The following is a 1141547-nucleotide window of genomic DNA, read 5'->3' as shown; positions in this document are numbered from 1 at the left end:
CACCATTGCACTCCAGCCTGGGCGACAGAGCAAGACTCTGTCTTAAAAAAAGAAAAAGAAAAAAGAAGACCACCATCTACAAGCCAGGAAGAGAGCCCTCACCAGAAACAGACCATGCTAGCACTTGATCTTGGACTTCTATTCTCCAGAACTGTGAGAAAATAAATTTCTGTTGTTTAAGCCACCCAGTCTGTGGTATTTTGTGATGGCAGCCTGAGCTAAGACACTTGTGGAAAGGTAAGTGGTCTTGTTGGGACACATGGGTCCCTGTGGAGTTAACTGTTAAAATGGTTTGTCTGTGGCCTTATCTTGGGACACACGGGTCTAAGTGAATTGCAGCTGTAACAAATTGAGCTTATATAGTTTACGTTGCAAGTTTTCAGTTTTGAAATTGTGGCTTTTGTTTCATATTTTAGAATTCTAAACTAAGGCTGTGATATGAACCATTGAAATTCAAAACTCTTAATAGGGTTGCCAGATAAAATATAGAACACCCAGTTAAATTTGAATTTCAAGTAAACAGTAAAAACATGTTTAATATAATTATATGCCAAATAGTGCATGGAATATATTTATTCTAAAAAAAACTCATGGTTTATCTGAAATTCAAATTAAACTGGGTTCCTGTATTTTTAAAAATTTTATTGAGGTACAATATACATATATAATTTACCATATTTACCATTTTTAAATGCAGTTCAGTAGCAATAAATACATTGATATTCTTTGTTTTGCCTTTATTCCCCTCCCCTTCGCTGCCTCTGGTAACCACCAATCTACTGTCTATCTTCATGAGATTCACTTTTTTTAGCTCCCACATATGAGTGAGAACATACGATATTGTCTCTCTGTGCTTGGCTTATTTCACACAGCATAATGGCCTCCATTTCTATCCATGTTGCTGCAAAGGGCACGATTTCATTCTTTTTTTATAGCTTAATAATACTCCACTGTGTATATATATCACATTTTCTTTATCCATTCATGCATTGATGGGCACTTAGATTCATTTCATATTTTGGCTATTGTGAATAGTGCTGCAATAAACATGGGCGTGCAGCTATCTCTTTGATATATTGATTTCCTTTCTTTCACATATATACCCAGGAGCGGGACTGCAGGATCATATGGTAGTTCTATCTTTAGTGTGTTGAGCCTCCATACTATTCTTCATAGTGGTGGTACTAATTTATACTCCCAGCAATAGTGGATGAGGGTTCCCCTTTCTCCATGTCCTTGTAGGCATCTGTTACTGCCTGTCTTTTTGATACAAGCTATTTTAACTGAGGTGACAGATACAATCACATTGTGTTTTTTATTTGCATTTCTCTGATGATTTAGTGATGTTTACAAATATTTTCTCTCATTTTGTGGGTTGTCTATTCACTTTGTTAGTTGTTTCCTTTGCTGTGGAAAGAGGATTACATCCTCTTTAGCTGGATGTAATCCCAATTGTCCATTTTTGCTTTGATGGCCTATACTTTTGAGGTCTTACGCAAGAAATCTTTGCCCAGACCAATGCCCTTGAGTATTTGCCCAATGTTTTCTTCTAGTAGTTTCACAGTTTCAGGTCTTAGATTCAAGTCGATAATCCATTTTGATTTGATTTTTGTATATGTTGAGAGATAAGGGTCTAGTTTCACTCTTCTGCATATAGTTATCCAGTTTCCCCAGCACCATTTACTGACAAGACTGTCCTTTCCCTATTGTATGTTCTTGATGCCTTCGTCAAAGATGAGTTGGTTGTAAATGCGTGGATTTATATCTGGGTTCTCTATTCTGTTCCATTGGTCTATGTGTGTCTGTTTTTATGCCAATATGCTGGCATACTGGCATAAAATCATGCTGCTTTGGTTACTATAGCTTTGTGGTAAATTTAGAAGTTAGGTAGTGTGATGCCTCCAGCTTTATTCTTTTTGTTCAGGATTGCTTTGGCTATTTGAAGTATTTCGTGGTTCCATATAAATTTTAGGATTGTTTTCTCTCTTTCTGTGAAGAATGTCATTGGTATTTTGATAGGGATTGCATTGAATCTGTAAATTAATTTGGGTAGTATTGTAATTTTAACGATATTAATTATTTCAATCCATGAGCATGGAGTATCTTGCCATTTTATTGTGTCCTGTTCAATGTCTTTCATCAGAATTTTATCGTTTTCCTTGTATAGATCTTTCAGTTCTTTGGTTAGATTGATTCCTAGGTGTTTTGATTTTTTACAAATTGTTCACTGGTGGCATATATAAATACTATTGATTTTTGTATGTTGATTTTGTGTCCTGCACCTTTATTGAATTTATCAGTTCTAATAGTTTTGTGGTGGAGTCTTTAGGTTTCTCTAGGTATAAGATTTGTCACGTGCAAACAAGGCTCATTTGACTTCTTCCTTTCCAATTTAGATGCCCTTTGTTTTTTTCTTTTGCCAAATTACTCTGGCCAGGACTTTCCAGTATTAAGTTGAATAACAGTGTTGAAAGTGGACATCCTTGTGTGGTTCCAGTCTTTAGAGGAAAGGCCTTCCATTTTTCCCTATTCACTATGATGTTAGCCATGGGTTTGTCATAGATGGGCTTTATTATTTTGAGGTATGTTCCTTCTATACCCATTTTTGAGGAGCCTTTTTGTCATAAAGGGATGCTGAATTTTATAAAAATGTTTTTTGGCATCTATTGAAATAATCATATGGTTTTTGTTCTTAATTCCATTAATGTGATATATCACATGTATTGATTTGCATATGTTGAAACATCCTTGCATCCCTGGGATGAATCCCACTTGATCATGGTGAATGATCTTTTTAATGTATTGTTGAATTCAGTTTGCTTGTATTTTGTTGAGGATTTTTGCATCTATGTCCATCAGAGATATGACCTGTAGTTTTCTTCTTTTGTGGTATTTTCTTGTCTGGTGTTGGTATCAGAGTAATGCTGGCCTCATGGAATGAATTTGGAAGAATGTCCTCTTCAATTTTCTAGAATAATTTGAGTAGGGTTGGCATTAGTTCTTTAAATGTTTGGTAGAGGCCAGGCACTGTGGCTCATGCCTGTAATCCCAGCACTTTGGGAGGCCAGGGTGGGAGGATCACTTAAGCTCAAGAGTTCAAGATCATCCTGGGCAACATAGTGAGACCTTGTCTCTACAAAAAAATCCAAAAATTGGCTGGGTGTTGTGGCGCATGCCTGTAGTTGCAGCTACTCAGGTAGCCAAGGCAGAAAGATCACTTGAGCCCAGGAGGCTGAGGCTGCAGTGAACCATCCACTGTACTGACAAAGTGAGACCTGACAAAGTCACTGGCTGACAGAGTGAGACCCTATCTCAAAAAATAAATGAATCAATGGTTGGTAGAATTCAGCAGTGAAGTCATCAACTCCTAGGCTTTTCTTTGATAAGAGACATTTTATTATGGCTTTGATTATTGGTTTGTTGAGGTTTTCTATTTCTTCGTGGTTCAATCTTGGTAGGCTGTATGTGTTCTGGAGTTTGTCTGTTTCTTCTAGGTTTTCCAATTTGTTGGCATACAGTTGTTCATAATAGTCTCTAATGATTCTTTGTATTTCTGAGATCTCAGTTTCTATGTCCCATTTTTCATTTCTGATTTTATTTATTTGAATCTCTTTCTTCCTCTTGCTCTTTTTTAAATTAGTCTAGCTAAAGTTTTGTTGATTCTATCTTTTCAAAAAGCCAACTTTTCATTTCATTAATTTTTTTGTCTCAATTTCATTTATTTCTGCTCTGATTTTTATTACATCTTTCCTTTTACTAATTTTGGATTTGGCTTGTTCATGCTTGTCTAATTCCTTGAGGTACATCATTAGCTTCTTTATTTAAAGTCTACTTTTCTGATCTAGGGATTTATTGCTATTAACTTCCTTGTTAGTACTGCTTTTGTTGTATCACATAGATTCTGGTATATTGTATTTCCATTTTCCTCTGTTTCAAGTCATTTTTAAGTTTCCTTCTTAATTTCTTCATTGACCCATTGGTTGTTCAGGAGCATGTTGTTTAATTTTCATGTTTGTATATTTTCCAAGGCTGCTTTTGTTATTGATTTCTAGTTTTATTCCATTGTGGTCAGAGAAGATATTTGACATGATTTCTATTTTTTTGAATTTATGCAGACCTAAGATATGGTCTATTCTGAAAAATATTCCATGTGCTGATGAAAAGACTATGTATACTGCAGCAGTGGGGTAAAATCTTCTGTAAATGCCAGTTAGGCCTATTAGATACAGTGTGCAATTTAACCCCACTGTTTCCTTGTTGATTTTTCTGTCTGGATGATCCATCTATTACTGTGAATGAGGTGTTAAAGCCCGTACTATAATGGTACTGCAGTCTCTCTCTCCCTATTAATGTTTACTTTATATTTTTGGGAGCTCTGGTGTTAGGTGCATAGATGTTTATAATTTTTATATCCTCTTCCTGAATTGACCCCTTTATCATTATATAGTGACCATCCTTTTTTATAGTCTTTGATTTGTAGTCTATTTTATCTGATAAAAGTATAGTTAGTCATGCTTGTTTTTGGTTTCCAGTTGCATGGAATAGCTTTCTCAACCCTATCACTTTCGGTCTATGTGTATTTTTATAGGCGAAGTGGGCATCTTGAAGGCAGCATGTAGTTAGATATTATTTATTTATCAATTCAGCTCCTCTATGCCTTCTTTATTATTATTTTTTTGAAATAGAGTCTTACTCTGTTGCCCAGGCTGGAGTGCAGTGGCACAACCATGGCTCACTGCAGCCTTGACCTCCTAGGCTCAGGCGATTCTCCAATCTCAGCCTCCCAAGTAGCTGGGACTATGGGCATGTGCCACCGTGCCCAGCTAATTTTTATATTTTTTTGTGGAGACATGTTTTGCCATGTTGCCCAGGCTGGTCTTGAACTCCTGAGCTCAAGTGATCTGCCCACCTCAGCCTCTCAAAGTACTGGGATTATAGGCATGAGCCACCATCCCCAGCCACTCTATGCCTTTTAATTAGAGAATTGAGACAATTTACATTCAGTGTTAGTATTGATAAGTAAGGACTTACTACTGTCATTTTGTTGCTTGTTTTCTGTGTTTTGAGACTCCTCTCTTGCTTTGTGGTTAAGTGATTATCTCTAGTAGTATTTTTTAAATTGTTGCTTTTTATTTTTAGTGAAGCTACTATAGGTTTTTATGCTGTGGTTACCTTGAGGCTTACACAAACATTTTATAGTTATAAAAGTTATTTTAAAGAGATGACAACTTATCCTAGATCACAAATAAAAGACTAGAAACAAAGGCAAAAAAAAAAAAGAAACACCCACAGAAAATTCCACACTTTTAACTCCACCACCCCCAACACACATTTTGACTTTTAGTTGTCTCAATTTATTTTAATATTGCCTATCTCTTAACAGGTTGCTGTACCTATTGTTGTTTTTGTTAGATTTATCTTTTAGGCTTCATTCTAGAGTTATGAGTGGACTGCACACCACAAGTACAATAATAGACTATTCTGGGTTTGTCTGCGTATTTAATTTGCCAGTGGATGTTATACCTTGAATAGTTTTCCTTTGCACATTAGTGTTTTTTTTCTTTCAGATTGAAGAACTACCGTTAGCCTTTCTTGCACAACAGAACTGGTGTTGGTGAATTCTCTCAGCTTTTGTTTTTCTCTAAAAGATTGTATCTCTCCTTCAAATGTGAATGACAATTTTGAGGATACAATATTATTGAGTGACAGGTTTTTATTTTTCTTTTAGCACTTTGAAAATGTTTTTCTATTCCCTCCTGGCCTCTGTGGTTTCTGTTGCGAGGTCTGTGGCCAGATGAACTGGAGCCTTTTAATATATTATTTGCTTCTTATCTCTCACTGCTTTTAGGATCTTCACTTTGTCTTTAGCCTTTGGGAATTTGACCATTAAATGCCTTGGGGTAGTTTTATTTGGGTTGAATCTGTTCAGTGTTCTAAGACTTTCCTCTACCTGCATATTTATATCTTTATCAAGTTTAGGGAAGCTTTCTATCATTATTTCTTTGAACAAGCTTTCTACCTTTTTCTGTTCCTCAGTTTCCTCTTAAACACTAATAATTCTTAGATTTGGGCTTTTGAAGTTTTTTTCTATATCTTGTAGGTGATCTTTGTTCCTTTTTCTTCTTTTTCTTTTTTCTTCTCTATGTATTTTCAAATGCCAGTCTTCAAGCTCACTGATTCTTTCCTCTGCTTGGTTCGTTTTGCTGTTGAGAGCCTCTAGAGTTTTTCAACTCAGCAAATGTATTTCTCAGTTCCAAGATTTCTGTTTGAGTTTTAAAAAATGATTTCAATGTCTTTGTCAGATTTCCCTGATAAATTTCTGAATTGTTTTTCTGTGTTATCTTGGAGATCGCTGAGTTTCCTTAAAACTGCTGTTTTGAATTCTTGGTTGGGGAGCTCACAAATTGCCATCTTGTTAGGGTCAGTCACTGGATTTTTGCTTTGTCTTTTTGGCGAGGTGATGGTTTCCCGTTTGCTTTTGTTTCTTGTGAGTATATGTCTATGTCTTTGTATTGAAGGATTAGTTATTCAAGTCACTGCCTCCTTTTCAATTCTAGGTGACCTTAAGCTAAGGTTCAGCTTGGCTATAATAAATGGTTGAAGCACTGCCTCTCCCAAATGGGGAAGGTCCCAAAGGGATTATCCCAGCAGTGTGGGAAGGCTGGCTAGGGTTCGTGCCCAGGGGGCCTCGGGAACATACCTCCTAACAGCCACTGTTATCTGGTGTCTCCTTTGGCCAAGTTACAGAGCAGAGGTTCTGGGCTGAAGATGGTAGCCCTGCCTCCCTAATTGTCTCTGCTTATCCTTAGGGATATCTCTCCCATGAAACAGTCCTATTGCTACTTGTGGGTTAAGGCAAGGACAGTTCTCCTGCCAGAAAAACCAAAAAGGTGAGGAAGCTTATTAACCACCTCAATTTCACTTTTCCAGTGCAGAAACCATAAGTTGGAGGGGGATTTTCCATGTGGTTCATGTCTTGCAGAATGGGGTGGAAGGGGCATTGCAGATGCAGAAGTCTGGTTCTCCTACCACTGTCTAAGAGTTCTTCCATTTCTCTGTGGCCCCAGGAACTGTCTCGTCCTCATACTTGAGCTCTGGTTTGTTGCTGGTGAAGATCTCAGTCCTATATATTTGTTTGTTTGTTTTTTTGTGGGGGAAATGGTGGGTGGGTGGGTGGGGGGAGAAGCCAGCTTGCTTCTGTGTGGCCATTTTGGAACTGGAAACTCCAGTCTCCTGTATTTGCTTAACTGGCAACTCTAACCTGTAAAGGATTGATATAGATAGATGAATGTTTGTTAAATGAATGACTAATGTAGTTGATCAGATGTATAGAGTAAGAAGGAGAGATGAGTGAATGATGTCTTCCAGGTTCCTGGTTTGGAAAATGGGCAAATACCGGCACCCTTCAGAAAAATAAGGACAATAGAGGAAAAGCAGGTTGAGGAAGAAAGGCAAAGTGATGAATTGCATTTTGGACAGGTTGAGGTTAAGTTCTCCCTGGAACATATTAATAGATACGACCAGTAGGCTGTTGGCTGCATTGTTCTGGAGCTAAGGAGAAGATCAGGATGGAATCACAGGTTTGAGAGTTATCATCAATTAATGGTAGTAAAGCCATAGGAGTGGATGAAACCACAGAAAATAAAGCAAGTAGAAAGCAGGCCTAGGATGAAGCCTAAAGGAACTCTGACATTTGAATGGCCAGCGGGTTAAAGGAAAACCAGGAGTGAGATATCACAGAAGCTGAGGGAGGAAGATTCAAGAAAGGGAAGAAGTGGTCTGCAGTGACTAACATTCCAGAGAAATAAATGTTAAAGAACACCAAGAGGTCACTGGTGACCTTGAAGAGAAGCATTTCAGTGGAGGAGGTGAGACAAGAAGTGAATTGGAGGAGAAGTGAGAGCAGGAAGCCTGGGAGTGTAGGCAAGTCTTATAAAAACCCAAGCGCGAAGAGGAGGGTGGTCACTGGAGAAACACATGGAGCCTAAGGATGATTGTGTTTGTGATCAGAGTAAACAGAGCAGGTTTAAATGCACAAGGGAAGGATTTAGAAAAGAGGGAGATGTTGAAGATACAAGAGAGGGAGACAGACTGAGGTGTTGAGGGGAGATCAGATGCAGAGCCCAGGTGAAGGGGTCTTTCGACAAAAGGAGCTCTCTTCCATATTGACAGGAAGGAGGCTGGAGCTGTGCATGCAGGTGAACTGGTAATTTAGGAAAAGGAAACTGATTTATGGCAGGAGAGCTCTGTGCATAGATTCTTTCCCCTAAAGAACCGCCTTCCCTTTGTGACCTGTTCATGCCAGTTGTACTTATAATATTTAACAATGTGAGCTGAAGGAATCAATTTAAAATAAAATCGAGTGAAATAAAATCAAACTAAATGAAAGCTATGCTTTGGGAAAATCCTTTAAAAGGTGAGTTGCTACTTTTTTGGGTCAAAGTAGGTGTGGGCAAAATCAACCATAAAAGTTTGGATTAAAAAAAAAAACACCCAAAATTGAATAGAACTTTCACCTGTATTGCTTTACCTAAAAAGTCCAAATTGGACATCATCAATGATAAATCATTGCCATTATTTTTGCAGAACTCCAATTTATGGACCTTCTCCAAAAGGTGTTGGCTCTAACTCAGATGATTAACAAATGGATGCCCACTATGTTTTGTTTTTGTTTTTTGAGACAAGGTTTTCTCTGTCACCCAGGCTGGAGTATGGTAGCACCATCATAGCTCACTGTAGCATCGAACTCCTGGGCTCAAGTGATCCTCCCGCCTCAGCATCCCAAAGTGCTGGGATTACAGGTGTGAGCCACTGCACCCAGCCCCACTTATGTTTTAAGTTAAAATAAAATGTCTACATCATATATATGTTTCTTTTTTGGTGATTTCCTGCTTTAATAAGCCTTTTCAGTTAATGTAACAATGTGTAGTCCCAACCACATCCCATAAGGGGGTTTCTGCTGTACTTTCATGGTGAACATGGCGAAGTGATATGCATAGTCATCTTTTGTAAGGGCGATGTGGTGACATGGAAAGTTTGAAGAAAGTGAGAAAGTCTGAAATTGCTGTTAATAGGGAATGGGCAAGACAACTGGCTTCATAAATATATGTAGCCTTACCGTCATGCCCTATGTGCCTATATCTAGCCCATTACCAGGAGGGGCACGATCTTACCACCTTACTCTTAGCTAGCTCACCAGGAACATACCTGGGGCTCAGTGGATGGAGCTTTCCTTTGCTTGATCCATCTGGGTCAAGTGGATGGAGTGGATGGAGTGTTCCTTTACTTGATCCATCTCATTACTTTTAAATTCATACAGAGTCAACCTTAGCTAGGCACCGGGAAGCTCATTCTTTCCCTGACCTCCCTCAGTCTCTCCTTTCTTTTGTTTTCTTCTTTTCATTTCTTCCTCTTTTCTTTTCTACCCCTCTCCTCTTCTGCTAGACCCATCCTGTGACTGCCCCCACTGTGGTCAGGGCTGGAGGAAGGATTGTTCCTGGCTGCATTCCGGCAGGACAAATGTGGATCTATCTGGTTGGTCACTCCTTAGTTTTCCATATGGTTCCCACCCATCCCCTACACTTTTCATTCTCCAAAGTGCAGTATTAATAAGATAAAACCAAACCAAAACAAAACAGACAAAGCAACCTTTGTGTTGTTAATACTGATGAGCTCCCCACCCAAGGTGAGTGCTGCAGACTGAATGTTTGTGTTTCCTGATTCATATGTTGAAATCCTAACCCCCATTGTGATGGTATTAGGAGGTGGGACATTTGGGAGGTGATTAGGTCATGAGGGTGAAGCCCTTGTGAATGGGATTAGTGCCCTCATAAAAGCAGTCTCAGAGAGCAACCTTTCTCCTTTTCCATCATGTGAGGACACAGCAAGAAGACAGCTGTCTATGAACCAGGAAGTGGAACCCTCATCAGATACTGAATATGAGAGTATCTTGATTTTAGATGTCTCAGCCTCCAGACTGTGTGAAATAAATGTTTGTTGTTTAAGCAATCCAGTCTATGGTATTTTTGTTATAGCAGCCCAAATGGACTAAGACAGTAGGAATGGAAAAGATCAAAGTGGGTGAAGAGAAACAAGAACCCCATGCTGCCTCACTGAGGCTCATTGGTGGGAGACCACGAATTTATACAGAACTGTGACTGTCTCCAGAGATGCCTGGTATCTCTAGAGTAGAAATGGGGTCACCAGAGAGCTGAACTGACCCAGAGCTGGGAATTTTTGGAGTCAGTAGAGCCAAAGATAATGGGGCCAGGAGGTTGAGAACATTGTCAAAGAGTAAGTGAAGTGGTAGCCTTGGACCAGTCTGGGTAGGGAAAGAAGAAGAGTGAGAGAGAGAAAGAGAGAGAGAGAGACAGAGACAGAGGAGAGAGACGGGGGATGGGGGGAGGGAGAGAGAGGTAACAAAGCAAAATAGGAATCAGATGAGTGGTGGCAAAAATGAAGATAAAGAACAAACAGGAGAATGTTTTTTTCCTGCCCCTTTTGACAGAAAGAAAGGAAAACTCTACCTCTTTAGAGTTTAGAGTAGCGGTTCTCCTTTATGGGGGCGGGGATTTTGCACCCCACCCTCCCAGAGGACATTCGGCCCTGTCTGCGGACATTTTTGGTTGTCACAATTGGGGGTTGCTGCTGCCATCTAGTGGATAGAGGCCAGGGATGCAGCTAAACAGCCAACAGTGCACCAGACAGGCTCCCACGGCAAAGAATTATACAGGATGTATAATTAAAGAATTATACAAATTGCAGCAGTGCCAAGGTAGAGAAACCCTGCTCTAGAAAATGTGTCACTGTCATCTGAAAACTGTGAAGCACCCTCCAAAATGGGAACATTACCCAGGAGTATAAAACGTGCCTGGCTAGGGAACCCCAGCTTCTCAGCACAGTTTACCCTGCTATGGAAGAGAAGGTGAAGGTCTCCAAGAGGACAGGGAGATTTCAGGAGCCCCTTGGAAGGTGGTGGTTGTGAGTGGGACCTTCCATGGCCTGGTAGCAGGTGCCACCTCGTGTAGCAGACAGCTTCCTACAGACACTCCCTCAGTCACTGCAGCTGCCCATGGTGTGGGACATCCCTTCCATCTCTAGAGCAAACATGCTCTCTTATTTGACTTAGAGTACCCCATTCCCTTAAAATGTCCTCTTTCTATTTGTATAAGTTTGGACTATTTCCATAGCTGGGGAATGGCTACCTTATTTTCTCCTTAAGCTGCCACAGATACTACTAGTCAACTTTGCAGTATTTTTTTCTTCTTGTTTTTTTAAATAAACTAATTGTCTAAATCGAGTGATAAAAAAGAATGGATCTTTTTCAGTTGGTTTGTTTTCCTGAAACATATCTTCTTTTTGTGTTCTAAAAATACATAGACAACTTCTGTACTCAATTTTGCTACAGAAGGAGGGTCATTGTTTGACTGCTCATTAGATGTTATATTTGGAAAGCTGTCTCTGTATTTTGCTCTTCAAATGTGGGGAAATTCTATTATTACCAAAATCACGAAGAATAAAAAGCCTCAACAAGTCTAGATAAAATGGACCAAGCTAATACCAGACACAAAGCAAGCAATAGTTCTGTAACAGTAGCGTGTCTCAGAATCACGTAGAGGGCCTATTAAACGTTTCTGGGCCCCATATTCAGAGTTTCTGATTCAGTGGGCTCAGGTGGGGCCCAAGAATTTGCATTCCTGACAAGCTCCCAGGTGACACTAATGTTATCAGTCTCAGGACCACGTATTAGGAACCACTGTAGATTCCGACATTTATTTTTGATGGATTCTGTTTTGGCGCTAGGTTATGTTTCAGAAATCAGCCCTTTATTTTTCAGAACCACATAGTATGTTACTCTCTAATGGTTGTTCTTGTGACCACACATCTGAGATTGGAAAACATTTAGCTTTAAGATGTTTTGCACAGGGAGGTGGGAGTTGCAGTGAGCTGAGACGGCACCACCGCACTCCAGCCTGGGTGACAGAGCCAGACCATGTCTCCAAAAGATGTTTTGCAATCTTGCATGTTCAGGGCAACTGTTGGTATGATTTTTAATAACTTTGCTTATTTTTCTATGACCTCTTTAGAAGAAATATTTCAATAATAAATGCTCACCAAAACTGTATCTATGTAAACACATAATCTAGAGTTAAAGGAAGAACGGCCTCTAGGCAGTAGGCCTAAGCAGCCATGATTCCTCATTTGTGTAAAACACCAGCTAGATATCCAATTAATAATGACTTCATTCCTTTTGTGGCTTAGTTTTTCAATATTTTTAATCATTATAGTTTAAAATAATCACTTAAAGTTGGGTAGAGTTTTAGAATTTCCTTTCTCCTGACACTTTTGAAATGTTCATTCCTGGTTGAGAATATGATATGTATGTGTGTGTGTGTGTGTGTATATATATATATATATATATATATATATATATATATATATACATATACATCTGCATCTGCCCATGGTGTGGGACATCCCATCTCTAGAGCAGATGCCCTCTTATTTGACCTAGAGGTAGCCCCCTCCATTAAAATGTCCTCTTTCTATTTATATAAGTTTGGATTGTTTCCATAGCTGAGGAATGGCTACATTATTTTCTCCTTAAGCTGCCACAGATAATATTAGTCAACTTTGTAGCTGTACTCTTATGCTGTTAATTTTTCTTCTTGTTTTGTTAGTGACCAATCCTCTAAATCTAGTGATAAAAGCGAATGGATCTTTTTTAGCTGCTTCGTATTCCTGAAAATGCTAGCATACACATACACACACACACACACATATAATGTGTGTACATGTATGTTTTTTGTCTTGTTTAACCTTTAAAAATTATACATTTTTGTGGAGACCAAATTCCATAAGATAGTTATGATGTAGAATAAAGTTGACTAACATTTTCCAGAGAACTGACACCAATGTTATAAATGGCCATTCTATGGCAAATACTGGAGAACTGTTTCAATAATACTATTTCATACAAATCTAATTTCATAGTATTTTAATAGAAACAATATAACAAAAATGGTTCTGTGGACAAATCAATATAAAAATGAGGATTAATCAGTGAAATAATTTGTCTGGGGGGATTTCTCAGTGAGTTTAATATGCTTGTAATCATTGTTAATCTGCAGCTATGACTGTTTTTCAACGTGGCATGTTTGGAGAATTCTGCTTTAATGAATATGCTTTTGGAAGTGTTTTTGAAGACATAATGACAAATAGATTTCATGTCATGTGTCACCTCAGTTGATCATGAATGGTTGCCTGGAGCTCTGTGTCGAGAAGGGTTCTGAAGCCCATTTGGGTTCAGCAAGAAAAATGTGATATTTCTTTAGCTGCACCTGCTGGAGATGTGGAGAGGATGTGGTACAAATGCTATCCCTCTTTTAGATATGAACAGGGATGGTTCTTTTTTTCTGTCTCCCATTTCTTCTTACATAGTTGTATAAATTAGCCTCTCATATTTACAATGCTGAACTGAGTAATGATTTACAAATACAATTTTCATACTACATATTTCAAGAAATGTCCTAAGGTTTTCAAAATGTATTTCATGGCATTTGTTAAAAGTTTCTAATGTATTTTTTTTCCAAAATGAGTAAGACATGTGCTTCAGCAACTGAGACGGAAATAGACACCAAAAGCACAAGCAACAAAAGCAAAAATAGACAAGTAGGACTGCATCAAACTTAAAAGCTTCTGCACATCAAAGGAAACAATAAGTGGAGTGAAAAAACAACCGATGGAATGTGAGAAAACATTTGCAAATCTTGTATCTGATAGGGCGTTAACATCCAGAATATATTTTTAAAAACTCCTACAACTCAACAAAAAAAACAAATAACTTGATTTAAAAATGAGCAGAGGACAGAAGATATACAAATGGCCAACAAACATCGAAAAGACATCCAACATCACTAATCATTAGAGAAATGCAAATCAAAACCACAATGTGATATCACTGCACACCATTAGGATGGCTACTATCCAATAAACAGAATAATAGGAGTATAACAAGAGTTATAACAAGAGTTGGCAAGGATGTGGAGAAACTGGAACCCTTATGCACTGGTGATTGCAATGTAAAATGGTGTAACCACTATGGAAAACAGTTTGGAGATTTCTTACCTTAAAAAAAAGAAAAAGAAAATGGAATTATCATATGATCCAGCAATCCCACTTCTGGGTATATGTCCAAAGAATTGAAAGTAGGATCTTGAAGAGATATTTGCACACCCATGCTCCTGGCAGCATTATTCATAATAGCTAAGAGGTAGAAGTAACCTAAATGTACTTCAATGGACGGATGGATTTTTTAAAAATGTGATCTACAATGGAATATTATGCATCCTCAAAAAAGAAGGAAATTCTGTCACATGGTACAACATGGATGAACATTGAGGCTATGATGCTAAGAGAAATCCAGTCACAAAAAGACAAATACTTCATGTATTTGTATTTAAAGTATTCAATCTTTAGAAACAAAGCAGAACAGTGGTTGCCAGTGGCTGAGGAGAAGAGGAAATGATATGGAGTTTCAGTTTTGCAAGATGAAAACGTTCTAGAGATCTGTTGCAAAACAGCATGACTACAGTTAACCACTAAGTGTGTGGTTCAGTAGTGTTAAGGTAGTAAATTTAGGCCAGGTAAAGTAGCTCATGCCTGTAATCCCAGCACTTTGGGAGGTCGGATCACTTGAGATCAGGAGTTCAAGACCAGCCTGGCCAACATGGCGAAAACCCATCTCTACTAAAAATTTAAAAAGTTAGCCAGGCATGATGGTGCACACCTGTAATTCCGGCTACTAGGGAGGCTGAGGCAGGAGAATGGCTTGAACCCAGGAGGCGGAGGTTGCAGTAAACTGAGATTGCACCACTGCACTCCAGTCTGGGGCAACAGAGCTGTCTTAAAAAAAAAAAAAAAGATAGTAAATGTCATGTGTTTTTTCACAATTAAATATCTTTTGTAAAAGAAATTGCTGTGCATTGAGTTCAGTGGGTTAGGGTCCCCGAGAGCACACAATAAATCAAAGGTTTATCAAAATCACAGTTGAGAGTATGCATCGAGCTGCTCGGGTCTGGATTCTAACTCCACTGCTTATGAGCGGTGGGGTAACCGTGTTAAGTTACTTAACTCTTAAGCCCCAGTTTGCTTGTGTGTAAAATGGGGGATAATACCAGCATTTATCTTCAGGATTGTTAGGAGGCTTACATTAATACATGTAATAGGCTTAGGAACTGTGCCAGCCATGGTAAGTATTTAATAAAGGTTCGATTTTATTCTTATTCCCTCAAAATTTCAACAACGCAAGAGAATTCAGATTGTAGCATTGGACAGATGGTTCCAAGAATAAACATGTTGGAATTAGATTTCTATATATAACTAAAGTTTAAAGGAATGCTAACACAGCCAAACGGTTCCTGAAAGTTTGGTTCTAACACAGTGGAACCTCCTGGGTTCAAGCAATTCTCCTGCCTCATTGATGGAAGTGATTGATGGGTAGTCTGATAAATTAAAAACTTTAAAAGGAAATGTTAAAGTCAGAAAAAGCCACTATTCCCTCTGTTTTCTTATATTTTATAAACAAAATATATAGAACTATATTTTATATTTTGAACACTTTTCAGAAAATAAGAGAAGAAAAAGTGATATACTATCACGTAATGGAAAGATCAGTATCAAACTCTACTGTGTTTATTAACTTAAACAATTTGGTACTGGTGAAAGAACAATCACATTAATTCAACTCTCCGCCCATCACCACCATTACTTCATTTCAAAACGAGTACCAGAATACACAAGAACTTAATCAATGGTAATGGCAACATTTCAAATCAGTGGGAAAAGAAAGGACTAGTCACTGAAGAGTTGTGGAGAAAGGGCATAATATTTTGGAAAGAAAAATAGACTCCTATATCTCATTATAGGCCAAAATAAACTTCAGCTAGATCAAAGACTTTAGTATAAACTACGAAAGCACAGGACACCTAGAAGGAAACTGAGGTGTGTGTTTATTTGATCTTGGGGTGGAGAAGTTTTCCCTCTTAAGCATAAAAACAAACAAAGAAATTAAGCAAGAAAAATCAATATATTTAACCACATAAAATTAACTCTAGAAAGAATGCTGAATGCAAACTGTTTTTTATGGCAATTGGGCAATTTTGATTTGGCAATTGCCCTCCAAGAAATTCATTCTAAACAACAGGAGGGAGATGTACAGCATGTGTGTGTGTAGAAGGATGTTAGCTGTCATATTACCCATAATAGTAAAACTTTCCGACATCCTAAATGCTTCATAATAAAGAAATATTCAAATGAATTGTTGACCTCCTATTCTATACTCATTCTGGGCCATTCATGAAGTGACAATAAAAGCATACTTAGAAACATAACTATAAATATGATAATCAGCTAAAAAATGGTGTAAGTGGTTGCTCTGGAGAACAAGAATTAGGGCTAAGGTGGGGACTATTTTTTTTTTTTTGGTAATTTTATGACTTTAAATGCTATCTGACTTTTAACCAATATATGCATTACTTTGTACAGTTTTATTATTCTTTTTTGTATTAAACAGTAGGATTCTAACTTTTAAAAAGTCATTAGAATATAAAGGCCTTGAAAAAAGAGAAAGACTACCCAAGTGTTGATTATGGTTTTTCACTAGGTGGTAAAATTTTTTATTAGGTGATTTTTATTTTCTTCTTAGCACCTTTATATAATCCTGAATTTTCCAAAAATGAATGTAAAGTTCTTTTACAAACAGAAAAAAAAATTTAAAAAGCAATCTGCTACTAATACGTTACTACAAAGAAATAGTGTCTTTTTACTCCGTAAGTTTTAATTATTTTACATATAATCTATGTGTCCATTTTCTCCCTCAAGAATAGATATTTCAGACACTATAACTGTGTTTTGTTTGACCTTTGCTAAATCAAACTGAACATTCATGGGCTCCCAAATAATTTAATCATCAGCTAATTACGTGATATTGGTCTACATGTCCCTTCTGGTAGATGGGAAGCCTTTTGGGTGATTGCTCAGTCAACAAAGTATTAAATAAAATTTTCAAGGGCTCTATTAAGTTTTAAGTTTATGTAATCTAGGCATCCCATTTTACTGTAGTTTTGTAAACAAAAAAAAAAAAAAGTAAATTTATTTGATATATTTACCCCCAAGGTAAAATGTAACAGATTTCCTCCTGGACAAGAGTAAATGTGAGAAGAATTGCCTTAAAGTCAGCCAGGAGCTAGGAGTGTCTAAGAAACTGTAATTCCAAGGCCAGAGGCACACAGCTGGACAAGAATTTAAGACAACTCTTTACTGACTCCCTCAACACACAATGCCTTAAGCAATGGACAGAGTCCTCCACAGTGACTAGTGGCTGAGTATTTAAAAAAAAAAAAAAAAAAAGGTGGCCAAGATTAAGATTAAAAAGGTGTGACACAGCTTTCTCTGCCTTGCCTCCCCTCCTCAACAAAAAACAACCAAAACAGCCAAACAAAAAGACTGAGGCTCACATACTGAAAGTGCCTTTGCAAAAATTATGACAGTGAGAAAAATCTGACATAGGAAAATTATGACAGTGATAGAAATCTGACCTAACCAGCTCCATCTTGATTCTAACTTCCAAGGTGTCCTTGTTCATTCCTGGGTGTAGGTTGAATTAACTTTGGGAGGGATTTAGTTTATAGTTTAACTTTGAAACAAAGATGCTAACAGCCCGTCCCTGAAACAAAACCACTCCTTGCCTGGGGACCAGACTGCCTTTGTAAAACTAACAAATTATTTACAAGATTAGAAATTATGGCTCAGGAGTATTCCTAACCTCCCCAGTTGCTTCTGTGGATAACATCACTATTGTTAAACCTAACATTGGTGTTCAGAGATGTTTCTGATGAACCAACTGGTGTCACCCACAAGGGTAATCCGGTTCAACTAGTTCTGCAATCCCACCCAGGAACAGAAGACAGCAAGAAAAACCAGCTTCAACCCCGTATGATTTCATCCCCAACCCGACCAATCAGCATTCCCCATTCCCTAGCCTTCTGCCGGACCAAATATCTTTAACAGACTCTCACCTTCAAATTTTGGAGATGGCTGATTTGAGTAACAATAAAACTCCAGTCTCCCGTTTACTTGGCCCTGCGTTTATGAAACTCTTTATTGCAATTTCCCCATCTTGATAAATCGGTTCTATCTGGGCAGCAGGCAAGAAGAGCCCACTGTGTGGTTGCAGTACCTACACCAATTCTAGGGAGTCAACCATCATGAATTGCAAGAGGTTCTCTTGTCCCTTCTGCAGATAACCCCTTCCCCTCTCTGGCCCCAGGCAGTCTGGCTGTTGGCTATTTCTGATGTCTTTTCCCCTTCAAGGGTGCCTTTAAAGTTCATTTTAATGTATTTAATCAGAATTAAAATGTTATAAAGGGAAGGCAAAATAAGTAGTAGGTTCTGTCCACCCTGAGGCCCTCTGTTCCCTACTCTACTTTCATCAGAAAAGCCCTAGAATAAGAGGTCTGTGGATACGTCCATTTGTTGTTTGTGAATGGCAAGATCAGCGGTTCTCAAAGTGTGGTCCCCAGGCCAGATGCCTCAGCATCACATGACAACTTATTGGAAATGCAAATTCTCAAGCTCCAAGTCAGACCAACTGAATCAGAAATTATGGGCGTGAGGAGACCCATAAGCTGTGTTTTAACAAGTCCTCCATGTAATTCTGATGCAACTAAATTTGAAAACCATTGGGCTGGATAAACAGGAAAAAACTGCCAGAGTATAACATATTTTCATGACTCTTCACAAGCAAAGTTAAAGCCTGACCTTCCCATACTCTATTAGCACTTTGCACATCCCTTTAAAGTAGCAGCTATCACATTCTATAGTTACTGCTTTCCACTGTCTTTCTACCAAACTCTGGTCTCTTAAGAGCAGGGACTGTGGCATTTTCAATGGTCTCTAAGAGCATAGCACAGGATAAATAAGTGCTTACATTGAAACAAATGATGTCATTTATTAGGAACCATTTGAACTTTCTTTTAAAATGCCTTATAGATGTCCCCTTTAGCAAACAAAATTGTTTACCTCTTTGTGCTGTAGATATGTCTTCCCAAACACCCTACCTCAGTTGGGTTCTCTAGGTACTTAACGCTTTCCCATTGGTTATGAATTTCTACTGTTATTTGGGTTAAACTTTTGCAAGGCTTAAATTACTGTTATACTACTTATATATTTGTTTGCTATATAGTCTCAGGAATTTTTTAACTAACTTAATGATGAAGCTTCTCTATAACACTAATTTCCAACATTTATTGGAGCTTTAACATTATAAGCTCCGTCATACTGTAGAGCTTATAAATTAACATATAATGATCATTGTTAAAATTACTGTCAGACAATGTGTAAGCACTTTACGTAAGCTAATTTAATCCTCACTAAAGCTCTGCAAGGGTATTTACAAATGAAGTCTACTTTACGAATGAAGAAACTGAGGCTCAAAAGCTTCAGTGTGCCGCTCATCTCAGATCTCTCTCCCATCCTCCATACTCACATATCCAACTACCTACTAGACATCATCTGGATGAACACAATTTGTCTAGAACTGATGCATCTTCTACCCCAAAGTTGTCTCTCCTCATGTAACTCTTACCTCTTGAACAGCACTGCAATCCACACCCCTGGGGCCAGAAATTTGAGTCATTGTTCACTGCTTTTGCTTCAACATTTCCCATATGCAATTGGTCCTCAAGTTCTTGCCATCCTACTTCTGTAATACTAATCTCTTAAATCTGTATCCTCTTCACCTTCACAGCCTCTTGTGCTGGCAGCGGGAGACCTGGGGAAGAGGAGAGTCCAATGTGCTGGAAGATCCCCATGGGAGATCCCCAGATTCCAACAGGGCTGCCTCGCCAACCTTCAACCCAAGGTTGGGCACGTATCACAGCCTGGCCAATCTGTATATTCCAGCCTGTTGACCTGGAAAGAACCTACTGCTTATTTTGCCTTCCCTTCCTAACATTTTAATTCTGATTAAATAAATTAAAATAAACTTTAAAGGCATCCTTGAAGGGGAAAAGATGTCAGATGCCAACAGCCAGACAGCCTGGGGCCAGAGGGAGGACAGGGTTATCTGCAGAAGGGACAACAGAACCTTGTAATTCATGACGGTTGACTCCCTAGAATTAGTGTAGATACTGCAACCACACAACAGAAAGTCCAGGTAGACCAAGCTGATACAGAGGCCCAGTCAATGCATATTTGCGTGTGAATTACTAGGAAATAGAGAGGCTCTCTTTCCATTGAAATTGTCAGGTATAAGAACAATATATGCTTGGAACTTCTGAGTGTCATTATGAGGAGAGGGTCCACCGGAAGATAAAACCAGCTCATAGGAAAGCAAAGCTGAGGGATGGAATGAGGAAGAGGCAGAAAGGGAGGAGGAGAGAGTCAGAGGGACAGATAAGGCTGATGACGTTGGAGTCTGACGTGAGCACAAGGAAACCTTTACTGGTTAAGCCACCGAGATTTTGGAGTTGTTACAGCAGTTAGTATACCCTAGGAGCACACCCAGAAACATATATAGTAACAGAGTTCAATGTACCCCTCTGCCCAGTGGTTTCAGGGCACTGGGTGGTTTCCTTAATCTATGTTTCCACATTAGAAAGTAGTTAAGGGTGTACTTTTTGGAGGAAGTTTATTAAATTAAAGAAAAAAAACTACAAATGAGTAATTATAAAATATAATTTCACTCTTTTCATTATTTACCACAAAAATTTAAAAATACCAATATACAGACAAGCGCAAGTGAACTGGAGAAGAGCTAAAAATTGTATAAAAGACAAATCTAAACTCAAGAATATATGAGAAGTGACATACACCATACACTCTCAAGTGAGTTCAGAAAGCATATTCCGTGCTGGACAGGTTTTCTTTCCAGGTCAGTTTTTATTGGCACCACACCTGGAAAGCTCCCTAAGCCAAAGTTCTTATGTGTCAGGATCTTCCTAGACCTCCCTTGGAAAGCATTTCTCATAAAACAACTCACACCAGACAGGCTGACTTATTGTAGGCACAAAAATCATAAATGCCTCTCATAGGCCCCATGCAGCTTGGAAAAAAAAGATCTGCTAATGAAAGCATTATAAAAACGGAAAAGTGGCACCTAGTGGCCACTCAGCAGCTTTTCTTTATGGCTTCTGGCTAATTATAGATGTCGGCCTGTCTGCCCATAACATTGTGCTGGGCAAGTATGAGTCTCCAATTCCAGAGCTCAGTGATGACCTACCTGAGGGGGAGATACCTCTTGGCAGCATGATCTGAAACTGGACACTACTAAACATGGTCTGGGAACTAAATATTGGCTATTTCTTGTACCTGTGCCCCAGATTTTACGGAGATCCCTCAAAGACTATGACGACAAAGACATCCTTTTATGTTGTGACACTGTAAATAAACACTTTCCTTTAAATTCCATTTATTTACTAAAAGTCTCTATTCTGTACTCTCCTGTTTGTCTGTTTCACAATAGATTTCTAAATTTAATGATGACCATATAACTCATTTCACTTGATTCCAAGTATCATCCTGTAATAACACATCTGATATTTTAAAGTTTATTATTTTCAAAAGTTTAAATTTGGTAACACGGATAGAGACTTGTTATTTGATCTTACAGATTCAAGGATCAATAAATAATTGTTCTTCAAACATGGTATTTAAGGAAAAATATCCTTATGGTATAAACTTTGGTCTACTTCAATAATAACCACTTAGTATAATGTTCTAGAGCAGCGCTGTCCAATAGAAATATAATCTGAGCCACATGTATAATTTTATTTTCTTCTAGCCACATTAAAAAAGTAAAAAGATACAAGTAGAACTAATTTTAATGTTTTAATTCAGTATATCCAAAATATCATTTGAACATGTAATTAATATAAAATTATTAATGTGATATTTTACATTCTTTTGGTAATACTAGTCTTCAAAATCTGTTATGTATCTTACATTGACAGCACACCTCACTTTGTACTAGCCACATTGCAAGTGCTCAGTAGCCACACGTGGCTAGTGGCTACCGCACTGGACAGCACAGTTCTAGGTTTCACCCTAACACCCAAGTCCTGTGGATTAGAATCCCAGAATCAGAGCTGGAAGTAAACATAGAGATCAAACCTCCTTTTAAAAACGAGGAAGCTGAGGCACAGAGAATTTAAATGGCTTGCATGAGGTCACACAGCTAAGTTCAGCCTCAACAGGGTCTTCTGATTCTAGGCACTCTTCCCACTCCACTACATTATTGTAGTGGTAATTCTTAGGGTTAAAAAAAGTGTAGAGTAGGCCGGGCGCAGTGGCTCATGCCTGTAATCCCGGCACTTTGGGAGGCCGAAGCGGGTGGATCACGAGGTCAGGAGATCGAGACCATCCTGGCTAACATGGTGAAACCCCGTCTGTACTAAAAATACAAAGCAAAATTAGCCGGGTGTGGTGGCGGGCGCCTGTGGTCCCAGCTGCTCAGGAGGCTGAGGCAGAATGGTGTGAACCCAGGAGGCGGAGATGGCAGTGAGCCGAGATCGCGCCACTGCACTCCAGCCTGGGCGATAGAGCGAGACTCCACCTCAAAAAAAAAAAAAAAAAAAAAAAAAAAAGTCTAGAGTACTGTTTTTATGATACTTTCATGCAATTTGTGGATATATTCCTTCTCACAAAAATTCAAAAAACTGATTTGTAGGAGAAAAAATAACATAGTGTATACCATAAAAATATGTCACTTCTAACAGCAAAAATCAAATTTAGTTGAAGAAAACTAAAACATTTTGAAGGAAACACAAACCTTAGCAGAGCTACGGTATCATATGATGCATGGGTTAGATTCTGAGTCCAGGACAAAAGGATCTACAGAAAAATATTACAGCCAACTAATAAAGGATCAAACCATGCACAGAGTATTCAACTGGCTATCTGCCCACTGGTCTATGGAATTGAACAGCCCCTTCTCTTGCAAAGAGAAAAAACTGCCACTGTGCGAGGCAGCACTGGTCTCCCTCTAGAAACTCTGCCTCTCAAATCCTGGCATCACGAGGGCAGGTCTGCCCCCATCTGCTTTTGAGGCCATCCAGCCATGACGGCCTACCCTCCACCCTGTCTTAGGCAGGCTCTTTGGAAGCCAAGTCTAACCTGCAATGGTTCAGTCCCCTAAAAAGCGATATTGGTAGGCAGGCCCCTCTGCCCAATTTAGAGAACACAGGGGATCTTTCATACTTCTTTAGACTTAACTATAATGATTAGGCTGCTGCACACCAATTCTCCCCATCCTGTAGGATTTCTTTGGCTCATTCTAAACCTGATGCCTCTCAGGTCCTCAAGTGTCGTACCAGGAATGGTGCCGACCCTCCAACATGGCTGGGACACTATGAGTTCAAGAGGACAGTGTGCCAATACATCCTTGCCCATGCAGCCCCCGCACATTTCACACTTGAAGGAAACATTTGCTTTTGGTTATTGTCTGTTGGTATGTTTGTCATTAACATGTCTGAGAGAAGTTCTAATCTATCACCTACAGCTAAAGAAATAGCATGCAGGGTCAAAATAATGCTTTGTTTTGGTGAGAGGCTCTGAGGGAAATTTGCTGGAAAGATGTAGCACCATATAGAACAGGAAACTGGATTTGAAGCCCACATTGAAGTCTGAGGGCTGCCCCATGAGTTCCCAGCCTATCTTACTTTCATTTGCGAGGTACAAGAGAGAATATATGGGACCATACTTGGCAAGCTATGAAGAGCTACTGAAGCAGAAAGTGTTATAAAGTATGATCCCCGAGAAGGTAGACATGCAGTATTTTAAATAATCTTAATTCTTATACTCAATTTGAGCCACCTCTGGATTAATTACTGTTAAAAATGCTCTCCAAATTTTAAATTATAACTGGAAAATCGGTTTTAAATTATTTCTCATTGCCTCATAATTTTAAAAATGTACTTGTCATTTGTTTTATTACCTTTGGTGACAGGCAATAACTGTAATTGCCTAATTACCTAGAAAGCTACAACTAGTTCCTGGGTCAGTTAGTTAATCATTTAACCTGTGAGACCAATGTTTTCCCAAATGTGTATAAAGAAACTGGTTTATATACATTAAACATTTAAAATTCTATGAATTTAATGTGTGACTTTACACGAGACATTTAATCCGCCTGGGCCTACTTTTTTCCTTTAGGATGAATCTATCCCTAAGTATGTTTTCAATGTCAAAAACCTAATCTATCTATGATAGAGATCTTCAGTGATTATATTAAGAGTAAATCTTTTTTTTTTTTTTTTTTTTTTTGAGATGAAGTCTCACTCTGTTGCCCAGAGTGGAGTGCAGTGGTGCAATCTCGGCTCACTGCAACCTCTGCCTCCCAGGTTCAAGCAATCCTCTCGCCTCAGCCTGCCAAGTAGTTGGGATTACAGGTGTGTGCCATTAGGTCATGAGGCCTTTGCGCTCATGAATGGACTGTCATTATCTGGGAGTTGGTTAGTTACCTCAAGAGTGAGTGCCCGGGTAATTTTTTTTGTATTTTTAGTAGAGACAGGGTTTCACCATATTGGCCAGGCTGGTCTTGAACTCCTGACCTCAAGTGATCTGCCTGCCTCGGCCTCCCAAAGTACTGGGATTACAGGTGTGAGCCACCACGTCTGGCCTATTAAGAGTAAATCTTATATGCAAAGGTTAATCCCCAAGATCTAGGGCCCAAGATCCTTCCTTTTCTGTAAGGAAAGCTGAAACTCTTGACTTTCTGAGTTTCAAGTAAGAAATCATCTCACTTAAAATTCATCTTAAAGTGCTCAACTGAGCATAAATATCCCAGCTCTGTGCTTGCCTAAGTCTCCAAAGATCAAATACAGTATTCAATGTGATTATGACTATAAATTGCACTGTCCCTTTAAATGTTCAAGTACTCACTGTTTTCTTAAAGTGTGTAAGCCCTATCCTCAATTAAGCAAACTCACAAGGAATGGAAAATGTTCCAAATTATACAAACCTACTATTATAAATGAATCTTAGACACAAAGGAAAATATCAATATATTACATTACCTCAACTAAAAAAACTGCATCAAAAATAAAACAAAGCCAAAACAATATGTAAGTAGTATTCTTGGTTAGAAATATTTTAGCAAAAATGTGGCAACTAGTGGATTATAAGCCATTTCACTGAATAAAGGAGTCTATAATAAACTCGGTTCTCTTGGGAGGAAAACATATTTCCCCACATCCCTGTGACAGGAAGATGCAAATCTATAAAAATTGGTAGAACATTAATAAAAGATACAAACAATATCAATACAGTACTTAAGAATAGTTGAGACAGTTTTTCGTAAATGAAATGCTTTAAAATGTTTCTCATTTTTGGAGTTAAAAATCAAAGGCTAGAGGGTCCACTGGATGTCACTGAAGTCCCCAGGGTCTCCCAGGCCCCCCTCTGCTTCTAAGTAATTCATAAATGCAGCCATGGCTGTGTCATCATTGTCACACAGGGCATCGAAATCCAACTGTGCACCATCACCTATGAATTAAAATACAGGCCTGTGTAAGTAAAGGTGATCAATAAAGTCATACATTTCACACATTTTGAGGTTAAAGAATGATTGTGATAAAAAATGGCAAAGCAAGGCTAGAAAACCATAAAATATATTTTTGAAGGCAAAGTATATATCTTAAGCTGCAGACGGCTGATATATTTTTAAATGGGTTACCTAGTTTTATAACAATCTTCTGTCAGATAAATTGCACCTAATTCATCTGCTACAGAGAAGTAAGCTAGTCTATGAGTTTTCTAATAGGAAATTACACTGCTAAAGAGTACAGACTCTCAGAGAGCTGGAAGGAAGCTAGGGGATTTAGTGTATGTGTGTGTGTGTGTGTGTGTGTAAACCCTGGAAGGAGAAAATTTAATCTGCTTGTGAAAAAACCCTGTTTAATACTGAAATGAGAAGCCTGAGACAAAAGCATCTTCTAAAGATTTGGAATTTTCTTATAAAAGGGAGATAAATCAGATTTTTATTGAAAAAGGAAATAAGTAGGAACCATGGAGATGATAATTAATTTAGAGATAAAAGGTTCTAGAAATTAAGGGTTAAAATGCAGATGAAGACAAACCAAAGGTTTGTATATATGTGTCAAACTACAACGGAACTTCAGATTATAAATATATGACTCTATGTGTGTTTAAAGTGGACATCCAAATTCCTCAAGTCCTTTGCTTCTCTTTAGTGTATGCTTTAGCAGAGCAATGTCAGTCATGGAGGATATGAAACTATATACAATAGTTTGAATTTGTCCACTAAAATTCATGTGTTGGAAACTTAATCCCCAATGCAATGGTGTTGAGAAATGAGGCCTGATACAAGGTGATTAGGTCATGAGGCCTTTGCGCTCATGAATGGACTGTCATTATCATGGGAGTTGGTTAGTTATCTCAAGAGTGAGTTTGTGATAAAAGTGAGTTTTCCCACATCTTGCTTTCTTGCTCTTACCCTCTCTTGCCCTTCTGCCTTCCATCATGGGAAGATGAAGCATGAAGGTCCTCAGAAGATGCCTGCACTATACTCTTGGACTTCCCAGTTCCCAGAACTGTGAGCCAAATAATTTCGGTTTATTACAAATTACTCTATCTGTGGTATTCTGTTATAGCAGCATAAAACAGACTAAAATACCACGTCACTCAATTTACTTGATCTGGACTTTGCATAAACACTGTTAAAATGAATGATTACATCTTAAACTTTTTTGACTTCTATCCTTTATGAATTCTTGGTAATTCTTCAGAATGGACCTTTTTTTCCTAGATAGAAATACCTTGGTTTTAATTAAATTGTGGATTTACCAATACTCATAGCTGATTCCATTGATAACTGAATTCTTAATGACGGAACCATTAAGTAACATCCTTTTTTTTTTTTAGATGGAGTCTTGCTCTGCCACCCAGGCTGCAGTGCAGCAGCATGACGTTGGCTCACTGCAACCTCCACTTCCCAGGTTTAAGCGATTTTCCTGTCTCAGCCTCCCGAGTAGCTGGGATTATAGGTGCCTGCCACTACGCCCAGCTAATTTTTTGTATTTTCAGTAGAGATGGGGTTTCACCACGTTGGCAAGGCCGGTCTCGAACTCCTGACCTCACGATTTGCCTGCCTCGGCCTCCCAAAGTGCTGGGATTACAGGCATGAGCCACCATGCCCAGCCAATGGTAGCATCCATTTTAAGATTAAGTACAATCATTGTTATTTAGAATTTTGAACGAAAAAAAATATTTATTTATTTATTTACTTATTTTTTTGAGACAAGGTATCACTCTGTCACCCAGGCTGGAGTGCACTGGTACAATTACAGCTCACTGCAGCCTTGAACTCCTGGGCTCAAGCAATCCTCCTGCCTCAGCCTCCTAAGTAGCTAGGACTATAGACATGAGCCATCATGCCTAGCTATTAAAACAATTTTATTTTTTGGTAGAGATGGGTTATTGCTATGTGTGCCAGGCTGGTTTGAACTTCTAGCCTCAAGCAATCCTCCTGCCTTGGCCTCCCAAAGTGCTGGGATTACAGGTGTGAGCCAATGTGCTCAACTGAACTGAAAAAAACCTTAGTTTTAAAACTATCTGCTTCTCTACAAATTTCCTGTGCCTGAAAACATAGTGATTAAGAGGGGGGTTTTGATAAATGAAAATGGTCAGCAGTTCCCAAAGAAAACTTACTGAGGAGTGGCTCATGGCTGTGGACAGCAACAGTACTCTGGTTTTGCCTGGTAGCCTCTAGCTCCCCCATTTCAGAAGGACTTGGTGGAAACGACTCCCTATTTGACATCTGAAAAGACAGCCAGAGTAACAAACAGTGAGGTTCCTACTAGAATAAGGACACTCTATTTATTTCTTTATTTTTACTTTTTATTTTTTTGAGATGGAGGCTTGCTGTGTCACTCAGGCTGGAGTGCAGTGGCATGATCTCGGTTCATTGCAACCTCCACCTCCTGGGTTCAAGTGATTCTCCTGCCTCAGCCTCCCAAGTAGCTGGGATTACAGGCATGTGCCACCACACCTGGCTAATTTTTTGTATTTTTAGCAGAGATGGGGTTTCACCGTGTTAGCCAGGATGGTCTCGATCTCCTGACCTCATGATCTGCCCGCCTCAGCCTCCCAAAGTGCTGGGATTACAGGTGTGAGCCACCGCGCCCGGCCAAGATAAATACTTTTTGGCAGTTATCAGACATGGGCCTGCCACCAGTGCTACAAATGCCACCATCAATATGGAAGCTTGCTTTTCCCGAGTACCATGTGCCAAGCTCTCCACCTGCATCATTTCATCTCATTTCTCAGATACCGCGAGGCAGCTATATTACACATCATAAATCTGAGGCCTAAAGGGATATCTTGCCCAAGGTGTTGAAGCCATGATTCTAACTCAAGTCTACCCGACTCCAAAGCCTGCATTCTTAAGAGCCATAACTGAAGGTGCATATGTAAGGAAAAGTTTTGGATGAAGAAGAAAAAGTTCATGACCACAAATGCTTGGGGTCAAAGTTTATTTCTGTTTTTATAAAATGATGGCAAAACTATATCTCATATAAAACTACTATGGGAAATACTGCTTTGGAGTGGGAAACATTAAACCAAATGTTGTTACTGAAAAGTTCTTATACTGTTATATAGCTACAGGCCAAACAATCTAATAATCCATGTAGCTCATAAAATAGGAAATCATTTGCCTATACTGTCTCAAGTTTGACATACTTTATCTATAGAATGCCTACATAACATACACTACTTAGACATTTTTACTACCACATAAATCTGTTTCTCGCATACTGCCTCACACAAAATGGATACCTAATAAACACACGCTAACTGTATGAATAAATGAATAAATAATAAAGCACAAAACATGATATTTGTGTAAAAAGACATGACATTTATATTTTCTTTTTTTGCTTTTAGATAGTTGCAGTCTGCCGCTCAGACTAGTGCAGTGGTGTGACCATAGCTCACTTCAGCCTCAAACTTCTGGGCTCAAGTGATCCTCCTGCCTCAGCCTCCTGCAGTAGCTGGGATTACAGGCATGTGCCACCATGCCTGGCTAGTATTTTTAAAAATCTGTTTTAGAAAGGAGGTCTCACTATATTGCCCAGGCCGGTCTTGAACTCCTGGCCTCAAGTGATCTTCCCACCTCAGCCTCCTGAGTAGCTGGGATTATAGGCACAAGCCACCATGCCTGGCTCTGATATTTGTATTTTCAAGTCTCTGTTTGTCCCTGGTCAGATAAAATTTCTCTTTTCTCCTGTAGTCTTATACTGCTTGATTTACATACCTGCTTTAGAGCTTTTTGTTGTCTGTGCTAAATCAGAATTATATTGTATTTTAGTCTTCCAGATAGCACTAGGTTAAGTAATTTTTGTATATATAATAATGCATTTCAAATAGCTAGTATTTGTTCAATTGAATTAAGTAGTATGTGGTATTTATTTTGTGGCTTACATCATTTAAACTTTTTTTTTCAAACCTCAAAGAGTAGATTTAATCTACTAAATTGGAACCTATTACAATAACGATAATTACAGCTACCATTTATTGAGCACTTACTGTGTGCTAGGCACTGTTCTAAGAGTTTTTGTTTATGTATTTAAGCTCTTAATTCTCACAATCCTCGAGGAGATCAGTGATATTATTATTCCCACTTTACGAATGAGAAAATTGAGGCACAGAGAGTTTAAGTAAAAGCCTGAGGTTACGTCCCAGTAAGTGTCATAACTTGGACTCAGATATTATGCTTCCAGCAACTTCATTCTTAACTACTATTCCACAAAGCCACTTAAAAATCACTGAGTGATCAAAATGGGTTCATTTTTTTTTTTTGACAGAATGGCTTCTTTTCTTAAAAGAAATAATCAACAAGGGGCAAATTGTATTGTTCATTTATTTCATGAATATTATCATTTACAAGTATACTTACACTCCTGCAGTTTACAGTATGAGTATCTTTCATTAAATCTGTTGGACTCGAATCATCAAGGTATGAAGAAGACTGTAACCTTTAAAAAGTGATACATAAAACATTTTTAATTTTTACATATTTTAGAAGGAAATTTTCTCCTCTAAATACATAATAATCTACTGAGAAAAATACAGTGAGGAACTTGAAACTGAGTATCATAGCAGGTTCCACAATTAGACTGACTTACTAGGTGCCAGGCTTATTTTTGACTACGGAATGCTGAAAAACACTCCATGGTAAATAGAAAAATAAAGCTCTGAGGTAAAAGCTCTCGAGTAAATTGTATCATCTGTCAATATATCATGTGTTAATAGAGTAACACAGCACAGTTTAAAACAGGTGCTCATGTCAAAAATCAGCTCCTCCTCAAGATACTAAATGGCAGAACCAAGAGTAAGGAAGATTTACTAACATTCTGGAACCTTTTTAAAGTGAAAAATGTGCCATATTTTTACTATAATAGGTCATCCTCAGGTAAAAATCAATGAAACACATACATAGAGAACAAAATGGCATAAACACAACTTTATGTCTTTATGTGTTCCCAAGAAGGCAGTTGACATTGAGGTGTACAATACGATGGTATACTGTACATATACATAGTAAAATGATTGCTGCAGTTAAATAAATTTACATATTCATCACCTCCCCCAGTTACCTGTGTGTATGTGTATGTTGACAGCACCTAAAACCTACTCTCCTAGCAAATCTTCAGTATATAACATTATTAACTATAGTTAGTTCTCATGCTGCACATTCGATCTGTAGACTTATTCATTCTACCTAACGGCACATTTGTACCTTTTGATTTACTTCTCCCCATTTCCATGCCCTTCCTGCCTCTGGTGAACACCTATCTACTCTATTTTTATTTAGTCAGCTTTTTTTTTCTAAGATTCTGCACATAAGAGAGATGATGCAGTATGTTTCATTCTGTATATGGCTTATTTCACTTAGCATAACGTCCTGCGAGTTCATTCATATTGTCACTATTTATAATTTGAGACTTCTTTTTTTTCTTAGTCTAGCTAATGGTTTATCAATTTTATCTTTTCAAAAACCCAACTCAGTTTCATCAGTCATTTCTATTGTTTTTCTAATCTTGATTCAATCTGTTTCTGCTCTGATAATTTCCTTCCTTCTGTTGACTTCGGACTTAATTTGTACCATTTCTAGTTCCTGGAGGTGTAAAGCTAGGGTTTTTTTCTTAACATAGGTATCTATTGCTATAAACGTCCCTCTTAGAACTGCTTTTTACTGCATTCCATATGTTTTGATATGTTGTGTTTCCATTTCCATTTTTCTCAAGATTTTTAAATTTCCCCTTTGATTTCTTCTTTGACCCACTGGTTGTTCAGGTATGTGTTGTTTAAATTGCACATATTTGTGAGTCTTCCGATTTTCCTCTTGTTACTGACTTCTAGTTTCATACCATTGTGGCCAGAAAAGATACTTGATAGGATTTCCATGTTCTTAAATTTTTTAAGACTTGTTTTGTGGCCTAATACATGACCTATCCTGGAGAATGCTCCATGTGCACTTGAAAAGAACGTGTATTCTGCTGCCAGCAGATGGAGTGTTCATGTCTTTAGTCAAGTCCACTGTATCCATATTGATGTTGTTTGAATGGTCTATCCATTGTTGAAACTGAGGTTTTGAGGTCCCCTACTAATATTGTATTGCTGTATATTTGTCCCTTCAATTTGGTTAATATTTGCTTTATACATTTAGGTGTTCAAGTGTTGAGTGCATATATATTTTCAATTGTTATATCCTCTTGAATTGACCCGTTTACCATTACGTAATGATCTTCTTTGTCTCATGACAGTTTTGCAGGGGAGTTTTTTTTTTTGCGTGTTTTTCAAGACGGGGTCTTGCTGTTGCCCATGCTGGAGTGCAGCGGTCATTCACAGGTATGGTAATAGTGCACTATAGCCTCAAACTCCTGGGCTCAAGTGATCCTCCTGTCATCCTTCCAAATGGCTGGTACTACCAGTGTGTGCCACCATGCCCAGCTTAGTTTTTGACTTAACGTCTATTCTGTCTAACGTAAGTATGGTCACCCCGTTCTCTCTTGGTTATCATTGCGATGGAATATCTTTTTCCATCCCTTCACTTTTGGCCTATGTGTGTCCTTAAAACTAAACTGAGTCACTGGTTGGCAGCACACAGTTGGATCTTGTTTTTAAAATCCATTCAGCCACTCTGTCTTTGATTGAATAATTTAATCCATTTATATGTAATTACTGATAGTAAAGTACCTACTATCAGGTACTTTACTGATAGCACAATGTTCATCGTACTCTGTTTTGTAGTTCCTTTGTTCCATTCTTCCTCTCTTACTGTCTTCCTTTGTGATTTGATGATTTTTTTGTAGTGGTATGTTTTGATTCCTTTTTCTTTTTCTTGGAAAAAGAACTTATTTGTAGTTATTAGGAAGCCTACATAAAATACCTTGTCATTATAACAGGACATTTTAAGCTGATAATTTAACTTCAGCTGCACATAAAAACTCTACACTTTATTTCTCTCCATATTTTATGTTACTGATGTCACAATTGATATCTTTTACATATCATGTATTCATTAACAAAATTATTGTAGCTATAATTATTTTTAATACTTTTGTCTTTTAACTTTTCTTTTAGAATTCAAAGTGATTTATGTACTACCATTACAGTATTAGAGTATTTTGAATTTGACTATATTCTTATCTTTACAGAAAGTTTTATATTTTCATTTGTTAATTGGCACCCTTTCAGTTTAATGTGAAGAATTCCCTTTAGCATTCTTGTAAGGCAGATCTCATGGTGATTAACTCCCACAGCTTTTGTCTGTCTGGAAAAGTCCTTATCTATCTTACATTTCTGAAGGACAGCCTTACCACATGTAGTATTCTTGTTTGGCTTTTTTTTTTTTTTTTTTTTTTTTTTTTTTTTTTTTTTTTTTTTAGTTGCAGCACTTTGAATATATCATCCTATTCTCTCCCCAGCCTGCAAGGTTTCTGCTGAGGAAGCTGCTGAAAGCTTATGTGGGTTCTTTTACATGTGACAAGTTGCTTTTTCTCTTCATGCTTTCAAAATCCTCTCCTTCTTTGACTTTTGAGAATTTGATTATAACGTGTCTTGGTGAAGATCTCTTTATATTTAATCCATTTGGGGTTCTTTGGCTTCATGAATCTGGAACTCCTGGGCTCAATGAACATTCCCTTCTCTGAATTTGGGGATTTTCCATTGTGTGTGTGTGTGTTTTGTGTGTGTGTATTTTGTTTTTAATAAGCTCTTTGCCTCTGACTTTCTCTGTCCTTCTGGGACACCCACATGTGCACACTGGTTTTCTTGAAAGTGTCCCATAAGTCCTGTGGGCTTTCTTCACTCTGGAAATCCTATTGTGCCATCTTGCTGGCATCTGATATCACCCCTGTTCATGTTTTAAAATCACTACCTGCTCACTTAGCCTGATGAAAACTACCTCTCCCCTCATCTCTTTACAATCAGATTAATCTTCTGTATCTTGGCTTCCTTCATATTAGTTCCCTGGGCAGAAATCTGTTATTTAAGTCCCTCTACTACTTGATTTTACGTTAGTTAGGAACCCCCACTGCTCATCAACTCAATTCCTCTCTCAGTTGAGTCTCTGTTTTCTGAAGCCACTATGATTCCTTCTACCTACTTTCATACATTACCTAAGGTGCCTCCTTATATAAATGCCCTCTGTACTTTATGCTGAACATTTAATAGTATTCAGCTGTCAATGTTTAGCTCCATTTCCACTTCTCTTAAAACGTCCTTGCAGCATATATGGTCAAATAATTTTCACTAAGGGTACCAAGAACACTCAGTGGGGAAAAGGATGGTCTTTGCAACAAATGCTATGGGAAAACTGGTTATCCACATGCAAAAGAATGAAGCTGGACTCTTACCTTACACCATATACACAAACTAACTTAAAGTAGATCAAAGACTAAACTTAGGACCTTAAGACCTAAGACTATAAAACTCTTAGGAGGAAATAGTGGAACAGCCTCATGACATTGGATTTGGCAGCCATTTCTTGGTATGTATGACACCAAAAACACAGTCAACAAATGAACATAAATAAATTGGAGTATATAAAAATTAAAAACTTTTGTACATCAAAAAACCTGATCAACAGAGTAAAAAGGCAACCCAAAGACTGAGAGAAAATATTTGCCAATCACATATCTGCTAAGTGGTTAATATCCAGAATATGTGAAGAACTCCCAACTCAACAACAGCCACAAAACAAACAACTTGATTAAATAGTGGGCAAAGGACTTGAATGCACACTTCTCCAAAGAAAATATACAAATGGCCAATAAGCACATGAAAAGGCAGTCGATATCACTAATCAGTAGGAAAATGATAATGATTAGCTCACTGCAGACTTGAACTCCTGGGCTCAAGTGATCCTCCCACCTCAGCCTCCCAAGTAGCTGGGACTACCACTGTGCCCCACTATGCGTGGCTAATCTCTCTTTTTTTTTTTTTGAGATGGGGTCTCGATATGTTGCCCAGGCTGGTCTTGAACTCCTAGCCTCAAGTGATCCTCTACCTTGGCCTCCCAAAGTGCTGGGGATTACAAGCATGAGCTACTGCACCTGGCCGTTTATTGTGTTATTATTTTTTTAAAATGTACTAAGCCAGGTAGGAAGGTGTGGTGGTGTGCACCTGTAGTCCCAGCTGCCTGGGAGGCTGAGGCAGGAGGATCACTTGAGCATGGGTTGTCCAGGCTGCAGTGAGCCATGATCGCACCACTGCACTCCAGCCTGGGGGATAGAGCAAGACCCTGCCTCAAAAGAAAATTTTAAAAAACATAGTAACTATTCTGTATACTACAATGTTTAATATATAGAGATATATAAAATTAAATACAGAAAGTTTAATATCAAGCTTAATAATTTTACTCTTTATATAAGAAAACTCTTTATACATTAAGATAGTTTCTCTATTTTACCGTATGAAATCCACACGTTTTCCACAGTTTATAATTTCTCTTTTAACATTGCTATAATGATATAGTTATGTGTAAGGTTTTAATTTTTATACAATTAAATTTACCAAATATTTTTCTTTATAAATTCTGGATTTTGTGACGTTTAAAAAGGACTTTTCAAGTTGAGAATATAAAAATTCACACATGTGTTCTGGAAAAGCTTTAGTTTTATTTTATTTTTTAAAATTATTATTTTTTTTATTATATATACTTTAAGTTTTAGGGTACATGTGCACAACATGCAGGTTTGTTACATATGTATACATGTGCCATGTTGGTGTGCTGCACCCATTAACTCTTCATTTAACATTAGGTATATCTCCTAATGCTATCCCTCCCCTCTTCCCCCACACCACAACAGGCCCCAGTGTGTGATGTTCCTGTGTCCATGTGTTCTCATTGTTCAATTCCCACCTATGAGTGAGAACATGCGGTGTTTGGTTTTTTGTCCTTGCGATAAGTTTGCTGAGAATGATGGTTTCCAGCTTCATCCATGTCCCTACAAAGGACATGAACTCATCATTTTTTATGGCTGCACAGTATTCCATGGTGTATATCTGCCACATTTTCTTAATCCAGTCTATCATTGTTGGACATTTGGGTTGGTTCCAAGTCTCTGCTATTGTGAATAGTGCCGCAATAAACATACGTGTGCATGTGTCTTTAAAGCAGCATAATTTATAATCCTTCGGGTATATACCCAGTAATGGGATGGCTGGGTCAAATGGTATTTCTAGTTCTAGATCCCTGAGGAATCGCCACACTGACTTCCAGAAGGGTTGAACTAGTTTACACTGTTCAACAATGGTTGAACAGTGTAAAAGTGTTCCTATTTCTCCACATCCTCTCCAGCACCTGTTGTTTCCTGACTTTTTAATGATCACCATTCTAACTGGCATGAGATGGTATCTCATTGTGGTTTTGATTTGCATTTATCTGATGGCCAGTGATGGTGAGCATTTTTTCATGTGTCTTTTGGCTGCATAAATGTCTTCTTTTGAAAAGTGTCTGTTCATATCCTTTGCCCACTTTTTGATGGCGTTGTTTGTTTTTTCTTGTAAATTTGTTGGAGTTCATTGTAGATTCTGGATATTAGCCCTTTGTCAGATGAGTAGATTGCAAAAATTTTCTCCCATTCTGTAGGTTGCCTGTTCACTCTGATGGTAGTTTCTTTTGATGTGCAGAAGCTCTTTAGTTGAATTAGATCCCATTTGTCAATTTTGGCTTTTGTTGCCATTGCTTTTGGTGTTTTAGACATGAAGTCCTTGCCCATGACTATGTGCTGAATGGTATTGCCTAGGTTTTCTTCTAGGGTTTTTATGGTTTTAGGTCTAACTTTAAGTCTTTAACCCATCTTGAATTAATTTTTGTATAAGGTGTAAGGAAGGGATCCAGTTTCAGCTTTCTACATATGGCTAGCCAGTTTTCCCAGCACCATTTATTAAATAGAGAATCCTTTCCCCATTTCTTGTTTTTGTCAGGTTTGTCAAAGATCAGATAGTTGTAGATACGCAGCATTATTTCTGAGGCCTCTGTTCTGTTCCATCGGTCTATATCTCTGTTTTGGTACCAGTACCATGCTGTTTTGGTTACTGTAGCCTTGTAGTATAGTTTGAAGTCAGGTAGTGTGATGCCTCCAGCTTTGTTCTTTTGGCTTAGGATTGACTTGGCAATGCGGGCTCTTTTTTGGTTCCATACGAACTTTAAAGCAGTTTTTTCCAATTCTGTGAAGAAAGTCATTGGCAGCTTGATGGGGATGGCATTGAATCTATAAATTACCTTGGGCAGTATGGCCATTTTCATGATACTGATTCTTCCTACCCATGAGCATGGAATGGTCTTCCATTTGTTTGTATCCTCTTTTATTTCCTTGAGCAGTGGTTTGTAGTTCTCCTTGAAGAGGTCCTTCACATCCCTTGTAAGTTGGATTCCTAGGTGTTTTATTCTCTTTGAAGCAACTGTGAATGGGAGTTCACTCATGATTTGGCTCTCTGTTTGTCTGTTATTGGTGTATAAGAATGCTTGTGATTTTTGCACATTGATTTTTTATCCTGAGACTTTGCTGAAGTTGCTTATCAGCTTAAGGAGATTTTGGGCAGAGACGATGGGGTTTTCTAGATATACAATCATGTCATCTGCAAACAGGGACAATTTGACTTCCTCTTTTCCTAATTTATTTCCTTCCCCTGCCTGATTGCCCTGGCCAGAACTTCCAACACTATGTTGAATAGGAGTGGTGAGAGAGGGCATCCCTGTCTTGTGCCAGTTTTCAAAAGGAGTGCTTCCAGTTTTTGCCCATTCAGTATGATACTGGCTATGGATTTGTCATAGATAGCTCTTATTATTTTGAGATATGTCCCATCAATACCCAATTTATTGAGAGTTTTTAGCATGAAGCGTTGTTGAATTTTGTCAAAGGCCTTTTCTGCATCTATTGAGTTAATCATGTGGTTTTTGTCGTTGGTTCTCTTTATATGCTGGATTACGTTTATTGATTTGTGTATGTTGAACCAGCCTTGCATCCCAGGGATGAAGCCCACTTGATCATGGTAGATAAGCTTTTTGATGTGCTGCTGGATTTGGTTTGCCAGTATTTTATTGAGGATTTTTGCATCCATGTTCATCAGGGATATTGGTCTAAAATTCTCTTTTTTTGTTGTGTTTCTGCCAGGCTTTGGTATCAGGATGATGCTGCCTCATAAAATGAGTTAGGGAGGATTCCCTCTTTTTCTATTGATTGGAATAGTTTCAGAAGGAATGGTGCCAGCTCCTCCTTGTACCTCTGGTAGAATTCGGCTGTGAATCCATCTGGTCCTGGACTTTTTTTGGTTGGTAATCTATTAATTATTGCCTCAATTTCAGAGCCTCTTATTGGTCTATTCAGAGATTCAAGTTCTTCCTGGCTTAGTCTTGGGAGGGTGTATGTGTCGAGGAATTTATCCATTTCTTCTAGATTTTCTAGTTTATTTGCATAGAGGTGTTTGTAGTATTCTTTGATGGTAGTTTGTATTTCTGTGGGATCGGTGGTGATATCCCCTTTATCATTTTTTATTGCATCTATTTGATTCTTCTCTTTTCTTCTTTATTAGTCTTGCTAGCGGTCTACCAATTTTGTTGATCTTTTCAAAAAACCAGCTCCTGGATTCATTGATTTTTTGAAGGGTTTTTTGTGTCTCTATTTCCTTCAGTTCTGCTCTGATTTTAGTTATTTCTTGCCTTCTGCTAGCTTTTGAATGTGTTTGCTCTTGCTTCTCTAGTTCTTTTAATTGTGATGTTAGGGTGTCAATTTTAGATCTTTCCTGCTTTCTCTTGTGGGCATTTAGTGCTATAAATTTCCCTCTACACACTGCTTTGAATGTGTCCCAGAGATTCTGGTATGTTGTGTCTTTGTTCTCGTTGGTTTCAAAAAACATCTTTATTTCTGCCTTCATTTCGTTATGTACCCAGTAGTCATTCAGGAGCAGGTTGTTCAGTTTCCATGTAGTTGAGTGGTTTTGAGTGAGTTTCTTAATCTTGAGTTCTAGTTTGATTGCACTATGGTCTGAGAGATCATTTGTTATAATTTCTGTTCTTTTAAATTTGCTGAGGAGTGCTTTACTTCCAACTATGTGGTCAATTTTGGAATAGGTGTGGTGTAGTGCTGAAAAGAATGTATATTCTGTTGATTTGGGGTGGAGAGTTCTGTAGATGTCTATTAGGTCTGCTTGGTGCAGAGCTGAGTTCAGTTCCTGGATATCCTTGTTAACTTTCTGTCTCATTGATCTGTCTAATGTTGACAGTGGGGTGTTAAAGTCTCCCGTTATTATTGTGTGAGGGTCTAAGTCTCTTTGTAGGTCTCTAAGGACTTGCTTTATGAATCTGGGTCCTCCAGTATTGGGTGCATATATATTTAGGACAGTTAGCTCTTCTTGTTGAATTGATCCCTTTACCATTATGTAACGGCCTTCTTTGTCTCTTTTGATCTTTATTGGTTTAAAGTCTGTTTTATCAGAGATTAGGATTGCAACCCCTCCCTTTTTTTGTTTTCCATTTGCTTGGTAGATCTTCCTCCATCCCTTTATTGTGAGCCTATGTTTGTCTCTGCACATGAGATGGGTCTTCTGAATACAGCACACTGATGGGTCTTGACTCTTTATCCAATTTGCCAGTCTGTGTCTTTCAATTGGAGCATTTAGCCCATTTACATTTAAGGTTAATATTGTTATGTGTGAATTTGATCCTGTCATTATGATGTTAGCTGGTTATTTTGCTCGTTAGCTGATGCAGTTTCTTCCTAGCCTCGATGGTTTACAATTTGGCATGTTTTTGCAGTGGCTGGTACTGGTTGTTCCTTTCCATGTTTAGTGCTTCCTTCAGGAGTTCTTGTAAGGCAGGCCTAGTGGTGACAAAATCTCTCAGCATTTCCTTGTCTGTAAAGTATTTTATTCCTCCTTCACTTATGAAGCTTAGTTGGGCTGGATATGAAATTCTGGGTTGAAAATTCTTTTCTTTAAGAATGTTGAATATTGGCCCCCACTCTCTTCTGGCTTGTAGAGTTTCTGCCGAGAGATCAGCTGTTAGTCTGATGGGCTTCCATTTGTGGGTAACCCGACCTTTCTCTCTGGCTGCCCTTAACATTTTTTCCTTCATTTCAACCTTGGTGAATCTGACAATTATGTGTCTTGGGGTTGCTCTTCTCGAGGAGTATCTTTGTGGTGTTCTCTGTATTTCCTGAATTTGAATGTTGGCCTGCCTTGCTAGATTGGGGAAGTTCTCCTGGATAATATCCTGCAGAGCGGTTTCCAACTTGGTTCCATTCTCCCTGTCACTTTCAGGTACACCAATCAGACGTAGATTTGGTCTTTTCACATAGTCCCATATTTCTCGGAGGCTTTGTTTGTTTCTTTTTATTCTCTTTTCTCTAAAATTCTCTTCTCGCTTCATTTCATTAATTTCATCTTCCATCACTGATACCCTTTCTTTCAGTTGATCGAATTGGCTACTGAGGCTTGTGCATTCATCACGTAGTTCTCGTGCCGTGGTTTTCAGCTCCATCAGGTCCTTTAAGGACTTCTCTGCATTGGTTATTCTTGTTAGCCATTCGTCTAATTTTTTTTCAAGGTTTTTAACTTCTTTGCCATGGGTTCGAACTTCCTCCTTTAGCTCAGAGTAGTTTGATCGTCTGAAGCTTTCTTCTCTCATCAAAGTCATTCTCTGTCCAGCTTTGTTCCATTGCTGGTGAGGAGCTGCGTTCCTTTGGAGGAAGAGAGGCGCTCTGATTTTTAGAGTTTCCAGTTTTTCTGCTCTGTTTTTTCCCCATCTTTGTGGTTTTATCTACCTTTGGTCTTTGATGATGGTGTTGTACAGATGGGGTTTTGGTGTGGATGTCCTTTCTGTTTGTTAGTTTTCCTTCTAACAGTCAGGACCCTCAGCTGCAGGTGTGTTGGAGTTTGCTGAAGGTCCACTCCAGACCTTGTTTGCCTGGGTATCAGCAGCGGAGGCTGCAGAACAGCAGATATTGGTGAACAGCAATTGTTGCTGCCTGATCGTTCCTCTGGAAGTTTTGTCTCAGAGGAGTACCCGGCCGTGTGAGGTGTCAGTCTTCCCCTACTGGGGGGTGCCTCCCAGTTAGGTACTCGGGGGTCAGGGAGCCATTTGAGGAGGCAGTCTGTCCATTCTCAGATCTCTAGCTGTGTGTTGGGAGAACCACTACTGTCTTCCAAGCTGTCAGACAGGGACATTTAAGTCTGCAAAGTTTTCTGCTGCCTTTTGTTTGGCTATGCCCTGCCCCCAGAGGTGGAGTCTACAGAGGCAGGCAGGCGTCCTTGAGCTGCGGTGGGCTCCACCCAGTTCGAGCTTCCCGGCTGCTTTGTTTACCTACTCAAGTCTCAGCAATGGCGGGCACCCCTCCCCCAGCCTCGCTGCTGCCTTTCAGTTTGATCTCAGACTGCTGTGCTAGCAATGAGCAAGGCTCCATGGGCGTAGGACCCTCTGAGCCAGGCGCGGGATATAATCTCCTGGTGTGCTGTTTGCTAAGACCGTTGGAAAAGCACAGTATTAGGGTGGGAGTGACCCGATTTTCCAGGTGCCCACCTGTCACCCCTTTCTTTGACTAGGAAAGGGAATTCCCTGACCCCTTGCGCTTTCCGGGTGAGGCGATGCCTCGCCCTGCTTCGGCTCACGCTTGGTGCACTGCACCCACTGTCGTGCACCCACTGTCCGACATTCCCCAGTGAGATGAACCCGGTACCTCAGTTGGAAATGCAGAAATCACCCGTCTTCTGCGTTGCTCAGGCTGGGAGCTGTAGACTGGAGCTGTTCCTATTCGGCCATCTTGGCTCCACCCAAAAAGCTTTAGTTTTATAGTTCTACTTTGAACTCTGATTTATCTGGAATTTATTTTAGTGTAAAGAATAAAGTTGGAGTCTAGCTTTATTTTTTCCCCAAATGGTTACACAGTTATCATAATGCCCTTTAATGTTTAATTCATTTCTACCTACTGATTTAAGGTGTCATTTTTAATTTTTACCATATAATAAATTTGCATGTTCCTTTGATTGTATTTCTGAAATATAATCTTTTACAATGATCTATTTGTGGGTCACACTAAAATGTTTTAGTGGTTGTAGCTTTATAACATATTTTAATATCTGATAGCATTAGTCTCACTTTATTACTATTATTTTTCATATATTTCTAGATATTTTAATGTGATTAGTATAATCTGTTGGATTCCAAAAAAAAAAAAAATGCATGGTAGTATTTTTTTTTTTTTTTTTTGAGACAGGGTCTTGCTCTTTTGCCTAGTAAAGAGTAAGTGGCAGGATCACAGCTGATTACAGCCTTGACACTGCCCCACCAGCCCCTCTCCCTCCACCCCACTCTAGTGATCCTCCCACCTTAGCCTCCCAAGTAGCTGGGCCTACGGGCGTGCACCACCATATCCAGCTAATTTTTTTTTTTTTTTTTTTTTTTTTGGTAGAGATGGGGTTTTGCCATGTTGCCCAGGCTGGTCTCAAATTCCTGGACTCAAGCAATCCATCTGCCTCGGCCTCCCAAAGTGCCAGCATTACAGGCATGACCCACCATGCCTGGCCACACGGTGGTATTTTGACTAGATCCACATTAAATTCACAGGCTAGTTTAAGGAACAGGGCATTCTTACAATTCTGCCTTCCTGTTGAAAAAGAGCTTATATCTGAAGTTATATGAGTTATCTTTTACGTGCCTTTGTGAATTTTACAGTTTTTTTCATGTTGGTATGAACATTTCTTATAAAATTTATATCTTTTTGTTGCTACTGTAAAGATAATATTTTCCATTATATTAAACTGGTTATCATTTGTATATAGGAAGGCTACTGATTTTTGTATATTGATTTTATAATTATATTTTTACTTTTGAAAATATTTGCAGCAATAAAACATTACCTCTGTAAATCCAGAATTTCATTTGCAATATCTGTCCCAATACTACCAGCACCAAGTACTGTTCCAGTAGACATTCCAGGTACACTCATACAAGACTGTCTAGAGGACTCTAAGTAACAGCAAAAGGAGAAATTCAATTGAGGACTTTATCTTTCTTTCAATTAAAATAATTTCACAGTTCTCTCCTTAAAAGAAACAGACTAGCTGCATCCAAAAAAGTTGGAAAACACTCATCCTTGCATTACATATGTAATTCATGATGCTCTTTGAATCAAATGTGTAGAAAGTCACTGAGGGCACAATTGTGACTTGTAACCCTTGACTCCAGTCTCTTCCCACTTTAATCTCCACAGCAATACTACTTCAATGTTTCCTAAGATTTTTATTTTTACAAATAATACATTAATATATTCCTGTGGTGAAAAACTAACACAGATAAGCAAAAACTCCCCCAATACTTTTCGTTAATCTGTCCAAGAGTGTCACAATTGACAAGGAACAATGTTAGCTGCTAGGGCTGAATAATGGATAAAACATCATTCCTGCTCTTAAAGAACTCAGTCTACTGGAAAGCAAGTTGAATGAACAACTAATTGCAGTACAATGCAAGATTATAACAGAAATGTGAGCAAAGCACTGTGGAAATTTTGAGGGGGACATGGTGATACCTCTGGGAGTTTAAATGGGATATCTGTTTCCCGTTGAATTTAGTCTCTTCTAAACCAAAGTTGGGATTCCTATAACCCAACCTGTAGAACTCCTTTTAATTTCACCTTCAAATTTTCCCCTCTCCAGGACAGAAAAAGATAGTAATAGTCTTAATAATATGTCTTAGTAATAAGTCTTCCATCATCTAAAACTAAGCTTACCTTCTGATGATTGAGAGCTACAAGGAAAAAATGATGCTTCTCCAGGCTCACTATGTCCCCTAGAAGTAAAAACACCATAGGTGATTTACTTTCTAAGGTGAAGGAAACTGTTATAGCAACTACACTAAGATCTGTATATTTAATTTGTCAATTTGTGGCCCATTTATGTTTTATATACACATATTGTTAGTATCACCACCAGAAATCAAGGTCTTAATGTGCTAAGTATCATGGCATTTGCTAAATGCCCCATTCCCCTATAAAGTATGCATTCTCACAATAACAAACTCTCAGTTCCTGTACTAATAATAAGTAGGCAAAGACTATTGGGATGGGTGACAGGAAATACTGGAAGTATTAAACTTTTTTTAAAAATTATTTTTCGCTCACTATTGTAGACAAGGAAACAACTGGTTCAAGGAAACCTTACAGCAATTTCAAAGAGAAACTTACAGAAAAAAAGTAAGACTTACAACGGGGCCATCCTAGCCTACTATAAAATCAGGAAAACTTGGCTCTTCCTTCAGGCTGACACAGCTACAGACCAGAGCTTGCTAAAGCAACACCTGGGCTGAATTTCTGTTCTCCCCCGTGCTGGGCATGCCTACACAGACATGGTGGCACCCCAGGCTTACAAGATGTGCAGGTAAAAATGACAGGGAGGACAAAACAATTTCTTACAATGATGCACAGTAGAAATCCATGTCTGCATTGTTTACTGAATGGCCATGGAGGGTAGGAAGAAAATGCCTGAATAAATGCCTTTACCCTCACATAGTATATCAAGTAAGAAGGAATGTATTACAAAAATGAAAACTTTTAGCTTAATTCTGAGAACTAATGTCAATGAACAGTAAATGAATTATTCAAAAGATAAATCTCAAGTTATAATAAAAGGCCAGAGGATCATACAGTTTTAATGGTTTAGCAAGATGAGAGGAGAAAAGCAAAGAGACTCATCTGAAATCAGTATAAAGGTCTTAACATAAAAAATTACTTACAAAACTAAAGTGTTGACAGATACAATATATTCCAGTTCTTTCGTCCAAGGATTTGTGAAACTAAACCATTGGCTTTTTAAAGTTACAAAAGAGCCATCTTTTGCTCTGAATTTGTAGGAATCTGTAAATATTTTCTCCTTACTCTGTAGAACTTAACAAGAAAAGATAATTATCAGCATAATAGTCAATGACTATAAAAATAAATGTTGTGAAGATTAATTCAAACTTCAAATTTCACAGGAATGGGAAATTAAGAGTTAAAACTGTCATTTTAAATTCCCCAAAATGTATTCTGCTCAATGCATACCTACCTGCTTTGTGCTTGTCAGTCAAATTATTGTGGTCATCTTGATGAAAATATTCATAACAAGAAGTTCCCAAAAGTTCCTGAGGCAGATATCCTAAAATTGCTGTTGCCCTGGTTTTAAAATTGAAAATAAACTTCAGAAGTGGTGAGTGTACTCCCTCCCAGAAGACTGTAGGCCCACATATGGTCAGGATCGTAAAGAAGTGCACAGGGTAGGGGATGAGTGACCATGCACATCACTGGGCTCCCCTCGGCTGCCCTAGACCCAGACTAGAGCTGCAACACAGAACAGGCACCCAGGCATGAGGCCTCTACCCGATTCAGGCTGTGCTCTTATTAGCTTTTGCCAGTAAAATCGTGGCCACAGACCACGCCCAGTTTCTGCACCACTGGCTAAGAGACACTCTTCCAAGTTTACATATTGGCTTAAACAAATTTACTGACATGTCCATATTCTTATTTCATTTAAATTTTATTTTCTGTTCTGAAACAGAAAAAAGAAAAAAAAAAACTAGCAGTGCTACTAAGACACGCCTTTAATAGCTTCAAATATCTCATTGAATTCTAATCATTATAACATGTAAATGTTTACCTTTGATCTACATAGACAAATTTTCCATTCACTGCAAACCGGGTTATAAATTCAGTTGGTTTCACGTTAATCTCTCCACTGTTCTGTGGAACAACATACGGCTGTAATCTTCCAATGGCCACAAGGCAGGTAAAATTACTGTTGTCTTTCTTACTGTTCCTTTCTTCTTCCATTCCAACAATATTTGGAGGCCAGCTTCTCAAGTAACCAGTGCAGTGGATAGTATAGAATTTTCTATGCTCTAATTCAAAGATTTTTAAAAAGGACATTTGGATCATTATAAATAAGTCATTAAATTTCTTATATTGACATCTATAATAGTTATAATTGTGCTATAAAATGCTCTTTAAATATGCTAAAATATGAAAGGGGAATGGTATTCCATTGAAAAGATATCACCAATTTTGTTTATTTCACGACTTTATTATTAATAGTTTATTTTTCTCAGGAACTAAATTGTATGTACTACGTGAAAAAGCGAACAGGTTGCTTTATTTTAGGATTAACTAGGTCTATGACTTAACATATTTCCAAGACAATTTTTAAAATTACAGTAATTTACATCTATTAGAAAAAATTAATCCTCATGCCCCCTTGCAATATTGTTTTCACCTTATTAAGTTTTTTGGTATATTGTAACTTATATTCGAAAGTTTAAAAAGACATTTAAATAATTATGCATACATTCTTAAATTTCTTATGTTAGTGCTTATAATGGTTAACAGATATATAAGGTTATAATAGATTATAGAAACATTTTAAAGAACACTTGGAGAAATTTATAATGAAAAGTATAAAAATAAAATAAATTTCACTTTTTAGGAAAATCCCAAGCAATTAACTCATAGCAAGAAGCTTGTCAAGCATGTCCACCAAAATAATAAAAAATTGGAAATAATTTATATCCTCAAATATCATGCTTAAGCAAACAATAAATCCAATACGGGCATAAACAATGAGTAGGATACAGATTAAGGCATGCCACAAAAGTGATTTAAAGGTTAAAAAGTAGGGGAAAAGCCTGATAAAAATTATTTGAAACAGCTGTTTTCATGGTAAGATTTAGAAAAGATTAGAACAATCAGTGTTTTAAATTGGCACTATTTGTTAAAACTTCCACTACAATAAATCCTTTAAATTTTTGTTTAAATAGAAGATGATATGAACTGTCATATAAGATAGTAGTTAACAATAATAGCAAAGATTTAGAGAACACTTTATGTGTCAGTCTGTTTCAAGTGCTTCAAACGTATAACTCATTTAAACTTAATAGTTCTATGGGATGTTCTAGTATCTCCATTGTCCTAGGAAACTGAGTTAATGGCAAAGTCACAGCAGGTACAGGATGGAGCTGGGGTTAAAACTCAGGCTGGCTCCAGAGCCCACTTTCTAAACCACTAATGCCACACCATTTGCTGATAGTGAGTGCTCTGTCTCCAAAGATGTTCAAATAGGAGTTGCCTGGGTGACAGAAGGGGAGGGGCACAAAGGTGTCCCAGCCAGAGGGAATGACCAGTGAGAACTGAGAGAGAGCGGTCAGATGCGGCTGAAGCATGCGCTGCAGTGGGAAAGGCTGGAAAATAAAGCAGGGAACAGAGGGCAGGTTGTAAGCCATGCATAAAACCTTGTATCCAACATCTCACAAACACCACCCCCTTCCCAGGCCACAGATGCCCTAAATTACAAAACTCCTTATCTCTTCCAACCCAAACCCAGTCTTTATCACTTATTCCCTACCCTGTTTACTGGTGCCACGATCAACCCAGGCAGTTCAAAGAGAAATCTGGGGGTCATCCTAGGCTCTACCTCCCCCTAACAACCCAGATACCTCAAACGAATTAAAATTGAGTAAGTATAAATAAAAGTTTTCATTCATATTAACAAAGCTAGATGGCAGTTAAAAATAAAAGGGCTTATACATCAGGTTCGGCATTTCTGCAAACTTATGAATGATACTGACTAAAAATATTCCACTCTACTGAAAATACAGACTTAAGAAAGTCTGTATTTTTTATTTATATATGTGATCTCATCACACAGAACCTAGCCTGTTGCATTTACTTCTCTCTTACAACAGGTTACTATCTATATTTCCAAATCGAACTGTCCCTCACTTCTCACTGTGAACATTTATTCAGTTGGCAAATTTCTAGTTGGGATTGTGTAATTCTATCAACTGCAATTCACTTGATCAGCTAAGTTTTTTTTTTAAAAATCCCATTTAATCCATTTCCTATTTAGAAAAGAAAAAATTACAGCTCGCTACCAGTGCAGTATTCTCAGGGCAAATGGGAAATGGGTTAAAAATTCTTATCCCAATAATTCTTTAGCTCTTTATCTAAATATTGGAGTCATGAGGTCTGATCCTTGCCAAACTATTTACTTACATCGGCTCCACAGGCTAGATTCAAGTGTCATCTACTCCATGATTTCCCAAAAGTGTGTGGGGGGAGAGGAGAGGGAGAAAAAGCCTGTATTACCCTAAACACTGCCTTAATTTACAGGACATCCTTTCAAAATCCTTTATGAAATTTTTCCTCAATACGTTGCAGGCTAGGTCTCTCAACTTGGTGTCTTGCTGTCTTCACTTGAATTCTTGAGGAAGCAGATCCAAAACAAGGATTCAAATATAAGAAGTTTATTGGAGGGGTGGTCCCAGGAAACACTGGCAGAGAACTGGGAAGTGAGACACGGAAGAGAAGAAAGCTAATAAAGTACCTGAAACCTGCAAGTTCCTGGAGCCACAGGCAGAACTGGCTCCAGAGACCAGAGGAAGAGGTCAGGCAGAGAGTCCCGGCTTTGGACACTGGAGGCCAGTGGCATGCCCTGTCTGCAGTGGTGGGTGCTGGTGGGATATGCCACAGGGCACTGACAGCATCTGCCACACATGCACAAGAAACAAGTGGATTCTGGGTGTGCTGCTGTACTTCTTCCTCATGCACAATTATCTTACGAAGATAAATTTAAGAAACACTTAAGACATTTGGTAGCAGTCATCCATCCTTCATTAGCCTGCTATTTCACAACTTCAGATACCTGAGTAATTGTCTCTCTACCTTAGAAGCTTTTTCAAAGTCTGAATCCATGACCCATGAAGGTTTGATTCAGGATATAAATAATTTTTTAAAACGTCAATGTTATTTTTAAAAAATCTTTTATTATGTAAAATCTCAAACATAATGCAAAATCAGAAATAAACTTGGGTAACTCATCTTGAGAAATCCTGAGAAATGGCCTTTCCATAAATCTTAAATTCAACTTCCAATTAAAATAAAAAGGGCTGCTCTCTAGTCTTCCTCTAAGTGTAAATGTAACTGACATGTCATGGTAAAAGGGAAGAAAAACACCTTTACTAACCACAGGCTTTCATCATCAATAATGAGCAGTCTTAAAACACAGTGAATTGGCTAGGCGCGGTGGCTCACGCCTATAATCCCAGCACTTTGGGAGGCCAAGGTGGGCGGATCACGAGGTCAGGATATCAAGACCATCCTGGCTAAAATGGTGAAACCCCATCTCTACTAAAAATACAAAAAATTAGCCAGGCCTGGTGGCACGTGCCTGTAGTCCCAGCTACTTGGGAGGCTGAGGCAGGAGAATGGCTTGAACCCAGGAGGCGGAGGTTGCAGTGAGCCGAGATCATGCCACTGCACTCCAGCCTGGACCACAGAACAAGACTCCATCTCAATAAATAAATAAATAAATAAAACCACAGTGAATTCCACTGGTTAATTACTATTTGAAAGAGTAATTTCAAAGCGACCATATGAAAAATGTAATTTCACTTGACAGACACTCTCCTTGGTTAAAGCAGAAGACAAAATGACCCTCAAGCAGGTCATCTAGGTGGTAATCAGGGTTTACATTCTGCAGTAACCTTATCCTGGCCCAGCTGTCTACAGGCAGTTCTCAAACCAGGTCCTGCAAGGAAGGACACACTGAATGCTGACACATTCCCTTACCATTACTTAGGCTGGTGCATTTGGTACAGAACTCTGGTGTGTTAAGTGAATACTTGGTTCCAGGGCTTGAGCAGATTCAAAACTCCTTTTTGAAAAGATATTTGCCTCTGAGTGCAGGCATCTGTGTGGCCCAGCCTGGCGTGGGAGTGAACATCCTGGTGTGGACAGGAACACATTCCTACAGCAGGCGCCCACTCCTTCGCTGTGTGTCTGCTGCGAAAATCATCCAGAATCTCTTTCACGAAAACCTTCCGGCATCTAGGAAGCTACTCTAGTAGGTGGCATGGCATACAGATTTTAAAGCCAGATTGCTGATTCTGTCACTCTATATGTGACTTTAGAAAAATTACACAACCTTCTAAAAGTGCAGTTTCTTCATCTGTGCTCTGCACAGAACTGTTAGGGAGATTAAACTGGATAATTATGCAACGTGCTTGGCATATAGTAGAATCTTAATAATTATTCACTCACTTCTTTCTCTCTTTCGTTTTCTCTTCTCTTCTTTCTGAGCTGCAAATAGCTACCATTTATTGAGTGCTTCCTAGGAGCCAAGCACTGCATGAGCCACGGGTGATCCTAACCACACTCTCAGGAGATGCTGTCATTACCCACTGTATTAGTCTGCTCAGGTTGTCATAACAAAATTCCAGACTGGATGGTTTCAAAAACAGAAGTGTTGTATAGGGGTCTACCCTTATAACCTTATTTACCCTTAATTACATCTTTAAAGGCTCTAACTATGAATACAGTCACACTGGGGCCTAGGCTTCAACATACAAACTTTGGGGGAAAACAATTCACCCCGTACCACCCATTTTCCATATATTAAGAGAAACTTGCCTAAGGTCGCACAGTTGTTAAGCAGCAGACCTGACACTAAAACCCTACTGAATTCAGAGCCCAGGCCCTTTCTACTCTGTCCTACAGCATGGCTGTTGGGAGGCAGAGTCTAGTGGGAGAACCTGGAACATTAGAGCGACTCAAAAATGTATTTGTTCCTTTAGTTCCTCAAAGAATTCAACTATGAATTAACTCTAATTGACCATTTGCCAGATATTCTTGAAATATCTATATTTTCCCAATAAGATTATCATGTATTTCAAAGGAAAGAAATCATTCCTACCTCTTCTATAAATGTGTAAAACTTGCAATAAAAAAATCATTTTAGGAACCCCATGGGAGGACTAAAATTTGATTAGTACATTCTCAAGAATGCTGCTTGGTTGGTTTTTTTTCTTAAACTTATGACTGTACACATGCATTTTTGTTTGAAAATTGAATATTTAAAAGACCGCTTCAAAATACTATAGCAGGGCTATGCAGTTCCACGGAGGACATCCCACTTTCCTTCTTGTATCTTTGCAAAGGGTTAAAAGACCACAGATTATTAGACGTCCAAGATTATCATCAGTGACTGACTTGAGCTCCCATATCTAGGAAAAATCCTCCAAGAATGTATATATTCAGTCATGTGTTGTCTAGAATTTCACAAAACAATGAGAGGAAGAATTGAAGGCGACAGAAAGGAGGAGGAGCCCAGACAAGGTGGAGTCCTGCTATTGCTTTGTGACTTCTAGTTCCATATTTGAAGCCAAATTTTAAAATGCCAATTTAATTAACAGACATTTATTTTTAGCAAGGCCCAGATTCCTTTGGTCCTCAGGGCAGAGCCTTTTCAGATTTCTTTCTCATGAGAACTACGGTATAGAAAATGATCCAAGTTGTTTGCAGTCTGAGGTTGGGCTGCCATAGCAAAATAGCAGACTTGGTAGCTTCAACAACAGGAACTTTATTTTCTCACAGTTGTGGAGGCTGGAAGCCTAGAGATGGAGGTGTCAGCAGGGCTGGGTTCTGGTGAGGGCTGTCTTTCTGGCTTGCAGATACCCACCAACTTGTTGTGTGCTCACATGGCCTTCCCTTGCTCACTGCATTTATGCAGAGACAAAAAGCTCTCTGGTTCCTCTCCTTACAAGAACACTAATCCCATGATGAGGGCCCCATCCTCATGACCTCATCCAAACCTAATTATCTCCCAAAGGCCCAATCTCCAAATACCATCATGTCGGGAATTAAGGCTTCAACATACGAATTCTGGGGGGACAATTCAGTCCATAGCATTTGCTAAAAACGTACTGAGATAAAATCTAAAAAAATATGTTGAAATTGCTTCCTTAGGTAAAAGAGAAAGATTATAATGTATATTCATTCATTTAGTTCATAATTGTTCCTGTGAATTTGACAGTGGTTATGTGGTCAGTCACCCAGGAACAAAGGACAAGAGCATCGTCACTTATGCCTTCAGGAAATGTTTATTGAATGTCTACTATGGGCCAGAAACAACAGACAGAAATGCAGCTCTCATTCTAGTGCGGGAAGCAAGTATTAAAAAGTTAAGTAATTTCAATACAGTGTGGAAGGGCAGCAAATCTGAGAGAAGCTCAGGATTACTGATGTGGGTACCTGGGACTCAAGCCACCAGAGTTGGGAGGGTATCAGGGATGGTTTCCCGGAAAGAGGGGATGCCTGAGTTTTAATGTCCAGGGTCTGCAGACAGACTTGTGTGTTGTAGTCAGGCATGGTGGCTCACACCTGAAATCCTAGCCTTTTGGGAGGCTGAACTGGGAGGAATGCTTAAGGCCAGGAGTTTGAGACCAGCCAGAGCAATATAGCAAGACCCCATCTCTACAAAAAATTTTAAACTTAGAGGGATGCAGTGATACATATCTGTAGTCTCAGCTACTTGGGAGGCTGAGGCGGGAAGATCATTTGAGCCCAGGAGTTTGAGGCTGCAGTGAGCTATGACTGCACCACTGCACAAGTGTGTTATGTCTGTAATTGTTACAAAGTGAATAGCACCAAAAAACTGAGCAATCTTTCAGTATTCAAAAACTATTATTAATTCAGCAAAGATGTCACTCACATCACACTTTCCACCACCTACTTATTAGTTTACATGTTTCTTGGCTGCCTCAAGCATATTAGGGCCATCTTACATAAGGTCCACTACAGCAGTACTTGTCTACCTGCTCCCCAGTGTGTCCTTTGCATTTGGTATAGTACCTGGCACATAGTAGACACTCAATAAACTGTTCATTCACCAACATCTATTGTTGTCAGACAACGATCTCAAGTTTATCCCAATCATTTTCCCCTCAGCACAGACAATGTGCAGGGATCTTTTTAGAAATAAGACTGTGAAAGAAGCTAGGAGAAAATACAGCTCAGGGAGGAATCTTTAGTCCTAGGCTTGAGCACTGCTGTCCAGGGCATCCCTACTTTCCATTTCTCACACTCTTAGAGAATCCTGAGAAAAGAGTCTAAAGCAGCGGCTGTCAAAGTAGGCTCTCTGGATTAGCACCATCAGCCACACCTGGGAGCTTGCTAGAAATACACATTCTTGGACCCCACCTCAAACTGATTCAATCTGTGTTTTAAAAATCCTTCCAGGTGATTCCAATGCAGGCTAAAGTTTGAGAACCATGTGTCTAAAGGTATAATTTAAAATGTATTAAATTCTCCTGAATATCAGGGAGGAGTTCAAATGGTGATAGTGGATTTGGCTGGAAGATCAGGCCACAAGAGAATGGGGTTTTTCCAAGAGGTTTCTGAGTAGAAGCTCAGCCTGGGTAAGTATTTATTTTCAAGTTCAAGAATATAAATTAGTTTGAATGTGGATATGGGTTTGAGATGGAGAAAGCTGGGTAAGTTTACTTATGTCAGAAGAGAGAATGAAACTGGGAGAAGTGGCAGGGAGGATTAGATTAGGGTGGAAGGGAGAGAATACAGAGGCTGAAAATGAAGCCTGTAGAGTTGCAAGCTTTACCAGTAAAGAGCAAGATGATGGGGTAGGGGGCAGAGGGTGAAATCAGGTTTCACAAAAATGGAGGGTTATAATGGGCACCAGCCAGACACCAACACTAACATGACTAAAATACTAAGTCAGTCCATGTGGGAAATCTCCAAGGAGGAAAGACAATTCAATCTGGTAATCTTTAAAACACTTACAAAATTTGACCATTCTAGCCTCTACTCAATTTATAACTTGCATCAAACATTACAGATTTCAGCCACCTTAAGGCTGTTTTATTGGCTGTCATGTTTTCCTCTCATACGGATTTCTGTGTAGATTTGGTGATTTACAAATGATTGGATCCTTATGGATGGATCCACCTTATGGTGAACCAACACCGTGTTGGTTCACCTCTGGTTAAAGCCTAACAGTAAAACATACTACATTCTGACTCCTTGGATCATCCACACAGAAGGAATATTCCTGCCCTTGGAGACTATTTTCACATTATATGGCCATGTCCTTCCTAGCTGTCGCTATGGTAAGACTAAGATGACTGATGTGGGAAGGAAGGCAGAGAGAACAGGCACTCTGGGGCAGTGACAATAATGGCACCTGCCATCTGCTCTACACCGTCCTAAGAGTTTAGGTGGACTATTTCCAATAGTGTTTGTAAGAGCTCCTAACATCAGTGTCACTATGCTGGGAACCAGGCTAAGCACATGATGTGTATTAACTCATTTAATCCTGGTAACAACCCTATGAGTGGGGTCTTATTATTCCCATTTTACAACTGAGGGAAGTAAGGGCCAGAAGGATCTAGTAATTTATCTTAAGTCACATAGTGGAGTTAGGTTTCAAATCTAAACACTTTGGCTCTAGAACCTACTCATTTACCTGCTGTGCTAAACCACAGAGTCCTCTGAATATTCCTGTGTTAAAGATATGGAAACTGAAGCTCAGAGGGATTAAGAAACTTGCTTATGATCACACAGCTAGCAAGTCGTAGAGCTAAAATCTGATCCCCACTGGTTGGATCCCACAGCTTCTTCACCTCCATTTCGGCTGTGACTTCAAGCCCAGGAAGCTTCATATGTGACATTAGACAGCTCTCCACCACTCAGAACCATGGGCAAGAGGGAAGCAACAGATGGCTCTCAAACAGATCCCCCTGAGGACTGCTGGTTCATTTCCACTTTTGTTTCTTTACAGTATAACACAGAGTAGGGGGTTTATGATTTGATTGTGAATTTTGCCTATTTGACTTTCTGCAAGTTACTGAATCTCTCCAAGTCACCCCTCCTTGATTCTAAAATAGAGATAAGAAAAGTATTTTCTGCTTATACACTGTTGGTGGGAATGTAAATTAGTTCAGCCACTGTGGAAAGCAGTTTGGGGGTTTCTCAAAGAACTGAAAACAGAGCTACCATTTGACCCAGGAGTCCCATTACTGGGTATACACCCAAAGGAAAATAGATCATTCTACCAAAAAGACATATGCACTTGTATGTTCACTGAAGCACTGTTCGCAATAGCAAATACATGAAATCTGCCTAGGTGCCCCTCCCTGGTGGATTAAAGAAAAGTGGGCTACATATAAATCATGGAATACTACACAGCCATAAAAAAGAATGAAATCATGTCCTTTGCAACAATGTGGATAGAGCTGGAGGCTATAATCCTAAGTGAATTAATGCAAGAACAGAAAACCAAATACCACATGTTCCCACTTATAAGTAGCAGCTAAACATTGAGCACATAAGGACATAAACACGGGAACAACAGACACTGTGGACTATTAGAGGGAGAAGGGAGGGAACGGCGTGTGGGTTGAAAAACTATCTACTGGGTACTATACTCACTACCTTAGTGCAATATACCCATGCAACAAACCTGCACATGTAGTCCCTGTATCTAAAATAAATGTTGAAATTTTTTTAAAAAAGAATAGTGTTTTCATGAGGATTAAAACACTTAGCACAGTATCTGGCACAGGGTTAGTGTTAAATAAATGAGTATTAGCAATTACCGTTTCAGGTGTTTGTCAAAAAAGATTCCAACCAAAACTTAATTGAATTTTTGTGGCTCCATATAAATATCATTTTAAAGGATAGGAAAGCAAATCCCATGTTGAAATTTGCCTATGGAATCCTATATCTAATAGCTTAATATGCTCTTAGGCCAAAAAGTGATGAGACATTTTGTAGTCCCTGAAATTTCCCAATTAAGTTAAATAGATGACTATTTAATCAATTCAAAAAGTAAATATCTGCAAGACAAATCTAGCAAAGGATCATAAGAAAACAAATGAGATATTTACTGAAGAATCACCATCTCATAAAAAAATTAAAATCACACCTGGAACATCTTAAGAAACTTTCACCAAAATTAGTCAAATCAGGCTCTTGTACTATTGAAGTTTTTTTAACATCTAACCTTTATATTTTAAAATGTAATAATGAAGTTTCACAGCAAAAGTTTTATTTCCATCTCTTGTCATTTTTTTCCCATTTGATAGGCCCCAAACTACAATTTCAATAACACCATTAAAATCTTGGGCAACAAAGAGAATATGTAATTACCTGATAAATTCGAAAGATATGATGAACAAATGTAAGTAATTTTGGTTTAAAAAAAATCTCATTTTTAAGATGCTTTTGAATTCAAATATTTCCCTTGACCATATATTTTATTTTTTCTGTACAGAAAATATTTAGGACATTAATTTTATAGCGATGCTTTGCATCACTTAACATTTCAAAATGATACCTTTCTTCTTTGAGTTGGGTAAGCATCCATGCTCTTCTTTGACAGAGATTTTACAACTCTTTATCCGACAGAAAAAAGATCGTCTTGAGCCAGAATACACACGTGTCCTTCCAGTGTGGAGATTACTGTGAACTTGCAAACCAGCTTTCGTGCAGAAGGGTGCAAGAGAATAGGTGGAAAAGAATATTGTCAAATAATTTTGAAATTTATCTCCTAACATTTTCTGACCATCTATTATTGAGAAATAGTTTTTTAAAGCAATGGCATGATTGTACAGTAAACCCTGAAGTGAAACATACCCAAAAAATGTATTTGTCAAGCAATCACATTTTGATAACTTACAGACATTTGCAATTTATCTTTCTTTTTTCCTCGAATGGGGAAGAACAAAGTTAATTTAAGTGAAATGAAATAAAAATTAAATTAAAAAATGAAAAAAACCTTAACTATTACAGGAATCAATTGTTTTATATTTTACATAATTATTTGGTACTAGGCATTTTCAGAGAAGAAAAAATACTTATACTTCTCAAACACAATTATACAAGGTCTTTCATACAGAAAAGACCTAATCCATATAAAAAAGCAAATAATCGTCTTTTAGCATATAGCTAAATAACGGGAACTTCAGCAATTTTTTATCCAAAATGATACTTTCTTGTAAAGATTTTATTTGCATATGAAAAATAGCAAATACGAAACAATCATATTTTCCCCAAACAAAGCATCTTCATATGAATGAATTTGTGTTTGTATATGTCTGTATGAATATAGGAATTTTCTATATAGTTATATATATTTATTAACTATGACGTAAAGTTTACAAAATAATTCTCTCTTGATAAAAGCTTAGTTAGCTGTTTTAAAAACACTGTGTAGCTAAACTTTTAGGTGATCATTACATTTACATAAAATAATAAGCATGCGGAAATGGACACTTACTTTTGGCATCTATTAGCTTTTCTCTTGGTGAAATATCAAAAGAAGAAAGTTGTTCCTTTACTTTGGCAACATCTTTTGGATGTAAGAAGTCAAATAAGCTTTGTCCAGTCAAACTAGCCTATTCATAAGGTAGACATTCATTTAAAATCAGTACCATGCTTTTTCTACATTTCTTGATGCATACAATAAATGTCCTTTTTTGATTTTTGATTGATTTTTGTCAAGCTCAAAGATATGTCCACGACACTGTGTGACATGAACTTAGTGTTCAAAGTAGGGTGATACTTGTAGACAGAAAAAAATACATGCGTATAGAACCATCCCTGGATATACACAAACCATATACAAACACTAATTGCTAGTATTCTGCTAAATCTTGTAACTCTTGTTAACATGTTACTTGTAAATGACTGTGATTTACTTTGAACTTTTTTGTCCTTGTTAAAAAAAAGAGATTACATCATAGTATATTATAGAAATCACAGAATATCTGTGACTTTATCAGACATTTACTATACAGTTTAAAAAATTACCATACTATTGATAAGTAAAATCCGACCCAGAATACCTCTCACTTCCCATTCCACCACTCCCAATATGCACAGCATCCCCAGGTCTATGCCTTTGCTGATACAGTCCCATCCCTCAGAATTCATCACCCCTTCCCTATCCCTTGGCCACTCCAGGCAAATTGCCTTTGACTCCCTAGACTTCCGGGACTCCCTTCTCCCAGGTTGAAATGTTTCCTCCCCTTCTCTATACCTTGCTTCTGACAAGCCTGGCAGACATCCTACTTCATGTGTGACGCCTTCCTGACCCACAGTGGCCACCCCTCTTCTGAATTCCTGTATTACCCAAGCAAACATTCCTATAGACAACAGGACTAACGGACCAGCCAATATAAGTAGGCTGAATTGTTTGGCAGTTATATATTTCATTCTAAAAAAAAAAACTGTGTAGTTAATATAAGTCTATATTCAGAACTCTCTAGGGCAGATCAAGTTTCTGAATCTGAAAAGCTGAGGACTAAATCCTGAATCATGGGAATCCCTACATGCCCCTGAGCAGCCAGTAAGTCTCTTAATAGCCTCTTCTACGCAAAGTCAGTGCCCAGTAGGACTGGATTCCATATCACTAACTTGAAACTTAAGTGATACCCTAAGCTGTCAGTTACCTGTGTGTGTGTGTGCATGTGTGGGTGTGTGTGCATGTGTGTGTGTGTGTGCGTGCATGTGTGGGTGTGTGTGCATGTGTGGGTGTGTTTTCCATCTCCAGTTAGAACTGGAATCATTAGGTTTGTGTCCCCAGCTATAACCAGCTGCATGATTCATCGGTTTTCAATCCTCCTGTACACAGGCTCATAACATTCCCTTATTTCTGTTATTTAACTCATTATCTCTGAACAACCTTATAAACTAATGCGAGTTATTAAAAAACAATGCTGCAGTCTATCGGATTTCTAGTGCTAGTTTATTCACTTACTTGGGTTAGTTTCAATGCTATAATTTTTGAGTAGCTAGTTTCCATGAAATGGTGTTCAGTAATAAGGAGGTGAAGTACTAAACTAGTTAAACGAAAGATGTATTTCAGAGAGTGTTGCCAGAGATTAGATCAAAGGCTGTCATGCAATGATTATAACTTAATAATTAACTATAAAGTGTCTCTTGGAGGGAACAGAGAAGGGTGACTAACACTTTTCAGACACTCTTAAATATGACACCTCATTTAGCCTTTACATCTTGAAAGACAGGTATAATCATTTTGACTTTTTACATAGGAAGAAGCTGAGACTCAGGAAAATTAAGTAACTTGCTGAAGGTCAGGAAGAGAACGCAATCAGTCATAAAAATCCTTACTCTTTCCACACAGCTTTCCATCTCTCTTGGAGTTCTAACTTAGCAGAACCTGATCCCATATCCCAGTGGGGAGAAGGTGTTCAGAAAAAGAGCTTAAATATATGTGTTTGTTCAAAAAATTAAACATTGTATGGAAAATATCCTCATTTTTGGATACCTGATCGTAATTAAGTATTTTGGAGACTGACTTAGAAACGAAGAGAATTTTTCCTCTTTCACATCCAACCACAAATAAGAAGCCTTCTGCAGTCTAGGATTTAAAAAAAAAAAAGTGAATATTTTAAAATATTGTCTGTCTCTTATACACACGTGCACACACACACATTCAGATTCTGAGGAAATTACTGTGGCAATAAAACTAACAGAGTAGTCATGGAGCTAGTAAAATTAGTTTTAAGAAATGTTCTTAAGATGCAAACAGATTTATAAAGAGTGTCAGGTTGAAATCCTATTCTAAATTAGTGTTTTGGACATGAAAAGTTTGGCTGCAGAATATTTAGTTGAGACATTTCTTAAAAACTAAAATTAGGCCAGGTGCTATATATGAGCCTAAATACAGCACTAAATGAGCCTATATCCCAGCACTTTGGGAGGCCGAGGCAGGTGGATCTCTTGAGCTCATGAGTTTGAGACCAGCCTGGGCAACACTGGAGAAACCCTATCATGACAAAAAATACAAAAATTGGCTGGGCATGGTGGTGCACACCTCTAGTCCCAGCTACTGAGGAGGCTGAGACGGGAGGATGGCTTGAGCCCGGGAGGTGGAGGGCGCAGTGAGCCAAGATCGCACCACTGCATTCCAGCCTAAGCAACAGAGCCAGATCTTGTCTCAAAAAATAACAATAAAATAAAATTACCTTTACCAAATTCTACTACACTGCATGCAGAACGACGATTATCTGTGGATGTGTTGAGGTAGAAGGATTGTGCAGAATGGGGATAGGGAAGCAATGGAGACATTATACTGTACACCTCGTTGTAGTTTTTGAATAATAAAAAGGCATCACTCATTCTAAACTAATGTGTCAGCTACTCTCATAAGGTCTACCCAGCAAATCCCATGAAGCAGCCTGCATGGAAGCGGGTACGTATGGCACATAGGAAGAGTCTGGCACTCCTGCTGGGCATGCTCTGCAGGGCAGAAGCAGGGTTCCATGAAGGTACGACTGACGAGCATGTACAGATTGGTGAGAAAGCTTTGAAAGCAAATCGTACATTTTGCCACCTTCAAAAATCCTTTTTATCCACACAATATCCTTTCTATCCCTGCCAGGAATGCTATATTTAAATTCAGCTGTTCCAAATAAAAGAGTGGCTTTTTTTAATTAAAGGAAAAATGGACAAAAATGTGTATGAAGAATCCTTCTATTTAATTTGACTATGGCTTAAAACCTAGTAGTCACACAGCACATGACCAAGACATTTATCACCTCCGAGGGCATGAGAAGCAAATCACATGATCACAGTTTCCCCTCTAGACCGGTGAATCTGAAAAGCCATGCACAGGAATGATGAGGACAGAAATGTCAAAGCACTAACAACTCTAAGTAAGCAGTGACTGGCCTCCAAGAAGAACAGGATCCTGAGGGAACAGGATGCCAGGCAGATGGCTTTGAAGGAGGTGGTGATCATGGGGGAATAGATCCTATGTGTGAGAGATGGGTAGTATAAAATGCTTAGCACTGAAGACAAGCTTTGCTCCATAGTGTGGAAAGTGCCTATCCTCTGTCTCTACTTTCATTAACACAAACTAGTAAGGCATGGCTACTTCCCTATTTTAAATTTCTATATTAAAGGAAATACAGTGTAATATGGAGTCCCATATGTTTAGAACAGGAAGCAAATGGAAGAAAATCTGCCTCCTATTCAAACAGCAATGAAAGCACATATACAACTTAGACAAATATATCTTTAGTTACCTTAAGGATTAAATGTCTGAGCTCATTATCCTGAAGAAATGATGGTCTATAATTATTTCCCACATAAGAATTTGTCAAGCCTAAAAAGAAAGGCATCAAAAGTTATTGGAAATATAGTAGAGAGGGCAACATGCTCAATGAACATTAGCAATGCTGCTGCTGCTGCTGGTATTTGCTCTATGGCACATTCTAAGACATTTTCTGTAATCATTTTATTTTTTTTCATTTTCATTTAATTTAATTAATTTATTTATTTTTGAGACAGAGTCTTACTCTGTTGCCCAGGCTGGAGTGCAGTTGCACAATCTCAGCTCACTGCAACCTCCACCTCCTGAGCTCAAGTGATTCTCGTGCCTCAGCCTCCTGAATATCTGGGATTACAGGTGTGTGCCACCACGCCTGGCTAATTTTTGTATTTTTATTAGAGACAAGTTTTCACTATGTTGGCCAGGCTGGTCTTGAACTCCTGGCCTCAAGCAATCCACTCACCTCAGCCTCCCAAAGTGCTGAGATTACAGGTGTGAGCCACTATGCCCAGCTAATCATTTTCTTTCTTCATTATCACTTGATTAAAATTTCTTTCTTTTAGATTGTGAATTCTTGGAACTACTTATTCTTTTATATTCAAATATGCACATTAAGAGCTATATATAAAAACATTATAATAAAATGTACATGAAATAAAATTCAAGGATTGATATGCAGTAGTCCCCCCTTAGCTGTGGTTTCGGTTACCTGTGGTCCACCATGGCCTGCAAACAGGTGAGCACAATACAATAAGATATTTTGAGAGAGCCAAAGAGAGAACATATAACTTTTTTACAGTATATTGCTATAATTGTCCTAGTTTATTATTGATGTTAATCTCTTAATATGTCTAATTTATAAGTTAAACTTTATCACAGATATATGTGCATAGGAAAAAAGTACTATGCCTAGGGTTCAGTACTACCCACGATTTCAGGCATTCACCAGGGTCTTGGAATGCATGCCCCATGGATAAGGCGGGACCACTACAGTTATTTAGATAATGTCTTAGCTAATTAAAATTGATCATATGAGTTACCTTGAATGGGGGTATTCTGGAATTCTAAACAATTGTTATGGATTCATGAGATTTTCCAGTAAGAAAATCCTTTAATGGCAATATAGAGACCTCTATTCTGATAATACACAGATTATTTTAAAAATGTATAAAATATAAATGAAATAATTCATTTTCAGCCCTTAGCACTGAGTTATATTAAAATGAAAGTCTCTAAAGCAGCTGAAGAGCTTGCAAAATGATGAGGAATTATCAGGCCAAAACCAAGAGAAATGTTTGACCTGAGAGGAGTGAGGGAATCCACCAACCCAGACACACAAAGCCCTTCATGGCCACAAGGGGGCGTATGACACAGACGACAAAGCCAAGCAAGCCATCCCCAGGGGAAGGATGATTCAGAAGTAAGTCAATTTTCCCTTCCTTATATTCCCCAACCTTCTTGACTCCTATCCCTTCTTCCTGGGTACTGTAAGAAAAGTTGCTTTTGCAGGGGAAAGGTGGGGTAACATCCTTAGACATTTTAACCACACATTGGCCCTTGGACGGATCTGTGGCCCAAACTCACCAATGAACTAAGTGGTGGTGGTGGTGGTGGCAAAGTAAGTGGGCAGGGCAGAAAGTCAAAATGCCTCATGCTATGATTCAGTACAGTTTTCTCAGACTCGTAGCACTCTTAAAAGCCTGGTATAGGGAAAAGAAAATCTCTTCCGTTGGAATCTATCTTCATCCTAGGGCTCAGGGAATTCTCCCAATGACTTCTTGTTAATATTACTACACAGCAGCTTGGGAGGGAGCTGAGGAAGGAATGAAGGACGCAGACTCTGAGTGCTAGGTCAGGGAACAGCAGTAAACTGATTTTGAGCAAGATAATGACATTTCAGGTCTGGTCTGCAGCAAGGCTGGCAGAGCATACCAAGCAGAAGTGGGCTGGGAAACCCCGTCAGTGTAAATCAGCCAGCACAGGTGAGCCCTGACTCAGTGAGTGAGTGGGGATATGCTCGAGAGAAAATGAGGGCAGTGAGAGCAGCACTGAGGCATGGTAGAGGCTGGCCCGTAAATGCACGCTGTGGTGTTCCGCACACTTGTCCACACATTGGCTCTCAGAGTTCCCATGGCAAAAACTAACGAGGCAACATGATCACTTACTTTTTTCACAATGTTCACTGGGTTAAAAAAAAAATCAAAATGACAGTAACAATTCCTCCTCCTCTTCCTACCCCATCCCCACCATTAGTGAACACTGTGCTATACTCTACATGCATTACTCTTTACTCTTAACAATAGTCCCAGGAGGCAAATGCATCCCTATTTCACAGATGTGGAAACTGAGGATTAGAATGTCAAATAACTTGAGTAAGTCACATAGCTATGAAGGGAGGAAGCCAGGATTTGAACCACAAGGTCTGCCTTCAGGACACACGCGTGTGAACCACCGCGCTTCACTGCCCCACCTGGTAATCAGATCGCAGACACAGGACCTCATGCTGCAGAGCAGGGCTACTCTAAATGTGGTCTGCAGACCAATGTCATCAGCAAACTGTGGTGAGATCACGTGCAGAATTTAAGAATAAGCATTTAGAGGCTTTTATAAAAACGTAACATTGCTGTGACAGCCAAACCCATGATCATTTTTCCATAATTAATTGTATTTTACAGTGAACTGGTGGTGGATGAGGGGAGAACACCTGTTCTTCATCCAGATAAGTTTAAAAAGCACTGCTGTAGAGTATAGTGAAAAAAATCACATCACCATCCTTCTGCCTTTAACCTAATTATGCTATGGACCAAAATAACATGATCCACAGGCAGCCCTCTGTTGATCTGGCTTCTAAGCTTTTGGTGAGCAAGTGTGATGCTGTGACAATACCCTGGAATGCAGATCCAGTTGCCTTAAATCACCTTGCTTGTGAGCAGCACTGACCGAAGGATCTGGTCAGACTGCGGGGATGAGTACTTAACCATGTCACTTCTGTTTAGCAGAGCTGAGGCAAAATCTATGCCCTGTTCCAAGGAATCTCCTCTGGACTCACTTCCTCCCTGCCGAGCTTTCACAGCCTCCCCTCTCACTCGTACCACTGCTCTAACATTCATCACACCAGATTCTAACGATCTCTTCCTAAGTCAGTCTTCCTAGTCAGACCACAAACCCTTAAAGGGCAGAGATCTTGCCTCATTAATTCCTGTTCTCAGCACAGAACAGGAATGTGGTTGATGCTCAGATCATGTTTTGTTGAACTAGTCGACTGATTCATGGCTTTTCCCTTAGGTCCTCCTCCCTTAGGACACTGCTAATGTGAAAATACTCAGCTAATTTTAGGGTTGCAATCAAATGACCTCAGTTGAGCCTGTAAATTTTCATTGCTGAAGGATTTAAGGAAAATATTGCAAGCCTCAGCTGTGGGTAAAAGAGAAGCTTATTTCACAACAGACTGTTATGAAAATAAGATCTCCCATCACGCTCCCAACAGGAAGCACCAGGAGTCCAGGTGAGTGCTGCTCTCCTCTTAGCCACCTTAACTTGGTAAAGTCCTTGTATGGTGCCCAGATAATTTCCATTACCCTGAAATGTATTTTCCTTTTCCTGGCAGTGTTTGAGATCTAAACTAAGACCCTTGGTCATCCTTTGCTCACTCCCTTTTTATGATTTTTGAGCCAAATTTCACTATAATCTTCTAGATCTTTACAAATCTGAACTTGCAGAGTCTCCTCCGGAGTCTTCGGCTTGCTACTTGGCCAGGTCTTATCTTTTCAATGCACATTTACATCATCAGCATTGGTAAATTGAAAACTCTATTCCACTTCCATCACCCTATCCCCCAAGTTGGACTGGGGCTATTCCCAAAACAGGGGTGATTTCTACCTCACATATTGATATGGTTTGGCTCTGTGTTCCCGTCCAAATCTCATGTTGAATAATAATCCCCAGTGCTGGAGGTGGGGCCTGGTGGGAGGTGACTGGATCATGCTTGTGGATTTTCCGCTTGGTACTGTGTCGCAATAGTGAGTTCTCATGAGATCTGGTTGTTTGAAGTGTGTGGCACCTCCCGCATCCTCTCTTGGTCCTGCTCCTGCCATGTAAGATGCCAGCTCCCACTTTGCCTTCTGCCATGAGTGAAAGCTCCCTGAGGCCTCCCCAGAAGCAGAAGCCACCATGCTTCCTGCACAGCCTGTGGAACCAGGAGCCAATTAAACTTCTTTTCTTTATAAATTACCCAGTCTCAGGTATTCCTTCATAGCAATGCAAGAATGGACTAATACACAGGTACACATACACATTTATTACACTTTGATTTAAAATTCAAGCTCAAGTTGGGGAATTGCTAAAGCCAGAAATGATCACCCACACACCAAGAGGCAGTGGCAAGGATCTCCTTCCCCCAGTGTCTCACATATTTGAGAATACCATGGAATGGCAACGTGTGATGCACTCTAAGGTACTACTCATAAATCTGAATGAAGCTTTAAGAGAAACTGCAGAGTTAAAGGAAGTTTTCTTTTTGAAGGATAGAAATCTCTCAATAACTTAATAATTAATACTATACTCCAGAACTTTTTTTTTTCTGAGACAGGCTGTCACCCAGGCTGGAGTGCAGTGGCACGATTACTGCTCACTGCAACCTCCACCTCCCAGGCTCAAGCGATCCTCCCACCTCAGCCTCCCAGGTAGCTGGGACTACAAGCACGCAAGACCACACTTGGCTAATTTTTGCATTTTTTTTCCCAGGCTTGTCTCGAAGTCTGGACTCAAGCCATCCGCCCACCTCAGCCTCCCAAAGTACGGGGATTACAAGCATGAGTCACCACGCCCAGCTCAACTTCAGAACTTCTAAAGAATTGAGAGGTATGAAAGGCAGGTGATATTCTCTTCATACTGTATGTGAAGCAGAAATGTAAATACCTTTCAAGGTTGCATAGTGAGCTCGAGATAAAGCTTTTATCAGAACCAAGTTTTCTGACATTCATTCAATTAAGTATTCTCTCCACATACAGACTATAGACAAATGCCAGTGAATACCTATAAAGCTGAAAGACACATCTGGATAGAACCTCAACAGCTGACAGCAAAGCGAACCAATCAGAGACCTCAGTGACAGAGCAGATTTCACTTATCTAAGTGTGGAAGCCGTCGTCAAACTCACCTTTTAAAGACCTCAAGTGTTGAACAGCCATTCTTAAAACTGTAAGTTTGTCCAGTTTACGCGCCATGGGGTTGCACTGAGGGATCATTGCAGACAGTTCTTCAATCAGGTTATTCATTTTATCTCTCCTCCGCTTTTCGGTTTGGCTATGAGCTTCTCTAAGAGGGAAAAGGAACTTCCTTTATATTTAACATTTAGCAGACCCCCAGTCACCCCGTGTTGCTCACTGGAGCAGATGCTGAGCCCAGCAAGCACACACTGTTCTTCCGCCCAACTTGGGCCCTGCAGTTGTCATTAAGGGAAGAGGAAAGCGCTGCTGAGACCAGGAACAGCATTCATAAAACTCGCTGCCCTTGGTCAGTCCCTCCCTACCTCATTTTCTGAAATATTTAAGAACAAAGACATCTGTCTGAGAGCCCAGGTGGTTTTTCCACCTGTCTCCAATACTAGAGAAGAGATGGGTGCTCTTCTGTTCAAAGCTAACTATTCTCTGGTATTTGCATAAATAGTTGTCAGCATCTTAACCTCATTATTTTTATAGCTCCTTATCATGGGTCTATAAATGTGCTCAAGTATCTTCCCCCTGAAGAAAAAAAAAACCCTTTCCCTAATTCTAGTTGTTTTTTGTTCTCGCTACCGTCTTCCCCCCTCAGCAAACTCCCTGAAAGAGTGCAGTTTGCACTCAATCTTTCATTTCCTAGGCATCCTGTCCATCTGTAACATTAACCTTCCACAACCCCTGTCCCACTAAAACTGTCCTAGCAAAGATCCTCCTTCTCTCTTGCGGTCTCTTGCTGATCCCTGCCTTGAATCTGACACTGCTGACACTTCTCATTCTCCGCTGGTCTCCATAGCCTCTCTGCCTCCTCGTCCTCCTCCACTCTCCCTGCTCGGCTCAGTCCCCTCGTCTCCTCACCCAGCTCTTACTTGATCCTTAAATACTGGTGTGCACTAAGATTCCCTGCTCAGCACCGCTCTCTCCTCACTCTTTATTCACCCTGAGATCTCATTCCCTCACAAGGCTTTACAGCTACTCATAAGCTATTTGTTATTATAACCCTATCTCATTCATACTTCACTCAGTTCCTGACCTTTGGAACTAGAATTACAAATCTAAATGATTCTCAAGAAATCTAAAATTCAAGAAACCCCAAACTGCATGCATTCTCTGCAATGTACCCCCATTTTCAATTCTTCCTGTACTACTCCTGATTTATTCTTCCTTCTACAGGGTTTATCTTGGTAGGTAACACAACTAGACTCAGTATAGAACAAGCTTGTCCAAACTGCGCTCCAGGATGGCTTTGAATGCGGCCCAACACAAATTCATAAACTTTCCAAAAACATTATGAGATTTTTTTTTTAAGCTCACTAGCTATCATTAGTGTTAGTGTATTTTATGTGTGGCCCAAGACAATTTTTCTTCTTCCAACGTGACCCAGGGAAACCAAACGATTGGATACCCCTGGTTTAGACCCTTCCTCTTCACCCTAAAAAGCCAAAGAATTACAAACTCCTGTCGATTCTAGATCTTAAAATATTTCTTAAATATGTCTTCTCTTCCTCTCCATCCCCTCTGTCACCATCTTAATTTAGGCTCATTGCATTACCCCAAAACCTTTTAAACTGCTGTTCCTTCCTCTCCTAGTCTATTCTATGACTTCCAAAATTATGTAGTAAAACAAATCAAGTCACCTAATCCCATTGCATAAAACTATTCACTGCATTTCCACTGCCCAAGAGGACTAGCCAGATTCCCTAATTACAGGCCAAGGTTCTCCCTGACCTGCCTCATGCCTTCATCTCCAGTTTCTCTCTTCAAGACTTTCCCCGACAGCTCCAAATGTTCCACAGCAGCAATGCCTGAAGACTTGCTCGTCCTCACACACGCCATGCCGTCTCACATCTCCTCCATGCCTTGCTCTTTACCAAGCTTACAAAGTCCTTTCTGACTATCCTGTTGGAGAAATCCTATTCTTTCTTCAAAATCCAGCTCAGTTATTCTTCTGGGAAGCTTCCTCTGACTACTACATGATTAATCACTGCTCTCTCTAAGCTACCTCAGTACCTTTCATACCACTACCCTTATTTCATCAAATCTAAGAGCCACCAATTGTAAGATGCACTATGATTTAAAGCATCACAAGAGAAAGAAATGCTGCCAATTGACAGGAAGATGCCACTGATGATAAGAAATTTCCACAGAAGATAAAACGTAGAGGAGAAAAGTATATCTTAGATTTCAAGAATTACATGAGTTTACCTGTCACACTTTGCTGTAAATCCCTCTCCTACAACACACAGAAACTCCAGAATTTCTCTATTAGAATAGTTTAGGGGCAATCTGATGAGAAAGAGGGTAAGTGGGAGACTTCCCTGATCTGTTTTTACAAAGACTTTAAATTGGATAAAAGAAAATGTAATTTTTCCAGATAAAAGAGTAGGGAGGTGGGTAGGGAGGAACACCGATGAAGGCTGTGGGAGCTAACACACTCCCTGCCCCAACCATTCACCCTTGGCAATGACACTCCTGGAACAAAATACATACTGTTGGGTGAAGTGGATAGGATTCAGATTAAATTGTATTCACCTAAAATTCAGTTATCTACTCATACTTTGTTCTATTTGTGAGCAATTAGATTTTTTTCTTTCTCTTTTTAAAGACAAGGTCTCACTCTGTTGCCCAGGTTGCAGTGCAGTTGTATGATCATAGCTTACGGCAGCCTCAAACTTCTGGGCTCAAATGATTCTTCTGCCTCTGCCTTCCAAGGAGCTGGCATTACAGAGCAATTTGATTAAAATTAAAATGTTATGATTAAAAGAATATTGTAGTTACACTCTCACTAGAAGGATCATCTCTTCTTTCTAACAGTATTCCCCATCAGCATGGACAGCAGCGATGGATAGAGACGCCTGACTCCAGGATGTACAGCAGAGGAAGGGGTGCTCTCTCTGAGCCAGGATCTAGAGAGAGATGAGAGCAGGGTGGGAGAAAGCCCACTGTGGAGAAGGTGAATGATGATGCTGGGAGCCAGGAAACCCAGGGCAAGGTGCAAGAACCAATGTCTGAATAAGGTACTTTACTTGAAGGAGCTACACCTGAAAAGGTTTCTGGAGGCTTTCATTAAGGAAAGGCATATTTATCCAGAGGCTAGCTCTCTGCTTAATACTTCATCAGAGCTCTGGCTCCTAATTCTGTGTACAGTTACTGCCACCTTGAACCATGGTAGTACTTCATAGAATCCTATCAGAAAACAAAATAAATGGATAAAAAGCAAAACTCTGATAGGCCATGTTGCCAGATGTAGAAAAATATTTTATTGTTGTTGTTGAAAAAATATGTTGAAATAATTGACAAAGAACTCATGAGGATGGGTTTCTTTTTTTTTTTTGAGACAGAGTTTTGCTCTGTCGCCCAGGCTGGAGTGCAGTGGCGCGATTTCGGCTCACTGCAAGCTCCGCCTCCTGGGTTCACGCCATTCTCCTGCCTCAGCCCCCTGAGTAGCTGGGACTACAGGCGTCCACCACCACACCTGGCTAATTTTTTGTATTTTTAGTAGAGACGGGGTTTCACCGTGTTAGCCAGGATGGTCTCGATCTCCTGACCTCGTGATCCACCTGCCTCGGCCTCCCAAAGTGCTGGGATTACAGGCGTGAGCCACCGTGCCAGGCCGAGGATGGGTTTCTAACAGTCAGATGCCCCTCATAAGTAACTGATTTGTTTAAGTCATTAATCAATTTTTCCTTAGTGCTTAAAGAAAATAATAGTTTTTTTTAAAGCTATTCTAAGAGAAAGTTAAAGGCATGAAAGCCAAAATGTTATCCAAGTAGACAGAAAAGCAAGACAACAGGTGCCTGATAACATTGCTTCTCGGAGCATAACAAGAGAGAAAAGCCTCATCTTCAAGCCTTTCTACCTTGGTGTCACCTTTGCCTTAGGCTACAGGCTTGCCTTTGTGTACCTTTCCACTCACCATGTACCATCTCAACAAGTCAATGTACCTGAAGGCCTTCATTTTAACTTGGTGTTCACCATCTTCCACTCTACAAAAAAGCAGGATAAAATATCAAACTACATGAAGTACCTTTTCTGTAGTTCTTGAGAGACAAATAGCTGCGAGATTAAGTCCAATCATCCTAATTCCTATAAAATCCTTAGCTGTAAATGCTCCCTTGAGCACTTAATGACTGTCTACATGAACCATTCTCCTCCTAACGCTGACAGGTAACACCATTCCCATAAGGATAACAAAAGTTATGTTAACTGACAGTGAACAATAATTAGTGTGCTACTTACATAATTAGATATGATCTCATGACAAACTTAAGCAAGAATAAGATTTTCATAGAATTAACATTAAAGTTATTAAGATCATTGATGGCTTAACCAAAAACTTTATGATAGCTGTATTAAAACAGCCTGAAAGTGGATTAAGAATCCCAGACCTTTAATCAAAAGGAATTTATTTTGCCTAAAAATCCACCTGGATGGTAACAAATATTGAAAACTGGAAACTCTTACCAATACTATCAATTTTCACATTAGTATAGTTCCTAGCATCAGAAATGTACTCACCAGACCATTACTAAAATGAAATACATTGGTAGTGATAGAAGACTGTCAGCATTTAAAAATTATGCAGGCTGGATAGCTTTTAAAAATATGTAATCTTAAAAGATTTATTTCCAAATGTATCATTTTGTGGGAGATTTGAAAAATTCCAGGAAAAGCACCCATAATGCCACCTGGAAGTAATCACAGTTAATATTCTAATGTGTCTCCTTCCAGCGTTTCCTAAACATGTAGATACATACAATGATTATTTAGCTTAGCCATGGTGCGTGGGTACCATGTAGATATTTCTGTGTTCTACATGTATAATAAATAAAACTCAGATCATAGTATATAATTTTCATGTCTTGTCTTATTCATTTAACACTCTAACATGAATATTTATGCATAGTTTCAAATATTCTTGGATAACATAATTTGAAATGATTAAATAGTAGCCCATTGATTAGTTATATCATAATTTATTCATTTGCTATTGTTGGATATTTCAACATTCTAATATTTTCAATATCATAAATAATATGGCTAATAATATTGTGGTGTGTGCATCTTGCATTATACTCTAGGATAAATTCCTAGAAGTACAATTTATGGATAAATATTTTAAGGCTTCTGATTCAACTTAACAGATTTCCTTCTTTACAGTTAACAATGAACATTTTTCAGGCTTTGAAGAAAGGCTGGCCTACTTTAGAACTGTCTTATTCAGTTGAACTCTTTTGAGGCTTTAATATTTTTCTACTTAAAAAAAGATAACACTTATAGAAAATTTAAATAAATTTATAAATAGATGCTTATAAATATTCCAAATAAAAAAGACCACGAAGACAAATGCTTAATCAAGTGGTGCTTTTCCTTTTCACAGTTTCAATCAAGAGCTTTTATATTTATGGTACTTTATCAAAAATATTTCCACATTTGATTCTCACAGCACAGTGGTGAAGTTATTACTACCCCCATTTTACAGATGAAGGAGTTGAGTAAAGTTAATGACTGTGCAAGGTCCTATAACTAGTAGGAGGCCAAGTGAAGACTACTCAATGCAGGCTGGTGCGCCTTCCACCATACCTGGCCATTTCTCTCACCACTGTCAGCCTGTTGTGTGGTTGGTACAAGTAAAATTAAACAGCCTCTCGGAGGCAAAAGAGAGGGTCAGATTAAGTCAGCTTCTTTTCCCTTTTCTCTTTTTAGCCATCTTAAAGGAATAAACAGAAAACAATTATAGAGATGGATAATTTTCTTCCTAATAGTCTGGAATTATACATAATTGTCCCTCAGCATCGGTGGGGGACTGGCTCCAGAACCTCCTGCAGATACCAAAACCTGTGGATATTCAAGTCTCTTCATAGTATTTGCATATAACCTATGCACATCCTCCCATATACTTTAAATCATCTCTAGATTACTTACAATACCTAATAAATGTAAATGCTATGTAAATTGTTGTTATACAGTATTGTTTAGAGAACAACAACAAGAAAAATAAGTTTGGATATGTCCAGTACAGACTTTCTTTTTTCTAGATATTTTCCATTTTTGGTTGGTTGCCCATGGATATGAAGGACTGACTATATATATGGATGTATATATACATTACTTCAATTTCAAAAGGTAAACTTTGACCTTTTAAAATCATGTTTTTGCTTTGATCATTGGCATTTTAGCAAATGAACTCACTGAATGAATTTGCCTCCTTGGTGAAATTCAAATATACTGTACTTATTAAATGCAAATACCCTTCTATTTAATGGCCCCTGGCAGAACAGAACAAAGGCAGGATCTTGTTAATCAAATAATTCATTTCTTTGTTTGTAGCACAAATCTAAATAGTTAGTAAATTTGGTCTATAATCCTAATATTTTACAAATTTTTACAAATGTGTTTTAATAAGCTTTCTGATATTAAAAATGTTCACATTACTGGGATACATTTTCTTAGTGTAGCACCTTACATTACAGTAATAGAATTTCAAAATACAATGCAAAGTTTTCTTGAAAACTATTTTCACTGCATTTTGAATGAAATGTAGGTATTCTTTCTAAATCAACCAAAGACAAAGTTAGACGCAGATGCAATCTCAAAATATTCCCCAGATCTGCCATTTTTTAGGCGTTCCTCTTTTTGAAACGTGCTTCCTTTGATTACTGTGTGCCGCTCCCACTTCAGAGCCATGCCTTCATATATTCTGGACAGGCTTCCCCTCATCTTGTACTATCTTTAGGTCAGCACCCCCAGACTATATTCTCGGCCCCCAGTCTCCCCACTCCATAAGCTTCTCACAGTGATGGCACCCACATCATCAGTTCAAGTACTTTTTGTGCATTAATGATGTCTAAGTCTCTAACTCCAGGCCAGGCCTCCACCCTGAGCTCCAAATCCTCATGTCCAACTTCCTATTTGAAGGTTCTATAAATATCCCATTCTTAGTGTGTCCAAAACTGAACTCATCATCTTTGCCTCAATCTAAGTGAATGAAAATACCACCCTCCATATAGGAGCCCAAGTCAGAAAACGTGGGCACACATCCTCTCCCCAATGAACAATCATGAAGTCCTACTGATCCTATCTTCTAAGTGTGTCATATGTCCCTTCCTTTCCCTGCCCTTCCTGTCCAGGGCCACTCTCTTTGATTGATGCTCAGAACACCTCGTCCTTGGCAAAAGCTATTCTCTGTTGTTCTCTCTGCCTGCTGGGTCTTCTTCTTTCAGCTCATCCTCCATGCTGTTTCCAAGGTGATTCTTTGAAAATTGTAAGACTGTACCACTCCCTCCTACCAGGATGGCTATAATCAAGCAATTGAAAATAATAAGTATTGGCTAGGCGCAGTGGCTCACGCCTGCAATCCCAGCACTTCGGGAGGCCAAGGCGGGCAGATCATGAGGTCAGGAGATCGAGACCATCCTGGCTAATACAGTCAAACCCCGTCTCTACTAATAATACAAAAAATTAGCCAGGTGTGGTGGTGGGCGCCTGTAGTCCCAGCTACTTGGGAGGCTGAGGTAGGAGAATGGCGTGAACTCAGGAGGCAGAGCTTGCAGTGAGCCAAGATCACGCCACTGCACTCCAGCTTGGGCGACACAGCGAGACTTTGTCTCGTCTCAAAAAATAAAAAATAAAAAATAATAAGTATCAGTGAGGATGAAGAAAATGGAACTCTTGTACACTACTCATGGGAATGTAACATGATACAGCCACTGTGGAAAACAGTACAGCAGTTCCTCAAAAACTAAACAATTCTCATATAACCCAGCAACTCTCTCCTAGGCATATATCCAAAAGAATGGAAAGCAAGGACTAAAACAGGTATTTGTACATCAATGTTCATAGTAGCATTATTCCCAATAGCCAAAAAGTGGAAATAACCCATCAACAGAGGACTGGATAAATAAATATGGTGTATACACACAGTGGAATATTATTCAGCCATAAACAGGAATGAAATTCTGACACATGCTATAATATGGATGAAACTTGAAGACATTATGCTAAGTGAAATAAGTCAGATGCAAAAAAACAAACATCATATAATTCCACCTTTTTTTTTTTTTTTTTTGAGATAGTGTCTCGCTCTGTCACCCAGGCTGGAGTACAGTGGCACGACCTTGGCTCACTGCAACCTCCACCTCCTGGGTTCAAGCAATTCTCCTGCCTCAGCCTCCCAAGTAGCTGGGACTACAGGCGCATGCCGCCACGCCTGGCTAATTTTTTTGTATTTTTAGTAGAGATGGGGTTTCACCATGTTGCCCAGGCTGGTTGCAAACTCCTAAGCTCAGGCAATCCGCCCGCCTTAGACTCCCACTTACGTGAAATAGTGGGAATTTGCTAGAACAAGCAAATTCATAGAGCCAGAAAATATACTAGAGGTTAGCAGGGGATCAGGAGAGAGGAGAATGGGAACGCTATTGTTTATGGGCACAGAATTCTTCTTTGGGGTGATTCAAAAGTTTTAGAAATAGAGGTGATGGTCTACAATACTGAATATAATTGATGCCAATTAATTGTACACTTAATAGTGGTTCAAATGGCAAATTTCATGTTATTTATATATATGTGTGTGTGTGTGTATGTATTTACCATAATAAAAAAGTGAAAAAGTGCAGAGGCAATCAATTCTTTAAAAAATATGAATCTGATCAAGTTCTTCTCATGCTTAGAATTCTTCAGTTTTCCTACTGCATTCAAGATAGTTTTCAGATTCTTCAGTTCAGCAGATCTTTCATGACTTAGTTCATGTTTATCCCTCAAATCTCATAGCTCACCCCCCTCTAAGTGCACCCTCTGCTCTATGGTGACAACCACTCATTTCCTGATCAGGAGTATGCAACTACATACCTGTATGCCTGCACGGTTGTTCTTTCCACCTAAAATATCTTCTCCATTCCTGCTCTGTAGACTCTCTTCTTCTCTTCTGTTTTTAAATGTATTTTTATATTGACAGGGCCTCACTCTTCTCACCCAGGCTGGAATGCAGTGGCATGACCATAGCTCACTGCAGCCTCGAACTTCTGGGCTCAAGAGATCTTCCCGCCTCTGCCTCCCAAAGTGCTGGGATTACAGGCATACGCCATCATACCTGGCTGTAGACTCATTTCTATTCTTCATTTAAAACTTAGCTTAAGTCAACTTTTCCAGGAAGCATTTAAATCTTATTTAAATGCCCAACTTTATTTGCTGACATAGTACCCAGGGTCTCTATTATAGCAGTTATGATGATGTAAAATAATTGTTTGTGTCTTTTCCACTTGCACAAGTTTCTCGTACCTTTGTGTCTCTGTCTATCCTAGTCTACTGACTGTCACATAGTAGCAACCCAATAAATGTTTAATGACTACATTCCACAGATTCAACAAAAACTCTTTTAAAGAACCAGCTCTCCAGCCGGGTGCGGTGGCTCACACCTATAATCCCAGCACTTTGGGAGGCCGAGGCGGGTGGATCACGAGGTCAAGAGATTGAGACCATCCTGGCCAACATGGTGAAACCCCATCTCTACTAAAAATACAAAAATTAGCCTGGTGTGTCAGTGGGTGCCTGTAGTCCCAGCTAATAGGGAGGCTGAGGCAGAAGAATCACTTGAACCCAGGAGGCGGAGGTTGCAGTGAGCCGAGATTGCGCCATTTGCACTCCAGCCTGGCGACAGAGTGAGACTGTCTCAAAAAACGAAAAGCAAAAAAGAACCAGCTCTCCATTCAAAACCAACAGTGCCACAGAAAGGGTGGACATTCTCATATATCTTTCCTTTTTAAAAAGATCCAGCACTCTGAGGCTATGTGAGTGAAATCAGCCTCTCACCTATTGACTGGCTTTCCTGCACTGAGGCCTCGGGAAGGACACTATATAGTCAGCACCACGTACTTTGACATCCAAAATTTCATTAAAGGGAATAGAATCTGGTAGGATAAAGGAAGGATTGGGGAAGGAAGGAGAAGCTCTGGGACAGATGATGAGCAAATCAGTGGGATGTGTATCATGTTTTCACTGCCACTCTATGCCCTCTTCAAGTAGGGGAGGGAGTATGTCAAAGACAGTCCAGGACTTACCTGCTGCCACTGGAGGCTGATATTTCTATCCTTGTTGAAAGAAGATAGGTAAGGGGATTCTGAGAAAGCTTTTCCACCACTTTTTCTGTCATGATTCCTGACCTGGAAGGAAGGAGGCCTTGGGTCACCCCCTATCCAGATGTTCTGGGAATGGACAGCAAGCCTGTCCTCAAGTGGAGAAAGTAGCCTACTCTGTCCAGCTACCCAGTGATAGGAAGCTGGGTGAGTGGAGAAAATACCACATCTGGAATCAGGCATTCTAACAAGCTGTGTGATGGCTGGGCAAACTGCTTGACATTTCTGAGTTCTAGCTTCTTCCTTTTCTAAAATGTGAGTAGTTACCTAAATAATCTTCAGCGTTGCTTGCTGACAAAAAAATGTCGTGCTGTCAGTACTTTGCATGTTTCTTGTATTTTTGCTAGCACTGATCCCACTTTCCATTTCACCCCCAAACCACTGCAAGGTCTTATCTGTGCCCCCCATGTGGCATGAAGCTGGGCTACCTCTATATTCACTGTTCCCACTTCAATTGCTAAAATCATATTTAGACACCAAGAAAGAACAATGGTGCTTATGATTCTGAAGAATAAGGAAGAAAATAAAAAGAACTGACAGTCACTTTCAGCTCAAGATAAGTGGGGGCTATTGACTGATAATTTAGGATGGAAAACAGCTAGATAGTCTAAAAAGACGGTCACTTCATCAACTACAGTTTTCAGAAGCATCCATGTTAATGGAAGAGACTAAGGGAAAAGAGACAACCAAAAACAGTAGAAAACCTTCCAATCATTTATATGTGGCGTGGGAAGTGCTTTAGTATTTACTGCCTTGGGAACTGAAGCTAAATTATAAAGTGTATTGGGAAGAACTGAGTTAAAAAGAGCTAGTAAGTGCCCACTTTGTAAATAAAGAGCTGAATACCACCCCCACCCACCAAAAAAGAAAAAAAAAAAAGAGCTAGGATGTTTTATTATGTCCTTATCTTGACCTCCAACTCCCAACTCAGGATTTTTCCCTCCATTCATGATGGATAACTGTCATCAACTCTCACATTTATGTAAAGTACCAGCCTACGGTGAGTTGCTATAGATGGCTATCTTTATTTTTCCTTAATGTTTTCTAAATTTTATACCTATTTATTTAGAGATGGGGTCTTGCTGGTCTCCAACATCTGGGCTCAAACGAACCTACCTCAGCCTCCCACGTAGCTAGTACTGCAGGCGTGTGCCACTGGACCTGGCTTGCCCTGATGTTTTCACCATATAAACTCTAGCTTTGGGGAAGTCATTAAAGAATATTTAGGACAGAAGCTGCAGGGGTAACAAAAATAAATAGGGAGATAGTGGGCATTCTCAACATTGACTTTATTATCAATTTGACTTAATAAATAGGGAAAGCACGAATTTTATATGATTAAACTGACCACAGATAACCAAGGGCTGGTTATTCTATACATGACGAGTAAGGTGAGAAGTAGTCATCATTATTTTAAGTCAAACATCCAAGGTGTTTTCCTCATGTTTATAAGTATTTCAATAAGGAAGGCAAGTATTTTGCCATGACCATAAACATTAACCAAATAAAACTCATGTTCCTATGTCTCTTTCAGACTCCAGCTGACCCTCCTAGATACCTTTCTTCAGAGCTGGATGGAAAAGTTCCAAGTCAGTCACTGACAAAGGTAGCAGTTGGGTGGACAAGTACTCTCCCGTCTCCAAATGTTACCATGAACTTGGAAATAATTAATGATTTTAAAAGGAATATTTTCCTCTTCTCCCTAGAGTCAAAGATCTCACTGGGTTAGAGGACCCAATTCACTTACTGGGATGGGTCTGAATCACTTCCTTTGCGTTTTCGTGGAAACTCTGTCATGTGTGAGCTGAAAGACCCCATAGCTGTTGGTCTTGTCCCTGGACTCACGCGGCTGGAAACCACAGGAGCAATGCACTGGTTCTCCTCTCTCAACACTTTACCTATGGGCAGCAGAGTACAACAAGACATTTATTTTAAACATTAACTTTTACTTTGTACATATCCATATCACACATTTTAAATGACTTTTCTATCTTGATATTTAAAAAATACCAGCCTTAGCCAGGCGCAGTGGCTCATGCCTGTAATCCCAGCACTTTGTAAGGCTGAGGCGGGTGGATCACCTGAGGTCAGGAGATCAAGACCAGTCTGGCCAACACAGCAAAACCCCGTCTCTATTAAAGCACAAAAATTAGCCAGGCACAATGTGGGCATCTGTAATCCCAGCTACTCGGGTCGCTGAGGCAGGAGAATTCCTTGGACCTGGGAGGCAGAGGTTGCAGTGAGCTGAGATCATGCTACTGTACTCCAGCCTGGGCAACAGAGCGAGACTCCCCTCAAAAAAAATGTATATACACATACACACACACACACACACACACACATTATATCTATATATACACATTATATATATCGAGACACATTTTAAATATATATATATCAGTCAAAACCAACATAACACAGAATGAAAGACTAATTGTGTACACTCAAGTATTAATTAAATATTTGTTAGTCCATGTTTTTAAGGCTTTCCCCCTATATTGTAAAAGAAATTTGAATATGGTAGAAAATACAGAAAACACAGAAAAATAGAAAGGAAGGGGGAAATCCAAATTTTTTCCCAATGTTACACAAACCAATGTTAAAATCCTTTTGAGATATTTCTTCTGAGAATTTTTTTCTATAGTTATCATTAAGGTAATTGAAATCATACAGTATACAGTAGTCCCCTCTTATCTGCAGTTTTGCCTTCTGTGGTTTCAGTTACCCACGGTCAACTTTGGTCTGAAAATATTAAGTGGAAAATTCCAGAAATAAATCATTCGTAAGTTATCAACTGCACACGGTTCTGAGTAGCAGGATGAAATCTCACACCACAGTCATCCCTCTGTCCAGCATATCCATGCTGTATATGTCACCTGCCCGCGAGTTACTTAGTAGCTGGTTTGGTTATTAGATTCACTGTTGCAGTACCACAGTGCTGGTGTTCAAAGAACCCTTATTTTGCTTAATAGTGGCCTCAAAGCACAAGAGTGATGATGCTGGCATATTGTTATAATTGTTCTACTTTATTACTAATTATTGTAATCTCTTACTATGCTGAATTTATAGATTAAACTTTTATCATAGGTATGTATGTATAGGAAAAATTCATATATGTAGAGCTTGGTATTATCTGCAGTTTCAGGCATCCACTGGGGAGTCTCAGAACGTATCCGCCATGGGTAAGAGGGGCCGACTGTCATCAGATTTATGTATCATTGTGACAAAATAACTTTCCAGTTTTATTACAAATTCTTTATAAATGACTCTAATGGATGTATAATACACTATCATGTAGCTGTGTCCAGTTATTTAACCACTCTCCTATTGTTAGAACCTACATTTAATTTTACTTTATTTGCCAGTACAAATACATATTTTGGTACATAAAGCTTTTTATCTACTTCTGGTTATTTTGGACACTATCCCAGAAATGAGTTAACAAGGTCAAGAGACACCAATGTTTTTAACTCTGCTAAGTGTGATTTTAAAAAATCCTTTTCGTCTCAAGTGAGGTTTATTAAATGTTTTACAAAATGTAAAGATCAGAATCACTGAATCAAAATAACCTATAGTCTAAATTTGAGAATCTGTAAGTAACTATATTTCTCATATTAAAATGCATATAAAAAGTTTAAAGTAATTTGTACCTAATAACACAGATTGAAAATATGTAACAATATTTACAAGGAGAATGTAATAAGTCTACAATAATAGTGGAAGATTTTTAACACATCTTTAACAGTAACTGATAGATCAAGTAGTAAAAATAATGATACAGAAGATTTAACTGGCACAATCAGCAAGCTTCATATAATAGACATATATGGAGCACTATGCCTAGTAGCTTGAAACACCAGTGTTAATTGTTTTTGGCCAGCTATGGAGCACTTATAAAGACTGACAATATATTGGACCAAAAACCAGTCTCAAAGATTTTGACAAATTGATATCACACATAAAACATTTTCTGACTTCAGTGTAATTATGTTGGAAGCCAGGAACAAAAAGATAACCAGAAAATCCCTATATCTTTGTAAATTAAGAAACCCACAAATAATTTCATGGGACAAGAGGAAATTCAAATGTAAAATCACAAAATATTTGCAATTAAATATTAATAAAAATGTCACACATAAAAATGTGTGGAGATGCATAAGCATTACTTAAGCGTGAAATTTTAACAATGTTTAAAAAAAGAAAAACTGAAATGTAATAAGTAAATAATTTAAGAAATCAGAAAAAGATGAGTAAAATAAATCCAAAGAACTAGAAGAAAGAAAATCATAAAAATAAGACCAGAAATAATGAAATAGAATACAAACATATAAGAGTGCAGATTAAAAAATCTAAACAAAGTTTCTTCCAAATGATTGTAAACTCTCACAACTTTATGGCAAGATTTTTCAAAGAAAAAAATGTACAAAAAAAAATTTGGGGTCATAATTTAGATGCCCTAGAAATTTCAAAGATAATAAAATATCATTAAAAATCATGCTAAATATTTAAAAATTTAGATGGAATGAAACATTTTCTATAGAATTTTAACTTACCGAAATTGAAAGAAAAAGAAATAAAAACCTGAATATTCCTATATTCTTCCTTACACAAACTATTCCACTATATGAAAAAAGAGGGACTACCTTGACCCCCAACTTTTCTTTGTCAAGGAGGCTTACATAATTTTGATATTAAAACCTGACAACAACAGTACAAAAGGAAAATTACAGGCCAATCTCATTCACAAACAAAAATACAAAAATCTTAATAAAACATTATCAAACAAAATTCAGAAATGAATAAAAATAATCATCCATCATGACTAAGACAGTTTCATCCTAGGGATGCAGGAGTGCCTTCATATTAGTAATTAATGAATATAATTTACCACAATAACAGATAAATGGAAAAACAGATAAATGGAAATACAATCATCTCAGGAAATGTAGAAATATTAATGAAGAAATATTGAAAGTGTTCTTTTTAAGATCAGAAACAAGAACACCCTTATTTAATTCTATATTAGAAGAGTTCACAGTAGGGTAAGGCAAGAAAAAGAAAAATGAAATATAAAATTAAGAAATAAAATTGTTTTGCTCTTATTGGGAAATGATATGATTGACTACATAGAAAATCCAAAATAATCAACATATAAATCATTAAAGTTAGAGGATATAGCAAGTTGGCTGTATATAAATCAATATGTAAAAATCAATTGCCTTTCTATCCAAAGTAACAAATAGTAAGAAAATGATATTTAAAAGATAGAATTTGTAATAATCTCAAAAATACAGAGTATCTATAGAATAAATCTAATAAATGTATAAGGTCTTTATGGAAAAAACTAAAACTTTACTTAAAACATTTTAAAAGATCCAAATAAATGGAAAGATATGCCAGGCTTTTGAATTGGAGGCTTCAATATACTAAAGATGTAAATTATCCTAAAATAGATGTGCAATTCCCCTCAAAATACTTAATTTTTTGGTGGAAACTTTCAAGTGAAATATACAACTATGCGAACTGTATACAGAAGAACAATGGGTCATGAATAGCCAAGGAAAAGGTGGGAAGACTGGTCCTATCAGATATCAAGACTTGTAAAGACACAGTAATTAAGACAGTGTAGTACTGGTATGAGGATAGACAGATGAATGGAAGAGAACAAAGAGCCCAGACATGTATATATGGACATCTGCTAAATATCCAAGGTGGTAAAAGATCAATGTGGGGAAAAAAAATAACTTTTTAATAAATGGTCCGGGATCAATTGGTTTTCTCTATGGAAAAGATGAAACGGGACTCCGTGTGTTACACCAAATACAAAAACAAATCCAGTTAGATTTGAGACCTAAATGTAAAAAACAAAAATAGAATAGAGAAAACTTTTGCTATGGTTTGAATGTTTGTGTTCCTCCAAAATTCATGTGGAAACTTAATTCCCAGTTCAACAATACTAAAAGGTGGGGCCACTAGGAGGTGATTAGGTCATGCACGCTCCACCCTCATAGATGGGATTAGTGACACCGTAAAAGGGCTGAGAGGACAAATTTGTCCCTTCCATTCCTTTGCCTCTTCTGCCAAGTGAGGATGCAGCAAGAAGATACCATTGTAGAAGCAGAAGGAGCAGCCCTCACCAGACACTGAACTTGCCCATGCCTTGATCTTGGACTTCCCAGCCTCTAGAATTGTCAGAAATAACTACCTATTGTTTATAAATCACCCAGCCTAAGGTGTTTTGTTATAGCAGCATCAATGGACTAAGACAACTCTAAAGGAGGGAGAGTATTTTTATTTCATAGAAAGAAATTCCCAAGACATAAAATGTAAAAACAATAAAGGAAAAGATTGTTAAATGTGACAATCTTTAAGTTAATGTTGATCAAAAGACACTACAAAGAAAATGAAACCACAAGCCACAAACTGGGAAAAGATATTTGTTAGACATATAAACAACAAAGGGTTAATATTCAGATTATATAAAGAATGGTTTTGAATCAATAAGAAAAAGACCAATGACTCTCAATAGAAAACTGGATAAAATACTTGAATAGGCACTTCATAAAAGAAATTCCAGTTGTCAACACATGGATGAAAAGGTACTCAATCTCATTGGTAACCAGGAAAATCCTAAGGAAACTGTAGTGATATACTAATAAATGATGGCTACAATTGAAAAATTTGATGATATCAAGTGTTGGTGAGGATGTGGAGCAATGGAAACACTCATGCTCTGCTGGCAGGAATGTAAGTTGCTACAGCCACTTTGGAAACCATTTCTGCATTATCTAATAAAGGTGAACACATATATAATATATGACTTGGCATTCTCCTCCTAGGTATATGGAAAAACTCTTACTGTGTATTAGCTGACAGGTATAAGAAATGCATTAGCAACATTGCTTGTAATTGAACAACAACAACAAAAACCTGAGAAAACTGGAAACTTGAAATTTTCATCAGCAAAATGGGTACATTGCTTAGTTATTGAATGGAATACCAACAGCAGCAAAAATGAATGAAGTCCAGCTATACTCAACATGGATGAATCAAAAAACATAATGCTGGCCAGGTGCAGTGGCTCATGCCTGTAATCCCAGCATGAAGACTTGGAAGGCCAAGGTAAGAGGATCACGTAAGGCCAGAAGTTTGAGACCAGTCTGGGCAACATAGCGAGATGCTGTCTCTACAAAAAAATTTTAAAACTAGCCAAGCATGGTGGTGTGCACATACAGCTTTAGCTACTCAAGAGGCTGAGGTGGGAGGATTGCCTGAGTCCAGGAGTTGAGGGTTACAGTGAGTGTGCTGCACTCCAGCCTGGGTGACAGAGTGAGACTCCGTTTTCTAAAACAAACAACAACAACAACAAAAACCGATAATGCTGAAGGGAAAAAAGTCACAGTCAAAAACACATTGCATGTTTTTAAAAATTTATATAAAGTTCAAAAACAAACTAAAAAAAAAAAGTAAAACTAATCAATTTTTAGGAATATCTGGGTTTTTTAGAAATTTTTTTTGTATAGAGATATCTCCCTATACAGAAAGCAAGGGGGTAGTTAAGACAAAAGTCAGAACAGTGGTTCTCTTCAGGAAAAGAAAGGGGGGTGTGACCATGAGGGACACACAGGGACTTCTAAGGAATTCATGTTCTACCTCTTTCACAGATCAAGGTCTTATCTTTCTTCTTTAAACAATACACATTATTTTTACCATCTTCACAGGTATAATAGATCTCACAATAAAGAAGTAGGGAGAATAATTTTACCAGTGATCGTGGGGCACTTCGGAATTAAGTTTCCAGTCTACAACAACCCAAGACTTCTAGGCCTGGATTCTCTAAATGGGACCAGTTCAGGATCACCACATACCACATGAGATCAAATATGGCTTCAGCTCCTAGACTTCATTCTAATGGATTTTGAATGACAGATTACCATCTGTCTCCACAGAAAAAGTGCAGGGAATTTATTTCATCAAATGACAAATCAAAAGGAAAAATTCACTGCCATTAAACCACAGTATACCCTGGAATATATAATACCAGACCCTCAACCATTCCCCCTACTTCCAACACACACTCTACAAGTACATTCTTTCCCTCACATAAGTTCAGAGACAGAAATAAAACAAAGATTTTTTTTTTTTTTTTTGCCTCTCATCCTGGGAAGCATGATCTTCACATGTTTCTATCCTACTTCCTTATTAACCTTTAAATAAGAAATGTGAATTATCTTTAGGCAGGCAGAATAGTCTTCTCTTCACAAAATAAAAGTCTGAAGCTTTAAGGGTCTTTATTTTTATGTTCTTTAATGGGTGGGGAGTATTGCCTTATAATTAGCTATGTTCCATTGACTCTATGTCAGTAGAAGTATATTCAAAACAGAGGGCTTTCTGTAAGCAAAAGGAAAATATGGGTTAGTGAGACTAGTTAGTTTTAGCTGAAAGGATCTGTTCTTTGGAAATAATCTCCATGTTGCAGATTCTTATTTTTGTTAGTAGGTGACTCATAATTTAAGGAGTAAAAATTTCATTTTTAACTTTCCAGTTTACTTGACTTTCTGCCTCCACATATACATCTGCAGAAGATGAGACCATGTGTTAGGAATTGAAGTTCAGCTCTGCTTTTATATAACTCATTTTGGAAGTATATGATTTAATGTTTTGATATTGTCTTTCCTTGCCAAATTGAGTGACTTCTCAGTGGTGAATGTAATATGTGTTCTTTAACACTCAATAAAATAATACAGAATTTAGGTTAAACAAAGATATCATGATTGCCTTTTTACAAAGAAAGTTTGTGATTTTACTTAAAACGAGATTAGCATTAAATCTCACTCCACTCTACATCTGTCTCCCTGGTGATGAGAATCAATCTTGCAATATTTCAAAGGTCTACTATTTAGTATCAATTCCTCAAGGAGGAAAATAAATTACAGGAAATGAGCAGCTGTTTGGAAGTCATAACCAAGGGAAGACAAGTAGCCACTTGGTTTAGGCTCACAGTTACAAAGGAGTTCAAATTTGGAATTCGGCATTGTGGTTGAAAAAGAATACCCACTGCATATATGCGCGCGCACACACACATTCACAGAAGCCACGGCCAAACGGGAAGATTTTTCATTTTTCATAAAACTTTAAAACTTTTGTTCCATTACCTACTTTCACAGCCAATAGTGTGCTATATCTTAAAATTTGTTTAAATTTTCATTATCTTGTAAATAACGTTTGGTTAAAAATAATTTATTCTGTGTAAACGTTTAAATTACTTCCTTGAGAAATGAAAGTGGCCTTTGCTTCTTAACTTCTAAGAGTCCAAACCCGGAAAAATCTTTGTGGTCCCATCTAACCACTACCTTGTTAGTACTGGTTTTTTTATTTTTTTTTGGACAAATCACTTAACAAAACCAACCCTATTTCTTTAAGATGGAAGAAATTTCCCGCAAACCACATTTGTTTGTTTCAGAATCAAATAAGAAAATGTACATGAATCTGTTTGAAAACCAAAAGCTTACTGATGCTAATTAAGTAACTAGCCCAGCAAAAATGCATCAACATTGTTGGTGAGCCATTGTAGATGCCTAAGGTGTCAGGAAAACAACACTGAGTTAATGTTGTTGCTTTATTTTTAATTATAAAGCTGTTAACCTTTTTATCTTGAAATAATTTCAGGCTGGCAAAGGTAGTGTAAAGAATTCCCATATACCCTTCAATAATATTCCCCAAATGATAATGTCATTCTTAACCCCAGTATAATTATCAAGATCAGGAAATTAACACTGATATACAATTATTATCTAATTTACAGATCTTATACAAATTTTGTCAATTGTCCTAATGTCCTTTGCTGGTCCAGGATCACAATGCATTTAGCACCTGCCACCTGTCCTTTGTTTCCTTTCATCTGTAATGGTTCCTCAGGCTTCTTTTGTCTTTCTTGAGACTTTTGAAGGGTACTGGGAAGTTATTTTCTAGAATGTCCTCCAGCTTAAGTTTGTCTGATATTCCCTCATGACTAAATTTAGATTGTGCACATTTGTCAAGAATACCACAAAAATGATGCTGTGCCCTTCTCAGTGCTAAATTCCTTCTCTTTTACATTTTACTGCTGCTAGTACTTTTTTTTTTTTTTAAAATAGGGTCTCACTCTGTCACCCAGGCTGGAGTGCAGTGGCACAATCTCAGCTCACTGCAACCTCCACTTCCTGGGCTCAAGCCATCCTCCCACCTCAGCCTCCTAAGTAGCTGGGAATACAGGCACACCCACCACACCCAACTAATTTGCTTGAATTTATTGCTTCATTAAGATCCTGCTCCTCCAGATTCCAAATGGTGTTCAGCTCATGGAATAAACAGAAGTGGCAGAGGAAAGGTTTATGAGATCCTCCATAAGGCTGTATGTTCCAATACTGCAAAGCCTTTGAGGACCACAGCAGGCTTCTTTATCTTTATCCCCAAATCCTGGCACAGTGCCTGACACATAGTAAGTTTTTGTTTGTTTTTGAGACAAGGTCTTGCTTTGTTGCCCATACTGGAGTGCAGCGGTGCAATCATGGCTCACTGCAACCTCTGCCTCCTGGGCTCAAGCGATATTCCTATCTCAGTCTCCCAAGTAGCTGGGACTACAGGCACGTACCACTATACCCAGTTAATTTTTTAAAAAAATTTCTGTAAGGATTTTGCTGTGTTGACCAGGCTGGTCTCAAACTCCTGGGCTCAAGCGATCCTCAGCCTCCCGAAGTGCTGGGAATATAGGCATGAGCCACCATGTCCAGCCCCACAGTAAGTACTGAGGGTTTATTCAAAGAATAAATTACATTCACTTTATTACCCCAGACATCCAAAAGAGAATCTGAAAGATGTGAAATCAGAACTTTCAGTTTCACCTTCCTGAGCTGAGGCCACATTTCGTTTCATCCTTCTTGCAACAAGGAACATGGAAGTCCCTGCTATCCCTACTTCACAAACAAGGAGGCTTACTTTCTACCATTATTTCACTTATATCATTTTTCTTTCACAGAAGAAAAAAGACACTTGATTGTCTCCTTTGGAAAAAAGGCATTGTGTGGTACAGGATTTGGCATCTTGGAAAGCCTTCTAGAATGACAAGCAGTCATTGTTTCATAGGTTTGTGCTAATGCGTTGCAATGGAAACCAAATACTGTTTCTTACCACTGACACATTACTTTAAGATCCTTAGTCACACAATGGATAGAAATGAAATATTAATTGGCACTATTCAAGAACAATACCATGTATAGATAGTATTATACATAAATTACATTAAAAAATTTGCTCAACAGAGATAAAAAATATTCTATTATTTCACAGTATTTAAGAGCCTAATCCAGGTGGTAGATATATTAAAAAGTTAAGATTTAGTACCTACCCTCAAGAAGTTTATAATCCTGTATATTTTTTGTGCATGTATAAGTGCATAGATATATTAACCAAATACAGAATGAAATTAGACCTAGATAGAGGTACAAGTTTGTGCTGCAAGAACACAGAGATAAGGGTACTTAATTCTGTTTGGGGGAAGGGAGTAACATCTGAACACATTTTTCTGGATGGGTGTTTTAGGCTTCGAGAACACTATGAATAGGAGGTAGCAAATGCATTCAGTAAAATCCTATGCCATCATTTAAAATGATTATGAATTTTATAAATACAGAAAATGCCCTTTAAGGAATCTCCAGTTTTCTATAGTGGTTGCACTAGTTTACATTCCCACCAGCAGTGTAAAAGTGTTCCCTTTTCACCACATCCCCGCCAACATCTATTATTTTTTGATTTTTTGATTATGACCATTCTTGCAAGAGTAAGGTGGTATCACATTGTGGTTTCGATTTGCATTTCCATGATCATTAGTGATGTTGAGCATTTCTTCATATGTTTGTTGGCCATTTGTATATCTTCTTTTGAGAACTGTCTATTAATGTCCTTAGCCCACTTTTTGATAGGATTATTATTACTAATTTGTTGGAGTTCCTTGTAGATTCTGGATATTAGTCCTTTGTCAGATGTATAGATAGCGAAGATTTTCTCCCACTCTCTGGGTTGTCTATTAACTCTGCTGATTATTTCTTTTACTGTGCAGAAGCTTTTTAGTTTAATTAAGTCCCATCTATTTATAAAATAAATAAAAAATAAATCTATTTATTTATTTATCTTTGCTTTTGTTGCATTTGCTTCTGGGTTCTTGGTCTTGAACTCTTTGCCTAAGCCAATGTCTAGAAGGGTTTTTCTGAATCTTCTAGAATTTTTATGGTTTTAGGTCTTAGATTTAAGTCCTTGATCCATCTTGAGATGATTTTGGATAATGTGAGAGATGAAAATCCAGTTTCATTCTTCTACACGTGGCTCGCCAATTATATCAGCACCATTTGTTTAAAAGGGTGTCCTTTCCCCACTTTATGTTTTGGTTTATCGAAGATCAGTTGGCTGTAAATATTTGGCTTTATTTCTGGGTTCTCTATTCTGTTCCTTTGGTTTGTGTGCCTATTTTTATACCAGTACCATGCTGTTTTGGTGACTATGCCCTAAAAGTATAGTGTGAAGTCAGGTAATGTGATGCCTGCAGATTTATTCTTTTGGCTTAGTCTTGCTTTGGCTATGTGGATTCTTTTTTGGCTCCATATGAATTTCAGGATTGTTTTTTCTAGTTCTGTGAAGAATGATGGTAGTATTTTGATGGGGATTTCATTGATTTGTAGATTGCTTTTGGCAATATGGTCATTTTCACAATATTGATTCTACCCATCCATGAGCATGGTATGTGTTTCCATTTGTCAGTGTCATTTATGATTTCTTTCAGTAGTGCTTTGTAGTTTTCCTTGTAGAGGTCTTTTATCTCCTTGGTTAGGTATATTCCTAAGTATTTTATTTTCCCACTACTAGGTATCTACCAAGAGGAAAAGAAATCATTGTATAAAAAAGATATTTGCACATGCATGTTTATAGCAGCACAATTCAAAATTGCAAAAATATGGAATCAGCACAAATGCCCATCAATCAAGAAGTGGATAAAAAAATTGTGATATATATATATATAAAATATATATACTACATATATATATATATATATACTACTCAGCCATAAAAAGGAATGAAATAATGTCATTTGCAGCAACCTGGATGGAATTGGAGCCAATTATTCTAAGTGAAGTAACTGAGGAATGGAAAACCAAACATCACATGTTCTCACTCATAAGTGAGAACTAAGCTATGAGGACACAAAGGCATAAGAATAATACAACGGACTTTGGGGACTCGAGGGGAAAGGGTGGGGGGCGGGTGAGAGATAAAAGGCTACACATTGGGTACAGTGTATACTGCTCGGGTGATGGGTGCACCAAGATTCCCAAAATCACCACTAAAGAACTTATTCATGTAACCAACCACCACCTGTTCCCCCAAAACCTATGGAAATAAAAAATAAATGCTTACGTAATGTTTAGTTTTTAAAAAGGAGGATGAAAGACTATGGAAAAACAAGAAACAAAAATAATGCCATTTGCAAGGGAGATAAAAAACACACATAATGAAATGTCACTAGGAGTTTTATCTCAGTAGCCAATCAAAGGATTTTTCTCCTTTCTACTTCCCTATATTGTTCCAAACTTTTCTAAGTATCACGTCTTACTTTTGTAAGACATACACGCAACTTAAAGGAAAGAAGGCATATGGACTATTGGGGGATAGCAAGATCAGTATGGCTGGCCACAACGTAAAACTGATGTGAGATCAAGCTTGAAATGTAGATTGCACTAGTTCACGGAGGGCCCTGGATGTAACACCAAGGGGTCTGAGCTTTATCTCCAGGTAGCGGGAAGCTAATGTAGTTACCTAGGACTGCCTCAGCCCTATTCACTACTGAGGCCAATCCTCACCAACGCAGGGGGAACATTGACAATGTTCTCCCTCCTAGCAAATCAGTTCTGGAATTAGTCTTCCTAGCAAAAGCTACAACTTTGATCATAATGCATTCCACCTTTGCCTAAACAGATGAGAGGCCAGTCATTCTGTTTATTTCTCTAATAAAGACTGTACTCCAAGCTGTATAATTTAAACACTCTCCATCTTGGTTGGGGAAATATGGCTCTGCTGCTAAGCCTGGACAGGAAGGCCAAAAATCATTTTAGGCGGGGGTCAGGAGCCCAAAATATCACATCTCCGATACGATATTAAAACATCACAGAAGGATTTGATTCTTCTGGCCTTGGCCTCAAAAGCAGCAAGATGTCCAAAAGGGAAGTCCTGAGGATGGTTAAGATTAAATAATCTTGGGGGAGCGAAGGCTCACATATGGTGAGAAAGGAACCCAGGTGGAAGTCCCTGGGATAAAGCATAACTGTCTCAGACTCCATAAACTAAAATGTATTAGGCTCATTTTCTGTCATTTTTTATTTTAAGACTGTTAGTTTCTGTGAATTCCAAATAATAAAGGGGAAACCACACACTCCTAGATTCCAAGAACACAGAGCTAGGCTGGCATGTGATTTTGCCCATGATCACATAACAGCTGGAGAACTGAAGCAGAGAAAATAGATGTTTTGGGTTGCCCAAGGCCAGCAACTTCCCAGGGAAGTATGTAGAAGTTCAAAAGGATAAACAGGTTAAGTGGTGTCTATCACATCACAGTTAAATGGTGCATCACAGAGCACAGGCTGGGCAGGAAAGCAAGAGACACACAGAAGGAGCTGAAAAAGGAACTCTGGGAAGTGGATGGAATACTTGGAAATAACATTAGGATGACAAAGAAATTTGGTGTCAGTGGGAGAGCCATAAAAATATGAAACCATGATTTGCAGAGAGAAGTTCAGACTTGGGGATTCAGAGGTGAAGAATTTCCAGCTGACTAAAGGGTCTATGGAGCACTGTTTGCAGTGAATTGAGGACAGAGTGTGTTAAAAAAGAGAAGACCCATGTTGCCTAGTGTAACATCAGGCAATGGGGAGGAGAGGAAATGTCTCTAAGAATATGACCCTGAAGGTCAGCAGAAGATTAAAACAGGTATGAGAAGACAGTTCAATAAACAGAAAACCAAAATGAAGGCAATAAATGACAGTGAGGAATAATGTCTGGAAATGGCAATGAGGCTCAAATAAAAACTGAGGTCAACCTCACTTCCTAGTGCTGAAATACACAAGACAGTGATTGGCTTCCACAATGTCTCTTTAGTTAATTCCTTAAAATTTGGGCTGACCATATTACTACTAATCTAGTAATCACTGAATTATAAAAACACCTTTTTTTGGCCTATTTAATGAATTAAGACCGATCATTTGTTGAGCTGGCAAAGGTGCCTTACAGAAGGGGAAGGGGTGAGAAGACATCCTCATAATTTCATATATTTCTAGTAGGAAGGAAAACTGGTACAGGTTGAATATCCCTTAACTGAAATGTTTAGGAGAAGTGAGTCAGAATTTGGATTGTTTTGGATTTTGGAATATCCGCAGATACCTAGTAAGATACCAAGTATAAATATAGAAGTCACTTATGTTTCATATACACTTTATACACAAAACATGAAGGTAATTTTATACAATATTTTAAGTAGTTTTTGCACAAAACAAGGTGTTGACTGTGTTTTGGGTTTTTTTAAAATCTCATTTTAGGTTTAAGGGATATATGTGCAGGTTTGTTGTATGTGTAATCTGCATGTTGCTGGGATTTGGCAGACAAATGATTTCATTACCCAGGTAGGGAGCACAGTGCCCAATAGGTAATTTTTTAACCCTCACCCTTCTTCCCACCCTCTACCTTCAAGTAGGCCCCTATGTCTATTGTTCCCCTTTTTGTGTCCATGTGTACTCAGCGTTTAGCTCCCACTAATAAGTGAGAACATACAGTATTTGGTTTTCTGTTCCTGTGTTAATTTGCCTAGGATAATAACCTCCAGCTCCATCCGTGTTGCTGCGAAGGGTATGACTGCATTCTTTTTATGGCTGTGTAGCACTCCCTGGTGTGTATGTACCACATTTTCTTTGTCCAGTCCACCACTGATGAGCATCTAGGTTGATTCCCTGTATTTGCTATTTTGAATAGTGTTGCAATGAACATATGAATGCATGTGTCTTTTTGGTAGAACAATTTATATTCCTTTGGGTATACACCTAGTAATGGGATTGCTAGGTCAGATGGTAGTTCCGTTTTAGGTTCTTTGAGAAACCTCCAAACTGCTTTCCACAGTGGCTGAACTAATTTACATTCCCATCAGCAGTGTGTCAGTGTTCCCTTTTCTCCACAACCTTGCCAACATGTGTTATTTTCTGACTTTTTAATAATAGCCATTCTGGCTTTCTTGAGATGGGATTTCATTGTGGTTTTGATTTGCATTTCTCTAATGATTAATGCTTTGAGCATTTTTTCATGTCTGTTGGCTGCATGTATGTCTTCTTTTGAGAAGTGTCTGTTTATGCCCTTTGCCCGTTTTTTTAACACAGTTGTTTGTTGCTGGTTGATTTGTTTAAGTTCTTTATAGATTCTGGATATTTGACCTTTTTTAGATGCATCATTTTCAAATATTTTCTCCCATTCTGTAGGCTGTTTATTCTTTTGATACTTCCTTTTGCTGTGTAGAAACTCTTCAGTTTAATTAGGTCCCACTTATCCATTTTTGTTTTTGTTGCTATTGCTTTTGGAGACTACATTATGAAATCTTTGCCAAGGCCTACATCAAGAATGGTATTTTCTAGGTTTTCTTCTAGGGTTTTTATAGTTTTAGGTCTTACATTTAAGTCTTTAATCCACCTTGAGTTGATTTTTGTATATGGCAAAAGGAAGTAGTCCACTTTCAATCTTCTGCTTATGGCTAGCCAGTTATCCTAGCACAGTTTATTGAATATGGACTCCTTTCCCCATTGTTTGTAACTGTCAGCTTTGTCGAAGATCAGATGGTTGTAGGTGTACAGCTTTACTTCTGGGTTCTCTAACCTGTTCCATTGGTCTACACGTCTGTTTTTGTACCAATCTCATGCTGTTTTGGTTACTGCTGCCTTGTATAGTTTGAAGTCGGGTAGTGTGATTTTCTGGCTTTGTTCTTTTTGCTTAGGATTGCTCTGGCTATTCGGGTTCTTTTTTTGGTTCCATATGAATTTTGGAATAGTTTTTTTTCTAATTCTGTGAAAAATAACATTGGTAGCTTGATAGAAATAGCACTGAATCTGTAAACCACTTTGGGCAGTATGGCCATTTCAACAATATTGATTCTTCCTATCCATGAGCATGGAATGTTCTTCCATTTGTTTGTGTCATCTCTGACTTCTTTGAGCAGTGTTTTTTCATTCTCTTTGTACAGATGTTTCACCTCCCTGGTTAGCTGTATTCCTAGGTATTATTTTAATGGTTATTGTGAATGAGACTGCACTCTTGATTTGGTGCTTAGCTTAGCAGTATGAAAATGCTACTGACTTTTGTACATTTATTTTGTATCCTAAAACTTTACTGAAGTTATTTATCAGCTTAGGAGCCTTTTAGCAGAGTCTTCAGGGTTTTCTAGATAGAAAATCACATTGTCAGTGAAGAGAGATAATTTGACTTATTTTCCTATTGGGATGCCTTTTCTTTCTTTCTCTTGCCTGACTGCTCTGGCTAGAACTCCCAGGACTATGTTGAATAGGAGTGGTTTATGTTGAATAGGAGTGGTGAGAGTGGGCATCCTCGCCTTGTTCCAGTTCTCAGAGTGAAAGCTTCCAGCATTTGCCTGTTCAGTATGATGTTGGCTGCGGGTCTGCCATAGATGGCTCTTACTATTTTGAGGTATGTTCCTTCGACGCCTAGTTTGTTGAGGTTGACTGCATTCTAACTGTGATCCGTCACATGAGGACAGGTGTGGAATTTTCCACTTGTGGTGTCATGCCAGTACTCAAAAAGTTTAGGATTTTTTGGCACTTCAGATTTTGGATTTTCAGATTAGGGATGCTCACTGTATATAATGTTTCCAGAAGGCAATCTGAAAAATTATGTCAAGGGGCACAAACACATGCTGTTCTTTGATTTAGCAATTCGATTTCTTTGAACTTATCCTAAAATTATTAAAGATATACATAAAGACTTTTGTACAAAGAATTTAATAAAAATACTTCAGCAGTGTAAACCTGAAAACAACCTAAAAGCTTTGACAAACAAGGGAACAGCTAAAAAATTAGGGTGCAATGATATGATGGAGTCCTCTGCTATCTTTCAATACAATGTTTTCAAATTACTTATGAAATAGTAAGTGGTCTAAAAATATTAAATTTTGCATGGTATATTGTTTGCTTTAGTTTTACAATATAATGTATTAATAGAAATTTGAGATAAAGTAGGGTCAACCAATCAGGAGACATATATTGCCATTGAAAAGATAGATTGTTACTCGCCGTTCCCAAGCGGAGTGGGCATGCCACACCACTGAAGGCGTCACAGGAGAAGCACTGGGTCAGTCAGAGGAAGAGAGAGAACTGAGGGCAAAAGTCTTGATTCTGGTTTCTGAAGGAACAGGTGAGGCAGGCTAAACAAGCTTGGAATTGGCTACTTTGAGTAATTTCAGCAGACTCTGGGGAACAGGGGCTGTCCCTACATAGGGATCTGGTATCTGGCCCTGGGGTGATTAGGTTAGGTGGATAGTAGCTGAGACTGAGCTCAATAAAAGAGATGGTTTGGTAGTGGGCTCTGGACTGGTTTATATTTGAAAAGCGCATTCAAGGGCAAATTGTGTACTATCTCTAGGTATTGGCTAATCCTGGGAGGGACAGTCCATGCAAAGTCAGCAAGCCCCAGATATCAAAGCATCAGAATACAGAAAATAAAAGACATGATTAAGCCATTTATATTTTTCTTAATTTACCTTTTCTTTTTCTACAACTAACACATATTACTTTTTTAATTCAGAAAAATAAGGCCAGGTGCCAGGGGCTCATGCCTGAAATCCGAGCACTTTGGGAGGCCAGGGCAGGAGGACTGCTTGAGCCCAAGAGTTTGAGACCATTCTGGGCAACATAGTGAGAGTCCATCTCTACAAAATACAGAAAGTTAGCGGGGTGTGGTGGCACACACCTGTAGTCCCAGCTACTTGGGAGGCTAAGGCAGGAGGATCCTTGAGCATAGGAGGACGAGGCTGAAGTGAGCCATGTGCACGCCACTGCACTCCAGCCTGGGTGACAGAGCAAGACCCTGTCTCAAAAAAAAAAAAGAGGGGGGCGGGGGCTGGGCGTGGTGGCTCATGCCTGTAATCCTAGCACTTTGGGAGGCTGAGACAGGCGGATCACCTTAGGTCAGGAGTTCGAGACCAACCTGGCCAACACAGTGAAATCCTGTCTCTACCAAAAATACAAAAATTAGCCAGGCATGGTGGTGGGCGCCTGTAATCCCAGCGACACAGGAGGCTGAGGCAAGAGAATCGCTTGAACCTGGGACGAGGAGGTTGCAGTGAGCTGAGACTGAGCCACTGCACTTCAGCCTGGGCAACAGAGCAAGACCCTGCCTCCAAAAAAGAAAGAAAGAAAAAAGAAATACACTAAAAAGTTTTCTTGTGTTATTCACAACCTTGGGCATTTCTTTGAAAGGATAAATTTATATCACTATTCCAAGAGCCATGTACACAGCCCTTCTTGTTTTCTAAACCAAAGAACAACTATGGACAGCTGATGCTATGAACTTTGTGTTGCTAAAGATACGAGACCATGTTGAGCCACTTCTGTGGAACATCTTCACGTTTTCCCAAACAGTCGGGACAGGGAGTTTCTAATCACATGCGAGATCCCAGGCTGACCCTTGTCCTGTACTGTGGAAGAGAGATCTCCTGGCAAAAGTATTTAGGGGACTTAAGAAAAAGCCTTCCACAAGCATCACCTGCTGATTCCCTTTGTGGGTGAGGGATAACTATACTGATTTTCGAAAGTGGCAGCCACATGGCTTTGATCACCTACATTCCATACCTGATAACTGATTGAAAGCATTAGTTAGTGCTGTGTTTAATGCTTTAGAAATAACTGTGGCATCAAAGAGTCTATAAAGGGTTGTTGCCGGAGGCAGGGAACAGCCTCAGTCTGCTAAAGGCACCTGCTTTTTCACAGGGGTGACTAAATAGACTTTGACAACCTATACCAATTTCTGAGGACTTTTCTAAAGGAAGAACTTCCTAACTGTGTGAACTTCATAAAATATCCACTGGTCAGGAGGCCTAGCTCAAGCTCAGGTGCAAGCCCCTGCCACAATGAGAACACTGTCCCACACCCAACATGAGGAGCTCGCCACCTCTGCTGACCATGGACTGAATGGCAAGAAGGAAGCACCAGGCACAGCAAGAGCATTTTTGTCCAGCTGTTCCCCTAACTTACTTTGTGTGACTTTAGGTAAGTCATTTACCCTCTCTGTGGTCATTTCCTCTCTCTGTGGTCATTTCCTCATCTGTAATATAGAAGTTATAATAAAGACCAGAGTTACCTCACAGAGTGTTTATAAGAAAACACTGAGATAAATGTTGAAGGATTTTGGAATCTCTGAACTTATGTTGGGCAGATATTCAGTAGTACATTAATTACTTGCCTGAGTTGAGTATAGTGAGCTTATGGCCAGGTATAAGATCCGAACAGACACTAGTGTGCATTTCCATCCTCATATAAATGGTCAGACTGAAGGGTGTAAATATTAAAGGTGACTGAGGTCTGAGTCAAATTAAGGGGCAGAACTGCTGTGGAGCAAGATTAAATCAGAACTATAATGCAGGTAATTCAGATTTCCACATGAAACTCCTCATATAATTAATGAAATATAAATTTTTCTTTCCTCTTCTGAAGCCAATATGAAACCATCAATGATGAGACAAACACATGATTCAAAATTGTAATCATTGCTGTGAATTAAAAGTAGTATGCTTGAAAATATTCAATATGCAAACTACCAACGATTTAATTATTGTACAACAGGTTTGGTTATTTTGTTCTATTGCTTTAAACCCAACTGTGGGCCCCACTGAGTTTAATATGACATGAAATATGAAATACAAGGCATCCCCGTCAGCCTCATCCCATGCTACTCTCACTCCTAACCCAGGCAATGGCCTCAGAGCACTGCATGATGCTGCCCAATCATCTCAGGTTCCCCCATGACTCTGCTTCTCATCTAGAATTCCCTGTTCTCAAACCAGGTTTACTCAGTTTATACTTACCTGTCAAGACAAAGTCAGATGTTATCTCCTACAAGAAGCCCTCTCTACCCACTGTTCCCCAACGTCAAAATCTGCCACCCTACTGGGGCCCCTCAGACATTACACAGCAGCACTTTGTAATGGATGCCATCATTGAGCTCATCCCGCTTCACTTAATTCTCTTTTTACTAATCGGTCTTCCTCACCAGGCACAGCTCCTTGAGGGCGGGAACCATGTGTTTTTATTCCCAGCTTAACACAATCCCTGACACACTGCCCACACTCAATAATTGAGGAAATGATGGATTATTCAATAATTTGTGTTAAGTCAATTCTATAACCATTCAGAAAAAGTTAAATCTCTATTTCTTCCTATTTACTGTCATAAATTTGTGATGGATAAATGAGCTAAATGTAAAGAAAACCATAAAAGTATAAGAAAAAAATATATATATAGGTGAAAAGTCATATAATCTTAAAGTAAGGGAGTGGTTTTTGGAGTCTAAAAAGTGGCTTTAGGTAAGTTAAGCCACATCTGCACTGCTTTGTTATGTTGTCAATTAAGATTAAAAAAAAATAAACATTACCTTTTTTTTCTGTTAAGTTTAATCTTCTTTGGTATCACCCTATCAATTTTGCTATCACCCTATCAATATCTTTCTGGATTCAGATGATATCTATCTCCTCCCTAAGCCTCCCCAAAGCATGCCATGTGCAAAAGTGACCACAAGAACATCACTATCTTCAAACCAAGCGACTGGCTATCATGTTGAACAAAAAAGCCAAAGAGAGAACAGCAGGGAATTTATTCACTATAGCCATATTCAACATAGGCAAAGTGAGAGCCCAAGGCAGAGTTATAGGGGAAAGTAAAAGGTTCACACGAGGGAAGAGATATGAATGGTTAGAATGGACTCAGGCAATCACTTCGTGGGTGGGAAAAATGAACTAATCTGGATTGGGGTAAATAGTCTGGGAGTAAAACTGTAAACAATGCCAAGGTGTCAGAGAGGCCTAGGGATTATGCTGTGCTAGCCTCACAATTTAAAATGAGCCACAGGGGATCTGGTTACCTGAATATGACATGTCTGTCAGACCAGTAAGGATGGGCCAGGGAATCTCCCAGGACTGCTCAATGCAACAGTACATATATTTTAGAGCATGTTTAAGGTAAGATGTGGATTTGCTTCTATTGCTCATACCGGACTGTGTACTAAAGATGGCCTTAAAATCAGCAGGTGCCCTGGATCTCTTGCACAGTAAATACTAAGGTTGGTTCTTCCTAGCTGATCCTAAGGGCATGGCACTCAGGATAAAATACAAACCAACTGCATGGGTGTGAACATCAGAAAAATAATGTTTATGTTTTAACCTTAGAATATATTCAAACTAGTTTTCCAGTTTGCAGTACAACCTGGTTGAAAGGATATAATTAAAAAAAAAAAAAGCTAGCCTATTTCCCTGCATGGATGGCCACTTGGTGAGTGGTACTTGTCAGCTGTGGTCCTACAATGTCCTGCAGATCAATTAGTAAATATTCCTCAAGCACCTATTGTGAACAAGATGCTGAGCTGAGGGCTGGAGATATGATGGTGACAAAAGAGAGTAACCCTTCAGGGAACTCAAAAATCTGTGTATCCTGGAGTTCACCAGGTATTAATCAAAGGCTTTGAATGCCTCTGGTGGTATGGGCAAATGAAGGAGAAGGCCAAAATTATTGAGAAATAAGATCATTTCTGCATATTAGTGAAGAAAATGCAGCGTGTAATCTTGAAGTTTTGATGTACATAAAATAGCCGTTATCACTTCCCTGTGTGACATTCAATGCCAAAGATGTTGGGTTTATCTCGTACTTGACTACTGTACTAAGCTACTCTTAGTCCACTTAGTGTTGCTATAACAGAATATCTGAGACTAGGTAATTTATCAATAAAAAGGGTTTATTTGGCTCATGATTCTAATAGTGGGAAAGTTCAAGATGGGTCATCTGCTTCTGGTGAGGGCCTCAGGCTGCATCCACTCAAGGTGGAAGGTAAAGGGGAGCCAGAGTGTGCAGAGATCACATGGGGAGAGTGAAAGCAAGAGGGCAGGGGGCACCAGGCTCTTTTTAACAATCGGCTTTAACAAACAATTAAACAGAGTGAGAACTCATTTACCCTCAAGGAAGGATGTTAACCTATTCATGAAGGATCCACCCCATGACCCAAATACCTCCCATTAGGCCCCACCTCCAACACTGGAGATCAAACTTCAACATGAGGTTTGGAGGGGGCAAACATCCAAACCATCTCAACTACACACCTATGGTTTTGAATTTTAAGAGTCTTAAAGTATATCTTCAAAAACCGTGACAACAACTGGGAGCCACCATCTGACGGCAGACTATGGGAAGAGAATGCCTTCTCCAGCATTGGTGGACAACAGCCACATAGGAAAAGTGAGAATCATGGCAAAGGGTGGGAGTAACACTTTAAAAACAAAGGTTTAGGCCAGGTATAGTGGCTCACGCCTGTAATCCTAGCACTTTGGGAGGCCAAGGTGGGTGGATCACCTGAGGTCAGGAGTTCGAGACCAGCCTGGCCAACATGGTGAAACCCCATCTCTACTAAAAATACAAAAATTAGCCGGGCATGGTGGCATGCGCACCTGTAGTCCCAGCTACTCATGAGGCTGACACAGGAGAATCGCTTGAACCTGGGAGGCAGAGGTTGCAGAGAGCTGAGATCGCGCCACTGCACTCCAGCCTGGGCAACAGAGTGAGACTCCGCCACAAAGAAAAAACAAAACAAACAAACAAAAAAAAGCAAAGCTTTAATCATCACATTCAGGAGATAAGATAAAGTGGGAATAAGTAGGAAGGTAAATCAAAGTTTATAAGACGGAAAGATCAGAAACATGGCAGGGAGATTAGTATGAGTTGGATACAGACAAGCAGCAGTTCAGAATAAGGACAAAAACAGTTATCAAGTCCAATAGACTAAAATGGTTCCCAAGTTCATTCACTTGTTCACACCTTGTCTCTCGTCTGATGGAACAGAAAAGTGAAAGGTTTTTTTGGCTGATTTTTTAATCTATTATTTGATTCAACTATAAGTATTCCCTTTTAAATATTTGCTTCAATATGGAAAAATAAACTAGTCTTGCTCTTAAAGATAAAAATTACTAAAAAAAATTTGGAGAAAATCCTAAAAACATACCTGGTTTTCTTACTTTGCAATAAAAGATTAATAGAAGGGAAAAAGAACAAAACAAATTATCAGCCAGGTGTGGTGGCTCATGCTTATAATCCCAGCACTTCTGGAAAGCCCAGATGGGCAGATAGCTTGAGCCCAGGAGTTGGAGACCCGCCTGGGCAACATGACAAAATCCCGTTTCTACCAAAAAAAAAGTACAAAAATTAGCTGGGCATGGTGGCATGCGTCTGTGACACCAGCTACTCCAGAGGCAGAGGATGACGCAGGAGAATCACTTGAGCCCAAGGCATGCAGGCTGCAGTGAACCGTGATCATACCATTGCACTCCAGCCTGGGCAACAGAGTGAACCCTGTCTCAATAAAATAAACAATAAAAAAAAAAAAAGAAATTATCCTGTCCAATTTACTCATCTTAAATCTGAGAAAACTTAGGCTCAGAGTGGTGAAATAATATGCCCAGCTGTGTTTTACATCTCAGTTTAAATAAAAGAAAAGAAAAAAAACAGAACTTAAAACAGTCCTCATGCATGTCCCATCCTCAATTACTGCAGAAACTGAAAAGGAACAAAAGACACCTAGAATGAATTTCAATGCCACTGCAGGATGCAGCCCTCCCCAGCACTACCTTTTAGCAAGTGAGCAGGGGGCATTTTTGGGGGGAAGCAGTTGCAATTTGCACCAATTGAGGAAATCTATAAACATAGTGTACCTGGATTTCAAAAAGACATTTTTCAAAGCTGGAGAGCAGTGGGCTACACTTTAAGCCTTTCATGATAGCCTTGAGAAAAAAATGGGGATGGATTAAATGAGTTTGAGGCAGAAATACTAGTTAGGGAGCCATCCACTGCCATGAACAGGAATGACCAAGAGAGTGATGAAAATGAGGATGATATCACTACTGTAGGTGGGACCACAGCTGCAGCTGCTGACATCCCCACCACTGCTGCAAATAATATCATCTTTTACTGAATCCTGACACGCCAGGCACCATATGCTTTACATATTTTATACAATCCTCACAGGTCTATGGTGTTTACTATCCCCATTTAGCATGTGAGAAAACCAAGGCTCAGAGAAATAAAGCAACTTCGCTATGTCATCTTGGCTACACTACAATCCTCAGTTATTCTGTCAAACAGTTGTCTAGGTGTTGTTGTGAACATATTTTGTAGATGTGATTAAAGCCCATGATCAGTTGACCTCAAGTGAGGGAGATTATCCTAGATAATCTGGGTAGGCCTGATTTAATCAGTTGAACGGTCTTAAAAGCAGAGCGGAGTCTTCCTTGAGGAAAAAGAAACTCCACCTGTGAACAGCAGGGTCTGTCTGTGCTGGAGTTCAGCCTGCCTTTACTGACAACCTGCTCTGTGGGTTTCAGTCTTGCCTAACCAGCCCCACAGTTGCATAAACCAATCTCTTGCAATTAATCTCTTAATATATATCTCCTATTGGTTCTGCTCCTCTGGTTGAACCTTGACTAATACACATGCCAAACATCACACAATCATTAGGTCAAAGACCTCAGATGCTCTCAAAGTCAAAGTAGGCCAGTATTCCACACTCCCTCCCAGAAGATCAGTTTTAGACATCAGCACTCCATAGGAATGGAAGTACATCCAAATGCCTTGCAGACACTAAAGGAATGCAATCTAGGGCAAGGTTAAAAGCTCTGAAGGCCACTCTGCCTGGGTTCAAGCCCTAGTTCTGCCACCTTAATCTTAGGCAATGTACTTAAATTCTCTATGCCTCAGTTTCCTCATCTGAAACATGGATTAACAATAGTACCTACCTCATAAGTTGCTGGGGATCTAATTAATTATACCATGCAAAGCATTTAGAACACCTAGCACATAGTAAATACTCAATAAAGATTAAGAATTTTAACTATTTAACAGAACCAAAAAGAGAATTATAGAAGCTGAGCTTTTGAAACAGGGCAAAGAGGGAGGAGAAACACTCATGATGACTATAAGGAAACTGGAGTCAAGGGAAACCACTCATTTGTGATGCAGAATGTAATCAGAGTGATATAAGCACTGAAGAATGCTTCCCTATCACCATTCCAGAAAAGGCCAGCATTTCATAGGCATTATACCTAATCCAGGGATGGGCAAAAGCAAGAAACCACAGTTCATCAGAATTTCAGTTCTATATCAACACAGAAAAGTCCCCTAACTTGTTCTAGGCCTGACTGATACAAAAGAAGAATGCAGGGTTTAACATTTTCAACATCAGCAGGTTTTTCCAAAGGCACAAAAACATATTTAGATTTGGATGGTCTACACCGAGATCACTGTTATATACTGGAAAATACAGCTCAACAAAATATAATTCCTGCAGGTTATGAGCAAATAGTAGACACAATGTAGGCCACTATCATGATTCACATTAGTCAGGCATGTTGGATATGCCAAATTCTACACAAAGCCTATAAAAGATACATGATTCCCGACAACTCAAGTAGCAACAAGATGAGACACCTTCCGTTTAACTTTGGGGAAAATATGCATCAGTGTTCATAAATATATTTGTATATCTTTTCACTGAATGGCGATTATTCTAGAAAAAAGGAAGCAGGACACTGCAACAAGCAAATGTTAAAGTTTTACAAATACAGTATAGATGTTAAATACAGTGTTTAAACACAATATAGATTTTAAAAGCAATAAAACCCAAAGTGATATTTATGGCTTTAATACGATCTAGGCATAACATGCCCTACAAACAATGATGATCATAATCTAAATTTGCTTCCTAGTGCTTCCTAGAGAAATAGCTAAAGAAAATTATTTCTAAACCTTTTGCTAAATAATTTGCTCTGGATGCCTTCTAAACTTTGATGTGTGAATTGAACATCTCTCTAAGATCGATGGCTGTTTTGCTTATGACCACATACCCCAGAGGTAGCTATGATTATTGTTGAAAGGAAGTGATAAGCCAAAAGTGCTAGCATTTCAAGTTGAAAACTAAAGAAAAGGAGAATTGTACTAAAGAAGCCACTAGCACCATGATGCATGGAGAATTGGATTTAGTCTCTCTTTTCTAGGTCAGAGTGGTTGCCTCGGTGACTTGTTATAGAAGAGATGGCCTACCTACAATGCAATATTGTTTGTTTCCATGGTAGTGCAAGCACAGCCTATCTTTGGGTGCCATGCAAACTCAAAGAGAAAATTTAATTCTCCAACCAGGGAGCTGGTACGTGTTCAAGGAAAGAAGACAGAGCTGGAGACTGTGTTCATTGTTTCATCACAACTTTTCTCTAGATCTTTAACAAAACAATTATTAGTCTTGATAATCTTCTATTCCTTTTAACATCTATTGATAATGCACTCTGTCAAGTATTCAATCAATTTCAATCCCATCTACTGTATGGATGGCATAGATTCAATCTACAGATCAGATGTACACTGATCTATCTCTTAAAATCTGCATTTCTATAAAATACACTTATAGCTTAAGTACTCTATTGGCACAATAACATATTCTCCCTATATTCTCTGCTTCTAAAGAGATGATGTATTTTGATATATATAGTTTCTGTTTACAATTAACTTCTAAGCCAGAGTTCCTCTGCATTGTAACTGAATTAAAATAAGAATAACTAGCTGGGTGCAGTGGCTCATGCCTGTAATCCCAGTACTTTGGGAGGCCAGGTGGGCAGATCACTCGAGGCTAGGAGTTCGAGACCAGCCTGACCATCATGATGAAACTACGTCTCTACTAAAAAAATACAAAATTAGCTGGCTGTGGTGATGCACACCTGTGGTCCCAGATATTCGGGAGGCTGAGGCATGAGAATTGCTTGAACCCAGGAGGTGGAGGTTGCAGTGAGCCGAGATCACACCACTGCACTTTGGCCTGGGCGACAGAGTGAGATTCTGTCTCAAAAATAAAAAAGATAAAATAAAAACAAAACAAACAAAACATCTCCTGATGTCACCACACTTAGCTGTTTCCATGAGTGCTCTTTTCATATTAGGAGTATGTTCAGACACAGGGCACTGGATTTCTTATTGTTTAAAAACCTTCATTAAGTGTTTGTATTGGAAGTCAAGGCTGAGAGTCTTCAGTTTTGTCCCATGGAACTGCACAGGAAAAGGCTGTAAGTGCTCCAGGTTCTTTTCTGCGAGCATAGCTGGAGCACATACCCACATCAAGGGCACAGAGTGATGGGGATGGTAGAAAAACATAGGTCATTATGCTGAATAAACGTGGAAAGTGCAGATACCTGCTTCCCAATAGGCTGTCACAGAAATAAATGAAATAGTACTTATGCTTTTCAGAAGAATGTGAAGTATATTTAAAGAGATAAGCAGCTGCCCTAACCAAATCCAGCAGCAGGTCAAAAAGCTTATCCACCATGATCAAATAGGCTTTATCCGTGGGGAGCAAGTTTGGTTCAACATATGCAAATCAATAAATATGATTCATTATATAAACAGAACTAGAGACAAAAACCACGTGATTATCTCAACAGATGCAGAAAAGTTTTTTGATAAAATTCAACACCTTTTGATGTTAAAAACCCTCAATAAAATACGTATTAAAGGAACATACCTCAAAATAATAAGAGCCATCTACAACAAACCCACAACCAACATCATACCATCATACTGAATGAGCAAAAGCTGGCAGCATTCCCCTTGAAAACCGGCACAAGACAAGGATGTCCTCTCTTACCACTCCTATTCAACACAGTATTAGAAGTCCTCACCAGAGCAATCAGTCAAGAGGAAGAAATAAGGGCATCCAAGTAAAAAGAAAGGAAGTCAAACTATCCCTTTTTGCAGATGACATGATTCTATATCTAGAAAACCCTATAGTCTCAGGCCAAAAGCACCTTAAGCTGATACATAATTTCAGCAAAGTCTCAGGATACAAAATCAATGTGCAAAAATCACTAGCATTCCGATACATAAACAACAGTCAAGCTGAGAGCCAAATCAGGAATGCGGTCCCATTCATAACCACCACAAAAAGAATAAAATACATAGGAATACAGTTAACAGAGAGGGGAAAGATCTCTACAATGAGAATGACAAAACACTGCTCAAAGAAATCAGAGGTGACACAAGCAAATGGAAAAACATTCCATGCTCATGGATAGGAAGAATCAATATTGTTAAAATGGACTATATACTACCCAAAGCAGTTTATAGTTTCAATACTATTCCTACCAAACTACCAATGACATTCTTCACGGAACCAGAAGAAACTATTTTAAAATGCATACGGAACCAAAAAAAGCCTGAATAGCCAAGACAATCCTAAGCAAAAATAACAAAGCTGGAAGTATCACCATTGCCTAACTTTAAACTATACTACAAAGCAACAGTAACCAAAAAGCATGGGAGGGGTACAAAAACAGACATATAGACTATTGGAACAGAATAGAGAGCTCAGAAATAACGCCACACACCTACAACCATGTGATCTTCGACAAAGCTGACAAAAACAAGCAATCAGGAAAGGACTCCCTATTCAATAAATGGTGCTGGGATAACTGGCTAGCCATATGCAAAAGACTGAAACTGAACCCCTTCCTTACGCCATATACAAAAGCCATCTCAAGATGGATTAAAGACTTAAATGTAAAATCCAAAACCATAAAAACCCAAAAGACAGCCTAGGAAATACCATCCTGGACACAGGAACAGGGAAAGATTTCATTATGCAAGACACCAAAAGCAATTGTGCCAAAAGCAAAAACTGACAAATGGGATCTAATTAAACCAAAGAGCTTCTGCACAGCAAAGGAAACTATCAACAGAGTGAACAGACAACCTACAGAATGGGAGAAAACTTTTTGCAAATTATGCATCTGACAAAGATCTAATATCTAGCATCTATCAGAAACTTAAATTTACAAGGAAAAAACAAACAACTCCATTAAAACGTGGGCAAAGGACATGAAGAGACACTTTTCAAAAGACATACATGCGGCCAACAAGCATATTAAAAAAAAGAGCTCCACATCACTGATTATTAGAGAAGTGCAAATCAAAACCACAATCAGATTACCACCTCATACCAGTCAGAATGGCTATTACGGTGGCGTGCACCTGTAGTTCCAGCTGCTGGGGAGGCTGAGGCAGGAGAATGGCGTGAACCCGGGAGGCGGAGCTTGCAGTGAGCTGAGATCGTGCCACTGCACTCCAGCCTGGGTGACAGAGCGAGACTCCGTCTCAAAAAAAAAAAAAAAGGTCAAAAAGTAATAGATACCGGTGAGACTGCAGAGAAAAGGGAATGCTAATACACTGCTGGTGGGAGTGTAAATTAGTTCAACCATTGTGGAAAGCAGTGTGGCAATTCCTCAAAGAGCTAAAAACAGAACTACTATTCAGTTCAGCAATCCGATTACTGTGTATATATCCAAAGGAATATAAATTGTTCTATTATAAAGATGCATGCATATTTCATTGCAGCACTATTCACAACAGCAAAGACATGGAATCAACCTAGGTTCCCATAAATGGTAGACTAGAAAAAGAAAATGTGGTAAATATACACCATGGAATATTATGCAGCCATAAAAAAGAATGAGATCATGTCCTTTGCAGGAACATGGATGGAACTGGAGGCCATTAACCTTAGCAAACTAACACAGGACCAGAAAACCAAATACTACATGTTCTCACTTATAAGTGGGAGCTAAATGATGAGAACACATGGACACACAGAGGGAACCGACACACACTGAGGCCTATTGGAAGGTGGAAGGTTGGAGGAGGGAGAGGATCAGAAAAAATAACTAATGGGTACTAGGCTTAATACTCGGATGATAAAATAACCTGTACAACAAACCCCTGTGACTCAAGTTTACCTATACAACAAACGTGCACATGTACCCTTGAACTTAAAATAAAAGTAGAAAAAAAAAGATAGTAGTAGTTCCCTTTTCAGAAAAGAAAAGAGGATGAAAGAGAGAAGGGGCCCAGATAACTTGGAGTGAAGACTAAGACCTAAGAGACAACCATCTGGCAGGAACCATGAATCAGTGAGCTTTCCGGCTTTCTTACCGATCAGAAATAAGCCATAATTTGCCTTTCAAGGTGATTTAAAAGTTCTGTTGCCTGCCAGGAACCAAAAAGAAGATGCATGTATCTTTCCTTTTGTAGAGTAGGAAAATAACCTATGTGTAAGACAGGCTGCCTGTGTTTACTGTCCACACCTCATCACAGACCTCGGAGGGGAAGCCCAATAGAAAATGATGAAACTTTTCGGTGGGCCAGTTCTTTCTTTTTCAGTTTTCCTATCCAAAGCCAAAGGATACTAACATCAGTTCTTCTATGCATGTCACTGGTGATTTTCCTTTCCCATGCCTACTCTGTTCCCTGGAAAACCCCCTCCCAAACCTTTTCTTTTTTGGCTGCCTCTCCAAGAGTTGTCTTTCCATCGATACTAAAATCAGCCCCTTCTCTGAAAGCCTTCTATGGTTCCCTCTTTCATGAACTAGATATAATTTCTCCCAACTGTGGGGGAGGAGGCTAACTCCTAACAGTTAGCCCATATATTGTACCATGTTCCTACCTTATATTACAAATATTTTGGCTGCATTTCTTACCCAGCCTAATAGATTTTGTAAGCTCTTTAACCCCTTCTCCTGCTTTATCCACTTCTGCTTCTCTGTTTGCCTAGTAAATAGTGCGTATTTAATGGGTCCTTTAAGAATGAGCTAACCCTTTCCACACCTTAAGCAAACTATTCTTCATTCAGAATCTGCAAGCCTCTATTAAGCACTTAATAGGTGCAAGAAATTGGAGATTATAAAGCTGAGTAAGAACCAATTCTGGCCTCCTGGGAATGTGCAACTTAAGGGTGGAGCTAGGAAACCAAATAACCTGTGGCAAACAGGCACAAGTGTTATCATAGGCACACACAAAAAACTACAGTGTGAAAATAGGAGGAGAGAATAATTTCAATTTGGGTGACGAGGAGGTTCTGGGAAAGGCTGCATGAGGAAAAGGGGAAAATCATTTGTTGAAGGTCAGAGTTCATTAAACAGTTTGTAATCATTATCTCATTTAATTCCCAAAACAACCTTCCAAGTTAGGTATTTTTATCCCTATTTTACAGATAAGGAAACTGGGGCTCAGAGAAGTTTTAAAATTTGACCAAGTTTACATAGCTGACAAGTAATGAAACCAGAAATCACAAGCCCAGTGGCCTAGTTCCAAAGCTTATACTGATTTTCCCACACCAGTTCTCCTCCTCCACACATACAAAAAAAGTGACATCTGCGCTCAGCCTTCAAGCTTGATTGGTTAAGATTCTCCAGGCCCATCTAGAGGGAGGGCAGGGGTATTCCAGGAACAGCCAACAGCCTGAGGAAAGGCCTGGAGGTGGGAAAGTGTACATTATGTTGGGGAAAGGCAGGTCCCTTCACATAATTGAGTATAGGACATATCAGAGGGGCAAAGGTGGAGGCACTTTGGTCAAGAAGGGTAGCAGATGATTCTCTACTTTCCCTGTGATATGCTTGAAAAATATGATAAAGTATATTTCTAATCTACTTAAAAACGTATGAAATGTTGTAAGTAAAACATTTTGAATGTCTTGGAAGTTATTGTTTTATCACAATAGTCTTAACCTTCAGTTCTAAGTATCCTTTAATGCAAAGCATAGAGTGGAAGAATGGTTCTCCTTACATTTCCTTTTCCTTTAGACTTCTTTGTTTTTAATCTCGCTGTAATGGTACCATCTAGAGATTTAAACCATAAGATTAAAGACTAGAGAAATGAAATACAAATAATTTAGCTACATAAATGTCAAATTTCCTATCATGCCAACCATTTAAGTATTTTCAGGTGAGAATGTTAACACTGTATAACTGAACTGATTTTAAGAAGTTTAAAAGAAGTTTAAAAGTATTTTTTTTTTTTTGAGACAGTCTCACTCTGTCACCCAGACTGGAGTGCAGTGGCACGATCTCGACTCACTACAACCTCTGCCTCCCAGGTTCAAGTGATTCTCCCACCTCAGCCTCCTGAGTAGCTGGGATTACAGATGCGCACCACCAATGCTGGACTAATTTTTGTATTTTTTAGTAGAGACAGGGTTTCACCACTTTGGCCAGGCTGGTCTCGAATTCCTGACCTCAGGTGATCCACCTGCCATAGCCTCCCAAAGTGCTGGGATTACAGGCGTGAGCCACCGCGCCCAGCCAGGTTTAAAAATATTTTAAGTTAAAAAATTGGGTGGGTAAATGGGGTATTATAGCCTAGTGTGATACAATATAAATAGTATGTGTCAGGGACCAGTAAGTGTGACAGCACCTGAGTAAGAGAAGGAAACAGGGTGGGGCAGGGCATACATAGCTAAGTATTGCATAAATTATCAGTAAATATCTAGAAATACTACACACTACTATAGAGAACATATCTCACCTGCAGTCCCAGCTCCAATAAGGGCTTACACTGAAGGCTCTTAGTTCCCACTGGCTCCTGCCACTGGGAAGGGGTGAGGCACTGGGCAAGGCAGGGGCTACAGAGGGCTGGGATGCTGAGAACCAGGGGAGCCGCTACAGGTAGTAAACTTGGAAAAACCAGGGCAGGAAATCACTGTCTCACAGAACAGGCAGATGTCTCAGGTGCCCTTGCCTCCTGTAGGGCACATGGCACACTCTGAGGCCCCTGATAATGCTTATGACCATGATGATGCTGACTAATGACCCAGATCCCAAGCACCCGAGTAACTCAGTTGTCAATGCAGAGAAGTGGAGGTCCTCAATTAAATGAGACAACTGAAACTAGGGCTACCAGAATGAATTGTTATTTGCTCATTTATGATTTCCTGAACATGACACAAAAGGAGACTTCAAAAGGATGCTACCTCAATGTTCACAGCACAGAACATCATGCTTTTTAGAACTAGGGAGTCATTTCACAAGGACAAAGTAAACTGAAATCACTGTATTATCCTACTGATATTTTGGCTTTCCCTATATATTTTAAACGTTAGTTTTTGTTTTTTCCTGGAGTTAAACTTTGATGGAGTGGCAGTCCCTCCCCTCCTCCCCTTCTCCTTCCTTCACTCTCTCCTTCCTCCTCCTTTCCCCCTCCTCCTCTCTTTCCTTCACACCTCCCCTCTTTCCTTCTCCCTCCTCTCACTCTTTCTCTTTCCTTCACACCTCCCCTCTTTCATTCTCCCTCCTCTCTCACTCTTTCTCTCTTTCCTTCTCTATTTTCCTCCCCCTTAAATATGTGAAAAGTAATTAGCCCATCCTGGTTTATGTTGAGTAATGCATTTCTGGCTGAAATTTTGCCCAAGGATCCATGCCAGTAACAGGAGCTTAGGCAAAATTGATTGGGACATGACGTTTGATTTCTGACTCACAAAATGAATTTAAACCACTGTAATTGCAGAACTACAAGTAAAAGAATTGGATCTTACACTATCACAGGTGAAAACATGAGCTGCTAAGAAAACGGAAGGTGAGAAAGCTGCCCCACAGAGGCCTCGACCCCAGACCATCTCTGGCAGTCAGTCTTGGAAATGTGCTGCTCCCCAAGACTGCCCTCTTCCTAACCCCAAGGATTCTGGAATTATTTATTAGGAGGACACCCAGTCACTTGGCGGCATGCTCAATTTCGGTGTTTACCATCTAAAACTGATGGGGTGGGGAAACCCACAGTTTGGCTTACACTGTTAAAAAAAAAAAAAAAAACCTTAGGGCTAGTTTTGTAGATGGCCACCAATTGGCCCAGAGGCCTGTTTTTGTCTTCCCTCTGGGAATAGGGAGAAATAGTAAAAATATATATACATTTTTTCCTCCTAGAGCTTTCTGTTGACAGTTTTATTTTTTAACCACTCTAGATAAGCAGGTGTCTGGAAGTGAGCACACTTGCTCATTAGCACCACCAAGTCAGATGGGAAAGAAAAGAAAGTAGTATGGGCGACAGCCATGGATTTTAACTCTAGTTCTGTCATGTCCTGGCTGTATAACTGTGAGCCAGCCTCAGTTTTCTCATCTGTGAAATGGAGATACTACCTACCTCACAAAGCTGTTGTAAGACTAACAGAAGCACCCCTGTGAAATGTCTGTGACATCTTAGGTACTCACACCTGCGGGCTCTCCCAGCCCCCACAGAAACATTGCTACCCTTAACTAAGAAAATTTAATTTTTATTATTCCCAGCTTTACATGTGATATGCAAAGAGCAATAAACTATTAATCTAAAAGTTAGATAAATAGCATTAAACTTTATCTAAAAGCTTGTCGTAAGTTCGTAAGACTTATCTGGGGAATTAGTAGGTGCATTTTCACTTTCTTTCTTTCAGTTTGGCCAATTTTAACTCACAAGGGACAACACTTTCTTAATGGACCAGACAGGACTCACCAATTTCACAAAGCAAATTGGAGTTGTAAATTAATAACTACATTAAGCTAATATTTTATGAAGCACTTACTATTTCCTAAGTATTGGGCTAAGCATTTTATTTGCATTCATATCTCATTTACTCCTAACAATCCTATAAGGCAGACTGTATAGTTATCTCCATTTTACAGATGGGGGAACTTAGACTAAGAGATTTCAAATAACGTGGGTGACACAGACAGTAAAGGGCAGAGCTCAGTCACAAGACGGAGCAGAAAGGGTGTCAGAGCTTATAAACACCACACGTACCACCTTCTATTTTCAACAAAGGGTTTACCTAAGACTACGAATATTCAAATGATCGAATTTCTGAAATCGCCCCATGATGTAAATTCCCACAATTATATTAGAATTTCGAAAGCCACCTCCTCTCATTGCCTCATTTCAGAGAAGAATCTAAAACTCTATCACCTTATTCCAAAAGGAAAGGGGAGAATTAACTGCTTCCCTGAACTTCTCTGCCAGTCTTCCTTTAGTTATTTCTGTTTTCCTGCCTCTCATTTGTCTTAAACAACAGCTATTTTGTATTCATTCCGTAATTGTGAGCAGTGGTCCCAAAGGCCCCGTTGTAAGGAACTACAGAATACTGCCAGTGAATACTAGCGAGAAGGAAAAAGCACCGCAAACTTCCAACTCCATTCACAAAAATACCTCAGAAATACATAATCGAACAAGCTAACTCCACTGACGGCTTTCCTGAAGCCGCAGTGGTGAAAGACACGAGCCGCCTGTCGCTTACGGAGGGCTGTCGCGGAGCGGGCTGCGGTCCCGGAGTGTGGCCCCGCGTCCAGGCGCACCTGCCCACCTCCGCGCTCCACCGCGGGGCAGCGGTTCAAGCCGGGAAGCCGCGAGTATTATCAGCTCAGAGGGGAGGGGTTCGCAGGACCCGGGCTCCGTGCACGGCTGCTGACAATTGGTTTACACAAAAGAAAGAAAAAATATAGGAAGTCCCCGCAGCAGTGCATGCCATGCCGACGCCGAGGCGGGCGCCCAGCGGTGGGTGGAGGCGGATGCTCCCAGCGCCGGGTGCAAGGTCCCCCGCTGGCTCCCTTTCGCCAATGCGCCCGGCCCGGAACCAAGACACGGCGTCCTGAGTGCCGGCGGCGACCCCAGCTCCCCTCCCCACGTCCCGCTACCCGGGAGGACGCGCCGGGCGCCGCGCCGCACCTGTGCCCCACGGGGCGGCCTTGTCCCAGCGCCCCTCGGAGGCGCTGCCCGGCCCGAGGGGACAGGCGCGGGCGCTTCCCTCGGGGCAGCGGGGGCAGACCTGGCGTCGCGGGGACGCCCCCAGCGCTTCAGACGCCGCGCGCCCACCTGGGGCCGCCGCCTCGCCACCGGCAACCTCACCTCCCGCCGCAGCCTCCTCTTCCGCCGCCATCGCAGGAGCCACTTGGTCGGCTCCGCAGCCCCGCGGCTGGCAGCATGGAGGAGCCCCGGGCCCGCCCTGCCCCGGCCCAGGCTGCGGCTCTGGAGCGGGGAAGCGGGGACTGGCGGGCCCTGCCGGGTGCCGCGGCGGCCGCCACCGCAGCCCGTAGGCGCGCAGCGGACGCCGCCCCGCAGGCCGGCCGGCCGCAGCTACTGAGCATGCGGACTGGAGCCAGCCGCCCGCCGCTCTGGGCGCCGCGGGGCTCCCCGGCGGGAAAGAGACCCGGGCCAAGGGCGGAGTCGCTGCGGACACCGCCCCGCCGAGCCCTCCCGCGAGCGGCAAAGCACTAAAAGGCCAGTTGAGTCCTTCTAGCAACCACCCTATTGAAAACAGGCTTCCATGCTCATAGTAAGCTTTGTCCCAGCATTCCGAAGATGGCAGTTGTAGACCCTCGGGGCAAAGGTAAAGGATGAATGAAGATAATTGCACGGTGGGTTAGCGGAGGGCACGGGGCTTGGGTTGGGTAGGAGGGTGCTGGACGAGAGACCCTGCTCTTTTCTGCTTAAGGAAGGGCTTAACTGCAGAGACGAGAGTGTAAATGACAGAGAGAGGGTCCCGAGGAAGCCGTTTTGCCTCCTGGAACGGTTGGGTAAATCCAGAAACAAGATCTTCTGGGCATCACTTGACAGCCCTACATCCTATGGCCACGTGTCTAGAATACACTGGTTTGCTGCCCTCCCACTGGTCCCTAGACCCATTCCTTGGTAATCTAGTAGAGGTAAGTAAAGGAAAGGCACAGTAGAGAAGACACCAAATCAAACTTTGCAACCAGCCTAAAGGTAATAATTTCCTACAAGGACTCAATTCCAGCGTCTTAACCAGCACCTTATGTGTCCTCAGGGCAGTACTTAGGGCCATTGTGAGAGTCTGGGCAGGGGGTTTGGAAGTGTGTTCCCAAGCAGAAGTGGGCATGACAGGAGAAAACTGTTGCAGGCTTAGGCAGGGGACTAGGACTTTATGCAGCTAGAGGTAATAGAGACGTGCTGAAAACTGTGCTGTCCTCAACACACACCAAGACACATCCCTAATCAAAACCAGTCTTGAAACGTCTCATTCCTAGCTTTGACTTGGAACTCCACCCCAAATTCTACCAACACCAACCTCTCCTGGCAGCTAGAAACAGTAATTCCATACAGGGCTCCCCGAATGTGATCAAACCTTGGCTTTCCAGACAAGTGTACGCTATTTTGAGGTGGTTTACCAAGGGGAAACAGGTAGAATCAGTTAGACCTGGGCTTTAAGATCTTGGTTAAAATGTAAATACTATTCTGTACATGGCCTTGCTTACAATGCATTTTCCCCCTTATTGGCTCAGTGAGCCTCACAACCTCTTTCTTAATTCCTGTCTTAGTAGAGAAACAGAAGTTCAGGGATGATGAGTATTTTGGCCAGGATCACTCAGCTAGTAGATAGTAGAAGCAAGACCATAAAAGTTAGGTCTCCTTCTTAGGAGTTCCTATTGTGGTGTCCAGTAAGCTTGCCTGTGAATCATTGCAGTCCCCGTTTCTTAGAAACGATGATTCACTTCCACCAAAGCCTGAAAGCAAGAGAAGGGGAATCCAGAATCTAAAATACGAAAGCAGGAAGGGTAATAATGCACAAACAAAGCCGACCTACAGGATTCCATGGGGCACAACCCTTTCATTGCTTAATAGGTATTCCCCTTACTGCTCAGGTTTAAAGCCTGCTTGCTCTCTTTTTTTCTTTATGCTCTGGAGCTTTACTTTCTAAGACATGATTTTTTGTTTTTTAAAGAGTAGCTATATAACCCATAGGATAAGGCAGAGAGACATACAATGGCTTGCCAGATGGATAGGAAGGTAATCTCTCATTTCCAATGAGTGGGTTTCTCATATTTTCAACTTGGAAAAACAATGTGAGAAAGGTGATTGGATGATGATTTGTATAATAGAATGCAAGAGAATTTGCATAATAGAATGCACACAGTTCCTTCTGGTCAGCATGGTTCCCCTGCCAAAAGCCCTGGAGCTGCCTTGCTCTCCAGGAATCATTGCTTACCTTTCACTTAATTTGTTCATTAATTTTCTTTCATTGCTAAGTACTCAGGCAAGAACAAATATTTTAAAGGTGGAACAAATATTCCTTTGTCCATCTGGAATTAGGAACCACGGCCTCACAAGCTGTAAACTCCTGTCCTTTTAACCTTCTGCTGGGATTGTAACAATATAACTTAGATTAGACAGGAGTCCCTAAAGCCACTTAGATATTGTATTTGGTCCAAGAACAACAACAACAAAAAAAAAAAAGAAAAAAAGAAAAAGAAAAAACCCAAACCCAAAACAACAAAAAAACACACCTGCTTCAGAGTGTAATTAAATTGAAGATACTATTTCCAATGATGCATAACAATAAATAACACAGAAGCTAGGAAGGGGAGAGAAGAGGGGGTGGAAAACAATAAGGGGGAAAAGAAGGCTAAACATATATTACCATTGAACGGTACACTTAAAATGGTAAAGATGGTAAATTAAAAAAAAAATTACATAGGCTGGGCATGGTGGCTTACGCCTGTAATCTCAGCACTTTGGGAGGCCACGGCAGGCAGATCACAAGGTCAGGATATGGAGACCATCCTGGCTAACACGGTGAAACCCCATCTCTACTAAATATACAAAAAATTAGCCGGGTGTGGTGGTGGGCGCCTGTAATCCTAGCTACTCGGGAGGCTGAGGCAGGAGAATCGCTTGAACCCAGGAGGGGGAGGTTGCAGTGAGCTGAGATCATGCCACCGCACTCCAGCCTGGGTGACAGAGCAAGACTCCATCTCAATAAATAAATAAATAAATAAATAAATAAATAAATAAATGAATAGCAACTACCCATTATTGATTTCCTAAGTGACTGGGGAAAACAAATTATTAATGTTTAAAACTACCTTTTCTTCCTACCCTGCCCCCAGCATCCTGTGGAGGGTGAATCCTGGGGAAGATGCTTGGATTTGCTGGGCAGATTGACGAGTGCAGTTTGGAGAAACAAGTAGGCCAACACTCTCCCATATGTTTAGAGAGAGAAGGGGATCTATGGTGGGCTTCTGGTATAGGAAAGATCAGCTTGAGCGTGGCCTAAGGGAAGGAAAAGCAGAGAGGTAATTGGAGGACAGAGCATTCCTGAGACAGGGAGGGTGGTAAAGGAGGTGATGGCAGCTGCCATAAGGAGAGGAAATTTGCTATCTTTTTTTAATTTTTTTTTTTTTACACAGAGTCTCGCTCTATCGCCCAGGCTGGAGTGTAGTGTGATTTCGGCTCACTGCAACCTCTGCCTCCCTGGGTTCAAGCGATTCTCATGCCTCAGCCTCCTGAGTAGCTAGGATTACAGGCATGCGCCACCACACACAGCTAATTTTTTGTATTTTTAGTAGAGACGGGGTTTCACCATGTTGGTCAGGCTGGTCTCGAACTCATGACCTCATGTGATCCGCCTGCCTTAGCCTCCCAAAGTGCTGGGATTACAGGCATGAGCCACTGCACCCGGCCAGGAAATTTGAGATATCTTAAAGCGGTATTTAGGGAACTTCATTGTGTAATGCAAACCCTCTTACATTACTTCCCTGGAAAATAACAACTTCAGCAAAAGCTGCATTCCTTTTCTCAATGCTTTTGGAGTCGTATTTATGTTTTTATTAAAAGTGAAAACATTTTGAGATTGGCCTTAGGTGGAAAGCAGGGCCACCCACAAAAATAGTCATTTAATTAATTTGTTCACAAGTATTTATGGAGCGCCTGCTGTGTGCCAGGCACTGTTGTAAGCACTGACTTCTGTATTTTACCTACTGGTGCATCAGTTACTTTATATATATATATATATTCTCACAAAAACCAATGAGCAGGTATTAGTTTCTTTTTCTGTTAGCTCAGTGGTTCCCAAAATTCAATGTACATGAGAATGTGCACAACTTTAGACCCACCCCCAGAGAATGATTTAGTAGGTTTGGGGTGAATCACACTAAGTCCTTATTTCAAATGTGCTCCCTAGCTGATTTTGAAAGTTGCTCTGAGTAGTGTACTCTAGGAACTACTGCTTTAACTTGTCAAAAATCAATTTTCCTAAGCCTGGGTTGTTGCAGTATGGTATGTACACCGGGGAAGCAGCAGGGAGAGAAGCAGTATTTCTTAGAGGACAAGAATAGCAATATACTAAAATTCTGAGCAAACTGCAAGGAAGGACAAAACTTAGGACAAGAATGAGGGAATAGTTGTGCACACATCTACTTTTATGTGGAGTTGCTTACACTTTTTCCTTTAGGGATTATGTGTTTGTGTGTGTGTATAAGCATCAATGACTCAACTGGTTTACTTTTACAGTTTTTAAACACTCTTAAAGCAGTTATGGTATCCCAAGTCTTCCTCAGTCCTCTCGGTATTATATAGAATTGTACAAGAGGGTTCTCCAAGTTCTGTTCCTGATTTTTTTACCCAAGACGACAAAAAGGCTGGATGCGGTGGCTCACGCCTGTAATCCCAGCACTTTGGGAGGCCAAGCGAGCACATCACTGAGGTCAGGAGTTTGAGCCCAGCCTGGCCAATAGGGTGAAGCCCCATGTCTACTAAAGATACAAAAATTAGCCAGGCACGGTGGCAGGCACCTAATCGCAGCTACTCGGGAGGCCAAGGCAGAATTGCTTGAACCTGGGAGGTGGAGGTAGCAGTGAGCCGAGACCACACCATTGCACTCTAGCCTGGGCGACAGAGTGAGACTCCGTCTCAAAAAAAAAAAAAAAAAAAGTAAAAAAGATGTTAGGCTGAGTATTGACAGTTTACCTTTCCTACCATGAGTTTCTCCCTTTGGAAGAGACTTACAAGTCTTCCTGTGTTTAGGAGTTTGATCATGAATGTTAAGAGGTAAAGTAATTCAGATAACTTGATGGTAGTTAGCAATCTCACCTGAGAAATGTTTAATTTTCATTAGTCAGAAATCATCTTCCCAATTTTGACAAAGCAATTGAGCTAATAGTAATTAGACCACCCCACCCTTGGCTGGATCTTGGGAGGAAATAAGTTGATCAGGGTCCCTATTTCTGATATGAGCTCTAGAGGAGATGGACCAATAGATTATCTACTCTGATGAATAGGATCTGGGAGGAATGGAAAAAGCACTAAAAAGACCAAGGCCTGTTTGTATGATGTCCATCCTCCTGTATGATGTCCAGAGACCCAATCCTGTTCTGTGAAAAATGTAAATGGACCAACCTTCAGTTCCAATGTAGGCAGCAGATGCAACACCACTATGTAGGTGTAGTGGCTTCAGGTAAGAATCATTGCAATAAACCTGTGTGGCATCATCTTGATTACCTTGTAGTTTGTCGAAAGCACCCTAATTTGGTTCTGGTATCATGTGGCCATGTTCTTTAGGTTAGTCTCATCCCAGTAGAAGGGACGTGATGCTTGATTAGTTTTAAATCAATTGCCCATCAGGTACTGGTTTAGGACTACATGGATGGCACAGTCACGGACCATAAGATGTGAGGGTTACTTTGCTTAGAATGCTTCTGGAAAAGATTTTCCTTGCTCTTAAAAAGTGGAGATGCAAGGCCGGGCACCGTGGCTCACGCCTATAATCCCAGCATTTTGGGAGGCCAAGGTGGGCAGATCACCTGAAGTCAGCAGTCCAAGACCATCCTGGCCAACATGGTGAAACCCTGTCTCTATTAAAAAAAAATAAATTAAAAATAAAATAAAATAAAATTAGCTGGGAGTGATGGCACACACCTGTAGTCCCAGCTACTTGGGAGGCTGAGGCAGAAGAATCGCTTGAACCCAGGAGGCAAAGGTTGCAGTGAGCCGAGATCGCACCATTGCACTCCGGCCTGGACAGCAGAGTGAGACTGTTTTTTGTTTTTTCTTTTAAAGAAAAAAAAAAAAGTGGAAATGCAGAAGTATTTCTCTTTTTAAGGCCTTACATGTTATGTGAGGATTTGATGCTTAGAGTCTCTGTAGTCATCTAGCTTCTCTGAGAAAACAAGACCAAGGACAAAGCCAACACCCTTGTCATGACAGAGTAGAGAAATGGAAAACGGGGCCTTGCTATGGTTGCCCAGGCTGGCCTCAAGGGATCCTCCTGCCTCAGCCTGCTGAGTAGCTGGGACTACAGGTGCATGCCACTGCTCTTGGATTCCTTGATGTTTCTGAGATGCTAAAATGACTACTCTGGAAGCTATCTTGTGTCTTATTGTTACATAAGCTACTCACTTTCCTTATCATTGAAGCCATTTTTACTTGTGTTTTCTGTCACTTGTGGTCAAAAATATGCAAAATAATAACTCTGGCCCTATCACTCCATGTATACTCTTGAGATCCTAGAAGCATATGAGTTAATTTGTCAATGAAGTTAATTTGTCAATGAAGTTCACTCTATGATTTGGAGGAGTAGGGAACACTGGACTTGGGTTCAAGGGCAATTTATTACTTGTGTTTCAGGTAAGTCACAATCACTCAGCCTCATGTTCATCTATAAAATGATGGTAATTATGTAATTACAGAGTAGTTGTAAAAAACAAGTGAAGGCATTTTGTGTACAAATATAAGTTTTTTGTATCACTAGATGTTTTTGAAAGATGAATTTAGAGTCTCCAAGTTTGCTGTAATGCCCAAATTTTAACATTCAGTGTTTTCAATGTTGTGTCTTACAGTGGCATTATTGAAATGATGTATGTCAGGGAACAGCTGGAGAACAATGAGGCTGAATGGGATTCCCACGGGCTCCCTCGAGGCTCAGTGGAAAAAGTCATGATGATTGTCAGTGTCTTCCACAGAACAGGAGGTAGTGGTACCTGGGGCACATATTCCTATGCTATTTTGAGGCATTTTCAATTTAGTGCTTGCTAATTGGTTTTGACCAAGTTGGGTAGTTGTATATAAGCTATGCATCCAATAAGTACCTAAAAGTATAGCACAGTTTGTGTAGCCTATATGTTTTTAGCTACAGATTTGAATGGAGATTTTAAATACAAACTTCAAATATTTTGTTCTTGATGTGATTTTCAAGTGTAAAAGTTAGTCAGTAATTTACATTAACTAAATAGTCTTTCTTGAGTTTTGGGTAACACCTATCTCAAAACTCAAAAATAAAACCAAAAAACCTCATCAACAGAAATTTTGTAAACATAGTTTTTATTCTTATCTTACCTTCAATGAAATTTTGTCCTCATGCCACCAAAACATTTTTGAAACTCAGTAACTGAACACCAAACTCAGTAGCCTCATGATTACTTTTCTAGACAATTGCTGAATTATATTGCTTTAAAAAAATAGCTAAGATATATTTTTATTACTTTATTCCTTTTTAAAGCAGCAATATCCCCTCACATTTTTTTCATAAAAATCTAAAATATCTCTAGTAGTCCCAAGTGTCTCATATTTATATTTGTTCTAAGCATTTGTTTCATTAAGATTTTTCAGAAATAAGTGCACTTCTAAAGAGAAAGTAAATTTAAATAAACACAACAGGAAAATAATCATGGTTGTAGCAAAACAGTTATTTTGAATGTTCTGAATTTTAACAATTCAAAGGAGAATGTGTTTGGTAGCCAGGGACCTCTACGGACTAAATTCTCAATTCATTTATTTGTAGACCAGCAAAAGACAGATAGCTGCTGCTCCTGTCAGTAAAGACTGACTGATTGACTGTCTAAGGTTTTATACAATAAAACACCAAAAATAAATGTACTTAAAATATTTTAAATTTAAGAGATTTACATAAAAATATGCAGGTGTTTAAAAAACAGAAAAAGTATAGAAATAAATGAAACCCTATCTTAGGCCTTACCAACCAAGCAACATTTTTAATACTCCACACTTATTTTCCATTCACTAACTAGCTTATTAAATCAGCTATATATTGTATTCAGAAGTGGCTGGTTTATAAGCAATTCCTTATTTTCAGACAGCACAATGCTTCAATACATTTAAAGATTTAAAGCTATGTTAGTAATAAATGCATAAAAGAAAAATAACATAACTTGCTTTAATACAAAGGTTTTTAATAAAAAAGTCAAAGTCTACATTAAATCAGGAAATCGATAAATCTGAATTATACAAGCTTTCTATATACTTAGAAAAACCAAAAACACACAGTTTATAATAAAACTCTTTTAATTCAAAATAGAGTCTAATTTAAAGAAAATGTCATTATGCCCAGTTGACTAGATAGGGTTTTGTCATTTAAATTAAATTATTCACCTGAAATATGGGAAATGTATAATAGAGAAAATTCAATCTCAAGGGTACTTTGCAAATTATCTAGTTAATTTGCATCATGAATCAAATTCTTAGCTTCTAAAGGGCAGACACAGTCTTTAATTGCTTTTAGATAGGCACTTAAGAAATGCTTTTGATGAGGAGAAAACCCCAAAGATTGTGAATCACTCTATTAACTCCAGGGAAGAATGAGACTCTCAACAAAGTAGCTTTCCAGAACTACCCTTCCAGCGCCAAGAAAGTAAAACTATTTGCAAGCTCTTTCTGGTAATAAAAATGAGGGAACTCAAAACAAAAAATGCTCTATTATGCAATTAAAAAGTAAACTTGGTAAATCAGTTTCTTTTTATCAATCTCTGTCAATTTGAATTAATGGTATTTTTCAATACCATTTCAACAATAGTTACCATACTAGAACTAGACAATGTTGCAATTATTTCATATCTTACCTATTCATTATCACACTAGCAAAACAGTCCTTTTTAAAAAAAGGGGAGCGATATGGGGTGAGAAAATCTCATAAACCTCAGCAAAAGTTAATATTATGTTAATTAAAGGCAGTTATAATTAGAAAAATTAGAGTTAGTCAAATTGAGAAATCCCCAGAGTTTTTAATAGCTCTCTTTCCTAAATACTCAAAAAATCCAGACTAGAAAAATGGAAGTGAACTGTTAGATAAACACATAACTACTCAACAAATATTTAAAAAGAAACAAACCAAAAATGGGGAGTTGGGGGAAACAGGATGGCCTTATGAAAACACTGTGGAGCTACCTAGCAGCAACATTTATAAAAGCTTTTGTAGATTTGCATAATGCTTCTATGCAATTCTTCCCCATTAGGAAGACATTCCTACAAATAATTCATCACTTTAGATTTTGATCATAGATCATTTATAATGGTTATTATGGTTGTATCTTTAAAAAATTTCATCCATTAACAGTTAAGACAAACATTAGGCCATTCTTTGCTAGTATATAATTCCTCAACTATTACTAATGAAACCAAAACCTCAGAGAGTTGTTTGAATTAGAATTAAAATATTAAGCTAGAAAAGATTATTTAATTCTTAGGGAGATACCCAAAGAATTTGATGCTGATACTATCTCCCCTATCCTCTCATCACAACCCCCTGGCCTGCATTTACTTCCTTAATTACATCTATATTCACCACAGTGATGTAGCTAAACACGAACAATATTGCCCTTTAATAAGCTGACCTCTATCAAAGATCTGTCAGGTCTGAATACAGCATGCCCACAGGAAAGGAAAATTCTACTCAGTTGTGAACATCCACTCTGTTCAAGATCTTTGGTACATTTGGAGCATAAGAAAATAATGGCACAATAATACAAGTACTATCAAAGGAAAAATTTTCATCAAAAGAAATAAAAGTTAACCAGCCATGATATGTAACAACTTTCTAGAAAACCAAAGTAAATAGCTTTTTGTTCTCTGTAAGTCCATTTACATGATAGAAGTTTGACATTTAAAAAAATAGTTTAATAAAAATACACTAATTCTACAAGCAGCCTTCATGGTCATGTCTTAAATTCAACTCACCATAACCAAATTAAAATAATGCCATTTCCTCTTGTTAAAAAAAGTCCTCTTGTCACAAGAAAATCAACTTTACATGTTATATAATACAGTACATCTCCCTATGAGTATACAGACTACGTATATAAAGGTCATCAGTATTTCTGAATGCAACGTAAATATATTAGTGGAGTGCTTGAGTGAAGGTGTTAAACTTTCTCTTCCTTATTATAAACTTGTCACTCTTTACTGTGAAGTTTGTGTAATAACTTGATGATAAATTCTATTTTGTAAAGAACCAGTGAATTTCTTTTTAAATCTCTTAAAACCATTACAGAAATTGTCTTCATATATATTCTACAGATGTCCAAACCAATAGGGCAATGTTCTAACACCAACTATGGAAGATGGCTTTTACTGATTATCTAGACCCATAAGATTTGCAGTAAAACATCAATACTGCGGTGTTACCTACAGGTTAGCCTATGTTGCTTTAAATGATATGTGTTTCTCCTGAATTGATTAGAGGTGTTACAGTTCAAAGTCACAGCACACACAGGCAGAATGGACCTTAATACGCATGTAGGCAGTGCAGTTAGAAAGGGATGTCTGTTCCTTTTATTCCAGTACCTTCGTATAATAAAGTTAACAAAAATAATAAAATATTAAAAAAAAGAGCCAGCTGGCACTGCCAACCAATTCCTATAGTAGTCTTAGAAATCCTAATCCTGTAGAATTTCCTCTTGTAGTCAATAAGCACCACCATCTTCAGGAGTATTTCAGTGTATTGTTATCTACGCCAAGCAAGCCTGGTGATGCAGCTACCTGAGTTCTCTTGTTTATGGGTGAATGTTATCTTCATTCATAATTTCCCAGCTTTCATGTAGGTGGGGATAGAGCCACGTTGAGTCAACCCTTCAAACCTTTTATAGGTATAATTGAGAAAAACCCAGTCTTTGGATTTGTAGTCCGGTTCTGTGGTATTTGGCACTAGAAAGAGAAAAATTAAAGGAATTTCATTAGTGAAATGCCATCATCTTCAAAGACTTTTAATAGGGTTAGTTACATTATAGATTGTCTTACCTGGTTGTAAAATATCAGATTCAGGAAAGTCATCAAAATTTGAAGTATCATCAATGCTTTTGATTTCTATAGGGATTGCTGCTGGCCTTTCCCTATAAAAAGGTATTAAGTAGGCATGGTAACTTTTCTTGAACTGTCAAATTTCCAACAAATAATTCCACTTGTAAATTCTGCATACTATTCTACAGATACTAGAAAATCCAAGGAAATTTATTGTGGATTTGAGAATAGTTAAAGGGAGTTCAAAATAGTTGAGTATAATTTTTTGTTAAAATGTTTTAATTTACTTAGAATTTTAAATATTTTTTTAATTTTTGGGGTTATGTGGTAGGTATATATATTTATAGGGTACATCAGAGGTTTTAATACTGGCATGAAATGGGTAATAAGCACATCGTGCAGAATGGGGTGTCCATTCCCTCAAGCATTTATCCTTTGAGTTACAAACAATCCAATTACATTCTAAGTTATTTTAAAATGTACAATTATTATTGACTATAGTCACCCTCTTGTGCTATCAAGTAATAGGTCTTATTCATTCTATTTTTTTTGTACCCATTAAGTATCTCCACCTACTTGCCATTTTTATATCTCTGTACCAAGGCTTTCTCATCCTATTTTTTTAAGTGGAAAAATGAGCTAATGAAAAGTAAAAGAAGAGGTTTTATTTAAAAGATTGTATAATTGTATAAAGTATTTGAGATATTATGAGGACAGGATCCTTCTTAATTGATTTAGGACTAGAATTCTACTAGTAGACAATCCATAAATTAAAAGTCATTTGGGAAAATAAGGGGCACATAGGTGAAGGGACTATATATTTGTGATGAAATCTGCATGCAAAAACTTCTGTCATACAAATTTTAACAGAATCAAAGATACTCAGTTAAAAAGAAACCAGTCATGAAAATGCCTTCTTATCATGCTAAAAAGTTTAGCTATAGAAATGGTTAAAAGAAGCTATCAGTTTTTATTGCTTCTGTTTTTTCAACAAATATTTATGGGATTTATTAGGTGCTAAGTTTATCAAATTATTTAAAACCATATATATTTTTTACCAGAATTATTCCAACTCATTTATACTTAGTATACTACTTTAATAAACCTAATTTAGAGGAAAGAACCCTGGAGGCCTGAGAGCTAACCTTCCTTGTTATTAACTTGCAGTATGACCTTAGGCAGCCAAATCCCTGCTCCATGACTGTTCCCTCATTATCAAACCAAGAGAACTGGCAGTCTTTAAGCATCCTTCCCACTATAAAAGGGGGGGTATTCTAGTTCTATTCAATTAAGTTATGTGTGTATAGTATTATACAGCATAGTGGTTAAGAGTTAGGCCTCCACCAGGAAAATGGCGTGAACCCGGGAGGTGGAGCTTGCAGTGAGCCAAGATCACGCCACTGCACTCCAGCCTGGGCGACAGAGTGAGACTCCGTCTCAAAAAAAAAAACAACAAAAAAAATTACTAGCTGCAGCACTGTAGACACATTACTTAACTTCTCTGTGCCTTAGTTTCCTCACTTGTAAGACAGGGATAATAACAGTTCCTATTTTATAGAGCTTATATAAGGATAAGATGAGAAATGCAAGTAAAGTACTTAAAACAGTGCTGGACACAATAAATGATTTTTTAAAATTAGCAGGCGCCTGTAATCCCAGCACTTTGGGAGGCCAAGGCAGGTGGATCACTTGAGCTCAGGAGTTCAAGACCAGCCTGGGCAATTGGGCAACATGGTGAAACCCCATCTCTACAAAAAACAAAACAAAACAAGACAAACAAACAAAACAAACAAAAAAACCAACAAAATTAGCTGGGCATGGTGGCACACGCCTATAGTTCCAGCTACTTCGGGGGATGAGGTCGGGGGATCATTTGAGGCCGGGAGGTTGAGGCTGTGGTGAGCCATGATCGTGCCACAGCACTCCAGCCTGGGCGACAGAGTGAGACCCTGTCTCAAAAAAATAAGTAATAATAATAGGCAGAGTGCCTAGCACACAGCAGGTTCTCCAGTGAAGAGCTGTACCAAGGAAATGACACAGAAGCTATCTTGGAAGATGCAAAGGAGCCAGCTAGGCAGGGTAGGGGCAGAGGCAGCGGGGAGAGGGCATTTCAGTCAGGATGGATAGCAAATGGCAAAACTTAGAGGTGGGAAGAGGAGTAGGAGAGGCCATCCAAGATGCAACTTCTGCAGATGAGGCAATCACCATATCCTGCAGTCCTAAGAAAGCAGTGAAGCCTTCTTAACTGTATTCCAAGTGCAAAAGGCCGCAGGAAAGTGGCATGGCCGGATTTATGCTTCTAAACTGTTGCTGTGTGGAGAACAGATCAGAACTACTGACGGTAGTTTGGCCATAAACTGAAAAAAGCCAATGCTCACAATTAACAACTGTAAGCAAATTCTTAAAAGTTACTTGTATTATTTAATGCCCAACCAATGTTTAAAGAGGGACTGTACTTTATTATAAACTAATTAAGGAGACAGTATGTGGTATATTACAGCAAGGACAAAAATGAGGGGTCACTGTGTGAAATGTAAATACATGTTTCATGTGCTAACAGCCTTCACTGTGAATATGAATATAAGAATTTAAACAGGTACCCAATGTTCTTCCCTGAAAGTGGATGTTAGCCTAAAATGAGTCATCTAGCTGTAGCCACAATAGTCCCACTCACTTACATAATCCAGAAAACACTGCACTTAATGACATTATGTGTTACTTTTGTATTTAATCTAGCAGAATCAGAGGTAAATTAATTGCCAACTCTAGAAATTTGTTTTTACTCAGACCTTTCCCATTCAAAGCCTAGGAACATACCTTATGTGCTCCCAGTCGACACCTTCAAAAAAGGGATGACCTTTTATTTCTTCTACTCCACTATTTCCAATTCTGTTTTCAGAATCAATACAAAATCTACAACATGGAAACAGAGAAATTATCATACACAAGTTACATCTAAAGTATTCTAGCTGCATTACTTCAAATATTTCTTTTTTAAAGCAATATAATGTTTTTCTTTTATTGATGTTAACTATGTTTATTGTAGGAAATGTGGAAGAAAATAAAAATCATCTGTAAGCGCATTGTTTAGAGATAACTACTGTAAATATTCTAATCTAATCTTTTACAATATTAAAAATACTGTGTTGCTACCATAGTTACTATGTTAGGTCTGCTTTTTTTCACTTGATATACTGAGAAAATTTGCTAAAGTCATTAAATATTTTTCAATAAATATGTTTTTTTGTTTGTTTGTTTTTGAGACGGAGTCTTGCTCTGTCGCCCAGGCTGGAGTGCAGTGGCGCGATCTCAGCTCACGGCAAGCTCCGCCTCCCGGGTTCATGTCATTCTCCTGCCTCAGCCTCCCGAGTAGCTGGGACTACAGGCGCCTGCCACCTCGCCCAGCTAATTTTTTGTATTTTTAGTAGAGACAGGGTTTCACCGTGTTAGCCAGGATGGTCTCGATTTCCTGACCTTGTGATCTGCGCAACTCGGCCTCCCAGAGTGTTGGGATTCCAGGCGTGAGCTGCTGTGCCCGGCCAATAAATTTGTTTTCTAAAATTTACATATAGAAGTATTATAGACAGTCTACTATTGAGCCAGTCCACTACTGTTGAACATTTAAATAGTTTTCAATTTTCACTATTAAATACCATGAAAAACATATTGTACCTAAATCTTTATACGTATCTGATTATCTGCATAAGCGAAATCCCTAGAAGTAGAACTTCTGGGTCAAAGGTCATATATAGTTTAGGGATTTTAAAAAAATAATATGCTGCCAACTGGCTATTCCCACAAGTTGTCCCAATTTATATTCCTTCCAGCCATTCACAGCAGTTCCAAAACACTTCATATTAGTTGAGGAACACATGGAATTTTTTGCTTAGAAGATTTCACATATATACTTTTCATGACAGGAATCTGCTATTAACATTTTCCTTTTTCTCTTTAATGGAATCAGGTCATTGCATTCTAACAGAAGTGACCTTTTGCTTTTATATATATCAGTAACTGAAGCAATACAAGACCTCCTCCCTCTTTTTAATTCCTACATTTTTTTTCTGCATACTTCCTTTTAAGAGTTTACATTTTTAAAAACACCTTTATTGATCTCTTTGACTGTATATATCAGTGGTATCCCCTCTTCCCCCACAAAAGTGAAATGAGTCTTTTAGGTTCTTAGGAAGTTTTAAGACACTATGAACTCCTCTAGGAATTTAACCACTAACCTGAGAATTAAGTCCTTGGCTTTCTCAGATATAGGTACCTCTGGAGGAAATACCAGAGTTTCTTTCCAGTTCATCACTTTTCTGTATGTTTCTTGAGGTGTTTCAGAGCAGAAAGGTGGATATCCTATGTATGAAATAAATAAAAAATGTTTCATCAGCTTTGTGATCAGTGAAGTTTATACCCACCAAACATGTGCTACAAGAAACCAAACAACCCTGAGTGCTCTATTTAACAGTCAAAAATGCCACCATTCATCAATTTACAATCACATTGCTAATAAAGTCAATAAAATAAAGGATTGAAAGCACTGCCTCCCCTTTTACCTGAAAAGCTATGTAGATAACCACTTTTATATGTGGGAGTTTGGGTTAAATACCCACCTTCCTGAAACAGGACCCATGGAGAGCTCACTGGTACTGATCAGTATGTATTTAACATTGGGGGAATGTCAGAATTAAGTTTAAAAGACTTCAAATATTTTAGTCAATGATATCTATAATATGTTCAAACAATGGCACTCAAGGAAATGTATATATTTTGTACATAAATAAATGATAAAACATACCTATTAGCATTTCATACATAATCACTCCCAAAGACCACCAGTCACACAATTTGTTGTAACCAGTCTGCATGAATACTTCTGGAGCAATGTAATCTGGTGTCCCAACTGTGGAATATGCCTACAAAGGAGCAACTTGTCAAACCAGCATTCTTAACCTTTAAAAAATAGCTATCTGAGCATGGCTTACTACTGGAAAAAGCAATATATAGAGGAGTTAAATTTTCACTTGTATTTATTTTGCATGTTTATCATGTGCAAGGCTTAGTGGTAGGCAGTGAGTCAGATAATATATTATAGACTACTATTTTTCAGTCTGTTTACTTTCCTGAGGGAATGCTGAATTAGTTCTCCTTTCATCACTTAGTTGAACAAATATTTATAGAGTGTCCATATGTGCCAGACATTTTATAAGAATATATCATTTCTGCCCCCACAAGAAGCTCAGTTAAGTTATTTATATATATAGCCTTCAGTCTATTTCAAAAAGAATGAAAAAGTTGAACCTAGAAGACCTGGCTGCCCCACTCACTACTAATGTGTTCTTGGGCAAATTATTCAAATTCTCTGAGGCTCAGCTTCTGCTTACATAAAACTGGAATAATAATACCTGCCCTAATAGAGTTGATATGAAGATGAAACAATAAACGGCATATGTTTTGTAAACTACAAACTACAAAAATAAGCATGAGGTATTTTCATTATAAACGTAATTCCAGGGTACTGCTTATCCATTAGGAAGCTATGCAGTTTTTAATTCTTAATTCATATAAAATCTTACAAAAATGATTTCTACAAGGCAGTAATTCTCAACTAGGGGTAGTACTCTTGGGGCCATGGCAAAATGTAGGACCACAGATTTTGTCATCTCAGTGACACAACTGGCATTTACAGGGCAGGGGATCCAGGTGCTAAAGAAATTTCCTGCCCCAAACACTGAGTCCTCTCTACTTCTCCCTTGGGAAACACTCGATCTAAGGCTTGGCAACTACTGGCCATGAGAATAATAAAACACACACCTGAGTAATCACCTATGAATATTTTGTAAATAGAGGGGTACAGAATTCCCCCACCATAATTTTAAGCAGTATTCAGTTTTTCCCTTCTAAAAATAGGGAATATTGCCAATTATTCTCAATTGCAAAACCTGATCTAAAATTGACACATTTTAAAAGTAGAAGAAAGTTTTTCTCCTTAATGTGTAACTCAATACATTTAAAAATACTGAAATGTTTTTACAAGCATAGGAAGTTTGCAGTTACTTAGGTTAATGAGATAATAAGCTCAATAATGCAAAGGTCATTTTATTTGGTTTTAGAGGGTATTAGCCTATTATTTTTCAGTCTATTTACTTTCCTGAGGGAATGCTGAATTAGTTTTCCTTTCATCATTTGGTTAAACAAGTATTTATAGAGTATCTGTATGTACCAGGCATTTTATAAGAAATGAGAAAAACAAAATCCTAAGGCACATTCTTAACCTGTAGACTGTTCATGGACCATGTTAACAGGACAAAGGGAAAGAGGAGAAAGGGGAAGCAATTCTTCTATTTGCTCAGTTATAGAAAGGAAATAGTATGGGGTTAAAAATAATGTAATTCTATATTAAAGGAGTAATTAAATTTATCTGTGGCAAAGCCAGCTTTTTCAAATTTTATCTGTTTTATTGTAACACTGTTTACATCCCAAACTTCCTGTTTACTTTGTCTATAAAGAAGTTTTTAGAAACTCACAACCACCTTACTTGCTGATTGATATTTGTTGTATCAGGATTTGTAACACAGTTATGAAAAATGGAAAAATAGAAATCACAAGGCATTCATTACAATTGCATTCATCTCAGTGAGTTTTATTTAAAGTGCTAATTACTAGTAAACAGCTTACTTGTAGGTATGCTCAGTAAACTACTCTAAAGTTATAAAGTAAAAACCAACACTTTGCTTTACAGGCAAGGAAACTTAACAGAGAAACTAAGAAAACTGTGTGATCCCAGAGCAAGTGCTATCATTGTTATGAAGTAAATACTAATTATTATAAAGATAAAAATAATCAAGTTAAAACCAGGTAAGATTTTAGGACCAAGGCACAAAATTCTCTTAAAAACTGGTTGACTCACCAGTTGTCTCCTGTTCTTCTTCCAAGTTTCTGCTTTCCTCTTTGAGTTCATATTCTGAAATGCTAATTTCAACAATATGGAATTGTAATCACAAGGGAAAAATGCTCTCCACAAAAACAAAATACATATACATCTAAAACACAGTGGATTAAGGAGTGGGAAAAGGGAAAGAACCTTCCGTTCTCTACAGTATCTTAACCAGGGGAAAAAAGAAAAACAACAACCAAACTTACAGAAGTCACTTGGTGGGTTGTGTGTGAGATTTCTATAAAATTCAGTCCTGTGAGCTTTCTTTAATCCCGTACATAAACCAAAATCAGATAATTTTACATGACCCTAAAAAAAAATCCAGTAAAATTAGATCATATTAACTTTGAAAACAAAAAGCCTTATTATAAACTCCTCCATTAAATGGCAATTATAATAAAAATTCTTAGCTTGGGATTTATACACGTAAAATGTAAAATTTTAAGTATCTGATGATGATTTTTAAAAGTAGAAAATGGAGGGAGATTAAAAAAGAGCCATATTCCGTGTTGTCATTTCATTCCCAAGTCCTCTCCTAGTACCTTATCATATAATGTTGTTTAGCAATATTCTAAATTGCAGTTGCTGATTTCCATTCACAAAATCAGCTCTACTGCTCTAAAAAATAATCAACAGCCTAGTAATTCACCGGTTTATTCACATGCCTTGGCATCCAATAAAAGGTTGTCTGGCTTAATATCCCGATGGATGAAACCCAACTGGTGGATCGCATCTATTGCCAGAACAGTCTCTGAAATGTAGAACTGTGTTTCCTCTTCTGTCAAGGTGTCTTTCTTCATTAGCAATGTCATCATGTCACCTAAATAAAGGAAAGTCAAATATATTATTATTGAAAATGCCTCAAAGGTGGAATACCTTGTAAAAGCTTTCGTGTTTTTTTTTTTTTTTTTTTTTTTGGAGACAGAGCCTCACTCTGTTGCCTGGGTTGGAGGGCAGTGGTGTGATCCTGGCTCACTGCAACCTCTGCCTCCTGGGTTCAAACAGTTTTCATGCCTCAGCCACCCAAGTAGCTGGGATTACAGGTGTGCACCACCACACCCAGCTAATGTTTGTATTTTTAGGAGAGATGGGGTTTTGCCATGTTGGCCAGGCTGGTCTCAAACTCCTGGTTTCAAGCTATCTGCCTGCCTTGGCCTCCCAAAGTACTGGGATTACAGGCATAAGCCACCATGCCCAGCTAGCTTTCCTGAGTTTGCATTTTATGATCTACCCAGTATATTTCTAACCATATCTTGGGCCAAATAAAAGTCCTATTGCATAAGCAGAAGTTTCATGACTTTTAATGGTTTTAAGGCAGAGACCATGTGCAATCAAATCACAAAAGAGCTGATAATGAAGTAATATCTACCACTCAACTTCTAGAATTAACTGCTGAGGAAAATGTCAAACTGTGCAAAAAAATCAGAATAAGTGCACCTGGAAACCAAATATATTCTTTTAGAGTTTAGTGGGACATTATCCCACTAAAAAAGGCACCTGCAGACATTCTTTTATTTTCAAGGAATTTTAAAAGTTTTAACAGTTTTAACTGTTGTAAACACTGGTGCACTTACAACACAGAATTGACAACTGATTACATTTTTTTCATATATTTTTTGAGGCTTTAAAAAAAATAGGGGGCCAGGGACAGTGGCTCACACCTGTATTCCCAACACTCTGGGAGGCTGAGGTGGGTGGATCACTTGAGGTCAGGAGTTTGAGACCAGCCTGGCCAACATGGTGAATCCCCATCTCTACTAAATACAAAAAAAATTAGCTGGGCATGGTGGTGGGCACCTGTAATCCCAGCTACTCAGGATGCTGAGGCAGGAGAATTGCTTGAACCCAGGAGGCAAAGGTTGTAGTGAGCCAAGATCACACCACTGCACTCCAGCCTAGGCAACAGAGGGAGACTTCATCTCAAAAAATAAAAATTAAAAAAACAAAACAAAACAAAACAAAAACCAGAATTCTTTGCCCTCCATTGCCATTCTTTTCCCCTTGCCCTCTTTGCTGAGCAATGATTAAACCTCTTTTCTTTATAAATTACACCATCTCCGGTATTTTTTTTTTTTTTTTGAGACATAGTCTCGCTGTTTCGCCCAGGCCGGACTGCAGTGGTGCTATCTCGGCTCACTGCAAGCTCCGCCTCTGGGGCTCACACCATTCTCCTGCCTTAGCCTCCTGAGTAGCTGGGACTACAGGCACCCGCCACTGCGCCCGGCTAATTTTTTGTATTTTTAGTAGAGACGGGGTTTCACCGTGTTAGCCAGGATGGTCTTGATCTCCTGACCTCGTGATCCACCCGCCTTGGCCTCCCAAAGTGCTGGGATTACAGGCGTAAGCCACCGCACCTGTCCAGTCTCAGGTATTTTTTGTAACAACACAACTTATAACAACTATAACAATCTAATTATATACAGTGAACCCAGAACGGTAATATTTAAAATGTGCTAACTTTATCATTCCTTCAAAACAATCTGTTTTGTGGTAAAAATGAGCATCAATATGGTAGTAAATATTTTTAAACTGTGACTATGTAAAGCCTCAGAGCAAAGAATATAAAAGTAAACCTCACCAATAAAATTATTATTGCATATAAAGATGTGCTTGTATCAGTCTGTCATTGACACAATGTTTGCTTTTACCTCCAGGGAGAAATTCCATGATTAGATAAAGATTCCTCTTATCCTGAAAGCTGTAAAACATCTTCACCACCCAGGCACCATCTGCTTCTACCAAAATATCTCTTTCTGCTCGGATATGGGCCACCTAGATGAATATATTTTTGAAAAAAATAATCGTAAATACATCACACATTTGTCAAACTCATCTCTTACACTTATGCATCCATAACAGTTAATGAAGGAAAGATGGAGTTTAAGAAGATTTGATACATATATGAATGTTCACATTCTCATCAACTATGGAGAACCTCAAGAAATAGTTTATTTTAGCTTATATCTTTAGGTCTGAAAAGGTGAGGTCAACAGGTATATTACGTGAAGCTAAGGCCTCTGAGGTAGAGCAAGAATCAGTCTAACAACTTTTTAACCAGAATCTCTACCCAGCCTAGGATACTGGCTTTGTCATATAAATTTAGGGTACTAGTGTGATTAAAAGTAGTAAGCAGGGCCGGGCACAGTGACTCACGCCTGTAATCCCAGCACTTTGGGAGGCCAGGGCAGGCGGATCATGAGGTCAGGAGATCGAGACCATCCTGGCTAAAACAGTGAAACCCCGTCTCTACTAAAAATACAAAATATTAGCCGGGCATGGTGGCACACACCAGTAGTCTCAGCTACTCAGGAGGCTGAGGCAGGAGAATCGCTTGAACCCGGGAGGCGGAGGTTGCAGTGAGCCGAGATCGCATCACTGCACTCCAGCTTGGTGACAGAACGAGACTCCATCTCAAAAAAAAAAAAAAAGGAGTAAGCAATGCCCTGTAAATTGGTACAGCAAACCTAAGCTTGGCTAAAAATAGCAAACTATTTTTAATTGTTAAACAAAGGTCCCAGCTTGATCATTATTTGGTGTTTTTTAAAGAAACAGTAAGAATTATAGTAACTTTATATTATATTAAGTTATTGTTATAATATAAAACCTCTATCATATCTATAAATGTTAGCTAAAGCAAATTTGTGTAACTTTTGGGGATTTTGCCACTGATTTCTCAGACATATAATTACTAGAGATACTATCATGTGAAAATGTATTTATAGACTGGAAAATTTTATAAACTGGATAATTTATGGAGTTGGTGTAACTGGTCAGTTTGCAGATGCTTTTGCATTAATATATTTACACACTTTTTCCCAAGGTTAATAATAAGATTTGATTTATGCTTTTGCCATTTTCATTGTGCAACGTTATAAACTCTGGTCCAAAGCACATGAGAACATACATTTGTAAACCTTTCTATGATAATAAAATATGATCTGCTTAAAGTGTCATATTTGGAATTACTCCTAGTGCAGTAAATATTCTGAGATCAAAGCATAAGAGTTGAGGAGTAAGAACTTGTTTTCTGGCATGAAAATACTTTATAATTTCTATAGATCTGTTTCATTAAGTGAAAAGTGGTAGCAAGAGTGCCTACCTGTTACCTTTCATGAAGCAATTTAAGGTGGTAAGGAAAAGCCCTAAACTTTGGTGTTGCATCTTGTGTGTAAGGAAAACAACTACAACATAAACATGGCTTGATTATTTTTAAATGGTTTAAAGCCAAATTACAGGATCTCTTTCCAAAACAGGATCCAAAGGTTGGAAAGTATGACCTATGGTAATCAGGTACAACAACAGTGGGGAAATCAGTTGGTATTTAATTTTGTGGGGGTGGTTTGCATTAAAATAAATGTGATAAAAGTTAAAATATTGATGTATTAGAAGTGAGTAGAAAAAAGCTTTCTAAAACAAAATCCAGTGGTAACAAATGCAAATTAATTTACACAGGGGTAAAAAACAACCCCAAAATGCAAAAGCAACTAGATGTTAGGCTACGGTGAGATTTCTGCCCCCCACCTCCCCACAGGAAAGAGCAGTGGTCCAGAGGCTCCTTAACTTCCCGCAAAATATTGTAGACCAAGGGCTGTTCAGTACAGATGTAACGCAAGTCATGTATGTAATTTTTAAATTTTCTAGAAGCCACATACAGAGTGAAATTATTTTTAATACAGTTTATGTAACCTAATATATCCAAATATTATCACCTTAGTATGTAATCAGTATAAAAATCATTGAAATATTTTATGTTTTTTGTTTTTTTGTTTTTTTTTTTGCACCAAGTCTTATTTGCTGGATATCTCAATTTGCGCCCAGTAGACACATGTGGCTGGTGTCTACACTACAGCTGGAACTAACTGCTTCCTTCTGTCCTTCCTATTATACCCTAGTAGGACTAATCCCATTATGGCTAAGTTAGATTCCTGTTGACCTCCCTGTCTCTGAGGCTATGCATCTTTACCCACATCCTTATTGCCATCATTATCTTTTTTTTTTTTCTTCCTTTTTGTGGAGAACGGGGTCTCGCTACATTCCCATCATTATCTATAGTTCTCTAATCCAACTCAGTATCTCAACCTTCCTTGCCTTCCAAACCTCTTCCCTCTGGAGAATCATAGCCTGTCATCAACAAAATCCCCTATAACCCTGTCTCCTGATGGTTCCTATTACCTTCTTACCCTAACTGAAACTAGGGTGAAAAATCATCCAGCTATGCCAATGGATTTCACTTTAAATTCATGACTGCAAATCTCAATGAGCCTTCAACTGCATTTCCTTAGCAGGTCTGCTTTCCTGTACCTGAAAATGACCATTTCACAATTTCCCTCCTTAAATATTCAAAAAGCCATCCCTCCTTTACTCGAAGCCACCCCTTGTAACTGCATTAAGGCACAGGAAGCAGGGAGAGAGCCCAGAATATTTACAAGATTACAGATTTTAGAAATATGTAAAATCAGCAAATTTTCAGGAGACTAGTTTTGATTATCTGATATGTGATAGGGATTCTGGGAGCCGAGAACTGTCCTTTATTTTCATTGTAGTCAGAAAAGGAGGTATTTCAGAAGGTATGGACTGAATGTTCATGCATCTACAAAATTCATAGAGTAAAGCTTTAATCTCCATTGAGGCTGTATTTGGAGACGGACCCTTAGGGAATTAAGGTTAATTAATGAGGTCATAAGGGTGGAATTAATATCCTTATAAGAAGAGACACCAGAGAGTTCTCACAGGAGTGTGTGTCCCCTCACACACCAAGGAAAGGCCATGTGAAAACTTAGTGACAAGGTGGCCATCTGCAAGCCAGGAAGAGAGGCCTCACCAGAAACCAAAACCTGCCCAAACTTTCATTTTTGACTTGTAGCCTCCAGAACTGTGAGAAAATAAGTTTCTGTTGTTTAAGCTAATCAGCCTGTTGTGTTCTGTTATGGAAGTCTAAGCAGACTAATACATAGATTATAAATTTAGAAGAAACCTTAAAAGAATTGAGAAACACTAAAACAGGCTACCAAAAAATTAATAGCTTATGTAGTAAGATGTGTAAATTGCTTCTTAAAAATTCTAATATAAACACTCTTAACACCACGTCAGTGGATGCTCCTTTATATTACGTGTGTTAAAGAACTCATACCTGCTCTTTTTCAAGCATATCAGCCTTTCTCAATATCTTCATTGCATAGATATGGCCTGTATCTTTCTTCTGGACCAACCGCACCTAAAAGATAAAAACAGTCACTACTATTTGTTCAGGAATGAAAAGTAGCTTCCCTTAAAGAAAGCAGAATTTGCCAGTGTTGGTATTTCAGGAATTTTATATAAATATATATATATATATATATACACACATACATACATATTTTTTTGAGATAGCGTTTCACTCATGTCGCCCAGGCTGGAGTGCAATGGTGGGATCTCAGCTCACTGCAACTTCTGCCTCCCGGGTTCAAGCGATTCTCCTGCCTCAGCCTCCCAAGTAGCTGGGATTACAGGCGCCCACCACCACGCTCAGCTAATTTTTGTATTTTTAGTACAGACGGGATTTCACTGGCCACGCTGGTCTCGAACTCATGACCTCAGGCAATCCACCCGCCTCGGCCTCCCAAAGTATTGGGATTACAGGCGTGAGCCACTGCACCCAGTCAGGAATTATATTTTAACACATATTTTAAATTATCTTAAGATACATATTTGCAGCAGTAGTGACTTTTAAAAAGAAGCACACCTCAGCTTAAGGAGATTTTGGGCTGAGACAATGGGGTTTTCTAGATATACAGTCATGTCATCTGCAAACAGGGACAATTTGACTTCCTCTTTTCCTAATTGAATACCCTTTATTTCCTTCTCCTGCCTAACTGCCCTGGCCAGAACTTCCAACACTATGTTGAATAGAAGTGGTGAGAGAGGGCATCCCTGTCTTGTGCCAGTTTTCAAAGGGAATGCTTCCAGTTTTTGCCCATTCAGTATGATATTGGCTGTGGGTTTGTCATACATAGCTCTTATTATTTTGAGATACGTCCCATCAATACCTAATTTATTGAGAGTTTTTAGCATGAAGCGTTGTTGAATTTTGTCAAAGGCCTTTTCTGCATCTATTGAGATAATCATGTGGTTTTTGTCTTTGGTTCTGTTTATATGCTGGATTACATTTATTGATTTGCGTATATTGAACCAGCCTTGCATCCCAGGGATGAAGCCCACTTGATCATGGTGGATAAGCTTTAACTTCAGCAAAGTCTCAGGATACAAAATCAATGTACAAAAATCACAAGCATTCTTATACACCAATAACAGACAAACAGAGAGCCAAATCATGAGTGAACTCCCATTCACAATTGCTTCAAAGAGAATCAAATACCTAGGAATCCAACTTACAAAGGATGTGAAGGACCTCTTCAAGGAGAACTACAAACCACTGCTCAATGAAATAAAAGAGGATACAAACAAATGGAAGAACATTCCATGCTCATGGGTAGGAAGAATCAATATCGTGAAAATGGCCATACTGCCCAAGGTAATTTATAGATTCAATGCCATCCCCATCAAGCTACCAATGACTTTCTTCACAGAACTGGAAAAAACTAAAGTTCATATGGAACCAAAAAAGAGCCCGCATCGCCAAGTCAATCCTAAGCCAAAAGAACAAAGCTGGAGGCATCACACTACCTGACTTCAAACTATACTACAAGGCTACAGTAACCAAAACAGCATGGTACTGGTACCAAAACAGAGATATAGATCAATGGAACAGAACAGAGCCGTCAGAAATAACGCCACATATCTACAACTATCTGATCTTTGACAAACCTGAGAAAAACAAGAAATGGGGAAAGGATTCCCTATTTAATAAATGGTGCTGGGAAAACTGGCTAGCCATATGTAGAAAGCTGAAACTGGATCCCTTCCTTACACCTTATACAAAAATCAATTCAAGATGGATTAAAGCCTTAAACGTTAGACCTAAAACCATAAAAACCCTAGAAGAAAACCTAGGCATTACCATTCAGGACATAGTCATGGGCAAGGACTTCATGTCTAAAACACCAACAGCAATGGCAACAAAAGCCAAAATTGACAAATGGGATCTAATTAAACTAAAGAGCTTCTGCACAGCAAAAGAAACTACCATCAGAGTGAACAGGCAACCTACAAACTGGGAGAAAATTTTCGCAACCTACTCATCTGACAAAGGGCTAATATCCAGAATGTACAATGAACTCCAACAAATTTACAAGAAAAAAACAAACAACCCCATCAAAAAGTGGGCGAAGGACAGGAACAGACACTTCTCAAAAGAAGACATTTATGCAGCCAAAAAACACATGAAAAAATGCTCACCATCACTGGCCATCAGAGAAATGCAAATCAAAACCACAATGAGATACCATCTCACACCAGTTAGAATGGCAATCATTAAAAAGTCAGGAAACAACAGGTGCTGGAGAGGATGTGGAGAAATAGGAACACTTTTACACTGTTGGTGGGACTGTAAACTAGTTCAACCCTTGTGGAAGTCAGTGTGGCGATTCCTCAGGGATCTAGAACTAGAAATACCATTTGACCCAGTGATCCCATTACTGGGTATATACCCAAAGGACTATAAATCATGCTGCTCTAAAGACACATACACACGTATGTTTATTGCGGCATTATTCACAATAGCAAAGACTTGGAACCAACCCAAATGTCCAACAATGATAGACTGGATTAAGAAAATGTGGCACATATACACCATGGAATACTATGCAGCCATAAAAAATGATGAGTTCATGTCCTTTGTAGGGACATGGATGAAATTGGAAATCATCATTCTCAGTAAACTATCGCAAGAACAAAAAACCAAACACCGCATATTCTCACTCATAGGTGGGAATTGAACAATGAGAACACATGGACACTGGAAGGGGAACATCACACTTCGGGGACAGTTGTGGGGTGCGGGGAGGGGGGAGGGATAGCATTGGGAGATATACCTAATGCTAGATGACGAGTTAGTGGGTGCAGCGCACCAGCATGGCACATGTATACATATGTAACTAACCTGCACATTGCACACATGTACCATAAAACCTAAAGTATAATAATAATAAAAAAAAAAAAAAAAGCACACCTCTCCAAAAGCTCCTCTTCCTATAACTTTCAGAGACTCAAAGTCATCCAAGCCAAGTCTGGTCCTTTTGAGCCGTAAGAACTCTGTTTCTTTGCGAGCGTGTTGTGATCGACGTAACTTTTTCTATTAAAAAAAGATAATTTAAACGGATGATTTTATAATCAGGTTGTTTTGACGGAGCTTCTAGTATTAAAAGATGATACACGTAAAAATAAATGATAGCACTAATATGTAATATACTATTAGGCTAAAACAATGTAAAGCAAACTTTTTAAAATTTTTAACAATTGATAAATCGTTACTCTTGAGGTGGACTCCATTAAATATGTAATTTAGTCCATCATATTTGTCTATATATATATGTATAACATTCTTTCATCTATATGGTAACTTAATTCCATAAATAAAAATTAAATATTAGTAAATGTTAATCGTATTCTGATACTGATTTTTATTCTGTCAGGAAATCTGCTTTGCTTCAATTCCTTAATTTCCAAGGTTGCTCTTTCACAACTACTGAGACTTGTGACAATAAAATAACATAATGGTAGTGTTTCCAAAGAGATTTACTTGTGGTAGAATTTACTCTTGGGCAAATTTTAATAAACTGCTTGAGACTTGGCATACAACTTCCTGAAAATATAAAATTGCAAAAACAATTACAAGAAGAAGTCATTAAAATATCCAAGTTGGTAATTGCATAACTGATTCTACAAAGACCACAAAAAATAACTTCCATTAATAAGCAACACTGTGAAATACCTGCAGGTTACATTTGGAACAGGCATTTATTTTATTGTTCTAAACTTCACTTTTCACCCTCACCAATCAAAATTCTGTTTTTTGACATAGCTCCTAGTAGAGGAAACACTAAGTGAAAAAGAAACAATATCAGTGAAAAAATTTAACTCCTGTTCATCTTCAACTGAATCCTGTCAAGCTTTTAGTGGTTCAGTTTGCAGGGACAGACAAATCAAAATGACAGTAACAGCTTAGAAACATTGCTTCTAAATGCAGCTCATGGTATAGCCTCTCCCTACTCCTGTGTATATCTGTTTTTAAAAGGGTTAGGTGAACTATTAATTAGAAATATGTATGTAAACATGTATTATCAATGCAATGGAATTCTGATACTTCTAACAAAGTTAATCTAAGAAGATGAAATCAAGAAATGTCTTCAAACAGCTAAATGAAGTTATACAGTAAGGCACACCAATGGTGTAAATTATGACAGTAATGAAGATAAAAATCAAGTACACAAATTAACAGGCTTTGCCTCATGTCTTTTTTTAATGTCTTTAATGTCTTTTTTAAAATGTCTTTTTCCACATCTGATATTGATTATAAAATACAATGGTACTATGGAAAAAGTAAGCAAGCAACAATGAAAGATAATTTTTTTCAGTAAGAAGTGAGGCGATAAGCCGGGTGTGGTGGCTCACACCTATAATCCCAGCACTTTGGGAGGCCGAGGTGGATGGACCATGAAGTCAGGAGATCGAGACCATCCTGGCCAACATGGTAAAACCCCGTCTCTACTAAAAATACAAAAATTAGCTGGGCGTGGTGGCATGCACCTATACTCAGGAGGCTGAGGCAGGAGAATCGCTTGAACCTGGGAGGCAGAGGTTGCAGTGAGCTGAGATCCCGCCATTGCACTCCAGCCTGGGTGACAAGACCGAAACTCCATCTCAAAAAAATATGTGTGTGTGTGTGTGTGTATAAAATTCCTGAAATACCAACACTGGCAAATTTGTGCTTTCTTTAAGGGAAGCTACTTAAATATCAGTTTAACGGAGCTAAAATTACATTGATATAATTAAGAAAACAAATGTGGCCTAAAACAATAGTGAAGACTATATTTTGCTGCTTTTCACATAAATGCAATGACAAATACCCTTTTTTGCACATAGGTGTTCAAAAATACCTTTTGAATAATAAAAAAATAAATTACTAGTAAAACAAAAGATAGCTCTAAAAAGTATCTGATTTTAAATTTTAAAACTAATTTTTAAAAGGCCACTTGGTGGCACTATAGTATCATGTCCTTTAAGGAAGTAGTGAGGAGGGTTTTTTTTTTAATTACATAAATGAATAAGTGTAAGAATTTTGAAAGTATTTTGAATCTCTCCCTTTATAGATTATAAAACAGTACAGTTGGATATAGTTGCAGAAATCCTGCTTAATCTGAATGGAAAAGATGACCTCACTTTACACAGTTTCATAAATTGTCTAGTAGTTTGTATAATGCAGCACTCACACAATTTATGTGGTTTGGGCACAGCCATTTAATAGCAAAAAGAGAGAGTCACAAGTGTATGGAACACATAATTCTATAAAAATGAGCATCACCTATAACATTGTTACATTACTTAAAAAAAATCGATTCCATGATTTTAGTCTTAGAATCAGTGTTGCAGTCCAGAGGCAGCTGAAGCAAATTCATGTTAAAAAAAAAAAATTGGTGAAAAAGCCTGTTGATATATCTACTCACAACCTGTATAGATTAAGTAGCCTTGAAAGACAAACAGTATCCTTGTGGTAATCGCATCCTTTCCTCTTCAAAGAAGACAATAAAAATCTGTGGACAGCTTAACATTTCACGACTCTTTTATAGCTTGAACTTGCCTATTTAGTTTTTCATTAGAGTAAATAACATTCCATGTTGGATGGGATTTTCTTAAGTGAGATGAAACTAGGAAGTGATTTTCTTCCTTTCTCCATTCCTTTTTATATAGGTGTTCCTCAAACTCTCGATCTGTAGGGTGGCCAGTATTTGTGTAAGACAGACAGTGCATACAAAAGTTTTCAGATGAAAAGGGTTCAGCTAGCAACTTTATCTATTTTATTTTTATGAAACAATTTTATTTTTTATCAAACCCACCCCATATAAAGATGCTGTAACATACTTTATATTAAGGTTGAGAGAGCTTGTCTATTTTACAGAATTTGATATAATCCAGGCTGTAGCATGGAGCCTAATAATAAGCACTTGTGGAATTCAAAACATTTTTACAGAAAAACATTAGAAGTTTTATAAACTGGTATTATGGGCCACTGACTATTTTTATGGAAAAATCATCTATTTTCTACAATTTATTCAGAAAAATTAGAGAAAATAGCTGTAAATGTAGTCAGTACTTGCTGATGCAGACCAGAAGTTGCAAAAAGGAAGCTACAAACTACATTCAACCTACAGATATATTTGATTTGGACTGGAAGTTGTTTTTCAAAAGCAGGTGATTGGTTATTCTGCAAAAAAAGTCCAGATTACTAGCTTCTCTGGAAAAACAGGGCCTTGGCCACAGGGGCCAATGGTAGCAATCCTCTTTAGATGAGCCTTGGTTCCCTAATTTGTCAGTCCCCACACCACTGATGCGAGTCCCCAGGAGGCATGTCCAAGTGGGCTGGGACTCTTACTACAGCAATGTGAAAAGTGGCATGTCTTTGCTAACAGATAAGCTGTAAGGATCAATATTTAAGAAAATAATATTTTTTAAAAAGGAAAAATATTAATCTATTTCTTTGTGGAAGCAAAAAAAAATCATATAAGTTGAATATGTAAACAAAGTATATCTGGATCAAAAGAATATAACCCTAGATGCCACTATGAAACCAACCTGGCCAGCTTGTCTCACTTCTGTTGCCTGCTTAGTGTTTGGGCATCTGTTTTTGCAGTCTCTTCCCTACACTTCAAATTAAGATCTTATGTTTAAGATTTCTATATCAATATAATGATGTATAATATATAAATGCAATTATATGGTTATTAATTATAAGAAATTTATAATTCTAACTTTAAAATGTGGAAAGATATGCTCAGTCTTATTTTTTCTCTATAGATTGGGATACAGATTTAAATCACTACCTTTCTCACTATGATGAGAGATTTAATAGCTCAATAAATGAGCTATTAAAATATTAATGACATGTAAATAATGAGAGATAATTTTAAATGTAAAAACATTTGAGTTTTCTAGATTGAGTCAACTGATTAACAAAGTTACCACCTTTAGTATAAGTCATAAAATATTGTATTTGATTTAAACATTGCAACTATAAGGAACAGGTACAGTCCTAGGAAAGGAACAGGGAAGATTAGACACTGATTTGATTTCAATTAATCATTTGATGACGGTCTACTCTTTAAATATAGAAACTCTTTTTTTTTTTTTTTTTTTTGAGACAGGCTCTCACTCTGTCACCCAGGCTGGAGTGCAATGGCATGATCTCAGCTCACTGCAGCCTTCGCCTTCTGAGCTCAAGTGATTCTCCCACCTTAGCCTCCTGAGTAGCTGGGACTGCACACACAGGACACCATGCTTAATTTTTAAAATTTTTTGTAGCGACCAGGTCTTACTATATTTCCCAGGCTGATCTTGAACTCCTGGGCTCAAGTGATCCTCCCATCCTGGCCTCCCAAAGTGCTGGGATTACAGGTGTGTGCCACTGCACTCAGCATGTTAAACTAATTAATCTAGGTTGTGACTCCCTATTGCCTAGTACTAAGTATACCTTTTTTAGTAAACTATTCTAAACCTAGCTTTCCATGGTGTGCTATCAACTTACCTCACTATTTCCTTTTATTGCACCCTTTATAGCTCAAATGTAAACTCATGATTTTGTATATGTATTATTTTGTATACATCTCTTACCTCTAATATAAATTCTACCCATTCTTTACAATTCAAATCAATTGTTACTTCTTCTATGAAACGTTTTCTGATCCTCTGAATTAGAGGAAAAATCTCTTTATTTTCGACATTCACCACATTCTATCATGTGTACATAGTTTTACACACACACACTCACTCACTCTCCCTCTCCTAATCTAAAACTCCTTGAGGGCGAAAGCCATTATTCGTTTATTCACCAAATATTTATTCTAGCTCTCTGCCAGAAAGCTGTGGAGATGTAATGCTCAACAAGATGTTACAGTGTCTAGCCTTTGGGAAGACTGTATTTTAAGGCTCCCATGAGGACAGGAACAGTAGAATACAGAAGGTACCTTGAGAGGTTAAGGAAGATTTCCCAGTGGAAGTGATGTCTGAAGTGAGGCCTAAAGCTGCTGCTTTGCCCAGGCTGGAGTGAAGTGACGTGATCATAGCTCATGGCAACCTCAAACTCTCAGGCTCAGGTGATCCTCCCACCTCAACCCTACCAAGTAGCTAGGACTACAGGCACGCACCACCATGCCCAGCTACTAAAGATTCTTGAAGAATAATGGGAGTTGGAGTAAGGAAGAGTTCCAAGCAGCAGAAAGAGCATGTGAAAAGGTCCACAGGCAAGACAGGGGACATCAAAGAACTTCATACTTGTCAGCGTGGGCGGCGGGTGACAAGAGGTGAGGCTAGAGAGAGATAAGCAGAGGCCAAGTAGTGAAGGTATACCAACTTTTTTTTTTTTTTAAGACAGAATCTTGCTCTGCCGCCCAGGCTGGACTGCAGTGGTGCGATCTCGGCTCACTGCAAGCTCCGCCTCCCGGGTTCACGCCATTCTCCTGCCTCAGCCTCCCGAGTAGCTGGGACTACAGGCGCCCGCCACAGCGCCGGGCTAATTTTTTTTGTATTTTTAGTAGTGACGGGGTTTCACCGTGGTCTCGATCTCCTGACTTCATGATCTGCCCGCCCCAGCCTCCCAAAGTGCTGGGATTACAGGCGTGAGCCACCGCACCCGGCCCAGGTATACCAATGTTAAAGAGCTTGCCCATATCCCGAGATAAGGGAGCCAGTGAAGGGTTATTAAGCAAAACAGTGACATGATCAAATCTATTTTTAGACCGATTACTCTAGCTGCAGTATGCAGAAAAACTGGGGGTGGGAAATAGGGAGACCAGTTGGGGACAGTTATTTTTCAGGTTAAAATATATGTATATGGTAGTTTAAACCAGGGTAATAGCACTGAACTAGAGAAATAGATAGCTTTAAAAGAATATTTAGAAAAAATTTTAGAAGAGCTAGCAATTGATTAATTCCTCCTGGAGCTTGCCTTTCTCATTCCACACACCTAAAATACACTCGGCAATGTTCTCTAAATACATGTTGTTGGAATTTAAGAAAAAAACAAAACTGCCTCCTTCTAAAGATATCAATAAAAGATATCCATGACAGCAACAAAGTAAGAAGCCCATATTCAAATGATAAAATCCACATTATTTAAGTTATAAAATACCTGATGTCAAATGAATGAAAAGTCACTGGGGGTGCTTTTTAATTATAGGTAATTACATTACCTCTTCATCTGCTAATCCTTCTTCTTCCATGGCCACTTCTAATTTCTTCTGCCTTTTCAAAGGAAAAAAAAAACTAAATTTTAAATACATTCCTAACTATTTCCACTTAAGAAATATACATTTATTTATTCAAGTTAACCACTTCAGCTTGCTAGGCTAAAAAAAAAAATCTTTCAAGTTGGATCAAGATAATCTCTAAGAATAGTTTTCTTTCTCAAAAAACAAACCCAGATTTTGCTTTCTCATACTGGCCAAATGAATAATTTACTTCTAAGGCTTACTTCATTCTCCTGCCTAAATGAAATGTTGGCAATGACTGATGTTCTAATATGGAAAACTCTGCTATTTAATGTTCAATCCACCAATATCATTAATATTTCCCAATGCTTATATTAGAAATATAAAAAGATGACTATACTGACTAAAAGTATAAAATTTTAAGGTAAATATCCCTGGTTCTAACACTTATTAGCTAAATGAGCTTGGCTAAGTCCCTCACTTAAACTCTAAGCTCAGTTTTCCTTAACTTATGAAGGAAAAATGTTCAATGCTATTGCATTTATTTTATTGTATTAAAATTATTTGAAAATTGGAAAGTCATACATGTGTGTTTTTAAAAACCCACCAGCAGCCAGGCGCGGTGGCTCACGCCTGTAATCCTAGAACTCTGGGAGGCCGAGGTGGGCAGATCACGAGGTCAGGAGATCGAGACCATCCTGGCTAACACTGTGAAACCCCATGTCTACTAAAAATACAAAAAAAATTAGCCGAGCATGGTGGCTGGCGCCCATAGTCCCAGCTACTTGGGAGGCTGAGGCAGGAAAATTGCTTGAACCTGGGAGGCGGAGGTTGCAGTGAGCCAAGATCGTGCCACTGCACTCCAGCCTGGGCGACAGAGTGAAACTCTGTCTCTAAATAAATAAATATTTTTTAAAAACCCACTAGCTACCAGAACATTCGCTTTTCTAGGTACAGCCAGGTTCAGTTATTCATTTTTTTTTAAACAGCGCCCTTGAAGTTAGTTAAGCTAAGCATCTTGGGTAAGGGCAGTGTGGATGAAGTAACTAAAACTAGAGAGATGGTTGTGGAACACATTTTCAACTCATTTCCAAGTGAGTATTAGTATTTTATTTCTATTGTATTGGTTTTCCCTAAATATAAACCTAGCGGAACTCCTCCTAATTAGTTCTGGAGTGTGTCAGAATAACAGTAACTTTTCAGGATTTAACTGAATGGGTATAAGGGTTAAGGATTGAAACCCTCCCACAACTTTTTGATACTTCTTATTCGTGGCTACATGTCCAAAGGTAAGCTTTTTTACTAAACCATCATTAAGATCACTTAGTTTTCCTTCTTATAGAAGATTTGTAACATTTAAAGCCTGTTGATACATCAGCACCCCACTGGAGAGGATGAGGCCTAAGAGCATATTCTCCACCACGTTTCCTCAGTGCTTGTCATAGGCACCTACCTTGGGGCTTATTACACTGATTTTTGTCTTTTGTTTATGCATTATTTCCCCTAGGCCCCAACCCTTAGACTAGAATAATCTCCTAACATCAGATTCTGTGCTGCCATCACCTACCCCTAGGCACTTCAGTGCTGCTTGTTAAATGATTTCCAGTTTTCTCCTCTGCAGAAAGAATCCAGAGAGTAAGAGGGCCATTATTCTGGGAGGAGCTATCAACATATAAACAACTTTATTCTTCCGTCAAATTTCCACTGTCCCTTTCCTCAGTTATTGCCAAGACTAACACTTCATGAAATCATTCCTCATTCTGGAAGAGATACAGTAACTTTTATCCATTTCTACCATATCTAAACAGGAAGATCCATGATTTCTGTTGTACCTTTTTTAAAAATAGTTTTCCACCTAAAATGCTCTTATGCTTTGCTCTGATTAAAAATTTATTGGGCTTATGCATTTATCCAATTAGTTAAGCCTTAAAAATACATCACATTTTCTTAAAAGTATAAGCTTTTAGAAAATATGAGCTGATTGTTTGACTTGACTTCCAGTGGCACCAAGCTGAGACTACTTTTTTTTTCAATAACGCAGATAATGTTATTGTTACTTTCCTTTATTTGGAAATAGAAAGCAAACTGAATTACTTTAACACTGCAGCAAGTAAAGACAATGAACCTTCGAAATTCTGATGAATTTTTTTAAGAGCCTGCTTTTTCTTCCTTGGTTCTCTTCTACTTTATTCACTCTCCCAGGATGATCTGATCACTTCCAGAGACTTTAATTACCCTTATAGTTCATTTAATTATTGATATATTTAGATTTTTATTTCTAACTTATTTTGTGCTATTTTGGTATTTCATTTTTTCCATTTTTGGTATTTCAGTTTTTCTTTCTCTCTTGCATTCTTTTGAACTGACTTTTTTTTTCTCATTCCAATTTTTTCCTTCTACTAGTCTGGAAATTACAAACTCTATTTTTATCATTTTATGGTTACTCTAGAACTTGTCAAACTCTGAAGCTAATCTCTATGCCCCTTCTACTAAGATCATTAAGAACACCTTAATTCTAATTACTTCTTTCCTGAATTATATTCTGCTGTTGGAAAATATTATAATTCTATTTTTTAATGTGTAAGATATTATCGCTATTATTTCTATTGATTTATATAATTTTTGTTGAGATTTATCCACCTACTTACCATTTAGATCTTCTATTGTGGTCACTTTCCTTCTACCTAAATGGAACCTTTTGGAATTTCTGCTGATGCTAACTCTTTTTTTGTTTGTTTGCCTCTGCTCCATTTTCGTTCCTCTCCTCCCTTTCAGAACTTTTAGAGATATGTCAACTCTTCTCATGATTCTCCATGTTTCTCAACTCTCTTTTCACATATTCCTATTTTAAGTTGATTTCTGAATAATTATTTTCCAGTTCACTAATTCTCACCATACCTGTATCTAATCTGCAGTTAAATCTGTCCAAAATTAAATAAGACTTTTCCTCTCTATTTCATTTAAACTGTACCACTCTCAGTTTGCCCAGGCATGAAATTTCAGAGGCAACATTGACTTATTTCCCTCACATTTCATATTTTCTAGTAGTCACATTTTGTCAATCTTTCTTACTTGTCAGTTCTCTGTTGTTGTTGTCACAGTTCTCATTCAAGCCTCCTTTCCATTTACCTGGACTACATCACTAGCCTTTCCTGTTTCTAATTCCCCACCCTGACCCCAAACCATTCTCTGTATCACAACTAAAGTTCCCTTCCAGAGAAACACTTGTTTTCATTTGATTCTTCTGCTAAAAAACATCCAAGGCTCTCCACTACCATGAAAAGAGCTACATTAACAAAGAATCCAAGGCTCCCAGCATGTTGAAATCTAGCACATCCTGCGCTTGAGCCAAACTGGACACTGCCTTACCTGGTGATTTCTTCTGTCTCTAATATCCTTCCCTCCTGCTCTTTTGCCTCTGTCTCCTTCCTTTTATGCATGTATAAATAGTTCTTTTCCTTTAGAGCCCTGTTTAAATGCCACCACTATTTACAAAGCTTTCCCAGTTGCCTAGACAAAAGCACATTGTCCCTTCCTTGTACTTATCTTAATATTCTTCACTCTTTCATTTATATATTTATGTGTGTTATCTCCTTTAGTATAAGTCAAAATAACATGTCATTCTTTTTTTATTCTTCTATTCCCCCCGATATGCACTGTAAATGCTTTTGGATTAAAGTCAGTCATTCATAAAGCATCTTTTTTTTTTTTTTTTTTTGAGATGGAGTCTCACTCTGTTGCCCAGGCTGGAGTGCAGTGGTGCGATCTTGGCTCACTGCAGCCTTCAAGCGATTCTCCTGCCTCAGCCTCCTGAGTAGCTGGGATTACAGGCACCCGCCACCACACCCAGCTAATTTTTGTATTTTCAGTAGAGATGGGGTTTCACCATGTTGGCCAGGCTGGTCTTGAACTCCTGACCTCAGGTGATCTGCCCACCTCGGCCTCCCAAAGTGCTGGGATTATAGGCATGAGCCACACCACATCCAGCCAGGCATCCCTTTAAAAGAAAATGTAAAGACATATCATAATTTCATGTTTGGAAAAGGTTTGTTTAAAACATAATTGACATGTCATATGGGTATATAGATGCACAAGACTTGGGGCACCTCAGGAAACTACTCTGTGAAAATAAAACACATGTCTATGTGCACTGTCAGTACAGGAAACTTAAAAACAGCATGCAGGGATCCATAATATTCATATTATTCATGGTAAACAAGTTTCTATTCCACTCACAGCACAACAGCTTATTTAACTAAAAAAAGTTTTGATTAGCCCTTACTATACCTGGTTTCTCTCTCTTCATGCTGTAAAATTAGGTTGCTATAAAAATTCTCCAATGTGAGCTTGGCTACAGTCACTCTTTCCCGGGTATGGTTGCTCATAGGAAAGGTTGTTGTAGTCCCTGCCGTCATTGCCATAGTAACGGAAACTGAAACAACATAGAAAAACAAATTATTCAGTGGGAAAAAAAACCTATCTTTTATAATAAACTCTGAAAATGTTTAATTTCAACTAAGAAAAATTCTACCCTAACAGTTAACACATCCAAGTATTTCACATTATAAATAATACAAAGCTGGGGAAGAAAGAAAAGCACTATTTCCAAAGCAAGAGAAATTCATATTGTGGTGGCAAAACCAGGAGTTAATAACAGCAAAGAAGAACCGGTGGCATCCATATATAATATAGACACATTTATATACAAAGGTCACATTCAACAAGCATTCAAAACAAGAAAAGTTCCAGCTATTTTGTTGTTTCATTACTAAATAAAATCTATAAGATAGTGCTAATAGCTATGTCCCTGATAAATGTCAGTCTCCTAAGAGTTAATGCAGTTTAGTTTAATAGTAAGAAGTAGCTTCTGCCTTATGAATTCTATGAAACATGAAGTGTTGTATCAAATATGCATATAAACACCAGCCTAAAGCAATGTTCACATATATTGTAGGGGGAAACTACTTTTAGAAACAGGCCCCTTTGGATGGGGCTCATAGCTGCCCCATTTGATTCTGAATTCTGGGTCATTCCAAAAAGTGCTATAACAAGGTATAGTACACTTCTCCAGACTGTGCAGCCCATTTCATTTTCAAATGAAATTCAAATGCCTATAGGAACCAAGAAGGAAACAGAAATGTATGAATGAAGCCAGGTAACAATAGGGAAGCTTTATGGCCTTAACTGGATGATGTATGTCTGCTTAAAGGCATTCCAGTGCCAACTTTCAGAGATCACTGGGCCACGCAAACAAAGTACTGTTTCAAAGAAGATAATCTGGACTATTAGATAAGGAGTGTGGCAAAATGGCCACTTGACGGGGGGAAGACTGAACTCCGATGGCTGCGGCAGGTGGCCACTGACCCTAAGAGACTTGCCTACTATGGCCACATCTGGATAAAAAGACTAGAAGGGTTCATACATTAAAGAGGCTTTGCTTATCTAGATGAAGATCATAACAGACCAGTCCAAAGAAGATCCAGCTTGCCAAGAGTGACCATCCAAAGCATTCTTAGTTGAAAAGTATTCCCCAAACCTGCCACCTATGCCCCAACATCCATCTTGCTTTAATTACAGGAAGATACAGAACCCTGGATGTGGACCTGAAGTGGACTAGATTCCAGGGTTGATGGAATGAAGCAAAAGATGTCAAGCAAGTCAAGTTTAGGTTGAAAGCAAACAATTACCTATGGCAAACTCCAAGTTCTACTGTTGTCCTGTTAGGGGTTTATACCTCAATGTACTGCTTGAGCCTCAGAATCATTATGTCTAAAACTGCATCTATTATTTTGGCATTATAAATTTGTTCCTCTGCTGACTACTTTAAACGAGAAGCTTATCGTGTCACTTGTTTAGAATCAGTCATGGCTCCTCATTGCCTACTGCAAGTCAAATTAGCTAAACATGATAAATAAGAACAACTCACATACACAGAGTATGGTTATATATCAGGAACTTTATGATATTTTATTCACTGATTTCCCCCTTTTTTTCTCCTGAGGATTTAAGATAGAGGCACTTGCCATGCATGATTGTATTTCATCCTCACAACAGCCCTGCAAAGTAGGGAACTGAAGTTTGGGGCAAGTCACATAGCTAGTGTGATGTGGAGTCAGGACCCCAACTTGCTATCCTTATCTGTTGCTTTTTATCTTTTCTATCCTTATCTGATGCTCTTCCTCACCACTCATTCTTTTCCCAACATATGTAGCTCTTTCATGCCACCAAGCTCTTCCATGACCTATCCCTGAAGTAGTTATATCCACCGCTGTCTCTGCAGGAATCTGCTGATCCTTTATGGCCCAGTTTAGCTGAAGTCTTACTGCTGTGGTAACTTCTCTAACATGCTCTACCAGAAGAGGCATCGCATTTCTCATTTTTTTGGTGCGTGTTCTCTAACATTTGTAGTCAGGTACTGGTGCTTATCACTCCTAAGAAAAATTCAACCCTAACAGTTATTCCACCAAACCAGGAACACCTCCAGGTAAGAACTCTTTCTGATTCATTTTTCAAAACTCACAACAGCACTGCATCTGACTCAGAGTAGCCATGAATGAATGAATGAGACAACCTATTGATTGGGGGGAGGGAGGGGACGCAGTAGGAGTAGTTGAAAGAATTAGCCAATAGTAAAGTACTCTATAAAGATTGGCTAATAAGCAACTGTGGAAAAAGAAATTACAGAAGGTAGAAGTCAAATTAAAAGATCTAATCCCAGCCTTGTTGCTAACTTATCATATCGTCTTATTCAAATCACCAGAACACCCCTAACTCAAGTCACTTTTCCCAAAACAGGGCTTAAAGTATTTGCTCTGCCTGGTTCACAGGCCTAGTCTAAGGCCATCTGAGATAATACACAGGAAAGCCACAATGGCTTATACAAATGTAAGATACTATTCTAGGTACCTAGTTTAATCTTTGTGTTGTGCTAAATGCTTTAATAATAATGAGCATTATTTTTAAAACAATAAATAATGAAAAATAAACTCAAGAATTATCATGGCCAAGTGATTTTTATGGATTAAGCCGCTCTTACTGGATTGCTAAAACAATGCTGCCAAATCATTTTTGGAAATTTCAGAATCACTGGGCTCATGTTCTATGTTTCAGGATCAGATGCAGAAAGGTCAAAGAATGCCAGGCACAGTGGCTCATGACTCTAATCCCAGCACTTTGTGAGGCCAAGAGTTTGAGACCAGCCTGGGATCTCCCCATCTCTACAATTTTTTTTTTTTTTTTTTAGCTGGGTGTGGTAGTGCACACCTGTAGTCACAGCTACTCTGGAGGATGAGGCAGGTAGACTGCTTGAACCCTTGTTCAAGGTTACAATGAGCCGCGATTGCACCACTGCACTGCAGCCTGGGTGATGGAGCAAGACCCTGTCTCTAATTGAAAAAAAAAAAAAGGTCAAAGAAGGAAAAGTGAAACAGGGATGGTGCATAGAAAACATCTCTGAAATCAAATCACATTTGTTAACTGGGGCTTGGGGTGGGAGAGGAAGGATGGACTGGAAATTGAAGAATTTAAGTAAATTTAAGAAACCCAGACAACACAAAGTTAAATACGTTTCTTATTATAAGACTTCCCAGCATCTTTTTTTTTTTTTTTTTTTTTTTTTGACAGAATTTCGCTCTGTTGCCCAGGCTGGAATGCAGTGGCGTGATCTCGGCTCACTGCAACCTCCACCTCCTGGGTTCAAGCAATTCTCCCACCTCAGCCTCCAGAGTAGCTGAGATTACAGGTGCACGCTAATATTTGTATATTTAGTAGAGATGGGGTTTTACCACGTTGGCCAGGCTGGTCTCGAACTCCTGACCTCAAGTGATCTGCCTGCCTTGGCCTCCCAAAGTGCTGGGATTACAGGCACAAGCCACCTTGCCCGGCCTTCCCTGCATCTTTAACATGCTAACATGCATCCTGAATCTTCAAAAGGAGGACAGGTGTACAATTTGCAGTAGTATTCCAGTGAACCTTCCCTAGGCATATAAAATTGAAGTTCATAGATAGTTCTCTTCAAATGCTTTTTGGTAAACAACTGCCTGTTACTTTTTCAACAAATATTTGGGGCGGGAAAACCTTAAAAGTTCCATTAAAGAGCAACACCCTATGATTGTAGAAAGATTTCTGACTTGCCTTGTTATTTGTTCTAGCAAGCAGATACTAACGAACAGAGAAAATGTCCGGAAGATCTGTAGCCAATAAAAATTTATAAAGTGGTTTGCCACTTTACAAGTTTGCCTTTACAAAAGGTCAAGACCCAACTCTAGTTGTCCAAGGCCTTATATATTCCTTTCAAAAAGTGAATGGTGAAAAAACATAAAAAACCTTTTATAAAGCCTCTTGAAAAAAGCACAAAGAAATAACACATGACTCACAGAATTATGCTGTTCACAGTCATGCTTGCAGAAATGAGAGAGAAAGATGTATGCTGAACTTGGGGTTTGGCCTTGGAGGGAGCTGACTGTCTGCCAAGGGGCCTTGTCGAGCAGGCTGCCCTGCTCGGTCTGCCAAGTGGCAAGGTCTGGCCCTCAGCTGCCAGTGTCTCAGGGCAATCAAATTCTGGAAGCCACTTTATCCTAACGAAGTTCACAAAAGACACATATACAAGACAGAATGGCAGCTTATTGATTTACACGGTAAGAAACTGAGTAACAATAATTAGGTTCAGAAGATTGCTTGGCAAGCATGGCATCAAAACAAAGAGAACTGTTATTCAATTTAAATGTTTAATGGGATTGGGATAAGGTGGAATCTAAAATACACAAGGCTGACGGCTATCTTGCCTAGAGCACCTATGCCCACTGGAAAGTGGCTGTAGGAGATGGTCTGCTACTGACTAGGCCTTCCCAGAATGAAGCCGAATTGGGGGGCCAGAGGTGGACAAAACTTTTGAGGAACATTATTGAACAAAACTTTTGAGGAAATTTTTGTGAAACATAAAGAAGTGTTAGGGAATTCAAAACAATTCCAAACAACAGAAATTGTCTGCATTAACAGTATAAAAATAGAGCCAGGCATGGTGGCACATGTCTGTAGCCCCAGCTACTCGGGAGGCTGAGACAGGAGGGTCATCTGAGCCCAAGAGTTCAAGGCTGTGGTGCACTATGGTGGCGCCTACACATAGCCACTGGACTCCAGCCTGGGTAACAGAGCGAGATCCAGGCTAAAAAAACAAACAAAAAACCCAACAGTATAGAAATACATATGAGGTCATTTTAGATAAATATTTATGAACCTGAGGTCTTCAAAAAAGAAGGTAAACAGAAGATAAGGTTTCTTCCATCATAAGAAGTTGTAATGAGTTTTACTCCAAAATCGGAAGTGGATGTCAAGTAATGAAATATTACTTTTAGACACTATATAATTTAGTAATGATTACGATGTTCTTTCCATTGTAGTTACATATACATGAATGCCTTGTTTAAAACCAAATAAAGGCAAAATCTCCATCTATTTATCTTTGTAATGAAAGCATCACAGTACCTGGCAAAGTGCTGAGCACATAGTAGGCAGTCTGTAAGTGATAGTAACTCAACCATAATGTAATATATTTTAAATTATATATATGTTTCATATATAATAATTTCATTTGGGTTAAGAAATACAGAATCATTTGGTATTCTATTAGCCTTCAGAAATAAATCTTACTTGAGAAACACATTTGCAGAAAAAACAAAAATCCCACCCTTACTCATGATTATACAGTATCTTTGTAAAGATTAGCTTTAAAAACAAGAAAATTTATTTCCTTCTTACCAGACACAGACAGACATTTAAAAATTTAAATTATACAAAACTAAGAAGTGATCAAATTATTACAAAGAATGGTCTAGATGACTGGCACTTATTGTATTGCAAATGCATTCCTTTAATGGATTTAACACTGTTCTTTTTGTTTTATTAAAGCCCTTTCTTTGGCCAGAAAAAGAACAGGATACAATTTGCAAGTGTAGAATTCCTGGACTGATAAAAACAACACAAGGTGCCCTTGAATTTCCTGTTCACGTGTGTTTTCTCCAGACTGCTCTATTCATTAATGGAGACACTACCAATAGTTAAGTCCAACATTCTTTTTTATCAAGCCTGGGGAAAGGAGATAACAAATCTGGCACTCAAGCCATTTATAAATAGATGTGTTATCTCCAACCATTTACCATCGAACTTCTGAAGGAAGAAAATAGAACTGCTTTACCTGGCTGTAAAACAAATTATTTAACTGGTGATTTCACCTTAGTTTTCACATGCTGCATTCCAGAGGAAGGAGTGTCCTTAATGCTACTATATTGCCTTATAGTATAAAAATTCGACTAAATTCAATTCACTAGTTGCAATCATAATGCCCTAGGTTACAATAAGTCCTCAGATTGTACACTGTATAAACTGGGTCCTTAAATGAAAAGGCAGCTACAGCTTCTTTCCTCTCTTGAGGCAAAGTCTAAAAAGCAAGAAATTCATAGTCAGGTGAAGTTTCAAATCCCAGCATTAACTTTTACTAATTGTTTTATTTTCAACCAACATTTATTGCAGATATATACCATGTTGACTGTACAAAGTGCTGAGAATAAGACTGATAAAACACAGTTCCGGCCCTTAGGGAGTTCATGATCTTATGGAGACACAAAGTAGGGAGAAATCAGCACTTCAAGAGGAAGGATAATCAAAGGTTTAATAGAGGAGGTGATACCTGAACTGAATCTTGGAGGGGATGGGGCTATAGTAAGAGGTCACCAGTCAGATGGACTCAGAGGGGAAGAGCTGTAAGGCATGAAAAACACTGACACACTTAAGCATACAGATAGACTGAGTATATTTGGTTAAATGGCAGAAGATGAAGGTAGAAATAAAGACCTTTTTTGTCACGTTAAAAAATTATCCTGAGCATAAATGGGAATCACTCAAGGCTTTTAATTTAGTGAAAACCTAACAGCCATTACAGAATTTATTGAGTGTTTACCCAAGTACCCAGAATTCTTCTAAGAATATTACATTCTTAGAAGCATTTAATTCTCCTAACCAGCCCTCAAATCCTATCTGATTTGCACTTCGGATAGATTATGCTGGTACAGGGAGGATGGCCAAAAGGCTGGAAGTACAGATCAGACTAGAGGAAGTAAATCTGCTCAGGAGGCTTAATAATGAATAGTCAGGGATTACAACCCGGCAGCCTGCAGAATCATTTTGTTAGGCTTGTGCTACAATTGAGAAAGTAGAAGGTTTCAGATGAAAATCCAGGTTTCTGGTTTCTCCTGAAAAGTCTGATCTGTCCACGGTGAGCTCTGTCAGCTCCACAATGACAGCTGGAGCAGAGCTGCAGCCGGCCCCTTACAATACAGCATCCCACCTGTCCACCAACTCTCCATTCCCACGTGCCCAGACTCATTCACTTTTTATTATCCACATTTTATTACCCACCTGCTTCCTTTACAGCACATTTGAGATTACAGAATAGTGAGGGCCTAATTAAGATAGTAGCAGAAGTGATGAAGAGAAGCCTCAGTTAGTCAGCTGCAAAGACTAAAATCTCTAATTATCTCTAAGTTTCAGATGTGGATGACTGGGTAAATGATCAGTAAGGACAGAAAGTATAAGAAAAGCTAGTTTAAGGCTAGTTTAAGAAAGTTAGTTTAAGGCTGATCCTGTCTGAGTTATTTAACCTGAGTGAGGATCCACATTTCTAAAATGGAGATCATAAATGCCAACCTTATAGGGTTGATATGACGCTTTGATGGTGGCAGAGCACAGGATGAAAGGCCAGATTGCCTGGGTCTGAATTTTGGTGCAGCCATTCACTAGCTGTGTGACTTTAGGCAAATTAAACTTTAAACTTTCTGTGTGTCAGTTTCCTGTTAAATAAATATAATAATAGCCACCTTGTGTGCATGCTTATTATGATAATATAAGACAAGATAATTCTAAAAGTTAGTACTTGTAAAAGGACTGAGATACGTCATGTGTTTGATAAATCAATAAATCAGTGAAAAATATTTTTAAAGTATCTCCTAGTACATATTAATGCTCAAAAATTATTAATTTTCTTCCCTTCCCTGCTCAATCTTCCTGCTCATCCCTCCTGCCTTGGACTGCTGCCATTGTCAGTGAGTTTGTAAATTTAATCTCTAATAGATATTCCCTCTCTCTTGTGATCTTAGCCTACTTCTTTGACAAATTAGATTACTTCTAATGGAAAGGGGAGAGAAATGTAGCAAAAAGAAATATTTAAAGTAAAAAAATAACTCTTGGTAGAAGCCTTACTAGAAGTTAGTAGTGATTTGGGGTAGAACTAGAGGTAGAAGTGTTCCAGGGAAGAGCTAACCCTTTCTCTCACAAAAGAGTGATTCTCATGAGGCAACACACACCAATTTATTTATAATCTCTTTACTGCATCTGCTGTTAATAGCTTTTGTTTTTATTTAACGTGGCCCTCTCCATGTGGCGTATGCCCTGATCACTAGACCAGAGGAACGCATTTCATAAACAGACACACTTGTCTTTGCTCCTTCTGTGAATCATAAGGTTGGTGATGATGGCACAGTGGTGCTGAACTCAACATTAGCATTTTCATTTTCAAATCTGTTTTGGAAATAGACAGTTTTCCTATGCACAAAAATATAGTTCAATGGTTGAGTACCTGAAAGCTTATTTGGCTGTAGTAACGCTGTTCATGGCAGAATACCTGAGTTTATTGGTCCAAATAATTACTAAAAATCCCTCTGAACTTTATTTTTTTTTTAAACTTGCAATGAGAAGGGGAAAGTGTTTATAAACCAAATGCAAACAATTAAACTAAGAGGTAAATTTACCAAAGCAGCAATTTTATTTAAAATTCTATTTACCGATCTTAATGTTTAGATAAAGTATCACCCTGTCTTTCTCAAAAACATTCAGAAAGAAGCAGTCTATTCTTATAATATTTATAAAATTTAATTGTTCTATTGCTATATGCCTATCTGGTAGTGCACTAGATTTTGTCTGCAAAAAAATGTTCAGCTGAATCAAGTCATAGTTAACTTTAAAAAATTACCTCAGCAGAAATGCCACATAACTTCAAATATTTATAATCTAGCACCTCAATGGGGAAAAAAAAAATCAATACTAACTTTTAGATAGTACGGGCATCCCTAAAAGAATTTTAAATCAGTTTCTATTACTGGCACACACATGAACACACACAGAAAAATATTTGTCTTGATTGACATAAAAGAGAAAAAAAGCCACAATTTGCAAGAAGGGGGAGTAAATGGCAGGGGGGAGGGAGATGATGGGTAATGAAGGTGAGGGGAGACCAGAGCGAGTATGTCAACATTATTTGTAAAGGAGGAAATATTCAGAGGTAAAACAAAATGAAAACAACTGGGAAAAAACAAATTTATAAATATATATATATATAAAATGATATATCTTTATGTTATTCATATTTAATTATAAAATATATACAGAAATTTATAGGATTTATAAAGATGAATTAAGTGGCCTAGGGAAACTTTTGGAGAGCATGAGAGCATGGTTGGGGGAAGGACAGATATTACAGTGATCTAGAGAATTCAGGGCCAGCAGGTTTAAACTATGGCTCTGAATTGTAGGTTTGGATGAGTGAGATGATAGCTAGTGCACCCAGAAGGATCTATCCTTCCCTTTGCCTTGTCAACTGAGCCATGCTTCCATCTATTAATACATCCAGTAACCCAATATCATGAGTTTTCTTCTATATTTTTCACTTTTGTTATAAAGAATATGGGTCAGTCAAAAGTAAGACGAATGATTTTTTAAAATTTAAAGTTTAAAATAAATGTATGCTTTAAAATGTTAATTTTAAAGACACAAATTTAGAAATGGAAAAATAATCCTGTTCACAAAAGTAGCAAGGAGGAGGAGATGGAGTACAACATTCATAAAATATGTAAGAATAACCTTGGCTGGGCGCAGTGGCTCATGTCTGTAATCCTACCACTTTGGGAGGCTGAGGCAGGTGGATGACTTGAGGTCAGGAGTTCGAGACCAGCCTGGCCAACATGACAAAACCTCATCTCTACTAAAAATACAGAATTAGCTGGGCATGGTGGTGCACACCTGTAGTCCCAGCTATTCGGGAGGCTGAGGCACAAGAATCACTTTAACCCGGGAGGCAGAGGTTGCAGTGAGCCAAGATCACGCCACTGTGCTCCTGCCTGGGTGACAGAGCGAGACTCTGTCTCAAACAAAACCAAACCAAACCTTGATTTTAAAAAGTCTTGGCTTCGAATGAGGCAACGTAATCATAGATCATGGGAAGAGGAGAAGAGGAGAAGACATTCAATTAATAGTATTGGAACAACTGGGTATCCATTTAGGGGAAAAAATCAAGTCAAGTATTCATTTCACTCCAAAATGCAAAATAAATTGCAAATGGTTCAAAAGGACAAACATAAAAACTAAAGGAAGGAAAGAATGAAGGAAGGAGGGGAAGAAATAGAAGTTAAAAAAATTAAACTTCAAAAAAATTAGAGGAAAATATAGATGAATAACTACTGGATCTTCGGAAGGAATGAGCTTTCTTAAAAGGAAATCAGTACAATGAAAACTTGTGCTACATTTCATTCTACAAAAATATGGAATATACATATGTATATACTGTATATCAAACAAGTTTAAAAGAATAATTTGGAGAAAAACACTGTAAAATAACAATGTCCGTTATAAGTTTATCTAAAAGCGCCCGATGTGGTGGCTCATGCCTGTAATCCCAGCACTTTGAGAGGCTGAGACGGGTGGATCTCTTGAGGTCAGGAGTTTGAGACCAGCCTGGGCAACACGGCAAAACCCTGTCTCTACTAAAAATACAAAAAAAATTAGCCAGGCGTGATGGCATGCGCCTGTAGTCCTAGCTATTCGGGAGACTGAGGCAGGAGAATCGCTTGAGCCTGGGAGGCGGAGGTTGCAGTGAGCCAAGATGTCACACGCACCATTGCACTCCAGCCTGGGCGACAGAGTGAAACTCCATCTCAAAAAAAAATAAATAAATAAAAGTGTATCTAAAAGCATATATTTAAAATACATGTCTATTTATCAAGTAAGCTCATACATAGCTTTTTTAATGTTAAAGTTGTAAGGAGACAATAAAGATCCTAATAAATGGATACATAACACTGTTTGATAAGAAATAGGAATAGTTTAAAACACATGAAAAATGTTCAATTTTACTAGTAAATCAAAGACACAGAAACTTTAAAATTATGCAATATGTTCCCTATATGAAAGTAGTCACAATATAAGGGGAAAACACCCCCTTAGTGAGGTCCAGTCTGTTATGAGGTGCCTTTCTGTCCACCCTATGCATTTTTGTTAGCTGGCACAGATGTGACCCTTTCTAACAGGGAATACGGTTAATTTATACCAAGAACCATAGAGATATTTTTTATTTTTTGACATAATTCCAACTTTAGGAGTCTATCCTATGGAAATAACCAAAATTGCCACAAAGATTTTTTTTAATCAAAGCATTATTTAAAATAGCAAACAACTTAAACCAAATGTTTAAAATTAAATGAAATGATTGATGGAATGATGATAGTATAAAATACCACAGCACTGAAGAAAATTTTCCCTGCAAATTTTAACATGAAAAATAATGTTAAGTAAATAAGCAGGATACAAAGTTCTATTTTCAAGTACAATATGAACTCAACTATACAAAAACGGGAGAGGAAGTTAAATTGTGATGAACAGACAGTGTGAAATCACGGATGATTTAAATTTTGTCTTTTATCGCTTTTTGAATTTTCCAAATTTTCAATAATAGGAAAACAACCATTTTATAATCAGAAAGAAAACATTTAAGAGTGATCCTGGGAGAGTGCTGGATGTTTGGGGGCGGGGGTAAAGGGGAATCAAGCTGCACTTTTCAGCACTCAGAGGTGGTTTTTCAGGTACCACAGTACTTGAATTTTTTTTCCTATAAACCAAATTCTTAGTTCTGGTTTAGTGGAGAACAGCAAAGAACAGCAAAAAGAAGTTGGATGTCATGGAACAAAACTAAAGACAAATCAGAGAATAATAAAGGAAATTCTGAAGAAGTTTTCCAGTCATATCTTATACTTGAGCTTTTAGTGCAACCGTTTTTTGGTGGCTTATACCTACCTGGGCATATTTACGAGGGCTCAAACTATCACTCTCTTCTCAAATAGCTTTTCCACTAATGACTAGAAAGGCCCATATCAAAACCAAAAAGCAGGACAGCACAATATTCTTAGCTAAATTATCTTCAAGTCTTATTTAAGATAAAGGAAATACTCCTTCAAAATCATACAAAGAAGAGAGAGACAAAATGAATGTTCTAGCTTTAAGGAAGATGCCCACTCCCCTTTACTCTTTCCTTGCCTGTTTTAAGGGAGATAATGCCTGATTCAAAACATCAGTATGTCCAAAATACATATTTGGAGCTAAAAAGTGAAGGTTTGGTGTGACCAGAGAACAACTGATGAATGGACAAGGCAGGAAAAGGATGACTGGTGAGAGGCGGGGACACCCTGGCAAAGGGAAGGGGAGGAGCAAGCTTGGGAAGCAGCCTGAACACATAAACCTATACAAAGCTTGGGCTGCTTTGAACACTTGCTTTTCATTTTCTTAAAAGTAAACTTTGAATAGGAATGAGAGATAGAGAGTGAGGCAAACAGACCAAGCAGACACTTGCACACACAACAAAACTTGAAAAATAGACTGAGTTTAAGTGAGTATATAAAATATAAATTTCAAATATAAACTCAAATTTCAATTTTCCCATTCATTCAAAGCATTCAAAGCTTCTGCATCACTGAACAGCTTCAGGAGTTGTAAGCGTTTCTCAGTTGTACCAATTCCTTTTTTATTTCTTAATTTTAATTTTTAAATTGCTGTGTTATTTTGTTTGCTGTTCCTTTTCAAATGAAAACCACCCCCGAAAGAAATCAGACTAACGTTTTAACAACTTAAGAGCCAGAAGCAGCAGTCCTTTGGGGGTACAAAAATTAGACGAGACTAAAATTAAAATGTGGTATCACGAAGCTTACAATTTTAAGACCTAAGTAGCTATGAGCTATGTTTGGTTATTTTGAGTCATTTAAACTCTCCCAAGAGACTTTTTTGACCATCACAACTGACCAAAAAAAACTGTTCCCAACTAAAAGCAGACATAGCATGTGACTCATCAGACTCAGATATTGTGTTAAACACACAGACCACTTGACTTCCACAACCATGAGAAAACAGAGAAGGCATCCATCTCATTAAGATACCAGAATACAAAAAACTTTGAGGCAGGAAGGAAATTTTTATGTGGTAATGACCTTTATCATTAATACCTGAACAGCTTACTACCTAAGCAATGAACAGGACCACACCATTTTATTGACCTGTGATCTTTAGAACACAATTCCGGATTATTGGGAAAACAAATCTAGGAGAGGGGAAAAAATACCTAAAATGGAATAAAAAGTAAATTGTATAGTTGGTTGTCATCAAGGATATCCTGTAATTCAAGTAAGCACACTGGCAAACACTCCCATAAATCAGTTTATAAGTTCAATTCTATTTAGCAATTTTCTAGACTCTACTACAGGTCTAAGATTGCAAATTTAGTTCATCAAGAGGCAAGGCTGATAAAATCACAAAACTTCAATTCAATTTCAATTACAGAAGGTGGTCACCATTAAGTGATATACAGACCATCTTATCTGTCATTAAGTGAGAGAGACTATATTATCTAGTCCATCTCCCTCATTTTATGGAAGTGAGGCCCAAAGACATTTAGCTATTTGGTGGAAAAGCTTGGATTAGACCGTGTCACCTAACCTTCAGGTGAAGCTCCCATTCTAGCTGAGAGTCCACAGTGCAGTGACCACTCCAGGACACCATACTACCCCTGCAGCAAAGTTGGATATCAGAACATTGATAACCAGGGCTGAGTCCTGGATTATGTAGCATCTAATAGCCCTAACACTGATGTCCATATCTAACACTAAGTCACTGCTTCCTATCTTACAATTACCGATCTGTGGATCAAACAACTGGCTTCTGCCTGCTTTCTTCGGATGACCAAAGAATGACAATTTTATCCCAAACTTGCTGGAAACCAAAATATTATGACTAAAGGTTTCTTGAAAGCTATTAATATTTCAATTACAGAAGTTGATTACCATTCAGTAATGTAGATTTAGTCTGGGACTCTACTTCTAAATGTATATTTAGCTGTGCGCCCCTAAGTTAGGGTCTCAAAATCTTATACAGTGTATGAGGTCATGGGAACTCCTTGTTCAGGACCCTTAGCATGAGGGCAACGTAAGTGTACATGTATTCAGATCTCTGGAATATGCCACAGGTAGTGAATAACAGAGGGGAAAAAAGATTTCTAAAATATAAAAATGCACTATTTTCTTTCCAAACTGGATATCTTCTGCCCCATATATAAAAATAAAATGTTTCATGTAAAAATGTGAAAATATCCATAAGTATACAAATTGCAAAGTGAAAGTGACCTCACAATCCTACCTCCCATAATATCCAGTTTTAACTGTTGAGTGAGAGACTGGAGTTACACTCCCTGGATTTAAATTCTGGCTCTGCCACTTACGAACTGTGAGAACTCTCAGGGTGTCAGTGTTCTTATCTATAAAACAGAGATAATGACAGCATATGAAAATTAATAACTAATGTTTATTGAGTGTTTTATAAAGCATAGGCATTGTTCCAAGCACTTAAAACATATTAACTAATTTTAATCAAGTGACTGATTGATATGTGTTAAAGTCCTTAGAATAGTGCCTAAGACTCAGTCAAGTACTCATTAAATGTTAACTGTTGCTATGTCCTTCCAAAACTTTAATGCATAAACACACACACACAGTCTTAATACAAATGGGCTATTAATACAAATAAGTTTTAATACAAATAAGCTATTGTGTAAACTGCTTTTTTGAAAGATGTCTACGATCTTGTAGACACCTTTCAATATTAATACAAATGGATCTACTTCATCCCTTTTAAGAAGCACATGGTAATAATAGTTGCTAAGATATAATGAGTTATTTTGTGCTAGACACTGTGCTTTATGTGTATCATTTCACTTAATCCTCATGACATCCTCAGAAACCATGTGTCACTCTTCTGATTTATAGAAGAGAAAAGTGAGACTTAGCTGGATTAAGTTACTTACCCAAGATCATACAGCTAGACATGGTGAAGCCAGCTTTGAACTGTGGTTTCTCTTAAACTAAGCGATCAGGCATACTGTACCTTCTGTTAAGCGCCATAGTTTTAAACTAATGCCCACTAACAGATGTTTAAATGGTTTCCGTTTTTAGGGGGTATTTTTAGCTATGCTGTAATAAACATCAAGGATCACAGACTATGCACTCTTTCTCTTATTTCCTTATTATATACTTCCAGATGTGCAATTGTTGAGTCAAAGAACACTTGCATATAAAATTCTGATATACACGGCCAGACTGCATTCCAGAGAGACAGTACCAATTGACCATCAATAGTTATATGACAGCACCAACACTAGGCAATGTCCATCTTTTTAATTTTTGTCAGTTTGATAGGTTAAAAAAAAAACCTTAGTTTTGCTTATACATTCCTTTGATTACAATTACTTAAGCATATTTTTATATATTTTAAGTAACTCTTTTGTAAGCTGCATGATTTAAGACTGTTGCCCACTTTTCTATTGAAAAATTCATTCTTTGATTCCAACTATAATTGAACAATGTAACTATCACAGGCCATTTTAAATAGCTGGTATCATACCATAATGCCAATATTTAAATAATTTCTACTTATACAACAGAAGAAAAAGAGTGTGCTTTAGCTCATGCAGGAACTATATTTATTACATGAGAAGTAGACACTTTCCTATAAATCAATAGGATTAAATCAAAACTACCGTCACCTGACTCAAAAGTTGAGAATGTAAGTAGAAACAGTTTTCCAAACTAAGATTTTCTGTTATTCAGATGTGACATTAAGACTTCATTGTTTATTTATTTGGACCAGCATATATCATTTCTTTTTAAAAATTAATGTCAGTTTACTCTGGTGTTTTGTTTTTGAGATAGAGTCTCCCTCTGTCACCCAGGCTGGAATGCAATGGCGTGATCTTGGCTCACTGCAGCCTCGGCCTCCCGGGTTAAAGCAATTCTCCGGTATCAGCCTCCCAAGCAGCTGGGATTACAGGTGCCTGCCACCATGCCCGACTACTTTTTTGTATTTTTAGTAGAGAGGGGGTTCCACCATGTTGGCCAGGCTGGTCTCGAACTCCTGACCTCAGGTGATCCACCCGTCTCGGCCTCCCAAAGTGCTGGGATTACAGGCCTGAGGCATCATGCCTCGCCTCAATTTACTCTTTGACAGAAAACGTCCCAGCTTAGATCATGATTATCTGGAAATCAACTAAGCATTATCCTTATCTTCATCTTTATCACCACTGTTGTTGTCATGGATACCATTTATAAAACAGCCAGGCAGTACTGTGTGCATTATCTTACGTAATCTTCACAACAACTCTATGAGGTAGGTACTATTTCTCCATTTTAGAAACGGGAAACCGGGGCACAGAGAGGTTATTTACCAGAGGCCTCTCAACTGGAAAATGTCAGAGCAGGGATGTGAACCCTGTTCACTCTAGAGCTGTTGTTCTAATGACCATGCCTACTTTTTACAACCAGAGTCAGTTAAACAAAGCTAAAGCCAAAAATAAATCTGTAGCTTCCTAAAGGCAACTCAAGATAATTACTGGTCTTCTCTTACATGATCACCTTATTTATGCTTAGTAAATCTTAAATGGTTTTATAATTCCTTGTTTTAAAGAAACTTAAAAGGATCAACTCGTCTAACCTTCTAACAAAGACAAGGCTGTGTTGCTGTGCCCGATTCAAACTGCCCTTCTTGCCCAAACAGCTCTGTACGCTTTTTAAAGAGTTGTATAATCTGTTGGAAATCTAGGCAATTATTTCAGACAATTTAAAATATGTGTGTCTATCTTATGCTGTCTTCATTTACTTATCTAAATAGTAAAAAAGTATCAGAATACTTTCTACATGAACAGGAAGACTAACCAACGTTGAATGGCAGCCAGTCTTATCTCCGTCCTTATCACCACCTTACCATGTCATCCTGGTGAAGATGCCATCACAGGAGTCAGGGTTGAAGTCCAGGTTTAAGGTGTATCTAGATGGGTTCCCAGGATGCCTGAAGTAGCCTCAAGAGGCCCAAAAGAAAAAGCTCCTCTGGCACAGTCTCCTAATGGTGACAAAGGAGTCCCTCTCATCTGCTTGGCAGCCTTACAATCAGAGCATTCTTACATCTAACCTAATTATTTCCCACTGAAATTCAAACCTAATTCATTTATTTTTTATTCTCTATAAAAATGAAAAACATCACTGTGGCAAGTAACTTGCTCAATTTCTCACAGAAAATAAAGAAAAGGTAGCTGGAATCAGTACTGACTTTGATTCTCTTTCATTGCATAATCAAAAGTTCTTATTTTGCTAAGGGAAGAACTGCTTATCTCCCTCAAGAAAACTGTGAAACTGATTTGAAAATAACATTGCCTTTCTGAAATGTTCATGACTACTATATATTTTAGAATTTAGAAACAGAAACACTTCATAGTACTTTTAAAGGTCTTTTTAGTAAAAATAATAACCATGGGTAACTTTAATCAAACACTTCTGTGTTAGGTACAGTACTAAAGGTTTGGCGTGCATGATGTTCTTTGATCTTTACAGTTCTATAAAGTAGGCGCTTCCCACATTTACAGATAAGGGAGTAGGTTTAGTTAAGTCATCATCCCAAAGACCTACAGCCAGTAATTGGAACCTGTCTCCCTAAGCTCAGAACCCTCAGCTATATGGTCTCTCATCAGACTTTTATTTTTTAAATGTGTAAGCTTCCCTTTTTAGAGTATGTTGTTCTAGAAAACATCAAGCTCTTTAAAATAAATTGTATTTTTCTCATCTCTTTCATTACAAACCGTGTGGAAAAACAACCACCTCAAGGTTTCACAAAGCTAAAGAGAGTCACACTTTAGAGTGTAGCAAAAAAAAAAAAAAAAAAAAAAAAATTTTTTTTTTTTAGCTCGCTGAAACTTCTGCCTCCCAGGTTCAAGCAATTCTCCCTGCCTCAGCCTCCCGAGCAGTTGGGATTACAGGTGTCCACCACCACGCCCGGCTAATTTTTGTATTTTTTCGTACAGACAGGGTTTCACCATGTTGGCCAGGGTGGTCTTGAACGCCTGACCTCAGGTGATCCACCCGCCTCGGCCTCTCAAAGTGCTGGGATTACAGGCGTGAGCCACCGAGCCTAGCCAGCAAACATTTTTTTTTTAAACTAAGGGAAAAAATGTGTACTAAGACTTAGAAGCATGAATATAAGCATAGAGCTTTCGCACCAGAAACAGTCCATTTTGAGACTCTGTTCCTTTAATCTATTTATACATTTATTATCACAGCTAAACCAACTATTTTATTTTCACAGCTCTATAATAAAAAGATGCTCCTTGACTTTCAATGGGGCTACATCCCAATAAACCAATCCTAATTTGAAAACATCACTAAGTCGAAAGTGCATTTAATAGTGGCAGCAGAGCAGACATTCCCCAACTTACAATTTTTCCACTTTATGATGGTCCGAAAATGAGGCACATTCAGTAGAAATCATAAGGACCTCCTTGATGGTCTTATATCCCAATAAACCCAACCTAAAGTTGAAAATTCGTAAGTCAGGGACTGTCTATATTTTGACATCTATTTGGGCAGGCCCCTCCTCTTTTTCCTTTTTTATCCTCCAAATTATTACACTTTTTCATATGAATTCTAGAAATCTGCTTGGAAAGTTCAATTTAAATTACTGTTGAGATTTTGATTTGGTCCCTATCATCTTTTGACAAAGGAAAAGCATGATTTAAACTATCCAGCCTCAGCTGATTTCAGCTTCAGGGCTGACTTTAGCTACTTTGCCAAGGTATTTCTGCCAGCTAGGGGACAAGTATCCAAACTGAGAGTTAAGGTTTTTAAAGTCCTTTTAAAAAATTGCATCCAAGCTTACATTGTCTGTTATTGATTATAGAAAACAAAATGAGGTATTCAACTAACCTAGTAGATAGTGTTTGCAAGACACTTAGGCTTTCAGGGTGACCAAATAAAGACAAACCTGGAAGAAGCCAACTAAGCTAATAGTTTCATCGGCTTTAGGTAAGGCTTTATGTACTAGCACCTATCAATGTACCAAGCAATATGATAGTAGGAAGAGACCCAAATAGTAGGAGACATGATATGAGCATGCTAAGATCCTATAAAATTGTCGAAAAAAGAGTTAAGACTAACCCATATTAACAATTAGCCTGGGTGGACCTTTCCAATATAAGCAGGGCTTTAGAACAGGGGAGGATCAATGTGGGCTGCAGTGCCCAGTAAAAACTAATAGATCAAATAGTTCAGCTCTAGCTTAACTAAATGCCTGGTGGTAATCAAAATTTAGTGACGGCTATTCAGAAGTCTATGTGAAAAGAAATAGTGATTATGTCAAGTTGGTTTATAAATCAAGGCTGGGCTACACTTACAGCCTTCCAATAAAAGGGCAAAGATCCTATAAGCAAGCATCTCTTAATTGCAGCAGCTACTCTAGATCATATGCCTAAACTGTGGCCAGCACTAGATTAACCCAATGGGAAATCCCCATGCTTTGTGGCTTATAGGTTATTCAAAACCTGAATCTGATCCTACTCTCCTTATACACGACCTGAAAAGTCCCTCCTCCACTGGACTTGCATCCATAAAAACTCCACCCAGTTTCCTGACATCACGGAAATTTACTAGTCCACTTGGAAGACCTAGTATGTAAGCTCATCTATTTGTGGAAAGAGGCAATTCTTTCCAAAATTACTGAGTCAGAAATTTTTACCAGCTCTAGACTTTTTTTTTTAAGGGGGGAAAGTTTTATCTTTTTTTTTAATTTTACTTGAATAAACAGGATGAGCACTGTATCCCCTTCCAAGGAGCAAAAAATACTGCTCAAATAACTGGAAAAATTGGTCAGGAGGAACTGGAGTGGAAATTTGCTTTAAATTTTTTAAATTATATGCAAACTCCATGGTTATTTAATTTTTAAAGAATTATGAGATAAAATATCTCCATGATTTCTTTACTCATCTGTCATTCCAGAAAACATTACTCAGAGAGGGTAGACAGCTCTTCCTTCCTCAATTATGTCCTTTGAAATGAACAGAAAACTTACCTCTGAGTTGGTTTTAAGGCGGTTTCACTAAAATCAGGGAGTTAAAGACTATTTAACCCTCTGAGGTTCCTTCCAGTCCTCCTGCTGCTGTGTGTGTGTGTGTGTGTGTGTGTGTGTCTGTGTGTGTGTGTGTGTGTGTGTCTGTGTGTGTGTGTTTTTTGAGATGGAAGTCTTGCTCTATTGCCCAGGCTGGTCTCAAAGCCCTAGGCTCAAGAGATGCTACCACCTCAGCTTCCCAAAGTGCTTTATACTTTTTAAAGGTAATTACTGGTACTTTAAATTAAATAGAGGAACAAAGCGGGGTGTGAAGTTTTCACACACATGCCTCAGGACTCTATTTCTAATGAGATGATACATTGTAAATCATGAAACACTGATTCACTTCATGCCTTATAGCTTTGTATTAAGTGAAATTGGGATAATTTGGTGGGTTGTACATATTTAGAAGTGAAGTAAATACTTCAAGAGTTGTGAAGATCAAACGAAAGAGGTAAAATGCTTTATAAAAGGCAAGACACTATTCAATGTAAGGTTATACATGCTTTAAAACAATAAATCTAAATTCAGGATAATGGTCATTTCTGGGAGAGAGGAAAGGGAAGGATTACCAAGGCATCTTCACTCTACCTGCAATGTTCTGTTACTTACAGAAAATCTGAGGTTAACAGGGAGAGACTTGGTAAAGATATGCAGTAGACACATGAGTGTTCCTTGTATTTTTCTCCATAACTTTGTGTATGTTTGCAATAATTCATAATATAAACTTCAGTTACTAGTTTATACTGTAATTTCGATAAAATAGAAATGACAAAGATTCCAAGGAATTTTAAAGGTTTCTTATGGATAATTTTTTAAAACTATTTAACCTTATACATAAATACAGTATCTTGCTTTTTACTAACTAGTATCTACTCTAATTCATATAATCACCATTGCTTTTCTTCCTCGCACTTCCACCTTGCACAATTTAAATAACAAAGCACAACTCTCTCCAGGGCATGTGAACAAAGGAATTTCTAGGAGATGGGCTCAGTGGAAGTCATGGTCCTGGGAACAGCTTCATAGAGAAGGAGAAAGCACAGGGACAGGCTGCCAGATTTCTGCACTTGTGTCTTCAATGGGCTTCGTTATTTTGTTTCAATTATCATGACTTCCCAGAATACCAGAGAAACTCATATTTAGAAGTTTAAAAACCTATCCTATACATACTAAAATATTTCCAGATTAAATCATACAACATCAAGGATTTACAGCAAAATAATGCGAAGGGGAGTAGGTGTCAGTATAGATGAATCAAGATTGGTCATGGTTTGAGAACTGTTTAAGCTGGTGATGTGCACACGGGGGTACAGTTTACTCTTTCATTTACTTTTGTGTATACTTAAATTTTTCCATAATGAAGTTTTTTTTAAAAAATCTCAAAGCTAAAATAAATGATTTAAATATCATTCTATTAAGTCTTGTACATATTTCAATTTGTTAGGCCTATCCATGGCAAGGGGATCAGGGAGCCTGGCCAGGTTAGTCCTGAGGCACTGCTAGTCAGCTGGGTGCTCTTGTCTAAGTTACTCAGTCTTTTTGATTTTGAGTTTATGGATAAGATATCTATGTTCCCTTTTAGCCATATCATGATTATTGGATTTATAAAACTGGCTTACAGATATTGTATAACATAGTAAGAATTGCAAATGTTATAATGGTACACTGTGACCACATGGGAGTATCTTTCATCCTTCATTTATTTATTTATTTGAGAAACATTTAGGGAATGCATACTATGTGCCAGGCAGTGTGACATGTGGGTAGAATTCAAAGTTAAGTGACACAGAATCTCTGCCTTCAAGATGCACTCTAATTAGGCCGGGCGTGGTGGCTCATGCCTGTAATCTCAACAGTTTGGGAGGCCGAGGTGAGCGGATCACCTGAGGTCAGGGGTTCAGGACCAGCCTGGCCGACATGGTGAAACCCCATCTCTACTTAAAATACTAAAAAATTAGCCAGGCGTGGTGGCAGGTGCCTGTAATCCCAGCTACTTGGGAGGCTGAGGCAAGAGAATCACTTGAACCGGGGAAGCAGAGGTTGCAGTGAGCGGAGACCACACCATTGCACTCCAGCCTGGGCAACAAGAATGAAACTCCATCTCAAAAAAAAAAAAAAAATGCAGTCTAATCATGGAAGACAGACATATAAACAAATGAACAATAACATAAAGTAAGTATGATAATGGGGTGATGGAGCTGAAAATACCAAAAGGCCTTAGTAGTGTGAGACAGCAAGGAATTGTAAATAATTTTGTATGAAGGGGCGAGAGAAAAAGTGGCAGGAGATGAGGGAGGACAGGAAAGTAGGAACCAGACTGAGAAGGACCATGAATGTGATGCCATGGAATTTGGATGGTACCTTGAAAAGTGGTAAGGAAGCCATTTAAAAGATTTTAAGTCTGAGAATGATGTGGTCCAATTTACATTTTAGATTGTTGGGGCAGGAAGGTGGACTTGGTGGTTGCTGGCAATGTTTGAGGAATGAAGGAAGAGGGGAGGAATGGAAGGGAGGTTTACTGTAATTATGAGATAACTAAAATGGTCTAGCAGGATATGACTGAACTGGGTCAGGGTTAGCAGAGATTACTGAGATACTGTTAGAATGCCTTCTTGGGTTTGGAAGCAGAGAAAAGAAAACATAGTGAGTTACATATGTAATCATTAATGTACAATAAAGGTAACAAGTTCCTCTTCAAAGTATAAAAGAGATGAGTTTGGAAATGTAAGTTGTAGGTACTCTAATATTTCTCCCTCTGTCTTTCAAGATAACATAAAAACTGCAGCACTGAACAATAGTACGTATTCGTCATGAATGGCTTATGTGCTTCAAGCACAGCACCTATAGGTACTGAAAAAATGTGGGTTATATGTGAACGTGATAGATTATTAAACACATGAAATGGACTGGACCTGTTTTCTCTGGTCACTGCCACATAGTACAGATGGTAACTCCCTGCTGGCCAGATTAGTAGTGACTTGATAAAATGCACAAACAAAAAGAACTCTTTTTCAGGTGATTTTTACACCATTCTGTAATCTTTCCCCCCAGATTTGAAAACCATATCAGCAACGATCCTCAACATCATTTCTCAAAATAATGGAGAGGATAGTTAAGCTCTGGTTACTTAAGATTTAGACTACTGACAGGTAGACTCCAACAGGACACCTTTTTTTCTTACAAATTACATAGTGTCTTTTATCTGAGCTCCAAAAAGGGCTTTTTTTTTTTTTTTTTTGACAGAGTCTTGCTCTGTTGTCAGGCTGGAGTGCAGTGGCGCACTCTTGGCCTCCTGGGTTAAACTGATTCTCCTGCCTCAGCTTCCCGAGTAACTGGGATTACAGTTGTGCACCACTACGCCCAGCTAATTTTTGTATTTTTAGTAGAGAAGGGGTTTCACCATGTTGGCCAGTGAATCTCTTGACCTCAATCTCTTGACCTCGTGATCCACCCACCTCAGCCTCCCAAAGTGCTGGGATTACAGGCGTGAGCCACCGCGCCCGGCCCAAAAAGGGCATTTCTAAAAGAAGTATCAGAGAGAAGCTATCAGTCAGTCCTCAGTGCCACAAACCACACGTACTTGTGTTTCAGTTTTTACAAAACAACAGCAATATTGTTTCCTCAAAACACATTATCTTTATTTGAATAAAGATAAAAAGTAAGGCATAGAAAGGTAGATTATCTAGACAATGTCCTGCTGTTAATGACTATTATTCTGAAATTAGAAAATTCTGCCTATCTTTTAACCACTACCTCCTTATACTTCCCAGATTTTCTCAGCAGTGAGGCTATAGTACCAAACATCAAAACCTAGAAATCTGATCATTCGATTCCATACCCAGAACTTTATTAAATGCTAACACTCTATGTTATTGACAATAATAAAAATAAATAGTTCATAATTAACTATACATTATGTGGTAAGTAATATGCTTAATACTTTATATACATTATCTCATTTGATTTTGATCCTCACATTAGCCCTAACGGTGGTACATAATGTTACTGCCATTTTGCAACAGAAAAAATGGGCTCAGAGATGTGTATGTTATAAATGTTATAAAACAAAAACAAGCCTGTCACACTCACTAGCCCAGGACTCTTCACACTATGCAGCACTGCTCTCCCAAGCCATTGTAGGTGGGCAGGTGTTTGGCAAGCCTTGTCTAGGGTCACATATATAGAACTGGAGCCACCATTCGGCTCCCAGTCCAGGACCCCTCCCATTCTGCCTCCAATACTCCCATTCTTCTCCATAAAATAAATCATAGCCACTTACAGGGATCAACAAAGTAGAAAATCTCCGCCCTTGTTTAAAAGAAAAAAGATAAACATACAAAATAAGGAAGAAAAAATATCAAACACAAACTGGCTTTGTCAACATAGCATAAAGGTCATGAGGATCTTAAAAAAAAAAAAAGAAAGAAAGAAAAATCAATAAGTATTTCTGACACAGTCAAGGCCCCAAAGGAACTAGTTTAGAAAATAATGCATTTCAGCTTTTTTATCTGAGTCCATTTTTGTTTTTCCAGTATTTCTTCGTGTGTTTCTTTTACAGTCCACATTTAACTGCCAAAGTTTTCAGTACTTATCAGAGACCTGGCAAAAGGTTAAAGAGCATTTTTCTGTTCCCAACCCACACAGAAAGCAATGCCTACAATCAAAAATCACAGAATCTATTGTCAAGTAGCAGGCAGGTGCACCTTTTCTCTGCTGCACTGTGTGTGTTGGGGGAAAGAGGTTTTGAAAGAAACATTAAAAATAAACCACATTTGGGGGGATAATTTCTTCTAAGTGACTTACATCTTGTAAGACATTTGGCTGTTGACAAGATGATCCCACCCTTGAATACACGGAAGTTGCACCCAGTCTCACAAAGCAGATTCAGTCACCCCAGGCAGAAGTCTGGACTTCCCTCCAAGACAAATATGGAATTCAATCTGTGTGATGCCTTGAATGCAGCTAATTAATTTGCAATCCTTTATTATGACCATATAAAGGAGGGAAAAGAGCTACTTTCCCAGTCCTTCCTTGAGGGGAAATCAAAAGGAAAAAAAAGCATAATATTTAAATCCCATGGCAAAGTTCTTAAACTTTTCCACTAATATACACACCCTAGCTAATTCATCAGCATAATACCCTACAGTGGATCACCTCAGTACTATCTTTTCTATACATGGTCATTCCAACGCTGTGCTAATTCTACTCAAAATGGAATGGATAAGAAGCTATAATGTCTCATTCTTTTTGCTTAGTCATTTAACCCTATAATTTTTAGAGTAAATGAATTGACCTTAATTCATTTTATTATTTATATTTACTTACAGCTAAGTAAACGAACCACAGCTGAGTGAAAACTCTATCTAAAAATAGCCAAGAGCCAAAGCAGTAACAGCAACCTAATGAAAGTTGCTTTTTGAACCAATGAGAGTGTTTAAAATCCAAAATAAAGATTCAGAGGAGGAAAATACTTTTAACCTAAAGGTAATGAGTACGGTGGCTCACGCCTATAATCCCAGCACTTTGGGAGGCCAAGGCAGGTGGATCACTTGATGTTAGGAGGTCAAGACCAATTTGGCCAACATGGTGAAACCCTGTCTCTACTAAAAATACAAAAATTAGCCAGGCATGGTGGTGTGGGCCTGTAGTCCCAGCTACTCGGGAGGCTGAGGCAGGAGGATCTCTTGAACTCAGGAGGCGGAAGATGCAGTGAACCGAGATCATGCCACTGCACTCCAGCCTGGGTGACAGAGCAAAACTCCATCTCAAAATAAAAAATACAAAAATAAAGCTAATAAGTAGACACACTTCAAATATGGTTAGCTATCTCCCAAATAGCTGTAGTCTTTTAGAATAGCTCTATCTCAACTGCACAGTAACTATTCAAGCTCAAAAACCAATTGGAGTCCTCTGTGGAATATTTAAAACCATTCTCTACTAACTACCCCCCAAACATCTTCATATGGCATATGGGAAATTGAATTACAAGCTATGAATTTTCTGAAATCCTTCAGAGGCCAGCATCCACTCATGAAAGCCTGATCCACTATACACTTCCATTGGGCAACTCCAGCTCCAAGTTTTGCTCCTTCCTTAAAAGTACTGGATTCCACCAACCACACTGAAAATGTATTTTCCCATTCTCTCATCATCACATTTAAAAACAAAGTCTTAGGTGAATTCTTCTTTTAAAACTAAAAATGAATTAGTATTTCTTCAGATACCAAGTTGATAATACCTATGAATCTACTTCTAAAACTATGCAACTAGACTGGCTGACTTTGAATCCGTAATTCCATTCCTGCTGGCTGTGTGATCTTAGACAAGTTACTAAATCTGCCTGTGCCTTGGTTTTCTCATAGATCAAAAGGATTGTTGTGAGTTAATATACATAATGCACTTAGGGCAGTACCTGATTCATGATAAGGGTCAATTTGAAGAAATTATCATTATCATTATCACTGCTATCATCACTGTACCTTTACAATTACACTGTTAACATGTCCCTTTTGTCATCCTCCAGTATGTGGAAAAATCCACCCAAAGATAATTAGGATCTCTCTACTAAGCTAAAAGAAGTAATTCATAGATAGTTTGGTCAACAAGTTACATACTACAAATAACATCATAAAGATTCAACTAAAATCATAGTTTAAGATTCAAGCCAGGCATGGTGGTTCACACCTGTAATCCCAGTAATTTGGGAGGTGGAGGTGGGAGGATCCCTTAAGCTCAGGAGTTCAAGACCAGCCTGGGCAACAAAGTGAGGCCTTGTCTTTATAAAAGAAATTTAAAAGCGCTGGGTGCGGTGGCTCACGTCTGTAATCCCAGCACTTTGGGAGCCCAAGGCCGGTGGATTACTTGAGGTCAGGAGTTCGAGACCAGCCTGGCTAACATGGTGAAACCCCATCTCTACTAAAAATACAAAAATTAGCTGGGCGTGGTGGCGTACACCTGTAATCCCTGCTACTTGGGAGGCTGAGGCAAGATAATTGCTTAAATCCAGGAGGCGGAGGTTGCAGTGAGCTGAGATCACGCCACTGTACTCCAGCCTGGACGACACAGAGAGATTCAAAATAAATAAATAACTAAATAAGAATCAATCAGCTGGGTGTGGGGGCACACTGGTAGACCCAGCTACTTGGCAGCCTAAGGTGGGAGGATCGCCTGGGCCTGGGAGGTAGAGGTTACAGTGAGCCATGATCACACGACTGCCCTCCAGCCTGGGTGATGGAGACAATGTCTCCAAACTAAAAAATAAAAAAAGATTCATTTGGGTCTCTTATAGGCAATTGTTGCAGATTTCAGGTAGCTCCTAAAGTCTTAAGATTAAACTTTTGAAATCACAATGCCAAAAATGTTTTGCCTTCGAAATAATCACAGTACATTTGGAGAGACAAATGCATCTACAACCAGGCGCAACACTGAAAATAAAATTGTAGCAGCTTGAATAGGGGATTAAACGAGTTAATTTTTTCCTGGGGTTCAAAAAAAGAAACAGCAGCAAAAAATGGTACTTAAGATTGAAAGTTAGCCGGGTGCAGCTGCTCATGCCTGTAATCTCAACACTTTGGGAGGCCAAGGTGGGCGGATAACCTGAGGTCAGGATTTCGAGACCAGCCTGGCCAACATGGCGAAATAACGTCTCTACTAAAAATACAAAAATTAGCCGGGCATGGTGGCGGGTGCCTGTAATCCCAGCTACTCGGGAGGCTGAGGCAGGAGAATCACTTGAACCCAGGAGGCAAAGGTTGCAGTGAGCCAAGATCACGCCATTACACTGCAGCCTGGGTGACAAAAGCAAAACTCCATCTCAAAAAAAAAAAAAAAGAAAGTTCTGGGTTATGACACAGAACATATGCAACATGACTATGTCACGGTTATGAACATGTAGACTACTCAAGATTGTGTATTTTTGAAATAATAAAATGGAAAAAACTACTTTAAAGTTCATATGGAACCAAAAAAGAGCCTGCATTGCCAAGTCAATCCTAAGCCAAAAGAACAAAGCTGGAGGCATCACACTACCTGACTTCAAACTATACTACAAGGCTACAGTAACCAAAATAGCATGGTACTGGTACCAAAACAGAGATATAGACCAATGGAACAGAACAGAGCCCTCAGAAATAATGCCGCATATCTACAATCATCTGATCTTTGACAAAACTGACATAAACAAGAAATGCGGAAAGGATTCCCTATTTAATAAATGGTGCTGGGAAAACTGGCTAGCCATATGGAGAAAGCTGAAACTGGATCCCTTCCTTACACCTTATACAAAAATTAATTCAAGATGGATTAAAGACTTAAATGTTAGACCTAAGACCATAAAAACCCTAGAAGAAAACCTAGGCAATACCATTAAGGACATAGGCATGGGCAAGGACTTCATGTCTAAAACATCAAAAGCAATGGCAACAAAAGCCAAAATTGACAAATGGGATCTAATTCAACTAAAGAGCTTCTGCACAGCAAAAGAAACTACCATCAGAGTGAACAGGCAACCTACAGAATGGGAGAAAATTTTTGCAACCTACTCATCTGACAAAGGGCTAATATCCAGAATCTACAATGAACTCAAACAAATTTACAAGAAAAAAACAAACAACCCCATCAAAAAGTGGGTGAAGGATATGAACAGACACTTCTCAAAAGAAGACATTTATGCAGCCAAGACACATGAAAAAATGCTCATCATCACTGGCCATCAGAGAAATGCAAATCAAAACCACAATGAGATACCATCTCACAGCAGTTACAACGGCGATCATTAAAAAGTCAGGAAACAACAGGTGCTGGAGAGGATGTGGAGAAATAAGAACACTTATACACTGTTGGTGGGACTGTAAACTAGTTCAACCATTGTGGAAGACAGTGTGGCGATTCCTCAGGGATCTAGAACTAGAAATACCATTTGACCCAGCAATCCCATTACTGGGTATATACCCAAAGGATTATAAATCATGCTGCTTTAAAGACACACGCACACGTATGTTTATTGCGGCACTATTCACAATAGCAAAGACTTGGAACCAAGCCAAATGTCCAACAACGATAGACTGGATTAAGAAAATGTGGCAAATATACACCATGGAATACTAGGCAGCCATAAAAAATGATGAGTTCATGTCCTTTGTAGGGACATGGATGAAGCTGGAAACCATCATTCTCAGCAAACTATCGCAAGGACAAAAAAACAAACACCGCATGTTCTCACTCATAGGTGGGAATTGAACAATGAGAACACATGGACACAGGAAGGGGAACATCACACTCTGGGGACTGTTGTGGGGTTGGTGGGGGGGACAGCATTAGGAGATATAACTAATGCTAAATGACGAGTTAATGGGTGCAGCACACCAACATGGCACATGTATACATATGTAACTAACCTGCACATTGGGCACATGTATACATATGTAACTAACCTGCACATTGTGCACATGTACCCTAAAACTTAAAGTATAATTTTTAAAAAAAATTAGCATCACAGAATGAAAAATAAGCCACAAACTAGCAGAAGATAATTGAAACACATAAAAACAAAGGATTAAATACAATGGTAATACAATGATAGCTATTCTTACAAAGTTGTTTCTATGTCTCAGGTACTATTCTGAATAATATACATGCATCTTGAATGCATGAAGAATTCCTATATAAGAAAAACACAAACAACAAAATTTAAAATGAGCAAAAAACCCGAATAGGAATTTCACAGAACAGAAAACATAAATGGCCCATAAACATAATAAAAGATGCTCAACTACAATTCTAATCAGGGAAATAAACATTAAAACTCCAAAGAGATATCACTTCATACTCTAGCAAAAACATAAAAGGCTGTGAATATCTAGTTTCACTGAGGAAGAACAATGGGAAGACTATTCACCGCTGGTGAGGGTATAGATTAGTACAGCTGCTTTGGAGAACAGTTTGATGCCACTCAATAGAGCTGAACACACACATGCCCAATGACCAAGCAATTCCACTCCAGGTACATACTGTAAAAATACTCCTGCACATGTAGAATAGGAGACACTGCATAACAATGTTCACTAGAACATGAGGCTGAGGTGGGAAGATGGCTTGAGACCTGGAGTTCGAGGCTGCACCAGTAGCTGGGACTATAAGCATTTGCCACCGTGCCTGGCTAAGTTTTTGTTGTTGTGGTTGTTGTTAGAAATGAGGTCTTCCTTTATTGAACAAGCTGGTCTCCAACTGGCTTCAAGTGATCTTCCCACTTCTGCCTCCCAAAGTGCTGGGATTACAGGCGTGAGCTACCAAGCCCAGCCAAGTTCTGCTTCTTAACCTGAGGTAGATACTTTGGTGTTTCATTTTCCTTTATTGTACAGATATACTTTATATTCTCATATGTGACACAAGTCAAAATTTAAAAAAACAATTTAACGTTTATTCCCTTTAGATGAATGATGGGCAAATTTACATAATGAATTAATTACTGAAACAATGTATAGATTTCAGACTAGGAAAGTAACTATTTATAAAAGAAAAACTTAAAACCTGCAACAGAAACAAAATCCCGAAACTGTAAAATTGAGTCAAAGTATCATTTGTGCAAATGTGTTCTACAAAACGCTTTTTTCTTAAATATGTCTGAGGAAAAACAGGTTCTAGGAGTAAAATATGTTTGAAAAATGCTGGCTTAAACAACTGAATCTATGAAGGAACAGAACTTCTCAAGCTCTTGACTCTGGAATCTTTTTTACACGGCAATTAACACCATGCTGCTTCTTGGATTTGTATTTCAGATAAACACAATCTGGGAAACATTTTATAACACAGAGGGCCACACCAGATTGAATATTGCCCCCAGGAATGAAATGAAAATAGGAATGGATTCTCCAGTAAGAGGTACCCAGATATCCTAATCTTCAGTAGCTGACCTAAATCCTGGACAAGTGGGATCAAACCCCATAACCAAATACAACTTTTTAGGAACTAAGTGGATAATCACTCTGTGTTGTATGAACATGTGGGCAATGTGTTTCCTACACAGCTTAAAAATGCAACAAAAAAAGATCTAGGTGTCATATAAAGAATTTCTACCATTGTTAGGGTAATGGTGGACTGACAGGCAGAGGGTCTTAGATGTGACTTAAGTAAAGTTCAATAGAAGCTTCCAGCACAGATATTCATGTTTCAAATTGGATCGCTCAGTTAAAGTTTTTCCATTAGACTGCCCCTAATCAAATTACAAATTATCTAATTTTCTACTAAAGTTTTCCCCAGGCACAGGGAATCTGTGAACTGGACCTAAAAAATTCTTCATAATGTGCTTTTATTACCATAGGAAAAGATGCACATTTATTTTAAAAACTTCTCTACACCACTATCAAAAACCTTTGCACACACTTATTTCTTTTGGAAGCTAACTTCTGAGTGGCAATGGAATATATTCTTAAGAAAAAAGTCTGACACAATGCCTTTGCGTCTTAAAATATGTTAAAATGTTATTTGGAAAGAGTCAAACATCTGTCTTTTCAGGGTATCACAGGGAGTCAAACTGGAAAACGTGGCACTGCCAGGAGTTTCTACCTGGTGAAGGGTGGCAGACTTTTCTCTTCAGAGGGCTCTTGACAGGGTAGCATCCATTATCTTGCCAATTTACCACAACCTAGGCCCAATCCTCAGTCTTATAGGTTCAGAAATTTATTTTTATCAGCACCAATAGGGTAGCTACATTGCTTAGAAGCAAACAAAATTAACCACGCTTCAACAGAAATCAGGATACAGATGTATTAATACAGAATGACAAATATAACTGTGGCAGAAATAGGAATGCCTGTTTATGGTCATACACGGCCAATACTTTCATTACAGCCAAGCTCATACATGCAGCCAAATAAGAGGCCCCTGGATACACAGGGAATCAGAATAAAAACAGAAGAACTGAACATTTAATAGTCTTCTTTCATTCAGTCAATAATTTTTTTTAAATTAAGCAACTACTATGTCCAGGTAACCTTCTAGGTCCTGGGGATACAGAAGTCTCTGCTTACAGAAGTCATAGGTAAGTAGCAGGTGAAGAGTATGTGTTTCACAGAAGTTTATTACAATATATTAATATGAGCAAAAAATTTTGGAAGCAATCAATGTTCAATAGAGCTCCAATTAAATAACAATAAATCCAAATAATGAAAAATAATGCAGCCCTTTAAGAATAGCACTTGCAAGCCGTAATTCATGACATGGGAAAATTATCATGATGGAAAAAGAAGCAAGCTATATATACTGCATGATCCTATACACACACATACATACATACATATTTCCTATCCCTTTATATGCATAAGAAAAGCAGAAGGAAAGTCATATCTTTAGTCAAATCTTGTTTACTAAAGTACTATTAATGATTATCTTTTCTTTTTCTTCATACCTTTTTGCATTTTTCAATTTCCTAAAATAGCGTTACATGCCTTTTATCACCAGGAGAAAAATTACTTCTAAAGTAATTTCAGTCTACATGCATACTAAGAACTCTTCAGATTTATCTATTAGAAGCTGTGCATGAATGCCAGTCCTTGCATCTGTCTTGGAACTCACAGAGAGCTCTTTTCCCATGGCTTTAAGCAATACTCAAAAAGACTAGCATACCTGAATTTCCTAGTCCTATTTTTTTGTCATCCAACGGCCAATCTTATATTTCTAGCTGTTTTCTAAACATTTCAACCAAAACATTTTTTTACAGATAACTCATACAGTCATCCTTTGATATGCATGGGGAATTGGTTCCAGGATCCCTCTTGTATACCAAAATCCATGGATGCTCAAGTTACTGGTATAATATAGTGTAGTATTTGCATATAACCTACACACATCCTTCTATATACTTTAAATCATCTCTAGATTACTTCTAATACTTAATATGATGTAAATGCTATGTAAATAGTTGGTATACCATGTTGTTTTTTATTTGTATCATTTTTTATTGTTGTATTGTTTTTTCTGACAATTTTGTTCCACAGTTGTTTGATTCAGTGGATGCAGAACCCATGAATATGGAGAGTCAATTGCACTTAATTATGCCCAAAGGTAAATGCATAACTTTTTCCCCACAGCTAATCTTCTAGCAACCCCATTGCTGTCCATGGCAAGCAGACTTAGTTAATCTCTCTTGTTCCCATTTCAGGTTTATTAAAAAACTCTTGTCAAAAGCTCTTTCATCCCACCTTATTCTTCATTCTCACTTCCATCAGCATATCAGTCCAGGCCCTAGTAACATTAATGTTACTAATGGCACTGTTAGTAACATTACTTACCAGCATTCAAGTGGGTCTTCCTGATGCCATTCTCTCCCATCCTGAAATCATTGCTCTTTACGTAGAACTTGTATGATGTCATTCATTGGCTCAAAAACTTTTAAAGCCTTCCTTTTCCTACCACCCCAATCTAAATTTCTATGCCTGGCTTTTATTAAAATCCATAATTTGGCCCCACCCTAGCTATTTAACTTTATTTTCCACTATTCACCAGTCTCCTCCCTCATCAACAAGACTAATCCTTGGAATATCTAAACTTAAAAATGGTCCTTCCTTTCCCCTTTACTTGTATTTAAAGAACCTGACGAATTATTCCTCCTCTGCTAAACTTTTCACAATTTCTTCAACCTCATTTATGTTTCACGTTTTCAGAACATGTCTTGCCGTGTATTAGGAATCTCACAATTAGGCACTCTCATGTAGACAGATTTACAGTCATGTATGTTGTCATCTTCTATTAAATTCCATACTCCTTGAAGGCAGGAGCCACGCCTTATTCTGTCCCCCAAAGTACTCAGAATGATGCAGAGCACACAGAAAGTACTCAAATCTTATTGACTGATCCAGTGAGAAATGACCAACTTCAGTTCCAGCCTCTCTTTAACTTGTACACAGCAATTTGGGCAAGTCAAGCTCCATCCTAAAGGACATAATAGGGGACTCTTTAAGCACATTATTATGAAGGCCCTTTAGGGATAACACCAGAGTGATGAGGTGCCCTATACTGGGGATAATGGAGACAGAGTTCTTGGGATTCATCACTGGGGTCCTCAAAGCATCTTCCAAGGGGATAATAAGGAAGGACTCAAACAGGTTTGAATCTCCGTGAGACCAGGCATGAGGTCTTTTGAAAGAGTTCTTTAACTGGAGTGAATGTCAAAGAGAAGTATAATAAAATAAAAGACCTTCTTGTTCATAAAATGATACTACCTAAATCGCCAAATCTCACTGAGCCTTGGTTTAACTCAAGAGGTTCCATGCCACTATAAGAGGTGGTAACTGCCAACTGATAGGAAATATTTTCATATGCATAGTTGTAGTGCCCATATTTATGAACTTCTTAAGAGTCTTCAAAAAGCTTTCTATATACATTATCCTTTATTTTCTAACTTTTCTAAATACAAGGTGAGAGAGACACAAAGTGTTCTGTCAAAACGGAGTTTTGGCCGGGCAGAGTGACTCACGCCTGTAATCCCAGCACTTTGGGAGGCCAAGGCGGGTGGGTCACCTGAGGTCAAGAGTTCGAGATCAGCCTGGCCAACGTGGCAAAACCCCATCTCTACTAAAAATACAAAATTAGCCAGGCATGGTGGTGCATGCCTGTAATCCCAGCTACTCGGGAGGCTGAAATGGGAGAATCGCTTGAACCCGGGAGGCTGAGATTGCAGTGAGCTGGGATCCCAGCACTGCGTTCCAGCCTGGGCAACAAAGTAAGACTCTGCCTCAAAAAAAAAAAAATCTCAGAGTCTACATATAACAAACATTTTGTTTTATTCTTAGTGTACTTTAAATACATTTATCCATATTATTCTTTTTTAATTAGAGATAGAGTCCCACTCCATCACCCAGGCTGGAGTGCAGTGGTGCCATCATAGCTCACTGCAGCCTTAAACTCCTGGCCTCGCGTGATCCTTCCACCTCAGCCTCCTGAGTCACTGGGATTACAGGCGTGAGCCACCGCACCTGGCTGTTTACCCATATTATTCTAAAATTAAGAAACATTTCAGAAATTGACTACTCAATGATTTTATCAGTTTTCTGCCATGGAAAATGTAATGTTTTAGGATTTTTAACCTTAATACCTAGCAAAGTTTCTATAGTGCTTTCTCAATAGGTATTTTGATTTAAACATTTTGTACTGAATCAGTGAAAAATATATGGATTTTACTAAATGTAAATATAAAAACTAATTTTCAATAAAATTTCTATTTTTAAAAGTTGAAATTTTACTTTAAAGACATAATTTGTATTTAGTTTCAGTGTGTAATGGCTGGCTTCTCAATAATGGCATTATTATTGTCTGGGCTCTAATCCTAAAATATAATCTTTTAAGAGAAGGGACTATTGTGAGATTTCTGTGGTTTCTTATAGCAAATGAATAGTGTCAAAAATGGTACAAATGGTACACAAATGTCTGATTCATACCATAGCATACAATCATCTATAACAGACTTTTCACTGGTGAGGAAGTATACCTTGCAAAAACTAAGAAAAGAATGTTTACCCAGAGATCTGCTGCCGCTGCTGCTAATAAAAACTAACATTTACTGACTGTTTCCACGTGCCATGCATATGCTAATAAACAGAACTGTATACCATATATACTGTATTAGTTAATAATATGTAAGGCTTTTAAAACAACATCTGGCAAATAGTAAACCCTACATAAAAGTTTATCATCATCATCTTCATATCACTCAATTCTGAAAGCAAGGATTAATGACTCAAGAAGCAGGCATTACTGCTCCCCACTCCCCATTTTACAGATACTAAAACAAATTTAGAGAAGAACTTAAGAAATTTGTTTCAGGTCACACAGTTATAATGGTGATGGATCTTGAGCTTTTTCTAATTACTATGTAATTTTGATTAACTGATCAAGTAGACCTTAAGCTGAAAATGGAAGAAGAGATAGAAAAAGTTCAGATATTACTGTAACAATGAAAGAAGCTGGCCGGGCATGCTCTGAAAAAGAAAACTGAAAATAATGGGAAAGCTTGGGTCAATTATTTGTTGCAGAAAAACAAATGGGAAAAGTGTTAGCAACAAAGTGGTCTCAGGTCTGTGGAAACCCATGCCCAGAATATGTGTATTAAACAAAGAAAGAAAACTGACAATTTACAAATAAGTTAATATGATACTATTAAGCATCACTGAGATTTGATGAAATGGGACTCTGCACTAGAATAGGGCAAAAGCAAGGAAACTAGAAGCATAAAGAATTGCTGGTATTCTAGAGACTGAGGCTGACACAAATAAGCTGTGATGGGGACTTCAACTTTTGGGATAGCCGCTAGAATTCTCCCACAGCTAAAATCAATGTCTCTGATAAATGCCTTGCTAACCCTTCCACCTCTCAAATAGGAAAAGAAATATTCTGGATGTGAATGTGACCACTGGGAAGAAATTCAATGATAAATGGAAGTACTGGGAAACTGGAGAGCAATTTACCATGGAATTTTCAAGTTTGTTACAATAGCTGGGAATGGAAACATGGGACACAATTAGGCAACAAAAATTACAAAATGTTCAGAGAAAAGAAAAGAAAAGTAAATCCTGCCTGAAACTCAAAAAAGAAAGATGAGTCATCTGTTTTAGGAAGCTCTCAAGAACAGAAGTCTAGTTAAACTAGCCTTGATTAATTAATTCAATAAATATTTACTGAGCATCCACTATGTGCCAGATACTGTTCCTGGCACCTTATAAAAATACAAATAACACAAAATACCAGCCCTTATGGATCTTATATTCTAGTGGGGCGAGGGGATGGAAAGAAAGTATAGGGGCTGGGAGAGGCATTACAATTTTAAATAAGGTCATCAGAAGAGGTTTCATTGAGAAGGAGGCTTGAATGAGATGAAAAAGAATGATTTAGAAATCTGAAGGGAGAAGGGTACCACACAGCACGTATGGTAAGTGCAAAGGCCCTGAAGCAGAGGTATGCAATAAGAAACAGCAAGGGGTTCAGTATGGCACAGAGAGAGTGAGGGTGAGTGGTAAGAAGAGTTCAGAGAGGTGACAGAGGCAAGAACATGTAAAACCCCGCAAAGACAGTAAGGACTTTGGATTACTCCTGAATTATGCCCATAAGAATTCACACTTATTAGGCTCCCTTTCACTAAACGCTCTCTTGTATTAAATACCTACCTTTTACTAGGTGTTATGAGAAAAATACAAAGGAAGGCAAACATGATTATTGCCCTGAAGACAGTGTCATTCTGTTCTGTTGGAAGTAAATTATAAATTGAAAATGAATTTAAAAGAATAACAAGGGAAATGTTCCATATCTATACATGATCTGATAAAGTACCAGACTGAAACTGGTGAGCTTTAGAATAATTCCTAGTTATATCACAAGAAGAATCCAGAAAAGAAAGATGAAAAAAAGAGTCAAAGAAGGAGAATGAGTCAGAAAAACATGGTGGTGGTGGTGGTGGGGCACTTGTATAACCAAACAAGTGATGGACAGACTGACATAAAACCAGTATTGCTCCTATCCTCTTTCTTCTAGTCACAACAAAAAGATTAAAACTTGGTATAAGAAACAGAGTTCTGGCTATAAACTGCAAAGGATATTAATGACAGAAAATGGGAAGATTCTGAAAAGACTGGCTGCACAAAGAGCTCTTCAATGAACTCAGATTTTCAAAGACACAGAAAAAGAAAGGAGGGACACATAACATGGATGCCTATAAAAGAAACACAGGATGGTATCAGGAAGTAAAATGAGCTGAACTTAAGAAAATCATTAAGGGCTACAAAAGGGACTTTTGAATTTATGTCTGGAAGAGAAAGTTTACAAAAGGCCTGGTATACACAAAAGGCTGAGTATGTTGGTTAAGGTAAATGGTGTAGTTAACACATGTCAGGAAAAAAAAAAAAAAGGGAAAGAAACCCTTCACTTCTATTTTGCTTTTTAAAAATTCTACACTTGAATACCCCCTCAGAGTTTACAAAGACCTTTTACATATTTTTACCTGGAGAGGTAGTTATGACGCCTATTTTATAAAAGAGAACTTCCAGTCCAGTATCCATCACTCAATCCCTGCCCCTCTTCTCAGTCTAGGAGAACGACAGCAAAAAGCGGCGCGTTAGGATGAAAGAACTGATGCCCATGACACGTGAAGCGGCCATAAAAGACCTGCCCCCGACACACTGCAAATCTGACTTGACCAGTTGTCTACTGTGGGCCTGCATGGGAATTTTGCTGAATGCTACAATAACTCTTTAACAAGTCAGGAAGACCAAAGAGGTTAAGACAGGAGACAAAGTACTCCACCTTTCAGAGTGAGGAAAAAACACAAACATAACAAAAGAAAATGAACATAGCAAAAGATGAACTCTGTGTTTATCATTCAGCCCGAAGAAAATCCTAGATATTATAAAACAGTTTCTGAATAGACAAAGATGGGCAATCACCGAGAATCAGTGTAGGTTCAGGAAGAACAAGTCTTGCCAAGTAACTTTATTTCTTTTGTTGGCAAAGCTATAAGACAAATCTATGTGATGCTCTGAAAGGTATTTAACAAGCTCCACTCTCCAATTCTTTCTGAAAGGAAAAGAGAGACGGGCTGAGTAACACGTATACATAACCAATTAAATAACAAAACTCAGAATGCTCATAAATAAGTTCTGCAATATTCACTGGGCTTAGGCAATAGTGTTACCAATGATCTGGATAAAAGTTTTTCCAACATCCTTATCAAAATGTAGGGATGACCAGAGCCTGGAGAGAATAATGAAAAAACGGACAGCAGAGTCAGATCTAAAACAATTTTAACAGAATATTAACATTAACAAATAAAATTTAATAGAGAAAACGTAAAGAATTATATTTGGGTTAAAAAAAATCAAATGCTAAATATAAATTGTGAAAACTGTTGTATACATCAAAAAGCAACCAGGCCAGGCGCAGGGGCTCACGCCTGTAATCCCAGCATTTTGGGAGGCCGAGGCAGGCACATCACCTGAGGTCAGGAGTTCGAGACCAGCCTGGCCAACATGGTGAAACCCCATCTCTACTAAAAATACAAAAATTAGCTGGGCATGGAGGCAGGGACCTGTAATCCCAGCTACTTGGGAGGCTGAGACAGGAGAATCACTTGAACCCAGGAGGTAGAAGTTAGTTGCAGTGAGCTGAGATCATGCCACTGCACTCTAGCCTGGGTGACAAAGTGAGACTCCATCTCAAAACACACACACAAAAAGGCAACTATCCCAGCACCTTGGGAAGCCAAAGCAGGAGAATTGCTTAAGCCCAGGAGTTCGAGAACAGCCTAGGCAATATAGCGAAATCCTGTCTCTATTAAAATATTTTTTAAATTACATTTAAAAAAAAAGAACCGAAGAGTTTTTTCAAATAAAAGCTTGACATAGGCCGGGCATGGTGGCTCATGCCTGTAATCCCAACACTTTGGGAGGCAGAGGTGGGTGGATCACTTGAGGTCAGGAATTCGAGACCAGTCTAGCCAAAGTGGTGAAACCCCATCTAAAAATACAAAAATTAGCTGGGCATGGTGGCACTTGCCTATCATCCCAGCAACTGGGGAGGCTGAGGCAGGAGAATCACTTGAACCCAGGAGGCAGAGGTTGCAGTGAGCTAAGACTGTGCCACTGCACTCCAGCCTGGACAACACAGCAAGACTCCACTTAAAAAAAAAAAAAAAAAAAAAAGCTTGACATAAATTAAACTGTGAAATGGCTGCCCCTAAAATTTATACAATCTTAATCTTGGGTTGAGTTGACACATATAAATAAAGTCATGCACAAGGAAGGTGAATGCCATACTCTACATTGTATTAGTTGGTTCATATCTGGAGAAGTTATTCAATATTTAGTGATGCCCTATAGTCATACAAAGGGCAAAATAAATGTCCTCATAATTTGAAAAGTAAGTCATCCTCTGGGAGTAACACCAGCCTGAATCAAATAGAGTGATGGAATTTAGCCATCACTGTAAGTAATTCCAAGAAAATGTGTGACCGAAAAGGGCTGGGGATACCCAAGCCTGGTCAAAAGTGAGTAGGGTATAGTTTCTGAGAGACAGGATTGGAATGTGAATTAAGAAAGCTGAAACCTTGTCAACTATGTTGACAGAAGGAGGTTATATTAATCTGGGGTAGTGGGGGGGAGCGGGAGTATAATAAGGAAGACTTTGCCTATGTGCCCCCAACACTGCCTGAGGTAAAAGCACACTGACTATATCCCCAGAGCAGCGCTGGACAGCTGCATCCTTATAAAGACTCTCCATCGGGTTATCCTGACTTAGTGACACTCCCCATTAAGATTACCCATTTGATTAGATGGGCTGGCTTCCCCTGTAGATTCTCCTATAGTGATGAGAGTGTGCTCACCAAACTATAAGCTTCTGTTCCACTCACAGTTATATTAATAAATTCACTAACTGGCATTCTTGGTTTTATGTCAGTCTCTCCATCACTTGCTAACTATAAGTAAACTCCCATAATTCTGGTGACTTCTGGAAAATGTTCAGAAAAATGTTCACAGCTAAGGACCTAGGTAAGTGAGGTCTGTACCTTAAATATGACAATCCATATCCAGCTTCTACCCATCTGAGAAGCCCTAATGTTCCTTTATGACAACTCTATTTGATGTAAAATGGAACCACATATTTTAAGAGAGAAAACAAAATAAAACACATGGAGGGGAGTGACCAGGAAGGCAAGAGGTCTGAAATCCATATTTGAACAAATTCAGTGAAGATACATAGCCTGAAAGAGAGCAGATGTTAGATAGCCACCTTCAAATATTACTCTTGCAGTGACATAAAATTATCTCTAATTCTGAGATAAGAACCAGTTGAAAATTATACAAGGAAACACTTTACAGTTAGCACTGTCCTATGCTTGGCACATAGCAAATGCTCATTAAGTTTTGACATATAGTCAATGCCCAACATTATTACCTCTTGCTGTAGTTAGGATATTTTAAAAACATAAAAGAAATACATACTAGACACTGTCAGAAAGCCTAGGAGAGGTACCTAACCCTGCCGGAGGTAAGAGGTCAAGGCAGGCCTCCCTGAAAGAGATGCCTAAGCTGAATACCAAAGAAAGCACAGGAATTACCCAAAAAGTATAGGAAAGGGCATTCCAGGAAGTAGTGTGTGAGACAGAAGGTATGAGAAACCTAGTGGTTCAATGTGGTTGGAGAGGTGAGTAGGGGAGTGATGGAAGATAAGGCTGGAAAACTAAAAAGGAACTCATGTGTCACACTAAGGAGCCTGGAAGAGGCCATGGGGAGTCACTAGAAATTTTAAGGATGAAAGTTACATAATCAGATTCAAGTTTAGGACAGTCATTGTGGCAGCCACATGGAAGACAGACTGAAAGAAGGCAAGACTGGTAGCAGGGAAAGACGGCTAGTTCAATCATTGGGCACCTGAATGAATATTCTGGCACTGGAGGAAGAGCAAAGGCAGAGTTCAAGACATAGTTAAGGAAGACCTAAAAAATGACTAGATGTCAGTCATACACAAGGAGGACGAGTCAAGGGCGATTTCCAGGTTTACAGCTTAAGAACCAAATAGAGAACAACACCATGCACTGGGAAAGCTAAGGAGCACAAGAATGGCTCTGGGAAGGGAGAAGATAAAGTCAGCTCTGGGCGAGCAGAATCCAAGTTATCCGTGGAACACACCAAAGGTGGTGATATCTAGAAGACAGATGGACAGTGGGGTCTCAAGATCAGGATGGGGACCTGAGCAAGATATACCGGTTTGGAAGTCATCATTGCAGAGAAGTTATTGAAGATATCAGAGCATATGAGATCACCCACACTCACAGTGCAGGGAGTGAGAAGAGGACTGGGGACAAAAGAGCACATTAACCATTTAAGGGAATGAAAGTTAGCTATCTCATGATCTGTTAAGTTCCTTGTCTTTAGGCAAGGAACTTAAATATTTAGGCAAAGACTAAACATCCACTTGTTGGAGATGATGTACAGGGAATTCACAACAGAGTTGGACTAGATGACCTCTAATGCATCTTTCAACTCTGAAAATCAATCAAAAACTTCAATTCAACACAGTATTTCTTACAATCTGAGAATTAACTTTTCACCACTATTAAAAGCTAAAATCTTAAGTATTTTTGTTTTTGGCTTTGTCAGTCCAATATTTTGTGTAAGTTCTAAAAAAATAAATTTTTTGTTGTTTGATAATGTTTTCTGAAAGGGAGAGAGTACTTGGTTTACTTGTACAGGAAAGCACAGGCTCTAATTTCTTAGCCCTATTTTTCCTTCTGTGGGTCCAGTTACACTCTTGGTTAGTATGAAAATGCAGTTTTACTACAGTAAAAATTCAAACACATGGTCCCAGCCATTCATCCCTTTACTTTCTGCCACCTTGTGCCTGAATTGGGCTATACAATGGGGCTAATCTATGGATTTAGATCTTAAAGCTTTAACTACATTTCAGAAATGTGCTTATAATTTTCATTGCTATTTAAAGTATGTTGATTTCTGTCTCCTTTTCTGCTCAATTCTAAAAATAGACACTGGTCCATACACAATTTTAAAAATTAAATCCAGAAATGTTTGATTAAAACAAACTGCCATTTTTGGCATAAAAATACAAACAGAGTATTTTCAGACAGGACTGCTGGGAGTTCAACTTAATCCTTAAATATGGCAGTGGTCCCACCAACTGGTACCTGGAACAGGTGTGAGAGGTACTTGACCTCTTTCAACCATATGTACTTTTTCTCCTGTCCCCTCTCTATGCCTTCCCCACCACCCCGCAAGCCTACGTTTTCTCCTCCTGTTCCTTTCACTTTCCTCCTGAGAGTGCCCATAATCTTTTAGTATTACCAGTAACGGCACTAAAGCCAACACAGCTGCCAACCCCTAGCCTAGAAATACAATGGATATAATTTGAATTAGAGACTACCATTAACTTTTTGGTTGTCCTTAGAAAACAACTTTATATTCTGTTTCAGTGGTCCAATCCAAAGGACAGAAAAAAAATAATCACTGTAGAAAGTAAATCTATGTAAAAAAGAAATCTGTAGTGCTTTTTAGCTCTAGCAATCTAATGTAGATTATACATACAAAGTTTATAATAACGATTTGCACATACAGGTCTCTGAATGACCAAACAAGGATAGAGGAGGACCGGAGATGATGTTTGACACCATCTGAAGTTTAGGGTCATGTTAGTTATTAAACTGTGTTACTTTTTAAAAATAATAAGGCTTAGAGTAGAGAAGAGGAAAAGAATCAAGGCTAGAACTAGAATAAAAGGACTTCAGTATTAGGTATTATAGTCTTGGGTAATGTTTAAGAGTTCCATAAAACCCTATGGGAAAGGTAAATAATCACGTTCCTACCACAATCCCCTCCCTCAAGTCAGGTGCTCTTGAAGCTGTGCTTTGATGCAGCATTCTCTTTATACAACAACCTCGGTGGTTCTAGGCTTCATCAAAGAAAAGGATTTTAGTGGATTTACTTTTCTCTTTATCTCTCTGGCTGATGGTATCTTTGCTTTTTCTGTTTAATTTCACAAAATGGAAGCAAGAGACAATTTATCACCGGCACTGCACTCCATGTTGGGAGTGGGAAGCACAGAAGAGGTGCTTCCAATAGGCTACTAGAGGCAACAGAAACACTTTCTTACAAAAGCTCAGAGTGCTAAAGCTGGATAAACATAAATACACAGCAAATAAAAGTTCATTGCTCCTGTCCAGCATCACAGCAACAATTCCGGTTCCTGTGGCCCCCTAATATGCTTCGTGTCTTACATCACTATGTGATAATACCCACCTGAGGCTTCTCGGCCTGAAACACTCCTCCTCACCCTTCAAGTCTAAGCTCAAACACTCACACATCCTTGGAAAGCTTCTCTCACTATCCCAAGTAGGTGCCCCTCTCCCTTAGGTGTGCCTCTCACTGCTCTTTCCTGACAGCTGCTATGCCTGATTGCAGCTATTTCTATCCCTGTGAATGTAGCCCTCCAGTCACCTGCCTGGCTTCTGAGGGAACACCGTGTCTTTCCCTTTCCATATCTCCTGGCACACGGTGTGTACTTTATGTACAATTCACAGTGAAAGAACTGCCTAGGTTCTTTCACTAGAAAGGAGAGACCCATCTATGCAAGTATCTCCTTCCCAATCTCACCTAGTTTAGAACTTCATTATTATCACCTAGATTATTTGTCTCTTCACTGGTCTTCCCATTTCTGGACTCTCTTTCCTTGAATTCACTCCATATACACTACTGCCACTTACAACTCTAAGTAATCAACGTACCGAGTTGAGCAGGTGGTGAAGTAGAGAATGAAAAGCTGGAAAACATCAATTCTCTAAGTTCAAAGGGTTCAAATCCAATAGAGCAGAAAGAGAAGTAGATAATTAACAGAATTTACCATGTGCTGTACAGATACACTCAATTTATGCTAATCCCTCTGCGTGGCATGTCCTTCACTCTGAAATGGTCAATTCATATTTCACTTCATATAGGAAGCTTTCCTAATCTCTACAGCCAGAAGCAATCTCTCTTTCCTCTGCTCCCACAGTACCCTGTTACTCCGTTATCACTTTCTGTTTGAATTACAGTCACTTGTACCCATACATTATACCTCTTACTGGATTGGACTTTTCTAAATGGAGGGCCAAACATCTATTTGTCTCTATTTTGCCATGGTACCTAACACAGTGCCCTGCAAACAGCTGATAAATAATGAATTATGATGATTAACCTCACTAAAATACTATGAGTCTGTGATTCCTTTAGGATTTGCCAGTATTAAGAATATCAATGGGTCATATACATGCAATTCAGTACTAAAATTTTCCACTCTAGCCACAAAAATAGAAAAAGTCTATTCTGTTTGTCTAGATAAGGGTCGACATATGGAGAACATCCTCAACCAGATCTGAAAATGTCCAAATGAAATGGATCACTATTGTAAAAAACACAACAAAGGGCAACTCCCTAGTACTACAATAAACTGAGCAACCAGCTTCTGCTGCCAAATACAGAAAAGTCATAAGGGGCAAACACGGTGTGGTGTTTCCACAATGGGAGCAGGTCAGTGGGTAGACACTTAACTAAGTAAAAATGAACACTGCTAGTAAAAATTAAATTTAATAAAACAGACACTAGTACAAGATAGTATGTCAAAAATGGATCATTAAATAAGCTGTCTGAGCTCTCAAACATTATCACTTTCCAGAAGTGAATACTACTTGCAGCTTATCCATTCTTTTAAGGATCATATTCAATTTTCTACAAAAGTGCTTTTGTAGGCCGGGCATGGTGGCTCACGCCTGTAATCCCAGCACTTTGGGAGGCCGAGGCGGGCAGATCACGAGGTCAGGAGATCGAAACCATCCTGGCTAACACGGTGAAACCCCATCTCTACTAAAAATACAAAAAATTAGCCGGGCGTGGTGGTGGACGCCTGTGGTCTCAGCTACTCGGGAGGCTGAGGCAGGAGAATGGCATGAACCCGGGAGGCAGAGCTTGCAGTGCACTGAGATCGCGCCACTGCACTCCAGCCTGGGCGACAGAGCGAGACTCCATCTCAAAAAAAAAGTGCTACTGTAAGATACCTCAAGCAAGCCCTTGTTAGGATTCCCAGTTCCTTAATTTCACTGTTTATGTCTGTCCTCCCTTCACCCTATTCCTTTATCATAATTGTTTTAGTTAGAATGTAAGCAATTGAGTGCACAATGAGATAGACAATAACTTAAGAATTAAGGACTTTTAACATTTCATGATTTAAATTGCAGAACTATAAAATTCCAGCTTCTCAATTCTCACAAAACAAAACAAAGCTCAAGGCTTAAAACTTTAGAAAATACCATGCTATAATGATATTTACCCTCTCCTAATTGGCTTAAATGAAGTTAGAACATTGATTATATCATTTATTTCAGCACTGTAATCACTAAGGGCAAAAACCTTGTCTCATCAACTAATTTTGTAGAGCCCTTAGTGAACAATTTGCTTGTAGCAGCTTTTACTCTACAAGGAAGACCAGTGTGTTAAATAAAGTGTTTATGTTAGAGTCGAAAGACCTAAGCTTAAATTCAGGCTCTGTCTCTTATTTTGAGATCTCAGACAAGTCACTTAATCTGAGTTCCTCTCTTTACCTGAAAATAGGTGTAATAGCCATAACCCCCACTGCCTATACCACATGACTGCTATGAGGATTAAGTAAGGAAATGTGTAAAAATGCTTCATAAAACTATAAAGTGTAATACAAATATAAGGGCTCCTGGTATTATTCTTAAAACAAGTGCTAAGAGTAAATCCCTGTCTATAAGAAATCAGAATACAAGTGAATTATTTCTGCATACTTTTCCCAAGAGAATTTATGTCTGACATGCAAAACTGTAAATAACTCCTAAAGGGGAAATTACCAAAAAAGGAGAGGAAAAAAGAGAAGAAAGAAAACTTGGGGTGGGACTAGAAGAGGGAGGTAAATTAAAGAGAAAAGGAGAAGTTTTTGTAGTAAAATAATGCAATGTAAGAGACAGCAAACCTGATCCGAAGAAGCAATTTCTTTTTTTTTTTTTTTTTTTGAGACAGAGTCTCGCTGTCACCCAGGCTGGGGTACAGTGACGCGGTCTCAGCTCACTGCAAGCTCCACCTCCCGGGTTGACATCATTCTCCTGCCTCAGCCTCCTGAGTAGCTGGGACTACAGGAGCCCACCACCACGCCCGGCTTTTTTTTTTATTTTTAGTAGAGATGAGGTTTTGCCATGTTAGCCAGGATGGTCTCAATCTCCTGACCTCGTGATCTGCCCGCCTCGGCCTCCCAAAGTGCTGGGATTACAGGCATGAGTCACCGCACCCGGCCTGAAGAAGCAATTTCTAACTCTACCACTTACTATCTACCTGTGTGTCCCTGGACAAGTCACTTCACCTCTCTAAGCTCCAATTTCCTCATTTGTAGGTAGATATAATAACTCATAAGATTGCTATAAGGATTAAATGAGATAATATATATAAAGTACTTAGCACTATGTCTGGTGCATAGTAAGGGATAAGTGGTTACTGGCATTGTTAAAATTATTAGACCTGTGCCCTAATGGGTGACATTCAGAAAGAAAAAGGAATCAAGAACATTTAAGAGGGGAAGATGATATTCAGGGAGCTAAATCTATATATTACCACTGGGAGACAAAGTTTGAGAAATATAAATTACACAAAGTATTCTTCATATTAAATGTTCAGATTACTTACTGTGTCTCTTGAATTGGTGAGGAATCAAGAAATGCAGTCAAAATCTCCAGATCATAAAAGCAGAATAGCAATAACTGTATTCATAAAAGCAGAATAGCAACGGGAGAACTTGGCCCCTGAAAAGTGCGCATTAATGTGTGCAGAAGCTTCTCTGTCCCAAACTCAATTTTCTAAACTTTCACAGACAGAATGAAAGCTAGACTCCATAGCAAAGGTACAGCAACCCCGAATGCCAAAAATAGCTGGTATTAGCTATCATGCCCTCATGTTAGTTTCTGCCATCTTGTTCTTTATTCTGGGTGTATTTGTAGCTGATTTGAGGTGTTAAACATTATTAACTCCACCCTACTCAGGAACTGCAAAAGCAATAAAAGTGTACCAGGAATCAGGAAAACGAGGAATAAAATCTCCTGAATCAGCTGGAGAGAGTAAATAACTCAAAGAGGTAAGAAAACAATGGATGCTATCTGTGCATACGGGATCAGAGATTTATCTATTATAACATGTAGAAATTCTATACCTGTGGAATCAGCGAAAATCAGCAAAAGGCAAGGAAAACAGGAAGCCTTCTGAATAAATGGCCAGAGAACCAACAATTTGGGTTACCAACTGATCTGGTGTTAATTAAGGGGAAGGCAAAGAGCTTGTTAAGAATGTAAAAGCTAAGCATAGGCCAGGCGCAGTGGCTCACGCCTGTAATCCCAGCACTTTGGGAGGCCGAGGCGGGTGGATCATCTGAGGTCGGGAGTTCGAGACCAGCCTGACCAACATGGTGAAACCCCATCTCTACTAAAAATACAAAACTTAGCCAGGCGTGGTGGTACGTGTCTGTAATCCCAGATATTTGGGAGGCTGAGGCAGGAGAATCGCTTGAACCCAGGAGGCGGGGGTTGCAGTGAACCAAAATCATGCATTGTGCTCCAGCCTTGGCAACAAGAGTGAAACTCTGTCTCAAAAATAAATAAATAAACAAATAAAAGCTAAGCATAGTAGAAGTGTTATCACATATCACAGACAATTGCCAAGGCTCCAGGCCTGTTTGGAATTTATACAATACGACTGTGAATGATCAGGTCACCACATGACCTGTAACTGTTAAGGTCTTCCCTAAGATCTGTGCAGAGCTCATCTAAGAGGCAGGCTACCTGCCTCAGCAGACTTTCAATGCAGATAAGCTATTCCTGGTGGGAAAAGATGCCCCCAAAACTTGAATCAGCAAGGAGGTAACAGTGTGACTGGTTTCCTTTTGATAGACCTACTCACACACCTTTTTACTAAGACAATCTTCCCAAACCACCTGTACTTAGAAGAACTTGGAAACTTTTTATAACAAAGCAAAGTCCACATCTAAGTATCTCCATGAAACGATGGGCTAAAGATCTGCCAATCAGGGCATGGTAAATGGAAATGATATACCATCACTACTAATTTAAGGTATGTTTTAAAAAAAAACTTTTTAAAATTTGTTTTGCCATCTCTGTCTTATTTCAATAATATAAATACACGTGCTTTAAATCCTGGCTTTAGTTCTGCTACTTTTCCCACTAGGTTTTAAGCTCATCAACCATCAACTGTCCTAGTATAGGTGTCTTCTAGAACCTACCCCATTGAGTCAAGTGGAGAATACTTATAGTCATTCACAGAGACTATGACTCTGGAGCTGTACTTAAACTATGAGTACGGTCAACTGCGGGCACTGACAAAGAAGCTGAAGAGTCTGGATCCTGCTGGACAGTTAGGAAAAGGCAGGCAATACCTCTCGCACCGCTCACCTGCTGTATTCCCTGCCTAGGTATACGTTTTTTCTAACCTTTAAATCCAATTGAATTTGTGATTCCAATTCTTAAACAATAACAAATGTGGACTATTCCTGAAACTTCATAAATAAAATCAGGTGGACATTTACAGTACTGAGCAGGCCTATACAAGACACTGTGCACTTCTATAGCACCTTTTATTTCACAAACCCAAAGAACTGTCAAAGTTGACCCAACATAAAGTATCAGTGATGGAACTTCTCTCATTTTTACATGTACAACACTCCATTCACCCTGTTTCTGCCATTATAAGCATAGCTATTCATGAAAATAAACTAAAAGGGCTGAGACCACCATTCAATCATTAACTAAATTTCAACTTCATAATTCAAACCAAAAACTATCCAGTGCCAAGTGATCTAAAAAATTATAGAACAGGGCTGGGCACATGGGCTCACACCTGTAATCCCAACATTTGGGAGGCCAAGGCAGGAGGATCACTTGAGCCAAGGAGTTCGAGACCAGCCTGGGCAACATAGTGAAACCCTGTCTCTACAAAAAATTTAAAAATCAGTCGGGCGTGCTTGTGTACACCTGTAGTCCGAGCTATTCAGGAGGCTGAGGTGGGAGGATTGCTTGAGCTTGAGAGGGAGAGGTTGCAATGAGCCATGATCGCACTACTGCACTCCAGCCTAAAAGACAGACTTAAACTCTGTCAAAAAAAAAAAAAAATTACAGAACAAAGCCAAACACAGTGGCTCAGGCCTATAGTTCCTCCAACTTAGGAGGCAAGAAGATCATCTGAGCCCAGAAATTCGAGTCCAGGCTGGGCAAGATAGTGAGGTTCTGTCTTTAAAAAAAATAAATTACAAGACAAAATATACAAAGACTCAAACATTCCATTAAGCAAAAGAGTTAATATGGAATAACTTCTCACTTCTAAGTTCTTATGAGTACTTATAGGTAATAAGTCAAAATTATTAAAAAGTCCCACTCAATAGTTATATTTAATCTGCACCAAGAATAACTTCCAAAAATGGATTAAAATAACTAACATGTCAAAAATAACTCATTTACTTGGGTGTTATTTTGGAACTCTTTCTAGAAAACTGACCCCAAAATTTAGATGTCAGAAGAATGTATTTCCTAAGTCAAGTTTTTGAAACTACAGACCTGAGGAAGACCATCACAAATGGGAGAGAAAATATGGATTGCAGTTAAGCATGCCATATGGGTACAAGCCAGAATGCCTGGGTCAGAATCCTGGTCCTACCACTCAGTAGCTATCTAACCTTAGTACCACAGTTACTTCATCTGCAAAACGGGAATAATAAAAATACCTACTCCATACAGTTGTTGTGAGGATTAAAGCCAGGCAAGTAAGTAGTACATGTAAAGGATTTAGCAGGAAGCACCATTATATAAAGTATTTACTTATCATCATTATCATATGACTAGATCACTTAAATCACCCACAGAAACGCCTTTTCCTATTTCAGTCTTCCTTAATTGGTCTAGCAGCACTTAATCCCTCCCTCCTTGGCTTCCTCATAAAACACATTTTCCATGGTATTTATTTGGGTAGGTATATTTCTCTCCCACTGGATCACATCTCCTTGAAGACGGCAACCACAGTTCGTCCGAGTGTACAGAGCAGCAAACACTGTTCACTGTTGCCTTTCATTTCTCTCCCTCTAAAGATTCTGAACAACAATACCCTGTCAATTAGCAAACTTTTACCTGGAGACAGAAGGCTTATGCAACCAGTGCACTTAAGTACTGGTCATACCTTGCTAAAGACTTTCTTAAGACTTAAACAAAAATTCTGGGGGGAAGAAGAGGAGGATATGCTTCATGTTTTTAAACTACTAACCAAAGACAGATTTTTAATTTTTAAAAAAAGTTATGTCTTAAAAGCTTGCTTTCATTATTTCATTCAAAAAGACCATGGTGCTTTTAATATAAAAATACAGAAGCATAATTTCTGCATATGTCAAGTCTAACCTAATCATAACTTGCCCATCTGCTGATTTTAATGTAATCCTAAGGATGCTAGACAACAATATGCTTGCTTGATTCGCCCTACACTATTTACATAAAATAAAAGCATTTTAACAATACATCGAGATGCAAATCTTTCTGGCTCTGATTTGTGCCCTCTTTCCCTCTTAACAAAAAGTGCCACACACACACAAAAGAGCCTCCAACTTATCCTGGATCACTGGGGAGGCACTTTCTAAGGTGCGTTATCCAATTTCATTAACACAATGATGCTCTCCTTACTTAAAGAGAACAGAACTTTTCTGAAAGCAAACAGCTGAACTGAGTCCATTGCTTTGTTATCATTTTTTAAAAAGTCCAATTTCTCCTTTGTTCTTATAGTGTCCTACCTTTAGAAATCAAGTTTTCAGCATAAAAACTGACAAGGACATCTATTTGTTGGCACAAATCATCTTCATCACTATTCTTTGACTTATTTTAAAACAAACGCAAGAGCAAATGGCTAGAGAAGAACTGCTTCTATTTAATGTGGGTTTTCTAAGTCTAATTTTCTCATTCCTAGTGGCAAGGCCTTTCAAAAGAGTGCAAAAACTACACCCAACTTTGCTTCTCATTCTAAACACATCACAACCAAATGGGAAACATTATCAGCCATCTTAACAAGGAGAAAACAAAGCTAAGTGAGGTCAAACTAAAACATTTTTTAATTCATTGTACCTACCTCTTTTGAGATCAGGATTTTTCAGATGGAAGTAGTTTGATGAACTTATGCAATAAAATTATGTAATATCATAATTTAACATAATATTTTAGACTAACTTCTCTCTCCTCAAATAGTCACAAGGGTGGCTAATTCACATACAATACCTCTCAGCCACTGGGGAGAGAGTATAATAAACTTAATTGTTTTACATATCCTGAGGCACAGAGAGAAAGGCCAATCAAATTCAAAGAGGTTTACAGTACCTCATATACATATGTGATTGAGACAAAGAACTTTCAAGAATCTGTACTGAGGAAGCAAAAATGGGCTTAAGTACAATAGGCCCTGCCTTAAAGTAGAGAGACCGGTCAAACGTAAGCCCCAGCGCCAAAAAAGACAAGGTCTCACTCATCAATCCCCATCTTACAATCAAGAGGCAGAACTTAAATCACTTAAAGCTGTTTTTTCAGATTTGAGCAGTAAAATAAGCTAATAGGCCATTTCCGATTAAGTGCCTTCTCTCAAAACTTATCACAAGTTATGTGAAATAGGCAAGAGCGTTGGTTCTGCATTTTATCAAGTGAGAAACAATAGCATCCTACTTTTGGACAAGCCACTACTTCCAGAGCCACTAGCCCTCCCCCCACCTCCCATTTCTTTTTATATCATTCCTCCAAACTTAGAACCCGAAAAGCTATTCCACAAAACAAAAGCAGCACCAGTAAAAGGGGAGGCCACTGGTTTTGAAAATAAAGTTTGTTCTTTTGCTGTCAACCTGGCAACTTTTTAAAGGTGAAACGTGCCCTACTCAATCGGTTATAATCTTTTCTATTCCCACACCAAATAACCACCCGTTTGACCTCGATACTAAAGGTGAAAAAAGGAGTGGGAGAAAATGATTTTGAAAGGAAGGGGCTACGGGTGCAATGGTAAAGATAGATTCTAAGACTGGTTTTGAGCACTCCGTGGCTTCTAGGAGCTGGGAGGCTTTCCTGAGTCTGTCTTGAGAAATGTTTGGCAATCTGACGCATCAGTTTTTAGGAACGGTACACAAACAGCCCCCACAATTGAAGAGCCATGCCTCGGATCCTGGCTCTGGGTGACATCGGCTGGAGGGCACGGGACGGGAGCGCTGGGGCTACCCGGAGAGGATCCGCGACATTTGTTATTGTTTATGAAGCCCAGGCGGGGACCCGGAGCGGGGTGCTCGGGGGCCGGGGAGTGGAAGGAGAAAGGAGCAGAGGACAAAGATTCCTCCCCTGGCGCGAGGCTCCCTCTCTGGACACACGGGACCAGGATCACCCCGGGGAATAAGAGGGCCAAGGCCGTCGCCGCAGGTTCCCCGGAGACATTTCCAGCCCCAGAATTAGCCCGGCTTTCCCGGGACACCCAAAGACACCTAAAATCTCCTCCTGCTCCTGCTCGCAGAGTTGGGGTTGGCGCGGCGAGCTCGGGCCCCCAGCCGAGCGCCGCATCCGCGAACTCACCTGCCTCCGGTCGCGCCCGCGGCCGGCTCAGCCTCCGCACGGACCGCAGCCGGCTGGGCGCCCGTCAGCTCCCTTCTCCCCGCTCCGCCCTCGCCCCGCCCCCGGGAGGTGGGACCCGCGGCCTCAGGGCGGCCTCCCTGAACTCTCGCGAGCCTTGCCTCCTCGGCTTCTCGGTGGCTGGGTCGGTCCGACTGGCCCTGACGTCATACGCACCACAGCCGGAAGTAGCCTTCTGTCGTCAACGCCGCTCTTCCCGGCCCCACCCATCTCTGCCTGGTGAAGTCCAGACTGGTTTTGAGGGAGTTGACTGAACTGTCGCCACTTCCCCTCTCACCAGCCTCACCTCACTGCCGTTTTTACTCCAAACCTGTTCAGGCATCTCTTGAGAGTGGCCTAGTGTGTTGCGACATTAGTCACATTCAAAATGTCATCCGAATTTTTCAAACAGTGCAATGCAAAGAATGTTAGAAATAGAAAGAGAGAATTCACACATTTTTCAGATTGGGAAACAGTTGTCAAGAAAGATGGATCAGCTAAGTTGCTCAGTTGGTAGCTGTGGGGACTCGAAGCCACCCAGGTTCCTTGACGCTTCCATTTCACCATCAGGGGACTCCAGAGACTGGAGAGGAACTAGGATTTGGAAATGCCACAAAAAATACATTAAAAACCTGTTTGGGTTTTCTTGGAAAATCTAAAATAACTACAGTACTGGCCTGCTTTATCAGTAGGATCTGAGAATTGTGCAGAAGAGCACTCCCCTATAGGATGACCCAAAAGGGACAGCTTTGGGAAGGTTGATGCAATTTGTGTCTGGGGACAAAACTGGCCTTTGGGAAAGCCAAATAAGAGAATGACTCCCAATTATTGTTGGCAAGTTTATCTTCAATATGAGTATTGGAGGTCTTATAAAATATCCTTAGCTTTTAGCTTACTGAGACAACGTATGAAGCTGGTACTGTGCTTGCAAAAATTATCACTTAGAAATGCCACCTGTCATCTTTAGGTTTCCCAAGAGCAGGTGACACGAGCAAAACACCTAGGAAAGAAGCATTACCTCATTTCTCTTTCTTACACTGTGCTTTTTCATACATAGCTTAGTAGTGGGAAAAGCTCTAGTTTGGTAATTAGTGTATTTTTGGGGAGATTAGCTCTACTTATATGGTCATTTTGAAACTCAAATGACAGTTGTCATATACAAGCATAGGAGGTTTAATTGTGATCAGACAAGCTTGACAGAGGCCTATACACCCTTCTCCCTGTACTGCATGCATACACATACCATTCAAATGCTACGGTAGGATTCAGAACAGTGTATGGTTTGTTCCATAGCAAATTTATGTCTTCAAATGTGCCATACTAGAGTAATATGAACTAGTATAGAGTAGCAGTCTAGGTTAATATGGGATAGGCTACGACTCTGACCTCTAGTTCCTAAATTCTCCTAAATTGAGACCATTGTAAACAAATTTCCCTGGGAAGTTGTTGAAAGTACCTCAACTGAAACAAATTAGAGCTATGAACCAGAATTTTGGTGGTCTAGGGACCCCTTTTCAAAACAGTGTTCTTAAATGCATGAACTACCTAGGGTTACAAAGGAAATTGATAATGTTAACATACAGTTACCAAAATACTAAAAAGTGAGTTTGTAATATAATTACGTGGTAAGTAGTAGCATCTAAGATGGCTGCCAATGATCCTCGCCTTCTGGTATTCCTGCCTTCTGTAATTCCCTTCTCTAGTAACTTAGTTCTTAAAAAGGAAATATAGCAAAAGTGATTAGGATATCATTTCCGTGATTAGGTTACAAAAATATTCTGGGCTCCATCTTGCTTGTCCTTGCTCTCTCACTTGCTTGCTTTCATGGAAGCCAGCTGCTGTCTTGTGACCTGCCTTACAGAGTAGCCCACATGTCAAGGAACTGAGAGATATCCAGTCAACAGTCACCAAGGAATTCGGGCCCCCAGTCCAACAACCTGTGATGAACTGAATACTGCCAATAATCATGTAAGTAAGCTTGGAAGTAGATTCTTTCCTAGTTGAGCCTTGAGATGACTGCAGCCCCACCTGACACCTAGACTGCAGCCTTGTAAAACCAGATACTGAGCCAGCAGGCCCAACTAGCCAAGCCCAGATTTCTGGCCCACAGAAACTGTGAGACAATAAATATTTGTGGTTTTAAGCCACTAACTTTTGGGATACTATGTTACACTGCCATAGAAAACTAAAATAGTTATATATTTGCCTCTTTATTAATGCATTAAATAATAAGATCAAGACCTACAGTAATTTTGTATTAATGATACACGGAAACAATATTTTGAGATATCTACAACAACTTTAATGGGGTAGAAAATATGTGTGATTCCTATTGAGGAAAAGTCACAGGTATTGTTAATATTCCTGTGGTTTGCTGCCTACATTCATGATGGAACAAATGCTAATTTTCAGTTTGAGTTTAGTGAAAAAATTACATAATATATAATATATATAACTATATAACTATACATAGTTATATATGTAATATATATATGGTTTTTTCATTGAGGTTCACAGACCCAGGTTAAGAACCATTGACCTAAGTAATAGATCATTTGAAGGAACTTCCAAAACTCTTATCACCAGCTATCTGATACAGAATCAACATTCAGGTAATAAACATACACTATGGCCACTGCTAACCTTATTAGACTACAGCTGAATATGACTTTGTATCCCCTTCCTCCACGTATTCCCTCCTCTTCAAGTTTATGCTAAATGTAGGCAGACAGGCTAAAATTGTAGGCCAGAAAGGATGAGAAAAATCATGATGAAAACCTTTTCAGCACTCAATTTACCTGATTTTTGTTTTTGCCATGTGAAAGTGTTAGCTCCTTGATCGGAAGAACTCTTTGGTATTACTTTTACTCTCTTAGGCCTACCACATAGTAAATACAGAATGAATACCAAATGGCAGTAGTAAATAATAATAGAAGGAAAGCTATTGATAAAACCCTTCCACCAAATGAATAAAGCAACTTTTCCATCTATGCAATTTTGCAACTGTGGGATATACCCAAAGCAGTATTTAGAGGGCTAATTTATTGTTTTAAATGCACTTCACAGAAAACACAAAAATGAAAACAAATGAACAAAGCTTTCAACTCAGGAAACCTGAAAGAGAAAACAAAATAAATTCAAAGGAAGAAGAAGGATGTAAAACTTAGAGCAGAAGCCCCTCCATGACCCTTATGTCCACCAAGGAATGTAAATCAAATATATAATTATTCCCATATATACCTCTGTTTTTCAAATGTATGTAAATTCTGTTATGATTAATAATTTCAAATATAATTTTAAAGATAAAGGCAGAAATTAACTTAATTTAGAAATTAATTTTTTTTGAAAACAAAAAATGACTGAAATTGACAATAACCAAAAACTGATTCTTTGGAAAAGTAAAGAAAATAGGAAAAAGCTTGACAAGATTAATCCAGGGAAAACAAAAAGACACAAACAGTAACAGTGATAATGGAGATGCAACTACAGATACGGAGATTTTAAAGAGCATAAAAGTTTATGATATGCAGTGTTATGCCAATAGATTTAAAAAGGAGAGAAAATAGGTGCTTTTTAGTTCTCCTGGAAGTCTGTCCTGATGAAAACCTAGTAAGGTTTTTACCTTGGAAAAAAATTGAAAGTTTACAAGATTTTTTAAAAAACTGAATGGGCCTTTCCAGTTTGAGACTAAGAGTGCTTGACTCCTGGCTCCTCTTCTCATAGCCATCACTTTCAAAAGGACTCTAACGGAGACCGGACAACTAAGGTACAGTTGAGTTTGTTTGAAAATGAAGACTCTATTTTACAAGCTGCACGGGACTTTCACTGGGCCATTTAATCATCCACATGACAGTCCATTCAGAGCTATCACCAGACTGTCTTCTGCAGATTACTCTATAAACCTGGAAACAGTGACTTCTAATTGATCCCTGCTTTATTTTTTAACTGACTTGACTAGACTGAAAAAAGGCTGAATCACATTAGAGATTTTTTAGCATAATTTTTCTTGATATTATGGATTGACATCCCTCAGTTCACAATTGACATTACACCACAATCATATAGAGGGTCACTCTTGAAAAAGTATGTTTCCGAAGATCATTTGATATTCGTGGTTTTCTAAATTCTAAACCATTACTTGCAACAGTTTCCACTATGTTAAAACAGTTGAACTTCCTTTTCAGTTATCTCCTCCCACTAGAGAATGTGAACTTCAGGGCAAACTACTAGAAGTGACTCAAAGGCAATGCACACTTTACATTTCCAAGCCTGTTACCAAACTACCATCCAGAGGTTACACCAGTTTCCACGCTACCAGCAGGCAGTACAAGAAAATTCTCATTTCCCCACATGCTTGCTCATGCTGGGTTTTGTTTATATTTTTAATCTAGCCAGTGAAAGAAAGTCTAAGACCTTGACAGGAAAGCCACCTTACAGGCATGCAATCTATGTTCCTCTTCTTCGTTTCGGCTCTGAGGTTAAGGTTGGGGATAAGGCTATGTAGGGAAGTAAGTTACAAAACCTGTGGCTTGTTTAAATGTAGCGATTTCTAGTAGAGTCTGGGGCAGGCAAGATCATTCTTGGTGTCAGCTGGTGCTGTGTTGATAATTTTGGCTGACTTATTTTATGAAGCTACAGAGAGGGATTGTTGGGGAGAAGTTACTGGATGTGCTTCTCATTCATTCTGCTATACTCTACAACCTCCCCAGGAATCAGGTGGTTGCTTTCAGCGGGTTAGCTTCATGCATTTAATGCTGATTTGATTTCCTAGAGAAAATAACCCAAATAGGGCTTTCAAGGAATTTTTTTTTATCTGATTAGACAACACAGGGCCTTGTGGAGAAGGTTAAGAAATTGTTGTTGTTGTTGTTGTTGTTGTTATAGAGACAATATCTGACCATGTTATCCAGGCTGGAGTGCTGTGGCTGTTCTCAGGTGTGATTATGGCATACTGCAGGCTCGAACTCCTGGGCTTAAGTGATCCTCCTGCCTCAGCATCCTGAGTAGCTGAGACTCCAGGTGTGTGCCACCATGCCCAGCTAAGATTTATCTTCATATAATAGCAATAGGAAGCTGTTGCAGAGTTTTGGGCAGAGGCGTTTTATTTACAAGTATTAAGTTGTATATTGCAGGCTGTCTGGTGCAAGAGTAACTTGGCAAGCAGAAATGAATATCTGGTCTACTTGTGGTATGCCCTACCAGGGCTGAATGCTACAAAGGTTATCAGATAAATTGGATAAATTAAAATCAAATAAATCAATCATTGTATTCATCAAGTAAATTTCTGATTTGACTTCCCATGTAGATTTTCTTATGAAGTAAGGGTATGTCAATTAGCCAATAGAAATTTTTGGTTTGCTTGGCAATTACATTTCTCATTATAAATTCCCACTCTCAAATTGCCACATTCTCCTCTCAGTTACACTACCCTTACTCTGTATTGGCTCCTCTGAGTTTGGTCACCTCTGACAAAGTTAAATTTCTGGACATGAAAAGCTAAGTATCAAGCTCTGACTATCCTAAGCAATCCAGACACAATCTCTTGTTAACATCTTTGTGTTGTTACTCTCAGACTACAACAGTTCCTAGGGTAAAATTATGATGGAGTAAAATTCCTATAACAAGATTAATATGTATACTTCCTGGGAAATTTCAGTATATTAAAAATGTTTATAAATAGACCTGTTTTACAACTTGAAATGCTTATCAAAAGCCGCACTCACATATGTAAAATGGTCCAGTCTTAGGTCAGCTTTTCTGGGAAATCTGAAATACTCAGATTAATGTGCTGGAGATGTATTGGAAAGTGCTCTCTGGATCAACTCAGGTGAGAGAGAGAAGACAGCAAGATCAGGCAAAGGAGAAGTTGAAATGTAATGCAGTTGCAACAGAGGCTTCAGCCTCTCCTACAAGGGGCTCTGGAGTCGGGATGGCTCTTCAGAGTTGTCCCTGTTGAGGCACAGGACCAGGCCTTTGTACCCCAACCTCAATCAGCCATTGGATGTGGGAGAGAAAGCCCACCTGGCAGAGGGCAGTAACTGGAGAAGGATTCGGCTGGGGACTCTTAGAAGCCAGCAGTTTCGGCTGCTGTAGTAATGAGAGCTGCAATCCTAGAAGGTGGATTTGGGTGGTGCACTACAGCATCTGCTACCAGCCCACTGAAAGCTTCTTCCTCTATCTTCAGCTTGTTATATTGCAGATGCCAATAAAACAGTCATAAAAGCTGCTCCAGGCTGGGTGTGGTGACTCATGCTTGTAATCTCTACACTTTGAGAGGCTGAAGTGGGAGGATCACTTGAGCCCAGGAGTTCAAGACCAGCCTGGGCAACAAAGGGGGACCACAGCTCTACAAAAAAAAAAAGTAAAAATTATAGTGGTGGCATGCACCTGTAGTCCCAACTACTTGGGAGGCTGAGGTAGAAGGACTGCTTGAGCCCAGGAGGTCCAGGCTGCAGTGAGCTGTGATGGTACCACTGCACTTCAGCCTAGGTGACAGGGGACCCTGCCTCAAAAAACAAAAAATAAAAATGAAACTACTCCTTAAGAATGTCCCATTCTGCCTCCTGATGTGCTGTAGTAAGGTCACATCACTTCTATATTACCCTGTTTACCCTCAATCTAATCATGAAGAAACAAAGTGGATATTTGACAAATTAATTGGCCTATACTGTTTAAAATGCAAATGTCATGAAAAACAAAGATCAACCAAAAAACTGTTCCCAATTTGAAAAGATTAAAGCCATAGTACAACTACATGCAACGTGTAATTCCCAATTAGACCCTTGACCAGATTTTTTTTTTACTATTATTTGATAGAAAAGACATTATTGAGACAACTGGTAAAATATGATTAAGATCTGTAAGTTAGATAATGTTAACATAAATTTTCTGGTTTTGATAATTGTTCTGTGGTATGAGAGAATCTCCTTGCTCTTAAGAAATACAGCAGCATTTAAGTATAAAAAGGTAAGATGTTCTGCTTAAGCAGTATTATTTAATTTTATCTCAAATATTACCAGTTTTGCCCCATGAAAAAACTTCAGTATCTGTCAATGGAGAGAACATGACATTTTCAGTAACTAGGACTAATTGTGCCTCACAGAAAAATGTGTTTACCTGGAATGTCTACAAGGAGAATAGATGTTGTTTTCTAAAAGGGCCCTTTCTTATAGCTTTTTACAAGATCCAGGTGGCTCCACTTTTTTCAGACTTGTACAACTACCTCCTTCCTGCCTATGCATTTTGTTCTTTAGGTCCAAAGGCTCAGTTTCACTTACATTCTCTCTTTGATTTTTTTTTAAAAGAACAATTTGTTGTGAACTCGTTCCTTGTGATGGAAATATTGTTAGTGAACTTCCATGGGGATTACAGTATCTAAATAATCTATGTTCAATCAGTAAGGTGCTTTGAATCCTGCTGTGTCCTTCGGTGTGAAATAATATTGTTATAAACCTTTCCAATCACTTAATGTTTTCATCAAAGGATCCCAAAGCTATTTATAAGCATTAGTTAAGCAATTCAACACACCTGTGAACACATTGAATATTCTCATTTTAAAGACTGATTCAATTAAAGAACAATTAAAAGGATAGTTGATAGATGTATGCAAATAATGTATATGTCTTATATGGGATATAAAATAAATTAGAAAACAATTTGAGCATTAGGATTAGGCCTAACCCCTTTATTTACTTATTTATATATTTCTAGTATATATAGAGTGAACAAATCCTCCCAATTTGCCTGTGACTTTGACCTTGTTAATTTTAGCACAGAAAATCCTGTGTCCTGGAAATTCCCTCAATTCCAGGCAAACCAGAATAGTTGGTTACCCTAAATATACCTTCTGCTTTTATTTTAAGTTAAATTAATAAATACTAACTATATACCTTAAGAGCCAGGCATGGTGGCTCACATCTGTAATCCCAGCACTTTTGGAGGCTGAGGCAGGAGGATTGTTTGAGGTCAGGAGTTAAGACCAGCCCAGGCAACATAGTGAGACCCTGTCTCTCTCTACATAAATTTTCTTAAAAATTAGCCGGGCATGGTACCGTGCACCTATAGTCCCAGCTACTCAGGAGGCTAATGCAGAGGATCACTGAAGCCCAGGAGTTCAAGGTTATAGAGAGCTATGTTCGTGCCACTGTGCTCCAGCGTGGATGACAGAGTGAGACCCTGTCTCTAAAACAACTAAAGTTATAGACTGGTCAGCTGGACTTGTAAACTTAAACTCATACTCTGTTCTACAAGAGCAAGACTTGTGAAATTTACATGGGCTTTTTCATTTTCCACCTATTTTTTAACTTGTTTTTTTTTTGAAGAAATGAATATGTAAATAGCGGTACACAATAAAATTATATGTTGTTCCTAGCTTCTTGTGAGCCCAGTCTTAAAATTCATAACACTAAGAAATAAAAGTTATTAAATTTCAGGGCTTGGAACTTCAAAATGGAAAGGTTCATTAGGAAAAACACAAAATGTCAAAAAACACATCAACAGAATTCTCAGAGACGTTGTGAGGAATAATAGACTCTGGGGACAAATACCAAATACATATATATATATATATATTTATTATATCACATATGCAGAGGGATTGTGGCCTGAGAGGGAGTGTGGCCTGAGAGGGAGTAGACCAGATGGCCAGAGTTCTATTTTCATGGGGTAGGAAGTGAAATGAAAATCCATGACTATTTGAAGGTCTGTAAGTGGAACCATCACTCTTTTCCTACTCGCGTTTTCCACGTTTGGTAGAATGTCAGGTAGCCAGGCCCTTACCCGCGATCCATGTCCCCCTTGTGGTGGTAAGGTGATCAGATGAAACACAAGATGTTCAATTCAGTTTGAATTTCATAGGCACAATGAATTGTTTTTTAGTGTCAAGGGTGTCCCTAAGTATTGCATGGAACATACAGTACTATTAATATAAAATGGTTTCTTTTTATATTAATAGAATATAATATATTAATTATATATAAATTTTCCCCCCAAATCTGGCAACCTTACTTCTTGGTCACAAAGTGGAGGATTTTTTTTTAATAGAAAGAGAACAAGAGCAGCAAGCATACGTGTTAGACTTTTCCCCCCTAAATTTTCCCCCCTAAATCTGGCAACCTTACTTCTTGGTCACAAAGCGGAGGATTTTTTTTTTAATAGAAAGAGAACAAGAGCAGCAAGCATATGTGTTAGACTTCTACAGTGTTTCCACTTTCATTTAGGAATTTGGGGGCCAACCAGTATATTGGCTGGCTCCAGAAGTCAAGTCTGCCAGTAAAGTCTGGAAATCCCATCCATATTCACAGTTAAACTTTCTCTTGTCCCATTCTTAAATATGAATAGATAATGGGGCTTCTGATGAAAGTCTACAACATTAAAGAGAGAATTCAAGATAAATAAATAAATAAGGTGATCCTGGAGAAAACAACTAATGCATGGAATAGGTTAGAACTTTTTAAAGATACATATAAAACACTCAGAGACATTGAGATGACACTGTTATGGGTGGAATCATGTCCCCCCCAATTCATAAGCTGAAGTCCCAACTCTCAGTACTTCAGAATGTGACAGTATTTGGAGAAAGGGTCTTTAAAGAGGTAATTATAGATATATGCCCAAAAGAAAGGAAATCAGTATATTAAAGAGATATCTGCACTCCCATGATTGTTGCAGCACTGTTCACAATAGCCAAGATTTGGAAGAAGCCTAAGTGTCCATCAACAGATGAATGGACAAAGAAAATGTGATACATATACACAATGGAGTACTATTCAGCCATAAAAAAGAATGAGATCCTGTCATTTGCAACAACATGGATAGAACTGGAGATCATTACATTAAGTAAAATAATCCAGGCACAGAAAGACAAACAGCACATATTCTCACCTATGTGGGGAAGCTAAAATATTAAAACAATTGAACTCACGTAGATAGAGAGTAGAGAGTTACCAGAAGCTAAGAAAGGTAGTTGGGGCAGGGGGATGGTGAGGGGAAAATGGTGATTGTTAATGGGTAGAAAAAATAGAAAGAATGAATAAGAACCAGTATTTGATAGCAAAACAGGGTGATTATAGTCAATAATAATTTAATTGTACATTTAAAAATAACAAGAGAATATAATTGAATTGTTTGAAACACAAAGGATAAATGCTTGAGGTGATGGATATCCATTTATCTGATGTGATTATTACATATTGCACGCCTGTATCAAAACATCCACGTAACCCATCAATATATACACCTACTATGTACCCACAATTTGTTTTAATTTGGCAGGGAAAAAAAGAGATAATTAAGTAAAAATGGGCCCTTATCCAATTTTACTGCTGTCTTTATAAGAAGAGATTAGAACATAGCCATGTACAGAGAAAAGATGATAAAAAGACACAGGGTGAAGACGGCTAGCTACGACCTAAGGAGAGAGGCCTTGGAAGACACCAACCCTTCTGACACCTTCATCTCAGATATCTAGCCTCTGGAATTGTGAGAAAATAAGTTTCTGTTGTGTCCACCCAGTCTGTGGTACTTTGTTTTGGAAGCCCTAGCAGATTAATGTACATTGTATTCCTAAAATAGGAATATATGCTTTGGAAAAGGAAAAATCAGAAAACAAATCTTATTCTTGGAATTTAAAAATACAACTGACAAAAAAATATGTAAAATCTTGGAAAGTAATATAAGGAAATCTTGCAAAAGTGAAAAATAGGTGAGAAAGTTAAGAAATAAGGGATCATTCACCTTAAGAGGAGAGGAATTTACTCAACTCATAGGTATTTGAGGGTACAAACCCATGGCAGGGCTCAGCTCTAAAAATGTCTTATCTAAGATTCCTTCTATGAAACAGAGTTCCATCAGAGCCAATTTAAAAAGAGCTTATGTGAAAAATAATTATTCTTGCTGCACTTTGTACAAATAATCAGGCCAAGTATAATAAAGCAAATCAGTCTTACCATGATTTGTCTTTAGTAAAAATGGGAAACTGGAGAGAGAAATATTATATTTCAAGAACTGTGGTACACTTGTTATTAAATTCTAGTCTCATCAGTTATTTTTAAGTTTGTTTCTGCAATTTAGGCTAACTCTGCTTATTCCTGTGAACCAACCAGTGATCTCTGACTGCTGCTCGGAAGAAACAAGAAGGATGGGTAATGTAAAAATCTGAATCAATATTCTAATTCTGGGCACATTGGAATCAGCTAGCAACCCCACATCAGCTTGGTTCCAACAGTTGCCCAGTTAATGGAAAGCCTTCTAATTTAGTTTACTTGGGATAATTTTACTTATTTTGGTTTACTCTTGTGGAATCTACTGCTGTTGTACTCTTTGTGTGGGAATGCAGGATAAGCTTACTTAACATTTTCTTAAACTGAATACTTATTAATCTTCCAGATATTACCTTTTGTCAGAACTCAAGAGTCATGAATGACCCTCACCATACTGACATTTTCTGACCGAGTTCCTCTCTACCTTGAATACAAGAGACCCTAATAGTTATGCAGGAATATCATCGCCCCTATTCAGCCTGAAGAAGTTACAGAAGATGAATCTTCATTCCTCTGCAACCCTTAGGATTAAGGGTTCTCTTAGAAAAGGGAGGAAGTAGCTGGGCAGGGTGGCTGACGCCTGTAATGCCAGCACTTTGGGAGGCTGAGATGGGTGGATCACCTGAGGTCAGGAGTTTGAGACCAGCCTGGCCAACATGGCAAAACCCCGTCTCTACTAAAAATACAAAAATTAGCCGGGTATGGTCGCAGGTGCCTGTAATGCCAGCTACTCGGGAGGCCGAGGCAGGAGAATTGCTTGAACCCGGGAGCAGAGGTTGCAGTGAGCTGAGATCGCACCACTGGCCTCTAGCCTGGGCCACAGAGTGAAACCCCGTCTCAAAAAAAAAAAAAAAAAAAAAAAAAAAAAAAAAAAGGTGGGGAGAGGGGTTTAAACCAGAGCAACTTCATCTTGAATAGGGGCTGGGTAAAATGAGGCTGAGACCTACTGGGCTGCATTCCCAGATGGATAAGGCATTCTAAATCACTGGATGAGATAGGAGATTGGCACAAGATACAGGTCATAAAGACCTTGCTGATAAAACAAGTTGCAGTAAAGAAGCTGGCTAAAACCCACCAAAACCAATATAGCCACCTCTTGTCATCCTCACTGTTACACTCCCACCAGTGCCATGACAGTTTACAAGTGCCATGGAAACATTAGGAAGTTACCCTATATGGTCTAAAAAGCAGAGGAATGAATAATCCACCCCTGTTTAGCATATCATCAAGAAATAACCACAAAAATGGGCAACCAGCAGCCCTTGGGGCTACTCTATGGAGTAGCCATTCTTTTATTCCTTTACTTTCCTAGTAAACTTGTATGAGAGAAAGAAGGAAGGGAGGGAAGGAGGGAGGGATGAACTTGCATTCAGTTTAAGAGAAAGAAGAAGGGAAGGGGAGGGGAGGAGAGGGAAAAGGGAAGGAGTTTCAGAAAGTCCAAAGTGGCTAAAGAGCATTTCAGAAAGAAAGAATAGCAAAATAATAGAAAAGCTAAATGAAAAAACAAACTGTCTTCAAGTTGAAAAAGCCCTTTGATTGCAGAGCAGGAGTGAAGGAAGAAAGGGAGAGAGAGAAGGAAAGAAAGGAATGGAGGAAAGAAAGAAAAATCCTAGGTATATTACTGAGAATGCATAATGATAAAACCCTAAAAGCTTCTGGAAAGCAAGTTAAAACACACACACACATCACCATCAAAGGAATGAACGTCAGAGTAGCTGCCACAATTCAAAGAGAAATGAGTCTCAACCCAGAAGCCTATGGCTAGTCAAACTATCAATTAGGTTGAGGCAGAATACAGATGTTGTCAAATATGTAAGGATTTGGAAATTTTACTCCCAATGCATACTTCCTTAGAAAGTCATTTGAATATATTCTCTAGCAAAATGGAGAAATGGAAGTCCATGGATCCTATCGAGGAAAGCAATGAAGGGAAGTGCCAGGATAGCATCTATTTAGCAAGTTTAAGAGAGAAACTCCTTCATTTATTCAGCAAGTATTTATTGTGCACTTGCTACATGCTAGGCAGTCTTCTGGGTGCTGGAGCTACAACAGTGAGTAAGAAAGAAGAGAGACACCATCATGCTTGCATTCCAATGAGGGACATAGAAAAGATGTAAACAAATATGTGTGTGAGCTAATTGTAGGTATTGATAAATGCCATGATGGAAAATAAAGCAGGGAAAGAAGTATACTGGTGCAGGTGGAATGGACAAGGACAGTCCCACTGAGGGATGACACTTGGGCTGAGGCCTGAGTGAAATAAGGAACTAACTGGGCCATAGGAAACTGGGAGAAATGTATTCCAGGAAGAGGAAACAGCAAGTGCAAGGCCCAGCTATAGAAATGAGCTTTGTGTGTTTGAAGAGTGAGAAGAAAGTAACCGTTGCAGGAATGTTGGGAGTGAAATAAGTGTGGTAGGAGATGATCTCTGAGGAATAAGCAGGGCCCTTCTCTACTGTGTTGGCTGGGACAAGACATCATTTGAGGGTCTTGAGCAAGAGAATAAAGTGATCAGGATAATGGAAGAGTATGGGAAAAGGGGGCCTTAATGAGCTAGAAGTATGATTGAAATGATGGAAAGTGTTAAGGATCAGGGCAAACAATGAAAAGGAAAAAAATGGAAAGCCATTTGAAACTCGAGGGAAAAAAGGTTGTACAAGAAAATCAATATAATCTTAGCACATTACATGGCTCTCCATTGAAAACAATAATATAAGTAATTTTCACTGACTTTTAACTTTTAGGATCAATCTATAATAAAAGCAAAATAGATTTCATTATGTTTGCATAAAAGGTAAGAAGAAGGATGAGGCACTAACGAAATAGGGAGTTGGGAGATCTTATCCATAAGGTTAATGGACAAGAAATAGAGGTTTAATTATTTAAAATTTCAAAAGTAAGCAACCGAAGAACTAAAAATGTTTAGTTAAATATATTGGCAGGAGAGGAGAAAGGTGAGTATAGTTTTGGAAGGGAACTAAATTCTCAATGATCATAGCAGGAAGTCAGTAGATAATGTCTGAAGTTGATCGATCAATCAGAAATGTAAGTATAAGCATATTCTTTATAGAAGTGGAGGTAACCATTGGAATTACAAGTTCTGGCCTCTGGAGAGAGGGCCACAGAAGAAAAGTGAGGGGCAGAGGATTATTACTTGTTGTTATAAGCCCTTGAGTCTTTAATGTTTTTTAATAGCACATATATTAGTTTGACTTTAAAAACATTTTAGGCCAAGAACAATGGCTCACGCCTGTAATCTCAACATTTAGGGAGGCCAAGGTGGGTGAATAACTTGAGGCTGGGAGTTCTAGACCAGCCTGGCCAACATGGTGAAACTCTGCCTCTACTAAAAATACAAAAACATTAGCCAGGCATGGTGGCACACACCTGTAATCCCAGCTACTTGGGAGGCTGAGGCACGAGAATCACTTGAACCTTGGAGGTGGAGCTTGCAGTAAACTGAGATTGCACCACTGCAGTCCAGCCTGGGCAACAGAGCTAGACTCTGTCTCAAAATAATTTAATTTTATGTATATCAGTCAATCAATCAATAAATCTAGACCCACCAAATCTACTATCTGTCTACATGAAGTCAAGATTTTCTTTTATGATCCAGCAATAGGTCCAAGTGAAATAAAATGATCTACTTCTTTTTTTTGGAGACAGAGTTTCACTCTTGTTGCCCAAGCTGCAGTGCAATGGCATGATTGCAGCTCACCACAACCTCTGCCTCCCGGGTTCAAGTGATTCTCCTGCCTCAGCCTCCCAAGTAGCTGGGATTACAGGCATGTGCCACCACACTCGGCTAATTTTGTATTTTCGGTAGAGACGGGGTTTCTCCATGTTGGTCAGGCTGGTCTCAAACTCCTGACCTCAGGTGATCCACCCGCCTTGGCCTCCCAAAGTGCTGGGATTACAGGTGTGAGCCACTGCGCCCGGCCAAAATGATCTACTTCTAAAAGATCCACCCTGAAGTGTCTATACATGAATGTAGGAGGATGGGAGTGAAGAAGCATTAAACAGAGCTAGCGGAATAGCACAGTAGTTAGGAGCATGGCCTCTGGAAGCAGGCTCTGTGAATTTGAATCCCAGCTTTGCCTTTCACTAACTGTGTGACCTTGGGACAGATACTTAACTTCTCTGTTCTTCAGTTTCCTGTAAAATGGGGATGATAAAAGTACCTACCTCATATGGCTTTAAGGAGTAAATAAGTTAATCTTTGTAATGTACAGATAAAACAGTGTCAGCAGGGTGCAGTGGCTCATACTTGTAATCCCAGCAATTTGGGAAGCCTAGACAGGAGGATTGCTTGAACCTAGGAGTTCAAGACCAGCCTGGGCAACATGGTAAAACCCTATCTATACAAAAACTTTAAAAATTAGCTGGGCATGGTGGCACGCAGCTATAGTCCCAGATACTCAAGAGGCTGAGGTAAGAGAATCGCTTGGGCCCGGGAGGTGGAGGTTGTAGTCCAGCCTGGGTGACAGAGTGAGACCTCGTCTCAAAAAACAAAACAAAAAAAATGGTGTCTGCATGTTGTTGGCATTAAATTCATATTTCTTTAAATTACAAAGCATGGTATGATTTGAGGGCAATAGAAGAGTGTTCCAGCCAAATTTCTCTCTCCTACAGGTATGAAATTCCATTATTATAGATTTTAGAATACAATATTCTAAAATATTTTACAATATTTTAGAATTCTCCATGAATTCTAAAATTTACAATATTTTAGAATTCTCCATGAATAGAGTTCTCTTGAGAGGAATTACATCTTAAATTCTCATTTGCTCCCAACTTGTTTGAATTAATCAAACCCTTTCCAACCTTGATCCTTATCTGAACATAGGGCATCCTTGTTAGGTAGCTGCGATAGAGGAAGGGGCTGGTTTGCCAAGAGAGTAGAAAGCATCAAAAAGGGAGGTGAGAAGACAGTTCCACAGGGAACTAACTATGAGGACCCTAGGCAAACAATCTCATGGTTTGGCCAAGAACCAGACTTTAACAAATAGTCTTGGCTCCTGTTTCCCCATGGCCTGTCCTATTCCTGTCTGTCTCACACTGACACGTTTGAACCAGGATAGACCAGGGAATGTGTTCCGGGTTTGGCACATGCTCAAGTTATTTATTACCAGACTGAAAAGAAAAAAAAAAGCCATGTTGGTTCTGGATCTGTCATGGGGTCAAACCCCAAGGACTATGTTTTTCACATTTATTTTTGTTCAAGACTCACTGGCTATTGCAATAGACTAGAATCCCAAAGGGTGGTCCCTGAACCAGTTCAGCCTTGAGGGCTTGGGAGGGGCTGTTTGTTCAGGCAGGAAACAGCTCACAGAAACTCAACCCGCCTTTGGGAGTGGTTGCCTTGGGAGACCTTTCAATCCCCTCGGAATGGGGCCTCTGGCTGGCTGACCTCCTCTACTCTTTCCACAAGAACAGTGTCTGCATTTGAGTGGAAAGAACATGTGTACAAGTGAGGACTTGCCCCACTTCAAGATGAGAATTTCTGATCCATAGACAGTCTGCTTTGGGAGTTGATGAAATCTGAAGTGTGGCCTTTTATAGGAAGCTTTTTCAAGATTTTAGGTTTCACTTTGAGAGAAACATGATATAGGAGGAAACTGGGCTGGATCAAACAGTCACCATCTATATTTGCATTTCACATACAGAAATCATAAATTTTAAGGCTGGAGAAGACTTGACCAGATGACAATCTGGTCCTTCTCCCTTCTTCCTATACACGAGGAAGATCTGAAGGAATTAAGTCATGAATAACCTCAGTCACCATCTATTGAGTAACTGAGATTAAACTCAAGTGTACTGACATCCAGGAAGTAATTCAGTTCCTCTTACTCCATTTGTAACCTGAAAGGCATTTGGGAGAAACTATATAAAACTTGGAGAAAATATAGAGCTCAGGCCTGTAATCCCAGCACTTTGGGAGGCCGAGGCGGGTGGATCACCAGAGGTCAGGAGTTCGAGACCAGCCCGGCCAATATGGTGAAACCCCATCTCTACTAAAAATACAAAAAATTAGCTGGGAGTAGTGGCAGGCACCTGTAATCCTAGCTACTTGGGAGGCTGAGGCAGGAGAATCACTTGAACCTGGGAGGCAGAGGTTGCAGTGAGCCCAGATCATGCCATTGCACTCCAGCCTGGGCAACCAGAGCAAAACTCTGTCTCAATAAAAAAAAAAAAAAAAAAAAAAAAAGTTATTTTCTTTGTATGATTATTACCTATAAAAATACAAAAATAATTTCAAACGCTATAAAAACTTTTAAGTTTCTAAATGGTTTAACATCTGTTAAAGCCATCTTTGTCTCATAAACACCTGTAACCAATAACATGTTCAATGAGAAACCTTCCAGAAGCAACTCACGCTGGGAGTTGGTCTAGCCCTCTGAAGTGGAGTGTAACTGATAAGGAAAAAAGAAGCTCTAGATGTCTCTCTTGAACCCCCATTCCCACCAAAAAGGCCAGGCTTATATGTCTGGGAGTTGCCAAGGGCAAAAGAAACTTGGAGGCTTAAGACTGGCAATGGCCAGGCCAGGGCAGTCTAGCCCAGCATGTCCATTCTACTGTGGGTCCAAGGCAAGGATTCCAGATCCAGAGTACCTGGGAGCTGGGGACAGAAGAAAAGGAGAGGGGACAGGAAAGTCTGGGAGCAAACAGGTAGGAACCAGACACATAGAACTGTTCTCACCTGGGAATAAGCCCATCACTCTCTTGACTATCTCAGCATGGATGGTCTATGGTCTAGGCTGTAAAGTGTATCCATCCTAAAATATGGAAATACTAACATAAGATCAGACTTTGACAAAATAAATGCATGGGGACTACAAAGTGACTGAATGCTTAAAAGGGTGGAAGTAGGAATGGAGTGGGGAATGGAAGATGTCAGAGAAGAAAGCAAACTCTTCTTAATGGGGCAGTATTGATGAAAATGAGCCTTTGCTACTCAATGCTTTTATCTGCCTTTCACTGACTCATCACTTATACCCTTTTTTTTTTTTTTTTTAGCTAATACATTTTTAATAGGCTTCATTTTTTAGAGCAGTTTTAGGTTCACAGCAAAATTGAATGGAAATTACAGAGTTCCCACATTACCCCCTACCTCTCCACACACAGCCTCCCCAGCTATCAACATCTAGCACCAGAATGACATATTTGTTATAATCGATGAGCCTACATTGACACATCATTATCACTAAAAGTCCATAGTTTACACTCAGGTTCACTCTTGGTGCTGTTCATTCAATGGGTTTTGAAAAATGTATGATGACATGTGTCCACTATTATAATATTATACAAAACAGTTTCACTGCCCTGAAAATATTATGTGTTCTGCCTAGTCATCCCTACCTCCCTGCTAACCCCTGGCAAACACTGATTGTTTTACTGTCTCCATAATTTTTGTATTTTTCCAGAATGTCATATAGTTGGAACCATACAGTATGTAGCCTTTCAAACTGGCTTTTTTTTCACTCAGTGACATGGATTTAAGGTTCTTCCATGTATTTTAATGCCTTAATAGCTCATTTCTTTTAGCACTGAAAAATATTCTATTGTTTGGATGTCCCACAGTTTATGTATCCATTCATCTACTGAAGGACATCTTTGTTGTTTCCAAGTCTTGGCATTTATGAATAAAGGTGCTGTAAACAGCCATGGACAGGCTTTTGTGTGGACATAACTTTTCAACTTATTTAGGTAAATACCAAGGAAGGTAACTGCTGGATCATATGGTAAGAGTATGTTTGATTTTGTAAAAAAAGTGCCACACTATCTTGCAAAGTGGTGCAGCCACTTTGCATTTAGTAGTTTGCATTTTTCTAATGGCATATGATATTATATTGAACATCTTTTCATATACTTGTCATCTCTGTATGTTCTTTGGTGAGGTCTCTGTTAAGGTTTTTTACCCATTTTTTAATCAGGTTGTTCATTTTTAATTGTTGAGTTTTAAGAGTTCTTTGAATATTTTAGATAACAGTCCTTTATCAGATACGTAATTTGTAAATATTTTCTTCCATCTATGGCTTATCTTCTCATTCTCTTGCAGAGCAGAAGTTGTAAATTTTAATGAAGTCTAGCTTACAAACTTCTTAGTTCATGGATCATGACTTTAGTATTGTATTTTAAAAGTCATTGCCATACCCAAGGTCACCTAGATTTTTTTCCAGGGTTATTATCTAGGAGATTTTAATAGTGTCACATTTTACATATAGGTCTATGATCCATTCTGAATTAATTTTTGTGAAGGGTGTAAAGTCTGTGTCTAGATTCAATTTTTGTTTTCCATTTGGATGTTCCATTCTTCCAGCACCATTTGTTGAAAAGTTTATCTTTTTCTCTATTTTATTGCCTTGTTACTTTGTCAAAGATCAGTTTTATTATATTTATGTAAATTATTTCTGGCTTCTCTATTCTGTTCCATTGATCTATCTGTCTATTCTTTCAGCACTATCATACTGTCTTTGTTATGGTATAGTGTTGGTCCTCTAACTTTGTTCTTCTTCTTCTTCAATATTGTGTTGGCTATTCTGGGTCTTTTTCCCTTCCTATAAACTTTAAAATCAGTTTGTTCATCTTCACAAAATATATTGCTGGGCTTTTTATTGAGAAGGCATTAAATCTATAGATCAAGTTGGGAAGAACTGACATCTTGACTGGATAAGTCTTCCTGTCCATGAACATGGAATATCTTTCCATTCATTGAGATCTTTTTAAATTTCTCTTATCAGAGTTTTATACTCTTCATTATATAGAACTTCTGCATATATTATTAGATTTCTACCAATTTCATTTTGGGGAATGCTGATGTAAATGGTATTGTGGTTTTTATGTCAAATTTCATTTGTTCATTGCTGGTATATAAGAAAGCAATTGACTTTTTTTTTTTTTTTTTTTTTGGAGACAGGGTCTTCCTCTGTCACCCAGGCTGGAGCACAGTGGCATGGTCATGGCTCACTGCAGCCTTGACCTCCCAGGCTCAAGTGATCCTCCCACCTCAACCTCCCAAGTAGCTGAGACTACAGGCACATGCCACAATGCCCGGCTAATTTTTCTATTTTTTGTAGAGACATGGTTTCACCATGTTGCCCAGGCTGGTCTCGAACTCCTGGGCTAAAGCAGTTTACCACCTCAGCTTCCTAAAACTGCTGGGATTATAGGCGTGAGCCACTGCACTTGGCTGCAATTGACTTTTGGATGTTAACCATATCCTGCACTAGTTCCAGGAGTTTTTCTTGTTGATTCTTTCAGATTTTCTAAATATACAAATTTTAAAGTTTTGTTACACTAATTTTTTCTTTCAGTTATTGTCACTGAAGCAGCAGGTAGGGGAAAGGGGTTTGTGGACAGAGACAATTTTTCCTCTGATTCCCCAGGCTGAATTGAACAGAGCTGGAATTCAGATCACAGGATACCTGGAAGGGTGGCCAGTGGAAAGGAGAGATAGTGGGGAATAAGATAATTGCCCATTTTCCCGATTTTTTAGCCTGATTCTCAGCTATTGTGTCCTGCCTCCCTTTCCCCGATGCTTTCTTTGCCCAAACAGCCGTGGATGGTTGGAGATCTTCTCTCATTCTCAGGGCTCTGGACAATGCCTCCAAAATTTCTAATGCAGAACGGGCTGGTCCTCAAGTTTGTTCTTCTGCAATCCTGGCTACCCAGCTGGTCTCCAAAGTCTCTTCGGTTAAGCAATCTGGGGCTGGGGGGTGGGGAGATCTTTGTGGCTTTATCTTACCCTTCACGTCCAACCATCCAGCAAGCCTGGGCCAAGTCAAGCAGCCCCTACAAGCAATATCCTACCAATGTGTATTTAACATTGATTTGGTCAGGATATGGAGAAATGTATTATTTTTGTAATCAATAAAAAGTCTAAGTAGAAACAGATTTTTTAAATAATCCACTTCTACTAGCTGAAGAACAGGAAATGTTCTAAAAAAAGTTTAATGATCAGTTCCCATTTTTCTGAAGCTCATCTTCTCACTTCAGTTTTGTTTATTCGTAATTTTAAGAACAAGAAATCATTTTGAGAGGTATATGAAAGGGTGAGTTAAACCACTCATTCTCGGGAAACAGCACTCGGCCACCTACTGTTGACTCAGAAGTTTCAACTGACCAAGAGTGCACAGGTGCATCTCAAAAATATCCATTTTAGATGTGCTGCTGCTAATAAAGTGTTGTTTTCATTTCCTTTTGAGAACTGTCAAAAGACAAAATTACAACAAATGTAGTTAAGTGATCTAATTGGCTTTTATTTGTGATGAATGGATCAGGGTACTATCTCCCATAAAAATTTAGAAAAGGTGGCTGGGGACCATGGCTCATGCCTATAATCCCAACACTTTGGGAGGCCAAGGCAGGAGGATCACTTGATCCCAGGAGTTTGAGAACAGCCTGGGTAACATAGAGAGACCCCCATCTCTACCAAACATCAATAAATAAATAAAATAAAAAATTTAGAAAAGGTGATCTGATGAGCTAAGCAGAAGAGGTGGGCTTGATAGGCAGAAAAGTGGTAAAAAAAAAAAAAAAAGCAGAAATAAGGAACAAAAAGTGAATCGGTCATTTCAACGTTACTTTCCTTATCGGGTTAAAGCAGGGGTACTCCTTTATCATGCCAGCTAAAACTGGCCTGTTAGGGGATTTGGCTATGCTGTCTTTCCCTCTTTCTCTCTCTCCCCCTTAGTTTCTTGGAAGGTAGACGACTTAGTTTCTGTTTGGTGACATGAAACTTTAGCATGAGTGACTCCATTTTGGTTTGATCTGTAGAGGCCCAGTCCAAATCAATAGCCTTGTACAAATTTTATTTAAAAGAATAGTGCATGCCAACAATTTGGGAGGCTGAGGCCAGTGGATCACTTGAGGTCAGGAGTTTGAGACCAGCCTGGCCAACATGCTGAAACTCCATCTCTACTAAAAATATAAAAATTAGCCAGGCATGGTGGTGTGTGTCTGTAGTCCCAGCTACTCAGAAGGCTAAGGCACGAGAATTGCTTCAGCCTGGGAGGCAGAGGTTGCAGAGATTGCACCACTGCATTCCAGCCTGGGTGACACAGCGAGACTCTGTCTCCATTAAAAAAAAAAAAAAAAAAAAGGATAGTGTCTACCTCAGTGAGACTGGAACCAATTTTTATCTCCACAGCTACATAAGGAGTTGATAGAAAAACTGGAGTAATGAACACTGTTTTCCAATTCATCTCACTGGTGTGTGGAGTTGATTTGGTTTTGCCAGTGTTATTTAGCATCCTTTTAAAATCACCCCTCCCCAACCCATATCCTCGTACAGCTGCCCACAGGCCTGGCTCAGAAATCTGTCTCAGAAACTGAGTACCACCTAGTCTAGTCACAGTTTCTTTATGAACTGCTCTGCCTTGGCTCACTGACTTGAAGTTGACAACTTACTCTTGAATAATTTAACTCCTTTCTTGGAACTGACTCCTTCTTCAGACTTCTCTTAACTTTCACTTCTGCATGTGGGAAGAAAGTAAAGGTATTAGAGACCCACTGTGTAACTGGCTACAGGGTACATGGACCTTATTTGCCTCTCCCTGACAGCAAGGGCTTGTACTCAGCCTGATGTCTGGGCATAATATAACCTAGCTTGATCTCTATTCATCAGAATCTCCACCTTTACTTACTTGAGTGTGATGATTTGTTTGAGATGTTTTGCTTTACTCAGGAGGGTATGGAAATACGAAAAAAAGAGACAGATTGACTCATACTGTAATTCTACACTGACACATTGCAGCAATACTAACATTAATTCAATTTAAAATTCCACATTCCACATGTGTATTTGGCAATGTAGTTCTGGGAGGTAATTTGGAAATACATATCAAAACCTTAACAATAGTTACATTAGTCAAGAGCCTTGATTGCCAAAAACAGAAAGCCAGTTCAGATTAGTTTAAATAAACAGGGAAATTTATTAGGTCAAATAATTGGACAAGTCTAGGGAAGTACCTTGCTTCGGTCATGGCTGAGACCAGGAACTGAAATGACGGCATCAGGCTGGGTGCAGTGGCTGACACCTGTAATCCCAGCACTTTAGAAGCCTGAGGCAGGAGGATCGCTTGAGGCCAGGAGTTCCAGACGAGCTGGGGCAACATAGTGAAACCCTATCTCTACAAAAATAAAAATAAATTAACCAGGCATGGTCGTGCACACCTGTAATCACAGCCACTGGGGAGGCTGAAGCAGGAGAATGGCTTGAACCCAAGAGTTTGAGGCTGCAGTGAACCATGAACGCGTCACTGCACTCCAGCCTGGGTGACAGTGAGACCTTGTCTCCAAAAAAAAAAAAAGAAAGACAAAGAAAAAAGATGTCAGTAGGAATCCCCCTTTGTCACTTCATTATTTAGCTCTGCTTTCTTCCATGTTGGCATCAAGAGGGCCCTCATCAGTCCCAACCTTAAATGATTTTTGGTGCCATTGAAGAATTTCAGAAGGAAAGAGATGTTTTCATCCAAGAGTTATTATCAGACCTAGAAAAATTCCCTATTATTGGCCCTACTTAGATCATATGCTCACTCCTGGACCAGTCACTGTGCCTGGAGTGGTAGGAGACAGGGCACTCTGATCAGTCCCAACCATGTGATGAAACATTTTACCAGTTGTGGGAGAGGCACATACTAAAAGGCAATGAGAGAGTGAGGTAGGAGGTCAGTTCTATCATGTGAAAATGAGAAGAAATTCTGGGCAGGCAGAAACAAGTGATATCAAAATACAATGTTCATCCTCGTCTATGAATATTTACCCTTAAGAAATAATCAGAAGTGTGAGAGAGTTATGCAGTTATTCCTCACAGAATTATGCATAATAATACAAATTGGCCAAACATGGTGACTCACGCCTGTAATCCCAGCATTTTAGGAGGCTGACATGGGTGGACCACTGGGGCCCAGGAGTTCAAGACCAGCCAGGCAACATAGGGGTACCCCTGCACTACAAAAAAAAAAAAAAATTAAAAAATTAGTCAAGCTTGGTGGCACATGCCTGTAGTCCTAGCTACTCAAGAGGCTGAGGTGGGAGGATCACCTGAGCCAAGGAGGTTGAGGCTGCAGTGAGCCATGATCACGCCACTGCACTCCAGCCTGGGTGACAGTGAGACCTTGTCTCAAATAATACAATCTAGAAAGAATTGAAATGTTTAATAATAAGGGATTTCTTGAATAAATTGGTACCTGGACTCAACAGAACACTATGTAGCCTTTGAAAAGTATTATAGAGGAAAACTCAGCGACATGAAAAAATGTTCAAGGTATCTTGTTAGGCACAACAACAGTATGCAGATCATGATCCCAATTGTGTGTGTGTGTCCACACACACACACACACACACATATACATATATCTTTTTATATACATTTTATGCATATTATATACACTTAACTATTTAAAACATAACGTGTAAATGTTATGAAAGAGTGAAATAATATACTTTACAATGTTGATTACTTCTAGTTGTTGAAATTAGGGATAATTTCCATCATTCTGGTACTTTTCTCTATTTTCTACAGTAAATGTGTCTTTTTAAAAATTAAAAACATTATTGAAAAGCCTTTAATTCCTCCTTGCCAATTTAAAACTGATCATGCTATTTCTGTCTGTGAGAAAAGGAGCTGAAATGGAGAGTCTAATTACTGATAAATAGCAATCATCGGTTAGACTTTAAGCAGAGTATTTAGAAGAATAAATTATTCACCAGTATTTTAAGATTAGCTGAAACCCAAATGTATTCTCTATTATGTCTTATTTCCATATTTTGAGGCTTTATTTGTATGCACACTGCTGACTTTTTCAGAATTAATCAACCAGCCAGCTCCATGAAGAAAGTACAGGCCCAGATATCAGCACAGGGAGCGATTCAGGGTATCTTTTCTAAACTTCATAAATACTCTTGACTGTATCTGTAGAAAGCTGAATGCATTTCGGTGCTGCTAGAGACAGAATTTTTCTCAATAGTATTAGTAACATTCAGATTAGAGGAAACTACTTCAGCAAAATAGAGAACAATAAACATCCTAAATGACCAAACCTATAGCTCCTAAATTGCTTACTCCGCTCATTTCAGTTTTTCTTGGAGAATTTTGATTTTGAATGAGACTTTACACCATCCAAAGAACCTCTGCATTATTCGACATCAGAAGAGAGGATTGAATAACTGGTCTCTCCCCAGTTTACCAACCAAGTATCAATGAGCCACCGTTCTGGCCAGTGAGATGTAAGTGGAAGTTGTTGGATGGGATGCTAGCAAAGTTCTTTTATCAAAAGCTTTCTCAGCTGACATGTGCTGTTTTGCTCTTTGCGTTTTCCCTTCTTTTTTACCTGGAATATAAATGCATTTGGAGGGGTAGAGCAGCCATCTTGTGACAATGAGGTAACAAGTGCAAGGTCTAAGACCATCTGTTATGATAGCAGAGCAGGAACATGGAAGGAGCCTGAGTCCTAGGAGGCACTGTGAAGGGATCATACCAGCCTTCACTGCCTACCTCTGGATTTCTTATTTGTGCAACACATAACTCCCTTACTTGTTTAAGCTTTATATCAAGTTCACAGGGCATTTTCTTATGTCCTATAAATTAGCTAGGAATGCTAACCTAACTAATTCACAGGACATAAGAAAATATTTGTGATATGTTGTTAAGCAAATATAGCAGGTTATAGAGCAATGTACAGAGCAGGTTACCAACTATTTATTAACATTTATGTGTGTGTGTGTGTATACATATATATATATATAAATGCACACAATACATACATAAGCCTTTTATATATGTATATTTTTAACACATATTATACACATTTTATTTATATAAAGATAAAAGATGTGCTTAAGAAGAAAAGGAGGATGGTAATACCCACCTATGCAGTTGAATGGGATAAATCAACCTCCTGCAGTGAAGGGATTGGGAGTGACATCCAGTTTACCCGTTTATTCCTTCTCCCATAAGGGTTTGACTCATGAGAAATGAAATAATCAGTATGTGAAAAAAAATTCCTACAAAACAAAAAGCAAATATTTATGAATTGTACAATACACATATTGATTTGTCTGGAAAACTGCAAAGCCCAGTACTGTATATAATTCAAGCTAAGAGGTTATTTTTCTATTAGAGTAGAAGAATTCCAAATTTTTACTTTGTTGTCATCTGAGAGTTCCCAGTGAGAAGGTGAGACACTCAACCTTTAAATTACTGAACAAGGGAAGCCAGGCAGCTACCCATGCATGGAGTAGGAGAAAGGGATTTGAACTAGAAATAAGAAAATTTAAATTGTAGACAGTGCACTGAAAAACTTTACTTGTAAACTTTATTCCTAATGAATTCAAAACCAGGCAGCTCCCCATGCGTGGGGCAGTAGAAAGGTTTTGAACTAGAAATAAGAAAATTTGAATTGTAGACACTGTACTGAAAAACCTTATTTGTAAAGAGGGTAATATGACTTGTCTTACTTTCTTCACAGGATGTTGTAAAATCAAATAAGATAATTACTGCAAAATGCTACACAAACATAATTTGTTTTTTTTTAGACGCAGTCTTGCTCTGTTGCCCAGGCTGGAGTGCAGTGGCGTGATCTCGGCTCACTGCAACCTCTACCATCCAGGTTCAAACCATTCTCCAGCCTCAGCCTCAGCCTCCCAAGTAGCTGGGACTACAGGTGCGCACCACTGCATCCAGCTATTTTTGTATTTTTAGTAGATATGGGGTTTCACCGTGTTGGTCAGGCCGGTCTCGAACTCCTGACCTCAGGTGATCTGCCCACCTAGGCCTCCCAAAGTTCTGGGATTACAGGCATGAGCCACCATGCCCAGCCCACAAATGTAAATTAATAACAACACAAAAACCAGGCTTCTGCATGCCAGGCACTGTGCTACATACTTTATAGATTTTTAACTCATTCAATCCTCTCAAATAGCCAATGAGATTATGTGATGTGATTATGGGGCCCAGAACACTGGGCCCCAAAATACCCTGAGGTCAGTTCTCCTTGATGTATGCATTTTAGAGGTGGTCATATTTATGTTTAACAAATATAGGCCGGGTGTGGTGGCTCACGCCTGTAATCCCAGCACTTTGGGAGGCAGAGGCAGGCGGATCACGAGATCAGGAGATCGAGACCATCCTGGCTAACATGGTGAAACCCCGTCTCTACTAAAAATACAAAAAATTAGCCGGGCGTGGTGGTGGGCGCCTGTAGTCCCAGCTACTCCGGAGGCTGAGGCAGGAGAATGGAGTGAACCCGGGAGGTGGAGCTTGCAGTGAGCCGAGACTGTGCCACTGCACTCCAGTCTGGGCGTCAGAGCGAGACTCTGTCTCAAAAAACAAAACAAAACAAAACAAAAAAACACAAATATAGTTCATTAGTATTTTCATACATTAATAAATAATAGGAAGTATGTTTAATTCTGATCTAGTTAAACACTGAGCCACTTCTATTTTTTGTGATTCTAATTATTATCTTTATTATTATTGAGACAGGGTCTCACTCTGTCACACAAGCTGGAGTGCAGTGGCCTGATCATAGCTCACTGTAACCTCAAACTCTTGGTCTCAAGTGACCCTCCCACCTCGGCCTCCTGAGTAGCTAGGATTACAGGTATGCACCACCACACCTGGCTAATTTTTTATTTTTTGTAGAGAGAGAGCATCTCACTATTTTGCTCAGTTGGTTTCAAACTCCTGATATGAGGCAATCCTCCTGCCTCAGCCTTCCAAAACACTGGGATTAGAGGTAGTATAAACCATTGTGCCTGGCCCTGCTTCTAATTATTTTTAAGAAAAGAATAAAGAAATAAAAGAAAAGGAGACTGTTGGTTGAAGAGAGAAGTCCAGACATGGTGGTTCATGCCTGTAATTCCAACACTTTGGGAGGATGAGGTGGAAGGATACCTTGAGGACAGGAGTTCAGCCTGGGCAACACGGTGAGACCCCCTTCTTTACAAGAAAAAAAAAAGAGAAACCTTCTTTCACCTTTTCCTCATGTATTTGTTTTAGCCCAAAGAAGAGGAAGCCTCTACTGCACTTCTGTCCTCTCTTAATTTATCCCTTCTTTTTTTCCTTCTCATAGGAGTGACTGAGATGATATTTACAGTTGGGGACATTCATTGCACCAGTTTCACTGGTAGGCTAGACCAATATTGAAGGCTAAAGATCAGTGCTTGTGACTGTTTTGTCCTCTCATTCACTTCTGAGCCCAGGTCCACAGATTATATTTCACTTCCTGGAAAAGTGGCAAGCACATGTGGATGGGGCCTGAAAACCACATTTTAGAAGGAGGCTTGTGGCCTTTGCCTTTTGTCTGCTGTTTGGGTAAGTAGAACTGGGGTCTACTCTGAAGGCTCTACCTGTGTCTTCATAGCAGCATGCCTGAAGATGCAGGTACCAAGATCTTCTCTGCCAGAAGGTTTTACTGGCCTTTGCAGCTCTCAGCAGACAGGGTAGCTCCTCTCTGCAGGTAGTCCTCCTGCCCTACCTCCTCTGCCCTGCTCTGGCTGAGCCCAGGGCTTTTATGGACCTCAGAGGGGAGGAAGTGCATGCTGATTGGTCCATGGGTGGCCAAGGGCAGGCCCAGAAGAGGCACCACAAGTCCCCACTCCAGTCCTTGGGACTGGCAGCCCAGCACCCAGCCTCAGGCCTTCCCTGGTTTGAAGGAGGGGCCTTACTGGGGATCTGCCCCCTTCCACCCAGGAATCTGTCTGCCTCCTGCTGCCATTCATGGCCCTCAGGCTCTCAGGACTTTGCTCCGAGATCCAAGCAGGCATCCACAGCAGGGAGAAGCCAGGCAGCCGGGGCAGGCACTTCTGAGCCTGCAAGAGCAGAGGGTCCTTCCCAGGCGCCCAAGAGTGCAGGGATGCCTGAGTCTGCAGCCTCAGTTTGGGCAGCTGCAGTGGAGGCCTAGGGAGCTCCCGCCCCATCTTGGAAGGGGCATGGCTCTCTTGGGCTTTATGGACCGTGCAGCCCCAGCGGTGCCTCCCTGCTGCAGCTGGGGTGATGGCAACAGCAAGCTGTATGGAGCAGTGGCTGTCATCAGTGGCACCCTAATCCCCTAACAGAAATCCAAACTGTAATTTGTGAAACTTTATCTCGTTTGCTAGAATGGAACTGCATATTTTTCTCTGTCTCCGGGTGTGACGTAGGATTTGACCCATAGTAGTAGTGACTTAAAAAATGCTTATTGGATGAATTAATAAAGTATTTTTTAAAGTAAAGTTTGAAAGAAAATTTGTAAAGGAGCATAGATTTCCAGAAAGATGAGAAGGTAAACTTAGCTTAGACTGGGCAAGGAGGGATATAGACTCTCATAAAACCAAGCCAAAGTACTCTGGACTAAAAAAAACACCGAACTTCAGAACTAACAGAAGGATACAAACTGAAAGGCCAGAGTCAGAACAGAAGGGCGAAAGTCCACAGGCAGTAACAGACATGAAAATTAGCTGTTGGCAGGTGAGCTGCTCTTCTATACACCTCTCTATGGGTAGGAACTTGACATATCCACTATCTGTCTCCTGGCAGTTAAAGCATCTTCAGAAGTACAGTCAAGATATCTGTCAATATCATGTGTTTTACATGTCAAACGGAAGCAAACTAGCATGTTACAGCTTAAACTTCTTAAAACATATGTGAAAAGTGTAGGCAGATTCTACTTTTTAAAAATATTGTTTTGTGAGTTAACGGACTTTTTATCAAAATAATAAATGTACTTAAAAACAAATATGAAAAAATAGTAGTTTCTGCTGCACCATTCACCAGTCCCTAAAAGCATATTGAAATAGTCAACTCTTCATTTTTTATCTATTTCTTTTAGCATATTTCTCAATAATATGCTTATATTGCTATTTTTGATTTACTAGTTTTAAAAATGTATTGACTTCCTTTGATGGAGAATAAAGCTCATCCCCAGTTTCATTTTTCAATAGAGCTCACAACTTGGGGGTAAATCGATAGTATTATTATAAATATGCAATTATTGTTTACTATTGAGATAAATGACTTATGATTATGATTTTGGGTTTCTTCTGTTCGCTTTACATCTCTTTATTTTTCCTAGAGTTAACCACTGCCTTATTTTTTCCTTTGTTTGATTTTCTTTCTTTTTTTTTTTTTTTTTTTTGAGACAGGGTCTCAGCCTGTCACCCAGACTGGAGTGCAGTGGTGCAATCATGGCTCACTGCAGCCCTGATCTTCTGGGCTCAAATGAGCCTCCTGCCTCAGCCTCCCAAGAAGCTGGGACTACAGGTGCGCACCACCACACCTGGCTAATTTTTGCATTTTTGGTAGAGACGGGGTCTCACTTTGTTGCCCAGGCTGGTCTAGAACTCCTGGGCTCAAGCGATCTTCTCTCCCTGGCCTCCCAAAGTGCTGGGATTGCAGGTGTGAGCCACCGTGCCTGGCCCAGCTTTTCACTTTAAAAAAAGAAAAAAAGCCCATTAGCTATATCTCCTCTTCAAAATCTCTATTTTTTGCCTTAAAACCACTTTCTCCATCCAGCATTAAGCCTTCCTAACAACTATCCTCACCTTCCGGGATTTCTTTCCTCTTCCCTTCCGAACTCTCTCTTATGCCAAACACTTTAGCTCTGCACCAGTCTCGTGTTCTTAACTTGATGCAACACCATTTGTTTCTACTTATGCCAGTAAGGCAAAGGTCCCTAGATTGATTCTCTAGTTAATTAGGATCCATTTTTCTTAGAAGTCAGTGAAGAATTATTAATAATATATTTTCCTCTTTCACGTCAAATTCAAAATAATGGATTATTATCTACACTAAAATAAGAGTTGAACTAATTTCAGTTTTTCCCTTTATAATATGAAGAGATGCACATAAAAATCTAGGTTTACCTAGCACCGAATTTCCAGTTTTTTCAGATATGTTTTGTGCCACTTATAGATTCATGCATGGGTAGCTGTCCAAGCAATCCAACAAAGAGTGGGTTAGTTGAAAGTGGAACAAATGAAATCAAGACCATCATGGAGTCTTCCAGAGAAAGGCAAGTGAAATGGAGCATAGCTGGGGTGGGATTGGGGTAGAAGGCAATATAGCATCCAGTGTTTGATTTTCTGGGCTGCAAAGAACTGTTGGACTTTCAGGTAGACAATTAGGTAGAGACTAGATTACAAATGGTCTTGGGGCCAAACTGAGGCACTTTTTTTTTTAATCAATAAGAAATGGCAACAAATTCCTGTGGAATGTCAAAGACTTATCTTGGTAAGTACAAAATGGAAAGAAATATGAAAAAAGAAGGAAGAAAAAAGGAAGAGGAGAGAACCAAAGAAAAAAGAAATAAAAGAATCCTAAGAGTTGGAAGAAATCTTGGCATATACTTTTTTTCTTTTTCAAGTTAAAAAATGGGGGTCTCTCTGTGTTGCCCAGGCTGGTCTCAAACTCCTGTGCTCAAGTCATCCTCCTGCCTTAGCCTCCCAAAGTGCTGGGATTACAGGAGTGAGCCGCCATGCCTGGCAGGCATTTATTTATTTAGCCCCACCTCCTGCCCAGTGCTGGAATCCTTTCTTCAAATCCAGTACTCAGAGTTCTATATCCCAGAGCTTGCCTATAATTTTAATTTTAACTTTTTATTTTGAGATAATTGTAAATTCACCTGCATTGTGAGAGATTCTGTATACCCTTCATCCAATTTCCCCCAATGATGACAGCTTACATAACTATAGTACAAAATCAAGCCAGAAAATTAATCCTGATATAATCCATCAACTTTATTCAGATTTCATCAGTTTTATAGGTACTCGTGTGTGTGTGTGTATGTATTTTGTTCTTTGCAGTTTTATCACAGGTATAGATTTGTACGACCTCCACCACAGTCAAGACACAGAACGGTTCCATCACAGGGATCCCTCATGCTTCCCTATTATAATCACAGATACCTCCCTCCCTATGCCACCTGCCCTAACCCCTAGCAACTACTGATCTGTTCTCCATCTCTATAATTTTCTAATTTTAGTAATGTTATTCCATTAGGTCATTCTTGCATTGCTATAAAGGAATACCTGAGACTAAGTAATTTGTAAAGAAAAGAGGTTTAATTGGCTCACAGTTCTGTAGGCTGTACAAGTGTGGTGCTGGCATCTGCTCAGCTTCTGAGGAGGCCTCAGGGAGCTTTCACTCATGGTGGAGGATGAAGCAGGAGCAGGTACATCACACAGCCAGACAGGAGCAAGAGAGAGAGTGGGAGGGTAAGTGCCACACACTTTTTAAAAAACCAGATCTCATGGGAACTCACTCACTCTCATGAGGACAACACCAAGCCATGAGGGAATCTGTCCCCATGATCCAAACACCTCCCACTGGGCCCCACCACCAACACTGGAGATTACATTTCAACATGAGATTTGGGGGAACAAGTATCCAAACTATATCAGTTATATAAATGGAATCATGCAGTATGTAACCCTTTGAGATTTGGCTTGTTTCACTCAATATAATTCCCCGATAACCCATCCAAGTTGTTTCAAGTATTAATGTTTTACTCCTCTTCATGGCTTAGTAGTATTCCATGGTACATGTGTACTACAGTTTATTGTGAATAAAGCTGCTATGCACGGAAGGGAAGGATAGGAAGAGATTTGTTAAAGGATACAAAATTACAGCTAGACGGCAGGAACAACTTCTAATAGAGCTGTAAGATGACTACAGATAACAATAATATGTTATATAGTTTCAAATAGCTAGAAGGAGGATGTTACATGTTCCCAACACAAAGAAATGATAAATGTTTGAGACGATGGCTACACTAATTACCATGATCTGAGATCATTATATGTTATCAGCATTGAAACATCACTATGTACCTCATGAATATATATAATTATTATTTGTCAAATAATATAAAATAAAATAAAAATTTTATGAGCATGCTTGTAGAGGGTTTTGTGTGAACATACACTTTCATTTCTCTAGGGTAAATGCTCAGAAATGCAATGGGCCATATGGTAGTGGCATGTTTTGTTTTTTTGTGAACTTCCAAACAGTTTTCCAAAGTGGTTGTACCATTTTGCAATCTCACCAGCAACATATGAGTGACCCAGTTTCAATATATAGACATTTTATTTTGTTTTATTCAGCTATGGAAGGGATTTTATTTTTATTTTATTTCTATAGCTTTTGGGGTGCAAGTGATTTGTGGTTACATGGATGAATTGTATAGCGGTGAAGCCTGAGATTTTAGTGCACCTGTCACCCAAGTAGTGTACATTGTACCCAATACATAGTTTTTTATCCCACACTCTCTCCTACCCTCCCCCTTCTGAGCCTCCATAGTCCATTACACCACCCTGTATGTCTTTGTGTACCCATAGCTTAGCTCTCACTGCTAAGTGAGAATATACAGTATTTGGTTTTCTATTACTGAGTTACTTCACTTGGAATAATGGCCTCCAGCACCATCCAAGTTGCTGAACAGCAATATTTTGTTCTTTGTTACAGCTGAGTAGTATTCCATGGTGTACATATACCACATTTTCTTTATCCACTCATTGGTCAGTGGGCCCTTAGGATGGTTCCATATCTTTGCAATTGGAAATTGTGCTGCAATAAACATACAAGGGCAGGTATCTTTGATATAATGACTTCTTTTTGAGGGGGTAGATGCCCAGTGTTGGGAATGCTGGATATACTGGTAGATCTCCTTTTAGTTCTTTAAGAAATCTCCATACTGTTTCCCATAGAGGTTGTCCTGATTTATATTCCCATAAGCAGTGTATAAGCATTCCCTTTTCATCACATCCTGGACAACAGCTATTATTTTTTGACTTTTTAATAATGGCCATCCTGGCTGGAGTAAGGTTATGCTATCTCATTGTGGTTTTAATTTGAATTTCCCTGACGATTAGTAATGTTGGGCATTTTTTCATGTGTTTGTTGGCCATTTGTCTACCTTCTTCTGAGAATTGTCTATTCATGTTATTTGACTACTTTTTGATGGGATTATTTGTTTTTTTCTTACTAATTTGAGTTCCTTGAAGATTCTGGGCATTAGTTTTTGTCAGATGCATGGTTTGCAAATATTTTCTCCTATTCTGTGGGTTGTCTGTTTACTCTGATGGTTATTAATACATAGACTTTTAAAACAAACAAAAAGGTTTTTAAAAAAATAAAAGAGTCTGGGTGCAGTGGCTCATGTCTATAAGCCCAGCACATTGGGAGGCCAAGGCAGGACAATTACTTGAGGCCAGGAGTTTGAGACCAGCCTGGTCGAGGTAGCCAAACCTCATCTCTACAAAAATAAAAATAAAAAAGTCAGGCATGGTGGTGCATGTCCATAGTCCTAGCCTCTGAGAGCTAGCTAGGACTACAGACATGTACCATCATGGAGGATTGCTTGAGCCCAGGAGGTCAAGGTTACAGTGAGCTATGATTTCACCACTGTACTCCAGCCTGGGTGACAGCACAAGACGCTGTCTCAATAATAATAATAATAATAATCAGTAAGTGATTAAACAAAAAAGCTTAATGCAGATTTAGGCTTGCTTGTTGTCAACATCGCTGCCTTCCTCCTATGTAATGGAAAAGAGGAACAAAGAATTCCATTTCTTAGAATCCCCTTCCCCATATAGTTCCAGAGTAGCATCTGCAAATGAGAGGCACCCAAATAAGCTGCAGAAAGTAGGCAATAAGATGAAGTCATCACTCTCTGGAGGCCACTCTAGGCGGATATGTGGGCTGACTGTAGACCTGAAGTTCCCAGCAGTTTCTGGATGAACTAACCTGTGGGAATCCCCTATTTTAATCAGCTGCATGCAAGCTGTGATGACTTGTGGGAGCTTCCCACAGGTTTCTTGATTTTTATTATTATTCATTTTTAATTACCTTGCTGTGTTATACATTATGTATTATCTCAAAATGATTGATTCTGACAATGGTTGTGACCTTTTGCTAATGGCACGTGAACATGGAGTGTCTGGGTTAGGATTGAGTTCAAATACATAAGATAAAAACCCAACTCACTAGCTTACACAAGTCAGAAATTTGTTTTTTCTCATTTATCTTCTCATGTAAGATAAATCAGGGCTGTTGGGTTGTTCTGCGACATCGTCAGTGTTGACCAGTCTCCTTCCTCTGTCTATAATCCTGTCCATAGTGCTGGATTCTACCCTCGAGCTTGTCTCATGATCACTGGACAGCTGCTGCTCATTAGCATTCCAGGCAGAAGGAGGTAGGAAGAGAAGAGGATACGTGTGTGAGTACTTTCCTAGATGCTCCACCCAGTGACCTCTTCTGACATATCTTTGACCACCACTATCTGCAAGGGAGGTTGGTAAATATACTTCTCAGGGATGCTGGATAAAATATTGCATGGAGCATGCTTATGCTAAAAGTATTTATTGTTTATCTGAAATAAAAATGTAACTGAGAGTCCTGCATTTTTATTGCTAAGTATAGTATGTAAAACCCTAATACTTTTATCTGACCAAATTCATTGCCATATTTGACAACATGGGGGTTCTAATTGGAAGTTGAGTAGGCAACTGGTGGTCTCTGCCACGTTGAGCCTTCAGTCTATTGCTTGGTCTCCCACTTTTTAACCCATGCCTCCTCTCTCTATCCCTAGAGTAATTAGCCAGTTTTAGTTTTTACTACAGTTCCCCATCTACTGCCATATCACCTGATTTCTAATATTCAAATGCTTTTTTTTTTTTTGGCAGCACAGTAAACTCCATTGTGTGTGTGAAGTTTCCCTTGAGAGGTGAATTGAGAGGGGGGCATTTAGTTCAAACTGAATGTTAAAGACAACTGCATTGTAATATAATTTCTCACATTAACTTTATAGCCTAAATCTTCAGTTTCTCTTCCTTATGTAAAATGTCTCCTATCTTACTGCTTTTGTAGCACTTAGCTCTTTGTTTTAATAATTAATTTTAAGGTCATCAGTATAAGAACAAAAATGGTGATGTAATTATACTAAAAGGAGAGCAGAGGGGAAATTGGGAAAGGTGTGGAGAAGCAAACTGTGTTATCATCCATTGCAGTAGGAAGTCAATATACCATGTTTCACATTGATAAATCATATAATAGTTGAATATGCATATTATTTTAAAAGGTTCCTTTGGACTTTGGTGGAGTGGAGCGGGAAACCATTGTTTCTCAATATAAATCATTTTGTATTATTCAATTTTTTTCAAACCCTGTGATTGAATTATTTCACTGAAAATTCAAATGTCAAGGAGAGGCCGGGCACGGTGGCTCACGCCTGTAATGCCAGCACTTTGGGAGGCTGAGGCGGGCGGATCACGAGATCAGGAATTCAAAACCAGCCTGGCCAACATGGTGAAACCCTGTCTCTACTAAAAATACAAAAATTAGCCGGGCATGGTGGCAGGCGCCTGTAATCCCAGCTACTCGGGAGGCTGAGGCAGAGAATTGTTTGAACCTGGGAGGCGGAGGTTGCAGTGAGCCGAGATCACGCCACTGCACTCCAGCCTGGGCAACAGAGCGAGACTCCATCTCAAAAATAAAATAAAATAAAATAAAAAGTAAAGGAGAAACTACTGACACTACATGGGAACTTTTCCTCTTGGAATGAATAGGACAGCACAGCAGAAAGCAGTTATAATTAATCAGTAATAAGCACCAACAGAGTGGGCCCTAGTAGACAATGAACTACACAAAGGTTGTATTTGGTCTTCAGAACTTTCTCACCTGCAGGAATCAGAAAGCTATCTGCCCTGCTGTAGATTATCAATGAAACTTAAAGTGCTACATTTTTTTCATGGATTTTTTAAAATTTGAAAGGTAGCAAGTATTAAGGTCCAAAAACAAAACTGTGGGTAGAACTCTGGGTCTCAGTGGTTAGAGAAGCTCTGGGGCAGCAGGCTTTCTAGTGCTCCTGAAATCCTGCTAAGGACATGGTTAGGTAAATTTTACTTGTTGGTAAGGCTGTCACACTAGGAATCATTTACTTGCTGTAGAATGTTGAGTGATATCATTATTATAAGAAATTAAGATCATTTCTCCAATTTTACTTGACTTTAAAATTTAAAATAGCCTAAAACAGTTTTGAAAAAAATAGATAAACCTCTAATTCATAGCCTATTTTAAATCAAGCCATTATAATACGATTGTAGCTTTAATGGGGACTGCTTTGAAATAGATCACTTTGTGATTATCATAAGGTATATTATCTCCTCTACTTTCAAAATAATTGCTCCAACTTACAGCACTGCACTATAGTATAGGCAGGATGTAACGTGATTTTTATTTATTTTATTTTATTTTTTTGAGACGGAGTCTCATTCTGTCACCCAGGCTAGAGTACAATGGCGCAATCTTGGCTCACTGCAAGCTCCGCCTTCCGGGTTCACGCCATTCTTCTGCCTCAGCCTCCCAAGTAGCTGGGACTACAGGGGACTGCCGCCACGCCCGGCTAATTTTTTCTATTTTTAGAAGAGACGGGGTTTCACCGTGTTAGCCAGGATGGTCTTGATCTCCTGACCTTGTGATCCGCCCGCCTCGGCCTCCCAAAGTGTTGGGATTACAGGCGTGAGCCACTGCGCCCAGCCCTGTAATGTGATTTTTAAAGCTCCTCATATGGGATGACTGGAAGAAATGTTTCATTCCTTTTTAATTTTATATATTTTAAAATTGGAATAATCTTTCATTGTTTTTGTTCATTCTAAAATAAGACACATTCATTGTAAAAATTAAAACATACAAAATTACATAAAATATACTGGAGCAGAATGTATTTTATTTTCCAAAGAAGGTTGCACCCATCCCACATACTATTTATTTATTTATTTATTTTTGAGACGGAGTCTCCCTCTGTCACCAGGCTGGAGCGCAGTGGCACGATCTTGGCTCACTGCAATGTCCGACTCCCTGGTTCAAGCGATTCTCCTGCCTTAGCCTTCCAAGTAGCTGGGATTACAGGCACGCGCCACCATGCCCAGCTAACTTTGGTATTTTTAGTAGAGACAGGGTTTCACCATGTTGGTCACGATGGTCTCAATCTTCTGACCTCGTGATCTGACTGCCTCGGCCTCCCCAAATGCTGGGATTACAGGTGTGAGCCATTGCGCCTGGCCCATACTCTTCTTATAATGATATGTTGACATTCCTCCATTGACAGGTAGTGTCTGGGTTCCCAACTTTTGGACCTGGGCAGACCTTTGAAACTGCCTTTGACCAATAGATTGTGGCAAAAGCAACTTCTAAGGCTAGATCATAAAAGGCAATATGGCTTCTGCCTGGTTCTCTCTCTCTCTCTGCACTTGTGTCTTTGGAGCCCTGAGTTGCCATGTAGGAAGTCTACTAACTTGAAACCTCCATGCTGAAGAGATCACATATTAAGAAACACCACAGAGGATGCCAGGTGTGGTGGCTTACGCCTGTAATCTCAGCACTTTGTGAGGATAAGGCAGGTGGATCACTCGAGGCCAGGAGTTCAAGACCAGCCTGGCCAACATGGTAAAACCCCATCTCTACTAAAAATACAAAAATTAGCCGGGTGTGTGCCTATAGCTCCAGCTACTCAGGAGGCTGGGACTTGCCTGTAAATGCCTCCCAGTAGTACAGTCCGAGCTACTCGGGAGGCAGGAGAATCGCTTGAACCCGGGAAGTGGAGGTTGCAGTGAGCTGAGATGATGGCACTGTACTCCAGCCTGGGCAACACAGTGAGACTCCGTCTCGAAAGAAGAGAAGAGAAGAGGACATCAAGAAACACCACAGAAGGATAAAGTGAGGGTCCCAGGAATAGTCCCAACTTTTCAAGCCTTCCCAGCTCAGGCAACAGAAGTGTGAATGAACCTGCCTTGGAGATGACCCCACCCCCAGCCACAGTCTTGCTATAATCTCATGGGAACCCCTGATGCAGAACTCCCCAGTTAAGCAGCTCCCAAATTCCTGATTCACATAAACAGGGGGAGTTAATACATGAATAGTGCTACCACATTTTAAGGGGAGTTGTTATGCAGCATTCCATTAACAGGACAGCCCCTTCTTTCCTCACCCAAGATATAACTACATTTACTAGTTGGAAGTCTACCTGTAAAGACTTCTTAATGCATATATAAACTTTTTTAAAAATGAGACTATACTATATATATTACTATATAACCTTCTTCTCTCATTTAATAATGTATCATGGACATCTTTGCATATCAGCACATAGATCAGCCTCATTCTTTAACAGCCACATAATACTCCACCATATGGATGTACCACAATTTATTTTCCAATCACTTACTGGAATGTATATATATAGAGAGAGAGTCTTTTTAAAATAAATGTTTATATAAAAATACATACCGCAGTGGATCACTTGAGGTCAGGAGCTCGAGACCAGCCTGGCCAATATGGTGAAACCCAGTCTCTACTAAAAATACAAAAATTAGCTGGGCATGGGTAGTCCCAGCTACTTGGGAGGCTGAGGCAGGAGAATCGCTTGAACCAGGGAAGGGGAGGTTGCAGTGAGCTGAGATCCTGCCACTGCACTTCAGCCTGGGTGACAGAGCAAGACTCTGTCTTAAAAAAAAAAACAACACATATATATATATATAAAATGTATATATAATGTATATATAATGTATATATATTCTGTATTTTGTATAAATTTATAATCATACTATCATACTATTTTGTAAACTACTTTAATATTCAATATATTTTACTTCCATACTATTATATGTTCTCTAAAATATTACTTTTATTGCTGGAATGATAGCTATCATCTGAATGTATCATTATTAATTTAAATGAGTCTATTGTTGGACATTTATATTGTTCTCTGTAAAAAATGCTGCAGTTATCATTATGTTGGATACACTTGTCCAATCATTCTTTAGAATACATTTCCAAAAATAAAAATGCTGAACCAAAAGGTATTTTGTACAAACTACTAATTGCATCTGTGTTCCAATTAATGCTCCCATCAAAAGAAAACAAGCATGTGTATTCCCTATCCATTTCTTAACTCTGATCATTTAAAAAATGTTTAATCTTTGCTGATCTCACTGATTAAAATTATTTTGTTTTATTCTCATTTACATTGATTTGACTATTTTATAAGATAGAGCCCACATGAGTTTTAGTACAGACTGCCCTTGAGGAGACCATTGGAATAGGAACTCTCAACACCACAGGGAGCCCTGCCTAGAGAATCCTAAGCCCTCCTGCCTCCTGGACCATCATGTGAACTATAGCCTTGCCCAGAGATGACTAGGTTTCTCACACTGCACCCATTAGCTTTACCAAGTGTAAAGATACTTATTTGGGGCAAAGGTACTTGTGAGATATAAGTGACATTGGGAGAACCTCAATGCAGGGCCTTTTTACTCTGGTTATTCTAGGCTACAAAAGGCATTTTGGTCCATTTGGAATAAAAGTGCAAAGTGAGGGAGTCCAGTCTCATTATCTGAATTGGTCTTGCTAGACTGTATTTCAATATGATCTCAACTGACAAGAGCCAGGGACCTTCTGCAGGCTGGCAGGAGGGGAATGTTCTTACGGTACAGGTTAAGGAGCTCTAGGACTCAGGGAGAGGGAAAGGTATGGGCCCATAGCTAAGTAACGAACTTTCTTTCTAACTGTCCCTGTGCCCTGCTAGTGCTGTGCCCAATGTCATGTTCATTTCCATACACAATTCCTCCTTTCTAAAATGCCTCTTCCTTTCTCCAGGTGAGCAGACCCTATGCCTTCTGCCTTTTTTTTTTTTCCTCTGAGACAGTCTCCTCTGTCGCCCAGGCTGGATTGCAGTGATGCGATCTTGGCTCACTGCAACCTCTGCCTCCTGTGTTCAAGTGATTCTCGTGCCTCAGCCACCCAAATAGCTGGGACTACAGGTGCATGCCACCATGCCAAACTAATTTTTGTATTTTTAGTAGAGACGGGGTTTCTCCATGTTTTGCTGGTCTTGAACTCCTGGCTTCATGTGATCCACCCACCTCAGACTTCCAAAGGCTATGATTACTGGCATGAGCTACTGCGCCTGGCCCCTTCTGGCTTTTCTAAGTCAGAAGTATCTGTTCCTCACTTAAGGCACTCACCCCTTTTTGCCTCATATTCTGATTATTTTCTTACTGATTTCCTGTACTACACTGGACTTTAGACTGCGTCTTTTTCACCTTTATCTCTCTCCGCAATGCACAATATGATACTAGCAGGATCTTTTTTATCAAATGTTCCTAGTCTCTCTCCTTTATTTTAAGTCAGAGGTCAGCAAACTATGGTCCTCAAACCAAATGCAGCTCTCTACCTGTTTTTATAAAAAAAGTTTTATTGGAACACAGCTATGCATATCATTTATGTATTGCCTGTGGCTGCTTTTAATCTAAAACAGCATTGTGGAGTAGTTGGGACAGATCTTATAGCCTGCAAAGCTGAAAATATTCACTATCTGGCCCTTTGCAGAAAAGGCTTGCCAACCCTTGTTCATTTTTAGAAAGAAATTTGTCCTTTGGACTGTATCCATTAAACCACTCACTGCCTTTTCTCTTGCCTTATGAAATCTGTAAGCATGATAATTATGAAGTATTTTGAGAAATATTCATCATAAAATATAATCTCATTTGGGGAAGTGTCAGGTATCAGTTTAAAGGTACTGTAGTAAGCTCATATACAACCAAAGAAGTGTCTAGACCCTTGTCAGAAACAGTTGTCCTTGAAAAACAGTAACGTTGAATTGCAGATTTGTAGATAATTTCTCAGAGCTTGGTTAATGTGAATCTGCCACATGGAGAGCCAGTTATGTTCCACCCCAGCTGGGATTAGTCTCTCCTTCCTTAATGCTTCCAGAATCCTTCATTGTGTCTGTCACAGCATTCATTTCAATTGGCCTTATATTAATTTTTTTACAAGTGTGTCTCAAGATAGGGTTATAAACACCCCATGGTAAGGAACTCTTTTGTTCAATTCTGTTGCTTCCATAGAGTTTTTGCAAAGTAGATATCGATGAATGGTCACTTAATAAATGTCATTAATGCAAGCATGAAAAATAGGTTTATAATGACATTGTGAAAACATGGGCAAAACCTCAGCAGAGATTCTTCAAACTGAGCTTCATGAATGTACATTTTCAATACTGTTTATTCTGCTTATGTCCCTATTTAATTTGCTCATATATGTGTATAGAAAGGAAGTCATCTCAAGAATGTCTACTATACAATAGCACTTTGTTGTTTAAAAACAAAACAAAATAAAACAATTCTCAAGAAAAAGAAAACGCCTTGTTTCTAGAAAAAGAAAATGCCTTGTCTGAGGTCAAGTGGTTTTCTCAGGAAACTAACATTATTGTGAACCGAAAAATCCTGCTGGACCCATTTCCTTAACTATTCCCCTTATTGTAAAACTTCAGCAGGTAGTAAACCCTATTTAGCAATCCAAGTGACAGATGACCCAATAGACCCCTGGGTTTTACCTGTGTGAAATAATCTTTACAGTCAGGCCCAGTGGAGTCTAACTAGGAAAGCAAAGCATCCCTAGGGTACTTTATTTGCATTTGTAGAAAGCAGAGCTCTTGGTTGCAAAGTGACAGAAACACAGCTTGAATTAATTAGCCTAATGAAATGGGGTAGGGTGTGGGGGTTGCTGGTTTAGAAAATCCAAGAAGGAGGTGAGTAACCAAATGATGGGGAAAATTGTAATGCAGCTAGGCCTCAAGGAACTATGGGAACCAAGAACTGGACAGCTGCCAGGACTCCCTTCTTCTCTGTTTGGAATCTCTGCCTCTTTCTACGTGCTACTCCCATTCTTGTTCATTGCAGATCAACTTTCTCTACCAGAAAGCAAACCTAACCATACACAACTTCCTTTTTCCCCCTTTTTTCATCTTATAGCTTCACTCTTTGAGAGGGACAGTCCCTCTTTATTTTAATTAGAAAAATCCCAGAGAAAAACTCTGAGCCCCAGTTGAGTCAAACCCAACAGGAGATGTGGTCATATAAGAAAATGACAGCCTCTAACATAGATGTGGGTGTAAAGGGGAGGGAGAAATGGAGGAGGAGTGACAGTTCCTAAGAGAAGGTGGCTGGAAGGGTATTGAGTTGACAATTCCATAGATGTTCTCTGCCTTCTTTTTCAGGGTGTGGGCTATCCTATTTACAAACAAATTCTTAAGCTTCTGGAAAGACAAGAAAGAGGGCTAATGAAGAGCCTCTTTCTGACAGGTGCCTCTCAGCCAAAGGGAAGAAGAAGTAAATGTTCACATTTGTTTGAAGTACAGTCAGTGAGTGGCCAATGGCTTCCCATCAGAAAGGACTGAGAGAAACTCACGAGTACCTAAAATGTTTAACACCTAAAATGGATCTTCCCAGTAAATACTGTGAGAGGGCTGGTCTATTTTCCTAATGCAAAAGGCTAAAACTCTGGGCTGCCTTATGGTTTCTCCAAGCCTTGCCCCAGGACTGCTTGCTGCCAGCCCACACAGGATCTTTGTGCAAATTAAAAAGTCATGCCCTCCTTGAGGCAGACCCAGTATCCACTCACTACCCTAGCAAGATGGCAGGACTCCTGTGTTGAGCACTGAATTTCGGCCTCCATCTGCCCCTCAGACAGGCACTTTTGTGCAGGGCTCAAACTGCACAAACATCTGTGGCAGCCCTAGGCCTACCAAGAAGAGGGTAGGGTAGGCTGCCCCTTCTCCAAACGCAAGGACTTACAACATCAATAAACATGAGACTTGGGTGGTAGGTTGGGCTTGGTGATTGAAGACAGTAGCAGGAATAGCAATAATGGCTGAATTCAAAGGACTTTAGGGATGGGTAACCCACCTCTGGGTACTGGAGCAATAGAGGCTCTGGGAATGGAGAGACCAGCAGTAAACTCCACTGGCTGAGCACCAGCAGAAGCAGCACTAATGTCACTGAGGTTCTTGGAATGATACGAGGAGCAATAGTGATGGTTAAGTCTCCCCAATTATAAATATATTTTTTGCTCAAGAATTTATGTAGCAGAACGCCTTAATACAGATTGAACTTTATTGTTTTATTTATTTTAACCTTTGAAACACTAAATATAACTCTCTTTTGAAGGGTATGATTGTATAAGGATTTAAGGAAGCTGTCCCTAGAAAAAGTAATGTGAGGATTTAGAAGGTTGTATTCAAACTTGTAGACTAGCCACTCTTAGACGAGAAGCCACAGCACCATTGAGTGAAAAGAGGGAAGAATCGGTGTATATAGGTTGAGAGCCCAAAAGAAAGGCAATGGCTCCTGAAAGCAGTAACAAAGGGAGGGAAATAATCTACAGCAGGGTCTGGGGGGGCACCAGAATCTGCATGTCCCCTCTGATTCCAGCTGGAGATCAATGTTCACCCAGGCAGATCCTGGAGCTGTGATCAGGGGATAGGTCTGCTGCAAGTGGCGATCATAGCAGCACCTAAAGCGATGGCCAGAATGGAGGAGCCCTCATCCCAGCACTGCAGTCCAGGGAGTAAATGCCTAGGCAGTCTGCCACTTTGCTGTTAAATACCCATTTATTTTTGTGCTTCGAAGGAGCCGCCCATGAATGTTCCAGTCACTGTGTGAGTCAGTCTTGTTCCCCAAGTGCTGCTGCAATGCTACAGCCATCCCACCCTCTCGCCCTGCTTCCCGGACTCCATCTGAGACACTGCTCAATTCCCCTGGCTGCTGTTGAGCTAGGGGCTGGGCTGGGGCTCACACTCTGACACTAGGTAGAGGCCCAGGATTGCAGAGGGTGGGAGGATGGGGGAGACCTAGGCACTTGAGTATGTGACAAAAAGTGGCATTCAAATCCCTGAAGAAAAGGCGGGATCTTTCAGAAATATTGGGAAGATTGGCTAGTAATTAGCAAGAAAATATTAAATCCTTACCTCATTGCACCAAATAAATTAGACAGGCCAAAAATTTACAGGTGAACACTTTAAAACACAAAAGTAAAATAATACAGGGGAAAAATAATGATAAATAATGTTGAGTACAATTGACAACTTCTGTGTGGCAAAAAAATCATATACAAAGTTGAAAGACAAATGACAAACTCAGGAAAATATTAACAATACTGTCCAAAGGCAAAGGGTTAATATCCACACAATAATAAAAGAGCTTACATAAATCAAGAAAAATTAAAAATCTAATAGAAAATAATGGGTATAAGTCACAGATAAATTAAAAATGCAAATGGTCAACAAACATATGGAAAAATTGTTCAATTCACAAATATTCAGAAGGCAAATTAAACAATAATGAAATGATTTTCGTCTATCAGACTGGCAAAGATCTCTAAAAATTGATCAAACTCACGCATTGACATGGTTAGGAGAAACATACACTTTGTGCTTTTTCTGCGGGTATATAAAATAGCACAAGTTCTCGAAAGGGCTATCTGACAAGAAGTACCAAACGTAAGATGTGCAGACTCTTCACTGCAACAATTCTACTTGTCAGACTTTACTCCAAAGAGATAATACAAATTTGAAAAGATGTACTCACACTTTGTTTATACTTTTGAAAAACAGGAAACAACTTTAATGTTCCTCAGTAGGGGTTGGCTAAGTAAATTGTGGTCTAAGCATCCATGGAACACTATGCAGCCCTTAAAAAGAGTGACGCAAATCTATTAGGTTGGTGCAAAAGTAATTGCGGGTTTCAAAAGCTGAATATATCAACACAGAGAGATGGCTTCAATTATTGATTCCTTGAGGCCCATTTATTAAATGATGTCAACCGTTATCCTTCCTCATCAGCAGAGTTTCTGATCATTCTACTATTATTATTATTGTTATTGTTATTTGAGACAGGGTCTCACTCTGTCACTGACTGGTGTGATCTCAGCTCCCTGCAGCCTCGACCTCCTGGGCTCAAGTGATCCCCCCACCTCAGCCCCCTAAGTAGCTAGGACCACAGGCGCACGCTGCCATACCTAGCTTAATATTATTTGTTTATTTTTTTGTAGAGACAAGGTCTCACTATGCTGTCCAGGCTGGTCTCAAACTCCTGGCCTCAAGCGGTCCTCCTGCCTTGAATCCAAAGTGCTGGGATTACAGGCATGAGCTGAGCCTGGCCTCTACCCTTAATTAAAGACTTTGGCACCTGACTTATAGTCTTTCAAACCACTATCATCCAAGGTTACTTAAATATCTGTGTGGACATATCATCCCATTTCTAGTCTCAGGAAATTTTGAATGCCTCATTTTCAGTAAAATGCAGTAGATTGATACTCTACATTCACATGCTCTCAAGGCCACAGTACACACAAACTGCCTCATCTCTAACATTACTAAATCAGGTATCCCTCTCTCTAATCACAATCTCTTGTCCTCTCAACCAGCATGCCTAACTGTCATAATACATTTGTTCCCTTTTTACTTCAGGTCCTCTAATCCACGCCCCCATTCATCTTAGACCTAATGATCCATCATTTCACACTTTCTCCTGCCAATATTTTAAGTACCTTTGCCTCATTATTCTCACTGCATCTGCAACAAAAGCTCCTATCCTTTGTTTTTGTTTTTCATACCTAGGCTGCCAAGCACTGCTAGATGATCACATCTTGGTAGATAAGTATGATGATACTATGATGATACTTATCTGGGCCCTTTCCGACTAGGCCCTTTTCTTTGGTGCAGTTCCCTCAAAGGCAGAGCCTGAGACAAGGATCTGAATGTAAGCGGTTTATTTGGAGATAAACCCAAGTAAAAGAATGAATAGGAGAGAGAGAAGTGAGACAGAGAGGGAGAGGGAAATGGGACAGAGTGGGGGAAACCAACACAGGGTGTGTTGATGAGCAGATTACTACAGTAGGCTCAGTTCCACTGGAGACCTCCAAGAGCCCACCTGTGAGTTGGCCCCCATATTTCTCTCTGTCATTGGTTGAGAATGGCTCTCGGTGGCATTAACTCCCTTTCATTCCAGGCTGCCTTATGCACAAGTCACACAAGCTCCCAGCTAGAGAACACCCCCCAGGCAAAGTTGTAGGTGCCTGCAATAAAAAGCTGTCAGCATGTTTGTACCTGAACCATGAGTGCCAAAGGGACTCAGCGGGGCACCAACAGCACATGTTGCAGCCGTCATGTTCCAGTCTCCTTGACCTGTTACCCTAATTACCCTCATCCCCCCTCCCTACAACCAGCTCAAAATTCCTCTCATCATTGCAAATCTCTGATGCTCTTGTCCCCTCACTCTCAGCAGACAACCTTGCCTCCTAGTTCACAAAGGAACATTGAAGATCTCAGAATGGAACTTGGCAAGTTCCTGCCAACAATTCTAACATGCCGCCCACATCCAGACCCATCACTTCTCCCTCCGCACCTCTTCATTAGAGGATGCATTTCTCCCTTATCTAAGGACAAATTTCTCTGCCTATTCTCGGTCCTGTCCCTTCCATCTGCTTGGCCACTCTCCTCAGTTGATTGCCTCGTCTCCCTCGTGAGTCTTCAACGACTGTCTCTCTCTCCTCCTCTCTCCCATCTTAAAACAAACAACTCTCGGTCGAATCCACATCCCATTCCATCTATTGTGCTGTCTCTCTCCTCCTCTTTATACCAGAGTTTATTGAAAGAGTATCTTATACATGTGGCCTCCAGTCTCCTCTCATTCATTTCCAATCAGTCACAGGTGATCTCCCTGTGGCAGAAGTCAGAGGACACCAGTCCTTATCCCTCTTGCTCTTTCAGCAGCATTTGACTCTGGACATTCATTTCTCCCCTGGACTCCCATTGGAGCGATTCTTTTGATTTTTCTCCTTTCTCTTTGGCTCCTCCCATCTCAGTCTCTTTATTCACCTCTTTGATGATGCTGTTTTCAACTCTCCAACCTTCTTCACCAGTGGCCTTACCCACTTCTACACCATTAATTATCATGTCAAGGCTGATGATTCCCAGATCTACAGAAACAATCCAGGTTTCCCCCCGACTTGACCTAAATATGCACTTGCTTAACGCTCACACTCTGTTCTGTCACTTTAACCAAGTCATTAAATTTCCCTTAACCTATGTTCTTGGGCAAAACATGGAAATGAGAACAACTATTTCTTTATTTTGAAATAATTCTAGAGTCACAGAAAGTTGCAGAGATAGTACAGAGAGGTCCCCTGTACCCTCACGCAGTTTCTCCCAATGGTTATATTTTATATAACTATAGTACAATATCAAAACCAGGAAACTGACATTAAAACAATATATATAGTTCTCTGACATGTTATCAAGTGTAGATTCATGAAACCACCACTGTAATCAGGACACAGAAGTATTCGGTCACCACAAAGATCTTCCTCATTTGCTTCTTTTTTAAATGTTTATTTTTTTTAAATCCTCATCAGATCCTTGAGAGAAGGGACATACATATTATCTTGCCATGTGTTCTCAGTATCTAACATGCGCTCTTAGAAGGCATTGCTAAATGTTTGGGAAAACAAGAATGGAATAAAAGAAGGCAGATTCCATCTGTGGAGGTCACAGACATCAGCCTGGGAGCCAGGACAGACCATGAAACCTCTTAGCTCCATACCAGGAGCCAGGAGCCAGGAGCCTGAGGACAGAGGCTTCCTCCCCAGATTTACATCCTGTTGAATGAGATGTTGGCAGACACAGGCTAGAAGTCGGAGTGGTGAGGCTTACCTCACACTCATTCCAACAATCACAGCCCCTGTCTGTAGCAGAGAGGAAGGACTTTTTCAGTCCAGGACCTTTTTTGGAAATCTCTCGCATCACACCACATGGCCAGTTCTCCACTCCACCTATCTGATGCCTGCTCTGCTCTGCCTGACATCACTGGCACATTCCTGTGCTTGCTGGCAGCACCCAGGAGATCATCCCAACCTCTGCTTTTTTGCTACTCAGCCAGCGTGTGGGACAACATTTGTCTCAAGGCTCAAGAAAAGTGTTTGGTCCTAGGGCATGATTTAAAAATTATGCTTAACAGTAATTGCTCTTAATAGGTCATATTTGTTTGCTCAGTAATTATCATAGTCAATAAGTGAACTCTGAAACTAAGAAGAGAGGCAAAACATAGAACAAAACAGCTAAAAAACTGCAAAGACAACTACACATATGTTCAGGTTATAAGCCCTATATAGAACGTGTGTGTGTCTGTGCCACCAAATTAGATACTGTTGGAGTGAAACATAAAGGAATATTTATCCAGCAGTGAGCTATGTTATTATATTATAATAGGCTTTAATTAGAGAGAAAGTCAAGTTTGTGTTCCCTTAATAGCCTGGTTAAAGTCTCTGAAATTAGAAAACTTAGCTTAGAATCTTTGTGTCAGCAATGAGCAATTTGTGTTGTCTATTCTGCAAGTCTCAAAGGGCAATTATTTGATTTACAAGCCTGAAACTCATTTATCAGTTGTAGTTTATAAACTTGGTGCAGCAATTTGTGAGTTGACGTCATGCTTATAGCAGGGTGGTTTGGAAACAGTCCACATGGGGATTCATTTCATTTCCTTTTCTTTTTTTTCCCTTTTTTTAGACAGGGTCTCACTCTGTCACCCAGGCTAAAGTGCGGTGGTGCAATGACAACTCACTGCAGCCTGGACCTCCCAGGCTGAAGTGATCCTCCAGCCTCAGCCTCTTGGGTAACTAGGACCATAGGCACGCACCGCCACACCTAGCTAATTTTTTATTTTTATTTTTTTATGTTTGTAGAGACAGGCTAGTCTCAAACAGTCCTCCCACCTCAACCTCCCAAAGTGCTAGGATTACAGATGTGAGCCACTGTGCTTGGCTGGATTCATTTTCAGTGGTGGAAGTGAGAGGCATGGAAATAAGGCAACGCCTGGGCCCCTTGGTGTTGAGAAACTTGGAGATTTGGAAGCACAGTGTGTCTTGTACATTGAGTAGAGGGCCTGACTGATCTCATGTCAGAGTCCCTCTGATTTTCAAGCTCTACATTCACAGAGAGCACACACAGAATGCATGGGCATGTGTGGAAGTTCAGGGATCTTTGTTTTGTTCACTGGCATTTCCTCAGTGCTCAGAATAGTGCATGGTAGGCTCTCAGGACATTTTTGTTGACTAATTATTCAATACTTAACAATGTGTGCAAGGGAGAAAGAACAAATCAATAGGTATTCAGTTGCCAACAAGCCCAGAGTGTCACACTCAGACTTAGCCACAAACTTTGCTGTTGGGTCACAGCAAAATGAAACAGGAGAGGGAAAAACCAGGAACCAGAAGACTAAGGACTGAGGGTGAACCGAAGGAGCTCTGGAAACTCTGTGGTCCAGGCCCAGCTTGGTTTGGTTTAGATGACAGGTTGGTTCAATCTAAAGTGTGGGACATGTCAGTGGGAGTTCCAGTGACAGGCTAGAATCAAAGTCAGGTGGACAGAGAGTGGGTCAATCCCAGCAGAGCCCAGCCAGTGGCTGAAGGTATCAGAGAAAGGACTTGGTTTTGTAGGGGAGGGACCTGGCAAGAACTAAGAACATTTGAAAGGGCAAAAGAACTAGAGTGCAGGGCCATGGAAATGATCAAAGTGCAAACATAGTGCGTTAACATGGTAGGTGCCTGGGGAAGGCTGTTATCTGTCCAGTCGACATGGATGCCCAGGGCTTCCTAGGTCTTTGCTGGCAAGTCAGATTCTAAGGGTCAGCAGCTGGACAAGGGCTGATGTGTAGGCAGGGCCAAGCCTACACATAAAGGAGACCAGATCAGCTCTCTCACTGCGTGCTTCCATTGTATCCTTAATATGCTTTTGGGCAACACTACTCACACTTGCAATTACCTCAACTGCTTTTGTTCCTTGCTGGTGTATGAGGGCGGGCATTGTTTTTATATTGACTACCACTATATCCCCAGCACAATACTTGGCACATGATGCGCATGTACTGTGACTAAAGGAAAGAACTAGGGCCTGTCTATGGAAGAGGCTTGCAAAAGCAGAGATGGACTCCGAGACTCAACAGACTTACATCCCAGCAATATTTCTCAACTCATCTACCTCTTACTTCCTTGCAAGGGTCAGGACTGGAATTAAGGAGAAGGAAAGTACACCACAGTCATGACCTGCCCCGTAGAGCAAAACTCAACAGGACATCTCTGCTATGCTGTCCCTGTTGTCCTGAACAGCACCAGATTTTCTGTTGCAATTACACAGTTTAGTCTTTGAATAGTGCATTTTCATGCCAGCATTTTCTTCTATATTAAAGAAGAGAGCTAATAAGACAGTATGAGGGTCCAAGGAGAGGAAAGGTGAGGAGTAGAGAGAGGAATGAGAGAAAGAAAAAGAAGAAAAGTAAAGATCTCATTATCATTTGCACCAGGACTGGATTTGGGTTGTTAATGGCTCTGCTTCTCAGTTACTACCCCAACCTGCCCATTGCTGACTTCTTCTCGCCTACAATGCTGCAGTGGCAACAATCACCTCAGGAGAACCTCCCAGAGACAGAGAGCCCTGCCCACCATATGGCAGAGCAGCAGCCAGCTTTGTTCTGACCTCCTGACTTCCACACCTCACATGTTAAAGTTCAGCTCCACTGCACTTGCTCCTCTCCTAGGACTTTTCTCCTTGCAGCATGAGCATCCCAGTCAGTGAGACAGAGCTGGATGGTATTAAACTCTAGAATGCCTCTGTAGCCAAAGCTAATAAACAATGGAAAGAAGGGTGGATGGTGGAAAAGAAAGATTCTCTGTGTGTATATGTGTACTTTTAAACTAACAGGAAAAACACTGCAAATGGAATTTCAGTAGAACAAAATCTTATCCAACAGGAAATTTTAAATGATTCTAAGAAATACCAAAGAACGCAGACTGTTTGCAGAAAAACCAATGGATGACAACATTGCCTCTAAAAGGACTTGCTGTTTGAGGAAAAAAAAAAAAAAAAAGCAAAAACTGGCCTACACCCACAAAGCAAATAGCTGTAAGGGATGATGGGAACAAACTGGAATGTGGAATTCTTTGACCCATATTTTTATAGCAAATAAAAATAAAGGATTTCAAGGGTAATCCTAGGAGGGTAGGGGGAAAGAAATCAAAGAAACCAAATGGCTTAGAACTAGCAGAAATAATTTCCAGAAAAAAGAGGCTCTGGGCATATATGGGAAGGGGAAAAATATCAGTATCTCATTCAGATGTATTGATCTCTTAGACAGGAAGGGATTCGGACTTTTCCTCCAAACAACTTCTTCCAGTGAAGTTAGTGCTCACTGGAGCCCAGATGGGAAGCAAGAAGTTAGAGCTTCCAGAAAGTCCACTCACAGACACAGGTGGTTTTTGAGTCAAGCCAAGGGATGTGTTAACCAGCTTACTCTTCTAGGTAGAATGCCAGTTACAGGCTAGGCACAGAGCAGGAGAGACAGGGTATCCTTGGATTGCAATCCATTTTAAGAATTTCTATAAATACAATATTTACCCTCAAGGCACGCTTTATTGGTTTAGGGTCATGCTTTCTTTTTGAATGACAAAAGTAATCCAACACAGAAATATCTAACCACTGTGCAAAGGAGATATGAACATATACTCCATTCATGACACATGATACAAATGCAAAATACAGTTTACCAGAGGGAACCTTACAAACACAGAAGTAGCAGAGCTCATGCAATCCCACAAGTTATCTTTCCCAGGAAAAGCATGCTTAGACTGGGACTAGAGAGATATAGTCACAAAAGGACCTATTCTACAATGCTCTACATACATATAGAGAAAGGTGATCATGTACCAATGGGAGCTTGCAGATCAACCTGTTCAGAAGGGAAGCTATTCCTCATCTCTAAAAGAAAGATAATAATTGTACTTACCAGCTGGGTGCGGTGGCTCATGCCTGTAATCCCAGCACCTTGGGAGGCTGAGGTGGGTGGATCATACGAGGTCAGGAGTTTGAGACCAGCCTGGCCAACATGATGATAACCCATCTCTACTAAAAATACAAAAATTAGCCAGGCATGGTGGTGGGCGCCTGTAGTTCCAGCTACTCAGGAGGCTGAGGCAGGAGAATGCCTTGAACCCAGGAGGCGGAGGTTGCAGTGAGCCAAGATCGTGCCACTGCACTCAAGCCTGGGTGACAGAGTGAGCCTCTGTCTCAAAATAATAATAATAATTGTACTTATCTCATAAAGCTATTAGAGAGATTAAGATAATTAATACTTATAAAAGATGTAGAACACTGCCTACACATAGAAAGCAATTTTTCAATTAAAAAATATGTATCAAATACCAACTATGAATCAGGTGCCATTTTAAGGGCTGAAAATGCAATGGTGAAAATGGAGCTTCCATCTAGTGGGAGTGAAGATAATAAACAGCACAGCGTATAATACAATGTCACATAATAATAAGCACCCTAAAGAAAATAAAGTGATAGGAATGCTTTTCGTACATAGGGTGGTAAGGAAATGCCTCTATGAGGAGATGACACTTGACAAAGACCTGAATGGAGTAAGGACACAAACCATGTGGCTATCTAGGGGGAAGAGTATTCTAGGCAAAGGAAACAGCATGGGCCAAGGTCCTGAAGCAGGAGCATGCTCAGGGTATTCCTGGGATAAGAAGAAGGCCGGGTTGGGCACGGTGGCTCACGCGTATAATCCCAGCACTTCAGGAGGCTGAGACGGGTGGATTGCTTGAGGTCAGGAGTTCAAGACCAGTCTGGCCAACATGGCGAAACCCCGTCTCTACAAGAAAAAATACAAAAATTAGCTGGGCACGGTGATGCATGCCTGTAGTCTCAACTACTTGGGAGGCTGAGGCAGGAGACTGCTTGAACCCTGGAGGTGGATGTTGCAGTCAGCCAAGATCATGCCACTGCACTCCAGCCTGGGTGACAGAGCCAGACTGTGTCTCAAAAAAAAAAAAAAAAGAAGGCCAGTATGGCTCAACAGCTGTGAGAAAGCAAAAAATATTGGGAAATGAGATCAGGGAAGTAGGCAGGGGCCACGTCTTGCAGGGACTTGTAGGCCATGATAAGGACTTTGGATTTTGATTAAGAATAATGGTAAGCCACGGGAGAGGGTTAAATGGTGAAGTGACATTATCTAATTCATGTTGTGGAGGGATTGTAAGAGAAAGAAAGTAGAAAGAGTTGTTAGGTAGCAATACTCCAGATGTGAGATGATGGCGCCTTAGGCTGGGTGGTGTCAGTATTTGTCCTGAGTGACAGCTGGCAAGTATGGTGACACCATTCTTTGAGATGAGAATCATCCAGGAAGGAGCTGTTGGGTTGGAGGTATTCAAAAGTTTGGTCTTGGACATGTTAATTCTGAAACATAAATTAGACATCCAAACCCAGTAGGCAGCAGCAATGAGACTTACATCAGTGGACCATTCATCAAAATAATGCCTGCAGCAAGCATTTGCCAAGATGGGTTTGAGGGCCTGTGTGGGGAGCATTGCAGGACACTGGCAAGGACCTATGGGTCAATGGCAAGTACTATGGATGTCAAGGCATTGGCTCCCTTCAGGAAGACTGAAGGAGAAAGGAAGGCGCATGGCTCAGAGGCCCTTCTGTAGTGGTGTGAACTGCAGTAGGGTGAGGTGACATCAGCTGTATTTGGGGAGGTGGGGTAAAGGGGTTTCTCAGCTGGGTCCAAATAGCTCCAGTGTCTCACTTGGGATTTTGCTCTATTTATAGCTTCTGAGGCTGAGGGTGGGGGGATGAGGCAAAGATCAATCACTTAATATTTCTGAACCTCCTGCTTTTATCTATTAAGGAAAACAGACTATTCATAGTAATAAGAGCTAATCATTATTGAATATTTTTCTATATATTGCATACTGTACTAATCGCTTTATAAGCACTGCCTCATTTTATCTTTACAATATGCTGGGAGACAGATGTCAGCTTATAGATGAGGAACAGATTTAGTGAGAACAAGTAACTTTCCCTGGGTCACATAGCTTGCATTTATTTATTTATTTGTTTATTTATTTATTTTTATTTTTATTTTTGAGACGGAGTCTTGCTCTATCACCCAGGCTGGAGTATAGTGGCACGATCTCAGTGCACTGCAACCTCTGCCTCCCAGGTGCAAGCGATTCTCCTGACTCAGCCTCCCGAGTAGCAGGGACTATGGGCATGCCACAACTCCCAGCTCATTTTTGTATTTTTAGTAGAGACAGGGTTTCGCTATTTTGTCAGGCTGGTCTCGAACTCCTGATCTCAGGTGATCCACCGCCTCGGCCTCCCAATGTGCTGGGATTATAGGCTTGAGCCACCATGTCCAGCCACATAGCTTTTAAGTGGTTAAGAGACAGGGACTAGAATTGAAATCCAGATAGTCTGACTCTAGAGACTGCTACAATGTTCTGCTTCCAGCTCTCATGTACTATTCCTCTAGGATAAAAATCACACCTCACATATGTGTTAACATACTTCAGAGCCCTCTGCAGGAACACTGGCATGATTAATTTAGGTGTCTTAAGGCAACAGCAGCTGGCCAGCACCAAATGACCTGTTAAACTAAATAGTGGCTCCCAGCCTCACCATGGACATTCAGATGTCCATGTCCTAAACTATGTAACCTATCGCTGTTACATTTATGGCGAAAGGGATTTTTGCAAATGTGGTTAAGTTGGGGATCTTGAAATGGGGAGATTGTCCTGGATTAGCCAAGTGGGCCTGATGTAATCACAAGGGTTCTTCTAAGAGGGAAGGTGACGTGAAGATGGAAGTAGAGAGAGATTGAGATTTGAAGGTGATGCTACATTGCTGCTTTTGAAGACAGAGGAAAGGATCATGAGCCAAAAAGTGCAAGGAAAACAGCTCTAGAAGCTGGAAAAGGCAAGGAAACATATTCCCCTAGAGTCTCCATAAGGAAGCACCCTGCCAACACCTTGACTTCACCCACTGAAACCAATTTTAGACTTCTGGCTTTTGGAATTACAAAAGAATAAATTTTTGTGTCTTTAAGTTGCCAAATTTGTGACAATTTATTATAGCCGCAATAAGAAACTATTAATAATATGAATGGAGTGGGGTGGCAGGCTTGGCAGCTACTGGATGAGGACGTCAGGGAGAGCTAGAACTGGTGCGGTGGTGAAAGCCCCTGGACATATTCAAGGACAGAATGGTCTGAGAAAAGGCTAAGAAGTAGCCACAAGCTGTTGAGCTGAGGATGGCTGCAATTTCTAACACAGCCCACAGAAGGCTGGGCTTCTGGAAAGGTCAGGACAACTATTTAAAGGATTGTTGAGTCAAAGGAACCTCTGCTGGTCTGACCAGGCTTTCTTCACGGTGCAGGACTGAGGAGACCATGCATCTACTTGGTGAGATGGGGACCCAGGTGCTTTGCTGGTCAAGCAGTGCACCTTGGCTCAGCACGCAGCACAGTGTTTTATACTTAATGGGGCCCCCTTAAGGTTTGTCCCTTGTTTTCTCCTGGACAGCATGACTCAGAAGTAGGAAACACATACACATATCCACCCGCATACATACACATCTCAGAGTTGAGACGAACATTTTCTCATTCTAGATTTCTAAATAAGCCCTAAAAATAAAAGCCCTGAAAAAAATTCTACCCAAATGTACAGGATTAAAGAGAATAATCAGATGTAGGGTGTGGCTTTTCTCTAAGGAAATTCGTGCCATTTATCACAGATACTCAGGTCCATGAGCACTCCACCCACAGCAGTAGGAAATGTCAACGTTAGCAAGGAGAAGTTACCACTGTACCTGATTTATCATGGCCTCTGGGGTAAAACTGCAAACATATGCTATATTTATTAGTTTTAATCAACCATTGTGTAAGGAATTGAAATACCAATATTCTACCATTTTTAAACAGGACAGTCTGAATTTCCTAATGTTGGCCTCTGGAAAGACTACTTGCCAACACACTGGGAGTATTTCTTGATTTGCTCCCAAGGAAAGCATTATTCACAGAAAGACATTTTAGCATTTCACAGCTCTGGAGCCCTTAGTTTCAAACACTCTCGGTTTGAGTGACATTGAGTCAGAACTTAATGGTTTTTGGCCTATAGTCAGCAAGATTTATGAATCAGACTCCAGATACAATGCCATTTCTATTATTAACTTCTTTTTACTGATTATAAATACTGTGCAAGAGCCTGTGGCCTGCAGTGCCACAAGGTCCATCTCAAATGCTAAGGTTCTCACAGTGGTGGTCACACAGGCATTTCCTTTACAGTATCCAGTTCATACTCCTGCTCCAGCTGTGGTTGGTGGTGACAGAGGCAGTGATGTGAGGCTGCTGCTACAATAGCAGGGAGTTTCCGGCCCCAACCAAGATTAGAGGTGCAGGCAGGCAACCCCAGCATCAATTGGTATAACTGATTTCATAAAGCTATGAAAAGGAAGTCAATCTGGGAGAGAGGTAGACTCTAGCAAAATGTAAGTGTTACATTTACCCCTCACCTGATGAACTCCTACTCACACTTCAAGGCTCAATTCGGATGTCTGATGGAGACACCATGAAATTGCAAGACAAAGCTTAGCAGAATTATGGGAAGGGCTTCTTCCACACCTTGGCTTAGAACAGAGATGGTTCTGGGGTGACACAGACTGACAGGAAGACAGTAGCACCTGAAGGGATAAAAAAAAATTACAGTGTATGTCATTGTAGAAAACATAGGAATGCAGAAAAGTATACAATAAAAAAATCCAAATCACCCATAATAGAACCACATGGATATAGAACTATTAGTAACTTACTGCATTTTAAAAGGTATTTTATTTCCAGACAATTTTTTAATCATTAATAAATTATGGCAAATCCATATGATACAGCCAGTAAAATCGATTTTTCAAGAATATTTAATGACTTGGGAGAATGTTTGTGATATAATAAAAATTCATGTTGTACTTTTTTCAGTATGATCTGAATTTTGTAAAAAGAAAACATATACACATCTGTATATATATACATTTAAAACTGCTAAGGATTAATAAAGAAATGAATTATAAATGAAAAATAACTGCAAATTCCTTGTCACTCTCTAAGTCATCCCAGCCCACCCCTGAGTTGTGGTCTATTTCTTTTCCTTCTTGAATCTATTTAGGCCTGAGACTGATTTGACCAATAGAATACAGGATAAATGATTCTGTGATAATTCTGGGCCCAGCTTTTTAAGAGGACTGGAAACTTCTAATTCTTCCCTCTTGGAACTCAGCTGCCAAGCTATGAAGAGACCCAAGCAGCTATGGAGGAGCCATGTCGAGAATGATCATCCCCTTTGGCCAACAGCTGTAGCCGGCACTGGCCAGCATTCCTGCCAGCTTTCCAGGCATGTGAATGAACCATCTTGAAAGTGGGTCTTCCCTCCTCCAGCGAGGAATACACAAATGGTGTATTTCTGTTGGCTAAAATCAGAGATCTTTGTGACTTTTCCTCCTTTGTTCATTGTATTGCTTTCTTCCACTTAGCTTTTTCGTATGTCAATATTCCCTTCTTCAATTTTTGATAATATGCCTGGATGATTAGTTAAGATGATTTCTCATTAGAAAATGCTGTGGGAAAATACACGTATATACACATATTTTATGTAAGTGGTTTCCCAGTTTTCAGCAGTACAATAACCATTTTTAACTAGGAAGACATACTTTTTTCAAAGACTTGTCCAAAAACATACCAGGTTGCCGTTTGGTGTAATAATCAGGTACTTATTAGAGAGAAGTATAAAGGCATGTGAGAGGCCATGTGCTTCTGACTACTCTATCTGATTCAGGTCAGGTGGAGGTTGGCTGTGTTTTCTAACTCAATAAATGGACTGTTTAATAAAAGGGAATCTAGCCAAGTGCAGTGGCTGACACCTGTAATCCCAGAACTTTGGTAGAACAAGCCAGGAGTTTGAGACCAGCCTGGGTTACATAGCAAGACCTCATCTCTACAAAAAATTTTAAAAATTAGCTGGGCATGGGAGTGTGTGCCTGTAGTCCCAGATACTTGGGAGGCTAAGACAGGAAGATTGCTTGAGCCCAGGAGTTCAAGGCTGTAGTGAGCTATGATTGAGCCACTGCATTTTACCCTATACAACAGAGCGAGACCCTGACTCTTAAACAAAAAAAGGTTATCTGCCTAATGTATTCAGCCATACCAAAGCCAGGGGTGCTAACCATATTATTTCTGTCTTTTGGAATCATTCCAAGATACAGAGCTCTAAGAGAGGATATTCCATGCTGTAAGACCTTAGTAGCATAAAACATTCCCCTGTCCAGAATTGCTTTGAAAATTCTCACACCTCTCCCCACCAAAAAAATACTGGACAATAATACATTCAACATCGCATTAGGTCTGAATATGAATAACTCATTTTAATTACTTGCATATATTTAGTACAGCATTACACAATGTTCACATGCCTGCTATTTTAGGAACAATAAGACTTTGAACTTAATCCTTAATGCTTTTGCCTTAAATCCAAGATAGGACAAATTTGGACATACGACTGCAGGACTACTCCTCGCTCCTAGGAGGAAGGAGATTCTTCAGAATCAGCTCTATTCACGTGTTTGTAGTAAACCATCTCTGATTGTTTTTATTCACAATACTTCTGACACCAAACATGGGGTTTTCACTCACATCAATCCATTCTCTAACTCTTCGAACACCAACTAGGTGTTCTACAATTCAATCCAATTCTGACACCATCTACCCAGAGTGAGTGCAGACCCCACAGGTTAAGGGCTTTGTCCCACAAGACTGTTCCCACTTCAGACACTAATTGCCAGTTTGGGCCATTCATACTCCTGAGCAACTGGTTATAAAGTAGGGGGATTCCTACAACCCTCTCCTCAGGTTCACAGACCTCAAGACAGTGCTTTACTTACTATTCCCAGTTTCTTACAAAGGATACAATTCAGGAACAGCCAAATGGCAGAGATGCATAGGGCAATGTATAGTGGGGTGGCTGGGGATGGGGGAGGAGTTTCTAAGCCCTCCTTGGGTCCCCATCCTCCTCCCAGCACTTGGATGTGTTCACCAACCCAGAAGCTCTCCAAACCCCATTGTTTAGGGATTTTTGTTTTGTTTTTGTTTTGAGATGGAGTCTTGCTCTGTTGCCCAGGCTGGAGTGCAGTGGCTCGCTCTCGGCTCACTGCAACCTCCGCCTCCCACGTTCAAGCGATTCTCTTGCCTCAACCTTCCGAGTAGCTGGGGGTAAAGGTGTGCGCCACTGCACCCAGCTAATTTTTGTATTTTTAGTAGAGACAGGATTTCACCATGTTGGTTGGCCAGAATGGTCTTGATCTCTTGATCTCGTGATCCACCCGCCTCGGCCTCTCAAAGTGCTGGGATTACAGGCATGAGCCACCACGCCCGGCCTGTGTAGGTTTTTTTATGGAGACTTCATTACACAGGCACCATTGATTAAATCATTGGTGATTAGTGAATGAACTCAAACTCCAGCCCCTTTCCCCTCACTGGAGGTTGAGGGGAGTGGGAAGGCTGAAAACTCCAGCCTTCTTATCACATGATTGGTTCCCCTGGCAACCAGCCACTATCTTGAAGCTATCTAGGGGCCCACCAGGAACCACCTTATTAGCATAAATTTAGGTATGATTGAAAGGAACTTGTAATGAGTAACGAAAGATGCTTTTATCACCCCTATTGCTCAGGAAATTCCGGGAATTTTGGAAGCTATGTCAATAACTGAGAACTGGCGGGGCATGGTGGCTCATGCCTGTAATCCTAGCACTTTGGGAGGCCAAGGTGGGTGGACCAGAATTTCAAGACCGGCCTGGGCAACATGGCAAAACCCATCCCTATAAAAAAAAAATGTAAAAATTATCCAGACATGGTGGTCCATGCCTGTGGTCCCTGCTACTCAGGAGGCTGAGTTGGGAGGATCACCTGAGCCCGGGGAAGTTTAAGCTGCAGTGAGCTGTAATGGCACCACTGCATTCCAGCCTGGAGAGTACCTGTCTCCAAACAAAAAAATAAACAAACAAAAAAAAGAACTGGAACAAAGACCAAATACATATTTCTTTTTACCACACCATCTTTCTGAGTTTTCCTTTAATAGCCCATGAACATAAACACACTCCCCACCCTCATAACTGTTTCTTTCTTCAGGAAGAGATATAAAACTTATTTCTTGGGTGAAGATCTCCACTTTAAGCTGGGGATTCACATTACTGTGCCCTTGGCAATATTAACTCATTCATTCATTCAGACAGTACATTTTTTTTGAGGCATTGTTTTAGGTACCGTCCTGAGTGCTTCAGGTTTAGCCATGAATCAAAAAGATAAAATGTGTTCGCATGGAGTGTAAATTTAGTGGGGGTAATCCAGTCAGTGAAAAAATGAGTAAACAAAATAATTTCAGGTACTGCTATGAAGAAAATATAACTCAGTGATGTGCTAGAGATTGTCTGGGAGACTACTTTAGATTCCATGCCAAGGGAAGGCTCTCTGGCAGGGGGTCTACAAAGGTAAGCCACTCTTCCCATCCCATCCTGGTCTGACAAGGAGGGGTTGAGAAAAACAAGCAGAACTTCTCTGTGTAATATGCAAAAAGCATTTTTCAATGCTTGTGGGGATGGGAAATAATCTTAGGGAGATTCTTTTGCTGTGAACTGATTTCTTTTTCTTAGAATGAATCACTATAGTTCAAAATTCCCGAAAAATTATAATCTTATGAGATCTTATAAGAACCCATCTCCAGCTCTTAAATTTTGAATTTTCCTTCAGACATTGTTTCTGTTGTGTAATGCTCCTATCTTCTTTCCTTTTTTGCCTTCTCCTCTAATATCCCATTAGAAATACAGAGTCATTTACTATTAAGTCTGGTCAACCACATGCATTTTGAAATATTTACTTCCCAATAAAAGTTAGATGAGTAATTTACATCTAAAAAGAGCTTCTACCACTGAATGTCTCGGTCATCACTTGTAAACATAACTGATATGACTTGGTTCACTTTTTTTTTTTTTTTTTTGAGACAGGGTCTGGCTCTGTCTTTTAGGCTGGAATGCAGTGGTGAGATCTCAGCTCACTGCAACCTCTGCCTCCCAGGTTCAAGTGATTCTCCTGCCTCAGCCTCCCGAATAGCTGGGATTACAAGCATGTGCCACCACGCCCAGCTAATTTTTTTTTTTTTGTATTTTTAGTAGAGACAGGGTTTCACCATATTGGCCAGGCTGGTTTCGAACTCCTGATCTCGAGTGCTCTGCCCACGTCGGCCTCCCAAAATGTTGGGTTATGGGTGTGGGCCACTGCACCCAGCCAGTTCACTTTTCTTTTGCATTAATGGGCACCATGATATTTTGAAGAGGGCACAGAGTGGTGAAAGACCATGGGCTTTGGGGTCAGGTCTAGCTTTGAGTCTCTACTCTTCCATTTGCTGACTGAGTGAATGTAATCAAGTTACTTAATCTTTTCTGGATGGAAATCGTAGCTACATTTTAGGGCTATAGAATCAAAGATACTCAATGAAAACTGTCTGGCAAACACTAGGCACTTAATTCACAGAAGTTATTACTATTATTCTAGTCATGTTCAGTAATCGATATAAGCTCTTGGATTCTATATATGGTTTTTCTGACATTTCCACTTTTGCCTTTTAAAATCTGCTATGAATGTACTTGTAAATATAAACCTTGTGTCTTCCAAATGCAAAGGGGAAAAAAACCCAATTAAGATTACATTGAATAGAAGTAAGTGTGCTGGAATTAGAGCTATGTGATATTAAACAGATTAATTTCCATGGGCTGTTGATGCAGTCATAAGCCTAAAATAATTTGGCAGAGCTAAACCAGACTAGCAAAAACAGACTTCTGAACTGGCACATAGCACAAAAGGTAGTTCTCCTGATGCCCAAATATAGATGTTGACTCATGCAGGCTGGGTTAAACATCTGAGGAACAAAGTGATATCACCCAAGGAGGCAGGATGACATCATTCTGCAAATGTTTCTCGTCTGTCTGGTTTTGGGGATTAGACCTTTTTAGCTCCTATTTCTCATAATTTCCATTGGTTGCTCTTAAATACTACCCTCCTTGAGAGATGCAACATCAGCTCCTGCCTATCTTTAAATTTCCTGTGCATTGCAAGTATTATTTTTCCTTGTCTGACATGGTATTTGGTTTCTACCTTACTAATTCTATTGAAAGTGGTCTCAAAGGAGCCACTAAAAATGCTCAACCAAATAGCTTTCTTTTTCGTTTTCCTCTGGATCTGTGTATGGTGGTTGACACTGCTGATCGATTCCTTTTCCTTACCACTCTTTTTCTTTGCTTTCTTATGCTTGTCTCAGGATTCCTTTAATTTCAAAAGTCAGTTCTTAGGAGCCTCCTTCATATATTTCTCTTCCACAACCCATCACAAGATGTTCTCCAGAGTTACAATTCAAGACCTTTTCCTTATTCACACACTCCCTGCCAGCACATTGCCGTGTGTCCCCACTCTTATGCACCTTCCCCCAAACTCAACGTGTTCAGGTCCCTGAACCTGTCCCAACTAAGAACCTTCAATTTTCTCCATTATTTTCACAATAAAGCCCAGGCAATCTTAGAAGACCATTAAATGCTTTATAACTTGGTCTTAGCAAATCTTTAGCGCTTCATCCTGACCACTGATGTTCTCTGCTCCTGCTCATGCTGTTTATTTATCTCTCTCCTTTCTGCTTTCCACAAAAATCTTGGAAATCCTCCAAGATCCAATTCAAATGTCACTTCTGCAAAATTTCCCTTAGCACCTTCCTCCCTGCTCCCCTGATGGAATTGGTGCCTTCATCACAGTTCCTATATGATTTTTTTGTTGTTGTTTACTAGTGTAGCATTTCCCACATTTTATTACTATCTGGTCTGGGCTTATTTGTTTGTTCCCTTAAATGGTGATTTCTTGAGAGAAGTGACATTACCTTCTTTGTCTTATTATTATTCATAGTACTCATCACAGTACCTTGTAGATAACTGTTTCCTCAAGAAACGTTTCTTGATTTGAATTGAACTTATTTTTCAAAGATCAGTCTTCTAATCAGGTGCAGTTGCATTGCTACTTAAAAGGAGAGTGAAAGAGAAAGAGAGAATCTTTGTCATCAGCTCATTGTGTCTTAACTGTATTTAGGCTTTCAAATCAAAGCTCTTTTCTACTCTCTGCACATAATTAAACTGTGGGCAAAAGAAAGGTGTTCCATGCTATGTATAACCAACTCCCTGGTCAGCTAAATTCCAATGCAGAATCATCAGAAAGAATCGGAATGTCTAACCTACTATATGGGAATAAACGGTCTACTTAATTAAGTTGGATAAGCTCTTCCATGACCAACCAGTGTATCATTTAGTACATTTCTTCTCCTAGGAGATTAAATAGGGCCTGGATATATGTTATAATAAATGCACACAAGCTCTAATTTTGTTCAGCCAAATAAATGGTTACTTAAAACCAAGCCTGGATAGACTCAATTGTATCATATAACTAAGCCAGACAGAAAAAAAGCCTTATTCTAGTGGTTGTGAAGTGCACTGTTTTTCTACTTTCACCCACTCTATTTAGCCAAGATCTACTTCACTAATGATCTTTACTTCACCAATGAACAAAAAGAAGGTTGGAGGTTTTATAAAAGAAGAAATGTTACTTATTGGTTTTTCTGTTTGTTTGTTTTCTGAGACAGGGTCTGAGATAGGAATATTTAGTGGGTTTTTTTAAAACTCAGGAGATCATAAAGGCAACAGAAAAAAAATCTATTGTGAATGATGAAATCTCTACTGCTTAATAAGGGTGCATACAATTTATAATATATATTTCTATTAAAATAATTGATAGCATACATTGAGCAATAGCATGTATATGTTAAGCACTGGCTCAATACCTTATATGGATTATCTCATTTCCCCACAATAATCCCATGAGGTTGGAACTATTATTATCCCCATTTTATAGATGAGGCAACTGAAGGTCAAGTAACTCCCTAGTGTCACAGAGCTACTAATCTGTGAACTGTGAGTCAAAGTCTGACAATCCATAAGCAATGTGGCTAAGGAAATGTGGCCAGGCAGGTCTTACTCTTTGCTTATGCATTTTTTTCCAGCCCAGTCTTAAGATTCTTAAATCCTTAAGGACTGATGCTTTGTCAGTTATATCTACAGAAGACTTTTATCTCTTTTTGAAGTGTAAAAAGAAAAGGGAAAGGGAGAAATGCAAAGCAAGTCAAATTATATGAATGCACAGTTTTCTGCTCAAACCTTGGTTGATAGCTACATGTGGATAATTGGAAGCTGTGCTCAAAGTTTTGTAGGTCTTTCACAGAGGGTCTGGCTGCATCTTAGCAGAAATAAGTCTCCTTTTTCTGGTTCTTCCCTCTGCCTTCCCAGAGGAGCTCTATAACATGGAGCCCAGGGGGCTTGAGTACAGAATTATCAAGCACTGCCATGCAATTACTGTATTTACACAGACATTTCTTTTGTAAGTTGACATTTCTCCTTCTCTTTTTTCCAGTGTCTACCAGAAAAATTCCTCCATATTGCTTTTGAAGAGAATGAGCCAAAACATTAATGACTTACTAACCTATCCTCTTCTTAGCAGAAGTCTTGAAAACAGTACTGTGCCTTTCTATTTCCAAGATAGGCTACTTGCAAATATTTCTTTACAGCTGCCAGTTATTATTATTGTGGCATGATCAGTCTGCTCCTGAGAAAGGCGGCTTCCTACATTGTGTCTCCAAGAATAAATGTTACTAACATTAACAATAATCCATCTGAGGGTGTGGGAAAACAGATATCATATATTGCTTGTAGGAGTATCAATCAATTGGTAAAACTTTTCATAGACAGCAATTTAGCAATAGCTATTGACATTACAAACACACTTATGATCATACAGATGATTCATAAGTGATTCACTGTAGTATTATTTTGTAACAGGAAAAGATTGCAGTCTAAATATCCATTCATAAGGTACCTAAATGCAAACCTAAAAAAGATTGAGAAAGCTCTATGGGTAATACAGAATGATATCTAAACTCTGTGTGTGGGTGTGTGTGTAGGTGGATGTGTGTGGCTGTTTATATACAGTACTGTGCTGGTAAATATGCAACAACCAGCCCCACAAGTGTAGATTCATAAATGCTGGTAGACAAAAAAGATGAAAATGAAACAGACATATTTTGTAGCTTCACTGATACATCAATGACATGCATGATCTCTTTGCTGAATCAGATATTAATTTCAAATACTGGAAGAATATCTCCTCAATTTTTTGTTCTGTTATTCACAATGATAAACTTTGAAGTTTAATTTGTATTAACATTTTTATCATTTTCTTAAGTGTAGATAATCAATAAAAAATCAATGGATAATCAACAAAACAAAAAATAGATGATCAGCAAAACAAAAAATTAAGTCCTGATTTGTATCATTTGCTGATTTCTGTGGTGGAAATACTCCCAAAATGGCCAGTTTCAAGATATCAACATGTCATCATGGAATACAGAGTTGGGGAGAGACACGCATACCTCTATGTGCATCATTATATAGTATTTCTACCATATGGATACAGCAGATGCAAATAATCTCAAGAGCACATATAATACTGAAATGTAGTAAAATGATTTGGAAGTGATTAATTTTTAGTAGTTATTACCTTTTTATAACTTATTTAACTTATTAAAGTAATAAAGTAAGTTAATTTATTTTTAAATAATGGCTGTGTTTAATAACCAGCTCACAAAATTCCTATAAACTAAACAATTGGCTCTCCTGAGTTGGTATGAGCCAGAGCCAACATACCACTGTGTGTATAATTAATTTAAATTCAAATTAACAGATTCAATGCATTTATGTATTCAAGAAACAAATATTCATTTAGTATCTACAATGCAGAATGGTTGCTGCCCTCTTGGAACAGGGTCCCAGCAGAAAACAGAAAGCACTCTGTATGCTTTCTGTTTCCTTAAGAAACAGAAGGAAAATTCAATGAAGGGACTATTTACAAAGGTGTAAACAAGTTTAAGGAAACACAAAGAGATGCTGACACGTCTGTGAATATATAAGATACTCAGATATTAAACTGTATACTTTAAGTGGGTAAGTTGTATGACATGTGAATTATATCTCCATCAAGCTGTTTTAATAAGAGAGAAAGAGAGGGTGACTCCCCCAGGGACGAACTAGCAATGGTAGGGAGTCATTAACATTCATATGGCTTATGGGGCAAGAAGAGGAACAGTGTTATCAGAGATCTGTGAGAGATGAAGATCCAGAGGAAGGGCTACCCAGCAAGAGCTGTGTTTAAAGAGAGACTTAGTCACTGCCCCAACTGTAGCTCTAAAGCAGAGGGAGTTGCAGGGGTAGCCCAAACAGTCTCCTCTCCTGCTCTTCAATCTCCTATTGATGTCTCCCATTGGCCAAACTCAACTGTAAGTGAGAGGGCAAGGGAACTTGAGAGATGCATTTATAAATGTCAACTCCCTAGGGCACAGAACAGATCCATAAGGGGTGGATAATGGATCTGAGGGCAAACAGAGAAGAGTCAGCACATACACACACACACACACACACACACACACACACTCACACACAGAGAGAGAGTTTTTGCCAATATACTATATGTATAGAATCTCTCTAGAAGAAACACAAGAAAATTATTAACATTGGTTGGCTTCAGGGAAGTAAGAAGATAGAAGAACATAGGCTTTTCACTATATAACATTTTGTGACTTTTCAATTTTGAACCATGTGAATATATTACCTATTTCAAAAAAAATAGCATTTAAATTTAAAAAATTAAAATAAGCCAAAACCCAAGTGATTTTGTGGCAGTCGTTAAGGCTGTTCACAAATACACTGATTCTTCTCTCCTGAACACAGAGTAGGATTATAGTTCTCTAACCCTGTTGAAGTTAGGTGTTGGCCAATGTCTCATTTGACAAATGAAATATGAGCAGAACAAACTAACATAGGTCTCATTCAGGCAGAAGCCTTAAAAGCCAGTGCATTTATTGCCATTTTCCCATTTTCCTGCCTCAGGAAGTATGGAAGCATCTATCTAGATGGAGTTCCTGTTAACCAGGGTCTATGATTTATAAGGAGCACACACCCACCCTTCTACAACCACTTCACTACAATGAACATGTAGCATGAGTGAGAAATAACCATTGTTGCTTTAAATAACGGAGCTTATGGGATTGTTTGTTACTATCATATACACTAGCCTATCCTCACCGATACAGGATTGAACAGGTGACTCCTGACATTATTTCCAAATCCAAAATACAAGGTTTTTAAGAATATTTCTATTTAGCCTCTTGTATTAAAAACAATCCACATATTTCCATCTACAGAAACATTATTGATTGTAATGATGGTATGAATATTAATTTATGAATATTAATACCAAGCCTAAATTTAGCAACTTATATCAGAGCTTCAAAAATACACAACTTTGGCCAGGTGTGGTGGCTCATGCCTGTAATCCCAACACTTTGGGAGGCTGAGGCAGGCAGATCACCTAAGGTCACAAGACCAGCCTGGCCGACATGGTGGAACCGCATCTGTACTAAAAATACAAAAATTAGTCGGGAATGGTGGTGCACACCTATAATTCTAGCTACTTGGGAGGCTGAGGCAGAATTGCTTGAACCTGGGAGGTGGAAGTTGCAGTGAGCCGAGATTCCACCACTGCACTCCAGCCTGGGCAATAGAGCAAGACTCTGTCTCAAAACAAAACAAAACAAAAAAACAAAACACACCTTTTGACCAAGCAATTCTACTCCTAAAAATTAATTCTAATGAAATAGACAACCATAATGATGAAATTTTATTGAAAGGATGTTATATCCAGGTGCTATTCTAAGTGCTTTGTATAAATTAACTTAGAATGTTTATAGCAATCCTATGATACATAACCTATTATTATTACCTATTTGTATTACACATTTTAAATTATTATTATACTTTAAGTTTTAGGGTACATGTGCACAATGTGCAGGTTAGTTACATATGTACATATGTGTCATGCTGGTGTGCTGCACCCATTAACTCGTCATTTAGCATTAGTTATATCTCCTAAAGCTATCCCTCCCACCTCCCCCTACCCCACAACAGTCCCCAGAGTGTGATGTTCCCCTTCCTGTGCCTATGTGTTCTCATTGTTCAATTCCCACCTATGAGTGAGAATATGCGGTGTTTGGTTTTTTGTTCTTGTGATAGTTTACTGAGAATGATGATTTCCAATTTCATCCATGTCCCTACAAAGGATATGAACTCATCATTTTTTATGGCTGCATAGTATTCCATGGTGTATATGTGCCACATTTTCTTAATCCAGTCTATCATTGTTGGACATTTGGGTTGGTTCCAAGTCTTTGCTATTGTGAATAGTGCCGCAATAAACATACGTGTGCATGTGTCTTTAGAGCAGCATGATTTATAGTCCTTTGGGTATATACCCAGTAATGGGATGGCTGGGTCAAATGGTATTTCTAGCTCTAGATCCCTGAGGAATCGCCACACTGACTTCCACAGGGGTTGAACTAGTTTACAGTCCCACCAACAGTGTAAAAGTGTTCCTATTTCTCCACATCCTCTCCAGCACCTGTTGTTTCCTGACTTTTTAATGATTGCCATTCTAACTGGTGTGAGATGGTATCTCATTGTGGTTTTGATTTGCATTTCTCTGATGGCCAGTGATGGTGAGCATTTTTTCATGTGTTTTTTGGCTGCATAAATGTCTTCTTTTGAGAAGTGTCTGTTCATGTCCTTCGCCCACTTTTTGATGGGGTTCTTTGTTTTTTTCTTGTAAATTTGTTGGAGTTCATTGTAGATTCTGGATATTAGCCCTTTGTCAGATGACTAGGTTGCGAAAATTTTCTCCCATTTTGTAGGTTGCCTGTTCACTCTGATAGTAGTTTCTTTTGCTGTGCAAAAGCTCTTTAGTTTAATTAGATCCCATTTGTCAATTTTGGCTTTTGTTGCCATTGCTTTTGGTGTTTTCGACATGAAGTCCTTGCCCATGCCTATGTCCTGAATGGTAATGCCTAGGTTTTCTTCTAGGGTTTTTAGGGTTTTAGGTCTAACGTTTAAGTCTTTAATCCATCTTGAATTGATTTTTGTATAAGGTGTAAGGAACGGATCCAGTTTCAGCTTTCTACATATGGCTAGCCAGTTTTCCCAGCACCATTTATTAAATAGGGAATCCTTTCCCCATTGCTTGTTTTTCTCAGGTCTGTCAAAGATCAGATAGTTGTAGATATGCGGCGTTATTTCTGAGGGTTTTGTTCTGTTCCATTGATCTATATCTCTGTTTTGGTACCAGTACCATGCTGTTTTGGTTACTGTAGCCTTGTAGTATAGTTTGAAATCAGGTAGCGTGATGCTTCCAGCTTTGTTCTTTTGGCTTAGGATTTACTTGGTGATGCGGGCTCTTTTTTGGTTCCATATGAATTTTAAAGTAGTTTTTTCCAATTCTGTGAAGAAAGTCATTGGTAGCTTGATGGGGATGGCATTGAATCTATAAATTTCCTTGGGCAGTATGGCCATTTTCACGATATTGATTCTTCCTACCCATGAGCATGGAATGTTCTTCCATTTGTTTGTATCCTCTTTTATTTCATTGAGCAGTGGTTTGTAGTTCTCCTTGAAGAGGTCCTTCACATCCCTTGTAAGTTGGATTCCTAGGTATTTGATTCTCTTTGAAGCAATTGTGAATGGGAGTTCACTCATGATTTGGCTCTCTCTTTGTCTGTTATTGGTGTATAAGAATGCTTGTGATTTTTGCACATTGATTTTGTATCCTGAGACTTTGCTGAAGTTGCTTATCAGCTTAAGGAGATTTTGGGCTGAGACAATGGGGTTTTCTAGATATACAATCATGTCATCTGCAAACAGGGACAATTTGACTTCCTCTTTTCCTAATTGAATACCCTTGATTTCCTTCTCCTGCCTAATTGCCCTGGCCAGAACTTCCAACACTATGTTGAATAGGAGTGGTGAGAGAGGGCATCCCTGTCTTGTGCCAGTTTTCAAAGGGAATGCTTCCAGTTTTTGCCCATTCAGTATGATATTGGCTGTGGGTTTGTCATAGATAGCTCTTATTATTTTGAGATACGTCCCACCAATATCTAATTTACTGAGAGTTTTTAGCATGAAGCGTTGTTGAATTTTGTCAAAGGCCTTTTCTGCATCTATGGAGATAATTATGTGGTTTTTGTCTTTGGTTCTGTTTATATGTTGGATTACATTTATTGATTTGCGTATATTGAACCAGCCTTGCATCCCAGGGATGAAGCCCACTTGATCATGGTGGATAAGCTTTTTGATGTGCTGCTGGATTCGGTTTGCCAGTATTTTATTGAGGATTTTTGCATCAATGTTCATCAAGGATATTGGTCTAAAATTCTCTCTTTTGGTTGTGTCTCTGCCAGGCTTTGGTATCAGGATGATGCTGGCCTCATAAAATTAGTTAAGGAGGATTCCCTCTTTTTCTATTGATTGGAATAGTTTCAGAAGGAATGGTACCAGTTCCTCCTTGTACCTCTGGTAGAATTAGGCTGTGAATCCATCTCGTCCTGGACTCTTTTTGGTTGGTAAGCTATTGATTATTGCCACAATTTCAGAGCCTGTTATTGGTCTATTCAGAGATTCAACTTCTTCCTGGTTTAGTCTTGGGAGGGTGTATGTGTCGAGGAATTTATCCATTTCTTCTAGATTTTCTAGTTTATTTGCGTAGAGGTGTTTGTAGTATTCTCTGATGGTAGTTTGTATTTCTGTGGGATCGGTGGTGATATCCCCTTTATCATTTTTTATTGCGTCAATTTGATTCTTCTCTCTTTTCTTCTTTATTAGTCTTGCTAGTGGTCTATCAATTTTGTTGATCCTTTCAAAAAACCAGCTCCTGGATTCATTAATTTTTTGAAGGGTTTTTTTTGTCCCTATTTCCTTCAGTTCTGCTCTGATTTTAGTTATTTCTTGCCTTCTGCTAGCTTTTGAATGTGCTTGCTCTTGCTTTTCTAGTTCTTTTAATTGTGATGTTAGGGTGTCAATTTTGGATCTTTCCTGCTTTCTCTTGTGGGCATTTAGTGCTATAAATTTCCCTCTACACACTGCTTTTAATGTGTCCCAGAGATTCTGGTATGTTGTGTCTTTGCTCTCGTTGGTTTCAAAGAACATCTTTATTTCTGCCTTCATTTCGTTATGTACCCAGTAGTCATTCAGGAGCAGGTTGTTCAGTTTCCACGTAGTTGAGCGGTTTTGAGTAAGTTTCTTAATCCTGAGTTCTAGTTTGATTGCACTGTGGTCTGAGAGACAGTTTGTTACAATGTCTGATCTTTTACATTTGCTGAGGAGAGCTTTACTTCCAACTATGTGGTCAATTTTGGAATAGGTGTGGTGTGGTGCTGAAAAAAATGTATATTCTGTTGATTTTGTATTACACTTTTATACAATAAGACTGAGGCTTAGAGATGTTAAGAAACTTATAAAAATTCTGTAACTATCGGGTAGAGTATTTGGAATTTTCATCTATCAGCTTGACTCCAGAGCCCATGCTTTCAACCACTATGATATAATTTACTGCTACTCCTTTTTTTTTTTTTTTTTTTTTGAGATGGAGTTTTGCCCTTGTTGCCCAGGATGGAGTGCAGTGGCGTGATCTTGGCTCACTGCAATCTCCGCAGCCTGGGTTCAAGCAATTCTCCTGTCTCAGCCTCCGAGTAGCTGGGATTACAGGCGCCTGCCACCACGTCCAGCTAATTTTTGTATTTTTAGTAAAGACGGGGTTTAACCATCTTGGCCAGGCTGGTCTTGAACTCCTGACCTCGTGATCCACCAGCCTCGGCCTCCCAAAGTGCTGGGATTACAGGAGTAAGCCACTGCGCCTGGCCTACTTCTACTTCTTAAATAGATGTGTGTTAATCACAGCATTGCTTTAGAATAACAAAAGAGGGAAATAACTTTAATGTCTAAGTGTGAGAGAGTGGTTGAATCAATTGTGGTAGCACTATGTGATAGAATACTATACATGCACAGTCATTTTTAAAAATCACAAGGAGGCACATGAAAAGATATTGTGTCGGCAAAGATATGGAGAAAAGGGCACCTTTGTAAACTGTTGGTGGGATTGTAAATTAATACAAACATTCTGGAAAACAAGATGGAGGTTCCTTGAAAACTGGAAACCATATGATCCAGCAATCTCCCCTCTAGGTCTGTATTCAAAGGAACTGAAATCAGTATGTGGAAAAGATGTCCATACTTCCATGTTCATTGAAGTGTTGAAATCAAATAAAATATAGAGATAAATTGCTAATTCAAAACATTTTCTTTGGGAAGCAAGAATCGTAGTTCAGGACATACACATAGACTGAGTGGTCCTCCTTGTGTATGCCTGAAGAATAAAAAGAAGGCTGGAGGTTTTATAAAAGAAGAAATGTTACTTATTGTTTTTCTGTTTGTTTGTTTTCTGAGACAGGGTCTGACTCTGTCACCCAGGCTGGAGTGCAGTGGTGTCATCACGGCTCACTGCAGCCTTGACCTCCCTAGGCTCAGGTGATCTTCCCACTACAGCTTCCCAAGTAGCTGGGATTACAGGTGCATGCCACCACACCTGGCTAATTTTCATTTTTTTTTTGTAGAGATGTGGTTTTGCCATGTTGCCCGGGCTGGTCTCCAATTCCTGAGCTCGAGTGATCCACCAGCCTTGGCCTCCCAAAGTGCTGGGATTACAGGCTGAACCACCACACCCAGCCCCTATTTAACTGTGTTGAAAGAACATTCACTGGCACTAGTAAGGTTCTGGGGAGCTGGGGAGCTCTGTCTGACTGGTGAGTGAAGGTGGTGGGTAAAACTAATCTTAGAGTTGCAGCAGGTTGAGTAGCCATTAGGTAAAACTGGTTTCAGGTTACAGCAGGCAGTTTCAGCAGCCAGGTTTGCAGAGAATTACATTCTTGGAGCAATGTTATGTGCCCTGAGTACCTTGACTCTGTTTTAGTTGGGTATGACAAGAGTGACCTATTAAATAATTTGCATAATGAACTTTCACAGCAACATTATTAACAATAGCCACAGTGGAGGTGGCTGGCAAGATGGCCAAATAGGAGCTGCTCTGGTCTGCAGCTCCCAGCAAGATCAATGCAGAAGGCAGGTGATTTCTGCATTTCTAACTGAGGTACACGGCTCATTTCATTAGGACTGGTTAGACAGTGGGTGCAGCCCATGGAGGGTGAGCCAAAGCAGGGTGGGGTGTCGCCTCACCTGCAAAGCATAAGTGGTCGAGGAACTCCCTCCCCTAGCCAAGGGAAGCCGTGAGGGACTGTGCCATGAGGAATGGTGCATTCTGGCTCAGATACTACGCTTTTCACACGGTCTTCACAACCAGCAGACGAGGAGATTCCCACAGGTGCCTACACCACCAGGGCCCTGGATTTCAAGCACAAAACTGGGTGGCTATTTGAGCAGACACCAAGCTAGCTGCAGGAATTTTTTTTCCATACCCCAGGGATGCCTGGAACACCAGTAAGATAGAACCATTCACTACTCTGGAAAGGGGGCTGAAGCCAGGGAGCCAAGTGGTCTAGCTCAGTGGATCGCATCCCCACGGAGCCCACCAAGCTAAGATACACTGGCTTGAAATTCTTGCTGCCAGCATAGCAGTCTGAAGTCAACCTGGGATGCTTGAGCTTGCTGGGAGGAGGGGTGTCCACCATTACTGAGGCATGAGCAGGCAGTTTTCCCCTCACAGTGTAAATAAAGCCACTGGGAAGTTCGAACTGGGTGTAGCATACCACAGCTCAGCAAAGCCACTGTAGCCAGACTGCCTCTCTAGATTCCTCCTCTCCGGGCAGGGCATCTCTGAAAGAAAGGCAGCAGACCCAGTCAGGGGCTTAGAGATAAAACACCTATCTCCCTGGGACAGAGCACCTAGCGAAAGGGGCCACTATGGCCACAGCTTCAGCAGACTTAAACATTCCTGCCTGCTGGCTCTGAAGAGAGCAGCGGATCTCCCAGCACAGCACTCAAGCTCTGCTAAGGGACAGACTGCCTCCTCAGGTGGGTCCCTGACCCTGTGCCTCCCAACTGGGAGACATCTCCCAGCAGAGGTCAACAGACACCTTATACAGGAAAGCTCTAGCTGGAATCTGGCAGGTCCCCCTCTGGGACAAAGCTTCCAGAGGAAGGAACAAGCAGCAATCTTTGCTGTTCTGCAGACTCTGCTGGTGATACACAGGCAAGCATAGTCTGGAGTGGACCTCCAACAAACTCTAGTAGACTTGCAGCATAGGAGCCTGACTGTTAGAAGGAAAATTAGCAAACAGAAAGGAATAGCATCAACATCAACAAAACAGATGTCCACACAAAAACCCCATCCAAAGATCACCAACATCAAAGACCAAAGGTAGATAAATCCACGAAGATGAGGAAAAACCAGCACAAAAATGCTGAAAATTCCAAAAGCCATAAGCCCTCTTCTCCTCCAAAGGATCACAACACCTCGCCAGCAAGGGAACAAAGCTGGATGGAGAATGAGTTTGACAAACTGACAGAAGTAGGCTTCAGAGGGTGTGTAATAACAAACTCCTCCAAGCTAATGGAGCATGTTCTAACCTAATGCAAGGAAGTTAAGAACCTTGTAAAAAGGTTAGAGGAATTGTTAACTAGAATAACCAGTTTAGAGAAGAACATAAATCACCTGATGGAGCTGAAAAACACAGCACGAGAACTTTGTGAAGCACACGCAAGTATCAATAGCCGAATCAATCAAGCAGAAGAAAGGATATCAGAGATTGAAGATCAACTTAATAAAATAAAGTGTGAAGACAAGATTAGAGAAAAAAGAATCCAAAGGAATGAACAAAGCCTTCAAAAACATGAGGCTATGTGAAAAGACCAAACCTACGTTTGATTGGTGTATCTGAAAGTGATAGGGAGAATGGAACCAAGCTGGAAAACACTCTTCAGGATATTATCCAGGAGAACTTCCCCAACCTAGCAAGGCAGGCCAACATTCATATTCACGAAATACAGAGAACATCACAAAGATACTCCTTGAGAAGAGCAACCGCAAGACACATAATCGTCAGATTCACCAAGGTTGAAATGAAGGAAAAAATGTTAAGGGCAGCCAGAGAGAAACGTGGGGTTACCCACAAAAAGAAGCCCATCAAACTAATAGCAGATATCTCTGCAGAAACCCTACAAGCCAGAAGAGAGTGGGAGCTAATAGTCAACATTTTTAAAGAAAATAATTTTCAACCCAGAATTTTATATCCAGCCAAACTAAGCTTCGTAAGCAAAGGAGAAATAAAATCCTTTACAGACAAGCAAATGCTGAGAGATTTTGTCACCACCAGGCCTGTCTTCCAAGAGCTCTTGAAGGAAGCACTAAACATGGAAACGAACAACCGGTATCAGCCACTGCAAAAACATGTCAAATTGTAAAGACCATTGACACCATGAAGAAACTGCATCAACTAACAGGCAAATAACCAGTTAGCATCATAATGACAGGATCAAATTCACACATAACAATATTAACCTTAAATGTAAATTGGCTAAATGCCCCAATTAAAAAACACAGACTAGCAAATTGGATAAAGAGTCAAGACCTATTGGTGTGCTGTATCCAGGAGACTCATGTCATATGCAAAGACACACATAGGCTCAAAATACAGGGATGGAGGAGGATTTACCAAGCAAATGGAAAGCCAAAAAAAAAAAAAAACATAAAAAACAAAAACAAACAAACAAACAACCAGGGGTTGCAATCCTAGTCTCTGATAAAACAGACTTTAAACCAACAAAGATCAAAAGAGACAAAGAAGGCCATTACATAATGGTAAAGGGATCAACTCAACAAGAAGAGCTAATTGTCCTAAATGCACCCAATACAGGAGCACCCAAATTCATAAAGCAAGTTCTTAGAGACCTACAAAGAGACTTAGACTCCCACACAATAATAGTGGGAGACTTTAACACCCCACTGTCAATACTAGACAGATCAATGAGACAGAAAATTAACAAGGATATCCATGACTTGAACTCAGTTCTGGACCAATATCTACAGACATCTACAGAATAATAGACATCTACAGAACTCTCCACCCAAATCAATAGAATATACATTCTTCTTAGCACCACATCACACTTATTCTAAAATTGACCACATAATTGGAAGTAAAACACTCCTCAGCAAATGCAAAAGAATGGAAATCATAACAGTCTCTCAGACCACAGTGCAATCAAATTAGAACTCAGGATTAAGAAACTCCCCCAAAACTGCAAAATTACATGGAAACTGAACAACCTGCTCCTGAGTGACTACTGGGTAAATAACAAAATTAAGACAAAAATAAATAAGTTCTTTGAAACCAATGAGAACAAGGACACAATGTACCAGAATCTCTGTGACACAGCTACAGCAGTATTTAGAAGGATATTTATAACACTAAATGCCCAAAGGAGAAAGCAGGAAAGATCTAAAATCAACACCCTAACATCACAATTAAAAGAACTAGAGAAGCAAGAGCAAACAAATTCAAAAGCTAGCAGAAGACAAGAAATAACTAAGATCAGAGCAGAACTGAAGGAGACAGAGACACGAAAAACCCTTCAAAAAATCAATGAATCCAGGAGCTGCTTTTTTGAAAAGATTAAGAAAATAGACTACTAGCCAGACTAATAAAGAAGAAAAGAGAGACGAATCAAATAGACACAATAAAAAATATAAAGGGTATATCACCACTGATCCCAAAGAAATACAAACTACCATCAGAGAATACTATAAACACCTCTATGAAAATAAACCAGAAAATCTAGAAGAAATGGATAAATTCCTGGACACTTACACCCTCCCAAGACTAAACCAAGAAGAATTTGAATCCCTGAATAGACCAATAACAAGTTCTGAAATTTAGGCAGTAACTAATAGCCTACCAACCATAAAAAGCTCAGGACCACACGGATTCACAGCCGAATTCTAGCAGAGGTACAGAGAAGAGATGGTACCATTCCTTCTGAAACTATTCCAAACAACAGAAAAAGAGGAAATCCTCCCTAACTCATTTTATGAGGCCGGCATCATACTGATTCCAAAACCTGGCAGAGACACAACAAAAAAAGAAAATTTCAGGCCAATATCCCTGATGAACATCAATGCAAAAGCCCTCAATAAAATACTGGCAAATCAAATCCAGCAGCACATCAAAAAGCTTATTCACCATGGTCAAGTCGGCTTCATCCCTGGGATGCAAAGCTAGTTTAACATTTGCATATTGATAAATGCAATCCATCACATAAACAGAACCGATGAGAAAAACCACGATTATCTTAACAGATGCAGAAAAGGCCTTCGATAAAATTCAACATCCCTTCATGCTAAAAACTCTCAACAAAGTAGTATTGATGGAACATATCTCAAAATAATAAGAGCTACTTAGGACAAACCCACAGCCAATATCTTACTGAATAGGCAAAAGCTGGAAGCATTCCCTTTGAAAACTGGCACAAGACAAGGATGCCCTCTCACACCACTCCTACTGAACACAGTGTTGGAAGTTCTGGCCAGGGCAATCAGGCAAGAGAAAGAAATAAAGGGTATTCAAATAGGAAGAGAGGAAGTCAAATTGTCTCTGTTTGCGGATGACATGATTGCATATTTAGAAAACCCCATTGTCTCAGCCCAAAATCTCCTAAAGCTGATAAGCAACTTCAGCAAAGTCTCAGGGTACAAAATCAATGTGCAAAAATCACAAGCATTCCTGTACACCAATAATAGACAAACAGACAGCCAAATCATGAGCACACTCCCATTTACAATTGCTACAAAGAGAATTAAATACCTATGAATACAACTTACAAGGATTGTGAAGGACCTCTTCAAGGAGAACTACAAACCACTGCTCAAGAAAGTAAGAGAGGACACAAACAAATGGAAAAACATTCCATGCTCATGGATAGGAAGAATCAATATCATGAAAATGGCCATACTGCCCAAAGTAATTTATAGATTCAGTGCTATCCCCATCAAACTACCATTGACTTTCTTCACAGAATTAGAAAAAAAGCTATCTTAAATTTCATATGGAACCAAAAAACAGCCCGTATAGCCAAGACAATCCTAAGCAAAAAGAACAAAGCTGGAGGCATCACACTACCTGACTTCAAACTATACTACAAGGCTACAGTAACCAAAACAGCATGGTACTGGTACCAAAACAAATATATATACCAATGGAACAGAACAGAGACCTCAGAAATAACACTGCACATCTACAACAATCTGATCTTTGACAAACCTGACAAAAACATGCAATGGGGAAAGGATTCCCTATTTAATAAATGGCGTTGGGAAAACTGGCTAGCCATATGCAGAAAACTGAAAATGGACCCCTTCTTTACACCTTATACAAAAATTAATTCAAGATGGATTAAAGACTTAAACATAAGACCTAAAACCATAAAAACCCTAGAAGTTTTATGCCTGAATGGCAATACCATTCAGGACATAGGCATGGGCAAAGACTTTATGACTAAAACACCAAAAGCAAAGGCAACAAAAGCTAAAATGTCAAATGGGATCCAATTAAAATAAAGAGCTTCTGCACAGCAAAATAAACTATCATCAGAGTGTACAGGCAACCTACAGAATGAAAGAAAATTTTTGCAATCTATCCATCTGACAAAGGGCTAATATCCAGAATCTACAAAGAACTTACACAAATTTACAAGAAAAAAACAAACAATTCCATCAAAAAGTAGGTGAAGGATATGAACAGATACTTCTCAAAAGAAGACATTTATGCAGCCAAGAAACATATGAAACAAAGCTCATCGTCACTGGCCATTAGAGAAATGCAAATCAAAACCACAATGAGATACCATCTTACACCAGTTAGAATGGCAATCATTAAAAAGTCAGGAAACAACAGATGCTGGAGAGGATGTGAAGAAAGAGGAACACTTTTACACTGTTGGTGGGACTGTAAATTAGTTCAACCATTGTGGAAGACAGTGTGGTGATTCCTCAAGGATCTAGAATCAGGAATACCATTTGACCCAGCAATCCCACTACTGGGTATATACCTAAAGGATTATAAATCATTCTACTATAGAGACACATGCACATGTATGTTTATTGCAGCACTATTCACAATAGCAAAGACTTGGAACCAACCCAAATGCCCATCAATGATAGACTGGATAGAGAAAATATGGCACTTATACACCATGGAATACTATGCAGCCATAAAAAATGATGAGTTCATGTCCTTTGCAGGGGCATGGATGAAGCTGGAGACCATCATTCTCAGCAAACTAACACAGGAACAGAAAACCAAACACCACATGTTCTCACTCATAAGTAGGTATTGAACAATAAGAACACATAGACACAGGGTGGGGAACATCACACACTGGGGCCTGTCACGGGGTGGGGGACTAGGGGAGGAGTAGCATTAAGAGAAATACCTAATGTAGATGACAGGTTGATGGGTGCAGCAAACCACCATGGCACATGTATACCTATGTAACAAACTTACACATTCGCACATGTATCCCAGAACTTAATGTATAATAAAAACCAAAACAAACAAACAAAAAATAGCCACAATATGGAAACATCCAGCGTATCCATCAACAGATGAGTGAGTTTTAAAATGTGGTATATATACACAATAGAATACTGTTCATCCTAAAAAAAAAAATAGGAAATTCTGTCATTTGTAATAACATGGATAAACTAGAGGACATTATGCTAAGTGAAATAAGCCAGGCACAGAAAGACAAATACCATATGATCTCACCTATTTGTGGAGTCTAAAAAAAATCAAACTCATAGAAGTAGAGGGTAAGGCCAGGTGCGGTGACTCACGCCCGTAATCCCAGCACTTTGGGAGGCTGAGGCAGGTGGATCACTTGAGGCTGGGAGTTCAAGGCCAGCCTCGCCAACATGGTGAAACCCTGTCTCTACTAAAAATACAAAAATTCGCTGGGTGTGGTGTCATACGCCTGTAATCCCAGGTACTCAGGAGGCTGAGGCACAAGAATCGCTTGAACCCAGGAGACGGAGGTTGCAGTGAGCCGAGATCTCACTAGAGGCCAGTGAGGGTGGAGGTGGTGGGGAAAGGGGAGGGATTGGTCAAGTGGTACAAAGTTTCAGTTAGGAGTAATAAGTTCTAGTGATCCATTATTGCACAGCCTGGTGACCATAGTTAGTAATACTTTATTACATATTTCAAAACAGCTAAAAAAAAAAAAGAGGATTTTTAATGTTCTCACCATGAACAAAAAATGTTTACAATACACAAAATGTTTACAATACAAAAAATACTTTTTCTTAAAGCAAAAATACTTTACTTACTGTACTTCCCATTTTTTTAAAAATAGATGCATAAACAATAGTCTAGAAAGCTATGTCTAGATAGTAGGATCTTGCATGATTCTTTGAAGTGCCTACATGTGTTTTCTGATTTCGTACAACAACATGTATAAATTCTATATATAAAAGTGCCACACCAAGCTCACAGTGTAGATCCTGAAACTAGATCTCACAACAGCTGCTTTATTTGGTAAGTGATCTCAAGGAATAGGAGGGGGGAAGTGGAAGAGTGACACTGGGCTGGAAGGAAAGCCAAATCAAGGATGGGTTATAAAGCTGACCACTACCATGGGAAACTGATGTGTTCTTTCTAGAAATCCTTCCAAAGAGCCATGTAGAATGAACCTCATCATTGTCTGCCTGAGGGAGATAAGATAGAAGGATTTATCCACGGCTTTCTCTCCCCACTTGTCAAGGGTGTTCAGTTCCTTCTATTTCCAGGTTTGCACATTTGACAGAAGGGCTAAGAAGGCTGCTGCAGGTGTCCCACTGACTACAGCAGAGAAGCCTCAGGGCAGAAAACAACAGCTTGACAGAGCAGCTGGAGTGAGCTGCTGAAATGTAACTGAAGTGAAAAGGAGGAGGTGAGAGGGTGCGCATACATGCACCCTATATAATATAATGTTGTATAACATTAGAGATGGAAATATCTAGTTTTTCAAGCTGTGACTTTCTTGTTAATTAGAATGTTATAAGTTCCATGAGTAAGAGCAATTGTAACAGAAAAGGCCAAATGGAAGCCCCTGAAACTGCCAAATCCCCATCCAGCCCAGATGGTAAATAAAAACCATATCACATCTCCAAGGGACATAGAAGAGATTAGAGCCACCCTCAAAGATTTAAAGGATGCAAGGGTAGTTGTTCCCATTGAGTTACCATTCTGGCATCTATAAAAACCAGATGGTAAATGACTGTGTACTTTTTTAGTTTAACAAAGGAGTAGTCCCAATTGCAGCTACTGCACTGGGTGTGATATCTTTACTAGAGAAGATTAACACAGCCTCTAGTATGTAGTATGCTATCATTGATCTGATGAAATAGTCTTTTCATATCAATCAAAAAAGAGGATCAATGCAGTTTGCATTAGCAGGAAATGACAATGGTATAAATTCACAGGATTGCCCCAGGACTGTATTAGTTCTTCTCTTATTTTCTGTCATAGGGATCTATACTATCTAGTCATTTCACAAAAATTACATTGGTCTACTATTTTGAGGATACATGATAATGAGCAAGATGTGGCATGTACTGTAGATGCCTTAATAGATATGTATAATCCAGAGGGCACAACGTTAACCCTATGAAGATCCAGAGGCCTGCCAGATTAGGACAGGACATGTACTAATGGCCCCTTCAAAGTAAAAAGTAGTTTGCTGCATCTTTCACTGCCTACTTGTAAGAAAGAAGCACACCACTTGTTAGGCTCCTTTGGTTTTGCTTGCGGAACATTCCACACTGGTGGAATGCAGCTCCTGGCAGGCTACTGGGCCCCTATAGGCTGAGGACCTCACCACGAGACACCAAGTGGCCATGTGGCCAGAACAGCTCACCATGAGCCAGATGATCTCAAAGCCCCAAGTTACAAGGATAGGTGGGCTCAGCCGGAATCTAATGTAAGAGAGAAGCAGTACACTGGAGAATGTGCTTGAGCAGGTGCACAAGGCACAGATAAGCTGCAGGAAAGGTGGCCAGGCTCCCTGAGCCCCCTGCTGTGGCACTGACTGACATCTCTTCCTTGGCTCTCACCCATGACTTCATGGTGGTTTTTCTATGACTAGCTAACAGAGGAGAGGAACTCAAGCTTGACTCACAGACAGGTCAGCTTGGTGAAGTTGGTAGGCATTGATAATGGACTGATGCCCACAACACTCCCATTCACAAGTGACCTTGAAAGACCATGGTGTGGGCAAAGATAGCAGTGAGGCAAATCTTCTCAATGGAAAAGCCATTTTTAAAAAAATATTAAATTGCCTTTGTATATATTTATGTATTAACATTCTTATGTGTATTACCTCTACTTGCAGATTTATATAGGGCTTACAAATATTTTTATTGCGTATTGTTAAGTGATCTGGATTTAAATCACACCATCAGTTCAAAAAAAATAGGCATTTTGATGTTATTATTAACAATGTTGGCTGGGTGTCGTGGCTCACTCCTGTAATCCCAGCACTTTGGGAGGCCGGGAAGTTGGGAGGATCTCTTGAGCCCAGGAGTTTGAGACCAGCCTAGGCAACATAGCGAGACCTAGTCTGTACAAAAAAAAATTTTTAATTAGCCAGGTGTGATGGCGCATGCCTGTAGTCCCAGCTACTTGGGAGGCTGAGGTGAGAGGATTGCTTCAGCTAGGGAGGTTAAGGCTGCAGTGAGCCGTGATCACACCACTGCACTCCAGCCTGGGCAACAGTGTGAGACCCTGTCTCAAACAACAAACAAACAAAAACAATGTTGGTAGGAGAGAACAGAAGGAGAAGACTTCTAAGACCATATGGAAATCATGCATTAAGAAATAATAGGCTCTTAGGGAACTCTATTATTATTGCCTCAGCAAGGGGAGATTTGGTAAGCCTTGGCAAAACAACAAGAAGCCAAATTGAAATAGGAGAAAGACAACAGCATTTCAGAAACAAACAAATGCAGCTTTGAGTCAAGGCTCTGTCACTTCCAGAGAGTATGACTTTGGAAAAGTTATTTAACCTCTCTGGACCTCAGTTTCCTCCTTTGTAAAATAAGACTGATGATATCTTAACTAGGTTCTTGATGGGCATGCCAAGTACAGTTGTACAGCCTGTGAACAAAGGAACCTAGTGGAAGAGGTGAGAAGGGACTAGCATCCCACCTGAGCTCAGATCACTGGGCAGCATCTATCTTGCAGAAGTTCTGTTTATAGTTTGCACAAGGCCCCTATAGGTTACCTCAGGCCTAGTTGTTCTAAGGATTTAAGAGACATCACATTTGTAAAGCACTTAGTAAGCAGCAATCAATGGTAGCTGCTATTGTATTCTGTCAGTTACTGAAAACCTACACTGCAAACAGAAGTCAGGACCCAGCTCTGTGTGATAGAGACGGCCACAACAGGAAGGGCAGGTATCTGACAGAGTCAGCTTCCCCAGGGACTCTAAAGGACATAAGGGCAGGGACCTGTCTTACTCACCTCTGATGTTCCGGGCAGTTAGCTGACCATAAATATTTGTTGAGTAAATAGAAGGATCCTCTTCCCGTTAGTTTTTGTTTTTGAAAAAGTAACAGTAATAAAAACATCTTCAAAAATATTTGCTTGGATGCATTCTTGAGCGCCTTCTTCTCCTATGTTGGTTTTCAGTTCACCAGTTCTCAGACTGAGTTTTCTTGTTTTGAGGCCACTTATAGGGTAAATTTAGGTCTGTGTTCAGAGTATGTCACTTCACTGTCTTACATTTAGAAAGAGAATCCTCAAATAACGAAACCAAGCAATAACAACTCCACAGATTCTCCAAGCTTGTTCTTTGTCGTGTTTGCCATGTAATCAAACTTTCAGCCCCACAGAAGTGGAACTAAACCATCCATAATGTTACATTGATCAAACTTAAGTCTGATTTCTTCAGAGTCTTTCGGCTGATGCTTGTTGTCTCTTCCTTTCTTTTAGATTACTGAATGAGTCTGGCTCTTTAAATTATGCTTACTGAACTCCATGATTGCTGAGGACAGCAACTAGGACTGGAAGAAATTGTCTGCTGAGATAAGTGGTAGAAAAGCCCTCTCATGGTCCCACCCAGACTCCTCCTCATCTTCCAATGTGCACTGGAGACTCAAACCACACCATGACCCCGTTAGCAGCATAGGGACATTCCAGAATGGTCCTCTTCAGTGATAAAGAGGGAATGCATCTGAGGCAGGTTTCATCTTCCCCTAAACAAAACTGGCAATGGAATCTAGCAAAATAATCTTTTCAGTTTAACAAATTTAATTTTTCTATAGTTGCCTCTGAGTTAGGCAACTAGATCTAAAATATGATGTGATGCGATAAAATGCAATATGCCTTGCTAATATGGGTCACTTATTCTGTTTGTGTCCTACCCCTGTTCCACTGCTGGGTTGAATCCCTCACTTTCTCTTAGTTCACCAGTGACTAGGCTCATTAACTTGTCAGAATTAAACTTTACGTGTTGTGCTGCTAGTTTTTTTTCTTTAACACAACCTATTTTTATTTATTTTTAAAAATTCAACTTTGATTTTAGATTCATGGGGTACATGTGCAGGCTTGTTACACTGGTATACTGCATGATGCTGAGGTGTGAGGTACGATTGACCCCTTCACCCAGGTAGTGAGGATAGTACCCAATAGGTAGTTTTCCAGTCCTTGCCCCTCTCCCTTCTTCCCCATTCTTGGAGTTCCCAGTATCTATTGTTCTTATGTTTGTATCCATATGTACCCAATATTTAGCTCCCACTTGTAAAAGAACATGTGGTATCTGGTTTTCTGTTCCTGTGTTAATTCTCTTAGAATAATGGCCTCCAGCTGCATCCTTGTTGCTACAAAGGACATGATTTTGTTCTTTTTGTGGCTGCATAGTATTCCATGGTGTATAAGTACCACATTTTCTTTAACCAATCCACCATGGATGGGCACCTAGGTTGATTTCATGTCTTTGCTATTGTGAACAGTGCTGTGATGGACATACAAGTGCATGTGTCTTTTTGGTAGAACGATTTCTTTTCCTTTGGGTATATACTCAGTAATGGGATTTCTGGGTTGAATGGTAGCTCTGTTTTATGTTATTTGAGAAATCTCCAAAATGCTTCCCATAGTGGCTGAACTAATTTATTAATACATTCCTATCAGCAATGTGTAAGTGTTCCTTTTTCTCTGAAGCCTTGTCAGCATCTATTTTTTTTTTACTTTTTATAATAGCCATTCCAACTGGTGTGAGATGGTATTTATTGTGGTTTTGATTTGCATTTCTCTGATGATTAGTCATGATGGGCATTTTTTAATGTTTGTTGGCTACCTATATGTCTTCTTTTGAGAAGTGTCTGTTCATGTCCTTTGCTCATTTTTTAATGGAGTTGTTTTTTTGCTTGTTGACATGTTTAAGTTCCTTATAGATTCTGGATATTAGACCTTTGTTTGATGCATAGTTTGTGAAAACTTTCTCCCATTTCTGTAGGTTGTCTGTTTACTCTGTTGATAGTTTCTTTTGTTGGGCAGAAGCTCTTTAGTTTAATTAAGTCCCACTTGTCAATTTTTGGTTTTGTGATTGCTTTTGAGGTCTTAGCCATAAATTCCTTGCCCAGGCTGATGTCCAGAATGGTATTTCCTAGATTATTTTTCTGGGGTTTTTATAGTTTGAGTTCTTACATTTAAATATTTTATCTGTCTTAATTTTTATACATGGTGACAGGCAGGGATCTAGTTTTATTCTTCTGCATATGACTAGCCATTTATCCTAGCATCATTATTAAAGGGAGTCCTTTCCCCATTGCTTATTTTTTTCAGCTTTGTCAAAGATCAATTGGTTATAGGTGTATGATTTTATTTCTGGGTTCTCTATTCTGTTCCACTGGTCTGTGTGTCTGTTTTTGTACCAGTGCCATGCTGTTTTGGTTACTGTAGCCTTATAGAATAACTTGAAGTCAGGTAATGTGATGCCTCTGGCTTTGTTCTTTTTGCTTAGGATTGCTTTGGCGATTCAGGATCTTTTTTGGTTCCATGTGAATTTTAGGATAGTTTTTTTCTAATTTGAAAAATGACGTTGGTAGTTTGATAGGAATAGTGTTGACTCTGTAGATTGATTTGGGCAATATGGCCATTTTAACAATATCGATTCTTCCAATTCATGAGCAAGAAATGTTTTTCCATTTGTTTGTGTCATCTCTGATTTCTTTCAGCAGTGTTTTGTAGTTCTGCTAGAGATTTTTCACCTCCTTGGTTAAAGCTGTATCCCTAGGTATTTTATTTTTTGTGGCTATCGTAAATGGGATTGCATTTTTGATTTGGCTTGAACATTACTGGTGTATAAAAATGCTACTGATTTTGTACATTGGTTTTGTATCCAAACAACTTTACTGAGGTTGTTTATCAGTTCCAGGAGCCTTTTGGCAGAGTCTTCAGGGTTTTCTAGGTATAGAATCATATCGTCAGGGAAGAGAAATAGTTTGACTTCTTTTCCTATTTGGATGCCTTTTATTTCTTTCTCTTGTTTGATTGCTCTGGCTAGGACTTCCAGTACTATGTTGAATAGGAGTGGTGAGAGTGGGCATTTTTGTCTTGTTCCAGTTCTTAAGAGGAATGCTTACGGCTTTTGCCCACTCAGAATGATATTGGCGGTAGGTCTGTCATGGACGGCTCTTACTATTTTGAGGTATGTTCCTTCGATAGTGCTGCTTGTTTTAAACAGTGTTGAGAACTCCAGTCCCTGTAACTGTAACAGCAAAATTTCCCACAGAAGAGCAGTCTCAGTGAGCATAAGAAGGGGCCTTTGTTCTTCCTCAAAACAACTAATCCCTCTTGTAAATAGGCCTGCCATCCAATCCCGGAGACTTCTAAAGAGTTTTGTCCTTGGAGCTTTCTTTAGTTCCTCCGAGCATGTTTCATTGTAACAGTAGGCCAGGTCTTCCGCTGGTTTGAACTGCCTATTTTGAGGTTGCTTTTAGGACAGCTGCTTTTAAGTTAATCTTTATATTCACTGACTTTGATGGAAAACAAACAGTATCATGTTGTTGCTTCTATATGAGCACAGGATTTCTTAGGATTAACTCTATTCAAGCCTAAATAGCAAACTTTTGGGCAAACATTTAACAGAGTACATCACTGTAAATGCAGTTTCTAATTTTTTTCTCATTAAATGAATTATATTCAGTAGATTTTCTTTACAGGAAAATGTTAGAAGAAAGCTTAAAAATGACATTCTGCAAAATCATTATATTTTGGAATGCTGCATTAGAAAATCACAAAAGATTTGAAAAGAGAAGGATACCAATCCTCAGATATGATTCTCTGTTTTTGATTCTAATAAAATAAGCCAAGTGTTATGTTCCTGATCTACGGAGAAGTTCTAGGTTCCTTTAATATCAAAATCCTTCCTAATGCCTATCAAGTTATCTTTCTGAGGTACCCCCCAGGCTTTCCAATTAACTTCACAAACCGCACTTCACAGATTACCCAAAATAACAGAAAGAGGCCTTGTAAGGGAATGGTTAAGAGTATGAGCCTGATGCAAGACTAGCTCTACCCCTTACTACCTATAACAATGACAATGAGCAAGTTGCCTAAACTCTCTGTGCCTCATTTTCCCATCGTAAAATAGGAATAGGAACAATACATATCTCTGAGAGTTATTAGGATTAAATGAGTTAATATTTCTAAAGGGGTTAGAATAGTGCTTGGCAGGAATTACTACATAAATGTTGCTAAATTAAATTTTACCTAAGTCTAATCCTGACTTGCTTTTTCTCTCCAAAATCAGAAGGATTTATATCCCATAAATTTAGTGAAAAAAATTGTTAGTAATTTGTACTGCTGTTTATATAAATAACATATGTAATAAGTATCTTCAGGCTGGGTGTGGTGGCTCATACCTGTAATCCTAGCACTTTGAGAGGCTGAGATGGGCACATCACTTGAGGCCAGGAGTTTGAGACCAGTCTGGCCAACATGGTGAAACCCTGTCTCTACTAAAAATACAAAAATTAGCCAGACTTGGTGGTGTGCACCTGTAGTCCCAGCAACTAGGAAGGCTGAGGCAGGAGAATTGCTTGAACCTGAGATACGGAGGTTGCAATGAGCCAAAATCATGCCACTGCACTCCAGTCTGGGCAACAGAGCAAAACTCCGTTTCCAAAAAAAAAAATAATAATAATAATAATAAGTATCTTCATTATAGATTATAAACAATCTAGATGTCCAACAATAAACAAATTGTTAAATATTAAGATATTTAATTTTAAAAAGTAAAATACAAATTTATTTTCAATATGTATTTAAGTGGAAAAAGCAGGTTACATAAAATAATGTACATTATGATTCAATTTTTATTGAAACAATATGTATTACAGAAGAAGGCAAAAGAAAAGTCTAAACAGATAGATACCAGAATGCTCCCAGTGTTATTTTGGGTGATGAAATGATGAGTCGTTTTTATTTTCTTCTTCTTCTTTTTTTTTTTTAATCTAGATCTTCTAAATTGTCTCCAAGAACATTTGTGATTTATAAATAAAAAGAAATTAAGAATTTTAATAAAAACATAAATTTATGATTGTGGAAATTTATTTTCTTTCCATGGAAATCTCTAAGGAAAATGAAGAAATATACTGAATTCTTCTAATTAAATATAATCACAATTTTCATTAACCTCAAAGTTATCAAGGAAGAGCTATTTTAACCCATTGCCTTAGATATCATAAGATATAAAAGGTATTTTAAACAATTTTGCATTTATCAGCTTATGTATTTTAATCATTTGTTCTCATTTTTATCGTACATTAGTTGTGGAGAAGTAGTGTAGTGTTGGTTTGTCTTATGTAATCTGACTTTTAAAACAACTCATTACACTAAATTTGAGAACTGAGGTAGATATTTTACAGATAAAATAATTTTTAATTATGTTTTTCCAATCTAGCAAATAACAGAAATAAAAAGTTTTAAGGGATTATTTGTGAGGCAAGATAGATAACTACTTAGATTGGATAAATGTTCCAGGAGCCAGAGAGAAGTTATATATAATATCACCTTACCATTACTGTTATTAGGGAGATTTTATTAGGTCACTTCTGATTTTTGCCCTTCTTCAAGTGTGACTTTATTTATCCTCGAATGGACTTGTTGGTTTCTTCCAATCTCATCTCAGGCTTAAGTAAAATATTTGCGTGTTCCTCCTTTTTTTTTTTTTTTTTTTTTTACTATGTTGAAGATTATCCTTCCTCTCTCATACTAAGAATCATAAACCTAAAAGCCAAAATACAGTACACCAGGAAACTAATAATTTGATATATTCAAAATGTACAGATTTGAGGGATGTCATCTGATTTTTGTTCCCCAACAGAACTGAAAAAAACCCATTTCTGCCTCGTCGAATCAACTGTTAACCTTCTAACTCACACATTTTTTACATATTAGAAATACCCATTTTAACCTTGCTAAGTCTGTGCAATCATCTTCTCTAGCTATCTTGCTTCTAAGAGGAATTCCCACTGGGTTATTGAAAACTTTCTGCTTTGCTTTCCTTAAATCTGTTCTCAGATTTAGAAAAAAAGGTTCTGAAAAGAAGATGACCCAGTTTTCTAGAGTGAATAAAACTTTTCTCACCACAGTGGAAATCTTACAGTATTTTTTTCAAAGTTGTAAGATGGTGAGGAAAGGGTATCTTTTTCTTCTTATTAGAAGTATTGAATAAAAGATATATAATATGTCAAAAATCTTACTTAGAAAATCTATAAACCAAAAATCTGTAAAGACGGCCCAGAAAACTACAAGGAGGTTAAAAAAAAGAAAAAAGTGAGGCAAAGCCTCTTTCTCTTGTAATCTAGCTTCTCTATGTATTGAAAGACTCAACATGGCTTTCTATTTCAAATCTTACACTATGAAGACATTTGATTAGCCAGCGATATTAGGTTAATAAAATATTTTACTCAAGAAAACAGCCCTCTTATACCATATAAAAAGAGAAAAATATTCAAATAGAACTCAGAATAGAAAGTACTAAACTCTTTTACTCTATGTAAGGAAATTACCAGATTTTTTTTTTTCTGGAAGATTGGTAGTTTTTCATATTCTTTCTCATATGCAGTTCCCCCTAAATTTATTGCCCTTTTATCTTCTGCTAAATCCACAAGAAACATTTTAAAGATGTTCTCTTACAGTACCTAAAAAGTTAACTAAGTTTTTTCTACTGTCTCCATAATCCATTCCAATTATTTACTTTTAAATTTTTAATGCATCCATTTATTTATTGATTCACAAATACTTATGGAGTGCCTATGATGTTTCAGTGACTGGGTTAGGCTCTAGGGATACCATGCATGGTGAGCATGAACAGGCACAGCTCACACACTTATGGAGCTGATAGGCAAATGAGGTATGCAGGTATGAATCAAATGATCACACTAGTGGAGGCAGAATTATGAACTGAGGTTCATGTTCTGAAAAAAAGAACAGTCTCAGAGAGTAGACCCTCACTGAGAGTAGGGGACAGAGAGAGCTTCCCTGGGGAAACAAAACAAGGCATCAAGAACCAAAATGAGGCTGAGCCTAAGATTTAATTTCCTTTCATAAAAACATTGCAGGAAGCCAACCACACTATTAATTCTAAAGGTGAGCAGAACAAAATTTCATCTGAACCCATTTTCTGACCAAAAATGTTTCTTCTTTTCTCATAGAAAACGGTTAGCATATCTCATCAAAGCATTATACAGAGTACTTTTTTGTTCCCTGGCTGTTTCCATGTATCTAAGTAAGAAAAAGAGTGAAAAAAATTCTCAGCATTTTTTCGCCATTTTGTTTCTCTGTCAAATAAATTATCTTTTTCAAATATTTTCTATATTAAAAAAAGATGTTTCATTGATTCTTATTTGCAAATCTATTCCACAATATTGCTATTACAGATTCCAATTTATTCTTTTTCACCCTCTTTTGAAATCTGTAACTATATATCAAATTACTACTCACTTATGTTTCATTAAATGGAACAACTTAGATAAATATATTTCTACTTGTTGCTTTAGTACTATTTTAAAATCATTGTGAAGAAGATACTTTAAATTTATTTTTTGAGACAGGGTCTCACTCTGTCACCCATGTTGGAGTGCAGTGGTGTGATCTCAGCTCACTGCAGCCTCCACCTCCCAGGCTCAAGCGATCCTCCCACCTTAGCCTCCCGAGTAGCTGGGTCCATGGTCACACACCACCATGACCGGCTAATTTTTTGTATTTTTTGTAGAGATGAGATTTCACCATGCTGCCCAGGCTGGTCTTGAACTCCTAAGCTCAAGTGATCTGCCCGCCTTGGCCTCCCAAGGTGCTGGGATTATGGGTGTGAGTCACATGCCCAGCCAGAAGATACTTTTATATCAGACTTTCCCTAAAACTCCAAATATATTTGATCCCTTTTTACTTGGTTGCTTTTATCTGTTGCTTTTATTTATTTTTAATTTATTTTGAAACAGGGTCTCACTGTCGCTCAGATTGGAGTGCAGTGGTGCAAATCATAGCTCACTGCAGCCTTGAACTTCTGGGCTCAAGCAATCCTCCTGACTCAGCCTTCTGAATACCTGGAATTACAGGTGTATGCCTCATGCCCAGATAATTTTTAAAATTTTTGTATAGATGGGGTCTCATTTTTTCCCTAAGGCTGGTCTTGAACTCTTAGTCTCAAGCAGTCCTCCAACCTTGGCCTCCCAAAGTGCTGAGATTATAGGCGTGAGCCACTGTGCCCAGCCTCTTTTTATTTTTTTAAAGTTTATTCTTATTACAAAGCAAATACATGTCCTATAGAGAAAATAAGATTTTCAGTAGTAAAATACAATAAAAACTTACCAATCCTGAACCAGAGATAACCACCATTAATATTTTGTTGTATACCTACATATAACTATATTTTTATATAATTTACTGTGTTTTCTCAGTATTTTCATGAAGTAGTTGAGTAAGCAAAAATGACAGCACTTTTTTCTTGGTTATAATTAATGATCTATTTACGGACTTTTTTTTTTTTTTTTTTTTTTTGAGATGAAGTCTTGCTCTATCATCCCAGGCTGGAGTGCAATGACATGATCTTGGCTCACCGCAACCTCCGCCTCCTGGGTTCAAGCAATTCTCCTGCCTCAGCCTCCCGAGTAGCTGGAATTACAGGCATGCCACCATGCCCAGCTAATTTTTGTATTTTTAGTCGAGATGAGATTTCGCCATGTTCACCAGGCTAAGTCTTGAACTCCTGACCTCAAGTGATCCGCTGACCTCAAGTGATCCGCTGGCCTCGGCCTCCCAAAGTGCTGGGATTACAGGCATGAGCCACCACCCCTGGCCTATTTCTGGATTATTATTTGATCCAAATTTTTGTCAAATATCAAATTCTGTAAACCTTGAGTAGCTATTGTGTGGCTATTACAACAATGGCATGATTCTTTTCTAAAACTATCACATAAATCATATTGGTACTAGGTTAAAAAAATAGAGGTTTGTCTTATTTCAGTTATTTTACTCTAATTTTTATCTTTATTTTAAATTCTACTGGTTTTTTTCCCTTATCTCATAAATTTCATATTTTTGCTATCAACACAGCATTTCAGTCTGTAGAGATCATTAGGAATCTCATTTTAGCTAACCCTCCTATTTTTGTGTCATCAACAAATTTAAAAATAATTTCTTCAAAGCCTTCATATAGATCATTAGTGAAAATGTTGAACATTTTGTAGAATATGTTAAGGCTGCCTAAGGGACAAGGACCAAGAGCAAAGTTGCTTCCTAACACAACTCTAGTGAAGACAACAGAAGGAAAAATAAGAAAGAGGCCAATGGAAGCAGTAAAGACTTATTATGGTTGCATAGTTGGAAGTCCAGCATATGAGAAAGGAGAGAACTAAACCTACACTGCATATAAAAAACAGCACCCACGGTGCCAGTAGAAAGAGAATCGGTGGAAGAATGTAGAAACCAATTCAAATAAATCCATACAAATATCTGATGGTACATAAGAGAGGGCTATATATGAAATTGCAAAAGGTTGCATGTAAGTTTGTCAGGAATATTACAATAAAAATACATGCTTTTCAGCCAGGCTTGGTAGCTCACGCCTACAATTCCAGAACTTCAGGATGTCGAGGCAGGTGGATGGCTTGAGCCCAGGAGCTTGAGACCAGCCTGGGCAACATACTGAGACATCATCTCTACAAAAAATACAAAAATTAGGTGGGCATGGTGGTGCATGCCTGAGGTCCCAGCTCCCGAATACAGGAGGCCGAGGTGGGAGGATGGCTTGAGTCCAGGAGGCCAAGGCTACAGTGAGCTATGATTGCACCACTGCACTCCAGCCTAGGTGACAAAGTGAGACCCTGGATCAAAAAAAAAAAAAAAAAAAAAAGATACATGCTCTTCAGAGCCATTTAGAAGATGGAAGGAAGACTATTAATGATCCTTGCATCAGTGCGTATGCTAGCCTACATGACACCTCTGTGTGAATTTGAAAAAGATGCTTCTTCCTCCTGGCTGACATAGCCCCACACAAGGACTTAGCGCTTGACAAGGAGAGCACAGGTTGAACCACAGCCCTCACTCACGCCTTAGCCAGGTGACCCCATGCACTGATCAGTGAGGTTTGCTGGGTCTCTCCACACCCCATTTCAGCTTTGCTAGCTGGCTCTCTGTTAAGCTCTGATGATAGGGGCGCTAGAGGGAGACTGAAATGTGGGAATAGGAAGGAGGGACACACTTCATCCTGTGAGCTTCCTGTTTGCTTGTGGTTCTTGCTACTGGCACCCTATTAACTCTGCTTCACCACAGCAGCAGTTGGATCCAGTTTTCAGTTTCCCTACCACCTGCAGAAATAACTGGACTGCACCCTACCTCCCCACCAAGAGACACCAGCACCAAACCCCTCTTTAGAGACAGATCCCAGCTCCAAGAGACACTGCCTCCAAACTCAGAGACAACACCACCAACCGAGCAGCACCTTTCTCCTCAGATGTCTGAGTTTCAGCTTCACGCCGCTGCTCCTCTAAGTTTCTACATTTTAAGAATTCCAGCCTCTTACTTTTGTTCCCTCAGACCTAGAGGTGATTAAGAGTTCCCTGCAGTTGCTACCTCTGTAATATCTTAGATTTTTCTTTTCACCTTTTTGGTTACCAGGTTGACAATTTTATATTTCATTGACAATTTTTTTTTTTTTTTTTAAGACAGTCTCACTCTGTCACCCAGGCTGGAGTGCATGGAGTGCAGTGGCTCAATCTCAGCTCACTGCAACCTCCACCCTCCCCACCCTGGGTTCAAGTGTCTGGCCCGTTGACAATTCTTTATATTAAATTATATTTATTGGTTGGGCACAGTGGCTCACGCCTGTAATCTCAACACTTTGGGAGGCTGAGGTGGGCCAATCACATGAGGTCAGGAGTTCCAGACCAGCCTGGCCAACCTGGCAAAACCCAATCTCTACTAAAAATACAAAAATTAGCTGGGCATGGTGGTGGGCACCTGTAGTACCAACTACTCTGGAGGCTGAGGCAGGAGAATTGCTTGAACCCAAGAGGAAGAGATTGTAGTGAGCCAAGATCGCACCACTGTACTCCAGCCTGGGCCACAGAATAAGTGAGACTGTCTCAATAAATAAATATAAAAAATAAAAATTATATGTATTCAGGTAACTCTGCATAGTTCCTGTCTCTTGACTGAACCCTGAGTATACAAAGGAGAAGATAAATTAGAGCAATAAACCATCATAATCTATATACATTATTTTTCTTCAGGCATTACTTGGACTGTTCTAACATCAAAACTGCTCGATAAGAGGAAACAACTTTCCATCAGACTCAAGTTGGGGATTCTTGCCAGAATTAAGGCTGTCACATACTGAACGGCTAGCTGGCTTAGTTGGACTCCTGGTAGGAGAATGATAAACCCAGCCTATATCTTTCCAAAAGGGATGTACTAATCAGAAATAGGTTATTCTGCAGTAAACACCAGTCCTCTGACTAGTGATGGCTTACAGCAATAAATGCTTCTCTCTCTTGGAGGTTTCATAACAACTGAGGATCCACTGCACCTTTGTTCCATGGCTCTTCTCCAAATATCTTTTTCATTTCATTGGAGACCTAAGCTGAAGGTATTGCCCCTACCCTTGTCTCACAGCAGAGGGAAGGGAATAAGAGTGGAATCATGCAATGACTCACAAGCCTTCTGCTTGGAGGTGGTGTAAGTCACCTCCTCTTGCATTCCTTTGGTTAAAGCAAACCATATAGCCAAACCTGCTATCAGTGGGGCATTTTGGGTTAAGAGTTAACAAAATCTTTTCTCTGCTGTGTATGAATTTTACCTTTAGCTAACATTCTAGTTCTGTTCCCCTAGAACCAGATTAGAGTACTATGTTAACAGTATTACTCAGCAACGTTGCTTATAATAAAAATGATCTCTGATTGGAAATTGCATCTGGAGTGGGAGGAACTATAAATGCACCATAAATACCTGATGGAGATTGTAGCTTCTAGCATCCTTGAATGTGCTGACTGTTTTCATTGAGTATGTGTAGTGATGCCAGAAATGACACATCTGAAGTTTGTTACAGGTGATATTGGCTCCTGAAGGGAATGAGACCTTAAGTCAGGGTGGTTCCTGCACTTGCCTCATATGCATCACACCTTCATGCATTTGAGCTGTCTCTGGGCAGCTGCATAATTTGGAGGGACACCTGACACCACCTGTAGTTAATTGTGGTTCCTGTCTCATGTTTCCGTTTTTCTTTTCTTTCTTTCTTCCTCTTTTTTTTTTTTTTTTTTGTCTTGAGACAGTCTCACTCTGTCACCAAGGCTGCAGTGCAGTGGCACGATCTCGGCTCACTGCAATCTCCACCTCCCAGATTCAAACGATCCTCCCACCTCAGCCCCCTGATAGCTGGAATTACAGGCACCTGCCACTATGCATGGCTAATTTTTGTATTTTTACAAAAATTCACAGTGTTGGCTAGGCTGGTCTCGAACTCCTAACCTCAAGTGAGCTGCCCTCCATGACCTCCCAAAGTGCTAGGATTACAGGTATGAGCCACCACGCCCAGCCCTGTCCCATGTTTCTCTGAGTGAATCTGATGCCAAAGAGGTCTATGGTAGTTTTGTGAGTTTGAATGTTGACCTGAACATAATAATAGGTTTGATGCCACTGTGGGCACTGTAGGCAGAAATTCACATTCTGCCACAAGACATCAATATAAGAATGGATGTTCTTCTAACTGAAAGATGAACAGATAATTAGAAACAATAACAGTAGGAGGATTCTCCTAGAGGACCTAGGTACTTTTCATTGACAACAGATTCATAGAAAACTACAGATCAATAGAGGAAAAATGGAAAGAGAAACACGTTTGTGGCTCAGAGAAACCTCAGTTAGAAACATGGCTCTGCTGCTTCCTGCCTGTAACCTGGGTGAGTTGCTTTACCCCTCTGAGCATCGGAATTCTCATCTATAAACTTACTATTTTTTTCAGGCATTTTTACTAAAAGACAATCCTTGCTAGAGAAGTTGGGAAGAAAGAGTAAACTGATCATCATAAAGTTCTGCTGTCTAGTTCTGCTGCCTTCATCAACACTACGGCATCTTTTCCAGAATGCTAGCCTATCCTTCACATATTCTTGCTCAGAACATGGCTGGTATCTCATAGTGCCACAGTCATCATTCATAATTACAAAGAAAGGTTAAATTTAACTTAGTGTTGCCAGATGTTATGCACATTATATTTCCAAATATAATTTTAAAAAATTTCATTCAGGCTATTTTCTATCATGTAAAACCTACTTTATTAGAAATGATGGTCCATATAATACTCAGAACAAACTTCTTCAGTTATGAAAAAAATTGGATAAATTCATGCATTTTTTCAAAAACAGAATTAGCCTATTTTTGCTTTCTAAAAGGTGTAGGGCTCAATCCCTGGTATAAATTTTTTACTAATTTTTCCAAAGAGACAGAACCATTTTTCTCTTCTCTCAAAAGGGCAGAACAGTTTCTAAGTCCCTTACTTTATCTAATTTCAGTTCTGAGGGCAACGATCCTGGGACACAGGGATGGTTCTTTTTAACTCCTTTGGCATAAATTCCCTTGCATTGCAATTGAGACAAGTCCATTCTTGTGATGAGAATTTACAGTCTAGTAATCTTAAACACCAAATAAAGTACAGAATTCCCCTTTTCCAGCTGCTGAAGAGGAAGTTAATGGATTTCCAGTCACAGAAAAGAGTCTTGGAGAATCCCCTGTGGTTCTGGGCCTGGCTGGATTCTGCTGCTCTTTCTTTGATACTAAAACTACACATTGACTATCATTGGTTTCTTTTACAGATTTTGGAGGACTTTAACAAAATGAGATGATAAATGTGAAATATATCTTCTCACCTCTATCAACAATTTCAATCCCTTCTCCTTTCATCTTGCAAACCAATTTTTCTTGTAGCCTTTTTACTTCAGATTCCTTTTCTTCTAGTTGTTCTTTTAAAGATGCCAGTTCATCCTACAAGTTACAAATTCATTTAAAAATAGCAGATCATGACTAAAAAAGAACATTCAGAGAGCATATTAGCTCTTTAAATCAACAATCAGATTTTGTGAATGAAACAAATCTACAAGAATTTAGACGCGGCTGGGCGTGGTGGCTCACACCTGTAATCCTAGCATTGTGGGAGGCCGAGGCGGATGGATCACTTGAGGTCAGGAGTTTGAGACCAGCCTGGCCAACATGATGAAACCCCATCTCTGCTAAAAATATAAAAAACTAGCCGGGCGTGATAGGGCACATCTGTAATCCCAGCTACTCCTGAGGCTGAGGCAGGAGAATCGCTTGAATCGGAAGGCAGAGGTTGAAGTAAGCCAAGATCACGCCACTGCACTCCAGCCTGGGTAACAGAGAGAGACTCCGTCTCAAAAAATAAAAACAAAAACAAAACAAAACCCCCAAAATTTACATGCAAGCATCAGAAATCAGACAAGGGCAATAAAAAGCAGGAAGCAAGACTATCAGAAGGCCGGGCATGGTGGCTCATGCCTGCAATCCCAGCACTTTGGGAGGCCAAGGCGGGCAGATCACTTGAGATCAAGAGTTCAAGACCAGCCTGGCCAACATGGTGAAACTCCAACTTTACTAAAAATACAAAAAATTATCTGGAGTGGCAACGTGCACCTGTAATCCCACCTACTCCGGAGGCAGAGGCAGGGGAATTGCTTGAACCCAGGAGGTGGAGATTGCAGTAAGCCGAGGTTGCATCACTGCACTCCAGCTTGGGTGACAGAATGAGATTCCATCTCAAAAAAAAAAAAAAAAGATTATGAGCAGAAGTCCCATTTATAATAGTTATTGTATCATTATTTCAAGTTTCTTTGTAATCAAATTAAAAAGAGATCTTTTAAAGAGTAATTAGGGATAGGATAGCCCTAAGGTTTAAATATTACATCAAATTTAAAAATATGACCAAGTTAATCAAGGAAGATAATCAAATTAGATACTTAGTGTCATAAAAGCAAAATAAAATGCAAATTGGAAAACACTAGCTTGACATTTATTCAGCATTTCAAGTTGGCACTCATGCTTCCTTGACGAGCACAGAGTTTCATTCATGGGTAAGGTAGCAAGTCATGAACAACTTTAGCCAAATCAGGGAACTAAATAATTCACCCACATCACTAAGATAAAAGGACAGAATCTCCTACAACAATGGGAAAAAATAAATTTAGAAAACAGATAGTTAAGCCCTCTTTTAATTTTTAACTATACAACTGTATATAAGATTTCAAGTCCATCCTTCTATGTACTCATGTTTAAATTTTCAGTTTCCTTTCAGTAAAGAATTAGCTTTAGCAAACAAATTTTGCTGGCTGTACTTAACACAGAAAATACAGCTATGCAATGCTAAGAAGTACAGCTTTATATTCAACATCACATTTTACTTTCAGAATTTCTAAAGATATATTTATTACATTTAGTACTATGAGAAGATGTAGATCTCCAATGAAGTGAGGCACTTGGCCCTGTAGTTTTGACTTCTGGTAGGAGCAGAGTGGACAAGTACAAAAAATCTTCAGTAGCACTGGCAGGAAGTGTGAACCTGTTCTCACCGTGCTGTTTCTCAGCAGTCATTTCTATTCACAGCCATGATAATGTCAACTGCTGTACATTTACCATCAAGAAAGTCCCTAAAGAGGAAAATGACCTCTACTGTGGATATGAAACAGAATTCTTTCACAAGCGAATGTTTACAATTATTTTACTAGGCTTGGGTCTCAGATAGTCTAAGAGAGTGTAATTTATAAATTCTTTCATTTTACGTTTATTATTTTTCACTAATTATTTCATGTATTTTTGAAAACAAAATCAGGGATCCCATTGTCCCTTCAATCTGCTTGAGGTGATTTTTAATCAACAGGTGACACACACACAGAATAAATGCACATGCCATTAAAACATCATCACAGCAAAACAACACAAGCCAGAAAGCAACAGGCCATGGACCCCATCACCCAACGTCTACTACACATTCAGTGACTCGCATTTTTGTTCCATCCGCTGCTCTTCATACTGCATCTGACCCACCTTGATTTTCATGCTAGGAAGTTTGGCCATTAAAGACTGGTAGAGAGACAGAGGAGTGAAAGAAAACTACAGATAGAAAAAGACAAGCTAAATAACCGAGAAAACAGTATCAGTTTATAAAGGAGGTTAGATACAACTCAGAGAAAGGGCAGGTTATGTTCTGTCGGATGAGTTAAGCCTTGTTTTTAAATTCAGATCAGTGGTGTTTAAATTCAAGAAGGCTTCCAGCGTGGGGGGAATTTCATTTACTTTTAAAATACCTTCTTTATCATATACTAAGTAGAAAACATGTTATTTATATTATTAGAAATAGCTGAATAGTGGAGCCATTTGTTTGAAAATGTTAACCTGTGAGAAAAACTTCGGTTGATTCATGCTATTTTTCATACTGAAGTCTCTCACTGCCCATTTCACTAACTTTTAACCTCAAATCATTGATCTCCTGAATCAGCCCCTGTCCAAGAAGAAACAAGAAAGTACATTAGGAAAGTGGTAACACAGTTACCTATACCTATAAAATAGCAGCTTGGAAATCTTAAGTCACCAGCTCCTAGAGTTAAAGTTGAATGAATCAGATGAGATAAATGGAAATAAATCCACCTTCCTAACAACCAAAGCACTGGCCGGGCGCGGTGGCTCATGCCTGTAATCTCAGCACTTTGGGAGGCTGAGGTGGGCGAATCACTAGGTCAGGAGATCAAGACCATCCTGGCCAACATGGTGAAACCCTGTCTCTACTAAAATACAAAAAATTAGCCGGGCGTGGTGGCACACGCCCGTAGTCCCAGCTATTCAGGAGGCTGAAGCAGGAGAATCACTTGAACCTGCAGGCAGAGGTTGCAGTGAGCCGAGATTGCGCCACTGCACTTCAGCCTGACAAAGGAGCAAGACTCTGTCAAAAAAAAAACAAAACAAACAAGCAAACAAACAAAAACATTCATTTAAATCCCCAATGCCTCTGCCCTAAAGTGATGGGCTTATGAAAATAAAAGGTGACTGTAATTTTAAGACAGGTAGCTTGATATCTATTATTTGTCAGCTATTTCTATCCTAAAAATGACTCTATGAATGCTATTTCATAGAGTGCTATTTCTATTCTATTTTATAGAATGCTATTTCGTATTTTAAATATATCACATTCTTTAGTAAAGCCATTTACCTTTTGAACCTTCTCAGTGATACATGGGTATTTTTTTAAAATTTGTAATTTCTTCCTTTGTCCACAAAAATATGGATTGCTCATCAACCCAATATGGGAGAATGAAATGAAAATCCTTTAAGCCCATGAATCCTTAAGATTCATGAAATAGCCAAGGAAATATTTTATTTTTATTAAGTGAATGATAACAGGAACATGAGAATAGTCAAATCAGTTTTAATTTTGAGGACTATTTTAATTGTTGTCACATATAACGTCACAAGGTTTCTCAACTATGCTCTAATTTTGGGGTATGTGCATACATTTTAGCAATACTGTTGAATTTTTATTAGGAAATTATCAGGGATTGAGTTTACTGTAAGTTTAATGACAATTCTCAACTGGAAAGTGGATGACAGCCCTGCAGTTCACCTAATTTTATAATTAGAAAATGAAAGAGAAACCAATCCTAATGTTTATATGACACAACACGATTTTACATCTTTTCTACTACCATTTTTTATTTTATTTAGTGTCACTTTTTAAAAAACCAATTTGCTCATAAAACTTGTCCAAGTATTCTGAGAAATAATGGTGTATTTTTGTCCAGAGCCCAGAGAGTAGGAAAGGAAATTAGAGTGTTAAGCAACATTAACTCCTCCAAAAGAGACACTCAAATACCCTGTGTGGGAGATGACTTATTTTTACTACAAGCCACAGAGATCTCTACAATGGTTACTATATTTTTGCTTCTCTCTCCCTCTCTTTTTTTTAAAGATGGAGTCTTGCTCTGTCACCCAGGCTGGAGTGCAGTGCCGCCATCTCAGCTTATTGCAACCTCCGCCTCCCAGGTTCAAGATATTCTCCTGTCTCAACCTTCACAGTAACTGGGATTACAGGCACCTACCACCACACCCAGCTAGTTTTTGTATTTTTAGTAGAGACAAGGGTTTCACCATGTTGACCAGGCTTGTCTTGAACTCCTGACCTCAAGTGACCCGCCCTCCTCGGACTCCCTGTGTTGGGATTACAGGTGTGAGCCACTGTGCCCAGCCACCTTCTCTCTTTTTACAAAGACATGCATGTATTCCTGGGTCACAAATTCATAGACTACAGGACAAAATTATCCAAGAATGCCAAAAATTACAAGTAGAATAATGTTATAAGAAATAAAACTTTGTGAATAGGGATTATTTTAAACTTCTAAATATAATGATTCAAGTTCACAAAGGCTAAGAGAAGGGATGCTATAATGAAATACACTTCCCAGTAAACCCACAGGTTTTTAAATTGTTGTCTCTTATAAAATGGGCAAAATATTACCTATCATAATTATACAATTACTCCTTAAGAGTCACTTAATAATTATACAATATTTCAATTAGATAATATATATTTTCTTCTTATGAATTAGGTCAAGAACTGTTTGACATTATTCAATAACATTTGTGATTCCTCATCTAACAGGTCAGAATTCAAGTTCAAAGAAAAAAATCACCTTTTCCCAGTTAACTAATCATCCTTGCATAATATGAGTCCTTAGTGATATTCATCAATATGATCTTTTTAAATATATATTTTCCCACTTTCTCATTGTTAAGAAATAGCAGTGAATTCCTCCTGTCTGCTACTGCTGTTATTACTACTTCCTTTAGAAATAGTGGCAATGTGCAAAGAAGAAACAATTGAAAAAAATGGAATTATAAACTGGGATGAGTTATCTGTTTTAACAAAAAGTACTCCACTATATTTCATGACAATACTTTAAATATGGTCTACATTTCCAACCCGAAATCATATCTTCCCCTGACAACACAAGCTGGAAAATCTGGAAAGAGCTTTCTAATGTAAAACTTTAAAAAACAGAATACAAGTTATTTCAATAAGTTCTTATCATAAGTTCAGTCCGTTTAAGAAAGAAAATCCCTGTTCTTTCCCTTTTCCCTTTCAGAGAACTCCTCAGGGCTCCCGCAGGAACTCAGTCTCTGACATGTGTGCTGTTACCAGAAGGGGGCACTGTTGAGTGATGCTGACCATCTCCCATTAGCAAGTACGGGGACAAGCCAAGTCCTGAATCTTCCAGTGCTCAGTCTTGTGGAAATGCCCATACTTCTTCCCCATGCCAATATTTTATTGGATATTAATATCCAAATAATCTAAAATTCTAAGAGAAAGTTAAATATTATGGACTTATGAAACACCCAGGAAAATATTTTTATTAAGGGAACGATAACAGGAACATGAGAATATTCAAGTTAGTTTAATAGTGAAGATTACTTTAATTATTTTCATATGTAGCGTCACAAAGTTTACCCCATATGCTCTAATCTCTGGGTACATGTGTATATTTTAGCAATAGCACTGAATTTTTATTAGAAGATTATCAGGGTTTGGGTGTACTGGAAGTTTGATAACAAAATCACTTTGTATGTGATTAAGAGTGTAAGAGTGAAACGAAAAAGTGGGGAAAAAAAGTTTGATAAAAAAGGCAGTTGAACTCAAGGGATGTAAATATTGCCCTGGGGTCTTACAAAAATAAATAAATAACACATCTACTGCAATTCAGTCCCAACATCTGGTTAGCATCTCATATCCAAATTAAGCTAACAACAGGTGAATATTTCCCCTTGACTCTGCAGACACAATGTAGAAGACTACCTCTATCCATATCTACCACCAATTCTTCCCTGCAGCAGAGCTAGCTCCACCGCCATGTTGTCCATCTGTTGACTGAGTTTTACTGTTACCTTACCTAGCAACTATGGGGTTAGGACCTTACAAAAAGAGGGGAAAGAGGAAAATATCAAAAGAGATTTTTAGAGAAAATACAAAAGCAAGAATTTTAAATTGAGTAACTTTCTAAGTCTTGTTTAAGAGCCCCAGCTTCAATAAAATGAGAAACATGCTCACATAGGCAACTGACAAAGAGTTTTAAGATTAAAACATGGCTGGGCATGGTGACTCATGCCTATAATCCCAGTGCTTTGGGAGGCCAAAATGGGAGAATTGCTTGAGGCCAGGAGTTCCATACTAGCCTGGGCAACACAGTAAGATCCTATCTCTAAAAAAAAAAATTAAAACATGAACCAAATGAAAGATCTCCTTTTGCTACTGAGGAAGCAAGACATATACCAAGACTTTCCACTGTAATTGAATCTTTGACAGAAAATTTAATTTTGAAAATAGCAATGGAGTAAACCTTGTTATTTCCAGATCTATAAAGGATTTTCCTATAGTGGATAATGTACGTAATGCCTGGTACCATGCTGGCATATAGTCAGCATAAAATACATGTTTGAAATAAAAACAGAAGGGAAAAATAAATAAACCATTTTCTCTCCTCTCTCCTTGGTACCCATTTTCTAATCCAGCATGACACCTTTCCATACTCCAACCAAAGAAACAAAATAGAAAGAAAAAAGGAGGGGAGATGGCCCTCAGAGAAAGGAATTTCTGCAACTCTTTACACTTCATTTCAAATGAATATATTTCAAATGGATATGCTCTCTTCATCCACCAAAAAAAAAAACAGAGAGGTTAAGAACTTGCCAAATGTCACACAGCAAACAAACTAGAAGGCCTGGATTAATAAAATAGAGAGAACAAACAATAAAGCTTGTTTAGCCACTAAAATGGATACTTCAAGTTATACAATGTACCCTGAGTTTCGTAGAAGTACAGTGAGTCTTGTTTAATTGGAATGATTTACATGTGGAATAGACCAAAAGTAGAAGGCCAAATCAGATGACCTCAAAAAGGCTCTGTGGTTTTGTGATTATATAATGTAAGCAAGTTTTCTATACAGATTTCAAAAATCCAATTACATAGTAAATAATCAGTGTGCCTAAATAATAACTACTAGCAAAACCATGCATTTAAGCCCATTATTTACAAAATTAAGAAAACTAGTATGAATGGATGGATGCTCCAAATATCCTAAAGTCAAAAGTATTTCTAAAGGTTGATAAAATGATTAATATTTCATATCAAAAGTCTAAAAATAAAAATTGTCATTAGCATTTTGTAATAAAAAGTCAATATAACCAAAGATTATTCTTAAAATAAAGTAGGATGAGGGCACATAGTAATTAACTGCCGTCCTTGCACACCTCCAGAGAATTTCTACTTTGCCCTAGGAATGTACGTGTATGAGAGACAGAGTGACAGAGAGAGAGAGAGAGAGAGGGGAGACTGTATCACTCACCTCTGTGTCTCTGAACTTATCTTCATAATCCAGTCTGTCCTTCTCTACAGCTGTCAGTTTCAACTTCAAGTTATATATTTCAGCCATCAGATCCAACTTCTGAGTTTCTAAGGATGTCCTACTTAGAAGCTCCTATTGGAATTTAAAAGATACATTCAATAATTCTTTTATTATAAACAGCCACATGTGAATTTACCTCATTTATGATCGCACAAAGCAGCACCTATCAAGTAGAGGATGCATTAAAGTATAACAACTGAATATACACATTTAAAAAAAATTATTCACTTTAGGCCGGGCATGGTGGCTCATGCCTGTAATCCCAGCACTTTGGGAGGCTGAGGCAGGCAGATCACTTGAGGTCAGGAGTTTGAGACAAGCCCGGACAGTATGGTGATACTTCATTTCTACTAAAAATACAAAAATTGGCTAGTGTAGTGGCAGGTGCCTGTAGTCCCAGCCACTCGAGGGGCTGAGGCAGGAGAATTGCTTGAACCCAGGAGGCGGAGCTTACACTGAGCTGAAATCATGCCACTGCACTCCAGCCTGGGCAACAGAGCAAGACTCCATCTCAAAAATGAGATAAAATAAAATGAATAGACCAATAACAGGCTCTGAAATTGAGGCAATAATTAATAGCTTACTAACCAAAAAAAAACTCCAGGACCAGATGGATTCACAGCCGAATTCTACCAGAGGTAAAAGGAGGAGCTGGTACCATTCCTTCTGAAACTATTCCAATCAACAGAAGAAGAGAGAATCCTCCCTAACTCAATTTATGAGGCCAGCATCATCCTGATACCAAAGCCTGGCAGAGACACAACAAAAAAAGAGAATTTTAGACCAATATCCCTGATGAACATCGATGCAAAAATCTTCAATAAAATACTGGCAAACTGAATCCAGCAGCACATCAAAAAGCTTATCCACCATGATCAAGTGGGTTGCATCCCTGGGATGCAAGGCTGGTTCAACATATGCAAATCAATAAACGTAATCCAGCATATAAACAGAACCAAAGACAAAAACCACATGATTATCTCAATAGATGCAGAAAAGGCCTTTGACAAAATTCAACAACACTTCATGCTAAAAACTCTCAATAAATTAGGTATTGATGGACATATCTCAAAATAATAACAGCTATCTATGACAAATCCACAGCCAATATCATACTGAATGGCAAAAACTGGAAGGATTCCCTTTGAAAACTGGCACAAGACAGGGATGCCCTCTCTCACCACTCCTATTCAACATAGTGTTGGAAGTTCTGGCCAGGGCAATCAGGCAGGAGAAGGAAATAAAGGGTATTCAATTAGGAAAAGAGGAAGTCAAATTGTCCCTGTTTGCACATGACATGATTGTATATCTAGAAAAGCCCATCATCTCAGCCCAAAATCTCCTTAAGCTGATAGGCAACTTCAGCAACGTCTCAGGATACAATATCAATGTGCAAAAATCACAAGCATTCTTAAACACCAATAACAGACAAACAGAGAGCCAAATCATGAGTGAACTCCCATTCACAGTTGCTTCAAAGAGAATAAAATACCTAGGAATCCAACTTACAAGGGATGCGAAGGACCTCTTCAAGGAGAACTACAAACCACTGCTCAATGAAATAAAAGAGGATACAAACAAATGGAAGAACATTCCATGCTCATGGGTAGGAAGAATCAATATCGTGAAAATGGCCATACTGCCCAAGGTAATTTATAGATTCAATGCCATCCCCATCAAGCTACCAACGACTTTCTTCACAGAATTGGAAAAAACTACTTTAAAGTTCATATGGAACCAAAAAAGAGCCCGCATCGCCAAGTCAATCCTAAGCCAAAAGAACAAAGCTGGAGGCATCGCGCTACCTGACTTCAAGCTATACTACAAGGCTACAGTAACCAAAACAGCATGGTACTGATACCAAAACGGAGATATAGATCAATGGAACAGAACAGAGCCCTCAGAAATAATGCCGCATATCTACAACTATCTGATCTTTGACAGACCTGAGAAAAACAAGCAATGGGGAAAGGATTCCCTATTTAATAAATGGTGCTGGGAAAACTGGCTAGCCATATGTAGAAAGCTGAAACTGGATCCCTTCCTTATACCTTATACAAAAATTCATTCAAGATGGATTAAAGACTTAAACATTAGACCTAAAACCATAAAAACCCTAGAAGAAAACCTAGGCATTACCATTCAGGACATAGGCATGGGCAAGGACTTCATGTCTAAAACACCAAAAGCAATGGCAACAAAAGCCAAAATTGACAAATGGAATCTAATTCAACTAAAGAGCTTCTGCACAGCAAAAGAAACTACCATCAGAGTGAAGAGGCAACCTACAGAATGGGAAAAAATTTTTGCAATCTACTCATCTGACAAAGGGCTAATGTCCAGAATCTACAATGAACTCAAACAAATTTACAAGAAAAAAACAAACAACCCCATCAAAAAGTGGGCAAAGGATATGAACAGACACTTCTCAAAAGAAGACACTTATGCAGCCAAAAGACACATGAAAAAATGCTCATCATCACTGGCCATCAGAGAAATGCAAATCAAAACCACAGTGAGGTACCATCTCACACCAGTTAGAATGGCGATCATTAAAAAGTCAGGAAACAACAGGTGCTGGAGAGGATGTGGAGAAATAGGAACACTTTTACACTGTTGGTGGGACTGTAAACTAGTTCAACTATTGTGGAAGTCAGTGTGGCGATTCCTCAGGGATCTAGAACTACCCAAAGGATTATAAAACATGCTGCTATAAAGACACATGCACACGTATGTTTATTGCGGCACTATTGACAATAGCAGAGACTTGGAACCAACCCATATGTCCAACGATAGGCTGGATTAAGAAAATGTGGCACATATACACCATGGAATAGTATGCAGCCATAAAAAATGATGAGTTCATGTCCTTTGTAGGGACATGGATGAAGCTGGAAACCATCATTCTCAGCAAACTATCGCAAGGACAAAAAACTAAACACCGCATGTTCTCACTCATAGGTGGGAATTGAACAATGAGAACACATGGACACAGGAAGGGGAACATCACATGCTGGGCCTGTTGTGGGGTGAGGGGAGGGGGGAGGGATAGCATTAGGAGATATACCTAATGTTAAATGATGAGTTAATGGGTGCAGCACACCAACATGGCACATGTATACATATGTAACAAACCTGTACATTGTGCACATGTACCCTAGAACTTAAAGTATAATAAAAAATAAATAAATAAATAAAAAATCATTCACTTTAGTTACCCTCCTTTGAGCAGAAATAAACACATGTCAGTTTACTCAGGGAGACATATTATGTAGATACACATGCATAAACCATATATATACTTCAGTCTGGTGATAACATTGATTATGAGGATGATAGTATGTTTGCTATATGCCAGGCAAACGTTGTGACATATACGGTTTCAATCCTCACAAAAATCTTATCAGTTAGAAATTCTTACTATCCTTAATCAAAAGATGAGGAAACTTAGTAACGGAGAGGTTAGGAACTTGCCTAATGTCATAGAGGGGGAAAAAAAAAGGCATGGCAGGAATGGAAACCTACCAGGTTTTGCTCCAGTGCATACTCCATCCACAACCTTACGGAGCCTGTCCTATGTGTTATAGATGGTGCTTATCTTTTTTCTTTTTTTTCTTTTCTAATTTTTAATTTTGTGGGTACATAGTAGGTATATCTATTTATGGGGTACATGAGATGTTTCGATACAGGTATACAGTATGTGATAATCACATCATGGAAAACGGGGTCTCCATTTTCTCAAGCATTTATCCTTTGTGTTACAAACAATCCAGTTATATTCTTATTTTCAAATGTACAATTAGATTATTATTAACTATAGTCACCCTGATGTGCTACTAAATACTAGGCCTTATTCAAACTATTATTTTGTACCCCTTCACCATCCTCCACCTCTTCCTTCATCCCTCACTACCCTACCCAGCCTCTGGTAACCATCCTTCCACTATTTCCGTGAGCTCAATTGTTTTATTTTTAGATCCCACAAATGAGAACACGAGGTGTTTGTTTTTTTGTGCTTGGCTTATTTCACACATAATGACCTCCAGTTCCATTCATGTTGTTGCAAATGACTGAATCTCATGCTTTTTTATAGCTGAATAGTACTCCATTGTGTATAAGTACCACATTTTCTTTATCCAGTCATTTGTTGATGGACATTTAGGTTGCTTCCAAATCTTGGTGGCTGTGAACAGAGCTGCAGTAAACACAAGAGCACAGATATTTCTTCGATATACTGATTTCCTTTCCTTTGGGTATATATCCAGCAGTGGCATTGCTGGATCATATGGTAGCTCTATTTTCAGTTTTTTGAGGAACCTCCAAACTGTTCTCCAAAGTAGTTGTATGAATTTACATTCCCACCAACAGTGTACAAGGGTTCCCTTTTCTCCACATCCTTGCCAGCATTTGTTACTGCCTGTCTTTTGGATAAAAGCCATTTTAGCTGGGGTGAGATAGTATCTCATTATAGTTTTGATTTGCATTTCTCTGATGATCAATGATGTTGAGCACCTTTTCATATGTCTATTTCCCATTTGTATGTCTTCTTTTGAGAAATGTCTATTCAAATCTTTCGCCCATTTTTAAATCGGATTCTTAGATTTTTTACTATTATCTTTTTTTCTTAATCACAAAACATATGCTTATAGGTGAGAGTTAGGAAACCATCTGAATGCAAAGAAAGAAAATAAAAATAAGCCACAATCCTATTGACATTTTGTTCCAGATTCTAATTACATAAACACTTTATATTGTGTGCATGTGTTTTGAGACTCTGCTACTCTCCATTTTTTTTTTTAAATGTGCTGGTCTAAGTCAATCAAGAAACTTACTGCTGCATCAGAGCAAACACAACATAGAAATGCAGCATCTCAAATAGTTCAGCAGGGAAATCCCATCTTGGATATGGCGTCTGCACATACCTGCTGCAGCATTTCTTCTGTGGCATTCAACTTCTCTCTGTGCTCTTCAAGACAAAACTCCAAATCTCTAATCTTCTCTCCCTCATCCTCCACCTGGTCTGTTAACACATCTCTGTTCCCAGGTAGGTGTCCATTTGTCTGAAAAAGGAAATAATATGGGTAAGGCTGATCTTCTCTAAGAATGATATATTGTAGATAAATAAAAATCACAAGTGTTCTTAGTCCAAGGGGCCTGAATTGAATCTGCACAGCTGTCACTGTCAAACAGAAAATACAAGAATGCAATTTGGTTCATTTACCACAAAAGAAGTAAGACAGGCATGTTAAGCACACAAGCATGTTTTTGCCAAACTAAACATTTCTTAACAAGCAGAAAATAATGACCCACAAGGAACAGTGGATACTGGTATTCTTCACTGAGAGCAGACACACACCCAGGGGTAGGCAAAGCTTTGTGAGTGTGTAGGGGGCACCCCGAGCTGTTGAGGTCTGTCTCTCTTCCTCCAAAAGCTTAAACACTCAGGCCACAGTGACTTCCCCTGGTAGCGCAGACTAGCCTCACTTATCTGCATTTTAACACTTTCTGTCCTGATCTTATTAACTTCTTATGAGTTTGCTTGTTCATATAATGTTACCTTCTATTCCAGGGCAGAGCCTATAAATTGTTTTGTATTCTCCCCAGCATCTGAATCAGTGCTCTGTATATATTGATGCTTACTATTTCTTCTCCTCCCTCATGTCCCACACACTTTTTAAAAAAAAAGTCATATTTGGGCATATTTATGCATGGTATAAATGCCAAAGGAAGTATAGACTGAGAAACGACGTATCGATTGTTTCTTCCTCAGCTGTCTCATATGCAAGTCATGAAAGAGACACATGAAGAGGCTCACAAAGAACAGAAAACCTAAAAACATCATTTTGAAATACATGCAGTAGTGTAGGTGGTATCTCTCATAATTTCAACATAACCATAAAATATGTAATCCCAATAGAATTTCCTGATTCTTCATTCAAATACAATAGAAATAAAAGCCAGCTGAAATCCAAAAGTGTTAGATGAGGCCACCCAGGGTTCGATTGAAAAAGAAAATAATACCTTCAAATTTACAACCAGAAAAAAACAGGCATCTGTTTTTAAAATCCCATACAAGTAATAATATTTTAGAAACAGATACATTTCAGTAAGTAGGAAAAAAAAACTGCTGTTCAGTGACGACAAAAAGCAAAATTGGCCAAGCATGGTGGTGCACGCCTGTAATTCCAGCACTTTGGGAGGCTGAGGATTGCTTGAGCCCAGAAGTTCAGGACCAGCATAGGCAACATGGTGAGACCCTGTCACTAAAATAAATAAATAAATAAATAAAAAACAGCCAAGCATGTGCAGTGACCCGAGATCACGCCACTGCACTCCAGCCTGGGCGACAGAGTGACACTCCATCTAAAACAAAGAAACAAACAAAAAAACAAAAAACCGCCAAGCATCGTGGTGTTCGCCTGTGGTCCTAGTTACTCTGGAGACTGAGGGAGGAGGATCACTTAAGCCCAGGAGGTGGAGGCTACAGTAAGCCATGTTTGCGCCACTGCACTCCAGGCTGGGCAACAAAGCGAGAACTTGTCTTAAGAAAAACAAAACAAAACAAAACAAAACTGATCTTTCTTCTGGTTGGAGGAAATTATAGCAAGAGGAGAGCACTGTTTCCTCCCAAGCTACTTTGTATGATATGGAAGTGAGGTGTTCCAAAACCAGTTCTCCAAAATTAGCCCCAAATAGAAACAGACACTGAAAATTGGCTCAAAATGAGCATATTTATTTTTCTCAATACTGTATTGATATTTACAAGTACTCATAATGCTCAAGGGTAGTTTAGTATATTAAAAGTCACTATAGGAACATAAGGCAGAATTTAAGAGTGATCAATGTTATATCCTTGTGTTAACTTAAGTAGGTAAAGACTGTTCTGTCCACTTGTGTTTATATTTCTGCCAATTTTGCTTCCTTTGCGTTAAGAATGTTGGCAGTAAGATCCATTAGGTAAATACCATATTGTCTCTATTCTTCCTTCAACTCCCACGTTCTACCTACAAGGTCACTCAAAACCTCCCCATATATAGCATGCCCTTTCACACACTACTTTTATTCCTTCTGCACAGACCGTCTTTTCCCACCCTTTCTTCTTCTTTCCCCATTCCTTAAGGTCCACCTCTATCAGGGCTTGGTCTGTGAAGTCTTCCTTGAATTCACTGTTTGCTATATGCCAGCGACAGTATCTAGATGAACCTTCATTACAGCAGGCATTACTCTGAAAGCACTAAGGTTAGACTTGACTGCATACATGTCTCTCTCTTCTAATAGACTCTGCATTCTTTGCAAGTAGATTTGCCTTGGCATGTGACATACAGTGGGTGATAACTAAATGTCTGTTGAATGGAAGAATGACAATAGGCGTTCAATAAACACTGGTTGAATAAAAGACGACTGCGGGTTTGGTTTTGATCCGCCCTTCTTGCTTCTCAGTGGTCTTTATTTATGTGTCCTCTATAATCTGGTATGCACACCATGGTTGACCTCTATCTAGAATGGCTCCTTTTTCCTCCTGTACTCTCTCTTCCCACTATGTTTAGGAGGTGATCTCAGAGCCTTTGTAATGGACAATAGTTAAGGCCATCTTGTGTGAGCTCCCTTACACACTTTTTTCCTCAGTGTGTAATAGTATAATATATATTACCTCTTATTTCTTTCCTTTCTTTCTTCCTGCAGGCTTGGGAGAAGTGATTCTTAACTCCTTCCTGAAAGCTCATCATTCTACTTCTACTTTGGAACCTTGATTTCCTGTTTTGCTGGGACCTGTAATCCCCACTTCTACTTATAATTTTCCATTTCTTCCTTTTAATGAACTTTCTTCCATTTTCCTTTACAACAACTATCCCAAGGTTTTGTACCCAATACTCTACTCACCTCCCACTCCTCCCTCTCAGATCAATCCATCTTTCATAACCCATTTCTACCTCCTCCTCTTTACATGGTGCCATTCTCCTTTCCCCATCTATGGGCTAACCTTCTGGGTCTTGTCTTAAACTGAGCTCTTTAGTGCTTCATCATATTCTGCCTCAGGTAGATGACTAATAATTTTACGTGAGTTGGTCACTCAGCCTAAGTTTCTCAGTGCAAAACTGTCTTACGTTTCTTTTAATTCTTCCATGGTGCTTATAAAATCCTGAGCACGTAATTTAAAATGTATTTAAGTATAAACTCTTGTTGAGTCAATCTGACTTTCAAAGCATGGAAGAGCAGCCAAAATGACTTTACCTATCTACTTTAGCTCATGGTGCAACCTTTTATTGACCACATTCAATTCAGCTAAGTCGAAATTGGAATCAACGTGGGGATTTCAATAGTACAGTATCCAACCAATAGTGTGTATGCAGAGTCAGGGAGGGAGATCTAACTCAACTATAACATTGGTACTTTGATTTAATTAAGGAACTTATGACCTCTGCCAGGTTTTCCTGGCATGATAGGGAGAAGCACATCTAAAAAGCTTTATCTGTCATAGAATTACAGAATCTTAGAGCTAGCCAGGAATCTCACCTGGAAAAAGAATTCTCTGACTCTACATGGCAGGTGCTACACATAACCTCAGAATACCATCTACTTTTCCCTTCACCATCTAAGTGGAAAGCCTTATTTTTATATCAACTTCCTTTTAATTATCAAGTATTACAATCAAGCATAAAGATGTAATAAATGTTAACATCTTTCCTTTGTGTATGTTTAAAAAGTTTTTTATTACAGAAAATTTCAAATAGATTTAAAGTAGAGAAATGAGCACAATGAAACCCCATGTACCCACCACTCCATTTCAATAGTTATTAATTCACGGAAGGTAGGAGTCTCACCTGCTGTTTTTACTTATAACATCATGCTGTGTTTTCCTTTGATTTTCCGGGTTCTATTGGTTTGCATTGGTCTACAGTTGTCTTTCCTGTTTCCCCTTTGTTTCGCTTTGTTCTTTCCTGAGCTCTGCTGTCCTGTCTAAATCCAAAATCAACATACAAGCAGTGATTTGCCACAATCATGCTTATTTATTTTATAAAACAGAAGGTAATTTTGAGTGCAATATTCCCAGATCAGAATGGTAAGTACCTAAATTAAAATGGGGAAAAGAAAACAGCCCTCTTTTTAAGGACAACAAAAGTTAAAACATAGCTGGACTGGTAATACTACATATACGCAAATACATGCACACATCACATTCCAGCCAGTCATTATTATACTCATTTTTAAAACTAGTTATTAAAAGTATCGCACAGTCTTGATTTCATAATCCTGTTTTTAAACATTCAGTATCAAGAAAGGAAAAGTAAGTCTCAGTCCACGAAATCTCCATTAAGTAAATGTTATCTCTAGTTACCAAAAGAAATAATTACTATGACAGCATTTTGTACTCAGAATTATACCTCTGCCATGCATGCAAACATTTACTGCATGCCTGCTCTCCACTAGACTCTGAACTATGAGGAGAGATTGAGATAAGACTTGAATCCTTCAGCCATGAAGAGGATAGTCATATTGCATTTGAGTTCAATACCGTAATAAGGCATCTTACACCACTACTGTCCAAAGAGTAAAAGAACGTGACATCAGTGATGCTGGAAACCAAGCAACCAGGCAGTGGCAGTACTCCGCTCCCCTGTCCTCTCACTGGGTGTGACAGAATGAGGGCATGAGCTTCGCAGTGGGCAAGCTGGGAGTACATGTTTAGACTATAATACTACCCTAGTCATAGGTACACACCTAAGTCCCCTGAATTTGGGAAGGACAGAGAAAAAAGAAGGTCCCTGTGTCCCTAGAAGCGAAGCCCCAGCTCCTATCCCAGTACAGCAGCAACTTCATTCACTCAATATCTTCATTCACTCATTTATTCAACATTTGTTGAAAGCCAGCAATGTGTGACAGGATACAAAGATCTAGAGAAGGAATCTCTCTTCTACTTTGGGAAGGATAACATGAGACCAAAAAAAAGTCCCTATGTTCTTGTCACTTTTTCTTTCTTAACTCACTTTCCTAAAGGAACAGGGAAACCTCTTTCCATTCAATCCTAACAAATACCAGTGGCCTAGGATTTCATGAAAAGCACATCTTTTACCTCTGTAAACTAAGAATTCTGCCGATTTGGTCAATTTGTTTTTCTGTGTCTGTGAACACTCTCCATGGGAGTTTACTTGAAGACTAAGGGGAAAACTGCCTTAATTTTAGCTAGGATGCCTCAGTGAGGCACCGCATAACTCAGATAATTGTGATCACATATGGGATACAATCTTAAGATGTACCTTGTTTGCCAAGGCCTGAGAAAACATTTCCTGGAGGCACAGATGAAAAGCAAAGCTGGTCAGAAAGCAGCAGGGATCGGAGGGTGGTAGGACGGGGACTGCTTCATGGGGCTGGGAGTCAGGGACGCAGGGAGAACAGCCAGCACCCCTGCAGAGAGCATGTCCCATGGCTGAACTCTTTTAAGTTATGAGTATTTTTATTTTTATAGCAACTTTTTAAAATATAAATTTGGGATTAATATTATCTAACTTTTAATGTAAAAATAAGAGAGAAGTGTATTACGATGATTTAACAGGTCAGAAGCCAGTCCAGAACATCTCATTTCCCCTGTTTACACTCTATCTATCTCATAGGTGATGATGCCTGCTTTGGTGTTACTACCATTAGTATTCACCATTAGTATTTCACTCACTTTGTTGAAAATTGTATTCTTGTAATTTCTGCTGCCTTTGAGATGGCCTCATAATTAAAACTGCCAAATAGTCAGACACTTTTGGGATTTCACTACCTGATCCCCTGCTGACACGGACCAAGGTCATGATCCTTAGTTAAAAAAACATTTTAAGAATGTTCTAGGGCAACTCATCAAGTTAGACCTAAAGTAAATAACTACTTGCTTAACTCAAACAATTAGACATATTTTTACATTTGCCTTCTTAAATCTGGAGCTTCATAAAGCAAGTAATTCTCCATTATTAACATCTGTGTTCACACATTATAATATCTCACAATCAAAACAGAAAATTCAGCCTCAGTAATTAAACAAATATGTCATAGTCTACAGTTTTTTTTAACCACAGGAGACACACTTCTGAATTTTAAAAGAAATTTGTTCATTTCCAGAAGCCTACAGCTACACTAATAAATTCATTCTTATAGATTTAATGTCCCTTCACTGTAACAGGCTACTAGTGTTGGTATTTTATCACATTCAGTGTCTGATCATATGAAACAAACAGGCAGGAGCAATTAGTAGTAAAGAAATAACCTGCATCCTACAAGAAACCAGGGGATCTCCCTGGCCCAGGCAAAATGATAATTTGAACTGCAAATGTCCAGTTGCACTAATGAAAAGGTTAGTATCCATCTTAAAGTACAGGGCCTCTCAAGTTGGCCATCATTAAACATGAATGGAGCCATAATTATATATCTGTTATTATTAACAGATACATAATTATTTCCAAAAATTTTTGAATTTAAGCTTTTCTAAAATATTCCAGAAGCTTCTCTTCAGTCTGAGAAATGTTTGCACTCCTTTGTCACAAGAAGTGAACTATGTATGGGTAGTTTGTAACTTCATTCCCCTTGTAACTGGACCTAATTCTCTTTCCCTCATTGCAAAGGGATGCTGTTAAACATTTTCCCTCTATTCTCTACGCTCTACTCTTCAGTATTACCTTTCTGACTAGCCTTTTTCCAGGTGTATTCATAAGCCCTCAGCATACATTAGTTCATAGGATCCTTACAGTCCTAAGTGGCAGTAACCATCATCCCCATTTTACAGATGAGAAAACCAAGACACAGAGCTTCAGACATTTTCACAAGGTCATACAAGCTTTGAAGAGTTAGGGCCAACATTAAAATTCAGGTCTGCTGTCACTACAGCCTGCATTTGAAACTACGTAGATACAATCCTGCCTTATCATTCACTGCTTCCTTTCTTTAAACATCACAATCTCTTTTGTTTGTTATTTGGGCAGTTTTCCCATGTTCAATATGAAGGGGGAATTTGCTAGGATTCTATGTTCCTTAAATTCTAAGCTGCCATCAATTTTAATTTTTTATTGTGGTAAAATATATATGTAAAATTTACCATTTTAACCATTTTAAAGTGTACATTTCAGTGGTAGTAAGCACATTTACATTGTTTTGCAGCCATCACCATCATCCATCTAAATAACTCTTTTCATCTTGCAAAACTGAAATTCTATGTGCAATAAGTATTATCTTCCCACTCCCTGCTCCCCTCAGCTCCTGGCAGTTACCAATTTACTTTCTGTCTCTAAAATTTGACTATTCTAAGTACCTTATTAATAAAAAAAGGAAAGAAGGGAGAGAGGAAGGGAGGATGGATCTGAGCTAAAATGTATACATATCCCCATTTTAAGGTCATAAAACACATCCCAACTTCTGAAATATTAAATTGGAAAAATCTAATATTATCAGCAAATCACTAAATTATAAGAATATAATCTTCTACTTGTTGGATTCCCAATGCTGCCCCAAGTTCCTTTTTGGTTCTAAAGTAAAGTCTATCATGGTAGGTGTGTGGTGACAACTCAATTTCACACCTATGCTTTTAGGGTTCCAAACAGCCAGTCCTGCTCTTTTTGCCTTTTGCTGTCTTTCTTCTTTCATCCTGTCATTCTCTGTGTGCTTGAGAAAACACACTTAATTTGGAAGGTTGGGGTCAAGGTGAGGAATTCATATAGATAAGTTAGATAGATATAAATAAATTTAGCAACAGCAACAAAAGTCCCTTATCTCTCTGGATCTACATCTAGTTTATTTTGTTATTGTTACTTTTAGGATAAAAATGGAATCTTCATTAGTTCTGTAAAATATTTGTCATTTTGTGGATTCTCAAAGTTAAAATGTCAAATAATAAGACACAAAGCAACTGAAAACACAGATCAACAAGCCATTACCCATCCAAGGAATAAATTTAAAACAACTTCCATTCATTCAAACATGCAATCCACTTTATCATTCATGGAGCATCATTCATTACAAATATAACTACTGAGCCAGGCATTCTTCTAAGCACCAGGGATACAGTAAATTTTTAAAAATAATGGCAAAAACTGGATTCATGATGCTTACATTCCAGTTGAAAAGACAGAAAATAAAAGATATAAACATTACAAATACATTGCACATAAGAAAGTGGTGAATGCTAAGAACAAAATAAAGCAGGGAGATGTAAGACAAAGAATAAATGGGTATAATTTTAGTTAGGGTGGTGATACAAGGCCTAACTGAGATCACAACTTTTGAGTAAATACCAGAAGAATGTGAGGGAGCTAGCCATGCAAATATCTAGGGAAAGAGCTTTCCAGGCAGAGTGAAAAGCCAGTGCCTGGAAAAGCCAGTGCAAAGGCTCTGAGGCCAGTGTACCTGGCATGTTTAAGAATCAGTGAAAAAGCCACTGTGCTTGGTGTGGAGTGAATAAGGAGATGTGTGACAAGAGATGAGGTCAGAAAGTCATGGGGAGCAAATCCTACGAGGCCTTGCAGCACACAGTAAGCACTTTGGTTTTTACTCTGAGTAAGATGTGATGCCATTGGTAATTTCTGAAAAAAGGAGTGAGTGTCATGATCTAACTTATATTCAGATGCAATCATCATTACTTTTTATCATTTCTGAAAATACTTTCACAGAACAGATTAAGCACATGTTAATGGAAATGTTTTAGACACATGTCAAAAATTGAACTACAGGTACGCTTAGGCTACTATTGCCATTGGTGGCCTCTGGGTGAGGGATAGAAATATCTTCTTCTAACAATAGTAAATTCCTTTTTCACTGCATGCTAAATGGTCAGAAGAACATGGAGTAAAGAAGGGGTGAGACAGGACATTGAAACAGACTAAGGAATATGTCAGGAAACACCAATTGCAGAGCATGAAGCAATCCCCAAAGAAATCAGCAAACCTGGACCCTTAAATCTCTGGAGGAGAAATCTGCAGAGCAAATATAAAGTATAACAGTAAGGCATTATGTGTTTTAACAAGTAAAATAACTCCAGTTTGTGTAGCTGCACCCCTGCTAAAGGACGGATTGTACTATTCGCTCTCAGAAACGCAGAGGTAAACCAGGTGAGAACACAGAGTATTCAGCACAGGACTGGCTGGGAGCTCTAATATTTGTGTCACATCATATGAAAATGTTTTAGCTGTAGGATGTACTCTTGAAGTTCCCAAAGCAAGCAGTTTTCATGTCTACCACAGATCCAAAAATAGATCATGATTCTTTCATACGATTCTCATTAGTTTTTATATAAACACAGTTAACTTATAAGCATATTAGTGCATCTTACTGAAAATTGAATATCCTTTAAGCACAAAATATCTCCTTTCCTCTGACCTCCATTGAATGTTTTTGTGACACTATTTAGATTTTATGTGTTCATCACAGATTAAAAGCATGGTATTTACCACTGTATCGAGACAAAGGGTAGCTCTGCCACATCATCAATTTTATTATTATTATTATTATTATTATTATTATACTTTAGGCTCTATGGTACATGTGCACAACGTGCAGGTAAGTTACATATGTATACATGTGCCATGCTGGTGCGCTGCACACACCAACTCGTCATCTAGCATTAGGTATATCCCCCAATGCTATCCCTCCCCCCTACCCCCACCCCACAACAGTCCCCAAAGTGTGATGTTCCCCTTCCTGTGTCCATGTGTTCTCATTGTTCAATTCCCACCTATGAGTGAGAATATGCGGTGTTTGGTTTTTTGTTCTTGTGATAGTTTACTGAGAATGATGATTTCCAATTTCATCCATGTCCCTACAAAGGACATGAACTCATCATTTTTTATGGCTGCATAGTATTCCATGGTGTATATGTGCCACATTTTCTTAATCCAGTCTATCATTGTTGGACATTTGGGTTGGTTCCAAGTCTTTGCTATTGTGAATAATGCTGCAATAAACATACATGTGCATGTGTCTTTATAGCAGCATGATTTATAGTCCTTTGGGTATATACCCAGTAATGGGATGGCTGGGTCAAATGGAATTTCTAGTTCTAGATCCCTGAGGAATCGCCACACTGACTTCCACAAGGGTTGAACTAGTTTACAGTCCCACCAACAGTGTAAAAGTGTTCCTATTTTTTGAGGATGCCTAGAAAGAGGCCTCGTTGTTTAGTGAGTAACACCATTAACCCATTTATGCTGGAGGTTGCTAATTTTTTTTGTGAAAAATCAGAACTGGGCGATGACATTGAGCAGTAGGATATAAATAACTACCACAAGCTTAGCGTTCCAATAATGGAACACTATGCACAAATGGGTTAAAGGCCCAACTCCCCAATTTAATTCGAGAACTGGAACTGAAATGATTGAAATAAACCACCACATGGCACTTCAGGTCAAATACTTAACCACTGTGGCTTTTGAATGTCTTTCATTATGCTTTCCATTTAGAATTGCTATTGAGTCCTTTATAGTGAATAACCCAATATGACTGAGAAATCATCAATTATGTGCAAGATTCTTTCCCTCAAAGGACTACTTGATTTAAGCCACAGTAGGTCATTCAGGCACAATCTAAAAGCCAGTCTGTTTTTATGGGCAGAATCAGGTGACCTGTTGTTGGTATTTACAAAATGTACACTAATAGCACTTTTTAAAAAGTTATTCTTAGAGTCAAAAGAAAATTAAGATATCTTAAGGAATAAAATAGAGCACATCTATTGCCCTATACTTTTTTTTTGTTCTAATCAGCTATTCTATGTTCTAAATTTTGGAATAAGCAACAAAAGATTCATAATACAGAATTTGTAACAGGCAGACACCTACCATTTGACTTTGAAACCATTCAATAAGCATTTCTACTGTTGAATCTGGGATCTGGCATCTCAAGTCTTCTTTCTCATCTGTTTCCATCATCTCTAACAATCCATGCAGGTCTTCCACAAGGTGCAGGGCTCACAAACTTCCCATGGATGGAGAGGTGGGAGATTGGCAACCAAAAATCCCACTGGAATATTCCAGGGCCTTAGAACCTAAGTTAAACAAAATCACAGGGAGAGCAATGGGATTTATGTTATAAAAACACCAAAGCCGAAGGTGGTAAACCAGTCTAGTCATAGTAAGGAACAATCAAAAGAAACAGAAAAAAGAGAATTCAATCACATAAATCTCTCCAAGTCAGATTTACGTGGTGTAAAAATTAAAACCATGTAATTAATGGTAAATATCCATGGTCCAGTTCCTAACAAGGAGGCCAATCATGGGGTACAGAAAGAAAAAGAGCCTGGTGGGCTTTGGTGTGAGGTGTGCTGGCCTCGTGGAGATCATGAATAAGAAAGTGGCAGATCAGAAAATACAAATGTTAGAGCTGGTCCATTCCGGACCAATACTGGAAATTCTGGCTTAGAAAAACTGTGGATGAAGGGTTATGAAATGAACTCAGATAAAGACTATTAGAGTAAATTCCAAGGAAAGATAATGAGCTCAATGTGTTAAATGATTATACTGATGTGCCTACAGGACATTTCCGGAGAGATATCTGGTTGGAAATTAGAGATAGGGACTGGAAGCTTAGCAAAGAATTGGGAAGGTAAATAAATGTGAATAAGCTGGGTGCAGTGGCACATGCCTGTAATCGCAGGTACTTGAGGTGGGAAGATTGCCTGAGCACAGCATTTCAAGGCTGCACTATGCATGTTATTCACAGGCAATCATGCCTGTAAATAGCCACTTCACTCCAGCTTGAGAAACAGAGCAAGACCTCCTCTCTTAAAAAAATAAAAAACAGACATGAGAGTCATTGGTGGAAAGTGAATTTTGAATTCAAGAAAACAGATCAGAACATTCATGTTCACTGGGTAGAGAAGTGTCCCTCAAAGTATGGTCCACAGACCACCTACACCAGAATCACCTGAGATGCAGATTCTTTATCCTTGATTAGAAACCTAGGATGGAACTGGAATTTTTGATATTTTAAAATAATGTTTGAGAATAATGCTGGTAGAAAATGGAGGAGAGGAACAAAGATGAAATTACAGAGAAGCAAAAGGCATAGGGCTAAAAAATGAAACTAACGTGAAAAGATAATATGAAAGTTGTAGTGAAAAAGCCAAGTGAGCAGAGTAAATGTTGTGATTCTGTCTTTCACAGGATGCAGATCACCTGCTATGATACCATCCATCTGCTCCAATGCCGCAGCCGACATGTCACTTGAATCACTCATCATTTTCTTATTTGTCAGGGGCAAATTCCAACCCAGATCTGAAAAAAAATGATGTTATCATTACATCCATTAAATGACATAGGCTTGCTAGTGGGTTTCCTAATTCACCTTCAAATGATAACTCTGCTGTGTAGTCAAATATGGAGCAAAAACTTCAGCAGTGGAGTAGCAAGCTGTGGCCAATCACCTACTGTAGCACAAGACCACATGCGATACCTGTATCAGTTAATAAAGAAGGTTCCATTCTTGCACTTGAGGTGTTTAAAATCCACTAGCATGGTTTCCATGCTGTTCTCTAGAACTCTAGACCTCTGTAAAAGGCTACAGGGATGGCCATGGAAGCTTGCTGAGGGCCATGACAAGCACTGGCCAGACAAGACTCCTTTCTCCCTTTACCAGCCTCATCCAATCTCTGTTCTCTTAATTTTGTTTTTTTTTTTTCTTTCTGTATAAGGGCTTAAGACTTGTCTAAGAAAAGGATTCACTAACACATATACTAAATGTACGTATACACACACACAAACACACACATACACCCCTACTGATATTAAACATTTTGTAGTGGAGCCATAGCTATCACATACTGAGTGCCTATAGTGTTTCCTACACATTTACATAAATTATACATAATCCTTAGTCAACAGCTCTATAAAATGTGAAAACTCATCTCCATTTTATAAATGGGGATCAAAGATGTTTGATTTTTGCATGAAAACACAGGAAAGTAAATATAGCCAAATTCAGTTTCTAACCTAGGTCTGTCTGACTTCCACTATAATACATAATTTCTGTTTACCTGATCCTATGTGAAGACGAATTGAGGCTGAAATTATGTCACAATCTACACATTGGTTTACCTGTTAAAAACTATATTGAGATAATGCTTGCAAAAAATTTGGTCATTGACAGGAAAAAGTCAAGATAATGTGATTTTCAACATTCACTAATACATTTCAGGTACCAGACTAAGCACCCGAATAAAGCTCTTACTATGTTATATATACTGTGATAGAGCAAACACCTGGGGAATAAAGGGCATATGCTGTTTCACAGAAACCTTTGCCCTCTGTTTCTAAGCAGCCAAATCTCACCACTTTATTTTCACAAATATATTTATAGTTCTCGTGCCAGCTTCTTGGATGAGTTTCTGATTATGTATTCATTCTAACATAATGCCATATAATTGCTGTAAAATATTATTTTGATTTAAAGTCATTTCACCTAAGGATTTTCCAGAACTTTACTCACTTCCAAAGGTGAAAAATATCACCACCATTTATTGTGGAAATACTACAGCATGAAAATACTCAATGTATGTGTCTACAGTTACCCAGAAAACAAGGAATCAACAAGTAAGGTTATGAACCTAGGTCATTCTAAAAAATTTACTCACACACTCAGCCAGTGCACCATCCAAAGAAGTAGGACACACATTTAATAACCACACTCCAGTATGGGAAACTCAAAACATGAAAACTGAGAGCATAAAGGATTAAGCTGAATTACATAATTAAGTGGCTTGCATTCTCTTTCATTTAAAAAGTATTTTGCAGTTCCGTTCCAAGAAGGCCGAATAGGAACAGCTCTGGTCTGCAGCTCCCAGCATGATCAATGCAGAAGATGCGTGATTTCTGCATTTCCAACTGAGGTACCTGGTTCATCTCATTGGGACTAGTTGCATAGTGGGTGCAGCCCATGGAGGGCGAGCCAAAGCAGGGCTGGGCATCGCCTCACCCGGGAAGTGCAAGGGGTCAGGGGATTTCCCTTTCCTAGCCAAGAGAAGCCATGACAGACTGTACCTGGAAAAACGGGACACTCTCGCACAAATACTGCGCTTTTCCCACGGTCTTAGCAACCGGCAGACAAGGAGATTCCCTCTCGTGCCTGGATCGGTGGGTCCCATGCCCACGGAGCCTTGCTCACTGGCTAGCAGCAGCCTGAGATTAACCTGCAAGGCTGCAGCTTGGCTGGGGGAGGGGCGTCTGCCATTGCTGAGGCTTGAGTAGGTAAACAAAAGTAGCCAAGGGAAGCTTGAACTGGGCAGAGCCCACTGCAGCTCAGCAAGGCCTACTGCCTCTATAGACTACACCCCTGGGGGCAGGGCATAGCTGAACAAAAGGCAGCAGAAACTTCTACAGACTTACACGTCCCTGTCTGAAAGCTCTGAAGACAGCAGGGGCTCTCCCAGCATGGTGCTTGAGCTCTGAGAATGGACAGACTGCCTCCTCAAGTGGGTCGCTGACCCCCATGTAGCCTAACTGGAAGACATCTCCCAGTAGGGGCCGACAGACACCTCATACAGATGGGTGCCCCTCTGGGATGAAGCTTCCAGAGGAAGGATCAGGCACCAATATTTGCTGTTCTGCAATAATTGCAATTCTGCAGCCTCCGCTGGTGATACCCAGGCAAACAGGGTCTGGAGCGGACCTCCAGCAAACTCCAACAGATCTGCAGCTGAGGGACCTGACTCTTAGAAGGAAAACTAACAAACAAAAAGGAATAGCATCAACATCAACAAAAAGGACATCTACACCAAAACACCATCTGTAGGTCACCAACATGAAAGACCAAAGGTAGATAAAACCACAAAGATGGGGAGAAACCAGAGCAGAAAAGCTGAAAATTCTAAAAACCAGAGTGCCCCTTCTCCTCCAAAGGATCGCAGCTCCTCGCCAGCAACAGAACAAAGCTGCACGGAGAATGACTTTGATGAGTTGACAGAAATAGACTTCAGAAGGTTGGTAATAACAAACTTCTTTGAGCTAAAGGAGCATGTTCTAACCCATCACAAAGAAGCTAAAAACCTTGAAAAAAGGTTAGACGAATGGCTAACTAGAATAAGGAGTGTAGGGAAGACCTTAAATGACCTGATGGAGCTGAAAACCATGGCATGAGAACTTTGTGATGCATGCATAAGCTTCAATAGCCAATTCCAACAAGTGGAAGGAAGGGTATCAGTGATTAAAGATCAAATTAATGAAATAAAGCGAGAAGACAAGTTTAGAGAAAAAAAAGTAAAAAGAAACGAACAAAGTCTCCAAGAAATATGGGACTATGTGAAAAGACCAAATCTACGTTTGATTGGTGTACCTGAAAGTGATGGGGAGAATGGAACCAAGTTGGAAAACACTCTGCAGGATATTATCCAGAAGAATTCCCCCAACCTAGCAAGGCAGGCCAACATTCAAATTCAGGAAATACAGAGAACACCACAAAAATACTCCTCAAGAAGAGCAACTCCAAGACACATAATTGTCAGATTCACCAAAGTTGAAATGAAGGAAAAAATGTTAAGGGCAGCCAGAGAGAAAGGTCTGGTTACCCACAAAGGGAAGCCCATCAGACTAACAGCTGATCTCTCGGCAGAAACTCTACAAGCCAGAAGAGGGTGGGGGCCAATATTCAACATTCTTAAAGAAAAGAATTTTCAACCCAGAATTTCATATCCAGCCAAATTAAGCTTCATAAGTGAAGGAAAAATAAAATCCTTTACAGACAAGCAAATGCTGAGAGATTTTGTCACCACCAGGCCTGCCTTACAAGAGCTCCTGAAGGAAGCACTAAACATGGAAAGGAACAACCAGTACCAGCCACTGCAAAAGCATGCCAAATTATAAAGACCATCAATGCTAGGAAGAAACTGCATCAATTAATGGGCAAAATAACCAGGGAACATCATAATGACAGGATCAAATTCACACATAACAATATTAACCTTAAATGTAAATTGGCTAAATGCCCCAATTAGAAGACACAGACTGGCAAACTGGATAAAGAGTCAAGACCCATCAGTGTGCTGTATTCAGGAGACCCATCTCACATGCAGAGACACACATAGGCTCAAAATAAAGGGATGGAGGAAGATCTACCAAGCATATGGAAAGCAAAAAAAAAGCAGGGGTTGCAATCCTAGTCTCTGATAAAACAGACTTTAAGCCTACAAAGATCAAAAGAGACAAAAGAAGGCCATTACATAATGGTAAATGGATCAACTCAACAAGAAGAGCTAACTATTCTAAATATATTTTCACCCAATACAGGAGCACCCAGATTCATAAAGCAAGTTCTTAGAGACTTATAAAGAGACTTGGACTCCCACACAATAATAATGGGAGACTTTAACACCCCACTGTCTTTAATAGACAGATCAAGGAGACAGAAGGTTAACAAGGATATCCAGGACTTCAGCTCTGCACCAAGAAGACCTAATAGACATCTACAGAACTCTCCACCACAAATCAACAGAATCTACATTCTTCTGAGCACCACATTGCCCATATTCTAAAATTAATCACATAATTGGAAGTAAAGCACTCCTCAGCAAATGTAAAAGAACAGAAATCACAACAAACTGTCTCTCAGACCACAGTGCAATCAAATTAGAACTCAGGATTAAGAAACTCACTAAAAACTGCACAACTACAAGGAAGCTGAACAACTGGCTCCTGAATGACTACTGGGTAAATAACCAAATGAAGGCAGAAATGAAGATGTTCTTTGAAACCAATGAGAACAAAGACACAATGTACCAGAATCTCTGGGACACATTTAAAGCAGTGTGTAGAGCAAAATTTATAGCACTAAATGCCCACAAGAGAAAGAAAGAAAGATCTAAAATTGACACCCTAACATCACAATTAAGAGAACTAGAGAATCAAGAGCAAACAAATTCAAAAGCTAGCAGAAGGCAAGAAATAACTAAGAGCAGAGAAGAACCAAAGGAGATAAAGACATAAAAAACCCATCAAAAAGCAATGAATCCAGGAGCTGGTTTTTTGAAAAGATCAACCAAATTGATAGAACGCTAGCAAGACTAATAAAGAAGAAAAAAGAGAAGAATCAAATAGATGCAATAAAAAATGATAAAGGGGATATCACCACCGATCCCACAGAAATACAAACTACCATCAGAGAATACTATAAACACCTCTACGCAAATGAACTAGAAAATCTAGAAGAAATGGATAAATTCCTGCACACATTCACCCTCCCAAGACTAAACCAGGAAGAAGTTGAATCTCTGAATAGGCCAGTAACAGGCTCTGAAATTGAGGCAATAATTAATAGCTTACCAACCAAAAAAAGTCCAGGACCAGACGGATTCACAGCTGAATTCTACCAGAGGTACACAGAAGAGCTGGTACCATTCCTTCTGAAACTAGTCCAATCAATAGAAAAAGAGAGAGTCCTCCCCAACTCATTTTATGAGGCCAGCATCATCCTGATACAAAAGCCTGGCAGAAACACAACAAAAAAAGAGAATTTTAGACCAATATCCCTGATGAACACTGATGCAAAAATCCTCAATAAAATACTGGCAAACTGAATCCAGCAGTGCATCAAAAAGCTTATCCACCACTATCAAGTTGGCATCGTCCCAGGGATGCAAGGCTGGTTCAACATATGCAAATCAATAAATGTAATCCATAACAAAAACAGAATCAACAACAAAAACCACATGATTATCTCAATAGATGCAGAAAAGGCCTTTGATAAAATTCAACAACGCTTCATGCTAAAACTCTCAATAAACTAGATATTGATAAAACATATCACAAAATAATAAGAGCTATTTATGACAAACCCACAGCCAATATCATATTGAATGGGCAAAAACTGGAAGCATTCCCTTTGAAAACCGGCAGAAGACAAGGACGCCCTCTCTCACCACTCCTACTCAACATAGTGTTGGAAGTTCTGGCCAGGGCAATCAGGCAAGACAAAGAAATAAAGGGTATTCAATTAGGAAAAGAGGAAGTCAAATTGTCCATGTTTGCAGATGACATGATTGTATATTTAGAAAACCCCATCGTCTCAGCCCAAAATCTCCTTAAGCTGATAAGCAACTTCAGCAAAGTCTCAGGATACAAAATCAATGTGCAAAAATCACAAGCATTCCTATACACTAATAACAGACAGAGAGCCAAATCATGAGTGAACTCAGAATTTACAATTGCTACAAAGAGAATAAAATACCTAGGAATTCAACTTACAAGGGATGTGAAGGACCTCTTCAAGAAGAACTACAAACCACTGCTCGATGAAATAAAAGAAGACACAAACAAATGGAAGAACATTCCATGCTCATGGATAGGAAGAATCAATATCATGAAAATGGACATACTGTCCAAGGTAATTTATAGATTCAATGCCATCCCCATCAAGCTACCAATGACTTTCTTCACAGAATTGGAAAAAAACCACTTTAAAGTTCATATGGAACCAAAAAAGAGCCCGCATTGCCAAAACAATCCTAGGCAAAAAGAACAAAGCTAGAGACATCACTCTACCCGACTTCAAACTATACTACAAGCCTACAGTAACCAAAACAGCATGGTACTGGTACCAAAACAGAGATATAGACCAATGGAACAGAACAGAGCCCTCAGAAATAACACCACACACATACAACCATCTGATCTTTGACAAACCTGACAAAAAGAAGGAATGGGGAAAGGATTCCCTATTTAATAAATGGTGCTGGGAAAACTGGCTAGCCATATTTAGGAAGCTGAAACTGGATCCCTTCCTTACACCTTACACAAAAATTAGTTCAAGATGGATTAAAGACTTAAACGTTAGACCTAAAATCATAAAAACCCTAGAAGAAAACCTAGGCAATACTATTCAGGACATAGGCATGAGTAAGGACTTCATGACTAAAACACCAAAAGCAATGGCAACAAAAGCCAAAATAGGCAAATGGGATCTAATTAAACTAAAGAGCTGCTGCATGGCAAAAGAAACTGCCATCAGACTGAACAGGCAACCTACAAAAGGGAGAAAATGTTTGCAATCTACCCATCTGACAAAGGGCTAATATCCCGACTCTACAAAGAACTTAAACAAATTTACAAGAAAAAAAACAACCCCATCAAAAAGTGAGCAAAGGATATGAACAGACACTTCTCAAAAGAAGACATTTATGCAGCCAACAGACACATGAAAAAATGCTCATCATTACTGGTCATCAGAGAAATGCAAATCAAAATCACAATGAGATACCATCTTACACCAGTTAGAATGGCGATCACTAAAAAGTCAGGAAACAACAGACGATGGAGAGGATGTAGAGAAATAGGAATGCTTTTACACTATTGGTGGGAGTGTAAATTAGTTCAACCATTGTGGAAGACAGTGTGGCGATTCCTCAGGGATCTAGAACCAGAAATACCATTTGACCCAGTGATCCCATTACTGGGTATATACCCAAAGGATTATAAATCATGCTACTATAAAGACACATGCACACGTATGTTTACTGTGGCACTATTCACAATAGCAAAGATTTGGAACGAACCCAAATGTCCATCAATGATAGACTGGATTAAGCAAATGTGGCACATATACACCATGAAATACTATGCAGCCATAAAAAATGATGAGTTCATGTCCTTTGCAGGGACATGGATGAAGCTGGAAACCATCATTCTCAGCAAACTATCACAAGGACAGAAAACCAAACACTGCATGTTCTCACTCATAGGTGAGAACTGAACAATGAGAACACTTGGACACAGGGCAGGGAACATCACACACTGGGGCCTGTCGGGGATGGGGGCCTGGGGGAGGGAGAGCATTAGGACAAATACCTAATGTAAATGACAAGTTGATGGGTGCAGCAAACCAACATGGCACATGTATACCTATGTAACAAACCTGCATGTTGTACACATGTACCCTAGAACTTAAAGTATAATTTTAAAAAAGTATTTTGTATAGATACATTTATATATGTGTATACATAAAACAAAGAGACACATACCAGGCTCAACTATAAACATGGGAATACCAATAACACAAAGTAATGCCCATATTAGAAAAACATATCATCTCACTAAATTAGAAAAAAATATTCATCTTTGTTAGCAACTATATTTTGTGTAGAGCATGAACACTTTTTCAAGTCTGATAGGTATAATAGTTATCGAGTTCTTCTCTGTTCTGTTCAATGAGCTTTTCAAATGCTATCACATGAAGGTATGAGACAATCTACACCACGCTTTTCAAAGCAGTGAAGAACTAGTTCTTAAAAAAAGTTTCCAATTCATTGGAGACCAATCCCTTCATTTAATAAAAATATTATGACAATGTTTAAATTGCTTTGAAAGTTCAAATGCTAACTCTTAATCTCTATATTTATCATGTAGCAACCTACATGTACCAGTAAGGGAAAGACAGTACATACAAATAATAAACACGTATGTAACATGGTGAAGGTGGTAGGTGCTAAGGGGAAAAATGGAGTAGGATAAGGGGGCCCAATTTGGAAGGCTTTCCAAATTAAACAGGTAGCCAGGTACTGGTGATAGACTCAAAGGCCAAAGATTTCTCTAATAAGTCAAAAGTAGTCAAATATAAGTGGTCCAGTTCAGTGGTATTCCAAATGTAGAATTTCCAGAAATCAATGAAAAAATGGGAGGCATGAGGATATGAACAATCATTTGGCAGAAGAAATGTTTTCAACCAATAAAAATATGAAGAGGTGCTTAATATCATTAATAAATGAGGAATCTAAAGGAATGTGATAATGTTTTATACCCAATTAGTGAAAAAAATTGACATAGCCAAGTGTTGTGGAGAATATGAATTCACGGAATCTTTACTTTTTGTTTGTTTTTTGAGACAAGGTCTCACTATGTTGCCAGTTGGCTGGTCTTGAATACCTGGGCTCATACAACCCTCCAGCCTCAGGCTGGATTTTATTAAATCCAAAGGCAGTAATGAAGGAACAATAGACACAGAGGAGAAAGAAAAATCAATAGCCACGGTGGTAGACTTAAACTGAAGATTATAAATAATCAGATTAAGTATTGTGTAAGTTGGAGCTAAGCCATGGGTATGCAAAGGCATACAGAGTGGTATAATGGACAGTGGAAACTCAGAAGCAGGGAGAGTGAGAGGGAGTTAAGGATGAAAAACTACCTATTAGGTACAATGTTCACTACTCAGGTGACAGGAGCCCTAAAATCTCAGACTTCCACTATACAATTCATCCATGTAACCAAAGCCCTTGTACCCCTAAAGCTACTGAAATAAAACAATTTTTAAATAACTTTTTAAAATTACATTAAGTACAAATGCAATAAACACTGATAAGAGCCAGAGATCATCAGATTAGTTTTTTAAGTCCTAATTATGTGTTGTTAATAGAGACTTTAAATATAAAGAAATATAATAGTAAAAGGATGAAAAATGAGATAACATACATATGTAAGCACAGGAAAGCAGGAGTGGGTATATTACGAAACTACAAATCAGGAAGTATGACTAGAAAGAAAGATATTTTGCAATGATAAGAGTTAATTCATCAGGAAGTCATAACAAGCACAAATGTTTTTGCAACTAATAACAGAACTTCCAAATACATGAAGCAAAAACTGATGGTGTTAAGGGAGAATTAGACAAATTTAATCCACTTATATTTAACATAATATAAATATGGTTGACCTGGTTGGATTTAAATCTACTGATAAGGTTGGATTTAAGTCTATTGCCCTCCTATTTCTTTTCTGTTTGTCCCATCTATCACTTGTTCTTTTTCAACCTTCTGTTGAATTGATAGATATGGTAGGAAAAAAAATGCAGTAACACACAAGATTTGAGCAGTGTTATCAACCATCTTGACCTAATTCAATTTACAGAACAAAACATCCAAAGGTAGAATATACAATCAAGTCTACACATTATATTCACCAGGATAAGGCATATATGCAAGGCCACAGAATCAGTTTCGATAAATTTCAAGTGGGTTTTAAAGAACTACACAGAAGAATAAGAAACACACAACCTGAAGTGGCGAAGTACTAAGAACAGACCGTCCATACTTATTAAAATTCTGCCTTGCCCATGGCTTGAGCTATTTTAGAGGCAGCCTAATTTATCAGGCATCTGTGTTGATAAAGCTATGTTAATTTTCAGGGCTAGGTCAATGTATTTTTAAAAATGAAAAGGCTAAATAAAAAAGCTTTAGAAAATCCCCCGGTCTCTAAAAAGACTTTCTTAAATCCTCATAAATATTTCTGAGAGGAAGATTCCCTGGGCTTCCTCACATAATTAACATAATGAAATATTATTCTAATATGATGGAATATTATTCTACAGTAGAGAGATGGAACAAATCATACATGGAACATTATGTTGAGCAAAAGAAGCCAGACAGAAAGAACCATGTACTGTATGATACTTTTATATGAAATGCAAGAACAGGCAACCTATGATAGAAGGTAGAGCAATAATTACTTACAGAAAATGGTGAGTGACTGAAAGGAGACACCAGTGGAATTTCTGGTCAGTATCCTGATTGAGATATAGGTTACACAAGTTTATACATTTGCCAAAACTCATCAAACTACGCAATGGTCTTTAAAGCTTGTCAGGCATTAAGAATCCTAATGTCAATCCCATTTAAGTTCTTTATTTTAACTAGGAAGGAACCATTCATTGTTGGCTAAATGTTGAAAGCATAAAATTCATTTCGAACTAATTTAATTGGGAATGCCTTTGAAACATATGAATTAATAATACTGTTTAGCTTCTAACTGAGGCAGATGTAATTGGTGCCCTCTGGAATTCCATGCATGCCAGCCCAACTTTTAACTGTCCAAGATTTCAGGGAGGCCTCTGCCATTGGATGTGGTGGTCTGAAAATGCCAGAGAATTAATGTCCCTTTAATATTTAAAGTTATCAGCTTTAAATATTCCAGCACACTTTCCCCCTAGAAACAGCAAATTCTGATTCATGTAATCTACATTGGTTCCCAGAATTATCCAGACAATTAAGATCTACTCAGAGTGGTAACTTGTTTGATAATGCATCACTTATGAGTTACCTTCTTTATTTCTCTAAGTCTTTCCTAGGATTACTTTCCAAATAAAGCTTCTGTATTTGAAAAATTAGGAAAGAGAAGTTGATGGTTAGAAATTAGAAATATAAATCTCACTTTAAAAATGAACTAAATAAATAATAAATGAGGTCGGACATGCATGGACCTCTGCATCTTAGACTATAATGACAGTATGTCACGAATCAAGGATCATGAATAATCCAATTATATGAACCTATGGTTCAAAATAAAAGGCTCAGAATATCCAGCTCCATTTCTTCCCATTCTTTGCTTACCCAGAAACCTGCTAGTTATAATTGAGTCCTTTGGGTGGACAAACCACTTAGAAAATTACAACTTTGCCATCCAAGCCAGGCAAAGTGGCTCACACCTATAATCCCGCCACTGTGGGAGGCCAAGGCAGGAGGGTCGCTAGAGCCCAGGAGTTTGAGACCAGCCTGGGCCACATGGTGAGACCCTGTCTCTCCAAAAAATAATACAAAATAAGCTGCGTGTGGTGGCATGTGCCTGTAGTCCCAGCTGCTCAGGAGGCTGAAGTGGGTGGATCACTTGAGCCCAGGAGCCCAAGGCTGCAGTGAGCTGTGATTGTGCCACTGCACTCCAGCCTGGGTGATAAAGACCCCGTCTCAAAAAAAAGAAAAAAAAAAATTCCAAAGAACAAAAAATTTCACCATCCAGTAATTCTCACAAAGTAGTAAATTTATTTCCGGATTATAAGTGGCTAATATATGCTTCTTTGAATGACTTGCTAAAGAAAAAGGTACCAGGAAATACATTAATCACTACAAAGGAGTGAAGCCGGGGTTCAAAGTCATAGTTCGAACTGGAGAAGCCTCTTATTTGTTGGGTGATGTAAACAGAGAAATGAGCTCTGTTTGCAGGAGTTCTCAGGCTAGTGGTTTCTTATTCCAATGGCTTAATAAAAATAAATTTAGTAAAGTTTTAGATAAGCAAGTTCTTGGAGATAAGATTCAAATATTATAGTAAGAGACCAAAAAAAAAAAAAAAAAAACCCAACAGAAGTATGTTTACGGTATATTTTAGGTTTGGTCAGGAACTATTTAGAGCAGATTTGAATGGGGTGAAATATCAAGGAAAGTTCCAGGCATGGGTGTGATGGGTGTGGTGGCTAAAGCATTGGCAGGACACTGTAATTTTGCAGGGTTGCTGACTAACTGATGTCTTAGGTCAGGCTTGCTACCCAGAATTTCTGTGAAGAAAAGAAAGGCCATAAGAAAATCAGCAAGTTTCTTTTGAACTTTTGTGAGAATTACATCTGTCCTAACTTTCTCAGCTTTCTTTAGGTAAAATGCTTGGGTTTGAAAGAGAACCCTGAACTTCTTACCCAAGATAGATACAATTCACTGAGACGAAGACACTTAAAAGAAGAAATCTTCAGAGGAAGGGAGAATGTTCACATACATTCGACTAGGCTGGTAGAACGCCACAGTATTCTGTGGTCATTATGAAAATAGAATATGTTTTCACATCAATTACTCATACCTTTCTCAACAGTTTAGTTTTTAATTTTTTTTCCAGCAAGAAGCTGCTTCAGAAGGTTAATCAATTACACAATGATTGCCAATGTGTGCAGCAATACAATCTTAGCAAAAATAAACTATCTAAAAATCAGATCATATTTGGTAGCACAACAGGGTGAAAACTGTCAACAATAACTTACTGTACATTTATAAATAACTAAAAGAATATAATTGGAATGTCCATAACACAAAGAAATGATAGATGCTTGAGGTGACAGATACCCCATTTACCCTGATTTGATTATTATGTGATATATGCCTGTATCAAAATATCTCATGTACCCCATAAAGACACATACCTACTATGTACTCATAAAAATTAATTTAAAATAAAAAACAAAACAGATCAAAAGGGAGAAGCAGGCACTAATAGGTCTGTGTTTTGGAACAACAGCATCACCTGTGAGCTAGTAAGAAATGAAAATGGTGGCTCACGCCTGTAGGCCCAGCACTTTGGGAGGCCAAGATGGGTGGATCACTTGAGGTCAGGAGTTTGACACAATCCTGGCCAACAAGGCCAAATCCTGTCTCTACTAAAAATACAAAAATTAGCCAGGTGTGGTGACGCACACCTGTAGTCCCAGCTACTTGGGAAGTTGAGACAGGAGAATTGCTTGAACCCAGGAGGTGGAGGTTGCAGTGAGCCGAGACCGCACCTCTCACCACTGCACTCCAGCCTGAGTGACAGAGCGAGACTCCATCTCAAAAAAAAAAAGAAAAAGAAAAAGAAAAAAAGAGAAAGAAATGCAAATCCCTGGACCCCACCCTAAGTCTGCTGAATCAGAAACTTCAGGGGCAGGCCCAGCAATCTGTGTTTTTCCAAGCCCTCCCACTGGCTCTGAGGCACACTCAATCACTAGACTCACACACACTGAGACCTTTCCTCCTTGGGACAACAAGCCCTGCCCAGATGAGGTGGAAATTGGCTACCAAAGTAAAAAATAAGGGCAGAATTCCTCTCCCCACACCTCAGTTTCTTACTTTTGATCCAAAAATAACAGCTCTGAAGAAACCATTCAGGTTTTAATTCAAAAAATCTCTCCCTTTAAACCTCAATCACTATAGGTTTGTATGTCTGCAACATTTTAGAGATTCTTAAATACAACCCTCCTTGTTTTCTAGTTCTCTGCTATGTATCTGTCATCACATATTTTTTTCCTCCCCACTCTATTAGCCCAAACCCTTCTCACCACCAATCTGCTCTAACATCCCTAGAAAATTAATTCAGAATCACTTGGAAAGGGCAAAACGAGGGCAGGGGAAGTGATGAAACCGGAAAAGGTCAGGGGTGTTGGCAGCAGGGGCAATACATAATGTTACAACACACATTTTTTTTAATGGGGTTTGGCTGTATTACCCAGGCTAGCCTTAAACTCCTGTGCTCAAGTGATCCTCCCAACTCAGCCTCCTCAGGAGGCTTCAAACTGTAAAATAAGGCCAGGCACAGTGGCTTACCCCTGTAATCCCAGCACTTTGGGAGGCCGAGGCAGGTGGATCATTTGAGGTCAGGAGTCCAAGATCAGCCTGGTCAACATAGTGAAACCCCATCTCTACAAAAAACACAAAAATTAGCCAGGCGTGGTGGCATGCACCTGTAGTCCTAGCTACTTAGGACGCCAAAGCAGGAGAATCACTTGAACCTGGAAGGCAGAGATTGCAGTGAGCCAAGATAGTGCCACTGCACTCCAGCCTGGGTAACACAGCAAGAAAAAAACAAAAACTATAAAATAAGTTTAGAATGGATGGTATAACTGGAAACTTGAACAGTGTGTATTTGATATTAAGGAATTACTGTCATTCTAAGGTTATTAATAATGCTATTATAACTTATCTTTTTTGAGTGCTTATTTTTTAGAGCCAAGTAGCAAAATACTCATAGATGAAATGATATATTTGGAATTTGTTTTAAAATAAAATAGAAGAAAATAAGGGTAAAGATATTGATAAAACAAGATTAGCCATAAGTTGATAATTGTTGAAAATGGGTGATGGTATTTGAGGGTACACTATACTATTCTATCTATCTATACATATATTTTTTGAAACAGAGTCTCATTCTATCGCCCAGGCTGTAGTGCAGTGGTGCAAACATGGCTCACTGCAGCCTTAACTTCTCCAGGCTCAAGCAATACCCCCATCTCAGCCTCCCAAGTAGCTGGGACTACCACACCTGGCTAATTTTTGTATTTTTTGTAGAGACAGGGTTTTGTCATGTTGTCCAGGCTGGTCTTGAACTCCTGGGTTCAAGCGATACGCTCACCTCAGCCTCCCAAGTACTGGGAATACAAGTGTGAGCCACTGCACCCAGCTAGGTATTCTAACTATATTTTTATATATTTGAAACTTTCCATAATAAAACATTTCCATTTTTTATCCATATATTTAAACCATAAAATTTTCAAACACCTTCAACCATGATATATTGTCTTGGATATTTTATTTCTCTATCATAACCTCAAGCTTACTAAGGGCTCACCAAATATTTATAAACCAAATAACACAATACTTGTTATTTTAACCACCCTCACAAACACAAACACACACATGCACACGCACATTCAGAAAATGAAACACCTGCTCACAGAGGATTGTAAGGCAGAGTACAAAAGAGGGCGTATTAATGATAATACATTAGTAAAAGTTACTTCTCTTGTTCACTACAATGAAATGCCACAAAATACAAAAAGGCAAAGCTAGTAAGTAATCAAATAAATGAAGCAGCAAGGGAAAATAGGATAAGGTAAAAGGAAATGAGCCTTCTGGCTCTCTGCTATTAATGCTTAGGAATAACCAGAAGAGAGTTGATGAAAAGTTTCATACAATAAGCCAAGATCTTTTACTTCTCGAATAAAGGATGCTGCTGCTATTGAAAAACTGATGTGTATTAAATGTCAGTAGATTTGAAGATCTTGTGATAAGTTGAAAGAAAGCCCCATTTCTCGATATCTACTCTGACTAGCTATTGTTATGACTACATGGAGAAGTTAGGAATTTGTTCAAGGTCACTGAAGAAGTGAGATTTGAGTCCAAAACCCATGTTGTTCCCATGTGTGCCTCTCACTCATTCAGTAGGTATTTATCAAACAACTATTAGGCCTTGACTGGGATCACCAACCTTGACCTCCCTCATATGTTTCTAATCCAAACTATAAACTATGTACAGGACTGCCGGCCTCCCACCATACTGCAAAGACATGCCCTCCTTGGAAGACATTTCTGCTCTCTCACCTCTGTGCCATGACACGCACTGATCCCCCTACTGCTTGGGCCCTCTTCTATGTCCTGGGACACATGTTTTTAAGGTGGGTCAGGCATTCTTTCCTCCAAGGCCAGCCTGACTGCCACCACCATGACAGCCCTGATTTTACAGTGATTGTCTCCTGGACGAAGCTGTGCACTCCTTGAAAACAGACTGTGTTTCTGCTATCTGTTCCCCATCATCTAGTGTGGTGGACACCAAATGCTTGCTGTGTGCAGCTACGACTCAGTGGCTCTGCAAACACATACACGCTCTGATGTCTTAAGTACTCCAGATCCTATATGCATAATTCAGAAAACTACATCCTGACCTTTACTTGTTTTTGTTTGATTTTTTTTTTTTTTTTTTTTTTTTTTGAGACAAGGTCTTGGCTCTGTCACACAGGATGGAGTGCAGTGGCATGATCATGGCTCACTGCAGCCTTGACCTCCTGGGCTCAAGTGATCCTCCCACCTCAGCCTCCCCAGTAGCTAGGACTACAAGGTGGGCACCACCATGCTCAGCTGATTTTTTATCTTTAGTAGTGGGCAGGTCTCACTATGTAGCCCAGGCTGGTCTCAAACTCCTGAGCTCAAGCAATCCTTCCGCCTTGGCTTCCCAAAGTGCTGGGGTTACAGGTGGGAGACACTGCACCGAGCCATGAACTTAACTTTTAAGATACATTTAGATAAATGTGATTATTGCTATCAGCCTTGCTATGCACAACCTTAAAAACTGAAATTTCATGCTCTTCGAGATGTAGGTGAATCAAATTCATTGTACTATTTTAGAATGACATTATTCCTAAGAGTTTGCAAACTTAGTCCCCAGTATTATGGAGGAGTATCAGCGGGTCTGTTTCAACTTGTTATTGCTCTACCCACTCTAACTCTATCCTCATTCTTCCCTTCTTTTTAGCTCTTAAAAACCTGGAGACTCATCTATCTCTTTTCCTTCACAGGCCTACCAACCTAATGTATGCAGGCTACATGGACTGCTTCCTAGATGTAAGCAGTTCTGGGACATGTATACCCATAGGAAGACAGGAGTGAGCAACAGCTACTCAAAGTTCTGAAGAAGAAAAGAATAACAAATTCCTATACACAAGCACCTTCTAAAGGAATGTTTTATAAACCATGGGTCACAACCGCTAAAATTGGAACATACTGAAATAGAATTATTAGACTGAAATCAGCATTTCTTTGTATTAAATAGACATCAAAAGAGTATTTCATCAGAAGTAAAGGTTAAGCATTATCGTGTGAAAATTTTGATTTGATTATTCAGACACACACACACACACACAAACATACCTGCAACAAATATTGATTGAGGGCCTACTATGTTCCAGGTATTAGAGGCAGAACAGTGAAAAAGACCAAGAAAAGCTAAGCTCTGCCTTTAGGTGGCTGACATTCCAGTGGTTTCAGAGTATGTGCGTGTGTGTGCCTGCACAGGCATGTACACACTCATGTGTTTTACAACCTAAGAATGCATACTTTATACTGGGATAAAAACGTTTGAAAACCACTGCTCTGAAGTGGTGTTGCTTAGAATGTGGTCTGTGGACTGGAGCTGGTGCACGAACTGTTGCTGGTCTACTATAAGTACAGAAATTGAGAATAACCATTTTAACAAATGCATAGCAACTTGACCTTGCTGTGATATCCAATTATGTGATAGTTCTGCTGGCAACTCAATTTTCTTTTTAAATTGAATTTTAGAAAACAGATTAATTCATGATGGAAAACAAAATGAGGCACATTGGCCAGGTGTCTTGGGAGTAGGTTATGTCACACTCTGATTGGAAACTGCAGCCATGGACCACAGCTGTAAAAAGGCGCAACACAGGGAGCAAGAAAACCCCAACAAATGGGGAGCATGGTCCAGGTTTGTTCTCTTTCCACACATATAAAATGATGAAGACAATTAAATGGCAAGTGGAAAACTGTTAGCACTAACAATAAGGATGTGCTGCTAAATTCAGAAGAGGTGACACAAAAACCATTTCTGGTTGCATAAAATTTACATCAGTTGCAGTCACATAGTTGGACTGCTTATTTGCCTAATTATGATGCATCATCTGATCTGCTTTAATTACACCAATAAAAGTTACATATTTTGTGTTAAAGTTTCAGTTTGTCACATGGTCAAAACTCACTGTATTAAAAAGCTGGAAGAAACTTGCTAGCGTATAAAATTGATTGGGAAGACTGGTAAAAACTGTGGGCTAGGAAACAGTTTTGTGGAGGAATAAGTTTTTATAAATAATCTTATAAACTAAACAGTTTGTCTTGTAGGTAATTTCTGTTGGTTTCTATTCCAACTGGGTGTCAGTTACACTCTTGGCCATACAGTAAGAGGAATGCCAACACTGCTTGTTCCTTTATAGCATACGTGCTCCTGGCCAGAATCACCAGTTTTTGGCTGTTGGAGAAGAGAAATGAAAACCAGAGCCCTGAAACTGTACAGCTGGAAAGTTCAAAATATATTCTTAACATTGTTATTTCCTAATAAAATATTAAGAGACATATGGAAAATTTGTATACTGAGCCAAATACTAAGGGGTAATGTAATGCTTTTCAAATTATTCATATTTCAGTTCTCAGTGAATAGCACTAATTGCTGGCTGAAGGGAGGAGTAATGAGGGGGAAAGTAAAGCCAAAAATTATTCCCCAACCCAGGAATTGGCAAACTATGACCTATGGTCAAATCTAGCCCACTGCCTGTTTTTATAAAGTTTCTTTGGAACACAGTCACATTCATTCATTTATGTATTATCTATGGTGGCTTTCATGCCACAACAGCAAAGTTGAGTAGTTGTAACTCACGAAGCCTAAAATATTTACTATCTGGCTATTTGCAGAAAATGTTTCCAGCCCCTTCCCTAACCTATCTTATCCTACAACCTCCTGAAAGTGCACAGACTCTTCTCTCATTCACCCATTGATTACACAATATTTATTGAGTACCTATTGTATATCAGGCACTATTCTAAGTGGTGAAGCTGGCAACTCAATTTTCTTTTTAAATTGAATTTAAAAAGTAATGAAGAAAAAGCAAAGAAACAAAATAGAAAAGGAAAAAAAGTAAAAAGTTGTTGCTCTGATGGCACATACATTCTAATGGCAAGAAACCACAAAAAATAGTTTAAATACATAGCAGATGAGAGGGTGATTGATAAGTGCTATGGGAAAAATAATTAAGCAAGCAAGAGGAATAACATTAACATTAGCTTACTACGTACCGGGCACTGTTATTAGTGCTTTTCATATATCAATTCAATTAATCCTTACAATAACCCTAATGACACGATACTTATCCTCACTTTACTAGTGATCAAACTGAGGCACCAAGTCACACAGCTAGAAAAATGATGTGAAGTCAGACAGTCTGGCAGCACAGTGTGTCCGCTTAATTATATACTGTGCCTGCTCTTTGTGCAGAAAGGGAATGGCAGGGACTTAGAAGTTTTGATCTGATAATCAGGGAAGGCCCCATTGGTAAAGTGACATTGATTAAAACCTTGAAGGAGGTGAGGGGAGAAAGTCACAGGAATATCTGGGAAGAGCTTCCAGGGAGAAACAACAGTAAGTGCAAAGGCCCCTAGGAGGGAGAGCTTCATGTAGTTGATGTTTGAGGTCAGTGGGCCGGAAGGTGGTGAGCCAGGGGGTTAGTAGGGAATGTGGTCCCAGAGGCACAGAAGGTGTGGTGGGAGTGGTGGGGTAGTGGGATCTGGAGCCTCCATGGCAGCCAGGCTTTGACTTCAATTGAGCATGGAGATGGAAGGCCACTGAAGGGTTCTGAGCCAAGGAATGACATGATCTGATTTCTGTTTTAAGAAGAATCATTCCTGGCCGGGTGCAGTGGCTCACGCCTGTAATCCCAGCACTTTGGGAGGCTGAGGCAGGCAGATCACGAGGTCGGGAGATGGAAACCATCCTGGCTAACACAGTGAAACCCCGTCTCTACTAAAAATACAAAAAAAATTAGCTGCGCGTGGTGGCGGGCGCCTGTAGTCCCAGCTACTCAGGAGGCTGAGGCAGGAGAATGGTGCAGTGGCCGAGATCGTGCCACTGCACTCCAGCCTGGGCGACAGAGCGAGACTCCATCTCAAAAAAAAAAAAAAAAAAGAAGAAGAATCATTTCTAAGAACACACTGCAGGTGTGGCAAAGATAAAAGCAAGAACAGTCAGAAAACGACTACAACAATTCAGATGAGAGGTTCTGTTGGTGGCTTGGGTCAGGGTGTGAGCAGTAGAGATGGTGATTGGACACTAGCTATGTACATATGTATGAATACACATATAGTAAATATGTATATATACATACATAAAATGCATATTGCTATATATATATTCTGAATATAAAATGTATATTACCATACATATTAGGATGCATTACACATATGAATTAAGTTATAATTTAGAGAGTAAAATGCACAGCTCTTTGCTGCACAGTTTGATGCATTCTGACAAATGAATATACCTATGTAACATACCCCTAACAAGATAGCTATGTTTCTATTGCCCTGTGTATATTTTTGTTATAAACGCTAACAGAACTTGATAGAGCATTTGGGAGAAAAGATGAACTCAAGACTGTGGCCTAAGCCATAGGAGGATGGAGTGGCCATTTACTGATGCAAGTAAGTGCCCACTCTCAACTTCTGAGTATGACAGCATTTCCTTCATCCACCAAAGGAAGGAAACAGGAGGAACTATAAAAGTATCATCTGGGTGAGTCATTACCCTGCCATCCTTTACACTGAAATTTAATGAAATACAGCCAGCCCTCCATATCCATAGGTGCCCCATCAGTGGATTCAAACAACCATGAATAGAAAATATTTGAAAAAAAATTGTGTCTGTGACTAAACATGTACAGACTTTTTCTTGTCATTATTCCCTAAACAATACAACAAAGATTTACATAGCATTTATATTGTATTAGGTGTTATAACTAATCTAGTGAGGATATAAAGTATACAGGAGGAGATTCCAAGGTTATAGGCAAATGCAATGCCATTTTATATCAGGGAACTGAGCATCTCTGGATTTTGGTATCTGTGGGAGGTCCTGGAACCAACTCCCCATGAATACCCAGTGACAACTGTGCCTGGATCTTATATATAAAAACTGAATGTCATGGCAGAATACTCAAGGAAGATTACCACATCATCAAGTACTCCTATAGCACTTGTTGTCTCTCCGCACACCCACTCTCTCTCAGCTTCTGTTACCAGGTATCATATGGAACCATTGGTATCTCTAATAGATGTTATACTTGGCTAAGGAAAAATTATGTCTCTGGCAAGCAGTCTTGCCTAACCAGGTCCTTGGAGTGTTGCCTGTACTAAATCAAGCTTTTTAAGGACTAAGGACTCATTCTTAAAATTTCTATACCAGGTCTATGGCAATGAAAAGGGTGAAACTCAGTAAAATAGCTTGAAAAGATTTATTCTGAGCCAAATATGAGTGACAAATAGCCCAGGACACAGCCCTCAGGAGATCCTGAGAACATGTGCCCAAGGTGGTCAGGTTACAACTTGCTTTTATACATTTTAGGGAGACATAAGGCATCAATCAATACATATAAGATCTATATTGGTTCAGTCCAGAAAGGCAGCACAACTGGGGTGGTTAGTTCCAGATCATAAGTAGATTCAGTGAATTTCTGATTGGCAATTGGTTAAAAAAGTTGTTATTATCTAAAGACTTAGATTCAATAGAAAGGAATGTCTGGGTTAAGATGAGGGGTTGTGGAGAGCAAGGTTTTATCATGCAGATGAAGCCTCCAAGTAGGAAGCTTCAGAGAAAAGATTGTCAATGTTTCTTATCAGACTTTAAAAGACTGTTCTGCCAGTAATTCCAAAAAGGAGGAGGGAATAATGAGTCATGTTGGGCTCCCCCTTCCCATCACAGCCTAAACTAGTTTTTTGGGTTAACTTTGGAGTGCCCTTGGCCGAGAGGAGGGGTCCATTCACATGGTTGGAATTTTATTTTTGGTTTACACTTACCATGGTGATCATGAAATAATAATAACTATTTATATCCATCAAAACAAAACTATTCCTTTGTCATCACCAAAGATGCTTTGCAGTACTGCATAGGAAAGAATAGAATATTAATGGACTTGTTTGACTCTGACTCTTTCATGTCTTAGAATATCAACTTAGGTTTTGTTTTCATTTCAATAAAAGTTCTGACAACCCATAACTTTAAGAAGAGAGGAAATGAGGGAGGCAGAGAAGCAGAAGAGAGTAAATGTGTTGAACTGTCTTGACAGGAACTTGAAAACTTGCTTTTACCACAGCTACATGTTGAGTGACGTGGGCAGGGCTACCAAAAGACCAATATAGTCAGGATTTTCCACATTTTACTGTCCCATGACTAGTGCTCCAAAGTGACATGAATAAATTCATACATTTACTCATATACATACTTATATATATATAGTCAGCCCTCCATATCCATGGATTTCATATCCATGAATTTAACCAACCACAAATTTAAAATATTCAAAGAAAAACAAATACAAATTTTAAAATACAGTATAGCAACTATTTACATAGCATGTGCATTGTGGTAGGTATTCTAAGTAATCTAGAGATGATTTAATGTATATAGGAGGATGTATGTAGGTTATATGCCAATACTAAATCATTTTATATAAGGAACTTGAGCCTCTATTGATTTTGGGATCCTCAGGAGAGCCTAGGACAAATCTTCCATGGATACCAAGGGACAACTGTACTTTATTCACAGAGTATTTCTCATTTACCTACCAAAGAGTATTTCTCATTTACCTACTCTTTATTCAAAGAGTATTTCTCATTTACCTACCTACCTACCTACTTTATTCAAGGAGTATATCTCATTTACCTACCATTTGCCCACTTACCATGTACCAGAAACTGATCTAGGAACTGAGGAGCTTCCGTTTGATTGACCGTCTCCAATTCTGTATTTGCTTCCAATTAAGTCCATCTCATGGACCTGGTGAAGGGATCCCACCTGTCAGAGACATACCCTTTCCCTAGCTAAGTACAGCATCTGCCTAATTTTTAAGTGGCACCTCGAAACTTGAGTATTCTAAGTGATCGGGGTATACATTCTACTTAATGGGGTGTCTATTTGAGCCTAAAAACAAGGCTGGGGAACAATACACTTTTCAAAGTTTTGCCATTTATGCCATCTGTATTGGATGTCTTTGAATTATCTTCATCTCAGGATGCTTCAATTCCTGCCCTCTATTAAAGAGTAATAGAGTGTTAAAATTTATTTTTTCGTATGAAGAATAAGGAAGGCCCAAATGTGTAAGCAAAAAGTTAAGAATTCTTGGGCTAGAAGGTCTTTTATTCTTTCCTTTTTAAAGTCTCATTCTGTCACACAGGCTGGATGGAGTGTGGTGGCCTAATCACGGCTCACTGTAGCCTCAACCTCCCGGGCTTAAGTGATCTTCCTGCCTCCACTTCCCAAGTAGCTGGAATCACAGGCATGTACTACTACACTCGGCTAATATTTTTATTTTGGGTAGAGACAAGGTCTCCCTGTGTTGCCCAGGCTGGTCTTGAACTTGTGGGCTCAAGTGATACTCCCATCTCAGCCTCCCAAAGTGCTGGGATGACAGGCATGAGCCACCATGCTTGGCCAAGGATGTCTTAATACAGTGATGAGAGGGGAAACTAACAGCTGCTAGGGACAAATATCTACTAAAACCATTTTACCAGGAGATAGGAAGAGAGATTAGTCCTAGAGTAGCCACCCTGACTATTCTGGTCCTGCGGTGTGGAGTCCGAGGAGTAGTGCTTTATGGACGTGTGTGGGGAAGGCAAGGTCATTGTCTTCCCAAAGGAAGGAACTGGGAGCTATTTGATTGTGATCAACCCCAAGAAGAGAGGAGGTAAAACTAAACACAAGAATAGTCCCTAGTGCTGGAGAGCTAGCTCACAGGACTGACATCAAAGGCCAAAGAAATATTGCTGGGACTGACACTTCAGGTCTCTGAATGAAATTTTTAAAACATCCTTACATCTAAGCTCTGACAGCATATCTACTCTGGAGAGAGTACTTTTGTCAATTCAGATATTGGAATTTATGTGTAATACCCAGGGTTTCTTATCTTCAGAGAAGTCAAATGCCAGAACCATCAGGGCACCAGATGGAAGATGGAAGGTCTGGGCTCCTCTCTTGGCTACCCAGCTCCTTGGGAGTTTCTGTTTTCCTCTAGGATTTTCTCCAACAGAAAGCCAGGCATGGCAATCAGGGAGAATCTAAATGCAGTTTATGAAGGGGTTTTGGTCTTTGGCACTGAAATTATTCAGACCTAAAAGAGCCTCTCAAGCCACCTAATTTCTTCTAGAGATATGGGGTCCCAGGCGTTCCTCTGCTCAGATACAATCAATAGCTCATGCTATTCCACCCTGCTATAGGCTTAGAGAGGTATGGATGATGATGATGATGATGATGATGATGATGATTGATAATGTGTATTATCTAATCCACCCTAAATTCTGTTTTCTGAAGGGATAAGCCGTTTTATTAACAGGTTACTGATATTTTGGAATATACTTGAGAAGAGACAAAATTTGACTCCTTTAATAAAAAGGGAGACAATCTTCCATTCCACCTGATCTCTTAGGATAGGGGGAACAAAATATGGGTTGTATTTCAGGGCCCAGAAGCTAAGAGGGTACATACCAGTCACATTAGCAAGTGACATGCTGCGGGAACAGGGAGTAGGGTGAGTTTTGAAGTACAGGTGGAGCTGGGCGCCATGGCTTACACCTGTAATCCCAGCAATTTTGGAGGCAGAGGCAGGAGGATCGCTTAAGCCCAGGAGTTCAAGACCAGCCAGGCAACATAGTGAGACCTTATCTCTATTAAAACAAACAAAAATTAGCTGAGTGTGGTGACACACATCTGTAGTTCCAGCTACTCAGGAGGCTGAGTTTGGAGGATCACTTGAGTCTGGGAGGTTGAGGCTGCAGTGAGCTGTGATTGCACCATTGCACTTCAGCCTGGGTGACAGAATGAGACCCCATCTCCAAACAAACAAACAAACAAACAAAAAGCAATAAAGTACAGATGGAGCATACAAGTATGATTGATGTCAGTGGGCTGCAGAGAGAGAGGCTTGGCAGATGTCTTGACCTCCCAGAAACTGGGAAAGGCCCAGAGTAGAAAAGGAAGATAGTATAAAAGGTGCTTCAAGAACCTGCACCTCTGATGGCATCCCTGGACAACATCAGAATGACCTGCTAGAAAAGCCAACTGCAAGTTCTTGGAATAAACATTCAGTCCAAAGCACTGGAGAGCTGTGAATGTCAAAACTGCACAACTAAACAAGCCTAATGTGGAAAATGAGGGATATGCAAGAATGGTGTAACTAAAGCAAGATGTCAAGGGAAAACACACTACAGATCAACTAACTACTTTTAAAATCCTCAGAACTGGAATGTTAGACATGTTACAGGTCATGGACTTGAGGGGGAAAGAAGTGGTCCCCTTGTTCAAGGTGCTGCTGTCATAGTTGCTTTCATTTACCTAATACTTTTTGGCCTAATGACTCATGAAACATATGAGAGAGAGAGAGAGAGAGCAAGACAGAGTCAGAGAGCGAGAGAGAGCGAGCACAATGTTGACTGCAGAACCAATACCATGAGCTCTGTTGGGTCTGGAAAAAAGGAATAAAATTCAACTACTTTATGGAAATAGGTTCAGTTTATAGACAATTCCAAAATAAGCATAGCTAAAAAACACAAAATAAATACAGCTTGATTTCTGAGGCTAATTTGTGTTGAGGTTCAACTATGGATGGTATGATGGGTTTAATGATGTCCTTCCAAAATTTATATGTTGAAATCCTAAGCCCCAGGACCTCAGAATGTGACCTTATTTGGATATAGGGTTTTTATATAAGCACTGTATAGGCAACAATCTGCTGGCCACAATATATTCTTTTCAGTGACAACATTCAACCAACTGCCTTTCATGCCCCAGTAATGAAATTCAATTAGATACAGCATATTTGGCAATTTCAGTATCATAACAAACATTTACAGACTGATTACTTGCTCCCAGATTCAAATTCTGTTCCTGCTGAGAGATATGGCAATGACCTCCAGAGAGTGTCCATTAGAGTTTGAAATTACAAAGCAATTGTGCATGTGTGGTTGTTTTTCATACTTTCCTATATTCCCCACCTCACCATTAGTAAAATTTAGGTACTTCCATAAACATAAAAAACAGAAAAATAACTGAACTCATATTCAACACGGAGTTAAAAACAAGAAACAAAACTGTCTCTAAGTCAATGACAAAAGTATAAGTAATAAGCAAAATCATAGCAATATTTATTCAGTGTTTGTTCAGCGAGAGGTTCATGCTAGGATCCTGGTAGAGACACATAGATACATGATATCTATATCTGTGCATCAAAGCAATCTAATGATAGATGAATAGTTTTATACCAGCAATGAAATGGCTTTTAAAAGTGATCAGTTTTAATTTGCATAGGATGATTCATGCTCAGCAAGAATTAAGTCTCCTCCCATGTTTTCTGCTGCCAGCACTCAAATACTTCAAGCCATTTCCACAAGAGCAAATATGTCAGATGAAAAAACATTGTGCCTCTCCAACGAGGCCTTCCTCCACACAGTAAAACACCATGGTCTGGGCACTTTAAGTGCTCAGTGCCAAACTTAGATGCCAGCAGTTAGAGACATTCTAGGTTGTAAATCACACCTGGTCTTCAACTCCGAAAAACAGCTACAGAACTAGCATCATAGACAGAACCATGCCGGCTTGGAAAGGTAAATATACAATGTCATCCTAGCCAAATTTGCTTCCAAATTTGTTTTAATTTGGAAGCAAACCAACTGAGATCTCCAGAGGAGGTCACCATTCTGGCTGTGCAGGTCATGGTCTTCACAGAGTGTCTCACCTTGGGTTCATAGATGCTGAAATCCAATCTATGCAGCTTGGGGGCTGCATTCACCTGGAGGGGCACCATTTTCTAAATTGCACAGGCTCGCTAAGGACAAGTAGTGGTTCTTTCCCCTAAGACCTTGTTTTCAAAAAGCAATAGACTGGGGCCATTTGTCAGTTTTAATCTTAATTAAAATGTCATCTACAAGTGTCACATTCACCCTCTTCTCTATGGATACCCCTGGGATATTCGTCTAGGATTATCTCAGTGAAGAGCAGTGGCTTTAAACACCTTTAGTTCAGGAAGTGAAACAGTCAGTGGGACCAGATTGTAGAGAACAAAAGGGGAAATGGCTGCAAATGAGGCTGAAAATGTGGGTGAGGCCATGTCATGCAGGGCCCATGAGACCATTTTGAGAATTTAAAGATTATCCTAAAAACAGTCGGATGCCATTGACGGGTCTTAAGTACCTAATATGATTTGTGTTTCTAAAAAAAAAATCTCTCTGCCTCCTATACAACAATAACCAGAAGGGATCCCAGAGAAGATGTGGGAAGAGCCAGTTGGGAGTTGGTAGATTGGACCAGGTGGAGGTAGTGAAGGCAACAGAAGTAGACAGATGTAACATATGTTAGGAGATGGGACTGACGGGACTTTCTGAGTGACTGGATGCAGGAATGAAAATGTGTGAGAGAAGGAATGATGTCCAGGATGAGGCCAGCCTGTGGTACTGAAAAGATGGGCAGATGAGGATGCCGTTTCTAGAGAACACTGGAGGAGGACCATGAGTACAGTTTTAGAGTTGAGACTCCTATAAAGCAGCAGATTAAAAGGCCTTCACAATAAAATATGATATTCCATACCTATGGTTTTCTAAAATAAAATCTGAGACATGCAGTTCTGATCAGAGTTTTAGAAGTACTTGGCTGCATGCTGAATATAAGATCGCAATTCTCGAATGGGAACAGCAGCAGCTGTGACCAGGCAGCCCAGTTTTGGGAAGGCTCTCGGTGCACCACAGCCTGCAGACACCCAGCCCACACCCACCATGCCACCAAGATGTCCAAGAGGAAGGTTAGCTCAGCTGAAGGGTCGGTGAAGGGAGACCCCATGAAGAGATATGCAAGGTGGTCAGCTAAACCTGCTCCTACAAAGCAAAACAAAGCCCAAAAAGGCAGCAGGAAAGGACAAATCTTCAGACAAAAAAAAAAAAAAGCAAATGAAAGAGGAAAAAGGTAAAAACAGGCTGAAGTGGCTGATCAAGAAACTAAAGATTTATCTGCAGAAAATGGAGACACTGAAAACAAGGAGAGTCCAGCCTCGGATGAAGCCACAGATAAAGACATCAAGTCTGACTAATATCACATACTATGTCTTATCAGTGTCCTTGACTCCCTTCTTGTACAATCCAGAGGAATATTTTTACTCACTATTTTGTAAATGCAAGTTTTTTAGTAATTCTAGGAATATTTTTAAGGAGAGAATCTTCTGCTAGCTTTTGAATGTGTTTGCTCTTGCTTCTCTAGTTCTTTTAATTGTGATGTTAGGGTGTCAATTTTAGATCTTTCCTGCTTTCTCTTGTGGGCATTGAGTGCTATAAATTTCCCTCTACACACTGCTTTAAATGTGTCCCAGAGATTCTGGTATGTTGTATCTTTGTTCTTATTGGTTTCAAAGAACCTCTTTATTCCTGCCTTCATTTCGTTATGTACCCAGTAGTCATTCAGGAGCAGGTTGTTCAGTTTCCATGTAGTTGAGTGGTTTTGAATGAGTTTCTTAATCCTGAGTTCTAGTTTGATTGCACTGTGGTCTGAGAGACAGTTTGTTATAATTTCTGTTCTTTTACATTTGCTGAGGAGTGCTTTACTTCCAACTATGTGGTCAATTTTGGAATAAGTGCAATGTGGTGCTGAGAAGAATGTATGTTCTGTTGATTTGGGGTGGAGAGTTCTGTAGATGTCTATTAGGTCCGCTTGGTGCAGAGCTGAGTTCAATTCCTGGATATCCTTGGTAACTTTCTGTCTTGTTGATCTGTCTAATGTTGACAGTGGGGTGTTAAAGTCTCCCATTATTATTGTGTGGGAGTCCAAGTCTCTTTATAAGTCTCTAAGGACTTGTTTTATGAATCTGGGTGCTCCTGTATTGGGTGCATATATATTTAGGATAGTTAGCTCTTCTTGTTGAATTGTTCCCTTTACCATTATGTAATGGCCTTCTTTGTCTCTTTTGATCTTTGTTGGTTTAAAGTCTGTTTTATCAGAGACTAGGATTGCAACCCCCGCCTTTTTTTGTTTTCCATTTGCTTGGTAGATCTTCCTCCATCCCTTTATTTTGAGCCTATGTGTGTCTCTGCACATGAGATGGGTCTCCTGAATACAGCACACTGATGGGTCTTGACTCTTTATCCAATTTGCCAGTCTGTGTCTTTTAATTGGAGCATTTAGCCCATTTACATTTAAGGTTAATAGTGTTATGTGTGAATTTGATCCTGTCATTATGATGTTAGCTGGTTATTTTGCTCGTTAGTTGATGCAGTGTCTTCCTTGCCTCGATGGTCTTCACAATTTGGCATGTTTTTGCAGTGGCTGGTACCAGTTGTCCCTTTTCATGTTTAGGGCTTCTTTCAGGACCTCTTTTAGGGAAGGCCTGGTGGTGACAAAATCTCTCAGCATTTGCTTGTCTATAAAGGATTTTATTTTTCCTTCACTTATGAAGCTTAGTTTGGCTGGATATAAAATTCTGGGTTGAAAATTCTTTTCTTTAAGAATGTTGAATATTGGCCCCCACTCTCGTCTGGCTTGTAGAGTTTCTGCCGAGAGATCAGCTGTTAGTCTGATGGGCTTCCCTTTGTGGGTAACCAGACCTTTCTCTCTGGCTGCCCTTAACAATTTTTCGTTCATTTCAACTTCGGTGAATCTGACAATTATGTGTCTTGGAGTTGCTCTTCTCGAGGAGTATCTTTGTGGCGTTCTCTGTATTTCCTGAATTTGAATGTTGGCCTGCCTTGCTAGATTGGGGAATTTCTCCTGGATAATATCCTGCAGAGTGTTTTCCAACTTGGCTCCATTCTCCCCGTCACTTTCAGGTACACCAATTAGACGTAGATTTGGTCTTTTCACATAGTCCCATATTTCTTGGAGGCTTTGTTCATTTCTTTTTATTCTTTTTTCTCTAAACTTCTCTTCTCGCTTCATTTCATTCATTTGATCTTCCATCACTGATACCCTTTCTTCCAGTTAATCGAATAGGCTACTGAGGCTTGTGCATTCATCACATAGTTCTCATGCCATGGTTTTCAGCTCCATCGGGTCCTTTAAGGACTTCTCTGCATTGGTTATTCTAGTTAGCCATTCGTCTAATCTTTTTTCAAGGTTTTTAACTTCTTTGCCATGGTTTCGAACTTCCTCCTTTAGCTCGGAGAAGTTTGATCGTCTGAAGCCTTTTTCTCTCAACTCATCAAAGTCATTATCCTACCTCATCACATTTTTTAAGGGTAAATGCTTTTATTTAACAGGTGAAATCATTCGCATGTTGTTTATTTTCTGGTACAACCAGAAAATAGTGTGAGATATTGAATTATGGCAGGCTTTGACTGTCTTGGGTGTCAGCTTAACATTCTATAGATGGGAGATTAGTTTTCATATCCTATAACACAAAGTACAGGAAATGGCAATATGGAGTCACAGTCCTGCATTTAATGTCTCAAACATTTTTGATTACTTCTGTTTTCATGTTGGTTTTCAGTAGAACTGTGTGCTAAAAAATACTGCTCTTTGGTCATGGCTCTCCCTGTCTGAACGGCGTGCAGTCTGTAGCATCTATGGTTGTGGTAGTCCTATTTTCCTAATAAATTTCTTATGCTGTGAAAGACTGAAAATTTGAACATGCTGTGTATATGTTATTAAATTCTGAATTGGTATGACATATGTAACAGCTTATCAACATTTGAAGATACTAGTACTTGATATCCTCTTAAGGAAAATTAAGAGAACATTATCATCTCTATTTTATAGATGCAGCAAAGCTAGGTTAAAAATGAACCTGCTGCTGCTAGAAGTGGCAGGATGCAGGGCCTGGAACCTGATAGGCACTCAACTGGCATGCACACAGTTGCTGAATTAATAAAAATTTGAAAAATACAGAAAATATTCCAATAGAGAGCTAGGAGAGGACTGTAGGTTGCCTGTATTTGGTGTTGCATGAAGCACTATTGGGCTTGGCCCAAAGTATGTAGGAGCCTTGACATTATAAAATACAATAAGAAAGGCTGTATGTTTATTTGCTTGGTAACTGTACAAATAATTTGCATTTCTTTAGCAACTGGTTCCATCATGCAATAGCCTGGCCACAGGATACTGGAGAATTCAATAGAGACAAAAATGAGATTAATACCTGCAATTTCTACTGGAAATGGTTGTTGCAAAAACTAAATGAGGCTGTCTATACACAGACAGTCATATTGTCTGCAATTTTTCAAAATACTTCAACATGGGTATTTTTGTCACATAAGGGTGATAATTATTTTTAACCTATACCCTGGAGTAGTTAGCATTTGAATGGCTAATCAAAAGCTCATGTAAACAGAAAACCAAGTCAACCTTGTTTATCTCTGATGACTACCAGAGGGTTGTTACTTAGAATATTGAATGCTGCAAATGATTTTTCATTGATAAAATGGTGTTCACAATGGGCTCTAAGTATTATACAGACTTCCCCACTCTTGCATAACCTGAAAATAAGAATCTATCTAGCCAAGTTGTCTAAACCTTTCAAAAGGGTGCCCTCAGACCATGAAATTCTGGTGATCTGATGTACAGCATGGTGACCATACTTAATATTCTATTATATACTTGAAATCTGCTACAATAGTAGATTTCACACACAGTGAGGTGATGGATGTGTTAATTAACTTGATTGTGGTAATCATTTCACAGTGTATGCATACATGAAATCATCACACTGTACACCTTAAATATATACCATTTTTATGTGTCAATTATACCTCAATAAAGCTGGGTGGGGAGGGGGAAATGGGGTCCTCAGCTGAAGACTCTCCCCAGTCCTGTTTCTAGATGCTTTGGAGGAAATTTAGTCACCTGATGCTGTCAAGAAAGTTAGCCCAATCCTGATGCTAGAATATTGTCCCATCTGCTTCTAATGAAACTTTTTGTTCAATGTTCTCCAGATCCAACCAAAGGACAGAGCACAGGGACTGTCTAGAGCAGCTCTGTCCAACAGGACTTTCTAAGATGACATAAATATTTTGTTCGCCTGACTAATAACATAACCACTAGTATAGGTGGTCATTAACCACTTGAAATGTGGCTAATGTGACTGAAGAATCAATTTTTGTTTAATTCCATTTAAATTTTAGTAGCCACATGTGGCTAGTGGCCATCCTGTTGCACAGCAGTTTGGGAGCTTACAGAACAAGGTTGTGTGATATTTTTGTGCCTGTTGGCCATTACATGTTATATGTGTGGCAGAATTCAGTCTGTAAGTTGTGTTCATGGCCATGCTAGATGGTAAAGTTGTGGGAGAGGGAACCTGTAGTTCCCCTCTATTAGCACTGTGGACTATGTCAACTCATGATGCACAAACAACTCAGCTGAGGTCAGTTCTCAAAAAACACAGCATGGCTGCAGGGAGTCCTGGACTCTGGAGGTGAATCTAGGTCCTCTGAATTGCACAACTTAGTATTAGAATGAAAATACACAACTCAAAGACTGTCATAAAATTAAATTACCAGCCATGGGAAAGCACCAAGCAGAGTGTGTAGGCTTTGGCAGCGGTATGATGCAGTTTAACCTTGTGTACACCAAAACACTCTATTTTCACCACCTGCCCCCCACTTTAATTAAGTGCATGAGCCTTGATAAGGTTGTATCTGTTTGGGAATGAACATGCAAACAGAGCATAAGAAATCATGCCCATCCTCCCTCTGCCCCTGAAAATAAGCATTTTAAATATTTCAGCTAAGAATTTGGTTTGGAAGAAGGAAGTCCTTGTCACAATAATTCTTACAAAACAAAATAAGCAATTGAAATAAGGCAACTTCCTTATTTCTGAAGAGCATCACTTGAAGCCCATTTTTATGTTGGTTCTTTTTTTCCCCCAATTTTATTTACTGGTAAAATACATATAAAATTTACCATTGTGGGGAGTAAAGAGGGAAAGGGAAGGTGTTTGTCAACAGGTACAAAGTTTCAGTTAGACAAGAGGAATAAGTCTGGTGCTCTACTGCATAGCAACGTGATGACAGTTAATAATAATATACTGTATACTTAAAAATAGCTAAAAGACAGGATTTTAAATGTTCTCACCACAGAAAAGATAAATAGTTCAAATGATGGCTATGCTAATTAGCTTGATATGACCATTACACAATATATATGTATCCAAATATCACGTTGTACCCCATAAACATATAAATGTCAATTTAAAATAACTTTAATAAGAGAAAAAGAAAAAAACAATTTTAATCATTTCTAAGTGTACAGTTCAGTAGTATTATGTACTAAGTATATACTTAGTACATAATACTAAGTATTATGTACTAAGTATATACTAAGTACATAATACTAAGTATTATTTCAAATTTACATAAGTTTTTGTCCTCAAAGGTAAAACAATACACTAATATGTAAAACAGCATTTAAACATGCACAAGATTAAATTCAAATTCAGAATAGTGCTCATGAGGGAAGCCAGGAAAGAAGGGGTTCAGGAAAGAAATAAAAGGGGGCTTAAGTTTTACCTATGTTTTCTTTTTAAAGATATAATGAATTAAATATGGCAAAATGCTAAGACTTGACCTAACTGAGATTTAAATACATAGGCATTTGTCAGGTCATTTTCTATATGTTAATGTATTCTTCTTTCAACTTTTTTTTTTTTTTGAGGTGGAGTTTCACTGTTGTTGCCCAGGCTGGAGTGCAGTGGTGTGATCTCAGCTCACTGCAACCTCCACCTCCTGGGTTCAAATGATTCTCCTGCCTCAGCCTCCTAAGTAGCTGGGATTACAGGCATCGCCCACCATGCCTGGCTAATTTTCTGTATTTTTAGTAGAGAAGGGGTTTCACCATGTTGGCCAGGCTGATCTTGAACTCCTGACCTCAGGTGATCCACCCATGTCAGCCTCCCAAAGTGCTGGGATTACAGGCATGAGTCACCATGCCTGGCCCTTCTTTTAACTTTTTATTGTGACCTAATTTTAGACTTGCAGAGAAGTTGCAAACATATTACAGAGTATCCATATACCTCTCAGCTTACACCCCTAATGTTAACATCTTACACAACCATAGTACAATGATCACACCAGGATATTAACTTGGATACAGCATGATTAACTAAAATAAAGATGGTATTGGAATTTCCCGTTTTTCCACTAGTGTCCTTTTTTTATTCTACAATCCTATCTAGAATCACACATTGCATTTAGTGGTTAGTTCTCCTTAGTATCTTGCAGTCTGTGAGAGTACCTCCATCTTTCCTTGCCTTTCTGGACTTGACACTTTTCAGTTACTTTGTCAAATGTCCCACGATTGGAGTTTGTTAGATATTTTCTCATGATTAGGTTGAGATTATACATTGTTGGCAAGAATACCAAGGAAACGATGCTCTGCCGTTAGTGCCTTCCATCACAGGTTCAGGATGTCTCTTTTTTGTATGCTTAAAATATTTCATAATTTCAATAAAAAATAAATAAATAGCTGTATTACTCTGGGTTCTGTAGAGATACAAAACCAATAGGAGATGAATGGATGGATGAAAGGAAGGAAGGAAGGAGAAAGAAGAAAGAAGAAGGAAGGGAGGGAGGGAGGGAGAGAGGGAGGGAAAGAGAAAGAAATAGAAAGGAGGGAGATTTTAAGGAATTGGCTCATGCAATTATGTAGGCTGAGAAGTCCCAAGATCTGCCAACTGCAAGCTGGAGACTGAGAAAAGCTAATGGTATAATTCCAATCTGAGTCTGAAGGCTTGAGAAGCAGGAGGGCTGAGAGTGTAAGTGTCAGTCTGATTCCAGGGGCAGGGAAAGACTGTGCAAAATCTTCTTTACTCAGTGTTTTGTTTTACTCAGGCCTCAGTGGATAGGATGATGTCCACCCACACTGGGGAGAGCAATCTGCTTTCCTGGGTCTACTGATTCAAATACTAGTCCATACAGAAATACCCTCATGGACACCTCCAGAATAATGTTGAACAAATACTTAAGCACCACATGGCCTAGCCAAGATGACACATAAAATTATGCATCACAACAGCTTAACTTCTAAATTAGAAACTTCCTACTCTGCATATTTAGGTTCCAAATCCCATAAAGTCAAATGGATCTTAGGAAGTGTTCCAATTCTTAGTTATTATTGGCTTCAGGCCTAAAACATTATAAATCCACAACATACTACCATTTCTAAAACTTCAAGAATCTTTATTATAGTTGATCTTGCTTCAAGAGAAAAGGCAGTTTATACTACTTAGATAATGTAATAATTGTAATCCAAGAGAAGCTAGACCTGCAAGTCTAATTAAGGCCCTAAGAAAGAAATTAACATGAGCTGTATTGTTAATGAGAACTCCCAAATCCCCTGATCTTCTTTTGGAAGTGAAAGCAAAGTTATCATTTAGAATTGACTACATTCCTCAGCCTACCATCCTAAGAATGATGTGTGTCATTGCTATTCTATGATGCTTTAGAAAGAAAAACCTAAATGATTATATATTTTTCTCTGGCAAAAAAGAGTGTGTTTCAAGCACTTTGACGACCTGAGTTGTACATATTAAAAGTTGTGTACACACACACACACAGATTGTAGAGAATATATCTGATATGGTTTTGTTCTGTCCCCACCCAAATCTCAAACTGTAGCTCCCATAATTCCCAAGTGTTTTGGGAGAGAGCTGGTGGGAAGTAATTGAAACACGGGGGTGGGTCTTTCCTGTGCTGTTCTCATGATAGTGAATAAGTCTCACAAGATCTGATAGTTTTATAAAAGGGAGTTCCCCTGTACATGCTCTCTCTCTCGACTGCTGCCATGTAAGGCATGACTTTGCTCCTCCTTTGCCTTCTGCCATGATTGTGAGGCCTCCCCAGCCACATGGAACTGTGAGTCCATTAAATCTCTTTTTCCTTATAAACAACTCAGTCTTGGGTATGACTTTATTAGCAGTGTGAGAACAGACTAATACAATATCTCTACAAACATATTGTAGAGAAATGGTATAAATAAGTAAAATTTCAAGTTTTCTCTGAGGTTGCTCCCCTTTGAAGCTCTTCTATCCTCAAGATCACTCTAAACTTTGCTGGTTTAGGCTGGGAAATCATTTCTTCTTTAAATGTTTATATTCAGTTCAAAGTGCTCCATTTCCGTGAGTAATGACAAAACATAGCTCCCTACCGACCCACCCCCCCACCTCCACTCTAGCTGCATGGAGAGGAAGCTACTTATGAATTCTTTTCTAGGTCCTCAGAGTTCTGGAAGGCAGTCACTGAGTTTTTATGAAAAGCCAGAGCAAGGACTCCAGATCCCATTATGCCAAAGAGGAAGCTGAATACTTATTTTAAATCTCATTTTAGCCTGCTCCAAATGTGGACACCATTGTTAGGCCAGTCCTGTATACCATATGTACCTCTTGCAAGTCTCTTAGAACAAGCTGTTCCCCTCAAAGGATTTTCTTCCAAGGAACCAGAACATGGGTTTATTTTGGCCTGGAGCAACTCCTCCAGGAATCTTCCCGGGAGGAGATGGGTGGTCAGCCTCCTGAGACAAGAGTGTGTAGAGGTTAGGATATGGGCTCTGAAGCCAGACTACCTATGTTTGAATCCAGGTTCTTGGGTTTATGATTGGGGAAAAGAGAGAGTTATATAACCGTTCATGCCTTGGTTCTTCCTTCTATTGAATGGGGCATATGATGATACTTAACTGATTGAGTTGCTGTGAGGATTGAAAAATAACACATGTAAAGTGCTTAGTACAAGACCTGGCATATAATAAGTGTTAAATAAGTGCTAGGGAAAATTAGCCAGGCATGGTGGTATACACCTGTAGTCTTAGCTACCTGGGAGGCTGAGGAAGTTTGCTTGAGGCCAGGAGTTTGAGGCTGCAGTGAGCCATAATGGCATCATTGTACTCCAGCCTGGGCAACAGAGTGAGACCCCATCTCTAAAAATAAAAAATAATAAAATAAAATAAATGCTAGGGGGCCGGGCATGGTGGGTGGCTCACGCCTGTAATACCAGTACTTTGGGAGGCCGAGGAGGGCGGATCACTTGAGGTCAGGAGTTTGAGACCAGCCTGGCCAACATGGAGAAACCTCGTCTCTACTAAAAATACAAAAAATTAGCCAGGCGTGGTGGCCCATGCCTGTAATCCCAGCTACTCAGGAGGCTGAGGCAGGATAATCGCTTGAACCCGGGAGGCAGAGGTTGCAGTGAGCCAAGACCATGACACTACACTCTGGCCTGGGTGACAAAGTGAGACACCGTCTCAAATAAATAAATAAATAAATAAATGCCAGGGAACATGTGGCTTCTGACTTAAACACCTTCCAGGATTAATCCAGGTCCACAATCACTCAGGGGAGTTGTGAGCAGTCTGTGGGCACCTGCCAGGCTGCCTCTGTTGGGTAGTAGAAGCTGCTTCTTTCCAACTCTAGCTCTGCCTATTTCTTCTATCATGTCATCAGAATTCCTTAAACATCTTATTTAACAGAATATACAAATTTAAGCCAGTTCTACAGTGAAAAACCTGAGAGTGAGTCATGGCAAACTTTAACTGTAATCTTGTATAATGGAAATGGAGATAGGCAAATATTGGGAAAAGATCTTAAGAAAATTGATGAATCCAATAGGTAGGTCAGATAAGTGTTTCTTGGCTTTCTGCTTTCCATTTGTAAGCATGTCTGTGTGTGTGTATGTATGTGTATGTTTATACCCATGCCCCTTATTTAGAACTCTAAATCTCCTAAGGACGGGAACCATCTGCCACCCGACAAGAGAGAAGTAAACTCCATGCATTCGTCCTTCTACCCTCAAGAGGGATCCTCTTCAGCCTAGGATGGTATGGGCATAGAATATTTTGGAAACACAGGGATAGATTCTGTGGCTTTCTGTCCCCTTTTATCCTTTTCTCTTTCCACATTCCTGGCTCTAACTCAGTTCTTTCTGTTGCCATGGTAACCAACAGTCTCAGAACACAGACTTCTGACAGCTGGACTTTTAGCCACGGAGACTCGCGATGTGAAGGATATCTCATGTCTCCTTTTTTTGCCTCAGGAGTTAGCAGCACTTCTTCCATGTGGGCAGCCATCAGGGCAGAGTGTGACAGTCTTTTGTTTTTGGGTGTGTGTGTATGTGAGTGTGTGTGTGCATGCGCGCACGCGCGCATGCATGTGCACATTCTTCCAGCCCTACTTACTCTGGGGCTTCACAGAAAAAGCTGGACTAAACAGTGTCATCAGACGGTGGGAGGATGGGCATCTAAATACCAAAACCTTTCTGGAAAGTAATTTGGTATCAACTACCGCAAGACTTTAGTATATTTATGGAGTTTGGTCCATTAATCCTACATATAGAAAAATAAGAGCCATAGTCAAAGATTTATGGAAAAGCTGGTTTACTACAGATTTATTTAGCATTAATAAGAAGTGGTTAAAAATTGCAGAGTAACAATATATATGTTTGTTGTAGGCTATGGGATAAAATAATTTCAGTTTCAACTATGTCATATCCACATTTACATATATGTATATGTATATGTGGACATATTGTATACATGTACAGATATGTACATGTGTGTTTATATAAATAGAAAAGATAAGGAAGTCCATCAAAATGTTTTGATAGTTATCATTATCTTTAGAAGGTAGGACTACAGCATATTTATTTCATCTCCATACTTTCCTATATTTTTCCAATTTTATACAATGATCATCCTTTTCTTTTATGATACAAGATCTTACAACCATAGTAGGACAAATGATGAGAAGTGGAGATGCTTAGTAGAGAGGATTATAACACAATGAAATAAGTTTTAAAAGGGAGAGAGCTTCCTCTTCTGCCCTTCACTGAGAGATTGTAAAAATTGGATAATACTGGCCAGGCCTGGTGGCTCACACCAGTAATCCCAGCACTTTGGGAGGCCGAAGTGGGTGGATCACGAGGTCAGATCAAGACCTTCCTGGCTAACACGGTGAAACCCCTTCTCTACTAAAAATACAAAAAATTAGCTGGGCATGGTGGCATGTGCCTGTAGTCCTAGCTACCTGGGAGGCTGAGGCAAGACAATCTCTTGAATCCAGGAGACGGAGGTTGCAGTGAGCTGACATCGCACCACTGTACTCCAGCCTGGACAACACAGTGAGGCCCCATCTCAAAAAAAAAAAAAAAAAAAAAAAAGGATAATACTTCTATCTAAATGGGGTAGTTCTGAATAGAAAAGGGAATGGGGCCGGGTGTGGTGGCTCACACCTATAATCCCAGCACTTTGGGAGGCCAAGGTGAGTGGATCACCTGAGGTCAGGAGTTCGAGACCAGCCTGGTCAACATGGTGAAACCTCATCTCTACTAAAAATACAAAAATTAGCCAGGTGTGGTGGCGTGTGCTTGTAGTCCCAGCTACTCGGGAGGCTGAGGTTGCAATGAGCCAAGATCACACCACTGCATTCCAGCCTGGGAGACAGAGTCAGACTCCATCTCAAAAAAAAAAAAGAAAAAAGAAAAGGAAATGGATAATGTTTTTGCCTAAGTACTGTGATTCTCTTCTCCCTAGTCCCACCTATTTTTTCTTTTTTCTTTTTTGAAGCTTCTCGAGTTGAGAGAGATTTGTGCCTTTGAACTCCATGGCATATTCATCCTCTAACAGCGACATAGAGGACGACAGCTCCAAATCCAATTCCAACCTGAGCCTCTCTGTGGGCTATTTCCCCTGTGAGGACACACCCTGTGAGGACACGACCTCCTGGGAAGACGCACCTTCCAAGGGTCCTTCCATCCACTTTCTCCCTCCCATCCAAGGGGCATGGGGGACTGAAAGGATAGGGAGACGCATGAAGAGACAGGACCAAATTCAGGATGAACCAGAGCAGTTTTGCAAACTAAGCATCTTCCTGGCCTGGGATGTGGACGTTGGCTCCGATAACACAGACTCAATAGCTAATAGGCTTCTAAATGGAGACAACCTGTGGATAGACAAGTTACCAAAAGAGAGAACAAATCTGTCTGTTGGCAAACTGAATAATCTTGTGCAAGAGTTTCAGACATTTCTAGAAAATCTGAAAGATGATGATGCTGTACTTCCTGCAACTGCTCAGAAAGATTTCCAGCTGTCCAGAGGCTCCCCTCCAGAAATGGTTCAGGTCAGTCATCAAGAATATGATGCTTGTCAAGACCTGCCCAAGTGCAAGCCACCAGAAAATAAAGATGTTATGTAGTCTCCACAGACTCCTCTAAGGCTTAAGGGACATGAGCTGGCTGAGGAGAGCAGAGATGCCTCACAGGACAGCAAGGGATAGGCCTGGGTTGAACCACAGAATCTTATGACCACTGGGAGGAGGCAGGTCCCAGGGGGTCTGACGTGATACCAGTGGGAGACAACAAGGAAAGGAGTCAGGGTAAAGCTGTAGGGAAAAGACTGGGAATGCTGAGGGAAACAAGAGGGTAGCAAGCAAGGAGAAGGGCTAACAACTATATCTCCCTCCCCACCAAAAACGTATATGTTTGGTATTGATGAGCATTGAAACTTTGCATTGACACTTGGGCTATTTTTGGTAAAAGGATGTGAGTTCCACAAATGAGTAAATGTTGATTTGGCTGTTGTCATGGTTATTCCTACCTAACACATCCTTCATTTTCATGGCAGATGATAAGCCAGGCAACTGCCAGCCAAAGGACAAGCGCTCCAGAGATCTCCTCAATCCTGTCAGAGCAGCCAGAGAAGGATGACACTCCTTCCCACACACAGGCCCAGTGCTGCCTGAACTTTGGGTGGGCCTTCAGCTGGCTGAGGCAGCATATCCTCCCCCCTCTGCTGAGGAGGGATCACCCTGTGAATGCCACCAAGAGTCCCCATCGGTCAGCACCAACGAAAAGACTCTTTCACAGAGGCAAGAGAATTCAACCTCAAGAAACCCTTGAATTAGGACATCCCATATAGACAGATTTTTAAACTTTTTGGAAAGTTTAAAATAATCCATTAATAAGGATTCCATTAATAATCCCCATCAGTTTATTTTTTCCTCAATAAACAAAATAAATGCTCTTGTTACCCCACGTCTTCCTCTCCCAGCACACCATCTTGACTCACATTTCAAGCATATGTGGGCCAGGCGCAGGGGCTCACACCTGTAATCCCAGTGCTTTGGGAGGCCAAGGCAGGCAGGTGGATCACCTGAGGTCAGGAGTTTGAGACCAGCCGGGCCAACATGGCAAAACCCCATCTCTACTAAAAATACAAAAATTAGCTTGGCGTGGTGGGGGGCGCCTATAATCCCAGCTACCCAGGAGGCTGAGGCAGGAGAATCGCTTGAACCTGGGGGCAGAAGTTGCAGTGAGCTGAGATCACACCACTTCACTCCAGCCTAGGCAAAAGAGCGAAACTCTATCTCAAAAAAATAAATAAATAAAATAAAAAATTAAAATTAAAGAAAAATTTAAAAAAAGAAAAGAAAGTATATGTGTTGTCTAGAAGACAAATTTATTCTCAGGAAATTTTAAGTAGTATTATGCTTCCTAAACTAAACTATTCTTTTTCTCTCCTCTCACCCATTCTTACTGTATTTTACCCTAGTTTATCTACTTTATGTGTTTTAACCTATTTTATCATTAACCCAAATCCCCATTTTCAGTAGGCAGCAGCGTGACCCATCAGATTCCTGCGGTGGCAGGATGATTTGGCTTGAATTTGCAGGGCTTGAGTGAGTGGCAGTGGGTATTGAGTCACTGAGGAAATTAATTTCAATTTCAGGAGATCGGACAGCAGTTCTGATATTCTCTGGGTACCTGACAGGTTCTAGAATGTGTTGCCTTGGCTGTAGTAGTGGCCCACTTAGGAGCAATGTGACGACTGTGAACACTTCTTAACCACTCTAAGTCTAGCTGTCTTCATTCAAAAGATGTGGAAGATAATAATACAACCTCACAGGGTTAGTGTGAGAGTTTATGAGGTAACACAAGCACTTGATAAATATTATTACTGTTGTTGCAAGTAGACATTCTCCTGAGGAACTCTCCAGACAACTTGTTCAAGGGATATCCAAGAGTGAGTTAATTAAGAGTCAATTCTCATTGAAACATTTCCCACACAGAGCAGTATTTACCAAAAGTTCAGGGTTTTCAGCAAATCTTAACCAAATCCTCTCCCAACTCATTCCATTCTGCCCTCTGAAACTCCTTTGCAATTGTCATTGAACGTTCCGCTAAATGTCAACTTCTTTGAGGAAGGTTGCCCTCAGCCTTCTTGTCCTGACTCTCACCTCCCCAGCATCTCTACCATCCTCCTCATTCAACCACAGGTTCACTCAACGTCCTCCTTCTTCTGCTGGCACTACCATCCTGCGTGACCTTCAGAGTTTATGTGGCAAAGCATATGACTCTTCAGTTTCAAATTCCTTCCTTTCCTCAATTTCAATTCCGTATCCTTCCTCTCTTCTTCCTTCCTTCTACAAATATTTAGCAAATAGGAGTGCCAGATACTTTTCTAGCTTGCCAAAAAAACAAAAACAAAAACAAAAAAACCCTCAATCTTTAGGCTCAAGCAACTTATTTAAGACATAAGGTCAGGCAAACATATGATTATAAAGGGTATGAGTGATAATACTCTGTAATGAGTAAACGCTGAGTTCTAATGAAAAAAATAACCCATTCAGCATGGGGAGGTTGGTTGTAAAAGGTTTCCTGTATGAGATTCTTTGAGTTACAAATGAGATTATTTAAGGTGGAGGACTTTAACTGACTTTAATTAGTATGGAATGGAGGTATGAGATCTTGACAGGTTAAAAATGCATGTGAAAGACAGTGTGATGAATATGGCCCAGGAAAGACAGTACAGTAGGAGGGAGGAGATAAAAAATAGGGCCCTTTTAGGAATATATGCTCAAGGTCACACCCCAAGACCTCTCATTTCGTCTGCCTCCCTGAGAACACCTGCCCAACCCACAACTCACTTGAACACACTCCCCCACCTTTGCCTGCTCTTTGACTTCACCAAGATTTGGCGTACTATCACCACACCTGTTCCCCGACTTATATGCGCTTCTGTCTAGATCCAACCCATACACCTCCTTCCCAAACTTGGCATGTCTACCACATCTAGTAACATCTTCCATGCCTTGCCCTTCTCCCAAACCTTTCTAAAATCTATACTCACCAAGTTCCCCAAGGGGACCCTCTTGCTCCTCACTGCAGCCAACACACAAAACCATAGGGATTTCCCTCTGCATTCCCTGACTGCCTGGGAAACTCATCCTTAAAGATCCTGCTCTAGGGTTTCTATGGGACTATATTGATCCCTCAGGTAAAGAATCATGACCCTCTTTAGCTGTCCCCTAGTCCCTGCCCTGCCACCTTCTTGCCATGACCTGTACTTTTCGGCTCTCTTTATAGATCTATTTTACCTGTAGACTGTGAGCTCTCAAGGACAAGCACCAGCTCTTAGTTCCTTTTATTTCAAATCCTAACACAGTGGGCCAGTTGCGGTGGCTCATGCCTGTAATCCCAGCACTTTGGGAGGCCGAGGTGGGTAGATCACTTGAGGTCAGGAGTTTGAGACCAGCCTGGGCAACATGGTGAAATGTTGTCTCTACTAAAAATACAAAAATTAGCCATGTGTGGTGGCAGGTGCCTGTAATCCCAGATACTCAGGAGGCTGAGGCAGGCGGATCATTTGAACCCAGGAGGCAGAGGTTGCAGGGAGCTGAGACAGCACCATTGCACTCCAGCCTGGGCGATGGAGCGAGACTCCATCTCAAAAAAAAACAACGAAAAACCAAAATCCTAACACAGTGTTTAGTACTGAGTAATCTAGCTCTCTTTATGTAATTCTTTAAATGTTTTTAATACATCCTGTCTATATAATTTTTAAAAAGTCAAATACAACAGCTTAAAGAGTTGCTATTCTTTAAGTCAAAAGTGACTGGTCAGTAGGATCAAGAATAGGAATGAAAAGGGAGGCAGACAAGAAGAGAACATGGCCATCAAGTAGACGTCAAGTGAGATGGCAACCTATCGATTGAGAAATCTAATAAGACTAAAGGAATTTAGAAACTAAATTGAAAATTTAATCAAACAAATATACTGGAGCCTTACTGTTGCTTTAGACTAGACACTATGATAGGCCTGAAAGATGACATATCTTACTCTCAAGAGACTTGAAACCAGTTTTATTATTTTAATTCTTAGTCTAGTTATTAAGCTCTAAGAAAAACTCAACCAAAATACTTTAGAAGACTGTCTACACTGAATAAGATGCACTGTTATTTAGTAAGATTTCTGACAAACTTGTGTTTATTCATCAGTGTTTTATAAACCTGCTTGGCAGGTATGAACCTGTCCCTAAAATTTAAGCAGTGTTCTTTGCAAGTCTTTACAATAAAGTAAGCTTTCCATACCCTTTGAGGTTGACTGTCATGCTATATATTAGAAAGCAGGACAAAGTATTTTAAAATAGGAAATAATCTCAGTATCTCTTCATTATAGTTTCAAATATGTTATCAGCCAGGCAAGGTGGCTCATGCCTATAATCTCAACACTTTGGGAGGCCAAGGCTCAAGGATCACTTAAGCCCAGGAGATTGAGACTAGCAAATTCACGGCTCAAGAGGATGCATGGGTCCAGGTCTAACTGACCACAAGGATAGTGTCTAAAATCCTCTTATGAAACAAAAGAAAAATGAAGCAAATTATAAATGATTTCCTGGAGAGTGCTAAAGTCCTTACTCCAATAATAAAGAACAATTTTGTTGACTTAAAAGGAACAGTTAATTGCTTCAAAAATATGTCTCCTCATTATAAATTGCAAGTGGGAGAACTTATATAGCATGCAGGACATCACCAATTTCAAGATGGACGGGTGGGTTTTACATTGCAATGCCTAGAGTCGATCTTTTCCTGCTGCCCACTAATACCTCAAAAAAATAGAATAACGCTGTACTTCCAGAAGTGAAAGAAGATCTTCATCAGATAACACTTACTAAGTGAGCCAGTCATGAGCAGAATGAGTAAAAAGCCTCAGGACAAATTCCTCCAAAGCATTATTAGCCTAGATCAAGAAGTACCAAGACAAAACAATTTCTGCTTTATCCCACCTTTCAAAGGAATTCCATGGTTTTAATGCCCCTTTGATTTCAATATAATATGCTTTATAAGGAACTACTTCTAAGACATTTTCAAATGGTATGGTATACATCATAGCTTTTCAGATTGTGGCACTGATCAGAATGGCAATTTATTTAGTTTTTCCTCATCTGCATCAATAAAGATTATTTTAAGTATAAATCTCTAAAATAAAGAGCTCTCATTCTAAGATACAGGTTTCCTGCATACCCACTGAGAAAGGAAAAGAAAACCCTTCAAACATCTTCATAGTTAATGTGTGTTTGGATAGTTGTTTTTAAGTTTCACTTTCATCAATCCTTTTGTCATGCATCTTTGGGGCCAAGATTTTCCCCAAGCAGGACATGGAGATGGAAAGGAGAATTTTTCTTCAGTAAAATGACTTTAGAAATCAAGTTAGTACCATATTGCAACCAGCAACTTAATAATTGATTCATATAAGGATCAAAAATAGATGCTAAAACCATTGGGTGAATCACTGTCAGGGAAAAAAATATGCACATGGTCTCTAAGATTACCCCACAGGTGCCTTCTTAGTTATCAAGAGGATTAGGCACCTTTACAATGGAAAGGTCTGGTCAACACCAACTTAGCCAAGTGATTAAACTTAGCCTAGCTAATATCATGCACCTTCTGAAGAGAAGCAATGTACACTTGCTAGCAATGTTTAATTTGAATCTAATTATGAGGACACCAACAGTTAGATGAATCTAGACTACAGGACATTTTACCAGACAACTGTCTTTGACTTTTAAAACATGTTAACATCATACAACTCAAAATAAAACACAAAAAAGACAGGGAGACAAAAGAGTTCAAAAAAGAGATGAAAGAAACATGACAACCAATTGCTCTTTGTAATTTTTTTTTTTTTGAGACAGAGTCTTGCTCTGTTACCCAGGCTGGAGTGCAGCGGCACAATCTCGGCTCACTGCAAGCTCCGCCTCCCAGGTTCACGCCATTCTCCTGCCTCAGCCTCCCGAGTAGCTGGGACTACAGGCACCTGCCACCACACCCCGCTAATTTTTTGTATTTTCAGTAGAGATGGGGTTTCACCTTGTTAGCCAGGATGGTCTCGATCTCCTGACCTTGTGATCCACCCGCCTCGGCCTCCCAAAGTGCTGGGATTACAGGCATGTGCCATCACACCCGGCTAATTTTGTATTTTTAGTAGAGACAGGGTTTCTCCATGTTGGTCAGGCTGGTCTCGAACTCCTGACCTCAGGTGATCCGCCCACCTCGGCCTCCTAAAGTGCTGGGATTACAGGCGTGAGCCATTTTTGATGGAATCTTTGATCAAAACCAAAAGTAAAACAAAAACTATGGTAAAGGGCATTTTTTTTTCTGAATGTGGAGCGTACATTAGATAATATGATTGAATATTTGCTGGGTATAATGAGAATATATGGCTATGTAGGAGAATGTCCTGGGTTCTTAGGAAATTTAGGCTGAAATATTTAAGGATAGAGGTGTCAATTGATATCTGCAACTTACTTTCAATTAGTCCAGGAAAAAAGAGAGAAAGAGAAAATGAGAAAGCAAGGATGGGGAAAATATAAAAAAAAGTTCTAGTAAGTAGGTAGTACAGATCTCTATTAAAGTATTATATCTGCTATATTTGTACGACAGTAATAGCTTATGAGGTATATATATATATATTTAAAACATTAAACATTTACTCTAAACAAAACTTAGATAATAATTTGATTTCTCAAGTGATATAAACTGGGCAATTCTTTAATCTGGATTCATTCATTCATCCTGGCACCTGCCTTTGGGTTCACAGCTGGCTGCAAAGAATTTTCAGTCTCATAGATTGGTAAATATTCATCCTTCAAGTCCTAACTATAAAAAGCCAAATTGGTTCAGTTGAAAGCAGACTAGCATCGAGGTATTTTTCCAGAACACGTAAGATTTCAGGAGTTTATCTAGCTTTTGCTGAGATTAAAAAGAATAATTTTTGCCAAACGGGGAAGTAGGTCCTCTGTCCTTTGAAATGTTTGCAAGTTTCAAAGCCTGAATATCTCATGTCTACCTTCAAAACATAGTAAGTTTCTGTTTCTCACAAATCAAGAACAGCCTGACACTTATAATGCTAATAATTTATTCAAATTGTTTTGACATTTTCTTTTATTTTGAGCAGTGACAGATTGTTCTGCTTCTTCCAAACTAACAAGAACAGGCATAGTCACTGTATAATGTATTGTGCATTCTGGGGGACTTCTGAGAGTGAGAGTGTGCTCTATATAGTCTTCTGTTGTTCAGACAGTCTCACTCTGTAGCCTAGGCTGGGGTGCAGTGGCATGATCTCTGCTCACTGCAACCTCCACCTCCTGGGTTCAAGCGATTCTCATGCCTCAGTGTCCCAAGTAGCTGGGACTACAGGCATGCGCAACCACACAGGCTAATTTTTACATTTTTAGTAGAGACAGGGTTTCACCATGTTGGCCAGGCTGGTCTCGAAATCGTGGCCTCAAGGAGTTGGTTTTTTGAAAAAATTAACAAAATAGACCGTTAGCCAGACTAATAATGAAGAAAAGAGAGAACAATCAAATAGATACAACAAAAAATGATAAAGGGGATATCGCCACTGATCCCACAAAAATACAAACTACCATCAGAGAATACCATAAACACCTCTACACAAATAAACTAGAAGATCTAGAAGAAATGGATAAATTCCTGGACACTTACACCCTCCCAAGACTAAACCAGGAAAAAGTCGATCCCTGAATAGACCAACAACAAGTTCTGAAATTGAGGCAGTAATTAATAGCCTACCAACCAAAAAAGCCCAGGACCAGATGGATTCACAGTCAAATTCTACCAGAGGTACAAAGAAGAGGAGGTATCATTCCTTCTGAAACTATTCCAAACAGTAGAAAATGAGGGACTCCTCCCTAACTCATTTTATGAGGCCAGCATCATCCTGATACCAAAATCTGGTAGACACACACACACACACATACACACACAAAATTCAGGCCAATATCCCTGATGAACATCAACGCAAAAATCCTCATAAAATACTGGCAAACCAAATCCAACAGCAAATCAAAAGCTTATCCATGATGAAGTCGGCTTCATCCCTGGGATGCAAAGCTGGTTCAACACATGCAAATCAGTAAACATAATCCATCACTTAAACAGAACCAACGACAAAAGCCACATGATTATCTCAATAGTTGCAGAAACGGCCTTCGATAAAATTCAACACCTCTTCATGCTAAAAACTCTCAATGAAGTAGGTATTGTTGGAACATATCTCAAAATAATAGGAGCTATTTATGACAAACCCATAGCCAGTATCATACTGAATGGGCAAAAGCTGGAAGTATTCCCTTTGAAAACTGGCACAAGACAAGGATGCCCTCTCTCACCATTCTTATTCAACATAGTACTGGAAGTTCTGACCAGAGCAATCAGGAAAGAGAAAGAAATAAGGGATATTCAAACAGGAAAAGAGGAAGTCAAAACGTCTCTGTTTGCAGATGACATGATTGCATATTTAGAAAACCCCATTGTCTCAGCCCAAAAACTCCTTAAGCTGATAAACAATTTCAGCAAAGTCTCAGGATACAAAATCAATGTACAAAAACCACAAGCATTCCTATACAACAAAAATAGACAAGCAGAGAACCAAATCGTGAGTGAACTCTCATTCACAATTGCTACAGAGAAAATAAAATATCTAGGAATACAACTTACAAGGGACATGAAGGATCTCTTCAAGGAGAACTACAAACCACTGATCAAGGAAATAAGAGAGGACACAAACAAATGGAAAAAAAATCCATGCTCATGGATAGGAAGAATCAATATCAAGAAAATGGCCATATTGCCCAAAGTAATTTATAGATTCAATGCTATCCCCATCAAGCTACCATTGACTTTCTTCACAGAACTAGATAAAAAAAAAAAAACTACTTTAAATTTCATATGGAACCAAAATAGAGTCTGTATAGCCAAGACAATCCTAAGCAAAAAGAACAAAGCTGGAGGCATCATGCTACCTGACTTCAAACTATACTACAAGGTTACAGTAACCAAAACAGCATGGTACTGGTACCAAAACAGATACAGAGACCAATGGAACAGAACAGAGGCCTCAGAAATAACACCACACGTCTACAATCACCTGATCTTTGACAAATCTGACAAAAACAAGCCATGGGGAAAGGATTCCCTATTTAATACACAGTGCTGGGAAAACTGGCTACCCATATGCAGAAAACAGAAACTGGACCCCTTCCTTACACCTTATACAAAAATTAACTCAAGATGGATTAAAGACTTAAACGTAAGACCTAAAAATATAAAAACCCTAGAAGAAAACCTAGGCAGTACCATTCAGGACATAGGCATGGGCAAAGACTTAATGAATAAAACACCAAAAGCAATTACAACAAAAGCCAAAATTGACAAATGGGATCTAATTAAACTAAAGAGCTTCTGCTCAGCAAAAGAAACTATCATCAGAGTGTACAGGCAACCTACAGAATGGGAGAAAATTTTTGCAATCTATCCATCTGACAAAGGTCTAACATCCAGAATCTACAAGAAACTTAAACACATTTACAAGAAAAAAACCAAACAACCCCATCAAAAAGTGGACAAAGTATATGAAAAGACACTTCTCAAAAGAAGACATTTATGTGGCCAATAAATATATGAAAAAAAGCTCATCATCACTGGTCATTAGAGAAATGCAAATCAAAACCACAATAAGATACCATCGCATGCCAGTTAGAATGGCGATCATTAAAAAGTCTGGAAATGACAGACGCTGGAGAGGATGTGGAGAAATAGAAATGTTTTTACATTGTTGGTGGGAGTGTAAATTAGTTCAACCATTGTGGAAGACAGTGTGGTGATTCCTCAAGGATCTAGAACCAGAAATACCATTTGACCCAGCAATCCCATAACTGGGTATATACTCAAAGGATTATAAATCATTCTACTATAAAGACACACCCATACGTTATATTTATTGCAGCACTGTTTACAATAGCAAAGACTTAGAACCAATCCAAATGCCCATCAATGATAGACTGGATAAAGAAAATGTGGCACATATACACCATGGAATACTATGCAGCCATAAAAAAAGAATGAGTTTATGTTCTTTGCAGGGACATGGATGAAGCTGGAAACCATCATCCTCAGCAAACTAACACAGAAACAGAAAAACAAACACTGCATGTTCTCACTCATAATTTGGAGTTGAACAGTGAGAACACACAGACACAGGGATGGGAACATCACACACTGGGGCGTTTCATGGAGTGGGGGGGAAAAGGGAGGGAGAGCATTAGGACAAATACCTAATACATGCGGGGCTTAAAACCTAGATGATGAGTTGATAGGTGCAGCAAACCAATATGGCACATTCATACCTATGTAACAAACCTGCATGTTCTATACATGTATCCAAGAACTTAAAGTAAAATTAAAAAAAAGAAGAGTTAGATCTAAAAAGAGTACAAAATGCCCAGAATAGTCCAGAAAGACAGCTGATGACCTTTTCCTCTAAAATATCTTAATATCACAGTACCAAATAGCCTAATTATGTCAAGCCAAGCATATAACTACTATTAAACAGGAAAGGAATTAGGTAAAAAACAAACGACAAACAAGAAAAGCTGATGGAACAGTAACAATTTGTGTTCTGAACCACAAATGAGAACACAGAAGACAATTAACTGTTGTATTATAGTTAGCATTCTACCACTGGTAAGGGATTACACCTCAGCTCAAGGTAATAGTCACAAGAAACTCTCAGGGCTATTTCAATCGGAAAGCTGCTATAATTTCTACAGTGATAGCACATGTTATCTTCTGCCTAGAGACTAAATGGATCCTGCTACAACGGCTGTAAATTGCACATCCCTAATTTAAGTCTCCTCTTGGCTGAAGCAGCTCTGAGCTGTGATTTGTCCAGGAGACTAGAACAGCACTACGGTACAGAAGGAATGCAGACCACACCCAGGGAACCCAATCTCATTTCTTTGATTATGATGCACACAGCCTTGAGCTACTGCTAAATACAAAATCAGTGTACAAAAATCACAAGCATTCTTAGACACCAATAACAGACAGAGAGACAAATCATGAGTGAACTCCCATTCACAATTGCTTCAAAGAGAATAAAATACCTAGGAATCCAACTTACAAGGGACATGAAGGACCTCTTCAAGGAGAACTACAAACCACTGCTCAATGAAATATAAGAGGATACAAACAAATGGAAGAACATTCCATGCTCATGGGTAGGAAGAATCAATATCGTGAAAATGGCCATACTGCCCAAGGTAATTTATAGATTCAATGCCATCCCCATCAAGCTACCAATGACTTTCTTCACAGAATTGGAAAAAACTACTTTAAAGTTCATATGGAACCAAAAAAGAGCCCACATCGCCAAGTCAATCCTAAGCCAAAAGAACAAAGCTGGAGGGATCACGCTACCTGACTTCAAACTATACCACAAGGCTACAGTAACCAAAACAGCATGGTACTGGTACCAAAACAGAGATATAGATCAATGGAACAGAACAGAGCCCTCAGAAATAACGCCACATATCTACAACTACCTGATCTTTGACAAACCTGAGAAAAACAAGCAATGGGGAAAGGATTCCCTATTTAATAAATGATGCTGGGAAAACTGGCTAGCCATATGTAGAAAGCTGAAACTGGATCCCTTCCTTACACCTTATACAAAAATTAATTCAAGATGGATTAAAGACTTAAACGTTAGACCTAAAACCATAAAAACCCTAGAAGAACTATTGAAATGCCTTCCCCCATTTCTCTACTCCTGAAGCAATGGGAAACCATGGCTCACTGAAATGATGGAGTCAGAACCCAGGTTTCCCCAAAATACCGTAACATTAAACCACACATCCACTAAATAGGAGTAAAAAATGTCTTGGACACTCTTCCCCCTTCTTAAAAAACTGTTGAGGTTACATATCTAAAAGCCATCATAGACACTTAGGCCTCCTAATTAAATGTATAAATGTATGGAGACTTAAGAGAAAAAAGACTACTTGCTCAGTTATAGAGCCTGCATGTATGCACACACACATATACACACCACTTATGTGATCATTTGCTAAATGTGCAAACTCTTCCTCTGTCTACAGTTACACGCTAGCATATCTGTCTCATAGAGGAAAAAAAAAAATCAAAGTCATTGGCTGCCAATTTCCTAAGAGGTGAGGAGAAAGCGAAGCAACTGAGAATGAAAAGACTGCTATGGCTTTGACAAGATGAGCAAATAGCTGCTAACAGCCCACAAACTACAGACAAACACACACAGACACACATACACACACACACACACACAAAGCATCTGCTTGAAGAGAGAGTTCTAAAAGCCCAACTAAATCTCTATCTGATGGTAAAAGTGAGCCTAGATATTTGGTAGGAAAAGGAGAAAGCACTAAAGAAAAAAAATGGAAAAGAAAACATTTTGCGAGTTACATGATGAAACCAAGATCATTTCTATATTGTCCAAGTTATCATGAACGAATTAAGCACAAAACAAACAACATGTGACACAATTCCAAATAAGACTGCTATCCCCAAGCAGTGCTTTTAGAATTTTAGTACGAATTCCCTAAAATAATGTTTAGTTCACAAAAGACAGTCAGGAGATAGGAAGCCCCAATCCCCACATAATAATGAAAGTGACACAGACTGCAAAAAGGGCACAGAGAAAAAGGCTCAAAGGATAAATCCATAGTAGATGCTTTTCTTTGGGGATGACATTATCTCAGTGGCTACAAATTGCCTACTTACAAACTACCACACTACAGGGTGGAGTGATGATACAGGCAAGCCCGAGTGAATAGCTAACCATACAGTCCCACAGCCTTCCTTGGCCTAATGAAGAGAAGACAGAGATGAAGCTGGACAAGGGGCTCCCACCTCATTCTTGTGCCTGAGTCCATTCAGCCTCAAAAGTGGTATAACCAGACGGCATTCACCACTATCATCCATGAACTCAAGGACCACTGGCACAGAGGAGAGACTAGGGTGTTGCTTGCACTCTTAGGCAAACGAAATTTCATATACTTGCCACTTGCCAGAACACCTAAGACTGAAAGTACAGCTGGGGGCAGTGGCTCACGCTTATAATCTCAGCACTGTGGGAGGCCAAGGTGGGAAGATCACTTGAAGCCAGAAGTTCAAGACCAGCCTCGGCAATAAAACAAGACTCTGTCTCTACAAAAAATTTAAAAACTAGCCGGGCATGGTGGCACACACCTGTAGTCCCAGCTACTCAGGAGACTGAGGTGGGAGGATCACTTGAGCCCAGAAGCTCAAGGCTGCAGTGAGCAAGGATTGCACCATTGTACCCCAGCCTGGGCAACAAACTGAGACTTTCTTTTTTTTTTTTTTTTTTTTAAAAAGGAAAAAAGAGTATAATGTATAAAATTACAAATTTCCTTTGTGCAAAATGACCCTATTTTTCCACAAATCTCAGCTCCATTGGTCTCTTGTGAACTAAGTAAACCAGTTCAGACAACCAAGAGTGTCTTCACTGACTCACCCTGGGGAGGGACATGCCAAGGACACAATGACAAATGTCTCCCTTCATCCTTCCTCAGAGTTTCAGTCTAAGATGAGGCAAGTAGAAAAAATCTTTTCTTGTTAGTATTCACTACACTTAAATTAAAAACTGAAGTCTTGGCCGGGCGCGGCGGCTCATGGCTATAATCCCAGCACCTTGGGAGGCCGAGGCGGGTGGATCATATGAGGTCAGAAGTTCGTAATGGAGAAACCCCGTCTCTACTAAAAATACAAAATTAGCTGAGCATGGTGGCTCATGCCTGTAATCCCAGCCACTTGGGAGGCTGAGGCAGGAGAATCTCTCGAACCAGGAGGCGGAGGTTGCCGTGAGCCAAGATCGCGTCATTGCACTCCAGCCTGGGCAACAAGAGTGAAACTCCGTCTCAAAAAAAAAAAAAAAAAAAAATCAAAGTCTCATATTTTTAAAAAGTGATCTGAAAACTCTCATAAAGTATCAGATACAAATGGGTGATCTTAGTAACAAGAATGAGAAATAAAATGACTATCATTTTTAGTGCTAGGTCTATGTGCCCTGAAGCATAATGCCAACACTATTGTAGTCAATTGTTACAGCAAATTTTGGGGGCATCTTAGAGGTGGAGATTTTACCATCCCCATTTTACAGATGTGGAAGCTGATCCAGAGAGGTCACGAGACAAAGTGGTGGAATTGTGATCTGAATGCAGAAAGGTCTTAAGGCAAAGCCCACATGCTCACATCCCATATTTGTTTGGGAAAATACATTTTTTCCTAGTTCTATACTTTTAAGTTCATTCTGGGCTCAAGATTCATACTTTTAGGGACTGGTTTTTCAAAGCTTCCTTAAAACAAGTTAGGCTTAATGAATTTGTTCATAAAATTCTTTGAGAGCTCCTTCTGGGCTCAGGCCTGCCTCAATTTTTCTTTCTCTATTCGTCTCCCTAGGCACGTCAGGTCTCACAAGCTGAGTCTTCCCTGGGGCTCTTACTTTTCCAGGTTCTTGATCTGATTGGTAAGATATCCTGACAGTTTCTATGGGAATCCACACACATCTCTTTTCTGGATCTATTTCCCCTTCCCCTACATAGTCCCTTCCTATACCATGCAACTGAGACCCTTCTCTGCCAGGACAATAAACCCCACTACACCACTCACATATCAGAGAGGGCTTCCACCTGCCCACACCCTACAACAGTAACCTATGAAAACGTCTTCATCTGATCCTGTTGAGTAAGCACCTTGGAACATCACATTGAAGCAGACAAATCACTTGGCTACCTAAAGTTCAACATCATTCCAAAGTGCCACCGAATCAAAATGACTTTAGTCCCTGAACAAACAAAATACGATCATCATGAAAAGATATGCACAACACATTCATAGGAGCACTATTAGTAATACGCCCAAGCAAGAGACTACGTAAATGTCCAGCAACTGTAAAATAGGTATACAATTGAATAGCATTAGAGCAAAGAGAATGCAAAAAAAGTATTGCATACAATATTGTAGATTTCACAAACATAATAAGTAAAACAAGCTAGACACAAAAGAATATTCAATGTATGATTCTATTCATAAAAACAAACTAAACAAAGGCATCACAAGACGGGATATTGGTTGCTCCTGGAGCATGAGGGGAGAAGGGCTCTGGGGTGCTGGTAATTTTCTATTAATCAAGGTGCTGATTGCAGAAGTGTGTCCATTTTGTAACAACTATTCCATCAAGCTATCCACTTAGCGATGTGTGCACTTTCCTCCATGCATAAGGTCCCTCAGCAAAGAGCTGACTGAGACAGACTCTTGAGAGCATCTGGTCCATGCCCCCTGGTTGGCATAAGATCAACTGTTTCCCATGGACATTAGATAGCTATCTAACACAGAGGAAATTCATTAAAGGACTGGAACTAGACATCAGATCTCTTAGCTCCCCACACAGGTACCAAAGCTGTGTGACAGGATGTTTCTCTAACTTCCTTGCTTTCTGTGACTCCAGCCAAGGTTTAGAAGGATGAGGATCACATTCGTCTTATGAACACAATCCAGGAGGTTCCAATCTCTTATTGACATCCATGCCAGGAAGAGCATCTAAACACGTTTTAGGATATGGCAAATCAGAGAAAGTCAGACAGTTCACATTCACTAGCTAGGTGACCGTCAGCACGCTCCTTACCTCTCTCGTAGCCTCATCCAGATCACTGAAGTGTTAACTGTTACCCTGCAAGGGTGCCTTGAAGATAAGGTAATAAGTAGTGTCAGGGCCATGCCTGGTACACGGCAAGCATTCAGAAACACTATTTGTAGAACGAACATGGAATCGAATTAATCAAATGCCTGTCACTTGGTAGAAGCTCAATAAATAGTAGTTATTATTACTGAGCAAGAGAAATTGGGTAAATATGCCTGTGAGAAACCAACACCTCATATTCTAAGCCTCCTGGGTCATTAATGAGTCAACTAGCAATTCTCGCTGGTGTAGATAAGGTGGTGAAATGGTCTGTGAGGTGAAGAGCGATGAAGGACTCCAGAAGAGGGCTGTGCTTTTTATTTTATGTTCTACCAATTCTGTGTTTTCCTTCTCAGTGCCAAATGAAGATTTGCTCATCGCCTGCCACACCGCATCTAAATCCTACGGCCACCTATGTTATTCATACTACTCTTAGAATTTACAGGTTTTAAAAGGGCGACCAGATACAAACACTCCTAGACTTAATGAGTAGACTCACTAGAGTCAAGTTAACTTTACTCTTGGAAAAAAATTCACACACACTGAGAGGTAATTGCAGGCTTTACAGAGGTCTGAAATGAACCATGGCCAGAAGTTACTTCACTTACATTTTTAAAAAGCAGGTTTAATACTGATTTTTTTTTTCAGTTCTTCAAATCTTGGATGTATTTAGCAAGCTAATCCACACAAGTTGTTTTATACTGAAAAGAAACAAATACAAAAACAAGTTAAAACTGATTTCAAATTATAGCACACCAGAAAAAATAAAAGCAGCAAATGGCTAATTATTATATAAACAAAGAACATCAACATGAGTGTAATTAAAAACATCAAAACATGTGTTAAGGACTTCCTTCCATCCATCCTTTCTCTCTTATCCTCCTTCTTCCATTCTTCCCCATCTAGCACTCCACCCTTCTCTGCCTTCCTTCCTCAGTTACTGGACAACCTCAAATATTCCCTGATGACTGATTTTTTTCTGCTGAAACCAAGTAGCACATGGTAGGTACTCTATGAATGTTTGCTGAGTAAATGAATGAACCGTGGTTTTGCAATATTTTGTTGTTAAGATTAAAAAAATAAGAAATGCCCACAATTTATTATTTTGTTATCCAACAGGAACAAGTTGTAGAAAATATGTAGAAATACATATACTGTTTCTGAATTGAGTTTCTGATTCTCTTATCTCTTTTAAACAACTCATGCTTAGGGGAAAATCCCCATTAGTATATATGGGCACATACATCTTCACCATGATACAGTAATAAAATATATTTTGGTACTAAAAGAATATTTAAGAAGAGTAAAATTTCCTTTTGAGATGCTCTCTCTTCAAATACCTCAGAACTACCTGCACCCAAAGGAGAAAGCAAGGTGTCTCCCAGTTAAATACAAGAGATATTGCCACATGTGTTTTACAAATGCATACAGAGTCAGGGCCCGTCCTAGACAAAATTATGACGTATGGATGTGGCTGTTTCCTTCCATTTGTCCTTTTGAGGATTCATTAACCCCAGATGTTTAATCAAGTAAGGAAGCAAAAGGATCGGCTCCAAGGTTGCAACAACTTAATGGAGATCCTTCATGAGGATATTTTTATTTAAAAAAAAAAAAAGCTTCACAAAAGGCAGTTGCTTAACAGTGAAATAAAATGCATTACTGACTATGGAACTTCAGGAATGAATGGGGGTATGGATTTTCATCATGGAATTTCTCAACACCCCATTAAATCACATCGGGTAAGTATCTGTCCATTCTGCTTTCTCCTACCGCTGGCTTCATATACGGCCTATATATACACACCAATCCCAGCAAGTTTTAAGCAATTTATTATCTACAAACAGGCAAGCTCAATTTTAAGACTAGGATGTGCTCTGAAAGTAAACAGTCATGTTAATGAGCAGTTTTCAAAGTGAGCTCCTAGGAATCCCACCCTAAGGTGCTTCTGAGAGCAGAGGCAGAAGTGAGTGGATGTGCAGCCATGAGCACAGCGATTTCACTTTCATCTGTTTCAGACTTAGATCCAAGATTATTTGGGGAAGTGGTTCCTCGGGCTGCTTATGAAAGAGCTGAAACAATCAGTGTAACCAAGTAACAATTAGATTAAAAGCTAGTGCAGAAAATCTCAGTCAGTCCACAACACAGCTGATCTAACACCAAAATCCAACCACCACTTGTTATAGGGCCTTTATGGTAAAATACAAGTCCCAGCCTGAGTCCCAGGGCAGAGGTCAGCCCAGGTCTGAGCAGACAGGAGCTGGGCCTTCTCTTCTTCCCTACTCAGCCCCCTCATCTCCTGCCCTGGAACGTCATGAGCAGAAGGAAGGGCACCTACACTTCCATGAGGACTGAGTCAACAGTAAGAGGGCAAGATTACGGTGCAGGGGGCCTGCGGATGTTCACAAGATGGAGAAGCAGAGGTCTCCAGCAGAGAACAAGACATGGCGGGTTTCTGTAAGTCAGTCACTTCCCAGGTCCTGTCCTGATCCCCACAGCTTCTTTGCTGGGAATTCCATGTGCAAGGTTTACACGCTTCACCTGGATCAAGGCTCTTGGCTAGGAATAAGAAAGGAGAAAATTAATAGAACAGTTTAAAAAGAAGAAAAAAATACCTATGTTCTATGAAATCCAATTCAAAACAATATGTAAAATGAAAAAAAGGGGGAAGATGGGGGGAGCATTATGAGAAAATAAGCATTGCCTAAATGTGCTCCACAGAAATTCACATTGACTAAGAAGCACTGAGTATATTCAATCCCTCCCTCAGCACAGAGCTCTAATTATTTGGCCCAGCCAGGACTGAATACAAAAAATATTTATAAACATGAACCATTATATTTTTTGAGTTTTCATCATACTAAAAAGTAAGTATAAGTAAAAGTAGCTGTACGTGATGGCCCACTAGGAACAAACAAAAAACTACCGTTGGAGTACAACCTTGGCAGGCTGAGGTGGGAGAATCACTTGAGCCTAGTGTTTGAGTCCAGCCCAGGCAACATAGCAAGAGCACACTTTGAAAGAAAAGATAGAAAGAAAAGAAAAGAAAAGAAAGAGGGAAGGAAGGAAAGAAGGAAGGAAGGAAGGAAAAAGAAAGAAAGAGAGATAAAGAATGAAAGAGAAAGAAGAGGGAAGGGAGGGAGAGAAGAAAAAGAAGAATGAAGAAGTAGAAGGAGGAAGAAGAAGAAGGAAGAAGAAGAGGAAGAAGAGGAAGAAAAAGCAGCAGCAGCAGAAGCAGCAGCAGCAGGAGGAGGAGGAGGAAGAAGGAAGCAGAAGAAGAAGGAAGAAGAAGAAGGAGGAGGAAGAGGAAGAAGAAAGAATAAGAAGAGGAAGAAGAAGGAGGAGGAGGAAGGAAGAAGAGAAAGAAGGAAGAAGAAGAGGAGAAGCAGGAAGAAGAAGAGGAAGGAGGAGGAGGAAGGGGAGGAGGAGGAGAAGGAAGAAGAGGAAGAAGAAGAGAAGGTGAAGAAGAAAGAAGGGGGAAGAAGAAGGAGGAGGAGGAGGAGGAGGAAGAAAGAAGAAGGAGAAAGAAGAAGAGAGGAGAAAGAGAAGAAAGAAGAAGAAAGAAGAAAAAAGGAGAAAGAAGGAAGAAGAAGAAGAAGGAGAAGAGGAAGAGGAGGAGGAGCAGGAGGAGGAAGAAGGAGAAGAAGAAGAAGAAAGAGGAGGAGGAGGAAGGGTAGAAGATTTACAAGTTTACGTTTATTTTGGACTTCAACCTTTGTATCTTTGTCTTAAAAACAGTTTCTGAGATGAGCAGTTTCATGCAAAAGGTTCATTGGAGAGTGATCTGGGAAGAGACACCTGTAAGGCAGAAAACAAGGGAGGATGAGGCAGATGGAGAAGTGGGAAGAGTGGTTGTAACTGAGGCCTAGTTGATCCTACAGGTTGCCCTGGAGCTAGAGTGGTTCTTTAGAGTTACCCCAAATTGGGGAAAGGAGCCAGGAGAGAGAGAGAGAGAGATAGATTAGATAGATAGATAGATAGATAGATAGATAGACAGACAGATAGATAGATAGATATTTTTCTTTTTTGAGATGAGTCTCCCTCTGCTGCCCAGGCTGGAGTGCAGTGGTGCGATCTTGGCTCACTGCAAGCTCCGCCTCCTGGGTTCATGCCATTCTCCTGCCTCAGCCTCCTGAGTAGCTAGGACTACAGGTGCCTGCCACCACACCTGGCTAATTTTTTTGTATTTTTAGTAGAGACGGGGTTTCACCGTGTTAGCCAGGATGGTGTCGATCTCCTGACCTCATGATCTGCCCACCTCGGCCTCCCAAAATCCTGGGATTACAGGCGTGAGCCACCACCCTGGCCGGGGCCAGGATTTTTTTATCCTTGCATGAGCCACACCTGGGAGGCATTGTAATCTTGGATCAAGGTGGTCCCCTGCAGCCAAGGGCAATTTCAAATGAAGGATGCATCTATGAGCCAGCACTTCCAGCAGCTTGGGAATAAGTACATCATCCCTGAAGATGAGATGAAGATGGAGACCATAATACCTACCTTCTCCTTACAGACACATTTATATTGGGACACATTCTCTTTCATTCTTCTACTCATTGTATATCAGGGCAGTTTACAGAGAACCTTATTGCAGCCATCCCAGTCTCTTTACATATCTCCCCTACTTCCTTTTCTTTGGGACTATTCACATTTATACAGTCAGGTATCATTTTATAATTTTTCCCTTTTTTCTATTACATATGCTGTATTCATCTGTTCTCACGCTGCTAATAAAGGCATACCCGAGGCTGGGTAATTTATAAAGGAAAGAGGTTTAATGGACTCACAGTTCCACATGGCTAAGGAGGCCTCATTATCATGGTGGAAGGCAAATGAGAAGCAAAGGCACGTCTTACATGGCAGCAGGCAAGAAAGAATGAGAGAGCCAAGCGAAGGGGGAAGCCCTTATAAAGCCATCAGATCTCGTGAGACTTATTCACTACCACAAGAACAGTGTGGGGGAAACTGCCCCCATGAGTCAATTATCTCCCACCGGGCCCTTCCCACAACATATGGGAATTATGCAAGCTACAATTCAAGATGAGATTTGGGTGGGACACAGCCAAACCATATCATATGGTGTTTTTCTGAATCTTTATAAATCTGCTTTTTTAAACCTATACATTCTGTTAGAATGCTATTATTTCATAGTAACTTTCTCCCATATAACAAATCTTTTCTTTCTTGTTGGTTAGAAAAAAAATTTTTGAATATTGTTTGCCATTTTGGTTTTCTCTACTTTCTAAGAATGTTTTAGTTAGAATTATTGGTTGCAAACAACAGAAAATAAATCCGGCTCAGTTAATGAGAAAAATAATTTTGGGAAGGGTTAAAGGTTGTACAATAAGCAAGAAAACTTACCAAACTTGGGCATGAAGCTAGACAGACAAAGCACAGCCAAGACCCTGCCCAAAGAGCCATTGGTGTAGGATGTTCTGCTGGCAATGATCCTGCGGGAGAGACAGCTGTGCTGCTGGTGTCTGCTGCCTCTGGATGCTAACTCTCACGCCTCTGAACTTACAATGTCTCTGTAGATAAAGTAACTGTACTCATGTTACAGTCCATGCTCTAGCTACCAGAATTAAGGAGAAAGGCTGGGCCGGGCAGGGTGGCTCATGCCTGTAATCCCAGCACTTTGGGAGGCCAAGGCAGGTGGACTGCATGAGATCAGGAGTTCAAGACCTGCCCGACCAACATGGTGAAACCCCATCTCTACTAAAATACAAAAATTTGCCAGGCATGGTGTCAGTTGCCTATAATCCCAGCTACTCGGGAGGCCGAGGCAGGAGAATGGCTTGAAGCCAGGAGGCGGAGGTTGAAGTGAGCCAAGATCATGCCACTGCACTCTGGAAAACAGAGCAAGACTCTGTCTAAAAAAAAAAGGAGAAAGGCTATCATTCCCCTGCAGCTTCCATGTAGTAAACAGAGACTGGCATTCCTTATATTTCCCGTTGTGACTCTCCCAAAGAGGAAGGTGGTCATGTAATGAGCTACCAAAATAATAAATGACCATTAACACAAGACTCTAAAAATGCAAGAATTTTAGCTGGGCACGGTGGCTCACGCCTGTAATCCTAGCACTTTGGGAGCCCAAGGCCGGCAGATCACCTGAGGTTAGGAGTTTGAGACCAGCCTGGCCAACATGGCGAAACCCCGTCTCTACTAAAAATACAAAAATTAGCCGGGTGTGGTGGCAGGCGCCTGTAGTCCCAGCTACTCAAGAGGCTGAGGCAGGAGGGTCTCTGGAACCCAGGAGGTGGAGGCTGCAGTGAGCCGCGATCATGCCACTGCACTCCAGCCTGGGAAAAGAGTAAGACTCTGTCTCCAAAAAAAAAAAAAAAAGAAAGAAAGAAAAAAATGTAAGAATGTGTCAATAGTATCCCTTTAAGATAATTAGTTTTCAGAATGTTGGTATATTTGGATTCTTACATGCCATTTTTACTTGCCCCTATGAAATGTTTATAATTTATGTTAGGAGAGCATCTTTTTAAAAATAATTAATTAATTTGAAAAGTTTTTGTAGACAAGGTCTCGCTGCATTGCCCAGACTGGTCCTGAACAGGGTTCAAGTGATCCTCTCACCTCGGCCTCCCAAAGTGCTCCAATTACAGGTGTGAGCCACTCAGATAAGGAAGCATTTTTTATATAATCTGCTGTTCTATGTCCTTATTATACTCCAACAACAATAGCATTTTTGTTTGTTTCTGTTTTTATTCTAGTCTGAGGTCTTATCAGATGTTACAAATGTGTTCTGTGGGGGAAAATAATACGTCTTTAATCATATAAAACGAGAAGTGCCATCAACTATAACTCTCTTTTGAACACAGTAGCATATGAAAGGTTTTGAGAAATCCGGAAGTAAAGAGGTAGATGTAGGCTGGGCACACTGGCTCATACCCGTAATCCTGGCACATTGGGAGGCCGACACAGGAGGATCTCTTGAGGCCAGGAGTTCAGCAAAAATGGGACTGTGGCTCCCAGAATCCTGAGCCATCACTGGGATTCCTAGCTTCCTGCAAAACAGCAGTGGCAGTGTGGTGTTAGAAGTCTCAGCAGCACAGCACTCATGGGATCTGGGCAATGTTCCTTTCCCTTTTGCTCCTCCAGCCTTAGGAGTTGGCAGCTTCTAGCACTTACTGATATCTGGGAAGCACCCATTCACCTTTTTGTCTCTTCAGCCCCACTAACACTTTTGCAAACTACCCGCTGTGTTAATGGCTCAGTGTTAGAAATACCTAGAGTGGTTTCTGTTGTTCTGACAGATCACTTAAATATACAAACATGGTATTTTCCCCCAAGAAAACATATTAACATCTTGTATGACTACAGTATTTTGTACACCATAGTTTAGGAAATACCTAGAGTTATTTATATTGTTCTGACTAGACACTGAAATATACAAACATGGTACTTTCTCCCCAGAAAACCTATTGACTTTTATGATGATGATATTCTATATGACATAATTTATTTAGGAAATGCAAATAGCCCAAATCTCGTTCACTTTTGTTTTCTAGTTGTTTTTTCTCCAAATAGGCACTTTGACTACTATACTACTATTATTATTCATATTATATTATTTTCTTTTTTTTTTTTGAGACAGAGTCTCACTCTGTTGCCCAGGCTGGAGTACCGCGATCATGGCTCACTGCAGCCTTAACCTCCTGGGCTCAAGCAATCCTCCCACATCAGCCTCCTGAGTAGCTGGGAGGATCACTTGAGACCAGGAGTTCAGGACCAGCCTGGGCACTGCAGCAAGACCTTTTTAATTAATTAATTAATTAATTTTTAAAAGATGCTTCCCTAATATAAAAATACAAATACCATTGTATTTTTAGTAGAGACAGGGTTTTGTCATGTTGCCCAGGCTGGTTTCAAACTTCTGAGCTCAAACAATCTGCCTGCCTTGGCCTCCAAAAGTGCTGGGATTACAGGTGTGAGCCACCACACCTAGCATATTACATATTTTTAACCAAAGTTTCACTTAAATTCTATATTCCATATACATGTTCCACCCAAGAATTCTTATTGATACCTATAAAATCAAATATCAAGCTTATTTTATTCACCATCATTCTGTCTACTGATATATGGATATAACTCTCAACCAACCCATTTATTTATTCTTGAGATAACTTATATGCAGTAAGGTGCATAAATCTTACATGTACAGCTTAATGAATTTTTACATAAACATCAACTAAAGATATAGACATTTCCAGCATTCCACAAAGCTTCCTCCTGCCATTCCATCAATACTTCATTAAAAATGATGACTATCTGAATTTTACCACAGATTAGTTCTGCTTGTTTTTGAACTACATACAAATGAAATCATACAATATATTATTTTTATGTCTATCTTCTTTCAATATTTTGTATGTGAGATTCATCTATGTTGTTGAATGTGGTTTGTTCATTTTTATTTCTGTATCATTATTATATCACTATCATTCATTCACAATTTATGTATTCATTTGACTCACGATGAACATTTGAATTTTTATCAGGTTAGGGCCATTACTGTAATTGCTATGAACACATTCATCCATGTCTTTTGGTGGATATAAGCACTCACTTCTGTAGTGTTCATACTGAAGAGTGGAATTGCTGGTTCAATGAGTGTACGTTATGTTTGGCTTTGTAGATACTGCCAAAAATTTTTCCAAAGTGGTGTACAAATTTGCATTCCCATGAGCAATGTATGAGAGTTCCATTTGCTCTGCATCCTCACCAAAACTTGGTGTTGAAATTCTGGTGGAGGTATAGTGGTATTTCATTATGGCTTATATTTGGCTTCTTGATACCTAAGCATGATGAACACCTTTTACATTTAGTGGCCGTATGGATATTCTCTTTCTTTGAGGTACACATTTCTACTCATTTAAGAATATTGAGTTGTCTGTCTTTTTATCACTAATTTGTAGGAGTTTCTTACAGGAGGAGCCTTTGAAAAGTTCATGGAAAATGTGTATTATGAAAAAAAACTATGCATGGATTTATTTGTTTTTGCACCAAAATAAACTCATACTAAACTTAATATAACATGTCTGAACAGGATCTAGTTTAAAGCCCTAAGAAGGATAAGACATCAATTTGAAAACAGCTCTTATCAGAGCAACATGAACTCAGCTAAAATTGAAGAAATAACAAGACATCAAATTTATGGTGAAGCTTAAGTGGAAGAACAGTGAAATTATTGATGTTTTACAAAAAGTTTATGGGTACAATGCTTCAAAGACATTAGCAGCTTACAAATGGATAACTCATTTTAGGAGGGATGAGGTGATATTGAAGATGAAGCCTGCAACAACACACCATTCACATCAATTTGCAAGGAAAAAATATAATTTTCTTCAAGCCCTAATTGAAGACGACTGACAATTAACAGCAGAAACAATACTATACAGCCAACACTATAGACATCTCAATTGGTTCAGCTAACACAATTCTGACTAAAAAATTAAAGTTGAACAAACTTTCCACTGCATGGGTGCCAAAACCATTGTGCCCAGATCAGCTGCAGACAAGAGCAGAGCTTTCAACGGAAATTTTAAACAAGTAGGATCAAGATCCTAAAACATTTAATAGAAGAATTGTAATAGGAGATGAAACATGGTTTACCAGTACAATCCTGAAGACAAAGCACAATCAAAGCAATAGTTACCAAGAGGTGAAAGTGGTCCAGTCAAAGCAAAAGTGGACTTGTCAAGAGTAAAGGAGGGCTGAGCACAGTGGCTCATATCTGTAATCCTAGCACTTTCGGAGACCAAGGCAGGAGGATCACTTCTCAGGAATTCCAGACAAGCCTGACAACATAGTAAGACCTTGTCTCTATAAAAAAAACTTAAAAATTAGCCAGCCATGGTGGTATGTGGCTATAGTCCCAGCTACTTGGGTGGCTGAGGTGGGAGGATCGCTTGAGCCCAGGAGGTTGAGGCTGCAGTGAGCCGTGATAGCGCCACTGCACTCCAGCCTGGGTGACAGAGCAAAACCCTGTCTCAGAAAAAAAAAAAAAACAAGAGCAAAGGTGATGGCAACATTTTTGGGGGATGCTCAATGCACTTTGCTTATTGACTTTCTGAAGGACCAAAGAATGACAATATTGCCAGGCATGGTGGCTCAATGCCTGTAATCCCAGCTACTTGAGAGGCTGAGGCAGGATAATTGCTTCAATCTGAGAGGCGGACGTTGCAGTGAGATGAGATCACGCCACTGCACATTAGCCTGGGCGACAGAGCGAGACTTTGTCTCAAAAAAAAATGACAATATTATGACAATGCTTATTATCAGAGTTTTGAGAAAGTTAGCCAGTTAGCAGAAAAATGCCTGGAAAGCTTCACCAGAGAGTTCTTCTCCACCATGACAATGCTCCTGCTCATTCCTCTCATCAGTCAAGGGACATTTGTGAACATTTTGATGAGAACTCATTATAAGTCTACCTTACAATCCTGATTTAGCTCCTTCTTACTTTTTTTGCCTCAAAAAAATCTTTAAAGGGCACCAATTTTTCTTCAGTTGATAATGTAAAAAAGACTGCATTGACATGGTTAAATTCCCAGGATCCTCAGTTCTTTAGGGGTGGACAAAATGGCTGGTGTCACTGCTTACAAAAGTGTGTTGAGCCTGATGAAGTATGTTGAGAAATAAAGTTTATGTTTTCCCTTTTAATTCCATTTTTCATGAAGTTTTGGAGTCTCCTTGCATAGTCTATGTATGAGATTTTTATTGGATATATGTATTAAAGATATTTTCTCTCAAGGCCAGGCACAGTGGCTCACACCTGTAATCCCAGCAGCTTGGGAAGCCGAGGCGGGCAGATCACTTGAGGCCAGGAGTTCGAGACCAGCCTGGCCAACATGGCAAAACTGCATCTCAAATGAAAATACAAAAATTAGTGGGTGTGGTGGTGCGACTGCAATCCCAGCTATTCAGGAGGCTGAGGCACAAGAATTGCTTGAACCCAGGAGGCAGAGGTTGCAGTGAGCTAAGACTGCCACTGCAGTCCAGCCTGGGCAATAGAGCAAGACTCTATCTCAAAAACATATATCTATAACTATCTTCTCTCAGTCCATTGCTTTTCCACTCAATTAATTCTGTCTTTTGATAAACAGAAGTTCTTAATTATTTTTTCTTTGAGACAGGGTCTCACTCTGTCACCCAGGCTGAAGCACAGTGGCCCAATCATGGCTCACTGTAGCTTTGACCTCCTGGGCTCAAGCTAATCTCCCACCTCAGCCTCCTGAATAGCTGGGACTACAGGCATGTGCCATCACACCTAGCTAATTTTTTTAAAATGTTTTATACAGATGGAGTCTTGCCATGTTGCCCAGGCTGGGTCTTGACCTCCTGGACTCAAGCTATCCGCCCACCTTGGCCTCCTAAAGTGTTGGGATTTCAGGTTTGAGGCAAAACACCCAGCCTGAAGTTCTTAATTTTACTGAAGTATAATTTATCAGTCTTTTCTATTACAGATAGTACATTTGTGTCCTGCTTATGATATTTTTCTCTACACTAAGGTCATGAAGATATTTTCCTATATTTTCTTCCAGAGCTTTATTTGGACTGGTCTAAACCTACATCTAGGTATTTGACCATCTCAAATTAATTTTTTATGGTATGCAGTAGGAATGAGGGTTAATTTTTTTCCATATTGAAACCCAGTGGACCTGGCACCATTTATTGAAAAGACCATCCTTTCCCCTGCTGAATTGTAGTGGTGTCTTTCTTATAAATCATGTGACTCTTTTCATGCAGATCTGTCCCAGGATCAGCGTTCTGTTCCACTGATCTGTGTGTCTATTCTTGAACCAATATTATACAGTCTTAGTTATTATAGTTTCAAAGTCAATCTTGTTATTTCTTGGCCCTTTGCATTTCAATGTATATATTTTCAAGGAGAATCTTCAGTCTAGTTAAATGTAATTATCAAAAATGCTTGGGTTTAAGTGTACCATCTTTCTACTCGTTTGTCCCATCTGTTTTTTATTCCTTTATTTCACCCTTCATGCCTTGCTTTGTATCAAACTATTGTTATTTCATTTTTCTCCTCTATCAGCTATTAGAACTACAGGTGCGTGCCACAGTGCCTGGCTTCATTTTTTTTTTTTTTTTCTTTTTTTGAGACAGAATCTTGCTCTGATACCTAGGCTGGAATGCAGCAGCACGATCTTGGCTCACTGCAACCTCTGCCTGCCAGGTTCAAGCAATTCTCATGCCTCAGCCTCCCAAGCAGCTGGGATTATAGGCAAGTGCCACCATGCCCTGCTAATTTTTGTATTTTTAGTAGAGATGGGGTTTCACCATGTTGGCCAGGCTGGTCTTGAACTCCTGGCATCTGCCCACCTTGGCCTCCCAAAAGGCTAGGATTACAAGTGTGAGCCATGGCGCCTGGCCTGTGCCTGGCTTTCTATTAGCTTTTTCAACAACTTTATTGAAATATAATTCATATATCATGCAATTCACCCATTTACAGTATACAATTCAATGGCTTTTAGTCTATTCAAAAAGTTGTGCATCCATCACCTCAATTGCTTTCACATTTTCATTGCCACAAAAAGAAATCCTGCAGCCCTTAGCTATCATATACAATTCCCCCATACCCCCAGTCCTAGGTAACCACTAAACTAATTTTCTAACTCTATAGGGTTGCCTATTCTGGACATTTTATATAAACATTTAGAAAAATGTACACAATGGGTATTCGTGTGATATTATCTGAGTGTGTGTGTATATATAAGAGAGTAAGAAAGTAAAAAGAGAAACTTCTGAATAACACATGGAGTGAGGAAAGAATGAGAAGAGAGAAAAAGTGGGCATAAATTTCTATATTTTCATGGGTGTGGACAACTGTGCACTTAAAGATCAGATTTATGTTTATAAGAAAAAAACAACTCCATTAAAAAGTGGGTAAAGGACATGGGCAGACACTTTTCAAAAGAAGACATATATGCAGCCAATAAGCATATGAAAAAAAGCTCAACATCACTAATCAATAGAAAAATGCAAATCAAACCCACAAGGAGATACCATCTCACACCAGTCTGAATGGCTCTTACTAAAAAGTCAAAAAATAACAGGTGCTGGTGAGGTTGCAGAGAAAAAGGAGCACTTACACACTGTTGGTAGGAGTGTAAATTAGTTCAACCATTGTGGAAAGCAGCGTGGCGATTCCTCAAAAAACCTAAAAACAAAACTATCATTTGACCCAGCAATCCCATTGATGGGTATATACCCAGATGACAAATTATCCTATCATAAAGACATATGCATGCATACATTCAAGGCAGCACTATTAATAACAGCAAAGACATGAAATCAACCAAAATGCTCATGGATGGTAGACTGGACAAAGAAAATGTGGTACATATACACCATGGAATACTATGCAGCCATTAAAAAGAACAAGATCATGCCCTTTGTAGGAATGTGAATGGAGCTGGAGGTCATTATCCTTAGCAAACTAACACAGGAACAAAATGCCAAATACCACATGTTCTCACTTATACGTGGGAACTAAATGAAGTGAACACATGGACACAGAGAGGGCGACAACAGATACTAGGGCCTGCAGGAGGGTGAAGGGTGGAGTGCGGGAGGAGGGAGAGGATCAGAAAAAATAACTAATGGGTACGAGGCTTAATACCTGAGTGACAAAATAATCTGTACAACAAACTCCCATGACACAAGTTTACCCATGTAACAAACCTGTACATGTACCCCGTACTTAAAAGTTAAAAAAAAGAAATCAGATTTATAAATTAGGATACTGAATTCCAGGTTCTTGGTAAAGTTTCTTAAAAGAAACTAACGTTGCACAGATGTACCGACAATCCTAAGTATAAAAATTTTGGTTCTCAAATATCCACTGAAGAAAGACTAGTACATATTTTGGCACTGTAATAAGAATCAACAAGCTGAAACCAGTTTTTTCCTTCAAAATACTTCAAAGGAAATGTACACCTCAGCCACTCCTATCCTTTTTTCTAGAAGGTAAATAAAGATGACTGATGCATTTGGTGATTAAAAGCCTGTATTGTTTTTAAATGGACAAAAAAGGCCTTGTAAGGATTTTTAGTTTCATTATTTACAATTATTTTTTCTTCTTATTTCAAGGAAGTGCCAAGCTTGTTCCTACCTTAGAGTCTTTGCACTTGCTGTTCCCACTGAATGAGTCCTGGTTCTTTGCTCAGTGGTTTCCTCTAATGATCAAAGTATTGAGGGCCAGGTGCAGTGGCTCATGCCTGTAATCCCAGCACTTTGGGAGGCTGAGGTGGGCTGATCACTTGCGGTCAGGAGTTCGAGACCAGGCTAGTAAACATGGCGCAACCCTGTCTCTACAAAAAAATACAAAAATTACCTGGGCATGGTGGCACACGCCTGTAATCCCAGCTGAGGCATGAGACTCGCTTGAACCCAGGAGGCAGAGGTTGCAGTGAGCCAAGATTGTGCCACTGCACTGCAGCCTGGGCAACAGAGTGAGACTCTGTCTCAAAAAAAAGAAGTACTGAGCTCATATGCCACTTCCAAAGACAAGCCTTTCCATTTAACTATATCTAAGTCTTCCCCACTTCTCACCATCTCTTCCCATCTCCTGTATCCAATCATCCTGTTTTATTGTCTTCTTAGCTGTTATTTACACTATCTGAAATTGTCTTTTTTATGTATTTATTGATGGAATAAATGTTCTTCTCCTCTCTCTATAATGTCTTTTCTATAAGAGCAAGAACCTTGCCTGATGTATCCATTGCTGTATCCCAGCAGTGCCTGCATACAATAGGGGCTGCAATAAATATCTGCTGGATAGATTAATAGATAAAAGAACTTTTCTAGTATCCTCAATTTTTCAGGCCACTGTGCTGAACTCTCTACAATATTGTCTCTGCCCTATTATCATATTAAGGCAACAAAACAAAATATGGTCAACAGAAAATTAAATAAACTCAACAATTAAATAATGCATGCTTTGTTCAAGAAGAGTCAAATTTCTCATACACTTTTTAATTAATTAATTTTTTTTTTTGAGACAGAGTCTCGTTCTGTTGCCCAGACTGGAGTGCAGTGGTGGGATCTTGGCTCACTGCAACCTCCACTTCCCAGGTTCAAGCAACTCTCCTGCCTCAGCCTCCTGAGTAGCTGGGACTACAGCCACGCACCACCACTACTGGCTAATTTTTGTATTTTTAGTGGAGACAGGGTTTTGCCATGTTGGCCAGGCTGGTCTCAAACTCCTGACCTCAGGTGATCCACCCACCTCAGCCTCCCAAAGTGCTGGGATTACAGGCATGAGCCATTGCGCCCAGCCTCATACACTTATTTATTAATTCTATAAATCTTAATTTGGCAAAGTCTAAGACCATGTAAGAGACTGAGCTTTTATGATGTTTCTGATTTCTACACTTACAAGACATAAATGAAATTTGTAGATTTAGAATGACATATTGGGAAGTGCCTTGTTTGGAATCACAGGAACTGCCACACACAGGCTCTGGGTCAATGGACAATTAACTTCTGAGCCTCAGTTTACTCTCGGGAATAAACTCAATTTACCCTTAGGGATACTGCCTTAGTCTGATTTCTGCTGCTATAACAGAATACTACAGACTGGGTAATTTTAAGTGAATAGAAATTTATGTTCTCATAGTTCTGCAGGTGGGGAAGTTCAAGATCAAGGTACCAGCATCTGATGAAGGTCTTCTTGTTATGACATCCCATAGCAGAAGGTGGAAAAGCAAGAGACCTTGAGAGACAAACAAACGGGGCACCAAACTCATCCTTTTATGAGGAACCCCGTCCTGCAATAATGAACCCACTCCCACAATAATGTCGTTAATACATTTATGAGAGCTCTCATGGCCTAATCACCTCTTAAAGGTTCCACCTCTTAGTACTGTTACAATGGCAATTAAATTTCAACATGACTTTTGGAGTGGACATTCAAACCATAGCAGATACCTACCCCACAATAACTACAGGGATGTTGTGAGGCTTAAGAAATAAAGCAAACTGGTCTGACATGGTGACTCACACCTGTAATCTCTGCACTTTGGGAGGCCAAGGCAGGCAGATCACTTGAGCTCAGGAGTTCAAGAGCAGCCTGGGCAACATGGTGAAACCCTGTGTCTACAAAAAATATTAAAAATTAGCAGGCCAGGCGTGGTGGCTCACGCCTATTATCCCAGCACTTTGGGAGGCCAAGGTGGGCAGATCACGAGATCAAGAGATTGAGAACATCCTGGACAACATGGTGAAACCCCGTCTCTATTAAAAATACAAAAATTAGCTGAACATGGTGGCGCACGCCTGTAGTCCCAGCTACTTGGGAGGCTGAGGCAGGAGAATTGCTTGAACCCAGGAGGTGGAGGTTGCAGTGAGCCGAGATCATGCCACTGCACTCCAGCCTGGTGACAGAGCGAGACTCCGTCTCAAAAAAAAAAAAAAAAAAAATTAGTTGGGCATGGTGGTGTACCTGTGGTCCCTGCTACTTGGGAGGCTGAGGCAGGAGAATCACTTGAGTGCCACTGCACTCCAGCCTAGGCAATGGGAGTGAAACTCTGTCTAAATAAATAAATAATAAAGCAAACCAATTATAAATAACATTTACTGGACATTTAGTACCAGACTAAATCCTTTACATTTATTATTAATATAAGCCACATAGGATCATGTGGCTTATATTAATAATAAATGTAAAGGATTTAGTAAGTATTTAGCAGTATGTTATTGTTATTTTGTATATATGGTAACTGAGACACGGAGTGATGATGGGACTTAACCACGGTCACATGATGTGTAAGTGGTGGTATAGCCAAGGTTCAAACCCAGAGCCTGTGCTCTCACCCATTGTTCTTTACGTTTTCCATATAGTAAAGAGTTTTTCAAGGATGATATGTCAAGAATGCTTTGACCAAGAAGTTCTTGCAGCAATAATCAGGAGTTTGCTTAGTAAGATTCTGCCTTTCCTAAACTCAACTCATGGCTACTAAACCTGAAGCCAATGCTGCTGGTATTCTCGATAGCTGCATCTGATTCCCAGCAAAGTCATGAGACTGAAATGCAATGCTGAGTCATCCTATATGTCCCAGGTTCTGCATAGTGTGCTTTACTTGGCAACAATTCCCTTGCTTTGCTTTAGCCAAACTTAAAAAAAAAAAAAACAAAAAAAAAAGCTGACATTAAATCTCAAGCTGCACTTAAATCTCAAGTCTGAAAAAGCCTTTCTGAATTCCTATGGATCAACTGTTATTAGAATAAGTACAAATCAAGGGAATTAAGTTTAATCCATCTAATAAATAAAGAGAGCCTTAGACAGGGTTAGGGGGAAATCTGTTCCAGCAGTGTTCTAAGGAAGAACAGGTATTTACTGTACTCTTTGATTACTTGCTGACGCATTTAGAATAAGCCAGTGTCTGAGAGAGCATTCTATGTGAGGATGCAACTTAATTGTCTTCTAAAATTACAATGCATATTTAATCTCTTATTGGATTCTTTTTTTCTTTGGAAGGGACTTGTTCTCAATAATTTCTTCATTGTGCTGAGAACAATAATTTTAAGATTATGGATATAACCATGGTATCTAGGAGTTTTCTTACATTTTTGGCTCTGGCAGAAGAAAATTGTAATTTAAGAAAAATTCTCCAACTTTTGCCAATTTGGGATCTGAAAAATATAAATATAATTAATGTAAAAAGTCTGGATAACTCTAACAAAAAATGCACCTCTTTTACCCTCAGAAGAGTTATGTGATTTATGAGGGTCACCTATATTGCAAGAATTCTGTTTTTTTGTTTAAGTAGAAATGGAGGTTTCACCATGTTGGCCAGGGTGGTCTTGAACTCCTGGCCTCAAGTAATCTGCCTGCCTCGGCCTCCCAAAGTGCTGGGATTATAGGCATGAGCCACCGTGCCCTCCCAAGAAATGTTTTTAAATATGCTTTGTTTTTATAAAATTTGGGTTGGTATTGATGGGTTTCATTAAGCAATATTTCAAAAATAACAATTGTTAATCTTATCACTGGTCTCACCATAAATATATCAGAAAAGTCTCTAAATATTGGGAAGCTGTCAAGCTCATAGGGAGGATACAAGTTTTCCAAAATTCCAATTTTCACCTGAAAACTCAAATTTTTTTCACTAGCATACAATACTGTTCAGTTGTGTTCCCAGAAGCGACAGGAATACTTGCTTCATTTTATGAGATAAAATGATATGATGGTCTGGTTATAAGTTTAGTTTACTTCAATATTTGGTGTTAATGGCTCTCAAAGCTAAAAAAGATCTTGCAGAGGAGTATGGATTCAAATGGAAGGGTTAGCTTCACTTACTAAATCAGAGTATTAATTTTTCAGTCCATTCACCAATTAAAAAGATATGTTAATTACCCTGATCTAATCGCTACAGTATATGTATTGAAACATCACTAGGTACCCCATGAATATGTACAATTATTATTTGTCCAGTTATAAAAACAAAACAAAAAAGAAAGAGGAGCAAAAAAGGGAGATTTTTGTTTAAGTAATAAATTTATATTTTCTTCGATGTCAATAAATTACTCTTGGAAGCAACAAAAGGTTTTGCATTTTCATATTTTAAGCAAATAGGTTCAAAACTAACTTTTTGAAAATATTTTAAAATAGAGCAGATAAATTTGTTTTAGCAACATTTTAAATCTTCAGATAGGAGAGTTTTATAGATGGACATACATCATTTTTGACAATAAACTCTTGTAACGATGGAAATATTTCCAAATATCTGTTGTCAAAATGTCTTTTATCTTGGGAGTTTTTTTCAAAATGTGGATATATATTTTCTCACTCATTGTAAAGTGTTCCCTTTTCCTGAAGGTGAAACATTAAACATGTTTTGGTATACATTTGTTTTATTTTGTTTCTCATTTTTATTTCCATACAACCACTATGAAACAGTTTTACAGTGTTATAAAAAAAAGTTAAATACTATATACACCTATTATATGATCCAGCCATTCTACTCCTTAGGTATTTACCTAAGAGAAATTAAAGCTTAAGTCCATACAAATACTTGTATGTAAATGTTCATAGCCACTTTATTTGTGTTGGTCAAAAATTAGAAACAACCCAAATGTCTGTCAACAGGTAAATTGATAATGGTTTAGCCATACAGTGAAATATGTCACAGTAACAAAGATCTAAGTAACAAAAAGGCATGACCTATTGATACATATAAAGTACATACTGTAGATTCCATTTATATAAAACTCTAGAAAATGCAAACTAATCTATAATGACAGAAGGAAGATTAGTGGTTATCTGGGGTAGGGAAGCAGGAGCAAGGAGGGGAGAGAAGATAGAATTTCATAGGAGTATGAGAAAACTTTTGAGGGTGATGAATATATTTATCATCTTGATTGTGTTGGTTTCATTGGTATATACACATGTCAAACTCATCAAATTGTACAGTTTAAATAGGTGCAGTTCATTGTATGTCAATTGTACCTCAATTTAAAAATGAAATGAAAAAACTACAATGAGTTACCATTATACACCCACTAGAATGGCTAAAGTTAAAAGACTTTGTCCACTGCGGGTGAAGGTGTGGGGGAGCTGGAACTCTCATACACTGCTGATGAGAACGCAAAAGAGTACAATGACTGGAAAATAGATTGGCACTTTCTTGAAAACTTAAAACACTTTTACCAAATATCCCAGCCATTCCACTCCTACATATTTATTCAAGAAATAAGGGAACATGTCCACACAAAGACTTGTATACGAATATTCATAGCAGCTTTATTCGTAATAGCCCAAACCTGGAAATAGCCCAAATGTCCATCAACAGATCAACGGATAAACACATTTGATAGATCTATTAAATGGGATACATTATTCAACAATAAAGATTGATACATCAACGAGATATATAAATCTCAAAATCATTATACTTAATGAACGTAGCCAGACCAAAAAAAAAAAAGAATACATGCTGCATTATTCCATTTATATAAAATTCTAGAAAATGCAAACTAACCTATCAGAAAGCAAATCAGGAGTTACCTGGGGATAGAAGGAAGGATAAAACTAAAAGGAGCAGGAGGAAACTTTTGGGGTTGATGAAATGTTTGTTGTCTTGATTTTGATAATGGCTTCATAGATATATGTCAAAACTTACCAGATGTGGAAGGTTGAGGTTGCAGTGAGCTATGACTGTGCCATTGCACTCCAGCCTGTGTGGCAGAGCAAGACCCTGTCTCAAAAACAAAAACAAACAAAAACTTAGCAAATTGTGCACTACACACACACACACAAACACATATGCAGTTTATTGTCATCAATTAAACTTCAATAAATCTGTAAACAAACCAAAAAACTGGAATATGATGGTTGCTAAATGCTATCAATGAATACTTCGGGGGAAAAATGAAAGGCTAAGGTTATTAATCATCGACTGAAGGCAAAGTGTGAAAGCTAGAAGGCCTTTTTGGGAGCAGATGCTCATCTCTTGTAGTCTGGAGGCAGAAAAAACTGAGGATCAGATTCAGCCTTTAATTCCAAGAGTAGTGAACAAGCTCTAGAAATATATGATTCTCAACTCAGGCAAGTTGGCTTCATCAAGGTCAGGGAGGGTACTGATGGGAAGGACTGTGATCTTAAGACTTAGAATGGGTCCTCTTGGTTAATATGCTGAAAATCTTGAATCACAATTCCCGATTCCTCTGGGCTGGCACAAGCAGCCTTCTCCTCTCCCTCTCTTAAAGGTTAGCTCTACCATTTCCCGGAAGATGATGCCAAGTCCTCTGCTTTGCAAGATAAAAGCCACCCCCCACCCACCCACCTCTGCCCAGGATACACACCTGATATACTTTAGATGTGTGTCCCCACCCAAATCTCATATAAAAAATCCCCAATGTTGGAGGTAGGCCATGGTCAGAGGTGATTGGATCACGGTGGCAGATTTCTCATGAATGGCTTAGCACCATCGTCTTGGTACTGTCATCACAATAGTGAGTGAGCTCTTGTAAGATCTGGTCATTTAAAAGCATCTCCCCCTCATTTTCTTGCTCTTGCTCTGGCCATGTGATATGCCTGCTCCCCCTTCACCTTCTGCCATGGTTGTAAGTTTCCTGAGGCCTCCGCAGAAGCCAAGCACTTGTTAGCATTGTGCTTCCTGTATAGCCTGCAGAAAAGTGAGCCAATTAAACTTCTTTTCTTTATCAATTACCTAATCGCAGGTATTTCCTTATAGCAATGTGAGAACAGAGTAAGGCAACTCCCACCTCACATTCTGGCTACCCAATAAAAAATTAGGATCAATCATGATATAACACAGCTTGGGGGTGCTGGGCCTGTTATGGAGGAAAAGGTGCTGCAGGTCCTAGTTAAGATGTACCATCAGGAGCTGAGAAAATACACGAGACTGGCACGTGAAAATGCAGTCAAGAATAATGTTGGATAAGGGAGAGTATATCGACAGAGGGATGGATCATTCTCCTGTCATATTACACTCAACATCTTGGCTAACAACTGGTTCATAAAATTTCAAAAAATGTAACAATCTTGTGAGAGTTGATGAAAATAAATCCATCTTGTGAGAGCTGGTTCTAGACACCAGTGGCTAAGTCTGACGGTTGATGTTGGTACCAAACTACACTACATGATGGCAATGGGAATAACAGGATCCCCAAACAAAAGGTGCCTGGTGGCAAATCTAAACCATCAAAACCAAAATAGGCTTAATTACTGTAATAACAGCAAAGTCTTGAGTAGCAAGTAATGGAGTTTCCAACCCTCGGAGAGCTACGAAGATTAAGAGAACATGAGTCCCTACGGGCAAGAGAGATGGGCAGCATTGCAATCAATGGAATCAATTAAATGGGATGCTATTCAAAAATAAAAAGATCGATGCACTAACAATATGTGTAAATCTCAAAATCATTGTACTTAATGAAAGAAGCCAGACACAAAGAGTACATGCCATATGATACACAACAAAGATAGATGACTAAAATCCTGAGAACTTCCCAACAAAAAGTCATGATCTCTTCCCTGTTTCAGAACTTGAGACCTTTTTCAGATTCAGAACCCAGTGACTGAACAACAATGAGGATCTTGCATGAGAAAAACCCTATAATGCAAGTGTTTACAATGATTCTCTCATACCTATCCCAAAGAGACTTGTGGCCATTTACTCAGGTTACTGTATACAAGGGAAAGAGACAAGCCAAGGCATTTAGAGGAGTTTGTTGGTGGCAGAGTCTCTTTTGACATTAATACCTAAGAATTAATGCAGAATTAATTCAAAGGGGCACTATCACGGCCACCTTGTTGGGGAAAAGGGTTATGGTTGCCAGATGATACATGGGGTCCTTGCAAAGATCCCACTCACAGTAGGTCCACTGGTTTCATGACCCATCAGCGATTATTTCCCTGGTCACTGACTTTGTAGTTAGCACAACCCCCACACTGGTTTCTTAACCAATGGTATAAGAGCTACGGAAGTGGGGAAAGCCAAGTGGAGACTCTGAAACTGTCCCTCTCATCCTGTCTCAGCCAATATAGTAAATTTTAAAAGAATACAGCATTGACAATATTGTACATAAAAGACAAATATTATAAATAATTGTAAAAATGTAAAAAAAATTGTAAATTAAAAACAATATTGCCTGGGACTATGGTAGACGTTAAAGTCATCCTTAAAGACCCAAAAGTTGCAGGCACTGTGATCCCCATCAAGTGCCTACTTAATTCACCGGTCTGACCCTATAAAAACCAGATATATCTTAAAGGATGATACTGGACTCCTGCTCATCTATAAACTGATTTACATTCCATAAAAATACCATGAGGTCTCTTTTTGATTGGTAGGCTATTAATTATTGCCTCAATTTCAGAGCCTGTTATTGGTCTATTTAGGGATTCAACTTCTTCCTGGTTTAGTCTTGGGAGGGTGTATGTGTGCAGGAATCTATCCATTTCTTCTAGATTTTCTAGTTTATTTGCGTAGAGGTATTTATAGTATTCTCTGATGGTAGTTTGTATTTCTGTGGGATCAGTGGTGATATCCCCTTTATCATTTTTTATTGCATCTATTTGATTCTTCTCTTTTCTTCATTGGACTTGCTAGCGGTCTATTAATTTTGCTGATCTTTTCGAAAATCCAGCACCTGGATTCATTGCTTTTTTGAAGGGTTTTTGTGTCTCTATTTCCTTCAGTTCTGCTCTGATCTTAGTTATTTCTTGCCTTCTGCTAGCTTTTGAATGTGTTTGCTCTTGCTTCTCTAGTTCTTTTAATTGTGATGTTAGGGTGTCAATTTTAGATCTTTCCTGCTTTCTCTTGTGGGCATTTAGTGCTATAAATTTCCCTCTACATACTGCTTTAAATGTGTCCCAGAGATTCTGGTATGTTGTGTCTTTGTTCTCATTGGTTTCAAAAAACACCTTTATTTCTGCCTTCATTTCGTTATGTACCCAGTAGTCATTCAGGAGCAGGTTGTTCAGTTTCCATGTAGTTGAGCGGTTTTGAGTGAGTTTCTTAATCCTGAGTTCTAATTTGATTGTGCTGTGGTCTGAGAGACAGTTTGTTGTGATTTCTGTTCTTTTACATTTGCTGAGGAGTGCTTCACTTCCAACTATGTGGTCCATTTTGGAATAAGTGCAATGTGGTGCTGAGAAGAATGTATATTCTGTTGATTTGGGGTGGAGAGTTCTGTAGATGTCTATTAGGTCCGCTTGGTGCAGAGCTGAGTTCAATTCCTGGATATCCTTAGTAACTTTCTGTCTTGTTGATCTGTCTAATGTTGACAGTGGGGTGTTAAAGTCTCCCATTATTATTGTGTGGGAGTCCAAGTCTCTTTATAAGTCTCTAAGGACTTGTTTTATGAATCTGGGTGCTCCTGTATTGGGTGCATATATATTTAGGACAGTTAGCTCTTCTTGTTGAATTGATCCCTTTACCATTATATAACGGCCTTCTTTGTCTCTTTTGATCTTTGTTGGTTTATATTCTGTTTTATCAAAGACTAGGATTGCAACCCCTGTCTTTTTTTGTTTTCCATTTGCTTGGTAGATCTTCCTCCCTCCCTTTATTTTGAGCCTATGTGTGTCTCTGCACATGAGATGGGTCTCCTGAATACAGCACACTGATGGGTCTTGACTCTTTATCCAATTTGCCAGTCTGTGTCTTTTAATTGGAGCATTTAGCCCATTTACATTTAAGGTTAATATTGTTATGTGTGAATTTGATCCTGTCATTATATTAGCTGGTTATTTTGCTCGTTAGTTAATGCAGTTTCTTCCTAGCATTGATGGTCTTTACATTTTGGCATGTTTTTTGCAGTGGCTGGTACTGGTTGTTCCTATGTTTAGCGCTTCCTTCAGGACCTCTTTTAGGGCAGGCCTGGTGGTGACAGAGTCTCTCAGCATTTGCTTGTCTATAAAGGATTTTATTTCTCCTTCACTTATGAAGCTTAGTTTGGCTGGATATAAAATTCTGGGTTGAAAATTCTTTTCTTTAAGAATGTTGAATATTGGCCCCCACTCTCTTCTGGCTTGTAGAGTTTCTGCCAAGAGATCAGCTGTTAGTCTGATGGGCTTCCCTTTGTGGGTAACCAGACCTTTCTCTCTGGCTGCCCTTAACATTTTTTCCTTCATTTCAACTTTGGTGAATCTGACAATTATGTGTCTTGGAGTTGCTCTTCTCGAGGAGTATCTTTGTGGCGTTCTCTGTATTTCCTGAATTTGAATGTTGGCCTGCCTTGCTAGGTTGGGGAAGTTCTCCTGGATAATATCCTGCAGAGTGTTTTCCAACTTGGTTCCATTCCCCCCATCACTTTCAGGTACACCAATCAGACGTAGATTTGGTCTTTTCACATAGTCCCATATTTCTTGGAGGCTTGTTCATTTCTTTTTACTCTTTTTTCTCTAAACTTCTCTTCTCGCTTCATTTCATTCATTTGATCTTCAATCACTGATACCCTTTCTTCCAGTTGATCAAATCGGCTACTGAAGCTTGTGCATTTGTCACATAGTTCTCGTGCCATTATTTTCAGCTCCATCAGATCATTTAAGGACTTCTCTACACTGGTTATTCTAGTTAGCCATTCATCTAATCTTTTCTCAAGGTTTTTAGCTTCTTTCTGATGGGTTCAGACTTCTTCCTTTAGCTCGGAGAAGTTTATCTCACACCAGTTAGAATGGCAATCATTAAAAAGTCAGGAAACAACAGGTGCTGGAGAGGATGTGGAGAAATAGGAACACTTTTACACTGCTGGTGGGACTGTAAACTAGTTCAACAATTGTGGAAGACAGTGCGGCAATTCCTCAAGGATCTAGAACTAGAAATACCATTTGACCCAGCCATTCCATTACTGGGTATATACCCAAAGGATTATAAATTATGCTGCTATAAAGACACATGCACACATATGTTTATTGCAGCACTATTCACAATAGCAAAGACTTGGAACCAACCCAAATGTCCATCAGTGATAGACTGGATTAAGAAAATGTGGCACATATACACCATGGAATATTATGCAGCTATAAAAAAGGATGAGTTCATGTCCTTTGTAGGGACATGGATGAAACTGGAAACCATCATTCTGAGCAAATTATCGCAAGGACAGAAAACCAAACACTGCATGTTCTCACTCATAGGTGCGAATTGAACAAGGAGAACACTTGGACACAGGAAGGGTAACATCACACGCTGGGGCCTGTCGTGGGGTGGGGGAATGGGGGAGGGATAGCATTAGGAGATATACCTAATGTAAATGACGAGTTAATGGGTGCAGAACACCAACATGGCACATGTATACATATGTAACAAACCTGCACATTGTGCACATGTACCCTAGAACTTAAAGTATAATAAAAAAAAAAAAAGAAGGAACAAATACCATGAGGTAATTACTAATATTATCCTCATTTTACAGTTGCACTGGAACATAGGTAATTTGCCCAAGGTCACACAATTCAGTGGCAATGCCGGGGCTGGGAGGGACAAAAGCCTATATTATTAATCACACTTTTATACTGTGTTTCCATATAGGACTGTCCTTCAGCTATGAAGTGGCAGTTTCTGATGTGTGGCCTGTCAACATACACAACACATGCACATGCACATAGAAGATAATTTATCATCCAGACAAAGTGCTCATATAACTTTCTTTGTGGTTGATGCCAGTGCTTCACTTCTTTATGGTGGGCCTAAATGGACACATACCACGAAGTTGTGTCCATAATCTTTTGTTTTCAGATGAAATAAACATTTGGTCATCATATTCATGTTACTGGCTCCAGGAAGATACTAGTTCAAACTAGAATCATGACACCAGCTTTGACTGGATTCCAGGGTAATCTTAACTTGTGGCTACTGCTATCAAGCTAGCTAATCCCCAGTAGTCTTTTGAGTCATGAAACATCCTTTCCAACCATTTCCTCCAACCACTTCCTGTATAAAATCAAAGTTCATGCCTGTAATCCTAGCACTTTGGGAAGCTGAGGTGGGCGGATCACAAGGTCAGGAGATCAAGGCCATCCTGGCTAACATGGTGAAACGCTGTCTCTACTAAAAACACAAAAAATTAGTCGGTCGTGGTGGCACGTGCCTGTAGTTCCAGCTACTCGGGAGGCTGAGGCAGGATAATCACTTGAACCTGGGAGGTGGAGGGTTGCAGTGAGCCAAGATCGCGCCACTGCACTCCAGCCTGGGCAACAGAGCAAGACTCCATCTCAAAACAAACACACACCAAAGTTCAGGGTCAAACTGCCCTCTTGTGGTGAAATATTGCTATCTGTTTGGTCTTCAATACTTGCCCTTCGCATGTTAAGTTTTCAATTGGTCTGGCATTGATTTTTTTTTTTTGAGATGGAATTTCGCTCGTTACCCAGGCTGGAGTGCAATGGCGCGTTCTTGGCTCACCACAACGGCTGCCTCCTGGGTTCAAGTTTTTCTCCTGCCTCAGTCTCGCCAGTGGCTGGGATTACAGGCATGCACCACCACGCCCCGCTAATTTTGTACTTTTAGTAGAGATGGGGTTTCTCCATGTTGGTCAGGCTGGTCTCAAACTCCCGACCTCAGGTGATCCGCCACCTCGGCTTCCCAAAGTGCTGGGATTACAGGTGTGAGCCACTGCACCTGGCCGTCATTGATTTTTTAATTTTTTTCTTTTTTTGAGATGGAGTCTCGCTCTGTTGCCCAGGCTGGATGGAGTGCCAGTGGCATGATCTCGGCTCACAGCAGCCTCCGCCTCCAGGGATCAAGCGATTTTCCTGCCTCAGCCACCTGAGTAGCTTAGATTACAGGCACGTGCCACCACGTCCGGCTAATTTTTGTATTTTTAGTAGAGACGGGGTTTCACCATGTTGGTCGGGCTGGTCTTGAACTCCTGACCTCATGATCCGCCCGCCTCAGCCTCCCAAAGTGCTGGGATTTTTAAAATATTTTTTATAACAGCTTTATTGAGATATTATTCACATACCATGCTTTAAAAATATACAATTCAGTGGTGCTTAGTATATTCACAGAGTTGGGCAAACATCACATCTAATTCCAGAACATTTTGATCACTCCTCCCAAACTCCATAGGCACTGACTTTAATGTAATGGCATATACATATATAGAAACACATATATAAACCAATTATTCTAGCACCATTTCCATTCTTTCCCCAGGGACTGCAACATCATCTGTCATAAATCGACTTTTCATGTCTGTGAATTTGGTTTTGATCTCCCTATTGAGAGACTGGTGTACAGTATTTGTCTATCCCTGCACAAATTATTAAAGCAAGTTTTGCCATTCTGTTATCCTTCCTCATGAATATCTTGATTACTTTTGGCCCTAACTAATCAAGTTCCACAGAAATCCCAATTGGAATTTTAGTTAAAATTGTGTTGTCTATGGACCAGTTGAAGAAAACTGACACATTTACAATACTGACTCTGTTCCACAAAGATGGTATTACTTTCTACTTGTTTAAAAATGTTTTAAATGAAGCTTTATAATTTTTTTGTTATATGCATTCCTAGATAGCTTAGATTTTTGTTATATTCATTGTATTCCTGAATCCTTATTATTTAATGTCACTGAAAATGTACTTTAAGAAAAAAAAACAACCTGTTTTTCTTACCATTTGTTGCTGGTATGTTACATATTGTTTTTTGGGAAGCCTATCCATGGAATCTTCTTGATTTTCTATGTAATTATATCATCTTTAAATAATGAGAGTTTTGTTTCCTTTTTATCTTATAATTTTTATTCCTTTCATGCTTAGATGTGTTGGTGAGAATCACCAGCTCAAAGATGAGTAGATGTGGTGGTCTTAATATGAAGCTCTGTCCTATTCCCAAGCTGAAAGGGAACAAGTTTGACCTTTCAGTAAGGTGGTCACTACAGTTTTGTACACACCCTTTATATTTTAAAAATTCTTTGCTGTTTCTCCTTTGCCAAGAGCTTTTTCATAAATGGATTTTGCATTTTATCAAATGCTTCTTGCAAATCAAGATAGATGATCATACTGATTCTGATTTTGATCTGTTAGAATGGCAAATTACATTACCATATTTGATCAAATCAAAGATTCTATCAATTTTAAAACATGTCATTATTTTATGTTTCAGCAAGGATGAAAATAAAACAGCTGCCCTTTGAATATTCCAATTTGTAATACGTTTTTTCAAAAGGGCATCTCTAAATTGATAAAAATACAAAAAATACATTTTCTAAAGATAGAACTGCCATGCATTCCTGAGATTAAACATACATTTATTGTGATATATGCAATTGTTAATACCCACTGTCTCTAATTTGCTATTTTTCTATGTTTAAGAGTGAGATTTAGTTATTTTTAATTTTTGTACTGTTACTGTAAAATTTTGGCAAGAGCTTTATACTTTCTGTATAAAACTGGAATTCAAAGAAACATGGCATATTTAGCAAAACTCACAACTCATTATTCTCATTAATAAAACTCTCTAGGCTTGGGGGCTGAAGGTTTTATTACTGCCTTTTGTTTTTGTTTTGTTTGAGACAGGGTCTGTCGACAAGTCTGTCACCAGGCTGGTGTGTGGTGTCATGATCACAGCTCACTGCAACCTGTACCTCCCAGGTTCAAGCGATCCTCCCAACTGAGTAGCTGGAACTTCAGGCATGCACTACCACACCAGGCTAATTAAGAGTTTTGACAGCCGGGCGCAGTGGCTCACGCCTGTAATCTCAACACTTTGGGAGGCCGGGGGCAGGCGGATCACCTAATGTCAGGAGTTCAAGACTAGCCTGGTCAACATGGTGAAACCCTGTCTCTACAAAAAATACAAAAATTAGCCAGGCGTGGTGACAGGTGCCTGTAATCCCAGCTACTCAGGAGGCTGAGGCATGAGAATCACTTGAACCCGGGAGATGGAGGTTGCAGTGAGCTGAGATCATGCCACTGCACTCCAGCCCGGGCGACAAGGGTGAAACTCCGTCTCCAAAAAAGAGTTTTGACTATTGAGTCAAATCGGGTGTGGTGGCTCATGCATGTAATCCCAGCACTTTGGGAGGTCGAAATGGGCAGATTGGTTGAGCCCAGGAGTTTGAGATAAGCCTGGGCAACACTGCGAAACCCCATCTCTACTAAAAATACAAAAATTAGCTGGTGGAATAAGCCTGCCATCCCAGCTACTCGGGAGGCTGAGGTGGGAGGATAGCTTGAGCCCAGGAGGTCAAGGCTGCAATGAACTGTGATTGTGCCACTGCACTGCAGCCTGGAAGACAAGAGTGAGACCTTGTTTATCTATTTAAATTTATTAAATTATATATTAAACTTTTTTTTTGAGACGGAGTTTTGCCCTTGTTGCCCAGGCTGGAGTGCAATGGCGCAATCTCGGCTCACTGCAACCTCCACCTCCCAGGCTGAAGCGATTCTCCTGCCTTAGCCTCCCGAGTAGCTGGGATTACAGGCGCCCACCACCACGCCTGGCTAATTTTTTGTATTTTTAGTAGAGACGGGCTTTCTCCATGTTGGCCATGCTGGTCTTGAACACCTGACCTCAGGTGATCCACCCACCTTTGCCTCCCAAAGTGCTGGGACTACAGGTGTGAGTCGCCGCGTTAGCCAAATTTAAACTTTTTTTGAAGTTTAAAGGATTAAGTTTGAAGGATTTAAAGGACCATTTAAATTGTAAATAATTCAATCAATAGCCAAAACTCTTTTTTCAGCCATACTCTTTTTGAATCTCAACTTTGGGCTTTGTTTATTCTATGGTATGGTTGTTTTCTTAATTTCTGCTGTTATCTTTATTATTTCTTCTTTCTTTCTCTTTCAGTTAGATACTTAGCTTGTTAATTTTCAGCTTTTTATCCTAATACAAGCAAGAAAGGTAATACTTGCATTTTCTCCTACATGCTGTCTTGGCCAAATACCACAAGTTTCTATGTACAGTTTGTTTTCATTACATTCCGAAGTATGCTCTGATCTTTCTGATTCCTTCTTTTGACTCCTGAGTTATATCTCTTAGTATTGGATTTTTACTATTCACCTTTATTAAATTTTATCCTGAATTGCACACAAGGTGATCTGAAACAGATTTCTTACCTCATAGTAAATGAGTGCCTCTGCTCTTTCTGCCCCAATCTTACCCCTGGGGCTATCAATGAGTCCATGAGATTTTTTTCCTACCCAAGTGAATGAGGTCAAGTAAAACAAACAAAAATCCAGACTGGGTACAGAATGACTCTATTTGAAATGATTATTAAAATAGTGCTATGCTCTGAATGCTTGTATCCCTCCCAACCCCACAAATTTGTATGTTGAAATCCTAACATACGAATGATGATGGGTCGAGCCTTTGAAAAATGATTAGGTCAAGAAGGTAAAGGCCTCATGAGTGGGATTAGTACCTCTAAAGAGGCCCAAGAGTTTCCCTTGCTTCTTCTACCACGTGAGGACAGTGAGAAGGTGCCCCGCCAGACACCAGACCTACCAGCACTTTGATCTTTGACTTCCCGGGATTCAGAACTGTGGGAAGTAAATTTATATTGTCTATAAGCTATCAGCTTATGGTATTTTGCTATATATAGCAGCCCGAATGGATGAATACAAACAGGGAGAGAGGAACTATTGCAATAGGGTCAGGGAGACTATTGCAATAAGGAGAATGCTTCAAAGGTAAGATCTGCAAGCATCTCAAAGATCAGATAGAAACAGGCTTTTCTCTTTCTCTCTTACAGGGAGGAATAAACAGGCTAGAAAAAAAACTAATGTGGAGGAGAGGAGCAGGTGACGTTAATGGGACAGTTGAGTAGGGAACGTCCTTCCTGGTGGCTAGTCAATTTTCAGGAGGGGTAGTTAAGGAGGGACTATTCCACAGTCCAGTGCTGGCTCAGGCTGAGGGTGGATCAAAGTCCAGTGGCTTATGGGGAAGGGAGAAGCATTAAACTGGGTCAAGTTAAAGGGCATTTGTCCAGATTAGTCTATAGGGACAAACAGTTCAACTAATTATTTTGAGGCAAAGAATGGGATTTGGAGAGTCTGAGTCTGGCTTTATCATAGGTAAATGAAGGTGTTACTCACAGTTCTAGTGGTTCTTTGCAATAAGCCATTTCCTGAAATGTAACAAGGAGGGATTTCTTAACTGTCACTATTTTCCAGAAGCACAGGGCTCAAGTAAAGGTTAATACTGTAGTCAGTGGCCAAGTACCACATAAGCAGGAGACAGGGAGACAAGTTGGGGAGTGTTTTACATGTCATACTACTACCTCTCTACATTTAGCATGTCCTCAATGGGACTATTCTTGCTGGCATTTGTGTATAGGGGAATTACAAGTATAAGGATATCTATTCCAGCAACATATCTGAAGGAGAAGCCATGATCACAATGCATCATCAAGCCAACCTGAAGGGTCTTAGCTATCAAGTTATATTTATCTCCCCACCTCACTGATTGCCTTGCCCAGCCCCCAAGTTGAATTCAGGTGCCCCTTCTCCTTACTGGACCAGTTATGATAGTAACTTAGGCACCTGTATTCAAAGACATCAAGAAGCTTTTCATTCCTCCTTTCCCATAGGCTTCCAGATAATTTCAACAGGGGTGTAGAGTCTATGGTCCTTCAAGAATAGAGAGAATATGGCTTCAACCTAAGGATTTTTCTCCTTTAAACAACTTAGATATGGGTAAAAGAAGAAAGAGGGACCAGGGAACGCAAGACACATCTGTCGTTTTTGGTCCTCTCAAAACTGGGTACCAGGCAGTAAGGTCATTGCTGATAAATCCATTTTGGCTTTGAGAACCCCCTAATCCAACAGTCATATCCACACAGCTTTCCACGTGGGGCTAAGGGGTATGCATGCCTTGGCTGACCTGGACTTAACTGGCACTACAATAACCTCGTTTAGCAATAAGGGCTTTAGGGTGATGTGGTTAGTGATTTTTTTTTAATCCCCTTTCTCCTTTCATTCTTTCACTTCCCTAACTCCTCCCATATTTTGTGTAAATGCTAATTCCTTGATCAAATTCCTTATTCCTGTAATGTTTGTAGTAGTATTTTTTTTTCATGGCTACATTCCATTGACTCTACCTCACACTGACATGTTTTGCTACCAGAAGTGGTAGCAGAGACACAGAATTTTAAGGATGGAAATCTGGAATTTGTTCTCTGATCTGACTGGATTAAAAGGCAATAATGTTTCCATTGCCAAGGTAATTGACAGTCTATGGTAAAAGTTACTTATCACTTGTAGTCACTTGGTTAACTAATGCCTAGACACAGGGTTTACTTACATTAAATCAAAGTGAAATGCCAGAATATCCTTCCTTGGTATACAGGGAATGGTATCAAGGACACAGATATTTTGGGGTAAAATTATTATACATAACTTACTCACATCCCATCTTCTCTGGAAGGATCCAGAGGACACTCTCTTCATTAAGGCTTTAAAAAAAAAATCATTGGCAGGGGGTACTATTCTTGAAAGGCCCTAATGGCTATTATCACAGGTCAGGAATGATAGTAAAGGATACTCCCATTGAAATTGGCTCCTGGCCGGGCGCAGTGGCTCATGCCTGTAATCCCAGCACTTTGGGAGGCTGAGGCGGGTGGATCACCTGAGGTTGGGAGTTCCAGACCAGCCTGACCAACATGGAGAAACCCTGTCTCTACTAAAAATACAAAATTAGCCAGGCATGGTGGTGCATGCCTGTAATCCCAGCTATTTGGGAGGCTGAGGCAGGAGAATCACTTGAACCTGAGAAGCAGAGGTTGCAGTGAGCCAAGATCGTGCCATTGCACTCCAGCCTGGACAAGAGTGAAACTTCATCTCAAAAAAAGAAATTGGCCCTTAAATTCAATGGAGATGACAGGAGTTAGGATGTAGTTAAGGCACAAGTGGAAAGATTTAGCATCCAGAAACAAAAGAGAGTTTGGTTACCATAACTGGCAGCAGAGCAAGATGGTAATCAAAATGGTTTCACCCACAGAAATCTTTAGGGTTAACTGATGGTGGTGCCCCTAGAACTGAAATAGAGAAGCAGGATATTAAACTTTTCTTAACATTTGAAAAAAGCAAACTGTACGTCTAGTGAATAAAGGTCTATTTTTAATTACAAGCCACAGCTTCTTATCCAGTTTTTAGATTTAAATCAGCTTAGATCATTGACATTTAATTATTGCTGTATTAATGAAATAAAATAAAATTTAGGTTTACTATTGTTTTATTCTATTTCTCGTTCCTGGGTTACTTGAATCTTTTTTAGTATTCCACCTTAATTTATTAATGCTTTTGAAAATAATCTGTAGTTTTTTAGGGAAAAATCTGTGTTGCTCTAGGGATGATACAAATACTTAATTTCTTACAGTCTACTGTATAGTATCAATATCTTGAGGTCAGCAGTTTGGCATTAGCCTGGGCAACAGAGTGAGACTCCATCTCTAAAAAAAAAAAAAAAAAAAAAATTAGCTGGACGTGGTAGTACATGCCTGTAGTCCCAGTTACTGAAGAGGCTGAAGTGGGATGATCACCTGAACCCAGGTTGAAGCTGCAGTGAGCCATGATCACAGAACTGCACTTCAGCTTGGGTGACAGAGACTTCACCGTAAAAAAACAGAAACAAGAACAAAAAAAAACCTGTATATCCTCTACAGAGAATCACATAAAACAATGTTAATTTTTTCTTTCAAATAACAAATGTAATTTTTAAAACCTCAAGTCTATTATATTTACCCTATACATTATGCCTTCTTTATTCCTGCCATTCTAAGTTTCCTTCTGCTATAACTTCCCTTCTTTTTAAAAAGCTTCCCTTGACAATTCTTTTAGAGCAGGTTTACTAGTGATAAATCCTGTTAGTTTTCCCTCATTTGAAAAATGTCTTGACCTTTTCTATTTGTACCTTTTTGACTCCTTTATAATACTTAGGTACTTTGAAAAAGTTTTCTGATTGAATCTTCTCTCCCCGCAAAACTATAATGAAGAGTACAGATTTATGCCAAATATCTGTGATAGCAAAGTGTTTTTAATAAACATCAATTAAAATACACAGTTAAAAGTTCAAAAATTTTCTATGACTAGCCAATAAATTGCTGCAACTTTTACAGCTAATGCTGGTGTTCCTGAAATTTGAAACATAGTACTTTTCAAGAACTGTGGAAAAGCTTGATTACAACAAAAATAACAGGCAGAGTGTTCTATTGTTCCTGTTTTCTCCTGAAACTTAAACTCTGAATAGCAACAGATTGCAGCAAATGTAGCTCAGGATATTCTGAAAAATACAGCCCCAGGAGATGGCCAGTTAAAATGTGGACCACATTTCAATTCCACCTTTCCAGTGGAGATAATCAGTAGACTCAAAGAGATCCAAGGGTTGGATGAGTAACCATAGTTGAAAATGCTGACACAAATTATTTGGCAATAATAAACTGACGTGAAATGATGCCCAGTAACTGATGTAGTGGAAGTATGTTCTGGTCTGACTAGAATACAGCAATAAAAGTTGAGAGGTTAATAAGGGCAAAAGAACCTTCAGATAAATGGAGAATGAGAAAGAATTGATGATTCAAAAAAACATACTTCACTGTGATGACAAGCAAATTAAGGATGAAAAAAAGCAAGGTGAAAAGAAATAGGAAAAATAGTTCAGGATGTAGAAAAATTCTTTCACAACAGCAAGGAAATTCTCTTGACAGAGGATTTCTTGGTAAAATAAACGTGGAGATGAACTAGAACAGGTATGAGGTTGTAGCAGAAGAAACATTTGCATAAATGTGACTTTCTTATCCAGCCACACTATTTCTTAAAAGCAACACAATTTCCAAAACTTTTTGCTCAAAGCTCAGATTTACACAATGCCACCTCTAAGAGGCAGGACACTAGCCTAAACTAAAATGTCCCTTATGTCTGTTCTTACTGTCTTCTCCTCTGGCTTGAGAGATGTTTTGATTTGTAAAAGTACTGGCCAATACAACAAAATGGAGACATAAATTATGTCATAACAGAATTTTACATATGTTTCCTTATATTATGTTCATTAATGCATTATATGCCTTAATAATTTCACTCAGTTAAAAAATGATGGTATGATAGTTTAAAGCTGGTTCAATCATGATTTTATAAGCTTATTTATCAAGAGTGAAAATAGAAGACTATTAAAAATAGCTAAAAAGGTAATGTGTCATAGTGTTTAATGTTTCTGTAATTGTTGGTAAGGCTTGTATCTAAGTCTGATGCAGAATTCTTAATGGCACTCAAATAGTTCTTTTCTCAAGCCACATGGTATCCACTGGTGCTATGAGTCTGGAAGAGACTGGCTATGGGTACCACTTCTTGTCTTCAGCTGTGACTGTGCAATATCAGCAAGTGCACTTTGTATCTTTTCCAGAAGCATGTCTCCTCGATAAACAACATCCTCCAGACATGTAGCAGCTTCATGGTTTTCTTCTTCTAGCTTATACAAGCTAGCAGCCTTTATAAGACACAAATTTTAAAATCTTTAGAGTTTAGAAGGAGAGAAGCTGTCGCAGATGTACTTATTTTTAAATCTGGATGACTTTGCAATCATTGTGATATATTTTTCAGTAAAGAAATTCTAAAAATCAGATAACTTTTAAGAATTTTCCCCATGTGAATTATTAAAAAGAATGACTTTTCAATTAGAGATCTCTAGATATCTGTAAGTGACTCCCTTACACACTATGTTTAGACACCATTATTCTACTCCACATGTAGAATGCCACCCTCCTCTCATTCTTCACTAGGAAAAGAGACAAAATTGAGGAAAATAAGAGGTTTCCTTATAATGGAAATTTGAATAAAACAAAAGCTGCTACGATTTGAATGCGTCCCCTCCAAAATTCATACATTAAAATCTAATCCCCAATGTGATGGTATTAAGAGGGAAGGGGCCTTTAAGAGGATATTAAGTCATGAAGGCAGAGCTCTCATAGATGGAATTAGTACCCTTAAAATATGGCTTGAGGTTGAAGAGGGAGCTCTTGCTCTTTTGCCCTTCTGCCTTCAGCCATGTGAGGAAACAGGAAGAAGGCCCTCAACATGGCCCTAAACATGGCACCATGTTTAATAAAAATTCATTACTCATGCACAGTGAGTAATAAATGCCTTGATCTTAGACTTCCCAGACTCCAGAACTGTGAGAAAATAAATTTCTGTTCTTTATAAATTACTGTCTCAGGTATGTTGTTATAGCAGCACAAATGGACACAGACAAAAGGTATTAAATCTACCTCTTTAATTCAAAATTCTCTATTACTGGTAAAATTCTCAAAGGAATAGAGGCTTACCTGTAAAGCAGCTGTAGATTCTTCACTGGGTAAGGAATCTATCAAAACATCAATGTCTTTTGCTGTTCGTGCAATCAGTGCTGCAAAAAGCTGGGCGTACTCTAGAGAAGATACTGCTAGATTAGGATATTAGAAAACCTCAAGTTTTCGGAAACAAATTTTAAGTTAATGAAACCAGAAACTTCATATAGCTTTTTCTGCCCTAAGATTCTAATGATTCAGCCAAGCGTGGTGGCTCACGCCTGTAATCCCAGCACTTTGGGAGGCCAAGGCAGGCGGATCATGAGGTCAGGAGTTTGAGGCCAGCCTGACCAACATGGTGAAACCCCATCTCTACTAAAAATACAAAAATTAGCCAGATGTGGTGGCATGCGCCTGTAATCCCAGCTACTCAGGAGGCTGAGGCAGGAGAATTCCTTGAACCCGGGAGGCAAAAGTTGCAGTGAGACAAGATCGCATCACTGCACTCCAGCCTAGGCGACAGAGCAAGACTCCATCTCACAAAAAAAAAAAAAAAAAAAAGATTCTAATGATTAAAATATACACCAATCCTGTTACACATTTAGCTCAAATTGGGAATTCAGCATAATGTATATTTCATTTATTATGACAATATAGTGGTCACTTGAATAAAGAAATTTATAAATGGGATGCCTTCCTTGTTAAGGTCCCTCACTCAGCTAAATTAATACAAATTCTCCTCTAAAGGAGTAACAATCTATTATCTGACATGAACCAGAATTATGTTAGGTAAATTGTAAATTTTTTACAACAAACAAAACTTGTAATATCCTCAAACAACAATATTTTTAGAAATAAAATAAGCTGAATTTCTCAAGAAATCTAATTTTAAAGGATTACAAAAAATGTGAGAGTCAAACTAAGAGAAGCTAAGAAAACCTGTTTACCTTCTGTAGAGTTAGCTGGCTGGTCTTTGTTAATTGCTGTCTGAATATTACTGAAAGAGGCAGGAGGACCACATTGCTGCAATACTCCAATGGCATTACAAAACTGATCTGCAAGCTTAGGCCAAAGAAAACATATCAAGGTTAGAAAGGACTTATCAGTTTTAAGGACTTTATTGGTAATGGCAACAACAATAAGTTTCTGTAATGATAATCTCTGAGCAAGGGAATAAAACAGAAAGGAGTGATTGTTGATAAAATAAGCCAGTTATTATTAATGTTGATTAAACGTTTTAATTCTGCAAAGAAACCAAGTTTGGTATCAATCTAGGTAAAGTTAAATTTGATATAAATCTAGTTGAAACAGTTGAAATACAAAATAATCTTTCTTTTCTTGTGATAGTAAAATGATAAGAGAACATTGGCCAATACTTATCGTAAGCCACAAGTACAGACTTTTTGGGGATAGTGATGGAAAAGAGCAAATTTGACTTGTAAATATCTATGGCACCATGTTTAATAAAAATTTATTTCTCATGCACAAAGTATATGATTCCTTTTCTGAGACTGGAGTAGTTACAAGTGTAAAGAAATAGTGAGGAAAAGGCTGCTCAGAAAAGCACTTTAAGTAAGCAGAAATGTATTTGTTCAAGACTCAATTTTTAAACTCTTGTACTCTAAAAGCACTCAAGTACTTTTTAAAATTGAGAATAGCAATTCCTTACCATCTCCAAATTAAATACACCTATCCTCCCTACCAATTTCTCTCACCTAGTCTTGACCTCTCAAACCTCCTATTTCTAATAAGCATTTCCATTGGGTTTCTCTGCCATTGTTTCAATGACAGAACTCAAAGGCAACTGTTTCCTCTTTTTAATATTTAATTTGTATTAAAAGTCTCCTAGTCAACCAATCTAATTTCAGATTGTTATTTTCCTTTGATCTTCAAATTCTGCTAATACTACAAATCTTCCTCTTTTCCTTCTATCATTATTGTTGCTTAGTTCAACCAATTATCTCACACCAGAATTATTACAATAGTCTTCTCGTTGTTTTCCAGTTCACCAGGTTACTTATTTTACCCTGATCAAAACATTTGAGCTTACTCCACCACTGTCTTCAAGATAAATCTCCAACTCAGGCTGTTTTGAAGCTTTCAATAATCTAAGTCAACTCTACTGACTCGTTTTCCACTACTCCTTCATATTTACCTAACTAGTCATAAAGTCACTTATGACTAAATGGCTTTGCCCAGGTTTTGCTAATTGTAATGGAGCAATAAGTGCTCAGATGCTATACAAACCTAGATCCTAATCCTAGCTCTATTAACCCAAGTAGCATTTTTCATTTTTAAATTGGATATTCTCCTATTACAGCATTGTTGTAATAGAGGAAACACACACAAAAACATATTCAACACAGTGTCTATCTCTTCCATCCTTCAAAAGCTTTTATGATCCATTTAGTCAACAAAAATTTATGGAAAATAACTAAAGTACTGCATATAAACACTATAGAGACATAGTGAATGTGACATAGCTTCTGCACTCACGGTTTTCAGAGGGTAGAACAAATGTTAAAAGTTATACAAATAATTCTGATTAGGATAAATGCTAAGATTCCCCCTATTTTGGTTCACATCACTCCATATTCCAATTTACGTCAGAACCCGAAGCTGAAAATACTCAGTTCATTATAACTCCCTAACCACATACTGTTTTTCCATCACTTAAATGTCTCCTGAGTATATGACATTTTTTAACCTCCTTTAGGAGTATCTCTTTGTAAACATGATGGTGCTTATACACAGTAGGCACTCATACCAGTTATCCTAAAGGTTTTTCTCCAAAATCCAATTATCATTATGCCTAACCTGGAGTTAAGGCCATATTCACTCTGTCCTTATTATCCTTCTAGTTACAAGACATGTATGAATATGCGAAATTTTCCCTAAAATAAGATTTCTATCCAGCAGCATCATTACAATTTGATTTTGTAAAACCTGAAAGGAGTAGTTCCCTGAGGAAGGCTGGCTGGCAGCCCAGCCAAGTCCCTGCAGGGTAGAATTTATCTTGGTGAATTCAACACTTACAGGCTGGTCCTCTCAGCTTAAAAACTAGTGTTATTCACCCAAGGTAGATCAGTTTTATCACAAGTAGATTCACACTCTTCAAGTGTACAAAGCCTGATGTATTCAGAAAAATGCCAAGTCATTAGCTTACAGTGAGGAAAAAAAAAAAACTGGCAAGGAAACCGGGTACTTAGGTTTTCCTATCAGCATGTTTTCTCTCTAGCCCCTTATCTAGGACATTAAATCACAATCAGACAATGAGAAACATAACTATCAATGGAAAACTATTTAACAGAAAACAATGTAACTCGTAATGGTAATAAGTACACCCATTGCCGCATGGGAATACCCATTGACGTCTTGGTCAACGGGATGCACATATTATGTCAGTCCCCTATGGTTATAACGAAGCTGAAAAATTCTTATTGCCTGGTGACATCGTAGCAGTCCTAACGCTGTAGCGCAATGCGTTCCTTAGTGCTTGTGGTGATGCTGCTGTAAATCAACCTACCGCAATGCCAGTGCAAGAAAGCATAGCACATACAATTATGTACAGTCCACGACACTCGATAATGATACTAAATGACTTTGTTACTGGTTTATGTATTTACTGTTTTATCGTTATTTTACATTGTACTTCTACTTATTAAAACAAAAAAAAAAGTTATCGCCAAAACCATGCATTTCTCAGAACATAACTCCTTCATTAGGGACCAACGACTGTCTGCGCATCCTCTGGCTTTGCTTCTACTTTCCACTCACGCATAGTGTGGAAGAAAAATAACCAAAAGGAACAAAGCTGGGGTGCTACTTAAAAGACTTGGCCTTTAATAGAGAGTAGAATTTGGGGGAGACATTAAAAAGGACTTGTAGGCCCGGCACGGTGGCTCACACCTGTAATCCCAGCACTATGGGAGGCCGAGGCGGGAGGATCGCTTGAGGCCGGGAGTTTGAGACCAGCCTGGGCAACATGGTGAAACCCCGTCTCTACTAAAAATACAAAAATTGGCCGGGCGTGGTGGAGGGCGCCTGTAATCCCAGCTACTTGTTTGGCTGAGACAGGAGAATCGCTTGAACCCGGGAGGCGGAGGGTGCAGTGAGCAGAGATCGCGCCACTGCACTCCAGCCTGGGCGAAAGACACTGTCTCCAAAGTAAAAAAAAAAAAAAAAGAAAAAAAAAGAAAAGAAAAGAAAAAAGACTCAAATAAACGGAAAGACATACGAGAATTAGATTTCCTATCATAAAGATGTCCCCAAACTGATGTATTCTGAGGGATGGCCAAGAGACAAGAGATGGAAGGAGACTCTGGGCCCAAAGGAACGAGCTAAGATGAAAAAAAATCTCTCACCTCACCTCAGCATCGCTCCCGCACCAACCTGAAAGCGCTGGTGAAGGAATACTCTCGGCTGACATTTCATTACAAAAACCCAGTCATCCAGAGCATGAGATCTCCCTTGGTGGATTAAAATTGATGAGGAAAGAAAAAAGCTCCTGCTTCTCCTCCCAACCCCCAAAAGAAAGAGATCCCGTAACTACCACTGACAAGAAAATAAAACTGTCCTCAGGGAACACGACAGGACCGCGCAGCCCACAGGTCCTGGCGGCCTCACCCGGACAAGAACGATCTTCCCGGTCTCCTCAAGCGAAAGAGGCTGCTCCCTCCCGCACCTTCAAGCACAGCCCGGCAGCCGGCCTCAAACCTCCGAGTTCGCGGTGGCGCCCCCCGAGAGAGCGCTTTATGCCGAAGCCCTGTCTCTCAGTCCGCTCCTCACTTCCAAGTTTTGCCTCTTGGGCCCCTTTCCTCCCTTGCTTTACCTCAGGAAAGAGAAAGACAGAGGCTAATCGAATGAAATTCCTCACCGAATTCACAGCGTCTTGAAGCTGCGTGAGCCGATCCGCCATGTTTCTCCCGCAGCAAACGGACGCCAAAACAGCTGCTCTTCCGCGACTGGGCAGCTCTGGCACGCGTCATGGCCAATCACAGGGCTGCGTCCTTGGGAGGGGTGGGGTCGGAGAGAACTCCCCGCCCCGTCAGAAGTGGGTGGTACTCCCGAGGCGGCCTTTCTAGAGCGGGCTACACCTGAGGAGAGGCTAGATATTTTGAGTAACTGGGGAAATGATCTGGGGTCCAATCGCTTTGAAATACAGTCCAAGAGCTGAAATACTCCCCTTGGGGTTGTTAGGTGTTAAAGGCTTCAGAGATTGTTGGATTCTGCAGGGATTTTTTTTTTTTTAGTGATTTCTCCTACCCTCTCGTGTTTATTTATTGACCAAATTGAAGAGTAGATTTATTTATTTATTTATTTATTTATTTATTTATTTATTTATTTATTTAAGACGGAGTCTCGCTCTGTCGCCCAGGCTGGAGTGCAGTGGTGCGATCTCGGCTCACTGCCAGCTCCGCCTCCCGGGTTCACGCCATTCTCCTGCCTCAGCCTCCGGAGTAGCTGGGACTACAGGCGCCCGCACCACGCCCGGCTTTTTTTTTTTTTTTTTTTTTTTTTTTTTTTTTTTTTTGTATTTTTAGTAGAGACGGGGTTTCACCATGTCAGCCAGGATGGTCTCGATCTCCTGACCTCGTGATCCGCCCGCCTCGGCCTCCCAAAGTGCTGGGATTACAACAGGCGTGAGCCACCGTGCTCGGCCAAGAAAAATTAGCTGCACAATTTAGATTTAGAGTTGGGACTTATTGAGAGTTTAAGTGTGAAGAGTGATAATCGAAACTTGGTATTTAAGGAAATTTAGCCTGAGGATAGTCTGGTAAGAAACGAGTTTGGAATCGGCAAATAACAGGTTTGTAGACTTCAAACAAACTCTCATATCCTCTTTCTCAGGCTGATTACCCGTGATTACCTTCCTGTGGCTGCGGGGAAGGTGGAAGACACAGTCCCTGTGGAACTCAGGTTGTTGGATTTATCCCAACACTTACTGGGAAGCACCACTTCTGCTTCACACCCATGCCCCACCCTCATCCCCAAACAGTCTACAGACTTACTGGAGCCTCATTAAGAACGTGGATGAGGCATGCTCCCCATAATGGGACTAATGAGAAATCACTCTATAATTTGTTTTCACTGTAACTTGGGGAGAATCTACAACCTTCTCCTCCCACCCTCACTTGAGAGTGTACCTTACTGAATGCCTGCCACATGCCAGGAAGTATATCCAGTGCTCAGTTTGCAAAGATGAATAAGCCAAGGACTCACTGAGGAAGGTTTTGCAGTTGTCCAAGATTAAGATGAGCTGGGCCTAGAATCGGGTGTTGACCCTGATAAGCGAGGAAAGAAAGACTAAAATATATTTTTGAGAAAAAAAAAATAATATGGATTGGTGACTGATTGGATAAAGTTTAGTCCACTCCATAAGAATATTAAGTTTTGCAGCCTGATTGAAAGGAACTTGGGCACTTGAAGTAGAGAAGCCATTTCAAGACATTCATATTGTGACACAGTTTTTGTCCTGCCATTATCTTCCTAATAGGTCTTCCGTACCTCCACAGAGACCTCAGGTTGATGTCCAACTATCTCTGCCCAGTTTTCAAGATTTACTATAATCTGGCTCCAGCAAACAGACCCAGCCTCACCTCCTGATAATTTTCTGACTGAAATAATCTGTTTCAGCCAAGGTCCCTGACCCCTTGGTTTTCCTGGTTCTTCAGCCTCTTTCGGCCACGGATCTTTTTAAGAATCAGATAAAAGCTGTGGACCCTTTCCCCAGACCAGACTCTCAACTTAGCCTACATTTGAAAAGGGGTTTAGGAAGCTCTTGAAGCTGTAGGCTTCAAGAGTAACCCACTTGCCAAATATAGTCTGTGCATCTAGCTCAGGATTTCTCAATGGCTGCACTCTTGACTTTTCAGGCTAGATTATTCTTTGTTGTGGGATGCTGACCTGTGCATTGTAGGATGTTTAGAGCATCCCTGTCCCCTACCCCTGAGATGCCAGTAGCATCCCCCCAATCCATTTATGCCAACATAAAGTATCCCCAGATAGTCCCAAATGTCGCTGGGGGGCAAAACTGCCCCCAATTGAGAACCACTGGTCTAGCTCTTTCCTCATTCTTTACCTTTCCCAAAGCAATTTCCTTCCTGCTATTTAATCCTTACCCTACCTTTTTAAGTTTTACACTTCTCATATAAATTTTATGAATTGCTAGAGTCCATAGGGACCTCTCCTTTCTTCCTTTCATGATTTGGACACTTTCTTATATGCTTTTTCATTTGCTTCTCTTGCATCGCCAACTGGATTATATGGTTTTAGGAGCAGAAACCCAGTATTACAGATCTCATATTTTAAACACACAATTTTGGTGAGTACTTTCTTTGAAACTTTATATTATTAAAATTTTCAAAGATATAGAAAAGTAGAGAGTATAGTGAACCCTCGCATACCCTTCACAGCTTCAGCAGTGAGCCACTCAGTCAATCTTGTAAATGCTTTGGTTTTTATGACTGTAGCAACTATTTTTTCAGAAAAACACCTTTAGCAATTTTTAAATACCTTTAATACTCACAGTTGCAATTTATTAAATATCTAAACTGTTCCTAGTGCCGGGATGAATAACTATAAATAAGCATTTTTCTATATCACACTCTTTGAAATTCCCTAAACATGTTCTGCGGTTTTACAAAAATTCACGCCATATAAAAACACCTATAATTCTTTCTTCCTTGTATGAAATGCCTACACTTCCATCCACATCTCCACTTTGCTCCCTTGGTGATTGTCCACACAGTACTCAAACCTTATTTTATTATTTATTTATTTATTTATTTGAGACAGAATCTCACTCTGTCACCCAGGCTGGAATGCAGTGGCACGATCTCAGCTCACTGCAACCTCTGCCTCCAGGGTTCTAGTGATTCTCCTACCTCAGCCTCCAGAGTAGCTGGGATTACAGGTGCCCGCCACCACACCTGGGTAAGTTTTTTGTATTTGTGTACAGACGGGGTTTTGCTATGTTGGCCAGGCTGGTCTCGAACTCCTGACCTCAGGTGATCCACCCGCCTTGGCCTCCCAAAGTGCTAGGATTACAGGCGTCAGCCACTGTGCCCGGCCTATTATTTTTTTTTTTACTTACCACTATACAAGTGAACAAAATCTTATTTTAAACGTCTCTTTATAAAAGCCTTTCCTGAATTCTGAAAGTGAAATTCTCCCAATCTTTAACACAATTGTTCCTTACACTTCTGTTATTGCACTTAGCATACTGAGGTGTAATTATTTGTACATCACGCTAATTCGCCCACCAGTCCATGGGCTACTTGCAGGCAGAAAACACATTCTGTTTCCATATTTCCAGTACCTAGCACCTAACATTTAGCCTGGCACATATTTATCAACCAAATGAATGAGTTTCCTAGCATAATAATTTCCATATAATAGCTACTAAACAAGCATTTATTGAATTTAACTTAATGAACAGTCAAAGAATGTAAATTACTACCCACAAAAGAGCATAAGAATTAAAAAATACAGGATGAAGCTGAGATTAGAGTGGGAAAGAATGAATGGGCAAATTTCACAGAGGTTCAATCCTGCCTTTTCCCTGGATCCCCGCTCCCAGCTCCATCTAGGGTATCTTAGGTTTTATTAAAAAAGCTAGGGTAAGTTTTTTCCCTTCCTCCTTCTCTCCCTCCTGCCCTTCCTTCCTTTTCTAAATTTTAACAGACTTTTGTTTTATTAGATACAGGGTCTTGCTCTGTCACCCAGGCTGGAGTACAGTGGCATAATCATGGCTCGCTGCAAACTCAAACTCTTAGGCTTGAACAATTCTCCAGCCTCAGCCACCTGAGTATCTAGGACTACAGATGTGCCCCACCATGCCCAGCTAATTTTTTTTCTGTTTTTTTTTTTGTGTGTGTGTGTGTGTGTGTGTGTGTGTGTGTGTGTAAGAATGGGGATCTCACTATGTTGCCTGGGCTGGTCTTGAACTCCTGGTCTCCAGAGATCCTCCTGCCTTGGTCTGCTAAAGTACTGGGATTACAGGTGTGAGCCACTGCGCCTGGCCTAAACAGACTTTAAGGCTCTAATTATGCATATCTTGGATTTGGGAATCTTTCAGTTTCTGCATTTTCTTTCAATACATAGGAAAAATGAACTAATCTGCAAAGCGGCTAAGCTTGTTTGCTTCTCAGCTCTCCAATGGAACTCTGACATGAGCATGGAACCCCAGCCAATCATCCTCCCAAGCTGTCACAATACTGTACTTAGAAGCCAAGGTAATGAGGCCCTGTTCTGATTGCTGACACATCTGTCATCAACTGTCATGCATGCACAGGCAACTGTAGGCCTGGGGAACTGCGATGCAAAGGTATGGAGGAGAGACAATAGGCTCAGTTCAGGAAATTGAAATTAATTCAATATGGCCAGCATGTAGAGGTCTGATTTTAGTTGCAGCAAGAACCTAGGGAGGTGAGCAGGAGTTGCAAAACAAAAAGCATTTATGTGTCATACTCAGGAAGATGGACTTATATCTAGAATGCTTTTATAAGAAAACCTTTAAAATTATATGTATCTTTTACAAAATCATAATTTCTTATTAAAAAATAATACACTTCAATGTAGAACTTTTACACAGAAATGTGCAAAGAAAATCATTCTTAATTTAACCACCTAAAGATAACTATTTTAAACATTTTGGCATATATTTTTCAACCTTTTTTTCTATGCACATAACCAGGAATGCATACTACAAAGAAAACAAGGCAGGCACAGTGGTGTGAGCCTGTAGTAGTCCCAGTTAGTCTGGGGGCTGAGGTGGCAGGATTGCTTGAGTCTGGTGACAGACCAGGAGCACCGTCATCTCGGACAAACACCTCCAGTTTAAGTTCCAGCTCCCTTTCTAGCCTCATGCATTTCAACGAAATCACTTCTCTTCTAACTATAAGCAGCCAGAAAGAGCAGACAGTAAAACACTGATAAGACAGCTCAGGCACAAAGGGAGGTGGGGGGAAAGTCTCTTGGGTAACTGCCAAACTTCACCCTCATACAATGGGCCCCGGTAAAACAGTGGGCCTTAATAAGTACATTCCTTTCCCTTCAGGTGCACTAAGATAGGGAAGCTAAAAGCAGACTCAGGGGGTATGCCTGCAGCTGCAAAAAGATGTATGGGAACAGACACACAACTCTCCCTCCCAGATAAGCACAACAGACACAGAAGCAGTCCAAGCCTCTGATAAACTCTCCCACCCTAAATCCTTAAAAACTCTTATTAGTCCGTAAGAGAGTGTGCCTTTAACCTAACTGGCCAGAAGCCCCTTTCAGGTTTGTTTTCTCTAAAATAAACTTGTCCTTGACTTCTAAGCCACCTTTCCTGTTTCTTTCCTCTTTCTTTAATTCTTACATCTGGGAGTTTGAGGCCAGCCTGGGTAACATAGTGAGATCTTGTCTCTTAAAAAAAATTACAGGCTGGGTGTGGTGGCTCACACCTGTAATCCCAGCACTTTGGGAGGCTGAGGTAGGCAGATCACAAGGTCAGGATTTTGAAACCAGCCTGGCCAACATGGTGAAACCCCATCTCTACTAAAAAAAAAAAATACAAAAATTAGCTGGGCATGGTGGCGTGTGCCTGTAATCCCAGCTACTTGGGAGGTGGAGGCAGGAGAATTGCTTGAACCCGGGAGGCGGAGGTTGCAGTGAGCCAAGATTGTACCACTGCACTCTAGCCTGGGTGACAGAGCAAGACTCCATTTAAAAAAACAAACAAACAACAAAAGTATCCATTCCTCTGAGTCAATAAAAGATGTATTTTTAAAAAAAGAAAAGAAAACAAAAGCCACGTACTATATATACTTATTGCATCATAACTGGCCTTTTCATAAAGACTTCAATCAGAATATAAATGAAGGGCTGCACAGGATCCTATTATAAAGCTCTGTCATAGGTTATTTAACTCCTAATTGTTGGGCATTTAGGTTGTTTTAGATGTTTCTGCTACTCTAAATAATACTCTATGAATAGTTTTGTACACTAATTTTTTTTAAGAGATGGGGTCTCACTATGTTGCCCAGGCTGGAGGGCAGTGGCTATTCACAGGTGCAATCATACAGCACTGCCCTCTTGAACTCCTCGGCTCAAGTAATCCTCCTGCCTCAGCCTCCTGAGTATCTGGGACTACAGACATATATACCGCTTCCCCCAGCTTATACTAATTTTTATATGTGTATTTAATTATGTACTTAAATCTAAAAGTGGATTATACCAAATCTACAAAAATAAGATTTTTAAACATTTTTGACACAGATTACTTTATTAAAGTGTATATTCCCAGTATCCCTACCTAAGAATGCCTCCTTCTTAGCTCTTTTATCCACACTGGATGTTCTTACACTTTTAAAATATTTACATCTTTGTTTGTTAATTTGATTTTTTTGTTTGTTTACTAGTGAGATTGAACTTTTTTCATATATTTACTGGTAATTTGTATTTCTTTTTTTGGGTGAAATTCCCCATTCATGTCCTTTGCTAATTTTTATTTTTTGGTCATCAACTTGCCTTTTCATATTGTTTGTGTGTTTACTTTAATAAAATTTAAATATTTATGTAAAAAGTATTTATGTAGCCAAGTCTACCAATCTTTTCGTTTATGGTTGTTTCCTTTGCTGTTTTGCTTCTTAGAAAGCTCCTCCCATTTTGAGATCAATTTATTAAAAAAAAAAAAGAGCGCCCTCTTCTGCCAGCTCTTTTATGGTTTTATTACTTTGGGATTTTGTTTTCACAATTAGTGAGAGATAGAGTTCTGATTCTCTCTGCCCATAGTGCAGCTAATCAGTAAGAACACAATTTATTGAATAATCCATCCACTGATTCAGATGCTACCCTTATCATAATTGTTCCTTTCATCTTCCTTGGATTTCATCTACTGAGGGTTATAGGAATAGGGGCATGTGGGAGAGTGAATAAGCACTACAGAAATAGATAGTGCTACCAAAGATGTGAAAATTTGGACCAGGCAGTGGGAGAGCAGAGAAGGAATTGTGCCTATGACAAAGATTATTTGCTTGGCCAAACTTCAGTACGGCTTCTGAATCTTCTGCTAGGTCCATCTGTGCACTTCTTTGTAAAAATCCAGTTTTAGCGAAGAACCCCCTTTCCTCCATATCTAATCAGTTTCATCACCCTGCACCATCCCCCAGGTGATGTTCTGTCTTCAGAAGTCCTGTTAGGTCAGTTTCACCAAATGCCCCTTACCTCTGATGTTTCCTCTTAGTAATTTTCCATTCACTGAACTCCATACTGCTGGTTGGCTATAAATTCCCTCTTGCCCATGCTGTATTCGGAGTTGAGCCCAGTCCCACTTCCCCACTGCAAGACCCAGTTGCAGTGGTCCCTATGCCAATTGAGACAGTCCTCAATAGTCTTCGTTCGGTGCTTTAACAAGTATCATTGAATAATTTTGTCTTTAACTCTTCCTCACATTATGGTCACAGCTATATATTGTTAGCTTAGTAGTGGATTAACTGAACATGTAATTTCCAAGCTATAAGTTACTCATCAAAATATATAAGTGAAAAAAATTAAAACCAGGGAAGGAAAGCAAGACAATCCTCCCCAAATAACGTTAAGTCTATGCGTCTAATTCCACATCATCGATGAGACATCTGTCACATGGACTACTGTCCCTTAAACAGCACTCAGGTATGAGACTTGAGACGAAGTTCAGACCAAGGCCGTGTCTTCGAGGATATTTCGCTTAGAGAAAACGAAACTATTTTTAAATGTAGTGCTTATGACTAGTGCGGGAACCACTACACAAACAGCATTCTCCTGGCGTTTTTATACTAACATAAGCCTCAGCAGGGAAGACAATTGCTACCGGGGGAAATAACCTTCAATTGTGTTTTTCGCAACCGATTCCTCTTTTTTGCTGTTGTAAAGGGCCGTTAAACACGGAAACAGGAGGCTGGCGACGTTAGTCCGCAACAGAAAGTTATCTTGTACTTTCACAGTGGTTTGCCTACTTGGTGAGATAAAAGTCCGGGCCTCAAGCCAGGACTTCTGGAGGCTCCCGGGAGCGCCGCAGGCTGCGTGTTCCCCGCGCGCCGGCAGGAGGCGCGCGCTGCCTGGAAACGCCCCAGCACCGCCCGCTCCCAGAGACCTGCCGCGGTGACGCAGCTAGAGCCCGAGAGGAGGCGCGGGAACGCGCGCTGGGGGTCAGGTGCCGGAAGAGGAAACCTCTCGCTGGGGCTAGGAGTTCGGCGGGGCGAGCGCCGGCGGCTGCGGAGCTGGCAGGTGCGAGGCGTCTGCACCTGGCGGGCTATGGAGCCCATTGCGGGCGCCCCGGGATAGCGTGGGCGAGGCTGCGGGGCCCCGGCGCGCACACCCGCATCCCTCCCCAGCCCTGGCGTGGGCCCAGACCGTCTCAGGCAGCAATGGGGTTCCTGCAGCTGCTGATCGTAGCGGTGCTGGCATCCGAACACCGGGTGGCTGGTGCAGCCGAGGTCTTCGGGAACTCCAGCGAGGGTAAGGTCGGGGCGCCTGGCTTCTGCAACCCAAAGTTGCTTTCGCATTTCTTGCAAGGTCAAAATCCGCCCGGGGTCTGTCAGCCTAGCAGGGAGATGGTGCTGGGGGCGTTGGTACACGCTGGGTGGTGAGTCCAGAACCGGCACGAATGGTGTTTCCTACAGTGGAAACACGCATGGCTAAGGAGGCCTTACTATTAACCTCCTCATTTAGCGGAGGAAATGGGAAGAGATAAATAATTCTTTTTTTTAACACAGTATTATCTCCCTTAGGGAGCAGCCATGTTTGTGGCTTTAATTTAACTTACTAAAGCGCCTCTTTGCTCTCCTGTGGACTGAGCTTCTGGACAGCAAGACTTGGTGTGGAACTAGCGGCTTAATGACTGATGGCTCTCAAGCTGCATGGAGTTTTTACACCCCCAAATCTAGAGGCTTTTCAAATTGGTTATGTTCTACAGAGTTTGAGAGAAAAATGAACCCAGAATGGGGCTTTATTTATATATTTTTAAAGAGCCTTTACCATCTAATTTATTAATACCATCTAGAGACAGGAAAACATTCCATACTCACAATGAGAAATAAAGGACTTTCTGAATTACAGATACATAGACATACAGATAGAGTGTGTATACCCTCAATTCTACAAGTTCAGCCACAAATGAAAAATAAACACAGAAACACAAAAGCTTGCCAGTCCAGGTATCAGAGTTGTTCTCCTTACTTGAGGACAAGAAATTTCTAATGGATTTGACCTTAAAAAAGACAAATGGACAAAAACTGTGTTCTCTGTTGTCTCATATCTAACAGGAAGTAGATCTCTATGAGATATTAATTCGTTTACAGAGATCACAAAATTCCCAATCATTGCAGCTACCAACAGGAAATAACTTGTCATCCATAAATGAACTGTAAAAAATAACAATTTAGTAGAGAGTAAAACTAAAATGAGAAAAACAAGAATCAACGAAGTTCTATTGCCACTTCAAATTCACCTGTGGGAGCCAAGAAGAAACATGCCTGGGCTTGGCTCCCTATGAGTACACCATTTTTGATGATTTCAGGTGACTTTTTTTTTTTTTTTTTGACAGAGTCTCGCTCTGTCGTCTAGGCTGGAGTGCAGTGGCATGATCTTGGCTGACTGCAACCTCCGCCACCCGGGTTCAAGCAATTCTCCTGCCTCAGCCTCCAGAGTAGCTGGGATTACAGGCGCCCGCCACCACACCCAGCTAGTTTTTCTATTTTTAGTACAGGCGGGGTTTTACCATGTTCTTCAGGCTGGTCTCGAACTCCTGACCTCGTGATCGGCCCGCCTTGGCCTCCCAGAGTGCTGGGATTACAGGCGTGAGCCACCGCGCTCGGCCAATTTCAGGTAACTCTTGTTCATCTCAGTGAGAACTCAGAATGGGATGTTAGATTGTAGGTCTTGTGCTTGGTGAATGGGTTTGGGCAACAGCTCATGGTTTGTTAATATAAAATGTAAAAGGCACTAGTTGTGCCAGGCAGATCATCATGTGCTTTTCCATGAAATTAAGCACATTCTGTTTTGAGTTTTGAGTTTTGAGTTTAATAGACTAGTTGCAGTTCTGAAACATAGTATTTTCTGAATAATGTGATTGTGTCGCTATGCACTTATCTTTGAAAAGCCCTTGTGAAAACTGAATTCTAGGATCTTTGTATAGGACTGAGGCCAAAGCTGAAAAGGGCAATTTTTTTTTTTGCAGAAAAACCTTGCTTATAATAGGGCACTAACATTCACTGTGTATAGTGTGTGCCAGGTGCTTTCCATGTGCAGTGTTATTTAATCCCCACCACTCTACAATGTAATGATCTTCCTCCCTTGCCAGAGGAACAAATGAACAGCTGCTAGGGTTACAGATAGGACTTGAACCCAGGTGAGTCTCCCTGCAAATTTCATAGTCCTTCCACTTCAGTAAAGCTGTCTTCCAATAAGAATATCTTACATGGCATGGTGCTTTGTACTTAATCCTTCTGTGAATCCTCATTCTTCAAAATAACCTTATGATGGAGGTAGAAGAGATGCTATCTCCATTTTAACAGGTGAAGAATTTGAGATATTAGAGTTTTTAGTTGATCGAGGCCAGCCCCTGAGTCAGGAGAGCAGGCATCCAGAACTTTTTCTTTCTAGTTGGTGTTAGTATTTAATACCTAGACATTTTTATACAAAAGTTAAAAAATATGAATAGGTTGAGAAATTAATTTTTTCAGACACTGCTTTTTGCCTCTTTGCTATGATTATAGCACTGATATTCCTCAATGTTATTCTTTTTGCCTTGCATTGGTATTGTCATTCTGTGCAGAAGAGGGACAATGTGGGGACTTAACTGCTGAGTGATAATAAAAGCTGATATTCTCCACATCTGTCAGCTAAAAATCAGTATAGAAAGGTAGAAGGACGTAGTTCAGGATTTGCATAATCCTCCTAGAAAATGGCTGGATTGATGTTTGATGATGATGATTCTGATAACCATACAAACTGAAGAAATTGAGCATCTGCTGTAATTTAGGAGGATTTACCCATCTTTGGCAGGATGAGCTAACTTGCATGACTTCTGTAGTGGCCTGAATGCTAAATAAATCTTGGAATGTGGCAGACGGAGTTCCTAGAATGTCTGAGGAGGGTGCTTTCTGTGACCAGTAGGCACATGAGATGGATCATACTTTTAAGCAGTTTTCCCTTCTCTTGGAGTCCCAGTTCACTGCTGCCTTTAACATCTTTCATTTGTTTAGATTCATATCCAGTAACTCCTGTGGAATTTCATAGTAATTGGACTTGAGCACAGCATCATTTGGGCCTTTCAGTCTTTGTGCTATTGATGATGCTTTACCAAGGTAGCAGGCCGTTTGTGGTTAGTTGCAAGTGCTGTCTTTCTCTAAAAAGTGTGTGAAGCTAATATGTTCATTTTTGTGTTTCCTTTCAACCTTTAGGGCTATTGAACATTTGTAAGAAGATAACAATGAGAAGTTGGGAGGGGCAGTTGACTGCTGACCAATTCAAGTAGCTGAACCATTTTTGTTTTTAATGTGAAGAGAATTATGAAGACTAGGCTATGATGGATTTCTCTTAGAATTTGGTTGTTGTGTTGAAACACAAACAGTAGAAGTAAATTTTAGTAAAATAGTAAAAAGGAGTTGGAAATTTTTATGGTTGCCAGATTAGGATCTGATTCAGAAAGAAAAAGGAAAGGATTAGGATTGGGCAGCTCTTTTTAGAGTGGAATTATTGGAAAGAAAAAGTGATTCTGGGTAAGAATGGAAGATGGGTGTGAGAAATTGTTTCAAGTCCCTTCTATAGGTCAGATGGCAAAAAAAGCCATTCTTTTTAGAGGAAAGCTAATGTAAGTGCCCCAACTTGATGTTAGCTGTTTGCTTTGTAATATCTTTTGATGTGCTGTCTTTTTTCCTCCTACTCTCCAAGTCATAAGATCTAATTATGCCTCATAAAATGCTTCTAATAAATCCTTTTCCATATGCCTTAGAGGTGAAGTTAAATTCCTGTTAGCTTCTTCAGGATATTTTTTGGATATGTGTCTTCTTTTGCTAAATCTGTTTTTATGAGCAGGAATTAAATGAGTTTCTACCAGACTGAGCTGTTTAAGTTGTCTTGACTTTCAGTATCTTTTGTTGTCACTCTGTGGAAGTCTCTTTCTCGATGTAATGCTTATGATGTGCCTGGAATTTCTGTGAATGCCCTGTACATGTTAGTCCCTTTCTTCCCACTAGTTTATTCGTAGGGCTGCTCTGAGTGCCTGATTCTCTTTCTTTCTTTCTTTTCTTTCAGTAAGGAGATGAACCTGTGAAACACAGGAAAGCTAATGGAAGTTAATAAATGATGCTTTATTGTGTAGCCTTGGGCAGTTTAAAAGTTGTTTCCTGTTTGTTTGATACTTTCAGCAGCCAACTGATGGCAGCACAGTTACCTCAATTTTACTTTGAGGGAACTGAAGCCCAGAGGAAATACATTACTTGCCTGAGGTCACATAGTTCAGCCATCATTTAACAAACATTTACTGTATGCCAGTTAGGTGACTATACTGTGTTAGACGTTGGACCATTAAAAATGACAAAATCCTGCACAGCCAGGAATCAAACCACAACTGGTTTAGTTAAAGCAATCTTCTGAAAAAAATTGCACAATGGATGTTGGATTGCCAAGGTTACACTGCCAAAGTATTTTCACACAGATGTTAGGTTAAAGATAACTAAGATGGGGGAAAAAGTACATATTTATCCTTTGCTTGTTTGTCAAACACTATGTTAGGAGTTTTCAAACCTGGCTAAACATTAGAATTACATGGAGAACTTTTTATAAAAGGTATATTGGTGAAGAGACAGCTAGAAATAGACATTTAAAAGAAAAAGCAGGGCCAGGTGCTGTGGTTCAGTCTGTAATCCCAGCACTTTGGAAGACTGAGTGGGGGAGGATCTCTTGGGGCCAAGAGTTCAAGACCAGTCTGATCAACATAGCAAGACCTCATCTCTACAAAATGTTAAAAAATAAAATTAAGAAAAAGTACATTTAAAATAGCCTCAAGAAACATTATGTATTCTGGGATGATTATCATGGGATATGTAAAGACCTCTACAGAGAAAATAACATAATACATCTCAACATTTTTAGATAAATTGAGAAACTAAAGAAATAGAGGAATATTGGAAATTCATAGATTATGAAATTCTAAAGATAAAGATATTTTAAAGGTATCATTTCTCCCTAAATTAATGTGTATATTCAGGGCCATCCCAATCAAAATCCCAGCAGGTTTTTTTGTGTGTGTGTGGATATTGACAGGCTGATTTCTAAAACTTATATGGAAATGTAAAGGATCAGAAATAGTCAAGAGAAATTTGAGGAGGAAGAACAAATTTGGAGCAGGAGTTAAGAGAGTTGTAATATTTGTGTTAGGATTGGTGTCTATAGCTAGATAAATAAGCCAGTAGAATACAATTGAGACTCCAGAAACAAACACATATGTTCACTTGACTTATGTGAAAGGTGGGACTGCAAAGCAGTAGGGTAGGGAGATGATGGTATTTTAAAATTATTTTATTTGTATAAACTTACGGAGCACAAGTGTAGTTACAGGATATATTGTGCAGTGGTGAAGTCAGGGCTTTTAGTGTATCCATCACTGGAATTATGTAAATTGTACTCATTAAGTAATTTCTTATCTTTGGCCCCCTCCCACCTTCCTCAGTCTTCAGTGTCTATCAGTCTACAGTGTAGGCCCGTGTGTACACATTATATAGCTCCCATTTATAAGTGAGAGAACATGCGGTACTACAGGGTGGTATTTTTAGTGAAGGTTGCTGTCAAGTAGATAAACATATGAAACAATGAACTGTGACCTCTATCTTACACCATGTATAAAAATCAGCATCAGATTGATTTTTAGCTCTAAATGTGAAAGATAAACTTCTAGAAGTTAACTTGGGAATGTATCTTCATGATCTTGGTATATGTTGACAAAGATTTCTTTAAAATGACACAAAAAGGACTAATCATAAAGGAAAAACCTGAGAAATTGGCTGCTAAAATGAAAACTGTTAATCTAAAGGTAACAGAGTGCAAAGACAAGCAACAAGAGTGGGAGAATATATTTGCAACATATCTGTCACAATACTCATATCTATGATGTATTAAAAACTCCTAAAATTGAAGAAGGACAGACAGTTCCATTTTTAATATGTGTAAAAGACTCGAACAGACTCTTTCACAAAGAGGACATCCAAATAGCCAATAAGCAAAGCAAAGGTTTGTTAACACCCATGAGTAATTAGGGAAGTGCAAATTAAAATCACAATCAGATACCACTATATACCCAGCAGATAAATTAATGATACCAGGTGTTGGTGAGACTTTTGGGCAATTGGAACACTTTCCTACAGTAAGTTGATGCGGTATACATTGGCAAAACATTGTTGGAAGACTGGCAGTATCTACTGAAGATGAGAATACCCTGTTACCTGATAATTCTACTCATAGGTTCCACCCAACAAAAATGTGTATACGCATGTACCAAAAGACATGCACAGAAAATGTTTAGAGTTATTTATAACTCTAAACGAGAAATACAGATGTTTATTACCAGTAGAACAGATACATACATTGTGGCATGTTATTTCATGAAGTATACAATAATGATAATGAGTTATGGCTACTTATAGCAGCTGGAATGTATTGCACAAACATAATGCTGATTTTAAAGAAGCCAAACACACAAAAATTGTGCTGTAAATTCTATTCAATTGAATTCCCCCAACTAAATTCCTAGTGTTTGAACTTAGGACCCTATTTCCCTCTGGGGAGGAAAGAAGATGTGATTGGGAGGGGCCACAGGGGGACCACTAAGATGCTAGAATGCTGTTTAGGTGCTGGTTAATTCATGGGTGTGTAAAATTTGTGTATTTTTCTGCATAGTATTTAATGAATATTTGTTTTTTAATTGATACCTGGACCTTAGCCCCAGGGATTTTGATTTAACTCATCTGGAGAGGGTCCCAGGCAGCAGTGTTCTGTTTTTTTTTTAAATCCCCTCCAGATGATTGTAATTTATAGCCAGGGTGTATAATCACGGTATTGTAATTTCTTATGAAAAGGACACCTTATGGTCACTATAGAAAATTTAAAAAATAAAGAAATGTGTAATGAAAAGAAAAAAAATCACTTAAAATACACCCCCAGAGATACTTCCTCTTAATACCCCTACCTATTTTGTCAAGTGACCAGGTTTTAAATAATGTATACAATGTCCCTCCCTTTTATTATCTGGCTTCTGCCTGGTTCGCATTATAGGCATTTGAGGAAAGGAAGATGATGAGGCATCATTTTCCTGTAGCTTTTGGGAAATCCAGGAAGTAACAGATGAAAGTTATAATTATTCCTGAAATTCAGGTATGTTTCTTGAAGAAGAATTCAGAAGCAAATACTGCAGATTAATTTTTGGTCCTAATCATTATGTATTCTCACATGGTCTGTTTGTTTTTATTTCTGGATATCTTAGACTAGAACAAGACTTTTTAGGTACAGTTTAATCATTTAAGATCAAAGATCATCTGTTACACTGTCACAGCAAAAACTCTCTCAAATAGATTTATTGCCTGACACACATGCTTTCTGGAATAGTCTTCCACAAAATCAGAACTATTTTATTTCTTACTAATTTATTATTCATGCTGTAATGGTAACAGCCTAGATGTTCATTAATAGGAGATTGGGTGAATAATTATGGTACATACCCAGAATGGAATACTCTGTAGCTTTTAAAGTGGTAAAGCTAGAATTATCTGTGTTGCTATGGAAAGATATATAAGACCTGTTAAATGGGCAATATCAAACATATTTATATCTTTTTCCATCTACGTGGAAATATGCATGCTTATATCTGCCTAAGCCCTAAAAGATATATCCCAACTGTTAGCAGTGATGATTTCTGTACAGTATACTTGCTGGAGGAGTTGACTTTCTGTTTATTTAGCACCTTTTATAAGGATTATATATTTTCTAGAAAAATATTACCATTTTAAGGGAAAGCAAAACAGTGGCAGAATGTTGAGAGAATGTCCCATTTTGTCCCTTTTTTTTTCCTAGTGTGTGTTCCTATTTTATAAACATTTAAAATGTAGAGTTGGCCTGGCGTGGTGGCTCATGCTTGTAATCCCAACACTTTGGGAGGCCCAGGTGGGCGGCTCACGAGGTCAAGAGATTGAGACCAGCCTGGCCAACATAGTGAAACCCAGTTCCTACTAAAAATACAAAAAATTAGCCGGGCGTAGTGGCACATACCTGTAATCCCAGGTGGAGATTTCAGTGAGCTAAGATTGCGCCACTGCACTCCAGCCTGGCGACGCAGCAAGACTCTGTCTCAAAAAAAAAAGAAAAAGAAAAAGAAGGACAAGTGTAAAAAAAAGAAAAATCAGCCGGGCAGGGTAGCTCATGCTTGTAATTCCAGCACTTTGCGAGGCTGAGATGGGCGGATCGCTTGAGGTCAGGAGTTCGAGACTAGCCTGGCCAACATAGTGAAACCCCGTCTCTACTAAAAATACAAAAATTAGCCAGGCGTGGTGGCACATGCCTGTAATCCCAGGTACTCAGGAGGTACTCAGGAGAATTGCTTGAACCTGGAGGTGGAGATTTCAGTAAGCTAAAATTGTGCCACTGCATTCCACCTAGGTGTCAAGAGTGAGACTCCGTCTCAAAAAAAAAAAAAAAGAAAATCAGTTAAAATATACTCCAAGAGATACCTGCTTTTAATACCCCCCTACTTATTTTGTCAAGTCATCAGTTGTTTAACAATATATTTTAGTTTCCATGGTTCTGTGTTTCCGTACTGTCTTTCCAAAGTTTTGTTTCTCCAAGTATTTTTGAGTTGTGATTCATCCTCATCCTGCGTGATAGGTTAAGGGAAGGTTAAGAAAAGTTTACCATGAAGGCTTCTCTAGTTGATGGCTTCAGTCTCTTCCAGGGCTTTTAAAGTTTCTGTATACTGTTCTGATGGAAGGCCCTTGTCATGGGAGATAGACATGAGGATTATTAGAACATTTTCTAAAATATATCAAAGGGCAAATTTAAGTGATAATTACAGAAGCCTTGGATAACCTTTATGAATTTGTTTGTATCAGTTTTGATCATGGTGCCCAACAACTAGAGTGCCTAGTCCATGAGTAGCTTATAAATATTGCCAAATAGGGAAAATGAGAACAAAAAGGAAAAACTGAAGTTGTAGACTAGAAAAGGCAGGATGGTAAGTGAGTTGAGTGCTGTGAACAAAGGATAGAAATCTGATTAATTTCTAGGAAAGCAGACTGATACTGCCAAAACGCGTGGGAATTTTTAAGACTTGGAGGATGCATGATGGATGGGACCAAACTTGAAGGGCAATAAATGAAATATTTTTAGTGTAATTTACTGAAATCCATATAGTTTTATGTATAATTTGCTTTTCTAATAAAATAATTGTGATAATGGGAAGGCCTGGAAAATATAAACATGTTTTTCTCATTTCTTTTTAAAAAGAAAAAACACATGCACACAAACTTTTTCCAGACTTCCCTACCCAGATTCTATTGGCCATTCCTTAATATTTTAACCTCTGTTCCAGCTGGAGTTTGGTCCATTTAAAATGTAAAATGTCTTTCTGGTTCCATAAATAGGAAATATACTATCTTCATTTGTCATTGTTAAAACTATTAAAATTTTCTCTAGAGTTTTAGAAATGAAATTGTAACCTTCTATCATTTTTTTTTAAAAAAACATTAAGTTATGAATGTAATATAGCATCACAGAGCTTAGGGAAAATATATAGAGGTTAACATTATTCTAGTCTTAGCACTATTTGTGTCTTCTTTTTGGCTGTTCTTCCACAGGCTACTCATTCTTGATTTTTTTGGTTCTGTTTGGTTTTAAATCATCTAGTGGAGCTTTCGTATTAAAAAAAAAGTGTTGAAAATTGACCTTCTTGGAACATGGCATATAAGAATGTGTTACTAAGTTATTTAGTATCTGAAATGTTTTACTGCCCACTGACTCTAATTTCCTTCTAAAATAAAACATGACAGTTCCACTATGGGACTCAGGTGAATTATAATCTTTTTTCATCAACTCCTTTTCATCTGTATTTAATCTAAATCTTTTGTTTGTTTGTTTAGAATTGAACCCCCAAGACTGCTTATGTGAAACTTGGGATCTCTTCTGCTGTTCATGCAGACAGATACTGACTATAGGATGGGGGGTGAGGTAGGAATCCAGGACTGCACAGGAGTAAAAGCAACCTAATTAAAGGATTATTTGAGAGTTAGATTGAAAAAAGACAGAGCTGATGTGCAGCTGGCAGAAACACACCACAGAGAAGTGGGGACAGAGTCAGTGAGACGCAGACCATGGAGGCAAGTAGACAGATGGGACAGGCCTGGAGGAGGTGTTGAAAAACTGTTCTTGTTATAACCTATCTTTTTTATGGACTCAGTTTGATCCTTAAGCAAACAAAAGCTCTCTTTTCCAGAATGCCTGTGGTTCAGAATTGTATGTGCAGTGCCTGGTGTGGGCACTCAATGGACATTTTTGTCAGCATTGATTTCACCTTCCTTTGCAGTCTCCATTAGACAGATGAGGAAATTGAGGCTTAAGGGGATTTAAGGAACTTGCCTAGAATCACACAGCTGGTAAACATCGGTATTAAATTGCAGCCACCTGTGTCTCTTCAGGCTATGCTGACTTCAGAATTTACTAGACGGTTATGGTTCTTTAACACCAACACATTCATGATTGTTAGTAGCCCCACAGGATTGTCATCTTTAAATTCAGGTACTCTGTTCCAAAGATCATTGTTATTGCTGCTACCAGAGGGGAAGTTTCTCTGGGCTCCAGGAGCCCGTCTTCAGCATACCTTTTGAAATACCTCTTGCATTTTAGTTCTGAGCTCTACCATTCACTGGCTGGATGACCCTGGATGGGCTGTGTCACTTTTTAAGCCGCATTGTCTTTAGCAGTGAAATAGGAGCAATAACCATATTTACCTCAAAGAATTTTCCTGAGGATTAAATTCCACATTCATTTATGAATATGATTTCTGCAAATTGATATGAGAGTACAAGTGTTGTAATGAAAAGTTTATCTCGTTGTAGGTCTTATTGAATTTTCTGTGGGGAAATTTAGATACTTCGAGCTCAATAGGCCCTTTCCAGAGGAAGCTATTTTGCATGATATTTCAAGCAATGTGACTTTTCTTATTTTCCAAATACACTCACAGTATCAGAATACAACTGTTTCCTTTTCTCCGGTAAGTGCAAAGAATTATTTTAGTAAAAATCATTTCTATATTTTGGGGGTCTGGTATTTAGTATGAGCATTAGAATTTGATATCTCTATCTCTTTTATGTTTATGATCTTATGTCTTAAATTTTAAAAAATCAAGATAGGATGTTTTCAAGTCAGTGAATGAGAGTATCTCAGGCCTTTCTTGAGTGTGGCAGTCTCTGACCTAAAAAGGGGTAATGGAGAGCTGAGCTGGGGGGAAGGGCACCCTGTGACAAATGTCACCACTATGCAGGCAAGTTTTCTTCGTGAATTCCCACCTTTTCATTTTCTTACTTTAGTGGGGCCTTAATAATTTTTACCTGAGAATATATGTTTAATGGGTTTTCATTGTTGTTTAGCTACAGTATTGAACTTTACCAAGAATCCTATAATATCAACTTTATTCTTTGGACTCTGTCATGCAAACAACAAAAAAATTATAGTGCTCCGTTCATCCAGCCCTGTGTTATGCCTCCATCAGTATTAAGGACTCTATTATAGATGTCATCACTAAACCCCTTAACCTCAACCTCAGCCTTAGAAAGTTTTTAAAATTCTCTGGGTTAGCTTACGCTATGAAGAGTCTGCCATTTATGTAATCTTTTACAGTCTATCTACATTTAGTCTCTATGATGCCATAGACCAATACATGCATTTCATCTTGTATGAAGTTATTCTTCTTTTTCTTTGTCCTAAGCCTGTATTATAATATTCTGGAATTTGGTAAACAAATCTGTCTTAATCTAATTCATATGTAATTTTAAAAAATTTTTATTTTTAGTTTTTTAGAGATAGGATCTCACTCCATCACCCAGGCTAGAATGTGGTTGTGTGATCATGGCTCAAATTCCTGGTCTTAAGTGATCCTGGAACTACAGGCACATGTCACCACACTTGGCTAATTTTTAATATTTTTTTTTTTTTGTAGAGATGAGGTTTTGCTACATTGCCCAGGCCGGTCTTGAACTCCTGGCCTCAAGTGATCCTCCTGTCTGGGCATCCCAAAGTGCTGGGATTGCAGGCATGAGCCACTGCGCCCCAGCCCGTATAGAATATTAGAGGCGTTGGTCACACTGTCTTTCTTACTATTTTGTGTATTTTTATTCCTGACTTCTTTCCCCTACCATAGAGGTTTGGAAATTGTGCGCATGGGGTTGTGCACGTGTGTGCGTGTGTGTTGTGGGGTGTGTGTGTGTGGGGTTAGCTAATAGACTAGAAATGGAAGAATTCAGCTTAGGAAAAAAGGAAAGGAATAAATAGTATTAATTACAAGAGATACCAATGTCACACATAGGTCGAATTTGCCCAAATTCTTTGCAGCTAAAGCAGAAGGTAAAGCATGTTAAATTTCATAACTTCCTTAGAAAGGAAGGAGCATGCCAGTTCCTCAGGGGAGGCCAAGTTTTTTATGGCACTGAATTCAAAAGACAGCTTCCTATTCAGACTCTTACATAGGAGACTTAGTAAAATGGCACATAGATGAGTTCTTTCTTCTTCTCTTTTTTAACTAGATCTATTAAAACAATTTTTAATTGACAAACAGTATGTTTCTTCCTAATGATATTACAGCAAGACAACATTTGAAGGAAAAGAGAGAGGATGGGGGAAATAAGGATTTATATTTGTTGAACGCCTACTATGTCCTAGGCCAGTGGTTCTTAAGCTCCTGCAGCCATAGACTGCTCAAGTCTATGGACTCAAATATAAATATGAAATTTCATGGGGACCTTCAGAAACTCAGAGTCTCATGCACCCAGTTAGGAACCACTGTGTTTGGTTTCCATATGGTTAATTCTCATTAAAGCTCAACAAAGTAGTAGTGATGCCTATTTCTACATCTGAGGAAGCAGAGCTTGGATAAAGAGATGCCAGCATCACCAGTGATAAAACAGACCTGGCTGGCAGCATCTTGGGCCTTGATTTCTATGCAGAAAGGGTCTTAGTTGTCCTTAATTATCATTTTATTTCTTGGACTGCCTTTAGTTCCCAGTGTTATATTACTTAGAAGATGATGGCCAGAACTGCACATGGCTCAGGAAGTGAGTGGTCTGTGTAAAGAGAAGTGCTTCTGTTTCCTGTGCCCTTCCTAATAAAGTGTGGCACTTTTGGTTTTTTTGAGTCGTGATGGCAGTTGGCTCTTTGAAACTGTTGACTCGATCATTTATCAATTAATATTTGAGTCATTCTTTCTTATGCTTATCAAGTTGAAACTGCTCTGCTACCTTTTCCTTCCCATTTCCTTAGCTTTGATAGAACCTCTTGAGTCTGTTACCTCTTAGCTTAGCATTTTATTATTCAAAAAGCTTTCCAAGCAGATGGGAGTGGGGGATGGTAGAGAGGAAGTGTGTGAGGAAGGATTAGGAAGGGACACAAGGAAACTTGGGGTGATGCATACATTTGCTATTTTGATTATGGTAACGGTTTCACAGGTGTCTGTATATCAACACTTAAAAGTAACTTTATGGGCCGGGCGCGGTGGCTCATGCCTGTAATCCCAGCACTTTGGGAGGCCAATGCTGGCGGATCACGAGGTCAGAAGATCAAGACCATCCTGGCTAACACGGTGAAACCTCGTCTCTACTAAAAGTACAAAAAATTAGCCAGGTGTGGTGGCAGGCGCCTGTACTCCCAGCTACTTGAGAGGCTGAGGCAGGAGAATGGCAGGAACCCAGGAGGCGGAGCTTGCAGTGAGCTGAGATCACGCCACTGCACTCTAGCCTGGGTGACAGAGCAAGACTCCATCTCAAAAAAAAAAAAAAGAAAAAATTATACTTTATGTACAGTTTATAGTTTGTCAGTTATAACACAATTTAAAAGATACTTCGAAAACTGAACTCCTTGGGGCCAGGTCTCATGTTTTTGTCCTAGGGGTCTTAGAAACTAAGACAAAACATTATTTGACATAGTAAATCTTAATTCAAGTTAATTGAAACACTTGGGAATTTCACTGTGCATCTGCTATTCCTGATCAAAGATTATTTTTACAGACAATGTTTGTGTCTTCACAAAATTCACAGTTGAAATCCTCATCCCCAGTGTGTTGTATTAGGAAGTGGAGTCTTCGGGAAGTGATTAGGTCATGGGACCCCATTTAGAGCCCTCATGAATGGGATTAGTGGCCTTATAAAAGGGACCCCAGATATGTTTCTTGCCCTTTCTGTGTCATGTGAGGATACAACAAGAAGTTGGGAGTCTTCAGCCTATAAGAGGGCTCTCATCAGAACCCAACTGTGTTGGCACCCCTATCTTGAACCACCAGACTCTAGAATTGTGAAAATAAATTTCTGTTTATAGCCACCTTACCTGTGGTACTTTGTTATAGCAGCCTTAACTAAGACAATCGTATATTTTTCCAGAATGCTTTTTCCATGTATATATGTGGGCATGTGAACATAGAGATGAAAAGAATTCCCTGGTTATTTAAGGAAGGTTTTTTTTTCTATTTGTTTTGGGAAGATTTGGAATAGGACATGTGCACTAGATCAGCTCGGTAATTTATATGTTTCGCTCGACTTCCTATTCATGACAACGTTTCTTCTGGACTGCAGACTCTCCTTTCCAATGCCTCGGAAACAGGCACTGCCAGTGGACTGGTTTTCATCCTTAGACCGGAGCAGAGTACATGCACTTGGTACTTGGGGACTTCAGGCATACAGCCTGTCCAGAATATGGCTATCCTACTCTCCTACTCAGAAAGAGGTAACCGTTCTGTCTTCTCCTCCCTCTTACTCTTTGGAATAAAGAATGTGTTCATGAAATGTTAAGGAAAATTATCCTATTAAGATTGTTTGTTGCAAGTATAATTTATATAATCAGAATTTTTTTTTTTTTTTTTTTCGAGATGGAGTCTCACACTGTCGCCCAGGCTAGAGTGTAGTGGCTTGATCTCGGCTCACTGCAACCTCCGCCTCCCGGGTTCAAGCAATTCTCCTGCCTCAGCCTCCCGAGTAGCTGGGATTACAGGCACCCGCCACCACGCCCAGCTAATTTTTTGTATTTTTAGTAGAGACGGTGTTTCACCATGTTGGCCAGGCTGGTCTCGAACTCCTGACCTTGTGATTCACCCGCCTCAGCCTCCCAAAGTGCTGGGATTGCAGGCATGAGCCACTGCGCCCGGCCTATAGTCAGAAATATTTTATAGTAAGAGAATTAGCACGATGACTGAAAGCTCAGGTAGTGACTAGGAGAACATGTTTATTCATTCAAAAAACATTTAGGGAGCCCTTGGAGAAGCAGTAATAGTCAAGGCAAGACATAGTCCTTAACAGTTTAGTTATTCTAAGCAGAAGCAGTAAGCTCGACATCATGAAGAAAAATGATTTGGAGAATGGCACGTTGTGAGTGTGGCTGCAGCTGGAGTGTGGAGGGCCTTGCATACAATTTGAGGTTTGTATTTATTTTGAGGTAGGTTCTAAGGAGGCATAGAGTTTTTAAGCAGAGGAATGGTGTGGTCCATTTCATCTCTTAGAAAGCCAACTCTAGAAGCAGTGTGGGGATGGATTGGAGAGGGCACAGCAGAGTCAGGACTCAGCACAAAATGAGAAATGAGGATCTGAACAGAGGCCATGAGAGGCAGGATGGAGAAGAGGAGCAGGATTTGAGATATCCAGAAGGTGGAATTGATACAACACAGTGACTGGTGATTATGGATTATAAGAGGGAAGCATAGGTTTCCTATTTGGGCAGCAGGGAAATAGTGATACAAAATAGCTGTAGGAACAGGGTTATGGTGGTGCTGGATGTTTTGGGAGGTGGGATGGAGTAGATGATGACTTCAGTTTGGGACACAATCTGAGATGCTTGTAGGACATTTGGATGGAAATGCACAGTAGGTAATTTAAATAAGGGCCTGAAGTGGAGGGGTGAGATTAGATTCCCAAGTAAATAGCTGTTAATAAAAGCTATGGCAGTGAGTGAGATTACCCAGGCATGTACTTGTATATTTAGGGCAAAAAATCATAGCAGATACTTTCATAGTGCCTACTATGTGTCAGGCACTGTTTCTGGTGGATAATAACTGCTGAGGAATAAGCGCAAGACTGTGGAGTACTCAAGAAGGTAGGAAGAAAGCCTGGAGGTTCTGCCTTTAGATGGGAGCAGGCCGGGCACAGTGTAATCCCAGCACTTTGGGAGGCCGAAGCAGGTTGCAAGTATAATTTATATAATCAGGAGTTTGAGACTAGTCTGGCCAACATGGTGAAACCCTATCTCTACTAAAAATACAAAAATTAGCCAGGTGTGGTGGCAGGTGTCTATAATCCCAGGTACTCAGGAGGCTGCGGCAGGAGAATTGCTTGAACCCAGCGGGCAGAGGTTGCAGTGAGCTGAGATTGCGCCACTTCACTCCAGCTTGGGTGGTAGAGCAAGACTCTGTCTCAAAAAAAAAAAAAAAAAAAAAAGGAAGTGGTAAGTTACAGTCTATGGAGAGGTCAAGAGAACTGACTGAAGGTGTCCATATGCTAGAGCAAGTAGGAGTCAGCGGTGGCCCTTTATGAGAGTCACTTTAGTGGCACAACAGGGATGGAGGAGTGAAGGTGAGGTGAATAAATTTAGACTACTCTTAAAGCTTGGGGGTAAAGGGAAGGAGAGGGAGCACTAGTTAGGAAAGGAGGTAGAATCCAGAAGATTACTGGAGTAGAAGATAGGAAATGTTAGCTCTAACAAAAGGCTAATTACCTGATAAGAAACCATAGACTTAATTAAGGCTTGCATCAAGGACAGTGTACACAGAAAAATTATGAACAGAGGAGCTTCAGCTGGCATACATACTATTTGTGGTGTGGTAAAGATCCATAAGTGCAGAAAAAGTGTATGAAAGAAGAGCATAGAATTTGGAGGAAGATTCCAACATGATATTGAAACGTATATACACACTGTGTATCTGCATTCCAAACCTGGCCAGAAGTAGTCAACCAATAGCCGATCTTTTTAACTCTAGAGGAGAGGTTTGCAAACTACAGACCATGAGCCAGATCCAGCTTGCTGCCTGTTTTTGTACATGAAGTTTTACTGAAACACAGCTATGCCTCTTCCTGTACATATTGCCTGTGGCTGCTTTTTTGCCGCAAGGACTGGGGTGGGTAGTTACTGCAGAGACCATCAGACTGACAAAGCCTAAAATACTATCAGGTCTTTTACAGAAAATGTTTGCTCTGCCCTGCTCTAGGGCCCTGAACCTCAGTTAACTCTACCCTCTTTAACCTCAGTTTATGAAATAGTATAAGACTAGAAGCTCTACATTTATATTTAACTTCTATTTGGGAAGTTTTTGTAAGAGTAGATACAGTTCTGTTTTTCTGAGTATGATTTGGATATGTAAGAATTGTTTGTTTAGTAACTTCCCTATTTCTTATCCAGATCCTATCCCTGGAGGCTGTAATTTGGAGTTTGATTTAGATATTGATCCCAACATTTACTTGGAGTATAATTTCTTTGAAACGACTATCAAGTTTGCCCCAGCAAACCTAGGCTATGCGAGGTATGTCTGTCTCCCATGTCTGAGAAATGCTTTTAGAATGTACATGACGACAGTTGTGTAGATTTGACCAGCTCTCTCAAGTCCCTAATTCTCTGTAGTAAAATTGAGTTAATTTTTGGGGGGAATTGATGTAATTTAAACTTCATTATTAATATTGGGACTGTCATTTACAGTTAATATTTTCCCACTTCATTCTTGTGAACTCTTTGTTTTTGAAGAGCCAGATGTGAGTCTATTATGAGCTTGAAAATACATCCTGGTTTTTATAAAGCATTTTAAATATAGATAGCACTCAGTAGCCCTGAAACATCCTTTTATTTTTATAAAGATTCATTGTTTTAATTAAAGCTGTGCCTCAGTTTCTGCTTTAATAGTAATGATAGCTAACATTTGAGAACACTTGAATGCTTCCTGTGCATTGTCCATGGTGCTAAGTGTTGTTGTGTTCTTTGCCATTTAATCCTAATGATTTTATAAAGAAGGGCAATTGCTGTTATTTTACAGAAAGTTTCCCTAGGGGTTATGGAGGTTACCTGACTTGGTAACAAATGACAAATCTGCTATATTCTTCTTTTTTTTTTTTTAAATCAAAGATGAGGTCTTTCTGTGTTGCCCTGGCTGGTCTTGAACCTCTTAGCTCAAGCAATCCTCCTGCTTCAGCCTCCCAAAGTGCTGGGATTACAGGCATAAGCCACTGCACCCAGCTTTTTTAAAAAAAAAATTTTTTTGTCTCCCCAGAGCTGTAGTATTACTCTAGGCCTGACTGATAATCAGAATCCAGTTATGTAATCACCCTTGCCTGTTGGTGTTTGTCTTGTTGGTGTTTGTGGTGCTGTAACAAAGTAGCGCAGACTGGGTGGCTTATAAACTTCTTTCTCATGGTTCTAGAGGGTAGAAGTCCACGATCAGGATGCCAGCACAGTCGAGTTCTGGTGAAGGTTCTCGTCCAGGTTACAGACTGCTGGGTTGTCATTGTGTCCACACATGACAGAAAGAAGGCTAGAAGGCTCTCTGGGATCTCCTTTATGAAGGCAGTAATTCTAGTCATTAAGGCTTCACCTTCATGACCTAATTACCTTCCAAAGGTCCTACCTCCTAATATCATCACATTGGGAGTGAGGATCTCAGCATATTAATTTTGGGGAGACGCAAACATTCAGTCCATAACAGTGCAATACTTTTCTTCAGAATACCAATTGTTGCCACTGCAAAAGGTGAACTGTTAAATTGTAATTATTGTTGCAAGTGTTTGAAATTAGGACTCTTGGTTCCTTTTTATAGATGGGACTTGCACCTCAAGAGATTGATGTTTCATTTTGTTGGTTGACTTTAGAGGTGTAGATCCCCCATCATGTGACGCTGGGACAGACCAGGACTCCAGGTGGAGGTTGCAGTATGATGTCTATCAGTATTTTCTGCCTGAGAATGACCTCACTGAGGAGATGTTGCTGAAGCATCTGCAGAGGATGGTCAGCGTGCCCCAGGTGAAGGCCAGTGCTCTCAAGGTAAATCTGAGTCCCATGATTTGTGTGACTGGATTGTGACACCTTTGTCAGAGTTGAGAAGGGGAGAAGCTACCAGGATCTTATTTCTTTACTCTTTTCTCCTTTTTCGGGGACACTGACTTTATTCTCTTTTGTTATCATCTTGGGAGTCTTTGCTGGTGATATCTCAAAATGATGTTGGCCTTTGAGGAGATGCATGTAAATTATGTTAAGTTTTAGTTGCAGCCACATCTGTGACTTGGTAATCTGAAATGTGAATGGAAGGAGGTGGTAATTTTCTGTGTACTCCCACAACTACTGGGTAAACATTTTTGGCAAGTATGAAGATTACATTGTTTTGAGAAAAAAATAATGAGAAACTGCTTAAGGATATACACATTGGCATTCATCTTTGAACCCAAACTCAAAGTCTAACTTGTAGCCGAATTCTTCTCTGAGCTTTTGAATCCATGTAAACCCTTGCTCCCCAGGTGTGGACCATGGACCAGTGGCATTGGCATCACTGGGGAGTTTGTGAGAATTGTAATTCTTAAACTCCACCCTGGAACTACTGAATCAGAATTTGCATTTTATATCCCTCAGGTGATTCTGGCTGGGTGCAGTGGCTCACGCCTTTAATCCCAGCACTTTGGGGGGCCGAGGTGGGTGGATCACCTGAGGTCAGGAGTTTGAGACCAGCCTGTCCAACATGGTGAAACGCTGTCTCTACTAAAAATACAAAAATTAGCCAGGCATGTTGGTAGATGCCTGTAATACCACCTACTCGGGAGGCTGAGGCAGGAGAATCGTTTGAACCCAGGAGGTGGAGGTTGCAATGAGCCCAGATCGTGCCGTTGCACTCCAGCCCTCAGGTGATTTTTATGCATATTAAATTTTGAGACTCACTGCAATAGATCATTTTTGTGGAGGGCAGGATTTTATCTTTATGTCTTGAAAAGTGCCTAACAGCAATATAATATATGAGGTCATCCTTCAGTCCAATGGTTGATGGGTGGAGTTTTTCTAGACGGCGTCATTGTGCTTATTCACAAAATAAGAAGCTCTGTTAGTAAAGTTTATTAGTTGCTTTATTAGATATGACATTTTAATACTATTTTTATTTTTATGAAGAATATAAGAACTTGTATAATAGGCTTTTTGTAGGTTACTTTTTAACTTTTAGTTAAAAGAATATTTTGTGCCAGCATGTGGGGAAACCCTCAAAGACTAATGAGGGTATGTCAAAGAGATTCAGGAGCCTGTTTGAAGGGGCTTGCACTGCCAAATTTGGGGCAATTCAAGAATCAAGAAAAAGATTGTGGTTGTCAGCCTTGAATAGATACAAATGAAACCTTCCTCAGTTGCCACCACTGGAGGAAACTCTTACACCAAATTACTCTAAAAATTGATAAAGAAATTTAGCTTGCCTTTTTAAAGGAGGAACTAATTCTTCCCCAGTTGGTGAGAGAAAGCTCTTTGCAGAAGAGTGCCAGCTAATATTTTAGAACAAATAATAGAATCACATGATCACCATTTTGTGACCCTCAATGAAATAATTCCAGCAAGGATCAGCAGGTGAAAGGTTTTTAGGGAACAGGATATTTCTAGGGTGTCTAAGTAGCATCCTTAGATTAATTCTCATTGTAAAAGGAGAACCACTTTAACATGGAGTGACCTTATAGTCTCCACCTATTCCAGGTGGGCAAAGCTAGTTTCACTGAAAATGGATCAGCCTGTATTATATACTCATGTAGTGCAGTCTGACATTATCACCATCACCTGTGGTATATTCTAGCAAAAAATATCTAACCTGAATTTAGTCCGTTGGATTCCCTATTTACAGGAAATATGGGGGATAAAAGAATAAGTTAGACACAAAATTGTGGCATACTTTGTGAGAATACTGACTTCATCTCTTCTACAGTCATTGGGTAGCTGGGAGAGAAAGGTGGGACAGACTGCTCTGGATTACTGAGATTGGCCGTAAACACCATGCATGGAACTTGGTTTGATCTTGGATAAGAAGGAGAAAAGCTAGAAAAGATGTTAGGAGCCAGGAACAGTGGCACACACCTGTAATCCCAGCACTTTGGGAGGCCAAGGAGGGCAGATCACTTGAGCTCAGGAGTTTGAGACCAGCCTGGGCAACGTGGCAAAACCTCACAGCCACTAAAAAAACCAAAAAGTTCCAGGCATGGTGGTGTGTGCCTGTAGTCCCAGATATTGAGGAGGCTGAGGTGGGAGGATCGCTTGAGCCTGGGAGAAGTTGCAGTGAGCTGAGATCACGCCACTGCACTGTAGCCTGGGCAACAGAGTGAGACCCTGTCTCAAAAAAAAAAAAAAAAAAAAAAAAGACATAAGACATTAGGGAAAATCTGGATCATGTATTAGCTAATAAGAAATTATTCATTTTCGTAGGTGAGCTAAGGTATTGTGGTTATATAGGAGAATATTCTTATACAGATGGTCCCTGACTTATGATGGTTTGACTTATGATCTTTTGATTTTAGTTTTGATAATTTCCTGGGCTAGCAATATACAGTATGATACTCTTGCAATGCTGAGCAGTGGCAGTGAGCCATAGCTCCTGCTTAACCACACGGTAATAGCTAACATTCTACAGTGTACTGTATTCAATAAATTACATGAGCAATTAAACACTTTATTATAAAATAGCCTTTGTGGGCCGGGCATGGTGGCTCACGCCTGTAATCCCAGCACTTTGGGAGGCCAAGGCGGGAGGATCACGAGTTCAGGAGATCGAGCCCATCCTGGCTAACCTGGTGAAACCCTGTCTCTACTAAAAATACAAAAAATTAGCTGGGCGTAGTGGTGGTGGCAGGCGCCTGTAGTCCCAGCTACTCAGGAGGCTGAGGCAGGAGAATGGTGTGAACCTGGGAGGCAGAGCTTGCAGTGAGCCGAGATGATTGTGCCACTGCACTCCAGCCTGGGCAACAGAGCGACATTCCGTCTCAATAATAATAATAATAATAATAATAATAATAATAAAATAAAATAGCCTTTGTGTTAGATGATTTTGTTCAACTGAATCTAATGTAAGTGTTCTGAGCACATTTAAGGTTGGCTAGGGTAAAGCCATAATGTTCGGTGGGTGAGGTACATTAAATGCATTTTGACTTTACGATGGATTTATCCTGATGTAACCCCCTTGTAAGTCTGTACTTAGACTTACATCTGTACTGAGTAACTTGTTACTCAGAGTGTGGTAGGTGGTTGCATAGCATTGGCATCATCTGAGAGCTTTCTAGAAAAGCAGAATTGCTGGTACCACGCTGACCTAAGAATCAGATCTACCTTTTAACAAGACTACCCCCTGCGATTCACAAGCACGTTAAATTTGAGAAACACTGTGGTAGGACATGCACAGTGAAGTGTTTAGAAGTGAAATGTCATGATATCTGTAACTTACTTTCAGCAGGAAAAAAAATAGAGATGGGGAGAAAGTAGTGATAGAGAAGCAAATATGGTAAAATATTAACAATTGTTGATATTAGGCAGTATATAGTCTCTTTATCATGTTATTCATTCAACTTTTCTGTCTGATTTAAACTTTTCATGATAACTTGGGAGTAATATTAACAGTTTGTTGAACTTGACCAGACCTTTGCCCAGGAAGCAAGTTATTGAAGGCTAAGCAGTATTTTTAAACAATGGTAGTCGGATGTAGGAGGGCTCATAATAATTTACTCCTAAAACCCTAATATTTATTTTTCTCAAATTAGTAGGAACATACGTATTATGGTTCTATAAAGCATTTGTTTCTTCTATTTTATAGTTTACAATGGAATTTCTGAAGTTAAGAACTACTACTACATAACAAAACCTTATGTAATATTTTCTTGTTTCAGAGACTGTTAGACAAAAATAAGTGGATACTGTCTGTGAGATGTTAACAGACTGTCTACGTTAGTCTGTGGCTAACATTGGACACATCCTCTGTGTTAGGCATTGGGCTGTACACTGAGGAAAGAGCAGTGCACAAGAGAAATACAGTTCCCATCCTTGTTTATAGTCTAGCAGAGGAGAAAAAACTTTTTTCATTGTCCTAACTAGCATTTATACATTATTTATATCGCATTTTCCTTAAACTATTAAAAAAAAACCTCCGGAAGCATTTTGTGTAAGAGCTTGTTTATATTAGCACATACAAACCATGTAAGATGGCCTTTTGACCATATTAAATGGGTTGGTGTCTATTTTAAGCAAGAATTATAATTTATGAATATACCATTTAATATTACACGTAGGTGGGATTATCACAGAATAGCTTAAAAAAATCCCCTAAACACTAATCATGTGTTATTTTTGGCTTCAGGTGGTTACCCTAACAGCTAATGATAAGACAAGCGTTTCCTTCTCTTCCCTCCCGGGACAAGGTGTCATATACAATGTCATTGTTCGGGACCCGTTTCTAAATACATCTGCTGCCTACGTTCCTGCTCACACATATGCTTGCAGCTTTGAGGCAGGAGAGGGTAGTTGTGTTTCCCTAGGTGAGTATGTGGCTTTAAACTTTTACAAATTCTCCTTTGGCCTTGCAGATAATGCTTTTGTTTAGTTCTCATTCATTCAACACATACCTTTTGAGCCCCTACATTATTCCACTCTCTGTTCTAGGCACTGGGACATAGCAGTAAACAAAACAGCAAAAATACTTGTTCTGGAGCTTATATTATAGTGAGGGAGATGAGACAGACGAGATACATTTATAAAATATGTAATACATGAGAAAATGGTGGGTGCTAAGAAGATAAATAAAGTAGGAAAGGGAGATAACACATGCCAGTAAGAGGAAAATTTGAGATAGATAGCATGGCCAGGGCAGTCCTTGATGCACCACGCACGTACCTGGGTGTGGTGTGTACCAGGCAGAGGGAGCAGCCAGGATGAGGGCCTGCACCTGGGAGCCTGCCTGAGGGTGTGAAGAACTGCAGTGATGACAGGTTGCAGGAGAACGAGGAGGGCAAAGGGAGTAGAGGTGAGGTGAGAGGTGTGGGGGCAGGCAGCCTGTGTGTGGCCTTGTAGACCGTAGTATGGGATTTCGCTTCTATTCTGAATGAAAGGGAAAGGCATTGGAAGGTTTTGAGCAAATGGTGCCATGATCTAAGATATTTTAATGAGATCACTGGCTGCTTTTTGAGAAAAGACGGAGGCAAGAGCAGAAATGCAGATTGGTTAGGAGGACACTGAAGTAATCCAGGGGAGAGATAACTAGGTTGGGTAGAATGGGGGCAGTGAAGGTGTTGTGAGGGGTGTGTGTGTGTGTGTGTGTGTATGTGTGTGTATTTAGCAGTTTATCTTGAAATGGTTTCTCAGAAAATATGCAAAAATAGTATAAAGAATTTCTGTATAATCTTCATCCAGATTCCTCAAAGCTTAATGTATTAGGCTATTTGCTTTTCATTCTCTCTTCTTCTCTCTTTCTTTCTATATACAATTGACCTTTGAACAGTGTAGGGGTTGGGCGGGGGCTGACTCCTGTGCAGTTGAAAATCTGTGTATAACTCTTTTTTTTTCTGAGACATAGTTTCACTCCTGTTGCCCAATCTGGAGTGCAGTGGCGTGATCTCGGCCCACTGCAACCTCTGCCTCCCAGGTTCAAGTGATTCTCCTGCCTCAGCCTCCTGAGTAGCTGGGATTAACAGGCACACACCACCATGCCTGGCTAATTTTTGTATTTTTAGTAGAGTCAAGGTTTCACCATGTTGGCCAGGCTGGTCTCAAACTCCTGGCCTCAAGTGATCCACCCTCCTTGGCCTCCCAAAGTGCTGGGATTACAGGCATAAGCCACCATACCCCGCCCGTGTATAACTTTGACTTCCCCAAAACTTAACTACTGTTAGCCTAGTGTTGACCAGAGAAGCCTTATTGATAACATAAATACTTGATTAACACATATTTTGTATGTTATGTTTATCATAGACTATAGTCTTACAATAAAATGAGCTAGAGAAAAGTAAATGTCATTAAGGAAATCATAAGGAAGAGAAAGTATATTTACTATTCATTAAGTGAGAGTGGATCATCATAAAGGCCTTCATCTTCATCGTCTTCACATTGAATAGGAAGAAGAGGAGGAAGAGGAGGGGTTGTTGTTGCTGTCTCAGGGGTGGCAGAGGTGGAAGGGGAGGTAGGAGAGGCAGGCACACTCAGTGTGACTTTTACTGGAAAAAAGTCTGTATGTAAGTGGACCCATGCAGTTCAAACCCGTGTTGTTCAGGGGCCGACTGTGTATGTATAGATATGTGCACACACACACACACACACTATTTTCTTCGCTGAACCATTTGAGAGTAAGTTGCAGACATAAAGACCTTTTTGCCGTTAAATACTTCTGTATTTATTTCCTTACATAACCATAGTAAAATTATCAAAATTACAAAGTTAACATTGATTCAGTAGTTAATTCACACATGTTAGCACATCTACTAGTTGTTCCAATAGTGTCCTTTATAAATAAAAAAAAATTATTTTTGGCTGGGTGCAGTGGCTCATGCCTGTAATCCCAGCACATTGGGAGGTCAAGGTGGGCGGATTGCTTGAGCTCCAGAGTTCAAGACCAGCCTGGGCAACATGGCGAAACTCCGTCTCTACAAAAAATACAAAAATTAGCTGGCTGTGGTGGCACATGCCTGTCATTCCAGCTACTTGGGAGTCTGAGGTGGGAAGATCACCTGAGCCCAGGAAGGTCGAGGCTGCAGTGAGCCATGATTGTGCTTCTGCACTCCAGCCTGGGCAACAGAGCGAGACCCCGTCTCCCCGTCAACAAATTTTTTTTTTCCCCTGTCCAGGGTTCAGTTTAGGATCCCACATTGCATTTAACCGATGTGTCTCTTTAGAGTTCTATAATCTGGAACAAGTCTTTTTTTTTTTTTTAATTTTAATCTTTTAAGACCTTGACTTTTTTGAGAAGTACAGAATATTTATTTTTTTTAGAATGTCTTCAATTTGTGTTAGTTTGATATTTCCTCATAATTAAATTTTGATTACGCTTTTTTGGCAGGAATACAAAGGAAGTGATGTGTCCTTCTCAGGAGACACTTGTCTCTTTATTTATTTGTCTCTTTACTGGTGGTGACATCCTTGATGACTTGGTTATTGGTGTCTTGCCAAGTTTCTCCACTGAAGTAACTGTTCCTTTTTTTAAGTGTCTTCAGGGGAGATACTTCGAGTGTCAGTAAATATCCCATTCTCAAACTCTCACTTGCTAGTTTTGGCATCCAGTGATCTTTGCCTGAAACATTTATTACTAGGTGGTTGCCAAATGGTGTTTTTCTAATGTATCACTCCTTCTATGTTTATTTGTTGCCATTCTGCTCTAAGGAAGGGTTTTCCCTCCCCTCCCATTTATTTATCCATGTATTTATTTTAAACCTGGACCCATAGATTCCTATTTTATTCTCTGGATGAAATCCTTTACTATCATTTATTTTCAGTTTCAAATTGTTCCAGATTTGGCTCATGAGTGGCTGGATATGTTTGGAGTACAGTGTACTGATGGATTGGATGAGGGGTTTGAGAGAAAGAGGTGTAAAGGACTTTGTAGTTTTTGGCCTGAGCAGCTGGAGAGAGAGAGCGACCATTCGCTGAGGTGGGAAGCACTGTTGGAGGAGAAGGTTGGGAGGATACGTTAAGAGTTCAGTTTTGGATAAGTTCAGTTTGAGAACCCTATTGAGCATTTATGTGCAGATGTTTAACTGATGGTTGATTATATATATAAGCCTGGAATTCACAGGGAAGTCTTAGCTGGAGAGCATCTTGGAAATCTTCAGACTGAATATATGGCATTTAAGGCTGCATGCTAAATGGTGTTATCTATAAAGGGGTGGCAGAGGTGGAAGGGGAGGTGGGAGAGGCAGGCACACTCAGTGTGACTTAGAGAAAAGGGAGGGGTCTGAGGACTGAGTCCTGGGTGCTCCAATGTTTAGAGCTTAGGAAATTGAAGATCCTACCAATGGGCTGAGAAACTGCAGCCAGATTGGTAAAAGGAAAGTGATGTTTGTTGAAGCCAAGGCTAGATAGTATTGCACAGAAGAGAGAGTGATCAGCTTTGGCAGATGCTGCTGATAGGTCAGCTAAGAAAGAGACTGAAAATGACTCTTGGATTTAGCAATGTGGAGGCCGTTGGTACCAGTGAGAGTTGTTGCAGTGGAGAGGTGGGGTAGGAGCCTGACTGGAGCATATTCAAGAACAAATAGGAGCTAGGAGCACAGAAACTGGAGAAAGTTCAAGTAGCTCTTTCAAGGAGCTTTGCTCTAAAGAAGAAAGTCTATTGTGTTCAAGCCAGAGATTATGGTTCTCTCCTTCTGCTAGAGCCATGTCCCACTGTTAAAGAAAAAAAAATAAGTGACACTGGTTAAAGCACAGTGAGGAAGATTTTATTCAAGGTTGGGGGTAGTATTACAATAGGCATAGGGACCACTGTGATGGAATTTTGCAGTGGGGAAGAGAGATTGGGCCCAATTCTTGAGTACAACATGGGCTACTGGGAATTTGTAGCCATGGAGCAGGGTGGGAGTCAGTGGATGGAAAATTTCTAAGAGGAAACATGAGGGGCAAGGGGGCATTCTGTCTGCGCTGACCTAAGGGGATTCTTACTGAAGATAGACCAGGGTGGTCAGACATCACCTGGGGGATGGATGGTGGAGGATGAAGAACCCAATTAGATATCGAGGGTGATTTGATATCAAGCATAAGGGATTCTTGCTAAGCCGACTTATCAGAGTTCTTGCTGAAGCTGGATTTTACAAAGATGTGCACAGATGGGCCTAGGAGGGGGTTCAGGAGACTGACTGAAATTTGGCCAAGCAGGCCGGGCGCGGTGGCTCATGCCTGTAATCCCAGCACTTTGGGAGGCTGAGGCGGGCGGATCACGAGGTCAGGTGATCGAGACCATCCTGGCTAACACAGTGAAACCCCGTCTCTACTAAAAAAAAAAAAAACAATACAAAACATTAGCCAGGCATGGTGGTGGGCGCCTGTAGTCCCAGCTAATAGGGAGGCTGAGGCAGGAGAATGGTGTGAACCCGGGAGGTGGAGCTGGCAGTGAGCCAAGATCGCGCCACTGCACTCCAGCCTGGGCGGCAGAGCGAGACTCTGTCTCAAAAAAAAAAAAAAAAAGAAATTTGGCCAAGCAAAGGCTCTTTGTCACCACTCAGTCTTCCACTCAAGACAATCTTCCACTCAGGATCCTTGAGGGATACAATGCAAGAGACCTTGGCAGATATAAGTTTGTGTGTATGTATGTATATATATATATATATTTTTGACAGTCTCACTCTTGTCACCCAGGCTGGAGTACAGTGGCATGATCTCAGCTCACTGCAACCACTGCCTCCCAGGTTCAAGTAATTCTCGTGCCTCAACCTCCAGAGTATCTGGGATTATAGGCGTGCACCACCATGCCCTGCTAATTTTTGTATTTTTAGTAGAGACCTGACCAACCATGTTGGCCAGGTTGGTCTTGAACTCCTGACCTCAGGTGATCTGCCCGCCTCGGCCTCCCAAAGTCCTACAGGTGTGCACCACCTCGCCTGACTAATTTGTGTATTTTTAGTTGAGATGGGGTTTCACCATGTTGGCCAGGCTGGTCTTGAACTCCTGGCCTCAAGTGATCCACCCGCCTCAGCCTCCCAAAGTGCTGGGATTACAGGCGTGAGCCACTGCGCCTGGCCCTATATTTTTAACCGATGGACTGAAGTATGTCTGGGTTCCTCCATTTCTTTCCCTTGAACCCTTCATGCAAAAGCCCCTTCTAAATAGAAAGGCCCCCAGGCCTGTCTCTCTCTGTTAGGCTTAGGAGACAGAGAGCTCTGATCCAGTTGTTCTTCCCACCCAAAGTTGAACCTTCCTAGTGATGTTAGTTCTATTGTTACTCTCATTTTCAAGATTGATGAGTATTAGGGTGCTTTTCCTGAGCTTGGAGTAGGGAGGCTATATCCATATTGCCTCCTAACTAAAACCTTGCCCTGTGGTTCATAACCCTTAGCAATACTGTCATAGTTAAAGACACTTTAACCTTCGACTTGCTCCTGTCCTAGTCTGTTCACTCCTTTCGTTCCCCCAGAGTGAATGCCTGTTTTATGTCTTGTTTTATCGTAGATTCTGCTTTTGATGAAACCTTCCATACCCTCTCATTTTACTTGTATAATTGTTTCTCTCCCTCCTTCCTGGTATTGTGATAGGGGATTTAGTTCCCCTCTAATGTTATAGAAGAGTATCTAACTGTGTCTTAGTTTTTATTGGGTTGGAAGACCTTGCTGTCTTGGTGATTATACTTGCTGAAAAGTTCCACGGGATTTTCATTTGAGAAAATCATCCCAGCAAATTTAATGATTTTGGTGTAAAAATTAAATTCTAGAACGATAGTTAACCACAGGTCTGAAATAAACAGAATGTGGTGTTTTTATCTTTCGTTTAATCTTTCTGGGTTTTTTTTGTTTTGTTTTTCATTTTTTGTTTTTGAGATGGAGTCTGGCTGCGACATCCAGGCTGGAATGCAATGGCCTGATCCTTGGCTCACTGCAACCTCTGCTTCCCAGGTTCAAGCAATTCTCCTGCCTCAGCCTCTGGAGTAGCTGGGACTACAGGCATGCGCCACCAGGCCTGGCTAATTTTTGTATTTTTAGTAGAGACGGGGGTCTCACCATGTTGGCCAGGCTGATCTCAAACTCCTGACCTCAAGTGATCCGCCCACCTCGGGCCTCCCAAAGTGCTGGGATTATAGGCGTGAGCCACTGCGCCCGGCCGTTGTTTAATCTTTCTTATGGGCTCCTTATTCTCAGAAAAGCTGATATTTAGGTATTATATCCCCTGTGAATTCTGCTCTTCTGTCTGTGTTCCTTATTTTACTGTATGTCTTCATGGTTTCTCCATTCTGAGCACTCTTAGGCATTTTATGTATTTTGATTTGTGGCAGCCTTGTTGTATTTTAGCATGAGATTGTATAGATGTCTTGTTTTGGGTTTTAGTTCAGGGATTATTTTCTTGCGTTTATCTCTGAGGAGTCATGATGGTGGGTGATGAGTTTAGCGAGCATATTTTTCTCTTCAGTAAACTGAATGATACCATGCTTCATCATTGGTTGTAATGCAACATTTTTCTCCAAGGCAATATGTATAATTGATAAGACTGGTAGTAATTTGTGTATGTGTAATAAATATTATAATAAATAACTTATAAGTGTAATACATGTTTTTAAATTGTGAGTTTCGGTTTAAATTTTTTATTGTGAAAAACTTCAGTGAGCCTCCATATACCAATTATCCAGCCTTAACAATTTTGATTTATGGCCATTATCTTGTTTCAGCTGTGCTCTACCTGCTTCTCTGCCTCTCCACCTCATCACCCTCCTTTATCACTGGATTATTTTAGAGCAAATCCCTGGTCATCATGTTACTCACAAATATTTCAGTATGTATACCTTAAAGATAAGCACTTAAAAAATAGAATCACAGTGTCATTAACATAATTTTCATTTTAAAATATTGAAAATATTTCTTTAATAGCATCAAATTAACAGCCAGAGTTTGCGTCTGGAGTCATCTCAATTGTTTTGCAGTTTGTTAGAATCAGGTTGCAGATGAGATCTATACATAGTATTGAGTTGATGTGTCTCTTAAATCTCTTTTAACCTGTATTCTCCCTCCACCCACCCACACCGCCTCCACCCCACTCCCTGCCACCTTTTGTCCATGCAGTTTATTTGTTGAAGAAACAGGATTATTTGTTTTAGGAACACTCTCTCTCTGTTTCTCTCCACACTACCCAGGAATATGTCATAGGAAGTGTTCCATACCTCTGTCAGCAAGCATATATTGTCTGGCTTCTCTTTTTGTTGATATTGATTGTCTACATAGGTTCATTCATTAGGGGTGGCAAGAGTATTTTAAAGATAAATTTGTAATATACATGTATGGGATAGATTATGTCAGTTCACTTAGCTTTTTTGATGAAGTTTCGTTCTATAAATATTAATACAAAGTATCAAATTGGATGTATTATCCACTAAATTTTCATTATTTTGTAGGAAGAGTGTCTTCCAAAGTGTTCTTCACTCTTTTTGCCCTGCTTGGTTTCTTCATTTGTTTCTTTGGACACAGATTCTGGAAAACAGGTATTATGTGCAATGTAGTTGCTATTTCCATTTTGTGGTCTTTTCTCTTCAGTGTTGCTGGGGAATGACCTGTGAGGAGAGTAAGCACTTACTTATCTCTACTATCTTTAGAGATTTGTAGCTGGGGTCTTGTAGTCATGAGTCTACTGAGTTGCAATGCGTTTTTATTTTTTTCTATTCTCCCTACAGCGGAGTATAACCTTCTCTTATTAACAGGGGAATACAATTATGCAGTGAATTTTATCAGCTGCTAGATCTGTTAGTTGACTAAAGATAACCGAGATTAGACATTGGTTGTCAGGGCCGGGCTCAGTAGCTCATACCTGTAATCCCAGCACTTTGGGAAGCTGAGGTGAGAGGACTGCGTGAGGCCAGGAGTTTGAGACCAGTCTAGGCAACATAGTGAGATCCCTTCTCTACCAAAAAGTTAAAGACAAATTGGGACTGTGTGTGGTGGCTCACACCTGTGATCCCAGCACTTTGGGAGGCTGAGGCAGGCAGATTACTTGAGCTCAGGAGTTTGAGACCAACCTGGGTAACTCAGTGAGACCCTGTTTCTCCAAAAAATACAAAAAATTAGGCAGGCTCGATGGTGTGTGCCTGTAGTCCCAGCTACATGGGGAGGCTGAGGTGGGAGGATTGCTTGAGCCCGGGAGACAGAGGTTGCAGTGAGCCAAGATTGTGCCACTGGATGACAGAGTAAGATCCTGTCTCAAAAAAAAAAAAAAAAAAAAAAAAGAAGTTGATTGTCTTTGTAAAAATGTGTGTGGATATTGGTGATGGCGATTGACTTGGTTTCTCATGAATCAGGCTATGGGTCTGCAGTGTACAGTGAGTTTGAAATGTCTGCTCAGTCCTGAGAGATTCAGATGCCAAAGGGAACACCAGCATCTACATCAGTGAAACACACTGAAGAACTGGGGTGTAAATCATGCTCACTGAATTGGTTTGAATTATTTGGGCTGCTTTTTATATAAGTGATGTTTTCGATTACTAAAACAATCCTTATTTAATCAACAAGGTGTATAACTGAGCATCAAGGTAGCTCAAATGTAATCCTGATCTAATAAGGCTCTTTAAACTTCTGTTAAATTGTTTGAAATAGCAACTCCTTTCCTGCTATTATGACACTTTTTTTTATTAATTGGGAAGAGAGTATTGTAAAGAATATGTAATATCTCAACATGTAGAATGATTCTGTAACAAAGAACTTAGTTGCTAAGCTGTGGTCTCAAAGTTATCACTAGCTTTTTTTTTTTTCTTTTTAAAGAGATGGAGTCTCACTGTGTCTCCTAGGCTGGAGTGCAGTGTAGTGGCTGTTCACAGGTGCAATTATAGTGCACTACAGCCTCACATTCGTAGCCTCAAGTGATCCTCCCACCTCAGCCTCCCAAGTAGCTGAGACTACAGGTACAAGCCACCATGCCTCACTCTGGGTTTTTTTGGTATGTTGATATGTATCATTTTATATTTATTGAAATTGAGATACAGTACAAGTATTACCAAGAACAGCTGTGAAGAATTTAGAAAATAGGTAGAGCTATGGCCTCCATGATCAGGATTAGGCTTATTTGTGGGAACAAAGTTATCTGTGTGCTTGCATTACCAGGTGTTTTAATGGATGAAGGTAATGATTGATCATTCTAAACAGGATGGGATGAATTAAAAGAAGATATAAAAGTTATATTTTGCTTTGGAACAGTTTGGGTTTCTTTTACCTTTTACGTTTTATTTCTGCTTACAAAACTATTAAAATTTAGTGTGTAATTTCGTATCAGATACACGTGATGAAATGCTATTCTTGTTTTAAGCAGAAAACATAAATATATTAAAATGTGCTATGAAATGAACAAATCACAATTTAACAATGGAAACTGACCTATATACAAGAAAGTGTATCCTGTAGTTGGTACTTTAATATTGTATCTATTTAATAATAATTACTCCCATGGCTGCTGAATTTCTTCTGCCTTTTAGATGTTTTTTTTTCTCCTCTGAATGCTGTAACATGTAAATTCCAGGAGCTTAAGCATGTATTTGTAGATTAAATATTTAAATTGCACTGTAAAAAGAGTGCTTAACCATAGCTTTTGTTGTTTTGCTTTTTTCCTTTCCTGGTGGTTTGCCACTTAGAATTATTCTTCATAGGCTTTATCATCATGGGATTCTTCTTTTATATACTGATTACAAGACTGACACCTATCAAGTATGATGGTAAGTGAAAATTATATAGTTTAACTGGGTATTCAAGAAGGCAGGTGCTGTGTTTTACTTCACCTTTCCTTCTGCAGTTTGGCCTATATTGTGTGCGACAGCCTATTACTTATGTAAAATAATGGTCCACCTAGTCTCTGAACACCTTTTCTGAACTACTCATTCAGACCTTCTGGGTTTTTAATCTGTATGGTGAATTCCTTGGTACTTAGGGAAAGGAGGGGCCATATTGATTATAGACCTGTGTTCTGGCTATGTGATACGTTGAAGATATGAGATGTACAACAAGCAAAATGTTGAGGTTTTCTTTACCTGAAAACAGACACCCCCCCTACCCCATTACATTTAACAGAATGCTTGTCAATTTTTCCTTCTCAATCCCAATTTATTGACAAGCCAAACCTGTCACTGGTCCTGTGAGGTTTAGCTCCCTAGCTAATTTCCTTGTCTCAGCCCAGACCCCTCCCTAGAGAGGGTTGCTCTATGCTGGCTTCATGGCACCACTGAAGAGCCCTCAGTGCCTGACCTACAGAAAGCTGAAGCTGGCGCTGGTAACGGTATTGTATGTCTAAGGCACGCGGTTGGAAGTACTGCCGGTTATCCAGCAGTTCATCCTCTCTCTTTGTACAGTGAATCTGATTCTGACAGCTGTCGCTGGAAGCGTCGGTGGAATGTTCTTGGTAGCTGTGTGGTGGCGATTTGGAATCCTCTCGATCTGCATGCTCTGTGTTGGACTGGTGCTGGGGTTCCTCATCTCGTCAGTGACTTTCTTTACTCCACTGGGTAGGCGATGTGTAACGGATGTTTTGTGTGTTTGAGTGACTGTTTGAATACTGCCTAATTGGATTTGCATCCTGGAGTGGTGTTGCATGTCAGTGCTTCTCCTGTGGAGTTCTGGAAATCTGCATTGATGGTGTGACACTTTTAGACAGCACCAGGACTAGTAAAAGTCCCTCCTTCCTGAAAGGCACATTAGATGAAATATAGAATGTCTTTAGAGGTAGCTTTGTATCTATTTGTTGTGATAAGGGGTGTGTGTTTATTAGAAATAATGGAGGTAAAGGGGCACTGCTCTGATGGCAGCCGAGTTGGGGAACCTGGTACTTTGTTTCTGGTCTTCTGTTGTACCCTCAACCTCCACTCCCATCCTCTGCCAAACCCCAGGTGTCCCTGAGGTACTTAATCACCCTGGGGCAGTAGCACAGGGATGGTTCTGGGGTTTTTTCGTGTTTTTTAAAAAGTAATTCAATTGCTATCAGTTTTTAAAATCTGGTTAACTTATAAGTTAACTTTCTTTGCCATTGTTTAATAACTTACATTTCCTGATTGTTGTCAAAAACAAACAAACAAAAACAGTATCTACTCAAAAGTATTCTATTTGGCTGTTTCCTTTCTGTGAACATGTTCTTAAAATACTAGAATAAAGTTGATGGATGTTAGATATAAAACTAGCCATTTCATGAGGCTGTCAACTCTGTAGAGAATGCAGGATATAATAGAGTACAAGTCATGTGTCCCTTGTCTCTCTGAAGACTTTTTTTCCAAGACTACTGGATAGTCTGATGAAAAGCAGTGTTGTGTAGGCTTGGCTAAATGACAGATTCACATGGGGATGTTTTTGAAAATATAGATTCAAGGCTCTACCCTAGATGTGCTAAATAAAATACTTCCTAATGGCTAAGCATAGTGGCTCATGCCTATAATCCCAGCACTTTGGGAAACCAAGTGAGAGGATTGCTTGAGCTCAAGTTTGAGACCAGCCTGGGCAACATAGTGATTCCCCATCTCTACTGGAAAAAAAAAAAAAAATTAGCCAGGTGTCGTAGTGCATGCCTGTGGTCTCAGCTACCCTGGGAGGCTGAGGCTAGAGGATTGCTTGAACCCAGGAGGTTGAGGCTGCAGTGAGCTATGATGGTGCCATTGCACTCCAGCCTAGGCGACTGAACAAGACCCTGTCTCAAAAACAAAACAAAAAGACCACGAAAACCAACTACTACTTAATGGGCTTCTCCTCTTTTGTTAATGATTAGAGGATGGAGGGATGATAGGTTATAATTTCTAGTAATTTAATGTACTTTTCATGAGTAGAATGAGCATAAATTATAAAGTCAGGAAAAAACCCTCTGTATGCATTCTGGCTCTGTCACTAATTCCCTTTCTAGCTTATAACCTTGGACAATGTATTGAAACTTTGTTCCATCATCTGTGAAACTATCTCATAGGATAGATGTGAGGAATGAGAAAACAGAAATAAAGAGGTCTCTTAATTTTCATCTTTATAAAGTAGTCTAGAGCAGTTGTCTCTAAACTTTTTGACATACTATTCCTATTGGTAAAAATAATTTTAGCATATACCCTTTGTATATGTTTATTTGTGAACTATCTCATAGCTTAAGGACAGTTAGAGTGATCATCTCCTCAATGCTAGTGGGTGCAAACCCATATTTTTATTTTTTAGAGACAGGATCTCTTTCTGTCACCCATGCTGAACTGCAGTGACACTATCATCGCTCACTGCAACCTCAAACTCCAAGGCTCAAGCCATCCTCTTACATCAGCCTCCCAAGTAGCTGGGACTACAGGTGTGTGCTGCCATGCCTGCTAAGTTTTTATTTTTAGTAGAGACAGAGTCTCACTGTTGCTTAGGGTGGTCTTAAACTGGGCTCAGGCAGTCCTCCCACCTCGGCCTCCCAAAGTGTTGGGATTACAGGCTTGAGCCACTGCACCTAGCCTACCTATATATGTATAAACACACACACACACACACACACATACACACACACACACACACACACCCATTATTTTTTTCCTGAGACGGAGTCTCACTCTGTCTCCCAGGCTAGAGTGCAGTTGGGCAGTCTCGGTTCACTGCAACCTCCGCCTCCCGAGTTCAAGTGATTTTCCTGCCTCAGCCTCCTGAGTAGCTGGGATTATAGGCACACACTACCATGCTCAGCTCATTTTTATATTTTTAGTAGGGATGGGGGTTTCTCCTTATTGGCCAGGCTGGTCTCAAACTCCTGACCTCAAGTGATCTGTTCACCTCGGCCTCCCAAAGTGTTGGGATTACAGGCGTGAGCCACAATGCCCGTCCAAGAGGCCTACCCATATTTTTAAGCATTAGCATTTAAAAAATATTTGGCTGACCACTACAATCTGATTAGATTGCTAGTTTTCACCTTATGTGGGAAGCAATGAGCTTATTCTCTGAAAGGGTCCGTTCTTCACGTGCATGCATCATAACTATTTTCAATACCTAGATTTCTTGAAAGCCTTTTAAAAGAAAGCCACGTATGTATTTTGTGAAGGTTAATATAGTTAAACTAGAGAATATAATCTGTAAGTTCACATCAATGGCATGTTGCTGTTGGCTTCAGAGAATATGGAGTCTCAAGGTCCAGTCCTGTAGCCTAGGGACTCCCAGTCTTCCCCTCTGACCTGGATATGTAGGTCTTGAGGTATGGGGCCATTTACAGATGGACTGAATGGTGGTGCCAGTGTCAGTATTAAACAGCAGTCAGCCTATTCTTGCTTTTTAAACTTAATTTATAAAGAGGAGTTCTCATATATTTGTTCTGGGTCGGCCTAAGTTGTGCAGCATTTTAGAGTCCAGCAGCAGGAGAAGGGTTTGGGAAGAGCAGATGGTTGGTTCCTCTCTCCTGATACACGAGGAAATCACATGTCACAGTGTGCAGTGGCGTGACAGGACATGCTTTGACGGTAAAAATCTGTTAAGTGGATTCACTGTTTACATTGGGTTCATGGCTTAACTTTGAATGCCTTTTACTTGTATTTTTTATTTTGCAGTATGAAATCATGAAGTCAGAAATGTAGAGCTAACAGGTGATTTAGAGCTTGGAGATATAATTCAATGTCATTTTGAGGGTTAGGAAACTGAGGCTCAAGTTCACAGAGCTAGTGAATGGAAGAGCTTGGACTATTCCAGTCTCTTCTAAATGATTTTGTTAATAAGTGCAGAGCGTTGACCTGCTTGATTCCTCCCACCCACCTTCTAGAACACATCCTTCAAAGAAGATTGTATTGACAGTTAAATGAAGAAAATTAGAATTCATTTCTAGTTGCCAACATATTCCCTGGTTGTTACTTTAAGGCTTTGATGTATATCTGTGTTCAGATGTTCCAAGAAACTAAATCTAACTTGGTAAAGCTGTTGTTTTACTCTTAGTTTCTTTTTGCTTTTTCAGGAAACCTAAAGATTTTTCATGATGATGGTGTATTCTGGGTCACTTTCTCTTGCATAGCTATCCTCATTCCAGTAGTTTTCATGGGCTGCCTAAGAATAGTAAGTGTTTCATCAAAAGTTAGATTTATTGATTATGTTATCCTGTGTGTTCAGCTGATCACTTATTTCATCATTTTGCATGTTTTATTCACTGGGGAGGGCTGTGTTACCTGTATCAGATGACTGATTCTAAATAGCCTTGTTACTGTGAAAGCAAAGGAAGTTCTATTTATGACTACCACATGGTGTTTGTTTTTTTTCTTTTTTTTCCATCAAATGGAGCATTACAGTCAGTATGCTTTTAACAGTGGGAGCAGAGAAGGTAGTGCTTACTCTAGTACTCCAACCTGATGGGTCATTAGTTTCAGCTGGCTTCAGAAGAGCGATTCTTCCTCTAATTAGATTTTATTGTTGAAGTTCCTTCATATGGAAGATATTTTCCACAGTATTTGGATAAGCTGAACTGTGTTTTAAGAACCCATATGGATGTTGAAGGTTGTTTTCAGTTTATCTTTCTAGGGAACTTCTGTTCAGCTCTGAGTGGGTCTGGTCCTTTTTCATGCCTGAGGGAGCAGATGTGATTGCCTGTGATTGAAGCCAGTGGAGAGTTATAAACTATTTTTGTTCTACCATGGATGATGCCTAAACTCTTCCACTCTTCCACAGCTGAACATACTGACTTGTGGAGTCATTGGCTCCTATTCGGTGGTTTTAGCCATTGACAGTTACTTGTCCACAAGCCTTTCCTACATCACTTTGAACGTACTCAAGAGAGCGCTCAACAAGGATTTCCACAGAGCTTTCACAAATGTGCCTTTTCAAACGAATGGTAAGATTCTTAAATCCAAAAACCAGTGTGACAGCACAGTAGGAGTCTTGACCCACCTATGCTAACCAGAGCACTTGGAAACTAAATTTAAAGAAAGTCAACTGGGACAAAAGGAGGGAACACAGCATACAATGCTGTGAGAACCCTCTGTTATGACAACTCAGGATCATGGGAGTAAAGCATTTAAAATTTTAAGATGAAGATAAAAATCTACTAAATGAATTTCATTAAGAAATTTCCAAGATTATTTAGGTTTACCTGGTCATTCTCAGAGGGGAGAAAAATACTGACAGTAAAGACGTTTGACACTTATGGGTGGGGATGGAATAAGGGATGAGAATGACAACCTGATTTAATTTTAAGTTATTCCCTTGTTTCCCTCCTTTAATGAAGCATGCAGTTTGCTAGTTGAAAGAGTTTTTAATTAGTAAGCATATAGTTTCCCTCACTTGTAAGATTCTATCCATTACAGATTTTCTATAAATTTTTTGAAGAAAAAAATGACTACCACATGAATTGTTCAGATTGTAAGATATGTTGACTTCAGAAATGTTGAAATGTGGAGAGTGAAAAAGCATGTCCTAGAATTGAAGATATATTGCATAAGCACAATTGTGATTGTTGTGATTTTATTTTAGGGCAAATGTTTCCCTTTACTATCCAGAGCTTTCCCTTTGGATAAGAGGTTGATGGTAGAGACCTTGAAATCCTTGAAAACCTTAAAACTCTTGCACGTTTTAAGTACCAGTGTTTTGCCAAGCCTTTTACTAGAAGCTGAGTATGTTTGGTTGAATCTTTTCATGCGTTCCTATACCTACACTGTGAGTGCAGTAGGGCCCCATGTAGAGTGGAATGGGGAAGAAATGAGCGTGGTGGAATCTGATGTTCCATGATGTATATATGTGAAGTCTAACTAGATCACTGCCTTCCTCCCCGAACCCCCTCTGAAAAAACGCACAAACAACTGTGGGTACTTGTTACATAATGTTGGAAGGCCAAGGATCCAAACAACTGATTTTTTTACAACCTGTCTGGACTTTCAAATGCCTGTAATAGAAAATTCCTAGTTTCAAAAATAAGACTGTGGCTTCCCTACTGATTCCTTGGTTTGTAACTGAGGAACTACATATGTGTTGGACTAACTCACCAGAAAGTCTATTAGAAAGGAATATACAGGTTTAGTCCATGAAGGGTTGTATTATTATGTTAGATTTTAAAATACTAGAGTTCAAACTGTACTTTTTCTACTGTTTTTTAGACTTTATTATCCTGGCAGTATGGGGCATGCTGGCTGTAAGTGGAATTACGTTACAGATTCGAAGAGAGAGAGGACGACCATTCTTCCCTCCCCACCCATACAAGTTATGGAAGCAAGAGAGAGAGCGCCGAGTGACGAACATTCTGGACCCTAGCTACCACATTCCTCCACTAAGAGAGAGGCTCTATGGCCGATTAACCCAGATCAAAGGGCTCTTCCAGAAGGAGCAGCCAGCTGGAGAGAGAACGCCTCTGCTTCTGTAGATGCCCAAGGGCTTGGTCAGTGTGCCTCAGCTTTGGAGTTCATGCCTGGAGTGGTTCAACAGTCTCTGGTGCAAGTCTAATAAGAGATCAGGCATATATATCTGTTCTTTGCATAATGTTATGGTGCCCTTATTGATATATGGTAAGGGTATACTAGGGGATTAGGATGATTCTAAGAGAATGAGAAAGATGACCAAAAGGTTGGTGGTAGGGAGGCTTTTTCTTATTTCCAAATACTTGAGAAGTTACCTTTTGGTTTACAAATCTATGATCAACGTATTCCATTAAATAGATACATTAAAAAAATTAAAAACTGATTCTCCTGCAGAGCCCTGGTGTTTCTTTTTATAACCCCTTGAAACAAGTCTCTTACCTGAGCCTGTCTAAACTTTTGGAGGGAGTTTATTATTGAGTCTTTATTTGTGACAGTATTTGGAGATTTAGGGATTTGATACTTAGGCCTTTGAATTTTAGAATACAAAAAGAGAAGCAAGCCAGGCGTGGTGGCTCACACCTGTAATCCCAATACTGGGAAGCCCAGGTGGGAGGATTGCTTGAGCCCAGGAGTTTGAGACCAACATGGGCAACTTGACAAGACCCCATCTCTACAAAAAAATTAAAAAATTAGCCAGGCTTGGTGGCACGTGCCTACTCCCAGCTCCCAAGGAGACTGAGATGGGAGGATCCCAGGAGCCCTGAAGATTGAGGCTACAGTGAGTCTTGATTGTGTCACTGCATTCCAGCTTGGGTGACAGAGACCCTGCCTCAAAAAGAGAAATTAAGAAAAAAAAAACTTATTTTCTTACTAAAAGCAGTCTGATTACTTAGTTGCATGCCCTTCTTAGTATCATACATTATCCAAAAGTTACCCTTTTTTTTCAGTATTTTTAAAAATTTTTAAGTTGTGATAAAATACACATGAAATTTACCTTCTTATTCATGTTTAAGTGTACAATTCAGTAGGTTCCCTTTGTTTTTGCCTTTTATTGCTTAAAATGGTAATTGAAATAGCTAAATTATTATTTGAAAATAGGCCAATTTATATAGATAATAGAATTTTATAAGGATGATTTATTTATATTCCAAATAATGGCCCCCTTTTTTTTTCAAGGCCTTTTAAAATAGTGTCAACAGGTGATCTTTAACTGCATTAGATGACATATGGATTATGTTTGTTTTTAGGAAATAACCCCCACCTTAATCTATATTGCCGACCAGGTGCGGTGGCTCACACCTGTAATCCCAGCATTTTGGGAGGTCGAGGCGGGTGGGTCACCTGGGGTCAGGAGTTCGAGACCAGCCTGGCCAACATAGTGGTCTCTACTATAGTATAGTAGAATATATACTACTACACCCCGTCTCTACTAAAAAGAAAAAAATTAGCCAGGTATTGTGGCAGGTGCCTGTAATCCCAGCTACTCGGGAGGCTGAGGCAGGAGAATCGCTTGAACCCAGGAGGCAGAGGTTGCAGTGAGCCAAGATCACGCCACTGCACTCCAGCCTGGGCAACAGAGCGAGACTCCGTCTCAAAAAAAAAAAAAAGTCTATATTGACGTTAATAAGAAAACCTTGGAAAAATTTGTACTTCATAGTTCTTTCTGCTCAATTAGCTGTTAGCATTAGTGTAAAATATAGTTTTTAATAATTTCTTTTCTGTACAAAGCCTTTGTACAGAAAGTCTTCATCCTTAAAGTGATGAGAATGGAGTCAGAAAGGATTCAGGTGTTTAGAGGAGCTGCTTTTCATTAGAACCTTGGAGAGTCCCCTCAGTTTTGACACCCTTGTTTCACCACAAGAAAGCACCCGACACCCTGGGTTGCATACTTACTACTCAGGGGCTTTCCCCCCAGCTTTCAGAGCACTGAATTATTGTGAGCTGGTGACTCTGCAGGCCTGAGTGGTATTAGGGTTGTGGAATGTTGTTGCATACACATCTGTGAGTTAATCACTATTTAAATGATGCTGCTTTTTAAAGTTTTTTCAAAGTATAATAGATTTTTGAAGTTTCAGGTAACTGGAAAAATCTTTAACTTTTGCTTTAAGTGTTTGGGGCAGGATAAAACAACATAGAAAATATAAAACAATTTTTGCTTTGAAAAATTCAGTGCAGGTGACCATTTACTGCTTATTCTGTAATCCTTACTGTCTATAATTAACTTCAGTAACACTGAAACTTGATGAAAAGTTTTAAAAAGTTATTTACTGTAGGGACAAAGTTATATGGAACGTTTGTTATTTTCTGTACCATCTGAATGCACTGCCAGTGAAGCCTGTAAAGACAGAACACACTATTTTGGAGGGAGGATACTAATTGTTTAAAATTTTTCATCATTTGTGAATGATAAAAAGTTTGTATAGTTTTTATAATAAATCCCTATTTTGAAAAAAATGCTAAAAAGCCTCATTAAATATTTTCATAAAATTTTTCAGATTATATTTGTACCATAGCAACAAGACATGAGGAGTTTCATAGCTATAAAAGTTATTTAATATGGGCAAACAATATAGTTCTTCATTTTTAAAAAATCACAAAGATAATAACAGGAAATGAAATCTGGGGCAATGTGTTAAAAGACTAATTTGGTGTTATTAGCACTTCAGGTGTGTCAGACTAAAGAAAAGTAGTAGTTAACAGGAAACTCTATTGAACTGTTCTTTAAAATGTTTTCAGAAAGTTCTGATTAATCTGTTATAGGTTAGCTACCAGGTTGCCAAACCATACTAGGTATATTGTACCACAGGCCAGTTAAGTTTTCTGTAGCAGGTGAAATAGAAAACTGATTCCAACAAAGAAATTGCTAGAATATTAAACCTTCAAAGGACTTTAGAGATCATGTTCACTGACCTCTTTAATACCTGAGGAAATTCTTAAGTTAATGATATGAAGTCAGAGAGTTATCAACTAACAGTGCTCAGACCAAAACTGGGATGCCTGACTCCCTATCCAAATGTGCTTTACACTCATCATGATGCAGATGTAAAACCAGGTGTTTTCTATTTTCTTCTGCTGACGAATTGATAGGATGTTTCTAATATAAATATTGCTACGATCGTTCTTTTTGAAAATTATTAATTTTACACAGTGAAAGCATGTTTTTCCAAGTTAATTCTCTGAAGTAATTGACCATTTATTTCAAATGATTGGTACATAATTAACATTTCCAATATCCCTATCTCCACAGCAGCATCTGTAGAAACTTGGTCTGAAGTTCACTCCTAGGTGATGTACTTAATACCTGTTAGTAACATTCATTCAAACCCAGAGTTCTTGGCTCTAATTTTCTGAGAACAGGGCCTTGCCCTAGGGCACAGCCCCTCATTGCATCCCAGCCCTTGTTGGGAGGGCAGCTACCTGTGGTTTGCTGATAGACTAAACTGTGCCCCCCAAACAAATTTATATGTTGAAGCCCTAACACCCAGTACCTCAGAATGTGACCTTATTTGGAGACAGGGCCTTTAAAGAGGTTTCAAATTAAATTGAGACTATTAGGGTGGGTCCTAATTCAGTCTGACTAGTGTCTTTGTAAGAAGGGGAGATTAGGACACAGAAACACCAGGTGCATATGCTCACAGGGGAAAGACTATGTGAAGAGCAGCAAGAGGGGAGCCATCTGCAAGCAGAGGAAACCATCCCTGCTGCACCTTGATCGTGGACTTCCAGCCTCCAGAACTGTGAGAAACTCTTTCTGTTTAAGCCATTCAGTCAGTGGTATTTTGTTATGTCTAAAGAATACACATTACCCTGACTGTTGATTGAAATGCCTCTTAGCAATTTGGCCATTGTATTTGCAAGGACCACTCTTTATGAAATTGACACAAAGAGGGGCTTAAGTTAGTGGGAACTCTGGACTTACCTAGGGACTACCATGTAATCATTACACTGGAGAGGCTGGCAGGTCTGGATCAAGCTTAAGATTTTTTAAAAAATTGTATACAGGAGTGACGCGGTGGCTCACACCTGTAATCCCAGCACTTTGAGAGGCCGAGGTGGGCAGATCACTTGAAGTCAGGAGTTCAAGACCAGCCTGGCCAACATGGTGAAACCCCATCTCTACTAAAAAAAAATAATAATAATAAAAATAATGAGCCGGGCATGATGGCACATACCTGTCAGCTATGTGGGAGGCTGAGGTGGAAGAATCACTTGAACCTGGGGGGCGGAGGCTGCAGTGAACTGAGATCGCACTATTGCACTCCAGCCTAGGCGACAAAGCAAGACACTCTCTCAAAAAAATAATAAAAATTATATATATATGATAGTGAGGCTTTGACTTAGATCTCACATTCACTCATTAAATATTTGTTGAGTTCCTGGCCAGGCATTGCCTTGAGCACTAGGAAGATGGAAAACACAGGCATGGTCTTTGCTGTCTGGGACTGGAGTGTGAGACAGATACTAAAATAGTTACACAAGATGTATAATATGCAATGAAAATGTATAATGGGATAGGGCTAGAAAGTGGGATGCCAAGGAAGGAGTCCTTGAGGAAGTGACATTCCAGCTGAAACTTGGAGGTTGAGTAGGAGTAGCCAAAACCAAGTATGTCCCGTGTGGGAGGAGGAGTATTATTAACAGAAGCCTCAAGGCCTCCCCTTCTCATTGTAGAGAGCTATAAAACCAACACATGCCAATTGTAACCTTGGGTCTGCAACCTAAGTTTAACTCTTAAAACCAAGTTTTGTTAAATCTCACACTGACAATGCTGATAACAAGCTTATCTTCCCAGGTACAGAATAAGAATGAGACAAAATCAACCACTCTTCTGCCTACCCTGAGACAGATGAATAATTAAGTCTTTACTCCCTTTTTTCAGTTTATCTTATATGAAACATAGATTTACTGAGTGTTAATCAGAGCCTCACAAGAATGTAATCATTTGCCTCACTGCCTAACCCCTCTCCCTTTTCCCTCCTCGCTGTCTCCCCTAAATAATGAGTTTCCAAAACCCTCTTTAGAAAGCTCAGGTCACAGATGCTCATGTGACTTGCGTTTTTCCTCTGGCGTGTCTTTAAACTTTGGCTCTACTGATTTAAGACACTTGCCTCAGTCACTTTTTTTGGTTAACAGGTTTTCTGATTCACAAGAAACTTATAATGACCTCTGGAAAGACAGAGGTTGTAGGAAGAGGTTTACTCTGAATTGTAAATTTTTTAGTATGCTAAGATTTTTAACAGTGTACATTTATTTTTTCATTAAAAATATAACAAAACATGACCTAACAAACTACTGGGAGTTTGCACGCTAGAAATTACAATAAATAAAGTTATGTATATGGATGTTTACTGCAGCATTATTTGTATTAAACTTTGCAAACTAAATATCCATCAGTTGGGGGAATTGATGAATAAATTACAACTCCGTAATGGTAGCTACAAAATGCTTGATTTATAGGCATCAGAAACTGACTGGCTAATGCAAACAGTACAATTAGCTGGAAGAATACTGATGCTATTTGCTTCAGGACATTTCCGTGTATGCATCTGATTTTTACGTATTTGTAACTATATGTAATTTATGTTAAGGTTTTTAATGCAAATTTAGGTACTTTTTTCTTCCTGTTGCTAGCATCTTCAAGCCATAGACTGTAATCAACTGTATTGAGTGAATATTGATACTTAACTATTCCCCTACTGTAGGATATTTAGGTTGAATCCAATTTGTATACTTCACTACCATAATGTAGCTTTGACCAGGGGTAGCAGTGGAGGAGAGAAATGGAAGGATTCTCATCTGTTTGGAAGGAAGAGCCAACAACAGGATTTGCTGATGAATAGGATGCACGATATGAGAAAGTGGAGTCAAAGCTGCCACCAAGGTTTTTGGCGTTAGCAACTGCAAGGATGGAATTGTCATCAAGCAGGATGGGAAAGAGTATGGAGAAGTTCTGGGAGATTCGGAGTTTGGCTTTGGACATCTTAAGCTTAAAATTTCTCTTTGACAGTCACAGCTGCATGAATCCGGGGTCAGAGTTCTATGCTGGAGCTGTGAATTTAGGAACCATCAAGCATAGAGGTGGTATTTACTCATGAGACTGGGTGAGATCACCAGTGAGTAGAGATACTGCACAGAATAGGTATAAGGACTAAGCCCAGTGGCGCTCTAATGTCAAGAGGTCAGAAGAAACAAAGGAGACTGAGGAGCAGCCAGTGAGGTAAAAGGAAAGTGTCTCCTCAAATTCCAATTAGAAATTATCTTCATCAGTATTTTACTAAAAAATATTCTATTTCACTCTGACAATGAAAAAAGGTAGTGACCACCAAAATTATGGATCTACAATTGTCCATTTTTCATTGAAGCAATTTGTTTTTTTTTGAGATGGAGTTTCGCTATTATTGCCCAGGCTGGAGTGCAATGGCGAGATCTCGGCCTCTGCTTCCCAGGTTCAAGCAATTCTCCTGCCTCAGCCTCCCAAGTAGCTGAGATTACAGGCACCCACCACCATCCCTGGCTAACTTTTTGTATTTTTAGTAGAGACAGGGTTTACCATGTTGGCTAGGCTGGTCTCGAACTCCTGACCTCAACTGATCCACCCGTTTCGGCCTCCCAAAGTGCTGGGATTACAGGAAAGCAATTTATTTCTATAAAATTTTAGAAGTCACCTTGATATTAAAGAATATAAAATTAGAGCAGAAATTGTGAGGTTATATATTGGTTTTTAAGAACTTTCTTATATAAAATAAAAATATAGTTGACAGCTGATAAATAATAGATGATGTCTTAGTTTCCTAGGGTTACTCTAACAAATTACCACAGGCTGGGTGAATGAAAACAACAGAAATTTATTTCCTCACAGTTCTGGAGGCCAGAAGTCTGAAATCAAGCAGGCTTGGTCCTTTCTGGAGGCCATGAAGAACCCATTCCATGCCTCTCTTGCAGCTTCTGGTGGTGGCTAGCAGTCCTTGTGTAACTCATTGCCTCTGTCCTCATGCGGCTATGTCTGTTTCACATCTCCTCCTCTCTTATTGTAAGGACACTAGTCACTGGGTTTGGAGCCCACCCAAAATCCAGGGTAATTATATCATGAGATCCCCTAATCACATCTGTAAAGACTACTTCCAAATATGGTTACCTTCCCAGGTGTATCAAGTTAGGACTCAGACTTACCTTCTGGGGGACATGATTCAACCTACTACAAATGGTAAGAAATTCTGCAGGATCCACACTAAGAAGTTGCTAATTCCTAAGGAATACAGATAGAGGTCGCTGCTAGGTAGTTTTGCAGTAAGAAGAGACAAAAAACCTTAAAATTAAACCATATATAAGAATAAGGGTAAGCACTTTTCAAATTAAATTGGAGACCATACCAATTTTAATCACTCATCTTTAATAATAAAATAGGTTCCTATGCAGTACGTACCTCAACATAAACTTAAGGTTCTGTTTAACAACAACCAAAAAAAAAAAATAGGATGGAAATGTGTCACTAAATAACAAAGTAAATGTCTTTAAACATGAAGACCTTAAATTCATATCCAAGCAAAAAGACCAAGAATAAGTTAACCCAACTTGTTTACAAAAATATTTATCAAGTAATCTTTTATAGTAGAGCTGCCTCAATGAACTGCCTCAGACTTAATCTCAATGGTGTAGCTTGAAATAGATTTCCTTTATTAGCAGGGATAAGAAGTATCTGAATGTATGTGTCATTAAATTAAGGAACACTTTCCCAAAAACAATAAAAAGTTTAAAAATAAAAACTGTCATTTATTTATAAAATATCAAATAAGGCCTCTGACTAAAAAAAGAAATCTATATAATGTTTGGGCCATTAGCCCTTTTCTATTCAGTCTCATCCACCCCACTCGCCCCAAACTTAAGATAAAAAAATTCTGAAGTGTAGTTTTGAATTTTACCAATATATGAAATTATACATAAAATTACCATATAAAGTAATATTTGACAAATTATATACTCAAAGTATAATTTTCCATTTGTCTTAATTTTAATATGTATTCAATATAAATGAGTACAATGTATTTAATCATGTTTGACACTTCTTTTATCCCTTTTTAATACAATCACCACAACATAAGAAAATTTAGGTTTCAACTGATGTTAAAGCACATTTCTGTATCTGGTGGTTTTTTAAAAATTTACATATTATATATTTGACATTTTAAAAGACAACAGAAACAAATCCACAGATTACTCCACCTCTACCCCCACTTTCAGCTGAAAGGTTTTAAGAAAAATCTTGCAGGTTATGAGGACCAGATGGAGCTTAAAAAGAGATCCAGAATTTTTTTTTTGAAATTTTAATTTATATTTTTTTTTGTATCTCAAGAATACTTAAAGGAAAAAAAAAAAAGGGTTCTATGAGCCAGAGGAATTCCAAATTCACTTTGAAATTACCATACCTATCTTGCTATATCAAACATTTCAATTCTGTTAACTAAATGAACTACATAATATCCTTAAAAATCAGCCAGAGAAGAGAAAAACAAATCTCATCTTCATTATTGACTTTGAACCAAAACTTATTCTTTCAAAGGAGTAGTTTAACCTACTAAATATGTCTATTATAAGATCTTCTTTCTTAGAAAGTAGTATTCCTTCTTTTTCATTCCTGAAATGGTATTTCTTGTACTTAAACAAGTTATGGACAATTGTTAGCTAAGTATCAGTTATGGTAAATTGCTAAAATTAAATTATCTGTTTAATTTACTTTAACATATAACACATTCCTATAGCCTTTGAAACTGTATTTTCTTTCACAAAAATTTAAATAAATGTGAAAGTAGGCAATCACTAGAAGTCTCATGGTACATAAACTTTGTATCAACTTTGACGCCGAATAGGAAAGATGAAATTTAGCGTACAAATCTTCCATTCACAAAACAGTGGCAAAAATTTATATTTTTAAATTGGTATAATTTTATGAATTCTCAAACATTTATTGGGAATATTCAAGTTTACCTAATTAATCACCCAGAAAGCCAGCAGTACTGCCAAAAGCTCTTGGTATATTCAGTAGTCACTGTGAAAACCTTTCATTTCTTTACCATTTGGCAATGGCTCAGTTTCTATTTTCCAATTATGTTTTGGAATAAAGTCTATGACCATTAACTATGCATTTTTTTGTTGCTATCTCACAGCCCGTGCACTGTACATATTTACAAAGAAAAAAATAAAGGATTGAATTTTCTGTCCATTCATTCATTCACTTATTTGACCATTTGGAGCCATGTAAGAAGCTCACAGACTCAGAAACTCTTCAGTTCTTCCTTAGACTCAAATCACTGTTGGTCACTAATGCTGACAAAGAAGTACTTTCCGACGCATCATCTTTCCTTAGGTTCAAAAATGATTCTCGAGTTATTTGAAGGATCTCTCTCAAGCCTTTGTTTTCTTGCTAAAAGGCAAGCAAAAACAAAGATGCAGTCACTATCTACAAGGTAGCTACAACAGCACAAACATATGTTAGGAAAAACTAAACATGAAGGTATAACAAATAAGCAAGTTCTGTAATTGGCATTAATCTACTCAATGATATATCCAGTTGGCAACTTGAATCTAAAGAACACTTATGCAGCTAGGAATCGTGTTCAACATCTTCCACCACTGCAAAGCCTTCTTACTTAAGCAGCTATAATTGTAAATAGAAGCTCAGAAATTGCCTTATTTTACAATCATATTAGAGATGAAGAAAATAACATCTAGATTTATTTTTATATAAACGCATAAAGCCAATGAATAGGCTATAATCTCTTAGTAATTTTTAGTATTTTTGTTACTTTCCATGATAGCATGGAATGCAGGACAAGTTTAGCTCATTGGCATTTGAGAGCAGCAGGGTAGGGGTAGCTGATGATATTTTTCAAGAAGGAAAGTAAGTGACCAAATCTGGCACTGGTAAATAACTTTGCTTTCTGGCCTCCTTTTGGTTAGTTACGGTAAAAAAATTTGTAGACATTTAACAATAACCTTTCATAATTTGTTCTCTATTACTTTGTCTTCAGTCTCACTTTCTAAATTTTAGTAGTCTAAAGCAGGTTCCCCACCATGATTTCAAAATGAAGCTCTTAAAGCATAAAAGTCTATTGTACTGATTTCAGTTACTCAGAGACTGTTACTTTCACTGTCACAAAATAAAGGACAGATGAGACAAAGGTTTTTAGAATCCCCAGAAAAATAAGAGTGCCCCTAAATATTTGTGGATTAAAAAAAATTTCCCTGTATCACTATGATCTCTAATAGAATAAACAAAATTTTAAAAATTACTCAATTGAAGAAGTACATTCACTTCATAAGATAAGCAATATAGAATGAAACATCAATTTTCTACATTACTGGTATATTGTAAGTTACTAATAATCCTAGATTCTTGCATCACCACATAAATGGTCTTGCTATTTATAATATGCCCACATAGCATCCAGGAGAACATTACCAGTACCCAAGAAAAGTAAATATATATTTAAAAATGGGATATATTTTCTGGCATAAATCTTTGTATGGACAGTTTTCATCTATATTTGCAATGTAAAACTTACTTCGAGTTGAAATATTCGTTCTTGTTCCTTGCAACCCTGTTGCTCGTCAATTTCAATGGCTTTCCTCATTACTGCTGCCATTTCAGTTATCTGGTCAACATGTGCTTGCAGTTCCTGAAAAAGAGGGATGGGAGTTGGAAATCAGCAAAATACTTTTTTATTTTTGGATCCTCTCCTTTTTATAAAATCTGCAGTACCACTTAACATGTATATTCTTACATTGTCACTTAATATGAATAAAACAAATATTAACAATGAAGTTGGTTGACCACAGATGTGCTTTTGAAATCAGATTTGTTAGGACTAGAATTAAGAATAAGCAGCACAATATAACTAAACCTAGCAGCAAGAAAAATACTCATACTTTACATTCCTCTCATCACAATGATCAGCAACTTTTTCTTTTTTTTGCACTTACATACACTATTGTTCAAAGTAACTGGAATGATAAAAATTGCCGACGCATTCAATCTCTTTTCCTCTCTGAAGTCTTCAATGATTTAGAAATCTTTTCTGTATTGTTCAGGCCTATAAAGTTATCTCAATCCAATCTGTAACCTTTTCTAGGTCATAATCCTCTCTGAGAGCTGGACTGCATCTTTACATCCACCTACTATCTAGTGTATGGTATATGATAAGCATTGAATAAAATGAGCACAATTCTGCTTTTCAGTATTAAAATATTAAATGGCCTTCTTTGCTAACTATTGAAAATATAGTATCAGTATAATACAGACATCCACATTTGTTAGGCGCAGCAAGTAGCACAAATTCTTCCAATCTCATTTTCTTATTTTGCACACCTATGATGTGCCAGTACTATGCTAAACAGGAATACAAAGACTGTTAAGACATGTTCCCTGATCTGAAGAAGCTTACAGTCTAGTGAGACAGACAAAAAAAGGTTTAAAATCAACAGAAACTTGAGAATAATCATTTTCTCAATGAACAGCTTCTATAGACCATTATTCACGGCAATTGAGAGATATTTTATATTAAGCCTAAGACTTAAATATAAAAGTGAGTAACTCCCCAAATAAACAGTCTCTTCAGTAGTTGTGTATATATGTATTTGTAAAAAGGATTTAACAGTACTCCAAGAAACCCACGGAACTAATAAGCTGGAAGAAATGACAAAGGAGTATCTTTGGCAAACCACATTTAATAACCTCTTAACCAACAAATGTGTAGGTCCTTTTAATGGGGAATCCTATATACACTGCTAGTACTCAGCAAGAAGGTACTCTAAAATGCTAATCTGTGCTGTCCAAAACAATGTTATTTAAACTTAATTAAAATCAATACATTTTTAAAAATTAATTCAGTCCCTCAAGTGCATTAGTGACACTGCAAGTGCTCAACAGCCACATGTGGCTACTGGCTTCCACACTGGACAGCACAGATAAAAAACATTCCAATCATTTCAGAAAGTTCTACTGGATAGTTTTGAATTAGATTATGGTAGGAAGAATGATATTAAGACAAATATCTGTCATATTCTGCAAGTTAACCATTAAAATTCCTCCCATTGTCAAGGAAGCATAATATGTAAAAGCAGGTTAAGTACAGATCATTGCAGCAGCAAACTAAGGGTAATGAGTAAAAACTTTGAATACCAACAGCATCCTCAATTTATAATTTGGTCAGTCCTATGGCACTGACCTAAGTTAAAAAACTACACAGAAAGCAAGTATTTCTTTTGAGACAGAGTCTCGCTCTTGTTGGCCAGGCTGGAGTGCAATGGCATGACCTCGGCTCACTGCAACCTCCCACTCCCAGGTTCAAACAATTCTCTTGCTTCAGCCTCCCGAGCAGCTGGGATTACAGGCACCCGCTATCACGCCTGGCTAACTTTTTGTATTTTTAGTAGAGATGAGGTTTCACCATGTTGGCCAGGCTGGTCTCCAATTCCTGACGTCAGGTGATCCACCCACCTCAGCCTCCCAATTATAGGCATGAGCCACCACGCCTGGCTGAAGCAAGTATTTCTTTGCCTTTAAAATAGAAGGAAAAAAACTACTGATTTTTTCAGTACCAAGTCTAACAAAGCTCATCATGAGAAAAAACCCAATACTTCAAATAGGACAGCACTTTTATAAAAGGCCAGGGTAATGGTTCACTTATTTAACTATAAAATCTTCAGAGAAGTATCACAGATTTTTTAACAAGCACAAGAGGCAAGATCTGTGCTTTCAAAACTGTCTGGAAGACAAGAAGTGTCACCAACATAACCCTTGAACTGTCCTGAAATGTCTTTCATTTCTAACTCCCTGTCTAGGTTTATTCCTCCTTTATTCAATAAAGACCTGCCACAAGTGAGTTAAAAAAAAAGTTAAGACACAATGGAGACAGCACTACTATACTTAATCCTAACATCTAAACAAAGGCATTTTAATTTCATTTGCAAAATCAAAGGACTACAAACTATCCACAATCTGAATTAAAACATTTAATACTTTGACCTTATGAAATCAGGTTAAAATTAATGCCAAGAAAATATCTTTGATGTCCAGAAAGGAAATGACTGTTTTACAGCAACAACTAACAAGAGCAAATAAATAAAGCGTTGGACTGAATAATCTATAAAACTGCAAATATCTAACGGGCTGTACATGATACAATACACAGAAAATGAATGAGAGATTTAAAGTTTCTACACTGAACAGCATGGCTATTAAAGACACAACATTCTTTTAATAAATTTCATTTATTTGCTGATCTAATCTGGGAGGGAAATTCAATGTAAAAGAACTTTTAAAATGGACCCGCCCTTCCATCCACACCCCAAAAGTTGACTGTTTATTTAGTGTACATTCTGATTTGCTTCCAAGTGCCTTCTCTCCAGTCCATGTTGAGGTGCTTCAAGGATGTGTCGAGATGCATCAAGGAAGAATCCTTCGGACTTGTTACGATGTACCATGTCAATCTGTAGTACAGAGTCATTATAATGTTAATACGGATATCATCCGTAATTTAAAAACTGAATGAGTGTTAGTTCATGCGTGTTAGCCAACTGTTTGAAATGTTTGCTTTTTTAAGATTTCCAAAAAGGCATCTGTTCAAAAATAACATGAAAATTAGTATTTGGGTAAAAATGAGCTCTCAAACTTTCTACTGATTTTTTAAGTATGTGCTCAAAAACTTCTAGGTAAGGGCAAAGTTCTGTATTATAACAGTCTCAAAAGGATCCCTTACTCCAATCCAAAATGCTGTTATGTGTAACTCTGTTTCTTAGCTCTAAAAGTGTTGTAAAATTACTTTTGTGTTTAGGCATATCAGAGCACTAGTACCTAAACACACCCTAGAATACCATACTTTTTGTGCTTTTATTATACAAGTTTCTCTGCCCACCCACTTCTGCTTGTTTACCTACCTGCCCATAATTAATTCAAGGCTGGACTGAGACAGACTTTCTTCCCTTCCTTGATACCTTTCCAGATTTTCCTTATGACAGTTAATATTGCTCCCTCTAGCGTTCCAGTAACAATTCATCTCTCTACTTTGGGATTCATCACGCCCTACCTTATAGTAGATTGTTATGTTTGTGTCTGTATCTCCCACTATACTGCAAGCTTGTACATTCATCTATTACCCATAACTAACCAAGTGCCAGTATTAATGTTTGTTTAATTAAGTCGAAGTGTCTCCTTTTTGGGAAAAATCAAAATCACAAACATTAATATGTATTAGTGAGAATTAATAACAAATAACTGAATAGTCATTTCATGGGAGGCAAGGATCATCTGAACTCAGATGAAGAATTCAATCTACATAATAAAAAAGGATGGCTTACAGCTATCTTAGGAAATGTTTAACCTTACTAATTAATAAACCAGCTCTGGTGAATAGTAAAATCTGATATATTTTAGAAAACATTTGCTTCTGTCGTAGTTGCTACCAGATGGGACCTGCAAGCTGTAGTTATCTTATTCTAAGCACTTTTTTTGTAATGGTATTCTTCCCTTTAAATCTTTAACATTTTATTTTTAGGTTATAAAACATACAAACCTTTTAGAAATTCTCAAGATTACATTTATCTTACAAATAATATTAAGTCAACTTCTTTTAGTGCCTTTAAAAAAGTCTTAGTTACTATAGTTATTATTATACCTTTAAATTTAAATGATTTTAGAATGGTCTCATTAACAATAGTTACATTTTGTATTCAAAAGATCACCACTTAAAACATCCATGGATTGCCATTTGATTAGGAGATGAATAGCATAATTAGAAAACATTAAACACAAATTTTTAATTTAATTTATTATTATACTGGTTGACACAAGAGGTACCTATCATTAGGTTTTCTAATATATAAAGGCATATAAAGAGCTATTTGACAGGTATTTAATTCTAATAGAATTAATTACTAGTAAGTTAAAAACACCTACAAGCACCAAAATGGAAGAAGTATTTTAAAGAATCTAAAATGTGTTTCAATAATAGAGAAATATAAAAATATGTCCTTTCCTATTTCTGTTGTAACAAACGGGGAAAAGAAGGCTCATAATCACTATTTCTTAAATAATATTGGTAATAATAATAGTCAGCTCACCATTATCTAATACAGGTAACAGTCTAGTTTCCACAATCTAGTTTAATATTTTTATTTCATATCAGCAACTAAAATTCAGTTTAAAATAAATATAAGTGAGAAAGGATTATTCTACTTGTCGTCATAGCAGTTGCCATAAAATATGCCATAAAATATGGGGACATACCAAAGTGACTAGACACAGAGATGACAAAGGGATGAACAGCAGGTAAAACACTAATTTCTAACTACTTCAGCTTTGTTTCTAAAAAATGATGTCAATTGGTATATAATACTGGGGCAAGGGAGCAAAATTTTACTATGTTGGTTCTTCTCCTCAACCCCATGTTTTTTCCATTATAATAAACAAGATCATCTATAGTCTGGATGAATTAGCCTTATTCAGAAAATAGTCTTAAGAAAAATCTACATTAAACTGCTTTCAGATTTTAAAAAAGGTTTCCATTATTTTTTGTTTTTGCAAGAGAAGCCAATACACAAATTTATTAGAAAAAATATTTCTTAAAAAAATTTCTGTTTTTTAAGAGACAGGGTCTCACTCCGTTGTCTAGATGGGAGTGCAATGGCATGATTGTAGCTTACTGTAACCTCAAACTCCTGAGCTGAAGTGGTCTATTCAACTCAGCCTCCTGAGAAGCTAGGACTGCAGGCATGTGCTACCACACCCGGCTAATTTTTTTACTTTTTGAAGAGATGGAGTCATGCTATGTTGCCCAGGCTGGTCTTGAACTTCTGGCCTCAAGCGATCCTCCTGCCTTGGCCTCCCAAAGTGCTGGGATTATAGGCGTAAGCCACCATGCCCAGCCTTTTAAGAAATATTTCTTAAAAGCATATAGCCCTACAAAAATAATGTTGAATAGAACAGACTTACCTTTATATCCAAAATAAAATTTATTTTTCAACGTACAAATTAAAGTTTCTAAGAAACAGTGAGAGTTATAAATCAAACAGAAAATGATATATATAACAAGCAAGAAATGGAAAAATAAGAAAAAGGAGAAAATGTCAATTAAAAAGATGAAACATTCAACATCATGTTAAAATGCCATTTACAAAAAAAATCTGAACACAGGATAATCAATCGTCTCTCTTTTCCATTTCAGGTCACATTTATAGAATGGATTACCTTGGAGTGCTGCTCTTTTAACTTCATTATTATACCCGGATCATCCTTTTTGCTAGCCATTAGCAATCTAAACATTTGTTCTCGATACTTGCTCATTATAAGTTCCAAGGCCGACTGATGTTCTTCCAGAGATGTACGCAATTCTATCAAGAATAATATTGTATTTTATTCCAACTTGAATTAAAAGTACATAAAATATTCTCTTCCACTAAGCAACTTATGAACAGGACATTTTAAAAAGAAAACACAATGCACAAAAATCTAGCCATATAACAATAAGAGACACCAAACGAAGTCCTGTATTAGTTTTTTGAATATTTTAAGCTTGTTTTCTGAGAATCATTTCAACAAAGATGTACTAAACAGCAATTAATATCAGCCAAGGCTCCCTCTATATTAATACCAAAGGGCCACAGACCTCAAGAGTCTAGTAGAGAAAACAAGCATGTGGTAGGTGCAGAGTGGAGTGTTAGTTAAATAGATTTAAGAGATGTCTGTGGGAAGAAACTGGTGGAAGCTTTGTAGAAGTACAGTGTGAGTTCCCTCAGTTGAAAAGTGAAGGAATGGACCTTCTAAGCAGGCAGGCATGAAAACAGATGTGTTTAGGAAGTGATTGGTGTTGGCAAGAGCAAAGAGTTCACGGTGAAGAAAGCTGTGGGAAGAAGATTAAAAAAAAGGCTGGGAATTGATTTTTAGGGTCCCTGTAAAAGGTAATAAGTATATAATGAAAGTTCTTCAGCAAAAGAATTACATGACCAGACTGATTTTTGAAATATCAATCTGATGGTTATGTTGAAGACAGATTGGAAGGGGGAAGAGACTGGAATCAGGGAGATCAGTTTGGACATTTCAGGCAAGAGACTGAGCATCTAATCTGGGGGCCAATGCAGTGGGGACTGCAGAGAATGAAGCTGGGTTATTTCATAGCTAACAACAGCAGTGCTAACTGGATATTGAGGGTGAGAATCTAAGAGGATGTCAAGCAGGCAAATGTTCATATGTGGGACAGGATAAAGAGCAATAAATATGATTTAGGAATATAGACTAGAAATGGGATTAATGTCAAAAAGTAACGTATCTTGCCTTTGTTTTCTTGTTGCAATTCTCTGATTTGTCTGTTTTCTTGCTGGATTCCCATAACTAATGTGGACCGTGGCCGATGTCTCGCAACTTCATTAAGTTCTTGAATTTCTTCCTGATACTAATGGGGGAAAAAAACATGTGGGATGAAAATACCTGCAAATATATATATATATCTGATATATAAATATAAATATATCTGAAATATACATATAAAAAAATCTGGTAAGAGCTTAGTATCCAGAATATATAAAGAACTCTTACAACTCAACAATAAAATGAAAATAACCCCATTTTTAAAAGTGGCAAAGGGTTTGAATAAACATTTATCTAAAGAAGATATACAAATGGACAATAAGCACATGAAAAGATGCTTAATTAACATAACTAGTCATTAGAAGAATGCAATTCAATATATCCCACGAGGATGATTATAATGAAAAAGACAATAACAACTGTTGGAGAGGATGTGAAGAAACTGCAACCTTCCATACATTGTTGATGGAATGTAAAATGATGTAGCTCAGGGGTGTCCCATCTTTTGGCTTCCCTGGGCACATAGGAAGAAGAATTGTCAGGCCGCACATAAAATACACTAATGCTAACGATAGTTGATGAGCTTTTTTTTTTTTTTAAAAAAATATCATAATGTTTTAAGAAAGTTTGTGAATTTGTGCTGGGCCACATTCAAAGCCATCCTGGGCCATATGCAGCCAGCAAGTCACAGGTCGGACAAGCTTGGCATAGCTGCTTTGGGAAACAATGTGGCAGATCCTCAAAAAATTTTAACAGAGTTATTATATGACCCATCCATTCTACTTCTACATATATACCCAAGAAAACTGAAAACATATGTCCACACAGAAACTTGTACACAAATATTCATAGCAGCATATATTCTTACCAGCCAAAAAAGTAAAATAATCCAAATGCCTATCAGCTGATGAATGGATAAGCACAATGTGCTGTATCCCTACAACGCAATATTATTTGGCAATAAACAGGAATGAAGTACTGATATATGCTATAACATAGATGAACCTTAAAAACATTATGTTAAGAAGCCAATCACAAAAAGCTGCATATTTTATCATTCCATTTATATGAAATGTCCAGAATAGGCAAACTCAAAGAGATAGAAATATTAGTGGTTGCCAGAGACTGAGGAAAGGGGAAACTAGAGAGAGACCACTGATGGATGTAAGGTTTTGTGGTGATGAAAATGTTCTGGAATCAGATAGTGGTTATACTGCACAACCTGCAAATGTGTACTAAAATCCAATGAACTGTATCCTTCAAAAAAGTAAATTTTATGGTATGTGAATATCTTAATAGAACATGTACAAAAGAAATGCAAAAAGACTTTCCATTAAGAAAATGAGAATCTTATTTTAAAATTGCACTCATTTATTTTCAAGGCATTCTCATGAGACACTTAGTAATATATTCATTATAACACTCCTGGTTCTTAACTTCAGATGTCAAACTCCTTTTTTAACAACTCAATACCAGATACATGTTCACTGAAGTGCCTCAGTCTAGCTGGATAGTTGGTTAGGGATGCAGGTAAATCTGTTTAGGGCAACACAGTTGTAAAACCAAATAACTAAACTTACTCCACTATTTCCAATAGCTTTGTTAAAAATACTATCCCAGAATTGCTTCCTTTTACAAAATAGATGAGATTTGGCTATGAATATACATTTTCCCCCTCTGATTTCCATCATAATGTCAGAGATTTTATAATTTTCTTAAACGACTTGAAAATTTTTATCAGAAGAAGGTTAAAATAGTGTCTAAACTCGTGGCCCATGGGAATATTCTGTTATACAATAGTAAAAATAGCAAGAAGAAAGCCCTCATGTATTCTTTAATTGGTACTATTGAATGAAAAATAAGGTAACAAGTATGGGTACAATAACTGCACAGAGTATAAATCACATATTACCTTGCATCATTTTCAAAAGCTATTTTGTTGTTAAACAGCATCACCTAAGTACTTTTATAAAGAAAAATATGAACATTTCTACATTATACAAGACAGAACAAAATGTGTACCAACATTAGTAAAAGGTATTATCTGGTCTTTGTCAAATGTTTCTAAACCTAACAAATTCATTTATTTTCTAAACTCGAATATGCAACTCTGTCAGCAAAATAAGTGATCAAATCTAGGGTTTAGAAATATATGTCTAGGTATATCACCTGAACACGACAAAATTAAAGTAAACCTGAAACACACAAGTCAAGCTACTTAAAAATTTTAGAGAATGTTGAAAAAAATTAGACACTAATTAGCCAGCAATACACAAATGTCAATGACTGCTTCTGATAAATGGAATGAACAAGAAAGAAAAATCAAACCTGTTTCATGGCTTCTACTCGCTTGTTGAGAGCTGTGGTTTGCTCAATCAGAGATTCTGCTGCATCGTCATGATCTCTTAATCTTTCAACAAGAGCTTTAGCATCAGCAAGTGCCTTCTCAATTGTGCAACTCATTTCTAACGATGTATCTATAATTAAAATTAAAATCAAGACTCAAAGTCAACATATCTTTTTAGTTTCATGTCAACAGAGATATGCTTCTTAAGCCACATTTGTTACAGTATTGTTCACTGTCCAGGGAGGAAAAAACACCTAAGAACACTGTGGTTTTGCTTGTTAGGATACTACAAACTTGAAAGTAAATTTATACTGTTACGAAAAAATTAGAACACAGTTAAAAGATTTGCACACAGAACTAGAACGTATTTAAAACACTCTAAATGTACAGTGGGGAAAAAGTACATGTCCAATGAATATAATGTTATATAGAAATTTGCTCTTTATGAGGGCATTCCCCTATCTTGTCACTTTTGAGGAAGATCATTTGGTTTACTGGTCAGTATTCTGGGGTCAATGACTGTCTAAAAACTTTGACTATAAGAATGCTTCCTAACCTCTGCTTGGTCAGGGGACTTGATACACTGTTCACAAACACTGCTGACCAGCCAAAGTGGCCTCAATGTGTCATGCTACATCAAAGTCTCAACCTCCTCTTGGAAGAACTTCTGCTTCTTACATAAAGTTGCATTATAATTCTAACTCTTGCATCTTCCTTAAAGTGCAAAAAAAAGTTTTGACTTAGGACAAAACTGGTAATTACAGGAAACTTCCGATATGCTAAAATCAGTAAGTATATATGTTTAACAGTAGCTGAAAAAAATATGAGACAAAACATGAAACAGTCAATTGTCAGCTTCTTCAACTGGTATGTAGAAACCTCAAACAAAATTTTAATAACTTTAAACAGTCTCTTTCCAAAACTTCAAGTTTCTCCTGAAACTTACCCTCCTTGAAATCTTTTATCTTCCTTTTTTTTTTTTTTTTTTTTGAGACGGAGTCTCGCTCTGTCGCCCAGGCTGGCTGGAGTGCAGTGGCGTGATCTCGGCTCACTGCAAGCTCTGCCTCCCAGGTTCACGCCATTTTCCTGCCTCAGCCTCCTGAGTAGCTGGGACTACAGGCACCTGCCACCACGCCCGGCTAATTTTTTTGTATTTTTAGTAGAGACGGGGGTTTCACTGTGTTAGCCAGGATGGTCTCGACCTCCCGACCTCATGATCGGCCCGCCTTGGCCTCCCAAAGCACTGGGATTACACGTTTGAGCCACCGCGCCTGGCCGAAATCTTTTATCTTTCTACTAGGTTTTACCTAACTTTCAATATAAGCCATCCTTTCTTCAGGGTTTTCTCAAAAAATAAAATCACACTAAGTTACCAGGCCAGAAGCCACGTCTACAGAAGTTAAATTAAAACTTTGGTGTAGATCCAAGTGAAGGGTTATAAACAAAGATTTTCATCAACTTTAGTAAAACAGCAATTTGCCACAGAATTCAGGACTTTGTTATATACCACTGCCCTGGACTACAGATCTGTACCAACTAGTTCAATTAAGGATTATCCCCCTCCAATACAAAAAAAAAAAAAAAAGCAACAAGTAGCAAAGAGAAGATTTAAATAACTAAACAGTATAAAATATTTCATAAAACACATCAGGCAATTTCAGAAGACTTTCTCCTGTTATTTAAATCGCCAATTTAGAAAATGTCCAATATATGACCAGACATTTCCGGAGAGCCTTAAGAAGTAAACAAGCTGGACATTAATATAACTTCTGGCTCTCTAGAGAAAACAACCCCAAGATTTGTCTTGTAAGATTCAGGAGGTTTAGATAAGGATACTTGAAAATATGAGCAGTAAAAGGGCCATTAAAGGAACCAATATTGTCTGATACTGGAAAAGGACAACTACCCAAAATCTATCCAAAGATGCTGTTCTGAGAGAGGCATTAGCGCCCAACAATACCCTGTACTTCCTCTAAATTTCCAAAGGGAATTATCTAAAATTGTAGACAGACAACTTTCTTATTTATTAAGAAAGTTAACATAAATGGGTTAGATGGACATCACTATAACTCCCATTAATCCCATTACTATAGAACATCGGATCCTTCTGAGTAAACTTTTAAAGCTGTCTGTAAAGCAAAATTAAAAAAAAAAAAAGGACGGGCACTGACTCGTACTTAGAAAAATGAAATAACCAAAAAAATTGGTTTTATAGTAAAAATAATAGTTTGTAACAGATGGTGAAAGTAATAAAAGACAAATTTGAAACTCTACAACAAACTGTAGAAGATTTGAGAGAAAATGGTTTAATAGAACTCAAGTAATAGAACTCTCTAACAGTTCTAATCTGTAAATGATATTGCTGGGACTACTATAAGAAGAACCCTTCTTTATACACTAAAACATAACATCTACAAATGCAATAGATAGGATCTGTTTCCAAATAAAATGCAGTAAGGTCCTATATATGATCAGATAGCTAAACAGCCCTCAGTCTAGACAGTCTTCCTACATAATCATAAATCTTTTTGAGTACAAAAATATTACCCTGTGTCCTGGGAGTATTAACAACACATCAAAACCCCACTGCCTATTATATTGTATACCTTGGGCTGGGCGCAGTGGCTCATGCCTGTAATCTCAGCACTTTGGGAGGTCGAGGAGGGCAGATCACTTGAAGTCAGGAGTTCGAGACCAGCCTGCCCAACATGGTGAAACACCGTCTCTACTAAAAATACAAAAATTAGCTGGCCCCACGTGGTGGCACACACCTGTAATCCCAGCTGCTCAGGAGGCTGAGGCAAGAGAATTGCTTGAACTTGGGAGGCAGAGGTTGTAGTGAGCCAAAATTGCACCACTGCACTACAGCCTGGGCAACAGGCTGTCTTAATAACTAACTAAATAAATAAATACAAAAATTAGCCAGGCTTGGTGTGGGGCGGGGGGGGCGCCTGTAATCCCGGCTATTTGGGAGGCTGAGGCAGGAGAATCACTTAAACCTGGTAGGTGGAGGTTGCAGTGAGCCATAGTACCACTGTACTCCAGCCTGGGCCTCAGAGTGAGGTTCCATCTCAAAAAAAAAAAGAAAAAAAAAGAAATCGTATACCTTAATTCAGCAGCTAAGGTTTAGCTTCCCTGCCTCAGAGCAATTATAAACCTCAACTGAATTAATCAAAGCATCTTCAGAGGTTATTCTAGGTCTTTAAACCTCATGTTACCATGCATAGTAAATCCCTATTGCTAAAGGTAACCATCCAAAATTTCTGTCATTTGAGTAATTATGAAATATTGCTACTCTCTCTTTTTCATATTACCATTCACCGGTGTAACAGTATTAATCCAGCAACCTTTGCCTATTGCAAGGAAAATCTCATGATTGTGATTCCATAACTCAAGAAGTATTCAAGTCCAAAACAAAACTTTTGAATTTTCTAGTACCAAATCCTGACTTTACTGTTTGTTAATGGGTTTTATCTTAAAAACAAAAATCACCAGTATGGGGCTTGATATGCAACAGGTACATCAGTCACTGTGATAAAATTCAATTTCTTACCAGAAGCCAGACTGATCAAATGACTTAACTGTGGTCCACTAAGATGGAGCAACTTACTGAAAGTAAATACATACATGAATAGGTGATATGCTTTTAGAATAATCCACTTCTCTGAAATGCTGCAAAGAAAAGAGGTTCCTCAGATATCCTTTAAAAAACAACGAATACAGGCCAGGTGCAGTGGCTCATGCCTGTAATCCCAGCACTTTGGGAGGCTGAGGCAGGCGGATCACGAGGTCAGGAGATCGAGACCATCCTGGCTAACACAGTGAAACCCTGTCTCTAATAAAAATACAAAAAAGAAATTAGCTGGTTGTGATGGCATGTGCCTGTAGTCCCAGCTACGTGGGAGGCTGAGGCAGGAGAACAGCGTGAACCCGGGAGGGGGAGTTTGCAGTGAGCCGAGACTGCGCCACTGCACCTCCAGCTTAGCCTGGGTGACAGAATGAGACTCTGTCTCAAAAAACAAAAAACAAAACAAAAAACAACGAATACATTAAGTACTTGATAGCTTGATGGTAGCTGCCTAATATAACTGCTATCATAAAGGTAGAAACAATATTGTAGATACCACAGAAATACCTTAAAGTTCATTACTATAAGCGGGATGCTTTGACTAATTGTCCTTATGCAAAGGCCTCATATGAAACTGTAAAATAAACCCATGAAGAAGTTAAAAGACTCCATGACAGATACACAAAATTTGGCCTGTCAAATTTCAAAAGAACCATTGTGACCATCAAGTTGTAAGATCCATGAAGATAAAAACTGACACAATCAGAATGGCTACTTGATAGTACCACATAACACCTCAAACAGGGCCGGGCATGGTGGCTCATTTCTGTAATCCCAGTACTTTGGGAGGCTGGGGCAGATGGATCACCTGAGGTCAGGAGTTCGAGACCAGCCTGACCAATATGATGAAACCTCATCTCTACTAAAAATACAAAAATTAGCTGGGTGTGGTGGCATGCGCCTGTAATCCCAGCTACTCGGGAAGCTGAGACAGGAGAATCGCTTGAACCCAGGAGGCGGAGGTTGCAGTGAGCTGAGATCATGTCATCGCACTCCAGCCTGGGCAACAAGAGCAAAACTCCATCTCAAACAAAACAAAACCTCAAACAGATACTACTCCATGAAACATTTCATTTAAGTAGAAAAAAATGGCCACAATATTAAACACGAATGGGAAAACTTACCCTGGATAGCACAGGAGACTGGTTAATTCATGCTTCATTTGTAAACAAATTAATCTGGAAAAACTGTAGGCCAGGTGTGGTACAGTTGTACCTGTACACTGTACACTGTACACTGCGCACTGTAATCCCAGCACTTTGGGAGACTGAGGTGGGTGGATCACCTGAGGTCAGGAGTTCGCGACCAGCCTAACATGATGAAACCCCATCTCTACTAAATTTTAAAAAATTAGCAGGGCGTGGTGGTGCAAGCCTGTAATCCGAGCTACTTGGGAGGCCAAGACAGGAGAATCGCTTGTACCTGGGAGGTGAAGGTTGCAGTGAGCTGAGATCGCGCCATTGCACTCCAGCCTGGGCAACAAAAGCGAAACTCCATCTCAAAATAAAAAAAGAAAAACTGTTATGGTGAATCAAGGACTAAAACCATTCCTAAACAACTTTCTGAACATCTCTAAGAAGATTTTATGGAGTTGCGTCTCTCTGTGGTTTAGAAATATTTATTTTTTTTTTTTAAGTTTAGTTATTTTTAGAGATGAGGTCTTGCCATCACCCAGGCTGGAACTCCTGGACTCCAAAGACCCTCCACTTCAGTCTCCTGAGTAGCTGAGACTATAGGTGCATGCCACCATGCCAGGCAATATTCTTAAATATTCTAGTATGTTTACATTATGAATACCTTAGAAGAGTCCCTTACTGAAAAGACACAATATTCACAATGACTAAAATACTTTATTTTGTGTATTCTCCCAAGGGCATTCTAACTTGTCATCCAATAATATAAAAACATATTTAACTGCAATAGTTCAAACTTACACATTTCAATGATGTAACACTTTGCTTCTTTCTAAGAAACCTTGTCTTCATCATTCCCAGTCCTCAGGAAACCCCAGGCAGGAGTTTCCAACAAGATCTAACTCCAGACACATTGTAATCACATTTCCAAAAACTAAAGACAAAGAAAAAATCTTGAAAGCAGCCAGAGAAAAATGACATATTACTCATAGAGAACAATTTGAATGACTGTAGGCTTCCCAACAGAAATGAAGGCCAGTAAAAAGTAGAACAACACTTTCAAAATGCTGAAAGAACAGACCTATCAACCCAAAATTCTATATCCAGCAAAAATATGTTTCATATATGAAGGTGAAATAAAAGTCATTCTCAGCTGAAGAGAAAGAAGAACTTATTTCCAGTAGACTTATTATAAAGAATACTCTTCAGTTAGAAGCAAAGTATTATCAGAAGGAAACTTAGAACATCAGGAACAAAGGAAGACCAACTGAAATTGTAAATATCTGGGTAAATATTTTCCTCTTAGTTCTTTTAAATGTCTAATGTTTAAAAACAAGAATTATAATATTTATCTAATGAGATTTTTAATTTATGCAGGCAAATATATAACTACAAGAAAAAGGGAGGAGGCTAAAAAGGGCTATACAGTGATCAGATTTCTACATTTCACTTGAAGTTGTAAAAATATCAATTTTAAGTAGACTTAAAAATTTACATATATTGTAATTCCTAAGAAATCCCTAAAATAACTGTACAGAGATAATAGTCAAAACTACAATAGATTAATTGAAATGAATTAAAAAGTGTTCAATAACCCAAAAGACAGAGAAAAGGCAAAACAAAGGAATATCAAAGGAATAAAAAGAAAACAAATGATAAGATGGCAGAACTAAATCCACACATGTTAATAATTTCACTAAATATAAATGTCCTCGACATTTATATTTAGATAAAATTAAGATAGATGATCAGAATTTTAAAAGAGGACCCAACTATGCCTTGTTTATATAAAATTCACTTTAAATATGATATGGGTAGGTTAAAAGTAAAAGGACAGGCCAGGCATAGTGGCTCACGCCTGTAATCCCAGCACTTTGAGAGGCCGAAATCGGAGGACTGCTTGAGCCCAGGAATTCAAGACCAGCCTGGGCAACATGGCAAAACCCTGTCTCTACAAAAAATTTAAAAATTAGCTGGGTGTGGTGGCACATGCCTGTAGTCCCAGCTACTCGGAACGGTGAGGGTGCAGTCAACCCTGGCTGTGCCACTGCACTCCTGCCTGGGTGACAGAGTGTGACCCTGTCTCCAAAAAAAAAAGTTAAAAGGATGGAAAAGAGGACATACTATACAAATATTAATCAAAAGAAAACCAGAGGGCTAATAAGAACATGAAAACATGCTCAACATAACTAGCCATTACTGAAATGCAATTCAAAACCACAATGAGATATACCTACTAGGATGGCTATAATAGAATAGATAGTAAGTGTTGGCTAGGATATAAAGAATGTGAAATGGTATAGCCACTCTGGAAAAGTCCGACAGTTCCTCAAAAGGTTAAACATGTACATACCAGGAAAATGAAAGTATGTCAATGCAAAAAATTGTACATGTATGTTCACAGCAATATTATTCAACTGATAAATGAATAAATATGATGTGTTCATACAGTGGAATATCTGGCAAAAAAAAAAAAGTAGGGGGCAATAATGTCCTGAAACAGGCTACAACATGGATGAAAACTGAAAAAATTATGCTCAGTGAAAGAAGTCAGTCACAAAGACAATGTATCACGCCATTTATATAGTGTCCAAAAGAGGCAAATCCACAGAGGCTGAAAGTAGATTAGTGGATGTCTAGGACTGAGGGATTAGGAAAAGGAAGGAGGAATGGGAAGTGACTGTTAATGAACATATGGTTTCTTTTTGCGGGAGAAAAATTTTCTAAAATCAATTTTGGTGATGGTTACACAACTCTGAATATACTGAAAACCCTAAAAGTCTACACTTTAAATAGGTGAATAGTATGGTATGTGAATTACATATCTCAATAAAGGTGTCATATTTAAGAAAAGAGCTAGAGTGGCTATATAATATCAGACAAGGTCAGGCGCAGTGGCCCACGCCCATATAATCCCAGCACTTTGGGAGGCCGAGGCTGGCGGATCATGAAGCCAGGGTTTCCAGAACAGCCTGGGAAACATGGCAAAACCCCATCTCTACTAAAAATACAAAAAATTAATCAGGCGTGGTGGCACACACCTGCAGTCGCAGCTAGCTGGGAGGTGGAGGTAGGAGGATCACCTAAGCCCAGGAGGTTGAGGCTGCAGTGAGCCACAATCACGCCACTACACTCTAGCCTGGGCAACAAAGTGAGACTTGCCTCAAAAAATAAATAAATATCAGACAAAGTAAACTTCAGAGAAAAGAAAATTACCAGGGACGGAGGAACATTACATGATGATAAAACCCCAATTCACCAAGAAGACATAAGCATCCTAAATGTATATACAACTACAATTAAAGAGCTTCAAAATACAAAAGCACTAACTCAAACTGAAGGGATATATAGGCATATCCACCCTTACTGCTGAAAAATTAAACATTCCTTTCTCAGTAACTGGCAGACCTTGTACACAAAAATCAGCAAGAATATAGACAAAATGAACAGCATCCACTAACTGGCTTGAATTGATATTTATGAAATGCTACAACCAACAACAGCAGAGTACACATTCTTTTCAAGTGCTCAAGACATTCATGAGGATAGATCACATCCTGGATCACAAAACAAACCTTAACAAATTTAAAAGAACTGTAATCATACAAATTATGTTTTGTTTTTTTTTTGAGACGGAGTTTCACTCTTGTTGCTCAGGCTGGAGTGCAATGGCACATTCTCGGCTCACTGCAACCTCTGCCTCCTGGGTTCAAGCGGTTCTCCTGCCTCAGCCTCCCGAGTAGCTGGGATTACAGGCTCATGCCACCATGTCCGGCTAATTTTTGTATTTTTAGTAGAGATGTGGTTTCACCACGTTGGCCAGGCTGGTCCCGAACGCCTGACCTCAGGTGATCTGCCCACCTCGACCTCCCAAAGTGCTGGGATTACAGGCATGAGCCACCGCGCCCAGCCAGTACAAATTATGCTCTCTGATTATAATGAAATTAAACTAAAGTAAGTAATTAAGAGATAACGAGAAAATCTCCAAACATCTGGAAGTTAAACAATGTACTTCTATATAATAAGTCAAAAAGGAAGTTTCTGGAAATTAGAAGATACTTTGATCTAAATAAACATGAAAATACAAAATATCAAAAATTTTGGCATGTATGTAAAACTCTACTTTGAAGCAAATTTATAGCATTAAATGTTTATATTAGAAAATTAGAAAGATCTCATATCAATTATGTAAGCCTCAACCTTTAGGAACTTGGAGAAGAAGAGCAAAATAAACCTAAAGTAAATAGAAGGAAATAATAAAGAGTGGAAATCAATGAAATTGAAAACAAGAAAGCAACAGAGAAAACCCAATGAAATCAAAAGCCAGTTCTTTGAAAAAAATAAAAATTGAAAAACCTCCTGCAAAATTAACCAAGAAAAAAAGTCAGCAGACATAAATTACTAATGGAAAGAAGGGATATCAGCAAAGATGAGATATCACTACAGACCTCTAATTCATTAAAAGGATAAGTGAATACAATAATAAACTCCATACACATGAATTGGATAATTTAAATGAAATGGACTAATTCCTCAAAAAACACAAACTACATAAAGTCACACAAGATGAAACAGACGACTATGAATAGTCCTATTATAACTATTTTAAGAAACTGAATTTGTAATTAGAAATCTTCTGCAAAAAATCTCCAGACCTGGATGGCTTCAAGGACAAATTCTATCACACATTTAAAGAAGAAATAACACCAATTATTATACAATCTCTTAAAAAAAGAAGAAAAGGAAATACTTGTAATTTTAATCTCATAAAATGATGTCAGTATTACTGATACCAAAACCAAAGAGAATACAAGAAAACCACAGACTAATATCCTTCATTAACATAAATAAAAAATCCTTAAGGAAATATTAGTAACTCAAATTCAGCAACTCATAATGAGAATAATATACCCTGACCAATGGGAGTTTATCCCAGATTCAAGGCTGTCTCCAATGTAATCCACCGAAGAAGAAAATCACTCACGCATACCAACTGGCATATTATCAAAAAATTCAGCATACTTTCATAATAAAAATTTTCTGCAAGCTAGGACTAGAAGAGGATTTTTTTAAACTGAGAAAGGGCATTTTCAGAAAACTTATAGCAAACATCATACTTCATAATGAATGACTGACTGCTTTCCCAATAAAATTAGGAACAAGGGAAGGATGTCTGCAGTCACTAGTCCTGTTCAATACATTAAGTGCAATAAGGCTAGGAAGGGGGGAAAAAGCATACAGGTTGGAAAATAAGAAATAAAATGGCCCTTTTTCACAGCCAACATTGTTGTCTATGTAGAAAACCCCAAAGAATCCAAAAAAGAACTCCTAAAACTACTACATGATTTTAGCAATGTCACAGGATACAAGCACAAGAATCAACTGTTTTTCTATATACTGGCAACAAACAAATGGAAACCAAAACTTTTTTTTTTTTTAAACACAGATTTACAATAGCAAAAAAAAAAACCAAAACAAAAAAACCCACAAAAAACAAACCCTGAGATTCCTGGGCATAAATTAAAACATATGCAAAATTTGTTTGCTGATAACTACAAAATGCTAATGAAAGAAACTAAAGAGGATCCAAATGAATGGAGAAACATACTGTGTTCATGGACTGGAAGAATCAACACAGTAGGGAAGTTTTCTTTTTCTTTTTTTTGAGACAGAGTCTTAGTCTGTCGCCCAGGCTGCTGGAGTGCAGTGGTGCGATCTCGGCTCACTGGAACCTCCGCCTCCTGGGTTCAAGCAATTCTCTTGCCTCAGCCTCCAGAGTAGCTGAGATTACAGGCGTGTGCCACCACGCCCAGCTATTTTTGTATTTTTAGTAGAGACGGGGTTTCGTCATGTTGGCCATGATGGACTCGAACTCCTGACCTCAAGTGATCCTCCCACCTTGACTTCCCAAAGTGCTGGGATTACAGGCATGAGCCACCGCGCCCAGCCAAAATGTCAAGTTTTCTGTAACTGTTGTACAAACATGCAATTTCCAATCAAAGTCCCAGCAAGATTTTTTAAAGAAATTGACAAGCTAATTCTAAAATTTCTATGGAAATGCAAAGAAATTAGGTAACAACAAAACAACTATGAAAACAAAAAAAGTTGAAGAAACTATTTGTTTTCAGTTTTTTTCACACTACCAAAGTTTAACAGTTACTATAAAGCTACTTCAATCAAGGTGGCATCGAGCTGATAGAGACAGAAAAGGTTTAGAGACAGAGCCATATAAAAGTGGCCAATGGATTTTTGAAAAAGGTGCAAAGGCAAGTCAAAGGAGAAAGGTTGGCTTTTTTCAACAAATGGTGTCAGAAGAACTGGACATCTATATGCCAAAAGTTTAATCCCAACATAATTCTTACACTTAATATAAAAATTAACTCAAAATGGACCATAAGTCTAAATGTAAAATTAAAAACAATAACACTTTCAGGAAAAAAATAAGAGAAAATCTTTGTGACCTGGGGTTAGGCAAAGGTTTTCGTAAACATGATACTAAAAGCATGATTCATAAAAGAAAAATTTGATAAACTGGACCTCATCAAAATCACAAACTTTTGCTCTGGGAAAGACACTATTTAGAGAGTTTGAAAAGACAAGCTACAGGCTGGGAGAAAATATTTCAAATCACTTATCCAACAAAGGACTTGTATCTAGAATACATAAAAATCTCTCAAAACAATAAGAAAATAACCCAAATAAAAATGAATAAAAGACTTTACTAGTGAACCAAAAAGATACGGACAAATAAGAAACATGAAAAGATGTTCAACATCATTAGCCATTAGAGAAATGCAATTAGTACCATCATGAAACCTGTCCTCTTAAAATGACTATCTATTTCTGCATCAATACCACATTGCCTCAAATGTAACAGCTGTAAAATAAACTCTCCCTATCTAATATGTATAAGTCACTGTTTTCTTCTTTAAAATTGCTTCACCTATTTGCCTTCTCTCTAACCTAATTCTATCCAAATGGATCTCTAGAGTACCCTAGAGGAAAATCAAACTGTTACGTAATAATTTTAATTAATTCAAACTGTTGGTAGCTTTCTGAATCTGAGCAATAACTACCTTATACTGTCATTTGGGCAAGAGGACAAGTGTTATTCCCATTTTACCAATGAGAAAATAGACCCAGGAATTCCAAATCTAAAAAGCTGAGTGGCTCACGCCTGTAATCCCAGCACTTTGGGAGGCCAAGGTGGGTGGATCACGAGGTCAGGAGATCGAGACCAGCCTGACCAACGTGGTGAAACCCCGTCTGTACTACAAATGCAAAAATTAGCCAGGTGTGGTGGCGCATGCCTATAATCCCAGCTACTCTGGAGGCTGAGGCAGGAGAACTGCTTGAGCCTGGAAGGTGAAGGCTGCAGTGAGCCAAGATCGCACCATTGCACTCCAGCCTGGGCAACAGAGCAAGACTCCATCACAAAACAAACAAACAAAGCCGAATGACAGCACCACAAAGCAAGGAAAGAGCCAAACTAGTACCAAAAATAGAACTTCTGATCCCCAGTCAAGTGTCCTATTCCTAAGCCACACTGGATTCCCAGGATCTTGTTTGCTTTTTACCTATATAAAAATCATCTCAATCTCATTAGGTGGAAAACAAAAAAAAGTAAATTCTCTGACCCTACCCCACAAATGGAACATCCAAGATATTTTTTAAAATTTTCAAGCCAGCCATAGAAAAGAAATGGGAATGTATATGAAGACAAATTTTAAAGAATAAAAAAATTTCAAATATTTTCCAGACATAACAGCCTAGCAACCATTTTAATTAGGTGTCACAGTTAATTACAAGATCAATGAATATGTACTGATTGGCTTTTTAAAATTGTAATTAACATCCACTTTATGAAAAACACTCTCTCCTCTCCAGATTGCATAATGAAATACTACTACCAAAATCAACTACATTTAAAATTTGTTAACTATAAAAACCTACCTATTCAGGGAAAGGAATTATAAACAGCAGATAGCTCAAAGCATAATTTTTTTTAGCATTTCAGAAACACAGTGACAACAGTTTCTAAGAATTTGCATGTTCATTTCCTGTACGTGAAACCACACAAAAGTTTAAAATATTTTATAATATGCATTTACTTTATCACCTTTTTTGAAGACCATTGTGCTTCCCCTCTTTTTTGGCCAGGAAGTGGAGTGGGAGGAAGAAGACTGTTTTCCAAACTCTCTAACAAGTTTCAAATTTTAAAAAACAGACTTCAGTAAAAAAGGAATATTCTAAACTTTTCAGCCTATTTTTATAGTGCCTATCTTAACTGGTCATAATACACTTACTTACATTATTTTCTATAGGCAGGTCCAAATTACAGGTGAATCTTTTTTTCTTTTAGCAAGTTAAAAAATTTTTTTCTTTTCTGCATTAGTCACATTCCCACCCACTTTACCACCCAAAGACTTTTGCAGTTAGACTCCTGGCAGAAGGCTTAGAACATTCTGCTGCTGATAAAAGAGAAACCACCACCCACCGAAGGCAGCAATTGCCAGTTGTTTACTTTTAGATTTTGGTTAAGAAAAATCTAAGGAAATTCAAGTCAAATTTTTCAAGCCAACCTCAGAAAATAAATAGGAATATATATGAAATGTAAGAAAAATTAAAGACTAAAAAAAATTTTAAATATTTTCTAGGTAATTAATAAAAGCCTAGCAACCATTTTAATTAGGCATCACATTAATTGTAAGATCAATGAATGTTTACTGATTGGAAACTTCTGTTTCCCTTATCCGCAAATCCACTACTCCTACCACTACATCTACACAGAAATATTGTGGCTACTGATATACACAGATGTGTCTTTAAATGTCAACAATCTAGTTTAAATTTTTCATGTTCAGGTATGTGTCTCTAATATTAATTAGTACACAATATGAACTGACCCATATGGAAATAAAAAAACCAAAAGGTATAGTTATGGCTTTCATATAAACTTATAATCTTAAGAATGCAAGAAAGAATGCATGTAAATTACATATAAAAATAAGCATTTATACAGGCACATCACTGTATCTGAAAGCAAAGAAAATTTTCACTGTCCTTGAAAATAGTGGAATGAATACATGTTTGGAACTGATAAAGACACTTTCTGAAGAAAATTAATTTTTAAAGTTGGAAGAAAGATTTTGGAAGTAATGACACTAGAGGATTTTTTTAAAATTACACGTTCCCTTAGAATTGTGGCTGACTATAAGTTTCATATACATATGTTCAAAGAGTTGTGACAGTTCAAGAAGGAACTAACCTAATCTAAACCAGTTATTTCTAACCTACAGGCTAAGGAGTCAGTGGAAGAGTTGCCTGAATGCACATACTCCAAGCACCGTCTGTAGTCTAAAACATTTCTTCTCCATTTCTCAAATATAAACAGATACTATAAAAATAAAATACAAAATCATTTAAAAGCATAGTAGTTTTCTGTCATTATACATAATTTCAACCCACAATTACTAAAAGCACAATTGCATGTGTATTACAAGTACAGGGTTTCTCATAATCAAAACAGGTCAGGGGCCTTTAAGCTAATGTACAGAGTTCCTTCTGGCTCCAAAATTCTATGATTTTTAAAGGATTAAGAACTCTAATGGTGAATTCTTTAGAACTATTCCATTTCAATAAATATACATATGTATCTATAAATAATGCTTGCTAGGTGCCAACTACTGGACTTTTTCTCAGAGATGAGTAAGACATGATTCCAGACAGACCCAGGTTCAAATTGGCAGGAGAGACAGATACAGAAACAAATAATACAACCTAATAAATACTGCAGAAGAAAAGTTTCAAATGCGTTGGGAGCACAGCGGTATCAATGTCACCTGGGGGAGTCTGAGAAGACAACGATTTATGAATTGGGTTTCGATAGGTGGTAAAATAGAGGAACAGTAAACATCCTAGGCATCCGCACGTACAAAAGTACAGAGCTGTCAAAGCACATGGCAAGATTGGGGAAACAGCCAGTATAGTCTGGTATGGTCGGATATTAAAGCAAGACTAAAAGGTAAAATGGATTGGGGCAGACTGTAAAAGATCCTGAATGATGATGTGCTTAACAATTAGGATTTGATGCTGTCAGCAATACGGTTACTAAAAAGTTTAAGGAAAGGACAGAAATAAATAGGTATTTTACAATAACTCTATGGAAGGATTATAGTAGGGAAACCAGTGGAGGGCGGGGGGCAGAGGGGGCAACCGCACTAATCCTGGCGAAAAAAAAAAAAATACAGTGCAGTGTAAGTGGAAATGAAGAACCAAGGATGATTCCATTCCTGGTTTTCTAATTCGGATAGCAGTACAGATACTGGAACCATTATCAGAGATGAGATAGAGAAGAAAGGCAGAAAGAGAATCAGAAAAGAGTAATACCCCTTGGAGAGCAGTTTCAAGAAACAAGTTATCTTCATTAAACGCTGCAAACAGGTGACTGAAAGGGTCCCCCGTCCGGTGGTAAGCCCGCAGGTGGGTAAGGCAGGATGAAAGCAGATACGGAAGGTGTGTCCATAGGGTTAGAGTCAAGGCTTTTCATTGAACTTTCTGCACCGCATCTCCATTAAGAGGTGCTCGAAGCCGGGGGGCGAGGAGAGGAAGTCCGGCTCCCAGGAGCAGGGAGCCCGCGGCGGGAAGCGGCCAGGGCCGGGCGCCGGTGGTTCAAGAGGCGCAAGGCACCGGCCCCGGCGAAAGACTGCCCCGGCAAAGGACGCCTCCGACTCGCCCACCCCTGCTCCCGTCCCCGAATTTAGCCCACTTACTCTGCTCTTAGTCCCTAGCAGCCGTCAGCTGTGGCGATGCGGTCTCAAACCCTCTACCAACAGGGACCTATGCACTCAAGGGAAGAGACTCCGCGCCCCTAATCTGTCTCCTCAGCAAGCAGACGCAGAATCGGACCGAGGCAGCGGACGGGAGGCCGGGAAGCCAGTGGCGTTCAGCCCCATCACCAGCGGGGTAGACACCTCCGCCGACCGCCGCCGACCGCCTCCGACCGGCGCTCCCGGAGGACTCCAGCCTCGCGAGATTTCCTTCCTCGCGTTACGGTGGGGCAGAACCGACCACTCTCCGCTTTGCGCGAGAAGGCGGGGCAGGGCCCTTCTACGTCCCTCCCTATTCCTCCCCTCCCAGGCTTTCGCTCGGCCTCTCGCAAAGTCTCGCGAGTTTTTCCAGGGGAAACCGGCCTGGGTGGAGAGACCGAGAAGGGGAGACCGGGTGGGTGGGCCCTACGCTTAGGGGGCCGTGTTGGTACTTCGCTGTTGGGGAGGCTTTCAGGTCGCCCAGATCCTGCTTCCCAATGGGTGACTTGGAAAATTAGCGGGTGGAAAATCTCGAGGGGTGGAGGCTTTTTTTTTTCCTCCTTGGCCCCGCCCTCTTCCTGTTCGGCGACTGGGACGCCTGGCCCTCCGAGCGGGTAGGGAGGTTTGGCGGGGCTGTCGGAGAGCTCTGTGCGCACGCGCGAGCCCGAGTGTGTGAGTGTGCACGCGCACGCGCGTTCCTGCTCTTAGGAAGCCTGGGAAGGACCGGTGTGCTAGGAGATGATCGGGGAAAGCATAGTCCCCTGTCTGTGGCACCAGACACTCCCGACTGTGCGCTGACTCTCCCCACCCAGCCAGCAGCCTTTTCCAGAGAGGCTGTGGTCCATAGCCTCTGTTCGTTTTCACTGCAGGACCAGACACGAAAGTAAGCGAACCTCGATCCTGAGGTCTTCCCTATCCACTCACCTTGTATTTTCCACCCCCCACCCTCCAGCAAAGTGGGTCTAGAAGGTTTCTCAAAGAGAGTTTTGCATGAAGGGGAGATGCGTCTTGAAAGCAAGAGGTGAAAATAGCTGGATCGTAAGAAATCAGTTCGTTTTGATTTAACACTTTGGCTTTGCCTGCCATGTGCTTTTCGAATGTGGATTGTCTATTCAGTGTAAGATTTTGTTAGCGAAGCAGGGGAGTACCATATGCTCTGTTTTAATAAGAAAAAGTTTTAAAAGTTTTAAATCTCCTTCTACACACCAGTGTGATGGTAACAACTAAGTTTTTCTGCTCTACCTGGTAAATTACTGTGATGTTTCAAAAGCTAAGGGGAGAGTGTGAAGTTAGGGTCCTTATCCTAAGGCGAAGACCTGATGTGCGGTTATCTTAGGAGATGTTTATCTTTGTTTTGGCCTTTTCTTTTGCTGTCACTCCTCTTTCCTGTTAATTCCGCACCCCTACCCGCCAGTCCCCCTTTTTCAGAAATCTTCAAACGTTTTTCTTGGAGGGAAGTGCAAAAATGCTGGCTTGGGGTTTATATGTGACTAATGTCAATTAGCAAGGATCATAAAGTTGTATTTCAAGAGTATTTGTCACTTATTATGTTTCGTATATGTAAGGGAATCAAATACAATTAAATGTCAAAATGTTTCCCTCTGATAATTTTAAGTTCATTTTAAAAGCAAAACCAAAAATGCATGCACTGGTATTTTTGTCTGTGCCTAGTAGAGTGACAGCCTAATATGGTGTATTGATACCGTTGCTTTCTGGTCATGACCTCATTAAACTGTCCTTTGTTGGACAGATTTCTTTGAACATATTCATGTTCCCTACCAAGTCTTCTTGAGGGAAAGACAATTTTCTTGAGAAAATTAGGAAAAATGTAAGATGTTATGTATAAATATTTGGCTAATATGTTTTCCCCCTTACAGGTTAAAACAAAATGAAGATTTTTTCTGAATCTCATAAAACAGTGTTTGTTGTGGATCACTGCCCTTATATGGCAGAATCGTGCAGGCAGCATGTCGAGTTTGATATGCTGGTGAAGAATAGAACCCAAGGAATCATTCCTTTGGCCCCCATATCTAAATCATTGTGGACTTGCTCAGTAGAATCTTCCATGGAATATTGTAGAATAATGTATGATATATTTCCTTTCAAAAAGCTGGTGAGTGTAAAGTACAAACAAAATCATGATTTTGGGGATGTATTTAACTGCATAAATGAATTTTTTATATGAATTTGCTATAGATAATGACTATGTTTATTACTTAAAAATGTACATAACTCTGCCCTTTGGGATTAATATATAATGGATATTTAATTGGGGCCAGTAATAATAACAGCTAACAATTATTGAGCACTTTACATGTGCCAGACATATTTCAAAGTGCTTCATATTTAATAATTTCCGTAATTCTCATAACAGTCATGTTAGGTAGGAACTGTAATTATTGAAGCAATATTCAAAGTATGTAACAACCAGTATAGAACACAGACTGACCATTGAGAGCTGCTGTCAAACTGTGCTGGCATGTAGCAGCTGACTGTCAGTCAGTCTTGTTTGTTGCTTCCCTGTTGTGGATCCGGAAACTGAGGTAAAGAGAAGAAACTTGTCCTGAGTCACATAGTTACTTAGAGGCAGAGCCAGAATTTGAACCTAAGCTGGCTGGCTGCTTGCAATTTTAGCAAATATACACTAAACTGCTGTATTGTTTGGCCATATTAGAAAGAAATACTTTTAAGAATGCTGAGTGGATATGGTTTATCAGTAAGAAGAGAAATGGATGATTGACAGAAATTACAGGTATTAAAGTTTAATCTTAGATTTCAGTATCTTAAATGTCTTATTTTGGGAAAGTCATTTGGTTAGCCACAAGTGGAAGACTTGCTTTCTGTCTTACTTGAAGCAGCCTAGGCTGGGACCTAGCCAATTCTTAGACTGAGGAAGGTAGGGCAGTAGGATAAAGGTGGACATAGTCTGATATTATACATTCACATATATTCCAAATTAAAATATAAGCCCTTCTTAAAATTTGTGTACATTCTGTGTATGATAAAAATATATAATGAGAGGGAATATAACTGATTCAGAGCACAGGCTTTAGTTCAGACCTTGGCATGGTTAACTACTAGCTGTGTGACTTCGATTATATTTCCTAATCTCTCCAAGCCTCAGTTTCCTCCCATGTAAGTATAACAGTTACTTCCTTGATGTAAGCTTTAAAAGAGATAAATCTATGTAAAGTGGCTTGTAAAATATATATCCCTGTCCGATAAGCCTTGGAAGAGAAGACCAATTATCAAACTTCTTGGGGGAGGAAGGAAAACTGGTATTTCATCGATATATAGGGAAAAAGATCATAGATTAGATTGTGTTGTCCAGAGTAAAGAAAGAAATCTAACCCTCTAGCCAAAAAGGAACATGGGTCAGAATCATCATTTGATAAGTTTTCCAAAATGTTCTTTGTCATTATCTTACCTAATAGCAGATAATTTTAAATTTTCAAATTTGCATTTTACTTTAAAACTTAGCATAAAGACCATATCCATTATTTTGGCTTTCAGTGCCCTATATGATCCAGCTCCTGCCTATTTCTCTGAGTTTGTCTCCTCTCCCACTGCCTGCTCTGACTGTCACCCTTTCCAGGGTATATGCTCAGATGCCTTTGCATTTGTTATTTGCTGTACCCAGATTGTCTATCCCTGACTTTACGGTGGCTGGTTTTGGATTGCCTTCGGTTGCCACTTCTATGGAGAGTCCTTCTGTAACCACCCAATCTAAAGTAGCTAATTAACTTATTTTTCATAGCGTTTATCACTCTCTGAAATGATCTTGTTCATTTATTTGTTTGTATTCTTCCCGCAGTGCCTTCTGTCCTAGTAGACTCCCCTCCCCTGACTTTCCCCACATTGTGAGTGACAGAACTTTTTTATTCATCACTCTATTCCCATATACTCAGTGCCAGCGATAGCACCTGGCATGTACTACACATTCTGTAACTATAAAATGAAGAATGAATGAATCAGTGAAACAGTGTTAGAAATTGCATATTACTTGAAAATATGTTGGTGATTGAGTGAAATTAGAGTTGAATACTAATTGTTTCTTTGGAATCTATTAGGTGAATTTTATTGTGAGTGACTCTGGAGCACATGTTTTAAATTCTTGGACTCAAGAAGACCAAAATTTACAGGAGGTACGGTTAGATTTTGAGCTGTGGCCATTTGTAAATTATCTAAATGTGGTAATACTTTTTAAAAAAATGACTAATTTTTTAAATCACTCTAGGATTTGCATATAGTGTTAAAATGCCAAGTCATATGAAAACAGCTATCTCCATTCTAGGCTTTCCCTACACCCAGCACCCCCAAGCAAACTTCCATTTTTTAGCGGTTGTCATATTTACTTCCAGATTTCTAAATAACATGTTTTTATTCCTGTTTATTGAGTTCTCTGTTTATTTATCTACTTATTTATTTATTTATTTTGAGACGGAGTCTTGCTGTCACCCAGACTGGGGTGCATTGCGCCATCTCGGCTCACTGCAACCTCTCCCAGGTTCAATAGATTCTCCTGCCTAAGCCTCCCGAGTAGCTGAGACTACAGGAGTGTGCCACCATGCCTGGCTAATTTTTGTATTTTTTAGTAGAAATAGGGTTTAGCCATGTTGGCCAGGCTGATCTTGAACTCCTGACCTTCATATGTCTAATGCCTGCCCCGTTCCCTTGTGTTCTCAATATTAATATGTCAGAATTGTTGGTTATTTCAAAGTTTCATGTTGGCATTATAACATCTACATAAAGTATTATTCACTGTTAAGCCAAGTAATATATATGGTTAGTTCCTTATATAGCTTTTTGTTTATTCCTAGAATTATTTATTATCTCCTTTTTCTCCCCTTCATGTGTTTTGTTTTCATAATATCCATTGCTGCTTTTCCTCATGCTTCTACAAAACTGCCCAATATTTTGATCATAAATGTGTTAGATAATTCAGCAATTTGATTTTGTCCCCTGAGGAACTTCTTGGAGCACAGTCTTCAGCTCCAGTTTGAACTGGCTGCTTTCTAAGCCCACTGCACTCCTATCATCCTTCTCTCCCTATTTTTCAGATCCCATTTGTTTTCCTCTCTTTTTGTTTGTGTAATCTTTTGTTTTGGTAGAACATAACCTCCGGGATGCCTGTAGTTTACCTTGCCCTTTGCTGATACTTTGGGTGTAGAAATTCTGTGTTGGAAATAACTTTTTCCTCAAAATTTTGAGGGCATTGTATACTCCACAAAATTATATGTTTTATAGCCTCCAATGCTGAGAAGCCTAACACCATTTTTCTTTATAATTTCGCACTGAAAGCCGTTAGAATCTCAGTGGTGTGCCTGGGTGTTGATCTGTTCTCATCCATTGTGCTAGGCTTCATATTTTCCAGTACAGGGAAATTTCCCTGCATTGTTTCATTGATAATGTTCTTGTCTGTGTGTTCTGTGTCTTTCAGGAATATCCATTCCTGGGATGTTAGACCTCCTGCATTAAATTCCTTACTGTTTTTCTCACTGATCATCTCATTGTCAGTCATTCTGCTTTTTTGACGCTTTTAACCCTTGTATAGAACTCTTTATTTGATTGTACTTTTAATTTCCAAGAACTTTGACTTTAACTATGTCTGTTTTCGTCATATCCTTTTCTTGTTTTATGGGTGTAATTTTACTTGCAGGTATTAACATTAGTTTATTTGATGTTTTCTTTTGTGCCTTCTGTATTCTCACAGTTCTTTTTTTATGTTGAGGCTTTTCTTAAATGCCTGCTGATAGTTAGCTAGACAGTCTTATTTAAAAGCAAGGCACTAAATGGCAGATTAGAAAATCTACACGTTATGGAGTAGGTATTGCTGACTATACTTCATTGTAGTTTTAGCCGATTGTTTGCACTAGGGAACCTCCAAATATTGGAGTTGACAGATGGTCTCTCTGGGACTGTTCTTCTACTCTTTTATCTGTATGACAACTTGGTTGTCAGCTCTCTGGGAGACGGGAGAGGGTAAGTTATACCATTTCCTCTGTAGCATTAGCCATATTTCATATGCACAGTAAGCCTCACATAGATAGTGGCTACTGTATTGGACAGCACAGATAGAGAACATTTCCATCATCACAGTAAGTTCTATTGCACAGTAGTGATTTAGTATCTTACCTTTACTCTCTTATGTGCTTTTGGTATCCATGTTTGATACCTTTCAGTTTCAGTTCTTCCAAGGAATGTGATTCTGTATCTTGTCGGGTAGGGGAGACGTAGTCACTTACACGGGTAGGGTGTAAGTAAGATCTGGGAGTCAAGTTGTTCCTTAAACTGACTTCAAGCTATTGACATTTTTAGTATCTTGCCTTTCCCCACTGTGTTTGGTAATTGGTGCCTCCAGTTCTTGAACTTCTCCTGGATTCTCCAGTTCTGAACTTCTCCTGGATTATTTTGCCTTTTACTTTCCACGGGCACTTAGATTTCTGCATATTCAGTCCTATTAAGTTCATCACCACTCCTTCATCCATTTTTATATATTCTTGTTGATGTCTATCTTGTTCATTGTTGTCTCTTCTTCCACTCACTTCACGCTTGTGGGTTTATGCTTTCTTTTTTGGTTTATGTGTGTTTTTTTTTTTGAGACTGAGTTTTGCTCTTGTTGCCCAGGCTAGAGTGCAGTGGCGCGATCTTGGCTCACTGCAACCTCCGCCTCCCAGGTTCAAGCAATTCTCCTGCCTCAGCTTCCCAAGTAGCTGGAATTACAGGTGCCTGCTACCACACCCGGCTAATTTTTGTATTTTTAGTACAGATGAGGTTTCACCATGTTGGCCAGGCTGGTCTTGAACTCCTGACCTCAGGTGATCCACCCGCCTCAGCCACCCAAAGTGCTGGGATTACAGGTGTGAGCCACCACGCACAGCCTGGGTTTATGTTTTTTAGTAAGTAAAATCTTTTACTTCGATTTTAGTGGAGGAAGCAGAAATCAACTCATGCTCAACCAGTTAGGTTTATGTTTTAACATTATTTGTCTGAAGATACTGAGTTACTAGTAGCTTATGTTCTTTGCCATTATTTAGTTGGATAGAAGATTTCAGTCTACGAGGTCCTTCCCTGATGAATGTGAACAACATGAGAAACAAGGCTTTAGTGAAATAATTGAATACATTATTTGAATTATTTAATGCCAAAATTTTTTTTGTTAACGGATGCTATGCAGTGGTAACAATCCCATCCAAGGTGTTATTATTATTTTTTGTTTGTTTTCTTTTTCTTTTTCTTTTATTTATTTTGAGACGGAGTCTCGCTCTGTTGCCCAGGCTGGAGTGCAGTGGCGCAATCTTGGCTCACTGCAAACTCCGCCTCCTGGGTTCAAGTGATTCTCCTGTCTCAGTCTCCCAAGTAACTGGGACTACAGGTGTGTGCCACCATGTCCGGCTAATTTTTTGTATTTTTCGTAGAGATGGGGTTTCACTGTGTTAGCCAGGATGGTCTCGATCTCCTAACCTCAAGTGATCTGCCTGCCTCGGCCTCCCAAAGGGCTGGGATTACAGGCATGAGCCACCGTGCCCAGCTTCTTTTTCTTTTTTTTTAATTTAATTTAATTTTATTTTTCTCCGAGGTTAGTTTTAAATAGAACGCTTTTAAAGAAAATGTTTTATCATACTGTTTGGTCTTAAAATGTTTGTGATTAGTATTATAATATATGTAAACTAAGCTAACCTTTCATTCTTTTGAGGTAATTCACTCAGTAGGCTTTGATTGGCTTGGCTTTGCACTAATATCATTCCAGAATGTTCTTAATATACTATTACCTGAAAAAACAATTTAAGAATTCCATACGTTTCCACCGTACTGTCTTTTTTAAGTACTGTGAAAGAAGTGTTTACCTTTTTCAAGAGGTACTGTGAAAGAAGTGTGAAGGCTTTCTAGTAGTATATGAATAAAAATAAGTACAAATCTGTGTAGATTTGTACCTACTGACTGCACCTCTGCAGTGCAGAAAAAGTGTGCATTTGATGGATAGGTATGCTAATCATAAAGGAATTATTACTTCTTTTGCTTTCCCAAGGTGAAGGTACGTGATATCCCATTCATTGCTTTTAAATTTTGAATGGAGGGGCAAACTCCAGTTGTGAAAGCAACTATATAGCAAATCACTGGTGTTCAAGAATATGTAAAAGAATGTACATTTTGTATAAATTATGTATAATCTTGTGTATATTTAATGTTTAGCTTTGGTTATCCGTGTCACACCTTTTCCCTATGTTAAACCTTTCTATGTCTCTATGTCTATCCTGTGCCAGTACCACACTATCTTGATTACCATTGTTTTGTAGTAAGTTTTAAAAATAGGAAGTGTGACTCTTCTTACCTTGTTCTTTTTGAAGATTGTTTTGGCCAGTCTGGGTCCCTTGCAATTCCATATGAATTTAGAATCACCTTATCAATTACTACAAAGAAGTTGGGGATTATGTTGATGCTGTAGGTCAGTTTGGATAATATGGCCATCTTAACAATATTAACTCTTCCAGTCCATGAGCATGGTATGTTTTTTCATGCTTTAGATCTTTAATTTCTTTCAACAATGTTTTGTTGTTTTCAGAGTATAAGTTTTATAGTTCTTGTTAAATTTATTTCTAAGTATTTTATTTTTGATGCTGTTTTAAGTGGGATTTTAAAAAATTTAGTCTGCAGATTATTTTAAGTATATAGAAATGCAATTGATTTTTGTGTATTAATCTTGTATGCTACAGGTTTGCTGAACTTGTATATTAGTTATAATAGTTTTTTAGTGGATACCTTGGGATTTCGTAAATTCAGAATCATGTCATCTGCAACATAGAAAGAGTTTTAACTCTTTCTTTCCAATCTGGATTCTGTCCATCCTCTCTCTCTCTCTCTTCCTTTCTTCCCTTTTTCCTTGTTTCTTCCTTTTTCTTTCTTCCTTTCTTTCTTCCCTTTCTCTCTCCTTCCTTCCTTTCTTCTTTCCTTCCTTGCTTTCTTCCTTTCTGTTTTTCTGTATTTCTTGTCTCTCTTTATCACCTAGGCCAGAGTTCAGTGGCTGAACTCCTGGGCTCAAGCGATCCTTCTGCCTCAGCCTTCTAAGTAGCTAGGACTGTGGGTGTACACCACCCCACCTAGCTGATTTTTTAGTTGTTTTTTTTTTCTTTTTATAGAAACGGTGTCTTGCTTTGTTGCCCAGCCTGGTCTTGAACTCTTGGCCTCAAGCAGTTGTCCTGCCTTGGCTTCCCAAGTACTGGGATTACAGGCATGAGCCACTGGGCTTGGCATGAATTTCTTTTATTTCTTTTTGTTTCCTATCGCCTTGGCTAGAACTTCCAGTACAGTGTTGAATGGAAGTGATGAGAGTAAACATCTTTGTTACTGATAAGTAGGGAGAATTCTTCCAATCTTTCACCATTAAGTATGATGTTATCAGTAGGTTTTTCATAGGTGTCCTTTATCTTCTTGAGGAAGTTCCCTTCTGTTGCTAATTTTTTTAATTATGAAAAGGTTTTGGATCTTGTCAAGTGCTGTTTCTGTTTATTGAGATGATCATGTGATTTTTATTTTATTGATATATGATGTATTGTAATAATTGATATTTGCATATTAAATAAACTTTGCATTCCTAGAATAAATCCCACTTGTTCATGGTGTGTAATTCTTTGTGTGTTTACTGGATTTGGTTTGCTACTATTTTTTTAAGAATGTTCATGTCCATATATGTAAGATACATTGGTGAGTAGTTTTCTTTCTTGTGATATTTTTATCTGAATTGCACATACTCTTGTCAACATAATTGTTTTCCCTTTTACTTAGCTAATGGCAGCATTAGCCGCTGTTGGGCCTCCTAATCCTCGGGCAGATCCAGAGTGCTGCAGTATTTTGCATGGTCTTGTTGCAGCAGTGGAAACTCTCTGCAAAATTACCGAATACCAACATGAGGCTCGTACTCTACTCATGGAGAATGCAGAACGTGTTGGAAATAGAGGACGAATAATCTGTATTACTAATGCAAAAAGGTGAGGTGTTGATTATAGTAATTCTTTCACTGTGGGAATTTAAAAATCCTGTTGTAGTTTTTCAGAATACTAGAGACAGCATGTTTACATGTTTACGTTTAAGCATATTACAAGTGGCCTTTCTGATTTTTTTCTTTTTTTCTTTTTTTTTGCCTTTTAATATTGAGGCTGTGTTCCATTCTAAAATAAAGACTTATCTCATTGAAAACTGTTTAGATTGCCATCATGTAGGTAAATTTAACATTTTTTCTCACTGGTTTTTCAGCTAGTTGTTTAGTGGTATGACTGAGCACACTAAAGATAGTCCTTAGTGAAGTAACTTTAAATGTCTATAACACTATAATACAGCGGAAGAGTGTTTTGAACTGTTTCTCTTACTGTTTATTCCTATAAATTTGCTATATCTTTTTAATGCCATAGTGACAGTCATGTGCGAATGCTTGAAGACTGTGTCCAGGAAACGATTCATGAACATAACAAGCTTGCTGCAAATTCAGATCAGTGAGTATAATTCATAAATGAAATAAATATGTTCATGTGGATAGATGTATGTTATAATTGTTTCCAATAACTTAAACGTGACCGGTAGCATTTCCCTGAATTCTCTACTGACTCAACAAATTAGTCGAAAAATGTATGTTTGATCAGAAACTTTTTTTTCCATTTTCCCTTTCACTTTACTTTTCTCCCACAAGAAAGGTGATCAAAAGGATAAAATAATACATAAACTTATAATGTGTATTTGTTTGATGTTTTTTTCTCATAGTTGTGTTTCGAATTTGTAAAATGTGTTGGGTGTAGTGGCTTATGCCTGTTATCCCAGCACTTTGCGGGGCCAAAGTGGAGAGATAACCTGAGCTCAGGAGTTCAAGACCAGCCTGGGCAACATGGCAAAACCCCGTCTCTACAAAAAATATAAAAATTAGCCAGGCCTGGTGGCATGTGCCTGTAGTCCCAGCTACTCAGGCAGCTGAGGCAGGAAAATTGCTTGAGCCTGGGAGGCAGAGGTTGCATTGAACCGAGACTGTGCCACTACACTCCAGCCTGGGCGACAGAGCAAGACCATGTCTCAAAAAAAATTTAATTTAATTTAATTTAAATTTAAATTTTTAAAAAATTGTTAAATATGCAAGTTGTTAGTGGCGTTATTCAGTATGTACCACATCTAAACATAAGTAGTTGCACTGTGTGACTTTTTAAAAAACCTTTTTCTGTTTCTGAAAAGGAAAACAGTTTTTTTTCCTCCTTACTCACACTAGTACTTTTGATCAAATGTGTGGGTTTTTCTTCCACACCAATTCTCCAGCTCTTTGGATACCAACTGTGTGTCCTACAATTCAATTATGACAATCCTTTGAGTTAATACAGACCCCACAGATTAGTTATTGCAGACTCAGTTCCACAAGACTGTACCCCATTTAGACACAAATCTCGACTAGTGGTTTTACTTTCTTCTGACTTGGCTACAAGTTAGGTGTTTCCACAACCCCCTCCTCATGTTCAATACTTTGTTCTGATGGGCTCATAGAACTCAGGGAGACACTTCAGTTTTCTGATTTATTATAAAGGATACAGATGCACAGCCACATGAAGAGGGTGAGGTTGGAAGGATCCCAAGTACATCAGGTTCTGTCCCTGTGGAGTTGGGGTGTACCACCCTCCCAGCACATGGATGTGTTTACCAACATAGAAGGTCTCTGAGTCCCATACTTTAGTGATTTTTATGGAGGCTTCATGTAGGTGTGATTGATTATTAACTCAGTATCTAGCTTCTGTCCCCTCTGGAGGATAGCAGAGTGGGGCTGAATGCTTCTGAGCTTCTAATCATTGCTTGTTCTTTCTGGTGACCAGACCCCATTGGGGAGCTGTCCAGGATCCCACTAAAGTTGCCTCAGTAGAAGAAAAGATGCTCCTGTCATCCAGGAAATTCCAGTGAACTTAAGAGCTGTGTGTCAAGAACTGGGGTCAGAAACCAAATATTAGAGCAAAAGATGCTCCTAGCACCCCTGTCATTTAGGAAGTTACAAGGATTTTAGGAGCTCTGTGCCAGGAAGCATGAGCAGAGACCAATATATATATTTGTGATTGTGTCACAGCTAGTAAAGACATGTTTAGAACTATTGCAATGTGGACTTTTTTAGAGTGATTATTAGTTTTCTTAGGTGCGGTCATAGTATAATTGTTATGAGTAGGATTGTTCTCACTAGGAGAAGCAGGCTGAAGTGTTTAGGACTACACGTCAAGCCCTCTGCAACTTACTCTCAAATGGTTTAATTAAAAAGTGTACATCTACTTAGGTATAGTATATAGAGAAAGCAAATATAGCTAACAGTGACTCTAGGTGAAGGATATACGGTTGTTCATTGAATAGTACTTTTCTTTCAATTTTCCTGTGGGTCTGGAAATTTCAAAATAAAAAGTTGGGGGAAATTTTTAGCATTACCAATCCTATAACTTGGAAATAACCAATTATAGCTAATGGTTAGTATTGCCTGATTTTATCCTTAAGAATTATTAGTATAAGGGAAATTAATACACAATATATTCATTTTCGCTGTTGTAGTTATCTATTGAAAATTATACTTAATTATAAGAGTTTTCTCTTTATCCTTCAGACACTGACAATTATTATTTTTTGCATTTAAATTAAATTTGTATACTCATTAAGTGTTCATACAGGTATAGCAATTACATATACTGCCTTTCTAATATTTAGCTTTTGGGTTAACAGTAATATCTGATTGTAGCAATATGGTGTTTTAATATGTTAGGGTTTTAATAGTTTGCCTGCTTGAATTCTTAAATTTTAAGTCAAAAATTTCTCTTTAAGTCTCATGCAAATTCAAAAATGTGAGTTGGTGTTGATCCATACCTACCCAGTTGGTGAAGACAGCCTTGTATCTGATCGTTCTAAAAAAGAGGTGAGTGTTGAAATAATGAAAGAAAAGACCATTGTGGTTAATAATAATAAATACTGAGAAGGATTATCATTAAAATGATCCATTGCCAATATTTTCTGCCAAGAAAATATTTTGAGTTTTCAAAGTAAACCTCTATGTCAAGACATCTAGGTTGATTCTTTATGGTATAATTGTGGATTTTAAAGTGTTTTCTATTCTGCCTGCCTCTTCATGTTTGTTTATTTTATCAAAATGTGTTACAAACCATACATGGTTTGTATTGTTCCTAAACTTTTATTTACTTTAGTGATTATTTTTGTTCTGTAAAAGTCTTTTTCCTTATTAGAAAAGCAATACACTCTTTAACAAAAAAGATATTCCAATAAAAAATTAATTTTATACATTCAGAGGGAAAAATCTTATTTTCCAACCTTGATTTTACTTTTTAAATAAAGTTGAATAATTTTAAAGGAATAGATGATCCTGTTGATTGTCAGATGGATCCACATCATAATATTCTCTATCAGTAATTTATGTTTAGAAATATAGATATATGTCCTGGTTTTTCATTTTGCATTATTTAATATAAACATCACTAGTATTACCTTAGTCCATGAATTTTTGTAGTTAAGTGGTATTTTTAGTCATTATTGCCATCATTGTGTTTTTAAGTGGTTTCCAGTGTAAGCCTCTTTTTTATTAACTTTTTTCTGCCTCTTTTGATAATGTGGCAATGTTAGTTTTATTTTATGATAATGAAAATTTATTTGTAATTAATATTATTGCCCTGGAATGAGTAAGATTTTGTGTTATCTTGTTGTACACTGCTTCTAGCTGCCTTATTTATTGGTGACAGAACGAAATTTTTGTGGTGATTTCCACATTCTTTCTTTTAGTTTTATCTGCAGGGTTTTGTCCTCTCAACAAAATAAATTATTTTTTCTGCAGTGTACTTCAAATCCATTTTGCGTATAGATAAAAAGACGTAAAAATTGTAAAGAAATATATTTAAATATTTCACTCTAAATTTCAGGAGGACAGGGATTATGTCTGTTCACTGCTATGTTCTGTATACTCACAGTTTCTGGTATCTAGCAAACTGATTAATACGTATGTGGTGAGTGAATGAATGCATGAAAATGTATTGCTAAAATAATTGTCATGGTTAATTTATGGATCCTTTTTTTCCAGCTTCTAAAAAGTTAAAAATAGTTAATTTTAATGGATTTATACTAAAATATTTAGCAGTAGGTTACAGTGAATTAATATTTTGTGGATTATTTTTCTTGCATGGTTTTCTGTAGTTGTCCCCAGTTTTAACCAGTGAAGTTCATAGTGTTCGTGCAGGACGGCATCTTGCTACCAAATTGAATATTTTAGTACAGCAACATTTTGACTTGGCTTCAACTACTATTACAAATATTCCAATGAAGGTAGGCAGTTCTTTTTCCTGCTATTTTGAAAGCACTGCTTTGCTTTTTAAATATTTGTTAGAGGCCGGGCGTGGTAGCTCATGCCTGTAATCCCAGCACTTTGGGAGGCTGAGATGGGAGGATCACTTGAGGCCAGGAGTTTGAGACCAGTCTGGTCAACATAGTACGATCCCATCTCAATATAAAATAAATAAAGAAATAAATAATTGTTGGACATGTATTATTTATTTTAATTGAACCTTTACCTTTTCTCCCCATATCGTATTTTCTGTTTTGCTAGCCCACATTCAATGTCTTTGACCAGGTCAGTAAATACTGAAAAGTAACCAGAAAGGATCACAGAATAAAATGCTATATTTTTGTTTTCTAATAAGAACATGTTATGTGAGCTCTCTTAAAAAAAAAAATGCTGTCATTGTTTTCATCAAAATATAATTTCTATTTTAAATTATTATTCTGTGATTCTTTTCCTGACAGCTGTGTTATTAGATTTTGCTTACTTTGTGTATTCTAGTGGATCTTTTATTCTCTATGTTTTTGTTGTTGCCCACCCAGTATAAAGGTGTTTATAGCTAATAGGTCTAACTAGGGGAAAATAGCTCATAGTTTTAAATTAGTTTATTACTCTCTAACTGAAAGACCATAGATGTGAGCTCTGTGATTTTACTGGTGGATTTTTTAAGGAATCTATTGCTACCTGTTCATTTTCATTATATTAACATTATCAGTAAGTTGTTTTAGGGCTAGCACAGTTCCTGGCCCGTAGTAAGCTTCAAATGGGTTTTTACTGAGTGGAATGGAATTCAATTGTATTGATTATGTTTACAAATATAAAGTAGCCACTATATCAAAATTCAAATTTTTCTTACATTCCAGTTTCTATTTTCTGCCACTATATTATGAAAAATAAATTGCATGAGAAATATAATCTTTTCATTATTAATTTCTTAATGCCATTGGCCGGTTTTTCACTACAAATTTTAGGCTTACCCTGTAGAACCTTTTGGATGCAGAAGTAAATAACATAATAGGTACACTTTAATATATATAATGTCATGTGTTATAAGAAAAATACTCTGATAGCTTGCCTGTTAATTTTGATCATATTTGTGTGCTACTGGTGTGACTCTTCAATCTTTCTGTTTTTTGGTAAATAGATAATGTTGAAATTCCTATTTCCTATTACTGAAAACAAGTTACTAAACTTGTTTATTAGTTTGTATTTTATATAATTGATATTTGCTAATTCACTGTAGGTATTTAAAGATGCTATTTCCTCTTTTTAACAATGATTTCACTTTAAATTTATGTAAATTATTTCAATTACATTATATTTGTATATTAAAAATATTGGCAAGACTGCATTTGGAGTAAAAAAAAATTCAAAATTTCTGAGTTAGTCATCTTTGTTAATTCTGACTTAATGTAAAAAAATCATTAAATACTTTATTACCTGTATATTGCCAGTTGTTTTTTAATGGAGTTTATGTTGCATGGAAAACTTGCATCTTTAAATAGATTATCCCATTATTTTAGCCAATTATTATTGAATGTATTTGACCTCATTTTAAACAAAAAGCAAAATGAATAATTAATAATTTTATTATTTTGAAAGCAAAACCAAGTTTTTTTAAATGTTTGAAATTTTACTTCAAGGAAGAACAGCATGCTAACACATCTGCCAATTATGATGTGGAGCTACTTCATCACAAAGATGCACATGTAGATTTCCTGAAAAGTGGTAAGAGACATTTGAAAGTATTATTTTGTATGATCTAACATATGAAAGCATATTACAGTAGCCCCCACATCCTCAGGGAAGACATTGCAAGACCCCCAGTGGATGCCTGAAATCTCAGGTGGTCTCGAACCCTATCCTGTATACACTGTTTTCTCCTGTACATAGATACCTATGATAAAGTTTAATTTATAAATTAGGCAAAGCAGGAGATCAATAACAATAAGAATGAAATTGAACAATTATAACAATATATTATAATGAAAGTTATATGAATGTAGTCTCTTGGTCTCTCTCCCTCTTTCTCAAAATATCTTATTGTACTGTACTCATCCTTTTTGGGATGATGTGAGATGATAAAATACCTACATGATGAGATAAACTGAGATGAATGATACAGGTATTGTGACATAGCATTAGGCTACTATGGACCTTGAACACAAGCACTATGATACCTCGACAGTGGATCTGATAACCAAGAAGGCTACTAGTGGACTCGTAGTATTTATAGCATATATATGCTGGACAAAGGAATGATTCACGTCCCAGGCAGGACAGAGTGGCATAGTGTGAGACTTCATCATGCTACTCAGAACAGCATGCAGTGTAAAACTTATGAATTGTTTATTTCTGGAATTTTGTATTTAAGATTTTTGGGCTGCAGGCCAGGCGTGGTGGCTCACACCTGTAATCCTAGCACTTTGGGAGGCCAAGGTGGGCAGATCACTTGAGGTCAGGAGTTCGAGACAAGCTTGGCCAACATGGCGAAGGCCCATCTCTACTAAAAATTAAAAAATTAGCCGGGTGTGGTGGCGCGTACCTGTAGTCCCGGTTACTTGTGAGGCTCAAGCAGGAGAATCTCTTGAACCTGGGAGGCAGAGGTTGCAGTGAGCTGAGATCATGCCACTGTACCCCAACCTGGGCAGCAGGGTGAGAGTCCATCTCAAAAAATACATACATATCTTGGGGCTGCAGTTGACCACAGGTACTGAAACCACGGAAAGCGACACAGCAAAGTCGGGGGACTGCTGTAACAGCCTTGAGAAGTTCTTCAGTACAAACCAGATTGACTAGTTTATCCCTGTGCAAACTTATCTGTCAGTATCACCTATTAATGGCCATGGAACTAGTGTCCTGTGGAATTTACTTCGGAAAAGACTGGGCTAATAGAACAAATACTGAGAAAGATAGCCATGGCTTTCTCAAACTCATTACAGTTTCATTTGCAGGCAAACAACCTTGAGGAAGGGAAAAGAATAGGAGCAAACTCAAAAGAGTGATAGACTTTCAACTTGGCCTAGAAATTAAATTTTGAAATTTAAATTAGTTTTTTTTCCTCTAAAAATTATTTCAATCCATAGATCTCATCTCCCAAACTGATTTCTGCAACTGTATTGGCTTGGTTTAGGGGAGAAGACTCTGGAGTTAGGAGATAAGTTTTAGCTAAAGCTTTGCCACCAACTGGCAAGTCCCATATGTTTCTAGATGTATGTTTGCGTGCTTATGAATTAAAGATGCTGGATTAGATGAGCTGTAGTATTCCATTCAATTCTAAAATACAATGAAAATTTTAAGATGTTGAAGGTCATTTTAAAAGCCTTTAAGCTTTGACATTTGGTTAAATTCTTTAGAATGTTTTCTAGTAAATTGATGCTGCCAGAGAAACGGTTGACTTTGATTATGTTGTATGCATCTTCTGAAGCATAATCATGAGCCAATCGTGACATTCGTTACATGTCTGAGGAATCTTAGAATAAACCTAATAAGCTGCTAACATGAAAGAAACTATTATAATGCAGGGATATATAAACGTTTAACAAAGGAATATAGAGAACTTGTTTTTGAAAATATATTACATGGAAATTGCTACGAACATGTGATGTGATATCAATTTTTAAAATGTTATTTTAAAAACTTACAAAAATGGGCCAGTCGCAGTGGCTCACACCTGTAATCCCAGCACTTTGGGAGGCTAAGGCAGGTGGATCACGAGGTCAAGAGATCATCCTGGCCAACATGGTGAAACCCCGTCTCTACTAGAAAATACAAAAAATTAGCCGGGCATAGTGGCGCGCGCCTGTAGTCCCAGCTACTCAGGACGCTGAGGCAGGGGAATCGCTTGAACCCGGGAGGCAGAGGTTGCAGTGAGCTGAGATCACGCCACTGCACTCCAGCCTGGCGACAGAGCGAGACTCTGTCAAAAAAAAAAACAAAAAACTGTCTCAAAAAAAAAAAATGTCAAAAATATCCTTTGTAACACAAAATAGTTCTTTAAAATAGTTGTTGACTTGGCCTGTAGTTATGTGCATTACATGTGGACACTATGTGTCAAAAGTTATTTTAACAATAGGAACAGAGCGCTATGGGAGCTCAGAGGAAGCTGCCTGTGGTTGTGCCAGTAAGAGTTAGGCAGGTTTTACTGAGGTGGTAACAGTGTAGCTAGGTCTTGGTGAGTAGGCTTACACTTTAACCCAGATACCTTCCCTAAGTTCCAAATCTTTTTTTTTTTTTTTTTGAGACAGAGTCTCGCTCTGTCCCCCAGGCTGGAGTGCAGTGATGCAATCTTGGCTCACTACAAGCTCTGCCTCCTGGGTTCACGCCATTTTCCTGCCTCAGCCTCCCGAGTAGTTGGGACTACAGGTGTCCACCACCACACCTGGCTAATATTTTGTATTTTTAGTAGAGACGGGGTTTCACCGTGTTAGCCAGGATGGTCTTGATCTCCTGACCTCGTGATCCGCCCCCTCAGCCTCCCAAAGTGCTGGGATTACAGGTGTGAGTCACCGCGCCCGGCCCCTAAATTCCAGATCTTTATATTCTACTTCCTAATTGTATCTCTTAGATGTCTCAGTCACCTACACCTCAACATGCCCAAAACAACTTGGGAGCTTTGCCACCTGAACTAGTCTGTTTCCTTTTTCAGTGAATGGCCCTGTTGTTTATTCATTTATGTAAGGCAGAAAACCTCAGAATCATTTTTGAGACATCTAATCCATCATCACATTTTCTTGATTTCGTCTACTAATTTTTCTCACGTACATCAAAATCTCCATCTTAGCTACCAATAACATTTCCCTAATCCAGCCTTTTATTTTCTTACCTAGTATCTCACAGTAGCCTCCTAAATGGCCTGTCCCTATCTACTCTTTACCCTCTAGCTACGGTAACTTTCAGAATGCTAATCCTGACCATGTTCTCATGACCTTAAACCGGCCCCATGCCCATGCTTTTCTGTTGCCCTTAGGAAACAACAGACCTGTTTAAATGTCTTACAAGGCCCTTCATTGTCTGGCCCCCTCCCCTTTTTTATTCTCATCTCAAGGCATACTAATCTTCTCTGTTTCAGCCACACAGATCTAATATTTTTCATGCTTCCTCCTGCCACAGTATCTTGGTATCCACTGTTCTTTTGCCTGAATAGTCTTTCCTCTATTTCTTCTTCTTTTTTTTTTTTAAATTTGAGACAGAGTCTCACTTTGTGGCTCAGACTGGAGTACAGTAGTGTGATCATAGCTCACTGCAGCATGGACCTCTTGGGCTACAAGCAGTCCTTCCACCTCAGCCTCCAGAGTAGCTGGGACTGCAGGTGCATACCATGAAGACTGGCTGATTTTTGTATTTTTTCCATAGAGACAGGGTCTCATTATGTTGCCCAGGCTAGTTTCCTGACCCCCTAGCAATCCTCCCACTTACGACTCACAAAGTACTGAGATTTTAGATGTGAGGCACTGCATCTGGTCCATTTCTTTAGTTAATTTCTGCTCATACCCTTATAACTCAGACCAACCTTCACTTCTCAAGGAAACTTCTCCTGGTGTCTTGGAATAGGACACATCTCCCTCTATAGGCACTCATAGCACTGTAGATTTTCCTTCAAAGCCTTGTCAGCTTTATGGTGGCACATTTGTTCATTATTATTAGATTAATATCTCCTTACGTATTTACTTTCCAGATCCCTTGGTTTGTGTTTCTTCTAACTAAACTTACTAGAATTCAGTATGGTTGTGCATTTTAGATTCCTTAAGCTTTTTCTGAGTTCTTAACCATGTCATTTTATCATTTAATAGTGTGGGCAGGGAAGAACAGTTGTAGATGCTTGAAATTTTTTAAATTTTTGCTATTGACTTTCAGTGCAGTGACCTAAATGATTGATTAATGACGAATGTGGAGGAAAATTACTATTTATTTTAATCATAGATAATATCTTTGGTATTTGTCCAGGGGACCTGATAAAAAGATGTTGTCTCAGAGATATTTTCTCTTAGAGAGTTTAAACTCGTTTGGAAATCTTGGTAAACAATTTGAAGCTTGTGATCTACTTGGTAATGTTAGTGTTTCTCTGACATTTTTTTCATTGTTGTTTTTAAGAGAACTTTTAATTTTAGAGTAGTTTCAGATTTACAGAAAAATGTGAAGACAGTACAGAGTTCCCGTTACTCCATACCCAGTTTGCTCTATTATTATTTTTTGCTTTTATTATTATTATTATTTTATTTATTTATTTTTTTTTTTGATACAGAGTCTCACTCTGTTGCCCAGGCTGGAGTGCAGTGTCGCGATCTCGGCTCACCGCAACCTCTGCCGCCCGGGTTCAAGCGGTTCTTCTGCCTCAGCCTCCCGAATAGCTGGGATTACAGGCATCTGCCACTGCGCCTGGCACATTTTTGTAGTTTTAGTAGGGACGGGGTTTCACCATCTTGGTCAGGCTGGTCTGGAACTCCTGACCTCGTGATCCACCTGCCTCAGCCTCTCAAAGTGCTGGGATTACAGGCGTAAGCCACTGCGCCCGGCCACTTTTGTTGTTTTTTAAATTGAAACATAATTGTACATATTTATGGGATACAGTGTGATGTTTTGCTACATGTATACAATGTGTAATGTCTCTGACATATTTTTAAAGGTGATTCGCACCTAGGTGGTGGCAGTCGAGAAGGCCCTTTTAAAGAAACAATAACGTTAAAGTGGTGTACACCAAGGACAAATAACATTGGTAGGTATTTAAGAATAAATGAAAACGACTAAATCAAAAGGTTCTTAAGGTATTATGTGGGGGTCGATTTATTCCGTTTTGCATTTTCGTTTTTCATTGTTTCAGAACTCAATGAACTCAGTGAACAAGTTTTTTTTTTTTTTTCTTTTAATTATGGGAATATTTCTTTGTATTCTTTCAAATCAGTGTTTTCTTCTATTTCAGAATTACACTATTGTACTGGAGCTTATCGGATTTCACCTGTAGATGTAAATAGTAGACCTTCCTCCTGCCTTACTAATTTTCTTCTAAATGGTAACTTTAATTATTTAATGGTTTTGGCTGAAATTATTTATATTATTTGAATTATTTATATTATTATTAAATTATTATCTGAGTGAAATTACTATTAAGAATATGAACTCTGGAAAGCTGTTTTCATCACTGTAACTTTGCCATTTATTTGCCAAAGCTGTTTTAAACTTACGTAATTTGAAATACCCTTTAACAGTTTTTACTAACATTTAAAAGATGACTTTAGGTTTGGCTTTCAGGCTATTACATCTAAGCAAGTTTTATTTAATAAAATTGTGAGTATTTTTATTTAAAAAATTTGACCTTCAGAGTCTAAATTGATTTGTTTAAGAAGCTATAATTAGAAAATAGATTTAAAAAGTAAAATAGAAGCTAGAATAATATAGACCATTTATCTTGGCCCATTGAGTTTTAAATCAAATCAAAGGTAGACTTACTTATATTTGAACATGATACCTTTATCATAAATAAATATTATGTTTTCAATATTATACCGTATGATTCTTACCTATGACCTTGAATCTGTGGTTTCATTGTGTGAAATTTTTTTACAAGTCTAAATTATTTGATTCCAAATTAAAAGCTTCTCTGGTAGTTCTTATGATCATCTCAGGTTTTGGAACTAGTGATCTAAAGAGTCAGTCTGTCTTTATCATAAGGTTATGTCATTGTTAGTTAAGCATAATTTGATTATCAGACTAGGTGAAATTCAGATTAACATTTGGACATGTAGAATAGAAAGTGGTTATGATTACAGTGTGGATGAGGAACTGTTGTATAAGTGAACTGAGACTGTGCCTTCTCCCCAAATGTTCTGTAGCATTAATAACCTGAGGATTATGGAGCAGTTGTCTCACTTTTCTTCTTGAGGTCCAGGAGAAAAATTCAATATGTACATGTAATTGGATGAACCATATAGCCAAACGTATTATGCCAGAGACCACTATAGTTGTTGTGGGAAACTGTATTAACTGTGTAACCTTGGAGTAACTGAGATAAAGTTAAGGCTAGAATTCAGATTTTTAGGCATGGAAGAGTAGATACACTAAATTTGCAATGCTGGTTAAAATACGGGGCTCAATAAATAAAATGAAAAAATCTAGACGTAAATCTCAAGGAAATAAATGAGAGCCCATTTGAGTTTCATTACTGATAGTGTAATCTTGTTTTTGACAGGTCGTTCTGTTTTATTGGAACAACCACGAAAATCAGGTTCTAAAGTCATTAGTCATATGCTTAGTAGCCATGGAGGAGAGATTTTTTTGCACGTCCTTAGCAGTTCTCGATCCATTCTAGAAGATCCACCTTCAATTAGTGAAGGATGTGGAGGAAGAGTTACAGACTACCGGATTACAGTAAGACTCTAATATCTATAACTTTTAAGTTTTGAATCTGTCATCATTCACCAAGTAGTTATCGAGTGCTTGTTAAATGCTAAGGTCTATGGAAAAAAAGAGATTGGAAGAAATTGATTATTATTTTAATTAGGTGAATTTCCTGCAATATTTGCTCAAAAATTCTATTTATCATTGTTTAATCTTATTTTATATTCAGTATATACTGAGATGTATCTGAATTGCAATGACACGCTGGAATTGTAGGAAAAAATAAATTGATTTGAACTAATATTTTAGGTGAAACTTAATTTCTAGTAATTTAAATGGCAAACAGAAACCTGGAATATTTGTATTGCTGCTACTTTGAAATAACATAAACTTTGGTATTATTGGGAGGAACATAAAAGGAAATATATGTACATTTTTGGTAGAAATTCTGTTCTAATCTTGATTTTTCATTCTCCCTCCTCTCTTTCCTGTTTGGTATTTCATAGCTATTTACTTCTTGAGGTGGTTGTAAAAACTAAGTGTGATTTATATATATGAATATGCTTTGTAAACCACAAAGTGTTATATACTGTAAGTAACTTTTTAATTAGGACTTTTTTAAAAAACATAATATTTAAATAAGGAGAAGCCTAATCAATATTTATTGTAGAAAATTTAGAGAATATAGATATCTTAAAAAAACACCCACACCTGTAAATTACCTATAATTTCATCATTCACAGATAACTATTGTTAACATGTTTATGTTATGTCAAGGTAGTTTTTTTGTTTGTTTGTTTGTTTTGAGACGGAGTTTCGCTCTTACTGTCCAGGTTAGAGTGCAGTGGCGCAATCTTGGCTCACTGCAACCTCTGCCTCCTGGGTTCAAGCAATTCTCCTGCCTCAGCTTCCCGAGTAGCTAAGATTATAGGCGCCTGCCACCACGCCCAGCTAATTTTTGTATTTTAGTAAAGATGGGGTTTCATCATGTTGGCCAGGCTGTTCTCGAACTCCTGACCTCAGGTGATCCACCTGTCTTGGCCTCCTAAAGTGTTGGGATTACAGGTGTGAGCCACCGTGCGCAGCATCAAGATAGTTTTTAAATAAGCAAATGGGTCATCTAATGTGATTAACTGACTCTTTTATCTCTGTGTGATAGAAAAGTTAAATTACAGAAGGGAAAAAAAAGTGTTTCTTGGTTTTTACAAAAGGTGAGGAAAACATACCATGAATGCATTTATGTTTGAGGCTTTCTTCATTTTCATCAGATAAAGGCAGATAGGTTTCAAGTTCAGAAAGGATAAAAAAGTAGTGGAGTTGAGGGATACTGTTAGAAAAAATGTTTTGTTGCACATCACAGGACAGAAGACATCAGGGAAACAGACTAGTACATGTAATCCATACTGAAACATTAGACATAGTTTCTAATTTTATCTTATTTGGTTATCATTAGGATTTTGGTGAATTTATGAGGGAAAACAGATTAACTCCTTTTCTAGACCCCAGATATAAAATCGATGGAAGTCTTGAGGTCCCTTTGGAACGAGCAAAAGATCAGTTAGAAAAACACACCCGTTACTGGCCTATGATCATCTCACAAACCACCATTTTTAACATGCAAGCGGTAAGTGTTAAGTAGCTTCAACTTTTCTTATAGATTAGTTATATATTCTTTATAGAAATAAATTAGAAAATTTGTAATTTATACCATTTCTTAAGCAAAGAATGAAATATATGAGCTTGCTAAAGTTAAAGAATTAATAATTAAAAATTGAAGTGATAGTTATAGATTCCTTCACCATGATAATCTTTAAAATCTTTTTGAAAATCAAGTTCTACCTAGATGTTTTGATATTTATTTTTCAAGACAGATTTTCTTTTTTCTTTAAAAAAATATCTAACAGGTAGTTCCATTAGCCAGTGTTATTGTGAAAGAATCTCTGACAGAAGAAGATGTGTTAAACTGTCAAAAAACAATATACAACTTAGTTGATATGGAAAGAAAAAATGATCCTCTACCTATTTCCACAGTTGGTACAAGAGGAAAGGGCCCTAAAAGGTAGATTTTTTTTTTCTTTCTTACTTTATAGATCACATTTACTTGATACATATTGTTTCTCAAGATAACTTATTCCATATGTAAATTCTATTTGAGGACATGTTTATATATGTATTTGAGATGAAATAATAAAAAATCATAGAAATGGATATATTATAGCCTAGAATTTCACTATTAACTACCAAGTAAGAGGAAGGAAGTCCACATTTCATTATTTCTTTTTACTTTACCACTAGAAAGTGACACTTCAATATTATTTAAAGAGTATTTCCAAATCTTTGCTGCAGAGATGAACAATACCGTATCATGTGGAATGAATTGGAAACCCTTGTCAGAGCCCATATCAACAACTCAGAGAAACATCAAAGAGTCTTGGAATGTCTGATGGCATGCAGGAGCAAACCCCCAGAAGAGGAAGAACGAAAGAAACGAGGAAGAAAGAGGGAAGACAAAGAGGACAAGTCAGAGAAAGCAGTGAAAGATTATGAACAGGAAAAGTCTTGGCAAGACTCAGAGAGGTGACTTCTTGGCATTGATATAGCACCACGGTGCCTTTTGTTATATCACATTCTGCATAGAGCACTTTCATACATTCAAACCTGATTTAATAGTAGTTCATTTAATACATGTTTATTCATTTTCATTACTGTAATTTTATCATTCTTAAAATCTAGAGGATCTTTCTTGGGCGCAAAAATATGAATTTTTACTGTTGGGGCAAAGTTAGTGTTAGTTTTTCCTAGTTAACTTCTGAAAATCATAATGCATGATGTTTGGTATCAGTATGTGCTTTATGTGTTGTGAACTTCACAGACATAATTTTATTCCTCTGTTCACTAAATATTTACTGAATGCTTGTGATGTGCCAGGCATTTGGCACAAGATCCCTACCCTTGAAGAACATATAGTGTGATGGTAGAGACAGACAATTAAATTAGTGATTGCAGGCCGGGTGCATTGGCTGACACCTGTAATCCCAACACTTTGGGAGGCCGAGGCAGGTGGATCACTTGAGGTCAGGAGTTTGAGACCAGCCTGGCCAACATGGCAAAATCCTGCCTCTACTTAAAAAAATACAAAAATTGGCTGGGTATGGGGGTGCATGCCTATAATTTCAGCTACTCAGGTGGCTGAGGCACGAGAATCGCTTGAACCCGGGAGGCAGAGGTTCCTGTGAGCCGAGATTCCTCCACTGCACTCCAGCCTGGGCAATAGAGTAAGATTTTGTCTCAAAAAAAAAAAAAAGTGATTGCAGCAAAGTGTGGAAGGTGCTATTATAAAAATAGGCATAGGATGGCCTCGGAAGCACAGAAGAACGGCATACAGTCTTTTCTGAAAATGTTCCTTAATAGTGTACTCTTTTCCTTTAGTTTGTGATTTATATTATGATGTCAAAGTTAAATCTGAAAAAACATAAAAGTAATAAAGGCTTATAAATAGAAATAGCATATCAACTGGCTATATACTCTATCCGCTTGCCAGAAATCAGACCAACACCAGGTAACTTTTTTTAAAATTAATTAATTTTTATTTATTTTTTTGAGACAGAGTCTCGCTCTATCACCCAGGCTGGAATGCAGTGGCATGATCTCGACTCACTGCAGCCTCTGCCTCCTGGGTTCAAGTGATTCTCATGCCTTAGCCTCTCAGGCAGCTGGGATTATAGGCATGTGCTACCATGCCTAGCCAATTTTTTGTATTTGTAGTAGAGATGGAGTTTCACCATGTTGCCCAGGCTGGTTTCGATCTCCTGACCTCAGGCAATCTGCCCACCTTGGTCTCCCAAAGTGCTTGGGATTACAGGCATGAGCCACTGCGACTGACCAAAAACACATCTTTTTATGATGGAAAATTTCAAACATATGTAGCAATAGAACAGATAGTTACTCATCATCTACCTTCAATGATTAACAATTCATGGCAGATCTCATTTCATATATATCTTCATCCACTACCTTTACCACTACACCCATAGGAATATTTTGAAACTAATTCTGGAAATCCTATAATTTTATCCATTAATAATAGAATACTTTTATTCTCTTTGACTTTAGAAGCTCATGTTTTCCTTAGGGCTGCTGAGCTTCTGAAACAATACTGGTTCACCGTAAGAGGGAAAAAGTACTATCATTCAGGTCCCACTGAGCTTCAAGTACACTCTTGTATATTTTGCAAGTGTTTTTGTTCTCTGATGAAACTCTAAAAGTTTAGAGTTAAGTTTCTAATTTGCAGAACATAAATACATCTACACAATACATAGACTAGAGAATAAATGGGAATAAACTTATTAATCTTATTTGTAATTTGAAATTCAGTGTTATTTTGTTCATAAAAATCAAAATTGTGCAATTTCTTCTGAAGATCACATCATTTCCTACCTTTTAAATTTTAATTTATCTTCTTTTTTTTATATTTTACAGCTAATTCCTGAATTATTGCATTATTATTTTGAAGGAAAAGGGAAACTTGTATTTAATTCATTAGTTTCTGTTACCTGGTTTTAGATTGACATTTTTTATTAGTCTCTAGGTTTATTTTATGAGATTAGTCATCTTTTATAAAGGTTGATATGCAAAGTTAGTTTAATTATTAGACCATTAAACTTCTAAAAATTTAAACTTTACATTTCATTATTTGTCCCTCTAAAAGATTAAAAGGAATCTTAGAGCGTGGAAAAGAAGAATTGGCTGAAGCTGAGATTATAAAAGATTCGCCTGATTCCCCAGAACCTCCAAACAAAAAACCCCTTGTTGAAATGGATGAAACTCCACAAGTGGAAAAATCAAAAGGTAAGGTACAGCTGTGGTAACTAGGTTTATAAAAAGTTTTCCAAGCTGGGTGTGGTGGCTTACCCCTGTAATCCCAGCACTTTGGGAGGCTGAGGCAAGCAGATCACCTCAGGTCAGGAATTCAAGACCAGCCCGGCCAGCATGGTGAAACCCCACCTCTAATAAAAATACAAAAATTAGCCGGGCATGGTGGCACACACCTGTAATCCTAGCTACTCGGGAGGCTGAGGCTAGAGAATCGCTTGCACCTGGGAGGCGGAGGTTGCAGTGAGCCAAGATCGCACCATTGCACTTCAGCCTGGGCGACAGAGCAAGGCTCTGTCTCAGAAAAAAAAAAATTTTCCAATGAAGCTCTGTTTTGTACAGTGTTATTTCATATTGTTGTGTATGTGAGGAAGAGTTCTTAAGTATTTGTGGGTGTTGTTTAGGACATTCTCTGTTTACAACCTGTATTAGTCCAGTCTTATGCTGCTAATAAAGACATACCTGAGACTGGGTAATTTTTAAAGGAAAGGGGTTTAATTGACTCACAGTTCCAGCATGGCTGGGAGGCCTCAGGCAACTTACAGGCATGGCAGAAGGAGAAGCAAACATATCCTTCTTCACATGGCAGCAGCCAGGGGAAAGGCAGAGCAAAGGGAGAGGAAGCCCCTTATAAAACCATCAGATCTAGTGAGAACTCACTCACTATCACGAGAACAGCATGGAAATTTGGGTGGGGACACAGCCAAACTGTATCACAGCCTTAGAGAATATAGGCAGTAAATATATTTGTCAGTGTTAAAAACAAAAACAAGTAGTGTTATACTTTCATTAATGAAGCCTTTGGAAAATAAGCATATAAAGTTTGTGTTTTAAGAAATTTTAAATATGTAAACTTGAATCTGTTTATGTTCCTGATACTATAGTAAGAGCTGGGATATTGAATACAAACTCTTTTGACCCTAAAATCTTACGAAACCTAGAAATAATTTAATATCACTCATTTATTGCTATATTAAAATGTGTTTGAGTTTCAGTGTAGTTATTATTATAAACAATATTTTCACTGTAAAGCCTCTTAATCTCTTATAGGCTAAAACGTTTAGTTTCCTCTTGAAGGAATTCTAGGCACCAAGGATATGATTTGGGATTGGCAGCTCCAGAAATCATTCTAGGCCTTAGTTATCTTGAAGGCAAACTAGATTTAGTCTTTTTAGGATACATGTGTAATGGTATGCCGTCATTATACTACCTGATGTCCTGCCACTATGCCTCTCCTAAGGCAGTAGAACCAGCTTATGAATATTGGCAGCTCATCCTAGGGAGAAGGTAGGCTTGTTTGCTTTTTATATGCTTGTTATAGTGTATATATATAGTGATACATGTTATATTCTTCAGTTCACTAGTTTCTTTGAAGCCAGAGATCACCCTTGAGGTGATCTTATTATATTTGCCTTTCAGGCATTTGCTAGAGGGCCCAGAAAATAATAGGATTTAAATAGATGTTTTTTGATAAATTATTTCTCATATGACAAAATATACCACTCTTCATTAGGATGAGAAATTTAGGTCTACTCTAAACAGTATTTCAGCATTGCTTGGCAAATAGAACTCTAAGGAGTATTACTGAGGCAGAGATTGCAGTGAACCAAGATGGCACTGCACTCCAGCCTGGGCGACAGAGTAAGACTCTGTCTCTTAAAAAAAAAAAAAGAGTATTATCTATACTGGCAAAAATTGCAAGCAACTAAAAGCCATATTAGTAGGAAAATGACTGAATAATGGTGTGTCCATAGGGTGGTATGTATTTATTTATTTATTGAGATGGAGTGCGCTCTTGTTGCCCAGGGTGGAGTGCAATGGCACGAACTCAGCCCACTGCAGCCTCTGCCTCCTGGGTTCAGGTGATTCTCCTGCCTCAGCATCCTGAGTAGCTGGGATTATAGGTGCCTGCCACCACGCCCAGCTAATTTTTATATTTTTAGTAGAGACAGGGTTTCACCATGTTGGTCAGGCTGGTCTCGAACTCCTGACCTCAGGTGATTCGCCTGCCTCAGCCTCCCAAAGTGCTGGGATTACAGGCATGTGTCCCTGTGCCCAGCCCCCACAGGGTGGTATTTATATAGCCCAAGAATAATTATTGAATGAATGTGTAAATAAGTTTTTTTAAAGCAGGTTACATAAACATATGTACTGTGATCTCAATTTTAAGTTTTCATACACATATATACTAGCTGTCAGTTAGATGAAATATCACCTATCATTAAATTAAATGGATCCCTGATGCTTTTCACCCTAGACATATTATATGAAATAGCTCACATGAGAAGCAACTTGATTGCACATTACTGCCTTTCCTTTAACTTTCTATTTGAGGCTGATATTTGAAAAGTGTTTGTTTTTTCTTTCATTCTATTTTATAACCTAAATTGCATGTCTCTTCTGATCAGCAACTGATCTGGGCCTTTTATTATACCTCAGTTTTATCTGCTTTGGAAAATGACTTCCCAGGCCTCCCCAAAGTGAATTTTGTGCCGGCTGTATACACTGTACTTAAGGCTGTGCTATTCCAAATGTGCCATCTAGATTTGGCAAACGTCTATTCAGCTCTCTTTTTATGATGCAGTAACAAAAAAAAGAACCAAAATAACCATTTGTTGATATAGATTGGCACTGAAAAAAAGACTAAAATTTTTAGTTGTTAGAGCAGTGGCATTAGGATGATTTTATTTCCTCCTTTATGTGTTTTATTGTTTTCTAAATTTGTTCTCATGAACATGTATTAGTTTTATAATAAGAAAAATAAGAATTTTAAAATATATATGACAATATTAGCTCTTTTTGATGTACAGTTCTGTGAGTTTAGACAATGCATACCACCATCACAGTCAGCGTACACAACAGTCTGTCACCCCAAAAGATTTACTCGTATGGACCCTTTCTAGTCGTACTTCACTCTCCTCCTCAATCCCTGGTAACTACTGATATGTTTTCTCTTCCTATAATTGTGCTCCCTATAATTTTTCAGAATGTCTTATAAATGAAAGAAAATGTCATGCCACCTTTTGAGATTGGCTTTTTTCACATAGTATTATAATGACTAATTTTATAAGAAACTGCCAGCTTATTTTTCCAAAGTGGTGGCACCATTTTACATTCCCACCACCAGTATGTGAGAGTTCTGGGTGTTCTGCATCCTTGTCCACTTGCTGTTGTCAGGGTTACTGTTTGTTTTGTTTTTGTTTTTCATCCTATAAGGTATGTAGTGCTATTTCATTGGTGTTTTAATTTACATTTCTCTCATGATTAATGATGGTAAAACTCTTTTCCTTTGCTTATTTGTTGTCTGTTTGTCTTTTTGGGTGAAAGGTCCATTAAAATATTTTGTACATTATAAAATTGGGTTGTTTGTTTTGTTATTAGTGGATTTTGAGAGTTCTTTATTTATCTGGATACAAGTTCTGTGTTGGACAGGTGATTTGCAAGTATTTTCACCCAGTCTGTGGCTTGTTCTTCTCTTAAACAATGACTTTTGCACAACAGAAGCTTTTTATTTTGATGAAGTCAAATATATCCATTTTTGCTTTTATGATTATGCTTTAGGTGTTACATGTTAGAAATCTAACCCAAGGTCACAAAGGCTGATTTTCTTTTAGGAGTTTTGTAATTTTAGGTTTACATTTAGGCCATGATCAATTTTTGAGTTATTTTCTATAAGGTACAAAGTATGGGTCAATATTAATCCTTTTGCATACAGTGTCCTAGTGTTCCAGCAGCATTTATTGAAAAGACTATCCTTTCTTCATTGAAGGATTGTACATTTATCAGAAATTAGTTGACTATGTATGTGGGAGTCTGCTTCTGGATTCTCTTTTATATTCTATTGGTTTATGTGGCTGTCCTTTCACCAATCCAGTACTGTCACAGTCACTTCAAGTTAAGTCTTGTAATGAGGAAGTAAGAATCTTCTAACTTTTTTCTTCTTTTTCGAAATTGTTTTGGCTATTGTAATTCTTTTGCCTTATCATATTGTGCAGGAAAGAGTTAACATAGTAGGCCTGAGACTATTATAATTAGAAAAGCTTGCTTGCAGGTTTGGCTGTTGGCTGGCATCTGGGAACTTGGCTTTTGAGTGTTGCCTAGATAATGAACTGAACACCTGCTTCCCTTCTGAAAGTCTGGAACTTTGGTCGTTGTGGTTAGGCAGAGAATACCTACCTGATCAGCCCCCAGTAAAAACCCTGGACTGTACTCAAACAGGCTTTCCTGGCAGAAATACTGCGCACATGTGGCTGCATGTTTGCCTGTGGAGGTAGTATGCACTCTGCATAAACCTCATTGGAGAGAGCGAGCATGAGAAGCCTGCAAATGGATTCTGCCAGTCTCCACCTCATGTGTTTCTTCTGCTTACCGATCTGGCTGTGTCTCCTTACTGTATTGCTGTAATCATTCTTAACCAGGAGTATAACTTTACATTTAGTCATTTGAGTCCTTCCATCAATCACTGAACTAGTGGTTGCTCTTGGGGACCCTGAAACACATAAATTTTAGAGTAAGAGGAAAATGATTGCCTTACTTGTGTAAAATGAACTACGGAATTAACTGCCTTAATTGTGTAAAAATGAACAACAGAATTAAAAGTAAGTTTGGAAATTTGGAAATTTGGAAGTAATAAATTATTCTATCTTTTTTTTTTTTCTCTCCTTTTAAATATAACACCAGGGCCAGTGTCCTTATTATCCTTGTGGAGTAATAGAATCAATACTGCCAATTCCAGAAAACATCAGGAATTTGCTGGACGTTTGAACTCTGTTAATAACAGAGCTGAACTATATCAACATCTTAAAGAGGAAAATGGGTTTGTGTTATTTATTGTCAAAATTGGTTTTGTCAATTGCCTGTATAGTACCTTAACAAACATTGCTTATTTGTAATAATCAGCAATTTTTTATTACTAATATTATGAACTAATATGTGTTCCCCATAAGGAGAAAAAATTAACCTCTTTGATTCTTGCTTGTAAAAGGCTTAGTTATATTGAATGTAACCCTGAAAGTATTTACTCCTTAGAGCATTTCTTTTTAATGCTTAATAAACATTATAGAGGGAAAAATCATACCACTTAGGATATAATGCCAGTCTCTGTAAAATAACAGAGGAAAATGTTTTCCTATTAAGGAATACAATATTAAGAATATTGATTATAGTAAAATAAATCTCAGATCTGATAATTTTGATTTTTTTAGAAGAAATCCTCTTAATTTGTTGGTGGAAATACATTTCTTTAGTGGAAAAGGAAATAAATTCTTGACTAAATCATAGAGATTCCTTAGTTTTGCTTGGAAAGGGAGAGTGTGGTATAGTCAAACGAACAAACAAAAAACAGTGGCCTTTGACATGTAACCTTGGGAAAGTCACTTAGTCTCTCAAGGCCTCAATTTTCACTGTAAAATGAAGAAGTTGGCCTAGCTAGAGGAACCCTAATGTTAGTCCTTTCCTAAAATGCTGATGTTCTGTTCTGTGAACATATTATTTTAATTTTCATGTGAAAGGTAGATAATTAAGGAGACAAAATGTTAATGAATATTTATTTTATCAACTCGTTTTTTTCTTCCTATTTCAGGATGGAAACAACAGAAAATGGAAAAGCCAGCCGGCAGTGAAGAGTGACTTGAAGAACTAAATTTAGTATATTGGAAAAATATTTTGTGCGGAATTCGATATAAGTACTTTTACAGCAAGATTGTATAGTTATGTTGCCTGGACTGGTTTTTACATTTTTAAAATATTTCAGCTGTCGTTTTTGTACTAATTATAAAATTGGCACATAATTCAAAAATATACATTTGAGATGATTTGTCCTCCCAAATTATACAAGTTTATTTTATGGTATAAAGTGTTCTCTCTGGAAATGTTTTTTAAAAAATTCTTAGGCTTCTCTTTGCGAAATAAAACTATTAAAATATTTGAAATGCAAAACATTGGAGAATTACTTTAGAAAATACTTTAGTCACTTAATGACTGAAAACAACCATAGGAATTTTTAAAAATTTGATGAGAGTTTAAGATTTGCAATACTTAATATAAAATCTTGCCTATTAAGCTGCATCATATATTGTGCTTTTCTAAAACAGAACATTGTTTTTATTTTGTTTTAAGTTATTTTGCATATGTGTTTTTACCCATTTAAAAGTAGAGTTTTCAGGTAGGTTGTGTAATTTTATATTTACTAGTATTGGGTAGTTTTACTCTTTATATTTTTCTGCGAAATATTTTCCATCCATTTGCTTTTCTTATTGAATGAGAAGCATAAAGGAAATTACTTCACAGATTTAGAAGAAAGAAAAGTTACTAGGTTGATTTTATCTCTGGATAGAATCTTAGTCTCATTTCTCAGAAATATCATGGTTACATGTTATATGTTTCTTGGGCCTTTTTCCTCTGCTGCTTCATCTAGAAGTTTGTAACATGTTACAAAAGGTAGGTTATTTCAATGTTAAATGCTAATTGTAAGTTTGCCATTTTTTTCCTTGAGTGTTTATTAGAGAAAGGAAGCTCTTTATACAGACTCAGTATTTTCTTTTATTTTTTAAGACAGAGTCTCGCTCTGTCGCCCAGGCTGGAGTGCAGTGGCGCGATCTTGGCTCACTGCAACTTCTGCCTCCTGGGTTCACACCATTCTCCTGCCTCAGCCTCCCAAGTAGCTGGGACCAGAGGCGCCCACCACCATGCCTGGCTAATTTTTTGTATTTTTAGTAGAGACGGGGTTTCACTGTGTTAGCCAGGATAGTCTCAATCTCCTGACCTCATGATCTGCCTGCCTCGGCCTCCCAAAGTGCTGGGATTACAGGCGTGAGCCACTGCACCCGGCCCTCAGTATTTTCTATTGAAAAAAAAAAAAACAACTGGTCTTTACACGGGGGTTCAGCAGCCTTCCAGGTCAGCCTGGTGAAATTGACATTGCTCTCCTTTATCAACTCCTGTCTCATTCTCAGCCCTCTTTCCTAAGATAGAGCTACTTTTACTCCATTCCACTGTGTTTAGATATACATTGACACAAACCATACACAGGCAGGGCCAGGCCTAATTAGCGTGTTAGACTTTCGGGGTTTAAGGAACCATAACCCAATAGCTAATTAATAGATCATATTTACTTTTGAGTGGGCTCTGACCTTTTATTTATTTTTTAATTATACTTTAAGTTCTGGGATACACTTACAGAACGTGCAGGTTTGTTACATAGCTATACGTGTGCCATGGTGGTTTGCTGCACCCATCAACTCGTCATCTACATTAGGTATTTCTCCTTATCTTATCCCTCCCCTTGTCACCCTACTCTGCCGACAGGCCCCAGTGTGTGATGTTCCCCTCACTGTGCCCATATGTTCTCATTGTTCAACTCCTACTTATGAGTGAGAATGTGCAGTATTTGGTTTTCTGTTCCTGTGTTAGTTTACTGAGAATGATGGTTTCCAGCTTCATCCATGTCCCTGCAAAGGACATGAACTCATCCTTTTTTGTGGCTGCATAGTATTCCATGGTGTATATATGCCACATTTTCTTTATCCAGTCTAACATTGATGAGCATTTGGGTTGGTTCCAAGTCTTTGCTATTGTGAACAGTGCTGCAACGAACATACGTGTGCATGTGTCTTTATGGTAGAATGATTTGTAATCCTTTGGGTATATACCCAGTAATGGGATTGCTGAGTCAAATGGTATTTCTGGTTCTAGATCCTTGAGGAATTGCCACACTGTCTTCTACAATGGTTGAACTAATTTACACTCCCACCAACAGTGTAAAAGCGTTCCTATTTCTTCACATCCTCTCCAACATCTGTTGTTTCCTGACTTTTTAATGATTGCCATTCTAACTGGCGTGAGATGGTATCTCATTGTGGTTTTGATTTGCATTTCTCTAATGACCAGTGATGATGAGCTTTTTTTCATATGGTTGTTGGCCACATAAATGTCTTCTTTTGTGAAGTGTTTATTCATATTCTTTGCCCACTTTTTGATGGGGTTGTTTTTTTCTTGTAAATTTGTTTTAAGTTCCTTGTAGATTCTGTATATTAGCCCTTTGTTCAATGGATAGATTGCAAAAACTTTCTCCCATTCTGTAGGTTGCCTGTTCACTCTGATGATAGTTTCTTTTGCTGTGCAGAGCTCTTTAGTTTAATTAGATTCCATTTGTCAATTTTGACTTTTGTTTCCATTGCTTTTGATGTTTTAGTCATGAAGTCTTTGCCCATGCCTATGTCCTGAATAGTATTGCCTTGGTTTTCCTCTTGGGTTTTTATGGTTTTAGTTCTTACATTTAAATCTTTAATCCATCTTGAGTTCATTTTTGTATAAGGTGTAAGGAAGGGGTCCAGTTTCAGTTTTCTGCATATGGCTTGCCAGTTTTCCCAACATCATTTATTAAATAGGGAATCCTTTCTTCATTGTTTGTTTGTGTCAGGTTTGTCAATGATCAGATGGTTGTAGATGTGTGGTGTTATTTTGGAGGCCTCTGTTCTATTTCGTTGGTCTGTATATCTGTTTTGGTGCCAGTACCATGCTGTTTTGGTTACTGTAGCCTTGTAATATAGTTTGAAGTCACATAGCATGATGCCTCCAGCTTTGTTCTTTTTACTTAGGATTGTCTTGGCTATACGGGCTCTTTTTTGGTTCCATATGAAATTTAAAGTAGTTTTTTTTCTAATTCTGTGAAGAAAATCAATAGTAGCTTGATGGGAATAGCATTGAATCTATAAATTACTTTGGGCAGTATGGCCATTTTCACAATACTGATTCTTCCTATCCATGAGCATGTAATGTTTTTCCATTTGTTTGTGTCCTCTCTTATTTCCTTGAGCAGTAGTTTGTAGTTCTTCTTGAAGAGGTCCTTCATGTCCCTTGTAAGTTGTATTCCTAGGTAATTTATTCTCTTTGTAGCAATTGTGAATGGGAGTTTGCTCATGATTTGGCTTTCTGTTTGTCTGTTATTGGTGTATAGGAATGTTTGTGATTTTCGCAACATTTATTTTGTATCCTGAGAGTTTGCTGAAGTTGCCTATCAGCTGAAGGAGTTTTGGGGCTGAGACAATGTGGTTTTTTAAATATACAATCATGTCATCTGCAAACAGAGATAATTTGACTTTCTCTCTTCCTATTTGAATACGCTTTATTTCTTTCTCTTTCCTGATTGCCCTGCCAGAACTTCTAATACTTTGTTGAATAGGAGTGGTGAGAGAGGGCATCCTTGTCTTGTGCCGGATTTCAAAGGGAATGCTTCCAGCTTTTGCCCATTCAGTATGACATGGGCTGTGGGTTTGTCATAAATAGCTCTTATTACTTTGAGATAGGTTCCATCAATACCTACTTTATTGAGTGTTTTTAGCATGAAGGGGTGCTGAATTTTATCAAAGGCCTTCTCTGCATCTATTGAAATAATCATGTGGTTTTTGTCATTGGTTCTGTTTATGTGATGGATTACATTTATTGATATGCGTATGTTGAACCAGCCTTGCATCCCAGGGATGAAGCCGACTTGATTATGGTGAATAAGCTTTTTAATGTGCTGCTGGATTCGGTTTGCCAGTGTTTTATTGAGGATTTTCACATCGATGCTTATCAGGGATATTGGCCTGAAATTTTCTTTTTTTGTTGTGTCTCTGCTGGGTTTTGGAATCAGGATGATGCTGGCCTCATAAAATGAGTTAGGGAGGAGTCCCTCTTTTTCTGTTGTTTGGAATAGTTTCAGAAGGAATGGTACCAGCTCCTCTCTGTACCTCTGGTAGGATTCAGCTGTCAATCCATCTGGTCCTGGGGTTTTTTGATTGGTAGGCTATTCATTACTGCCTTAATTTCAGAACTTATTATTGGTCTATTCAGGGATTCGACTTCTTCCTGGTTTAGTCTTGGGAGGGTGTGTGTGTCTAGGAATTTTTCCAGTTTTTCTAGATTTTCTAGTTTATTTGGATAGAGGTGTTTATAGTATTCTCTGATGGTAGTTTGTATTTCTGTAGGACCAGTGGTTCTTCTTTATCATTTTTTATTGTGTCTATTGGATTCTTCTCTCTTTTCTTCTTTATTAGTCTGGCTAGCGGTCTATTTTGTTAATCTTTTCCAGAAACCACCTCCTGGATTCATTGATTTTTTTGAAGGGTTTTTCGTGTCTCTATCTCCTTCAGTTCTGCTCTGATCTTAGTTACTTCTTGTCTTCTGCTAGCTTTTGAATTTGTTTGCTCTTGCTTCTGTAGTTCTTTTAATTGTGATGTTAGGGTGTCAATTTTAGATCTTTCCCGCTTTCTCTTGTGGGCATTTAGTGCTTTAAATTTCCTTCCAAACACTGCTTTAGCTGTGTCCCGGAGATTCTGGTACATTGTGTCTTTGTTCTCATTGGTTTCAAATAACTTATTTATTTCTGCCTTAATTTTGTTATGTACCCAGTAGTCATTCAGGAGCAAGTTGTTCAGTTTCCATGTAGCTGTGTGGTTTTGAGTGAGTTTCTTAATCCTGAGTTCTAATTTGCTTGCACTGTGGTCTGAGAGACTTGTTTGTTATGATTTCTATTCTTTTGCTTTTGCTGAGGAGTGTTTTACTTCCAATTATGTGGTCAGTTTTAGAATAAGTGTGATGTGGTGCTGAGAATAATGTATATTCTGTTGATTTGAGGTGGAGAGTTCTGTAGATGTCCATTAGGTCCACTTGGTCCAGAGCTGAGTTCAAGTCCTGAATATCCTTGTTAATTTTCTGTCTTGTTGATCTGTCTAATATTGACAGTGGGATGTTAAAGTCTCCAACTATTATTGTGTGGGATTCTAAGTCTCTTTATAGGTCTCTAAGAACTTGCTTTATAAATCTGAGTGCTCTTGCATTAGGTGCATATATATTTAGGATAGTTAGCCCTTCTTGTTGCATTGATCCCTTTACCACCATTGTGTAGTGCCCTTCTTTTTCTTTTTTGATCCTTGTTGGTTTGAAGTCTATTTTATTAGAGACTAGGATTGCAACCCCTGCTGTTTTTTGCTTTCCATTTGCTTGGTAAATCTTCCTCCATCCCTTTATTTTGAGCCTATGTGTGTCTCTGCATGTGAGATGGGTCTCCTGAATACAGCACACTGTTGGGTCCTGACTCTTTATCCAATTTGCCAGTCTGTGCCTTTTAATTGGGACAGTTAGCCCGTCTACTTTTAAGGTTAATATTGTTATTTGTGAATTTGATCTTGTCATTATGATGCTAGCTGGTTATTTTGCCCATTAGTTGATGCAGTTTCTTCATAGTGTTGATGGTCTTTACAATTTGGTTTGTTTTTGCAGTGGCTGGTACCGGTTTTTCCTTTCCATATTTAGTGCTTCCTTCAGGAGCTCTTGTAAGGCAGGTGTGGTGGTGACAGAATCCCTCAGCTTTTGCTTGTCTGTAAAGGATTTTATTTCTCCCTCACTTATGAAACTTAGTTTGGCTGGATATGAAATTGTGGCTTGAAAATTCTTTTCTTTAAAAATGTTGAATATTGGCCCCCACTGTTTTCTGGCTTGTAGGGTTTCTGCAGAGAGATCCACTGTTAGTCTGATGGGCTTCCCTTTATGGGTAACCCAACCTTTCTCTCTGGCTGCCCTTAACATTTTTTCCTTCATTTCAACCTTGGTGAATCTGATGATTCATTTCAACCTTGCTGAATCTGATGATTATGTGTCTTGGGGTTGCTCTTCTCAACGAGTATCTTTGTGGTGTTCTTTGTATTTCCTGAATTTGAATGTTGGCCTGTCTTGCTAGGTTGGGGAAGTTCTCCGGAGTAATATCCTGAAGTGTGTTTTCCAACTTGGTTCCATTCTCCCCATCACTTTCAGGTACACCAGTCAAACATAGGTTTGGTCTTTTCACATGGTCTCATATTTCTTGGAGGCTTTGATTGTTCCTTTTCATTCTTTTTTCTCTAATCTTGTCTTCACACTTTATTTCATTAAGTTGATCTTCAGTCTCTTATATCCTTTCTTCTGCTTGATCGTTTTGGCTATTGATACTCGTGTTTGCTTCACAAAGTTCTCTTGCTGTATTTTTCAGCTCCATCAAGTCATTTATGTTCTTCTCTAAACTGGTTATTCTAGTTGGCAATTCCTCTAACCTTTTATCAGGGTTCTTAGCTTTCTTGCATTGGGTTAGAAATGCTCCTTTAGCTTGGAGGAGTTTGTTATTACCCACCTTCTGAAGCCTACTTCTGTCAGTTCATCAAACTCATTCTCCATCCAGTTTTGTTCCTTGCTGGCGAGGAGTTGTGACTTTGGAGGAGAAGAGGCATTCTGTTTTTTGAAATTTTCATCCTTTTTGTGCTGATTTTTCCTCGTCTTCGTGGATTTATCTTGTGGTCTTTGCTGTCGGTGACCTTCGGATGGAGTTTTTGTGTGGTCGTCCTTTTCGTTGATGTTGGTGCTATTGCTTTCTGTTTGTTAGTTTTCCTTCTAACAGTCAGGCCTCTGCTGCAGGTCTGCTGGAGTTTGCTGGGGGTCCACTCCAGACCCTGTTTGCCTGGGTATCACCAGTGGAGGCTGCAGAACAGCAGATTGCTGCCTGCTCCTACCTCTGGAAGCTTCATCCCAGAGGGCCACCAACCAGATGCCAGTTGCAGCTCTCCTGTATGAGGTGTCTGTTGACCCCTGGTAGGAGGTGTCTCCTGGTCAGGAGTCACGGTGGTCAGGGACCAACTTGAGGAGGCAGTCTGTCCCTTAGCAGAGCTCGAGCACTGGGCTGGGAGATCCGCTGCTCTCTTCAGAACCAGCATGCAGGAACGTTTAAGTCTGCTGAAGCTGCACCCACAGCCGCCCCTTCTCCCAGGTGCTCTGTCCCAGGGTGATGGGAGTTTTATCTATAAGCCCCTGACTGGGGCTGCTGCCTTTCTTTCAGAGATGTCCTGCCCAGAGAGGAGGAATCTAGAGAAGCAGTCTGGCTACAATGGCTTTGCGGAGCTGCCGTGGACTCTGCCCAGTTCGAACTTCCAGGCAGCTTTGTTTATATTGTGAGGGGAAAACCACCCAGTCAAGCCTCAGGAATGGCGGATGCCCCTCCCCCCACCTAGCTTGAGCATCCCAGGTCGACTTCAGAATGCTGTGTTGGCAGCGAGAATTTCAAGCCAGTGGATCTTAGCTTGCTGGGCTCCGTAGGGATAGGATTTGCTGAGCTAAACCACTTGGCTCCCTGGCTTTAGCCCCTTTTCCAGGGAAGTGAACGGTTCTGTCTTGCTGGCATTCCAGGCGCCACTGGGGTATGAAAATAACCTCCTGCAACTAGCTCAATGTCTGCCCAAACGGCCACCCAGTTTTGTGCTTGAAACCCAGGGCCCTGGTGGCTTAGGCATCTGAGGGAATCTCCTTGTCTGTGGATTGCGAAGACCATGGGAAAAACATAGTATCTTGGCCACATAGCGCCATCCCTCACGGCAGGGTCCCTCACAGCTTCCCTTGGCTAGGGGAGGGAGTTCCTCGACCCCTGGCACTTCCCAGGTGAGGCAGTGCCCCAACTTGCTTCTGCTCGCCTTCCATGGGCTGCACCCACTGTCTAACCAGTCCCAGTTAGATGAACCAGATACCTCAGTTGGAAATGCAGAAATCACCCGCCTTCTGCGTTGGTCTCACTGGGAGCTGCAGACCGGAGCTGTTCCTATTCTGCCGTCTTGCTCTGACCTTTTATATCTTATTCTTATTATCCAGTTTTCATCTTGTGCTGTCCATTTCTTTCATTTGGGGTCCCTGGTTTATTTCTTGATCCAGAGTTCTTTCCTTCACAACCCATCTTAAAAGACTGGGATCTTGTTTTACTCTGAGTTTATGTTCCTTCCTTTTCCATGGTCTAAGGCCATGCTACTGGTTGACAGTCATATCTACTTTTCAGCCTCCATTTGTAGATACTATTTATGAACTCCTGTTACTTTGCTCTACCAACTGGGAGACGATTTCTATGGCTGGATTTTGAACTGTGCCAGTAGCTTTCTATGTTACTCCATGTTGTTGATTGTTAGGCTCTCCAGCTAACAATTTTTTTTTTTTTTTTTTTGAGATGGAGTCTTGCTTTGTTGCCCAGGCTGGATTGCAGTGGCGCAATCTTAGCTCACTGCAAGCTCCACCTCCCAGGTTCACGCCATTCTCTTGCCTCAGCCTCCCGAGTAGCTGGGACTAGAGGCACTCACCACCATGCCCGGCTAATTTTTTGTATTTTTAGTAGAGACAGGGTTTCACTGTGTTAGCCAGGATGGTCCCGATCTCCTGACCTCGTGATCCACCCACCTCGGCCTCCCAAAGTGCTGGGATTACAGGCGTGAGCCACCACACCTGGCCTCTCCAGCTAACAATTCTACAGGCTTAACTAGATGTTCTTTGGGCACCCACTTCACCATCCAGAGATGGTTCATATTGAGGATTTAACTAATCAAGAGACGTGGACAAAATGTAAATTAAAAAATATTTATCACTCATGGTTTTATTCCATTTTTTGCTGCTATAACAATGTCACAGACTGGGCAAATTATAAACGAAATAACTTTATTTAGCTAACAGTTCTAGAGGCTGGGAAGTCCAATGTCAAGGGGCCACTCCTGGTGAAGGCCCTTGTGCTGTGTCATAACATGGCAGATGGGCAGGTGAGCGTGAGAGACAGAGAGGAAATTGGGCCAAACTCCATTCTTTTATCAGGAACCCACCCCTGCAACAATTAGCCCAGTCCTGTGATAATGGCATTAATGTATCTGTGAATGGGAGCTCTCATTGACTAATCATCTCTTAAAGATCCCACCTCTTCGTACTGTTACAGTGGCCATGAAGTTTCCACATGAGTTTTGATAAGAACATGGAAACCATAGCACTCATCTATACTGGAATCTTAAGTCCAGACTTAATGATTGTGGGAATCAAAGTTACACTAACAGAGAATGTATGTACTTTCAATTATATTAAAACATTATACTGACTAAAAGTTACTTTTATAATGTAAGGCAAAATTTTTACAGCACTCTTATTATCACATGGTATGTGTCACAAACGATTACACACAATCATAAATACAGTGAGATTTTACTCCAGAAAGTTCCAGTGTATTGGAATATTGTTCAAAATCACCATATGGACATGTACAGCCATCATTACAACTTGCACAGAATTATTAATACGTACATTGACATTAATGCTTTGGGTAAGAATTAAGAATCAGCTTGAACAGTACACAGCTTGGTTTTGGATGACTATCAATTATTTGAATTCTTCAGTACTGGCATTCTTTACAGTGGACTAAGGTGCTCTTATCTGAGAGCAAAACAATTTGCTCTCAGATTGTTTTATGAAGCAGTGAGTTATTTGCTTTGTTATTTCTGGCACATTTCAATTAAAATCATTAGTGTAATTTCACGTATGTGGAGAACAAAAGCATCCAAATGGTAATTTTGTTACAGAGGTGCTGCTAAATGTGAGCAAATCTAAAAATTTCCATATAAAGATGGGAAGCATTAGACTTAATTTAGGAAATTCCAGGATCTGAATTTATTCTTAAGAAGTTTGATTTCATTGAGATTTCTATTTCAGTGATTAAAATGAACATCTTAGATTGAATCATGAAATTACCATTTTTATATGCAAAGTATATTGAATATTGGCAATCTGTTATGGTACAATGTGTATGTTTGTCTTTATATCCTGTCTGAATAGTCAATAGAAACTAAATTTAGCAGCTGGTGTGTATTGAAACAAGTTCCCTCTAGAGAAAGGTACAAATTTAATTTAGTGTTTAGTTAGAAATTTTCTTATTTGTAACATTTTAAATGAATTCCACAGCTGTTTTGAATCAGTTGAAAGTGAAAAGACCCAAAGGAGAAAAGGCGATATTCAGTGCCCCTATAATTTCTTAGTAAGAAAGGGGGTAGTAAACAATAAACTCTTTATAAGATTAAAAAGAAAGTATTGTCTTATTTTAAAATAGACAATCACCTTAAGTTTATGTACTTACCAAGTTCAAGAACAGGCCTTGAGGATCAAGTTTAAAGGGACAGAAGAGAAAAAAGGTCAAAGAGGTAGGCATAAAGTGCCATGGGAGCTGCAGAGATGTTCAGAAGCAGAATTGAAACCATGCGTTTGGATATGCCAACCAAGATGCTGGTAATGACTTCCAAAAAGCCGTTTCCGTGGAACGGGGGGAACAGAAACAACCGCAGCAATTAAAATGTTACATGAATGAAGTTAAAAGTAGAGGATGGTGAATGTCGTCAGCTGTTTCAGAAATATGGTAACAAAAAATGCTCTTGCCTGTAGCTTGGTAGAAGAGAATTGAGAGAAGTTTTGTTATTTTTTGGTAGTCTTTTTATATAATCCAATGTGTGGATTTTTAGAACAGTGGCATGAGCTTGTTTGTAAGTGAAAGGTAAAATACAACGAAGAGGTAAAGATTCCATAATTCTTTGCCCATACATAGTACAACATCAACCTATTCGTGTATTTATTATTGTTAAATTAATCATGCCTTTATGTGGAGGGTTGAATGAGTGCCTTGAATTGGTGGTTTATAGCGCTTCTCACGTTTGGAGATGGGATTGTCAGTGGTGGAATTGCTGACCGTAATGGATGAATCATTACATGAATTGTTTATGGTAGTGGTGGCCTGGGTGACAAATTTATAATTGACTATCCAGGCTTTCAAGGGGAAATAACTGATTAGAATTCACTGGGAGAATGTTAATACAATTAACACAGAGGACAAATTATCACTTATCTTTTGACAATCCGATTGTTGATTTTACCTAATTTCCATATTGATTAGTCCTATTTCTTGAACAGTAGTTGATGCATTTAGATTTCTGATGACATTATTTACTCTTCCTCTGACTAATGAGATGCATTTCATAATGAAATAGGGGTTGATATTTTGGAGGTAGGAAAAATATCTGCTCTTGTTTCCATGCCAGGGATCACGTTTTCTCTGTAAGCTTGATGTTGAGAAGACAGTGGTAACCCTCTCCATAACTGAAGGGAAGGTGGAACTTCCCACTCCAGGATGGGTGGCTTTCGGGGCCTTAGCACATCCATTTCTTGGTCAGTGTTACTTGTTAGGGTTCTTCTTGAAACACCAGGGACTGAGGAACAAGAAAAGTCTGACAACTCTTACAGAAATGGTAAGCTACACTTGCTGCTGCTGCTACCACAACTAGTAGACACGTACTTGCCAGCAAGGCCAGAAGAACATTTCTAATCCAGGGACTATTTTCTGTGTTAGATGAGGTTAGAATGCTGTTTCCAATTAACCCATTGTCTAGCTCCAGAGTAAGACAGATTCCACTATATGTGATGTTCTCAACTGTGCCAATTTTGTATTCTGGCAGCATAGCATATACAAAGTTTGGATGGACATTTCCATCAGGCCTCCTTAGTTTAAACATTATTTCCTGGATTTCTTTGTTAGGACACCATTCCAGAGAACTGCTGTTGACTAAACATAAGGCCCTATTATACCAGGATATGATAGTAGACCCTGGTCTCAGGGTAATTAATACAATCTGTTCAAGGTTACTAGAGTTTAGATAGTCAGTGAGTTTAGCAAAAAATAAACCAATCCTCTCTCTCCTTTTAATGAATGAGTAGAAACTGTTTTTTGTGCACAGAGTGTAAGTGTGGCAGGGAGTACTTCTGGGTAGCTTCAGTTCAATGGTCAAAGGCATCTGAGCAACCAGACCCCCAGAATCAGTTGCACAGAGAATAAATTCCTGAGGGGAATATTGGAAATCCAGTTCTAGGGGATACCCATACAATATTTGATGAGTCATGTTAAATTGCAGCCAGCTTTCTGGGCCCGAATGATACTCATTTACTGATTTTATTTCAAGTGTCAAGTGAGTTGAGTTGCCGTCTTCCTGGTCATAAAATGATCAGGAGGGATCGGGAAATGAAATGTGTGCCCAACAGTTGCTGTTATCAATTGGATTGAATTAACAACTGTTGGAAATGTGTTGGGTTGACCTAGAAGAAGCAAACAAGAAATAAATTTCAACAAATACTACTCTTTATTTAAATGCTTAAGGTTGTCTTGATGGTTAACTTGTTTCCTCCCTTAGTTTTGCATAGGGAAGTAGGAACACTTCTATTGATCTCTCTGTCTCCCTCTCTCTGTCTCTCTCTCTATATATATATAAACACACACACACAAATATATATATACAAAGATATATATATACACAAAGATACACACACACACACACACACAAAGATATTAGTATTACCAACTAATCAAATCTGGTTTAGGGGACTTCAGAAAAACAATATTTTGGCAAAGAGCCTAAATTCTTAAACTGATTTGTTTGTTTGTTGGTTTTTTTTTTTCTTTGAGATGGAGTCCTGCTCTGTCGCCCAGGCTGGAGTGCAGTGTCATGATCTCGGTCACTGCAAGTTCTGCCTCCTGAGTTCACGCCATTCTCCTGCCTCAGCCTCCCGAGTAGTTGGGACTACAGGTGCCCGCCACCATGCCCAGCTATTTTTTTTTTTTTTTTTTTTTGTATTTTTAGTAGAGATGGGGTTTCACTGTGTTAGCCAGAATGGTCTCGATCTCCTGACCTCGTGATCCACCCACCTCGGCCTTCCAAAGTGCTGGGATTACAGGCATGAGCCACCGCACTCGGCCCAGGAAAAGTTTTAAGATCAGTACATATAAGTTAGATAATGGTACATGTAAGTTACATAATTGAACAGAATAATAGCAACAAACTAGTGCTCCAATTTCAATTAACATTTAAATCTCAAACTACAAAACATTTCAAGCTCTGCATAGATACATTTTGGTGTTTTCTGAGGAAGATGAGATAACATCACAAAAATGGGGCTATGGTGCAATATAACAAAGGCAGGTGGCTTTAGATATTGTGGGGAGCATTAAGTTGGAAAGAAGAGTATCATGCTACTGAAAAAACTCAGTGAATCAAGAAGATAGAGTAGTGCAGTCACTTGATAAACAGAAAGACTATTTGAAAGTGACATCTAAGTACTGTTGCATATTTAATGGGATTGATTAACAATGTAAGTCCTAACTACCAGGGAGATCTATTTCCACTGAATTTCAAACAGCATCAAGTTCCATCAGCCTTACCATTCCATGATGATAGAATTGCTTACCTGGGTGTGACATGGTCTCAGGTTTCTGAGATTCAGAATGCAGAGCACATGTTGTCAGCATCTATGTTACTTGAAGCCGGTCATATTTGGTGACAGACAAACTGGTTGCACCTTGTCTAACTAATATTTCTGTAAACTTTGTAGTTATTCCAAAGGAACCTCTTTTTTGTTGTTATTGTTTTGTTTTGTTTTTGTTTTTTGAGACAGGGTCTCACTTTGTTGCCCAGGCTGGAGTGCAGTGGCACAATCATGGCTCACTGCAGCCTCAACCTCCCAGGCTCAAGTGATCCTCCCACCTCAGCCTCCTGAGTAGTTGGGACTACAGTCATGCGCCACTACACCTGGCTAATTTTTTTAATTTTTAAATTTTTATTTGTTTGTTTTTGTAGAGACAGTCTCTCACTATGTTGCCCAGGCTGGTCGCAGTTTCATGGGCTCAAGCAGTCTTCCTGCCTCAGCCTCCCAAAGTGCTAGGATTCAGGTGTGTGCCACCACACCTGGCCCTTAATTTTGACATTTAATTTAAACAAGGAAATCTCCCCCAAATTAAAGATCAATGAAAATTTCCATGGAAATTACCATACAAGTATGTTTCGATTTGAAACAAATTCTAAAGCAATCACTCTGATATGAGTTAGCTAATTCAGAGAAGAGAAGATGAGCAGAGATGATAGCTTGCATTTAATGAACCATGTGCCAGGCACTGTGCTAAGTACATATTTCATTTTATCTTCACAACAAATATATTGGAATAATTATCCTCAGTTTATAAATGATAGAAGTAATATACTAATGTGAATACCTAATATTACACATATAGTAAATTATACAGCTAGATTTCAAACCCGTTTCACTATAGATACTGAGTTATTAATCATCATGCTGCCTGTTTGCGGTATATCATGAGATAGATAAACTAAATGAAAGAGGATGGTTTTAACTTTAGTTGTAGAGTTTGAATCTGTTAGCAAACATTTTTCTAACTCTGGTGGTCTGTAAGACTGCAACAGGGCCGGGCACGGTGGCTCACGCCGTAATCCCAGCACTCTGGGAGGCCGAGGCACACGGATCACCTGAGGTCAGGAGTTTGAGACCACCCTGGCCAACATGGTGAAACCCCATCTCTACTAATAACACAAAAAAAAGTTAGCCAGGCGTGGTGGTGGATGCCTGTAATTCCAGCTACTTGGGAAGCTGAGGTAGGAGAATTGCTTGAACTGGGAGGTAGAGGTTGCAGCGAGCCAAGATCACACCATTGCACTCCAGCCTGGGCAACAAGAGCAAAACTCCATCTCAAAAATAAAATAAAGACTGCAACAGATGAATGATTTAGGAATAATAATAACTGGACAGAATAATGGCTTGAAGTTCCTTCCAGGTTTGTGAGTCTTTGATCAATCTATTGTAAACACAATACACATTAAATAATGTGTATAAGGCATAAGATGGGTATTGTATTTTGTTATTGACTTTTCTTTTTTTTTTATTTTTGAGATGGAGTTTCGCACTTGTTGCCCAGGTTAGAGTGCAATGGCACGATCTCAGCTCACTGCAACCTCTGCCTCCCAGGTTCAAGCGAATCTCTTGCCTGATCCTCCGGAGTAGCTGGGATTATAGGCACCTGCCACCACGCCTGGCTAATTTTTTGTACTTTTAGTAGAGACGGGGTTTCACCATGTTGGCCAGGCTAGTCTCAAACTCCTGACCTCAGGTGATCCTCCTGCCTTGGCCTCCCAGAATGCTGGGATTACAGGTATGAAACACCGCACCCGGCCTGTTGTTGACTTTTCTTACATGATATATTCTTAAAGTTTTTTCTTCCTAAAAACAACTCTATTCCTTGAAAAAGTTGGAAAATATAGACAAATATAGAGAAGAAAATCAAGCACATGTAATTTCATCACACGGTTACCACTAGGTAACTCTGTTTTAATTATTTAGTTGGTGGCTGCTTGTTAGTATAAATATTCTCTGAAAAATATGGCAAAGAGAAAACTCAGCAACTCCCACAATCTTACCTTGTACCTTGTTAAAGTCAGAGATAGTCCCGTATCTTGTTGTTAATACGTTTTTGGAGGTATGTGGGTAACTTATAACCATGTCAGTAGAATCCAGGTTAAGTACGGTATTGCCTGGCAAAATCTGGCTGGTTTTTGAGAATCCACTGAAAGCTAAATGTTGTGTGCCTGAGAACCAGTCACTAAGAATATGCATCATAGTTTTTGAGCCCATATTTTCAGGTAACTCAAATGCATTTGAAAATTTAGACACCTCAGAAAGGGACAGTTCAGATAAATCATGTAATTGAGTAAATGATGGGGTCTCCTTAGAATACGATTGAGTTTTCATAATCACATCACTGTCACACAATGAGCCTTCATCTGCGAGGTTGCTGGTGAAACAATCAGTTTCCATGGGCAAAAGACTTGAGTCAGATGTACTATTCCATACAAATTTTGTATTTATGCTCATGCCAGGAGCTGAAATTATTTCTGTAGGAATAATGAATGAATGAATCTGTTGAGAAACTTCAGGAGTGTCAGATGTGTGATTATGCTCATGAAGGTGCTGTTGACTTAGCTGATTTGACAGGAGTACTTGACTGAACTCAAGGGGAAAATGGGAGGCTGCCAGTGTCTCTCTTGCTGATGCTGCAGGTGTCAAGAGACTGTCAGGTGAATGTACAGATTTTTCCCGGTGGACTGGAACAGAGCCACTTCATTTGCTGAGAAATGTTGTCATTGAAGACAGTACTTCTGAAGGCGTGGCTATATCCTGCATTACTGAGGGCTTAAGAAAATGAGAGTACTTGGATAATGAAAGGAGAGCTTGTGAATACCGGGCTTGACTAATTGATTCTGAGACAAGTTCGGGTAAAATAGTGTGCTTTTGTATTTCTGTCCCGTGGATTAGGGTGTGTCCTTTTAGTTCCCACTCTGGAGAGTCTAGTTTTTCTACTGACATTGACACTGTAGAAGTTCTACCCTGAAGGAAGTCAAAATCTGTGAATGCAGTAGCTGTTAGTACCATTGAATGAGTGACTTCAGGAAAAGCAGCTGAATATTCAAGGTTTGTAGTCAAGGACACTTCCTGTAGTGAATTCTGCGACACTGCTGTATGCTGTGGCCTTTCAGTTTTTGTGCACTTTTGGAATAAACTACTTGCAGTATTTGGAATAAAGTCGGGATCAGGGATAGGAGTGATCTGTCTCAAGGCAGCACATAAGCTGGGAACTGGCGATGCCTCATCTTTGGGCATGCAGTGAGTCACTGAGGTGGGTAACAAAACAGAGAAAGGTTTGCTTAGCTTGTAGTGAGTTCAGTTGGCCCCATTGTTGAAGTGGGGATTGAGCTTAACTGCCTGGGTCTTCTTGTTTGAGATTTTTGAAGTAATCTCCAACCTTCAATTGTATATCCTAAAACTTGGGCAAGATACTTAGAGGAAGCTTGCTGTTGAAACACTTGCATTAGCTCTGGCAGTACTGTGGAAACCTTATATCCCATAGGCCAGTGGAATTGTACAAGGTCACCTTGTAAAATGATGACATGCCTAGGATCTTCAGCCATCACTGGAAGATTCCACAGATGCTTGTTTATCTTGCTTCTGAATGGACTCATCGTCACTGAAGAAGGATCTAAGTGGAAATAGTCGGCCAGTGTGTATACCAAAAAGAGATGCTCTTGGACACCAAGAGCAGCTTCAGCAGCTGCTTTAAGAGTAATTTCAGCTATAATGACAGAAAATTCCCTTGAACCTCCTTTGGCCCTAATGCTGAAGATTTAAAACAAAAACACAGCATGGATTACTCCTTGATTAGCAATCCCTTATTTTTATGTATTCCTTCAGAGTTTATATGGTATTCTCACATACATCATCTCATTGCTACATCCAACAACTAGGAGGGAAGAGAGGGCAACTATTGTTCTTAGTTTATAGTTGAAGAAGCTAAGGTTCAAAGTAGCTAAGTACCCAAAGACGTAGAGTAAGCACCTGATCTAAATCCAGGTATTCTAACTTCAGGTGAGAAAGTAGGGGATTTCAATGGAAAAGCTGTGGGTTTTGGAGTTTAAAAGTTTAAACTCCAATTTGTCAGACTGGCTACATTATTTTGAGGTATTTAACTGATCTGAGTCTCGGTTTCTTCAAATAAAAAAGAGGAATAGCACTTAACTTGCAGGGATATTCTGAATCTTAATTGATGTAAGACACTTTGTGAGTGAGCTGGCACACTGATGAGCCTTTCACTACCCTGGGCCTTTACTGTTCCTTTCTTTCCCTTCTCTTCCCCTCCCTCTGGCCTTCCCTATCCTTCCTCACATTCCTCCTCTGTCTTTCCCTTAATTATTCCTTTTGTCCTTTCCTTCCCCATATCCCATATACTTCCCTTCCTTTGAACTTTCTTTATCTCTCCCTCTGCTTTGCTCTTTATATTTCCTTTTTTTTTTTTCGGAGTCTCGCTCTGTCTCCAGGCTGGAGTGCGGTAAGTGGCGCGATCTCAGCTCACTGCAGTCTCCACCTCCCGGGTTCAAGCGATTCTCCTGCCTCAGCCTCCGGAGTAGCTGGGACTACAGGCACGCGCCACAACGCCCAGCTAATTTTTGTAATTTTAGTAGAGATGGGGTTTCACCATATTGGTCAGGCTGGTCTGGACCTCCTGACCTCAGGTGATCCACCCGCCTTGGCCTCCCAAAGTGCTGGGATTCCAGGTGTGAGCCACCACACCCGGCCTAGAACCTTTTCATCTATGTTCCCTTTTTAGTAGTAACAGCCTTCCTTTGGGAAAATTTCCCTCTCCTACCTCATGATGAGCTGATAATTGCCAATCAGTCACCCATCTCTTTGGTCAAAGGAGTAAGCAAATGATTCAGGCCTGCTCAATCATAATACTCAGCATCTCTTGCTAGGGGAAAAGACTCATTTGAGTAGGAGACCTGGGCTCAGCTCACCAGAGTCTTTTACTGTTTTCTGTGATTTTATATGGAGACGCTGAGGCATAAAATCTCTCACTTTCTCTCTGGTTGCTCTGATGTTGCCATGTTAACCTACACCATCTCTACTACTATTACTACAATGATGACTATCACTACTGTCAGTACCTATCTCTATTTCCTCTGTCCACTCTATCCTAGCCCTCTCTCAGTCCACCAAGTCCAGCTTCGCTGGTTTCTGTTACTTGCTCTGAAAAAGCTCAGCGATACACAGGTACCCTTGAAAATGTCGAATAACCACTTGTTTCAATTGTCAATTTATTTCCTCTTAGCTCCTGTATCCTCTATCAATGGACTAAAAGCATTTGTCCCTCGTAGTGAGCACAATTTTCAGACTTGCCAGCAGAGGGCGATAAAGAGACACTGCGGGAGGAAAGAGGCGCTCTTGGTTTCAGCCCACGTTGTGTGTGAACCGGTATATCCAGTGGCACTCCGCTGCAGCCACTCTGCTCCCTTGGTGATTTGTATGCAGCCCAGCCCAGGCCTAGTGAACCACTTCATCATGACGCTCCTGACAAGGACACTGGCATGTTCCAGACCTCATGCTGGCAGTGGCACCCCAACTCTGTCTGTGCACCTGCCCACTGACCTTGGCTCATCCGTGCCCTGGAGGGCTGTTTCCTGCTGCCTGGTGGCTGTGGACCAGCTCTGGCCCAGGCAGCCCAGCTGACTTCTCTGCATAAAGTGGGCTGCATCCATACTTTTTCTAATGAAGTCTAAACCTCACCCGTGTGGGTGGACTTACCTCCAGGTTTTCCTTTCCTTGCGTACTCTCTCTCTTTTTCTTTTTCTTTTTTTTTTTTTTGAGACGGAGTCTTGCTCTGTCGCCCAGGCTAGAGTGCAGTGGCGTGATCTCGGCTCACTGCAAGCTCCGCTTCCCAGGTTTACGCCATTCTCCTGCCTCAGCCTCCCGAGTAGCTGGGACTACAGGCGCCCGCCACCATGCCCGGCTAATTTTTTGTATTTTTGGCAGAGACGGGGTTTCACCATGTTAGCCAGGATAGTCTTGATGTCCTGACCTCGTGATCCGCCCGGCTCGGCCTCCCAAAGTGCTGGGATTACAGGCGTGAGCCACTGCGCACGGCCTCTTTGGGTACTCTCTATTACCCCTAAGACACGCTTTCCAGTTTCTTTCCTTTCTTTCTTTCTCTCTCTCTCTCTTTCTTTCTTTCTTTCTCTCTCTCTTTCTTTCTCCCTTTCCCTTTTTCTCTTTCTCTTTTTCCTTCCTTCCTTCCTTCTTTCTTTCTTTTCTTTCTTTCGTTCTTTCTTTCTTGTCTTTCACTGGGTCTCACTCTGTCACCAGGTTTGAATGCAGTGACCATGATCATGACTCACTGGAGCCTCCACCTCCAAGGCCCAAGAGATCCTCCCACCTCAGCCTCCTGAATAGCTGGCCCAGGAGATCCCAGGCCCAAGAGATCCTCCCACCTCAGCCTCCTGAGTAACTGGGACCACAGCCACCACACTTGGCTAATTTTTTAATTTTTGTAGAGACAGAGTCTTGCCATGTTGCCCAGACTGGTCTCCAACTCCTGGGCTCAAGTGATTCTCCCACCTCGGCCTCCCAAAATGCTGGGATTATAGGTGTGAGCCACTATGCCCAGCCACCAGTTCTCTTTCCATCTTTTTTAGTTACTCCCCTATCTTAGTTTAGCAATTTATATTCAACTTCTTCTGTTCAAGTTACTGAGTGGTTCCTGTCTCCTGATTGGACCCAAACAGATTAACCCTCATTCTTACCATTTCTTGATTCCTAGTTTCTGTGACCAGCTTGATGTTTGTCTTACCTTTATATCATCATCGTCATCACCACCATCATATCTCTGAAGCGTGCAAAATGGGAGAAACAACGCCTGTCTTACCTAATGCTGCATATATGGGAGAGTTTGTAAATTATAGGGTGATATTTTACGTTTGCTGTATGTATTCCCAAACAACACTTCCTTATCTTTGCTGGATTTTCTTCCATCCCATCCTCTCTCGAAACATTCCCAGCAGGTTGGTGCTTGGCTTTGGCCTTCTCTCTGTACCTTGGCTTTCCCAATCTATTGCTTCATCCTAATCTCTTGCTTGAACTCTCCCTCTACTCCGCCCTGCCGCCCGTCTCTCCTACTGTCATCACTTATTCTCCGTGGTCTTCATGCTGGAAGATAATGACCTACATTTTTAACTTTACGGTCAAACTTTATTCATTCAACACACATAAGGGCCTATCATGGGCAAGACACAGTTGTAGGTGCTGAGCACAAAGAATTGAACAAGACAGGCAAAGCCTCTGCTCTTACGGAGTTTACATTCCACAATTTAACCCTACTCTTATCTTCCAGACTTCTCTCCCTAAGTTAACTTGTGCTCCAGGGGAAAGTGAATGTCTCAATGTTATTTTTCTGCCTTTCTACCAATTATCCCACCTGCAGTAATGTCCAGCCCCTCTGTCTACCCAAACCCTGTGCATTTTCCAAGACCCAGTTTAAATCCATCCATGAATCCTCAGTAGAAAACGCCAAAGCACTTCTTACAGCAGTGATTCACAACTATTTCCAGTAGCAACATATCTGAGACATAACACATGTTTTTTTTGTTTTTTGTTTTTTGTTTTTTTTGAGACTGAGTCTCGCTCTGTCGCCCAGGCTGGAGTGCAGTGGCACGATCTCGGCTCACTGCAAGCTTTGCCTCCCGGGTTCACGCTATTCTCCTGCCTCAGCCTCCCGAGTAGCTGGGACTACAGGCGCCTGCCACCACACCCGGCTAATTTTTTGGATTTTTAGTAGAGACCGGGTTTCACTGTGTTAGCCAGGACGGTCTCGATCTCCTGACCTCGTGATCTGCCCACCTCAGCCTCCCAAAGTGCTGGGATTACAGGCGTGAGCCACCACGCCCAGCCAACACATGCTCTTTTGTAACAGTGGCTCCATATGCATTGATTCTCAATGAGTAAAGGGAGATTTTTTTACCAGAATCTCAGCACTTAGGTGTGGAGAGCATGTATAGTTTCAAAGAATCTCTCCAGTGATTCTGGTATGTCTCCTTAGAGGGTGTCCTTCCCTCTATGGAGTTCCTTCCTTCTTCTCCACACCCTATTGAGAATCACTGGTATTCATTATAGGTGTCAGAAACATGAGTCAATTGAACCATTCTTCCTGGTGGCAATTGCAGGAGAATTAACAGAAGGAACTACCCTTGCTTGCTTGGCTTTCAAGAGGGAAACTGTTTTAGTACATTGTGGCTGCTATAACAAATTACCATAGACTAATTGGCTTATTAACAACAGAAGTTTTGTTTGTTTTGTTTTGTTTTGTTTTGTTTTTGAAACAGGTTCTGACTCTGTTGCCCAGGCTGGAGTACAGTGGCATGATCTCAGCTCACTGCAACCTCCGCCCCCTGTGTTCAAGCGATTCTCCTGCCTCAGCCTCCTGAGTAGCTGGGATTACAGGTGTGTGCCACCACGCCCAGCGGAATTATTATATCTTTTATTCTTACACTGATGACATAGCCTTTTGGGACCCCAGTTTAGATTCTTCCCTTTTGTGGGGGCCTTAGGCTTTGTTTCTTGTCCCCCGTGTGCCATGCAGCCATTTAAGTAGGGATGCAGTCTTCAAGGTCACTCAGGAATGCTCAAGGGCAAAGCTCGCTTACCTCTTAAGGTGCCTGCCTTTGCTGTGTTTGGAGAGCTGAGTATTCTTGCTTTCTGCTGTCTCAAGAGTTTAAAAAGATACTTTTATCCAGCATTTTATGTTTCTATTGGGAAAGTCATTTAGGGCATCTAATCTGCATTACTACTGAAAATGGAAAAGTCTGGTAAAATTCCAACTTGAATGCAATTTATTTTTATCAATAGGGTTTCTTTTTTGACACAAAGAACCCCGTGACTAGAAAGCCTCCAAATTTGGATTTGGTTTAGCAGAGAGAGCAAAGAAGAATCTATTACAAGGTAGAGGGACTGTAGTTCTAGCTATTTTCTTTAGGCCTTTGTGGCTGCCAGGGCACCTAGAACATGACATTTGCTGGCTTTCAGAATTGAGTACTCAAGATCTGTATCATTGACACTGAAATGTGAAATGTGAGTTTTGAAAGAGATTTGGATGAAATTACCCCTAGTAACTTACTGTTTATAAACAAGTTATATGGAGGTAAGTGAGAGATCCACTCTGGGGTTGGTGAGTATTTGATACTAGATAGGATAATGTAAACTCCACTGATAGATGTAGCCAGGTGTGCTGTACTAACACCCAGAGAAAACAGTTCTCCTTGCCTTACCTTTTTTCTTTTGACTTGCTCAGTTGTCTCGAGGTCAAAACAGATACTGTTTTCTGAGAACATTTCTGAAAAATAGTTTACTTTTTAAATTCATGTGAGCGAACTACTCTCAACGCCAATAGCAAGATGATAAATGCCATGTTCTTAGAAAAAGGCAAATGACTATCTTCCTCTTTCTTCCACTCTAGGGACAATGAAGCTTGGTGTAGTGAGAGTTCCTGGAACAAACCAACAAAATGAGGCACACTCCATGCTCTGCTTCTGCTGTCTGGAGCCCACATTGACCCAAGATTTCTTCCAGCTTAAAAATGCTATCATTTTAAAGAAAATGTGGCACATATATACCATGGAATACAATGCAGCCATAAAAAAGAATGAGTTTATGTCCTTTGCAAGGACATGGATGAAGCTGGAAACCATCATCCGCAGCAAACTAACACAGGAACAGAAAACCAAGCACTGCATGTTCTCACTCATAAATGGGAGCTGAAAAATGAGAACACATAGACACAGGGAGGGGAACATCACATTCCAGGACCTGTCGGGGGGTGTGGGGGGAAAAGGGAGGGAGAGCATTAGGACAACTACCTAGTGTATGCAGGGCTTAAAACCTAGATGGTGGGTTGATAGGTACAACAAACAAACTGCCATGGCACCTATGTAACAAACCTGCATGTTCGCACATGTATCCTAGAACTTAAAGTAAAAAAAAAAAAAAAAAAAAAAAAACCTATCATTTCTCTGATGTACTGCAGGCTGCTAATAGAAACTTCCATGATGGGTCAGAAAGCAGTTGCTGAATGCGGCTTCTCAATATATAGTGAGCAGCTCATGGCCAGTGACAAGACCATCTGCTTCTCCTACAAGTCTTGTTCAAGTAGGCAATCCACGATACTGGCCAAAAAGACACCGGTAAGCAGTTTAGAATGCCTGAGTAAAAGCTCCCACAAACAGCAGATTATTCAATAATTTTATAAACATTTCTTGGCCTGGTATGGTGGCTCATGCCTGTAATCCCAACACTTTGGGAGACTGAGAGGCAGGCGGATCACCTGAGCTCGGGAGCTCGAGACCAGACTGATGAAGATGGAGAAACCCTGTCTCTACTAAAAATACAAAATTATCCAGGTGTGGTGGTGCATGCTTGTGATCCTAGCTACTCAGGAGGCTGAGGCAGGAAAATCGCTCGAATCCGGGAGGCAGATGTTGCAGTGAGCTGAGATCGTGCCATAGAACTCCAGCCCGCGCCACAGAGCATGACTCCATCTCAAAACCAACCAACCAAACAAACAAACAAAAACATTTCTTGAGTGCTCACTATGGTCTGGTTTTATGTTGAGTGCTAGAGATAAAACAGTGGACGAGATCAATCCCATCCCCACTTGCACAGCTCATAATCCTCTAGTGGAGGACGTAGACAAGAAAAGAGGCGATTCTGTTAGAGTTTGGCAAGTGCCAGGATAGAGGTGGTAGACGCTGCTACCTAAACCATCTCTGAGTCTACTTTACTGAAAGGATTACTGGCTGCCCATTGAGCTTTGTAGTCAAAAGTATAATACACATCATAACAGCACATATAATATGGTATGCTGGAAATGAACTGCCATGCATAAAAGAGGAGATTTGGAGGATGGGGGAGGGTGGCAAGAAATGATGTTGGAAATATTATAATTATTTGACTTTTTTTTTAACCTTTCAGAGGGTTTTCAAACACATTATGTCAAGAGAGGTTGTTTAATAAATGACACATTGGTACATTTTCCTGGCATGCAGAACACATAGAAAAGAGCAGGGAAAGGAAATAAAGAACATTTTTCATTTGGAACTAAGAAATCAAATTTTAGTATTTTTTCATGGCCATGAAAGTCTTATTTTTAAAATTAAAATCCTTATGTAAAGAATATTTGACATCTTCATTGTGAGCTCGGAGCATATCCCTTTTCTAATGCAGCCATGTGAGCGAATCAGACATTAATGGACCAAAAAGTTCATCAACACACAGGCTTGTCAATGAACAGGAATGGCACGAGCACCAGAATGTGTTGGTGTTTTCTCAGGAATAAGAGTTAAATAAAGCTTGACTCTGTCAGTGGCACACGGCGCCAGCGCCCTGGCCCACAGACACTTCATGGTTCGGTAGTTCCTGCTTGTCAGCACCTGTGCTTCTCTGTGCTTCTTTGCTTGAGCTCTGGGCACAAAAGTGGAGTTTGATAGTTAAGTATTTTAGCAACTGTCTCCATGGTGACTGGGCCAGGAAATGAGCTTTGACCTGACTCTATTGTATGTAGTGGGAGCCCCGCTCCAGGCCCTGAGCCTTCTCCTGCACCTTGCCTGGAGAAGCTGCAGCTGGCATCCTTCCCCTTGGGCCCTGGCCATCTGGCCCACTTGCCAGGGATTGTTTTCTCCACACCAGGAGATCTGGGCAACCACTCCCCTCTGAGAGGCAGCTGCGAGGGAGGGTGTGGGAGTGGAAAGCCTATTTTAAGTAGGGAATAATGGGAGACACAAGGCTTCCCAGGACAGCTTGGTGTGAAAAGAAAATTTTATTCAGTTGTTTGATGTCTTCAACAATATTCTTATGCACAGTATGTCTTTGTTAGTACTAGTTCTACCTGGAATGTTTATACTTATTCTCTCTTATTGAGAAAAACATCTTGATTCAGTTAAAAACATTCCATTATTTTAGAGGGCTAAGTTTTCAGTACTGGGCTCTTTGCCTCACATTGTCAGGTCACAAAGAGAAGTTGTCTTAGTGAATGGGACATAAAAGACTGTGTTTTGATGCGTTCCAGCAAAATGAAATGCCATCTCCTGGGACATAGTCTGTGGGTGGGATGCTGTGTGGGAACCCTGCACGCCAGTGACTGTTAGTATTGGTGGGAGTGAGTTAGGCATCCGGAGGGAGGAGGGATAGAACAGAAAAGAAGGTTAACTTGCTCTACCTTATTCATTTTGCTTAGGGCATAATCAGCGCCATAGCGTAGATTCATCCAGAGGTAATTTTCCTAATCACCAGAAGGGGGACCTGGCTGACTATAGTCAGGTGATTGCATTTTTTTTTTTTTTTTTGGAAACGGAGTCTGGCTCTGTCGCTCAAGCTGGAGTGCAGTGGTGCAATCTCGGCTCACTGCAACCTCTGCCTCCAGGGTTCAAGTGATTCTCCTGCCTCAGCCTCCCGAGTAGCTGGAATTGCAGGCACCTGCCACTGTGCCTGGTTAATTTTTGTATTTTTAGTAGAGACAGGGTTTTACCATGTTGGCCAGGCTGATCTCAAACTCCTGACCTCAGGTGACCCGCCCGCCTCGGCCTCCTAAAGTGCTGGGATTACAGGCATGAGCCACCGCGCCCGGCCTGCATTCTGTGCTCTACATCTAGAGAAGGAAAACCAACTAGTTTTCAGGATGAATTGGGGAAGCTCAGCTTTTCATATAGCTGTTAAATCAGATGCAACTTCATGCTTTATGTGGATCCTTATTGGCAGATTAAAAAGCTTGATTAGATTGAGGTGGTGGTGGTTGTTTATTCCACGATGGGTTCCATTTTTATTAAGTTTAAAAAAATATTCACTCGAGTTTCTGCACACCTGTAGTCCCAGCTAATTGGGAGGCTGAGGCAGGAGGATCCCTTGAACCTAGGAGTTTGAGACCAGCCTGAGTAACATAGTGAGACCTTGTTTCTGAGAAAACAAGCAAAAAAAAATTGTAAGAATTCAAGTTTCCTTTTTTTTTTTTTTGTCTGGTTGGTTGGTTTCCAAGTTATCTGACTAGAGTATGTATGTATGTATGTATGTATGTATGTATGTATGCATGTATGTATGTATCTTGAGACAGAGTTTCACTCTGTCACCCAGGCTGGAGTGCAGTGGCGTGATTCGGCTTACTGCAACTTCCGCCTCCTGGGCTCAAGCAATTCTCCTGACTCAGCCTCCCGAGTAGCTGGGATTACAGGGGCCTGCTACCACGCCCGGCTAATTTTTGTTATTTTTAGTAGAAACAGGGTTTCACCATGTTGGCCTCCTGGTCCTGAACTCCTGACCTCAAGTGATCTCTTTGCCTCAGCCTCACAAAGTGCTGGAATTACAGGAGTGAGCCACACACCTGGCCCAATTGGAGTTTTTAAACCCACCCTCAGGCACATTTCGTCCATTCCTGTGAGATTCCAGCTAATTGTGGCTGGCACAGGAATCAGATCTGACCCTTTTATCTCATACACTACCTCCAAATCCTATTGGTTTAACTTTCAGGACATAGTATATTTTTATTCCAAGTACATCTCAACATTACTATCTTAGTCCAAAGCACCATATCTGTTTCCTGGACCACTGCAAAGTCCTGTAATGGTTTCTTTTCTTCCCCTACTCTTCTCCCCTCAATGGTCTATTTTCAAAACATCAGCCAGAATGATATTTTAAAAATAGAAATCTGACCACAACATTCTCCTGCCCTGCAATGGACAGGTGAGGGAGGCAGGCAGGTTGGGGGAAAAGACTCTTCCGTCAGTGTCTCACCACATTTAGAAAATGCCTTATTAGGCCTTACCAAGCCCTCCAGGATTTGGCCCGGGCTTCTCTACCAGACTTCACCTCCCATCCCCTTTCCCTCCAGGCACGCTGGGCTTCTTTAGGTCTGAAACAGATGCTCTTACACTTGCAGTGCCCTCTGTCTGGTGCATTACTTGCCCAGATTTTACATTTTGCTTCTTCACATCACTCAGGCCTGTGTTCTGACTTCCCCATTTAAAGCATCACCATCATCTCTCTTTATCCCTTGGTCTGTTTAATCCATTTGTAGATTATTATTGATGTAAGCAATTTTATCTTCTTTTTACTTCTTTCCTTATGTATCATTTTTCTCCCTTACTAGGAAAAAAAACCTCTGCCTGGCTATCTGTTAAAAACTCTGCCTTGCTAACTGGGGACTCGGGGGGAGGTAGGGGTGATGGGGTAAGGGATAAACGACTACACATAGGGTACAGTGTACACTGCTTGGGTGGTGGGTGCACCAAAGTCTCAGAAATTGCCACTAAATAACATCCATGTAACATAAAAACCACCTGTTCCTCAAAAACTATTGAAATTTAAAAAAATATTTTAAAAAAACCCTCTTAATCCCCAGCATCTAAACAGTGCCTTGCACAGAGCAAACACTGAATACAAATATAAAATAAAGGCATCTATCAAACTTACATCTGGCAGATACATCCCCTCATGGGTTCCTCCTAGCACCTCTCCAGCTCTTCCTTGCTTAATCCGAGAAAAGTTTCCATTTCTCCAGCTTGAACCGTCTCATCACCCTAGTCCTTCACAAATTTTCATCTTCTCTTTCTCTTTCCTTCTCTCCTAGGCATTAGTTTGCAGGATTCCACTGACTGCAAACATCAGACATTGTATTAAGGACTTGACTTGCATTGTGCTGTGTGTCATCCCTGACAGTCCTATGAGTTAGAAGCTATTATGAGCCCAGTTTTACAGATGAAGAAACAGCAGCTCGGAGAGGCTAACCAACTTGACCAGATTCACATGGCTCAGTGAGTGGCAGAGCCAGAATCAGACCTAGTCTAATGCCAGAGCCCATGCTCTCGATCTTTTTGCTGTCAGGAAGGTGTTTTTGTAGAAAAGAAATCTTAAAATAATCACTGGCAAATATAATATTTACAGATGAAGAAGCGTAGGTTAAATACATCAATTCAGTAAACATTTTTTCAATTCCTACCATGTGCCAGGTATAGTTTTAATATGTAAGACTGAGTAATATGATAATTTCAAAGTTAAGTTTATGTATGATTCTAAATCCTTTGTTGTCATTTCAACAGTATTCACAGCAACTACACCAAGAGTAGATTCCATCTCAAGAAACCACTTTCTTTGGTCAACCATAAGAAACAATTCCTCATCTGTTCAAGTTTTATCATGACATTGCAATAATTCAGTCACATCTTTAGGATCCATTTCTAATTTTAGCTCTTGCTGTTTCCACATCTATAATTACTTCCTCCCTGATATCTTGAACTCTCCAAAGTCATCCATGAGGGTTGGAATCAGCCTCTTACAAACTCCTATTAATGTAGATATTTTGACTTCCTTCCAGGAATGTTCTTAGTGGCATCTGGGCTGTGCTTGGTGGCTCACACCTGTAATCCCAGCACTTTGGGAGGCTGAGGCAGGTGGATCACTTCACTTGAAGTAAGGAGTTCCAGACCAGCCTGGCTAACATGGTGAAACCCAGTCTCTGCTAAAAATACAAAAATTAGCTGGGTGTAGTAGTGCATGCCAGTAATCCTAGCTACTTGGGAGACTGAGGCAGGAGAATCGCTTGAACCTGGGAAGCAAAGGTTGCAGTGAGCTGAGATCATACTGCTGCACTCAGCCTGAGCAGCAGAGTGAGACTCTGTCTCAAAAAAACAAAACAAAACAACAACAAAAAAAAGTTCTTAGTGGCATCTGGAATGGTGAATCCTTTCCAGGATTTCAATTTACTTTGCTCAGATCCATCAGAGAAATCACTATCTGTGGCAGCAATCACCATATAAAATGCATTTCTTAAATAATAAGACTTGAAATTCAAAATGGCTTCTTGATCCAAGGGCCGCAGAGTGGATGTTGCATCAGCAGGCAAGAAAATAACATTAATCTGCTTGTACACCTCCAACACAGTTCTTGGGTGACCAGGTGCATTGTCAAGAAGCAGTAATATTTTGAGAGTAATCTAATTTTTTTCTGAGCAGTAGGTCTCAATAGTGGGCTTAAAATATTTCGTAAACCATGCTGCAGAAGATGTGCTGTTATCCAGGCTTTGTTGTTCCATTATTCAGAAATCACAGGCAGAATATATTTAGCATACTTCTTAAGGGCCCTAGCATGTTCAAAATGGTACATGAGCATTTGCTTCAATTTAAAGTCACTAGCTGCATTAGTGTCTAACAAGACAATCTGCCTGTCCTTTGAAGCTTTGAAACTTTGAAGCCAGGCATTGACTTCTCCTCTCTAGCTCTGAAAGTCCCGGGATGGCATCTTCTTCCAATAGAAGGCTGTTTAATCTACACTGAAAATGTGTTATTTAGTGTAGCCATCTTCCAACAATGATCTTAACTAAATTTTTTTTTTTTTTTTGAGACAGAGTCTTGCTCTGTCGCCCAGGCTGGAGTGCAGTGGCATGATCTTGGCTCACTGCAACCTCTGCTAACCAAGTTCAAGCGATTCTCCTGCCTCAGCCTCCTGAGTAGCTGGAATTACAGATGCCAGCCACCATGCCCAGCTAATTTTTGTATTTTTAGTAGAGAAGGGGTTTCGCCATGTTGGCCAGGGTGGTCTGGAACTCCTGACCTCAGATGATCCTCCTGCCTCGGCCTCCCAAAGTGCTGGGATTACAGGCGTGAGCCACCGTGCCTGGCTTAACTGGATCTTCTGGATAACTTGCTACAGTCTCTCCATCAGCACTTGCTGCTTCAGCTCGCACTTTTACGTTATGGAGACAGCTTCTTTCCATAAACCTCATAAATCAACACCTGCCAGCTTCAGACTTTTCTTCTGCAGCTTCTTCACCTCTCTCAGCCTTTATAGAATTGAAAAGAATTAAGACCTTCACCTGAATTAGGCTTTGGCTTAAGGAAATGTGTTGGTTGGTTTGATCTATCCAGACCACTAAAACTTTCTTCGTATCAGCAATGAGGCGGCTGTATTGCTTTCTCATCATCGGTGTGTTCACTGGAGTAGAACATTTAATTTCCATCAAGAACTTATTCTTTGCATTCACACCTTGGCTAACTGTCTAGCACAAGAGGCCTATTATTATTATTTTAAAATCTATCTTAGCTTTCCACATGCCTTCCTCACTAAGCTTAATCATTTTTAGCTTTTGATTTAAAGTGAGAGACTTGAGACTCTTCCTTTCCTTTGAACACTGATAGGCCATTGTAGGGTTATTAATTGGCCTAATTTCAATATTGCTATGCCTTAGGAAACAGGGAAGCTAGAGGAAAGGGAGAGAAATGAGAGAATGGCTGATCAATGGAGCAGTCAGAATACACACAACATTCACTGATTAAGCTCACTGTCGTATATGGGTCTCGTTCATGGCACCACAAAGCAATTCCAACAGTAACCGTCAAAGATCACTGATCACACATCACCACAACAGATACAATAATTTAAAAGTTTGGGCCAGTTCAGTGGCTCATGCCTGTCATCCCAGCACTCTGGGAGGCCGAGGGAAGAGGACTGCTTGAGCCCAGGAGTTCGAAACCAGACTGGGCTATGTAGTGAGACAGCCCTAAAAATATTTTTTTTTTAGTTTGAAATATTATGAGACTTACTAAAATGTCAAACAGAGATAGAAAGTGAGCACATGCTGTCAGAAAAATGGTGCAGATAGATTTGCTTGATTGAGGTTGCCATAAACTTTCAATTTTTTTTTTTAAAACACAGTATCTGTGAAGTGTAATAAAGAGAGGTGACAATAGAACTATGTACACCTGTACAATGTATTTGCTCCTGACTGCCTTAACCTAAGTTAGAAAATCATCTAACGTGGCCAGTGCAGTGGCTCATGCCTGTAATCCCAGCACTTTGGGAGGCCGAGGCGGGCAGATCACCTGAGGTCAGGAGTTCAAGACCAGCCTGGCCAACAAGGCGAAACCCCATCTCTACCAAAAATACAAAACTAGCTGGGTGTGGTGGCAGGTACCAGCAGTCCCAGCTACTTGGGAAGCTGAGGCACAAGAATTGCTTGAACCTAGGAGGCGGAGGTTGCAGTGAGCTGAGACTGCACCACTGCACTCCAGCCTGGGGGACGAAGCAAGACTCCATCTCCAAAAAATAAAAAAAGAAAATCATCTAAGACTCTCCTTTCCCCAAGTCACACACCACTATCTTTCCCTCCTTTGGGCCCAGGGATCATATCAGCTGTCTTCTATTCTTCCACCTGGGCTTATTTTGTTTTGGGCCTTCTGCTGAACTGAATTCAGCTCTTCAACTTCTCTTCACAACTCTTCATTCTCTTTTCAGACACCCCCAAAAAACTCTTGACTTTAGAAAAATATTTGTCATCTTTAGGAACTATATTGAAGTGAACACATGAGGGTAAAAATGAAAAAATAAAACCAAACATCAGAAAGTTACTAAATTTAAGAAAAGAAGAATGAAAGAGGAAAAGTATGTATCTGCAGTTCCCAAATGGGTGTGCAGTGAAATTTGTTTTGCTGGGCAGTAGTAAGCAGGCAGGGAAGTGTTTTGTATTCAAAGCTTGGAAACTCTGGTTTAAACCAAGTTATGTCAGTTTATTTGTTGCAGACCTTCTTAGATCCTTTAACATGCCAAAATAACTTTGAGTTTGCATGAGGAATTTTAGGCCTTGGTGTTCCCAACTTCTCTGAACATGTTATGGCATGGTGATAATATTTTTTGCAGCGATGGCTGTCCTTGGCCAGTTGTAGATGGAGTGGAGCCTGGTCTGTCCTATGTGCAATTGTCTTCCACTTATACTCACTTATAGTATAGGAAATTATTCTTCTAGGAATTGGTGGTATTCACTCTCCCCTCCCAATCCACTCCCCATTTCTGAGACTGGTTTTCCCTGCTTGAGTCAGCAAAACTTGTCCTTGGACCCTTTCTCCTTTTGCCTGACAACATAAGTCAAAGAGGTGGAACAACAGCTGTTGTTAGGCTGCTGAGTATCTAGTGGTTCAAGTGACAACATTTCCTCAAAGAAATTGGCTGTGTGGTCTATTTGTTTTTGTCCATTTGGGGAGGGTCATCTCCGGGTCATTCCTGCACAGGTGATATATGGGGAACTGGAAACCATTAAGTAAGACTGAAGGAGCTGCTGTGGAGTGTGCTGCACAGAGAAGAGACATACATATACTATAGCTTGTGTTGGACAGCAGGACTCTTGCAAAGGATTCAACCAATAAATGACGCTCATTGAAAAAACTTCTGCTTCAAACTAAACAAATCCCAGGGTGAAAGTTTATGATCAGAGACTCTGAAGAGTATAAGCAGGGAAGTCCCATTAACTCACCAGGAATAAGGTGCAGGCATTTTCAATCAAAGATAAACTTGGGGTTCTACAAATAGGATGACCTCAGTGAATATGATGGCTTTAAAAGCAGGGGACAAGCCGAAAGGGACATTTTGTCCGTAATGAGTTTCTGTTCTCCTCTGGATTTCCATTTGTAAGCCTCACATACTGTTCCCTCCTTGGACTATTCTATCTGAAGTAGGACTATCTACTGCAGGTACAACTGTAGTGATATGAATACCAGGCCGCATATGTAACTGTATAAGAAATCTATGTTTATTTTCCTATAACGCAATCTAATTTTTGTTTGAGCCTCCATCCCTTCAATGTAGCAGAAATCCATCTCTGTCAATTTAGGGAGATCCCCCACCCTTCCCAGGGTTGCACCTAACTTCTGGGCAGTAGGTGCCATAAAAAGTGGCACATGGGGGTATAGGGTTTGAGTCTGGTCTCTGGTCATTCTCCGGTCTAGGGCATTCACTGTGACGGCCAACACTAGGGTCACAAAAAAATCCCCCACCACTCCAGCTCCCACGGGGCCCACCCCCTCAATATTAATCTCTGGATGCACCTCAAAATCATTTCTCTTCCAGGATATTCTTGCTTTATCTCTTTGATCTGGGAATCCACAGACCTGTCTGAAGTTTGAGTAATCCCCCCTTGTCATCTGACACTTGAATGGGTGAGGGAGGAAGGGAAGGGCCCTTCTCAGTGGTCACCTTCACATCCCTGTGCTCCTGACTTCTAACCCCTTCCTTCCCCCACAGCTGGGAAATCTCTGTGTAATCTTGCATGAGATTTCTTTCTCTCACTTAACAAATAGGCTTCTAAATCTTATGTGTGCCTGTATCTTTCCCGTTCCCCATAGGGACTTGAGTTTTGGAGACTCAGAAGTTAAAAGAAGCTCATTTGTCTCTACTTTCTGTTAATCTACACTGCCTGGGGGTAGTGGAACTCAGAATAGTCTATCTGAGAGACTTGAAAGATGGTAAGAATGAGATCAGAGAAAATATTACAGGAAAACAGTGACTAATGCTTCAAAAGTATTTCCTACCTCATAATTATTGATTAATTCCCTAAGAGAAGTGGCTGGGATGGCATTTGGAACAAAGACAAAACCTTTTGATATGTGCTAAATGGCATATAGAAGCTGTAATATAACACATAGGAAATCTTAAGAAAAAATATTATTTGTAACAAATAGAAATTATTTAGGATATGTGCAGATTATATGCAGGTCCCTCTCTACTGTGACTTGGCTGTAGAACCTGAGGCTCATTGCTTCTCCTTCTAAGCACTGGCTTTCTCATTTGTTAAGTGGTGATAATAACCCTGACTTCACAAGATTTTTGTGAGAATTAAATTCAATTAAATCATCAAGGAGATGCATGATAGCCATTTAGCAAATGCTTGTTTGTCCTTTTGCTCTTTCATCCATTCACATGTTTATCTTTTCTCATCAGATATGCACACCTTACTTCTCCATAGCAAGACCACAGCCACTGTTAATGAACCTTGTGTAATATGTATACTAGGCGGTTGGGTGGGTGTGGCTCCATCTTACCCACTACTCAAAACTCATTCTGAGCAGAAACATTATCTTTAATGACAGCCTTTAAGCATGCACAGCACCTGCCTCCCCATCTCTCTAAGTGAACATTATCAGTGACATTTTCTAGGCTTCACATACAGCATTGGAGGAGATAAAATCTTAGATCTAGAGTGGAATTCATAACTGCTATTTTTCTTTTTAAAATTCAGGTACAATTTTCACACAATAAAGTGCACAGGTCTTAAGTGTTCAATTTAGTGAATTTTGACAATTCCATACAGCCATGTAACTGCTATCCAAAACAAAAATTTAACATTTTCATCACCCCAGACATTTCCTTATGCTCCTTTCCGGTCAACCCTCCCCCACAGCATGGCAGCATTTTTCAGTATGACAGCTCCCACATGTTCTTAGGGGTGCTTTCTATTTTATTTAACATTGAAACTCACAACTGCCTTCTGTTGGAAGTAGGCTAATAATGAGAGCCAACACTCGCTAAGAGGAGATTTCATGCATCATCGTACTTAATATTCATAACTATCCTATGATGTAGGAACTATTATTTCTTCATTTTACAGATAAGAAAACTGAAGCTTAATGAGATAAAGTTGCTCATGGGTCAACGAGCTCTTCAATAGCAGAGCTGGGATTTGAACCCAGATTGGTCTGATTCCAGAGCTTGATTTTGAAACCACTATGCTAATGTGCTAAGGAGCAGAGGCACCCCAAGGTTTAGATAATGAGTGCAATTTTCCCAGGTCTGGATTTTGTGAGAAAGGAAAAAAAGTAAAAGTCGTTTTATATATATATATATATATATATATATATATATATATATATATATATACTCACAGTATAATCTCATTTCATTTAATATACTTATGAGACTTGTTCCCCTTTCATTAAATTGTGCCAGCAAGATTTTTACTAGTTGACTGTTAAGAACTGGTAATAATAATAATGATCATAATAATGATGACTTTTTTGAGAGCAACCATTTTTTAATACTTACTATGGGTCAGGTGCTGTGCGAAACACTGCACCTAAATTTCCTTATTTAGTTCTCGTAATCACTATAATGGTAGTGTCTGTTACTAACATCTTTTTATTTGTTTTTTTTTTGAGAGAGGGTCTTGCTCTGTCACCCAGGCTGGAGTGCAGTGGCACAATCATGGCTCACTGCAAACTTGACCTCCTGGACTCAAGTGATTCTCCCACCTTAGCCTCCTGAGTAGCTGGAACCTACCATGCCCAGCTAATTTTTTAGTTTTGTAGAGATGGGGTCTCGCAATGTTGCCCAGGCTGATCTTGCACTCCAGGGCTCAAGCATTCCTCCCACCTCAGCCTCCCAAATTGCTGGGATTACAGGTGTGAGTCACTGCGCCCAGCCCATTTTTACAGGCTAAAAATGTGAGGCTTAGAGAGTCTGAGTGACTTGCGAAAGCTGCACAGCTAGAAAGTAGTGGAGCTGATTTTGAATCTTGGCAGTCTACCCAGAGAACCTTTACTTTCAACCACTACATCCTCTTGATCCTCTGTGTATGCCCTCAGCCCTGTTGATCAAGAATGGTCTTGGTTCCTGCCTGAAACAGCTTTCATCAGAATTAAATGTGTGCGTGTGAATTCTGCCAGCTGGCTCTTTTTTAGATAAGATCCTTTTAGTTCCAAACACTTAGGTCCACCTGGGCTTTAGAACGTGGGAAATAGCCAGGCTGGCCCTGGGCCAAGTTGTGAAGTAGAGGAAGTGTGTCTGGGACATTTTATCCTCCTCTGCACGCTGCCATACCCTCTAATGATCCTATCAACCGAAGACTGCTCACCTTTCAATTCCTGGAGCCCAAATCTTGCCAGAGGGACTGAGTCCTTCAACTGTGGACTTGTTGAGAGCCCTGCTTTTGCCCCTCCCTTGCCCCAGCCTGTGGTGGCTTTTCCCATTTATATTGAAGCCAGTTTCACTCTAGCTTTCCTGTCCAAGCCTGTGCTGATACCCTTAGGGAGGGAGGCTGGTAGAGGCTCTCCAGACATCCGAAGCTCTCTAGAAATAGGGCCTTTATCTATTTTTGGCAATCTCAGAGGTGTGTCTTCCAGTACTGATAGGAAAGGCAGGCAGGGCAACCTTACTGATAATATCATCTGCAGATAGCATTGAATCTGTGTGCTGTGCTGTTCTGAGTGCTTTATAATACGTATTAGTTTATTTAATCCTCACTACAGTTCCAGGCAGTGTGTTTGTCAAAGCCCCGGCAAGAGACAGGGGTCACACAGGTGGAATTCCGAATAGAATTGAAGGAAGCGACTATTTACAGATGAGTAGGTAGATTTAAGTGGATCCATGAGGGATGGGGAGGCATCCAGGAAACTAGCAGCAGTGGGCAGCTGTTCCCAGCCCTGGGCAGAAGAGGCAAGCCAAGGACCTCATGTAACCGGAGCCTGATGAGGAGCTGCTGTAGGAAGGGCAGCTCTGTGGAGCTGTCTGCGTCCAGAGGGATGTGGCCAGAGCCCCAGTGGTGTGTCGGCAGGTGAGGAGTGAAGGAAACACTGACTGCTCTCTCTTTCCTGTTTCCTTCCCATTTCCCATTGGCTGGAACAACCAAAATCCTGAGGTCAAGGGGTCAGTCCAGGTGATACAGGCTTGATGTGTCAGTCCCCAGAGGACTCAGTACAGGGCCTAAAGGCACACCGAGAATAATCAGCCCATGAAGGAACTGAGGCACAGAGAGGCTGAGCCATGGACCCACATTCAAGGAGCTGGGAAGTGGCAGAACCAGGATCTGAACTGAGGCTGATAAATCTGCTCTTAACCACTCCACCACACTGGCTCTAGCATTTTCTTTCACACTTACATAGTGTCTTACAGTTTTCAGAGAGATATTGGTGCCAAAAGACCTGAGAAAAGTACTTTGGAAGGTGCCCCAATCATATTATTCCCATCGAATTGATTCTAGTCTGAATCTAGGATCAGACTTTTGGTGTCACTATTAGGTAGAACTACTGGGATGAATGTAGTCCAATCTATGTAAGTTGTAAATTAAAAATAATATCATAAGTCCCTCATCAACTGAGTGGAACTGTTTTGGCCAAGGGGACCCCAGAAAAACCTTAAAAACTGAGTTGCCAGGCCAGGCTCAGTGGCTCACATCTATAATCCCAGCACTTTAGGAGGCTGCGGCAGGCGAATTGCTTGAGCTCAGGAGTTCAAGATCAGCCTAGGCAACAAAGTGAGACCCGGTCTCTACAAAAAATACAAAAATTAGCTGCGCGTGTTAGCACATGCCTGTGGTCCTAGCTACTCCAGAGGCTGAGGTGGGAAGACAGCCTGAGCCTGGGAGGCAGAGGTTGCAGTGAGCTGAAATCATGCCGCTGCGCTCCACTGGGCAACAGAGCCAGACCCCATCTCAACAAACAAACAAACAAACCAATAAAGTTGCCAGCCATGATGTGACAGGCGGTCAGACACGCCTTGTTATGTCCCCTCTTTTTTGGAGGTTAAACAAAACAACTGACCAGCTTTAATGTTAAAATAGAGATCGTAAGACTGACAGAACAGACTGTGGCAAGAAGATATTAAATTACAAACAAGACCTTAGGCCATGCCAGGCAAAGGTGAAGTCAGATACCACTACACTTAAAGAATAGACTATGTTCTAACTGCCACAGAGCTTTTTTCTTTTCCTCTAGCAGCTATACAAGCACTAGCCTCCAGATAAGCATGATTAAAACAATCAGTAGCTCCACCAGATGCTAATTAACTAACCCCCGGTCACTGTTCCACCAGCCATCACTGCAGCTCTGACTGGACAAGAGATTGATTTCAGTCAGTGATCTCCTGATAAGAAGACCACTGACCATGAACTTGGTCCTGGCTGGTTTACAGGGACCGTGCACTTGCGTACCTTCATGTCCTGAAGAAACATTTTGACATGTAGAACCTGATGATAATACGTTTAAATGTTAAGTCTCCACCCGAAGTGAACATGAGTTGAATGTTATATGTGTGTTTGTTCAATAGGCATACCTCAGGACCAACTTCATGAATATTCATAGCTCCTCGTGTGACCTGTTGAATATATATGTTTAGTCAATGGTTCAGCATAAAGCTCCTACTCCAACCCCTCCTTCTTTGAAGCGCCTGTCTCTGGTCTTGGCCTGAGGCATGTTTCCCAGCCTGTGGGATGGCCAGCCACCTTGCAGGCTGTAATTCTTTCTTTTCTTTTCTTTTTTTTTAAATTATACTTTAAGTTATGGGGTACATGTGTGGAACGTGCAGGTTTGTTACATAGGTATACATGTGCCATGGTGGTTTGCTGCACCCATCAACCCGTCATCTACATTAGGTATTTCTCCTAATGCTATCCCTCTCCTAGTCCCCCACCCCCCAACAGGCCCCAGTGTGTGATGTTCCCCTCCCTGTGTCCATGTGTTCTCATTGTTCAGCTCCCACTTACGAGTGAGAACATACAGTGTTTGGTTTTCTGTTCTTGTGTTAGTTTGCTGAGAATGATGGTTTCCGGCTTCATCCATGTCCCTGCAAAGGACATGAACTCATCCTTTTTTATGGCTGCATAGTATTACATGGTGTATATTTGCCACATTTTCTTTATCCAGTCTATCATTGATGGGCATTTGGGTTGGTTCCAAGTCTTTGCTATTGTGAACAGTGCTGCAATGAACATACGTGTGCATGTGTCTTTATAGTAGAATGATTTGTAATCCTGTGGGTATATACCCAGTAATGGAATGGCTGGGTCAAATGGTATTTCTGGTTCTAGATCCTTGAGGAATTGCCACACTGTCTTCCACAAGTTGAACTAATTTACACTCCCACCAACAGTGTAAAAGCATTCCTATTTCTCCACATCCTCTCCAGCATCTGTTGTTTCCTGACTTTTAATGATTGCCATTCTAACTGGCGTGAGATGGTATCTCATTGTGGTTTTGATTTGCATTTCTCTAATGACCAGTGATGATGAGGTTTTTTTCATATGTTTGTTGGCTGCATAAATTATCTTCTTTTGAAAAGTGTCTGTTCACATCCTTCACCCACTTTTTGATGGGGTTGTTTGTTTTTTTCTTGTAAATTTGTTTAAGTTCTTTGTAGATTCCGGATATTAGCAGGCTGTAATTCCGTATAAGAAATAGTCTCCTTTCTAAATTATAAATTACATGATTTTTTTAAGTTAACAAAACACATGTGTGTCTTAAAATTGTTCCCACCGGTGACAGAGATCCTAGTGATAGAGAAAAAGTCTTTATTCATCTGTTTAAAAGGTTCCTGTAAATAGTAGGCCCTAAACAGATATTACTCATGATAGACACAGGTGACATTGGTAGGCCTTGGCCAGTTCAGTCAGTTGATAACTAAGATGGTCAAGTTTATGAAACAGAAAGATCACAAACTAGCAAGTGTCAGAAAACTGCTGGTAAGATGGGGAGAATAATTTTGTTTCAAGTTAAGAAAAACTGACACTTGTGGTTTCCGTGTGAGAGGAGTCAGTACTCAGTTTGGGCAACTTCTGCAAAAAAAAAAAAAAAGTTACCCTCCTGGGTTGAATCCAATTGAGGCAAGCCAACTGATAAAAAATACAAGCATTGTGGGGAAAGGAGATACTAAAAAACACTCTTTTGTGAAAAAGATACAAACTTCAATCAAGATAAATAAAACCATTAGAATAAGCTGTTCTTATATTAAAGAAGTAAAGTCTTAAGATAGTCTTTTATGGTTTATTATTTTATTTCTAATTAAGGTTTATTCTAATAAAGCTTTATTTCTAAGTAAAATCTTAATTAGAAATTAATGCTTAGCAAGCTTACTAAAGTACACTTTTTTTCCTCCTTTTTGAGACAGGGTCTTGCTCAGTTTCCCAAGCTGGAGTGCAATGGTATGAACATAGCTCACTGCAGCCTCAACCTCCCAGGCTCAAGCAATCCTCCCACTCCAGCCTCCTGAGTAGCTGGGACCATAGGCGTGTGCCACCCCACCTGGCTAATTTAAATTTTTTTTTATTTTTATATATAGAGATAGGAGCCTCACTAAGTTGCCCAGGCTGGTTTCAAACTCCTGGGCTCAAGCAGTCCTACCACCTCAGCCTACCAAAGTGTTGGGATTACAGATATCAGCCACCACACCCAGCTAAAGTACACCTTTATTGTTAGGCAGACAACAGTTTCTACGAAGACAAAGGGTGAGAGAGCTGCATGTGGTGGCTCATGCCTGTAACCCCAGCTACTGGGGAGGCTGAAGTGGGAGGGTTGCTGGAGTCCAGGAATTTGAGGTTGCAGTGAGCTATAGTAGTGCCATTGCACTCCAGCCTGGGCAACGGAGTGAGACCTTGTCTTTAAAAACATAAAAAGAAAAAGGGTGAAGTTGAGAAGGAGAGTAGGATAGAGGAGATAGAAAAAAGAAATTAAAAGTGTGCATTGTCTCTACTCTCTTACCTTGGGAGGTAAGGGAAAAAAATACGTCTGTTGGGATCTGACAATACATTATCACCATTTACATTTTAGTTTTCCCTGAGTTTTGGTGGAAAGGCAAAGTTATCCTTAATGGGGGGATTACTTCTAAATTGCAGTCTGTAATTTTACAACAGTTCTCCCCTGTAGACTCATGTGCCTGCCAGAAAAGTAGGGCTTCCCTGAGGTATTCACCCAACTGCCCTTCTCTGGAATCTGGGGCCCACCTTTGGGAACTACATGTCTCCTGGCATCAATTCATCCTCAACAGATAGCTACCCTCCCACCCCTGCAGCCCACACTCTTTCCTGTACTTTTCTTGATCTAATTGCCTGGAACCTCCCTGCCCTAGATAACTGGTGTCTCTTAAGAGACGATAACACTATTGAGGATGAGTGTTTCCAAATGTAAGAAACACACCTAGGCAGACAATTTTAAAGTAAGGGAGGTTTAGATTAGATTTTAAAAAATAAGTATTTTTTTAAATTAATATTTGAATTTTTCGATTTAATATTAATTTCTCCTTCATCTCTGCAAATCATGAAATGCATGAAGGTAACTTCAACCAAGCCAGTGTGATGAGAAACTGACGTCTTTACCAGAAAAGAAAACGTTGAAAGTAGTTTCAGGGCTGTCATATACTGAATCATATCTTCTTAATAAAAATATTGTAATTATATTGTGAGAGTCATTGTATTTTATCTCATTTCATAATCTTATTGCTCTTACTCTCCCTCTCATCTCCAAAATCTCTCAAAAAAAAACAAGTTCTTTTATTGAATCATTACTATATGCCAGAAGCAATGTAACTTCTTCACATGTATTGACTCATTAAATAATCATAAAATCCTATGAGATAATAACCCTTTTCTTTCCAATTTATGGATGATAGAGGCTGGGTGTGGTGGCTCACACCTGTAATCCCAGCACTTTGAGAGTCCGAGGTGGGAGGATCACTTGAGCTCAGGAGTTCGAGACCAGCCTGGGCAAATTAGTGAGACCCTGTCTCTACAAAAAAAATGTTTTAAAAATTAGCCAGAAGTGGTGGTGCACACCTATAGTCCCAGCTACCCAGGAGGCTGAGGTGGGAGGGTCATTGGAACCCAGGAGTTTGAGGCTGCAGTGAGCCATGATTGTACTGCTGCACTCCAGCCTAGGTAACAGAGTAAGACTCTGTCAAAAAAAAAAATACATATATATATATATATGTGTGTGGTATAGTTATATATTATATATAAATATATAGAGAGAGAGATGATGGAAATAAGGCTCAGAGAGGTTAACATTCCCAAGAATAGACAAACTAGTAAGAAGTGAACAGGGATTAGATCCCAGAGGGTTGGGCCGCTGGATCCAAACACTCAACCACTAACTTCAACTGTCTCTGAAGATTTTTGATGAGTTACACTGCAGAAATGGTCAGCCTACTTCTCATCTTTGTTCTGATTCATGCTGCTTATAAACATGGCTGACGACCTAAGGCTTCATACACATGTCCTCTTCACTCCTGCCCTGTGTCCTAATTTCCTGTTGTCTGTGTTCCTTATGTTCCCCTTAAGGTCCTCTCATCTGATGCCATATACTCTGAGCACTATGTCCAGGGAAACTTGCTTCTCAGCTGGTTGGTGGATGCACTGCTAATCATCCTCCCTGTCTAGATATCTGAATCTTTAGGAAATCTCATGTCAACCAGAGATAGAGGAAAATGGGAAGACTGGGTCTGCTGGATCTGATTATTCCCTGTAGATATTGGAAAAGGGACTAGCCTTCTAAGAAGAGCCAACTTTGGATTTCTTATGAAGCTGTGGCCCTCAAAATTCTTGACCACCACCGTAAGAAATAGATTTCTATTGCAGCATATGACACGTATATTTACATACAGAGAATTGAAAATAACATGTCATAAAACAACACTTACTTACTATGTAGAATGTGCTCTGAAAGTTTCTATTCTGTTCTATTCTTTCTTTAAAAAAAATACTGGTCGAAATCCAGTAAATTGACTTCACAATTCACTAATGGGTCATGATTGGCAGCTTAAAAACATCATCATAGGCCAGGTGAGGTGGTTCATGCCTGTAATCCCAGTACTTTGGGAGGCCAAGGCAGGAGGATCACCTGAGGTCAGGAGTTCGAGACCAGCCTGGCCAACATGCTGAAAACCCATCTCTACAAAAAATACAAAAATTAGCCAGGTGTGGTGGCACACGCCTGTAATCCCAGCTACTCGGGAGGCTGAGGCAGGAGAATCACTTGAACCTGGGTGGGGAGGGTTGCAGTGAGCCAAGACTGTGCCACTGCACTCCAGCCTAGGCAACAGAGTGAGACTCTGTCTCAAACAAACAAACCAAAGAAAAAAAAAACACCCCAAAAAACACTACCATAAATAATTATTTCTAACTCAACATATGATGGTTTTTCATGAATAATAGATTTAGCGCAAAATATGAATTCATTTATTTCATTTGAAAAGCTTTTTCAAATGATTAGTGCTTTCCTCTGTTCCATGTACTTACTAGAGATCAGCATGGCCGTCAGGGGGAGCAGCACGTGGGAAAGATGTTAATTAAGATTAGACATAAAGGCTGAGGTTGTGTTCTTATGTGAACACGTGATTATGGCCTTTCCTTACATGCCAGATAAGGTTACCCCTACGGTGCTACTATATTCCTTTAAAACATGAAGATTTGGTTCCTTACATCTTGGGGTCAATAGGAACAATTTGCATATGGTCTGGGTTTTGGAGAACTGGTGTTAATTGGGTTAGGTATTATAATAGTGTTGTGGTTATGGGTGATATTTAATGATGTCTGTAATTTAACTTAAAGATGAGGACAGACAGGTAGAGAAGCAGCACAATAGCTCAGCAAGTGGTGGCTGCTGCAGATGCCACCTCATCCCTCTCCTGCTTCACCAGTCCACTCTTAACTAAAGCTCCAGTTTCTGGGGATTGGTAAGACAGGGGAGGGGAGAAACTTCCACTGACTCACTGAGAGTTAGATGTCCAAAAAGCTGGTGTCACAGTTCTGGTTCCAGGATAGATGGAGTAAGCGCACTGCTCCCTGTCTCTGTTATGGTGTGCAGCTATAAAATCTGAAAAGAACACTGGAACTAGCTCTCTGAGGACTCTGAAAAGTAAATACAATCAGGCAGGTTGGGAACAAAGACTAGAATTCAAAGTAACCTGAGACTGGCAGTGAGTTTACTTTTTTTTTTTTTTTTTTGAGACAGAGTCTTACTCTGTTGCCCAGGCTGGGGTGCAATGGCACCATCTCAGCTGATTGCAACCTCTGCCTCCCAGGTTCAAGTAATTCTCATGTCTCAGCCTCCCAAGCAGCTGAGATTACAGGTGTGCACCACCATGCCCAGCTAATTGTTGTTGTTGTTGTATTTTCAGTAGAGACAAGGTTTTGTTATGTTGGCCAGGCTGGTCTCGAACTCCCGGCCTCAAGTGATCCGCCCACCTCAGCCTCCCAAAGTGCTGGGATTACAGTTGTGAGCTACGGCACTTGGATGAGTTTACCTTTTTTTTTAAAAAAAAAAACTTTAATATTGCCCAGCCTAGATTCAAGGCCACCTGCAATCTGGAATTGAACATCAGTGTGGCCAGAGAAAGAGAGAGCTCCACGAGAAGCCTCTAGTTCAAGCTTGATGAGCAGGAAACAGGTTAGACAAAGGCACAATCTGTAAAAGAAAACATTTGTCAATTAGACTCCATTACACTTAAAACTTTTGCTCTGTAAAGACATTACTAAGAGAATGGAAAGACAAAGTTCGAACAGTGAAAAATTTTATAAATCACACATTCAACAAAGGCTTTATATTCAGAAAATTGTAAAAAAAAAAAAAAAAACCCAATTAAAAAACATGAGCAAGGCCGGGCGCAGTGGCTCACACCTGTAATCCCAGCACTTCAGGAGGCTGAGGTGGGCAGATCACTTGAGGTATGGAGTTCAAGACCAGCCTGGCCAACATGGCGAAACCCCGTGTCTACTAAAAATACAAAAATTAGCCAGATGTGGTGGTATGTGCGTGTAATCCCAGCTATTTAAGAGGCTGAGGCAGGAGAATCGCTTGAACCCAGCACGCAGACACTGCAGTGAGCCTATATCGTGCCACTGCACTCCAGCCTGGGTGACGGAAAGAGACTCTAATAACAACAACAACAACAACAAACCATGAGCAAAAGACTTGAACAGATCTACTTAAGAGGATATGCAGAAGACAAATAAGCACATGAAAAATGTTCATCTTTAGCCCTTAGGGAAATGCAAATTAGAACCACGATGAGGGATGACTATACACACATAAGAATGGCTGAAATTAAAAAAAAATAGTAATAATACCAAGTGCTAGCAAAGATGTGGGGCAATTAAAACTCTCAAACATTGCTAGTGAGAATGTAACATAGTATCCCCACTCTGGGTTTTCAGTTTCTTATGAAGTTAAACAGTTACCATATGACACGGAAATACTGCTAATGGGTATATGGGTATATACCCTAGAAGAATACAACTATGTTCACATAAAAACTTACACATGAATGTTTATATCTGTTCCAGTTATAATTGCCCCAAACTGGAAACAGGCCAACTATCTTTCAGTGGGTGAATGGATAAACTGTGTGGCATTTGTATTTTGGAATACTAGTTCTGCGATACCTTGGAGAGATCTCAAAGGCATTACTCTGTGTAAAAGATGCCAGTCTTGGCTGGGCACAGTGGCTCACACCTGTAATCCCAGCACTTTGGGAGGCTGAGGTGGGCGGATCACCTGAGGTCAGGAGTTCAAGACCAGCCTGACCAACATGGTGAAAGCTTGTCTCTACAAAAATACAAAAATTAGCCGGGCATGATGGTGGGTGCCTGAAATCCCAGCTACTCGGGAGGCTGAGGCGAGAGAATCACCTGAACTCGGGAGGCAGAGGTTGTAGTGAGCCGAGATTGCGCCACTGCACTACAGCCTGGATGACACAGCAAGACTCCATCTCAAAAAAATAAAAATAAAAAAAAAGAATAAAAAAGACGCCAGTCTTAATAGGCTACATATTATATGATTGCATTTATAGCATGTTCTCAAAAAGACAAATGTATAGTGACAGAGACCAATTCAGTGGTTTCCAGGAGTTACAGGTGCGAGGAGAGTGTGGTTACACAGGGATTCTGTGAGAAAATTTTTTGGGGGCAACAGAACTATTGTATCCTGATTGTGATGGTGGTTATATGAATCTATACATGTATTAAAATTCATGGAACTGTATACCAAAAATATGAGTTTTATTGTATGTTGATTGAAAAATCAAAGTTTTAAAAGATGAGTCAAAATTGCTAAATGTTAACAATTTTTAAATATAGAAAATGGGTAAAAGAATATTCATTGTACTCCTGCCTCTTCTGTATGTTTGAAATTTTTCAAAATGAAAAGTTAATTTAAAAAGTTTAGTCAGAATAGTAGTTTACAGCACAGCATGACACATCAGACAGCTTCTGATTTTTTTATTATTTAGGTTTAAGTTCTGCCTCTGCACATAACTAGTTATACTAGCAAGTTAGTAAACCATCTAAGGCCTCAGTTTCTGAGTCTGTCAAATGGGGATAGCAATAGTATCTACCTCTTATGGCTTTTGTAAGGATTGAGTGACTAAATAGTTACTACATACATATAGTAGGTACTGATACGTGTTATCCGTTATTGTTTTATTACCTTCAACTGTTGATATAAATTGGAGGTTTAAACATTAATTATTTGACAGATTTAATAAAAGTCTGTCTCTGATTCTTATTTTAGAACATGTCAAATATGACATAGAACATCACTGTTTTTCCACTATTATAGAAATTCTTTACTTGATTTCCTTCCAGTCTCAGGAAAAGGAAAAGTTGATTAAGAAAGTACTTGGATACTATGTTGAGAATTGTTGTTTTCTAAGATCATTATTAGTATCTTAGTATTCTAGAAAATCTTCAAGAGAAGAGAAGGTAGATTAAAATTAGTTTTATTATAATTTTAATTAATTCATTAAGTAATTTTTGAGATGAAATCTTGCTCTGTCACCCAAGCTAGAATGCAGCGGCACAATCTTGGCTCCCTGCAACCTCTGCCTCCCAGGTTTAGGCAATCATCCAACCTCAGCCTCCTGAGTAACTGGGGCCACAGGCACTTGCCACCACACCTGGCTAATTTTTGCATTCTTTGTAGAGATGGGTTTTGCCGTGTAGCCCAGGCTGGTCTTGAACTCCTGGGCTCAAGTGATCCACCTGCCTCAGCTATCCTAAGTTCTGAGATTACAGGCATGAGCCACCATGCCCTGCCTTAACATAATTTTTAAAAAGGATAAACAATATACACATATTCTGATACCTCCTGAATATTATGCAATCATTCTGTTTTTGAAAAGAAAAAAATTATTTATATTTGTCGAACTGAATCCTATGAATCCATTATTGGTCCTGCACAAGTTTCTAGATCAGATTAGTAAAGTAATGGTTTATGAATGACTAGAAAAGAAAGCTGTGATTATCAGAAACCAGCACAGATTAACAAAGAGCAAGTTCATTGTATTAACTTCATTTCCTTCTTTGACGGGGTTACTACCTGGAAAGTGTGGACTAGTTCAAGGCATTTTGTGAAAGTCTTATGATATTCCTTTGGATATAATTGAAAAATATAGGCTGGCACGGTGGCTCACGCCTGTAATCCCAGCACTTTGGGAGGGCAAGGTGAGAGGATCACCTGAGGTCAGGAGTTCGAGACTAGCCTGGCCAACATGGTGAAACCTCATCTCTACTAAAAACACAAAAATTAGCCAGACGTGGTGGCACGTGCCTGTAGTCCCAGCTACTCAGGAGGCTGAGGTAGGAAAATCGCTTGAGCCTGGGAGGCGGAGGTTTCAGTGAGCCGAGACCACACCACTGCACTCCAGCCTGGGCAACAGAGCCAGACTCTGGCTCAAAAAAAAAAAAAAATTGCAAAATTATAGACTAAATGAAATATAAGGTCATGAATAAATGATGGTTCCCCAAACCGAGAGGGAGATACATTTTTCTCGATTTTTCCCTTTGTCCTCCCCTATTCAACAATTTGATGATTTAATTAATTACACAGGAAGACACACTTATAAAAAATCAGAAGATTCCATGAAGACTAAAGGACTGTGCACAGTTGGATATCAGAAGCAGTTTGAAATTAATTCTTCATAACTGAAGGGTGAGATGAAGCAAGCAAAATAAAATTAATGGGAATAATCATTAAGATTTTGTTCTTATGTCCAGAAAATCAACTATATACATGTAATATGTAGTTTAACTACAATACATGTAAGTAAGACTTTACAACTTTAGCTAAATATGAGTGTATTAGCTTCTTATTTCTGCTGTAACAAATAACCACACCCTTAGTGGCTTAAAGGAACATAAATTTATTCTCTGACAGTCCTGGAGGTCAGAGGCTAAATGGGCCAGCAGGGCTGTGTTCCATCTGGAGGCTCTGGGGAGAATTGGTTTCCTCGCCTTTTCCAAATTCTAGAGACTGCTCACATTCCTTGGCCCATGGTCCTGCATCACTTCAGTGACCACTTGGGTTGTCACATGTCCTTCTCTGACTCTGACCTTCTTGCCTCCTTGTAAGAATCCTTGTGATTATATTGACCCACATAGATAATCCAGGATAATTTCCCCTTCTCAAAATCCTTGATTTAACCACACCTGCGAGGTCTTCTTTTGCCATGTAAGTTAACATATTCACAGGCTCTAGGCATTAAGATGTGGACCTTACTAATGGTCCTTTGGGGAATCATTATTCAGCCTACTATAGTGAGTCAACAGTGTGATGTCATTGCCATGAAAGTTATGGAATCATTGAATGCATTGATATTTTCAATGAAATATTATTTTGATAATATGTAATAAATAATATAGCAAACAATAAATGTATTTATATAACATATATTTATAATAAATATATTTATAATAAATATAATATATTTATATAACATATATTTATAATAAATATAACATATTTATATAACAATATTTTTATAACATATATTATATGTAATAAATATTACATATATAAATACAGTACTCAAATTATATCTATATATAAATATAATACTCAAATAAGAGATTATAGTTTCACTCTACCCTTCCTTATCAGAGAATACTGAGATAATTATCTTCAGCTCTGGGCACTACACTTTAAATTATAATCATACTGAGATACAATCAGAGAAATATTATAAAAGGACATAAGAAGGTGAAAAGAAAAGAAGTTGAGATGTGTACTGGAGAAAAAAGTTGGGTAAGTGTATGATAGCTACTTTCTTTCTTTGAAGGGTGAGCATATGGAATAAACATTAACGTTGTTGTGACCAGTTTTGATGGGGGTAAATCCGGAATTGCTGGAAACAGCAGGTAGATGATTTCAGCGGAATGGAAGAAAGAGCCATCCAACCTGCAATGGATTCCCTTGACAGCTATTGAGTTCTCTGTCACTGGAGACTCTGCACAGACTCCTTGTGATTTATTTTTAAAAAGTAAAAACACTTGGAAAGTACTGAGCCAGATCAATGTCAACACCCCTCCCACATTTCAGGTTTTGTGATTCGAATGACTAAATGTTCCTGCTTCAGGGAAGGCAAGAGAAACAACCAGAGCAGCAGAGCCAGGCAGCAGATAAGGCCTTTGTAATGGGCTGAATGGTATGTTTTGATGACTGACAGTTTTACAATGGAATAACTTCCTCTGTTTGTCCTATAATGAGTGTTTGTACCTTGAGTTTGCAGCAAACTCCTTGCCCTGTGAACATTTCCAGATGGATTTCAAAGAAAGGAAATGGTTTTGCTTAAATGACAATCTAACAGAATTCCTGCTGATTAATTTTTTTCCTTATTGTTTTTATCACAGGCAATAGGTAGCTATTTGTTTCAGGGCACTAAATCTAAAGTCTTATGATTTCAAGATAAAAGTTCACATTAATTTTATTTACACAGTCTGTGATTTCCTTCATGCCTAAACTTTATGTGAATTCTTTTATTTTGAATACAGAAATATGAACGTTATTACTCCAAAAACATCTTAACACCTTCTCATAGCAAGTGTTACTTTCCGAGGAAGTTGTCAATCTATTCACTTTCTATTTTACAAATAAGAATTTTCCTCTCACCCTTTTTGGTTAATTTGCACATGTCCCTCTCTCTCTTAACCCTACCACTTTCTCTTACTGTTCCCTTTGCTTTGTCCTAGTTCATTAAGAACAAAAGGCATTAGACTGAGCACTCACATATTTCCCACAGCAATCTTGTGAACATTCCCACTTCTGCACCTATCATCTTCCTGCTCCTTCTATTTCAATGAAAGAAGTGTCCCTCCTTCTTGAAGGGTCAGTCCCATCATTTGCTCTATGGATCCTCTTCCATTTTCAAGGACTTCACCAAAACTGTTCTTGGCAAGCTCATTAGTGACCTCCAAATTGCCTAATTCAAAGGACACTTTTCAGTTCTTATCTTAATTTATTGCTCAGTAGCATTTGATACTGTTTTATATTTTTAATCTCATCCTGTCTAGTGAGTTTCAGTTTTATATATCTCAGTTAATTTGCAAACATTACCAATTGGATGTGTCAAGCATCTGGAACTTCAGTCATTCAAAACTGGACTTTTGTCTTCTGACTCTTCCAAGAAGAGCCAAACCTATTTCCCTCCTGTTTTCCACACCTCATTTAGTAGCCCTATCATTTTCCCCATTGTCCAACCCATATGCTGGAAGCCATCTTTGATTCTTTCTCTTCCTTCCCACCTCCAAACAATCCATCATTAAATCTTTTGATTCCACCTAATTTTAAGCAAGTCAACTTCTTTATTTTTCTACCACCACCACGGGCATTCATACCAATGTTATTTCTTGCCTAGACTACTACATTAGCCTTCTCACTTGCACACCTACATTACTTCTTGTTCTTTTGGGGTCCCTTCTTCACATAGCAGACAAAGCAATCTTGTGTCGTATGTTGCTGAGCAGTAGGCCTGCAAGGTGTCCATTAGACAAACAAGTACAGATGTCTAGGCAGTTGGATATAGACTTTGGGGTTCAAGTTGGAGTGGAAAATTTGTGAGTGAAGGTAGACTGAGAAGAGAGAGGTCCAATGTCTGAGCCCTGGGGCACTCTATTGTTTAAATGTTGAAAATATAAAAAAAGAACTAGCAAAAGAGACTGAGAAGTAGTGCAGTACAAGGAAAACCAGTAAGTGTGGTGTCCGTGGAAGCCAAGAACATGTATCAAAGAGGAGGGAGCCATCAGCTGTACAAAATGCTGCCAGTAGGTCAAGTAAGATGAAGACACATAAATAACTGATCATTCCTTTAGCATCATGAAAGTCACAGGTGACCTTGACAAGAGCAGCTTCAGTGGATTCGTGGGGCAGAACCACAGTGTTTAAAAGAAAATGGGAGGGGACACTAGAGACAGTAAATATACACAGTTCTTTGTGAGAGATTTTCTGTAAGGGGATTAGCTGGGGTTGGCGTGAGTTCATAACAGCAGGATGAGAGGCATAGAAAATGGCACAGATGCATTGGCAGGTGCTTGTGGAAATTCCATTTTGATTGCTTCTATTTTTTCCTTGAAACAGGAAGCAAGACTATCAGCAGGTTGAGAGTAAGGATTGGGGAGAAGGTGTTGGCATTTGAGGAGGGGAGGGAGAAGATATGAAGTAGTCATCTAACAGAAAGAATGGATTAAGAGAATGTATTATGACTCCCATAGTCACTTGAGGTTCAGTAGTTATGAATTCAGAATGAGACTGGCCAGTGTGGTTTCACATTTTTCTCTAGTCATATGAGCCGGGGGTACAGGAATAGAGTAGGCTGAACATTGGATTTAACCAGGGTTGGAGTTTATCAGGTGAAGAATACAAAGAGGGAAAGGACAAAGAGAGTTGAAGGTAGTACATGGGAATGATTATAATAATCAACTGTAATCCAACTGAGTTAGAAGGGAAAATAGGGCATATGAGAGGCTGGTTACCACGTAATAGTGGTGAATCAATGGGATTATGGGGTTGAAGGCTGCTGGAGTTAGGGTATTTAGGGAGTGCAAGTAGAAAGAGGATGTAGATGCTAGTAAGGGAGTAAGCTGCTTGAAAATGATATTGGGCCAGGTGCGATGGCTCATGCCTGTAATTCTGGCACTTTGGGAAGCTGAGGTGGGTGGATGGCTTGAACCTGGGAACTCGAGACCACCTGGGCAATAAATGTACACCTCGTCTCTACAAAAAATTAGAAAATTTTAGCCAGGCATGGTGGAGTGCACCTGTGGTCCCAGCTACTTGGGAGTCTGAGGTGGGAGGCTCACCTGAACTCAGAAAGAGGAGGCTGCACTGAGCTGTGATAGTGCCACTGTACTCCAGCCTGGATGAGAGAGTGAGCCCCTGTCTCACAAAAAGAAAGGAAGGAAGGAAGGGAGGGAGGGAGGGAAGGAAGGAAGGAAAAGGAAAGAAAGAAAGAAAAGAAAAAAGAAAGAGAAAGAAAAGAAAACAAAGAAAGAGAGAAAGAAAGAAGAGAGGGAGAAATATATACTACGGGTTGTAACTATTGATAATTGGTAATGATGGATCAACCTCATGCTTATAGAGTGATGGGCTAAAGCAGAGAGGAGGAATTGGGATTAAGTGAAAGACCAGGATAGAAGATAGGTCATTTATATAGATATTGAAAGTATTATGAGTTGTGACAAGAAAAGTGTTGGCAAGAGTAACAGTTAGCTAGGAGCTAAATCTGCAAGGAATTGAGGATGATTCAGGGGTCGATAGGTAACTGTGGCAAGGATGAACAATGTATATTTATAGTCTGATGACATCAAATATTCAAACCTGGGAGCCACAGGGCAATAAAACTAAAAAAAAAAATAATGCTAGAATGTAATAGATCTCATAGACTAGCACAAAGTGCTCTCAGAATACTTGTTAAATGGTTTGTTAAAATATGGATTGCTGGGCCTCACCCCTCAGAGTTTCTGCTACAGTAGTTCTGGGATGGGATCTGATAATTTGCATTTCTAACATATTCCCAGGTGACACTATGATGATGGTCCAGGAACCACACTTTGAGAACCTATGTGCTAGGAACATTCAGAAGGGGAAGGGGTTGCTTCTGGTTGGAGATATCAATGAAAGTTCCTGGAGAATACTTTTTATTTATTTATCTGCATGTGGTTAGAAACAGTGGCTTGACATAATCAAATACCATACATTGACTAATCAGAAGAAAAGTTGTACTTTTATGTTGGGTTACATATTTCCTGGCTCTGCAAGTCAGAAGCATAGAGGAAATGTAGTTCCTTCATTTGTCTAAAACCTCATTGTCTGCTGCTGATCTGATCAACGCACGGCTCCACCTGCTGGATGGCCAGGAAACGGCCACTTCAGTCACTTCTTTAAAATTTGATCCAGTGACAAAAAATGTAAACAATCTCTTGAGGTAAATGTCTACTCTCTTTTGAAGAAAACGTATGATCTTTCAGATTTCACCTGGTGGTATGTGGTTTTGTGACCTTGTGGCTGTGGGGGACGGGGGTTCCGAGGTCCATGTGATGTCCTCGTTCTGTGCTCAGGCCTCTCTGGGGCAACGTCTCTTGTCAGGTTGCTGCCCGTTCTGTTGGCACTCCTGGCTGAGGTCCACCAGAGGTTTAACTTATGTCTGGGTCACTTTCTCAGTTTGATAGAGCCCAGTGGTTTTCCTTGACTGACTTGGCAGTACATTGCTCACTGTGGTCCCTTCTGAGTTTCTGCCCTGTTCTCTATCTGGCCCCTGGCCCAGTGGATGATGGGATCATCTTGCCCTTTGCCACAGAACTGCGAGAGATTTGCTGCAGTGGCCCTGCGGCAACCCCACTGGATCTCAGTTCATGTGCCTTCACATTCTCACTCTCGGGACCAGCACTTTGGCTCCTATCTGGACCATACAGGAGTAGAGGTAAACTTGGGGACCTGGCTTTAACCTCCCTTTCTGCCCCATTACACCGAGTCACTGCTTTTTCTCTGACATGGCACCCCACTTGTCCGCATTAGTGTGAGGAGTGTCCAAGAGGCAGCCTCCCCTCCAAACCCTACTGGAAGCAGGGCAAGGCCCCTGTCCCCAGCATGGGCCTCAGCTGAGCTTTAAAGCCCCAGAGTGAGCAGATCAGAGCATCACACCTGGCCTCCTTGCTTCCTCTCTTGTCCTTTCTTTTACTCTGTTTCATGCATTCTAAGATGCACTCTCCAACCCCCTCCATATTTTCACATCTTTGAAATGGGGTCTTAGGATTCCTGTCACGTCCTAGTTTAATTAGCAGAATGTTTTTCTTTCTTGGTGGTATGGTGGTGTACCTTGTAATCAATGCTGTCTTAGACTCTATCAAATGCAGCATGTCTCCATTTCTCCTGTATCACATTTTCCTACCTTTCACTTTAGCCGCAGAGCTGAGTGCATTAATGGCACCAAAGGCACCTTCCCTACCCTGTAGCAGATGGTCTTTGTTAAGTGGGAGACAAAGAATTTAGTAAATTCTTTTGCCACCAGCCTGGATTTCTAGCTTATTGTCTTGATCAAGAAGCCCCCAAAAGTCCATTCTAGCCATAGTACAATAAGCCTGCAGGGCTTGATATCTGAGGTAGAAACCTGATTTAAGGGGTTGGGAGGTATAAAATGGCTCCATTTAATTCTTGCAAAATGAATACGATACCTATTACACATTTAAAAATCAGAGCAAAAAATACTTTCATAAAGGTATTTGCTGATAGTGATGGCAAGTTTCAAATATGTGGTCATCTCAGTGAATTTTAATTGCTAATAATAACTAAATTTCTAAAATTAATTGGAAAGTATTAATATAGATTGAACTATCTTTAAATTCTTTATAATTGAAGTAAGCATTTGAAAAACAAAGCACATAAAATGTATTCATAATGGAAATATCTATTGCTTAGATATTCCAAATTCCATTTGGAAACCAGCTTTTCTCACTAAGGAATAGATATTATCTAGGATTGTCCCATTTTTATAAAAAAAATATTATCTGTATAAATATACATAAATAACAAATGCTAAAAGCGGCCAGGTGCAGTGGCTCATGCCTGTAAATCCAGCACTTTGAAAAGACGAGGCAGGTGGACCACTTGAGGTCAGGAGTTCAAGACCAGCCTGGCCAACATAGTGAAACCCCGTCTCTACTAAAAATACAAAAGTTAGCCAAGTGTGGTGGCACACACCTGTTGTCCCAGCTACTCAGGAGGCTGATGTGGGAGAATCATTTGAACCCGGGAGATGGAGGTTGTAGTGAGCCAAGATCACACCACTGCACTCCGGCCTGGGCAACAGAGCGAGACTCCGTCTCAAATAATAATAATAATAATAATAATAATAAATGCTAAAAGAGTACACCATGATGATTAGAGCACTTATCTCTGGAAGGATAAATGGGAGTTTTTTCCCTCTAATTAATCTTTATTTTCTATTTTTCTACTAAAGCATGATTTATTTGTACATTATTTAAAAATTAGGCATAGTTACTACAATTAGGATTAACAATGAAAAGATAGATTTGAAAAAGAAAGTTATGATTTAATTTCTGATTTATGGATGAGTCACCCAATTTATTTGGTCCTTAGTTTTTTCATTTCCACATTGGGAAAAAGATGATAATCATCTAGGTGTGGAGATGTTACCAAGCCTGGGAGTGTCCTGTTTGCAAAATCAATAGGAAAATTGAGTTCAAACAAAACAATAAAATAGAAAGAAAAGCACATACCTAAGCTTAAACTCAAGAAGTTGGCTATTTCACAGGGCATGAATCATCCAGAGAGCTGCTTCAGTTCTCCACCTTGTTTTGCATTGTTAGTAAGCACTAATAGAAACATCCACAAAACTAAGTGTTTTCACTTACCTACAAAATCTTAAGTAATTTAAAAATATTAACTGAAGGTTATCTATAGAAATAGTCATCTTATTATTACTATTTTAGGGACATTAAAGATCATTAATTTTGTTGATTCAGTCATTTCTCATACTAGGATTGAGTAATACAAAGTTCATGATCATTGATTCCTTTCACTTCTCTCAGGCACACCCTCTACTCCTATAATACATCTTGGAGTATACAGTATGTTGAACAAACTGATGAATAAGGAATTTCCTGTTCGTCTGGAATAGTCAAGTGTTACAGTGAGATAAAAGAATTTTCATTTTAAAGTTAATGGCGACATTATAGAATGTCTTCCAGGAATATAGATTTGATCTTTAAACATAATTTGTTGCAAATTTACATGGTAATTTCCTCCAGATTACATGGAATTTAACAATATAAACTTTGGCATTGTCCCACATAGAGAACAGTTACATTTTTTGCTAATAAAGTCCAATTTGAGAAATTCCTCTGTTAACTCAGAATGAAGATAAAAAATCCAATGGTGGACAAGCTAAGTACATAGCTGGAAGCTCTTAGGGTGTTTTTCATTAAAAATTAGGAGATTGATAATAATTGAGAAAATACTATTTATTTTCTTTGCCCAGAAATGTCACCAAAGAAACAAATTCTAGTAATTTAATTATATACCTCACAGTCTTGCTTGCATTTACTCTTATCCTTCTTATTTTCAGAACTGTAATGACAGCATTTCCCACCTTTCTTCACTGTACCTATTTGAGTACAGTTCAACTGAGTATGAAAGTAATTCTGAAAATTCTAAAAATTATTAAAATATGTGATAAGTGGCAAAGTTGTTCTAAGCAGTCCTTATTAGGTTAGGCTAAGATAATTTTATTAGAATTTATATTTAATATTAATATTTACACAAGTCTGTGTCTTTATACATAGACCATGTTATTGAGAAGGAATTGTGATACGGAGGTTTTTTTCCTTGCTGGGCTTCAATGAGTGCAGGTGAGTTGAACATTGCCAATGAACAATAGGCAGTTGATGATAAGTGATACATGCTGATTTGATAATTACTACAATTTTCTGCTTTGTTTTGGCTTTGCAAACATTTCTTTATTATCCACATTACTACAGACTAACTTTAAAAATGCATAAGACCAACTGTGTACCCTCACGGCAATTTTTGCAAATATGACATGAACCCGAAATATACCATATATTTGATTAAAATTAATATGCAAATTTTAAGTCTGTAAAACTTTTTAGAAATTCATAATTTTGCCTTCTTTAGAAGTCATAAAACACATTTGCAAGTGTCATTATACTTATATTAAAAATACACTTCCAAAATAATATTCGATTATAAGACATTCACACACACAAAGCAAACACTGTGCATCTATTTCAATTTGGGATAATGAAAACAGATAATAAAAAAATTGGCTTTTATAAGTAGAAAATACTGTTCACAGAAATGCTGAACCTTATTGCTTAGCTATTTTGTTGAGCTAATATATATATACATATATATATTTTGGAGACAGGATCTTGCTCTGTCAGCACCCAGTCTGGAGTGCAGTGGTGCCTGGTCCCATCATAGTTCACTGCAGCCTCAAACACCTGGACTCAAGCAATCCTTCTGCCCCTGCCCCCTGAGTAGCTGGGACTACAGGCACATGCCACCATGCCTGTCTAATTTAAAGAAAATTTTTTGTAGAGACAGGGTCTTGCTATGTTGCCCAGGCTGTTAATATATTTTGTGATTGAAAATATTTAACATTATTCTATTGTAATACAAATAACTCACCTACCTTTTTTGTAATTAATAGTCTCTACAATTAATAATTATCTTAAAATATTATGTTTTGAGGGTTTTTTTTGGCATGTATGACTTGGAGGACATGTGTCATTATACTTATTGTTTATAAATGACCATGTATGGTTTGATTCCTTTTTTCCCCCTCAGAGTATTGGTTTTCTAAACTCTTATTTCCCCCACCCCACCACGTGCTTTTTAACAACATATATGACCATATCTCCCTGTTACTGGAATGTGGCAGCTCAAGAAATTCAGGGTCTTAATTTTTATTGTGAAGTTGAAGCACAGTCCAGTTTAATTTGGCTTAACATTTTGTTTAGAAAATAAAGAGGAAAATAACCATTTTAGTAGTGGAGGAGATTTCGCCTGCTTCTCACTAGGGTTAGTTCCTGGAAAGAACATGAGAAGGGAGTTGTTCATTTGCTATTTTGTCTCAGTAGGCACCATGCCTTTGGGAGTGTGAGTATCTGACAGTTCTTGATGAGATTCTAATGCTTAAAAGGTAATTTTTTTCAGCCTGGGCAACATAATGAGACTCCATCTTTACAAAATATATTAAAAAATAGCCAGGCATAGTGGTGCACACCTGTGGTCCCAGCTACTCGGGAGGCTGTGGTGGGAAGATCACTTGAGCCAGGGATGTTGAGGCTGCAGTGGGCCGTGATGGCACCACTGCATGCTAGCCTGTATGAAAAGTGAGACTCTCTCTCTCAAAAAAAAAAAAAAAGTTTTGTTCTTTAGTTAATTCAGTTTTTACTTTAATTCTGATTTTAGATGTCAATCTTCAAACAAGATGTAACAGGACTGTGTAATTCATAAAGAATTAATATTAATTTTTCCTTTTCCCCTTAGACCATTTTACGTGGCTTACAAAAATGGTCTGATGTTTTATAAGGGACAGTTAAGTCCAACTCCTTGCAGGATCGTCTATAACTACCACTTAATATAATGCTTGCCACATAGTAGGTGCTCAATAAATATTTGCTGCATGAGTAAAATGACTGCCAGTATATCCCATTAACTTTCAATAAACAGTTACTATTTATTTAATTTATTTTTGAGACAGGGTTTTGCTGTATCCCTCAGGCTGGAGTGCAGTGGTGCAATCTCCTGAACAGCTGCGACTATAGGTGCACAACACCATGCCAAGCTAATTTTGTTTATTTTTTGTAAAGACAAGGTCTCACTATGTTGCTCAAGGCTTGGGATTACAGATGTAAGCCACCACAGACCAGTTACATTTTAAAGCATTAAAATGTTCATATCTGCTTGCTTTATGAATAGAACATTGTCAGATGACAACATAGCTTTTTCCCCCCCCCAAATCCTGTACCTGATTGGCTACAAGTTGACCCAGTCATGGTGCACACCAGTTTAGAGAAAAATGAAAGCTGATATTTTTATTATTGTGGGGGAAGAAACGGGTAAATATTAACAAGTGAAGGCTGGACGTGGTGGCTTACACCTATAGTACCAGCACTTTGGGAGGCTGAGGTGGGAGGATTGCTCAAGCCCAGGAGCTCGAGATCAGCCTGGGCAACATGGCGAGACCCTGTCTCTACAAAAAATAAAAAAAGTTAGTCGGGGGTGGTGGCGTTATGCTTGTGTTCCCAGCTATTCAGGAAGCTGAGGTAGGAGAATTGCTTGAGCCTAGAAGGTTGAGATTGCAGTGAGTCTTGATCACACCAGCCTGGGCAACAGAGGGAGAACTTGTCTCAAAAAAAAAAAAAAAAAAAAAGTGGAGTAAGGTGAAAGCATCTAACGCAACACTGACTTAGACAAAAGCTATATTATTAGGTTAGTGCAAAAGTTATTGCAGTTTTGCTATTAAAAGTAACTTTTGCACCAACCCAATAGAAACAGCCATGATGGCTGGGAATAGTGGTGTGCACCTGTAGTCCCAGCTTCTCAGGAGGCTGAGGCAGAGGATCGCTTGAGCGAGCAGGAATTCAAAGCTGCTGTGAACTGTGATTGGGCCACTGCATTCCAGCCTGGGCAACAGAGTGAGTCCTTGTCTTTAAAAACAAAAAACAAACCCAAACCACAAATGGTGCCTGATGATGTGTCCGGAATTGGTGGGTTCTTGGTCTCACTGACTTCAAGAATGAAGCCGTGGACCCTCGCAGTGAGTGTTACAGCTCTTAAGGTGGTGCGTCTGGAGTTTGTTCCTTCTGATGTTCGGATGTGTTCGGAGTTTCTTCCTTCTGGTGGGTTCGTAGTCTCGCTGGCTCAGGAGTGAAGCTGCAGACCTTCGCGGTGAGTGTTACAGCTCTTAAGGCAGCGCATCTGGAGTTGTTCGTTCCTCTTGGCGGGCTTGTGGTCTCCCTGGGTTCAGGAGTGAAGCTGCAGATCTTCGCAGTGAGTGTTACAGCGCATAAAAGCAGCGTGGACCCAAAGAGTGAGCAGTAGCAAGATTTATTGCAAAGAGCAACAGAACAAAGCTTCCACAGTGGGGAAGGGGACCCCAGCGGGTTGCCAATGCGGGCTCCGGCAGCCTGCTTTTATTCTCTTATCTGGCCCCACCTACATCCTGCTGATTGGTAGAGCCAAGTGGCCTGTTTTGACAGGGCGCTGATTGGTGCGTTTACAATCCCTGAGCTAGATACAAAGGTTCTCCATGTCCCCATCAGATTAGTTAGATACAGAGTTTGGACACACAGGTTCTCCAAGGCCCCACCAGAGCAGCTAGATACAGAGTATGGATTGGTGCACTCACAAACCTTGAGCTAAACACAGGGTGCTGATTGGTGTGTTTACAAACCTTGAGCTAGATACAGAGTGTCGATTGGTGTATTTACAATCCCTGAGCTAGACATAAAGGTTCTCCAAGGCCCCACCAGAGCAGCTAGCTAGAGTGTCAATTGGTGCACTCATAAACCTTGAGCTAAACACAAGGTGCTGATTGGTGTGTTTACAAACCCTGAGCTAGACATAAGGGTTCTCCAAGGCCCCACCAGAGCAGCTAGATACAGAGTGTCGATTGGTGCACTCACAAACCTTGAGCTAAATACAGAGTGCCGATTGGTGTGTTTACAATCCCTGAGCTAGATATAAAGACTCTCCAGGTCCTCACCAGACTCAGGAGCCCAGCTGGCTTTACCTAGTGAATCCCGCACCAGGGCTGCAGGTGGAGCTGCCTGCCAGTCCCGCGCCATGCGCTCGCACTCCTCAGCCCTTGGGTGGTCGATGGGACTGGGTGCCGTGGAGCAGGGGGTGGTGCTCGTCAGGGAGGCTCGGGCTGCACAGGAACCCATGGAGGTGGGGGAAGGCTCAGGCATGGCGGGCTGCAGTCCCGAGGCCTGCCCCGCGGGAAGGCAGCTAAGGCCCAGCGAGAAATCGAGCGCAGCACCGGTGGGCTGGCACTGCTGGGGGACCCAGTACACCCTCCGCAGCTGCTGGCCCGGGTGCTAAGTCCCTCATTGCCCGGGGCCGGCAGGGCCGGCCGGCTGCTCCGAGTGCGGGGCCCGCCAGGCTCACGCCCACCCGGAACTCCAGCTGGCCCGCAAGCGCCGCACGCAACCCCGGTTCCTGCTCGCGCCTCTCCCTCCACACCTCCCTGCAAGCTGAAGGAGTGGGCTCTGGCCTTGGCCAGCCCAGAAAGGGGCTCCCACAGTGCAGCGGTGGGCTGAAGGGCTCCTCAAGTGCCACCAAAATGGTAGCCCAGGCAGAGGAGGCGCCGAGAGCGAGCGAGGGCTGTGAGGACTGCCAGCACGCTGTCACCTCTCAATGACTGATGCTGTTTGGATTGATGGGATGTGTCTTAGCAGGGTGAGAGTAGAGAGAAAGAGATCTCTCTCCCAAAATACTCATCTTTGGTCAAAGAATAGGCTTACAAGAAGAAAATCTGTAAGGAAAAAAAAAGTTAGATAAACATCAAGTTAGAAGAAAATACTAATGAGTAACAACCAGATGATAATTTTAAACTTTTTAAGAGTGAAAGTAAAGTTACTGTAGATTTTTAATATAGTTGCTGAAAAACCAATATAATAGAACTTTATATGGATGTGTGTACGCCTGTGTGTTGGAGGAATGACATATATTAAGAATTCTTAGTATCAGAGACACAGGCAATTATGGAACAACTCTAGGAGAAAATATCCTGGACAACTGGGAATGGAGAAATTGTGGCCTGTGGGTAAAATAGCATGCTTTTCGGAAGCAAACAGAACAGTTACTGCTGGCTTAATCTACTGCTTAATCTACCTGCCTACCCTTTAGTTCCACACATTATCATTTACACATTCTTTCAGAAATTCCACAATACAGATGCTTAAACAGTCTCAAGGAAGTGAGCACATATTCAAAACCTGGTGTCCTGTTAACTCAGTTTACATACAAATATGGGTAGGAAGTGACGTATGGAGCAGGTGTCTATCATTTCAGGGAAATGAAAGTCCGTGTGAAGCAGCTGTGATGGGTATATTCGTACTATTTGAAAAAAATTTCGAGTTTTCTCTAGTTGTAAACCTATTTCAATGGAAAAATACTGGATTAGATTCACACCTGTCTTAGAACGTTCTTCAGAGTAGATGGAAGCTGATTTGGAAGAGCTTGGGGAGCTAAGTTTAGGTCCATATATTTGACTATCTCTAAAAAGCTCCTATTGAAAAGAGTTTAGCATCTTACCTCTCTGTCAGTGTCTGTGTATCATTTATTGCAAACTTTATTCAATGCAAAGCCTGCTGCAGTTTGATAAGCAGAGATTGTAATGGTGAGCGAGGCCAGATCTGTGCTTAGCCGGGAGCTCATAGCTACGGCAAAAATGGTAACAAGTTTAGTTGCAACACTTTCCTGGAACATGGTACTCAGAAATAAGCAGACACCAGACACTGATAAGGTTGTCATGGAGAACTACATTCCAATCTTCAGAAATCTATTTCTGCCAGGAAGGGTGGATTCAAATTCTACTGGCTTCTTGAATTTCCACATGTACTTTTTTTCCTCTGAGATATTCTGAAAGATGCCAGGAGATACTGGCCCAGGAAAAATGAATTACTAAAACGCCATGAAGATGTATGTGCTGTCCTTATGATTTCACTACAAAGAACATGATAATCATTTTCTTAGAATATGCACCAATAGGAAAAGATCAATTAAAACACTGAGAGGGAATTTCCCATCATGTCTTCTGCACAGCGGAAACTGATGATTCCATCTTTTACTGCTCTGCCCTCACTCTACTGTGCCATTATCAGATTTTGCTGGAAAAAGCCTTCCTTATAATTTTGGGGGGAAATTTTTTTCTTAAAAGCAAATGCCATTTATTGTGGAACAGTTTATATTTTTCTTTAAAAAATAGATCTTCTCTAAAACATTAGGAAAGGAGAAAAAATTACCATAGTTTTATTATAATAGTCTTTTTTGTTGATTATTGTTTTTTCCCTAGTGATTCTATCTTGCTTTTAAAGTCATCGTATAGGCTGGGCGTGATGGCTCACATCTTTAATCCCAGCACTTTGGGAGGCTGAGGTGGGTGGATCACCTGAGTTCAGGAACTCAAGACCAGCCTGGCTAACATGGTGAAACCCTGTCTGTCTCTACTAAAGATACAAAAATTAGCTGGGCGTAGTGGTGGGTGCCTGTAATCCCAGCTACTCAGGAGGCTGAGTGTATGACATATATTAAGAATCCTTAGTATCAGAGACACAGGCAATTATGGAACAACTCTAGGAGAAAATATCCCAGACAACTGGGAATGGAGAAATTGTGGCCTCCAGGAGGCGGAGGTTGCAGTGAGTCAAGACCGCGTCACTGCACTCCAGCCGGGGCGACGAGCAAAACTTCATTTCAAAAAAAATAAAAATAAAAATAAATAAATAAAAATAAAGTCATCATATAAATCATTTTACATATTATTACATATTCTTAGTAAGAATTGCTTACTATACTCCCTGTCAGCTGCTACAGTGTAATCACTAATTTGCTACTGTTCAATATTTATTTTTTCTCCATGCTTATTATTATTACTATGATAAACATAATTGTGATTAAAGCACTTTTCATACATAGGATTATTTCTTTAGGTTATATTCTGTATGTCCACATTGCCATTAAAATGGTTGTACAAAATATGAGATTGGCTGTTTGACTAACAGCATTGGTTACAATAATTAAAAACTTTTGTTTTGCTAATCTAATGCATGAGAAATGATATCTCACTATTATATTACTTTTTTTTGCCTGTAACCAACCTTTTGCCTATAATATTTGTTGCAAACTATTCCCACTTTGTTGTTTTACTTTCAGTTGAGTTTTTTGTTACATTTTAAAAATAGAAGAAAAAAATACATATATAATTTACTATCTTTACCATTTTAAGTATGCAGTTCAGTGGTAGTAAATACATTTATATCGCTTTTTGTTCCCTTCACTCACCCCTTCCCCTTCTCTTACTGGTGTTAGAATATTTACATAAAAATTTAAAGTTGTAAGAATTAAACTTACTTGATAATTTGCTTTATGTTTTTATATTAATGCATATGTATTTCTAAGCATAGGTATTCCCCTGTTCTTAAGATGGTAAATATTCAATTCCCTTTATTTTGGTGAATTTTGAATTCAGGTGAATATATTAAGTCATTAAATATAAAATTAATTAATTTATTTTTGAGACAAGGTCTCACTGTGTCACCCAGGCTGGAGTGCAGTGGCACCATCATGTCTCACTGAAGCCTCAAACTCCTGAGCTAAAGAGATCTTCCTGTCTCAGCCTCTGAGTAACTGGGACTATGGATGTAGTTTTTTAAATTTTTTAAATTAAATTTTATTTTTTTTGAAAGATGAGGTCTGGCTATGTTGCCTAGACTGGTCTCAAACTCCTGACCTCAAGTGATCCTTCCACCTTTGCCTCCCAAAGTGCTGGGATTACAGGCGTGAGTCACTGCACCTGGCCCTGGATTTATTTTTAAGATATGTGATAACTTAAAACTGCTAAACTAGTATTCTCCATATAAGTAAATAACATCATTTCTTGCATAATCTTATGCTTTCCCATTGATTTCTTACACTTTCTTTTTTATATATTGAGTTCTTACAAATAATCAGGACTGTAGACTGTGGTACTGTGCCTATAGGTACAAAAAACAGGTACAAAACAGCTTCCTTCACATTTAGGCGTTCACTCTGAAACAAAAAGTACAACTCAGAGTTCTTGCCTTTAACAAATTGATGCTAATTAGTTGGGTAATCAGGACGTATACATCCGAAATAATGCACTAAAGTAGACCCACATTACTGCATTTCAAACTAGATTCATAAATGAGAGAAAACAAAGGTAAACTTGGGGAAATCACAGGGGTGAGAAAAAGGACTCCAGGAAGTTTTCCCTGGATTTATTCTCTCTGGTTTTGCCCAACCAAAGCATTATGTCTTCCCAAAAATCAGGAACCACAAGCATGACAGCATTCTCTGGTGTTAGATGGCAGTTTTCTCTGTGGGTTTTATCTGCTACCTTCTTTGAGGAGATAAAAAGCTGTCAGCTTGTGGAAAGCAGAGTTCTTATGTGACAATTGTGGGTGGTTTTATAGCACCAGGCTGGAAATTTAGCCATTTTGTTTCTTTTGTCTCAAAATTTGCTTTTCCCTGCTGTCTGAAATGTGTCTGTTAAAAAAATTGATTTCTTTCTCTTACACATATTTTTTAAAAAATTCAAATTCCTTGAAAGAGAAAAATTTAATAATTATCAAGAATTTTGGCCTGGCTCAGTGTGGCTCATGCTTGTAATCCCAGCACTTTGGGAGGCAGAGGCGGGTAGATCACTTGAGGCCAGGAGTGCGAGACCAGCCTGACCAACATGCAAAACCCGGTCTCTACTAAAAATACAAAAAATAGCTGGGTATGGTGGTGGTGGGGGCCTGTAATCCCAGCTATTCCGGAGGCTGAGGCAGGAGAATCACTTTAACCTGGGAGGTGGAGGTTGCAGTGAGCCGAGATGGTACCACTACCCTCCAGCCTGGGCGACAGAGCAAGACTCATCTTAAAAAACAAAAACAAAAAACAACAAAAAAAGAATTTGCTACTGTTGATGGAAGGGATTGATCTGTAAATGACAGAGCTGGTGGCCCAGAGGCTCTGGAGACTGCTCTGGTGTGGCCTCAGTGATTGGTATGTCTTACTGCATAGACAGCAACACCTCTGATGCTTGGTTTTCTTATGACGTTTCAAACTGCTTTTCTCACAGATAATCATAATCACAATAATAGCTAATATTTATTGAAGTTGGGTGTGGTGGTTTATGCCTTATAGTCCTAGCTCCTTGAGAGGCTGAAGCCGAAGGATCGCTTGACTCTGGAATTCTGGGCTGCAGTGAGCTATGATTGCACCACTGCACTTCAGCCTGGATGACAGAGTGAGACCCTCTCTCTAAAAAACAGCGAAACAAAACAAAAAAACACAAAAGTTTATTGAGCACTTTATGCCAGGCACCACATCAAGCCCCTTAAATGTAACTTCTAATTTAAACCTCACAAAGACCACAAGAGATAGATACCATTATTGTCCTCATTTTACAGATAAGTAAAACGAGGCCCCAGAGGTTATGTATTTGCATAAAGCCTGGTAGAGAGTAAATTGTGAATTAGTAACTTCATCCCAGGTCTATGCAATACTTGCGTCCTTAACTATTGTGGCATACAGGTATGGGATTCATTTAAGTGCTTGATAAATGCTTTCTGACATCTACATGGGAACATTAAATTGTATTTGGGGAAGAATCATTGCAAATTGAAGTAGACAAGATTTTAGATAGGCATACTTTTTTTTTTTTTTTGAGACTAGGTCTCACTCTGCCGTCCAGTCTGGAGCACAGAGGCGTGATTTTGGCTCACTGCAATCTCTGTCTCCCGGGTTCACGCTATCCTCCCGCCTCAGCCTCCTGAGTAGCTGGGACTACAGGCGTGCACCACCACGCCCGGCTAATTTTTGTATTTTTGGTGGAGATGGGGTTTCGCCATGCAGCCCAGGTTGGTCTCCTGGGCTCAAGCAATCCACCTACTTTGGCCTCCCGAAGAATTGGAATTACAGGTGTGAACCACAGTGCCTGGCTCATTTTTTTCTTAAAACTCCCCATTCTTTTCTGTTATAGAGACTGGGCCACTTTCTCTTTTCTTCAATATTTTGATGATTCTCAGCTGTAATTGATCATGGTTCTTGGAACCAAATGGTATCAGTTGTATCAGTTCTTCATAAAATACTTCTAATTACAACACCTCTCCTCTTTTTCATTTCCAAGCCCTTATAGAATTATGACCTTAGGGTCAGATCAAGCCATAAGCGATTCAGCAGCAAGTAGTGTAAATACTTCTAAGAGCTGTGACCCTCAAATAGGTCAGAAGAATATTTTAATGGGATGTGAAGTTGGGAGTTTCAATGGAGGCATCGAAATACCATCAGTAAGACCAAGATGCAAATCTTGAAAGGAAATATTTGACCACAAGGGATACAATGCTTAAAAATCTTTCTCCCAGACCAAGGATATAAAACAGTTGGGCTGTTGGAGATGTGAGTGTTTTGGAATGAGCTACTGCTCTGTTGCATCTCACGCCGTACATACCCAGTGCAGGTGAGAAGAACGTGTGCATGCATGTGTGTGTGCGTGTGTGTGTGTGTCAGTCATGGGAGGGAAGTCTTTGACTTCTCACTAATCTAGTGAGAAGAACTTCAAAGGCACCACATGGAAAGCTGATATTTGTCTCCTGCAGGTAGGGAAACACAGTAGATTGATGTCAAACTCCGGCTTTGGAAACAGAGAGGTCAAGGGTCAAAAGATGTGTTAGACAATATTTTTGAGATGAATGTCAGACTTTTTGTTGCCTGGAGATTGGCCTGCATTTCCAGAGTTTTCCCAGGCTAAGATTGTTTCTTCTGGGCCACATCTTCAAAAGAGATCTGGTTTGGGATTATTCTTAAATTCCTGTCCACTAGACAACACTCTGAGAGTGATCAAAACTAACACCGTCAACAAAGAGCAGATACAGATATACATCGTGTGCCTAAGGTTAGGGTGCCCTGGGAAGAACACATAATTACTTTTGTAGTATTCTGGCTAGAAATGCTTAACCAAATCTAATTGTGAAATGCAAGACAAATCCTATTATGGAACAGCCTATAAGTAAATGACTTGTATTCTTTTTTCTTTTTTTTTTTGAGACAGAGTCTTGCACTGTCATCCAGGCTGGAGTGATCTCGGCTCACTGTAACCTCCACCTCCCAGGTTCAAGCAATTCTCCTGCCTCAGTCTCTTCAGTAGCTGGGACTACAGGTGCCCGCCAACACACCCGGCTAATTTTTGTATTTTTAGTAGAGACGGAGATTCACCATGTTGGCCAGGATGATCTCAAACTCCTGACCTCCAGTGATCTGCCCGCCTCGACTTCCCAAAGTGCTGGGATTACAGGCGTGAGTCACTGTGCCTAGCCAAATGGCTTGTATTATTAAAAAATGTCAATGTCACTGAATTCAAAGTGTGGCTAAGGAATTGTTATAGATTAAAAGAGACAAAAAAAAAACATGAAAACTGAATGCTATATGTAATTCTAAATAGGATTCTGTCCTGGAAGAAAAAAATGATGTAAAAGACACTATTGAGACAGTGGTATATCAGAGTTAAATTTCCTGAACTCGATGGTTGTTCTTTGGCTATATCTTTGTTCTTAGGTATATATGAAGTATTAAAAGGCAATAGGGCATGATGTATGCAACCTACACTCAAATGGTTCTGAAAATAAATTGCATGTGTACGTGTGTAAAGGCAGTGATAAAACAAATGTGGCAAATCACAAAAATTACTGAATTTAGGTCACAGGTATTCTTATAACTTTTCTGTAAATTGGAGATTATTTCTGTAAGTTTGAAGTTATTTCAAAATAAAAATTAAAAACAAATCATTTGCTGAGCCACTAGCCAAGGTTTGTTTCAACCTCCTCTCCCCAACCCCTACCGACATACAATCACCCCCTTCAGGAATGTTAGTAAGTCCCCACCAAGACCAGCTAAATCAGAATCTCAGGAGCTAAGGCCCAAGGATTTGTGTTTTAACAAGTTCTCCAGACAGTTCTTATGTGTACTAAAGCTTGAGAAATACTGGTTTAGCCTAGTTAAGAACCATGCTTGGAGTTGGGGGTGGGGTTAACCCCATTGGGCTGTTACACTATGGGGGAAAGGTGGCTGGGTATAGGTGAAATGGCCACAGGATCTGCCTCACAGGAGTGTTAAGATGATAGTGGCTGAGATGATTACATTCTCCCCTATCCCGCGCACCTTTTTCCTTTTAGCTTTGACCCAGAGGCCTTAAGGACACGTTTTTAGTCCAACATTTCACAACAGGAGGTATACGTGACTAATGTATATTTATTAGAGAGCAAATTCACAAAACTCTCCACACTGAATACAAATTGACTACCGTGAATTAGCAGAGTCGTTCATTTTTGGCCTAGTGAGGAGTAGCAGAGATTTTTCCTCCGGCATGGCGGGCTGCCAAATCCCAAGCCCTGCCCCGTGGGGAGGCAGCTGAGGCCTGGTGAGAATTCGAGCACAGCGCTGGCGGGCTGGCACTGCTGGGGGACCCGGCGCACCTTCCACAGCTGCTGGCCCAGCTGGTAAGCCCCTCATTGCCTGGGGCCGGCGCAGGCCGGCCGCCCCGGGTGCGGGGCTGCCCAGCCCACGCCCACCCGGAACTCCCTCTGGTCCGCAAGCGCAGCGCGCAGCCCCGGTTCCCGCCCGCGCCTCTCCCTCCACACCCCACCGCAAGCAGAGTGCCAGCCCAGAGAGGGGCTTCCACAGTGCAGCGGCTGGCTGAAGGGCTCTTCAAGCGCGGCCAGAGTGGGCGCTGAGAGCGAGCTAGGGCTGCCAGCACACTGTCACCTCTCACCTACAAGAGCCTGGCCTTGGATGTTCTAATTGGAAGTGATTTGGTATGTCAGATTTGTTGATCTGTCTGAGTAGGGAAAAAGGAATTGGAGATTGATAGATTGATGGAATGAGGGGGATCAGTGGAGCCGTTTACATGCCCAGTCTTTGGCATGGTAAGGATGCCTGTATTCAGAACTACCTACATAAATTTTCATGGCTCAGTGCAAAATAAAATTGTGGGGCCTCTTGTTAAAAAGTAATCAAGAATTTCAGGATAGCACCAACAAAACATCAAACCAATCACAGGGCCCTGTGCTATTGCACAGGTTGCAACACCATGAAGCAAATCCTGCCTAAATCTCTTATGGTCAAAAGGAGGCCAGACTTGCTAGAACCCACCCAAGAGGTTGGTTGGCCTGTGGATAATAGTGTCAGGGGTGGAGCTGAAGGGGTTGGGAAGAAGTCAGGCTGGGGCAAGCTCTCCCACTTCGAAGAACTGTGCACTGCGAGGTCTTTCAGAGCTTTTAAAATCTTCACCCACATGCCCAGCATAGAACTGCTATTTGACAACCACCTAACAAGAAGGCCTCTGCAACCAGAGTTTACTAGATGAGCAGTGGAGTCATGAGGACTGAAATCGCAAACCCAGATCAGAATGATATGTTTGCTCATTTCATCCTGATCCTGCGTTCCCTTCCCAACACCCAAGAAGCTAAAATGTGATGTATGGGAAGGAGTAAAAGAGCAGACCACATCCCTCCCTGATGCTGGCCTATTGATCTAAGGAAGTCTGGAATGTGTGTGTGTGTGTGTGTGTGTGTGTGTGTGTGTGTGTGTGTGTGTGTGTGTTTTGAGACAGAGTCTCACTCTGTCACTCAGGCTGGAGTGCAGTGTTGTGATCTAGGCTCACTGCGACCTCCACCTCGTGGGTTAAAGCGATTCTCGTGCCTCAGCCTCCAGAGCAGCTGGGATTACAGACATGCACCACCACGCCCCGCTAAGTTTTGTACTTTTAGAAGAGACGGGGTTTCACCATGTTGGCCAGGCTGGTCTCGAACTCCCTACCTCAGGTAATCTGCCCACCTTGGCCTCCTAAAGTGCTGGGATTACAGGCGTGAGTCACCGCACCTGGCCGTGTGTGTATTTTTAATAACCGAAAATGACAATGACTCTAAATCTAAGAGCACTCCTTGAAATATTATTAAAAGACAGAACATGTAGATTTGATAGAACATTTCCCTTTGTTGAAAGGGAATGATTTAAAACCCCATATTTTATTTGCACCTCATGAAGCAGACTGCTCAATAAACCAGTTAATATTAAAAATTATATTTAGGCCAGGTGCAGTGGCTCACGTCTGTAATCCCAGCACTTTGGGAGGCGGAGGTGGGCAAATCACCTGAGGTCGGGAGTTCGAGACCAGCCTGGCCAACATAATGAAACCCCGTCTCTACTAAAAATACAAAAATTAGCCAGGCATGGTGGCAGGTGCCTGTAATCCCAGCTACTCAGGAGGCTGAGGTAGGAGAATTGCTTGAACCCAGGAGGTGGAGGTTGCAGTGAGCCGAGATCGTGCCATTGCACTCCAGCCTCAGCAACAAAGAATGAAACTCCATCTCAAAAAAAAGATTATATTTATTACAAGGCAGGGAGTAAGAAAAGGGATTCACAAAACACTCAGTTGACAGATAATAGATTGCAAACTCTTTCACTTCTAGTATTGATCTGAGGATATCCAAGTGAACACTGAATGTAAATTACCCTGAAAACATCTCTGCTAGAAGAACTTATTTTTAATATACTGAAACCTTATTTTTAATATAGGCAATCCTTTGGCAGTAAACATTTCAAATATTACACCCTGCTCTATATATTATCTCTCCCTATGGGTTTTTTAGGGCATGATAACTTTGGCTTTTGCTGAAGTGACTCATAGTCTCAGCACAGGAGACTTTCTGAATATCATTTGGTGGACTATTCCCATCATCCAAAGTAATAAAAATATTTAAGCATTCAAAAATTCTACATTATTTATTATTTCATTTATCTATCAAATATTTATTGAAGTCATAAATGGGAACTGCTAGTCCCCATGAGGGGTAAAACATGAATTAGACACTGTTCTCATTTTCAGGATGTTTCTAGTTTGGTAAGACTCAACATGTACAGATATAACAAGAAGGCAGGGTGGAAAGTGTTGAGAGGTACCTTAAAAAGGATGTGCCCTTAGACCAGGCAACTGAGTCCCTGACCTGGGCTCTGAGTTTTACAGGATCTTCTGGATTAAGGGGACACGCTCACCAGAAGCCTGAACTTCCTCCTCCTTCTAAACTGTGTCCTGAGTGTCCAAGATCCCAGAATTTCATACATAAATTCATTTTCCCAAGTACAGAGACAGAAGCTGGAAACGTGGGCCAACTCTCTCTACACTACACCACCTTTTACAGTTTATTAGTTAATTAGCAACCTTTAATATTTAGACTATGTGATAAGGGCCTCTGATACTCTTGGCATGGAAACCCATGAATGTTAGGGGGCAAGTTGGCCTGGCTATGGGAATTGAGGAGGAGGTAGAACTTTGCCTTGGCAGTATATAGGAAGTTCCATTGGGGAAGTAGAGCTTGGGCATACAGAGGTGGGAGAAGGGAGAAGAGGAACTTCTGGCAGAGGGAACATCACACTCAAAGACATGGAGACTAAAAGTGCCAGGTTACATGTGGAAAGTCTGGCTTTCCTGGATACCAGGAATGGAAGGGCAGAAACTCAGGTTGTAAAAGGAGAAGGAGATCAGATCATGGATGGTGTGGAATACAGGACATGGTGAATGAGGGTTTGGCAAACTGTCTCATATTCTTAGTACAGGAGAGTCTATTTAGAGTGACTGACGTTCACATCTAACACTCACATCAGCAGGTAGGCCTTACTGTAGACAATAAGCTGTCATTGGAGGTTTGAGCAGTTTTGATGAGATCAACTTTGTAAGTATAAAGCTCTGGCTTGCTATGGGATAGCAAGTGGGAGAGACTGGAAGGGTGGAAACAGGCAACTGTGTAGAAGAGAGCAATGATATAGGGGAAAGTGAAAAGAGACATATTTGAGATAATAGAAAGGAAGAACTAGGTAGAGAAAGAAATAAAAAGTGATCCCAAGACTTTGTATGAATCCCTTGGCCACCCCTTAGGCCACCTCTCTGTGGCCAGCTAACCATCTTTGCCATGCCAACACAGAAGAGTGACCAGCTCCAGTCCCCAGACTATATTGGATACCTCTGTGGGTGTTGAGTGGTAGGTGGTGGGGACAGAGTGAAGAGGAAGGAAGACATTGGATTTGGGTACATGGTTTGAAGTTTGCACCTGTTCATTAGCATAAACAACCACTACTCATTTTGTGTGTGTTGTCCGCAGATAGTTTGTGACTTGAAACAAAGATCATTCACGATTTTGATCAATAATTTGGGTACATGGTTTGAAGTTTGCACCTGTTCATTAGCATAAACAACCACTACTCATTTTGTTTTGTTTTTTGAGATGGAGTTTCGCTCTTGTTGCCCAGGCTGGAATGCAATGGCGCAATCTCGGCTCACTGCAACTTCCACCTCCCAGAATCAAGTGATTCTCCTGCCTCAGCCTCCCAAGGAGCTGGGATTACAGGCACTCACCACCACACCCAGCTAATGTTTTTGTATTTTTAGTAGAGACGGGGTTTCAACATGTTGGCCAGGCTGGTCTCAAACTCCTGACCTCAGGTGATCCCCCCACCTCCACCTCCCAAAGTGCTTGGATTACAGGCGTGAGCCACCGTGCCTGGCCAACCACTACTCATTTTGTATGTGTTGGCCACAGATAGTTTGTGACTTAAAGCAAAGATCATTCATGATTTTGATCAATAATTGAGTATCCACTGGATGTATAGCACAGTAGTGCCGTGCAATATGGGGAACGATACAATGTAATGCACAGATCTCTTGGATAAACAGAAACTTCCATTTCCAGGGTCATTATGTTGTTCTGTCTCAAGCTTTTTAATAACTCCTATGCCCAATGTCTTGGTGGCCCCCAACAGTGGTATAATGTGTGTAGACAGAGAAGGGCTGGATTATGTAACAGGCATTTCTAAGTTGTCAAGTAACTTTTTACAAAGGAGGACACATAAAAGGAGATCTGTCTGCTGCATGCTATTACAATGACTGGGTCCAGTTTATCTCAACACACACAGGCTTTGCACTGGTGTTTCCTGGATTCAGTGTCTATTCCCTTCTATCTAGCAGGCTTTTTAAACACAAACTTTTTTTTTTTTTGAGACGGAGTCTCACTCTGTCGCCCAGGTTGGAGTGCAGTGGCGCCATCTCTGCTCACTGCAACCTTTGCCTTCCAGCTTCAAGCAATTCTCCTGCCTCAGCCTCCGGAGTAGCTGGGATTATAGGCCTGTGCCACCACGTCTGGCTAATTTTTGTATTTTTAGTAGAGACGGAGTTTCGCCATGTTGGCCAGGCTGGTCTTGAACTCCTGACCCCAAGTGATCCTCCCGCCTCAGCCTCTCAAAGTGCTGGGATTACAGGCATGAGTCACCACGCCTGGCCTTTTGAATTCTGGGCTAATTCTTTCATTTTCTACTATGTGATTATAAGTCTCAATCTAAACCATCTTTTAACTGTAAGACATGTAAGACATCTGACTGTAAGTTACATTTTGGTCAGTTGCACAATTTGACACAACATGCTTCTGCACACCCCGAGTTCCTCTGCCTTTCTACAAACTTTGCTCTGTGGGGATTACTTATGTAGCACTTTTAAATTAGGTGGCTGGTATCAAAACCGCCATACAGTTTGCCTCCGCCTTGTCTTCTAGAAGGGAAGGGCAAAAGGCTTTTAAAATCATGTTAAGAGGGCTATAGAAGCAACAGAGAAGGCATGGAAAAGTGTCTAGCTGCGTTTTGCTTATAATGGCTGGAGCTTTAAGAGTCAGCAGCTTTAAACGTAAACAAGCCAGGGCTGTCTTGAGCCGGGACCTTGGGCTGATGGGGGTGGAAGGTTAACCTCGGCTTGGAGTTAAGGAAGCGCAGGAGGCGCGGCCTCGGAGGCTTAAAGCTCAGCTCCACTGAGCCCTCACCGCCGAAGGTTGGCTACAAAAACTGGCTTGGCCAAGTGACGTTTACCTCCTTGGAGGCTCGCGTCCACCTGGACATCAGCAGACGGGTCGAGATTCATTAACGCCGCGTACTTGAGAAAAGAAGAGGAAAAAGACCACCCAAACTACATAACGAAATCGAGATCATCCTCCTTCCCTCACTCTCTTCCTTCCTCTCTTCTACTTTCTTTATCATGCATTTATTTTTTATTTGTATTTTTTTCCTTTACTTCAACGCCTACCTCTTCCTTGGCCAGAAAATTACCCACCCCGCTCGGGCTCCACCTTTTCATCTACAGCAGCTCGGGGGCTCTCTCCTTTGTGCCCGGGTACTACAGTGCGCTCGCCCGGCCGCCAACTCTCACCCTCCCTGCCCCCATCAAGCTTCTTCGCGTTCCCAGGCAGCGACTGTCGCGCCCCAGGTCCGGCCTCTCCAGGGCGGCCGCACTCGCCCGCTCCCCCGCCGGGATACCCCGCCGCCCCTCCAGCGCCGCCCAGCGTCGCGTCCCCGCGCGGGCCGGTGCGGCAGCAGCGGAGGCTTCCCGGGTGGCCCGGCCTCCCGAGGGGCGCCCCGCCCCGGCCCAGCTCCGCCCCCGGCCGCTGCTCCCTGATTGGCCGCCCCCCCACCTCTCCAGGGCTCCTCTCCTCCCCCTCGCCCAATGGGCACCGGCACCTGGTCCAAAAATTCCCCCGAGGGGACCGAGGGGGCTCTGCCACTTCCAGCTCCCGCCGGGAAGCTGTGACGGCCGCGGCGGGTCGCAGAGAGGGGAGTGGACACGGAGTGGGGAGCGGAGAGGGAAGGAGGAGGAGGAGGAGCAAAGGTGTTGAAGAGAAAACTTCAGAAAGGAACAGGAAACCTGCTGGGGAGGCGGCGGCGGCTGCGGCTTCTCTGGGCGCCTGGGCTGCGCTCTTCGCGGGGTGTCCGCAGCTGCGGCTTGGCCCGCGTCTGGCTTCCCCGGCGCGTACGCACGGCTGAGCCGCTACGCTCAGTGGCTCGGGCCGTGCCCTCCGCCGCGGCTCTTGGCCGCTGTAGTCCCGCGGTGCGATCCGCTCCTGCCGCGGCGGCTCCCTGAAGAGAGGGCGGCGAGGGCGCAGGGAAGAGGAGGGACGTCCACTGTGGAACATGAAGCAGCATGACTGATAAAATGTCCAGCTTCCTCTACATAGGGGACATCGTGTCCCTGTACGCGGAGGGCTCGGTCAACGGCTTCATCAGCACCTTGGGGTAAGCGGGAGACGCGGGCTGGGCGGCGCTCGCGCTCCGGGTCCTGGGAACCTGTCCCTGTCCCTCCTCCGCCGCCCGGTCCTCCCGCTGCCGCGCGCGGTGGCCCGGCCGGGCAGGGTCGGCGCCCCCGGACAGCGCCGTGCGCTCAGCCCGCTCGCAGGAAGCTGCCCTGAGAGGCAAGACTTTCTCAGCAACTTCGTAATCTCAAGCTCAGAGACACATCAGAAAGGAGGAAGTGATTCAGAAGCCCGGAGACGGGCCCGGCGAAGAGGTCTTCGCTGGCTTCTCCCTGGGTTGTTTTGATTAAAATGTGTGCTTGTTTTCCCTGGAAGGTAAAACAAAACACCCCCCTTTTCCACCGTTTCTCGCTACCGTTCTCAGCCCCTGGTCTCTCATTGCCGGGTTTGAAAGAGCAGTCGATAAAAGTCCGTGGCCTTGGACATGAAACTCAAGCGATGTGGTGAGCCAAAGTGTGGCGTTGTCCTGCGGGAGGAGCTCACCGTCCCCTCTTCGCTGGAGGAGTTTCCTTTTGGCCTTGCCGAACGAGGACTCTCCCCACTGGCCTGGGCAGCCCTAGGGGCATCCCCAACGGTGTGGCCTTGGACGTCTCTGAGGGCTTTCTGGGTTCTAGAACTCAGACCTGCTATCTCCCCTTCCCAGGCCTTGGCCCACTGAAATGCTGAGCCTTTCTTGGAATTTAGCCACGTGAAGAGTTCTTGAGATTCGAGTTGGGTGGGGGAAAAAAAAAAAAAAAAAAAAATATATATATATATATACACATATATATGTATATATTTATGTTTATGAATGAGGGAAATATATATTTATATATATTTTATTTATATGATACATATATTCTATATATAATATATATATATAAAACAGTGTGCCAAATGGTTAAATAGGACTTCCTTGTTTTCTCTGTTCTGACTGGGAATAGCAGTGTGCAGTTTAATTGCACGCTGCAGTATATTTTGATGCACAGGAAATTTTTTGTTACCTCGTTGTTTCAGCACTTAGGTCCCCCCGCCCTACATTTCAGGCTGTGGAACTGGTGTTTCCACTCCTGTCTGGCTACTGTTTTCAGCTGTTAGGCTTTGGGGCAGATGACTTAACCTGCAACGACCAGGGACAGTGACTTCGAGCTGTGTTATAACGGAGTGCTGCCTACTAAACACTGGGACGTGGAAGTCACCAGTACTTCCACAGTTCCTGTTACTTGTGCATTCCCCCTAATGAGTGAAAGAAGGGAGGCAGATTTAATTCAATCCCTTTTCCATCAGTGTTACTTTCTTATGCAACTAAAGCGTGGAAGGAAAAACACGTTAGTGCCAAGCGCTTCTGCTGGGTTTGTGAATCATGAGCTACCAGTGTTTTTGAGATCATTCATGATACAAGTTCAGTTTCTGGGCCCCCAGCGACATTTTGCAGGTGGACTCTGCTGCTCTTCACCCTCCGTAGACTCTCCAGGTGTGTGTGTGTGTGTGATGTAGTAGTTAAGCAGAGGGGGTTCCATGGACAGAATACTTGGGGTTTGAATTCTGGCGCTTCCACTTGTAAACCTTATGACCTTGGAAAAGTTATATAATCTTTCTGTGCCCCAGTCTCCTCAATTCTACAAATGGGAATAAGCATGGTTTCTACCTCATAGAGTAGTGGTGAGGAAGAGAGGATTAATATATGTAAAGTGCGTAGCATGGTACCTGGCACCTGATAAGCACTGATGTGTTAGCTATTGTAGTAATTATCATTGCCTGGGTGACGGTGAACCATAGTTATATTTGTGGACAAAATAATAACAAGGACTAGGAATAGAGTATAAAACCTAGACAAAGAAAAGAACTTTTTTTTAGTGTCTAATTCAGCAAAGGTATGCTTATGGATAACTCATAAAACAAATACCAGAAGGACTATATAGATGGCATATCAGGAAGCTACAAGTTTGACAGTTGTAGAGTCGACCCTGATCATTTTAGAGATTAGGAATTGTGGTTAAGAGAAATGAAGTGACTAACCCAAGAAACAGAGGGCATTAATGCCAAAAGCTGGAGCTCTAACCCTGTCTCCAGATTCCCAGCTAAGAGTGCTTTTCTTTGGTTATACATAATAATCTTTAAACCTTGAGAAAAATAAGCTAGAATAACCTTTAATGTACAATATACATTTGTGTAAATATTTCTGATTTGTATTCAACTTTTTTGTTGGTGTTTTGAAGGTTGAGCTTCCTTAGTATGTATTTGTGCAATATATTATTTTTCTGTTAATGAACTGAGTCTTGTTGAAGTTAATATGACAAAGCCTTCGTGCTGCTAGATTCTAAGGGGAAGAAGGGTTTTTAGAAATGCTGCCATTGGGCTGGGTGCAGTGGCTCATGCCTGTAATCCCAGCACTTTGGGAGGCCGAGGCGGGCAGATCAGTTGAGGTCAGGAGTTTGAGACCAGCCTGACCAACGTGGGGAAACCCCATCTCTATTAAAAATACAAAAATTAGCCAGGCGTGGTGGCGGACACCTATAGTCCCAGCTACTCGGGAGGCTGAGGTAGGAGAATCACTTGAACCTGGGAGGCGGAGGTTGCAGTGAGCTGAGATTGCGCCACTGCACTCCAGCCTGGGGGACAGAGCGAGACTCTGCCTCAAAAAAACAAAACAAAACAAAAAGAAATGCTGCTATTGGTGAAACCTGGTGCTTTGATTGGATATTCTTTTTCTGAGATAGACTGCTCAGAGTTTCAGATAACTTTGTAGTACTTTAGAAGTCAGAGGTTGGATATGACCATGCCTCCCTCCTGGTACTTGCTTCTGAACATCTTTTCAAAGGACAGTTGTAGTAAAAGTCATTGCTGATGTGCCCTGATGCAGTTTCCTGGCCTTCACTGGAATAGTGTCCAAAGGATGCTCAAGGGAAGCATGGCGAGCCTAGGACTTAAATGGGTCCTGGGTGGAGTGAATCTCTTTATAGAATAATTAAGACAAACTGTAAAATTAAGAATTCCGTGATCCAGCCTGGGCAACATACGGAGACCCTGTCTGTACAAAAAATATAAAAAATTAGCCAGGTGTGGTGGTGCACGCCTGTGGTCTCAGCTGGTCCCAGCCACTTGGGAGGCTGAGGTGGGATGATCACTTGAGCTTGGGAGGTCAAGGCTGCAGGGAGCAACAATCACACCATTGCACTCCAGCCTGGGTGACAGAGAGAGCCCTTGTCTAAAAAAAAAGGTGCTATGAAATCGCATTTGACAAATGTGCATCAAATTTTTATGATGCATAAAAATATAGCAGTTTTCTACTTTGAAAACAGGGCAGTGCAGAAAGTGTTAATTTTTTTATAATAAAAAATTGGGAATATCAAAAAATTAAACCTGAAATCATTGTCTTATTAATGAACATTTCCAAATTCTGTTGTATGTGGGATATGCAAATAATGTTGCAAACACTTGAAAGTTGCTTTCAGAAAGCATCTGGCACGTCATTGAAAAAGGCTCATTTAATTTCTAAAGAAACCATGCTGTTCATTTGCTATTCTTCTAAATATTAAATTTAAAATTCATATAAGAGAAAAGAGGAAACTTAGGAAGAAAGAAGTGAATTTATTTTCCTGACCATAAGTCTTCCATCTCAACCAAACTATGTGGCTCTTGTGTCCAGGGATTTAGGTTTGCCCACGGCTCCTTGCGGTCCTTTACTGTGTACCTCCAGCCATCAGAGTATGTATTTCTGTGGCAGTTGTTAGATAAGATGCTAAAACTGACTTTTGGCTTTGATAAGTAAACCAAGATACTTTATCCTAATTTAAACTGACGTATTTTGCAGTCATCTCATCGATTTTTATTAACATGTGGGTGGTTTTCAAAGTTGGGGATTCCATAAATAAAATAATTTCCTAAAATTCGGGGTGAAAAAGTTTCAGCTATTGAGAAATAATCCCATTTAATTTCATAATGGCTTAATTAAGGCCATGGAATATAACATCTGATGCTTTTATCCTGAGAAGTCAGACTGATTGGTGATTTTGTTCCCTCTGCTTTCTGTCTGTGACATTGCAGTTTTTTAATGGTCGGTCATGCTTGGTTTTAGCACTTTCTTAAGGCTGTGGAATCACATTGGGCTCAGATTTTTAGGAGTTATAAAACTCATGGGAACATATGTCTGTGCCACGTGAAATCTTATCTAGGTACATGTAGGGGTAGCACTCCCTATTTTTTACCTCGAGTACAATTGGTAGATGTTTTATTTTGCAAGTTGGTTTTAGGGCTATGAAACCAAAGCAGAGCGGTAGTTGTGATTTCTCATTGTCTTCTTGTGGGGTCATTATTTGTACACTTTATGCTTCAAAGACAGAGTGCATCTCTCTAGTTGAATTTTCTTTCTCTTCTGTTAGTTGGAGGTCTGTTGTTCCAGGTCTGCTGCTAATTAGCCATGTGGCCTTGTTCCTATCGTTTATTCTTTTTTCATGTCAGTATGTCTTCCTGAAAACTAAGAAGGAGAGAAGATGCTGTTGCCCATCCCCCTGGGGGTATTATAAAAGCAAGTGATAGAGACAGAAAGAAAAGATTTCTTTTTTAGAAAATTGCTAGGAAAATCTACATTATGCTTATATTTTTGCATGTCAAATTGCTCATTTTCTTCAAAGGCGTATGAATTGTTAAAGTGAATCAGATTGGAGACATTGACACTGTATATATTTAGCGACAATTTATTCCACTGTCATATTAAAAACACAACGGGGGAACTAAAAATTAGACTAAAAGTTTTTGATTTCCATTTTAGCTCTTCATCCATGCATGATGGCTAGTAGCATGATGTTTTTTCAAAGTCAGCTTAGCAAGGTGTTTAATGAGAACTGAGTTTACACAGTATTTCAAGATAATGAATAGACATTTATTTGCAAATAAATCTTGTTTGATTTTAATGTTTAGCATGTAAATAAGTTTTGGATGATATACATTGTTATTGTGTAGTTGCTGGGAATTTTTGCCATAAGGTAATGAATTTTTCAGCTGGAAAAGTCATGGAGTTTTCACTATATTTGAGTTTACCAGGTCCCTCTTGTTTTCTTAGGCTTAGTGACCCAGCTTCTCAGGTTGATTTATCAGTCTGTTTGTGCAAAATTTGAATGCCCTAGTTGCAAAGATTGGCATTTCTCCTTTTTTTCCCCATTATCCTTTACCTGTATTTACTAGATGTTTCTGAATCTTGAATTGTTGCAAGCCAAGTTACAGTTATTGTTCTTTTCTCTGTGTAAGTGCAAAGGGGCCTGTTTTGTATTTCCTAATTTAAATTTTCATCTAAAGAATCAATTTAAGAAATACTTGTATTGACTTATGGACAATTGCTTTAAATCCTATTGGACGAAGATGGTGAATATATTTTAAATAAACTATTTTTATTTTCTACTGGCATGTCTTAAGGTTATAGTTTTTGTGTCTCTTTTAAAGGTGAAGGAGGGAGTCTTGGGATGTGCTGTCCACTTTCAAATGTAGTGTTGATTGTCCCTTTCTCCTCCTTCCATTTTTTCTATACTAGGATTTGTCTTTCTTGTTGCTGCCACATCTGATGACAACAGATATTCACATTTCTGTGTACGTCAACTTGACCAATGATCAGGTACCACAGAGTAGGGACTGAACATAGCAGAATTCTTGGGATAGTGGGATAGTAGAATCAGTGTAAGGTGCATCGGTCCTTCCTTGGCTGTTCTCAGCATGGTTGAGGGGTTAGTAAATGAAAAGTGTGTATATGTGTGTGTGTGTACGTCTGTATATGTATGTTTAAGTGATAGCTACCTTTGCCTTGCGGTTTCTTCTCAGGATCGCCTCAGGACCAACACCTAGTAGTTAAGGTCTCAGTAACTATCAGGTGACTACCAATTGATGCGCTGACTTCAAAGCATCATAAGCATCATCATCATAGTCTCTTAGAGTGACAGAGGATTGGAGCCCTTATTTTTACTTGCTGCTTGATTTTGGCCAATGCAATTAACTTTTCCATTCCTTTGTTTCCATGTTCAGGGATGGATGTCGGTAGGGTGATGGGGAGGAGGGTCCCACAGTTTATAATTCTGACTTAATTCCTTAGATGAATGAGACTGTGTAACTGTTTACATTTTACTGTTCCCAATTATAGTCCCTCAAATTTCTCTTCCTCATCTTTTTTCCTGCTAAACATTTTGATGTTTAAATAGTTGTAGATTTGATTTATTATCTTATTTAATTATGCTGTTCTTATTATAGTTTTAAAAATATTTTCCTTAATAGGACTTTTTTTTTTTTTTTTTGAGGCGTGACCACAGCTCACTGTAACCCTGAACTCCTGGGCTCAAGTGATCCCTCCACCTCAGCCTCCCAAAGTTCTAGGATTACAGGTGTGAGCCATGACACCCGGCCTCAGTAGGACTTTTTGATCAGTGGGGAGTTGTACATGAAGCTTGGAATGGTTGTAGTTAACTTTTATTTTTGTATAAGATGTTTAGTATCTTCCAAACAGAACTCTTCCAAATGATGGCTGTTGTTTCCTGCCATAACCAGGCATATAAGCTTAGCTTTGTTTTGGCTAAGGCATATGATAATGTGATAAATATATCTAAAAGTCCATTGGACATTTGCATGTGTGTTCACTGTGGAGGAAGAAGATGACAGAAGCTTGAATACTGAGTTGTTTTGGAAAGTCTTAAGTGTTAGAAGTGTGATGTTGTGGAACTTGAAATTAAGTACAAAGAGAGTTTCTGAAGTGGTGAACATAAAGTATATTTTAAGCTGAAAGGGTGACTATTTCTTAAAACTAAAAGTCATTCTATAAATACCATTGCAGCTTTTCAGCCCCCTCTGGCAATGAGAGCTCAGTCAAGTAAACAACCACCCCTCCTCAAGAGCCCTGATGGCTTGGCTTTGATAGAAGAGAATTCTGAGGTAACTGCTTGGTTTAATTCTAGGTGGAACAGAGCCATCTTCTTTTTGCACAGGTAGCGCTTTTCACAATGACACTTTTTTTTTGTAACTGTTCTCATGCAGATAGTGTATAGATAACTTAGAGAATATAGACAGAATACTATAGACTCAAACTTTAAAACTTAAATTCCAGGCAGAGGGTCTTCATATATAAATACAAAAGAAGTAACAGTGGGACTTTTATGACCGATTTATGCTATAATAATAGTGAATTGTATGGTTTTTTAAATATCAGAACTTGGTAATAGATCACTGCGTTATAATCAGACGTGAAATTTTAATGATCATTCATTTGTTCATTCACTTATTTTTATTTTAATTTTCTTCAGAGACAGGGTCTTGCTCTGTTGTCCAGGATGGAGTGCAGTGGCGTGATCTTGGCTCACTGCAACCTCTGCCTCCTAGGTTCAAGTGATTCCTGTGCCTCATTTTTTGGAGTAGCTGGGACTACAGGTGTGCGCCGCCACGTTCGGCTAATTTATCGTATTTTTAGTAGAGATAGGGTGTTGTCATGTTGGCCAGGCTGGTCTCAAACTCCTAACCTCAGGTGACCTACCTGCCTTGGCTTCCCAAAGTGTTGGGATTACAAGTGTGAGCCACTGCGCCCAGCTCATTCACTTATTTAATGAATAAAACTGTGCCTTTTGAATATATCGATGGCATTTTTTGGTGTCATGTTCTACTCCCATGATGACTTAGATGGGAATGTTTAAAAATATATAGCTTTAGAAAACCACAATTTTAATAAAAAATGTTCAAAACAATATATATGGAAAATAGAACAGCATATTAGCAGTGGTTGACCCTTTCTGGTGAGTATGTAGATGATTTTAATTTCAATTTTTATTTCTTCTGTATTTCCCAGTTTTATGTATGGTTTTAAATTAAACATCTATTCTTTTATAGCCAGGAAAGTTAACTAAAATGGTTTTTAAGGACTCTTCCATTTCTCGTTACTGTTAATCAACAATATTTACACTAAAAAGCATAAATAAATTATTTTCCTAGTTATGGTCAGTGGAGGAAAACCACAAACTGAGAAACTGTTGTTACTGAAATAGACAGTCATATATTTACCGTGAAATTTTTTTTCCTGGTTATTATTGGTATTTTAAAGTGTATTGTGGAAAAAATGTTTGTCTGACCAGTAATGCTGAGCAATTAAGTTGGTTGATTTAACTCATGTAGTAAATGTATACAGATGATAACCAATTTACAATGGTTTGATGGTTTGATTTACAATTTTTCAATTTTATGATGGTGCAAAAGTGATACTCATTCGGTAGAAACCATATTAGAGTGCTCAAATAACCATTCTGTTTTCAACTTTCAGTATAGTATTCAATAAATTACATGAGATATTCAACACTTTTATTACAAAATAGGCTTTGTATTTGCCCAGTGTAGGCTAATGTAAGTGTTCTGAGAACACGTAAAGAAGATTAGGCTAAGCTATGTTGTTTGGTAGGTTAGGTGTATTAAATGAATTTTTGACTAAGAATATTTTCAACTTACAATGTGTTTATTGGGATGTTACCCCATTGTAAGTTGAAGAGTATTAGTAGTCTTTATTTTAGAAGTCTATTGACACATGTTAAGAAGTATGCATTTTAGCATGGCTGACTTGTTCATTTTAGTAATCTTAGTACTCACTATGAAACTTTTATTGCTTGAGTCAACTTCTATGGTATTAGTTTTTGAGGAGATTTGTGTGTGTGTGTGTGTGTAATTGAAGTTTAATTAACTGTTTTTATTGACTATCTTTGAAATAGATGGATTAGCTCTCTCAAAATTCAAATCAATAATGGGTTAACAGTAGCTATTATATAGTTTATACCAACCTATCCAAAGATTTCCAACCTTGAATTAAGACTAAGTTAAAATATCAGGTTATTTAGACAAAACTTTAATCGTACAATTGAAAACGTGTCCATATTAAGACACATGTGACTATCCTGGAGATGTGGTTTATGCTGAAGCATGCTTCAGAATGACTCATTAATTCATTCAGTAGATATTTCTTGAGCCCTTTCTATATGCCGGGGAATATGTGTAAAGAGATGCCAGATATTAAGCTGCTTTTAATTATTATCTCAACGGATTAATTAATTTGTTATTTTAATTGTTATCTGAAAAACTTAATCTTCCTTTGCAAATTTGTAGTATGACTCTTGGCTAGGATCTGTGGGAGACATCAAGGCATTTGACAGTTTTTTTGCTCTCAGTGTTGCAAATGTTGCAAGGTCAAGAATGGATACTGTCTTCTTAATCCTGTATGCTCAGCACCTGACAAAATTGCTGGTATATAGTAGGTGTTTAATAAATATTTGTGCAATTATCGTAGTAATTATTTAGCAATGGAGATAACACTGGTATTGAGTAACTGCAATGTCAGGCAATTTTTTTTTTTTTCCAAATGCCCAAAAGATGATTAAAACAGTACCACAGAAAGTCAGAAAAGTCAGATTCCTTCTCTCCTGATTGGGATGACCTGGCGGGAGCTTCAAGGAGGAGGTGGAATTTTCGCTGAACTTGGAAGGATCATTAGAATGGATGTTTGTCTCAGATATATGCCCATGATTGATTATGTATTCTTGGTACTTTTTTCTTTCATTTAAAAAAATTAGTAAAATTTTACTGTCCATTTTAATAGCTCTGAAAAACTAAAGCAAATAATTCAATATTGTTGAGATATGCAAAGACAGAAGAAATAATCTGAGAACCTATTTTATGTTTATTTTCCAAATGCGAGAGATTTAAGCTTGGTTTAGATCCTCTGAGAATAAGACGTCATTCCATTCTTGTCACATACGGTGAATTTACTGAGACCTGAGATAATGAGGCTAGGACTATAAAGCCCAGTCAGGAAGAAACCTGGCAGTTGCTTGGGAGAAATTTATGCGATGTACCCAGTGCCTTTGGCTATTATATTTTTACCTCCTTTCCCTGTATTTGTTTCTATCCCTCGTATTTCATAGTAGTTTTTCTTCATGAATCATGAACTTAATTAGAATTTTATAAATGCCTGGAAACATTGGCAATATGGACAACTTTTCATCGAATATTAAGAACTATTAAGAACTATTTTAGTGAACTATTAAGAACTAATAGTTCTTAGTATAGCACACACATACACGAGTCTCCCACTTGGTATAGAATACCCTTCTGGTATATATGGAGTCCATCATGCTCTCTTTTCCTTTTGGTGCTTTTAACATGTTAAAAAAGCCATAGATAGATTCCCATGAATGCAGGGAAGACTAAAGGAAGTGAACAAAGCATAATCTGAATTCTTAGAATTCAGCTATGTGTTAATGAGGCTCTATCTATTACTGAGATGTTTGAGTCACTGTACAAATATCATAAAAATTTCTTTGTGCAGATTATAAAGTGCTGGACTTTTATTATATATTGATTATCCCAGAGATTTCCTCGACAGAGTCCTAGAGAAAACTTAGATTTTTAGTGAAGTAATTTCTAGTTCTCTAGCTCTCTGAGATCCTGTAATGACTAATTATGAAATAATCATTAAGGAAAGGAGGATTCTTCACATTATGTAGGGAACTTATATGGATCATCAGAACTAAAGATAAGAGCTCAAATGACCAGATAAGCAAACAAAACCCGACAAAAACCCAAAACAAAACTGGTTTAAAAGCTGTTAATTTTCTAATGGCAAATCAAAGTGTATTATTTGTAAAAATTTCAGAGAATAGAGTACTCACCAACTCAAGTTGCAGCTCACATTTAATTAAATTATTTGCAAACCTTGTAGTGAATTGCCCTGGAACTCTTGAAAGTAATTTATAGGCATCCCTTGCTATCCTCATTCTTACTATTTGATCTCAAAAGCTCTAAAGATTTGGAAAGCAGGGGATACTTGGATATCACTTTGCCCACGTGGATGAAGTTTAAGATTGAAAAACTGTGTTAGAAGTAACGTTCTTTGTTGGTGAGGAACAGAAACCATCTCTGACTAGCTTACGGAAAGAAGGAAATTTGCTGTGAGAATACTGGAGGAGCTCCAAGAAATAAAATGATGAGCTCAACAACTGAGCATCAGGAGAGGCAGGAACCTAGGGTTGCTTTGGGAATCTCAATAGCAGGACCTACTCTCTGGGTCCCATCATTTACATGACTTGAATCGAGCAATTTCTGTATTCAGTGTCCCTCTTGTTAAACTTCAGATTATGAAGTGATAGAATTTGGCCCCCTTGGATCAGGATTAATCATTTATATCCATGATGGCAAGTGGCAATGCCGAGATCTGGCTACCAGGGAAATGACTGTGAGCAGGGCTCCGATTTCTGCTTGCTGCTGGGGCAGTGTGGTATGGGGGAAAGAGAACAAAGATGCTGGGTGTGAGCTGGATTTCACTGCTTAGTAAGCATCTTAATAGTCAGATTTTAGTGCCTTTTAAAGTAAATTGCAATAAAATATACGTAAAATTTATCATTTTAACCGTTTAAAAAGATATAATTCAATGATATTAAGGACATTCACAATGTTGAGCAACCATCACTGCTCTGCATTTCCAGAACTTTTTTTTACTATCCCAAACAGAAACTCTGTATCCTTTAGAAAATAAATTCCCATTCTCTCCTTATCCCCGCCCCTGGTAACCTCTAGTCTACCTTCTGTCTCTATGAATTTGCCTATTCTAGGTACCACGTATAATTGAAAACATGCAATATTCATCTGTCCTTTTGTGTGTCTGGCTTGTTTTACTTAATGTTTTCAAGGTTCGTCCATGTTGCAGCACATGTTAGTACTTCATTCCTGTTTATTGAGAATACTATTCCATTGTAGACATATGACCCATTGTGTTTATCCATTCATCAGTTGATGGGCATTTGGATTGTTTCCACTTTTTGGCTATTATGAATAATGCAGCTGTGAATATTTATGTACAAGATTTTGTATAGATATATATTTTAAAAACTCTTTTAGGTATATACTTAGCAATGGAATTTCTGGGTCATATGGTAATGCTATGTTTAGCATTTCACCTTGGTCTTTCCTATTTGCTTTACCCTATGTTACCTTTCCTTCCTCCATATAATCTTATTACATACAATATAATTGATTATTTATTGTATCCATTGTGTATCATCTGTTTACCCCGATAGACTGTAAGTTCTTTGAAGGCAGGGATCTTTTTGTTTTGCCACTGAATATCTCAAGTGCTTGGCTCCATAAATATTAATAAATATTTGTTGCATTACCATATACATATTTTATTTTAAAATCTCTAAGTAGCTGTTAACATCAGTTCCTCTCTGGAAAAAAGTCAATGTAATGTCTCGTATTTCTTAAATACCTTGAGATCCATGGGCAATTCTTTTAAAATGGATGAGAGTTGTCACTGGGTTTATGGTGTCATTAAATCTTGCCATCATCAGTCTTTTAATAATCTCTTGTGTCATATCTCTCTACACACTCAGATCAATATGTGGTAAAGCTTACGCTCTGAAAAAGTGATGTACATGCCCTTTTCTTTTTTTTGAGGCTGAGTCTCACTCTGCTGTCACCCAGGCTGGAGTGCAGTGGCAGGATCTTGACTCACTGCAACCTCTGCCTCCTGGGTTCAAGCAATTCTCCTGCCTCAGCCTCTGGAGTAGCTGCGACTACAGGCTCGTGCCACCACGCCCAGCTAATTTTTTTCGGTATTTTTAGTAGAGATGGGGTTTTGCCATGTTGTCCAGGCAGGTCTCAAACTACTGGCCTCAAGTGATCCACCTGCCTCGGTCTCTCAAAGTGCTGGGATTACAGGCGTGAGCTACCACACCTGACCTACATGGCCATTTTTTTTTAAATGATTTGCACGCTATAGCCACATTAAAGAAAGGTTAACGTTTCTGTAAATTCAGTTTTGTTTTTATGTGTTCAAAGAGTGAATTTGTAAGCATTTTGTGAAGCCATTTCTTAATTGAGATGGGCCTTTTCTCTTAGTGGGTAGTACATTATACATCCAGGGAGACATTTTATACTTTAACTGCTATTGACAGAAAAGTTTATTTAAAAAGAATTTGCTGATAAAAATGCAGCGAGTAGTTGGGGAATGTATAGTACTTTAGAAAAATAGAATAGGGCATATGACACCTTGTAATTTTCTTTTTAAAATTCAAGAATAAGTGTTTGGAAAATGATGAGCATTTAAACACAGATTAAGGAGAGCAAATGGGCAGAATTTTGTTCCTCGTTAATTTATATCATATCTATTGACTAAGTCTGTTGTAATGAGCTTTGCCTTAAGCCAATTCCAAAAGATACAATATCCAGCCAATTTCTTCAAGAATTTGAAATTCTCCAGTCTTATTATTGACTCATGCTAGGAATCTTCATTGGTAGCAGTGTTACAAATGAGGACTTGTTTGAGAGTTATTTGCATATAGGACAGAGAAATAGAGTGAGAAATATAGATATGTACAAATTACAAAATAACTTGAAAAATAAAACAACATATTTTGATTTCTTCTGGTTCTAACATCCTATAATGCTCTTTGCTAGATATTTAAAAATGTAATAACTTTAGAAAAGCAGTTTTGAGGTGAAGATACCAAATATTATCAGAGTTTTGTTTCATTTCTATAACATCCAAAGTAATCCAGTTTAAGTATATCATACCAATAAAGATAGTGACTTAAAACAAAATTCTATTACCCAAATCACCAAACACAGTTACATTAGGAATCCAAAGTAAGTTAATGATTTAAGGAACAGTTACTGTGTTTGGCTAAAGTGTTCAAGGTCATTGCTAATATCAGGGACATAACTACTTAAACATTTGCATTTCGGGTAGATCTTTGACTTCAACCATATTTTCAAAGACGATGATTTCAGTTCTGGTTCTTTACAGTAGTAGGGAAGGTAAAAAAAAGGAATTGTGTTGTACTCAGAGTCCTATACTTGTGGCTAGGAATGATAAATATTAAGTGACCTTTTAAGTCAAGTCAAGATTCACTGTCAGTGAAAATGTTATTAAAAACTTGACTACACTAATCCATGAGCAGGAATATTAATAAATGAGAAAAGGACTTTTATTTACCTTTCTTCCTTTATTTACCTGACAGATCATGATTTAATAGCTGAGTTCCAATTTAAAACCCATGCGAAGAATGAGCCTCCTTTCCTGTCAGTACAACGAAGTCATTGTTATCTGTTAGGGGAGAAACCAAATGGATCCTTTCAAGAAGTCTCAGTGGCTAAAGAATCTCTCAGAAGGTCTTTTAAAGTATTATCACATTGCAAATGTAAAACTTTGTTAAGAATTGGAGAATCTGAATGAAGAACTGTTTGGGTAAGTTGTCACATAGGAGTTCTGGGAGGCAGTCATTTCTTTGGCAATGGATACCCATAAAGTGATTCTATAAACATTTTCTAAAGATTAGATCAATATTTGTATTACACATTTTTTCAAAATGGAAGTCATAATTAATCCAATAAATTCTAAACAATAACCACATAATTTAGTTTTAAACATATTTAATTTAACAAAATGCATGCTAATTTCAGTTTTTGTATCATAGACTGCTGGTGATTTCTCCAAATTCATTTTTCCCTTCTTCCACATTAATAGAAGTAATTGAGTTTGTGGGTACCCAGAATAAAGACCACATTTTCTAGCCTCCTTTGTAGCCAGGTGTGGCCACAGGCTATACTTTGCAGTCAGGTCTTTTAAGGAAGGATTTACTGCCTCCCCCACCCTCCCTCTGCCCTACCCCATTCAACTGTTTGAAATATGGACATGAATGGCACCTTGGACCGTACAGATGAGGTCAATCACTAGGGATAATAGAGCATCAAGAAATGAACCAGTTCTCCAGATGTCCTCAAATGCTGGCTCTACTATATATGGTCTAAAAAGATGAAAGTAGGTGGGTAGACAAAAGCCAGATTATGTATTCCCTATTAGGTGATGGGAAGCTATTGAAGGATTTTGAAGCAGGAGAATGAAATAGTCAGACTTTGTTCTAGAAAAATCAGTCAGTGGTAAAAAGGAGGAATAGAGAAAGGCTGAAAATGGCAGGCAGAAGAGGAATTGATACACAGCAGCCTGCACCAAACAGCTGTAGTGGGGCTGAAAAGCAGCTTGTCAGCAGAAGCACTGAAGGGACAGTATCTTTGTTTAGTGTTTCAGTTTAGGCCTAGAAAAGATGTATGAATTAAGATAGTCACCACTGCTATTGAGGCTTTATTACTTTTGAAAACTGAGCATACAGATTGGAAGTTTCTCTTTTGTTTGCTCACATTTGAATAACATGTCATTACACCCAGCATTACTGCGGGCTTTTCAGGTTTCTGAGATACAAACGTCATCTTGTGTTGTTTCTCCTTACTCTAGCTCTCTGCTTTGTGTGTACTGCCTTTTTTTTTTGAAAGGGACTCTCGCTCTGTCGCCCAGGCTGGAGTGCAGTGGCGTGATCTTGGTTCACTGCAACCTCCGCCTCCTGGGTTCAAGTGATTCTCCTGCCTCAGCCTCCCCAGTAGCTGGGACTACAGGTGCATGCCACCATGCCGGCTAATTTTTGTATTTTTTAGTAGAGATGGGGTTTCACCGTGTTAGCCAGGATGGTCTTGATCTCCTGACCTCATGATCTGCCCGCCTCGGCCTCCCAAAGTGACCTTTTTTACCTTTATAGTTACGCAGACATTCTGAGTTCCCTTTCACCACCGAGCCTTTTTACGTGCTTTTCCCTCTGTCTGGTCAATTTCCCATCTTACCTGCACACCTCTCACCTGTTTATTATGTGGATTTCCAGCTTTCTGACTCATCTGTAGTGAACTGTTCCTGATCTCCCAGACTATGTGAGGCCCCTTTACTATATACTCAGATAGCACCATGTTCTTTTCCTTCACAAAACTTATCGCAATTATAGTTTTAATTTTGCTTCTATTTTTGTGAATATTGGATTATGTTTATTTCACCCACTAGACTTTAACCTCTGTAAGGGCTGTGACTATGTCTGGCTTTGATAATAATCGTGTCCTTAGGTCTTTCACGGTATCTGTCACATAGTAGATACTCAAGAAGTATGTTGAGGGAATGAAAAACGCTTTAGCATATAGTGGGCTTTTGGCTCTGACAAACCTGGTTTTATATGATGACTCCACTCTCTCATAGTGTGATCTTCAGAAGTTATTTAATACTGAACACCTCAGTTTCCTTATCTGTAAAGCAGGATTATTGTCCAGTTTGTAGTATCACCATGACGTTAATGGCAACTAACATATGTAAAACACTTAGTAAGTGTTGGGCTCATAGCATCAGATACCTAAAGTATTAAATACATGGAAGCTATTATTATTTATATTATTAGTAGTATATCTGAAAAATCAGCATGAGTCTCTTTTTGGAAGCTTGGCTAAGTTAATATTACATTGATGTTAAAAAGTTCTGCTGTATTATCTTTATATCATTTTGCAGTACGCCTGATTTTTTTTTTGAGATGGAGTCTGGCTCTGTCACCCAGGCTGGAGTGCAATGGCACGATCTCAGCTTGCTGTAAGCTCCGCCTCCTGGGTTCACACCATTCTCCTGCCTCAGCCTCCCGAGTAGCTGGGACTACAGGCGTGTGCCACCATGCCTGGCTAATTTTTTGTATTTTTAGTGGAGATGGGGTTTCACTGTGTTAGCCAGGATGGTCTCGATCTCCTGACTTCGTGATCCACCTGCCTCAGCCTCCCAAAGTGCTGGGATTACAGGCGTGAGCCACCGCGCCGGGTGCAGTACACCTGTTTTTAAGCTGATATTTGTTTAGTAGGCTGTTCAAAGGCATATTGCCTTATCTATTATTTATTTTGGTTTTGGCCTTTTTTTTTCTCCCTTACTTTGATAATGCACGCTACTCAATTGCAGGTACTTATATTTATCTTTTGTTACTGGTTTGATGCATACTATCCTTTTGATGTAATGCAAACACCTGAACTATATCAACATAATAATAACCTTAGAATTGCTTAGCATATATATACAATATCTTCCTTGACTAGAATTTTCAACTTTTTAAATGTTTTAAAACCAACGTGTTATTTTAGTTGCTAATATTTCATCCCGATTAGAACATAGGAATAGAAAGAAACAATTTAGTTTTATTTTTTGAGATTAAAAACAAGTGTTTGTTTTGGAACCATTAGAATAGCTTTTGCATGTTTTCATTGGACAGCTGGTGCTACTATCCCTTCTTTGAGATTTACTTTTTTTTTGAGACTGAGTCTTACCGTGTCACCCAGGGTAGAGTGCAGTGGCACAATCTTGGCTTACTGAAACTTCTGCCTCCCAGGTTCAAGTGATTCTCCTGCCTCAGCCTCCTGAGTAGCTGGGGACTAGAGGCGTGCACCACCATGCCTGGCTAATTTTTGGTGGAGACGAGGTTTCACCATGTTGGCCAGGATGGTCTCAAACTCCTGACCTCAAGTGATTCACCCGTCTCCGCCTCCCAGAGTGCTGGGATTACAGGAATGAGCTACTGTGCTTTGAGTCCCATTCTATTGGCTAAGAATTCTGATTAAACTTCTGTGACTGTTAGAGGAATTGGCAAAAACACTTATCTAGTTTGGATAATTAACCATTTTACAGATAAACAAATTTGTTTGGGAAAATCTTGTCAAATTTTAAATAGTAACTAATCAAATTATCATGCTTACTTCTCTTGTAAGTATTAATGATTTTTACACAAGTCATTGGGATTGAAAAGGTATAAAGAGTGTATTTTATTTCTGCTTCTTAGATTTACCTAATGAATAACATTATTCAGGCCCTAGCCTTCTTTTAGTTGTGCCATAAAAGGAGATTTTACTGTTTATTGGAAACTTAGTATATACATGTATACAAATTATTGAATTTTAATGCTTTTAAAAAATTAAAGCATTAAAAAACACTTTGAAGAATAAACCACTTTATAAAGTCTTATTTGAAAATTTCTCTGTGAGAAAATATTTCTTTTTAGCTAACATAAATTCTTGATGGGGAAGTCTGAGCTAGTTTGCTATTTCTAGGGATTCTGGAGTACCTGGTGGTGGAGAAGAGCTTGCAAAGTGCCACGCTCCTGGATGTGGCAAAGAACTGGTGTATCTATTTTGTAATTTTTAATTTATTTTTATTTTTAATTTTGAAATTCATTCCTTCAACAGAACTGGTGTATCTGAAGACACTAGTTTTATTTCTAAGTTTATTACACTTAGTTTTATTAGTTAGGGTGCTTTTTGGTTGCAAAAGTGAGAAAACCCAACCCAAGCAATTTTTACCCCAAAAGAGAACCTTGTGATTAAGGTAACTGAGAAATCTTGGCATGATCTCCTGGGTTCCTTCATTCTGCAGCATCATCAGCATTAGTCCTGCCCTTGCGCAGGTCTTTTGTTTATGGCATGGCTGCTAGCCGCTCCAGCCTTACCTCTGTCCTCTTACACCAGAGCTGACAAGAGTGCCTCATTCTCCTAAACTCCAGAAAAAAACACTATGGTTATTACTGTTGCAATGGCTGGCTCGATGATGGTCCAGCTGCTCTGATGGCAGAGGTGACTTCATCACGAGTGGGAGAAGAGCAGTTCTCCATTCTTCAGGTAGGGCTCTGTTGCCAGAGGAAGGACAGTGGATGATGGGTAGGTGGAGACAACACATGTACACTGTGGCCAAATAAAATCACCCCTTTACCTTCACGAAGCCACATTTCCTAAGTCCTTACAAGCAGGATATAAAAATTGGAAGCCTTTAATGATTTTGGTATTTATACTATTCTTATTTCCAGTTCATTGTTCTGGGGCTTTATTTTAGGACTCTTTCAGGTGGCATACACTTCCTGATGGAAAGGAGAATTATCTGAGTCCTTTTGCATGCCACAAAGCCTCAATGCTCTGGTCTGGTCTAAACTTCACCTTGACATCAACTAATGAAAAAAAGGATTCTAAGGAAATCAAGGATGGGGGTAATGGTGAGGGGTCAAAGAGTAAAGGCAGCAGTTTGGTGTGGCTAAATTATACCTCAGTAATGCTGCTATGAGATTTAAAAAGGGAGGGGAGTTTCTGAAACAAACTTCCCAAATAAGCACATTATTCAGAATCACAGAACTTTGGTAAATGAATCTCATTCATGAAAGCATATGTTTACGAATATTTCTCACAGGAAATTTGTGAATATTCCCACTTTTAGCTTAGATGTAAGTAGCTTATCTTATGTCTATGAATAATTGTGGCTCTTTATGTGTACACAACAAGCATGAATTAATTATTGTGATGGAGATGAACACAAAGCAAGGTGTAATATAAGCAGGGTTTAAAATTTTCAAAATTTAAAATTTAAAAGTAAGGAATTGTTAATTTAGATCTCAGAAATTAGAAAATCTTACTGCTAAAATGCTTTTTATTAAAAATTCCCCAGTAAAACAAATATAATTTATTTGATGCTACAACTAAATATGAATTATGATTAATAATTAAGATAATATTTGAAATGTGATCTTTGTGTAACTTTTTTGAAAAGTCAAAGTAAACTTTTTGCATTCTTAAAAGTCAGTATCTTCAACTCATTTTTGTTTCTTCTGTTTTAAGTATTTAAAACTCAGGTCCATGTTGTACTATTGAAGACATTGGTTGGTTATGACATGACTATCTAGAAAATCAAATTTAATTTCAAAGTTAAAGTCAAATCATTGAATAAATAGATGTTTGATAGTGGCTTTTTAAAGGCAGTGTTGTTTGCAGAGAGAGCTGATCAAGCCCTTGGGTCTGAATTCTGTTCTGTCCTGAAGAAATTCTGAGAAATTGAACACATCATTTAACGTCTGAATTAAATTCTTCGTCTTTATATTGGGAGTACTGATAACACTTCTCTTGTGTTCCTCAGTGGTCCTTTGGAGTTAAGAAATGACATTATACCTGTTTGAGTATCTGGAAAGCTGTAAGCTGTAAGCTGTACTGGTACAGCTAGATATTTAAAAATTAGTATTGGTTTTTTGTTTTTCTTTTTTTGTTTTGAGACGGAGTCTCACTCTGTCGCCCAGGCTGGAGTGCAGTGGTGCAATCTCAGCCCACTGCAAGCTCCGCCTCCCAGGTTCACGCCATTCTCCTGCCTCAGCCTCCCGAGTAGCTGGGACTACAGGCGCCCGTCACCACGCCCGGCTAATTTGTTTGTATTTTTAGTAGAGACGAGGTTTCACTGTGTTAGCCAGGATGGTCTCAATCTCTTGTCCCCATGATCTGCCCGCCTCGGCCTCCCAAAGTGTTTGGGATTACAGGCGTGAGCCACCGCATCCGGGCCGTATTAGGTTTTTTTTAAATGGTAAAATCATAAGGTTACCTAAAGCTATTTATTAGCAGGAATTGAATCATATGACACATTTTAGTGCCAATGGATTATTTTTCTATATTTCTGTCCTTTTTTTTTTTTTTTGAGATGGAGTCTTGCTCTGTTGCCCAGGCTGGAGTACAGTGGGATGAGCTCGGCTCACTGCAACCTCCGCCTCCCGGGATGAAGTGATTCTCCTGCCTCAGCCTCCCGAGTAGCAGGGACTACAGGTGTGTGCCACCATGCCCAGCTAATTTTTTGTATTTTTAGTAGAGACGGGGATTCGCCATGTTGGCCAGGCTTGTCTTGAACTCCTGGCCTCAAGTGATCCGCCCCTTGGCCTCCCAAAGTGCTGGGATTACAGGCATGAGCCACCACGCCCGGCCCTAGATTTTTTTTTTTTTTTGAGACAGAGTCTTGCTCTGTCACCCAGGCTGGAGTGCAGTGGTGCGATCTCGGCTCACTGCAAGCTCCGCCTCCGGGGTTCGCACCGTTCTCCTGCCTCAGCCTCCTGAGCAGCTGGGACTACAGGTGCCCGCCACCACGCCCGGCTAATTTTTTTTTTTTTTTTTTTTTTTGAGACAGAGTCTTGCTGTCGCCCAGGCTGGAGTGCAGTGGCGCCATCTCGGCTCACTGCAGGCTTTGCCCCCCGGGTTCATGCCATTCTCCTGCCTCAGCCTCCCGAGTAACTGGGACTACAGGCGCCCGCCACCTCGCCCGGCTAATTTTTTGTATTTTTAGTAGAGACGGGGTTTCACCGTGTTAGCCAGGGTGGTCTCGATCTCCTGACCTCGTGATCTGCCCGCCTCGGCCTCCCAAAGTGCTGGGATTATAGGCGTGAGCCACCGCGCCTGGCCGCCCGGCCCTAGGTTTCTATACTTTGAAAAGCAGAACAACGTTTCCTCTTCAGCAGTGATGCAAATAGGAAGAAAATGTTGAATTAGTTTCATATTCGGGTATTTTCTTGATTTTATTTTGTGTTTATTGATGAAGAAACATATTTGGAAAATAGAAATAATTTAAGTTCTATACAAAATTAAACATCTTGTTTTAGGCAGTCATTTTAAAACTACACTCTAAATATCTGACTACAATTCAGCAGGTCTGTCATGATATTTGGAGTGTCATTAGAGTATCCTTTTTTTTAACTTAAAACACAAGAGAGGAGATGAGACACGGATTTAAACTTCATTGTTTGTTTAAAAAAACAGAACAGACCAGGTGTGGTGGCTCATGCCTGTAATCCCAGCATTTTGGGAGGCTGAGGCAAGAGGATTGCTTGTGCCCAGGAGTTTGAGACCAGCCTGGGAAGCATAGTGAGATCCTGTCTATAAAAATAAATAAATGAATGAAACCAAACAAAAAATGAAACTGGTCTAGCTGTTTCTTCAAACTCCAGCAGCATTCAGGGAAGTTAAAGGGTGAAATACTAAACACAATTATGTGTCTAAGTCAAGATGTCCATACATGAAAGGAATGTAACATTAAGGGAGAGAAAATGAAACAGTTCCTATCACATCCTTTTTGTTCCTGTTTTTAAATCCCAAGTCCTTTAAAGAAAACTTCTGCTGCTTAGCAAGTCTTTACGCAACGCTTGGAATGCTCATGCAGAGACTGGCCCAGCGACAGCCCTGGACTGCCAAGTTCTTGGAATCGAGACAGTCAGGGAAGAGGCTTTTGATTGGCGTGTGAAAGGAAGGGAAGCTGAATATCCGAGCGGGGCTGTGCTGAGCAGAAGGGAAGCAGGAAAAAGGATGGGAACAGGGACAATAGTGAGTCCCCACTTTATGGCTTTTTTACATTTCAGACATTGAATAAAGCAGGTAACTGATGAGATGTCATTTCACTGATTTAACACTGAAATACAGGACACTATGAAAAAAAGCTATAAGGATTTGGGGCAACCATTCACTGTAGGAACTATCCACAAAATTACTTCATAAGAAAACTAAAGAAGGAATGGGGTAGTCCTACTGGCAATACTAAATCTCCTTCCAGAGTGAACCTTTCAGTCATGTGCCCATCACAGACCTTCTTCAGACTAGACAAAAGCAAGGGCAAAGTGAGATTGCGAAAGTTATTTTATTCTTTTATGATTTAGGATAAGTCTTACTTCCCCTGGCAGGAGATGCCATCATCTTGCATGGATGTGGCCTTTCAGTGACAAAGCCCTTAGTGTACAATCCAGAAACAACACACAGTTGAAGAATTGTTTGTCTTCTAATGGATGTATTTTTCCATGTAATTTATAATTATGAATGGCATTATGACTTAATGTGCAAAGCTAAGAAAACTGAAAAAAGAAAAGCTGAAATCTGTATTGGAGTGTGGGAAAGAGGGAGTCTATTATTAAATCTACGCTTGTTATTTATAGCATGCCCAACAAGATAAGGTAACTATGGAGGTTTGTCTCTCTCATGGTTAGGTTTGGTTGGAAATCATCAGATTGGCAAGGCCATCAAGCTGTAAGAACAGCTGCTAAACTGCTCCCCCAACCCCCGCCAAGACCCTGAAAACCAGTTGAAAATATTTTGGGTAAGTTTTGCTCAAAATATCTTTAAAGCCTGACATTATAAAAGAGAGTGAGAAAGGCAGATATGGATAGAAGGTCATACCCACTTGGGGAGAATTGGTAAAATCTTACCAAGATGTCAAATGAGATTGCCTGTTCCTAGGGAGATATTTCATAGGGAAGAGTGAGGTAGTGGGTACCTGGAGAATATGAATCAGTGAATTATTTGGGCAGGTTAAAAAAATTCATTGTGTACATTTGATTACATAGCCTTCAGTTTCATTCCACAGAATAGCTGAAGGTTGAGAAATAAGTTGTTTTGCATTGAAAAGGAATCTACTTTTGGGAGTCTATAAGTAGGAACAGCCAGACTATAAGCCACTGAGTCACATTCTTAGGGGAAGTTTAGGGACAAAATAATTATAATGAAATTAGCTGCTGTTTAGACATCTCTGGAAGGCATTTTTTGAATAAGGAAAAGCAGCTGCCCTGGTTCCTGTTTTTCCTTTTAACCAGAGAGGAATCTGATCAGTATCAGTTTAGAAGAAAACTATTTTGCAGATGAGAGGAGATGCCTTTCCTTTTGGGTCCAGGAAGTGCAGGTATGAAACATATGCTTCAAAAGGAATCAGAAAGTAGAGACTGAGATGTTCACCACCCACTCAAATGAAGGGCAGAATACAGGTGGTTAAGACTCCAGTTGTTAGCTGTTAGTTTTGTTTTCATAGGAAAAAGGATTATTAAAGGAGTTAACCTCATAATGTGTTGTAAAGGCGTGTAGTATTTCTGTGAAATGCCTGTTGAATAGAGTGTGTCCTCTTTGAACACACCTCTGTGTTAGAGTTAAGAGATCAGAATTTCCATAATCATTTTGAGACATATTGATGCCAAGGTATGTTTATGTTCTAAGAGTTTTTCTTGGTGTTTTCTGGGGTGATAGGTGCCTTTAAGAGTCTGAGAAAATTTTTTGTGCAGCTTTCCATTACTATGCCTAACCACAAGATTTTACATATATTTGAGGGTCTTCAAGATTCCCTGAAGGCTACCTACCCCTTGGACCCAAGCTGGGGAGTACTTGTGCTAACATGCAATAATGGCTCTAACATTACAATTTAAGCTGTAGACATGGTCTGTCATGTACACTGCTTTATCCCCAGTGCCTAGAACAGTTCCTGGTTCATAATCAACAATCAATAAATATTTGTTGAATGAATAAATCGATGACAAAATGAATATTTTATTTTTTAGTATGTGGCAAGTATGGATTTTTTTAGTTACTTAGACCTTATCAGTTCTTCACTAGCTGTGTGACCTTCATGGCAACATTTACTTCTACTGAAAGGAACAGAAACCCAAATAAGCAAAATAGAAGCTGGATGGTTTGCATTGCTGGGAAGTTCAAGAGAGGGATCTGGCTTTAGGTACAACTGGAACCAAGGGCTCCATTGATGACAGCAGGATTTTGCCTCTCTTTCTTGGCTTCTCTCCTTCTTGTAGGCTTTGTTCTCTGGCAGATTTTTTTCCCAGCCATGGTGGTGAAGACTGGTTTCTAGGCCTACGCTTTTCCTCATGATGCTTGATCTTAGAAGGAAGTAGAACCTGTGTGGCATATGTGTTTCTGTAAAAGCACTTTGGCCCTGCTTGGGTTAAGTACTTGTTCCTTTGGATCAAGAACTGTGTCTGGGGGTAATGGGAGAGAAAGAAGCCAGCTTAGGTCTCATACCTTTCCTTGGGTGGTGGAGGACTTCCGTTGGTTCTTCATGCCATGTTTAAGAGTTGTACTTAGGAAAGAGAAATCTCTAAAAGAGAAAGAAAAAGACTAAACTGTAACTGATATCCATGGCACCTTTCGTGAATAGTTTAATTTGGGGTTGATATTATGGTCTTAAGATGTCAGCAGGTCCATTGAATGTCCCTTACCAAGCAGCTGGTTTTCTGGATGGTATCACCAAAGGCACTTACATTCTGAAAGTAAAGACTATCTTTCTTGCAGAATTTTTAATAATTAGGAGAATAAATAACAACATTTGTACAAAAGAAAAAAAAAACTGGGAGAGTATTATAGGAATCTTGTGAAACCTGTTGTAAATCACCGAGAGCTGCTGTCTTCAGACTGCAGAGGCAGTGATTTGGATTCCCCACGTGTGACATTGTGTTCCAGCTTTGACTTCTCACCTACCTTCTGATGCCCACAGCAGGACATTGGCATGGACTGAACACATTGTGCTTGGCTGGGTTCATAAGTAGAATCATTGCAGATTGATTCTGGGTGGGGAAGGAAATACTTTGCAATATATGGGTATTGTTGAAATCCTTTCCTATGTGTTTTGTTTTATTACAGTGGAACATAGTATCAATGACTAAGATTTCAAATGACTACAATTTCAATTATTATTTTTTGACATATATTTCATTTAACATGGATTTTTGAATAATGAATATATATATATATATATATATATATATATCTTCTTTTTTGTTTTTTTGAGACAGAGTCTTGCTCTGTTACCCAGGCCGGAGTGCAGTGGTGCAATCTCGGCTCACTGCAACCTCCACCTCCCAGGTTCAAGTGATTCTCAGGCCTTAGCCTCCTGAGTAGCTGAGATTACAGGTGTGCACCACCATGCCTGGCTAATTTTTGTATTTTTAGTAGAGATGAGGTTTCACCGTGTTGGCCAGGGTGGTTTAATAGTGCATATATATATATTTCTTAAAGAGAAGAGGGATATTTTCTTTGTATAATTTTTGTGAAAGTTTGAGAATAACACCCTTAGGGTGATTCAAATGCATTTAAATCTTTCACATGTATTTTGATAAATTAAGATGGTTGCAATGGGCTGGGCATGGTGGCTCATACTTGTAATCCCAGCACTTTGGGAGCCCAAGGCAAGAGGATTGCTTGAGCAAACGTGCTTGAGACCAGAGTTGGAAATGTGGCGAAACCCTGTCTCTACGAAAAGACAAAAATTACCCAGGCATGGTGGCAAGTGCCTGTAGTCCCAGCTACGACCACTCAGTAGTTCCAGATCCTTATCCTGAAATTCTTTTCATGTTTAGTAACAAAATGTGAACTTACCCAGAATATTCCCACACATTTATTCTTTTCTTTCCCCTTAAGACGTAGTGAAGGGATTCAACTAGAAGGTAATGTGGTACTTGACACACAGTGGGTGGTCAGTTATATTTGTTTAAAAAAGGATGAGTGAATGTAAATTAATGTGGAACAAACAGTGTACTGTAAGAGTAGAGGGTAACCACAGTCTCGTTTTTTTTTTTCCAAGGCTTTTTCTATGTCTTATTTTTTCCTATTAAAAATCATGTTTGGATAACATTTTCCACCAAGAAGTTGAGTACATTCATATTTACTGAACTCAGTAAGTGAATATTCAGTGTTTACTCCGTGCCAGGCAGGGTCTAGTTGTTGGACTCTGAAGTACTTAACTGCACTATATTTATGGTCATTACTATATTGCCATATATAATTCCACTCCAAAATCAATATAACAGCTCTCAAAAAAGAGCAACTGTTTGTATCCCCTCTGAAATTTCCTGCTGTGCTCCCTAGTTGGGAGATTGATAGCTTTTGAGAAACATATTTATGGACCCTCACTTTTCTCACCTGGATTGCCGTGCTAGTTTCCAAAGTGGTCTTCCCACTTCTGTCTCTCTCTTCCCCACCAGTCTATCTATTCTCAACTCAGCAGCCAGAGGGATCTTTTTAGAAATAAACCAAATCACGTTGACCTACCTGCACTCCCAATGCTGCTGTCTCACTCAGAATGAAAACCAGAGTGTTTCCTGTGACTTGGGAGGCCCTGCAGGTCTGGCCTTCCATTCCTTGATGGTTCAGATGTCCTTGCCAATCACTTACCTCCTTCCTGCCTCCTGCCAGTCATATTAGCTTCCTTGCCGGTCTTGGAACGTGCTGAACACGGTCCCACTGTAGAGTCATTGCCCTGGCTATTCCCTCTGCCTGGAATGAAGTTCTCCTACATGTCTCCCTCATTTTCTGTAAGTCTTTTTACCCTGGTTTTTTTTTTTTTTTGAGACGGAGTTTCGTTCTTGTTGCCCTGGCTGGAGTGCAATGGCGTGATCTCAGGTCACCACAACTTCCACCTCCTGAGTTCAAGCGATTCTCTTGCCTCAGCCTCCTGAGTAGCTGGGATTACAGGTGCCTGCCACCATGCCTGGCTTTTTTTTTTTTTTGTATTTTTAGTAGAGACAGTGTTTCACCATGTTGGCCACGCTGGTCTTGAACTCCTGACCTTGTGATCCACCCGCCTTGGCCTTCCAAAGTGCTGGGATTACAGGTGTGAGCCATGGTGCCCGGCCAGTTTTACCATGTTTTATGTTTCCTTTTTTCTATAGTGTTTATCCCTTAGCATGCTATGTAATTTATGGATTTACTATGCTTATTGCTTGTGATTTGTCTTCTCCCCACTCCCTCCTGGAAGAGTATTAGTTTTGTTTGCTCTTAGATCAATGCCTGGCACAAAGTAGCTGGTCAGTAAATATTTGTGGAATGAATACATTTCTTTGTGAAGATATTTAAAGTCATTTTTTTCTGAAGTGACTGTCTTACTGGTGAACTTCTTTCAACAATTAAGCGGTAATAAATAATGATGATGAAAATGGCGATAGCTAATCATTATTGAGTATGTACTTGGTGTCAGGTGTTGAGTAAATAACATTAATAATGATGATAATGATGGCTAACGTTTATTGCATATAACTTTGTACTGAACATTTTGCTTTATTAAATCAGTTAATTTTAAAATAAAACCTATGAGATTAGTACTATTATTATCTCAATTTTGTAATTAGGCCAGAGAAACGACTTTCCCAACATCACAGATTTAGTATGGAACAGATACAATTGTGATATTAGACTCTTAAATAGAAAAATATATTGTTAAATTTATATTTTCCTGTTTTAGTCCTATTAGGTTAGAAACCAGTATGTCTCTTTAGGAATTTTTATTTGTGGTCTTGATCACTGTCTGAAAGATTAGAGATTAGAATTAGGGGTCTCTGGCCTGGTGCAGTGGTTCACGCCTGCATTCCCGGCACTTTGGGAGGCTGAGGTGAGTGGATCTCTTGAGCCCAGGAGTTCAAGACCATCCTAGGCAACATGGCAAAACCCCGTCTCTACTAAAAATACAAAAATTAGCCAGGTGTGGTGGTGCACGCCTGTAGTCTCAACTAATAGGGAGGCTGAAGTGGGATGATTGCTTGAACAGGGAGGTGAAGGTTGTAGTGAGCCGAGATTGCAGCACTGCACTCCAGCCTGGGTGACAGAGAGAGACCTTGTCTCAAAATAAATAAATAAATAAATAAATAAATAAATAAAATAAATTAGGAGTCTGTTTTATTTAGAGATAAATTCATTATCTATTATTAATTATAAATTCTACTTTAAGAGTACTACTATTTCTGCCACCAGGGGTTGGAAAAAATATCCAGCCTATAAGCAAGGGAAATGATTTAATTTAATGCATACAGATGTAGCTCTTTTCAGCCATCAGACTTTTCTGCTTGTTTTTATTTCCTTTTGATTTTACCCTTGGTTGGCTCAGCTTTCAGAGGTCATGTGGGTTGCTTCATTATTTTCGGGTAAGGACTTACTCACTCCCTCCCAGAAAGAGAGGTCTCTGCACTTTAATTAAAATGCTCCAGAAGAAGGTATATCTGTCATTCTAGCCACAGTTAGTCCCTTGCCAGTAACCTAAATAAATCTGAGAATATTTTCTTTGTGCACAGAAATGTCTTAAAAGAGGGATTGTATGCCCATTGATTCCATCCATACCAATTAAAAGTGTGAATTTGGAATGACAACTGTATTTTTTTTCTAAAACCCATGTTTATTCACATTTAGCCAATGTTAAACGTTGGAAGCTCTGTCTGAAGGAATTACCTGGGAATGGGAAGTTGTTCTGTTTTTTAGCTTTTCCCTTTTCTGGTAGTTCTCAGGAAGATTCTATTTGCTAGTTGACTCAGAAACAACAGTCATCTGCTTGTAACTTTCACAAGGTAACTTAAAATTATTTCTTTATTTTTTATTTATATATAATAGTTGCACATATTTTGGGAGTACATGTGATATTTTGTTACCTGTATATAATGTGTAATGATCAGATTTACACCCTCCAAGTTTCTGGTAGTATGAGTCTAGTTTCTCATGCTGTAATGATTGTGGGAATTGGTCTACAGTTGCCCGAGGTTTTTCTGGCCAGGGAAGTTCTCTTGCCAACTATTTCCTCCTAGGAATGTTTCTCTTTTATGTCTGATCAGTCAGGAAGTGGTAGTTGGTTCTCATGTTCATCTCTTTTTGAAGAAGGAGGCATAAAGGAACAGGGAAGAGGCAGGTCCTTAGGCTACAGAACGAATCACTGACTGCATTGTAGTGTGAAGATTTCAAAGGAAAAACATGTTTTGGCTAACTGATGTTCTGTTCTGTCTAGGAGCTCTTACTAACTGGATTATTTTCGGAGGTCTCCTCTAGCCATCCACTTCTAGAATATGTAATTAAATGTTACTTTATGGTTTGCTGAGGGTATGAGCCAAGGACAAACAGCTATATCATTATTACATACTTGCTCCATCATTCCTTCCTATAATCTTTCTTTCTGCTGTATCATCACTTACCTCATTTTGTCTTCTGCAGTTTGTTTTCTTTACCTTTAAAATATCAATGGATTCATTTAACATTTTTTTTTTGCACTTACTATATGCCAGTCACTGTGCTGGGTATTAAGGAGATAAAGATTAAAAATATACTGTACTGTCCCCAAGGAGCTCATTGTTTATTGGAGACTTGTAGTTAGAGGTATCATACAATAAGATAACAGTTTGAAGTATAATACAATACGATAACAGCATGTCAAATATGGTGGGATCATAGGAGACCCTAAGCCTCTGGAGGATGGGTGAGTGTGGGGTTTTTAGTTAAACATAAGTTCAGTGTAAGCCAAGAAAATAATAGTTTTTTAAAAGCCAAACCTGTAAATTTAGGCTATATTTTAGAAATAGAATGGGGATATGAAAACCATATAATCTGAAAACAGTTGAGGAAACTGGTATGTTAATATTCCATATATGCTCAAAAAGAATATATTTTCTATTTTATGTGTGTCCATTGGATCAGGCTTGTTAATTATAGGTTTCAAAGCTTATATCCTTACAAATTTTGTCAGTTTGTCCTATCAGTAATTAAGAAGTGTGTTGAAATCTCCCACTAACATAGTGTATTGTTAATTTCTCCCTGTAGTTTTGTAAATTATGTTTATTTTGAGGCTGTTACATATACATTTAGAATTTGTGTATCTTCTTAAAGCAGTGAAACACTTCTCATGATGTAATGGCTCTCTTTATTCTGAATAAAGCTTTTTTCTCTTTTTTTGTTTTGGTTTTTCTGATATGTATATATAGATAGCTATATCTGTATATCTATATCTATATCTATAAATCTATATCTATATCTATATCTATATCTATATCTAGATATATATATATCTCCTCTGCAGTTTGTTGAGAAACATTCCTAGGAGGAAATAGTCGGATATGTATATTAATTTAAAGAGACAGAGTCTCACTATGTGGCCCAGGCTGGTCTTGAACTCCTGAGCTCAAATGCTCCTCCTGCCTCGGCCTTGCAAAGTGCTAGCATTACAGGCATGAGCCACCATGCCTGGCCTATTTGTCTGATATTATCACTGCTACTATACTTTCCTTTTTTAAAAATTATTTTTATTTTTTTTTAGAGACACGGTCTTGCTTTGTTGCCCAGGCTGGAGTGCAGTGACATGATCATAGCTGATTATAGCCTCCACTTCCCAGGCTCAACTGATCCTCCCTCCTCAGCCTTTGAGTAGCTGGGACCACAGGTGCATGCAATATGCCAGGCTAATTTTTAAATTTTTTGTAGAGACAGGGTCTTGCTATGTTGCCCAGGCTGATCTTGAACTCCTTGCCTCAAGTGATCCTCTCACCTCACCTTCCCAAAGCACTGGGATTACAGGCATAAGCTACCACCCCTGGCCCATACCTTCCTTTGACTAGTATTTTCCTGCTTTGTTTTGTTCTGTCCTTATATTCTAGGTATGACTCTTGTAAATAGCCTATGGCTGGATTTTTTCATCCAACTATAAAATCTAGCTTTTTTTTTTTTAACATGAAGTCTTTTTATTTTGTTAAATCCTTACAACAGTTTCATTTTGCAGATGAGAAAGCTGAGGCCCAGAGTTTAAACAATTTGTCCAAAGTTATACAGTGAGTAACTGGCAAAGAGCTGGGATCTGCAGTCTGACTTTTGGCACATGTACAACCAATAACAGAGTTTATTATCTCTGTTGTCCAGAAGAAAAAACCAGGGGTATCTTAAAATCTCTTGACATCTCTAGTTAGTGTCTGATGACTGAGAGAGACGTCAGGGCCTGAGAACCAATGATACAAAGACCCAGAGAGATCTATTTTAATTCTTCTTCATTTGAGTAGAGAGAGACAGGCATCCTCCAAAGCAAACCCAACCCTAGGGTGACATCAAGGAAGGTAGCAGTAGGTGGTATGGTCAGCATCTTGGTTCCAGGCATAATGCCAATCATATCATATCTATCGTCATCCTTATGGAGGAACCGAAGCCCAGAGAGGTGAAATGATGAGGGCAGTCCTGATGCAAATTTTCCTTCTGGATCCTGTTGTTTCAAGGTATGCATCTCCCATGCTGAAGGTTAAATGGGGGTCATTTGCCAACAAATTTTGGGGGTTGGTTCTCTCTGCCATGTTTCCAGCCAGTCCCAGGTTGGAATGTTCTGGGCATAAAATATCTCTTCAGTGGCCATCCCTGATGCAATGTCCACATCCATGCCTTGGTCAGTGGCTACTTTGCCCAGCTGCATGGCAATGGGGGCCTGGGGCAGGACCTCCTGGGCTGGTGCTTGTGCCCAGTGGTAGTCGACATCACCCTCCTCGTTTTAGGCCACAGCATGATTCACCAGCCCCAGTGCCCACTCAGTCGTCGGCCTGTGGAGATGAGCTCCTTCACCAGGGCCACCCCCAGGCAGCGTGGCAGCCTCTGAGTGCCTCCTGTCCCTGGGAGGAGCCCTCGAGTGGTCTCTCAATCAGTCCCATGACTTTTGAGGAAGCTGCCACTTGGAGGTCACAGGCCAGGGCAAGCTCCAGGCCTCCACCCAAGGCGAACCCATCCATAGCCACAGTGGCTATGGATGCTAACTATATATGCATGGTAACCTTCTCATCCAGCCCTTTATATATCTTAACCTTCTTTGATATCTTCTCTATCCTTGTTGTCCTCTGCTTCATTCCAAGAAATTATTAAAACCTTTCTTCTAAGTTATTAATTAGCTGTGTCTGATTTACTGTCTTCGATCCACCTACTTATTCAATAATTATTTTTCATTCCTAGGAATTCTTTACTAAATCTATCTGGCCATATTTTTTAAAGTGATAGGATCTTGCTATGTTGCCCAGGCTCAACTCAAACTCCTGGGCTCAAGCAACCCCCCTGCCTCAGCCTCCCAAGTAGCTGGGACTACAGGGATGTACCACCATGCCAAGCTATCTGACCATTTTTGATGTGTTCTTCCTCCTTGCCCTGTTTATAAAATTTATCTTCCATTTCTTTAAACATTTCATAATGGTTATTTTATATTTTTTAGTTGATAATTACAATATTTGTTGTTGTTTTTGGTGACTCATGCATAGTAACTTGTTTCCTTGTGTTATTAGTAATTTTTAAAGTATTTGAGTTCATATTTCTTTGAATTTAATCTGTAGTATATCAAGTATAAAACTTTTTTTTGGTCTTTTTTTTTGAATGGAAAGTTTTTTCTTGATCACAACTGTAAATTCTGGACAAAATATAAAAAACGACTATGTGTAGGCACTGGAGAGTGACCAAAAGCAGACAGAAACCTGGGGTGGGGGAGGTGTCTGTACTTGGAACTAGAGAGTGAGACTAGGTGGGTTTCTGATTTGTATGGCCTTTTTTCCTGAGAGCACCTGCAAATTGGTGTCAACCAGGTGGTGAAAACTCGGATAGGAATGACAGTGTAGTGGTGGTAAAGATCTGGACCTGAACTTGTCTACTGAGTCACTTTTACTAGCACCAGTGATTTTCTGGCTCTTTGCAAGTGATTGAGAACTGGTAGTAGGTAAGGTCAGCTCAGCCACCACTAAATAATTGACCTCAACTGGTAGAGATGCCTGTTCATATTCTGAGAAAAGTATTTTGCAGATGCTTTGACTTTCATGAGAACTGTAATGGACAAGCTAGGACAAAATGCTTCACAAACTGACTTGCAATAACACTGGGTTCAAAGAGGTTGAGGAGGCAGGGTCAAGAGGATCAAGAAAAGGAAGTTATTTTAGATGGAGAAAGAGAAGCCCAGAAGAAAAAGTCACGATGATTTTTCTTTGGCTGGATTAGGACTGTAAGCTTTCAAAATATACAGGAAAATCCTCTGTGAAATCATTGTCAGATAGATGTGTTTCTCTTTGAAAGGCTATGTGTAACTCTTTTAGTTGTTTTTCCCCCTAGTTTCACCAGTACTGATACTCCGAAGATAATCGCTTCACAAGATGATGGCTTCTTGCAGTGCTTTATAAAAAGATTAATATGTTAGAAACAGCATTCTCCTTGTAGTCATGTGATACCCGTATTTTAAAAAGGTAGTTAATAGTTAAATTAAATCATTTGGTCAGGGTGATAGGATTCATCAAAACATTTTAAATATATGGATTCATCCAGTATTTTTAGTAGTACTTCAAAGTTTAGTGTTTATACTGTAATTTATGTGTGGGTATAGGTTAATTATGTCTTTCATGGAAAAATAAGTGGGAATATTTTGAATACCTAAGAGCAAGCACAATTCTAACTCTGAGTGAAACCGGTTTTAGAAATACTGGCAGCAACAAATCTATGCTTGATTGAAAACTTATATATGGAATTAAACATACTTTTAATATTTAAACCAAAATATGTGTCTGTCAAGAACATTATTGAAATTAGACATGTCTAAAAAGAGGAGATAATGCTAAATTTATTTGTTTAAATTTAAAAACCAATAAAACTACACATTTCAAATGGCAAACAAACGTGCACTTAACTCCATGACAGGTAAAATATGAATGTAGCCATGAGTGAATGTGGCATGTTGCATCTGTTTTGCATTTATAAGTTAGAAAACATTTTGGAAGAAAGTTTTGCAATGAAATTACTTCCTTCTTTGAATGATTTGAATTATTTATGGCCTTGTACAGGAGTGTCCGTAGGACCTGTCAGATATAAGGTAGAAAACTGGACATTTGTAGAAACTTCTATTGCTGGTTAAGTTATTCTGGATTATGAGAAAAATTAATTACCATACAAACATGAATTAACATCCTTGGGATCGACTTCTTATTTGGGCAACTTGAGTGTTGGCTAAGTTAAAAAATGTACATATTACTAAATGGCAAGATATTACATTTTAAAAATAATGTGTTCTAAGACTACGGTGAATGACTGGAACAAAACCACTTAGTCCTGGTATTTAGATTGTAATGATAAAATAATTTGTAAGCTTCTAAAAAATAGATGCTAAACACTTAAACTTTCAAACAGTGTATAAATTATGATACATGTCAGAGGGCACTAGTGAAGGATGATAAGCCAACTGTAGTCACAAAACAGGAGCAGAGAAACAAGAAACCACAGAAATACGAGGAACGTGTGGGAACACAGCTGCCCCATTTAAAAAATGCGGCACAGTGCGGTTCAGTAACTAGCACAAACACAGCTGGTCAAGGATGAGAAGTCAGGTTTTTTTCTTCTCTTCTACTGCCGCTTCTAAATGCGGGTGAAGGAGGGAGTTGAATGATGTGCCAGGGTTGTGTGGGCCTGTGGTAGATTGGTGGGGTGGAGGGACAGTTTAGGTGAGAAGCCAGAAGATTGCAGCTGTGGGAGAAATTCATGTAGTCAAGCAGAGTGAAAATCCCAGCGTTGGGGGATCAAGTTATTTGTGATAAAGTTCTGAAAGTTCTTTTAAAGACAATTCTGCTGGGCACAGTGGCTCATGCCTGTAATCCCAGCACTTTCGGAGGCCGAGGTGGGCGGATCACCAGAGGTCAGGAGTTCGAGACCAGCCTGACCAACGTGATGAAACCCAATCTCTACTAAAAATACAAAAATTAGCCGGGTGTGGTGGCGTGCGCCTGTAATCCCAGCTACTCGGGAGGCTGAGACAGGAGAGTCACGTGAATCTGGGAGGCAGAGGTTGCAGTGAGCCGAGATTGCACCATTGCACTCCAGCCTGGGCAACAAGAGCAAAACTCCATCCAAAAAAAAAAAGACAATTCCATGATGCTTATGAACCTATCCACCATCTTAACCCCCTCTCTAGTAAAAGCTTTTAGTAATGTCAATTGTGGATGCCCCACCTTCTCTCTTTCCCCAAATTCATTTTATTTAAATGCATTTCAGAGCCATTTTGTTAGAAATGAACTATATCACTTAGTGGTAAATGAATCAGATATATGTGGTAAACAAACATCAGGAAAATAATAATATGATTTTGTAATATATTCCAGATGGAAATAGCATTTATGGCTTCATCACAGAAAAGATACAACTAATATTTTATCAGTTATGTGGCATTTTCTTTGTGGTTGTTGGAATAATGAGGGACTGGAGACAAAGGAATTATTTGCTTTCTTTTAGAAATCTTTTTAAAAATCTGATAGCCACATATTTTATACATTAATTTTTTATACCACATGTGTATTCCTAAAATACATGCTGTTTGTATAGCCTATATATGCATCTATATAATGGAATTATATAACATTTGTTATTTTTGGACTCGCTTTTTTTAAAGCTCAACTTTATGTTTTTGAGATTTTTAGTGTCGTTGCATGCAGTACAATTTATTCATTTTTTTGGTAGTTTTCTATTGTATGAAATTATTCATTTAGTCATACCTTTTGATTTTTTTTTGAGACGGAGTCTTGTTCTGTCGCCCAGGCTGGAGGGCAGTGGCGCGATCTCAGTTCACTGCAACCTCCATCTCCCTGGTTCAAGCAATTCCCGTTCCTCAGCCTCCCGAGTAGCTGGGATTACAGGTGCGTGCCACCATGCCCAGCTAATTTTTTTTGTATTTTTAGTAGAGACGGGGTTTCACCATGTTGGCCAGACTGGTCTCGAACTCCTGATCTCAGGCAATCCACCCGCCTCAGCCTCCCAAAGTGCTGGGATTACAGGTGTGAGCTACCATGCCAGGCCTAGTCATAACTTCTTTATACATGTTACTATTGATGAAAATTTTGTTTTTTTCAGTTGTTGCTATCATAAACAGTTTTGCCTCGAACACTCTTGTTTGTACATGTTTTCAGATGCAAGTCTGTAAGATTTCTGTAGAGCATATATGTGTCTAGAAATAGAAATGGTGCCCGTGTTCAACTTTTAAATGTCACCTTTTTTGCAAATTGCTTGTTCTAATTTCTACTCCCTATAGCAGAGAATGAAAATTTGCGTTCATTCAAAACCTTACTAACATTTCAGTTTTTTTCTTACCTTACTTTTTACCAATTTGTTGGATATGTAGTAAGACTTTAATTTGACTTAAATTTTTTTCTGATTACAAATGAAGTTGAACATTTTATCGGACTTCTAAAACATACTAGTGTTTCCTCAGGCTTATTCCTGGGTTATTTTGCATTTTTCTGTTAGGTTGTCTTTTTCTTATTGATTCTTAGACATTCCTTATAAATTTCTGATACTAAGCCTTTGTAGCAAATATATTCTAGTTTGTAACTTGTGTGTTAAGGGATGCCGTTAGTATTTATGGCTTCTTTGTATGAATGAGAAAAAAGGCCTCTGTTGGCTGCACAGGCTGTTCTCTTGTGCAAACATACCATTACTTCTGGGCAGATGCAGCTTGTGCCACTGTATATGGCTTCAACGGTGGAACATAGACCACATTTCAGAACTGATTTTATGTGCTGCCACCTTTTTTTTTTTTTTTTTTTGGAAACAGAGTCTCGCTCTGTTGCCCAAGCTTGAGTGCAGTGGTGTGATCTGGGCTCACTGCAACCTCTGCCTCCTGGGTTTAAGCGATTCTCCCGCCTCAGTCTCCAGAGTAGCTGGGATTACAGGTGCGTGCCACCACGCCTTGCTAATTTTTGTATTTTTTTGTAGTGATAGGGTTTCGCCATATTGACCATGCTGGTCTTGAACTCCTGACCTCAGGTGATCTGCCCACCTCAGCCTCCCAAAGTGCTGGGATTACAGGTCTGAACCACCATGCCTGGATGCTACCACCCTTTTTATAATATGCTTGTACAAATGCACAAGCATAGCAATGGCCTTGTGACTCTTCTGTCTCTTTATATTGTCCTTGGGTGGATGGAAGTCTTACTTTTAATGTAGGCAAACTTATTGGTCTTTTACGTTTTGTCCTTTATATTGTCTATATTGTCCTTAGGTGGATGGAAGTCTTACTTTTAATGTAGACAAACTTATCGGTCTTTTATGTTTTGTCTTTCTGTTTATTCTGGCTTAAATAATTTTTTTCTACTCTCCTATTCATAAATATCATCATCCATGTATTCTACACGTTTTATAGTTTTACTTATCACATTTGAGGCTTTAATTCATGTGGTATTAACTTTTTATGTGAAGAAGGGATTATGTCATTTTTCCCCAAATAGACAACTGATTATCCTAACATCATTTAATAGTTCATCCTTTCCTTACCTTAATGTGTTTTGGTGTTGAGTTTCTAGATATGGCACAAATCAGGAAGGCATTATGCAAATTAATGATGTTTATAAAGTACTTCAGTATACAATTGTGCTTTCTAATTTTAGATACTATAAAAATGGAATTATAGAATTATGAGATGCTAAAGCTGAAATAGACATCGATGAAAGTCAGTTAGCATTTCAGTAAAAAATATTGGAGTGTCCACTACATCTCCATTATTTTACCATGCATGTATACTTGGAAAGCAGAGTATGTGGATATATAAGAGAATACAAGTTCAGCCTGGTAGAACAGAAGGAGGGAGCCAAGTCTTTGGTCTTGTAGATCTGGGTCCAAATCTTGGCTTTGCTCTTGAGCTGTCATCTCCACCATATCATTTGATCTCTCTAATCTGCAAGAGAAAAATATTTTGCAAAATTGTTTGGAAATTAGTAATTATGTTTATAAACATATAGAGCAGTACTTGGCATGCAATCAGTGATTGATAGATTATAGTTGTTATTTGCTTGGGAAGATAAGACTAATGTGTATGTCATACTTATATCTTGTAAACTAGAAGATACTCTAAAATTGCAATGGGAATTCAGAGAAGAATATCTCATCACGGGGAATATAGCTTCAGTGAAGAAATGAAACTTGAAGATGTGTTCAAAGGATGGATTTCAGTTAATTTCTGTAGACTGAAGCCAGGTTGGATCGATGGATTTCATTTATGTTTCTGGACATGGACAGCAGTAGAGTGTCTTAAACAACAAAAACCTAGAAAATAGATAAGAAAACGATGCATTTTCTCTTGACTGTTGGCATTTGTGAAAATAATTAATAGTATATTTTTGACAAAGTATCAGTGGACTTGAATTTAATGCATAAACATAACTTTTTCATGTAGATATTATACTTCTCACAGAATTTTTAAGACTCTTGTTATGTCCAGTTAAAATTCCATTCACATTTACAAAATTCATACTTATGTATAAAATCAAAGTAGCTATTAAATTTTCCTTATACTTTCGAAGATCTAATTGTTGAGTGATTTTTTTCTTGTAAGTAAATTTGAACAAATAATTTACAGTTATGACCTTATGAAGAGAAGATAGGTAGGAAAAACAACAGGTTTTATGTTAGATGAGTTTTAGTAAAAAATTGAGAATTTTAGGCTATTGCTATAATTGCCTGTGTGGCTTACTCACTAGTTAGTTCTAAGAAAAATAAATGTAGCCCATTAAGATGTGCACTGATGGATTGGATTGAAAGGTGCTACCTGAGATATTGTTTTTTAGAGCAGGCTGTCTTGGCCTTTTTCAGGATATGACATTTTTGATAATTTTCTGGGACATACCTACATAGGGAATATTTCCAAATCTCTCTTCTGTCTCCTATTAGTCAACTGTTTATTGCTTCTAGTTATTTTATTGTTTACGTTAACTACCAAAAATGCATCACTGATTTTAAATGTCACTTTAATCATTCATCAATTAATTGTTTTGCACCATCTATATTTTAAGCATAGTGCTTAAAGATGGCCCTATAATGGTGAGTAAGACAGAAATAGACTGACTCTCTTGGAGCTTATAATGATGTTGCATATATATATATACATGAAATTATAAAATTATACTGGGCTGTGGTACAGTCTATTTGTAGAGGATAGCCTAGAGTATTGTGGGAGTGCAGAGCAGATCCTCCTACTCAATTTAAAGAGGGTTAGAAAGCTTTTTAAAACACACAGTCCTCATCCCCAGAAAGTTTTATTCTAATACGTCTGGACAAAGGAAAGATTTTTTTTTTGTTATCCTTATTATTTTTAACTCTCCAAATGATTCAGCCAAATTTGGGGAACACTGATCATGAGTGGTTAAAATGGGCAAAATCATGACATGGTCTAAATGAGTTAACTAGGGATGGAATAGATCAATGTTTTTCAGATGATTTTCTTCTCATAGACCAAAGGTCAATCTTTATATTTATTCCTATTTGGTTGTAAATTCTGGTCCTTAGGTTATAAAAGTTAACTGCCCTACTGGTGGGTGGGAGAACCTGGCTTATCAGTGGTACACATGAAAAGGACCTGGAATTATTGTTTACTATAAACCCAATGAAAGTCAGAGGGGAACCTTAACTACCACGGGAGCTACTAAAATTGTAGGATGCATTTCTGTAAGTTTAGTGTCAGAAAGAAGGAAGTAATAGTCCTCTGTACTCTGCCCTCGTTGGGGTGCATCTAGACTCGTGTGTATAGTCTCTAGGATCACAGGTGTGGGGATGCTGGCACTTGGGGTGTATGAAGGATGTTGAACTCCTGGTAAGTATCCACATGCAGAAGCACTAGAGAGATATCAGCTTGCTCATCTCAGAAAACGAAAACTTAGTCTATATAGTCCCAGAAGAAAGAACTGGGAACAAAGAGGGAGAGTTAATTGGGAAGCCAACATCATTTATTCACTGACTCATTTATTTATTTAACAAATATTTATTTAGTATCTATTGCACCTCATTCTAGTAGATGCCAAGGATATAATGGTAAACAAGATGGATTCAATCTCTGACTTCATGGAGCTTAAAATTTATTGGAAGACTCAAGACAATTAGGCAAGTAGATAGAAGAAAATGTAATAAGTACTGGGAAAGATAAGGTACTATTTCATCTCCATATAAAACACATTTCTAATATCAGGGCTGTCAGAATGATGGTAAATGGTAAATACATTGGCCTTGGAAGTATTCAAGAAGAGGCTGTTGGGGATATTGTAGAAGTTGTTCCACGATTTTGGCATTAAAAGTCAAACAGGATTCCAATTACCATTAAAATCCTATTTAACTTTTAATGCCAGTGATCATATATGTCTTGTAACAGATTCAGACTCCTTGCTTCTTCTTGTCCTTTCGTTCCTTCCATTCTCTTCAAATTCAGTTCCAATTCTTTAAGTCTTCAGGATGAAATGACTGCCTTTGTGATTTTCACAGATATTTTTGTGTAAGGAATAGGACAATTTTTAGAACTGAAGTCACTTAATTATTATGTTTTTATCTGGGCTATCAGATAATTGAGGATAGATATTAGTGTTCACATAAATACACTGTCATCTGATTTATAGCTTCAGTTCCCATTCCTCTTGATGGCTGGTCCACACAGGCGGGGACTCAGTGACATTCATAGAAGTCTGTATTTTTGTGGGAATGCACAGGTACAAGGAATGAATAGAACGTCAGTGTCATTTGTAATTTTTACATTATGTAATTTTTATGTGCTCTAAATAAGACTATGATTTTTTGACCATTGTATTCGAATTCTTAACATGTCTTAACCGATTAGAAAAGCTGACCTTTCCCTCACAGCACTTTTATTTACATCTTACTTTGTAATATTATCAGAGCTATTGGAGCCTTTCAGATTCAATGTTACAGGCTCAAGTTGGACATTGTGGAAGTTTGGGTTTGCTTTCTCTTGACCAATGTGACTTCCTGTTTCTAATAAATCAGTTTTTAGAGACTCTTAAAAGGAATTTCTTGCATGCCTGGCAGCTCTTGTAAAACCACATTTTAGTAAACCAGTGTGAATGAAGGATATATTAAAAAAATCAAAGAACTGTATTTCTCAACCAAATCAGCATTTTGTTTTGTGGAAATTGGATTCCGCAGAAAAATCTGTTGATTTAGGAAGTGTCTGCTTCCAGTAACTAGATAAACTAGGAACCAAAAGTTTCATTTTGATTAAGTCAGTCATCCTAGTTCAACTTCTGTGCTGGAGTTGATGCATGCTAGTGAGTCTGGTTAATACTTCTTCTTCTTCTTCTTTTTATTTTTAAACCACAAGGTTGCAATTTGGGCATCTCCCTTTAAATGAATTCATATACATGTAATTAATTAACATGCATTCTCACAATATTCTGGAAAAAAACCTGGGTATTCCCACCACATAACCAATGGAGAAATGAATATTAGTGAGTCTGGTATTAAGAGATCTTTCTATTCGAACAAGAGATTCATGTCTCCTGGCTCTCGGTTCAGAGATTCAGCTTCTCTGTTTTGAAATTGTCCTACAAATTATCTTCTCATAAATATTTTAATAGAGATTAAACATGTTGTTGTAGCTACAAAGGCAGTTTAATCATTTGACTTATATTTGTTGAGCACTTGTAGTGTGTCAAGCACTCTTCTAGAAGCAGAGAATATGTGAAGACAAGGTTCTTGATTTTATTTTTCCATTAAATGGAAACTGCCAGAAGTTGTACTAGGTACTTTAAAAATACTAAGTCATTTAATCTTTCTAACAATACAGTGAGGTAGATATTTTTATCCTTATTGTTTAGGTATAAAGAAGGAGGCCTGAAGTCACCTAGCTAGAAAGTGGCCAAGCCAGAGATTGAATGCAGGCCAGGAAGGTATAACCACCTATTCTATGGGCACTCCAGAAGCCTGATCTCATAAGCTGACACATTCCCTGTAAAATATACATACATATAGGAAAAAAAAAGAGACAGGAAAATAAAAACTATGGGTAATCTGACCACTTTTAATATTTTGCTGTGTTCCATTCCTTATATATGTATGTGTAGAAGTGTGTGTGTGTGTGTAAGCGTGTATGTATCTTATTGATTGGTTAGCACTACATTCACAGCGTACTGTAAACATTTTGCAGGCCAGTGCATTTTGTTTAATTTAGTTTTAAACAGCTCTGCAGTGTTCCATGTCATGAGTTATCTAACTAGTTTCCTACCTCTTAACAATGTTTCCAGTGTTTCAATTTCATAAACCAGGCTTTAATTAATATTTCTACAACCAAATCTTTTTACAGACCCATGATTGTTAAAAAGTTACTTAGTGAAGAAAGGTATTAAAACTTTTGGTAAATATTTATGCAATATCCATGTGCAGTCTGTGGTTTATGAATATGACAAGGATGTTAACAATGTAAACATGCTTTTCCTTCTAGGTTAGTGGATGACAGATGTGTGGTGCACCCAGAGGCCGGGGACCTTGCCAACCCTCCCAAGAAGTTTAGAGGTAAGAAATACATATATTTTTTTAATTGTGTGAGCTAAGAGGGAGGATTATTTTTATGTCTCAAAGCAAGTAATGTTAAAACTTTATTCAATGTGAAACTTTCAGATATAAATATGTTCACTGAAAATTCTTTCAACAATTTTTCCATTGTTTTTCTTTTACATATTGAGAGATTTACAATGAAAGAATAGTTTTAATTTTTGTTTTGTCAGACAATGGTCTATCTGTTAAAAGGAAATCTTGGTAATTAACTGTGAAAGGCTACTTGTCAAGCCAGTAAATGCAGCTGAACAGTATTTATTTATATACTTCTCTGACAGTTATAAATGTTATAGTGTTGCATTGTTAGATTTTTAATTTATCTCTGTAAACTCTCCAGGAGTGTGGCAATGATGTGTTAGCTTACTTTTTCAAATAGCAATTTGATGGTGTGTAATAACTGACAATTGTCTTAGAACTCCTAAGTATAATTTTAGAAATAGTTTGATAATTTCCTCAAATGAGAAATTGATCCTAGTAAGAGATTGATTATAACTCAACTCTTGCAAAAGAAGGATTAATGGAATCTGTAGAGAATCACAGAAAGCTAAAACTAGTCATTAAAAGCTTGCCCAAATCAATTTCCTAATTGGTACATAATTATAATAATAAAAATAATTTTAAAATGGCATTTATTTTGAACAATGTATAACCATTCATTCTCATAATGGTGAAAAATGGCCTTAATAAAGGATTAAAAGCTGGAGAGAGACGGAGGGATTCTCAGAGCCACCAGCCAAGTGAAGATTGCTGCTTGCTGCAATGGAAAAGGGAGACAGTTAGCATTGGGTTAATGTTTACCATGTTTTACTCTCTGGGATAGGCATTTTATTTACAATACCTCTTAAGGGAATATTTTATTTATTTCATTTTCTCTAGGCTGAGATCCTTGCAGAGAAACTGACATGCACAAAAAAAGTCCTTTGAGTTAAATTGGTCACTTTATAAGAGATCCAGATTTCTCCCCAAGTAGAGAAATTTGCGTAAGACAGAATGTGGAAGACAAACTACCCATTGGAAGCACCTGCAAAATCACTCAGTAGGGATACCCTCCTAACCCCGGGCAAGTGAGGTCTTCTTTCAGTAAATAGTTTCCACTGAGGATGGACTTAGAATGAAGCTACCTTGAGGGGACACGTAGGCTACTAGCATTCAGGAACAACCTGCTAGAGACAATACAGGAAGTGTGTGTGAAATGACCCAAAAGATAAGAGGGTAGAGAAACCCTAATGGAAGGACAGATAGTGTGAATAAAGGTGGATTCCAAAAAGAGTGAGCTAGCACATTGTGTAAAGATGAGGAGAGAATTAGGGCTCTGGAGGAGAGATCTGAGGAAACCACCCAGAATGTAGCACAGAGAGATACAAAGAAGAAGAATTTGGATGAGTCATGAAAAGCTTGGAGGACAGGCTAAGAAGGTCCCGCAGTGTCTAACTGAATTCTAGAAGGAAAGGCTAGGGAGACTGGGATAGAGGCCATATGTGGAGGAATGTGGGTGAGAACTTGCTAAACTGAGGAAAAACACTCTTCCCCCAGTGGAAGAGGCACAATGAGTTCAGAGTAGTGATGGTAAATACAACCACATCCACCGCTAGACACTCTTTGGTGAACTATAGGGTATTAAAGACAAAGAGAAAAATTCTAAAAGCAAACTGGGACAACAAATCTGTATTTGTAGCAGGAAAAAGCATGAGGTTCAGGTTTTGACTGTACTGCTTGCTGCCTGTGTCATCTTAAGTAGGTCACCTACCTGCTTTGAGCCTCAGAGGACATCTTGTCATTGGCTAATGGGAGTAGAAGTGGCTAGTAACAAGAACAATGACTACCACATGAGGTTTTGTGAGCCCTGAAATATTTCCAGAGAATAAATGTAAAAGCATTTTAAGTCATTAAACAAATGGGCCAGGCACGGTGGCTCACGCCTGTAATCCCAGCACTTTGGGAGGCCGAGGCGGGTGGATCACCTGAGGTCGGGAGTTTGAGACCAGTCTGACCAACATGGAGAAACCCTGTCTCTACTAAAAATGCAAAATTAGCCGGGCATGGTGGCTCATGCCTGTAATCCCAGCCACTCAGGAGGCTGAGGCAGGAGAATCACTTGAACCTGGGAGGTAGAGGTTGCAGTGAGCCAAGATTGTGCCATTGCACTCCAGCCTGGGCAACAAAAGTGAAACTCCATCTCAAAAAAAAAAAAAAAAAAAAGATAGTTACCTTATGATAGAAAGGCATAATGCATTTCTATTAAACATATTTGACTCAACCCTTACATTATTGCCTCTTCAAGAGCAGGATTTTATTTTCTTCTTTTTGTGTTTTCCAGGCATAGTGTTCTGCCCATAGTCTCATAGTCTGTATCCCCCAAAATAGCCATTAGGTGCTTTTGGATGAGACACTCAAACTTTTTCTGGGATCATGTGATAGAACTTGGTTTCCAGGGGTGCCCACATTTCACAGGCATGAGCCTGGGCAGCCTTACTCCTCTGTTGGTCAGGAAGAGTTAATCTTTCAAAGATAAACATTTACGCTTCATGGGTGCCTTTCCTCGTTCCCTCTTTCAATCCACAGTGAAGTAAATTGTTTTAAATTTGCAAAGATTATTTTAGAGTATCTAAGGGAACCTGGGGTAACAGCTCTGTACCCACTAGGTAATTATATGCTGATACTTGGTCTCATATTATTCACTGGGCACTGGTTCAGAGCATGAATCACTTTTTCAGACACTCCATCCTTCTGGTGAAAGGCTGGCTTTTCCTGTAATCCAGTCATTGAGGTCATTATCCTTGCTGGTTTACTCTCATTTTCTCCCTCCAGTTTTAGACTAAATCATTTATCTTACTAAAATCATCACTGGAAAAGGAGGGTTCTTTCCTATTGGGAACTCAGGGTTCTCGCTTATCTTAAAGCTCCAGCCTTTCTCCCATGATGCATTGTTTATGCAGCCAGAGTCCCAGAGAATTCCCTGAGCTGGGCTTGCCTCTGCCCTGGCCTTCTTAACAGCCAGGAGCAGACAGTGCCTGACCAAATGCCTCATCCTTTTGCATAGCTTGTCTTTAGGGCTCTTGCCTTAGGCCATTCTCTGCATGAATATATTTCCCCCATTTTTTTGGCTTTAAAAGCCATTGCTGTTTCATAGATTTGCCTCCCAGAATCACCATCCCAGCATTTCCAGACTCCCCTGCCAAGTTTCCAGAGCACCCTCCCTTATTGTTACTTTTTAGATAAGGTGAAGAAACAATAGCATATCAACAGTTCAGCTGCACCTCAGTTCCTCTTGCCTCAGCCAGACAAATGATATTCTCAAATTAATTTTAAAAGATTTTTGTTTTTCATACTCATGCTATGATTTGTTCAAGTGAATCATAACATTTTAGAGCGGGTAGGCAATTAAAAGTAAATCTAGTACAACTCCTCCAATGTTTTTGACTGTGGCAACCAAGTTCCACAGTGAAATGTTCTTTTGACTGTGTTGCATTACCTCACTTTTGAACAGAGGAAACTAAGTTTTACCAAATAAACAATTTCCAAAGGGTTATTTCAAACCTGGTGGACAGCCGTTTTTTGATAGAAACCATACAATAGATTGGTATTAACAGAAACGTAGTAGCTTTTTCTTATGTGAGTAAAATTTCTTTAATGATCAAATATTCTCCATTTTTAAAAGAGAAACTGTAAACATTGGAATAAATATAGCTGTACTGAAGAGTTGTGAAAACGTACATAGAATTCTCTTCCACTCTGTTTCCCCTGTTGTTTGCATCTCACTGGGGACATTAGTCTAAACTAAGAATTTACCATTTGTACGTTACTACTGACTGCATTCCAGACTTCAGTCATGTTTCACCAGCTTTTCCACTAAAGTCCTTTTCCTGTTCCTGAACCCATCCATGATCCTGTGTTGCATTTAGTCATTGTGTCTCCTTAGTTTGCTCTATTCTGTGACCCGGTCTTAGTCTTCCCTGGCTTTTCATGATCTTGATACTTTCGAAGAGTACTAGCTAGGTATTTTATAGAATGTGCCTTGTGTGTCTATCTGATGCTTTTGTCGTGGTTGGACTGGAGTTAAAATTTTGAGACTACCACATAGGATATGTGCTCTGTGGTAGTTGGTATTATATGAGGGCATATAATACCAACAGAGTTCATCACGGGTCTTATTTTTTGATGTACAGTTTAATCCTCTTCCCTTTAATAAAGGCAGTTATTTTAATTGATTTTAAATTCTTTTGCTTTTTCCTGTTCCTTTCCACCCTTCTCCCCCTTCTCTAGAAAACTCTTCTTAGTATTATGTTTCTACAAGTCTGCTTATTGATATATGTGCCATTTCTATTAGGAGAAGTCAACTTAAATCAACTTAAAGAGAGGTTTATGTCCTTCTCTTACCATCAGGGTGATAAAACATGGAAGTAATGGAGAACCCAGGGACCATTTCCTGGAGGATGGAGGGAAGAGAAGACAGCCCCTTCTTTTGATTGATTAGGTATTTCCGAGTGTTGGGCCATTTGGTCTTGAAGGTTCCAGTTCTGAGATTCTCTGAACATTTGTCACTTGACTATTTCCTAATGTACCACGCCTACCATGAGGCCACTTCTGGCAAGCAACAATCAGTCGTTTTGAAGTAATAAGTCAGAATGCTTCAGGAATTGGAACTAATGTAGAGAATTTCATTGCTGTGCAATGAACACTAAAGCAGGTAGTAAAAATTAGGGACTTGGGGGAAAATGGAGAAAATCTCTTCTTTAACTCAGTTCCTTTTCTTCAAGTAATCAGGAAAGTCCTTTTGAAAGCTGGGCCTAACCTTTTGCCTCTGCTCATGGAGGTTACACACTCATGTGTATAAACGAAAGTGTGTTCTTGCCAGGCAGTTTCTTTGACTTTTTATGGAGTCGAACATGTCAAGCTTGTCTAACAGTGATTCTGCACTCTCAGCCCATGATGAATACTTGCTCCACCCGCTTAACAATTGCTATATTGAATTTCTTCAGGTTTGGTGTTAGAATACTTTCAGTTGTTGTTGTTGAAGACTGAAACTATTTCAGATTTGAAATCAACTAAGATTTATTGAACATGTAATACATGCTACACTGTACTTGAGGCTTCCTGTGCATTATTATTTAGTCATCACATGAAGTAGAAATTATTGCTATCCTAATTTTGCAGTGGAGAAAGTAAGTATAAAGAAGTTATGCAACCATCTTAACGTTGCTGAGCTCCTTAGTGGTAAGACTGGGACTTAAACCAAGTTCTATGACTCTAGAGCTGTTTGTTTTTAACCACTGTGCCATACTATCTATTGAATTAGTCCCACCTATAAATTCTACCTGTTAGTCCTATAAAGCCACATTGATTGAATCTAATCCTTTTTCTACACAATAGCCCTTTAAGTATTTGTTTAGAATGACCATATTCCTGTGGATCTTTTCTTCTAGTCTTACTTTTTTTTTTAGTTCTTTTAACTGTTGCCAGGTACAAATTCTTTAGGGATTTTTCTGTCTTCTTTATACTACTTTGTTTGTTTTATGGTTAGGCTCCTGTTTGTCAATTTAATTCTGAGCTGTGTAGAAAGAACTGAACATAGTGCATTTGAGTTTTGTCTAATGAGAACTCCTCTCATTTTTGGATGCCACACTTGCAACCTCTGTTAGTCAGCGTTCTCTAATAGGGACAGAACTGATAGGATATAGTTCTGTATAATAGGATAATAGGATATAAAGGAGAGTTTATGTTATATACATGAGTTTATTAAGAACTAATAGGATCTCTCTCTCTCTCTCTCTCCATATATATATATATATATATACACACACACACACACACACATACAGGGGAGTTTATTAAGTAGTATTAACTCACATGATCACAAGGTCCCACAGTAGGCCATCTGAGTCCCAAAGCTGAAGAACTTTGAGGGCAGGAAGCATCCAGCACAGAAGAAAGATGTAGGCTGGGAGGCTAAGCCAGTCTAGCCTTTTCACATTTTTCTGCTGCTTTATATTGTGGCCGTGCTGGCAGCTGATTAGATGGTGCCCACCCAGATTAAGGGTAGGTCAGCCTTTCCCAGCCCACTGACTCAGATGTTAATCTCCTTTGGCAGCACCCTCACAGACACACCCAGGATCAATACTTTGTAATCAAGTTTATCACTTTAATCCAATCAAGTTGACACTCAGTATTAACCATCACAAGTCCACCCCTTGTCAACTTGAACCCATAAACATCTCCTGAGATCATACATGATCTTCAAATAAAGACAATAATAAGGTCATAATTATGCCTAACATGATACAACTATCCTTTGTACAACTGGAAATGCGCCAATCCCCAGCCCAAATACTATTACACAAAGTTAACAATACTTAAATGCTGATATGAGGTCAATAAATCTTATGTCACATAATAAAGGAAAAAGAGAATAAAATGAAAATGTTTTCTTAGTACAAGTTTATACATATATGTACAGGCTAAAATATGTTTTTAGCAAAAGAAGGAGGAAATAATCATGACAATTACAGTCCTCGTTTTTGCAACTGATCATGTGGTCATAGCTGGTACTAATGACTACCTTCTACCATTCTGTATTCCTTCTGCCTTCAGCAAACACCTCAGCATGTCATGGTGTTTTCCCTGGTGGAGTGACCCAAACCTTCATTCCTGAAGGGTCTGGGCCATTTGTAGTCCTGCCAGGATTGGGCTGTTTTAGTTTCTCGTTGACCTTAATCACAAGGCATGGTAATACTAAGAGATGCCCCCAAGAATCTCCTGTATTTCATGCATACTCTTCCTTACTTCCATTGTGGAGTTGTAGACTGATTTCATCTTGATAGCCTGGGTCAGTCACCCCAGCCAACACTGTAACTCCCTTCTTAGCCTGTTGACTTAAAGGTAGGAGGAACCCAAAGTGTCCAGGTGGGAATCTTAACTTCCAGTTTAATGGAATTGTTGTGTCTCCTGGTGGCAGCATTTCTTCCTCTGGAACTAAGACCTCTAGGCCAGCAGAACATAATGTTCAAATGAACAGAAAGCAAAAATTTTGTTAGTGGATCACTAGGGGTGATGGTGAGTGGTGCCACTTCCATTTCCACCCCTTGATTCCTGGACCCATGAATCCTGGCTATGGGAGAAACAATGCCATATATTGGATGCTGATTCAGAACATACACAGCTTTCTGGAGAACTTTGCCCCAACCCTGCAAAGTATTGTCATCTAGTTGGCATTGTAATTGTGACTTCAAAAGGCCATTCCACTGTTCTGTCAATCCAGCTGCTTCACGATGATGGGGAACATGGTAAGACCAGTAAATTCCATGAGCATGAGCCCACTGCTGCACTTCTTTAGCTATAAAGTGAGTGCCTTGGTCAGTGGCAATGTTGTGTGGAATACCATGATGGTAGATAAGGCCTTCCGTGAGTCCACAGATGGTAGTTTTGGCAGAAGCATTGTGTGCAGGATAGGCAAACCCATATCTGGAGTGAGTAAGTATTTCAGTGAGGACAAAAACCTCTGCCCTTTCTATGATGAAAGATTTCCAGTATAATCAACCTGCCACCAGGGAGCTGGCCGATCACCCCAAGGAATGGTGCCATATCGAGGGCTCAGTGTTGGTCTCTGCTGCTGGCAAGTTGGGCACTCAGCAGTGGCTGTAGCCAGGTCAGCCTTGGTGAGTGGAAGTCTATATTGCTGAGCCCATGAGTAACCTCCATCCCTGCCACCATAGCCACTTTGTTCATGGGCCCATTGGCGATGACAGGGGTGGCTGGGGAAAGTGGTGTCCACAGAAGGGGTCGTCCTATCCACTTGATTATTAAAATCCTCCTCTGCTGAGGTCACCCGTTGGTGAGCACTCACATGGGATACAAACATCTTCACAGTTTTTGACCACTCAGAGAGGTCCATCTACATACCTCTTCCCCAAATTTCTTTGTCACCAATTTTCCAATCATGCTTCTTCCAAGTCCCTGACCATCCAGCCAAACCATTGGCTACAGCCCATGAATCAGTGTATAATCGCACGTCTGGCCATTTCTCCTTCCAGGCAAAGTGCACAACCAAGTGCACTGCTTGAAGTTCTGCCCACTGGGAAGATTTCCCTTCACTGCTCTCCTTCATGGATGTCCTAGAAAGGGGCTATAGTGCTGCAGCTGTCCACTTTTGGGTGATGCCTGCATATTGTGCATAACCGTCTTCAAACCAGGCCCTAGTCTTCTCTTCCTCTGTCAACTGATCGTAGGGAACTCCTCATGAGGCCATCGGTGCAGGCTGGGAGAGAGAAGGCCTGGTGGCAGGAGTAGAGACTATGGGCATTTGAGCCACTTTCTCATGTAACTGACTTGTGCCTTCAGGACCTGCTAGAGCCCAGTTACATTTATACCACTTCCATTCAATGATGGAATGTTGCTGTGCATGACCCACTTTATGGCTAGATGGGTCAGAAAGCACCCAGTTCATGATAGGGAGTTCAGGTCACATGGTGACTTGATGACCCATAGTTAAATGTTCAGTTTCCACCAAAGCCCAGTACCAGGCCAAGAGCTGTCTCTCCAAAGGAGAGTAGTTATCTGCAGAAGATGGCAAGGCCTTGCTCCAAAATCCTAGAGGCCTCCACTGTGATTCACCTATGGAAGCCTGCCAAAGGCTCCTAACAGCATCCTTATCTGTCACTGACACCCCAGGCACCATTGGATCTGTTGGGTCACATGGCCCAAGTGGCAGAGCAGCTTGCACAGCAGCCTGGACCTGCTGCAGAGCCTTCTCCTGTTCTGGACCCCCTCAAAACAGGCAGCTTTTTGGGTCACTCAATAAATGAGTCGGAGTAACACACCCAAATGACGAATATGTTGCCTCCAAAATCCAAATAGGCCCACTAGATGTTGTGCCTCTTTCTGGGTTGTAGGAGGGGCCAAATGCAGCAATTTATCCTTCATCTTAGAAGGAGTATCTTGACAGGCCCCACACCACTGGACCCCTAGAAATTTTACTGAGGTAGAAGGTCCCTGAACTGTAGTTGTATGTATTTCTCATTCTCTGGCATGCAAATGTCTCACAAATAAGTCCAGCGTGTTTGCTACTTCTTGTTCACTGGATCCAGTCAACATAATGTCATCAATGTAATGGACCAGTGTGATACCTTGTGGAAGCAAAAAGCAATCAAGGTCTTTCTAAATAAGATTATGGCACAAAGTGGAGAGTTGATATACCCCTGTGGTAGGACAGTGAAGGTATATTGCTGGCCTTGCCAGCCGAAGGCAAATTGCTTCTGGTGGGCCTTACAGACAGGAATGGAGAAAAAGGCATTTGCCAAGTCACTGGCTGTATACTAGGTACCAGGAGATGTGTTAATTTGCTCAAGAAGTGAAACCACATCTGGTATAGCAGCTGCAATTGGAGTCACAACTTCGTTAAGCTTACAATAATCCACCATCATTCTCTAAGATCCATCTGTCTTCTGCACAGGCCAGATAGGGGAGTTGAACGGGGATGTGATGTGAATCATCACCCCTGTGTCTTTCAAGTCCTTGATGGTGGCACTAATCTCCATAATCCCTCCAGGGGTGCAATATTGTTTTTGATTTACTATTTTTCTAGGTAGAAGTAGCTCAATGGCTTCCATTTGGCCTTTCCCACATAGTAGTCCTCACTCTACCAGTCAGGGAGCCAATGTGGGGGTTCTGCCAGCTGCTAAGTATGTCTATGGCAATTATGCATTCTGGCAGTGGGAAAAGGACCACAGGATGACTCCTGGGACCCACTGGATCCACTGGACCCACTGTAAGTTGAACCTGAGCTAAAACTCCACTAATTGCCTGACCTCCATAAGCCCTTACTTTGACTGGAGGACTGCCTGACATTTTGGGTCCCCTGTAATCAATGTCAGCTCAGAGCCAGTGTCCAGCAGTCCCTAAAATGTCTGATCATTTCCCTTTCTCCAATGCACAGTTACAGGTAAAAGGCCAAAGGTCTCCTTGGGGAAGGATGGGACAAAGATTAACAGCATAAATTGTCAGTAGTGTAGTGGGGTCCTTCGTCAAGGGGACCTGGCCTCCCCTTCATTCAAGTGGTTCTAGGTCTGTAAACTGGCTCAAGTCTGAAAATTGATTGAAGGGTCATGATTATCTGTTTTATAATTCAAATTAGTCTTTTGTCCATTTGACCTGGAGGTTTTCTGCTTCTATAAATTAAGTAGGAATGCATTTATCAATTTTACTTCTAGGAATACCATGATTAATTAGCCAATGCCAGAGCTCTACACGAGTCAGACTATTCTGACTGCTGCTTTGCCTCTGCTTTCCATTATGGTAGTTACGCCCACCATACCTCTGACAGTTGAGTGCTACCACTTGGCCCCTGCCACCTTGGGATCCAATTATTCCCATTGTATTTAAATTTTGTAGTTGAGTGACTGTTGTTCCTACTATTAGCTCTGACATACTGAGAAGAGCAATTATAGACCTCTTCAAAGATGCAGGTGCTGCCCTCACAAATCTGTTTTGCAAAGCATTGGTCAAGGGTATATCTTCTGGACCCTCCCAGCTGGGATGAGTAAAGTGACTAATCCACTCTAGGATCCCAATCTCCCTAAGCCTTTGAATCCCTTCCTCCACATTAAACCAAGGGAGATCAGGCATTTCCAGCTTGCTCACAGTGGGCCATCTTTTAACTTATATTTCAACTAACCAAGCAAATAAACTATTCGAACCTTTTTTTAACTCTCTGAGCTGCAACATTAAATGCAGAGTCCCTATTTAGTGGGCCCAAATCAATAAATTCAGCCTGATTCAACTTTATGTTCCTTCCACCATTATTCCATACCCTTAATATCTATTCCCATGTCTGTTCTCCAGATTTCTGCTAATATAAATTAGAAAACCCAAGCAATTCTTTTTTAGTGTGGTGCACCTCCTCATGGGTCACACTCTGAACCTCACCTCTGGGGCCTGCTAGGACTTTAGTCTAGTTATAGGTCTAGAAGCAGACAGGAGTGTTGAGGATGGCTCCTGAGGAGAATCAACATTATCTTGCCTGGCAACTGCCTCAGGGGGGCCTTCCCTGTTGCTTCAGGCAGTGCAGGGTTTATCTACTCAGACAAAGGTGGAAAGGTTGATGGCAACATGAGCTGGGGAAGGGATGTTGCCACTACGGGGGATGGGGAAGATGTTTCTTCTGGCAAAAATGGTTCATCAGAATTTAAAAGCTCAGTGTCCCCAGCTTCATCAGGGTCCTCCCATACATCCCCATTCCTAGTTGCAGGGTCCCATTCTTTTCCAATCAATGCCTTTACTTTAACAGTAGACACCTGGCAAGGCTGTGCATGCACTTTTTGTTGCAGGTCAGCCACTCGCATAAGAGCTTGTGTCTATTTTTCTATAATTTCAGCTCTTTCTCTACAGGAGATAAGACTCTCACTCAGGGCAATCTTAGCAGATTTGAGGCTCAGTAGCTGCTTCTGAAGCCAGGAGTTAGAATCCCTGAGTTCCTCATTTTCTTTCATGACTTTGTCCGGTGAACTTAGGAGCAACCAACCAACTTCATTAGGTTCCTTGGTTCTCCACTTATGATCAAAGGTATTATGTATAGAGTCACTAAATTCCTTGCCTCTCACGAGTGGTGAGTCAGGAGTGTCAAATGCATTTATTTTGCATAACTCTTTAAACAGTTCATGCTAAGGACTATCAGTGTTCTCCATACTGTTAGAAGTAGAGTCCTTAGCATTTTTGGGTCTAATCGTATTAAGCAGCCAGCTCCAGAAACCCCAAAACCAAAGAAAGAACTCCATCCTTAATATTCTGTTCCTCTAGAACCACTCCTGGTACCAAAATCTGTATTAGTCAGGGTTCTTTAGAGAGACAGAACTAATAGGATATACATATATATATAATATATATATATATATATATGTAAAGGGGAGTTTATTAAGTGGTATTGACTCACATGATCACAAGATTGTGCAATAGGCCATCAGCACGCTGAGGAGCAAGGAAGCCAGTCCGAGTCCCAAAGCTGAAGAACTTAGAGTCCAATGTTCAATGGCAGGAAGCATCCAGCACAGGAGAAAGATGTAAGCTGGAAGGCTAATCCAGTCTAGCCTTTTCAAGTTTTTCTACCTGCTTTATATTCTAGCTGTGCTGGCAGCTGAGTAGATGGTGCCCGCCCAGATTAAGGGTGGATCTACTTTTCTCAGCCCACTGACTCAAATGTTAATCCCCTTTGGCAGCACCCTCATAGATACACCCAAGATCAATACTTCAATCCAATCAAGTTGACACTTAATATTAACCATCACACAGCCCAAGAATCTTGGGCCAGAGTCCCTGACTCTCCTCGTGCTTTTAGTCAATGGAAACTCCTGATGCTTTTTCATTTGCATCTCTGGATTCTGTTTCGTTCTTCCTGTGCTGTGTAACTGGTTCTTTGGAATCAAGTGGAGAACCTGTTACTTTTTACCTTGTTGCACTGGCTTATTGTTCTAGGTTTGTTTTAGCCTAATAAACTTGTGTTTTATTCTTTTTTTTTTTTAAATCTTAACTCTCATTCAAATTATTTATTGTAATTTGCAACCTCATGACATCTTGAAATTTGTAAAGTTAATAAAAGGTATGTATTGTGATAATCTCATTTCATGTTATTCTGGTGTTATTAAATATATTTGAGGAGAAATAGATTAGGATAGTATAAGTTGGGGTACCTGTGGATCAGACCCTGGAAGACTTGGTAGAGGTAATCTATTTGGGAGGTGATCCCAGGAAGCACAGATGAGGACTTGGGGGAAAATGGGGTGAAAGGAAGAAAAGGCAAGACAGTGTGCATTAGTGAAGCTCAATCCTGGTGGAAGCAACTGAAGCTCAGTCCTGCCGGGGCCTCTGGGAAACCATGCAGAACATGCCTTGGAACCTCCTACCCAAGGACAGGAAGGCTGGGGCCAGCTTTTATCCACCAAGGGTTTTGGTTTGCACCAGAGGGTGTTGTCATTTCGTTCCACAATACACTTCTGCACTGTTCCTGCTGTTTCTCCATGTGGCAGGGAGAACTCTCATGCAGAGAAAAAGAGAGATACAGGAAGTTGAGGTGGGAAGCTGTTCGCCTGTTGGAAATTGTCTAGTACACTTGTTGGTGAACTTGGGCCTGAGGACACATGTTCACATTCTTGTGGATCGTCAGAATTTTATCTGTTTCTTTAATTGAAAGACCTGTGATTAGACTATAAACTGTATGAGGGTCAGGACTGTGTTAGCCTTGTGCTCTGCTCAGTCACCAAGATCAAGCACAGTGTTTAGCATATTGTTGGTGCTGACTTAATTTTTGTTGAATTAATGAATAAAGTTCTAGAAAAGAATTAATTAATTAATTAATTTTTCTATAAAAACAAGGTTTCACTATGTTGACCAGGCTGGTTTCGAACTCCTGGCCTCAAATGATCCTCTCACCTCAGCCTTCCAAAGTGCTGGAATTAGAGGCATGAGCCACCACACCCAGGCTAAGAACTATAATTTTTAAAGGCAATATAGTTTCAATTCTGTCTCCAGATGCTTTTTCAGTGTCTTACCACTACCGAGCATGTAACATAGTTGTTTGATTAGTTGTTTTATGTTAAAGCAACGTGTAGACCTATTAGTTTGTTGTAGTCTTAAATTCTACACCTTTAAATTTAAGTTCACAGGTGTCAGTATGGATTCTAACAAATCTTTAGTGTAAATAACAGAAGACAAAAACTTCTCCATGTATTAAGTGAAGATGTTTTTAGTAGTTTGTAATTTGCTGCTACTCAAAGAAGTTCAGAAAATTGCAGTGGATTTCCAAGTCAGTAGTTACATGCTTTATACTAAAAAAAAAAAAAAAAAAAATTATCCAGTTGAATGTTGTTGCTATGTTTATCCTGTGTGTTTGTGGTGAGTCATCCTGTTTATAACCCTTACTGCTAATGCCATATTATTAAACTCTTAAGTGGCAGTGGAAATTGGATAATAAGTTTACTCTCCTCCATGAGGTTTCAGAGAAGGGCCAAAGGATGAAATGAGAACACATTGCTTTGCCTCTTTGCCTCTCCTGTCAAAGCTAGTCAGGACTGTAAAAGTGCTTATACTTTAAAATACTTTAGCCTCTGTATTGGGAAGAGGGAAGTTGCTGTGGTTCTGAGTGATAAAGTAGGACTGTTTTGGAAGTCTCATGAACCACTGTTTAAAGCAGCACTCACACAATTAATTGTGTCTCTGAGTTATGAACAGTGTGTGAATTTTGAGTGATTTGTGGCTTTAGTTGTGAGATTCAATTCTCTCCCTTCAGAATAGGAACCGATGGGCAGAAAAGGAACAATCGTGGTGCATGTGGTGTAGTGGGGTAAGAACAGCTCTCCAGCTCCCTCACTTACCCATCCTGTGTTCTGGGGTTAATTTTCATGAGCTGCAGGCTCATGTGTAAAAATCTTCTTTCCCATGGTGTATATGAAGTGAGTTTTGTGTCTAAATTCTTAGTAAGTGCTGAATAAATATATATTTTTTCTGTATTTTAACAGCCAAGACTATTTAAGAATAGAAAGTCCTAAATATTAAAATTCTTAACTTAGAGTACTTATAACGGCCTTTCTCCATGTTAGCCTACTTAATCCTGAATAGCCTTGTTTTACAAATGTGGAAACCACACTTTAGAGAAGCAGCAGGCTCAAGTAGGTGGGAAGGCAGGCTTGTTTTTCAACATTGTAAGATCTTGGGCAGCCATAAAAAAGAATGAGTTCATGTCCTTTGCAGGGACATGGCTGAAGCTGGAAGCCATCATTCTAAGCAAACTAACACAGGAACAGAAAACCAAACACCACATGTTCTCACTCATAAGTGGGAGTTGAACAATGAGAACACATGGATACAGGGAGGGGAGAATCACACACCGGGGCCTCTCGGTGGGTGGAGGACAAGGGAAAGAAGACTATTAGGACAAATACCTAATGCATGCGGGGCTTAAAATGTAGATGACGGGTCAATAGGCGCAGCAAACCACCATGGCACATGTACACCTATATAACAAACCTGCATGTTCTGCACGTGTATCCCAGAACTTAAAGTAAAAAAAAAAAAAAAAAGAAAAAAAAGATATTGGATACATTTAGCAGATTTATCGAATATACCCCATGTACACATACACCATGTGCAATGCAGTGTATGAAGTAGTTGCTACAGTTCAGACCAGTCAGAAATGAATGCTGCTCTCAAGGAATTTATAATCTAATGAGCAAGATAAGATACATACATACATACATACATATATATATATATATATATATAAAAAATATAACACAAGGTAGAAAGTGATAAGGGCTAAATCAAAAGATATGGTGACATGTTGTGGGAGGATGAAGATTTTAATTTCCTGTTTTGAGTGATGAGGAAAGCTTCTTAATTGAGATGGCATTTGGCCTGAAAGATTTGTGCCTGTAGGGAAGGACATGTAGACTTGTTGGGCCCAATATGCACCTTTATGATAAATTAGTTCCTAGGGTAATGTTTGGTGTGCCAAGTTCAGTTGCATTTCTTCTTTAAACAGTAATGGAATGTTTAGTATTCTTTCGAGTATAATACTGAGATGAAAGTGCCAAACCTTTGCCCCAGTCCTTTCGGTCTTCTGCAGCTGTTACACAGTAAATCAATGACAACTAAATGTGACAAGGTACCACTGCTGTAAATAACTAATATTTATTTAGTTCTTACTATATGTCAGGTAATGTGCCAACTGCTTTATATTCTATTAATGCATTTAATCTTTTACAGCAATATGAGGTATATATTATTATTGAATATTATTGTCCCCATATATTAGATAAAGTGCTGTGACATAAATCCCCCCAAAGCCCAAAAAACAAACAAACAGGCTGGGCATGGTGGCTTATGCCTGTAATCCCAGCACTTTGGGAGGCCGAGATGGGCGGATCACGAGACCAGGAGATCAAGACCATCCTGGCTAACACAGTGAAACCCTGTCTCTACAAAAAATACAAAAAATTAGCCAGGCGTGGTGGCGGGCACCTGTAGTCCCAGCTGCTCAGGAGGCTGAGGCAGGAGAATGGCGTGAACCCGGGAGGCAGAGCTTGCAGTGAGCCGAGATCGCACTGCTGCACTCCAGCCTGGGTGACAGAGCGAGACTCCGTCTCAAAAAAACAAAACAAAACAATAACAACAACAACAAAAAACAAACAACCCACAATGACTTCTATATATAGTAGACATGTATTTCTCTTTCACCTAATACTCCTAGGTGAGTGGTCCAGGACCATCTTGGCAACTGTGTCATTCTCAGCACATGGCTTCCACGGTTGTTCCAGTAGTCAGCATTTCCTAGTTGGTAGAAAAGGGGTAAAGGGAATACAAGGAAAGTAGATTCTTCCTTCAGGAGGGCTCCTGGAATTTTATAATTACTCTCACTCATATCTCATAGTCATATAGCTTATTGAATCAAATGGTGGCCTTGCAAGCTACATGTCCAAGTCTTTATGTATGTCTTTTTATATAATATCTGGGCACTATAAGTGTGATGTTATTAGGAAAAACGGTCTATGCAAATTAAATTAAGGATCTTGAGATGAGATCGCCTTGGATTACCCAGGTGGGTCCTAAATCTTATTTATCCTTGTACAAGACATACAAATAGAAGGCACACACAGAAGACCACATAAAGACACAGTCAGAAAATGGACTTTTGCTGCCATAAGCCGAGGAGGACTTTGAGCCACCAGAAGCTGGAAGACGCAAAAGAAGATTTTCTCCTAGAGCTTTCAGAGGGAACATGGCTCTGCCCACACCTTGACTTTGGACTTTTGGCCTCCAGAACTATGAGAGTGTAAATTGCTGTTGTTTTAAGCCACCAATTTTGTGTTGATTTGTTGTGGCAGTCACAGGAAACTAATAAACTTGATTCCATGTTGCTGTAAGGAGCCTGAGGAACATGGTGGTTAGTGGGCTGGCCATGTGCCAACCTAAAACTACCTAAAGGAAGAAAAGAATGGATATGGGATGGGGGAGGAGTAACATTATCATATCTCATTTTATAGATGAGGAAGTTGAGGTGCAGAGAAGTTAAGTAACTTGCTCCTTGTCATACATCTAGGAGGAAGCAAGTAAAGCTGTGATTGAAATCTAGACCGTTAGCTACCAACTATACTGCCTTTAAACCCAAGAGACTGTAGAAGCACAGAGAAGAGAATTGTGATTGGCTTTGGAATGCAGAGGAAGAATGGCCAGTTGTTAACCAGGCAGAGAGGAGGGGATGATGGAGAAAGAGGCATTTCTGGCTGGCTGAGGCACAGAGGTATGAAATAGCATGACCAGTTTGTGGGGTAGTTAGAAGCTCAGTTGACCCAGAAATACCCTCTTGACTTCACTGAAAAAAGAATAAGCCTCCCCAGTCTACAGTTCTGTGACTTTTTTCACCTCTAAGGCTGCCTGTGTGGGAAGATGGAGAAAGACCTTATTTATTCAATCCTTTGCCTCTCTCAACCCATATAGAAAGGTCCTTGGTGAAGTCTTCAGATATTTATATGATACAGATCTACTTTTGGAGAAAAGGATGATCTTATAACAGTACAACAGAGTACATTTTAATCATTTTTATAGGATGTTGCTCTCCTAAATGATGTGGAGGTTATAGGGTTAGAGTATTTCTAGCTATGCTATATTCATTATTAAGTTTGTATTCTTTAGGAAGTTATTCCCAATCATGTTACACTAATAGAATTTCCCTTGGAAAATGCATTCTTTTGATAATGTATTTCTAGGAACGTGATGTGGTGAGAAACATGGACTGTTTGTGGAAATGAAACTTTGGCTCAGTCAAAATACTTTTCATGAATTAAATATAGCTGTTTGTAAGTAAACCACTCCCCCATCCGCTCTTCTCTTGTGTCATGTATTAGGCATATTAAAATATCAAATCAGTTCCCTTTTTACCTATTCTCTAGTATAAAGTGTCTCCACTGAGAAGGAGGGTATTATATACATATTTATTATTTTACGTGGAAATATGTGTGTATTAATATTGTGCTTCCATGGTTTATGGTAGGTGGGCCTTACTTGTTTTTCTCTCTTCTGAGTATTAAACAGATTAACAAAAGTTATATTTTGTTTATGGAAGTCTCTGTGTTGCTCCATAAGCTTTATAATCATTAACTTATTCAAGCTACCACCAAGAGTTTTAGATAAAAGATTGATTTTTACACTGTGTATTCAAGCCGAAGTCAACTGCTTTTCCTTCCCAGGTGTTGATTTAGTGAGTGAGCAGTTTGAAGATCTTCTCTGAACAGGTGCCCTTGTTTACAGTTTGTGGTTTTCAAGGTAAATACAGCAATTTCAGAATAAAGCAAACATTGCTGGTGGGTGGCAATGTTTGTTTTACAAATGCTTGGAAGTGGTTTAGAAATTGTCTTTTAAAGAAAAAGGTGGATAATAACGCAATAGAGTAGCCCACATGAATAGAGATCCAGTCTCAGTTGGCAAGGCACCATTGACTCACCCTTGTTCTCCTGGAACCTTGCTTGCCCTTTCGCTGGAACCACTGCAAAGAGAGACTTATGGCCTGCAAATGAAAGTGATGCCTCCCCAGGAACCCACTGAGTCCTGGTGCTTCTGTAATGTTTTACTATATGGCTGAGATTGGGGTGTGTGTATGTGTGTGTGTGTGTGTGTGTGTGTTCTGCTGGATGACTTGGAGGTGGTCAAACTTACAGAGACTCTGAAGGGCCATGAAGAACTGGAGGATAACACGCTTATCTAGAGAGTGTCCTATCTTGGAAGTACCCTAAAAATGGCTTTTACTAGCATTTTTGAAAGGGCAGAAGCTTCAGCTCTGTTTAGAAATAGGGCTGTGGACATTTGTCCTTCTGGTTCTATTTAGACAGGCTGCATGAAACACAAGTGCAGTTACAAATTGTTGTAGGAAGCCTCACAGTTATGCAACTTGAACTCTGATTATATCTGCATAATTAAATACCCAGATGTGGGTCCTTAATAATTTTTAAGAGTGTGAAGGGGTCCTGTGACCAAAAAGTTTGAGAAATGCTTGCTAGAGGAACAGTCAGGAAACAGGTTTAGGTTTTTTTTTTTTTTTTTTTTAAATACTTTAAGTTCTGGGATACATGTACATAATGTGCAGGTTTGTTACATAGGTATACATGTGCCATGGTGGTTTGCTGCACACATCAACCTGTCATCTACATTAGGTATCCATAAGCTTAGTTCAGCTATAGGGAAAAAGCACATGTTAGAAGCAGTAGATAGGCAAGGATTAGGTAAGAACCATGGTCAGGGACGTATCTCAAAATAATAAGAGCTATCTATGACAAACCCACAGCCAATATCATACTGAATGGGCAAAAACTGGAAGCATTCCCTTTGAAAACTGGCACAAGACAGGGATGCCCTCTCTCACCACTCCTATTCAACATAGTGTTGGAAGTTCTGGCCAGGGCATTTAGGCAGGAGAAGGAAATAAAGGGTATTCAATTAGGAAAAGAGGAAGTCAAATTGTCCCTGTTTGGTCAGGGAAAGTAATTAGAAATCAGGAAATCAGCAGGTATACCAAGGAGGCAGCATGAAATAAGGGAGCAAGAGAAAGCCTATTTTCTGTGAGCTTTCTGAGGGCTCACATTGTATCCCTACCACTGAGCTTATAAAAGCAGGATGTTTGTCAATGATTGAATTGATAAGTATAAATAATGTTGAATCAAACATATGTTGAGAAACATATGAGATGAGATGTTTATCGCAGGATTATTTATAATGGAAGAAACAAATATATAAAAAGAAGAAAAAGATTTAATACATCGTAATTTATTCTAGGAGGGAATTAATGTTTTCAGGTAATATTTAATGACATTACAAAATGTGAAATGGAAAAGAGACTTCATGTGAAACTGTGTATATAATACATTTCTGGTTATCTGAAATATATATGCATGTATAAGTGTACACTTTGGCAAATTAGTCTGTCTCTCTAAAGGTACATAACAAAATGATAATCATGTTTAACTCTGGGACATGAAAAGAGGTGTGATATTTTCTTTATAGTCTTTTGATTTTCCAAAATGTTTTCAGTGGTGATACATCAATTTTACAGTTAGAAAAAAGTTCAAGTTTTTCACACATACATACATGCTTTTTCTAAGCCACTAGAGAAAGGTTCAGGTCAAGTTTCATATTGAAAGAGTTTCCTGCCCTAGGCTCAGAACTTTATTTATTTGCCGCCTGTGTGAAGCTGCTCTGAACCTCTGGAGGGAGCAGAGGCAGGTGAGAGTTCCAGGCAGAGATGGGCATTGGCAGCCAGATATTGCCTATGCTAGAGGAAAGACACAAGTACAAGAAGTTGCTTTAATTTGAGCTGCAATACTTGATGCTCCATGTGAAGAACTTTAACAAACTCCAGGCTCGGAGGCTGGCCTGCTGCAGGGCCATCAAGGAAAGCACAGGAAAGCTTGCAGCAGTGAGAACAACAAAGGAAAGAAGGAATGACTGGGGGACTGGCAGCCTTGTTTTCCCTTTGCCATTTGGGAGGAAAAAAACCTAGGCTTATTATAGGAGGAAAAAATAATAATTAAAAGTATGTATGATGTATTATATATATATGCACATATGCACAGGCATATATACATAGTACTAGCTAATGTTTTCAGTGGTTTCCATTTTCTAGTGCTGTAGAACACAAACGGTCCTATATTGCCTCAATTTTACCTTTTTTTCTTCTCTCTTTAGAATATACAGGAAATCTGTGACATTTAAAAGTGAAAGGATCCTACAAAAAAATTAACACAAAGTGGATCATAGACCTCAGTGTAAGAACTAAAACTATATGACAATTAGAAGCAAACACAGAAGTAAATCTGCATGACCTTGGGTTAGGCAGTGATTTCTTAGATACAACACCAAACCGTAGGAGACAAAAGAAAAAAATGGATAAACTGGACTTCATAAAAATTAAAAACTCTTGTGCTTCAAAGGACACCATCAAGAAAGTGAAAATGCAGTCCAAAGAAAGGGAGAAGATATTTGCAAATAATTTATCTGGTAAGGGACTTGAATCTAGAATATATAAAGAACTCTTATAAATTGATAATAAAAAGACAACCCAATTGAAAAATGGGCAGAGGATCTGAATAGATATTTCTCAAAAAAATACGTAAAAATGGTCAGTAAACGCATGGAAAGATGTTGTCATTAAACATCAGGAAAAATGCAAATAAAAACCACAATGAGATATCACTTGAAATCTGGAATTATAGTTATAAAAAATGAGATAATAAAAAGTATTATCCAGGATGTAGAGATATTGAGACCCCCATAAACTGCTGGTGGGAGTGTAAAATGGTGTAGGACTTTGAAAAACAATCTGGAAGTTCCTCAGAAAGCTATAATAAAATTACCATTTGGTCCAGCAATTTTACCCCTAGTTGAAAATGTATGTCCACACAAAAATTTGTACCCAAATGTTCATAGCAGCATTGTTCATAATAGCTTGAAGTGGAAACAACCCAAATGCTTAGCAGCTGGTGAATGGACAAACACAATGCGATATATCCCTACAGTGGAGCATTATTTAGCTATAAGATGTAATGAACTACTGATACATTCTACAACATAGATCAGCCTTGGAAATATTATGCTAAGTGAAATAATCCATTTATAAAATGCTACATATTCCATGATTCCATTTATATGAAATGTCAAGAATAGGCAAATCTGTAGAGACAGAAATTAGATTAATGATTGCTGAGGGCTGGTGGAAGAGGAGGTAAAGAGAGGCAGTAAGTACAAGATTTCCTTTTGAATTGATAAAAATGTTCTAAAATTAGTTGAGATGTTTGCACAACTCAACTGTGAATATTTACACACTTTAAATAAGTGAGCTTAATGGTGTGTAACTTATATATTAATAAAGCTGTTAAAAAACCAAAAGGTATGTAGCCAACATAGATAAAATGTTAAAACTCACAAATAATAAATTACAAGTTTAAACAACTGTTGTATGTCATTACATCTATCCAATCAGCAGAAATATGTAAAAATTACAATCTTTAAGAAAAGGTGAGGGAAATAGGCACTGTCACATTGAAGGAAAAAGTATACATTGGTACACTTTCTAGAGAGCTGTCAGATGAACCAGACATATTTTATAAAGCCTTGGCTCAGAAAGGAAAATATAAACTAACCAGCAAGCAAAGAATTCTGATCTTAAACAGTAAATAACGAAATTGTATCTCCATTTACTCATGAGTACACACATTCAATGATACACTTTCTTGCTTGTAAAATTTGTAATTAACATAGGTTGTTGAGTCAACATGGGATGGGCAAAATTCAAGGCAAATAAAGGTATCATTAGTTGTTTTGATGCATGTCCCATAGAAAATATGGGCTATTTTGTTGACTTTTCATACAAAATTCTGTGGGTATTGTTCAACTTCTACTTATACAAAATGTGTTGTAGGTTATGCCATTTAGAGCTTCCTTGTTGTCTGACAACAGATTTAGGTGGAAGGGCCTGATAATCTTATCAGTCAATGTCTTCATTCCAGTTGAGTTTTAGGGTAGCCCAAATGTGGGTAAAAAATTTGCAGAAATATTGTTTTTCATTAGCTGTGTTCCTTAGCTAAAGAAGAGAAAACAATAACAATATTCAACAATTTAGGAATGGTTAAGTAAAATATGAAATATAAGTGTCATTAAAAAGAAATGTGGGCTTTTCCAGTATACATTCTGAATATCTTTTTATTTGTTTATTTGTTTTATTGGTTTATTTGTCATCTATATAATTTCTCTGGTAAGGTGTCTGTTCAGGTCTTTTGTACAGTTTTTTTTTGTTATTGTTTATGGGCTTTATTTAGAAATCCACATTAGTGATTCTGACAGTTGGGATATTAACCCAATAATTCCTTTTCTTTGTGGTTTATTTATTTATTTATTTATTTATTATACTTTAAGTTCTGGGATACATGTGCAGAACATTCAGGTTTTTTACATAAGTATATATGTTGCACAGTTTTTATTTAGGTTGTTTATTTTCTTATTGTTGAGTGTTAAAGGTTCTTTGTATATTTTGGATAATAATATACAAAGACATAGCCTTTATCAGATATGTCTTTTGCATGTATTTTTTACCAGTTGGTGCCTTATCTTTTCATTCTCTTGACATTGTCTTTTGCAGAACAGAAGTTTTTAAATTTCATGAAGTCCAGCTTAACAATTTATTCTTTCATGGATTGTGCCTTTGGTATTGTATCTAAAAAGTCATTGCCACACTCGAGGTCATCTAGACTTTTTTCCTATGTTATCTTCTAGGAGTTTTATGGTTTTGCACTTCACATTTAGGTCTATGATCCATTTTTAGTTATTTTTTGTGAAGGGTGAAAAGGCTTTGTCTAGATTTAGTTTCTTGCATGTGGATGTCCAGTTGTTCTAGCATAATTTGTTCAAAGACTACCTTTACTTAATTTTATTGCCTTTGTTCCTTAGTCAAAGGTCTGTTGATATTTTTATGTAAGTCTATTTCTGGGCTATCTGTTCTGTTCCTTTGATCTGTTTGTCTGTTCTTTCACAAACATGACACTGTCTTGATTACTGTAGCTTTATAGCAGGTTTTGAAGTTAAGTAGACCTGTTCCTTTCACTAAAGAAAGATTGAGGAGGAGGGTAGGGAAGATGGATATCAAATTTCCACCTTTTATGTAATAGAGGCTAGATGTAAAGATCTGGCTTTAGGCATTTTGGCCAAGTGGGTGTGCCAATTCTGAACCTGTAATTTTACCCAGTCTTAGCATTCAGGTAATCATATAAGTCCCTTCACTTCTTTAGGGCTGTGTAAGTAAAAGAATGGAGAAATGCCACAGTTTCACTCTTCAAATTCCTGTTACCAGAAGGAAACAATGGAAGTGGGGAAGAAATTCCCTACTAATAGAACTTCTAAAAGAAATAAAAATTACACAAGTGCCTCTCAGCTAGCTTAAGAAAGAGCACTTGCAAGTAACTTAGAAGCCTCCGTTTCACCACAAAGGTAACTACTATCCTGAGTTTTGTGTTAACCATCCCCTTTATTTTCTTTAGTTTTATCATTTACCACATGTATATGTATCCCTAAATTAAATATAAATCTCATTGTTTTTTGGATTCATAAACTTCGATGGGAAAAAAGTCATACCTTTATTTTCAGTAGCCTGTTTTCACAATTTTCATTATTTTCACTATTTCATTGCCTTTGATTACATTTATTTATTTATTCATTTTTTGAACTGGTACTTTTAATTTTTTCCTCCAGCTTTATTAAACTATAATTGGCAAAGAAAAATGTATATATTTATGGTGTATAACATGAAGAGTTAATATATATATACATTATGAATTGATTAAATGAAGCATATATGCCCCAGAACACGCATCCATCACCACACAAATGTATTTATTGTGGTGAGAACATGTAAGATATACTCTCTTAGATATTTTAAAGTATAAAATACATTTCATTAATTATAGTCATAATGTACAATAGATCTCTAGAATTTATTCATCCTGACTGAAACTTTGTGCTCTGTAACCTAAAATGTCTTGTAGTTATAACAGTTTATTTTAAGCTGATAGCAACGTAACTTCAACTGCATACAAAAACTCTACACTAACTTCTCCTCCCAGGAGAAGTTAAAGTGTAGAGTTTTATTTACACTGCTTCTAATTTTGTTGAACTTCTAATTTTGTATAATTGTTTTTATGATAATTTTATGTTATTGATGCCACAATTTATATATATTTATATATTGTATATCCATTAACAAGTTATTATAGCTACACTTATTTTTAATGCTTTTGTCTTTTAACTTTTATACTAGAATTAAAAGCCATTTATCCATCACCATTACAGTAGATGATTCTGAATTTGACTATAATCTTACCTTTAAAGTGAATTTTATACTTCTACATGTTTTCATGTTGTTAATTAGTGTCCTTTCAATTCAACTTTAGGAAATGCCTTCAGCATTTCTTGTTAGGCAGGTCTCATGGTGATAAACTCCCCCAGCTTTTATTTTTCTGGGAAAGTCCTTATCGTTCCCTTATTTCTGAAAGAGAGTCTTGCTGAGCATAGTAGTCTTGGTTGGCAGTCCTTTCTTTCACCACTTTGAATATATCATCCCACTGTCTCCTGGCCTGCAAGGTTTCTGCTGAGAAATCTGCTGAGAGTCTTATGTAAGTTTTCTTGTTTGTGATGAGTTGCTTCTCTGTTGCTGCTTTCAAAATTCACTTTGACTTTTGAGAATGATTTAATGTGTTTCAGTGAAGATCTCTTTATAGTTAATCTATTTAGCGTTATTTGGAATTCATGAATCTGGATGTTCATTTCCTGTCCAAATTAGGGAAGTATTCTGTTATTATTTCTTTAAATAACTGTTATGCCCCCTTTTCTTTCTTTATTCCTTCTGGGACCCCGTAATTCCTATATCAGTTCTCTTGATGATATCCTATACTCATGTAGGCTTTTTTCAGTCTTTTTAAATTCTTTTTTTCTCATGTTTCTTTGACTGGGTAGTTTCAAATGACCTGCCTTTGAGCTCACCTTCTATAGTTTGAACAAATCTGCTCTTAAAGCCCTTTATGGAATTTTTCAGTTAAGACATTGTATTCTTTAGCTCCAGAATTTCTATTTAGTTCTTTTTATGGTTTCTGTCTCTTTGTTGAACTTCTAATTTTGTGTAATTGTTTTCCTGGTTTTTGTTTGGTTGTCAATCTGAGATGTCTTGTAGTTTACTGAACTTCTTTTTTAGAGACAGGATCTTGCTCTGTCGCCCAAGCTGAAGTGTGTTGGCATGATCATAGTTCAGTACAGCCTTGAATCCCCAGACTAAAGTGATCCTCCTGTCTCAGTCTCCTGAGTAGCTGGAACCACAGGCATGTGCCACTATGCCTGGCTAATTTTTAAAAAGTTTTTTGTAGAAATGTGTTCTTACTGTGTTGCCCAGGCTGGTCTCAAACTTGTGGCCTCAAGCGATTCTCTCACCTCCACTTCCAAAGTGTTGAGAATTACAGGCACAAGGCACCATGCCCAGCCTCACCGAACTTTTTAAAGATTATTATTTTGACCTCTTTATCGGAAAATGTATAGATCTCCATTTCTTTAGGGTTGGTCACTGTTGCTTTGTTTTGTTCCTTGGTGGTTTTGTGTTTCCCTGATTATTTGTGATTTTTGTGACCTTGTGTTGGTGTCTGCACGTTTTGAGAATTTGGCATCTAGTCTAGTCTTAACTAACTTCAGCAAGGAAAGTCCTTCACCAATCAGCCCGTCCAGAGATTCTTGGTGGGCTGTCTGGTGGATTTCTCAGGCAGGATTGCTGATAGAGTCCTTGAGCAGGCTGGCCTGGTGCCTGGGTCAGTAGGTATATGAGTCTGGTGCTTGAATCTATGGGGTTAGGCCTGGAGCCTTGGTCCACTGGGCTTGCTTGGCACTTAGGTCCATGGGGGTGGACTTGAAACCTGTAACCATGGGGCCTGGCCTGAAGCCTGGCTCTACAGTACTTGGCCAGGTACTGGGATGGGCCTTAAGCCTGAACCTATGGGAGCCAGGTTAGAACCTGGGTCCACAGGGGTGTTCCTGAAGGCTGGATCTGTGGATGCCAGCCTGGTGCCTGAGACCATGGAGGCTAGCTTCATTGCCTTCAGTTATTAATGTAGATAATAAATTGTTGTTCTGGGAAAGGTTCCATGAGCTTTACCAGACTACCATGGCACATTCCTAATAGAGTATTTTCCTTGGAGTAGCTTTGCTGGATCAGCTCAGGGAATGTGTTTTCACACTATTAATAGGAAACCATCACACTCTCCATTCTAGTCTTTCTCGCCAGGATTCCTCATCTACCACAGAACACAGATAATAATGTGCATAACTGTTTTCTTAGTTCTCCAAGGATGGTATATAACCATCCTTTTCATTTTAGATGGGTAGGAGAGAAGTTCATTTGTTATAAACAAGGGATTTGTTAGGGCATTAGGGCTTACTTCTCTCCTGGAACCACACACAGTTTTGGCATTAAGTTCTTTGTTGGTGCTATGAAACTTCTCTTTCCTGCCTTGGGGTATAATAGAGTCAAACTGATTTGTACTTAGACCGTGGCACTGCCACTTACTGGGAGTATGACTTTGAGTGGTTATTTAAACCTATTTCATTTTCAGTGTACACACTGTAAAATGATGGTGATATAGACATCTTGGGGTTATTTAGAAATTAAATAAAATAATTTTCGTAAAGTAACTAGCACATTTATTGGCACAAAATAGAATGGTACTCCCATTCTCTGTGAGAAATCAGAGATGTGTATGTTAATATATACAGTTGGCCCTTTGTATCCATAGGTTCTACATCTATGAAATCAACCAACTGCAGATTGAAAATATTTAAAAAAAATTCTGCCAGGTTCCAAAAAGCAAAACTTGAATTTGCTGCACCCTGAGTACTACATTGAATCTACACAAATAAAGTGATGGATAGGGAGTATTAGGTGTTATAAGTAATCTAGAGATGGTTTAAAGTGTACAGAAGAAAGTGCATAGGCTATATGCAAATACTATAGCATTTTATATCAGGGACTTGAGCTTCTGTAGATTTGGTATCTGCAGAGGGTCCTGGCATCCATTCCCCAGCAGATACCTAGGGATGACTAATTACATTTTCCATCTCTTTCTTTCTTCCTTGAAATGCTGAGAGTTGTTTTTAATTTTATCTTTGTTACTCCAGTGAAATCATATTTGGTTCTGGCTTCCATATTGTTATTAGTTTTTTTAGTTCAGACCTTGCTTGGGCTTAGCGGAAGAGTTGTCACTAATCACTAGAAGCTCTAGAAAAGATGATGTGGAGGTCATAAGGAGCCCTTGTTGTCAGGCTTGTCAAAAGCTGCTATTTCAGTGTCATTATTGCACCCTGCTTTAGTTGTGCTCTGCTACCTCTAATTGCTCTTTAGTCTTTGAAGTAATTCTTGTCACTTTGCCTTAGTAAAATTGTGTGTTCCAGCTCTTAGTATAAATAACTCTGTATTTAATTTGGCTAGATTTGCTTGGTATTTGCCAAATTAGTGCAGTTTCCTTAGGTAAGATATAATTTACAACAGGATGACACCTCATAATTTAAATAGCAGCTGTTGAGGGGAGGCAAACAGTTAAAAATTACTCTTTCTCTTCCTTTGAAAAAGAGCTGTGCTATGGTGCTGTGAGGAAATGAACAAAGCGTTTTAGGACATTCTTGGACATATGTTGTTTGATTTACATGGACAAAGGAAAAAAAACCTACTCATTTGAATTTGCTTTGAAATGTTAACATAATTTAGATTCCTGTAAGATAATTTTGAAAGAACAACTCTCTTGTTACTAAAAGAAAGAAATTCTTCCTGTTTGCTAGTTCATGTAATGGATAATGGCCCAGTTCACCTACATCTGGGGAGGGGATGTTTCTTTTTTGAAAGGGTGAGAATTTATGTGCATGTATTATTCATTTATTTCTAAAGTATTTACTGAACACTTTTTATGTGTTAGGTACTTTGATAGACACTGGAGATATAATTGTAGGCAATATGGGTACTGTTTGTGCTTTCCTGGTGCAAATGGTCCATGATGTCCAGAAGGTTTATGTTTGGTCTCTTGATCTCAGTCATGGAAGAGACTGTATGCAGGAGGATGTGATCCATAGAGGATCAATAACCTGTTGTTTGAAAAACTATAAGTTTTTTATATATGTCCATTTATATTTCCTTTGGCAATTAAGAACATTTAAAAGAAAGTGCTGGTGGATTTCATTTGAGTTAAGTAGAATGTAGGAAATTCTTCTGCCATCCATGTACCTCGTTCTATGTAGGCAGCCACAGACCAATGAGGGAAGAGTATGTAAGTTGCAGCAAGTAAAACAGCCTTGCTGGAAATGGACACTTATTAAGACAATCTGGCTGCTGGGTCAGATGCCCTGTCCTACCTGGAGCTTCTCATTCCAGTGCCTAATCTGTGAAGACTTGAATATCCTGTGTTCTAATAATAGGCCTTATATACCAGACATACAACTTTTAACAGTAACATTATAAAGTTGGAATTTTTGGGGACCATTATGGCTAGAAAGACCGTGCAATGGAGAAAGGCTAGCGTTAAGATGGGGAATCCTGTTTTCTCCCCATTAAGAGCCATTGATCCTGACAAAATTAATCAAGGGCCAATTGTAAGGCAAAAATATACAACAAATAAACTAAATGGGGAAATGAGTAACATTAACACACATCTATTATGTACTAGGTAGTATTTTGTTATTTCTAAATTTTCATATTCAACTAATCTTTTATAACTTAGAAAAGGAGACATCAATGTATATTAAATGAATACTTAAAATATGCTTTTATGTATACTATCTCTAAGGAAGTAAGAAGGTTAGAAATGGGGGGATGGAGAGTGAGAAAGGCGAGAGAAAAGGGGATGGGGATGACACTGACTCAGGTGAGATCAAGAGATAGAGACAGGAGAAGCTACATGGAGGGAAAAGGAAGCGGGTGGAGATGTTCTCACCTCGATTAGTAATTTGGGAGTTACTTCAGAATCAAATTTTAGTGACTACTACTATTCCTTAGAATTCAAATTAATGCTTAAGCAGTTACTTCTTAATGCTCTAGAAATCATCAAACAGGAGAGTCACAGCAGCCCTCTCCACCCTTACTTTCCCATCTTCCACATCCCCAAAAGGATATTTTGCTAAGGACTCTGCCTAAAGCAATATCACAGTATGGGATATTTCCTGAGAGTCCAATAAAATTAAACAGAGATGGACTTGGATCAGATAGAGAAAGAATAACAGTTGAATTAGGTATTTTCATGTATTTGAAAAGTCATGCAAAGTGTGAGAACCAACCACAGTTGTCCCTTGAATTACAATGGGGACATGTCCTGATAAACCCATCACAAATAGAAAATATTGTAAGTCAAGCTGTTACAGGAAAGGGGTCCCAATCCAGACCTCAAGAGAGGGTTCTTGGACTTCAAGCACGAAATAATTCAGGGCGAGCCCATAGAGTAAAATGAAAGCAAATTTATTAAGAAAGTAAAGGAATAAGACCGGGTGTGGTGGCTCACGCCTGTAATCCCAGCACTTTGGGAGGCCAAGGAGGGTGGATCACCTGAGGTTGGGAGTTCGAGACCAGCCTGAGCAACATGGCAAAACCCTGTCTGTCCTAAAAATACAAAAATTAGCCAGGCATGGTGGTGGGCACCTATAATCCCAGCTACTCGGGAGGCTGAGGCAGGAGAATCACTTAAACCCAGGAGGCAGAGGTTGCAGTGAGCTGAGATTGCACCATTGCACTCTAGCCTAGGTGACAGAGTAAGACTCCATCTCAAAAAAAAAGAAAGTAAAGGAATAAAAGAATGGCTAACCCATAGACAGAGCAGCCCTGTGGGCTGTTGTTTGCCTATTTTTATGGTTATTTCTTGATAATATGCTAAACAAGGGGTGGATTATTCATGCCTCCCCTTTTTAGATCATATAGGGTAATTCCTGACATTGCCGTGGCATTTGTAAACTGTCATGGCGCTGGTGGAAGTGTAGCAGTGAGGATAACCAGAGGTCACTCTTGTGGCTATCTTGGTAAAGGCTTCTTAATTACAGCTTGTTTTATCAGCAAGATCTTTATGACCTGTATCTTCTGCTGACCTCCTATCTCATCCTGTGACTTAGAATGCCTTAAGCATCTGGGAATGCAGCCCAATAGGTCTCAGCCTCATTTAACCCAGCTCCTATTCAAGATGGAGTTGCTCTGGTTTAAACACCTCTGACATTTCCCTCCTCCCTTTTATAAGAGAACCTTTAATCCTAAGGGTTGCAGAGGGATAAAGATCCGTCTTCTGTAACTTCTTCAGGCTGAATAGGGGTGATGGTATTTCTGCCTATTAGTGTCTCTTGTGTTCAGGGTAGGGAGGAGCTCAGTCAGAAAGCATCAGTATGGTGAGGGCTATCCATGACTCTTGAGTTCCGACAAGAGGCAATATCTGGAAGGTTAATAAGTGTTCAGTTTAAGAAAACATTCAGAAAGCTTGTCCTGCATTTCTACACAAAGACTACAACAGCAATACATTACACAACAGTAAAGCAACGTAAGTAAAAATATCTCAAGAAAACCAAGTAAGAAGGCTTTCCATGCACTGGGAAACTGTTGGAACCAAGCTGATATGGGTTTGCTAGCCAATTCCAATATATGCACAGAATTAGAATACTGATCCAGATTTTTACATTACCCATCCATTTTGTTTTTTTTCTGAGCAGCAGTCAGAGATCACTGGTTGGTTCACAGGAATAAGCAGCATTAGCCTAAGTTACAGAAACAAACTTAAAAACAACTGAAGAGACTAGAATCTAATAACAAGTGTACCATAGTTCTTGAAATATAATTTTTCTCTCTCCAGTTTCCCATTTTTACTAAAGACAAATCATGGTAAGACTGATTTGCTTTATTATACTTGGCCTGTTTATTTGTATAAGTTCAGCAAGAATAATTATTTTTCACATAAGCTCTTTCAAATTGGCGTTGATGGAACTCTGTTCCATAGAAGGAATCTTAGATAAGACTTTTTTAGAGCTGAGCCCTGCCGTGGGTTTGTACTCTCTAATACCTATAAGTTGGGTAAATTCCTTTCCTTTTGAGGTCCCAAGATAACTTGGGGTTCCTGGACTTGTTAGAAAGTGACATTCTGTACTTACAACAGGTCAGAAACTCTGTATAGGGACTGTTGTAGACAAGGTCTAAGGCCAGTTCCTCAAGCAGCTTTTATTGGCTTTACAAGTCAAGTTTGAGTCCTTAAAGGAAAGCACCCCATTCCAGTCAAAGCCTTGGTAAAATAACCAGTTTCTTCAATTGTGTCTTAGTATTGCAAAAGAAAACAGATTCTTATTGCACTTATGCAAGTAACTATATTGCCATAAATTAAGAATACTTACAACTACTTTCCAAATTCTGGAGAAATCAGGTAGAGAGAAACAAATATGCTCCAAATTTTGTTCACAGGAGTTTGTTCAATTGTTACAAGCCTTAAATAGCTCAAAAGAAAAGTTTTCTTGATTCTGAAAAACAAAGGATCAGCAACATTTTAAGCAAAGTTAAAAAGATTACTTTAGACTTCTATTGGTTCAGTCAATTCAGTTAACTCCTGTTTTGCTTGATATTCATGATCATTTCAGCTCTCCATGAGTCCTGAAAGTTTTTCCCTTTTTTTCTGATGTCACAATCTCCAAAGTTATCAGAAACCTGCATTCAAGAACACCTGCTAGAATTTTATAGTTAATTATAAATCAACTTCTAAAGAGGACCAAAACAAGATAACAATTGTTTGTGGATGACAAAATATCTTGGGACAACCACAGTCAAAAAACACAATTGTTAAAGAAATTTGATTAGCTTTGTGGTATACAATGATTTTATGTAACAATTATTAAAAGCATACACTAAGTCATTTTAGAATTATAGGAGTTTCCCATAATTTTGGAACATATACCAAAAACACATTTATGCAAATACAGCCCAAAGGAAACCAAACACCATTTTATATTTGACAATGCTTCTTGTAGGATTTTGATATCAAGTAAGCCAGATGTCACTGTTGCATTAGTGCACTACTGATGTTAAACCCAATTTTTAATGAAACCTTATAGACAAATGTATTCAATCTTAATCAGTTTGATCATAAGGTAAAATTTTAATAAACCTTTTATAACCCTTTACAATTTTTGTTAAAGAGCAGATCATAAGCAGGTTTTTGCTCTAAGAAAAACCTATTGTGCTTTTATTCCAATGTTTAATTTACAGAAAAACTGAATAATACCCCTTTAACTTCAGCCAATATGTTCACAAACATAATTTGTTTTACAAGATTAATTTTTCACAAACTTTCCACAACTTGCTTAAAACTTCAGCTTTTCCTATCTTACTTAAAACAATCCTTTAGCTCTCTAAACTTAGGCAAAAATAATCCACGTTCCCATGGCTTCTTATAATCTTTTACCAAAAACACATTTCACTTTCTTTATACAGCTCACATGTAAAACTGTTCCTTCAGTAGTCTCAATTACATGTAACAATGTTAACTCTTAGCAACTTTTACTTTTGATGAAAACCTTGGTAAGTTTGGGATTTTAATTATGTACCAGGCGTGGAGCCTAGGACAGCAGACAGAAGTGCAGATAAGAGCTGACTTTTTCCAGCATAGCTAGGGGGTGTGGCTAACTCCACATGTCCCCAGCCGTATCTAGAATCTAATGCTCCAAAATCAACTGAACAGTTTTTAAAAGTCAAAGAAGCAGTTTATTACCCTAAAGCATTTAGCAAACTTAATATCTGACCAGCATAATTTAGACTAAATGTTTACATTTCTGAAGATATTTTATTTTACCAATAATCTTTTACAATTACCTTTATTTCCCAAAGATTACTTAAATCACGTGAACTAAATAAAAGGCATTAAACCTTTTACTTTTCTCACAAAATATTTGATTTAACCTTATTATTAAACCAATTAATCAAAGCTCTTTCATATATAAACATCACGCACACAATACATATAAATACACAGACAGAAGAAGACAAAGGACTTATCCCCTAAGCTTGGAATCGAACCCTGAACCTAGGCTGCCGTTGTGACAAGAGAAAGCGTGGCCACACGGTTACAAGGTCAAGTTCCCAAGGACATACAAGACAAGAAGGAAACCTCATCCATTGTTTTCAGGGACCTGCGGCAAAGTTTGTAACTCACCGGTTTGCTGGGTCATCTTGAACAGCAGGCTTATAGGTGTCCAAAGCCTGTGTTTTATCCTGAGGTACCCCTCTTGATGACAGAACAATACAGAAAGACATACAAAGCACACTGGATTCGTTACAGCTTAAGACTAGCCTCACAAATCCTTTTTCCCATGAACCAAATCTTTACAGAAGATAAACCGTGATTTTTACCATTCATTCAACCAGTTTGCACAGAGAGAGCGAGAGAGAGGGAAGCATTTCCTGAAGCAGGGTGGGGAAGGCGAGTCACTTAGAGAGGCCAGGGAAAGATCCACCCATTGCAGCGACACTGAAAAGTTCAGGTGGCTGCTTGTTGGTAATGAAGGGATCTTTTCCAGTAGTCCCATCAGCTCTCAAGTTTCCCCTTTCAGGGCGAAAAAAGTTTCCCATGTCCCACGATCCTGTACATGCCTAATTCTGTCACCCATAGTGGTCAGCAAAGAGTACAAGGCAGATTATTCCAAACAGAATAGCAGTTAACATCCCATAGTGTCAAATCCGTTCTTAGGCAAAAGGGACTTTACCAAGAGGGACTTTACTGAGAGAGGCCTTTAACCCCCTAAGTCTTAGAAGGGACTCTAACCCTCCTAAGTTGGGCCTTTAACCCAAGGTCAGTCAAGTGTCCTTGCCTTTTATCAAGTGGGGCCTCTAATCCACTCTGTCTTAGGAGAGACTCTAATTCCCTAAGTTGAGCCTCTAACCCAATCCCATTCTTTACCCAGCTATCCCACCACTTACCCAGAGTCATTGAATCAGTGCTGCAGTCTATTTCCTTTGGGTGGGGGGGTCACCTCAGTATCATCCATTCTGTCATTCATCAGAAAGATGTTACTGGACCCCACCACTTACCCAAAGTTAGCCTTTGGGTTGGGGGTTTCCACACTATAGTTGCTTCCATGGTCACCAGAAAGATGTTATAGGACACCATCACTTACCCAGAAGTTAGCCTTTGGTCAGGGTTTCCTCCCTCTAGTCCCTTGGTGGTCGCCAGAATGATATTACAGGAAAGTGGTCCTGATCCAGACCCCAAAAGAGGGTTCTTGGATCTTGTGCATGAAAGAATTCGGGGCGAGTCCATAGAGTAAAGTGAAAACAAGTTTATTAAGAAAGTAAAGAAATAAAACAATGGCTACCCCATAGACAGAGCAGCCCCAAGGGCAGCCGCTTGCCCTTTTTTATGGTTATTTCTTGATAATATGCTGAACAAGGAGTGGATTCTTCATGCCTCCCCTTTTTAGACCATATAGGGTAATTCCTGATGTTGCCATGGCATTTGTAAACTATCATGGCACTGGTGGAAGTATAGCAGTGAGGATGACCAGAGGTCACTCTTGCAGCTATCTTGGTTTTGGTGGGTTTTAGCCAGCTTCTTTACTGCAATTTGTTTTATCAGCAAGGTCTTTACGACCTGTGTCTTCTGCAGATCTCCTATCTCATCCTGTGACTTAGAATGCCTTAAGCATCTGGGAATGCAGCCCAGTAGGTCTCAGCCTCATTTTACCCAGCTCCTTTTCAAGATGGAGTTGCTCTGGTTTAAATGCCTCTGACAAAACCATTGTAAGTCAGGGACTGTGTGTATAGTCATTATCTGAACTGAGAATGCAATAGGAGAAACAAACTCAGGTATTCTGAGGAACTTAGCGTAGACAATAGAACTTAATTACTAACAAAGAGGGCTGTTAAAATTAAGGTGGGTTTTTAGATGTCTAATGTGAAAATTTAACAAATTTTTGGAAAAGGAGACTGTTTACTCATGAAAATTGTTAATTTTGTATATGCATTGACCCACTCAAGACTATAGACATATCTCTATAATTCTGGGATTATGCATGTGGTAAAAATAATTTTATGTCTGGGTTTAAAATGATGTGGTTTTAGAGTGTTGGTTTTAGGGCCTGTAAAACTGTTTTTTTTTTTTTTTAGATAGAGTCTTGCTCTGTCGCCCAGGCTGGAGTGCAGTGGCACATCTTGGCTCACTGCAACCTCTGTCTCCTAGGTTCAAGCGATTCTCCTGCCTCAGCCTCCCAAGTAGCTGGGACTATAGGCGCCTGCCACCATGCCTGGATAATTTTTGTATTTTTAGTTGAGACGGGGTTTCACCATATTGCTAGGCTGGTCTCAAACTTCTGACCTTGTGATCCGCCCGCCTCAGGCTCCCAAAGTGCTGGGATTACAGGCGTGAGCCACTGCACCTGGCCTGTAAAACTTTTTATATAAGATGATGTTTTTGCTATTTCAAGCTCAGATGATTTGAGTTGATGGGAGTTCATTGTCAGAATATATAGAGTAATAAAAAGAACATGAATTGATCTCGTTCCCCCTGACCTGGGCCTCAAGGCTACAACACTGGTTCTAATAGTTTGAGATTAGTCCTGTTTATGCCACAGTAACTGTAAAAGCAGTTCCGAACTCTGGGACAATGACTTTTCAACTTTTTTTTTAACATTTATTTTAGGTTTGGGGGTACATGTGTAGGTTTGTTATACAGGTAAACTCCCTGTGACATGATCTTTCAACTTTTTGGATCATATGTCCCATCAGAAAAAAAGTAAGCATAATCGATACACACTTTACATATATATATTACTATAGTACTGAGTTGCCCACATTATTGAACATAAGCAGAAGAAAGTTTTAAAATAGGGGATAAATAAAAGTAAATCTGATTTCTGGAATTTTCCTCCACATCCTAGTAAATTGTTTGGGTACTCCCCTGAAATGTGCAGACCCTTTTTGAACCCCCTGCCCTGGTCTTTTGCCAGTGTGGTGACTCAGCCGTTTTTGTTGCTTGGGCGGTGTTAACTAGCTGCGTGACCTTGAGCAGATATCTTTATTTAACTGATTTGTAAAATGACGGTAATTGTACGTATCTCATTGGATTGCTTTGGAGATTAAATGCCACCTGATCGCTAAAGTTTTTAGCACAGTGTATGAAACATTAACTGTTTTTTCCCTTTGATGAGTTTCTCTTTATTTTCCTCTATCTCACGACTTCTGTTCATTCATATACCTACTTCCTTTTCTTCTGCGTCAGGACTTTGCTTAGAGCCTTCTGTCTGTGTGTTTCTTCTGGTTTCCTTTCTAAGTCTCATGTACAGAGAGGGGATCTGTTTGGCCTAATTGGTTATAGCCATATGACCCATTTTGCCTGGAGCAATCCTGGTTTCCACCTGTTGTCCCAGTACAACTATGGTGGTTCTTTTACCTTTTCCAGGTGTCCTGAGTTGGAAATAAAGCACAGGATGAACTTCTTAATAAGTCACCATCAAGTATAGATGACCTGTTTGGGGGGCAGATGTCCTGTATGAAGGATGCCTCCTTGTCATTGCACAGCTTAGAGATGACTCTCTGGCTATCTTCAGATGATGTGTTAACCAGAAGAGGAGGGTCCCATCTGTAAGGACATGATGGGGTGGCATGGTGAGTGTGACATGACCTTAGAGAGATGTCTAGTACAAGAGGTCACTATTAATCCACAGAACAATAGATGACTTTAGGAGACGGCTGGACAGTTGGAGTCTATAACCATGGTGGCTGTCTACCCAGATTGCAAAAATGAAAATCCAGAATTTATTGAGTATTGAACTTGGAAATGCGAACCTGCAATCTGAGGCTCAGCATCATGATGAATATTTTCTAAGTTGAGAAAATGTTCTTTTGATTTGGAATAAAATGTGCTACTCTTATGTAAGGTTACACTCACACTCATAGCAAGAGTTAGAAATAGGTCTTCTTGTTCTGCGCCAGGTGCTCTAGAAAGAGCAGAATAGTTTCCTGTTCTCCTAACGTTTACTAAAAACTTGTTGCTACTTGTCTTGTGGGTTTTTCAATTCTGGCTTCATGTTTTAACCCTACTAGACACTCAGCAAATATGAATTAGCAATTGTGAAGTTTATTCTAACAGTGTCAGCAAAAAAAAAAGAAAAAAAACAGCAAAAAACCCACACATGATTACTGAATAATGTACATTTTCTTCACTTTCAAGTAATTTCTATAACTGTGTTCTTGAGGCATAGTATTTAAAATTACTACTTTACTTAGGAAGTCACAGATAGGGGACACATGCCACTATGAAGACAATGGAATATGAAGGTGTTTTGGTTTTTAATCCCATTTTACGACCTTTATTGGAAATGGTAACATAAGAAACTAAGGGATAAGTTAACTTTTATATTTCCTGAGGTCTGTAGGCTTGGATTTTTAAAGCGAACATAATCCTGTGATCATCAACCTGAAATTTTACAACCCTGACACAATACTTGAAAACAATGTTATTTCTTTCCTCTCTTAGAATCAGGAGCTGGTGGTGAATGTATTGGACCACATCAATATTTCATTGTTTCTTCAGGAGAAAAAAAATAGTGATTGAAACCTTATGATTACTAGAGTTAAAAAAATCAGTTATGACTTAAAAGATAGCTGCAGCTCAGACTTTTCCACTAATGCTTGACATTTTACATTATAGAATCAGCAGTAACTTTTCTGCCAGAAATGTGTGAGTCATATGTCCGAGTGGTTGTTGCTTTGGATCAGAGTGCATTTTTAACTACCTGGCTTGGACATTTAAAAGTCAGTCCTAACTAATCATAACCATGAGTTCAATTTCTTCCTCTAGTTTCCATCTTGAACTTTCAAACTGCAGAGTAGAGATAATAACCCATAAATGATTAATAGGGAATCAAGCTAATACCTTTGAAGAAAGACTGCAGGTATTTGAGTATACCTGATATCACATAGTCAAATCTGAGTAATGAATCTCACTTCTTTTAGTCATTTAACACATACATAAAAGGTATGATTTCCCCAGGTTTTGCCCATTTCCTTCACGCTCTTTATACTTTCATTTTTAAATGTTATCTATTTCTGTGGGTTAAATTACTAAAAACTTGTTGCTACTTGTCTTGTGGGTTTTTCAATTCTGGCTTCATGTTTTAACCCTGCTAGACATCTTTGTACTGATGGACTGAAAAATTTACATTTTTAGTTCTTTCTAACTCTCCCAGTCTCTCCAGGGACTCATCACCCATGGGTTTCCTGAAGGAAATGGTATTTTAGAATCCCACCTACTGTTTCACAGTTTAAAAAATAACTTAAGCAAGTATCAAGGATAACCATCATAATTCTCACTAAGACTAAAATGCAAGTCTGTCTCTCACGAAAAATGAGACACCCAGTGGATATGTTCTGCAGACAATTTAGAAGTCATTGTAGTGAAGCTCTTGTGAGAAGGTGGTTTAAAGAAACATATCTGAAATTCAGATAGGAGCAATTGTCAAAACTGTTAGGTTGATGCAAACATAATTGTGGTTTTTACTATTACTTTTAACGGCAAAAATTGCAATTACATTTGCACCAACCTAATATTAGAAAGAATGATTTCTTTGTAATAGCATAGGATTGAGTGTAATAAAATTAATTAGGAAAGCCTTGGCCGGGTGCTGTGGCTCACACCTGTAACCTCAGCACTTTGGGAGGCTGAGGTGGGTGGATCATCTGAGGTCAGGAGTTCGAGACCAGCCTGGCCAACACGATGAAACCCGGTCTCTACTAAACATATAAAAGTTAGCCGAGTGTGGTGGCAGATTCCTGTAATCCCAGTTACTTGGGAGGCTGAGGCAGGAGAATCACTTGAACCCAGGAGGCAGAGGTGGCAGTGAGCCGAGATCATGTCATTGCACTCCAGCCTGGGTGACAGAGTGAGACTCCATCTCAAAAACAAAACAAAACAAAACAAAACAAACAAAAAAACTCTTAGGAAAGCCTTCCTGGAAAAATGATTTCTTCAGGGTTTTGAAGTTAGAAGGGTCTTGCATTGGTGGAAGTTAATAGACTGAATTATTCAGACACTGGAGTAGCACACAGAAGTCCCTTAGGAAGGAAGAACAAGCTATTGAGTTTGGGACAGCGAATTTTGTCTAAAATAGAAATCTGTTGGAGAATAATGAAAAAAGGTTAATGAAATAATGACATGAGACTGGTGACATGCTGTAGGATGCTCAAGAAGAGATACATTTGCATTTGATATGAAAGAATTCTTGAACAGGGAAATAGAAGCATTGTTGGAAGAACCTGAACCATTGGTCTCAAGATTGTATTGGAAGGGGAGAGTCAAGCAAGGACATATTCTCAGTTGTTCTGCTGAGAGGTGATGAGCCATGAGCTTCAGTGATGTTTAGGAAGTGGAGAAGTATAGCAGTAAAAACAGAACAAGAGACATATAGGAAAGACCTTATGGATTTGATTAGATAAAGCTTTATAACATTTGCATGAGTAGCATGAAGAGGCGTCGAAGATGTTGATAAACCTACATTAGGGTTGACCTATATGAAGTTACCAGTATTTGACTTTTTAAACCTACAAAAGTGGTAGTTTTAAATGGTTCCTTGTAATAGACACCTGGCTTGGGTTGGAGATGACTGCTCTTCAAAATGGATAATGGCATCAGTGAAGAACCAAGAATTGCAAAGATAGCAGTACTACCAGTTAAGTGAGGACAAAAGCCTTAAGTGATTACAGGCATTTTCAGAGCTCTTAGCTGGTAGCATAGTGAATTGTGGTATTGAGAACAAAGGGAAAGAAGGAAGGAAAGGAGAAAGCAAGCAAGCAAATTTCATGAATACTTTTTCTTTGAAATTTTAAACATGTATGTTTTTATGTACAACAGAAAGTCTCAGATAAAACAATACAGGCTTTGACTAAGTGGCGTTTAACCAGTGTAGAGAAATTTTGGGAGATTGATTACTTCATCAGAAAGTTTGGCCTTGATCTGGTCAATTGCTCAATTTGGAGTTACTTGAATATTTAGCAAGAGAAAAAGTATTTTTGTGAATTTGAAAAGGAAGCATGTTTTTGCTTACTTTTCTAGTCACTTTTAGGTAGCCACTAAGGATCAGACCCAAGTTAGTCAAGAAAGTAAACAAAATAACACTCCCTAACATGCTTACACACACACATACACACACACACACACACACGCATGCACTCCTGATAAGAGAACACTTGTGCTCTTTGGAAAGAAAGGTAGGTACATGCAACAACACATTGTTTTAAGATACCCAATTTGGCTGCATTACCTTGAAAATTCTCTCCACTGCTTCATGCAGATCTGATTGGTGAGCATAAATTAGTCACAAATGGCACATGTGTGCATCAGTAATAAAGAAGATAACAGCACTGCTACACTAAGTTTGTGATGCTCTCAACAAACCAGGGGTGGTGTGAATCTACGGATGAAATCTCCCACAGATTCCTTTGAGAAAGACATGAGTCATGAGATCAGATCGCTAAGAGGCAGGACACACTCAGGTAGGACCAAGCTGCAGCTAAAGAAAGTTTACATGTTTTAGAGTGGCAAATTGTCAGGTTGTTTCTGCTCATTTTCTATTCAAACTCACGTCCAGGGCTTCCTGAGTACCGCAGCAAACACTAGCTCTGTCTTCTCTAAGCTCAGTGAATGTGGGACATGGGGCAAAACAGAATGGGCTCATTCTCCAGGTTCCCTCCATTTGCATGCATATTTTATTAGGTCTTCAAAGAAGCAGCTCACGAAGAGGCATACAGGAACATTTGTGTGTGTGTGTGTGTGTGTGTTGTAGGAATACACAGCTATTTGTGCTCACTTGGGATGAATGGGGTGATATGTTTCGTATTTATCCTACTCTGTGCCCTCCAACCCCTATTCTTCTGGGTAATTTAGAAGAAATTTAATGTGTAGTCTTTGAATTTGAGGGATTCACAGTCTAGGTGGGGAGATGACGATCTATACAAAAAATAATTAAAGAACAACAAGAACAGTTTATAATCATTGTTGGATAGTAAGTATTATAGGAGTCTGAGAAGTGGGTTTCTTGTGAGCTGATATAATCAGGGAAGACTACTTGGAAAAATGAGGTTTCAGTTTTAAATCTCATTAAATTTCAATTAAATTGGCATTTATTGAATATCTATTATGCCAGTGTGCTCAATCATGGGACTAAAATTTGAGTTACGAGTGAGAAACCATTCTGGTGTAATCCTCTTTGTATTAGGTGGAGCCACGTAAATGCTTTTTGATAACTGTGTTCCACAAAAAAACACATTATAACTACCTTTCTGTCTCTCTGTCTCTCTGAAACCAAGTATTTTCTAATTTTTGCTTGGTTAAATTGTAATTCCCCTATAGACTTATATGCTTTGGTAAGTGAGGAATTTGTTAGGGAATTTCTTCTCCTTTCTTGAGGCTGTGATTCTGAGGAACGAGTTCAAGTGTGCTTCTTCAAACAATGAAAGTCAGCTGTCTTGGTAGCAATTGTCCTCACAAGCAGATAGTTCAACTTTGCAGTTTGGGCTATAGAAAAATAATCCTGTAATCGGATTGTTAGAATATTCAGAACTTATGCCTCAAATAAACTTTTATGTCTGTGGTGCAAAGGGTTGCTTTTGTCTTTTGCCTGGATTCAGTCCCACAGAGTGAGAACATCACCATGTGCAATCATTAGAAGTGCAATCGAAACTGAGCATCAGTTGAACCAACTCATATTTAGTGAGGTCACATCTGCCATATGTCTGTGTTTGTTCAAGGATAAAAGGAAAGAAGCACCAGGGCTTCTTTATGTTCTCATGTTTTCATCTAGCGGGCAAGGAGCACAGGAGGTCTGTTGTTCGTCATTCCTGGATAACATCAAAGCCTGTTCTGGCAAAGCCGTTGCTAATCTGTGGGCAGGATGACCCTGAGAACGCTTATAATGCTGCTACCTGGGAAATATTTATAATTTTTGCAAAACATTTTATCTGAAAAAGGTTGCACCTACCATCATTTGCCTAACTTTTAACAGAAAACTTCTGACAATCTGTACGTGCATAACAGTTTGCCTGCAAAATTGTTGTCCTCCATACTCACATTTTCCTTTTAAAATCTCATAGTAGCCTCTTTCTTTATAAGGCTATGTATTTGATGAGGCAAACAAGAAAAGAGTATATTTCCTTTTGCTTTTTGGGTTTTTGTTGTTCTTTATAGGCAGAACATGAATAGAATCCAGTGAAATTACAGGCTGCTATGACTGTATTCTCTACTTCCTGTTTGCGATCCAAAATAATCCACATTTGTGATAAAAATTCAAATTGGACCAAAGGTTATAGGATTTCATTCCATATTCAGGAATTAATATAACTAATTTTTTTTATTCGTATATTCAGGTCTGTGTTCATTGATTCAGGAAACATTCATTGAGCACCTACTAAGTGCTAGGCATTTATCAGATAGTGGCATGCTATGTAGAGAAATAAAGCAAGGTGACCAAGAGTGCTAGCTTGGGAAGGGTTGCTGTGTTTGCAGTGCCGGGGCAGGCCTCACTGATACTTGAGCGGAGGCCTGAGGAGGGGCAGAGTTACCTGTGCAGAAATCGTGGGGAACAGGCAGAGGTGGAGAGAGCATCCAGGGCTAAGTCCCTGAAGTGGAAGTGTCCTAGATAAGTTCCAGTAATGGCAAGTAGGATGGTGTGGCTGGGGTGGAGCCCGTGAGTGGCCAGGTAGTCGTGGGGAGGTCAGGCTGGTCTTTAGGAGTGGCAGAACCAGAGAGCAGCTCATATAGGGCCCTGTGGGCCACAGGGAGGCCTTTGGCTTTTGCTTTGAGTAAGATGGAGGCATTGAAGGGTTTTGAGCAGAGGCTGATGGGCCCTGACTTCTGTTTAACAGGCTTATAGTGCTTGCTGCATGAAGAATCCACAGTCGGGCATGGGCAGAAGCAGAGACTTGTTAGTAGGCTGTTGCTGCAGCCAGGAGAGAAATTATGGTGATTTAGATTAGGATGATGAGTTGGTAAGAAATCAGTTGCTAGATCTGTTTTAAAGGTAGAACCCATAGAGGTTTCATTGTTTTGGACATGAGGTTTTGTTTCGTTTTGTTTTGTTTTTTTGAGATAGAGTTTTGCTCTTGTTGCCCAGGCTGGAGTGCAATGGCACAATCTTGGCTCACCTCAACCTCCGCCCCCTGGGTTCAAGTGATTCTCCTGCCTCAGCCTCCCGAGTAGCTGGGACTACAGGCATGTGCCACCATGCCCAGCTAATTTTGTATTTTTAGTAGAGACGGGGTTTCTCCATGTTGGTCAGTCTGGTTTTGAACTCCTGACCTCAGGTGATCCCCCCGCCTCGGCCTCCCAAAGTGCTGGGATTACAGGCATCAGTCACTGCACCTGGCCTGGACATGAGGTTTTTAATGTAGGCAACTGGCAGGGTAAAATTGCTTCACTGAGCATATTATATGTTCTAAACGTGGTTCTAGGGATTTACATCTAATAATGCATTGATCCTTATCACAATGCTATGGAAAAAATATTTTTTTCTAAAATATCTGCTGAAATGCTTACATTCAACAAAACACATAAATCTTAGGTGCAAGCTCAAATGTATTAAATGTAAGCTTGATAAATTTTTATATGTGTGTATGTATATGTAAACATATATAAATAAATGTAAATATAAATATTTATGTAAGCATCACCTAGATCATGATATAAAACATTTACAGCCCTGCAGAGGTTCCTCTGCCAAAGGTAACCACTGTTTTTACCCTCACAGCATAGATTGTTTTTGTCTGTTTTCAAACTTCATATAAATGAAACCATACTATACCTATTATTTCGTTAATTGGTTTTTATTCACATAATTTATACATCATAAAATTCATCTTTCAAAGTGTACAATTCAGTAGTTTTTAGTGTATTCACAAGTTTGTGCAACCATTGTCACTTTCTATTCTAGAACCTTTTCATCACCCCCAAAAGATATAGCCATTAGCAGTCACTCCCAATTTCCCCCTTCTCCCAGCCCTGGCGAAGCTCCTTTCCATCTATATACATTTGCCTATTCTGAACATTTCATGTAAATGGAACCATACCTTATGTGGCCTTTTGTGACTGGCTTCTTTCATTTAGATAATGTTTTCAAAGTTTGTCCATGTTTTAGCATGAATCAGTACATCATTCCTTTTTTTTTTTTTCCCAAGACATAGTCTTGCTCTGTCACCCAGGTTGGAGTGCAGTGGTGTGATCTCGGCTCACTGCAACCTCTGCTTCTGGGTTCAAGGGATTCTCCTGACTCAGCCTCCTGAGTAGCTGGGATTACAGGCACCCGCCACCACTCCCGGCTAATTTTTGTATTTTTAGTAAGATGGGGTTTCACCATGTTGGCCAGGCTGGTCTCAAACTCCTGACCTCAGGCGATCCACCCGCCTCAGCCTCCCAAAGTGCTGGGGTTACAGGTATGAGCCACTGCACCTGGCCACATCATTCCTTTTTAAGGCTGGATAATATTCCAAGATGTGGATATATCATATTTTGTTTGTCCATCCATGTATCAGTTAATGGACATTTAGGTTTTTCTCTTTTTTGACTATTATGAATAATGCTGCTCCTAACATTAGGTTTTGTGTGGACATGGACAGGTTTTCCATCATACTCCGTTGTGGCTGTTTCTTTGTTCAACATGACATCTATGTAATTCATTAATGTTATTGCATGTAGCAGTTCATTCTTTCTTGTTACTTTTTACAATTCCGTTCTGTGACCATACCACTATTTATTTATCGCTTACCCAATCAATGGGCTTTGATGAATCCTGTGACACGCTTTGTGTGTCTTTTGGTGGGCAAAAGCACTCATTTCTCTTTGGTGAATACTTGGCCATGGAATTGCTGGCTCATTCATCTTTTTCTTTATCTGTCCTCTCAGAGCGTTCTGTCATGCTTGTTCATGTTGGTGTGGGCACTCCCTTGCAGAGGAAATGTGCTTCCTGTAGACCTAGTCTAGGAATCTCCCTTCCCTGCCTGGGCCCACATTTAGGACTGACTTATCTTCTTTCTACTTCTCTAAAGCATCCTTTAGGAACCCTCTCCTTCCTAATGTATTTCCTCTTCCATTGTTTAAAAAAGCAGAGTTTAGCTCATGCCTGCTTGCAACTGACTGTGTTCGTATAGTTACTGGCTTGAGAGCCTAAGATGATTTATAATGGTACACTCCCTTTCAGGAGTGATTACTATGGGTTTCTGAGGGGCCTAGAGCCCTCTCAGAATCTCATAACAGCTATGTGTCCTCCCATAGAGAAATGGATCTGTGAATGCACACACACACGCACACACACACACATGCAGGTTTTCTTACACGTTCAGGGGATTTGTCGACCTCCATGAATCCCATCCACTGTAGGCTCATGGTTCCCACATTAAGAATCCTTCTTTTCTACTTTGTAATGCCTTGACTTTGTTTTTCAAATAAAACTTCCCCTGTGTCAGCTGACATGGTAAAATGGAAGGACTATATTTCCAGAGATGTGTATAAAACATCTGTTTATAAAACATGTGTATAAAACTGGCTAAAACAGAGGTCCTGACTTGTACCCAGCTGGCAAAGGAGGTAAGAATTATCAGCACTTAGAAAAGTAATTTTAATTGTTATGGAATCCTCATTCTTTTCAGTTCTGCTAGCAGTTGAGAACGTTTCTAATTATATCCTTTGCTACTCCTGTTAAACTTCTTAACTAGAGATTAAAATGAACGCACTGCCATTGAGCTGGGCCCTCCCAGGCCTAGAAGGCGCCACCTCCGCCGCAGGGACAGCTGGCATCAGAGTGGGATGTGCTCACCCCAAGCTCTCCCCCTCAATGGGAGCCTCCCCTCCTCAGCCTGAGTTTCCTGTCTCACATGTTTAATGGATGAATAATTGGGTGCCACTACATTGCAGAGTTCCTTGGAAAAGAGCAGGTGTGGACTAAATAAAGTAGAAAATTAAATAGACCTTTTCTAAATGTTGATTTTTAAAATAATTTGATGACAGTGGTAGCAGAAGTGGAATCATGATGACCCATTCTCATTCTCTGGTCCATTTCTCCAAAGACAGAAAGAGAAACAGCAACATTAGAGTAAGCTTTTCTTATTTACATCTTTTGAAACTTTTATTTTATACTTTTCACTCTAAGAACAAATTTGGGCTTCATCCAGTAGACAGTGCAGCATCATTACAAGGCTTTAACATATAGTCCATAATAAATTAGATTTTTTTCCCCTGGGAAAACAAAAAAGTTTTGTCTAGAGATTTGTTGCTTTAAAATTTTTACCGAAGTAATAAAACATACAAAGTGAAAATCTTTTCTCCTCCTCCACAACATCCATTTCCATATCTCAGGGGTAACCACAGTAAATAGTTTATCTTCCTTGAGTTTTTATTGAAGTCTATAAAAGCATTGTGTAGATTTGTTGAATTTTATAACATTGGGATCACCTTATACGGTGGAGTGAAGCTTACTCTTTCTACTGTGTGACGTATCGCAGATGTCCTTCAGTGTTTATGTTGATCTACCTTCCTCTTTTCTTGCTTTTGTAGTGTATTTCCCTTTATCTTCCGGTTTTTAGAATAATGAGTTGGTACTCTGACCTCCAAAGATGACTAATATGTGTTTTCAAAAATAATTATGAGCTCATGGATTTTAACATATTTGGTGTGTTTCAATCCAATGTGGCCATTCATCTCAATGCTCAGTAGTCTCAATTTTGTTCGTTGGGACCCTCAAGTATTTTTGGCATGACTCAATAGTCTCTTCCTCACTTTCAGATATGACAAGATATTCCAGGCTATTCTTTTCTTCAAATTGAAATTAAATTGTGGATTAAATCTTAATTTTATTGTGTGCTGTGTTACGAAAAATTTATCTCACTAGATTTAATTAGATGTACCTGCTGAACCCCTGGGTGTGTCTTATCAGTCAATCACTAAATGATTTTGAGAGCTGCCATGTGCGGGGAAGTCAAGCTAGATCCTGTGATTTAGCAAACAAGTCAACCCAGTGTTCCTCTTCCCAAATGCCAAGCAAACCAAACCACAATAACTATTAATAAAACAAATCCTTATTATGTCTTTAAAGTTTATCTTTTTTCTTAAAAATATTTATGAGAAACAATTGATCCACAGAAAAGTGAACAATTGAGGACCATATGCAACTGTAGTAATTTTATTTTCAACTTGATTGAATAGTAACTTATATACCATAAAATTTACTCCTTTTAAATATTCAGCTTAATGAGTTTTGTTAAGTATATACAGTTGTGCAGCCAATACTTAAATCACTTACATCATCTCAAAAAGTTATTTTTTGTCCTTTTGCAGTCAATCCTTTCTTCCACCCCACTTCCAGGTAATCCTTGACCTTCTTTTGGATGCTATAGTTTTGCCTTTTCTAGAATTCATATAAATGGCCTCATGTGGTGTGTAGTCTTTTGTGTCTGGCTTCTTTCACTTAGTAAGATGTGTTTGAGATTCATCCATGTTCAGGATCACTGCATGTGTCGGTATTTGTTCTTTTGTTTTTGGTAGTAGTATTCTATTGTATCGATATACCACTACATTTGGAGTTGGACATTTGGTTTGTTTTACCCCATTTTTGGGAAACTGTGAATAATGTAGGTGGACATTTGCATACAGTGCTTTGTGTGGACATATGTTCTAATTCTCTTGGGTAGATACCTTGGAATGGGATTACTGGATCATATAATAAGTATCTTTTAACTTTTCAAGAAACTACCAAAATGTTCTCCAAAGTAGGAAACCATTTTGTGTTCATACCATCAATGTATGAGAATTCCAGTTGCTCCACATCCTCATAACACATGACATTGTCATTCTTTTTAATTGTAGCCATTCTAGTGGTTTTGTAGTGGTATCTAATTATGGTCATAGTTTGCATTTCTCTAATGACCAGTGGTATTGAGTGTATTTTTATGTACTTGTTAGCTTTCCCTTTTTTGTGAAACATCTGTTTAAATCTTATTGGATTGTATGTCTTCTTTTATTGAGTTGTAAAAGCACTTTCTGTATTCTGGATCCAAGTCCTCTGTTAGAAATGTGCTTGCTTTTGCAACTTACTTTCAGGTTGAGTTTTGATAAGAAAATGTTCAACTCATCTAAATTTTTATTTGAAATAGAAAAGACCTAATCTTATCCAAAGGACATGATACATTTTTAAAGAATAATTTTATAATCATGTAAGGAAGAGAAAGAAAAGAAAAAGTTTGGAGAAGTGATAAAGGAAATATTGGAGAGAGAGTGAAATAAGAGAATGTAAAAGGAAGAAAATAATTAGGGAAAGAGAAGGAGATAAAACTACAAAGAGACCCAAGCTCATTCTTGTTGGTAAAAAGAAAAAACAAAAACAACCCCCTTCTCAAAAACTGACAAAAATAGATGTAATGAGAGAGAGAAGCTAAAAAATAGAGGAAGAGAACAACAAACAAATTTACAGTTATGGAGAATAAAAGAATAGGTAGGAAAGGAGGAGACAAAAAAATGCCAAGAGAAGAACACACCACCACCATTGCTTTCATTTCCCATGGCCTGTCCACCATGTTTTCTCTCTACTCTGTTATCTCATCTCTACTCTGTTATCTCATCTCTCTGTTCCCCACTTCTCATGTCCACTTTCTGGAAGTCTTACCTTTCCTCCCACATCCCAATTCTTTAATATTTTACTGTTCTACTTTCCAAACATGCAAAATAGCTGGGTTATGTCCTTTCTATCTTTAGTGTGTAAAAGAACAGACTCTGAAGTTAGTTGTTTGGGTTTGAATCCTACTTCTGTGACCCTGGGCAGAACCTAACCTTTAAAATTTCCAGTTTCATGATCTGTAACATGGGAACAATAGTAATACTGGTCTCAAAGTTTTCTACAGAGATTAAAGAATCTGTGTAAAGCTTTTATCATTGTGCTTGGCATAGAGTGCTCAGTCATTAAGTATTATAGCTGCTATTTGTGTAGTGTGTGTGTGTGTGTGTGTGCGTGTGTGTGTGTTGTGGGGAAAGTGTGTTTGTTATTATTCCTTCCACCTTTGACTCTCTGTTAATCTTCTTTTAATCTGGGAGTATCTTACCAAACTAAAAACTTAAGTGACAAAATACCACAGCGAGCATTATGCTTCCGATACTGCAAAATATAAACACAACTGTATTTGTTCATGTGGAATGTAAAGTTGGAAGTAATAATAATACATATTTACATAGTGCTTTAACTTTGAGCATTTTGATGTAGCACTGACAGATATTTAGTAGTAGAAGACTTATGGGGTCCGGGGGCTGAAATTTCCTGGTTTCTGTAATACCGAGATGCCAAACCAACCACAGTTTGATAAATACAGCTGAAGCAGGTGAGGTGTCTGAGCTTTTTATGTAAATGCAGAACATGAACTCCTTTCCTTTTTGCCAGTCACCTCTACCACAGTTCCCACTGAAAAATAGAAGGTAGGCCAGGCGCGGTGGCTTATGCCTGTAATCCGAGCACTTTAGGAGGCCGAGGTGGGCAGATCACGAGGTCAGGAGTTTGAGACCAGCCTGTCCAACATGGTGAAACCCATCTCTACTAAAAATACAAAAATTAGCTGGGCGTCATAGGGCGTGCCTGTAATCCCAGCTACTCAGGAGGCTGAGACAGGAGAATTGCTTGAACCTGGAAGGTGGAGGTTGCAGTGAGCTGAGATAGCACCGTCCTCCAGCCTAGGCGACAGAGCGAGGCTCCGTATTAAAAAAAAAAAAAAAAAAAAAAAAAAGAAAGAAAAGAAAAGGAAAAAAAAGAAAAATAGAAGGTAGTATTTGGGAAAGACCTCCCCAAGGCAAGATTCCTGCTGCACTGCATCTGCCTCTGCCTCAACATGATGAGTACAAGTTTACTTGCCTCTGAGTAATTTGTATTTTTTGGATTTTTTCCAATTGCTGGCAAGTTTCCCCTTGCATGGAACTGAAATTTTCTTTGATCCTGGATCAATATAGGGAAAAACTTTCCTCCCTCGTTTACATGTAGAAGTTTAGCTACACAAAGTGGGATTATGCCAACTCTTTGTTTTCTCTCTGTTAGGCAACATTTCCCAGTTTGAACTATCGTTGCTCAAATAACAAGACTTGTGTATTTTGCTTGCTTTCCCCCTTGCTGAACTTTGGATACTGGCTAATTTGTTAGGATGCTGCTTAAAATGTGGCACCTATAGAACTGGACCCAATATGGATGTGTTCCTTCTTCCTCTATTTGAGGAATCAGTCTAATATGCGTCAGCCTAAAATGGCGGCATCAGCTTTTCCGCTGGTTCAGCACAATATTCACTTATTTATATTTGGAGTGATAATATACTTATCACCCAAACCAGGACATTCTTGAGAGTGAAAGGGGGATATGGCTAATAATTAAGCTCAGGCAACAGGCATAAACCAGAATTGTCCTGGGCACACAGGGCTATAGGGCGTTCTAATTGCGTTAAGTTGAACTCAAGCCTAAGGTCTAGGCTATTTTCAATTTTTAAAATACTAATTGCCAATAGCCTTGGTGCTCCTCTCTATCATGTACCAAAGTGGTTGACTTTTTTCTGACCTTATATTTATGTTTGTATAAAATTAATTGCATTGATGTTTGGATTTAAAAAAAAATTTAGATTTTAATCTGCCTAATTAGCTACTCCTCTTCACTCTGCATCATCTGCAAATTTGGTCAACAACTTTCCTGTGTATTTTTCCCAGTCATTGGTAAGCTAAAAGGTGCCTTTCCCAGAAGCTCAGTACCAATCACTTCACCCTCATGGAGCTCTCAGGCAGCAGGAGTCAACTGAGAACCAAGATCTTAGGGTATTCCCTTCTCAGGTGTTTGTATTTTAATAGGAGACCTCCCCCCACCCCGCAAAAAAGATGGTAAAACCCTTCAGAGCAGAAATAATAGATATCTAATGATTGTTTCTCAGGTAACTTGGCAGGAACTTTCTTTTGCAAACAGATTTTGAGCATCTTCCTTATAGTAGCTAATAGGTGCTGAATATAGAGTTACATGTAAACATGTTATCTAATAGGAAGCACTATCTGATAGATGGGTGCTATAGTAAAGGTAGAGGCCAACCAGTGTGGGGCTAAAAAGAGGAAGACATTTTTAAAAGGGCGTCTTCCCATTCCATTGTAATGGTCTATATACAAATTTGACGGGGCAGTTAATTTAAAAATATAGTTTTTGTGTATTTCAGAAGTCATTCATAGAGCAAAGGAAAGTTTCCTGGTCTCAGTTTCCTTTCCTCTTGACCACAGGATATGTTTATATAAATTTGAAGTTCATTTAACCCTAACCTGTACACATGTGCAGACCTCTAGAAGTGTGGCTTTTGAATACTTTTAGTTGCACCTCTCAGTAAGAAATACATTATACATTGTAATCCCACATGTACATATGTGTGTGTGCACATGCACAAACCCACACACGACCAGAAACAAAAGTTTCTTGAAAGAATACTTGCTACTTTGCAATGTCCTCTTCTTTCCTCCTCTTCTCCTCCCTTCCCCCCTCCCTCTCCTCTCTTCTCCTTCCCTGTCCTCTTCCCTACCCTTCCCCTTCCCTTACTCTTTTCCTTCCCATTTTGTTTCCCTTGTCCTTCCCTTCCCTTTCCCTTTCCTTTCCCTTTCTCTTCCTGTTCTATTCAATTCAGTTTCATTCCATTCAGAAGGCTGGTTGAGACCAAATAATTTGATTTCAAGCCTGGCTAGGCCGGGCGCAGTGGCTCACATCTGTAATCCCAGCACTTTGGGAGGCCAAGGCAGGCAGATAACCTGAGGTCAGGAGTTCGAGACCAGCCTGGCTAACATGGTGAAACCCCGTTTCTACTAAAAATACAAAAAATTAGCTACGTGTGGTGATGCATGCCTGTAATCCCAGCTTCTCAGGAGGCTGAGACAGGAGAATCGTTTGAACCCAGGAGGCGGAGGTTGTGGTGAGCTGAGATCGTGCCATTGCACTCTGGCTTGGTCAACAAGAGCGAAACTCCATCTCAAAAAAAAAAAAAAAAAAAAAAAAAAAAAAAGCCTGGCTTGCACAATTACACAATTGCAGTTTGTTAAACTTTGCTCTGGAGTTGTCCATTGACTCCTAAATTTTCTGTAGATGCTCTTTGGTAGTAATAATAATCAAAAGAAAGCTAGTCTTATTGGTGCATAAATATGTAATAATAATGATGAATAAGACTCCATGATCTTTTTGTTATTATGAATAAATCTCTGCTCACGGAGGAACTAGCATAACAAACTGATTTTGTTTTAGGTCACCCATATGAGAACAGCAATTAATTCAGTACCAGGACAATGAACAGCAAGCAGTTCTTTACTCTAAATATTGCTATTACATAACTGTGACTTGGCATAAAATACCCTGTGTTAGACTTTTTTTTTCTTAAATTTAGGACAGGAGTTGTTACAGTCATGCTCAAATTGGTTTAAAAAGGCAAGCTTACTGCTGTAAAGTTAATTTACCTGTATTAATAGTTTAATTGTTCACCTATTAGAAAATTATTGCTTTCTGAGTGGAGGGCTTGAAGTCATGAACTTCTCTGGCTTGCTACTGTGCTCTTCTGCCGTATTCATAGTTACAGGTGTTCGGATTGTCTCTTTTAACACATTTTTGGGCCCTTGTAGGAGAATTTCAGCAAGGAATCTGGGAATTTGAAACCAGAGAATGTGGACTGTCACATTATGTGTTTTAATTTCAGTGAATGTACCTCAATGTATTTGTTAAAATTTTAATTTGATGAATATAGGGCATCTTCTATTGAATTATGAAGATGGGCTTTGGAGGCAGGTTGATCTGGACTAAATTTAACAATTTTTGAAATTTTAGGTTAGAGCTCTAAAACATTCTGAGTTTCTCTTTCCTCGTTTGTAGAACTAATACTTCAAAGTGTTTGTGAAAGAATTAAATGAGATAATGTATGTGACAAGACCTGGTGTAAAAGGAGACTTCTGTGGAAGCACATACTCATATGTAAATATACATAAAATATATTATGCATCTATACATATTATATATGTATATATCTTATCTGCATGTATGTGTGTAGAAACATAAATGTATGTAAAAAATCACTTCCTTTTCTTTCAGATCTGACACTTATGTAATGAAATTTAGAGGCTTGCATTTTGATTTCTGAATCAGTCAGCTTATTACATTTTTTTGATGATCAGTGTTAACATGGCACATTGAGAATGGGAAAAATGATTGAAAAATTATACATTATGATTTTTCTGGTAGCAGATTTCACTTACATCTAGTGTAGTGGCTTGCTCAATCAATGCTGAAATTCAGACCTTGACAAGAATATAAATTAGCATGAATGCATTTGAATTTTACTTTTCCTCCCCACTCCAAATGAGGCAAAGGATAAAGCGTCATTTGTTCTTGAGTGTTTACCTATTAGTGTATGAATCAGTCAATTAATCTCTTTGAGACTAAGATTTCATAATATTTTTATTTATGTTTTAGCATTTAATTATATATACACGTAGTATATTTCCCATTGAAAACCATTCATTAGTTTCTTTTTGAGTATTATAACTGTGGCACATATGTATATGTATCTTGATAATATTTTTCTAGAGGTTGTGTTGTGTTGCAAGACTGTGGTAGGGATGAGAACTGAGGCATATGCATATTTCACTTTCTGGCCAGTGGTTTTCTTTTCTTTTCTTTTCTTTTTTTTTTTTTTTTGAGATGGAGTCTTGCTCTGTCACCTAGGCTGGAGTGCAGTGCACGATCTTGGCTCACTGCAACCTCTGTCTCCTGGTTTCAAACGATTCTCCTCCCTCAGCCTCCTGGGTGGCTGGGATTACAGACACATGCCACTGCGCCTGGCTAATTTTTGTATTTTTAGTAGAGATGGGGTTTTGCCATGTTGGCCAGGCTGGTCTTGAACTCCTGACCCCAGCCTCCCAAAGTGCTGGGATTACAGGTATGAGCCACCGTGCCTGGCCTGGCCAGTGGTTTTCTTACCATCTGTATTTGCTAAATACATTAATAGATGCTTTAACAATTCAGTCTTTAGTTGACTAAAATCACATCTATTATGGGAGAGAGGCACTTAGTATTTGGTAATAAAAATGATAACTTTTTGAGGAGATCTTGCCACGATGATCAAATCAAAGTTGGGGTAGAGAAGTCAGAAGGATGCTGTCTGAGGATATTTAGGGCTGTTAGTGGCATCTCTGCATGGCTACAGTACACTACATTGGGTTCAGAGGATCTTGGTTCATATTTCATCTCAATTCCTCATGAAGAAAAGTCTCAGTTTCCTTCTCTGTAACATGGAGAAAATAACCCTGGCTAACTTTTGAGAGTCTTGTGAAGATCCAGTGATCTTTATTATCAATGTGTAGTACTGTTTATAGTTTACAAAGCGCTCCATGGTAGTAAACTGTATTGAACAAACCAAGTGTGGCATTGGTGTCCCTACCACTAAGAGGTCAGGCAGTCACTTGTCAGGGCATTCAAGCATCCTATGTGTGGTTGAACTTCTTCATATTTATAATATTCTAATCTAGAAATACTATCCTGAAGGATCTAGGGAACTCACTTTTTGAGTTTTTGCTTCTTTGCTTCAAGGAAGGGAAAGATTGGATTTTATCTGAGGCTTCTTTGAGTGCTAACATTTTATCACTCTACAAGCCTGTAATGACAAAATGCCATTTCTCTTCCTCTTTCATAGTATAATAATTGACTTTCAGCTAGAGGAAGTTACATTGCGATCTTCATTGTTGCTAACCCATGTGTTGTGATTAATTTTCATGTTTGCTAACACATGCAATACATTTCTCTGAGCCTTCATAGCATTCTAGAGGACACTTTCCCTCTTAGATCCTCTCTTTATAGTTGCCTTAGGCAAGGCAGGTGGGGGGATAGATGTTTGGTTTGAAATTTGTGTTCTTAAAACACATTCCTTTTTAAAACTTCTAAAAATAAAGAATTTTATACAAACACTGTATTTCAGGATGCATTTCTTAGGGAAACTGAAAAACAAAAACAACCTAGAGATGTATTTTCAGCTAATGAATGCATTCCTCTCCCTGCATCAACTCTGAATTCTATTATTTTTAATTTTTTAAAATTTGTATTTTGTAAGAGACAAGGTCTCGCTTTGTCCTCCAGGCTGGAGTGTGGTGGTGTGATCATAGTTCATTGCAGCCTTGAACTCCTAGGCTCAAGTGATCCTCTGTCTCAGCCTCCCGAGTAGCTGGGACTACAGGCACGCACCATTGCCCCCAGCTGATTTTTAGAAAAAAATTTTTTCACAGAGACAGGGTCTTGATTTGTTGCCCAGGCTGGTCTTGAACTCTTGGCTTCAAGCAATCCCCCCGTATCAGCCTCCCAGAGTGCTGGGATTATAGGCGTGAGCCACTGTGCCTGACCTGAATTCTAATTTCTACTGGCTAATGGCCCCTTGTCTGCCTGCCCTTTATCCTAAGGAGAGTTTCTTTTTTAACCACTTTCCATTTTATCATTGGGAAGGTTCTAGCTTGCTCTTCTGTTTCAGAGACCATTGTCTTCATTGAACTCTGCTGGATCCATTTTACGTCATAAAGAGAGAAACAAAAGTCCCCGAGGCTTTCCCTCCCCACCTTTCTCCACGTGGGGAGAATAAAGCCCTTGGTAACCATGTTCCCTATGGTTATGAGGTGTTTTTTACAGGCTACCATGAAAGAGCCATTTGTTGAATGCCTGCCTTGTGACAGGCACTTGCCTCATTTAAATCTTAAGACATCTTTAGGAGGAAGGAGAAATGAAAAACCAAATTTTCTTTCCACCATTGCCAAAGGATACTGCTGGCCAAGACATAGCTTGAACTTTACATATGATAGCCCTGAATAGAGTCCTAAAGTCAGTTTCTGGGGGTTCAGAAGTGGCCTCAGATACAAATATTGTAGAAAGTACCTCCACAGGTTCAAAGCAAAACATTTCAAAACTATTTATACAGGTATTGTACTGGAGGTTTAGACTGATTTCCTGCCAGATTTCCATGGAATCATGTGCGAAGGTTGGCTCTTTGACTTACGGTGTTAACGTGCTATGGGTTATGTGCTCCATACCATTTGAATGGCTTTCGTATTTCTTCCCTCTGCTAGCATTTGTAAGTAAGCAGGCTGAAATGCCACCAATGCTATCAGTTTAAAATGAACACTTCTGAGTGGCTTAATTTCCTTCCATAACTGTTCAAAAAATAAATAAATAAAAGTTATAATTCTAAGCCATTGTTCTTATAATATTGTCTGACTGAACATATGTCTGGTTGGATTACTAACATTTCCTGAACGTCTGTAATTCTGCAAAATTGTTGGCCTCATGTCTTAAGGTTAAGCTTTTAAAAAAATTAAACAAAAATAACTTCCTTTTATTTGTGCTGTTGAGATAAACCTTTCCCTGGGATGCAAGGCTGGTTCAATATACGCAAATCAATAAATGTAATCCAGCATATAAACAGAACCAAAGACAAAAACCACATGATTATCTCAATAGATGCAGAAAAGGCCTTTGACAAAATTCAACAACCCTTCATGCTAAAAACTCTCAATAAATTAGGAATTGATGGGACGTATCTCAAAATAATAAGAGCTATTTATGACAAACCCACAGCCAATATCATACTGAATGGGCAAAAACTGAAAGCATTCCCTTTGAAAACTGGCACAAGACAGGGATGCCCTCTCTCGCCACTTCTATTCAACATAGTGTTGGAAGTTCTGGCCAGGGCAATTAGGCAGGAGAAGGAAATCAAGGGTATTCAATTAGGAAAAGAGGAAGTCAAATTGTCCCTGTTTGCAGATGACATGATAGTATATCTAGAAAACCCCATTGTCTCAGCCCAAAATCTCCTTAAGCTGATAAGCAACTTCAGCAAAGTCTCAGGATACAAAATCAATGTGCAAAAATCACAAGCATTCTTATACATCAATAACAGACAAACAGAGAGCCAAATCATGAGTGAACTCCCATTCACAATTGCTTCAAAGAGAATAAAATACCTAGGAATCCAACTTACAAGGGATGTGAAAGACCTCTTCAAGGAGAACTACAAACCACTGCTCAAGGAAATAAAAGAGGATACAAACAAATGGAAGAACATTCCATGCTCATGGGTAGGAAGAATCAATATCATGAAAATGGCCATCCTTCCCAAGGTAATTTACAGATTCAATGCCATCCCCATCAAGCTACCAATGACTTTCTTCACAGAATTGGAAAAAACTACTTTAAAGTTCATATGGAACCAAAAAAGAGCCCGCATCGCCAAGTCAATCCTAAGCCAAAAGAACAAAGCTGGAGGCATCACGCTACCTGACTTCAAACTATACTACAAGGCTACAGTAACCAAAACAGCATGGTACTGGTACCAAAACAGAGATATAGATCAATGGAACAGAACAGAGCCGTCAGAAATAATGCCACATATCTACAACCATCTGATCTTTGACAAACCTGAGAAAAACAAGAAATGGGGAAAGGATTCCCTATTTAATAAATGGCGCTGGGAAAACTGGCTAGCCATATGTAGAAAGCTGAAACTGGATCCCTTCCTTACACCTTATACAAAAATCAATTCAAGATGGATTAAAGACTTAAATGTTAGACCTAAAACCATAAAAACCCTAGAAGAAAACCTAGGCAATACCATTCAGGACATAGGCATGGGCAAGGACTTCATGTCTAAAACACCAAAAGCAATGGCAACAAAAGCCAAAATTGACAAATGGGATCTAATTAAACTAAAGAGCTTCTGCACAGCAAAGGAAACTACCATCAGAGTGAACAGGCAACCTACAAAATGGGAGAAAATTTTCGCAACCTACTCATCTGACAAAGGGCTAATATCCAGAATCTACAATGAACTCCAACAAATTTACAAGAAAAAAACAAACAACCCCATCAAAAAGTGGGCGAAGGACATGAACAGACACTTCTCAAAAGAAGACATTTATGCAGCCAAAAGACACATGAAAAAATGCTCACCATCACTGGCCATCAGAGAAATGCAAATCAAAACCACAATGAGATACCATGTCACACCAGTTAGAATGGCGATCATTAAAAAGTCAGGAAACAACAGGTGCTGGAGAGGATGTGGAGAAATAGGAACACTTTTACACTGTTGGTGGGACTGTAAACTAGTTCAACCCTTGTGGAAGTCAGTGTGGCGATTCCTCAGGGATCTAGAACTAGAAATTCCATTCGACCCAGCCATCCCATTACTGGGTATATACCCAAAGGACTATAAATCATGCTGCTATAAAGACACATGCACACGTATGTTTATTGCGGCATTATTCACAATAGCAAAGACTTGGAACCAACCCAAATGTCCAACAATGATAGACTGGATTAAGAAAATGTGGCACATCTACACCATGGAATACTATGCAGCCATAAGAAATGATGAGTTCATGTCCTTTGTAGGGACATGGATGAAATTGGAAATCATCATTCTCAGTAAACTATCGCAAGAACAAAAAACCAAACACCGCATATTCTCACTCATAGGTGGGAATTGAACAATGAGAACACATGGACACAGGAAGGGGAACATCACACTTCAGGGACTGTTGTGGGTTGGGGGGAGGGGGGAGGGATAACATTGGGAGATATACCTAATGCTAGATGACGAGTTGGTGGGTGCAGTGCACCAGCATGGCACATGTATACATATGTAACTTACTGCACATTGGGCACATGTACCATAAAACCTAAAGTATAATAATAATAATAATAATAATAATTACAATAAAAGAAAAAAAAAAAAAAAAAAAAAAAAAAAAAAAGAAAAACCTTTCCTTTTTTAATTCCTTGAGTCTTGAAATGCTAAAGAGATTGTTGTTAGAATTAAAAAATGCCACTGAGTCAATTTCTCATTGAACTCCATAAAACATTTTTCTTAACAGTATCACACCTCTACAGATCAAGGAATCCTAGAGAGTTTAGAAGCAGGATGAGGAGGGCAGGTGAGACCGGGTTGCTCTGAAATAGCTGTAATCCTGCACACTGAAAAAAAGTAGGCTTGTCAAAGGCTCTGCCCTTACTGATGTTAGTGATGGCATCTGCATTTCTAAAAAGATATTACATGGTAATGAAGATCTAATCCTTTTCTTACTGTCATTTTGTTCCAAGGAATTTGAGAAGTGTATACAAAGACACACCGTGGCATCTTAAACCAAAGGGGTGGACACCTTGTCATTAACTGGGCACTCTTGGTGTGTGTTCAGGTTTCATCTGAGAACTTTTCTTTTCTTTTTCTTTTTTTTCTTTTTTTGGTTTATTTCAGCTTCCCAGTTGCATGCCTAACTTCTCTCTCTCCTCTTTTTAAAAAACTTTGATTTTAACTTCAGGGTTACAAGTGCAGTTTTGTTCCATTGGTAAACTTGTGTCATGGGGGTTTGTTGTACAGATTATTTTATCACCCAAGTTTAAGCCTTGTACTCATTAGTTCTTTTTCTTGATCTTCTCCCTCCTCTCATCCTCCACCCTCCAGAAGGCTCCAGTGTGTGTTGTTCCCCTCTATGTGTCCATGTGTTCTCATCCTTTAGCTCCCACTTATAAGTGGGAGCTAAATATAACATATTTGATTTTCTTTTCCTGCACTAGCTTTGATTTTCTTTTCCTGCACTAGCTTGCTAGGGATAATGGCCTCCAGCTTCATTCATGTCCTTGCAAAAGACATGATCTCATTCTTTTTTTATGGCTGCATAGTATTCCATAGTATATATGTACCATGTTTTCTTTATCCAGTCTATGATTGATGGGCATTTAGGTTGATTCCATGTCTTTGCTATTGTGAATAGTGCTGCAATGAATGTATGTGTGCATGTGTCTTCATAACAGAATGATTTATATTCCTTTGGGCATATACCCAGTAATGAAATTGCTGGGTCCGATGGTATTTCTGTCTTTTGGCCTTTGATAAATTGTCTTCCACAATGGCTGGGCTATTTTACACTCCCACCAACAGTGTAGAAGTGTTAATTTTTCTTCATAACCTCACTAGCATCTGTTATTTTTGACTCTTTAGTAGTAGCCATTCTGACTGATGTGAGATAGTATCTCATTGTGGTTTTGATTTGCATTTCTCTAATGATCAGTGATACTGAGCTTTTTTTTCATATGATTGTTGGCCACATGTATGTTTTCTTTTGAAAAGTGTCTGTTCATGTCCTTTGCCCACTTTTTAATGGGGTTGTTTGTTTTTTACTTGTAAATTTGTTTAAGTTCCAAAAGCAATTGCAACAAAAGCAAAAATTGACAACTGGGATCTAATTAAACTAAAGAGCTTCTGCACAGCAAAAGAAGCTGTCAACAAAGTAAACAGACAACCTACAGAATGGGAGAAAATTTTTGCAAACTATGCATCCAACAAAGGTCTAATATCCAGCATCTATAAGGAACTTAAACTACTTTTCATTACTCTTTGCTGAGAGCTCTGTAAGGATTTAGTCATGTCTTCGTCTTAGTTAGGCTATTGCTGAAAGAATGAAGCAATATCAATAATAATGCCTTACATTTATAATAGGACTTTAAAGTTCACAAAGAACTTTCACACAGATTTTCTTTTTGCTCATCTCAGCAACCCTGTGAATTAGGTGTGGCTGGTATTAGCACTATTATTATGCAGTAAATTTAGAATCCGACAAAATGTGTGACCAGCCCAAGAACAGTAGATTTTTAAAAAAGTGTTCTAAAGGAGGCAGAGAGAGAATTAAGCACGCACACACCCTACTGCCACCAATGAAAGCTTTTTAACAGAAGTTTGTGTGTGCCCCACCTTCTCTCCTATTATCCAGAACAGTCCTGCAAGATTAGTTCCCATGCAGAAACAGATCATTTATTTACTGTAATATAAAATGAGATGTCCCCTGTGGGAGGCTGCTGAGAGGGACTGTAAAACTAAGGCCCTGAAATGGAAAGGGCTTTTGAAACCCAAGACTTTGTACTTCAGATAGAGTGGGTGGAAGCTTGTTCATTTGGCTATTTTCACTTACCCCTCCTTGACCTTTTCCCACCCCCACATCTAGTCGATTATTAAGCCTCTGGTTCGGCTGCTTTATTTTACATCTACGGCTACCCAAAACTACCGTAGGGCCCCAGTTCCATCCCTACTGTCTTTTCACAACAGCAGCGGGCTTCAGGGATGGCCTTCCTGCCCCTTGCTCATGCCATCTTTCACATGCCCTAAGAGCTTAAAAGTCTGTAAGAGTTCAGCATTTTCCATGGGATATAGTCCATCCTCCTTAGCCTAGAACATAACACTGTAGATCTTGACCTCAGCCTACCATTCCATGTTTATTTTGTTGCCTCAGTGGTGGTTTTCCTGAATGGTTAGGGGTCCCTTAGCTTTCTTCGCTGCCTTCATACCAGCCACTGGCTCTGTTTGGAATGCCCCTCCCCTTAGCATGGGAGCCCTCTTGCCTCTGTGCTGAATGAGTATTGGTTATTTAAAATTTGGCTGTGTTTTCTCCTTTCTTCTCCATTGGGAAGTCTTTTCTGACCTCCGTTGCCTGTGAAATTGGCCACATGCATCGTTGTGGCTCTTAGCATCTTCTCCAGAGCTCCCTTGTGAAGCTTCAAGTAGACCGTGAGCTTTCTGAGGACAGGGTCTGAGGCTTAACCCCTGTTCGTGCAGGGCATGACCACCTGTAGGGGGATTACAGTAAACACAGTTTGGCTGAATGTTTGGCTTCACTTCACAGTGACCTCAGCCACCACTCAGGAGCATTTGGCCTGACAGCCAGTTTGCTGACTCCCCAAAGATATCGCTGATTAGGAGTGCTATTGAGGTGGTCTGGGATTTACAAAAATATTTTTTCTGTTAAAGGATCATTTCCAATTGACCTTAATTAGGAATCTGTAATAATGAAGAGAAACACAATTTTTTCTCTTTCCTTTTTATACATGAAGAAAGTCAGAAGCATAAACTCCAGATTATGGAGTTCAGTTCCCCTTGATCATGAATTTGTGCTTTTGCTGAGTGCAGACAGTGTAGAGTTTTGCCACTTGCCTAATACAGGATAGTCAAAAGAGTCTGCTATATTTAATTGGGAGCACTCTTATGGAAATATTTGTAAACAACCTGTGTATTTGTGCTTCGAGAAATTTGTAAAATTCTCTTTGTAGTTGCTAAGATACAGGAAATAACTTTTAGGGCTTGTATGATACACTGCCAAGGAAAACATTTTCCAGGCTGTCCGTCTTTGGTCACACACATGCTGGGTGTTGATTCCTGTATCATACTGTAATTTTGGTGGCCTCTAAGCCTACTTTTAGCAGTTTGAAGGTATCTGTTTTCTACTACCTATGAGATGGATGAGTAATCATCCATATCAGTACCCTTTAAACTAGAAATTAAGATTAGTTTGCCATTACCTTGTCTGTGTATGGGGGGTGGGGCAATCACATGGGGAATATGTGTTTGTATAGAAAAAAATCATCATTGTCTTGTTTTTCCTACATTCCTTACAAATTTTACAGCCATATTTCTTGATCATTTATGCCATTAGAACCATGAAAAAGTGATATTTGAAAAGTTATCATCTTTTTCAATACAATTAATTTTAAGTAAAATAGTGGAACAAGCATATTATATAATATAGTCAATAATGTGGCTAAAGTGGATATTTGAGTTGACTGAATTTTATTTTTGTGATAGTTATTTGTCAAATGAGAATGACTCTAAATATCAACACATCAGTCAAAATAAAGTAAATTTGTTATGTTGAACTCAGTTTTTTATGAGAAAAATGAAAATAAGCTTTGAATTTTCTGTATTACTACTCTTTTGTGATAGAATACTGAGAATTAACCTTCATTCTAGATTGTAATCTATTCCACAAGCATACAAAATCATTAGCATGTGGTGAAACTGTTGAGTTCTTCCATTCTCCTCATTGAAAATAAAACGTATATTTTGCTTCTTGACTTAGAGATATCACAACTATAATATTCCTCTATGATTTTCTGTCTTGATGTTTAGTAATAGAGTCAGGACTGTAATCTTGGTTTAGGTGTTTCGTTTTGCTTTATGTTTCCATCATATCATATTGTCTTTCAGATTTTCACATCATATTCACCCAGGTATTTGGAAACTTGGGGAGTGGATGACTCTAATGGTCAGCTGGGATCTACTTCCTGGATCACTTTGACTGTCAAATATACACAGCACCAATGCGTATTAATTGTGCAAAGTCAGATAAGGCAGTGAAAGTCACTAATCTCATTCTATTTGCTTTCTAAGACCAGGTGCCCCATTATAATTAATCCATGCCTTATAATATCACAATTACATGGGTTTGATTTCTTTATACACTGGCAATTGTAGTCTTTAAAAAACTTAAATTAATGAAGAAGGGGATATTTTAACTGAGTCTAGATAATTATTCGAAAAGGATGTTATAGAGTGAATGGAGAGCTGGCTGGAGGACGGACTATATGACTTTTAACTGTTCTGTATAATCAGGGATTCCAAGATTCGAAAACTGAGCTATAAGGGAAATCTAAGAAATGCTGGTAGCCTTAGTTACAGTGTTTTCGTTTGTTGGTTTGTCACAGACTGCCTTTTCAAGGTGTGCCCTATGAACAGATATTCTGCCCAGAAGCAATATTGGAAAGCAAAGCAAGCCAAACAAGGGAACCACACTGAGGCAGCCTTGCTGAAGAAACTACAGGTAAGGACCAGGATTCCAATTGTCTGGCTTAGGTTAACCAAGTACAGCAATAACAAAAGACATATTTAGAGCTTTCTAGCTTTGTCCTTTCACCCAATATACAGAGATTTAGAATACATATAGCAACACATTGAAAGTAGAAGGGCTTTTCAAGTAATAGGGTGTGACCATTTATTTCCTGGCATATAGCACATTACTGCTGCTGTTTTTTAGGGTGTGCCAGACGAATTCAAAGCTTCCGATCAAAATGAAAACCAATTCAGAATCTCTGTAAGAATATTAAATCCAGTTATATTTTACTTGACATAATCTTTGATATTTTTCCTGAAAGAAACTATAGAGAAAAATAATTGAAAGACCATTGTTTATGGTTTGTTTGAGTGTAAATTCGATAGAACTTAATTTTGCCTCATTAAAATTCCTGGTACTTTCAGAATTAAGAACTGTAATTTTTGAGACTTTGGAAATTCTACTATTATCCTGGTTGGTTTTTCTAGCAATATACCTTCTTAAACTAATTTTATAAGAACAAAGAGCCTAGTACTTTTCTGAAATGTCCAACATAAAAGTGGCCCAAGACATGTTGGAGGGCATTTCAACATACATTGACAAATCATCTCACTATATTATAATCATTTATTTAATTACTGCTCCCTTTGGGGAGTCATCCACTCCCCAAGTTTCCAAATACCTTGGTAAATATGATGTGAAAATCTGGAAGACAATATGATATGATGGAAACATAAAGCAAAACGAAACACCTAAACCAAGATTACAGTCCTGACTCTACTACTAGCCTATTTTATTCCTGACTATAGTCTTGTTCCTAAAAAAATATTTCTTTGTCAGTTATTACACTCTGTTTACTATATTTCCACACTGAATATTTGATAATCATCTTATAGCATGCTGCAGAACTGGAACAAAAACAAAATGAATCAGAGAATAAGAAACTGTTGGGAGAAATTGTGAAATACAGTAATGTTATACAAGTAAGTATTTTCTCTTAAACGAGGTGAGTATTTTATGTGGAGTTTGTCAATAAGTTGGCAGGAAAGCCAGACTGCGTTAAAATTTTGAGATACAGGAAGTTTGTTCTTTGATGGGAATTATCGATGTTGTGACGTATTGTGATGTATTCCGTTGATATGTGCTGCACTATTCTGTATGTTTAAGAATAAATCTGATATTTACACATAAAGAAGTGATCTTATCTGGATGTATGCACAAGTTATTACATCAAAAAGAAGAGGGTCAGGAAACAATTTCTAAAGGCCTGTTCTGAAATAGTCCTTTAGATTAATGGGACCATGTTTAACATACGGAGCTTAGCTTTTCATTTTGTGAAGAGAGAAAAGTTTTCACTTTCAGTTGGAAGTCATCCTTGAATTGTTATTAGAAGGTCTTCTATTTCTATTAGTATGCACACTCTGTTTTATCTCAGCTGCATTCCTTTCCTGTGTTTCACTTAGATCTTTTTAGCTTCTTACTTGGTTATTTGTTAATATATGCCCCACCTTTTTCAAAAAAGAATGTAAGGCACTTTCCAAAATACAGAGCACATAGTGAGATAAAATAGAAATAAATAAAGCAATTGGTCACAGGGAAAATCATAGTTGGATGAATAAACTGAAATCAGGGGTAAGGCGTATTTATAAAAACCATGTTGTAAAGTCTGGTAAATTTTGACTTGAAGGCTTTTTCTTGCCCTCTTAGCCATAGGGAAGCATAGTCTATTATGTCATTGGCTAGGAGATCCGCAGCACAGAGCCAAATCAGAGGTCTAGAAGCACAGCTGTTCCCAGGAATAGGACCAGGGAAGTGTTTCTCCTATGTGTGCTCATAAAGAGGACATTGTGTAATATACTAAACAATAGCCTTGACAACTTCCTTACAGTAAATGCTACAATGAGGCATTTCATAGAGCTGTTTTTTAAAATAATATCCCTGATATTTTGTTATTGGCCAATGGCAAAATGCCAGAACACAGGGCAGTCAAAGCAGTGCACTGTTGGGATAAGATGAGAGAAGCTGGGTCGGCAGCTCCCTGAATGTATGACTTAATCGAATGATAGATAATGTGAAACCTGCAATCTGAGTGGGCTGGATGTCCCTGGGGCAACCCTTCATAAATAGAGTTTATCTTAACCAAGTTTTGATTAAATGTCAGCAAGTGGAACTTACGTTCCTTGTCAAGTACCTGAAGTGCAGATGTTAGCTTGGTCAGTGAGGGGTTGAGCCATGTTCTTGAACATGGTGGATCCCAAAGGTCAGCCCATGAGGGTTTCCATTGCTTTGTGGTAACATAAGGACCCAAGAGTATGATAATGAGCATTTTAAAATTCTGATTTTTTTTTCAATTAAAGAACTGTACTTTATTTTGAGATAATTTCTTTCTTATATTGTGAGTACTAAAATGACCATTGTTTTTTGAAATGATTGTAATAATAGATGGAAAGGTTATTTTATTTTGGTTTTGCTACTCAGTAGAATCATGTTTTGGTGAGATTTTGTTCACAAAGTCCCAAAAAATCTGAGAAGTGATGCTTTTACACTCATCTGGGAGGGGGTAGGGTCAGCATCCCCTGGCAGAAGGTGTAGAAGCCTATTTAGGATGAGCAGCTGCCTCCTTACAGAGGAAGAATCAGGCCTGACTGTGGGCAGGGCTGGTTAATAATAGTAAGTGGGTTGGTGCATTATTTGAGTTTCTTGGCCTTTCTTTAGTATATTCTGTTTTTGTGGCTGTGCAGGCATTGAGAAAGGATGTGGTTTTGGGGAAACTCAAGGTCTCCTTTGGAAAACCTAGTTTTAGCCATTATTTATCAGTGGATGAAAATCATTCGGAGGGGTCCCCTGTTTTTTTTCTCCCTATTATGCCTACTTCATTATGAAGCAGAATTGGGGTGAAGGGGAGGAAGAACCCAAAGAAAGTCAAGTAGGAAAGATGGTGAGTGTGGAGGCTGAAAATACTCCTTTGTTTAATTTTCATCTCAAGCCATGTTAGATGAATATATGATATATGTATAAAACATATGAATGTAATTAACAGAGAAGAACAAAGAATAAAGGTGGTAATCTATGTCTTTTCCCTATAGCTACTGCATATAAAAAGCAACAAATACCTTACTGTCAACAAGAGATTACCTGCTTTACTGGAGAAGAATGCCATGCGTGTGTCCTTGGATGCTGCAGGAAATGAAGGGTCTTGGTTTTATATTCATCCCTTCTGGAAGCTGAGAAGCGAGGGTGACAATGTATGTAATATACAATGAGGAGGGAAATAGTGGGTTCATAAAGAAAATAATTCCTAATAAGTAAGATAATCCAGAAAGTACAAAAAAGAAAATATAGTTTTTACTCAATACCTGATTTTTATGTTAGTATCTACTAGGTTAAACGTTTATTTATAGTACAAATCATGCTCAGAAATCATAAGACAAAGTTCAGATTAATTTAAAATCTTCCAGCTAGAATTTGTATGAAAGAACTTAAGCAACCTTAATATTGGCTGAGACTTTTAAAAGAGAAGGAGAATTTACTTTTTTGCCTAATCAGGAGGGAGCTTGGTCATGAGGAAAAAGAGCTGTGTTTAGGAAATAGTGTGTGCCCTTTGAATTAATGGAGTGACACCATGAATCATGACAGGATTCCATATACTGGCCCTATGGCCAGCTGCTGACAGTCTATAAGTCTTAATAGAGATGGGTAGAGAAGCTGAAGGTTGGCATCTGCTCACTGATGACAACTATGTTTACAATATGTTGTGGACTAGTTGGGGCACTGAGGCAGGAGAATCACTTGAGCCCACCGGTTCAAGACCAGCCTGGGCAACATAGCAAGGCCTTGTTTCTAAAAAAAAATTTTTTTTAATGTTGTGGAATATGTGTGTATTGCATGTAAATTTTAGTAGTTGCTAAAATATTTCCTGCTACTTTATAAAATAGAGAATAAATTATGAGAAATAGTCAATAGGATCTAGAGTGTGATATTTTTGCGTGTAATAAATAAAATACTGGGTGATAGTCCTTAGCACATGGACGATGCTCAGGAAATGCTGCTAGACACTGAGCGCTGAATAAGTTTCATAAATACCTGCAAATATTGCATCGGAGGATCAATAGTTAAGATTTAAAAAAATTAACATGAATTCGAAGCAATATAAAAGTATAATTATTCTGATGGAGTTTTTTCAGTTGAAACTTTGATTACATTTTAAATGTGTTTTGGATATTTCTTGTCTTAGGAATGTCTTTATAGTGAATCTCATTTTTCCAGTGAATTTTGAAGTACAAATTCAATTCCACAGGATGCAAGCTTCTGGATTTAATTTGGTTAATAAATTATCTGGTGATATCTTCTTTTGGTAAGGTTTGGTAGAAGCATGGCATGCAGGAATGTGGTGCACTTTAAGTCTTGTGTTGGTTGGATTTCTTAAAAAAATAAACCCTACTTTTTTTTCTTTTGACATCAGGTGATGTGTGCTGTGAGCATGATACACATTTTAGTTTCATTAAATAGTTCATTACAATAAACTCTCAATTGTTCAGGGACTGATTATGTAGTTTATGAACAACCTGTGCCTTTGAGGCCCTTTCTTGCAATGCTTGTTCCCATCCCCAGCCCTCCACTGAATAGTGTCCCTGTCTACAGGAGGTCCATGAAAATTAAATATGAAAACAAACAAAACCTGAGCTCAAGCTCGTAAGGAATGTGATGAAATAATTGAATGAATTGGGGTTTTTAAATTTGCCGTGGATTATATTAATTCATCCTATCTGCTTATTTATTCATTTCATCTATTCTTTTCCTTGCTGCTTTTATACAGTCAACAGAGAGTTGAATGTAATGAACTATTTCAAATAATTAGTTGTACTGGAAAACCAAAACGAAACAAAACCTACCACCCAAACACTCAATCTTGGTGAAAATGGACAATGTAATTGTTAAGTACAATACAGGAGTTCTCCTTATCTGGATGTGCTTCAGAAAGCATGGCTGAAACAACCTTCCACACTGCTTTTTGCTGAAACAGCTCACTGTTTTTGTTTGCCACTGTGTAGCTTTTGTGTGTAATTAAGGTTGCTGAAAGCATAAGCACACCCACAACCCTATACTGGTCACATAAATAATTGTACTGTAATACTCATTTTTTTCCCTAAAATAGGTAGCATATTTCTAAAATATAAACCGACTATGTGGAAGGCAATTGGAAATACGGTCACTTTATAATCAGTGGTTCAACTACTACTGATTTTCTTTAAAAACACATTAAATTAGAAAAAGGAAATTGTAATGTTTAGAGGACTTTTAAAATGATATTTTACTATTTAACAATAGATGAGGTTTTAAGATGATATTTTAAGATGAGGTTTTAACATCCAACAAGATGTTCTGTGACCCAAATGAAATGCAATAAATAGGCTAATGATAGTCTGGGAGAAAGGAAACCCTATCTTCAAAAGGTAATAGTTCCTACTACTTAAGGGCAACTTTATGATATAGCTTATGGAATTGTGGGATGGATGGTTTTGGGGAAAAATAGACTCATGGATCCCTCTACTTTCAGCTGTATACAAAGCCCTTGGTTGCAGTTGAACTGCAAAGTCACTAGAGACAGCTATGAGCAGAGAACATAAATATTTCATTTTTCTTTCTTTTTTTTTTATTTTTACGTATCTTCCCATGGTCGAGTAGTTAATTTTTCATTTTCAATTTTGATCTAAGAAAACTTGGGTTCTTTACTTTTATGATAGACTTTAAAAGGGAGTAAAGGTCAGATATTTTTTTAAATGAAGAGAAAATTTTAACTCTTGAAAAAAGAAACTCTTCAAATAGCAAGTAGACTTTGCCATTTTAGAAAAAGTGTGTGCCCACCAGGGACTGTTGTGGGGTGAGGGGAGCGGGGAGGGATAGCTTTAGGAGATATACCTAATGCTAAATGACGAGTTATGGGTGTGGCACACCAACATGGCACATTATACGTATGTAACAAACCTGCACATTATGCACATGTACCCTAAAACTTAAAGTATAATAAAAAAAAAAGTGTTGAATTTCTAGCCACGGTGGAACTAGAACCCTGGCGTTTAGGTTCCTATTGTGATGTTCTTTTCACCATACCAGGTGCCACTTCAAAAGAAGGGTAGCTGCTAGTGATGTTATATCCCTCTTTATTTTCAGCAAAATCTCAGCTTGAATCTTACATAGCTCTTACACAGAATCAACAGAAGTGCTTTTGGAATTGCAATTTATAAAAAACATGTTTGTGTACTAGAGTGAATGTGATGTCTGATCCTAAGATGTGGCAGAAAATGACTTCACCCTCAAGTTCTATATTAAATACATAGCTTCTCAGAAAGCACCTGACCCCATCTGTGAATCATGTCCTGAGCTTCACTATTCTGAAAATATTACCATATTCCATATTTGCTAAGTTATCTAATTAGGTATGAATTCCATGAGAATAGGGACTATTTCTGAGACCTTTTTGTTTTCTCCCTGGAACTTCTTAATATTCTTTTTATTTCACATGATTGGTATTTTGTCCATTTCACTTGCAAGTTTTATTCGGCTTGGTTAGGCAAGGTAATCATTGTCAAGAATAAGAATGAGGACCTGAAAATTACTGAATTAATGTTAGATTCTACTTATGAATACCATTTTTTATGAACCACTGGAAGCTGTTTCACAGATACCAAGGAACATTTTGGCTATATGATTGGTCTTTTAATATATACAATGTTAGGCTGGGCACAGTGGCTCATGCCTATGTAATCCTTTGGGAGGCTGAGGCAGGTGAATCACCTGAGGTCAGGAGTTCGAAACCAGCCTGACCAACATAGTAAAACCCCGTATCTACTAAAAATACATAAATTATCTGGGTGTGATGGTGCATGCCTGTAATCCCAGCTACTCGGGAGGCTGAGGCAAGAGAATCGCTTGAACCTGGGAAGCAGAGGTTGCAGTGAGTTGAGATTATGCCACTGTACTCCAGCCTGTGTGACAGAGCGAGACCCCATCTCAAAAAACAGAAAAAACTATATATATATATACACACACACATATATATACTATATATATGTACACACATTTGTATATATTATATATTTAAATATATATATATTTAAAACCATATATATATACAGTTTTATGGGTGGTGTTTTGAAGTAAATATACGGATCGACCCAAAGCTTACAGACAACTATAGTAAAATAGCAAGACTTAGAGCAGCGAATGTAGGTGCAACCAAAAGTATTCTTGAATTGGAAGGACATAGTTGAAATATGTCATTATATTTAGTAACTTATTGGCTAGGATTTATATGGCACAGATGAGAATCAAATAGTAAACCAAATCCAATTGTTCTTTAAGAAATTAGAAGCTGAGAACACGTGGACACAGAGAGGAGAACAACACACGCCAGGGCCTGTCGGGGGGTGAGGGGAGGGAACTTAGAGGACGGGTCAATAGGTGCAGTAAGCCATCAGGGCACATGTATACCTGTGTAACAAACCTGCACGTTCTGCACATGTATTCTGTTTTGTTTTTTGTTTTTGTTTTTTAGAAGAAATAAAGAAAAAAATGTAATTGGAAGAACAGATGCAGCACTGGCAAAATGTGGTATCAAGCTCCCAGTACTTTAGAGTATGGATGATGACTCAGGCCTTTACATGGCTCTGTGACTTGGAGCTGTCTTGGTGTCATGTGCAACAGCACGTGTTTTCCTAGGGAGAATGGGGATTGGGAATGTGCTTACGTCATGTTGACTTTCATTTGTTTTTGCTCATAATTTAATTTTTAAAAGGAATACAAATTCATGGTTCAAAGATAGAAAACAATGTAAAGATATATTGTGAAAAATCTCTCTTCTACTCTTTTTATTCCATCTGTCCAATTTCTACTCTTCTTCTTCCTCAGGTACGCATTGGAGAGATTTCTTTATGCAGATACTCCTATTCCTTCCCTCACATTTGTACACAAATGATAGCATGCTACATGCCTTGCTCTGCCTATTCATCTTTTCACTTAATACTGCTCCTTAATGATCTTTTCTTAACTGTATATATAGAGCTTCTATGATGAATCTTTGTGAGTTACAGCATCTGACTTCTTATGGACGTGATGAGTAGAGACCAGTCCTGTAAATAGCAGGAGCTATTTCCACAAACCAAAGCACAACCTTTCTTTGTTTGGTTGGTGAGCTTGAAGCTTCTCTATTATATTTCAATTGCCAGATATAGTTTGTGATAACAGTACCATATGTGAGTGTGGACTCCTCTGTATCATCCATATGAGGATATCTGATATTGAAAATATGAAATTATGTTTTTTAAAGTTTGGGCTTAGATTAAGATACACTACATGGAGAAGTTCTGTTTATTCATATCGACTGAATCCTGATTTGTTTTATCATTTATCTCTCAAACTAATTTATTCTAATATGTACTTGGTATAAAATATACAAAGGGAGGGTTTTGGTTTTCATTTTTGAGATAGTGATCAATTCTTTAAGTGAGATTTTATTTACTATAATAATATGTCTTCTAAATAAATTCAGCAACATAAGTAACTTTAGTAATGAAAATTAAACTGTTCATTGTTATCATGAAGAAAGGATAACTTTGATTCCCCACAATTTGAGTTATGAATAAAAATACTTAAAGATAAGGTGGATATTGCTACAACAGCATACATTAAAAAATCAATTACAGTTACTTCTTTAGAGTACTTTTCCCATAATCAATTTTAGTTTTTATTTAAAAATGAACATCAGGTTTAAGGAGCAATATTAGTTTAATATATTTAAGATATGAGTGAATCAGATGCCCAAGGCTCAAACACAAAACATATTTCCACAAGGTCATACCTAATCCTGCATTTCCTGAATCGAGCTGACATTAGAATTTTTAATACACTTCTGAGACTATGGGAAGATCAAATTTACTTATCTCTTATTGCAAAGATAATACAAGTGTATAACATTTTCTGCTTGCTTTTGCAGTGGTTCTAATATTTGGATAGATTGCTTTTTTTTTGGTGGCAGATGCATTTACTCTTTCTGTTGTGCTTGTGGCATAAGACCTCGTGGGGAGGGATAATGGCCTATGTATTGACTTTAAGGAAGCTCTAACTGAAATAGGAGATGAATATGAAAAAGATCCGCACTAGCTTTATGAATCCAGACTGATAGGCACTATGGGACATGGTTATATGCTCATTTATTGGAAGATATTTTACCTCAAAGAGATAAAGAATTGTATGAAAATTTGTGTGAAGGATAAAAGGACCAGATGTCAGATCAATAATGCGGACTCCTGTGCAGTTATTTCTAGCTTCAAATATACACCAAAGATCCATGCAGTGTCTCAATTGTGATTTATTTCTGCTTCCTAGATTGTTGTAGGAGATAAAGTTGTTTTGATGCCTGTGAATGCAGGGCAGCCACTACATGCCAGCAACATAGAGCTTCTTGATAACCCAGGGTGTAAAGAGGTAAGTTCAAGTGGAAAAGGAATGAATGTGTTGATTTTTCTCATGAGACAGAGGGAGAAAAAAGTAATATAGTTTCTTTCATTGTTTTCATGAGCATAATCCCAGTTATTCTAATTAATATCCCTAAGGTACATATAGCTGTGATTAGTTATTGCTATTTTTGGATGGTCTCTCAAAGATACTAGTATTGAACTATATACTTCATTATCCAATTGTCTTTAATTTCCTTTTACTAGTTGAACTAATAATTTCTGGTAGAGAATGGACTGTAGTCTTATAACTTTGAACATTTCTTCATTAATAGGTGAATGCTGTTAATTGCAACACCAGCTGGAAAATCACTTTATTCATGAAATATAGTTCCTATCGAGAGGATGTATTAAAAGGAGTAAGTATGTGCTACATAGGACATTTGCTGGGAGAAATGAAGGTAGTCTTACTGAAATTCTAGATGCAAAACCTATGTATTCACTGGTGTTCATAATTTAGAATGTGACTACACATGTTAATACTTACTCTAAGTGTTTACTGAATTTCCCCCCCATTTTTAAATATTTAAATAAGCACTAAATAAATTTAAATAAGCATTAAAAGTCAAATAGCTAGCAGAAGGGCCCAGAGTATCAAAACCAGAAAGAGACACCTGCTTCTCACATCTGTTTGTTCAGATGTCTCTTGACCTTTTTTCTAGGGGGATGTTGTTAGATTGTTTCATGCAGAACAAGAGAAGTTTTTGACTTGTGATGAATATGAGAAAAAACAGCACATTTTCCTTCGTACGACCTTGCGCCAATCAGCTACTTCTGCTACTAGTTCTAAAGCACTCTGGGAAATAGAGGTATGTAAATGTTTTTTGGCACTTAATAAATATTTAGATCAAAAAGACAAGGTTCACTGGGCTGGTTGTTTTATTGTTATAGGCATCGTTTATGATAGAATCATAAAAAAGAAGAATTTTTGTGAACCAACTTGTGCCTATTCATTGCTGTGACCAATTTGAAAGGAAACTGTTTCCTAAGCCTGTCTTCTCTGTGGTAGCTCTCATTTTCTCTCTCTCCTTCTCTGTCAAGCACACACACACACACACACACACACATTTAAAAAAGGTACATTACGATCTTACTTTTAACAAATCAATTGTGAAATGTCAAGACTAGTTAGACTGAAGACCGTGTGCCTCAAATGGCACTAGAGTCAAGATGGAGTAGGATGCCTCACTTTGAGGAAGGTTGAGGCTAGAACTACTCAGTCCCTGAGGAGAACAGTGTTTATTTCTTCTGTAGATGCCATTTCTATTGGAATCAGGAGACCCATAGTTAAGAATCCATTCATGTTTTTAAAAGTATCATTTAAATGTGGAACATGGTAGAGTAATTAAGGAAATGTAATCTATGGATTTTTCCTTAAAGGATCTTTTTGTATGTGGAGGACATAAGATCTACAGAATTGCTTATGAACAAGAGATTTACTAAACATCTAAGCCACTAGCTGTGGTTCTCAACCATTTCAAATTCTTCACCTGCCCCCAATTTTAAAACATATATTTTGTGACACTCCCTTTAATATTCTAAAATGAAATTTATAGGTAATATTATTTATATACTAATAGGTAGAATTAGTATAATGCTCAAATTCTAACATAAAGAATAAATAAAAGGAAAATACTTTATAATAAAATAATATGTATTTCAAAATGAGAATGACTATCTAAAAGATAGAATATTTATGCCCATCTTGGATGGATATGTTTGGATTTGAGAGAAGTGGTTAAAGAAGAGGATCAGAAGACAGCCCATACAAGTACAGGAAAATGAAAAAGCAAAGGTAAATGTGGGCCCTTGAATGATAACGAGTGTTAGGAGACGTAATAACAGAACAAACTGAAAAACAGAGAGATAACCATAATCAAAGTAGGGATAATACTTGAGGCAAATTACCGACGAGATGCAGAAAATGAGGCAGTAAAATGCTCTGCAAATGAGCTGAGCCTTATTTATAAATATGACACTAAAAAAGAACTAAGTTTATGACATGGTTTAGAATCGAGATGAAATAGTACAAAAGAACTTATCTTCTATCTTGAAACTCCACAACATATTGAGGAATAATTTCAGTCGCTAGCATGCAGATGGACTTTGGAGACCACAACCATCAACAGGTGATGGAACTGAGAAGCTCTGGGGAAAACAGCTATGACTAAAGCTAATAACACACGAGGCTGCATGAAACCCCTGCCAGAAGTCTACCTCATTCATAAGAGTAAAACTGAAAAATAACAGGCAATCCTAAAATAAATACATAATTAAAGCATGCATTTTCACACCGTAAAGTTCTTACTATTTTGCTCTTTTTAAAAATTAAAAAATATAGAGGTAGCAATAAGATGAGATATTATTTAAAACTCTGTTAATGAAATACAGTGAGTTACCTGCATTTGATATGTCTCTGCTTATTTAATATTGGTTCTGAGTCTGTTAACCACAAAGGAGTTTTGAAAATTCTCTCATATTTTTGCTTTTAGTTTTATAGCTTTTGCTATAAACTGTACTACTGTACTACTATTGTACTACTGTACTACTGTACTACTGCAGTGAACCCTTTCCATCAAAATGCATAGTTGGAAATGCTGTACTACTGCAGTGAACCCTTTCCATCAAAATGCATAGTTGGAAATGCTGTACTACTGCAGTGAACCCTTTCCATCAAAATGCATAGTTGGAAATGCTGTGACACATTGAACAGAATAGGGAGCGAATAAATTGTTTAATAATTTTGAGATGACTTTACTTCATTTAAACATCCCTCACCATAATGAATTTCATGTAACTTGATGTAAAATGTTTTTATCTGCTGATGTACTAAAGTATTGCCAGTTTATATCGGTGGTAGGCTTATTTCTGTTTGAGATTTGAAGGATGCAGGCTTCAGGACATTTCTCTATCGTGTGCTGTCACACAGTTGGGCTTTAGTGAGGAAGCCTGAGGACTGTGCTTACCCAGCATGGGCATCAGGTGTTTCAAGCAAGAGGGAAATTACGTTCAACATGATTGGAAGGGCTGGGGAGGAAACGTGGAGTGGGGGACATGGGCTTATCTGAATGCAGGTAAGCAATGCAATGACTGCTTCTCCTCTGAGCCTGCAGGCCTCTGCTTACATGCTGAGGGGTCCTTACCCACGCACCTTGTAGGAGCGGGCACTAGTCGGCTGCTCCCACTGTTACTGCAGTCCAAAGAGGAGTCTCTCTTCTGCGGTCCTCTGCTTTCCATTGTAACGGGGGTCCTCTGCTTTCCATTGTAACGGGAATGTCCTCAGAGCCCCGCTGGGTGAGGCTTTCAACCCCTGTGATGCAGGGGAGCACTTAGCAGGGTGGGGCTGGTCCTGAGGGCCACACACAGTGTTGATCACATTCTGGAATTCCCTGTAAATTGCAGCATAGATAATATCTTGGTCACTGCATATTAAATGCCAGTAGCATCCCTCCAAAATCATTGTGATAAACAAAAACACCCTCCCTTCCAAATCTCTAGAATATCCCCGCTAGGGAGCCGTACTGCCCTTGCCAGACCCACTGATGTATAGGAGAGTAGTTCTTAGTCTGGGATCTTCAGATTATTTGTTAACCTTAGCAATTATATACAAACCACAAAGTGTGTGTGTGTGTGTGTGTGTGTGTGTATTTGAGATAAACATTAGATTTTATCAGATTCTCGCAGATATCTCTGCCTCCCTTAAGGGTTTAAGAGTTCAAACACTGACAAGATCACAGTGGCCAGTGTGATTAGCAAAGGATTTGTGGAAGAAATGTGATGTGAGAATTTGAAGGATAGGTGGGCTTTTGGCCACAGAGGGAGTGTTTTGTAAGACCTCAAGGACTTTAAAGTATTTTCATAATTATTATCTTATCTGAGTTATGAGAGTATGGGAAGACAGTTGCTGGAGTCTAGCAAAAGGCATTAGCAAGTGAAGTATGTTAACACACAGAATTTGTGGTTGCAGCAGGAGCCAAAGGGTGGTCAGTACTAGCAAAAAGAACGTAATGTGCTGAGGGAGAGTCATGAAAGTTATCCTAGCACTCTGATATGCCTTATGATATTTCATCTTCACAACAATCCTGTGAATCAACCCATTTTGTACACAAAGAAATAAAGCTCAAAGATGTTAAATTCCTTTCTGTGGTCATACTCCAGTAATTGGTGGACCTGAGACTCGCATGCCTGAGTTTGAGTGTAAAACCCGAGCTTTTCTGCTGCCCCATCCCGCCTGTCATAACCAGGTGTGTCAGAGCTTCTACTGCGTTCATTCCCAGCGAGCCTAGGGGCTCAGCATCTGGGCAAGGCCAATTCAAAGACAGGTATCAAAAGACATGCTGTCAATAAAAAGCATGCATGGAAAGGGCTAAGAATTAAGTAGTTTAGACCTTAGGCCTTGACATTTGTGATTCTCTCTTCCAGTCTGTGTGGCTGTCTTTCTCATCCTCCAGGTTTCAGCTCACATGACATCTCCAAGTGGCCCATACTCATGATGGTCATATCTAAAGTTGCCTTCCCTAGTTACTCAATCATGTACTTTCCCTGTGTTGTTTCTGGCACTTGTCAAATCTTACTTATTTCTTTGTTCGCTGGCTCTCTCTTTTCCATTAGAATGGAAGCTCTAGCTTTATCCACTGCTGTGTTTCTCTTCTCTTGAAGGTACTTGGCACATAGTGGGCTCTTAATGCAATCTGCCAAGTAAATGTTTGAAAAACAAAGGGAAGAAAATCTCAGTATTTCCACTTTGGTCTTGGAAACATGTCTTTCTGAGTAAAGCTGTGTTTGCAGATGTAAGGCACGAGTGTCATGCATGCACGAGTTAACAACTGTTATAACATGTCTCTTGCTCATTTATGGGGAATTTTGTTTTTCTGCCACATTATACTCTCATGGAAACATATATTAGGTTTGACAGATCAGCATTAACAGGAGGGCAGGCATGTAAACTGTTGGCATTTGCTTGTCAGGAACATAAATATTGTTTTGCCATTAGTATCGTTGCTCTCTTTGTAGGTGGTTCATCATGACCCATGCCGTGGGGGTGCAGGACAGTGGAACAGCTTGTTCAGATTTAAGCATCTTGCAACTGGAAACTATTTAGCTGCAGAGGTAAGACTAATGGATAAAGTGGTATTAAGTTTCTGACTCTGAATTAGTGAAAGAGGCAATCGGGTTCGCCACAAGACATTGTATTTGCAGGAACAGTCATTATACAAATTTGATTGTTGCTTCTAGTATTCTGGATTGGCATATAAATTATTTTTAAAATGTAAATGTTAGTCAAAATATTACAAATTAAGACAATAACGATAATAACAACAAAAACTCTGCAGTTGGTTTACTGGAAGGCCAACTGGAATGGGGCATCTGATTTGCATATGTGTGTGATGTGGCCTAAAATTTTCTATTTAGCTTCACCCTTTCAGAATGTCCGCATCATAGATATGATCAGTTCATTGCTCGTGTCATATAGCCTAGCTAGCTTTGGGTTCATCTGCAGTGGCCTCTTTCACTGTGGGTGGCTTTTATTGTTCAAATCATTGGGAAGGAAAATGTTTTCTTCCTAAAACTGTCAATAAAAATGGTAAAAACATACAAAAGCTCTTTTTTTATCCACTAAAAGTATGTTGACAGACAGATATGAAGGATATCAGAAGATATGAAGGATAGGTAGAAATAACATCATGGAAGTTTTACAAATGTTTTAATTAACGTTTGGTTATCTAATTTAAAAATAATTTTGAAGCTAGTCTTTTCCAGATGTATGAAAATTTCCATTGATGGAACTGTGCTGGGCACTTAGAAAGCATTTGATGACTATTTTGTGAATGGATAGAGGACGGGAAGAAGGAGATTTCAGGATTTGTGTGTGAGAGGCATTTGGAGACATATTGAGCAAATTAATCACACTACACTCCAATTTCTTCTTCTGGAAAATGGGGATAATCAAATATATTTCTAATTCTTTTAATTTATTAGAATTAAATGAGGCAAAGTGCTTGCAGAAGTTGTGGTTTATGGTAAGCACAGGGTAAGTGATGCTGGCATGACTAATTTTTGTTTTTGAGACAGAGTCTTGCCCTGTTGCCCAGGCTGGAGTGCCGTGATGCACTCAACCTGTGCCTCCCAGGTTCAAGCAATCCTCTTGCTTAAGCCTTCTGAGTAGCTGGGACTACAGGTTCACGCCACCATGCCTGGCTATGTTTTATATTTTTAGTAGAGAAGGGGTTTTGCCATGTTGGCCAGGCTGGTCTCAGACTCCTGGACTCAAGCGCCTGCCTCGGCCTCCCAAAATCCTGGGATTATAGGCATGAGCCACTGTGCCCAGCCTAATTTTATGTGATAAGCAGGGATTATTTGTACTTTTTAAAGTATCTAACACATTATTTAGTGCTCAACTAGATGAAATACAGCTTTGCAATTTACAGTCTGTTTATAGCATAAATGTTTTAAAGTAACCCTTTTGAAAAACAACTCATCGAAGCAAAAATCATTAGTAAGGTAGAGAATCTTGTCTAAAATAAAAATTACAAAAGCCTAACTAGATATCCTATAAAAGATAAGAAATTAGGATTAAAATTCTTTTATGTTAGTGGCTCTTTTCTCCAATTCACTTTTCAAGCAAATCTACTGATGTGCTGTAGAAAACTGACATGATGTACATGTGTACTACTAGTTTTCTTTGTTAATTTATATAATTAAAACATGTATCATTTGATGCATTCAAATGATTAGATTTTTAAGAATTAAATTGTTCATTAACCTTAGTGAGGATCCAGGACTTCAATATATACACAAATTAATTAAAAATGGAGAAGTAGAAAGCAAATCATAACTTGAAAAGATTTGAAAGACTCTCTTTCATCCTGTCTCTAGAGAATGCAGCTTTAAATGCCAGGTGCCGTCTCATCCATTAAAGAGTCTGGTGTATTTAGAAGACCTTTTCTTTGACCTTTAATACTTTAGATAACATCTTTTTTATGGGCTAGTGGGAGGAGGAAAATTATTAAGTACATATCTGAAAACTGAAACCTAGGAATTTATTTTCTACTGATTTTAACTAGTGTAACAGAATGGGTGCTCTGTGTAGTGTTCTAATATCAAAATAGCAATCATAGCCTCAAAATCCTGGCATCCATACATTGGTGTTTTGTATCTTCTATGTCAGTTGGGACAAAATCCTGGTGTGCTCATGTCTCAGGATGCTTGTCCTTACTGGTGTGAAAGTGTCTAGAGGTGTGGCCAAATCACAATGATTTCTAGTCCAGGAACAGCTGGTAACTAGCCTCTGACAGCAGTTGAGAAGCAATGATTACACTTTTATCATTTTGCTTTCTAAAAATGCCCAGGTCTTTATTTCTTTCTTAAACTTTTTAATTTTTATGGGCACATAGTATATGTATATACTTATGGGGCACATGTGATATCTTGATACAGACATACAATGTGTAATAATCACATAGGGTATTTGGGATATTGGTCACCTCAAGCATTTATCATTTCTTTGTATTAGGAACATTCCAATTCTACTCTTTTAGTTATTTTAAAATATACAATAAATTGTTGTTAACTGTGTAGTTACCCTATTGGGCTATCAAATTCTAGATCTTACTCCTTCTATCAAACTATATTTTTGTACCCATTAATCACCTCCACCTTTTCTCTCCTTCCCTGTCACCCTTCCTAGCCTCTGGTAACTATCCTTCTACTCCCTAGCTTCATAAGTTCAATTGTTTTAATTTTTAGCTCCCATATATGAGTGAGAACATGTGAAATTTGTCATTCTGTGCCTGGCTTATTTCACTTAACATAATGTCCTCCAGTTTTATCCATATTGTTGCAAATGACAGGATCTCATTCTTTTTTTATGGCTGAATAATATTCCACTGTGAACAGGTACTACATTTTCTTTATCCTTTCATCTGTTGTTGTATACTTAGGTTGATTCCAAATCTTGGCTATTGTGCGTAGTGCTGTAATAAACATGGGAATGCAGGTACCTCTTCCATATACTGATTTCCTTCCTTTTGGGTGTATACCTAGCAGTAGGATTGCCGGATCATATGGTAGCTCTATTTTTAGTTTTTTTGAGGAACCGCCATACTGTTCTCTGTAGTGGCTGCACTAATTTACATTCCTACCAACTATGTGAGGGTTCCCCTTTCTCCACATCTTCATCAGCATTTGTTATTGCCTTTCTTTTGGATAACAGTCATTTTAACTGGGGTGAGATGATATCTTATTGTAGTTTTGGTTGGCATTTCTCTGATGATTAATGATGTTAAGCATTTTTTTATATACTTGTTTGCCATTTGTATGTCTTCTTTTGAGAAATTTCTATTCAGATCTTTTACTCATTTTTAAATCAGATTATTAGTTTTTTTTTTGTCTATTGAGTTGTTTTAGCTCCTTATATATTCTGGTTATTAATTTCTTGTCAAAAAATGCCCAGGTTGGCCAGGCGCGGTGGCTCACATCTGTATTCCCAGCACTTTAGGAGGCTGAGGCGGGTGGATCACCTGAGGTCAGGAGTTCAAGACTAGCCTGGCCAACATGGTGAAACCCTGTCTCTACAAAAATACAAAAATTAGCCAGGCGTGATGGCAGGTGCCTGTAATCCCAGCTACTTGGGAGGCCGAGGTGGGAGAATTGCTTGAACCTGGGAGGTGGAGGTTGCAGTGAGCCAAGGTCGTGCTGTTGCACTTCAGCCTGGGCGAAAGAACAAGACTCTGTCTCAAAAAATAAAATAAAATAAAATAGCCCAGGCTTTTAATTTCAAAGCATTAGTCATGTCGTTCAAGTAGGATGGGGGTTCTCTATATTTTGAGTGACAACCTCCTAGAATTATTTTTTTTATTACACTGTACCCTTATTCTTAGGTGATAAAGGCTCCATGGCACAGATTTATTTTACTTGTTCAGTTTTCTCTTTAATATCTAGATATTATTTTAAAAAGGACACATATTGGGATGTGGGGAATGCAAGAATTGGGAATGATTATTTTTGGAATTCATAAAATTGCAAACATAGTCTTTAAGATTTCATGCAACCTTCAATATATGTTTCTTCAGTGCTTGGTAAATGCGCAGCATGGTGGAATGCTGCAGGTATGGCAAAGGAAGCTGAGGACTCAGTCTTTGCCTTCAAAGAATGGAGCTTCTAGTTCAGAAGATAGCGCGGCACAATCAGGGAGGGCTAATTATATGTGCAGGTAGAATTGGGTCATATTCCAATGAGAGAATCTGGAGTGAGGTTAGTTGGAGATTCTTGCTTGGGGCAAACTGGTTCTCAAAGAAAATAATAGACATGGACTGTTAGAGAAATAAAAGGACAGTCCTGTGTAAGTTGCTAAGGAGGCACATCAGAGATATGGAATGTCCAAATCATACATAGACAATATTAAAACTGAGGCCCAGCCCAGTTTTGTGTTGTGAAAGGAATGACTGACAGGTCTCCTTGCTTTAAGATTTTGAATGAAGGGTTTGACTTTTACCTAGTTTGTAATAGGAATGAAGTTTGAGGAAGTTTATCTTGGTAGCTACCTTGAGGCTGGGACTGATCAGCTACTAGCAGGCCTTTGGTAGAGATCAGTGATGTCATTAAAAAAATCCCAGCACAGTGTGATAAATTTATGATAGCAATATGAATAGTGGCGTGCTTATGAATAGTGGCCCACACTTTTCTCAGGGGGTCTCAGGGATGTGCAAGAAATGGTCAGGAGGTCAGAGGCGTTGCTGCTTGATGAATGAGTAAGGCACATGGGGAAGAGGGAGAAAGGGCGTTCAGACAGCGAGGGCAGCTTGTACACAAGAAAGGAGGTGTGTGGTGCCATACAAACTAGTTTCATATGTAGGACTTGTGAGTTTGGAAGTAATGCTAGAAGGTGAGAGGGAAGCGATGGGGCCAGAAATGTAGTGCAGCTGATCAGTTCAGGCCATATATGTTAAGGAGAATGGGTTTAACTTTAAAGTACAGAGGAGTATAATAAATAAATTTGTGATTAAAGAAGACCACTCCAGAGTTGTACTATCTAATATAATAGTTTCTTGCCACATGTTGGCTATTAAATTAAAATTAATATTATCAAAATTAAATAAAATCTAGAGGCAGTGAGGCCAGATAAGAGTCTGAATGATCTGCTGCTTTCTACATTTTCTTTCTTTGCCATCTGGTGGAAGTTTTGCCTATCTACAAACAAATAAGGTAGTTGTCTTTAAAAGGGCTATATTACAATCTTTAACAAAGAAAATTATTTTGCATTACTTGACCTATATTGCTTTGGAAAGGTCATCAACAGTTTTTGCTTTAGTAATTTTGAGCACTTGAACCAAGGGAGAGGCTTTGGTAAAGGTGAGGAAAGGAAGGGTTGAAGGCATTCTTGGGAGACAGAACTGATGCAGTGGTAAGCTGTCAGGTGTTAGGGGTTAAGGAATAGGATTCTGGCTTTGGAGAACTAGTGATATCATTCACCAAATTAGGGAAAATGAGAAGAGGTGCCAAACTGATGAGGGAAATAATCCATTCAAATTTGATTATGCTTATAAAATGTCTGGGTGAAGTTGTCCACTAGGGAAGATTTCAAAACGTCTGGAAGTTTGGGGATTGACCAGTGTTAGATTTGGGTTTTCAGAGTGCAGGTAAGATCATTAGGGAGTAGAAAGAGAGTGGGAGGGTGTTTGAAGGTAAAATCATAAGGAAATTATCTTTGAAGGATGAGGGAGAGACTGGGAACCCCAGAAGCCAGAAGCACCTGGAAAATCAAATGGGCTGAATTACAAGTGCCAAGCGAGGGAGGGGAAAACTTCACAAAGGAGGGAGTGCTACTAAACAGGCCAGAAACAAATCTGTTTACATCAGCTGGCAAGAATGCAATCATTTGTTACTTTATGGGGAACATTTTTAGTGGAAACCAGAATGCAGGAGTGGAGGAATGACCAGGAAGCCAGGAAGCAGAAGTGGGTGCAGACTGAGTTTTCATAGCACAGCTGTGAAAAGGGGAAGCAGAGTAGTAGGCCAGGGAAAAATAAGAGTCCTATTAGATGATTTTTATAAAATGTATTTTTAAAAATGAGGTGGTTGAGGATGCTGCTGTTTTTGCATTAAAGGGAAGTACCTAGCAGTGCGGTTAGATATTGCAGAGTATTAACCTTTTTTCTCATGACCTTTCCAACTTTAACGGACATATTTATAACTTAAAATATTACTTTCATGTGCTGTAGGCATTCCTGGTAAATTGGATTATGTAATTCTTGAATTGCCTTTGAGTTTATGGTGTTTATATTGGCCAGTGTGACAGAGCCTAGCATAGTGGGAAAAAAATCCCATGCACACTGTTTACAATCTGTCTGACTTTAAGCAAATATTTAACCCCTCTGGACCTGAGTTCCTTTGTGTGTAAAAAAGTTAAGAATGTATATTATATAGTATTATTCTGGAAGTAAGAAGATAGGGGATGTACAGCACCTTGTACATGAGAGGTATGCAATAAATATGAAGTCTGTTTGCTTTCTTGGAGAGGAAGCAGAGAGAAAATGCAGAGTAGCGTATTATTATTATTATCATTATTAATAACTAGCATGTCTTAGATAAGTTAAGGAGGGTAAGTATATAGGGTCAAAGTTTAGTTATTTAATATGTTTATCTGGAAAAGATTACTACAATGCTTTGACATAGGAAACACTCTGCCTCATGGAGCCATTGAAAATCCTTCCAATAACATCTCATGATCTGTTTTACAGTTCCTATGTCAGGTATAACACACAGCCAGCCAGTCACTTCCATGATTTAGAAATAGACACTTTGGGTGACACTACTCTTAATCAACTGGGCAAAGTATGCTGAGTGCTTATCTTGGAGAACAGCTGAAAAGACTATCCATGACTTGGATTATTAGAATATTTTAACATATATTGCTTTTATTTCTCTAAGTTCTTTAGATAAATTTTTCTAAAGCAGAAATGAAGTTTCTTTTGAATAACTTGAAGTAATTTTTTTATGGTCTATACATATGAGTTTAACTCACGCTATTGTGTAACAACTTAAATTGTGGTCTTTTAAATAATATAGCGCAGTTAGAATCCATTGAGCATTTTAGAATTTTAAAAGCCTTTGATTCTGGATAATGCCACAGTTATTCTCCATAAACCTGTTGAGATGTTTCAGAAATCCCCCACTTAGAGAGGAAATGTTTATAGCATTTCTTTGGGCTTATCACAGTTCACAGTTAGCTATGCATTTGTTTGTTACCTGTTGTGTGTATTGTGTATATCTATTCAATGGCTATTTTGTTCCCTGCAATGAAAGGCCTGTGTCTGTTTTGCTCATTGCTGGACACCTTGTGCCTAGAAGAGTGCCTGACACTTAATTTGCCTTCAGTAACTGTTGGATGATTGAATGAATGAATCATAGGGACTATGACTGTTGTTATAAATCCAATAATTTTACCTTACAGAAAAAGAAATCCAGGCTCACAGAGGTGATTTATTTTGTTAAAATCAAAAAACCGATACAATGAAAGTATTAGGAATGAATGCTCTCAACTGAGGGTAATGATGGCAATGTCTGGAGACATTTTTATTTTCACAGTTGGGGAATGGGAGCTGCTATTTATTGTCACAGTTAGGGAATGGGATGTAGCTAAACATCCTACTATACACAGGACAGCCCCTCACAACAAAGGATTATCGGGTTCAAGATACCAGTAATGCTAAAGGTTGAGAAACTCTGATCTGTATTATACTGAAAGTATACATTTATTGAATGCCTACTAGGTAGAAGTACTACTTTGACATTGTGAAGAAAACAGAGATGATTAACACATGGTCCTTGTCCTCTAAGAATTTGCAATTTAGATTAACTCAATCTCTGGGACATTGAGATCTCTTTTGCCATTGTTTCTACTATACATGCACATCTGAGATAAATGGTTCTATGTAATGTCTAATTGTTAACATCTGTAGGTGACCATGCTAAGTCTCACAGTAAGTTTAAAGGACTGCAGCCTTAAATCTAAGCACAAATTAGATAAAAAGATCTAAAATTTACTTATAGATACAGTGCCCAAGTATGATACTCTGTTTTAACCAGCACTTAACTGGATGGTTTAGTTATTCAGAAAAATGTAATAAGCCTAATTATTTATGTGGAAGTGAAGGGGGCACTATCCAAAGGAAATCAGACCATTTGATATGCTGGAAATTCCATAGTTGAATTATATAGAGAAAACACATATGTTGCAAGCTATTTAAGAATAGCATCTTTTTTTTTTGGTGAATTGCGGAAAACACCTAGGAACTAGGATAATGATACAAGACTTAACACGGTTTAAGTTTTATTCTGTAAGATAATAAAGTGAACCAAGGGTTAGAAATGGTCCCTTATTTAATGTAAAGATATCCAACAGGATAGTTTAGGGATTTGGATTAATTTTAAAGAAATACTCAGTGCTAGACTGTAATCCCAGCACTTTGGGAGGCCAAGGTGGGCAGATCACTTGAGGTCAGGAGTTCAAGACCAGCCTGGCCAATATGGTGAAATCCCCTTCTCTACTAAAAGTACAAAAATTAACCGGGCATGGTGGCACACGCCTGTAGCCCCAGCTACTCAGGAGGCTGAGGCAGGAGAATCGCTTGAACCCAGGAGGTGGAGGTTGCAGTGAGCCGAGATCGCACCACTGCACTACAGCCTGGGCGACAGAGTGAGAGTCCATCTCAAAATAAAAGGAAAAAAAAAAAAAAAAGAAAAACACCAAAAAAACCCCCCAAAAACCAAACCAAACCAAAAACCTCAGTGCTAGAAACCTGTGGATAAAATGTGGAACGAAGTATCTAATTATGAACAAGATAAAGATTTTTGATTTCATGAAGTAATACAGAGCATATTATTAGACCCTTTCTCTTGCAATGTCAGCTTCTGTGTAGTTAGGTGGCATGAGGGGAAGGTAAATATACACATATTTTTGACACAGCTGTCCACACACTCATCGACACTTTGTCATAGATATTTTACTTGTATTATTATTGTAGTGGTTCAGGTAAGTTCACAACTATGTCTGTGAGGGAGAAAGTAATTTTACCATATTTTGCATAGGAAAATATGGGGACCTCAGTAAATGGTTCTTCCACAGTTGTGGGAAGAATTATAAATCAACCTTCACAATTTCTGATCTGATGCTTTCTACATTTTCTTTCTTTGGATCTTACTAAAGCAAAAACTTTTGATGATCTTTCCAAAGCAATATAGATCAAGTACTTCATAATAATGTCATTATTCAAGATTGGAATAAAAGCCCTTTTAAAGATCACTAGCTTATTTGTTTGTAGATAGGCAAAAGTTCCACCAGATGGCAGTAAACACTTATTTCCTGACTATTCAATAGCCTGTGGATTTAATTCATTAGCTAAAACTCAGTACTCCAGAAACTCTATAATAGCATAGGATTTTATGACTATTGGGGCTGCAGTTTTAAATGTCTCTATGTTTAGTTCTCTCTCAAATGTATCAGCCATAGTATGTGAAAAGGGCCTGGTTTGTATGCATGTATATGTATACATAAATACAGTAGACGAACATACAGACCAGACCCTATACATACGAATAAAATGTTACGTATCAAAATATAGAAATTGTACCTGACACACATATACACCCAATAAAGGTTATTTTCTCTCCTTTCTTTTCTAGGCTTATGAATCAGAATAATAGATTTGTCCTGAAATGCAAGTCATTGGAAAGAGGAACATATAAATATAATTATTTAAAAATACACACATGATAAGTTTATGATTTAAGTGTTATATATAATAAAAGTTGATCAAAACACATTTCATTCTAAAAAAAAAAAGTAAAGCTTCTCTTTTAAGAAAATAAATAGGTATTATGGACTTAAAAACTTCCGGTCTGCTTCTTGCTATTGTATTAGATGGAGGGGTGCAATTGTTTTTTAATTGATTGTGGTACAATCATGACTGTCACTGCCTAGGTATTTATGATGTTTCTCTCTCTCTATCATTTTGCACCACACCTGACTTCTTTATATTCTTCTTTGGTCATTTAATTGAAGACTGTCTTCAAAGATTAGTAATGGGTCTCTATATTCCCTCTCTGTTACTCACTGCCATGGCTGCAGTGGACCCTGCCTTTGATCTTGGATATGCCATTGCCATACAAATCAATACATTTATCTAAAATTTAATTTTTTCCTTGCAAAATAGTGATTTTTCTTAGTTCATAGTTAAAGACGTAAGAGTCATGATAAACAGTTTTCTCTCTCAGTTTACACTTTCAGATTCTACTGATTCTGTCTCTGCAAAATCTTTCACATCCACTTTGTCCTTTTTATTCTGGCATTATTATCTTCATTTGGGTCCACCCACCTCTTCCTTGGACCACTGCCCTTAGTTACTTCCCCTTTTTCATCCTCTGTCCCCTTGCATCATCTGAATATGGATGCAAACTCTCTAGCCTGTGGTTTAAAGGCCTGGATGGTCTGGGCTGACCCTCCTTGCCAGCTTGCATCACACCACTCTGCTTTATGGAGGCAGGAGGGAAGCAGCGTGCTACAGGAACTGAAAGATGTGGCTTTGGAGCCCTCAGACCTGTGCTTGCCCACCCTGCCACTCCCCAGCGGTGTGACTTTGCATAAAGCACTTCAGTTGATGTGCTCAAGTGCCTTGTCTGTAAACTGTGTTAAGAATCTTGTCTTATAGTATAATTGTAAGGTTAAATGAATTAACCTTTAAAAGCATATAAAAAAGTGCCTCGTAAGTGACACTGATGGGTCTTCTCTAAAGAAGTCTCGTTTTTCTCACCTGTATGGCAGTGGCCCCTCCAGCCTTGCTGCCTTTTTCGCTCCCTGGTTCCCTCTCTGCCAGTTAAAATTTTACCCATCCTTCAAGTCTTGTCTCAAGTGCTACCTTCTCCATGAATAATTTGTGAATAAATTTGCCCACCACAGATCCCTCCTTCCTCTGACCTATATTATTTATAAATTATTCATTCCTGTCTTATGTCCCTTGTCACATTTTATTTTGTATTTCAGCTGACTGTATTTATGTCTTATTTTCCCTCCTAGGTTGTAATGTCTTATGGTCAGGGACCATATTCTCTTTGTCTTTGCTAAAATACCAGATGCCTCAACGCTTTGCCCATTATAGATGCTCTATTAATATTTATTGAATAAATGATTGAACGGCATATTAGGTCTCCAATGCCAGATTTATAATTTTTTTTTTAACGTAAAGACTTTAAGTCCTAAAAGACCTCCATATGACCATGTCTTTTTCCTCCTTCTTTAAAAAATAATTTTTTTCTATTCAGTTTTAGTCTCTTACTTTAAGAATTACTGCTATTATCCTATTTAGAGATGGGAAACAGCAGTATAATTTAAAGCATATATTTATTTGGCCTTTAATAGTTAATGTTGGTAAATTTATATGGCCCTGGATTTATTTGGGTGGCTTTTTCTCCTTCTTTCCCTTCTCTTCTTCCTTTTCTTCCTCATCATTATTGTTATTATTATACTTTATTGAGTTTACTGAGGTAATCTCTCTATGTTAATTATTTAAAAAATCATATTGCAGCCTGAGAGACACAGATGAGGCAAAATCTAACTGATTGGCACCATCTGTAGTTTTGCTGCCAAAGATATGAATATGTAAAATTTATTGACATAGAGTCATGGTTTAGTCATAGTCTTTTTCTCATTTTGCAGATGAGGACACTGAGTTCCATGGGCATTAGGCCACCTTTCCTAAAGACGCTGGTGTTTCCTTATAGAGCAGAGACTGGAATCCACTTCCCCAGACAGCCAGTCAGGGACGGGTAATCCTAAGCGGGGGAAATATGTAAAGACTGATTTTAGAAGGTAACATTGTCTTTAGGGTAGAATATATGATCTAAGTTTCAGAGGGCATAAATTATTTTATTTTGTGTTTGACTTAGGTACATTAATTCGTGTTTTTGTGCATATTTTAGTGAGGGATATGTCATGGTTTCCAGCATTGAATTTAAAGTATCTGTAATAACCATTCTAATGTGTATTGAGTGAAAACTTGGGCCATAAGGTACATCCTTGGTCGAACATGTTGCATATCACTTGGATATAATTTAGCTAAAATTTTAATATGGATTTTTTTTTAATTTAAAAGAAAAGTTGAAATTTTTCAAGCAGAAAACAAATAATTTTTTTAAAAAGCTATGGCGAAACTCGACTAAAATAGGTGAATAAATTTCTTCTGGACACCGTGCTAGAATTTTCTTTACTAACAAGTGAAAATGTGTTTCTTTAATCAGAAGAAAGGAGGCCAGTTAACTCACTCTTTGCCCTCTACCTTTCACTCTTGGATTCTAAAAGCAGGATTAAATCCCGTTTTGGAACTAATTCTGTTACTCATAATTCAAAGGAACTTAAGGAATCTGAGGGAAAGTCTGGGTCTCTGTAGACAAAGGCCAGCCTCAAGTCCCCTCAATGGCTGTCCCAGCATTAACAGGTGACCTGTATCTTCTTACCCTCTTTGTGTGTCAGTTCTGAAAACTGAAAGACTGCTGTCATGAAACTCTTGGGCTGGGTACTGCTTTCCATCCATACTTTCTTCCCTCACACTCCTACTCATTTTCTGATTTGTTTCACCATAGTGTAGTTTTGTTTGTTCGTTTATTTCATTTAAATGGAATCATGCAGTACATTGTTTTTTGTGTGTGCCTTCATCCACTTAATGTTTTTGATATTCATTCTTGGTTGTCGCTTGCATGAGAAGCTCGTCATGTTCATTGCCGAGTAGTACTCCATTGTTTGAATATACCACATTTAGTTTATCATTCTTCTCTTACATGACATGCTTTTAAAATCTTAGCCTAATTTCTGGCTCTGTTTTATATCCCTACCACTGTTTTCTCTGCCTTTTCCCCTTATCATCTTCAAATGAATGTGTCAATCTTTTGTGGTTGATTTCAATGGATAGAGTAACCTCTGCATACACAATTCTTTCTTCAGCTGAGGAAAATTTTATCTTCTATTATCTTTGATTATTGCTTGTGTTCCACTTATTCTGTCTTCCATTTGAGAGCTCTGGTCCCTCATTAGTTGGTTGTCTTTTCTCTGGTTATCTGTGACCATTTTCTTTTTCCTAATTATCATTTCTGGATACCTTCCTTCTGTATGGAGGGGTAGCTGCTAAGCTGCTCATCCTCTGCATTGCTGACTTTCTGTAACTATGCTTTCTATTAGTGCTAATGTGGACTTTAATTTTGTATTTATGTTTTCATGTATATTGAAATCTTCCTTAACTTCTCTTATATTGTATTATTTATATTATTATTTTATTATTTATATGTTATTATAATTATTTCGAGACAGAGTCTCACTTCGTCATCCAGGCTGGAGTGCAGTGCCGCAATCTCAGCTCACTGCAACCTCTGCCTCCTGGGTTCAAGCAATTCTCATGCCTCAGCCTCCCAAGTAGCTGGAATTACAGGTGCACGCCACCATGCCCAGCTAATTTTTGTATTTTTAGTAGAGACGGGGTTTTACCATGTTGGCCAGGATGATCTGGAACTCCTGATCTTAGGTGATCCACCCACCTTGGCCTCCCAAAGTGCTGGGATTAAAGGCATGAGCCACGACACCTGGCCACATATTGTTTCTATACTATCATTTTAGCTCTTTATGTTATTTCGTTGCCTTTATGTAGAGGTCATGTTTACTTGTACTTTCCTGAGAATGCCAAACCATTTCCTGAAAATTCATTTTGCATCATATCATAGGAAATGTTGAGAAAGACTCTGAGAAGGAATCTCCCTTGTTCTAACTTAGCGTTCCGTCAGTCCTATTTTGTTTTTTCCTTCCTTTCTTCTTTCCTTGTTATCCTCAGATGAGTGAGCTCTGCGCAGAACCAGAGGGTAGAGTGGATTGTCCTTTTGTTCCATTTTTAAATTCTCTAGTATGAAAATTCAATCCTCTTTCTAAATGTTCGGCTGCAGGGCTGGCTGATAGGTACATTTGCAGCGCAGTTCCCAGATTGAGCAGACATCGACTCTATGGATTCTACGGACTCTACGCACCTGGGCTCAACGGCAGTTGCTTCTGTGTCCTGCCCCTTTGCTATTTCTGCATCATCATGCAATGTCATTCCAGCATACAGCATTCCTTTTCTCTCTTCACACTATGCTTCTCAGAAAGGCCTTAGCCATCATCTTTTCCCTCCACTTTCTGCCCACTTGTTTTCTGAGCATCTCTTTGGTCATGTAAAGACAGAGGCAGGTAGCAGACTAGGGAAGCAGTTTTCTGCGTAATTTCATGGCAGCTTGCCAGTGATAGAGAAACCCTTCTCTATAGGTTTTTGGTCGGTAAATTCTCTGGGTTTCTACATCAGCGTTCAAACTGAATCAGTATCTTCTTATTTTTGTTTACGTGGCCACTAGCTTAAAGAGACGTTGAAGTTTGCCACATGGTAAAAACTGGGTCATTATCTGCCTGTCCTCAAGAACTGTCTACTTTATAATTAGCATCAGTTCGTTGAAGATTTGGAATTTAGGTTGTTTTTTCAGCCTTAGTTCTTAATGAGATTGGGAGTTTTTTTCCTTTCATTTTGCTTTGCTTTTGTTTTTTTCAGAACCCTCATTGGTATTTAGTGATAAGTTGGAAGGGGCAATTCTCAGAGCTGCTAGATAAATGGTATTATGAGAAAGACTCCTAACCTTACATTTTAAATGATAACTTTACTGGGATTGTGCATTGTGTATACCAGTTGATTCACATTAAAATGATTAAATTCAACCGGACAACTTGATGTTTCAAGAAACACACCTCATACATTTATTGCTTTACGAGTGATCAACTATTTCAGAACAACTAAGAATCACTTTGAGACTGTAAGGACAAGTGGGAGTGAGGAGTCATGGATTTCAACCAGCCGGATGATGCAAGGGTCTGTACTCAGCACATCCAGAACTCATCTTTGTCATCAGATTGGCCCCAAAATGCCACTATCCAAGCCCAAAGACATGTGTTTGTTTGTTTCAGTAGTCCTCATGTATTTGCTCACATATCTGATACGTAGCTCCTTTTTTGCTCTGTTTTGTTTTCCTTTTCCTTGTACATAACATGTAAAACATGATCTCAAATCATCAATGTCCCACTGGTGTTTTTTTTTTAATTTGTATCTGAGTTATTGGTAAATGGCAGTTTTTGTAGAGGGTAAAACGGTGAACTCTATTGAATATTTTTCCAGAGGAGGTGATATTGTCAATTCTTACTTCTTCAAAGATGTCAACAGTTCTGATATAAACCAAGGCAATGAACTTGGCATTTTAGCTTTTGTCTCCTGCAACTAGGGTTTGATGGTAGTATTTTAAATTGTCATATTTACTAATAGTTTCTTTCTTAGCATCTTTTTATATTAAACTTACTTGAGGATAGAGTAATTAATTGAATTGAAGATCAATGGTCTTGTTAATGTGTTTTTCATAGCAATGAAAAACTAAATTTTCCTTTGTTTTTCTAGCTTAATCCTGATTATCGAGATGCCCAAAATGAAGGAAAAACTGTGGTGAGTAGAATTGGCTTTTCTCCAACAAATCTCAACATAGTTATTATTTTATATGGACAGATTGGAATTTTAATAGCAAATTTGAAGACTAGGGGCTCAGAGAGATTTTCTGAGTAGAGCCTATGGGTCACAGGTAAAAGATGATATGGTTTAGATTATAAGAAGATGTTCAATTATGGGTGCCTGGGAAGATTTCTACAACTTGGAGGCCATTGTTGGTGGACTGCTAAAGGCAGCTGGCATCTGAGAGATATGGTGGGTCTAGGTTTAGTTTCTGGAAATGCACAGAAATTAAGAAGGAGAGATGGAATTATGGTGTGATGTTAAAATAAGGCAATAGGACATTCCTTTTGGATTCAGAATAATTTGGGTTTTATTTTTGGAGAACTTGAAGCATCTAGCTGACTGATTTTTCTGATATTCAAACATGTCCTACTCTAAAAACATCTCAATCTTATTTTAACACCAGTTTTCGTGACAATCTTTATTATTATTGACCCTGCTTTTTTAACCATCTGTAAAGAAGAAAGCTTCATGGTGACAACATGGCTTCTTTATTCAATCAAAAATTCAGAAATTCAGGACAATTTGATGTGATGCAGACGAAATCTCTGGATGATGGGCTAGATTTTTAAAAAGTTTTAAAAAGCAATTTAACTAGATATTTTGATGTAATCTAGATACAGTCTGTAATTCAGTTTTCTTAGGAGTTTAGCAATTCCTTTGGAAATTGGTAGGTATTATTACTGCATCATTCAAAATTCTACCCTTTGACAGAAAGAATTGGAATGTTTAATTAACATGGCCAGTATTTTTGCATTGGTACATAGCTTTAGTTTTTATGAGGATATTGACATGGGGGAGGTGAAACCAATCAGAATTTCTGTACCTCATTCAACCCTGTTTGACCCCCTTCTCTGTCTGACTGCCAGGCTTACGATAGAAATAAAGCCGTGAAGTATCAGGTAATTGGCCCAATGAAACCTTTAACATATCAAAATGTCTCTAAACATAGAGGTAGGTTTATTCGATCAATTGGATCTCCTATTTATAATTCAATTTTAGCGCACTGGGTGGGCTCTTCTCTTGTTGGTTTTCACATGGCTGCCCCAGGGTTGTTGGGTTCTTACTTTCATGTGATTTAGGAAAATGCTGTCAGTAATCAGGTTTAAAAAGCAAAGTGTGAATCGTGGCTTCTTTGGTTCTTACTATAAGCTTGTCAATGGCCTCCACCCAAAGACCATCAAGAACACATGGGTAGTTGAACAAGTTGGGTTTATTACTTAGGCAGTGAGAAAGGAACATGCCATAGGGAGCTGTGGGGCATCTCAGAGCATGTTAGAAAGAACTTACTAGAGGATTTGTGTTTGTGTAAGGTGATTTGGGGAGGATTTAAGGAAGTGAGGCTTTGCTGTGGATGAGAATGTTGTCAGGAAGAGGAATTCTATAATTGGTATCTTAATAAATTTTATCTATAGGGAGGACAGGCTTCTAAGGAAGCAACAGTCACTCGTATTAGTTGGGGGAGAGGGATATTTAGTCATTTTTGTGGCTTGGACAGTACTCGTATTTTGTCTGTGTTTAGACATGATTAGGGAATGGTCTTGTTTTGTCTTGATGCATCACAGTCACAGAGTGGCCTTGTCTGATGACATTCTGTGAAACTGTTCAACAGAGAACAGCATGGCCTTGCTAAGAGGACCAGACCACCTATTGGATGTCAGGGGCTGCTGCTTTTCTCTTTCACAAGGTTTATTTTTGTAATATTCTGTGTGACTTCTTCAGCATCGTGTAGGGCCAAGAGAGTCTTGTTCTAGCACCACCATTAACTTGTGTGGCCTTGGACAAGTGAGATAGCTTTCTTGAGACTCAGTTTCCCCACCTGTGTAATGGGATGAAGATGTTCGTCTTATGTACTTCACCTCCATGCCATGAGGATAAAATAAGATCAGACAGATGGAAGCTCTTTGAATTTGTAAGTTGTTTCTATTAAAAGAACATCATATCAAAATTTCAAATTGTACAACTGAATTAAATCTCTGTGCACATCTCCTTTCTACTACGTAATATTCGGTGACACAGCTGATGATTTTGGCCTGAGCAGAGTGGGAGAATACAGTCTTCCTCCCTATCCAGTCATTTTGCATCTGTGTATTCAAACATCCACAGATCAAAAACACCAAAATATAATAATACAAATTTAAAAACAATACAGTATAACAGGTATTTACCTGGCACTTACATTGTATTAGATATTATGACTAATCTACAGGTGATTTAAAGTATATAGGAGGATATGTATAGGTTATGTGCAAATACTATGCAATTTTATGTAAGAAACTTGAGCAGATTTTTGTATTTGCAGGGGCTCCTGGAACCAATCCTCTGCAGATACCGAGGGTTGACTACATAGGGTATGGAGGTTCTATGGAACAGCACAACCTATGTAAATGATCATATATCCATGGTGGAGTTCACTCTTTCTGTTAATCAAGCTTTTAGTTAGACTTGATAGTTTTTCTTCTTTTTATTCCAAAAAACAACTTCTTCATTGACCTCTAAAGGTGAGAAAGAGTGCTCTTCTGTTTAAGCTGTTGTTACTGGCAGTACTTTAATTGCATTCAACACAGATGTGTCTGCTTTTGCTGTAGATGTTTATGACTGAGTCTCATCTGTCATCTCAGGGAGACATCCAACTGCAGACAGTTGATTTAATTTTTTTTCCTCTCCAGAATACCTAGCTTGAGAGCAAAGAAAATTGAGAATGTGGAGCCATAAAGCTAACAATATGGCTTCCTATTTTATAGACCATTTGCCACAGAGCAATAATTATTTTTCTGTCTAAAGAAGAAAACAAAGGAGCTGTTAGAGTTTATCTCCAGCCTGTGAAATATGCAATCAGTTTCCCAAAACAGAATACTGTTTCACCTCAGATCTGGGTTCCAGTAACACTGACTTTATTATGACCATGCTAATTTTTTCTTTCCTCGTTTTCCTGATGTTGTCTATGTAATGCCCAGTTAATATTTTTTTTTTTTGGTAATTTAGAAACATTTATCAAAATGTTGCCTTCCGTATTTGAAGTTTCAAAGGTTCATGCATGGTGCTGCTGAAATGAGGCGGTGTGTGTCAGAGCTCCCATTAAGACACAAATTGCTGTATTTATTCTACAAAGGAGTCTATTATTTCCAGTCTTACAAATGTACAGCATCCACAGGGACCCTGTAAACATTGGAACCGTGTCAAGCCCAGCTGGGAACCTGACAGTCATTAGTTTCTTCTCCTTGAAAGGCTGCATCTTTTCAAATGAATCTTTGAAGGGGAATTTTTTGGAATTAACGCTACCCATCTTAACATTACCATATTTATGTGGAATGTGATCTGATTTTTCCTGGGAATAGCTGTTTCAGATATTGGGGTTTCTGGCCACATTGGGCCAGATAATTCTTTGTTGTGGTGGGATGGTTTTTGCCTGTAGGATGTTTAGCAGCATCCACAGCCTCTACTCACCAGGTGCCAATAGCAGGCCCCTGATTGTGGCAACTAACAGTGTGCCCAGAAATTGCCAAATGCCCCCTGGGGGGCAAATATCATTCCCCGTTGAGAACCACCGGTCTATGTGCATTTATATACATCAATAGAAATGTTCCAGGAACCAGGAACGTTGTGAAAATATAACTGAAAATCCTGTTCCATAGAATTTGGAGGGAGGGGTGTACCAGATTCTGACAGACTCTCAAATTTTCCTGAGTACCAGATTCCGACCCCCGAATTTCCTTGTTTTACTATATATTCATCAGTGACAAGGTGATAAGGAAAACACAGAAACAAAGGTTCTATCAGAAATTAATTGGAGAGTAGCAGTTTGTTAAGGAACCTCGGCAAGAGAAGTATTTGCAGCTGTAAATGGCAGTGTTGTGTGCGGTTACATAAAGTCAGTAGTGAGAGCCCCGGAGGATGTGAACAAAAACACAACGTGCCTGCACATCGTTATGCTGCTGTGGCCGCTCACAGGTCTGAACCAACTCTGCAAATGCAGACGTTTCTTACAGAATGTCTCTGGCTCCCAACAACAGAATTGCAACGTGATGTCTGTGCTAAAAATTCAATGACTCACAAATGAGTCAACAGAGAAAGTGTTCTAGGGACTGACTGCTGTGCGGATGCCTGCAGGCCCCAGGACGGCACGGGAAGCAAGGAGAGCCAGTAGTTGAGTTGACTCAGCTGGCTTTTCATAGGGGCATTTTCTCCATGTACAACCTGAGAGGCTATGTGGCTTTCTTTCTGAGTGAAAAATGCTTGTTTGATTAAGAGCTCAGTAGACCAGGTTAACGTTCCAAGGCCCTGCGTTACCCTAAATTGAGAGTGTTTTGGAGAGCTAGCTGAGGTTAAATTTAATACCTGTTTAAGTTCTGTCATACCTTAATATATTTTCATGATGTAAGAGAGAGGGCATTGCGCTTCGGTAATTCTGTGTGGGGAACTAGTGTTTCTGTGTCTTTTTTCTTAAAAAAATCAATGTGAGTTTATAAACAAAAGCCACAAGGACACAATTTTAAACTGAATTGTCTTCATGTTATAAAGATATATTATTGACTTTTTTCTGTATTGAGGCTTGAGTCATACATTAAGAATTGTATACTTATCACACGTTATTCAGATGTCATTAGAGGCTGGCTTGAGGGGCACATTCCAAGGAGTGGGCTTGAAGTTTACGGTCAGACTGTCTACCAAGAGAGTTTATTAAGCAAATTAACAGAGTACAAGAGAATGAAAGCAGAATGCTTAAGGCTACAGCACTGTTTTAAAAAACTTCCAAACATGTTTGAAGCTCTTATTCACACGTAAACAATTGTTATATGCTATTTATAAATGGAGATTTTCTTTTCATTAAAGCTATTTTCCAAGAACCTAGGTGAACTATTTAAGGGTGAAATAGTGCATTCCACTTATCCTATGTAATTAAAATAAAACCACAGGTCTTAAACAGTATGAGTAATTCAGAGTGACCTCTTTTAATTAACCCTAACTGGTGAGTTTTTTCTGTGTTTGGAAGAGAGTCTAATTGTTGTAGTGTGAGAATGTCAAAATAGAGAGGTCCCTGACTACTCTTGTTGGGCCTTTGCAGGGAGACATTACCAAGGAGAGTAGGGTAGGAGGGCATTCTGTAGGAACCTGGGTCTGATCTTTTTTTATGAGTCTAGAAAATTTATTTCATTAGCATTTTAAAAGAGGAATAAATGCAGGAGGATTAACTCCTTCTAAATAAACTCACAAAAGACTGATGAATAAACCACAATGCCAACTTTCAACTGCCAAATAGATCTAAATATTTGGGTCAGTTGGTGCATTTTCCTTAAAGGAGAATATGTATCAAAGGCTAAATTAGAATATTGGGGTGCAGGAGACTCAGGAAATTAGATGACACATACTCCTTTTAAGGATATGCTATTTTTCCAAGAAGACTGGCAAGCCATTTATTGCTTCTACACTAGGCAATGGTGAGAGAAACTGTTTGATTCTCCATTTATTTGGGTTACATGCTGATCTTCTGTTAATAAGCCTTTATTCAAACATGGTTCAATATGACTGATAACATTTTATCTTCCTTAGTTAATATTATGTTTTATTTGTGCCTTCCCAATATTCCCCTTAAGCCACTTGTGCCCAAATCCCATTGCCATAATAGTCACAAAAATCCTTTAGGTTATTTGTATAACTGACTGATCTTGTTCATAACTTCTGTGTCCTTATATTCCGAGGCAGTCTTCTCTCACATGTATTTATAACACTCAGTGTGCTTGTGGCTCTTTCTTTTGGCTACAATAGGATTCCAAAATCCAGGAAAAAAAGCTCTTTCCAATATTTCTTTGTGACTGTAATTCTCGTGGTCTATTTCTCCCCAAGTTTTCATGTTACTGGGGATATCATTAAAAACAAACATCCTTCATTTTCTTTTAGAATTATCACTTCCTCTTCTAAACCTCCTCCTTCCTTCCTTTTGTATGCCATGTTCTTCATAATCATTGTCCTCTTCAGTATCAGATGTCACTACAGTTTTTAACTTTGAGAAGGAATTCCTGCTTGCACGTGGTCTTCTACTGGGCCCTGTAAAAGAGGATTGCATAGACCTTGTTCAGGCCTTCTTGTGTCAGCTGTTTGCAGTTGGACAGCAGTGTGGCTTTAGTGTCACCATCAGATTTCAGAGCCTTCAGGGAAAACTGCGTCTTTGCCATCCATATCTTATTATAACACCTAGATTTTCATGTTGAGCTACATGATATAGATCAAGGAACCAACAAAGCCCTTCCCTCCATCCTTCCCTCCCTCCCTTCCTTCCCACATGCCTCCCTCCCTCTCTTTTTTTCTTTTTTCTTTTCTCCTTTTTATCTTTTTGAGACAGAGTTTTGCTCTGTCACCCAGGCTGGAGTGCAGTGATGCAATCTTGGCTTACTGCGGCCTCGATCTCCCGGGCTCAGGTGATCCTCCCACTACAGGCTCCTGAGTAGCTGAGACCATAGGCGTGTGCCATCATGCCTAACTAATTTTTGTATTTTTTGTAGAGATGGGGTTTTGCCATGTTGCCCAGGTGGGTCTTGAACTCCTAAGCTCAGGTGATCCACCTGCCTCGGCCTCCCAAAGTGCTAGGATTATAGGCATGAGCCACTGTGCCTGGCCTCTTTTTCATTTTAAAACTGTATATAGTTAAGGTATATAACATGATGTTTTGATACACATATGTATAGTAAAATGTTACTCTAGTCAAGCAAATTAACATATCCATCATGTCACATAGTTGCCTTTTATTTTTGTGATAAAAATACCTAAAATTGACTCTCTTAGCAAATTTCCAGTATAGAATACACGATTATTAACTATACTCCACATGCCGTGCATTAGATCTCTAGCCTTATTCATCCTACAGATATGTGACTTTGTGCACTGTGACCTCTATTTCTCCATTCCCCCTGCTCCTGGTAATCATCATTCTATTCTGTTCTCTTTATTTCTATGTATTGTGTTTTGTTTTATTTTTTCTGTTTTGTTATTGTTTATATTCCACATATAAGTGAGAGCATGTACTTTTTTTCCTTTCTGTGTATGGCTTATTTTACTTAGCATAATGTTGTCTAATTTCATTCATATTGTCATAAATGGCAGGATCTCCTTTTACAAGGATGAATCATATTTTGTATATAAATGTATATTATATATATATCACAAATTTCTTTATTCATCTGTTGATGGATACTTAGGTTGTTTCCATGTCTTGGCTCTTGTGAATAATGCTGCAATGAGTGTGAGGGTGCATGTTTCTTTATGAGGTGATATTTCATTTCCTTTGGGAATATGCCCAGAAGAGGTACTGCTAGGGCTTATAGTAGTGGTATTTTTAATTTCTTTAGAACTTCCATATTGTTTTCCACAACGGCTGTGCCAATCTACGGTCCCACCAACAATGCACAAGGGTTTCCTTTTCTTCACACCTTCCCCAGCACTTGTTATCTCTTGTCTTTTTGAAAATAGCCATTGTAACAGGTGTGAGGTGACATCTCATTGTGCTTTTGATTGCATTTCTTTGATGATTAGCGCTGTTGGGCACCTTTTCATACACTTGTTAGCTAGCTATTTGCACGTCTCCTTTTGAGAAATGTCTGTTCAGGTCCTTTGCTCATTTTTTAATTGAGTTATTTGTTTCTTGGCTGAGTTTTGTGAATTCCTTATATATTTTGTATATTAAACTTTTATCTGGCTTTTGCAAAGGTATTTTTTTTAACTCGTTGCCTGCCTTTTCATTTTGGTGATTGTTTCCTTTGCTGTGTAGAAGCTTTTTAGTCTGGTGTAGTCACACTTTGTTTATTTTTGCTTTTGTTTCCTGTGCTTTTGGTGAGATAGCCAAAAAGTCCTTCTCAACATCAATATGAAGAAGCTTTGCTTCTGTGTTTTCTTCTAGGAGTTTTTTGGTTTCGGATCTTATGTTCAGATCTTTTGAGTTGATTTTTGTGTATGGTGTACGGTAAGGGTCCAGTTTCATTTTTTTCCATGTGGATATCTCATTTTCCCAGCACAATTTATTGAAGAGACTGTTCTTTCCCATTGTGTCTTCTTGATGGCCTTGTCAAAAATTAGTTGACTGTATCTGCTTGGGTTTATTTTTGGGCTTTCTATTCTATTCCATTGGTCTATGTATCTGTTTTTATGCCAGTACATACTGTTTTGATTAATGTTGTTTTGTAATATAATTTGAAATCAGGAAGTATGATGCCTCCAACTTTGCTTTTCTTTTTCAAGTTTATTTTGGTGACTCTGGGTCTTTGGTGGTTCCATACAAATTTTAGGGTTGTTATTTCTATTTCCAATCGAAAATGCCATTGGAATTTTGATAGGGATTGCACTGAATCTGTATATTGCTTTAGGTAGTATGGACATTTTTTCTTTCTTTTTTTTTTATTACTATACTTTAAGTTTTAGGGTACATGTGCACAATGTGCAGGTTAGTTACATATGTATACATGTGCCATGCTGGTGTGCTACACCCATTAACTCGTCATTTAGCATTAGGTATATCTCCTAATGCTATCCCTCCCCGCTCCCCCCACCCCACAACAGTCCCCAGAGTGTGATGTTCCCCTTCCTGTGTCCATGTGTTCTCATTGTTCAGTTCCCATCTATGAGTGAGAACATGCGGTGTTTGGTTTTTTGTCCTTGCGATAGTTTACTGAGAATGATGATTTCCAATTTCATCCATGTCCCTACAAAGGACATGAACTCATCATTTTTTATGGCTGCATAGTATTCCATGGTGTATATGTGCCACATTTTCTTAATCCAGTCTATCATTGTTGGACATTTGGGTTGGTTCCAAGTCTTTGCTATTGTGAATAATGCCGCAATAAACATACATGTGCATGTGTCTTTATAGCAGCATGATTTATAGTCCTTTGGGTATATACCCAGTAATAGGATGGCTGGGTCAAATGGCATTTCTAGTTCTAGATCCCTGAGGAATCGCCACACTGACTTCCACAATGGCTGAACTAGTTTACAGTCCCACCAACAGTGTAAAAGTGTTCCTATTTCTCCACATCCTCTCCAGCACCTGTTGTTTCCTGACTTTTTAATGATTGCCATTCTAACTGGTGTGAGATGGTATCTCATTGTGGTTTTGATTTGCATTTCTCTGATGGCCAGTGATGATGAGCATTTTTTCATGTGTCTTTTGGCTGCATAAATGTCTTCTTTTGAGAAGTGTCTGTTCATATCCTTTGCCCACTTTTTGATGGGGCTGTTTGTTTTTTTCTTGTAAATTTGTTTGAGTTCATTGTAGATTCTGGATATTAGCCCCTTGTCAGATGAGTAGGTTGTGAAAATTTTCTCCCATTTTGTAGGTTGCCTGTTCACTCTGATGGTAGTTTCTTTTGCTGTGCAGAAGCTCTTTAGTTTAATTAGATCCCATTTGTCAATTTTGGCTTTTGTTGCCATTGCTTTTGGTGTTTTAGACCTGAAGTCCTTGCCCATGCCTATGTCCTGAATGGTAATGCCTAGGTTTTCTTCTAGGGTTTTTATGGTTTTAGGTCTAACGTTTAAGTCTTTAATCCATCTTGAATTAATTTTTGTATAAGGTGTAAGGAAGGGATCCAGTTTCAGCTTTCTACATATGGCTAGCCAGTTTTCCCAGCACCATTTATTAAATAGGGAATCCTTTCCCCATTGCTTGTTTTTCTCAGGTCTGTCAAAGATCAGATAGTTGTAGATATGCAGCATTATTTCTGAGGGCTCTGTTCTGTTCCATTGATCTAGATCTCTGTTTTGGTACCAGTACCATGCTGTTTTGGTTACTGTAGCCTTGTAGTATAGCTTGAAGTCAGGTAGCGTGATGCCTCCAGCTTTGTTCTTTTGGCTTAGGATTGACTTGGCGATGTGGGCTCTTTTTTAGTTCCATATGAACTTTAAAGTAGTTTTTTCCAATTCTGTGAAGAAAGTCATTGGTAGCTTGATGGGGATGGCATTGAATCTGTAAATTACCTTGGGCAGTATGGCCATTTTCAGGATATTGATTCTTCCTACCCATGAGCATGGAATGTTCTTCCATTTGTTTGTATCCTCTTTTATTTCACTGAGCAGTGATTTATAGTTCTCCTTGAAGAGGTCCTTCACTTCCCTTGTAAGTTGGATTCCTAAGTATTTTATTCTCTTTGAAGCAATTGTGAATGGGAGTTCACTCATGATTTGGCTCTCTGTTTGTCTGTTGTTGATATATAAGAATGCTTGTGATTTTTGTACATTGATTTTGTATCCTGAGACTTTGTTGAAGTTGCTTATCAGCTTAAGGAGATTTTGGGCTGAGACAATGGGGTTTTCTAGATATACAATCATTTCATCTGCAAACAGGGACAATTTGATTTCCTCTTTTCCTAATTGAATACCCTTTATTTCCTTCTCCTGCCTAATTGCCCTGGCCAGAACTTCCAACACTATGTTGAATAGGAGTGGTGAGAGAGGGCATCCCTGTCTTGTGCCAGTTTTCAAAGGGAATGCTTCCAGTTTTTGCCCATTCAGTATGATATTGGCTGTGGGTTTGTCATAGATAGCTCTTATTATTTTGAGATACGTCCCATCAATACCTAATTTATTGAGAGTTTTTAGCATGAAGTGTTGTTGAATTTTGTCAAAGGCCTTTTCTGCATCTATTGAGATAATCATGTGGTTTTTGTCTTTGGTTCTGTTTATATGCTGGATTACATTTATTGATTTGCCTATATTGAACCAGCCTTGCATCCCAGGGATGAAGCCCACTTGATCATGGTGGATAAGCTTTTTGATGTGCTGCTGGATTCTGTTTGCCAGTATTTTATTGAGGATTTTTGCATCAATGTTCATCAAGGATATTAGTCTAAAATTCTCTTTTTTGGTTGTGTCTCTGCCCGGCTTTGGTATCAGGATGATGCTGGCCTCATAAAATGAGTTAGGGAGGATTCCCTCTTTTTCTATTGATTGGAATAGTTTCAGAAGGAATGGTACCAGTTCCTCCTTGTACCTCTGGTAGAATTAGGCTGTGAATCCATCTGGTCCTGGACTCTTTTTGGTTGGTAAGCTATTGATTATTGCCACAATTTCAGATCCTGTTATTGGTCTATTCAGAGATTCAACTTCTTCCTTGTTTAGTCTTGGGAGAGTGTATGTGTCGAGGAATTTATCCATTTCTTCCAGATTTTCTAGTTTATTTGGGTAGAGGTGTTTGTAGTATTCTGTGATGGTAGTTTGTATTTCTGTGGGATTGGTGGTGATATCCCCTTTATCATTTTTTATTGCATTTATTTGATTCTTCTCTCTTTTTTTCTTTATTAGTCTTGCTAGCAGTCTATTAATTTTGTTGATGCTTTCAAAAAACCAGCTCCTGGATTCATTAATTTTTTGAAGGGTTTTTTGTGTCTCTATTTCCTTCAGTTCTGCTCTGATTTTAGTTATTTCTTGCCTTCTGCTAGCTTTTGAATGTGTTTGCTCTTGCTTTTCTAGTTCTTTTAATTGTGATGTTAGGGTGTCAATTTTGGATCTTTCCTGCTTTCTCTTGTGGGCATTTAGTGCTATAAATTTCCCTCTACACACTGCTTTGAATGCATCCCAGAGATTCTGGTATGTTGTGTCTTTGTTCTCGTTGGTTTCAAAGAACATCTTTATTTCTGCCTGCATTTCGTTATGTAGCCAGTAGTCATTCAGGAGCAGGTTGTTCAGTTTCCATGTAGTTGAGCGGTTTTGAGTGAGTTTCTTAATCCTGAGTTCTAGTTTGATTGCACTGTGATCTGAGAGACAGTTTGTTATAATTTCTGTTCTTTTACATCTGCTGAGGAGAGCTTTGCTTCCAAGTATGTGGTCAATTTTGGAATAGGTATGGTGTGGTGCTGAAAAAAATGTATATTCTGTTGATTTGGGGTGAAGAGTTCTGTAGATGTCTATTAGGTCCGCTTGGTGCAGAGCTGAGTTCAATTCCTGGGTATCCTTGTTGACTTTCTGTCTCGTTGATCTGTCTAATGTTGACAGTGGGGTGTTAAAGTCTCCCATTATTATTGTGTGGGAGTCTAAGTTTCCTTGTAGGTCTCTAGGGACTTGCTTTATGAATCTGGGTGCTCCTGTATTGGGTGCGTATATATTTAGGATAGGTAGCTCTTCTCGTTGAATTGATCCCTTTACCATTATGTAATGGCCTTCTTTGTCTCTTTTGATCTTTGTTGGTTTAAAGTCTGTTTTATCAGAGACTAGGATTGCAACCCCTGCCTTTTTTTGTTTTCCATTTGCTTGGTAGATCTTCCTCCATCCTTTTATTTTGAGCCTATGTGTGTCTCTGCACGTGAGATGGGTTTCCTGAATACAGCACACTATTGGGTCTTGACTCATTATCCAATTTGCCAGTCTGTGTCTTTTAATTGGAGCATTTAGCCCATTTACATTTAAGGTTAATATTGTTATGTGTGAATTTGATCCTGTCATTATGATGTTAGCTGGTTATTTTGCTCGTTAGTTGATGCAGTTTCTTCCTAGTCTCAATGGTCTTTACATTTTGGCATGATTTTGCAGCGGCTGGTACTGGTTGTGCCTTTCCATGTTTAGTGCTTCCTTCAGGAGCTCTTTTAGGGCAGGCCTGGTGGTGACAAAATTTCTCAGCGTTTGCTTGTCTGTAAAGTATTTTATTTCTCCTTCACTTATGAAGCTTAGTTTGGCTGGATATGAAATTCTGGGTTGAAAATTCTTTTCTTTAAGAATGTTGAATATTGGCCCCCACTCTCTTCTGGCTTGTAGAGTTTCTGCCGAGAGATCTGCTGTTAGTCTGATGGGCTTCCCTTTGTGGGTAACTCGACCTTTCTCTCTTGCTGCCCTTAACATTTTTTCCTTCATTTCAACTTTGGTGAATCTAACAATTATGTGTCTTGGAGTTGCTCTTCTCGAGGAGTATCTTTGTGGTGTTCTCTGTATTTCCTGAATCTGAATGTTGGCCTGCCTTGCTAGATTGGGGAAGTTCTCCTGGATAATATCCTGCAGAGTGTTTTCCAACTTGGTTCCATTCTCCCCGTCATTTTCAGGTACACCAATCAGATGCAGATTTGGTCTTTTCACATAGTCCCATATTTCTTGGAGGCTTTGTTTGTTTCTTTTTATTCCTTTTTCTCTAAACTTCCCTTCTCGCTTCATTTCATTCATTTCATCTTCCATCACTGATACCCTTTCTTCCAGTTGGTCGCATCGGCTCCTAAGGCTTCTGCATTCTTCACGTAGTTCTCGAGCCTTGGTTTTCAGCTCCATCAGCTCCTTTAAGCACTTCTCTGTATTGGTAATTCTAGTTATACATTCGTCTAAAGTTTTTTCAAAGTTTTCAACTTCTTTGCCTTTGGTTTGAATTTCCTCCTGTAGCTCGGAGTGGTTTGATCGTCTGCAGCCTTCTTCTCTCAACCCGTCAAAGTCATTCTCCGTCCAGCTTTGTTCCCGTTGGTGGTGAGGAACTGCGTTCCTTTCGAGGAGGGGAGGCGCTCTGCTTTTTAGAGTTTCCAGTTTTTCTGCTCTGTTTTTTCCCCATCTTTGTGGTTTTAACTACTTTTGGTCTTTGATGATGGTGTTGTACAGATGGGTTTTTGGTGTGGATGTCCTTTCTGTTTGTTAGTTTTCCTTCTAACAGACAGAACCTCAGCTGCAGGTCTGTAGGAGTTTGCTAGAGGTCCACTCCAGACCCTGTTTGCCTGGGTAGCAGCAGCGGTGTCTGCAGAACTGCGGGTTTTTGTGATCTGCGAATGCTGTTGTCTGATCGTTCCTCTGGAAGTTTTGTCTTAGAGGAGTACCGGGCCGTGTGAGGTGTCAGTTTGCTCCTACTGGGGGGTGCCTCCCAGTTAGGCTGCTCGGGGATCAGGGGTCAAGGACCCACTTGAGGAGGGAGTCTGCCCGTTCTCAGATCTCCAGCTGCATGCTGGGAGAACCACTGCTCTCCTCAAAGCTGTCAGACAGGGACATTTAAGTCTGCAGAGGTTACTGCTGTCTTTTTGTTTGTCTGTGCCCTGCCCCCAGAGGTGGAGCCTACAGAGGCAGGCAGGCCTCCTTGAGCTGTTTTGGGCTCCACCCAGTTCGAGCTTCCTGGCTGCTTTGTTTACCTACGCGAGCCTGGGCAATGGCGGGCGCCCCTTCCCCAGCCTCGCTGCCGCCTTGCAGTTTGATCTCAGACTTCTGTGCTAGCAATCAGCGAGACTCCGTGGGCGTAGGACCCTCTGAGCCAGGTGCGGCTATAATCTCCTGGTGCACCATTTCCTAAGCCTGTTGGAAAAGCGCAGTATTGGGGTGGGAGTGGCCCGATTTTCCAAGTGCCGTCTGTCACCCCTTTCCTTGACCAGGAAAGGGAATTCCCTGACCCCTCGCGCTTCCCGAGTGAGGCAGTGCCTCTCCCTGCTTCAGCTGGCGCACGGTGTGCTGCACCCACTGTCCTGTGCCCACTGTCTGGCACTCCCTATTGAGATGAACCCAGTACCTCAGATGGAAATGCAGAAATCACCCGTCTTCTGCGTCGCTCAGTATGGACATTTTAATAATATTAATTCTTTCAATCTATGAACATGAGATACCTTTCCATTGATTTGTATCTTCTTCAATTTCTTTCCTCTGTGTTTTATAGTTTTCAGAGTACAGATCTCTCACTTCTTTGGTTAAATTTATTCCTAAATATTTTATTCTCTTTGATGCTATTATAAATGGAATTGTTTTCTTGATATCTTTTCAGATAGATTCTTATTGGTGAAAAGAAACGTGACGGGTTTTTCTATGTGCATTCTGTGTCCTGCAACTTTACTAAATTTATTGATCAGTTCTAATCGTTTTTAGTGGAGTCTTTAGGATTTCTACATATAAGATCATGTCACTTGAAACAGGGATAATTTTACTCCTTCTTTCCCAATTTTTATTTCTTTTTCTTGTCTATGTGCTCTTGCTAGTAATTCCAGTACTGTGTTAAATAGAAATGGTGAGAGTGGGCAGTCTTGCCTTGTACTAAGTCTTGGAAGAAGAGCATTCAGGTTTTCCCCATTGACTATGATATCAGCTATGGGCTTTTAATAAATGGCCTTTATCATGTTGAAATTTCCTTCTACACCTATTTTGTTGAGAGTTTTTTTTTTTATCATGAAAAGATGTTGAACTTTGTCAAGTGCTTTCCTGGCATTGATTGAGATGATTATGTGGTTTTTATGTTTTATTCTGTTAATATGATATATCACATTGATAGTTTTGCATATGTTTAAGCCAACTTTGCATCCTAGGAATAAATTCCACTTTGTCATGGTGTATACACTTTTTGACCTGTTGTTGAATTTGGTTTGCTGGTATTTTGGTGAAAATTTTTGCATCTATATTAATCAGAGATATTGGCCTATAGATTTTTTCTTGTGATATCTTTGTTTGGCTTTGGTATTAGGGTAATGATGGCCTCATAAAGTGAGTTTGGTAGTATCTTCTCTACTTCCATTTTTTTTTTTTTTTTGGAAGAGTTAAAGAAGGATTGATGTTAGTTCTTTAAATGTTTGGTAGAATTCAGCTGTGAAGCCATCTGGTCCTGGGCTTTTGTCGGCATCTTGTTTTCTTTTGTTTTTAAAAAAATAAACCCAGCAAGGCTGGACGCAGTGGTTCACACCTGTAATCCCAGCACTTTGGGAGGCCGAGGCGGGTGGATCACAAGGTCAGGAGATTGAGACCATCTTGGCTAACATGGTGAAACCCTGTCTCTACTAAAAATACAAAAAATTAGCTGAGCGTGGTGGCGGGCACCTGTAGTCCCAGCTACTCGGGAGGCTGAGGCAGGAGAATGGCATGAACCCGGGAGGTGGAGCTTGCAGTGAGCCAAGATCACGCCACTGCACTCCAGCCTGGGCAACAGAGTGAGACTCCATCTGAAAATGAATAAATAAATAAATAAATAAACAAACAAACAAACAAACAAACCCAGCAACAGGCAGTCACAGAAGTACAGCAGAAAAGGCAAACATGTAGAGTCTGTTATGTTTATCTTCTCCAGGTTTTTAGTTGATGGTTTTCTGTTATCAAGGTCTCTCTTGTAGCATAATAGTTAACAGGTTAGGACTGTGGAGTCAGCTAGAGCTGGATTTGCTATTCAGCTCCACCACATGAGAATTATGCAAACTTGGCCCCTAAAGCCTCAGTGTTCTCATCTAAAAAATAGGTTAATAGTATTAACTTATAGCACTCAGTCCTTAGTAAGCTACACATATTTTTAAACATCATTTCTTTCCCTGCCAATAAAAAGAATCTGCAGTAACACTGGACCACAGGCCATTTTTCTTGCACACTCCTGTTTTTCTTCTTTTTATTTATTTATTTATTTTTTATTTTATTATTATTATACTTTAAGTTTTAGGGTACATGTGCACAATGTGCAGGTTAGTTACATATGTATACATGTGCCATGCTGGTGTGCTGTACCCATTAACTCGTCATTTAGCATTAGGTATATCTCCTAATGCTATCCCTCCCCGCTCCCCCCACCCCACAACAGTCCCCAGAGTGTGATGTTCCCCTTCCTGTGTCCATGTGTTCTCATTGTTCATTTCCCACCTATGAGTGAGAACATGCGGTGTTTGGTTTTTTTGTCCTTGCGATAGTTTACTGAGAATGATGATTTCCAATTTCATCCATGTCCCTACAAAGGGGACATTTTTTATGGCTGCATAGTATTCCATGGTGTATATGTGCCACATTTTCTTAATCCAGTCTATCATTGTTGGACATTTGGGTTGGTTCCAAGTCTTTGCTATTGTGAATAATGCCGCAATAAACATACATGTGCATGTGTCTTTATAGCAGCATGATTTATAGTCCTTTGGGTATATACCCAGTAATGGGATGGCTGAGTCAAATGGTTTTTCTAGTTCTACATCCCTGAGGAATCGCCACACTGACTTTCACAATGGCTGAACTAGTTTACAGTCCCACCAACAGTGTAAAAGTGTTCCTATTTCTCCACATCCTCTCCAGCACCTGTTGTTTCCTGACTTTTTAATGATTGCCATTCTAACTGGTGTGAGATGGTATCTCATTGTGGTTTTGATTTGCATTTATCTAATGGCCAGTGACGGTGACCATATTTTCATGTGTTTTTTGGCTGCATAAATGTCTTCTTTTGAGAAGTGTCTGCTCATGTCCTTTGCCCACTTTTTGATGGGGTTGTTTGTTTTTTTCTTGTAAATTTGTTTGAGTTCATTGTAGATTCTGGATATTAGCCCTTTGTCAGATGAGTAGGTTGCAAAAATTTTCTCCCATTCTGTAGGTTGCCTGTTCACTCTGATGGTAGTTTCTTTTGCTGTGCAGAAGCTCTTTAGTTTAATTAGATCCCATTTGTCAATTTTGGCTTTTGTTGCCATTGCTTTTGGTGTTTTCGACATGAAGTCCTTGCCCATGCCTGTGTCCTGAATGGTAATGTCTAGGTTTTCTTCTAGGGTTTTTATGGTTTCAGGTCTAATGTTTAAGTCTTTAATCCATCTTGAATGAATTTTTGTGTAAGGTGTGAGGAAGGGATCCAGTTTCAGCTTTCTACATATGGCTAGCCAGTTTTCCCAGCACCATTTATTAAATAGGGAATCCTTTCCCCATTTCTTGTTTTTGTCAGGTTTGTCAAAGATCAGATAGTTGTAGATATGTGGCATTATTTCTGAGGGCTCTGTTCTGTTCCATTGATCTAGATCTCTGTTTTGGTACCAGTACCAGGCTGTTTTGATTACTGTAGCCTTGTAGTATAGTTTGAAGTCAGGTAGCGTGATGCCTCCAGCTTTGTTCTTTTGGCTTAGGATTGACTTGGCGATGCGGGCTCTTTTTTAGTTCCATATGAACTTTAAAGTAGTTTTTTCCAATTCTGTGAAGAAAGTCATTGGTAGCTTGATGGGTGGCATTGAATCTATAAATTACCTTGGGCAGTATGGCCATTTTCAGGATATTGATTCTTCCTACCCATGAGCATGGAATGTTCTTCCATTTGTTTGTATCCTCTTTTATTTCACTGAGCAGTGGTTTGTAGTTCTCCTTGAAGAGGTCCTTCACGTCCCTTGTAAGTTGGATTCCTAAGTATTTTATTCTCTTTGAAGCAGTTGTGAATGGGAGTTCACTCATGATTTGGCTCTCTGTTTGTCTGTTATTGGTGTATAAGAATGCTTGTGATTTTTGTACATTGATTTTGTATCCTGAGACTTTGCTGAAGTTACTTATCAGCTTAAAGAGATTTTGGGCTGAGACAATGGGGTTTTCTAGATATACAATCATGTCATCTGCAAACAGGGACAATTTGAATTCCTCTTTTCCTAACTGAATACCCTTTATTTCCTTCTCCTGCCTAATTGCCCTGGCCAGAACTTCCAACACTATGTTGAATAGGAGTGGTGAGAGAGGGCATCCCTGTCTTGTGCCAGTTTTCAAAGGGAATGCTTCCAGTTTTTGCCCATTCAGTATGATATTTGTCACAGATAGCTCTTATTATTTTGAGATACGTCCCATCAATACCTAATTTATTGAGAGTTTTTAGCATGAAGGTTGTTGAATTTTGTCAAAGGCCTTTTCTGCATCTATTGAGATAATCATGTGGTTTTTGTCTTTGGTTCTGTTTATATGCTGGATTACATTTATTGATTTGCCTATATTGAACCAGCCTTGCCTCCCAGGGGTGGAGCCCACTTGATCATGGTGGATAAGCTTTTTGATGTGCTGCTGGATTCTGTTTGCCAGTATTTTATTGAGGATTTTTGCATCAATGTTCATCAGGGATATTCGTCTAAAATTCTCTTTTTTAGTTGTGTCTCTGCCTGGCTTTGGTATCAGGATGATGCTGGCCTCATAAAATGAGTTAGGGCGGATTCCCTCTTTTTCTATTGATTGGAATAGTTTCAGAAGGAATGGTACCAGTTCCTCCTTGTACCTCTGGTAGAATTAGGCTGTGAATCCATCTGGTCCTGGACTCTTTTTGGTTGGTAAGCTATTGATTATTGCCACAATTTCAGATCCTGTTATTGGTCTATTCAGAGATTCAACTTCTTCCTTGTTTAGTCTTGGGAGAGTGTATGTGTCGAGGAATTTATCCATTTCTTCTAGATTTTCTAGTTTATTTGGGTAGAGGTGTTTGTAGTATTCTCTGATGGTAGTTTGTATTTCTGTGGGATTGGTGGTGATATCCCCTGTATCATCTTTTATTGCGTCTATTTGATTCTTCTCTCTTTTCTTCTTTATTAGTCTTGCTAGCGGTCTATTAATTTTGTTGATCCTTTCAAAAAACCAGCTCCTGGATTCATTAATTTTTTGAAGGGTTTTTTGTGTCTCTATTTCCTTCAGTTCTGCTCTGATTTTAGTTATTTCTTGCCTTCTGCTAGCTTTTGAATGTGTTTGCTCTTGCTTTTCTAGTTCTTTTAATTGTGATGTTAGGGTGTCAATTTTGGATCTTTCCTGCTTTCTCTTGTGGGCATTTAGTGCTATAAATTTCCCTCTACACACTGCTTTGAATGTGTCCCAGAGATTCTGGTATGTTGTGTCTTTGTTCTCGTTGGTTTCAAAGAACATCTTTATTTCTGCCTTCATTTCGTTATGTAGCCAGTAGTCATTCAGGAGCAGGTTGTTCAGTTTCCATGTAGTTGAGCGGTTTTGAGTGAGTTTCTTAATCCTGAATTCTAGTTTGATTGCACTGTGGTCTGAGAGACAGTTTGTTATAATTTCTGTTCTTTTACATCTGCTGAGGAGAGCTTTACTTCCAACTATGTGGTCAATTTTGGAATAGGTGTGGTGTGGTGCTGAAAAAAATGTATATTCTGTTGATTTGGGGTGGAGAGTTCTGTAGATGTCTATTAGGTCTGCTTGGTGCAGAGCTGAGTTCAATTCCTGGATATCCTTGTTAACTTTCTGTCTCGTTGATCTGTCTAATGTTGACAGTGGTGTGTTAAAGTCTCCCATTATTATTGTGAGGGAGTCTAAGTCTCTTTGTAGGTTACTCAGGACTTGCTTTATGAATCTGGATGCTCCTGTATTGGGTGCATATATATTTAGGACAGTTAGCTCTTCTTGTTGTATTGATCCCTTTACCATTATGTAATGGCCTTCTTTGTCTCTTTTGATCTTTGTTGGTTTAAAGTCTGTTTTATCAGAGACTAGGATTGCAACCCCTGCCTTTTTTTGTTTTCCATTTGATTGGTAGATCTTCCTCCATCCTTTTATTTTGAGCCTATATGTGTCTCTGCACGTGAGATGGGTTTCCTGAATACAGCACACTGATGGGTCTTGAGTCTTTATCCAATTTACCAGTCTGTGTCTTTTAATTGGAGCATTGAGTCCATTTACATTTAAAGTTAATATTGTTATGTGTGAATTTGATCCTGTCATTATGATGTTAGCTGGTTATTTTGCTCGTTAGTTGATGCAGTTTCTTCCTAGCCTCGATGGTCTTTACAATTTGGCATGATTTTGCAGTATCCGGTACCAGTTGTTCCTTTCTATGTTTAGGGCTTCCTTCAGGAGCTCTCTTAGGGCAGGCCTGGTGGTGACAAAATTTCTCAGCGTTTGCTTGTCTGTAAAGTATTTTATTTCTCCTTCACTTATGAAGCTTAGTTTGGCTGGATATGAAATTCTGGGTTGAAAATTCTTTTCTTTAAGAATGTTGAATATTGGCCCCCACTCTCTTCTGGCTTGTAGAGTTTCTGCCGAGAGATCCGCTGTTAGTCCGATGGGCTTCCCTTTGTGGGTAACCCGAACTTTCTCTCTGGCTGACCTTAACATTTTTTCCTTCATTTCAACTTTGGTGAATCTAACAATTATGTGTCTTGGAGTTGCTCTTCTCGAGGAGTATCTCTGTGGTGTTCTCTGTATTTCCTGAATCTGAATGTTGGCCTGCTTTGCTAGATTGGGGAAGTTCTCCCGGATAATATCCTGCAGAATGTTTTCCAGCTTGGTTCCATTCTCCCCGTCACTTTAAGGTACAGCAATCAGATGTAGATTTGGTCTTTTCACATAGTCTCATATTTCTTGGAGGCTTTGTTCGTTTCTTTTTATTCTTTTTTCTCTAAACTTCCTTTCTCACTTCATTTCATTCATTTCATCTTCCATCACTGATACTCTTTCTTCCAGTTGATTGCATCGACTCCTGAGGCTTCTGCATTCTTCACGTAGTTCTCGAGCCTTGGTTTTCAGCTCCATCAGCTCCTTTAAGCACTTCTCTGTATTGGTTATTCTAGTTATACATTCGTCTAAAGTTTTTTCAAAGTTTTTAACTTCTTTGCCTTTGGTTTGAATTTCCTCCTGTAGCTCGTAGTAGTTTGATCGTCTGAAGCCTTCTTCTCTTAACTCGTCAAAGTCATTCTCCATCCAGCTTTGTTCCGCTGCTGGTGAGGAACTGCGTTCCTTTGGAGGAGGAGAGGCGCTCTGCTTTTTAGAGTTTCCAGTTTTTCTGCTCTGTTTTTTCCCCATCTTTTGGTTTTATCTACTTTTGGTCTTTGATGATCGTGATGTACAGATGTGTTTTTGGTGTGGATGTCCTTTCTGTTTGTTAGTTTTCCTTCTAACAGACAGGAACCTCAGCTGCAGGTCTGTTGGAGTTTGCTAGAGGTCCACTCCAGACCCTGTTTGCCTGGCTATCAGCGGCAGTGGCTGCAGAACAGCGGATTTTCGTGAGCCGCGAATGCTGCTGTCTGATCGTTCCTCTGGAAGTTTTGTTTCAGAGGAGTACCCGGCCGTGTGAGGTGTCAGTCTGCCGCTACTGGGGGGTGCCTCCCAGTCAGGCTGCTTGGGGATCAGGGGTCAGGGACCCACTTGAGGAGGCAGTCTGCCTGTTCTCAGATCTCCAACTGCGTGCTGGGAGAACCACCGTTCTCCTCAAAGCTGTCAGACAGGGACATTTAAGTCTGCAGAGGTTACTGCTGTCTTTTTGTTTGTCTGTGTCCTGTCCCCAGAGGTGGAGCCTACAGAGGCAGGCAGGCCTCCTTGAGCTGTGGTGGGCTCCACCCAGTTCGAGCTTCCCACCTGCTTTGTTTACCTAAGCAAGCCTGGGCAATGGCGGGCGCCACCCCCCCCATCCTCGCTGCCGCCCTGCAGTTTGATCTCAGACTTCTGTGCTAGCAATCAGCGAGACTCCGTGGGCATAGGACCCTCTGAGCCAGGTGCGGGATATAATCTCCTGGTGCGCCGTTTTTTAAGCCCATCGGAAAAGCACAGTATTAGGGTGGGAGTGACCCGATTTTCCAGGTGCTGTCTGTCACCCCTTTCTTTGACTAGGAAAGGGAACTCCCTGACCCCTCACGCTTCCCGAGCGAGGCAATGCCTCGCCCTGCTTCGGCTCGCACACGGTGCGCTGCACCTACTGTCCTGTGCCTACTGTCTGGCACTCCCTAGTGAGATGAACCCAGTACCTCAGATCAAAATGCAGAAATCACCCATCTTCCGCGTCGCTCATGATGGGAGCTGTAGACCGGAGCTGTTCCTATTCGGCCATCTTGGCTCTCTCCCTGTTTTTCTTCTAGTGTACCACACTCACTTCCCTTTTCTTCTTTTTCCCCTGTTCCTACCTTTCCTTTCGAACTAGCTCGCTCTCCTTTTTTTTTAAGGCTCATGCTCACAACCCATTGTGGGAATCACAATGCAGGATAAAACTGTAAAAGTGCGTCTAAAGTTTTAAAGAGACTAATTAAAACCGAGGGAGTAAATTTCAATAGAATTTCACTTGAGTAGCTGCCAACTACCACTAGAGGTTAGCTGCTAACTACTAGTAGAGATTATTTGAGAAGAGATTCCATGATCCTAAGCTATTAAGGCCATTGTTCCAGGCATCTCTTCGAACTCATTTGTCTGGACAGACTACTCTCATTATTGGGTTATTTAAAGACGTTTAGACTTTCTTCTTGAGGGATGAGAGGGTGGTTTTCCCCCTCATATGTTTTGTCTCCAATTCTTAGTCTTCCTCATCCTTCATGCAAATCACCGTGAATGTGGGTCCCAAGACCCAAGATAACTTTTTGAGAAGACTTGGGGGAGGGTCTTAGCCATGAGTTTTTATTTACTCTTAGAGGAGTGACTCGTATTTAAAGGCCTCAGACCTGGCCTCTGGCTTGGGTTTGCTTGGATTCACGCCCTCATCAGTTGAATTTGGGGCTGAGCATTCATTACCACCATCCACTGCTCCCCTCTTGTTCTCCATTCTTTCTCCCCACCTCCTCTCCTTCCTTCTTTCCCTCTTTTCCTTCTCCTTCTTCTTCCTCTGCTTCTCCTTCTTCCACCTCTTTCTTTTTCCCCTTCCCTCATCTTTCATCTTTTTTGGGTAACTGCACTCATCTCTTTGCTCAATGGAAATTATAATGCTTACCTTTCTCTCTCTTAAATTTTTTGTTGTGGGATTAATGAGAACAACCAAAGGAATGGCTTTGGTATTGTGAGAAGCTTTGTATAAATTCAGAAATATCAGCTAGGTGCAGTGACCCATGCCTGTAATCTCAGCCTTTGGGAGTCCAAGCAGGGAGGATCGCTTGAGCTCAAGAGTTCAAGACCAGCCTCAGCAACATAGTGAGGTCCAGTTAGTACAACAATTAAAAAAAGTAGCCAGTGTGGTGGCACATGTCTGTAGTACCAGCTACCCAGAAGGCTGAGGTGGGAGGATCTCTTGAGCCCTGGAGAGCGAGACAATAGTGAGCCTTGGTTGTACCACTGCACTCCAGCCTGGGCAACAGAGTGAGACCTTGTCTTAGAAAAAAATTCAGAAGTGTTATTTGCTCACTGTTTCTGCATTTTCTTCCTTCCTACATGCCCATACTCCCTTATGATGTATAGTATGCTAAGTATGCCCTTTTCTAGTCAATAAACAGAGTTTATATTTACAAATAAGAAACTACTGTTATGAGGTCACCCTTTGTGGAGTTTGCTGAACCCCTGCTTTCATTTAACTCTGAATTTTGGTCTCTGTGGAAGACACAGAAGTCAAAGATGACAGGAGCTACCTGGTGCTGCGAGGCTGTGAGGGCTTTAGTAGATAACAATCCTGCTCCTGTTTAGGAACCCTGGCAGTTCCCTCTGCCCATTCCCATTTCAACGGTGCTCCCAATTTGTGCTCCATTTATAGAAGAGGCCAGAAACGAAACTGCAAGGCTTTTTGATCTAAGTAAAATGATATTAACAATCTCTGGGAGGGAGTGGGGACTCCAGGTGAATGTTCTGGGATGATCAGGGGTAATATCTTGTTGTTACAGCAGCCATTAAAGAAACGCTTGTCCATGGATATAGGCTGCTTGCATTTGCCTTTTGAGCATCCCTTCCTTCCCTCAGTTTCATTCACCTTCCTGTGAAAGTACAGTGACAGTGTTTCTGTCTGTCTTTCTCTCTTCCACTCTCATTTTCAAATTTCACCTGTTTTAATAAATATGTGTAAGTCACTATTTTTATCTACTAACTACCAAGCTTATATTGCATCCCTTCTTTTGGTTTCTAGTGCAACCAGTTCTTCCATGGGGTACTGGGACTTGGGGAAGTTCAAGTAAAAACACATACTCATTAATCTTGTGTTGGTTTCTGCTTAAAATGGTAGGGTGTGCTGGAAGCATTGACCAAGTTTCACATCACTATGAAGGCTTCTGTGTGTGGAGATCTCCTTTTATTTTATTTCTTATGCAATTACAGTATGTTCTTGAACCTAGGGGAGTAAGCAGGTAGTGAATGGGAATATTGCTGTTGATTCTGCTCCTCTCCAAGTATTATTATGCCTGGGGGGTTAGGTATGAACTCCTGCACACTGCCATGCTTACTTTAACTTCAGACATCTAGATGAGTCAACACACAGGCTCTTCTCTGTGTTTGTTTTAACTGTGGAATGGTTAAAATTACTACTTTGTAAATAGGTTTAAGAGAACGAGGGAAGGGTCCATAACTATTGGTACCGTTAGTGCCTTAATGATGTGGGCAGATCAAGCCACCCCACCCCAGGAGTGTGGGACTCATCACTGTTGACAGTAATTACCTCAATGGCTGTTGGGCTAGAGCTAGTGTTTCTGGATGATGTGAAATAGACACCTCTCCAATCCAAGGAAGAAATAACATGCACATTTAAACCTTATCACCTGATTAATTGGAGAGTTTAGCAAGAAACGTGATAAAAGTAAATAACCTTGTACTTCCTCAACAGAGAGATGGAGACCCTCCAACTTCACGGAAAAAGCGCCAGGCAGGAGAGAAGATCATGTATACTTTGGTTTCAGTCCCGCATGGCAATGACATTGCATCCCTTTTTGAACTAGATGCCACAACTCTTCAGAGAGCTGACTGCCTGGTTCCAAGGTAAAAAAAAATTATGGTTAAAAGATGTTTCTTTGAATAATTATACCAGTAGGTGAGGAATGAAAATAATACTATTAATATATTTTATGATATCAAGGGAGCAAACATAAATGAAGAAAAAATGTGTAAAACATTGTACCTCTTCTGTGAGGAGGTTAACATAGTTTGTTTTATTCTTATTAATAATTAAAATGTGCAGGACCAAAGAAACTCTGAAAAATTTATAAGAATCATTTATTCTTATTACTTGTACGGCCTTTGGTTACTAAAGTGAAAAATAATATAAAAGCATTTCTATTTATATATTTATCATTTATTTTTATTATGTCAGATTTCCCATTTCATTCATCCATTTGTTCGTTTATGTAGTCATTCAGTCAACAAATATCTATTGAACATCTATTACATTCCAGGCATTGCCCTTGGCATTGGGAAGACAACAGTGAACAAACTGGTTATATTCTCACATTCAAGTGGGGGAGACAGGCAGTAAACAAAACAATAGACATAAAATATTAATATAAGGTCAGGTAATAAAAGTGCTTTGAAGAAAAAACGGAGGGTATGGAGAGTTCTATTAGGTAGGAGTGTTCAACTGTGGCCTCTCTGAGTTAGTACGTTTGAATAACGATCTGAATGAATTAAGGAATCAAGTCCTCTCTTCCTGGGAGGAACATTTCAAGCAGCAGGAACACGAAATGAAAAATGTTGAAATTTACTGGGTGTTTTTAAGGACCAGTGAGAAGGCCAGAGTAATTAGACATAAATGAGGGAGGGGTTGTGGGATTGGAAATGAGATTGCCAGAATTTAAGGTAAGACAATATCTTACATTCTTTTGCTTGAATTTGACCATTTTATTTTACTTTTCATTTATTTGTCTTTTTTGAGACAGGATCTCACTCTGTTGTCCAGGGTGTAGTGCAGAGGCACAATCATGGCTCACTGCATCCTCTACCTCTGGTACTCAGGTGATCCTCCCACCTCAGTCTCCTGAGTAGCTGGGACTATAGGCATGCACCACCATGCTCTGCTAATTTTTGTATATTTTTGTAGAGATGATATTTTGCCATATTGCACAGGCTGGTCTTGAACTCCTGGGCTTGAGGGATCCACCCACCTCAGCTTCTCAAAATGCTGAGATTACAGGCATGAGCCACCATGCCTAGGCTGAATTTGACTAGTTTAGTCAAGCTTTTTTGTCTACAACTGTCCATCTTTCAACCATAAGGCTATGATGCACTCTCTAGATGCATCGAGGAGTCTTGCCCATATTATTAGGGTTAGTGGGACGGCTCTAAATTGGCCTTGATAGAGCAGTATTGTGCTTGGCTTAGGCAGATGGCAGTGGTGAAGCTGAAGGCACCTATGCAAAAAGGCAGACATTGTGTGGGTTTCCTCCAGGGAGGGTAAAAAGTTACTATAATAACACTATTGAGAAACATTGCTGGTAGAGCTTCCCAGGGTGTTTTATGGCTATTCTCATTCATGAGAAATGTTGCTGAATTTCATACCTTATATGAGTCCATCTCTCACTCTTTTTTTTTCCATCAATATAAGCCTGTAAAGAGATCCTCTCTGGTTTTACCTGACCCAGGTCTCTGGCTTTCTCCTCCCAGGACTGGGACCTTAATCAGTCCTTACTATGACTTTACTTATTTTAGATTTAAGTCAGCAAAAAGGGAGTCCTTCTTGAACTCTAACCAAGAGAACTTGCTTAAGGAAATGATAAAAGGTTCTTACTAGAAAGTGTATAGAACCACGATGAGAGCCACCGAGCCTCCCTTTATATGGAATCATTAATCTATTACTTTTCAGAACTGGGGAAGCCCTATTCAGTGTAGTGCAGAATTTTGTATTAACATCGATTCATCTGTCATTAATTGTATTCAAGCCAACATTAATTAATGCTTAGTAACTACTATTATAATATAACTCTTGAGCACTTTTTATGTACTAAGTCCTGTGTCAAGTTCTTAATAAATATTGTCTTATTGAATACTGGCAGTAACCCTTACAGATCAGGAACTAGAGACTGAATTAGAACAGTGGTTCTCAAGTTGACTGTAAATTAGAATCACCTGGGTAGTGTTGACACCTCACCATGCCCTGGCCACACTGAGACCAATGAAATCAGAGTCTTACAGGTGGGGAGCAGGCTTTACTCTTTTTAAAGCATTTATTACCCAAGTGATTCCACTGTATTCCACTGTGGAGTACAGTGTTTCTCAGACTTTATAGTCCAATGCTGCTTAAACTTTATTCTGTACTAAATCACCTGGGAACCTGATGACAACTGAATACAAATTACATCTGCTGTGTAATTCAATGCAGAAGATGCCAAGTGATAAAACAGAGGCATTTCAGAATTTCTAGTTATTTGAACAAAGATTGGAGAACTGCTATTTTAGATATGTGAAGCTCAGTTTGTATTTTATCTACTTTTATAAAGGAGCAGAACCAGGTTGTTGAATGAATCTCTTTGCCTGAGGCCCTTGGCATTTTATTTGGTTTTCTTTTCTTGGCCCTAATGCTTTTTACCTTATGTTTTAAGATGTATTTATGCCTTATCTTTACACTGATCTGTAAGCAACTTGAAGGCAGAGTACTTACTGTGCTTCTCTTTTATTAGACACTATACACGTTTGTTAAAGAAATAACAAAAGATTATAAAAGATTTACTAAAAATGGTAATACTTGAGTAGGATGAAGTTCTAGGTGTCCTTTCTTAGGCACTCCCTCACAGTTCATATCTAGTCAACTTTTAAAATTCGTGGTACATGGAATTAGCAAATACTGAACCATTGTTCCTAGGGGAAATATAGAGTTAGGTTCCTGTAAGCTTCTGGTCACAACATTTTTGTTGACAAATACATAGCCTTATTCTATGTGTGCTTCTGTTTAAATACACCTTATTTAATATACGTTGCTGATTCATTAACATTGAACTTGTGGTCAACAGCATTATAACTCATGCATGAACGAAGCTCATCTAGCACAAGTATTTTCTTTGTAAGGCACATCACAGCCTTCTTGTGCTTTAGGAACACTAGACGGCACTTCTACACCTCACGTGGGGGCCATCTTATTGTGAAATGTGAAAAACATGGCACTAAATAGACCACAAAAAGGACACTTGTTTATAGCATGAGAGCTGAGACAAGAAGGCAGAGCATCACCTTGTTCCATTTCAGCTTGGAAATGTGCCTACTGGGCCACTTAAATTTTTGCCACTCTATATATGTCCTGGAATGACCACAAAAGCTCCTTGAATATTGATTTGGGGGCTACAAATAAATTTTGGTGAACAGGAGAATTCACAAGTACAGAAGCCATAAATAATGAGGATTGATTGTACATTAATACTTTCACATGCAGATAATTAAACTACACAGAGTACACTACTGTCTGCCAGCAGTGTTAGCTGAGTTGGCTATTTGATCAATATTCTTAGTTTAGCATGCATCAGAACTGGCTGGAGAACCTATTAAACCACTCGTTGTTGGGCCACACCCCCAAAGTTTCTGATTCAGTCGATGGAGATGAAGTTTCAGAATTTGTATTTCTAACAAGCTCCCAGGCAATGCTGATGCCACTGGTCTAGGGACCACACTTTGAGAACTACTACCTAGGTAAAAATGCTGCATGCTTTGAAATAGTCTATAATTCAGAATTTCCCCTTAAAGCAGAGGGATCTTGAGTCAATTACTAGTTAATATATATTTATGTTCATATAATATATAAAACTGTTAAAGATGTCAATATGTAAGTGTGCTAATTTTTTATAATTTGTTTTTTTATATTGTTTTGCTTTTAGGAACTCATATGTTCGGTTAAGGCATTTATGCACCAACACATGGGTAACCAGTACTAGTATCCCCATAGACACAGATGAAGAGAGGCCTGTTATGTTAAAGGTAAATGTCACTGAAGATAGTTTAATTTTCAGCCAAATGCCATGAGAATAGGATTAGGATAGGAATGCTGTGTGACATGTTCCTTATACTCCATTAGAGATCATTGCAATTAATTTCATCAAGCATGCATGTCTGCCAGTTGCTTAGGTAGCCGATCTAAATGGGTTGGAGGCAGCAAAGCTGTGATTCAGGAGGATGCTACAGAGACACCAAAAAGAATGATAGCAGCATATGGATGGAGGAGTAGAATCTGGGAGTGCCTTTTCTCTACTCTGTCGAAACTGAAGCAGAGGGCAAGTGTGAAAGGGAGAAGTTTCTGGTGGGGCTTTGGGAACAGGGCAGGAAGTGGGCACAGGAAATCTCTGTGTCCCTGCAGCCTTTCGTAGTGGATGATGCATGTGGGAGTTACTGTGTTCGGATGATCTGTTCTTGTCTTATATTTCTTAAACAGTACTAAATGTGTTAGTCTTCAAAGAATATTGTATAGTTGTTTATAAAACTAACCTTAATGGAAAAACACATTTCAGATTGGAACGTGCCAAACCAAAGAAGATAAAGAAGCGTTCGCAATTGTGTCTGTTCCACTGTCTGAAGTTCGAGACTTAGACTTTGCCAATGATGCCAATAAAGTACTAGCGACCACAGTTAAAAAGCTAGAAAATGGCACAATAACTCAGAATGAAAGGAGGTGAGTAACTCTTTAAATGGGTCTTAAATAATCAAGAGTCAGTTGTCAATTGTTATAGGAAGCCTGATGTGAATGAATGACTCTAAGGGAATATTTGGAACAATCTCGGTAGCACACTTGCTTCTGAATGAGGAGGGAACTTATTCCTCTTGATCATAGTGAGTGAATGAAATTTGTCAAATTTAAATCTGTTGGAATATTTACTTGTCCCATTTTAGCTTTGCTTGAAAATAGTTGTTTTAAGTTACTTTCTGGTCATTCTTTTTTAAATCCTTTGTGAGAGATTTGCAATACCTTTTGCTGTGCATGATTTGATATTTGGATTTAGAGTTCTAAAGGACCTAAAGGAAGGTTTGTGTTTCTCTGATCTTATTTATTCAAGATGCATTTCTCAGCTCTGGTACCACAAAATAAACAGATATGTAAAACCAGAAAAAAAATCTGCAGGGTGTAGTTCTCTGCCCTCATAGCTTGTTCAGAGAAACTGGAACCTTGATTCTTCAGCTCTGGTTTTGGAAATAAGTAAGAAAGAGAATGATATTGACAGCTAACGATTATTGCATGCCTGCTTTGTGTCAGTTACTAGGTTGGGCACTGTAAATGTATTTTATCTAATCCTTCAAATAGCCTTGAAATAGGTATTCCTGTTTTACATAAAGGAAAACTGAGGAAGGTAAGCAAACAAGGTAAAGCTGCATAGTTAATACTAAGGGGGGATTCAATCGTGTGGTTTAAAGTCCATATGCTTTGCAGTATGCCTAAGCACAAGCATCTTCTGTATTTCCTCTCTTCATGATCTACAACATGCCTTTTAATTTAAACAAGAAAAATCTATTTGCCAATTTCCCAGGTATTCAGACATTGGAGCTCTCATACACAGCTGGTGAGATGATAATTGATGTATGCACCTTGGAAAATAGTTTGGCAGTAACTAGCAAAATTAAAGAGGCAAACACCCCGTGACTCACCAATTCCACTCCCAGGCTGAACATTCTTGAACATCTGTCCAAAAGACTCTCCTCCACATGTGTACCAGGACACACGTTCAAGAATGTTCAGCTTTGTTTGAAATAACCCCAAATGGAAAACCATCCAAATGTCCATCACCAGTTGAATAGAGGATGAAAATTGTGTTATTTTCATACAATAGAATACAGTTTTGTGATGAAAATAAATGAACTACATCTATGTGCAATGGCGTGGCTAAATTTAACAAACGGATTGGGTGAAAACTAGACACAACATTGTCTGATAAATCAGGTAACAAAATGTATTTGATTGATGGAATTTTGAAGTAAATGTGATTTTATCCATCAGTTTCTGAGTAACAAAGAGCGCCAAGTTTTAATTTAAACGGGATTTAACACTGGGGATCAGGGAGTTTAGTTATGAAGAGTTAAAAAATTTTAAAAAACAGTGTAAGCTGTTGAAATGGCAAATGAATTATTTTAATGATGTAATAAAATATTTTTAAATTTTGACATAGTGATCATTTAATGAAAAAACTCACCAAAATGTCTCCATTTGAATTGTATTGATAATGTGGGACATATGTGTAATTCAATATATATATATACCCATATGTATATACAGAAAATTATTTTTAGTACTTTCCTACTGATATGAAATTTAAAATTGGAAATTTTGTGAGTGTTTTTCTTGTCCAATAGAGCCTAATTGTTTCCTTTTTTTAGTGATTTAACAATCTCTTGAGGGCTGCACCTTTAAATTCCCAGATTGTCAATAGACATGTACAGTATATGGGATAAGGTGAACACAAGTGCACATATAAATAAAATCTTCTTAAGACTTTTAACTATTCATTTACAGTAGGAGAGTATATAGAAATCATCATCCACAAGTCATAGTTAGGTTGTGTGCCTACTGTAGTTTTTTCCATTTCTGTATTATATAAACGTTTGCATATTAAAATTTGATTTTTCCCAGAGACAAGTATTATATACTGTATCTATATTTAAATCAAACTGTGGTAATATATTTCTCAGAAAATAATGTTGGGGACTATAGCCTGAACATGTGGACTTGAAGCGACATGGAGGAGGAGGTTGATCCCGTTGTGTGTATAAGTTAATATGTGATAACTATTGAATCTTGTACAAAAACAAAAATTAAAAAAAAAAAGAAAAGCAAAAATACAGTTTTTATTTTGAAATACAAAAAAAAAAAATAAGAAAACTAGACACAACAAAGACATTCACTGTAATACTATGTGTGACATTCAAAAACAAGCAAAAACAAACTCTATTTCTTTGGGGGCGTTTAAGCAATTAGAAGAACCATAAAGAAATGCAAGGACGTCATTGTGACAAAAAACAGGATGGTGTTTCTTCTTAGAGGGGAGGGAGGAATTATACTCCCTGAAGGTTTGAAAGGCTCCTGCAGGATTCCATTTCCTGCTCTTGGTGGTGGCTTCATGGGATTCACTTTTCAGTAGTCCTTAGCTATATGTTTCAGAACCTTTTAGATATACATCTTACAATACAAAAGAACAAAAAATCCAAGTTTGCTTCCCTCCATCCCTGTCAATTAGAAAAAAATTCTAAATATACAAACAAATGGAATAGCTGTTTCTCAGCTTCCTCTCTTCTTACCTCTATTTTTTTCCCTGGCAAACTTACATTTCAAAACAACTATTGTATATTCAGTCACACCTCCAACCCTGTTAGGGGAAATGAATAAAGGCCAGAAGCAGAAACAACTGGACCACTTTTATGGGCTATAGACAATTAAATATCAGAGCTAAATTATGGCAGGAAATGGATTCTGATGTGCAGATAGGAATTTTTATTTGCCTGTTATTGATCTAACTTTTCCTTTTGTGAATCTGTTTCTTTGTTTCTAACACTCTTACATATGCACAGCAATTTACTTGGCTTCACTTAAAAAGTCTCCCTTGCTAAGCATTAAGGTATTCCTTGAAGAAAAGGACAGATAAAAATTCAGATTATGGTTTCTCCACCATCGCTGGCTGGAATCCTGTGCGAGTCACTCTTCTTCAGTCATAGCTGGAGATTATCTTAACCTCTCAAGATGATTCTAAGGAAGGTGGTGGACTAGGACTGACTAGAGAGCATGCATTTTTATTTCCTTTGCTTCTTTCCCTGCTGTTTTGGAGTGAAAAACATCGTATTAATAGCAAAGAGAAGGCTTTGCCTAAGAAATATGAAGGTACAATTATTGATCTTAATTTAGTAATTTCAGAAAAGCCACCTCCCATCAAAATTCATTCAAAGCTGCCTGTCAGTAAGGTAGAGCTTATTGGCAGAGTTGAATACATTTATATTATTTTCTCAGTTTTGGAATTGAATATAAAATTATTTCTGAAAATAACTGACAACTCTGACTTTTTTCCCCCTATGGAAAATGAAGTGATTATTATCTGTCTCAAAAAGCCTGTGTTTGAATTTCTCTCTCTCTCTCTCTCTCTCTCTGTCTTCCCTTTTTACTTATCCCAGGAATGAACATGAACCCTGGAAGTACAGCTCCTGTGTTATGCTTCAAGACCCTCAACCTTAGATATTTTTCAATGGAATTTTCTAATTTTATTTTACATAATTGCACCCACAAAATAGAGAGGACTGGGAACATATTGTCAGGGATGGAGGAAGGAAGATGGAGGGGTGTTAACTGCCATCCAGAACTTGAGGAAGTGACACAGGCAGTCCTTGACCAGCATTTCTGCACTATGTTTACCTCTGAGGGTACACAAAATACTGGGGTTTCTCTCAAGCAGTGAGAGTTCAGAGATATGAATGATTCAGTATTACTGAACTCCTGGTACGTGCCAGGCACTTGGCCACGCAGCATGGGTATATGTGCTGCTAATGTGGTGGTGAAGGCCACAGACTATCCCATGTCTCTGTGAAACTTACCCTCTCGAGGGATGGTTCTCATTCCCCATGATAGGAGCTCAGGATCTAGAATAGGGGTCATCCGCCATGTGATCACCAGATCAGATGTCATTCTCATGTTGCTTCTCTGAGCAACATCATTTTCTCTTAAATTTTATTTGCCAGGTATGACTATCCTGACACCAGCAATCTTTTGTTTAATATTTGAAATGTCTGATGTCTCTTTTTCCATATCTTTTTATTTCAGATTTCCTGGTCATTTTGTTTTAGTTGTGTCTCTTATGAGCAGCAGAAGGTTGATTTGAAACAATCTAATCTGATAGTCTATTTTATTTATTTTTAAGATTGATTGTAACAATCCAATCTGATAGTCTATTTTATTTATTTTTTTTTTGAGAGAGGGTCTTGCCCTGTTGCCCAGGCTGGAGTGCAGTGGTACGATCATGGCTAACTGCAGCCTCAACCTCCTGGGCTCAGGTGATCCTCCCACCTCAGACTCCCGAGTAGCTGGGAACACAGGCATGTGCCACCACACCCAGCTAATTTTTTGGATTTTTCTAGAGACAGGGTTTCACCATGTTGCCCAGGCTAATCTCAAACTCCTGAGCTTAAGCAATCTACCTTTCTTGGCCTCCCAAAGTGCTGAGATTACAGGCATGAGCCACCATGCCTGGCTGATAGTCTATTTTCATTTGCAAGTTTAATGACTTTGTATTTGACAAATTTATTTGAATGCATTTTTATTTTTGTTTTTCTTTCTTTAGTGTAGCTTGTTTTCATTTCCTTTTGCTTCTTTCTTGCTTTCTGCTAGATTAATAAAGTTTATATTCCCCTCCCACCCAATTTACTGTTTTCTCTACTGATTTAGAAGCTTTAGGTCATATTTTCATTCATTAGCAATTACCCTTGAATTCTTATCATACATTTTGACCATATATTCTTCCTGATAAACTTGAAGTTACTAATTTTTTCCCCCTCCCATGAAAGAAAAGTGCCGCAACATGCTTTGGTTTTGCCCTGACGTTCTCCCTCCCATCTTTCTTGTAGTAGTTGTTTAGAACCATAGTTCTGTGTTTATTCTCTTCATTTGTAAAATTTTAATTTGATAAATACAAAAGAATAAATGTATCAATATAAATCATGATGCACCACCTTTTGTTTTTACTGATAAATTTTGTTCCTTTTTTTAAGACAACGAAACATCTTTTTTTTTTTTTTTACTTAAAACATTTATTTTATTTTTTAATCTTATTTCAGTAGTTTTTGAGGAGAGAAATTTAGTTTCTAAATTTTTTTAGTGATTAATTATATTTTTTAAACAATTTTACCTCTTTTTGCCCCTTTCTTTACGTCTTCCTCCTGCCTTTATTACTTGTATCTCACTTATTCGTTCTCTTTTCATCTTGCTGAAATTTATTCTTTAGTCCATTCAGTGGAGAGGCCTATGGGTTATAATCTTTTTAGGTTTTACGTATATGAAAATATCTTTATTTTGCCTTTACTCTTTTTTTTTTTTTTTTAAAGACAGAGTCTCACTCTGTCTCCCAGGCTGGAATGCAGTGGTGTGATCTTGGCTCACTGCAACCTCCGCCTCCCAGGCTCAAGTGATTCTTCTGCCTCAGCCTCCCGAGTAGTTGGGATTATAGGCACCTGCCACCACACCTGGCTAATTTTTGTATTTTTAGTAGATACAGGGTTTCACCATGTTAGCCAGGATGGTCTCGAACTCCTGACCTCAGGTAATCTGCCCGCCTTAGCCTCCCAAAGTGCTGGGATTACAGGTATAAGCCACCATGCCCAGCCAGAATTTACTGTCTTAACATATTTCTTTTTTATTTTTTTGAGATAGAGTCTTGCTCTGTCCCCCAGGCTGGAGTGTAGTGGCACAATCTTGGCTCACTGCAATCTCTGCCTCCTGGGTTCAAGCGATTCTCCTGCCTCAGCCTCCTGAGTAGCTGGGATTACAGGTGTGTGCCACCACACCTAGCTAATTTTTGTATTTTTGGTAGAGATGGGGTTTCACCATGTTGGCCAGGCCGGTCTTGAACTCCTGACCTCGGGTGATCTGCCCGCCTTGGCCTCCCAAAGTGCTGGGATTACAGGTGTGAACCGCTGCACTCTTGCCTTTACTCTTAAGTGATACTTTATAGAGATGTTAGATTGATAATTACTTTCTATCTGTATTTTAAAGCTATAATTTAATTATTTTCTAGCCTCTCTTGTTGCTGTTAAGAAGTCTGCTGTCAATAGACTTGTTATTCTTTATTGGTAATTTTTCTTGACTTGGTAATTTTATAGATTATTTTTCTTTGCTTTTGATGTCTTAAGTTTCACCATGATGTGTTTACAAAGGAGTTTTATTTTTGTTTTTTCTCATTTGACACTTAAGGTATACTTTTAATCTGAATACTTATTTCTTTCTTCAATTCTTGGAAATTTTCAGCCATTTTCCTGCAAATATTGCTTCTTTGTCTTTTTCCTCCTTTATGTATTTTGGAACTTTTATGAGATGTATGTTGGATCCTCTTAAGCCTCTTCTTTCTCTCTTAACTTCCTTTTTATTATTTGCCTTTTAATATTTCTCTGTGCTATTATCTGGATCAATTTTTGATACTGCCTTATAGATTAATAATATTTTTAGAATGTATATAGAATAATTTTCCTTCTTCAGTTAAATTTTTATTTAAATAATTATAATAATAATTATTATTTTTTTGAGACAGGATCTTGCCCTGTCACACAAGCTGGAATGCAGTGGTGCAATCACACAGCTCACTGCAGCCTTGACCTCCCAGGTTTAAGCAATCCTCTTGCCTCAGCTGCCTGAGTAGCTGGGACCATAGGCACATGCCACCTCACCAACTAATTTTTTAATTGTTTTGTGCAAACGGGTTTCACTCTGTTGCCCTGGCTGATTTTGAACTCAGGCTCAAGCAATCCCCCTGCCTCAACCTCCTAAAATGTTGGGATTACAGGCATGAGCCACTGTGCTCAGCCTATAATTTTTATCTCTCAGACTTTTTTTTTGTATATCCACCTATTTTTCATTTATATTAGCCTTTTTAAAATACGTTGTCTTTTTAGTATATTGCTTTCTTTATCTCTTTGAAGACTGAATACACACTCATTTAAAACTTATTTTGAAACTGTTTCGTTGCTCGGATTTTGTTGGTGGTGGAGTAGCCTCCTGATACTGTATGGTGGCTATCTTCCTCAATGTCAGCTTTCCTTATGTGCTTTGGACTTTTACTATGCATGATTTTCTTAGGTGGGAGATTTTTGTTTTTCCTTTCTCTACATTCACTTGTCTTCTCTATCAGTTTTATGCTTGCTTCTACCTGGCTTCCCTCAACTAGGCCAGAGCCAGATCTGATATCAAGAGCTGAGAGTCCATGTTCTTTGGTAATTTGAGACTTTAGTCATGGAGATTGCTGGTGGCTGGGTCCAGCCCTATCCATGTGCATCCATTGTTTCCTCCTACCACTGCACAGCCAAAGCCCGAATAAGGGCCACTGAGCTTTAAGTTTTCTTTAAGAGGTTAGAGAAGCCATATGTTCGTCTCTGCTTCATATGTTTAGTTGATTTCCCTATCATGTGTTTTTGGTCCCTCTTACCTTGCAAGAGTTGAACATCATCCCTGTTCCTCACTGTGTTTTTCTTATTTTGTTCATTTTCCATAAAGCTTAAAAAGCAAATGCGTGAGCTAGTAGGAGCTAACCACTGCCCAGTATAGAATCAGAGTTTGATCTAAACTGAAAACAAACCAGCTTTTCGTTTTGCCACAACGGGGATGCTTGAGGTGCAAGGTCAAAAAAAAGGTTTCAGCAGTTTCAGAGGTCAAAAGAGAAGGTTGCTCTTCCTGGCTTCCATGGCCTTGTCATGAAGAGGTGGGCTTTACATGTAGGGTTGTTGTATCGTGATTTGCAATCAGGACTTAATGTTCATCGTCATCGTTCCATTAACCATCACCAATTTTCAGGGCATTTGAATGACTTTGAAACAGAGCGATCTGTAGTTGCTCACAAAATCTTACTTTCTTAGATATCTAAATACTTGATTATAGTTATTGAAACAGCAAGAGAAAAGGAATCTTAATAATTTAAAAAATAAAATACAAATATTTATGCTCAAATTGGACTTGCATTGGGCATATAGAAACTGAAGTTCAACTTTTTTTCATTTTGCTGAAGTAACCTCAGCTCCAAATTTGTTTTGTTTTGTTTTAAGAGCAACAGAATGATTGGGAGGACATTAAATCACAATTTCAAAAGAAGTTCACACCACATTTTGATGCACATGAAATGCGTTTTACGTTTCTGTGGCTGCCTTCAGAGATTAAACTTAACTATGTCAGTGAATTCTGTCAGTTAGACACAATTTTCCAAAAGAAACAGACCGGGCTAAAATTTAAAATAGGCCTACCAAGAAAACAGAGAATCCCAGGAATTTTGGAGTGGAGTTTATGATCCCTGGAAGTATACTGAAATTTCTCTGGGTGACTAAATTACGGATTCTAGGTGTGTCCACTTGGCTGCAGGAAGTGCATTCTCTTTCAAGACATAAATCGGGAGATAGGATCAAGATGTTTTCTTACCAAAGGTATTGAAAGAGAAGAAAAGAGATGTTTTCCAACTGAATACATTCTATACTTTACTGGAATTGTTGAAGCTCTTAAAATGTAGTTTTCTTATGAATGTATTCATGAATAGCATCATTGTATTCACATGCTAATAACAGCGAATAAAGATGCTAACACTATATGGATAAAGCTAATTTAACTATTTATTGGTCAGCTTTTGTCTTATTCCAATAAAAGTATGTGTTTATTGAATAATTAAGTTGTACTTTACCATTATTACAATAAAAAAATGCCTTGACCCTTCCAATACAGATTCCTCATCTGTTTACCCATTTTTGCAAGAGCTTGAACCCCTGCCCCCTCCCTCCATCGACTAACACAAATGGAAAATGACAAAGAGCAGGCAGAGGAAGGAGGAGGAAAAAAGTGAAGAGAGGAAGGGCTTTCAAGACACTTCCTGTACTAAATGCCACTGAAGTTCAAGTAATAGTTGTAATAATAACCAAAATATAGATTTAAAAGTGAACATTGGTGTATGGTTTTAGAATTTCATGATTTTGATAGGTCATTTAATACTTCCAGTATTTTGAGTGTCAGATTGCTTACTCTGTCTCTATTCATAGGTCATTTAAGTTTTTCCTGTTCTGTACATTGGGTAAGTTGAAGTGTGGCAAGGATTAGGAAATGTAGTTTAACAGTAAAAAAAGAAAGAAAAATGATTGGAATTTAGGAATTTATTATAGCTGTTTTCCCTTAAGCAGAAATATGCTGCTTTGCTAGTCAGTTGTGGAAAGGCATCTGGTGGTGTCATCCTACCAACTCGTGTATAGTTGCGACTCACATGGCTTTATTTGATAATAGTCTGCAAACACTTGATGAGAACTGGAGGCGCAAGTAGAGGTTGGAGATGCTGGAGAAGGAATTTTCTTTGTAAAGGTTTAGGTAAACAGTAACTGCCTTAGAGATTATCTTTTGTCAATTACATACTTTTTTGTTATAAAATACCTTGTTTTCAAGTGTTTCAGTTCTTATTATTTAATAAAAAGAAATTTCCATGGATTTGAGTTGCACTCCTGAAGAAAAAGTAAAAAAAAATCTGTCTGTCTGTCCATCTATCTATCTATCTATCTATCTATCTATCTATCTATCTATACCTACCTACCTATCTATCATCTATCTATACATTTTCCAAAATTAAGCACACTGTAAAGTAAAATTTCCTTTTCATTTTGTAATAGATTTGTAACCAAATTATTGGAAGACCTCATCTTCTTTGTTGCTGATGTGCCTAATAATGGACAAGAAGTTCTGGATGTGGTTATCACTAAGCCAAACCGAGAGCGTCAAAAATTGATGAGGGAACAAAACATACTGGCACAGGTGAATTTTTTCATGGACTAAATTTGTATATTTTATTTTCTGAATTACAGTATCAGGAAAGTCCTTGTATTAGTTATCTATGACTATGAAGCAAATGATCCCAAAACTTAGTGGCTGAAAACAAGATACTTCTTGTCTCACAGTTTCTGTGGAGTAGCGATCTATGCATGGCTTACATGGGCAGATCTCACTCAGGGTCTCTCACCAGGCTGCAGTCAAGGTGTTTGCTGGGGCTGCAGGCATCTCAAGGTTCAACTGAGAGAGGACTCTCCTTCCAGCACTCTCACATAGGCATCTCTCAGGAGTGCCTCAAGACAAGGCAGCTTGCTTTCTTTAGGACTAAGGGATCCAAGAGAGAACTAGAGAGGACGCTCAGGTGGAAGCTACCATCTTTGTATAACCTAATCTTAGAAGTAACATCAGTTCTACTGTGTTCTATTAGTTAGAAATGAGTTAGTAAATCTAACCTGTAGTTAAGGAGAGAGGATTCTATGAGGCTATGAATATCAGAGATCATTTTAGAGACAGCCTACCATGGACCTCCAAAAACCCTGCATAGTCAGACTTTCTCCAGAAAATATGTTGGAAAAATTCCTAGGTAGAATTTCCAGGTGAACTTGGAAAGTGCCATCTCCATCTGCTTCCTACTTCTTTCCTTCTCTTCCCTAGGAAAGTAGGGCAGTCTGTTCATCAGCTCACGAGTGCTCTGTACAATATTCTGGTTTTCTTCCCTGAAAGTACAGAACTGCTCCTGTATTACATCTTCTTGAAATTATTCATAACACGTCAGTAAATTGATTCACTTCCTAATGATATGCACATATGGACATGCCTACGTTTATGTATTATTTTTATTCTATTAATTGCTATTTAAATTAATGAGTTTCTTCATTAATGAAGTATAGATTCAAGGAAGGTACTTAAAACATAAAAATCATGTTCTTGATACACATATTCTTATTGATTTGGGAAAGGAAAATAGTAGACATAATGTTAGTTATTATATGTAGCTGATTGTCTGAAAATACAAAATCAACTTTTTTCTCAAATAAAATAAAGGTTGCAAATCTAATAGGACTTTTTTCGAGTAATTATTATATAAAAACATTTGATTTCAAAGACTTTTAGGACCTTGGATGATTTATTAATAATATTTTAACCAACATATGTCAAATATTTTATTTTTGTATGATAAATATAAAATTAAAGGCTTAGTGAATACAAAATTATTAAAGAAACTTTAGTTCATATCATATTTCATGAATTCCAAAGAATAATTCCTTTCTATTTTGCTTTCATGTATTAATGTTCATGCCCTTGACTGCTCTTTCATAGACAATTTCCTCATTCTAGCAGCTCATCTCCAGGTGATCCCTCCTGCTGTCTTGCTGCCGAAAAGAGTTATATTCCTCAATGCTTTTTAAATGCTTCCTAACTGCTAACCTTCTTACAAGAATCTGGCTTACTGGGTGCCACCAGCTGCCCATGTGGCTCCTAATTTGTCACATTTGAATGCTGATACGTTCATCGATTTGGCCACGTCTTTGTGTACAAACAACAGTAAATTAACTCTTTTATAAAGCAGTTTAGAAGCAATGTTTGGAAGTCATTTTCTGATGTCAGTTTTAATGAAAAATAAATGTTTTCTTTATATTATTTTGATTTTGAAAGGTTATAGAAAATAATAGAAGAAACTTATTATAAAGCCCTTAGAAATCAAGCTACATTTTAGTTCATCTGAATATGTTCATGTAACTTGGTGAAATTGAACATCTTCATATTTCTTATTTTATAAAATATGATTTCTAAACAAAATTAAGCATTTTATTTAAAGAATGTTTTTGTCACTCAATGTAGGGGACCCTTTTGGCAGTGCTTTTCTGATCCTTGATATGTTGGTCCTGTAATGTAAATCCTTTTGTTTTTCCGCTTTACTCTAATAATACTCAAATTTATATGTGTTTTTTGAATCAGTGTTCTTATTTGTTAAAAGAAAAAAAAAAAGGTTGCAAAACATTTTATTCACCAGAATAGGTGGCTGTTTTTATTCCTGATAGGTATTTGGAATTCTTAAAGCACCCTTTAAGGAGAAAGCAGGAGAAGGCTCAATGCTAAGACTTGAAGATCTGGGGGATCAAAGATATGCACCCTACAAGTACATGCTGCGGCTCTGTTACCGCGTCCTGAGACACTCGCAGCAGGATTACCGGAAAAATCAGGTCAGAGGGTAGCCCGCATTTTAAACTGTTTCATATTTAAAGTATGGGCAAGGTTCTTTGGTTATAATTCTACAGCATAGAAAGTAGGAATGGGAAATTTCATTTTGAAATGAAATATTTTGTGTTGGGCAATACATAAAAATGATTTGTAAGTATTTTTGAGTTGTATTGAACTTGGCTTTATTCTTCCATGTGAAATTAGAGTCACTAGGGGAGGATGTCCTGAGTACTAATATGTGCCTGTTATTGGCTCGTGGTGGCCAGGACATCCTGGATCTATTATGTAAGGAGGAATGGAACATTTTTGGCTTGAGGAACATGTGAGGTACAGCATCACCGTGTATGGACCAAAGAGGTTATAGTTTAGTGGAAAAGATATGATGGGAGACAAAAAAAAAAAGACACAGAGGGAAAAGATAGAGTTATAGGAATTCACAAGAGGGAGAGCCCAGTGGTGGCTTTGGGAACCAAGGAAGGATACTTGGAGAAGGAAGCCTTTGGGTAGGATGAGAATCATTTTCATAAACTGAACGGGAAGAGGTATTTGTGAAGAGAGATCTATGAAGTGAAAATGATAGATGCTAGAAAGGGCATGTTTCCCCTAAGACACTTGCAACTGCTGAGGTTAGGGAACCCAGATGGATCTAGGGGTACAGCTAACAGTTGCCAGTTCCAAGTGAAATTTCTCTTAAGTCTCATTTTTATCTTAAAAATACAAGCCAGGTGGTGTGGCTCAACCTGTAATCCCAACACTTTAGGAGGCCAAGGTAGGGGGATTACTCAAGGCCAGGAGTTCTAGACCAGCCTAGGCAATATAGCGAGGCCCCCACCTCTACAAAAACGAAAAATACCTGGGTATGGTGATGTGTGCCTGTAGTCCCAGCTACTAAGGAGGCTAAGGCTGGAGGATCGCTTCAGCCTAGGAGTTCGAGGCTGTAGTGAGTTATGATCACACTAGGACACTCCAGCCTGAGCAACAGAATGAGACCCTACCTCATAAAAAACAAAACAAAACAAAACGAAACATGACAAGCTTAATATTTTGCAATGTGTTCAATAATGTAAATGTCTAACATAAAATTGTATAAAATTAATTCTTGTTTGATAAATTAGGGTTTCTCTTAATCCATTTGAGGGCAGAGTGCATCACTGTAAGTTTCATTGACGAGTTTGGTCCATGAAGAAGGATGGTGCAGGAGAGGGCTGGAAGGGCAGGGTGGGCTAAGCCACTAGGGCCTAGGATGTCAATCCTAGAAGGTGGAGGTTATTTGGGAAGAATTAGTAGTATTTATTGTGTGCTTACTTTGTACCAGGCTCAGTTCTAAATACTTGTCATGAATTAATTCAGTTAACACTGAATTAAGATGAAGGATAGAGGCACAGAGAGGTTAAGTAATTTGTCCAAGGTGATAGTTTAAGAATGGAACCAGTATGCAAACCCAGGCTCTGAATCATCACACTATTGCGTCTTGGTAGTTTGAACATTTTTGGAGAAGAAAAAAAGATTTGCTTTAGGAAGACTGTGTTAAAATATTTTGGCTTCATAATTATGTTTGATGAGTAAGAAAGGTCTGAAAAGAGTATATAAAAACATTAGCTAGAAGATAAATAATACGGCAAGGAATAGGAGTTAAGAGCAAGGGGCGATATAAACAAATCCTTAAATATTGTCTGATATAATCCTAGTTATAAACACCCTTCTTGCTGATCCAAATGCTGTCACTAGAATTATTTTTCCGGACTTCACTGGGTTCCTTTAAGATGGCAAGATGAAGTAGATAGTGTTGTTGATCTTTTTTTGGAAGAAGAATTAAGTACCAGGACATTAAATGGCCTTCCTTCAAGCACTCAGAGGCAGTGTTAGGGGATGCTCCCAGTATCAGACCCTGAGTTCTTAGTGGAGGTCTGGAGTGGGGAAGGGAAATGAGAGGCTGCTCAATGTTTTCTCCTTGCTCTCATTTTTCTTCTTGCGTTTGGAGAAATACACTTGCGAGACTGGTCACCACTTCACCCATACGAGCAGTGCTGTATTATAGAGATTGACATTAACAGAAAAAAACCTAACAGGTCTATAGAGGCTACTCAGGGCCCTCAGGCCCATCAGGTCCCATGATGTGCACCCTCCTTGATGGCTGTCAGCCTTTGGAAGGGTGCTTGGGGCCCCTTCCCTTTTCTATAGCCCTGTGCTTCGGGATGGCAGGGAGCCGGATCACTTTGGATTTGGTTATTCTGCTAGTCACTAGTAGGTCCCCTGGGCGACATGTCTTACCTGGTGTCAGTTCTGTCTCTCAAGGTCTGGCACACATGGTTCTTTCTCACTCCCCTCTCAGTCTTGGCCAGGGATCATGGTTCTTTCTCACTCCCCTCTCAGTCTTGGCCAGGGATCAGTGTGTGCGTACACACACACACACACGCGCGTGCACGCGCGCGCGTGCGTATTCCCCCAACCCCCCCACACACCCCTACCTAGTCATATCACTCCTTTCAGGTACATGTTTATGCACTTTAGGGACCTGCTTTCTGGGTTTCTTTGGAGCGTAGAGTTAGAGCATAGATGATAAAGGAATAAAGAATCCCTAGCATTTGTTAAGGGTTATATTTTATTTTTCTTCCCTATTGTGTGTTCTAATTGAATCTCAGTGATAGCTGAGAAATGTTTTTCTCATTTTTATTGAGTTAAGAATGCTTGGTAGTAAGCATAAAGCAGCTTTCTGATTTTTTTAGAACATTTTAAAATGTTCTATATTATTATTATTATGTAGTATATATTATATAGTATTATGGCTATAATTACTTTGTTTTTCTTTATCGTCACCTATATGTTATAGTCCTAATAGGAAGTTCATTTGTGACTTAACACTAACCCATATATTTAATATTGAAGATCTATTTATTACGATTTATAAAATTTGATACCACCTCTAATTTCATTTAGTTATTTATTGACATCTTTGGATGTTTGCCTTATACCAGAGTATGACTACGGTAGTCATGAAAGTGTATAAATCAATATGTATCCTTAAAATGATATAGTAACAGAAGACATTTACTTTACTTAACTGGCTACCCAATACACAAAGCCATCATTCTGAAGGGCCACAAAAATGCTGCTTAGCATATAATTAGATTTGTGCAACCAATATCATTTTCAAGGAATAGGTACATTCCAGTAAATTTTACCTAAGGCAAAACCACTTTCTAATCAATCAGTTCTCTCGTCAGAGAAACAAAGACGCATTTCCAGGGAGAATCCCAAGGAATCAAAGTAAGAACCTTTCATGGTGGAAGGGGGAGAAGCTCACCAGTCCCATGGCAGTGTGAGATGTGCTGCTTGTAGATAGAACGTGGGAGATGAACAATAGTGGTTTGGGATATAGGAAAATTAGTGTGATGAATAAGGAGTAGATCAAACAATAACATGATTGAACCTCCCCAGTGGCTTTCTCTTACTTTTGGCATAACCTCTTTGCCCTTTACCATGGCTCACAAGGATTCTTTTGACCTACCTCTCAAACTTCAACTTTGCTTTCTGCCCCTTACCACTGCCTAGCTACAATGGCCACCTTCTGTTGATAGAACACAAGCTTGGTTCTACTACCACAGGGCCTTTGCACTGGCTATTTCCACTGCCTAGATGGCTTCCCTTTAGGTCTTCCAATGGCTGCCTCGTTCTCTTCATTCCCATCCTAGCTCAAATGTCACTTCTTCAGCATAGGCCTTCAAGAAACATTTATTGGGTGAATGGATCTAATCAATAAAGTAATTAATCCCATTGCCCTGTTTGGTAGCTTTTTAAAGATAAAAAGTATATGACATTTTACCATTATTTTAAAGAAAAGATCTTATAGATCATTCTAGGCTGTTCACAAAAAAGGAATCAATCCAAGTCCATCGAGGATCTTCAGGTAACAACCCAGATCTCATGTCTCATGAATGAAGTATCAGGCAGTCATTTTCTTTTCTATAATTATGCCCAAATCATTGGCTATGACTTTAAGTAAGAGATAGAAGAAAAGCCTCTGTTAGACTGATGAAATCCAAAGTTATTGTGTCATAAAAACTTATTTTAATTAGATTTATTTTTTCCACTTAGCCTCTGTTAGACTGATGAAATCCAAAGTTATTGTGTCATAAAAACTCATTTTAATTAGATTTATTTTTTCCACTTTGGAAATAGGTATTTCCAAAATACCTATATTGATAATTATTTCTAGGTGTATAATTTTTTGGTAGAAGCTCAATAATGTATATGCCAGTATGTTTTCATGTCTTTCCTCAAAAAGCTCTTTTTATTGAAAAATTTACTTGCTTTTCTTTTGAGAAAATTTTTAGTGAACTTTCTGTTATGAATAAATTAATCAATGTTGTTGACCCTAATAGAACCTGTTATTTGTAAGCTGTTTGGCAGTGTATTCTGACAGCCTTTCTTCTTTGCAGGAATATATTGCTAAGAATTTCTGTGTCATGCAGTCCCAGATTGGCTATGATATTTTGGCAGAAGATACTATCACAGCTTTGTTGCACAACAACAGAAAACTACTAGAGAAACATATCACAGCAAAAGAAATAGAAACATTTGTCAGTTTACTCAGGAGAAATCGGGAGCCAAGGTTTGAAATGATTCATGCGGTATTCTTTTCTAGTGGAGATTGCGGCTTTATGTTTTATTTTTAGAACTTTTAAAAGTTAGAGTTCTTTCACATCACTAACTTTTATGGATGAACTATGTTGGGCTTATTGCTATAATAATTGTATATAATAAAGACTTATTACCTCAGAAGAGATCAAAGCCCTTTATAGACATACTTAAGTGTGATTGATTTTCACTCTGAATCTTCATGATTTTATAGAACTTTATGGTTTCTCAAAATACATTCATATACATTATCTCATTTAGATCCTTGCACACTTGTATGAGATACACTGGTTGTATATTATTATCCCCATTTCAGAGATGAGAAAATAGAAGCCTAGTGAGCAACTTGCCCAAGCATACCCTAATAGGAATAAAATATGAGGTAAATCAAGGGTTTCTGACTCCACATCAAGCTCTTTTTCTGTTGTACCATGCTGCCTTATCTTGAAGAAATGAGTGCAGACAAGTCAAGCCAATTGGCAATGTTTCCTTAGCTAATTAGCACAGCAAATAAATGCTAGAAGGTAGAAATGGGCCTCTGACTTGACCAGGTCATAGTAATTTTCATTAGGTGTGTGCTCTATTTCTATTTTATTCAGTACAGCATTAGCTTTGATCTGCCTTTGTTTTGATATTCAGCTCTGGGGAGACTCACTTTAGGGGAGATGAATGATTTTCTAAACATAAGTCACGGTGCTGTGGGAGGAATATCATAAAATAAATAGAAGCAAACACATCCTTTTTGAAACAAGACTTGTATTAAATAAAAAGAATTGTATGTTTAATTTGTTTCTAATGATGCAGTAGATAAAAACACATTAGACAAATGTGTGGAAATAATATTAAAACATATAAGTTTATTTTATTATATTCCAAATTATGTCTTTATTGTGATGCTTTTATAAAATGCTTTGTCTTCATATTCCATTTAATTTTTTTCTTTTGCCAGGTTTTTGGATTATTTGTCAGATCTGTGTGTGTCTAATACCACTGCTATCCCTGTAACTCAAGAACTCATCTGTAAATTTATGTTGAGTCCAGGCAATGCAGACATTCTCATTCAAACTAAGTAAGCCCAGATAATGGATGCATCATTTTCCTGTTGATTATTTGTAAGCACTGTAGTTCTTTGTCATATTTACAAGTGCACTTTTTAGTAGATTTTTGTATGTGCTATTTATTTGAAGGGTGGTCTCAATGCAAGCAGACAACCCCATGGAGAGCTCCATCCTTTCGGATGACATTGATGATGAAGAAGTTTGGCTCTATTGGATTGACAGCAACAAGGAACCACATGGCAAAGCTATCAGGCACCTTGCTCAAGAGGCAAAAGAAGGCACCAAAGCTGACTTAGAAGTTCTTACCTATTACAGGTTAAGTATTGTAGACAATCTTACAATAATTCTCAGTCTCACATATTAATTGAGAACTGGTTCTCTGTAGCCACTAGTTAGGTATCTATGAAGAGGCAATTTTAAAAGTCATGTCAGAACTAGGGTAGCTGAAATATTTAGTATTATTTAAAATATTCAAAATAAAAGTTAACATTTATATTTTCTACATACACCACTTGTAATATCCTGGTTTCTCACTAGTTTGGAATTATTGTGCAGCCAAAGGCTTTGTCCTCATGTTGGGTAGAGTGGAGGCAGGTGAGAGACATGTTAGGACCTAGGTGATGGAGTTGAGAGGGATATAGACATGGAGCTAAGGAAATTGATCTGGCTACAAGGGTAGCTCAGAGCAAGTAAGCCAGTAGTTTAGTATAGAGTGGATTATGAATATGTGGTGACCTAGGGCCTAAGAGAAACTGGTGCCTGTAGTTATGAAAGTTCAGCCCTGGAATATGACAGTGGAAGTACTGAAGGCAGTTCCTGGTGGTCAATATATTGGGAGCAAGAACCTAGCTGGCATCTTTGGGTTGCAGGGATAGAAACCCAAGGCAGAAGCCTTGGGGCCAAGTTGGGCCCAAATGGCAAGAATCAGACAAAGACAGATGACGCTTTGTGTTACCTGGTTTCTACAGCTATAGCAACCAAATCAAAGGCTAATTCTTAATCTCAAAACTGGGCTGATAAGCCAGGTGACTCATGCCATTTGGACTGATCACTTTTGGTTTGGGAACTGAGTGGGGCAAAACCTGGAGTGTAGACACTAGAGCCGGAAGCTGAGTGAGGCTGGTGAAGGTGGAGAGAGATGGTTTCATGTGAGCTGTTACCCACAGCCTTCAGCCTGAGTGCAGTATTTGTAATCCTAGGAAACCCAGAATGGAGTGCCTAGTGACACTCTCCAGCAGACACATTTTGCTGAAACAAGTAAGAGGTATTGTAACTGAAGGGACATAGAGACAGTTTCATATATGTCTTGTCATTTGATCTTAATGGTTAACATACTACAATCAAGAATTTGACTCCAATATCATGAATGCTTGGAAATACAGGTGTCTTAAACATAGATACTGATTGGTACTATGATGTTTAAAGATTTCCTTGAGCTAAGACAATAATGTAATATGTTTACCGTTTTTAAGGTACCAGCTAAACCTCTTTGCAAGGATGTGCTTGGATCGCCAGTATCTGGCCATAAACCAGATTTCTACACAGCTCTCTGTAGACCTGATCCTGCGGTGTGTGTCGGATGAGAGCCTGCCGTTCGACCTCCGAGCGTCCTTCTGTCGCCTCATGCTCCACATGCACGTTGACCGGGATCCCCAGGAGTCCGTGGTGCCTGTTCGCTATGCCAGGCTCTGGACAGAAATCCCCACAAAGATCACAATTCATGAGTATGTTTGGAAAAAGGTCTTGAGGCTTTGGAATTCATCAGATGAATTCCACATCAAATGTCTACAGTTTTGAAATGAAACATGTGGAAAGGCATTTGTGTATCCTATCTTGGGTTGTTAATCTTCTAAATGCAAATAAGATACTCGTTTTAAAGGGTGAAATGATAACTCTCAGTGGTAATAAAGGCACTTTCTAGAAAACAATAAATAATATTGATGTAATGAGCAAGAATTTTAAGTACTTAATATTGTGGTAGACTGATATAACTGCTTTACACGTGCTAACTCATTTCACAACAGCCCCATTTTACAGATGAAGACCCAGCCCCTAGGAAGGCTAACTAATTTATCCAAGATTATGCACCCAGGAAACTACGTGTGTTTTCCTATTTTTACATGATTGCAATCAGTTTAACTTGCATTATCTTCTTTCTGTATTTCCAGATATGATTCTATAACAGACTCTTCCAGAAATGATATGAAGAGGAAATTTGCCTTGACAATGGAATTTGTTGAAGAATATTTGAAAGAAGTTGTAAACCAGCCCTTTCCTTTTGGGGATAAAGAAAAAAATAAACTGACATTTGAGGTACTTTTTCCCTCTAATATTTAGGATGTTTTGGTAACTGGGTAGTTTAGTTCATGAAGGTATTATTTTCTCTGCCTTTTTTTTTTTTTTTTTTTTTTCGAGACAGAGTCTCACTCGGGCGCCCAGGCTGGAGTGCAGTGGTGCGATCTCGGCTCACTGCAAGCTCCGCTGCCCGGGTTCACACCATTCTCCTGCCTCAGCCTCCCGAGTAGCTGGGATTACAGGCGCCCGCCACCATGCCCGGCTAATTTTTTGTATTTTTAGTAGAGACAGGGTTTCACCGTGTTAGCTAGGATGGTCTCGATCTCCTGACCTCGTGATCCACCCGCCTCGGCCTCCCAAAGTGCTGGGATTACAGGCGTGAGCCACTGCCCCTGGCCTTCTCTGCCATTTTTAAAAGATAGATTTGGTGCTTTGATGTCCAGTACAAAACATTTTATTTATAATTGTCTATTAATTACTATTTCCCTTGATTTTTTGTTTCATTTGTGTAAGATTTTTTGCATGTAATAAAGAAAGGCAGTTTTGCATGTTTTGTAAAATGTTTGGATACTTTTTTTTATCTCTATGGAGATGTTTTTATTCTCATCAAACTGAATTGAAATACTTTCAGTTTGGGGATGTAGTGACAAAACTAGAGAAAGGATGCTGTTACTTGGTAACTGGTGTATTAGCTACCTACTGGTATATAACAAATTACTCCAAAACTTTGCAGCCTGAAGCAACAAATGTTATCATAGCTTCTATGGGTCAGGAACCTGGGAATAGCTTAGCTGGGTGGTTCTGGCTCAGGGTCTGTGATGGGGTAGCCAGCAAGCTGTTGACTGGGATTGCAGCCATCTGGGGCTGGACAGTCTGTTTCTAAGGTCACTGGAGGGGTTGTTGGTGGCCACACCTCCTTGCTGGCTGTTGGCACCTCAGCTTCCTGCCATGTGGGCCGTTCTGTAGGCTGCCTGGGTGTCCTCATGACATGGTACCTGGCTTCCTCTGAGCAAGCCATCTGAGAGAGAGAGAGAGAGAGAGAGAGAGTACAAGATGGAAGTTGCAGTCTTCTGTAATCTAATCTTGGAAGTGACATGTCATCACTTCTGTTGGTTACTTGGACCAACTCTGATACAGTGTGGCAGGGGGTGACTGTGCACTGGGGGACACATCTTGGAGGTAGACTCGGAATGTCCTGTGCAATCCACAAGACCACAAAGCAGCATAGGGAACATAGATTTCTGGGCAAATTTCTTGGATAATAGCCATTTATTAAAGTAATTAATTGATGCAACCATTTATTAAGTGGCATCCTGCTGACTTAAATTACTTAATGTTTAATTAGGACGTAAATAATTCTAGTGTAAATTTTGTTAAGTACTTTAAAGCACTCTGAGTCTTGCTTGGATTTAGTTCTAGACTTGAATAAATCAAAGTTCAAGTGGTTGCTTTTGCAAGTATTTTAATTCCTAGGTGTTAAAGAATTAGGAAGTTTAGAAATTGCTGTGCTAATTTAGATAATAAAAAAGCCAATGTTTATTTCAGTACCCAATTTTTTTTCCACTCTTTCACCCTCCCCCTCCCCGCTTTTTTTTTTATTAAGGTGGTCCACTTGGCTCGGAATCTTATATACTTTGGATTTTATAGTTTCAGTGAGTTATTAAGGCTAACAAGAACACTTCTGGCTATTTTAGACATTGTACAGGCCCCCATGTCATCATACTTTGAAAGATTAAGCAAATTTCAAGATGGAGGTAAGAATTTTGGGAAATGTGATAATATCATTGTTATTACTTGGAAGTAAGATAAAAAACAAAACTACAGAGAAGGGGTTGCTGTTGTGTACCTGCTAATATATGTGTGCATATGAACACAATTCCTGTGACAGGGCTGAGTGATAATAAGGTGGATTTACAAACATGCATCTCTGTTTATAACGCTAAAGCTTTGAAAGATGAATTCATAAGGTTCCATCTTTAGCAACCAACATTATAGCCAAGCCACTTGTGAAAATATTATGTGTTAAAAAATGAAAACATCTTGATATTTCTGGTCATCTGGTTCAAGCAATTCTCCTGCCTCAGCCTCTTTTATTTTTACAAATACAGATTAAATTATAAGGTGTCAAAGAGAGAATAGATTTGAAGGCTGTCCTCCACAGCAGAGCTTAGATGGATGCAAGGAAGGCCAGGCACGGTAGCTCACACCTGTAATCCCAGCACTTTGGGAGGCCAAGGTGGGCGGATCACGAGGTCAGGAGATCGAGACCATCCTGGCCAACATGGTGAAAACCCATCTCTGCTAAAAATGCAAAAATTAGCTGGGCGTGGTGGCGTGTGCCTGTAATCCCAGCTACTCGGGAGGCTGAGGTAGGAGAATTGCTTGAACCAGGGAGTCGGACTTTGCAGTGAGCTGACATCGTGCCACTGCGCTCCAGCCTGATGACAGAGTGAGACTCCATCTCAAAAAAAAAAAAAAAAAAAGAAAAAGAAAAAGACAGATTCAAGGAAAGGGCTGCCAAAGTATCATGCCAGAGAAGGAGTGAATGCCACGCCAGTGTGGGAACCTGTGGAGTGAAGTGGATAAGAGAATGGGCTTTCAAGTTAGAGTGCCTGTATTCAAATCCTGCCTTGACCATTTATAAGGTACTTGTCTTCTCTATGACTTTTCTTTTCTCATCTGAGATATGAAGATGATAATAATAATATCCTTCTCACAGTTTCCTTGCAAGAATTAAGGGAATGTATACAATATATTCAATGGACTTTCGATAGTGCCTGTCTCATAAGTCAATACAAAGTTTTTATGATGATTGTCTTGGGTTGGATACCCTAAAAATACCCTGATATAGAGGCTTGTTTGCAGAAGGTATATTGAAGAGTGCACTTGGATATATACCTGTAAGGAAGTGAGGAAGGTAGGACTGGGCAGGCAGAGAAGCTCATCTGCAATGCAGTTATGACTGAGACCTCAGCTCATCCTGTAGGGAGTTCTGGAGCTGGGATGCTCTTTAGAATTGTCACAAATTAAGGCTAAGGGGGCCACCCTTTGTGTCTTTGTATCAGCCAGCTATTAGCTACATGGCTTCATCCTGGAGGGGGCTGTGAAACATTGGGTAAGAGTCCGGCCTAGTGAGAGGTACAGCTGTAAATAGTTAGCAACAAGGATGCCCAGCAGCTGGGGCAATAAGAGCCTCAGCCCTGAAAAGGAGACATGGGTGGAGCACAATAGTATCCACTACAACGTCCACTACAGGATTAAAAGGGCAAAACCAGAAACCTAATTTCAGACATAAAGAAGAAATACCTAGTTAAGAATTATAAATGAGCAACTTACAGTAAGCTGAAGTAATTAATTGCTGCTGCCCAAATCTCAATTCCTTTTATAGCTTTCAAAAAACTGTACAAATCAATAAGAAGCCAATTGAACCACATAAATTCCTCACCTTCAGCATAACTAGAAGCGAGGGGACAGTGCAAATGCTAGTTACTGTAAGTAGAAAAATAAACATTCATTTTTAGTACAGCTGCCTGGTGAGCTCCCATTGCAAGCTTTGAGGATGGTGAGTGGTTTTTGGAGAAACTGGGGAAGAGAAAAGGGATCGTGTGCAAAGGGAATGAAATGAAATTGTATGAAAATCACCCTCAGAAAGAGAAAGTCTATCTAGGTGTGAAAATATGGAAAAAGTATACAGGTAGATAAGAGCACCAACTTAAAAGGAAGGGACTTGAAATAGCACAGGGAGCAGCTGTGGAAAAGCAGTGCTTCTAGGGATGAACAAGGTTGCAGGTAAGGGAAGGGCACCCCTTCGAGTCTTTTGGTGAAAGAAAAAGAGGCAAGATCGGGAGATCTAGAATACCACAAGACAAAAGAAACCTGAAACATCGATGGACATATCACTCTTCCACCGACCTCCACCAAAAGCCAAATTTTAAAGAAACTGCAATTCATGACTGACAGGAGGGGGCGCTCTTGAACCAGAGATCCTATAAACCCGCTGGTTGTCGATCCTTTCTGCTGAATGTGTAAATGTCATCAGTATCACTATGTGAAACCGCTGTAAGACCAAAACAGAATGGAAAAATATAAACACCTCAGTGGATGGAAATTCCTCTCTGAAGAGCAACTGTGAAGCAGAAGAATATTGTAACATGGTACCCTAAGTGGAATTAAGTAGCTTCAAGCACAGTGGGCTATGGAAAACACTTTGATTCATAAATTCAAAACTAAGATCAGAAATGGACCAAAACCCAAGAAGAAATGAAATGAAAATTGATTGAACTTAGGAAAGAAATAGAATAAAATTGTTGGCTTTATTTATTCATTTATTTTTTACCAATACAGATTAAATTATAAGGTGTCAAAGAGAGAATAGATTTGAAGGAAAATCAAACAGGTGACATTGAAGAAAGGCAGAACAGTGAAGAGAATGACAATGATCCAAAGAAACAAGTGATGAGGGTGAGAGGGAAAGAGGCTGAAATGGAAGAAAGGCAAAGAAGAGCCACCATATGAATAACTGGAGTCCCTGAAGAAGAAAAACAAGAAAATGGAACAGAATGAGTATTTAAAATTGCAATCCAAGAGAACATTTGGAAATAAAAGACAACCTGAATCTACATGGTGTAATTATCCAGAATGGTAATTTCTAAGAGCATAATAAAATGATTATATATAGTATACATTCAGAAAGAGAATAATAAGGGTTTGAGGGAGGAACCACAAAAGCAAATGGAGAAAAAAGGAAAGCTTATATGAATATTCTTTACTATTATTGCATCTTTAATGTAAATTGAACATTTTATAAAAATCTATGAACAACATATGAATGAGAAAAAGCAAAGACCAAGAACCGTAGTTGTTAATCAAACAGCAGGGACCTGCAGGGGTCTATATTAATTCTGCTGCCTGAATCTCACTAGTGAGACTCATTTTACCACTCTCAGAGGGTACATAACACTTGAAGTGTCCATATTAAAGCTTCTTGTTATGCTTTTACAATCTTCAGTCTAAACTAAATTATACTTAGAAATCTAGAAGTTGATCCTGACTTTTGATCTCACTGCTTACAATCTGCCTTTAGTGTTTCACCATGAAGAGTATTTTATTAAAGACTTATTTTTTTTAAGAGCGGTTTTAGGTTCACGGCAACATTAAGAGGAAGATACAGAGATTTTTTATTTATCACCTGCCCCTCAACATGCATAGCCTCCCCATATCAACGTCCTCCACTAGAGGGGTACATTTATTACAACTGATGAACCAACATTGACATCATTATTCCCAAAGTTCATCGTTGACACTGGGGTTCACTCTTGGTGTTGCACATTCTATGTATTTGGACAAATGTATAATGACATGTATCTAACATTATAGTATTGTACAGCATCTTTTCACTGCCCTAAAAATTCTCTGTGCTCTGCATATTCAACCCTTCTCCCACCTCCTCACCACCCCCTGGCAACTGCTGATCTTTTTCTCGCTCCATAGTTTTGCCTAAGGAAAGTATTTTTTTTCTTGGAAAAGTTGTTACCTTGTTTGCTCTCTCCACCATCGTGTTTATATCTGCCCTCAAAGACACAAATTTAATTTTCATAATTCTCGTATTTTTTAGTGAATTCCACTGACTTCTAGATACCTTAATTATTCTTTCAGCAATCTGATAATAATTTATTAATTTATTTAACAAGAATGTATTGAAGAATTACTACATGCCAAACACAGTTCTAGTCACTGGTAATAAGTAATGAACAAGATAAACAAAGTTGTTCGCCACAGGGAAGACAATTAATAAATAAATGGGCAAAATTTCTCCTTTCACCTATTGGGAGAAGTAGTCAGATTATCTATCTGTCTATCTATCTATAATAGGAGAAACAGCCAGATTATCTATCTGTCTGTCTATCTATCTATCTATCTATCTATCTATCTAACCTATCTATCTATCCTGTAACATCTGATAATGCTGTGAAGAAAAATAAAGTAAGTCAATGATATGGAGACTGATGGAGTGAGGGAGGGTAGAATTTTGTTTTAAGTTTGATGGGCAATCTCTGGAGGGATTTGAGAAGGGATTGATATAATCTGATCATGTTGGCTGCTGAATGGAGAATAGAGAATACCTATGTGGGCAAAAATGTTGAAGGCTGAGAAGCTTTCAGATTAAAGGAGATTAAAGAGACATGACAACTAAATGCAATATGCAATTCAGTACTGGATCCTGGATTAGGAGAAATATTATCTATAGAAGATATTATAGGCACAAGTGATAAAATTTGAAAATGGATTGTAGAAATATGGATTGCAGGTTATATTTGAATATTGATTATGTCAGTTAGATTTCTTGACTTTTGTAATTGCACTGTGCTTAGCTAAGCTAATATACTTGTTTTTAGCAAATACATGCTGAAGAATTGAAAGTTGAAAGGGCATGATGTCTGGAACTAACTTTCAAATAGAGCAGGAAAGATGTGTGTGTGTGTGAGTGTGTGTGTGTATGTGTGGGTGTGGGTGGAGACAGAGATGCAAATGTGGCAGCATTTGTGAATCTAATCAATCTGGGCAAAGTCTATGTGGGAGTTCTTTGTACTATTCTTGCAACTCTTCCTATAAATTTGAAAGTTTTTTAAAACAAAAAAGTTAAGAACTTAAATAATTAATCTGGTAGGAAAAGGATTTATGTTATGCAAGGTGACAATTCAAACTTAGAATGATCTTACAACTCTACTAGGAGATGTGTTATTAATATTATAGCTGGGTTCTCTATTAGACTATAAATTCCTAACAAAAGTTCTGTTAGACTGTATAAATTCTTAACAGAAGAAGCAAGAAAAAACACTTTTCTGGAATCTCCAAATATGGAGATAGGATTGTCAAGCATGGGAAAAATTCCTGTAGTGCAGGGTGAGACAAAGGTCGATGCCAGAGAGGAAATCCCAGATTGTGGAAAGTACCTAGAGAAAAAAAAAAGAACTATTATTTTAAAGATCAACTGTTAGGAGTCATAGCAATGTTACCACATTACAATACTCTGTATCATCATCTTGGCTCTTTGATATCTAAATGATTTGGATTGTATTTTCTTCTTTTATGTCATATGGACTCCTCTCATACTATAAGTATTTTTCTCTTTTAATGAAACTTTATCTTCAATGGGAAGTCATTTGCAAAGTACAGTTAAAAAAAAAAAAAAAGAAAGTGGTTTTATAAACATTGTTGCTAGATAGACCAGTTCCTTTAAGTAAATGATACAGTTCTGTATGCTCATATCATGTCTGGAAAATTTTATGTACTAGAATTACATCTTTTTTATCCTTCTTACTTCCCACTTACTAATTTTTCTCCAGCACAGTTGGGGTTGGACATGCAGAAAAATGTGTTTGGCAGATCAGACACAGGGGAGCGGAAGAGGAGGCATATCTAGAAGGAAAAGGCTTTACAGTTCCTGGAGTTCCATTTTGTGCCAGCCTCAGTGGCGCCAGGCTTAAATAGGATGTGCACGCACAGCATTCATTTGTTTTTTCTGGGAAATCCTGTAGCTTTAGATGCCAGTGATGAGTGTTTGAGGTTGTAGAGATGGCTGGCGTGGAAAGTGGCAATTACAGAAGTTTTCTTCTTCTGCATCCTTGGTCACACAGCAGCCCACCTCAGTGTCACTGTAAATTGTCCTCATCTTAGATCTGGTTGGGGGTCTGTGTCTAGCTTCCAGGCTGTGGCTGCTCTCTGTCACAATGGCTTATAGTTGGCATGCTCGGCAGAAATTGCTAGGCTCAGAAGCAGCTTTTCATCTTTGTACCCTAAAGGTGGTCCGTTCAGAGAATGATTGAGGCTTGCTCATATGGAGACACAGGGAGCTGGCACTGCTCTGGCCTTCACTGTAGTGAAATAGAAGATTCAGATCTTCAGAACTATCAATCCAATACCTTTCATTGGCTATACATTTACCTAAGAAATATTGTTTTCAAACAAATGTACTTGCTCCCAGGAGGCTGTGTTGTTGAGTCAATTTGCTTTGCCTAATACTTATGATTTGCTCTCAGTGGTTTTAAATGCACAGGCACCATTCAGTGTAATTGATCTTTTGAGTAGAAGGATTATGGCAAGCCGTGTTCTTCTTTGTCACTTATAGAAGTTAAAAGCAAATGCACATACAAGCTGATGAACTGGATATTTTCCATATTCTTTGCAAACATTTCACTTTTAGAAGTATACATCTGTTTTATACTTGCCAAAGGATATACAATCCAAAGCTTTCTATTTCTACTAATAATTAAGAGCCCTTTTTTCTTTTACAACAGCATGGGTTTATTTTGTTCTACTGGAGAGTCACTTAAATAGTTGAGGACAAATGTGAATCCCACTTACACGTCTTCTATGGAACAGCATGATATGTGTATAACTCTGAATCATTTGAGTATCATCTCCATGTGAATATGCATGTGGTTAGAATAGAGAAGTTGACACAGTCTGGAAATGGTTTGGGTCTGGTTTGTTATTTAGTTATCCTGTTAATATCCTTCTACCTATCTGTGCTTGCTGTTTGAACGGGACTGGGGTTCAACTTTGAATCTCCAACATGGAACAATAAAGTCTACATCGTTCAGTGAACTTTGGGCATAATTAGTGTGTCTAGGACACCACTACAATTTCTTTTCACTGTTGTCTTCCTTCCCGTCCTTGAACTCACGATAATTTGGAAAGGCAGTAGATCATAGAAAACTACCAAAAGACCAACCAAGAGCTAAATAGTTTCTTCATAGCTTCTCTCATTTTGCTTTTGCTCAATTTCAAATTCTTGGGAGTTTCCATAGCTAAGCACTGAAATGTGGGCCTGTTCCCAGTCAGTAACCAGATAATCCTTTTTGTTGGTATATATGTTATGATGTAGAAAATGAGGAGTCACTTAAAAAAAATTCAATGGAGAATTCCATTTATTTGTGGGGTTTCTTTTTCTTTGAGGATTCAGGGTTGGAAATGAAGTGCCTTTGGCCTTAGGGAATAAGATACAGGCAACCACAACAGCCTGGAATTATTTTCCTTTCCTAAAATAATTCTGCTATCCCGAGTGGCTTACAGCCCTGTGGACCCAACCCAGGGTAGGGTGGAGATAGGAGGCAGGATAGCGAGATGTGCTTTGAATATATCTATGTCCAGGAGTACCCCTTGCCCTAGGAGATTTGGGGAACAAAGTAAGAGGATGTCAACTCTCCATCTCCTGGCAAAGAGCCACTTGCTTCTGCAATTTAATTTTTTGTTTGTTTGTTTGCCTTTACAGGGACTGCACATTATCTACCTTGAAATGCTTTTTCTGGCAGCATAGTTACTGTTAAAAAGGAGAAGGGAAATTGAGATGAGAGGGGTGGGGCAGAAACATTTTTAAATATTGCTTTATGGGTGAGAAAGGAAGAAAATATTTGCAGACAAAAAAAAAAAAATCTGCCAGGAAATAATTTCTTCTTTTATAAAACTACAAGGTTAGTCTAAATATGATCTTTGCAATCTCTTTTAGTTCAAAACTGAGTATTTGAAGATTAGTATGTAATCTTCCTTCATTCATTGAATGGCATTCTTTTTTTATGTGTGTTGCAAAACAACCTTTTTAGAAAATATCTGTGAAGCTTATCTTCTGATTAATAGCTATGATTGTTCTTTGTAAGACACCAGCTTGAATGTCCTGAAACCAGAAGCCCTAGTCCACTGGATATACTCAGAGTATCTTACCAAAAAAAAAAAAAAAAAAAGGAAAGAAAGAAAGGGAGAAAGGGAGAAAAAGACTTAACTGACTGTGAGGTGAGACCATAAAAAAGTGTGTATGTGGAAATGGGGGATCAGAAAGAATAGAAAAGAGTTTAGTATAAGGATCAAAACCAAAGAACACATACGTACAAGCTAGAGTCCTATTAAAGACTCTTGCCAGTGTTCATCTCTTTTGAATTTTTCACCTGACTGAGCTCTTTTCAGGTCTCTGCAAAGGAGTTAAGTTTGCAGTAGAGTTCACAGTGCTAAGAAGTGTTGGCAAAGTTTACATGCAAAGGGAAGGCACCACCAATTACCGTTCATCACTTGAAAAACTCGATTTCTGGACTTAGCACTTCCCAGCACCATGCTGCCTCTGGGCATTCAAGCTTATTCTTCTTGAGTTGGCTCGATTTTGTCTGTCCTCCCTCTGTCCGTGCTCTGCTTTCAGTGAAGTCCCTTTGTTTCTGAAAGAACTATCTTTTCTCCATTATGTACCATGTTCCCCACACTTACCCATCTTCCATATGCGGTTCCTTTCTCTCTACACCTTCTTGACATCCAAATCACACACTTAAATCAAGGGAAGCTTTAGACTCTAAGAAAAGGCAGGAACATGGGTATAATCCCATCCACAGTGGTAGGTTTCCTTCTTGTCCCTTTGTATCTGTGTGTATTGTATCAGATGAGCACGTACTTCTCATAACATCTTGAAATTCTTGCACTGATTTTTAAATAACAGCAGCAATGACCACAATTCTCTGCAACTCTAGAATTACGTATTGCCAGTTGTGTTCCTCAGGAAGCAGACTCTGGGAGAGGATTAGCATGAAGCAGACTTATTAGGGAGAGCTCTTAGGATCAACACCGGTAGAATGGGAGGGAAAGCAAGATTGAGAAAGGGAGAAGTTGGGTTGTGATGCAGTTTAGTGGAGGCTTCTGGGAGGTTGAAGTTGGGATGTCCTTCAGGGCTGTCTCCATTAGGGTGAGGGGGCTGAGCCTTTATGTCCCCGTAGACTGCTCTGGAATGGGTGAGTGACCATGCTTGAAGTACCTGTCTTCAGACTAGTTGTCTTAGTCGGCCTGGACTACTGTAACAAAAATACCATAGACTGGGTGGCTTGTAAACAACAAGCAATTATTTCTCACAGTTCAGGAGGCTAGGAGGTCCAAGATCATGGTTGATATGGTTTGGCTGTGTCCTCACCCAAATCTCATCTTGAATTGTAGCTCCCATAATTCCCATGTGTCATGGGAGGGGCCTGGTGGGAGGGAATTGAATCATGGGGGCAGGTTCTTCCCGTGCTATTCTTGTGATAGTGAGTCTCATGAGATCTAATGGTTTTATAAAGGGGAGTTCCCTTGACATGCTCTTTGCCTGCTGCCATGTAAGATATGACTTTGCCCCTCCTTTGCCTTCAGCCATGATTGTGAGGCCTCCCCAGCCATGTGGAATTGTGAGTCAATTAAACGTCTTTCCTTTTTAAATTACCGAGTATCGGGTGTGTCTTTATTAGCAGTGTGAGAATAGACTAATATAATGGTGCCAGCAGATTCAGTGTCTGGTGAGAGCCTGCTGCTGGTTGATAGATGGTGCTTTCTATTGCCTGGGCCCCACAGCTCACCAGGGCATCCTTTGAAATCCAGGTGGAGGCAGCAACTCTTCCCCACTCAGCTTTGCTGGACACAGTGCATGCTGTAATGGGGCCCACTGGAGCCATACCTGGGGCAGCCTAGGAGCCCAATCACAGGGTATGGGGAAGTGAAGCTCATCATGTGAGGTGGCACCCTCTCCTTTGAAATCTTTTTGGCCCCTAGCTCCTTATATTCTGGGCCTGTGATGGGAGGGGCATCCCTGATAATCTCCTAAATCTGCTGGGGTCATTCTTCCATTGTTTTGGACAGTAGGTCCTGGCTTCTTTTTAGGTGGCTAATTCATCTCCCCATTGTCATGATAAATAGCATCTGGCTTCCCTTGAGATGCTTGATCCATAGTAAACTCTTTATTGAATGGTCACTTGGCCACACTTCCAAACAGACTTTTTCATGTTTTTCAATATGGATAGGCTGAGGATTTTCCAAAAATTCAAGTTCCGTTTCCTTTTTAATTAGCAATTCCATCTTTAAGCCATTTCTCTTTTCTCATATTTTACTGTAAGCAGTCAAGAGGAACCAGACGTTCTGTCAACACTTTGCTTACATATTTTTCACCCAAATATTCAATTTCATCTCTGGCAAGTTCTACCTTCCATAAATCAGTAGGGCATGAATACAATTCAGCCAAATTTGTTGCTACTTTATACAGTGATGGCCTCTTCTGTAGTTTCCAGTAAGATGTTCCTCATTTCTATCTGAGACCTCCTCTGCATGACCTTTACCATCCATATTTCTACCAGTGTTCTGTTTGTGACCTTCTATGAAGTCTTTAAGAATACGCTTAGAGAATTCGAAAAGTATTAGAGCTACATGCTTTCTCTGTAGCTCTCCTCCTCTCCTCTGAGACTTCACAGAATCATCCTTAAGGATCCGTTTATGGCAATGTTGGCTTTTTCTTGGATGCACCTGAAAACTCTTCCAGCCTCTACCCACTACCCAGTTTCAAAGCACTTCTACATCTTGGATATTTGTTATAGCAGCATCCCACTTCTTGGTAAGACACTTTTCTGTCTTAGACTATTTGGACTGCTATAACAACAACAACAAAAATACCATCAATTAGGTAGCTTCAAAACAACAAACATTTATTTCTCATAGTTCTGGAGACTGGGAAGTCCAGGATTATGGTGCCTGCAGAGTTGGTGTCCAGTGGGGGTCTGCTTTTTGGATCACAGATGGCAGCTTCTTACTGTGTCCTGACTTGGGGAAAGGGGCAAGGGGAATCTCTCTTGGGCATCTTTCCAAAGAGCGCTAGTCCCATTCACGAGGACTCCTCCTCCATGACCTAATCACCTCCCAAAGGTTCTACTTCTAACACCATCACCTTGGGAGAGAGTATCTCAATGCATGAATTTTGGGGGGACACAAACACAGGGGCTGGCAGTTGAGGGCTGTCTTCTGAGTAGCACTCTAGCAGCTTGGGGAGTAGTCCTTCACTTCTGAAAGGGAATCTGGGCAGGACCAGCACAGCATCCACTACAATTATCTTCCTAGAAAATTTCCTGATTGGAAACATTTCGGGTCAAGACTAAGATCTTGTCTTGGTCCATTTTGCACAGCAGGCCTTTTGTGGAATGCTGTTTTTCAGATGCTGAGGAACATTTCTGTGCCATTGTCATGTTCTGAGTCTGGTTCTTTTGTCAGCTTTGTGCTATGCTGGCTGCACCTCTAAGTCCTTTCTGGATTAATGAGTAATATCTTTTGCAGAATGCCTGAGACTGGGTAATGTATAAGGAACAGAAATTTATTGCTGACAGTTCTGGAGGTTGGGAAGCCAAGGGTTGAGAGGCCAGCATCTGGAAAAGATCTTCTTACTGTGTCATCTCTTAGTGGGAGGGCAAAGAGAAGGCAAGAGTGTGAGAGAGCAAGACAGCATTGAACTTAATCTTTCACAAAAAACCCACTCCTGGGTTAATGCCATTAATCCATTCATAAGGGTGGTGCTCTCATGACTTAAATACCCTTTAAAGGTCCCACCTCCCAACTTCACAACATTGGGGATCCAGTTTCCAACACGTGAGCTTTGGGGGACACATTCAAGCCATAGCAGATGTCATAGGAAATAGAGATTATGGAGAAAAATAAAAATAAATTAAAACACTTAAACATGTAACAAAATTCTAGACATGAAAACAATGGCTAGAAGCTTCCTATTTCCAGGTGCCCCAGAATCACTGGCATCAGAAACCTGCTCTAGGCAGCAAGCCTTTTGCAGGATGCTGTTCCTCAGGAGCTGAGAAAGATGTCTGTGCCATTCTGAAGTCCTGAGGCTGGTTCTCTCACCAGCTTTGTGCTATGCTAGCTGTGCCTCTAAGTCCTTTCTGGCTTAATGTGTAATGTCTTTTACTTTTCTGTTTGTTTGGTTTTTTTTTTTCCTTCTAAGCTTTTATAAGTTTTAGAAAAAGTATCTGTATGACTATTGGACTTTCTTTTAGTTAGCAATGGTGCCTAAAAGGACTCTCCTCATTCCACCTCCCAGCTTCTCTCTGTGTCAAGAGGATGTCAAACACATGCTCTACACTAGATCATGTTCCTTTTAAAAATCAAATGCACATAGTAAAATAGGGGGAGAATAACTATGTAACGGATGCCAGGCTACACATCAGGCAAGGGAATACTGTGTAAAGGTATCTATTATTTATATAGAATACCTAGCACACCTCTGGGTCTTTTGTATATTTTTATTGTTAATCCTTATCACAGTCCAGCATGTCAGATATTATGGTCCTGATTATGTCCAGGAAATAAGCTTTTTGACAGCTTATATACTTTGCCTAAGATCATACAGCTTATATGTAGCTTGCTGGAAATTTTGAATTCAGGTATTTTTTCTTTTTCTCTCTTCTTTAAAAAAAAAACTACAGCTTTACAGTTGATGTTCTTTCTATTATTATTTTATTGCTTTCTTTATACACAGATGACTTCCTCATGTGCAAAGACTCTTTTCTACTTTTTCCAAGTTTCCCAAGAAAGTTCAGCACAACATAGTACATATCTACGAAAGAGTTTTGATCTGGCTGGAAGTTATTTTTCTGGTCATATTAAAGAGAGATTTTTTTTTTCTTAAACAAAGAATCACTCCTTTGTGAATGGTTGTTTGGCTTGTCTCAGAAAAGTTTCAATTGCAAGTCTTAAAAGTTTTACCAGCTAAAGATCTCTTGAAGCTAGATATTCCTCTTCCTTTCCTGAAATAAATTTCTGATTGTTCTCTCTGACTCTGTGTTTTGGCTCTTTCTCCACATTCCAACATAAGGATCTTTCTAAATCACATACTCTACTTCTTTATTTAGCTCTCATCATCTCCAGAGAATAATAACTCAGTTCTTTAAATTGGTGCCCAAGGGTCTTCATAATCTGAGTTAGACATCTCCAGCTCTGTCTCCTGCTGTTTCCCCAGTAATACTAAGCAATTGTATCTCCTTAGACACCTTTCTGTGAGCTATTCATATGAGTATCTCAGATATACTTTCATATCTCACTATCGTTAGGATGAACGTGTGTGACATGCCTTATGAAGCATTTATGCATTTGAAGCACAAAAATATTTAGAGACCATAATATTTCAAATATATACTTGTATCTTTCTTTTCTTAATTTTATGATTATTTTTCATAAGGTTGTCTTTTCCAATAGACTTATAGAAGACTCTGCGGTTCTTAGAGTTACTACATAGATGATTCAATAACAGAGATTCAGATTTATTGACTGAGAGTATCATACTGGGGGGAAAATTATAAAAATAGATTCTATTTCTGGTTCTATGGGGGACTTGTACCTACATGTCTAATATATTACTATATACCTAATTGGTTTTCAAAATATTTATTGAGTGAAATGAATTTAATATATGTAAATTATGTGCTTTATACAAATATGTTTGAATCAAAACAATATTACTAGATTGTAACATTCTAAGTATATGATTATTATTTTTTTAATTAAATTTTTTTTAAGTTCTGGGATACATGTTTAGGACATACCAGTTTGTTACATAGGTAAACATGTGCCATGGTGGTTTGCTGATTGTTTTTCTACTCACATTGCCTAACTGAGTTAATAGGGAAGGATCAATCCCTAAGAATGACTTTACAAATCATGAGAATGACTGAAGAGGGTCATGTTGTTCTAAGCTCTCTACTACAGTTATTTTTCTGTATTATAAATATTGCTTGAGCCTCAGCATCTGATGTCTTCAAGTGTTAATACACTTGCATAGACTCCCCAGTTCTCACAATCTCTGGTGACCTACAATAAGGCTTATTGTTAGAACCCAACACAAACTTACAGAATGCTGGCATAGACCCATTTGACCCAGCAATCCCATTACTGGGTATATACCCAAAGAATTATAAATCATGCTGCTTTAAAGACACATGCACACGTATGTTTATTGCAGCACTACTCACAGTAGCAAAGACTTGGAACCAACCCAAATGTCCAACAACGATAGACTGGATTAAGAAAATGTGGCACATATACACCATGGAATACTATGCAGCCATAAAAAATGATGAGTTCATGTCCTTTGTAGGGATATGGATGAAGCTGGAAACCATCATTCTCAGCAAACTATCGCAAGGACAAAAAACCAAACACTGCATGTTGTCACTCATAGGTGGGAATTGAACAATGAGAACACATGGACACAGGAAGGGGAACATCACACACCGGGGACTGTTGTGGGGTGGGGGGAGGGGGAAGGGATAGCATTAGGAGATATACCTAATGTTAAATGACGAGTTACTGGGTGCAGCACACCAACATGGCACATGTATACATATGTAACTAACCGGCACGTTGTGCACATGTACCCTAAAACTTAAAGTATAATTAAAAAAAAAAGAATGCTGGCATAGAAAGGAACCATATAAATTATCTATACAATATATGAGCTTCATATATTCATGCAACACCCATTACAAATGGTTACATAGGATCTCCTTGAACACCTGGAGTGACCAAGATTTTACTTCTACAAAGGGTAGGCCTTTCTTATTTTTCATAGCTCTAATTATTAGGTCTTTTTTGTTTGGTTATCCTATATGCTTGCTTCCAGCAAGCAGCCTTACCTCTGTTGCTTGTTGAACTGCACAGAAATCCAACATCCCTTCCACATGTCAGGTCTTTCTGTGCTTGAAAATGGCTAGCACATCACCTGCGTCCCCCCTCCTCTCTGTATAGTCCTATGCAATTCCTGTAGCGGTTCCTCTTATGACTCAATCTAATTTATCACTGATTTGACTAGCACAGAGGCAAAGATGGCTACATTCGCCTCATTCTGAACCCTTTTATAATGTAGCCTAGGTGAAAATGAGTGTTTTGTTAACAATGACATAGTATTGATTCCTACTAAACTTGAACTCAACTAAAATTCTAATTTGTTTTCTTTTACATCACATTTTCCCACATCATGTACTTGAGTTGGTTTTATTTAGCCCTAAGCATATAGCACCTTTTATATTTTGTATTTACCATGTTGGATTTAACCTGTTATTTTCTTCCTATTTATGTAGTTTTGGAATTTGGTAGGGTCATTTACTGCATTAGCCATCCTCCCTTGTTTCATGTTATCTTTGCATTTGAGAAACATGCTATCTCTGACTTCACCCAAGTCAATGACAAAAATACTGATCTAGTCAAGGCAAGAACAAAGCAGCAAAGAACTAAAGGCCCTTCTGTGCTTTAACATTGATCAGTTATTCAGTATTCTTTGGCATAATCACTTAACCAAACTCTTAGCTATGAAACTCTACATTAGCTAATACATGTGTCTGTGGTGTGAGAAATCAAGAGCATCGTTGCCTTTGGTGGTGGGGCTGGGGAGAAATTTTGGGGGGAATTGACGGTGAAAGGGCACGAGAGAGCTTTCTAGGGTGATGGAAATTTTCAGCAACTGGTTTGCATGTGGTTCATATGGTATATGCCTTTATGAGAACTGCTCAAACCTTTCATTTATGATCTATGCATTTCACTGTAAGTAAATTACATCTCACTTATGAAAACAGCATGTACATTCATTTATTACTTCCATTACCAACTATTAATCATTGAAGATCAGTTTTGCAAATTGAAATCTTGAGGTTTGGAATATTGAAATGACTTTGTCAATATTTGACGGTGATGAAATCCAAAATAAGATGCAGAACACAGCCACTATTTTATATGAATTGCTTTTTCAGTTCATCCTTTGAATAACACTTCTTTAGTGAGTGGGATGTAAAACAGTTTTCTTCTAAGTAGTCTACTGATATTCAATAAAAGATGGATAATAACATTACTACACTTTGGTTACATGCTTTTGGTTGGTTTTTGTTTTGTTCTATTTCTAAGCCCTTGTAAAGTTGGAATCTGTAAGCCGTCTATTAATACACTGTATTCAGTGGTGTTTTATTTAGAATGAAGAAAATTAGGTATCATATTATCTGCTTCTTCCAATAAATATTCTTTATTGAACACTCTTCTGAAGGACATCTCCATGTAGAGTCAATATTGTGTTTCAATCATGCTGTATTATAAGACATTATGAACTATAATTATATGATAAAACCACATATTCATTAGTAAGGTGGTGACCACTATAATGGAACATAATTAAATGGAGAAGAGTTGTTTTTCAGAGGTGTAGTAAAAGCATGCAGATGTCCTCTACTTTTCATTTTTGAAATAATACGTTACAATTATATGGTACTTTTTATTGTTCATGGCTTTTTTTGCACATATTATATAATTTTATTCTTACAAGAAGGCCCAACCTATTTTATAGGATTAAGATTTTGAACATAGGATGATGACATGATTTGACAAACATCACACTTCTGTAATCTAAATCTTTCACTTCATTCAAAACCTCGTTAAAAATTGTATATCCTTTGTGAAACTGTCCTTCACTGCCCTCACTCTAAGATAATTTCCCAGTTAAAAAAAATTCCTAAGCAATTTTGTATGCTGTCCATGCTATATTACCATCTTATCTATCTTGTACTTGTTCTTAATTTTTTTATGGACACATTTTATGTTTTCCTGACCATATTGTGAATTCTTCTTCTTTTCTTGTATCTTCCCACCTGAGATGTCCCTGGTATAGAGCCAGATGAACATTAGGTACTTTATGAATACTTTCTGAACAAGGGCTGCCTCTAAAATTAAATTGTATAATATAAGCAAAATACCACTAGTAGTATGTGGGCACATGATATGTAATAAAAGCTGGTTGGGTAAGATCACTTGAGAATAATGTGAGCAAATTTATTATATGATTAATGGAAATTCTACGTTTTCAGTACACAGTTTTAGTTGGAATCTTTTCTTTCTGTAATTGCATTAGGGCTTTCTGAATTCTAGCATAAAAATTTTGGAACTTTGTAAAGTCTGTTAGTGAACCAACCTGGTGTGGGAAAACATGATTCATGCTGAGATCAGTTGACGTGTACTTGAGACTCTGCCACTTCCTAGCTATGTAAACTGGAGTTCATCTCCCAACCCCCACCGTGCTGTGAGGATCCAATGAGGTGAAGGGTATATGTGGCCTGTGGTCTAGCAAGGTACATACAATATGATAAGCCCCTGATAAAGACAGGTTTCATTATTTTCCCTTATCTCATTGGTATCTATTTTGTTAATTTTTTCCTTTTAATAAATTTTTAAGTAATATGAAATTATGTATGCTTTTTGAAAAAAGGGAGAAGTATAAAGGAAAGTAAGCAAAAACTCAACTTGATGAAAGATGAAGTACCTTTAATGTAATGAGACCCAACTTTTTATATAAACCTTATTACAATAAGTCATTCTCATTTTTAATAGTTCATTTTATTATCCAATCTTTGTTATTCATGCGTTACTTTGACAAACATTTATTAAATGAGAGTTGGGCATCAGACACTATTCCAGATGTTAGAAAAAGGTAGACTCCCTGTCTTCATGGAACTCGTGTTCTTTTATGTTGTTGGAGAGGGGGACTGCAGTAAACACACAGACAAATATATGATATGATGTGAAAGAGTATTAATGCAATGACCGAGATTTAAATTTAAAGGGTGTGCATGGATTGAGAGTGATGGAAGCTCTTCAGAGAGGGTGGCCAGAAGAGGTCTACCTATGGAGGTGACATTGCACCACAAATCAGAAAGGAGTGAGGGAGCAAGTTGTGTGACCGTCTGGACACAAGAACACAAGGCAAAGTTATAGCAAGTTCCCTGTAGGTTCGGCACATGGAATAAAAACCATGCATGTATGTACTACGTAGAACTAGCTATCCAGCTTTCCAAAATACTGTGATCTTACTTGGAATTGGGAGTGCTGGTTAGATAAAATTGCTTTCTCCAGCTGTTTAATCTTGATCTTCCCCTTAACCCAGGTTGCTACCATATTACCTACTGCTCTGTGGTTACTAGCTTAATTAAGGCTTTGATCTTATGCTAATGTTTTTGTTTTCTTTGCATACAGAAAAGTCCTTTTATAACCCAGACCCTCAGCCACTGGGAGGAAGCACTGCTCCAGGGAATGTTTGAAATAGAAAACTACTCTAGTTCTAGAAAGTAAAGACATTTTCCAGCAAGGGCAGGTTTATAAGGAGCTGCTAAGCTGGGATGGGAAATAGGAAGACTTCCAGAATCATGTCTTCATGGTTGAACATCATTCGGTTTCAGATGAGTTATTATAACAGCAGATGCATTTATTCAAATCCAACTATTAAAAATATGTTTCAGGGAAAATAATAGTTTTTGGATTATCCATTTTTGGCCTCTATTATGATAAAACATTGAGCTGATTTTAGTAGTCATAGAACAATTAAATGGCTGTGAACAATTATTCACAAAACTCTTTGAATCAAACGTGTCTGTTATCTCTTATAAATGCTGAGAATGTTTCAGAAATGTCTGATATCTAAACAAGAAAATTCAAATTATCATTTTCTTATGTGTTCATAAGAGAAAAGCATTTCTAATAAAAAGAGAGAATAAATATAACTTTAAGTAAAATAAATACCAACAGACTTAAGTAAATTTCAATCAATATTCTGTTAAATCTCTTACACCTGCTATAAATTCATGTAACTGCTAGTGGTTGTTGAACCCAATAGTGTGATCACCACAGTAAAATTATTTCTGAATAGGGCAAAATTAAATTATGGTCAGCACAGCTGTAGTGTTAGGTTGGTTAATTCCTTATAGCTTTTTACTTTCCTGAAATGGGCGGTAGAAACTTGGCTCACTGGAACAATCAAAGAACAAAGCAATGTATTCCCCAAGCATTACCAGTTACCACTCTCAGTATGCATTTGCTATACCTGTCTTTTAGATTTTTTTTCTTGAGGGAATTAAGGTTAGTAAAAATATCTATGTAATCATATAATGAAAGAACCTGAAAAGTTGACCAGTCATTCTTTCTAAGCAGTCCCTTCCTTTTTTTTTTTTTTTTTGAGATGAAGTCTTGCTCTGTTGCCTGGGCTGGAGTGCGGTGGTGCAATCTCAACTCACTAGTACCTCTGCCTTCCAGCTTCAAGCAATACTCCTGCCTCAGCCTCCCGAGTAGCTGAAATTACCAGTGCCCACCACCACGCCCGGCTAATTTTTGTATTTTTAACAGAGACAGGATTTCACCATGTTGGTCAGCCTGGTCTCCATCTCCTGGCCTCAAGTGATCCACCCACCTTGGCCTTCCAAAGTGCTGGGATTACAAGTATGAGCCACCGTGCCCAGCGTTTCCTTTCTTCTTACTTTGTACTTAGCAAAGATGACTTCCATATTTTCAAATTATCTCAATACACTTTGTACACAAATGCCAGTTCTGGCTGCTGGGCTTATACAGAAGACACAGAAAAGCTGAATTTGTAAGCATTAGGTTGTTCAGAGAATTTATATTATAGTAGGCTTTTTCACTGAAAACTTTCCAGCCAATATTAACTAATTATGGTTGAGAAGTAGTACAATTTCTTTTTTTGCAATGTTGAGGATTAATCACCTCTGATTTATCTCAACAGTTTAGAATTAGAAGTTTTTCTGTGGAGGAATGGATATTAGAATCTTTGCATGGCTGGATTTATGTAGTGTCTGACTTCATGTTTTTCAAGCTGTAATAGTTCACAATTTTAGCACTTCTCATCACCACCAAGCAAATCCAGAAAATATAGCATTTTTAATTTGAGGCCTCTGAGCTGGCCATACATGGAAATGTCAAGTGAGGTTTGTGGCGACCACGTGCCACAGGCATCTGAGAATGTGGTATGACTGAGTGAACCCTCCCATTTCATTGACGACATGTGTTACAAATTACTATGGATCTGGCCTCTGGATTTTAATTCCTTGGTGACAGGATCTATATTTGGGGGAAAGAATTGTCTGGGCTAACTTTCTGTGTAGTAATCATTTGGATTAAATGATTATTTTCCATGCAAATCTAAATAAGATGCAGACACTGTGGGTGCCAAGGATTTGTGTGTGAATCAGGGGTAAGAATAACAAAGGAGCCTGTTCTGTATTAGTGGTGAGGAAGCATCTCTTGGAGGCAAACACGTATACATACTTGAATCAAGTCTCAGATAAAGGTAGTGGTTGTACATCGATGGCTCAAAATCATTGCCAACAACCAGATGTGCCTCCCTGCAGTCCATGTAGCAAGCAGGGGGAGGGATGTTGAAATACTCAATTGCTATGATTGTTTGAGAACCACAGACAATGAAGCATTCTGCCTCAAGGCTATTCTGATAGAAAAGAGGGGCTGGCTCAAATCCTTTTGCCTCAATTTTGTCCGAACTTGGAAATTACCCTTATATATACATTTTGTCGTATTTTTTGGCTTATGCAAGTAGCAGTGTAATAAAAGGTCTCAGACCTTCAAAATGAAAACTTCTGCCTGGACTATGCCACTTCAGGAAAAATTTAACTTCTTTGCCTACTCTAAGATGTATTATTGAAGCACTACCCTCTTACACTTAAATTGATTCCATATATAGATAAGATAATGAATTTTCAAAGGCATTTTACCTTTTCACAATGTACAGATAATAGTCATTACCAGTGGCTTAATGGTAATTGTGGTCTGGACCATTCAGATTCTCTTGTCATCTTTTACATATTTTCTTTTTATTTGTTTGCCTTTCGATCCTGTAGGTATTACCATGGTTTACATTCTTCTCTTAGAGCTGAGAGGTTTTGTTTTTTTTTTTTAATAAAAATCTCATCCCATCTTATTTCCATTTCCCTTTCTCTTGGTTTATGCCCTGAGACACTGAGGGAAAGGAAAATTCTTAGCCAGATTCCTAGGCCTTTGCTTAAGGCAGAGCTCCATGAACACCCACGAAGCAAAGACCACTGTTTGGAAAGGAATGGAGACAGCCATTCTTTTGCATCCTTATTGCTTCTTGTGGGAACTTAGAAGTGAGAAGCAGCATTCTGGCTGGAGAACATAAATTGTCATAGTGTCAAGGAGGATCCTTGGATACAGCTATTTGTGGTCAGTGTAAGGAACATGTGCATGATATGAATGATGACATTTTATCAGCAAATAAAGGAGAAGCCAAATTCAGGAAGAGACAGAAAGAGCGTGATTCCTAATTGAAAATGATGATGTTTGTCACTAGCTTGTTTCCATAATCACTTCAAACATTATTGCTTTCTGTGGATTTTGAGTAATGGTTTTCTATTCATATTGGATGAAGGAATGGGAAGTGTATTGGCTAATGCGTATGTCTTCCCCAGATGAGACTGTTTTTTCTTAAAATAAAGGTAACAGTCGTCCTCACAAGCTCTTTTTATAAGTCTTATGAAAGGAAAGCTAAAAAATCCCTGGTTTGAGGATCGGATTATGATGGTAGAATTCAATATCTAAATGTTTTTAGGCAGTCTTTGTATCCCCACTTGCAACTCACTTTATCTTGGCGATTAGTAATCTTCTTTTGCGTTATTGTAAAAGCAAGGGCCTATTGGTATGACAGTTAGTAGGACATATTGTGTTACAGAAGGACCTGATTTGGATGTTAGAGCAACCAGCTCACCTTTGGTACATGATTTGAAAGCATTTTCTGAAAAAGGAAAATTTCCATTTTTAAAAGTTGTCATTTTGAAACATGTCTGCAATATCTTAATTTTATCTGTAAAGAAAGAGCCCAAACAATGCTGATGCTATTCTGTCTTATCCTGAATCCTTTTCCTGGCTGCTTTTCAGTGTGGTTGTGACCAACTGAGTTTTATAGTTACATGATCTCCAGGGGTTGTGTGTGTTGACTTACAGCATTTTCTCATGCCAGGAAACAATGTGATGAGAACCATTCATGGTGTGGGAGAGATGATGACCCAGATGGTACTCAGTAGAGGCTCCATCTTCCCCATGAGCGTGCCAGATGTGCCACCCAGCATCCACCCGAGCAAGCAAGGGAGCCCCACCGAGCATGAGGATGTGACTGTGATGGACACCAAGCTGAAGATCATTGAGATTTTGCAGGTGTGTTGCCTAACAGAAGCTAGGTGACAAAGATGTAATTTTGCTTATTGGTTTAACTTCTTACCCTTTTTGTTCCAAATCACTGTGTAAATATTCTGAAATGCTATCAATATAATTTTATTTTTTTAAGTTAATGACAAACCTGGTAAAAAATATCACACAGACACTATTTAACATATGAATCACATTTGTCCATTCCCATTAAATATACTAATGATAATATCTAACAATTGTGGGGTGCTTTGAGGTTGATAAACTGCTTTCACGTGTATAAAAAAAATTAGTATTGTCCCTGATGGAACTTTACCTTCATTTGAGAAGGATTTCAGAGCAAGCAAAGTTATTGATTAGTTTCCAGCTCTTTTCCTATTTTTATTTGAATTGAACATATGATCCCATATATCTAGATTTATTGTTTTAGCAAGAAAGACAAATAAAATTTTATTTCTTAATAACAAGGATTAATAATCATTGGTTTTGGTATTTTATATGTGACAATCCCTCTCTGTTTTTGTTTCTAAAGGACAAAGGAATAACTAGAAAAAATAACCTAGTCTAATGCCTAATTTTAAGAATTTAAAGGAGATAAATTATTATTTCATGCCCATTGGTTTAGTGAATAGACTTCCCATTACTATAGCTATAAATTCTTAGCGGTTTTTAAGTTTGAAAATAACTTTTATGATACCTTAATTATAGCATTTATTCCAGATTTAGAGAATGGAGTTTGAAGTTTTCAAGTACCTATTAGGAATCTAGGTACAGTTTACTGTGTCTTTCATCATAATTTAATATAGACTGAGCTACCTTAAGTGGGTTAGTAGTCCTGGAAGGGTCTGTACATTGTTCATTTAAAGTAATTAGATTTATAATCATAAAAGGTTTCACAGTTCCTCTAGGAATTCCAAAGGCTGAATCCTGAGAAATATTGGCAGGCCTCCCAATGCTGTGTTCATGACCCTGAAAAATCATTTAAAGTTTTCCTGTTCTTAAACTGAGAAAGGTAGTGATCACCTGACCCATGGACCTACTGAGCCCCAGCTTACCATCACCCGACTCATGGACAAACTCTAAAATATGTGACCTCATTTTAGCCCACATTTACAGAAAAAAAGCATTAGAAAAACAGTCTCCAACAGCTAAAAAATGATGAGATGGAGCTTCTATGGCTCAGCAGTCCGGGGCTGATTCATTTCTGCAGCGTCTCCTTGAACCGCTGTTCACTCTGATTTTCTATCCCTGTGTCTGGGCCGGCTTCACTGTGCCTATGTATCTGAGTACTGTTTCTGAATATGTCTTTCTTGGAATGGCTCTTCAAGAATTTCTTTGTAGCCCCACTCCTTGGTGCTACAAGGACTTCAAGGTCCTGTGCCTTGTGCCAGCTCCTCTCCTCCCCCTGGGTCTTCTTCTTTTTTTTTTTTTCTTCCCATCACTTTGTGTATCTCTCTCAGTCTCTCTCTTCATTTCTCTCTCATTCTCTCTCTCTCTCTCTTCCTGGCCCTCTCTTAATTCTTTTTCTCTGCCTTTGTTTTTATCCTTCCCTTTCCTCCTTTCTTTCTACTTTCCACTTGTTTTTCCTGATTAGGCATATTAGAGAATGAAAGTTTTAATTTTGATTGTATTTATGGAATACAATGCTGCGTGTAAACATCGTCAACTGAAAGTTAGTGTTTCATTTGTTTATGATTTATCCTTTACTTTAAAAAGTAGGATTTTAAACACCCTTCCATGTGAAGCATCTGCAGTCCAGCTCTGCCCCCTGCCTTCTGCTCATGGCTACCAAATCCCATGCCCTTTCTCAGTCCTCATTTCCCATGGGCTGTCTCCTGCTCTGCAAATCACTTTGCTACCAAGAATCAGTTCAACCAATATGTGTTCCAGCCCTCACCACACGTTCTTAAGAGTCTCTGGTGTTTGTTTTCCCCTCTAGACTGTAAGTTCTTCAAAGGCAGGATTGAGATCCTTGGCACCTTTTTATGCCCTTGGTGCCTTCTGGTGAATTAACCATGTCTGGTGAATTAACCAGCTGAGTACAGCTGACATGGAGGATGTTTCCATAAAAAGCATAAAAGTCTAGCAAAGGCTGGGTGGGTGGGGGGAGGGGAGAGAGAGAGAGAGAGAAAGAGAAAGAGAGAGACTGAGACAGACAGAGGATAGAGAAAGGGAGGGAGGGAGGAAAGGAGGGAGATTGATTCAGATTGTGACTGGGGAACCAGTGAAAGCTGCATTAAAAAAGAATTTAAACTGGACCTTGGAGGATTTTTTTTTTTTTTTTTTTGAGACAGGGTCTTGCTGTGTCACCCAGGCAGGAATGCAGTGGCACAGTCTTGGCTCACTGAAGCCTTGACCTTGTGGGTTCAAATGTTCTCCCACCTCAGCATCCATGGTAGCTGGGATTACAGGTGCACACCACCATGCCTGGCTAATTTGTTGTGTTTTTGTAGAGATGGGGCTTTGCCATGTTGCCCAGGCTGGTCTTGAAAACTCCTGGGGTCAAGTGATCCCCCTGTCTCAGCCTCCCAAAGTGCTGGGATTACAGCCATGAGCCGCTGCCCCTGACAGAGGATATCTGAAAATGTAATTATTATGAAGTGGAGGAGAATATTCAAAGTCAAGTGGACACTGTGAGCACCTGTGCGGAGGCAAGAGCGGAAGTGCAGGCACTCCAGTGCTGTTAGAATGGGAGAGAGGATGAGAGGAGGGGGCGTAGGAGGAGGGAGGGGTGGGACACAGGTGGTATAGACAGAGATAAAGTTAGATGATACCATGAAATGCCAATCTTCCTAAAGCTTGGGTGACCACATTGTTTACTGTCCAAATACGACACTTTTGAGAATGTAGGGGCACCATTAATAATTATGCTGAAACAAAAGGTTAAACAGGGCCTATCTCAGGCAGACAGGGACAGATGGTACCTATGTAAAAACCTCTCCTTTGATCTGCAGCACATCCCAGCTTTTTCTTCTTTGATTTCTGTTGTATTTAGACCACATGATTTAGCTCTCAATAGTTTCCTAATTATGCTAACAGTGCTATGTTTTTTTTCCCAACTCGACTATTGGCTTTTTGAGGGCAGTAGGCTTCATGTGTTTGCATTCCCTGTGGTACCTAGCACAGTCTGGAGCCTTGCTAGGTACTTAGTTTCTGTCCATGCATCCATGAATGAGAACAATGACAGCAACCCAAACTCAAGGAAGCACAAACACCAGTGAGGAAAATCCATGGTGTATAGATGCTGTTACTTAAACTGTCCTTTTAGAACCTGGCTTTAGGACTGATCATGGTATAGTCACAGTCATACTATTGTAGCTGAATTATTGCCCTACTGTGTAAGAATGAGGGTCACACCTCCAACAGTCTCCTCCCAGAGACAATGGCACTCTGCAAAATGTTCAGTAAAATGACGCCATCAATACCTCTTCATCCAGACCCCCACGATGCCTCTAGCTGGAATATTCAGAGAGCAATCATAGGGAGTCAAATTTCTTTCCAAAAATTACTTTGGGATTTTACTGACATTAGCTAGTAGAAATGAATTCCCTTGCTTAGTCATTGCTGACAAACATGAGGCAACTGGTGTTAAAAATTTCTAACTAGTTCCTTTGAAAGGTTGGTATTTCCACTGTTATTGGTGTGTAGTGAATTGCATTTTTAAATACTGTGCTAATGAAAGAAATTTATGTTGTTCTTAATGTTTCTTATAGTTTATCCTGAGTGTCAGACTAGATTATAGGATCTCATATATGCTGTCAATATATAAGAAGGAGTTTGGAGAGGACAATGACAATGCAGAGACATCTGCCAATGGATCTCCAGACACTTTACTACCATCAGGTATCTTTTTGTGACAATATTTATTCTTTGTATTTTGTTTTTCTGAGAACTTGAAAGTGCCTATCATATTTTAAAACATAATTATATTTTTTGTGCTTTTATTTTTTATTTTTTTTATTATACTTTAAGTTCTGGGATACATGTGCAGAACGTGCAGGTTTGTTACATAGGTATAGACGTGCCACGTTAGTTTGCTGCACCCATCAACCCGTCATCTACATTTGGTATTTCTCCTAATGCTGTCACTCTCCCTAGCCCCCCACCCACTGACAGGCCCTGGTGTGTGATGTTCCCCTCCCTGTGTCCATGTGTTCTTATTGTTGAACTCCCACTTATGAATGAGAACATGCAGTGTTTGGTTTTCTGTTCCTGTGTTAGTTTGCTGAGAATGATGGTTTCCAGCTTCCTCATATTTTTACGAGACAAAAATGTAGATATAATCTCCACTAACGACATCAAAGAACTGAGACAGATTGTTAAATAACTCTCCTAGAATGGTGTGGAGGGTGTTTGCTGTCGTTTGTTGCTAACTCCTATGAATGCCTTTTCCTTTGTAATCTTCAGGACTTGGACATACTGTTTATTGTGCCATTTTACAGAGGAGAAAACCAAGGTCAGAAAGGTTAAGTTACTTGCCAAAGGTCCTGAAAGTAGTGGCACAAGGATTCTCTCTGGAGTCTCTCCAGCTCCAGAGTCCAAATCTTTTCAGCGTCATGATGTTTTGGTGAAAATACAAGAGAAGTTTCTCTGCCTGGATCAAAGAGCAGTGTGAAATGTAGTTATCAGAAGGATAGGTGTTTTGAAGAGAAGCCATTGCCCGATCCAAGAATAAAGACATGGCATTCCCCAAAGACCTGAATGTGGTTGTTGGTGTGTGTGTGTGGATTTTTTTTTTTTAAATTTACTTTGTATGGTTATAAACTGGAACTATATTTCAATTTTCATATTTAAAAAGTGTAAAAATGAAGCTAATTTATCTCTGAGCATTGGAGCATAACAAAATAGCACAACTATGATTGTAAAAATTTTGTGACTATTGAAAGAACTTTAGAAAAACTAAGAAATATTAAATTACCATTTTTTTTGGACAGGTCAGGCCAAGTCATTAGAGGCTGAAAAGTGTGTCTTATTGAAGATTTAGCCAGCTAATGGAATTCTTTTCCTGAGAATAGGATTTGTACACAGATGTGAATCTTCCTTCTAACAGCCACCACTGTGACATTAGGAACTCTCCCCTCTTCTTCGTCCATCAGTCAGTTAGGAATGATTCAGTGCTTACAAGCATGTAGTTAAATGGATACTAGACCAACTGTCCTGCTGTCTGAATCATTAGTCCCATCAAAAGGCAGCATGCCTCTGCAGAAGGACTTGCGCTTGCCTAAGCAAGACTTCTCTTCTGGCACGTTTGCAATGGTGTTGTTTTTCTGCTTCTCAGAAGTGTAGAACCCCAAAGGGCTATTTCCAGGAATGATATGGCAGAACCAGAAAGTCTTGCTGGCGGTTGCATTGACAGTAGCATAAAAATTATTGACTCCCAGAGGCCTGGCTTCTGGAAACATGAGCTTTAAGTGTCAGTAAAGTACCAGAGGGAAAGTCTAGGGGCACCCCAGAAAACCCTTTCTCTCTACCTGATCTGTTTCCTTTTTTTGTACCAGTAAGGGATACCTTTCTGGGGAGAATTATTTTTCCATTTTTATATCTTATTGTGTTTCTTTTTATGCTTTGGAGATGAGAAATAAGTGGTGTATTTTATCATTTAAACATGTTACCTTGGCCAGGTATGGTGGCTCACACCTGTAATCCCAACACTTTGGGAGGCCGAGGGGGGCAGATTGGTTGAACCCAGGAGTTTGAGACCAGACTGGGCAACATGGTGAAACCCCGTCTCTACAAAAAAATACAAAAAAACTAGCCAGTAGTGGAGGCGCATGCCTTTGGTTCCAGCTACTCAGGAGGCTGAGGCAGGAGGATTGCTTGAGCCTGGAAGGTCGAGGCTGCAGTGAGTTGAAGTTGCGCCACTGCACCCCAGCCTGGGCAACAGAACGAGACCCTGTTTCAATAACAGACAAACACACAAAAAACCCCATGTTATCTTAGTAAAGTTATCTTCAAAATGTTAGTGGTGTGGGACAGTAAGGAATCATGATTGGTTCACATAGAAAAAAAAAATGCCCTTTCCCACAAGAAAAAGGGATGGAATTTTAGTAATAGTAAGCTTAGGTAAAAAGACCTTGGTGTTTGGAAATAACCATATAATAACAAGGCTAATTGTATGTATATTTTGATTCTTTAAAGAATTATCCTCCCATTTATCACTCATTTAAATTATATGTAAGTATGTGCATATGTATGTATATATGATCTATATATACACACACACTTCTCTAGATAAGAGGCACCTTTGTAACTGGTGCTTTCTGATCTTTTAGACATATTTTTGATTACAGCAATACACTAGTTTAAAACATAGTTTATGGTAAAAAATTACATTGATGTCTTAGTGGAACTATATTGTGATTTTTTTCAAACTATTAATTGACTTAAATTTTTTTAATTTTTAATTTTTGTGGGTACATAGTTGATGTATATATTTGTGGGGTATATGGAGTATTTTGATGCAGGTATACAATGTGTAATAATCATATCAGGATAAATGAGGTATTCATCACCTCAAGCATTTATCTTTTGTGTTACAAATAGTCCAATTGTAGTCGTTTAGTTATTAAAAAATGTACAACAAATTATTATTGACTATAGTCACTCTGTATACTAGATCTTACTCATTCTGTCGTACTATATTTTTGTAACCATTAATCATCCCCACTCCGCCCAGCCCACTACCTTTCCCAGCCTCTGGTAACTATTATTCTACTGTCTATCGCCATGAGTTCAATTGTTTTAATTTTTAGCTTCCACAAATGAGTGAGAACATGAAAAGTTTGTCTTTCTGTGCCTGGCTAATTTCATTTAACATAATGACCTCCAGTTCCATCCATGTTGTTGCAGGTGACAGGATCTCATTCTTTTTTTTAATGGCTGAATAGTACTCCATTGTGTCTGTGTACCACACTTCTTTATCCATTTGTCTGTCGATGGACACTTAGGTTGATTCCAAATCTTAGCTATTGTAAATAGTGCCTCAATAAACATGGGAATGCAGATATCTCTTTGACATACAAACTTCCTTTCTTTTTCATACAAACTTCCTTTCTTTTTCATATACACCCTGAAGTAGAATTACTGGATCATATATGGTAGCTCAATTTTTAGTGTTTTTTTTTTTTTTTGAGAAACCTCGAAACTGTTCTCCATAGCAGTTGTACTAATTTACATTTCCACCAACAGTGTAGGAGGGTTCCCTTGTCTCCAAGTTCTCACCAGCATTTATTATTGCCTGTTTGTTGGATAAAAGCCATTTTAACTGGGGTGAGATGATATCTCATTGTAGTTTTGATTTGCATTTCTCTGATGATCAGTGATGTTGAGCACCTTTTCATAAAGCTGTTTGCCATTTGTGTGTTTTCTTTTAAGAAATGTCTATTCAGATCTTTTGCCCATTTTAAAATCAGTTTATTAGTGTTAATTGACTTTTGGTAGAATAAAGAAATTAAGACAAAAATATTTTCACATCAATTGATATTAATATGACTATTATGGCTCCTAATTAAAATAGGATAAAGAAGAGATTTTACCATTTTTCTTTGCAGCTATTGTTCCTGATATAGATGAAATTGCAGCTCAGGCAGAAACTATGTTTGCGGGAAGGTATAGTAACATTTATATATCTTTATCTTACTTGTGAATAACATTTTACTTAGAATTCTGTTGATACTTTGATATTGTTCACTCTGTATCTATTTATTTTTAGACCCTCTATTGTTGCTAACATAATTTCTGCCAGAAATGAAGCTGCTAATTTACTCTAGAGGAGAAAGCATAGTTTTTCTTTAGGTCAGGTAAGAAAAAGGACAAGAGAGATGAGATCAGTGTATTGAACTTTCCTCTGAATTCTTTGCTTTTCTTTCCTCAAATAATGACAGCCCAAGAATGCCCTTTAACTCCCCTGGTATAAATATCACTGAGTCTTGTAAAACATTGCTTCCCTGAATCTTAGATATTTGAGGCAAGAAAGTAACTTCTTTAATGTTATCATTAACTTTATATGTGAGAAATAAAGCTATTTTCTGCCAATTGGAAATACCCATGATTAAATAAAACAAGACACCTTTGACATGACTAGCCTCCTTTGCCATCAGGAATCCTGCCATTTATTGTTTTAATATTGTTTCTTCTTCAGAAATGAAGTTAATAGTGATCAAAAAGAAAAATTAAAATGTTTAAGCTACAAATTATTAAGCTTCTGGTGTTCATTTTTATTACAGACTTGACATGAGACCCTAAAAACAGTCTGTACAGTAGTCTTTCCTTATCTGCTAGGGATACATTCCAAGACCCCCAGTGGATGCCTGAAACCACAGCTAGTACCAAACCCTGTATACACTGTGTTTTTTCCTATATATACATGCGTATGATAAAATTTAATATATAAATTAGGCATACTAAGAGATTAACAATATAACTAATAATAAAACAATTATAACAATATGCCAGCATCACCACTCTTGCACTTTGGGGCCATTATTAAGTAAAATAAGGGTTACCTGAACAAGCTCTGTGACCCTGCAACAGTCACCTGATGACTGAGACGGCTACTAAGTGACTAATGATGGGGGAACATGTACAGCGTGGAGATGCTGGCAAAGGGATGATTCATGTCCCAAACGGGACAGGCAGGATGGCACAAAATTTAGAACTCGTGAATTATTTATTTCTGAAGTTTTCCATTTCATATTTTAGGACCATGGTTGACCATGGGCAACTGAAACCACAGAAAGTAAAAGCACAGATAGAGTTGGGGAGGGTGGTGGGGACGACTACACTAAGCATCTTATTGCAGTTTTTGTTGTTGTCATTGGAAAGACAAACAAGAATTAAGAATTAGGGGCACGAAAAGAGGATTTTTATCTCTAGTGAACATTTAGTTTAGTTTTTATATTATAGTACTAGTTTGTGGTGTTGTATTTTCCTATTGAAGAATTTCATTATTCCCTAGGAGAAATGAACCAGTGTATGATTTCATCTTGAAATAGATGGACCTTTTGTTCCAGTGGAACCTCACCCAGAGTCCTCATACGCCACACCTGTGGCTACTCTGGTGATGGTTCACGCACATGTGCGCTGGCCTCCCCCACTCCTCCCCATCTGTCATGTTCGGGGGGGGTGGTCTATAGGGCCCCAGGGGAAATCAGTCATTGGTGTACATCCAGCCTAGCACAGCTCCTCCCATAAATGCTTTTGGATTGATGCAGATGCCCATCTTTTGTCTATGCTGAGGTGACCAACTCATCCCAGTTTGCCTAGCAACCCCTGAGTCTTGGATAAACCAGATGTTTGATCATCCCTGCTTTCATGGACAGACACAAGCTTTTCTTTATGATTGTTTCCTCATCAGTTACATGAGGAAAACAAAGAAAATGTTTTCCTGTTCACTTCCTAATTTGTTAAAACAAATGATATAGCTCTGAGAATACGTATACAGTTCTAATACTGAAGTGTAGATGTTATATAAATAGGAGTCACTTTAGAAATATTTTTGGTTTTATAGAAAGGAAAAAAACCCAGTTCAACTTGACGATGAAGGAGGCAGGACGTTTTTACGGGTCCTCATTCATCTCATCATGCACGACTACCCGCCTTTGCTGTCTGGAGCCCTGCAGCTGTTGTTTAAGCACTTCAGCCAGAGGGCGGAGGTTTTACAGGCATTTAAGCAGGTAAGATTGAAGAGCCCTCAATGCATCCACAGCAAAAGCTCTGAAAGTGTTAGTAACATCCAACCTGACTTCATGGCTGCAGAGGTAATGACACTGTGTGGCTTTTCCTGGAGACACTTTCTATTTTTAAACAGAGACATGGCCTTGTCTATGCCAGGATGTGATCTATTTAGAAGGTATTCCCCACAAGTGATTTTTTAGTTAATGTCTTTAAAACAAATGAAAGGCACCAAGATTTAGGAAGGCACTGGGAGATAATAATATGTTAGGAATTTTGTTACCACTGCTATTATTTTATCCTTAAATTTTACTGATGAATTTGGGTAGGAGCACCAATAGCCCTGAAATAATTATTTTATGATTGAAAACTGCATAAATCCAAAAAAAGGAACCGCTATGAATCTAATCTTTTTCTTTGTGGTCTGAATAAGACATCAATCTTGAGATTATTAATTAGTAATACGTAAGTGCTTACATATGTTTCACTATTTATTTAACATAATAGGGTATTGATCATTTAGGCAATTTTACAGGAATATGTTAAAAGAATATGAAATAAAAGGGTAGTTATACATCAAATACATATATGTATATGTCATATAATACATGTAAATTATAAGAAAATAAAAACTTGTATGATGAGGTTTAGATTGTATCTATTGATATTTTCTCCCACTTGTTTTTGTTTCTGCCTCTTTTCAAACAGAGAGTCTCAGAAAAATTAACTTCAGCAGTGAAATTAAAGTTAGGGTATCTTTTAATCTTAGATCACTTTGAAAAGTTTTGCTAGGGCTCACTTAAAAAATTATAATATGTGAAAATACTGGTTAAGTGTTCACACTTCTAGGTAGGTTTTCATGATCAATATACATCTAAATATTCATAAATATTCTAGAAATAGTGAACTTCAACTAAGAGATTGAAATTCTTCTGTTTTAGGTGCAATTACTGGTGTCTAATCAAGACGTAGATAACTACAAGCAAATCAAGGCAGATCTAGACCAGCTTCGACTGACAGTAGAAAAGTCTGAGCTATGGGTTGAGAAGAGCAGCAACTATGAGAATGGAGAAATAGGGGAAAGTCAAGTGAAAGGTGGTGAAGAGCCAATTGAGGTTCGTTTCAAGATCTATTTTGAAATACTCCAAATGATATCTTTTAAGTCAGATATGTAACCACATGCTGTACAATCAAAATTGTTCATAAAGAAAAATTCTGTTCTGAGCAACAGAGCACAAAATTTTCATTTGCTAAGTTGTCAATTAACTCCATAAACTGGCACTTTGTTTAGCTCTTGTCAATTTCTACCACTTCTTACCTCATCTATCTAGTGTTTCACTCTTTGTCATTTCCACGGTGAATTCTATAATCCAGCAATCAGGAAAATAGGAAGGAGTGGAAGGAGAAAAAAGGAGTGGACTCTAAACTGAGACCTGTAGGGAGAGGTGAATTTTTGTGGACCTTTTTGCTGTGGCCATCTTTTTGTCAGCCAGTAATTCATTCCTATCATTATGCATATCCTTATATAATATATAAAAATATCTAAATGGAAGACCAATATGCTTTATTGCCAGTAGGAAAATACCAAAAATCTGAAGAGTGACTGTCATCTTCTGTTGTATTGGCTTTTTTAGTGTGTTAATTAGTTGCTGTTTTCACATTTCACTAAGTATATATGACCACTTAAAAAATGTTAAATACTGCTTTAGTAGTCATGCTTAGATAAAGCAGACTAGTACCAACATCATAATTGTTAATACAAAAAGTTTTGTAAATGCCTGTCTGGTGTTTTATATAGTTGGTTTTTAATCTGCAGGCATATAAACCATTTTGATGGGTTTACCTGCCTTAGCTTTTGTATTTGTTGGAGTACCCAAAATATTGTGAAGTGAAAAGTGAAAACAGAGCAAGAGATAATTAGAGTAATCAAAATGCTTCTGAAATGCTTTGGAAGTTTGGGACAAGTTACTGGAACTTGGGCTTCATTACACACTTATGTCTATTGGGATTTCCTTTGTGGCCCTCACAGACACAAGTAGATGCCCTTTATTTCCCTTTTGGCTTTTAAGTTCCACATGAGTTTATCTCATTGGCAGAAGTTGAATTGAATTTAGAACTTCAGCTACAGGGGAATTTGAAAAACCAGCTCTGTGATACAGAGGGACACTGAGGGGTGGGAATGCTTGCTGAATGCCAGGTAATAATGTGCATCATAGAAAGGACAATGCGTAGGTTATTAGCATGGGTTTTGGAATCAGACACCCCAGAATTTGCCACTTGGTATATGCATGACTTGGAGCAACTTATTTTCATTCTCTAAGTTTTATTTTTATTGATTATCAAATGGACATCATCATGGTACTTAGCTCCTGGAATTGCTGTAAAGATTAAATGGGGAAACCCTATGCACGTGGTAAGTGTGTCAATTAATATGGCTTCAGTGGGAAAATATGAACAACATGAAAATATATACAATAAGATGATATATTACTCACCAACAAGTCAAGAAGTAAGACTCCAGCTTTAATTCCTTGCCTCAGTGTTGTCATTATGGATTGATCGGCTTAGTTTTGAAGCCAGTCTTTCTCCTGATGACATCATGGCAGTAGCATTCTAGATATCACATCCGTGCATGACAACATCGAGAAAGAGTATCTATTTCTGGGTCTCCTGTTTAGGGGCAAGGAAACCTTTCCTAGACATCCCTCACCTTATTTCATGTCTCTTTGGCTAGAACAGGGCCAGATGTTAAAACTCTATACCAGTGGAGTACAGGATTAGTTTAGATTAAGTAAAAGATGTCCCTCAAGCTAGGATATACCACCCTGAGTTACATGGGAGAAGGATAGATGACCAAACAAAATTGGATTCTTCTAGCAGGGAAGAATAAGAAAGAATGTTGGTTAGCAACCAACAGTGTTTTTCAACATTAGCATTCAGTCAGTGTTTGTTGTAATTATTATTTGTTTTTATGTGTAACACACTGTGTTGTTTACCATGGTGGATATGGAATTATGAAATTTCAGAGTTACAAGATACTTGTAGGGATAATCACCTCCAGTTCCCTATATGATATATGTGTTCTCTATCTCTAAATATCTCACCTGAGTGACATTATTTCTTCAAACAAAGCAAACTTCTGTGGCTGGAAATTCAGTACCACCTGAGGTAGCATATTCTGTTGATATTAAGGTACAGCTTAAGAAATAGAGTATTGCCAGTGAGAAGTTGATGTGGTCCCTCCCTGTATAACAGAGGAAACCACTATCATGAATTTATTTTAAAAATTTCCTTGCTTAGTAGTTTTACCATGTGTCTGTATTTCTAAAACATAAGAAATATATGAGGAATATTTATTGAGCCTATTTTGTACATGTTTTCATTGTTCATCCCTGTTGATGTATAACTGCAAGTCATTCATTTTCTCTAATATATATTGCTACATTTATGCACGTTTATCCAGTTAGCTGTGGTTGGACATTTGGACTCTTCCTGGTTTTGGTGTTTTAAAAGAAAATTTGCTACTAAAAGCAGTGCTGCTGTGAAATTTGCTGCTAAAAACAGTGCTGCTGTGAAAGCTGTTGTATGTCACCTGGTGCACATGTTTGGGAGATTTTTCGGGATATCTACGTAGGAGTAACACATGCAGTGTGTTCCCCTCTACCAGACAATGCCAGTTATTTTCCCTCCACTAGTGTACGAGCGTTCTTCTAGCTCCCCATCTTTATGATGGGTGTTTTTCTCACTTTCCCACTTTTGATGATTGAGTACACTTGATGTATTATCTCCATTGTGATTTTCATTTTGCTGAATTACTTACGAGGTTGAGATTTTTGTGTTTATTTGCCATTTTACTTCCTCTTCCGGTTTAGATAAAGCTAAATTCTATACAGGCAAATAGTTAAGTCCTACCAATTCATGTGTACTTACTAATAAGGTTAAAAATATTCGTTCACTTCAAGTCAGGTAATACTGTAAGTTCAAACTTGAACATGATCTTTTATTTCTTTTTTTCTTGCTTTATTGTGTTCGTAGGATTTTCTAGTACAAGGTAAAATAGAAATGGTAATAACGGGCATCTGTGTCTTATTTCTGATTTTAAAGGGAATGGTTCTAATATTTCACTATTGAACATAATGTTTACTGTACATTCTTTTATGGATACCCTTTATGGAGGAGCACATTCTCTTCCTAGTTTACTTTTTAAAAACTACAACTGGTTATTGACTTTAATTAAATGTAATTTACACATCTATTAAGATTATATTTTTTTTATTTAATCTGTTGACCTAAATGACATAAATCTTAAATAGAGCTTCTACCATAGTAACTTTGCATTCTAGATTTAAAATATCTTGGTGATTTGTTTTTACATTGCTAGATTCTGTTTGCTAATACTTTATGTAGAATTTTACATCTGTGTTGCCAGTAAAATTAGCCTGTAATTTTGCCTGCCTGCCTGCCTGCTTGCCTGCTTTCCTTCCTTCCTTCCTTCCTTCCTTCATTCCTTTCTCTGTTCCTATCAAGCGGTAGTATTGAGGTTACACTAGTCCCATAAAATGAGCTATAGAATATTCCTTTTTCTTTGTGTAACATTAGAAGGATCTGTTCATAAATGTTTGATAAAACCTGTCTGCAAAACTGTCTGGACATGATATTTACATTGGGGGAAGATTTTGACTACTGATTCAATTTTTTAATGGTTATAAATTCATTTAAAATTTCCATTTTGAGTTAATTTGTTGTGCATTTTTATAGCCATATATTGAAATCTTCAAATTTATCGGCATAAATTTGTTCATATTCTTTTGCTGTCTTTTAAATTTCTGCTGTATTCATAGCTTTGTATCCCTTTTTCATTCTTTATATGTTTTGCTATGGCTCTCTTCTTTTCTCTAGCTCTATCCAGCTCAGTCTTTCCAGAGTTTTATGTACAGTTTACCCTTGAACAGTGTTTGGGGGATGGTCAGGGGTGCTACCCTCCCGCACAGTTGAAAATTTGTTTATAACTTCTGACTCCCTCAAAACTTAAGTACTAGTAGCCTACTGTTGACCGGAAGCCTTACTGATAACACAGTCAATTAACATACATTTTATGTGTTATGTGAATTACATAGTGTATTTGTACAATAAAATAAGCTAGAGAAAAGAAAATGTTAAGAAAATCATAAGGAAGAGAAAATATATTTACTGTCTATTAACTGGAAATGGATCATCATAAAGGTCTTCATCCTCCTCATCTTCATGTTGAGTAGATTCAGGAGGAGGAGGAAGAGGGAGGGTTGGTCTTGCTGTCTCAAGAGGGGCAGAGGTAAAAGAAAATCTGTGTGTAAGTGGACCTGCACAGTTCAAATTCATGTCGTTCAACATCACCGAATTTTACTCATCTCTTAAATATAGTCTGTTTTGGGGTTTGTTGAGATTCTGGATTTGTTTGCTATTTTATTATACTTATCCTACTATATCATTTTATGTTGACAGACTTTTTGATTTAAAAAAAATTGGTGGTATAATTTCCTTCAAAGGAGCTGCATTCCCTGAGTTTTGACAAATGATATTTTTATTATTTTTCAATATTAGATATTAAAAATTTTTCCATTGTGAGTTCTTTGTCTTAGAATTACCTGGAAGTGAGTTTTTAAATTTCCACATGCGGCCGGGCACAGCGGCTCACACCTGTAATCCCAGCATTTTGGGAGGCTGAGGTGGGTGGATCACAAGGTCAGGAGATTAAGACCATCCTGGCTAACACGGTGAAACCCCGTCTCTACTAAAAATACAAAAAATTAGCTGGGTGTGGTGGTGGGCGCCTGTAGTCCCAGCTACTCGGGAGGCTGAAGCAGGAGAATGGCGTGAACCCGGGAGGTGGAGCTTGCGGTGAGCCGAGATTGCGCCACTGCACTCCTGCCTGGGTGACAGAGCAAGACTCCGTCTCAAAAAAAAAATAAAATAAAATTAAAATAAATAAATAAATAAATAGATAAATAAATTTCCACATGCATAGGCAAAATTTACCTTTTTTGTTAATTGAATTCTTAATTAACTTGTGACAAGATAATTTAGTTATTATGATACCATTTCTCCAAAATTCATTGAGGTTTGCTTTTTGACCTATTGTACATCCAGGTTTTGTAATTGTCCAATGTGGCTTGAGAAGAATGTGAATGGGTGTAGGATTCTTAATAGATGACTGGCAAATCAAGCTTATTAATTGTGTTTAAATAATATATTTAGTAATATTTTTATTTTCTTGACATATTAATAAGTGAGAGAGATTTGTTGACATTTCCCACTACAATGGTAGGTTTATCAATTTCCCCTTGCATTTCTATTAATTTTTACTCCATGTGTTTTGAGACTATGTCATTAGATGCCTGTAAATTTGAAATTATTATATTTTTACTGCAGAACAAAAAAGTTTATTAACTGTGAATTATTTCCCCTCACTTCTGATTATTTTATCCCATGTCTTCTGGCTTCCATTGCAGCTGTTGAGAAGTTTGTTCTGTTAAATAGTGGTGTTTTAACTTTGAAACTCCAATTAAGTTCATGTTAAACTTTATTAGTGAATATATTACTATATAGTACATATCTGTTCATTTCCTTTTTATATTTTCTCTACCTATGACTTTGTATGGCGTATGGATAATTTTTTTAGACTCATCTGAGTCTCTTTTCAAGTCTGTCTTCTTTGCAATTTTCTCTACCAATTTACTTTTAAACTTCAGCCACTATATATTTTCATACCTGAAATTTCATTTTTTTATACCTGAAATTTCATTTTTTTCAAACCTGAAATTTGAGTTTTTTCAAATATATTTGGTCATTTTTGATCATGCCTTGTTGTTTTCTAATTTTTGTGATTCCCTATGGCTGTTTTACGGTCTGTATGTGGTAACTCGGAGATCCGACGTACTTGAGATTTTCTTGTTACTCTCACTCATGTTGTGTTTCATTATATTTTTGATCATCTTTGATTATGCGCTCATCTCTTTTTTCAAATTGACTTCATTTTTAGAGCAGTTTTAGGTTTAGAGAACAATTACACAGAAAGCACAGAGTTCCCATGTAGTCCCTGTTCTCCTCTCTCGTTCTCTCCGGTTGTTAACATCTAGAATAAGTGTGGTACATTCATTAGAATTCATAAGCCAACATTGACACAGTATTTTTAAACGAAAATCCATAATTTATTAAGGTTCATTCTTTGTGTTGTTTAGTTATGGGTTTTGACAAATGCATAATGTCATGTATCCACCACTGCAGTGTCAAACAGAATAGCTTCATTGCCCTAAAAATTCTCTGTGCTTCAGCTATTTGTCTCTCCCTCTGAACCCCTGAGTCCCTGGCAACCACTGATTTTTTTTCTCTGTAGTTTTGCCTTTTCCAGAATTTCATGTAATTGGAATTATGTAGTATGTAGCTTTTCCAGACTGGTTTCTTTTACTTAGCAGTATATGTTTAAGTTCTTCCATGTCCTTTTGCAGTTTAATGCCTCATTTTTTGTTATTGCTGAATAATAGTCCCTTGTATTGCTTATCCATTCACCTATTGAAGGACATCTTGGTTGCTTCCAAATTTTGGCAATTATGAATAAAGCTGCTATAAATATTTGGGTGCAGGTTTTGAGCTCGTATCTTTTGACCTTAGTCCTGGGGTTGACATAGGGTATATTTTCCTGCTTAGAGTATTGGTGATTGCCTTTTCCTGTTGGCCGAGGGTGCTGCTAACCTGAGACCACATTACTCCCATCCTATATACCTATTTTAAGGCAGGAGTTTTGGGTTTAGCTCCCCAAACTAGACACTTGCTCAGTTTCGTTAGTCTTTGGGTTGCAGATCTAGTATTGTCATTTGCCTTCAGGGAAACTTATCTTGTGCCCTTGTTGCTTGGAGCTCTCTGATCAGGTTTCAGGTTACATTTTTCCTTTAGAAGATGGAGGATGGGGTCTCTGGGAGTTGTCCTTTGTTTTCTATGGGCCCAGAAATGTACTTAAAATAGGTTTATATCTAAGATCTAGTTGTTTTGTAATAGGAGGGTTCTTTGCAGTTTTAAGTTGGCCATTCTTGCCAAAGTCTTTGGGATGTATTTACTTCAGGTGTTCAGTGATTTTTTGTTGTCATGAACCCACATTCTTTGGAACTTTGTATGTGGAATTCTTCTGAGGTCTATAGTTAAGGCCTCATTGAGATTTTATTTGCCTCTGTGAAGCACTTTGGGACACTACATTCTGTAACCATGTTGAACATACCTTTTGGCTTGGGTCTTTCGGGACCCCTTTAGATTGGACATTCTGGTCCCCAGTCTTGAGTGAAAGTGAGCTTGTCTTTGTATATGGGAGCCTCAAGAGAATTTTTTCACCTCTTTTGCTTTTGATGAGTGCCAAGGCCAAGATAGGTGCCGTTTTGCTCTTCTGTGGGCCATGTCTTTCCCTGGTTTATCATTGTGGGTGTCACCCTTAGGTATTCCTGACTCTATGCCAGGGTCTCTGATCAGACCTTCCATCTTGCATGGGATCTGGATTTTGTTTCCTTTTTGCCGTGTGTGTGTGTGTCTGTGTATGATACAGCAAAACTCAGAATCCAGGTTATTAGGTATGGACTGATGCCCTCAGAGCCAACAGTGATTCTAGTGCTTGATTATTGCTCTGAAATTTTTATGTATTTTCAGGGTTTCTGGCCTTGCTACTATAAATAGATGTTTTAAATATTTTATCAATCACTTTTAGATGTTATACAGGAGGGATTTCTCTGCACTTTATCATTTTCTGTTTGATAATTCTTAACAAGAGACAACTCTTCTTTGTTTTGAGCCTGTGTATTTGTCTCAATAATATCTATTCAAACCTATGCTAGGTTTGGGGCAACGTGAATGGTCGCACTTAATGAACTGTCATGTTTCTCCAGAGTAAAATCTTTCTTTCAAATTCTGTGTAAAGTGTACATTTCAGTCCCGTTGCTTTCATCCTAACTTGCCTTTGTGCTCACTTGAATTTCTCCTTTCCGTTCTTAAAGTTTGATATCTGGACTCAAATCTCATATTCCACTTGCCCTCAACGAACGAACACACTTCATGGACACCCAAAAAACAGGGTGACAAAGTAGTTGATTAAATACTGAACTATGTAGTACAGAAAAAGGGGAGGCCAGCGTGGGCCTGATGACTGAAAGAAGGCCTCACTCTGGATTCTGCGCATAGGCCTATTCTGAAGGATTGGGAGGAGTTAGCTAATGTATTCAAGAATAATAAGAGAAGTAAAGTTCAAGAATAAGCGATTTGTATTTGCAATGACTGGCAACTGGGAGCCTGTGAAGATTCTTGGGTAGGGAGGTGAGCATACTATTTTGGAAAATTTAGTCTGACAGAATCCGGAATGCTTCAGAAGAACAAGAGGCTGGGTTGGGACACCCATTAAGAGGCCTGTTGTACGAATTCAGGTGTGAGCTTCTGAAAGCATGGACTAGTGAGGTAGCAGTAGAAATGTATGCAAATAGGTGGATTGGGAAGCTGGGAGAATGGTACCTATATAATGGATTAATATAAGGGGAACAAAAATGAGAAACTATGAAGTTACTAATTTATATACAGCCAAATAATCTGTATTATGCAATAACCCAGCAGCCAAAGATAGTGGCAATGTATTGTAAACAGGATGAAATATATTACGGTATCAATGGAAACAGCCAGTAGCAGGCAGCACACACAGTAGCAGGCCAATACGAACAATACTCCTTTGTTGTTTAGTAAATCTTACAAAGGCTGTAAACACAGCACCATCAGCATTGTTCTAAAACAGCTCATAATGGTCTAACTTTGTGCCTGCTTAGATATCAGAAGACCAGATAACTTTAATGTGATTCTTCATTTTGAGAATAAAAAATATCTCCAATAACATAAAAGTGTGAAGGGAAAAAAAGTTTTTTCCCTCAGTGGTAAATTTGGTATACTCTGTTGACAATAAATTTGAATTGATGGTCTGTCTACTAATACTAACAAATCTCAGTTTATAATCCAAAATTATACCATTACCATACTTGATCTCTTATAAATAAGGATAAGGGGATGGATTTGGTTGTCTATTAAGCCCATTGCGTCCCTAGAGCCTAGGAGCTTTATTATCTATTGTATATAATAGTGTTTCCCTTTATTAAACTTATCGTCCCCAGCATTAAAAGACTGTACCATCATTTCTGAAAGCTTAAAGGCTAAAATATAACAAGTTGACAATATCAGTAGCATTAGGAGCAATTACTAATTCATCACTTTCAAATATGCATTGACTTCTAAATATAGGAAGGAGAGATTAACTCAGGAAACCGTATCTGAGTAGGTTAAGTCAGGATTACCCTTTACGTTCATCCACCACTTTATTTAGGGTTGAGAAGCAGGTCACGTGGGCATTGCAGTGCTTCAAAGGAAAGTTTCTTATGTTGTTTATTTTGATTGTTAATTTTTCTTACAGTGATTTTGTTTCTCTATTTGTGTATATACCTATATTTATCTCTATATCTATCTACTCACCTATATATGGTTGCTAGCTTCTTTTTCTTTACTTTTTTTTAGAGATGGGTCTTGCTGTGTCACCTAGCTGGGGTGCAGTGGCCCTTTTTAAAAATTTGACTTAGACTCTCACTGATGTAAATTCTCATGCTTAAACTATCTATCTAGTTTTTACTTCAAGGACTATATAGTTCATTTTCAGGTTATTTAATTGGTTCTTTTTCATGTCCATCTATTCTAGATTCATATCTGCCTGTTTTTACTTCATAATTATTTTTGTTCTTTTAATGGATGTGTGATGTAAGGAACAGAATTAACTAAAAAATGTCCCTAGGGGCTCACTCTGGATTGTCTGGACAACGAGGTGGCTGGGACTGTTTTTGCAGATGAGGAGTCCCTTTCTTCCAAGGGGCTGTGTACTGATTTTGGCTTCTCATAGGACCCGTGGCTTCTGCCCCTCAGCAGGGACAGTCCAATTTCTATGGGCCATGGGCTAGTGTTCAAAAGATTCCTGTAAACAACAGGCACTGCCTGGTGCCGGAACAGTTCGTGTGTCCCTTTATTGAGAAGGTTACGCTCCAGCTTGCCCCATAGGTAGTTACTGTGGTGTTGCGGGGAGTGGTTGCTTGGAGATCTAGACCCATACTATCCAGTAGGGCACCCAGCACTCGTGTGTGGGGAGATGGGAGGAGGGGAGACCTGTGCCTTCTCTTCTCTTGCTGTTGCTTGGCTTGTAGCCTATCCTTTCCCTGAAAAGGCTATCCTTCATTATCCATGCTGAGTGATGCTGTGACATCATCCTGAACACTATTGCATGGCACGTGGCAACCACAGAGGTACCCACTGGGCATAAGGGATGCTATTCCTCACTATCTCTATGATTATTTTAAACATACCTAGTTACAAAGCCTGTCAGAAAAGCTCTTGATTGTTTATATTTCACTGGACATGATATAATATTATTATTGAGTTTTGTGGTTGACATTTTTAGTATTAATGTTCCTCATAGGAGTTTGAATTATAGTTTGCAGATTTATCTTAATTATTATTATTAATTATATTACTTTATTAATTATGAATTAATTCCTTCCTTCCCTCCCTTCCCTCTCTTTCCTTTTCTTCACTGATTTTTCTCTAGTTCTCCCTAGGCACACCTTCCCTATCTGATGGTTTTTCTATTACCTCCACATCTCATTACTTTTTGAAAGCAAAAACTGTATTCCATTCTTTGCCTGCCGCTTCTGATCTTTTTTCCTTTGATGAAGCAAGCAAAGTTGCAAATCCCTCTAGAAGGATGTATATTAAGAGGGTTCTCCTTTTCCAAGTGTTGGTATGAGATTCTGTGCAGTGGGAAAATAGTTCTACATAAACTTGTTTCTTCAGCCAAACTTGTGATTGATTAGCTGACTTTTGACAGAATCTGGTAGAATGTCTAACCCTGATGGCCTGGGACAGAAGCAGTCCATGTGTTCTAGACAGAATCTTGCAGCTTGACCTGACCAATCAGGGACACGGTGGTAATTTCATGAAGCGCTTTTATTCATTAGTTTTGGACAGTGCTTTTCTGAATTTTCCTTTTATGGAATCTGTTTCTTTGTCTCCAGTTTCTATTTTTGCCTCAGACCTCATTGTATATTTATTTGTTTATATCATTATACATATTCCCATTCTTATGTCTGAGCTAATTCCACTGAAGGTGATTGTGACAGGTGAGTTTCAGTTAATAAGCCCCTTCACATGACATACATGTGAAAAATAACTTTTGGTTTATAATAAAATGCTTGTTTTACACATTCTTATCCTATTTGGTTATAATATAAATTCTTAAATGTAACAATTATACTTCCAGAATGTGTTATTTGAATTACTTGGTTATTAGATCTTTTTTTATGAGAATTTTTTCCCTTCTCATTTTCTAACCACATTTAAATTGATACTGTTTGAGTATAAACTTAGTATTTCCCTTCATGCTATAAATAAGTTACTATCTTTTTTTTTAAACTTTTCCATTTGTTCTTTTTTTTGTAGACAGGGTCTTGCTCTGTCATTCAGGCTGGATTGCAGTGGTGCGATCACAGCTCACTGCAGCCACCACTTCCTAGGCTCCAGTGATCCTCCCTTAGCTTCCTGAGTAGCTGGGACCATATGTGTGCACCACCACGCCTGGCTAATTTTTGTATTTTTTGTAGGGATGGGGTTTCACCATATGGCCCAGGCTGGTCTTGAACTCTTGAGCTCAAGCAACCCACCTGCTTTAGCCTCCCAAAGTGCTGGGATTACAGGTGTGAGCCCCTGCGCCTGTCCTCCACTTGTTCTTAATTCAATACAAGTTGTTAGTGAAGATTCTATGTTCCCATATGGTTTCTTTTTTTCAGCAAGTGGCTAACGAGGAAATAATAGTGACTGATTGATTCAAATCAGAGAATACATTTGTTTTTAGATCAGGCAACAACAATTCTGTAATGATTTCTTAGGGAACAAGTGAGTGTAAAAGGCAGTGCCGATTCGTCCCTCTCACACATTTCGTACATACATCCCCCTTCTCACAACCATGTCTGTCTGGGTGAGCTATAATATTGTGACTAGGGAAGCTTCCTTCATACGATGTATCAGTATCAAAGTCAGTCTCTAAGGGTTCTATTATGTTGCTGTTTTCACTTCCTGTACAGTGCTTTGTATGCCATTCTGTTGACCAAAAGGTTCCCCATGCTTCCTACATTTTATATAACACTGTTGAGTTTTTAGCCATCCCTGGAGTTACATCAGAAAATTTCTGGGACATATTGCTGTATGATAATAGGTTCCTGATGTGTTCTTTTTTTTTTAATTTAAAAGTAAACTTTAATGTCAAAAATGCAAACTTGGGGAGCACAGAAAGATCACACACAAGGCTGCCACTTCACGCACTTGGAGGGGTTGCACAGCGGTCGGGCAGAGGGGCCCCTCACTTCACAGACGGTGGGGTCGCCAGGCAGAGGCCCTTCTCTCTTCGCAGACAGTGAGGCGGCCAAGCAGAGGGGCTCCTCAATTCATAGACTGTGGGGCGGCCAGGCAGAGGCGCTCCTCTCTTCCCAGCGAGTGGGGCGGCCAAGCAGAGGGGCTCTTCACTTCACAGACAGTGGGGCTGCCGGGCAGAGGTGCTCCTCACTTCCCAGACGGTGGGGGGCCCGGGGAGAGGCACTCCTCACTAGGTTCCTGATGTGTTCTTATGAAAACAGTTACTAGTTACATTAAACATTTCCAGTTTTTCCTAATACCTGTCTAAGCAAAGATGCTGCACCCCAGTGGCACGAACTTTTTTTGTTAACTTATTTATCAGATGCAGATTATAAAGGAGATTTGGGTTTTGTACTAGAACATCAGGTTAAACGTTATCAAATACTAACTAAAATGACATCAAATGAGTCAGAAAAATGCCATTATTTTATTTTTTATTTATTTTTTTGAGACAGAGTCTGACTCTGTCGCCCAGGCTGGAGGGCAGTGGCACGATCTTGGCTCACTGCAAGCTCTGCCTCCCGGATTCACGCCATTCTCCTGCCTCAGCCTCCCGAGTAGCCGGGACTACAGGCGCCCGCCACCATGCCCGGCTAATTTTTTGTATTTTTAGTAGAGACGGGGTTTTACTGTGTTAGCCAGGATGGTCTCAATGTCCTGACCTCGTGATCCGCCTGCCTCGGCCTCCCAAAGTGCTGGGATTACAGGCATGAGCCACTGCGCCCGACCGCCATTACTTGATTTGTCTTGGGACGGAGCAAAAGGAAAAAAGGTTTGGGGTAAGGTTATGAATATGTATGTATCCTCTAGAAGGGTAGAGCTTTGCCCCTGACTTGAGGAAACATCTGGAAGGAAGTTATCTGCAAGTAATGCTGGTCACAGCCTCTTCTGCCCATTGTGGATTTTGAATCAAGCCTTCAAGCAGCCTTAGGTGCTTCCCAGGGAAGCAGAAACCGACAACCATGATACCAAGATCGTCCAAAGTAGCTTTCCAGCGAAGCAAGGTCATAGAAGTTGATCTAGGGTGATACCTTCCTAAATGACTAGTACATGATGTTATCATTAGGTGGGAGGGAGAAAAAAATACCTCCTTATCCCACAGAGGGTTATTCAGTTATCTGAAAGAGGCAATTTATTCTGAACAGCTTCAACTACATTATAATCTATAATCTGATTGGCGAATCAAATGTAAAAGACCGGTTATTACAATTTTTTTTGCATGTTTTGAAGGGAGGTGAGGATAGAAGAAGAAAAGCATTTGGCACCTGAAGTTGGGGGGAGGGTGGCTGGTTTATGGTGTCACTGACTGGTTTAAAGAATGGTTACACCAGAGAAGGCTACCAGTACAGATGGTGAGCAGAAGGCCTTGTAGTCTTGCTGACTTGGCAACTTTGCTGAGGATGGACCTCCTTAAACTTCAGTGGGGCAGGGATAAATAGAAGGCATGCACCAAGCTATTTTAATCATGCAGCTGCAGATGTAGGCAGCTCTACATTGTAGGATTTGGAAAATTCTATTTTTAAAACCATGATTGCCCTTGGTTAAATTAAGGAGCTGGATTCCCATTAATCAGTGCCAGTATTTATTTATTTATTGAGATGGGTCTCACTCTGTTGCCCAGGCTGGAGTGATTAGCACAATCATAGCTCACTACAGCCTCAAACTCTTGGCTCAAATGATCCTCCTGCCTCAGCTTCCTGAGTAGCTAGGGCTATAGGTGAGCCCACCATGCCCAACTAATAAATTTTTTTTTATTTTTTATAGAGACAGAGTCTTTCTATGTGGCCCAGGCTAACCTCAAACTCTTGGCCTCAAGCAGTCCTCCCACCTTGGCCTCCCAAGTATAGGGGTTATAGGCATGAGTCATCATACCTAGCCGTGCTAAAATTTAGTTTACCATATAGTTCATGTAATATCAGTTTCTTATATCATTTTTGCTATTGATATAAAAGTTTCCCTGCCTGATGCAAAAAAAAAAAAAAAAAAAAGGGAGAAACTATCTTTAGAACCAATATTCACTCTTTGTGTCTCTGCCTAGAACCCTGATGCCACCCAATTTCTAGACTATTCTTGGTCTCTTGTTTTTGAACTTACTGTTTTATGTTATGGTATATACTATGCAATTAAAAATATAGCTACCGCTAAAATCACTGAACTAAGCTGTTTCCCATATTCTATTACAGGGAATAAATTTAGGTTCTCCAGATGATAGGAAGCAGTTACAATAAAATGCGAGGACGTTTGGGGCATCGTATTTATTTTTCATCACTATTGTCAAAAGGATCATTTGGAGATGTGCTACGAGCCTGATACTGTTCTAAGTGTCACACTTTTTTTTTTTTTTTCTAGGCCCATTCAGTTCTGGGATGCTGCATAAGTCATACTTCTTCATTTTGCACTTTTCTAATATTTTGTCATTAGAATAAATTCAGGGTTTTGTAGATTAGGCCAGTGATGTAGGGCTAAAGTTTATAGAATGTAAAGCATTGTATAAGACATGAAGAATACAGCCAATTTCAGCTCTTTCAGAAGGAAAACTTTTGGAGCACCTTTATTTAGACCATTTTGGCATCAGAATTAGAAAACAAAACCTAACTGTAGTTATATAGTTTACATATTTCTTAAATTACCCTGATGACTGCTTTGGAATCATCCAGATATTCCATGGGTTTTTGCTCAATTTAATTAAACTGAATTATTTTCTGAAATTAAAAGGGGTTGTTTGTTGAATTTTCCAATCTTGCTGCCTTTTGTTGACTGCTAGCAATTTTAAATTAAAATCATTATTTTTCATAATTTCCACACATACAGAGTTTAGCATTGTCTATATCTTCACCTGGGCTGAACTAAAGAGCATAACTTTTTGTAATGTAGTACATTTTACCTAAGATTACTTTTCTTAAAACAAGACAGTTGCTTTTTCTTCAGATTATTGCTGAAAAACAGGCTTAAGGGTATCTACCAAAGCTTCACCTGCCTTTTTAACAGCTTTCAAGTTGACATATATCAAAAATATCTCTTTTCTAATTAAGGAGCTTTGTCAATCTTTAGAGCTGGTAATGTCTTAATCCTGGTTTGTGGTACAAGTGTGTGTGTTTGTGTGTATATGTTTTAGTATTTCTTCTCTTACAGAAAAAAAAAGAAACGGCCTTTAAAAAATCCAGCCTTCACCTTTGTCATCAGAAAAAGGAAATCTAATTATATTTATAGCTTTTGCAGTTTCTACTTCTCATCAATTAATTATTTTTGCTATCAAATGGAAAATCTGTTTGCTTCATACTCTGACCTCTAGCCTCTTTCCATCTAAATAGTTTTCATTCATCTTAGCCACTGGGTTGTGTTTTCACTTCTACATTGGCTTTACTTTTATATAGTTTAACACTTTCATATATATATATATATATATATATATATATTTTTTTTTTTTTTTTTTTTTTTTTTTTGAGACTGAGTCATGCTCTGTTGCCCAGGCTGCAGTGCAGTGGTGCGATCTCAGCTCACTGCCACCTCCGCCTCTCCGGTTCAAGCGATTCTCCTGCCTCAGCCTCCCAAGTAGCTGGGATTACAGGCACCCACCACCGCACCCAGCTAATTTTTGTATTTTTAGTAGAGATGGGCCAGACTGGCTAGACTGGTCTCGAACTCCTGACCTTGTGATCCGCACGCCTTGGCCTCCCAAAGTGCTGGGGTTACAGGTGTGAGCCACTGCGCCTGGCCTCTCTGATAATTTTTAAGATTCACTTCATGGTTAATGTCTTGCAGGTAATATGCTGCATTCTTTTCTCTCTTTTATTTACCTGGAGTGGTGGTTGGACTGCTTTCATTTCTGTCCAAATATTCATTATGATAGCTAGGCGATATAGCTCTGGAGTCTAACTTAGTAATGTTTTGAAGGCTTTCAGTGTTTGGATCTTTTACTTTTTGCATTTCCAACTCTAGTGAGTATGAGTGACAAGTGCTAGCAAGGTAGAAGCTAAGAGATGAGAAAGAGTCATTAAAGGGTAGAAACTGCTGTTGTACAAGAAACAGGGATGAAGCAGGGAGACGAGGAAGAGGAGATGGAATTTTTGAATTCATGCATCAAAAATTTTGTTCTCTGAGACACAGTGGGGAAGATAGACAGGTTTGTGGATATCACTGGAAATTTTTGGATGGAAAAGAGAAAGTGTCCATGTCAAGGCATTTCTGTCTACACAGTAAAATGGGAGGAGGCGGTCACTTGTTAAAGTGAAGTTGAGACTGGGAGCCTCAGGACAATATTTGCCAGAAAAGAAGCAAAAGAAAAATATAAAGCTGAGTGAGGAGTGTGCTGGCTCAACGTGGGTTAATGCTCTGCTGCTTGAAGCCTTTCATCAGAACTGTTTGATTAGCAAGGAAAGTATTTTTTTTCTTTCTTGATGTTTATTAATTTTGTGATTTGTCCTGGAGCACAGTAGGAGGAACAACTTGGGGCGAATAAATCATATCAATTGGCCTCATGTATCTTTGTAACTTTTTCCTGAGCTTAAACTAGGGTCCCCTTTAACTGCAAGCGCCTAACGCCATCATTATAGTCAGGAGTTTAGGGTGCTTTGGACCCACATTGAACTTGACATTCCTCCCAAGTGCAATTTTGCATAGACTGTAAATGAGGGAGGCCATCAGACCCCACTCTGATTGCCCAGTCTTTGCAATGGACCCTGTCAGTTCTTGCCATTTTCCACATAACTAGTGTGCTTGTTCTTGCTGCAGTACCTTTGGCTAAGGTGACTTCTTCTTCACCTGGCAAGGCTTTTCCCTGCTCATTTAAACATCCTTTATGCCTAACTAGACAGTTTTCATCCTTCTAGACCTTGCCTTAAACTTGACCTCCTTCGTAAACTTGTCTAAAGCTGCAGCTGTTCTCTTTCTATCTCTCTCTTTCTGAATAGTGAATTCTGCCTAGTTCAAATCTTTGTTGATATATTTCTCCCTGTTTTCTTAGGTAGACTGTAATTTTCTTGTGAGAAGGACCATATCTTTTATGTATCTGTTTTAGATCCGTTCACCATAGTCTAGTGCCAGGTGTGCATGACATCTTCATAAATGTTCGGAATGGAATTGTTTGTCACTGGTGTTTGATTTTCATAAGGTGACGCCAGTAGTTGATGTTTCAAATATGTCCACTCCCCATATTTGTGATACTACAGATAATAGTTATTATAATTTAGTATTTTTGGTGTTTCAGGTTTTCTTAATAAGCTTTATTAATTTGGTAATTTAAACATTTTATTTTAATTTGCTTTTTATTTTTCTCTCTTCATTTTCATGGTTCTGTATGTTGGCCCAGAGTCGTGACTCTTAAGGATGCCATGGTAACCTGTCAGAGAATTGTTGTGTTAAGTTGTTCTTTGCTCCCTTCTCTGAGATGTGCTCAGCTGTGATGATCTGCTCCATCACTCTTTTTTTCTTGCAGTTCATTCCTAGTGATTAAATTATATATTTTATGCCCTGTATTTTCACTATTTCTTCTCATATAGGCAATATAAAGCCACAGCATGTCTGAGATATATATGTCTCATATGGATATGCACTAATAATATGTATGAAAACTTTACAATTTAATTCATATAATTATAGGTCATTCCAGTTAACTTGTCATTGGGTTCTCACTGGGTAGCAGTAATTTGCATGGCTCAGTCAAGCCAAGGAACTTTTTATGCAATAAAAAAGTACGAAAGAAACATTTAAGTTGAATAATAGATTTATTACAAAATAATTACAAAATATATTTATTATTTAATACAAAAGAAATAAATTTACCACAAAGCTACAAATGGCATAAAAGTACATATTTGTGTTCCTTTTAGGAATCGAACATTTTAAGTCCAGTGCAGGATGGAACAAAGAAACCTCAGATTGACAGCAACAAAAGCAATAACTACCGGATTGTAAAGGAGGTCAGCAGATACAAAATATTCTTATATAGGTTTATATTTGCATGCCAAATAAGTTTTGCTTATATATTATACTTAATATTGTTATTTGTTATATTTGATGCTTTCCCTCTTCTTTTTAAAGATTTTGATCAGGCTAAGTAAACTCTGTGTACAGAATAAAAAGTGTCGGAATCAACATCAACGATTACTGAAAAATATGGGGGCGCATTCGGTGGTGTTGGATCTTCTGCAGATACCCTACGAAAAGGTTAGTCCTGGTTATTTTTTGTTCTTTAGCTTTTTATCTTGATACAATTTCAAATGTTTTGCAAAGTTCCAGGAAATTTTTTCTTTCTTAATTATTTTAGAATAAATCACCCACCAGGTGCCCCATCACCCCTGAGCCCTTTTGTGTATGTTTCCTACAAATGAGGGTACACTACCATGTCACCACACTAGAGCCTTCCCCATCGGGAAAGAGCAAGGCACTTTACTGCCACCTAGTCCCTACACACTACTCAGATTTCTCCCATTGTCCCAATTGTTTTCGGCTTGAAAAAAAGATCCCCTTCAGAATCATGTGCTATTTGGTTGTCATGTTTATTTAAATCTCTTCATGCGGGAACTGCCATGACATTGACACTCTTGAAAATAGCCAGTTATTTTGAAGGATGTCTCTTAATGTGGATCATCTGATGCATCTTTGGCAGGAACATAACCGGAGTGATGCTGTGTTTATCTCATTGCTTCCTATTTGTTGGTGCAGGATTTTGATTTGTCCCATGACTGATGATGTTCACTTTGATCAATTGATTGAGGTTGTGTCTGCCAGGTTTCTCTGATTTTCCCTTTGTAATTCCCTTGTAATTCCCTTGTAATTAATAAGTATTTTGTGCAGCAGTTTTGTGAAACTAAGTAAATATCCCATTCTTCATCAAACTTTCAACTTATTCATTTATTGTGTTTATTTTTATCAGTATGGGTTTGTATATGTTCATTTTATTCAATAGGTTATAAAGAGTTCTATCATTATTTATTTTGATTTCCAGATTGTCTCAGATTTGACCAGTGGAGTTCCTTTGGGCTAGACTATCTGTCTTCTAACATCCCCCCCACCATTCTTTGATTACTTCCTTGCTTTCTGGCACAATAAAATGTTCCAGGCTCATCTTGTATTCTTCTTGCTTCAACTCTAGAATCAGCCATTTCTTCAAGAGGCTCCATTTCCATTTGGTGGGAAATGGTATTTAGGAGCAAAGTTCTGAGAACTGAGTATGCTTATTGCTTTGGGGTTTTGCCCCCATAGGCCCTCTAAATGGGCAAAGCTAGGGAATATGCATATGTGTGGGTGCATGTAGAAATTTATTTAATATTAATATAAAATACCACTGAAAACATGAGTCCATCTGAATTCCTAACAATGCCCACATGACAAATGGTACAATCAACTACACGGAGAAATTTTAGGTAGTTTCACTGATATTGTCACAAGACCACTTTTAAGAAGACAAATTTGCTTCTCTGTGAATTTTGAGACTTAAGTTTCTCGTTAAGATTCTTATAATCAAATGATAGTAGCTTAGTATAGGACTTTGGAAAATGGCAATGAATAAGGATATTCATTATTAAGAGTGTTACGAAAGAGGGGGACAAAAAGGAGGAGAAAATAGAAGAGAAAGCAAAGAGGAAAATAAAAAGAAATAGGTGGAGATAAGAGACAAGGTAAATAGCAAAAGGAAGGGATTTGAGAGGGGAAGAACTGAGATGAGTGAGTAATAAATATATATACAGAGAAGATTGATAGAGTGGAGGAAGAGAGGAAGTTTGAATGGAGTGGAAATGGAGTGAGAGCAGAGCAGGAGAAAAGGGGATGGGAGCAGAAGAAATAATAGATGGGACAAGAGGAGAAGACAGGAGATGGAATAGACGTGGGAGAAAGAGTAGGAAGGAAGATGTATGAGAAAGAGTGAAATAGAGTAGGGAAAGAGAGACAAAGAAGAATAGAAGCAGAATGATGGAGATATAGACATACTGCAAAATGAGACATTTAAAGGTAGGGAAGAATTATGGGGACTGGGGAGTACAGCAGAGAAGGGAGGAGAAACAGAAAGATAGGGACAGAGAGGAAAGGAGGACAGAGGAGGTGTGGGGATGAAGCAGAAGAGGAAAAGGTGGCTATGTACAGAGATGGGGAAACGTGGTGGACAATTAGAAAGATTGGGGAGAAAGAGAAGGGCTGTGAAATGAAGGGGGCATTGGAAGAATAGAGCAGAATAGGATTAGGAGAAATAACAAAGAAAAGGTGAGAAAGATCTAGAAAACAGAAGAGGGACAGGAGGGGAAACTGGGAGAGGTGTGAAACATAAAGGACACAGAGAAAGGAGAGCAAAGATGGGCAGAGAGAAATGGTATATGTGTGAAAGGAGAGATTTTTGCATAACATTTGCAGTCTCCTATGTTTGTTTCTATCATGTGCTATTCTTTAACTTACAGAATGATGAAAAGATGAATGAAGTAATGAATCTAGCCCATACATTTCTGCAGAATTTCTGTCGAGGAAATCCACAGAATCAAGTTCTTCTTCATAAACATCTGAATTTGTTTTTAACTCCAGGTGTAAGTATTTTAGTGGCTTCTAATATTTCTAGTAAAATGTGCATCAAATTTGTCTTAGTAACATTCATGAAGAGAATTTTGTTACACTTCCTTGCTTCATTTTTTTTTCCTTGTGGAAATTCTCTCTCCAAAAGTGAATATGTTTTTTTTTTTTTCATTAAGGAAACTTTTAAAGAAACTTGAAAAATTGCACAAGTTTTACATGAAAATGACAACGTCTTTTATATGCATATAGTTAAATGTCAGGGAAAAGATATGGTAGAACAAAGAACTAACTCACAATACCATGAGTAAGGTAAATATGGAAAACTCAGAGATGGAGTTTGCCCTTGTCTGTAAAATGTGTTTGAGCAGATTTTATGGAAGACCTAATTTTGAATTCATAATTAATCTCAAGAATACTGTTGCCAATATGTTGCACTTTATGATAATAAGCTCCTTTCTCCAACTAAATTCCTCTGTGAGCTCAGTTTTCTTTTAATGGTTAATGATCTCATTGCATTTTTTGAAAGTCATGCACAGAAAATTCACTGTGGCTTCGTATAAAATATAAAACTGATCACAAGCAGGGCAATTAGTCTAAGTACTGTAGAATAGAAAATTGATCTTGTCAGAATTACAAGGGCACGTTCCTCTGTGTTTAGCTCCTTGAAGCAGAAACCATGAGGCACATCTTCATGAACAATTACCATCTGTGCAATGAAATTAGCGAGAGAGTTGTACAACACTTTGTGCACTGCATTGAGACACATGGCCGCCACGTGGAGTACCTGAGGTTTTTGCAAACAATTGTAAAAGCAGATGGTAAATATGTGAAGAAATGCCAGGATATGGTAATGACAGAGGTATGTTCTCAGTTTGCCTTTTATCAGCTTCATATAAACAGTATGTTCAAATATGTATTTTCTATTACAGTGAAAAAGCCCCCAACAACATAGGTTTGGAAAATTATTTAATTTAATCATGACTACTCAAGTGCAAATATATTTTGCTTTAATCTAGTGAAGCAACATATCTTAAGTTGGTTTTATGATTTTTCTAAGTTTATTTTTCTTTTTGACCTATAATGAATTTGTGTATTTTAAATAATGGGTAAAATCCTATGAAATGTTATCGATTGTTTGGAATGAAAGTGACAAAATTTATATTTTTAAGTTTCCAATGATATAAGAAAGACAGATTAAACTGTGCTTTTCCAGTGCCTTTATTGCTCTGTTTCTGAAATGTAAAATGGGTGTTCTCTGCTGCTATTTGCAGAAAGCTTTGAAGAGAATCAAACTAAGTAATACAAACTACCCAACAGTGATTTTTTTTACAACATGTGGAAACTTACTATTTAGAGTAAGTTATAAATTTCAGCAAATGAATAGATGAAGGTACTTCATTTCTTTGTTTGCGTTTTTCACGTTTATGTTTGACATTGAGTGATATTTATGTGATGAGTAAGTTACTAGGAAGCAAGTATGATACATTGGAGAAGTAGCAGCTTAAAGAGCCCATTGATTAAATCACCGCTCTGTGACCAAATGGTTCTCTCGTGGCCCATATGGGTTAAGGGAGCTTCCATCCATGGCCACCAAACAGTTACATGGTAGATTTTTATTGGTTTCTGGGTATTTTCATTTTCATTATGATATACCTTAAATTTGGGAGTGGAGGAGATTTCCATAATGATTCAAGGAGTCCCTCCTGCCACTTAGAAATCTTAAAATTAATTTAGCTTAAAGCCTTGAATTTTTAAATGTAAATTATTGTTATTAAACATTTTAAGGAACATTTTAAGCTTGTAAAATTCACCTTTTTCTTATCTGCATTTGCCTTCACATTACCTCTTCATTGTCTGGAAATGTGAGAACTAAAGGATTTTGCGTTATGATCAGCAAAGAAAGAATTAGAATGGGGAAGCAGCAACAGTGAAACCATCCCTATGATACTGTTGGGTGAAGTGTTTCTGTGCACAAAGAAGTATTTGTAATATTATGTTAACATATAATACATATTTTTGATACACATACATTCTCTTTCAACAACACTTTCAAAGTAAGCCAACGAATCGGCTTATAGATTTAAATATGTTGTCACTTTAAATATAATACATAGAGAAAAAAATTGTATGTCCTTAGTTACCCACCAACGTATCTCACACTGGGGTTAGAAAACTGGTACTGATAATAGACAATAAGATATTATGGAGCTTGAGCAATAAAACTGCCACCTGATGGAATTTTGTACTAAAATTATATAAACAAAATGTGAAGGAAAATTTATGTCCTAAAAGCCCCTACTTATTCATATCTTTGTTTCTCTTGGTTTTTTGGTCTTAGTTTTCTACTTAGTTCTCTTATCTCTGCTTTTACCTTCATTCTCTGCTGATGCCTTCTTATGACACATGGAATTTTGTAGTCTTTTGTAGAGCTGTAATTAGCTCGATGTACTTGCTTACTTATGTAGTCACTATTGCAATGGATGAGGATATTTTACTCTGCTTTAGTAAAATTATGAGATTTCTTGTGCTTTGGCCATGGAGTCTCCCAAAAAAAGTAGATGAAAATAACTTTTTTTTTTTACAAGTTTAATTTCAGTGTGATGAACAATTTACTATCATCCATGTTGTTTCATTCTTGCCCCATCTGCTGCTTCCACGTTGCCCCAACTGGTTTTGATAGCGTTCATAGCTGGTTCCTTGGTATGGGACCATAATCTTGTCACCACCCTCCCCAGGCATAGCTCTGCCTTTTCCATATTATACATGTTTTTACAAAGAGATACACATGTTTCTAGATATATCAAGCCTTTGGAAATAACTGCAAGGATGAATGTTTGGACTGCTACATAGACTCTCTTATTATCATTTCAGTTGATAAATGGGGGTGAAGACGTGCTGATATTTTACAATGATAGAGCATCATTTCCAATCCTTCTCCATATGATGTGTTCAGAGAGAGACCGAGGGGATGAGAGTGGCCCCTTAGCCTACCACATCACCCTGGTGGAATTGCTGGCAGCATGCACAGAGGGGAAAAATGTCTACACTGAAATCAAGTGTAATTCCCTTCTCCCACTGGACGACATAGTGAGGGTGGTGACCCATGACGACTGCATCCCTGAGGTAAGCCTGGCAAAAGCTTAGCAGCTCTAATAGAATCATTGTTAATTTTTAAAGTTTATCTAGGTGCCAGAAGTCCCCCATACTAATATTTATAATGAGATCATATATTTAGTCAGGGAATTGTATTTAACTATATAATTTGGAAAATGTAAAAGAGCATAGAAGGTCTACTTTTTAATAAGAAGTTCTATAAGAAGTTCTGCAAGATGATAAACTTTTTTTTCTTTTTTTTGAGACAGAGTTTTTCTCTGTTGCCCAGGCTGGAGTGCGATGACAAGATCTCGACTCACTGCAACCTCCACTTCTTGGGTTCAAGCGATTCTCCTGCCTCAGCCTCCCGAGTGGCTGGGATTACAGGCATGTGCCACCATGCTCAGCTAATTTTTGTATTTTTAGTAGAAATGGGGTTTCACCATGTTGGCCAGGCTGGTATTGAACTCCTGACCTCAGGTGATTCACCTGCCTCGACCTCCCAAAGTGTTGGATTTACAGGCGTGAGCCACCGCAGCCAGCCTATGAGAAACTTTTAAGAACTATAGCCACTGCTAGTTTAGTGGAAGCTACTAGACAGCTCTCTTAAATTCTAAACATGGCCATATGATCAAACTGAAAGGTTTACTTGAACCTTTAGTATGTACTTGAGCATAAAACAGGTGCTTCAAAAATGATTCATAACCATTGATCGGAGAGGCTAGGATAGTGCTGCAGGACCACATAAAAGACTCTTCAGGTTTACCTGGCTTTATGGAATAGATGCATTCTTGAAAATATGCGTGCACAGTTTGCTTCATTCCCACATCATTTACCCTCTGTCCTAGTTTGGCTCTGATGATAGAAAAAGTCTCAGTAGCAGCTGGTTGTCTGCCAATAGGTTTCTATTAATGAGGTGTCCAGGAATGTACATTGCAATAATATCTTTCTTTTCTACTGTTGGGAGGGGATTGGAAGGGAGGGAAGGAGAGGGGAAGAAGAAAGAAAGGGAAAGGGGGAGGAAGGAGAGGTTGCTTTTGACTCCTTGTATCTCAAATATGATAGGCTTGTTTTGCATAAAGTTCTTTCTCACAGCAATGGTTGGGCCCAGGGGGATGGAGTACTAGGCCCCATGTTTTCACCCCTAGGTCAGTGGACTCTTAGCAGAAGAAGAGAAATGGGAATACTTTCTGGATAGACAAAACTATGCTATGATCTACCGTAAACACTAATAGATTTTATGTTAACCTTTCATAATTGATATTTGAAAGTCATCAATAAAGAAAACTAACTTTCTTTGTATTTGAAACTTGCACAGGTTAAAATTGCTTATGTGAACTTTGTTAATCACTGTTATGTTGACACTGAAGTGGAAATGAAAGAAATCTATACAAGTAACCACATTTGGAAATTATTTGAGAACTTCTTGGTGGATATGGCAAGGGTAAGTTAGATTTTGACTCCTGAAGGGTGTCAATAGATATTTTGACTAAATAGTATTAAGCATCTGGATGAAAACTTGCAGTTAAATTCACTACCTTTTGATTTGATACATTCATTCATAAAGTTGTGAATAAATTTCAGAAGATTGTGAATGAAATTTAATGAGTTAATATATACACAAAATACTTAGTACATTGTAGATAACAATAGGTAAAGTGTTCATTTTTACCTTTATGAGTGACTGTATTTGTCTGTTATTAAATGGAATCTTAGTGGCCTTCTTATATTGGATAGAGAAGATATTTGGCAGAGGTCGATTTGCATTTAATCTCTTATTCTAAGTGCAATTACAAAGCACAGATCAAGAGACCTAAAGAGGTCTTGACTACTGCTTTCAGGCAGATAGGTACTTGACCAGCCGACTGAGGACTTAGCCTTGCTCACTGTTGCCTACTCAAAATCTTCTTTGGAAGTGTAGTCCAGTAATTTATTCATCTGGCATTTTCACTCATGTCCACCAAATTATATTCTGTTCATTACTGTTTGTTTTGTTGGGGGCTGTTGGGGAGGACATGTGGAGCTGGTTGGCATTTTCTAGATACTGCCTGGCATATGTTTTTGCTCTGTTGATATTGAGTAAATGAATGAATGAAGAAATATAAGAAAGAAGGAATCTCTTTGATGGACAACACAATTTTCTTTAGCACATCTTAGCCTTTTTTTTTTTTTTTTTTTTTTTTGCATATTGAATTATCATAACAGCCAGGGTCTAAAAAAAAAAAAATCTAATTTTCCCTTTAAAGTTATGGGACTTGATGTTCAAATAAGGTTTCACTAAAGAAGACAGTATATAGATAACTCCTTAGACCTATTATGAATGATGGTGGCCGGACTCAGCCCCTTTGGCCTTCCAACATTCCTGAGCACTGGTAGCTTTGTATAGGCCTTATATAGATGTATTTGGAGGAGAAAGATTAGTGAAGTCCATATTTTCATTATCTCAATTACAAGAACAGATGCTGTTATCTGTTAGCGCACTGCCTCTCTATACCTTTTTCTGAAAGGAGGGATGACAAGGTACATCCTTGTCATCCCTCCTTTCACTGCCTCTAGACTCAGACATGTAAGAGCACCCTTGGATAATAAAATGAATCGTGTTATTCCAGACCATGGACTCTTTTTATTTAGCCAGGGTTTCCAAGTGAAATGTGCTTAGTTTACCTTTGGTGTGGTGTAGTGTGGTGAGTGTGGTAGTTCTTGTTTTACTTCATTTCCATACAGCTAAAAGCCACTTATTGCCTATCTCAGGTAAATATGCACCTGTAGAGAAATCGTCCTGTTTTATGCAGCATTTAACATAGTACTCATATGTGTCCCCATTGACCTTGTGAAAACCTTGATTCTGACCAGCTGTAGTATCTCCAGAGACTTTGAAGTAAGGAGTGGCTTCCATGACAATGACTAAGCTTTAAAACTGCACGTGCGGGAGGATATTAAAGAGATTATAGACTGATTTGCGGAGTTGCACAGTGCTACTGACTAAAGATAAGCTTGAAACAGACCAAGGTCACATTGTAGGCAGCATGAGCTGTAAAGCTGAAAGGATTTTAATTTTTAAACCAAAGAAAGCCAATGATAACTTCCATTGATTATGCCACCTGGGAAGTACTGTTTTCACTGATGTATGTGCCAGGCAAAGGTGTACAGATTTACATTCTTTTTTTGAAAAAAAACAAAAAAACAAAAAACAAAACACATATTAGCAATGATTTTAACTATTGCTTAATTGGATAATTAATGTTATTTATTATATTAAAGCTCTAGGGAAATTTCAGTATCTTCTTGATCTATTTATTCTTTATGTCTAACCACAATAACTTAGCTATACTGCAAAAGGGTTTTTAAAAATATTTCCCTCTTTTTTATATTTTAAGACAGTGGCTCTCTAATCCCTTCACCAGGGTTGACAGGAATCACCTTTCCTTTTTCAGGGAAGGAAATAGAAACCTGACTTTTTCATATCTGGGATTTCTCTTTCTCCCCATGAAGAAAGATCAGCGTCACCACAAACTTTCAAATTCAAGTTACAAAACTAAGTGTGGTTAAATGAGTAGAATGTGGCCTTCTAGGTAAATTTTCAGTTCAGTTGAGCAGTTTTTAAGCTTTAGTGAGCATCAGGCTTAGCTGGAGGGCTTGGTAAAATACGGATTGCTGGGCCTTGTCCCCAGAATTTCTGATTTCCATATATGAGAGACTTTGCATTTTTAACAGATTCCTAGGTAATGCTGCAGATGCTGGTCCAGGGACCACACTTTGAGAATCACTGTAGTAGATAGAGCACGGTAGCTAAGAGTAGGGATTTCAAAAGATTTAGCCAGACCAGAGTTCAAGTCTAGATTGTGCCTCTCAGTAGCTCAGTTTATCTTGGGCAAAGTACTTAACCCCTCTGGGCCCTGAGTTTCCTGATTTGTAAAATGAATACAATAAATTCACATTCCCCATAGGGTTAGTGGGAGAATCCAGTGAGATAATGTGTATAAAATTCTTAGCACGTATTAGCATCAGTAAGAGAGTTGGTAACATCATCCATATCATTGTATCCAGAGGACCATTCAGCATAGGCAGACACTAGAAATTATGTCCATAAAGCTGGACATCCACAACAGTAGTTGACATGAATAGCCACGTATAAGATAAACCAAATCCAGATGTTCCAACAAAGTTATGAAATCCTGGAAAAACTGATTTATATCCATGAGAAATTATGAAGGTAGTCTGGAGGAAAGGAATTTGGTAAGTTGAACCTAAAGAATCATAGCATCTTAGGGTTGGAAGAGACTAGTAGTCAAATTTATATCCAGTTGATAGTCTTCAGCACTTACTCAAATATCTGATTAACAATGATCTTACTACTTTTTTCTTTTTCTTTTTAATTTTTGTGGATAAATAGTAGCTGTATATATTTATGAGGTACAGGAGATATTTTGATACAGCCATATAATGTGTAATGAACACATCAAGGTAAACGGGATATCCATCACCTGAAGCATGTATCCTTTCTTTCTGTTACAAACAATCCAATTATATTTCTTTAGTTATTTTAAAATGTACAAGAAATTATTGTTGACTGTAGTCACTCTGTTGTGCTATCAAATATTAGATTTTATTCATTGTTTTGAACTGTATATTTGTACCCATTAACCATCCCCACTTCCCCTCTGCCCCACTACCCTTCCTAGCCTCTAGTAAGCATCATCTTATTCTCTATCTCCATGAATTTAGTTGTTGCAATTTTTTTAGTGCCCACAAATAAGTGAGAACATGTAAAATTTGTCTTTGTGTACCTGGCTTATTTCACTTAATGACCTCCAGTTCCATCTATGTTGTTGCAGATGACTGGATCTCCTTCTTTTTTACTGGCTGAATAGTACTCTGTTGTGTATATGTACCACATTTTCTTTATCCATTCATCTGTTGATGGGCATTTAGGTTGCTTCCAAATTTTGGCTATTGTGAACTGTGCTGCAGCAAACACGGGAGTGCAGATATCTCTTCAATGTACCATTTCCTTTCTTGTGGGAATATATACAGAAGTGAGATTGTTGGATCATGTGGTAGCTCTATTTTTAGTTGTTGCTTTTTTTTCTTTTGAGATAGAGTCTGGTTCTGTCACCCAGGCTGGAGTACAGTGGTGTGATCTCAGTTCACTGCAACCTCTGCCTCCAGGGTTCAACCATCTCCTGCTTCAGCCTCTTGAGTAGCTGGGACTACAGGCATGCACCACCATGCCTGGTTAATTTTCGTATTTTTTTTTTTTGTAGAGATGGGGTTTCACCATGTTGGCCAGGCTGGTCTTGAACTCCTGACCTCAAGTGATCTGCCCATCTCTGCCTCCCAAAGTACTGGGATTACAGGCGTGAGCCTCTGTGCCTGGCTATTTTTAGTTTTTTGAGGAACCTCCAAAATGTTCTCCCTAGTGATTGTAAAATTTACATTCCCACTAATGTGTACGAGGGTTTCCATTTCTCCACATGCTCTCCAAGCATTTGTTATTGCCTGTCTTTTGGATAAAAGCCACTTTAATTGGGGTGAGATGATATCTCATTGTAATTTCGATTTGCATTTCTCTTGTGATCAATGACGTTGAGCACCTTTTCATATACCTGTTTGCCATTTGTGTGTCTTCCTAAATGTCTATTCAGATCTTTTGCCCATTTTTAAATCGGATTATTCTATTTTTTCCTATAGAGTTGTTTGAGGTCCTTATAGAGTCTGGTTATTAATCCCTTGTCAGATGGACAGTTTGCAAACATTTTCTCCCATTCTGTGGATTATCTCTTCACTTTTTTGATTGTTTCCTTTGCTGCACAAAAGGTTTTTTCTTTTCTTTTTTTTTTTTTTTTTTGAGATGGAGTCTCACTCTGTCACCCAGGCTGGAGTGCAGTGGTGCTATCTCAGGTCACTGCAACACCTGCCTCCTGGGTTCCAGTGATTCTCCTGCCTCAGCCTCCTGAGTAGCTGGGACTATAGGCACCTGCCACCACTCCCAGCTAATTTTTGTATTTTTAGTAGAGATGGGGTTTCACCATGTTGGCCAGGCTGGTCTTGAACTCCTGATGATCACTTGAGAGTGATCTGCCCACTTCAGCCTCACAAAGTTCTGGGATTACAGGCATGAGCCACTGTGCCCAACCTGAAGCCTTTTAACTTAATGTCATCCCATTTGTCTGTTTTTGCTTTGATTGCCTGTGCTTGTTGGGTGTTATTCTAGAAATTTTTGCCCAGACCACTGTCCTGGACAGTTTCCCTGATGTTTTCTTGTAGTAGTTTCAAGGTTTGAGATCTTAGATTTAAGTCTTTAATCCATTTTGATTTGATTTTTGTATATCATGAGAAATAGAGATGTAGTTTCATTTCTTCTGCTTATGGATATTCAGTTTTGCTAGCACTATTTATTGAAGAGACTGTCTTTTCCCCAGTGTATGTTTTTGGCGCCTTTGTGGAAAATGAGTTCATTGTAGGTGTGTGGATTTGTTTCTGAGTCCTCTTTTCTATTCCGTTGGTCCATGTGTCTTTTTATGCCAGAATCTTGCTGTCAGATTTTTCCTTATTACATTTTTTGCCTAGTTATTTTTTCTCCAGCAACACAAAATAATTCAGTTAAAGATGTGTTTACTATAAACACCTCCTCACTATTCTTGCTAGTGACCTATTTTGAAACGACAAAATTATATAACTTGAAGAAAATGAAGATCATTTTAGTTGGTCTCATAATTTTGCTTGTGGCTTCTACAGAAAGAATTTTCTGGGTGACTCTCCTAGCTAGATGTAGAGTGGGAGGGCTGCTGTAGCATCATTCAGTGCTTTTCCCCAACAGCTGGTCAGATATTTTACGATAGCCTTCATGTCTCCCATCATTTTCTCCATGTCTTTCAGTTATTCCTCTTCTGATATAGTTTCTGGGATTCTAGTTTCAACATACTTTTGAGATCCCTCTAGTTTCTGTGTTTTGTTGAAAGGTATGACATTCAGGATGGAACCCAGTACTTCAGGCAGCAGATGACCCAGCACAGTTTATTTTAGTAGACATTTGGAGAAATGTATATGTGTGTGTGTGTGTGTGTGTGTGTGTGTATATATATATATTTTTTTTTTTTTTTGAAACAGAGTTTCACTCTTTCACCCAGGCTGGAGTGCAGTGGGGTGATCTTGGCTTACTGCAACCTCTGTCTTCTAGTTTCAAGTGATTCTCCTGCCTCAGCCTCCCAAGTAGATGGGATTATAGGCGCCCACCACCACGCCCGACTAATTTTTCTATTTTTAGTAGAGACAGGGTTTCACCATGTTGGCCACCCTGGTCTCGAACCCCTGACCTCGTGATCTGCCCGCCTCGGCCTCCCAAAGTGCTGGGATTCCAGGTGTGAGCCACTGTGCCTGACCTGACAACAATATTTTTTAAAATGCAAATGAAATTACTAATGGTAATGAAATTGGCACTCATACCACCTTCCATCATTCTTCTCTTGTTTTTCTGGAGTCAGCACTACCAGGGTCTTTTTGTCTGTCCTTGAGTAAAGCTGTCTAAAGTCACCTTTTTTAGTATTTTTCATTTTCCTATTGGCATTTCCTTGTCTGTTATCTTGTTAAGACCCATACAAGAAAATCTTTCCCAAAAGATTATTTTTAATAAACTGGTGCTAGATTGTTTCACATTCTTATTCCATTCTAATATCCTGACAGAGACAGTATCCATGTCCTGTAAGCACACCAGATCTAGGCAGGCAGCAATGCTATTAGACCCATGGAAAGTTGTTACACTGTCTTTTCAGAGCATTTAATGACAGCCCACTTTGATCTATGTTCCAGTGCAGCTAAAACTGGTGTTTGTAGGGCAGAAAAGCTTTTCTTTGGCTTTATAACTGATTGTTGTTGATAGTCAGGGGATTTGAGTCATTATTAGAAGGCACATAAAGAGGGTAGACTATGATCAATGTTAGCCTCAGACTATATTTTTTCTTTGAAGATGTTTCCAATTTTGCTATCAATGTCAGGATCCTATAAGGACCAATAGTACTCTAAGTGATGTACTGGCGGAATGAAATTAGACCAAGAAATAATTTAGAAGGCTCACCTAACTCTCTGTCATGTCAGTATCCCATCAGTCACTGGTTAACAAGACAAACTTGTGTATTTCACTTTCAGGTAGATAACTTGAGCCATTTTTTTGGTATAATTGGTTTTATTATTCTACAACTTTGTTAACAACTCTTATATTGAGTCAAGTTTTTACTTAAAATTTTTGCTCCCTTAACTTACCAAATAAATATATAAGAGGTTGGAGTAAAGATATAATTTATATGCACATTGAAACACACTTTCCTAGTTCTTTAATTTGGTGACATTAAGTCAATTTAAAAAAATAATTTTCTTGAATTTCTTAAGTTGAATGAGCTATTAAAAAATCTCATTTGAAAGGGCTCATTTTATATGGTCTTTTAACTAACATTTCAGGGAAGTGAAGAAGTATAAAGTATTCTATAACTTACACAAGGCTTATACAAGGCTTCTTCCCTTGGACCCCAGGATGTCAGTTCCACTCTATTTGCCACCCACCACACTGTCCACTCCTCAGTCTCTTGTCTGTTTTCTCTGCATCTTCCCAACTTCTAAATATTGGAGTGTGCCAGGCTCAGACTTTGGAATGGATCCCTTCTCTGTCTATAGTTACTGTTTGCTAATCTCATTTACTCTCATAACCTTCTATGCTTCTGCTGATGTCTAGTTTCACATATTCAACTGTCTGCATGACACCTCCACTTGGCTGTCTAACCTCGAACTCTATTCATTCCCATGCCTCACTCTAAAATAACCCCTTTTCAAGACTGTGGCATCTCTATAAATGGCAATTCTATTACTCACTCTAGGCATTCAGGCAAACCATTTTGGTGCCATCTGTAAATCTTATTTTCTTCTACTCAAAATCCAGTCCTTCCACAAATTCTGCAAGTTCTAACCATAAAATATTCCAAATTTGACTACTCCTGAACACTCCCATCACAAATACCCTACCCCAAGGTACCATTCTCTCTCATTTGGATGATTGCAGTAGCTTCATAACCTGTTTCCAAGCTTCTGCTCTTGTCCCTCTCTCCATCTGTTGTTTATCTAGCAGCCATCATGATTGAAGGAGGAGGAAGAGGAGGTGGAAGAGGTGGAGGAGAAGGGGGTGAAGGGGAAAGAGAGGGAGAAGAAGAAGGAGAAGATGATCGTCACTCCTCTGCTCAGATTCCTCCAGTGACTTCCTGTCTTGCTCAGAGTAAAACCCCTGTGTGACTTAGCCTCCGCCCTATGACCGCCCTTCTTCCCCTTGTCCTCTTATTCTCCCCCTAGCTAGCTCCCTGTTCCATCCCGTGGCCTCCTTGCTGCTCCTCGGGTATGCCACATGCATTCCTATCTCAGCAACTGTACATTTTCCAGGGATGCTGGACTCCCCTGTATCTGCATAACTTCTTCCTTTTCCTTTAGGTTCTTCCTTCAAAGTCACTCCTTCAGAGAGGGCTTTGCCAACCACCCTATATAAAATAACAGCCTCTTTTCTTTATCCTTCTTATGCTTGCTTCATTTTTCTCCGTAGAATTTATTACCGCCTGACATTTACATATATATATATATATTTGTATTTCAGTAGGAACAAATGAAAGACAGGAATTTTATCTCTGTTCACTGCTGCATACCTGACCTAGAACAATGTCTCACACATAATAGATACTCAGTAAATATTTGTGAAATAAATAAATAAATGTCATATGAAGCTAAAAATATTTAAAAAGTGGATTTGAAAACAAAGAAAATGTGGTCTGAGCATAGAATTAAGTAGGCAAATCAATGGAATGAAATGAATAGCCAGAAATAGACTTTTGCATATATATTAATATATAATAAAGAAATTATCACCTATTAGTGGAAAGGGATTGGATATTTCCAGGGATTGGTGAACTTTTTCTGTAAACAGCAAAATAGTAAATATTTCAACTTTGTAGACTCCTGTTGCCACTATTATGACAATTACTGTAGAGAAAGGCGTCCTAGGCAATACAAACATGAATGGATCTGGCTAGATTTGATGCATGTGCTGTACTTTGCCCACGCTTGGATTATTAGTAATAGAAACTCCATTAGAATAGTGGTTTTTATATATTTTGTTTACTCATGGATCTCAAGTATGTAGAATATTCTTGGCATGGAATAGACACTCAATAAAAATTGTTGATTTGAAGTAAAAATGACCGTTGATGACACTGGCTATTTAGGGTGAAATGAACTCACATAATAGCAATAATTGAAATGGATTTCATAGCTAAATAGAAAAAAACCTGAACCAGTAAAAATGGATGGAAATGTAGATAATATTTATCTGTCTTTAGATGAAAGCAATAGATGAAATTAGCTAAGGAAAATCATAGCCATTTCATTGTTTGAAAATTTAATACTTAAGTACATAAAAACATCATAAATAAAAATGAAAAATATCCTCACACTTGTAAACCCAGTGTTTTGGGAGGCCCAGTTCAGGGACTGCTTAAGGCCAGAAGCTCGAGACCCAGCCTGGGCAACATAGAGGGAGCCTGTCTCTACAAAAAAATAAGCTAGGCATGGTGGTATATGCCTGTAGTCCCAGCTACTAGGGACGCTGAGGGAGGAGGATCCCCTAAGCTCAGGAGTTTGAGGCTATAGTGAGCCGAGATCATGCCCCTGCACTCCAGCCTGGGCAACAGAGCAAGACCTGTCTCTGAAAATGAACGAATAAATAAAATAAAACACATCAAAATGTAAATAGCTATGATACAGTTTTAAAAAGGGTAATAACCATCACATGAAGAACTTATATATTATAAGAAAAACTCTTAACAACTTAATAAGAAAATGGGAAAAACCAAGCATTCATGATTTATAGAACAGGAAATACAAGTAGTTAATAAACCTCTGAAAAATGTTCAAATATCAATAATTTAAAAAATAACACAAGAAAGAAATAAGATCCGATTTTCAACCATCTAAGTTGCAAGCTTGGAAAGATAATGTTAAATGTTGGTGATGGTTCAGGGTATGTATTTGCATATCCTGCTGATGAGAGTATGATTTCATGCAGCCTTTGTAAAAAGTGTTTAGAAAAACCCTTCATACTTTTCTAACGTGTCAAGTGATTTACCCTCCAAAAATCTGTCCTTTGGAAATAATTAGAAATGCTATAAAGGGTCGGGTGCAGTGGCTCAGACCTGTAATCCCAGTACTTTGGGAGGCTGAGGCAGCTGGATTGCTTGAGCCCAGGAGTTCGAGACCAGCCTGGGAAACATGGCGAAACCCTGTCTCTACAAAAAATACAAAAATTAGCCAGGTGTTGTGGCGTGCGCCTGTAGTCCCTGCTACTTGGGAGGCTGAGGTAGGAGGATCCCTTAAACCTGGGAGGCGGAGGTTGCAATGAGCTGATTGCACCACTGCACTCCAACCTGGGTGACAGAGCGAGACTCCATCTCAAAAAAACAAAACAAAACAAAACAGAAACAAATGCTATAAAGGATTTATGGTCAAAGAACGTCAACCTACTTTTATGATAATATGATAATGTATAGTAGGAAATAGCTTAAATATTTAATATTTGAGAAATGGTTAAATAAATTATGATATATCTATATGATGGGTGTTAGAGTCACCGAGATTATTTTTTGAGAATTTTTAATAATGTGAAATGCTTAAGCATGAAGTATAAAAGGGAAGATGTGAAACACATAATCTAGAATATTTTCAATTATGTAAAATATATATGGCAGAACAAAAAGATTAGAAGAAAAAATTCCAACATGTTAATCATAGTCTTATCTGAATTGTAGGATTATAGATAATTTTCATTTTTCCATTTTATATTTTCTGTATTTTTCAGAGTTCTTACAATTAATATGTATTGCTATTATGAAAATGTTGTCTGTTTAAAAAAAGAATTTAGAATTCTAAGAAAGCCAGTTGAGTGTATGAGCTGATGATTCACATAAAAAGGAGATACAGAAAGCAAATGCTTGGAAAAGTTTTGGCCTCACAAGTAACGGAATGCAAATTAAAATAAATATGAGCTATCACCTCAGATATTTAGAGGAACATTTTTACTGTTTCTGTAAAATACTAAAGTGATCTTAGGATTTGTATTCCTTATGATCAAAAGTATGTGACTGGCTCTAGAGCTGCCCTGCCCTGCAGGGTAGCCACTTGCCAACTGTGGCTATTTAAATGTAAATTTTAATTCAGATAAATTTAAAAAAAAAAGTAGAAATTCAGTTCGTCAGTTGCATTAGCCACATTTCAAATGTTCAGTATGCACCTGTGTCTAATGGCTACCATATTGGGCATCACAGATATAGACGATTTCCGTCATTATAGGAAGTTCTGTAGGACAGTGCTGCTCAACATATGGTAACTTATTTACCATAGACGATCATCCTTGGAAGGGTAGCAGTCACTTTTAGAGCAGAAGAGAGGAAGGACATCATATATGCAAGGGGAGAAATTCAGACACAATTGTATCTAGAAATTTCACTTAATATCTGCTTATTCAACAAATAATTTTAGAATATCCGTTACGTGCTGAGGTGCTGCATGTCCAGTGGTGAGCAAGACAGACTTGTTCCTGGTGTCCAGGAGCATATATCCTAATGGCAGAGACAACATTTTACTTGCTCTTCCCACAGAAATGTTGATGGCTGTTTCCAACTTCAGTTCTTTGTGAAAAGTTGCCTTATACAGAGATACCACCAAGCTGTTTAAATAAACAGGAATCCTTGTCCATCCCCACCCTGACTGCTGCATTCCCTGTACCACTTGCCCTGCTTTATTTTTCTCTAGTCTGTTATTTTCTTTATTTTTACCACTTAGCATGTTATATATTTATTAATTTGTCAATTGTGTGTCTCTCTTGATTGGGAGAAAGGGTCTAATAGAATAGGGACGTTGTTTTGTTTGGTTCATTGTTCTAACTTCTAGTCCAATATGTAGCTTCAATTTAATAATTTGTGTCCTTATGTGATAGGCCATTAAATCTGACAAATATATAGTAAAATTCATCTGGAAGTAGAAGAAGACAAATATTTCAAAAGATGGATTGTTTTTTTTCTTGGAAAAGACAATGATGGTCGACTTGGTTGTTTCAAGTTGTGAAACATATTACAGATTGGGAATCATTTCATTCTGTGGAGTTAGGTTAAAATATTTTTTAAAAAATCTATGGAGTATATTAGAGATTTGGGAAGAGATTTAGGTACTCAGTAGTGACATGCTATAAGACAAACCTCAGGTAACCTAGGAATGAAGCAGGAATTAATATTTAATAAATGTTTTGAGGACAATTGAATATCCATATGGAGAAAAATTAATCAGAATTCATAAATTAGGTCACCTTCAGCAACAAATTGCAGATATTTTAAAGAGTTAAAAACTAGCATAAAAATGTATAGACTATTCTTTTTAAGAGGGAGTTTTTTTCTTCTTTATATTAAATATTAATAAATAGTAATGATCAAAATAAATAACAGTGACTGAATGTTGAAAAGCAGGTTACACAATGAAATATAATGAAATATTCTAAATAGAATGCAAAAATACATATGAAATGACAATTGAAAAGAGCTCATAAAAATATGTTAAACTCATACTAAATGTGCAGTCATTAGGTTTTTGGAAAATGGTTTACAGGGCTTGAATTGTTTGTGTATGACAGAAGACAGAAATGAAATGATTCCGCAAGATCGCCGAATAGGAACAGCTCTGGTCTACAGCTCCCAGCGTGAGCAGAAGACGGGTGATTTCTGCATTTCCATCTGAGGTACCGGCTTCATCTCACTAGGGAGTGCCAGACAGTGAGTGCAGGACAGTGGGTGCGGCGCACCGTGCGTGAGCTGAAGCAGGGCGAGGCATTGCCTCACCGGGAAGCGCAAGGGGTCAGGGAGTTCCATTTCCTAGTCAAAGAAAGGGGTGACAGACGGCACCTGGAAAATCGGGTCACTCCCACCCTAATACCGCGCTTTTCTGACGGGCTTAAAAAACAGCGCACCAGGAGATTATGTCCCGCACCTGGCTCGGAGGGTCCTATGCCCACGGAGTCTCGCTGATTGCTAGCACAGCAGTCTGAGATAAAACTGCAAGGTGGCAGCGAGGCTGGGGGAGGGGCGCCTGCCATTGCCCAGGCTCGCTTAGGTAAACAAAGCAGGCAGGAAGCTCTAACTGGCTGGAGCCCACCACAGCTCAAGAAGGCCTGCCTGCCTCTGTAGGCTCCACCTCTGGGGGCAGGGCACAGACAAACAAAAAGACAGCAGTAACCTCTGCAGACTTAAATGTCCCTGTCTGACAGCTTTGAAGAGAGCAGTGGTTCTCCCAGCACACAGCTGGAGATCTGAGAACAGGCAGACTGCCTCCTCAAGTGGGTCCCTGACCCCTGACCCCCGAACAGCCTAACTGGGAGGCACCCCCCAGTAGGGGCAGACTGACACCTCACACTGCCAGGTACTCCTCTGAGACAAAACTTCCAGAGAAATGATCAGATAGCAGCATTCGCGGTTCACGAAAATCCGCTGTTCTGCAATCTCTGCTGCTGATAGCCAGGCAAACAGGGTCTGGAGTGGACCTCTAGCAAACTCCAACAGACCTGCAGCTGAGGGTCCTGTCTGTTAGAAGGAAAACTAACAAACAGAAAGGACGTCCACACCAAAAACCCATCTGTACATCACCATCATCAAAGACCAAAAGTAGATAAAACCACAAAGATGGGGAAAAAACAGAGCAGAAAAACTGGAAACTCTAAAAAGCAGAGCGCCTCTCCTCCTTCAAAGGAACGCAGCTCCTCACCAGCAACGGAACAAAGCTGGATGGAGAATGACTTTGACGAGTTGAGAGAAGAAGGCTTCAGACGATCAAACTACTCCGAGCTACAGGAGGAAATTCAAACCAAAGGCAAAGAAGTTGAAAACTTTGAAAAAACTTTAGACGAATGTATAACTAGAATAACCAATACAGAGAAGTGCTTAAGGAGCTGATGGAGCTGAAAGCCAAGGCTCGAGAACTACGTGAAGAACGCAGAAGCCTCAGGAGGCGATGCGATCAAATGGAAGAAAGGGTATCAGTGATGGAAGATGAAATGAATGAAACGAAGTGAGAAGGGAAGTTTAGAGAAAAAAGAATAAAAAGAAACGAACAAAGCCTCCAAGAAATATGGGACTATGTGAAAAGAGCAAATCTACGTCTGATTGGTGTACCTGAAAGTGACGGGGAGAATGGAACCAAGTTGGAAAACACTCTGCAGGATATTATCCGGGAGAACTTCCCCAATCTAGCAAGGCAGGCCAACATTCAGATTCAGGAAATACAGAGAACGCCACAGAGATACTCCTCGAGGAGAGCAACTCCAAGACACATAATTGTCAGATTCACCAAAGTTGAAACGAAGGAAAAAATGTTAAGGGCAGCAAGAGAGAAAGGTTGGGTTACCCACAAAGGGAGCCCATTGAACTAACAGCGGATCTCTCGGCAGAAACTCTACAAGGCAGAAGAGAGTGGAGGCCAATATTCAACATTCTTAAAGAAAAGAATTTTCAACCCAGAATTTCATATCCAGTCAAACTAAGCTTCATAAGTGAAGGAGAAATAAAATCCTTTACAGACAAGCAAATGCTGAGAGATTTTGTCACCACCAGGCCTGCCCTAAAAGAGCTCCTGAAGGAAGCACTAAACATGGAAAGGAACAACCGGTACCAGCTACTGCAAAATCATGCCAAATTGTAAAGACCATCAAGACTAGGAAGAAACTGCATCAACTAACGAGCAAAATAACCAGCTAACATCATAATGACAGGATCAAATTCACACATAACAATATTAACTTTAAATGTAAATGGACTAAATGCTCCAATTAAAAGACACAGACTGGTAAATTGGATAAAGGGTCAAGACCCATCAGTGTGCTGTATTCAGGAAACCCATCTCACGTGCAGAGAAACACATAGGCTCAAAATAAAAGAATGGAGGAAGATCTGCCAAGCAAATGGAAAACAAAAAAAGGCAGGGTTGCAATCCTAGTCTCTGATAAAACAGACTTTAAACCAACAAAGATCAAAAGAGACAAAGAAGGCCATTACATAATGGTAAAGAGATCAATTCAACAAGAAGAGCTAACTATCCTAAATATATATGCACCCAATACAGGAGCATCCAGATTCATAAAGCAAGTCCTTAGAGACCTACAAAGAGACCTAGACTCCCACACAATAATAATGGGAGACTTTAACACCCCACTGTCAACATTAGACAGATCAGCGAGACAGAAAGTTAACAAGGATACCCAGGAATTGAACTCAGCTCTGCGCCAAGCAGACCTAATAGACATCTACAGAACGCTCCACCCCAAATCAACAGAATATACATTTTTTTCAGCACCACACCACACCTATTCCAAAATTGACCACATAGTTGGAAGTAAAGCTCTCCTTAGCAAATGTAAAACATCAGACATTATAACAAACTGTCTCTCAGACCACAGTGCAATCAAACTAGAACTCAGGATTAAGAAACTCACTCAAAACCGCTCAACTACATGGAAACTGAACAACCTGCTCCTGAATGACTACTGGGTACATGACGAATGAAGGCAGAAATAAAGATGTTCTTTGAAACCAACGAGAACAAAGACACAACATACCAGAATCTCTGGGACACATTCAAAGCAGTGTGTAGAGGGAAATTTATAGCACTAAATGCCCACAGGAGAAAGCAGGAAAGATCCAAAATTGACACCCTAACATCACAATTAAAAGAACTAGAAAAGCAAGAGCAAACACATTCAAAAGCTAGCAGAAGGCAAGAAATAACTAAAATCAGAGCAGAACTGAAGGAAATAGAGACACAAAAAACCCTTCAAAAAATTAATGAATCCAGGAGCTGGTTTTTTGAAAGGATCAACAAAATTGATAGACCGCTAGCAAGACTAATAAAGAAGAAAAGAGAGAAGAATCAAATAGACGCAATAAAAAATGATAAAGGGGATATCACCAGTGATCCCACAGGAATACAAACTACCATCAGAGAATACTACAAACACCTCTATGCAAATAAACTAGAAAATCTATAAGAAATGGATAAATTCCTCGACACATACACCCTCCCAAGACTAAACCAGGAAGAAGTTGAATCTCTGAATAGACCAGTAACAGGCTCTGAAATTGTGGCAATAATCAATAGCTTACCAACCAAAAAGAGTCCAGGACCAGATGGATTCACAGCCGAATTCTACCAGAGGTACAAGGAGGAACTGGTACCATTCCTTCTGAAACTATTCCAATCAATAGAAAAAGAGAGAATCCTCCCTAACTTATTTTATGAGGCCAGCATCATCCTGATACCAAAGCCGGGCAGAGACACAACCAAAAAAGAGAATTTTAGACCAATATCCTTGATGAACATTGATGCAAAAATCCTCAATAAAATACTGGCAAACCGAATCCAACAGCACATCAAAAAGCTTATCCACCATGATCAAGTGGGCTTCATCCCTGGGATGCAAGGCTGGTTCAATATGCGCAAATCAATAAATGTAATCCAGCATATAAACAGAATCAAAGACAAAAACCACATGATTATCTCTATAGATGCAGAAAAGGCCGATGATAAAATTCAACAACCCTTCATGCTAAAAACTCTCAATAAATTAGGTATTGATGGGATGTATCTCAAAATAATAAGAGCTATCTATGACAAACCCACAGCCAATATCATACTGAATGGGCAAAAACTGGAAGCATTCCCTTTGAAAACTGGCACAAGACAGGGATGCCCTCTCTCACCACTCCTATTCAACATAGTGTTGGAAGTTCTGGCCAGGGCAATTAGGCAGGAGAAGGAAATAAGGGGTATTCAGTTAGGAAAAGAGGAAGTCAAATTGTCCCTGTTTGCAGATGACATAATTGTATATCTAGAAAACTCCATTGTCTCAGCCCAAAATCTCCTTAAGCTGATAAGCAACTTCAACAAAGTCTCAGGATACAAAATCAGTGTTCAGAAATCACAAGCATTCTTATACACCAGTAACAGACAAACAGAGAGCCAAATCATGAGTGAACCCCCATTCACAATTGCTTCAAAGAGAATAAAATACCTAGGAATCCAACTTACAAGGGACATGAAGGACATCTTCAAGGAGAACTACAAACCACTGCTCAATGAAATAACAGAGGATACAAACAAATGGAAAAACATTCCATGCTCATGGGTAGGAAGAATCAATATCGTGAAAATGGCCATACTGCCCAAGGTAATTTGTAGATTCAATGCCATCCCCATCAAGCTACCAGTGACTTTCTTCACAGAATTGGAAAAAAGTAGTTTAAAGTTCATATGAAACCAAAAAAGAGCCCTCATCGCCAAGTCAATCCTAAGCCAAAAGAACAAAGCTGGAGGCATTACGCTACCTGACTTCAAACTATACTACAAGGCTACAGTAACCAAAACAGCATGGTACTGGTACCAAAACAGAGATATAGATCAATGGAACAGAACAGAGCCCTCAGAAATAACACCGCATATCTGCAACTATCTGATCTTTGACAAACCTGAGAAAAACAAGCAATGGGGAAAGGATTCTCTATTTAATAAATGGTGCTGGGAAAACTGGCTAGCCATCTGTAGAAAGCTGAAACTGGATCCCTTCCTTACACCTTATACAAAAATGAATTCAAGATGGATTAAAGACTTAAACGTTAGACCTAAAACCATGAAAATCCTAGAAGAAAACCTAGGCATTACCATTCAGGACATAGGCATGGGCAAGGACTTCATGTCTAAAACACCAAAAGCAATGGCAACAAAAGCCAAAATTGAGAAATGAGATCTAATTAAACTAAAGAGCTTCTGCACAGCAAAAGGAACTACCATCAGAGTGAACAGGCAACCTACAAAATGGGAGAAAATTTTCACAACCTACTCATCTGACAAAGGGCTAATATCCAGAATCTACAATGAACTCCAACAAATTTACAAGAACAAAACAAACAACCCCATCAAAAAGTGGGCAAAGGACATGAGCAGTCACTTCTCAAAAGAAGACATTTATGCAGCCAAAAAAACACATGAAAAAATGCTCACCATCACTGGTTATCAGATAAATGCAAATCAAAACCACAATGAGATACCATCTCACACCAGTTAGAATGGCAATCATTCAAAAGTCAGGAAACAACATGTTCTGGAGAGGATGTGGAGAAATAGGAACACTTTTACACTGTTGGTGGGACTGTAAACTAGTTCAACCCTTGTGGAAGTCAGTGTGGCGATTCCTCAGGGATCTAGAACTAGAAATGCCATTTGACCCAGCCATCCCATTACTGGGTATATACCCAAAGGACTATAAATCATGCTGCTATAAAGACACATGCACATGTATGTTTATTGCGGCACTATTCACAATAGCAAAGACTTGGAACCAACCCAAATGTCCAACAATGATAGACTGGATTAAGAAAATGTGGCACATAGACACCGTGGAATACTATGCAGCCATAAAAAATGATGAGTTCATGTCCTTTGTAGGGACATGGATGAAATTGGAAATCATCATTCTCAGTAAACTATCGCAAGGACAAAAAACCAAACACCGCATGTTGTCACTCATAGGTGGGAATTGAACAATGAGAACACATGGACACAGGAAGGGGAACATCACACTCTGGGGACTGTTGTGGGGTGAGGGGAGGGGCGAGGGATAGCTTTAGGAGATATACCTAATGCTAGATGACGAGTTAATGGGTGCAGCGCACCAGCATGGCACATTTATACATATGTAACTAACCTGCACATTGTGCACATGTACCCTAAAACTTAAAGTATAATAATAATAAAATTAAAAAAAAAAAAAGAAATGAAATGATTCCATGAAAAATGGGCAACCTTGTTAACAGCAAGGGAAATGAAAAATAACTTTTTGGTATAATTAAATTGATAAAAACAATTATAATTTACTGGTATAGCAGTCAGTTCTAGTAGGAAACAAATGGCACAATTCAAGAAACGAGGGCAGATTTAAGAAGGGATATGAGAGTACTGAGGGATTTTACCACCTGTAGACCCTGAAGGCACATGGAGCGGGCATTGTTACTAGATCCTGAGGAAAGCCTGGAGACATGGAGGAAGGGCTTCAGTAGTAGCCGTATCCAGAGAACACAGAAGCCCCTACAAGGAGAGGGAGATGGGGATGGAGGCAGAGGTAGAGTAGGTGCCTGACTTCTTTCTCTTCCACTCTGTAATCTCCTGCAAGAGCCTCGCATTAGCTGAATACAACCAGAGCCCCAAAGCAAAAACTATTTGGTGGTAATAAGGTAACATCCTGTGTATCTGTGAATAGTTTGTTGATAGTATTTTAAATTTATTATTTTAGAGGATCAGCCCAGCAAGCAGTATAAAACTGTCTACATACTCTCATCTGGTGATTCTTCTTTTGGTGAAATATGCCAAAAAAATCTGAAAGTAAAAACAGTAATTTTGCACAATTCTTTATAATAGCAAAAAAAAATCACATCATAAAAGATGAGCAAGAAGGAAATAACTAAGAAGATAAGAAAATGATTTGTAATATTGGTAATGTGTACCTCAACTCATTCCAAAAATGGATTAAAGCATGATGGTGCATTAGAATGATGGAATAAATGTAGGTTTTTAAAATAAGTGTTTAGATAATGGCAGTACATGAAAGTGTTTTATAGGAAAGAATGTTATGTGAATAATATGTGCAAATGGTTTAAAACTTTTAAACTGTATGTATTGCACATAAAAAGATCATTTGATATGATGTAATTTTATTTGAGCCATGTCCAATCTATTGTAAAGAGAAAATAAATAAAAATAAAAGAAAATAGATATTCATATGTATGAGGATCATTTTCCTGAAAAATTTTAAAAGATTTTGATAAGTGCTTCCTACATTTCTTGGTTGTCCATGATATTATAATATAAGATGCAAAGTGAAATGTTATTATTCGTAGAAGACAGGAAAAACATCTTGAAAAATCATTTGAATTTCTTGTTTAAATGAACTGAGGAATAGGTTCCACATAGCTTTGTAAAACATAGACTTTTCATAACCCAGGATTATGAAGAAAGTCTTGATCCAGAAATAGATTATTTTTATTAATCCACTGACTAAAAAGCAAATTTCTGGGTGGTTTTTTGGCAAGTGTCCAGTTGCAGAAAATGCAGTGTGGTATACTCTAATGACTCCAGAGAGCCCCACGCGATTGCATGAAATGTCACTGAATGAGAGAGGTCATTTGTTTTGGTTGTGATGGAATTGGTCTGCTACTTCTTCAACTTTATTATATTTTTAACCTATGTATCAGAAAGGCTCACTGTAAAGCCAGTGTTAGGAAGATACTAAAAGAAGTAAATCCTAATTCTTATCCATCATAGGAAGATCAATTTTATATTAGATCTGGGACCACGTAAATTAAATTAAATTTTAATCCGAGGTTAGATGTTCCAGGAATATAGCCCAACCTAAAGTTAACATAAAACAAAATAGGAGTCCTTAATCCCTCTTTCATTTAAAAATTTACTAAATTATTCATTCATTTCACAAACGTTTGTTGAACATCTTGTGTGTGCCAGGCACCATGTTACATGCTGGAACAATAACTAGAAGATTACATAATTTGACATAATTTATTTCCATTAATTGCACTGTGCCTGAAATTATCCTATGAAATTAGGTACACTAAAAATCTTTAAAAACGAAGTCAGGTAGGGTCAATTAATAGATGAGGAAAAAGTGAACTGCTCAGATGGGAAGTGACTTAGATGCAAAACAAACCCTGTTCTCTTTCTCCCACCTCCATTTGGCAAATGCTGGCGTTAGTGCTCCCAGATCCCAAAACAAAAGCCCCAGGACACGTGGTTTGAGAAGGAAAATTTTCTCTTTTATGAATTTGTGTGAAAGCTTTTAAAACAATATCAGATTAAGTGACATTGACTTATTCTTTTGGTTAAGCTCCTTATTGAAAATTTTTAAAAATTACATAAAAATTTGGATGGTCTAAGAACATCTGGAACATCTGGCCACCATATTACCCACCACAATTTTGTGAAAATTTAAACTTTCTTTCTCTGCTGCAGTTTTTCAGTCTTTTCTAACATTTGCTGCCCACCACTCCCAGTTCTTTTTCTTTTTATCTCTATGGTTTTCTGTCTTTTCAGCAGCCAACTTTTCTTCATGTGTTTTTAATTAGGTATCTTAGCTTTTGCAATTTGTTCATGCTGACATTGAAATTTACAGCAAAATGCAAAATGACCAATTACTGCCTCATTTCATCAGACGTAAAGATCAGAGCAGGAGCCAGGGATGCTCTTTTCTGGTCTTTCTCCAGCTTCAGCATTGTCTCTTTGGCTGAGTCCACTCTGAGAAGAATGCACGCAAACCTATACTTCCATCCTTCTAAGATAATCCATGGATGAAAACATCAGAATTATTGGGAGGGGTTTGATTTATCTTCTCCTACCTTTCTGTTTTCCTCTCCAGATGCTTTCTGTGTTTGTGTCCTCCAATTTGAGTGAGGGTTAGGAGTGAAAATGTTTGGAGTTACTAACTACCATTAATCACCTTTCTTACACTTAGCATGACTGTTTCGTCTTTGGTCTCTTACATTGAGAGGAAAAGTGTTCTCCAGCAAAGCCAAGCTTGGAGGCTGAGGGAGAGGTTGGTGTGCAAGAGAAGGGAGAAGCAAATTAAGAAGAAGAGGCTGGGGGTCTGTGAAAGAATTCTGGTTTCAAGGCTGAAATGACAGGCTAACTTGATGGAGAAGCTACTGAAGATTGATCCAATTTTCATGATTTCAGTCTGAAATGCTTCTCTTCTCAGCAACTTTAAAAAGCAGAAGACATGTTACTGACAACTATTTCAGGACAATTTTTAGGTGGTTCCAATACTGAGTTGTGGTTTAAAAATGTGATAAAACATATTGAGTTGTTTTGTTTTCCCTCCAGGTTTGCAACACAACTACAGACAGGAAACATGCAGACATCTTTTTGGAAAAGTGTGTGACTGAGTCAATAATGAATATTGTGAGCGGCTTCTTTAATTCTCCCTTTTCAGACAATAGTACCAGCCTCCAGGTAAGTTAAAGAATTGCAAAGCATTCTGCTGCAAAGAGTTTCTCTTATTTGAGTAGGATAAATTTTTTCTGGTCAGGAAGTCATTTCCTACACTTCAGATGTTTATTCTTCTCATATTATTTACTATTATGCCTCTTTCTGAGTTTACCAAACTTTACTTTAAATAAAGAGACCTCATCTTTAAATTGAATTATTTTTCCTTTTTCTCTAAGCAGACTAAGAACTTCATATCTGTATGTTGATTGCCAAGTGTTGAAATAACTGCACAATTAATTCTTTAAATGATAGACATTTTGCCCCTAAAGTTTTACTTTAGTAACTTATCCTAAAAAAATTAACGAAGGTTTATATACTAAAACTTTTAATTCAAGTATTTATAATACTAAAAATTTAATCAATTAAACATCCTTAAAAGGAGGAAGAGCTAAATAAATTGTGATATATCTGTAGGATGGTTTATTATATAGCAATTAAAAATCATGTTTTATAGGGAAAATTGATGACCAAGATAATAAACATGAAGTAATATTAGGCCACTGAATTCCATTGTAGTATCATCCAAATTTGTTTGTGTAAAGAATATATAAACATACATGCATCAAAAAACTCAGGGAGTAAATATCTTCAAATATTGATACTGTATCTCTATGTTGTAGGATTCTTGAAGATTTTCATTTCTGTGGTCCACAAATATTCTACAGTGATTGTGTATAACTCTTCTAAAAATATCAGTTCAATTATACTTTCTTTAGGGAAAAATTTTAAACTATTAGATAGAACCATAGGAAATTGTTTCTGTAGTTCAAAATGGTTGTCTCCTCTACTTGTCCATCATATGAAAACCAAAACAAACCAACCAACCCAGAAACACCTGCTTATTTGCTCATGGGAATAAACCATTGATTATAAAAGATATTCATGTCATTGGCTTCAGGAAATGGCATATTTTTCTGATTAAGAATATAATTAAAATGAAAATAACCAATTCCCTATAGTGTGTAGCATGTTGCCTCTCATGAAGAGAGTACCTAATAAATGTTTCGTGAATGAGATATTTATTAACTAGCACTGAAACTTGAAAGATTGTATTTTATTTTATTTTGGTGAACCTTTCTGAGAATGCATAGATGCTACATCAGGGCTATTAATGGTTTAGCATCTCTTTTTGCCCACCTTCTTTCTGGTTTTAGACACATCAGCCAGTTTTTATTCAGCTACTGCAATCTGCCTTCAGAATTTACAATTGTACCTGGCCAAACCCAGCGCAGAAAGCCTCGGTGGAATCCTGTATCAGAACTTTGGCTGAAGTGGGTAAGTCATGGTTTGAGTTTTACTTATTTTTACATTTCTTGAAGAAATTAGGTTTTTGGCTAATGGGCAACACAAGCAGCTTCCCAATTTACAACTTAAGAAAACTGGTATGTTTTCTGTTAAACTGAAGAGCAGCCCTCAGCAAATGATTCTGAATGTTGCATACTTTTTGGGAGGAGGATATAATCATTATATTAAAAATATTAAATTTAATATTATTGCATATGAAACTTTAATATGGCTCAGTCAGATTTTAGAGGATTTTAGTTAATTGTTACCTCAGATTTCATTATGGAATTGTCTTGTCTATTAAGTGGCCTGACTTGCTAATACCTTCATATGACATAGGACTTTTTGAGGGTCTTGTAGTTTTCCAATTTTGTTTGAAGTGTGTCAATATTTATTGAAGGCCTACTATGTATACAAGGCTTCAGAAATTACAAATGAAATTGAAGGCAAGGGAATTACAGCTAAAGGAAGGTGAGTAAATTCTAGAGGAGTTTCTCATAGATTCTTCTTTGTGTATGGGGGTGGGGTGTCGAGAGAGAGAGAGAGAGAGAGACAGAGAGAGAGAGAGTTAATAAGTTAATTAGGGCCATTCCCCCAGTGGTGGAGGGGAGAGGAGAGAAGAAATGCACACTTGGCTGTACTGAACAAAAAAGGAAGAGCTTGATCATCCTCTCAACTAATGGTGGCTCTGCAGGCATTGGGAAAGGCAGTTTATAGCATATTTCATTATCAGTCATCATCACTGTTAACATTTATTGAGTACTTACCATGTGCAATGCCAGCCATTTACATGCATTGTCTCATTTAATCCTTAGATAGGTTTTAAATTATTTACATTTGATAGTTAAGAAAACAGAGAGTTTTATAGGTTATGTAATTTGGCCAGGGTTATAGCATACTTCAACAAATATGTGAGAAATGAATAAATGACTTAACTAATTAATGACCATTTAAAATGTTTTTAGTCATTTCTCCCTGTTTGCAATTTGACCTAGGTTATTTACAACAAAATATATTAACAAAATTTAGTGACAGTCCCAATTTTGATTTGAATACATTGAAAGGCAGTTATAACCCAAGAGACTCAATTGAAAATTAGTGGAACTAATAGACTAATAATACAGTTGGCTTAAGTAATTAATTATAAGTGAGTATTATAATTAACAGACTTTCTGTATACCACAAAAGAGAATGTAGTATGAAAAAGACGTCATTATCAATAGCAACAAAAACATTAAACATCTAAGGGTAAACTTAATATGAGAGAATTAAATTTTACTATATTGAAGGATATAAAAGATTTTAATAAATAGAGAAACATAATTTCTTGATTGGAAAATTCAATTGATAAAGATGCCAGTTCTCCTCAAATAAACTAACAACTTTAGTGTTTCCACACCTGGAACCATTCTTTGCACATACCCTCCTCACCTCAGAGCCCACATGAGCTGGGATCCCGCTTGGTGGGCCACACCCCACAAGGATGCTGGCCTTTTGCAGCTTGGCCTCTGGTACCCTCCTATGGAGGGGCATTGTCCTCATCTCTGGTCTTAGTCTGTTTTGTGCTTACTCTGTTTTGCACTGCTATAACAGATTACCTGTGACTGAGTAATTTATCAAGAATAGAGATTTATTTCTAACAGTTCTGGAGGCTGGGAAGTCCAGGATGGAGAGGTGTGCATCTGGTGAGGGCCTTCTTGCTGCATCATCCCATGGGGAAAGGCAGAAGGTAGAAGGCAAGCGAGGAAAAGAGAGAGAGAGAGTGAAAGGAAGGGGGCTAAACTCATATTTTTATTAGAAACCCACTCCCAGGATAATTAACCTACTCATAACAGCATCAATTCATTTATGAGGGCTCTGCCCTCTTAAAAGTCCCACCTCTCACCTCTGTTTTATTGAGGATTAAGTTTCTAACACACGAACTTCGAGGGACACAGTAAAGCCATAGCACCTCCCTTGGGCTGGTGCTAGGTCAGGCTGCTGCTCTGCAGGGGATCCCCTTCACCTGGCTTGGTCTCTACCTCTCTATCCTGGGCCACAACTTTGCATGGATACACTCCTTGACTGTAACCCCCAACTCAGGCTGCTCCTCGCATGGACACCCTCCTCACTCCACTTGAGTTCTGATTCTCTGCAGGCAGTCCTCCTACATAGACCTTCCACTCCCTTTTGGGTCCCCACATTCTGGAGTACCATGGCTCTTTTGCACATCTTTCCCAGCGCGGACACTTACTGCACTGCACTCCTCCTAAAGATTTTAGAACTGAATGGTGTGGGAGGGGAAGTGAAGAGGTACAGGAAGAGGAAGTGGTCACAATATGTATCATATCAAGAATAAAGAAGGACACACAAAAATAAAGAAGGAGAAATAAAGAAAGAGAACCTAATTTTTATTTTAAAAGGATGCACAGAAGAAAGTGTTCAGAGAGATAAATAAAATTTTAACATTGATTATCTCTTGAGTGGTGGATGGATGATGTGTGGATCTGGTTTTCTTCACACTTTTATGTAATTTCTGCGAATATATTACTTTCAAGTTATAATGAAACAGCAGTAAATGTATTTTTATTTGGGCCAAATCAGTTAGGAAACACATTAACCAATAAAAGATAAAATCCAAAGGAAAAGCAAAGAAATATCATGGTGTTAATTTTTACATAGGAATACATTGTCTTAGCTGCTAAGTATTTTTCTTATAGTATTTCACATATTAAGGCAGTCTCTTCTCTTTTTCCTTCTTTCTCTCTCCTCTCTCCTCTTGTTCCTCTTCCTCTACCCCTCAATATTTAGCAAACGCAAGGTGGGGAAATACCAGTTGGCCCTACACAGGGCATAGCGGGCATGTTGTTGATCACATGTATACATTGAGAGAGAAAGAACTTGGAGCCACAAGTGAAATCCATGTTGTGACTGCTTTCTGAATTCTGACTTCAGTGATACGCATTGTGTAATCCAATCAGTTCATGCACAGAATTGCAGAGATTTGGGGGCTTAATATAGTTACTGAAACTATATTAGTCTAAATACATCTTTTATTTCTAAGTAATAAGACTTCATTTCCTACCATTTCCATACTGGCCAAAGCATTATAATTTAAGAGGGAATTTTAGTTCCCTTTTGTATGCTATAAAGACATGTGTGATAAGTCTAAAAATAATTATATCAAAGGGTGTAATCAAGATAGGTGAAGAGTGAGGTTTCCATATCAATCTCAGTTTTCTCTTTGTAAGAAGGCATGCCTTCTTCGTTTTCCTTGTTGGTGCCTTCCATCTGAACAGTTAAAGCTCTGGAAATTCTGTCCTCACTCTCCTTCTGCATTTGTTCCTCCCCTCCCCTTCCCCGCATTGTGGCCTCATTAACCCTTCATTACTTTCTTCTCGGACCACTGCGGGAAATTAATGTTATCTCCTTCTGTCTTCCCTTATTTAGATAAGCCTGATACCAGAGTAATCTTTCTGAAGTGAAATTCTTTCTGTTGGTTTAAAAAATCAACACTATGTCCCCAACCTTCAGCAACATCCCTTTGCCTAACAACCTAAGGCTAGATTCCTCAGTGTTACATCTAGGATGCCCCCACATGGCTCACACTAGCTTTCTCCAGTTTCCACCATTGCCATTCCTCAGCATCTTTCCCATTACTCAACTTTTTTTCTGTTCAGATTCCTCCATAGCCACTCTTGGCTCCTACATCCAAATCTGAACTCACCCCATTGGTCCACGTATGACTTTCTTAGAATCTGTGATATGGTTTAGATGTTTGTCCCCTACAAATCTCATGTGGAAATGGGATTCCGACGTTGGAGGTGGGGTCTGGTGGGAGGTGACTGGATCATGGGGACAGATCTGTCATGAATGGTTTAACACCATCCCCGTGGTGATAAGTGAGTTCTTACTTGGTGAGTTCCCATGAGATCTGGTTGTTTAAAAGTTTGGGACTTGCCCCCACTCCTTGCTCCTGCCTTCACCATTGACCCCGTCTGCTCTCCCTGTGCCTTCCACCAAGAGTGGAAGCTTCCTGAGGCCTCACCAGAAGCTGGACAGATGCAAAAGCCATGCTTGTATGGCCCGCAGAACGACGAGCCAGTTAAAACTCTTTTCTTTATCAATTTTCCAGCGCCAGGTATTTCTTTTTAGCAACACAAGAACAGCCTGATACAGTCTCATTTCATTCTAACTTACATCATCGCAAGTACTATTCTTGTCTCCCATATTAGATTTTGATGGGCAACTATAAAGTAGCTGTGAAAAACAAATTAATAGAAAGTTGTTACCTAGGATGAAGGTGAAAAGCAGATTCTGCTTAATGATGATTAGACTGTATGTTTTTTGGTTGTTGTTGGACGCTGGTCATAGAAACAGAGAACCAAAGTGGAACACATTCAGAAGTGAACCCTCAGTCGTCAAGGGATCTAAAATCACCTCACTTTAGTGATTGAAAACATTTGAAATATTTAGACAAAGAAAAGAAATCTGAGGAGGAACACAATAATTATTTTTAAACTTTTGAAGGTTAGAATGGGCTGTTTTTTGGTTTTTTTTTTTAAACGGTTCCCAGAGACAGAATTATAACTCATATGTGGCAGCTGCAAGAGGCAGATTTCTGTGCTACTTGAAAAAGTAACTCTTTTGCAGGTAGTACTCTTTTAAAACCTTAGGGGTCACAATGGATTCTTCCCTTTCGTTTACTCTCATTAAACACAGCAGCAAATTCTGTCAGACCCATTTCCAGAATCTCTGTTTTTCTTTCTCTTGTGTCACCCTTGTCCAAATCCACCATCATCGGACATGGATGACAGAAGAGTGTCCTTACTAAATGTGCCACTGCAATCCATTGCCTGCACAGTTGTTAGAGGATCTTAACATGTAAACCAGAGCATGTCACTCACCTACTGACAACTCCCCATTGCACTTACAAAAGCCCTTCCTCATCTGAGCTGGTCTAATCCGACCTTTTCCCATCACCCTCCATCTCCTCCAACTCTGCTCCATCCACACTGACCTTCTTTCCGAGTCTCATCTGCTTCAGGCATTTCCTCACCTGAGGACATTTGCATATGCCATTCCCTCTGTTTGGACCCTCTTCCTGGAGAATGTCACTTGCTGGTTTCATCAGATCTCAGTTCAAAATACAAGGGCTCAGTGAAGTATTCCAGAACACTCCCCATGCAGTGTCTCAGCTTCTTCCTGCTCCTTATCATCTTAGACCATTTCATTTTCCTCTTAGCTCTTGTCACTATTTGAAAGCAGCTTGTTTGTTTATTTATTGCTTCTTTGTTGTCTGCCCCACCCCCCTTTAGCATGTAAATGATAAAAAGAGGAACTTTCCTTTCTTCACCATTGGAGCCTGAAAGTGTTTGTTCTTGACTAAGCAGATTAATAAGTGTTTGTTGACTGACAATAATCCATAGGCTAGGAGTTTCACAGAGTGAAAGTTAGCCTTAGAAAGGGTAAGTAACTTGTCCAATTAATAAGTATTTGAGTTGGGTTTGAAATCCAAGTTTCAGCCAGGCACGATAGCTCATGCCTACAATCCCAGCACTTTGGGAGGCCAAAAACAAAATTAGCTGGGCATGGTGGTGCACACCTGTAGTCCTAGCTACTTAGGAGCTTAACTGGGAGATCTTTTCTGCCCAGGAGTTTGCAGCTTCAGTGAGCTGTGTTCGCACCACTACACTCCAGCCTGGGTGACAGAGCCAGACCCTGTTTCTAAAATAAATAAATAAATAAATAAATGAAATCCAAGTTTCTTTGAGTATGAATTTTATGCTTTATCATGTTGCCCCAAAAGTCCTGTCTTAGAAAGTCCTAACATATAAACTGGAACTATGGACATTTGGCTTACCGGAGTCAAAAGACAAAATTACAACAAATTTTATTTAAAAATCTAATTGCCTTTTATTTGCCACTATTACCATGTCAACCCTGTTTCTACTACTCTCACCAATACTTTCAACGTGAAACTAGAAATTTAGGTTAAGTCAGACCAAGAACCTTCAAAGCCCCAAGTAAGGAAACTATACTTAATTTCTGTTAACCAAAAATAAGGACTGCAAGATCTTATCTTATACCAATTGAATGCAAATCAATCACTTTAATTGAGCTAACTCCTTCCTAGATGGGTGGGATCCAACCCCACGAAAATTTAGCCAACAGCTAAATACCCTAGTCAACTGACTTCGGTCTACTTAACGATACCATTCTAGAATCAAGCAGCACCTCAGTTGCTTTGTAGACAGAAAAGGGCTGAAGAAAGTAGAAACAAGGAACAAGAAGCAAATTGGCCTTTTCAAAGTTCCCTTCCTTAAAGGGTTAAAACATCATGCCAAACTAGGCCCCTTTTGATTGATTGCCATGAATCTCCTGTTTTCTTGGATAATCAGCCCATTTCAGAGTTCTGTTTGATTATGTGGTACTTAGCATGAATGACTTCATTCTGGGTCTGCTGGGGCCTAGTGCAGGAGGCTAGACCAAAACAATGGCCTCCCATAAACTTTGTTGGATGGGGATCTGTCTGACATTTTACAACTCAGGTGCAAAATTATTTTTGTGCTTCAGCAATTCTTTAAAAACACATAGAGGCACTAAAGTTTAGCAGAATTCAAATATGCAAGAATTTTTAATATTAAACAGAACAAGGGATATGCATATTTAAAATGCAACAAAGTCAAGAGAGTACTTTGTTTATAAGGCAGATTTTCAGTGCATTTACAAGTTGGTAAACACATTGCTGTCAATGTAAAGATCAATTATAGTCATTTATATAACATTTTATGATTTGTAAATTGCTCTCAAGTACAGTAGCTCAACTCATCTAGCATCAAAAATACTTCATTCTTTTTCTTAGTTGTACATGGAATACAAAAGGTAGTAAAAATCAGCAAAAGCACTCTCTAAGTCAGTGTTTGCCTTGCTGAGAGCAGCAAGCATTTACTGAGTGTGTTGGAAAATCTAGTGAAATCTATGATGTGGAAATAATTCTTAGCTCCATTTTATAGATGGGGAAATGACGTTATCAGGGTTTGGCAGCTTTCTGAAGGTCACACAGGTAGGCAGGGCCTGAGCCAGGATCTGAATCCCTTCTGCACTGACGTGCTAGCAGGCATTAACCTCTCCTATCACAAATCTCTGCTCTGCTATCACAAATCAGTTTAAGCAGATGCGTTACCTGTTTTATACCGTATACATTATGGATCAAGGTGGTAATTTAAGCTATACATGAAACAAGTACATAGAGTTTTCAAATAAAGTAAAAAGAAGGTGAGGAGCTAGTGAACTGAGTTATAAGGGTTTTGGGAAAGTCCTTTATAGAAAAAGAATACTTCGTATCATCTGTTGCTTTTCCTCCTTTCCCTTGATTGCTCCAGAAGTTTGCTGTAACTTTATCTATTGCCATTAATGTTTTGACGCTATGATCCTTTGTGAGTTTACTATGTCATGTCAAATTTTTCTGATAAAACTTCAGAAGTTTTTAAAACTGAAGCCATGATGAATTCCGAATATACCATGTATATCATGTTAGATTTTCTGATAAAACGTTTTAAACTTTTAAAGGCTAAAGTGCTTTTGAATGTCTTTTTATATGTAGAAATTACTGATATTTACCTCCATTGCTACCCTGTCTTCTAAGATGTAGGACTTGAAATTGATAAGAAGATACAAGCTTTTAAGTGATCATAAATGCAAATTCCCCAGCAAAGTCATTACGTGCAGGGGGCCTAACTGGAATGTAAGGTATAAACATCTTTATCATCCTCTGCCCTCGATGAGCTAAATTAAGGGTGATGGTGGGAGCAAGTAAGCATGGAGAGCTCTGCAGTAAATGTACACCATGGTGTTCACAGAGATTTGGGAAATGTTCAGGCTATTAAGGCTATGCGAATTTTTTTAATGCACTTGGTCAATTGCTGTTCCTCAGTTTATTCATTTATTTAAAGTAAAATAGCACATGGTAGAAGTATAGAACTTTGAGAAAAAGCATCCAAGAATTACTTCCATATTATTCCACTTAAAAAAGAATTTTGTTCCATGTGTTTCATAATCTTCAAATGATTTGGGGGAATTAATGCTGGGTACTTTGTTGGCAACATAATCTATTTTCCAAGTGGAAATTCCATAAAATATCTTTTACAAATGTTTTAAATAATAAACATCAATTTACAAGCCAACTTGTCCCAAAAAATTGTACATGTAGAAAATATTAACTCTTTGAGAAGAGAAATTCAGTCTCTATTAAATAAACATTATATCTATTTTAATCTATCTAAGGTGTTGTGGTTGATTTTAGAAGGAGCTTGACATCATATATCCCTGTGATCACAGTTTTTAAAAACTCCATTATTACCAAAAAAAATTAAATCTGAGTAAGTTATAAAATAGGACAATATCATACAATTTTTCACATATTAACTCAACTGATTTATAATGATTCCTCATTATCTGAAATGCATTATTCTAATTTTGGGGGAAATGCAATATGTCAAACCATGTTTTCTACCCTCGATTAATTTCCAGTATATTAGGGGTAGATATAACATGTACAGAAATAACAAAGCAGAATAAAACTAAGTACCCTACGTGTTATAAAATTTTAGAGCCTGACCTTGTCTACAGCACAGGAGGTACTCAATGTATATTTATCACATGAATAAAATAAATGAATACAAATAAATGAGTGAGTATCATTCTTCTCTTTGGCTGCATAACATCTCATTGCATGACTATTAAAATAGATTTAACCTCACTATTGGATATTTATGTTGTTTTCAATCATTTTGCACATGTGAATAAGGTAAATACCTAGGAGTGGAATTTGTGGGTTATTTCACTTCTGACGGATGCTGCCCTCTGTAGAGATTGTTCAATTTACACTCCACCAGCAATGTAGGAGAATATCTTTCTTCTTCAGTGTGTTAGATTTTTGCCAACCTTGTAAGTAAAAATATTTTTATAGTTTTAATGTGTGTTTCTCTTTTTTATGAGTGTGGAAAAAAAATTATATGATTGATATTTCCTTTTATGTGAACTGTCACTTCTTGTGCTTTCCTTATTTCTCCTAATGGGTTTTTTTCTTAATAATTTGTATAACCATTTTTCAGAAAATGATCTCTTTGCCTATAAGTAACAATTTTGTTCTCTTTCTTTTCTGATTTTTTTTTTTTTTTTTTTTTTTTTTTTTGAGACAGAGTCTTGCTCTGTCGCCCAGGGTGGAGTGCAGTGGCATGATCATGGCTGGGTACAGCCCCGACCCCCCTGGGTTCAAGTGACCCTCCCATCTCAGTCTCCCGAGTAGCTGGGACTACAGGCATGTGCTGCCACACCCGGCTAATTTTTGTATTTTTTTTGTATAAAGAGTTTTTGCCTTGTTACCCAGGCTGGTCTCAAATTTCTGGGCTCAATCAATCCACCCGCCTTGACCTCCCTAATTGTTGGGATTAAGGTGTGAACCACCATGCCCACCACATTTTTTTTCTTGCCATTTGTCATTTGAACTTTTATTTATTTTTTGGCATGCAGTATTTTTAAATTTTCTTTAAGGCTTTTAAGGTTTTCTTTCATCTTCGGAATAGCCCTTATCAGTCTAAGATGTTTTTTGAATTCTCATGGAGAATTTTCATAGTTTTGGTTTGTCTCTTTGTGTTTTGGGAGTTGCTGTTTAAAATTGTGAGCTATCTGGGATACATTTAGTTGTGAGGTATAAGGTGTGGAATCAACTTTATTTTTTCCAGATGACTAGTCAAGTGTGCCAATACTAGTTCTTCAATAACCCATCAAAATTACATGCATTATTCAATGTAAGGATTAATTGAGGATTCACTCAGTATAATTTGAGTGCCAAACAGGAAAGATGAATTTAATATATTTAATGTTCTTCCTGTTTATGTATACTGGTGCTTCAGTACAGAGTTATTCTGGGTCCTTTGACATGATACAGGAAATGTGCCATTCTCTGCCCCTGCCATTCCACTTTCCTGTGCTCCACCTGGGCTGTACAGTAGAACTTGACAACCAACCAGGTTTTCTAATTAATGCTTACACTTTCTGTTGCCTTTCCCCCCTACCTGTCCGTTTATCTAGCTAAGCATTTTTCTGCATGGCGCCACCACTGTATTGTATGTATTCTCAGAGATTTTGGTCTGGCAGATACCATCAGTAATTCCATCTAATTAAAATTTTTTTACATAATAAGCAATATTTAATAATAATAATTAGAAATAGATTTTGATTACATCTTAAAATCACTGAAAAGACTTGTCATATCCAGAGAACTTCCGAGATTTATAAGCCTAATTAGACAGTTGCCTAAAAATAAAAAAAATTGTGAATAAACATAGCCTATTTTAGAGAACTGTTATCTCTAGGCAGAGCTCTACGAAAGATAAATGCATTGATAACAACTCATCCTCTCTCTTATTAGTTTTTTAAGGGATCCATGTACTTACTTGCTGACAGTGTATCCTTAACAAGGTGTATCTCAATTGCATTCCAACTTAGAAGTGAACTAGGAGCAAGTACTTTAAAAAATATTTTAAACTTTAAAGTGACCCTTTGTATTAAAGTACATAGTTGGAGTTAATGCTATATGCCAGAAGATTGGCTAACTGTAGTAAATTTATTGGCTCTTCCTTATTGAGAGACAGATGGGGCAGAGAATAACTGCTAATCCCAAGAATACATTCTAATTCACATTTTGGCATTTTATATATATATATATTATATATATATATATACCAGAATTTTTCTAGCTAATAAAAGTAAGCTAACTTTGGATTGTGTTTTTGGTTGCATTTGAAAAATATTGTTCTATTTATTAGTGTCCTCTTAAGTGAAATGATAAATTAATTATTTTCACTTTTTAGACATAATTTTCTTTTTTTTTTGTGCTTTAATTTTTGAACAATGGACAGCTAAATTAGCATTGTTAATTTTGGTTTTGGATTAGTATTTATACTATTTGGACAGTGCAGCAAATTTATTTCCGACTATGTCTTTAGAAATATTTGTGTTTTTACAATTGTTTGAAAAAACTTTGTCTACAAAGCAGACTTATTTTGACTCAAAAAATCTTTTTCTCGATTGCATAGTTAATTTTCTATTATTGCCTAAAAATCATCATTTAGCTATGTTCAAAGTTTACCTACAGTTGTGGAAAGTAGTATATTTTACCTTGCTAATTTTCATTGTACAATTCATGTGAAGACAGGAGACTAGATAATATCAATCTAAGTGGGATGGTTTGAGGGAAACAAAAAACCTTTCAACAGAGTTTGGGATCATGGAGTCTCCCCAGTCTGGTTTGTCCATGGTGCTGGCTATAGAAGAATATGTTCCATCAGCAGCTTACAAGAGATTCTGGAGGTGGATGAGATTTCCCTGAAGTCACTAATAAAAAGGCTGCATTGTTAATAACAGAGGTGCTGCCATTGAACTAAATTTTCACTGGTGTCATTAGAAAAATATTCATTGAGCACTTCTTTGTGTAAGTCATATTCATAGCAACAACACTTATTTGATTGTCAGTTCCACCTAATGTACCTGATTCCTAAAGGGCAGATAAATCCCAATCTCCTCCCCGATTTGTTAAATGTCAGTGGAAACTTGTTTGTAACATGTTTTGAGAAACATTGAAGTTTATAATTTTTGTTATTTTCGTTGCTTAGAAAATAACATAGAAGCAGTATTGTCTTCTGTTTGATTTTTGAATGTTTAGAGCAAACCCAGTTTATGCGTGAAGCAGCCAGAAAAGGATGAAAATCTTGCTAGGATTTGATCGTGGTGCAGGATTAAGTATTTATAAAACTATGTGCTGTTTGGCAGAGTTGAGGCTGTCTGTCCTTCAGATGAGACAGAAGTGCAGTTGCACTGCTGTATGTGAAGGACATAAACAGAGATATTGCATGCTTTGGGAAAGGGAAGCGTATCATGAATATTAGGAAAACATTTACTAAGGAAATTTAAGCAGTGGCGAAATTGATTGTTTAAGGTTGCCTTATAGCTGTTATTATTTCTATAAAACTTCAGCGTGAGTTGTTGTCTACATTGGTACATGTTTTTGGTGTGGCTAGTGAAAATTATCTATTTTCTTTCTTCCTTTCTTTTTCCTTTCCTTTCCTTTTCCTCTCCTCTCCTCTTCTCCTTATCCTTCTCCTCTCCTCCTCCTCCTCTTCCTCCTCTCCCTCCTCCTCCTCTCCTCTCCTTCTCCTCCCCTTTCCTCTCCTTCTCCTCTTACCTCTCCTTCTCCTTCTGTTCTCCTCTCCTTCTCTCCCTCTCCCTCTCCCTCTCCTCTCCTCTCCTTCTCTTTCCCCTTCCCCTTCTCCTTCTCCTCTCCCTCTCCTCTCCCTCTCCCTCTGCCTTTCCCTCTCCCTCTCCTCTCCTCTCACCTCTCCTATTTCCTCCTCTTTCTCCTTCTCCTCTCCTCTCCTTCTCCTCTCCCTCTTTGTCTCCCTCTCCCTCTCCTCTCCTCTCTCCTCTTTCCTCTCCTTCTCCCTTCCTCTCATCCTCTCCCTCTCCTCTCCTTCTCCTTTCCTCTCCTTCTCTCCTTCTCTTCACCTTCTCCTCTCTTTCTCCTCTCCCATCCCTTCCCCTCCCATCCCCTCCCCTGTCCTTCTCCCCTCCCCTGCCCCTCCTTCTCCCCTCCCCTCCCCTCTGGTCCCCTCCCCTCTCCTCCCCTCTCCTCCCCTTTCCTCCCCTCTCGTCCCCTCTCCTTTCCTCTCCTCTCTCCTCTCCTCTCCTCTCCTCTCCTCTCCTCTCCTCTCCTCTGCTCTCCTCCCCTCTCCTCCCCTCCCCTCTCCTCCCCTCCCCCCTCCCCTCCCCTCCCCTCCCCTCTCCTCCCCTCCCCTCTCCTCTCCTCTCTTCTTTTCTTTCCTTTTTAGAGACAGGTTTTTACTGTGTTGCCCAGGTTTTTACTGTGTTGCTCAGGCTAGATGCAGTGGCTATTCGCATCACAGTGCACTACAACCTCAAACTCCTGGACTCAAGTGATCCACCTGACTCAGCCTCCTGAATAGCTGAGGCTACCACTGCATCCAGCAAATTGTCTATTTTCAAACAAGTTTTTGAGTATCTTTAAGCTTCAGAGAATTTTCACCAGCTGGTAATATTATCTACTATTTGCTTTCCTTTCATTATATGAAGCAAGCCAGATTATCTATCTATCTATCTATCTATCTATCTATCTATCTATCTATCTATCTATTCATCCAATTTTTTTTATCCCTTCCTTCCTATTTTCATTCATTTAAAGTAAGCCTTCTGGGGACTATCATTATAACTTTAAGTATGATCTTTATAGCTCTGCTATAACCATTTAGGATAAAAATGTAGCACTATGATATTAAAACTTTTCCAAGTAGAAGAGAATTTCCTAAACATGGAAATAGCTCATGGATCTTTTCTTCATTTGTTTCTAACTTTATTTTCTTCTTCAGATTCATACTTAGTTGCCATAGTTTCCCATATCCATGTGGACATTTAAAAATGATTTGCTCTTTTTTTAGAGTAATTTTTTCATAGGGGGTTCATTGAAGAATTTCTGAGCCTTTACATATTTTGAAATGTTTTTGTTCGGGAATTACATTTGATTTTTAGTTTAGATGGACATAAAGTCCTTGTTTCAAAATTTTTCATCTGTAAAGGTATTCGATCTTTTAGCATTCAATGCTGATGATGAGAAGTCTGATGCTGGTCAGGTTCTTTTTAGGAATCATCTTTTCTCTCTGGCAATACTTGAGATTTTCTCCATACGATTGATATCTGTATAGTTTCTACGGCTGACCATAAATTAGCATAACTGAGTAGCTTAAAACAACAGAAATTTTACTGTCTCATAGTTTGGAGACTAGGAGTCTGGAATCAAGGGTTCATCAGCACTGTGCTGTCTCTGAAGTCTCCAGGGAAGAATTCGTTCCATGCCTTTCTCTTAGCTTCTGGGGTTTGCCGACAATCTTTGGCATTTTTTGGCTTGCAGCTGCATAAATCCAGTCTCTGCCTCCATCTTCACATCGTGTGTGTCCCTCAGGTATTTCTCTGTGTCTCTCCTTCCCTTCTTATAAGGACACCAGTTGAATTGGATTGGGGCCCACCATGAGTCAGTATGACCTCAACTTAACTTGATTACATCTGCAAAGACCCTATTTCCAAATAAGGTCACATTCAGAGGGAGTGATGATTAATACTTCAACATATACTTTTTGGGGATACAGTTCAACCCACAACAGCATTCTAAAGTTCTACTAGAATACGGCCAATATGCTTACTTAATCCTGTTTAACGTATTGTGGACCTTTTCAGTTTGGAGATGTACATGTGTCTTAAGCTCAGGGAAGTTGTCTTATATTGTTTTGTTAATAATTTCTTCTCTCACATTGTATCTGCTGTTTCTTTCTGGAACTTATATTTGTTAGATATTTAAATTCCTGGGTTGACCCTCTTTATTTCATAATCTCTCTGTTTTATTCTCCTTTTTGATCTTTTATGCTTAATTTTTAGAAGATTCCTTTCCAGATTACCAATTGTGTTTCTATCAATTATTTTTCAGCCAATTTTTGACATGTTTATGTATGCAAGGACATTTTAATTTCTAAGATGTCATTCTTCTTTCTGATTTTCTAATTTTTTGGATGCAGTATATATTCAAATTCTCTGAGGACAATAATTAGGATTATTTAAATATTTTTTGCTTTTCCTTGAGTCATCCCTGTTTTCACTAGGATTGGTTATGCTTAATGGTATTGGTTTTCCTTGTGATCCTTGGTCGTGTGTTCGTAATTAGGAAAGTCCGTAATGACTGGCATAGGTTTCCACTGCAGTTTTAAAGGCCTGTTTCCTTCCTAGAATTCTTGTATAAATGACAGGGCTGACCTGGAATTCTGTATGAGAGGCCAAAGGCTGATCAAATGATATGCAGGCTTTCCTTTAGGCTGTGTGCATGTTTGTGTGCGTGCATGCGTATGTGCGTGTGTGTGTGTATAGCAGAAGTCAGGCTGGGAACACCAGTAAGTGTTAAGTAAGGAGGGCTTTGCGCAGGAGTTGGAGAATTTAATATATTTCCTCTCTCTGCTGGTGCTGCCTCTTCTCTCTCCCCACATTCTATCTCTTTTTTTTTTTTTTTTTAAGATGGAGTCTAGCTCTGTCACCAGGCTGCAGTGCAGTGGTGTGCAACCTCCACCTACTGGGTTCAAGCGATTCTCCTGCCTCAGCTTCCTGAGTATCTGGGATTACAGGCATGCACCACCACACCCAGCTAATTTTTGTATTTTTAGTAGAGATGGGGTTTCACCATGTTGGCCAGGATGGTCTCGATCTCCTGACCTCATGATCTGCCTACCTCGACCTCCGAAAGTGCTGGGATTACAGGCATGAGCCAACACGCCCAGCCCACATTTCACCTCTTACTTGATGGTCTCTGGCATTACTTCAAGCTCCATTTTGCTTCTCTATCAAGTTCTAACACCTGCATTTGGCATTCTGTCTAGTCAGGTATTCTACTTTCTTGAGAGAACATTTCTTCATTTCTCTGACTTTGTCCTCCAGGTAAAAACTGCTTCTGCCGACTGCTATGTCTGTGTTAATCAGAGGGAGGAGGGCCTTAGCTTCCCAGCTCTTCAGCTGTTATTCTTTTTTTTTTTTAATCCATTGTCATTGATTTAATTTGGATAAAATGTAGAAAAATATATCCTTTGTATCTTACCTTTGTCTTTTTTTTTGCTATACAAGTTTTTCTTCATTTTTTGTGTTATTTCTTTTTTTTATTATTATACTTTAAGTTCTAGGGTACATGTGCACAACGTGCAGGTTTGTTACATATGTATACATGTGCCATGTTGTTGTGCTGCACCCATTAACTTGTCATTTACGTTAGGTATATCTCCTAATGCTATCCCTCCCCCCTGCTCCGACCCCTCAACAGGCCCTGGTGTATGATGTTCCCCTTCCTGTGTCCAAGTGTTCTCATTATTCAGCTCTTTAATGAGTTGCCCCATATCCCTGCCGCACTTTGTTTTGGTTGACTGCACACCTGGGAAGACCTTTTCTAACTCTAATCTCTTGTGGGGCAGTTTCTTCTCTTCTTTCTCTGATGGACTAATCTCATCTTCATTTTGCCTTGCAAAAATGCTTCAATATTACTGCTTTCTTTGTGACAAGCATTCTCAATTTTCAGTATTGCTGTGATGTAAACCTGTTAAAATATAAATTTCAGCAGATCTTGGGAAGAGAGCAGATCTTGGGAAGAGTGCCCTCTTCCAATGCAGATTTTTTACACTCTTCAACTTTTTATTTCTATTCTCAGATGTTTCATCACGTACAATTTTGTGTGCACACAAACACTACTTAAATTAATGAATGGAGTGGAAGAATTATATCATGTGTTTTATGTCTGCTTTCTTATTTATGTTGGCATCTGGGAAGGTACAAATATGCTGGTTGTTATGCAGTGTTTTTCTGTATTGATGCTGTATAAAGTACATTTCAAGCATGAATCATTAAGAAATCAAATAAGTTCTTGAATGTTTCATGAACCGACTTTACTAATTGGTCTTAAGAATTGAAATACATTCAGGTTAGAAGCTTTTACAGTTATATAAAACAAGTTAATGGCAGAGTTTAAAGATTTAATATTTTTGCTTTTATGTTTATAAGATTGTATGGATAATGTATAAGAAACTTTAGTCAAATTAAGAGGGAAATATTTTAAATGTTTCTTTTTCAGCAAAAAATCGTGGAATTGCCATTCCAGTGGATTTGGACAGCCAAGTTAATACTCTTTTCATGAAGAGCCATTCAAATATGGTGCAGAGAGCAGCAATGGGTTGGAGACTGTCAGCTCGCTCTGGGCCACGCTTTAAGGAAGCTCTTGGAGGGCCTGCTTGGGATTACAGAAATATTATTGAAAAGTTACAGGTACATGAGAGCATGAAATAGCATTAATATTTTCTAAATTATGTTTTTTAAAAATATGTAGTCACATAAATAAAATGTGGTTAAAAATATCACGTTCTATTTGGGGACCAGGCCTTGCTTTACAACTCTCTACTACCACTGCTCTTTTTAAACATATAGCTTCCATATGTTGTAAGTTATTTTTTAATGAGTGTTTATTAATAACTGTGTTTTGATAGTATAGTAGTGAATAGTGGGTCTTAATATCAAAATAATGATCATAATACCAATGATAACACTGGTAAATCAACTAAATATTCATGATCTTGCTTCAACTTATGTTTGAGTATTCCCTTCTAATCCTTTGGTCAGAATGATGCAAGCCCCTTGCTCCCAAATTACTTGTATAGTATCTCACTCTTGATTTTGGCCTGGAAATTGTGTTAGTTTGCCAGGGCTGCTGTTGCAGAATGTCACAGACTTGGTGGCTTGAACAACAGAAATTTATTTTCTCATAGTTTTGGAGGCTAGAAGTCCAAGATCAAGGTATCAGCAGGTATGCTTTCTCCTGAGGCTTCTCTCCTGGGCTTACACGTGGCTGACTTCCTGCTGTGTCCTCATAGGCTCTTTCCTCTGTGTTTGCACATGTCTGTGTCCTAATCCCTTCTTCTTGTAAGGATACCGGTTATGTTGGATTAGGGCCTGCTCATATGAACTCATTTTATCTTAATTACACTTTTGAAAGCCCTAGCTCTAAATACAGTCACATTCTGAGGTGCTGTGAGTTAGGCCTTCAACATATGAAATTTGGGGGAGTTATAATTCTGCCCATAACAGACATCTTCCCATTCACCATTCACATAATTAGTAGAATATTGCATGGAGTTGAATTGGGATATAGTTTGAAGAAGTTTTTTTTCTACAAAATGGCCAAGACATTAACTGAAATAAATATTATGAGAGGTCACATGTAGATGAGTATTATATGGGATTAGAAGGACAAGTTAGATTCAGAGGGTATGAGACATTAAAAATTTGGGGGAAAATGCCATTATAAGTGGTTCTTGATTTGTAGGATAGGGTTATCTAAAAGAGACTAGAGGAAGAGGGACTAGTGAGAAGTTACTTAAGGTCTAAGCCAGGTGGTGATATGGATGAAATGAAGAAATAGGTGTTGCAGATGATAATGAAGGCAGGGTCAGCAGATGTGGGGCTCTTAGGTGGAAGTAGAGATGGGGCATGAGAGGAGTTTAAGAAGCCCTGATGATTAGAGACTAGGTAGTATTATTAAGACTGTTTATTGTAAGAGCAGAGGAGAAGAAAACGCAATAGGAGGGCAATGGAAAATACAGTGAACTAGGGTAGCAGGCTACTGAGTATATTGGAAGTTAAGTCTATATTTGAAGATAATAGTTGGAGCAAGGATAGTGGTTGGTATTGCTAAAAGAGAAAATACAGTGATAGGAGAAAAAAAAGGAACACCCTATGAGAGGCTAAGAGTAGCAGAATGGCCACATAAAGAGTGAAAGAAAAACAAGCGGGTCAGAAAGGAGGAGAGTCAGGAGAGCAAAGGGAGTGGAACATTTCAGAGGAGAGGTGTATAGTAGTGTCAACCAGCACAGAGAGGGTGTGCCTTAAACTTCTTTTAGTAAACTTCTTTTAATAGATTGATATCCGTTAGGTATGTATTTATTTAGTGAAAATTCTATACTAGCCACTGTGTGAAGTGCTAAAGAGAGAGCCATGGGGTCTATGCTTTTCTGGGACATGCATTCTAACTCATTAAATAAATGATAAATTGTTGGATAATTAAAACTGCAATGTATAAAATAGAACAGAGTAACAGCATGGTGGAGAATTACTGGGAGAGTGACCCTGTAATTGTGAAGTTCCTCTCTGCCAGAGTAAGAGTTGTGTTGAGATCTGAATGATGAAGATGAATAATCTATTCCAAGATTTAGGTTCAGATAGTTTTATGGGAAGGAAATAGGAAATGCAAAGGTGCTTAGGCAGGAGGTTGATGGATTTGAAGATCCAAGAAAAGCCCACTGGGGCAGGAGTTTAATGAGTAAAGGAAGAAAATATTATGAGATAAGGGGCCAAATCATCTAGAGACTTATATGGTTCTATGGCTGTGCCCTGAGTGTTTGTGTCCTCCCCCACCCCAAATTCATATGCTGAAATTCTAACCCCCAAGGGGGTAGTATTAGGAGGTGATGTCTTCTGGGAGTTGAGATTAGCATCCCTATAAAAGAGGCCCATGCAAGCTCATTCAGCCCTTCTACCATGTGAGGACACAGCAAGAGAAGCACCTCTATGAACCAGGAAGTGCATCCTCACCAGACAACAAATCTGCTGGTGCCTGATCTTGGACTTCGCAGCCTCCAGAACTATGAGAAATAATTTCTGTTGTTTATAAGCTACTCAGTTTAAGGTATTTTGTTATAGCAGCCTGAACAGATTAAGGCACATATTAAGGCATTTTAATTGTATTCTATGTGTGATGACAAGTCATTGAAGATTTTCAGCAGAGGAGAGGCTGACCTGGTTTACTTTTTAAAAGATCACTGTGAATTCTGAGTGTATTATAAGATCCAGACATGGAAGCAGTGAATCTAGTTAGGTAGCTTTGCATTAATTCAGGCAAAAGGTGATGGTAGCTTGGCTTAAGGAGGTAACAATAGTAATGCAGAGAAGTGTATTAATTTTGTATGTATTTAGTTGTAGAACTAATAGAACTTGGTGGATGAATCGATGTGTTGTAGGATAATGGAAAGAAAAATCAAGGATGACTCTGGTTTTGATATGATATGATTGTGTTATTTACTAAGATAGGAAGTAATGGGAGAGAAAGAAGTTGAGGCTGAGTTGAAATTAGGAGTTCTGTTTGGGGAATTTTAAAGTTAAGATGCCTATTTAGATACTTAAGTGAGTGTGTCAACTAGGCTATTGGATAAATGAGTCTGAAGTGGTTTAGAAAGATGTCCATGCTGGAAATATAAATGTGGGAGTTCCAACATATAGATGATATTGAAACCATAGAATTGGATGAGATTTCTCAGAAGAAAATGTAGATAGCAAAGAGAAAAGGAGCAGGAGCTATCAAGAGTTGATGAAGGGGGGAGGAGCCAAGATGGCCAAATAGGAAAAGCTCCAGTCTACAGCTCCCAGCGTGAGCGACGCAGAAGACGGGTGATTTCTGCATTTCCATCTGAGGTACGGGGTTCATCTCACTAGGGAGTGCCAGACAGTGGGCGCAGGTCAGTGGGTGCGCGCACCGTGCGCGAGCCGAAGAAGGGCAAGGCGTTGCCTCACCAGGAAGCGCAAGGGGTCAGGGAGTTCCCTTTTCTAGTCAAAGAAAGGGGTGACAGACGGCACCTAGAAAATCGGGTCACTCCCACCCGAATACTGTGCTTTTCCGACGGGCTTAAAACACTGCGCACCAGGAGATTGTATCCTGCACCTGGCTCAGAGGGTCCTACGCCCACGGAGTCTGGCTGATTGCACAGCAGTCTGAGACCAAACTGCAAGGCGGCAGCGAGGCTGGGGGAGGGGCGCCCGCCATTGCCCAGGCTCGCTTAGGTAAACAAAGCAGCTGGAAAGCTCGAACTGGGTGGAGCCCACCACAGCTCAAGGAGGCCTGCCTGCGTCTGTAGGCTCCACCTCTGGGGGCAGGGCACAGACAAACAAAAAGACAGCAGTAACCTCTGCAGACTTAAATGTCCCTGTCTGACAGCTTTGAAGAGAGCAGTGGTTCTCCCAGCATGCAGCTGGAGATCTGAGAACGGGCAGACTGCCTCCTCAAGTGGGTCCCTGACCCCTGACCCCCGAGCAGCCTAACTGGGAGGCACCCCCCAGCAGGGGCAGACTGACACCTCACACAGCCGGCCCGGTACTCCAACAGACCTGCAGCTGAGGGTCCTGTCTGTTAGAAGGAAAACTAACAAACAGAAAGGACATCCACACCAAAAACCCATCTGTACATCACCATCATCAAAGACCAAAAGTAGATAAAACCACAAAGATGGGGAAAAAACAGAGCAGAAAAACTGGAAACTCTAAAAAGCAGAGCGCCTCTCCTCTTCCAAAGGAACGCAGTTCCTCACCAGCAACGGCTCAGAGCTGGACGGAGAATGACTTTGACCAGCTGAGAGAAGAAGGCTTCAGATGATCGAATTACTCCGAGCTACAGGAGGATATTCAAACCAAAGGCAAAGAAGTTGAAAACTTTGAAAAAAATTTAGAAGAATGTATAACTAGAATAACCAATACAGAGAAGTGCTTAAAGGAGCTGATGGAGCTGAAAACCAAGGCTCGAGAACTACATGAAGAATGCAGAAGCCTCAGGAGCCGATGCGATCAAATGGAAGAAAGGGTATCAGCGATGGAAGATGAAATGAATGAAATGAAGCGAGAAGGGAAGTTTAGAGAAAAAAGAATAAAAAGAAACGAGCAAAGCCTCCAAGAAATATGGGACTATGTGAAAAGAGCAAATCTACGTCTGATTGGTGTACCTGAAAGTGACGGGGAGAATGGAACCAAGTTGGAAAACACTCTGCAGGATATTATCCGGGAGAACTTCCCTGATCTAGCAAGGCAGGCCAACATTCAGATTCAGGAAATACAGAGAACACCACAAAGATACTCCTTGAGAAGAGCAACTCCAAGACACATAATTGTCAGATTCACCAAAGTTGAAACGAAGGAAAAAATGTTAAGGGCAGCCAGAGGAAAACGTCGGGTTACCCTCAAAGGGAAGCCCATCAGACTAACAGCGGATCCCTCGGCAGAAACTCTACAAGCCAGAAGAGAGTGGGGGCCAATATTCAACATTCTTAAAGAAAAGAATTTTCAACCCAGAATTTCACATCCAGCCAAACTAAGCTTCATAAGTGAAGGAGAAATAAAATACTTTACAGACAAGCAAATGCTGAGAGATTTTGTCACCACCAGGCCTGCCCTAAAAGAGCTCCTGAAGGAAGCGCTAAATATGGAAAGGCACAACCGGTACCAGCCGCTGCAAAATCATGCCAAAATGTAAAGACCATCGAGACTAGGAAGAGATTGCATCAACTAATGAGCAAAATAACCAGCTGACATCATAATGACAGGATCAAATTCATACATAACAATATTAACTTTAAATGTAAATGGACTAAATGCTCCAATTAAAAGACACAGACTGGCAAATTGGATAAAGAGTCAAGACCCATCAGTGTGCTGTATTCAGGAAACCCATCTCACGTGCAGAGACACACATAGGCTCAAAATAAAAGGATGGAGGAAGATCTACCAAGCAAATGGAAAGCAAAAAAAGGCAGGGGTTGCAATCCTAGTCTCTGATAAAACAGACTTTAAACCAACAAAGATCAAAAGAGACAAAGAAGGCCATTACATAATGGTAAAGGGATCAATTCAACAAGAAGAGCTAACTATCCTAAATATATATGTACCCAATTCAGGAGCACCCACATTCATAAAGCAAGTCCTGAGTGACCTACAAAGAGACTTAGACTCCCACACATTAATAATGGGAGACTTTAACACCCCACTGTCAATATTAGACAGATCAACGAGACAGAAAGTCAACAAGGATACCCAGGAATTGAACTCAGCTCTGCACCAAGCAGACCTAATAGACATCTACAGAACTCTCCACCCCAAATCAACAGAATATACATTTTTTTCAGCACCACACCACACCTATTCCAAAATTGACCACATACTTGGAAGTAAGCTCTCCTCAGTAAATGTCAAAGAACAGAAATTATAACAAACTATCTCTCAGATCACAGTGCAATCAAGCTAGAACTCAGGATTAAGAATCTCACTCAAAACCGCTCAACTACATGGAAACTGAACAACCTGCTCCTGAATGACTACTGGGTACATAAAGAAATTAAGACAGAAATAAAGATGTTCTTTGAAACCAACGAGAACCAAGACACAACATACCAGAATCTCTGGGATGCATTCAAAGCAGTGTGTAGAGGGAAATCTATAGCACTAAATGCCCACAAGAGAAAGCAAGAAAGATCCAAAATTGACACCCTAACATCACAATTAAAAGAACTATAAAAGCAAGAGCAAACACATTCAAAAGCTAGCAGAAGGCAAGAAATAACTAAAATCAGAGCAGAACTGAAGGAAATAGAGACACAAAAAACCCTTCAAAAAATTAATGAATCCAGGAGCTGGTTTTTTGAAAGGATCAACAAAATTAATAGACCGCTAGCAAGACTAATAAAGAAAAAAAGAGAGAAGAATCAAATAGACGCAATAAAAAATGATAAAGGGGATATCACCACCGATCCCACCGAAATACAAACTACCATCAAAGAATACTACAAACACCTCTACACAAATAAACTAGAAAATCTAGAAGAAATGGATAAATTCCTCGACACATACACCCTCCCAAGACTAAACCAGGAAGAAGTTGAATCTCTGAATAGACCAATAACAGGCTCTGAAATTGTGGCAATAATCAATAGCTTACCAACCAAAAAGAGTCCAGGACCAGATGGATTCACAGCCGAATTCTACCAGAGGTACAAGGAGGAACTGGTACCATTCCTTCTGAAACTATTCCAATCAATAGAAAAAGAGAGAATCCTCCCTAACTTATTTTATGAGGCCAGCATCATCCTGATACCAAAGCCGGGCAGAGACACAACCAAAAAAGAGAATTTTAGACCAATATCCTTGATGAACATTGATGCAAAAATCCTCAATAAAATACTGGCAAACCGAATCCAACAGCATATCAAAAAGCTTATCCACCATGATCAAGTGGGCTTCATCCCTGGGATGCAAGGCTGGTTCAATATACGCAAATCAATAAATGTAATCCAGCATATAAACAGAACCAAAGACAAAAACCACATGATTATCTCAATAGATGCAGAAAAGGCCTTTGACAAAATTCAACAACGCTTCATGCTAAAAACTCTCAATAAATTAGGTATTGATGAGACGTATCTCAAAATAATAAGAGCTATTTATGACAAACCCACAGCCAATATCATACTGAATGGGCAAAAACTGGAAGCATTCCCTTTGAAAACTGGCACAAGACAGGGATGCCCTCTCTCACCACTCCTATTCAACATAGTGTTGGAACTTCTGGCCAGGGCAATTAGGCAGGAGAAGGAAATAAGGGGTATTCAATTAGGAAAAGAGGAAGTCAAATTGTCCCTGTTTGCAGATGACATGACTGTATATCTAGAAAACCCCATCGTCTCAGCCCAAAATCTCCTTAAGCTGATAAGCAACTTCAGCAAAGTCTCAGGATACAAAATCAATGTACAAAAATCACAAGCATTCTTATACACCAGCAACAGACAAACAGAGAGCCAAATCATGAGTGAACTCCCATTCACAATTGCTTCAAAGAGAATAAAATACCTAGGAATCCAACTTACAAGGGATGTGAAGGACCTCTTCAAGGAGAACTACAAACCACTGCTCAGTGAAATAAAAGAAGATACAAACAAATGGAAGAACATTCCATGCTCATGGGTAGGAAGAATCAATATCGTGAAAATGGCCATACTGCCCAAGGTAATTTACAGATTCAATGCCATCCCCATCAAGCTACCAATGACTTTCTTCACAGAACTGGAAAAAACTACTTCAAAGTTCATATGGAGCCAAAAAAGAGCCCGCATCGCCAAGTCAATCCTAAGCCGAAAGAACAAAGCTGGAGGCATCACACTACCTGACTTCAAACTATACTACAAGACTACAGTAACCAAAACAGCATGGTACTGCTACCAAAACAGAGATATGGATCAGTGGAACAGAACAGAGCCCTCAGAAATAACGCCACATATCTACAACTATCTGATCTTTGACAAACCTGAGAAAAACAAGCAATGGGGAAAGGATTCTCTATTTAATAAATGGTGCTGGGAAAACTGGCTAGCCATCTGTAGAAAGCTGAAACTGGATCCCTTCCTTACACCTTATACAAAAATGAATTCAAGATGGATTAAAGACTTAAACGTTAGACCTAAAACCATAAAAATCCTAGAAGAAAACCTAGGCATTACCATTCAGGACATAGGCATGGGCAAGGACTTCATGTCTAAAACACCAAAAGCAATGGCAACAAAAGCCAAAGATGACAAATGGGATCTAATTCAACTAAAGAGCTTCTGCACAGCAAAAGAAACTACCATCAGAGTGAACAGGCAACCTACAGAATGGGAGAAAATTTTCGCAACCTACTCATCTGACAAAGGGCTAATATCCAGAATCTACAATGAACTCCAACAAATTTACAAGAAAAAAACAAACAACCCCATCAAAAAGTGGGTGAAGGACATGAACAGACACTTCTCAAAAGAAGACATTTATGCAGCCAAAAAACACATGAAAAAATGCTCACCATCACTGGCCATCAGAGAAATGCAAATCAAAACCACAATGAGATACCATCTCACACCAGTTAGAATGGCAATCATTCAAAAGTCAGGAAACAACATGTGCTGGAGAGGATGTGGAGAAATAGGAACACTTTGACACTGTTGGTGGGACTGTAAACTAGTTCAACCCTTGTGGAAGTCAGTGTGGCGATTCCTCAGGGATCTAGAACTAGAAATGCCATTTGACCCAGCCATCCCATTACTGGGTATATACCCAAAGGACTATAAATCATGCTGCTATAAAGACACATGCACACGTATGTTTATTGTGGCACTATTCACAATAGCAAAGACTTGGAACCAATCCAAATGTCCAACAATGATAGACTGGATTAAGAAAATGTGGGACATATACACTGTGGAATACTATGCAGCCATAAAAAATGATGAGTTCATGTCCTTTGTAGGGACATGGATGAAATTGGAAATCATCATTCTCAGTAAACTATCGCAAGAACAAAAAACCAAACACCGCATATTGTCACTCATAGATGGGAATTGAACAATGAGAACACATGGACACAGGAAGGGGAGCATCACACTCTGGGGACTGTTGTGGGGTAGGGGGAGGGGGGAGGGATAGCACTGGGAGATATACCTAATGCTGGATGACGAGTTAGTGGGTGCAGCGCACCAGCATGGCACATGTATACATATGTAACTAACCTGCACATTGCGCACATGTACCCTAAAACCTAAAGTATAATAATAATAAATAAATAAATAAATTTAAAAAAAAGAGTTGAAGAAATAGTAAGGATATAGGTGGAAAATAAAGTGTGCTGTCATAGAAGTCAAGAGCAGAAAGTGTTTCAAAGAGCAGAAACCAGTGTGTAAAATGCTTAGGAGTGAGTAAGATGAAGACAGGCAAGTAAACCACTGAGTTTGGGTGATGATCACAGCTAACTGGTGCTCAATAATAAAGATTACTAGCAATTATATGGAATAAGTGGCCAGTATGTGTTAGAGGATGTTCTATGCACTTACCTTTAATCCTTGCAGCAAACTCACGTGATTGTTAGTATCATTATCCTAAGCTTTCAAGTGGGGAAACAATGACTTGGGGAGGTTGCATAGTTGCCTCATGACCAAAATAAGAGTTAGAGACAGAATTCACATCATAGCAGCCTGAGCGCTATTTGTTTAGTAGATGAAACAAAGAAGAGGTAATCTAAACAACAGGGACATTTAATTAAATATTGTCGTATTTGATAAACATGCTGTCCCCACTTTTATATAATATCTAGTTTTCCCCTTTATGCTATTTCCCATTAGTCTCTTTTAATTGTTTTCGGACATTTCTCAGAAAGCTTATTTAGAGTGGTTGAAGTAGAAATGATCACTTTTGCAGAAAGAGAAAGAGTTAAAACATGAATTAACATAATTCATAAGAAATCAAGAGGGTGACATCCCCATCTGTTCTTCTGTAGCTAAGAGTGACAATAAGCAATTGGCAATGTTCTGCTTAATAAAAATATGCCATAGCTATGGGTGAATAAATTGTTCCTTTATGTAAGAAGTTAGTTTTTTTTTCTTCTAATGTAGTTTAGAAATAAAATGGGGGTGCTTTAACCATTAAAGAATGTTTAGGAAATTATGATTACCTGCAGTTCAGTTTAGAAGCATATCAGTTAAGATGCTTTCAGCTTTAATTAACACAACATTCAACTAAAAGTGACTTAAATAATAAAGATCATATCATTTCACATAGCAAGAAACCTGGAGCTGTGGCTCTCCTTGAGTTTGCTAATTGTAGGCCTGGGCCTCTAAAACCAAAGGTCTGTAGGCATTCAGCTTGATGCTGGTCTCCCAGGGTCACATGAAGGCTGTCTCAGATTTTGGATTCACACCCTCAAGCTGCCTTGAGAGCAGTAGGTGGTTTTGAAAGAACCTCCCCACACACCACACGTACCCTGCTCTCTCAGCTGACTTCACCTGATGTCTCATTGACTGGGACTGTGTCACATAATCATACCTAGACAGATTGCTAGAGGTGGAAATGGGATAACCATGCCTGGTTTAGAGTAATCAACCTTGACCCTAAGCTGAGGGGGCTCATCCCCTGAGAATGTTGTTGCCTGACTCAGAAATGACATTGAGATTCTGTTAGCAAGGAAGAGGGTAAAGAAAGGCTGTTGGGTAGGTGACCAATAGGGTCTCTCAAAAAATATAATTTGAAATTCTGTTGAATGTCATTGAACCCATGTATAGTACTAATATTGCTTCAAATAATATTTCAGTGACTTTCCCCGTTGGATGAAATGATTCATTCTGAATGACCAATGACTCATGGGAATTTTTTTTTTTTTTCAATTTGAGACAGGTTTTCGCTCTGTCACCCAGGCTGGAGTGCAATGGTGCTATATTGCATCATTGCAACCTCCGCCTCCCAGGCTCAGGTGATTCTCCCACCCCAGCCTCCTGAGTAGCTGGGACCACAGGTGCATGCCACCATGCCTGGCTGATTTTTGTATTTTTAGTAGAGACACGGGTTCACCATGTTGACCAGGCTGGTCCCCAAATCCTGGCCTCATGCAATCCACCTGCCTTGGCCTCTCAAAGTGCTGGGATTACATGTGTGAGGCACCACACCTGGCTGGAAATCTCTCTTTTTTTTTTTTTTTTTTTTTTTTTTTTAGCTGTTCCATGGGTATTCCCCTAATTTATTGCAATGTAATGAGTACCTGTCATGTCTCCATTATAATCCTAGGGACTGCAGGGCACATACAGTGGCTTAACTGACTTTTCCTCTTATAGGTATATATCCTTAGAAATCTTATAGCTACCTGTCCCTCCCTTATCTTGTAAACGAACACACACACACACACACACACACACACACAGAGACCCAGGCAGTATTTATATATAAAACCAGACTATAATTATGGCACAGACATTTGGTGCTATGGAAATAGAGGGGGCATCTATAAAATTCCCATTAGTATTCTTAGGCTTGTCTTATCTTCGAAAGATTAAATCTGACTTACGCCTTCATGTGGGTTCTCTTCTGTTTCATTCCCTAGGATGTCGTGGCCTCCTTGGAGCACCAGTTCAGCCCAATGATGCAGGCTGAATTCTCAGTGTTGGTTGATGTATTGTACCGTCCAGAACTGCTGTTCCCTGAGGGAAGCGATGCAAGAATAAGATGTGGCGCTTTCATGTCGAAGTAAGTGGATCCGATCTGAGATTCTGCTAGTGTCGTCAAACTGAGATGGCCTCTAACATTTCTGCTTTATACTTCACTGATATAAAACGACAGTCTGCAAAGTATGTGAAAGGTCTAAAATCCATGTTAAAATATACTGCCAGAATAATTAAATTGATTCACTTGAAATTTTATTTTGGTGAAGGTCAAGTTATCATATTTTACTAAATTTACTGAAAATAAAGTGTGTCATTATGGGGCACAAAGTATCATGCAAAATAATATTTTGGTCCTAATTCCTTTCCATAATTATATGGTGTGACCTTTAAAAAAATTCTTGTTTAAAGTCACTTATTTTCATTAACATAGGGAGAAAGGAAAAGGAGCTAGCATTTATTGAGGTCTTACTATTGTCATATGTGTTTAACTATTATTTTATCTAATCTGCATAAACACCTGGGAGGTCAGCCTGATTCAGAGAGGAGATTGCTGAGGACCCGGTGTGCTTCAGGTGCAGGGTTAGTAAGACTCAGACTCAGCACGTGGCCATGCTGCCTGGATGATCCTCATCTGCAGCTCTTTCGTTTACTGATGTTTCTTAGCATTTGTGGTATTGCAGATCTATTATAGCTGATATGTTTACCCTAGAGTATCTTCATCTTAATGGTAAGTGAAAAATTCTCAAGGGAGATGTGCAAGGATAAGCAGTTGTGAGAAAAAGCATAACTAGTTCCAGAAAGAAGAGACTTGTCTTTATGTGGAGGGCACGTTATTGAGGGGGATCCACAGGTCGTCACATGTAGACCCTAGATGGCCAGTCAGAAAGAGGGTACTTGGTCTTCCTGGGAAGAGTATCTGGATGAAGAGTCAGTGAGATGAGCTTGCCAAGCCCCTTGACCATGACCCATCCCAGCTAATTCCTGTGTGATAGAGGGTATTGCCGAAAGAGCTCTAGAAACCTCTTCTATCAACTGTGATGTATCGAGGCAAAGATTGAAGGACTAGGGCACAGAGGAAGTGTGTTCCTTTCTTTCACCATTTAAGCTGGGACCTTGGGAGTGAAAACAAGCTTTGGGATGAGAAAAACTGACTACAGGGATCATGTTGAGGAATAGGTGGGGTTTTTGTACTATGGCCAGAATCAGGTATTTTTGGCTTTAGACTCATTGCGTCTTAGGGAGATTGGGAAGAGTGTATTTGTCCAGACACCTGCCAGTCTTGTGAGTAAGGATTTTAAAGTGAAGAGGCCCTGAGTGTACAACTGATGACTGCTGAGAACATTAGAAAGAAAATTTTAAGTGGAGATATTGCCTAGTAATTCACTATAAAAATAGAGTGTGGAGCACAGTTCACTATTTAGATGATGGGTACGTTGAAAGCCCAGACTTCACCACTACACATACATGCATGTGAGAACTCTGCACCTGTACCCATTACAGATCTAAACGTAAGAACTACATGAAAAAAAAAAAGCAAAGATAATAGGATCTTTGATAAATACCTTTCACCTCCTATAAATACATGTCAGTGTATGGAGTATGGGTTAAAAGTTAGGCGATAAACCTGTTAAATTCAGTAAATTAACATAATACAATAGCTATATCCCCGAGATGTGACAGCCTGGAACAGGGGTTGGCGAGCTCTGGCCCTCAGGCTAAATTGGTCCTGCTACTCATTTCTGTAAATAAAGTTTTACTGAAATACAGTGGTGCTCATTCATTTCTGGATTGTCTGTGGCTGCTTTCATGCCACTGGCAGAATCAGTTAGTTGCCACAGACACTGTGTACCCCACAAAGCCTAAAATATTTACTGTCTGATCCTTTAGAGAAAAGGTTTCCTGACTCCTTGTCGAGAACTAGGGTGCCAATATGGTAGCTACTAGCCACACATGGTTATTTAAATTATAGTTTAAATGAATTAAAATGAAATAAAAATCCACTTCCTCAGTCATATTTGCAACATTTCAAGTGCTCAGTAGCCACATGCGGCTAATGGCTACCAAATTTGGCAGCACAAATATGGAACATGTGTATTATTGCAGAGAGTTCTGTTAGACAGCACTGGTCTAGAACTTGGAGATACTGGTCTATGAGAAAGTGATATGGAGTAACTCATGATATCAAGCAAATATTGACCTGTGCTGCAGATGGAGACAAGCCTGTGGCACCATTAGGTAACCCGAAAGGAGAGAAGCAGAAGTGATATGATAATAGGAATACATTGCAGATCCTACACTCACATGAAGGAAAATGATGTTGTGTTTACATGAGTGGTTCTAGAAGGGATTTTTGTGCTATTGCAATTGTATTACAGCCAGAGCCTCAGGATTGTCTGTTTTCTGCCTTACTGCTCACCCTACCACTTCCCCAACTCTGTGAAGAACTAAGGGTTTCCTTTGTAAGAATATCTTACAAAATTAAAATCCAACTTTATGAATAGCTTTGCCAGGGGTCTTTTTTTTTTGAGACGGAGTCTTGCTCTGTCACCCAGGCTGGAGTGCAGTGGCGCAATCTCGGCTCACTGCAAGCTCTGCCTCCCGGATTCACGCCATTATCCTGCCTCAGCCTCCCGAGTAGCTGGGACTAGAGGCACCCGCCACCATGCCCAGCTAATTTTTTGTGTTTTTTTTAGAGACAGGGTTTCACCATGTTAGCCAGGATGGTCTTGATCTCCTGACCTCATGATCCGCCACGTCAGCCTCCCAAAGTCCTGGGATTACAGGCGTGAGCTACCATGCCCGGCTGCCAGGGGTCTTGTATTGCTGTGCATACCATCCTGGTAAAGCTTAGCTGGAGAATATAAATTTAGGGCCAAGCCCTAAGTAGGGCTTCCTACTTTCTCAAATGAATCTAATTCTTGGAATCTGTTGACTCAGATGAGTCTGCAGGAGAATATGAGGATAGACCCCAGGACAGGGGTCTACTTAACACACAGAGTGAAAGAGAAGAGAATAGGTCAATGATACTGTTAACCTTTAAGGCGGCTGATTAGAGTCCATTCAAATCAACACCTACTCCTCCCTTGTGAAGGAGAATCTCAGTGTTTTTCAAACCGTGGGGTGTGATCCATTTATAGATTTTTAAACTGCTTAGGTAGACACAACCAGCTAATTTAAAAAATGAATTAGAGAAGATACAAATTATCAGAGTGCATCTCGTAGTGAGGGTGACATTTGTGTGAGTTTATACACACACTCCCACACAGGTGCTTCTTTACTGGGTTGTTTTGTGAAATATATTTCTTACTTTGATCACAGAAAAAATATTTGAATGTCACCGACCTAACTCAACCAAACATTGTGTGGCCTATGAATACCTTTTATAAATCTGTAGCAAGTGGTCATTCAACCTTATGGTTAATATTTTCAATATGGTTAATGAATTAAATCCTTTATCTAAGGAAGAGTTAAAGAAAATGGAAATACTTGCCTGAGGGAGCAAAAAACAAAATCAAAAGAAATTTATCATGTCCACCAAAACTATTTTCACATATTTAAAGACTATTATGTGAATGTATATACCTACTATGTATCCACAAACATTAAAAATTAAAAAAAACTATTGTGTGAAAGAAAGAATCAAATAGTAGAAGTTTTAGAAAGGCAGGCTTCACTTTCCTTGCCAGGAGAACTTTTGAAATTCTTCTGCCTGCTAGGCCTGACCGCATGGATATAACACCTTTTCTAGACTCAACATGTCTAAAAGGACATCAGTGTTACTTTCATTGTGTGTTTGCTACTTCTTCACCATGGAACAGTGTCATTTTAAACTGTCACCATTGAGCTGGGTGTGGTGGCTAACACTTCTAATCCCAGCACTTTGTGAGGCTGAAGCAGGGGGATCCCTTGAGTTTGAAACCAGCTTGGGCCACAAAGCAAGACCCTATCTCTGCAAAAAGTAAAAAAAATTAGCCAGGCATGGTGGCATATACCTGTGGTCCCAGCTACTCAGGAGGCCGAGGTGGGAGGATAGCTTGAGCCCAGGTGGTCTAGGCTGCAATGAGCTATGATCACATCACTGCACTCCAGCCTGAGTGACAGAGACCCTGTCTCGTTAAATAAATTTAAAAAATTTAAAAAAACTGATCACCATCCACACATTAGCCCAGCCTATACATTTCAGGGGTCTCTGATCTGCCCTGCTTCCTCTTCCACTTCCCACATGTCATCATTTACAAATCTCTGCTGTGGGTCTTCTGTGTTGCCTCGTATGTCTTCACCCAACCTCTGCCACTGCTCTCTCGCCTTGCTCTGTCTCCTCTGCTTCATCTTTCCTGCTGCCATAATTGGTCTCTTTCTCACAGTGGGAAGAGGCATTCAGGTCCTTTAGAACAGTGGTTCCCTATTTTCTCTAGAAAACATTCCAGACTCTTGAGGTTAATATTCCAGTCCCTTCTTTCCAAACCACATCTCTTACACTTTCCTCTTCCAGGTCTTTAAGTGTCAGCGGGCAATTGGCATGCTTCTCATTTCCTGGACATGCCGGCCAGGTTTCTGCCTCTGTCCTGTGTTCATACCATTCCCTTTGCAGGGATGTCTTCTCTCCCGAGCCTTCCTTGACAGGTGAAATCTTCATTAGTAGCATGCTATCTCTTCACTGAAACCTTCTCTGATCAGCCCTAGGTAATCCCCCCAGCAGAATGAAGTGGTTTCATGTCTGGTTCACAGCATTTGCCAATGCCTCTATTGTGGCACTTGCTCATTCAGGGGACTGTGTGCAGCCTAGCATGTGTGGGGACGCTGCACAAGACCCCTGAGACTCAGGAGATCAGTGATCTGAGTCCTGTCACCACAGAGTCGTTCTTAAGAATTTTGGCTCTGAGGTCAGATGGACCTGAATGCATTTGCAGGTCTCACCACTTAACAGTTTAGGCAACCAGAGGCAAGTTGCTATATCTCCCTGGGCCTCTGTTCTGTCATGAGCAAAATTAGTCTGAACCTGTCTCATAGGCTTGGTGTGAGGATAAATTGGGAGAGTCCCTGGGAAGCCCTTACACTTGACCCTGACACCTGATAAGCACTTGATAGCCATTAACCAGTGAAAGTTCACTTTTTCCTCAGGGTTATATCCCACAGTACTCATGTTATGTCACTGAAATTGGATCATTTAAGGAAGACATCTTACAGGGTCATTTTGAGGATCAGCTTTTTAACAACATGAGCTATATATGCTATATATATAGCTATATAAGCTAAATTCTGATAATGAACATTTTATTTGATTTTAAGTTCTTGGGGATGGTGATCCTGAAACTCTTCTCCTAACAGAGCACCAGTGCACAGTGTACCACTTGATGAAAATTGATTGGAGTTTTTACCCAAACTAGTAAATGGTTAGACTGTCTTGCTGTCACTTTTGTTTTGTTTTGTTTTTTGCTCTTAATACAAAAACTGCTTGTTCCTACCAAACCCTGGCACGTGAAAAATATCGTATTATTATGAATGGAAACTGGAAAGCAGCCTGTTATATTAAGGTTGCAGAGTTGTATACAGCCACTGCTACTGTATGCTTAATGTAATACAGTATGTAAAAATAATATAGTGTAACATAATAAAATGTAATATAATATAAATATTTATATTTCTCTAATAAATTTGTTTTAGTTCATATATTGGGGTGAGAATATTAGTATTTCATTGTTTCTCAGAGTATGTATCCCACTAAAAGAATGCCACCTGAGTAAGTTTGAGAAGCCCTGAGATATTTTGTTGTAAAACAAAAATAATGTGTTGTAACACCAAATTTATAAGCTGAAGTGTAATCTTAAAACTTTTGAAAACATGTACCTGGTTTACTTCATATTCTCAAATAATTGTGTGATTTTTTTTTCCCCTATGGCCTTTGATGTTTGTGTATAGCTTGAAGAGAAATCACTGTCTTCTAAAGGTTTCATGTTTTACTTTAAGGTTGATTAATCATACAAAGAAACTAATGGAGAAAGAAGAAAAACTGTGCATTAAAATTCTTCAGACATTACGAGAAATGTTAGAGAAGAAAGACAGCTTTGTGGAAGAGGTATTTTTTTTTAAAAAAACTTTATTATTTAAAAATAAAGTAGGATTTCCCCAATACTGTAACCTATGAATTACAATAGGCTATTACGTGATTACTTGCATCATGTCTTAATGGTGCATGTACTTAGATGAATTATATAATTTGAGTTTTTATGATATTCATCTCTCATGCCTTGTTTTAAATTGGGAAATAACTAAAATTACAGTGGCCTAGATATTTGTTTTATTATATTCTTATATTCTTGGATCTGTGTTTTTTCCTCTTATGGCTTTAGTGGACCAAATGACCTTTTTAAACAATGAGTAACTGAGATGCATTATTTAGATTTTGTGTAAAGTTCTGCCGCATACTGAGAATGTCTATGCATTTTGGCATATGTTGATTTTTTTATTATAAATATATATTCATGTTATTTTTTATAATATTCTGCCAAGTATTATAAAATAATACTATTTTAGTAAGTGGAATAGTCAGTTTCTATTCTTAACTATATTAACTTGAGATTCACAAGTGATTTTCAGGAAAATATCAACCTATAGATAATAATTGTCAGTCTGTTATTAAAAATGACAGCCCAGGTGCTCATTAAGAGATAGCTAGCAGCATGTTTGATACCCAAGGTGATACACTTAAATATAAAATATAAATCTAGAGAATTTTTTTTAGCTAGCTGTCTGTACTTTTATGTTAGATATTAAACAAAATTTGTACCATGTTCCTCAATAACTTTTTGGTCTGTTTCTGTAAATACTAATCATCTGATATTTTAAAACTGGAAGGATTTTATTTATTACTTTATATATATACTAAATTCCAGAAAGATTGTAGTGGTTGGGTTTTTAAAAGTGCATTCCCATCTTAGAAAAAAATGCAATGGAAACTTAGATATTAATAGAAAGAGCATTGCTTCAAAATATTCCATGTGAATCAATGTTTGTTTCAGTAATCAAAATGCCTTCTACTTTGCATTAGTTCTTTGCATCACTTAAATTATATTTGGAAAACAAATGATCAAAATAAAGGTTGTCAATGCAATTTTAGCAAATGTTTCTCTAAGATAAGACTCAAAAACGTGCTTTTATATTTAAAAAATGATAAAGAGAATTCCTTGGGACTTATTGTTGTCTTTCTCTTAAAATATTGCTGTAGATTGTGTGATATTGACTGAAGTACCAGATTCTGAAGTAGAAAAATGAGGTCAATATACTTTTCTGGCAGAGGACGAGGTTCACAATAAAAGTGACTTGTACTTAACAGGAGGTGCATGGCAAGTCTTCCATTTTTATGTAACAGATTTTTATTGAATTACTCCAAAGGAAAATCAGAAAGAAATCAGGTTAAATTTTTACTTTGGCTAGTCATGAGTATTTTTGTGTGTCTCCCAAACCACTCTAAAATAAATCACTTGTTTTCTCCTTTCCATTCCCACTGCTATCACTAGTTCAGGCTTTTATTACCTCCCGTCGAGAAAATTCCAGGAGTGCAGTTTCCTGAGACAGAACTGCTCCCTTGGGTGGAGGCAGGGCTGCTGTTTTCCTAACTCCAAGGGTCCCCATTTATGCAAGATGTGATGTAAAGGACACCCCCAGCACACAGCCCTCACAGAAGAGTTGAGATGGGAAAGGCTAATTGCAAGTTCTTCATTCAGTCACCCAATACATATGTTGTGAGCAAACTATTAAGTGGTGATTATTGTGCCTGGGAACTGGGGATACTGAGATGAATGACACAGCTTGCCAAGGGCCATAAATGGGTACAATTCCTGTGCTAGTGGACTCCCTTAATAGTGTAGGGAAGAGATCACTAGAGCCCTTCAGAAACCATCAGGGGCTCTGCACAGCGTCAGTGTTCCAGGCCCTCCATTTGTCCTCTCCACTCCACACCCCCATCTGTCTTCATCCATTAGCCTCCAGAAATCTGTGTTACTCAATGTACCTATAATGTACCTCAGGCTTTTCCTGCCCTGACCTTTGCTTCATCTGGAATCATAGATTGCAAAAATCCAACAAGCCTCAATGTCACCAGCTATCTTTGTGGAGAAGCTACTGGGTAGTACTTATCAATTGTTCCAGCAAGTGGTGATTACTTTCTCAACAGAATTACCAAAATACTTCATGCTTCTCTTTTAGGACACTTTAGGCTGTATCTGGATATTTAGTCCAAGCTCCTTATTTTATAGATGATGCCACAGAGTCCCAGAGAGGTGATGTGATTTGACTGAGGTTACACAGCAAGAGCTAGAACCAAAGTTTAAACTGGAACTCCTTCCTCTCTGTTTAATCTTCTTACTCCTTTGATCATGGCCAAGTTTTACAAATTTTTTGCATTGCTATTAAAAAAGGTTAGTATACTTTGTCTAGCAGGTTTATGGCTCCAAATTTTAAGACATAGGCAGACAGAATATAAGACAGAATAACATCCAAAATAGGTAAAGATTCAGATAAACTTGTAAGAAAATAGTAAATATGGGGGAAATGAAGTCATTTAACTAAGAAAGAAAAACCTGATTTCATTTTTTTATGGCTGAATAAAATTCCATTGCACATATATTCGTCACATTTTCTTTACCCATTCATCCGTCGAGGGACATTTGGGTTGATTCCGTGTCTTTGCTGTGGTGAATAATGTTGCAGTAAACATGTGAGTGCAGGTATCCCTTTGATATGTTGATTTCTTTTCCTTAGATAAATACTCAGTAGTGGGATTGCTGAATCCAATGATAATTCTGTTTTTCGTTTTTTGAGAAATCTCTGTACTGTTTTTCATAGTGGCTTTACTAGTTTACATTCCCACCAGGAAGGTTTGAGTTTCCTTTTCTCCACATCCTCATCAATGTCTGTTATTTTTTTGTCTTTTTAATAATAGCCATTCTGGCTGGGGAAAGATAATATCCTGTTGTCATTTTGAGTTGCATTTCTCTGATGATTAGTGATGTTGAGGAGTTTTTCATATGCTTCTTGGCCATTTCTCTGTCTTCCTTTGAGAAATGTCTAGTCATGTCTTTTGCCCACTTTCTAATGAGGTTATTTGCTTTTGTCCTGTTGAGTTGTTTGAGTTTCTTGTATATTTTGGTTACTAGTCTCCTGTCAGATAAATAATTTGCAAATATTTTCTCCCATTCAACAGGTTGTCTCTTCACTCTGTTGAGTGTTTCCTCTGCTGTGCAGAAGCTTTTTAGCTTAAGATAGTCCCATTTGTCTATTTTTGTTTCTGTTGCCTGTGCTTTTCAGATCTTAGTCATAAATTATTTGCCTAGACCAATGTCCAAGAGAGTTTTCCCTAGGTTTTCTTCCAATATTTTTATCATTTCAAGTTTTATATTTAAGTCTTTAATCCATTTTGAGTTGATTTTTGTATATGGTGAGAGATAGGGATCCAGTTTCTTCTGCGTGTGACTGTCCAATTTTCCCAGTGTCATTTATTGGAGAGGGTGTTCTTTCCCCAGTATAAGTTCTTATCTGCTTTGTTGAAGATCAGTTGGCTGTAAATATATGGCTTTGTTCCTCGATTCTTCATTCTGTTCCATTGGTCTGTGTGTCTATTTTTATACCAATACCATGCTGCTTTGGTTAGTGTAGTGTAGCCCTGCAGTATGTTATAAGTTAGATAATTTGATGCCTCCAGCTTTGTTCTTTTCGCTCAGGATTGCTTTGGCTATTTCAACTCTTTTTTGGTTCCATATGAATTTTAAGATTCTTCCAAAAGAATATGATATCATGTCATTTGTAGCAACGTGGATGCTGCATGGAACTGAAGGTCATTATCTTAAGTGAAATAAGCCAGGTACAAAAAGACAAATACTGCATGTTCTCACTTATATGTGGGAGCTAACACATTTCATCATATGAAGGTAAGAGAGTGGAAAGATAGATAACAGAGACTGGGAAGGGTGGGAGTGGGAGAGTGAAGGGAACTGGGTTAAAGGGTACAAACATACAGTATGACAGAAGGAATAAATTCAATGTTTGATGGCAGAGTAGGGTGACTATACTTAACAAAATATATTGTATTTGAGTGATGGACACATCAAATACACTGACTCTACCACTACACATTTATATACATGTAACAAAATGTCTGACTTATCCTGTAAATTTATAAGAACAAAAAAGAAAAAGGAAAAACCTTATACAAAGCATACATATCTTATTTCTTAATTTTCTTGTTTCTTAATTTTCACGTTTACTAAGGACAGAATAAAAAATTATAGCTAAAGCAATTGTAGCTCTTAGACAACTTTTTGATTCTAAGTGTTTTGAAATGAGAAGTATTTCTATCAGTGGAAGCAGAAGACATCTCATCCCCCTCTCAGGAAATCTTAAAGACAAGCATATTGGATCTAGAAGGATTCAACCAGTTTGGGAACGAATGAGGACTCCATGATCTCTATATTTTGTCCATTGGTCCTTCTGAAACAGCTGGTGCTCAGTGTTCCATGCCAGTGGAGGGGAGCTAAATGGCTCACCCATCTGGGTGAAATGGCATTGGATAATAGATTCAAAAAGTAGCCAAAGATACTATTGTACAACCATTGGTGGGCTCTAATAACAAACCCTAATTATCAGTAGTGGGATAAGGGGTGGCTGTGTTTCCATGACTGTATTTTTTCCTACTGACCAAAAACTTTGTGGCGTGTAAAACCACACAAATTTATTATCTTACAGTTTTGAAAGTCAAAAGCTTAAAATCAAGGTGTGAGCAGTAGTGTGTTCCTTCTGCAGACTCTAGGGGAGAGTTCATTTCCTTGCCTTTTCTGGATTCTGGAAGCCACCTGCATTCCTTGGCTCGTGGCCCCATCCCCTGTCTTTAAGCCGGTAGTATAGTACCTTTCCATCTCCACTCCCTGTTTCCCGCCCCACTTCCCACAATTGTCACATCTCCTCCTACTCTGATGCTCCTGCCTCCTTCCTATAAGAATACCTGTGATTACATTGGAACTACCTGGATAATCTGGTATAATTTTCCCATCTCAAGAGCCTTAACTCAAATCACACCTGCCGAATCCCTTTTTGGCATGTGAGGTAACATGTTTACAGGTTCTGATGACTAGGAAAGGGATCATGAGGACATGTGCATCTTTGGAAAGGGCCATTATTCTGCCTATCCAATGACCCTTTTATTGACAGTAAGAAATAACATCTAGAATGTAGATGTAGTATTTACTTGTGGCTGATTAATATTACTGCGTAGGGCAATTTAAATGCAAATGAGTAGAGCAAAAATGCTTGGAATCTATAGCACTTTGCTGTTTTCAAAAATATTTTAGAATATTTTGCTACCTTTCAACAATTCTAACACATACACAGAACAGGCAGTGTTACCTCCACATTGCAAATGTGAAAAGAGAGACTCTGAAAAGTGAATTGCGTTAAGTCACATAGGTTACCCAATACCTGCCCTGTAATGCCTAACCAGCTGGATTTCGACTGTGTATTGAAGCATTCCCAAGAGATTTATCAGAATTAAATCAAAACAGAAAACTCAAACCAGGGTTTTTCACACGAGCTATTCTAATATTACATTTGAGACTCCACTTATTTGAATTTAAAATGTCAACTTAAAAGAAAATTACTATTTTTATTTCCTTGGTTCCTGACACCAGAAGTTGTGTGTGTGTGTGTGTGTGTGTGTGTGTGTCTGTGTGTGTGTGTCTGTGTGTGTGTGTGTCTATGTGTGAAACTGGTAAAAATTTAAAAATAGGGCAATGAATCATAAATTTGCTTCATGGTTGAACCAAATGTCCTTTAAAGCAATTCCCAACCCTGGGATTCTAAATTTCCCGAGTTTGTTAGCCTTCTCTGTATGATGTATTAAGGAATTACGTTAAGGATATTTAATGTAACTAAATGTAATTAGATTTTACCTACTGATCAATTATTTATTATAAGCTTATAATTTAGAATACCCTTGAGTACAATTTCTAAATTAATTATACTTAGGGATATTCTTCCTTGATCCACGTTTCTTAGTTTGTGCCTAAGACACTGAGAAATAAGATATGGGTGGGCAACATCTTAAAGATTCATGAAAGAATAAAATAAATAAATAAATAAAATTTAATTTTCTGTGAGTTGTGCCTATATGTGAAATCATCTAGGGATCATATAGTTAGTTAAGCTGTAGTATTTATTTTTAATGGAAGGATAAAATGTGAAAATTTTTTATAGAAAGTCTTTAAGGGGAAAATTACCTGAGTTTTAGAAAAATTCCCCCTCAAAATACTGTTTGTTTAGGTGACTGTGATAGAAAAGCAAGAGTTTACAAAGGATATAACTAACAACCCTAACAAGTCTGAAGAGCTTAGTATTCCTTTGGGGTTGGCATATTTAGAAGGCCTTTTAAAGGTAACAACAGCAGGCATATTTATTTGTACTTTAAAAAAATATATATGGTGGAACATTGGGGTAGGGAAAGAGAAGAGAAGGAATGCTTCAAAATGACTGGAGGGCAGTGTGATTTCTCTTTTTCTTTGAGACAGAGTCTTGCTCTGTCACCCAGACTGGAGTACAGTGATGCTATCTTGGCTCACTGCCATCTCCACCTCCTGGGTTCAAGTGATTCTCCTGCCTCAGCCTCCCGAGTAGCTGGGATTACAGGCACCTGCCACCCAGCTAATTTTCGTATTTTTAGTAGAAACAGGGTTTCACCATCTTGGTCAGGCTGGTCTTGAACTCCTGACCTCAAGCAATCCACCTGCTTCAGCCTCCCAAACTGCTGTGAGCTACCGTGCCCAGCCTGAGGGCAATGTGATTTCTAAAATTCTCTATCCTTAAAGCCATTTTGTTCTACTCTTATTTCCATGACACACTCTCTCTCTCTCCCTCTCTCTCCTCTCTCTCCCCTCTCTCTCTTCCCCTCTCTCTGTCACATACACACACAAACACACACAATATCTGATGGTATGTGTGTGCTGTTGAAGAGAGTAGCTTTATTACAGTACTGTGCCTTTGTTCTGTGTATTTAAAGATACTTTAGAGGTCCAAATCTGTCTAGTGGTGAGTTGGTAATGGAGACAGAAAGAGCTTATGTGGATTGGATAGAGGTGGGCTGATGAGGTTGGAGCAGGAAATAAGGACTGCACTCAGAGGAATGGTTTGGTTTGGTTTTAAGGATTTTGGGGGTCAATTTTCCCGCATCTTGTACTCTTTAGTATACATTTTCATTAAGATTTATAGAGCATTACAAATTATTTCTCTCATAAAAAGGGAAAACATATATAAATCATGAAAGTAGAGATGTCTGTCAACTCCAATCCTAAGTATATAAAATTCATAGCTTCTGTACTTTAGAATTGGAGAAGAGAATGAGCACTGAAAATATTCTTGGATTGCCTGTGGAATTGGTAATTTACAGTTACTCTCTTTACATTCTAGTCAAAGAAGTTGACCTATTTAGAATGACAGTTACAATTTCCCCGTGACTATATTCCTATCTATTAATGTTACACTGACATACATATAATCTATAGGGTAACAAAGATGTTTTTATAGTAAAGTTCAATATTCTTAAAATGATCAGATTTAAACTACCATCTGTCCTTGGAATATTGTTGCAAAGATATTGAGAGCTGCCTCTGCAATAGCTATGGTACAGTTTTAAGCCATGGTTTTAAAAATTAATAGCTAGCATTTATTAAGAGCTTACTGTGTGACATTGTTATTATCAGACAGTACTATCAGACACTGTTCCTAATCATTTATATATGTTACCTTATTTATTCTTCAACCCTATGTCATGGTTTTATTATCTCCCTTTTACTGGTTAGGAAACTGAGGTATAGAAAGTTTAAGGTCACACATCTTAGGAGAAAGAGACCTGGGATTCCAGCCTAAACAGTTGGGCCTCTGAGCTCACACACTTCATTGGCATGTTCGATCCAAACAGGTTATAGGACTTATAATCACAACCATTTATTTTCTCAGTTACAAAACTAAATAACATGAAAAGTTCTTCAATTTTATTCTTGATAAAATTTGCCTAAGTGTGTACTGGAAAGCATAATCCATTTATTCAGTGAGCTGCCCAGGAAAGGCTTCACACCCATCTTGTGATCACGGTCTGAGTTATTAACTAGAATATTGGTTATAAAAGTTCTAAACAATATTTTACAAGATGACTACTGGAGAGAGCCCCTTGTTGAAATGTGGCATTCAACAAATAGCATAGCATCTAATCGAGAGCTGTGATCTTTACAAATGCCCAGGTGGGGTAGGTGATATTTAGACATTGAACAGTGATAGCAGACAATGGATTCTTGATTCGAAAGTTGATATCTGGAGTGATATGGAATAAAGATCTTTAAGAAATGATGCCTGAATTATTTTTAAGATGTCCTCTTTTTTTTTTTAACTCTAAAATATACTGACTCCTGAGTTAACAAGAAATTTATTCTTATCCTTGGCAGGAAAAAATATTCTAACTAATCTTTTATTTCTAATTTTGAGAAGTCACAAAAAGAATGTCATAATTATACCAAGCAACTTAACTCCTACATCGAATATGTATGTGTCAGTCCCAGCAATAATTGCATTGTTGCAAATTTGTAAATTGTATCAAGCTCCTCTTATTGTATCAATATGTATAGAATCATTCACATCTATGCATATACTCATTTCAGTTTCTAGCAGGCAAATGAATGAATTTAAATAGAAATGCTACATAGACTGCATTGTAGCTTAAAAATTGGATAATAACTGTTTTGCTGAGAGAAATACATTTTAGTTTTAGTAAAGCTGTATTTTATAATATTTCTTATTAAATACATTTTAGTTTTATTAAAGCTGTATTTTATAATATTTCTTATTAAATACATTTTAGAGGTGAGTACATTTGTTTTGTAATATAAGTGCTCTAATGTTGTTTTAAATCAAATATTAGGGATGCTGCAACTGTGTACCATCTTAGTCATTCCCATGTATATTGTGGTTGTGTGCACCTCCATGTGTTGTTTTATTTTATTTTATTTTTTTTGAGATGGAGTTTCACTCTTGTCACCCAGGCTGGAGTGCAATGGCGCGATCTCAGCTCACTGCAACCTCTGCCTCCCGGGTTCAAGTGATTCTCCTGTCTCAGCCTCCCGGGTAGCTGGAATTACAGCTGCCTGCCACCATGTCCAGCTAATTTTTTTTTTTTTTTTTTTTTAAAGTAGAGACGGGGTTTCACCATGTTGACCAGGCTGGTCTCGAAATCCTGACCTAAGGTGATCCACCTGCCTCGGCCTCCCAAAGTGCTGGGATTATAGGTTTGAGCCACCACGCCCAGCCGTGTTATGTTTTAACACATGTGCTATGTCGCTAAGTGGTTGGAAATATGAAAATGAGTTGATATGTTCTTATAATAAGAGATCTGCTTTAGTATACATTATTAGCATGCTCTTCCACTTTGGAATTTTTATTTTATATATTCACTTAGGCAAAAATACTTTCAACCATTAAAGTGGGTATAAAAGCAACAGTTGCTTTTAGAAATTTACTCTTTTCAGCTGCTGGGCTGGTTTGGTCACTTGTTAGACTATAAAAGTGATAAATTTACTGGATGAATTATAGTCATTTTAACCTCATTATTACAAAAAAATTACAAAGTTCTTAACTGTGCCTCACATTTACTTTACTCTTTCAAAATCTCACATAATAGCACTCATTGCTTCAAGGGTTTTTGAGATATGCTACCACTCTTTAGAGATCTATGACTAAAAAGTCATGTTGAAAATATTGCCTGTACTCAGAAGGTAACCACCATTCATTGCCTCTAGTAAGTATAGGACATTTGGTAGCTAATGATTGTAGGTGAAAAATGGCATTGTGATTAAAAAACAAACTTGGATAACATTAAAAGAAAAAAAAGGAGAAGAGAATAAAGGAACTAAAAGGAGAATCACTAAAATCAATGTATTATTAAGTTATCATGTTCATCATTTCCACCTAAATCTAACCTAAAACCTTTTCCAGGAAGTATTTCCCATTTAGTTTAATTCCATATCATTCTAATTTGTAATCATTTCAGCACTTATAAAATTATATTTATCTCATTAGTGTAGACCTTTTCATATCATGCCTTATGAAGGTTTTCTTTGGTGTATGTACTGCCATTTTAAATAAGTTAGAAACTCCTTGGGGATAGGGCTGATGCATAACGTAAGGTGAAAGAATACCTAAAAGGCCTTTCAGTGCTGAGATTCTAGGAGGGTAGAGTACTGGATTTCTCTCCAGTTCCAGCCCACCCTTCACAAAATGCTATACTATTTGAAGGCAGAGACTGTTGATCTTATTCACTGAAGTATTTCTGTGTCTGGAATTGTGCCCTGCACTTAGTCGCTTCTCAATAAATGTTTGCAGACGAACAGACTGACACATAGTAGATGTAAATGTTACCAGCTCTCTCCCTAGTCCTATCCAAGAAGTAGATTCTAGACATATCATGTCATGTTATACTTTGCATATCTCTGTTACCCAGGTAACGGCAGCTTTCTTTGTATTTGACATACCTGCAAACTTGGGTGGGCAGCAGAGAACTACAGCATAGAGGGCTGAGGAAGAAGACGTCTCACAGAAAGCACTGGGATCAGTGGACTGCTGTTGTCTTTTGCTCACTGTGTGGCTTAGAAAGCAAAAGGAGATCCCAGACACTGTGCACAGTTATGGTGTGAGCTCAGCCAAGGGGGATTGGAGCAGATGATGACCAAATCTGAAGGCCAGCCAGTGGGGAGGGGTTTCCAGCCATGGGGCTTCTGTCCCAGGTAGGGCGCTCGTCCCTGGACCCAGTAGGAACAAGCAAGAGACCCAGGCTACAAAAAGAAACCATGTAGGTTTTCAAAAAGAAAAACCATGTAGGCTTTGAACCAGGAAAAAAAAAAAAAACTTACTGTAAAACCAGGAGAACATGGCAGCATTCGGGACTCATGGAGAGAGGCCAAGGTCCAGTCATCTGAACTGGAACACTGAGTTAGATTAATGAGAGCAACTAGCTGCAGAGTCCAAGAACTGTTGATCTCAAGCAGCATCAGGCTCTCCTGCCACAGGATGAAATTGGTGTTCTGAACTGCTCAATGGTGTTACGGTTGAGAGGAGAAGGAATAGAAAGGCTCTGGAGAAGACTGGGCCTGATACATTTCACCTTTTCTATCAAATACACTAATTTCGGGATATTGTTTGAACAGGTCCTCACAGAGAAGATTTGCAACCTGGTATATGAGGCACCAAAACCACACTATTATTGTTGTTATTATTTAACTGCTGTTGACTAGGCATATCTAGAGAAGCTGTTTGCAAGATAACAATGTGTCTGTGTCTGCTTGGATCTTCACACTAAGTCTCTGAGGAAAGAAAGTATTTTAATCTCCATTTTATAGATAAAAAGAAAGGCACAGTAGGTAAAATGACCTGGTAAGAATCACAGGCTGGCCGGGCGCAGTGGCTCACACCTGTAATCCTAGCACTTTGGGAAGTGGAGGCAGGCGGATCACGAGGTCAGGAGTTCAAGACCAGCCTGGCCAGCATGGTGAAACCCCATCTCTACTAAAAATACAAAAATTAGCCTGGCATGGTGGTGCACACCTGTAGTCCCAGCTACTCTGGAGGGTGAGGCAGAAGAATTGCTTGTACCCAGAAGGCGGAGGTTGCAGTGAGCTGAGATCATGCCACTGCACTCCAGCCTGGGTGACAGAGCGAGATTCTGTCTAAAAAAAAAAAAAAGAAAAGAAAAGAAAAAAAATCACAGGCTTTGTAAATGGCAGAGCAGGAATATGAATCAAGGTTTTCTGATTCTGCTTTCTTTCATGCTTCTCCACATAGTAGGGAATTAAATAATGCTGGTGAAAGTAAATGATAATTTGAATTTGATTTCAGTTTTTCAAGCCACTTCTTTCAGACTTATTTCTTTTGCTAGTTCTAGCAACCTGAAGGTTAAGCAAATCTTTTTTTTTCAAAAAGGTGTGTTTGTGGGGGATATATTCTTATCTAACTTTCAGGTACATGCCCCAAATCATAGTAACAGCTTAAACTTTTATGGGGTTTACTCTGTCGTTAGTTTGTTTAACAATCATAACACACTGAAGACCACAGAAAGGTTAAGAAACTTGCCCAAGATCACACAACAAAACATGACACAACCAGGAGGAAAATCCAGCCAATCTGGCCCTAGAGCCCGTGTTTCCAATCACTACATGATACTGTCTCTCATTCTATGATGATATCAATTTGCAAAGCTGTAGGAATTTCACACATGGCTGCCAGAGGCAACTTTTTTTTTACGTTAAATAACAGAAGCCAACTTAAGATATTTTTTATGTATAGTGATTTTGAGTATCTACCATTTACTGATTTCTTCAGAGTAGGCCTGGTTCCTGCATATTCCATCTGGTGCTTGAACATCTTAAACATTTTTGGATAAATCTTAGTTGCTTAAAACAAAACAACACAGAACATTATGAATATTTGCAGATTGCTCGGTGAAGTTGTTAGGTCTATCTTATCTCAGTTATCGCTGGCTTTTGGCTAGGTTTTTAATTAAAACTCAATATAGACTATATTACTTATACAGTCATGGAATACAGAAAACAAATGTGATATGTAAATGAGCACAGCATGGCAGCTTGATAAAATGAGTCTGTGGCACAAAATAATTTAAATGAGGACACATGGACAATTAAAATCTCATCAAATGCTTATAATTAATATCACATAGCTGGAATGATGTTGAAGATACTGACTTAGAGATATGTACTTATATAATTCCATCCCAGGTATTGAGTTGATTTTATTTTCTCTGACAATGCCAGAGTATAGTAATCAGGGAAACGTTCACCAGAAGGTAAGTGATAACTGGGCAATAATCTCATACTTGGGTGCACCTTTGAGGATGCTTCTTTAGGCTTCTTGCCATCTACCACCCTGGTGTTTGCAGCCATTTATTCATCCAACAAATAGACTGCAGCATATATACAATTGGCAAAGAGTCCCCCATCCTCTTGGCTGAGTTAGGCAAGACCTCTGTCTACTAGGCCCACTGCCCACTCTCTTGAAAGAAACTGTTGGTATCAACTCCACCATGCTTGGATCAGTTAATGCACAAAATGTACAGACCAAACCCTTCCTATCACCCCCATGACATCGAACATCTCCTTGCCATTTGTCAACACTTCCTCTCCCGCTCCGGAACTGCCACTCAGCAAGCTCTCCTCTATCCTTGTCCTCTTCTCTAAGCGGTCCCTCCAGCTTCTTGCTTTATTTGAAGACTCCCTGACCCCCAAGGTCAGCCCACTTTCTGAGCAGCTGTGTCAAGTGCTGTCTCTTTTCTCCTTCATCCTCCAGGGGAAGAAGCTTTTTGTCCCTGTGGTTTCCCATTGTTATTTCAAGACAGATTCCTCTGCCTTCTTTTAAAATTCTTAGCTCCTTTGAAGTTAAGACCCTCCAACTATATCACCACCACATCTGCTTACACCCCAGTCAGTTGCTCTCATCCATGTAAGACTTTGGAAACTTGAGCTTGGCCCTCAGCACTGCCATCATCAGGGGTGACTCCAGTCGATCTGGGCTGTGTAGCCAACACTGGCCTGGTGGATCCTGCCAAGCATTGGCAGGTGGCAGTGTGGCCAACACTGGCCTGGTGGATCCAGCCAACACTGGCCTGGTGTATCTGCACTGACCATCTCTCCTCCAGAGTCCACCACCCAGTTCTTGCTGCTACTCCACGATTGCTAATTCAGGCAGTAATTGCTGCTACTCCACGATTGCCAATTCAGGCATCCCAGTGCTCTGACATTTACTCCTTTCCATTCAGTTTCCTTGTTCACTTACATCCGTTTCAACTGTCCTTCAACCTGATGAAAACTACTGACCCCTCCAATTTCCCGGTTCTTCAGCTTGCCCCCTTCCTCTACTTATTCACCTCAGATTTCATAGTCTCAAGTTCTACTGTTGAGCAGCTGTTTAAGACAGGGGACTAACAAACTGTCCTAATAAGACAGCATAGAAGAGGGAAGGGGCTGTTCCTCCTGAGAAAATTGCAGTATTGTTGCCAACAGATGGGAGCAGGGATGGCAGGCAGGCCAGAATAACCAGTGACCACCCTGAGTTCTTCGGCAAAAGCTCGACAGATTGAGTTATTTGGATTATTTAAGTTATTTGGCTGCTTTTCTTTTAATATTCCACCTAAATGTATATGCCACCTCTTTCCAAATGAAGCCAGAAATCTCGGCTCAAAGTTGTTGTACAAAAAAAGCTTCTACTTTGCTATATACACAGGCACTCTGTGTTCTCCAAAATTCAAATGACTGAGGATATTCTTTCTTAAGGCTGAGAAAACATATGGATGAAAGTATGCTGCTTCTCATCGTCTGTAGCCTCTTGACAAGACATCTGCTGCAACAGTTTTTGTTCTTCGATCATGGACGGTTGTTTGCCAATTGTTTTCATAAATATTAATCTTTGAAATCTTGACTGACATACAAGTTGTTCTTTTTGGATTCCTTTCTTCTTTTCTTATTTATGTGCACCATCTTTAAATGATTATGCCACAGTACAACAAAAAAAGATTTTCTTATGAAAAATTCTTATTTTAAAAGTGGAAGCCATATAATGTCTAATTTGAAAGCTTGTGTTTTTTTTCTTTACATTTGAAATCTCCTTTTTCTTTTGCTCAACTAAATTTATTCCATTGGAATAATTCTTTTACTTCAGCTCTTTGAAGTACCCAAGGAAGACATCTAAGCTCAACTTCCCCAAGTACTCGACTGATTTAGTCCCAAGGTAGATAACTGTTTCTTCTTTCTGTGAAGCTATAAACTTTAGAACCGCATAATTATTTTGAACTAGACAGTGATAGCCAAGGTGTTCTCCAATGATATTTGATGCATCTTAATTTCTAATCATGCTTTTTCATGGGAAGATAATTGAAAAATCTTTAATGGAATATAACAACACTGTCTACCAATGGGTGTTATTTAATGACATTGATAAAGTTGTATTGGTCTTCTGTGACCTCTACCATACTCTAAGTAGAAGATATGAAGCATTTTAAATGCCATATATAGATTTTTTGGAATCATTTTTATTATGTATAGTAGTTCCTGATTTATTTTAATGTTACCTCTAGGGATAAGTAATTCAACATATTTTAAATTGTTCCAATTATTGCTCAGTTAGTAGAACAACTTTTATGGACACAATTCTACATATTTATGGGGTACTGTGTGATATTTTGATACATGTTTACATTACATAAAAATCAAATTAAGGTGTTCAGCATATCCATCACCTCATACACATATCATCTATTTATGGTGAGAACTTAAAAAATCCTGTCTTGTAGTTATTTTGAATTATACAATAGAGTTAACCATAGTCACCTTGCTGTGCAGTAGAACACCAGAACTTATTTCTCTTAATAAAACAATTTTTAACCTTAAGAATGAAAAACGCTTCACAGATATTGATCCTAACCCTGTTAGCAAAGAATCCTCAGTTCATGTGAAGCTAATGATGCAAAATACAGCAAGTGACTAATTTTGAAAGACTATTTGATTACATTGCCACAGTATCTTTTCTTTCTTAGTAAACCACCTGTGCAGCATCTAAACTAGGGAAAATTCCTGAAGTGTTCAACATTTAAACTGAAATGTTCGATATTCCTTAAATCTAGCTGTTCAACATCTTTTTAAAAAATTTACATCATAAAATCTTGAGAGGGAAGCTCCATTCTCTGGTTTTCATAAAGCTTTGGGTTTTCTTTTGCTTTTTCTTTATTTTTTTGAAGTGAGAATACTCTGTTGTTAAATGAGAGTTAATAAATTCGAAAATGTACTAACTCATTGATAAGTGATGAAATTTCTATTTCTTCAGTTTTATCTAGATCATGTAAAATTTATATTTAGAATAGAAGAGATTTCTTTACATCTTTTGCTCTCTTCAAGGGCCATATCAGGGATTAGGAATTTATCTTAGTTGAGATCAAACCATTTCCTCTGAGATCTACTGGCAAGTGTCATCTCTCTTCCACTTCTGCCATTTTCTGAAAGCAAAATGCAATTCACATGTTTGCATACCATTTTGCTGATTCTTGCCAGGAATACTTCCTGGAAAAAGCATGCTGAATATTTCTGCAGTGCTTCGATTTTAGGGAGAAAATGGAATATTACAAAAATTTGGAACTATCCCATGACAGAGCCAGGAGCTGAGGAGCAGATGAAGGACCTACTTCTGGAAGGCCACTGACGTGATGGCTGGTGTCTCCACGGGGTTAGGAGAATGGACATGTCAAGCAGTGGCCCTCTGGATCAGGGATTAGAAGCCAGGGAGAGAATTACTTGGAGAAAAGGCTGGGCTGACTTGTATACTTCTAGTCAGATAACTGACACCTAGGGGGAATCTGCCATGTATTGTATCATCTTCTGTGGGAAGACACAGAGGAAGAAAATGATGCCACCTGTATTAGTTTGTAGGGCTGCCATCACAAAGTCCCACAGATCGAGTGGCTTAAACAACAGAAATTTGTTTTCTTATAGCTCTGGAGGCTGGAAGTCAGAGATTCAGGGGTCAACAGGTGGTTTCCTTCCAAGGGCCAGGAGGGCAGGATCTGTCCCAGGTGTTTCTCCTTGGCTTGTAGATGGCCACCCTCTCCTTGTGTCTTCATATTATTTTCCTTCTGTATGTGTGTCTGTGTCCAAATTTCCTCTTCTTGTAGGGGCACTAGTAATATTGAATTAGGGTCCACCCTAATGATCTCATTTTAATGTAATTACCTCTTCAAAGATCTTATTTCTGAATACGGTTATATTCTAAGGTGCTGCGGGTTAAGGCATAATTCGGCCCATAACATATCTAAGTCTTTAATCTTTTCATAGATGAGATGTGCAAAGGTTTTCTGTGTATGCTTCTCTTGTGCGCATTTTGTTGACGGCAGCCAAAATGCACCGAGCAGCTTGCGGACATCTACAAACAGATTTAGGAAGTGATTTCTAAACATTATTGTTTAAGTCGGTTTAAACCCACGGAAGAAACAGAAAAGAGGTTTTTCTCTTGTTTCCTGTCTTGGGTTAAGGTTGAAAAAAACCAGTTGATTGGAATAAAAACTCAAGTGACAATGACAACCAAATACATAGGTTTTTTAGCAGAAAGTCAAAACATCATATAGACTGGTTCCAAGATAAGTGGGAAAATTTGAAAGTTTGATAGCACTGTGTTTGTGGCAGTTTTTAGCTTTGGGCCGACTCAAATATAGAGTCCAGTTTCTTACAAAGCACTTTTCGACTGTGTTTCAGCATGATCGTGAATAATGCACATTTTAGATAGGATCTTTGGGGTTTTCTATTTGCTACAAATTAAATTAAAGAATTATTCTGGGCCAGGCACGGCACCTCACGCCTGTAATCCCAGCTCTTTGGGATACCGAGGTGGGCGGATCACCTGAGATCAGGAGTTCAAGACCAGCCTGGTCAACATGGCGAGACCCTGTTGTCTCTACTAAAAATACAAAAATTAGCTGGGCGTGGTGGTGCATGCCTGTAATCCTAGCTACTCGGGAGGCTGAGGTAGAGAATCACTTGAACCCAGGAGGTGGAGGTTGCAGTGAGCCAAGATCACGCCACTGTACTCCAGCTTGGGCAACATCGAAAACTCTGTCTCCAAAAAAAAAAGAATTATTTTGGAATATCGTTTCACCAATTCATCATTACAGTCCATTGTGTGCAAAATACACGCTTAAAATCTTTCACTGGGGGGCTGGGCACAGTGGCTCATGCCTGTAATCCCAACACTTTACAAAAAGTTACTTTAAAAAAATTAGCTGGGCATAGTGACTCACACCTGTAGCCCCAGCTTCTTAGCAGGCTGAGGTGGGAAGATTACTTGAGCCTGGGAGGTTGAGGATGCAGTGAGCCATGATTGTGCCATTGCACTCCAGCCTGTGCAACAAAGTGAGACCCTGTCTCAAAAAAAGAAAAAATATTTCATTAAAAAATGTCCCTTTTCTGGAGGAGTGTTTTATACTGTTTACAAGTTTGTGTAAACCACACATACACAATTTTGCTATTTGTTTTGGCAAGTGACCAGTTTTTAAAATGTTGGTGGTTGCTTTTAATATCTACCTAAAGATAGAGTGAATTTTACAGAACATAACACAAACAAGAACACTGCTTTTAGCCCATGATATAGCCAAGCCTCAATGACTTATTCCTTGCACCTGTATGTGGGAGATAACAATGAAATAATAAATTCTCATTATTTTAAGAAAGAAAATGACTCATGTCATAGTATTACTTTTGTAAATATCCTTTTACATATATCCTATAATTTTAAGATTTGTTTTTAAATCTTAAAAATATTTATAAAATACGTTTCTGATATTTTAAGACAGCATTACCATATTTTCTTATGTGTAAAGTTTTCCTGCTTCTAGTATATTTTAACCAGTTCTCTTATGCCAATCAAAGGAGAATATGCAATTTCAGAAAAATAAACTTCAAGATAGACTCACAGTAATTCCTTCTGTCCTCAAGCAAGTATCTATTCCATATCTATATCAAGATGATTGATCATTTTTTGTTTTGGTGTTGGTATAATCTTTCCTATGAGGTTCTAAGTGGTGGGGTACTTCACTGACTGTACAGGAAAAGAGAATTTTCTCGAATCATTCAGATATACACTTTGTGTGTGTGTGTGTAAATACAGTAAACATGAAGCTTAGAACATGGTAGAAAATCAAAGGTGTATGTGAGAAAATATCACCTGTTAAAAATCTGAGATACATTATTCTGGAAGTGAAGAGGCAATCTAATCTGCACAAGAATAACAATTGTCAGAGCATTGCTTTAGATGGGTCACAAAGCTAAGACGAATGAAAAAATCAAGGAGCATTTTTAAAAGCCACTATTTATACTTGTCTGCTGCTGTATTTCTCTACAATTAGTTTCTGCTCCAGTTTATTACACATGACCAGTGTATGTGATAAATGAACGGTTAAAAATGAGTTATAGACTTTAATGTGAAAATCTTTTGTCTGATTTTACTGTTCACTGCTGTTACCCTCAGTACATTTATTGAAATGTCTTACACGCTTTAATGCTGTAATGTGTTATGCGTGTTTGTACTTCTCACTGCCTCCGATATTTCAGTGGGCAGAATACAATGAGGTGCATTAGGAAAGCCCAATGAATATTTATGGTAATCCAAGGGAACCAGAACAGAAATGGACTTGCTTGGTTCCCAGACCTCTATCTTTTATCTTACTCTTAAGGGTATTTAAGATAAAAACAATTTACTGTAATTGATTTATTTTATCAAATCTACTTAGCATTCAGTGGCTATATCCAAATCTAAAAATATTGATAGTTCAGCACTAAATGTGGGTTTAAATTTAATCATAGAAGAGTTTAACTCTGAAAAGATTTATGATTTATTTTGGGCTTTTATCTATCATCAACTCTTCTTTGCTGAATGTAATTTTTATGACTTCATATTTATAAATTAGACAGTTGCATTAAGAGAACTGAAAATGAGAAAAGAAAATAGTTCTGGAAAGAATTATTTCTTTTTTTTCTGAATTTATCGGTACAATCCTATATAGATATACTACAGTGTTTGAGAAAGCTACATAAACATGACCTTTCTACCCACAACCACATCGATAGCATTTAAGAACCCAGTAGGGGAGAATTGAAGGCTGAGGCTGACTTCAGAGAATCCTACACTAGACAGAGTTCCTGGGATCAGAAGTCCAAAGCAGGATAGCTTATGTATAGAAATATTAGCTGTCTTGATTCTAGTAGTTCACAGCCCCAACTGGGGAGCCAGAGAACAATGGTCTTCTTCCTACATTTACTTCTGACCATCAAGAAAGTAAAAATCTCCAGGATTCATGGGGAATATGATCCTCAGTGAACAGTATCATCAGAAGATGATGACTGTTGGCAACACAATGAATTTTCCAAAATACAGACACAGACACAAGAGAGTAGTCCAAATAATTTCAAGTATTCTGTGGCTTCTGGGCCTGTCTTTGTGGACTTCAGGTGTAGAAAATTCCAGAATAAGTGTTTGAGATGTTAGCTGGTTTTCTGACCACATTAAGTGTGCTGGTGTGGGACATTGGGGCCCTTGCTACATCACGTATTGGCTGTGGGATCCTAGGACCCTTGGCTCTAACCTGCATCATCTGTTAAATTAAATTAAAATCCCAATTGAGCCAGGTGAGCTTTTGAGGTCTGTATCCTGATTCTCTGATTTCCTTCGTCTTACGGATTTAGATTCTTAATGGGACTACAAAGCATATAAATTCCTTTTCAGAAATATTGGAGGTGGACTTAAACTGCAAAAATAAAAATTTGATTAAATGCCTACCATGTGCCAGGAGCTGAACCAGTTACTGAAGATACAGTTGTGAAAGAAAACAAAACAGAATGAAATGGCAAGGTCCATTCTTATATTGGAGCTTACATTCTGGAGGGGGAGCAGATGATACGTAAATAGATAAACAAATACACGTCAGGAAGGGGTAAATGCTGTGATGAAAAATGGACTAGCCATCATGTATTGAATCTTTATAGGTACCAGGAATCATTTTAAGGATGTCAGAGGTTCTTTATATGGAGATTTAATCCTCACATTTCAATTTCCATTTTACAGATGGAAAAACTGAAGTTTAGAGAGGTTTGGTTATTTTACTTGTTCCAGGTTCCACAGACAGAACCAGCCCATGACCCAGCTAGCATTAGAACCCAGGCAGCGTGATTATAGGATCTTTAATAGGAAATTATTCTGCTACCTGTCTCAGGATAAAAGGAGAACAAGAATGGTGAAGAGAAATGGGGTTTGTGTTTTCTATGGGGTGTTAAGAGAATGCCTCTTTGACAGGGTCCTGTGTGGCAGAGACTGAGGAAGGCCATGCAGCCATCCTGGGCAGAGGAAACAGCACACACCCAAAAATCTGCATTAGCAGCTGGATTCCTGGTTTGAGAACCAGCAAGGAAGCCAGTGTGGCTAGAAAGGGCTCAGTGACAGGTAACACTAGGCCATGAGATCAGAGCAGTGGGAGAAGGGGCTGGATCATGTAGGCCCTTTGTAGGAGATGGTAAGGACTTTGGTGTTGTCTCAGAGTTTCTCAGCATTAGACAGAAAGCCATTGGAAGGTTTGAGTATAGGAGTAAGTGAAATCTGATCTATGATTGACAAAGACTGCTGTGTTAGCTTAAGTATAGAGAGTACACTTAAGAGGGCAAGAGTGAAAGCAGAGATAATTTTTAAGAAGTGATTGCAGTTATCTAGGTGAGACATGATGGAGGCTTAGACTAGGGTGACAGTAGAGGCAAGAAGTTGTAGGATTCTGGATGTGGAGTGAAGTTTGAGTGGACAGCTTTTGAATGTGAGGCTGAATGTGAGATAAAAGACAAAGAGGAGTCCAAAATGTCTCTAAGGATTGCGGCATGAGTAACTGGAAGAATGGAAGTGCCATTTGTTGTAAAGGGGAAGATGAAAGGAGGAACCTCACCCACCCTGTGCCTCCAGTGCACAGCACAGCACAGCAAATGGGTTCAGTACAGAACTGAACTAGTTAGGCATGGAATTACTCCTATTCCTGCCAGGTCTCCTCAAACAAATACCAAAATCCATGACAGTGAAGTTTAGTGGAGAAACCATGTCCCCCTTTGCATGATATTCTGAGCATCTTGATGACAGCAATATCAAAAGGGAACATGCAGTTTTAATTTGGAGGGAGATGGAATCTCATTTACGATAAACCTGGACATAAAGATGTAATCAACATTTCATTCTTGTACAATGTGAAGAGTTATTTTGAGCACATTTTCAGTGACCTGTGAAGAAATGGTATTTCAGTACAACTTCTTCCTTCAGGTTTTCATATAGATGGGCATTGTTATAAGTGGCTAAGAAAGATATGGAAGAGGACATGATAGGATAGAAACGATTTTTCTGGGATAGATGCACTGTTCCTTGAACATACAAGTGCATTGAATCTTATATTTACTTTTGTAGCTCTAAACAAAAATCCAACATTCTTCGTGGTTCTATTTCAAACAATTTGTTAGTGTTAGGGCTTGCAGAGGCCCCGAAGTAACATCCCTCTCTCAGGAGTTGGAACCATTGAAAGTCATAGGAATCTTTCAGGTTGAGATCAAAATGTCAGGTTCATAACTGGAATATGCAGCTGGAAAACATGGCTTGAGATCTGTGGGTGTGTTTGCTAATATTTCCCCCCAGCCTAATGGCAACCCCAGACTCTCCAAAGGGGCAAGCCTCTTAGAATAGGGCAGAGAGCAGTCCAGAAGTCACCTGCTCTTGGGGTCAGGCAGAACTTGGGGAGGACTTAGCTAAGCATCTCTTATTCCTTCTTTCCAAACCACCAGTCACATAAGGCACTTCCCTTTTTCAAAGGAGGCATGAGTGAGTGGGCAGAGAGAGGCCAAAGGTATCACTAGCGGAAGTTCCTCCACCCGGGGCACATGAGGTAAGGAGAAGGGCACTTCCCTATTGACCTTTCTCCATTGGGAGCTTTATCTCATTATGTAGTAAATTGTCATTACCTTTATCCTTGTCAGGTTCATGTTTCTGTGGAAGATATTGTAGGACTCCTTGCTTTATAGTATAGGAGAAGTATGTCTCAACTTGTTTTCCCACAGAAACATATCTGATGAATAACAAACCATTAGTATTGGTATCTCATTAGCTGCTACCACTAAACTATGCATTACTCCCAGTTTCAGTCGTGCCAAATCCATTCTTTTCTCTGTGAGATTGAGAACTATTAATGTAGATACGTTTCAGTCAAGACTAAGGAATATTTCTATAAAATGAATATTTGGAATTGATTATCTCAGTAAGTCTACCAGTATACCTGAACTGAAAGGGATTCCCCAAAATGCCAAGTATTCAGCTATACCAGAGCTACACTGATTGGTGGTGTAATGTTTGTAGAATTTTCAGAATTTGATGACACTTTTAGGCATTCTATCATCATCAACAACAGCAAACATTTCTCAAAGGCCTTCTTCCTACAAAGTGCAATGCCAAGTCTGAGGACACACCAAGAAGTATCAGTTGTCTGGACACAAGAAGTTTGTACTCCAGTATAGAATGTGTGCCACATGAGTACATGTGAAAAGTGAATAATATAAATGTACCCTGTAATACCTGCTAAGTGGATTACATCAGCATTACAGGCAGAATGTTAAGCCATGCACCAAAGACACTTTTGACAGGTTTGGGATGACTGTAAGCCATTTCCTAGGAATTGTTCATAAAGCTTAAGACACTAGAAGTGAGTGTTAACTTTGCAGGAATAGATCATTAGGGGCTGTTTGGTACTAGGACATTTCATAAAGAAGGTAGAAATTGAGCCAGGCTTCAAATATCCCAGGACTGAGTGTTTGGTTCCCTTGTCCACTCCATCTGCATTCCTTTTATTAATAAATAATATCACCATCCACCAAGCTGCTCACCAAAATTGTAGCTGTCATTCTTGATTTCTCCTTATCTCTCGCCCCTTATGGCAAATGCATCAGCTAGTCTTGTTGATTTTACCTATAAGTGTTTCTTGAATACACCCAGCTGCCTGTCTGCCCTGCCACCCCCTTGTCTAAACCCATTATCCTGATCCAAGAAACCGTCATCTCCTGCCTGGACTACCACATGACCTCCTAACTCTTCTCCCTGCTTTCAGTATTTGTAACCTCCGATCTTTTTTCTTTCATAGAGTAACAGTTGTAGATGATAAATCAGATAATGTCATTCTCTTTTTAAAAACCCTTTGCTGTTTTTCTGTTGCTCTTTAAAAGAAAATTTACATTTCTTACCAAAATTAGTAGGACCCTGCACAACACTGCTTGGGCCATCTTTTCAACCTCTTTCCCTTATTTTATTATAGTGTAGCCACAGTGGTGTCCTTTCTGTTCCTCAAACAGAATCACCTCTTTCTGTTTAGAGGTTTTGCATTTGCTGTTCCTTCTGCCTAGAATACCATCCCTTGGCTATTCATGTGCCTGACTCCTTTTATATTTTTCAGGTCTCAGTCCTAATGTCACATTCTCAGCTCAAATGCCTTTCTTGACAACCCTATCTAAAATAACTTCCTCCAGTTCTTCTCTATTACAACACTTATTCATTTTTTTCATAGCAAATTTCAGAAAACATACATTTTTTCTTATTTCCATGAGTCTATTATTACTCTAGCTGCAGTGCATATCACAGTGTCTTGGACTACCCAATAAACACATGAATAAATAGTGCAGCTGATATAAGCAGAGGAGAAAGAAAGGGGACCTTCTCGTCTGGGTGAGAGTGTGAGCAAAGAGCTGGAGTGGAGACAGATTGTGCATAGTATTGTAGGGAGCAACACCTGAGCGCTGCTCAAAGGACTGGAGGAGCCTAGCAGGAATGCTGGCAGTGGTGACTTGGATTGGAGGTTGGGGCCTAGGGTTGAATTATAGTGGCTGAAAGTGAGACAGTCTAATGGGTAGATACAAATTGTGTTCAAAGAATGAAACAGGAGAAGTATCATATTAAGCAGTAGGTCTGATAGGGTGAGCCCAAGGTTGTAGAGAGAAGAGATTAAATACCAAACAACATCAGGAAGGAACAGGGCATAGTAGGGAGAACAAGGGTAAGTGAAAAATATTTTGTTCAGGATGTGGTTTGTGAAAAAATCATCTAGAATACTGTTCTTATTGAGAGCAATTCTATTTATATGGTGTAAAGTTTTGTTTCAGTAGTACTGATATATGAATTTGGAGAATAAAAACAAACATATAGAGAGGGTCTTAAAGTCAAAGCTGTATGGATGGAATTCACCTTACAGTCAGTCAGCTTGAAGTTACTGAGGAAATATTTTTGATCAAGGAGTGACTCTATAAGATTAATCCTGCTGTGTGATATTATTGGTTACAAATGCTGTAGGTAGAGATGCCAGTAGGAAAGGATTGTAGCTGTCCAGGTGAGAGCTTTTGAAATGAGTTTCTAAGTCTGCTTACTTAACAAGGATATACTTTATATGTCTGTCATAAATCCCATACTAAAAAGTATTCAAAGGAAGTTGTTATAGAATGAAAGAGATGAAGACCTGAACTTTGGGAAGCTTTAGCAACAGAAAGTTTGGCAGGGATATTAGAGTAGCTCTACTTTGCCATCCCCTGCCTTCCATGCCCACACTCTCCTCATGGTAGTGATATCCATATTTTACAGTAAAATCTTTGGAAATTTCTTTATCCTGCCTCTTCCCTGAGATGGTGAATGGACAGCCTGTAGAGCTGGGCTGCAATATCACAACTCATCACTAGGTGTCACCCTCTCACCAATGACTTATTCCACTCAGCGTTTCTCAGGTTTAGTTTTAAATTATAGAAATGTTTTATTTTTATTCCATCTATATTTTGAGTTCTCACTCCATAATTATAAATAATTTTTTGAGTCACATGAAATCAAAGCAGACATTTTCTAAATCTAGTTACAGTAACAGTCACATTTTGTTTAGAATTCTCTTTTAGTGATATTTCTATACAACTGATAACCTGCTTAATTTTAACTACTGTAGTATTACACTGTTTATTTTGATAATATTTTAATAGTTGGTGGAGATATAAACAAGTCATGGGATCAGAAAATATCTGGTTTGTGTACTTTGTTTTCAGCCCTTGTATAGATTAAACCAATCTCTTTTTTATTTTTTTGAAAAAATTTGCAGACATTGCCATGTACCTGAGTTCAAGATCTTGTACATAGACCTGTTTTTTAAAAATTTAAAAACAAAATATGGGTAGGAATTTGTTTAGCATGTATTGTATTTCATTATCAATTTTAGAGATATTTTTACATTTGGGCAAAACATTAGCAGTATAATAATAATAAGGCAAGGGTAAATATTTATATACAAATATAATGATTCAATATTTATAAACCCAATGTCATTACTTAAAAACCAGATGTATGTAATATTTCATAGTTGTGCATATTTTTTGATTAATCCCTGCAAATAAAATGATGAGTATATGAGGTTTAGAATGTACAGTACCCCCTGTGGCTCATGTTCAGGAATATCTAGCTCATATTTTTCAGTTGGTTATACTCTATGTAGTATCTGAAATATATTATTCCCACACCTTCCCAATTTGAAAACTCCTTTGAAATTGCAGAGATACTATTAGATAGCCTTATTCATTTGAAAAATAGAGTATTTGAAATTTGCTTTCTCTGATGCTTGCTTAGAAGCATCTGTGTTACATATGCCTTCTATCCCGTTATAATCTTGTGTGCCGTGTGACTGGTTTTAATGAACTGTTTCTACCAGTAGGGAAATGGTCCCTGTTTTATTTGCTGCTATGAAAGTCCCAAAACATGTGACAGTACATGTGAACACTCCGTGCAGATTAAAGCTGCGGGGCATGATTGGAGGAGACACAGACTGCCAAGCCACTGAGGCGGCTCTGCCAACAACAGCATGTGATTATGTAACGCCTGCAGTGTCTGGCACTGTGCTCCACTGGAGACACGTCACGTGTTGTGCAATGCTCTTGGCCCTGAAATTCAATTAGATTGCTTTGAACGATCCGTGAGTCTGCATGAGATAAGCTTTTACTGCTCTACACTAGAAAGCAAATGAGTTGATTAGCTGCACACAAATTGATAAATTGCCATTGTAATTCCAGCAAGGATATTTGCATTATGTGTACATCATCATGCCCCTGAAGAGCTGAGTTTAAGCATTATATAACCTGGATAAATAATGTAGGGGTGGGGGAGTACCAACTTTCACAAGCAGAGAAAAATGTTTTCTTACAGACAGTTAGCAATAGGCTTTTTTTTTAAAAAAAAATAGATTTTGCCATTGTTTTTGAGAATCTGCTTAAAAGGCTGCCAGTATTTTATTTTTCAATGCAATTATTTATGAGTGAGAATAAAGAAATTGATACAGGATAATTTGGTGGGGGGAAGGAAGATTAATGAGAAAAAGTGTTAAATTGTGAGTTCAGTTAAATTAAAACTAAGTTGTGAGCTCAAATGGCCTTTTAATATTGAGCAAATTAATTTTTTGTGAGATTATAGCTGATCAATTTAAGGAACCGTCAGAAATTAACCCTATATTTGGTTGAGGCTTCTAGATATCTTTTTACAAAAAGAGATGTGGGATAAAAGAAGGAAGGTAATAGAAGTTGAGAAATTGGGGCTTGGGAAAGAAGTTGAGGATTATTATCATACTAGAAGCTTAAGAGCCTCTGGGAAACAACCAAAATCAATGATGTGAGCTTGGCTATCCCAGCTCCCTCTACTTCCGTTTTGCTCCAAATAGGATTTACGTTTTTAACCAAAAGCCCTTGCGAGATGATGCTTGTTGGAATTGTTCAGACACTAAGCTGAAACCCAAGGCATTGAAATGTTATGCAGAATGCTTCCATTTTGTTATATCAACAGGGATTAAGTGTACAGTTCTTTTGTGATTTTAGGTAAAACAGTCTTGAACTGTAGCAAAACCGGTGTTGTTGTGGGTTTTTTTTTTCCCCTGTGGAAGCATGACTTTTTTTCTTCTATTCTTTGAAAATCTTCTCAAGAATTTGCTTAAGGTAAATTCTTATATCCTGATTTTGATGTGAGTAGATTATTTTCTAATATGTACTAAAACTCAGAATTTAACAGTTTTTCAATTTAATAGATTATCTAAATGACATGTGAGATTTAACTTGCACATGTACTTTCCCATTCATTCAATTTCCATAACTATCTGCAGTAGGTATTATTCCATTTAACCAAAGGGAAAACGGATGCATCAAGAAGCATAATGAACTGCTTGGGGTCGCACTGCTCAGAGGTGACTGGATAGGGGTTCCAAAGCAGATCTTAGATGTTTTCTTCCACTGTAATAATGGTCCCCAAATACTGACCCACAAACTGGGCCAAGTTGGACCATATTTCAAGGAAATCCTGATTTATTATGTCTAAAGCGTAAGCCTGGGAATATATAGTTTTAAAATAACTTCCCAGGTGATTGTGATTTAAGATCAGGATTGGTGGCTACTTCATGTCTAATAGTCTAAGCTACAGAGACAGCATTAGAACATCTCTATGCTGTACTTCTGATGTGTGTGTGTGTATAAACAGGATGAACACTACATGGTATCTAAAAAATCTTCAGGTAATTAAATTAAATCAGCATTATACAGGTTGGTTAACTGAAGTTTCAAGTATTTATACTATATAGTGTTCATCCTGTTTATTCAAATCAAATCGTAAAAACATAGTTTATTCTTTTTGGTTCTTAGTAAAACTTTAATAGAAAATATATCTTGCTAGAATAGACATAAAATATTCTGTGTCTGACACTGTAGTATTTTATAGTAGTCAAAAGAATATAGTGGGAAATGTAATTCAGTAAATGGCATCTGCTATAAAAAGGCTAGCCTCCAGATCTTAAATTGATGCTAGCTGGAGTAACTTTGTTAATGAGTGAATTCAGAGTTGGTTTAATGAGTTAGTGATGGAGGGATAGCTCATTATCATCAGGGAATGTAACTCGCTGCTGCATCTTTGCAAAATAATAAAAGGGACTAGCTAATCCCTTACCCTGACATAATTGAGTCTGGCTTTGTTGTTGTTGTTTCCTTTCCTATCTGCATCTTTAAAAGATGAGATATGATCCATTACTGTTGGGGATGGGACTCCCTGAGCATCTCTCCTTTCTTCATTCCTCCCTCCCACTCTTTTTACGAAGATTGTCTTGTTTTATACCACAAATATTTGTTTTAAAGGAAAGTGTTTGAAAAGGCCAAATTAAGTCTGTGAACCTACATGCTTCATGACCAAAGCATCCTGGCTGAAGCTTTGGAAAGACTCCAGAGGGGCCCCTGACTGCATATAATGAATCTGAAAAATGTTGACAGTTAATAACAGGGTACATGCAGCTTTGCAGAACATGCACTTTCTAGAAACGCATTCTTAATGGTTCAGCTGTCATAGTGCATTACCAAGTATATGATTGACAGCTATTAAGGTATTTTTATCTTAAATTTTAGTATTTATATTACATAATTGATAGAAATTATTTTTCATGTGCTGCACTTACAAAAATAAATAATAAAGTATCATGGTTTTCTGAACTTCAGTTAAGAGTGTGTGAACTTTTCTTTGCAAATGAACTAAATATTAATGTCAGTTTTGTGTAACTATTGAAAATGCACCACCTCCCAAAAAATATCTTCAGGTAATAAAATAAATCAGCACTTTACAGGTTGGTTAACTGGAGTTTCTATTTGAGTATTTATACCATAGAAAGGAAGCTACTTAGGGGCAAGATCTGAGTCTTTAATGTACTTTCTTTCACAATGACTCATATTGCTACTTCAATGTGATGTTTGGTTCAGGAAATAATTTATCCAGATGCTCTAAAAAGGAACATGTTATATTCCTTACATAAACTAATTCTACTTGATTCCTGACTTGTTCTGCTATAATTTTTCAAAGTTATATCAGCCTATAGACGATCCATACCCCATAAATATCTAATCAATCAAATTCATATATAGATATAGTATGTGCTTAAAAAATAAAGAGAAAGATTTTCTTGGTTGGTCTATCAATCAGGTTTGAATCAGGAGACAAAAATCCACAAATTATTTTAACAAAAAATTTAATATGAAGAATTGATAGCTAGGAATGAAGAAATGAAAGACGAAAAGAAAATACTAAAGTGTCACAAAGATAGCCATTTCATGAAGCAGATCTCACCCCCTACATCAGGAGCAAAGAGAAGTAACTTAAAACTTAGATGAGAGGTCCCATGTGGCTGGAACTCAGACCTTGGGGACCACTGGCAAAGGCCAGGAGCCGCTATTTCTGAGGGAAAGGCATGTTGGAAAAACTATAGACTGGGTTAGTTGTGGCTTTGAGCAGGAACCACCCTTGCCAGAATAAAGTATGTTTGGAATGACACTCAGAAGAACAGGAAGCAAAAACAGGAAGTCAACAGGAAGCCCATAGGAAGCAGAGAAGAGGAACAAGTCTCTTCTTCCTTCCTGGAGTCTCTTCTTCCTCCCAGGTTGCCTGCAATCTCCCTCTCAAACTTCCTGCTGGCAAAGCCTATCCTAGATTTAGCCAGCAAAGCAGAAATGTGATCCATAAAATTTCAGCCCCAAATCACAAGGGGGAGTTTGGAGCTGAGAGGCAACAGCTCAATAACTGGTATGTTTCTCTGAGAACCTTAAGAAAACTATCTTATTTTACATTTAATTTTTGAATAGGTAATATACTGCATAGTACCAAAATGTAACAAGAATAGTTTCTTTCCCACCGTCATGGCCCTTGCACCATGTTCCCATCCTCCCACCTACCTCCCAGCCAGATAATCACTATTATTGGTTTCTTATGTATGTTTTCAGAGTTTCTTTATGTATATACAAGCAAACACAGTATGTATGTTTGTTTCTGTCATATCACTTATCATACCACTATTTCACACCTTGCTCTTTTTATTTAATATATCTCGTTGATTTTGCCATATAAGTTCATAGAGAACCTCTTTATGTTTTAAACCTCATTACCCTAATACATTCTCTTACTGTTTTCAGTAGTTTTTCATTTTATTGTCTTTGGTGTTCACGGGACAAAATGATATCATCTGCAAATATTGATGGTTTCTAAATATTTTGTCTCTACATCATTTATCTCTGCTAATTGTTTTGGCTTGTGCATCCAGCACATGTTAAATATTAATGGTAATGAACATCTTTGTCTCTATCCGGCCTTATTGAGAATGCCTTTAATATTTCCCATTAAGCATGATGCTGACTTTTGGGATAAGATAAATATATTTTATTTTGTTAAAGAAGCATCTATTTATTATACTTATTTTTAAAATCAGAAATGAAATTAAATTTTGTCAAATGGTTCTTCAGCATCTATAAAGCATAATCATGGGAGTTTTGCTGTTTTATGTAAGTACTATATTTCTATAAACTTTCTATTTTGTTAAGCAATTTCCTAATGTTTCTAATATTGAGCCATCTTTGCATTCCTGGAACAAATTCCACTGGGTCATGGAATTCAGCAACACACACACCCACACCCACACACGTGTGTGTTTGTACACAGTGATATTTATAAAAATATTGTAGGTTTTTTTATTGTTGATTACTACTTGTTAGTTTTTTATTTATTTCATAGGAAGAATTTGGAAGTTTTTCTTATTTTCTTCTGCTCTGAAACAGTTAAAAAGTGCTGGATTGATCTTCTCTTTGGGAGAAGTTCCCTGTGAAACTATCTGGGCTTGGTGCTTTTTGAGCTCTTTGCTCTTTGACAATTTCCTTTATTTATTATGTGAAAATGGTCCCTTTAGATTTTCTGTCTCATTTGGGTTCAATTTTGATTAATTTTATTTTTCTAGAAATTTATTCATTTTATGCAGTCTTTCAAAAAAGTTTACGTGTAGTTGAAAAATCTTGTTGATCATAGAAAATCTTATGATCATTTAATTTTTTTCTGTTTCTTTAGTTAGTTCCTTCTTGCAATGTTTTACTTAGTATTTCAGGCTTTTCTTCTTTCTTTACTAGGGTTTCTGCTGGTTAATTTTCTCAGAAAGCAAGTTTTTAAAAAATTGTTAAATTTAAAAAATTTAAAAATTAGTGCTGTTTATATTTCTTTTCAACCTCGTTACACCGTGCTTCTATATTTAATAAGTTGGTTTAAAATTTTGCTATTTTTTATTTTTGGGTATGATATTTATTTTTATTTCTATGGATGTTTTGAGGATACAGATTTTTCTCTTAGCACTACTTTATTTTTTATTTGTATTTATTCCCGCCCCTCCCCCCCCCGACAACATTTATTTTAGGTTCAGGGGTACATGTGTTTGTTATATAGGTAAATTGCATGTCACAGGGGTTTGATGTATAGATTATTTTGTCACCCTGGTAATAAGCATAGTTCCTGATAGCTAGTTTTTAGGTCGTCACCCTTCTTCCACCCTCCACCCTCAAGTAGGACCTGGAGTCTGTTATTCCCTTCTTTGTGTTCATATGTACTCAATGTTTAGCTCCTCCTTATAAGTGAGAACATGGGGTATTTGGTTTTCTGTTCCTGTGTTAATTCTCTTAGGATAATGGCCTCCAGCTCCATCCATGTTGCTGCAAAGGACATGATCTCATTCTTTTTTAGGGCTGTGTAGTATTTCCATGGTATATGTGTGCCACATTTTCTTTATCCGTTCCACTGTAGATGGGTTTAAGTTGATTCCATGTCTGTGCAATTGTGAGTGATGTTGTGATGAACATTGTGTGTATGTGACTTTATATTAAAATAATTTATATTCCTTTGGGCATATACCCAGTAATGGGATTGCTGGGTCAAATGGTAGTTCTGTTTTAAGTTCTCTGAGAAATCTCCAAACTGCTTTCCACAGTGGCTGAACTAGTTTACATTATCCCCAGCAGTGTGTAAGTGTTCTCTTTTCTCTGCAACTTCTTCATCATCTGTTAGTTTTTGTTTTGTTTTGTTTTGTTTGATACAGAGTCTCACTCTGTTGCCCAGGCTGGAGTGCAGTGGTATGACCTCAGCTCACTGCAATCTCTGCCTCCTGGGTTCAAGTGATTCTCCTGCCTCAACCTCCCAAGTAGCTGGGATTACAGGCATGCACCACCATGTCTGGCTAATTTTTGTATTTTTAGTAGAGATGTGGTTTCGCCATGTTGGCCAGGCTGGTCTCGAACTCCTGACCTCAGGTGATCCACCCGCCTTGGCCTCCCAAAGTGCTAGGATTACAGGCATAAGCCATCATGCCTGGTCAGCATCTGTTAGTTTTTTACTTTTTAATAATAGCCTTTCTGACTGGTATAGTTGTTATCTCATTGTGGTTTTGATTTACATTTCTCTAGTGATTGGTAACATTGAGCATTTTTTCATATGCTTGTTGGCCACATGTATGTGTTCTTTTGAGAAGTGTCTGTTCATGTCCTTTGGCCATTTTTTAATGGGGTTGTTTGCTTTTTGCTTGTTAATTTTGTTTAAAATCCTTATAGATTCTGGATATTAGACTTTCATTGGATGCAGAGTTTGCAAATATTTTCTCCCATTCTGTAGGTTGTGTGTTAAGTCAGTTGATAGTTTCTTTTGGCTGTTAGCACTACTTTAGTTGCATCCCATAGCATCTCCCTATATATAGTATTTTAATTATTGTTGTTTTTCAGAAATTCTCTTTAGAATTTCTCTCTTCTAAAAGTTGTTTAAGAAGAGTTTATTTTCTAGATGCAAGGGATCTTTTGAAGTTTAAAAAACTAGTTCCTAGTTTTCTTACTTGTCATCAATGTTATACTCTTCAAATATTCTTACATTTAAGATAATTCTATTACATTATATATTTTAAAACTATTTGTTAACTTCCATTTCTTTTGTTTCCTTCTTCAGATCTCCAATTATGTATATGCTGAGTCTTCCATTCACTGTCTTTTTTTCTTTTACATTGTCTTTTAACTTATGAAGAGATTTTTGAAATATGCATTTTATTTTTTTCTCATATCTATCCTCTCCATCCCTTTGTTTGCTGTAGTGTCGAGCTTATTCGTGTCCCTTCCAATTATTTATTCATTTCCAAAGAAATACTTTTTAAATGTTCATCTCCTATTTTTTCCACAATTTCTTCCTGAATTTCTTATCTTTTTGCTATGCAGCATTCCTTTATAGAGGTGATTTCATCATCATGTTAAAAAGTGCATGTAAAAATTTTTTTATAATGATTTTAATTTGTTTGTATAATCCATGAGTGCTATTTATTGATAAGCTTTGCTCTTGCATCTCTCACCTTTCCCTTCCCCTTTATATTCCTTATATATTCTTTCAGTTGATACAACCAGTAATTTATGGGAAGTCTTTGAAGACCCCAAAGCCCTTTTCTTTTCTGCTGTCACAAAGCTGGAGCACATCCTAAAAATATGGCCACTCTGATGGTATCTTTCATAACAATAGTTCCTCAGCTTAGCTGTCCTTCCGTTCCCTTCCCTTCCCTTCCCTTCCCTCCCCTTTCCTCCCCTCCCCTCCCCTCCCCTCCCCACCCCTCCCCTCCCCTCTCCTCCCCACCCCTCCCCTCCCCTCCCCTCCCCTCCCCTTCCCTTCTCTTTTCTTCTTCTTTTCTCTCTTTTTTCTTTTGAGACAGGGTTTCACTCTGTCACCCAGGCTAGAGTTCAGTGGTGCAATCACGGCTCACTGCAACCTCTGCCTTCAGGGCTCAAGCAGTCCTCCTGCCTCAGCCTCCTAAGTAGCTGGGATTACATGCTCATGACACCACACCATCCCACCCAGCTTTTTTCTTTTTCTTTTTTTTTTTTGTAGAGATGGGATTTTTCCATGTTGCTCAGGCTGGTCTTGAACTCCTGGGCTCAAGCAGTCTGCCTGCCTCAGCCTCCCAAAGTGCTGGGATTACAGGCATAAGCCACCATACCCGGGCCCTCTGCATTTCTGACATTGCCTTTTCTCCCCCTAATTCTGACTTCTATGGATACAAATATGAACTGCGGCTTTGGTGTTTCTTGGTGGGCTCCTTTACTTCAGGAGATAGATTTTTGCCTTAACTTGTTGGGGCTGCGGCTGGGCCATGTGGCCACTCTCAGTGCTTCTCTGTACTTTCTCCTGCTTGGCTTCTGCCTGATGGCTGCTGATATGGGCAGCTCTTATGTGTCTTCTGTAGTTTGTGGATTATATCTGTCTCTTTCTTTTGCTGAAAATGGAGTTTTCAGGCTTTTATTTTCTTCTCCTTCTTTTTGTTGATTTCCACAGAAGTATAATGATACTAAATTCATTAGCCATGCACATGCTGGAAGTCAGTGTGGGCCTTAAGGAATAGCAGTTTAATATCAGGGCTTTGATAGTTTACACAGGCAATACAATAATTACAGCAGGTGCTGTTCAAATATGGAAGTAAAATAATGTTCACACTTGCCCCAGAAAATCACTGCAGAAAATGAGAGACATGCTGCTTTTCTCTTTCTTGCCTTTCATTTATTTTAAAGAAAAGTTTTAGTATTAGAATTTGGTGCTAATATTTGAGCATTCCAAGAAAATTACTTTCTTTGATAAATGATGCAAAGCTCCTATTTTCTCCCTATACCTTTTAACTTATAGATTCTTTTTTCTTGTTATTTTGCTGATACTGGAGTAAACTGGTTCAGTCTGAGTAAGATCTTGTGGACCCTGTTTTTCACTATTCTGTTGGTATTTTGCTACTGAGGTAGAAATTACTCTGTATATTTGTTAAACTACCTGGAATTTAGGGGATAATTTTCCATCATCTTACTTTTAACTGATGAGAAAATACATAGATACTATTCTGATTGAAGGCTGATTTCTTGATCTTTTGTTATAGTTCCAGACAGTAGGAATAATTATGTTTTGCCTGGATAATTAGTCATAGCTACAATACAAGTTTTAATTGATAAATTGAAATAAGAACTATTTTATAGTCAGCTCTTCATTAAATCTTATTTATTTTTTATTATTGTGCATAACCAAATTGAAAATGGTGTGAATTTAGATTAAAGGTGAAGCTTTATACTTAATTTTCCTTTTAACATACAGTTCTTGGCAACAGGCAGAAAATAAATGCAATGAAGTCAGTGTTCCAGTAGTGAAACTGTACAAACAGTAGCAACTTACTGGAGCTGACAGTTTTCAAATGATAGTAGCGGGTTATGTAAGTCACCCAAGATGGCTCAATGTACTATTATTTCCAGACAGAGTTGGAAATAGCACGTGCCAAGGCAACAGGCAGTCAGACAAAAACATAACAATTTACTTTCCAATAACTATCATCACTTCTTGCCAGGCTGGAACTCAATTGATCTGATACAGCAGAATATCTTTTTGTATGGATTTCTTTCAAGCCTAGAAACATCACGACTGCAGTAAATACTCCTGTAAATCATTTTCGGGACTTCATTAAAGGAAACAGCAATACTGTAATCACTTTGTTTTTTGCATATCAAACACAAATTGATACAAATCCCAGCCAGTACTATCCTTCAATTCATTTACCCTTTCTTCTTTTCCCTCCCTTTTTCTAAGCTCTTTCTCTTTTTTTAAAAAAAATTGCAGTTAGTTGGAAGCTTTTAACAAAAGAGCTGATTACATTAAGGAATTTAGCTCACTCTTCTTGCATAGCTGATAAAATATTAAAAAATAAGACCAAAATTATGCATTCTATGGTTTATAAGTATCACATTGTTCTTAAGATACAGATTTAATTGACAGATTTCTAAGGAGGCTTATTAATCCTTCAGCCATCATTGTGAAAGGGAAATATTTTCAGAAGTTCAAACATGGGACAAATGGAAATGGACAAATGACAAGTTTGGTGGAAACACAACAAATGGATGTTAGAGATCATTTTGAAATAGTTGATGACATACTTGTGGCCTGAAGTCAGTTGATTTTCCTCCTGGGTAGCTTTTATGTATGAGACTTTTGTTCAGGGACTACCACGGTGGGGGAAGAAGTAGGGTTGCGTGTGTGTGTGTGTGATAATTGCAATAAAGGAAATTTGGAGACAATGGAAAAATTGGATAGAAGACATAAGGCAAAGGTGCTGGAAACAGGGAGTGCTGAGACAAGAGAAACCTGGAAAACTTGGGTGTAGATGAAATTATATTCCCAGATGACTTTTCATGGCAGCTTCGTGGCTGGCTTACGCTCAAAGTCAGGGTTTCTGCAGACAGAGAGAGAGAGGTCTGAACAAAGTATCTGAGGAAGAGTCACAGCTGGAGCTGCCCAGGACAGGAAGTAATTGCCCATTCAGAGTGACCCAAACTGGCCTATATTATTTAAGGTAAAACTAGCTAATGAGTCTTTGACACTGGATCTTTAGAAAACTTTTTACACTTTCCAGAATAAAAAGAATATTAATATTCCTTTTTCGCTGGGTTAAAATGTTAGTATCATGGCAAAAGCATAATGAATCTTAATTCAAATTTAAGCAAGGGCTTTTAAAATGCAGGATGGAAATGGCTTTCATAAATCTGTGAAATCCCCTGGGCGTACAGGCAGCATTCTGTGTTTCACAATGGTAACTGCAGAGTGTCTTATAGTAAAGTATCTGCTCATATGCTTTAGAATTAAAAATTATTTCCTGGCCGGGCGCGGTGGCTCACGCCGGTAATCCCAGCACTTTGGGAGGCCGAGGCAGGTGGATCACGAGGTCAGGAGTTCAAGATCAGCCTGGCCAAGATGGTGAAACCCCGTCTCTAAAAATGCAAAATGTTAGCCGGGCACCTGTAATCCCAGCTACTCGAGGTGGTGGGCACCTGTCATCCCAGCTACTTGGGAGGCTGAGGCAGAGAATTGCTTGAACCCGGGAGGCGGAGGTTGCAGTGAGCCGAGATTGCGCCACTGCACTCTAGCCTGGGTGATGGAGCAAAACTCTGTCTCAAAAAAAAAAAAAAAAAAAAAAATTGTTTCCCTTCCCTGTCCATTGAGAGGTGTGAACCCAAAAGTATCTGAGACAGGTCTCGGTCAATGTAAAAAGTTTATTTTGCCAAGATTAAGGATGCACCCATGACACAGCCTCAGGAGATCCTGACGACATGTGCCCAAGGTGGTCAGGGCACAGCTTACTCTTCTACATTTTTGGGAGACGTGAGACATCAATCAATATGTGTAAGATGTACTTTGGCTAGGTCCAGAAAGGTGAGACAACTCAAGGCAGGGGCTTCCAGGTTATAGGTAGATAAGAGACAAAAGGTTGCATTCTTTTGAGTCTTTGATCAGCCTTTCACTCGATACACAATTTACATGTGGGGGGGGGGTGGGTAGAGAAATAGTCACTTATGCCTTAGTCTGGCCCAAGGAATCTGCATTTTTGCATAAGCAATAGGGCAGAGGAGGCAATCAGATATGCATTTATCTCAGGTGAACAGAGAGATGACTTTGAGTTCTGTCCTTTGTCCCGCACCTGTGAAGATAAGCTATCAATTTACATTGCCAGTGTGAAATTCAACAGACTTGTTTTAGGGTAAAGATCTGGAGGCCCACAAGGAATTTTCCTGTGGGCAAATTGTGAGGGTGATATGCAGCTTTTTTTTTTTTTTTTAATCTTTGTAGCTATCTTATTTAGGAATAAAATGAGAGGCAGGTTTGCCTCACACAGTTCCCAGCTTGATTTTCCCGTTGGCTTAGTCATTTTGGGGTCCTGGGATTTATTTTCCTCTCACAGAGGTAAAGCAAGAGCAAAAGATGTTTTTGACTGAGGGTGGAAATGAGATGAAGAGTAGATGAGGCAGAGAGGTACTGGGAGGTTGTTTAGGATGACAGATGTTGCAGAGAAGGAGATTTTAGTGTCAGGAATAGTAAGATGGTGTGGAAAGGCATTGAGCCTCGAGGACAGAACTAAAGAAACTGATGGGGCCTGAGGGCGAAAATGGTGGACAGAGATGGCTTAGACTTCAAGACTTGATTTGTAGCTATGTTCTACCAGCCTCCAGCTGTCTATGTGTTGGCCTCACGCATGTTTACACATTGGTCCCACATATGCTGAGAGTAATTACTTCCTATTCATCAGAGGTCAAAATAGAATAAAGAATGTTTATGTCATAGTGTGACTTTTTAGGTGATTTTGAAAGGCAAGAATATGAATTCTATGAAAAAAATCTATTAGGAAATTATGGAAATGACAGAATGCAGAGGTATTTGGAAATAGAAAAAAAATGGGTGAGAGTAAATACTTACAAAAAAAGTTATTGAATGTCTGCTCAAGCCCTGGAAAGACATTGATGAACAATCACTCTACCTTCTTGGCATTTAGTGAGAAAATCATACCAACCTAAATAGTTGGACAGGGATTAATTAATTTCTGTCTTAAATTTACTCTGAAGGAGAAGTCCAGAGTGCTGTATGAGTGTGCAACCAGAGGGCACAAACTGGGCTAGGGGAGGGGTGTCAGAAACAGCTTCTCCAAGACAGTGACATTAAACAGACCAGAAGAGCAAGGAGGATTTGGTGGAAAAGGCCTTGGGAGCAGTGGAACGCACACAGGTGTGAAGGATGCTCCTGTTCTACTGATTGGGTGATAATTGTGGAGCACTCTTTTACTTTTCAACAATTAGACACCCAGAAGAAGCAAGAAGGATTGCAGGGAAGCGATTGGTTACAGCTCAGGAAAAAAGAGACTAAGAAAACAGAATTTGAGGAAGTCAAGATGATAGTGAATTTGAAATAGGAGAGAAGAGTTGATAATAGCGTAGAAAATGTTGTTAGAGCAGAGATATACTTAATATATTTTTTGGTACAGTTCTTTTTGTGATCTTTTACCATCAACTTCTGCCCCCAACACATCTAGTGAACATTTTATAATTTTTCAAAAAGCTGTCTTTATTTTGCTTTAAATTAAAACAAATGCATACTCCTCAAAAATATTTCGGAAGAGCAAATAATGCAGTTGACTCTTGCTGCTAAGCTAGGTGTTAGTTTGCTGTGAGTACCAAATGAGATGACATTTGTGAAACTGTCCTGATACATAATCAAATATTAGTTTAATTCAAATTGAATTTATGGATTCATTTGTCTCCATTATTAAAACAATTTGTGTTCTTCACCTTACTCCTGCGGGTCCTCTTGTAATGACTAGATTAAGTGGTCCAAAGAAAATGACTGCATTTCTGTGCATGCTGATTGTCTTTGGCGTTCTGCGACCTGACTGCTTAACAGTGGAAGTGATTTGGGGACGTGGAAAAAGCTGACATTGTGATCTTCTCACTCCTCCTTCTCTAGCCTGCTAAAGCTGTAAATAAACAGGTGTGTGGTCAGGTCTTGTCAACAAAGTCTGTGGGAAGCATCTTCTTTTCTTATGGAAGCTACATGTCTTCTTCTCATCCTTTATTATGTTTAATTCTGAAATGGTTGGCAAATACCACTATGGCTTTTCTGTCACATCTGGAAGATGTGTAGTCTTATTTTATGAGAAGGAGTAAAAGGATGGTGGGTGGAGTAGCCTGGTTGTAATTATAGTGTACGTTTATTTAGAAAGACTAGCATATTAGTATGTGGTGGCTAGATTAATTAAACTCAGCTGGCATAATTCAGTATGGTTAGTTCCTGTAAAAGCAAACTGTCTTTAAACTCTTGAGGTTTGCTGTAAAGCTTATGATGAGAGCAACATTTTGAATCTCTTCCTCCCATATGAATTACAAAGGAACTTAAAAGCTGTCCTTTTAAAAATTTGTTTCCCTTCTCTCCCCGCCCCCCACCGCCACACACAAAACCCTTATCGACTTGTTAACAAAATAAATTCTGGGATCTTTTTTTAGGAAGATGAGGGCTTTTTTAACTAATATATTTTGTGAACCATAATTTCCATGAAGTTGTTTATAATTTTGAGTTTCTACACATCAAGTAGTGTGAGGTATCCATGGAAACTGTCTAGCCTATATTCAGTGCACTGGACCGCCTTCCCACACAGGTCAAGACTCAGACAGTTCCAGATACTCGCTTGATTTATTGTGCCCTAAACATTAGACGGTTTTAAAAAGAAATTGGCTCCTAATTGACACATACAATTTCATGTTTAATTAGCAATTTGAGCCTGTCTGCATTTTACTAACAGATGTAACATTCAAAACATGTGCCATTATAATATATCTGTTACACAGATGCACTTAAATGCAGAACTTTGTGGCAAATAGCAGCTCAGCTGCTTAGCAAAAATTTGGACAGAACTGACATTATTTTCCTTAAGAGATGTACTTTAATATTATTTAAGGAGTGATTTTCCTTAATCAATCTAATGGATTTATTTTATATTTTGGTAACAGTTTTATTGAGATATTCACATACTACAAAATTCACCCTACAAAAGTGTACAATTTAGTGATTTTTGGTTTATTTACAGATTTACAACCAATACTGCTGTTTAATTTTAGAACATTTTCATCACCCCTAAAAGAAACCCCATGCCTCTTAGCAATCACTCTCCATTCTTCCCAGCCCCAGCCCTTGGCTATGTATTTTCTGTCTAATCTATTTTCTGTCTCTTTTTGTCCTATGAATTTGCCTTTTCTGGACATTTCATATAAATGGAATCATATAATATGTAGTCTTTTGTGACTGCCTCCTTTCACTTGGCATAATGTTTTCAAGGCTCATACATGTTCTAGCAGGTGTCAGCAGTTCAGTCCCATTTTATTGACAAATAATATTCTATTATGTGCATATACCACTTTGTGTTTATCCATTCATCATTTGGTGGACATTTGGATTGTCTCTACTACTATGGATCATGCCACAATGAACATTCTTTACAAGTTTTTGTGTGGACCTCTGTTTTAATTTCTCTAGGGTAAATACTTAGGAGTGGAATTGCCGGAATGTGTGGTAACTCTACGTTTAATTTTTTGGAACTGCCAAAGTGGCTGCACCATTTTCTATTCCCATTAGCAGTGTATGAGGGTCCCAATTTCTCCACATCCTCACCAACATGTGCTATTGTTCAGATCACAATGCCAGCTTTTTCCATGTCCCCAGATCACTTATTTTAGCCATTCTAGTGGGTGTGAGATGGTATCAAGGGGCAACTTTTTTTAAAAGGAGAGAAATTTAATATTGTCCATGGTTCATAAATTAGTTCAATGTGTGTCTCTCACTTATTTGCTTTTCCGTTACTCTTGATTTGTAAGATAAATATGCCTCTCATCTCTATCAGTATTGTCACTTTCCTTACTAATTTTAATGTAGGGACCTATGATATCAAAATTTATGGTAGTGAATTGGGCTACATATAGAAAATGTATCATGAAAAAGGGAAAACACTGAAATAACTGTTCGATTGCAAAGGTTAAATCTCTAAATTTCTGTATGTTTTCATCTTACTTTATTTTAACTAGAAAACAGGTATAATAATGATGCCACATACTGTGAAGCAATGAGTATTTGATACAATGCCAGATTAAAAGGTGTACTTATTTTTTCATTCAATATAGTTCATCAATCATAAAATACCATCAATCATAAATAAGGCATACCATAATTTTATGTATCCCTAAAAATAAATAAATGCTGCCAATTAAACCAAAGCACACCATGGATTTTAAAGTGACCTGTAATTTAGAAATGTTTAAAACACGTGGTAAAGAAATGGGTGTGTTAGAATCAATGAAATAAAGCAGAAAAGAGATGTGCTTGCTCAGTTTTTTTTGAAGGTAACCCAGTCATTTATGCTTACCAACACCCAGGGGAGATAGCAAGAATCTTCATACTTCAAAGACCTAATTCATTTTACAAATATGCATCAATATCCATGAGTACAAAAATAGATATATGTATATATTACCCACATACACACTGACATACACACACACACACACACACACACACACATATACAGAGAGAGAGAGAGAGAGAGAGAGAGAGAGAGAGAGAGAGAAAGAAAAGAGTAGAGAGATATTCAATGACTCATTCTTCCCCACCTTAGGGTATTAGATCAGCATCAGCAACCTGTAGTTCACTGAAATGATTCTTCTTCTCTTCAATTCACTAATTCAGAAAAGCTGGTTTACCTCAAATAAAGTTTATTAAAGACTTTAAGCTTTCTTTTCAGCCTGAGAATGTTTCATCTTGTTTTTTCCAGAAGCTAATTTCAATAGGTGAATCGCAAACCTGTGAAAATCCACATTTATAATTCAGAGGCTAGCACCACAGTACTACCAAGCGGCTACATTTCCTTACCAGCAAATGTGCTTTGCATGTTATTAAAAATAAACGTTTACTTTCTTAGTGCCCCAGATTATAGTTACAGTTCTAAGTGCATTAAAGTAGTGAAATATCTATCATGGTGTATGCCACAGCGAATCAAACTGATTTCCAAAATAGCATTCATAAGACCATAATAAGTCTAATAAAGCCTTTCTTAAAAAGACCCTTTCTAAGGTAAGCATTTGGCACTTGGCCCCTTTAATTAGCTCAGGCATCTCTAGGTTTGTTTGAACTGAGACCTCATTTTCTTTTAGTAATAATTGTGTTAGTACTTTGAAATATTGATAAAAATTTAAAGGATTTCTATTTTTCATTAGTTCTAAATCATTGTCTCATAGTTTTCTCTCTGCAAAATTCTTTGAAAATTATGGTTTACACGTAGAACACAATTAGGAGCTCATGGGAGCAGATAATTACTCATATTAAAGTAGGCCAAATATGTGGCCTCCTGGACAAATAGATGCAAGAAGTGATTAAGATTAGATTTATATAATTTTTAATGTAGCAATGAACACTAAAGACATGAAATGATTTATTTCATGAGTAAAAATGAGGTAAAAGAATTATCTTTATCTTCTGTTATAAATTATGACACATTCAAACATATTTTAAAAGAAAATAGTGAATTTGTATCTCTTCAAATTGACATATTCACATAATATTAGGAATTATGTTGCTGAGTCAGATCCTTGCATGACGTGCAGCCTTAAGGTGGTTTCTTTGTTTTTTAGTAAAATACGAAAATCCTATTGCAGTAGACATATTGTAGCAGGGGGATAACCTGGACTGGACTTTTGGGATATTAGTGTGTTCTGTTGCATTAGGCTACATTTGTGATTATTAATTAGTATTTTACCTTCTAATCTTTCAGGCTAAATATTGAAATTGTCTGTCTTTTAAGTGTTCTAAAATTTTGCTTGCTGGATTTCAACACAATTTCCTTCTTTCAGCCGACCATAGGTAATGAGTTTTATGTGCTAATTTTTTTTTTTTTTTTTGTGAGACAGGATTCCCACTCCCAGGCTGGACAGAGTCTCCCAGGCTGGAGTGCAGTGTGCAATCATGCCTCACTGCAGCCTTGATTTCCCAGGCTCAAGCGATCCTCCCACCTCAGCCTCCTAGTAGTTGGGACCACAGGCGTATGTCACCACACCCAGATTATTTTCCTATTTTTATTAGAGATGAAGTCTTGCTAAGTTTCCCAGGCCAGTCGCAAACTCCTGAGCTCAAGTGCTCCTCCTGCCTGGGCCTCCTGAGTAACTGGGACCATAGGCGTATGTTATCATACCAGGCTAATTTTTTTTTTTTTTAATTTTGTAGAGAAGAGGTCTCCCTATATTGCCTAGGCTGGTTTTGAACTCCTGGGCTCAAGAAATCTTTCTGCCTTGGCCTCCTAAAGTGCTGGGATTACAGGCATGAGCCAGTAATACAATGTAATATTTGCATATTAAGTATTTTTAGTACAAGGCTGGGCATCTCGTATTTTTAGTACTATGCTAAATATTTAAATATTTTTAGTACAAGGCTAGGTGCCTTGTAGTTTTAGTATTAATACAAGGCACCCAGCCTTGTACTAAAAATATGTAATATGCAAGTAACATTGAATAAATCTCAAATGTTTTCCAAAGTTATCAGACATGATGTATAACAAATATCAGCAATCCTTGAATAGGATGGCACTCAGCATCAAATTTTGTTGATAAATTGAGTGATCTCTCATTCAAAATCATTGATTCATACATTCAGTCAAAAATATTTATTGAGTACTTAATTTGCTAGCTTTGGGTCTAGGTGTTGGAATCAATGGTCAGCCAAAAAGGAAAAAAAGAAAGGGATAGTTTCTGTCCTCATGGTACTTATAATCTAATAGAGGGTGATAGAAATCATTGAAAGATTGGTATAAATAAATATACAGCTAAAGTACGTGGTGATGTACATGCTATTATAAGAGGACTTAATGAGAATTGACTTGGTGAGGTTAGAGAGGATGACTCTGAGGAAGATATGGTTGAGCTGAGATCTAAAGGTTAAGTAGGAATTAAGTAAAGCTAGGAGGACTCAGGGTCGGGGGACAGAAAGCATGGCTGGTGAAAGAGAACATCATCTGCTAATGTCTTGAAGCAGAAGGGAGCATGATAAGACACTAAGAAGCTGTGTGGCAGAAGGAAGATGTGGATTGTTCAGAAGACAATGAGACAGTGGCTCAAATCTGTAGGTGTTGCATTGTGTATCATCCTCTAAAGTAATGCTATGGATTTTAGCCAGGATTCAAAGAGAGCTGGAAAGCAACAGAACATCCTATGTAGGAAGCTGTCATCATGATGTCTAATAGTTCTTGAGCATTTTCTTTTACTATAATATTGGATTTTTATGAAGAAATATGTACAACATAAATTTTAACTATAAAGCATTAAATATAATAAAGACTCATGACCTCATCCAAATGAAGAATGAGAACATTACCTGTAACTTGTGTCTACGTATGTGTTCTGGCCTCCCCTTCCAGAGGTAGCTCACGTTTTGAATACCATACTGTATATCTTCTAGGACTTCCCTTTTTTTTCCCTGTCATCATTCTATTTCTAACATTCATCAGAGTAGTTGTGTGTTATGGTGAGGCTCTATTTAATCCATGTTTACTACTCTATAATATTCCAGTTTGGGAATATTCCATAATTTCTTTGTCCATTTTCCTGTCACTTGTTATTTGGATTGATCCCAGGTGATGTTTTGCTTGTTGTTTGTTTTGCTATTGCTATCATGCAGATATAAATGTCTAGGATGGGATACTATTTGTTTCCTTGAGCACGTTTCCTCTGGGACTGAAATTGGTGGCTGAAAGCATACATTGATGTGATTTCCAAAGTAGTTGTACCAATTTGCATCCCACATTCTCGTGATCCATGTCCTCTTCAACACTTGATTTTGTAAGACTTCTTAATTTTTGTCAATTTATTGGGTATAAAATGGTCTCTCCACCATTTTATTAGCATTTCTTTGATTACCGGTGAAGGTGAGCATTTTTTTTTTCATGTTTATTGGCCGTATGTGTTTCTTATATGAAATGCCTGTTCAGTTCTTCTGTCAGCTTTTCTATAAGATTCTTAATGATTTATAAACACTCTTTGTATAGTCATGTATTCTGAATACCAGTCATCTGTTGTTTTGCAAGCCTCCGAGTGTTAAGTGAGCGATGACTTAGAGGGGCACCCTGTGGATATGGAGAGACATATGGATATGTGTTAGGAAGCACAGACTTTCCGCTAATGAACAATTGTTGCTGATAATAACTTTATAAATATACTTAATACATTTCTTGTGTTAAAACTAAATAGGAGGGGAAATAGCTCTTTTCCCACAGAACATGGAATATTGGTTTTCCTTTTAACACTGCTTCAAGGAAAGTCTGTCTAAATTATCTTCTGAAGAATTCTGCTTTGTACATGTAATACGGGTGATTGAAACCTATCCACAAGTAAGTGTTATTTTTAAGAAATTGTAGCATACTGATCAAATTGTCTTCAAAGTAGTCTTTCACAAAATGAATGCTGTTTTTCATTTGCCTTCTCTTGAAAAATTATAGAAGGTTGGAGGTGGATATTGATGTCAGCTGTGAAAACCATGGCTGTCTTGTGGCACTGGGCATTGTAATGTCCTCTTTATGTCATCAATTGTGCAAGTCTTCCCCAGATTGAACCTTATTAATGCTTTCCTTTAAATATAAAATAAAATATTACAGTAGCTGTTTATTTAGTACTTGTTATGGGCTAAGAACATAAAGCTTCTCCTATTTAATTTCCTAATCCTTAAAGAGCTTTGCAGTGTAAATATTATTATCCACAGATGGGGAAACTGAGCCTTGGGGCAGTTAATTAATTAAAATTCTTTAGATCACAAAGCCAATAAGTGGAAGAACCTAGACTCAAACCAATCACATTACTCTCTGAAACATCATTTCCGCTAAGGTCCACTAACGTGCATTATCATTGCCAATGCAGGGAGCATTCATAAACTGAACTTCTTATGTATTAAAGTGTGTGTAGATATTATCTCATTTAATTCTCAAGGCTTCCCTTCGAAGTTGTGCCATGTACAACTCCTCTATTCCATGGATTCCATAGACTGTCCTATCTGAGGAACTTCTAAATGTATTCTGAATTTATTAAAATTTAGCTTCATACATATTTTGTCAAATATTGCATTGATTGATAAGTAATACCAGTGCTAGTTTTCTTCCTCTTTTGTAAGAATAATTTACTTCCAGTATTTTAGGGAAAAATAATGAGGTCTTTGTCTCTCACTTACTCCGTGTGTGTGTGTGTGTATGTGTGTGTATATGTGTATGTTGGTGGGGGGGCGGTGGGCCTTCTATCCCATTGTTTCCTCGCCAGCTCTTCGGAGCCATGCACTCGTCTTACTGCCTTGTGAACCAGCCACACTCTCTTGTTTGTGATCAGGAGGTCACAGCTTGAAGATCAAGGACTGCACTACTGTTGAGAATGCAAGAAACTCCATAGAAACAGGAAGGCCAATATAGAGCAGGATAGTGCTGGTGATACGTCCTTGTATGTATTGTTCCTCATCTCCTGTGACACCACCTTCCAAAGTTGTGCCTGTCTTCACTAAATGATTGTGGAAATATAACAGACATCACAGAATCTGGGGATAGAACTTTAAAACAGCAAACTAGTTACAACTTTCCCCAGTGTCCAGGAGGAAGACCTTTCTCCCACTGAAGTTCATATTGCTATTCAGATCAGTGTCAGTCTTCTCATTTATTTAAATCCCCTTCCATCTCCTGCTCTTTCCTCTTGTGCTCTCTGGGATGCACCGTAAGCTGAGTCCATTACTAAGTTACATATTTTGCCATACCCCTCACTCAGCAACATAGTCTTTGCAGAAGCTTTGAAATTGCCTCTTGAAGTTCCATTTTCCCCAGTCTTTGGCGAGCATGCACACACCTGCACTGGCAGCACTGATTTCATTCTTTTCAGTAACAAAGAGTACTCTAGTAGGTTTTTATGCTGTGTACCAGGGGACTATGGGCTTCACTTTAATGATTGTGTGCCACTGTCTTTGAGTGTGATTTTATGAGGCACTGATTTATGTTATGTGAATACAGTCATTTTCCTTCAATAAGGAGATGGTATCTAAAGCTTGTCTGCTCATTTCTTGCTTACTTACCCTCCTCTCAGCTTAAAGTCAGAAGACTGCTTATTCCGAAAACTAAACAATTACAAGCAGTAAAATCCATTCTCAAGTCCCATTGGTGAGGGATTGCATAAGTTCTCAAACTCTGAATTTCAGCAAACCCTGTATTTAAAATGGTTGAGGTAGAAGGGTCTGTTGGGTTTCGTGTTAGTTAGTATGCTTCTTGGAATTCAAATACTGGGAGGTTTTAATTAATGCCCCAAAGAAAACAAATACAGTTTTCTTTATTCCTTGCTATCTATGGAGTATAGAATCATCTCCTAACAAAACCTTCTCAGCAACCCTGTTTGTCTTGAGGCTAGGATATTTGATAAACTCAGAGTGGTTATTGAAGTCACTCTTTCATTCAGCAGCAGCATCAAATATTTAAACCTCATCATTTACTGTTTAAACATTTAAATTTCACCAATGGAATCAAATGGTCTGGTGAGGATTATTTATATTGGAAAACAGTGCCATATGTTTCAACTCTACATATCTGAAAATTCTTTCAGTATATGCTGCAGAATTACTTTTTGCATCCACTTTTCTACTTCCTGACATATGGTAGAAATGTAATAAATGTCTTTACAATCAATAAAAACAAGGAAAGAAGAAATTTGGAAGTAGGTTGCCATTATGGTGAATGAATATTTGGATCTAACATTTTCCACAGTCTTGTTTTTTCATAAGGCTCTTTACTAGAATCATTGAGACATTATATATTTTTCAAGATTGTAATGAGTATGTCATTGTGTTGATGAGAAGAGCATCTTCTGAATGCACATAACTAGTCCTGTTGAAATTTGTGTTTCCTATCTTAAGAAAGCTAGGCAAAGGCAACAGGGAGAGAAATTGACATACAATTTCTTGGACAGAGACTAAGACATTCAAATGAGTAGACAGCTAGATTATAGAGATTGACCACATTCTCCCGAAGGAGTTATCTGAAAATATAGTTGATTAAAATGATGGACAGAATATCACTCCACAAAGATACAGTACAATAATGTATTGAAATGAGAAATGTACCTTTTTACCCCTGGCAATTCAAATGAAGAAAAATACCTAATCAGATATATTGTTACTAAGCCAAAAGGTTATGGAAACACTAATTATGCTAATACCAAGTTTAATGTTAAAATGGGACTATGGGGAGACTAACGGGTATCTATCATCACCTCCCTGTAGATCTTGTTTCAGATGATTAGTAGCTAATCATGAATCTTTGAGGATAAGTCTGAAATTGGGTATCCTTAGTTTGCAGTTTTTATTACCTTTTGAATTTCTAGTTGAGGACTTAGTTTTCTGGGATGCTGGTTGTCATTTTTTCATGATATCTTGATTATATTTTACATAATGGAAAAATATTACTTTAGTAAATTGTTTTTCTAAGGGGATGGGAATGAATGTCAGTGTCTGTACCTCAAATATCACACATCCTTGAACTCTTCATTCCTAAGGCTATTAACTGACCATTAAGGCAAACAGAGTTGTGCTTTCTCAAAAATGAAACAAAATTTTAGTCCTTTCTAGGATGCATAAATTTGATTATCCTTTCTATCCATGAAAGGCAACAATTTCCGAACTTTTTAATTTTTGACGCATTGGACTCGGTAACAGGGAGTGGGCGGGAAAAACCCAATCCTCCCAGATATTCACAAACTGTCAGCAGGACTTCTCTGGCCACAAAAGATGTCTTTTTATGGAGATATTTTGTTGTAATTTCAGAAGGTGGTTGTTAGTTTTCTTGGCTACATTACATTTAGCACATCTGGGATGTGTTCACATGAAGACATTGGCTAAAAGTAGTGTCTTGTGGCCTGGAATTGACTCTGATATTGAAAAGGCTGTAAAGGACATTCCTTGCTTGTCCTCACTCAGCAAAGAGACCTTCCATGGGAGGTGCATCAGGAATGCATTTTGGATTTGAAGAACCAGCACAGAAGTCAAACTTCTCAACTGTGGTGAAATTCTTTTCATAATGGCCTAATGTGCTTTTAGTTTTTCCCTCATTTCTGCCATAGCAATTATAGCTCTAAGACAATTATTTGCAACCCTGGCACCAGAATTTCTGACAATGGTTCTACAGTTACTTTTGAATTAAAGTAATTTGGGGATATGACTCACATTTAAGCTACCACCACTGCACAGATAGTGCAAACTATCAAGAATGCCCCAAAGCAAATTGGGACACAGTACATGTCTCTCACCACTTAAGTCAGAACTGGATAGTTGACAAGAGAAGTCAGTTTCTGTGGAACTTGTGATGTAGCAATATCTGAATTTTTTTTTTCTTAAATGAAGATTACTAAGACATAACAGAATCTTGTTCTGTTTATACCTATTCATTAGTCATTTTTAGCACCAGAGTTTGTCTTAGCACAAAACTATGAAGTTTGAACCAAGATAGAATTTGTTCTAACTTTAGTTGAAGTTGTAAGGGTGCATTTTATATAGTGAAGTATATTCATGCTTTAGGGTGACTTTGCCATGTTAGCTAATAAGTATATAATTCTAAGGACTGATTAATAGTTAAAAAACTAGGATTTAGGGGCAGTTTATCATTTATTATTTTTTTGCATTTTCTTAATATGCTGGAAATTTATTTCACTTTTGTGGGAAGGTTTGGTATAACATAAGAAAGTGTCTGCAAAAGCACTTTACAGGTTGTAGACTGTTCCCATGATCTGGATAATATTAATACTAGCAGGGATAACATCAACAATGCACAACTTTTATAGCACTTACTATGTGTTTGGAACTGTTCCAAGTACTTTCAGTAAATTTTAACTATTTAATTATCACAGAAATCCTCTGAGAGTAGATATTAACAATTTCATTTGACAGTTGAGGGACTGAGGCCCAGAGTGATGAAGTAACTTGTTTAAGATCCCCAGTTAGTATATGGTATAGAGGGGATTTAAACCCAGGCAGAGTGGCTTCAGAGTTGAGAACAGAAAAATAGGAAGCCCCTGCCTTTTCTGTGGCAGTCTGAATATTACATAGTGAGGAAATAGATGCTTCTAACGGGGCTATAATTGAACAAGAAGAATATTGCTCATTTGATTTTGAATCTGATAGGCACTGTGATTTTATTTTACCTGCCGAAGAGAATTTAAAAATAATCACAAATATGATGCTTATTTTGATTTGGCGTGACATAATTCTACTCTTTGGTTGGTTTTCAATAGTTTTATTATTCTAGCAGTATAAAGGGCATTTTAAAAAGTAAATGGTAAAAAAGGTTTCTATTTCATCTTTAAAAAAACTTATTTGTTTATCTCTTGGTTGGGTTCTTGCAGCAGTGTGATAAAAAGGTGTGATTAAAAGACTCTTCCAGGGCCAGGTGCAGTGGTTCACATCTGTAATCCCAGAACTTTGGGAGGCCAAGGTGAAAGGGTTGCTTGAGGCCAGGAGTGTGAGGTTGCAATGAGCTATGATTGTGCCACTGTACTCCAGCCTGGGCAACACAACAAGACCCTATCTCTAAATAATAATAGAAATAATAATACATAAAAGATTCTTGCAGAGACTAAAAGGGGGAGCTAGTTCTCAAGGGTTCAGTCCTCTTCACAAAAGGTTGCCTTTCAGGCAGTGATGCTGACTTGTGCAATTTCAAGAAAAAGTCCTGGATTTTCACACTGTCAGCTTTAGTTATTACAGGTGGGCCAACTGTCTCCTACAGGGTTAGAGTGAGTGGTCTGTAGAGGCTAGATCCATGAATAGGACAACAAACTGAGCTACTCTTTAAAAAAATTAGTGCTTCAGTTAATATGACCTCACATTTTTCTCCCCAACTTACAACTTCAACCCTGTAGTTTATGGGTCTAAAAGATTTTTCATAGCATCTCCTTCTACTATAATGAGAGTCACAGTAATTACCCAAAGGCGTTGACTGCAAAGAAAAGCTTTATTTTGTTTTTCCTTTCCTTTTGGAAGAAATATTCTTTGGCCAGGTGAATTTAATTCAACTCAAAGGACTTTCTCTTAAAAAAAGAAACTGTAAGGACTATTTTCATGTCTTATGTTTCTTCTAGGTGGTGTACTTAAGTTTTATCAGGGATAGTAGATAGTAGAGTTGTATTCCTTGGTACAATAAGCTGTTATACTTCACTGTTTCTTTTAAGACTAGTTACCACCTTTACTTACTACACCCCATTATGAAGTGGTCTTAAAGAAAGAAAACATGAAATAGGAAGCAATAATAAATGTCTGTATTCTAAGAAATTAAGTACCAATAAATAAAAGTTGTTATAAGGATAAGCAAACTCCAGACACTCTGAGTGTCTATTAGAATTCTTGGCACTGATGGGGCACGGTGGCTCATGCCTGTAATCCCAGCACTTTGAGAGGCTGAGGCGGGCAGATTGCCTGAGGTCAGGAGTTCGAGACCAGTCTGGCCAACATGGTGAAACCCAGTCTGTACTAAAAATACAAAAAAAAAAAAAAATTAGCCAGGCATGGTGGTGTGTGCTTGTAATCCCAGCTACTCAGGAGGCTGAGGCAGGGGAATTGCTTGAACCAGGGAGGTGGAGGTTGCAGTGAGCTGAGATTGCACCACTGCACTCCAGCCTGGGCAACAGAGTGAGACTCCATCTCAAAAAAAAAAAAAAAATTATTGGCACTATGACATTTAGGACATGTTAGTTGAGCATTAACTGTGCACAAGACAGGTCTGTCTGATGATCACATAAGTTGGTAGACAGGCTATGCCATGTAGAGCCTCCTCAGAGTCAACAGCTCGTCTTATGCTTCCAGAAGAGTTGGTAGATGTTTCTATTATTGCATTCATCTCATTGTAAACTCTTTGAGGGGAGGGTTATATCTTATTGACTTAAAATGGTGCCTAAAACAATTGGCACCTAATGAATATTTGTAGAATGAAGAGGGAAGATAGGACCAGTTCATAAGTAAAACGGAGGAAGATCATTTCAGGCAATGAATATAATAGGAGTAAAGGAAAGACATAGAAGGCTTTGTGGGCACGGTGGCTCATGCCTGTAATCCCAGCACTTTGGGAGGCCGAGGCAGGCGGATCACGAGGTCAGGAGATCGAGACCATCCTGGCCAACACGGTGAAACCCCGTCTCTACTAAAAATACAAAAAAATTAGCCGGGCATGGAGGTGGGCGCCTGTTGTCCCAGCTACTCTGGAGGCTGAGGCAGGAGAATGGCATGAACCCGGGAGGCGGAGCTTGCAGTGAGCCAAGATCCTGCCACTGTACTCCAGCCTGAGCCACAGAGCGAGACTCCGTCTCAAAAAAAAAAAAAAAAAAAAAAAAAGGAGAAATGATCACATGGTTCAATTTGGTTAAAATATAATTGAGGAAGACTCTATTGGAAGCTACAGCTGAAAAGGTAGAATGGGCAGGATTTCATGTCATTTGACATTTCAAATCATTATCAAGTTGGGTTGTGGGGGGTAGTAGGTGATCCCTTAAATTTGGAGCTTAAAGGACGAAAATGGGTGTGATCTTCTTTTTTTTTTTTTTTTGAGATGGAGTCTCGCTCTGTCACCCAGGCTGGAGTGCAGTGGTGCGATCTCGGCTCACTGCAACCTCCACCTCCCGGGTTCATGCCATTCTCCTGCCTCAGCCTCCCGAGTATCTGGGACTACAGGCGCCCGCCACCACGCCCAGCTAATTTTTTGTATTTTTAGTAGAGAAGGGGTTTCACCGTGTTAGCCAGGACGGTCTCTATCTCCTGACCTCATGATCTGCCCGCCTCAGCCTCCGAAAGTGCTGGGATTATGAGAATGGGTGTGATCTTCTTAAAAGAAATTAAAATTAAGGGGAAATCATTTGAAAGAGAAGGAATATTCTGTTCTGAAAAATTGAGTTTGAGATGCCAGTGGAACCTCAAGACACAGGTAAGGAAATCTAAGTGGAAACAGAGTGAGAAGCTTAGGAAAGCAAGGTTCAGGCTGGAGGAAACACATTTGGCAGGCAGACCAGCAGAAGTGATTGTGCAACTAAGGATAAGATGAAATTGCCAACCAGGAGAGGAGCACAACAAAAGAACTCAGGATAATACCTAAAGAACTTGAGAAAGAATAGCCAAAATATGAGAAAGTGAACGAGCAATGAGAGCTACATATAACAGCATGAAGGTTGGGTGTAGCGTGACATGAAGAAATGGCTGGATTTTGTAGCCAAGAGTTGAGTCAGGTGTTGCTCAATCACCTGCTAACTGCATGATCTGCAGCCAATTACTTAAGCTCTTGGGCCACAGTTTCCTTACCTGCAACGTGGGAATAACACCTCTGTAGTTGTGTTAATTTAAATAGTTTAAACAAGTATTCCTTAAATAATGCTTTTAAATCACTCTTTTTATTAAAATAATAGTCACCAATATAAGAGAAGATTTGGAGTTATCTGTGTTTCTTATGTACATGCAAGCAATTATATTACAAAATGTATTATTTTAAAAATGTCCTGTAATCAGTACAAAATTGAGTACTTAGGAAGTTTTGGATTATGTAATTTGTAAAGGAATACACTGTCTTTTGTCCACAGTCTTCTGAATAAAGCATTTTGGAGTTTAAATATAATTCAGTCTGTTTTATCAAGGTTAATTTTTTGAGTACCTGCTCTGTTCCCAACTCTTTTCTGGCTATTTTGACTATTCCTCTACCTAAGCCCTTTGCTTTCCAATTCTTAGGGTGTTTATTATTCTGAGTCTTCTTTAGGCGACTGATACTCCCCAACTCTGGGAACTTCAGCTTTTGAAGCAATCTTAAATTTTTAGCATTTGTGATTTTTCTAGTACGTTCTATCGAACACACTCTTTTATTTTTGACAGAATAAAATTATATTTAAAACTCTTTATTGAGTTATGATTAATTTGACATACAAAAAGCTGTACGTATTTAATGTCTTCAACTTGATGAGTTTGGAGATAAGTATACACTGTGAAACCACCACCACAATATCTGTCATAAACCTGTTCATCACCTCCAAAAAGCTTCTCCCACCCTCTTTATTTATTATGAGAAGCAAAATTATTATTTTATTGGGATGCATTTGTGAATTTTTGCCTCAGAAAATATTATCTGATATAAAGTTAATTTTTCCATGCCTCAGCATCCTTCACAAAATGCATTTAAAGCATTTAACATACTGACATTTTTCACTTTTATTAGAAAAGGAAACAGTAACTCTTTGTTATCCTTCTTATTAGGGTAACACATTAAGAAAGATACTTCTGAATCGATACTTTAAAGGTGATTATAGTATTGGTATGAATGGACACCTATCAGGAGCCTACTCCAAAACTGCACAGGTGGGAGGTAAGTCCTGTCATTTGTTTTCTCATTTTAGGATTCTCATGATACATCTTCATGTCAGTGTTACTCTAGTATTTTACTGAAATGGCAGAGATATAAAAGAGTCATTTAAAAATCACTGTTGAAAACTTTCATACAATATGGGGCTCATAAAACAACAGATTTGAACATCAGAATTGATTTTGCTTTTTGACTTTGGAAGAATAGTTAAACTAAGTTATAATCTCTTTATATATAAATTAAGGACAAAATAAAGCTAGTTTTCTTTTTCTATTTTTAAGAAAAACATTTAATCACGTGTCAAACATTTAATAAAGAGTTCTATTTTTACAAACTTTGATATTTTTAAACTCAAGCTTTTTTTTTTCTTTTTTTTTTTTTGTGAGACAGAGTCTCGCTCTGTCCCCCAGCCCAGAGTGCAGTGGCGCAGTCTTGGCTCACTGCAACACCTCCGCCTCCCAGGTTCAAGCAATTCTCCTGCCTCAGCCTCCCAAGTAGCTGTGATTACAGTCATGTGCCACCACGCCCGGCTAATTTTTAGTAGAATTGGGGTTTCACTCTGTTGGCCAGGCTGGTCTCGGACTCCTGACCTCAAGCGATCTGCCCACCTTAGCTTCCCAAAGTGCTGGGATTACAGGCGTGAGCCACCATGCCCAGCCTCAAGCTTCTATTACATTTAACTTTGTAGGGAAAAATCTCAATGATTAATATTTTTATTAAAATAATAAAATTTAAGAATTTGAAAACCTTACATGTTAATAATGTCTACAATTAAGGCTTATTTATTTATTTTTCCCAATCACAGGAAGCTTTTCTGGACAAGACTCAGATAAGACGGGGATATCAATGTCAGACATTCAGTGTCTGCTGGATAAAGAAGGTGCATCAGAACTTGTCATCGATGTTATAGTGAACACCAAAAATGACAGAATTTTTTCAGAAGGCATTTTCCTCGGCATTGCCTTGCTTGAAGGAGGAAATACACAAACACAGGTACTTGTTCATCAATCATGGGGATTACATTTATTATTGGTATTTCTTCTTTACTTGTCACAGAAACCAAGGAAAAATAATATGTTTCTTTTAGCTCTTATTACTATCTAAAAAAAAAAATCCATGTATCACACTTTTCTTAAATTTGTTTGCTGTAGAAACTACAGAACTTCACAATTTATTCAGTCAAGCAGAACATTCCTCTGAAACTTCCTTCTGACATTATTCCAGGAATTCCACAACAGTGAGCAATATGCTCACCTGCACACAGGAGATTAGGCCACTATTTCCAGAAGGCACATGTTTTCTTTTGAAACTTCTGCCAAGTGGCTCGTAGGCTTGACTACACCCAAAGGCAAAACATGCTGCATAAGCCCGAGAGCTGGGGAGTGTTCCCAGATGACAGAGATGACAGACATTGTCCTCCAGTCTTTTTTTTTCATTTATCATTATGGTTAATAATAATTGTACATATTTATAGGGTACAGTGTGATATTTTGATACATGTGTATAATATGTAATGATCAAATCAAGGTAATTAGCACATCTTTCACCTCAGACGTTTATCATTTCTTTGTGTTGGGAACACTCAAAATTCACTTTTCTAGCTATTTGAAAATATATAATAAATTGTTAATTATGGCCACCCTACTGAGGATTAGAACACAGGAATTTATTCCTCCTATGTAGTTGTCTGTTTTGCTGCTCGGTAGCCTGCTCTTTCTGGGTTTGCCTTGGTCAGTAAGGAAAACTATCTACTTACAACTAAGTATATAATTAGAAATTCCAAAAGCCATTTTCTCGACTCATGGCCAGCAGAAGCCATGTCTAATTTGAAACTGGGATATTGTGCTTCATTTAACCATCAAATACATTGAACAATAGGAACATTACCGTCTAACACATCCAATCACAGTGGCTTTAGGAATAAAGGCCTCACGAGCAGCAAGTGGCATGGTGACAAAAACAACACTAAATCAATAGTACTTAGTTGAGAAAAAGTGTTTAAAATTCTCATGATGCTGTAGCTGCAGCATAGATTTCCTCTGAGGGAATTTGAGAAAGGAGGTGATGGAGGAAGTTGAGTGAGTTTTTTTGGAAATTATCTTATCTGAACCAGGTATTCAGTTGGGACTTTTTTAAAATTTAATTTAATTTTTAATTGACAAATAATCATTGTGTATGTTTATGGGGTACAATCTGATGCTTTGAGATATATATATCATCGTGAATATATATATACATGCATCGTGCAATGATCAAATCAGGATAATTAGCATATCCATCACCTCAAATATTTATCATTTACTTGTAGTGAGAGCATTTAAAATTCTTTCAGCTATTTGGAAATATATAGCAAATTATTGTTATTAAGTATCATTGCCTTGCTTTGCAGTAGAACACCAAAACTTACTCCTGTTTAACTGAAACTGGACTCTTTGACCAATGTTCCACCGTCTACTTCTATGACTTCAACATTTTTAGATTCCACTATTTCACTTATCAATGGATGAATGATTTTTTAAAATGTGGTATATAAACATGACAGAATACTATTCAGACTTAAACCAGGAAGTTCTGTCAGTTGGGACTTTCTAGAGAAAGTGTCCAGGCAACCACATAACATTAGATAGAGGCTTGTTCAGTGAATAGAAGTGAAGGAATTTTTTTTTTTTTTTTTTTTTTTTTTTGGTGGGGGGCATCTCTAGAAGATATCCTTAGGATTACAGTCTTTTCTAGATTGCTGTTTCTGGGCCACTAAGGGTGACCAGATGGGATGATCCTTCATCCTTCGCACTTATTTATGCTTACTTATATCCTCATATTGCTGGGGAATAAGCCAGCTCCCATTGGAAACTGCACCTTCTACTTATAAATTCCTGGCAAGTTGTTCCCCTAGATCTCCTCACAACCGAAATATTTTTCAGTCCTTCTTTACATGATTTTCTGTGGCATTTGCCACTAGTGACTTTTTCTTTCTTGAAACCTTTTCTGCCTGGGTCTTGGGACACCGCCCTCTCCAGCTTGTCTTCTACCTCCTACCATTTCTTCTTAGCCTTCTGCAAAGGTTTTTCTTCCTCTGCTTAACTCTTGAATCCTGACATCTCCCAAGTTCCTTTGGACTCTCTCTTCTCGCTCTGTGTGTTCCCCACCCTGACCTCATTCATTTCCACACCTTTAACGTTTGCTGTGTTTGGATGCTTCTGAACTTACTGATGTTCTAGACTCTGTATCCAGCTGTCTTCCAGAATATTTAGTGGGATGTGCACAAATGCCTTAAACTCAACATGTCTCACATGGAATCTGCTGTTGCTCTCCATACACCCACTGCTCCTTTTGCCATTGCCTCTCTCAGTGACTGGCACTCCGTCTACCCAGTTGTCTGACCAGAAAATGATAGTCAGCCTTGACCTTAACTTGTCCACCCTTACTTACTGTCTTCCTGAACATCCCACTGATGACCAACTTCTGTGATTCTGCCCCCTTAATATCCCTCATATCCATACTCTATTATTTTCAATTCCTGCTTTTCCAGCTTTCACTACAGATCCTCCTTATCTTTTCCTGGACAGTGACAAATAGTCTTCTAAGAGGTATCCCTGCTTCCAGTTTTGCCCTTCTCTAAATCATTCTCCATGTTGCCCTCAAAGATGCCTTTTTTTTTTTTTTTTTTTTTTTTGAGGTGGAGTCTCGCTCTGTGGCCCAGGCTGGAGTGCAGTGGTGTAATCTCGGCTCACTGCAAACTCCGCCTCCCAGGTTCACGCCATTCTCCTTCCTCAGCCTCCCGAGTAGCTGGGACTACAGGTGCCCACCACCACGCCTGACTAATTTTTTGTATTTTTAGTAGAGATGGGGTTTCACTATGTTAGCCAGGATGGTCTCGATCTCCTGACCTCGTGATCCACCTGCCTCAGCCTCCCAAAGTGCTGGGATTACAGGCGTGAGCCACCGCACCCGGCCAAAGATGCCTTTCCAAAAACATGCTATTCTTCTGCTTAAAATCTGTCACCTGCCCTATAAAGACAAACTCCCTGCTACAGTCCATAAGATACTTCATGATCTCTTCAAATTTTCCAACTTTCCCTTGTTCTCCCACCCTCTTGCCTCCTCCATCCTTCCTTTTATGCATCAGCTACACTTAGCTCTTTGTCATTCCTCAAATGCGTTGTGTTATTTCTCATGCTGCTTTCTCCTCTTTGAGGATTCAACTCAATGCATTTCTCCTAGAAGCCTTTTCAGGCTCCATATCTCACTGGGTAGAATTGATTACTGCTTACTATGTGCCCCTGTTATAACCTGTGCATGTCTTTAATGACATTTCTACCACTTTTTTTGTTTGTTTGTTTGTTTGTTTTTGAGACGGAGTTTCACTCTTGTCACCCAGGCTGGAGTGCAATGGTGCGATAGTGGCTCACTTCAACTTCTGCCTCCTGGGTTCAAGCGATTCTCCTGCTTCAGCCTCCCGAGTAGCCGGGTTTACAGGCACCCACCACCATGCCTGGCTAATTTTTTGTACTTTTAGTAGAGACAGGGTTTCATCCTGTGGCCAGGCTGGTCTCCAACTCCTGACCTCAGGTGATCCACCTGCCTTGGCCTCCCAAAGTGCTAGGATTACAGGCATGAGCCACTGCGCCCGGCCATTTCTGCCACTTTATTGTGCCTCTTCATGTGTGCATAAGGCTTCGTCTAGTAAATTATAAGTCCTTAAAGGTTGAAACTACATTTTATTCATCTTTGTGCCCCTTGTGTCTGGACCAATCTTGGGGTTCAGTCAATGTGCAGAAGTGAATGGATCTGTGAATGAATGGTCCTAATCAAATCCTTTCTTCTTCACGAAGTCTTTCCTAGCTGTCTGGGACATTTGGTGTCCATTCCCTTATCTCAGCTCCCATGCACTTGTTTCTTTAATACTCACTTGGCATTTTGCATGTGCTAATTTGTTTGGTTGTAATTTGTATTATACCCTGCCTCTCCAATTGAATTTCAACTTCTTCAGTGTAGGGGATCATATACTATTCTCTACAGTGCTTTATAGCCATTCAACAAATATTTGTTGATGAAACAGCGTTAAATTACTTTTATATATGAAAACCTTCTTTTAAGATGGATTATGACAATAAGGACCAGCCTTCCTCTACTCGGATGTCTCACATTGCATAACCCAGATGACAACTATGTTTTCCTGGCTCTAAGAGGTCTAGTTGAGATTAGCTCAGATCTTATTCCTTGCCCTATAGCAGTCTAAAGCGCACTCCTCCCTAAGACACTTGCCAGTTCCCTGGGGGTTTTACATTCTCACTGTCTCCTTAGCCAAAAAAGTCTTGCTTTCTCAGCACATAAATTCTTAACACCCCTGCTTCTGTCATATTGAGAATTGCAGCTCCTTCCTTAATTTCTTCCTTTCTAACTACATTAAGTCAATGTATGTATGTTCTATACTTTATTAAAGATCAACTGAAGGAGAAGATACAGGAGGTACTTATATTACAATTTCAAATAGAACCTAATGGTAGCAATAAGAAAAATTATACCTACTAAATATAAGGCACTGTTCTTTGTGATTTGTATGTATTAACTTGGCTAATATTCAAACAACCTGTGAGGTAAGTGGTATGTTATCCTACCTTACTGAAGAAGAAACTGAGATAGACCCAAACTTACATCGCTAGTTAGAGATAGAGCCAGGTTTCAAACTGATGCAGTCTGGCTCCAGATTGTGTGCTCTTAGATGCAATAAGCATCTCTTTTCTAGAAATAACCATCTCCATCCTCACCCCTAGGATATTTCACTTGAGGATTCTCCCTGCATCATGCTCTTGTCTTTCTCTATTCTTACTTCCCTTCCCTTCTCTGCCTCTTCCAGTCTCCTGTCACACATATCTGTTTATCCATCCCCCTTAGCTCCAAAACACTTGGAGTTTCTTTCCCCTTACACTCTGTGAAGCTAATGGAGGTAGTTTCCTAAGCAAAAATCGTGTCTTTAGTGAAAGGAATACTTATGCTACTTGTTGAGATTATATAAATATATATGAAACCTACTTTTCCTTTTTAAAATCATGTTGTTCAGCATTGTAGATACCTGGTTCTTAAAAGGTGTTATCTATGTAAATAATCTAGTGTTTTGATTGTAAGAGGTTGTTTCATACATTTAGTGATTTAGAGTCAGAAAATCTAGATTTAAATCCTAGCTCTACCCCTTACTAGTTATATAATATTGGGCAAGTCACTCATCTTTACTAAACCTCATTTTATGAATCTATAAAATGGAACTAAGAGCACTCTATTCATCACACTGTTGAATTGAAAGTATCTATGAAGTAATATATATGGAAGAACTACATAAATTATGAAACTGTGTTTTAATAGAGCCTCAAAGTTCTCATAACTCCTCATTAATATGCTGGAAACTCCTTCCACCTTCTAACCCCATTATATTGAAAAGATTCGGGCTTTATCATCTGCTTAATTCATGGGATTGTAGAGGCCTGTGGATGCTGCATTTGTTGTTTGAATTAACAAAACCAGCTTGACTGTTTTACTGTGATTGCTATGGTTACCATGACTTTTTGGCCTTCTTTCTTGAGGGCTGCTCGCCCTGTGTGTAGGAGCTTACCCTTGTAGGTGTGCAGCTGACATCTAAGGCTTCATAAGACACTCTGTGTATATACATTGCCCATAGAGAAAATTGCAGGGTAGGCAACCATTTCAAGACCTGATGTCGTTAGAGTCTCAGTTACGAATCCCAAGACCTGTGGATCATGTTTCCAGGAATTCCTAAAGGAAAGCATATCCTGGAGGCAAACTCTCCCAAACTGGCTGTTTAAATGTTCTTATATTGGAGTAGGGCCAGTTCTGCTTGATCTGGAAATTATTTTTTCTTACGTTTTCTTCATACTATCTCTCCTGAAGCTTATATAACTCTTTTATTCACTACAGTTAGGGAGTTGTTATCTTTATTAATTTGCAAATGATATTTATCTGTTTGTCTTGTGTCTATCTCATAATCTTGGTAGTAATAAGTTATAATTCCCCCACCCACTTCAAATTCTATCTTCTCTGGAATGTGTTATCTTTCCTACCTCCTACTGCTTCTCCTGGACACTTCCATAAGACATTGAGGGGGCAAGAATTAGGGTAAATCTTCCCAAGGTTGAATATTTCCACATCTTACAAGGATACATTTTATCATACTTTTGTTTCTGAACCATTTCTACATCATTATTGACTATATTTATTTTAAGGTGGATTTGTCTGAGACCCCATGCAAAGCAATGTAGCTAATGAGGAACCAAAAGAAGTTGGTACCTGTTTATCAGTGAGATCCCATGAGTGAGGCTACCATGGTAACACTTTCCAAATTAAATGTGCTGTAATTTAGATAAAGAGAAAAATAGTCCTTTGTAACTTTCCATAAACTCATGTTTATACAGGATGATCTTTGGATTGATGGCTATTTTCTACTTTAGATTACAAACTCATGAGAGCAAGGATTGTGGTTGGTTTCCATTTTTGTTCTATCCCTATTAACAGAGGGCTTGACACATAGTAGGCACTCAATACATACATGTTGAATCAATGAATGACTTTATAATAATATAAAAATCAAAGAATTCTTTCCATACAACTTCTTACAATGTCCCTGTAAGTTTTTTAAAATATATAACCAGTAAGGATAAATTAAACAGCATCTGAAAATATGTTGGAGTTTAGTGGAAAATGCTAAGTAAATACCAACTATTATTAGTACACATTAAATAGTACAAGAAACTGGCAAAGGCTGTCAATTTATGAAATAATAATGGGTGGTGCATTAAGTGTGTGCTTTTACCTATAATGCTTATGTTTATTTCAAGCATAAAAACACTATTTGTCTCCCCTTGGGTACTGATGTCTTAAAATATGTTTTCTTGCAGTATTCTTTCTACCAGCAGTTGCATGAACAAAAAAAGTCAGAAAAATTCTTTAAAGTTCTCTATGATCGAATGAAGGCTGCTCAGAAAGAAATAAGATCAACAGTGACAGTTAATACCATAGATTTAGGTAACAAAAAAAGGGACGATGACAATGAATTGATGACATCTGGTCCACGAATGAGAGGTAAAGAAGTATTTGAGTATTTGGGAGAACAGAGTGAGAGAAAAGAGGGGAATAGCGTTTAAATCTCATTAACATTTTTCGTCTCTCTTCTCTTGGTTTAATTATCCCCACTGTGGCTCTGATCATCCATAAAGAATTTTGCTCATGGGTTGACCCTAAAACGGCTCTGCAGGACTAAACTTAAATGAGACATAATCAGTGCAAAGCAACCAACGGCATGAAAAACGTTTGATTTCATTGTGGCATGCATGGCAAAGAGTAACTGCCCCAAATCTTTTAAGTGACCATGAAAATAAAACTTTCAAAACAGAAATTACCACACCAAACTCCAATGAAAGATTCTTGGTATTCAGAATGACAAAATCATCCATGTATTAAATACAAATCATAAAGACATTAACATTTTGAAGTTTGTCACATTTTCTTACCTTCTTGAATATGAAACTCATATATACATGAGTATATATATCTATGTATCAGAAAGACATGAGTCCTTTTAAAATTTGCTAAGCATTGAGATCTTTTTTATGATCCACTGCAAATTTAACTTTTAAGTGCTCTTTCAAATCCTTTTTGGAAATTGTTGCACCTTTTGTCAGATTATTTTTAATTCAGTTGTTAGAGAATTTGGGTACCTGGTTTTTGTTTTTTTTTTAAATTAGCAAAAGCAAATTGGTTCAGAAATACAAAAGTACTGCTTTGTTTTCAGTAAGAGATTCAACACTACATTTAAAAGAGGGAATGAAAGGGCAATTAACAGAGGCTTCTTCAGCAACATCCAAAGCATATTGTGTATACAGAAGAGAAATGGATCCAGAAATAGACATTATGTGCACAGGACCAGAAGCGGGAAACACTGAGGAAAAATCTGCAGAGGAAGTAACAATGAGTCCTGCAATTGCCATCATGCAGCCAATACTGAGATTTCTTCAGTTACTGTGTGAGAATCACAACCGGGAATTGCAGGTATTTGTTCTGTTTTGTGTGAAAGCTGAGAATACAACCTATGTTTATAAGTAATTAAATTCAAATAAAACCAAAAAGTAGTTTTGGAGAGAGTTTTGGAAAGCTAATCAATAAAAGCAATAGTGCTCTTCTGAAATGGGAAGAAACTTTGGTATCAGTGAAGAAAAGAAAGAAGAAAATCCTTTTATGCAAGAAAAAACAATCAGGCTCATACAGTGTCATCCTCCTCAATACTTTTAGCCTCAAATATTTTTAGCCTCAGTGGGCATCCTGTCTTCCTAGTATTCTCTGGTAAGGTTATATTGTTGAGAGAGATCATATTTGTCTCATCTATATCTTGCATGATTTTATAGTCTTAAGGGGTTTTCATTATTTTCAAGCCAATTCATATTTCTTGAGTGAGAGTACTGAGTATATTTGTATGTCTTCATTTGAAACAGAATTAACATAGAAGAGGATGTTTTTAACCAGAGTGAAGGTGGATACATTCAAAAATGAATGTAGTCAGTATCATATCCTCTTTCCTGCATTTTCCTTTGTTAGATAAATGAACTTAGGAGTGCCTATGAATTTTGAATTTTGGCCTCTTTTTTGCATTGTTTGTACACAGGCAGACCAAGGCCAGAAACATTGCTTCCAGAGGGACAATACTGGATCAGTGCCTATCGGCCTATCCTAACCCATTTCGTCTGTCAGTGTAGGAAATAGATGTATAGGGTATATAACACATTAGATAGTATCTGATTGAACAGTTTACTGGTAGGAGTGTAGGATCAGTATAGAAAATACCACTTTTAAAATTGTCTTAAGAAGAATAAATGGTAGACATAAATTCAAATAATAAACACATTAAATAATAAATTAATAGAAATAAATACTAAATTAAAATATAAAACAAGTTTCCTTCCCTGCTTACCTTTTTACTAGGTTTACTTCCCAGAGAAAACCACTGTTAACAGGTGATTAATCTAGAGAACTTGACTGAATATTGTCAGGGCCCAGGTTTTTTCTTCTAGAAATTTTTATGCATACATAAGCATATTGAACTGTGCAGGTAAACATTTTTTAAAAATCATATTCTATGGTATTCCACCTGGGCACGGTGGCTCACGCCTGTAATCCCAGCACTTTGGGAGGCTGAGACGGGCGGATCACAAGGTCAGGAGATCGAGACCATCCTGGCTAACATGGTGAAACCCCGTCCCTACTAAAAAAAAATACAAAAAATTAGCTGGGCATGGTGGCTGGCACCTGTAGTCCCAGCTACTCCGGAGGCTGAGGCAGGAGAATGGTGTGAACCCGGGAGGCAGAGCTTGCAGTGAGAGGAGATCGTGCCACTGCACTCCAGCCTGGGTGACAGAGTGAGACTCCGTCTCAAGAAAAAAAAATCATATTTTATGGTATTCCTCAACTTAACATTTTTCATTTAGTAATATCGGTTATTAGTCAATTACTTATTGCCAGGTTATGTTTATTGGTACATGTTGAAGTACCTAATTTTTATAGTTTTACAGTATTCTAATGTTTGGATGTACTATTATTCATTAAGCCAGTCACATTACCATGGGTATGATATGGTTTCTGGTGTTTGTATAACAAACAGTATGCAGGGAACCTGTTGGTGTACTTATGTACATATATCTAGAAAAACTTTTTAGAAGTGGAGCTGTATGTTAACTTAAAATTTTGATAGATACTTCCAGTTACCCTTCATAATGGTTATATTATTTATAATCAATGAACAATGAAGTTGCACTGTTCATATGAGATTATTTATAATTGAAAATTTGCTTCTCTCCCTAATGAATTTCTTTCTACCTAGTTTTTTTTTCTCTTTTCCCCACTTTCCATTACTCTTGCCCTCTCTGTGTAGTTTGATGATAATGACACTGAGAAATGTTTATTATGAACTATCTTGATTTTATACATATATATGTATATATATATATATATGCTTGGGGAAAAACCTAAGGGCCTTTCTCCCTCCTTAAATGGAGGACAGTTTTAATAAATGCGAATACTTTTCTTATAAAGAAAAGTTAGAAAGGCACACATATGGGGAGAACAGCAAACAATCAACACAGTGAATTTTTGTAACCCTTCAGTTTTATTTTCTTTTGCCTTCAGAACTTCTTGAGGAATCAAAACAACAAAACAAATTACAACCTTGTCTGTGAGACCCTTCAGTTTCTGGACTGCATTTGTGGAAGTACAACCGGTGGCCTGGGCCTGTTGGGTCTCTACATCAATGAGAAGAACGTGGCGCTGGTCAACCAGACCCTGGAGAGCTTGACTGAGTATTGCCAGGGCCCTTGCCATGAAAATCAGGTAACCAGAAGTATTCATGACTAATTAGTAAAGAGATTAAGTTGGGGAAGGAGCCAATCTTTGTGTGCACTTGAAAGATCTTTCTTCTTGCTTTGCCAGACATTTTTACTTTCCTAATAAAACATACAAAGACTGAATTATAGACAAGGAAATACTATGCTGTATTTGTATATAATTTCATTGTAAAAACAATTCCCATGAAAATGTTCAAGATAAAAATCGACTTACTGAAAAAAGTGAAATATGTGTCATGACCACCACCCAGTTTTCATCTTTAGTGAACTTTTCCAGGATTTGTGGAATAAACTTTGTTTGGCTCCTTTGGCACCCCTACAAGGAGTAGTATGTGTTATTTCTTTTACATGCACCATAAGCTTGTGAATAGGTATCATTATTCCTATTTTGCTGATGAATAGGTTCTAACTCAAAGATTAAGTGACTTTCCAGAGTTTCAGAGTGACAGAATCAATAAGTTGTAGAGCCGTTCTTACAACTAAGGACTTTTGATTCTGAGTCTAAATCGAGTGCTCTTTCGACTATATTACATTTCGGAGGGCGCAGTTTCAAGTCTCTTTTCCAGAATGTTTGTCTCTGATTTTGTTTTCTTGGATATCAAGGACATATTGTGGGAGTAGAAGGCAGGACACTTGGGTCAATCAAGGAAAGGGATGCCACCTGAATGTTTGCCAGTTGACCGTTTCACCTCCTCTCAGGCATCATGGAGCTACCATCGTAAGCATGGATCAGTCCAGAAGACAGAGTTTTCAATTCATAAACATTTCTGGATATAAATATTAAAAAAGTCATTGAGAGCAAACATCAACGATTGACATAGAAAATTGTGAAAAAGAAATTTGCTTTTTTAAACATCGCAGTTTACATGAGATACGCACACATACACACGGTGTCTATGCATGCACACATACATTTATGAATCTATACACACATGTGTACATGCATAGGTGTATACAATGAAAACAGGACAATTTTGGCATAAACAATTTGTTATGGAGGTATTTTCCCTTTCTGTACTGTACATACGAAATACCGAAAGAGTTTGTGGATTTTTCCCTGCATTTTTCTGGGTTATATTTCAGTCTCCCAGAGCAATGATACAAGAAAACCTAAATGTTGATTTAAAGTTAAGGAAAAACATACAAATTCAGAGATTTGGTTTTGTTGTTGATAAAAACTTGTACATCTATAATAGAAAATAATTATACCATTTGTCTCTTCTGCTGTTTCCGGGAAAGCTTGTAAGAATGTTCCCCAGTTTTGGTCTTATAAGAGAATGGAATTGAGCTTTGAAAGTAATTTACTAAAACCAAATAAGTTCTAAAAGTAAAAGCTAATTTTCAAATAACATGAACCCCACATATAATTCCCCATTGCTCTGAAAATGTGTGGGAGGAAAGATTGCTGGCAAATTCTGGAGGTGATCTGCAAAAAGATTCTCTTTAAGTTTGGCAAATATTTTAATGAGCAGAAGAACCTCAGAAAAGGTAGGAGATGGGTAGAAAACACCTTTCCTCTGTGTCAGAGGAATAAAAACTCCGTTGTATGAAGGGAGAAATGAGGCCCATGCTGAAAAAGCAGTCATTTTTAAGTCGTCTTGGTTTTGGTCTTTCTCATTTAACTCACCAGGATTTCAGTTTTTCATATCTCTTGACAAGGTGCTACATTGTTAACACATAGTCCTGCAAATCTGGCTCACAAGTTCCTGATTTAAGACCTGTAAAATTAAATTCAGAACCCCAGCACGGTCGATCTTAACCTTCAAAATGTGGATATTTATCTCACAGGCTGTTTCATAAATTTTCCCCAATCAAGATTCCCTCATGTAAGTTTAAGAAATCCAGTAAATTTTTCCTTCAGCCATCATTATTGACAGCATGTCCCCAAACATCAGGAGAGTCTCATATTACTTGTCTTCACTTCCACCTGGCTTGGACAGCAGCATCTCTTGTCATCAGTTTAGCATTAAGTAGCAACTAAATTAAAATGCTTCATTGGTACCATAAAATTTGCCTACAAATCTCAGGTATGAGGGACACACATCTTTCATAAATGGGAAAATTCTTTTATTGAGGATAATTCAGATCTTAAAATTCTGACCTTAAAGATCTCCTCTGTTGATTGGTATATTAAAGTTTATTGAATGAAAGGATATTTAACTTGACCAGTAGTCTCTGATATTCTATAAACACAGTTCATTTTAAAAGATATGTGCTTCACGCAGTGTCTCTCTCAGTGTTCTGCATACAAAACCATTTGATCAATACTAATCAATTAATTGCCAGACCCTATACAAAAGAATAAGTCAAATGCTCAAAGGTAAATCTTACCTATTTTTTAAAGGTCAAAAATTAAGGTGATTATGTTGTTTTATATCCTGTTAGTTCTAGTGCTATTCTGTTGTGAATAAAATCCTGTTTTACAAATATTTTGTTTTCTAGACCTGTATCGCTACACATGAGTCTAATGGGATTGATATCATCATTGCTTTGATTCTGAATGACATAAACCCTCTTGGTAAATACCGAATGGACCTGGTGCTCCAGCTAAAGGTAGAGCGAATCCACTGTTCAGGCCAGAAAAGCTACAGTCTCTATAGTACAATCTTCAAGCAGCTCTTCTCAAAAGCATATTATCATGTTTTCAACTAATCAGTTGACAGAAAGGGATAGTGAAAGTACAATGCTTACTAAACTCCGGATGCAATGTGAAGTTAGCTTTGAGGTAATATTCCATGGCAAGGTCCTTTCCTGGAAGTTTTCCAAGCAGCCACTGTGTTTCATGACTTCCCTTTTGTTTTTATTTTATTTTATTTATTTATTTATTTTTTACTTTACTTTTTGAGATGAAGTCTAGCTCTGCTGCCCAAGCTGGAGTGCAGTGGCGCGATCTTGGCTCACTGCAACCTCCTCCTCCCAGGTTCAAGCGATTCTCCTGCCTCAGCCTCCTGAGTAGCTGAGATTACAGGCGCCCGCCACCACACCTGGCTAATTTTTGTATTTTTAGTAGAGACGGGGTTTCACTGTGTTGGCCAGGCTTGTCTGGAACTCCTGACCTCATGATCTGCCTACCTTGGCCTCCCAAAGTGCTGGGATTACAAGCGTGAGCCATCGTGCCCGGGCTTGTTTTTATTTTATATTTTTCATTATAGGGAGAAGCAAAAGGTGCTGATGTATTTTTAAAACACATTGACTACAGAATTCCACCCAGAAAGTCACAAGGACTTAGACAAAGTCAAAGGAGTGCTGCATTTTATTTTTATGGTTCTCTTCTTTCTAAAAGTTGTTCTCTTTTACATTAAAATTTAATTTTTCCCCAAAATACTTTCAGTGATATCCACACTCTCTTTAAGAGGTTTCTTTAGTTTAAGCCTTGTACACAGCTCCCAGCAGTTTCATTTATAAGAGCTCAGGAGCACAAATTAATATACACAATAAATTATCTAAAGCCAAATACTAAGGCATGATATTCAGTTGAGATGAGCTAGTAAAGACCACATTATTGTGTTTAGGGTTAAACAGGAAAAAATAATCCTTGCTTAAATTACAATTTCTCTGTGAAGCCCTGTCTATCCAAGACTATAGAGAATGTATAATTAAATTTAACTTCGTATGGGTAAATTAATAGCCAAGAAGAATAGGAATGATATTTTCCTAATCCTGTTTCTAAATTTAGGTTTAGGTAGTACAATGGAAAGTACATATGTTTACGTGAAGATTGTGCTAAAGGCTCTTAGTAAGCATATGCTTCTTTATCTTTATTTTATTTTTTTGAGTCAGGGTCTCACTATGTTGCCCAGGCTGATATTGAACTCCTGGGCCCATGTGATCCTCCAGCATCTGCCTCCCGATAAGCTGGGATTACAGGTGCATGCCACCACACCCAGCTTAAATGCTTCTTTAATAGAAGAGATTAGTTTGTATTTTTTCATGTTTTCTGTTGTGATTTGTATAAGCCTCTGCTCTTTCTATTCATAGATTAGAAAAGGTGATTCTTACATAGATGTACTTGTGCCCTATGATCCATTACCATCATGCTTCAGTTAATGAAACCAGCCTAGGCCTGTAAGATAGTCAGCTTAAATTCAAGTTATTGGAACAATTTTTGTTGTTTTATCTTAAATTCATATTTAACCATAATTCATTAAGGAACAACATGGAGAGGTCTTGATCTTTGGCTTTTAAAATCCTTCATTAGTTTTAAGACTATACCTTTAAATTTCATTTGTAATTAATTAAACTTAATGGGCAGAAATACTGAATGACTCATCCATTTAAAATAAAGTGTAAGCATATAGATTATTTACAAATCAAAGCCTATGTAAAAAAATTAAGTGAGAGGGCATCGCTTAACAGCACAAAGATATTATCAACTATTCAAATGAAAATGCTTTTTTAAAAAATATATTATTTAAATTTTTATTGACTTTAGTATGTACAATTGCTACCTTTTAAAAATATGACCATTGGATAAGTCAAAATACCAAATATAGATTTGGCTTGAAATATTTAAAGTATAGTTTTTTTTTTTCTTAGTGAATGAGATGTGTGTACTTTTCTAAACAATCTTTGAGGGTTTGTACATGTTGGCCAATATAAGAACAATGTTTGTAAGACAGAATAATATATATTAGCAAATTTAAGGGACTTCCATGCATAGGGTACTTTAAATAAGAAATTATCTTTGACATTAAAAAGATACCATATTAAAAATTATTAAGGTTTTATTTTATGTCATTCATTCCTGAATTTAATTGCTTAATCATCCCTAATTTTAAGTATACTTAGCTTTATGTACTCATTTAGTATGAGATTCTATTACTTTTTCTTATTTGTGGTCCTTTACTTTTTATTTTCATTTGCAAAACTGAGCTGTAAATATGAAGTGCTTCATTTGTAAATAGGTAAAGATTTCTGTTTTGTTTTGTTTTGTTTTAAAGAATCTGGCTTCTTTAAGAAGAAACTCCTGCACTAACACTGATATTTCATTTGATTTTGTGGTATATATAGACTCTTATACTATCAATTCAATTCATATTTCATTAGGCCGTTTATACGATTTCTATTCTTCTGACATAATATAGAAAAGAAGATTGGCTGGAAAAAATACCATACTGCCAATAGCATTCTGAAATTGGATGTATTTTTAAGCTGTCATGTATTGGGCCTGCTGAGGGTAGGTTCATTAGATAGCACTGTCAGTGTTGCCAAGGTTTTAGCTTTGAATTCCATGGAGGTCTGTTCAGATTACTCCTAGGATTTAAGCTCTCCACTAATCCTTGAACCTTACTCTTTTAGGTATGTTATTTATGTGGGATACTAGATTGTCGAAGTGGATTTTAGGTTTGGTTCAAGTCTGCAAAAAAATGAAAATGGAGCAGAAAAAGATAATACTCCCTTTCCCCCAAAATACTGAAGTCTTTTCATAATGAGTCAGTGACATTAGTGTCAATCATCATCTTCATCATCGTCACTATTATTGGTCACTTAAGATGATCTTTAGGCTGTACTTCTGGGGGAAAATAGTTGGATAGAATTTGATGTTAAAACTATGCAGGAGAATTAATTTGCACAACCTTAACAAAATTTGCATGGTCACTATTTATTTAGACCAAACACAATTCAGTTTAATTTTCATTCTATGATATGTTAACTTTGAGTCACTTAGAAGCATCTTAAAGCCATGTTAACTCCAATTCTTTTGTACTTCTATCAAAGATTGTGTGTGGAGGTTAAGATTTTTATCTAAATATTACGAGTACACTGTAGAAATAAATCCTGGATATTTAATTTCATATTGCAATTTGCCGAAATTCTATGCCAGCACTGTTAAAAACACAGTATGAAGTAACATCTTTCAAAATGTTTAGGATATTGTGCTTTCTTGGCTAAGATTTTCTGTAACTCTGAGTATCTATTTTGGATTATAAATTGTATCAGAAATATTTTTGATATCTGTATGTAGAAATGGTTGAGGTAATATATTTATAAAACAAATTAGAACACTTCAAAGACAACATAAGCTATTTTCATTCTCTGTTAAGCAAAAATAGAAGATATTCTTTCACAACCCAAAGGTAAACAAGTTGCATATCGCCTGCCATATAGTGAGACTAGGAAGCCATTATCAGTAAGTTTATATTATATTTCTAACACATGGAATTTGTAATTTTATAGATTAATTCTAATTATTGCTTAAATTTATTTTAGATTTCGATTTGTTAATATATATTAATATTTCATTTTAACAATTGTGCTAAATTCTTTAAATTGTATACCATTTCTGTAAAATATGTTACTGATACCTGTTCACCTTTTTTTTAATTAAAACATCATTATGAAATGCCTATTTAGGAAACAGTGAGGGAAAATATGATTATATTTTAGTGTGGTATATAGTAAGTCACTTTTGCATTTGAAGTACCTTTTCACCAATATTTAAAATATCTCTTGTAACATAGCTCTCATGATCATTAGTTATATTTTGTGTTGACAATGAAGTAAGATGTTCTATTTTAGAATGTTAACAAGACAAATGAAATTAGCAGTTTTAAATTCCGTTTGATTAAAAAAGAGGTCCTAGTAATCTCAACTAAAACAAATGCAGAGAAATCGTTAATCCATGAAATAGACTTTGCATGCGCATTAACTCAATCTGTGTCTCTAGAACAATGCATCTAAACTTTTGCTGGCCATTATGGAAAGCAGACATGACAGCGAGAATGCAGAAAGAATTCTTTTTAACATGAGACCCAGAGAACTGGTAAGAAAACTTTTAAAAGCTTGGTCAATATTGGGTAGCCTAAAAGGAAAAAATTTAGAGAATGCATGTCAGAAAAAAAAGTTGACTGATTTTCATTGCTCTACCAAGACAAATGGAACATCATGACCTACCATTACCAATACCTCAGAAGGCCCTCTGGTGACAAAGGCCTGTGTGATTTGGGCCTTATGACTTCAGTAGTTTTATCCACTCTAAGCACTTTTCTTAGCCAACTCATCATACTATACTAAACTATATGCAAATGTGTATTGCCAGAAAAAAGTTGGTTTTAGTTTAATGGTGTATTGGAGCATACGGGGAAGAGATGTAAAAAAAATGTTTGTACTCTTCAAAAATTTTATTTATATTTCTTTCTGAAAGATAAAAATAAAATTAATATTTTTTGTATCTGTTCTTCTCAGTGATATGTTGTGCAATGCTTGGCCTCAAGGAAACTGTGCAGACTCTAGTAGAGATTCCACGGAGATCATTAGTGTGTCTTCCTATTGTAGAAGTTATCTTTTCTTTCTCACTCGTGGCATGCACATTATGAAATAATGCAGGTGTATTTTAAAACCATTGGGTTCCAAAAGCATTGAGAATGTAACTCACATAATATAGCTCAGTGCCCTGATGATTAAGCCCCACTCACATCAGGGCCATTGTTGGTGCTGTGGGCAACTCCTACGAAAGTCTGGCACAACACTCTTTTGCTCTCACTTTATTAGTAAAGAATGGAGTCAAGGAGGGCAGACAAAAAGAGAGATAAAGTGAAGTTTGATTTAATATATATTTAATGAGAGCCTAATGTCTATCTGCAAGCAGTGAGTTACAAGGACCAACACATTTCCTATCCTATGGTTAAATGTGGCAATGAATCATATATTTATTCAACAATGGCACTGTGCAATAGCCCTTTGAAAATACTAGTTCGTCTGTGGACAACATCTTTATTCTGTCATCCCCTTCCTCCTTGTGGCCCACCCTCCACCTCTTGCTTGAGTATATGCCCCTGCTCTGCGCTTCCTCAGAAACATACATAGCCCTGGATTAGGACTGATGGCACCACACTGTGTTTGCCTCCTTGCTTGCTGACTCTCCCACTGGACAGTAAGTTCCTTGAGGGTACTCTCTCCCATCCACTGTTGGGGTCCTTAGTTCCCAGGGCAATTTCTAGCACCATGTCTTCCTGTTACTTAGTGGGCACTTAGTAAATAATGGATGTTTATTGGGGTTCTCGATTCTCCTAATTCATGGGAACTTCGGCACTATTGACATTCAAATATCAAACAAAAATTTCCAAGGAAAAGGGGAATATTGTAGGAAGATACTTCCATGTTCATTGAAATAAAGATGGTTTCCAAGGCCATTTTCATTTAGAGTCCTTTTATACTTTTGAGGCTTATGAAGCTGCCCAATTTTTAATTAAATCTCATAAAAATGTAAAGCAGATGTTGTTTCTGGCATTTCAATCTACTTTTTTTTTTTTTTTGGATAGGTGGATGTGATGAAGAATGCCTACAACCAAGGATTGGAATGTGACCATGGGGATGACGAAGGTGGAGATGATGGTGTTTCTCCGAAAGATGTTGGACACAATATCTATATTCTGGCCCATCAGGTGTCACATTTTATATCTTTACATTATTTTGCTCCTATCAATCGTGTTTTGTATCCGTGGCTTGTCATATTTTCGAATTCTGGTCCCTTCATTTATTCAGCACTTACCATCCTAGGTTTGGGCTAAAGAGAGGAACAGCCTCCCAGAATGCCTGACTATGCACCCCAGGGTATGCTAAGGGATGGTCTTCAAGAAAACAGTGCTTGGTACCCAAAACTACTGGGCCAGAAGGGAGGAGACATTCCTATGTCAGCCTGAGCCATGGATAAACCATGGCAAAAATGAGGATCCTGAAGGAGAGGGGAAGAGAGGCTACTGGGGAGACAGAGTGTGAAGTGAGGGGGTGCATTCAGTCCTAATCAGAACAAATTTGGCAGGTAGTTTCTGGCCTCGTTGAATTGTAGATTGACATGCTTTCTGTAGAAGCCATAAACTGGCAGCCCCTGATTGGAAGTGTGAGGCTAAACTTTAAATTCTTTTGAAGGAACTGTTTCCATTTTATAACTTAAACAGGTGCCTGATGAGTACTATTCATAAATTTAATACCATTAACATGAAGATCAACTTTAAATTGGCATCTTTGAATGCAAATTTGTTTAGAAGTTAAACATTTTAAATGTGCATTTGCCAATTTGATTTTGTCTATGGTAGCTCCTTTGTTTTTACAAAATGAAGTTCAAACTTGCTCTATCTTTCTTTCTCATCATTTTCTCCCATTGGCAATCATTCCCTTCTGTTTCCCTGTAGGTTTTATCAGTTGATTGAATAAACATTGATAGATATAAAGTCAGATTCTCAGAAGATTTATTTTTAAGGTTGCTCTTTAGACATTTCTTATGCCCTTTTCTACCCTTTGTATAACTGTCTAATATATGTGAACTTGACTATAATTTTTACAAAACCTTCCAGGAAGGAGTCAGATTCTAAAAGATACTAACAAAAGACACCACTATTGTTTTATAATATATCTGGCTCATTGAAAAGATTTTAAGGTCTCTCATAGTGTATCAAAATGCCTATGTAGAACAGAAAGAGGTAAGGGCAGATGACTTATAGCTAGACAGATGAGCATTTTAGCTGCTGAGCAGCTGAAAGCCAGGATGATGGACAAGTTGAAGGAAGCAGAAAGTGGAGATTTAGGATGTGGAAAAGGTGTCGTTTTAGAGAGAAAGAGAAGTCATGTGACACAAAGTGAGTCAAGCTAGCAAAGGAATGGCTAGAGATTGAATGTGAGTAGAAAGGAAAAAATCCCAGGCTGAGAATTAAAATCATATTATTGGCTACTAGAATGAACACAAGAACATGCTGACCCATATGTGTACAGGGTCAAGGAGTTACTTTAGAGGCTGTAGCACTGTGGAGGGAAGAAGGCAAGGAAGACGAGCAAGGTCAAAAAGGCAAGGTCAAAATGAGCAGTAATAAGTTTCAGAAGAAGAAAGTAGGGAAGTAGAGCCACCTCTGTTTTCTTGACTGCAAGATGGTCTTGCTTTGTGTGGGGGAGGTTGTCTTCTTGCACGAGTGAGCAGCTGCATGAGTAAGACCTGACTGTGTAGCTGTTGAGTGGGGAATGAACAACCAGATGAGCTAAACTTGCCCTGGAGCCAGCAGAGTGACAGATTGGCCAGCAGACAATGAATGAACCACCTCACATCCATTAAGAAATTTGATAAAGCAATCTCAGATGACCAGTGTCTTAGGGGTAACAGTGAAAATGTCAAGGTAAAGAAAAGACTTATGTTAGGTAACTTCAGTTTGAAGCAGACTAAGCATAAGAGTAGAGGATACAGGCCAGGTGCAATGGCTCACACCTGTAATCCCAACACTTTGGGAGGCTGAGGTGGGTGGATCACTTGAAGTCAGGAGTTCAAGACCAGCCTGGCTAACATGGTGAAACCTCATCTCTAGTAAAAATACAAAAATTAGATGGGTGTGGTGGCGCATGACTGTAATCCAAGCTGCTTAGGAGGCTGAGGCACGAGAATCACTTGAACCTGGAAGGTGGAGGTTGTAGTGAGCCGAGATCACTCCACTGCACTCCATCCTGGGTGACAGAGCGAGACTCTGTCTCAAAACAAACAAACAAACAACAAAAAAAAAACCAGAGTACAGAATACAAATTTTTAAAAAGGCGATGATACATGTTGAGAAGAATGGACAAAGAGGGAAAGAATGCAAGCAGTGCTCAGAGATGGAAAGATGATAGAAAACATAAAGCAACCTATATATGAAATAAATTCAAAATGAAGACGGCATAAAGCCCAATTATTTTAATGAATTTGAGTTTATTACAGCGCTTGAAGAGGAGAATAGACATATGCAAAGACGATGGTGGAATTGCCCAAAAAGTGGAAATTTAGAAGTAGTAAAAAAAAATGTTACAAGGGGTTAAAACAACTTGTTGAAAGGAAGAGAAATCAATGATATCAATGATGTGAAAATGATTGGGGTGGATATATCGAAGTTGTTTTTTTTTTTAAACTTCCCAGAAGCAAAATATTGGAAAAGCAATGATTTGTAGAGCAACGAAGGTCCAATATAGAAGTACAGAAACAAAGGCAACCTTGAGAAGAGAGAGAACAAACATCAAAACAAAAGAGAATAAAAAGAAAAGGAGATTCTGAATTGCTGAATACTTTAAGGCTCATGATTACAGTGTAAGAGATTAAATATTAAATAAGAGTCCACATGAGTCCCTCTTAGAACCCAAAGAGGGCATAGGTATGGAAGAAAAGTAGGCCAGTTATATGTAACTGACAGTGTAGAGTTAAGCAATTGTCCGCTTATTCTATTATAGTGACACAAGGAGTCATTTCCTTGCCACCATATAAATGTATTCTTTATGGGGTAACCCCGTCACCAATTTTTCATGAAAAATTATGAGCTTTCACTCACAGAAGAGAGACCATTGTGCTCTGCTGATCTTTCTGCAGGTGACTCCTTGGCTTTCTCTAGGCTAGGATGTCATATTTGGTTTCTTAGGAGGCCAATCCCTAAGATTATTGCCAAGTTCCTCATGAATCTATTGTCCTCCACAAACTCACAAGGAGTGGTTGGTTGTAAGCACTGCTTCAGAAGTGGCCATGTAGCTGTGCTATAGGAATTTGATAGAGTCCGGTTTCCGCTGTTTTCATTGTGGATATGCAGTCACTGGGCTCCTGCAGGCAAATGACTGTGCAAATTGGTTTCTGGCTTTGTACAGTTTAGTAATTCCAAAACCAAGATGCAACTTCCTCTTTGTTTTACTATAATCATCTTTTGTGCAGACAGTTTATTCTGGTGCTCTCAGACTTTCAATTTTTGTTGTTGTTCTTTTCATGGTAGTAAGGTAGTTCTGCTTTTTCTGTCATGACATCCCTTTTGGCCTTTCCTGTGGTTGGTGTTACAAGAAACAAATAATGCTTCTTGTAAGTGTCTTGTCTGATCTGCATAAAACTATAAGTACCTCAAAAAGGGAATTTCTTAACTTCTAATACTATAGTGTTGTGCAGAGAATTTCCTTAAAATCTAACTATGTGCACTTTTTGACTTTCTATCCTCTGCATGTTTTCCTTATGCTTCTCTGCCCCATCTCTCTGCTTTGCTCTTGGTCTTTTATATTCTTTTCTTGCTTTCTGTAGAGACAGTCACTATACACGGTCCAGAGCACTGTTCAGTACTTTGTGTATGTCCAATATATATTAAACCATGTCCAGTGTATATTAAACCATATTGTTTCATTTTCTCCGGAAGCAATTTCTATTCCTCTGTCTGAGACCCTGCGTTTAATGCCTACCTGAAGTAAGAAGCATATGGAGAAATGTTATATGCTTTTCAGGTTGGGGAGAAGTATTAGATAACAAGCTGTAGGAAGCAAAAATAACTCCTGGATCATAAGGCAAGAGAGAATGGGTCACTCTGATTGGTTATATTTAATTCTTTTTAAAATGCAGGCTTGAAAATTTTTCATGAGCATTTTCCCATATCACTAAATGGTCTTTGAAAACATAATTTTAATGTCTACATAATTGTTCTTCATTTGAATGAAGAGAGAAAGAGAGAGAGAGAGAGAGAAAGAGAATGGCAGGAACAGCCATGGCAATTTAAGGACAGGGATTCTTTATGTCATGCTAAAGAAATTTTTTGGATTTCCTGATAGTCTTCATTAATCCACTTTTTTTCTTTAAAAATCCTGTTTCTAATAACTAACTACAATTGCTTGAGCTATATTCCTTTTAAGGGCTATGCATGTAAATTACTCCAAATAGCTAAAGTTTAATTTATACTGAAACCATATGAAATGTATCTATCACTCGGACTACTTACAATGTTTTCCTTAGAGATTTATGCTCTTCACCTCTTTGCAGCTTCCATTTTCTTATGCTAATATGTAGTAATCAGCATTGCTTCATTTACTTTATTTGTAGATGCAGAAGGATGGTTTGTAATTGGATACATAACTTCCATCTCTAATATCTTTGAAGGGTTTTAAGTAACTTACAATTACTTCATCTTTATTATTGCTTGTAGTGCAGAACGTAGAAAACACAGCTGGGTTTTTCAACTCACAGAGGCACTTGTAGTTCAGTAATATGTTGGCTAGAATGTTGTACCAAGAATATTATGCAAACAGCTTAGCTATTATTCCACCCCTGCACCCTGTGTTTTCTCTGTGAGCTATTTACATCGCTTAACTTCTCTGGCTTCAGCCTTCTCATCTATAAAAATATGATGGCTGTCAGTGAGCTGCATTTGCAAAGTAAACTTTCAGAGACTTATGAGCTCCAGAGAGTAGTTGGACTGTGATGGCTCTTTTACTGGATTCAATTATGTTTTAAATAATGTAACAATAACTAATCAGCTACTAGATATTTATGTATTTATTTATATATCATCATTATAAACAGAATTTGAGGTTGAATGAGAAATGCATGTGCATAATTAGCTTGTTAGAATACAAGATCAAAAGCCATGAGAAGGAAAGAGGATCTAAGTATACCCAAGGCCTTGGCTAACATTCTTACAATTTATCAGTGGTAGCTCTGAGCTTCTTGGTAACCAAGAGTATAATTGATACCTATAGTATTCATTAATGACCAACTTTTTACTGGCATTTAATTCAGAAAGGAGTTTATGCAAGGATATAGTACAACACAGTGGACAGAACCATTCTGCAGAATACAACAGATGAAATAATGCACATAGCTGTTTTTTGGTCCTCAGGGACAATGATCAACACTTCTGATTTATTAGCAGGAGTGAATGTAATTAATCTTGAAGTGTGTTTAATTCAACAGCCATTATGAAAATAGATATTATATTCACTTTATAGACGGACTTTGATAATGTAGGACCTTTCTAATATGTGAACTTAGTTGAAAAAAACTTTTGTAAACATGAAGAGATTATCATATTAAATCACAGAAAATAGACTTATCCTACTTGCCCGGGTATGTGAAAAGCCTGCTGCTCTCAGTGCTGGGGATAAAGTAGTGAGCAGACACACCCAAATCCCTTTCCTCTGTGAGCTTACATGCTAGCAGGAATGTCTCCCTCCTTGAGACCACATGATTCCTTTTGGGGCATGTGCTTTATTGATGCAGTTGTGGGGTGGGCAGGGAGTGCACTGGATATGGAAAGGAGGCATCATCTCTACCCCCATGGAGTATACCTTTATTACAGGAGGGAGACACAAAAACAACCACATTGCATCAAGTCCTAGGAAAAATGTGTATCTGAGGTGCTCTGGGATCTTAGGTTAGGAGTGTGCTTAGGAAAGTGAGTGTGGCAGAGCAAGAGAGAGAGAGAGAAAGAGAGAGAGAGCGCCAGAGGGAGCAAGAGGAACAGAGAGATACTGCTTTCCCTCTGTTCTCCCTTGTTTGATCATTTGCTCAGCATTCGTGCATGCAAATCTGCTTCTTTAAAAAAACCTCTAGCCCACTGGCTCATAACTTGCTGTCTTTTATAGCAAAAGTGCTCAAAGATTGTATATAATTGCTATCTCCAATTCCTTTCTTTCTATTCTCTCTCTAGCCCATTTCTGCCAGGCTTTCATTTTCACTGTGCCACCTAAACCACTCTTGGTGAGGCCACCAGTCACTGCCTCTTTGACCAATCTAAAGGTTGCCCCCATTCCGCATCTTTTGTCCTGTCACTAACATTTGACACAATTGGCCACTCTCCTTTCCGTGAAATATTTCTTCACTTAGTTTTTGCCCAGCACAATCTCCTGATCTTTCGCTCTGCTTCACTGGCTCCTATTTCTTTCTCTGGCTTCTGTTAGAGATCTTCTAGTCAGAACCATTCCATGGATCTCTGGTCTTCTTAATCGATGCTCACTCCCTGAATGTCACTTAGTCACATGACTTTAAACACCAGCTGTACCATGGTAAATTCCAAATGCACATCTTCAGCGTGGGCCTGTCTTCTGAACACCAGGCTTGTTCCTCCACCTGCTTGCTCAGGATCTGCATTTGAATGTCTTTTTAGGCATCTCACACTTAACATTATCCATAATAGAACTCTTGGTCCTCCCACCATGTGTACAACTCAGATACCCCAGACACTCAGACTCCATAGCCTCAGCTCCTTAGCATTCCTGTAGCCCAAGCCTGGGTGGATGTCCCTCCTGCGTGTGCCCATGCCACACCACGCCTGCTGTGATCAAAGACACATATCACCAAATTCACATGGCCTGTTGACTTGTCTCCTCCACCAGACTCCAAACTTCATAAAGGCAGGAGTTAGGTTTTACTCGTGAATGTCACCCAGTGCATAGTACTATGTTTGATATAGTAAATAGTTTTGATTCACTGAGTGAGAGAGTAAGTAAATGAGTGACTGTGATAGTCAACAAGTGCTGTAGATCAGGGGTCCCCAACCCCCGGGCTCCAGACAGGTACAAGTCTGTGGCCTGTTAGGAACGGGGCCACACAGCAGGAGGTGAGTGGCAGGCAAGCAAGCATGACCACCTGAGCTCTGCCTCCTGTTAGATCAGTGGCGCTATTAGATTCTCATAAGAATATGAACCTTGTCGTGAACTGTATTTGTGAGGGATCTAGGTTACGTCCTCCTTGTGAGAATCTAATGCATGATGATCTGTTACTGTCTGCTGTTCACCCCCAGATGGGACCGTCTAGTTGCAGGAAAACAAGCTCAGGGCTCCCACTGATCCTGTATTATGGTGAGTATGTAATAATAGTAGAAATAATGTGCGCAATAAATATAATGTGCTTGAATCGTCCCAAAACCATTCCCCCCCACGCCCCAGTCCATGGAAAAATTGCTTTCCACGAAACTGATCCCTGGTGCCAAAAAGGTTGGGGACTGCTGCTACAGATGGCTAGAAAGGAAATAGGTGAAATAGGCTAATATTAGCTGGAGTTACTGTATAAGGCTTTGTGGTGGGGCTTGCATTTTAGATGAATCTTATGGATTGATAAGATTTAGATAAACCGATAAAAGCATTTTCATCATAGGGAAAATACACACAGAGATGGGGGCAATATTTGGCATGCTGTGTGTGTGTGAGAGCAGCTTCTCTGGGACCTTACATCAAGAAGAGAGAAAGCCCTGTGTTGCAACTGTGGGAGGTAGCTAGGGAGGGACACGTCCTGTTGAATTCTGGAGGACTTTAAGTACCAAAGACTAATTACATAGAAATATTTTTTGAAATGTGATATAGTATACATTTCTGCTAAACTGTTCTTTAGAGTACTTAATTTGTTTGTTTGTTTGTTTTTTTGAGATGGAGTTTCGCCCTTGTTGCCCAGGCTGGAGTGCAATGGTGCGATCTCAGCTCACTGCAACCTCTGCCTCCCTGGTTCAAGTGATTCTCCTGCCTCAGCCTCCCGAGTAGCTGGGATTGCAGGTGCATGCCACCACGACCGGCTAATTTTGTGTTTTTAGTAGAGACGGGGTTTCTCCATGTTTGTCAGGCTCGTCTCAAACTCCTGACCTGAGATAATCCGCCCACCTCAGCCTCCCAAAGTGCTGGGATTACAGGCGTGAGCCACCGAACCCGGCCAGAATACTCAGTTCTTGCTTCTGTTGCCATAAAATGAATGAGACTGTAATGATTCTGTAAAATGCTGAACAGAATAATGCAGAGACAAATAGCACAGAAGTCTGCTTTAGAAAATATCCACCAACCCCAAAGCAATGTTATAAGTCTTAAAATGATTATTTAATGATAGTACTTTTATTCATTTATAGCCTGACATTATTATGCAAGTATTTACAGATAAATCGATTATAAGTGAACCCATGAGAAAATGTAATTAGTAAACACATAAGCCAGTATAAAAATACTTACGTCAGAGCACTAAGTAATATTCTGTATATATGGGTTTATGTGTGTACTTGCATGTATCTGCATATGATATTTATTGATTAACTTATTTTTCCTGCTCAGACATAAATGAAGAAAGCTTAACTATAGGTCAGGCACCGTGGCTTGTACCTGTAATCCCAGCGCTTTGAGAGGCTGAGGCAGGTAGATCATTTGAGGTCAGGAGTTTGAGACCAGCCTGGCCAACATGATGAAACCCCATCTCTACTAAATATACAAACATTAGCCAGGCATAGTGGCAGGCACCTGTAATCCCAGCTACTCAGGAGGCTAAGGCAGGAGAATTGCTTGAACCCGGGAGGTGGAGGTTGCCGTGAGCTGGGATGGCGCCATTGCATTCCAGCCTGGGCGACAGAGCAAGACTCTGTCTCAAAAAAAAAAAAAAAGAAAGCTTAACTATATAGCTGACATTTTATCCTGAAGGCACGCTGAGGAAGTATGAGCTAGGACAGAATGTCAGGACAGAGAGAGCCAACTAATTCTCATTTAGTCAGTAGATCCAGTACTATAATATCAAAGTGATGTATGAAAATAGTTTTTCCTGCCAGGCACAGTAGTTCACGCCTATAATCCCAGCACTTTGGGAAGCTGAGGTGGGCAGATCACTTGAGGTCAGGAGTTCCAGACCAGCCTGGCCAACATGATGAAACAACGTCTCTACTATTTTTACCAGTGGCAAAAACCGCAATCACTTTTGCACCAACCTAATAAAAATACAAAAATTAGTCTGGTGTGGTGGCACTTGCCTGTAGTCCCAGGTACTCAGGAAGCTGAGGCATGAGAATCGCTTGAACCTGAGAGGCGGAGGTTGCAGTGAACTGAGATGGCACCACTGCACTCCAGTCTGGGCAGCAGAGGAAGACTTTGTCTCAAAAACAGACAAAACAAAACAAAACAAAACAAAAGTTTTCCTTATGTAGTAGCCCATGGAATCATGTAGGTATGTGAGTCTTACTATTATGTGATGAGATTGCTCAGCTTTTCTGTTTTACGGCTGTTGGTGCATTTTGAGTTTCAGAATTACTTACAGAGGCACAGCAAAGTGGCAGACCATTGTGACAAACTAATGCTGAAAGACAAAATTGTTGAGCTAAAAAAAAAAAAAAAAGTCAGGCTTCGGAAAGGGAAATAGTTACCCTTAGCCAGACCAAAAAAAAAGTCCCCTTCTATGTCACAACCAAGTGATTATTTGAAATTATACGGTAGGGGAAAATTCTGAAAACTCCCTTGTCAGGATTTATATTATTGACTAAATGTGATCAATTTTAGAGATATGAAATCAACTGGTCTCAGAAAACTTATAGAAATGTATCTCTATACACATATATGTAACTTTATATGTGTGTGTGTATATATATATTATATACATATACATAATATTATATACATATATAATATATATAATATATATACATATATATTATATATATAATATATATACTATATATAATATATATATATATATGCTTTTCTTTTTCTTGTTGTCAGCTTTGTGAGACCTGAAAATGATTTGCAGATTTCTGTTACTATACCAGAGATTTGCAAAGTACTACGTAGTAAATATTTTAGGCTTTTCAGGTTATACTATCTCTGTTGCAAATACTCAACTCTGCCATTCTAGAGCAAAAACAGCCATAGACAATATGTAAACAAATAAGCCTGGCTGTGTTCAAATAAATCCTTATTTTAAAAAACAGGTGGCACACTGAATTTGACCTAGGAGCTGTATGTAGTTGGCCAAATCCTTCTGTAGATTATTTTTATAATCTTCACAGTTGAGAAGTTGCCTATGTCCCATATCTGAAATATCCTTGTGAGAACTGAGTCATTTATTTTTAAATATTTTTCATGCTTATATTTATAGTGTTTAATTCACTTTGTATGTGAGTGTAACTAACACACATACACACATACCCATAGACAGAGTGACATACATGTAGAGGTTCTGACTGCATAAAAAAGAACACTCCAGAGGTTCTTTCTCCGATTGCTGTGGTTCTGTGATTTAAGCATTCTATGGACAGTGGAAGCCTGCTCATAAGTGAGAATTGACTAACCAATTGACAGAGCAGGCACAGAACAGGAATGAATCAAGTATGAACCAGGTGTGTGGATGAATCAAGTAGAACAGAGGCAGAAGCGGGGGAAATGGAGGCAGAAGTCATTGAAATGGGACAGATCTAGGCATCCAGGTCAGAGGGCAAACTAAAGAACCCTAGCTGGAGGCAAAGGTAGTCTTCTGCTTCCATCTGATATACAACTTGGGAAACACTGTGTATTAGAGTTGAGCTCTAAAGCAGTGGTTCTCAAGTTGTAGTGCATCAAATTCCGAGACCCCGACCCCAGAGACTCTGATTGAGAAGATCTGGAGTAGGGCCTGCAATTGCTTTTTACCATATATCCTGGATATTTTTATTCAAGTTGTCTGCAGACCACAGTTTCAAAAAAAGCTGCTCCAGACTTTTCACCTTCTCAGCTTCCTTCCCTATTTGTCTGATAGCCTGATCATCTGATCCAGAGACAGCCTCTTCTCATTTCCTTCCCTTCCTTCTCTTTTTGTGCTTTCCACCTTCCTGGTACCAACCTAAGCTGATTGTTACTAATTTCATTTCTGTTAACTCCCCTTCTCAGAAATTAAAGACATTAACCTCTGCCACTTATACACATGAAAATATATGTTGAAAAATAGCTTGCACCAAAACAAATGAATAAAAACCACAACACTTTCCTCCATGGGCATGCACTTCTTGTCCCCATAAGGCCATGTGAGAATCTGGAGTCTCTTACTGCTTTATATGCAAAGTCCCTAATGACCAAACATAAGAAATGGCCAGAATAGCTAGGGTGCCATAGAGAGAGGACCAGAGGTGAGACACAGGACGGAGGCAGGGTCGGATCAGGAGGACATGCAGATCTTGCTAAGGGTTTTGGCCTGTATCCCAGGGGCACGGAGAATCCATCACCACTGCCCTTTCCTAAGTCCAAGAACCACTTCATCTGCAGCTGATTGAATGTCTGGGAATGCCTTAAGGTGAGAGAAAATGAAGTGAGAGTCTTGGATGGTTCTAGGTATAGAGTTGGCTGGTGGGGAGATGATGGTGCATTTCAAAAGACTGAAGATAGAGGAGGCTTGTGGTGAAATGGAAAGAGGAGCAGCTTAGCTCTAGACTTTTGGTAGTTAAGGAACTGATGGGACACTGGGTTGGAGGTGTACAACAGGCAGTTGATACTATGTCCTTGATTCTCAGAAAGGAGAGCTAGGCTTGGAGCATAGATGTACGGAGACATTGGTATATAGATGCTGTTTGAAATTGCAGATGTAGATGAGATTTCCTGGGAAAATCAATTGGAATGAGAGGAGTAAAAGATCAAGAGTTGAATCCTGAGAAATGGCAAACTTTAACAGAAAGAAGGAGGAATTGAAACCCACAGAAAATTGAGGGAATGTGATATAAAAGCAAGGGAGGAGAGAGATTCACAAAAGAGGGTGGGGCCAAAGGCCCTCAAGAACTCAATAAACGAGGTGCAGCTGTAAACCAGACCCATGGCTTTGGCCCCCAGCAGGTCACCAGTAGCCTTCCAAGAACAATCTACTGATGGAGGCGAAGTAAGAGACACAAACTAGACTGCAGTGAACAGAGAACGCTGTGGGATTTACTACCTGCAAGGCAGACACACGCCAGAATGCACAGCAGAGTCAGAATAGCAGTGACCCAAAGCGGCTCAGCCAGAGTGTCCTCTTCAGATCCCTATCTTAAGCCTTAAGAGGGCAAAATATCAGTTCTAAAACCTGGAGAAGAGGGGAGAATGAGAGAAACACTGGTGGCATTACAGCACAGATTGTCTTGCTGTCACTGAGCAAGTGTGTTATTTGTTCCCTAAATATATGCAGTTGCTCTTCAGCAGAAGTGTGTGTACGTTTAAAATGTCCACCCTCCTAGATTTCCTGAGGCTCCTCATATTTGTATGTGTTTCCCATTAGCACAGCAGCATTGCCTAAAAGCAATACCAGGAAAGGACTGATAGGAAATATTCACAGGGTCCAGTTTGCAAAAGCAGCTCTTTATCTACCAGACTAGGAATTTAGCTTGTGTTGTGCCCACTCTGTGCGGTGCTTTGTAGTTCTCACTGGGGAAGGCCCGCTATGGGATCACGGCAACTGTGCTAATTAAATGTCAGTGGGGTTGGGAGCTGTGGTGAGGCCTTCACGCTCAGCTCACCAAGACCCAAGCAAGAAGGAGAGGCACATCAGCCTTCCTGAAGCTCATTAGGCAGGAAGTACTCAGATTCAGACAGCTTCAGTGTTCAGATCCTAAATGGATGCTGCAAGAGGGCTCACAAATGAGCTCCAAAAGGAATAAACAAACTCATGCCTTTGTAGTTTTAACAGAAAACAATTTTTATTTGGGCAAGTTTTCCTTGAAAATGTTCCCCTCCATCACCCCTCATTTTATTAACTGTGTCGTTGATTCTAGAAGTGTCTCGTATTTATCTTGTTTTTATCATTGATGACACCCTCATGTTTAACATTGACACAAAGTAAGGGAGAACAAAGTAATAAGCCCACATATCAAGAAAATATCAATGCTTTGGGTGCAGGTGGTGACAGGCAGCCAGGCCCTTTCTGGCTTCCCCCGGAGGGCCCTGGCATTTTCCTTTCTTGATTGTTAAGATCTGAGTGTGCTGCGTTGCAGGGAAACTGAGTCTAGATGTCATCATCAGCCTCTGCCTAAAATAACTCAGAGCCCCTTTTCTCCATGAGTGGCACAGTTCTCTAAGCGGCTACCAACTAGAAGTGGCATTCACCTGGGCCTCCATACTGCCCTCACCCGGGCAGCCTGGCAGAGCTGCTCACTCCTCTCCACTCATACTGCCAGTTTCTTCCTGCTGCCATCTTCATTTTGTGCCTGGACAACTGCAGTAGCCTCCTGTCTCTGTCTCCAGTTAGGTCCCTTTTCAATCCACTCTCCAGAGGGAAGTCAAAATGGTTAATTACACTAAAAGGTCAGCTGATCCTGTCTGTCTCCTCACCAAACATTTCCATAGCTTCTGATAAAACAGTATGCACGTGTTCACCAACACGCTCAGGCGACCCTTAGTGAACATGCTCCTGGTTACTCTTATTTTTTTCTGTTATTTTAGTTCATATTTATCGAGCACAATACATACTTTGTATCAGGTGCTGTGTCTCATCTAAATATCACAGTAACTCTCTGAGGTAAATCTTCATAAAGTACTCTTAGGAACCTCACTGGCAGAAGAAGAAAGTGAAGCTTAGAGAACCTAACTGATTTGCCTGTGGCTGTTCAGTTAACAAGGAGGATACAATGCAGTCGAACCCAGGTCTGTCCAGAGCCCGTGATGCTAACCACTGTACAATCCCACCCTCTAGCCATGTCTGTGACTGCCCCTCTTCACTGCACCGTATGTTACAGAATCTGCCCACATCCTTCACTACCACCTGGTCCAAACCAGCACCATCTTTCACCTGGATTATTTGCAGTAGGCTTCCGATTCTTCCTGCTTCTGTTCATCCATACGTTCTGTAGAGTCTTCTCTAACACAGTAGCAACAGTGAACCCTTAAAAATGTAACACAGATTATGTCACCTCTCTGCTCAACACCTTCTAATGCTTCCAGTTTCACAGCAAAAGTCAACTCTTGTGTTGGCTTCACAAGTCTCCCAGTATGACCTGGCCCTCTTCCTCATCTCCCCTCTCTCTCTCTCGCCACTTTCCTCTTTACTTATTCTGCTCAAGCCATGCTGGCCTCCTGGCTGTGCCTTGGAGTCAAGAACCTACTTTGTGTCTATAAGTTTCTGTTTCATAGTCCTGCTTTGTATCTAAAAGTTTCTGTTAAAATGGTCTCTAACCATTTGATTTAAAATGGCAATTTCCATCCCCCAGTGCTCATTACTTCCATCCTCTGCTTTATTTTCTCCATAGCACTTGCACATTTTGATAGATGATATGTTTGTTTATGTCTCCTCCACCAACAGAAAGTCAGCTCTAGGAGGGCAGGAGCTTTGGTCTGTTTTGTTCACTATTATAACCCCAAAGCCTAGAGCATTATTTGGTGTACATCAGAGGTTCATTAACAATTATAGAATTGTTACTAGAGGCTGGGACAGTGGCTCACACCTGTAATCCCAGCACTTTGGGAGGCCGAGGCAGGCAGATCATGATGTCAGGAGTTCGAGACCAGCCTAACCAACAAGGTGAAACCCCGTCTCTACTAAAAAATACAAAAATTAGCCGGGCGTGGTGGCACGTGCCTGTAATCCCAGCTACTCGAGAGGCTGACGCAGGAGAATCGCTTGAACCCGGGAGGTAGAGGTTGCAGTGAGCGGAGATCAAGCCATTGCACTCCAGCCTGGGTGACAGAGTGAAACTCTGTCTAAAACAACACAAAACAAAACAAAACAAAAAATTATTACTAGAAAGCAGTCCTGATCCAGACCCCATTAGAGGGTTCTTGGACCTCATGCCAGAAAGAATTTGGGGCAAGTCCATGGAGTAAAGTAGAAGCAAGTTTATTAAGAAAGTAATGGAATAAAGAATGGCTACTCCATAAACAGAGCAGCACTGAGGGCAGCTGGTTGGCTGTTTTTATGGTTATTTCTTGATTATATGCTAAACAAGGGGTGGATTATTCATGAGTTTTCTAGGAAAGGGCTGGGCAATTCCTGGAAGTGAAGGTTCCTTCCCTTTTTAGACCACATAGGATAAGTTCCTGACATTGCCCTGGCACGTGTAAACTGTCATGGTGCTGGTAGGAGTGTCTTTAAGCATGCCAATGCAATACAATTAGTGTATAATGAGCAGTAAGGACAACCAGAGGTCACTTTCATTGCCATCTTGGTTTTGGTGGGTTTTGGCCAGCTTCTTTACTGCAGCCTGTTTTATCAGCAAAGTCTTTGTGACCTGTACCTTGTGCCAACCTCCTATCTCATCCTGTGACTAAGAATGCCTAACCTCCTGGGAATGTAGCCCAGTAGATCTCAGTCTCATTTTATCCAGCCCCTATTTAAGATGGAGTTACTCTGGTTCAAATGCCTCTGAAAGAATGAACATACAAGGCATATATTAATTATTGTATTTAGCTCATTATGGCTTAGGTCATAGGAGAATTCTGTTTTAGTATTGAATGAGAGAAGTGGGTCTTTATGTTATGTTAATATCGCATATAAAGTACTTCATGTATCTGAAACTATTAATAACATTGTTTTACTTATAGATAATTCATGACCTCATTATATAATCCCCAAGACACTTACATTGCAGGCAGTAACTTTGTTCATATACCTATATGTTTATGTTCAATACCTTGATCTTTAAATGGCTTCTGTACCAGTAGGTTATATATTTCTTAAGAAAGGACAATAAGTTTTTCTAAATGAGTTTTTCTTTAAATTTTCTCTTTCTTCCCTTACTTTTCATGCCCTCTCTTTGTCTTTTCATTTGCAACCTGCGTCATTTAACTTCTGAATGACTAGATACCATTTAAAAGGGTGTTGGATGTCACAGAATGAACAAGTAACAAAATATATCCGCTCAAAATTCTTTGTCTCTTTTCAGTTTAATTCAACTGATCTGAATCCCTACTTAGAGTTGAAATTCACCTTGCCACCTCATTTCCTCCTTTATTAGGTTTGCCTTTGAAACACAGTTCATTTGAGCAGTAATTCTCTCACTTTTAAGAACCACTCTATCTCACAAAAGCTGACCTTTTTTTTTTTTTTTCTTTAGCAGCTGTTGATTAGACAGTTAAACAGAGAGACAGCAATGGCATATTTCTCAGTCTGATGTAACTCAGAAATAGAAAGCTGAAGAAACCTGAAGTTGAAATGCTTTCAAGCAATCGAGCTTAAAGTTCCTGAAAATTATCTCGTAGTGCTTCTTCTCAACTCCCCACATTCCACCCCCGATTTTACATCTGGCTAATTTGTGCACTTCAGATTGGATTCCCGAGCACACACTGGCAGTGTGAGAACTGTTGCGGAACTCATCATTATAATTTCAAGCCTCTAATTAACCCACTTTAAAGTGGCTTTGTCAAGACTATGAGCAACAGAAAAGCAATTGACTCATTCTTGGAATAGGTATATCATAGAGAAAAGTAGAATAGTAAGATTGTGCTCTTCACTAAGCCTCATTGGTTCAGGAACTTAAGGAGCATTAGGAACACAGATCCTGCAGTAATTCTCTTTGGTATATTATTGCAGGTGTTGTTATTTCACAGTTAGGTAAACTAGACATAAAAAGGTCAAACGACTTGAACGTGCTACCATAAAAGGTCAGTGATAAAGCCAGAAGTCATTTCTCAGTGTCGATCATAAGCCACCCCCACCCCCTGCAGCAATGACTTTGAGAACAAGAGCTCTCTAAGTTTTCCCAGTCAACCACAGGTACTATTTTAACATGGTCCAACATCTCAAAAAGATGACTTTCTTCACCTTTTGATGTTTGCCTTAAAAAAAAATCACCAGAAACAGTGAAAGAATCAGAATGCTTTTAAAAGATAAGTGTTGCTATCATTCCCATTTTTCTTGTCGTATATAAATGACTAGGAATTAAAACATTTCTGACCGGGCACGGTGGCTTACGCCTGTAATCCCAGCACTTTGGGAGGCCAAGGCGGGCAGATCACAAGGTCAAGAGATCTCGAGACCATCCTGGCCAACATGGTGAAACCCCATCTCTACTAAAAATACAAAAAATTAGCTGGTCATGGTGGTGCATGCCTGTAGTCCCAGTTACTCAGGAGGCTGAGGCAGGAGACTTGCTTGAAACCGGGAGGCAGAGGTTGCCGTGAGCTGAGATTGCACCACTGCATTCCAGCTTGGTGACAGAGCAAGACTCTGTCTCAAAAAACAAACAAACAAACAATCAAAAAACACCACATTTCTTATATTTACATATAATATTGTAATTCATCATTTTCTAAAAACTCAATTTATTTCAGAAAATTAAACACATATGCCATTAAAATTGAACTAATAAATAAGCAAAGAATACTGTATGCCATCCATCCATCCATCCGTCCATCCATCCATCCATCCATTCACCCATCCATCTATCCATCCAAAAAATATTTATTAAGCAACTCTTCTGTGCCAGACACTGTTCTAGATGATGAATACAACAGTAAACAAAACAAAATCCCTGTCCTTCTGGAAACTACGTTCTAGATGGAGGACATACTAAAATCAAATGAAGAATATTCCATACTCACATATTATCTGAATTATCATGGGGAAAGATTCTTCTGTTCTTCTAGTTTTTCCCAAACCGCACTTGAAATATGTGGGAGGGGACGTGGATGGGAAATATCCAGCAAATTCATTTCTGGATGCTGGAAGAAGCAACTCAAGTAATATTACCTGGTCATCTCTGGATCTGAGGAAAACATATTATTTCTTGTGTGGGAATAGTGAGACCCAGAAATTTCAAAGACTTGCCTTTAGTTACATCAAAAAGAAATAAGGTCAAAGAGATGTCTGTTTTCCATCAGTTCTATATAACGAAAGCAAAAACTTCTAGTGTACATCATTTCAGGGTTTCCCAGAAATCAGTATCTATGTTTTTCTTATTAATGTCTATCTGTATTTTAGATAACCCCACTACACATGTAGAATTAGTTTCTTTTCTTGCTTTCTCACCTGAAATGTTTTAACTCTTTTGACTAGGACACTACAATAATGATTACTTTAGAATATTTTTGTTGAAATACTGATTTCAGATAAGATGATCTACATAGATAGTATTTAGTTTCATTTCATTTTAGCCACTCAGAAAATATCGATGTATATTCTTACATGGATAGCAAAACCAATTAAGGATTATACCTCAGTAAATTTCACATGAAAAATACAAAATAGCAAGCATTTTCCGTTAAAGTGACAAATTCTTTATAGAATCTTAAATAAGTAGCTTCTGAAGTATTGAAGTAGAAGTAGGAGAAGGTATAACCTGTTTTAGTTGAAAATGGAACTAAAGAATCAATTTGTCTTAAATAATTGTAGGGAAAAAGCTTGTTTTAGAAGATAATTTTTTATCTCTTTTCATGAAAATAAACATATAAATTAATTCATAAACTAATATATTTGTCATATATAATTATACAAACCTCCTGGGATTAAAGTAGTTTTTACTCTTTTAGTACATGTCTTAGTCCATTTTCTATTGCTATAAGAGAGTACCCAAGACTGGGTAATTAATAAAGACAAGAGATTTATCTAGTGACTGGGAAGTCCAAGATCAGGCATCTGCATCTGGTGGCCTTCTGCTGAGGGCCTCGTGCTGCATCATCACATGGTGGAGAAAGGAAAAGGAAGCAGGTGTGTGCTACCATGGCAAAGCCCGAAGCAGCCTTTCTGCATAACAACCTGCTCTCAAGATACCAAATCCAGTTCCTTGAGAATGAGAATGCACTCACTTCCTCTTAAAATTAACCCAGTCCCCTCAGGAGCAGCATTAATCCCTCTTAATGATCTAATCACTTCCCAAAGGCCCTACCTCCCAACACCACCACACTGGGGACAAAATTTCCAACACATGGATTCTGGGTGACACACTCCATGCAAAGCAGTATAGAAATTCATGAGCCCAGAAATTAGAAGCTATGAGTGACAAATAACCAATTGTTTAAAATAAGTGGAGCATATTTTATATTTCTGATCCTAATCTCAATTTTTTTGAAAATGTGTTCAGTAAATGTACTGTTATTAAGAGTATCTAAATGTTAACATTTCTCTTGTATGCTTTTAAAGGAAAAAAAAACTTCTTTAAAAACACTTGATTCTTTTATGTTTAATTTTGGTTTAAAAAAAACTGGTGAATTTTCAGTCAAGAATCCAAATTGCTTATTGTGATAACATCTACTATTAGAACAGTGGTTTACAAATGTTAGCAGGATTGAAATCACTTGGAGGGCTTGTTAAAACAGATGGTGCGATGCAGGGGGAGAGGGGTGTACTCCTTCATAGTTTCTGATTTGGAAGGCTTGAGGTGGGGCCAGAGAACTTGCATTTCTAATATGCTTCCAGGTGATGCTATATAGCTGTCCCAGAAACCCCATTTTGAGAAGCATTCTATTAGGATGAGTGTTAGCAATCTGTAGGAAAGTTAGCTTCATCAATCGTCACAACACTTTGCAATGATTGATGATAAAATCATAGTACAAAGATAGCATACTTACTAAAAGCTCCCCTAAATTATTTTAAAGTGCATTTTTTTGTGGGTCATTTTCTTCCTTTTTTTCTCTCCTGCTTTGCCCTGCTTCAAGGGTTGAGCTGTCATGAATCCTTTATTTATTATAATCAGTAAGGTCTTTTATCAATTTTACTATAGTTTGAGACAGACCCTAATGAGTAGGAGACTAGATCATTTGAAATTAGGAGATGTTTGTTTCATTTTTTAATTCTGGCAAATTTCTTGTTATTTTGCTCCTATCTTTGTCTTAGTTTGGCTACCATTATAAAGGAAATAATAAACTGATCTCTAAGAACCATAGTGGATTTTTAAAAAGATAATAGATAAATATAACTTACAATATTTTTAAAACTCCTTGGGCGAAGGTTGTATAGTGCAGAGTGATGCTGGTGGCATTCTAGGGTCGCTTCTTCAGTACTGCTGAGGAGGGAAGGGATCAGTTCCTTACTTTCCTACAGTGTGTGTGTGTGTGTGTGTGTGTGTGTGTGTGTGTGATGAGAGAAAGCTGTCTTGAGATCTCATGATTTCCCTTAGGTCTGTGGTCCTTTGGTCTGGTTATCCATGAATCCTCCAGAGCTGTCTTGCAAGGTACTCAAGAGTTTGTGTTGTCTCTTCCCCAGGTTTGTCTGTATTCTTTGGAATGATCACCCCTGTTCTCCTTTCTGTCCACTGCCACATTTTCCTCCTGGCTGTGCTTTCTTTAAGGCTTTCTCTTTAGATTCTCAAAAACCTATTTTGAAAGTTCAGAAACATGAACATTGCTTCTTTCTTTTTCCATTCCAGTTATATACCAAAATCTGCTTAAGACAATATGGACAACTCTGTTTGACTAGGGAACGAGGATGTCTTGGAAAGAAAGAAGGACAAGAATTAACTTTCCAAGAAAGACAGATTTGTTCGCTTTTCTAACTAATCCATTCCACTGTGCTATTTGGTGGGGTATAAGGGCTTTCATCTGCTTCCCATGGCCCATCTCATACTCTTTCCCATTTTCCCTCCTGACTTTCCCCTCCCCCTCCACTCTAAGGTTCTCAAACCCTCTGGAATATACTATCTCCTCTTTGAGAAAAGAGTGCGTACAGCCCTTCACGTGTCTTCTGGATTGTTTAGCTTCAGACTTATGCTGGATATTCCTGGTGGTTTCTGGCTGCCTCAGTTCTGCTGACTAAAGTGGGGAAAATGTGCTCCTCCCTACTAGGAATTCCTGAAGCTGATCTTCTTCTAAAGTGGTCTAAGTACCAAATATTCACCTGCCATAGTGAGTATTTTCTGGCTGAGACCACACAGTTGAGTCTCATGTGGGAAAGCCTTTTCTTCTTTCTCACAGGACTCTGACCCTACTAACAGAGTAGTAATTCTGGCATCAGTATTCGGGAAGACCAGTTATTTCTTCTTTGGTCTGTGTTCTTTATGAATGACCTCACAGTACTGCAAGGAACCCTGGACAGATGGCACCATGCCCAAATGGATCCCGTCTTATCCCCAAATTCCTTTTTTAAGAGAAAGGAAGAAAGAGATGAATAGAATCTCAGTTTATCTTGCCACAGTCAAGAGAAAAGTTCCTTGGTGGGTTTGTATTAACTTCCTAGGGCTGCCATAACAAATGTCCACAACTTGGAAGTTCACAATGACAGACATTTCTTGTCTCACGGTTCTGGAAGCTGAAAGTCCTAAGCCAAGGTGTTAGCAGGGCCATGCTCTCTCTGAAAGCCCTCGAGGAGGATCCTTCCTTGCCTCTTTTCAGTGTCTGGTGTTTGTCAGCAGTTCTTGGCATATGTTGGCTTATATCACCCAGTCTCTCCTGTATCCTTACATGGCATTCTCCTTGTGTGTCTGATTGTGCCCATATTTCCCTGTTCTTGTAAGGACTCTAGTCATAGGATTAAGGCCCACCCTAATCCAGTGTGAGCTCATTTAACTTCATCACATCTGCAAATTCCTGTTTCTGAATAAGATCACATTCATAGGTACCAGGAGATAAGATTTGAACATGTATGTCTTTTTGGCTTGATTTGGACACAATTCAACCCACCACAGTCTTCTGTATTTGAACTCTTCAGTGTGGCTCCCAATTCCCTTCTAGTCCTCTTCTCATTGCGCATCCTCCATGGCTTGGCTTATGGGATCCTTCTCTCTATGCAGAATCACTTCCTCATGCCATCCTTTCTTCCTCCTTTCTACCTGGACATTTCATCCATTCTTTAAAACCTTTATCAGATGCGCTTCTTACGTGGTTCCTTTCATAGTGCCACCAAATCTAATGTGATTCCTTGTAATTCTGCCCTCATTTTTCCTTGTATTAATTACATGTCTATCATTGTTTTAATTCCTCCAACTAGAAAGTAGGTTGCCTGAAAGAAGAAAATAAGTCTTGCTCATCTCTATCATCCCACAGTAGCTAAAACCGTGCTTTGCACTTTACAGGGTCACAGAATCAGAGAAAAAAATAGATGTTTTGAAAATAGGAGGCTTCCATATTTTGCACATTGGAATAGGTAAAGCCTTAGTTTTTGCCCCCTTCTGCTGATTTCTCTCTGCTTCAAATAGGAGTAGTGTTTGACATGAAGGCATTGTATTGTAATACAATTTTATTACACGGCAATTGTATACACGGCAGTTATTCTGACTTCAGGCTCCAGCTCACTTTGTGATCTTGGGAAAGCCAATTGCTATGTCACAGTTTTACCAATTAATAAAATTGGAACTCACATTAAAAAAATACAGATGAAAAGTACTAGGGAATAATTATTATTGAATGTCATTGAAGTATAGTTTCTTGATTTTTTTCTCCATCCTTACTTGGACCCAAACTGAAATGAACATTAAAATCCTAGTGATAAGAAGATAAATGTGAAATGGATAATAAAGGATGCCACTAAAAATGAAAAGCCCACCTCTGTCATCTTTATTCCCTAATCTTGGATTCAAAAAATACGTGGTGTTGCTCAAAGACCCTGCTGCAGGTTATATATGTTTATGTATAAGGTTTGCACTTATGTGTCTGTCTATATTTTATGAATATATACATACACATGTTCTTATTCCTATTTAGTGATGCATCTGTATTTAAATTACAAGTGTGTCATGATTGATAATGATATGCATGATTTCCTTTTGTCTTCAACATATAATGAAAGAATCTCTTGGTAGTCTTTCCTGTGGGGAATGTCTTTATTCTTTCTTAAGGCTGACTATCCACCAATGCTTTGGATCCCCTCCTCACTAATCTGCATGCATGCACTATATCTATCCATGTATTCATTGCATTGTTATGAAACTTCAATATTATGATATGTAATAAATTATCTCAGGCGTGGTTTTTCTATTTGCTATAATGACCTAATAAGTGTTCCTTGTTGCTAAAATTCTTTTGAAACTGCATATTAACTGGGTAGGCATCATTTGCACACCATGTATAAAACAATTGCTACTATTTTGGCTCATAAAGATTGTTGTGGAATACAAGTATTTCTAAGACCCAGAGATTTCCCCCCCATGGCATTTCCCCCTTTTAATATTCAATGCAGTTGCCCAAATTCAGACTCTCATTATCATTAATATTGATTGTTGGTTGGTTTTCTGGAACACGTTTGTATAGTGACATCAGCTAATTTCAAGTCCTGTTGGAAGCATCTTTGTCAATAGTAAAGTTGGATATCGTAAGACGGCTGTCCTTGAATATCTTCATTAGCAGTTTTTCAGTTTTTAATTAGGATCTAAATTAGATTTCTTATTGTTACAACTCTCCACAGATGTGCCATACTTGTGCAGAAACTTACCAGGTATTTTTACCTTTGGTTTCCAAAGCACATAATAGTAAATGGTGTTATTGCTGCTTTGTATGCTGGGTTAAAAAAAAGAAAAAGTCACGTAAAAGCGTATGTGGCATATAAAACTGTGGAGTAGATAAATGTGGCTAGAGTCCATCACTAATACAACCGGATGTCTTTGGTTGGCAGTGCATTCATTCTATAGAATATTTTAAATCAGATTGCATTTATAGGGGACTAAATCCTTTAAAAACTATTAAGCATATGTTAATTGGTCTCTAAGACATTGTATTGTGCTTTTAGTAAACTGTTAATTTGGACGAGGAAAGCTCTGTATTTATATCAGTCATTTTTGTGCATTTCACAATCATTGAGATATTCCTTAATTCTTTTGCATTTTGTCTATATAATAGGAATTCTATCCTTGCTTTATCATCCAGGGTTCCTTTCAACATTGATTGGGTACCCAATAAAAGTGGAACTCACATTAAAAAAACACAGATGAAAAGTACTAAGAAATAATTATTATTGAATGTCATCAAAGTGTAGTTTCTTGATGTTTTTTTTACTCTGTCCTTACTTGGACCCAAACTGAAATGAACATTAAAATCTCAGTGGTAAGAAGATAAATGTGAAATGGATAATAAAGGATGCCACTAAAAATGGTTATTTCCTTCCTCTAAATAGCTTACAATCTATCAGAATACATATGAGTACATAAATATCAAACAAGAAAAAATATTAAAATATTTTCTTTCTACAAATACTGGAATTTGTACCATCATCTGATTTCTAATCAGATTTATTTGCCCTTCTTCTTTACAGAGGGTGAAACAGAGAGATAATTCATTGAGGCTTAAGAGTTGTTGTCCACTTAAACGCATAAATATATGTTATTAACTAGCCATTTCTTCATTGATTTCAAGAAATATTTATTGAGTCTATTTTATGTATCAAGTTCTGTTTTTGGTGCTGAGAACAAAGAGATGAGTAAGATCAGGCCCTTTATTTGAGGATGTCACAGACCACTGGAGAGAAATAATAGTTACTCAGATACAATATGAGAAATTTCATAATATATATATGCGCAGGGTACTATCAGAACACAGAACAGGGAGGAGCAAATAAGCCTCATTAGTCAAGACCCTCTATTACAAAGGATAGGAAAGATTTCCAGGTAGAAAAAAAACAGTGAAGTTATCTCTGTTTTGTTTGTATTGTTCTTTTTCAATTATATATTTCAAATTTTCAAAGATATGTATAGATGGTTTATCTAATCATGAATGAAAATATTGTTCTAATACTTTGAACATGTGAAGAGAGGCCTAGGTGGGTGGGGTTTTTTTTTTTGAGTCCCTTTTAGAATGCCTCTTCTCTGCAATAAAACTAGACAAATGCAGAATCATGTCATTAAGTCAATGGGAGGGAGAAAGGCCCGCAAATGTTTCTGTTAAACTGTGTATACTAACTGAAAATGATTTGTATAGGTTTGTTCACTATTAATTATGTCACATTAAATAACATTATTGGTTTCTTAAAATAACTGTAGCAATTTTTGACCCTATAAAGTGATCATAAAGAAGTAAAAGCTTTTTAATAAATAAACTTAGGAGAAATTATTCAAATTACTATCTCACCTTGGGAGACTATCAGTTATGTAAGATTTAAAGAGTTCCAGTATTTAAGTATCTCTTTTTTGTGTGTTGTTGACCTTACCCAACAAAACTACATATCTCATTATTTACAGCTCTCTTTCTACTCCATGCCTATACCCAGACAGCTGAATACTGCTGGAGAAAAACACACAAATATGGTTCCTGGCCTCCCTTTGACCATAACATAAGGGAGACCCTTAAGGCTTCCTGGCAGTACTACTATATTTCCCAAGTCCATGTACTTTCCCTAGCTATTTTATAGCTGCTTTTCATCAGTTATCCAACACCTCCTCTCTCGTCCTCATTATCAGCTTCCTACTTCACTGAGAAAAAAAGTAACCAGAAAAGAACTTCTCAGTGTTCCCATCATCACAACCACCCAACCTCCTGAATCTGTGCCCATATTCCCTGCTGTCTCTAAGGGTGAATTTTTTCCTATCTAAGGCAAACCCCTCTACAAATGTTCTAGATCATTCCACTCTCACCTAGTCAAGATGTTGCTCTAGTGAATAGTCCCTTTGAAAACCAAACAAACACGATGTTCTATTTTCCGTATTTAAAAAATCCACGTTTATCCCTGCCCTTTTGTCTAGCTGCCGTGCTATTTCTTGGCTCTCCCTTACACCTGCAGTCCTCAAGAGCTGCCTCTACTCACACTCCTTGTTTATACTTCCTCACCTCCCATTCTTTTTTAAACTCACTACAATTAAGCTTTTGTATCCCCCACTTCCTAAAACGGCTGCTGTGAAGCTTTTCGGTAATTTCTGAGTTGCTAAACCAAATGACATTTCCCTGTCCTCATTTGATTGGGCTTACCTGCCACATTTGACTCAGATAATCACTCCCTCCTTCTTGAAATTATTTCTTCACTTGGCTGCAAGATACCTGGCTGCGTGGGGTTTTCTTCCTACCTTGCTTAACCAACTTTCTCAGTCTAATTTGCTGATGTCCTTTCTCTTCCTAACCTATATTGGAGTTCCATGGAGCTCTTTTCTCTGTTTAAGCTCACTTTTAGGTGATCTCACTAAGGCTCATGATTTTAAATATCAGTCATATACTGACGAGCCCTCCATGCACAGCTCCAGCACTGACCTCTGCCCAGAATTCCTGACAAACAAATCCAACAGCCCGCTCCTCGTCTAAAGCTTCAGATGTCCAAAACCAAAGTCCTGATTTTATCCTGCTAAATGTACTCCTCCTACATTTTTTCTTAGTAAATGACATTTCTAAACTATTAGTTGCTCAGGTCAATAACTTTGGAATCATCCTTAATTCTCTTTCTTTCATGCCCCAGATCCAATCAGCAAACAAATCATGCCAGTTTTGCCTTCAAGAACTGGCCACTTCTTAAAACATGCTAAGGTACCTAAATGATTACAATAATTTTATGCTTTCAAACTCATTGAGATTTTTAGAAACCTCTATAAGTCACAACAAGTTTCATGACTGTGGTTTGTAATAAAAATGTGTATAATTCAAATTTAGTTTAAAAAAAGTAAATAGAAAATAGGAGATAGTTTTCTTGAGTGATTGATTAGTGACCCAGAAAACCAATTCTGAAATAACAGTTTTCAAAATGATTTGCTCTAGAGCAACATCAATGTAATGAATATTTAACTTACCAAATTATCACTTAAAAGGATAATGTTCACTTGGTTTTCTAGTTTCTGAATTATTATTTAAAATTCATCTCCATGATTATAATAACAATTCGTATTAAGATCTCATGAATAATAGGAAAACTTATTGCTCCGTAATGTTGATAAAATACTGGCTCTACCATTTTCTAGCTATGTTATCACAAACAAGTTCCTTACACTCTCTGTGCTTCAGTTTCCTCATCTGTCAATGGCAATAATAAAAGTGCCTACCCCTGGATTTCTTAGTAGGTTCAAGTAAGATCATGCACTTGAAGTGCTTAGAATTAGTGCCTGGCATGGAGTTGGAGGCAGGCACTGTGCTGGGAGTGAAAGAGTTCTGTGGTAGAGTCTCTGTTAGTAGAAGCCCTCAGGGAATTTAAGCATTGATAGGATATTTGATAAGTGAAAGACATTGCAGGGTTTCAGGAATTGCTCGAGACAACCATAAAAGAGACATCTCAAGGCAACATTTATTACTAATCTACAAAGTGAGAGAACTAGCCAACACATGCTGTAGACATTCAAATGGGAGGGAAAGATCACTTCCACCACAAGCAGTTCAAAATAATTTATGGTGAAATTTTTGCTTTTTTAAATGCCCGATTTCAATGACAATAAAATCAAGATCTACACCCAGAAAGCACTAATTTTGGCTTACAAACATGAAGCAACATAGGACTTTATACCAACTACTAATGTAGAGCTTAGATTACATGCTAAGAGAAACTCTTCTGAAATACAGATACCTATTTATGTGTGTATAGGAAAAACACACATTTATATTGTTCCCACTACTCACTGATTTATTGCACTGTTGATCACTTTGTTTTTATGTGCATGTAGTTTAAATTTCCTGTAGACAATGTCAATTATATATCACTGGGAACATTTCTTCTTCCTGGTACAATCGTACATTTATTGAAGACCTAAATTTAATCAACAAATATTAATGGCTGATCATTGTGATTTCATTATCTCTGCCTTTCAAATACAGACATGCTTTCCTGAAGTGTAACTAATTGTCCTTAACCCTAGGACTCTGAAGCTATGTGTACAAGTAGACAAAGATATTGCAAAGTTTGACCCTAGGAAAGGGGAAAAAAAGACCTAAAACCTTTATTTTTTCCCTACTCTAGTTGGCCCGCCACAATAAACTATTGCAGCAGATGCTCAAACCAGGATCGGATCCAGATGAAGGAGATGAAGCCTTAAAGTATTATGCCAACCACACTGCACAGATTGAGGTAACCATCTATTATTTATTGAAAGGGACCAACTGTGAAAAGTTATGCTTACTTTCTATTTTAGACCATTTTCATATTTTTTTCTAGAGCAATGATGCAGAATTGAGTGGTTTAAACTGAAAAATGTATAGTAAAAGGATGAGTGAGGAGTGATTTATGGGAAACTGAGGTGTACATCTTTCAAAGTTGTCTTTTTTTTACTAAAACTATATGTAAAATTTCTTTTGTAATTAATAGATATTTTTTAACCATAGAAGCAATGAATCATTGCAGAGCAATAGCATTTGAGAGATGGGATTATTATAATAGAAGTCATCATTCAGGAAAAGATTTCTTTTTTAAAATTGTGGAAGGCTTATTAAAATAGAGATCTCCAACAATTCACAAGTGGAGTAAACATGAAAGAAACTAATACAGTTTTCATATTGATAGCATAGCCTTGGAAAGGTTTAACAGTTTCCATTTTCAGTATGCAGCACTTGACCTCCCCCCACCCTCATAAATGAGACATTATTTAACGGTTGGTGGCAGTTCAGGAGGTGTGGGTCAAAATGGACTTATTATTATGTGTTCTGAGACCCATCTGGCTGTCATTTACTAGCTATGGTATCATTTTGACACTGGCTGGCAGAGCTAATCAGGCAGAAGTGAGCAGAGTAGTTGACGCTTGTCACTCCTATAATTTACATTTATACATTCATTCATTTTGGCAGATATTTTTTACTTTTCAGCAGAGTGCATGATGGGCATCACTGTATTCACTCTCAAGATATATAACCCCTACACTGTATTATTTACTATTGTCAAACCTTTGTGTCACAGAAATGGATACCTTGCTCACATTTGTAAACATTAATAGTACCACAGCTTTGGTGTTGGACTTGACTTAGTGGAACCCATGAGCTGGACTAGCAGCAAAAACATTTCTATACAAATAGAAATAGGTCATCAAACCATGAAGGTCTTGAGGAAGATCCCAGAAGTCAAAGTACAAAGCTAGGAGATCAGAAGAGACCAGGGAATAGCAAATAGAGTGAGCAGGCCATGGGAGAAGTTTGGTTAATGCGGGTGAGAGATGGGAGCTGTTGTTTGATGTTGTTTTATTGATTCCAGCAGTGAGGAGAGATTTAGCTATAAATACACACATTCAGTACATGTTTACTGAGCACTTACTCTCTACCAATTCACACATATAGAAGATAATTCTGTGTTATAAATATATAAACAAAGGGCCAAGGAAATGTAGAGAAAATAATAATTAGTGGTGCCTGAGCCATTTCAGGATAGGTTTCACTGAGAAGGTTGCCTTTAAGAATGTATTCAAGATTGAGTACGAGTTTCTCCTTCAGGATGGGGATTTCAGAAAGGAGAAAGTAAGTGAAGGGAAGGTATTAAAAAACATGGGAAGGAGATGACTATTTTCAAAAGATCAGTCTGGTTGCTGTTTGGAGACAGGACTGGAAAAGAGAGTGGGATAGAAAACACACATAGATCAGATAGGAAGATATTATAATGACAAAAGTGAGAGATGGTGATATCAAAGATGGCTGGACTGGATAATACATAGATACATAGATGCAGATGCATACATACATATACATCTTTATATAGTTATATATATATTATAAACACACATATATACATATACATACTGACAGGGCTTGAAGTTGAAGTTGAATTGCACATGTTAGGAAAATGGTGTGGAAAAGGATGTCCTCTGGGCTACCGGTTTGAATAAATGAGCAGAAGTTGGTGCCATGTGTGAGAATGCTAGGAGAGAGTGAAGTTTGGCAGCTAAAAGGTAGAAGAAGATTATTTGTTCATTATTGGATAGATTGAATTCGAGGTGACTTTGAGTCATCCATGGAGTTGGATATACAAGTCCAGGTTTCAAAGGAGTGGTCCAGGCTGATGAACTCATTGATCAGTTCTCATGTTCATCCAAAGCCAGCTCACATGACCTACTCAGAGAGTCCTCCCTCCCTTCTCCAGGCATTCATTAATTTCATCTTACTGTGTATGCTTCCACAGCAGTTTGGTGTATTCTGTTAGTTTAATATTTATCACATTGGAATATTGTTAGCTTCATATATGTCACTTCTCCTTTACTTGAGGCAAGGACTGGTCTTGGTCATCTTTGTATTTCCAAAACTGAACCCTGTAACTTGAACATAACCACAACAATTCATGTTATTGAGAATAATAGTTTGTCTGCAAGTTATAGACTTAAAGACCCTGGGAAATAGGAAGAGCCTTTTGTCTAATCACCCATCTAAGAAGGAATTGCCCTGTAATGATCTTCTGCTTTAAATTCTTCTTGCGATAGAGTTCTCACTACATCAGGAAGAAACTGATCCGATTTTGAATGACTAATAATTAGAAACTTTTTTTTAAAACAAAGAGTTAACATTAGCCCATTTTAATGTTTACATTCAGAACATTTTTTCTCCCTCAACATGATAGCTTGACTCTAACATCTGAAGAGCCATCATGATTACTAAACTACAAGCTCTTACCAATTGGGGTTCATGTTGTTTTTTTCTCCAACATGCCTCACCTAAAGACTGAATAAGCATTTGTTGAATAAATGTATTGAAAAATTATCCATCTCTGGCTTTTTGCAGTTAACACACCTCCATTTCCTTCAGTAATCCCTCCAGTTTGTCCATGCTGTTTGTAAAATGTGACAACCATAATCAAACAACATTTCATAAAAGGACTGAAGAGCTTGGCTTATAATAATCTAGACATGATTTCTTTGATGCACCCTGAGATTTTTTAAAAAATATTTGACACTATTGAATCAAGGAAACCTTTTTTCCTTATATGGTTGCCTGTCATACCAAATTTGTCCAATTATTTTGTACAATTGATTTTTGTAACCTATATGCAGGAATTTTTATTTACCCTACTAAATTTCATGTAGTTTGCTTTATGACAGTATTCTAGTATGTAATTGAATATATCACATATCATTTAGGATACCTTCAGTTACAAATTTAATAGAATACCACAGTGACAATTGTTTAAATAGTAAAATTTTATCTTACGGGAAGTCTGGAGTACCAGTAGTTCTATAATTGATTCAGTGACTCAGTGATGTCTTAAAATATGCAGACTCTTCACATCTTTATACTAGGTTCCTTATCACGCTGACACTATCTCACCTCATGGTTGCAAAATGGCTGCTAGCATTCTAAGCATCATGCCCTTAGACCCTTTTGTTCTAAGCAAGAAGAAAGAGAGTACAGGCAAACCAAAACAACAACAACAACAAAAAACTTTTGGTTTTGTGTATTTGGTTTTTGTTGTTGTTGTTGTTTTGTGTGTCTCTTATGGCTCTCTGCCTTTACCAAGAAGCAAAATCTCTCCTGGAAGCCCTTTCAGGAGGTTTATCTTTATGCCTCACTTTCCAGAGGTACAGCCCGTGACCACCACCACACCAGTCAGTGGCAAAGGGAAGCAGAATTACTCTTTTGGGTTAAGCCAATCCTTATTCATTCCTGAGAACTGGGCACTGTACATAAATATGAACCTTGAAATTTAGGCTACATAAACCCTTGTTACATAGTAAAGCTGTATGAAAATATTCAGCCTTTTTTTAGTCTAAAGTTAAACAGTCACAAATAACAAATAAGGGAGACTAAAAATGATGAGTTTTTAAATATGGGTATATGTTTACATGGATGTTGTACCTACAAAAATATGTTTTGCCATGCATAAGAGAACATTTTAATGATATAAAGCACTTTTCTCTGTAGAGTTCAGACACATAATGCTGAATATGTCATTTGTTACCCAACAGCCCCTTTTAGGACGAAGAGGCTAAGAACAAGATACAAATAGCATAAGCGCTATATTTAAGGCTACCCAGCCAATCACTTTCTAATTAAGACTGTCTTAGTTTTAGGATGTACTTCACAAAAATAAAAATGGGTGGCAGAAGTGTAATGCTAACCCAGAAAGAATAAAAGCTTTTAGTTTTTGTTATTTTAAGCAAAGTATCGTGTTTATGATATATTAGTCAATTAATTTCTCTTTTTTAAAGAGAAAAATGCAAAGTAGTATAGTAAAAAGGGTTCCTTCAGATACTTCAAGTTGGCACATTTTTTCACAACTGAATTCGTAAAACATTATCAGTAAACTCATGTTAAAAACAAAAGCAAGTCTAAGGCTGAGGTGTCCAAAAGGCTAAAAACAATGCAAATTAATGTTTTCAGATTGTCCGGCATGATAGGACCATGGAACAAATAGTTTTTCCTGTCCCCAATATATGTGAATACCTCACTCGAGAATCCAAGTGCCGTGTGTTCAATACAACTGAAAGGGATGAACAAGGAAGTAAAGTGAATGACTTTTTCCAGCAAACAGAAGATCTCTACAATGAAATGAAGTGGCAGAAGAAAATCAGGAGTAAGTACAGTAAACTGAAATGGTTAGTATTGTGCATAGTGGTAGATAATTTGGTGCTTTGGGACACATGATGCAGCTCATTTAAATTGTTTTTTAATTTCTTGCCAGTCTGATGTTACTGAAATCACTTGCAGTCTTAAGAGTGTCCGCTTAGTCTACCACTGGAGCCGAGACACCTGCAGCTTAAGGAAAACAGAAAGCCCTAACTAGTTACATCAACTCTTCATGATGATGCTATTTTTTTAATAAATGTTATGAAATGCAGGGTTGCAGCTGTACATTTCAAATGTTGAACAGCCACAGGTTTGACGTCCGTGAATGGGCCCTGACTGTCCTATCAGTGAATAGGACTGAGAGACATCAGCTCCTGTGCACTCTTCCTCTATTGTCCTGTGATTGAGGGAATTGTTTCATGTTTTACTGAGAGTAATTCTTTCTTTGAACATATCTTTACCTCCCCAAATCAAACAAGTAATACATGTGATAACACTTGTACTTAAATAGAGCAATGTTATAATATTCCAGTTAAAAATCAGCTTAGTACAGTTCCCATGACTTATCTCTTAGGTCCCAAGTCTATTAGGAAACACTGACTTTTAAAATTTAAAATTTTAGAATTTTTAAATAAACTTTAGTTTATTTTCCAAAATAAGGGATCTCATGAGTTTTTCACAAAAGTCAATGGGGGAAACGCTTGAGTAGGTCTTTTTGAGTCCCTTAGAGTTTTCTAGACAAACAGGATATGTTCTCAATACTTCTATTCAACAGTATTTCATTATGGTAGTTTTCAGGAACTTTAGTGGGTATGATTTATGAATTTGAGTGGTGCTTGAGAAATATCATCTTTAGATATAGGGGTGTGGTATGCATTTTCAGGCTTTTAAAACAGAATGCTTTTAAAAAAATCAAAATTATTCTCCCTTAGCATTTTTTAGAGCCTTGTGGAATTCAGCGAAAATTTTGGGTGTCTAAAATACATATGAAGACACAATTTTATTTGGAGCATTTAAAAAACATATATTTTCTGGCCAGGCGTGGTGGCTCATGCCTGTAATCCCAGCACTTTGGGAGGCCAAGGCAGGCAGATCATGAAGTCAGGAGATCGAGACCATCCTGCTAACGCGGTGAAACCCTGTCTCTACCAAAAATATAAAAAATTAGCTGGGTGTGGTGGCACGTGCCTGTAGTCCCAGCTACTCGGGAGGCTGAGGCAAGAGAATCGCTTGAACCCAGGAGGCAGAGGTTGCAGTGAGCCAAGGTTGCACCACTGCACTCCAGCCTGGGCGACAGAGCGAGACTCCGTCTCAATAAAACAAACAAACAAAAACCAAACCAAAACAAAACAAAAAAAAAATTTTCTTCTTGACAATAAATTGAATACTGAACTAGTGCTTTGGGGAGGTCTGTGCTTTTAAAAAAATAAGTATTTTGTCATTTACCAAAAATTAAATCTTAAAATAATTTTCAATGTACATTTTACTTTAAAATTTGGAAGCAGCTTGTTATGAGGCTATAGGCAGAGTCTAATTCATTTGGTGGATTCAATAGTGAGGATTTGTTATTACAAATACATGCATCAGTATCTTCTAATTTTGTCTTAATAGTCTACCTTTAAAAATGAGGACTCCTAATTCAGGAATGATGGAGATGCAGATGTTTATAGTTTATGATACATTAGTCAATTGAATGGCATAGCTAATCATAGCATATTTTGGCATTGGAATGTTCCTTTCCAAGAGAAAGAAAACAAAATGTACTAAAGAGAAGTACAGTTTGTAAGTAGGCAATAGGCACTAGGTTGAAATTCACAGGATATATCTACAAAGTTTATCATTTCCATTTGAAAATCAATGTGCCTTTCCCCCTTGATTAACTTCAATTTTTTACTCCTGGTGTTACGTTTTTAAAAGTTAGAGAATGGACAAGACCTATAGGAGCCATGTGAGTGCCCAGGGCAGGCTAGTAGATTCGGCTGTCATTCAAACTTACATGCATTACAAATCTGTTCAGTTATTTAACAGAGGTGGAAAGAACTGATTTTTGGTTAATGTAAACTGTATTCGATTGATGCATTTACTAATTCATTTCTGATGACAGACACAGAGTCCTTTGTTGAATATATTCAGCAAAGCCTGTTCCACTTATTAGCAGTTTTTTTGTAGTGCTCATTTTCTTCTGCTGTTTCAAACCCAACAAGTTCTTAGGAAGATTTAAGGTTTAAAATGTAGATAATATTATAAATCACTAGTTCCCCGTCAGGAGTACTATGTCACATGATTAGGTTTCATAGTTTCAGGTAACTGTGACTGTGTCATAGGAATTTTCATTAGAAATATATCTGTGCTATGGGTTTGGAGTTTTTTTACTTGACTTTAAGGCATGGGAGTGGGACCAATTTATCAATATTACCAAATTATACAATGAAGTATATCATTTCATTAAAAGGGACCCCAGGCAACTGCTAAACTGCTCTGCAGATAGATTACAGAGAATTATTACAGAATCACCTTTTCTGACCACCTTTAGCAATTGCAAAATTCCTCACCCTTCTACAGTAGTTTAGGCCTAAACTGGCTGAAGGATGAAAGAAGAAATCAAATTTCACTCCTTTATGGTTCTGATTGTTTTTAATAAACTTACTCAAGTCAAATATTTATTTAAATAGGTTTTTATAATAGTTTACAAAAATGATGCATTCAGTAAGATACTGTTTTGGTAAGCTTCATGTGTTGAAACCAAAATGTATTTTCCTGTTCTGTTCCTTTACACTTCTCGCTTCCTAGATAACCCTGCACTGTTCTGGTTCTCGAGCCACATCTCTCTCTGGGGGAGCATTTCCTTCAACCTGGCTGTGTTCATCAATTTAGCTGTTGCTCTCTTCTACCCATTTGGGGATGATGGCGATGAAGGCAAGTGCTCATTTTTCCTTAAAATATAAATATTTTAAAGTTCCCACTTAACTATTTAAAGCTTCAAAATGAGAATAATTTCATTCCTGTTAAATGGATTTTTCTATACTTGTTGGAAGTAGAGTATGATAGTAAATAGAACAGGCAGAAAAGTGTGGTCAACAGAATTGTTATTTTTTAAAAAGCTCATATACACAATTGTTATTAGAGCTATATTATATCTTGGCAAATAAAGCAATGAAAAGATTTGTCATTTCTACCTAATTATTATGATCTCAAACATTTTTATACTGTATCATCTCAATTATGCAAATGACAGTTCTGTGCCCAAATATTAATTGTTGTTACCTAAATCCTGGCATTTATATTTTACTCTCTTTGTTTTCTGTCTTGTCTGAGGTTTCTATAGTGAGCATATATGTAATCTAGAAATAATTTTTAATTCTATACTAAAGTCAGGGATTCTTAAGATAATTAAATATTTATCATCTGAGGTTTCAAAAGTGAACAGCATAAGACAATATAACAATAGGAAATAAAGGATACTGAACATGAAACTATTATTAAACTAATAATACAAAAGCAAAAATGAGAAATTATACCATTTTAGGTGGAAATGAGAAATATACTGAATCGTGAGATTTTTGGGAAGTAAGTTTTGTATAAGTTTGGTGGAGAGCATGGGAAGTATGTTCCAGGCTTGGGCTACAATCTGGTAAATAACTTTGGAATGGGCATGGAAAGAATGGCTTAGAAGAAAAGATGGAGAAATCAGCTAATAATAACCATGCAGTGCTTTTGCATCTCATCATTTCATGGGATTACTGTGAGAATTTAATGAGATGCTATAGGTAAAGCATTTAGAATAGTACCTGATAAACCTTCAATAAAGTTTGATGGTGGTGGTTGCTGTTTAAAAGGTACATATTTGTACTACATAAGGAAGCCTTGTGGAAAGAGAGTATGATAAGAGCAATAGGTATTTCAGCCTATTTCAGATGAACTGGGGGTGGCAGGAAAGGAAATGGGAGTCCAAGAGTCATTTGCTATTTTACAGGTTCATTACAGGTAACATAGATATCAAAGTTCTAAACTTTAGCTGTAATCTGAATAGTCATGAATAACCACTGTTTTTGGAAGGCTACCCGTAATAAAAGAAGAATATTAAGCAATGGAGTGGATGTATGAGTTAAATAGCAGTGAAAATATAGCAAATATTTGGCCATCCATCATAGAGCAACTGCAAATACACCAGGAAGTATAAACGGCTTTCTCTTCACTGTGTTTAGTCTCCTTTGGTGATAAACTCTTAGCATAGAGGAATGTAACTCTTGGGAGGAAAGAAGTCCAGCATGAATGATAAATCAATATCATCTTCACACAGAATGCTGAGAAGATTATAGAGTCCCAGTTAGTAGAAGCATAAAATCTTAGAAATGGAAGCAATTCTGGAAATCATCTAATATCAAGCACTCATTTGACAGATGAACAGATGGAAGCCCAGAAAGCCTAAAAAATGGCAGATCTTAGAGTAGAAGGCTAACCCTTTTGTGTCCAATCTGGGACCTTTCTCCATGGATTGGAAGCATGTCAATAACAAGAAGCATGCCCCTTCTTCATACAAGACTTAATTTCCCTTGAGTTCCATTCCATGATATCCCTTTCTTGACCACCGGAGCCAATGTATGTAGGCTCTGCTGCCATCTATTGTACATGAAATATAATAGTGATGGGAAATGCCACCCCTCTGGGCAGTTGCTCTTTACTCATTCAGGAGAAGCAGAACACATGGTATTTGTAATACTTGCCTGGCCAATAATAGTTATAATAGTAATACTGATAATAATAACAGCAGCAGATGTTGTTCACCACTTAGATTGGGTCAGGCAAAATGCTAAGCACTTCACATACATTTCACTTAATCTTCCTGACAAATCTGTATTCTTATGGAGGAAGAATATCCTTATGGATGAAGAAACTGAGGCTGAAGATTTGCCTTGTAATTAGAGTCCAAAAATATGTATTTTTTAATAAGCTCACCAGATATTGCTGGTGCATCTGGTCGTTGAAAAAGGACTTGAAATACCAGATTTTCAAAGCCATTCTTTACCCATTGATGGTGGGAAGGGAGGAGCATTTTCTCTCCTTAATACTTTCTATATGTATCCATTTTCTATAATAAACATGATATTATTTTAATGATACAAATGTTTTTTAATTTACCCTATGTATTTTTAAATCTTAGAAAGTATGAAGTTTATCTTTTGTAAAAGAAAATTCAGAAAGCAAAATTGCAAACTTCAATCCAGTTCACATAGTGGAGCTCTGCTATCTACCTCATGCAGACTCTATAGTTTCCTGTACAGAACATGCTGCTGCTTACTTCCCTGTTTCTCTCCATCCCTCTGCCTCCCAAGTAGCCTCATGAGATCTTTCTGTTTCTTCTGCCTCAGTCCAGCTAAACAGACATCCACTCAGAAATCCCTGGGTGGTCTTTACTATTGTGCCTTATTCATTTCTTGGTCCCTTAACTGCACTGTGAACTCTTTGAGGACAAGGACAAGTTTACTAATCTTTGTATTTCTTAAAATACAAAGATTGTAAAATCTTTATATTTAACAGTGCCTGGCACATAGCAGCACTCCATCAACAGTTAAGTTGAAGGAATTGAAATCACCATGAAGAACTCATTTTCTTTAACACAAAGCACTTGATGGAAAAAAAGAATTACACTACAAATGTTAATATAATTTTTAAAAATCACATGCTATCTTGGTATAAGACATTCCCATGGCATCAATTTTCTCCTAGTTGTGGGAGGTATAAGTTTGTTAGTCCCAGAAATAGGACTAGCAAACACAAGGCTGGAAGACGTGGTGTGCTATCATCAGGTGCAGATGCAGACTTTACTTCTGGAAAAGGACTGGATAGCAGTTAACAGCAGTAACCAAGATAGAGGCTCAGCTTAGGATATCTAAGTGGATGGGGTGCTTAGAGGGAAGGGAAGGCATGAGCTGCCATTTTGACAATATCAAACCCCAAGGTTATGTCTGGGTCATCTGGTTATAGTTCTGGATGAGTTATTTAATTATAGCTCCGTGAATAAGGTTAACATTTTGGTCAGGATTAGCTTAGTCTTAATCTGTTGCACACTGCATAGCTAGGAATGCTGAGGAAACAGAGCTAAGACTGTTACACATACTTGGCCATCAGAATTGTCTGGAGAAGGAAAGCTCTGTGCTGGTGGTGAAGTTTCTCTGATGCTGGATTTGGTCAAACAGGCTGAACGACCGTATGCCAGGGCCACTATGAAGTGATTTAGAGACGGGCAAGATAAAAGATGGATGAGAATTCCTTCAAGAAGTGCTTAAAAATGATGGAGACATGTCAGAGAACCCAGGATCCAACTTGAAAAGTCTCCAGGTGGTCAAATATGAGAAAATTTAGAGAAAAAGATTATTGACAGTGACACATCATCTCCCATAGAATAAAATAAGAATCCAGGAGTTCATGTTGATAGTGGTAAGATAAAGCTCTTTTTTAATAATTGTATTCCAATTAATAAAATATAGACAGAATGATGGGAATAGAATGTCACCATTTGGCAAACATCACAGTAGTAAAAATTATCCATGGATGCTAAAATTAATGGGTGACTATATGATGAAAAGTATATAACCTATATATAATGTACAAGTCTCTCCCCACAGGATACTTAATTATGAAAGGAAAAATAATAACTTTAAAGTGGGGGAAATCGCTTTAGCTAAGTGATCAGCATTAATGGCACCAGTAATGAGTCCCAGCAACATCACATGCCTCCTGATACAGTCACCGACAAGGATGTAACATCATTTTCCAAAAATGAATTAACTGAGAAAATTTCAGACAAACCCCAAATGAGGGGTATGCTACAACATAATTGGCCAGTACTCTTCAAGGTGTCAAGCTTATGCAAGACAAAGAAAGACTGAGAAACTATCCAAATTGAAAGATACTAAAGAGACATGACAACTGAATCCCATGTGTGACCCTGGTTCAGAAGAAGGACATAAATTGGGAAATTGACTAACTTTGACTAGATAGATGGTAAAAGTGGTCTATCAATGTTAATTTCCTGATATTGATCATTGTCATGTAGTTATATGAGGTGTTGACATTTGGGGAATCTAGGTAAAGGATAAAGTTAAAAAGGAAAAAAATAATAAATGTAAGGATTCTGTCCAACCCTGAAGTTCCTTGACTTGGTATAGAAGTTGATTATGAAATCACCTGGTAAGTCTTGGACCACAAAAAGAGCTCTGGTTAAAATATGCCACCTTCCAACCCCAGATCCTAATACATGCTGGTACCAATGTGGTGGTGAGAACAGAGGGACTGGCAGAGGGAATGAGCCGTGTATGCTTCCTCCAATTATATTTCCCAGTCTGAACACCTGGACTACTAGGAGTTTCTTGTGCTCAAATATTTGGTTCACACTTGGGTTATGATATTAACTGAGAGAGTAGTTTCCCTCTTCAACCAAGTAGTGGGGTACAATAACTAAAGGGAGACATTTAAGGGAGAGAGAATTCTCAGAGGACCAGCCTGTTGGGCACTCTTCACCCTCTACTGCAGATAGAGAATCTCCTTTAATTGCCAGGCTTTGAAGAGTTTGGTTTCAATTTGTTCAGGAGTACATGGCTTATTTTTTATGGCTAAAGGTTTTGGGTTGGGTTTCTTTGTTTGGCTGATTGGTTTTTGTGGCTGTTTGTTTGTTTAATGTATGCTTCTCTAAAAAAGAAACATCCCAATGTTGAGGAATGAGGCTACGCTAGTTGTGGCTGAAGCAGCAGCTGCTGATGCTGGGAATCGCCTGGAAGTCCACTCGGAAGCTGACAGCTGCCACGCCAGATATCCCTACCCTGGATTTCATTTGGCAAAGGCAGACTAGTTGGTGGAGAAAACTGATGCCATGGGAATGTCTTATACCAAGATAGCATGTGATTTTTAAAAATTATATTAACATTTGTAGTGTAATTCTTTTTTTCCATCAAGTGCTTTGTGTTAAAGAAAATGAGTTCTTCATGGTGATTTCAATTCCTTCAACTTAACTGTTGATGGAGTGCCGCTATGTGCCAGGCACTGTTATATACAAAGATTTTACAATCTTTGTATTTTAAAAAATACAAAGATTAGTAAACTTGTCCTTGTCCTCAAAGAGTTCACAGTGCAGTTAAGGGACCAAGAAATGAATAAGGCACAATAGTAAAGACCACCCAGGGATTTCTGAGTGGATGTCTACTTTAGCTGGACTGAGGCAGAAGAAACAGAAAGACCTCATGACGCTACTTGGGAGGCAGAGGGATGGAGAGAAACAGGGAAGTAAGCAGCAGCATGTTCTGTACAGGAAACTATAGAGTCTGCATGAGGTAGATAGCAGAGCTCCATTATGTGAACTGGATTGAAGTTTGCAATTTTGCTTTCTGAATTTTCTTTTACAAAAGATAAACTTCATACTTTCTAAGATTTAAAAATATATAGGGTAAATTATAAAACTTTTTGTATTATTAAAATAATATCATGCTTATTGTAGAAAATGGATACATGTATATAGAGTATTAAGGAGAGAAAATGCTCCTCCCTTCCCACCGTTAATGGGTAAAGAATGGCTTTGAAAATCTGTACTGTTGGCTTGGCGAGGTGGCTTGTGCCTGTAATCCCAGCACTTTGGGAGGCCAAGGCAGGCGGATCACCCGAGGTCAGGAGTTCGAGACCAGCCTGGCCAGCAGGGTGAAACCCAGACTCTACTGACAATACAAAATTTAGCCAGACGTGGTGGCAGGCACCTGTATTCACAGCTACTCGGGAGGCTGAGGTAGGAGAATCACTTGAACCTGGGAGGCAGAGGTTGCAGCGAGCCGAGTTCATGCCACTGTACTCCAGCCTGGGCGACAGAACAAGACTCAAAGAAAATCTGTACTGTCTTCTCTAGAGTTTGTCAGAGAGACTTCAGTTCTTTTTTAGCATTGAATCTTCAGATAGAAACCAATATGATCATTCTTAGAGAAGATAATTATAAACATCATTTTCAATAGCTGTTTTAAATAACTTTTGAGTTTATTCCACAAATATATATTTAGTATGAACCTATGTGCAAGCTACTGTAGTAGACACTTTTTGAGTTCTTTTCACAAAGGGATCAAACACCCAATTTTAAGTGCATGACTATAATTTCTGTTTGATCAAGGGGATATCTCAGCAAACCAGATATTGTCTTGGAAAGAATAGTGAAGAGGTGGCTGGTGTATCAGAAATTAGTGACAATGCGCAATGTGACTATCTATGCCAAATTATTCTAGAGTAAGAGTGTCACCGAGACATTGCTTATGAATTATGCTGAAAAGTCAAATAACTGGCTGACAGCTGTAAATGTGCCTTGAAGATATTGTCAGTTTTCGTGAACTTAAAAGCTCAGCTGTATGACTTGGGGAGTTGATAACTGGAGACTTAGTTATTTATTCAAAACAAACGCACAGAATATATTTTTGTTTATTTACTCAATCAACAAATTTTTATTTGTTGTTGTGTAACAGGCATGGCGACAGGCCTAGAGATGGCCCTCATCCTTTTAGATTTTACATTCTGATGGAGTCTCAAGTCCCAGTAAGCAAGAGAGAAAATTGAAGGCACTATTTACTCTATGGCTCTTTGAGATCTGTGAGGTCAAGGCAGTTGGTGGTTAGCCTGTATTTTGGTAGATGTAGAGTGCTTACAAGCCAACATCATCATAAACACAAGTAGGGTACCTGTATGTTAGCATTGCCAGAGGACAGGAATTGCAGGTAACTTTCAGAGCAGTTTACCCTTTTTCTTTCCCCATCTCCAAATTAATCTTATCAGATTATAAATTTGGTGAGGGAGAATATCGCATCTGTCTTCTCAAGCTCCTTTCATCATTGTTTGCTTTCAGAGACAGCATGATAAGAACAAACCTTGCAAAAGTAAACATGTCTAAATGAATGCTGTTCATTATCTGATTTTTTGTTTGTCTTTTAACAGTTGACAGGATCTTCCTATTTCTGAGATGTTAGCACACACTATGAACTAAGAGTTTATACAGAATTCGTTAAAGGAGTCAGATAATCCCAGGGTTTTGATGACAGTACAAAAGCTATGCATACCAAGCCCTTGAGGTGTTTTGCATGCAATAGCAAATTTTATAAATAAAGATAAGAGGTGTGGCCAAAAGAATAAGACTGTTATTGAATATTTACCAGTGGAAAATCTCCATTTTGTTGTTTCCTTTCTATGTCAGCCTATAGACACGCATTTGAGGCCCCAGAGCTGATCCAATCAGCCCAAGAATGTTGCCTCTTCATTTACTTCTGCAAACGCAGCACCACGTGACCTTCAGGGAAGGATTCCTTGAATGCACATGTCAGTGCAAATGTCAGTGAATTGTACTACTTATTAAAGAAAAAATATTTTTGAACCTCTCTTTTGGGGAGTTCCTAAGAAATCTTATGTGTAACAGAGTTCATTTTTTAAGACATTTGGAATGTGAATTTTCTGATGAGTAAATAGCTAAAAATTTTATTTAGCAGTTGAGTTGGCCTTCAAATACACACACTCATGCACATACTCATACACATATCTATGCATGTGTATTTAGCAGTTAAAGCATGTGTCTGTTTTATAAAGGTTATTCTACTAGGTTCTTCAGAGGAATCTAGAGTATGGAAACTTGATACTAATAGGACAAGACAAGGTATGAATTCAATTTTTTAATGATTTAGCTATATATCTAATGGTCATTAATCACAAATTTTGGATTAAGTTTCCTGAGAGAGATGTCTATCAAAAGTATTTAGCAAATCATCCTCATATGAGAGAAAGATGAACAATTGTCAGACTTAATAAAAGGAACATTAACTAGTGAGTATTTAAGTAGCTTGAAAGTAATCACAAATTTTCTGGAAATGTAATAATGAGTAATGCGTTCAAAGACATTTCCTTGAAATATAAAGAACATAGATGGGGTCATTTTGAAATTTAGTGGATTATGGCTTTGACTTAATGATAGCATATAAAGTAGAGCAGCAAATATTTTAGCATTTTTTAGTTTTATTCTTAGTAACAATAAATTTCTTCCACATTTTACAGGTACACTTTCTCCATTGTTCTCGGTTCTTCTTTGGATAGCAGTTGCGATCTGCACATCTATGCTGTTTTTCTTCTCCAAGCCTGTGGGTATTTGGCCGTTTCTTGTATCAATAATGCTCAGATCAATATATACAATAGGTCTTGGGCCTACATTAATACTTCTTGGTGCAGCTAATGTAAGTATTTTACTTAGCTTTGTACTGTTACAGAATTAGTTTAAAAATGTATGAAATATAAAAATATAACTATATGCTTTTAATTCATGTATGCATGGTGAATTCTAATTTATTATAAATCTAAATTAACCAGAGCATAATTTGTGCTTTTTTTATTTAATTTTGAGTGAAAGAAAAAATGATAGGTAAAAGATTGCTGTATTTAAGAAGTAACATTTGGGGAATGACCCAGTTCTGCCATCAATTTAATCCAATCCAATTTTAATGCATTCTGCATCCTATACCCACAGCTACTGACAAAAATGACTGAGCCATTGTTAATATTCCAAAGTGACATCTTAAATCATCCAAAAAGATTAAATTATGTTCAATAGAATTTTGAAAGTGAGCACCTTTCATCAAATGACCTAAGAAAAAGGATTTCTATATGAAAAAATATTAAATTGGGTTCTTTTTATGTGAAAAAATTTTATAAACTGATGAAAGTGATAGGATTAATTTTTTGATCGAATTTTGAAATATTAGAATAAGGAAGCACAGAGTAGTAGTATTTCAAAAAGCAAGTGATACATTTATAGAAATAATTTTACCTGAGAAATACAATTTTAAAGGGACTAGTCAACGTTATGCATGGCACAGCCATACAGGGATATTAAAAGGTAAAACCATCAGGCTGATGAAATAACAAATGGCCAGGTAAGAAAATAAGTATTGCTAATCTATGTGTTGAATACCTAGGCACTTTCAATCTTTTCCTGGGTTTCTAACATAATGTCCTATATTCTGGTATCTGTAATTAGGACTAATCTCCCCTACTACATTTTACTATGCTTAAGGATTGATCATTCATTATCAAGAACATTATAGGTACTCAGTAAATATTTCCTAAATAAATAAATTAATAAGTGAGTGAATGAATGAGTGAACAATTATCTTTGTATTCTTATATATTTACAGTGGCTTGCACATAAAATATATAGCAAATATTTATTTAGTAATAAATATTTAATATTTAGCAAATATTTCGTAATAACTAATATTTAGCAAATATATATTTAATAAATAAAATGTATTTATTTTATTTATTTATTAAAATGAATTAATAAAATAGTCAACCAAACTTTCAAGAATTATAAAGCTGAGCTAATATGACCAATTCTATATTTCTGTGTTTCTGACCTCTATTTTATTACAATTCTTCAAAAATTAGACATGATGTATTTGACAGCTCCCAATTAGCTAGAACATTCAGGCAACCAAATTACCAATTATCCTCAATCATTGTCAATAAAGGGAAGTGTACTATACCTACAAAGAAGTCTATCAGTAAAGAATTTTGTAAAATATCAAATATATTATTCTGTAAGTTTCTTGAGGGCAGAAGTTGTCACATTTATAAGTTTAGCCCTACCTGCTTCACTCCTTCCCAGCTCCATGTTTCTCTACTTTAACAGCTGGCATTGAAACATTCAGAAAATGTTTACTTGGACTGAATGTGTACTTTCAATGCCTTGGAAATAAGCTAATTTTACAGTATTACCAACCAAGCAAACTAGAGAATCTTCATGAATTTGTCTAAATTTTTCTAAGCCTATGTGTTTGACTTTTTTTCTTTAAAAACATAAATTGCATATTGAACTATATTATTTGAAGAAGCAAATAATATTTATAAACTGGTAACTGGCCTTCAAGAAGACATGAATCCAAGTGAAAAAAAAATCCAAGTCTGACAAAGTGAAATAATAGCTAGAGATGGGCCAAAAATAATAATCATTTACTGGGCCTCTGTTATATAATAGACACTAAAAATACCAAGACGATGAAGGAAATGGTTCTTGCCATCCAGAAGCTGATGTGTCATACTCACCGATTTGCACTTCCTTTGTTTTTGGACCAAGAATATATAAAGAGATAAGGAATAACATTCTAATGTCTATTGGGGGAAACCAAAGACATTTGGAGCATTTTTTCGCCTCATGGGAGAGGATAAGAAGATAGCTTTTGCCTGGTTTGGTGAAAATAATTCCACTATAGCAAATGACTCTTCATAGAAGAGGCAAGTTATATATTTCACTTTCTTTATGAGAAAGAATATACATGTAGATATGCAACATCTCTCCTTTATTAACTGTAGAAATCTGTGGGGACTGTAATTGCTTTCACAGCATAGAACATCTGTTTGCACAGTCAAATGATACATTATGGTCTACCAGCTCAGAGCGTTTTTTTTTTTTTTCTTTTTTAGACAGGGTCTCACTCTGTTGCCCACTGGAGTGCAGTGGCATGATCTTGGCTCACTGCAACCTCCACCTCCCAGGTTCAAGCGATTTTCCTGCCTCAGCCACCTGAGTAGCTGGGGCTATGGGCGCATGCCACCATGCCTGGCTAATTTTTTGTATTTTTAGTGGAGATGAGGTTTCACCATGTTAGCCAGATGAGGTTTCACCATGTTGGCCAGGATGGTCTTGATCTCCTGACCTCATGATCCACCCACCTTGGCCTCCCAAAGTGCTGGGATTACATGCGTGAGCCACCGTGCCTGGCCGCTCAGAGCATTTTGACCAAAAAAAAAAAATCAACTTTAATTTGGGACAAACACATTCAGTGGAATAATTGTCATTTTGATATTGTAGATATTGACAAAAAATTTTATCTATAATTTTAATATTATGTGGATTAATAAACATGTTTTACGTTGGATGCTATGGCTCATGCCTGTAATCCCAATACTTTGGGAGGCTGAGGCAGGATGATTGCTTGAGGACAGGAGTTTGAGACCAGTCTGGTCAACATAGTGAGACCTCATCTCTACAAAAAATAAAAAAATAAAAATATTTTAGCGAATGTCATCTACCTTCATTTTTAACATAACAAGTTCACTGCTGGGTGCAGTGACTGATGCCTGTAATCCCAGCACTTTGAGAGGCTGAGGTGGGCGGATCACGAGAGATCAGGAGTTTGTGACCAACCTGGTCAACATGGTGAAACCCTATCTCTACTAAAAATATAAAAATTAGTATAGCATGGTGGTGCGCGCCTGTGGTCCCAGCTACTCGAGAGGCTGAGGCCAGAGAATCGCTTGAACCCAGGAGGTAGAGGTTGCACTGAGCCGACATCAGGCTTCTGCACTACCGCCTGGGTGACAAAATGGGATTCTGTTTCAAAAACAAAACAAAACAAAAATTAGCTGGTCATGGTGGCTCGTGCCTGTAATCCCAGCTACTTAGGAGGCTGAGGCAGGAGAATCACTTGAACCCAGGTGGTGGAGGTTGCAGTGAGCCGAGATCATGCCACTGCACTCCAGCCTGGGTGACAGAGCGAGACTCCGTCTCAAAAAAAAAAAAACAAAAAAAAAACCAAAAACCAAAAAACAAGTTCACTACAAAGCTATCTATGGTTTATCATTACCCAGGAGGTAGGAAATAAATACGTGAAAACATCAATTAGTCATATCTTGTACCTTAAGTTTTAGTACATTTATTAACTTAATTTACACTTAAAAGTTTGCATTGTGTAAGAGGTGAAACTATAAGTGCCAAAACTATAGGTATCAGAAATAAGAAAAACAAAAGAAGACATCTACCTGACAATTTTGCCTTAATGACCATCAGAGTTCTAGACTTTAGGCAAATCAATAAGACTTTGAATTTCATTCTTCTCATTAGTGAAGGGAAGATACTATAAAGCCTGATCTATCTTCACTGGGATAGTTGAAAAGATTTAGAAAAGATTAATAATGGTGATAATGATAGAATAGTAACAATGGCAGCTGTTTACTATCTGTTACTATCTGTAATAATACATGAAGCACCCTTTAATTGTAAAACATTCTTTTTATGATTGTAAAAATATTTGTATTTTGGTTCTCGGGGAGTTGTTTCTGGACTCTGTCTTTCACAATGTTAAGCCACTGCGGAAAGTCTTATTTTTGGAAAAGGAATCAAGTGGGAGGAAAAGCCTCAACCTGTGTTATAACCACTTAGTACTGGTTTCTGTTTACTATGGTGCTTCTTTTTATTGTCTTTATTCATTTCTAAAACTAGGAGTTGGTCTAGATTTCAACTAGTTTGCCTTGTCACAGAAGTGATTGCAATATTTGAGATATTTCAAAAAATTCAAGTGTTTTTTTCTCAGTTATAAAGCACATCTTATAACCCAGTCTAGTTTTCTTCCCTCTGCAATGCACTGTTAGTTTGCATTGGTAATGGAAATTAATATATTATTCTGACAAATATAAGCACATATTTTATAAATTTGGGGTCACTTAATATTCTTTCATACCATTAAAATTATTTGTAAACCTCATTGTAATAACTATATTATTTCCAGTCATATGAGTGTTATATAATCTGTTTAACCACTCCAGTAACTTTTGTTGTTCAGATTTTTAAATAAATAACAATGTAGTAAAATATCACAAAAAGATCTTTTAATATCTTTTAAACTTCTTATCTACAATGATTTTTCCTTTCTAATAGTACCTGGAAATGTGTAATTCATTTAATAACTTGGTCTCACCATTTGCAGAGAGAAGGAGCAAATGGAGTTTAGCAGATAGCTAGTCTACTAACAATGAGCCACTGTGTTCAAATTTAATAGGGTAATGTCCCTAGTTACTTACTTGTAGATAGCTTTCTGGGAGGTCTTATGTTACTGCTAATTCGTAAGGTCGAGTTCCACCATATGTTCATTTAACATACACAAATTCAATGATATATTCGGAGTAAACAACTTTCATTTTGTCTCTCTCTCTCTCTCTCTCCACACACACAGACATACCCTTTTTCATATAATATGGTCACTGAATGCTCCTAACTACTACTAGTTGCAGAAACAGAAAACTGCTCCAATGCTGGGGTTAAAGTAGGATGAGCTGAATTTAGTAAGAGACGCTACCATTTATATGACCTGTGCTTACTGTTCGCTTTGTCAGCAATTTAAGAGATTTCCAGGGTGATTTTCACTGCATGCAAATTTTGCCTTACACATTGATCTGAGAACCTTGTCCTGCTGTAGATGTAATGCCCCTGAAATGGAGATTTTTTAATCAAACCATCTCATTTTTAGTAAGAAGTTTAACTTACATGGTTGATGAAAATATGGTAATAGAGTTGAAAATCACAAATTCAATTTTACTTTTCAATAAATAAGTGGACAGTCTTTTTTTTCTTTATACAATTTATTCCTGTAAAATAGGTCATGTTTTCCCATAGGAACAATGTAAGTTGGGGATAGAATTCTTGATCAGGGACAGAGTACCAAATAAGACCAAATGAATAATGTAAAGACAGAGATAAAGCAGCTATAAATGTCTGTGATCAAATAAAATAGTAACATTTAAAGGTATCACACAGAATTCTATAGCTATGAGGGAGCTTAAGGATTGTTCACTTCCAGGCATTTCATTTTAGATATGAGAAAACAAAGTCCTGTAGACACCAGGAGGGTTTACCAAAGCAAGAAATTAGTGGCAGAGCCAAGATTGAAACCAGATGACCCGCCTTCTAATTCAGTGTCTTTCCACTACGCTGTACTGTTAAAAGTCCTGCAAAGACATTATCAATAACTATAAGGTATATATGAGAACACTACTTTCTTGAATAACTTATTTAACTAATAAATTATCTAATTAATTAAATAGTTAAATTATTCAATAAAGTAGTATTTTATTATTATTCAATAATAATAGTTATATTATTGGTTAAATAATTAAGTAGTATTTTCATATATACTTTATAGTTTAACTAGTTAAATTATTTACTAGTTATTTACTAAATTATTAACTAATTAAATTAATTAAATATATTAATAATTTAGTAAATAATTAGTAATAATTTCATAAATAATTAGCAAATAGATAATTTAATTAAATAAATTTAAGTAAATGTAATGAACTTTAGTATACGTTAATTAACAAACAAACATTAATTTTGCTTTTTTTTTTTTAGAAGACCTATTGGTAAATCATTTGGATGGTGTGTTATCATTTTTTAAAGACTGTCCCAAAGCTTGCATTGATGCTGTTTCAATTCCATCCCTTTCCCCACTGTCACACAATTCACCTCATCCCCAACAAAAACTGTAGCAGGGATGGCTTTGAATAATGGACAGAGTAAGAAAAAAGTGTATAGGACAGTTATGGTCCTTGAAATTGAAATTTGTGTGTTGACTTGAGGAACCTCTTAGCACCAGCTCAGAAGAGCCTTGTGACCATCTTGCCCAGTTTCCTGGGCACACCATCCACTTTTCATCACCCACATGGACCCTTGCTATAATGGCACTGACAAATGAAGGACTGGTTAGACGATGTCAACTTTTTCATGACATGAAAAGGGAGACTGTTTTAGCAACTTGCTCATTCTTGGCATAAATATTCCAAGCTTTCATGGAAAATGCTATATGAAAACAATTTGTAAGTTTCATGAAGAAAGGAGAATTCACAGCTCAACTTCTTTCCCACCCAAGTCGTTTATTCTTGCACGTATTTCCCCTTCATATGAACACTTTAAAACAAAAGGACACCAAGTTCCCTGTTTTTTATCTCAACAGAAATAGGTAGACGCCACTGTCAGTTATCAACTCCACTCCACGTCAAGACTTAGGGAAGAGAACAGGAATCTATTCATCAAGCTCTAGATCAAGGTTCAAAAATAAAACAAAAACCAAAACCTGAAAACAAATAAGGCAAATCTTTATTTTTCAAGTGAAAATGGCAGAGTCTCTTTTAGGAAGAAATGTGGCCTTGTTTTTGCATTATTTGAGAAATGAAATGTATTCTTCTTTTTGAGAATTTAAATTCAGTGTATTTTTTTTTCCTCAGTATATGGAGCTTATAGTTTTTCTGCATAATTTTTATGATTTCATTTAGAGAATTAGAAATCATATAAACAATGTGTCTTAAACGTATCATTCGTCTTTCTGAAAACTCATGACTCCAATTATTAATTTTATTTTTATATAACTTATTTCTATTTCATATTGATGAACTCTGGTGGATGAATCAAGGTAAATAGTACAAATTTAAATAATGGCATTCAAGACAATTTAAATAATTAACTACTGAATATGGCTTCTTCTGGACACTCTCTTTTTCACCATTTTCAGGGGTGTTTATTGTTAAATACGTCATATAGATTAGTATTTTTATATATTTCCTGAGTTTTTAAATAATAACTTCTTACAATATTAAACCTGCTCTTGGGCAGAAAATATAAATACATTCATTATGCTACAGCTATACTTAATAATAGCATAAAATATTGATGATGAAACACTAAACAGTGAAATAAGACATGAATGAAGTGATAACATTGATTATTGAGAGGATACTTAATCAGCAGGGGAGAAATTTAGGAAAGGTTTGGCCTTTTTAGTTGCTATGTTGTTAATTTGGTTGGCTCTTCAAAACATGTAATAGTATCTTCAAAACATGTAATACTTCATCTGTATTGATTTGAACTTCAGAAATTGAAAGGAAAAGGTTTTCCAATCCCTCCAATTTTGCGTCTACTTCAAAGTGTTATGGTCCTTATGTTATTTAAAAATCATTCGATAATTTGTTAATATATATTGAACAAATCAACAATGTTGCAAAGAGCAACCTGTTTTTCCAAAGTTAAGATTGGACATTTAAGGACAAATATGGTTCCAGTAGATAACCTAAAGAACTCGGAACAATTAGGAAGAGCAAACTGTAAACCCTTGAAATCTGTAATTCTTTCCTTGATGACTAAGACACAAAATTGGCTCTTTGGTTTATAATTACTGCAGTGATTCTAGAACTAAATAGATGGTGCTAAGTTTGTAAATCAGTGCACACACATCGTTATTATTGCCAAAGGATCTCAGTATAAATTTCTACATTCCAAAATTATGCCACAAAAGGCAATATGAAATGTGGTTTGAATATAAATACTGTACATAGTCAGAAGCATAATAAACACTCCAAAATGTTTATTGAATTATTATCACACATGGGGCTTAGAAAACATATACATACATTATATTTATTTTAACTCAGGTATATAAGTACATTTATATTTTCTATGTATATAAAGTAAATTAAATGCAAAAATAATTTTAATCACTTACTTGTTTAAAATAGTACTCAGTAGACAAAGTCCATGATAAAAACACAAAATCAAGAACAGATCTCTGGATATTTCCTGAAAAGATATTTTTCTGTTATATTTACAGCATAATAAAAATATTTTACATATTTACTATAAAAATATAATAAAACTAATATTTTTAGGGGTCATTGTATTAAGGACTTCATATGTATTATGTCATTTAATCCTCTGAGGGGTTCTATGAGATGGAAATTCTTTTATTCCAGTTTTTCAGAATAAACCATCAAGGCCTTCAGCTGCATGAATTAGGTCACACAACAGTAATGGAAGAGCCAAGATTTAAATCCAGACCTGTCTTGATTGCAGAGTCTCTTATCATTCTCTCTCTTCCTGGAACTGCAAAGGATGCAAGTTTTGCATGTATTATGTTTACATGCCAATTTGTAAGCAATGCTGAAGACCTACAAAATGAGAAATTATGAAAAAAGTCATGAACTTTATGAATAATAGTTTTCATCCTTGTCAAAAAGTCATAGATTTTAATGAATAATAGTTTCATCCATGTCAAAAAGTCATGGACTTTATGAATAGTAGTTTTCATCCATGTGAGTTTCAGGATAAATAAGACAGTAATCTCTAATCCTTTCCTCCGTTTAGCTTTGTAATAAAATTGTATTTCTGGTGAGTTTTGTTGGAAATCGTGGCACGTTCACCCGTGGGTACCGAGCAGTCATCCTGGATATGGCCTTTCTCTATCACGTGGCGTATGTCCTGGTTTGCATGCTGGGCCTTTTTGTCCATGAATTCTTCTATAGCTTCCTGGTGAGTACATCTCTATGTGGACAATCACTGCTGAAAAAGTACACAATGCTGCTGCTTCTTATGCCTCTTCCTTTGATTTTTTTTTTTTAAGCAAAGCCTGACATTTAGGACAAATTATGTTATTTTTAGAATTTCCTAGGAAAAGCGTGAATTATTATCATTTGTAGTCTTTTTTCTTTGGGAAACCACACAGGTGGTGGAGTTCTTTATTTCCTCTCTGAGAAGCAACCAGTCACCCCACCTCTTGACCCAGGCTTCACATGACAAGGGCTGCTTTTGCTTTCAGCCAACTAATATTTCCCTTTACATTTAAAGATTCTCTACAGTGTGGGAGACAAAATAGGGGTATATTTTCTTAGATACTGAAATCATTGTATTTTATTTATAATATCAAAAATTATGTGTACCTTTAGAATAGCATATAAGTAAAATGAGAGGGATTTTAAAAAACCATCGTAGCAAAGAGACAGTTGTTTTAAGAACAGTCTTATAGTTTTCGGTTTAATATGTCATTGCTGTTAAACTTATCTACATATATTTAACGCATTAAGTGGCTCTTTCAGATTTTTTTCTAAAGGTTGCTTTTTTTAAAAATTCTGATTTACCTTCCTACATATGTACTGGTTTATAGCCATAAACCAGGAGAGGAGTCAATACAAATATGTGATAATGTTTTGAAAGTTAAAAAGCACTACCAGGTTACCATCACGATGCCATAGGAACAATTTATTTATCTTTCCAGTTCATAGTTGGCATGCAGTGGAGAGCATTGTCCAATAAGATGATCCCTGAAAACAAGTTAAACATCTAAAAACATTTTGTTGAGGAATTTGCCTGAGTCATGAGGGACAAATCCAGCGCCTCCTGCCTCCCTATTATCTAGCACACCCATTTGAGAAGACTGAAATGAGGCCAATTTTCCATATACCCTCAAACGTTTGAAAGAGCCACAGTGAAGAGTAGATTTGTCTATTATATTTTCATATAAACTTATAGGCAGTTAAGTTAGATTATTCAGCAACAGATATTTTTTCTGTTCTAACAATCTAAATGAATTCTTTTTGCCCTGATTCACCAGAAAAAGTTCATTTTTTAACCAGTCTGTGATATATAAAGTCCTATTATACCCAGCACTTTTACCTGACTGACATGTAATATTCTATAATTTTTAAACCACTTTACTGAAGTATGACTGACATACACAAAGCTATACTCATTTAATGTATGCAATTTGATGAGTTTATAATACTTTTGCACTCAACTTTCTTGTTTATAAAATGGATAGGAATATCAAGATCCATTAAACAGATAATGTATTAGTCCGTTCTCACACTGCTGTGAAGATACTACCTGAGACTGAGTAATTTATAAACAAAACAGGTTTAATTGATTCACAGTTCCACATGGCTGGGGAGGCCTAAGGAAACTTGCAATCATGGTGGAAGGTGAAGGGGAAGCAAGGCATGTCTTACATGGTGGCAGAAGAGAGAGAGGAGAGCGCAGGGGAAACTGACACTTTTAAAACCATCAGATCTCCAGAGAACTCCCTCACCATCTCAAGAACAGCATGAGGGAAACCACCCCCATGATCCAATCACCTCCTACCAGATCCTTCCCCTGACACATGGTGATTACAATTCGAGATGAAATTTGGGTGGAGACACAGAGCCAAACCATATCAGATAATATGAAAAACATGTGAAATGATGTACACATGTTTATGTTTTTATTAACCCCATTTTCTAATTGTATTTTCCTCTGGTCTTTTATCTTTCAAATCTTACAATATTGATGCTAGTTTGTTTTTATTGGGTTGGTTCTGAAAAGGATATAGTCCATTTTGATGTTTAGAGGACTAGAAGAAAATTGTAATATACATAATACCAAAAATCGTATGTAAGCATATTTTTAAAAGATTTTTTATATTTGAAAAAATATTTGAATATTAATTTCCTGTTGTACCCACGATTGTCAGTCCTTTATCCAGAATAATAAAAACCACACTCTAGATTTTGTTTTCAGAAATAAGTGGAAAGAACAATCAGCCTGCCCAATGTCAACAGCTTTTGTAAGATTCTGATTCCATGGGCCTAGAACGGAACCCAAGCATATGCATTTTTAGCAAGCATCCCAGGAGCTCCTGAAAGCTATAAACTTTCTCTAGAACTGACCTACAGCACATTGCCAGATTTTTTTGTCTTTAAACCTCTGCTGAGTTAACTTAAAGAAAAATCTCGACGGTGTCAACTTACTGCTTAAATAAATTTAATAAGCCACAGTGTTGACAATTCGGAAGTTGAATGTGCATTAGTTAATTTGTCTGCACTGAAGAATATTGACTTTATTTCTAAAGCTGGCTGCTCCTTCCAGGAGGTAAATAGATAGCAAAATAGACTTTTAAAAAATTTAACCATCGTAAAATAGCAGTTTCCATAGGTGAGCAAACAAGTTAATATCTAGACAGCAATTATTTGCAAGACTACAATTAAATTGGACAGTAACTGTATAACCCTCAGTACTCAGAAAAAAAATAGACAAGGTCCTGAAAGGGTATATGACACATAATTGATCATTTCAGCCAGTTCAGAAACTCTAATTACTGCCCACAGATAGAAGACAAACCCCAATTATTCCAATTTTAAAAATACTATTCATTTCCAAACAGATATTTATACCTTTCTAAAAGTGAATGTGATTTTATTGCATTTAACCAGATTTTAATAATAAAACATGTACTTTCTAATGTATAATTTCAACTTTATAATGTAGCAATAAATAAAATTGTCCTTAGTGTCTACCACAGATTGCAAACACATAGCTTGACTAGTGCATAGGTTTTCTACTACTGAAGACAAAATAGGTAGTAACCTATTAGAGAAAATCAATTAACAAAATTACATATTATATTTTTGTTTATACTTCCATTTCCAAAAGTATATACTAAAGTAATAGGTTTTTTTCCTATTATACCCCGTTACTAAGGAAGGATGTTTGCATTTCCCAAATATTTTTAAATTTCATACTTTTCCCACTGCATCAGACTCATGAAACTGTTCTTACAATTTCACCTCTAATCCCTTGATTAAGTAATACATTTAATGAATTTGTCAATTATTCATCACTCAGGAGGACCTAATTCAGCATTCTCACTTAAGCCATTTTACATATTCCAGAAGTAACTGCAGAATATCAGTAAGACCAAAAATAAAGAATAAGTGAATAAGTAGCTAAGCTGGTAAAGTACAATGTAACTTTTCTGAATTCAAATGTAAAACTAAGCTATTTCTGTAATGTTTTAGTAAATTGATATTATGTTGGTTATGAAACCAACAGATGCACATTATATGTTGTGCTAGATGTATCTTTATAAAAAAACAGTTTATTAATATATTCCAGCTGGAGAAGAAATAAATACTTTGGTTCATTTTAAGGTGGTTTAGGTTATTTCTTTATATATGAACTAGAATGGCTTGCATTTGTATTTGTAATTATGTTTTTGTTTGTTTACCTTTTCCTCCAATGCCTTCTTTTCTTATTAGTGTTTTCTTTATCTCTGTAGCTTTTTGATTTGGTGTACAGAGAAGAGACTTTGCTGAATGTCATAAAAAGTGTCACACGAAATGGCCGCTCTATTATTCTAACTGCAGTCCTGGCTCTCATCCTCGTCTACCTGTTTTCCATTATTGGGTTCCTTTTTTTGAAGGATGACTTCACTATGGAAGTTGATAGGCTGAAAAACCGAACTCCTGTTACAGGTATTGCTATTACCACTAAATGAGATTTCTCTGATGGCAGATATGACTTGTGTGTAGCTTGTTAACAGGATTACAGATAAACACGAATGGAGGAAATGTTTTCTTTTATTCCTTTGAGAATATGTTTTGTTTACTACTGAGAGTCAGGAATGTGAAGTACTCTTAGGCTGCATATTAGCTATCAATGTGTATAGGGAAATACTCACATGAGAAACATCATCCCAGCTCAGTCTCAGTAAGAAAGTTTCAATAAAGCTGACTATATTCCAAAAGATAGTCAACAACTTCAGTGCAGGATAATAACTTTAAAAATCTTTTCCTCCTCTTTTTCCTTGTCTCCCCAAAAATAACAGCTAGCATCATTCACAATCATTATTCCATACATGTTTGATCATAGTATATCATATTATACTTAAATAATTGAAAATGATAAATGCTTTGATTTGAAACCACCAGATCATAAGAAATTTGCTCAAAATATTGAGCAAAAGAAGGAAGACATGCTCAAAATATTGGGATTGATGGACCAAATCTATCAGTGTGTGACTTTCAACATTTCTATACTCTCTTTATTTTTGTCGTGACTGGTTAGGCACCATCCATTTATAATCAGTGTGATTCCTGTGGTGTTAGGCTTTGTTCTCTCTGTGTTATTTTGATTTTTTTATTTATTAAGCTTTCTAAAGTGTTTTTCCCCCTTCCCTACCTTGTGTTGTTTTGGTTAAGCTTCTGAAGTTTATTATTCTTTTTCCTCCTGCCCTGCTTTGCTGGGTAGAAATCATAGTTCTGCACTTTGCTAATGGTTTCTCTGGGTGATTCTGCTGACTATGGGTTGTAGAGAATGGAAACCAAAATATGACACTCTTTCTCCTCAAACCATTAAATGTAAAACTAGGGTTTAATTACTGATGCCTCGCAAATGGTATTCTCTCTTGCCTTTAACAAACATTTCTTAATTACTAAATTGATGATATATGGTAGTATCTTTCTTAGATTATGACATTTAAGTCTATTAGTAAGTCTCAGTCATCAAAGCACAGAATGGAAACATCATATATGTGGACTGGAAGTTATTAAACTTGAGACTGTCCTGAATTTTATACCTAAGTATATAGTCTTTATTCACCGGAACATAAAGTATTTTCTCTTTCTGTCTTTCTTGTTCTTCTTCCTTAAATGTTACTTTTCCCAGAGTTTTACAGGTATAAATATAGGGATTTGTGTTTGTGTGTGTGTATATATATATATGTAGACTATCTGCTTCCCAAAACCTCCACATTAATTACATTAATCACTTACTAGGTTTGAGGCATGATGACATTGAGTAACTCAGTGCAGATTGAGTCTAAAGCTGAATCATAATTTATGAATTCAAAATGTGTGCAGTAGTTATTGTCTTATGAATCAAGTGGTAAATATTTTGTGCTATTTTAAAAGTAACGTGGCTATCATTGTATTATGAATATAAATATTTTCTTTGGAAAAATGCCTTTTTTCTTTTTTTGTTTTTTACAAAATGGGCAACAGTAGACCAGAAGTTTCAAGCTCTTTACTAAAAATTTTGATACACGTTCATATGGAATGCTGTTAAATAAAGCTTTTATAAATACTATGAAAACCCAGCATATGGGAACAGTTAACAAAGTTAAACTCTTGATTATTCATAGATTAAGAGTGTTTGTTTTATAGACTGAGATTATACATGACATGATGCCCTAGGAAAAACACCCTTGTTTTCATAATATTTCAAATTTCATTTCTAATGCCGTATATTGTCTCTACTGATACATAGTGCTAAGTTTATTCTTTCATGTATTGGGCACTATTTACTTGCAAAGTTGACTGTGTATATTGAGTGACATTATTGAGGGCATCCCTGGGTAGCCAGTGAAATTTGGAGTGCAGAGAAATATGCAACTCTTTAGCGAATGAGAAGAAAAGATCAGAAAACCAATTGGTGGGAGCAACCAGGGGAGGTTGAGAGTTCTAAAGCTGAGTAGTAAAGCCATCACAGGGCCCTGTGAGAGTAGAGGACGGGTAATTGGCAAATGCCATTGGAAACGCAGATCCTGCCTGTAGGACCAGAGGAATCTGGCTTGATAGATGAAGTAGCCGCCACTTGAGCAATGTTCAGGAAATTGGTGTCTTAGAAAAGTCTGTGAACTTAAAGAGAAGGATCTGTTGAGAAGTGGAGGTGACAGTTTCTCTCGCCCACACCTGTCCCTCTTCCCCATTTTCAGGGCCATCCTCCTGTTTCTCACCTTCATTTCCACTCACCCAGAATTCTGCTGGAGCCGCCTATGTGGCTTCCCCACCTACAGCCTCTCTTTTGCCTGCCCAAATTACTCATTCCAACCATAGCTCTCACTGTCTCTCATTGGTTCAAAGCCTTTGGATCTGCACTGGATGTGGGGTTCTTGGTTTAAAGTAGTGGCTGGTAGCTCTGGTCACTGTGGCTGGTCCATGCCTTCATTGACCTCTGCACCTTTTGTCAGACAGATTGCACCTGGAATCATCCCCTTTGCTCCCTGCCTTACCTTGATGAATCTAAGTCCTGTGACTCCTTTAGATGGACCCTTTTCCAAAAAGCTTTCTGGGTTTTTTTTCCCTCTCCTAGAATTCACTTCTTCCTCCTCTAGTGTATTACATTAAAAAAAAATCTGTACTTCACTATCTCCAGTCAATTATAATTGTGTCTATATCTCTCCATGTCCTCTAGTTGACTGTTATTCTCCCAGGCCTTAGCTCTGGGCCTGTGGAGCCTAGCAGGATGCTTCAGTAAGTATTAAGTAAGGGAATGGCCACAGGGCACACTCTTCTCTCACTGTCTGACCCTCCGCACCCACCCACCCTCAACTCAGGGTTAATGGGGATGTACCCACCCTCAGGGGATGGAGGTAAATCTGTGGACCCTTTCTGGGGAGGACACTAGCTCTCTCGGCTCCAGTGTTTGTGTGGCTGGCAACCCCAGCCTCACTCTGCCTCCTCCTCCTCATGTTTCCTCCAAACTCAAGCTTTCCTTTGCCATTTCTACCCCATCTCAGCTGATTAGTCAGAGTCAGGGTAGTCATGGTGTGGCATTGCTGGGAAATGCACTTCAATACTGCTACAGCCTTTGTAGCTACAACTGGACCCACCGTTGTCTTTCCATCATGAAGACTTCCCTTGATGTCTCTATGTGAAAAATAGGTTTGAGAGGAATCTCTTTACTTCATATTTGTTACTAACAAAAACAACATTTAAAAAAATAAAACGTTGTTTCATACAAATAGGAGGGTGACTATTTTCTATTCTATTCTGGGTCAGGGATATAGGTGGTGAGCCAGGAAGCAGATGGATTCCTGGGGACTATGGAAGAATAGAAGATCCTGAACACAGATCTGGCAGAAGATTTTTGCTTCCCAAGGCATATGATGCCCTTAGTTCCCTAGAGCCTGTACCTGACCGTTAGAACCACTACCAGCAGTAGTCCCTGCCTCACTTGTAGGGATCAGTGGCTTAGGGCTCAGGAACTGCCAACTGCATTGAGGGGAATATGTTCCTGGCATCCCAAGTCAGAACCCTGAATGAGTTTGCCCATAGAAACATTATCACACATGGATGTAAAGGTCTACAGTATTGATACTTTATCTCAACCACTTAAAAAAAGGTATAAAAGGCTTTTAGTGGGTTGGCCTATGAAGCTATTCTCCATTTATAAAATTGCTTCAATAGGCAAAACTGTGTTCAGAATTCCATACTAACTTCCTAGGACTTTAGGAACACAGCTAAGTTGGAGTATAAATGCCTTTAATTTACATATCTTTAGAACTGTAGGTTCAGTTTTCATCATGTGCATATTTGACTCTATATTATATACTACTTTGTATTTTCTTAGGCAGTCATCAAGTGCCTGCTATGACTTTAACTACCATGATGGAAGCATGTGCCAAGGAGAACTGTTCACCCACAATTCCAGCTTCAAATACAGGTTTGTAGAAAGGACTCTGGGTCAGTATGAACTTGATATCTTTGAAGTTTTATTTAGTAAATATTATTACCTCTTAGGGAATTGCTCTACAAATTTCATGATGGATTGAAATAGAAGAATAGAGAGTAAAAGAACCAAGATGATTTGAACTGGAGAAAGGATTCCTACATTGATCATTTTGTACCCCTCTCCTGTTCCTTATATTGTTTCTATTCAGGAGGATTTAGCACATTTACCCTGTGGTATGTGCTGCTGAAGATTCTGTTACCATATTGCAAACCATACTAAGTGAGTCCCTTTTAGCTGTGTAGCCTTTAACACAGGATCGGGAAGAGTATGGGCTTATAATTCAAAAGACTTGGTAATAATCCTGGACTTGACAGTCTCTAGCTCTATGTCTTGGACAAGTTATGCAAATTTCCTGGACTTTATTCAGATGACTTGCCTGCCTATCTCTCTCTCTCTAGAGAGAGAATGAGAATGAAACTTTCCCTGCCTCCACAGGATCAAATGGAACCATACATATAAAAATAATAATTTTTTAAACTCTGAATTGATCTCATAGGATGTGGCAGGCTGGAAACTATGGCATGTGTCATATATAATGAACTGTAGAAGAAATTAGTGACCTGTTTCCTGAAGCAGCAAAGATTTAGGGAGTGTATGTCTTCAAATATCTTAAGGGTTGTCATATACAAAAAGGAGCAGATTTAGTAGGAGTTGATGTGTTGTATCTACAGAGGGAACAGTTAGACTTAGGACAGATAAGGGAAGAAAGAGTTAAGCATAGTATAAGTGTGGAGTTCCCCAGTTTCCATCTGGGACCACACTGTTTGTCTGGTCGTAATGATAGTGCTTTCTTTCCTAAACGGCCTTTTCCTTGAGATCTTGGACTATTGCTTGAGGAATAATGAATAGACCCTTCTACTGACTAAATATTTTATGCTTCTTGACCTAAAGAGAGAATTAAGCACATGAATACATTCCATCCAGTGTCCCAGCAGCCATAGGCACTGTGGGCAGCTGTCACCAGCACTTCTCTCCCCTGCCGCCTGCTCTCCCAGTCAAGGCTCACAGTAAGAACCAGCTCATTCTTGACTCGTATAGCATTATTGTGCTCTGCAATTTCTAAAATCCTGTGATTTGCATCCTCCAATCTAAACACCTCCAATTTCTTCAGCTTTCCTCACATACCATAACAGTGACTACTGCCATGACACTCCAGGGCAAGCAGTTAAAAGGTGCTGTCTTATTCTGGATACTGGAGTTTAGAACCACATCACACTCTTGACCCATATTTGGCTGACTCTTGGCTAAAATGCCATTCTTCACTGGTTCAGCTGTCATGTCATAAACAGCCACCCTGTTCTCATATAATTAGGAGTTTGGGATTTCAAATAGAAGCCCATGCATTTTATTTTTCTATATATTTCTGCCAGCCCATAATCCCAGGTTGTTGCAATTTGACCAGTGAATAGACAGGAGGTCTTTGCCCAGATGATCTCTCGGTTTCAGGTCCCTTCCAGTTCTAATGTGCCATGAGCCTCATGGTGTCCGTGTGGATCCTGATTCTGTCAAGTAATATATTTATTCTCCTTCATGTCCTCAAGTTTGATACACCCTTGAAGATGTATGGCAAGGATGGCAAACTATGGCAAACTATGTCCCATGGGAAAATATGACTTGCTCTAGTTTTATATAGCCCTTGAGCTAAGAATGATTGTAAATTTTTTTTTCAAGAAAAACGTGATGGAAACTGTATGTAAGCCTAAGATAGTTGCCATCTGGCTACAGAATTTTTTTTTTTTTTTTGCCAACCTCTGTTCTAGAAGATTTCCATTAAAGGTGCCAGAAATGCATAGGACAGCAATGCAGTGCTAAGCACTAGAACATGCTCTCACATGGACATGGTTACATTTTGTGCAATTCTTCAGTTGCATAGAAATCTCTCTTAAAGAAACTGTTAATATCATTCAGCCCACATTCCTCTATCTTTTTTCAAAGGATATCAGGAGACTCTTTATCAAAGACTTTTTGCCAAAGCCCAGATTCATGATGTCTGCTACTTTTCTAATTTGAGGTTAGTCTGAACGTGTACTGAATACACTGGTAGTGTGGGTTAGTCCTAACTCACACTGTCTCTTTAGTGATCCATTTTAGTATCTTGTCTTGGTGTCAAACAGCATTTTTCAGCAGCTTGCAGAGTCTGTCACAGTCTCAAATTCAGGTCTACAGGTGTCCCTCATTCTCCATCATTATCCATGACTTTTTAAAAAGTCACTTTTTAAAAAGAGATATTTTGAAAACTTGGACATAGTTGAAATAGCTGGGTAAAATTAAATGACTCTTGGGATCTCTTTGGCCACCTCAAAGTTCAGATTGTTGTCATCAGTATTTATTCTTCTTTTAATTCAACATTTTCCCCCTTAACAGAGTACAAAAAATAATATGTTAAAAAGTTTATTATTAACACAAATATTTTATTTTAACAACATGGTTCCAAGTATCAGTGGCCCTATGCTTGCATTGGTCTTCTATCTCTGAATATTTCTTTAATATTGTTTCCTTTATTTTAAAGCAAATATACCTTAACTGTGGTTTGACTTCAAGACAAAATATTGCTTTGCTAGTGAACCAGCAACAAAGCTAGTACTTGTTGTTCCAGAGTGTACAAAGAGGGCTGACTCAGTGGGCCCAGAAGAGGATCTGAGTCTCACCCACAGCGTGGTAGCCAGGGCTCCCAAGGCACAGAGAGAGAGAACTGCCAGGGCCACTCTCCTAGAATGAGGTCTTCCAGGTCATTCATAGTGTGAGACTCTCCCAGGATGGTTGGCTGCCCAGCTCTGTGTAATCATGTAAATGTTAGGCTTTATACAACTCCCCAGGCATGATTGTTGATGCTCAACCAAACGGTCTATTGTAATTATTTCATACGTTATTACTATTGTGACATTTTGATCTTAAAATTTAAAAAGTAAATATTTTTAGAAAATGTGAGAGTAGTTAAGTCTATTCAGTACAAACCTTGATGATGAGGATGCTAATATAATAAAAGCCTTGTGTAGTCATTCCTTCCTTCATTTTTTCACATAGTTATATTTGTTGAACCTCTATTCTGGGCCAGTCACCATGCTAGCTGTTGAGGACACAGTGTTGAATAAACAAACATGATTCTGGCCTTTATAGAACTTATAGTAAGGGAAACATAAAAAGTTATAAGATAAGGTGAGTATTACTAACAGTGCTATGACTGATCATCACAATAGAGATTGGCTGTTGGGAGATTAGACAGAGAGTAATTTCTAAGAGGAATTACTTAAGTTGAGACTTGAAGGATGAGAAGGAGCTAGTCAGGCCAAGAGGAGGGAGAAGTGTGTTCTGGGCACATGGAACATCTGAGAGTGAACACCCTGAGACATGTTCAAGGACCTGGAGAAGGCTTACTCATTTCAGGTACTGTGCTGAGCACATTGTGTGCATTATGTCACTTAATTATCACAGCAACCCCGTGAGATAGATAGATACTACTAGTTATCCTTACATTTTCGGTAAGGACCCTAAGAAAAGAGGCATTAAATAAGTTGCCAAGATCACAGCTAGTCAGTCAATGTATATCAACATAGATTTCAAAGCCTATGTTCCAACCTTCTGTCTTATTGCCTCCTAATTGAAGGATCGCTATAAATTATTCCCTAACCAAAATTTGAGATTATTTCATTTCACTGAGTATGTTTGGATAGATTTTTTAAGCCTTTCTTTATACCTACTAAAGACAATTTCTTGAATATAAACATTCTCTATTACGTATTTATGAACTGGAGTTGATTTTGTCCCCACCCGTACCCCAACCCCCCAGGGACATCTGACAATGTCTAGAGACATGTCTGTTGTCACAACTGGGATGGGGTGCTACTGGCATCTAGTGGGTAGAGGACAGGGATGCTACTAAGCATCCCACATTGCACAGGACAGTCCACAAAAAAGAATCATCTAGCCCAAAATATTAATAATGTTAAGCTTGATAAACTGTTCTGTTTGGATGTTATTCATGACCCTGAATACAAACTCTTATAAAAGGCTTCCCAGGAAAACCTCTATAACCTGCACTTCACCTAATATATTACACAAAGAACATCATTTCTCCTTCCTATGAACAAATGGTGACTTGTTCCTCCCAGGCACATTGGGGGAAAGTCTCCATCTTTTAGGCTGCAGCAGAGCTAGGAGTTGGGGGAAGAGGTGGAGATGATTTTGTAAGGATAGCTGCCAGAGTAGGGAGGAAAGCAAGGATTCCATCTGGAGAGTGGAGGAGTTTCATCTCTGGAGGTGTGTCACAGATACTGCTGGAAGCCAGAGATGGTGGCAATAGCTTTTCACAATTAGGGAGTATTCCTACATCAGTAATAAAAATACAGGAATGCCTGTATTAATCTACTCTTTCTTCCATACACTTTTTGTATTTGACATTGTAAGTGATAAAATTCATGTGTTTGAAAGTGTTATGGATTTGATCTGCTAGCTTTTGCCACTTTTAAATTTTGACTGCACGTAGTGAACTGCAAAAGTAGAGTGAAAGCTAGAACCTGGGGTTTGTTGTGCAGCATGTGTCACTTAAATTTAAAAATAACTTCTATGTCTAAGACCAGGATTAAATTTTAACTTGCAAACCCTAGTGTGCATCTGTGACAGCCTTAGTTTGTTACCTTGTGGACAGCAGGTTCACGTTACAAAAGGTACAGACATACACAGTAGCTTAATCACAAGCCTCACGGTGACTAGGAGGCAGAGTGGCCAGCTCCCTCAGAGGGCTCCTGTGGATGCAGGGAAGGTCATTGTCCCAGCGCCAGAAAATTCACACAGTAACTGGCAACCAACTGTGTTTAAAAAAAAAAAAACTTCATATTTCATTTGCTGCAGACCTCCCTGGTTCCTGAACAAAAATATTCACCTTAAAAAAAAGCAAGGCCTTTTTGCAACAATTTACAAAATACAATTATCTTATAAGTAAAAATCATTCGAATGTACAGAAAAAAGGACAAAGTTCACAGACACTTAACATTTATGAATAATTCAAATTTAATGTGTTTGGATATTTTACTTTAATAGAAGAGATTGATGAATACCAGAAACCAGTCAGCCTTAATGCATTCTACATTTTGGCTTCCCACTAGGTCCCCAGTGTTTTAAATTTTTTTTCTCGTTAAAATTTTTATTTCTTCTTATTTATTTATTTTTCCAGCAGTACTGACATTTTGGATATAGTTGACATTTTTTAAATCAGCATTTCCACCAATGAATTGATTATAATTAAAGCTTAAGACTGACAGGCAAGAGGTTTTTTTTTTTTTTTTTTTTTTGAGATGGAGTCTTGCTCTGTCATCCAGGCTGGAGTGCAATGGCACGATCTCAGCTCATTGCAACCTGCACTTCCCGGGTTCAAGTGATTCTCCTGCCTTAGCCTCCTGAGTAGCTGGGATTACAGGCATGCGCCACCACACCTGGCTAATTTTTGTATTTTTAGTAGAGAAGGTGTTTCACCATGTTGGCCAGGCTGGTCTTGAACTCCTGACCTCAGGTGTTCCACCCACAAGAGGTGTTCATTTGCACTCATACTTTCAAACATGTCTCAGTCACAATCCCTTGTTTTCTAAGAAACCATAGCAAACACTGAATTTAATTATTAAAGCAGAAAAATGGCATTATTAAATACCGTTATTCAAGCATGGCCAATATTTTTTAAAATTTATAGATTAACACCTCAGATTAGAGGGAACTATTTCAGAGCCACTAAAATATGTTTGTATTCCTTCCCTCATATAAAACATTTTACTTGCATTATAAATTAAGAAAACATACTGTATTTTACTTGTCAACTGAAAATGAGGATTCTTTAACCTCATAGAATTCAAGTATAGAATTTGTTTATTGTTTTAAAACCAAAACTTTTCATGAGATTTAACCACTATCTCTCAGTAATGATAATTATGATAGCTAGCATGTATTGAGTCCTAACTATACACCAAGCACTGTTCTAAGTTCTTCATAGATATATATTTAGTTCTTTTAAATGTCTCCACATTAAAAGTCTATTTTCATTAATTCTTTCCTTTTGTTTATAAGCAACATGTTCTCTCTCCCTCCTCCTCCTTCTTCTTCTTCTTTTTTTTTTGGAGACAGAGTTTTGCTCTTGTTGCCCAGGCTAGAGTGCAATGGCACGATCTCGGCTCACTGCAACCTCCGCCTCCCAGGTTCAAGTGATTCTCCTGCCTCAGCCTCCTGAGCAGCTGGGATTACAGGCTTGCACCACTACGCTCAGCTAATTTTTGTATTTTTAGTAGAGACAGTGTTTCACCATGTTGGCCAGGCTGATCTAGAACTCCTGACCTCAGGTAGTCTGCCCGCCTCAGCCTCCCAAAGTGCTGGGATTACAGGCATAAGCCACCGCACCTGGCCTTCTCCCTTCTTTTATAACTACCCCTGTGTTTATCATTACTTCCGGGCCACCATCAGCTGGACCATTGTTCTTACATCTGAAATCTTTTCCTTGTCATCATCTCTTCTCTCTCTCTCTTCCTACACACATCTTAGGTCCTAATCCAACCTTCCTCTGGGTTTTCTTATTCCCTGAAACTCCTAGGAAACTACTAGTCTCCTTCCTTCAGTACCAAATTTCCCTATAAAACAATTGACCGGCCCTCTCTCCTTTAATTTCTGCACTGCTTTTTCTCTACTATTTGCCTTCTTCCTGCTGTTTCCTGATGACCCTGTTGTTTAATCCAGTGACCATTTTTTTTGCTTCTCATTGCCTTTGACTATTCTGCAATTTTGACGTCTTTAAAATTATTGTCTTCCTTGATTTGGATCACAGTATCCTCTGAACTCTCTTGTCCTCTCTGACTTTTAAAAATGTTTTATTGTCTTCTCATTCTATAAACATACAAATCATCTGAGATGCTTTCCTTGCCTTCATCGCAACACCCTACATCCAGTTCTTCCTTCTAAGTGGTCTATTTCTATGGTCTAATGGGACGATCCTTTTCCTAAGTCACCCATGGCTGGGAGGCCTCAGAGTTGTATTTAATGCTGCCTTCTCCCTTCTGCCTACAGTTCTGTCAGCTTCCTTTCATTCATCCTTTGCCTCTTCTCTCCCATTACCCTGGTTGAGGCTCATAGAACATCATGCCTGAATTATTGCAACTGCCTCCTAAGTGGTCTTTCCACCTCCAGTCATTCTTTCCTCTTCAATTCACCCAGTATATCACCACTAGACTATTTGTCAGAAATCACTGCCTTGAATATTTCCTCCCCTACCCCAACTCAGGCTTTCCATGATGCTCCATTACCCTCCCAATAAAATCCAAACTCCCTACAGCTTCACAGAGAGCTCCCAGTTTATCGCTCCAGCTTCGTCTTCCACTCCTCTCACCCATACTTACTGGTTTATTTGCTGTTCATCGTACAAGCATACATTTTTCTACCTCTGGGGCTTTCTGTCCGTGGCACGTGAGATGCCTTTCTACTCAAGTCTTAGTACATTGATGAGTCAAGGCAAACTCGATTCTGCTACTTAATATAGAGTCTACATTAATTAGAGGGACTCCCCTCTAATTATCTGTGTACAGTTTCTCTCCCTATTTCTATCTCTTTGCACCACTGCTACTTCTGCATTTTTGTTTGTTTGCTTGTTTTTTTTAGAGACAGAGTCTCTCTGTCACCCAGGCTGGAGTGCAGTGGTGTGATTATAGCTCACTGCAGTCTCCAACTTTTGGGTTCACGTGACGCTCCCCCTTCAGCCTTCTGAGTAGCGGGGCCTACACACGTGTATCACCATGCCTGGCTTCCACTTCTGTGTCTTCTACCACATGCTAATTTGTCTTGTACATGTTTTATCTTGTACTATTTCACCAACTGGCTGGACAGCCAACTTACCCTGTTGAAAGTCTTCCAGTGCCTCCCCCTAATTTCAAGATTAAGTTTAAATTCTTCAGCTTGATGTATGAGTCTCCTCATGACCTGGTACCCTCTTGCATTTCTTCTGTTACCTCCCACACCCTTCTGCATTTACCAAAGGCTCAACATTCCCATCTTCCTGAGTTTCCCAAAACACCCCGCATGCTTTTGTGCCTGTTTGCCTTTGCTCGTCCTGTGTTACCTGCCTGGAATGTCTTCCCTCATTGATTTTACTGGCCAATCATGACCCTCTTTCAAAATCCAACTCAGGTGATACGCCCTTCAGGATACTGAAGCCCCCATCTGTGAGATGTGCATCTGTTTTGCCTCCGCAGCATCCTGTGATACTGCACTGCCCTTGTTCAGCTGCTGATCCACCTTTCCTAGGGACCATAAATTTTCTACAGATGGGACACTTCCATCCTTCTCCCATATATTCCTAGCACCTCATCCAGCGGCTGTTGGAGTAGTGAAAGGAGGCAGGTGTGGCATGGGCAAGGCCAGCTGATTACACAGGTAACCACAAGGTGGCATTTACTAGATGAATTTACCATGACTCAGAGCCTGACTTTCAGGCTGGATGCCTGGGAACTTGGCTTACCATATTGAGAGTGGCTGCATCTCACGAAGGTAGAACCTTATTAACCGAGGGTATAGAGGCTTCTCTATAAAATCAGCATGCCTGTGTACTGATTATCTTGAGCAGGATGATTGCTGGCATTGACCTGACCAGGGTGTTCTCCTTCCATTTACACGCCACACAGAAAACCAGTTCTCTCATTATAGATTTTTCTGCCAATTCACTTTATTTCACAATGGCTAATCACATGAATTGTGCGTGGATTTTACTGAACTCACCTCTTAGAGAACAAACAATCTTATTTCCAAATTCTTGGAGAGAGGTAGAAGCCCTCTCCTGTAGCGTTTATGTGCTGATTAATCTGGCATTTACTAAGCCTTCAGCAAACACTTGTTGTGACATGACCAGGTAGTTCCTGAATGAATAAATGAATGCAGATCGTGACACTAGATAGACGGTAGTGATGGAAAGTCCAGTTGTGGCAAGGTAGCATGTAGACATGCTCCACATGACCTGATTATTGGAAAATGATTTTTCCCCTTAAAAGCTCCTTTTGCTCTCTTACACATTTCTGACTCTTTTTCCTCATATTCTTCTCAGCCATCATGTTGGCGTCTATGCCGTGTATGGGGGGACCTCACTAGCACCTTCCAGACTGAGCTTCCCCCACCCTTGGTCTGGCTTCCTTGTCTGCACTGCTGCTCTGATTGCTCTCACCACAGGCCCTACCTCTTCCCTATTTCTCCTTCCTCCAAAGGAGTTCTAGTTCTCCTACTTTTTAAATCAGAATGTGCCTTGGACTCAGCGCTAAGGTAAGTGACCAAGCACAGATTCTGCCGATGTCTCTGATGCTGCATTTTGCACTCGCACCTTCATCTCTGACTTCAGCCCTCCTCTCAAGGTGTATCCCAGCATGTTTTAAAAGGAAACAGCTCCAAAGAAAGTAAAAATATCAGGATCCCTTATCCATAGGATGTTAAAATAAAGTCGGCTCGGAAGAGGAAAATTAGCCTTTTCTTAACAAAGTATCAAAGGCACTGTAGGCATGAAGCACACAGATAAAGTTGGACTGAATTGTTCTTGTTGTTTTTATACTCACGCCTTGACGTGAATATTGTGGCTGCATAATCCCAAAATTTATCACCCCCATGGTTCTTTAACCCTGTAGTGAGAGAAATACATTTTCTGGTCGTTTGCCAGTGTTAGGAATTTCTGATTCTAATATCCAACTTAGTATTAATTTTTCACTATTTTAAATGGCTAAGAAATTATGTTTCAAGTTGTATCCCAATACCTTTAAACAAAATAAGAATAGGAATTTTTGTGTCACATTATATCTTTTTCTCTTTCCCCCTTTATCCCTAAATAGAATTTTTCACATAAATACATTGTGCTTCTTATCAAGAGCTCCAGGTTGGTCCTCAAGAAAGCTTAGACATTTAACCGCAATAATGAAATAATATCTGCCCCAATTTTTAAGCAACTATTGTGTGTATGCCAATCTCTGTGCAAAGTATAATATTTTACATACCCTAAATGTATTTTTTTTTTTAAAGACAGAGTCTTGCTCTGTTACCCAGGCTGGAATGCAGTGGTGTGATCTTGGCTCACTGCAACCTCTACCTCCCGAGTTCAAGTGATTCTCCTGCCTCAGCTTCCCTAGTAGCTAGGATTACAGGCACACACCACCATGCCTGGCTAATTTCTGATTTTTAGTAGAGATGGGGTTTCTCCATGTTGGCCAGGCTGGTCTGGAACTCCTGACCTCAAGTGATCCACCCGCCTCGGCTTCCCAAAGTGCTGGGATTACAGGCATTATCCACTGCCCCAGGACCGCTAAATATAATTCTTAAACAACCCTCTGAAGAGTATAACCCCCAAACGGCTCTCCCCATTTTACAGATGAGGATCCTAAGGTTCAGCAACTTGCCTGAGTCCCAGTGTGGGAACAGAGCAGAATTGGAAGCCAGGCAAGCTTCCTTGTTCACGCTCTCTCCCCTGCAGTCCTTTTGCCTCCTGGGTAACGTGGCTGTGTTTCCAGGTTTTGCCACAATCTCTTCCTACCATAACAAGCACAATGAATGTGAGCCTTATGTTTTGTGCTTTTTGCCCTGTTATTTTCTACCTATAGAAGAAACAAAATATTTGAGGACATTACATATGTGGCTTCATCATTATGTGTCAGTCATGTGCTGCCACATATGGAACAGATGCTGTGTGACTTCCAAAAGTTGTGTCACGGCACAATTAGAAATAGCCCTTTGGAAGGAGGTAATAGTATTTTTTTAAAATGTAAGTTTGCTATACTGTTTTTAATATTATATTCATATACATTTGTATGTATCTTTTATTTTATGTATATTTAGGTATATTTATTGTACGTATATTTACATATGTGTATATATAAATTTACATGCTTATGTATATGTATGTATGTTTATTGTATGTATATTTCATTTTGTGTGTATTTTATTTTATATATTTTTACATAATTTTATATCATATATTTGTATGTGTTTTTATAGCTGATGAAGAGTATGAAGATGGAATTGAAAGGACGTGTGACACTCTCCTTATGTGCATTGTCACCGTGCTGAATCAGGGCCTCAGGAATGGCGGTGGTGTGGGGGATGTGCTAAGAAGGCCATCGAAAGATGTAAGCCAGAGTAAAAGTATTTTTTCAAGGAGCACACCTTTTTTTTAAACCTTTCTTCACAGCATTTATAATTTGGTTTTGGTTTTCAGGAAAATATATTGTACCTTAAAAGTATAACCATGGCTGTTAAAGCCAATTAATTGTTTGCTAGGATTACATAGCTGATGTACTACAACTCTTCGTGTGTTCGTAGAGTTGTGAAATGTTTCCAAGTTAATCTGTGTATTGTATTACAGCAATGAAATCATGACTGCGAACTTTATATAGGAGTTGATTGTTACACAAATAACATAATCGAGGTTGCCTGTTGCCTATCAGGTTTCTTGAGCATGAAGATTTACTCTTTGCTTCTGCATAGGAATAGCCTCCATCATTTATCTATGATAAATATAATATTTGAGCAAATTCTAACAGAATTTCATATATTAAAATGGCGAAGTGGAAACACTTCTCACTAGCTGCAAAATCTTGAGTGCCAGGCCAGGAACTTGAAGAATCTTAGCTCTGCTCCAGCCAGTTGTATCATATTGTCAAATCATCTAACCTCTTAACCTCAGGTTCCTCTTCTGTTAAAAAACTGGATTGCCTTGTCTCTAATTTGCATTTTAACACTGTTCATCAGGTAGAAATAAGAAGGAGCTATATATACTTGATCCTGTATGGGCAAGAATAAAGCCTACTCCAGAAATTGACAAGTCGTTAGGTCTTCCTTAGCTCCCCAATCACTGACTTTTGGAATTGACATTTAACTGCCTTTTCTGTAATGTCTGGGATAGGAGACCACTGTGCCAAAGTGCATTTAGCAGAATGGCATAATAAAGTCCTTTCTAAAGAAAGCGAAGTCCCACCACTGTGGGAAAGACATGTATCAGTCCTAGAGAAATGTAAGTGGTTCTGGAAATAGGCTGGGAAGTTTTTCTTACAACACTTAAAGTAAAGATGGGAAGTGAGCCTTATTTTTCCAACTTGGGATACTATTTATATTCATTTCACAAACATTTATTGAATATACTCTCTATGCTAGACAGTGTGCTCAATCAATATGCCTAGAAAGTGTGTGTGTGTGCATATATATATATATATATATATATATATATATGCACACACATTTTTTTAAATTTTTATTTCAGGAGCCCTTGTTTGCTGCCCGAGTGGTTTATGACCTTCTTTTTTATTTCATTGTTATCATTATTGTTCTGAACTTGATTTTTGGTGTTATCATCGATACTTTTGCTGATCTCAGAAGCGAAAAACAGAAAAAAGAAGAAATTCTAAAGACAACTTGTTTCATCTGTGGTAAGTGTTCTGCAGATGCTAAAACAATAGATGAATAAACTGTTTGCAGGAAAGAGGGGCTAGAGGGATTTTTATTTTTCATGCTTTTGGAAAAATTATTTCAAAATGAAGGTTGGATAAAATTCAGATATGTAACTGAGCATTAGACTGGAATTCTCTGCTTCTATAAATAGAGGGAGGAATTATACCCCAAAGCTATCCTGTCATTATTTCTGTGATTTACCTGATTCTGTGACTATAGAAATGTGGTACAAAATGCCAAAAGGTTTCACCAACTGGCAAACAGGTTTTTAATCACAGTAACATATTTATTATGCAACAGAATCACATTTAATTTTGTTAGAATATGAATCCAAATATGATTTTCCAGCAGCTTGAACTTCTACTCACTGACATCACTATGTTTTGGATTCTGAACTGAGCCTTCTCTCTGTTTGTTTGTTTGTTTGTTATTTTGAGATGGAGTCTCGCTCTGTTACCCAGGCTGGAGTGCAGTGACATGATCTCAGCTCACTGCAACTTCTGCCTCCCGGGTTCAAGTGATTCTCCTGCCTCAGCCTCCCGAGTAGCTGGGACTGCAGGCACGTACGACCATGCCTGGCTAATTTTTGTATTTTCAGTAGAGCCGGGGTTTCGCCATGTTGGCCAGGCTGGTCTCGAACACCTGACCTCAGGTGATCCACCCGCCTCGGCCTCCCAAAGTGCTGGGATTGCAGGTGTAAGCCACCGCACCCGGCCCTTCTCTCAGTTTTTAATTACTCTCTCTCTGTCTCTCTTACACACACACACACACACACACACACACACACACACACATATACACACCACTCCTCTCCCGTTCTCCCATCATCATCTCTCCTAGGGCACACAGCCTTCTCCTTCCTTCTCATCACCTTCATCGTCCCCCTCAGCTCTGCCCTCTTCTCTGTACCCATCACCTCTTTCTGGCTTCAGTTGTCTTTGTAGCTGGTCTCTTGGCACTCTAGAATCCATCCTCCTCTTTGGGTGATCACCCACTCTAGGTTTCATTCACCCTCCTTGTTTCCACATTAGGCTGAAAAAAATCTGTTGGTGATAGTCGCAAAACAAGCCTAAGGGTTCACTGCAACGTTACTGTGTGTAACAAATTGGGTCCTCAATACATTTCATTCTCTCCTTGCTTCAACTTTTGTTGAGTGTTTCATTCACCTCAATGGCTCTCCAAACCTTTTCTACCTTCCTCCAACAGTTGTGGGTGTACCAGGTAATAATGTGTAATATTATGGTATATTCAGTGGAAACAAATAGAAAGTGGTCATTCCCTGTTTTGGGGTGTTCATGATCTATTTTGGGATACAAACACAATAAATAGCCTTGCTATCTCATGCATTGAAGGAAATGGTAGAGAAGTTTACAGGAAGCTGCAGGTACCCAGAGGAGGGATACCTCTCCAGCATGGGGTAGGGAGTGAGAAAGAAGGGTCAGGAAAGCCTTTAGAAGAGATAGTGACTGAGCTGGTGGTAAAAGATGAAAGGGAGAGGTTGCCAGATCAAAGTGAGTACAAGCAGACTCTCCATGTATTCTTAGTTGTGAGAGAACAATTTCATTTGGAATGCCCCAATTCCTACACTGTTGAACTCCTGCTCTCTCTCTGAGGCCCAGCTCTAATGCCATTGTTCTAGAAGTCTTCTCCGATCTCACACATCTGCCCCTAAATTCCTCACATCACACTTAGCTATATGGCACTGTACATATTTCTGTTGTCTGATCACCTCTGCTGGATGCCATGCATTTTCACATCAAAGAAAATGCATGAACTTTATAGTCAAGTAGTCATAGGTCTACACTGGTTCTGCATCCTAGCTATGTGATCTTGGCCAAATTTCTAATCATCCTGAGCTATTGTTCCCTCACCTGGAAAATGAGGAATATAATGCCATGGTTTGGTGTTGTGATGAGTATAATTGAGATCATGTATATCAAAATCTCTAGCACGAGGCTTAACTGAGGGTCCGCCCTCAACACATGTTAATTTCTCTTCTTTAAGAGAACCAGATCCGTGTCTTATCCATTTTTTTTTTGCTTTCATAATTTGCATTGGTGAATATCCATAAATATTTGCTTAATGAATGACTATCCAGTAAGTCAGCCTCAGGCTGATATTGTCTCTATACTTCTCTGGCTTATAATCTACAAAAGGCAGATAAAATATTGAGATTGTATATACTGCAGACAGCAGGTGTGCTGATTCAAGGTGGCTCCAGATTTTGTTACATGCAGGGTATTGTTTCTGTGGAGTGCTGCCCACAGGAATGTAGGGTGACATTGCAGGATGCACTAAGAGATGTAAGATCAATATTGTCTGTTTTCTAGAAGCTTCACGTTTATTCAAAAATCTGAGGGAACACTTAAGTAATTTAACCTAAGTGTAAATTTAAATAGTATTTTTATATTAGAACAAATAGAATATTGTAAAATAGAACAAATTCAGCGTGAATATTTAGAATAAAATAGAAACTTTTTTAAAAAATGAATAATTGGCTTCAGGTACTTTTCGCTGCTACTTTCTGTAACCTCAGTAACAGAAAGGTATACATTTTCTGCTCCCTTCCCTTAAAGGACCTTGAGCAGAAACATATAAGAAGCATTATGATAATGTATATCTAGATATGCATTCATTCCCAGAAGCTCCAACCACACAAATGATATAATTCATCTCATATATGTTAGGAGAACTTAGTTACAATAATGATTTAAATGGTTGCGATATTTGGGGGTTGTGCTAGTAGGCTATAAAATAGTGACTGGTCCGGACATGGTTCCTGGTAAAGTTGGATGTGAAGTTGTGATCCAAAGAAGGACATAGTACCAAATAACAAAGGAGAGAATCTCCATAGTAGGAGAGAACTGGCTCCAGGTGTGTGCCAAGGGACACCCAGAGTAGGACAAGAGGATGTAGATTCTGTGACAGGCAATGGACCTAGTTGGAACTTTCCCAGCCTTGAAGACAATGTCCAGATGTTTGAAAGTGAAACATGACTCAGAAAACAATAGCTAGTGATCCAGAAAGTGGCCCTGGAGGGTGAGGATTAGCAGATGACAGAGCTGAGCAGGAAGCAGAGACACAGATTAGCTCTTGCATCCATATTAATTAGGAACATTGAGTTACTAGAGGCTGAAGATCCAGTAAGAAAGAGATGTCGAAAGACCAGGTGTGACAAAACAACAGAATGGAGAAAGGATTTGATGGTAGGTCAGAATTCCTATTCTAAGGATAGGGTATCTTGCTGTGGCGATATTATCATAAACTCAGTCATTCAAGTATCATAAACTCAAGTCATTCAAGTCAGAAAATTCAGAGTCATTATTGATTTCTCCATCTTCCTAAATCTATATCTCTAATTGGACATCAAGCCCTTTCAAGTTTTCATTCAAAAATGCCTCTTCAGTCTCTCTTATTCATTTATTTAATTATTCTGTCAAATTTAGTTGCATGCCTACTGTTCTCCAGACACTGCCAGGTGCTGGTAATGCAAAAATGAGTCAGACAGTAAAATGGTAGAGGCTAAGATGGAAACAGGCATATTTTCATAGTGAAGTGTTATGGGCCCAGAAGGTCAAACAACTGGTTGTGTCTGTGGGAGTCGGTGGTGGAAGTGGGGAAGCTGAGTCTTGAAGAAGGAATACTTGGAAGGCAGAAAAGAGAGTAGATGAAGGTGTCTTGGTGTATTTGGCGAATGGTGAGAAAGTCAGCATGACTACAAGAACTGTGCTGAGTGGAATGTCAGTGCATGAGTCCAAGAATGACTTCAAGTTCCCTGGTCAACAAGGACTTCTTTAACAGAGACGAAGAAGAGGGCTCAAGAAACACATTTTTGACAAGTTAAGTTTGACATCCCCACAAGCTATCCAGGTGGATATATCCAGCAGGCAGCTGGAAAAAGGAATGGAAGTTCAGAAGAAAGGTCAGTACTGGGGATAAAGATTGAGAAAACATCAGCAAGATGATGGTAAAACCGTGAGAATGGATGATGAAGCTTATAGAGCAAGAACTTATGAAGATGAAAGACAACCAGTTTCCCTCTTTTACATTTCCCCCTCCACTGCCCTGGTGCCTGGGTCTTGCATCCTTAATCTCTTATCCCAATCTTCCCCTGAATCCTGCCACAGGAATGACTTGGAGTATAGCTCTGAATACACTAGTTTCTACTCAGAAGCTTTCAGAATAGGCCAGGCATGGTGGCTCATGCCTGTAATCTCAACAACTTTGGGAGGCCGAGGCGAGCATATAACCTGAAGTCAGGAGTTTAAGACCAGCCTGGCCAACATGGTGAAACCCCATCTCTACTAAAAATACAAAAATTAATTGGGCGTGGTGGCACATTCCTGTAACCCCAGCTACTCTGGAGGCTGAGGCAGGAGAATCGCTTAAACCTGGAAGGCAGAGGTTGCAGTGAGCTGAGATTGCACCACTGCACTCCAGCCTGGGTGACAGAGCAAGACTCTGTCAAAAAAAAAAAAAAAAAAAAAAAGAAGAAGCTTTCAGAATAAAATACAGATGCCTTAGCTTTGAGTTTAAAGCTTGCCATTGTTTCTGCCAGATGTATCATTTCATCTGCATCTCCAAATGTTCCCTTTCTGCCACACCAGAGTAATTGACATCCCCTAAACAGGTCATGTACTTTCATCTCTGGCTTTTCCATGCCATTTCTCCTGCCCAGATGGGAAAGGAACATGGGCTTTAGAGTCAGAAATATTTTTATTTAAATACTAATTGACTCTTCCGCTAAATAGAGATATTAACTTGAGCAATTTATTGAATCATTCTGAATCTATTTCCTCACATGCTAAAAGGTCAGATTGGATTATTGTAATTATAATAGCATATTTAGACATCTTTATAGTTGTCAGCATCAATAGATGCTCAATAAAAATTAAGTACCTTTTATTACCATTCAACTCTTCTCCACTTACCATATTATGTACCGAGGCTGGATTTTTCAAGCTTTGCACCTCTTGGAAACCTTTTAAAATGACCCTCATCAGAATTCATTTTGCCCTTCTTTATGGTCCCTTGGCAGTTTATACCTCTTCAGAATATAACACAACGTGCCTGTTTCCTCTACCGTATTACAGATTAATTGATAGTAAGAACCTAATTTTTATAGCCCCATTACCTTGCAACTGGTAGATGTTTGAATTGAATTCTGGGAAAATCTACTTTAACATTTTCTCTCTTTTGTTTGTTTTGTTTAGTTTGTTTTTCTCTCTTTTGTTTTTTAGTGTTTTGTTGTTGTTGTTGTTAATAGCTCTATTGAGATATAATTCACACATCATATAATTCACCCATTTAATATGTACAATTCAGTGGTTTTTAGTATATTCAGAGTTGTGCATCCATCACCATAATTGATTTTACAACATTTTCATTGTCCCAGAAAGAAACCCCATACCCTTTAGCCATCATCCGATCCCTAACCTTCCATCTCTGCCTCAGTTCTACTTTTTGCCTCTGTGGATTTGCCTATATTGGACATTTTATATAAATGGGATCATAATATGTGGGCTTTTGCAACTAGCTACTTTCACTTAGTAGGATGTTTTAAAGGTTCATGTTGTAGCAGGTATCAGTACTTCATTCTTTTTTATTGTAAAAAATTATCCTGTCATATGGATATACCATATTTTATCCTTTCATTAATTAATTGACATTGGGGTTGTTTCCACTTTTAGCTATTATGAATAATGCTGCTATGAACATTGATGTACAAGTTTTTATGTGAACATACATTTTCAGTTCTCTTGAATATATACCCAGGAGTGGATTATGCTTAGTTATGTGGTAACTCTCTGTTTAACCATTTGAGGAATTGCCAAACTGTTTTCCAAAGTAGCTGCTGCACTATTTTACATTTCTGTTAGCAGTGTATGAGGATTCTAATTTCTCCACATCTTCACCAACACTTATTATTATCTGGTTTTGGTTATAGCCATTTTAGTGGAACAATATTTTAGTAGTGACATTACTAATTCAATCAATCAGTATTTAATTGAGTGCCAACTATGTGCCAAACATCATTCCGAGCTATTGGGACCGTTGGTGAAGAAAAGAAATACATCTGCCCAGGTGGCTCTTATACTCTAGTGGGAGGACAAACACAATACATAATAAACATAATAAATTTTTATCCAAGTTGCTGGATGAAATAACATTTCTTTCTCCTTTGCTGATTATCAGACAGGCTTTTTCTTACACAATCATTTTACCTCTTTATCTTAGAGATGTAATCCAATTTAATTTCATAACTTTGATATGGCTATATTCAGTCTATAAGGAGGTGGTAAGCACTATAAGAAAAAGAGAGGAAAAGGGAAAAGGTGATCAAGAAGGTCAGCAGAAGGGTTGTATTTTTAAACAGGGTGATCAGGTTAAACCACATTGAGATGGTGAGATTTCAGCAAAAACTTGAAGGTGAATGAGTTAGAGAGATGTCAGTGAGAAGAGTTTTGTAACCAGAGGAAACAACCATTCCAAAGGTCCTGAAGTCCAAAGGCCCTGTGTTCCAAAAAAAAAGCAGAGGCCAGTGTGGTTGCATGGGAGGTAGCAATGGAGAGAATAGTAAGAGGTAAGGTTAGTGTGGCTGTGAGGCCAAGTCACATAGGATTTAGCAAATACATATTGCATGGGACTCATACTAAAGAATTATTTATTGTTTATCTGAAATTCAAACATAACTGACCATGCTGTAGCTTATCTAGCAACTCTACTTGTAGGTCCTTGTAAGGACTTTGACCTTTATCTTGAGGAGGTGGGGGAGCCATTGTTGGGTTTACAACAGAAGAGAGACACCATTTCTCTTAAGTTTTTAAAGGATTGCTCTGGCTGCTGTGTTGAGAATGGGCTATGGAGAGTAAAGATGGAAACAAGGAGGCCTGGGAGTCTATTGCAGTAATCCACATGAGGGATGACAATGGCCCAGACCAGAGTGTAGCAGCAGAGCAGGTGAGAAGTGGTCAGATTCTGGATATATTTTGAAGATAGAGCCAAAAGCATTTCAACATGGATTGGATGTGCTGTGTGAGAGGCAGAGAGGATTCAAGAATGACATCTAGGCTTTTGGCTTGAACAACTAGAACAGAGCTGCCATCGAATAAAAGGGGAGGACTGTGGGTGAAGCAGGTTTAGGGAAGAGAATTGTAGTTTATTTGGGCATGCTGAGCTGATTATAGGTCAAATAAGATGAGGCCTAGCCATCAGCCAGCAGAATTTTATGGTATTTTCCATACAGATATCCAATAATGTAAGTAAAAAGTCACCCCTTCCTTGGGGACAGATTTTTTTACTTATTGTGCTTTATATCTTATTATTTAAAAAAGGTCTTCAGGCTGGGCAACATTGTGAAGCTCTATCTCTACAGAAAAAAAAAAAAAAAAGAAAGATACAAAAACTAGCCGGGCATGGTGGTGCATGCCTGTAGTCCCAGGTACTTAGGAGGCTGAGGTGGGAGGATCAGTTGAACCTGGGAGGTTGAGTCTGCATTGAGCCACTGCACTCCAGCCTGGGAAAAGAGTGAGACTCTGTCTCAAAAAAATAAATAAATAAAAGGGTCTTCTATATCCCTGAGTGAACTTACAAAAAATGCTTAGAGAAAGAATAGCCAGGGTTGGATTTCAGTTTCCTGGTTTCTTCTTCAGTATCTGAGCTGTAAAAACCTAACTGAATCCCAACATCCCACTTCACTTGGCACTCAAATTCATGTTTCCATAGATGTTTTTCTTCATCTCTATTCATTTCTTTTTATCTATTCTCTAACGTTGAGAGAAAAGAATTTTATTATCTAGATGCTTTTCTTTACTGTACTTCCAAAGGCTTGAAAATGTGCCCTGGAAATGGAACAGATCACCCCCTTCCCAAAATGCCTGGAACACGGTACCCTAGAGGGCTGGCATGGTGTGAGCCCTTGCTGTCCTCAGCGTGTGGACGGCCATCTCCTTTGTGTTCCTTTCACTGATTCCAAGTGGTTTTGAACAGATGACTGTCTCAATTCTTTCCCTCTTTTAATCCAAGTTTCTGGGTAAAATGACGTTTTTGTTTTTTTTTTTTCTGTCCTGATTAGCAAGCATACCTTTTCTTGCATGATCATTGTTACCTCTTTTTCTCAGACTTGTGGTACAATTTCATTTGAAAATTTTGATATGGCTGTATTTAAAATTATCTGCAACTTTTTCATCTATTATAGGACTGTGCATTTCCAAGGATCCATGGGGAAAAATAAATGTTAGTTGGGAAAAAATCTATAAACGATGGCCTCTTTTCTGGAGGTCTTGTGTACTGTGTTGTTTTTAATCATAACATTTTAAATTGGCACACTCTTACTGAAAGCATTTTTTTCACAATAATTATTATGTTTTGTTTTTATGCTAAGAAGCAAGTACTGATTAAATGACGAATTACATATATTGTGTTGCCTGTGTTTTGCAGGACTTGAGAGAGACAAGTTTGATAACAAAACAGTTTCATTTGAGGAGCACATTAAGTCAGAACACAATATGTGGCATTATTTGTACTTCATAGTCCTGGTGAAAGTTAAAGACCCAACAGAATACACTGGACCTGAAAGTTACGTGGCTCAAATGATTGTGGTGAGTGACCAGAAGGTTTTAATTTGTGACTGTATTGTATCTTTTAGGCTTTCATCTTCTCTGCCCTACCATCCTCCCAAAATATGAAGATTGTAGCAATCATTTTTTGTTAACATTTAAATAGGCCTGTCAATCACTGAAGAACATCTACACTGACTAAGTCATTGGTTCCCAGTAGAATCCTTGGTTATTCAAACCAAATTTGAGTCTCCAGTGCACAGATGATATTTCCTGGATTCTCTTTGCAATGACTAGCACCATCTCAGTGATGTTCACCACCTTCTGACATCATACCTTTTATCATTGCTGATGTCCCACTTCCTGAAATCTGGAACTTTCCCATTGTTAAATATGAACAGAAGATTCATACCTTAAGGAATCCCTTGAATTTCAAAAATCAAGAGTTTAAGAAATTGAATTGTGTTTGGGGATAGTATGATGTTCAGTCCTAATGGGAGAGCACTGATTTTCCATCAACATGTACTTCGGATTGATTTACCAGTGTTGCTGATGAATTTGCACTGATCCTGCCACATCTAGTTGCTTATAACTCCTCAGCAAGATTAGAACATGATTTGAAGTTTCTTCTGTCTCATAGAAAATTAAAACAAATTGGCCCGAAAGGGAAATTAAAGTTACAACTTCAGTGTATACGTATACACATTTAGTGAGTATCGTTACATCTGATATAAACGTTTGCATTTTTATAATTAAATATAGCTGTAAATTGGATATTCTCCCCACCCCCCAAAAAAAACATCTAAGAAAATTGTGTTCACCGTTTGAGAAAGAGGCCTTAGATGACTCATGATCCTCCTAGCTGCTTGGTCCTAAGGAAAACACTTAATAAACACCAATGTTTGCACCAATGCTGAAGTGTCAGCAAACTTATCATCTACTTAGGAAGAGACTGTAGTTAGGGAGCAACCAAAGAACATTTTGGAGGATAACATATTAATAATTATAAGTTCATATAGTCATAGTTTACCTTACCTGCCAATATTTATGTGTCACAAGAGAGCTACATGTAAATTGGATTTTTATATTTCAGCATTTTCATGCTTTGTTATTAGTGACTTGCATTCTACTCTAAGTTGTTTTCTCTGCATTCTTCATTTGACAATGGACAGAACCTAACATTGTTTGTCTTCTCCACTTTTGCCTTTCTGCCTCCTCCTCCTTTTAAATCAGAGGAAAAAGGTAATCATTTTAAGGATGTATATTCATGGTTGTCATTTATACTTTCTTGATCTCATTTGTGAAAAACATTTTGTTTCTGCTGCTGAGGGTAAAAACATGTAAAACATTATATTTAAAATGAGACCTCACATCGCTGTCTTTTATCAAAGTTTGAGTAAGTTTCATCAATATACATTTATTAGACTCCTGTTATATGCCTTGGATGAATAGATGTTTGGGTATACTATACACTAAAGAGTATGATATATTTCCCATCTGCCCAAGGAACATAGAGCTTAGTAAGAGGAAGGGGGGAATAACAAACCCAAAGTAGAATATGCCAGGTTCTGCAAGAGAAATCCAAATGAAAACCTGTGAAGGCTTCAAGATGGAGAGTGGCATCCAATGAGAGCAGGTGAAAGGAATTGATGGGGGGTGGGGTGGCAATATCCCCGAGAGAGGAGAATTTCTGTAGATGGGGAATGTCTGTCTATAAGAGGGAGTAGCCTGAATAAAAGCATAAACATGAGACACTTGGACACTCAGGGGATCGTGAGTTGCCCAGTTTCACTGGCACATGGTCCACTTATAGGGAAACTCTGAGAGATCTGACAGGAAATGTAGATTGGAACTTTGAATAAAAAAGGTAGGCATTTGGATGTTATTTCATCAACAAGGGGAAACCTCTAAAGGTTATAACTAAGGGAATAATGTGACTAGGCAAAAAGACAGGCAGCAGTGTGCAGGCTGGTTTGGAGAGGAGAAAGAGGAAGTTAAAGATGGAATTTGGCAGCAGATGAGATTAGGGGTGAGGATATGTGAGGAGCAGGGGAAGTCGAAGAGAGCAAGATGAGCCTGAGATGCCAGCCAGTGTGTGCCTGGTCATTGGGAGAAAGGCAGTGGGTCATTTCAGAAGGTATCTTTGTTAGGGAGAGAAGCTGGTCAGAGAAGAATTCTTGTTGATTTTGAGGTGAGACTGGAGGCCAGGAGTCACGGGTAGGAGGAGCAGTGTTGGGGTAACAGCTTGAGCCTTGGAGCCAGGAGTATCAAACCGTTGCTCTGTCACTTATCTGCTGGGTGGTCTTGGATTTCATGGATGAGTCTTGAAACCTGCCTGAGCCTCTGCCTCCCCATCTAAATGGAGGAACTGCTGCATTGCCCACAGGAGGGTTGTGCACTCAGTGAGATGATGTGTAGAAAGTGCCTCATAGAGTGCAGAGACTCTCTCTGTAAGTGACAGTTCTCACTGTGACAGTTCACATGGAATGACCATGGAAGCCGTCAGATTAGAGAATGGTGGGGAAAGGGAAAGAGTGTAAAGACAGAAGAGAAAACTTGAGACAGAACCCAGACCCAGGGGATCCCCCATTCAGGAAAAAGAAGAAAGACAAGTAAAGAAGCAAGAAAGGAGACAATAAAGAAGGCATAAGGAGAGCCAGGAACAGGAGTATATCTAAAGCCAAGAGTTGAGGATTTCAGTGTCAGAGTCCAACAGCATCAATTGCTGCAAAGAGGCCAGAAAGAAGAAACAGGTCAAAGCCTTTGGATTTGATGACCTAGAAATCACCAGGTGACTTTTTTACCTTAAGAGAAGACTGCTGTGAAAATGTTGACCCATCTCTGGCCTTAACATTAAAAGCAGCATTTTACCAGGCACTTGTACTTGAATTTCTAAGTATCCAAGTGCTTATCCATGTTTCTGCCCAGCCTCTTCTGTCAGAGCTTTCTCCAGAGCCATGACAAGAGGGAGAAGAGCTCACCAGCTTATTCCAACATGAAACGTTTCATTTCCATCCAAGCAGTGCACATCCAAGAGAACAAGCTCCATTCCTGAATTGTAATGGCCAGGAGAAGGAAGAGTGATATTAACTTAGGTCTGATGGAAATGAAAAGTTATTTGCATGGAAGGTTACTTATGGAAATAGCCTTTTTGGAAAACATCTAAAAATCTGTAGCTGAAAAACCCATTTCAGAAAATCTGTTACTCCAAGTTCTGTGGAGATGATGGCCTTCTGACCATCCTCCTAGAGAGAGAGAAGATTTTGTAGCATGTGGAAAGTTGAAGCACATCTACAATTCAGTTCAAAGACTGTTCTTTCTCTTTTCTTTCTCTACTCCTTTTCTTTTCTCTACTTTCTTTTCTCTTTTCTTTTCTCTACTTCCTACTTTGGTAGGAAACCTTCCAGACATTTTCTGCCACTCTTATTTTTGTTCTTTAAAAATAAGTTCACTTAACAAGTTGATTTAGGTGCTTATCAATAGGGCTTTGGAAGAAGTTTCAAATTCTTTATAATTGATGTTGCTTTTACTTTCATGGATTTATGCAAAGGAAAATGTGAAAAGTCCTTCCTCATATTAGTTCACAAAACAACTCATCTGAATCCTGCTACACTGTTTATGTAAATCTGATTTGTACCTTGGGACCCTTAGAAAATGCCTCCTACCTTTTGGAGAAATGGGAAAAACAAGAATAGAGGCTGGGCGTGGTGGCTCACGCCTGTAATCCCAGCACTTTGGGAGACTGAGGTGGGCGGATCACGAGGTCAGGAGGTCGAGACCATCCTGGCTAATGCGGTGAAACCCCATCTCTATTAAAAATACCCAAAAAAAAAAAAAATTAGCCAGGCATGGTGGGGGGCACATGTAATCCCAGGTACTCGGGAGGCTGAGGCAGGAGAATGGTGTGAACCCAGGAGGTGGAGCTTGTAGTGAGCCGAGATCGTGCCACTGCACTCCAGCCTGGGCGACAGAGCGAGACTCCATCTCAAAAAAAAAAAACATAGAATAAGTTCTGGGAATGTTCCTCCCTCTGTATATTTTTTCACCTCCAATGCTTCAACTTTGTTACCATGTCAGTAAGGAATATTTATACTAATATCTATTAAAGCACTGTGTTAATCTGTTTTGCATTGCTGTAAAGGAATACCTAAGGCTGGGCAATTTACAAAGAAAAGAGGTTTATTTGGCTCACAGTTCTGCAGGCTGTACAAACATGGAACTGGCATCTGCTCAGCTTCTGGTGAGGCCTCAGGAAGCTTTCACTCATGGCAGAAGGTGAAGTGGGAGTAGGTGTGTCACATGCAAGAGAGAGAACGAGAGAGAGGGGAGGGAAGTCTTTAACAACTAAGTCTAGAGTGAACTAATAGAGTGAGAAATCACTCCTTACTGTAGGGAGGGTACCAAACCATTCATAAAAGATCTGCCCCCATGACCCAAAAGCCTCCCACTAAGCCCCACCTCCAACACCAGAGATCAAATTTCAACACGAGGTTTGGAGGAGACAAACCATATCCAAGCCATAGCACCTCAGTTTCTTCATTTGTAAAATTCAGATAATAGAGAATATTGTATCTATTGATGACATTTTAATATGAAATTTGGAGGGGACCGATATCCATACTATATCAAACATACATTGTAAATTAAGTAATACATTGATTCTAAGGGTTAGAATAGCAGGAAACACATTTGTGTCTTTGTATCCATCCAATAATAGGATCAGGGGTCTGAAATATTAATCAAAACTTAAAACTTTCTTACCTCTACCTTCAAATTCTTTTTGTGTGTGTGTGTGTGACAAATTCTTGCTCTTTTGCTCAGGCTGGAGTGCAGTGGCACAATCTTGGCGCACTGTAGCCTCTGCCTCCCAGGTTCAAGAGATCCTCCTGCCTTAGCCTCCCAAGTAGCTGGGACTACAGTCATGCACCACCACACCTTGCTAATTTTTGTATTTTTAGTGAAGACGGGGTTTCATCACATTGGCCAGGCTGGTCTCAAACTCCTGACCTCAGGTGATCCACCTGCTTCGACCTCCCAAAGTGCTGGGATTACAGGCATGAGCCACAGCACCCAGCCTTGCCTTCAAATTCTAAACCAAGCTATTTAAATAGCCACTGTTTGATTATTTGAATTAACATGGAACGTCTTCTGGGATATTGATCAGGGAAATGTGAGTAGATCAAGGTATTTTGGGGATGTATTTTCTTGTCAAGTAAACCCTCATGTTTGATAAAATAAATGATATTTTGAGCTAGTGTTTACTGGGAACAGAAAGTAAGAAGGGAAGAGGAGGGACCATCCAGGAAAGTAAAAATAATAAAAGAAAATTTAGAAAACTAGAGGAAAAGGTATGAAAGGATAAATCCTCCATCCCGTACTGATAATGGCCTTTGAGCATCACTAAGCCCCTTTACTTCTCCCATTAAGCAAAGGATGATGACTGAGGAGGAACAAACAAAAATAGACATCATTAGAAAAAATACCCAAGACTTTTAGATGTTTCTCTAACATTTTGAGGTCATTTTCAGATTACCAGTGTTCATTTGCTGAGGTATATTAACGGATATTTACTACTTAATTTGAAAAATAGCAGGATCCAAACCAGAGGTCTGTATAAGAGCAGGTGGCATGCGTGTCTGGAGAGCTGCTGCCTCCACAAGTATTCTGACGGCACTGGGCTGCTAGTGAGACCTGGCTGGCCACCCTCCCCATGTCATGGCCATGGATTTTCGGGAACCATTTCTTCCTTTTACTGCATCACAGTTGCAAACTCTTCTATTTATTTTTCTCTTGATTGACAACTGCACCCTGACATTGCAGCAGTGTCGATGAAGACAATTTAACTCATATTTTTGTTAACATAATAATTGTCTGTCGTAACCAAAATATAAGTTTCTTGAAAGCCATAATCAGGTATAGAGAAAATCTTTGTTATGCACAATACCAGGGCAGGTGATATCTGTAATATGTATTAACAGCAATTCACTAAACATTGAATGTCTCTGTATGCTAGCACCTGTGCTAAAGATTTGCTGTATAAAGATAAATAGGAAATTGCTTCTTCTCCCACGAAACTCAAAACATTTATTGAATGAATAAATAAAATAATAGGTGAATTGATAAATGAATGGTTTCTTTTTAGCCCTCTGGGAGTTGGACATAATTTACAGAAAGATATACCAAGATAGATGTGAGACATTGCAACACAAATTTCTCATTAGTCAAATGCTATCTGTCCCTTCTTTTGAAAACTGAAGGATAAAGATACAGCAAGGAAGGGTTATGTCCCTTGACCCAAATCGGAGGGCTGATTTGAAAGATGAGGCTGTAGGCACTTTAATCCGTCTGTGGCCTCTCTCATCGTGTCTCTCCAACCCAGCCTCTCTCTCCCACAGGAGTAGGCCTTCCCCTGCTCTCCTAGCAGAGGGGTGGGGATGCACGCTGGTGGGGTTTTCAGCATAACTCACCCTTAAGAATGAATTCTTCCTTGCCATGATCTATCTGTTAAGACCTTAAAATAAAAAGGTCATTCTTTTAATGAGATAGGAAATAAATCTACCCATCTAGTCACCCAGTACTTTAGCCACATAAGAAGAGGAAAGAACTAGCAATTTCCCAAATGTTGTTTTCTGAGTCTGGAAATCAAAATCAGTCTTGTTTAGTTAAAACATATTTTTGAGCAGTAACTGTTGGAGGGGAGATGTTTGGGCTCATGAAAGCCATCGAGTCTTCTAAGATTTCTATGCACCCCTCCTGCTTTAGCACCACTGGCCAACTTAATTTCTGCATTATTGTTATGTGTCATAATTATGAAATTATATGTTCTGTTCTATTACTTCTAATTTACCCTAATTTTGTAATTGGATCTCATTAAGCCAATTATGTAACTGCTTAATCTTTAACTAAACACTATTTTAAAGACTTCAGAACTTAATTTTAAATGTTTACATTTCAAGGAAAGCCAAGGGGGTCTTTGCAGCTCAGAATGCACAATTAAAAAGTAAATTTGAGCATTCAAGGAGATACCACCCTCACTTCCCACATTTTAAGTCCAGACATGTGTCTGTAATTTAAGAGGATCTTTTAAAATGCCCCTCTCTGGATTTTTATTGTCACTGTGGGATCTGTCCCCTATGTTATTCTCATTTTCTCTTTAGTATTCATGTGTGAGATCCATGAATTACCTCATTTTTGCACAGATGTTAACATCTTTCTATTCCTCTTATTAGTTTGTGAAACAGAGACGGAAGTAGTAGGTACTTAACAGCATGGCTGAATGCTGTCTTCTTCATCTTAAGGATTCTGGTCCAGTGCTTAGGTTGTTAGACTTTGGTGCTGGAAGTGAGGATAAAAGGATTTGGACCAACTAGTGTTTAAATGATTTTCATGGGTGGAATTGCCATGGAGAATAAGAACGAGGGAAGGCAGGTAAGACACTGAACCTGAGATGTTCTAGGTTACTTCCTGAATTGATCAGAAACTGTAGATCTGCTAGTGTTCGGGTGATTGGCCACAGAGTTACAGAACACAAGTGGCTTTTGTTAGCTTTTCTAATCAGTGTTTAAGGAGAAGTTCCATGCGAAGGAATAAACCTGAGCATATGAATCTGAAGTTTGATTTCTTAGGATTTCCATTTACAAGATTAGTGACTTTACTTATTTCCTCTGTACTTCAATGTACCCATTGATAAAATATGTATAATGGGCCAGTTAGAACTCAAAATAGAAGCCAACTGAAGTGAGCTAGGACTCTGGAGGCCGCTGGCTATACCAGGCATTAACCTTTCAGTTGTTGGATCATGCAGAGGAGGCGTGGTGGGGATCCCAGGGGCAGACTAGGGCAGATAAATCTGCAGGGGTATAGGGGGAGAGTGTATTTGGAGGGCTTATGAGAGGGGCTTACTTGACAATCCAGGAGATATTGCTGTACAGCCATATCTTTGCATACCAGCTAAGTATTGGTACTGGGTATAACTGCACTTTTTTTGCAGAGCTGCTATGAGGATTCAATAAAATCATGCCACTAACAACACTACAACTAATATAACTGATATGGATAAGTATTGACTATGGATAATAGCCACTAATCATGGCACTAACAACACTACTGCCAATATAACTGACATGGGTAAGTGTTGACTACTTATCCAGCTGACATTAGATAAGTAAGTGCCTGTGCTATGCTAAGTGCTTTACATGCATGATCTCTTTTAAAGCCTCGTGACAACTCCAGGAGGCAGATCCTATTGTTCTTATTATGCCCATTGTACACATGAGGAAACTGAGGCTTCGAGAGGATTGGTAGCTTGCCCATAGTGGCACAGCTTGCACAAACGGATGCCATGCCCATAATGTGCCAGGTGCATGCAAGTGGTCAATAAATGTCTATTAGTATTCGATCCCATACAATGTGTAAAGCTAGAAGTTGTGATTCCTTTGGGAACAAGCAAGGCCAGCTGTACCCAACCCTCTCAGCAGCGCACATGGCACTTTACAGAAGGACTATAAAAATTCAGTCCACAGGTCAGGGAGTAGACCTGGCTAGGAGACAGGAAGTCAGATGACAATCTTACAATGGCAGGAAGGCCTGAGAGGAATTCAAATAGGAAAAAAAAAAAGAACTCGTTCAGAGCTGGTTGGCAACTGCATACTTCCTACAAAGATTAGAAGTATTACAATTACAATTATTACAATTGCAGGCGAGAAAGAAAAAGAGGCTGCAGGATGTTTCAATTTAATTTGACGAGTATTTACTGAGGAGAACTCTGCATGAGGCACTGATAAGAATAAGAATAAAATATCACTGCCCTCCCAGGACCACACTATAACTAGAAGGACAGCTTTATTCACCAGAAATGACTGTGCAAATCAGAACAAACTCTGGTACAGACATTCAGCAGCCAGAGAAACCTTAAGTCAGATCACACCACTGCACCCCTGCTTAAAACCTGTCCATGGCACTTAGATTAAAATCCAGAATCCTTCACAGACTGCTTATATAGTCTGGCCCCATTCTATATTACCAGTCTCATTTCATCCCATGTCCCTTAGCCAACAACAGTCCAGCCACATCGGCCCTTCTTTTCTCAAAAATGCCACGGTTTTCCCTGATGGGAGCCTTGGCCCACCTGTGCCTTCTGCTTGCGGTCATAGTCCTCTGGCTCTTTGCATGTCTGTGCCTTCCCTGACATCCCCATTCCCATTACTTCCTAGCCCACCACCCTTTATTTCCTTTAGTATTTATATTGATCTGACCTTAAATTGTTTTTATATTTATTGGAATGTTTATTCTTCATCATTACCATATGCACCCCATTAAGGCATTTACACTTCTGCTTTGTTCTCTTCTGTATTCCCAGCACCTAAATTAATGCCCAGCACATAGTAGGCACTCAGCATAAATTTGCTGAACAAAATAAATAAGATATAGAGCCACTGGAGCACAGAGGACAGGTTCTTTCTGGCCGAAGGCACTAATGACAGTTTCACCGAGAAGATTTTGAGGAGAGTCGAGCTAAAAATGAGGAGGATTTTGATAGAAGGATGGAGGGGAATATGTTCCAGGCAAAGTGTGTATCTTAAAAGAAAAGTATGATAACAAGAAAGGAAATGAATTAAGTATATGATATGTGTTAGCAGCTTTGCGTGTTATCTTATTTATACCCATTTTATGTGAATTGAGGCTCAGAAAAATGTTAGTCATCCCAGGTGCTCTGTAAATAAGTACTTGAACCACGATGCAAATCCAGATTTTCCTGGGACCAGTGTCTATGATTTTACCTTTAGCTATGCCTTCTTCTAGTGAATAATCAGGTAAAATTTGACTAAGGCTAAATATATGTAAATCAAGTATTGGAGAACAGGTAGGGAAAACCTCAAAACCAAAAGCCAAAAGACATCCTTTAGAAGGAAGAAAGCTGTTTCTGTTTCTCCAATATTTTTAGGAGTTAGAATTTTTAATCTCTAAGCTGCATTCGTGGAGGTGTGATCTAAAATGCCTTGAAAATGCAGGACAATGAATCATTTTTTATTTTTTAAAGATGTGTTTATTCAACAAATGCAGATTGAGTGTTATTGTGTTCCAGGTGCTAGGCTTGGTTTAGAGATGCAGAGTTGAGGCAGATTCTCTAACTTCCCTTGGGAAGCTTTGGTAAAATAAAGGAAATAGATAAAGGAGCGATGATAACACACGGCAGCAGTGGAGTCTGCCAGAGCCTAGGGCCTGGGAAGGGAGGCTTCATGGAGGTCATGCCTGGATGCTTGAGGCTGATGGGGTAAATGAAGATGGAACACGTAGAGGGAGCAGATAGGTATGTCTGGAAAAACAGTGAGGACATTTGGGAGGGCAGGAGGCTAAAGTAGTAACCAGGAGCCAGGTTGCAAAGGGCCTTGTGTGCTTACAAATTTTTACTTTATCTTGGGCCGGGCATGGTGGCTCACGCCTGTAATCCCGGCACTTTGGGAGGCCGGGACAGGTGGATCACCTGAGGTCAGGAGTTGGAGACCAACCTGATCAACATGGTGAAACCCTGTCTCTATTAAAAATACAAAAATTATCTGGGCGTGGTGGCACACTCCTGTAGTCCCAGCTACTAAGGAGGCTGAGGCAGGAGGATCGCCTGAGACCAGGAGGTGGAGGTTGCAGCCACTGTACTCAGGCCTGCGTGACCAAGTGAGACTTAGTCAAAAAAAAAAAAAAAAAGAAAGAGAGAGAGAGAAAGAGAAAGAAAGGAAAGAAAGAAAGAAAGAGAAAGAAAGAAAGAAAGAGAAAGAAAGAAAGAATTGATTTACTTTATCCTGAAAGTTAAGGGAAGCCCTGCAGAGATATTAAACCAAAGAGACAGGAGCAGATTTACATTTTAGAAAGAGTGCTCTATAGCAGTATACGAAATAGATTCAAGGGGGCCATCCTGGAAGAAAAAAAAATAAACAGGTAGAAAGATTTTATTACCCAGCAACAATAATGAGATCTGGTACTAAGGAAATGCCACTGGAAATTGGAAAGAAATGATGGCTATGAAAAAATTAAGGTAGAAGTTTTAATGAAGCTAAGGGGAAGGCTGTTTAGGTCCCTGACCTCAGAGAGTCAGGGGAGGGAGGGTTGAGCACTGGGGAGAGGGAAAGGGTTCCACAGGAATAAGTTGAGGAGAGGTGATCATCTCAGTTTGGCTTATAGTGCCTAAGTGCATATGTGGGCTTGGACATTTTCAAGGCATTTTCATTTTCGAGATATTTTAGATGATACCTCCACAATTGTAAGTTAGAAATTAAGAATTCTAATAAGAAACGGAGTATATGGGTCTGTAATTCAGATGAGAAATCTAAAATGGACAATCTACCAAAAAAAAGGTTAACTACCACAAGGATAAGATTTTAGTGTCTTTTTTGAGACAGGGTCTCACCCTGTTGCTCAGGCATGATCCTGGCTCACTGCAGCCTCGGCCTCCCAAGGCTCAGGTGATCCTCCTGCCTCAGTGCCCCCAAGTAGCTGGGACTACAGGCACATGCCACCATGCCTAGCTGATTTTTCTATTTTTAGTTGAGGCGGGGTTTTTCCATGTTGCCCAGGCTGGTCTTGAGCTCCTGAGCTCAAGGGATCTGCCCACCTTGGCCTTCCAAAGTACTGCCAGATTTTATTTTATGCACTAGGGCATCCCAGGAGAATAGAAAAGTGCCTAGTATATATTAGAGACTCAATAAAGATTTCTTAAATGATCACAAAGATTTGTAATTTGCTGGAGTATACTTGATAGCTGAAATCACAGATTTAGATAAGGCTATGCAAAGGAAACTATATAGACTGAGAAATTCAGAAAAAGCATGCCCTCAGACTTGGAATAGCACAGACCTATCCCTGTTATTTAATAATAATGATGATAATAATGTCAAAAGTCTACTACTCAGATTTTACTCATCAAAAAGTAGAACCAGGAGAAAAACAGTTTTCATAATGGGGCTCTGAAAGAGGATGTTGACTTTTCATTAGCCAGTGAACCTAGAGGTGGTGTGGTCAGTTTGTGGATATCATGTGATCTGACATTGATTACATTTTAGTATGAAATTATGCTGCAAACCCAAATGTTTAGAGCAAAGCAGCCTGGACATGTTCAGTATGTAGAAGCTTTTTTGAAATGATAACCCATCCTAAGTCATTTATTTCAGACTTATGAAGGGATGTTCACTTCTCTGATTCTCATAACCTTAATAAAAAGATTTCCTCCTGCTGTGCCGAAGAAAATTCTTGTTTCCCAGTTCTAGTCATTACGGTAAGATCTTGTTCAATTCTCAGTTGGCTTTCTGGAATAATAATGTCCACATTGTTAGGACTGATACATTTTACTTAGAAACTCTGGCTTTCTTCCAGGGAGTAACAGATGCCATCAAAATGTAAGTTGTGGGAATAAGAACTATATACTGTAAAGCCACACGAATTCTGTCTAATGGTTTTTAATAGGCTAGCATAGCCCATGCCATATTGTAAGTAATTAGTTAAGATGGCAATTAAGCTGAAATACTACTCTTGTTTTAGATAAGGTTATCAGGCAACCGCATGTCCATAGGATTTGGGACTAATTTTATCTAAGGGAATTTCTGAAAAATAATTGCTGAATTTTACAAAAGTGATTCAGCACTTGGATTTCAGAGATTAGTCATTTAATATCAGGTTAGTGGAGTCAGCTACTTTGATGGGATTTAGAGATCAAGATGTTTTGGAAATAATAGCATCTGAGGTAAGTTACTGCAGCTCTCTGAGTCTGTTTCCTCCTCTGTAGGTGGGGATAATACTCCCCTTTACTAGGATTCCTGTGTGGATTAAACACAATCACATCTATCCTAGCACCTAACATGGTGTCTGGCTCACAGTTACTGTTCAACAAATGTTTGATCTCCCACATCTACTTAAAATATTTGGCTAAATAAATAATATGGCTAACTTTAAATACTATTTTGTGGATTCAAAACATTCTTAAACCATTCAATGTTCAAAGTCTTCACTGATTCTACATAGTGTTTCTTTTATAGGTTAGGCAAAGGTCAACTTCCATATGTTCAATAAATACATAACACCTATAATGTCCTAGACACTGCGCCCACATCTGGAAAGGGACGCAGAGGAGATAAAGACACCCATGGCCTGTTGCACAGTTACCTGTTTAGAGCTGAAGGCAGATCCTAGACAAGTCACCACAGGTTTTACATAGCTAAATAGTGAGTATTACCATCAAGCGAAGGTCCGGCAGAGGGGCTTCCTATATTGTTGTCTGACACAAACCCATTTGGCATTTGTTCCTTTGTCTAACCAAAAGTTGGGAGCTTCCATAAATATTTGCGTTGCTGGAACCATTGAATCCATTTGAGTTTACAAGTGATTTTAAGACAGATCTTACCACAAAGAGGTGTGGTATGACACCATCTGGAGTGCCCCAGAGAGGACATGGGGACAGACATACTGTGAATGGGAGTGGTAGGAGCTAATTCTGAGTCAGAACCCAAATTACATAAGAAGAAATGTCATCTAGTTTACTTCTATCCTTACCCTGGGAGGCTAGGGGCAAGCTCTACCTGCTTCTAGGTTATATCATGAAAGCAACAAAGGATGTTTATTTCACTTTCCAAAGAATACATTTTGGGCTCCTTCAAGTGAAGAACTTGAGGCATTTTTCACACATGTAATCAGCTTTTTCATTTTTTCCAACATTTGAAAAAGTTCCAATATAAAGCACATATTTTTTTCTTTAGAAATAATATTCTGGTCTGTGTCCATACCACTCTGAATGCACCCGATCTCCTCTGATCTCAGAAGCTAAGCAGAGTTGGGCCTGGTTAGTACTTGGAGAAATAATATTCCGGCCCTCCAAGTTTCCTTCTGAATTGGTGTTCTACTGTGATTGTTAACTCTTAAGAAAGATTTTGAGTGTTTTTGCCATTGTGTGAGATTATTGATAAGCATTCCAAATACAAATGACATAAAAAGCACCAGTTCACCAGAACCTGAAATTCAAAAATGGCCAAATTCAGAAGTGGTTTATTTGCAAAGGTACCTGTAACTTTTCAAAGAGGTAATTACTCAGGGATTTCTTTTGACTCTCTTGGCAACAGGTTGTGATATAAAGGCCCTGGGTCCCGGATGCACTAGGTAGGCCTATGACTTTGAGAAGAGACTTGATTGCCACAGATGTGGATTCTTCATTCATAATGAGAATCCAAGTGACTTCCATTATCTCTTCTGTCCTGGTTCTAAAATTCTGATAACTCTAAAATATTTAAAATATTTCTTTACATGAAGTTGTGGGTATATTAATGTTTATTTTATCTTACAAACCAGAAGCAACTGGGGCAGGAGTTTTAGAGTGGTCCAGATTTGACTATTTCCATTGTATTCCTTGGGGGGATCATATGTGGATTTCCCTGGCTGTTGTCTGGCTGTTAAGTCCTGATGTTATGCAGTCCACATGATTACACCCTTGTGCTGCGGCCTTTTCAGTAGGACAACACTGATTATGGACAGACAATGAATTTTCTTTGAAGACATGGAGCCAGACACTCTGAGAGAAAATTAAATGGTGATTCTGGCTGGGGTGGGGGGGGCGGTGGGAGGGGCGAGGAATTTCCACTGTCTCAGGCTACCCCTGTGCTGAAGGGCCTGTGAGAATTTCTGTTTCCCAGGCTTAGGACCCAGTACCATTTGGAAGCACTAAACCCAGTTTGAAAATGCCATTTTAGAAGACAAAGACATACTGCCAACAGATACATGATAAGATAACTCATTTTATTAGGGTGATAAAAGTTATTCTTACTTGAGAATATCACAGTTGCCTCACTTTATTTTCTGATGTATAACTCACTTGTGTCCAAGAATAAGAATGAAATAGGAGTCTAGATTGTAGAAAGAGCGTTAATGGAAGGGGTGCTGTTGTGTGTTAGACACAGTGCGGTGTGGTGGTTTAGACAGACTCAGGGACTTTGGAAGCCTTGGGCAGGCATTTAACCTCCCTATGCCTCAGTTTCTTCATCTGTAAAATGCGTAAACATCCCTTACATTTAGGGTTTCCTAAGGATTAAACAATTTAATGTTTTTGCATCATCTAACAGACAGTACATTTTAAATTAAACTGTAAAATATGTATGAGTGTTAGAATAGCATTTCAGGGCTCAATAAATTATTATTTATTCAACAACTTTTGCTTAGTGCCTACCATGATCTAGGGCAATGGATAAGATCCTGCAGGAGAGCACAAATAAAGGATGAATAAATTTCCTGCTTCAGGAAACCTGGGCCTAATGAGAAATAATAATATATGGTCATAAACATGAGTTAATAACAGGCAGCAATATTTGATGAGCTAAGATGAGGAGCTGTCCTCTAGCATGGGAAGAGGACCTTGTGTGTAAAGGAAATAGGCAGATCTGAGTAAGTGAAGCTCAGAGAGTAGGTGAACCTACCTGGATTAAAGGGTAACAGGAATTAATTCTCAGGGTAAGGAGTTCCTGTTTGATCCTTCAAACACAGGAGAGGCGTTGACGACTTTTATGTAGAGGAATTATGTGATTTTTAAAAAAATCCTATTTTAAGGAAGTTGATAATCAAAGAGTCTACAGCAGGATTTCATGAAGGGGCAAGAGTCTGGCAGAAGGAAAATCAGTGACCATCACACTGATGAAAAATGTGATAGGAGGAACTGGCAATAGGAAGGGATGGGTGTGGTGGAAAGAAGATTTGACCAAGAGTGACAATCCATAAACCAAGAGGGCTCGGTTCCTGCACACCCAACCCTGTACCTGCCTCTCTCACTTTCAATTCTGCCAACCTTGGCTTCTGCTGTTCCCTTCACCTGGAATGCTTATCTTCAGAAAATAAAATCTTCCTTTTGTGGCCAATCCACCTAAAGACCTCAGGCCCTCTATAAGAGCACTTTGTCATAGTCTATCCAAAGCATTTACCACTATCTCAAATTACTTGCCTGTGGAGTTGTTACCTGTTTTTCACTGTCTTTGTTTCCTTGTGAACTGGACTCTTGATGTCTTGGTAACTGTTTCCCCAGTACCTAGAACTATTTCTGAAACCCAAAGGGTCTGAATAAATATTTATTGAGTAAATGAATGAAATAATTGATCTCTAAGGTCCTTTCTAGCACCGGTTTTCTGACTTCCTGATTTTAGGTGAAAGAGAACTTAAGAAAACTGTTGTGCTCGCTTCGGCAGCACATATACTAAAATTGGAAAGAAAACTGTTTGCTGACAGAGTATTTAGGAGAAAGGGAAAAAGAAGACTAAGGTTTTGAGTTTGGGTGACTTGAAGAATACTTTTAATGACTGAAATACCAGTTTTTATCCTCTCTCCTCAAACATTCAGGGACACTGATTTTGGTTGCCAGCTCATTCCATGTATGGTGTCAATGGGCCATCCAGAGGACAATGATATCCTGGTCCCTGGAGACAACCAAACTGGGATGTTTCAGGAGAGAAAACAGAATGAAATTGAAGATGGGAGTTTTGGAAATCATACATAAGACTCGTGTTTGTCCGGGCGCAGTGGCTCACACCTGTAATCCCAGTGTGATTGGGAGGCCGAGGCGGGCGGATCACGAGGTCAGGAGTTCGAGACCAGCTTAGCTAACATGGTGAAACCCTGTCTCTACTAAAAACGCAAAAATTAGCCAGTGGTGGTGGCAGGCGCCTGTAATCCCAGCTACTGGGGAGGCTGAGGCAGGAGAATCACTTGAACCTGGGAGGCAGAGGTTGCAGTGAGCCAAGATCACACCACTGCACTTCAGCCTGGGCAACAGAGCAAGACTCCATCAAAACAAACAAACAAACAACAAACAACAACAACAACAAAAATAAATTCGTGTTTGCCAACTAGTAGTAACAGAGACTGATTTATTTGAAACTGTTAGTGGAGCTAGTTATATTTTAGTGAAAATTCCACATGGGGAAAATAACCCAAAAGAAAATGGTAAGAGATTTTAGCAGGTAAGTCCATTTTATCATGTAATAGTCACATGGATTTGCTCATTGTTTAGGAGAGAGTGGCAGTGAAACTAAAACACTCCCCTCCCATTAGGACCTGGCTGTGGATAAAAATTTCTCCCCAGGTCCATCCCATCTTATGCAGTGACAATGACCTGTAATGCTATCCTGACACAAACTGGTAACATAACTGCAGTATAATTCCCAGGCTAACCACCCAGAGTCAGCACAGACCACACAAGTTCCAGGGCATAGTCCTCAAAAAGATGCCCTTACTTCATATGCCAAATGCTTTTTGGGTGACCCCAGGCCACTCATACTTTGGACCAAATAGGTACAAATTCAGGGTTTACCATCATGCCTTCAGTTTGATAATTCACTAGAATGACTCTCAGAATTCACAGGAGCACAGTACTTGCCATTAAGTTTTATTATAAAGGACACAGATCAGCAACAACCAAATGAAGAGACACATGGGGCAAGATCTGAGTGGGTTTTGAACGCAGGACTTCTGTGCCCTGTCTCTGTGGAATCTGGGTACATCACCCTTCTGGTACAGTGATGTGTTTACCAACTGGGAAGCTCCACTGAGCTTCGATGTCCAGAGTTTTCACAGGGGTTTCATTACGTAGGCATGACTGACCTAATCATCTGCCATATAATTGAGCTCAGTCTCAGCCCCCTTGTCCTCTCCAGAGCCGGGCTGACTCAAAGCTGTCTAATCATGCAGTTGGTCTTTCTGGTGACCAGCCTCCCTCCTGCTGAGTCATCCCATCTCTTAGCCTAAACTCAGATGTGATGCAAGGGCTCATGAATAACACAGAAACTTCTGTCACTTGGGAAACTCCAGGGGTTTTAGAATCTCCCTCCCAAGAATCAGGGATAAAACTAGTATAATTCTTTATTATACATCAGGTGTACTGCATTTTTCTGCACATTCATTTGTTGCTTTTTAATTTAAGCACTTAATTGGAAAGAAATTTTAAATCTTAACTGAAAGTTAGCCCTTCTCATTCCTCTATCCCTCTTATACACGATGTACATTCATTCCATCAAAACATCTCTTCCACCTTATTTAATAAAACGGATATTAATCCACTACTTTCTAAAACTTCTATCATTCTAATTCAGATAACTTTCAACTGTCACCTAGACCACGACAGGTGCCACTAAACTGGTCTTTTTTCTTCCATACTTGCCCCTCTACTGACTATGCCTCAAAGAAAAAAGTGAAAAAAATTTAAAATGTAAATCAGAATATGTCACCCACCCCCTGCTCCAAACCTTCCACTGGCTTTCTACTCTACATAGAATAAACCCGAACCTTCTTGTCCAGTCCTACAAGCTCTGGCACCTGCTGTGCTCTGCCCTTTCCTCCCATTCATAGGCTCCAGCTACATGGACTTTGCTGTTTCCATAATATGCCAAGCTTGTTTCTACCTGAGGGCCTTTGCAAATGTTCTTCTTTCAGCCTGCAGCACTCTACTTGTTCCTTTACATCCTGCACATCTCTGCTTAAATGTCATCAACTCAGAGAGACTTTCTCTGGTCACCTTTTCTAAAGAGGTCCCCTCTCCCCACTATGTCATTCTTTATCCTCTTACCCTGATTTTTCATTTCCCCAAAACAGTTATCATAATCTGACATCATGTTGCATATTTGTTTTTTATTGTATGTCTCCCTCATTTGAATGTAACCTGCATTAGGGCAACAACTTTGTTTTTTTCATAGTTGTATTATCAGGACTTAGAGCAGTGGCTGGCACATAGTGGGTGCTTAGTAAATATTTGCTGAATGAATAAATGACTGAATAAACAAATGAATGAACAAGAAATAAGTAATGATATATCTTTAGTGACTTAGCCTAGATTCTTAATAATGCAGGTGATAGCTAGAGTAAAAATGTATGGCAGCTGAAAGCACAGGTATTAGACTGTCTCAGTTCACATGCCAGCTTGGCTACTTACTCGCTGTGTGACCTTGGGGAATTTGCTTAACCTCTCTGAGCCTTATTTTGTCTCTTTAAAAAAAGAAAATGTAGTAATATTATCTACCTTTACATTTAAAACTGTGTTCAGAGACCTTTTATAAAAAGGAATATACTCTCTCCCAATACCTATAATTCTTCAATCTACACATATTCAATGGAACCTGTGATTAAGGGATCCAACAGATCTAAGATAGACCTTTTAGATATACAAGACTAGATTAGAAACTAAGAAATATAAAAGAGTTTGGCCAAGTTACTGCTTCTTGCTTCCTTTTTTGAAAAACAAGGATGTTGAATTAAATCTATCCAAAGACTCTTTGAGTGCTGATATTTTGTGGTGTTGTAATTAAAACCACAAGTCTGGACAAACTTGGAAGCCAGAGAATGATAGGGAAATCATATACCAAGCTCGAAGAAAAGCAGTGGGCTCTCTTCTTTATTATAAGGTTCTGCTCATTTAAATAGTCCCCAAAGAGTCTTGTAATGTCAAATAAACTACTTTGCAGAACATAATCAGAAGAGCGTGGTTCAGTTGGCTATGATTAGGTTGCCAGCTCTGGTCTGCAGGGGAAAATCACAAAGAAAATGTAGTCAAGGCTCGAGTTGGATTTAGTCAACAACCCATGTCAGCCATCTCTTTCTCTAATGAAGTACTATTTAAGAAGGACTAGAAATTTGTTGATATCATTAGTGAAATATAGTGCACTGTGTTAGAAGAACTCGAAACAAACAGTGGTAGAAACATGGGCTAACACACATGAATACAATTTCTCTATCTGGCAACCCATGCAAATTATTTGATCTTTTCAAATCGTAATAACACAGAAAGTCTTCCCAGAATAAATAATTTGTTCCTACTCCTCATTCTTATTTGTTCCAAGTTTGTGTATTAGTTTGGCTCTATTGCCAGATTACTTCTCTTCATATAACTTCATTGTTTATTTACTTTCCCTTTCTGCATTAAAGGTTTTTGTCAGATTTTTATATTTGATTGCAAACCTGCTTTACTATCTTCATCTTGCATCTCTGGTTTTTTTTCCTCAGTAGTTTGGTGGATGTGAAAATGATAGAAGCTAAGATTATATCATCTTTAATAAAGGAAAAAATATAGGGTATGTGGAATGCAGGTGAGTCATGGAGAAAGAAATCAATCAGGTTGGCAAATTGCATCAATGGGACAAGGTGCAAAATGCTTGTTTCATGCAGTATTTATTGAACAAGCTTGTTGAAATATAGTTAAAATGTACATGGAAAAGTAAGGAGCCATTTTGTTCAATTTAAATGACATTGATGTATTTTTTTACATCATAAAGTCTTTCAATATTTCCAACAACAATCTTTGGCACAGTACTTTATACAATTTTCTCAAAGGCCCTTCAGAGATAAAAGTATATATCTAAGGTTATAAATTGGGTGTTTCCAATCAACATATAATGGGAGCCACTACATTGAATTGAATACTATTGAATTCACTCTGTAGAATTCAATAGATCAAGAATTATATTCAGGTATTATATAGATCAAGTATTCTTCTTGAGAATTTGGGAGAAGTTGAGGTTTTGAATAATCCTTAAAGCCCTCAGTTAACTGTCATTGTTTTTAATCGATCCCAGTTCTAATGGCATCTGGATGATTTTTTGTAGGACCAAGTAATCAACTCCTGCTCTCTTCTCTTCACCGTGGAAAGGAAGTCTTAACGTTTTTAGAGAACCAGAAAAATGTATTCTTCCAAAACTAGCAGAAAGGGAAAAATGACTTTTCTTTTCTTATGGTTTTGGAACTACCAAATAGGCATCCTTTTGAGAAGTGACTGCTCTACAGGTTGCTTTTATTGCTGTTTCTCAAAAGGGAACATTTGCTTAAAGTACACCCTCCCAGATCAAGGGGGTCCTTCCCTCCTGTGGCAGAGGTATACAGGGGTTTACAACAGGAAGAGGAGTATTCTCTTTAAAACTTGCATTCTCTTTAGTCTTCCCATCCTAAAAGAAATCATAAAACAACAGTGGCGAAGAACTTGGTAGATTGTATTTGAGTTATTTCAACAAAAGGAAAATGTATTTTATTTTGAAGATAGAGGAGAAATAGGACCACAGTTGGGTGATTCTTGGTAAAGACATCCCTAAAAAATATAAACACAATCTGAAGCTACTTTCTGGAAAACAGATAACTATACACATCAACACATCAAACTAAAATTAGCAGAAAGAATTGTTGGCAAAGGTTTTGTAAAAGAACAGTTGCACAGGGCATGAAATTGTAGTGAAAGTTCACATAGCCTTTCATTACTTATTTGTCATTTAGTTGGATTTTCTTATTTGTCCCTCCTGTTGCTATAATTAGCCATTAAGCTAGCAGAAACAACATTTTCCACATCACATGGGCAATGTCTTTAAAGTTTGCAAAGAGAACAAGGAAAGCAGGCTACACTGTTTCATGAAAAAACCAACCGATGTAGGAAAATAAGAATATTTGTTGTATAATCACTGAAAACCTGTCAGCAAGCAGAAGATGTTAAACTGGTAATTACTTTAAAATAGATTTCTCTTCTGGTGGCTTTTTAAAAGATATTCTACATGTTATTTTTATTTTCTAGTTTAAAATAATTTATAGTTTTCATGGTAAATTTGACAATGTGCAGGAATAATACTATAATAAATAATATTCAAAAAGAAATGGTTTCTAAGCAGGCAGCAGCTGTGGGATCAGTGTTTGTGTAAGACTTTTCCTTTGCATGCTCATTGGCTTTTGTGTTTGAACACTCTGGCTGCCCTCTTCATTGACATTGTCTTAGTCAGATAGAATTGTTTTAAACAAGCATTCTATTTAAACTCCTTAAGTGATAGATTTGCCTTTTAATTAAAACATTATTCCTTTAGCTAGTATGCAAATATTATCCACAGTTTATTTTCCAAAGAAAACACCTTCTCTTTCCTACTTCCTAAGTTCTAGAATAAATGCACAGATGAGCAAATTTATTTCAGGATTTAAAATGGTAAACTTACTTATATAATGGTAAACAAGCATGAACAATTTAACATTTCTATGGTGTCATGTGTACTTAGTGAAAATTCTGATCTGTTACTTCTGAACTCCTGTGTCGTGAGTCTGGGGATACAGTACGCCAAGGAGAAAAAAATACAGTTTCAGGAAAAAAAAAAAAAAAAAAAAAAAAAAGTCATGTAATTAAAGTTGCAGGAGCCATTTCTTGAATCCTAGAATGTTTGGGAAATATACAATGCCCTACTCTTACGTTAAAAATATTGTTAGGTACCTAGGTTTCAGGAATCACTAAGCTTCAAATTACATTTTCATTCTTTGTAGTGACACTGTTCCTTTTCCTTTCCTTAGGTCCTCTGTGTTCAGGCATGAAAACTGTCTGACTTGCCTAGAGTTTCCAGTTTAACCTTGCTAGTAAACCCAAAATAAAACTATGACTCCCTTCTGTATTCCACCTGGGCCAGTGTGATACCAATGAGTCTCGCTTCGCAATTCATGTTCATTATCATTATTCCCCGATTATACCAGATAACTGTAGTCAGAATACTGCTTTGCTTAAAATAGAACGCAGTGATATTGGGTTACCACATGGGGAGGCCGACCTGAAGATCACCAGATGGTCTCTCAGGACAGTACTCCAGACAGTCTCTCTCTTAGGGGACAAAGGTCCAGGCCCAGCACTAACCTTTACAGACTCATCCTAGATGCCGTCAGGGTACACAGAACAAATTGGGGGTAGGAACACACTGACCAGAATCAAAAGACAGAAATGTGGATAAATCGGAATACCTATGCATTGATTTAACAAGATAAATTGATTTTCAAGCAGGACAGACACACATGATGGCTGGTCAGTGTATTTTTCCCTGAGACGCCAGATTATAATGAGAAGGTTGGTTGCTGAATGAGCAGAGGTTGGGAGCAAAGGGAGTTAGTTGGTTTTGTGATTTGAATAGTTGACCAGACCGAGATAAACAGATGTAACCTCATTGCTGCGTCCAGCTGGAGACTAGAGTTTAGACAAGGGCTTGCTTGAATCCTGCATGTGAGTCCTGGCTTTCCCACTTACCAGCTCTGTGACCTTGGGAAACACTGACTAGTATCTACCTTAGGGTTATTGTAAATGTTCATTCATTTATTCATTTATACTATGTATAAAGCACTTATTTTGTGCCAGGAATTATTTTAGGCCCATATCCCAGAATGGCAGTGAACAAAACAGATAAAAATCCCTACCTTCATGATGTTTACATTCTAACACACAAGCCATCAATACGATTGATAAATAATATAGTCTGCCTGATGGTGATGGGTGCTACAGAGAAAAATAAAGCAGAGGAGGGAAAATCCCGAGGACAGGAGGATTCACTGTTAAATAAAGTAAAATCTTAAATGTAAAGATGACGGCATCTGACCCACCATTTTTTTTTATTCTAGTATGTTGTTATTATTACGACTTTCATTTTATCTTCTATGAGGAACAGGCAGAGCCTAGCCAAATATCCACAGGAGAGTGCCAGACACATAAGCTAGTTCGGCCTCATTCCACCCCATTTGTTCCAAGCTCAGTGCAGTCTTCCTTATTGCCAGTGTTGCCTTTAGATTTGTAAATTCCATTAATTAATTAACAGTTGGGTCTTTCTTTGTTTTAGAAGACATTTTATACATAAAGGTGTCATTATATACTTTTCATTTCCTTTATCATGAGTTGAGATTTTAGACCTAACTTCAAGCATTTCAGAGGTATCTCCATACTTAGTGCAATTTGTAGGACTTTTTTTTTTTTTTTTTTTAAGTTCTGGGAAACGTGCTGAATGTGCAGATTTGTTACATAGGTACATATGTGCCATGGTGGTTTGCTGCACCTATAAACCCATCATCTAGGTTTTAAGCCCCACCTTTTCTAAGATCGGATCACGAAAATGGTATCAGTGCATTGTGATCTGGAGAGAAAGTCTTAGAGCCTGGAAATCAAAAATCTGTATTCTAGTTTTGCTTTCTCATTATCTAGATCAGCAGTCCCCAGCCTTTTTGGCACCAGTGACCAGTTTCATGGAAGACAATTTTTCCAGGCACTGGGGTCGGGGGTGAGGGGGTGGAGGTGGGAATGGTTTGGGGATGATTCAAGTGCATTACATTTATTGTGCACACTTTATTTGTTATTACATTGTAGCATATAATGAAATAATTATACAACTCACTATAATGAACAATCAGTGGGAGCCATGTGCTTATTTTCCTGCAACCAGACAGTCCCATCTGGGGGTGATGGGAGACAGTGACAGATCAGCAGGCATTAGATTCTTAAAAGGAGCATATAACCTAGATCCCTCAAATGCACAGATCATAATAGGAGGTTCACACTTCTATGAGAATCTAATACCACCGTTGCTGTGACAGGAGGTGGAGCTCAAGCGGTAATGCAAGCGATGGGGTAAATACAGATGAAGCTTCACTCACTCACCCACCACTCACTTCCTGCTATGCAGCCCAGTTCCTAACAGGCCACGGACTGGTACTGGTCCATGGCCCAGGGTTTGGGGACCCTGATCTACATGACTCGTGATGCTGCCATAACTGTGTAGCTTAGTTTTCCTTCCTGTGTCTTGGGGAGCATTGGGGCTGCCTTTCATAGGGTTCATGAGAGAATAAAATAAGACTTGCCCAAGATCACCCATCAGTAGGTTCCCCATCTTTTATACCCCAGTTATGCATTCTTTCAGCTGCACTAGGAAGAGGTGATGAGGGAGTGTGAAGGTGCTAGATAGGAGAGAAAATACCTATGAATAGTTTGGGTAACTCGATAATGGTTGGGCTCTAATGTTATTATTGCAAGAGACCAAGAATGTTAGATTTGATAGGTTAGAAAATGGTGGTGTTTGAGCAGAAGAGCAGTTTATGAGGATGATGTTAAAGGAGTCCCAGCAGTACTGTATTAGAGAAAAGGGATCTGATTTGAGAGTCATAAGAAAAATATGATTATCAGTAATCAGTGACTAACTGAAAGTTGCAGTGAGGAAGAGATAGACAGTAAAAGTCTATCCGTATTCTTGCATGTATGCATCTACCTCCACATATTTGAGCACTTGCTGGGCTTGTGGGCTAGGCACTAAGAGAAAAATCTGAGTGGCCCTCAGATGCATGTGACCCAGGGAATGGTGGAAAGATGTTTTCTAAAATGTTCTGCTGGTGCTTAGGTCTCAGAAGGCCTATGGAAGTTTGAATTTTGGTATGAAACATCCTTGCAAGTTCTGGGTTTGACCTTAAGCTCAGGATGGAAATAAATTGCTAGTGCCCAGCTCTGAGGAAGTGCAGGTTGAACTAGGGCAGGTGACACACCGCCTTGTGGAACGTCAATCTGCAAGTGATTCCATCCTGCTTAACAGAGCTTTAGCACTTTGACCCCAGCTTGAAGCCTGGGAATACAGCACCCTCTAGCCCCTGAACCACAAGCTACTTGCAAGCTGGGCATATCAGAAAATTACTTTGATCCATTCATTATAAGTGTATTTATTGCAGTGGGATTCTATACAATAAGGTGGTGTTATTGTGAATTAGAGAACAACAGAAGACTTATGTATTCAAAGTGGGATTTGGTGGGTAGAAAATTTACACCATACATTGCATCAGCTACTATCATTCTACAAAATTTGTGCAATAAAATGATAGTCAGTATAAATAAGATTTTTCTAAATTGCTGCCAAAACTGATAGTGCACATGGAAATAATTTCAACCTCACGTTATACATTAGGCATGTTATTGAAATGTTGCTTATAAATTTATTTTGTGTTGAAAGTTTAAATCATGTTTTCAGTGTTCCTCTGGAAAATTGTTAGTTAAAGAAATCTGGTGATTATTCCTTTAGGAAAGAATCCTTTGGAAATTAATAGTAGATAATCTGTTTTTGATGGATTTTGTAAACTTCATTTTTATATATCGTGTTACCCTAAAGCCACCTGTATCTTAGGTTAAAATAATTAGGTTACCTTTATTCTTGAAGTGGTTGGTAATTGTGCACAGTCTAAACCAATACAAGCTGGATTGTATAATTGTATTGCCAAATCTTCCCCCATTTTTTTAGCAAATTAAAAAAGAATTATGATGCAATGGGGTGGGGTGGGGGTGAACAAAGATTACTCTGAGCAACAGGAATGAGAGGATATTGTGATAAATCTTATATGATATATAAACCATGACCAGGGATTAAATCATAGCTAGACCACTTAAATAATGCTGTGTAGATCTTGCTATGATTTTAATAGATAACATAATTCAAAACCCAACTTCCAGCACAATTAAATATGAAGCTATTGGTAACTTTTTTTTTTTTTTTTTTTTTAGAGTTTTGCTCTTGTTGCCCAGGCTGGAGTGCAATGGTGCCATCTCAGCTCACTGCAACCTCCGCCTCCTAGGTTCAAGTGATTCTCCTGCCTCAGCCTCCTGAGTAGCTGGGATTACAGGCACTCGCTACCATGCCCAGCTAATTTTTTGTAGTTTTAGTAGAGATGGGGTTTCACTATGTTGGCCAGGCTGGTCTCAAACTCCTGACCTCAGGTGATCCACTGCCCTCGGCATCCCAAAGTTCTGGGATTACAGGCGTGAGCCATGGCGCCTGGCTGCTAACATTGTTGTAAGTTCTCAACAAGTACCCCAATTGCAAAAAAAAAAAAAAAAAAAAAAAAAAAAAAAAAAAAATTGGTAAACTTAGAGGTGATGATTACAATGTATTTTTAAAATACTTACAATGATCATGCAAAGATGTCATCAAACTACATTAACATCTTGGTAGTAGAAAGGAAAAAAGAATTTTTTTGGTGAAATTTACAGGAAGTAACAGAACATCTATTGAAGAGCTAGGGATAAATTTGAGTTCAACAAGACCTTGGAAATCTTGGCTACTAACGTTGGCAAGACCATCCATTTTCCATTTCTGGTGATAAATTTTAAATCCAAATAAATTCTGTTTGTTAGGGCACTAAAAAGCCTTGTCAGCTCTGAAGTTAAGTAGGCATGTATTCACTGGCAGCGTGTGGAAGCCACAAACTGGGCCAAGCTGTAGACACCTCCTGTAATCTAGTTTTCAAGCCCAAAGTATGGCAAAGCCAAAAACGGCTCTCAGGGCAAGGCTTCCTGGGCTCAATTCATGACCATGGGCTTTGGGACCAGGGGAAGCTAAAGATCATCATCACTTCTGCAAAACAGTGGACCTCGAAGACAGGAAGCAACAAGGCCAGAATAGGAGCGAGAAGAGATGAACTTCCCTCTTGAAGTGGTTCTCTGAGCCCCCCGGTAAGAGAAATAATGAAGGAGGAAGCGAGAGAGGATTCGTGGTGTGTTTAGTAAAACAAGGAAGGGCTACAGATACGCTGGAACAAAGCCTCAGAGCTTTCTTTCCAAGTAGCAGTCCAGATACACAAATGGGTCAGCTCTGTGTAGACACCACCCCTTAGGAAGCCTGACCACAGACTGCCCTTGCAAAGAAACGGAGACAAAAATAGAGTCCTTCCATCCTGCAGTGGCCTCCTTCTTCTCTTTGTGTGTCAGTGATTTTCAATCAGTAGATTGCGAAAGCCATGGCAACTTGAGGAATTTAAATTTTAAATTTTAAAAAGTGGGCACGTAGAGGCAAAAGTGGTATTTGGGATACAGAACAGATGAATGAGTTCCTCGTTCCCACAAGGTTACCAAGCAGTAGGGTGGGGCAGAGTGGATGGAAACCCCCAAATTGCAATTGACATGGGAAGGTTTGAAAACTCACATCCGGGTGACGCCATGTGCTTGTCCCTGAAAATGTGTTAACTCTGGGGATGTCATCATCCCATGAGGCCAATCACAGATCATTCCTCCCACTCTCCTTTTGCTTTGCCCCAAACCATATGTTCCCTCATGACACACCTACGCTTCCCCACCCTGACCCCCTGCGATCTCCTCCCACCAAAAGCATGTTCTAAATATTAGCTTTTTTTTTCCCCACAAGAGAAAAGCATTGCACTAGTTTCTCTACATCATTTTATGAAACCCTTACAGAAATCCTAAAAGATAGGCATTCTTATCCCTATTTTCAGCAGAAGAAACTTTAATACTAATCTGATCACATGCATAATGAGAGGTGAGGCTGGGATTCAGACTGAGATTGCCCTGCCTCCAAAACCCCTGACTTTTCAATCATAGCCTGCTTTCTTGGTTCCCTGTATATCTGAGCATCCTCTCATTTGGATGATGCCAAGACTGGTTTCATCCTAGTTAGCGTTAATATGGTACACAGACCTTTCCAGCACGGGACAGGTCACTTTACCTTGTACCTGAATATTTCTCACCTCCAGACCTTGGAAAAAATGAAGTAGCAGTGGCGGGGCACTTTCTTCCATTTTGACCTCTGTATTTCTTCACTTATTCAGCTAGCATTTAATGAAAACCTACTATGTGCCTGACACTGTTCTAGGCTCTAGAAACAAGGGAAGTAAAGCCCTGCCCTCCTAGAACTTGCATTCTACTGTTGGAGACAAATGACTATATGATGTAGGCAATGTCAGCTCATGATGGAAAGCAAAGCAAGTTGAAGGAGCAGAAAGGGATGAAGGTGTGCTGGGTAGGGTTGTCAATGGCAGCCTCTCTGAGGAGGAACATTGGAGCAGAGCCCTCTATGGAGTTAAGTGAGCGAACCATGGAGAGGTCTAGGAATCAGCAGGAGCCAACCCCTGGTGGGAACAGATTGGATATGGCAGAAAACCAGCAGGACAGCTCATGTGGCTGGAGTTAGTGAGGGTGGCAGGTGGCAGCCACAGATGGGGGAGGGGGGGGGACAGAGACTGGATCACTTAAGGCCCCCTGGGCTAGGAAAGGAGTTAAGAATTTATGCCAGGAAAATATTAAAAACATATCAGTGCCTTTTTTTTTTTATTCTGAGACATGCCCAACATCATCAATTATTTGTAATACACAGAATTCACTCCTGACAAGGAAATGGGTAGAACATATGAGAATAAATAGTTTAATCCACAAAACACAGCCGGGATGATGGATTTCAAATTGTTGCCCAACTCTTCAGGCAGAATGGGTAAGAAATAAAGAGAGAATGTATGTATGAAAAGCGTCCAACAGCACGCTTTTCATGCTCAAGGCTCAAGGGAAAACAAGAACGACTTTATTCTTTATCCATAGACCCTGGATAAATCTTTTCTGCCTTGCATGATCATATCCTAAATATGTATATAGCTGCAGGTTTCTGGGTGTATTCTAGCTTCTGTAGCTCTCTTTGTAATAGTTCAACCAAATGTCCACTATTTATAGGTCTCCAAGCAGCAACAGTTAGCAAATGTAAACCCAGCAACCTGAGCTAGCCACCCTGCAGCTTCCTCACCTTTGCCACCAAGGTCACCCTTCCCCTCTGGCCATGGGCAGCAGCTGATGGCCACATGGGCCACAACCAGAGGTGGTACGTAGGCTGGGTGCCTGGTCTGACACCAGCTATTTAGTTTCAGTCTGAACTGGGTGCACTGCAACTCAATTTTGGCACTGCCCACTCAGGCTTAGAGCAGACCTCACAAGTTAGAAAGCATGATCTCCAACAATACTGCCCTATGTCCGATGCCAGCCACACTTTGGGAGTCCCCAGGCTACAGCATTTATGACAGGCTGGATATAAATCTGGGGGTTCCCACAACCCTCTTTGGTCAATAATTTGCTATAACAGCACACAGAAGTCAGAAAAACACTAATGATGACAGTTTTATTATTATATAAAGCATACAAATCAAGAGAATCTGCCAAATGAAGTGACACAAGGGGTGAGGTCTCAGAGGGAACATGGAGTTTCTATGGCCTCTCCACATGGAGCCAGGGCACATCACCCTCCCTACACATTAGTGTGTCCACCAACGAAATTCAACCAAGCCCCGGTGTCCAGAGGTTTTTTTAGGGCTTCATTATGTAGGCCTGATTGATTGAATCATTGGCCATGTGAATGAACTCAATCTCCAGCATCCCTCCTTCCCTTTCCAGCGGTGGGGCTGACTTGAAACCCCAACCCTGCAATCATGTGTGCTTGGTCTCTCTGGTAACCAACCCCCTTCCCCCAACACCATAACCTCCCGACACTATGTAGGGGCCCACCAAGAGTCACCTCATTAGTATAAACCCAGGTGTGCTCTGGCAGCCCACGAAAAAAAAAGACACTCTGTCACTCGGGAAATACCAAGTAATATGATTGGCCAATCATAAAACACTGTGTTATTTCGTCAGACTGGTTTCATCATGTATTAGAAACAAGTTTTACATGTAGGAATTGCTTCAATATCTATTTCAGTATTTTAAAGTCTTTTTCTATCAGACTGATATCCCATAAAAACAAATAATCAGTGAAATGTTTCAAAAATAGAAAAAATGTATAAAATGAGCTGGGCACAGTGGCTCACACCTGTAATCCTAGCACTTTGGGAAGCCAAAGCAAGAGGATCACTTGAGGCCAGGAGTTGGAGACCAGCCTGGGCAACATAGCAAGACCCCACCCTACAATCAATCAATCAATGAGAAAAATGTATAAAATTCATATAACCTAAATAGCCTCAGTTTAAAACATGGGGAATTTATTCATGAAATTGCACAAAAATTAGAAATGCAGCACCTACTGCATGATTAACAGTTGTTTCCACACTCCATTTGTGTAAAAGTGATCTATGGCTCATGGCTGTAATTCCTGTTCACCAACACCTTGTGCCTTTTGTGTCTACACATCTTATAATTATGATCAGACAGAGCCATTATTTGAAAAGAGCCAGCATCCTCTGGAATTAGAGCATACCATATTTTTTCGGTCTCACTTGTCTCCTGGGAATTCCATGGCTGGGCTTCATCATTTTAAGTTTCTTATGCTCACCCTACTTGGCATTACTTCATTTCTTCTCACCATGTAACATCTGCTTGGCAGAGTAGGTGAAGACCTATGGCTACCAGGTAAATGTGGAGGTGAAGGTGTGTGCAGGACCACGTGGTCTGGGACCCATCTAGCCAGCTGTCGATTCATTGGTGATGATGGTGAAATGCCTTTCCAGCTGTGCACCACCCTGTACTGGGTCCAGTTCCCAGAGTCAGCAAAACACTTGTCACTGCTATATTCTGCAAAGCTATAATCTAACTTAGAGTTGAATGCCATTTTGACATCACACCCTGTTTGCTCCACCTCCCAGAATAACATATTGGTCTGTACTTAATTCAGATTTTTAAATTCACCATCCCTCATGCCACATGATGCCCTGTTTGAAAAATATAGTGAAGAATGTTTAGGTCTCTGATGCTAATGAGAAAGTTTGGTCTGAGTGCAAGGTCTCTTTAGTGCAACTTGGCACATCACCTTCATCCAACTTTGAATTTTTTGTTAGGCCTCTGTGTTGTGCTGACCCCCAAAAGCCATTCAAGATCTTTAACCTGAGTGTGCCCCAGCCCATTGGCAGTGGATTTTTGGAAAGCTCAGAGACTAGTAGAGAGACCAGGGATGAAAGACTGAGGGGAAAAAATAGGGATTTTCTAGAAAAAGGTATTTGGAATCAAAGAGGAATTTCAAGGGAGTATTAGTATCTGTCTATTTTATAAAGACTTAAAGGAGAGAATGGGTAATAATGAAATGGGAGTGGCCGGTATGGACCACTCTCACAAAAGAAATATGTTAAAACCCATTGTTATAGGCATTTTTTGAGTGACCAGAATGCTTATGACTTCCCAGTAGATAATATCTCAAAGTCATGCTCTCACAATTTTACACATGTAAATGGGACTTTCTAATCTAGAGAAGCTGCCCAAATACTGTCACAGAATTATTTCATTCTCTTACTTAGTTGGTCCAGATCCCATAAATAACAGTCTAGGTTTTAATGGAACCCAGAGGAACCATAGTTTTGACTGGAGCAGTCTTTCACCTAATGTCCTCGTCTTTACATAATTATTAGTAGCACTCCTTTTATGCTCCAATGTGTACCTATTTAGTCAATAAATTGTTTGATTACCAAATCAGCATGTACGACGAGTATGGTTAAGAATTTTCTTTATAGTTCATCCAATGAGTAGTGATGTTAGGAAATCATTGGTTAGACCTTAAGTTATCTACAGTGGTCGTTCTCAAACTTTAGCATGCATCACAACCACCTGGAGGTCTCATTAAAACACTAATTACTGGGCCTTCAACCCTGGAGTTTCTGATTCTGTAGATCTGGAGTAAGGCCTAAGAATTTGTGTTTCTAACCATTTCCCAGGTGATCTAGGGAAGACAGACTTTGAGAACCGCCAACTTGCCAGGTGCGGTGGCTCGCACCTGTAATCCCAGCACTTTGGGAGGCCAAAGCAGGCAGAGTTCGAGGTCAGGAGTTCGAGACCAACATGGAGAAACCCTGTCTCTTCTAAAAATACAAAAATTAGCTGGGCGTGTTAGATGGCGTGTTCCTGTCATCCCAGCTACTTGGGAGGCTGAGGCAGGAGAATCACTTGAACCCGGGAGGCAGAGGTTGCAGTGAGCCGAGACCCCACCATTGCACTTCAGCCTGGGCAACAAGAGCAAAACTCCATCTCAAAAACAAATGAACAAAAAAGAGAACCACCAACTCTCTTCCTCTTGCTGGGTAGAATTTTGAAGACAATGGAAAAGACTTAAAGAGAGACTTCATAGTTTAAAGAACAACTAAATAAAATGGCAATGTCAGGGACTAGTGAAAGAACATTAGCTGGTGAGCTGGCTGGCTGCAAACACAGTACAATCAGATGACAGCGGGTAATGCTCTGTGACTACGATCATGTTGTGGACCCTTCCTTGAACTACTCTGTAATTTTAAGGTTTCATCATCACTTGTTAAATATTTTTTTTTCAAAAGAAGCAGTAGACTTTTAGCAGATTTACCCATTTATTTGTGTGAGACAAACCTAAAAATATACTATCAAAAAGTAACAGATGCATTTACCAAAACAGATTTTATTATTTATTTTTTTGAGAGGGAGTCTGGCTCTGTTGCCCAGGCTGGAGTGCAGTGGCGCAATCTCGGCTCACTGCAACCTCCACCTCCCGGATTCAAGAGTTTCTCCTGCCTCAGTCTCCTGAGTAGCTGGGATTACAGACACCTGCCACCATGCCTGGCTAATTTTTGTATTTTTAGTAGAGATGGGGTTTCACCATGTTGGCCGGGCTGGTCTTGAACTCCTGACCTCAGGTGATCCACCCGCCTCGGCCTCCCAAAGTGCTAGGATTACATGCATGAGCCACTGCATCTGGCCCAAAACAGTTTTTAATTCTATTTTTGCATTTTTGTTGTTGCATTTGGTTATGGTGCTAAATGATTTCTGGGGATGGTTTTTCTTTAGGTTCTCAGGTATAGTATTTTCTTTATAGTCATTGTATATAGAGGTGTGTGTGTGTGTATAGTTTTCCTTGAGTTCTGCATATGAGTACTTACTCCTAATTCTCCCTCTTATAAGTCATCTACAGTGAAAATAAATATAATGATCATATTTGAGGAATTTCAGTGACATCCTGTCAAAGTATTAGGCAAGACTGACAGAAAAGCTATTTTGATTTACATTTTAGGAAGAAATTTATTGAGTTGTGGATTAACTGAAATAATTATGGAGCCAAATTATTATTGTTTATGACTAAAGCACAAAATGGTTGTATTATTTGAACCTCAGCATAACTGGAAAATCCCGAATCCTGTCTTCAGGTTGCTCTTAAAAGATGAGCAGAGGAGAGATACTCAGACTGTCATGGAAAATTTGGGCAGACCCGTGTGTAAGAGTCTACCGAAAAGACTCAGATCTAGTCTTTCTGTAGGCCACCTTGAGTCTGGTGCCATCACTGGCTATTCAGCATTTTCTGAGTAGTATTTGAAAGATAAACTGCCTTTTTGTTTTGTTTTGTTGTCGACTTTTTTGAATTTTAAAGAGCAAGATGATCTTGATGTAAGAGGCTTTTCATTATCATGATCGAGGACTTTGATCACCAAAATACACTTGTAAATACAAAATAACTGAAAGACTCAGAACGACAATGACTGAACCATGAGCCCAGTAAACTAAAAATTCCAATGGTAACATGTTCAAAGGTAAAGAGGCTTTTAAGGTCAGAAGCGTCTTTGTTGTATTAGGAGACCTTCATTGTCCTGGTTGTGCTATGATCTTCTGATGTGTAACTTTGGGTCAGTCGTTTAATTTAACCTATCCTTTATGTTCTCCTCCATCTCTGCTAGTAAGGGACATTGTTCAGTGTTGTGCTAGTTGGTGTTTAACAACCAGTTTGAGAAAGCCTCGATTATAGCATCTGCCTATGTCCATGGTGCAAATACTCCCACCAGGGTTGATTTCAAGCTGCCAACACAGTGTCACTGGATGCAGAGGTGGAAAGATGTGCACCATTGGTCCTCACAAATGGCGCAACCCAGTTCTCTTCTCTGAGAGAACAGCTGTGGGATTTTGGCCTAATAATCCACTTTAGGGGCTGAATTATCCAGTCTGTCTGTTCACATTAATCATGCTAACCAACTATTTTGAGCTCTGTGAATGCGTTCTTATCCTCCAGGGGAAAACTGTTGTCTGTCAAGTGTGCATTTTCAAGCATTCAGTTTTTGACTTCAAAGCCCCCTTGGCAGACATTACTGTGGTACCACTTCCCTGTGTCCCACTCTTGCCACCCCTTCTGAAGCCACCATCAGTGCCCACATGGACTCCTGCGGTGGTTCTATATTGCAAACAACAGCAACTGACTCTGGTTATCTTAGGGAGAGAAGGAATTTGTGGAAAGGATTACAACATTCAGAGGAAAGCAGAAACCAGACTCGGTATGAGCAGATTCCAAAAGAAAATCCAAGAGCTGGCCAGAGGTCCCACCTGGGGACAGCCTGGTTAGAGGAAGAGTGCCATTGCTGAGTGCTGGAAGCTGGCTACAGCACAGAGGGCGTCACCACAGCCAGAAGCCACCTCTCCAACTACCGTGAATGGAAAGAATTCTGTACTGTTTTGCTTCTTGGCATCCCTTGTTCCATATGAAAATCTCAGGCAAGAGCATCTGATGGGCCACCCTTTGGTCACATGACTGAGCTCTAGCTGCCACAGGGAGGGCAGACAGAGTATCAGCCTTTTCAGCTTCTGTCACAGAAGACTGGACCCAGCCTTCCATCAGGACCCCACAGTAATGATTTCCTCAGATACAGGAAGGAGCTTCAGATTCTGGGCAGCCACACATTGGATGAATGCCCCCTTGAGTATTCAATACCCTACTCCAAATGTTTTCCCCTAATCTCACCATGAAGAAATCTCTAGTTTTTTTTCTATCTCAGCGAGATTTGCAAATGTTTCTACTTCATATTATTTGCAGAATAAATAAACATTTATGTTCTTTTCAAAGGAGGACAGGAGATGATAACTTAGATTAAAATATGGAAATTAATAAATAATAAGATTAAGAAAGGCTTAAAGTCCCAAGGAGATTCAGTGGAATTCAGAATTGACGGGAAAAGAAAAACACAGGAAAAAGCAGGAAGGGACATGACTGGCCCTGAGGAAGTCCATTGGTAGGACCTTGGGTTGCTGGTGTCCCCAACAGTCTCTTCCTTTTTTGAGACAGGGTCTCACTGTGTCACCCAGGCTGGAGTATAGTGGCACAATCACAGCTCAGTGCAGCATTGACCTCCCAGAGCTCAAGCAGTCCTCCTACCTCAGTCTCCTGAGTAGCTGGTACTACATGTGTGTACCGCCATTCCTGGCTAATTTTTCTCTTCTGATGCCAAAGCTTTACCTAATTATGTTTCCTTTATGGACAGAATGTTTCCCGCTTGACACTTCTGTAGGAAAAATAGCAATAGGGATCCGGGAGAATGCTGGGCAGGCCCCTTGCTCAGACCAGCTTCCCCATCATTGCATCATCAAATGCATCTCCAGATTCCCAGAGACCTTTGATAGACTGGGCCCCAGTCCCTGAGTCTGATGCCACTACAGCATCTAGGAATCAGCTGGCCGATGGCTCAAAGCAATTCTGGGAGCTGGACTCCACCTCCCCTCTCTGAGTGTTTCTCCCCCTCATGTTGGCTCAACATTGGGACTAGTGCCCGTCCCCAGAGCCTCCCAACAAGTCACTCATCAGAGGTGGTCACTCATCCTAGATTCTTGCTTCTTCATGTTCCCGGTTACTGCCCTAGCAGTGCTGCTAAAGTTATTGATAAGAGTCCTGTAGCTTGCCAGCCGTCTAAGCTGCCATTGGATCTGAGCCTTCTTAGACCTCCCCAGTCCTGGGCCACTCTCTCTTCTCTCTGTGGCTCTATCCCTTGGTGCCCTGTTGGCTGGGAATGGGCAGGACCCCACCATGAGCAGATGTAGCTGATGCATTCTGTATAGACAGCTAAGGCTTATGGTTGGCTGGATTGAGGATGAGAAGTCTGGGACCAAAAGAGAAGACACAAGTAATTGCACTTCTTTGTGCAGCCTCTGCCCTCCTGCTCATGGGGGTCAGAAAGTTTCTAAGAGGGAGAATTGGGAAGGAGGAAGGAGGAGGAATGGGCCACAGTTCTCGCGGGCTGTGGTCTCTATTCATAGTCCAGGCTGTTGTCTGGGGGGTGAGACGCACCACTTGCCACCACAGGAACAAAGCTAAGCTCAAGGGTCCTCATCACACTTGGTATCCACACCTGTTTTCCCAAGTCACTGCCCAGAGCCCTGCTTTCAGACTTGGTGCTATTTCAGGCCACCTGGGAGAGGTAGGTCTTGAAGATCACAGTTCTTTCAATGCCCCCAAACAATTAAGAGCCACCATCTGGCATGCAGCCCACCCCAGAGGATGATTTGCAGGTGAGGGCTAGTACATACAGTGCCTCTCGCCCCCAGGATGCCCACTGCAGAAGTTTTTACTGCCATCTGTCTTTACCCATACCAACTCCCCCACTGGTCTGGAAACAGTCTAAGGATGGAAATTCTGACCCATAAGTCTTTGAAACTCCAGAGCCCAGTGTTCTTCCTGACACCTCATAGCATTTTTTTAAATGTTGGTTGAACTATTTTGATCCTTTTTTTGGCAGAGGGGGTCCTCACTTACCTGCTTCCCTCTGCCTCCCTAAAGTCAGGAAGCCAGTAGGGATAGGGGCCTTCAGGCTCACACCTACAGAAGCTTAGAGCCTGCAGGACCATCCATAACATGGTAGTGGACAGTCCTGTCCTCCTGCAAGCCCTGTGTTGGGCATGGGTCACACCCTCTCTCACCATGGCTGTGCTGCCTATAAAGCCAGGGGTTATAGAATCAGCCCATCTCTCAGTACCTTCCAGCTGTAGCTTTTTTATTGTATACCTGGGTCCTGCTGAGATTAGGAGTCCCATGAAGTCATTTTCATCCCAGAACTCTCCTCCTTCATGGACACTTTCATGGAGACTCTTTTTCCCTCTGCCATTGGGAGCAATGACTAGATTAAATAGGCTTGTCCCTGGAAGCCTCCTAGGCCAGGAGCCCCTTTCCACCAGCACGCTGAAAGTGGTGCCATGAAAAAGGAGCCAGGCAGGAACACGGCAGTGACACCAGCCTTTGCTGGGTGCCATGCACGTCTCTAAGGCGTGGGCTTCAGCCACTCTGCATATAGCCTCAGCTAACCAAGGATGCTTTCTGTTTGTCATATTGCTTTATAACTTATAATTCACATTTATATGTGAATATGTAATATAAATCTGATATTTGAGCATTTAGATTTGAGCAATATTTCAAGGTATGATGATAATACTCTGAAGGGATTTGTTGCTTTACAAAATCTTTCAATCCTGTTTTGCTTTGTGTAACTAACACATTTCAAATTTCTCAATCCACACAAATGTGGTACTCTACCACATTTACAGGAATCTAACAGTTCACAAGGAAGATCCGGGGAGATCCAGACGGAATAGACAGGGAGACACAGAAAGAAGGATCTGGTTAATACGAGCTTGAAAATGAATCTTCAAGTCCTGTCACATGTTTTTCTAATGGAGCAAAATTCACTCTTACTCTTCTTCCCTAACCCTAACCCTCTTTTTAGAATGAGTTGTCAAGGTTTTCATTTATTTGTCAGTCCAAGAATAGTTTTTGTTGTTGTTGTTTTAGAGACAGGGTCTCTGTGTGTTGCCCAGACTGGAGTGCAATGGCATGATCATAGCTCACTACAGTCTCTACCTTCTAGGCTCGAATGATCCTTCCACCTCAGCCTCCCAAGTAGCTTGGACTATAGGTGTGCACCACCACACACAGTTAATTTTTTAATTTTTAGTAGAGATGAGGTCTTGCTGTGTTGACCAAGATGGACTATAGGTGTACATCACCACACCCACTTAATTTTTAAATTTTTAGTAGTGATGAGGTCTTGCTGTGTTGATCAAGATGGACTATAGGTGCGCACCACCACACTCAGTTAATTTTTTAATTTTTAGTAGAGATGAGGACTTGCTATGTTGACCAAGATGGTCTCAAACTCCCGGGCTCAAGCAATTCTCCCACCTTGGCTCCCAAAGTTCTGGGATTATAGGCATGCACCATCACACCTAGCCTTAGTGTTTTAATTTCAAAGAACACAGCTGTACCCTTTCTCTGTCACCTGCAGTCCCTGACACTTGTCAAACAAGACTATGTTTTCCAGCCCATTCTTCCTCCCTCATGAATGCAAGGCCCATTCTTCCTCCCTCATGAATGCAAGGCCCGCATCTGAGCCTCTGTGAGAACCAGTTGTTTTGTTGCCCACCTTGAGCAGTTGTTGTTGTATACAGGTGGGTGTTCACTAGAAACTGGATAAGGAATCCCAATGCCAATGTCATGGGTATCTCCTAATTTTTTGAGATAATGCCTAATCTGCCCTCAAGGCCACCATGTTGGTGCAAAGGTGAGAAGCTCATCATGCCCTTACTGAAACTGAGCAGAAGTGCTGGGGTACATGAGACATGCCCCCATAACCACGCCCCATAACCAAATGATTAATTCTTGTTCCAGATTATTTTCTAAGTCTAAAGTTCTAGGAAAGAAGAAATGCTGTCTTTCCCTGAGGGATCTTCCAGTAAGTAGGCAGTAGCAGCGTGACTTGTGTGGCTTTTGAGAACCATTTCTGCTGATGTCTTCAGACAAAAAGTGCAAAGAGAGGAATGCAATAGGTCATGCTGAGGCTTTGGGGGGGAATGCTTAATGCTTCTCAGCCTAGAAGGCTTTGTGAATGAATTTTAGAATGGAAAATGCAGTATAAACATAAAGCTCAGGAAAGGATGGTAACCAAGAAAAACCTTAGGAAATGGTCTTGTGATAGCACATTCTAAGCGTAGCCATCAAGTCTGTGTGCACAGGTGAAGATACATATTAAATGGTTTACTGATACTCCATTACAATACATAGTACATTTCATGGATTGTTCTTTATTAGCAGTATTTCAGAGCATTCTACAAAATCACAGTGAATGTCAACTGTTGCTGCATTTCTATCAGTACCTGCACATGCATCCATGATACCATGCCTAGAGGGTTTGTATTTCTGATTTTTAATAAATCAACCTTTAGCATACCCCAGAAGAAGAAATCAAGGGGGCCCAAGGTATAGCAGCTTCTGTTTGGAGATTCACTATAGTCTTTGTTTTCCTTAGCAAGTTCAGAAGCTAAGCATAGATATCTCCATTAGACATGCAGAGTAGTCTGGTGCAGTGACAGAATACAAGCTTTTCAATCAAACAGGGTGGAGGCCAAAGCCTGGTTTAGCCACTAACACCACCTATATGACCTTGGGCAAGTAACTAATCCTCTTGCCTCAGTATTGTCATCTGCAAAATGGGATGGAAATAGTCCCTACCTTATGGAATTGTGGGTGTCAGTCATAGCATGATTAAAAAGTGCCTGCCATTTGGTAGGCAGCCCACAAGTAGGATACATTGCTATGATGTAGAACCACAGTTCTTGCTTTTTATAGCTTACCCACAGTCAACTTTTAATATGTACCTAATAGAGCTAAAAAGACCAAGACAATTTCTCCAATGTTCGGCTAACATAAGCCAATCACATTATTTCTTAATCTCATTCTGTTATGGAGAAAAATTATTACATTCTTTATATTTTCTTGAGCCAGTGGACAATTAAGTAAGAATAGGGATAGATTATATAAGAGCTATTCCACTATGTAATATGGAAGAACTTGCCCAGAAGTGGAAGTCAGGTGCAGGGACATTTGCTGCTATTGTGCCTTGAGACCTCAAGGAAACCTAAACTTTCTAGGTTTCAGGCTGGGCGTTTGCAGTATACTGGGTGTGGGCTGTATGGTTTTGAGGCTGCTTCTAGCCGAAATGCCATGTTTCTGTTTGCTCACTTGGCGAGCTCAATCTTCTCTCAACAATTTGTTTTTTTAAGCTGTCTTTACATCATAGCTCACAGAATGACGAGCTGGAAGAGACACAGACACCACCTAGGGTGACATTCTGATTTTACAGATAAGGAAACTGGGACTCACAGAATAAGGCTTTCTTCCTCCTTATATCTTATAGCTAGTTTTTTGCTAAGCTAAAACAAGAACCGGGGTGTCCTGACTCATAGATTGGTGCTCTTTCCATTATACTCCCATTGTCCTTTTCCCACAGATCAGATATCACATTTAAGAACCAAATATGAAAACATAGCACAGCTGATTTTTTTTTTTTTTGACAGAGTCTTTACTTTTGTAGCCAAGGCTGCAGTGCTGTGTTAATGATCTCAGCTCACTGCAACCTCCACCTCCTGGGTTCAAGCGATTCTCCTGCCTCAGCTTCTCGAGTAGCTGGGATTACAGGTGCCTGCTACCACACCTGGCTAATTTCTGTAATTTTAGCAGAGACAAGGTTTCACCATGATGGCCAGGCTGGTCTCAAACTCCTGACCTCAGGTGATCTGCCCACCTCGGCCTTCCAAAGTGCTGGGATTATAGTCATGAGCCACTGTGCCTGGCCCAGCGCAGCTGACTTTTGACACTTGCAACCTAATCATTTTATTGAATGACTACAAGGTTTCTACACTTCTATCTAATGGTCTTTTAATCACCCAGAGAAATAGATAACTATTAGAATTTAGGGATAAAAGGGTATGGTTGACATGGTGTGTGAACCCTAAAGGGACTTCTCAGGGACATGATGGTTCATCTTTGAGTTTTGCATTTCAGAATCTTTGAGAAGCTCTGGATTTCCACTCACCCACTTACTATGACCATACATTATAGCCTCAGAATCTAACAGTTAATCTACATCTTCCCTGATTTTATACTACCCTGTGGTCAAATATGTTTATTCCTGGTGAAATAAGGAGATTATTTCATTTTGACCAAAGTCATCATGGGAATCTAATAATCATATGCATGATCACAAGATGTACATAGCATGCATGAGTAAACCAAGAAATAAACCAAATCAAACTGCTTTGTTAGATGGCATGCATATTACAAGTCGACATGGAGAGGAAGTGGTGTCCTGTTAACTAGTATCTTCTCTGTGTGTCTGCCCTGTGGTTCTGGCTTAGGTTAAAGTCCGGGGTTTACCTTCCTCTTCCCCTGCTCAGATTGAGCCTTCTGTGGAAGCCATACAAGCAGAGAGAGAAACTTCTGAGTGTTTAATTGGCAGCTACTTTCAATGGAAAAGCATATTCACCATATAAGAATGCTGCTGTATTGGAGTTAATTTTCATGAAAAGAATGTACAGTAATCCCGTTCTCCATGGCTTTGTTTTCTGTGCTTTCAGTTACCCACAGTCAACTACAGTCCAAAAATGGTGAGATATTTTGAGAGAGAGAAACAGAAACCACTTTTATCACAGTATATTGTCTTAATTGTACTATTTTATTATTAGTTATTGTTAATCTCTTACTGTACCTAATTTATAAATTATCCTTCATCATAGATATGTACATATAGGAAAAAATGTAGTATATCTAGGATTCAGTACTCTCCACAGTTTCAGACATCCACTAGGGGTTTTGAAATGTATCCACTTCAAATAAGGGGGACCACTATACTTTCTGCAGTAATTTTGAAGAAAAATCAGTTGTGGAACTGATTTTTACAAGACTGCTTTCTTCAAAAAAGAGAACAGAAAGCAATCAATTTAAGTTTTTTTTTTTTTTCCATTGTAGTGAGAAATGTAAAGCATTCAACTCAGGTCTCTTAAAAATTAAGAAAAGGAACCATAAAATATTCAATATTAAAATGATTTTTAGTTGTACATTATATATTTGTCTCAGATTAAGACCAGCAGATACACAAGGGAAGGGAGGAGTGGAACAAGAAGCAGAAAGGTAGGAGAGAAAAGGCTGAGAAACAAACAAACCAAAACACAGACAGATACAAGGAGTGAAAGAAAGATTAGAAAAACCAGAAGAGGGTTGGAAGACAGAATAATATTTAGGAACGAAGAGAAAGGATGACAGGGCTGTGTAGCTTTTGCACTTAAGCACAGCTTCTCATTACTTTTCTCATCCTTTGTTTGAAGTCTTACTCTCCACCTATGAACTATGTGTTCCATAAGCATGAGAATTGTGCTGGATTTTGCTTACTATTGTTTTCCCAGTGCCTAACAGAGACATAGTAAACATAAGCAAGGATTATTAAGTGAATGGACGAACAAAGAAACAAATGAAAAAAGAGAGTGTAGGGAAAGAGAGTTCTGTGGCTCAAATGGCACCAGCTATGGTCCACTGAGAGCTGCCATTGTTTCCTCAAAAGCAAGAGGCCATGGACTTGGCTGATCCTGGCCCCTGAGATGCTTGCGATAGTGTTTCTTTGGAGGCAACTTTACAAACGCTCACACATTATCTGTGAGAGTTGCAGTCTACTGTTAGAACAAGGTTTTGCATCTGTTACTTTTAGAAACTTTTTGCAGGTTGATGTTTTCACCATCCCCCACATTCCTGGTACCTTCTTACCCCAAGCCCAGTCTGTGATGCTCCAAAATCCCCCTGCCCTGACAACTCCTCTGGAATCCTTGTCCTGTTATATGTTGAAAAAATCTCTCCCAGAATGCTGCTTTCTTGGCTCTCCCAAGAGGAGCCCTGTCTTAGTCCGTTTTGTGTTGCTGTAACAGAATACATGAGACTGGGTGGTTTATAATGAACAGAAATTTATTGGCTCACAGTGCTGGAGGCTGAGAAGTCTCTTTTCAAGGTGCCCACGTCTGGTGAGGGCCTTCTTGCTGCATCATCATAGGATAGAAAGTGACAGGGTGAGAGAGAGCGAGAGAGGACCGAACTTGCCCTTTTGTTACAGCACCAATCCCCACCCCCATGAGGTGGAAGCCTCATAGTCTAATCACTTCTTAAAGGTCCCACATCTTAATACTGTTACAACGCCAATTAAATTTAAAAATTAAATTGAATTTTGGAGGGGACAAGCATTCAAACCATGGTAACCCCCTTCTCCTTTAGCCCCTTGGTGGCAGCTGCCTATTTTCCCAAGCTGTCTGTATTAAGAGCCCTAGAAAAGGGTCAGCACTCTGGGCTCCTCATCACCAAGAAATCAACACACCTCAAACCTCCCATAAAAATGCACTTTTCTAATCCTTCCCATCCTATCCTTTAATACCTCCTGGTCACTTTTGTTCATTCATACAGATTTTGGCCCTTGGCCACCCACAGCCTCCTCATCTACCCCAACTACTGACCTGCAGGATGACTTCAGGAGTTTAGTGCACAATTCATCTAAAAGATTAGTCTCTGCAAATTCTGTGATTTTTTTAAAATGATGGTAAAATATATATAACACAAAATTTACCATTTTACCATTAAAGTGTACAGTTTTGTGGCGTGAAGCACATTCACATTGTTCTGCAACCATCACTAATCTATCTCCAGAAATTTCTTATCTTCTCCAGCTAACAGTCTGTATCCATTAAACACTAACTTCCCAAGTTCAGTGATATTTACTTTTACCAGACTTAAGGCACTCTCACCCCAAAATTTTCAGTTCCTGAAGTTGTTCTACCTTCGGAATTTTAAATTTTGTTATTCTATTTTCTGTCCACAATCTCCTGTCTTGCCAACAGACCTTGATGCAGACAGATCTGAGTTGGGATCCCAGCTAATCCAGTTACTAGCTTCATTTCTTAATCTATTTTGTGTTGCCGTGAAGGAATACCTGGGACTGGGTAATTTATAAAGAAAAGAAAGTTATTTAGGTCATGGTTCTGAAGGCTACACAAGAAGCGTGGCGCCAGCATCTGCTTGGTTTCTGGTGAGGGCTTTTGTGCTGCATCAAAATATGGCAGAGAAAGGCCAAAGGGGAAGTGGGCATGTGCAAAACGACACCAAACCAAGAACATCACACTCTCATGGGAACTAATCCATTCCCCCGAGAACCCATCCAGGCTCCTAAGAGTGAGAACTCACCGGACGCGGTGGCTCACGCCTGTAGTCCCAGAACTTTGGGAAGCTGAGGCAGGCGGACCACGTGAGGTCAGGAGTTCAAGACTAGCGTGACCAACATGAAGAAACCCCATCTCTACTAAAAATACAAAATTAGCCGGGCGTGGTGGTGCACACCTATAATCCCAGCTACTCGGGAGGCTGAGGCAGGAGAATCGCTTGAATCCGGGAGGCGGAGGTTGTGGTGAGCTGAGATCGTGCCATTGCACTCCAGCCTGGACAACAACAAGAGTGAAACTCAGTCTTAAAAACAAACAAACAAACAAAAAAACCAAAAACAAAAACAAAAAGAGTGATAGCTCACTTACTACTGTGAGAATGGCACCAAGCCAATTCCTGAGGGATCTGCCCCCGCCGGCCCTGTGACCCATACACCTCCCATTCAGTCCACTTCCAACACTAGAGATCAAATTTCAACAGGAGGTTTGGAGAACACAGACAAACCATATCTAAACCATGGCACCTCACTTCATTTGTAAAATTCAGATAATACATAATATAAATACTGGATAGAAAACAGAACCTAAGTTCACAGAATTGTTGAAAGGAATAAGTGCTTAAAGAGCATTTAGCACAGGTCTGTTCTCCTCCGTCCTTCCTACCAGTTCACACATTAATGTGCATCACATCAACCACCACTCTACTGATATTCCCAGCTCCCTTAAACCTTGATCTTTCTGATGCTCATCCCAGAGAGACACAGCATGCTGTGTCAGTCCAGCTTTCTGCCTCATCTGCACATCCACCTGGGCTGTGTGTGAGCAGCTGGCCCAGCCACACTACCGTGCAAGCATTTCATGGGCCCCTGTTAGGTTTCCTCTGCTCTTCCCCCACATGCCTATTTCAGACCTTTCCCTTTTGCTTCTTCTCCCTACCCAGCCACGGTCTTCTCTGTTTCTGTAAACCAGAGTCCTTAACACTTTAATGATATTAGAATCACACACATTCCCTGAGGTCCTGATTTGGTAAGAGGTGGTGGGGGTGGGAAGCTGCAGTTTTAACAAGCAACCAGGGGGTTTTGATACACACAGTGTGCAGCCCACTCTTTGTGGAGGGCTGTCCTGAGCCGTAAGCTCCTTGAGAGCAGACACACAGTCTTATCTGACTTTCACCCCTAAATACCTAACAATAGATGCTGAAGGATTGATTGAATGAATGAATCTGTCACTCTGCACTTTAGAGTAAGTTACTGTTCGCCTTTGAAATGCTAATTAGCTACAGCTGTTTAAATGCAGTTTAAAACTCTTCAATATGTTTTATCTTTGGTTCTTTATCATCCCTTTTCACTGCCATTGGGGGTAGGGAACTATAAAGAACTTGCTATTCTCTGACGAGCAACAACAACAAAAAGCCAACCCAAGGGCCAGGTAAGATTGAGCCTGCAGTCTAGAGATACACAAATTGGGCCTTGCCACTGTCACTTAGGGAAGAACACTCCAATGACTCTCATTCTAGGGATCCCACAGGCAGCGGTTGTTGTAGCCATTTCAGTGGACTTCTCTGGAATGGAAAGAGTTTCAAGCGTTATGCTCACTGCTAGGGATGTTGGGAGAAGGTGATTTAGAGAAATAGGTGGGTAGATAGAGACAAAGACTGGCACACCCCATCAATGTTGCAGAGACTTCAAATCCCAGCTTTGCCATTTACTAGCTTGTGACAAGAGTAATGAAACTTAGAGCCTCTTGTTTCCTTATCTGTAAAATGGGGACCACACGATTTACCTTGCAGAGCTTTGGGGAGGATAGAAAAATGTCATATAAGTAATGCATAGTGATTCTATGATGTTAGACAATCGAGCAGAGTCTTGAAGAAAGCATCTGTCAGTCTCTGCCACGATTGGAGGGAAAACACACACACACAAAACACCTACACCCAGGCTGCCTACAAAAACAGAAGTGGAAACAGCTATTGCCCTGTGGGGAAGTCAAACTCTCACCCATTGCAATAAAATCTTTCCAAAGGGAGCAGACAGAGTAACCTCAGGCCATGCCCTCCCACTTCCCTCTTCCTCAAGTGGAGCTCTGAGGGAGGCAGAGCTGGTGGGGAGCCTTTATAGAGGAAGTGGGAGGTAAAGTAGTGTGGGTGGCTGAGGCTGAAACATTTCTTTTACCACTTTCCTATACCGTCCCCCCACTTCTCTTCTGTGCCAGGGGCAAAGAGAAACAGTGCATGCCTGTGCTGTACCCACACACACTTGGATCGGCTCCCCCAGCCTCCAGACCCCACCTCATCATTCATCATCATTCGCTGAATGCCTGCAGCCTTCACGGTGCTTTCTAAATGTCTCAGCCGGAACCTCCCTGGAAGCCCATATAAAGTTTGCTTCACTATTTGGGGTCTTCCCCCAGCCCATGAAGACCAGTGTCTAAGCCTTACTTCAGCCCCTCCCTGTGCCAGGTTTTCTCTCTCCAATTTGAGTGCTAAGAGACTTTGGTTTAAATGTTAGTAATAATAAACAGCTATAGACATTCTCCCCTTCCATACTCATTCCCTTGTTCGCACACATTTATTTGCTTTCAGGAGAAGAATTTGGATTGGTTTCCTCGGATGCGAGCCATGTCCCTCGTCAGCAATGAAGGCGACAGTGAGCAAAATGAAATTCGGAGCCTTCAGGAGAAGTTGGAATCGACCATGAGTCTGGTCAAACAGCTGTCGGGTCAGCTGGCGGAGCTCAAGGAGCAGGTGGGTACATTCAGGGAGATGGTGCTGGGTGGGATAAAGTCATTCACCACTTCTGGTGAGGGGAGACAGAGGGTCCAGGGAACCAGGTCATTATCCACAGAGAATTGCAAACTCCGAGACAGAAACCTCACGTTGTACTGTAGAACCACATCCCAGCAAACGGGGACTTCTACTTATCCCATCTCCCTGAGCCTCATGTGACGCTTCTCCTTCTATGGAAGGGGGAAAGGATAAAATGCCAAAATACAAGCACCTCTTTGCATTTAAAAAAAAAAAAATCATTTTCTGCCATGATAGTAATTACTAAGCCCATGGGAAAGGCAAATCCTCATTAGTATCTGCCATTTCAATGCTACAGTCAACCCCTTTATCATATAAAATTGTTAGTAAAAATATCAACAGTAACCATGGTAGCTATTAAAATGACTGTGGTGATGGTGACAGCTATGTGACAGGCAAGATGTTTTCTAAAATGGCTCCTGCTTCCTAACCACAGAGAGGGGTTTGCTCTTTTTCTCTGTTTATGGAAATTCACTTTTAAAAAAATCCCTTTTTTGATAAATATATTCTATATGATGCTGGACAGTAGGTAGCTGGGAAATATTAACTCAGAACGGTTGTGGCCCACCAGCACTGGGTAAGAGTGAGAAAATCCGCTGAACACACACTCTCTCTTTTCCCCCAGATGACAGAACAAAGGAAGAATAAGCAGAGACTGGGCTTCCTCGGATCAAACACACCCCATGTGAATCATCACATGCCACCACACTGATACCATGGGGGGAAGCCGTGACTAGCCTTTCATCAGTGTCCTGCCTGATCACTGAATAAAGAACTGAGATGGAGGGGAGTGAACAGTGCCTATTGTTGAAAAGTTAAAAACAACCAAGTGCCAAGATGTTGAGTGGGTTAGCTCCGAGAACAATTTATAACTGTGTTTTCATGGTTGCGAAGACCTAACCTCAAATGCATCTGCTAGAAAGCGTACATCACACATTGGCAATGCATCAGGAAGAAAAGGCTTGTCCAAAAGGCTGGAGAGGGCAGGGAGCGGCAGGGTGGAAGAAGACACGGGGCAGGGAGAACTATCTTCTGCTAAATCGATAGGAGTCAGTTTTGTCTTAAATGCTGACTACAGCCACTGACATGGTTGGCTGGAATTTCTTTCTTTTAATTGTGGCATACAGGTTCGTGATGATACAAGAAGTCATACTTTGGTGGCTAAGTTTTACTAAGGAAAATAACTGAAAAGATTAAAAGTGAGAGTTGAAAAGAGAAATGATAATGCTTCCAAACTGTAGCTGTCACAGGGCAATTTCTTTATTTATAACATGAAGCACAATGGATTTACAGCTCTAGGAACTTAGTACTTTGGAGCTTTTGCCTCTCACACTGACAACATAACAGAATGTGATTGCCTTCTCCGAGATTCAGACAGGCTCTGTCAATGTGGAGCACAGAAGGAGATTTTCATATAACTTGTTAAAAACATGTTCTAAGTCATGTATAGGCTAAGATTTTAAGAAGATCTGGGGGAATAAAAAGCCAACAGTAAGCCCCAGGAAAGGGTTTTTTGAGACCATATGTATGCTATTAAAATATATTGAGATTAATACATGAAAATGCTTAAAGGTGATAGGAATTATTGAGAAACTTATGATGGTGGCATTGCCTTTCATAAACGTGGAGTGAAAGCTATTTGACTCATGTTTGCTGTGCTTAAAGAACTGCTTCAGGACCTGAGCGTTTTTATTTATGCTATTCCTGCAGTTAGGAAAAAAAAATCCAAGAAATGTATTGAATACTCAAGAAAATGCCACATTTCAATTACATATTTAAAACTGTATCTGTAAGGGCTTTTCAAAATGTAGAAAGACAAAAACCTCTTATTCAAATTGTTTTTATGTTAAATCATGCGCTCAGAATTTGTCGAGGGAGAGAATAACCTGGCGTGTTCAGGTTATTCTTAGAGACTACACATTTGGAATAGCAGAGCAAAATGTGGATAATGAAAGTGTTAGGAAAAAAGTGATGTGACAGGGAGTGAAGACACTTGATACCAGACTCCGGGAGATGCTCTGCAAGTTGACCTGGCCTCTCCCCCACAGGAACAAAACACTGCCTCCAGAGTCTTTAAATTCTCAGTTATCAACGCCAAGGTTTAAGGTCCAGACAGAGTTTGCTATAGGGTTTGCTATGACAATTTTTAAAGCTTCTGGATTATTCTAACATAGCTTAAGCTATTGGTTCCTAAAAATCCCACATCAAGATCTATGTAGAATATAAAGGAAGCCTGAACCAATCCTTCCACACACTGTTAAAATGTAGACTTGGAACAAAGCTGTTGAGACCCAGAGCAATGAATTTTTGAACTGAAGCTACTGGTACTCCCCAGCACCACCTCATACTAAGAATTCCTCACTCTGACATGACAGTATTTTTTCTGACCAGGAGCTGAAAGACCCTGACATTCATGATCCAAAGATATAAGAAATTTTGATATGTCTGCATGCAGCACAGAACTTTGAACCTAGCAGGCAGTCAATAAATACATGAGAAATTCAGCTGTCATTCAGTCACTCTTAATTCTTTATAAAACTTTAAATGATACCACATATTTGTTTGTTTAAAATGGATTTCCCAGAATCAAAGTAGACTAAAGCAGCCATCTTTAAAATCCAGGATCATCAATGCTATTAACAGTATCAGGTAAAAAGTACACTTTAAAATATTTTAATCAGGCAGAGTTTTATGGATGGAGAATAGAAGAGAAGGGTGGTAAATACTGAACATATTCCAATATAGGAACATATCTCTATTTTAGTACAAAATAAAATATTTCTGACATCTGAACTAGAGGTCAAGAGAATAAATTCATTTGTATACATCTGAGCAACCTGTCTTTCAGATGATAAAGTATCTAGCCTTTTCTGACACCATAATAGTTCATTTTGTAGGGAATAAGCCATTAGGTGTATATAATTGCTTTCTAGAAATGACCTAATGTCTCCAACCACTGTGTAGTGGCAGATCACTGTTTCACAGCATATTTTCTTCTAAGGAAAGTATTCAAAAGAGATTGCAACTAACAAGACTCTTACTTCATCAAAATTCAAATATTTCTGAGTTGTATTTTTAATGCCTCTTTCTTTTCTGCCTAAATGCTTAGAAATTATAAAGCAAAAAAAAAAAAAAAAAACCAGCAACAAAAAATCGAAGCAAACAAAAAAGGCACTTTTCAGAACATCAAATTCCTAATGGAGAAGAGGAGAAGATAATGGGGAAATTTGACATTTGATATAAATTTATATTTGTTACGTGTATGTTTATTAATGCAACTGGAATATTTGACCTAGGTGAGTATCAGTTAACATCCTTGTATTTATACAGTGACATCAAAATAAATGCAATCATCTTGAAGTCTGATGTTAAGGGAGATTTTGAAAAAATATTTAGTTATTTCAAATCCATATTGGTTCAAAAGTATCAGTTTCTGCTGAATAATATTTTTAATTTCAAAAGGGTTTTGTTCCCTCTGTGCTCCATTCTGAGGCTCAAGAGCTTAATGCAAGTATGTTTTCTGAGTTAAAATAACACTTTTAGATGAAAAAATGCTTGTATCATATAGGGCTATAATATAAATAAATAAATTATATGTATGCAAAATTTATCATATTTTCTACCCCTTAAAAAGTTAAATTAGAAATGAGCTTATTTTCTTGCACATCAATATTTTCCTGTTGGTAAAGAGGACACAATTTCTGGTAGATTGTTAATAACATCAGGAAGATATTTCATTCGTCAGAACTAATTGTGTGCTTATTCCCATATTCTCAGCTCTTAATTCCCTGTTTTGGCTGCTGTCTTTATTTTACAATGGTTTTATTGCAAACGGCAAGGCAGTATGGCCCACACTCAGCCACCAGCCCCCAGCCCCCAGGACTGAGAATGAGTGGGGAGGCTGGGTAGTTGGTGAGAGAAGGTGGAGATAGGGATTTCTGCTTCCCAGTACTCTATCATTAGAGAAAAGGGAGGGGTAAATATTAGCTAATAAGAAGAAAAAAACTTATTCTTCAGGGACCCAGTAGATTGGACATAAGCAAGTAAATATTGCATAGGCATCATGATGTAATAGTTGATGGACCCCAGAGATACCCCTCACCCATGCAGAGAACAAAGCTGTGTGGAAGAGCAACTACCATAAGATGGTGTGTTCTCTCCAGCGGCTGTTAAAGCCATCCTGAATAACAAATCAGCTATTCCTACCTACAGACCCATTCCAGTATGCTGTGATACACGACACGGTGCACCGCAGAGGAGACAGACATCTTCAGCACAAACACAGATGCCTGCAGGAGCTTGGCAAGTCACTAAATTGCATGAAATTGTGAGGTGCACACCAAATGCAGGGATGGGGGAGGCCGTGGGAAGCTCTGTATTCTCAAAATTTGACAGCTAATTCTGGTTTTTAGAAAATGCCTGAGGCCAGTAGAGGCCCTCTAGTCACTCGCTGCTGCTGTTTCTGATATAATTATTGAGAAAGCTATCTCATTTAATAGAAGAAAACACGCACTATCAAAACCAGATAGCCTAACGTGCATGTGAAAATCGAGAAATCTGAAAACAAATCCAGGTACCCTTCTCTGAACTGGAGTGTTTCCACAGACTTGAATAATTTATGAAATTATCACACCAGTACTTCTCATATCACCAAGAAGACTTTCTCTCCTGCAGTAGAGGATTGTTATATTTGCCTAAAAAACACGATTCCAATATATGTCAAGGGCAGATAATTTATAAGTGAATGTTAATAAAATTGGATGTGTATAACTTCTTTGTTTGCAATACTTTAAAGTGCTTTATTCATTTCTTGCCATGTTTCTAAGTAATATCTGCATTGGTATGAAAAGGCATTGTGATTGCTATTTTACATAGCAAGACATGAGGTATAAAAAATTTGGTGACTTGAACCACACCGATGAGCTAATCCAGATGGACTAGTGTGCCTAAGGCTTATTGGGATTTGGCCAATTCCCCAGTGTACCAACTCGTACTGGTGCATCGCATGGTGTCTGATGCCCTGCTTGAGCTCAGTGGGCACAGACCATTGGGTGGCTTAGGATTTCCTGATTCTTAACACGCACAGCTTTAAATGATAGTTCCCCTCAGAAAAGAACTGAGTGTGCAACAGCTGAAGTCAACATGGGTGGCACGAATCACATGCAATCTAGAAATAGAATTCTTTGCTCATATGGGTATTTTCCAGTGTGCCACAGTTCCTTTAAGTAGTGTGGAAACATGTTTGTTTTGTTTGTAATCAGAGGAAAGGTTGGGGGAGGGCAATTGGACAGGGAGTTCTTCCGGTGACAGTAACTGGCACAAAGAGCGGGCAGTAGTGTGCATATGGGGGCAGTGTGGTGGAAGTCCACAAGTCACCCTTCCTTTGCCTGGTCAACTGGGGTGCTTTGAGGAAGTCCTAGGAAGGCCTAATGTTCAGAGAACAACTCCAGGCCAGAATGTGTGTACTTCAGCCTCACCTATGTTCCTCACCCACATCAGAGGTGCTGGCACCTCACACAGAGCCACATGGCAAACAAAAACAGTTACCAAATGTGATGCTGGGAGAAAATGTATAGAAACAGAGATAAGTTGTTAAACTCAGTTTGACTCTGTTTCACAGAAAATGATGGCTTTTACTGCTTCAGTGTGGATTTCCCCCCAGATTAGCCTGTTCCCCTTTAACTCTGGTCCTTGGGGCAAGATCAGCTCCAGGTAGGGTGGCCCTACTCACAGCTGTGGAAATGTGGCCACAGGCATGGATTTCCTCTATGATCCCCACCCCAGCACATGCTTGCAAAGCTCCCCTCCCCTCAGGTCTACTTGCATAGGACAGAGCTGCTTTGAAGGCTGCTCCCTGCTCTAATGACTGTGCTTTCTGTTTTTCTTTTGGTAATAATTATCTTCACTTTGGACAATTATATCCTCCTTTCTCTATACCATAACTCACTCTCTCTTCTCTTTCAACGTGGGTCAGGTATACCTTTGTGATCTTGGACTTCTAAGCAGTAAATTCAAATAAAAAGTCTGTAACCACAATACCTTAAAATTAGGCCCTGCAAACTATCTGATCTTTGACAAACCTGACAAAAACAAGAAATGGGGAAAGGATTCCCTATTCAACAAATGGTGCTGGGAAAACGGGCTAGCCCTATGTAGAAAGCTGAAACTGGATCCCTTCCTTACACTTTATACAAAAATTAATTCAAGATGGATTAAAGACTTAAATGTTAGACCAAAAACCATAAAAACCCCAGAAGAAAACCTAGGCGGTACCATTCAGGACATAGGCATGGGCAAGGACTTCATGTCTAAAACACCAAAAGCAATGGCAACAAAAGCCAAAATTGACAAATGGGCTCTAATTAAACTAAAGAGCTTCTGCACAGCAAAAGAAACTACCATCAGAGTGAACAAGCAGCCTACAGAATGGGAGAAAATTTTTGCAATCTACTCATCTGGCAGAGTTAATATACCAGAATCTACAAAGAACTCAAACAAATCTACAAGAAAAAAACAACCCCATCAAAAAGCAGGCAAAGGATGTGAACAGACACTTCTCAAAAGAAGACATTTATGCAGCCAACAGACACATGAAAAAATGCTCATCATCACTGGCCATCAGAGAAATGCAAATCAAAACCACAGTGAGATATCATCTCACACCAGATAGCATGGTGATCATTAAAAAGTCAGAAAACAACAGGTGCTGGAGAGGATGTGGAGAAATAGGAAAACTTTTACACTGTTGGTGGGACTGTAAACTAGTTCAACCCTTGTGGAAGACAGTGTGGTGATTCCTCAGGGATCTAGAACTAGAAACACCATTTGACCCAGCCATCCCATTACTGGGTATATACCCAAAGGAATATAAATCATGCTGCTGTAAAGACACATGCACACATATGTTTATTGCAGCACTACTCACAATAGCAAAGACTTGGAACCAACCCACATGTCCAACAATGATAGACTGGATTAAGAAAATGAGGCACATATATACCATGAAATACTATGCAGCCATAAAAAATGATGAGTTCATGTCCTTTGTAGGGACATGGATGAAGCTGGAAATCATCATTCTTAGCGAACTATTGCAAGGACAAAAAACCAAACACTGAGTGTTCTCACTCATAGGTGGGAATTGAACAATGAGAAAACTTGGACACAGGAAGGGGAACGTCACACACCGGGGCCTGTAGTGGGGTGGGCCGGGGGGATAGCATTAGGAGATATACCTAATGTAAATGACGACTTAATGGGTGCAGCACACCAACATGGCACATGTATACATATGTAACAAACCTGCACGTTGTGTACATGTACCCTAGAACTTAAAGTATAATAAATATATATATATATATATTAAAAATTAGGCCCTGCGGTATTAAAAATATGAATATACAACTATCCATTAGGGTTTATCAGGGAAACAAAATCAGTGTGGGTATCATGGGCTGAAAATTTTATTTTAGGCATTAGATACCATACAGTTATGGTAAAGAACTCTCCGGAAGGCTAATGCTTCTGTGTCTGGTGGTAGGCCTGAAGTCACTGTGAGTCAGTGGGGCTGGCAGTCAGGAAGGAAAGCTGGGTATGAAGCGGGAGAGAGCAAAGACAAGCTGGACTCACTCATGAAGACTCATGAAGACAAACCAAAATTTGCATCTAGCTCTCACCACCTCCAAACTCCATAGTGCGGGTGACCTAAAAACAAAGCTGGCACCCTTCCTCGTGGAATTGCATGTGCATCTGACCCGGGACTCAGACGAGCTGAAGGAAGAGATCTCATGGGAACTGGAGGACTGAGGGCGAGCTACTGCCCACACCAACAGAGTGAGCTGGGAGATGAGGCTGGGAGCTGCAGCGGCACCTGTTGCCTGCTCCTTCTGAGCTTAGTGACTGTGCATCACTTCCACTTTCCAAATCTCATGAAAATATCTCCTGTGGTCATATCTAATGTGTAACTCTATTAGTAAGGGAATTCTAGGAAATTCTGTGGTTTCAGATTAGCTAGTTATATAGTTCAGAACCTCTCCACTGAAGCAGACCTCAGTAGTGATACCCCTTTGCCTAGTTTATGCACTGAAGTCACACTTCTCAGCACCCATTGCAACTGAGTGGCAACACATGGCTACTTCTCACCAATGGATTGTGAGCCCAGCTGATAATCTGAGGCTTCAAAAGCCCCTATACAGCCTTCAGTTGTTTTCCTGCCACATCAGTCATGGAGGCCAAGATGGAACCACCCTAAATCCTTGAGATTTAAATCTCTGAATCTTTGAAGGGAACTACCCTGGAGAACCTTGAGACCCACAGCAGAACTGGTGAGAAATAAACTTTTAAGTATTAAGCCATTAAAATTTAAGGATTTTTATTTCTTTTTGGTTGTTGTTAAATAAATGTATGTGATAACTTGTTACTTCAACATAACCCAGCCACCTGACTAACACAGACATATGTATTAGGCATCAGGATGTTACTGGTGGAAGAGATCTGAGTTATCCCGAGTTACCGGTAGCGAATCTGTACAGATCTGCGGCAACCTCAACTCTTGCCTTCTTGAAAGAAATAATTCAACTGGGGGACATAAAGCATAAAAAGAGACTGAGGCAAGTTTCAGAGCAGGAGTGAAAAAGCTTTAGAACAGTAAGGAAAGGAAGGAAAGGAAGGAAGGAAAGTATAACTTGAAGAGGGCCGAGTGAATGACTCGAGAAACCAAGTGCGTAGCTTGACCTCTTGACTCGCGCCTACTTCCAGGATTTGCCTTACTTCCCCCCACTCCTGAGATCTTACTGGGAAGCTGCTGATCAGTTTCAGGTGTCTTCTGCCTATTGGGAAACCGCCTTTCTCTGGCGCCAGCTGTGACCAATTACTACTTTAGAGAAACAGTTAACAAATGCCTGACCATCACCTGATGGTCACCCAATGCTCTTGGTGTGTGTGTCAGGCTGGGGGTCCTCTCCTGCCCTGCTCATACATGACTAGCTACCTACTGTAATGAGAAAATTGACTCAAATACCTAACTTCTGGGATTTATCCAAGAAAAATATAAACTAAGAAAAAGGTCTATACAGTTGTACCTTGGTATTTGTGGAGTATTGGTTCCAGGACCTCCCCCACTCACAGATATTGATATTGAATTCCACAGATTTTCAAGTCCCTGATATAAAATGACATAGTATTTTTATATAACCAACAAACCTCCTTCTGTGTACTTTAAATCATCTCTAAGTTACTTATAACACCTAATGCAATGTAAATGCTATATAAGTTGCTATTATGCTGTATTGTTTAGGAGATAATGACAAGAAAAAAAGTCTGTACATGTTCAGTACAGATGTAAACATTCATTTCTTTTCCCAAATTTCTTTTATCTGCAGTTGATTGAATCCATAGGTGCAGGATCTACAGATACAGAGGGCCAGCTGTGTATACAAAATACTCATCATATTATTATTTATAATTTAAAAATTGAACACAGTCCAAATGTCCAGCAACTTGGGTGTGTTTAAAATTTTATAATTGAGACATAGGTTGGAATGTTATGAAACCTATGAGAAGTATATACATTGAGGCAATACTGGAAAATAGGCAGAATAAATGTTTTAAATGGCTACAAAATTGTATATACACTATTATCTTCACGATATAAAAAGCCAACTTCTCCAAAAAACTTGAACAGAATGTAGTACAATGATATTCATTGTAAAATAGCTATAGGATATACATTATTTTCCTTTTTCTTTACTTTGTAAACTTTTTATCATTTTAAAAGTTGCTTTTATAGTTTAATAATAACATTTTTAAAAAGAAATAAAGATCCTAATGACTAAAATCCAGCAAGTATTTCCTAAGAACAAGTTCTTCCAAACTCATTTGCATTTTTATAGGATCACTAGAATTGTAGATTAAATGAATACCATAGCCACAGTTTAAATTGATTTCAACAAGACATTTAAGAAAAGTTTCCATGATGTTCCTGTTGACAAGATAGAGAAATTTGTCCTGGATGAGAATGGAGCTTACCAATTTGTATGCACGTGAACAATTTCACTTAATATGAGACTAGAGTAAAATATCCTTGGCCTGCTGTTAGATCTCTGTCCTTGGCTTTTCCCAACCAACATTTATTTAAATGTCTGGAAGAAAGAAATAACAAAATTATAAAATGTGGAAATGACATAAAGTTGGAAAGTAGATTTAACATGATTGATGACAGAGTAACAATAATATCAGAAAACTGGAACAATGAACAAAGCTGTTCTGAATAACTTTAACTGAAAAATGCAAAGGTTAGCTCCAAAAAGCTCAGTTTCATAAATATAGGATAGAACAGATAGCCATTCATGTGAAAAACAAATATTGAGATTTTTGAATAGCCTCTACCTCCATGCCTATATATTTATTTGTCTCAACAAATATTTATTTAGTACTTGATATATTTAAGGAATTTTTCAGTGGTCCAGGCAAGATAGGATAATGGTTTTATCTTAAGGAGTCGGCTCTAGGGACAGAAAAAGGTGTTGGTTACAAAAAGTATTCAAAATGATGAGCTTATCCTTGGATATTTGAGTTTTAGTTATTTTAGAGACATCCAGGAAGAAATATTTCTTTGACCGTTGGATATATAGGTCTAGACTGAAAAAAAGTTAGGGCTAGAAATAAAAGATGACAGAGTCATTGGGACATACATGGTAATGAGATCAAAGGAACGAATGAATGCTTAAAGAGACAGTAGATATTAAGAAGAGAAGTTTGAGGACACAGCCCCAAAGAAAATCTAGCAAAAAATATTAAAATAAGAAAGAAAAACCAGTGAACTAGTGAGAGAACAAAAAGAAATGAAGAAATTATGTTTCAGAAGTTAAGAGAAGAGTTTCAAAAAGATGTAGAACTTCCAGGCAAGTATGCAGGTAGACCATCAGAGCCTGATTAGCTCTTCCGAACTCTCTATTCACAAGCATAGAGAAACCAGAAAGGAAACCATACCTCATAGTAGAACATAAAAACAAAATATCTTAATCATTCGTTGACTAAATAACATAATACCATTACTGAAGCTAAGAAAAGTCTGTTAAGGAACTTTTCTAACTGTGTCTTGTACAACACAGTAGACATTCCATTCTGAGAATTAGTTCATGGATAGCTGAAAGAAAGAAACTAGGAGAAAACTTTGACTGATTCCCACAATTTGTCACTGATTTCAGGACATGGGCCGCACTCATCTGGATAGGTGGCCATCCCATTTATTTATTTATTTATTTATTTATTTATTTTTAATTTTTTTGTTTTTGAGACAGCATCTTGCTATGTCACCCAGGCTGTAGTGCAGTGGCAGGATCTTGGCTCACTGCAGCCACCGCCTCCTGGGCTCGAACAATTCTCCTGTGTCGGCCTCCTGAGTAGCTGGGATTACAGATGTGTACCACCACGCCTGGCTAATTTTCGTATTTTTAGTAGAGATGGGATTCACCGTGTTAGCCAGGCTGGTCTCAAACTCCTGACCTCGTGATCCACCCGCCTTGGCCTCCCAAAGTGCTGAGATTACAGGCGTGAGCCACCACCTCCCGGCCAGCCATCCCTTTTAACGTGAGAGCTATTTCTGAGTTCTTCAGTTCCAGTGTCAACTTCCCCTTTCTCTCTTGCATTTCCATCAGATCTTCTCATTCCACCTCTAAAGATAAATTTCCTGTGCATGACACTACAGGAAGTAGAACAGGCTAGGAGAGAAGCTAGGTGCATCTTGGCATGTTTAATCAATGAAGGAAAGTGTTAGGAGCCTGGGTAAGAAGATTTCTGGGACTAGTACTTGCTGTGGCACTGTGGGTCTGTGTATGTATATATTAATGGAAAATAATGCACTGCCTCTGACTTTAAGAGAAGCTAGAATCAGTGTAGGAGGATGCACTTTGGCTCTCTAAGGATTGCTTATTGGGCACTGCAATTTGGGCTGCCAGCCATGCATATCAACCTGCCTCAAGCAAGAAGAGCAAAGAGGAAGTGAGGAAAATGTTCTACTAAAAGGAACTCTGCATTCTTCTTCCTTCAGCATTGCTGATTGAGAGCACTTGGAAAGGTGGTGCAGAATTGCTTCAGTGTAGCAGGAGATGCCCTAGAGAAGCCAGGCTTGCCAAACTTTCAAGTCAGCCTTCACACAGTACAATGCCACTGAATACCAAACTAAAGGAAGTGGTGGCAGAAGAGCCTTCTCTGCATTTCAATTTTTTAATACCCCTCTAAATTTGATTACAGGAAAAACTATAAATAGTATGATAGAAGATTTTAAGTGAGAAGCACGTTACTATCAGTTCAAACTCACCTGTAATAGGCTCCAATGTTCCGGCTTCAAGATACACAGCAGGTGGCAATTTGCCTGTGCTACTCAACAATTTCAACATAGTTCTACTGCTTCGATACATACATTGTAGCGTGTCCCTTTCTTGGCTTAAAATAATGCAGCAGGGCTGTGTGTAGGCATGCACACAGACAAACACAAGTAATAAATGCACTATATTACAAAGTATTGAGACTGATTTTGTTTGCACCCTTCACAATCTCATTATTCTTTAACCCCTGGGCTGGCTCAGTGAATGAACTATGAAGGCAGCCAACACACACAGCGTGATGGTCCATTCTGGGAGGGCCATGCCCCTCCCTGCTTGGCCAGACTCCACTGTCTCCTATCTGATTTGAACTGTCCATTATTCATTAGTCACTTTTTAAAATTCAATATAATTGTGGAAGAATTGGGTATAAAGTGGGTAAATGGCTTTAGAAGACACTCTATTGAAAAAGCACTGTTGGGAGGAGAATGATGACTGTGATAGTCTGTCACTTTTCCATTAGATCATATTGGCTAATAGTCGATGATGTACCCCTAAATGAGGTAATTTGTTGAGTGCCAACTCTGTGCCTATATGTTCTAGGGGAGAGTGGCAGGCAGGGAGTGAATCAAAATAAAAAGATATGGCATGTCTTAAAATGGCTTAACAGCTACTGAGAAGTACAGGTGCACAGACAATTTTGAAGCCAGGTGGCAGGTGAGATAAGAGAGGTAGACTGTGGAACCCAGAGGAAGGAGCTTGGAGGAGAGGAGAGAGAGGCTCACAGATGGATAATTCACATTCTTGTAAAACTAGTAACAGCTAACATTCCCTGTATGTGTCCTCAGGGTCAGGTCCTCTTCTAAGTTTGAACTCATTTAATGCTCATACAACTCCATGAAATAAGTATATAATTATTTCTAGTTTAAAGATGAGGAAACTGAGGCATGGGGTGGTTGAGCAATTTGCCAAAAGTTTCACAACAGGTAAGTGGGGATGAGAATAGAGGCAGTCTCATTCCGGAATCCATCCTTTTAGCCTACATTCTGTGCCCTGAAGACAAATAGAGATGTGGGATGAATAAGGTTCAAGGAGGAATGGGACTGTAGCTATTATGACTGCATGTTCTTGGCCCTACACACCAAATTCATATGCTGAAATCCTAACCTGCAGTATGATGGTATTAGGAGAAGGGTCCTTTGAGGAGTAATTAGGTAGAGGCCTCATGTGTGGAATGAGTGCCTTTACCAGAGGAACCCACAGAGCTCTCTCTCTTTCCACCCTGTGATGATACAGTGAGAAGTCATCAGCCTGCAACCCAGAAGAGGATCTTCACCAGGAACCATATCAGCTGACACTGTGATCTTGGACTTAGCCTCCAGAACTGTGAGATATAAATTTCTGTTGTTTAAGCCATCCAGTATATGGTATTCTGTTATGGCAGCCCAAGCCACTAAGACCACCGCAGTGCTGTTTAATATTTAAAGTAAGGTAAAAGCAGGAGGAAAGCTGGGCAACTCTTGGAACAGGAATGCAGGATAAACACCTGAAAGAAGGGAAGTAATGAAGCCAAGCTCTGCCTCTTCCTACCTTTATTAACAAACATCCATCAGGCCCAGGATCATCCCAGGCACTGAGCGAGGCATTGGGGATACAAAGATACAAGCATTGTTTTGGGGGAGCTCACATTTCAAGGATGTGACAAACCAAAAATAGATTTTAATACAATGTAGTAAATCTATTGGCAGGGTATAGAAGGTGCTGTGGGCGCTCAAAAGAAGAAGTTGCTATGTCCAAAGTGTTGAGAGAGATTGTGAAGAATTGAATGGGAATTTAGAAGTGGCCAAGGAAAGGGCCCAGGGAGAGGGACACCGAAGTCGCAGGAAGCGTGAAAGCAAACGGAGAGAGGAGAGAAAGAAACAGGCTTCATGGAACAGCCAGTCAAAAGGGCCTTTGTGTCATGGAGAGGTAGCTGTGAAATTGTTCTAGATTATTATCCCAAGGAATAATGGGGGAAGCCCCAAAGTTTTTATACAGGAAGCAGAACACAATCATATTTAGTTTTAGGGATATGACTGGAGGAAGAAGGAAGGAAGGATGGTGTATTAGGGTTCTCTAAAGGGACAGAACAAATAGGATATGTATATATATATATATTCATTAGTATATATATACATATACATATTAGTATATATGTATATATGTGTACATATATATGTGTACATATATGTATATATGTGTACATATATATGTGTACATATATGTATATATGTGCACATATATATGTGTACATATATGTATATATGTATGTATATAAAGGGGAGTATTTATTAAGTATTAAATACTTAAAAGGGGAGATTTATTAAGTATTAAATCACATGATCACACAGTCTCACAATAGGCCGTCTGCAAACTGAGAAGCAAGGAAAGCCAGTTCAAGTCCCAAAACTGAAGAACTTGGAGTCCGATGTTCGAGGGCAGGAGGGATACAGCATGGGAGAAAGATGTAGGCCAATCTAGCCTTTTCACATTTTTCTGTCTGCTTTATATTCTAGCTGGGCTGGCAGCTGATTAGATTGTACCCACCCAGATTAAGGGTGGGTCTGCCTTTCCCAGCCCACTGACTCAAATGTTAGTCTCCTTTGGCAACACCCTCACAGACACACCCAAGATCAATACTTTGCATCCTTCAATCCAGTCAAGTTGATGCTCAGTATTAACCATCACAGATGGGTTAGAGAGGAAGAAGCCATTGACAAGAAGCTCAGCTTGATTGAAGGTTGTTGCAAAGACCCACCCAAGAGAACAGAAGGCCTGTCCCAGAGCAGTGGTTGTCTGATGAATAAAAGAGAACAGACCCAAGAGACATGAATGAGGTAGAGGTCCAGGATTTTAGATCAATAATAAGTCAGGAAGGGAAAGTTTTTCAGGATTAGCTGAAAGTTCTAATTTGGGAGACAGAGTAAATGTCATTAGCAGGGAGAGAAAATTCTGAAGAGTGGTTATGTTAATGACCTGTTGAGCTTGAGGAATCTACAAGGCATCCAGATGAATATTACAGTACACTCTCTAATTGCTGTGGCAAAATAATATCATCACTTTGTTTTCCTAACACCTTATTTGGAATGCCAGACAGCTTCACTGAAAAAATACGACAGATAGTAGATATTAGGTAATTGAATCAGTTCCTTGGATATTCTAGAGAAGCAATGATCACAAAGTACTTTGAGTTCAGTTAAGAAGAACCAAGGTTTGTGTTGAGTTTTATAGTGCTTTGACATACATTGTTTCTTTTAATCCTTCCAGCAGTCCTAAAGGCAGGCAATATTTAATATCTTTCCATTTTTATAGCTGAGGAATCTGAGTCCAAATCAGTTGTCTTAGTTACCACATAATGAGTAGCAGAGCTCCAGAATGACCACCTCTTTCCTCCTTTGCCTCTAGAGAGAGATCATCCTCATGAGACTGCAAACCCACTGAGGGCAGGAGGGTAATCTTGTGACCCTGATACCAGGCACAATGCCTAGTGTTTGGTAGCATGGAATCATCTGATTGTGGAATGAATGAATGGATGCCACACATCTAACATTCTAGAATTATTTACCTTATCAAATAACATGACTACATCCTGAGTAAATATTTCCGTGGAAATGAAAAATTAAGAACACTAGCCAGGCAGGTTCTACTTGATGTGAAATAGCAGGGACAGCGAGTAGATTCTATTGGTAAAAATAACAAATATGGAGAATTAACATTTTAAAAATGAATATAGAAAAAGAGATATTTCTATGTAATATAATTAATTTCCCAAACTACCGGCAGGAAGACCCTTTCCTGAATCCCACCTGAACAAGTGTTTTTGTTGCTTGCTTTCCAAGGGTGTGTCTACACATCGACTCTCATCACCTTCTCTGTCTGCCTCTCTCTATTTTATTGCATGACATTTTCATTGAGCTATTGAAATTGGATGTGTCAGACACATTAAAAGCAATGGCAGCTGTGGCAAGTTAGTTGATATATTTTAAAATAAACCAAGAGGGCCATGCAGATGTCAGGGGAATAAATTGCTCTGTTTAGCAACAAGTGATTTATTTAACCACTGTAGACAGGGTCCAAGGGAATGCCAAGCTGCATACATTTTGGTTGGGAAAAGCTGAGCTATTTTCTCAGAAATCTCTTTTGTGGGATCAAAATAAGAGTGGGAGAAGTTTATGAGAAGATTAATTAAATTCTTGATTTGGGAATGACCCTGAAGAATGAGTTTTATTTCCCATGTGCTTCGAATTTGACCTCTTAGTGTTTCTGCAGGTGAGACACGTTCTGGAAGCATCAGGTATTGGCAATAACCCTGACTTCATGGGCATCACTCAAACTGCAGCAGCAGCATTTCTCTCTAGCTTGCCTTTGAAGGCAAAGTGTGATGTTTCCAAGAGTGTGATTAAAAAAAAAAAAAAAGGCCCGAGGCTGGGATTTCACTCTTTCTTCCTCTTGCATTTCAACCTTGGCTAGTGACTGCTAGATGCAAAGTAATCAATAAATGTGAATTGATTGGAATCTAAAGTTGCAGACGTGCGGCATAGCAGTGAAAGCACAGGCTCTGGAAACAGAAGGTCCAGATTTGCATCCTGGTTCTGTCGCTTAATCACCATGTGCCCATGAACCAGTTTCTGACCTTTCTTTGCTTCATTTTTCTCATCCATAGATGAAGATAGGAACACTACTCACCACATACAATGAATGTGAATTTAAGTAAGTTACTGCAGTCACAGAAGAGGTAACCACCTGCAATGATGACTTCACCTATCCACATCATCAGTTCTCCTGTCTATTGGTTCATTCCCCCTAGCATACATATGTTGTACTCACCCCTTTAAAAAGAATCTGTGATCCTACATCCTCCTTCAGTTGTGACCTTATTCTCTTTTTCTCATTTACATCAAAACTCCTGGAAAACAGAAAGTAGAAGGATGGTTACCAGAGGCTGGGAAGGGTAGTTGGGGATTGGGGGAAAGTGGGGATGGTTAATAGGTATGAAAAAAATAGAAAAAAATGAATAAGACCTACTGTTTGATAGCACAATAGGATGACTATAGTCAATGGTAACTTATTTATATATATATATTTTTTTTTATTATACTTTAAGTTTTAGGGTACATGTGCACAATGTGCAGGTTAGTTACATATGTATACATGTGCCATGCTGGTGTGCTGCACCCATTAACTCGTCATTTAGCATTAGGTATATCTCCTAATGCTATCCCTCCCCCCTCCCCCTACCCCACAACAGTCCCCAGAGTGTGATGTTCCCCTTCCTCTGTCCATCTGTTCTCATTGTTCAATTCCCATCTATGAGTGAGAACATGCAGTGTTTGGTTTTTTGTCCTTGCGATAGTTTACTGAGAATGATGATTTCCAATTTCATCCATGTCCCTACAAAGGACATGAACTCATCATTTTTTATGGCTGCATAGTATTCCATGGTGTATATATACCACATTTTCTTAATCCAGTCTATCATTGTTGGACATTTGGGTTGGTTCCAAGTCTTTGCTATTGTGA

The 1141547-nt window shown here is 38.8% G+C and overlaps 9 protein-coding genes and 1 pseudogene across 38 annotated transcripts; 4 read left to right on the top strand and 6 right to left on the bottom strand.

The window, feature by feature from the left end:
• Positions 1 to 21875: 21875 nt before the first annotated feature.
• BMAL2 (basic helix-loop-helix ARNT like 2) lies at positions 21876 to 113137 on the bottom strand. 14 transcript variants are annotated; one of them, XM_054442900.2, is made up of 17 exons: positions 112837 to 113137; positions 77568 to 77718; positions 75746 to 75847; positions 69635 to 69676; positions 65633 to 65790; positions 60449 to 60528; positions 58687 to 58779; positions 56674 to 56791; positions 55732 to 55875; positions 45211 to 45451; positions 44623 to 44729; positions 44312 to 44462; positions 43311 to 43369; positions 42442 to 42550; positions 29975 to 30053; positions 27727 to 27835; positions 21876 to 25542 (listed from the first exon to the last, which is right to left on the bottom strand). In XM_054442900.2, exons 1-17 carry the CDS (start codon positions 112898 to 112900, stop codon positions 25406 to 25408), a joined length of 1944 nt encoding a protein of 647 aa, XP_054298875.1. In that variant the 5' UTR covers positions 112901 to 113137; the 3' UTR covers positions 21876 to 25405. The 14 variants fall into 14 exon arrangements, with proteins under 14 accessions (XP_054298875.1, XP_054298876.1, XP_054298877.1 ...); XM_054442901.2 differs by having other exon boundaries at positions 112870 to 113137; XM_054442902.2 differs by lacking the exon at positions 69635 to 69676.
• A 7786-nt stretch (positions 113138 to 120923) lies between these two features.
• STK38L (serine/threonine kinase 38 like) lies at positions 120924 to 203628 on the bottom strand. Of its 5 annotated transcripts, none has more exons than XM_063672536.1 (15): positions 203522 to 203617; positions 164575 to 164692; positions 150364 to 150508; positions 146059 to 146110; positions 139827 to 139949; positions 136851 to 136934; positions 133369 to 133492; positions 131386 to 131540; positions 130927 to 131029; positions 130694 to 130755; positions 128582 to 128699; positions 128016 to 128139; positions 126601 to 126696; positions 123784 to 123875; positions 120924 to 123690 (listed from the first exon to the last, which is right to left on the bottom strand). In XM_063672536.1, the coding sequence occupies exons 2-15, from the start codon at positions 164579 to 164581 to the stop codon at positions 123563 to 123565; spliced, it is 1413 nt and encodes a 470-aa protein (XP_063528606.1). In that variant the 5' UTR covers positions 164582 to 164692; positions 203522 to 203617; the 3' UTR covers positions 120924 to 123562. The 5 variants fall into 5 exon arrangements, with proteins under 5 accessions (XP_063528606.1, XP_054298872.1, XP_054298873.1 ...); XM_054442897.2 differs by lacking the exon at positions 203522 to 203617 and adding an exon at positions 167191 to 168117; XM_054442898.2 differs by lacking the exon at positions 164575 to 164692 and having other exon boundaries at positions 203522 to 203628.
• A 56836-nt stretch (positions 203629 to 260464) lies between these two features.
• On the bottom strand, positions 260465 to 415864 carry LOC129009628 (liprin-beta-1-like). Of its 4 annotated transcripts, XM_054442893.1 has the most exons (13): positions 415587 to 415864; positions 402349 to 402423; positions 389102 to 389217; positions 384546 to 384766; positions 382819 to 382911; positions 382157 to 382213; positions 326487 to 326585; positions 325152 to 325357; positions 314277 to 314414; positions 309295 to 309426; positions 301765 to 301879; positions 299852 to 299964; positions 260484 to 260984 (listed from the first exon to the last, which is right to left on the bottom strand). In XM_054442893.1, the coding sequence occupies exons 8-13, from the start codon at positions 325239 to 325241 to the stop codon at positions 260832 to 260834; spliced, it is 741 nt and encodes a 246-aa protein (XP_054298868.1). In that variant the 5' UTR covers positions 325242 to 325357; positions 326487 to 326585; positions 382157 to 382213; positions 382819 to 382911; positions 384546 to 384766; positions 389102 to 389217; positions 402349 to 402423; positions 415587 to 415864; the 3' UTR covers positions 260484 to 260831. The 4 variants fall into 4 exon arrangements, with proteins under 4 accessions (XP_054298869.1, XP_054298868.1, XP_063528604.1 ...); XM_054442894.2 differs by lacking the exons at positions 299852 to 299964; positions 382157 to 382213; positions 389102 to 389217; positions 415587 to 415864 and adding an exon at positions 387566 to 387732 and having other exon boundaries at positions 260465 to 260984; positions 402349 to 402544; XM_063672534.1 differs by lacking the exons at positions 382157 to 382213; positions 389102 to 389217; positions 415587 to 415864 and having other exon boundaries at positions 260817 to 260984; positions 402349 to 402544.
• C10H12orf71 (chromosome 10 C12orf71 homolog) lies at positions 364313 to 367370 on the top strand. Its single transcript, XM_054442892.1, has 3 exons — positions 364313 to 364397; positions 365904 to 366456; positions 366960 to 367370. The coding sequence occupies exons 2-3, from the start codon at positions 365941 to 365943 to the stop codon at positions 367251 to 367253; spliced, it is 810 nt and encodes a 269-aa protein (XP_054298867.1). The 5' UTR covers positions 364313 to 364397; positions 365904 to 365940; the 3' UTR covers positions 367254 to 367370.
• MED21 (mediator complex subunit 21) lies at positions 415733 to 423882 on the bottom strand. 2 transcript variants are annotated; one of them, XM_063672535.1, is made up of 4 exons: positions 423789 to 423845; positions 419860 to 419974; positions 418952 to 419067; positions 415733 to 418116 (listed from the first exon to the last, which is right to left on the bottom strand). In XM_063672535.1, exons 1-4 carry the CDS (start codon positions 423828 to 423830, stop codon positions 417940 to 417942), a joined length of 450 nt encoding a protein of 149 aa, XP_063528605.1. In that variant the 5' UTR covers positions 423831 to 423845; the 3' UTR covers positions 415733 to 417939. The 2 variants fall into 2 exon arrangements, with proteins under 2 accessions (XP_063528605.1, XP_054298871.1); XM_054442896.2 differs by having other exon boundaries at positions 416653 to 418116; positions 418952 to 419052; positions 423789 to 423882.
• An 8110-nt stretch (positions 423883 to 431992) lies between these two features.
• Positions 431993 to 472435, top strand: TM7SF3 (transmembrane 7 superfamily member 3). 4 transcript variants are annotated; one of them, XM_054442426.2, is made up of 12 exons: positions 431993 to 432391; positions 443032 to 443186; positions 446752 to 446902; positions 449561 to 449681; positions 451015 to 451186; positions 455502 to 455679; positions 463215 to 463301; positions 465435 to 465515; positions 466146 to 466298; positions 469721 to 469818; positions 470425 to 470587; positions 471846 to 472435. In XM_054442426.2, the coding sequence occupies exons 1-12, from the start codon at positions 432301 to 432303 to the stop codon at positions 472106 to 472108; spliced, it is 1713 nt and encodes a 570-aa protein (XP_054298401.1). In that variant the 5' UTR covers positions 431993 to 432300; the 3' UTR covers positions 472109 to 472435. The 4 variants fall into 4 exon arrangements, with proteins under 4 accessions (XP_054298401.1, XP_063528602.1, XP_063528601.1 ...); XM_063672532.1 differs by lacking the exon at positions 466146 to 466298; XM_063672531.1 differs by lacking the exon at positions 463215 to 463301 and having other exon boundaries at positions 432042 to 432391.
• Positions 472436 to 479412: 6977 nt separating this feature from the next.
• Positions 479413 to 507765, bottom strand: FGFR1OP2 (FGFR1 oncogene partner 2). Of its 4 annotated transcripts, XM_054442428.2 has the most exons (9): positions 507280 to 507556; positions 497309 to 497441; positions 496797 to 496871; positions 491728 to 491876; positions 489367 to 489484; positions 488284 to 488426; positions 485415 to 485528; positions 482603 to 482716; positions 479413 to 481461 (listed from the first exon to the last, which is right to left on the bottom strand). In XM_054442428.2, the coding sequence occupies exons 2-9, from the start codon at positions 497310 to 497312 to the stop codon at positions 481324 to 481326; spliced, it is 855 nt and encodes a 284-aa protein (XP_054298403.1). In that variant the 5' UTR covers positions 497313 to 497441; positions 507280 to 507556; the 3' UTR covers positions 479413 to 481323. The 4 variants fall into 4 exon arrangements, with proteins under 4 accessions (XP_054298403.1, XP_054298404.1, XP_054298405.1 ...); XM_054442429.2 differs by lacking the exon at positions 496797 to 496871 and having other exon boundaries at positions 507280 to 507765; XM_054442430.2 differs by lacking the exon at positions 485415 to 485528 and having other exon boundaries at positions 507280 to 507553.
• INTS13 (integrator complex subunit 13) lies at positions 507662 to 540790 on the top strand. Of its 2 annotated transcripts, none has more exons than XM_063672530.1 (17): positions 507662 to 507730; positions 509193 to 509428; positions 511386 to 511460; positions 517099 to 517301; positions 517722 to 517802; positions 520132 to 520222; positions 521506 to 521634; positions 523291 to 523375; positions 528273 to 528362; positions 528567 to 528656; positions 529833 to 530011; positions 531435 to 531605; positions 531886 to 532040; positions 532328 to 532558; positions 534690 to 534829; positions 539534 to 539669; positions 540435 to 540790. In XM_063672530.1, exons 2-17 carry the CDS (start codon positions 509204 to 509206, stop codon positions 540472 to 540474), a joined length of 2121 nt encoding a protein of 706 aa, XP_063528600.1. In that variant the 5' UTR covers positions 507662 to 507730; positions 509193 to 509203; the 3' UTR covers positions 540475 to 540790. The 2 variants fall into 2 exon arrangements, with proteins under 2 accessions (XP_063528600.1, XP_054298400.1); XM_054442425.2 differs by having other exon boundaries at positions 507690 to 508198.
• Positions 540791 to 615526: 74736 nt separating this feature from the next.
• On the top strand, positions 615527 to 1128439 carry ITPR2 (inositol 1,4,5-trisphosphate receptor type 2). 2 transcript variants are annotated; one of them, XM_054443160.2, is made up of 57 exons: positions 615527 to 616113; positions 658543 to 658613; positions 722820 to 722935; positions 723841 to 723927; positions 726031 to 726189; positions 732329 to 732427; positions 732732 to 732815; positions 733119 to 733265; positions 737470 to 737565; positions 752958 to 753002; positions 778168 to 778319; positions 782135 to 782234; positions 782762 to 782922; positions 792612 to 792753; positions 794811 to 794972; positions 799410 to 799582; positions 800558 to 800677; positions 800796 to 800981; positions 802139 to 802390; positions 802835 to 802979; positions 804565 to 804715; positions 826597 to 826790; positions 830495 to 830624; positions 834332 to 834389; positions 836290 to 836455; positions 837395 to 837568; positions 855776 to 855865; positions 855987 to 856112; positions 858338 to 858460; positions 859105 to 859305; positions 861318 to 861569; positions 862858 to 862983; positions 884538 to 884666; positions 885857 to 885977; positions 902692 to 902882; positions 914314 to 914456; positions 920342 to 920450; positions 975527 to 975635; positions 976438 to 976625; positions 983540 to 983723; positions 984433 to 984689; positions 986817 to 987017; positions 989474 to 989584; positions 993699 to 993794; positions 995293 to 995415; positions 1023156 to 1023263; positions 1027484 to 1027676; positions 1030460 to 1030585; positions 1038731 to 1038906; positions 1047636 to 1047800; positions 1051360 to 1051555; positions 1055433 to 1055525; positions 1066581 to 1066711; positions 1067842 to 1068007; positions 1076469 to 1076629; positions 1123444 to 1123605; positions 1124291 to 1128439. In XM_054443160.2, exons 1-57 carry the CDS (start codon positions 616022 to 616024, stop codon positions 1124375 to 1124377), a joined length of 8106 nt encoding a protein of 2701 aa, XP_054299135.1. In that variant the 5' UTR covers positions 615527 to 616021; the 3' UTR covers positions 1124378 to 1128439. The 2 variants fall into 2 exon arrangements, with proteins under 2 accessions (XP_054299135.1, XP_054299136.1); XM_054443161.2 differs by lacking the exon at positions 615527 to 616113 and adding an exon at positions 616182 to 616445.
• Positions 647589 to 648055, bottom strand: LOC129009728 (enoyl-CoA hydratase domain-containing protein 2, mitochondrial-like; annotated as a pseudogene).
• Positions 1128440 to 1141547: the final 13108 nt, after the last annotated feature.

Source organism: Pongo pygmaeus, chromosome 10, assembly GCF_028885625.2.
Source record: "Pongo pygmaeus isolate AG05252 chromosome 10, NHGRI_mPonPyg2-v2.0_pri, whole genome shotgun sequence".
Lineage (NCBI taxonomy): Eukaryota > Metazoa > Chordata > Mammalia > Primates > Hominidae > Pongo > Pongo pygmaeus.
The sequence above is the reverse complement of the archived record's forward strand: the minus strand, read 5'-3'. Positions and strand labels throughout refer to the sequence as shown.

Bases quoted from the DNA above. Each gene is read 5' to 3' on its own strand.
- BMAL2 (XM_054442900.2), bottom strand. From the start codon at position 112,900: ATGGCGGCGGAAGAGGAGGCTGCGGCGGGAGGTGAGGTTGCCGGTGGC. The intron at 44,463-44,622 runs GTAGGTATGCAT...TTTCTTGTTAAG, and splicing joins GACTGACAAGCACAAAGCAG to TTCTACAGAGTAAGGAGAAA. The intron at 27,836-29,974 runs GTAAGTATACTT...CTGTCTTTTCAG, and splicing joins ATACTGTAAACTGCAGGAGT to ATGTCAAATAGGGAGTCGTT.
- STK38L (XM_063672536.1), bottom strand. The intron at 136,935-139,826 runs GTGTGCTTTTTT...TTTATCTTTTAG, and splicing joins GAAGAGGAGCTTTTGGAGAG to GTGCGGTTGGTCCAGAAGAA. The intron at 128,140-128,581 runs GTATGTTTTATC...TTTCATACATAG, and splicing joins TATGTATGAAATGCTAATAG to GATATCCACCTTTCTGCTCT.
- LOC129009628 (XM_054442893.1), bottom strand. From the start codon at position 325,241: ATGATGGAAACAGATGAGAAAGAAGACTTGAGATGCCAGATCCCAGAT. The intron at 314,415-325,151 runs GTAGGTGTCTGC...TTCCTTTTTCAG, and splicing joins AATGGTTTCAAAGTCAAATG to ACAAATGGACACCTACCTGG. The intron at 260,985-299,851 runs GTATTTATGGTG...TTATCCCTTCAG, and splicing joins GAAGCTACAATCTCCATCAG to GTGCTACTGTCTTCCTGTCA.
- C10H12orf71 (XM_054442892.1), top strand. From the start codon at position 365,941: ATGGCATATTCATCCTCTAACAGCGACATAGAGGACGACAGCTCCAAA. The intron at 366,457-366,959 runs GTCAGTCATCAA...TTTTCATGGCAG, and splicing joins CCCCTCCAGAAATGGTTCAG to ATGATAAGCCAGGCAACTGC.
- MED21 (XM_063672535.1), bottom strand. From the start codon at position 423,830: ATGGCGGATCGGCTCACGCAGCTTCAAGACGCTGTGAATTCG. The intron at 419,068-419,859 runs GTAAACAGGTTT...ATCCTAATCTAG, and splicing joins GCCAGCTAACTCTACAGAAG to CAGTATCTTCTCTAGAGTAC. The intron at 418,117-418,951 runs GTAAGCCTCTAT...TGTCTTATAAAG, and splicing joins AATCTACAGCTGCTTTACAG to GCTGCTAGCTTGTATAAGCT.
- TM7SF3 (XM_054442426.2), top strand. From the start codon at position 432,301: ATGGGGTTCCTGCAGCTGCTGATCGTAGCGGTGCTGGCATCCGAACAC. The intron at 432,392-443,031 runs GTAAGGTCGGGG...ATCTCGTTGTAG, and splicing joins CTTCGGGAACTCCAGCGAGG to GTCTTATTGAATTTTCTGTG. The intron at 470,588-471,845 runs GTAAGATTCTTA...ACTGTTTTTTAG, and splicing joins TGTGCCTTTTCAAACGAATG to ACTTTATTATCCTGGCAGTA.
- FGFR1OP2 (XM_054442428.2), bottom strand. The intron at 491,877-496,796 runs GTACAAGCGATT...TTTTAATTATAG, and splicing joins CTGCAACCTTCACCTCCCAG to ATACATCGTTAGAAATGAGT. The intron at 485,529-488,283 runs GTAATCCATTCT...TCTGTACTACAG, and splicing joins TAAAAGAGCAGCACTCCAAG to ATTGACATGGTACATCGTAA.
- INTS13 (XM_063672530.1), top strand. From the start codon at position 509,204: ATGAAGATTTTTTCTGAATCTCATAAAACAGTGTTTGTTGTGGATCAC. The intron at 517,803-520,131 runs GTGAGTATAATT...TTTCTCTTTAAG, and splicing joins CTTGCTGCAAATTCAGATCA to TCTCATGCAAATTCAAAAAT. The intron at 532,559-534,689 runs GTGACTTCTTGG...TCCCTCTAAAAG, and splicing joins TCTTGGCAAGACTCAGAGAG to ATTAAAAGGAATCTTAGAGC.
- ITPR2 (XM_054443160.2), top strand. From the start codon at position 616,022: ATGACTGATAAAATGTCCAGCTTCCTCTACATAGGGGACATCGTGTCC. The intron at 732,816-733,118 runs GTAAGTATGTGC...CCTTTTTTCTAG, and splicing joins GAGAGGATGTATTAAAAGGA to GGGGATGTTGTTAGATTGTT. The intron at 902,883-914,313 runs GTACATGAGAGC...TTCATTCCCTAG, and splicing joins ATATTATTGAAAAGTTACAG to GATGTCGTGGCCTCCTTGGA.